The sequence below is a fragment of the Pongo abelii genome, chromosome 2, assembly GCF_028885655.2.
Source record: "Pongo abelii isolate AG06213 chromosome 2, NHGRI_mPonAbe1-v2.0_pri, whole genome shotgun sequence".
Lineage (NCBI taxonomy): Eukaryota > Metazoa > Chordata > Mammalia > Primates > Hominidae > Pongo > Pongo abelii.
In genome coordinates this window covers 37,994,084-39,147,516 of record NC_085928.1, presented here as the reverse complement: position 1 = coordinate 39,147,516, position 1,153,433 = coordinate 37,994,084, and the positions used below count along the sequence as shown (strand labels likewise).

At 38.3% G+C, this 1,153,433-nt stretch overlaps 5 protein-coding genes, 5 long non-coding RNA genes and 2 pseudogenes across 28 annotated transcripts; 5 read left to right on the top strand and 7 right to left on the bottom strand.

Moving 5' to 3' along the window:
* Positions 1–159,052: 159,052 nt before the first annotated feature.
* On the bottom strand, positions 159,053–161,029 carry LOC134761110 (uncharacterized). The gene is made up of 2 exons (XR_010139344.1): positions 160,999–161,029; positions 159,053–159,325 (listed from the first exon to the last, which is right to left on the bottom strand). It is a non-coding gene; the product is annotated as an uncharacterized LOC134761110 (long non-coding RNA).
* Positions 161,030–226,494: 65,465 nt separating this feature from the next.
* Positions 226,495–354,050, bottom strand: LOC129058500 (uncharacterized). Its single transcript, XR_010139341.1, has 4 exons — positions 353,772–354,050; positions 289,525–289,699; positions 227,474–227,616; positions 226,495–226,846 (listed from the first exon to the last, which is right to left on the bottom strand). It is a non-coding gene; the product is annotated as an uncharacterized LOC129058500 (long non-coding RNA).
* Positions 354,051–432,222: 78,172 nt separating this feature from the next.
* On the bottom strand, positions 432,223–456,597 carry LOC129058498 (uncharacterized). Of its 2 annotated transcripts, XR_008523633.2 has the most exons (5): positions 456,448–456,597; positions 455,569–455,690; positions 445,129–445,240; positions 435,331–435,805; positions 432,223–432,925 (listed from the first exon to the last, which is right to left on the bottom strand). It is a non-coding gene; the product is annotated as an uncharacterized LOC129058498 (long non-coding RNA). The 2 variants fall into 2 exon arrangements; XR_008523632.2 differs by lacking the exon at positions 432,223–432,925 and having other exon boundaries at positions 434,303–435,805.
* COL8A1 (collagen type VIII alpha 1 chain) lies at positions 451,874–609,956 on the top strand. Of its 10 annotated transcripts, none has more exons than XM_024245327.3 (6): positions 452,456–452,569; positions 490,789–490,850; positions 506,509–506,678; positions 552,486–552,605; positions 601,412–601,742; positions 605,006–609,956. In XM_024245327.3, exons 5-6 carry the CDS (start codon positions 601,415–601,417, stop codon positions 606,913–606,915), a joined length of 2,238 nt encoding a protein of 745 aa, XP_024101095.1. In that variant the 5' UTR covers positions 452,456–452,569; positions 490,789–490,850; positions 506,509–506,678; positions 552,486–552,605; positions 601,412–601,414; the 3' UTR covers positions 606,916–609,956. The 10 variants fall into 10 exon arrangements, with proteins under 10 accessions (XP_009236919.1, XP_002813407.1, XP_063578528.1 ...); XM_063722460.1 differs by having other exon boundaries at positions 452,459–452,569; positions 605,009–609,956; XM_063722458.1 differs by lacking the exon at positions 506,509–506,678 and having other exon boundaries at positions 452,377–452,569; positions 605,009–609,956.
* LOC134761109 (uncharacterized) lies at positions 492,512–628,749 on the bottom strand. Of its 2 annotated transcripts, none has more exons than XR_010139342.1 (3): positions 628,606–628,749; positions 611,375–611,491; positions 492,512–493,046 (listed from the first exon to the last, which is right to left on the bottom strand). It is a non-coding gene; the product is annotated as an uncharacterized LOC134761109 (long non-coding RNA). The 2 variants fall into 2 exon arrangements; XR_010139343.1 differs by lacking the exon at positions 628,606–628,749 and adding an exon at positions 628,450–628,468.
* Positions 628,750–628,779: 30 nt separating this feature from the next.
* On the top strand, positions 628,780–999,679 carry CMSS1 (cms1 ribosomal small subunit homolog). 3 transcript variants are annotated; one of them, XM_054551625.2, is made up of 11 exons: positions 628,818–628,954; positions 825,716–825,765; positions 961,966–962,054; positions 981,564–981,635; positions 983,441–983,570; positions 987,444–987,503; positions 988,845–988,947; positions 992,924–992,984; positions 993,401–993,488; positions 997,409–997,497; positions 999,381–999,679. In XM_054551625.2, the coding sequence occupies exons 3-11, from the start codon at positions 962,004–962,006 to the stop codon at positions 999,462–999,464; spliced, it is 738 nt and encodes a 245-aa protein (XP_054407600.1). In that variant the 5' UTR covers positions 628,818–628,954; positions 825,716–825,765; positions 961,966–962,003; the 3' UTR covers positions 999,465–999,679. The 3 variants fall into 3 exon arrangements, with proteins under 3 accessions (XP_009236920.1, XP_054407600.1, XP_054407599.1); XM_054551624.1 differs by lacking the exon at positions 825,716–825,765 and adding an exon at positions 862,717–862,773 and having other exon boundaries at positions 628,866–628,954; XM_009238645.2 differs by lacking the exon at positions 825,716–825,765 and having other exon boundaries at positions 628,780–628,954.
* On the bottom strand, positions 637,872–742,870 carry FILIP1L (filamin A interacting protein 1 like). 3 transcript variants are annotated; one of them, XM_054551621.2, is made up of 5 exons: positions 742,609–742,870; positions 741,696–741,869; positions 736,055–736,233; positions 659,257–662,032; positions 637,872–641,529 (listed from the first exon to the last, which is right to left on the bottom strand). In XM_054551621.2, exons 1-5 carry the CDS (start codon positions 742,858–742,860, stop codon positions 641,338–641,340), a joined length of 3,573 nt encoding a protein of 1,190 aa, XP_054407596.1. In that variant the 5' UTR covers positions 742,861–742,870; the 3' UTR covers positions 637,872–641,337. The 3 variants fall into 3 exon arrangements, 2 of the variants coding, with proteins under 2 accessions (XP_054407596.1, XP_002813405.1); XR_008523630.1 differs by lacking the exons at positions 637,872–641,529; positions 659,257–662,032; positions 736,055–736,233; positions 741,696–741,869; positions 742,609–742,870 and adding exons at positions 673,648–674,139; positions 675,168–675,239; positions 687,546–687,667; XM_002813359.5 differs by lacking the exons at positions 637,872–641,529; positions 736,055–736,233; positions 741,696–741,869; positions 742,609–742,870 and adding an exon at positions 687,546–689,703 and having other exon boundaries at positions 658,890–662,032.
* Positions 737,465–737,709, bottom strand: LOC112132752 (transmembrane protein 258-like; annotated as a pseudogene).
* Positions 963,846–968,014, bottom strand: LOC129058499 (uncharacterized). Its single transcript, XR_008523634.2, has 4 exons — positions 966,769–968,014; positions 965,110–966,124; positions 964,331–964,409; positions 963,846–964,107 (listed from the first exon to the last, which is right to left on the bottom strand). It is a non-coding gene; the product is annotated as an uncharacterized LOC129058499 (long non-coding RNA).
* A 7,100-nt stretch (positions 999,680–1,006,779) lies between the features above and the next one.
* On the top strand, positions 1,006,780–1,033,235 carry LOC100437720 (cell cycle control protein 50C-like). Its single transcript, XM_003776181.4, is given in 8 exon segments — positions 1,006,780–1,006,858; positions 1,006,861–1,006,958; positions 1,010,988–1,011,098; positions 1,015,008–1,015,107; positions 1,016,200–1,016,289; positions 1,016,729–1,016,869; positions 1,029,096–1,029,305; positions 1,032,668–1,033,235. Coding segments are annotated over 8 exon segments (1,020 nt in total). The 3' UTR covers positions 1,032,859–1,033,235.
* A 12,792-nt stretch (positions 1,033,236–1,046,027) lies between these two features.
* LOC100434854 (vesicle transport through interaction with t-SNAREs homolog 1B-like) lies at positions 1,046,028–1,046,736 on the top strand (annotated as a pseudogene).
* Positions 1,046,737–1,087,139: 40,403 nt separating this feature from the next.
* TBC1D23 (TBC1 domain family member 23) lies at positions 1,087,140–1,151,170 on the top strand. 4 transcript variants are annotated; one of them, XM_009238579.4, is made up of 19 exons: positions 1,087,140–1,087,350; positions 1,105,326–1,105,437; positions 1,107,424–1,107,529; positions 1,109,286–1,109,490; positions 1,116,268–1,116,391; positions 1,120,786–1,120,910; positions 1,121,001–1,121,047; positions 1,121,877–1,121,980; positions 1,123,632–1,123,754; positions 1,124,926–1,125,018; positions 1,127,803–1,127,973; positions 1,130,584–1,130,626; positions 1,132,152–1,132,258; positions 1,136,154–1,136,293; positions 1,137,589–1,137,633; positions 1,142,044–1,142,132; positions 1,144,964–1,145,099; positions 1,146,677–1,146,871; positions 1,149,504–1,151,170. In XM_009238579.4, exons 1-19 carry the CDS (start codon positions 1,087,298–1,087,300, stop codon positions 1,149,583–1,149,585), a joined length of 2,100 nt encoding a protein of 699 aa, XP_009236854.1. In that variant the 5' UTR covers positions 1,087,140–1,087,297; the 3' UTR covers positions 1,149,586–1,151,170.
* The last annotated feature ends 2,263 nt before the right edge of the window (positions 1,151,171–1,153,433 follow it).

Genomic DNA, 1,153,433 nt, shown 5'->3' with positions numbered 1-1,153,433 from the left:
TTCTTCATCAATACGAATGGGTAACTAAATGCCACCACTATATTAGAATAATGTAGCATGAAAGAGAAAGAAAAGCAACATGATCAATATGAAAGAATGTGGGGAGAAAAGAATGGAGCGAGAGAGCTAGTTTAAGGAATTGACACACATGATTGTGGAGGCTGGAAAATTCAAAATCTATAAGATAGGCCAGCAGGCTGGAGACTCAGGGAAGGGTTGATGTTATAGCTGGAGTCCAAAGACAATTTGGAGGCAAAATTCCCTTTTCCTTGGGATATGTCAGTCTTTTTTTTCCTCTAGGGGTTCAACTGATTGGAGATCCTCCACATTATGGAGGACAATTTGCTTACTCAAAGTCCACTGATTTAAATGTTAATGTCATCTAAAAATATCTTCACAATAACATCAAGGCTAGTATTTGACCAAATATCTGGGTACCTTGCCTAGCTAAGTTGACACATAAAATTAATCATCACAAACATTAAACATTTCTGCTGAAAATATTTAGAGAATAAAGTTTAAAAAATCAACTAGAATGTAAACAAAAGAGAAAAAAAGACTGGATATATAAAAGTAAATGGAGACTACAAATCTCAGATTTCAAGAGATCACAAGATAGATAGCATAGTTAGTAAAAAACAGAAGAAGATTGGTATCTAAAAAAATGCTGAAATTTCAGAATACTAAAATAAAGATTCTAAAAGTTTTTGGAGAACAAAAAACTTACTTCTAAAGGAATATGAATCCTATTGGCATCAGAAGTTGTCATCAACAATCACTGGATGATAGACGACCATATGTAATCCCTTGAAAACTGGAGGGAAAAAGTGATAGTCCTCAAATTCTATACCCATACCAACTATCATTCAAATAAGTCAGGAAGAAGGGATTTTCAGACATGTGGTGACTTAACTTAAAGTTTATCTTCCACATATTGTTATTTAAAAATTTACTGCAGCAAATCAAGACGTTAAAACAGTATCAAAGGAAAAGACCACCCTTTACATATATCTTAAGCAAATAAGTCAAATGTATTACTTGCTTAGCAAGTAAGAACAGAAGATGTAGCCTACAGACTTTGAAAAAAGCGAAGAGCAAACTTTACATACAAGTGAAATTTAGGCACTGGCTCACTTTCAGAAGTATCCTGGAGTGAAGCATCTGATGATTAGCCCACCGTGAGCAGCCTGAGTACTTAACATCAATCTCTCATTATTGCCAATAATAGGTTTAAAACGTGTTCTGAGATTTCTACTTTATTACTTGGGTTTGGCCAAAATAACAGTCAGTATTTTTTTTTCTTGATCTTGGACCAGAGAAAATTTTATTCTCAAAATAAGGAGAATCATAAGGGGCCCAGGAAGGATGGATCCAAGCAAAAGCAAAGAGAAGTTGCAGCTGGCAGTGTCTTAATACATCCACAGTATGACTTAGCCCTATTGAATCAGGAGGTTGGAATTCTATGGGACAGAGATATTTAGTGCAGAAAAGGGATTCATTAAAGTTTATCTTCCATTAAAGTTTATCTCAATTATTATAATTATAATGATTGAGAGTAGAGAGGACGGAAATGCAATACATATGTTTGAGAGTTGGGGGTGGGGAATTCAATGTAGTGTAGTATCAGTTTTTGTTTGTTTGTTTGGGTTTTTTTCGTTTTGTTTTGTCTTATTTATTCCAGGATCAGTTATATTTCCACACCAGATAATTAAGGAAATTTGGCAAAGATACAATTGAATAGTAAGTAAGTAAACGCAACACCACAGTAAAACATTTAGTTTTGGCTAAATGTTCATTGTTTTATACTTATTATAAAAGTTGAATAAAAACTATTGATGCAATCTATTTTTTCAATGTTATTTTTAATGGTAACACTTCAATCTACTTTTGTACCCTGTATTAATCAACATGCAAGGTACAATATTCAAGCAACTGGAGATTTCTATTTTGTTTTGTTTTGTGGCATTGCAGAATAATAATTAGGACTCAATAAATACTTAAAATCTAATTATGAAAAAAAGGTTAACTAAGCTTGTGTTAGGCAAACATACTTTGTTCATGTATCTTTGGACAATTTATATTGTTTCTATAGGTAATAGGTCATTTAATACACACCTAATTTTTTCAAAAGTTATGAGACTTTTCTGCATCTAAAAAGTTAGGGCTTTTCCCATGTCTACTGTTGGGAGTCATGGAGGAGATCGCAGTATGTTATTTACACCTTTAATTTTTACATAGATTAAACCCATAAATTCCTGAGGATATATTCCATTTCATTTTACTTTATTGACTTCTTGGATGGAAATGTATTCTTTTTCATATGTAAAAGAAACATTGTGACTTTAAAATATAGTATCACAGTTGAAAGCACAAACTCTGGAAACCAACTGACTGTATTTGAGTTTAATGACCACCAGTTATGCATCACTGTGTGATCTTGAGTATGTTACTTAACCACTTTCTGCCTCTCTTGTCTCATCTGTAAAGTGACCATAGTAATAGTATTTATCTTATAGAGCTGTTGTGAGGATCACACAATGTTTATTACCTATTGTTCTGTTAAAAAACTTAATGGCTTAAAACAATTGTATTGGGCTGATCTTGGACTACTGTAAAATATAACTGAGACTGGGTAATTTATAAGAAAAGAAGTTTAATTTGCTTATGGTTCTTCAGCATCTACTTCTGTGGAGGTATTCCAATCATGATGGAAGGTAAAGGGAGCAGGTATATCACATAGCAAGAACAGGAGCAAGATAGATAGAGAGTGAGGGAGGGGTATTACACACTTTTTTGTTTTGTTTTTTTGAGACGGAGTCTCGCTCTGTCGCCCAGGCTGGAGTGCAGTGGCACGATCTCGGCTCCCTGTAAGCTCTGCCTCCCGGGTTCACGCCATTCTCCTGCCTCAACCTCCTGAGTAGCTGGGACTACAGGTGCCCGCCACCACGCCCAGCTAATTTTTTGTATTTTTAGTAGAGACAGGGTTTCACTGTGTTAGCCAGGATGGTCTCGATCTCCTGACCTTGTGATCTGCCCACCTCGGCCTCCCAAAGTGCTGGGATTACAGGCGTGAGCCACCACGCCCAGATTACACACTTTTGAATGACAAGATCTTGTGATAACTCATTCACTATCAAGAGGACGGCACCAAGAGAATGGTGCTAAACTATTCATGAGAAATCCACCAACCTGATCCAGTCACCTCCCACCAGGCTCTATCTCCAACACTGGGGATTACAATTCAACATGAGATTTGGTGGGGACATGTACTGAAACTGTATCATTCTGCCCCTGGCCTCCCAAGTCTCATGTCCTTCTCACATTGCAAAATATAATTATGCTTTCCCAATAGTCTCCCAAAGACTTAACTCATTCTAGCATTAACTCAAAAGTCCCAAGTCTAAAGTCTTGTCTAGAGATAAGTTCCTTCCACCTAGAGGCCTGTAAAATCAAAACAAGTTATTTACTTCTAGGATACAATAAGAGTATAGGCATTGGGTAAACATTCCCATTCCAAAACACAGAAATCAGCCAAAAGAAAGGGGCTGCAGGCCCTATGCAAGTTCAAAACCCAGCAGGGAAGTCATTAAATCATCAAGCTCCAAAATAATCTTTGACTCCATGTTCGACATTCAGGGCACGCTGGTACAAAGGGTGGCCTCCTAAGACCTTAGGCAGCTACACCCCTGTGGCTTTGCAGGTTTCAGCCCCCATGGCTGCCCTCATATGTTGTTGAGTGCCTGCAGCTTTTCTAGGTGCAAAGCTTAAGCTGCTGGTAGATTTACCATTCTGGGGTCAGGAGTATGGTGGCCCCCTTCTCACAGTTCCACTAGGCAGTGCCCCAGTGGGGACTTGATGTGGGGTCTCCAACCTCACATTTCCTCACCACACTGCCCTAGTAGAGGTTCTCTGTGAGGGCTTGGCCCTTGCAACTGGCTTCTTTCTGGCACACAAGTTTTTTCATACAACCTTTGAAATCTAGGTAGAGGCTGTCAAGCCTCTTTCACGCTTGCTTTCTGTGTGCCTACAGGCTTAAAACCACATGGAAGCCACCAAGGCTAATGGCTTGCACCTTCTGGATCCTTGCATCCTGAGCTGTACTTGTGCCCCTTTGAGCCAAGGCTGGAGCTGGAACAGCAGAATTTGAGGAGCAGTGTCCTGAGGCTGTGTATGGCAGTGCGGCCCTGGGCCTGGCCTATGAAACTATTCTTTCCTCCTAGTCCTCTGGGCCTATGGTGGGAGGGGCTACTGCAAATGTCTCTGAAGTGTCTTCATTTCAGAAATGGCTTTGCCCTTCAAAAGGCCTCTGAAAGCCCTTTTCTAGTTGTCTTGGCAATCAGCACTTGGATCCTTTTTAGTTATACAAGTATCTCTATCAAGAGGTTGGTCCACAGCATGCTTGTATTTAGCTCCTAAAAAAGCTTTTTTCTTTCTTTGCCACTTGGCTAGGTTGTAAATTTTCCAAACCTTTACACTGTGCTTTCTGTTTAAATACAAATTCCAACTCTAAGTCATTTCTTTGCTCGCACATCTGAGCATAGGATATTCGAATCAGCCAGGTCACATCTTGAATGCTTTACTACTTATAAATTTTTTTCACCTGATATTCTAAATCAGGGGTGTTCAATCTTTTGGCTTCCCTGTGCCACATTGGAAGAAGAATTGTCTTTGGCCACACATAAAATACACTAACGCTGACAATAGCTGATGAGCTAGAGGAAATGGAAAAAAAAATCTCATCATGTTTTAAGAAAATTTATAAATTTGTGTTAGGCTGCATTCAAAACTTTCATGGGCTACATGTGGCCTGTAGGCTATAGGTTCAACAAACTTGCTCTAAATCATCACCGTTTAGTTCAAACTTCCACAGATCACTATGGCATGAACAGAATGCAGCCAAGCTCTTTACTAAGGCCTAACATGTGTGCCCTTTCCTCCAGTTTCCAATAAGCTTTTTATTCCATCTGAGACCTCAGAAATCTGGCCTTCAGGGTCCATATTACCATCAGAATTTTGGTCACAACCATTTAATCAGTCTCTAAGTAATTCCAAACTTCCCCTCGTCTTTCTCATCTTCTGAGCCCTCCAAAATGTTCCAACCTCTGCCCATTATTCAGTTCCAAAGCTGCTTCCACATTTTCAGATATCTTTATAGCAATGCCTCACTATTCAGTACCAATTTTCTGTATTAGGCTATTCTTGTACTGCTATAAAGCAATACCTGAGATTGGGTACTTTATAAGAAAAGGAGTTTAATTGGCTCATGGTTCTGCAGGCTGTATGTAAGAAGCATAGTGGCATCTGCTTCTGGAGAGCCCTCAGGAAGCTTCCAATCATGGCAGAAGGCAAACGGGGACCAGGCACATCATATGGTGAGAAGATGAACAGGAGAGACAGCGGGGGTGACGTGCCATACACTTTTAAATGACCAGGTCTCATGGGAACTCACTCACTATCTCGAGGACACTACCAAGGGGATGGTGCTAAACCATTCATGAGAAATTCACCCCATGATCTAATCACCTCCCACCAGGCCCCACCTCCAATATTGGGAATTACAATTCAGCAAGAGATTTGACAGGGACATACATCCAAACAGTATGAACAATGATGAACATTTATTATCTCTTACTTTTCTGTTGGTCAAGAACATGAAAGATGTTTAGCTTGAAGTTCTGACTCTTTAATGTCTCTGATGGTGTAGCAATCAAGAATTTGGAGCTGTACTGGCTTACTTATTGGCTGGCAAGTTGGTGCTGGGTATTGACATGAGACATCAGTTCCTCTTTTTGTGGATCTCTGCGAAAGATACCTAAGTGTCCTTACAACTTAGTGGCAGCCTTCCCCCAGAGCAGATGATCTGAGAGAGGAAGAAGCTATCCTCTTTATGACCTAGTCTCAGAATCACATAGCATCACTCCTACCCCTTTCTACTCAATAGAATGAATCATTCAGTCTGCCCACATTTGAGGAAAAGTGAATGCAAGGGGAAGACTGTCAATGAATTCATGACATTTAAAACTATTGGAACTATTACATATATAAAGTGTATACATCAATCATTAACACAAAGTAAGTAATACATAGTGTTTGGTATTGTATCTTTAAAAAACTATAAACATATTGTCCCAGTGCTTAGTCATTGGTGTGTAGTCATGTGTTTCACTTTCATATATTTTTTTTATTCACCATTTTGAAAAACTGTCTAATTAATTATATTAATTTATTAATAGACTCTTTGAGGCTTTCCATGAATACAGCCACAATCTCTGCAAATAAAGAATTTTTTTTTTATTTTTGAATCTTCATGCATTTTATCTTTGTCTGATTTTACTGTATGGGTAAGGATCTCCAGTATAATATTGAAAGAAGTGGTGACAATAGATATTCTTGGTTTATCCTAGAATTAGGACATACTCTCAACTTTTCACTTGTGGTATTGACAGAAAGCACTTTGCAGATGTTCTGTGTTAGTCAAGAATGTTTTCTTCTGTACCTAGTTTGCTAAGTTTTTATCAAGAATGGATACTGAATTTTGTTTTCTTTCCTGAGGCTGCTGAGATACATATGATTTTCTTCTCTTAGGATGTGATTGTGATAAATCACAACTTCACTTTTCCTCTTTTTCATTAGATATTCCCAGAGCTAAGGACAGTCCTATCCTGAGGTTTCTGAATGATTTAGACCAGGATTCACGGCTATGTCAACTCTAAAAGCAAACTTTGGTCATGAACATTTTATAATTTTGCCTCTGTTGTAGGTGTCAAGTCTTGATAAATCAGGATTTGCAATTATTGTAAGTATTTTTTCTAGAGTTAATTTTTTATACTATGCATTTGTTAAAAATATTCTCTGACATTTAACAGAAAGAGCTTTTAATAATAAGCCTTATATAGTACACTTTTTATGCAATGAAATAGCTAATTGGGTCTTTCTGTAGACACTACTAAAAAACAGTAGGTATAGAAAAATTACATTTTCATTTTTAACTTATTTGAAATAATGTGAAACACAAAAATGCACATACACACACATACAAGCACATTGCACATACTCAAAAAAGCCGCTGAATTTAGTTATATAAATAGATTGAAACTAAATTGATTTCACAGTTGGTTTATTTCACAATTATTAGTTGTTTTGCCTTTAGTTGAAAGGTGTACCCATGGAGGAAAATAAGTCCCACTTTCCCTCTGAGCTCCTATGAACAAAACAAAACATCACAGAGCTGGAGCCAGGCAGTACATTAGCCTGCATTCAGTAAAGCAGAAACAAAGCTGTATTTTACATTCCCTCTTAGAATAATAATTAAAAAATAAACTAGGCTTTCTCTTTTTCCTTGGAATTGAGCCCTGCTGACCTTAAATATTTTACCTTTTCCCCTATTTAGCAGTCCAGTAGGTAAGAATTACTCGTGGCTAGCCAGCTGGAAAAGAAGACAGCCTCTCCGCTCCACCTCTGAAGCTTACTTTCCTTCTCTTTTTGACCATGCCTGAAGTGGCTCCTTCTCAGCCCAGCAGTCAGTATTGTTTGAACATCAGGACTGCTGTCACAAGCAGTTGCAGGTGTCAAATCCCAATGAATGTCAAACAAATTGATTTCACTCATTTTGCATCTTGGGTTTCTCCTAGAAGAGTGAGGGTTGGTTTAAAAAAAAAAGGTTGAATGGGAAAAGCTGGCAAAGTCTTTGTACATATTGGCAAAGCATAAAGAAAGGCAAAGTTGGCAAGAGACAGAATAATAATTACTACCATACTCAGAGTGCCTAGTATATGCCAGGCATTTATAAACACAATTTCGTTTACTCTTTTACCACTCCAGGGAGCAAGCATTGTTACCTCCAGGTTACAGATGAGAAGCTGATGTTCAGAGTTTCACTCTAGTTAGTGGTTGAGCTGGGATATGAATTCAGTTCCTTTCAATTCCAAAGTCCACACTGACCCTTGCTTTAGTCATCCTAGACAATACATTTTCATTTACACTTCTGATTGCTTAAATACATTACCAATGGTATATATTTAAAAGCACAAGCAAATTTTAACAGTCAAATATAACAACAAATGAACTGGAATAAACAGTCATGTGTGTTTTGAGTAATACTGCATTCAAGAGCATGCCAACATGATGCCCTTCTATTTGGGGCACTATAGCAAGACAGTGTCTTGTCAAGTCCTCCAAATTCATAGGTTGTGAATTTTAATAAACATTCCTTTTAGGCAAAGAAGCAGCACAAAAATATTTTAATGGGTCATGAAAAACAACATTCTGGTGTAAAAGAACTTTTTTGTATAATAAGTTTAATTGGTTGTCACTTGTTTATGATCATGAACAAATTACCAGCCAATAATAGGTGCACTAGTTCCAACAACTTTATTATCTTCAAATGATACCACCTGTCTTAAAACTACTGGAGAAATAACTGACCTTACAATAGATACTTGGACAACTGTTTGTTACATTTCCAAATTTGTGGCTTTGAAAAAAAATTATTCTGCTGTTATTTCTGCAAGCAATTCTTTTTTTCTATGAATAGCTATGAATACAGCCCTTCTGGATTTCAGGGAATTATACCTTTTACAAAAGTAGGATACCTAGATGAAATGCAACAGCCTAACTTTATAGACTTCAAACTTTGTTCTAGGGAAGTTTTGAAAAGGGAGGAGAAACTGGTTGTATCCAGAAGGATTCTTCCATAGTAGTGTGTAGAAAAAAATAAACACAACATCCCTACCTTTGTCAGGAAGTAAAAATTGTGAGTTATACTAACTTTCAATTTAGAATAAGTATATAAATAGCCAATTGAATACAAAGACTATGATCTTATTTCCTATAGTTTCTTGATTCTATTTCATGCATTCATTTATTTATTGATGTACTCTTTACTTAATAAACATTATCAACAAATGTCAATTTCCCAAGATAGAGTGAAAGGATTTTTTTTCTCTTTTGTGATGCTTATACTCAGAGAAGAGATGTGTGTCATATGTAAATTGCTTAGGAAGAATAAAGTATCATCCTGCAAGGAGACTATCTAAGTCTTCTGCCTCTTCTCCTTATGAGAATCTATCCTCTTCATGTTTTGTGGATTCATCAGTTGCCACATAATAAATTCTGAGAAAGCATTCATAATATTAAAGTATAGATAAAGCAAAAAGTGAAAGTATGTTGTGATTTTTTTTTACCCAATTCTGACAGGCTTTTTCCGTGCTTATGAAACATACATGTATTCATAAAGATTTTATAAAAATGGCAGCATGTTATATAATTTCATGCTTTGTTTCTATTACCATATCACGATCCTCTTTCTTTATCAATGCATTTAAATCCCCCTCTTAAAACATTTATTTACATAGCTTACTTATTATTTAGTTGAATATGCTATTTATTTAATTTAATTAATCTAATTTAATTAAAAATTTAAATCAATTTTTTAATTTAAAAAGTTATATCAATTTTCCTAATTTAAAAAATTATTTCAAATTTTTTAAGAAATTAAGAAAATCATTTTAATTTTTTTTAGTGTTTGGTACCAAGGCTGTGATTTTTTTTCTGTGTTGTTTTCTTGTGTATCTTCAGGGTAAAGATACACCTCCTGCTTTTAGTGCTATAAGCAATGCCAAGACACATAGCAGTATCACCAGACAACTCCGTGTTGACCTATAAGTCTGTTTCTTACCAACATCACACTTCATGGTCAAGTTTGAAGTGACCCATGAATGTTGCAGTACTCATACCTAGAAAGAATGGTTGTCAGAAAGCCTTTGGAAACTTCCAGCTTTTTACTACCGGTAGTGATCATCTGATCATTAGGTAGTCTGTAGCTATTCTTAAATAAGGAGGAAGTAACAGTAGACATCTCATGCTCAAAGTCCACAACAATCTAACACAGCTTCTTTTTGTTATGTTCATTTTCCTTCTCAGCTGTGGCAGTGAAGCTATAGCCATGTTCTGCTTAAGGAAGTCTGTAACAACCTTCCAAGTCCAGACATGTGGTAGGGCATAAACCGCATAAATCCACACTGTCAGTGATACGGTTACCAGAGTACATCACAATAGAGTGGTGTGACAATAGGTATTCAGTAACAGAGCTGCCTGTATAGCAACAAAGGTCTCAAACATAACCTGAAGCATCTCTATTGTATTGGCCATGGAGTTTAGGGGGACCTCAGTAATGTGCATAGTAGAAGGTAGATGCCACATTTTCTCTATGTCAACCTAGTTGATAATGGTGTCATCAATGAAGGTACTTCAGGGAAAGGATATACCTCTTGCTTTTAGTGTTATTACCTATGATGCTTCCCATTGGCCCATAGTATCTTTGACATCAACAAAAGAGAAAAACATGTTTCCTGTATCTGTATTTGGGTGATCACAAGCTGACAGACTTCCACATGAAAATCCTGGCAGGAAGAGGTTCACCTTCATTACCTTAGTCAAGAGGGACATGTATGACATGAAGACAAGCTCATATACAGGGACAGAGGGGGTTCATATCCAGAAAAATCATGTTTGCCAGTGTCAGAGACGTTGTTAATGCTGAGTGCAGAGATCTCATTCTCTGTTTGATGTATCTGAAATGGTTACTGCATTGGGTGAAAAGAACCTGGGTAGATAGCATGAGAATCTCAGATTAAATTTTAATCATTATAATTTTGAAATATTTCAAGCAAACACTGAGTTGTTGCATTGAAAAAATATTATTTTGCAAATAATAAGTATTACACACTTTAGAGCTAACAAGCTTGTGTGTATTTGTTGTGTCTACCCCACCCACATCCAATTATATTAAAATGTCTTGGATACATGGCAAATGCTTAAAATATATTTGTTAATTTACTGGTAAATTAAACTTTGTCATAGTGAATAATATTTTATACATTAGTTGGCTATCTCAATGTGTCATTAAATAGTTTTTCTTTCCAAATTCATTATTATTAAAAGCATACTGATTTAAAACTGAGAATAATTTTACAGAAAAGTCCTCAAACAACTCATGCTTTAGTGCTTGATAGGTTTTAAATAATTAATGATAAAAATATTTGATTCTGACAAGCATTCTGGTATTAAGCAATTAACACAAATATTAGCATATGTGGATTTTAGAAGTCTGCCAAATAGCAAATCTGTTGAAACAAATTGATGTTTATTGTTGTTTCATTTCTTTTTCTGCTTTAAATGTCAAATAATCACAGTTAACACAATTAAAGAATAGGCTTTAATTGTAAGCTATAAACAAGATGTAACTGCTAATAAAAGTTATTGTATACATAGGTGTGCCTTTATTTTTTGAGGCTATAATCCAGTCATGAAAACGAGCTCTGGTCCATGTTCTCAGTGTGTAAAGAAATCAGAGAATCAGATCTTAAGAAAATTTAATACGTTGAATATTCCCTTGTTACTCACTTTCTTTTTGTTTAAATTTCTTAGGTATTTGTGTTTAAAGAGCTCCCAGTCCCTTTGTTAAGGGCAAAAGCTTATATTTTCTTAGCCTAGTGAAAGACAAGCACAAGAAAGAAGTGAAAGCGGAAGCGGATGAAAGGGGGATCAGAAAATATGCTTAGATTTGTTGTAAGTAACCAAATCCTCATGATTACATCTAAACCTATCTACAGTACCACCATCTCTTGCCTGCCCTGTAATAGTGTCTTAACTGCTTTCCTCATGTTTTCTTTACACCTTTATAGAGCAGCCAAGATGATTTTTTTATTTTTTATTTTTTTTTCACTTTTTTTTTATTATACTTTAAGTTTTAGGGTACATGTGCACAATGTGCAGATTTGTTACATATGTATACATGTTTAAAAAGATAAATCAGATCATATTTGTCATCCTTTAAGTCCCTCCAGTGGCTTCCTCTTGGCCAGAGAATAAAAGCCCGATGGCATACAATAACATACAATACCTCCTATAGTCCTGTTCCTGCCTAGTAGTTCTACCTCATCCCATGCCACACCCCTACTATGCTCCAGCTACAAGGTCTGTCCTGGCAGAGAACAAGCCCAGTTTTTCTGCCATAGGATTCACAGTTGCTGCTCCTTCTGCCAAGATGACTCCAGTTCTAGGTCTTTCCATGGCTGGCTTCTTCTAGGCTTTACAGTCTCAGTTTAAATGCCATATCCACAGAATTTTTCTTAATATATTAGAAAATGCACTTCCTATTCCACCCCTTTATTTCTTTACCCAATTTTATGTATTTCATAGCAATAATCACTTTCCAAAATTATCTTGCTCACATATTTCTTCTCTCCAACTCCTCTCCCCGCTAAAATATAGGTTCAGCCAGGGATAGGCCTGGGGCAATGCCAGGCATATAGTAGGTGCTTAATAATATTGATTGAAAGCATGGATCATGGATAATCCTGAACGCTAAAAAGCTGGCCCAGTGTTCAAGTTTAGATCTCTGTATGAGATGTATCTGAGTAATATTTTGTCTCCTGTACTCATGATTTTAAAGTATTTAGAGGATGTGAATACTTTGTTACATGTTTAATTATGTTTATAAGCCTATCTTCAAAGAGCAGTGTTGGAATATAATTTATGTTTAATCAATCAGATACTAAATCACATGTGCCTGCAATGACCACATTTCCAGAAATCTGTGAAGGTGTCTTGTGGGAGAGTGAATAGAAATCACTTAAATTTAACTTTACACATATTGAATATGGTTTATTGCTTAAAAGTCTGATATTGCTTTAACATGTTTGTTCATCCCTGACAGTTGAAGGAAATAAAAAATTAATTTATCTAACACTATTATGTTCTAGGCACTACAATAGGTAGTAGTACTTGGTATACAGAGAACAAAACAGCTACCAAGTTTTACCATCTAAAATATCAGAGTCTCTGCCTGATAATCTAGGGAATACTCCTGGATCTTACCCAAGCCCACCAAGGTGATAACTCTACAAGTCTGCACAACTTGCAGTGTTACTGGGCCTGCAGTGCCCACTAGTGAAAGATGGCTGCAGTGAACAAAGAATTAGATAATAACACCTGATTCCTTTTGAATATCCAATAAGCCTTCTCAAGAAAGATGGGTACAAACAAGCCCAGACTGTGAAGATTAAAATAATGATCTATCTCATCAATGCCAAGACATTGAAAAACATCCACAAGCACCAAGATTATCCAGGAAAACATGACCTCACCAAACAAACTAAATAAGGCACAAGGGACCAATCATAGATTGACAGAGATATGTGGCCTTTCAGACACAAAATTCAAAAGAGCTGTTTTGAGATAGCTCAATTGAATTCAAGATAACAAAGAGAGGAAATTCAGAATCCTATCAGACAAATTTAACAAATAAATTGAAATAATCTTTTTTAATTAAGTGGAAATCCTGGAGCTGAAAATTCAATTGAAAAACTGAAAAATACATCAGAGTCTATCAAAAGCAGAATTCATCAAGCAGAAGAAAGACAGTGAGAGTGAAGACAGGCCATATGAAAATACACAGTCAGAGGGGACAAAAGGAAAAAAAGAACAAAGGATGCCTACAAGATCAAGAAAATAGCCTCAAAAAGCAAATCTAAGAATTATTTAGCCTGAAAAAGAAGGGAGAGGGAAATATTGTTGTAGAAATTTTATTCAAAGGTATAATAACAGAGAACTTTTTAAACCTAGAGAAAGGTATAAATATTCAAGTACAAAAAAATCATAGAACACCAAGCCAATTTAGCCTAAATAAGACTATCTTGATACATTTAATAGTCAAACTCCAAAAGGTCAAGGATAAAACAAAAATCCTAAAAGCAGCAAGAGAAAATACATAAATAACATATAAAGCAACTCCACTACATCTGGCAGCAGACTTGTCAGTGAAAAATTTATAAGCCAGGAGAAAGAGGAATGACATAATTAAAGCGCTGAAAGAAATAAACTTTTATCCTAGAATAGTACATCCAGAGAAAATATCTTTGAAATGTAAAGGAAAAATAAAGACATTCCCAGACAAACAAAAGCTGGGGGATTTCATCACCACAAGATCTGTCCTATAAGAAATGCTAAAAACAGTTCTTCAGTCTGAAAGAAGAGGATGTTAATAAGCAATAAGAAATTATCTGAAGGTACATACTCACTAGTAACAGTAAGTATAAAGACAAATACACAATAACACTATAATTTGGGTGTGTAAACCACTCGTATCTTGAGTAGAAAGACTAAAAGACAAACCAATCAAAAATATTAGCTACAAAACCTTTTCAAGAAATAGTCTAAAAGATATAAATAGAAACAACAAAAAGTTAAAAAATGGGAGAGATGCAGTTAGATTGTAGTGTTTTTATTACTTTTCTCTTTGCCTATTTTTTGATAGTTTTCTTTCAATCAGAGTTAATTTAGCAAAAGCTTAAAATAATTGATTATAAGATGTTATTTACAAGTCTCATGGTAACTTCAAATCAAAATATCTACAAGAGATCCACATAAAATAAAAAGCAAGAAATCAGAACATACCACCAGAGAACATTCCTTCTACACACAAAAAAAAAAACAAGCAGGAAGGCAAGAGGCAGGAAGGAAGAAAGGAAGGCAGACAAGAAGAAAGAAAGGAAGGAAGACAAAGAAGAATGAAAAGAAAAAAAGAAAAACCACAAAATAATTTTAAAAGGCAAGGAATAAGATGGCATAGTAAGTCCTTACTTTTCAATAATTTTTCAATAATAACATGGAATGTAAATAGACTAAACTTTTCAATCAAAAGGCATACAGTGGCTGAATGAATTAAAAAAATAAGACCCACCTATATGCTGTTTACAATAAACTTATTTCATATATAAAGACACACAAAGGCAGAAAATAGATGGAAAAATATATTTCATGCAGAAAAAACAAAAAGGAGCAGAAGTAGCTGTACTTAGATAAAACAGATTTCAAAACAAAAGCTATAAAAAAGGACAAATACGGTTACTATATAATGATAAAAGTGTCAGTTGAGCAAGAGGATATAACAAATGTAATTCATGTGAACCCAACACTGGAGCACCCAAATATTTATAACAAATATTACTAGAGCAAAATAAAAATATAGACCCCAATATAATAAAAGCTGGAGACTTCTACACTCAATTTCAACTTTGGACAGGTCATCCAGACAAAAAAAATCAACTGATAAACATCACACTTAATCTGCACTATAGGAACAATGGACCTAATACATCATTACAGAACGTTTTCTCCATTGGCTGCAGAATACACACTTTTCTTCTCAGCACATACATTATTCTCAGTGATACAGCACATGTTGGGACTCAAAATAATTTTTAAAAAAATTCAAAAAGTTGAAATAATATCAAGTATCTTTTCTGACCAAAATGGAATAAAACTAGAAAACAATAACAAGAGGAACTTAGAAAACTATACAAATGCATGCAAATTAAACAATATCTTCCTGAATGACCAGTGGGCAAATAAAGAAATTAAGAAGTGAACTGAAAAGTTTCTTGAAACAAATGAAAATGCAACATACCAAAATCTACGGAATATAGCAAAAGCAGTACTAAGAGGAAAATTTAGAGCAATAAGCTACCTCAAAAAAATTTAGAAAAACTTTAAATAAGCAACCTGATTATGTGTCTTAAAGAACCCCAAGGCAAGAGCAAACCACAAAATTAATAAAAGAAAAGAAATAATAAAGATAACAACAGAAGTAAACTTGAGACAAAAGTACAAAAGATCCATGAATCAGAATTTATATTTTGAAAAAAGTAAATAAAATTGACAAAGCTCTACCCAGACTAATTAGAACAAAAAACAAAAGACCCAAATAAATAAAATTAGATGAAAGGAGGCATTACACGTGATAACACAGAAATACACAGGATCATTAGAGACTACTATGTGCAACTATGTGCAAATAAATTGGAAAATCTAGAAAGAAATTGTTAAATTCCTAGACACAACCCTTCAAGATTAAAACATAAAGAAATCCAAAACCTGAATGGACTAATAACAACCAACAATATTGAAGCCATAATAATAAGTCTTCCATCAAGAAAACCCTGGGACATGATTGTTTCACTGTTGAGTTCTACCAAACATTTAAAGAAACAATATGAATCTTAGTCAAGCTATTGCAAAAAGTAGAGGAGGGCAGAATACTTCCAAGCTCACTCTATGAGGTCAGTGTTACCCTAACACCAAAACCAGGCAAAGACACAAGAAAAAAAGAAAACTATAGGTCAATATCCTTGATGAAAATGGATGCAAAAGTCTTCAACAAAATACTAGCAAACTGAATTCAACAACACATTAAAAAGATCATTAATCACAATCACGTGTGATTTATCCAAGGAATGCAAGCATGACTCAACATGTGCAAATCAAAGAGACACATAATATCAACAAAATGAAGGACAAAAATCACGTACATTTCAACTGATGCTGAAACAGAATTTGGTAAAATTCAAAATCCCTTCATGGTAAAAAAATGCTCAAGAAGCTGGGTAGAGAAGAAACATACTTCAACACAATGAAAGTTACATATGGCAGACCCACAGATAGTTTATTCTGAATGGGGAAAAACAGAAAGCCTTTCTTCTAGGATCTGGAACAGGAAAGAAATGCTCAGCACACTACTGGATGTCCTAGCTATAGCAATTAGACCAGAGAAAGACATAAAGACCATCTAAATTGAAATAGAAGTCAAACTATCCTTGTTTGCAGACAAGTTAATCTTATACATAGCAAAACCTAAAGACTCCATGAAAAAAATATTAGAACTGATACATTTGATAAAGGTGCAGGATAGAAAATCAACATACAAAATTTGGTAGCATTTCTATATACTAACAACAAACAATCTGAGAAAGAAATCAAGAAAGCAAATGTATTTACAATAGCTACAAATAAAATACCTAGGAATAAACTTAACCAAAGTGGTGAAAGATCTCTGCAATGAAAAGTATAACATGTTAATGAAAGTAATTAAAGAAGGCACAAAAACCTGGAAAGATATTCCATGTTCATGGATTGGAAAATATATTGTTAAAGTGTCCATATTGCCTAAAGCAATCTGCAGATTCAGTGCATCCCTATCAAAATACCAATGATTTTCTTCACAAAATAATAGAAAAAAATTCTAAAATGTATATGGAACCACGAAAATTCCAGAAAAGCCAAATCCATCCTGAGCAAAACAAAACTGGAGGAATCACATTACCTTAATTCAAATTATATTACAGAGCTGTAGTAGCCCAAACAACATGGTAGTGGCATAAAAACAGACACATAGACCAATGAAACAGAATAGAAAATCCAGAAGTAAGTCCATACTTCTACAATAAACTCATTTTTGAAAAGGTGTCAAGAACATACATTGGAGAAAGGACATAAATCATTTTGGGAAAACTGGATATCCAGAAGAATAAAATGAGACCCCTATCTCTCACCATGTACAAAAATCAAATCAAAATGGATTAAAGACTTAAATCTAAGACCTCAAACTTTAAAACTGCTAAATTAAACTTCGGGGGAACTCTCCAGGACATTGGTCTGGGCAACAATTTCTTGAGTAATACCCTGAAAGCACAGGCAACCAAGGCAAAAATGAACACCTCAGATCACATCAAGTTAAATAGCTCCTGCACAGCAAAGGAAGCAACCAACAAAGTGAAGAGACAACTCACAGAATGGGAGAAAATATTTGCGAACTACTCATCTGTCAAGGGATTAATAACCAGAATTCATAAGGAGCTCAAAGAACTCCACAGGAAAATTAGATCAATCTAATTTAAAAATGGGCAAAAGATCTGAATATACATTTCTTAAAAGAAGACATATAAATGATCATGAGGTATATAAAAAAAGTTCAACATCAGTAATTATCAGAGAAATGCAAAGTGAAACTTCAATGAGCTATCATGTCACCCCAGTTAAAACGGCTTATGTCCAAAAGACAGGCAATAATGTATGGTGGCAAAGACGTGGAGAAAGAGGAAACCCCATACACTGTAGGTGGGAATGTAAATTAGTACAACCACTATTGAGAACAGTATGTAAGTTCCTCAAAAAACTAAAAATATAACTACCATATGATACAGCAATCCAACTGCTAGTTATATACCCCAAAGAAAGAAAATCATTAAATTGATGAGACATCTGAATGCCCATGTTTATCACAACACTATTTACAGTAGCCAAGATTTGGAACCAACCTAAACAGAGTCCATCTACAGATGAATGGATAAAAGAATGTTGCACATATACATAGAAGAATATAATTCAGCCACAGCAAGAATTAAATCCTGTTATTTGCAACAACATAAATGGAACTGGAGGACATTATGTTAAGTGAAACAAGCGAGGCACAGGAAGACAAATTTTGCACATTCTCACTCATTTGTGAGAGCTAAAAATTAAAAACAATTGAACTTATGGCAATAAAGAGTAGAATAATGCTTATCAGAGTCTGATAAGGGTAGCTGGGGCTAGTGGGTTGGACAGGAGGACAAGGTAGGGAAGTGGGGATTTTTAATAGGTGCAAAAATAAAGTTAGAAAGAGTCAATAAGATATGGTGTTTAATAACACAATGGGGTGATTACAGTCAACAATAATGTATTGTTTATTTCAAAATAACCAAAAGAGTAAAATTAAAATGTTTCTAAGACAAAGGACAGATAAATACTTGAATTGATACCCCAATTACTCTGATGTGATTATTACACATTGTATGCCTATAATAAACCATCACAGTTACCCTATAAATATATATACCTACTATGTACCCATAAACATTAAAAATTAAAAAATAAAATTTTGGAGTCTACTGGGGTCTATTACATCTATAAAAATGATCATAATGCAAGACATGTCATGAAAAGCACTATGTAAAAGTGCAAAATTTATTAATTCTAATTTAGGAGATTTGGAAAGACCACATTGAGAAGGTAAATTCTGATGAAATCCTTAAAGAATGTTATGGCCTTGACAGAGGGAGTTGGGGACCATGAGCCTGGCTGAGGCCAGAAGCTGGCTGAATGTTTCATTTAAAAGAATGTTAGGTAGAAGTGGGGTGGGGGATAAAATAATAATATTGGGTATAGTGTACACTGCTTGGGTGACAGGCACACCAAAATCTCAGAAATCACCGCTAAAGAACTTATCCATGTAACTAAAAACCACCTGTACCTCCCAAAAGCTATTGGAATAAAAATAAAAAAGAAGGTTGAGAAACAGAGATCAGCAGGGGAGATCAAGAATAGTTAAGAGAGGCAAGACAAATAAGTACAGTGTAACAAAGGCTAAGAAAAGAAAATATAGAAAAGGAGAGGATGTAGAGTCCAACATTGCAGTTATAACAACAGAGAATGCAAAGTAAGAAGGATGCTTCTGCCAACGTATTAGAAATGTTTTATTAAATTAATGAAAGGATCAGGGCCTAGGTAAGTGTTCAGGACTAATCAAAAGGCAACAAAGTAGAAAGAAAATGTAGCCTTAAACTTTAAATTTTTGGTAGTACAGGGAAGAAAGAAAATGGAAGAATAGCATGACAGAAAAGTAAAGTAGAGGAATTGTTTTGATTTGTATTATTTTTAGATTAAAGGAGATTTGGATATGCTTATAGGTCTCGGGGAAATAACTGAAAAAAGAGTTTGGAAATAAGGGATGAGTGATGGCACAAGAGCAGAGGAGAGACAGCTAGGAATGATATAAAGGCACTGACACAGAGAGTAGCCTTGCAAAGAAAGAAATATAATTTTTTTTTCTGACACAGGAGGATAAGAAGAATAGAGGGGCATGGTATATGTCAGAATAGACTAGTATTCTTTGTAACTTTTTTTATTGAGGAAAATTTATATAGCATAAAATTCATTTTTACCTATTTTAAAATGTACAACCCAGTGGTTTTTAGAGCATCCACATGTTGTAAAAGCATCATCATTGTCTAATTCTGGTACATTTTCATCACCCCATAAAGAAACCCTATGCCCATTATGCAGTCACTCCTCAAACCTCTTCTTTAGCTCCTGGAAACTATTACTGCTTTCTGTCTTTATGGGTTTGTCTATTCTGGACAAATAAGGTCATAATATGTGGCCTTTGCATATGGCTTCTTTCACTTAACATAGTGTTTTCTAGTTTCATCCATGAAGCATGTGTCAGTACTTCATTTCTTTTTATGGTTGGATAATATTCCATTTATCAATATACCATTTGTCAATTGATGGCCATTTAGAATGTTTCCACTTTGAAGCTACTATGAATAATTCTGCTATGAAATTTCATGTTTTTGTTTGAACACCTGTTTTCAGTTCTCTCAGATTCTACCCAACTGGGTCATATGGAAATTCTGTGTTTAGCTTGTTGAAGAATTGCTAAACTGTTTTTCACAGTGGCTGCATCATTTTACATTCCCCCAGAAATGCACAAGGGTTCCTATTTCTTGACATTCTCACCAACACTTGTCATTTTTCATTTTATTATTATTACTGCTACTACCTTCCTAGTCAGTGCAAAGTTATGGTTTTGATTTATGTTTTCTTGATGATCAAAAATGTTGAACATCTTTTCATGTGCACTTCTAGCCATGTATGCATGTCTTTGGAGAAATATTTAAGTCCTTTACCCACTTTTAATTGGATTGTTTGTTTTTTGTTGTTGAGTTGTAGGAGTGCTTTATAAATACTGGATACTAGACCCTTATCAGATGTATGATTTGCAAATATTTTCCTTCTGTGGGTTGTCTTTTCACTCAATGATAGTGTCCTTTGATGCACAAACTTTTAATTTTGATGAAATATCATTTATTTATTTTTTATTTTGTGATTTGTACTTTTGGTGTCATATCTAAGAATCCATTGTCAAATCCAATGTCATGGTCTAAGATTATTGTTTTGCATGTGCTTACTCATTTCTCTAGCACTATTTATCAAAAAGACTATTCTTTTTCCCATTTAATGGCCTTGGCACTCTTGTCAAATATTAATTGACCAGAGATGTATGAGGTTTTTTATGGACTCTCAACTTTATTCCATTGGTCTATTTGCCTGTCATTACACCCATACCCCACTTTTGATTACTGAGCTCTGTAATACATTTTGAAATCAGAAAGCATGAGTCCTCCAAAGTTTGTTCTTATTCAAGATAGTTTTGGCTATTTGAGATTTCTTGCAATGTCATGTGAATTATAAAATATGAATTTCACAATCAGCTTGTCCATTTCAGCAAAATTTTAAAAATCAGAATTTTGATAGAGATTGCATGAAATCTGTAGATCAATTTGAGAGTATTGCTATCTTAACAGTATTATCTTTCCATTCATGAACACGAATGTCTTTCCATTTATTTAGAATGTATTTATTTATTCCATATGTTTTCTTATTCCCTATGCTTTTCTATCAAGCTTTTCAATTTGCTTATTACTTGCCCTGTTATCCCTTCTCCTGGGCAGGAGGTGCTAGTGCATTTGCCTTTAAATGGTTTTGACAAATGCCTTCTGGGTGGCCACCTCAGCCATGAAATTTTCTGAATAAGGAAAAGTGAAGGCAAGCCTTTTGTTCCTCAGTCAACCACCAGACAGGTCAAAACAAACAACCACAATTCTTTGACAATAAGTTTTGTTCTGCAAACTCTGGTACTAAAAACCCGTACAAGGAATGTAGCCTGTTGTCTTCACTGCTGTCTCTGAGCTGGGGAGTGGCAAATGGGATGACAGTAAGTTAAAATGCCACAAAGTTTTCTTACCGAGACTCATGTTTTTCTCTTGATTTAGCCTGGTTGATTATAGCCTGGTTGCTCTACACTTGATTAGTATGCAGAGTTCAGATTAAGTTGATTCTGACCATCCTTAGCAGGTTATTCACTACTTTTGTGGAGAGATAAGCTTTTGGAGTTCTCTCCTCCACCATTTTCCCTTGATGTCACTTCTTGATTAGGTTTTTGTTAAGGTAACAAACAACCCCCACATTTCAGTGGACCAACACTGCAAAGGTTTACTTGCCCATGAATGATTCATAACCATTGTGGGTAAGCTGGAGGCTCTGCTCCATTTCTACTGCTACTTCAAGACTTAGCTTAACAGAACAGTCGCAACTTGGAACAACGCCGAAAGCTACAGCTGATGGAAAGAGTATGTGGCAGACTATCTACTGACTCTTCAGTCTTCCATCTGGAAGTGACACATTCATATTTCAGTGGCCAAAGAAACTCACAGCCATGCCTCACTTCAAAGGGGCAGGAAATTGCATTCCCACCCTGAGTAGGAGAGGGAACTGAATATTTGTCAACAGTAATAATTTGCAAAGAAAATTTGAGTATTTTTCCATTAAGGATGTAGTTAGGAGTATTTTTCTATTAAGGTTACAGTTAAGAGTATTGATATGAAATATCCTTGAGCCTCACATAAGAATAAATGATGAGATAATTTGCTGTTAGTATAGGAGGTGAGGACTATGTGGGGCCCATTGTATGTGAGCATATAAAACATTTGGATCAGTTGTTATATGTGGGTATTCAATACAATGGTAACTCAAAAATAAAGGGAGTTGAACACTGTTGAAGGCCCAGCTGAAGTTAGCTATGTATTTACAATGCAACTAATCATTGTAGGATATTCTCCAGCTCATAGCTCAAGACAAACACAATATTTAGCACTGCAGGGTGACCAACAATATAACATACCACCAAAACACAAGTAAAGGCTGTGCTAATTGTAGATGCCTTTTCTTTCCTTCTTCCAGGCTCATGTGATATTTTTGGACAGTTTATTTATTTTCGTTTATTCTACTTTGAATAAATCCAGATGTAATGAGGTGAAACCTATGGGAGAAGACTTGCCTGTGGCTTGGCTGGATGATCTTCCCATAAAATGCTATCGACAAGATATAATTCTTGGCCTCTAACAAGAATATTTAAAATCTTTTTTATCTTAAAAAATACATATGTGACAGCTTCTATTGTTTCACCTTCAGAAGTTTATTAGAGGCTTTGGAAATAAAAATAACGAAAGAAATGATTCTTTATGTATTGAAGAGAAAATATAAGAGATTCAAACACTGGTGATTTGTTACTTCCTATTTGTGCTAAGGGTGGGTAAGAAGAGACAATTAGATTATGTGGAATAGACCTAACTACTCCTTTGAAACACTAAATGGGGTGGCAGGATCAAGGTCAAGCCTGGACACAGGAAGAGTTGCCCTGTTGGTTGACAGCTCTGAGAAAATTCTTAGGAATTAATTGTTAAATGTAGGAGGAGCATATTGGCCAGTTGATGGTAAAACCAAAACCAAGAAAACATAAACAGCTGCTTAAGACCTCATCTTCAGTAAGTGGGGGCTTTAATAATGCCATTAGTAAAAACAGAGGAATCAAAAGAAGGAAGGACCAAGAGAAAGGAAATACTGGTCTCTAACTCTAGATACATTGGATAAGTCATCTGAGTCCTCTAGGTCTCCTTAAACTTCTGCAAATTAATAGAGTTGAAATTATTAAATAATTGCTAGTGATCCATACAGCTCTATGGGTTGAATTTTTTTGGGAAATAAAGATGAGTTCAATTTTGAATATCTTGAATTTGAGATAACTGTGGAATATCCACTGACTATGTCCAGCATGCAAGCAAAACTTAAGAGTTTGGAATTTAAATAAATGGAAATGCAGACTACTTAAAATTTATTCAAGATCATTCAGACCCCATTTTAATTTGTAAGAAATATTTTAGAAAGCTATCCTTTTGGCAGAAATTGTGTATATCTGGGTTGTATCCAAAAGTGTATTTCTTTTGGAAAAAAATGATGCACATGTGTTAAACTATGTTTGAGTTAAAAGCAGGTGAGAAAATATCTTTTACTATTGTTAAAGGATTACTTTCAGTGCAATGCTTATGGTGAGAGTTTAAAAGTTGAAACTTCACAGGTATCAAGTTATCACAGAGGAATTTATTACTTATTAATAAAATGATTGTTACCATGGAAAGCAATCCTATTCAGAAAGCAAGGTCATTTTCATAAAACTGCCTCAAATGGAACAATAGAATCTCAATTTCTTTGAACTCTATTGAGGTGAATGGACCAGCAGACAGGGAGGAGTAATGGAAAGGACATGAAATAGGAAATGTAATAAAACTCAGAAAATAGATTCTTCCTTCTCATTTCTGTCTATGTTTATTAAAGATGAAATTAGAGGTAACAACATGAAATTGCTTAGTGTTTAGGTTCCAGACATAAATACAGAGAGGCCAAGAACTGTGAAAAATGAACTTTCTTTTTCATTATGAAGCAAATCCTTCAGATGTTCACTTAATAGTCTAATCAGGCATTTTAGGAAATGGTGTGGGAAATATCTGGAACTTTTTTACTTCTTTGTATTCACATTTAGAAGTGAAACTTATTTGTGTCTGTAGGTGAGTGTGTGAGTACATGAATTTAGCTTGAAAAGTTCAATTTTTTAACTGTTATTTTAGATTCAGGAGTACATGTGCAGGTTTGTTATATAGGTAAACTTTGTGTCATGGAAGTTAAATGTACAGATTATTTTATTGCCACCCAGGCAATAAACATAGTACCCAATAGGTATATTTTTCTTACGTCCTCCCTCCTACCACCCTCTGTCCTCAAGTACACCACTGTGTCTGCTGTTACTTTCTTTGTGTCCATGTGTTCTTGTTGTTTAGCTCCCACTTATAAGTGAGAACATGTGGTGTTTGGTTTTCTGTTCCTGTGTTAGTTTGCTTAGGATAATGGCATCCAGCTCCATCTGTGTTGCTGCAAAGAACCTAGTCTTGCTCTTTTTATGGTGGCGTAGTATTTGATGGTGTATATGTACCACATTTTCTTTATCCATTCTACCTTTGATGGGCATTTAAGTTGATTCCATGTCTTTGCTATTGTGAATGGTGCTGGAATGAACATACATGTCCATGTGAATGATAGTATGATTTATGTTCCTTTGGGTATATACCCAATACTGTGATTGCTGGATCGCATGGTAATTCTAAGTTCTTTGAAGAATCCCCACACTGTTTTTCACAAAAGCTGAGCTAATTTACACTCCTACCAGCAGTATATAAGCATTCTCTTTTCTCTGTAACTTTCCCAGCATCTGTTATTTTTTGACTTTTTCATGATAGCCATTCTCACGGGTGTGAGACGGTGTCTCATTGTGGTTTTGATTTGCATTTTTCTAATGATCACTGATAGGGAGGTTTTTTTCATATCATTATTGGCTGCATGTATGTTTTCTCTTGAGAAGTGTCTGTTCATGTCCTTTGCCCACCTTTTAATGGGGTTGTTTGTTTTTCACTTATAAATTTGTTGAAGTTCTTTATAGATTCTGGATATTAGACCTTTGTTGGATGCATAGTTTGCAAATGTTTTTTTCCCATTCTATAGGTCATTTGTTTTCTGAGTTGATAGTTTCTTTTGCTGTATAGAAGTTCTTTAATTTAATTAGGTCTTATTTGTCAATTTTTGTTTTTGTTGCAATTGCTTTTGGCATCTTTGTTATGAAATATTTGCCAGGTTGCATGTGTGGGATGATATTACCTGCGTTACTTCCAGGGTTTTTATAGTTTTAATTTACATTTCAGTTTTTAATCCATCTTGAGTTGATTTTTGTATGTGGTGTAAAAAGGGGTCAAATTTCAATCTTTTGTATATGGCTAGCCAGTTATCCCAGCACCATGGAAGTCCTGGTGAAAGCAATCAGTCAGGAGAAAGAAATAAAAGGCATACAAAGAGGAAAAGAGAAAGTCAAACTATCCCTGTTTGCAGACAATGTTATTCTATATCTAGAAAATGCCATAGCCTTAGCCCAAGAGCTCTTTGATCCGAAATACAACTTCAGCAAAGTTGAGGGATACAAAATCAATATACAAAAGTCACTAGCATTCCTATACAACAAAAACATCCAAGCCAAGAGCCAAATCAAGAATGCAATCCTACTCACAATTGCCACAAAAAGAATAAAATATCTAGGAATACAGCTAATCAGGGACATAAAAGATTCCTACAGGGAACATTACAAAACACTGCTCAAAGAAATCACGGATGACAGAAACAAACGGAAAAATATTCCATGCTCATGGATAGGAAGAATATTGTTAAAATGGCCATCCTGCCCAAAGGAACTATTCTATGAGATCACAGTAAACAAAACAGCATGGTAGTGTTACAAAAACAGACATATAGACCAATGGAACAGAACAGAGAGCCCAAAAATAATGATGTACACTTACAATGATCTGATCTTTGACAAAGCTGACAAAAACAAGCAATGAGGAAATTACTCCCTATTCAAATTCCATTTTTTTTTCACAGATGATGTGATGGTGAGACCAGTCTCCTCTTCAAACTACTACATACATCAACAGTTCACATTACCCTGGGTGTGCTGATTTTGTATACGTTGACTTAATCTACCTACTAGGCATTCCATTCCATGGGAGACATACTAAGTGTCTAGTATGTCCCACGTTGTGATAGGCAATGTGAGAATTACAGAAAACCAAAAGGTGAGTGCCTTCCCTTCAAAGAGGTTGCCATCTAGTTAGAAATATTGATATCTTGATTTAAAAATGATGCTTTTGTTTGTCATATATGTACTTAACAGGCCATGGTATGATCAAGCAAACAAACACTTATGTTGCCATTAAAAAATTATCTTTTGTTAACCAAAAAATTGCAGTGAATTTTCCATATGTGCTTCTTTCAATTTCTCTTTGTATGAAGTTCCAGTAAACATACAAAACCTATTTGAAGAAAAAAAAAGAAATAAAACTTATGTAGAAATTTATTTAATTCTAAGTGATGGGAGACAAAAAACTCTTTCACCTAACTCAAACCACATAAAGAACTTTCAAAAACATTTGAGCATTCCTGGGCTCTGTTCCCTCCACATATCCTACTAGCCAGACAAGGAAGTACCTTTTTCCCTGTGTGAAATCTCTTCTGTTAGACAATTAGTTCCACGTCTTGGGATCTCATTTCCTAAGGTCCTGCCAGTGACCTTCTCTTTAAAACCATTAATTCTTGTGAGATTCTGGCCAGGTGAAGTTTGGACTGGCTCCTGTACAACGGTGATGCTGGGCAGTCCTGTGAAGCCTAAAGCAATATTACACACCACCTTGGAGTTGGAACATTTTTGGCTCAGGAAGGTAAAATGACTGGATGAAGTCTTGCTGTGTAAGTCATAACTCTATAATCAGAGTTGTGCGTTTTTTTTTAATTTATAAAAAGGGTTTGGCTTTGGAGTGGCAAGCAGCGGTGGTAAGCCCTTCCAGGGAGCTCTCGTGACCCTCGCCAGAGTTATTTATGTTAGATGAAATGGTACTTTGAGCTGTGCCCAATGACTGGTTCCCCACTTATACACCCAAGCCCCATCTAAAATTGAATCAAACCACACACACCTACATCTCTGCCCTCTTTTCCTGAACAGCTGGAGTTTTATAAGGTTACCTTGGAACTCCTCTGCCCTTTCCCTTAGAACAGATCTACACTGCTGACTAAGGCTGGTACTTTCTTCCAGAGAAAAGGTCAAGAAATTGAGGATCATTTTCTTTTTGACTAATGGCTAAGGGTATCTGTCTTTCTTTACTAAAGACATAGTACCTTCCAACATGTCCATCCAACAGAGGAAGAACACACATTCTAAAAGATGCACATTGACCATGCAGCAAGCTGTAGCCTTCTGCTCTTTGTTGGTGGAATGGGAAATTAACAGAAGAGAAACAGGAATCAAGATAGGAAGCAATGACAATAAATTCAAAGGAGTAAGCATTAGCTTTAAGAAGAATCACACATCTCTTTTTATTATATATTTACTTGAAGAATGCATTTCATGACTACTTTGAGTATACATGGCAAAATAACAATTTCACATTTGTACATGTTATGTTCCATTTGCTTGATCAGTCAGTAATGTTCACCGAGTGTAATCCAGGCTCCTGAAAAACAATAGAGGACTGAGTCAGTTCCTGTTCCCCCTAAAATTTAGATTCTCTCTGTAATAGAAGGCTTCCAAATTAATATTAGTCAATTCTGGCATCATCGTGGAAATGATCTTGTCTCCTGAGTAGTCTCTGAATAGTAGTATAGAGTCGGAGTAGTATAGAGTAGTATAGAGGCCACCCTGAGGAGACTTATGCCTGCAGAGAGTACCAGGATGGCTGTGATCTCAGTGGTCTCAACACCATGCTATTCTCCTCACCACCTCTGTTTCAGATCTCAGCCCAGGGAGGGATTCTGGGGACACCCACTTAAATGGCTTGCTGAAAATCTTGTAACACTTTATTTCCAGAGGAGAAGCACTTGCTATTCTGAGATTTAGGGAGAAACAATTGCTACCACTGCTGCTTCTACCATTGCTAAAACCATTTAATCTGTGTCAATTTTAAATGAATGTGATTAATCTCCACAACACGTGGTTGGTATTCTCATCTGTTTTAACATATTAGAAAAGTGAGGCTCTAAGAAAATAACCAACTTGCCAAAAGTATTATCTAGCTAATAAAATGTAGAATCAAAATTTGAACTCTGTTCATTTCATGCTGAAAATGGGTGTTAGCATCTTTCTTACTTTAAACTCATATGTTATTTGATGTATAAATTATTAACCACCAACAGTGTTTGATCAATCACAATCAGAATTTTAAAATTCCTGTTTGTTTAAAACTTGAAATTTCTAAAATAAACATATATCTTATATAATCCATTAAGTTTAATTTATCAAATATTTTTCCACTTCCAAACACTTTTCTTTGCCATATTTCTTGTTTTAATTTTTTTACTTTTATTTTAGGTTTAAGGGTACATGTGCAGATTTCTTGCACAGGTAAACATATGTCATGGAGGTTTGTTGCACGTATTATCTTATCACACAGATATGAAGCCCAGTACCCAATAGTTATCTTTTCCGCTCCTCTCCCTCCTCCCACCCTCCACCCTCAAGTAGACCTCAGTGTCTGCTGTTTCCTTCTTTGTGTTCATAAGTTTTTATCATTTTCCTCCCACTTATAAGTAAGAACATGCAGTATTTGTTTTTTTTGTTTCTGTGTTGATTTGCTAAGGATAAGAGCCTCCAACTCCATCCTTGTTCCCACAAAAGACATGATCTCATTCTTTTTTATGGCTGCATAGTATTCCATGGTGTATATGTACCACATTTTCTTTATCCAATATGTCATTGTTGGGCATTTAGGTTGATTCCGTGCCTTTGCTACTTTGAGTAGTGCTGCAATGAACATTTGCGTGCATGTGTCTTTATGGTAGAATAGTTTATATTTCTCTGGGTATGTACAGTAATGAGATTGCTGAGTTGAATAATTCTGCTTTTAGCTCTTTGAGGAATTGCCATACTGCTTTTGACGATGGTTGAACTAGTTCACACTCCCACCAACAGTGTATAAGGATTCCCTTTTCTCCACAACCCACCAGCATCTATTATTTTCTGACTTTTTAATAATAGCCATTCTGACTTGTGTGAGATAGTATCTCATTGTGGTTTTGATTTGCATTTCTCTAGTGATCACTGATATTGAGCTTTTTTTCATATGCTTGTTGGCCACATGTATGCCTTCTTTTAAGAAGTGTCTATGTCCTTTGCCCACTTTTTAATGGGGTTGTTTTTCTCTTATAAATTTGTTTAAATTTCTTACAGATCCTGGATACTAGACCTTTGTTGGATGCATAGTTTGAAAATATTTTCTCCCATTCTGTAGGTCATCTGTTTACTCTGTTGAGAGTTTCTTTTGCTGTGCAGTCACTCTTAAGTTTAATTAGATCCAACTTATCAATTTTTGCTTTTGTTGTGATTGGCTTTGGTGTCTTGGTTATGAAATCATTGCTGGTTCCTATGTCCAGGATGGTATTGCTTAGGTTGTCTTCCAGAGTTTTTATAGTATTGGGTTTTACACTTAAGTGTTTAATCCATCTTGAGTTGATTTTTGTATGTGGTGTAAGGCAGGGGTCCAGCTTCAGTCTTCTGCATATGGCTAGCCAGTAATCCTAGCACTATTTATTAAATAGGCAGTCTTTTACCCATTGCATCGATGTTCATCAAGGATATCGGCCTGAAGTTTTCTTTTTGTGGGTGTGTGTCTGCCAGGTTTTGGTATCAAGATGACACTGGCCTCATAAAATGAGTTAGGGATGAGTCCCTCCTTCTCAATTTTTTGTAATAGTTCTGTAGGAATGGTACCAGCTCTTCTTTGTACATCTGGTAGAATTTGGCTGTGCATCCATCAGGTCCTGGGTTTTTTCGGTTAGTGGGCTATTTATTACTGATTCAGTTTCAGAGCTGGTTATTGGTCTGTTCAGGGAATTAATTTCTTTCTCATTCAGTCTTGGAATGATGTATGTGTCCAGGAATTTATTCATCTCTTCTAGGTTTTCTAGTTTGTGTGTATAGAGGTGTTTGTAATAGTTTCTGATGGTTGTTTTCATTTCTGTGGGGTTAGTAGTAGCATTCCTTTCATCATTTCTAATTGTATTTATTGGGTTCTTTTCTCTTTTCTTCTTTAATAGTCTAAGTAGAGGCCTATCCATTTTATTAATATTTTCAATATTTCAAAAAAAACCAACCCCTGAATTCATTGATATTTTGAATGGTTTTCCATGTCTCAATTTAAAATTTTTTTTTAGTTTTAAGGATGTGCCAGGAATATGCCACATTGTATTTTAACATTGAAATTAAAGCAATTAAAACAAAGAAAATCATTCCTGATTTCATGGTGTTAGAGTACTGGCTTTTTGTCTTCTGGTGAGGGGAGACAAAAAAAAAACACAAATAGAAAAAAATCTATGCACAAATGATGATAAATTCAATGAAAAAAATGAAGCAAATGAAGCAAACTAAGGGAGATAGATAATGAAAGAAATAGGGGATATTTGAGCTACTTCTGACTAGGGTAGAAAGGACTACCTCTCTGATAAGGTAGCATTTGAAAAGAGATTTGGAGGAAAGGAAACAGGAAGCCATGTGAAAATCTGGTAGAAGAGCATTCCATTGCAGGAAACTCCAAGTACAAATGCCTTAGCATGGAATCACCTTGATGTGTTCCAGAAATAAGCAGCAAGGAAGCAAGTCTGCTTGGAGCAGAGGGAGAAGGATTTGAATGCCGATAGGGAGAGACAAGACGGGAAGAGGATGTGATTGGAGTTGAGAGAGAGATAGCAGAGAGTTAGATCCTGTTGTTGTAAATGGTCCTGGTCTTGAGGAGCGATTGAATTTCATGCTGAGACTGGAAGCTATTAGTGTGGTTTGAATAAAGGAAAACATGATTTGACTTAGATTTTTAAAATATCACTCAGACACTCTGTGACAAACCCAGTATGACAGATGTCGAACTCATACATTTTATCAGGAGCTCATTGTCATAATAACTGACCAGCTCCCACAGTAATGATATTAATTCATTCATGAAGGCAGAAGTCTCATGATCTAATCACCTTTCATTAGGCCCTACCTTTCAACACTGTTGCATTAGTGATTAAATTTCCAACACGTGAACTTTGGGGAACACATCAAACCACAGCATAACTAAAACTTATATTTCTTTTAATTATAGATGCTCCTCAATTTATAATGGAAATATATCCTGATACATTCATCAAAAGTTCAAAATTTATTTAATACATTTAACCTACTGAACATCATAACTTAGCCTAGACTAACTTAAACATTCTCAGAACACTTACATTAGCCTATAGTTGGAAAAAATAATCTTTAAAAAGCCCATTTTATAATAAAGTGTTGAATATCTCCTATAATTTATTGAATACTGTACTGAGTGCTTATAGCTTTAGCATCATCTTAAAGTCAAAAAAGCAAAAGTCACACTATCACAAGTTAGGGGCCATCTGTATACATAAATAATTGGAAGTATGAATAAACAGAAACACAGTTTTTTCCATTTTACTTTCCAAGACTTGTTTTGGTGAAGTGCCTTTTGAAATACTGAAACCAGTTGTGAACTTTCCATAAATGAAGACTAATCTCAATTCCTAAGAATGAACGTCTCTCTCACATAGGGTAAAATACACATAGTTGGAGACTGTGGGCCTTTTCAAAGTGTAGTAATTACAATACACTTCCAATAACCTTGGTAAATGTGATGACAATACACAAAAAAGAGAGGATTTGGCCCTCAGTTGTCACTCGAACATTTTTATTACAGTAGAAAATACAATGGCCAACCACGTCTTCCTTGGTTTCTTCACCTTGCCTTCACAAATACATGAATACTATTTTCCCCTTTCTTAACTTTTTCACAAGATTTTAGGCAGTAGCCATGGATGATGATGGCACTTGCAATTAGATGGTAACTGATTAGCCTTGAAACACTGAAATAACAGAAATGAAATTCTGAAGATGAAATAGTGTGGGTGGGAGCACACAGAATTCCCCTTCAAAATAATGGTGATCAGCCAGGTAGGCTGTGTATAGGGTCTTCATTGTGCTTTTGAGTAATCACAGCTTTCTTACTTCCAGTATGCAAAACTAAACTAAACTAAACTAAACCAAAAAAGGAAGAGAAGAGAGGAAAAATAAAAGGCAACAAAACACAGCAATGAACCAAACAAATTTATAGCTGTAGAAGATGGGGAACATTTAAGGCCATTTACACTATCTAACCCTTTGACTTGATTCGATTTCTGTGGAGGTAAAATAGGCAAGTCAAATTATTCCCAAGCTAGATTTTTTTTTTTTTTACTCATTTCCTTTTTGTAAGTTTTATTTTATTTTTAATTGACACACATAATAACTGTACAGTTTTATTGGGTACAATGTGATGCTCCTTTTTTATTTATTTATTTTGAGATGGAGTCTTACTCTGTTGCCCAGGCTGGAGTGCAGTGGTGCCATCTCGGCTCATTGCAACCTCTGCCTTCCAGGTTCAAGCGATTCTCCTGCCTCAGCCTCCCGAGTAGCTGGAATTACAGACACCCACCACTACACCTGGCTAATTTTTGTATTTTTAGTAGAGACGGTGTTTCACCATAATGGCCAGGCTGGTCTCAAACTCCTGACCTCAGGTGATCTGCTCACCTCGGCCTCCCAAAGTGCTGGGATTACAGTGAAGTTCTTATACTCTTATACATGTATACTTCATTGTAAAATAGTCAAATCTGGGTAACTAGAGTCTATCAATCAGCTCATAAATTGATTATTTCTTTGTAATGAGAATATTCAAAATCCCTTCTTCTGGCTATTTTGAAATATATAATGCATTGTTTTCAACTACAGTTACCCTATTGTGCAATAGGCCACCAAAACTTATTTCTCTCCTAACTGTAACTTTATACCCATTGACCAACAGCTTTCCATCCTCCCCACCCCCCACTCTCCTTAGCCATTATATACTCTGATTCTATGTAATCAGCTGTTTTAGATTCCACCTATGGGCGAGATCACGCAGTATTTGTCTTTCTGTGTCTGGTTTATTTCATTTAATGTAATATCCCTCAAGTTCAATCTTGTTTTTGCAAATGACAGAATTTAATTTTTTTATGGCTCAATAGTATTTCATTGTGTATATATACCACATTTTCTTTATCCATTCATCCACTGATGGACATTTAATTTGGTTCCATATATTGGCTATTGTGAATAGTGCTGCAATAAACATAGAAGTGCAGACATCTCTCCAACACATGATTTAATTTCCTTTGGATATATATCCATCAGGTGCATGGCTGGATCATATGGTAGTTCTATTTTTAGTGTTTTGAGGAACCTTCATACTGTTTCCTGTAATGACTGTATTAATTTACATTTTCACCAATAGTATGTAAAGGATCCCTTTTCTCTATGTTCTTGGGAACACTTGTTATCTTTTGCCTTTTTGATAATAGCCATTCTAATTGAAGTGAGGTGATATCTCACTGTGGTTTTGATTTTCATTTCCCTGATGATTGGTGATGTTGAACAGTTCTCATTTCTTGAAGGAGTAAAATAATAATGAAGCTACTAATTTTAAATTTATCAAGGGTTCTTTTTGCCTATTTTCTATACATGAACTTTGGAGTCAGTCATGAAATACACCACCAAAGCTCATAGACAAGGTTTCACTGGAATTCAATGTCTGAACTTGCTTAACGAGGACCACCATAGAGTTAAACAAAATGCTCATTATTTCTGTAAATTAAAAACAGGCATTTCAGAGCACCCAGTTCTGTAACATTTCTTACAAAGTAAATGGGATATTTTCATCAAAGCCCAAGCAAATACAGAAGTAGTGTTGCTGATGTGTCATTCCAAAGGTCTCTTAATAGTTCTGAAATATAGTAACAGCTTTTGGTTGTTGTTTTACCCCTTTAGATTAGAGCATAGTAAGTATGTTTACTTCCAGGGCCAATGTTGAGTAAAAGTGAAAAATTTATTTTTTATAATCCTCTTTATTTTCTAACTTTAGGTATCCAATTGTCAAAACTCCTCACTTTACTCTTCTTGGCCGTGTTCCCAGCACCATACCTCCTTACTTACGCCTGTCTTTTGCACACATACACAAACCCATCTCCGGATTTTTTTCGTACATCATTTTTCCACTACCTCATTTATTCATTCATTTACTTATTCATTCAACCGTTCACTAGTCACTTAACACATATTTTTTGAGAGCTTACTATGTGCTTGACCACATGCCAGTCACTGGGCATGCAGCTGTAAGCAAGACGTATGTTTCTGTGCTCATGGATACTAGTGGAAAGAGTCAAAGAATGGAAGAGAAAGAATAAAAAGGTGAAAAGAAAAACTATCAGGGAGTGATAAGTGATAGAAGGAGAACTAAGTAAGTTTGTATTTCAGTAAGTGACTAGGGATATGCCTTCCTGTACTAGGTTCTCCTAGGACTCCACTCTTGGATTTCCAAAGTATCAACTAATCTGAAATAATAATTAACGTTTCCTTGTCAATGACTTCCCCTCCTGTCTCCCTTTTAATTAATACAATTTCTGATATTTGACTCTAGAGATAAAATCACCCAAACAAATGGCTAATAGTAGACATTTCAAGTACTAAAGTGACAGGGTGAGATATTTAGGAACAAGCTATCATTTGTCACCCAGGATGCCCCAGAATTTGGCTCTGCTTGGCTCTTCTTTATTTCTTTTATAGACTTCTGAGCTCTTCGTGCCTCTGGCTTTTTCCACTGCATTGCACAGGAAAGAACTTTTAACCACTCCCTGGCGAGTTGTTTCTCTTTTGTCTTCTTGGATCTGTCCCCAGTCAATCCTGTCTCCCTTCACAGCAGTTGCTGTCTGCCATTGCCTCCTGGCCATATCATTATTCCTCTATCATGGATCAGATTATCTTGTTTTTGCCCCTCTGAAGGTCATTTTATCCAATATGCAGAAGTCCTTTTCATTTTTGATTTTTTTTTAACTGGAGAATGACAAGTTGTCTAGCATTTCAAGGAATGAAAGCCTAAATAAAGGCATTTTCTTGTGTCTTAAAAATTCCTTCTGACTCTATGCAACTTTGGTTTGCCACCTTTCCAAAGAAAATGAAAGACCAAGATCATTAGTTTACAAACTTTATGAGTCTCTAAAATTCTTATGGTTTTCTTTTCATATCTTAGACTCCAAATCCTCATTGCAGGATTGGGGCAGAGTTCACTGCTGGAGGAGCAGACACAAAACAAACATATCCCAAATGGGCATATTATTCTTCTTTCAAGAAACCCTTGGGGGATAGTTAGTCTGAGGAGCTAGAAGGAGGGAAGACCACATTTATATCTTTCAAGCATACAAACTTAATGCCAAAGAGATAATCCAAGGATGGTGGAGGAAAGAGGGAAGCTATCAAAGTGGTCTGTACATGAAGTAGGTGGGAGAAAGCACACACTGTAATATGAAGAGCAGGTCTAAATGCTGCCCGCCCCAGATGGCAATACTAGGGTACTCTGAAATGATTCATTAAAACTCAGGATGATGGGTGTGGTGGCTTACACCTGTAATCCCAACACTTTAAGAGGCCAAGGCAGGAGTACCATTTGAGGCCAGGAGTTTAAGACCAGCCTGGGCAACACAGTGAGGCTTCATCCCTACAAAAACACAAACAACAACAACAACAACAACAACAAAAGCCTGTAAGTTCCTCTTCTAGGCCCCAGGAATTCACAGCAGTGGTGGAGTCTTGCTTTGGAGGGTCATTTCAACTGCACCAGGAGAAACCTACATGTCTATCACAGGCCCTGGGAATACTGCCAGTCACCAAACTCTGAAAGTCAGCTCACTGGAACTCTAAAATTTAATGAAAGAGTTTGAAATGCCTAATTTTAGAATAATTTTCTAGGTAATACAAAATTTGAGGTTTGAAGGGGTTCTTTGATATCATTTATGCCACAAATGGGTTGGCATAAATGCCACAAATGGGTTAGCATAAATGAGGATGTTGATATCTATGTAGGGGAGAAAAGGTAATTTCTTTTCCTCACTCATCACAAGGGTCATGGTGGACACTCCTGTAATTAAAGACAAGTTAACAAGATAAAAGCATACCAAATTTATTTGACAACATTTCACATGACCACAGGAGGCTTCAGAAATAAAGACCCAAAGACTGAAAGAAAACTGTGTATTTTTATGTTTAGGTTCAGTAAAGAATGGACAGTCATGTAAAAGGATGACTGAATAAAAGGGATATGATCTAATGGTAATAAACTGGAAGTAACTTAGCAAGGCCTGTTTGCTCAGATTCTTCTTGGTCTCTCCATGTAGCCTTCCTTCCTCCTGAGTATGAGGCAGGATCCCTCTGGAATGATCTACTTTCAGGCAAGATAAGTCAGAAACTTTCTTTATGGTCAACTCACACAAAAACCAGGAGAGAGTCAAAGTGACCTTCCCGATTCTTTGACCCTCTCAATCTCCTTCAGTTCAAGGTACTTTCTGCTAACATTTTCCAAGCCTCAGCACCTAAATGGGTAGACTGAGTTGCTCACTTAAGAACAAACATGCAGTGAAGTAGAAAACTCATGAAAACATACGAACTTTAACCCATACTCTGCTAATAAATTAGAGTTTAATTTTAGAGTGTTACATATTCTCTTATCATCTCACCCCAGTTAAAATGGCTTTTATTAAAAAGATAGAGAATAAAGAATGCTGACAAACTTGTGGAGAAAGGGGAACCCCTGTACACTGTTGGTGAGAAAGTAAACTAGTGCAGAATGGAAAACAGTATAGAGGTTCCTCAAAAAACTAAAAATAGAACTACCACATGCTGCAGCAGTTTCACTACTAGGTATATATCCAAAAGAAAGGAAATCAATATATTGAAGAGATATCTGCACATCTATGTTTATTGCAGCACTATTCACAATAGCTAAGATATGGAATCAACCTAAGTGTGCATCAACAAATGAATGGATTAAAAAAATGTGTTATACGTACACAATGGAATATTATTCAGCCATAAAAAATTAAATTTTATAATTTGCAGCAGCATCAGTGGAGTTAGACGTCATTATGTTAAGTAAAATAAGCCAAACACAGAATGACAAACAAATATTGCATATTCTCAAACATAAGTGGGAGCTAAAAAAATGGATTTTGTGAAGATACAGTAGATCGGTGGTTACCAGAGGCTAGGAAGTTTAACACGGTGGTAGAGGATGAAGATACTTTTGATTGTACACCCTACTATATACTTCATTAGATTACAAATAACCAGATTTGTTCACACAGACCCACTATATTAATTTTTGTTCACAAATTACATCTACATACTACTGACTTAATATGTAACTATAAAAAATTTAAAATATACCCAAGAAATATTAACATAAGACAAATTAAAATGCATATTTTATATTAATTAGTAACAATATAAAATTATTTTTTTACTTAAATTTTATTGAAAGTAAATATTCCTCATTGTAAAAATAAATGTTAGTTTTACAGTTTATGTTATAGTGATTCAAAACCTGGTTTTAGTTCAGCTTATTTTATCTTTAGTACTAATAGCTGCTTTAGTTTTAAAAAGATTACTAACAGCCTGTAGGTTTCAAATGAAAACAAAAACATCATTGGTTGCCATTATATCTTGAGATCCATTTTTTACTGTCATCCACCAATCGTGAATAATTTTTGCCAAAATCCAGTGAGTAAAGTTTCTTTTTTTTTAATTATACTTTAAGTTTTAGGGTACATGTGCACAATGTGCAGGTTAGTTACATACATACACATGTGCCATGCTGGTGTGCTGCACCCATTAACTCGTCATTTAGCATTAGGTATATCTCCTAATGCTATCCCTCCCACCTCCCCCCACCCGACAACAGTCCCCAGAGTGTGATGTTCCCCTTCCTGTGTCCATGTGTTCTCATTGTTCAATTCCCACCTATGAGTGAGAACATGCAGTGTTTGGTTTTTTGTCCTTGCGATAGTTTACTGAGAATGATGATTTCCAGTTTCATCCATGTCCCTACAAAGGACATGAACTCATCATTTTTTATGGCTGCATAGTATTCTATGGTGTATATGTGCCACATTTTCTTAATCCAGTCTATCATTGTTGGACATTTGGCTTGGTTCCAAGTCTTTGCTATTGTGAATAGTGCCACAGTAAACATAGGTGTGCATGTGTCTTTATAGCAGCATGATTGATAATCCTCTGGGTATATACCCAGTAATGGGATGGCTGGGTCAAAATGTATTTCTAGTTCTAGATCCCTGAGGAGTCGCCACACTAACTTCCACAATGGTTGAACTAGTTTACAGTCCCACCAACAGTGTAAAAGTGTTCCTATTTCTCCACATCCTCTCCAGTGCCTGTTGTCTCCTGACTTTTTAATGATTGCCATTCTAACTGGTGTGAGATGCTGTCTCATTGTGGTTTTGATTTGCATTTCTCTGATGGCCAGTGAGGATGAGCATTTTCTCATTTGTCTTTTGGCTGCATAAATGTCTTATTTTGAGAAGTGTCTGTTCATATCCTTCGCCCACTTTTTGATGGGATTGTTTGTTTTTTTCCTGTAAATTTGTTTGCGTTCATTGTAGATTCTGGATATTAGGCCTTTGTCAGATGAGTAGGTTGCAAAAATTTTCTCCCATTTTGTAGGTTGCCTGTTCACTGTGATGGTAGTTTCTTTTGCTGTGCAGAAGCTCTTTAGTTTAATGAGATCCCATTTGTCAATTTTGGCTTCTGTTGCCATTGCTTTTGGTGTTTTAGACATGAAGTGCTTTCCCATGCCTATGTCCTGAATGGTAATGCCTAGGTTTTCTTCTAGGGTTTTTATGGTTTTAGGTCTAACGTTTAAGTCTTTAATCCATCTTGATTTAATTTTTGTATAAGGTGTAAGGAAGGGATCCAGTTTCAGCTTTCTACATATGGCTAGCCAGTTTTTCCAGCACTATTCATTAAATAGGGAATCCTTTCCCTATTGCTTGTTTTTCTCAGGTTTGTCAAAGATCAGATAGTTGTAGATATGCAGCGTTATTTCTGAGGGCTCTGTTCTGTTCCATTGATCTATGTTTCTGTTTTGGTACCAGTACCATGCTGTTTTGGTTACTGTAGCCTTGTAGTATAGTTTGAAGTCAGGTAGTGTGATGCCTCCAGCTTTGCTCTTTTGGCTTAGGATTGACTTGGCGATGCGGGCTCTTTTTTGGTTCTGTATAAACTTTAAAGTAGTTTTTTCCAATTCTGTGAAGAAAGTCATTGGTAGCTTGATGGGGATGGCATTGAATCTATAAATTACCTTGGGCAGTATGGCCATTTTCACAATATTGATTCTTCCTACCCATGAGCATGGAATGTTCTTCCATTTCTTTGTATCCTCTTTTATTTCATTGAGCAGTGAGTGGTTTGTAGTTCTCCTTGAAGAGGTCCTTCATGTCCCTTGTAAGTTGGATTCCTAAGTATTTTATTCTCTTTGAAGCAATTGTGAATGGGAGTTCACTCATGATTTGGCTCTCTGTTTGTCTGTTATTGGTGTATAAGAATGCTTGTGATTTTTGTACATTAATTTTGTATCCTGAGACTTTGCTAAAGTTGCTTATCAGCTTAAGGAGATTTTGGGCTGAGACTATGGGGTTTTCTAGATATACAACCATGTCATCTGCAAACAGGGACAATTTGACTTCCTCTTTTCCTAATCGAATACCCTTTATTTCCTTCTCCCGCCTAATTGCCCTGGCCAGAACTTCCAACACTATGTTGAATAGGAGTGGTGAGAGAGGGCATCCCTGTCTTGTGCCAGTTTTCAAAGGGAATGCTTCCAGTTTTTGCCCATTCAGTATGATATTGGATGTGGGTTTGTCATAGATAGCTCTTATTATTTTGAGATACGTCCCATCAATAGCTAATTTATTGAGAGTTTTTAGCATGAAGGGTTGTTGAATTTTGCCAAAGACCTTTTCTGCGTCTATTGAGATAATCATGTGGTGAGTAAAGTTTCATCTTCTCTAATGTCAATCTATTGTTTCTGAAAAGTGATTATAAAGTGATCTATTTTTCTTTGTTTAAATCATGAGTGAACTTCCATTCACAATTACTTCAAAGAGAATAAAAGACCTAGGAATCCAACTTACAAGGGATGTGAAGGACCTCTTCAAGGAGAACTACAAACCAGTGCTCAAGGAAATAAAAGAGGATACAAACAAATGGAAGAACATTCCATGCTCATGGATAGGAGAATCAATATCGTGAAAATGACCATACTGCCCAAGGTAATTTATAGATTCAATGCCATCCCCATCAAGCTACCAAGGACTTTCTTCACAGAATTGGAAAAAACTACTTTAAAGTTCATATGGAACCAGAAAAGAGCCTGCATTGCCAAGTCAATCCTAAGTGAAAAGAACAAAGCTGGAGGCATCACACTACCTGATTTCAAACTATACTACAAGGCTACAGTAACCAAAACAGCATGGTACTGGTACCAAAACAGAGATATAGACCAAAGGAACAGAACAGAGCCCTCAGAAATAATATCACACATCTACAACCATCTGATCTTGACAAAACTGACAAAAACAAGAAATGGGGAAAGGTTTCACTATTTAATAAATGGTGCTGGGAAAACTGGCTAGCCATATGTAGAAAGCTGAAATTGGATCCCTGCCTTATACCTTATACAAAAATTAATTCAAGATGGATTAAAGACTTAAACGTTAGACCTAAAACCATAAAAACCCTAGAAGAAAACCTAGGCAATACCATTCAGGACATAGGCATGGGCAAGGACTTCATGACTAAAACACCAAAAGCAATGGCAACAGAAGCCAAAATTGACAAATGGAATCTCATTAAACTAAAGAACTTCTGCACAGCAAAAGAAACTACCATCACAGTGAACAGGCAACCTACAGAATGGGAAAAAATGTTTGCAATCTACTCATCTGACAAAGGGCTAATAGCCAGAATCTACAAAGAAATTTACAAGAAAAACACAAACAACCCCATCAAAAAGTAGGTGAAGGATATGAACAGACACTTCTCAAAAGAAGACATTTATGCAGCCAAAAGACACATGAAAAAATGCTCATCCTCACTGGCCATCAGAGAAATGCAAATTAAAACCACAATGAGATACCATCTCACACCAGAATGATGATCATTGAAAAGTCAGGAAACAACAGGTGCTGGAGAGGATGTGGAGAAATAGGAACACTTTTACATTGTTGATGGGACGGTAAACTAATTCAACCATTGTGGAAGACAGTGTGGCGATTCCTCAAGGATCTAGAACTGGAAATACCATTTGACCCAGCCATCCCATTACTGGGTATATACCCAGAGGATTATAAATCATGCTGCTATAAAGACACATGCACACGTATGTTTATTGCAGCACTACTCACAATAGAAAAGACTTGGAACCAACCCAAATGTCCAACAATCATAGACTGGATTAAGAAAATGTGGCACATATACACCATGGAATACTATGCAGCCATAAAAAATGATGAGTTCATGTCCTTTACAGGGACATGGATGAAGCTGGAAACCATCATTCTCAGCAAACTATTGCAAGGACAAAAAACCAAACACCATATTTTCTCACTCATAGGTGGGAATTGAACAATGAGAAAACTTGGACACAGGAAGGGGAACATCACACACCGGGGCCTGTTGTGGGGTGGAATGAGTGGGCAGGGATAGCTTTAGGAGATATACCTAATGTAAATGATGAGTTAATGGGGGTAGCACACCAACATGGCACATGTGTACATATGTAACTAACCTGCAAGTTGTGAACATGTACCCTAAAGCTTAAAGTATAGTTAAAAAAATAAAAATAAAAAAAAAAAGTCTGGCACCAAAAAAAAAAGTGATCTATTTTTATATTTTTAGAAAATAATAATCTTGAAATTAAAATATTCTAGATTAAACATTTTCCAAATGAAAGCTTCAAAATACACTGAATCTTTCATTTGGAAAATGTTCAGACTAGAATATTTTAATTTCAAGATTATTATATATACAGTTGATATTCTCAATGTATATATTACTTTTGTTAGCAAAGTCACATAATGGAATATTCCTCTTCTCTTTCCACCCCCATCCTCTTCATAAAAGCGGTGACTATTGGAAAACTGATTCTTTCTCACTTACTGCTAAAATGTCAGCTTTATCTGGAAGAGCCAAATTAATTGCAAAGGGTCAAGTTAATTGTGTTTATTATAAAATATATCTACTAGGTAGCATACTGTTGACAGTAACTGTTAACTCATATCTAAGGTCAAGTTCAGGATGTGTATTTTGGCAAAAGTGTTTAGCTTATCTTTAAACTCAACACTTTAAACTCAACACTATACTGGTTGAGTGAGGGCACCAGTATAAAAACTCTAAATTAATCTCTTTAAATATTGGCAAAGTTGAATATTTTTTCTCTCTTTAAAAAACAATGGACATCTACTATGTTCTTCCTCACCCATGTGGATCAGGTTGCGTGTCCTTTTGCATTCCTATGCTGGTTATTTATCTATATTGTCTCTTGGATACAAATCCACCCTTTTTACTATGCTCAGTAAAACTGTGATTAGGAAACTACAATTTATATTTGCCAGATTCCTTTCTAGCTGGCTTCCTCTTGAGTTCTGCCAATATGAGGCAATATGGCAAAGGTAGAATGCAAAGGTAGATTGGAAAGCAGAGAGGAGAGAACTTTGTAGTTTTTTCTTGATTTCTTATTAGCATTGCCTTAACAATAACAATTCATATAAGCAGCAGTAGTTCAGCCCAGAAGCCACAGTTTACTCCAGCTTTTGGGTTCTTTCAGTGCTTCCAGAGCCAGCCTCATCTTACCCATCAGAGGTCCCAGCAGGAACCTGGTGATGCTCCTTTCTTAAAGATCTGAGCACTAACTCTGCAAGGGATTCCTCTGAGTTTTTAGACTTTGATAACTTTAGAATCTTCCCTTCTTTTCTCTCAGACTGAGGCTGGTGTCTACTTCCTTAAGTTATTATCTCTGGGTTAAAAAAAAATGTTCTTCTTTTGTCCTTTCACTCCTTCAATGCCTGTGAAACCAATTCTTTATGTTAAATTTCCTCCCTGGAATACCTAACATGATATCTCTTTTCTGACTGGACCTTAACTGATGCAACTTATTTCTACAATAAAAAGTCTTGGAAGTCCCCACTTCATTAATGACAGTAGCAAAACAAAGATGAAGTCCCCACTTCATTAATGACAGTAGCAAAACAAAGATGACTAAATGTATAAAAAACTAAATGGAATAGGAAAGCAAAACTTTATAATTTTGAAGAAAATTTAGGTTCATATTATTATCTACTCATGTGAAAGAATTAAGAAAAAATTTTTAAAAAGGAAATAAGCACAAGTTATAAGTGAAACAACCGATAAATTTGACTACATTCAATATAAAATGCCTCTGTCACAAAAGATACCATAAATAAAAGGTAAGTAATACACTAGGAGAAGACATTATAATACATATAACTGAGAAACCATTAAAATCCAGAATATTAAATAATTCTAAAAGCTAACAAGAAAACACAGTCCCAGGGAAAACTAATGAATGACTTAGAGAAATAATTAATTAAAAAGGAAACCTCAGTGGCTAATAAATATATTTAAAGTTTCTCAACTTTACTTGCAAATATAGAAATGTAAATGAAAGCAACAAGAAAACACCATTTCATCATGAAGGCAAAATGTAAGTCTGAAAATACCAAATATTGGCAACAATGTTGAGAAAGAGATACTCGTGTATACTGCTGCAATAAAAATTGTTTCAAGTTCTTTTTAGCGTAAATTGCTTGAGATTCTTTGAAGACCAATTTTGAAACACCTAATAAGGCAAAGATGTGTATATCTCACATATACAATACAACGATTCTAGTTTTATAATACTTATGAAAGGAGACATGAGCTAGGATATCTGATGTAACATTGTTAGTAACATAAAAAACTTAAAATAATCGAGATGTCCATTAGCATGGAAATGGATAAATATTTACACAGTGGAACTATTTAGTAACTAAAGTGATTAAAGAAAACTGTATTTCCCAACATCAAAACAATAACAACAACAACAAAAACTCCATAGATCCTTTTTGCTGAAAGTAACAAAAAAAGAAATGCATGAACTCATCTAAAAAGAAGGCTGAGGTGCTATGGCTTGAAAATTGGTTAAGATAGCCTCTCCCTGTGTTGCCTGTATTTCTGCTCTGCCATCCATATTATGTGGACTTATCTTCAGGCCAATTTTCTCAATGCAGCAAGACAGCTGCACAATTCTAGGTCTCATATTCAAATATGACAGCATCCAGCAGAAAATGAAGCCATTTATTTGTGTGCTTTCAAGAATAAGAAATCTTTCTCAGAAGCCTACCAGTAGGATTCTGCCTGTTTCATTGACTGTAATTATGCATGCCCTGCATAATTCACTCACAGGAAATAAGTAAGATTACCATGGTTGCTTAGACAAATTAGAATTTACCTTTGTAATGGAATTAGGCTCTCCTCCCTAAAAGGATGTACCTATTGTATCTCAAGAAAACTGGAGCTCTGTTAACAAGGAATGGAGAGCAAATAGTTAATGGGCAGACAGCCACCAACTCTAGTTTAACCTGGAATAAAAATAATACAAGATATAGAAGGACATTTACAGTTTTGTGTCCTTGTAGGCATTTTTAAAGCACTGAAACAATAATGATATTGTGTAAAGATACAAACACACATAATGAGTGGTCAAAACCAAAGGCAGACATTTTATATAACGGCTATTGGGCTGCCCCATTGAACAACTGGGGTCTACAGTGCACAGCTTGCCTCTCTTAGCATTGTGTTTGACTCAGTGGCCTTCTGGTTTTCTTTAGGGAGAGAGGAAAGGGAATAAGATGTGGAGAGATGCATCAGCAATAGCTACACATTTTATTTATTTTAATAAAGAAGCAAATATAGCAATTGCTAACATTTGTTAACTCTGGGAGGCAAATGAAATCCATCATTTTTAGACATAAAATAGTTTTAGAGCTGAAGCTCAGGGTACACTTTGTTGTGTTCAAATTCCTGAGTGTTGATTATCTGGCTTCTTGAAAAAGGGAAAACAGTATTTGAAAGTACAAATTTGGTACGTTTTAACTCAAAGCAAGTATATTTGCTTTGGCAAAACTGTGCGAGATTTATGAATGATGATTAAAATGATCAAAATGTTACCATTTCATTGTTACAATTCCAAAAAAGTCATTCCCCAACATGAATTCCCAGACAAATGTGAATGTAGCTTTTGGCTATTTTTTTAAATTGCAAGTTTGTTTTGGTTTATTCATTCATGTAAATCACTAGGGAACAGGTAAGCTTCTGTTTCCTTCCTAAACTAACCCCTGCTTATGTACACACCCTAAAAGGTCAAATGTAGGCAGGAACCACTGCTTAAGCCCTGGGAAATATATTCTAGGTGATCATAAACGTAACCACATTTTTTCTTTGCTTTTTTTCCTAATCATTCATATTTATTAGAGTATGTTTCGACTTCTCATGAAATTGTCAGGAAAGTCACAATGTTTAGTTCCCTTCCACCCTCACCCTTACAGAATAAGGAGCTTCTATACAAATTAGGAGAAACAGGAGTTCACCTAGCCTCTTGCCCATGAACCTCAGAGATCTTTCTTTTTGCTAGGTAGGGACAAAGAAGAAAAATATGTTTTATTTCGGCCATTAAAACTTCACGTTTGGAAAATGGCTCATGCTTTAATAAGCGACTTCCAGCTGATTATTTTCTGTCGTCAATATTCAAAAAACCCAACCAAAAATATTTCCGCGGATCTGCAAGTAGACTGGTAAGTCCTCATTTTACATTCCAGAGCAACTGAGTCTAGGTGCCCCTTAACCGTTGGAAACACTGTGGTCAGAGAGAGTTGGCACAGGTCTCAGAGCTGTGGCCTCCCTTGGGCTTCTCATTTTCTACTGGCTCACCAACACATTGGCCAGAAGTAGATCCTGCATTGGATGCTGTATTGGGAGTCCAGGTGGTCTGAAGGGAGAGGGGTTTCTTGTTCCTCTCACCATCTCCATTTCCACTTCTCAAAGATTCAGGAGGGGCTATTTCTGGACACTTCATCCAAAGCTATAGGTAGACAAAACCTGATCATAAAAAGTGCTGCTACTGTCACTAATGTCTAAATATCAGATTAAAGGAAAAGTCAGTCCTGAATCATGGCATAGCTTTGCATCAATTGGTCTTACTAAAAAATGAATGGATATCCTTTGTTGCTTGTGCTCCATGTACTTACAACAATATTGTGAATATTATTTGCACTTACAATGATATTGTGAATATTCTTTCTGCTTGCCAGTTAAAACTTAACTGCCTCTTTCTGAAACAGTTTATGAATGTTATGTTATAGGTTTGCATCATTAACCTTTAGACAGGACTGCAGTTTAGTGGTTTTAAAGAGCAATTTAATGGTGGGTGTAGCTTGAATGATGCAGGAGAATGGTATTAGAGGTTGTTCTGGAGACAAGTATAATTGCGCTATTTTTCACTTAATTCAAAAGGCATCTGAGCAGAGGAATTCTACCACTGACTCACCTTAAGTGAACCGCTCAGCCACTGTCTCAGTTTTCGCTGTAGTCAGCACCAGATTTTTATGCCTACCTGTCACACCAGCATTTTAGAGGGTACCAATGGCAGTGTTTCCCCGACTGGGTTGAATCTGATCAATTTCCAGCCAGAATTAGTTCAGATTTTATGACAAAGAAGTATTACATGTGATTTAAATATAATTTTTTACTTATAGGAACACCTAGGATAAGTATTCCTTAGATTTTTGCATACAGCCTTCCTCCTAAATGTTCAAAGCACTTTTATATATAAAATTTCATTTATTTTCACCCAACTCCTGTAAGTCAAGGTCAGGTTTTAATTATTCTTTGCGTTCCATGAAGATGATATGCTATTATTTTATTGCAAATGAAGATTTCAAAGATACTGTCTCAAAGTAAAATTAAAAAAATCAGTTTCTTTTTCTGAATACATGCATTGCCATCAAGCTTTGGCAGGCCTGCACTTGACCTTTTGTACTTTCTATTATCTAAATACTTATTTGGCTTTAGGAAACCAGCCATGTGTGTCTGGAATTATTACTAAATGTAGCCCTCAGATTGCAATACCAGTTTACAACTTTAAAAAAAGGATAAAATTGGCAATATTGCGGTTTTGAAAAATGTCTTCTGAGTGAAGGCATGGACCACTATCTACTTCAACTTCAACTGGGTGCTTTTGCCTAAAGCACTGTCAGGCTACAGCCTTACACTAATAATATGACTAACTATAGCCTGTAGGACCAAATATTCCAGGTTACAATCTTAACAGAGGAAGACAGAAACTGCCGAGAGGAGATGAAAGTCACCCCCACACCCCAATTCTATTGCCCTATTTTTTTGGGATTTAAAGACAGACAGAGGAACCCCTCCATCTCATGGTTGGATCTCAGATGTATCTGCCTTTGTCATAGGTTTCCAACTGGAGAAGTGGTTTCCAAGTGGAGAAGCCTAAATTTCTAGCAGTTCTTAAAGGCAAAAATAAAAATCCAGATATGTTCATTACTTTTATCTAGCTATTCCACAATGTATACATATATGAAAATGCTGTGATGTACACCACAAATATATATGATTTTTATTTGGCAATTAAAAGATGAAATCAATCAATTAGTTAAAAAAGCATCATATGTGCAAAAATATATAAACACCAATAGTTAATTCTAATAAATTTTGAAGTCTCACATTAATCAGTTATATTCACATCCTTGCTTTAGTTGCAAGAATATCAACATAGTGCAGTAACACAGTAATCTTATGCTGAAGAACAGCTTTAACTGGCTACTATTTGTGATTTTGAAAAAAAACAGCAATTTAATTTTTACTTAATATATGTGGTGATCTTGGTGGAACACAGAAACTGTTTCAAATCTGAAGCCTGTGATAGAAACTATGGTGGTGGGAACATTGGCTACTTCTGTCATCAGTTTGAGGTCACCATCTTCAAGTGTGCAGAGCCCTCTACTTTATAGTTCTCACCTTATTTGGCTTGACTCCTCACCCAGACACCTGAAGATCCTAGAACTTCTGACTGCTAAGTATTAAGAGCCCAATAAATGTCCATTAAAAGAAACAGCTAGAAACAGACGGGTTCCACTTCTTAAGAGTCCCACTTACTCATTCAACAGATATATGGAAAGTAACCAATTTGAGCTCTGTGCTGGGTGCTTGGTATACAAAATGTTCCCCTTTGTATGAAAAAGATGCCACTAATTGCCTTCATGGACATTGTAGTCTGGTAGGAGTGACAGACGTTTATTAAATAATCACATAAGGAAGAGAAAAATTATAATTGTGGTAAATGCTGTCAAGCAGAGGTGCAAGAAAACTTCTACATTGGGATTTGACCTAATCAGAGATTAGGAAAGAGCTTTCCCAGAGAAGATAAACCTGAACCGAAGCTAGTGGTTGAGTTGCAGTTGACCAATCAGGGATATAGGGAAGAGCACTCTAGCCAAAAGGAATCAGATATATAAATATTCTGTGTCAGGAGGAAGTCTGGTAAGTAGTAGGGCCTGAAAGTAGATCAGTTTGGTGGTGAGACTGGCTAGAACATGGAAAAGTCTGTGAGAAGTGAGGCTGAAATGTAGAATTAAGAGTCCCTCCATGGAAGACCCCTTAGGAAGTTTGCCCTAGCTTAAAATGGAAAAACATTTAAGAATGATGAAAAATATGTATTACATGATCAAACTTGTATGCTCTTTGTTTTTTAAAGAATCACTTTGGCTGCAAGGTGGAGAACAGAGTGGAAGTAGAGAAGAGAGACCAGTTAGAATTCTACTGCTAGAGTCCAGAGCATGGTGCCTGGACTCTTGCAGAACTGGTAAAGACAGAAGTAGATGAAATAAGGAGATATTTGGGAATCACCTTTGAACTCTCTGGTAGCCGCATATGTCTGTCTTTGTATGCATTCTCATGTCTCCCAGGTCAAGAAATATTCCTTGGTTCCCCCAGACTCCACCAGAGGAACCCCTCAGTCTCATGGTTGGATCTCAGCCTTACTAGATGTATCTGCCTTTGTCATAGGTTTATGCATTATAGTCCCTGTTGTGGGCTGTTTTCTTAGCTCTTCATTATTATTATTATTATTATTATTATTATTATTATTATTATTTTATTTATTTATTTTTTTTGAGACAGAGTCTCGCTCTTGTCACCCAGGCTGGAGTGCAGTGGCACAATGTCGGCTCACTGCAACCTCTACCTCCTGGGTTCAAGCGATTCTCCTGCTTCAGCCTCCTGAGTAGCTAGGATGACAGGTGCCCGCCACCACGCCCAGCTAATTTTTGTATTTTTAGTAGAGATGGAGTTTCACCATGTTGGCCAGGCTGGTCTCAAACTCCTGACCTCAGGTTATCCACCCACCTCGGCCTCCCAAAGTGCTGGGATTGCAGGCGTGAGCCACCTTGCCCAGCCAGCTCTTTATTATTGAGTCAGCCTGGGCATGATGAGTAATAACCAGGGATAATATCCACATCCACAGCAGGTATTTGTCTAGACAGGGTTAGCCTCATAAAATGTAAATGCTCCACCTTGGCCACCTGACCACCAGGATTACTTAAAGATGCTATGTTTTATGCCTTAATTCCAGGAAACACTATTGTTTGGAGAAAAAAATGGGTACAATCATGAGTTTGGTCCCACCAAATATAAAATGCTACATTCTTCTATGATATGACAGAGCTCCCTGATTTGGTACTCAGAGAACAGGGATAGGAAAGCCAACCCTAACATCTAGGCTACGGAGCCTGTCAGGATGTCTAAGCTCTTCCAGCTGCTTCCAGTAGGGCCACTATGTGGGTAATACTAACTTTGGTTGTGCAATAGAGTGACCTTCATCCCTCTTTTGATTTATGTATTATGTGCAATGAGTATTTAGTATTTATGGCATAAATAAATAAACCAAAAATAAGTATCCACTCTGCTTACCCATTCAGAGTTAAAAAGCAAATGAGGTTTAAAAAAAGGAATATATTCCAAAATGTAGCCAAAAATTCAGCAAGAGAAGAAGGGAAGAAATCTGGTTGAAATTAGAACCATGACAGGACCAGAAAGAAACTGAAAAAAGAAAGAGGTTTTGCTGAGGAGGTAGCATGGGAAGAGTGAGTTGATTCTTATTCTGGCAGGAGAGAGAAAAAGCTGGAATTGGTGTTTAATCTGATGGAAACAGTGTGACTATGCATGCCCCAGCTGGGCTTATTCCATCTTCTCAGGCTGCTGTGACTGCCCCAAGTTTCTTGAAGTTTGAGCTTCTGCATTGAAAATCAGTCTAGACGTTTTATTCTCAGACTTTCCAGAGGAAACTCAGATGGTAACCCTACCAGCGTGTCAAATTGAGAACCTACATTGTTCTCACCTCATGAAAGCTATTTAGGCAATGTCCAAGACAGTTTAAAGGAATGAGGGAACTATTTCTACTTCGTAAGAAAGTAAATGCTTCCTTGAAATTCATTATGTGAACTGCTAAAAAGAAAAAAATAAAGAATGTAAACTTTTCAGCTGCTTGTTTAAATGCTTATAAAAACCCATATGCTTTGTCCTTTCTGGGCATATTTACATATTTTCATATTTAAGCCACATAAAGAATGTAAACTTTTAAACTGCTTGTTTAAATGCTAATATAAAAACCTATATGCTTTGTCCTTTCTGGGCATATTTACATATTTTCATATTTAAGCCAAATTCTTGAATTTGAGAGAAAAACATGGAGGGGTAATAAACAGAGCAGAGGACTCGGAATGAAGATAATCAGGTTAAAGTTTTAATTCTAGTGATGTGATCTGGGACAAGCTACTTAACCTCTCTGGGTGCTCATTTCTTCACTGAAAAAAGTAACAGTGTTGTATATAGGATCTAGAACTTTCTATGTAGACTACTCATTGAATCCATTTAGGATCAATAGCACCAAGTAACCTTTCTTAATATAGTAGACCTCATAATGAATATTAAGCATTTTTAAATCGAGAAGCACAATATTAAATGATCAGTTTGGATTTTGTGGTATCACAAGAAGCACTGTAACCCAACAAGTAAATTACTTTCAACCAAATATATACATTTTTGTCTAGAGAGATAATGCAAAACGAATACTTGATATATTTATTTTTCTGGGAAATTTATTAAAAATATTCCTAATTTTCTTACTTTGAAATAATGAAAGATCTCAAGATAAGCAATGTGTAATATATATATATACATATTTTCCGGACTTTTCCTTTATATACATAGAAGTTATGAGGAGCCCTTATGAAAATCTTAGAATTTGTACTTTTTAGCTGGGATGAAGAGCATAAGGCATTTGGGAGATAATTCTTTTCATATCATCATACAATATTTAGAGAGCATTGTGCTGCATACTTGGTTGAGGTTGGTAAGAAACATAGGCCTGGACTCGGCTGCAGTGAAGTTTACTGCACAATTATTTCTGTTCTTTAAAAACTCTAACACATACAACATAAACTACAGAGATATTAGGAAAATTTCTCTCTGTTTCATCTGACTCCAAAAGAGCTTATGAAATGGCACAATAAAAATTAAAGTATAGTCATCACAGTGTAGAAGAAATTATGCTTTCACGTGGTCGCACAGCTTACAGGAGAGGCCATGGAAATATAAGGATTCCCAAAAGCCCCCATCCCCATCCCCAGTTAAAACATATGGCTTTTCTAAAAGTAAGCAGCACAAATCATTTGTTTTTATCTAAGAATCTACTATACAAATTGTGTTGTAGGCCCAACAATGCACAGCTTATTCCAATGCCATCCCTATACAAAGAGAATTGGCTAGGAGGGAGTTCCAAAGTGTATTGCTAATGGTACCATATTCCAAAATCATTAGCATTAGATCTCCATTTAATTATTTTGTTATATAATTAATTAATTAATCTAATACCTCAAATGAGCTTTGCCTGTCCTTCCTTCTTTCCCTACTGCATAGAGTTGCCCCATTTAGCAAAAAACAAAAACAAAACAAAACAAAAAACTTAAAGGATTTGCAATTAAATTTTAATTTCAGAAAACTGACAAATAATATTTTAGTATAAGAGTATCCCATGCGATATTTTGACATACTCATATAAAAATTTTAATATAACTAGGCATCCTTTATTATGTTTAGCAACTCTGCTACCACGCGGATCACCTGTCTACCCTGGCTTGCATGAGAAATATTCCACCTGTGTATTTTTATTACATACAAGAACATCAACTCCAATGTGAAAGCTGGAGAAATTTCATGACTGAATTATTCAGGCATAACAACCAAATCTGAGTAAATTATCTCTTTAGGTAGGGAAATAGTTGACTACGTAATTTCTAAGGATCCCATTCAATCTTATATGTTTAAGTTCCTAAGTCTTATGATGATCAAATAATAGGCTGACCAAAGCTTCATGAAGGCAGGGACATTGTGGGTCTTGTTCAATTTTGAATTCACAGTGCTGGAACCTTACCTAATAGAGGTAATGACCATAGAAGGCACTTAGTAAATACATGTTAAATAAGTAAATAAGAAAAAAAAAAAACATGTGGAATCTATTTAAGACAGAAATGACAAAAATAAAGGAAAAACTAGAGAAGGTTGTTTTCAACTATGGGCCCAGAGGTGTAAGGCCCTTACAGACACTTCACACCTATGTTTTTACATACATGGCTGAAGTTGCATCCTAAGGTAATACATGTGGATTTTTAGAAGGATGAAAACTCTTTGAAAAGTTTGGCCCAGACAAACAGGATATTAATTTTAGGTCTCATATAGGGCTCCCAATGGATAATATTTTGACTCCTAGCCTAAATCCTTTTATGGTTTCTCTGGGCCACCTGGATATTGTCTTATTGCACAGTTTGATGCTTTTTTGAGTATTTTCATAGTTAAAGCGGGGTTACAAAGTAGAATCTGTTTATGACTATGGAAAGTCACTTTGACCTCAAGAAATATAAATGTAACAATCAAGAGAGAGAACAAAACAATTTATATTTAATTGGCCTTTACTCAGCTATAGGGGAAATTTGAAGTTTCTTTCAGACTTTCCTTTTTTAATGATTACTAAGAGGAAAAGGCTCCTAATATTCCAATCATGCTTCTGTTTTCAACCTCTTCTCCAAACTCTTCTCCAAAAGACTCAAAAATAGGAAGAGAGGAAGTCTAGGAATTCCCATATGGTCCTTTCAGGAGTGATTTATGTTTCAAAGAGAAGGATACCTTTTTTTTTTTTTTTCTGTTACCCAAGGAAAGATTGCTTTTAGCTTTAAATTAGGTTGCAGATTTCTACAACCAATTTTTACCTCTGTTTCTCTCATGCGTGTATGTTTTGGAAGGGGGATGGGGGCAGTGAAAGTGAGAATTGCATGTGTCCAACATAAAGCATACATCTTTTAATGTACTTTTTCCACTGCCACTATCTGAAGCATTTAATAAATACTGAGCAATCAAAAATAATGATAATGAAGTGTCTAAATGATTCAAATTCACAGAAACAGAAAGCAGAATTGTGGTTGCCCAGGGTGGAGGAAAGGTTGAAATAGGAATTATTTTATGAGTAGAGAGTTCCGCTTTTCCAAGACAGAAGAAAATTCTGGAGATCCATGCCCAACAGTGTGAATATACACAACACTACTGAACCATGTAGCAGTCAGAATAAGGAGAAAAATTCATTATTATGAACAAATCATAAAATGCTTCATTTACATTTTTCTATGCAATATAGGTTCATATATGGAAATATAAGGCAATTCATTCATTCAGACATTTGCTAAGCCTCTGCTATGTAAAAAGTAGAGTCTTTATTCTCAAATAGTTTTCAATGGAGTAGGAAGGATAAAACACACCAATAACTTTGTTCGAAACTTTCTACATGGAAAATTAGCCGGGCGTGGTGGTGGGCACCTGTAGTCCCACCTACTCGGGAGGCTGAGGCAGGAGAACGGCGTGAACCCAGGAGGCGGAGCTTGCAGTGAGCCGAGATCGCACCACTGCACTCCAGCCTGGGCGACAGAGCAAGACTCTGTCTCAAAAAACAAACAAACAAAAACAAACAAAACAAACAAACAAAAAAACTTTCTACACGGAAAGTAGTATTGTTATGAGAGTTAAATGAGGACGTGTGTGAGTGTGTCTATGTGTCTGTTCATTGCCTACCACATGCCTGGCATACTGAAAACTCTTGTTTAATATAAACAATTATTATCATCATCTATTTACTCTAATATTAGATTGTCATCACAGACCTAGTGTTACTGTTTACGGTAGTTGTCCAGTTGTCCAACTACCAGTTGAGGGTAGTTGTCCAGACTCCTGGCATTTTGAACAAAGAATTGGACAAAATGCAAAATGAAGCAAGGGCAGGTTCTTGGTGGTTTGAACAAAGAACTGGATGAAACACACAAACAAGGCAAGGCAGTGAAAGCAGAGACTTGTTTTAAGTGAAAGTACACTCCACAGGGTGGGAGCAGGCTGGAGCAAGTGGCCAAAGAACATTGGTTACAGCATTTTTCGGGCTTTGAATATCCACCTAGGAAATCTAAACCTAGAGGTTTCCCATTGGCCCACAGCCAGGCTGATTTATTGCAGGAAGGAACCAATCAGAATGAAGAGGAGGCCTGCAACCAATCTGATTGGTTATGGGAAGGGACCAATCAGAGGTACCTTCATTTTTCAATTGCCACCCAGAAAAAGGAAAGATTAAAAAGTGAGTAGCCTCTGATATCCAATCAGCATGAATCAGCCTTAGGTTCTCTGCCTCCAGACCCTATTTTCCTGCTTCATTTCCTCACTAAGAGACATGATCCCCATAAATCTTTGTGGGAGGCAGAGGGACTGATGGTCTTTCTTCTGTAACTGCTTCATACTGACATGGGGCACAGTCCCTACCTATTGGGGATCACGGAACTCATCCTGCCTGTCTAGTGGAGACAAGGCAGATTCTTGATGGCTGGGGGTATTGTCTTCATTTGGAACTGGCTGGAAACCTAGTCAGTTGATCATCTGTAGCTTGATAGTCTTTAGGTGAGAGGAAATGAATTTTATAAAAAGATTTAATGAGAACTTCACGAGGTGTACACCTATGCGGTCAGGAATGTTTGTTATAGGAATGAATTAAAACATTCTGCTTAATTACTAAAAAGGAAGTGATTTGAATCGATCAAAAGAAGGCAATTAAACTGCAAAAAATATAAAAGTATGGCTACTATTATCCAGCCTACAGTAACTATGCAATAAAAACACCGAGGAAAGTTGGCAGGCATTTACTTATCTTCTGGCTGTCTTCTAAAAGGTATTTCGGGTCTTCTACAGATTCACAGGTGTGGCGGCTTATGGGAACTTCCAGGTTCCAGGTCTGAGACTTCAGGTATAGCAGACTTGATCCTTGAAAGATCTATTCAACTATCTAATCCCAGTACTTTCACTGCAGAAGGCATGGCCAGTACCACTGAAAATTGTCCCTTCCATTTGGGTTGCAATTGTTGAGCAGGTGATCCCTCCTTCCATGTTTTAACAAGTACCTTATCTCCTGGCCTGATTTGGGGTTGGTGGTTAGTTTCCTTTTTCATTCCTCCAAGGAGCCTCAAGAAATTTAGCCCAGTTGTTCATTTCCATGGATCTGTTATAGTCCCGATTAGGATCAGTAGTGGGGACTATGTCTCGGCCCAGGAGGTTTCAGACATAAATCTTCCGCTTTCCGGTGGGCAGTCTCAAGGATTCATTCCTTTTAAAGGGGGGTGCAACAGGTTGCTAGAATGAATTGAACATCTCTCCATGAGAGATCAAAGGCTAAGGTCAAGTTTGGAGCCCATCTGTGAATTTTCTGCAATTCTTGGAATAGTTTCCTAGCTTTTCCTTACATTGCTGTATATGAATTATAGAGAAGGGGACCTGCACTAGGACTGGCCCTTCAGCTCCCGCTACTTCCCTAAGGGGTAGCAGAGCTGGAGGGAGGGTTAAATATTGTTTCTCTCTGAGTGTGAGGGGACTTAGTAGGGTCTCCAGTGTTTAGGTTGTAGCCTCAAGTGCACTTGGTAAGGGGCTATATGGAAGAGGTTGCTGTTCATCCTGAGAGACAGGTAGCCCTTGAAAAGGGTCATGTGTAATATCTAGTTCTGCCTCTGGACTTCCTTTTGGGGCAATTATTAGGTTTTGGTATAGGGCCATGGAGGCTGTTCATATGGGATTTCTGACCATTTGCCCTGCCTCTTACAAAATAGGTCAAATTGCAGGATTGTCATAATAAAGGCTACCATTCACCACCCATTGTTCTGGGCTGGGCAGCTCATAATGGTGCCAAACAGCATTGCGGAAAATAATCCTATGTTTTTGTATTAGTCAGGTTTCTGTAGAGGGACTGAACTAATAGAATATATATGAATATATATATATATACATCTATTAGTTCTGAGTCATTTGTAATCCTACCTGGATTGGACCATTTTAGTTTCCCATTGACCTTAATCACAGGGCATGGGCATGGTAATACTAAGAGACACCCTAATGGTCTCCTGTATTCCATGCATACTCTTCCTTACCTCCATTCTGGAGTGGTAGACTGATTTCATCTTGATAGTTCAGGTCAATCACTCCAGCCAACACTGTAACTCCCTTCTTAGCCTGTTGACTTAAAGGTAGGAGGAGCCCAAAGTGACCAGGTGGCAATCTTAACTTCCAGTTTAATGGAGTTATTGTTGTGTCTCCTGATGGCAGCATTCCTCCCTCTGGAACTAAGACCTCGAGGCCAGCAAAACTAATGTCGCTGGATCAGGAGGCAAAAATTTTGCTAGTGGATCACTAGGGGTGATGGTGAGTGGTGTCATTTCCACTTCCACCCCTTGATTTCTGGACTTGTTAATCCTGACTATGGGACAAAATGTATCATATATTGGACGCTGATTCACAGCATACCCAGTGTTCTGGAGAACTTTATCCCAACCCTGCAAATGTTGTCACTTCATTGGCATTGTAATTGTGACTTCAAAAGGCCTTTCCACTGTTCTATCAATCCAGCTGCTTCAGGATGATGGGGAACATGGTATGACCAGTGAATTCCATGAGCATGAACCCACTGCCACACTTCTTTAGCCGTAAAGTGAGTGCCTTGGTCAGAGGCAATGCTGTGTGGAATACCATGATGGTGGATAAGGCATTCCCTGAGTCCACGGATGGTAGTCTTGACAGAAGCATTGTGTGCAGGATAGGCGAACCCATATCTGGAGTAAGTGTCTTTTCCAGTGAGGACAAACCTCTGCCCTTCCCATGATAGAAGAGGTCAAATATAATCAACCTGCAACCAGGTAGCTGGCTGATCATCCTGAGGAGTGGTACCATATCAAGGGCTCAGTGTTAGTCTCTGCTGCTGGCAAATTGAGCATTCAGCGGTGGCCGTAGCCAGGTCAGCTTTGGTGAGTGGACTTACTTGTGCCTTCAGGACCTGCTTGAGCCCAATCACGAATATACCACTTCCATTTGATGATGGAATGCTGCTGTGCACAACTCACTTTATGGCTAGACGGGTCAGAAAGCGCCCAGTTCATGTTGCATGGTGACTTGACAACCTGTAGTCAAATGTTCAGTTTCCACCAAAGCCCAGTAACCATAAGTCAACCTGAGATAAAACTCCATTAACTACCTGACCTCTATAAGCCCTTACTTTAACTGGAGGACCACAATGATGTTTAGGGTTCCCTGGAATCAATGTCAGCTCAGAGCCAGTGTCCAGTAGTCCCCAAAATGTCTGATCATCTCCCTTTCCCCAATACACAGTTACCCTGGCAAAAGGCCAGAGGTCTCCTTGGAGAAGGATGGGAGAAAGAGTAACATCATAAATTGTCAGTAGTGTAGCGGGGTCCTACCTCAAGAGGACCTGGCCTCCCCTTTATTCAAAGGGTTCTGGGTCTGTTAACTGGCTCACATCTGGAAATTGATTGAGGGGCCTTGATGCTCTGTTTGTATAATTCAAATTAGTCTTTTGTCCATTCAACCTAGAAGTTTCTTGCTTATATTTATTAAGTAAAAATGCAGTAGTTCCTATTAATTTCACTTCTAGAAACAATGTGATTAATTAGCCAATGCCAGAGTTCTACATGAATCCAACTATTCTGATTGCCACTTTGCCTCTGCTGTCCATTAAGGTAGCTATGCCTACTTTGTCTTTGATGGTTGAGTGCTGCCACTTGGTCCCTGCCACCTCGGGATCCAATTATTCCCATTGTATTTAAATTTTGTAGTTGAGTGACTGGGGTTCCCACTGTTAGATCTGACATGCAGAGAACAGCAACTACAAGGCCCTTCAAAGTTGCAGGTACTGCCCTCACAAATCTATTTATTATGGCATTGGTCAAGGATATATCTTTTGGAGTCTCCCAGGTATATCTTCTGGACCCTCCCAGCTGAGATGAGTAGGTCTAAAATGACTAATCCACTCCACGATTCCAATCTTCCTAAGCCTTTGGATCCCTTCCTCTACATTAAACCAAGGGAGATCAGGCATTTCTATCTCACTCACAGTGGGCCACCTTTTAATCCATATTTCAGCTAATCAAGCAAATAAACTGTTAGAACCTTTTTTTAACTCCCCAAGCTACAACATTAAATGCAGAGTCCCTACTTAGTGGGCCCAAATCAATAAACTTAGCCTGATCCAACTCTATGCTCCTTCCACCACTATCTCACATCCTAGTAGTTGCCACTACTGGGGATGGGCAAGCTGTTTCTTCCGGCAAAAAACATTCATCAGAGTTTACAAGCTCAGTGTCCCCAGCTTCATCAGGGTCCTTCCACATGTCCTCACTCCAACTTGCAGGATCCTATTCTTTTCCAATCAATGCCCTCACTTTAACAGTAGGCATCTGGCGAGGCTGTGCATGCACTTTTTATTGCAGGTCAGCCACTCACATGATAAGGACTTGTGTCTGTTTTTCCATAGTTTCAGCTATTTCTCTACAGAAGATAAGAATCTCACTCAGGGCAATCTTAGCAGATTTGAGGCTCAATATCTGCTTCTGAAGCTGGGAGGAAGTTAGAATCCCTGAGTTCATTACTTTCTTTCATCACTTTATTCAGTGAACTTAGGAGCAACCAACCAGCTTTATTATGTTTCTTGGTTTTCCACATACGATCAAAGGTATTATGTATAGAGTTGCTAAATTCCTTGCCTCTCATGAGCAGTGAACCAGGATTGTCAAATGCATTTACTTTACATAACTCTCTAAACGATTTATGCCAAGGACTATCAGTGTTCTCTATACTATTAGAAGTAGAGTCCTTAGCATTTTGGGGTCTAATCATATTAAGCACCCAACTCCAGAAACCCCAAAACCAATGAAAGAACTCCATCCTTAATATTCTGCTCCTCTAGGACCACTCCTGGTACCAAAATCTGTATTAGTCAGGGCTCTGTAGAGGGACAGAAATAATAGAATATATATATATATGTAAAAGATATATATTATATATATGAGTTTATTGAGTAGCATTAACTCACAGGATCACCACATCCCTCAATAGACTGTCTGCAAGCTGAAGAACAAGGAAAGCGAGTATGAGTCCCAAAACTGAAGAACTTGGAGTCCAATGTTCAAAGGCAGGAATCATCCAGCACAGAAGAAAGATGTATGCTGCGAGGCTAGGCCAATCTAGTTTTTTCATGTTTTTCTGCCTGCTTTATATTCTAGCCATGCTGGCAGCTAATTAGATGGTGCCCACCCAGATTAAGAGTGGGTCTGCCTTTCCCAGCTGACTGACTCAAATGTTAATCTCCTTTGGCAATACCCTCACAGACACATCCAGGATCAATACTTTGCATCCTTTGATCTAACCAAGTTGACACTCAGTATTAATCATCACAGTTTTCTTTCTAGGTTGTCAGAGTCAAACTGATTCCAATGGTACAGGATGCAGCCTAGCTGGGAGTCAGGTGGAATACATGGAGAGTTGTCCATAGAGGAATCAGGTGGAATAGATGGAGAGTTGTCCATGGAGGAATCATGAGGGATAGATAGAGAGTTGCCCATAGTGGTCTGGAAAAGAGAAGATGACATTGAAAAGTGGAGGACTCATTAGGTGACCCAAATTTTCCTTAAGGCATCCCCCTGGAATAATTCTGGGCCCTGACTGTGATCCCTGGGGGAATCCCCCTTTGGGCCCCATCTTAGTCTGTCAGATGTCTCTGACCTTAGATGGGTGCTGAGACTGCTTTGGAATGGTTTCCTCCACCACTGATGACATCACTATGAGCCTTCTCTCTTGTCCTTGGATGAAGGCCTTGACTTCTAGAATTAATTTTCTATCAAACTTTGGACTTTTTTTCTATCCCACTTAAAACAATTATTTATCTACAATTTACTCTTACCTAAATTTAAAGAGTTAAAGAACTGTCCCCAAAATGTCAAAATAACTTTTTTCTTGAGTTTTAAAGAGATAAAGTTTAAATGCTTTGTAAAACTAAAAATATTATGAGATTTTAAGGTATGCTTAAAGTGAAGGCAAAACACTGTCAACTTTGTTAGGAAAGTAATAAAATAGTTTTAGGGGAGGAGCCAAGATGGCCAAATAGGAACAGCTCCCATCTACAGCTCCCAGCCTGAGCGACGCAGAAGACGGGTGATTTCTGCATTTCCATCTGAGGTACCGGGTTCATCTCACTACGGAGTGCCAGACAGTGGGTGCAGGACAGGGGGTGCAGCACACCATGTGCCAACCAAAGCAGGGCAAGGCATTGCCTCACTCGGGAAGCACAAGGGGTCAGGGAGTTCCCTTTCCTGGTCAAGGAAAGGGGTGACAGATGGCACGTGGAAAATTGGGCCACTCCCACCCCAATACTGTGCTTTTCTGATGGGCTTAGGAAACGGCGCACCAGGAGATTATATCACGCACCTGGCTCGGAGGGTCCTAGCCCACGGAGTCTCGCTGATTGCTAGCACAGCAGTCTGTGATCAAACTGCAAGGCGGCAGCAAGGCTGGGGGAGGGGCGCCCACCATTGCCCAGGCTCCCTTAGGTAAACAAAGCAGCCAGGAAGCTCGAACTGGGTGGAACCCACCACAGCTCAAGGAGGCCTGCCTGCCTCTGTAGGCTCCACCTCTGGGGGCAGGGCACAGACAAACAAAAAGACAGCAGTAACCTCTGCAGACTTAAATGTCCCTGTCTGACAGCTTTGAGGAGAGCAGTGGTTCTCCCAGCACACAGCTGGAGATCTGAGAATGGGCAGACTACCTCCTCAAGTAGGCCCCTGACCCCTGACCCCTGAGCAGCCTAACTGGGAGGCACCCCCCAGTAGGGGCAGACTGACACCTCACATGGCCGGGTACTCCTCTGAGACAAAACTTCCAGAGGAACAATCAGACAGCAGCATTCGCAGATCATGAAAATCTGTGGTTCTGCAGACACCGCTGCTGCTACCCAGGCAAACAGGGTCTGGAGTGGACTTCTAGTAAACTCCTACAGACTTGCAGCTGAGGTCCTGTCTGTTAGAAGGAAAACTAACAAATAGAAAGGACATTCCCACCAAAAACCCATCTGTACATCACCATCATCAAAGACCAAAAGTAGTTAAAACCACAAAGATGGGGAAAAAACAGAGCAGAAAAACTGGAAACTCTAAAAAGCAGAGCACCTCTCCTCCTCCAAAGGAACGCAGTTTCTCACCAGCAATGGAACAAAGCTGGACAGAGAATGACTGATGGGTTGAGAGAAGAAGGCTTCAGACGATCAAACCACACCGAGCTACAGGAAGAAATTCAAACCAAAGGCAAAGAAGTTGAAAACTTTGAAAAAACTTTAGACGAATGTATAACTAGAATAACCAATACAGAGAAGTGCTTAAAGGACCTGATGGAGCTGAAAGCCAAGGCTCGAGAACTACGTGAAGAATGCAGAAGCCTCAGGAGCCAATGCAACCAACTGGAAGAAAGGGTATCAGTGATGGAAGATGAAATGAATGAATGAAGCAAGATGGGAAGTTTGGAGAAAAAAGAATAAAAAGAAATGAACAAAGCCTCCAAGAAATATGGGACTATGTGAAAACACCAAATCTATGTCTGATTGGTGTACCTGAAAGTGACGGGGAGAATGGAAACAAGTTGGAAAACACTCTGCAGGATATTATCCAGGAGAACTTCCCCAATCTAGCAAGGCAGGCCAACATTCAGATTCAGGAAATACAGAGAACATCAAAAAGATACTCCTCGAGAAGAGCAACTCCAAGACACATAATTATCAGATTCACCAAAGTTGAAATGAAGGAAAAAATGTTAAGGGCAGCCAGAGAGAAAGGTTGGGCTACCCTCAAAGGGAAGCCCATCAGACTAACAGCGGATCTCTCGGCAGAAACTCTACAAGCCAGAAGAGAGTGGGGGCCAATATTCAACATTCTTAAAGAAAAGAATTTTCAACCCAGAATTTCATATCCAGCCAAACTAAGCTTCATAAGTGAAGGAGAAATAAAATACTTTACAGACAAGCAAATGCTGAGAGATTTTGTCACCACCAGGCCTGCCCTAAAAGAGCTCCTGAAGGAAGCACTAAACATGGAAAGGCACAACTGGTACCAGCTGCTTTTCATGGCAAAATCAGCTTTTTTTTTTTCATGGCAAAATCAGCCAAAAATCAGATTTTGCTTTTGGCTGCAAAATCATGCCAAAATGTAAAGACCATTGAAACTAGGAAGAAACTGTATCAACTAACGAGCAAAATAACCAGCTAACATCATAATGACAGGATCAAGTTCACACATAACAATATTAACTTTAAATGTAAATGGACTAAATTCTCCAATTAAAAGACACAGACTGGCAAATTGGATAAGAGTCAAGACCCATCAGTATGCTGCATTCAGGAAACCCATCTCACGTGCAGAGCCACACATAGGCTCAAAATAAAAAGATGGAGGAAGATCTACCAAGCAAATGGAAACCAAAAAAAGGCAGGGGTTGCAATCCTAGTCTCTGATAAGACAGACTTTAAACCAACAAAGATCAAAAGAGACAAAGAAGGCCATTACATAATCGTAAAGGGATCAATTCAACAAGAAGAGCTAACTATCCTAAATATATATGCACCCAATACAGGAGCACCCAGATTCATAAAGCAAGTCCTGAGTGACCTACAAAGAGACTTAGACTCCCACACATTAATAATGGGAGACTTTAACACCCCACTGTCAACATTAGACAGATCAATGAGACAGAAAGTCAACAAAGATACCCAGGAATTGACCTCAGCTCTGCACCAAGCAGACCTAATAGACATCTACAGAACTCTCCACCCCAAATCAACACAATATACATTTTTTTCAGCACCACACCACACCTATTCCAAAATTGACCACATACTTAGAAGTAAAGCACTCCTCAGCAAATGTAAAAGAATAGAAATTATAACAAACTGTCTCTCAGATCACAGTGCAATCAAACTAGAACTCAGGATTAAGAATCTCACTCAAAACCGCTCAACTACATGGAAACTGAACAGCCTGCTCCTGAATGACTACTGGGTACATAGCGAAATGAAAGCAGAAATAAAGATGTTCTTTGAAACCAATGAGAACAAAGACACAACATACCAGAATCTCCGGGATGCATTCAAAGCAGTGTGTAGAGGGAAATTTATAGCACTAAATGCCCACAAGAGAAAGCAGGAAAGATCCAGAATTGACACCCTAACATCACAATGAAAAGAACTAGAAAAGCAAGAGCAAACACATTCAAAAGCTAGCAGAAGGCAAGAAATAACTAAAATCAGAGCAGAACTGAAGGAAACAGAGACAAAAAACCCTTCAAAAAATAAATGAATCCAGGAGCTGGTTTTTTGAAAGGATCAACAAAATTGATAGACTGCTAGCAAGACTAATAAAGAAAAAGAGAGAGAAGAATCAAATAGATGCAATAAAAAATGATAAAGGAGATATCACCACCAATCCCACAGAAATACAAACTACCATCACAGAATACTACAAACACCTCTACGCAAATAAACCAGAAAATCTAGAAGAAATGGATAAATTCCTTGACACATACACGCTCCTAAGACTAAACCAGGAAGAAGTTGAATCTCTGAATAGACCAATAATAGGAGCTGAAATTGTGGCAATAATCAATAGCTTACCAACAAAAAAGAGTCCAGGACCAGATGGATTCACAGCCGAATTCTACCAGGGGTAAAAAGAGGAACTGGTACCATTCCTTCTGAAACTATTCCAATCAATAGAAAAAGAGGGAATCCTCCCTAACTCATTTGATGAGGCCAGCATCATCCTGATACCAAAGCTGGGCAGAGACACAACCAAAAAAGAGAATTTTAGACCAATATCCTTGATGAACATTGATGCAAAAATCCTCAATAAAATACTGGCAAACCGAATCCAGCAGCACATCAAAAAGTTTATCCACCATGATCAAGTGGGCTTCATCCCTGGGATTCAAGGCTGGTTCAATATATGCAAATCAATAAATGTAATCCAGCATATAAACAGAACCAAAGACAAAAACCACATGATTATCTCAATAGATGCAGAAAAGGCCTTGGACAAAATTCAACAACGCTTCATGCTAAAAACTCTCAATAAATTAGGTATTGATGGGACGTATCTCAAAATAATAAGAGCTATCTATGACAAACCCACAGCCAATATCATATTGAATGGGCAAAAACTGGAAGCATTCCCTTTGAAAACTGGCACAAGACAGGGATACCCTCTCTCACCACTCCTATTCAACATAGTGTTGAAAGTTCTGGCCAGGGCAATTAGGCAGGAGAAGGAAATAAAGGGTATTCAATTAGGAAAAGAGGAAGTCAAATTGTCCCTGTTTGCAGATGACATGATTGTATATCTAGAAAACCCCATTGTCTTAGCCCAAAATCTCCTTAAGCTGATAAGCAACTTCAGCAAAATCTCAGGATACAAAATCAATGTAAAAAATCACAAGCATTCTTATATACCAATAACAGACAAACAGAGAGCCAAATCATGAGTGAACTCCCATTCACAATTGCTTCAAAGCAAATAAAATACTTAGGAATCCAACTTACAAGGGACGTGAAGAACCTCTTCAAGGAGAACTACAAACCACTGCTCAGTGAAATGAAAGAGGATACAAACAAATGGAAGAACATTCCATGCTCATGGATAGGAAGAATCAATATCGTGAAAATGGCCATACTGCCCAAGGTAATTTATAGATTCAATGCCATCCCCATCAAGCTACCAATGACTTTCTTCACAGAATTGGAAAAAACTACTTTAAAGTTCATATGGAACCAAAAAAGAGCCCACATCGCCAAGTCAATCCTAAGCCAAAAGAACAAAGCTGGAGGCATCACACTACCTGACTTCAAACTATACTACAAGGCTACAGTAACCAAAACAGCATGGTACTGGTACCAAAACAGAGATATAGATCAATGGAACAGAACAGAGCCCTCAGAAATAACACCGCATATCTACAACTATCTGATCTTTGAGAAACCTGAGAAAAAGAAGCAATGGGGAAAGGATTCCCTATTTAATGAACGGTGCTGGGAAAACTGGCTAGCCATATGTAGAAAGCTGAAACTGGATCCCTTCCTTACACCTTATACAAAAATCAATTCAAGATGGATTAAAGACTTAAACGTTAGACCTAAAACCATAAAAACCCTAGAAGAAAGCCTAGGCAATACCATTCAGGACATAGGCATGGGCAAGGACTTCATGTCTAAAACACCAAAAGCAATGGCAACAAAAATCAAAATTGACAAATGGGATCTAATTAAGCTAAAGAGCTTTTGCACAGCAAAAGAAACTACCATCAGAGTGAACAGGCAACCTACAAAATGGGAGAAAATTTTCGCAACCTACTCATCTGACAAATGGCTAATATCCAGAATCTATAAAGAACACACACAAATTTACAAGAAAAAAACAAACAACCCCATCAAAAAGTGGGCGAAGGATATGAACAGACACTTCTCAAAAGAAGACATTTATGCAGCCAAAAGACACATGAAAAAATGCTCGTCATCACTGGCCATCACAGAAATGCAAATCGAAACCACAATGAGATACCATCTCACACCAGTTAGAATGGCGATCATTAAAAAGTCAGGAAACAACAGGTGCTGGAGAGGATGTGGAGAAATAGGAACACTTTTACACTGTTGGTGGGACTGTAAACTAGTTCAATCATTGTGGAAGTCAGTGTGGTGATTCCTCAGGGATCCAGAAGTAGAAATACCATTTGACCCAGCCATCCCATTACTGGGTATATACCCAAAGGACTATAAATCATGCTGCTATAAAGATACATGCACACGTATGTTTATTGCAGCACTATTCACAATAGCAAAGACTTGGAACCAAGCCAAATGTCCAACAATGATAGACTGGATTAAGAAAATGTGGCACATATACACCATGGAATACTATGCAGCCATAAAAAATGATGAGTTCATGTCCTTTGTAGGGACATGGATGAAATTGGAAATCATCATTCTCAGTAAACTATCACAAGGACAAAAAACCAAACATCTCATGTTCTCACTCATAGGTGGGAATTGAACAATGAGAATACATGAACACAGGAAGGGGAACATCACACTCTGGGGACTGTTGTGGGGTGGGGGTAGTGTGGAGGGATAGCATTAGGAGATATACCTAATGCTAAATGCTGAGTTAATGGGTGCAGCACACCAGCATGGCACATGTATACATATGTAACTAATCTGCACATTGTGCACATGTACCCTAAAACTTAAAGTGTAATAATAAATAAATAAATAAAAGAAAAAAATAGTTTTAATTTTTATTGTTAAAATAGTGAGCATATATTCAATATTAAGGGTAATAACTAAAAATAGAAATATAGGGCATTGTGTCCAAACCAGCAGAGGGCGAAACATAACACAGAATAGTTAAATAAAGGGAAAAAAAAAAGAGTCAAATGCTAACTCAGAGGAAACTAGTATAGTATACTAAACTATAGTATACTAGTTTAGTATAGTATACTAAACTATAGTATACTAGTTTAGTATAGTATACTAAACTATAGTATACTAGTTTAGTATAGTATACTAAACTATAGTATACTAGTTTAGTATAGTATACTAAACTATAGTATACTAGTTTAGTATAGTATACTAAACTATAGTATACTAGTTTAGTATAGTATACTAGTATAATAATATACAAAATAGTATTAAAGGCAGAAAGTATTGAGAGAAGCAAAAAAGATGAGTGCATAAGAGAAGGAATAATTTTGATGAGTAACAGAAAATATTACAATAGAAATTAGAGAATATATGTAACTGAATAAATAGAAAAGTGAATAAATATAAAGGTAACTGAATAAAAACCTGTGAGACTCATGTAAAGCAGTAATTAGAGGGTAATTTAGAGACGTGTTTATTAAAAATAATGATTGAAACTAAGCAAGAAAATGGTTTAATTCAGTAATCAAGGAAAATAATTGTCTAAACAAAATAAAAGGAGAAAGCAATGAAATATATAACAATAGAAAATGATAAAATCAACAATACATCATTTATTTTAAAGGAAGAAATAAAATAGCCTTAATTAATCGATAAAAAGGGAAAGCATAAAAATAATAATGGAAATGAAAAAATTAAATGACTGTATTTTTATGTAGTTTTTTTAGAAGAAATTGTGAAAAAATTTATGCCAATAAACTTGCAAATCTGACAACTTGCCAGACAAGTATAATTTAGCAAAACTACCTAAGGAAGAAATAATAATCATTAAATAAATTTAATAATTTATTTAAACTAAACTCATCTAAAAAGTATGAAAGTTTCAAGAAACAAATAATTTAAACCATACACAAATGTTTCAGAGAATACAAAATAAGAAAAAGCTACTCAACTACTCTCATGAAGCAAACACCCAAAGCAGATATGAATAGTAAAAGTAAAATCCTATAAATAGATTTAAAAATAATCTGTAAATTTCAAGACTAGTTTATAAAAACATTTAGCAAATTAAGAATAGAAAAATTTCTGAACTTTCTCTATAGTAAACAACATACTTAAATGTGAAACTAGGAGCATTTCAATTAAATTCAGGAACAACACAAGAAAGCTTGCTGTGACTGTCTCTAATAAACCTTGTACTGAAGACTCAAGGAAAATAATGTTTAAAAAATAAGAGGTATAGAAGTGCAAAAACTTGCAAAACTGTCCTTATTGAGATGGTAAAGTTACAAAATTCTAAATAATTTGCAAACAATTGTGACTACTAGAATATTCATCAAGTTTAGTAGATAAAATATCAATGTAAAAAATCAATAGCATCCCAACATATTCCAGCATTGTCAATTAGTAAAGCAATGTCAACAAAACCAGTAAAGTACCTAGCAATAAATCTAGCAAATATTGTATAGTAAGATTTTGATGGAGATAATTCTAATTTGAATGATATTTTTAAAGTACTGAATAAATGGGAAAGTATGATATGATAATAGATGGAAGATCTAACATCCAAAAATGTCTGCTCTCTTTAACTCATTCTGTTTTTTAAATCAAATTTCAACAATAATTCCAGAAAGAATGTGTGTGTGTGTGTATGACTTTAATGGAACTTGCCAAGATTATCTTGAAATTAAGATAAATGAACAAAAATTCAAGATTAAACAAGATATTTATAAGAAAAATATGATGACAAGGGGATATCAACACATATTCCAATATTGTAATTAAAATAGTGTAGAGCAGGAACTGAAATAAACTAATAGACTAAAGAGCCAGAAAATAGAGCCTGGAAGCAGATCTACACGTGTATGGCTAAATGACAAAGAACTGGCCTTAAAAATCAGTGAGGAAAGAATAAAATTTTTATTAATAGTATTAGAACACCTGGGAATCTGTGTTGGGCTTTTTTCTACATTGCTATAAAGAAATATCTGAGACTGGGTAATTTTTAAGAAAAGAGGTTTAATTGGCTCATGGTTCTGCAGGCTATACAAGAAACATAGTGCCAGCATCTGCTTCTGGGAGGCCTCAGGAAGCTTTTACTCATGGTGGAAGGCAGAGCAGGAGGAGGCACATCAAATGGTGAAGGTAGGAGCAAGAGAGAGTGGGAGGTGCCACACAGTTTTAAACAGCCAGATCTCAAGATAATTTACTCCCTATAGTGAGGACAGCATCAAGGGGATGGAGCTAAACCATTCACCCCCATGATCCAATCACTTCCCACCAGGCCCCACCTCTGATACTGAGGATTACAATTCAACGTGAGATTTGGGTGTGGACAAATATACAAACTATATCAGTAGCCAAATAAAAAACAATCAACTTCAAATATTGGTAAGTCCTAAATATTAAAAGCAAAACTTTAAAGCATCTAAAAGAAAATACAGAATACGTTTATGATATTAAGGTACAGAAGGAGGTATTAGATAAAATATAAAATTTCAAAGCTCATTAAAGATAAGCTATAATACATTTACCTGTATGAAAATGAAAACTTTCTATTTAATAAAATACCACAAAGTTAAAGGAGCTGCAGAATGGTAATTTATATCTGCATGGTTTATTGCCAATAATAATTTTGTATCCAGAATATGTAAATGATTTAAAATGAAGAAGCAAAACATAATCCAATATAAAGGGCATTTTGTGAGCAAGGTATTCAAGAGATGTTTAAATGGTCAATAACACCAAAGTAAAATGCTCAACACTATAAAGAATTAGGAAAATGTAAGCTAAACCCATGTGCAATTAAAACCACGTATCTTTTCAAACTCAGCAGACAGAAAAATTTTAAAATCTGGCACAATTCTAGGTTTATAAGACTAATGAGTCACAGGGATTCTTATACATTGATAGAGAGCACATAAATTGGTATAGACATTTTGAAAAGAAAGTTAGCAATAATTATTAAAGTTTAATATGCTGTATTAGTTTTCTATTGCTGCTGTAACAAATTACTGCAAACTTTGTGGCTTAAAACAAGCCAAATGTGTTAGCTTACAGTTCTGGAGGTCAGAAACCTACCATGGGTTAAAATCAAGGTGTCTGTTCACATAGCTACATTTCTTTCAAGAGCCTCTGGGGAAAAATTCTTTTTCTATCCCCTTTCCTAGCTTCTGGGGGCTATTCCTTGGCTCATGTCTCCTTTCCTCCATCTTCAAAACCAGCAAGAGATCCTATCTCTCTGACTCTCTAATCTGCCTCTTCTTTCAATTTCAAGGACTCATGTGCATAGATTGCATCCTCCTAGATAATCCAAGGTAATCTCACCTTTTGAAGATCCCTAACCTTAATTATATCTGTAAAGATCCTCTTGCCATTTAAGGTAATATTCATAGGTTCCAAGGACATCTTTGGGGGAATGATTATTCTACCTGTACTCCTTGAACTATTAATAACAATTGTACTTCTATAGCCTAACAGAACTGTTGGAAATATGTTCAAAGAGATATGCACAAATACGTTCATTGGAACATTATGTATAGCATGAACATTTTTCAAATTGTGGGTATTGCTAGGATAAACAGTACTGGTGTATTAATATAATAGAATACTGTTTATTCACATGCTGCTAATAAAGACATACTCGAGACTGAATAATTTATAAAGGAAAGAGGTTTAATGGGCTCACAGTTCCACATGGCTGTGAAGGCCTCACAATCATGGCAGAAGGCAAAAGAGGAGTAAAGTCATGTTTTTCATGGCGGCAGGCAAGAAACATTAAGAGTCAAGCAAAAAGGGAAATCCCTTATAAAACCATCAGATCTCATGAGACTTATTCACTACCAAGAGAATAGTATGGGGGAAAATACTCCCACGATTCAATTACCTCCCACTGGGTCCCTCCCACAACATGTGGGAATTATGGGAGCTACAATTCAATATGAGATTTGGGTGGGGACACAGCTAAAACATATCAACTGCATAGGGTTGAGATAAATCTTAAAAACATAATATTGAACAAAATAAAGATGCAGAATTATATAATTGTGTGTGTTAATAGGCAGATAGACAGATACATAGATAGATACAGAATATAACAACTTGCACTGACATAATAGATATGGCATATGGGCTATCTGGGAAGTAAGGCCAGGGAGGAAAAGAAAAAGACACACAAGCAAGGCATAATGTTCACATTTGTTAAAGCTAGATAGGAACATGTGTTTTCCTTAAAATCTTATCTATACATTTTGAATTTTTAAAGTATTTTACAATAAGAATCTGTAGGTTTTAGGGTAAGGATATTGAGCTGAATGAAGGCATCCCATGTCAGGAGCAAAAGCTGAGAAGAGGAAAACATGGAGGAAAGCCCAGATTAGTTGGTGTTGTTGAAAAAGCTTTAGACTGAAAATGAAGAGACCTGGGTTTTCACTTTGGCTGTGTCACTATCTAGCTCCTTGACATTGGGAAGATTACTGCATTTTACCAAATCTCTATTCTTTCATCTCAAGAGTGAGTACTTTGAATCAAAGCATCTGTAGGTTTGTTGTAACCATAAGATATTATATCTGATGGCTTTTATGCACAGTATAGTATTTTCATCATTAAAAATATGGGTAGTTTGATAAAATACATCTGCTTAAGAATGGTGATCACATCAAAGAAACTTGTACACACACACACACACACACACACAAAACCTTCATAATGCCTGATTTTTACTTAAAACCACCCCACCCAGTCTTTTGGGGCTAAAAGATGGCTCCAGAGCTGGGATAGGAGAGTGGCTACTAATGTTAATCTGGGACACAATATTGAGGTGGGATTGAATTTGGAGTCCAGGTTTCTGTGACTCTTACAGGTCCAAGCTCAGTTTTCTAACCATATTATCTCCTTGGGGAGCATGCTCAGTGGCGAGCTGCTACAGTACATCTCCAGAACATGTATTCCTCAAAAGAAGTCTATTTAATACCACAGAATATGGCAATTGGTAACTGCCTGTCCTAATTCAGGAGCACACAGTATTAGACTATGGGGTAAGTATTTCCTGGCAAAGGATAATATGGCCACACAAATCCTAGCACTGCTGAATGATCTCCCTGCCTATGCCAAAGTGGCCCCAAGTCTGCAGAACGAATTCCCTTCACAGATACCGTGCCACCTCACAAATGCTTCTTTTGTCCTATATTCAAAATCAACTCTAAAGACCGCCCAGGTTTTATACCCCGATTCATTTCTTCAGACACTATTTGACATGTCTTTGGGAGCAACGTCTTCTTCAATAAGAACAAACCACTTCTGATGACATGAATTCTTGAGTAGGACTCTGACTAGGACACACATTGCCTCAGGCAGCAGGCTGGGTTCTTTGGCTCTCTTTTGAGCAGTCCTACTTTCATGTCCCAGTTACTCAACTTCAAGTACAGCCAAAAATTATCTCAAGCCAAGTCCTTCTGAACAAAAAACATTCAGAAGTCTTGCTTGCTTCAAGCCAGTAGAAGGCTCCAGCCAGATATTGGACCCGTGAAGTAATTTTAATAACTAAGAGAACATATTAGATTCTTGTTCTCATTCTCTGTAGTGCTGATGCCACATTCTTATAAGCCATGCCTATGTGGAATTTTTATATTTTACTTTAAATGCTGTGTTGGTTTTACTGTTTATAACATATGGCTATATTTCAGAATATAGTTTGCAATCATATATGTACTCCAAAGACCCACTGAAGTGACTCCTTCATGTATATATCACAATTCTCTATTTTAGGAGAGTGTATGCTAGATTTTATGTAGCCCTCTCTAGTTACTTGTCACTGCATTCTACTTAGCTCCTATTCATTTCCCTGTATTCTTTGATATTATGATGCTAGGTTTATAGTTCTTTTTCCTAACTTATTGAGTATTTATGTGGACAAGTTATCCAAAGTGGATTATCTAGTTCCTTTATTTTTTCATTTCTAATCAATGAGTTTCTCCATCTGTCACAGTCTGGAACATTGCACCACACAATTGCTCCAACCCTGAACATCACTAATTCAAGTTCCTCACTGCCTTCACTGGGCTTTCTAGTTGACATTCATGGACATCATTGTGCCCTTTGAGGCTTTCCAGTTCATTGACTCTTCCATTTTCCTCTGGCTTTTTTACTGCCTTTGTCCTCTTTTCAGGTATTATTACACAATCCAGGAATTACTTTGATAAAACTATGACTTTTCTTGTCTCTTTTTGTCAGAATAGTCTAATCCCAGTTAGAGTTTAGAGATAATTAGATTATCTGCTTTGAAAAATAGGCCCCATTATAAATTTGTAATCACAAACCTTATCTATTTCTCTGGTTACCTTGCCCTCTTACTTTCTTCAAAGATTATTTCAAACTTTTTTTTTCCATCCTTGGTATGGTCTGAATAAACCCTTCCCCATATTCATATGTTAAAACCTATCCCCCACAATAATGCTATTAGGAGGTGGAGACTTTGGGAGATGATTAGATAAGGTGGAGCCCACAGGAATAGGATTAGTGCCTGCATAAAAGAGGCTCAAAGAAGCTTGTTTGCCCTTCCAGCCATCTGAGGACATAGCTAAAAGGCACCATTTATGAGAAGTGTGCCCTTACCAGAACGCACATCTGCTGGCACCTTGATCTGAGATGTCCTAAACTCAAGGACTATGAGAAATAAATTTCTGTTGTTTATAAGCTACCCAGTTTATGGCATTTTTGTTATAACAGTCTAAACAAAGTCCTCAAACTGCAACTTCTTTCCCAATCTCATAGTATGACTATTTTTAGCTGATAATTTTACCATTAACTTCACAGAGAAAAATAAAGTATGTGAAAGAATCAACTAAATAGCTGACTGTCCAACTCACAAACCTACCTGGATTTGCACGTACCTTCCTCTCTTCCCTCTGTTAAACTACAAGAGGTGCCTATCCTACCTAAAGCATGTCTTCCATCTGGTGTCCAGGCTTTCATGCCTCCTCCTGGAATCTTTGACTTCCCCCATTTATCCCTGAAATATCTACTTTATATTAGATCTTTCCCATCATTGTTTCCTATTCTTCCAACCATTCCAACTATTCCTCATTTTAGCAAGGGTGAACATCTGTATTTATTTGACAGTTAGGTTTTGTTTTCTATGAAGATTCCATTCATATATTTTACCCATATTCGATGCAATTGTGTTTTCCTTATTGGTTTATTTGTAGATTTTAGATACAAATCCTTTGTCAGATAAACATTGCTTTGTGTTGTCACTTTGTAATGTGTCATTTAAATTCATTTATCAGATCATCTGTCATGTAATAGTTTTCATGTTGCTGTAATCAAATTTAACAAGCTTTTATAATTTGTGAATTTTGAGTTTTTTAAAAAAATACTTTGTTCTCTGATATAATGAAGACAAGTATTTTGTTCTAGAAAATTCAGTGTTAATTTTTACATTAGGGCTTCTTATTTAATTTTTTTTAAATTTTGGATTCAGGGATTACATGGATATAGTAGGTCTTTAATTCATATACATTCTTTTAGAATAATATAAACTAGGAATTAATTTTTATTTTTCTTTTTAGTCAATTGTTTAAGCAACATTTTTTGAGTTGCCCAATTTATACTCAAGGATATGTAAACATAACTTAGTTGTCTACCAAATCTCAATCTCAGTATTTATGTGAGTCCACTTCTGCACTTTCTTTTCTGTCCCATTACTTGGTTTTCTATTCATACATCAACACAACACTGCCTTTATTACTGTATTACTATAGTATTTTTCTTTATCCTGATATCTGGTAGGGTGATTTCCCACACCATTTCTTTCTTCTTAAACCCTTTTGACTCGTTTGCTGATAGCACTTTCATTAGGATTTTTAGTTACTAATTTTTCAAGATACAATAAATTTTATTGGATTTTAAAAAGAATTGTGCTGGATTTATAGATTATTTTGTTTTTATTTATTATTTATTATTATTTTAATTAACAGATCATAATTGTATACATTTTTGGAGTACAATGTGAAGTTTTGATATATGTATATAATGTGGAAAGACTAAATTAAGCTAATTAACATATCACCTCACTTATCTATAAATTTTATGCTGAGACATTTGAAATTTCCTTAGCTATTTTGAAACATACAATACATTATTATTTACTATAGTCACCCTGCTGTGCAATAGATCTCAAAGTCAATTCCTTCTGTCTGTCTGAAACTTTACACACTTTGATCAACAACACCCCATTCCCACCCCCAACCCCCACATCTCGTAATGATTGTTCTACTCTTTACTTCTATGAGATTAACTTTTTTAGTCTCCACATATGTGAGATCATGTGGTTTTTGTCTTTCTGTGCCTGGATTATTTCACTTAGCAGAATGTTTTCCAGATTCATCCACATTATCACAAATGACAGGATTCTCCCTCTTTTTTAAGGCAGAAGAGTATTCCACTGTGAATATATACCACATTTTCTTTATCCATTCATCCATCAACAGGCACTTAGATTAATTCCACATCTTGGCTATTGAGAATAAGGCTTCAATGGGCATGGAAATGCAACTATTTCTTCAACAAATCAATTTTAGTTCCTTTGGATATATACACAGAAGTGGGATTACTGAATCATAGGGTAGTTCTGGTTTTAGTTTTAAGAACCTGGATCATTTTCCATAATGGTTGTACTAATTCACATTTCCATCAACAATGTATTAGAGTTACATTTTCTCTACATACTTGCCAACACTTATCTTTCATCTTTTCTATAAAAGCCATTCTAACAGATGTGAGATGATATTTCATTGTGGTTTTAATTTGAATTTTCCTAAAGATTAAAGATGCTGATAAATCTTTTCATGTACCTGTTGGCTATTTGTACATCTTGTTTTGAGAAATACTTGTTCAGCTTTTTTGCCTATTTTTATTTGGATGATTTGTTCTCTTGTTATTGAGTTATTCGAGTTCCTTGTATATTTTGGATATTAATCCCTTATCAGATGCATGGTTTTCAAATATTTTCTACAAACCTGTAGGTTGCCTCTTCACCTTCTTGTTTCCTTTGCTATGCATAAGGTTTTTAGTTTGTTGCCATCATGTTTGTCTATTTTTGCTTTTGTTGCCTTTGCTTTTGGGGTCATATAAAAACTTGTTACCTGGACCAATGTCAGCCCTTTCCCCCTATGTTTTCATCTGGTAGTTTTACAGTTTCAGGTCTTATATTTAAGCCTTTAATCCATTTTGAGTTGATTTCTGTTTATGGTGTGATAGGAGGGTCTAATCTCATTCTCCTGCATCTGGATATCCAGTTTTTCTAACACCATTTATTCAAGAGACTGTCCATCCCCTTGTGTGCTGTTGGCACCTTTATCAAAAATCATTGACCATAAACACAAGGGGTTTATTTCTGGGTTTTCTATCCTGTTCTGTTGGTCTAAGTGTCTGTTTTTATGCTAGTACCATGTTTTATGATTACAATTGCTTTATAATATGTTTTGAAATCAGAGGGTGATGCACTCAGCTTTGTTCTTTTTGTTCAAGATTATTTTGGGTCTTCTGGGTCTTTTGTGGTTCCATACAAATTCATGAATTGTTTTTCTCTATTTCTGTAAAAAATGGCATTGGAATTTTGACAGAGATTGCATTAAATCTGTAGATCAATTTGGGTAATATGGACTTTTCAAAATATTAATTCTTCTAATTCATCAACCTGGGATATCTTTCCAAACTTGTGTTTCCTTCAGTTTCATTCATCGGTGTTTTATAGTTTGGAGTGCATAGGTCTTTTATGTCCTTTGTAAAATTTACACCCAAATATTTAATATTTTTGGTTGTTATTATGAATGGGATTGTTTTCTTACTTTCCTTTGTAGGATAATTTGTTATTAGTACCTAGAATCAATAATAATTATTGTATGTTGATTTTGTATTCTGCAACTTTACTGAATTTGTTTATAAGTTCTAACAGTTTTTTGGTGGAGTTTAAGATTTCGTATGTATAAGGTCATGTTGTTAATAAACAGAGACAATTTTGTCTCTTCCTTTCCTAATAGGATGCCTTTTATTTCATTCTCTTTTCCAATTGTCTGGTTAAGACTTACAGATGTACTATGTTGAAAGTAAGTGATGAAAATGAGCATTCTTGTCCTGTTTCTAATCTTACAAGAAAAGCTTTCAACTGTTCATTCAACATTGAGAATAATTTTATCTATGGGATTGTTACATATGGCCTTTATTGCATTGAAATACTTTCCTCTGTACCTAATCTGTTAAGAGTTCTTATCATGAAATGGTGTTGAATTTTTTCAAATGCCTTTTCTTCATCTATTGAGATGATTATATGATTTTTAGTGTAATTATTGTATGACCACTGAGAGATGCCAAGTGTGAGAAGTATTGCTGCTTCTAAGATGCAGAGCCCACATGTAAGCCTAGAGAGAACTCTAAGTGGTAAGGATGGCCTCCAGGTGACAGCCATCAGGACAGTGAGATCTTGGCCCTATAATCACAAGGTACTGGATTCTGAGGATTACTCCCAGAGCCTCTAAATAAGTGCCCAGCTGGATGACACCTGGTTTGGGCCTGCAAATGCAAAACCCAGGGCAGGGAAACCAGCTGAATCAACAGAACCTTCAGATAACAAATGTTAGTTTAAACCACGATGTTTGTAAGACCGTGGTAATTTATTGCAGCAGCAATAGAAAACTTAAATATACATATACATGTATATATGTATATGTGTCTGTGTATATATATATTTATATTCACCAACAAATTTCCCCTTTGGTATTTTTAATGGTTTCTTGCAGATCTGGGCATCACTTGCTTTAGTCTAAATAATTTATTTTATTCTATAGTGCAGGCTTCCTGGAGACAAATTTCTCGGCTTTTATCTTTTGTCTATCTGAAAGTTTCTTTAATTTATCTTTGTATATAGAGCATATATTCACTGGAGATAGAATTTTATTATAACAGTTTTTTTTTTTTTTTTGCTTTCTTTCAGTGCTTTTAAGATATATTTCTGGGGGAGACAGAGTAAGATGGCTCCACCAATTGTTCCCCTGACAAGGACACCAATTTAACCATCATCTACACAGAAAAAACACCTTCATAAGGATAAAAATCAAGTGAGCACTCATACTACCTGGGTTTAACTATTTATGTCTGAAAGAGGCATTGAAGAGCTAGTAAACACAGATGTCACCCTCCAGCCCTCCAGCCCTTACCCCAAGCAGCTACGTGATGTGGACAGCATCTCTGGGCACTGCGGGAGGGAGAGCACAGCAATTGTGAGGCATTGAACACAGTGGTGTCCTCAGTGGTATTAGAGCAGAAAGGAAAATTGGACCAAACTCAACTGACATCCCCCACACAGTGGGAACATTTAAACCAGCCCTAGCCAGAGGGGAATTGACAACCCCAGCAGTCCCTGTTTCAGTTTTGGCAAACCTCACCACTGAAGGCTTGAGTGTTCTGCGTTTCCAAGGAAACTTGAAAGACAGTCTAGGCCATAAGGACTGCAAATCTTAGGTGAATCCTAGTGCTAAACTAGGAACAGAGACAGTGGACTTGGGGGGATGCGGGCACACAATCTACTGAGATACCAGCTAAGGTAGCCAAGGGAGTGCTGGCATCAAACCTCCCTAACACAAACTGCACAGCTGGAGGCTCCAAAATAAACCCCTTCCTTTTATTTGAGGGAAGGAGAGGGAAGAGTGGGGAGGACTTTGTCTTGCATCTTGAATACCAGCTCAGCCACAGCAGGATAGGGCACTGGTCAGAGCTGTCAGACACCCATTCCAGGCCCTAGCTCCCAAAAAACATTTCTAGACACATCCTGGGCCACAAGAGAACCTGCTTTTTTAAAGGAAAGGACTCAGTCCTTCCAGCACTCATCACCTGCTTATTGGAAAGCCCTTGGGCCCTGAATTACTAACAGTGATACCCAGGTACTATATTGAGGACCTTGGGTGACCCTCTGAGACTTGCTGACTTTAGGTAAGTCTCAGCACATTACCAACTGTGGTGGCTACAGGGCAAAACTCCTTCTGCTTGAGAAAAGCAGAGGGAAAGGGAATGGAGACTTTGTCTTCACCTTAGGTACCAACACCGCCATGGTGGGTAGAGCACCAAATGGGCTCTTGGAATCCCTGATTATAGGACTTGACTTTTGGATGTCATTTCTTGTCCTGCCATGGGCCGGAGGGGGGTCCACTACTCTGAAGTGTAAATCCCAGGCCAGACAGCATTCACAACAAGCTGATTTAAGAGACTTTGAGCCTTAAGGGAGCATCAGGGGCAGTCTGGCAGTACTCTTTGAGGCCTGCGGTGAAGGTGGCTACAGGGCGAGGCTTCTCTCCTTAGTCTTCAGAAATGAAAAGAAAGAGTGAAAAGGACTGCATCTTGTGGTTCGAGCGCCAGCTCAGCCTCAATATGATAGAAAACCAGGTAAAGTTCTAAAGTCTTTGACTCAAGTTCTTGACTCCCAGATGGCACACCGGGACCCACCTGGGACATGGAGGACCTTGCCATCCTGGAAAAAACAAACAAACAAACAAACAAACAAACACGATCCTGGCTGGCTTTGCCACCTGCTGATTGTAGAGCCCCAGGTCCTTGAGTGAACATAGGCAGTAGCCAGGGAGTGGTTAAAGCAGGCTTTGGGTGAGACCCAGTGCTATACTGGCTTCAGGCCTGATCCAGCAGTCATAGTAGTGGTGGCCACAGGGGTGCCTGTGTCACTCTATCCCCAGCTTTGGATGGCTCAGAACAGAAAGAGAAAGACTGTTTGTTTGGAAGAAAGTAACGGGAGACAGCAAGAGTCTCTGCCTGGAAACCAAGAGAATTCTCCCAGATCTTGCCCAAGACCATCAAGGTGGTACCTCTACAAGTCTGCAAGAACCATAGTGTTACTGGGCTTGGGTACCCACTAAAGCAGATACAGCTTAGCTCACAACAACCAGGTCCATTCAAATGTCCATAAATCCTTCCCAGGAAGAAGGGCTATACATAAGCCCAGACAGTGAAGGCTACAATAAATTCCTAACTTTTCAATGCATAGACACCAAAGAACATCTATTAGCATCAACACCATCCAGGAAAACATGGCTTTGCCAAATGAATTAAATAAGGCACCAGGGGCCAATCCTGGAAAGACAGAGATATGTGACCTTTAAGACAGAGTATTTAAAATAGCTGTCTTGAGGAAACTCAAAGAAATTCAATATAACACAGGGAAGGAATTCATAATTATATCAGACAAATTTAAGAAGATATTAAAATAAAAATAATCAAGCAGAAATTCTGGAGCTGAAAGATACAATTGGCATACTGAAATATGTGTCAGAGTCCTTTAATAGAAGAATTGATCAAGCAGAAGAAAAAATTAATGAGCTTGAAAATAGGCTATTCAAAAATACAGTCAGAGGAAACAAAAGAAAAAAGAATAAAGAAGAATGAAACATGCTTACAGGATCCAGAAAATAACCTCAAAATGGCATATTTAAAAGTTATTGTCCTTAAAGAGGAGGTAGAAAAATATATAGTGGTTGAAAGTTTATTGACAGATATAATAGCAGCCAACTTCACAAACCTAGAGAAAGATATCAATATTCAAGTACAAGAAGGTTATAAAACACCAACCAGATTTAACACAAAGAAAGCTATCTCGAGGCATTTAATAATCAAACTCCCAAAAGTCAAGGATGAAGAAAGTATCCTAAAAGAAGCAAGAGAAAAGAAACAAATAACACACAGTGGAGCTCTAATATGTCTAGTAGCAAACTTTGCGATGGGAACATTATAGGCCAGGAGAGAGCAGCATGATGTATTTAAAGTGCTGAAAGAAAATATTTTTACCCTAGAATAGTATATCTTCAAACACAAAGAAGAAATAAAGACTTTCCCAGACAAACAAAAGCTGAAGGATTTCGTCAACACCAGACTTGTCCTACAATAAATGCTAAAGGGAGTACATCAATCAGAAAGAAAAGGACATTAATGAGGAATAAATAATCACCTTAAGATGAACTCACTGGTAATAGTAAGTACACAGAAAAGTGCAGAATGTTATAAAACTGTACCTGTGATGTGTAAACTACTTTTATCCTAAATAGAAAGACTAAATGATGTAGCAATCAAAATAATTACAACAAATTTTCAAGATATAATAAGGTATCTTTTCTATAACTTTTCAAGTATAATAAGAGATAAATAGAAACAACAAAAACTTAAAAAGCAGAGGGATGAAGTTAAGGCATGGAATTTTATTAGTTTTCTTTTTTCTTGTTTGTTTATGAAAAGAGTGTGAAGTTGTTATCGGGTTAAAATAATGCATTATAAGGTAGTATTTACAAGCCTCATGGCAACCTCAAATCAAAAAAACACACATTGGATATGCACAAAATAAAAATCAAGAAATTAAATCATTTCAACAGGGAAAATCTCCTTCACCAGAGGAAGACAGGAAAAAAGGAAGAGAAGACCACAAAGCAATCAGAAAACAAATAACAAAATGGCAATAGTCGGTACTTACTTATCAATAATTACATTGAATGTATACAGACAAAACTTTCCAATCAAAAGATATAGATTGGCTGAATGGATGTAAAAACAAGACACACTGATTTGCTTTCTACAAGAAACACCCTTAACCTATGAGGACACCGAAAATAAAGGGATGGAAAAAGACACTCCATGACAATGGAAACCAAAAAGGAGTACTAGTCGCTATACTTATATCAGACAAAATAGATTTCCGGACAAAAATTGTAAGAAGAGACAAAGAAGGTCACTATATAATGATGAAGCAGTCAATTCAGCAAAAGCGTATAACAATTGTAAATATATATGCACCCAATGCTACAGTACCCAGATATAAAGCAAATATTATTAGAGCTAAAGAGAAATATGTCTATATAATAGACATATTGTATGTCTATATAATTGACATATATAATTGTATGTCTATAAATATGTCTATATAATAGACATATTTCAATACAGTAATTGTTGGGGACTTCAACACTCCGCTTTCAGCATTGGACATATCTTCCAGATAGAAAATCAATAAAGAAACATCAGAATTAATCTGCACTATACACCAAATGGACCTAGAGAAAATATTTGCAAACTACCCATCTGACAAGGGATTAATAACTAATCCCTTGTCACGTTACCAGCTTCCATATATAAAAAGTTCAAACAACTCTATAGGAACAAAGAGCCTAATAATCTGATCAAAAAAATGGGCAAAATGTTTGAATAGAAACTTCTCAAAGGAAGACATACAAGTGGCAAATAGGCATATAAAAAGGTGCTCTCACGGGACGAGGCGAGGTGGCTCACGCCTGTAATCCCAGCACTTTGGGAGGCTGAGGCAGGTGGATCACGAGGTCAGGAGTTCAAGACCAGGCTGGCCAATATGGTGAAACCTCACCTCTACTAAAAATACAAAAACTAGCCAGGCATGGTGGTGTATGCTTGTAGTCCCAGCTACTCGGGAGGCCGAGGCAGGAGAATTGCTTGAACCCAGGAGGCGGAGGTTGCAGTGAGCTGAGATTGCCCCACTGTACTCCAGCCTAGGCAATAAAGGGAGACTCTGTCTCAAAAGAAAAAAAAAAAAGGTACTCATGGTCATTGATCATCAGAGAAATATAAATCAAAACTACAGTAAGGTATCATCTCATGCCAGTTAAAATGGCTATTTCAAAAACACAGGCAATAAAAAATGCTGGCAAGGATGTGGAGAAAGGGGAACTCTTGAACTTTGCTGGTGGAAATGTAAATTAGTACAACCAATATGGAGGTCAGTTTTGAGGATCCTCAACAAACTAAAAATTGAGCTACCATATGATTCAGCCATCCCTCTGCTGAGTATATTTGCAAAAAAAAAAAGCACATCAGTATATTGAAGATATAGCTGTACTCTTATGTTTGTTGCGGCACTGTTTACAATAGCTAAGATTTAGAAGCAACCTAAGTGTCCATCAACAGATGAATGGATAAAGAAAATGTGGAGCATATACACAATAGAGTACTATTCAGTCATAAAAAAGAATGAGATCCAATCATTTGCAACAACATAGATGGAATTGGAGATCATTATATCACGTGAAGTAAACCAGGCAGAGAAAGACAAACATCGTATGTTCTCACTTATTTGTGGGATCTAAAAACCAAACAAGTGAACTCATGGACACAGAGAATAGAGACGCGGATATAGAGAACTAGAGGCGGGAGGGGTAGTGGGGGGTTGGGGGGAGGTGGAGATTTTTAATGGGTACAAAAAGTCAGAGTGAATAAGTCCTACTATTTGGTAGCATAAAAGGGTGACTACAGAAAATAGTAACTTAACTGTACATTTTAAAATAACAAGCAATGTAATTGGATTGTTTGTATCTAGAAAAACAAATGCTTGAGGGAATAGAAAAAATATAAAAGAAAATTATTGCATTATTTAAAAAATATATAAAACCTCATTGTCAGAATATATGTAGTCAGCAGCTTGGTATTCTAACATGTGGGCCTTATGTTCTGACAGTGCTATTACATCAACTGAATAAAGATCACTTGTATCTATCCAAAAAAAGATATTTTTCTAGTAATAAGCTATCATTCTTATCATTTTTATCTGTGTGTAAGCTGTCAGGGTTTTTCTTCTTTATTGCTTTTATGAATTTTCACTTAATCCTTGGTATTCATCTTTTGACTATGACTTTTTTTAGTGTGGTTTACTTTGTATTTATTCTATAGGTTTTGCCAAGTTTCTTGGATATATGGGTTGATAGCTTTATATCAATTTTGAACAATTATAGAGATAATATGTGCAAATATTTCTTTTGACCCATTCATTTTCTCCTCTCCTTCTGGGACTCCATTTATGTGAATGTTAAACTGCTTGATTTTAATCCTATAGATCTTGAATGCCTGAATGCCCTGTTCCATTTTTCTTCTTTTTTTCTCTTTGTATTTTGGTTTGAATGATTCCTATTGTCCAGCCTCCAAGTTCATTTATCATTTCTACTGCTTTGTCAAATCTGCTGCTAAGCCTTTCAAATACTTTTTCTGTTTTTCTTTCTGGAATTTTAATTTTGTCAGAGTTTGCATCTTTAGTTGACTTATTGTAGCTTCATTTAGATTTAGCTAACTTTTGTCTTCAAATATTTTGAAAAAGATATTAGGACTTTTCAATCAAGTGGGGCTTAGAATATGAACACTGGAAGACTCCAAAGCCCTCTTTATTCTTTACTTTAGTCCATCAGCTTTAGTCTCTTTATACTTTTAGCTATCAGCTTTTCAAAGCATAAGAGATAGTTCTCTGCCTTAGAGTTCAGTGCCACCTCTTTCATCAATACGGATTTTTCTTTTCCTCTAGTCTTGTCTTCCAGATTCTCTGAACCCAGGAAAATTTTTCTCTGTCCTATTTCTTCATCAAGCCCTGAAAGTTTGCTCCAGCACATTTGATGCAGATGCAAAAGACCAGAGAAAAAGGAGGAAAGAGAGAGAGCGACAGAGACAGAAAGAGTTGTGTGTGTGTGTGTGTGTGTGTGTGTGTGTGTGTGTGTGTTCTTGGGCTGTCCTACCTGGCCCCAGTCTTTGGTACACAACTCCTCTGCACTCAGTGAAGATAAGGGTTGTTGGGTGGGTATAGGCTTTCTGTGGCTGGAGGTCCATAGGATTCTAATCCATCCATCACTCTGGACCACAGGTGACTATTAGAAATTTGGTAATAATTAGCCTGACATCTCTTTATAACGGACTCCCTCTTGTTATTGTGTTTCCATAAATGAAAGCAGCTATGAGTTTCTTTATTTAGGTTTATTTGCATTCTTGGCTCTTTAATGGGTTTTTAAAACCTATGATTTTGTAACGTTATGAGCTTGCTTCATTATTAGCTAGGTAGAACTTTGTTTGGTTTTACATAATAGTAAATAAATTACTTTTAAAAGTCCATGACAAATTTATTCTATATCAGAACTTGTGTTATATAAAGGAAACTGTTTATTTCGAAGGAAAAGGGGTTTTATTGGATTTCATTATACAATATAAATAATATACTTTTCTTTCCCTTTGGATTTAAGGGATTTTTTTTTTTTTTTTTGAGATGGAGTCTCGCTCTATCACCCAAGCTGCAGTGCAGTGGCACAATCTTGCCTCACTGCAACTTCCACCTCCCGGGTTCAAGCAATTCTCTTGTCTTAGCCTCCTGAGTAGCTGGGACTACAGGTGCAGGCCACCACACCTGCCTAATTTTTGTATTTTTAGTAGAGACGGGGTTTCACCATATTGGTCAGGCTGGTCACAAACTCCTGACCTCAGCTGATCCACCTGCCTCAGCCTCCCAAAGTGTTGGGATTACAGGCATGAGCCACCGCACCAGCCGGATTTAAGGGAAACTTCGGAGGAAATATTTTTAAGGGATACCTTAAAAATATTTCCTCCGAAGTTTCCCTTAAATATTAAATATTTTAAAAATAAATTTAAATATTAAAAAATAAATATTTTTAAGGGATATCTTAAAAATATTAGATACATCTTTCCTTAAGCAGTTAATCTTTTTTGGCTCTGATTCAAAGTGATCACAAATTCTGAAATTTCAAAAATTTCTACTCACTTTTCTTTGCCTCTTGATTAGATTATTCCATTCTCTTTAGCCATGCAGGCATTTCCCTCCCTTCTTCTATAATATGAACTTTTCTTGAATAATCAATTTATTCCATTGGCACAATTTCCACATGTTGTGGGAGGGACCTGGTGGGAGGTGACTGAATCATGGGGGCAGGTCTTTCCCGTTCTGTTCTTGTGATAGTGAATTCTCATTGTATTGACTCCAGTAGAATGTGTAACATTTGGGTTTCACTAAAGGTGTATTCTGCTTTTGCATTGGAGTCATACACTATGATTTTAAAATCACAACTATTCTCATTATGCATCATTTCTTAACCTCTATCAGATTTATACCCATATGATCAGTAGAGTTTCATCAAGTCTTAAATCAAAATAATTCTCAGATAGTATTGAAATGAATCTTCTTTCATTTTGGGAAATCTGAAGACAAAACAAAAAATTGGACATCTAGGTCACTTGAAAGAGTGTAGGTTTCTTCAAGGGCTTCTGCTAATCTGTTGCTTTTATTTAGCACCTGGTACTGGTAGAAGATCTGGTATACTAGACATTGATACTTTCTGCTTCAAATCTTGTCTGGCCTACAGCTTCATCTACTGAATTCATGGATATTGCACCCTCTAAGCACAAACTGTTTTTGGTTTCCCTATACTTTCGTGCTTACCCATTCCAGGGGAAAGCAGAAACTAGAACTGGGACTAATCCTGATTCCAAAAGAAGTTTTGATCTCAGGCCCAGCCCTGGCCCCAGCTTTAGATAGAATTTCAATGATCCCCCTTTCACTAAATCACACAGTCACTTAAAACTCAATCAGTGATTCATTTGGTTTAGCCACCTACTCTTCCAGAGCAAATGGGCCTTGGAAAGCTGTCAGTCCTTTATAAGTCAGTGCTAATTAGAGGTGTTTCCTTTCCACTGAGCACCTAATTGAGATGAGTCACATGAATAAACAAAACAAAACAAAAAATCCCTGTTTCAGAGATAAATAAGATACGAGTAATTATTTCAGATCAGTCCTGAATTATTACACCAAGTAAGGGATTTTGGTCTTGAGATGCTGGTAGAGAAGAGATGAAATCAATAGGAAATGGTGCGGAATGGATGCTTAAATGTTGCCAGAAATGAATTTCATCAGCTTAGCAGTTTTGATTAGATCAACCCTTGTTGAGTAATTTTTCAACCTACCATTCAAGATAAAGGAAGCAAATCCTTTTCTGTCTCCCAAAATTCAGTTCTCTGTTAATGAGACTGTGAGGAAGATATACATTTAAAAGAGGGCAAGGAGAGGATACCTGCTCTTAAGTGATGGAGAGATTCTTACATTTTTAAGGTATAAAGTGGCCTGGTTCATCATATATTTAGGAAGAATGTTGAACCTGATATTATAACACTTGATGTAATATCAAAATATTTAATTCATTAGACATATATTGAGCACCTACTGTGTGCTAGGCATAATTCTGTTAGATCCAAATAGAGAAAACTTTTAAAATAAGAATGAAATGTTTCATGGTGCTTATATTTAAAGGCTGTATGAAAAATAGCTTCAAAGGAATGGCTAAGTCTTTGTACATAAGACAGCCCAGCATGACGTCAGATGCATTAACTTTGGAAAAATCACACTTTATACTGCTCAAACTTCAAGCAAAATCATGTGTCATATGGCAAGGATTTACAAGTGTAGGTACCTGTCTTTGAATTTATACTCAGTCTAAGTTGATTTAAAAAAAAAAAAAAAAAACAGCTTCTTCTCTTGGTGATATGGTTTGGCTGTGTCCCCACCCAAATCTCATCTTGAATTACCACGTGTTGTGGGAGGAACCTGGTGGGAGGTTATTGAATCATGGAGGGCAGGTCTTTCCCTTTCTGGTCTCATGATAGTGAATGGGTCTCACAAGATCTGATGGTTTTAAAAACATGAGTTTCCCTGCACGAGCTCTCTTTTTTTGCCTGCTGCCATCCATGTAAGATGTGACTTGCTCCTCCTGCCTTCCACCATGATCATGAGGCCTTCCCAGCCATGTGGAACTGTAAGTCCAATAAACCTTTTTCCATATAAATTACCCAGTCTCAGGTATGTCTCTATCAGCAGTGTGAAAACGGACCAATACACTTGGTTTATTTATTTTTTTAGTAATGACAAAAAAGACAGGTAAGTTTTTTCATACTACCCAATTTCACATCTGCTCATGATACATAAAAGACATATTAATATTTTGACATTTAAAATGCATGTTGCAATCATAGATGCATAGAATCAAAAGGAACTAATTCTGATTTCATTTTTATTTCTATTCACATTCTCTCCAAGTCAAGAAGATCTTTACTTAACTTATTTTTAGGAACACTGTGTTACATATGTTTCCCCAAAAACTTTTGCTTTTGGCTCCTACATCTAAAGAGCTTAAAACTTGTCACTCCTGTTCTTACAACAAGAAAAAAATGAACAAACTGGAAATCAGTGACTTTTCTTGGACCCATTAAAGAACTGAGCTGCAAGGCAAACCTCCACCCTGAATCTGGAAAGACAGGTAAATCCAGAGCATCACAGTCAAGCCCTGCTAATCTGAAACAGTAGCCACTAGAGCCATAAACTTGTTAAAACATTTTAACAGTAATTTTGATGAATTGCTGGAAGCTGGTTCTGGACTAGCATGAGAATGAGAAACTCTTGGGGCATTGCAGTCTGGGGCGTGAGGCCCACAGTTTCATGGGTTTTACCTCCAAGAACCTCACTGGGTTCTCACAATGAAGAGCCAAGAAATATATCCTTAGAGCTCAGGCAGAGGAAGAGGAAGAGTGATTATTGAGAAATATATCTAGAGAGTCCTTATAGCAAAGGCCTACTTTTCAGGGAAAAAGACACTACTAGAACTTTATCTCATCTAAGGTAAGGGCATTTTCTTCTCACCCTCAGCCCTTTCTAGGCTCCCTGTCTCACCTAATGGGAGAGAAAGATAATAAATATTCCTGAATGTCACAGTCTTCACAGTGGGGGAAAAAAGCCCACTAAAAAGACTGAAATTTCATCATAACATTAAAGAATGTTTCCACTGCCACACATTGCCAGCACACCAGTAGAGCTCAGTATAATGACAGTGGATTATAGCTAAGAGGTCTGCAACATGCAGGCTGTCTCTGAGGAAGGGTACTTAGAGAAGCCCAAAGTCATCAGGGAACATTTTTAAAAAGGACATCAGAGTAATTTAAAGCATCTGACAAATTAAGATACAGCAAACATTGCATAGAGGCCAACTCCTAGCCAGATTGACATAAAAGCTAACATTAAAGGCCATCTGCCTCAGTTCCCATTATTTCCAGCTTTCAAGAAGAAATTACAAGACATACTAAAAGGTAAGAAAAACCACATTCTCCAGAGACAAAGCAAGCATCCAAACTAGACTCATATGCCACAGATGTTGGGATTGTCAAACATGAAATTAAAATCACTATGATTAATATGTTAGGGAATCTAATGAAAAAAGTAAACAACAGGCAGCAACAGAAGGGTAATGTAAGCAGATAAATTAAAATTCCAAGAAAGAATCAAAAACATTATAACAGCAGTGAAGAATGTCTTTGGTCTCATTAATAGACTGGGCACAGTCTAGGAAAGAATAAATGTGCTTGAATCTAAGTCAATGGGAACTTCTCATGCCAAAATGCAGAGAAAAAATGATACAAGTAGAACAGAATACCTAAGAACTGTGTGATAATTTCAAAAGTGTTACATGTGCATAACTAAAATATTAGGCAAAGACAAAGACAAAAAGAATTATTTGAAGCACTAGTAGTCAAGACCATTGCAAAATTAATGAGACTCCCAGTCACAAACCCAGGAAGCTCAGGAAGCAGTAAAGCACAGTAAGTAGCAAACAAAAATGTCGACCTACCCTTAGTCACAGCATACTCAACTTGCAGAAAATCAGACAAAAAGAAAACCTTGAAATAATTTAGAGGAAAAAAATTTGGCATTTTTACCTATACAGGGAAAAATACAAAGATAAGAAGTAAAGTGAACTTCTTGTCAGAAACTATAAAGCAAGAAGGGAGTAAAATGAAATAATTGAAGTGCTTAAGAAAAAAAAAACACCAACTAGATCCAGGGAAATTATTTTTCACAAAATGATGGAGAAATAAAGACTTTCTCAAACAAACAGAAACTGAGGAAATATACCAAAAGCATACCTGTCTTGTAAGAAATGTTAAAAGAAGTTGTTCAGGAAGAAGGAAAATGATAATAGATTTACAAACTCAGATTTACATTTAGAGAGAAAGAGCCTCAGATAAGAAATTAAAACAGCTAAATAAAATCTATTTTTTTCTTATTCATAATTGAGCTAAAAAATAAATGTTTGTTTAAAGTCACAATAGTAACAATGTATTGGGTGATTATAGCTTATTAATAAGTAAAATAAATGACAGCAATGTCCTAAGGATGGACAGGAGGGAATAATTAGAAACACTTTGTTATAAGGCATCTACATTACAAATGAAGTCATATAGAGTTACTTGAAGGTGGACTTGGATTGGTTAAAAATGTATATTGCAAACTGTAGAGCAACCACTAACAAAATTTTCAAAACAAGTATAATCAATATGCTAAGAGAAGTATTAAATGAAATAATATTAAATGTTGGATTAAAACCAGAGAAGGAATTAAAAAAGTGGGGGGAAATACCTCCAGAGCTGTTTCCTGGAAATAGACAACTGCCTGAAGAAATGATAGGTAACTCTGACATTCCTTGTCCTTTAGTGAAGAATTAATTGGTGGTCAAATATTAGAGGAAATGTTGGAAAGCATAGCATGCCACACTTTGCATCTCTTATTACAAAACTTTTTTTATAATTAAATTAATTGGTTGCTTCTGTACAAATGTTCTTCTCCAGATTGGTGGTATTCAGATTGCAGGACCCTATATTTCACTGTGTCCTCCGTTTGGTACTTTTAAAAAAACTGGTTGAATACAATTGATTTATCCAGGAAATTAACAATTTATTTAATTCTCTCAAAATCAATTCCAATGCCTGTAATCCCAGAACTTTGGGGGGCTGAGGCGGGTGGATCACTTGAAGTCAGGAGTTCAAGGCCAGCCTGGCTAATATGGTGAAACCCCATCTCTTCTAAAAAATACAAAAATCAGCCGGGCATTTTGGCGGGCGCCTGTAGTCCCAACTACTAGGGAGGCTGAGTCATGAGAATCACTTGAGCCCAGGAGGCGGAGGCTACAGTGAGCCAGATCGCCCCACTGCACTCCAACCTGAGTGACAGAATGAGACTCTGTCTCAAAAAAAAAAAAATCAGTTCCAAGTTAGATCCAGTAACTAGTAACTGGAATATTTAGGTGATTGCTGTGGAGGAAGACAGATATCGAGGTTAAAACACACACACACACACACACACACACACACACACAGAGTAATTACAGCAGTTCTTCAAATTTGCTATCCTGCTGGTATTAGGTTCAAAGAGTTTCTCAGTAAGATGGTCATCTAAAAGTGCTGCTGATAGCTCCTTTTCGAGTTCAAAACTCTTCTAAGGATTTCAGTTAACAATTTATTTTCCCCAATAGTTCAGGCTTAATCTAATAAACACTGAAAATATATTTTAAAAGTAGATGTTTTATACCTATTTCTACTTATACCATTTAAATCTTTATTACATCAATGAAAATTATTGTCTCCATATTTTTCTGTATTTATATTTTTGTGAAATATAAATAAGATTGTTGTAAAATATGAATAATAAACACTTCAGAAAGGTTATGTTATTTATACTTTAAATTAAAAGCAACTAAATTCAGTCAAAAAATATTCAGTGAGCATTTACCTTCAGACGCATTGACAAATTCTACAATGGGTTATAAAGATGACTAAGACATGAGCTCAAGAGGAGTTCAGTGACCTACTCATATGGAAGAACCCATTTCATAACAAAATAGCTATTAATAAAACCAGAAGTCCTTTTCATTTATTGTGTTCATGATTTTTTTAGTAAAATTCAATTAGTCAATTAAAACGTCTCCCTGATTTATCAATTTTCTGTCCAACTTAAAGTGCTCAAGATTCAGCAATATTGCCAATTACTAGTCCCTCTTTCCCATGCATGACTGATATCACTAAATTATACTGGTATATTTTCAGATTGGTCTTGGGCGTGCCTTTAGAATCTTTTCAAACAGCTGAAGATGTGTCTTCCATTTTATTAGAGTTGCAACAAAAGATGAAATTTATTTGCCATCTCTGGTTTAGATTAAAGATGTGTTGTATTCATGTTGTCACAAATAAAAACATTGTGTAGGGTCTGAGTAAATGCTGGATCATATTCTAATTCACTTGAAGACATTTGAAGAACTATCTGGAAAAACACAAACAAAGTAAACTGAAAGTAAAACATTTAGGGATGAGTTGTACAAGAGAAGAGGATCAAAGCCAACAAGAATGCCATAAAAAACAAACATTATTGAATCCTAGTATTCTAAGACATAATATTGTCTTTCAATTAAAAGATTAATTGTCTTTCAATTCATAATATTATCTTTCAATTAAAAGATTAATTGTCTTTCAAAAACATTAGCAAAAATCTAGAACATAGTATGTCTTGGTACCAGCACAACCATATTCTCTCCATTGAAAATCATATTCTAAATGTGATATTATTTCTGGTTATCAGAATGTGTCTTATGACAGATTTCAAAAGGGATTTTTTTCTATTATTTATAAAAGTAGACTTTAATGGGTTGACATTACCTGCACTTGTGTGAATTTAGCCACATGTAGACTGTTACAGTTTATAATATTGAGTCATTTGAATTGGCAGTATCCTAAAAAGTTAAATATTTACCCAAATTTGGTTTTTTAACATGCTTAAAATATCTTCAATATTAAAGTATGATTTAGCATATAATTTAGTTATAATATGTAACATATAATAGAGCATCTTATAACTCTCAATGCTTCCACTGAGAACAAACAACATTGGATCAAATTTAAAATTACCATTTAAAAGGGGCAAGTGAGCTTTCAAAATACTGAAGATAAAAGTGAAAAAATTTGAGAGAAAAGAACTATAGAAAGATAAATTAACAAACATCAGCAGCTTTTATTGTTTTGGAGGTATCTGTCAACCTAGATGTGGGCAAGTGACAGATAATCTAGTTTTGTCCTGGCAGAAAGGTGCTCTTAGAGAACAGTAACTTGCAGAACCTTTGACGTCCCACAGACTAGAGTGAAACGTTAAACTTTTGAAGTATATCTTATATTCAGGCAGTTTTTCCCTTAAGATAAATGCTGAATTTGAAGCTTCATGTGGTAGAAGCCAAAAAAGCCAACTCCCCGAAACACATAAAAACCCCAAACCTGTGAAAAGCATGGAAGAAATTTTGGCAAACTCATGGCTTCAAAGAGACAATGATTTGCAATAAGAACCCACTGTGAAAGGGGATCTGGCAAACATAGTCTCAACTGAACAAGCTCTCAGTTGAAACCACTAAAGGGCTATGCCCAATTAACAGAGCAGAATTAATTGCACTATGTTCGATTAATAGACAAATTTAGTTTTGCCTAAACTATGTCTAGTATCTACCAAATGCAATTCCTACTTGACTAAAGTGAGTAGTTCTCACTTTATCTGCACAGTAGAAGAAATAGTGAGGTAGTAGTATTGGTGTAATGAGATAAATGGAATAGAGAATCCAGAAACAGATCAACACATATATATTTGACAAAGATGCCAAGGTATCTCAATGATGAGAGGATAGTCTTTTAAACAAATGGCTCTGAAACAATATCTGTATGATAGATATGCTTCAATCCTTAATCAGAATGTAAACAAACACTCACTTAAAATTGATCATAGGTCTAAATAAAATAGCTAAAATTATCAAGTTTTTAGAAAAAAAGTGTGCAAAATATTTGTGACTTTATGTTAGGCAATTTCATTTCTTAGATAGTACTCAGAAAACATCAATCACAAAGAAAAAAATGACAAATTGAATATCATCCAAAGTAAAAATGTCTGCTTTTTGAAAGACACTAGAAAGAAGATGAAAAGTAATGCCACATATTTGCAAAACATGTATCTGATAAAAATACTTGTATCAAGAATATATTTCTTAAAAGATTCATAGAACTCAGTAATGAGAAAATAAACAATCCAATAAAACGGCTAAACAATTTGAACAAGAACTTCACTAAAAGATTTTAGCATTACTGGGGAAATAGTAAAATTAACATTTTATATTAGATTATAGTAATTCAGGGATAGGTATTATAATCTCCAGGGTGAACACTAAACAAGAGCAAAAAATATTTGTCTTGGAAGTCAATAGAAGGAAAATAAAATAATAAAAATATTCATTATCCAAAATAATGCAAGAATGAGGGAAAAGAAACCTAAATATTTGTGCCAAATAAAGAAGACTTGTAGTTTGCAAATACAAAATCAAATATATTAATAATTAGAATAAATACAAATCAAATTTAAAGTTTAATTAAAGGGCTAAAATTCTTAGATGCATAAAGATACAAATCCATTCTATTCTGCTTACAAGAAACAAATAAGTCATACCATGAATACATGAATTAGGAAAAAAGCAAAGTAGACTTTAAGGCAAGAAACATTGTTAGAGATAGAGACATTTTAATGATGATAAAATTGTCAATCCAATAACATGACAAAACAATTTCAAATATACAAAGCAAAACTGAAGGAATAAAAGGAGAAGAGATAAATTCAAAATAGTAGTGACAAATTATAAGATCCTTTCTTATTAACTAATAGAATAAGTAGAGAAAAAGAGAATATTGTATGTTTCAGGATATACTGGTGATGAATCCACTGTATCACACAGAAATACAATTTAATAAGTTTGGGAAAACCCTAGGTTTACTAAACAAACATTTATTTTACTTATTATTCAACTTATAGATGAACTTAAAATTTTTAATTCTTTAAGTTACTACTTGCATTTTAAAGTAATTTAATTTACAAAAACATTTATTTTAAGAAATGTCTTCTCAAAAATAAGTCTAGTGCTGCAAATTTTTGTTATTCTGTAAATTGCACATTTTTGAGCAAGAACACTCAGATCCTGTGATGTAAGAACACATATATTCTTCAAAATTATATAGTTAATACTGTTATTGAGAATATATTCTAAACTTAATTTTGGAGTGCTACTTCACGTAGAGATAAATGTAGAGAAGACCTTAAAAGACCTGATGGAGCTGAAAACCATGGCATGAGAACTATGTGATGCATGCACAAGCTTCAATAGCTGATTCAATCAAGAGGAAGAAAGAGTATCAGTGATTGAAGATCAAATGAATGAAATGAAGTGAGAAGAGAAGTTTAGAGAAAAAAGACTAAAAAGAAATGAACAAAGCCTCCAAGAAATATGGGACTATGTGAAAAGACCAAATCTATGTTTGATTATTGTACCTGAAAGTGATGGGGAGAATGGAACCAAGCTGGAAAACACTCTTCAGGATATTATCCAGGAGAACTTCCCCAACCTAGCAAGGCAGGCCATCATTCAAATTCAGGAAATACAGAGAATACAACAAAGATACTCCTAAAGAAGAGCAACCCCAAGACACAAAATTGTCAGATTCACCAAGGTTGAAATGAAGGAAAAAATATTAAGGGCAGCCAAAGAGAAATGTTGGGTTACCCACAAAGGGAAGTCCATCGGACTAACAGCGGATCTCTCAGCAGAAACTCTACAAGCCAGAAGAGAGTGGGAGCCAATATTCAACATTCTTAAAGAATTTTCAACCCAGAATTTTATATCCAGCCAAACTACGCTTCATAAGTGAAGGAGAAATAAAATACTTTACAGACAAGCAAATGCTGAGAGATTTTGTCACCACCAGGCCTGCCTTACAAGAGCTCCTAAAGGAAGCACTAAACATGGAAAGGAACAACTGGTGCCAGCCACTGCAAAAACATGCCAAATTGTAAAGACCATTGATGCTAGGAAGCAAGTGCATCAACTAACGGGCAAAATAACCAGCCAACATCATAATGACAGGATCAAATACACACACAACAATGTTAACCTTAAATGTAAATGGGCTAAATGCCCCAATTAAAAGACACAGACTGGAAAATTGGATAAAGAGTCAAGACCCATCAGTGTGCTGTAGTCAGTAGACCCACCTCACATGCAGAGACACACATAGTCTCAAAATAAAGGGATGGAGGAAGATCTACCAAGCAAATGGAAAGAAAAAAAAAAGCAAGGGTTGCAATTCTAGTCTCTGATAAAACAGACTTTAAACCAATAAAGATCAAAAGAGACAAAGAAAGCCATTAGATAATGGTAAAGGGATCAATTCAACAAGAAGAGTTAACTATCCTAAATATATATGCACCCAATACAGGAGCACCCAGATTCATAAGCCAAGTCCTTAGAGATGTACAAAGAGAGTTAGACTCCAATACAACAATAATGGGAGACTTTAATATCCCACTGTCAGTATTAGACAGATCAACGAGACAGAAGGTTAACAAGGATATCCAGGACTTGAACTCAGCTCTACAACAAGCACACCTAATAGGCATCTACAGAACTCTCCACCCCAAATCAACAGAATATACATTCTTCTTAGCACCACGTTGCACTTATTCCAAAATTGACCACATAGTTGGAAGTAAAGCACTCCTCAGCAAATGTAAAAGAACAGAAATCACAACAAACTGTCTCTCAGAAAACAGTGCAATCAAATTAGAACTCAGGATTAAGAAACTCACTCAAATCCACACAACTACGTGGAAACTGAACAACCTGCTCCTGAATGACTACTGGGTAAATAATGAAATGAAGTCAGAAATAAAGATGTTCTTTGAAACCAATAAGAACAAAGACACAACATACCAGAATCTCTGGGACACATTTAAAGCAGTGTATACAGGGAAATTAATAGCACTAAATGCCTACAAGAGAAAGAAGGAAAGATCTAAAATCAACACCCTAACATCACAATTAAAAGAACTAGAGAAGCAAGAGCAAACAAATTCAAAAGCTAGCAGAAGGCAAGAAAAAACTAAGATCAGAGCAGAACTGAAGTAGATAGAGACACAAAAAACCCTTTGAAAAAATCAATGAATCCAGGAGCTGGTTTTTTGAAAAGATCAACAAAATTGATAGCCTGCTAGCAAGATTAATAAAGCAGAAAAGAGAGAATAATCAAATAGATGCAATAAAAAATGATAAAGGGGATATCACCACCAATCCCTCAGAAATACAAACTACCATCAGAGAATACTATAAACACCTCTACACAAATAAACTAGAAAATCTAGAAGAAATGAATAAATTCCTGGACACATACACCCTCCCAAGACTAAACCAGGAATCCCTGAATAGACCAATAACAGGCTCTGAAACTGAGGCAATAATTAATAGCCTACCAACCAAAAAAACTCCAGGACCAGATGGATTCACAGCCGAATTCTACCAGAGGTACCAAGAGGAGCTGGTACCATTCCTTCTGAAACTATTCCAATCAATAGAAAAAGAGGGAATCCTCCCTAATTCATTTTATGAGGCCAGCATCACCCTGATACCAAATCCTGGCAGAGACACAACAAAAAAAAGAGAATTTTAGGCCAATATCCCTGATGAACATCGATGCAAAAATCCTCAATAAAATACTGGCAAACCGAATCCAGCAGCATATCAAAAAGTTTATCCACCACAATCAAGTTGGCTTCATCCCTAGGATGCAAAGCTGGTTCAACATACACAAATCAATAAACATAATCCATCACACAAACAGGACAAAAGACAAAAACCACATGATTATTTCAATAAATGCAGAAAAGGCCTTCAACAAAATTCAACAGGCTTCATGCTAAAAACTCTCAATAAACTAGGTATTGATGGACCATATCTCAAAATAATAAGAGCTTTTTATGACAAATCCACAGCCAATATCATACAGAATGGGCAAAAACTGGAAGCATTCCCTTTGAAAACTGGCACAAGACAGGGATGCTCTCTCTCACCAGTCCTATTCAACCCAGTGTTGGAAGTTCTGGCCAGGGCAATCAGGCAAGAGAAAGAAAAAAGCCTATTCAATTAGAAAAAGAGGAAGTCAAATTGTCCCTGTTTGCAGATCACATGATTGTATACTTAGAAAACCCCTTTGTCTCAGCCCAAAATCTCCTTAAGCTGATAAGCAACTTCAGCAACGTCTCAGGATACAAAATCAATGTGCAAAAATCACAAGCGTTCCTATACACCAATAACGGACAAACAGAGCCAAATCGTGAGTGAACTCCCATTCACAATTGCTACCAAAAGAATTAAATGCCTAGGAATCCAACTTACAAGGAATGTGAAGTACCTCTTAAGGAGAGCTACAAACCACCGCTCAAGGAGATAAAAGAAGACACAAACAAATGCAAGAACATTCCATGCTCATGGATAGGAAGAATCAATATCATGAAAATGGCCATACTGCCCAAGGTAATTTATAGATTCAATGCCATCCCCATCAAGGTACCAATGACTTTCTTCACAGAATTGGAAAAAACTACATTAAAGTTCATATGGAACCAAAAAAGAGCCCACATTGCCAATACAATCCTAAGCCAAAAGAACAAAGCTGGAGGCATCACACTACTTGACTTCAAACTATGCTACAAGGCTACAGTAAGCAAAACAGCATGGTGCTGGTACCAAAACAGAGAAATAGACCAATGGAACAGAACAGAGACCTCAGAAATAACACCACACATCTACAACCATCTGATCTTTGACAAACCTGACAAAAACAAGAAATGGGGAAAGGATTCCCTATATAATAAATGGTGCTGGGAAAACTGGCTAGCCATATATAGAAAGCTGAAACTGGATCCCTTCCTTACACCTTATACAAAAATTAATTTAAGATGGATTAAAGACTTAAATGTTGGACCTAAAACCATAAAAACCCTAGAAGAAAACCTAGGCAATACTATTCAGGACATAGGCATGGGCAAGGACTTCATGACTAAAACACCAAAAGCAATGGCAACAAAAGGCAAAATTGACAAATGGGATCTAATTAAACTAAAGAGCTTCTGCACAGCAAAAGAGACTACCATCGGAGTGAACAGGCAACCTACAGAATGGGAGAAAATTTTTGCAATCTACTCATCTGGCAAAGGGCTAGTATCCAGTCTCTACAAAGAACTTAAACAAATTTTGCTGGGCGTGGTGGCTCACACGCTGGGATTACTTTGGGAGGCTGAGGCAGGAGGATCATCTAAGGTTGGGAGTTTGAGACCAGCCTGACCAGCATGGTGAAACCCCGTCTCTACTAAAAATACAAAAATTAGCTGGGCATGGTGGCGCATGCCTGTAATCCCAACTACTTGGGAGGCTGAGGCAGGAGAATCACTAGAACCCAGGAGGCAGAGGTTGTGGTGAGCCCAGATCGTGCCATTGCACTCCAGCTTGGGCAACAAGAGCAAAACTCCATCTCAAAAAAAAAAACAACAACAACAAAAAAGAACTTAAACAAGTTTACAAGAAAAAACCCCATCAAAAAGTGGGCAAAGGATATGAACAGACACTTCTCAAAAGAAGACATTTATGCAGCCAACTCACACATTAAAAAAAGGCTCATCATCACTGGCCATCAGAGAAATGCAAATCAAAACCACAATGAGATACCATCTCACACCAGCTAGAATGATGATCATTAAAAAGTCAGGAAACAACAGGTGCTGGAGAGGATGTGAAGAAATAGGAGCCCTTTTACACTATTGGTGGGACTGTAAACTAGTTCAACCATTGTGGAAGACAGTGTGGCAATTCTTCAGGAATCTAGGGCTAGAAATACCGTTTGACCCAGCGATCCCATTACTGGTTATATACCCAAAGGATTATAAATCATGCTACTATAAAGACACATGCACACGTATGTTTATTGCGGCACTGTTCACAATAGCAAAGACTGGAAACCAACCCAAATGTCCATCAATGATAGACTGGATTAAGAAAATGTGGCACATGTACACCATGGAATACTATGCAACCATTAAAAGGATGAGTTCATGTCCTTTGTAGAGACATGGACAAAGCTGGATACCATCATCCTGAGCAAGCTATCCCAAGGACAGAAAACCAAACACTGCATGTTCTCACTTATAGGTGGGAATTGAACAATGAGAACACTTGGACACAAGGCAGGGAATATCACACACTGGGGACTGTCATGGGGTGGCGGGATAGGGGAGGAATAGCATTAGGAGAAATACCTAATGTAAATAACGAGTTAATGGGTTCAGCAAACCAACATGGCACATGTATACCTACATAACGAGCCTTCATGTTGTGCACATGTACCTTAGAACTTAAAGTATAATAAAAATAGTTAAATAAAAAGCATATATAAACTCTATGTTTTGTGCCATTTAAATTTTGATCAAGTTTGTACACCATCTGAAGACTGTTAGTAGATACAGACTATGTAAAATAGTTATCATGAAACCTACAAATGGTTATGAAAACCTTTCTAGCTAACAACTTTGTTGTATTTCTTACAAACAGAGGTATATAAATGTTCTTGTTTTATAGGTTGGAAAACTGAGATTAAAAATCCCTTACTTTTTGCCTGCATCACTCTATCTCATCCTATACAATACTTGAGCCATCTCCATATGAAATCTCGGCAATAAATGGTATTGTTGACCATGCCCTATTTCCCTAAACTCCCTCCAAAAACATTTATGAACTTAGTTGCATGCAGGTGAGATTGGTCTTTTTCAATATCAGGACTATTAAGATATCAGGATAGTTAAGAGATGGGTAACTAAATGAGATCAACAAGAGATTAATATGTAGGCTATACCAGAAACACCTGGAAATTGATAAGAAAATGATATCAATACCAATGGGAGAAAGTGAGCAAAGGATATAAACAGGCAATTTTTGGAGGAGAAAATTTTTGTAAGGCTAACAATCATATAAATACTTCAATTCATTAGTAGTAGAAGAATTATACACCACCTCTCTCCAAATTCTCACATAGATCCACAAATAAATATGTACATGGATATTCTTTGCAACATTATTTGGATGATGGAAAGCTGGAAGCAATCTATTTCAGGGGTCCCCAACTTGATCCTGCAAGCTCTGTTGTGAACTGTACTTGTGAGGGATCTAGGTTGTTTGCCCCTTAAGAGAATCTCGTGCCTGATGATCTCTCACTGCTTCCCATTATCCCCAGATGGGACCATCCAGTTGCAGGAAAACAAGCCCAGGGCTCCCACTGGTTCTACATTATGGTTAGTTGTATAATTATTTTTTTACTTTACAATGTAATAGTAATAGAAATAAAGTGCACAATAAATGTAATGCACTTGAATCTTCCTGAAACCATCTACCTGCCCCCAGTCTGTGGAAAAAGTTGTTTTCCACAAAACTGGTCCCTGGTGCCAAAAAGATTGGAGACCGCTGATCTGTATGGCCTTCAGTAGGAGAGCAGAAGCACACCTTTGAGGACTATGCCTCAAGTAAAATAATGGATTATAAGTATATGGCAACAGAACTGGACCTAAAAATCAGACATATAATACTACCTATATAACTTAAGAATATATGATTACAAAGATACATTTCATATTTTGTTCGAACATAGAGAAGTAAGCAGATACACAGTAAACAATATAAATGACTGTAGTAGGAAGAAGAAATAGTGTAAACTGTGTGAATAAAGAAAAACAATGGGATCAAGATGATGCTGGCCTCAGAATGAGTTGAGGAGGAGCCCTCCTCTCAATTTTTCGGAATAGTTTCTCTGGGAATGGTAACAGCTCTTCTTTGTACATCTGGTAGAATTTGGCTGTGAATCTATCAGATCCTGGGCTTTTTTTGATTGGTAGGCTACTTATTACTGATTCAGTTTTGGAACTCATTATTGGTCTGTTCAGGGAACAAATAGCCAGGAAAAAACTGAATCAATTTCTTCCTGGCTTAGTCTTTGGAGGGTGTAAGTGTCCAGGAATTTTTCCATCTCTTCTAAGTTTTCTAGTTTATGTGCATACAGGTGTTCATAGTAGCTTCTCATGGCTGTTTTTATTTCTGTGTGGTCAGTAGTAACATTCTCTTTGTCATTTCTAATTGTGTTTTTTGAATTTTCTCTTTTTTCTTCTTTATTAAGCTAGCTAATGTCCCATCTATTTTACTATTTTTTTTCAAAAAACCAACTCCTGGATTCATTGACCTTTTGAATAATTTGTTGTGTCTCGATTTCCTTCAGGTCAGCTCTGATTTTTGTTATTTCTCACCTTCTGCTAGCTTTGGGGTTGATTTGTTCTTGCTGCTCTAATTCTTTCCGTTGTGAAGTCAGGTTGTTAATTTGAGAGCTTTCTAACTTTTTGATGTGTGTATTTAGTGCTATGAATTTCCCTCTTAACACTGTTTTAGCTGTGTCCCAGAGATTCTAGTATGTTGTATCTTTGTTCTCATTATTTTCAAAGAATTTCTTGATTTCTTCCTTAATTTCATTATTTACCCAGAAGTTATTCAGGAGCATGTTGTTTAATTTCCATGTAATTGCATGGTTTTAAGAGATGTTTATAGTCTTGACTTCCATTTTTATTGTGCTGTAGTCTGAGAGTGGGTTTGGTATGATTTTGATTCTTTTTCTTTTTCCTTTATTATTATTATTATTATTATTATTATTATAATACTTTAGGCTCTATGGTACATGTGCACAATGTGCAGGTAAGTTACATATGTATACATGTGCTATGCTGGTGCGCTGCACCCACCAACTCGTCATCTAGCATTAGGTATATCTCCCAATGCTATCCCTCCCCCCTCCCCCCACCCCACAACAGTCCCCGAAGTGTGATGTTCCTCTTCCTGTGTCCATGTGTTCTCATTGTTCAATTCCCACCTATGAGTGAGAATATGCGGTGTTTGGTTTTTTGTTCTTGCGATAGTTTACTGAGAATGATGATTTCCAATTTCATCCATGTCCCTACAAAGGACATGAACTCATCATTTTTTATGGCTGCATAGTATTCCATGGTGTATATGTGCCACATTTTCTTAATCCAGTCTATCATTGTTGGACATTTGGGTTGGTTCCAAGTCTTTGCTATTGTGAATAATGCTGCAATAAACATACGTGTGCATGTGTCTTTATAGCAGCATGATTTATAGTCCTTTGGGTATATACCCAGTAATGGGATGGCTGGGTCAAATGGAATTTCTAGTTCTAGATCCCTGAGGAATCGCCACACTGACTTCCACAAGGGTTGAACTAGTTTACAGTCCCACCAACAGTGTAAAAGTGTTCCTATTTCTCCACATCCTCTCCAGCACCTGTTGTTTCCTGACTTTTTAATGATTGCCATTCTAACTGGTGTGAGATGGTATCTCATTGTGGTTTTGATTTGCATTTCTCTGATGGCCAGTGATGGTGAGCATTTCTTCATGTGTTTTTTGGCTGCATAAATGTCTTCTTTTGAGAAGTGTCTGTTCATGTCCTTCGCCCACTTTTTGATGGGGTTGTTTGTTTTTTTCTTGTAAATTTGTTGGAGTTCATTGTAGATTCTGGATATTAGCCCTTTGTCAGATGAGTAGGTTGCGAAAATTTTCTCCCATTTTGTAGGTTGCCTGTTCACTCTGATGGTAGTTTCCTTTGCTGTGCAGAAGCTCTTTAGTTTAATTAGATCCCATTTGTCAATTTTGGCTTTTGTTGCCATTGCTTTTGGTGTTTTAGACATGAAGTCCTTGCCCATGCCTATGTCCTGAATGGTAATGCCTAGGTTTTCTTCTAGGGTTTTTATGGTTTTAGGTCTAACATTTAAGTCTTTAATCCATCTTGAATTGATTTTTGTATAAGGTGTAAGGAAGGGATCCTGTTTCAGCTTTCTCCATATGGCTAGCCAGTTTTCCCAGCACCATTTATTAAATAGGGAATCCTTTCCCCATTGCTTGTTTTTGTCAGGTTTGTCAAAGATCAGATAGTTGTAGATATGTGGCATTATTTCTGATGGCTCTGTTCTGTTCCATTGATCTATATCTCTGTTTTGGTCCCAGTACCACGATGTTTTGGTTACTGTAGCCTTGTAGTATAGTTTGAAGTCAAGTAGTGTGATGCCTCCAGCTTTGTTCTTTTGGCTTAGGATTGACTTGGCGATGCAGGCTCTTTTTTGGTTCCATATGAACTTTAAAGTAGTTTTTTCCAATTCTGTGAAGAAAGTCATTGGTAGCTTGATGGGGATGGCATTGAATCTGTAAATTACCTTGGGAAGGATGGCCATTTTCATATTGATTCTTCCTACCCATGAGCATGGAATGTTCTTCCATTTGTTTGTATCCTCTTTTATTTCCTTGAGCAGTGGTTTGTAGTTCTCCTTGAAGAGGTTCTTCAAACCCCTTGTAAGTTGGATTCCTAGGTATTTTATTCTCTTTGAAGCAATTGTGAATGGGAGTTCACTCATGATTTGGCTCTCTGTTTGTCTGTTATTGATGTATAAGAATGCTTGTGATTTTTGTACATTGATTTTGTATCCTGAGACTTTGCTGAAGTTGCTTATCGGCTTAAGGAGATTTTGGGCTGAGACACTGGGGTTTTCTAGATATACTATCATGTCATCTGCAAACAGGGACAATTTGACTTCCTCTTTTCCAAATTGAATACCCTTGATTTCCTTCTCTTGCCTAATTGCCCTGGCCAGAACTTCCAACACTATGTTGAATAGAAGTGGTGAGAGAGGGCATCCCTGTCTTGTGCCAGTTTTCAAAGGGAATGCTTCCAGTTTTTGCCCATTCAGTATGATATTGGCTGTGGGTTTGTCATAAATAGCTCTTATTATTTTGAGATATGTCCCATCAATACCTAATTTCTTGAGAGTTTTTAGCATGAAGCGTTGTTGAATTTTGTCAAAGGCCTTTTCTGCATCTATTGAGATAATCATGTGGTTTTTTACTTTGGTTCTGTTTATATGCTGGATTACATTTATTGATTTGCATATATTGAACCAACCTTGCATCCCAGGGATGAAGCCCACTTGATCATGGTGGATAAGCTTTTTGATGTGCTGCTGGATTCTGTTTGCCAGTATTTTATTGAGGATTTTTGCATCAATGTTCATCAAGGATATTGGTCTAAAATTCTCTTTTTTTGTTGTGTCTCTGCCAGGCTGTGGTATCAGGATGATGCTGGCCTCATAAAATGAGTTAGGGAGGATTCCCTCTTTTTCTATTGATTGGAATAGTTTCAGAAGGAATGGTACCAGCTCCTCCTTGTACCTCTGGTAGAATTCAGCTGTGAACCCATCTGGTCCTGGACTTTCTTTGGTTGGTAAGCTATTGATTATTGCCACAATTTCAGCTCCTGTTATTGGTCTATTCAGAGATTCAACTTCTTCCTGGTTTAGTCTTGGGAGGGTGTATGTTTTGAGGAATTTATCCATTTCTTCTAGATTTTCTAGTTTATTTGCATAGAGGTGTTTGTAATATTCTCTGATGGTAGTTTGTATTTCTGTGGGATCGGTGGTGATATCCCCTTTATCATTTTTTATTGCATCTATTTGATTCTTCTCTCTTTTTTTCTTTATTAATCTTGCTAGTGGTCTATCAATTTTGTTGATCCTTTCAAAAAACCAGCTCCTGGATTCATTTATTTTTTGAAGGGTTGTTTTTTTCTCTATTTCCTTCAGTTCTGCTCTGATTTTAGTTATATCTTGCCTTCTGCTAGCTTTTGAATGTGTTTGCTCTTGCTTTTCTAGTTCTTTTAATTGTGATGTTAGGGTGTCAATTTTGGATCTTTCCTGCTTTCTCTTGTGGGCATTTAGTGCTATAAATTTCCCTCTACACACTGCTTTGAATGCATCCTAGACATTCTGGTATGTTGTGTCTTGGTTCTCGTTGGTTTCAAAGAACATCTTTATTTCTGCCTTCATTTCGTTATGTACCCAGTAGTCATTCAGGAGCAGGTTGTTCAGTTTCCACGTAGTTGAGTGGTTTTGAGTGAGATTCTTAATCCTGAGTTCTAGCTTGATTGCACTGTGATCTGAGAGATAGTTTGTTATAATTTCTGTTCTTTTACATTTATTGAGGAGAGCTTTACTTCCAAGTATATGGTCAATTTTGGAATAGGTGTGGTGTGGTGCTGAAAAAAATGTATATTCTGTTGATTTGGGGTGGAGAGTTCTGTAGATGTCTATTAGGTCCACTTGGTGCAGAGCTGAGTTCAATTCCTGGGTATCCTTGTTGACTTTCTGTCCGTTGATCTGTCTAATGTTGACAGTGGGGTGTTAAAGTCTCCCATTATTAATGTGTGGGAGTCTAAGTCTCTTTGTAGGTCACTCAGGACTTGCTTTATGAATCTGGGTGCTCCTGTATTGGGTGCATATATATTTAGGATAGTTAGCTCTTCTTGTTGAATTAATCCCTTTACCATTATGTAATGGCCTTCTTTGTCTCTTTTGATCTTTGTTGGTTTAAAGTCTGTTTTATCAGAGACTGGGATTGCAACACCTGCCTTTTTTTGTTTTCCATTTCCTTGGTAGATCTTCCTCCATCCTTTTATTCTGAGCCTATGTGTGTCTCTGCACGTGAGATGGGTTTCCTGAATACAGCACACTGATGGGTCTTGAGTCTTTATGCAGTTTGCCAGTCTGTGTCTTTTAATTGGAGCATTTAGTCCATTTACATTTAAAGTTAATATTGTTATGTGTGAATCTGATCCTGTCATTATGATGTTAGCTGGTTATTTTGCTCGTTAGTTGATGCAGTCTCTTCCTAGTCTCGATGGTCTTTACATTTCGGTATGATTTTGCAGTGGCTGGTACCGGTTGTGCCTTTCCATGTTTAGCGCTTCCTTCAGGAGCTCTTTTAGGGCAGGCCTGGTGGTGACAAAATCTCTCAGCATTTGCTTGTCTGTAAAGTATTTTATTTCTCCTTCACTTATGAAGCTTAGTTTGGCAGGATATGAAATTCTGGGTTGAAAATTCTTTTCTTTAAGAATGTTGAATATTGGCCCCAACTCTCTTCTGGCTTGTAGGGTTTCTGCTGAGAGATCCATTGTTAGTCTGATGGGCTTCCCTTTGATGGTAACCCGACCTTTCTCTCTGGCTGCCCTTAACATTTTTTCCTTCATTTCAACTTTGGTGAATCTGACAATTATGTGTCTTGGAGTTGCTCTTCTTGAGGAGTATCTTTGTGGCATTCTCTGTATTTCCTGAATCTGAATGTTGGCCTGCCTTGCTAGATTGGGGAAGTTCTCCTGGATAATATCCTGCAGAGTGTTTTCCAACTTGTTTCCATTCTCCCCATCACTTTCAGGTACACCAATCAGACGTAGATTTGGTCTTTTCTCATAGTCCCACATTTCTTGAAGGCTTTGCTCATTTCTTTTTATTCTTTTTTCTCTAAACTTCCCTTCTCGCTTCATTTCATTCATTTCATCTTCCAGGGCTGATACCCTTTCTTCCATTTGATCGCATCGGCTCCTGAGGCTTCTGCATTCTTCACGTAGTTCTCGAGCCTTGGTTTTCAGCTCCATCAGCTCCTTTAAGCACTTCTCTGTATTGGTTATTCTAGTTATACATTCTTCTAAATTTTTTTCAAAGTTTTCAACTTCTTTGCCTTTGGTTTGTATATCCTCCCGTAGCTCGGAGTAATTTGATCGTCTGAAGCCTTCTTCTCTCAGCTCGTCAAAGTCATTCTCCGTCCAGCTTTGTTCTGTTGCTGGTGAGGAACTGCGTTCCTTTGGAGGAGGATAGGTACTCTGCTTTTTAGAGTTTCCAGTTTTTCTGCTCTGTTTTTTCCCCATCTTTGTGGTTTTATCTACTTTTGGTCTTTGATGATGGTGATGTACAGATGGGTTTTTGGTGTGGATGTCCTTTCTGTTAGTTTTCCTTCTAACAGACAGGACCCTCAGCTGCAGGTCTGTTGGAGTACCTGGCTGGCCGTGTGAGGTGTCAATCTGCCCCTGCTGGGCGGTGCCTCCCAGTTAGGCTGCTCGGGGGTCAGGGGTCAGGGACCCACTTGAGGAGGCAGTCAGCCCGTTCTCAGATCTCCAGCTGCGTGCTGGGAAAACCACTGCTCTCCTCAAAGCTGTCAGACAGGGACATTTAAGTCTGCAGAGGTTACTGCTGTCTTTTTGTTTGTCTGTGCCCTGCCCCCAGAGGTGGAGCCTACAGAGGCAGGCAGGCCTCCTTGAGCTGTGGTGGGCTCCACCCAGTTCAAGCTTCCAGGCTGCTTTGTTTACCTAAGCGAGCCTGGGCAATGGCGGGCACCCCTCCCCCAGCCTCACTGCCGACTTGCTGTTTGATCTCAGACTGCTGTGCTAGCAATCAGTGAGACTCCGTGGGCGTAGGACCCTCTGAGCCAGGTGCGGGCTATTCTCTCCTGGGGCACCATTTCCTAAGCCCATCGGAAAAGCACAGTATTCGGGTGGGAGTGGCCCGATTTTCCAGGTGCCGTCTGTCACCCCTGGAAAGGGAACTCCCTGACCCCTTGCGTTTCCCGAGTGAAGCAATGCCTCACCCCTGCTTCTGCTGGTGCACGGTGCACTCACCCACTGACCTGCGCCCACTGTCTGGCATTCCCTAGTGAGATGAACACGGTACCTCAGATGGAAATGCAGAAATCACCCGTCTTCTGCGTCGTTCGCACTGGGAGCTGTAGACCAGAGCTGTTCCTATTCGGCCATCTTGGCTCCTCCCCCAATTTTGATTCTTTTACATTTGCTGAGGATTGTTTAATGTCCAATTGTATGGTTGATTTTAGAGTATGTGCCATGTGCCAGTGAGAAAAATGTATATTCTGTAGTTTTGGATGGAGAGTTCTGTAAAGTCTCTCAGATCCATTTGGTCCAGTGTTGAGTTTAGGTCCTGAATATCTTTCTTAATTTTCTTCCTCAGTGATCCATCTAATACTGTCAGTGGCATGTTGAAGTCTCTCACTATTATTGTGTGTGAGTCTATGTCTCTTGGTAGGTCTCTGTTAACTTGCTTTATGAATCTGAGTGCTCCTAAATTTGGTGCATATATATTTAGGATAATTAAGACTTCTTGTTAAATCAAACCCTTTAATCTTATGTAATGCCCTTCTTTCTCTTTTTTGACTTTGTTGGTTTAAAATCTGTTTTGTCTGAAATCAGAATTGCAACCTGAGCTTTTTTATGTTTTTCATTTGCCTGGTAGATTTTCTTCCATCCCATTATTTCGACCCTGTGGGTGTCATCAAGTGTGAGATGGGTCTCTTGAAGACAGCATACCATTGAGTCTTGCTTTTTTATCCAGCTTGCCACTCTGTGACTTTTAAGTGGGCTATTTAGCCCATTTACATTCAAGGTTAGTAATTATATGTGTGGATTGTCACTGTACTGTTAGCTGGTCATTATGTTGGCTTGGTTGTGTGGTTGCTTTACAGTGACACTATTCTGTGTGTTTAAGCAGAGACACAACAAAAAAAGAAAACTTCAGGCCAATATCCTTGATGAACATCAACGCAAAAATCTTCAGCAAAATACTTTCAAACCGAGTTCAGCAGCACATCCAAAAGCTAATCTGCCATGATCAAGTAGGCTTCATCCTGGGATGCAAGTTCATTCAATATACACAAACAAATAAATGTGATTCATCACATACACAGAACTAAAGACAAATACCACATGATTATCCCAACAGATGCAGAAAAGGCTTTCCATAAAATTCAGCACCACTTCATGTAAAAAACTCTCAATAAACTAGGTATTGAAGGAACGTACCTCAAAACAATAAGAGCCATCTATGACAAACCCACAGCCAACATCATACCGAATGGGCAAAAGCTGGAAGCATTCCTCTTGAAAACTGACAGACGAAAAGAATGCCCTCTCTCACCACTCCTATTCCTTGTAGTACTAGAAGCCCTAGCTAGGGTAATTAGGCAAGAGAAAGAAATAAAGGGCATCCAAACAGGAAGAGAGGAAGTCAACTATCTCTGTTTGCAGATGACATAATTCTATATCTAGAAAACCCCACAGTCTCAGCCCCAAAGCTCCTCCAGCTAATTAACAACTTCAGCAAAGTTGCAGGATACAAAATCAATGTATGAAAATCACTAGCATTTCTATACACCAATAACAGCCAAACTGAGAGTCAAATCAGAAAAGCAATCTCATTCACAATTGCCACAAAAGAATAAAATACCAAGGAATACAGCTAACCAGGGAGGTGAAAGAGCTCTACCATGGGAATTACAAAACATTGCTCACAGAAATAAGAGAAGACACAAACAAATGGAAAAACATCCCATGCACATGGATAGGAAGAATCAATATCATTACAATGGCTATACTGCCCAAAGCAATGTACAAATTCAATGCTATTCTTATCAAGCTAACAATGACATTCTTCATAGAACAAGAAAAAACTATTTTAAAATGCACATTGTGTCAAAAAAAGCCCAAATAGCCAAGGCAATCCTAAGGAAAAAGACCAAAGCTGAAGCATAATGTTACTTGACTTCAAACTATACTACAAGGCTACATTAACTAAAATAGCATGGTACTGGTAAAGAAACAGGCACATAGACCAGTGGAACAGAATATAAAGCCCAGAAATAAGGCCACACATCTATGACCATCTGATCTTTGAGAAAGCTGACAAAAACCAGCAATGGGGGAAAAGACTCCCTATTCAATAAATGGTGCTGGGGTAACTGGCTAGCCATATGCTGAAAATTGAAGTTGGACTTCTTCCTTACACCATATAGAAAAATCAACTCAAGATTGACTGAAGACTTGAATGTAAAATCCAAAACTATAAAAACTCTGGCAATGACATTCTTCACAGAACTAGAAAAACACTATTTTAAAATTCATACGGTACCAAAAAAGCCCAAATAGCCAAGGCAATCCTAAGGAAAAAGACCAAAGCTGAAGCATAATGTTACTTGACTTCAAACTATACTACAAGGCTACATTAACTAAAATAGCATGGTCCTGGTACAGAAACAGGCACATAGACCAATGGAACAGAAGAGAGAGCCCTAGGCAATACCATCCTGGACATAGGAACAGGCACAGATTTCATGATAAACACACCAAAAGCAATCAGAACAAAAGCAAAAATTGACAAATGGGATCTAATTAAACTTAAGAGCTTCTGCACAGCAAAAGAAACTATCAACAGAGTAAACAGATGACCTACAGAATGAGAGACAATATTTGCCAACTATTAATCCAACAAAGGTCTAATATCCAGCATCTATAAGGATTGTAAACAAATTTACAAAAAAAAAAAAAAAAAAAAAAGCCACCTCATTAAAAAGCAAGCAAAGGGCCAGGCACAGTGCCTCATGCCTGTAATCCCAGCACTTTGGGAGGCCAAGGCAGGCAGATCACCTAAGTTCAGGAGTTTGAGACCAGCCTGGCCAACATTGTGAAACCCTGTCTCTACTAAAAATATAAAAATTAACTGGGTGTGGTGGTGGGCACCTGTAATCCCAGCTACTAGGGAGGCTAAGGCAGGAGAATTACTTGAAATCAGAAGGTGGAGGTTGCAGTGAGCCGATATTGCGCCACTGTACTCCAGCCTGGGCAACAAGAGCGAAACTCCATCTCAAAAAAAAAAAGTGAGCAAAGGACATGAACAGACACTTCTCAAAAGAAGATATACATACAACCAACAAGAATAAGAAAAAAAGCTCAATACCACTGATTATTAGATAAGTGCAAATCAAAACCACAATGAGATGCCATTTCACACCAGTCAGAATGGCTATCATTAAAAAGTAAAAAAAAAAAAATAACAGATGCTGGTGAGGTTGTGGAAAAAAAGGGAACACTTATATGATGTGGGTGGGAGTGTAAATTAGCTCAATCATTGTGGAAAGCAGTGTGGCAATTCCTCAAAAGCTAAAAGCAGAACTATGATTTGACCCAGCAATCCCAGAGGAATATGAATTATTCTACCATAAAGACATACGCATGTGAATGATCATTGCAGCACTATTCACAATAGTAAAGACATGGAATCAACCAAAATGCCCATTGATGACCGATTGGACAAAGAAAATGTGGTACATATACACCATGGAATACTATGCAGCCATAAAAAAGAATGAGATCATGTCTTTTGCAGGAACATGGATGGAGCTGAGGGCTATTAACAAACAAATGCAGGAACAGAAGACTAAATACTATATGTTCTTATTTAGAAGTGAGAGCTAAATGATAGGAACTTATGAATACAACAAGGGAAACAACAGACACTGGGGTCTACTTGGGGATATAGGGAGGGAGGAGGGAGAGGAGCAGAAAAGATAACTATTGGGTACTGGGCTTAATGCCTGGATAATGAAATAATATATACAACGAACCTCCATAACACATGTTTATCTATGTAACACACCTTCACAGATACCCCCAAACCTAAAAAAAATTTAAAAAAAGAAAAAAATGCAAAACAATAAGTCAAAGAGACACTCTTTTCCCACACACATCTGCAAACTGTCTCTTTCGATTATCAGTCTTCTAACCCCCTTTACCTCAGTAACATTATAACTGCTTTCCCTCTATCTTCTTTTACTTTTCTTCTCTCCATTTTTTCTACCTTGGACACAGTGACTTTTAAGAATCCAGATCTCTTCATTATATTTCCTTTATAAAAGTTCTAATACTTTAGCTCTCTAGATAACAATTGAATCCTTAGCACAACCATACACTATCTGGCTGCTACCTACACTTCCAGGCTCATGCTGGGTATTCTGGTCCTTGGCAACACTCTGATACCTTTAAGTCAATGCCTGTGTCTAGAACATTTTTCCCTCATCTCATCTAACTATTAATAACATATTTATTTTTTAGTTCCGCACTCAGAGTCCTCTCTATACACCCAACTAGATCAATTCCCTTTGGTGTGCTCACAAGAGCACCCAACAATGATTCTTCATATCACTGACCACAGGGTGTAAGTGGATCTAGGAAATGTTTTCACAATTTCTATTTCTACCAGATTTTTAGGCTCCTTGGAGTTCGGGATTCTATTTGTTTGCTCACCATCATATTCAATGAACTTGACAGATTTCCAGGCACATAGTTGGCTCTCAGTAATTATCTCTTCAATTAATAAATAAGTGTAAAAATTCTTGTCTTAAGGGAAATATTAGACATCTGCTTTCATCACTTAAAAACAAGAGATTTATAGAAGGAAGTTTAGAATAATAATAATACTAAAAAGTTATGAGTCAGAGAAAGAAATGATGTTCAAAAGGAAAAACATTAAATGAAATCAAAGCATACACAGCACACTTTACTTCTAGATTTAAGTATTAAATGTTTATCATAACTATGAGAAAACAAAGAGCATCATGTATCTATTTTACATTTGTCTCTTCAGAATTTCAGTATAATTCCATAACTGTTGGAAACAAGTTTTAAAATTGCATTCCACGTGACAGCCTTTAAACAATAATGTTTTTTCTGAAAAAATGCCAGGAGATTTTACATCACAGATGTCTATGTACCCAAAGATTGATTGTGCAGAACCTTATTCCAAAATATTCCCTTTAAAATTTGCTTATGCATTTCCTTATGTAAACAAAAGTGAAGGCAGTCAGACGTAAGAGAAGAATGCGAATGTTGCTACATTTTTAAGTATACAGCATCTGTTGTATTAAAATAAATACAACATCTGTTTTTTAATTCTGTGGCATTAAAACTAGCCTAAAGGAAACCTCAGGGAGTAAACTATAAGTGGTATACCCCATACACACATATTTAATAATGACTAGCACACAGGGAAGCTGTACATTTGCAAAGAAAATCAATGTCAATTTTCCTATTCAAACTAATTTGGCCATAGGGAGGAATCCTCAGAAATAAGATATTTGTTATTCAGAAGCCAGACTGAGCCTAGATGAGTTTTCAAAAACAAAATCTAATCAGGATGCTTTTTGTGCCAGGTGCTTTACAAACATTATGTCATTTAATAATCATCCCTTAAGGTATATATAATTATCAACATTTACAGAGGAAGGAACTGAGACTCAGATATATTGAATAATTAACTGGAATAGATGCAGTTAGACAACAGTGGGGTTGGACTTGAACTCAGGTACAACTCCAAATTCTTCCTGTTGTCCCCTCAGGCCTACTTGACAGCATTCTTCCTCTCTTCTTTAAATTTCAATCTTTCTCAGCCTGTGACTATCCCAGTCTCTAACTCCTTCTCAGGATATTATTCCTCCCAACAATTTCCCTCTGCTCAACTTTATGCACTTTCACTGTAGTTACTGTGATAGACATTACAAACTTGGAAATTCACTGCTTTGTAGGTATCCTTCTAACTAAAGGTAGTCTAACTAAAGGGTAAGTAACTTGAGACTAATTTATATTTCTTTGTTCTCTTTCTCCTTTACACTTCTTGGTCATGGAATAACTTGGGCAAGCATTTACCTATTAATGTTAAAGGCTAACATGTGAATAGTTGGAGGAATAACATAATAAATGACAATGTATCATTTCCAAATTTCTGGTGCATATATTAACTTATTTAAGCATCCTTTTTAGCTCAATGTGACTTCAACGTTTTCTAAATGAAATTAAACCAACAAAAGGGGCCCCCATGTGGAGTTTGCCTCATTAATTAAGGACTGTGATTAATTAAGGACAAATCCCAAGCTAATCCCAAACAGGCCTCTCCTACTTGATATCCATGTGCATTATTTCCTTACTAAATGAAACTGGAGAAGAGATTTTTCTCCCAAAGACGAAGCCCAACATAGACTTTCCTCATCTCCACCTTCTTGAGCTTGGGATTCCAGCATATGTTTGTTTAATCTAAATAGCCTTCAGTAAATTATTTAAGTTCATTTCAGTGTGCTCACCCATGAAAGTTTGTAGTAATGCATAATGAGATATCTTCAAGGATTAAATGAGATTAATTAGAGCAGACAAGTTATAGGGAAAATTCCTAGTCAATGTTAAGTTTCTTTCTTTTACCCTCTCTTAGACTTTCTAATTTATTCTAAGTTCTCATCAGTTCTTGCTCTTTTTTCCTAGTTCCCTTTTTTTCTAGCTATTTATTTCTTCACTAATATCCTTCAAACTTGATCTGCTTATTTTGAATGAATTCTGCAGCCTCAAGGCTTTCTATAACTGAACTCTCCTATCAGCCTCCTATTTCTTTCCCTTACTCTAGAAACTTTGTAGCCTGGAACTTTATCTCAAAGAATAAATTTCTAAAATGGGTAGGTTGTGGTTACATAACTCATCTGGAATTCGAGCATGCCAAAAATCTTCATTAAATTCATATGTCCTGCTGTGAGAGGATAGAGCAGTTCTTTTCCTCTCAACATTACCATAAAAGGGCATCATGTCTCCATTTAATTAGAGTCCACTACCCCTGTCTCTAGCCAAGCTAGAGATATTTTCAAATCTCAAATCATGATTTTTGAAACATAGTGTGGCTTGCTATAAGACTCACTTTCAGTAAACTTGATATTTGTGTATATACTATATAAATTATAACAGCAAGAAAATCTAGGAGAATAATTATGGGAAATATTCAGAAATGGTCATAAGAAATAACTATAATCATTGCTACTAGGGTATAATGCTTAGGCTTAATGGTAATGTCAATGGCATTGTGATTGTGTTGGTTTGGAAATATGGCCCCCAAATCCTTTTGACCCTCTTCCCGTCAAGGGCTCTGTGTCCTTTACCCTTAAATTTGGGCTCTGTGACTTCTTGAATCATAAAATATGCCAAAGTGACATCGTTCAGTTTTCTAGGCCAGGCAACCAAAAATTGGTAACTTCCATTTCTTCTTTCTTAGTACATTTGCTCTTGGATCCCACCCACCACACTGTGAGGAAGCCAAATTACCTCATGAAGATGCCCTCAAAGAGCTGAACCAAAGGCTCTGGCCCATAGCCCTAGGGAGCTCCAAGTTGAAAGTCAGTACCAACCTGCTAGTCATAAGAGTGAGTCATCTTGACAGCAGATCCTCCAGCCTCCAACAGATGCCCTGTGGAGCAGAGAGAAGTCATTCCTATCAAACCCTGAAAAATTCTAGATCTCTAATAAAATAAATTATTGATACTATCTGAGCAATTAAGTTTTGGGGTGATTTGTTAGGTATCAATACATAATTGGAACAGGAAAACATGCAAAGGGATATCAGTGTTGCCTAAGGTTGGGGAAGTGAATATTATCATGGGGAGAGCTCTGTGTCCTCTGTGCTCCCTACATCTAAATTGGCTTTGAATGTTTCAGCCTAACATCCATATGTATCCTAACTTCCATATGGATATGAAAGTTAAACAGACACACACTAAACAAGGTTATGTTTTGGTCAGTTGATGAAAATTTGAGAAGAGGCTCACAAGAACCTAAGCCTGTATTTCTCCTAGAAACAATGGTTCAGTGACAGCAAATTCAGCATTCACAGAGTCTTTATAAAACATAACTGTCATGAACAAGAATCAACTGTATCTATTCCAATCTAACATCTCAATGATTCTGCCTAATTTGCAGATATGTATGTACATGCACACTCACACACACCCACACACACACATAAAAGACAACACGATAATATAGGAAATCATTGATATAAACCATGAAACATCAGCCCTGACTCTATTTGGTCTTTTATCGTATAAAATTTATTAAAATATATGAAAAACTACAAGTGCTATTTTATGGACAGACTCACTAATATGGTGTCCAAGTAATCTGTTTCTCAGTCATCTACACCACATATAAATTATGTTATCCACACTTTACTTTTTGAATAAGGCATTATTCTCTGGATGAGAAGTGAGGATAAATCATGATTTCCTACATATAATGTGAACTTAATAAAAACTATGTTAAATTGAAATACATCTGATTAGATAAATACAAGGCAAAGATGGTGTGGGTTGATTAAATGTGGGTACTCTAAATAGACTGGTTAATACTCCAAACCCTTAGCTGAGATTAAAGTTTTTTCTACCACTCATTCACTCTTTTCTTTTTGTCACTGATAAATCTCATAGGTCCACTGTCAGGAGAAGACCTCCTTCTGAATATGTGATGATTATATGATGAAAAATCTGCAGTTCCAAATGTTAACTTGTGTTTCATTTTCTAAATCTAAGCTCAAAATCCTTTAGAGTTGGTTCATGGCAGCTGAAGGATTGGAAACAAAGAAACACTTAAATCTAACTTTTCCTGCATGAGCTACAAGTAATCATCTACCCTCTGCTCTCTCTTCCAGATGTTCCTAATCACCCCTCATCCTCCTCCCTCCTGCCACACTGAACTTTTTAATGTGCAGCATACTGGAGAGAAAGAGTACTTTGGTCAGACAAGGAAACAGAGCTGAACATGGAAAAAAGAACCGTATTCTAATTTTAAAGAAAGTGGCTCCGTAGAATCTTAGATTTTCCAAGCTGTGGGGCCTTTATTTTGCTAGGGGAAAAAAGGGAAAATAATACACAAAACTGAATCTATTATATTTTCCCTTAATGGCAAATCTTGATAAAAGAAAATGGAACTTTAGAATGGAAGGAGCATCTGGGCTCATTTTCTAATGAAATATCTTTACAAATGAGAAACCTAAGGATCAGAGAGAAAATGTGACTTGCCCAAGCTCTCACAGCTTTCCATGATAGAAGTAGAATCTAAGTCTTGATGCTCATATTTTAGTATAACTAAGTCAGGTAATAGTAGAGAACACTCAGAAAGAAACTTTAACAGTATGTCAATTTCTTGGGCTACAATGTTCATGACTGTTTTAGGATTGATTATTTTAAAGATACAGAAATATTTTTTTCTGTTCTTTTTTTTGGCAACAACAGAGCATGCTTTTTTCTCTCCCCATTATTCTGTGGGGAAATTTTGTGAAATTCTGTCCAGTAAAACTGACTGGGGCAATTGGGAGAATGACCACTGCCTTCATCTAGTAACAGAAGCAATAATCTCTGGTGAGAAGACAATTGGTTGCAGGCAACTCTCACTGGTACTATGATAGGGGAACCAGATACATTAGAGAAAAGCAAATTAACATGACCCCCAGGTCTCTGGAGTCATATAAGACACTAAGTCATATAAGTCCCTTATAACTTCATAGTCATAAGGGACTTGAAACCTATGTGAGTTCAGTGTTATGCCATGGAGAGTGGAGCAATTGAGCAAGGAAGAATAAGTGGGAAACTGTTTGGTGTTTAACTAATGTGCTCATAGAAAACCTGATAATTTTTGGCTAGTTCAAAGTTGTGTCTGACCTGAAGCAACTGTTATTGCCTACTGACTAGAGTTTCTTTGTGGAGGTTATATGATTCACTTGAAGTGTTTTCCAATACCAAATTGGTTAGCTAATTTAAATAAGGAACCAGATATGTTATTTCTTCTCCAGACTTCTTTCAACAAAAGCTAATTTTCTTTCCTTCCTCCTATCCAAAATACAACTAATAAAGTTGGGAATTCTTAATGATTTAGAGAAACACAGGAGAACCCCTTAGAAGTATAAAGTATCAATAGGACATAATCTGTGACTCGTGGTTAAAATATGCTTAGTCAGTGTTCAGGGGCTCTGCATGGCACCACTCCAAGGACATCGTTTGTAACATTTTTGCACAAATGGAGCAAGACTATTAGTCTGATCTGATGAAACACAAATCTGAAAAGATGGGATAATGGAGTAGTATCACAAATCAAGAAAGACTGAACTATGTGAAAAACCTTGACCCATATAAGAAAAATATGAAGAAAAACAAGTTAATCAGAAAAAATGAGAGCCATAATAAATTATCTAGTTTGGGGAGAATGCATAACATTCTCGAGTCCACCAGGAGGGACATATGTCATATTTATACCTTAGGATCACAAAAATTGCAGAATTGAATCATGGCATCAAGGAGGACCTCAGATACCTATTCTTGAAATCCCCAGTAGATCCCTTGTTGGGTTCTTTATTTCCACCTTTCTCAATCATGTCTACATCTATTCCTCATCTGGAGTCAAAGTTAACTTGAAAAATATTCCCTGCCTTTCCATCTCCTGCCCACTCTTGAACCTTGATTCCTACCACTGCATTCTTGATTCCCTGTGTTCAGCTCTTTGGCCTTCTTCCTCTTCCTAGAAGATGCGAAGACTATTCACACTTTAGGGCTAGTGCACTTGCTATTGCTCTGTGTGGAACATTCTACCCTAAGATATTTTTATGGTTTAATCCCTCTTGGAATTTAGCTCTCAGCTTAAGTGTTACTTCTTTAGTGAGGCCTTTCCTGAGCATCTAATTTAATAGTAATGGATATAACTCCTTACCCATAACTTTCTGTCATGTTATGGTAATTTACTTTGTTTATAGAACCTGCAATTAGCTGAAATATTTTGATTTTTTTTTGTTTACTATGTCCTCTGTCTCCTCTCTCTGTCATGTTCTCTGCTACATTTTTCTCAACAAGAGCCTTACTTGACACATAGTAAGTACTCTTTATATATTTAATGTGAAAATCAAGTTACCTGACTAACCCTGAGGTTGCTTTGCTAATAATTTCATCTCTTAATGAGTCCATAAATAACCAAAAGGAGTTGCTAATTTGAATTTAATTCTTAGCAACAAGGGAAAACTGACTGAGTCAATGGACATGATAGTAGCTTTGGAGAATGTGAACAATGTTCTTAGTATTTATAATAAAGCTGTGGAAAGCAATCCTGGGGGACAGCCAGATATCTACTCTGGACTTCAGGAAAGCAGGCCTCAAAAAGTGTAAGACAAATTAGGAATGACCACATGGCTAGAGATTCAAAAGAGAAGACTGCTTCAGGAGATGAAAGAATAATAATAACATTTTGATAATACAGTTACTGATTACATTTTTTAAAACAAACAAAAATTGGAACCGTAGGTACTGTCTGGGATGAGGTCATTTTTAAAAAGACATGCACAAAAGTCAGAATAAACAGTGTATAGCCAAAAATAAAAATATAAGAGTTCCATAAACCATAAAAATATAAGAGTTCCATAAACCATAAGCTCTTATAAAAATATAAGAGCTCCATAAACCATTAAGTTGAAAATGGGCTGTGGAAAACAAAATACAAAATACAGAACTTAAATGATTTTTTTAAAAATTAAAGTTTGCTCTTCCCACAGTGAAAAGAACATGTAGAATCAAATTTATTTGGGAGAGGCAGTGTAACATTAGTGTAACACCAAACTCTTATTGTTTTCTTCCAACTTTTATATATAGAGAAAGATATTCAATCCAAAAAAAGAAGAAATATGGAGAAGAGGAAAATGAGGCACAAGATAAAATAAGACAAATTAATGGTGAGATCAACATAGCCCAGAATATTAAAACAACTTGAAGTAACACAATGTTTAAGGAATCACATTGAATAACAAAGAGACAAAAAAGGAGGCTTATCTTAAAGTTCACAATGAATAAAATGAATTTTTGAAACTAGAGACCTATTAGTTTGTGTCTTTCATGATAAAGTTCTAAAGCATGTTATTAGGGCTAGATGGGGGTGTATTCCACGAACTAGGAACATGGCATTATGTTAATATAAATAAATCCAAACAACTGCTAAATGGGCTTTCTTATACAAATAAGCTTGGAAAATGTTGGATTAATTGAAGTTAAAGAAGATTTTCCTTTATTTACTGCAAGATTCGCAGTTTATAACGTGCAATCTGCACTGAGACTTTCCAAGAAAAGGCAGATCATATGTGGTGTTTTTAGAATCTCATGGAACTAGTATCTTAAAGAATATACTTTGGGAAACAGTGTTCTGGTGACATGCTGCAGGGTTTTATACTCTCATATATTGTGCTCCACACTTTTGCTAATGACTTAAACAAGGACAAGATGGCCTGCTTATCACATCTACAGCCAACACAAAGCTAGGAGAGACAGTTAATATGATGGATGGCTAAATCAAGTTTAAAAAAATATTATGACAGGTTGGAATATTGGGCTGAAACTAACAAGATAATAGTGGTCTCCAAAATTATCTCATATGTACAAGACAGGAGACACCTGGCTTAATAATAATCATTTCTATCAACAAAATCTAGAGAGTTACAAACTCAGTATGAGCCAACAGTGTGTTGCCTTTGCAACAAAAACAATGTAGTAAAACTGTTATACTGGGATGTCTTAACAGAAGAAAAGGGCTTAGAGGAATTCCTAACTCCGTTGTCTTCAGTACTGGTCAGGCAACATTTGGAAGGTGGAGTGATGGAAATATGCTCAGTTGAAAGCTACTGCACCTATCATTATCCATTAAGACCTGCATTCTACATTAACTAAACTCTAAATCAACCTTAATAGACACCTACTATAAAGAATAACTCTTGGCCGGGTACAGTGGCTGATGCCCGTAAGCCCATCACTTGTGAGGCTGAGGCATGCAGATCATGAGGTCAGGAGTTCGAGACCAGCCTGGCCAACATAGTGAGACCCCGTGTCTACTAAAAATACAAAAACTAGCCAGGCATGGTGACGGGCACCTGTAATCCCAGCTACTCAGGAGGCTGAGGCTGGAGAATCATTTGAATCAGGGAGGCAAAGTTTGCAGTGAGCTACGACCATTCCATTTCACTCCAGCCTGGGCAACAGAGAGACACCCCATCTCAAAAAAGAAAGAAAGAAAAAAGAACAACCCTTAAATACGGAGCTAAAATAATGCATATAATGTTTTCAAGAGGAATAAAAAATTGCTCATTCACATTAAAAACTGATTTTACTCAGGAGGAAAAGAAAACATAAAGAATAAAATACCAGAAGTCATCATCAGTCGTAAAATAATGTTTCTACTTATTGATCACCCTACATGTACACATATTGCTTCTAATCCTCAGAAAAACTCTGCAAGGTAGATATTATTAATCCCTATCAACAGATGAGGAACTGAGAATGTCGATGTAACGCCAGCCAGTAAGTCGCTGAACCTGAGTACAAACTCAAATTTGTCTGACCCTTGTGCTCATGATATTTCCTCTACAGCACTCAATCGTCTGCTGGGAAAGGAAGGCAGGCTTGGTCAGATTGTCCTTTTCCATGCATCAATCTCTATTTTATAATAGAAGAAAATCACAGAATGTAAATTCCTCAAGGAAAATGACCCTACTTTATACCATTCCTACCCACTCCCACTGCTACCAGTATAGCAATATTATAGTATATAGTAAGCAATTTAGTCCAATTCAAAAAACATTGATTCATTCAGCAAATGTTTATGAAAAGTCTACCACGTGCAGGCACTATTGTTGGCCATGAAGATACAACAATGAAAAAAACATGCAAATTCCCTCCCAACCCTCATGAAGCTGATTTTATAACAGGAGAAATTACAATGCCATGAGAAGCATATGAAAGATATGTTTATTCTTGGCCACTACATAAAAATTATTTAAAATTGCCCATTAAATAATTGTTTTTAGGACTGTGTATTAGTTTCTATTGCTGTGTGACAATTGGCCACAATCTGTAAAACAACACTTATTTATAATCTCACCGTTTCCATGGGTCAGGAATCTAGCACCATGCAGCTGAGTTCTCTGCTCAGAGTCTCACATAGCTGAAATCAAGGTGTTGCCTTGGGATGCTGCCTCACCTGAAGCTTGTGGTTCTTTTCCAGGCTCATTCAGAGTGTTGCCAGAATTCAGTTCAGAGATTGTAACACTGAAGTCCCTGTGTTCTTGACTGATGTCTAGGAGGCCCCTTCTTGATTAATGTGAAGGAGCTCCTAGAGGATATCTGCCATTCTCCAACATGTTGGCTCTCTCTCAACATGGCAGGTGCCCATTCAGGGCTAATAAGAAAAGGTCTCTGCTGCTTCTAATTTCTGACTTCTATCCTTGACCTCTAGATTCAAATTTATGGGTCTCAGGTGATCAGGTCAGACCCACCCAGATCATCTCTGTTTTGATTAACTCAAAGTCAGTTGATCAGTAAATTTAAGTACATCTACAAAATCTTCAGTAATTAAAATCAAAATTTACAGTGATTAAACTCCACCATTAAAATTAGTAATCTTAATTATCTCTTCAGAAATCTATTTTGCTATATAACTTAACATAATCAGAGGAGTGATAGCTCATCATATTTTCATCCATCCACGCTCAAGGGAAGGCGATTATACAAGCACGAGTCATTTGGGGGTCATCTGAGAATTCTGCCAATCACAAGCTGTAAAGGAGCTTGAGAATTCATTTCTTCCAATTTCTTGCTCTATATTTTTCATTCATTAATTCACTCATTTAATATATATTTACTGAACACAATTACATGTGTCCTATGTGAAGAGATGCAGTTAAGTAAATAAGACAGAAGTCATTGCTCTGAAGGCCCTAAAAGTCTAAAATAATTCAATAAATTGGGCCGGGTGCGGTGGCTCACTCCTGTAATCCCAGCACTTTGGGAGGCTGAGGTGGGTGGATCACTTGAGGTCAGGAGTTTGAGACCAGCCTGGCCAATGCGGTGAAGCCCTGTCTCTACTAAATATATATATATTAGCCAGGTGGTGTGATGGCATGCCCCTGTAATCTGAGCTACTCAAGAAACTGAGGAAGGAGAATCGCTTGAACCTGGGAGGCAGAGGTTGCAATGAGCCAAGATCACACCGCTGCATCTAGCCTGGGTGGCAGAGCAAGAGTCTGTCTCTAATAATAATAATAATTCAATTAATAATAATAATTCAATTAATACTAGTAATAATAAAACAGTATGACAACAGCAATAAAAGTATGTGAACATACAGATTTGGCACAGAGGGAGGGATCAATCATCTGAAGGGCCAGAGAGCATTGTGAATATGATGCAGTAACTACATATTAGTAAGTGGACTCAAACCCTTCTGAATAAATAATCTTTATTTTGAGAGTTTCATGGAAGGACTTACCACGATGACATATTCTCTCTTACTAGTATTAGCTTGTTGTCATTAACAACTATGAATACTAAAATTTCCCACTTCTTCTGAGGTGTACCTTACAAGGTGCGGCTCCCCACTCCAAGGGCTAATCAATTTCCAGTTATGTCTGTAAAGTGAAATTGATGAGTCTATGGAGAGGTCTTTATCCATCCATGAATGGAGTCAGAAAGGTCTCATTTTCTGTTAACAATAACACTATCTACTGGCTTTATTACTTTCTTCCATATGTAGGTTGGAAATACAGGTTAAGTCATACCACTAGTAAATCTGTAGCAAGATCTCACAGGGGAATAAAAAACAGTGAACGCATTCATTTCTTGGCTTACATATGGGGGAAGTACATGAATGCCTGGACTCCAAAGGGATGACTTTGTACAGTTCTGTTTGTAGTTACATATGGTCTGTATAAACAGATAAAGGGTCTTTGGCTTCCTTTAGACCAAGAAGGGTAGTGAGATTCTAGCAGCCAGAAACAAAACACTGAAGATTGGCTACAAACAAGTTTGATCAATGGTCTGAGAGCTTCAATTCACCATTCTATTTCCTTAGCAAGCACTTCATCTTGTGCCAGCCACTGCTGTGCATGACGTTTGATTTTAGGGACTGACTATTCATCATCTTTTGGTTTTCTCTCCAGGCACAAGGGTGCCAATAAGGCTGCTTATTGCCTCAGGATAGCAGGTGGCAAGGTTGGCAGTTAAACAGTCAGCAAGACGTCAATCTTACTTTTATTGCTCTGTTCCAGAAAAACATAGAACTGAATGAAAGCACATTTCCCCACCTCTCAAGTTTTCTAAACTGTTACATTATTTGGAAAAAAGAAAAGCTTTGCAACATAGAAGTTTCTTTTAGTTCAGAGATTCTACCTGATATTTATTTCAAAAATAAATGAATGAATTCTTCATAGATTCTGCCAAATATATCAAGGAAGATTTATCTTTTTCTGTAAAAGCAAATATGGACTTTGTCTTTTGTAGTAAGATTTTGAGTGATTTACTGTTTCGTGGGTTGATCCATGCATGCCGTCTGCAAGGTTCCATATCATCCCTGACTAAAACGAAACATCATGAGAACAGTGTTAATTCTATGCCTAGATCCTCTCAGAATCCCTTTATGGTTTCTTTCTGTGCTCCCACCCCTTAACTCCACCATGCAGTCCTCTCAAAGGTTTACTCCCACACTTTGCTTCAGAGGACTGTCGATGAGCAACTGGAGCTGCTCTTCCCAGAGATGCAGCGTGCTGGGAGATATTGTTCCCAGGGTAGCTCACAGTTTATGACATCAGCTCTGTGTTGTAATTTCTGTTCTACCCTACCTTAGACAAAGGCTGAGGTTGAGACATGGCTTGGCTTCTTCCCTTCTATTTTCTCTCATTAGCTTCTATTAGAAGAACTTCCTTAACAAATCTACTCAATCAGATAAGTATTTAAAGAGATCCCTCTAGCTGTAATATGCAGAAGATAGAGTTGGCCAAGATTACATGAAAATAAGACTGGCTTTCAAAATATTGAGCATATCATACTTCTCTGGGTAGAAACTCTTTGGAACGGGGAGGGGGGGGGGTCATGCAGTCCCACCTTCAGTCAGAGCAGAAACTCTTTCTAAAGCATCCATTACAGAGAATCATTCAGCTTAAGCTTGAAGATCTGGAAGCTTATTCTCTTACAGAACAGTGTTTTTTTTTTTTTAATATAGTCACACCTGTTATAAACATCTTCCTGTAGTAGGCTCAAATGAGTCTCCCATGAGTTTTGCCCATTGCTCCCAGTTCTGCTGTCTATAATCTCACAGATGAAAACTGACCCTTTTTCCATGTGTGTAATGGTTAATTTTATGTGTCCAAGTACTCCTTGAACTTAAAATAGAATTTGAAGGAAAAAAAAAACAGAAAAAAGAAAGTGCTACCCCCCAAAATAGATTGTTCCCATACCAACAAATTGATGCCTGCATTCTCTCGAGTGTGCATTGTTGTATACCAGGATCACTATGCACAAATATGACAAGAAAGTACCTATCCCAAAAGTATTTCTGGAAGAGTTTAATATCTGCCTCCAACAAATACTTGGCTGTGTGGTTAAGGGTCAGGATCAATGTCACTGCATTACAGTGAATGTAACGCAGGGAGCCTTCTTCACGAGCTGCACTGGGGAGAAGCTTGGGGATGATCTTCCCCCAAAACTGAAGCAACACAAATCAAAACCCACACACATCTTTAAAGATACCAGCCCCCGGATAGCAGTACTTAGGATCACCGACCCTGAGATTACAAATCCAACTGGGAAAATGATCCTTGAAAGTCACTTACATGCAATAAATACATAAGATCATGAAAAAAGAAATTATGTGTCAACTTTACTGGGCCACAGGATGCCCAGACATTTGGTCATACATTATTCTGAGTGTGTCTTTGAAGGTGTTTCTGGGTGAGATTAATATTTAAAAGAATGAGTAGAGTGAGTAAAGCAGATAACCCTTCCTAATGTGAGTGGGCTTCATTCGATCAATTGAAGACCTGAATAGAACAAGAAAGCTGAGTAAATGAGAATTCCTTAAACCCTGATTGCTTGAAATATTGGTCTTTTTCCACCTTCACCTCAAACTGAAACCCAGCTCTTCTTGGGTCTAGAGCCTGCCAGTTTTTGAACTGGAACTACATCATTAGCTCTCAGGTCTCCAGTTTGCCAAGTGCAATAATGCATGTACTACATATATACATACATGCATACACACATACACACACAAACACAATTGATTCTGTTTCTCTGCTGAACCTTGACTAATACAACAACCCGCAGGTAGGAATATCCCTATGTAGTCTAATTTAAGATCTGCTGATATCTCAAATATATTTCATCCCCCTTGCCCAGCAGAAATCTTTGGCACTCATAAGTACAAATGAATAACATGAGAAAATAGTACATTAATTAAAGAATAACTTTTGTTTTACTCTTATCCTAAATTTTATCACCTTTTGAAATAGAAGACACCTGACTAAAGCTCTAAAGAGGTTGGGTGACCTTGAGGAAGTCATACCATCTACCTAGGGCTGCCGCTTTTTCTTCTATATCAAAAGAGCTTTGAGTGGGTGAGATACAGGGAAGTATATTTTAATTTGGGAAGTAGAAGTCTTGATAAGATAATTCATACAGGAAGTTGGGGTGTGGTAGAGTCTCATAATTGAGGCTTCTATAAATTTTGGAGTGGCATGAGGTGTTTGAGATAAAGAAGGGTGCAAGAGGGTGGAAAAAGACTTCTGGTCATCTTTTTTTTTTTTTCTCATCCCAACATAAAAAGCTGAGCATAAAAAGAAATTTCCACTGATTATTTTGACTGATGCCTAGTTTACACATACTTCTAAAACAAATTACTAAATTTAATATCTTTGTCTGTGTATTTTAGACATAAACTATCTTTGGTCACTTTTTATGTGGTGAATCCAGCTGTTAAGAACAGAATCAACAGAGTGTTTCTTGGCTACAAAACAATTGCTAAATCATATGTTAATATCTGACTTGGTTGGCAACTCTAGGATAAAATTTTCTAAGAGTATAAGTCAAGGAAATAAAACCTCATGGCCTTCAATTACAATCATTCCTGTAGGCCAGGCTTTTAAAGCTATGGAATAGAAAGATTGCACATAACTAAAACTTGCAAAGAAGTTTTGTGTTTTAGCAATAGTTATTTCCTGGGAAAAATTAATATCTCCTTGAGAAGATTATTTTCATCTTTTAAAAATCTTGGCCATTTATCTTTATGTATTTCTCAAAAATTAATGGGTTAATAAAAAAGATTTGGAAAATGATAACAACCACTGAGCTATTTGAAGATCTAGACATCTTAACTGGATTCATTTACTTAACTAACACCACTCTACATTTGATAGTAGTTTTCCTTTGGCTACACACCAATAGCATTTCTAACGTCAGTCAACTTTATTTATAAACAAACTCTCTGAAGAGAATGTGTATCATTTCAAATTTATGGCCTGAAATTATTTTAATAATCTTCTATCATACCAAATTATTATTTAAATCTTATCCTAGATTTCCTCATCTTTTACTTTATTTATTTATTTATTTTTATTTTTTTATTATACTTTAAGTTCTAGGGTACATGTGCAAAACCTGCAGGTTTGTTACATATGTATACATGTGCCGTGTTGGTGTGCTGCACCCATTAACTCGTCATTTACATTAGGTACATCTCCTAACGCTATCCCTCCCCGCTCACCCCACCCCACAACAGGCCCCAGTGTGTGATGTTCCCCTTCCTGTGTCCAAGTGTTCTTATTGTTCAATTCCCATCTATGAGTGAGAACATGCGGTGTTTGGATTTTTTGTCCTCGCGATAGTTTGCTGAGAATGATGGTTTCTGGCTTCATCCATGTCCCTACAAAGGACATGAACTCATAATTTTTTATGGCTGCATAGTATTCCATGGTGCATATGTGCCACATTTTCTTAATCCAGTCTATCATTGTTGGACATTTGGGTTGGTTCCAAGTCTTTGCTATTGTGAGTAGTGCCGCAATTTAGTTCTTGGACTCCAACCCATTCTTCTGAGCTTTAGAAAGGTGTCTTTTATTTTAAAAGATGATGTTATAGGCATGGGCAAAGACTTCATGTCTAAAACATCATCTTTTAAAATAAAAGACACCTTTCGAAAGCTCAGAAGAATGGGTTGAAGTCCAATAACTAAATTAAGGCTGGGTAACCTTGAGGAATTCATAACACCTCCTCAGGATTGCTGCTATTCCTTTTATGTCAAAATAGGCTTTAAAATGTAAGATCTCTGAAATCACTCTCGACCAAATGATTCTACAATTAAAATAGGTTCTGTCAATAGAAGTTATATGTATACCCTTATTTAGCAGTATTTGCTTTTTAAAAACTTAAATTTAAAAAGTATAAGCATTTTCTTTTACCTATTCACAATAGCAAAGACATAGAATCAACCTAAATTCCCATTGGTAGTAGACTGGATTAAAAAATGTGGCACATATATACCATCGAATACTGTGCAGCCATAAAAAGGAACAAGATCATGTCCTTTGCAGCAACATGTACGGAGTTAGAGGCCATTATCCTAAGCAAATTAACATGAAACAGAAAACCAAACACTGCATAGTCTCATATGTAAGTGGGAGCTAAACATTAATATATATGGGCACAAAGAAGAGAACAACAGACAGTGGTGCCTACTTGAGGGTGGAGGGAGGGAGGAGGGTGAGGATTAAAAAATGACCTATCAGGCACTATGCTTATTACCTGGATGATGAATAATCTGTACACCAAAGCCCCATGACACACAGTTTACCTAAACAAACACGCATGTGTATCCCTGAGCCTAAAATAAAAGTTTAAAAAAAGAGAAAACATCATGCTTAATGAAATAAGCCAGACACAGAAAGCCAAATATTGTATGATTCCACTTATATGAGGTTACCCAGAGTATTCAAATTCATAGAGACAGAAAGTAGAGTGATGTTTGCCATGGGCTGGAAGACAAGAGAAAATGGGGAGTTGCTGTTTAATGGAGACAGGGTTTCATTTTGGAAGATGAAAAGAGTCCTAGAGATTGGCTGCACAATGTAAACGTACTTAACATTACTGAGCTCTATGCCTACAAATTATTAAGATGGTGAATTTTATATTACATATTTTACAATTTTACATTAAAATTAAAAATATATTTAATACATGTAAAATAGAAATACACAGAATAAAGCAAAAAGGCAAGCATTATTTTCATAAATACTGAACAAGTTGGTCTAAGTGAGAAATAAATTTTTAAAAAATGGAATGTGTATTCCTTGGCATAATAGCCATAGCATATTAACTTTACAGTTGGTAGCTTATAAAGTTGTGGGAAATGTCAGATGTGGGGTAGGAAAGACATCGTCCCTTCTTCACACAGTGTTCTGCCTCTAAAATTTAGTAGGCTCAGTCTCACACCTTTCTGAGATCTTAAATTAAAGCAGAGTTTATCTCCCCATTTCAGATTCCCTATGAATACTGGGCTCACATCCTAGTTCGAGTGGGAAATTAGAGCTTTTTGTTGAATTGTAAATGAAACTGTGTGGTTTCAACTGATAAGGAGGATGACTGCCAGGCCACTGGCACACCCACACAGTGTCCAGAATTTGCTATGTATTTGCAGCAAAGGTGCCAATAATTATCCAGGGAATGCTCCTGGAAAGCACGTGGTGATTTCTCTTCTCTTACAAACATCAGACCCGATGAAGACCACAGTAGGGCTTTTATTTGGGTGTACACATGTAAAAGAACAGAAAGAATCAGTGTACACTGAGAAAAAAAAAAGGGTATTTGAGCGTGAATTCCTCACACCAAATTAACCTCTTTTATCTTTTCTTTTGGTTTCTAACATCCTGAGCATAAATATATATGTCTTATATATTTATTGAACAACCATATTTGGAGTGGCTACTGAGTCTATTTTAATGCGGAAGATGCAAAGACATATGTTACAAACAATGCTTTTAAAGAGACAATTTGAAGAGAGGAATGTAAAGGTCATTTGACACAAATGCAGCATTTCAAGCCTTATTAAGTGCAGTGATCACACAGAACCACTGAGGTAACGACGGCCACACATACAAAGCCATGGAGGACTAGAAAAGCCATGTCTTTTGGGCAACTGAAGAAAGTAGTTTGGAGCTGAAGGCATGAGAGGAAGCTAGCAAGGAAAATTGGAAAAGTAGGAGGTATTAGGCAGCCATAACTGATTTCAAGCCAATTTATGACACAGACATATATTGTTATTGGATGCCAACAGTAGAAATGGATATCAAACAAAGACACTTTTATTCTCCAAAATTATTGGTGACAAGTTTATCTGTTTTGTGGTAAAGTTATATACTTAAGTTTTCTACTTATACAGAGTTAATCATTCAGACTCAGCAAGAAACCACACCAAAACAAACAAATATAACTTAAACCCAAATTCATCAATTCCATTCATTCTTCTACTCAAGGACATGTTATAGCATGAGCATAATGTAAGTCTGAACTCTGCTATTTGCCCTGTTGGTCTCGGTTCCAGAGCATCTCTCATACAGTGAGTATTTCTCCTTATTTATTTTATTATTATTATTATTATTTGAGACAGAGTCTTGCTCTGTCGGCTAGGCTGGAGTGCAGTGGCACAATCTCGACTCACTGCAACCTCCATCTCCCAGGCTCAAGCAATTCTCCTGCCTCAGCCTCTTAAGTAGCTGGGATTACAGGCGTGTGCCACCATGCCTGGCTAATTTTTGTATTTTTAGTACAGATGGTGTTTCACCATGTTGGCCAGTCTGGTCTCGAACTCCTGACCTCAGGTAATCCGCCTGCCTCAGTATCCCAAAGCGCTGGGATTACAAGCATGAATTTCTCCTTATTAATTAAGATTGTGAGATAAAGCATATCCTTATCAGATTCACTATTTCTCCTTACTAGATTTGGATTTTATTTAAAAAATATATGTATGTATCTATATACACACACACACACATATACATAAAGCAATTATACACAATCTAAATGCAAATCAACTGCCTGATGCTTAACCAAATTCATATATAAATATATGAATATACAAATAAAATAAATGTAAGTAACATTCCTATGCTGGAGAAAAAGTAATGAGCTGTGTTAGACTACTTGAGAGATGCCGATTTGATCCCCAGTATGCACCTTCTGAAGAGACTTAGAATAATTCTGATTTTATACTAATTTTATCATCTGCATCTGGCTTTGTATCCTAAGTTGGATAAAATACATAACTCCATGGTGTACTTATGTTCTTTTTTAAAAAAATTTAGTAACTTAAACTCATTTTGAGAAATATACAAATGAGTCAATGATGCAATAATTTTATCAATATGCAGCCTCATATTTCACATTAATGAAGATTTGTAATCCTGGTGATATCCCTTTCCTAAAAACCATCACCATGTTGTCATCCTTATCATCATCAGGCATGCATTTTTCAAGAGGAAAACAATAGAATAATAGCAAAACTTGAAGAGATAGTGTATGCTTTGTAATATTTTAAGTTATTTGATCTTGGTGAACTGTGTCCTTCCTGCCATCCTGACCGTGGCCTGTTGTATGCTTTCCTCCAAATTCCTCACCTGCTTAGCAAATGTGTCCAATCTTTTAAGGAAAGACTTTATAGTTTATCCAGGCACATGCCATTCTGTTGAGGTTGGGGGTGGGGATCCTCAACATTTATGTTTTAGAGATGACAGGATAATTTTGATAAATATTATCAAATTTTTTACAGTGATACACTTCTGTGGAAAATCCTGTCACAGCTGGGAAAACCAGTTGAGTATCAAGCATACTGACATGATCAAATCATCTTATTTTTTTCGCCCAGATAAATGCTTGATGGATACCGTGGCTCTGCATATCTTGAATCTTTCATGTAGAAGGCAGAGTCCGGGTGTGGAAAGATCGTGGTAGGGAGAAGTCTGAGGAATGGAATGTGGTAAGGAAATTTATTGGAATATGGGAACAGACCAGAGCTAAATTGAAAGTAGTCAGCCAGCACCCAGGCCAAGAATACAAGCTTCTCTGGAACAGGAATGTTGGCCTGTTCTCTTGTGGCTCATCTGGGCTATGGATTCTCACAGTGTGTGAAATACCTCAGATGTGGGAAAAAAATAATGTATGTTGATATTTGAATCTACTATCCACTGAGCACTCTGTTGTGATAGATATTAGGTGGAAGATACTCTGCTACCACAAAGCATCATTATTTCATCTTACAAGTGTCTAAACCAAGCGTGATTTTTAATAAGAGATAAAATGTGAAGTTTTGCTTTTCCAGAATAGTTAGGCAGTATACCACATGACTTACAATGGAGGAATAACTTAGGAGAGATGTGAAAAATCAAGAGTTACTACAATATATCAACAAATGATGCCTATGTTGCAGTGCCAAAAAATCAAACTTTTAAAAGTACATATATATATACTTTATATATATACTTTTATATATATACATTATATATACGTATGTATATATGTGTGTGTATGTATGTGTGTGTGTATGTGTGTGTGTATATATATATATATATATATATATATACATATAAACAAATGAATTACCTTGGAGAAAATCCCAAAGATGAAGCATTTTTCTCCATGACTGGTCCTTTCAGGTATTTAAGAGAATCAATAAGTGGGAATCTTGAACTTATTTCAATTTTTAAGGAGAAATAAAATTTGAACTTGGAAACAATGATGAACTCTTCAGGCAAGGGAACAAGCATGATCAGAGGCAAGAAGTGAGGCTCCTTATGCTGTATTTTGGTGTCAACTGGAAGACTGATGTAGCCTAAATATAAAGGTTACGTTGAAGATAAGAAGGAAGCATGAGATTCAGGACAGGATGTAGAAGGCTGGGAATGCCAGTTTCAAGAAATTATTATAAAAATAAAATTTAAAACTGTTACTCATAGAGATTTCACAGGATACTTTATAATTTTATAACATCATTTTATCTTTTAGGGTTTTTTTGCAGGCAGTAGTGTACGGTCTTGCTCTGTCACCCAGGCTGGAGTGCAGTGACATGAACGTGGCTCACTTCAGCTCGACCTCCTGGGTCCAAGCAATCCTCCTGCCTCAGTCTCCCATGTAGCTGAGACCATAGGCACACGCCACCACACTTGTCTAATTTTTTTGTTAGAGACAAATCTCACTTTGTTGCCCAGTCTGGTCTTGAACTCCTGGGCTCAAGCAATCCTCCCATCTTGGCCTCACAAAGTGCTGAGATTACAAGTGTGAGCCACTGCACCCAGCTTAATATAAATTTTTTATAAAGCAAATATTACAAACCATGAAGAAAATGCAACTAAGTCAAAATGTAAAACTTCCTTATGATAAAAATTAAAAGATGATGGATGGTACAGTAATTTGGAAGATAATTTGGCAGCTTCTTATAAAACTCAACATACTTACCCAAAGATCCAGCAATTATTCTTCTTGATATTTACCTTAAACTCATGTCATGCAGGAAAAAGAAACAAAAAAACCTGGATATGAATATTTAAAGCAGCTTTTATGATAATTGCCAAAACTTGAACCAAAATGTCCTTCAGTCGGTGAATGGATTTAAAAAACGTGGTACATCTATAAAATGGAATATTATTCAGCAATACAAAGAAATAAGCTAATAAGCCACAAAAAGACATGAATGAACCTTAAATGCATATTGCTAAGTGAAAGACGCCTGTCTGAAAAATCTACATGATATGTGATTTCAACAACACGACATTCTGGAAAAAGGCAGAACTATGGAAAGAGTAAAAAGATCAGTAATTGCCAAGGGTTTGAAGAGAGGTAGGGAAGGACAAATAAGAGCACAGAGGACTTCTGGCTAGTGAAACCGTTCTGCATAGTACTGCAATGGCAGATACATCTTATTATACATTTTTCAAAACCCATAGAAAGTACAACATAAAGAGTGATTCTTAATGTAAACTATGGACTTTAGTCAATAATAATGTATCCACATCAGCTCATCAACCATAATAAACATACCACACTAATGCCACATGTTAATAATAAAGAAAACTTGAGTAGAGGATAGGTTGAGAGGGTATATAGGAACACTCTGTTTTTATATAAGCCTAAAACAGCTAAATAATCTATTGATTAAAAAAAAGGACAACAGGATAAAGATGTCTGCAACATATACAGCAAGAAATTAGTGGATGGAATATATAAACAAGCTCCTCAAATCAATAAGAAAAAGACAATGCAATAGAAAATGAGCAAAGGAAATAAACCAGGAAATACACAGAAAAATGCCGAATAGCAAGTAAATATGTACTTGCTGAAGAAAATGCTGAATCTCAAGTAAATATATTCAACATTCAACAAAATATTTATGGAGTCTTTCTGAGCTAGGCACTGTTCTAGGTGCTTGGGATACATGAGGGAACTAAATATGGAGGCGTGTTTGTATGGAGGTAAAATTATTGCAAGTATGACATCATTTGGGCAAAAATTAAATATCAGATTTTAGCAACTCTTGGCAAAGATTTAGAAGAACAGAATATTCTATGCCTTAATGGTAGAAGTAAAAAGTAGTTCAAAATTAAAACAAACAAACAAAAAATCAGAATCTTGATAGTATTTTGTAGTATTAAACAGGCAAGTCCTATTACCCAAAAATTACACTTGCGAGTATATAACCTAAAAAGACTCTTACACAAGTACACAAGTAAATATAACAATAATGTTTATCACAGTATTGTTGTAATATTTTAAGAATTGGAAGCAATCAGAGAGTTGAAAAATATGAGGTATATACAAAGGAAGGAATATTGTCAAGTAGATAAAAGAAATTTAGCAGATTTTAATATATCAACATGGCTAGATCTCAAACCACAAGTTTAAGGAGAAAAACAATCAACTGGCAGAATCTAGAGCATGCAATAAATTCTATTAATAAAATTACAAATAACATAATATGTATATTTAAATAGATTAGACTATTACAGGTGTAATATTTGTTGCTTATAGGGAGAGCAGAGGGGAATGGTTAGGGGGAATAAAAGCAACTTTAACTTTATCTCTAATATTTTATTTACTTTATACAGAATTGATAAAATAAATATGGCAAAATGTTAACATTAGTTTCAATGAATAGGCATAGCTGTCATATATTTTTTGTATTTTTCTGTAATTTAAAAAAGATCTGTAAATATAAATGAAATCATAAGCAGTATAAGTGAATTTTTTACAACTCTACTCCAAGACAAGCAAATAGTTGTATATACCTGTCCGGATTTCTGAGCTAATAAGCCTTAACATAACCACTTCCAACCTTTTATGAAAATTAAGGATGTAGACACCAAAAAGGTAAAAGCTTCCAGAAACACAGTGACAATCTGGGCAGAATCTCCTTTAATTTTTAGACCAAAGGAATTGAAGGAAAAATTACAATCTGTGGAATGCTTAAAGCAGGGGAACTAGAAATAAAGCAAACCTACTCACCAGACAATAATTTAAAAATCCCCTTAGCTCTCCCTGTAGTCTGTTCATTGGTCCAGGGAGGGAACAAAATACCTTACCAGACAGAACAGTTGGCAGCTCTCTTCACTGTGGTGCTAGATTTTTGTGATGGCCAAATGCAGGCTCTCTTTATACCTTCAATCATCAGTATTTCTTGGTCTACAGCTCATCTATTGAGAGGACTCATTGACTGAGAAGCTGGGATGGGCAAGAAGTACTGAGCTGCCTTCCAGGTAGTGAAGTCTCCACATGTAAAGCATTATTACAGATGTTCTCAATGTAGACATAAATCACCCGGGAGCCTGTGCATAATATAGGTTTCTAGGTCTTCCTCCTCCTCACACTAAAGATTGTGATGCAGGGGTTCTGGGATTAGGCCCAAGGCTCTGCATACTTGTGCTAACTGGCTCATGACTACATTTTAAAAACCGCATTGCCATCTAACTCCCAGCAAAAAGATCCCAAATAACAATGTAAACCTAAAACTTTAGGTTTTTTGTTCTTTTATATGTTCTGAATCCTTTTAGCCATATATTATACATTGAGAAAAGTCCCAAATCAGTCCAATAAACTGAAAGACACTAGGTGTAGGACTGCAGTTCACACTTATCACCTGTCTTTGGCTGTAGATCTTAGAAGAGAGTTTGACCACCATCCAACCAGAGAACATGCAGAGCCAAAAGCAGTTTGCTTACCTGGTCTGCTGATGAAAACTGGGTCTGGGTATATTTTTCCTTGTTTAAGGAGAAATAAACAGACAACAGCAGGGGATCCATGAAAGACTATGATACCACAAGCGAAAGGACAAATTTCCCCAGATAATGAAGAGAAGAATAAACTAAATACAACCCTGAAAATAACACATTATAGAAACAGAAAGAAAATTTTATAACATTTTGCAGTCCTCTTTAAAATATAAGAATATATTTTCATTTTAGCAGATGCAGAGAATCATCAGAGAAAAATAGGAGATAATTTGACTGGAAGATTAGATGAAAAGGACAGAAGAAAGAGAAGAGAAGAGGGAAATAAGAGTTAGAAAGGAATAAAATAGAAAGGGCAGAAAGTAAATCAGCAATTGAAGTTAAAACATGAAAACTCTCCTGTAATATATTTTGAACTTCAATTGATTCCAGTTGGTTTATGTGCTACTGGATAAATTCTGCAGCCCAGGAGGAAAGCTCACCCTTGAAATATGCTCTCCTAACTTTCTCTTTGGATTCCACTCCTCTGCCTGGTCCAGGTACTGTGTCTATCACCAAATAGCTTATCCCAGAGTTGAGCTGGAGTCTCTTATTATTTTTTTACAAAAATAATGCATTTTCTGCTATTTTTATTTAGTACTTGAAAAAAAATATCTAAACTATTTGCATGAAGCACTCTGCCAGTAAAAGCTCCTTACCTATCTCTACAGTATAGAGCCAAAAGAGCAATACCATACCAACTACACTGACAATTACTTGAGGAAGTATTTTTTGCATGGTTGAAGCTCATACTAGAATGGCTTGTGTAATTTTGTTCAATTAAGAAACACCAAAAAGCCACCCAAAGAGGATATTAGCTGTCATCGTGTCTTGGATCTGTTATCTTCTACCTAGGAGCTGTGAACGATCTTTAACTGTTAATCTTTTTATTAATAATTTTTTTAATTGACAAGTAAATGTATATATTTATCAAATACGGCATGATGTTTTGAGATATATATATATACACACACACACGTGGAATTGCTAAAATAGCCTATTTATGCATTACTTCACAAATTTATTACTTTTATGGTGAGAATACTTAAAACATACTCTCTGCAATTTTTCGGTTATGCAATATATTGTTATTAACTGTAGTCTCCATAATATACAATAGATCTCTTAAACTTAGTTTTTCTAACTGAAATTTTGTGTTTTTTCACCAATATCTCCCCAATCCTCCCACCCTCAGCCTCTGGTAACTATCATTTTTCTCTCTGTTTCTATGAGTTTGACTTTTTTACATTCCATAAATAAGTGAAAACAAGTGGCATGTATCCTTCTGTGCTTAGCTTATTCCACTTAACATAACGTCCTGCAGATTCAGCTGCATTGGCACAAATGACAGGATTTCCCCACTTTTTAAGGCTGAATAGCATTCTATTGTGTATATATACCGCATATTCTTCATTTCTTTATCTACTGATGGACATGTAGGTTGATTCCATATGTTGGCTATTGTGGGTAACGCTGCAATGAAAATGAGAGTGCAAGTGTCTCTTCAACATATTAATTCAGTTCCTTTGTATAAATGCCCAGAAGTGGGATTACTGGATCATATGATAGTTCTACCTTTAGTTTTTTACTTATCATTTTCCATAATGACTGTACTAATTTATATTCCAACAAACAATGTAAATGAGTTCCCTTATTATCTCTATCTTTGCCAATATTTATCTTTTTTTGATAAAAGTCATTCTAACAGGTATAAGATGATATCTTATTGTGGTTTTAATTTGCATTTCCCTAATGATTAGAGGTGTTGATCATATTTTCATGTACCTGTCAACTATTTGTCTTTTTGGGGAACTATCTAGTTATGTTTTTTGCCCATTTTTAAATATGTTTATTTGTTTTCTTGATACTTTTTGTGTTCCTTACATATTTTGGATATTAATCCCTTATTAGATATATGGTTTGCAAATATTTCCTACCATTATGTAGGTTGTCTCTTCATTTTGTTCGTTGTCTCCTTTGCTTTGCAAAAGATTTTTAGTTGTTGCCATTCTGTTTGACTGTTTTTGCTTTTATTGCTTATGCTTTTAACAGCATATCCAAAAAAATCATTGCCCAATGTCATGGAGCTTTCCCTCTATGTTTTCACCTAGTAGTTTCACAGCTACTCTATGTCTTTTGATTAAAGAATTTAATCCATTTATATTTAGGGTAATTATTGATAGGTAGGAACTTACTACTGCAATTTTGTTCATTGTTTTCTGATTGTTTGGTGTATCCTTTGTTCCTTTCTCTCTTGCTGGCTGACTTTATTTATTTATTTATTTATTTATTTATTTATTTATTTATTTAGGGATGGGTTCTTGCTCTGTTGCCCAGGCTGGAGTGCAGTGACAGAATTACATCTTACTGCAGCCTTGAACTCCCAGGCTCAGGTGATCTCACCTCAGCCTCCTGAATAGCTGGGACTTCAGGTGCATGTCACCATGCCAGGCTAATTTTTTTATTTTTAAATATTTTGTAGAGATGAGGTCTCACCATATTGCTCAGGCTGGTCTTAAACTCCTGGGTTCAAGTGATCCTCCTGCCATGCCCTCACCAAGTGCTGAGATTATAGGCATGAGCCACCATGCTGAGATTGTCTTCCTTGTGATTGAATAATTTACTCTGATGGTATATTTTGATGCCTTTTTATCTTTTGTGTATCTACAGTAGGTCTTTGCTTTGTGATTACAATGAGTCTTACAGTAAACACCGTATGGTGGTTTTTTTAAGGCTATTTTAAGCTGATAACAAGTTAACTTCAATTGCATAATATAACTTTACATGTTTTCTCCACCTCTTTCCCACATGTTATGTTTTTGATATTAAAATTTACATTTTTATATTGTATATTTCTTAATAAATTATTGTAGTCATTATTTTTAATAGTTTTGTCTTTCGATCTTTGTCCTAAAGATATAAGTGATTTACACAACATCCACACAGTATTAGAGTATTCTGAATTTGACTGCATACTTACTTTTACCAGCAAATTTTATATTTTCATATGTTTCTGTGTTAGTAATTAGTATCCTTTGTTTTAGCCTGAAGAACTTTCTTTAGCGTTTCTTGCAAGACAGGTCTGGTGACGATGAACTACCTCAGCTTTAGTTTGTCTGGGAGTTTTTATCACTTCTTTATTCTCAGAAGATGCCATTAGCACTTTGACTATATCATTCCACTCTCTCTGGCCTATAAGGTTTTTTTGTTTTTTTGTTTTTCCTGAGAAATCAGTGGCTAGCTTTTTTAAAACTTCCTTGTACATGATTTGCTTTATTTATCTTGTTGCTTTCAGGATCCTCTCTTTGTCTCTGATTTTTGAGTTTGGTTATAACATATTTTAGCATAGTTTTGTTTGGATTGAAAGTTATTGGAAACATTTGACTTTTAGTACCTTGATATTGATATATTTTCCCAGATCTGGAAATTTTTATGCTATTATTTCTTTAAATAAGCTTCCTACTCCTTTGTCCCTTTCTTCTTGAACCTGTAATTTAAAAATTCACTTTTTTTAAATTAAATACATAAATCATGTAAGCTTTCCCTATTCTTTTTCTTTTTTTCTTTTTTTCTCTTTCAACTGTATATTGTCAAATAACTTGTCTTTGAGTTTACAGATTCTTTGTTCTGTTGCATCAATTTGGCTATTAATCCTATTGTATTTTTATTTCATTAATTGTAATTTTCAGGTCCAGATTTTTGTTTGATTTTTTTGTATAATTTCAATCTCTGTTAAATTTATATTTTTGGTTATTTGTTGCTTTCCTGATTCCATTGAGTTGTTTTTCTGTATTTTCTTGAAGTTCACTAAGCTTCCTTAAAACAATTATTTTGAATTATTTGTCAGTCAATTTTTATAGCCCCATTTCTTTGGAATCAGCTATCTGAAATTATTGTATTCTTTTGAGGTTTTATATCTTGGTTTTTCATGTTTCTTGCTGCCTTACATTGATGTCTGCATATTTTGTAGAGTAGTCACCTCTTCCAAACTTTAAAGGGTAGTTTCACTACAAAAAGACCTTCCCGTATGTATGGGTAAGGGATTGCAAGGCCATTTTCTAGGTGGTGTACAGCAGTTCTGGCATCAGTGAGAATGCAGCTGTGTAGTCTCTATCCAACTCTGTCAGCTGAGATCAGTGTTGATGAAGATTGCAGATGTCCTTAGGGGTCAAAGCTGTGCATGTCTGCAGTGAGTTGTGGGGAGGGTTGTTGGGGTCTTTGATAGTAATAGTTGGTAAGGCTTTACTGATCTCTTGGGAACTTGTAGCTGAGGAGATTCCCCTTCGCACTGGGTCTGGTTTATGAACTTGTTTGCAGTGGTTGTGGCACTGGTGTTTGATGGGTGGTGCCTATGCAGTGATCATGGAGCTGAAGCCTGAAGCATGCATGTGAGTGGAAAGACTATGGCTTTGGGCTTTAGACAAGTAATGGCACTGGTACCTGGGGCATAGGCACCTCTGCTGTCATCTTGGCAACAGAATTCAATACGTTATGAGCAATTGTGTGTTGTTGATTAGGTTTTAGAATGTTTTTATTTCTTTCTTTTCCATGTTTTCTAAATATCTTATGATAAGATTTTTTTATTTTTAAACTTAGAAAAATACTTTAAAATAAGTATGTGTGCATCTAATTATTTATTGTATTCCTTAAATATTATTTAAAAAATAAATCCATAGGACTTCTAGCCATGATGAAATAACAAATATTGAGCTTAGGTTCCTGCTGTAAACAACTAAAAATCTGGGGAAAATATATGAAACAACTGTTTCCAGACATAGTAAAAGCAGGAAATGCAAAACTTTGATTCCTAAGAGAAGATAACAAACTGACATGAGTCCCGTACATATACTGGCTTTCTACCTGGATTTAATTACCAAATCATAAATAAACCGTCGGGGAATACAAAGAGAATTCAGTAGGCTTCCCTGAGTTGAGGTGATGTGGATCAAATTTTGAGAGGTTGAGCCAGCTAGAAATTATGAGTCAAAATTCCTGAAAGTAGACATCTGTGTGTACAAATGTTTACATAGGGGTTCCACTGAGTCTTTGCTGACATGCATAGAAGTAATTCTGTTTCTGGAATAGCCAAAAAATTATTACTAGATTGACTTTCTTGCAGATAACAATCATAAGCTCTGGACAAAATGCAAAGGAAATTATCTGAAAGAACTGGATAGTGCAAAACAACAGGCAGATTCTGGAACCTGGAAGAAAAGCAGGTGTTGTTGTTGTTGTTTCGTTTTTGTTTTTTACATCTTTCAGCTGAGAAAGCTCTACTTGGCACCATGTAAAGGAGTTAAAACCTAATAATACTAATGTTAAAACCGCACTACGTTTTTCAGCCAAAAAACCTGGAGTATATCTTCTGCTAAGTGAAGGGGGCATTTAGGAGGAGACAGCACTAGAGAGAGAGAGTCACAGATTCTGTGCACACAGTCTGCCAAAGTCTGTAAGCTATGAATGCATAGCACAGACTTCAAGCTATTTAACTAAAAGCAAAAGAATTAAACTTAGAGTTGAGTTGCTATGCAAAAGCAGAATTTGAAGTCTGAGTTCAATCAAGGTAATTACCAGCTAAAACAAACAAAATAAGTACTATTTTGGGAATAACATGGCAATCCAGAGTCCCTACTACATGACATCAATAATATCAAAAGTTGAATACAAAATTACTCAATTTCTTATTCTCAAAAGAAAAGGTAATCAACAGACTCCAAGATAGAATAAACAGAAAGGACTTTAGAGCAGCTATTATTACTATGCTAAATAGAAAAAAAATGTTTGTGATAAATTAGCGGATAAATTTCAGTAGACAAATGGAAGCTATTTAAAAAAACACAAGAAAATAAATATGAATCTAGACTCTCTGATCCATTCTGTACAAAGTTCAAGAATTATTTTGGTTTATTTTCTTTTTCAGAAGTCTCTTCCAGATATCAGTTATTATTGAAAATCAATAGTCCTAGAAAATAACCTCAGAGCCATCTATAAATTATTTTTGATTATCTAAATGCTTTAATGTTTGCTATATACAGGGTTACAATCTTGACTGGAATGTCCTCTCTTCTTTTTCTGCTACATGGGCACTCACAAACTTCTAAAAGGGGCCAGATAGCAAATATTTCAGGTTTTGCAGGCTAAAGGTTCTGTGTTGCAAATACTTAACTCTGCTATTTTAGTGTCAAAGCAGCCATATACAAAACATAAGCAAATATGTGTGGCTGTATTCCAATAAAACTTAATTTACAAAAACAATCAATAATTCAGATTTGGTCTATAGCCCATAGTTTATTGACATTTTCTCTCTAATATGTTTTACCTAATTCAAATATAGATCAAAATACATTTTACAGTTAGGCCTTGGAGGACCAAACCATTTCACTTACTCTGTAATATCTGCAGTCACTCTAGAAGCATAAGTGAATAAGAAATTTAAATGAAAGTATGTGGGGGAACTGCTAAGAAATGTTACCTGTATATTTGCCTTCTTCCTGATATGAGACTGTAAATCACTCAGTAGTAGTCCTCCAAGTCTCTCATTTCTATGCACACAAAAGGTGAACAAACATAGGTTATGATCATGTTAATCAAGATATTAATGTAAACTTCTTACAAAGTATCCAAGTGATGTTTGTCATGAAAAAAAAAAAATCTTAGCAAAGAGAAAAGGACATCCGCTTTAAACCTACGCTTGATCTGTTTCCAGAGTGATCAAGTAGTTTGTAGCACAGCCAAGGGAAGAATAAGCATACATGTGGTATTAATCCTTTTTCTTTGGTTTGTAAGACTGAATAAATGGACAAAACAAAAATAAAACCTAACATACAGGATGTGCTTGAGGCTGTGTTTGGTATAAATATATATATTTACACTTATTTGGGCTACTTGGTTAGAAGTGAAAAAAAATTAATCCACAAACAAATACCAGTATTAAGGCTCATCACAACTGCTTTTAATTATGAGTTAACTTTTAAAAGTTAGCTAAATACATACACGCATTCCATTCTTCCCAATAATTTATTAACAAGCTCTCTTGATCTAGGTTCAGTTTACCTTTAGCAGTGAAATCAATTTAGTTCCAGTGAAGAAAGTGATTATATTATAATTCCCTGGATACATTAAGTATACACAAAAGTCACATATTCCTGTCCTACTGGAGAGCTCTGGCTCACATATGGTGTCGGATATGCCTATTAGAGCCTTAGCTCAGTTTTGCTCATTTTGGAGTCCTTAGGAATGAGTCCTACTCCTCCATTCCCATACTAAGGCCTTCATGCAGTGTGGGTCACTACCATCTTCTCTGATGGTATTTTTATTGAGGTAGATCAGATTTGTGTTGAGCCCTCAAAACAGCAGGCTGTGTTTCTCTCTCCCATACAATATTGTCACGTCTACGCATCCTTAGCTCCATCAAATGACTTCCACAAATGCAGTTTATAAGGAATATAAAATATCAACATAGGGAGGCAGAAACCTGTATTTCAACTGCCTCTACTTGTCAATTTAATTGGTGCTTTGAGATATATGCTTAAAACACATGGAGTTCATCACTATACTCTCAGTGCTAGCATAATGTCCATTATATGTATGTTTAATAAACCAGTAAATCAATAATCTTAAAATAAAAAATCAATAGTTCTTTACAACAATTTGTATTCTCTCAGCTGTACTCGGTTTTACCATCTGTTACCACCAAATTAATTTCAAAAGTTAAAACTAAACTTTGGAATTATTAATAAAAGGGATACAAAATTACTTTATTTGTTCCCTACTAATAAGAAATAGAAAGGCCCAAAGGAATATATTTTCCATTTTAATCTTCAATATAAAATTATTTCATTCGTAAAAACATCTTCTTTTTTTCATAAAGCCTAGGAAATCAAGAGGGTTTTCATAAAACCTGGCATATTAAAACAGAATTGCCTCCTGACTTGCCTGTGTTATATGTGTGTATATTTCTCTTTGCCACTCAGCCTAAGTTTGAATACAGACAAGGTATGCTTAAGGGAAAACATAGTAGTTTAAAGAGTCATCCTAATCCCAAATATCATGTGAATGTATTGTTTTCCATATTTAGAATTAACTTCCAGAGTAGTCAGGTGTTCATGAGCCAAGCTATTGCACAAATGAGCATGATGAAGAAAGACCCACATAACTCAGACACTAGTCCCACCCCTATCAACAACAGTCTTGTGGAATACGATTTTGAGAGGCTATTTGTCTTTCAGTATCTGATCCTTTAAGACATGAGAAACATACCCCACCATGGCTTGTCCATACTACTCTACCTCCACTTTCCCAAAGTTGCCTTTTACTTCCTCACCTCCAAGATAGCACAGTTCCTAAGGGGTAGCTGATGCATTCCCACTGTAGTCTGATGAGAATGCTGCTCCAAGAGGTAAATGTGGGGTGCAGTGGAAACAATTCTTTACATCTTTACAGCCCCATAAATATCTTTAAAGCAAGAAGGAAACAAAATTAAAAGTATCAAAATAAAAGTATAAATGTGACGGAACCGATCAACATTGCTTATGAGCACCAACTTCCTGCCTTACACTGTGTCTGCAGGAGTTTAAATATACCAGTGAAGTGTGTGTGTGTATGTGTGTGTATAATCAATAAGTACAATAGGAGTTTAAGACATAGTCACTCTTTTCACTTGCTTGTAATCTTGTGGAGGCAAAATTTACCCACTTAAAACAGCAAAAGTATAATAAATTCAGATGCCTATAGTAATTATAATAGATATTCAAAAAAGAGAATAGATTGTGTTATATGGTTACATAGAGTCAATTTTAATTTTTCTATTAGTGATATTCAAAAGTAATCTTCATTGGTTATCTACACAGTTACTAAGAAATTATCTCAGTTATTTAAACTGCTAAAGCTGAGCCCTTCCCAGTAAAGCTAAATCCGAAACTATCACCCCAGAGAGTGTAACACAGAGGTTAAGCATACAAACGCTGCAGCTGGAGTGTCTGCACTCATGTTTTGACTTTATTAGATATGTGACCTTGGGCAAATTACTTCACCTCTTTGTGCCTCACTTTCCTAATTTGTAAGATGGTATATTTCTAAAGTTTTCCATGGGATTACAGTGAAAATTAAATATCTTCATATTATTTCTAGTATAGTCCCTGCTGGTAAGCATCATGTAAGTTTTCACTATTATTTCAAATACAAGGATTTGTATAAGCATTATGTGAGCATTTGCTATCATTTCTGGGTTTCTACCATCATGTGGCTGACCTTCTCCTACATGATAATGTAATTTGGGACTGATGGAGCACAGTGCCCTGCAACTGGAAGTTCATGGTTGCTGAATGAAAGAGTCCAAACCAAGCAGAGTACAGATACATTGAGTGTGCCCAGAAGGCATTGGAATAAGTTATTTGAAAAAAAAATAGCCTAATCCTCCATTTCTTTGAGAAAGAAAACAGAGTTACCTTAAAGGGTTAAGAAGCCTTCACATTTGGAGGCTGACAACCTATGTCAAAATACTAAAATCATGTTTGAATGTGCTAGTTTTACGAGGCCAAAGCCTCAATTAGCCAAGGGAGGCCTGTGTACATCACTGCTTCTTTCTTCCTGAAGAAGTCATGCGGATAAATTTATTCAATGTCCCGAGATTTTCAGATATAACCATCAGTGTCACACTGCTTGAAAGTGGTAGGAAATGGTTGGGCGCTGTGGCTCACGCCTGTAATCCCAGCACTTTCGGAGGCTGAGGTGGGTGGATCACCTGAGATCAGGAGTTCAAGACCAGCCTGGCCAACATGGCGAAACCCCATCTCTACTAAAAACACAAAAAATTAGCTGAGCGTGGTGGTGGGCACCTGTAATCCCAGCTACTTGGGAGGCTGAAGCAGGAGAATTGTTTGAACCAGGGAGGTGGATGTTGCAGTAAGCTGAGATGGCACCTTTGCACTCCAGCCTGGGCGACACAGCAAGACACTGTCTCGAAAAAAAAAAAAAAAAAGAAAGTGGTAGGAATTTAGACAGACTAGACATGTTGCCTTAAATCACTCAGTTATGTTTCCTTCTCTCGATAGGGAAATTTTGTATTCCCTTTTCTTTACATGAAAAGTCAGAAAGTTCACATCTACCTCCATAGTTGAAAGAGTAGGGCCCGGTTTGACTGGGAATAGCCTTGAAGATAATTGTCTTCATTCCATACCTTATTTTCTGCTTCTGTAATGTTTTACGAAGACTTTTTTCAAAAGTCACTTTTACATCTATTGTTTGCATATAACCTCACAAAAAAGCAGTTGTCTTTATCCTCATTTTTTAATGAGTAAACTGTGGATTAAAGACATAAAATGTTTTATTCAACCACCTTTTCACAGCAAAAATGGGACTAATCCAAGTTTGGCTGGCCCTCAAACCCCTTCTCTTTCTAATCTTCATTACTGAATTTTTTTTTTAATTTTTCAGAGACACAGTGCAGCGGCATAATTACAGCTCACTGCAGCCTTGAACTCCTGCATTCAAGGAATCCTCCCACCTCAGCCTCTCAAGTATGTAAGACTACAGGTATGTGCCACCATGCCTGGCTATTTTTTTTTTTTCTGTAGAAACAGTCTTACTATGTTGTCCATGCTGGTCTTAAACCCCTAGGCTCAAGTGATCCTCCTGCCTCAGCCTCTCACAATGCTGGGATTACAGGTGTCAGCCACTGTGCCTCACCTGAAAATTTGAATTTTCTTAGCTTCTGGTAAAAATGCAAAAATAGGGCTGTAAAATTACTCGGAGAAAATGTATTAATGTAACTTTTATTGCTTTATAGTTTATCCAGTTATATTTGTAACCAAGAGGAATGAAAAATGATTGTTTACTGTCTTTCTCCCAAATCCTCTTGACCCTTTCCCATAAGGGAGAATCTCAATTAACATACAACTTCACGTTTTATATTATGAGTTTCCATGAACTTCCTTTTCATTATTTCTTGGATTCTTCAAATCAGCCCCACACAGCTGATAGACAACTGGGGTTTACCCTTTTCCTCAACCCCAATCTTCCAAACAAGAGAAAAAAAAAAATCCCACAATCAGGGTACAAAGAGCTTTACTGAACTGTTAAAAAATGTTCACACCCTATTCTCTTTTTGAAAAATTAATTCATTCATACATTCACCAAAATATTTACTAAGAAACTGTGATAAGCTGAGCTCTGGAATATATGTAGGGAAAGAGATTTTAAAAGTAATAATACAATGAAATAAATTCTGATCTCAAAGAGCTTATGTTCAGTGAAACAGCCCAGTTGCAAAGCTATATTTTAATGCTATATGTTTAATGCTCTGAGATGTCTAGGGAAGCCTTCCTGGGGAAATGACATAACATATAAAAAAAGACCCAGATCTTGTAGCAACACTAAACATTTGAGGAAGAGGAAACATCTGTTTCCACTGAAATGGCACCAGTACCACTGTAAGTTGGCTGGGAACAAGATGGAAAATGGAGCGTGGAAAGAGTTGGTGCTCCCCTTTCCCCTTCCAAAATATTTTTTACATATAGATGAAGTCAGCATTGAGACAAATTTAAAGCGAAAGGAGTATACAACAAGCAGCCGGGAAGCAAATGGATGGAGTGGGGAGGGCCTTCCATCATCTTCCATTGAGGTGTTGTAGGAAGGAGTACCTAAGGTGAGTCTGTACAGCCACTTCACTACTTCCTTCTGTCTCTCAAATATTTCCAGATTCATCGGAAAGGTCAGGCACAAATCAGTGACCCTGGGGCATAAGAAAAAGTACACAAGTAAAATACAAGAATGATGAGACTCTGGTTGAGGGAAAGACAGGGGGAAATAAATACAAACAGACAGAAAAGATGAGGAGCAGAGATTTTAAGCCATTTAGAAGGCAAAAAATTTAGAAACTTGGTGCAAGTAAGCAAGATGAACTTTTACTATCAATAGGATTTTGTCTCTCTGTTCTTTCTTCTTTTACTTCTTTTCTTTATTTTTGAAGCATTCTGATATCCTCCTTGAAGAAAACTTTTAGCAGAGATACAAAGAAACAAGTGAAATAAATATTTATTAATCTAATAGTCTAATTCAGTTCTAGTACGCTCAATGACAATTGATAAGCCAATAAATCAGTCAATCAATCAATGATTTCAGTAGTTTAAAATTTATAATTATAAGCTGGATGAGGTGGTTCACGCCTGTAATCCCAACACTTTAGGAGGCCAAGGCAGGCAGATCACTTGAGCTCAGGAGGCGGAGACCAGACTGGTAGACATGGTGAAACCTCATTTCTACAAAAAAAAAAAAAAAAAAAATACAAAAATTAGCCAGGTGTGGTGGTATGTGCCTGTATTTTCAGCTACTCAGAGACTGAAGTGGGAGGATCCCTTGAGCCTGGAAGGTCAAGACTGCAGTGAGCCATGATCACGCCACTGCACTCTAGCCTGGGTGATAGGGTGAGACTCTGTATCAATAAAAAAGAATCAATTAATTAATTAAAATTATAATTATATAAAGGACACAGTGGCAAATAGTGGGGACATTTGACATGATTGAAGGGAGGAAAGATAATAAATGGTAAAGTAATAAGTCTAAGAGTGCCAAAGTGTATGTAAAAGGGAAATCCTATGTATGTCTCAGTCTCAAAGGGGGAAAGGGCCTGTGTTCAGAAGCCTAAGTGAGCAGCAAATTGAAGTCACATCCTAAGCTGAGGCTGTACCTACTGATGTGGTTTGGGTCTGTGTCCCCGCCCAAATCGCATGTCAAATTGTAATTCCCAGTGTTGGAGGAGGGGCTTAGTGGGAGGTGATTGGATTATGGGGGTGGATTTCCCCCTTGCTGTTTTTGTGATAGTGAGTGAGTTCTCATAAGATCTGGTTGTTTAAAAGTGTGTAGCACCTCCCCCTTCTCTCTCTTCCTTTTGCTCTGACCATGTGAGATGCATATGCTTCCTTTTTGCCTTCTACCATCAATGTAAGTTTTTTGAGGCTTCTCCAGCCATGCTTCCTGTACAGCCTGGGGAATCATGAACCAACTAAACCTCGTATCTTTACAAATTACCCAGTCTCAGGTATTTCCTTATAGCAGTGCAAGAACAGACTAATATACCCACATCCTGATAAAGGAAAATTAGTATGAGATATGTCCAAGTGGTGTGTGTGTGTATATATATATATATATATATATATATTTCCAAGAGATAGTTAATCTTTAATGAGACTATCTGGGGATCAAGGTGAGAAAGCACTTCAGTTATCTATGCTAGCTGAATTTTTAATGTTGAGTAATTTTACTCAGTTATCTATGCTAGCTGAATTTTTAATGTTGAGTAATTTTAAAGATAAATGCAATCAAATATTTTTAAAGACCACACATCTGCAATGTCTGATCAGAGGGCTCTAGTATACATTGGTTATATTAAGATAAGATCTAGGAGTTTAGAAGAGCTGAGCTGTTTGTGGGGAATAAACACAGCTGATGTCTACCTGCCCATCATGGTATGACCCCCTGGGTTTTTCTTGGGGATGGGGGCTGACCATTCTTATTGGTTAGGCACTTCTTTTGATTGATGTGCCTCTGCCATTATGATTGTTCCATATTTTGAATAACACTCCTGGAATAAACTCCATTCCAGAAATGTGACCTAATAACACAAAAAGCATCCCTTGTCAAGTGGCCTTGCTTGCTCTAAGTTGCATATTATAAAGAGCAATCCTGCTGGTGCAATGGCTTTTTTTCCCCATGGGGTAGAACCCATAAACAAGTAAGTTCTCTTAGGAACCACCTATGCTTAAATCAATAACTATATGAAGCTAGTATGTTATGCTGTAACTATCAAGCAGACTGTCCCTGAGAAAACCAGGACTGTTTATTGGCAGGTAGGAATCCCTTGGGAAATATAATCCTCCTTATCCATTTACATAAGGATTCCCATCCTATACCTGCAGAGAAGATATGAAAGAGCCTTGATCTCCTGATGTATTCTCAAGTTTACTATTGCCAAAGAGATCTGTAATCCAATGAAGAAAAAAATCTCCATGTACTTGTGGACTCTTCCCAGCCCTTCTGCTCTCCTCAGTACTCAGGTGAAAGTGCAGTCATCTTTCAGACCCAGCCACTGTAGTACACAGACTTTTTGGCTTATGCACTGCAAACTCTGGAACTCTCTTTCACAAACTGTTGTGCAATGTGTAAGGAATATCAGCCACATCAATAATTAAATATATGGCAATAATCATTGCAGGAATTTGTGCAATGTCAATCCACGTGGGAGCTGAGAAGTAGTAAATGCTTTGGAGTAAATTCTCCAACCAGAGCAGAGACTGATGGCTCTACACAACTGCTTGCTGAAATCTATATGACCTCCACAAATCTAGCTCCTAGCAGGCAAAAAAAATCAATGGAGCTGCAAAAGGAAGTGCAGGAGAGGAGACTAGAAAGAAACACTCTCTTGTATCCAATGAATATGTTTTTCTTTTCCTTTTACAAGAAAATCACTTTCTTATTTAGGTGTTTTAAAAACACATTTTAGTATATCTCTTGTGTTGAGACATGTCATAGGACCTCATAGAATATGTCTGGCATCTGCTCTGAGTTAGAAGAAAAACTATCATGGATGAATAAGGTTGACATTCAGATGTTCCTTGGATACATTTCACCCCACGGAGTTTATATTTTTCTGTTTTTTTTTTCTTTTGTGTGTGCGTGTGTGTGTGTGTGTGTGTGTGTGTGTGAATTTAGGAATGATTTTCATAGCACCAATCTTCTAAGACATCTGGTCCTAGATGGCCAAAAACCATGTTGTTCAGACAGTGGCAAGTTCTCAAGACAGGACAGTATTTGCTTTGCTTCATTTCTAGAGCAGCCTACATGTGACAACATGGCTTTCATTTCCCTTCATGTTCTTCTCCCTACACATGCCTGTTAAAAACTAGAAAATCAAATACTCATGCCCTGACCAAAGACTTATGTCTGCTATTTTCCCTATGGAAAATAGCTTTGCTCTGGTTGAAAAGAGATATCTTATCATACATTGTATGTGTAGAGTATGAATTCTGATTGCTTGCCACCAGACCATGAAGCACAAGAAGAGTGAATAATAACCATACACTTTTCAGATGGAGATGGAATTGGTAGATAGAATTTGAACCCTGGCTGACTGTAGAATTTATTTGCCACCTAGTCCATACTGATATTTCTGCAAAATACTTCACCTGAGCTCAAGAATAGAACCAGAGGCAGACAGAGAATTCAACAAAGGTTATTTATTCAATTAATGTATTCATTCCACAAATATTTTTAAGCCTCTTCTATATGCCATAGACAAAGCACTGAGGATACAGAAATGAAGAGCACAGCCCTATAGGAGCTTGACTTCCAAAAACAGCAACATAATACAAACTTGTAAACACATAAACATATGATATAATGTCATGTACTGTAAGTGCTGAAAAGCATAATAAAGTAAAAGATGGAGTTACAATCCAGGTGCACTTTAGATGTGCCTTCAGAGGAAGCCTCCTTGATCTGCGTGTGTATGTGGGAGAAGTAATTTGAACAATCAAACAAGGGTTAAGAGCATAGAGTATGATTTTATTTTATTTTATCATAGAAGATAGCATGAATTTAAAAACATTAAAATGCATGACATTATCTAAATTCACAAATATAAACTTTTTTGCACATTATTTACACAATTCTGTGAAGTGGTTAGAAGGTGTTAATTTTATTCTCTTCCCCTACAAAGTAAACTTTTAATAAAAAATTCACATAGATTGTAAGAGGCATAACCAGGATCATGAACAAAGACTTCCTGACTCCAAATACAACATGTGCTCAAAACACAATATTTGTCATCTACAACCAAATAGAGGTATTGAATTTTGCAGAGGAGCTCTTTTATTATGTATGGGTTGTAAACTGAAGTAGACCTGCCCTATCTATGGGCCCCGAGTGGAAGCCCGTATTTGTGTCTTCTACTCATGTCCTCTTTCCCTCAGATTTTAACCAGAATAGACTCCTAAACCAAAAGGAAGAGGCATCCAAAGACTTGGGTAAGCAGCCCAGATTCCATCTGGTAAAAATTTGATTTTTGTTTTTTTGTTCGTTTTGAGACAGAGTCTTGCTCTGCCACCCAGGCTGGAGTGCGGTGGCATGATCTCGGCTCACTGCAACCTCCACCTCCCAGTGATCCAAGCAATTCTCCTGCCTCAGCCTCCTGAGTAGCTGAGATTACAGGCGCACGCCACCATTCCCGGCTAGTTTTTGTGTTTTTAGTAGAGACAGGGTTTCACCATGTTGGCCAGGCTCGTCTCAAATTCTTGACCTCGTGATCCACCCACTTCAGTCTCCCAAAATGCTGGGATTACAGGCGTGAGCCACTGCGCCTGGCCCCGTGCGGTAAGAATTTGAACTAAGAGGTCAAAGATCTGTAGACAATGGAACTCATAGGTCAACTCAAACTGAGAGAGGAACAGAGAAAGTTCATAGGGTGAGAGGGAATAAAAGAGGAAAGTAGAGAAAGAAGTAACTAACACTGGGAAACAGAGACAACTACATTTGTCCTGTAGAAAGTAAGGAATTACCCAAGATACTGTGTCAAATCCTCAAACATAGCATACACCATTGGTAGCTAGACTGAGAAAATCAATGATTTTTATCCTAATAAATATCTCTAGGAATAAAATGACTGTTATTTGATAAGGATAAGATAGGAGCTGAAGAACTGTCATCTCTCGTTTACTGGTGAAAATAAAAAATGTAGATCCTCTAAAAATCTCAGTTGTGCTATCTTTTTCAACTTCTTCACCCACGGTAAAGAGCTATAGCATTTCAGAACTGGAAGAGAACTCAGAGTTCATCAAGTCCAAGTAGGCCAAAATAATTTGATTTTATTTGGCCACATAATACCCCTGTGAGGTTCAGAGAAGCAGAGATTACAGATGGACAAGCTAAGGCACCCGATGCTTCACCCAAGTCATGGGCTTATGTATGGCACAAAACTCCTGGCTTCCAGTCCTGTGTCTCTTCTTCAGCAACAGTTACATAACAGAACATACTTTATTATCTTAAAGCAGCCTCTCTGTCAAGCTTAAAAAGAATAAGGCTTAAGAACTCCACTTCACGGCTGGGCACAGTGGCTCACGCCTGTAATCCCAGCACTTTGGGAGGCCGAGGCGAGCGGATCAGCTGAGGTCTGGAGTTTGAGAACAGCCTGACCAACATGGAGAAACTCCATCTCTATTAAAAATACAAAATTAGCTGGGCTTGGTGGCGCATGCCTGTAATCTCAGCTACTCGGCAGGCTGAGGCAGGAGAATCACTTGAACCCGGGAGGCGGAGGTTGTGGTGAGCCAAGATCCTGCCACTGCACTCCAGCCTGGGCAACAAGAGAGAAACTCCATCTCAAAAAAAAAAAAAAAAAAAAAGAACTCCACTTCAAGATAACCACAGGCCAGAGGGATCACACAAGCAAAAGACCTTAAATGAATACAAATGAAATAAAAAGTAGAGACTTAGATGAGGAGACTTTTTCGGGGCCTAGTGGCTTCTACAACAGCATGTGTTCCAAAAACTTCTAAGCTTACTCTCTGGTCCTATCCTGTTTATTGAGATGAATTGCTCAATTCACCAAAATTCTCCAGGCCCAATTTTCATCTGCTAGGTAGAAGTAAGTTCTGATAAACCAGCATGCTATGAGGAATACAAATGAGCAAAATGAAAGGGACACTCTCTACAGCATGAAGAGCTATAAAGTAATGGGTTGATAAAGTTGAAAAGAGGCCTTGACAGGTAATCTAGCTGCAAAATATAGAATAAGGTGAATTATTATCTGCTACCCTGGAAGCTATTAGAGAGTTGAAAATACATGTATTTCTATTTCCAGAACACTTTGTCATGCAGTTGGGAAGAATGCAGAATGGAGAGGGATTCACTTATCTACTTTCACTGCTCCCCTCCATGATGGGGGTTTTTGCTTAGTCCAAGATGAGAGTTGATTGGGGCAACAGAGGTAGCCATGAAGTAGAATGAAGTTTATTCCTGGAAACATTCCGCCCATTCCCATTCTTACTGCCACCCCCACACTACTGCTCAGCTGCCTCCTCACTATCTTTTGCCATATTTAATAAATGTCTTTATGCTATCCATCTTTATCTAAGGCTTCACACTACTAACTACTACAAGGAATGTTTTCCCCCAAGAAATAAGTTCCTTTCCCCTCTAGACTTACTAACTAATAGTCATCACATCAACTTCATGTACTCTTCCACAAACATTTGTGGACCCTATTATTTGTTAGGCACCAGCTTTAGCTTGTAGCTTCTCACCTCACCAAAATCCTTAATCAGATAAAATGCAGCTAGGTTCCAAAAGATGCTGATGCTAGAAATGTCAGTTGCACAGCAGGCCAACAGAGCCTGGTACTTCCAACCCCTAGAGACGGGGCAATGAGTCATGTGAGGCAAGGCTGCTGCTTGAATGGCTGAGCAGAGTTAGGACCTGACGGTGGCCCTAGCCTTCCTGTTCTCTGAACAGCTGCTGAGCCCGAGCTTTCATCAGCGGATGCGTGAATAGAAGGGAAGTTCAACCCTGGGCAGCTGCCATGCAGTCAGAGGATGTGAGTGACCATCAGATATTGATCTGGCTTATTCCCTTTATGCCCCAAAGACAAATAGATCTTTTCACAAAAGGTAGAATGAGGTCTAATGCACACACGTGACCTCAGGTTGAGGAACAGCAAAGTGTTTTCAGATAACACCATTGATGTTCAGAAAGATGCCCCATTTTTCTCTTTGCAGTTTAAGTGCCATTTTTTCAACCCTCATAGCACTTGTTATGAATAAACCAGGCAGGCTTTGTTACCATCTGAAATTCTATAACAAGTATTTTTCAGCTTTGGCCAGCATTCTAAAGAGAACAGCTTAATTCTCACCACTACAAAGTCCAAGGAAATCAGAATATGAACCCACCATTAATATATTTTCTTTTGACATATACAATTTTACTGAAACGGCTGACTTGGAGTTTGAAATGCAAAGATGTTTCATTTGAAAATTTTACAGGGCCTATGGCTTCAGGAAAGCTCTTTATATCCCTATTACAGTAATGCCATATTGCCTACCTGTTTGAATTCACTATATTCTTAAATCTAGAAGGCTTTTCAAAAAGGTTCAAACTATAATCCCAAACATAAACCTCCTTTATTATTCACTTTATAATTGTATACCAATGACCAATATGAAAAATGTTTCATTTAGCACTATAGCTAGTGGTATATCCATTCCTGCATTTCCGAGACATCTGCCAAGGTCCATGTTTGAGCAAAAATATCATGTATTCTGTGTTGATCTCAATTTCCTAGGAAGATATGTGAGATGGGAATAGGCAAATTGGCACTGCACTTTAGCGTCTGCTGGAATTGTTTTGGATCCTTGATATATAGAAAAGTGGTTTGGATAGTTGGCCAGGCCAGACATAGTGCATCCCTGTTTCAAGGAAGGCAAAGCAATACACTGGGCCATTCCTAAGCATTGGAGAAATGCTGTTTGATTAGGGAAGCTGCTAGTTCTGGAGAATGAGTGATGTAAATACTCCGTGAGGAAAGTTATTGGTCAGTTGATAGGTCAGCCATGGTCTGAAGACTTTTTCTTTTGACATAACAATTTGTTTTCAGACTTTTAAAAATCTCCAATAGACTCAATGCTAGCCAAGTATTTGGTGGTTTTGTGAAGGTTTTTGGTATTCATGTCAACTGCAGTTCTTCAGAAACCCGTTTAAGATGTTGTTTCCTTTCCATATGGCATTCTGAAAGGTAACAAGGGATTACAAATTTAAGATTGTGACAAAAAAAGAATGTTCTTTGTAACTATTTCTGTATTTTCTAAGCTTTGCAAACGAGTTTGACTCATATTTTGCCAAGACTGAATACTAGGTTTATTATTGGATTGTGATTTAAAACAAAAACAAAAATACATATATTCTTGGCAACTGGAACCCTTATATATGTATAATTTGTTGTAGGCGTTTGGTTTGCATTTTTTGCTATGTTTTGAAGTTTGATTGACTCTATAAATGAGTCTTGAAGGAGGATAAATCATCTATGCTTTATTTCAACTCTTTCAAAGCAGATTTAGCACAATTTTAAAGTCTAAGAAACTGAGCATTCTTTGCAAAGCTTACCTCATTATTTCACACTGCACACTGGGAATACCACATTCTCATGGACTTTCAAACACTCTTAAGACTGTAACTTTGTCCACTCTTACAAATTTGACTCTACTAGACACGCCAACTAATGTATCCTTCTGAGAAACCTTGGTGTCTCTCCTGAGACCACGGCTCCCTTCAGGGTGGTTCTCCATTCATAGATTGCTGCACTTTATGTCTTATAATCTTCACCCCTTACCCTTCAACTCTGGTTGCAACATCTCTGTCCAGATAATGCATGGCCAATCCAAATGCAGCATCCACAGACTGGGCAAGAACCACAAGAAGTCCAGCTAGAAAACTCCACTCAATAACATAATGGAATGACTGATACCATCAGATCTCTCACTGAGAGATCTGACTGAGAGATGTACAAACTCAGAGTCAGTAGTGGGAACAAACTTGAGAGATAAATGAAATAAGATAGAAGGTGCAAACAGGGGGTAGAAGCCTGAAGGAAGCACAACCCATAAGTTGCAGATTTAGTTCTCAAGCAGAAGTTGTGAAATGGAAGGAAGGAGAGAGAATAGAAAGATTTATTAGTGGTAGAAGGTTTCAAACAGAAAATAGGTAGAGAACAAGGCAGAGGGGAAACTGAACCATGAACATGGCAGAGTATCAATGGGGGTTGCCACGCACCACCACAGCTGAGATATTAGAGAAACGGATGCATTCTGACCAGCTGCCCAGTCCTCTGTAAGTTTGACTGTGGAGTTCTTGAGGTTATACCCTGTCCTCTTTTATTCCCCTTACAACACATCCTCACTAACTAAAACACAAGAGTAGGGCTTTTTCTACTTTCTGACAAAAGACATTGAAACCTTAGGTAAATTATTTATTTACTAAAATGAAATATCTATTTTGTGGGTTGGTGCTCCAACAGGTTCTGTGAAGACTATAAATATGAAAATCTGCAATCACTGCTTTCAAGGGGCTCATTTGTTTAAAAGTATCAGTCCATAGTGTATTGATGAAGGGAGGAAAGGTTTAAAAGCAGGCACCATGGAACCAAATTGCCTGAGTTCAAATCCTGGCCCCAATATCAGCTAGCTGTATGACCTTGGGCCAGTTCCTGAACCTCTTTGTGCTTAGGTTTCCTCATCTATAAAAGAGGGAAACACTCTGAAACCTACCTCATAGTAGTGTTCTTGTAAGGGTAATATGAGTTAAGTTCTAGAAAAAGCTCAGAATGGAGTTGAGAGTAACTGAGGTTGTCCAGGCCCTTCTCAGATGTCTTGAATTTTTGTGGAAAAGGAAGGAATTGGGTGGATTAGAAGCACCTATTCCTCATGGGAGAACAGTCTTTATGCCAAACCAGGCAGGGTGGTTCGGGAGTTACACCTATATTCCAAGGCAACTATCCACAAAACAGACATCCACCCAGTGCTCCTGAGCCTTGGCACAGAAGATCCCTCCTCTCTTCAGTCACTCACATGCCAGGGAAGAAATTTGGTTCTCCTGCCTCCCTGCCTGGCTCCTGTCAGCCAGACATCTGCTACATATGCTTCTGTTGTTTCTGTTTCACCTTTCCCCACATGATCTTATTCTTGCCCCTTCTCTTCCTTCTTCATACTTTCTTACAGGAAAGATGCTGGGGCAATTTTCTTTACAACATACGGAACCACGCAAAACATATATTTCTGCTTGGCTCTGGTGTGTTCTTGAGTAGATCAAGACCATCTGCATTTGCATATCTAACATCCCCCAGTCTACCCCATCTCCTACATCAAATCCATTCTGTATAATTTAACAGTGCCTTTGTGCTACAAAGCCCTTAATAATTTTTAAACAAAATTGCCTTAATACATAGCAATTGCTAATGCAATATGGAAATGTTTATTTCTTTTGCCAGCTATAGATTCCAAAGGCTGCCTTGCACAACTTGCAGAACTCTTTGTGATACAAACTATATAAGACATGTTTCTCAAAAGCCACTTCTTTGGGGAGTCTAGCCACACATCACATTCAATTCTACTAGACATGAACTTTGAAAAATTATCAGCAAGTTAACTGCCCAAGGAAAGAATTCAAACCAGCCCTGTAATGTTTAATTTCCCCTTGACCCTTCCATGGCTGACATATGATATGCAGTGCTGAGTCTTTCCAATGGTACCTGTTTTCCAATTGTTCACTTGTACTTGTCATCACTGCAAAACACTAAGGCATGAATTCTACTGATAGCGGGAAATCCAGCTGGAAAGTAACACCATCAGAGCATCCTGGAATATGTGATATGGTTACATAACTATAGTCATGTACAAGCACCAAAAATAAACAATAATTTTTGTAATAATATACTTATAAAATTATTTTAATGTTCAGGAATTTTTCAGTAGATTTGGAAATATTTCAAAAATCATTCTTTCAGGGATTTTTAAAGTCCCACGAGTATGCCATTTTCTCGGATGAATCTTTGAAATTGCTTCAGTTCTTCTGACGCATTCAGCAAATGCTGTGATCTAAACCTTTGTTGTAAGCAGTAGACTTGGATAGATTCCGTGAGGAATACAACAATACGTCGGACACAGATTTGAAGCTCCAAGGAGTTTACAATCTAGTAAAAAGAAATAAGACATATATACATGTGTTCAGCAGATTGATAGCCATCTTAAAGATGTTTGTGCCCTACACTCAGGAACCTGTGAATATATCACCTTACGTGGCAAAAAGTACTTTGCAGATGTGATTAAAATTAAGCATCTTGTGATGGGAGAGATTATCCTGGATTATCTGGGTGGGCCCACCATAATCACATGATTCCTTAAAATAAGAGACTATTTATAAGCAGAGAAAGATGTAAATGGTCAGAGAAATACAATATTGCTAGCGTTGAAGATGAAAGGGGCCCATGAGCCAAGGAATGTGGGTGGCCTGAAAAGCTGGAAGAAGCAAGAAAACGAATTTTCCCCTAGAAAATTTTCCAAAAGAGAACTCAGCCCTGCTAACATCTTGATCTGAGCCAAGTGACACCCGTGTCACATTTTTCACCCCCAGAACTATAAGCTAACAAACTTTGTGTTGTTTTAAACCAGCGAGTTTGTGGTAATCTATTAATGTAGCAACACAAAACTAATACAATGTGTAACTTGAATACAAATTAGAATGTACCAATTGCTGTAGAAGAGATATAAAGTGAAGGAGATCTTAGATGAAGGTTAGCATGGCAAAATTAACTATCTTCTCTCTGATCTTTATCTTTCTTGACTCTATGACTCTTGGATTTGTAACAAATAACATCCATATCAAAACAGTATTGTAATGTCCTCCCCATCTTCCTGGGAACTCTGCAGCATGAAACTAAGGAAATCATGCAAATGAGATGAGTGACTTTTACAAGATGGGAAGCTAGCAAAATTGGCTATTCCTGCACTGAACACAATTCACAACCAAGAAAAAGTTTCCAAAGCCATGTCTAATGCAGCCCGAAGTAAGTTTCTGAGATCACAAAGGTAGATTTATGGTAGGATCACAGTGGCATCAAATGCTATTGCTACCTAAGACTTTTTCGTTAAAAAACAAATTATTCTTCTAGCATTTCCAGAATGTGATACCCACTTTAGCAAGATAAAGAAACTAGCTCCAAATAACAACTCCTTTGCTGTAGTCTGCATGGTGAGTCAAAGATGGAGTTCAAATTGGTAAAATGTTTTTGACTAAATTAAAGAGATAATCAAAAACAAAAAGGGGGGGGAAGGAATCTGTATGAGAGTCAATAGAAATAATAGTTTATACTTGCACATGCAGAGCATATTTATGTACACAACTTAGGTTTTAAGTTTTGTGTGAATAGACGTCATGTTTTACTTCTTTTGTGGATCTTATATTTCTTAGCACAGTACCAGACACATAGTAGGTACAAATGAAATATGTGATCAAGTGATGGATTACTGATATTATTATTGATAATAACAATAACCCTTAATATTTCTGAGGAAGGAATATAAAAAGCAAGCAAGACAGATTCTAAAGAGGGAATATGATAAAGAAGGAATTATTATGTTAAACTTGATAAATGAAACTTTTTAGTGGGTGTTGCATCTTTTTTGTGTACCCCTGTTTAACCATGTGTAATCAGATCACAAGCACAAGACTATATTATTTGTGTACACAATTTATATATTACAACAATGCTGTTAAGGTCTTATAATCCTTGCTTTTACTGATGAGGAAGCTGAGGTCCCAGAGGTTTGATGGCTTGTTATTAAGTAGCAGAGCACAGATTCACACCTAGGCATAAGTAGAAATCCAGACCTCTTTTTTTCACTGCCCTAGTGTAAGAAAAAGATAGTAGACTATAGACTCCAGGAGAGCAAGGGCTCTGGATACTCCCAACACTTGGCACAATATCTGCACATAGGAGGGTTTCAAAGGTGATTGTGAAATGGAGTGCAGTCTGGTGAGTGACAGTGCTCTCTGCATACTCCTTTACCAGAAAGCCCTGGAAAAGAAGACAAGATAGCACACCTTAGGACAACCTTCTCAAGTGATTTTAGGCAGAACTTTTAAGCCTTTGGCACATATTTGAATCACCTGTGGAGATTTTAAAAATTCAAACATCCTGGCCACACCCTAGACCTGCTAGCATAATATCTAAATGAGACCTTCTAGAGCTAGGTCTCACTGAATCTTTGCTATTGAAACACAAGTTCTGAGTCAGCACAGAGCGGAAATCAAATGGTTCTGTTGTTTCTTTTTTTCCCTTATTTAAACAAGGTATTAACAAACAAATGACACCTACATCTTTCCAGACTCCTGATATAAGTAAGTACAGTGCTGAACTCTGAGCAGGCCTGGATTCCTTAGTAATGAAGTGCACCCAGACGAGTTTCGCTTGCAGCTGACAACCAAATTCTGTTGGTGGAGGGAGAGCAATGGGCAATTGAAAAACTATTCTTGGCACACGGAGGGTAACAACACACACTTGGGCCTGTAGTGGGGAAGGCAGAGCATCAGGATAAATAGCTAGTGCATATGCAGCTTAATACCTAGGTGACAGGTTGATAGGTGCAGCAAACCACCATGGCACACGTTTACCTATGTAACAAACCTGCACATCCTGCACATGTATCCCAGAACCTAAAACTAAAAGAAGAGGAAAAACTGTTCTTGGTATGTTGGAGAGGTCTATATGCTTGTACATATAGTCAGAAATAATGAGAATATTATATCATAATGCTCTTACCTCATTCTTTACTCTGAGGGACCTGTTTTTCTCTTAATAGAAACCTAAAACAATGAGCACTCATAATTCTGAATAGAGCTAAAGTTTGAAATGGGAACTCTGCAAACATTATATGTTCTCTCTTATTGTAGCATCTTGTTTATTTTCAGCAGAAGGCACAGAGATCTGGGTGAGTTAAGAACAATGGTCACAGTTTATTGAACCCACCTGTTTTCTTAAAAGGGATAAATTATTACCTGATACAGTACAGAGTTCTTTTAAGTTTATCCCAGGGGGATGGGCCAAACACAGAGATTCTTGAAAGATGTCCATAGGTCATTCGGATGCACACCAGAATTGATGACCAATGTTCTGTAATCAAAACCCCAACTACTCATGTAGGTAAACCATGCCAAACCCTTCATAAATTCATCATAAAATGGGTCTGATCCTTGAATCTACACTCCCTCCATTGTCTTAATGAAGTTACTCTTTTCAAGTCTCCTAAATACAAAGAAAGAAACTGGTGAAATCTAGGAAGGGTAGTATTTTAAAACAAACTTTTTAAATTGTAGCTGAAAAGAATTGGAGAAATAACAAATTATTTTAAAAGGTCTAATGGCAGAATTTTCTCAAAAGGAGAAAAACAAATATTTAAGTATCCCTTTTGCAAGACAGTCCCAACGATGAGGTCAGTCAAGCAAAGTGGCATTTTTCCTTGGAATTCATTGAGGTATTCAGGTCATAATTGGCTGTGGGACTTGGGAAAATGTGGGAGAAGAAACTTGGCTTTTGGAAAACAGGGAAAAATTATCTCAATGCCCCAGAAGCTCTCTCAAACTACAGATTTGCAGTGGGAAATTTAGAGTTAGAATTTCCAGTAATGAAGACAATATATCAAAGCCACGGATTTCAGAGAAGGGGGAAGGTCAGGGAAGTGGTTAAAAAAAGGAAAAGAAAACTGAAATAAATAGTCTTGGATAGTCGAATGGTCAAATAATCTGAGTCATAGGAAAGAGTGATATTGTGTCTAAATGTTAAGTTGGGGGTGAGTGTCTTGTGCTTATATCTGATTACACATTGTTAAACAGGGGTACACAAAAAAGATGCAACACCCACTGAAAAGTTTCATTTATCAAGTTTAACATAATAATTCCTTCTTTATCATATTCCCTCTTTAGAATCTGTCTTGCTTGCTTTTTATATTCCTTCCTCAGAAATATTAAGGGTTATTGTTATTATCAATAATAATAATATCAGTAATCCATCACTTGATCACATATTTCATTTGTACCTACTATGTGTCTGGTACTGTGCTAAGAAATATAAGATCCACAAAAGAAGTAAAACATGATGTCTATTCACACAAAACTGAAAACCTAAGTGGAATTTGTGCATATTCAGACATTAAGTAATAATTGTCTATAAGATGCCAATAGGAAGTGTGATGTGATATGATTTCTGGAATGGGAGGTATCAGTACAACTAGGTTATGTTGAGACAAACCTCAGAGGGAAGTTGGGGACTTGATCTGGATCTTGATGAATGGGGTAGAAGTGGAAGGTGTTAACTATTAGGTTGATGCACAAGTCATTGCAGTTTTCACAATTAAAAGTAATGGCAAAAACCGCAATTACTTATGCACCAAGCTAATACTAGCATGTGGAACTAACAGAGACATGAAAAAGCTCAGCAGGTATAAGGAAATCGGTACGTCTGCTTGATCACTGGAATTAAAAAGTCTATATTTAATATTTAAGTCACAAGAATCATACAGAAAGACTGTAGTCTGATGGAATGAACCCAGGTTTGAGACTGAATTCTGATTTTGCCAATATAGTCTCAGCTTTCACCTAAAATAAGAAGAAATTTTGGATTTACTTATTTGAAAATGGCTTCTGACTTATTTCTGCTTGAATATTGCTCCTCAGCCTCCTGTGTTTCTCAAAACTGCTTCCACCTCTGGCCAAATGCCATCATTACTTTTCCTGTTTTGAGCCCCACCCGGGACTCTTAGGTACTGTCCACTTGATAGGCTATCGCTTCCTCTTACATAGAAAGAGTCATGTTGAACAAGTTTCCTTAAGATCTCTCCACCAGGGTGGATTTCAGACAAACCTGTTTCTTCCTTTGATTAACCAATGAGTAGTTGCTGAACAAAATATATACATGGCTTCCAAGGATAAATATTTATTCTCAGAGACTGCACAGTCTAAACCCATGAAAAGGGTGGAAATATTTTTATAATTGTCTCAATTTCTTAAAAACATTTAAACTTTTATTTTACTTTCGGGGTACATGTGCGGGTTTCTTATATAGGTACTCATGTCACGGGAGCTTATTGTACAGATTATTTCATCATCCATATATTAATCCTAGTATCCAGTAGTTATTTTTTCTGATCCTCTCCTTCCTTCCACCCTCCCCCACCAAGTAGGCCCCAATTGTGTGTGTTCCCTTCTATGTGTCCATGTGTTCTCATCATTTAGCTACCAGTTATAAGTGAGAACAATGTAGTATTTGGTTTTCTGTTCCTGTGTTAGTTTGCTAAGGATGATGTTCTCCAGCTCCATCCATGTTCCTGCAAAGGGTATGATCTCATTCTTTTTCAGAGCTGTGAAGCATTCCATGGTGTATATGTACCACTTTTTCTTTATCCAGTTTACCATTGATGACCATTTAGGTTTATTCCATGTTGTTGCCATTGTGATTAGTGCTACAATGAACATATATTGCATATGTCTTTATGGTAGAATGCTTGATATTCCTTTGGGGATATACCCAGTAATCGGATTGCTGGGTGGGGTGGTAGCTCTGTTTTTACCTCTTTGAGGAATTGCCACACAGCTTTCCACAACGGTTGAGCTAATTTACACTCCCACCAACAGGGTATAAGCTTTCCCTTTTCTCCACAACCTTGCCAGCATCTACTTTTTTTACTTTTTAACTAATAGTCATTCTGACTGGTGTGAGATGGTATCTCACTATGGTTTTTATTTGCATTTCTCTAATGATCAGTGAGCTTTTCTTCATATGTTTATAGGCTGCATGTATGTCTTCTTTCGAAAAGTGTCTGTTCATGTCCTTTGCCCACTTTTTAACAAGCTTGTTCCTTTTTTCTTGTAAATTGGTTTAAGTCCCTTATAGATTCTGGGTATTAGACCTTTGTTGGACACATAGTTTGCAAATATTTTCTACCATTCTGTGGGTTGCCTGTTTACTCTGTTGATCGTTTGTTTTACTGTACAGAAGCTCTTTAGTTTAGTTAGATCTAATTTGTCAATTTTTCTTTTGTTATGATTGTTTTTAGGGTCTTCATCATGAAATCTTTTCTAGTTCCTATGCCTAGAATGGTATTGCCTAGGTTGTCTTCCAGGGTTTTCATAGTTTTAGGTTTTACATTTAAGTCTTTAATGCATCTCGAGTTGATTTTTGTATATGGTGTAAGAAAGGGGTCCAGCTTCAATCTTCTGCATATGGCTAGCCAGTTTTCCCAGCACCACTTACTCCATATCATTTACTTCCCTATTTATTGAATAGGGAGTCCTTTCCCCATTGATTCTTTTTGTTGGCTTGGTCAAAGATCAGATGGTTGTAGGTGTGTGCCCTTACTTCTGGGCTCTCCATTCTATTCCATTTGTCGATGTGTCTGCAGAGGTGTGTTGGATTCTTTCCTTCCTTTTATTGCTCCCATCCTGTGTCTTTCTCACTTTGTGGTCACTTTTGAACCACTCAAACATAAGAAAAATGCCAATGTTGTACTGTATCCATTTTATGGCACGCTGTTAGCCAGACAGTAGCTGAAGTTTGAGGATTATTTCCCAAAAGAATTAACTGTTCAAACACTTTTGTCTCTCTGTGAGGGTTGGGAAAATGTAGTTGTATTCTAGGTAATGCCTGGACTAATGTATAGACTTGGTTGAGTTGCTTAGCCTTTCAGAGCCTCAGTCTTTTCATCTGGAAAAACATAATATTAGCATCAAGCTTCAAGATCATTAGGATAGCTACATCTAATTTATGGAATTATGTATATGGAGCATAATGGATGGAATATGAGAGTGTTCCAAAATTGATCATTATTATTTCCACCCAAAAAATAGGCCAGTATCTCAATTTAAGTAGAAAAAGAAAGCAGAAAAAAGAATGGAAGTAGATGGAAAAAGAAGAAAGAACACTGATGTTATTTGAATGCCCACTATATGTCAAACATTGTGTGAAGTTCTTCACAAATATGTTATCTCAGTAATAACTACCTATGCAATGGGTGTTAATATGCTCATTTTGAGAAAATTGGTACCTAGGGAGTGTAATAATCTATTTAATGTAATAGAGAGGAAGTGACTGAGCCAAGATTAGAAGACTGATTTTAGGTAACCTTTATTAGTGAGCTTTTCTTGGGCTACCTTCCTCTCCTATCCCCAATAGATTGTGTATTTTGTTCCACAAAGGTTTTTGACACTTGCAGCTATCTTTAGGAGGTTCAAGCCATTGAGAAATTCTCAGTTACTGTATGTGTGTATTTATGTGTGCATGTGTTGCAGGTGTGTGCAATTCCTCTCCCCATTTCAGATGGGGAGAGGGATTCAGGTTGAGTTCATTTCTATTCATGCAAGATTCATCTCACTTCTCACTTTATTATTCATTTTTTAAAATTATCATTCATCACATTGGTACACAAATAATTGTGGTTGTGGACCGTGAATTTTAAATAATTATAACTAGGCTCAAACACATCTTTATTAATTAAAATAGGAACAATTACAATCAACACATTTTTGCCAACGAGAAATAAGTTTGTTTATTCCTGCAGTATAAAAATCCATGTTTCGGGGCTTGATGAACTCTTGGAAAGCATTTTCTTCATCCTGCTGGTTGTGGAAGTGTTTTTCCTGCAATAAGTTGTCGAGATGCTTGGAGAAGTGGTAGGCAGTTGACAAGAGGTCAGGTGAATATGGTGAATGAGGCAAAATTTTGTAGCCCAATTCATTCAGCTTTTGAAGCACTGGTTGTGCAACGTGCAGTTGGGTGTTGTCATGGAGAACTGGGCTTTCTGTTGACCAGTGCTGGCTGCAGGCATTGCAGCTTTCAGTACATCTCATCGATTTGCTGAGCATACTTCTCAGAAATCTATAGTGGATCAGACCAGCAGCAGACCACCAACTAGTGACCATGATCTTTTTTTGGTGCAAGTTTGGATTTGGAAAGTGCTTTGGAGCCTCTTCTCAGTCAAACCACTGAGCTGGTCATCACTGGTTGTCGTATAAATTCCACTTTTTGTTGCCCATTACAATGGGATCAAGAAATGGTTTGTTGTTGTGTTGAATAAGAGGTGACAACGCTTCAAAATGACGAATTTTAAAAAATTTTGACTCAGTTCACAAGGCGCCAACTTACTAATATTTTTCACCTTTCCAATTTGTTTCAAATGCCAAGCTATGCTCCTCATCTTCAAGGCTCTCCTTTCCTTTGCAAAACTTCTTGAACCACTATTGTATTGTATGGTCGGTAGCAGTTCCTGGGCCAAATGCATTGTTGATGTTGGGAGGTGTCTCCACTCTTTATGACACATTTTGAACTCGAATAAGAAAATTGCCCAAATCTGCTTTTTTTCTAATATCATTTCCATAGTCTAAAATAAACATAAAATAAACAGCAAGTAATAAGTCATTAGCAAAAATACATAAAGTGAGAAAAGCCCATTAAAACACTGTATAACATAACCATATTTACTTAAGAATGTATTCCAATATCAAATGGCAAGTCCCAACAATGCAAAAACTGCAATTACATTTATACCAACCTAATATTTCACTTCCTCACTTCAGTTATTATTATCCTTCCCTGGAGACTCATTCCAAAATGCTTTCAAATTAGCCCTTATTTACTTGTACTCTTGGAATAGCTATATTGATATTGTGTGTGTGTGTGTGTGTACATGCATGGTATGATGAATATGTTTCTAACTTTTTCACTCAATATTAATTTTTGGAAATCTGCTTGTGCTACTCTGTGAACATTAAGTATTTCTTCTATTGTTGCACATATTCCATAGTGTGCACTAAACCACATCCCCCAATGGCAGACACCAAGTTTGGCTGTAACACTCCAATGCCGCAAACAATACCATTTCATTATAGACTGATGTGAGAATTTTTCTAGGTTATATTTCTAGACATAGGATTTCTGGACCATATGGTTAGTATAGGAGTGTTTAAACTAAATTGAGCCTACATCCTTCTCATTAGAATGGTCCACATGCAATCCCACTTGTTCAGGAGGGTTTCTACTTTATCCCTAGAGAGCCTTCTGCACTTGCCATTGTGAAACGGCATGCCATGTTAAGATAACATTCATCTCTATTAACATTAAGATCTTCAAACACCTTTAAAAACAACACTTTATAAAATATAAAGAGAGATGGCCCCCAAAAGAACATTTCACAAATCAAATTCAATTCTTGGAGCAGAATAGTTGTGATCCTTTTACAAGAGATTGGAACAGTACTAAGTTTCATGTCTCCCCTATTGGGAAGATATTACATGCCCTCCATTAGAGATAGAGTCCGTACTTCAGCTTAATGGGAAAAATTCAAGTTTTTCTTTTGTAACCACTGTAGATTGTGAAAAATGACTTTTAAACGTGAGAATGAGATGGGTCCTAGTACCCAGGTACTTGGCAAGCCTACCAAGGACTAAATGAGACATCAGAGCTTCATATAATGGCATGGACCTAAGAAGCCTCCAAGGCTATGGTGACAAGCAAGATGCAGACAGTCCACGACCTCACAGAACTTACAGTACGGTGGGAAGGGCAAAAAACAAACAACAATTATAAAAAAATTGTGAGTCTGAGATTTTAGTAGCCTTACTAAATAAAACTTTGAATAATAAAAAACTTTGAAATAAAACTTTGAATAATCTGCCTATCAGACAGAGCCTGGGTACGTGGAATGTGTAGTTCATTGTTTCTTATCTCCCAATTGAGAAGCTTTTCTAAGGCTAAGTCTCCACTGTCTGCAAGAAACACGAGGTCTCTTGCTTACAAAAGCTATTTTCTAACTCACAGTGTGTCCAGGCCCTCACTCTTTTCATTTAAGCAAGATTGTCTCAATTTAAATTTGTCTGGCATATCCAGACCCATCTTTTTGGCCAGGACTTCACTCAAAAATGTATGGCTCTGAGAGAATAATGTTCTTCACACTAGATTTCTGAGGAGCTGTTCAATGTCTTTCCTAATTTGGCAGTGAGAATAATGAGCTGCAACAAAAGTAACCATGACAGGAATTGTCCTTATTAATTATTTTCTCAACATCTCAAGAGGATCTGGTGGGCTCTTGAACTTGCCCCTTGAGTTAAGTACTTGGAATGTATTTTGACTCCTGGCAACTTACCCAGTACTATGATAAATGGGACTTAGCTACCTTAGTTCTGATTTGTGGGAAACAGTTGAATTTTGTATGGTTATTTTTGTGCACTGTTACAAAAGAGAAATCTTTTTTAAAAAATATGTATGGGCAGGAAGGATTGTGAAGGAAAAATTATATGGCAAATCAGATTGACTCCTGAGATTTCAAATATGACAAGCCATGCTTTTTCTCTCCACATCATCAATTTCATGCTGTTTAGAATAACTGCTAGGTTTTCTTTTAGGTCTATTAGAAAATATTGGTATGTGACTTACTGTTGACTAGACACATGGGATAAATATTAACAAAAGGGATGCTCACTCCTTACATGATATGTGGGTTATTATGTGTGTTAATAAAAAATACTGTGCTTTTTTATTTTACTTTGTAGATTTGAAGATCTGTAACTAGGGATGATTGAAATTAAGGGAACTCTAGTATTTTCTTTTTACAGCCATCTTTATGACTAATAATTATCTTCTAAATTATGAAACTCAGAGGATCCTATAATGAAACCATTTATTGGGCACTTACTTCATTTCAGGCACTGCATCATTTGCTCACTTATTTATGCATTTAACAAATATTTATTGAGTACTTAATATATGTCAGGTGTTTTGACAAAAACTGAGGCTATAATGGCAAGACATAGACAGTCCTTAACCAGTGGGAAAGACAGAACCAGAAAGATAACAAGCAGATAATCACAAGGAAAAGTTTCGGATGTTATAATAAAAAAAGGACACTATTAATTTATTATAATAAAGAAAAAGAGAACAAAAGGAGAACTAGACTAAGGGACTTGGAGACAGAAAATTATATTTAAGCTGAAACCTAAAGGATGACTGAGAGTTATGCCGAAGAAAAGAGAGGGGATGAGTGATTTGCAGGCAGTGGAAATAGCCTTTAGGAAGACTATAAGCCAAAAGAAAGATTATAGCATATTCAAGGAACGGAGATAAGTCCTGGTTTTCCTAAGTTGTGCAATGAAAGGAGGTCATAAGCAGTGGCTAAATTATGAAAACCTTCATAAAGTATGTTTTGGATTTTAGAATTTATCCTAAAACCACAGATAGATAGATACTATACTATATGGACAGATAGTATTATCGTCACTTATCAGATAAAAAATTAGCATAGAGAGGTTAAATATGCTTTTGTTTATTCAGCGAGAAATTGGTCAAACCAGATTTTTCAACAATCTCTGTCTGGCTCCAAAATCTCTGACTTTTACTTATGTTATGGCCTGTCTTCTAACTCACATAAAACCTAGCCGCTGGGTGGCCTTATCTTGACCAACTGTTGCATTCAGAGAGACATCGATCCAACATTTAAACATGATTTTTTAAAGATTAAATATATACTACTGTGCCTCAGGAAATTTCCAGGATGGAAGGAGGTTCTATTCATATTTCAAGTAAAGCTTTATATCCTCCTTTTTGCCTCTTTTGGTCTCAATGATACCTGCACTTATAAGCTGTTTCCCACATCTCTCCTCTTTCCACACCCAAAACACAAATTCCCTAAGTCTCATCCACATAGGCATTCATACCCCTTCATTTTCTCACTCTTAGTATAACCTTCATTTATTTCTGCGAATAACTCTTTGTCTATTCCAGTGTGAACTTAGCCATCTTCTACAGTTTCTCCAATTTTTGTCTCTCACCTTCCTCCAATTAGCAGAGGCAGAATAAACCAGATGGTACTCTGCCTGACAATTTTCTATTAAAGAACAAAACTCCTAAATAATCATGGCTGAGAAGAATTCAGCCATACATTAAATCTTATATACTTATGAATGAGGTGCATGAATGGGGTGTAACTGAGAGCCCAGTGACTTGGAAGGAGGGTTGCTTCTGTGCAAAGACAGATGCCACAATTCCAAGTGTCCTGGGGTGGAAATCACATGGGATATCTGGCCAGTTACTAAGGTGAATTTATTGGAATGAGGAAAAAAATACAGCTTGCTATGTGCCGCTCTAGAAAAAGCAGGCCATTTCCTTAACGCAACAGCCCCAGCAGTAAATTTCAAGCTGCTTCCATTTCACCCTGAAGAAGAAAAACCATTCTTCTGAAATGCCTCAAGAGAAAAGCATCAACTTTGAACTTATCACCACCTGGAGAAAAAAACTCCCTATGCCATTATTCACTTTCCCACAAGCATTTATTGATAAGAAAAGGCAATGGGTCTATTTAAGGGACATAATAGCTTATGAGAAGATGATGGCATCAAATAATCAGGACACTGTAAGCAGAACTAATGGAAGAAACAGGAGACTCTAATAAAAGCCTTATGAAGGAGACAAATTAGAACACATACACACACACAGACACACACACAGACACACACACACACACACACACAAAGAGTATTTGGACCAAAATAAAGAAGAATCCAAACTTAAAAATTAGAGAAATTGAAAATAAGTTGGCTACCAATAAAAATTATGTTGTGTAATTTAAAGTATAAATTGCAAAGTGCAAAGAAAGGAAATTCATAAATGAAATCTTAAGAGATATATTGATGAAAAAATAGATTAAAAATGTTAATCAGGAAGATACTTCAAGATGGCTGCTGACTAGAGGCATCTGATACTCACTGTCCTCCTCCACAAAGAAAAATCACAAGAGTGAGTAGATAATCACACTTCAAATGGATCATCTAAGAGAGAACACTGGAATTCAACAGAAAAGTAACAGGAAAGACCCAGAACAAGGAGAAAGAGGAAAATGAGTCAGCCCGCTTGGCAGGGATTGGCTGGGGAGACTGGAGAGACTTCCTAATGTGGGGAAAGGGAAGTGAGTGACCTCCAGGGGTCCATATTTCCACCACAGATTCCTACAATCCTAGCCACAGTAGAGTTTCCAGACCCTTTCAGGCCCTAAGACTAACGTAGGGAGTGTCTGGAGATCACATAAAGGCATTGCTACAGGGAGAGAACTCACACTGGGTCCCACACATCTGTAAGCTTGAAGCACCTATAGCAAGGCTCATATTGAGAGCCCAGTCCCCACTAGACTGTATCTTGCGTTGGAGCCTACCACAGTTGGTTCTGCTGCTGCTAGGGCTAGAGCATGAGCCATTGGCAATGACCCCGCTGCCCCCAGTAGCAAAGACATCATGAATTTTCACATGCCCCAAGGCCAAAGTCCCTGACCCACAGCCACCACCACTGTGGGCTGCCACTGCTGGGGCCAAAGCAGAAGTGAAGTACAGGCTTCCCAGATGCCTGAATACAGTTACTGCCACTGAGAGCAACCCTGCTCTCCCCAGCAGCAGGGCTGCAGTGCTGCTGCCTCCCCTACTCAAGCATTCACCCAGTGTGCTGTATATCACCTCACTCTTGCCTAACCACGGCCAGTGCCTACACACACCACCAGGGGACTTCAGAACAGGCCTGACCAACCTGTCTTCACCCCTCCAGTGTCCCGGCATGCGGTCCAGGGACCTGGAAACCATCCAGCCCAGTCTACCACCAATGGCACCTGAGCACCCCTTCAGGGGGCCAGAGGTCTGGCTCACCCGACCTGCTGCTTTCACCAGAGCTGACACTCACTCACATATGTCACCTCCTGTAGGCCTCAGGATTGGCCTGTCCAGCTCATCACAGTCACCACCAACACCAGTACAAATCTCTCAAGAGCCAGAGGGTTAACTCACCACTCCCATTGCCACACTCACTACCCAGAAGCCTCAGAATTTGCCCACCAGCCCAAGCCACCAAAGCCATTACTGGCACCCAGCCAAATCACCTGGAAGCCCAGAAGTTGGCCTGCCTGGACCCACTAACACTAGTGCCAACATATGGCTCACTGGCGTCCAAGGATAGGCTTGCTCAGCTTGCCAATGCCACCACTGAGGCCTGAGGACAGGCCCAACTAGCATCCCCATTTCCAGCAAAACTTCACCACTGCCCCCACTAACAACTGCACCCTAAGCCACTAAGAAAAGTACAGATATCATTGATACTATTTACAGCTGAAGACATTATACAGAGACTACACTACTGCAAACACTCAGAATCAAAACCCAAAGTTCCCTAACCAACCAACTCCATAGGCATATCTCCAGAGAAACGTCCCCCGCCCCATTGCACAAAAAAAGAAAATTCAAAATATTGGAAGAAGCGGCTGTTACATCCAATGCATGGATATCAAAATAAGGACACAGGAAACATAAAAAAGCAAGGAAACATTACACCTCCAAAGGAACATAACAATTCTCCAGCAACATATTCCAACCAAAAAGACATTTATGAAATCTCAGAAAAAGAATTCAAAACATAATATTAAAGAAGCTCAACAATTTAATAATAGAAGAGAATACACAGAAACAATACAAAGAAATCAGAGAACATTTCAGGATGTAAATGACAAATTTATGAGATACATATCATGAAAAAGAACAAAACAGAAATTCCAAAATCACAACATTTATTAAATGAAATACAAAATGCATTCAAAACTTCAACAACAGATTAAATCAAGCAGATGAAAGAATTTCAAAACTTGAACTTTAGCGTTTTAAAATGACCCTGTCAGGCAAAAATAAAAAGAAAATAATTTTTTAGAGGAGCCAAGATGGCCGAGTAGGAACATCTCCGGTCTACAGCTCCCAGCGCGAGCGACGCAGAAGACGGGTGATTTCTGCATTTCCATCTGAGGTACCGTGTTCATCTCACTAGGGAGTGCCAGACAGTGGGCGCAGGTCAGTGGGTGAGCGCACCGTGCGCCAGCCAAAGCAGGGGCGAGGCATTGTCTCACTTGGGAAGCGCAAGGGGTCAGGGAGTTCCCCTTCCAGGGGTGACAGACAGCACCTGGAAAATCGGGCCACTCCCACCCTAATACTGTGCTTTTCCGACGGGCTTAGGAAACGGTGCCCCAGGAGAGTATAGCCCGCACCTGGCTCAGAGGGTCCTAGCACACGGAGTCTCGCTGATTGCTAGCACGGCAGTCTGAGATCAAACAGCAAGTCGGCAGCGAGGCTGGGGGAGGGGCGACCGCCATTGCCCAGGCTCACTTAGGTAAACAAAGCAGCCTGGAAGCTTGAACTGGGTGGAGCCCACCACAGCTCAAGGAGGCCTGCCTGCCTCTGTAGGCTCCACCTCTGGGGGCAGGGCACAGACAAACAAAAAGACAGCAGTAACCTCTGCAGATTTAAATGTGCCTGTCTGACAGCTGTGAGGAGAGCAGTGGTTCTCCCAGCACGCAGCTGGAGATCTGAGAACGGGCTGACTGCCTCCTCAAGTGGGTCCCTGACCCCTGACACCCTAGCAGCCTAACTGGGAGGCACCCCCCAGCAGGGGCAGACTGACACCTCACACGGCCGGCCAGGTACTCCAACAGACCTGCAGCTGAGGGTTCTGTCTGTTAGAAGGAAAACTAACAGAAAGGACATCCACACCAAAAACCCATCTGTACATCACCATCATCAAAGACCAAAAGTAGATAAAACCACAAAGATGGGGAAAAAACAGAGCAGAAAAACCGGAAACTCTAAAAACCAGAGTACCTCTCCTCCTCCAAAGGAACGCAGTTCCTCACCAGCAACGGAACAAAGCTGGACGGAGAATGACTTTGACGAGCTGAGAGAAGAAGGCTTCAGACGATCAAATTACTCCGAGCTACAGGAGGATATTCAAACCAAAGGCAAAGAAGTTGAAAACTTTGAAAAAAATTTAGAAGAATGTATAACTAGAATAACCAATACAGAGAAGTGCTTAAAGGAGCTGATGGAGCTGAAAACCAAGGCTCGAGAACTACGTGAAGAATGCAGAAGCCTCAGGAGCTGATGCAATCAAATGGAAGAAAGGGTATCAGCCCTGGAAGATGAAATGAATGAAATGAAGCGAGAAGGGAAGTTTAGAGAAAAAAGAATAAAAAGAAACGAGCAAAGCCTCCAAGAAATGTGGGACTATGTGAAAAGACCAAATCTACGTCTGATTGGTGTACCTGAAAGTGACGGGGAGAATGGAAACAAGTTGGAAAACACTCTGCAGGATATTATCCAGGAGAACTTCCCCAATCTAGCAAGGCAGGCCAACATTCAGATTCAGGAAATACAGAGAACGCCACAAAGATACTCCTCGAGAAGAGCAACTCCAAGACACATAATTGTCAGATTCACCAAAGTTGAAATGAAGGAAAAAATGTTAAGGGCAGCCAGAGAGAAAGGTCGGGTTACCATCAAAGGGAAGCCCATCAGACTAACAGCGGATCTCTCGGCAGAAACCCTACAAGCCAGAAGAGAGTGGGGGCCAATATTCAACATTCTTAAAGAAAAGAATTTTCAACCCAGAATTTCATATCCTGCCAAACTAAGCTTCATAAGTGAAGGAGAAATAAAATACTTTACAGACAAGCAAATGCTGAGAGATTTTGTCACCACCAGGCCTGCCCTAAAAGAGCTCCTGAAGGAAGCGCTAAACATGGAAAGGCACAACCGGTACCAGCCACTGCAAAATCATACCGAAATGTAAAGACCATCGAGACTAGGAAGACACTGCATCAACTAATGAGCAAAATATCCAGCTAACATCATAATAACAGGATCAGATTCACACATAACAATATTAACTTTAAATGTAAATGGACTAAATGCTCCAATTAAAAGACACAGACTGGCAAATTGGATAAAGACTCAAGACCCATCAGTGTGCTGTATTCAGGAAACCCATCTCACGTGCAGAGACACATATAGGCTCACAATAAAAGGATGGAGGAAGATCTACCAAGCAAATGGAAAACAAAAAAAGGCAGGGGTTGCAATCCTAGTCTCTGATAAAACAGACTTTAAACCAACAAAGATCAAAAGAGACAAAGAAGGCCATTACATAATCGTAAAGGGATTAATTCAACAAGAAGAGCTAACTATCCTAAATATATATGCACCCAATACAGGAGCACCCAGATTCATAAAGCAAGTCCTGAGTGACCTACAAAGAGACTTAGACTCCCACACATTAATAATGGGAGACTTTAACACCCCACTGTCAACATTAGACAGATCAACGAGACAGAAAGTCAACAAGGATACCCAGGAATTGAACTCAGTTCTGCACCAAGCGGACCTAATAGACATCTACAGAACTCTCCACCCCAAATCAACAGAATATACATTTTTTTCAGCACCACACCACATCTATTCCAAAATTGACCATACACTTGGAAGTAAAGCTCTCCTCAATAAATGTAAAAGAACAGAAATTGTAACAAACTGTCTCTCAGATCACAGTGCAATCAAGCTAGAACTCAGGATTAAGAATCTCACTCAAAACCACTCAACTACGTGGAAACTGAACAACATGCTCCTGAATGACTACTGGGTACATAACGAAATGAAGGCAGAAATAAAGATGTTCTTTGAAACCAATGAGAACCAAGACACAACATACCAGAATCTCTGGGATGCATACAAAGCAGTGTGTAGAGGGAAATTTATAGCACTAAATGCCCACAAGAGAAAGCAGGAAAGATCCAAAATTGACACCCTAACATCACAATTAAAAGAACTAGAAAAGCAAGAGCAAACACATTCAAAAGCTAGCAGAAGGCAAGAAATAACTAAAATCAGAGCAGAACTGAAGGAAATAGAGACAAAAAAAACCCTTCAAAAACTTAATGAATCCAGGAGCTGGTTTTTTGAAAGGATCAACAAAATTGATAGACCTCTAGCAAGATTAATAAAGAAAAAAAGAGAGAAGAATCAAATAGATGCAATAAAAAATGATAAAGGGGATATCACCACTGATCCCACAGAAATACAAACTACCATCAGAGAATATTACAAACACCTCTATGCAAATAAACTAGAAAATCTAGAAGAAATGGATAAATTCCTCAACACATACACCCTCCCAAGACTAAACCAAGAAGAAGTTGAATCTCTGAATAGACCAATAACAGGAGCTGAAATTGTGGCAATAATCAATAGCTTACCAACCAAAAAGAGTCCAGGACCAGATGGGTTCACAGCCGAATTCTACCAGAGGTACAAGGAGGAGCTAGTACCATTCCTTCTGAAACTATTCCAATCAATAGAAAAAGAGGGAATCCTCCCTAACTCATTTTATGAGGCCAGCATCATCCTGATACCAAAGCCTGGCAGAGACACAACAAAAAAAGAGAATTTTAGACCAATATCCTTGATGAACATTGATGCAAAAATCCTCAATAAAATACTGGCCAACAGAATCCAGCAGCACATCAAAAAGCTTATCCACCATGATCAAGTGGGCTTCATCCCTGGGATGCAAGGCTGGTTCAATATACGCAAATCAATAAATGTAATCCAGCATATAAACAGAACCAAAGACAAAAACCACATGATTATCTCAATAGATGCAGAAAAGGCCTTTGACAAAATTCAACAACCCTTCATGCTAAAAACTGTCAATAAATTAGGAATTGATGGGACATATCTCAAAATAATAAGAGCAATTTATGACAAACCCACAGCCAATATCATACTGAATGGGCAAAAACTGGAAGCATTCCCTTTGAAAATGGCACAAGACAGGGATGCCCTCTCTCACCACTTCTATTCAACATAGTGTTGGAAGTTCTGGCCAGGGCAATTAGGCAGGAGAAGGAAATCAAGGGTATTCAACTAGGAAAAGAGGAAGTCAAATTGTCCCTGTTTGCAGATGACATGATAGTATATCTAGAAAACCCCATTGTCTCAGCCCAAAATCTCCTTAAGCTGATAAGCAACTTCAGCAAAGTCTCAGGATACAAAATCAATGTGCAAAAATCACAAGCATTCTTATACATCAATAACAGACAAACAGAGAGCCAAATCATGAGTGAACTCCCATTCACAATTGCTTCAAAGAGAATAAAATACCTAGGAATCCAACTTACAAGGGATGTGAAAGACCTCTTCAAGGAGAACTACAAACCACTGCTCAAGGTATTTCCTTGAGGATACAAGGAGGATACAAACAAATGGAAGAACATTCCATGCTCATGGGTAGGAAGAATCAATATGAAAATGGCCATCCTTCCCAAGGTAATTTACAGATTCAATGCCATCCCCATCAAGCTACCAATGACTTTCTTCACAGAATTGGAAAAAACTACTTTAAAGTTCATATGGAACCAAAAAAGAGCCTGCATCGCCAAGTCAATCCTAAGCCAAAAGAACAAAGCTGGAGGCATCACACTACCTGACTTCAAACTACACTACAAGGCTACAGTAACCAAAACAGCATGGTACTGGTACCAAAACAGAGATATAGATCAATGGAACAGAACAGAGCCGTCAGAAATAATGCCACATATCTACAAGTATCTGATCTTTGACAAACCTGACAAAAACAAGCAATGGGGAAAGGATTCCCTATTTAATAAATGGTGCTGGGAAAACTGGCTAGCCATATGTAGAAAGCTGAAACTGGATCCCTTCCTTACACCTTATACAAAAATCAATTCAAGATGGATTAAAGACTTAAATGTTAGACCTAAAACCATAAAAACCCTAGAAGAAAACCTAGGCATTACCATTCAGGACATAGGCATGGGCAAGGACTTCATGTCTAAAACACCAAAAGCAATGGCAACAAAAGCCAAAATTGACAAATGGGATCTAATTAAACTAAAGAGCTTCTGCACAGCAAAGGAAACTACCATCAGAGTGAACAGGCAAGCTACAGAATGGGAGAAAATTTTCGCAACCTACTCATCTGACAAAGGGCTAATATCCAGAATCTACAATGAACTCCAACAAATTTACAAGAAAAAAACAAACAACCCCATCAAAAAGTGGGCAAAGGACATGAACAGACACTTCTCAAAAGAAGACATTTATGCAGCCAAAAAACACATGAAAAAATGCTTATCATCACTGGCCATCAGAGAAATGCAAATCAAAACCACAATGAGATACCATCTCACACCAGTTAGAACGGCAATCATTAAAAAGTCAGGAAACAACAGGTGCTGGAGAGGATGTGGAGAAATAGGAACACTTTTACACTGTTGGTGGGACTGTAAACTAGTTCAACCCTTGTGGAAGTCAGTGTGGCGATTCCTCAGGGATCTAGAACTAGAAATTCCATTCGACCCAGCCATCCCATTACTGGGTATATACCCAAAGGACTATAAATCATGCTGCTATAAAGACACATGCACACGTATGTTTATTGCAGCATTATTCACAATAGCAAAGACTTGGAACCAACCCAAATGTCCAACAATGATAGACTGGATTAAGAAAATGTGGCACATATACACCATGGAATACTATGCAGCCATAAAAAATGAAGAGTTCATGTCCTTTGTAGGGACATGGATGAAATTGGAAATCATCATTCTCAGTAAACTATCGCAAGAACAAAAAACCAAACACCGCATATTCTCACTCATAGGTGGGAATTGAACAATGAGAACACATGGAAACAGGAAGGGGAACATCACACTTCGGGGCCTGTTGTGGGGTGGGGGGAGGGGGAAGGGATAGCATTGGGAGATATACCTAATGCTAGATGACGAGTTGGTGGGTGCAGCGCACCAGCATGGCACATGTATACATATGTAACTTACCTGCACATTGCGCACATGTACCATAAAACCTAAAGTATAATAATAATAATAATAATAATAATAATAATAAAAGAAAAAAAAAAGAATTGACTTGAAAGTTCAGTAAAGAAGCCAGATACACAGTGAATATATAAAAAGCAGTAGCTTTCTGAAAAACAAAAATTAATCAGAAAATATAGTGTGAAAATATCCTACCCTTAATAGCTATAATATTTTACAATGTTAAAATTTAAAAATAATACTAGTAAGGAAGTATGCCAGATTTAGATGAAGAAATGTTTGCATTTTTATACCTACTAAGGAAACGTGCAGTATTTGTACAACAAAACTTTACCAAGTGACATGCTATATGTGATGAGAGACACACACTATTCCTGAAAGTGCAGTTTTAAAACAGAAAAGCTATCATATACTTCCAAATTTATTTTAAGTTTAATACAGTTTCAATCAACATCTCTAAGGAGGTATTCTCATCCACAATATAAATTGTGGTTAATTTATATTACTAAACATGTGAAAATAATCCCAATTTTATATGAACTATAATAAATTATGCAGATATAAATCTTATATAACATTATCAATCTCTGATTATCTCTGGATAGTGACCATTAAGAGTAACTTTTTAAATTTCATCAAGGCATGTAGACTTTTGTTTGGTTGGTTAGTTGCTTGGTTGGTTGATTTCTCTGATTTGGTGGGGAATGTGGATAAATAAGGAATTAGTTGGGTTTTCAATTTTGTTTCTGTTGGAATTTAACAAAATGATTCCAAAGTCCAACTAGAAAAACAAACTATGGCTATTAATCGATACATTTTTGATAACAGCAATAAAGGAAAACTTGAATATACGTAATTGGTAAATGATCTAAACTATGCAGTGTTGGTACCAGAATCAATAGTTAGAGAAACTATACAGATAACCTGCAACTGACCCTAATATACATTTTTAAAAATTAGTGAGTAATAAAAGTTTCATACTAAGTCAATAGGAAAGAATTATTTGATAAAACTTCAGATACATAGTTAAAAATTTAGAAAAACAATTACTCAGCATCTATGATGGATCAAAATAAATTCAGCTGAATTATGGTCATTTTTTAAAAGAAAAATGGATGAATAATTATTGAGTCTTAGATGATAATATTAAAAACATTAAAAAACTTAATAAATGTTAGTTATTATTAAAACCATCTTAAACCTTCATCATCTGCAGATCTTGAAATAATTAAGCAATAAAAAATAGTGTGAGTTTAAAAAAAAAAAAAAAGAATAATTTTTTAAAATGAACACAATGTTTGTGACATATGGGACACCACCAAGTGACCAAATTTTTTAATTTTCAGGGTCCCAGAAGGCAAAGAGAAAATTAAAAAGACAGAAAAACCATTTAACAAAATAATAGATAAAAACTTTCCAAGTCTAGCGAGAGATTTAGACATCCAGATACAACAGGAGGCTTACGTATACCCGAACAGATACATTTCAAGAAGATCTTCTTTAAGGCATATTATAGTCAAACTGTCCAAGGTCAAAGACAAAGAATTCTGAAGGCAGAAAGAGACAGGCTCTAAGTCAAAAATAGCAAAAAGAGACTAGGAAGGCCATTATATAATGATAAAGGGATCAAATTATCAAGAAAATATGAGAATTCTAAATATACATGCACTCAACATTGGAGTACCCAGATATATATAAAGCAAATATTATTTGAACTAAAGGGAGAGATAGATTCCAATACAATAATAGTTGGGTACTTTCACACTCACTTTCAGCATTTGGCAGATCATCTAGACAGAAACTTTAACAAAGAAATATTGGATTTAAACGGCACCATAGGCCAAATGGACGTAACAGACATATACAGAACACTTCATCCAACAGTTAAAGAAGACAGATTCTTCTCATTAGCACTCAACTTGTAATCTATCCTGGAAATTTCTCCAGGATAGATTATATGATAGGACATAAAATAAATCTCAACACATTTTTAAAAATTAGATCATATTAAGCATCTTCTCAGTCCACAATGGAATAAAACTAGAAATCAATAAAAAGAGGAATTGCACAAGTACACAGAAATTAAGCAACATGCTCCTGAATGGCAATTGGGTCAAGAAAAAAAAAACCTAAAGAGTAAATCAAAATACTTCTTGAAATAAATGAATATTGAAACACAGCATGCCCAAACTGATGGGATACAGAAACAGCAGTGCTAACAGGGAAGTTTATAACAATAAACACTTATATCAAAAAATTAGAAAGATTTCAAATAAACAACCTAATGATGCACGTCAAAGAACTAGAGAAACAAGAAGGAATCTGAACCACAATTAGTAGAAGGAAAGAAATAATAAAGTTCATGCAGAAATAAACAAAATAGAAACTAAAAGTCTACTAAGAATTAATGAAATGAAAAGCTGTTTTTCAAAAGATAAGCAAAACCAAGAAACCACTAGCTTTACTGACCAAGAAAAAATAAGAGAAGATACTGTATAATCTGTTATCTGTACAGATATTTGCTGGCACACTTAAAATAGTTACTTTGTTTAAAAGTTGTTATTTTTGATAGCATAATATTATGTGACAGTGTATTTCACTCTCTTTTATTTTTATAAATTTCTTATATTTCTCACACATAATTTTATTTAAAAGTCATCTTAAAAATAATGATAGTATACAAAATTGCATTAAGCTGAGGAGTGGACATTAAAAGACCTTATATATAATTGTCAACTTTATCTTCTAGAAGCAAGTTATGAACTGTTTTTGGATAAATCTTATTTTTTAGGAAAAGATTATACCATATTTACACAAAAACATTTTAGAATAAACTTGTATTATTAATATATTATTTTTTTCTATTATTACTCAATCTATCAATTTTCTTGTGCCCCAGAGGGTGTCACTCACTTATTTCCTGTGATTTCAAAATGTAGAGCCAGAAGCTGTAGAAAAAACAGCTTCTTAAAAATATCCCACTGTAGAATCGAACAATGAGAACACTTGGACACAGGGTAGGGAATATCACACACTGGGACCTCTCGTGGGGTAGGGGGAGGCGGGAGGGATAACATTAGGAGAAATACCTAATGTAAATGACGAGTTAATGGGTGCAGCACACCAACATGGCACATGTGTACATATGTAACAAATCTGCACGTTGTGCACATGTACCCCAGAATTTAAAGTATAATAAAAAAAAAATCCCACTGTAATCAGCATAATTGCTAGACAGCCACATTTTAGGAATGACTGAAAGAAATTCAATCCCTGAAAGCATTATCTATAAAAATCCATATATATCTTTTGATTCTTTAGCTGCTGTAGATCAAAGTTCACTTCAATGGTCAAGAGAAAAAAAGGATCATGGAAGCAATAAGAGAAGAGAAACAAGTAAGCAAATAACATATAAAAAAGCTATGACATTTATGCGGCCAACAAATGTATGAAAAAGAGCTCATCATCACTGGTCACTAGAAAAATACAAATCAAAACCACAATGAGATACCATCTCATGCTAGCTAGAATGGTGATCATTAAAAAGTCAGGAAACAACAGATGCTGGAGAGGATGTGGAGAAATAGGAATGCTTTTGCACTGTTGGTGGGAGTGTAAATTAGTTCAACCATTGTGGAAGACAGTGTGGTGATTCCTCAAGGATCTAGAACCAGAAATACCATTTGACCCAGCAATTCCATTACTGGATATATACCAAAAGTATTATGAATCATTCTACTATAAAGACACATGCACACATATGTTTATTGCAGCACTGTTCACAATAGCAAATACTTGGAAACAACCCAAATGCCCATCAATGATAGACTGGATAAACAAAATGTGGCACATATACAGCACAGAATACAATGCAGCCATAAAAAGATGAATTCATGTCCTTTGCAGGGACATGGATGAAGCTGGAAACCATCATTCTCAGCAAACTAACAAAGGAACAGAAAACCAAACACTGCATGTTCTCACTCATCAGTGGGAGCTGAACAATGAGAACACATGGACACAGGGTGGGGAATATCACACACTCGGGCCTTTCGAGGGGTAGGGGCAAGAGGAGGAATAGCATTAGGAGAAATATCTAATGTAGGTGACTGGTTGATGGGTGCAGCAAACTACCATAGCACATGTATACCTATGTAACAAACCTGCACGTTCTGTACATGTATCCCTGAACTTAAAGTATAATAATAAAAAGAAAAACACTGTGATGAAATAAATTGAAGAATGAAAATGACACAAACAAATGAAAAGGTATCACATGCTCATAAATTGAAAATATTAATATTAAAATGACCATGCTGTACAAAGCAATCTACAGATTTAATGCAATCCCTATTACAATGTCAATGTCATTTTTCACAGAAAAACAAATAAGAATTATAAAATTCATTTGGGTGAAAGAAAGGGCCCAAATACCTAAAGCAGTCCTCAGTGAAAAAGAGCAAAGCTGGAGGGGTCACACTTCTTGACTTCAAAATATATTACAAGGCTGTAGTAACCAAAACAGCATGGTATTGGTATAAAAACAGACACATAGACCAATGGAGAACAGAATAGAGAATGCAGAAACACATCCATGCATTTACAACCAACTGTTTTTCAACAAAGTCACCAAGAAAATACAGTGAGGAAAAGATCTCTTCTTCAATAATTGGTACTGAAAAAACTGGATACCCATATGCAGAAGAATAAAATTAGACATCAATCTCCCATCATATGCAAAAAAAACAATTCAAGATGGATTACAGGCTTAAATTTAAGAGCTGAAACTATAAAACTACTGGCAGAAAACATAGAGAAAATTCTTCAGAACATTGGTGTAGGCAAAGATTTTATGGCTAAGACTTCAAAAATGCAGGCAACAAAAAGAAAAATAGACAGATGGGGCTATACTAAAACAGCTTCCACACAGCAAAGGAAACAATCAACAGAGTAAGGAGACAACCTGTTGAATGAGAAAATATCTATTCACCCACAAGGGACTAAATATTCACCCACAAGGGACTAATATCCAGAATGTGTGAGGAATTCAAACAACTCAACAGCAAAAAACAAATAATCTCATTAAAATGTACACAAAGGACGTGAATATCAAAATAAGATGTACAAATGACTAACAGGTACATGAGAAAATGCTTAACATCACTAATCATCAGATAAATCCAAATCAAAACCACAATAAGACATCATCTCACACCAGTTAGAATGGCTATTATTTAAAAGACAAAAAAAAAAAAACAGATTCTGGTGAGGATATAGAGAAAAGGGAACTCTTATACACTGTTGGTGTTTTAGAGACCTAGTTAGCGTTAACAATAAAAAAATGTTCATATCATTGGCATCCCAGAAGGAGAGGGAAGAGAAAAGGAGACAAAAAGAGTATTTGAGGAAATAATGCCTAAAAATTTTCCAAATTATATATGTTAAAGACAAAGACCTACAGATCCAAGAAGCTGAGCAAAGCCTCTCCAACCACCAAAAATTAAATAAATAAATAAATAAACTCAATGAAATCTGCACCAAAACACATAAACTTTTGAAAACTAAAGGCAAAGAAAAAAATCTTGGAAGCAACAAGGCAGAAGTAACATATTACCCATAGAGGAGTCCCAATTCAAATAACAGTAGATTTCTCACTGGAAATCATGAAAGCCATAGGATGTGGCACTATATTTGTCAAGTGATTAAAAAAAAAAATCTGTCAACTGAGAATTCTGTATCTAAAAAAACTATTATTTATGAATAAAGGGGAAATAAAAACATTCTGAAATGATAAAAAACTAAAATAACTTGACACTAGCAAATGTATTCTTAATTATTAGCTAAAGGAAATTCTTCCAGCTGAAGTGAAATGAAAGAATGAAAGATGGAAAGAAAGGGAGGGAGGGAAGGAGGGAGGAAGAAAAGAAAGAGGAAAGAAGAAAAGAAAGAAGGAAGGAAGAGAACCTTGGGGTTTTGCTTTCAATCAGAATAATTCCCTGGAGAGTCATCAAGTTGTTTGTATAAATTATCTGTTCTTTTTTATTGATAAGTGGTATTTCATGGTATACTTTTACTAAATTTTGTTGAAGCATTCACCTGCAGAAAGGAAAGACAGATTAGTGACTACTAGGAGTTAGGGTTGAAGAGAGGGTGAGAGGTGATGCAAGAGGAAGGAGGGTTTTGTTATGAAAAGATAACAGGAGGAATTTGTGTGGTGTTGGAAACTTGTGGTGCAGTATCTTGACTGAGGTGTTGGATGCACAAACCAATGTATGTGATTTAATTGTATAGAACTCAATATATACATGCAGACACAAGTACATACATGCACACAGAGATTAGTAGGATTAAAACTAGTAAAGCTAATAGAAATCGGGTGGGTTATATCAATGTCAATCTTCTGGTTTTAACAATGTTTTACTATAATTTTTCAAAATGTTACCATTGGGAAAAATTAGACAAAGTGTGTATTGGATCTTTCTGTATTGGTTCTTACAGCTACATAAACATCTATAATTATGTCAGTGCAAATCTCAATAAAACAAAAGGTAGACTACTGTGTTAGTCAGCCTCCAAGACAGCTCTCCCTGATCCTGGGATTCCCACTTACCCCCAGTATTCAGCCCTTGTATAGCTCATAAAAGACATTGTAGTTTCTACCTTACTTTTCCATGGATCATTCACTTTGGGGAGGCCATCCATCTGGCATCAAATGTCTCATCTTCACCAATGGAAAATGCAAGAGATAACTACAAGATTTATTGACTAATGAGAAAAAAAGTGCTATCATAGAAGATTCTTATACCTCCCCAAGATATCTTTAATTTTCAGATATCAAAAAGATACAAAAATTATTCAGCTACTCTCTCCATGCACTATGACTGAAGCAATTACCTGAGAAAGCAGGCTGATTCACCAAGAAAATTGTGTACAAACTCTCTAGATAAAAACAGTGCCTGTAATAGATCATTGTGCACAATTAATTTGGTAGTATTCACAGCGAATTCTGAATACATGCTTTTAATGTAATTAAAAATTATAGGTAAGTGAGAATTCATGTCATAAAACAGACATCCTGTGAAGAAAAAATATATATATTAACAAGGAAGCAAAATACAAAACTATTTTAGCAAACCCAAGAGTTGGAAGAGAAGTGAAGGATTCATTGGGAGAGTATAACTATTCTAAAGGTCTAGTTCCTGTGGAGATAATGGATAGATTTGGCCAAGTAAATACAGTGGGTGGAGATCATAACATCATTTAATTTTAGTAAATGATGTAGATGTAACTGTTACGGGTAAGATTTTAAAGATAAAAAAGCAATCACTAGTAAAAAATAGATGCCAGATTGTACTTCCAAGTTAGGAGGGAGAGAAAAAGAATATTTGAAAAGGAATATGATAAAACTGGCTTATGGAGATTAAGGTTCTTGCTTTAGATTACACAGAGATGCAGAGATGTCTACACTAGGTCCATCTGGCTCCAAAGTCCATGTATTTCTACTGTATTATGTGGCCTCTATTTATGATTTTACCAGGTTTATACTGAAGACTTTCCAGATTAACAAGTATCTGTCCCATGTTTTCATCATTTCCAAGATCAGTGAACAAAGCAAATGTTAACAACTTACCCTAGTAGCTTAATTTGGCACTGCAAAATATCTGGAGTAAGTAGCAACAGGAAAAAAAAAAAGAGAATAGTCATTCATAAAAGGAAAAATGAGTTAGATATGAGTAAAGTACATCTGACTCATTCAATGACCACCCAGGAGATCAAGAAGGAAGAGACTCAGAATTGGTGGTGTCTAGGAACTCCAAAGATAATATTTGCAATATATTTTTTTCCCATCATCCTTATTTATGTTACTAATAAAATAACAATACATAGCAGTTCTAAAGAAATCATCTATTTCTTAGAATATCATGTTCAAATGATCTTACAACACTGGCTTGTAAAAAGCCCTAACAAAAATGAATTTGGATGGCCAATAAACTTATTTTAAAAATGCTCGACATAACTAATCATTAGCAAAATGCAAATTAAAATCACAATGAAATACTACTTTACTTCTGCAAGAATGGCCATTATTAAAAAGTCAAAAAACAGTAGATGTTGACATGGGCATGGTGAAAAGGGAACACTTCTACACTGCTGATGTGTATGTAAACCAGTATAATCTCTAAGGAAAACAGTCTGCAGGTTATTTAAAGAAATAAAAGTAGATCTACCGTTTAATCTAGCAATCCCACCACTGGGTATCTACCAAAAGGAAAATAAGTCATTATATCAAAAAGACACCTGCATGCATATGTTTATTGCAGCACAATTTACAATTGCAAAGATATGGAACCAACCAACTAAATGCCCATCAACCAATGAGTGAATAAATTAAATATGGTATATATACATACCACAGAATATTACTCAGCCATAAAAAAATGAAATTATGTATTTTGCAGCAACCTGGATGGAGGTGGAGGCCATTATTCCAAGTGAAGTAACTCAGAAGTGGAAAACCAGATTAAGCTATGGGTATGCAAAGGCATACAGAGTGATATAATAAAATATGGAGACTCACAGCAGAGAGGGTGGGAGAGGGACAAGGTATAAAAACTTACGTATTGGGTACAATGTACACTATTTGAGTGATAGGCACACTAATATCTCAGACTTTACCACTATACAATTCATCCGTGTAACCAAAACCACTTGTACCCCAAAAGATATTGAAATTTTAAAAAACTTTGCACTTGGAAAAAGAAATTATTTTGGAGATCTCAGAACATGTAGTGAGAGTGAGTTAGATTTTTAGAGAAATTTGAAAGAAAATTCTCTTTTTTAATTAAAATTTCATTTTTTGAAAAATTGTATCCTTCTTTCAGAAGAAGGGTGCCTCTTTGAGGATGTTTCTAAATGCTCTGTGGCAAAAGTATTCCTTTTCTTTCAGACAATGCAGTATTGGCCTTCCCCCTAATGGTGCCAAGTGCTGGGAATGAGGTTTCATGGAAAAGACAGGACTTGAACAAGGAGAATTTTATCCAGGCAGAAGCACGTTGCTTAATGTTACAACTGAAGCTAACAGCAACTGTGGCCCTGAATTGTTTCTGTCCTGCAAGGAGTGTGGATATTATCTTGAAGTTTCTGGCAAAAAAAAAGTCTCATGCTGAGATTTGGAACTTTTCATTCTGAAGTAGTCAGAACACTTTTTAAAATGACAAGTTCTGAGCACAAATATCAAAATATTGAATAAGTTAGGGGCACTTGGTAACAGAGAAAGATGAAAGATCTAATTCAAATGACTGGGCCAAATAATGACTAAGGAGAAATAATAACCATCTGTAAATATTTTAGGAAAATAGGGAGCAAGAAGGGGAGAGGAATTTCTGAGTTATCCAAAGGGGTATAACTAAGAGAAACAGGATTAAATTGAGCAAAGAAAATGTAGGCAGAGAATGAGGGGGAAAATGACCACGTAATGAGATCTATCAGTCTGTGAAATAGTCATTCAAAGGAGGTGGTAGAAACCCCATCATTTGAATCATTTTCAGCTAAGCTGGAAAAATTGCTCTATTAAGAGTATTATCCAACCATGGAAAAAGAGAGGCTTGAGGACGAGCAATGTGTCTTTTCCATCTTTAACTTCTATATTTTTGGAAAAGGAAAAAAAATGAAGATAAGGAAGCAACCTAGTAGAATATCTTGGAGAAAAACAAAAATAATCTAGAAACCACAGAATAACAATGGTAAGTGAAACAAACAAATGGTAAGAGAAAACCCACTAAAACACACCACTTTCAATAAATATGTAAAAACTTAAAACATGGCTAAAGAGAGGATGACTTCAAAGGGAGTTAGGAATTTATTTAAGGGTTTCTGTTTTTCTATTCATAATAAAATATCAAAATCTCAACACTCCTTTTAAGTAACTGAAGGACTGTCATGATTATTTCAGTTAGGCTAACACGGTTGTGCTTCTTTAGGACCCCAGAAAATCTGCATGCTTCAGAGCAATCTGGATGTTCTGATCCTCTATAGTAGCCAGACCCCAGAAATACTGGTTAGGCAAAGAGATAGAATGATCACAATTAAATAATATATAATTAGATTATTAATTATTAAATATCATATAAACTATATAAAAATATTGAGCATCAACCACAGGCAAAGCACAATTTCAGATAATGTAAGGATTACAAAGGTTTATAAAACTTGGTCATTTTACCCCTTGAGATGTGAGTCTATTGGAAAAGACAGACTGATGGGAAACGTAACATCTTAGGGCAGCTAAGCACCAAGGCTCATTCTTGGACAGAAATGTTCTTCTTACTCCCACTCAAAGTCTCAGGGACTCATCCTGCTTTTCTCTTCTCTAGGTGGCTGCTTCTTCCCACTCTTTGTCCTTTCCGCAAACTCAGCTTTACCATTTCTTACTACCGTGAAGAAGAGAAATGAGGGCTTTTCCGTTTTTTGCATTTAATCAGTATTGGAATAGCAATGGAAACTCTTAACAATATCACATTTATTTTGTGCGTGTTCTATGCCCAGACACTATAATGGGTCCTTAAAACGCAATGTTTATTTTAATCCATGTCAGCATCCTGTGTTTTGAGTAGTAGAATTACCCATATTTTATAGATTTTCAAATTGAGGCTTAGAGATGTTTGTAACTTGTCCAAATTCAAACAGGAAGGAAGCAATGGAGCAGTGATATGAGCACATGTTGCCATCGACTGAGTTGTGTCCCTCCCGATTCATATGTTGATGCCTTAACCCTCAATGTGATTGTATTTAGAGATAGGGCTAATGAATTTTGTATGATTTCACCACAAAAAAAAGAGAGACCTTGATTTATATTTTGTTTCTTCCTATTATTAGCATGTAGTTGCAAGCATAACCATATTTCATTTAAAAACCTAATTATTGGTTTAATAAGTATATTTTTATAATTTTTAGTTTTATTTCTCAATGTAAAATCCAATAAACACTCTGTTCACTGCTACTGAAGTTAATTTATTTTAAGTAGTCTTTCTGCAGAACAAGTTATAAAGCTTATGACTTAAATAACAAAAGTTCTTTCACCTACAGCTCTCTATGTACTTTTTAGAATAAAATGGAAGCTTCTTTGGTGTGTTTTATTCTACTTTTGTATCCAGGCAGTGACACAGTTAACAATCAATCCCCATCTCTCCTTTTCTGATATCTGCTACTGCAACAGTGATAACAGACAACAAAGTCCATACGGTCCCTGACTTAGGATAGTTTGGCTTACAATTTTTCAACTTTACAATGTGTTTATTGGAATATTAAATACATTTCTGACAGGGTATATTTTACTTATGATGGGTTTATTGGGATATAACCCTATTGTAAACCAAGGAACATCTGTATATTATTTGCATTTAAGTCCTGAATTTAATTAACAATCCTACAACTCTTTATTTTGGTTGACTCTTTTGGAGAAAATCCAGGCTACAAAGACATGCTCTATGTTCTCCAATGGTACAGTTGTTTAGGCTAAATAAGTCCAACCGGTAAAAAGGAATCACTCTAAGAACAAAACAGGATGCTATTTGGGAGTGGATAATCATTATTACAAGAAAGCATCCAACACATGTACGTTTATGGAGCAAATATATATCCATGATTACAAATAGGAGACTACAAGTTAATATCCTAGGAAAATGCTGCTTTGGCAAGGTTCCCAAATCAATTTGATATCAGAAATTCTTGACAATACTACCTAAAACTCCTTAAATCTACTTTTTCTGAGAAAGCATTGTCTTTCAATCAGCAGTCTGAAGCAAGATGTGTAACAGCCTGAAATAGCCTTTCCATTGTTGAAAGCTTCAAACCTTTCCACACTAAGGGATTTATGACTATTTCTGATACATTCAGTCATTTCCCTTATATTTTTCCTGGCACTATGTTGAAAGGATAATTTAAACATTAAGATTTATGTGCCATTTAAAGTAAAGGCAGTCAGTTCATTCTCAAAGAGGTGTGATTTGACTGCCATCTGGCTAAAGTAATGGCTTCTTTCTTGGTTAGTGACAAGCAAAAAGAAAAAAAGTGAAGAAGACTAGAGAATGGTATTCCTGAATAAACTCCAAGCAACAGATGAAGGGAGCCATTTGTATACCAAATGTGATAGAGGAGAGGTTAGGAAACATTGGTTTTGGTGTCAGACAAACCCAAGTCCTGGTTCTGAATCTGTTTACCATATGTATAAACCTTGGCTGCGTTTCTGAGTACTCTGAGTTTCAGCTTCTTCATAGGTGAAATGGGAACAATAACAGGGTTGTTGTATATATTAAATGGGGTAATACACATATAGTGGTAAGTGGAGAATGGATATATAACAAAGTCAATAAAATTATAGATTATATCACTATCGGAATACCTTATAAGGAGTAAATGAAAGTTAATTTTTTATACTCTTTAACCACTAAATTATTCTTTTTGAGAATGTGGTATGAGGAAAATTTGCATCAACATCACAGCGTGGGCTACTTGTTAAAAATGCTCATTTCTAACTCCCACCCAGATATACTTAATTTTTTGAATTTATTTATCTGTTGAATGAATCAACAGGTATTTCTGCACACTTGGTATATGCCAGTCACAGTATTGGAAATAAAATGATGAATATAACAAGTTCCCTGCCCTTACAGAACTTACATTCTAATGGGGACGACACAGTAAATAAATAACATAATTAACAGATTGTGTTAAATGTTACATAGTAAGAATGTTGATGATACAGAACAACCTGAAAAGGCCACTTTAGATAGGGCGGTTTGGCGAAGACGTTCAGGGGAGATGACATATGAGTTGAGACTTGAAGAAATTGAGACTGCTATGATAACAGCCAGAAGAAGAGCATTCCTGGCAGAAGGAAGAAAAATCCCACTGGCCTAGAAGTTTGAAAGACTTGGAATGCTTTTATAAAGGAGATCAATGTAACTGGAATGTCATGAGAGAGGAATGGTATGAACTGATATTGAATATATTGAAGAGAAAAGAAATGAAGTTCCATTTCACCCCTTGTGCCTCTTGGATCCATTTGCTTTCTATTATAAATTCATCCCATCTGCTTTTCCAGAATTATGGTTGGTATCTTTTTCTGGGGAACTATACTAAGGAAGGTTAGTGGGATAAACTACAAACCCCACCATACTGCTGTCTTAAGATTGCAACTAATGCTCATCTTTCTTCTCTGCTACCAATTCTAGAATTCCTTCAACTTCAGCACTTCTGCTGGTCCAGGCGGCTTATTTAGTGAGGTGATCCAGACCCTCACATGGAATATAAGATTCTGGTCACCATGTTGTTCTAGGCCATGACTACTGCACTTTACTACTACTGTCAAAATTAAGAAGGGCTGCAGGAGCATACTGAAAGATTCCCTATTGTATCACCTAGTTGTCAAACATATTACTTCCTATTTTCATTGTATAGTAGCTATCCTGCTTCCTTCTGGTCTTCAGAGCCTATTACCCTTTGTGCTGATCTCTTTGCATGGAGATCCCAAAGTAACTGGTTGGAAACCACACCTCAGAGTTTAATGGGATTTTTACTGTGTTCTGTAAAGGAAGTGTTACCTTTCTCAATTAACTAGAACTCCTAGCCTCAAAAAACATAAAGTTGCTGGGCTGGAAAGCACATATGTGGACCATTGGAGGTGATGATATGTGGGGATATTCTGATTTCCACAATTTGGTTCAAGAACCAATGTATTTAACCTACGGGGAACCCTGCACCATATGATAGTCATTGACTTAGAGCAGGTGTCAGCATATTTTTTTTTTTTTTTGTAAAAGGCCAAACAGTAAATAGTTTGGGCTTTGCAGGCAATATGATCTTTTTTGCAACTCTTAATTCTGCTGCTTTACTGTGAAAGCAGCCATAGGCAATATGTAAATGAAGGAAAGTGGCCATGTTCTATTAAAACATTATTTACAACAAAGGTGGCAGGTCCTTGGACTGTAGTTTGTTGACTCCTGATTTAGAGCGTGTAGTGCATTCTAGGGAATGGCATTCCATTCTTGCAGAGTAACATATCCCACTGATGCTAGAACTGAATATTCAAAAGGCAAATCCATCACTCTACTGGGTGGGCAGCTTCTAAGTAGTGGGATGTCATGTGACAGAACCCACAACTGTAACCGTTTCATTGTTGTAGGTGGCGTTTTGGGTCTTGTTTGTTATTATGAAGGATATCTTATTATCTCTTCAGTTGATTTAATATTCTGTAGCCCTCAGGTGATAGTGCTAACCAAGACTGTGTCAGCAGGAAAGACAAAATGAATTGCTCTCTTCTTCAGAGTAAGAGTGATTCCATGTAATCAGTTTACTATCAATAGGCTGCTTACCCTTCTGCTATATTAGGGGCTCAGTATTAGTATCCTTTGCTGGATGCTGAATGTTTAGAAGTGACAGTAGCTAGATAAGTTTTGGTAAGTGGGAACAAATAGGGGACATCCTCTATTCTTGCCATTCTGGTTACTCCTCTCATAAGCCTATTGTCTCAGCAGTGAGGTGGTAGATGACAGATACTATCTGATATCAGTTGGCTCATAGGTTCAACATTGTGCTTTTCCTCACCACAGAATCTCTGGTAACATAAGGTCTGCTGGGCCTTATGGCCCAGATGGTAGAGCTGCCTGAATTCTAGCCTGGACATCCTGCAGACCTCTTATCTGTGTTGAGCCCTGCTAAGAGCAGATAGCTTTTGTATCACTTGGTTAGTGGGTTTAAGAAGTATTCCCAAATATGTAATATTTTCTCTCCAGGAACCCGAAGGGGTTTACAAGGCATTGTGCTACCTTTCTAATGACAGGAGGTATAAGTTTTAATAGTTTATTCCTTATTTTGGAGGAGATTTACATGCATGCCCCTGGCCACTGTAAAATTGACTGATGCAGCAGTCCTTGAATCTTCACAGGGTGTATCTTCCACCTCTGGACTATACATGGTTTTCCAAGGAGCATATATATCTTATCAGAGCCTCCAACATACTTGCCACTTTTTGCTTATTGGTTCTAATTAACATGGATCATCAATATAGTGGAACAATATGACATACTGCAGAATATCCAGACAGTTGAGGTCTCTTGGAAATATATTACAAGACAGGGTTGGAGATTTAATATAGCTTGGGCCAAGACTGTATGTATTTATTATTGTCTGTTCCATGTGAATGAAAACTGGTTTTAAGCCTCTTTCTTGACAGAGATGGAAAATAACACATCTGCTAAGTCAATGGCCAACTGCCATCTACCCGAGTCCATGGTAATCTGCTCTAGTGATGATATCACACCTGGGATAGAAGCTGCAGTTGGGACTAGTATAATAGTTTGTTGATTCTGCAGCAGTATACTGTTATCCAATAGAATTCCAACGTTTTCACAGGGGCCAGACTGGTAAATTAAATGATAGCATCAATCATCTCTGCCTCCTTTAGGTCTTCATTTCTACCATTCTTGCTGAAATGCAATATTGTTTTTATTTATCATTTTGACTGGACATGGAGTGGGCAGCTTCAATAGCTTCCACCCAACCTTTCATACTATGATAATGCTTATTCCACAGGCCAAGGAATCAATGTGAGAGTTGTGCCCATAATGAATCACACATTTGGAGATAGGAATAAGAACTTACCTGTGAGCCATCCCTGGGCCAGAGCTCCACTTATTACCTGGCTTTCATAATCACCATCGTAAGAAGGACATCCATGACAATGCTTCATGTTTCTGAGTATCAGTGCCAACTCAGAGCCTATGTACAAGAGTCCCTGAAATTTCTGGAAATTCCTCTTTTCCCAGCGTATGCTGTTATGTATAAATAGTTAAGTTTCCTTTGGGGAAAGAACTGGAGGAATTATTCCTATATATATTTACCATAGAGTTGCAGAGCCCCCTTGTCCTGAGCACCCAGTCTCTCTCCCCTTCAGTCAGCAGGTTCTGGGCCCAAGATTTGGCTCAAGTCTGGAAACTGGGCCAACGATTGTGATATATTATTGAGGGAGGTGCTCTCAGCCTCCTAAACATTAATTTTTCATGTATTTGGTAGTATAAATTAAGCAATATCCCTGTTTGCTGCCTGTGTATCTTTATCCCCAGGAATTTTGTATTATATTAATCATTTTACAGCTCTGTGCAGGTCAGACCCCAAATTGCCACTCCAGTTTTGCCTCCCATTACAGTAAATGTGCACAGCTTGCTTCTGATGATTAAGCACCTGCCCTCTTTCATCCTCATTGCCTGTTTTGAGACAGCATTTCCTCCTATCAAGCCTGGTCTGCAAGAGAAAGCCACCATTGAGCCTCCCATTGACACTGGTATCCCTCTCCCAAGTGCAATCCTTGTTCCCTCGGTAAAAAGATTGTCTGCCTAGCCCTCCCACAAACATTGTCAGCTGGTAAGTTTTCTAGCCATATGTAGTGTATCCTTTCTAACATGTTCACTTCTCTCTTCCTATTGATCCCTCTGTCAGCTGTTTGCCACTGTAGTTCTAGTATTCTTACTTCATTTAGAGCAGTCTTTGTTTTTTCCAAGCTTCCAAGGAGCATCCTAGCAGTATATTAATACTTTCTTCTAAAGTCTTACCAAGGGGTTAAATCCTATATCCCAGAAAAGCAGCAAATAAATTCTTGCTTATCCAACTTTATATTCTGCCCCCCTGATCCAGCACCTCAGGAACAAATTTCAAAAAACACTCCTGGCTCCTGCTACTGTCTGTTGACTGGGTTTCACTGATCCTTTGGAATACATTTCTTTTCCTTTTTTGGCAGATCCAGCACTTCTCTGGTTGGGATATATTATGAATTAACCCTACATATTGGTCTGGTGGTCAGGAGAGGAGATGGGGACAGATCCTGTGAGGAGTGCATACTGTCTTTTAAAGCAGGATGGGGAAGCACTGGTCTTTTAAAGGGATGTGCGGGCCATTCCTGCAGGCCCAAAAGGAACAGAGTATCTGGAAATCCAGGATTTTTGATGACTTGACCCATAATGGCCCCATCTCTAGATTCAGGATTCTCTGCCTTCATAATAGGCTTCTGGTCTCTGCAGGTCAGATTTGCCATGGTTGACAAGTCAACTTTCTCTGGAACTCTCCTAGTCTTACATCATTCTTTTCTTCCCTTCAAGTTCCAAGAATTGAGTCTCTTTTCTGCTACCAAAAAAGCTCTCCAGCTTTCAGAGCTAATATTTAATTGTTAATTATCATCAGCATTTTAAGGTATTTCTTCAACGACTCAGTAGCACCCAGCTAAGGCTGTCTGATTGATTCCACAGCCCTTATGATTACTATTTCCTCAGAATCTTTCAAATGCCTAAGACGCTCTCATACTTGTGCATTTCCTTTCACCAGGTATCTTGTTCCAGTTCACAATTAGTGAAAGTTTTCACAATAACCACTATAACATGCTAGGGGCTATGAGTATTTTGCTCACCTTCTATGATGGGGTCCTCATTACCAGTTGGCCAGAGGGAGATACAGCTCCCAGACTTTCACTTTATAATCTATTTCCTGGAGTCACTCCTGACTTCATCTGTCAGAGGATAGGCTCCCTGTGAGAGATACTCTAAGATAAAGATTTGTATGCAGGAGATTTTTGTGGGAGAGAGCTCTCGGGAACACCACCAGTAAATGATGGAAAAACTGCAGTATTAGGGAGAGGGACAAGTGGAACTGCAACACAACCAAACAGAGGTCTCAGCCAGTCCTCCAGGAAGCTCTGGAGCTGGGAAAGGCCTTCAGAGTAGTTCCAAATGGAGGCAATAAAGTTGGGCCATTGTACCTTCATCAACAGTCAGTCACTGGGTGCAGACTGTCCCAGGGAAGGAAATACAACCTTAGAAGAGGTGGCTTCCTGTAGCTGAGGGGAATTCCCAGAGAGAAACTCAGAGCTATTGGCAACCAACACCTGTAACATGGGATAATGAGTGCCCTGGTCCTGAAAGCAAGGATCTGTATTGCACTCCATAACATTCACTAAATCATCACTATTGAATTCACTTTTTAGTGAGTCTAGAACACTAGATATCTTTCAAAATCACTGTGGTGGCAAAGATACTTGGAGCCAGGAGAGTTTTTGGATGTGTGATCAGATGCTTTCCATAAATGGGATCTGCACAAGAAATGGCTCATCTTAAGTGTCCAAAAATTTTACATTACCACAGCTGCCTTCAGTGTAATTCACAATTGTTTCCAAAGATCCAAGACAATTACTCACTTATTTCTTCCCCAAAAAATCTCTTCCAATTTTACAAGTGAGGAAAGAATGTCATAATATTTAGAATAATAGAATGAGTTGGTATGCTTGCAGCAAAGCCAGTCCTACAAGTGAACTTCTTATTAAACAGATCTTCCTGTGAATAAATGGCTGACAGAATCAAAGTCCTCCCATCATCTTCTGAGTTTGGCCTATGAGCCTGCACACGTATAACCTTTCAGGATTAGAATTCCCATTTACCCTTTATAATCAAGGCGTTATACAGTTAAGCAAAATATTTGTTAAACTACTGTGTGCCTTTAGCAAGAACTATAAGATATGGGGCTGTTGCAACATCAATGACTCAAAGGTTAAGAATGCAATTTCTTTCATCAACATTTAATGTGGTGAATTGACTTTTATGACTTTTCACTGTGCATATTTTTTAAGCTGGTAAGAATTATGGTAATCATTGACACATCAACTTCCTAGAACTAAAAAATTAACAAGGTTCAGAAGAAAATTTGTTGCTCTACTTCATCATCTGAACTCAGTTCAACTTAGATCTAAATCCCTGGAATCTTCAAAGAGAACCAGTAAGCCCCTAATATCTACTCTTGTTGATTTCTGATGATCCTTGTAGGATATCTTTCTTTGTGAAGAAAGAAGAAAATAATTGTGCATTGCTGTCAATCATTAAATCATGGGAGCTGGTCATGGGATTGAGAAGAAAACTAAACATTTTAGCTGTCAGCAATGTTTAAGTACTTTTAAAGGATGCTAAATTTGAGGACTTAACCAAAATGCTATTTAAATAGATTTAGTATAAAACCTACATAAGGAAATAAGTCAGTATAAGTATGTGAATTCACATTAAGTTGTTTATAAATAGCAAACAGTTTAGGGAGCCTAGTTTTATCTACAGTGCATTCTTCACTTGGTACTTACAGTGCATTTGGGAAAATGAAAATATTTTCAGTATTACAGCTGGAAAGTCAGTAAGACATCTTATGCCAATGCCTCAGACTTTTCCTAGTACAAGTCTGGAAATATGGATCCCATATTCCTAGGAAACACTTGAGATGGTACAGGAGTTTCAACCTTTCCCTGGCCACAAAGCAACCTGGAGATGGCACTTCCTGTCTTCCTTCTATACAGAAGAGACCCTGAGAATTTTCTAGGCTGTATAACCATGTTCTTTGTCACTATGCAAGTCACGTCACCACTTGTTAAAGTCCTGTGAAGGTGTTACCATTATCCCCATTTCATAGATAAAGATTCTGAAGCACAGAGATGTTAAATGTCTTGCTCCAAGTCATAAAGCCAGCAAGAAGGGAGACATAATTCAAACCCAGGCAGTCTGCTTGAAGAACTTGTGGGTTTAATTACTTGGCAATGCTGACTTCTGCTCACATTATTTATTAACAATATTAATAAAACCAGGAGAATTTGAGGAGAAACAGAAATGAAAATATATATAAATCATACCATTGAAGCTGATTACCCCATTTGATTCTGTTTGGTTACCTAGTCAGTCAGGCATCTGCATTTGATTTGCAAATCTTCACAAGAATTATGACTCTCAATGGATCAACAAATATTCTTGATACTTAAAAGAAACAGGATGAATAATTTTGGTTTTGGTAGTTGTATTAATCAGAGTTTTACGGAGAAACAGTGCCGATAGGATATACAGATATAGAGACAGAAATAGAGATAGAGGTATAAGGGTAGATTTATTATAGGATTGGCTCACATGATTATAGGGGCTAAGAATTTGCATGATATGCTGCCTACAGGCTGGAGAACCAGGAAACCTGGTGTTGTAATTTAGTCCACTTCCAAAGGCTTGAGAATGAGGAGTGCTAATATTTGAGGGCAGGAGAAGATGGATGTCTCACCCAAAACTTCTGCCTTTTGTTCCACTGGGGCTCTTGACAGATTGGGTAATGCCCATCTACATTGGTGAGAGCCATGTGCTTTACTCAGTCTACAGATTCAAGTGCTGATCTCTTTTAGAAATACCCCCACAGCCCCACCCAGAAATAATTTTTTATCAGCTATCTGTGCATTTCATAGCCCAGTTAGGTTATCATAGTGGTGTTGAAAATACTGTTACCCAGACCACTGCTTTTAAAGCTCTGAGTTATCCCAGTGGCATATTTGCTTTGACAGCTATCTAATCTACAAAATGAATTACACATGCAAATCTATCAGATGTGCTTCTTGAGTCTCTTTAATTCATGTTTTGGCTATAATTTTCTAAATAGAAATATGAAATAAATTATATTATCATATCTCATTTTTTTCTGTTTTTAAATGCAATATACACTTACTGTTAAAATTTACTAAATAGTGAAATACATACAATTGAAGATACACTTCATTTATACTCTTACATAACAAAGAAACTAGTAATATTTTCATAGACTTTTCTCCCTCCTCCTCCTCTTTCTCTTCCTTCTCCTTCTTTTAGCTTTTCAATAAAAGTACATCCTGCAGGTGTGGCTTTCCATTCTACTTTATATCACTGTATATTTGTCTTAGTCATTAACTATTCTTCAAAAGCAAATTTCAGTGGGTGACTGAATAATACCATATTACATGGACACAGCTTAAAGGACATTTGGACATTGTATTAGTTAATTTTCATGCTGTCAAGCTAAGAGGGAAGCCTCTTATAAAACCATCAGATCTTGTGAGAACTCACTCATTATCACTCACTCTCAGGAGAATAGCATGAGCAGAATAAAGGTAACCACCCCCATGATTTAATTACCTTCCACCAGGTCCCTCCCATGACATGTGGGGATTATGGGGACTACAATTCAAGATGAGATTTGGGTGGGGACACAGTCAAACCATATCATTCTGCCCCTGGCCCCTCCCAAATCTCATGCCCTTGCATTTCAAAACACAATCATGCACTTCCAACAGTCCTCCAAAGTCTCAAGTCATTCCAGAATTAACTCAAAAGTCCAAGTTCAAAGTCTCATCTGATACAAGGCAAGTCCCTTCCACCTATGAGCCTGTAAAATCAAAGGCAAATTAGTTACTTCCTAGATATAATGGGGGTACAGGCACTGTGTAAATACAGGCATTCCAAATGGGAGAAATCGGCCAAAACAAAGAAGCTGCAGGCCCCATGCAAGTCTGAAATCACCAAGGCAGTAATTAAATATTAAAATTGTGAAATAATCTCTTTTGACTCTATGTCTCACATCCAGGTCATGATGATGCAAGAGGTGGGCTCCGATGGCCTTGGGAAACTCTGCTCCTTTCACTTTGCAGGGCATAACTCCTCTCTAGGCTGCTTCAATGGGCTGCTATTGAGTGCCTGCAGCTTTTCCAGGCAAGCTGTAGGTGGATCTACCATTCTTGGGTCTGGAGGATGGTGGCCCTCTTACCACAGCTTCACTAGGCAGTGCCCCAATGGAGACTCTGTGTGGGGCCTCTGACACCACATTTCTCTTCCTCACTGCCCTAGCAGAGGTTCTCCATGAGGGCTCCACCCCTGCAGCAAACTTCTGCCTGGACATCCAGGCATTTCTATACATCCTCTGAAATCTAAGCAGAGGTTCCTAAACCTCAGTTCTTGACTTCTGTGCACCTGCAGGCTCAACACCACATGGAAGCTGCCAAGGCTTGAAGCTTGAACCTCCTGAAGCCACAGCCCAAGCTGTGCTTTGGCCTCTTTTAGCCAGGGCTGGAGTGGCTGAGAAGCTGGTCACCAAGTCACTAGGCTGCACACAGCAGGGATACCTGGGCCCGGCCCACAAAACCATTATTTCCTCCTAGGTCTCCAGGCCTGTGATGGTAGGTGCTGCTGCAAAGTTCTCTGACATGCCCTGGAGACATTTTCCCCATTGTCTTGGTGATTAACATTCGGCTCCTCATTACTTATGCAAATTTCTGCAGCAGGCTTGAATTTCTCCCCAGGAAATGGGGTTTTTCTTCACTATTGCATCATCAGGCTACAAATTTTCCAAACTTTTATGCTCTGCTTCCCTTTTAAACGTAAGTTCCAATTCCAAGCCATATCTTTATGAATGAATAAAAGTCAATAATTTTAAAAGCACCCATGTCACATCTTGAATGCTGTGCCACTTAGAAATTTCTTCTGCCAGATACCCTAAATCATCTCCGTCAAATTCAAAGTTCCACAGATCTCTAGGGCAGGAACAAAATGTCACCAGTCTCTTTGCTAAAGCATAACAAGAGTCACATTTATTCCATTTCCCAACAAGTTCCTCATCTCCATCTCAGTCCACCACAGCCTAGACTTCATTGTCCATATCACTATCAGCATTTTTGTCAAAGCCATTCAACAAGTCTCTAGGAAGTTTCAGACTTTGCTGCGTCTTTCTGTATTCTGAGCCTTCCAAGTCTCTAAGAAGTTCACAACCTTCCCATATTTTTCTGTCTTCTTCTGAGCTCTACAAATGGTTCCAACTTCTGCCTGTTACCCAGTTCCAAAGTCACTTCCACATTTTTGGGTATTCTTATGGCAGTACCCCACTACATGGTACCAATTTACAGTATTAGTTCATTTTCACACTGCTATGAAGAAATACCCAAGGCTGGGTAATATATAAAGAAAAGAAGTTTAATTGACTCACAGCACAGGATGGGTGGAAAGGCCTCAGGAAACTTAAAATCATGATGGAAGGGGAACCAAAAACATGCTTCTTCACATGGCAGCAGGAGTGAGAAGAATGAGAGCCAAGTAAAGGTGGAAGCCCCTTATAAAACCATCAAATCTCATGAGATCTCATTCACTATCATGAGAACAGCAAGAGCAGCATGAGGGTAACCATCTCCATGATTAAATTACCTCCCACTGGGTCCCTCCCATGATACATGGGTATTATAATCCAGATGAGATTTGAGTGGGGAAACAGCAGAGATTTAGTTGGGAAGACAGCCAAACCATATCAGACATTGTTTACTTGAATAAAATAAAACTATAACAAACTTTTCTGTTCATTTCCCTAGTCAAATTACAATCACCTATTTCTTAGATACTTTAAACAGTCTCTTTGATGAGCTCCTATAATTCATCTTAATTTCTTTCAATCTAGTCCCATGCAGCAGCCAACACAATCTATAAAACTAAATGGTTACTCTTGGAATAAAGACCAGAGACTTTACTATGGACCCCAAATCCCTAGATCATCTCATCACTGCCTCAATCACCAATCTTATTCTAAATGCTTCTTAGAATTCACCTTTTTCACTGTATTTATTTATTTAGAAACAAGGTCTCACTATTTTGACCAGACTGGACTTGAACTAAAGCGATCCTCCCACCTCAGCCTGCCAAATAGCTAAGACTACAGGCATGTCATACCATGTCTGATTTAGCCTATTTAATTCTTCATTGTTCCTTAAGTTTCAGGTCAATTACCACTTTTCAAGGGAAACCTCTTATGTCCAGAACTCTGATTTCTTGTTATATGTTTACATGACATCTGTACATTACATTCATAGAAGTAATTACACTTGGTAATTACCAATTCTATGTAATTATTTTATTAATGCTTATATTCTTCCCTATACAATAAGGTCAATTAAATCAGCAACTAAGATCATTTTTCATGGTATTGCTACTGCTTTGCAATAATTGGCATATAAAAGTCACACGATGAATATTTATAAAATAAACATTTCTAGAAGAATTTTCAAGCATAATTTTCAAGCATAATCACATCATTTTGACAGCTTGTCAAAATTTATTTTTATACCAGCAATACAGTAGAAGCATCTTTTTATCAGTATCATCTTTACCCTTTATAAGGAATTCTGACTTATTTACCTGAAATACTAGACCACTGTTATTTTGTTTCTATTCATTTAAATAAAACATGTTTTAAAAATTCATACTGGGGTCTCATAGTTTTTCTATGAATCCTCTATATGGTCATTGTTCACACTTCTATTGTGGTGCTAATGTGTTTCTTATTAATAAGTGGTCTTAATATACGTAAAGTTTAACCATGTGTCTCATTTGCAAATGTTTTCCTCTAGGTTAATATTTGTTCTTACACTATGTTTACAGCAATTTTGGTGTTTGCAAATATTAAATTACATATAGTAAGTTTTACCAATAATTCCCTAATGATTTCCTAATGTTCTTATGCTTGAAAAGCCATATGTTATCCCAAGACCAGTTGGTTACATATTTTTCTAGTTTTGTACAGTTTTATTTTTTATTATGCTTTCTTCTTGTCACTTTTGGAACTAAGCTGAACAGAATGGATTTAATAATAATTCTTGGCTCATGACACACTATCATCCTTGGTCTATGCACCGCTCATTTGTATTCATTCATTCATTCATTCATTGTTAAATAAGAAAATGAATACTGAATCCCATTACCTATTAAAAATATTCACAAAGGCCAGGTGTAGTGGCTCATGCTGGTAATCCCAGCACTTTGGGAGACTGAGGCGGGCGAATCACGATGTCAAGAGATCTAGACCATCCTGGTGAACATGCTGAAACCCCGTCTCTACTAAAAATACAAAATTTAGCTGGGCGTGGTGGTGCATGCCTGTAGTCCCAGCTACTTGGGAGGCTGAGGCAGGAGAATAGCTTGAACCCAGGAGGCAGAGATTGTAGTGAGCTGAGATCGCACCACCGCACTCCAGCTTGGCGACAGAGCGAGACTCCGTCTCAAAAAAAAGTCACAATGAATTGTACATTTATAATTTTCTTTCTTTGTGAAAATAGTTTTAATCATATGTATACAAATATATGTGTATCTGTATATAAAATCAATATATGTATACATAATATATGTTTAGATGTATCTATAAAGATATGTGTGTAAACATGTGTATATGAATATATGTATTTGAATATGTATTTATGGATACTTTGGATATTGCTTACTTTTTAATGTCATAAAAAACATACTTTTGCAGAGTGTGCTAGTACTTGTTAGTTGTTTTCTTAGCATTTGTTACCAAGATTTATCCATATTATTGTATAGAACTGCATTATTTCATCTATGGTATTGCACTATAAGAATATGCCCCAATTTACTAATCCATTCTCTTGTCAATAAACATTTTGTTTGTTTCAAATTTTGTGTTATTACAAACAGTTTTACTAAAAACATTTCTGGTATATCTTCAGTACACATTCAAAGTTTCTCTTAAGTATGTACAGAAATACATATATATAAAATATATTTATATATATATATATTTTTTTTTTTGAGACAGAGTCTTGCTCTGTTGCCCAGGCTGGAGTGCAGTGGTGCAATCTCAGCTTATTGCGACCTCCGCCTTCTGGGTTCAAGAGATTCTCCTGTCTCAGAATCCCAAGTAGCAGGGATTATAGGTGTGCACCACCACACCAGGCTAATTTTTGTATTTTTAGTGGAGACAGCGTTTCACCATGTTGGCCAGGCTAGTCTCAAACTCCTGACTTCAGGTGATCCACCTTCCTCAGCCTCCCAAAGTGCTGGGATTACAGGTGTGAGCCACTGTACCCGGCCCAGAAATAACTTTTTTCCTGAATTTCTGGGATATACAATTTGTTCATTTAATATACCAAGAAAAGTCACAAATCTGGCCAAAGTCATTGTAACAATTTACATTCACCAGCAATGTAAATGAGTTTCCACTGATCTACATTCTCTCCAAGCCTTGGTACTGTCAGATTTTCTTAGGTTCTGCCAAGTGGGTGTAAAGTGGTATCTCATTTGGGTTTTGGTTTTATTTTCTTAAGTTCTGAACATCTCTTCATGTGTGACCACATGTTGCCTTCTCTGTAATATGTCTCTTTATGTCTTTTACTGATTTTTCTTTTGAGGTTTTTTCTTTTATTATTGTAAGCATTCTTGATATGTTTTTGAGAGTAATCCTTTTGTCACAGATATCTACTACCAGTTTGTACCTGGAAAGCAAGTTTCTTTAAGAAGTTTTTTCTTAAACATAATTTTAAAATTGTAGCCCAATTAACTTATTAGTTTTTTATAGTTAACATATTTGTCTTCTTTAGAAAACCTTTCAGCTGTATTTTAACCTAAAAGAATGAGGATTTTCTTTTCACATTTCTTAATCTACTAAGTTCCTTTTTTTCCCATACAGATAACTGATTTTTCAATCTTCATTTATTGAATACCTCTTTCTTTTCCCAGTGACTTGCCATTTCACTTTTGTCATTCATGAAAGTTCAAATATTTGTGTTTATAGGCTCTGTGTGCCCTTCCATTGGTTAATTTGCCTATTTCTTCATTAATATTCCACTCCCTTAATTGCTATAGCTCGACAATATGTATTATATCTGGCTATCCTCCATGCCTTAATATTCTTATTTAAATATATATCAACCATTTGTTATCCCAAATCAATTTTAGAATAGGCTTGTCATATTATACTGAATGTTGAGATAATTTAGGAGAAAATTGACATTCTGACAATATTGGATCTATCTTTTCATCTATAGGATATCTTGCAATTTACATGTATCTTCCTTTGTACTGTTTGGTAAAGTTTTGTTAGTTTCGGTAAATAAATCTTGCAAATTTTTATTTGGTTGATCCCTAAATTCTTTATAGCTCTTTTTGTTATTGCAAATATTACCCCTTTAAAATTTCATTTTCTAAGTTTTGTACCTAGCATACAGAAATGCACTTGACTTTTGAATGCTGAATTTATATCCAATAACCTGACTAAGGTCTCTTATAATTTTTAATAACTCATCTATAGGTTGCACCAGGTTTTCATGTTGACATTCACATCATTTGCAAATCATAGCAGTTTTTTTCCTCCTTCCCCATCATTAGGCTTTTATTTGCTTATTGTACTAACTAGGACCTCAAATATAATTTCTCACAGAAGTGGTATAACAAGTATTTTTATATGGCTGCTGGTTCTACAGGAAATGCTTCTAATATTTTCAAATTTTGAATTATGTTAATTTAGGTTTTTTATGAATGTATCAGATTTAGGAAATTCTCTTTCAATTTTAGTTTACTAAGAATTTTGTCATGTTTTTTTCCCCTTCATCTGTTGGCACAGTTTTCCAGGTTTCTCCTTTAATCTACTGATATAGTAAAGCATGTTCAACAAATCTTCCTTGAATTCTAGGTATTAAGCTTAATGTCATCATATATGATATATCATGCATTTTATACATTTTAAAATTTAGTTTGCTAATTTTTTGTTCAGGATTTTTGCAGCTATATCCAGGGTGAAATGAGCCAATACTTTTTATTTCTTCTTTTGCTCTTCTCTGGTTTGGGTAAAGAGTTTACATTATTCTTGTAGAATAAAATGATGACCCATGCTAATACTTCTCAACACTTTAAAAGACTTTACATAAGATTAGATGATTACATAATTTAAAGCTTGTTAAAACTTACCTGTAAAATCATTTAAGATTGATGTTTTCTCAGGGAAGACTTGCTTGCCAACTGTTAACTATTAATTACTACTGTAAGAAACAAATAGTCTAGGAAACTTAAACACAAAACATCTCTTAACTCCATTTCATCCAACTTTAAAAATTTATATTAACTTTATATCTGTTGATGTGTTCATGGCAAAAACTCACCAAATTTCAATTAAGGAATTAAAACTGTGTGTCTTTCCAAAAAGTTTAAATGTTACAATAATATAATATTGCTCATAATATGTTCATTCATATTTTCCTAAGATAATTCTCAGAGACTAAGGTTATTATTTTTCTTATCCAAAATTTTCAATACTGTAATCATAGTTGTATTACAGTCAAATATCTTCCTCATTTGCAAAACACTTGTATTATTATTTACTTAATTTATTTCCTTTAAGTAAATTTTATTTTTTAAAATTTTTATTAATGGGAAATTTAAACATCAGAAAGAAATTTGTATTATGAACCCCATGTACTCATCACCTAGTTTAAACCATTCTTAAATTGTGGAAAATATTGTGTCAAATACATATTCAATCACTTTCTCCAACCCCTAGTTATAGTAAAGTTAGTACCAAAAACCTTTTTTTTTTCATTTTTAAATATATCAGAATGTATCTCTAATATAGTTGTTTTTTGCATGCTCTGGTTGACTACTGGTGGTCCCTAAGATCCTTTCAGGGGGGTTATTATTATAATAATACTAAGATGCTGGTTGCCTTTTTATCTCCATTCTTCTGAAGTTTTCCAGAGGCTACATGACCTGTGATATCACAAAGGATTGAATATAAAAGAAAATATGAGACTCCATTTGTCTTCTACTAAAAAAACTCTTAAAGATTTGTAAACATGAAATAATGCCACACTTATCTTTTTTTCTTCTTGCTTTGGAAAATGTACTTATTTTTGTAAAAATATGCTAACATGTAATTGGATTCTTATTATAATTTTTAAATAAATTCATAAACAAATGTTTTGTTTTAATTTGAGTTTTAAAATTTGAATACATGCATATCAATCAGTATAATCCAAAGATATAAATAGACATTTCCCAAAGGAAGCATGCAAATGGCCAAAAAGTATAAGAAAAACTGCTCAACATCACAAATCATCAGAGAAATGCAAGTCAAAACTACAATGAGATATCATCTTACCCCAGTCAAAATGGCTTTAATCCACAAGACGGGAAATAACAAATGCTGGCGAGGATGTTGAGAAAAGGGAACCGTTTTACACTGTTGGTGGGAATATAAATTAATACATCCACTATGGAGAACAGTATGGAGGTTCCTCATAAAACTAAAAATAGAACTACCATGTTATCCATTAATCCCACTGCTGAGTATATATCTTCAAAGAGAAGGAAATCAGTATATCGAAAAGATATCTGTACTCCCATGTTTATTACAGCACTTTTCACGATAGCCAAGTAGAAATCAACCTAAGTAGCCATCAATGAGAGGGTAAAGAAAAAGCAGAGCATATAAACAATCAAATATTATTCATACACGAAATGAATGAAATCCTGTCACCCGCAACAACATGGTGGAACTGGAGGCCATCTTGTTAAGTGAAATAAGCCAGGCACAAAAAGACAGATATCACACGCTGTCACTCATATGTAGGAGCTAAAAAATAAAACAAAATGAACTCAGTGAGCTAGACACTAGAATGATGCTTACGAGAAGCTGAGAAAGATAGTGGAGAGTGGGGCATAAAGAAGGGATGGTTAATAGGCACAGAAAACAGTTGGAATGAATAAGATCTAGTAGTGAGAAGCACAATAGGGTGACTATAATTAACATCAATTTATTAAATATTTTTAAATAACTAAAAGAGTGTAATCGGAATGTTCCTACCACAAAGAAATGATAAATGCCTGAGGTGACAGCCCAATCATAAATATGTACAATTAATATGTATACATAATAATTAAAAATAAAAATTTAATAACCTTAGAATTCTTAATAATTTGTAAAAGTATAAGCAATCCTGAAACCAAATTTTGAGAGGAAAAGTTCTTATATTTGAGCACTTTAAAAATCCATAGCCATAATGACACTCTCACAGGTAAAACAAATGATAATTTCTTTTTTTTAACTTTGATTTTAAGTTCAGGGGTACATGTGCAGGTTTATTACAGAGGTAAACTTGTGTCATGAGGGTTTGTTGTACAGCTTATTTCATCACTCAGGTACGAGGCCTAGTACCCATTAGCCATTTTTCCTGATCCTTTCCCTCCTCCCAACCTCCACCCTCTGATAGGCCCCAAGGTGTGTTGCTCCCCTCTATGTGTCCATGTGGAAATTTAACTCCCACTTATAAGTGAGAACATGTGGTATTTGGTTTTTTGTCCCTGTGTTAGTTTGCTAAAGATAATGACTTCCAGTTCCATCCATGCTCCTGCAAAAGACATGATCTTGTTATTTTTATGACTGCATAGTATTCCATGGTGCTGAATTTTATTGAAAGCCTTTTCTGCATCTATTGAGATAGCCAAGTGATTTTGCCTGCAGTTCTGTTATGTTATTTCACTTTATTGATAGCTCCCTTTGTCCCTTAGCACACAATTAAAACCTGAAATGGACTCAAGTACAGTTTATTATAATGACTTTTTAAAAATTACCCTCAGTATACTAGCAATCCCTCTGCAGCTCTGGAGAAGGCCATTAACATTTAAGAGATTGTTTAGTCAAATAGCAATAGGGTGGAAGTGAAATGCTGTTAGAGCAGTGGATGCTGTTAGGGCTTCCCACAGGATGTGGTTCCCTCTGGCCCACACTGTCAAGCTTGGTCTGACTCCACGTTGCTGGAGGGCCAGCTTACATTCTTAACACAGATGCTATATATTTTGCTTTCGCCCTGTGTATATTGTCAGCATAAACTGAAGGAAGCATGTATATACGTTATCTCAATTCTTAAGTGTTTCATTTCTTGTGAACAAACAAGAAAGTATGAAAGGTGGTTTTTCTACCTCTGGCTTCGGCAGAAAACTTCAAAGAAGCCAAAGCTGATGTGTGAATTGTTATGATTAAGGGGTGCAGCATGTCTTCTCAATCAGGCTTCTTCAAAATCTGGTTGAGAGAGTTTGGTGGATTGATTCAGAAGAGTTAGAGGCTGCATATTTCAGAGTGTGCTAAATGTGCTTGCCACTAATTAATACTGCATCTTTTTTTCCAGTTCAAACGGAATGAATAAAACAACACAAGGAGATAGTAATAAACATTAATTCAATGGTGATAAACTTCAGCTATTTAATTCTAAACATTTTAATTAAAAATGAAAGGAGTTCAGAGTATAAGAAAAATATCCTATGGGGCCAGAGACAAAGGTATAGTGCCAGCCAAGCCATTAAAATTTGCAATATGGATGCCCAAGTGTTTCATTTCATGAATCCCTCATGCTAAGAATAATTTGAGATGGTAATTTATAGGTACAAAGGATTTTTTTTTTTTTTGAGATGGAGTCTCACTGTGTCGCCCAGGCTGGAGTGCAGTGGCATGATCTCAGCTCACTGCAACCTCCGCTTCCCAGGTTCACACCATTCTCCTGCCTCAGCCTCCCAAGTAGCTAGGACTACAGGCACCTACCACCACGCCCGGCTAATATTTTATATTTTTACTAGAGACGGGGTTTCACCATGTTAGCCAGGATGGTCTCGATCTCCTGACCTCGTGATCCGCCAGCCTCGGCCTCCCAAAGTGCTGGGATTACAGGCATGAGCCACCACGCCCGGCCAGGTGCAAAGGATTTTTATACACATTTTCTTGGTAAAACCTCCCAAAATTTCTGTGAGACTTCTGTGTTCAAATTACATGTTCTTTCATTCAATCCCCACCTAAGATTTACTTGTTTTGCTTTGCTCTTTAATGAAGTACTGTCAGCCCTTTGTATCCATGCGTTCCACATCTGTGGATTCAACCAAATCCAGATCAAAAATATTCAGAAAAAAAAAACGATTCTGATGCTTAAGTCTGTTATATAAAATGTCAAAGTATTTGTATATAACCTGCATATATCGTATAACAGACTTAAGCATCAGAGGAATTTGGTACATGAGGGGTGTCCTAGAAGCAATCCCCCGAGGATATCAAGAGATGACTGTATTTTAAATATATAGTCTCAGCTATGTTTCAAAGGAAACTACATGGTTAAGTTGAATTTCAAATTCACTTGGCCAGCAATTGTTAATTATCAAGAGATATGTCAAATTTCTAGCCTAAAGAAGCATATGATTTCCTGAATAGACACGACATGGAAGAGAGTAATGGACAGTTATCAATACCACACACTTAATTTCAGAGTGATCATGAAAACGATGGTCCAAGTGATAACACAAACATTGTCTATAGGTTTGAGAGAACCCAAGGAGTATTTTTTGGAGGAGGTAGAATTTTATCTGAACCTCAAAAGGCAGGTAAGACTCAGCTAAGAGGAGTGGAAAAGCCACCTCAGACAAGGAAGCAGATATGGCACAAGTAGATTCCAGTTGGAGAGATACATTCAGTTGAAGCCAAGAGTTCATGATAGGGGATAGAGGAAAGAAAGCTGGAAAATAGATAAGGATGCAGGTCTAGAAGGCTAAATAATTTATCCAATTGGGAGTCATCAAAGATCTTGGAGCAGATAAATACCATGATGATAAATACTGTGTCTAAATATGGAAGTGAAGGGGAGAAAAGGAATTCAATATAACTTTTTGAATATGGGTAATGAGAAAAATGGTGTCAGTGACAGAAATAGAGATGTTAGATTGAGAAGTTTTTTCCCCATACCAAACTATGCATGTTTTCATTTGAGATTCTCTTCATTTTGGATTTAATTAATTGAAAGATGTTCCCCAAACTCTAACCTTAACTAAGTACCACTTAGCCCAACTACACAATTGACATTCTCACTTGAATTTCTAAAACACTTATCAATTTTAGTTCTACCTAAGAGAGGTCTTAAATCCCACCCCCTGCCAATTATTCTTTCCTGAGTCTTCCTCGTGTTAGTAGATGTCATCAATCCATCAACAAAAACTCTCGGCTCCATCTAAAAAATGTATTTCACATCTGTTTACTTCTTTTCATTTCTATCATTTTTCACCTTGGTCTAAGCCACTGTTATTTCTAGCTTTGATTATTATGAAATCTTGTTCTACTTGAGCTCCTCTATAATTTATAAAAAAGTCAGAGTAGTGCTATGAAAATATGAAATGGGTTATTTAAATCTCCATATCAAAATCTCCAGTAACCTCCTACTGCATTTAGAACAAAATTTACTTTTTTTCATGGTCCATTAGGTTCTACATGATTGACCCTATTCTTATCTATGACTTCTCCCCACTTTACCCCATCTATCTATGCTCTTGCCACATTGCCCTTCTAGAGTACGTTAAGATATTTCCTTTCTTGAGGCCTTTGCCCCTGTTGATCCCTCATGCTGGAATTCTCTTCCTCTAGGCCTTTGCATAGCAGGTTCCTCTAGTCACTAAACCTCAGCTCAGATGTCACCTCCTCACTGACATTCACTTAAAAGTAGCCCTTCCCCACTGGCCTCCCCAACACTTTCTATTACAACACTCCGTCTTATTTCACAGCATGCACCACTAATCTTATTTATTCGGTTATTTGATTATTACTGCCTCCTTATCCCAATGCCATCCCTTGAGAGGGGATCTAGTCTGCATGGTTTAGTCCTCTATGCCTTCAGTAGTGTCTGGCATACAGTCAGCTCTCATTTAATATTTGTTAAATGAGCAAACAAAGTCTCTCTTGTATAAGTCAATAAAATTCTAGCTATGAGGAATTCCTATTCTGTGCTAGTCTTGAGGATGTGAAAATATGAGGGGAAACTAACATTTTTCAGCAAGCACTGCTAGGGATCCAGGAGTTTCCCCCTCACAATGGAAAATTTAAACCATGAAGGAAAATAAATGAAGGTTAAATACTAGAAGATATTTGTGGACAGTTATGGATTCATTCCACAGGCTCTGTAAGCCTGTAAACAATCAGGAGTTTATATCACATCTTAGCTGGTGTTCCGCTACTTTCTATAGAATGAGAAGAAAATGTAGCTTGTCTATCACAGCAGGACTGGTGGCTTGAAAGGCAGCAGGATTTATGTTTTCAGGTGTGACAGGCTCTCTCACCCTCAGCTCCCAGAGGGCTTAGACCAAAGACCACATAACCACCAAAGCCAATGCTCTGACCTCTGGAGGATTGACAGGCTCCGAGATGAGTAATGAGTTAGGCCCGGCAGATTATACAGTGCCCCTGAGATGAAGAAAACAGAACAAGGATGGATGAGTGCCTGTGGGAAAAGAAGTGTATCGGCTCTCACACAACCACCGTGCCCTGCGTGACTGGCTTAAACAGAAATCTGGCAGCAAGAGAGGGAACTAAAGGAAGTTAAAAAAAAAATAGCAGGCAATCTCCTCCCTTTTCATTCTTTAACTTTCTGAGATGAGAGAATAAAATGCTGCTACCAGATGTAGCATGTGCTGGCATTAATTATCTCATTCTTCCATCATCGAGAAAGAATCGATTCATATCATCGTTAGCGTGAGACCACTTCAGAGAAAGCAGGATGTTATTGTAATTAATGGTTCAAGCTCTGGATTCCACACAGACCTGGACTCAAATTATGATTGTTATCATTTAGGGCCATGACACCTTTTACAACAGGAACGTTTTACTACCACTACATGAGGTTATGTAAGGAAAACATAGACCGTTCATGTGAAATGTTTAATTTAGCACTTGGACAACAGAGCTCTCAATAAATACTAATAAAATATAAAATTACTATTTTACTATCTAATCTATGTTTTTTCTCCCCCGCCCCTCCCATAAAAACCAAGTAGTCTAAATAAACATAAATTTTCTGCACAAGAAAAATCTATCTGATGATGTTCTGAATTTGGAAGAAATTGAGGAACTTCAAAAAGTAATTATTCTGTATTTAAAATATGTGTAGTTCTAGCAAGCCATTCCCACCACCGTTACCAAGCATGAGCTACAGAATTTAATCATTAAGGGTAATCACCAAGTAGTTAAATGGTGAATGAATAAGTAAAATTTTAGAATTAAATATAAACTTTTATTCCAATGCAATTTACTGTTGTTATTTTCCATTCACAAGATTGGCAAAAAATAAAAAGCTGAATAATAGCTTTTGATAACAATAATGTGTATGGAAATGTACTTTCTAATACAGTATTGTTGGAGGCATAAACAGATACAAACTATTTGGAGGACAGTTTCTCAATAACTGCCAAACTCTTTAGAAACATTTCCCATTAGATCCAATAATTCCATTTCTAGGAGCTCACCCTAAGAAAATAACAAAAGAGTTTCACAAAGACATATATATGAATATCTCATTTTTGGATTGTTTCTAACAATACCTGCTCCCACACACACAAAAAAACTCAACTGTTAATCATTTGAGACTTGGCTAAATAAATGATGGTAAATATTTTATAGACACTAAAAATGACATGTAGATAAACATTGACATTAAAATGGTTACGAAGGGTTATTCGTTTAAAATTAAGTTATAAAATAATTTATAGTATAGTCTAATTTTTCCTAAAAATAATTATTTTCATGTATAGAACAGAAAAGCACTTGAAAAGATATCCTACAAAATATCAACCTCTGTTATTATTTGGCTATAGGATTATAGTTTACCTTTATTTTCTTTATACTTTGGTGTTTTAAAAACATTTTATGATGTCCAATTATTTTCCATAATAATAAATCTATTTTAAAAACTTAACAGACTATGAAAAAATCTTTTATATAGAAGTAGTATCTAGGTCTTAGCATTTATAACATATAGGACCTTTAAATTATATCGAGTCTCTTGTGAAGGTTCTGTGGATAAGTTAATATTTTCCTGAACTTAGAAACATGGCAGCAGTTCTTTGCTATATGAATCACTGAATAAAAAGAGACTAGAAAGGCATCATGATGACACTAAAAATTACCATGCTAACATGGTCAGTGGAATCATTTTTCCTTGGAGTACTATCAGCATTTGCTTGTAGCCTCTTGCTTTGTCTTATCAGTAAAATCAATGGTATAGTATTAAATTATTTTTTACCCATTATCACTTGACCAAAATATTGGCTCAACCAAAATAAGGCATTAAAGTATATGCTGCTTCAGCACTTGGTGGGAATGATGCTCCTTGTCTGTTTTCAGTATGTTTGTGAAGAAAAGTCATCTACTTTTCTGTGATCATTTCTCGTCTCATAGATGTCAAAAATAAATGCCAGTGTCCTGAAAGCATACAAGTAGAAACCACGATAGTGAGAACATTTTGAAAACCTACAGGTGTAACTACAAGTTGTAATTCAAAACAAAAGAAGCAAGAAACAATAGGAGAATTTGCAAATAAATATTTTTAAGACTCAATATTGAAAACCCTTTTCTTCCTTTTTTAAAACCAACGAGAGCTTTAAAAAGTACTGTATTGTTTCCCACTACAACTTACATCATCACTAACACTTAGAGTGCAAAGAACACCTGCCTCTTGCCTGCCCTGGGTATTAGTGAGTTTATAGCAGGCACTGAAAGAAAACTCAGATTTTGGCAACAAACAACATGTTTTACTTGAGTTCTTTTTCTCCTTCCTTCCAAGTCAATGTGTATTTAGTTAATAATTTTGAGACCATTTTGGACTGAATAGAATAACCTTTAAGCCAAATGTGCAGCTTATTTCATGGTATGTTTAGAATCAGGTCTATACTGCCAAAGTGAGAAAGAACTTTGGATAAATCTGAGTAGTACAGACAGCTCCTCTGGAAACTTCCAAGCAAAAAAGTTTCCTTGTCTGTCTAAAATTACTTGAATTATCAGAAATTGTTCATTGCACATCTTTGTGTTTCAGGAAACCAACTGAATTCGTTTTTTAATACCCCCCATTTAGTTGGAATCTGTTGACTGAAATAATACATTGGAAAATATGGTGACACATAGTGGAAGAATCTTCACCACTCAAAACTATGTGAGTTCTCTCTGTGACAGGAAATACCAAGCAAGTTTTAAATGAATTCCAAGGCAATGCTTAAAGCCAAAGCATAGTGGAAAATATATAAGAGCTGTTCAATAAGTATTTATTAATGTCTGTATCTATATTAATCATATAAAGTATATTAGCATATTATATTAATAATCAGCTAATCTGTACTACACACTTACTGCATGTTAGTCCTCATGCTAAATGCTTTCTTTATTCCATTTAACCCTACATAATCTAGTGAGAGATATATTATTATTATCTTTATTTACAGCTGAGAAAACATAGAGAATTTAGGAAGCGTACACAAGGTCAGATAGATCAGTATAAGATTAGATGAGGATTTGATCCCTTAATAGGCTTTGAAATCCCAGTCTGATTTCAGAGCCTAACTTTTAGTCACTATGCTATAATTCTTATAGCAGTAGCAGGCATTGAGCGAACTACAAAGAAGTTAAAGGCATGGCCCCAACACCATAGAATTTCCTTTTCCAAATAAAGTGACTACCTAGAAAGAATGGACTGAGAAGAGTGCTGGTTCACTTTGGGAAGGACTTGAATTTTCTGTATTCCGAATGTTGGTTTGCTAATAATAGAAAATCCGGAGAAATTCCCCCCAAAATAAACTCCTAAACTAATAAGTGAATTAGGCAAGGTTATAAGCTAAAGGGTAAAAGTACATAATCAAGTATATTTCTATGTTCTATCAATGAACGCTGAAATTAAACAATACCATTTACATTGCACTCCAGTGAAAATTATATACTTAAGTATACAATTAACAAGACATGCACAGGATCAACTAGGTTGGTGCAAAAGTAATTGTCGCTTTTGCCATTGAAAGGAATTTTTTTATGCTGAAAATTACAAAATTCAGATGAAATAAATCAATGACTTACACAGAAAGACATACTTTGTTCATGCATTGGAAGATTCATTTCTCCCGAATTGATGTACAGTTTTAAAGAAAAACCATTATAATAAAAACCCTGGCTGGGCACAGTGGCTCACGCTTGTAATCCCAGCACTTTGGGAGGTCGAGGCAGGCAGATCACTTGAGGTCAGGAGTTCGGGACCAGCCTGACCAACATGGTGAAACTCCGTCTCTGCTAAAAAATACCAAAAAACTAGCCGGGCCTGGTGGCGGACGACTGTAGTCCCAGCTGCTGGGGAGGCTGAGGGAGAATTGCTTGAACCCAGGCAGCAGAGATTGTGGTGAGCCGAGATCGTGCCATTGCACTCCAGCCTGGGTGACAGAGTGAGACTCCATCTCGAAAACAATAAGATAAAATAAAATTAAAATTAAAAAAATAAAAAATAAAAACCCTAACAAGCTTTTTTGTAAAAATAGAGATTATTATGAAATATGAATACGAAATGGCAAAAGAATTAGAATAGCTACAGCAGTGTTGAAAAAGATAAATAAAATGAGAGGAATTAGTCTACCCAATTTTAAGACATATTCTAGACCTATAATAATCATGACTGTGAGGAATGTAGGGGATAGATAGATAAATTGAAACAGAATAGAGAACCCAGAAATAGACTCATACAAATACGACCAATTGACTTTTGCTAAATGTGCTAAAGTATTTCAATGGAGGAAAGATAGTGTTTTCAAAAAACAGTGCTGGAGCAGTTGGATATTTTTAGGAAGAAAATAAACCTCAACCTAAGTCTCGTACCTTATATAAAAATAAACTTAAAATAGATCATGGCCATAAATTAAAATGTAAAATTATAAGAATTATATAAAAACATAGAAGGAAATCTTTGGAATCTAAACCTAGGCAAAGAGTTCTTAGACTTGACACCAAAATCACAATTTATAAAGGAAACCACCGGTACACTGTACCTCACCAATGTTCAAAACTTTTGTTCTGTGAAAAGCCTTGTAAAGAAGATGAAAAGACCTACTAGAGACTGGGAGAAAATATTTGTAAACCACATATCTGACAAAGGATCCATATCTACATGTATAAATAACCCTCAAAACTAAACAGTAATAAATAAACAAACAAACCAAAAAGTCCAGTTAGAACATGGGCAAAGGGTATAAAGACCCATTCACTGTAGATATAAAGATACACAGATGGAAAATAATCACATGGAAAAATATTCGACTTCATTTGTCATTAGGGAAATACAAATTAAAGCCACAATGAGATATCACTACCTGCCTCTTAGAATTATGAAAATAAAAGAGTAGTGACAATGCAAAATGCTGGCAAGTGTATAGAGAAACTAGATCACTCACGTATTGCTGGTGGGAATGTAAAATTGTCCAGCCACTGTGAAAAAGTTTGACAGTTTCTTCTAAAATTAAAAATGCGCTTATCATACAACCCATAAGTTACACCTTTGGGAACCTTTTGGGAATTTATCCCAAAGAAATAAAGACTTATGTACACAAAAAACCTCTACTGAATGTTTATCACAAATATATTCATATTAACCCAAAACTGGAAACAACCTAGATGTTCCTTCAACAGGTAAATGGTTGAACAAACTGTGATAAAATCATAGCACAGAGTACTCAGAAGAAAAAAAAAGGCAGTGGGGGGAACATTACTGATACACATGACAGTCTCAATGAATCTCCAGAAAATTAAACCAAGTGAAAAAAAAAATCAGTTTCTAAGGTTATATACTGTATGACTCCATTCATACAACATTTTTAAAATGACAATACAATAGAAATAAAGAACAAATTACTATAATTATTTGTCAGGGATTAAGGAGTTGAATGAGGTAAGAGGGAAGTGGGTGTGGCTATAAGAAGCAACATGAGGAATCCCTGTTGTGCTGTAAATTTTCTATATGTCTATTGTATCAATGTCAGTATTCTGACTGTGATATTACAGTATAGTTTTGAGAGATGTTAACATTGGGGGAAACTGGCTAAAGGGTAGATGGAATTTCTCTGTGTCATTTGTTACAACCACACAAGAATCTATAATTATCTCAACATTAAAAGTTTAAGAAACAATAGAACTTTTTTGTTTGTTTGTTTGTTTGTTTGGAGACAGAGTCTTGTTCTGTCACCAGGCTGGAGTGCAGAGGCGCAATCTCAGCTCACTGCAACCTCCGCCTCCCGGGTTCACGCCATTCTCCTGCCTCAGCCTCTGGAGCAACTGGAACTACAGTTGAGCGCCACCACGACCGGCTAATTTTTTGTATTTTAGTAGAGACGGGGTGTCACCATGTTGGCCAGGATGGTCTCGATCTCCTGACCTCATGATCTACACACCTTGGCCTCCCAAAGAATAATTATTTTTAAAGGAAGGAGTACAGCATTGGACATAAGTTCTTGTCCAGTAACACCACTCAGAAGCCATATGACCTTGGGTAAGTCATATTAACTTTCACAACCAAAGATTTCTAATGTCTAAACGTGTGGATTAGGTAAGTTGATTTTTGAAATTATGTTCCAGTTATATAATTCTTCCATGGTATTTTATTTCCTAGAAAAGAGTGTTTCCATAAAATATACTTTTCTCCACACAACTGAAATAAAGTACATGGGAATTATTTTAAATCCAGGAAAACAGTCATACACAAGTGTAAAGATCTTGCATTTAAAAAAGACCAATCTGTTTGCTTATTAATGAAAAAAATCTCTAAAAAGGGTCTTCAACCCAGCACAAGACAGAATTTTCCCAAAATATTAGATATGAGAGACTGGTTTAAGATTAAATTATAAAACTCTACCTTTTCAGCCCATTAGAGAACTAAAGAAATATTTCCTTTCTAGCTATTTTTGATGTTTTCAGAAAGCCAAACTTTTCCCATGCCCTATTTCTCAGGGAGGGGGAATAACCCACATATGTGTGGCAGGTCCTTTAATTCACTTTAGCTTCAGCAATGTTGGGTTTGGCTTAGTTGTTAGAACTAACATGTTTACATGACATTTGGGGCACACTTCTGCTCTTCTGTCTGTCACCAGCTGATGGACTCCAAGGCAGTCTGGATAAGAATCCATTGCTCTTACTGGAAGCTAGTCTGTCTATAACATATTACCTTCATGTATGGTTTTTTAAAAGTCATTTTCTCTATTAAAAATCTACAAAATATCTTGAAGGGACATTAAAGAAGTAGAATTGTTATTTAAATACCACATGGCTCTTAAATTCGCAAACAGTTATTATCTGAGTTCAAATTACATAGGCACTGTTATATACAATAAACAATAGCATGATGGAATTCCATGTATACAATGCATACCTGGTTATGTATACATGGAACTATAGACTAGATGAGGAAATTGATACTCTTGTTATTCCAACCAACTATGAAAAACATCCTACATGTTAAATGTAAAACTGGGGCCCATGGGCTGTCTTTAAAAAAAAAAAAGTTAAGATATTGGAGGACTGTGTGAAGATTTTTGAAACTTATCATACTTGAATTCTTTTCAGAAATTCAAAGAGTATGCAGAGTTACAGCTTGCTTACATTCGTTACAGCATTTATTTATTATAAATTTGTATTGGAACCTGCCATGTATCATGTACTGTCTAAGTGCTAAGGAGAGATACAAATAGGCAATTACCTTGACACAGAGTATTAATTCTATGATGGAGGTGAGTACTAAAGTGCTATAGGAGGACAGGAAATGATCTAACCCAAACTTGAGAAGAGTTTTCACATGCATACTACTGCTTTTTAATCTCAGACTCCCATGTGAACAGCAACATCCTGTTTTTCATGTTATGAATATCAAACAAGTTCCAATTTTCTAATAGCTGGGTTACTGATACATCCAGAAATCTTCTGTTAACAACTGACAACTCAAATTCAGACCACCTGGTGCCAAGCACCCCAGCTCACTTGTCAATATCATTTATGTAACCTTGACTTTTCATGACAGAGTGGAGGTAAAAATACACCCACCACCAAATGGTCTCTCTACAGTATGTATTACAGGCTCAGCAGAAGTCTGGCCCCCAGGCTTCTCTGTGGGATGTTCACCTACATAACTTTACTTCTCCTCCTAATAACTCTGGCCTTGTGAGTTTTTCCTTCCTTCTCTAATAAACTAGGCCAATAGTTTCACAGAATTTATTCTGAACCCAGTTACATGACAAGTGAAAACTCAACTGTACTCCTTCGCAAAACAGGCTTCCTGGGTGATGTTGAAATGGAAATCATATGATAGTATGTCAAAGGTTTTTCCCAAGACTTTTCTGACACTAGAGAGTTGGAGTGAAACTGAGAATTCTCATGGACAGAATGACCTTAGGTTCCCCATGTAAGCTCAGCTCTCTCCACTCCAGACTGCTGGACTGTGTTAGTGTCTGGTTTGTCTGATTTGATTATGAAGCCCCTGGGCAAGACTTTGTCTGATTCTATATTCTCTACAGCACCTAGCAATGGTGTTGGCACCATCCAATGCCAAAGGACACTCAATCTCTGTTAACTAATAATAGGATTGACTTCTCAACTCAACATGATGAGGTTTCTGTCATCTTTATGCCAGTGTTTTTTTCTGATGTGTATTTCTATTTGTGTCTGGAGAGCAAGCTTCATGTGTTACTGATTCACCCCTGGGCTGATCTTCTTTTCAGGAAATGTAGGCATGAAGTTGAGATTTTTTCAACCACAAGTTTTGGGAACACAGACTGCTGAAATATGCTAGGTTACATGAAGGGGAAATGTTTTTGAAAGCATTGCTTTTTTTTAGCAGTCATAGGGATCTTTGTGAGCCAAGGATGCAGACTGGTTAGCAGATGTGACCATAAAACCAGCAGGTCTCTTCAATGCAAATATTTCATTTTAGTTTCTCCATTCCTAAGGAAAACAGTCAGCTTTTTGTTCAATTGACAAGTCTTTATAATGGTATTTCTTTAATTGTACTTCTTGTTTGCTCTAGTATTGAATTATTAATTAAATTTTCCTCATGTCATATGAGCTATTGTATTGATCTTTGTAGTCATAATTCAGATGTTACATATGAAATTTTACAGCACAAATATAACAAATGATTTTTCTGTGCAATTCCATCTTAATTCAACTGAAGGTGGAAAATGTCTTCATAAAAAGAGGACTCTTTGTTATATGGGTTTTTCTCTTGCATGTAAAAGACGAAGGCCTCTTTGCAGTTGAGATAAGAGGAAGGCATCTGTCTCCTGCTCGTCCCTGGGCAATGGAATGTCTAGGTGTAAAACCCGATTATATGTTCCATCTAATGAGATAGGAGAAAACCGCCTTAAGGATGGAGGTGAGACATGCTGGTGGCAATCCTGCTCTTTAATGCACCGAGATGTTTATGTATGTGCACATCAAAGCACAGCACCTTTTTCTTAACCTTGTTTATGACACAGAGACATTTGTTCACATGTTTTCCTGCTGACCTTATCCCCACTATTACCCTATTGTCCTGCCACATCCCCCTCTCCGAGATGGTAGAGATAATGATCAATAAATACTGAGGGAGCTCAGAGACCAGTGCCAGCACAGGGTGCGGGTCCTCTGTATGCTGAGCGCCGGTCCCCTGGGCCCACTTTTCTTTCTCTATACTTTGCCTCTGTGTCTCTTTCTTTTCTCAGTCTCTAGTCCCACCCAACGAGAAACACCCACAGGTGTGGAGGGGCAGGCCACCCCCACTTCATCTTCATTTTACATTTCTTTTAGCATGCTTTGTAATTGGCCTTTAGTGTAAGATTTTAGGCTAATCTGGCTAGAGGTTGGGCTGTGTTTAATGTTTTCTGTACTTGTACATACCAGAGGCCGCAAACCCCTCTATATATATTGCTCTTGTCTCCCCTGTGTTTTTTTTTTTTTTTTTTTTGGTTTCCCTAAGAACTCCTCCTCAGAGAGAGTCTGTGTCTTGTGCCTCTTTCAGCTGTAATTCTTTGTTATACTGTGTTCTGTTAGTGTGTTGGTGTGTTGGTAAGGTGTTGGGGTGGAGGGAAGGAACATTCTATAATTTTACAATTAAATCTCAGTCTTTACATGGGCCTGTGTCACTCAGCTGTGACCTTAACAAGTATTTCTTAGCTTTACTTACCACTTATATGAAACAAGGTGGCTAGAAAGAGCTAGAGAGGAGTAGATGCTCTTTTCCCAGTTAGGATAAGGCTCCAGTAATATCTTTTACCTTGGAGGGTGAGCCTTTGTATGGTGATTGCTTTGGGTAAGTCACTTTTTTCCCCTTGTGCCAAAGCTACAAGGGAATCTTTCTTGACTCTACCATAAGAGTCTGGTGGAGTTCCTGAAGGTAAAGCCCAAGAAAGTGGTGGGGGGTGGGAAGGCTAACACTGTATTCCTTAGGAGTTTCTCATCCATATGCTCATCTACACTCAGCATGTACAATTCATCAAGTTTGCCATATAAGTGTTGCTATAAATTTATTGCTGGGACTTCTGCTCCAGGCAAGCAGATCTTGGTAGTAATTCTGAATTTGCCTGGTTTGGAGGTGACAATTCAACATATGATCTCAGGCCTCTACTAGGCCTGAGAAAGGTCATGGTGTTCAGTATGTTTAATTTTTATCTTATAATGACAGGAGTGAAAACTTCCAAGTTCTTGACATGTTGGAGCTCAAACATTATATGACTTTTCACAGGTAAAAATAAAGTTGATAAGGGGGTTGAAGTATCACTACAAACAACTGGACTACTGTTTATTTAAAAATGTCTTGAAAACCAATTTCCAATTATGAAGTTAAGTGGATAGGGCAATTGAAATGAATAGCAGAGCTTAGCAGGGCTTCCACTGCCAAATTTGGGACAATTTGTGCATTATAACAAATAATAAGTGGAATAAATTATAATACATTAAACAAAGAAGGAATCTCTAATAAACTAGGCCAATAGTTTCAAAGAATTTATTCTGAACCCGGTTACATGACAAGTGAAAACTCAACTGTACTCCTTTTCAATTAATAGCTCTTAATGATACCTCAAAATAGTAATTTCAAGTGTTGAAGAGAAAATGAATGAAAAGCTCTTTTTTATAGAAACATAACTAGTAAACATGGAAGAAATGATGAAATTAGAAAATCATTTGCTGACACTGTAGTAATGATTGATTCAAGCAGTATGAATTCATGGATACCAAAACCATCAGGGTTAGAATCATTGGAGAGCAAGATATTATTCCACAGATTATTTAATCACGAAAAGAAAAGAGCATCTTTACAATGAAGAAATTCAGCAGACATGCCTTAACCAAGTAATCAAGCTAAATTCTCCAAACTGGGATACACTGACATCGTGTACTTCTGATAGGCTGTTCTGTGAAGGACACAGCATCACCTGTGTATTAGTCCTGCCATAAATGTTTCACCTGAATTTAATTATGAGAAAATACTCATTTTAGGGGATAGTGTGTAAAACAATGGTTTGGACTCTAAAAATATTAGTATGATGAAATTTTTTAAAAGCTAGGAACTACTTTAGATTAAAGGGGGATAGACAGACTTGAAAACTAAGTGTAACGTATGATTCTTTATTGGATTCTGAAAGGAGGGGTATGAAAGAAAGATTTCATTGGGACATCTCTGGAAATTTGAATATGTACTGGGTTTAGATAATTGCATTATATCAATGTTAATTATTTTAGTGATACTTATATTGTGGTTTGTGGGAGAATGTTCTCCTTTAAGGAGAGAAATGTTGAAGTATTTGGCAGTGAGTGTCATGATGTCTGCAATTAACTTCCAAACAACTGAATGTTAACAACTAGTAAATCTAATTGAAGGGCCCTTATTGCAACTTTTCTACAGGCTTGATATTTTCAAAATTAGGAAAAAGAACAGTAAATAAAATGAACGATGGTAGTAATGATCACTATAAAATCAAACGCTTTATCCTATGGGTGTTAGTCGTCATACAGAGAAAAAGTTAAGCTCACCTTTGATTGACAAACACATTAGAAAATCTTTTAACATGCTATATGTCAGTTAATAATTTTTGCAAATGAGATCCCAGTTATAGTAAAAAAATCGGCCAACTACACAGAAACATAAAGAATACAGTAGATAGTCCAAAAGTTCTTGCAAAAGACATAGAATTTACAAGGGCTTTGGCATACAGTGGTAGGAAATTAGAAGTAAAGTTTTGGATGCAATAAACTCACATATATTGTATTTATTGCTGCATAAATGTGAAATGTCAAAAATATTAATAACAAATATAAATAATTGCAATAAAATGTCCTCCTACCTTAATTAAGCACTTTCCACAAACTTGTTTTCTTCAAAAGGCTGTCTTTTCACTGTACTGGTTACTCTGACAACATGTGAAATAATGAGAACATACACCTAGTCTTGGCTCTGAAGTTTTCCCTAAATAGGGCGTTTTTAACGATGCTTTCTCTCCTGCAAGTGATGGTAAAGTGATTAAAACTACGGCAAAATTCAACATAAAGGTCAGACTGAGTCTTGCCAACTGTTAGAAACTTTCATAGCGTGTGCCTGAGTAATGTTTTTATCCTTCCATATCGCCTCCTCTACTCATGTATTGTGCCAAGCTATAGGGAAAAGTTAGTCAGTGTGTTCATAGACACAGGGGAAAGTAATAAGAGGAAGGGGAATTAACTATCTTATCTATCTGGGATAAAATCCTTCTGTTTTGAGACATGCTTTATAAGTTGCTTCATTCCAATCAGTGTCATTTATAAACTATCATACTTAATAAACAGCAAATGCCACAGTCAGTGCTGTAGTGTAGCCATCCTTACAGGATACAATAATTAGCTCACCTGCAAATGAATTCTTGCCTTTTTTTCCCTGCCAAGCTCCAAGAACAAGGAGTCTGTTTTCAAAGGGCTGTGTCACATTGATAAAAGGGGCAATGGTTTTCAAGGAAGAAGAGGTACCTAGAAAAGAGCAAAGCAGGGGCTGAAGAGCCCTGCCCCTCCAAATGTTGTCCTTTCTTACATGCTCTTTGATGCTGGGAAGTAGGAAGTGAGTGAGGAGGATGGGGAGAGGCAGAAACTAGTGAGAGATTCACATCTTTACCTCCTTGAGACTTACATTCTCCTTGCAAGCCACATTTTCTCCTTTTGGAGCAGAAGTAGGATTTTTGCATCCCAGAATCTGTAGAAGAAAAGGGCCTGAGCCTGGCTGCAGGAAGCACTAAAGTCCCAGGAATTTTCCTTCCATTTCTGCTCCAGCACAGAGGCTGCTGATGTGGGCTGAGTTAAAGCACGTAGAAACCAAATAGCATCATGTTTTTGAGACATTTCTGATGCTAGTTCCTGTGTCTTAAGGCCCTGGGGTAAAGCTTGAACTTCGGAGTTGAGGCTTTGAGGGTTAAATCCCAGTTTTACAATTAGTTTTTTGTTTGATTTTGAAGTAATTTAACCTCTCGGATTCTCAATATCTCCTGTAAGAAAAAAAAAAAGTGGACTATAAATCATGCTGCTATAAAGACACGTGCACACGTATGTTTATTGCGGCATTATTCACAATAGCAAAGACTTGGAACCAACCCAAATGTCCAACAATGATAGACTGGATTAAGAAAATGTGGCACATATACACCATGGAATACTATGCAGCCATAAAAAATGATGAGTTCATGTCCTTTGTAGGGACATGGATGAAATTGGAAATCATCATTCTCAGTAAACTATCGCAAGGACAAAAAGCCAAACACCGCATGTTCTCACTCATAGATGGGAATTGAACAATGAGAACACATGGACACAGGAAGGGGAACATCACACTCTGGGGACCGTTGTAGGGTGGGGGGAGGGGGGAGGGATAGCATTAGGAGATACACCTAATGCTAAATGGCGAGTTAATGGGTGCAGCACACCAGCATGGCACATGTATACATATGTAACTAACCTGCACATTGTGCACATGTACCCTAAAACTTAAAGTATAATAATAATAAAAAAAAAAAGAAAAAAAAGTGGAGATGAGGTATATATACTATTAGCTGTCTCTTAGGTTAGTATGAGGATTAAATGAGAGCGTATCTTAATGGTTCCGCAGCATGTCTTACACTAGTAAGGGCTCAGCGAATGATGACCGGCCACGCACTTCAGCCACTGAGGAATGGCGGGGAGCATCATCTTTTCTTTGACTCTCTTCTTGCGGCCACAGTGTGGGTTATAAACGCTGTGACATTCAGTCCATTCTGGCTTCCTGTAATGTTAACATGAGCACATCATGAACACTGGGCCTATACAAAGTTGTAAAGCAGACAACGCTTGTCTTTAATGTTCTTGTCCTGCTCCTTCCAAAATTAGATTTCATATCCCAGACTCCCTTTTCCCCAACCTTCTTTACAGTCTTGGAGTTTCATGCAGCATGTCCCATACAACCCTCTTTAGGACTTCACTCTCCTGTCTCCTATGGTCTCCAGGTTCTGTTTGAACACACCACCTGCTACTCCTATTGACCAATCAGTCCTCTGAGGGTAAGTTCAGTTCTCTTTTCTTATTCTATTCACGAGATTTTTCAGTAACAAAGGATTATGGCCCTAGTGCTCATTAAGTGAGCTGTCTTGGAATTTTATTGTTTTAGAAATTTTAAAAATACATACAATTTGAAAATATTTTTGATATTTGAAATAAAATACCAAACGGTCTTTAAACATTGGGGATATTCTTTGAATGAAATTGTGGAAGACTTTCTAGTTTTTCTAACTTAAAAAAAAAAGCAAAGAAAAATGCAGAATTCTAGATTTAAAATGAAAAAAATATGAACCATGACTCAATATAACTTGCAGATTCATCATTTCCCGATGGCCACTCCTAACCCTCCCTAATTGTAAATGGTGGCATTATATTTGACTCTATACTTATTCTTTGAAGTCCTCAGATTTTTTTTAAAGTTCTTTGTGTAAGCAGACTATTAGTCCTTGTCAAGAAATACAATTATTTTATAGCTTTCTGAAAATATGTTTCAGTCATGCACACTTGGACACACAGTTTGGAAGATTCAAATTAAATTTCCCAGTATTTAGTTCATTACAGAGTCAATGCTAACCACCTTAGGAAAACTGACTTTTCAATACCTTATTATGGTTGTCACATTCTTAAGCTATTAAGTTTCTCCTTACTAAAATCCACTAGTTTTCTAAAAGTGTATGTTTTAAAATTAGTGCGATCATAGCATTTCTTTTATGTAGAGATTCTTGTCATGATGGGGTAATTTTAAGTGGTACTTGGAAGGCCCATTATTGCCTTTTTCTCACCAGGTTTAAGTGTATCTCCATTTTAATGACTTTTTCTGATATATTTATTATGTCAAACCCCAGCACATGATAGTATCCTCCCTTTACTTTATACCAAGATACCCAGTTCCTTCATCCCCAAAAGATTATTCAACATTAAACCGGATGCATTCTTTTGTAACCTATAACTTAATTTTATCCTCTTGGGTACAAAAATTAAAAATAAAAAGTCCCTGACACCTCTTACTGCTTTCCACGTGCCCCAACAACCAAAAAAATGCATAAAAATTTAGATTTTCTTTTCAATTCCTGCATAAATAACTCAAATTCCAGTTTTTGTTCATTTCTTTCTTTCTTTTTAATTATTTAGTAAGACTCTTTGAAGGTACAATAAAACCTCTATTATTAGGACTGCATATTAACTCACTCCACAAGATCTTTTAAGCCCATGACTTTTATCATTTATCCTGAGTTTCCTCCCAAGACTGTGTATTAATGCAAAGAGGAAAAGAGTGAAGCCTCTTTTTTCTTTTCCTGCCTATACTACATGCTCAGGTTTCAAAGCAAGGAGTCACACCAGAAATAAAATAAATGCGGGAAATTTTCCTCTTGGCATTACTTTTCAGAGGCAAAGACTAAATAAATAGTAGCAGAGGTGGAAAGAGCATGACAAATATTTTCACATTATTGAGAAGTCCAAATAGAAAGATGGTCATATTGTGAGTTTTGCTGTATTGAGATTCTGGTAGAAATCTGCATGGAGAACATACACTGGACTGACACCCTTGGGAGAGGCCTCCCTTAAATTCTTCGCAGCTGGACTCTGGAGACAAGCAGATGCTCTACATGCCAAGGACAAGAAAGGAGAGGGAACTACAGAGCTGATTTCTGAGGAAGCTGGCTCCCAACCCAAGCATCAAAATTACAGCCAAGACCCTGATTCTTTGTCACTTTTCCCTGCAGTTTTGAATCAGTAATCATATTCATCTGAGCGTAGATAACACAAAATTATTGCCAGCCAATTTTACTCAATCTTTTATTATTAATTTGCTTAAACTTTCTAAATAAAGGATATTTCAGTTAAGGTTCTGTTGATATTACGCAAAAAATTCAACAGTACTAAAAGCACTGATTTAATTTCCAAATCTTGGTCCTTTAGGAGGTTGAATGAGTTTCTCTTTTCTTTATCCTTTTAGCATAAAGATCAAGACCTACTTTTTAAGGGAGGCCTTTCTTTCTAATAAATACTTGCATCATCTCTAAATAAAAAAATTTGCTTGCTGTATCTCCTGTTCCCTTTAACAACTGCTCAGATGAATGCATTCATGATTATTATATATCTCCCATGACTTTATTACTCTCTAAACTTCTGAAGACTGGTGAGCATGTTCTCTAGTATAAGCCATAAGAGCCTAGAAACATGTTCAACATTTGGTTAATAATTTATCTTAAGGTCTATTGGCTGTTGAACACAAATCACTTTTTTACTCTCACTGCATTATAAAAGATTGTAATTTTTTTTTATGCAAGATACTATATTGAATTATTAGAAAATTAGTATTTGTACTATAGAGATTAATAAGTCTATTAACTACCACAGTTTAATCTTATTATAAGAATTAGTGGGTGTTGTTTTCTCACCATCTATTTTCATGTCTGTAGGCTACTTTTGGTTTTAGTGTCTAATTAGCCTCTTTTTTATGTCTCCTTATCTGCCTCGGCTACTTTACTAAAGTTCTACAAGGAGATACATGCATTACCTGCCAGCTACACAGAAATATTCTTCAGAATGATAATATTTACTGGGTATTACTATAATATAAATTCTAATTGATGGTTAGAGTTGGAATAAAAACATGAAATACCTTTCACACCTTGCCATGCTCAGGAATTTCAATATGATTAAAAGAACACAGGAATTGAAATTTGCTAACCTACATGCTTTCCAACAAATTGAGTATTCTACTGTGTATCAGCCCCAAGGGCTATCATTCTGACACTTTCTCATCAGAATTAAACTACAAATCCAATAATAATAATAGTAATAATAACTTAGCTAAGTAGGTCAGACTGCTGAGAGCCCTAGCACTAAGTTTATTTATGACTGGGCAAGAATTCTCTACCACGAAAGAATGAAAACGACGTAATAAATCTACCTTGTGCTTATAAAGAAGTGAGTTAATGAAAAAAAGGAGTATATCTCTGATAACGTCACATTGTTCTTTTAACTTAAATCTTGTAACTTTTTTCTCATTTTCTCCCCTCCACTGTACACACATTTTAATGTCATTGGGAAATGTGCCCATTTTTGTTATATCCTGGAACTGTCTAGAGTTCCATTAGTCCATTGTTTATTGTTTTTTTGACTAGGCCAAAACTTAATAGGTTAAACCTTATATATACAAATTGATAGATAATCTCCATCTGTATATTCCATAAGTGTCTCAAACTTAACTCACTCTCTTCCTGCTCCTATCAATTGCCAAGGGGCCAAACTCAGAATTTCAGAAATGTTACCTCTTTTCATACAGTCAACAAGTCCTATGAATTTCATTTTGAAGCTGTAATTTGATTCCATTATCTCCTTTTTACTCATACTCCTTCTCTGCCATACTTCTCTGCCAACGAATTGATTGTTCAGTCTCCAGTCTCCTTAGTTTTCATGTATTTTTCATCCTGCCACCAGAGTTTTCTTCCTACAAGGCAAATCTAATCAAACTATTCTGCTCAAAAACCTCCAATAGCTTCCCTTTATGTACAGAATAAATTTTAAAAATTATTAACATGAAATTAAGACCTGGCTTGTGACTGATTTCAGTTTACCTCCATGTTGTTTTAAATGAGATTTAGTATCATAATGTGATTAAGAATGCAGGTTTTAGATTTTAAAAGCCCTAAGTTTAAACTCTGACTCCCACATTTTCGAGCTAAGGGACCTTGGAAATGGTTCTTAACTTTTGCAATCTGTTTCTTTATATATTGAAAATGGAAAGAAAAATGCCTACCTTACATATTTTTTGTGAGAATTAAATTAGATAACCTACATAAGGGTATATAATAAACATTGAATATATAACAATCATTACTATTTTTTAACTTTTTGACTTTATCTACTCCTATCACCACCCCCCGCCCTATACCTTGGAGCTATCCTGTACCTGAGGTAGCAAACGGATTTCATTACCCAAGCCAAATTGGTGAAGAGGTAATGTTTGTTTCTTGAGCCCTACACTAAGAAGATTCTGAGGCAAATCAGACTCAGCAGGAAACATTGTTGAAATAAATTTGCAGAGTCTGCCATTGGGCACAGAAAAGAGTGTTAGTTGCACTGATACTGTATACTACATTGCAGCTAATTTGGAATACATGTGGTCCCTTGTATCTCCTACATCCATAAATTTATCTTCTGCTTCACCTGTCCAAAATATTTTATTGTTCTCTCATTTTCCCTTCTACCTGTCAAAATCTTACTCATTCCTTAAGACCCATATCAAATGTACCCCTTGTTATAAACCTGCCCTCCCTGGGTACTACTAACTTCAGTTTATGTCTCTGTTATAACTCTTCCTGCAGCCTGAGTTGAATTATAACTCTCTGTATATATTTCAGGTTTCTGCATCTTGAAGGTAAGGACTACTGCTCATTTACCTTTGTTTGCGCTGGTACACCAAGGGCAGTGCTTGCAATAGACCAAAAACAGCAACAACAAAAACTTATGGAGCCCTACTTAGTGTCAGGCTTTGTTGTAAGCAATTCTTATACATATGAACTCACTTAATCCTCACAACACCTCCAGGAGTTACATTACCCTATTTACAAAGGAGGAAATGAGAGGTAGAAGGTGAAGTATCTTGCCCCAGCTCACAAAAGTAGTTACTGGTAGCAGACTGTCCTCTCAATCACTACACTTGTACACCTTCTTAAGGAATGTATTATGTTTATTGAATTGAAGTTTTGTAAAATTTTTTATTTGAATTGAAAATATATTTTGATGTTATGATCTTCATTTAAATGTTTTATTTGTAGATAAAATGCATGGCCAGTTACATTGCAAATGCCCACTCTAAATGTATATGTGAGAAATACCATACTGTAAACACAAAAGGGTGTTGAGTGCAAACGTTGCAGTAGAGGCTGTTTGCTGAAATTCTGTATCATCTATATTGTATGTATGTTTCAGTTCAAGTTATTAATAGATATGCTAGTGCTTTATTTCATGTTGAATATTTTTCTTAAAATAAAAATATTTTTTCAAAAATCTCTAAAATGCTTTACAGGCACAAATTTAATGTCAAAAATTTGTACTGTGAGATTATTGGAACCTGGCCAGAGATGCAACCAAACTGAGAAGCGAAATGGTGCTCATAAGTGCCAAGTTAAGCCACGTAAAACCTGTGACGTCTTCATCTTAATCAAGCATGCATATCCACATGTGGAAACCTTAAGGGGCAAAGGTGTCAAATTTAACTTGGACTTTGCAACTCTCCCTTTCCTAATATGGATATTTTCTTCTACTTATCATGGGCCAAGTCTCATGCCTTTGGAGTCTCCGGTCTCCTCACAGGAGTTTATGCCTTTGCGCTTCCCCCCACCAAAATTGAATAACCAAACAAATAGGTCTAGGTGGGATATTTGCTATGTTCCTCTGGTTCTCTTAAGTGAATTGTGATGGTCTACTAATGACAGAGCCAGAGATATTCCTGAATAACAGATAGGGATGAGATTATGGACTTATCTTAGAAGGAGGACTCAGCCAGAGTCTCAGTCTATCTAGCAATCTAGACTTTTGCTTAGAATCTCGATCTAAGCCTTCAGGAGAATCTCAGGCATATTAGATTAGGGAGCATGCTAATGAACACATCTTAGTTTAACATTAGTCACATATATCTTGAAGACAATTGGAGTTTCCTATACCATATATGTATGCCCTAACTCTGTTTGCCTTTTTTTTGTTTAATAGGTGTTAATATTTCACTTTTTAAAATGCCCTACATTTGAAGGGCAACTGTAGTCCTAAAGATCCAACTAAAATAATCACGAACCTTCAGAAAGTAACCAAATACAGACCGTTTAAATGAATTTGCATTTATGTAAATTGACTCATACATATGTTTCCTGCCCTTGAGATTAAAAAGTCACCCTGTAAGATCTCCATGCGCAATGATTCTTGGGGCAGCCCTGACATGTTGTAGTGAGCCTCATGCACTCTCTCTCCTCCAGTCACAGATTCTTTTCTTTGACCTATTACAGAAGTGTTGGATGTCTCTGCCTTCTATAGTGCACTGACTCAGTAGGAAACAACTGCATAAGCTAAAATAAATTTGGCCTGATTTGGGAAGTGCTAGCATGGTTTTTCCACCTTAAAAAATATTTCATAACAAGACTTCTAAGTAACTGTCTGCTCCCAGTCACTATCTTTCATCTAACTTTCTTTGCATCTCAGCACGTTCCTAGGAAGCACTTGAAAAATCTTGTGATTAAAAAAATAGATACTTAGAAGAGTTCTTACAATTGGAGAGCTCTCTGTTCTTGGTGGCTAGGGCTTCACGTTTCCAGCTATTATCTCATTTGTTCACATGCTCCTTTCTGTCAGAAAAAGAGCAAGTATATACAAGAAGTAGGAATGGAGTGGCAGCTCAGCATTTGTGTTTCCAGTTTCAGACTCCTACGCATTGCTTGAAATTAGTCTAGAACTTCAGGTGGTCACTCCAAATATGAATTCACTGACTGGATATAATCCTAGTCATGCTAAACCTCCTCTCTTGTGAATGTTTACCTGGTGATATTTTTTGAGAGATTAATAAATGTTAATGACCTCACCAGAGAGTTCTTTCCAAATGAAAATTGTACTCCCTTGGAAATTGCCAACTGCTATCTTGGAGAATTTTTTATAAGATTGCTAATTTGAAGAAAGATTTTGATTTAGGTAATAAAAGGAAGAGGGATCCTAATAACCTATCTCTAAGGACAAGAATATACTTAATTTATTAGTATAGTCTATGAAGCAATTAAACTAAAAGAGTTCTACTTTCTTCTTAATAGCTATTTCAGATTTGCAAATTTTCAAATTTCTATTTTGTAGGAAACATTATGTTCAGATTCACTTTTTACATATGTAAAGGAATTCACTGATGACTAGGAAGCAGAATTAAAAATTAGAAATTTTATATGGTTTTTCCCTACTTCTGTTATGTTTTGTTTAATCTCCATCATTTAGCACTGTGCCAAGTATAAAGTACTTATGGGAAATAGAGTAAATACTTAGTATTTATTGGATAAATGGATGTGCTATGACCTAAATGTTTGTGCTCCAAAAAATTCACTTAACCCCCAAAGTGACGATATTAGGAGATGGGCCCTAATTGGGGGTAATTAGTTATGAGGGTGCAGCCCTTATGAATGGGATTGGGGTGTTATAAAAGAGGCCTAAGGGAGCTTGTTTGCCCCTTTCACCAAGTGGGATGCAACATGAAGGCAGCATCCATGAGGAATGGGCTCTCACAAGACACAAAATCTGCTCGTGTCTTAATCCTGAAATTTGCAACCTCTAGAACTGTAAGAAATACGTGTTTCTTATTCCTAAGCCAGCCAGTTTGTGGCATTTTTCTTATATCAGCCCAAGAAGACTACTATGGTCTGAGTGTGTCCCCCAAAATTCATATATTGAGACTTAATGAGCAATGTGAGAGTATTAAGAGGTAGAGTCTTTAAGAGGTGGTTATGTCATGAGAGCAGAGCTCTCATGGATGGGTTTACTGCCCCTATAAGAGGACTTCAGGGAGTTGGTTTGTTCTCTTCCCTCCCTTCTGCCATGTGAAAACATCTAGAAGGCCCCTATCTATGAGGAATGGTCCTTCACCAGACACTAATCCTGCCAGTGCCTTGATTTTCGGACTTCCCAGCCTTTAGAACTATGAGAAAATAAATTTTTATTATTTATAAATTATGCAGTCTTAGGTATTATGTTATAGCAGCACAAATGGACAAAGATAGTTACTAATACAGAATGGACTTATACATTTAGTTTTCAGTACAATCTAGGTGGCCACTTTAGCCATGTTCATTCCTGTTGTATGTGGCTATCATTGATTGATTCATTCCATTGGTAAAATGGATAAAATAACATTTCCAAACATTGTATATTTTGTTTCATATTGCTTGCCTCAATTTGAATACTAAGGTAGTTTGTGGTAAAGGTGCTTATGATTGTCCTTAGTGTGTTTCCCAAATTATTTTTAGTTCTCTTAAGCACTTGGTAGATCTGTACTTCCAGGTGGTGTGGTGTGAGTTGCTTTGGCAATGGAATATAAACATAAGAGGCATGTATTTATTTCTGATGGAGGCTAAAGGGCTAGTGTATGACTTGCAATGCTTTCTCTCTTCCTTTGCCTTAATATTTTGCCATGTTCTAGATACTGGCTGTTTCATCAGCCATGTCTAGGAGTGAAGAGAAGTCAGATTGGAGCCCCAGGTCAATTTTCTATAAATATAAAGGATTTTTTTTTTATTGCAGTGTAAGCGAACTCATCCTGACTGAAAACCAAAGAAAGAGTGTTTCTGGAATCAAGAATTGATTAGTAACACTAAATGTTGAAGAGCAGTTAATGACTATAGGACTAAATAATGTCTATTGAATTTGGCTACAGTGAAACCATTTTTTAAACTTTCTTCATTTTAATGAGAATAGTTTCTATAGAGTGATAAGTGTGAAACCGACTATAAGTGGTTGAAGAGTAAGTGAGAAGTGAGAAAGTAAAAAGAGTGATTGTAGAAAAATCAGGAAGATTGTCTGTGCCAGTGAGAAGAAAATTGACTTGATACTTAGAGAGAAATGTAAAAATCAGAAATGTGACTTTCCTTAAAGATGAAAACTTAAAACATGTTAAAATGTTGACAAGTAGGGGGCAATAGAGAGTGAAGGGAGGAAAAAGAGCAAATAATAAAAAGAGCAGAGGCCCTGAGGAAGCAGAAAAGAATGAAATCCAGTGTCTAGGCAGAAGCATTAGTTAAAAAAAAATAAAAATTAAAAGCCCCTCTTTCACCCTCGTAAGAGGAAAGGAGCAAAGATGTAGTGGCCAGAAGTTGGAAGATGTGGAGACCTTTGCTGGTTGGGAAATCCAAGGTGACACTGTCTGCTGAGGATGAATGAGGAGATGGCACGTCCATAGATTGAGGAGAGTAGAAGTTTTTGAAGAACAGGACACATTTGGGATATGACAAGTGAATATGAAAATTCCGTTACTAAGACTCAGTATGTTTTCATTTTTAATGTAAAATCAAGGAACAGGGAGAAGAATAATGCCACGGACAAAAATAAAGACTCATGCCTGGATATTGCCAATAAAATGAACTGGCTACATTAAAATATCCCACTCTTAAATGTATATACTTGGCCCCAAGATAATTGTATTATTTTATCTTCAAAGTTATAAAGTATTGCATAGAATGTCTATTGAATTTGGCTACAGTGAAACCATTTTTTAAACTTTTTTCATTTTAATGAGAATAGTTTCTATAGAGTGATAAGTGTGAAACCAGACTATAAGTGGTTGAAGAGTGAGTGAGAAGTGAGGAAGTAAAAAGAGTGATTGTAGAAAAGTCAGGAAGTTTGTCTGTGCAAGTGAGAAGAAAATTGACTTGGTAATGCTAAGACAGGGCAGTAGAGATCTTTCCATACCCTTTTTCTGTTGAAAGTTACAACAAAAAAATCAAAGAGTTAAAGAAACAGTAACATAAACCCCATGCTTAATCAAACACAAAGACATCTACAATCCTAAATTATAACATTTAAATAAAGAAAACAGATGGAGGAATTATGAAGATCTTAGCAGGAAAAAAAATAAAACGTCCAATTCAAGTACCTGTATATGGTGGAGAAAGTGGAGATAACTGATAAAAAGTAAACCAATTCACCACATAGGATTTCAAGAAAGGCTCAACAATTAGGAGCATGAAGAACTGCAAAAGGTGTAAGTTAGGCAGGTGGCTGAAAATAGAGATTTGAAAGCCTAGTTATTAGGACCCAGGTGCCCACCCTAACGCAGCATCAGGTGGCTGCCTCCCTTCTACAGCTCCAGGAGGAATTTGCTTTGAGACAGTGAATCAGCAAGACTCCAGATGCTGAAGCACCAAGCCCAAAGGAGGACAGCCACAAAGCAATGGATTGAAAATGAAGATATTATGTGTAAGTCTACACAGTAACTAGTGAAACCCTAAATTCTTCTCAAACCTACCACCTGACCATTAGCAGTGAGGAGCCTCCAGGAAAAAGGTTAGAGGAGACGTAAAATTGATATACAAGTATTGACATTTGTAACATCTGAAAACAAAATACCGGTTTTTTAATCCAATTGCTTTTAAGAAAGTTCACTGACTGGCATGCCGTATCTATGCACAGAGAACTCCAATCAGCTTTTTTGGTTCCTGACTCTTGCAGAAGACCTAAAGATTAACACATATTGAAGGAAATCCACCACTGTAGAAGAGAAAGGTCAAACAAAGCACAACAAACCTAATAAAAGGAAGTTGGAGGAAACAGAGATAATGCAGAGAAAAAAAAATTTAAATACAGTAACATTTAATACTTTCAGATAATGAAGATGTTGTAGCCTTGAAATAAAGACGTGATAAAAACAGAAAAAGTAAAAAAATAAAATAAAATAAAAAAGAAATTTAAGTTAAAACAGCTGAATTTTTATTTTTTTAAATACTTTCTATAATAGCTTTTGGGGTACAAGTGGTTTGGGGTTACATGGATTACATGGATGAATTGCGTAGTGGTGAATTCTGAGGTTTTAGTCCACCCAACAACCAAATGGTGTACATTGTACCCAACATGTAGTTTTTTTATCCTTCACTTTCCTCCCACCCTTCTCCTTCTGAGTCTCCAAAGTCCATTATATCACTCTGTATGCCTTGATGTAAAACAGCTGAAATTTTAAAGAAAATTCCTAGAATATTTAAAAGATAAGATCAAGAAGATGACCCAGAAATCAGCCTTAAAAGGCAAAGAGAAGGAATATTGAAATAAAACAGATATGGATATGGGAACATCAGTATACAACTAGTAGGAATTGAGTGAAAAACTCATGCCTGTTATCCCAGCACTTTGGGAGGTCGAGGCGGGCAGATCACGAGATCAGGAGATAAAGACCATCCTGGCCAAAATGGTGAAACCCTGTCTCTACTAAAAATACAAAAATTAGCCGGGCATGGTGGCACGTGCCTATAGTCCCAGCTACTTGGGAGGCTGAGGCAGGAGAATCGCTTAAACCTGGGAAGCGGAGGTTGCAGTGAGCTGAGATCGTGCCACTGCACTCCAGCCTGGGTGACAGAGCAAAACTCCATTAAAAAAAAAAAAAGAAGTAAATTATCAAAGAAATAATAGAAGAAAAACATCCGTAATTGAAGGATATAAAACCATAGATTAAAGAGTTTAAGTATGCTCACACAATGAATGTGGAAAAAAACAAACCAAAATCCATCCAGAAAAAAATCTAGTGAATGTAACTACAGTACTCCATTATTTCCTAGACAATGAAAGTGTCTATTACTAGAGTATATACTGGTGAAAAAATACTGTTCTCAGTGTAATTATTGTTATTCTCAGCAACTTCCTTTACCTGAAATAATTTTCTTCACTAATTACGATTTCTTAATTTATCCTAATGCTTCAACACTTCTAGTTCTTATTCCATAAATAGAAATTGACTGTTTCCAGAGAGTACTGGCCTCCCTGTCCAATGTGCTGAATCCTGCTCAGAACAACCATTAATATCTAGTCTGCTTATTTGGGTCTGGCATCCATAACTCGTTCTAACATAAATTAGTTGCCAAATTTTAAAACATCCTAATTCCACGGATTCATATTCAAGCTTGAGAAATTCTTACAGCTCCCAACTTCATCAGATTTTGACCTCTGAAATCATTCACTTTCTTAAAAATCTCATTTCCTGAGAAGGTTCTGAATTTTTTTCAAATTGGCTGTATATTCGGATTACTGAAAAATAGGTGCAAAGGAATTGACTCTGTATTTTTTCTTATTATTTTAAAAATTTTGACTTCAATAATATCTACAACAGCAGAGACATTGTCTTTTGTAGAAAACCTCTTCCCACATCATATTTTTAAAGTTATACTACTCAACAATGCATTTGTAACATGAAAACCTTTAGCTCACAACTTCTGTATTTCAAACTTAGCTGCTTTTCATTTACTTTCTATTGGTATCAGGTAAGCATTAAAAACCCTATGTCTTAGTTGGTTTTCTGCTGCTATAACAGAATACCACAGTCTAGGTAATTTATAGTGAACAGAAATTTATTGTCTCATGTTTCTAGAGGCTGGAATGTCCGAGATCAATGGGCCAGCATATGGCAAGGGCTTATGTACAGTATCATTCCATGGCATGTGGGCAAAGAGAGAGAGAGACACGTACACATAAGAGGGCCAAACATGTCCCTTCATAAAGATACTACTCCCTTGATAACAAGCTCACTATTGTAATAGCATCATTAATTCATTCATGAAGGCATATTCTTCATGGTCTAATAATCTCTGACTAGGTCCTGCTTCTCAACACTATTGCATTGGGGATTAGGTTTCCAACACATGCGTTATGCTGTGTTGGATGGGGATGTCCATTTAAACCATAGCACCCTACCACTAAAGAAGATGGAAGAGAAGACATTCTTCATCACAGTCATCTGAGGCTATTCTAGAATATTTATCACAATGATGTAGTAGAATTTATTTCCCTCAAGTCTTCTTTATGTACACTGTCTGACTCCAAGTTTTAATACTTTTATATGTGCTAAAAATTTATCTGTCACATCATAAGGTAGTTATTGGCCATGAAATCCAGCATAGAATTCTGTGTCTGGGCTTTTTAGTTGACATTTAAGATATTAAAAAATATTCTATGATTTATATGTCTTACCTTCTGATTTTGAGTTTCTAGAAGTGAAAGAACTTAGACTCTTTTCTTTAATCTAATTAATTTAGAAAGTTTATAAAAATTCTTAAATATGTAAATATCTATTCCCCTTCTAGAGAAAACTACTAGCATTAAAAGTATCTGTAAGTTTTGAAAACTAGGAAACATAGAGCCTACCACATACTACCACATAGTAGGATGTCAATTTCTTATCATGTAGTGAATGACTGGAGGAGAAAACCACATTAAATAAGTGCATAAATTAAATTATTCAAACGTAATTCCTGCTTGTCAGTAGGTCCATAATGGCATTTAAAGATCAGAGATTCTCCACCTAATATTTACTGTGAGGGGAAAAAAGGAGTAGAAGTGATTTATATAGAAGATTATTAACAAATGCAACCGAAGAGAGCACAGCTTTACCAGTTGGTGGGTATAAATGATATTTCATTTACATAAATACCCAGCTCTTCACAATTCTGAGTAGACTCCAGAACTTTCTAATTAATGACTTCAACACCATCCCTTAATAAGCCACCTGAGGTTTCAGGTTGTTTCCATTTTTTTTTCACCATGGTCTCCCATTCAGCAGCCTTGACACTGCCTCTGCTTTGTCTTCCTCTATCAATCACAATTTCCACAGATATTTTCTATTGGTGGTGGCTATCATTTGGATATGTGACTCTTCAACCTCATGTTGAAATTTGATCTCAGTGTTGGAGTTAGGGCCTAAGAGGAGGTACTTGGGTCATGAGGACAGATTTTATAAACTGCTGGGTGACATCCTCCCTCCTGTTAACGTGTGAGTTCTTACTTTGTTTCCATGACATCCGGTTGTTAAAAGGAGCATGCACCTCTGTTCTCTCTCTCTCTTGCTTCCTCTATTCCTATGCGATCTCTGCACATATCAACTCCCCTTCCCCGTCTTCCATGATGCACATATCAGCTCCCCTTCCCCTTCTGCCATGAGTGGAAACAGTCTGAGACCCTCACCAGATGTCTAATCCTGAGCTTTTCCAGACATCAGAAACATAAGCCAAATAAACCTTCTTTATAAATTGCTCAATCTCAGGTATTCCTTCATAGCAACATAAAATGGACTAAGACAGTGGCTACACTATACTAAGCTCCCAGTCTACCAATGCTGTCCTATCATCTGTGTCAGAGTAATCTGATTGTGGGTGGGGAAATGTTAAGAAGAAGAAACACTATTCCCCAAAAATATGTTGCATTTTTGTTTTCGTGCCTTCAAAAGAAGTTAAATTTATCTATGTCTGATATGGTTTGGTTGTGTCCCCACACAAATCTCGTCTTGAATTGCCACATGTGGTGAGAGGAACCAGATGGGAGGTAATTGAATCATGGAAGCAGGTCTTTCCCGTGACATTCTCGTTATAGTAAATAAGTCTCATGAGACCTGATGGTTATTATAAGGGGGAGTTTTCCTGCACAACCTGTCTTCTCTTATCTGCTGCCATGTGAGATGTGCCTTTCACTTTCCACCATGATTGTGAAGCTTCCCCAGCCACGTGGAATTGTAACTCAAACAAACCTCTTTCTTTTATAAATTGCCCAGTCTTCAGTATGTCTTTATCAGCGGCATGAAAACAGAATAATACAGTAAATCGGTACCTGTAGAGTGGGGCGTTGCTGAAAGGATACCCATAAATATGGAGGCAACTTTGGAACTGCGTAACAGGCAGAGGTTGGAACAGTTTGGAGGGCTCAGAAGAAGACAGGGAAATGTGGGAAAGTTTGAAACTTCCTAGAGACTTATTGAATGGCTTTGACCAAAAGCCTGATATGGATAGAGATATGGACAATAAGGTCTAGGCTGAAGTGGTTTCAGATGGAGATGAGAAACTTGCTGGGAACTGGAGCAAAGGCGACTCTCATCATGTTTTAGCAAAGAGACTGGCAGCATTTTGCCCCTGCTCTAGAGATTTGTGAAACTTTTAACTTGAGAGAGATGATTTAGGGTATCTGGCAGAAAAAATTTCTAAGCAGCAAAGCATTCAGGAGGTGACTTGGGTGCTGCTAAAGGCATTCAGTTTTATACGGAAAGCAGAGTATGAAAATTTGCAGCCTAACAAAGTGATAGAAAAGAAAAACCCATTTTCTGAGAAGAAATTAAAGCTGACTGCAGAAATTTGCATAAGTAACCAGGAGCCAAATGTTAATCCCCAATACAATGGGGAAAATGGCTCCAGGGCATATCAGAAGTCTTCATGGTAGCCCCTCCCATCACAGGCCCAGAGGCCTAGAAGAAAATGGTTTCATGTGTCGGGCCCAGGGCCCCCGTGCTGTGTGCAGTCTAGGGACTTGGTGCCCTGCATCCCAGCCACTCCAGACATGACTAAAAGGAGCCAAGGTACAGCTCAGGCTTGCTTCAGAGGGTGGAAGTCCCAAGCCTTGGCAGCTTCCACGTGGTGTTGAGCCTGTGGTTGCACAGAAGTCAAGAACTGAGGTTTGGGAACCTCCGTCTAGATTTCAGAAGATGTATGGAAATGGCTGGATGCACAGGAAAAAGTTTGCTGCAGGAGTGGGGCCCTCATGGAGAACCTCTGCTAGGGCAGTGCAGAAGTGAAATGTGGGGTCAGAGCCCCCACAAAAAGTCCCTACTGGGGCACCACCTAGTGGAGCTGTGAGAAGAGGGCCATTGTCCTCCAGACCCTGGAATAGTAGATCCACCAATAGCTTGCACCATGCCCCTGTAAAAGCCACAGACACTCAATGCCAACCCATGAAAGCAGCCAGGAGGAGGGCTATGCCCTGCAGAGCCACAGAGGCAGAGCTGCTCGAGATCATGGGAACCCATCTCTTGCATTAATGTGACTTGAACATGCAATATGGAGTCAAAGGAGATCATTTTGAAGCTTTAAGATTTGACTGCCCTGCTGGATTTTGAACTTGCATGGGGCCTGTAGCCCCTTTGTTTTGACCAATCTCTCCCATTTTGAATTGTTGTATTTATCCAATGCCTCTACCCCCACTGTATCTAGGAAGTAGCTACTTGCTTTTGACTTTACAAGCTTATAGGCAAATGGGACTTGCCTTGTCTCAGATGTGACTTTGGACTGTGTACTTTTGAGTTAATGCTGAAATGAGTTAAGACTTCGGGGGATGGTTGGGAAGGCATGATTGGATTTGAAAGGTGAGAACATGACATTTGGGAGGGGCCAGGGCAGAATGATATGGTTTGGCTGTGTCCCTGCCCAAATCTCATCTTGAATTCCCATGTGTGATGGGAGGGGCCAGGTGGGAGGTAGTTGAATCATGGGGACAGGTCTTTCCCATTCTGTTCTCATGATAGTGAATAAATCTCATGGGATCTGATAGTTATTATAAGGGAGAGTTTTCCTGCACAAGCTCTCTTCTCTTGTCTGCCGCCATGTGAGATATGCCTTTCACCTTCCACCATGATTGTGAGGCCTCCTCAGCCATGTGGAACTGTAAGTCCAGTAAACGTCTTTCTTTTGTGAATTACCCAGTCTTAGGTATGTCTTTATCAGCAGCATAAAAACGAACTAATACAAAGCCTTACGCAGTTTAGCATGAAACTCTCTTATTATGGGTTCAAAAATACTTGATCAGAACTGAAGATAGGGTAAAGGAAACTTTTATGTTTCCCCCTTTTATTACTTTTATATTCACCTTTCTTCTTCTCAGACCCTCCTTTACACAAACACTGTCTTTGTCAGCAACATCTACAAAAGTTCGTATGCACATTATATTCAAGCAAATTCTCAGGAGTTCACAACTCAATGATAGTCTTCAATTTGGACTCAGCTAAGACATTTTAATATATAAAAAAGGAGACAAAATGTAGAATCAGTGTGTGGTTTTGTGGGCTGAACTGTGTCCCCACCCCCAAATTCATATTTTGAAGTCCTAACTCTTAGTTAAATGACGTAATTATGGAAGCCTCTAATCCGATATAACTGATGTCCTTAAAAGAAGAGGAAATTAGGACACAGACATGTACATGTACAGAGGAAAGACCACGTAAAGACACTAGGAAAAGACAGCCATCTGCAAGCCAAGCAGAGAGGCCTCAGTAGAAACAAACTGCCAACCCCTTGATCTCAGACTTTTAGCCTCCAGAAGGGTAAGAAAATAAATTCTGTTAGTTGCAATACTTTGTTTAGCAGCCCTAGCAAATGAATACTTGTGGCATGAAATTTAAAGCAGAAGAAGGAAGGAGGGAGGGAGGGAGGGAGGGAGGAAGGGAGGGAGCGAGATAAGGAAAAAAGTAAAGTAGGGCAGTATAAAGTTTTATCTCTTAAGAATTTTTTTCAGTAATCTCAGTTTTAAGGATTTTAATTAGACAAAAACTCACAGAGCTGGAAAAGATATGAAGCATTTCCCTTTTTTTCAACTCATTTTTCAATTAAAGAATTGAAGGCTCAGAGACATGAAGCTCCAAGTTCAATCAGTGAAAAGAAAGCCAGGTACCCAATTGTAGAAATAGAGCATTGTTAAAAACTCAGGAGGAAAGTCCATGTCACTTCCAGGGGCATGGTGATTAGAAAGGCAGAATTTGGCTGACGTGGTGGCTCATGCCTGTAATCCCAACACTTTGGAGGGCCAAGGCAGGAATTGAAGCCAGGAATTTGAAACCAGCATGGACAACAACAAAGTGAGACCCAATTCAAAATAAACAAATAAATAAAATAAAGAAAGAAAAAAAGAAGAAAGAAAGGTTTTTTAAAAAAGAAAATGAAGAATTTTTAAAAACATCTTGGTATCAGGATATCAGAAAAATGGCCTCACAGAGAGGATGGCTGATAGTCCCACTTCTTTGAATGATACAATTTTGTCAACCAACTAAACTCCTCTGACTCTTCCTCCTACTTGTTCTTTCCTTCCACTGATTTTCCCTACATTCCAAATTTAGAAAGAGATACATTTTTAAAATCACTTGTTTATGAAAAAGGGAGAGTTACATGGGATGGCTTTGGGTAGCTGAACCCAAGGAAACCTAGTTACCCATTTTAATGAGTGCCCACCCCAAATGACATAAATTAAACTAAGAGCAAACTGTAGGAGTTGTCTCAGAAGCTTTAGGAAATGCGGAAGTGACAGCAGGTAAAGATTCTCCTCTAAATCTCTGTTCCAAAGGTCATAATGGGAAAGAAAATCAACATTTTTTAACAACAACAAACCTTTTTATATACTGTCTTCCAAAGCTTAATATATACGTCTGGTGAAACAAGGTCATTTGTGTCTGCTCTGCCCATTGTCTCAATTATAGCTGTTTTAGGATTTGCTTCACAAAAGAGGTAAACAGGTTTTGGTTCAGAAAACAAAAAGCTCCTTTGTTTTCCAGGGAATGAGATGCTGAGGTAATCCACTACATTCATGGAACCTTCCCCAAGGGAGAAAATGGCAGGTTTTCCACCAAGAAATAATTGCTTTTAGAATGATAAGAAAGGAAGTTAGTTACTCTTGCATAAGTGCATCTGTCCTGACTGGCTGTAATTTTTGTTTTTAGTTTGCTCTTTTAGGTCAGATGGTATAAATCATCATATTCAGACAGTTTAATGTTGTTCAGCTACAGTTTGATTTTCTGGCATACTAAATCTAAGTGTTAAAATAAATTGGAGCCAAGTTTTACATTGAAACAAAGTCATAAAACTCTACATATTTGAAAATGAGTTGATTGCTTAACAGCTTGAAAAGACTTAATATTGACCTTGTCTATTGTTTCCTATAGAATAGTATCTACATTAATGTCAAATTCCAAAAAGCAAAACTAAATGAGTCTAATATGAACTACATATTAATTCATACACACACACACACACACACACACACATACATACATTATTGTGCCTATGTCAGGAAAAGATAAATATACAGCCAGTTCTCATTATTTGCTTTTGCAATCTTTTCTCTTTTGGTTTGTATTGCGTCTATTTAATCAAAGTCTACTTCTGATCCCATTTCTCCCTGCATTGTTTCTCTGAATCAGGCAGTTTGTTTTCCTTTCAAATCCAGTCTTAACTTTTTCTTCTTCCTTTTTCCTCTCTGCTTTCAGACTTCATCTTATTTTTGTTCCCAGCCAATCTTTCAAAAATGTACTGAGCATCAAGTCTGCACACTAACACATACATGATTATAGCCAGATGTGTATATGTGCATACACAAAGACACAGAGAATCTTCAACTTGTGAGAACTCAGCTTCTAAATTTCAAAACTTCTACCAAGCCCTTTGCATAACATACAAGACTCTTCATGATCTGGCATCTGTCTACTTATCCACTCTCTTCTCCACCCCTTTCCCCCTTCATACTTCACACTACAGAAACACTGAGCTGCTTGTAACACCTCTCCTCTGCTTGCCTTTGAACATGATCCTCATCTTAGCTAGAACAAACCTAAATCCTCTTCTCATGGGTCATAGCCTTATCATCCTTCAAGTCTGAGTTGAATAGCCACCTCCTCTGAGAAGCCTTCCATAAGCACTCCCAAGGGGCTCATAAACTCTTTCACCCAGGCTGTAACCTCTATGAAGGCAGTGACAATGTACAGACAGAACAGGATTATTGTTATATCTTTGTCCCCTCAATTCCTAAAATAATTCCTAACATGTAATAGATAGTTAATGAATACAAGATTAGTGAACCATCAAGGGAATATACCTCTTGTGCAAAAGTAATTGTCCTGTTTGTTGGACACTTAATTCTTAATTGGACATTTAGAATGCCAAGAAAGTATATTTTCTTAGGAGATCCTTTTTGTAACCAGGAATTACTACCCCAGCATAGTAGTAATGGAGCTCCTTCTCGCCAATGCCTCTTTCAGGAAAACTGTTCCTCTTCAGAGTAAAATAAAGATGTATTAGGAGCTGGGATAAATTTATTGACAGAAATCATGGTATACAGGATGGATAGGCATGGTTGAAATATAAATGCTCTACTTAAGCCATGCTGTAGGTTAAACTGAAGCTTTATGAGCACATCTGGAGATACAGACATTCAATAAGCCTGTATCTCTATGGTAAATCGATTATAAGACCCCAGAAACTGACATCAAATTGAATTTTCAGAATTCAACCAAGCTGGGTGCCTTGGAAATTTTAATTAATTGATGTCTATATTAGCAGCTTAAAACAACACAAATGTAACAACACAAGTAACTAGTTTCTTTGCTCCACGTTTCACAAGGTTTAAATCAAGATGTTGGCTAGGTGAGCTATTATCAGGAGAATAGAGAAATAAGTAGTCCCATTCAAAGCTCATTTAGGTTGCTGGTAGAAGTCAGCTCCTTTCAGATTGGGACTGAGGTCCTTGTTCCCTTGCCAACTGTCAGCCAGAGATTACTGTTAGCTTTTAGAAATCTCTCTCTGAGACTTGCATGTGGTCTCTGAATCTCAGACCAGCAAAGCATGTTAAATCCTTCTCACACTTGGGATCTCTTATGATTAGTACTTCTGCCATTTCTTTTCTTCCTCTTGTGCTGCAGTTTTCTTTTCCTTCTAGCCAGACAAACTTCTCCATTTTAAGGACTCATCTGATTAGATTGAGGCTAGCTAGATAATATAGGATAATCTCCCTATTTTGCAGTCTGTAACATTAATAACATCTGCAAAGTCCCATTTGCCATGTAATGTAACATATTCACAGGTTCTGGAAATTAGGATGTGAACATATTTGGGCAATTATTCTCCCTATCCCAGTGCCAATTCAAAATTATAGTTTTAAGATGTTTCTTGTTCATTCATTTACAGGAGCAAAGAAAAGCTAATGTTATATTAATAAAAAAGTATACATTTTGGATTTATCTATTAATTTACGTCTCTGGCCAAAACAGAGGGCAATGTTAAAGAAAGTATTTCTTACATTTTTGTTCTATTTGGGGTTTTTTTTGCAGTTATAATTAGTCCCTTCCTGGACCCAGATCTGAACATAGTGCATTGGTAATTAAGATTTCTTCTCTGTGTGTGTTTGCCTACACTCAACTATATATACAGAGATATGAGAGTTATTTAGAAAACAGCCTTTCACAGTTTACCATCTGTAGCTTGTTAAAGCATTGAAACAATAGTACAATGTAGAATACCTAAACCTTATGTATCTTGTCTAAAGCATCACTGATCCCCCAGACAGGCAGCTGTCACTTCTTTCAGGGATTCTGTTTACACAAGCATTTGCTGGGGAAATTTATTGTGCCTGTTGAATTTATGAAAAGCAATGTTTTGCCCAGATGTTTATCAACATTCCAGTACCTACCAGGGTTCCTTGAGCCTAGCACTGTGCTTAGTCCATAGTCAGTCCATAATTGGTGCTCACGTATTTACGAAATAAAATAGGGACGAAAGGAATAACATGAATGAGGTCACAGAAAGCAGACAAACAGTAAATGTAAATTACATATTCTTGACTGTCACTGCAAAGATGTAAAATAATGCAAGATATCAAGTCTTAAAATATAACATCATAAAATGAAAATTAAGTAATCCGTACGCATTAACATTAATTTCTCTTTCAAAGAGAAGTACATGTCTTAGGGGGAGGTCTTTAAGATAAGTTTTAAATGTCTTTATGAAAATTCTATTTTGCTTTCCAAATCTTTAGTTTATACATTAGAAAAAATCACATTTATTTTATACAGTATTTATTTATTCAACAAATATTTATACCAGGCCCTTGCATTCTAGAGGAAGGAAACAGACAATAAGAATAACAAATATATAGTATATAAATTATGTATTATGTTATAAGGCACTAAGTAAATTATGTAGTATTTTAGAAGGCAATAAGTGCTATGTAAGGAAAAAGAAAAAGCAAACCATGTTAAGTGGTATCAAGAGTGCAAGGGTGAAAATGTAGGCTTAGAATCATTAAGGTGAGCCTCATTGTGAAGATGACATTCAAAGTGGTAAATGTTAGCTATGCAGTTATTGGGGAGAAAGTATTTTAGACTATGGTAGAGTTCCAAAGGTAGGAACATGCTGATAGGCTAGAAGAAAATTATGAGGGCCAGTATAACTATGGCAGTATGACCAGTGACAAACATAGTAGATGATAAGGTTGAAGAAATAATGGAGAGTCTGCTCATATAGTGTTTTGCAGGACTTTTAATAACTTTGGTTTGTCTCAGTGAAATCGGGATCCATGAGAAGATTTTGGGCAAAAGTTACTTTTTTTACTTGCCTTACTCTTTCAAATTATATCACTCATGACTGTAGAGGGACAAAGACGGAAGCAAGAAATGCAGTTAGGAAGGCATTGTAATTATCCAGGTAATTATCCAGAGATGATGATAACTGAGACCATTGAGATAGAAAAGGAAGTGGTAAGAAGTGGTAATATTACACATGTTTTGAGGCTTGTCCCAGTAGAATTTCCTGAGAAATGTCTATAGAGTATGAGAGAAGGAGAGGGTTCAAGGATGGTGCTAAGGTTCTAAAGCTGCTATCAACCAAAATAAGGAAGGCTGTCGACAGAACAGATATGAAGGGAAGAAACAAAAGTTCATTTTTAGACATGTTGGGTGTCAGACGTTGATAAAGTTTGGATGTGTCCCCACCCAAATCTCATCTTGAATTGTAGCTCCCATAATTTCCACGTGTTGTGGGAGGGAACCAGTGAAAGATAATTGAACCATGGGGGTGGTTTCCCCCATACTGTTCTCATGACAGTGAGTAAGTCTCATGAGATCTGATGGTTTTACAAAGGGAAACCCCTTTTGCTTGGTTCTCATTCTCTCTTGTCTGCTGCCATGTAAGACATGTCTTTCACCTTCTGCCATGATTGTGAGGCCTCCCAAGCCACAATGGAACTGTAAGTCCATTAAACCTCTTTTTCTATATAAATTATTGAGTCTCAGGTATGTCTTTATCAGCAGCGTGAAAGCACTATTCAGCAGCGTTAAAACACACTAACACAGTAAATTGGTACTGGTAGAGTGGGACACTGCTGTAAAGATACCTGAAAATGTGCAAGCAACTTTGGAACTGGGTAACAAGCAGAGGTTGGAACAGTTTGGAGGGCTCAGAAGGAGATAGGAAAATATGGAAAAGTTTGAAACTTCCTAGAGTCTTGGAGAGCTCAGAAGATAGGAAGATGTGGGAAAGTTTGGAACTTCCTAGAGACCTGTTGAATGGCTTTGACCAAAATACTGATAGTAATATGGACAATAAAGTCCAGGCTGAGGAGGTGTCAGATCAAGATGAGGAACTTGTTGGACACTGGAGTAAAGGCAACTCTTGCTATGTCTTAGCAAAGAGACTGACAGCATTTTGCCCCTGCCCTAGAGATTTGTGGAACTTTGAACTTGAGGGAGATGATTTAGGGTATCTGGCAGAAGAAATTTCTAAGCAGCAAAGCATTCAAGAGGTGACATGGGTGCTGTTAAAGGCATTCAATTTTAAAAGGGAAATAGAGCATAGAAGTTTGAAAAATTTACAGCTTGACTGTGTGATAGAAGAGAAAAACCCATTTTCTGAGGAGAAATTCAAGCCAGCTGCAGAAATTTCATAAGTAACCAGAAGCCAAATATTAAACCCCAAGACAATGGGGAAAATGGCCCCTGGAGACATGTCAGAGGGCATGTCAGAGACATTTACAGCAGTTTCTCCCATCACAGGCCAGAGCCTAGGAGGAAAAAATGGTTTCCTGGGGCAGGCCCAGGACACCCCTGCTGTGTGCAGCCTATGGACTTGGTGCCCTGCCTCCCAGCTGCTTCAGGGGCCAAGCTAAAGGCTAAAAGGAGTACAAAGGTGAAAAGGTGGGCTTAGAATCCAGAGCCAGGTACCATGCCTAAAAGGGGCCATGGTATAGCTCAGGCCATGGCTTCAGAGGATGCAAGCACCAAGCCTTGGCAGCTTCCACTTAGTGTTGAGCCTGTGGGTACACAGAAGTCAAGAACTGAGGTTTGGGAACCTCCACCTAGATTTCTGAGGCTGTATGGAAACACCTGGATTTACAGGCAGAAGTTTGCTGTAGGGGTGTAGTCCTCATGGAGAACCTCTGCTAGGGCAGTGTGGAAGGGAAATGTGGGGTTGAAGCCCCCTCAAAGAATCCCCACTGGGGGACTGCCTAGTGGAGCTGTGAGAAGAGAGCCATTGTCCTCCAAACCCTGGAATCGTAGATCCACCAACAGCTTGCACCATGTGGCTTTCCACAGACACTCAACACTCAACACTCAACACCTGGCTGTGAAAGCAGCCAGGAAGGAGGCTACACCCTGCGAAGCCACAGAGGAAGAGCTGTCCAAAACCATGGGAACCCAACTCTTGCATCAGCATGACCTGAATGTGAGACATGGAATCAAAGGAGATCATTTTGGAGCTTTAAGATTTGAATACCCTGCTGGATTTTGAACTTGCATGGGTGCTGTAGCCTTTTTGTTTTAACCAATTTCTCCCATTTGGAATAGCTGCATTTATCCAATGCCTGTACCCCCATTGTATCTAGGAAGTAACTAACTTGCTTTTGATTTTACAAGCTCATAGTCCAAAGGGACTTGCCTTGTCTCAGATGAGACTTTGGAGTGTGGACTTTTGAGTTAATGCTGAAATGAGTTAAGACTTTGGTGAGCTATACGGAAGGTATGATTGATATGGAAATGTGAGGTCATGAGATATGGGAGGGTCCGGGGCAAAATGATATGGTTTGGCTGTGTCCCCACCCAAATCTCATCTTGAATTGTAGCTCCCATAATTCCCACATGTTGTGAGAGGAACCCAGTAGGAGATAATTGAATCATAGGGATGGTTTCCCCCATACTGTTCTCATGGTAGAGAATAAGTCTCACAAGCTCTGAAGGTTATAGGCTGGGTGTGATGGCTCATGCCTGTAATCCCAGCACTTTGGGAGGCCGAGGCCAGTGGATCACGAGGTCAGGAGATAGAGACCATCCTGGCTAACATGGTAAAACCCCGTCTCTACTAAAAATACAAAAAAAATTTGCAAGGTGCGGCAGCGGGCACCTGTAGTCCCAGCTACTTGGGAGGCTGAGGCAGGAGAATGGCGTGAACCTGGGAGGCAGAGCTTGCATTGAGCCAAGATCACACCACTGCACTCTAGCCTGGGCAACAGAGTGAGACTCCATCTCAAAAAAAAAAAAAAAAAAGATCTGATGGTTTTATATCAGGTTTCTTCTTTTGCTTGATCATCATTCTGTCTTACCTGCCACCGCGTAAGATGTGTCACCTTCTATCATGATTATGAGTTCTCTCAAGCCATGTGGAACTGCGAGTTCAATAAACCTCTTTTTCTTTATAAACTACCCAGTCTTGGGTGTGTCTTTTTCAGCAGCATGAAAACAGACTAATACAGATGTCCATTAGACATACAACTTGAGATGCCAGGTAGGCAAATGTGTATATAAATCTGATATTTTACAGTGAAATTTGGCCTGGAGATAAAAATGTAGGGGTTTTCAGCACACGGATGGTATTTTTTAACAGGATTGAATAATACTACATAAAAAGTCAATTTAAATGGAGAAAAGAAGAGGACCAAAGAGATACGCTGAAGTGCTCCAGCATTAAGAGATAGGAAGAAGAGGAAAATCTGGGATGGAATCTTTGAAGAAGCAATCAGTGACATAGAAAAAAAATCCAAGACTATGTTGGGAACTGGAAGCTAAGTGAAGCTATATTAAGAAGGAGTGATCTGTAATCCCAGCACTTTGGGAGGCTAAAGAAGGCAAATCATGAGGTCAGGAGATCGAGACCATCCTGGCTAACATGGTGAAACCCTGTCTCTACTAAAAATACAAAAAATTAGCTGGGCATGGTGGTGGGCACCTGTAGTCCCAGCTACTCAGGAGGCTGAGGCAGGAGAATAGCATGAACCCAGGAGGCAGAGGTTGCAGTGAGCCGAGATCACGCCACTGCACTCCAGCCTGGGTGACAGTGCGAGACTCTGTCTCAAAAAAAAAAAAAAAAAAAAAAAAGGAGTGATCACTGTGATAGGTTACATAAGATAAGAACTGGAAGTTGACCTCCACATTTAACAGTCAGAGATCATTGGTGATGTTGTCAAGAGCAATTTTAGAGGATTAGGGCAGTATAAGCTTGACTGGAATGAGTATGAGAACAAAGAGGTGGAAATTTAAAGACATTGGAGACACTGAAAATCAAGGAATCTTTCAAAAAGTTTGCTGCAAAGGGGAGATAAAAAGTGCAAGAATATCTAATGAGGGGAATAGAAGAAAACAACTTAGCAAATAAGTGGCAGAACTTCAGTATTCCCTAAAAGAAAATGGTAGAAAATGCTTGTCACTATATTATATTGACTTTATTTGGATACATTATTTAAAAAACAAAAAGCTTCAAAAGTCACTTACTACAATCAGGCTTTAAATCAGTCCACACATGCAATCAGAATCATACAATTTCACAGCAGTAAGCAATCTTCAAAATTCTATATTCCAAACTCCTTATTTCATAAACAATAACTCTGACAACAGAAAGGCTAGTTTCTTGCTCCAGTGTACAGTTTGTTACAACCCAAAAACCACAATCTAAATATCTTGGTTTCTAGTAGAGTATTTATTATTCATGGTGGTGATAGTCTATTTAAATAAAAATGCAATAATTTTTGTGAGTGCATTCTTTCCAAGGGTTGTATAATGTACATATATTCTCATATTCTAAATCCCTCCCCTTTTAAAACCATAAATTTTACCTGATACAACTATAAAGAATTGTGGTCTCTTAATTTATTGCTTCCCTTTCTCCATCCTCTTCAGCCATTCTAATATTCAACTCTGTGCTACTCTAAATTATTTCTGAAACAAGGTACTATATAAACCCTAAAATTAAATAAAGCCATTTGGCACTATTAAACTCTCCCTCTCTTTCCTCCTTTTTTCCCTTTTTTATGTTCCACCAATGTTTGTCAAGGTTTTATTGGTGTTCTGGTTTTTATATTTTTGTTAAGGGGGAGACAATTATAGGTTCACTAGTGTCATTTCACTAGAGTACAGCAAAAGTTAAGCACAGCGAGAGAAGATACTAAGAACTAGGCATAAGAAGAAATGAGCACCGGGTGCTGTTGGAGCTTGATTAATCCCCTGTTTTCCTAGTTTATTTCTTACAGCTGAAATATAGATGTTCTATCCTTATCTCATTCTCCAAGACTACAAATTCCTTCTCTTTTTTCTCTTTGATTAGCATCATGTACTTCTCTATATCATCTACCAACCTGTGAGTGTGTATTCTAATATAAATTTTTAATGATGACTCTCTTTATCAATCTTTTTTTATTTCGATAGTTTTTTGGGGGAACAGGTGGTATTTGGTTACACGAATGAGTTCTTTAGTGGTGATTTGTAAGATTTTGGTGTACCCATCAACCGAGCAGTGTATGTTGTACCCAACGTGTAGTTTTTTATCTCTCACACTCTCCTGCCCTTTCCCCTGAGTCCCCAAAGTCCATTATACCATTCTAATGCCTTTGCATCTCATTGCTTAGCTCCCAATTATGAATGACAACAGATGATGTTTGGTTTTTCATTCATGAGTTACTTCACTTACAATAATGGTCTCCAATTCCATCCAGGTTGCTGTGCATGCCATTATTTCATTCCTTTTTATGGCTGAGTGGTAGTGCATGGTATATATATATATATATACCACATTTTCTTTATCCACTTGTTGATTGATGGACAGTTGGGCTGGTTTCATATTTCTGCGATTGTGAATTGTGCTGCCATAAACATGCGTGTGCACGTATCTTTTTCGTACCGTGACTTCTTTTCCTCTGGGTAGATACACAGGAGTGGGATTGCTGTATCAAATGATAGATCTACTCTTAGTTCTTTAAGGAATCGCCACACTGATTTCCATAGTGGTTGTACTACTTTACATTCCTACCAACAGTGAAAAAGTATTCCCTTTTTACCACATCCACAACAACATCTATTATTTTTTGATTTTTTTATTATGGCCATTCTTTCAGGAGTAAGGTGTTATTGCATTGTGGTTTTGATTTTGCATTTCCCTGATAACTAGTAATGTTGACCATTTGTATATCTTCTTTAAGAATTGTCTATTCACATCCTTAACCTACTTTTTGTTTTATTTTATTTTAAGTTCCAGGGTACATATGCAGGATGTGCAGGTTTGTTACACAGGCAAATATGTGCCACAGTGATTTGCTGCACCTATCAACCCGTCACCTAAATATTAATCCCAGCATGCATTAGCTATTTTTGCTGATGCTCTCCCTTCCCCTGGAGGTTTTCTCCAATGCTTTCTTGTAGTAATTTCATAATTTGAGGTCTTAGATTTAGGTCTTTAATCCATTTTTATTTGATTTTTTTATATGTTGAGAGATAGGGCTCTAGTTTCACTCCTCTACACGTGAATATCCAGTTTTCCCAGCACAATTTATTGAGGAGACTGTCTTTTCCGCAGGGTAAGTTCTTCACGCCTCTGTCAAAAATATATTTACTGTAGCTGTATGTATTTGTTTCTGGGTTCTCTGTTCTGTTCCATCGGTCTTTGTGTCTGTTTTTAGGCCAGTACTACGCTGTTTCGGTTACTAAAGCTCTGTAGTATAAATTGAAGTCAGGTAATGTGATTCCTCCAGTTCTTTTTTTCTTTTTGCTTGGGATAGTTTTGGCTATTTTGGGTCTTTTGTGGTTCCATATAAATTTTAATACTTCTTTTCTTCTGTTATTAATTTCATTGGTATTTTGAGAGGGACTGCATTGAATCTGTAGACTGTTTTGGGTAGCATAAACATTTTAACAATATTAATTCTTCCAATCCATAAATAGGGAATATGTTCCTTCTTTTTTTTTTTTTTTCTGGTGTCCTCTTCAATTTCATTCACCAGTGTTTTATAATTTTCATTATAGAGATCTTTCACTTCTTTGGGTAAGTTAATTCCTAGGTATTCAATTTTATTTCTGGCTACTGTAAGTGGGATTACTTTTTTAATTCTTTTTCACATTGTTCACTGTTTGCATATAGAAATGCTACTGATTTTGTATGTAGATTTTGTATCCTGCAACTCTACTGAATTTGTTTATCAGTTCTAATAGTTGTCTGTGTAGTCTTTGGGTTTTTTCAAATATAAGATCATACCATCCCTGACCCCCGAGTAGCCTAACTGGGAGGCACCCCCCAGTAGGGGCAAAGTGACACCTCACATGGCCGGGTACTCCTCTGAGACAAAACTTCCAGAGGAACGATCAGGCAGCAACATTTGCTGTTCACCAATATCCACTGTTCTGCAGCCTCCACTGCTGATACCCAGGCAAACACGGTCTAGAGTGGACCTCTGGCAAACTCCAACAGACCTGCAGCTGAGGGTCCTGACTGCTAGAAGGAAAACTCACAAACAGAAAGGGCATCCATACCAAAACCCCATCTGTACATCACCATCATCAAAGACCAAAGATAGATAAAACCATGAAGATGGGGAAAAAACAGAGCAGAAAAACTGAAAATCCTAAAAATAAGAGTGCCTCTCCTCCTCCAAAGGAATGCAGCTCCTCGCCAGCAATGGAACAAAGCTGGAGGGAGAATGACTTCGACAAGTTGCAAGAAGAAGGCTTCAGACGATCAAACTACTCCAAGCTAAAGAAGGAAGTTCGAACCCATGGCAAAGAAGCTAAAAGCCTTGAAAAAAGATTAGACAAATGGCTAGCTAGAATAACCAATGCAGAGAAGTCCTTAAAGGACCTGATAGAGCTGAAAACCATGGCACGAGAACTACGTGATGAATGCACAAGCCTCAGTAGCCGATTTGATCAACTGGAAGGAAGGGTATCAGTGATTGAAGATCAAATGAATGAAATGAAGTGAGAAGAGAAGTTTAGAGAAAAAAGAATAAAAAGAAACAAACAAAGCCTCCAATATGGGACTATGTGAAAAGACCAAATCTACATCTGATTGGTGTACCTGAAAGTGAGGGGGAGAATGGAACCAAGTTGAAAAACACTCTGCAGGACATTATCCAGGAGAACTCCCCCAATCTAGCAAGGCAGGCCAACATTCAAATTCAGGAAATACAGAGAACACCATAAAGATACTCCTCGAGAAGAGCAACTCCACAACACATAATTGTCAAATTCACCAAAGTTGAAATGAAGGAAAAAATGTTAAGGGCAGCCAGAGAGAAAGGTCGGGTTACCCACAAAGGGAAGCTCATCAGACTAACACCTGATCTCTCGACAGAAACTCTACAAGCCAGAAGAAAGTTGGGGCCAATATTCAACATTCTTAAGGAAAAGAATTTTCAACCCAGAATCTCATATCCAGCCAAACTAAGCTTCATAAGTGAAGGAGAAATAAACTCCTTTACAGACAAGCAAATGCTGAGAGATTTTGTCACCACCAGGCCTGCTCTAAAAGAGCTCCTGAAGGAAGCACTGAACATGGAAAGGAACAACCGGCACCAACCACTGCAAAAACATGTCAAATTGTAAAGACCATCAAGGCTAGGAAGAAACTGCATCAACTAACAAGCAAAATAACCAGCTAACATCATAATGACAGGATCAAATTCACACATAACAATATTAACCTTAAAAGTAAATGGGCTAAATGCTCCAATTAAAAGATGCAGAATGTTCTGTTCCACTGATCTATATCTCTTTTTTGGTACCAGTACCATGCTGTTTTGGTTACTGTAGCCTTGTAGTATAGTTTGAAGTCAGGTAGCGTGATGCCTCCAGCTTTGTTCTTTTGGCTTAGGATTGACTTGGCAATGTGGGCTCTTTTTTGGTTCCATATGAACTTTAAAGTAGTTTTTTCCAATTCTGTGAAGAAAGTCATTGGTAACTTGATGGGGATGGCATTGAATCTGTAAATTACCTTGGGAAGGATGGCCATTTTCATGATATTGATTCTTCCTACCCATGAGCATGGAATGTTCTTCCATTTGTTTGTATCCTCTTTTATTTCCTTGAGCAGTGGTTTGTAGTTCTCCTTGAAGAGGTCTTTCACATCCCTTGTAAGTTGGATTCCTAGGTATTTTATTCTCTTTGAAGCAATTGTGAATGGGAGTTCACTCATGATTTGGCTCTCTGTTTGTCTGTTATTGATGTATAAGAATGCTTGTGATTTTCGTACATTGATTTTGTATCCTGAGACTTTGCTGAAGTTGCTTATCAGCTTAAGGAGATTTTGGGCTGAGACAATGGGGTTTTCTAGATATACTATCATGTCATCTGCAAACAGGGACAATTTGACTTCCTCTTTTCCTAATTGAATACCCTTGATTTCCTTCTCTTGCCTAATTGCCCTGGCGAGAACTTCCAACACTATGTTGAATAGAAGTGGTGAGAGAGGGCATCCCTGTCTTGTGCCAGTTTTCAAAGGGAATGCTTCCAGTTTTTGCCCATTCAGTATGATATTGGCTGTGGGTTTGTCATAAATAGCTCTTATTATTTTGAGATACGACCCATCAATACCTAATTTATTGAGAGTTTTTAGCATGAAGGGTTGTTGAGTTTTGTCAAAGGCCTTTTCTGCATCTATTGAGATAATCAGAGCCATCAGAAATAATGCCACATATCTACAACTATCTGATCTTTGACAAACCTGACAAAAACAAGAAATGGGGAAAGGATTCCCTATTTAATAAATGGTGCTGGGAAAACTGGCTAGCCATATGTAGAAAGCTGAAACTGGATCCCTTCCTTACACCTTATACAAAAATCAATTCAAGATGGATTAAAGACTTAAATGTTAGACCTAAAACCATAAAAACCCTAGAAGAAAACCTAGGCAATACCATTCAGGACATAGGCATGGGCAAGGACTTCATGTCTAAAACACCAAAAGCAATGGCAACAAAAGCCAAAATTGACAAATGGGATCTAATTAAACTAAAGAGCTTCTGCACAGCAAAGGAAACTACCATCAGAGTGAACAGGCAGCCTACAAAATGGGAGAAAATTTTCGCAACCTACTCATCTGACAAAGGGCTGATGTCCAGAATCTGCAATGAACTCCAACAAATTTACAAGAAAAAAACAAACAACCCCATCAAAAAGTGGGCAAAGGGCATGAACAGACACTTCTCAAAAGAAGACATTTATGCAGCCAAAAAACACATGAAAAAATGCTCACCATCACTGGCCATCAGAGAAATGCAAATCAAAATCACAATGAGATACCATCTCACACCAGTTAGAATGGCAATCATTAAAAAGTCAGGAAACAACAGGTGCTGGAGAGGATGTGGAGAAATAGGAACACTTTGACACTGTTGGTGGGACTGTAAACTAGTTCAACCCTTGTGGAAGTCAGTGTGGCGATTCCTCAGGGATCTAGAACTAGAAATTCCATTTCACCCAGCCATCCCATTACTGGGTATATACCCAAAGGACTATAAATCATGCTGCTATAAAGACACATGCACACGTATGTTTATTGCGGCATTATTCACAATAGCAAACACTTGGAACCAACCCAAATGTCCAACAATGATAGACTGGATTAAGAAAATATGGCACATATACACCATGGAATACTATGCAGCCATAAAAAATGATGAGTTCACGTCCTTTGTAGGGACATGGATGAAATTGGAAATCATCATTCTCAGTAAACTATCGCAAAAACAAAAAACCAAACACCGCATATTCTCACTCATAGGTGGGAATTGAACAATGAGAACACATGGAAACAGGAAGGGGAACATCACACTTCGGGGACTGTTGTGGGGTGGGGGGAGCGGGGAGGGATAGCATTGGGAGATATACGTAATGCTAGATGACGAGTTGGTGGGTGCAGCGCACCAGCATGGCACATGTATACATATGTAACTTACCTGCACGTTGCGCACATGTACCATAGAGCCTAAAGTATAATAATAATAATAATAATAATAATAAATTATCTAAAAAAAAGAATATGTTAATCATGTAAATTTGTTTGAGTTCTTTGTAGATTCTGGACATTAGCCCTTTGTCAGATGAGTGGATTGCAAAAAAAAAATAAAAAATAAAAAAATAAAAGATGCAGAATGGCAAATTGAATAAAGAGTCAACACCTATCAGTATGCTGTATTCAGGAAACACATCTCACATGCAGAGACACACATAGGCTCAAAATAAAGGGATGGAGGAAGATCTACCAAGCAAATGGAAAACAAAAAAAGGCAGGGGTTGCAATCCTAGTCTCTGATAAAACAGACTTTAAACCAACAAAGATCAAAAGAGACAAAGAAGGCCATTACATAACGGTAAAGGGATTAATTCAACAAGAAGATCTAACTATCCTAAATATATATGCACCCAATACAGGAGCACCCAGATTCATAAAGCAAGTCCTTAGAGAACTACAAAGAGACTTAGACTCCCACACAATAATAACGGGACACTTTAACACTCCACTGTCAACATTAGACAGATCAACCAGACAGAAAGTTAAAAAGGATATCCAGAAACTGAACTCAGCTCTGCACCAAGCAGACCTAATAGACGTCTACAGAACTCTCCACCCCAAATCAACAGAATTTACATTCTTCTCAGCACCACACCACACCTATTCCAAAATTGACCACATAGTTGGAAGTAAAACACTCCTCAGCAAATGTAAAAGAACAGAAATTATAACAAACTGTCTTTCAGACCACAGTGCAATCAAACTAGAGCTCAGGATTAAGAAACTCACTCAAAACCACTTAATTACATGGAAACTGAACAACCTGCTCCTGAATGACTACTGGATACATAACGAAATGAAGGCAGAAATAAAGATGTTCTTTGAAATCAACCAGAACAAAGACACAACATACCAGAATCTCTGGGACACATTTAAAGCAGTGTGTAGAGGGAAATTTATAGCACTAAATGCCCACAACAGAAAGCAGGAAAGATCTAAAATTGCCACCCTAACATCACAATTAAGGGAACTAGAGAAGCAAGAGCAAACACATTCAAAAGCTAGCAGAAGGCAAGAAATAACTAAGATCAGAGCAGAACTGAAGGAAATACAGACACAAAAAACCCTTCAAAAAATAAATGAATCCAGGAGCTGGATTTTTGAAAAGATCAACAAAATTGATAGATTGCTAGCAAGACTAATAAAGAACAAAAGAGAGAAGAATCAAATAGATGCAATAAAAAATGATAAAAGGGATATCACCACCGATCCCACAGAAATACAAACTACCATCAGAGAATACTATAAACACCTCTATGCAAATAAACTAGAAAATCTAGAAGAAATGGATAAATTCCTCAACACATACACCCTCCCAAGACTAAACCAGGAAGAAGTTGAATCTCTGAATAGACCAATAACAGCCTCTGAAATTGAGGCAATAATTAATAGCTTACCAACCAAAAAAGTCCAGGACCAGAAGGATTCGCAGCTGAATTCTACCAGAGGTACAAGGAGGAGCTGGTACCATTCCTTCTGAAATTATTCCCATCAATAGAAAAAGAGGGAATCCTCCCTAACTCATTTTATGAGGCCAGCATCATCCTGATACCAAAGCCTGGCATAGACACAACAAATAAAGAGAATTGTAGGCCAATATCCCTGATGAACATCAATGCAAAAATCCTCAATAAAATACTGGCAAACCAAATCCAGCAGCACATCAAAAAGCTTATCCACCATGATCAAGTGGGCTTCATCCCTGGGATGCAAGGTTGGTTCAACATATGCAAATCAATAAATGTAATCCAGCATATAAACAGAACCAAAGACAAAAACCACATGATTATCTCAATAGATGCAGAAAAGGTCTTTGACAAAATTCAACAGCCCTCTATGCTAAAAACTCTCAATAAATTAGGTATTGATGGGACGTATCTCAAAATAATAAGAGCTATCTATGACAAACCCACAGCCAATATCATACTGAATGGGCAAAAACTGGAAGCATTCCCTTTGAAAACCAGCACAAGACAGGGATGCCCTCTCTCACCACTCCTATTCAACATAGTGTTGGAAGTTCTGGCAAGGGCAATCAGGCAGGAGAAGGAAATAAAGGGTATTCAATTAGGAAAAGAAGAAGTCAAATTGTCCCTGTTTGCAGATGACATGATTGTATATCTAGAAAACCCCATCATCTCAGCCCAAAATCACCTTAAGCTGATAAGCAACTTCAGCAAAGTCTCAGATACAAAATCAATGTGCAAAACTCACAAGCATTCTTATACACCAATAGCAGACAAACAGAGACCCAAATCATGAGTGAACTCCCATTCACAATTGCTTCAAAGAGAATAAGAATGGGCTTCTATACCTCGGAACCCAACTTACAAGGGATGTGAAGGACCTCTTCAAGGAGAACTACAAACCACTGCTCAATGAAATAAAAGAGGATACAAACAAATGGAAGAACATTCCATGCTCATGGATAGGAAGAATCAATATCATGAAAATGGCCATATTGCCCAAGGTAGTTTATAGATTCAATGCCATCCCCATCAAGCTACCAATGACTTTCTTCACAGGATTGGAAAAAACTACTTTAAAGTTCATATGGAACCAAAAAAGAGCCCACATTGCCAAGTCAATCCTAAGCCAAAAGAACAAAGCTAGAGGCATCACACTACCTGACTTCAAACTATACTACAAGGCTACAGTAACCAAAACAGCATGGTACTGGTACCAAAACAGAGATATAGACCAATGGAACAGAAAAGAACCCTCAAAAATAATGCCGCATATCTACAACTATCTGATCTTTGACAAACCTGACAAAAACAAGAAATGGGGAAAGGATTCCCTATTTAATAAATGGTGCTGGGAAAACTTGCTAGCCATATTTAGAAAGCTGAAACTGGATCCCTTCCTTACACCTTATACAAAAATTAATTCAAGATGGATTAAAGACTTAAATGTTAGACCTAAAACCATAAAAACCCTAGAAGAAAACCTAGGCAGTACCATTCAGGACATAGGCATGGGCAAGGACTTCATGACTAAAACACTAAAAGCAATGGCAACAAAAGCCAAAATTGATAAATTGGATCTAATTAAACTAAACTAAAGAGCTTCTGCACAGCAAAAGAAACTACCATCAGAGTGAATAGGCAACCTACAGAATGGGAGAAAATTTTTGCAATCTACTCATCTGACAAAGGGCTAATACCCAGAATCTACAATGAACTCCAACAAATTTACAAGAAAAAAAAAAACAACCCCATCAAAAAGTGGGCAAAGAATATGAACAGACACTTCTCAAAAGAAGACATTTATGCAGCCAAAAGACACATGAAAAAATGCTTATCATCACTGGCCATCAGAGAAATGCAAATCAAAACCACAATGAGATACCATCTCACACCAGTTAGAATGGCAATCATTAAAAAGTCAGGGAACAACAGGTGCTGGAGAGGATGTGGAGAAATACGAACACTTTTACACTGTTGGTGGGACTGTAAACTAGTTCAACCATTGTGGAAGTTAGTGTGGCAATTCCTCAGGGATCTAGAACTAGAAATACCATTTGACCCAGCCATCCCATTACTGGGTATATACCCAAAGGATTATAAATCATGCTGCTATAAAGACACATGCACACGTAAGTTTACTGCAACACTATTCACAATAGCAAAGACTTGGAGCCAACCCAAATGTCCAACAATGATAGACTGGATTAAGAAAATGTGGCACATATATACCATGGAATACTATGCAGCCATAAAAAATGAAGAGTTCATGTCCTTTGTAGGGACATGGATGAAGCTGGAAACCATCATTCTCAGCAAACTGTCACAAGGACAAAAAACCAAACACTGCATATTCTCACTCATAGGTGGGAATTGAACAATGAGAATACATGGACACAGGAAGGGGAATATCACACACCGGGGCCTGTTGTGGGGTGGGGTGAGGGGGGAGGGATAGCATTAGGAGATATACCTAATGTTAAATGACAAGTTAATGAGTGCAGCACACCAACGTGGCACATGTATACATATGTAACTAACCTGCACATTGTGCACATGTACCCTAAATCTTAAAGTATAATTTAAAAAACCAAATATAAGATCATACCTGCAAACAAGAATAATTTCACTTCTTCCTTTCCAATTTAGATGCTCTTTTTATCTTTCTCTTCTTTTATTGCTCTAGCTAGGACTTCTGGTACTATGTTGACTAACATAGTGGTTATCCTTGTTGTTTTCTCAGTGTTAGAGGAAAGGTTTTCAGTTTTTCTCCATTCAGTATGATCCTAGCTGTGGGTGTGTCATATATGGTTTTTAGTATGTTGAGATATGTTCCTTCTATCCCCAGTTTTTTTGGAGTTACTATCATGAAGGGATGTTGAATTTTTAAAAATGCTTTTTCAGCATCAACTGAAATGATTATATAGTTTTTATCCTTCATTCTGTTGCTGTGATGTATCACATTGATTGATTTGAGTATATTGACCCATTTTTGCATCCCACAGATAAGTCCTATTTGATCATAATGAATGATCTTTCTGATGTATTGTTCAATTATGTTTGCTATTATTTTGTTGAAAATTTTTGCATCAATATTCATCAGAGATATTGGCCTGTAGGGTTTTTTTTCTGTTTTTGTCTGGTTTGGGTATCAGGGTAATACTGGACTTGTAAAATAAGTTTGGATATATTCCCTTCTCTATTTTTTGGAATGTATTGTGTAAGATTGGCATTAGTTCTTCTTTAAATGTTTGGTAGAATTCGGCAGTGAAGCCATCAGGTCTCAGGCTTTTCTTTACTGGGAGAATTTTTATTACAACTTCAATCTTGTTACTTGTTATTGGTCTGTTCAGGTTTTGGATTTGTTCCTGGTTCAATATTGGTATGTTGTACGTATCTAGGAATTTGTCCATTTCTTCTAGATTTCCCAATTTATTGGCATACAGTTGCTCACAGTAGCCACTAATGATCCTTTGAGTTTCTGTAGTATCAGTTGTAATGCCTCCCCTTTTTCATTTCTGATTGTATTTATTTTGATCTTCTCTCTTTTATTCTTAGTCTGGCATTGAGGAGTTAGGCATTTAGTGTAGTCTTCACTGTCTGGGCTTATTTGTAGCTGTCCTTCTTGGAAAGGCTTTCTAGACATTTGAAAGGACTTGGGTGTCCTGATCCAAGCTGTTTCGGCTTTAGGGGCACCCCAAGCACAGTAACACTGTGGTTCTTGCAGACTTGTAGAGGTACCACCTTGATGGTCTTGGAAAAAATCCAGGAGAATTCTCTGGATTACCAGGCGGAGAATTTTGTTCTCTTCTTTTACTTTCTCCCAAACATACATGGTCTCCCTCTCTCTGTTCTGAGCCACCTAAAGCTGGGCATGGAGTGACACAATCATCCCTGTGACCACCACCACTAGGACCTTGCTGGGTCAGACCTTTCTGATCAAGGCCCTGAGACTCTACAATTAGCAGGTGGCAAAGTCATCCAGGCCTGTATCCTTCCCTTCAAGGCACTGAGGTCTTACAGGCTTGAGTGGGTCCAGAAGTACCATCCTGAAGTGACGGACTACAGTCAAAAATCTTAGAAGTCTACCTGGGATTCTATTGTATTGCAGCTGAGCTGGCATTCAAACCACAAGACAAAGTCCTCCGACTCTTCCCTCTTCTCTTCTCAAGCAGAAGGAAAGGGGTCTCGTTTGAAGCCAATAGATGTGCAGCCTGGGGTTAGAGGAGGGGTGATGCCAGCATTCGCTTGGCTTCCCCAGCTTGTGCCTCAGTATGTTGCATGCCTCCCCAGTCCACTGTCTCTGGGCCTCGTTCAGCCCTAGGACTCTCCTAGACTGCCTTTCAAGCTTACTTAGAGACCCAGAGCACTTTAGCTGTGGGTGAGGAGGTTTGCAGGCACTCAAGTTCAGACCACTGGGATTGGTGATTCCCCTCTGGCTAGGGCTGGTTTAAATGCTCCCTCTGTGGGCCAGCATCCACTGAGTTTGGTCTGGTTTTCCTTCCCGCTCTAACAGGACAGCACTGAGCTCAGTGCCTCACAATTGCTGTGTTCTCCTCCCCCAGCCCACAGAGATGCTCTCAGGACCACACTGTTACTGCTAGAGATGAGTGAGCCAGCAGCAGTGATTCAGGATTGTTTTTTCTATGTCCTCAGTTCCTCTTTCAGTGATATGAAGTTAAAACCACGTACTATGAGTGTTCACTTGATTTCTTGTTCTTATGAAGCTGTTTTTTTCTGTGTAGATAGTTGTTGACTTGGTGTCAAAAACTCCCTGCAGGGGAGAGGAGGAGGGGTGAGTGGTGGAGCTTTCTAGTTCACCATCTTGTTCCACCTCCACAGATGCCAGCCCCTAAAACATAAATTTTAAAATATACTTAATGTCTTCATTTTCCATGGTTGATAATTCTTTCTCCACAGTACTTCAAAATTTGACCCTTTTTTCTACACATTTCCACCACCCATATGCATAACTTCATCATTCCATGCCTAAACTGGTGAATAATCTCCTTACTGGTTCCTCTGTGTCTCATTTGTTTTCTCTCTTGTCTGGACCCATATCTCACTAAGAACATCCATCTATCACTTCCTGACTTAAAAATATATATATATAATGAAATGTGGGCAAAGAAAATCAGTGGACCATTCACAGAAGAGGAAATCTAAATGGCAATAAATATTTGAAAAAAAATGTTAATTTCTATTATAATCAGAGAAATCCAAACTAAAAGAAGCAATGGGGTTTTTTTTTGGGTTTTTTTTGTTTTTTTTTTCCAATAGCATTGGCAAAATTTTAAAAGTCTAACAATACTCCATTGGGGAAAATATTGAGAATATGATACATTCATTTACCACTCGTGAGAGGCCACATTTACATTATCATTTGGAGAGGAGCATTCGTGATAAAATTACAATTCATGATAAAATTACAAGTGTGTATATTCTACAATCCAGATATTCTACTTCAAGGTATAGGCCCTAGAAAAGCTACAGATATCTGCACAAGAAGACACATACAAGAATATTAATTGTACCTGTGTTGTAATAATAAAAAATTAAAACAGACTTATTGTAAGTTAGAGAAAAATATATTTCATCAATATAGTGAAATTATATTTAAAAAATTAAAGGTATTGATTCTGATAAGAATCAGTAAGGATAAATCCTAGAGACACAGAAGCAAATCAACAGTGTAGTACTATTTAAGTACATTTAAAAACAGAAAATAAAACTGTTTTTATAATGCATATACATATGGAATGGATAGGCACACACAAAGCCATGATAGTGTCTATATTTACAGAAAAAGAAAATACATAAACCTGGGGTCATAGTTTAAGCAAATATTAGCTTCATCTGTAGTCCTTACTGTTAAAAATTGTGACAGAAATATAACATTCAGGGGTTAAGTCATTAGTGTATTTTAATTTTGTACTTTTTCTCCACATGTTTAAACTTTAACCAAATCACTGATAATAAATGAAATTTAATTTAAGATGTAAGCTAATGCTTTATAAAATCCTTTTATTCTAAATACACTGAGATATTTTAAAAATATGTATTGGTTTATTTAAAATATACATCTATATATCTCACATATATATGTAACTGCATACATGCATATATATACAGTGTTTTGTATATGCGTATTTTTAATATTATATGTGTGTATGTATACGTAAACATCTCTGCTGATCAGAAACAGACCCCCGCTAAAGCAGAGAGGGGTTCAAGCCAAAGGCCTGTTGGATTTGGTGATGGAAGTAAGCTCTGGGAATGAAGCATCTGGCCCTGCAAGGTACAGAAACAAAATGTGTTCCACACAAAATTGTAGAGAACCTGAGCCAGGTTCACTACTTGAAGCCAAGAACTAGGGAGGGGCTGCTGTATTTGTAAAAGGAGGCTGAAAATAAAGTTGTTCAAAGGCAGTCTAAGGCTACAAATTAAATGAAGTTTCAGGTCTATGGATTACTGAGGTCATAGATACAACAATAAAATTGTAAATTATATTGCAATTCTAACCACAGAAAATGAACGCCAAAATGCCATTATAAGACTTAGTTCTGAACAAATGGTCCAAAAGTCCGGGTGGAGAAAATTACAAACTATTAGAAAGAGTAAAAAGGAAAAAGTCTCATTCAAAAAGGGCCTACAAAGCAAAACACTTGAAAAATTTTAATGCAGAGAAAGATAGGCAAAAAAAATTAATATAAATTGACTTGGATAAAATAATGTTACAAAGCAGTCTGATTAAAATTAAGGAGCTTGGAAAAGATAAACTAGACACCTTTAAAATAAAATTTAAAAACATTTAGTTTTTAATTTCAGTAGATAGGGTAGAATGTAGACTGAATACAGTCAAAGTGAAAATTAGAAAAATGATAGATTGTTCTGAGGAACTCATTCAGAATGCACTACAGAAAGGAAACTTAAAAATGTGAAAGAGTTGTTAAGATATGTAAAGAAGAGATTGAAACACTTGAGCACATTCCTAATTGATCCTCCAGAAAAATGGTATATAGATTGATATAAGCTTCAATTGTACTTTCAATTGTGAGGGTAAAACAAAGACAACTTCAGAAATACAGAGTAAGTGTGTTTATTCCTACCCTGCTCTTAACTGAATTAGGATATTACATTAGGACATAATTAAGCAATTAGAAAAGTAAATCCGTAAGGAAAGCAAAGGTTAAAATAAACATTGGGGAGCACAGACAATAATAAAATACTCTGATAAACAATAAACTAATACATATAATATTAACTTTTTTGGTTTTAAAATAAATTAAAACCTGCATCCTAAAGAAAAATAACAAGATCTAGAGGCACAGTATATAATAGGTAGTAAAGGATAAATAAGATTGTCATATTCAGGAAGAGGATATGAATGTTTAATAACTATAGATTTACTTTTCAGTGTTCTAGTTAAACATGAAAGTTTAAAATACAAGGCTAACCATTAAAAATATAGAAAGATATTACTTGAAAACAAAAAAAGCGGGGGAAAGAAAAAAAATTTAATGCTACCAATCCATAACAAATTAGGAAGGGTTAACAAAGCAGCAGAAAAAGGTAAACAGAGAGACAAAAATAAAGATTTTTTTAAAACAAAAGTGAAAATAAAATTAGACTTAAAATAGTCTAAAATATTAATAGTAATAAATGTAAATGAAATAATCCCAACTATTAAATAACAGAGATGATCTGATTGAGATCAAAGAAAAAAATAATACCCCTGTAAGCTGCTAAAAGTGACACATGATAAAGTCGCACAGAAAATAAAGGTACAAAAAAAGATATTTCAGATATTTATTGACCAAAATAAAGCTGGTATAACAACTCAGCATCAAATATAATTGAATTAAATGCACAAACATTACGGGAAATTAAGATAAGTGCTATATAATAAAAGGAATAATCTAACAGGAAGATACAACAAGCATTTAATATTGATGTGGTTTTTCTCTGTATCTCCACTCAAATCCCATGTTGACTTGTAATTCCCAATGTTGGGGAAGAAACCTGGTTGGAGGTGATTGGATCATGGGGATGATTTTCCCCATGCTGTTCTGGTGATAGTGAGTTCTCAGGAGATCTGATGGTTTAAAAGTGTGTGGTACTTCCCCCCTCACTTGTGCTCTCTCCTGCTGTCGTGTGAAGAAGTTTCTTGCTTCTCCTTCGTCTTCCACCATGAGTGTAAGTTTCCTGAGGCCTCCTAGTCATGCTTCCTGTTAAGGCTGTGAAACTGAGTCAATTAAACCTCTTTTTTTCATAAATTACCCAGTCTAATGTAGTTCTTTTTAGCAGTATGAGAATGAACTAATACAAATATTAACCTATAAAAGGCCTGACATTTCATTAAATGAACACTGTCAGAATTAAAAATAAATCTTACAAATCTCAAATCATGGCGGCATATTTTTCAACACTTGTCAGAAATTAATATACCAAACACATTAAAAATTAGTAAAATTACAGAATTTTTGAATGTCAAAATATAATTGATCAACTAAAAATCTCTGTACCCAACAGGGAATAATGTAGTCTTTTCAACATTGAATGTTTTCTAAAATTGACTAGGTCCACAAGAATCAACAACTGTCAAAGAAATGATATTATATGAACAATGTTCTCTAAACCCAGTTAAAAGATGTTCTTAATTATTTGTAGGATCTAAAAATCAAAACAGGTTTGGGTGTGGTGGCTCATATCTGTAGACCCAGCACTATGGGTGGCTGAGGTGGACGGATTGTTTGAGCCAAGGAGTTATCGACTAGCCTGGGCAACATGGTGAAACCCCATCTATATTTTTAAAAAATTAAATTTAAATTTAAAAATAAATATAAAAAAATTGAACTCATGGAGATAGAGAATAAATAGGAGGATGGTTACCAGAGGCTGAGAAAGCTAATGGGGGGCTGTGGGGGAAGTGGGAAGAATTAATGGGTACAAAAAAGTAAAAAGAATGCATAAGACCTAGTATTTCATAGCACAACAGAGAGACTATAATAATAATCAATGTTAATTTAATTGTACATCTTAAAATAAAGAGTAAAATTGGTTTGTAACACAAAGAAAAAATGCTTGAGGGAATGGATACCCAATTTTCCATGATGTAATTATTATACACTATATGCCTGTACCAAAATATCTCATGTAGCCCATAAATATATACACCTACTAGCTACCACAAAAATTAAAAATTAAAACATTTTTAAAAGTAAAAATAAAATAAAACAGTTCCCAATGATTTTAAAATAGTTTTTTAAATTTATGTTTATGCACTAAGAACTATAGTTCTAAGTAATTCATTGGATGAACAGGAAATCACATTGGAAGTGACAAAATATTTAGACTTGGAAAATAAAAGCACTACATTTAAAAGTTTTAGGATGTTGCTAAAGTAGTACATGTAGATAAACCTTAAGCTTTGAAATATTTCTACTATAAAACAAGAGTGTTTGAAAATAATGGGTTAGATATTCAAATTAAGAAACTGAAAGAAAAACAGAGAGTACTTAAAGGAAGCAAAAGGAAAGAAATTATGTAACTAAGTGTAGAGAATAATAAAATAGAAAACAAAGGCACAAGAGAGAAGATTTATAAACCAATAATGTATTACCCAATAAAAAATAGACAAATAAAATATTAGAAATATTGGCCAGGCTCACACCTGTAATCCCAGCACTTTGGGAGGCCAAGGCGGATGGACCACTTGAGATTAGGAGTTCGAGACCAGCCAGGCCAACATGGTGAGACCCCATCTCTACTAAAAATATTAAAAAATTAGCCAGGCATGGGGGTGGGTGCCTGTAATCCTAGATACTTAGGAGGCAGGAGAATCGCTTGAACCCAGGAGGTGGAGATTGCAGTGAGCCGAGATCACATCACTGCACTCCAGCCTGGGAAGTAGAGTGAGACTCTGTCTCAAAAAAATATATATATATAGGGACTATTAAAAGGTCATTGAAACAGATAGAACAGACATTAAAGCTACAAGCAGAGAACAATATAAACCTTACAGAAATATATTTTATAAATAAAACTGGTACTATTATAAAAATATGAAATTGACTAAAGAAGATACAGAGAACTTGAAAAGTATATAGCACTAAAGAAAATAATCATTAATCATTAATCAAAAGCCTCCTCAACAACCTATAGAATGGAGGAAGATATCTGCAAGTCATATATCTGATAATGGTTTGATATCCAGAATACATAAAGAACTCTTAAAACTCAACAACAAAAATGAACAACCTAATTTTAAAATGGACTAAAGATTCCTTTAATATTTATCCCAAAATTATACACAAATAGCCAACAAGGACATGAAAAGGTGTTCAGCATCATCCTCCATTAAAGAAATGCAAATCAAAACCAAGATGTGATACCACTCACTAGGATGGCTTTAATCAAAAAAAAAGGAAAATAAAAAGTGTTGGCGAGGATTTGGAAAAATTGAAACCTTTATACATTGCTGATAGTAACACATAACATAAAGATGTCATTGCTGTGGATAACATATTGGCTGTTCCTGAAAAAGTAAAACATACAATTACCATGTGATCCAGGAATTCTCTTCCTAAGTCTATGCACAAGAGAAATGAAAATATATGTACATACGGTATTCATTTGTAGTCCTAACTACTCAAGAGGCTGAGGCAGAAGGATCACTTGAGCCCAGAAGTTTGAGGCTGCAGTGACTTATGTTCATGCCACTGTGCTCCAGCTTAGGTGACAGAGCAAGACCCCATCACTCTTTAAAAAAGAAGAAGAAACAAAGAAAATATATGTCCATACAGAAACTTGTAACAGCATTATCCATAATAGCCTGAAAATAGCAAAGCTCAAATGCCCATCAATGAATAAATGGCTAAACAAATTGGGATATATTACAAAGAATGAAACATTACTTAATCATAAAAAGGAATAAAGTACTACATGCTACACATGTAGTACTTGCTACATGTAGCAAGTTGACACATGCTACAACTTGGATAAACCTCTAAAACATTATGCTAAGTGAAAAAATCCAGACACAAAAGGTCACATATATGATTCCTTTTATATGATCTATCCATTCTAGGGAAATCCATAAAAACAGAAAGCGTATTAGAGGTTACCAGGGGATTTGGGGAGAGGGAAATGGGGAGTAATTATTTAATGGATATGGGGTGTTTTTATGGGACAATAAAAATTTTTTGAAGCTAAAGAGAACTAGTTGTTGTACAACATTGTGAATACACTAAACACTGCTGAATTGTACCCTAAATACTACTAAATTGTACTTTAAAATGGTTAATTGTATGTTATGTGGCTTTCACCTCAAAGAAAAGGAACCTTCCTCATAGAAACACCAGAAAAAGTTAACTTTACAAGAAACACTGAAAAAAATATACAATAAGTAATCTCTGTATAATAAAAACTAATTCATTGTAAAAGGAGGAAAAACTACAAATGTATTTTATGAGGCTAGAAGACTTTAATGTCAACACCCAGTTGGGACAGTACAATAAAAGAAAGTCATAGAGTAATCTCATTTTTAATATATCAGTAGAGAAAATATTACATTCAATACAGCTGTTTATTAAACATCTGCATTATCACTATAAGAATGCCTTCAAAAGGCTCATCAGTCAAGTTAACACAACTATAGAATCACTGATCTTGACAGATCAATAAAATTTACCCAAACTAAACACAATTTTAAAAGAATTTTTAAGAAAGGTAGGGGAGTGACAAAACATATTGGTGTTGTGGTACAAACAAAAAGGTCTAACCAAGTGTAATTGAAATTTCACAAAGAGAGGAGTCTACCCTGTGAGCTTCTCATATCTACTTTTTCTTGCATGTTCTTGAAGCAGTTTTTTCAAGATTTTGGTAGAGCTCTCTTCCTGGGGCAAACCTAGAAGATTACTTAGATGAATGACAGCCTCTACACTACTGCTGGTCTCCAGGTTGCAAATGGCACTTCTTATCTCATTCTTTACTACGAATTCTAGATCCCCCTTACCTTTGGCTAGCACCTATCCTGTTCTTGATACCTTAACCCATGACATGATCCAGACTTCAGCCCTAAGAGATCTGGGTCCATGGCCTTCATGTCCTTCTAAGGCTAGGGTGCTGCATTCATTCATTTACCTTCAACTGTTGGCAAGGGAGTACCAACAGGTAGCCAAGTAGTTCACCTCTGTGCCAAACATATTGTCAACTATGATTTGTTTCTACCCATAGAACACTTCTTTTTTAGACATGAGATCTACCAGGCTGAAGTTGGAATGCAGTGATGCGATTACAGCTCCCTGCAGCCTTGAACTCCTGGCCTCAAGCTGTCCTCCTACCTCAGCCTTCTGAGTAGACAAGATAACAAGTTCATGCCACCATGCCAAGCTAACTAAAAAAATACATTTTTTAGAGACAAGGTCCTGCTATATTACCCAGGCTTTTATCAAAGTCCTGGCCTTGAGTGATTCCCCTGCCTCAGCCTCTCAAAGCACTGAGATTACGGACATGAGCCACCACATCTGGCCTACTTCTGACACCAAGTGGGCAAGGAAGTTTTCCTCCCACAATCAATTCTCCAACTCTCTGTATACTAGCTGGGTGTCCTACAATTTAATTCAATTCTGATGCTAACTTCCTGAAGTTAGCATCAGATCCCACAAGTTAAGGACTCAGTACTGCAAGACCACCTCCGCTTCTGATGCCAGTCACAAGTCCCAGACCCTGGGGCTTTTTTCCAACCAACTACAAATTCAAGAGGCTCTCACACCTCCTTCCTTATGCTAAAGAATTTGCTAGAATGACACACTTTCTATTCCTTACTCTCTATTCTGGTTTATGATAAATAATACAACTCAGGAAGAGCAAATGAAAGAGACATAGGGCAGGGTATGTAGGAAGGGCTGCAGAGCTTACATGCTGTTTGTGTGAGCCACCCTCCTATCACCTCCACATGTTCACCAGCCTGGAAGCTCTCCAAACCCCTAGTTTAGGGGGTTTTATGGAGGTTTCATTAGGTAGACATGATTCATGATTCACCATCTCCTGGAGTTCTTGCCAGGGGGTTATTAATAATTTCTGTAACCCAGAAAATTATCATTTTTTTCTGGCCCCCTTCAACAATCTGATGTGTTTTCCCCCAGTTCCCGAAGATATCTGCTGGCTAGGTCTTGTAGCTTCTTTGGTGTATAGTCCATTTTATATCTCATTAAGACCAGCATTCATCAGGTGGGCTTTGTTGTAACAATGCTAATTATTGATCAAATGCCCAGGGAGGAGGGTAGAGTAGATCCCAAGGAAGACACATGCTGGCTGGAGGGACAGAGTCTTCTGCTTCATCTCAAATCCCTGGCAACAAGAGAATTCTGATTCTTACTAAAAAGTGGTGGGCCAATTCTACAGGCCCAAAGGGTTTAGGGAAATCTGAGACTCAAGATTTTCAGGTGCATAAATCCAAATGTTCCCATCCAATATATTAAGATTCTTTTCTCACCAGAGAACTCAGTGGCAGAGAAGACCTGTCTCAACTGGGAGTTTAAACTTCTTTAGGGCTGAGTCATTCAAGCTCTCAGCCAAGTTCTCAAATTTTTTTACCCTACCCCCAAAGGTTAGAACCTCCTTGTGTGACTACATGTAAGCTCTCTAAATAATCTTAGTTTTTCATAATCTGTATTCAGGGCATCAGCTGGGCTTAGCAATAGACACACAATTTTTTGTTGTTTTGTTTCTATTTCACCTATATTCCTCAAATGCCTGATATATGGAACCAACTAGTGGATTCCCTTATACTGCTATACCATCCCGATGTACCACCAGTAAAACCTTTGACAACTGGATGGTTTTACCAGGGCTCTCTGTGCTTCACCTACTACCAGGGATGGTGTCTTCATTGTTGGCAAAGTAGCAGGTAATCTGGTTCCAAAACTCTATTTTAGCGCTTGTTTTCTTAAACCGCTCTTGGTATCAACTTTACAGGTTGGGTTTCCTGGAAAACAGATCCTAAGACAGGGTTTAGATGTTTACTAAAGTGTATGCTTGAAATCAGTACTTGTAGAAAGCAGAAGTGAGAAGAGGGAGAAATAGAACGAACAACAGTGTTGGCTAAGCCATGAGGAGCTCTGGAACTGGTACACCTTTAAGACTGTCTGTTGGAACAAGATGGCCAAGCCTTTATCAGTCATTGGACTTGCCCATTTCCCACCCTTGGAGGCAGCATAACATTGGGTGAAGTGGCTTGCTGAGGGCATTCTTGATGGGGCTGACAGCTGAAGCCTGTCTGCAGACTGCACTCTCACAGCTGGGGCAATAAGCTCTGCATGTCTGACATCTTCTTTGAGGAGTCAGGTTCATAGGTAAGTATAACCTACATTTCTGTGACTTCTGTTATCTGGGTAATACCCACAGATCTGGGTGGTGAGTCTCAGTATCCACTGCAATGTCCCAAACCAAACTCTTAAAATCAACCAACACCCTCCACCCCTAAATATGACCCTTCTCCAGTCTTCTCCATTTCAGGAATCTACCCACCAGTTTTAAAATTAGAAACCTAGAAGTCCTTCCTAATCTCTCTCTTTTTTTTAACCAGGCACTCACAATATAGACAAGTATTAAGTCCAGCCATTTTTTCTCCAACTTATATTTCATATTCCGCCTATTTATTGCCACAGCCACCCACCACCCCTGTATAAGCTACAATTATCTCATCTGGAAAACTCCATAGTCTCCTTGCTCGTTGCTCTGCTCTCTCTCTTGCCCTTTTCCAATCTATTTTCCATACCAGTCATTATAAAATTTGTGAAATACAAATTAAATCTCCTCAACCCCCCTGGCTTCAAACCCTTAAGGGATTCCCACTACATTTCAAATTAAATACAAACACCTTCACATATCCTACAAGGCTTTGAATGATTGGTACCATCTCCAGTCTCAGCACAGGCCCTCTCTCTATCACTCATCACTCTTTAGCCATGGTGGAATTCTTTCAGTTCCTGGAAGCTGCTAAGCATTTCCCTGCCATAAATAAAACATTCACCATTTTTGTCAAACCACTGGCTTTTGCCTGGCAAGTTCTTTATCATCCTTCAAATATCAATGTTAATGTTACCTTCTCAGAGAGCTTCTTCATAAGCTACAGTGACCTTCTTTTGTGGCTGGCTAGCATCTCTTTAATATTCTTTTATATTAATAGAAATTCCAAGAATGTAATAATACTTGCATTATGAATCCTGCTTCCCCAAAGTAAATATCAGAACTCAACTTCCCAGCTCCATTGCTCCACTGCAGCTGGAGTACAGGTCTGTCATCCGTGATCTGCCAGTCAGCTGCACCAGAGCTAGCCTTCCACTGAGAAGGGGCTAACATGACGAGCTAGTCTTATTAGTACTCACGTATCAGAAAGCAGGTGGAGGAGGTGACAAGCTATTCGGGGCAGTAAGTGTGGAGATTCTGACAGCCCACCCTGAGCATCATTGGTGGGGTGGGGATTTGTGAAAGTTGTAGTTTCAGAGCCAAGTGGTGGTGGCTATGCTGCTTTTGCCGGAGCAGACCCTGGATTATGTGTGGGCATTGTTCCTGGTTCCCCAGTCTTCTCAGAGACCCTGTGAGTCACCTTTTATATGTTAATAAATTAATTTTCAGCTAGAACAAACCACAGTGGAATCCATTGTTTGGAACCACAACCTAACATTTATAATCTCCCATCTAAGGCATATTTAGTCTATTATGCTCTATCATAAAACATTTTTTGTTTCCTTTATTGTATTAGCACAACTTATAGTGGGTGGGGGGAGATCAGGGAAGGGTGTGTGTGTGTGTGTGTGTGTGTGTGTGTGGTGTCTGTCTGTCTACCAGATTATACACTCCTTGAGGAAAGGGACTCTGTATTATTCATTCAGCACTGGATACCAGGCCCCTAGTCCACGCATTCAGTAAAGTTTATGGAACCATTTCCGTGTGGTAGACACTAACACAGGCACTAATAATACAGCCTCAATAAGATACAATTCCTCCTGCCAAAGTGCTCACATCATAGTTGGAGGAATAAATCATTAAAATCTAATATGGTAAATACATTGATAAAAATTGCAAAGGGTTCTTATAAGCTCACAGAGGAGGAGCATCTAATATAATCTGCAGGGAAAGGGAGGTGAGGCTTAAAAAAAGTAGAAAAAACAGTGAGTGGAGGAGTAGGAAACATACTAGGAAGAATTCTTGGAAAATGCAATGCCAATGCTTCAAAGTGTGAGCAGAAGTCTGATAGGTGAAAGGAGGAGTGATGAGGGATCGTGTTGAAAAGGATGATTCCAGGCAAAGGAGAAAGGTCCCACAGCGATGAGCAGCCTGGTGGAGGGAGGGGGAGCTTTCACAAGAGGGAAGCAGGAGAGATGGAGCAGGCATGGGGTAGCTGGGAAGGAAGGCAAAGACCTGGACTCATGCTCCATTGGAGATTCCCAATATTATGCCTGCATATGGAAAAGGCTTAGAAGGGAATGTGGAAAAAAAAAATCAAGCTAAGAGATTAGTTTGAGGTATTTTATTTTTTATTTCCTTCATAGCTATTTAAACATCCCTTGTAACATTATTTCATCAATTAACTGAGGTTTGTAAAAATCCTCCCCTAATTATCTTCACCACACACAGTGGCCATGCTTGTATTGTGTATTTCTCGGCACTGCTATATCAGTTATGTAGTATTAATTATATGTACACTTGTTTTTGTTTTATCTTATTTCTCTCTATAGACTGCATTTCTCAAATAGACCCTGTGTATTCCGTCATTTCAGATCTCCATGATTTTAAACATCTCGGTAAGCCCACAGTAGCATTTTATAAGTGGTTGTGGAAGGAAAATGCAAGGTCATGCTTAGGAAACTTGAGTGTAAAAGAAACCTTTCCGTTTTCTATGATTGCTAATGTATAGTATCCACATAAAAGATTCAACATATTTCACTGCAATCTGTGCTATTTCATGGCCTATCCCTGCAGAGAATTTTTTTAAATAAATTATTTAGTTAGATAACAATACACATCAACTTATATTTAGCTTTTGTAAATGATGAAGCAAGACCCAAAGACTGTGATTATCAAATTAAATGAGATTCATAATTCTACCCAGATTTGGACAGATTTCATCTTCAGAACCCAGACAAACTATTTGTCTAAGCAACCTTTTAACGTCTTAATTCCCAATAAAAAAAATGTCCCAAAGGTCTTAAGTATAGGGCCCCTGCTTTATACTCCAGGGGAAGGAAGGTTTCTCACAAGACCCTCACCAGTAGCATGCAAACAGAGAGTGAAATGAAAACAGTAAAATGAAAAAATACCGTTGTCTGCTTAAGAAAACAAATAACTTCTTACCACCCCCTATTTATTTTTCACTCTAGGGAGACTCTGGATTTAAAATGCTGAAATACAGACTTGTGAACAAGCTTTTATAAATGTATCACCAACAATGCCATTTGTAGGATGAATCTTCAGTAACTTCATCTGTCTAACTCCTCTCTATCTCTATTTCTTAGAGCCACATGGGCCTATTCTGCTTTCAGTGGGTTAATTACCAAGGAAACATTTTTCCTCTGTGGTCTAGACATAGAAATATCCAGATATTGTTTCCCTTGAAAGGCAGCCATCCTGCTGAATGTACTTGATCACCAATTCTTATGTTTTCCTAAGGCCAAATGGGGCTAAACACAATTTCTAAAGACTGCCCCCCGCACCCTTTTTAACCAATTCACAGCTTGTTTGTTTTTTATTGAGGATGCTGCCGGACAAATGGAGGGAAGGAGAAGAAAACCCCTTAATTTTTAAGGTAGGGAAACTAGAGAACGATGAATTTGCTATTGCCAAGAGGAAACAATCCTTGGACCTAACAAGTAAGTGTGGAAAAAAAGGTTACTCAATATTATATAACTTCAGAAGTATGAGTACACAATGGAGATTTTAAGAAAAAATATGATTTTCTTAACTGAAACATGAAGGTGTATGTGAGTGTGTATAATTACAGCTATGTAGAAAGTGAAAGAAAGACAAAAATCTCAACCTTTGAAAAAAACTCTTAATCTTGACCTTGCTATCTATATACCTACAACCTTGGATAAGTCACTTGACTTATTTGAAGCTTTGTTTCTTCATATGTAAACCAAAGGATTTAGATAAGTTTACGTCCAAGGTCTCTCTCCATCTCTAAAATTCTTTGACCTCCCATGTTTCTCTGCCAAGAATATTCTAGCTGGAAATAGCTCTATTTCTCTTATGTTCTCTCCCCACTTCCTCACACCGTCTACATTCTTAGATAGAAACTATCTTCTTGCTTCTGTGGGAGTTACATAATAAGTGGGAAGTGAAGACAGCTGAGCCTGCTCTGAAAACATGATAAATAGCCTCAATGTCCTGAATGTGCCTTCCCTGTGGAGGCCAAGGGACTCCATACAGACTCGGGAAGGATTATCTGGTACTCCAGCCGAGTGCAGACTGGCACAGAGGCCAGGCACATGTAGGCCACATGAGGTTACTCTGAGGCTTCTCCTTTCTGGGAGGACTTGGACTTCCCTTCTTCCATCACACGCTCAGATTCCTGAGTCCCGGAGGCCCATGGCGCGGCCACAACGATCAGTGTTGCCAGGAACAGTGGTAAGTAGCAAGAGCAGAGCCCTGACTGTATCCGGACTCACTCCAACTCTTAATGACCCGGGCAACTCACTTGGCCACCAGCTCTGTTTTCTCCCAACTTTGCTTAAATAGCCAAGTCTGTGATGGCTGGTGCCCAGTAGTGACATTTCCATTTCAGGCCAGGGAATGTAAAAATAATAATAATAATAATAATATAAAAGAGTTAATATGATTAATGTTCTTGAAAATTGTTTTTTTTTTCTTTCAGTACCAAAACACCATTAAAGTGACTAGAGGAACTGATCACTTTTAGTCACACTGTGACTCAAGGGACATACTACCTAAGTGCCCAGCTGACAGGAGGCCAAACTCTGCTCAGCTATTGGTGAGTCACTTGGGAATAACAAAGGCCAAATTGGCAAATGATAGGAACATTGCCCTCACAAGCCAAACCCTCAACAGAGGAGCTCGGCACCCTTCATGGAGTTACTGAGACTGGGCCTCTCATTTCTTTCTGAAACGCCTGTTCCAACAGTATTAGACACACTCTGGAAGCAGCTACACATTTCTGAATGATGAGTTTTGAAGAAAAGACTTGTCAGTAGTATGGTAATGTGGATTAAAAAATATATATTTTATTTGGTGGTAGAATTGCCTGGCTCTTAAAAGACACTGCAAAACTTAGTTTGACTGCAGATGAATTTAACTATCAAGGGTTTCTGTCTTATTCATTGTCAGGAAAAGACAACCAACACTCCACTTGTTTTTTCTTCTCACTGCACATTAGATGTCATATGAAAACATATCAAAATAGCAAGTTCGGCCTCAGGGACAGATTTGTAATGCAAGACTCCTCACATGAGAGTACTTTTGTCAAACACCTGTGGGTATATTGTCCCCCTCTATCTTCCCATCAAAAAACAACCAGCAAAACAAGAAGATGACTTTCAAGATCTAAACATACTTTATCCCGTTGGGCAAATGCCATTAAAGTGGTTGAAAGGACAGACCACTTTTAGTCACTCTGTAACTGTGCATCCTAAGAGATGCCTTCACCAGCTCAAACTGCTCAGATACTGCTGCGCCACATGGGAATAATGAAGGCTGAATCGCAAAATGATAGAAACGTTGCCTCTCACAGGCCAAACCTCTCACCAGAGGCTCATGGAGCCCTCCATGGAATTAACACCATTGGGCCTCTTGTTTCATTCTGAAATGTCTGTTCCAATAGTATTAGACACACTCTGGAAGCAGCTACACATTTCTGAATGATGAGTTCTGAGGAAAATATTTGTCCACAGTATGGAGCTATACAGTGTTTCACTTTGTGATGATACCACAATTCATTAATCCATTCTTCCCTTGACAGGCACTCAAGCAATTTTCAGTTTTGTACTTTTATAAATAGTCCTACTAAGATCAACCAGGACATGTCTTTTGATAAAGCCATGCTGACATTTATGTTGAGTTATATACCTAGGCATCATATTGCTTGGAAGATATTGCCAAACTGTTTGCCAATGTAGTTGTACTAATTTAGACTTCTACCAGCAGTGACTCACAGCCAACAATTTCTATGGCTTCACATCCTTACTAACACTTAGGATTCTCTGCCCTTTCTCTCTTAGCTTTCTAGTGAATGTACAGTTTTGTTGTATAGTGGGGTTTTTTTGTTTATATTTTCCTGATAACTAATGAGATCGAATATTCTCTATTAAACTGTCTACTTCAGTCTTGTTTATTTCTCTACTGGTTATATGCCTTTTTCTTATTGATTTTTAGTTATTTATGTATTCTGGATACATGTACCTTGAGGTTCTTAAAGCAGTTATTAATTTTGATATAAACTGAATTATCATTATTTTTGTTTTAGAAATAGTTCTTTTGGTGTCCCATTTTAAAGTCTTTGCCTGCTCCAAGATCATAAAGATGATCATCAAACTTCTCCTCTAAAAGCTTTATTGTTTTGCCTTTTACATTTAAATCTATAATCCATCTGAATTTGACTATTTTCTATTTAGTAGGACTCAGCATCATTTATTTAAAAGACTATTTTCTCTTTGCTGCGCTGCATTGCAACTTCTTCTACTGTTTGTCCCAAATCCAGTGACTATGTTAGTCTGGCTCTGTACTCTCTCTTCTTCGGACATCTTCTGTCCCGATGGTCAGTTTTTCTGTCCTACAAACACCACGCTGTCTTGACTACTATAATTTTATAATAAATTTTGATATCTATCTTGACTACTATAATTTTATAATAAATTTTGATATCTATCTTGACTACTATAATTTTATAATAAATTTTGATAATCTGGTCAAAAAAGCCCTCTAGCTATGTTCTTCTCCAAGAATACCTTGGATATCCTTGGCCTTTTGCAGTTCCAATTTTCATTAATAAAAAGTATGCTGGTTTTAAAAATTAGAATTACACTAAATATGTAGACTAATTTAGCAGAATTAATATGTTAACAGCATTGAGTCTTCCATCTATCTATGAACATGGAATATCTCACCATGTGTTTAGATCCTCTTCCATTTTTCTCAATAACGTTTTGTAATTTGACTGTAGAGGTGTTTGCACGTTTCATTGCATTAGTTCCTATGTGCTATGATTTCAATCTTGTTTGTCCCCACCAAAACTCATGTTGAGGTTTGATCCCCAATGTGGCAGTACTGGGAGAAGGGTCCTAGTGGGAGAAGTGTTGGGTCATGGCAGCAGATTCCTCACGAATGGCCTGGTACCTTTCTCATGGTAATAAGTTCTTGCTTTACTGAGACTAGATTCATTCCTCAGGAATGGATTTGTTTCTGCAAGAAGGGGTTGCAATAAAGCAAGGTTCCTCCTCACTGTTGGCATCTCTTCCCATGTGTTTACTTCCCCTTTGACCCTTTCTGCCATAGTTTGACTTATCATGTGGCCCTCAGCAGAAGCTGAGCAGATGCCAGTGCTATGCTTCCCATACTTGCCAGCTGGCATAACTATAGCTAAATAAATTCTTTTCTTCATAATTTACCCAGTCTCAAGTATTCTGTTATAGCAACACAAAATGGACTAACATACTAGGTATATGATTTTTGACACTTTGGTAAGTGATAATGTTTTAAATTTATTTTTTTCAAGTGTTTCTGACTTATTAAATTACACAGATTATTAGGTTATTAGAAAGACTTACTAAATTACACAGATTAACCTTGTATTCAGTGATGTTGCTAAATCTACTTATGAATTCTTATTCTTTTCCTATACTCAGTTAATGTAATCAAGTACATTGAGTAATTTCTGATGTTAAACTACTTTTGCATACTTGAAATAAACTCTTCCTAATGGTGATGTATCATCATTTTTTATGTATTGCTCACATGAGTTTGTTAATGTTTTCTTAAGAATTTTGCATCAATGTTCATCAGAAAACTTGGTATATAATGTCCCTTTGTTATTCTGCCTTTGTCAATTTTATAACCCATATTATGGTGCCTCTTTAAAAGGATTAGAAAGTGTTTCCTCTTTTTCTTTTCTCTGGAAGAATTTGTACAATATTGCTGTTATGTCTTTCTTAAATGTTTGAAAGAATCACCAGTGAAACTATATGGGCCTAAGAATTTGAATATGAAAAAGTTTTGATTAAGAATCCAATTTTTAAACACATATGTCTGATTGTTTACATTTCCTATTTCTTCTTATGGCAAAATTAGTAAGTTGTTGAGTTTTTTGAGTCATTAATCCATTTCATCCAAATCAGTAATTTTATTGGAGAAAGTGTTCATAATATTATCTCATTGAATGTATTGTGATCTGTATGTTTTCAATTCTGAAAACTTATGGATTCTTTATTTTTTCTTGATCAATCCTATTAAAACTTTATCAACTTTAAGTCTCAAGCCTCAATGTTGTTAATTTTTCTCCTTTTCATTGTTTATTTCTGTTTTTTTATTTTTCCTTAGGTTTTCTTTAGTTTTGATGTGCTTTTTATTATGTAGCTTCTTGAGTTGTAAGTTTAAATAATTGATTTTCAGTCTTTCTTCTTGTCTAATATATGCAGCATATTCTCTGACCACAATAGAATTAAGCTAGAAATTAGAAAACATTTTGAACTAAAATAAAATAGAAACATGCCAAATCAGAATTGTAGTGCTGCAGCTTCTCTCTAAGCACTGCATTACCTGCAGCAATATAATAATATATTTCCATTGTAATTCAGGTTTTTTCATATATAATATATACTATACGCAAATATATATGACATTACAATTCTTGTTTCATACATACAGCCACTAGTCATTTGTATTTATCCACATATTTACTCTCCTGAAGTTTGAAATTTTCTCCTATATTTTCAGGTTGCATCTGGAATCATTTTTCTTTTTTTTTTTTACTTTTTATTTTTATTTATTTATTTTTATTATACTTTAATTTCTGGGGTACATGTGCAGAACGTGCAGGTTTGTTACATAGGTATACACATGCCATGGTGGTTTGCTACACCCATTAACCCATCATCTACATTAGGTATTTCTCGTAATGCTATCCCTCCCCTAGTACCCCACCCCCCAATAGTCCCCGGTGTGTGATGTTCCCCTCCCTTTGTCCATGTGTTCTCATTGATCAACTAGCACTTATGAGTAAGAGCATGCAATATTTGGTTTTCTGTTCCTGTGCTAGTTTGCTGAGAATGATAGTTTCCAGCTTCACCCATGTCCCTACAAAGGACGTGAACTCATCCTTTTTTATGGCTGCATAGTAGTCCATGGTGTATATGTGCCACATTTTCTTTATCCAGTCTATCATTAGTGGGCATTTGAGTTGGTTCCAAGTCTTTGCTATTGTGAATAGTGCAGCAATAAACATATGTGTATGTGCCTTTATAGTAGAATGATTTATAATCCTTTGGGTATATACACAGTAATGGGATTGCTGGGTCAAATGGTATTTCTGGTTCTAGATCCTTGAGGAATAGCCACACTGTCTTCCACAATGGTTGAACTAATTTACACTCCCACCAACAGTGCAAAAGCATTACTATTTCTCGACATCCTCTCCAGCATCTGTTGTTTCCTGACTTTTTGATGATTGCCATTCTAACTGGTGTGAGATGGTATCTCATTGTGGTTTTGATTTGCATTTTCTAATGACCAGTGACGATGAGCATTTTTTCACATTTTTGTTGGCCACATACATGTCTTCTTTTGTGAAGTGTCTGTTCATATCCTTCACACAGTTTTTGATGGGGTTATTTTTTTCTTGTAAATTTATTTAAGTTCCTTTCAGATTCTGGATATTAGCCCTTTGTCAGATGGATAGATTGCAAAAATTTTCTCCCATTTTGTAGGTTGTCTGGAATCATTTTTCTACTTGAGAGTAGTTCATTTAATTTTACAAAGGTGGGCCTACTAGTGACAACTTCTTTTATTTTTTATTAGACTAAAACTGTCTATCTTCATTTTTTGAAGGATATAAAAATATTGTGTATGAAATTATAGGTTGGCAATTATTTTAACATTTTTAAGATGTCATTTTATTGTTTTCTAGTTTCCATCATTTCAGTTAAGAAGTTAGATTTCAGTCTTAGTGTTTCTCTTTTTAAGTCAACAACTGTAAGCTTTTCTCCTTATATTTGGTTTCCAGAAGATTCTTTGATATACTGTGGTGTAGTTTGCTTTGTTTATCTTCAAATTGGGGTTCTCAAAGCTTTTTGAATCTCTCAGTTGTTATCTTTCATCAGTTTGGAAAATATAAATAGTGATTCCACCCATTTTCTCTTTTCACTTCTGTGATACCTATTACATGTGTGTTAGACCTTTGGATCATCCTATAAATCTCTATTCATTTTTTCTTCTAATTTTTTCCATAATCTTAATTTTGTGTGTTTTTATTGACTTATATTTTAATTCACTTGTCCTGTATACATCTGTTTCTAATCTACTGTTAAATCCATCTATTGAGTTCTTAATTGTGGAGATTGTATTTTTCAATTGTATATCATCTATTTCTTTTTATTTAACAGAATATAATTCTCTGGAGAAAATCTCCATCCTTTCATCTATTCTTTTTATTTTTTTTCTAATTTATTTAACATATTAATTATTGTTATTACAAAGGCCTTGACTGGTAACTCTGATACCTGGATCATTTATTAGTCTGCTACTATTTCTATCTTTTTCTTCTTCATTATTAATAAAAATTTTCCTGTCTTTTGGCATGTATAGTAATATTTTATTGTATGTCAGACATTAAGCATAAAAGAAATAGAGTCCAAATAATGTTATCTTTCACCAGACAGGGTTTCCCCTTTCTTCTGTTATGTCACTCAGTTAAGCAGCTGACCATTTTGCAGAGTCAGGAATTGATATAGGTTAGAGCTGGACTACAGATTGTGTAAGTCCAAGTATACATCTGTTTCAGTCATCTTCTTGAAAATGACCATCTCAAGCTTTTAATTAAGAGCCTAATTGGTTTCTTTCTCTGCAGTTCTGAAAGACTTCAGAATTTCCAGCTCTATCGTTCATAAGTTTCCAGCCCAGTTCTTTAGCCTGTCACTTCAGGCATCTTAATAGTCTAGCACATATCTTATTTAGAGACTAATGGAGTGCCTAAGGTACTCCCCCAGTATGTCTTTTTGAAGCTTTTAGATGACTTTCTCAACCTCCAGTGTGGCTGCAGATGTCCATAATTTTGCCAAGGTCATATGGGGTAAATTAGCATTTGAAGAAGCCCCTAAAATTTCCAGTTTCCCTCACCAGCCTCCTACGATGGCTAAAACAAACAAACCAACAAAAACTTTGCTGATTTCTCTTTCTCCCTGGAAGTGGCTCAGTGCCTAAACCAAGCCCAATCTGCAGGCTGTGCCTTTAATTAGTTATATTTTCCAAAGGACAAAATATCCAGGATTCAGCAAATATCCACAGGAAACATTTCTCCTCACCTTGGAAGTGTTATCACCCATCTTAGAGCCTTCATCTGTTTTCCCCATGGCTGGCAGGGAGGAGGGGAGCACAAGGAACACCATTAGTGAACTGACTAGCTAAGTATTTTTCCACTCTATTATGTAAACCAGAATTCCAGCCCTTAGAATTTTAAGTGCTAAGAATTAACCGTTTTGCATTTTAGCTGTGGCCAAGAGACCAACATTTAATATGAACACAGTAAAGGTGAAGTAAACAAAGGCCTTACAGACATAAGAAAAAGTCAGGTTAAGCTTATGTCATCATTGTACAGCATTATGATCTCCTTCTGCCTATATTCAACTAAACTTTACTTTCAAGAGTTCTTTCTCTACTCACTAAATCAGATCTTGCTTTTTATATACCATTCCATAGAACCAGGTATAATGTCCTAGTGATGTCAGAATCCAAGGACAATCATTTGATGTTTTGCTCAGAAAATATTACCCATCTTATTGGTCTTATCTATTTTTAATTTAAAAATAGAGTGCATGTTACAATCGTAGTCATACAGGTAATCAAGATTTTTGATTGCATACTCAAACAAAATATCCCAGTACTATAGCTTATATTCAATTTAAATTTACTATAAGCATTTTCTAATCTATGAGTCTGATATAAATGTGTAAATGTTACACTTACAGAAAAGAGAGCATGTATTACTGAGTTTTCTTTTAAGGCATCCAGCTACAATGACCAAAATGTTTCCAGCTTGCTAATGTATCTGAATCATGGTCATTAGTTTATGCTTACTTTTTTCCAAAGGTCTTTATTGTCACAACATGCAACAAAGTTGAACTCACTGTGAAAAATTAAGACCATGGAACTATGACTTTTGGTTATCTGACTATCAAAAATTAGCTTGTTAAGCACTTAGGGTTGTTGGCACCACTGAGATGGCATGGGAAAGAGAAAGAAATTGCATGCCAGCTTTATTTGTTTGAAAGCTTTTAGCACTGAGTTACACAATGGAAAAATCTCAAGAACATTCCCTGTGTCTGTGTTTGTAATGATTACACTAAAGTCAAGCACAACTCCAATAAACGAATCACACTCAAATGCTTTGGAGTTAAAATACTGGGTATGTAGATTAGGTTCCCTAAAAGAGATCAATGTTTTTTATGAAATTATTCTGAAGGAGATCAGGACAGGATATTTCCTGCTTTATGAAGGTAATCTTGATAATGTTGTTGAGACAAAGTAAAAGGTTATTTTAGATATCAACACATAGATTAATATAGTAATTCACAAATTTATAAACTTGAGAGTAAACAGTATTTTTCCCACTTGTGCGTAATGTGTGCATTTTTACTAAGTAACAATGTTGGTATTCTTTCTAAAATCTGCCTATTTAAAGTCCACTTAGAACATCCCACAAACTCCTTGGCTATTGCCCATAAAGACCACCACGGTCAGGCTCTTGCCTACCTGTGTAATCTCATCTTGCCACAGATATCCTCTGTATGAGCTACTTTGAATCATTTGAGGTTCAAGATGCATGAGGCTATTTCTCATCTTTGTGCTTTAGCACAAGCTGTTTTCTCTACACAGAAGTTCTTACCCTACCTTTCACACATAGTAAACTCAACTCAAATGCCACCTTTTCTGTGAATCCCTTCCTGACCTCCCTAAACACAGTTACTTTCTTTTTCTTGGTCCTGTAACATCCTATTTATACATATATTACAGCCTCTACCTCATTACCATCTCTAGCTTCTGCATCCTTCTAGGGCAGGGAAAATACACTAAGCACATTGATATCCCTAAGAGCAGCACTCCACATGACATGAAGCAGCTCTATAGTTAATAAATGCACAAAGAACTAAGAGAGGAAGGGAGAGAAAGGAGGAAGGAAAGAAAGGAAGACTTAAAGCTTTTAAAATGACCAAAAATATTTCCAAACCTAAATTTACAATTGCTAAGCTCACAATAATATTTATTGAATGAGCAAAGAGCTCCTGAATACTCAAAATGTGTGATATAATAAAGGGAGGTGGTTGCACATAATGTATAGGCTTCTAATGTTATAACATCAGGCATAAAGATATAACAACTTACATTTTAGTCTCTCTTTTTTATCTTTTGCCTTCCTTCAGGGAGACTTCATTTTCTGTGTTCAGGAAGTTTGTTTTCTGTTCTGTTATTTTATCACTCACTGAGTTTCTTAGGGTCTTTTTCGCTGTTTGATGATGGCAGTTGATATGGGTTCTGGGTGTTATGGTATGAAATAATTCTGGAAAGTATCATAAAATATCATTTTATTAGTATTACATTTTGTACTTTTAAAATTAGAGTTGCTGACTTATATAAAAATGAAGTTGAGGCCAGGTGCGGTGGTTCACTCCTATAATCCCAACACTTTTGGAGGCCAAGGCGGGTGGATCACGAGGTCAGGAGATCAAGACCATCCTGGCTAACACGGTGAAACTCCATCTCTACTAAAAATACAAAAAAGTAGCTGAGTGTGATGGTACGCGCCTGTAGTCTCAGCTACTCGGGAGGCTAAGGCAGGAGAATTGCTTGAACCTGGGAGGCAGAGGTTGCAGTGAGCCAAGACTGAGCCACTGCACTCCAGCCTGGGTGACGGAGCGAGACTCTGTCTCAAAAAAAGAAAGAAATGGATTGGTACCATGCCAAATAGTAATTCTATTTTCTGAGACAGAATCAGGGATTCATTAAAATCTGTGCACAGCTCAGACAAGCCCAGGGTTCAGAATAATGTATTCTTCCTTTCTGTGATTGTTACACAGTGCTTGTGAGTCACAAAATATTTTCATGTAATATCCATTTGATTCTTTATCTTTCATGTGGGGACACTAAGTCTCCTAGAGGACAAACAATGGACACATAATCACTAATGCGGTAAATTGCAAAGTTAGAGACTAAAACTGGTCTTCTGACTTCAACTCCTGTCTTATTTTTTACTACACTAGGGTGCCTTCTTGTACTTACTCATTCCCTGGCCCCTTCTATGCATGACCCCGTAGATGATACTCTATAACCAATGGCTTAGATATGGTGGCATACTCCTAGCTAACTACTCACTTGCTCCTTTAAGCTTTGCTGCTACATTGAAGCTAATTTCCATGTCTATGGAGAGGACAATTTACCAGAAGTACAGGTGTAAGACTAGCTGCCTCTAGCTGTCTTTGTAAGACACAGGGACTTGACAGATAAACTCTTAATTAAATACACATAAGCATTTAGTGGGGTTCACATGAATTAAAGTTCAGTCTGGTAGTCATTAATATTGTCCACCAAAGTACTTAGTTTTCTTTCTTAGAAATTGACAGGGTTACACTTCCCTGCTCCTTGAAGTTAGGTGTAGCCATATAAATACTTTTGGCCAATGATATGTGAGCAGAAGTGATGCGAGTCACTTCTGAGAGGAAGCTTTATGAATCACTATGTCATCTGCTTTCTTCCTTTCTGCTCTGCATCATTTCCTCCCACCCTGACTTTCTTTCTTTTTTTTTTTGACTTGACATTATGGCAGTGTGGACATTTAGTTTCTCCTATCAGGGTTCTTGACAAAAGACAATGTAGAATACATCCTTCTTTCCCACCCTCCCACCCCCACAAGCCAACCCAATATGGACATGAAGTACTAGCAAATGTTTTAAACCTTTACAATTTTAGTTGTTTTTTTCTAACCCAGCATTACTTAGACTATCTTAACTGGTACACTTACCTTAATATATTATTTCAATCCAGTAGTAGTGCCCAATGGAATAGGTCAATGGAAACGTTTTTGAATCTATAAAATGTTAGTGCAGACTGCTCTTAATTAAGAATTCCCTTTAAGAATATTGATGGGGTTTAGGACACACTACCCCAAAATGTGGCACCTTGGCATTTTGAGAAAAGAGCTGAAGCTGGAAAGTCTCTCTTACATGCTCCTATCCTTTTCCCCTAAAGAAGGACATAAAAGAGTTCTTCAACCTTCCTCTAAAATAGAGGAACGTTTCCTGCACCTTATTTGAAAGGTGCCCAGCCAATACTTGGAAGATAGGAATGTTCTTATCTTTGAAGACACAGGATCACAAAGATTATGAACAGGACTTGCTAAGTTCCCCGACCCCAGTTTATTACCATTAGGTCATAGCCCCTCTGTTCAATCAGAGTTCCCCATGACTGTCCACTCTTCATCAAACCTAAGCATAAAAATACACAGGTTTCTAGGTTTCTCTGGGTCTTCATTTCTGAAGGTTCCATGTCACATAAAACTCACATTAAATAAATTTGTATACTTTTCTCTTGTTAATTTGTATTTTTTTCAGCCATTAACCTTGTGATGTGTGAAAAAAAGATGTTGCTTTTTCTTCCTTACACTATTGTTTAAAACATTCAAAGGTCCATTGGCAGCTTATTGTTAATAAGCTTTTTGAACAGGTGTTTTAATCTATGACACTGAAAAATAAACCATTGGAAGAAACAATTTCATGGATAGCCATCTGTGTAAGAGGATCCAAGAAGACTAGGAATGGCTGTGTTTATGAGAAGCTAATTTTTTTCTCCTTCCCCAGCCTCAATTGCCTCCAAAGATCATAGTTTCAGGACCAATTCTTTTTATTCAGACAAATCTGACAATCCTTCCTTTAGAGACTTCAGACAAGTACTAATCTTAGCAGACTCTAAGAATAGACATAGGTTGAGACATACCCTGTTTTTACAACTAGATTCCCATCCAACTTAAGAAGTTGGATGCTTCTCCTTAAGTTTAAAATCATGTAACAGATTACAGAGTCCCTTTTGACTTTTTAGTTTCAACTGGCAGCTCCAGCAAAAAGATGCTCACCATGAATAATTTGAGAATTCATAATGAGCTAAGCAATTTCTAATTCTGTGCATGACAGCCATTCAGATCTAGCCACCCCAGGCCAAATCTTGTCGGCAGGTTTGCCTGCAAGGTTTCCTATCAAGGCCATAAGGACTGTATGAGCACAGCTGAGGACAGGGTTTGCCCAAAATCTGTGTTTTAACTTCATATCTGTGTCATAATTTTTATCTGGAATTGACCCTAAAGGGTCAGAAATGAGTATCCAAAGACGAGATCTGAGTAAACAAAAGCTGGACACAGAGATGTGCTTTTATCTCTCTCAGTTCAAAGAAAACAAGATCTGCCCAAACCCTACCACAGTGGTTATGCTTATCGCCACAATCAATGCTGGGTTATCACATGTAACAGAAAACTTAATTAGACTCAATTTGAGTTTAGAATGTTCCCATCCTTTGACTTCTAGTTAGATTTTCTTCCCCTAGTTCAGAAATGTGAAGTTAGGATTTTGTACTAGAAATAAAGAAATGTGATTTAGTTAATAGGAGAGAAGAAAAAATCTTTAAAATTTATTAAATGGAGTGAGTTCAAATAAAACAAAGCTAACCAAATTTTTTATCTGTTGAATTAATAAAAATCACAAAATTGAACGTGATTTCAATAGGTCCTGTTTACTTCCTAATTGTATTTAACTAATATAATGATCATCAATACTTCTTAACAGCCAATGGTTTAGATACGGTGGCATACTCCAAGGTTTCTTGTCATTATTCCTATTGCACAGTCAAAGCAAAAGAAATAAAGGGCCAGAATGTTCCTGGGAAGGTATTTTTTGTTTATATAAGTTATTTCCATTTTTGATTTGGACATATTTGTTTTAAATACTAACAACTTTTAATCGGTGTGCAAAATGTAACCATTACATTTTACTGTATTTTTTAAAATGTGGCAATAGTTTCTTTAGTAAATGCTATGGACAATTATATTAATCTATGATTACACCTAATTAAATAAAATCAAAATAATGTGCATATGGATTTTGGGATGCAAATTCCAAAAGCTTCAGGAATAAAGTATACTTGGAAAAAAATTTAGAATGAAGACATGATGGCACACAAACCCACAGGAATAATTTAAAGTACATTTCAGACACACTTCCTTTCTAAGTCACTTGAGATATACTGTTTTCATACCATTGGGGCCCTGGGGGAGCTCAAGGGAACACCAAACCACATTCATTATTTCTTGCCAGGAAATAGTTCTGCAGAATTTGTTTGTGGCTACATCCCTTCCTTCCTCAATAGCTGGATTTGTGGGTGGCACACATCAGGGCTGTTTGTTTCCAAAGAGGAACCTGGACCCCCTAAAGTGTCACAATGCCTCCTGCCTCTGTGGGGGGTCCCTGGCTCCTGTGGATGCCACTTTCTCTTTTTCCACTGTTCTGCTCAGAGAATTGAAGCATTGGGATAAAGTTGGGATTGGCCATATGTGGAATGGAAGAAGTACCTGAGAACACAGACCTGGCATCTGTGGAGACCACCAGTTTGACAAGAGTAATTTTGAAGAGAAAAGGAGCAACCATTTCCTCCCTGCAGTTCCAATAGCTGAAATCCTTCACACATCTGTTATTCTGGGTTTTGGATAGAGGAAGAACAAAAGAGAAGTGGGAAACTCTGCAGTGGTTTGTCTGCTTAGACGTAGGCAAAGCACAAGGAAAGTCACCAAGAGAAGAGCAAAAGTCTCATCTCCATGTATCTGTACTGTTCAGCATGGGCTGGTTTATGCTATTGTGCTACCCCACCCAGTACCATAAAGGTTTACTTCTCATTCACACAATAATCCTCTGCAGTTCAGGATACTCTCCAGGGCAACTGTCCCTGCTGTGGCAACTCCACAAAACCCAGGCTTGCAGAGGCTGCCTTGACCTCTACTCCTGCCCGCCACCACCCCCCCCCCCAACACATTGCACGATCTGAAACACAAGGCCCCTTTGGAAGGTGTGGCAGTGGGAGAGAGCAGGAAATCCCACACCAGTGGTGGGAACTAATGGGGACTATAAAAGATATGTCATTCCTGCTTGCATTTCACTGGCCATCTCTAGTCACTTCTAGGCAATGCCTGACCTTAAGGAACAGAGGAATCACAGTCCCTGTTTATCTGGAAGTGGAGGAGAACTAGATATTTACAGCCCTTAGCTTCTGAACTCCTAAAATTAAGTTCTAGTTCTACGTAGCCTCAGCTTTCCAGCTTTCCAAGAGCTAAGGAAGCCAGGTGATTGATTACAGGACTTGGATATAGCACGGAAATAACAAAAGCATTGAAAAGGGTAGAAAGGAGAGTTTTGCATTATTCGTGTCACCCCTCCCATAGATCAGAGAGAGATACCCTTCGAATCAGGGGAGAAGAGTGATGTCAGCATGGAACATTGCCTCAGACTCCAGCAAGGGGCACGCCCCAGTAAGACACAGCACCAGTCAGGACACCACAACCCATCTCCAGGCCAGTGGGCTCCAGTCTCCAGCCCACTCCAGTACAAGTTCAGCCCCCTCAGACGCAGTCTCAGAACCTGACCCACCATTAGGCTAGTCCCGGTGGCACCAGGCCCTACGCCACCTCTTGAAAACTCAGGCTGTAGACCTGCTCAGGACTGCAGGCCCACCCTACAAAAAGGCGGGCTCCAACAGCCCCAGGCTCCAAACCATCCCCCAGCACCAGGCCAGCCCCTATCTACCGAGCCCTAGGCTTCCCCTTTAGCTCCAGACTCCAGGCAATGACTCACCAACCCAGTCTTTAGACCCTTCCCAACATTATGCTAGTACCCATAACCCTAGCTCCACACTAGCCCCTACTGACAAAGAACCCAGTCCAAATGAATATCAGGCCAGCCTCCATAGCCCAGGCCAACACCACTGTGAACCCAGGACTTAGGCTTTTCCCCACAGATTCAGTCTCTAGGCCCACTCCCCACTCCCCCACCCAACAGGCCATCACCCATGGATTCAGGCTGCAGGCCAATCTCACTGCCAGGCCAGCCCCTGAAGATTCAGGCTCTGGGTCAGTTCCTGCTGATACGAGATCCAGGCCCACCCCTGTGGACCCAAGATCTAGGACCCCTCTTGGGACCCAGTTAACAGGTCCACCCCAATGGACCCTAGTGCCACGTTGTCCCATGAAGACCTAGGACCCAAGCTTGCCCCCATAGACTCAGGCTTCAGGATCACCTTTATGGACCTAGACCCTAGGCTCAACCCTGTGAACCCAGTCAACAAGTTCACCCTGGTGGATCATCCTGGTGCCAGACTATCCTCTGTGGACCCAGAATCCAGGCTTAATCTCACATATTCAGGGGCCAGGACCACCCACCTGCTGACCCAGGCATCAGGACTGCCTGGCCAAGGACTATAACAGAAAGCCTTCCTGGGGACCATGCTAGAAAGCCTGCCCAGAATCTCTGGACAGACTGGTGAAGAGCTTTTCCTGCCAAATCCAGTCTTTAAAGACTGCAATAAATTCCTAATTCTTCAAATGCACAGACAGCAATGCAGGGCCACAAGGATTATGAACAATCAGGGAAACATGACACCATCAAAGAAAGAAAATAAAGCACCTGTGGCCAGCCCTAATTAAATCAATATTAACTATCTGACAAAGAATTCAAAATAATCATTTTGAAGAAGTTCAATGAGCTACAAGAGGACAATTAATTGAAATCATGAACAATACATAAATAAACTGGGAAGTTCAACAAATAGATAGAAAACATAAAAAAACAAGAAGCAATTCTGATTTGAGCTAAAGAACGCAATGACTAATTTTAAAACTTCATAGAGAGATTCAACAGCAGACTCAATCAAGCAGAAGAAATGGTCAATGAGCTTAAGACAGTTCATTCAAAATTACTCAGTGTCAGGAACAATAAGAAAAAACAATGTAAATGAGTGAATAAAGTTTATAGGAATTATGGGACACCATCAAGTTAACCAATTTATGCAATATGAGAATCCAAGAAGAAACAGATAAAGAAACAGGAGCAGAAAGTTTATTTAAAGACGTAATCAGAGAAAGCTTTCCAAATCTGGAGAAGAAAATGAATATTCAAATCCATAAGCTCTCAGAGCACCAAATAGATTAAATATAAAGAGATCTTGACCAAGACACATTATAATAAAATTTTCAAAGGTCAAAGATAAAAAAAAAAGAATTGTGAAAGCAGCAAGAGAAAAGCAACTTGAAACATAAAATAGAAACACTTGAAGACAAACAGCAGGTTTTTCAGCAGCAATCTTGCAGTACAGGAGAGAGTGGGATAATAAATTTAAAATTCTGAAGGAGAAATCTGCCAATCAAGAATAATATGCCTGGCAAGACCATTCTTCAGAAATGAAGGAGAGATAAGGACTTTCCCAGACAAACAAAAGCTGTGGGAGTTTATCACTGCTAAAACTGTCTTCAAGAATGTTAAAGGAAGTTCTTTGAGTTGACATGAAAGTATGCTGACTAGAAACATGAAAACATATGAAACTAGAAAACACATTGTAAAGGCAAGAATATGGTAAAATCCAGAATACTTTAATGATGGTGCATAAATCACTTCTGACTCTAGAATAAAAGTTAAAAGACAATAGTATTAAAATGATGATGATACTTTCTTAATGGATACACAATATATAAAATATGTACATGTTGATATTAATAACATAAAATGTGGGGATAAGAAGTAAAAGTGCAGTGTTTTCTATGGGATCAAAGTTAAGTTATTATCAGCTTAAAATTGGATGTTATAAAATGTTAGCCTCATGGTAACCACAAAGAAAAGTCCTGTACTAGGTTCACAAAAGATCAAAGCTCCTTACTTCAGAAAATCATTAAATCACAAAAGAAGACAGCAAGGAAGGAAGAACAATAAAATCAGAAAACAACAAAATGGCATACTAAGTCCTTAGCTATCAATGATCACACTAATTGTAAATGTATTAAATTTTTGAATCAAAAGACATAGCATGGTTGAATGGATACAGAAAGAAGATCTGACTACATGCTGTGTACAAGAGGCCCACTTCAGCCTTCACACATCTACTAAAAGGTAAGAGATGGAAAATGATAATCCATAAAAATAGAAACCAAAAAAAGGCAAAGGTAGCTATTCTTATACCAGAAAAAAATAGACATTAAGTCTAAAAGTGTAAAACAAAACAAAGAAGGTTATCATATAATGATAAAAGGGTCAATTCATCAAGAGGATACAACAAATGTAAATATATATGCACCCAACATTGAAGCACCTAAATATATAAAGCAAATATTGACAGATCTAAAAGAAGGAATAGATAAAAATATGATAATGGTAGGGAGCTTTAATATCCCATATTCAACAATGGATAGATCATCCAGACAGGAAATCAATAAGGAAACAGCAAACTTGAATAACGGATGACCAATGGACATATAAGACATATACGGGAAGAGATGCAGAGCAAGATGGTGGAATAGAAAGCTCCACTGATTGTCCCTTCCCCCTCCCACATGCCCTGCAAGGACACAAAGTTAACAACAATCTACACAGAAAAATAAATAAAACACCTTCATAAGAACCAAAAGTTAAGTGAGCACTCATAGTACCTGGTTTGAACTTCATATTGCTGAAAGAGGCACTGAAAAGATAGAAAAAACTGTTCTGAATCACCAGTATCACCCCTCCCTAACCCCCAACAGTGGTGGTGTGGTTCAGAGAGTATCTCTGGGTTCTGAGGAGGAAGAACAGAGCAATTGTGAGGCATGGACCTCAGTGCCATTCTGTTAGAACAGAAAAGAAAACCAGACCAAATTCAGCTATACTTATACCAGAGAAAATAGATTTCAAGACAAAAACTATAGGAAGAGACAAAAAGTGTTGCTATATAATAATAAAGGGGTCAATTCAGCAAGGAGATATAACAATGTTAAATATACGTGCACCCAACACTGGAGTACCCAGATATGTAAAAGAAATATTAGAGCTAAAGAGAGAGATAGACCTCAACTCTATAATAGCTGGAGACTTCAATACCTCACTTTCAGCATTGGACAAATCTTCTAGATAGAAAATCAACAAAGAAATATCAGGCTTAATCTGCACCATAGACCAAATGGATCTAATAGATATTTACAGAATATTTCATCAAAGACCTGCAGAATACATTATTTTCCCTAGCATATGGATCATTCTCAAGGATAGATTACACATTAGGTCATAAAACAAGTTTGAAAACATTTAAAAAATTGACATAATATCAAGCTTCTTATCTGACCAAAGTGAAATAAAACTAACAATTAATAACAAGAGCAATTTTGGAAGCTATACAAATACACAGAAATTAAACAATATGCTTCTGAATGACCAGTGGGTCAATAATGAAATTAAGAAGGAAATTGAAAAATATTTTTAAACAAGTGATAATGGAAGCACAACATACCAAAACCTATGGGATAGAGCAAAAACAATACTAAGAGGAAATATTATAGCTATAAGTGTCTACATAGAAAAAGAAGAAACACTCCAAATAAACAATCTAACAACATATCATATAAAACTAGAAAAGAAAGAGCAAACCACACCTAAAATTAGTAGAAGAAAAATAATAATAAAGCAGAAACAAATGAAACTGAAATTAAAAATACAAAAGATCAATAAAACAAAATGTTGAATTTTTGAAAAGGTAAACATAATTGACAAACTTTTAGCCAGACTAAGAGAAAAGGGAGAAGATCCAAATAAATAAAATCACAGATGAAGAAGGAAACGTTACAACAGATACTACAGAAATTCAAATGATCATTAGTGACTGTTATGAGCAACTATATGCCAACAAATTAGGAAATCTAGAAAAAAAATGTATGAATTCCTAGATATATGCAATATAACAAGCTTGAACCAGGAAAAAAATCCAAAACCTGAACAAACCAATGACAAGTAATGAGATTGAAGCTGTAATAAAAAGTCTTCTAGTAAAGAAAAGCCTGGGACCTGATGACTTCACTGATGAATTCTACTAAACATTTAAAGAAGAACTCATACCAATTATACTCAAACTATTGTGAAAAACAGAGAGGAGGGATACTTCTGAACTCATTCTATGATGGCAGTTTTACCCTGATACCAAAACGAGACAAAGACACATCAAAAAGGACAACTATGGGTCAATATTTCTGGTTAATATTGATGCAAAAAAATCCTCAACAAAATACTAACAAACCTGAATTGAACAATACTTTAGAAATTGTATTCATCACGACCAAGTGAGATATATCCCTGGGATGTAAGGATGATTCAACATAAGCAAATCAATCAATGTGATGCCTCATATCCACAGAAAGAAGGATTAAAAACCATATGATCATTTCAGTTGATGCTAAAAAGCATTTGATAAGATTTAACATCCCTTCATTTTTAAAACCCTAAAAAAAACTTGGAATTGAATAACATACATCAATATAATAAAGGCCATATATGACAGACCCACAGCTAGTATCATACTGATTGGAGAAAAACTGAAAGCTTTTTCTCTAACATCTGGAACACGGCAAGGATGTCCACTGTCACCACTGTTATTTAGCATAGTACTGGAAGCCCTAGCTAGAGTAATCAGAGTAGAGAAAAATATAAAGACATCCAAATTGGAAAGAAATAATTCATATTATCCTTGTTTGCCAATGATATAATCTTATATTTGGAAAAACCTAAAGATTCCACAAGAAAACCATTTGAACAGATAACTAAATTCAGTAAAGTTGTAGGATACAAATCAACATAAAAATCAGTAGCATTTCTATATGCCAACAGTCAACAATGTGAAAAAGACATAAAAACCTAATTCCATTTACAATCACCACAAATAAAATTAAATACCTAGAAATTAACTTAACCAAAGAAATAAAAGATGTCTATGATGAAAACTATAAAACACTGTTGAAAGAAATTGAAGAGGACCCAAAAAATGGGAAAGCATTCCATATTCATGGATTGGAAGAATCAATATTGTTATAATGTCCATACTATCCTACGGAATCTCTATCAAAATACCAATGACATTCTTCATAGAAATTTTAAAAAAAAACTAAAATTTATATGGAACCACAGAAGACCCAGAATAGCCAAGGCTATCCTAAGCAAAAAGAACAAAACTGGAGGAAACACATTACCTGACTTTATCAATCCATGCCCACACTGCGAATAAATATATATTCAAGACTGGGTAATTTATAAAGGAAAGAAGTTTAATTGACTCACAGTTAACCATGGCTGGGGAGGCCTCAGAAAACTTACAATCATTGCAGAAGGGGAAGCAAACATGGCCTTCTTCACATGGCAGCAGCAAGGAGAAGTATAAGCCAAGAGGGAAAAAGCCCCTTATAAAACCATCAGATCTCATGAGAACTCACTCAGTATCACAAGAACAGCATGAGGGTAAGTGCCCTCATGATTCAATTACCTCCACCAGGTCCCTCCCATGACACATGGGGATTATGGGAACTACAATTTAAGATGAGATTTGGGTGGGGACAAAGGCAAACTATATAACCAACTTCAATTGATACTACAGAGCTATAGTAACCCAACAACATGGTACTAGCACAAAACAGACACATAGACCAATGGAACAGAATAGAGAAACCAGAATCAAATCCATATACCTACAGTGAACTCATTTTTGACAAAGGTATCAAGAACATACACCAGGGAAAAGAAAATGTCTTCAATAAATGATACTGGGAAAACTGAATATCCATATGCAGAAGAATGAAACCAGAGCCCTGTCTCTTGCCATATACAAAAATCAAATCAAAATGGATTAAAGATTTAAGTCTAAGGCATCAAACCATGAAATTCCTACAAGAAAATGATGGAGAAAAATCTCCAGCACATTGGTCTGGGTGAAAATTTCTTGAGCAATACTCCACAAGCACAGGCAACCAAAGCAAACATGGACAAATGGGATCACATCAAAAAGCTGCTGCATAGCAAAGGATACAATCAACAAAGTGAACAGGTAATCCAAGAATTGGAGAAAATATTTGGAAACTACTCATCTGATAAGGGATTAATAACCAGAATATATAAGGAGATCAAACATCTCTGCAGGAAAATATCTAATAATTCGATCAAAAAATGGGAAAAAAAAATTGAGTAGACATTTTTTCAAAAGAAAACCAACAAATGGAAATAACACTTATGAAAAGGTGCTCAACATCACTGACCATCAGAGAAATGAAAATCAAAGCTATGATGGGATATCATCTCACCCAGTTAAAATAGCTTATATCCATTCAAAACATAGGCAATAACAAATGCTGGGGAGGATGTGGAGAAGAGGGGAATCTTGTACACTGTTGGTGGGGATGTAAATTAGTACAACAACTGTGGAGAAGAGTTTGGAGGCTTCTTAAAACCCTAAAAATTGAGCTACCATATGATTCAGCAATCATGCTGCTGGGTGTATACCCAAAATATAGGAAATCAGTATATCAAAGAGATGTCTGCACTCCTATGTTTGTTTACAATAGCTAAGATTTGGAAGCAACCTAAGTGTCCATTAACAGGTAAATAGATAAAGAAAATGTGGTACATATATACAATGAAGTACTATTCAGCCATAAGAAAGAATGAGATGCAGTCATTTGCAACATAGATGAAACTGGAGCTCACTACGTTTAGAGAAATAAACCAAGCACAGAAAGACAAACATTGCGTGTTCTCACTTATTTGTGATATCTAAAAATCAAAAAAAAAATGGACTCATGAACACATAGAGTAGAAGGATGGTTACCAAAGGCTATGAAAGGTTTTGGGGGCTGGAGAGGAGGTAGGGATGGTTAATAGGTACAAAAAAATAGAAAGAATGAATGAGACTGAATAAGAATGAATGAATTTGATAGCACAACAGGGTGGCTATAGTCCATAATAACTGTATATTTTAAAATAACTTAAAGTGAATAATTGGATTGTTTGCAACTCAGTGGATAAATGCTTGAGGGAATGGATACCCATTCTTCATGATGTGCTTATTTCACATTGCTTGCCTGTATCAAAACATCTCATGTACCCTATAAATATACATACCACTATGTACCCACAAAAATTTTAAAAATTTAAAAGACATATACAGAACATTCCTTTTAAGAGCAGTACAATATACATTCTTTTCAATTGCACTCAGAACATTCTCTAGCATAGATTATTTTAGGCCACAAAAGAAGTCTTAACAAATTCAAGAAGATTCAAATCATAGCAAGTATCTCTTCTGACCACAATGCTGTTAAACTAGAAATAAGTAACAGAAAGAAAATTAGAAATACACAAATATGTGGAAATTAAACAACACACTTTGGAACAGCCAATGGGTTAAAGAAGAAATCAAAACGGAAATCAAAAGATATGTTGACACAAAGAAAAATGGAAACACAGTATACCAAGACTTATGAGATACAACAAAAATCACTTTTTTAAGAGGGAAATTTATAGCCATAAGTTCCTACATTAAGAAAGAATAGGCCGAGCGCAGTGGCTCACGCCTGTAATCCCAACACTTTGGGAGGCCGAGGTGGGCGGATCACGAGGTCAGAAGATTGAGACCATCCTGGCTAACACAGTGAAACCCTGTCTCTACTAAAAATACAAAAAATTAGCCAGGCGTGGTGGAAGGCACCTGTAGTCCCAGCTACTCAGGAGGCTGAGGCAGGAGAATGGCATGAACCCGGGAGGCGGAGCTTGGTGTGAGCGGAGATCGCGCCACTGCACTCCAGCCTGGGCTACAGAGCGAGACTCTGTCAAGAAAAAGAATAAAGATCTCAAATAAACAACCTAACTTTATACCTCAAGGAACTAGAAAAAGAAAAACAATCCAAGCCCAAGGTCATCAGAAAGATGGAAATAATAAAAATTAAAGAAAAAACAGAGACTAGGAAAACAATAAAAAATATCAATGAGACTGAAGAGTTAATATTTTGGCAAAATAAACAAAACTGACAAACCTAAGGAAAAAAGAGAGAAGACACATATAATTAAAATTACATATAAATTAGGATACATTACAACTGATGCTACAAAAAAAATTATAAGACTACTCTGAACAATTATACATCAACAAATTGGATAACCCAGAAAAACGGATAAATTCCTAGAAACATACAACCCACTAAGACTGAGTCATAAAAAAATAGAAAATCTGAACTGACCAATAACAAGTAAAGAGACTAAATCAGTAATCAAAAACCTCCCAATGAAAAGTTTAGCGATTGATGCCTTCCCTGGTAATTTCTACCAAATATTTAAAAAAGAATTCATGCCAATCCTTCTCAAACTCTTCTAAAATATTGAAGTGGTGAGAACGCTTCCAAATTCATCTTACAATTCTAGCATTACTCTGATATCAAAGCCAGACAAAGACATTACAAGAAAAGAAAATTACAGGTCAATGTTTCAGATAAAGATATATGCAAAAATCCTTAAAAAACACTGGCAAACTGAATTTAATAGCCCATAAAAAGGATTACATACCATGATTAAATGAGATTTATATTTTGTTTGGGGTGGATTCAAAGATAGCTCAACATATGCAACTCAATAAATGTAATACACTACATTGATAAAATGAATGATAAAAATCATATGCTCATCCCAAGAGATGTAGAGAAAGCATTTGATAAAATTCAACATCTTTTCACAATAAAAACTCTTCAACGAATTAGGTATAGAAGGAATATACCTCCACATAATAAGAGCCATTTATAACAAGCCCACATTTAACATTAGACTAAACGGTGAAAAGCAGAAAGCTTTTATTCTAAAATCAGGAACAAGATGGATGCCCACTCTCATCACTTCTATTCAATATAGTATGGTAGTGCTAGTTACTGCAATTATATTAAAAAAAAAAAACACAAGGCATCCAAATTGGACAAGAAAAAAATAAAATTGTCTCTGTTTGCAGATGATGTAATCTTATATATGGAAAATTCCAAAGACTCCATCCAAAAACTTTCAGAACTGATAAATTCAGTAAAGGTGAAGGATACTAAATCAACATACGAAAGTCAGTAGATTTGTATACATTAACAACAAACCATTTGCAAAATAATTTAAGAAAACAATTCCATTTACAATAGCTTTAAAATATGTGTAAAATACGTAGAAATAGAGGTAAAATACCTGTACACTGAAGATCATAAAACATTGATAAAATTGAAGACAAAAAAATGGAAAGGTATCCCAAATTTATGAATTGGAGGAATTCATATTGTTAAAATGTTCCTACTACCCAAAGTGATCCAGATTCGATGCAATCAAAATTCCAATGACATTTTTCACAGAAATAGAAAACAATCCTTTATATGGAATCACAAGAGATTCTGCATAACCAAGGCAGCCTGGAGCAAAAAGAGCAAACCTGGAGACATCACACTACCTGGTTTTTAAAAATACTACAAAGCTATAATAATCAAAACAGAATGGTACTGGAATAAAAACAGGTACATGAAACAATTTAATTGAATGGCAAAGCCAGAAATAAATCTACACAATTACAGTTAACTGATCTTTGACAAGGTGCCAGGAACATGCAATGAAGAAAGAACAATCTCTTCAATAAATGGTGTTGGGAACCCTAAATATCCACAAGCAAAAAAAAATTGAAATTGGACCCTCATCTCATGCCATGCACAAAAATCAACTCAAAATGGGTTAAAGACTTAAACATAAGACCTGAAACTGTAAAACTATTAGAAGACAACATAGGGGGAAATCACCATGACATTGGTCTGGGCAATGATATTTTTTGGGTATGACTTCAAAAGCTCAGGCAGCAAAAGCAAAAATAGACAAAAGGGATTTTATTCAACTAAAAAGCTTCTTTACAGCAAAGGAGACAATCTACAGAGTGAAAAGGCAGCCCATGAAATGTAAGAAAATATTTGGACACCATTCTTCTGATCAGGGATTAATTTCCAAAATTTATAAGGAATTCAAACAATTAAATAGCAAGAAAATGATAAGGTTAAAAAATAGCAAAGGACTTGAATAAACATTTTTCAAAAGAAGACATAGAAATGGCCAACAGTTATATTTTTAAAATCCTCAACATCACTAATCAAAAGTACAGTGAGATATCACCTCACGCCTATTAGAATGGCTGCTACCAAAAAAGACAAAATATAAGCATCAACAAGGATGCAAAGTTAGAGGAACCCTTGCACACTTGTTGGTGGGAATGTAAATTAAGTCATTAGGGAAAACAATATTAACATTCCTCAAAAAAATAAAAACTGAACTACCATGTGATTCAGCAACCCCACTATTGGGTATGTCTATGTATATTCCCAATAACCAAGACATGGAATCAACCTATGTGTGTTAATCTACAGATGAATGGATAAAAAAAAAATGTGATACACACACACACACACACACACACACACACACACAATGGGCAAGACATGGAATCGAACCATGTGTGTTCATCTACAGATGAATGGACAAAGAAAATGTGATACGCGCACACACACACACACACACACACACAAACGCACATACACACACAATGGAATACTATTGAATCTTTAAAAAGCGGGAAACACACGGATAAACCTAAAAGGTATTACGCTAAGTAGAATAAGCCAGGAACAGAAAAACAAATACTGCATGAGCTCACTTATACATGGAATCTAAAAAAGTTGTGAACTTTTTAATGCAGAGAGTAGAGTGGTGATTTTTCAGGGGGAAGAAGGTAGAAGGATGGAGAGATGTTGGTCACCAGCCCAAATGTCCAGCAATGATAGACTGGATTAAGAAAATGTGGCACATATACACCATGGAATACTATGCAGCCATAAAAAACGATGAGTTCATGTCCTTTGTAGGGACATGGATGAAACTGGAAATCATCATTCTCAGCAAACTATCGCAAGGACAAAAAACCAAACACCACATGTTCTCACTCATAGGTGGGAATTGAACAATGAGAATACATGTACACAGGAAGGGGAACATCACACTCCGGGGACTGTTATGGGGTAGGGGGAGGGGGGAGGGATAGCATTAGGAGATATACCTAATGCTAAATGACGAGTTAATGGGTGCAGTACACCAACATGGCACATGTATACATATGTAACAAACCTGCACATTGTGCACACGTACCCTAAAACTTAAAGTATAATAATAATAAAAAAAATACAAAACACAGTGGCAAGGTAAAAATAAAGTTATTATGCCTAAAAAAAAAAGAATACAAAACTTCAGTTAAGCAGGATAAATAATTTCTAGAGATGTATTATAGAGCATGATGACTGTAGTTGATAATAATGCATTGTAGCCAAGAGAGTAGATAAATGTTCTCACAACAAAAATGATAAGCATGTGAGGTTACAGATGTGTTACTAAGCTAATCATTTCACAATGTATACATACATCAAAACATCATGTTGTATAGTGTAAATATATGCAATTTTTGTCAACTATACCTTAATAAAAATCATTATTCTCAAAAGAAGACATTTATGCAGCCAAAAGACACACGAAAAATGCTCATCATCACTGGCCATCAGAGAAATGTAAATCAAAACCACAATGAGATACCATCTCACACCAGTTAGAATGGCAACCATTAAAAAGTCAGGAAGCAACAGGTGCTGGAGAGGATGCGGAGAAATAGGAACACTTTTACACTGTTGGTGGGACTGTAAACTAGTTCAACCATTGTGGAAGTCAGTGTGGCGATTCCTCAGGGATCTAGAACTAGAAATACCATTTGACCCAGCCATTACTGGGTATATACCCAAAGGACTATAAATCATGCTGCTATAAAGGCACATGCACACGTATGTTTATTGTGGCACTATTCACAATAGCAAAGACTTGGAACCAACCCAAATGTCCAACAATGATAGACTGGATTAAGAAAATGTGGCACATATACACCATGGAATACTATGCAGCCATAAAAAATGGTGAGTTCATGTCCTTTGTAGGGACATGGATGAAATTGGAAATCATCATTCTCAGTAAACTATTGCAAGGACAAAAAACCAAACACCGCATGTTCTCACTCATAGATGAGAATTGAACAATGAGAACACATGGACACAGGAAGGGGAACATCACACTCCGGGGACTGTTGCTGTGTGGGGGGAGGGGGGAGGGATAGCATTAGGAGATATACCTAATGCTAAATGACGAGTTAATGGGTACAGCACACCAGCATGGCACATGTATACATATGTAACTAACCTGCACATTGTGCACCCTAAAACTTAAAGTATAATAATAATAATAACAAATTATAAAAGAAATAAAAAAATTAACTTGTGAGGAATAATACAGATTATAAAGTTCTTTTGAAGATGTCAATTTATGTAAGTTTCAAAACAATCCTGTGAGAAGAACTTACATACTTCAGCTAAGTTACCGGTGAAGAAACCAAGACTCAGAAGTTAACATAAAGAAAGTTTAAGGCAGAGGCAGGAATAAGTGTTAGTTAGGGGCAGTTTTACTTATTTCAGGGCCTTTGAAAACTCAGACAAGACCATACTTTAACACATACCTTGTCTCTTCTAAATGTCAGCTGCCATTTGCCTTTTATGCCAATGGTTATTGTCACTGGTGACGTCTGAATTCACTTTCTCTAAGTGTTTGCTTACAGTTCCTGGTCTCCTCACCTGCCTGGAATTCACCAAAACTAAACCTGGGAACTCACACTGTGCTTGTCCTTACTTTGGATCATAGCTATGGCATTCTCACGGGCCCCCTAAGGCTTCTTTTCCAGCCCTCAATGCCAACTCACAACCTATGGATGCCCAGCTAATCCTGTCTCACCTCCTCACAAATGAGGCTCTAATTCAAACCAGCTCACTCTGTGGTTGTTTGTTTTGCACCCCAAGCCACACCTCAGCAATTACAGGTAGGCATGGCAGGAAGAGATGGAAGGGCTCCCTGAAGTCTGTGTGTTTGTGGGCACAAAGCTAAATGTTCCCTTCAGCCCAACAATTAAAAGCCAGGCTCAAAAGAGAGAGGCAAAGCCTCCTATTTGCCAAGCTACTTAGAAGAAAAATGTAAATGCCAGCAGCCCAGACCACCAGCAGGACTGCTGGAAGGTATGGGGACTTGCAGAATGAGGCTGCAACATCACGATCTCCTGGAGACAGGACCGAGGCAGGCCAGGAACTGTGCAGGAGGGAGGGAGGGAGGGAGAGGAATGTGTCTCCCAATAGCATGTTTGAGAACAAGCAGTTATTTTCCCCAAAGCCATCTGTGAGACTCTCAACTTATGCCTGAAAAAGAAAAGGGCGAGACAGAGAGAGAGAGAGAGAGAGAGAGAAAAGTGAATTACTGGAAAAAACAGGTATCTCTTTGGGAGTTTGTGAGGGCAGCGAAAAGACTGTCTACCAGTCTGTTAGTCTTGGCAGCTGCATATCTGTGAATCTGGCCACGGTCAGGGTTTCCAAGGCCCTACTTCTCGAAAATGCAGAAAGGGTTTAACCTGAAACGTGGACTGTAGATGGCTCTGGCATGATGTAAGTCAGAGGGAACCGCGAGGTCCCTCAGCACAAGGGGTCACTCAGGTGATATCATGACTAATTGCATTAAAGATTGTACAGGAACATGTCTCCAATTAGACAGAAGTCTCTCAGGAGGCAGGTTCCTACAAGTTGTTTTTTTGTTTTTTTGTCTCTATCGATTGCAGCCTGAGAAGTGTTTTAAACAGTACACGATGGATAAGAAATTCCTCATTGCCAAAGGAGAGGCCATTTGCCCAGCACTCTGCATCCACCAGAGGGCAGATGTTCAGGCTAAAGTGGCTGCTTCCTCCAAGCTACTTTGTATTATACAAGAAATATGACTTTTTCTTCCTTATGCCTGTAGACATTTAGGGATGTCTTTGGTTGCAAGTAGCAGAAAACTTGCTTCACAGTCGCTCAAACAAATACAAGTGTATTTTTCTCACACAACAAGATTTTGGATCTAGATAGCAGCCGGCATTGGTTCAGTAGCTCAGTGGCATCAGGGCTAGTATCTCTGGAATTCTCTCACTTTCCCTCAGGCTTGTCTCTCTCATAATCACAAGATGGCTGCTGCATCAGTGGGCACTATGCTCATGTTCAAGATAGGAAAAAAGTAGAAGGGCAGAGTCCCCTGTGTTAATCCCAAATTATCAGGACTACAATTGTATCAGAATCTCCAACAGGCCTCTGCATGTGCCCTACTGGTCAGATCTCCATCACACAGCCATACCTAGCATAAAGGGACCCTAGGGATGTGAGAACCTAACTGGACACCCTGTCAGTCAGAACAAAATCAGAGTTCTATCAACTACAAAGAAGACAGAACTATTACTGGGGAGGAAACCAACAGTGTCTGCCACACCCTGTGCATAGCACTGATCAAATTGCATTGAAATATTCTGTTTCTTTCTCTCTCTTCTCTTTCACCAGAATTAATAGCACTTGGCAGACAGAGACACCCAGTCATTCTTGTATTCCCAGCACATGGCACACACTGCCTGGCACAAAATAGACTTAATAAACATAACTTAGGTTCAAAAACTATTGGCAGATCTAAACTCCAAATAATAGTGAGGCAAAAGAACTGCATTTAGGTTCATTTTTGACTACACATCTCCCTAAAGATAACAGGAGATATTGCTGGAAAAGAAACATAAGTTAATCAAAAGATAGGTGCTCAGAGAATGAGTAGATGATGCTCTTCGGATGCACAAAATTTCTAACACACACGCTGAAATAGGTAATGATAACAATATCTACTGCTTATTAAATGCCCATGAAAAATTCGATGTTCTGTATATACTACCTCTGATCCTAATATCTTTATAAGTTACATATTATTTGCCTCGTATTAGAGAAACTGGGAAAGTGGCCCGAGGTCTAAGAGCTTGAAACAAACAGTAGAACCAGAATGTGAATCCAGGTGAGTCTTTCTCCACTCTCCATCCTGCCTCCTGCGTGAGGGCGTCCAGTACTCTCATTTTACTCAAGGGAAACTCCAGGGCCGAGAGGTCATATGAGGACTCGCTCCAACTAGATAATAAGTTTCCTGTCTCCAAGGACATGTTTCTGTGTTTATTCTCTGCCGCCCTCAACACCTCACTAAGCAGAGAAACAGTGAGCTGTGCTGTTGAAGCTACAATGGTATTGTTAGCTGTGCTGTGCTGTGCTGTGCTGTGTTAGCTGTGCTGTGCTGTTAGCTACAACAGTGTTGCTAAGTATGAGGAAAGGCCTACTGACAGCTGGCTTTCTTATCCAGATCTATGATAAAACTATAGAGAAAAAGATGGAGCCAGAAGTGTACAAGCCCCTCCCTTCTCTGAATCCCATCCCATCCAGCGGAAGAGCCAAGTGTATGTGATTTTGGAGCATTAGATGAAGCATCTTACGAATTTCCTGTAAACGTATGTGATAAAATGTGAACAAAGATGAAGTGGCTGCATTTTGATTCGTGGCTTCATGTTGCCCACAATGGTCCACAAGTGATTGGAGTTCCCTGGTCACCATCTTTCTCTCTAATTGATAAGCTGAGCTCTGTGCCAAGAGCTCAGAGTCAGGTATGCCTTGGTGGGAAAATGTAATATTTCAATTCTGACTTACCTAAAGGCCAATATCACACGGCCTACAGTCTGTGGATGTGTCCAAAGGGTATCAATTGCACTGCTTATGGTAAATACAACACAGATGAGGTCCTTCATCAAGAAATCAGAACCTAATTCAATAAAACCTGTTCATGCAAGCAAAAGCAATCTTGAGTATTTCAGGATGCCCAGGGGCTGAGAGACAACCCCATCCAAGTAGTGTTCATGGCGTTTGCACTCTTCTAAAACATTCACTTCTAAGAATATGTACAAAATAAGGGTGGAGTTGGACGTAGTGAAAAACCTCAGATAAGTCGCAGCAAACTAAAACTGGCTTTTAAGGATCTTGAGCTCAGCAGCAACATACACACTGAGGTCTTATAATCCTTTGGATGGAATAAGGGAATTCTCCTTTATACGAAAAAAAATATTCTGAGCTATTCAGGCACAGAGACTGTACATTTTGGCAGGAAACTCATCTGGAATTTTAAAGCCAGAATTATAAGCTCGAAATGAGAGAAAAGAGAACCAGAATCAGGGTCGTCATAAATAGAATAATTTTATTCTTCATGTTTTCACCAAAATAACAATCATACATTTCAACAGTGGGGTTTTTTTCCCATTGGTACCAAATGGATTATTAAGAACATCTCATTTTGATTTATTGAGAGCAACATAACAATTGTTCAAATTAGAGTACAGAGTTTAAATTAGGTAAACACTGGGAAGGAATCAAACAAAACCCTATTTTGCGCTAAGCTGGGAATCTCTTGTGTGTTGAGTAGTGGTGTCATATGCAGTCCCAGGGCCCTCAGCTCCAAGTCCACACAGCCAGGCACTCCCGGGGCTGTGCCCAAGGCCTTCAGGGCAATGGCGTCTGGAGTCTCCCAGTTTTGTTGCTGGTTTGCATAACTCTCGCAACCAACTCTAAACTAGAGGTATATCCTGAATTGGACCTCCTGGGAAATGAAGTGATTACTTCCAAATTCCCCAGTCAGAATCTCTGTCATCTGGAGCTCTTGGCTGTGGCCAGAAAAGAGCAGGGTGGATGGAAGGTGGAAAGTCCTCCATTGAGCTCTGCCACTGGTTGCAAGTTATAGAATCAACATCACACAGAAGCAAAATGACCCGGTCAGAGTTTCACCAGCCACCCTTGCATGAGTTACTAAGAGAACCCATATTATTCCAAAGAACATGGTGGGTTGTGGAAATAGAGGATAGATGCTGACCAAGCAATGCCTGCAGATGGGGAACTTCTAGCCCACCCTTTGGGAGGCAACCTCATTCTTGATGAAGCCATTACAAATGCAACGACAGAAGATATTACAGTCACTGCAGTCACCACAACAGAGATCTTATGGGGAAAAAATCAACATCTCAATTTCTTTTGGATTTTTTAATAGAAAAGTATTTTCTATTCCAAATATTAAACATGAGCTTCAGGAGGAGTAACTAGACTAAAGTTTTGGATCAGTACTTGTAATAGAGGAACATTCTTGTTTGTAATAAGCTTGTTTCTTCCTTGTGTATTTGTTTTCAAAGTAAGGGCTAAATTCTCCCCTCTCTGAAACGTGAGAGAAGAAAACTACAAAAATACAGTTGACAATTATAATAAAGTGTATACTTTTATATACTTTCGTATATCAAAACCTATTAAAAATTTAAGGATAAAGGCATATTAAATGCTATGAAAAAAGTATACCTATTGCTTTCATATGACACACTCTACACCTAACCTTTGGTGCACTAAACATTCCAATTCGGCATTCTTTATTCTGAGAAGTCTACTTCCTGACCTGACACATTCACCTCCCTGGCAGGGTATCAGCAGAAGAATTGGAGTATTAGAAATAGAAATACAAATTCCCATACAGTTGAATGCTGAGAAAGAGAAACTGTGATATGTACTTTACAGGCCTGCTTTCTCTCCCCTAACTCAAAATTAGAGCAAAGGGAATGAAATTTGAGCAATCATAACACACATTTCTACAGCTCCTGCAGTGTACAAAGAGCCTTTACACATGTGATCTCATTGAAACAGCAAAACATTCCACCTTCTGAACAATTTCAAGGGTCAGAAAGTGTATGTGTAAAACAGAAGGTGGTCTGTTCTTAAATAAGGATCTGCTTTATTGATAGTAGGTCAACACAAACATAGCTGAGTCCCTTAGGTTTGGGTTCCAGAAGCAGACTCTGACCGAACAAAAAAAAATAATAATAAAGAGATAAAATGTGAACAAATGTGGGAGTGATTAACTCCCAACCAGGAAATTGGGACAGGGAAGGAAAAGCAGCCAAGCAAAGGTGGGATTTCAGGCAAAGTCCTAGCTTCAGCCTGATCCCCAAAGGGAGTCTGGAATATAAGCCACACTTCAGAGTTTGTCCTGACCAGTAGCACAGGGGCTGGGCCTTCATATTCCTGAAGATACACTCATGGGCTAAGGGCTTAGGGGAGTGGAGTGGAGTGATCAGGGAACACAAAATCCTGGACACTTCTGGCTGTCTGCACAGCTCCAGAAGAGTTGCAAGTGAGGACTGTTAGGAGAAAATCAAACAAACAAAAGAGGGGAAGCTCACAGATGTAAACAGTAAAAGGGATTTGAGGGAATCTGGGCAGAGTAATAGCACAGTCCACTGTGGGTTTAGCTTTACAGAAAACAGACTTTGAAAAACAGAATATTAAGGCTACCAATTCAAAGCCCAATACCAAAACTACTGAAATGTTTGCAAAAAGAATGTCATGGTGTAAGTGTGAAAAGTAGTTGAAGGAGAAAGATCAAGTGGAGCCTTACTATATGGTTGTTCAAAGGTGGCTTAAAATATAAAATTCTATTGAGCAAATCACACGGCTCAATTAAGGCCAACACTAAATTAATTCTGACTGTTACTGACTAGCCACAAAAGACGTAAGACAAATCTTTTCACATTACTGAGTCCCAAGTTGCTTTTTAAATGGAGGGATAGGAGATAAGGTTATAATAACAATTAACATGTATTTGTATATTTATACTGTGCCAGGTGCTAAGTGGTTAGCCTAAATGATCTCATTACAAGTTAGTGTTATAAATCTCCCCATTTCATAGGTCACACAAGCTAGTAAAGGGCAAAGCCATGGTTTAAACCCAAACATGTCAGTTTCAAAAACTGGGTGTTAAACTGTTCCAATACTGCTTCCCAGAGGGAATCCACGTCATTTTTAGCTCTGGAATTCAACTGTTTGAACTTATGCCCTATGAGTTCACATGTGGCAGATGTAAGAAAAGAGGGACACAGAGTAAACCAAGACATTCATAGACAGGATACTGTCTCCACATTGCACAATTCCTAGGACACTGGTTACCACCTGCATCTGCCATCTGGGGTTTTGCATTGCTGGGATATTCAACAAGGCCCTGATTAAGCAAGTTTAGATGATTTCTGCCATCTCAATTCCTGATGATGTGCCTAACCAATATGTTGTAAACTTAGTCAGGTGGATTAGCTTTAGAAAAAGCTAATTGAGATGTCAAGGCCTAATGACCGCATTTTCCTTTTTTTTTTTTTTAAGCCTTTCTTTTCTATTGCAGTTTACTAAGGAAGTTGCTGGCTGTCCAAGTAATTCTTAATATTTTTTAAATCCACGGTTTTCCCTAACTTAGTGTGCTGCCTCTCTCCAATAACAAAGGCCTTCAGGCCACACTAAACACAAATGTCACCTTAAAAGCTTGTACCATTTATGATGGCAGTGAGGGGAGTAGGGTAAGGGTGGAAAGGTTTTCACCTCACACACACATCATACAGGAAACTTATCTATGTGTTAAGCACTACCCATGACTTTGGCCTAGATCTGAGGCCTGAAAAATAGCATAAAATTTGTGTTCTATTAAAGTACTTTTCAGACAGAATTGACTTTGTCAAAGAACTCAAAACATTTTGACATGAAGATTTATTCCCACATTCCTGGGATAGATCTCCATTATAGAAATTATCAAATTATTATTATCTGTTTATATAAATTTATGAATGCTTCCTCTTGAAGGTAATCTCTTTGAGGACAAAAGCCATGACCTAGGTGTCTCTCTTTCCCCAGGTCTGGAATATGACAGCTACTCGCTGTCAAGGAATTAATGAGTGTATAGTACTATGCAGCACTGAGCATGTTCTCCTATCTCCTCAAAGAAGAGAGAGAACCCTTACATTTACGTATCAGAGAACTGAGAAAATGAAACCACATTCTTCATGTGTGAAGAATCAAGTCACATTGTACCCTAGGGACTCAATAAGGCTACTCCATCTTGCAAAAAAAAAGATATCTTACTAGAAATATTAAAATAAAATGTCAAAACATGTGTATTAAATTGGGTTGGACCAGAAATGTGTATTTTTTATTCAAACATGAAAAGGATATGTATCCATCCAACGTGGTTTTCAGAGCCTATGTCCCCATGTAGGGGAAAAAATTCTCCTTCGTCACTCGCCTCGAGACCCACCCTTAGAGCTTTATTATTTTAGCACAGTGTTTGGGGTGGAATGGAAATCCCTGTGGGATAGGAAACACTTTAACTGTAGTTATCAATCACTTATAATTTAATATGAATAAAAGCTCTCAGAGCAGAATTTTTATCAAAAGCACTGAGGATGTGAAGGTGTAGTTACACTTATATCAAGGATTATAAAGTAAAATGAAAAAAGAGCAGAGTTTTTCTGAAGTCACATTTCACCTCTTCACTGACTTGCCTTAGGCTGGCCTTGACTGCAACCAGGAGGCCATTTGTCTGTGGGCATCAGGACCAACCCTCCCCTCCAAAGCGGAAACTCAAAATACACTGCAGTCTTCAACCATTCTTTCTGTGGGCCCAACGCACAGCTGCTGTTGCTTCCTCCTCAGTCTGGGGAATCACCCGAAGATCATTAGATTCAGAATGACTTGGCAAACCAAAATTTTAAGAGAGTGCAGTCGCGTGGCCCAGTGACTATTCCACAAGTCCTCGGTTGTGAGTCACAGTCAGAGTACTTCACAGACCTTAGCAAGTGATGTAATAATCTGGAGCCCGAGAATTGTGAAATCGAGGATTTGTCACCAATTAACCATGTTACCGTAAGGCTTTGGTTTCCTTAAATGTTAAAATAAAAGTAGGAAATGCTGCATTAAAAGAACCTTAATGTTTTTTTTTTTTTTTTCATTTTGGGAATCCCCAAAGCTTATAATATGTTAATATGAACTGCAGATCTCCAGGGGGGGAAACAGTGTCCCATGTTCCCCAATCCCATTTGATTTTGGAATCCTATTTTCCTTTTTTTTTTTTTTTTGGTTTTTTTTTTTGAGATGAATTCTCACTCTTTCACCCAGGCTGGAGTGCAGTGGCGGGATCTTGGCTCATTGCAACTTCAGCCTCCCAGGTTCCAGCGATTCTCCTGCCTCAGCCTCCCAAGTAGCTGGGACTACAGGCATGTGCCACCATGCCCAGCTAATTTTTGTATTTTTAATAGAGACGGGGTTTCACCATGTTGGCCAGGCTGATCTTGAACTCCTGACCTTGTGATCCACCCACCTCGGCCTCCCAAAGTGCTAGGATTACAGGCATGAGCCACCGCACCCAGCTGGAACTCTATTTTCAAATATCATTTTTTAGAACTCATATTCTACTGGTTACAATTTGGAAAATGCTAGACTAAATGATTCCCAAAGGCCTCCCAAGCAGTAATATTCTAAAATTTTACTCTCTGATTCTTTTCTTCCCCCTCTAATCCTAATAAGGAGCTCCACTTGAGATTCTGCATATCCAAACTCTTTGCAAACTTAAAAATACCAAAAAACTGTTAGCTATTATAACATGGGGGCAGGACCAGGGAGATGAAGCATATCCTCCTGTCAACACCCTGAGAACATGGGTAACAGTCTCCACTAGAAAATCTCTGACCTGCAATTATGTCTTTTTGTAATGTGCTTAATTACATACTTAGAAAATAAATTCTAGAATTCCAGCACAATTTTTGTTTAAGGAAATAAGAAAATCCTTTGTTTTGCATAAACGGTGTTGCAACTAATTAAGGGAGAAATTAGCTGCCAGATTACATGAAAAGACAAGACCTGATTCCATGACATCTTCTCTGTATTCACGAGAAGCGAGCTGATGGTCTGCTGCCTGTGTGGTGTTTAGCTCAGCCTCCACCAACTGGGACTCATTAGCCAAGGGTTACAAAAAATGTAACCAATGCTTTTTCCAGATATTCTACCGCAAACCAAGTAAGACGGTGTCTGTCCCTTGCCTTGAAGGCCTGGGTCTGAGCCACTCGCAATGCTCCCTCCAGCTCAGCCTGCAGCATGGGATTTTCATTAGATGGTGTTCCTTCTATTCAAGCGAGTCCTGCTGGGGTATAAATACCGCTCCTTTCTTTTTGGAGAAGTGAAGAAGGAGGTAAGCATGTTAATAAACGGCTATTCATTAACTTTTTAAATAATTTTAATGTTTAATAAACTTCTTGTTCTAGTCTTGTTTTTCCTAAGAATAAATCAACATATATTCCAAGTGGCTTTGGGAATTGGCTAAATATTGCCCATGCTTTTTCCCTTAGTGAAAGTTCATCCCATTTTGTGATTTGAGAGGCTTATTCACAAGCAGCATTCACCAGAAGAGCCACAGAACTGCTGATGCTTGTAAGGCTCAGGATAATGGGATGTGAAATACAGACATTAGAGGCCCAAGTGAACACAAAAAGCCACACGCAGCCCAAGAGCAGGTCTAAATTTCACTGTTCTGGAACTGCTATGGGCAGTCCCAAGGCCAGGGTAGGCAAAGGAGGCTCCCTCGATGTGGGATGCCCTCCCCAGCTCTCCCCGTTTTCCTCTTGGAGATACTCTGTTAGTTTAGAGAGCACTAACAGATTCTCTGTCTCTGGATGGCTGCTGTTAAAATCTACAAGAGTTTCTTACCTTACATTTACTTATCAGATTAAACTGCCCTTTCAGAAGAACTAAGAAAATGAGACCACATCTAAGGAGTGTTATTATGGGGCATGAGATTGGATCCTGATGGGACCTGGGTGGCAGAGAGTGGCAAGGACTAGACACAAGGGCAGCCCACAGGATATTCACATTTCATGGGGCTTTGCCAACCAGAGCAGGAGTGAAGAAGTTAGAAGAGTACGTCAAAGAGAAATTCCAAAAGGGAACTCTGAAAAGGAAGGTGGCCAGCTTCACAGGGAAATAAGTGCTTCCCCAGCAAGCCCTGCCCAGCCCCCAAATCAAACTCTAATGAGAGTTTTTCCAGTCCAAACAATATCCGCATTCTCAAGCAAGAAAACAAAAAGGGAAAATAGCAAACCTAAGTCACTTTAACAATTTAGCTCTTCCATGTACCCTGGACACAAGAAGGACAAGATTTTAGAGAGAATGACACAAAAGCACACATTTTCTCAACAATCAGAGGTTCCATACACCTGAACTGTTGCCAATTCAATTCAAGTAGAAATTTATGCCCCAGGGATAGTGACTTTGCTAGTGCCCAGAAGAGAGTGGAAGGGCTCTGGTGAGAGGCAGGTGAAAATTAAAAGTGACAGTATCATGTTTTGGAAACATCATTGTAAGGAAAATAATCAACAGGACAAATAAACTGAGGATCCAGACGCTTCTCTTAGTAAATTGGTTAAGAGAAAGGGAAATAAACAACTGAGCTGGGTAGCCTTGTTTTCCTCCCATTGAGACTATCTCCTCAAATATCACCCATCCGTCCTCAGTAGTGAGAACTCCAAACCTTGGTGGTTCTGTACTTTTGCCACAAACTTTATTCTTGAGAAGCCAAGAGCAGCAGAAAACCTAATTTTATGTTTTCCTTTTTGAGAGAGCCTTGAACTTCCTTCTCAGAAATTTACTAAACAATGTAGAGCAGGCTTGGAGGTAGGTGTTTGTTTTTTTTTAAAAAAAAAAAAAAAAGAAAGAAAGAACAGACTTCTGAACATCCAGGATGATATTCAGCCTGAACTGCAGTTAAATTTCAATAAATAAATACATAAAATATATCATCTAAAGTCCTTACTATTAGACCACCAGAAACCTTAAAGGAACCCAAAATGTATAATCTTAAGGAGACCCAAGGGCCACTTAAAGAAGCTTCATTTTACTGAACCACAGCATAGCTGATCACTGATGCACCCTCAGAATTGCATATTCATACTCTTGTCTGCTAGTAGAATAGGTGGCTGGGCTTTGGTTTTGTTTTGCTTTATCCAAGTGGAATGCATTTCTCTAGGAGCACAGCATATCTTGGACCTGGGTCTGGATGGAGCCCAAGGAATGCAAGATCAGAGAGTGCCTGAAGTTACCAGATAATGGCCAACAGGCAATGAAGCTTTTGATTCTGTAAAATAGAGAATTGGACTAGATGAACTCTAAGTGTCTTCCAGCTTGAACATTCTGTGATTCTATGCTTCCACCCCACATTCCATATTCATTGACAAACAAGGAAAATCCGATCTGGACTGGTGGTTTTTAAAACCTCACGATTCTATAAAGCACCAGGAAAATGTGGTCATACCAGACATATTTAATTTGTGTGTATTTCATCATTGCAGAGCCCTTCCAAAATGTTAAACTGGGGCTAGGGTTCAAGGGTATTTGAAAATAATTTTTTTAAATCTGGCCTTTAGGTTTATGCTATATTAATCTATGGGAAAAACAGCAAAGATTCTTAGGGGGCTGTGATCCGAGGGCTATAATCAGATATACACTGAAGAACTCTATGATGAGAAAAAAAAATCCTTGAGGGAAGAGTTTGGAAAGGGAGATCTGAATGGTCAGTGTCTGCAATGAACTAAATGTGTATTCACCTGCCCCCATTCATATGTTGAAATCCTAACCACCAAGGTGATGGTAGGAGGTGGGGCCTTTGGGAGATGATTAGGTTATGAGCACAGATACCTTATGAATGGGATTAGTCCTCTTATAAAAGAGACCTCAGAGAGCCTCCTCACTCCTTCCACTATGTGAAGTTACACAGAGAAGGCACATCTATGGAGAAACAAGAATCTGTCAGCATCTTGATCTTAGACTTCCCAGCCTCCAGAACTGGGAGAAATAAATTCCTATTGTTTATAAGCCACCAATTATAGGAGTATTTTGTTATGGCAGCCTGAACAGACCAAGACAGGCTTGAAGTTATGTCCAGCTATTATTAAAGATATTTTGGCTGAGCTAACAATATGTTAGAAAAACTAAAATGGTTTTGTTTGCAAAAACAAAATGTATTTAGAAAACAAGAACAAAAAACTACATACTCATTTTTTTAAACTGAGGTTTAGCTTAGATCCAGTAAAATTCACCCTTCTTAGTATACAGTTCTACGGGTTGACAAACACATATGATCATGTGTAACTAGCACCACAGTCAAGATAAAGAAAAGTTCCACCATCCAAAAAACTCCCCATGCTGGCCCCTGGCAGCCACCTACTTGTTCTATGTCTTTATAGTTTTCCTTTGAAAGAATGTCATTTACATGGGACAGTATTCAGCCTTTTAGTCCTGGTGTTTTCATTAGCATAATACATCTGAGATTCATCCATGTTGTTGTACATATCAATAGTTTGTCCTTTTCGTAGCTGTGTATTATCCTATTGTATGACTTTATCACATTTGGGAAACATTTGGGCTATTTCCAGTTGTTGACAATTACAAATAAAGCCACTGTGAACATCCCCATACAGGTTTTTGTGGAATATAAGTTTTCATTTGTCCATGGTAAATACTTAGGGAGGGACATTTCTAGGTTTGTATGCTAAGTGTATATTTAACTTTATAAGAAACTGCCAAATTGTTTCCTAAAGTGGCCAAGCCATTGGCATTCCAACCAACAATGTAAGAGGTCAAGTTCTTCTCCAGCCTCACCCCCACACTGGATATGAACAGTTTTCTCTTTAAGCTTTTCTAATAAGTGTGCATTGACATCTCATGTGGCTCTAATTTGCCTTTCCTTGCTAATTAATGATGTTGAGCATCATTTCGTATGCTTATTTCCATCCATTTATTTCTTTGGTAAAGTGTCTACTCAAATCTTTTGCCAACTTTTTATTGGGTTATTTTATTATTGCCTTTCAAATGTTCTTTTGTATTCTGGATATAAGTCTCCTATCAGATATGTGATTTGAAAGTATTTCCTCCAGCCTATCTTTTTATTCCTCTAACAGTGAATGTTGAAGACCTGTAGGCCACTTTGAAGCCCACTTTTGAGAGTTGATAGAAAATGGAGAGACAGTGAAAGCCCTATCTCTCATTTGATCTCCATCTTCTCTGTGGAGAATGTTCTTCAGGATGGATATTGTGCTACAAACACAGCAGGAGGGAATTAGGTTTATTAAATGTATTAAAATTTACATAAGTGCCAAGAGAACATTTACATTCTCTAAACAAGCTCTATAATGCTATCAGGGAGAATTTTAATGCCTGTGCCTGAAAGAAATGCAAATGTGATGTGTGCCCATGAGGAAATGGGAAAACCAATAGAGGATCAGGAGTATTGCAGACCCACCAAATGTCTTTCTTATTCCAAAACAGAGAGAGAGATGGAAATAGCACACACCAAAGGACAGTGAGCTATCCTCACTCAGAAGAGGGAAACTAGTTTCTACTAGTAGTTAGCATGAGTTCATTAATAGGCCACATGAGATTAACCTGTTTTTCCTATTTGGCAGGCCAAAAGGCCACATGTAATAGCTACGGAACATGTGGCAGCTGCGTTTTACAAAGTCTCTCTAAATAGTTTAGTTGATAATATGGGAGAACAAGGGAGATGACCATTTGACTAGTTGCATTTGTAATTTTTGAATAACTGTATACTATGCAATAGTCATTTATCTGTGTATCAGTGGCAACCTAGAGGGAAATTTTCTTAATTATCTCATAACACATAATTTTATTAATAATTCATATAAAAATGTGGAAGATAGGTATCCCAAATTTGTAGACGGTAGAAAGCTGGAAATTATTATGAATGATTTAGGACCAAACAAAGACCAAAAACATCTTCTCAAGCCAGGCTGAATACAATGAGATGAAATTTAAAGGACACAATTTTAAAATACTTCACTGAAGTCCAAAAACAGTTTGAGTTCTGGGTAGTGAAGGACACAGGGCTCAGCATGAAAGGTGAAAACATGACTTATGGTTTAAATCAACAGCAAGATGAGATAAATCAACGGTGAAATATAATGTCCAAAATTCCTAATATGCAATCTTGGGATATGTTGATGAACGTTTATCATTTTAGAGTGAAGAAGGATGATAGTTCTATTTGGCCAAACGCAGAGTTTTGTGTCCAATTTAGGGCACTACACTCTAGGAAGCCTATAAACTGAGCATGTCCTGACAACATCAGTCTACCATATGATGTAAGCAACGATCAAGGAAACAGGAAATGATGGACACGTGAGGAGAGAAAAAGGCTTTGGGACCCATAGTTGTTGACATACAATGGTTAAAGGTTTGCATGGGATCGAAGAATCAGACTTGTTCGAGATAACTCCAAAAAGGTTATAACTCTAAGATAACTCTAGAACTAAGGCTAGGAGCAGAAAGGTCCTGAAAGGAGAATATTTCTGACATAGTTGTTGAAATATGAGCTACATTGTTTTGAAAGTTAATAATTCTCTTAAGAGGAATTCTAGAATAAGCCAGATTATCTCTCAGAGGGGATGTCTGTATATGAAGGAGATTTAAAAACACAATGAATAGATGAATAAAATAACCATGAAAGTCTTATGTAACCTAATCACTATGTGATTCCATGATCATATGGTATTTGTTTGAACTCTCATTTTTCTGAAACTTGGGGTGGGGAAGGAAAATTAACAAATATGTAGAGGGAAATAAGACCCACAGCTACAAAAGAATATTTGGAATCAATTTGGAAGTGCTTCCCAGAAGTTACGTTTGGACAGTTTGGGTTGTTTTTTAACTTTGCATCAAACTGAAGATTAGATTTTATGATTTTATGAGTTGCAGGGATATTAAATTTTTTACATTGTTTCTTTCACTTGACATTCATAAGAAATGATAAGCAACTGAAATGAGGGTAATAAACAAATACAATGTTAAATACAGTGAGAATTTCTCATTAGACATAGTGGGAGCTTTAGAATTTTGTTGAAATTTAGGAAGAGAAAATAAATCAAAATTTGGAAGGGGGAAAAAAAGAGAGTATACTGCTAGTTGGGCTCAATACTGATCAACATATTGATAATTCTCCAGAATAATCAGTGGAAAATCAGTGAGAATTCTCCACTGATTATTTTGGAAAATTAAGATGGAAAAAAATCACCTTAAATAGTGTAATAGTTAGCATATAAAAAAGATAATAAACTAAAATAACAAAGGAAATGTACATTGATACAAAAACGTGTATAGAACTATATGGTAAGGAAACCGAAAACCATCAAAATCTTGTCAATAACAATTGATTGCACGCCTTCTCTAAAAAGGATCAGCACTCAGTATTGCCAGGAAATCATCCCAGAATCAGATTGCTCTGGACTGATGGAGCCCAACTGGTTAAACAGCCAAAAATAAGCAATCAATTCATAAGCTGAGAAGTTCACATGCCCTGCGGGTAGAAAATGAGAGTGCCAGACACAAAAAGAACTGAATTAAAATTTCCCAGACCTTGTGATTCTTGGTGCCACAATCAACATCATGTAGTGCAATGACATGCTGTGTGATATATCATGCATGTATACATACACACATACACACACATAAAAACATACACATACATGTATGTATAGGGCTATATGTAAACACATGGACATAATTTTTTCTGCCAATTCCTTTTTGTTTACCCTCACCACTCAAGTCTACACTGGGAATAAAAATGTAGATCTTGCACACACATAAGTAAGACTTAAGTCATGGAATTCATTCACGAGTTTACAAAGTGTAAATATATCATAACTACACTGGGAGTTAACAGTCTTATGGACTCTGTCATTATAGCTTAACTAAATCTAAAAATCCTTCAGGGGAATATTCAGGGAGGGCTATATTCTCTACCACCTAAATGTCTTCATATCAGACATTTTATCATTATCATTCTTTTTAAGCTAAGCATTGTCTTCCTCCTATAAATTTCTTTCAAAATCAAAGGGATAGCATTAGGAGATATACCTAATGTTAAATGACGAGTTAATGGGTGCAGCACACCAACATGGCACATGTATACATATGTAACTAACCTGCACGTTGTGCACATGTACCCTAAAACTTAAAGTATAATTAAAAAAAAAAAAAGAAAATCAAAGTTCCTAAAGTATGGGTTAAATCATTAAGTTCTAAAAGCTAAATGTCAATTTTATTATCAATTTCTTTCCTAACCAGCAAAGAGAGAGAAGAATGGGTGAACCCCAGTTATACATCACAAATTGTCAAGGGAAAGAGGAGAAGGGTCTAAGAGATAAAAGGGGCGAGAAGATGAAGTAAATAGAAAATATCTCTGACAAACTTCACTTCCCTTCATACCTTTGCTCCAGCAGATTCTGACCTTCATAATGATTATTCCCCAAGTCATCAAGCACAATGCAACATGATAGAGCTGGTTATACCTTAGCAATAATCAAAATAAACCAAGCTATGAAAAATGGCTTAATCTTTTCATTTCAGGTTAATTTTAAAAAGCATTCTAAAGATAATTCCTCCTGTTGATCAATTCACTTTTATTCTCTTGTTTTTTGTTTTTTTGTTTTGTTTGTTGTTGTTGTTGTTGTTGTTTTTGGAGACAGGGTCTCACTCTGTCATTTAGGCTCACTCTAGCCTTGACCTTCCAGGCGCTAGTACTCTTCTTACCTCAGACTCCCAAGTAGCTGGGACTACAGGTGCATGCCAATGCAGCCAGCCAGCTATTTTTTTTTCTTAATCTTTGTAAAGACAAGGTTTCACTATGTTGCCCAGGCTAGTCTTGAACTCCTGACCTCAAGCGATCCTCCCTTCTTGGCCTCTCAAACTGTTAGGATTATAGGAGCAAGCCACCACACCCAGCCTCACTTGTTTTTTAAGAACAACCCCAAAATGGCATATTCATCAATGCATGTGTTGTATTACAGAGGTGATTTCATGTGGCAATCTATAAAAAATACTCACAAATATCACCTTCTCCATGAAGCTTTCTCTGATTCCCCAACCCAGATCCCCAGTCATCACTCTTCATGCTACTTGAGGGCTCTGTTAGACCTTCCATTAGAACTTTTTTCACAGTATTGAACACTTAAACTTACCACTCCAGTTAGATAACAATCTCTTTGATGTTCCCAGCACCTAGCCCAGAACCTGGCACAAGGACGGTGTTTAACAACAATGTGACACATGAATGATCCACTACCAAAATACTTGTTACATTGTAAATGTGTGTTCTTTGACTATCTCCCTGACTATGAGCTCCTTGGCATATACCCTTAATTATAGAACAGGCCTGTTCAGCAGCGATGCTTCCTCCAAAGTATCTCTTTTGGGTCAGATGTAACTATCTTATCTTTGATAAATAGTAGGTAGTGATCCTGCACCACCAGGAAGATGGATTAGGTGACTTCTTTGGGATTTTCCTTCACAGAACCATTTCAGAAACATTAACAAGCAGATATTACACTAACTGGAAATTCAGGCAGCAATTACAATGTCTTCTTTGCCATCACTGCCTTCGTTTAATTCTTACAAAAATATCAATGTGTCTGGGGAGGTCCCAAGGAAATGAACCAAACCTAGTTAGTCAGAACAACTCAATCCTCCTTTCTTTTGAGTCTATATCCTCTTAGTCTACAGACCGATGTAAAAATCATTTCCCTCCTGGAAAAGAGTCTGCTTCTGCCAAGTCAAATAGCAGGCACAAAAGTAAATGCAGCTGGGGCCCTGGTTCTGCCTCCAGGCCCTACCTTTGGCAACAAGCATTTTCTACCTCTGCATCCTGCGCCTTCCACAGGATGCTCAGTAACCTCTCATGGACCTTCCAAGTTCTTTGGCAAATGCTCATCATGGCCAATTGGATTTCTCTTAAAGGATTTAAATTTTTCCACCCTACCACCTAGTCATGAAGAAATTCAGAAATTATTAAGCTTCTGGAATCAATGGCTTCTTTTTTATATAAAAGAGAATATCTTACTATGCAATCTCTGACTAAAATAGTATACACTTTAAGTGTCAATAAATGTCAGTGTTCACTTTAGGATAGTACTAGATACTTTAAGTACTTGTAGTAGGACTGAAATGTAGCAGGACTGAAACTTGTAGTATATATAACAATTCAGATATATCCTACACTTTTTTGCCATTGTCTATAACTTTTTCTCTAGAACATCTTTTTAGGCAGGAGGGAAAACAAAACCCTTCTCTTTCAAATTAGAATTACTTCCTTTGAGTTAATTCAGTCAACTGTAAGTGTCTCACTTATTTAGGAGTTTCTCCCTTCTGCTCCATCTTCGAAAGATGGCATCTACATAGTGGGGAGACTCTACATATCCTCCATGGCTGTTTTCTTCCCTGTCTACCACATAGCAGTAGATCTGGTCTTGCCCTTAGGAATCCTTCCTTGGTATCTGTTGAAATGAAACCAGTGCCTGGCATAGATCAGTTTAACACCTTCTGCCACTTCCTTGTCCTGTTTTTAGTGCTTAGGTGTCTACTTGCCAAGGGATACAGAAATATTTAGAATCCCTAAAGGCCACACTCAGACTACAGGTTACCAGCGCATCATGTGTGGCCTATCTAACCTGGCTGCCATCATAAGACTCTTATACATATGGAAAGAAACAAATTCTGTGAAGGGCTGACTTCAATGTTCCCTGTTTGAGAAGTGAGGAGCAAGCCTCCCTATGCTGGGAGTTTCCCAAAACTATCTGGGTATTTCTGCCTTTCACTCCCACTCCTTAGGGTTTTGGCCAAGAGAGGAAAAGTAGGACAATAACATCTGATTTCTTGTTTCTCTTCCTCTTACCTTTTTCTCTTTATGGGAAAACAAAACAAGTAAAAACAAAAACCTAAGTACCTTGATAAGAACTTTCCTTAAAACAGACTCCAATATTTCTATACAATGGCTTACAACAAAACTCTCTGAAGGAAGTATGCCAGGATTGGTTTTTGATATTTACTGTGGGAGAGAGTTAGACATTTAATAAATTCTTTTCTTTCTCAAAAAAAAAAAAAACAACTAGATATCAAAACCATTCTAATACTATGGACTCAAAAACTCATCTTTGAGACTCATTTCCAAGGCAAAAACCTTCTTGGCTTAATCTTTTTCTTTTTTTTTTTTTTTTTTTTTTTAAGACAGGGTCTCATTCTGCTGCCCAGGCTGGAGTGCAGTGGCAGGATCTCAACTCACTGCAACCTCTGCCCCCAGGTTCAAGCAATCCTCTCACCTCAGCCTCCCCATGTAGCTGGGGCTACTGGTGCATGCCACTATGTCCAGCTAATTTTTGTATTTTTTGGTAGAGACAGGGTTTCACCATGTTGGCCAGGCTGGTCTCCGACTCCTGACGTTAAGTGATCCACCTGCCTCAGCCTCCCAAAGTGCTTGGATTACAGGTATGAGCCACCATGCCTTGGCTTAGTCTTAATGAGAGGAGGCCTAAAGGAAAAGATGATTTAAGAGAGAATGAGGTCGGGCACAGTGGCTCACTCCTGTAATCCCTGCGCTTTGGGAGGCCAAGGTGGAGGGATCACTTGAGGTCAGGAGTTCAAGACCAACCTGGCCAACCTGCTGACCCTGTCTCTACTAAAAATACAAAAAATTAGCCGGGTATGGTGGTAGGTGCCTGTAATCCCAGCTACTCGCAAGGTTGAGGCAGGAAAATCACTTGAATCCAGGAAGCAGAGGTTACAGTGAGCCGAGATAGAGCCACTACACTCCAGCCTGGGCAGCAAGAGCAAAACGCTGTCTCAAAACAAAAGAAAAAAAAAGAGAGAGAGCGAATGAAAAATGTAACTGATAAGTATTTTTTTATTGATACACTTTTAGATTTCTGATAATATAAAAAAGGAGAAATTTTGTATTAAACCACACTTATTTTCTACCATGTAGTCTACTATAAAGAGTTAATAAAGAGACATAAAATGGAAAAAGGCTTGACAAACTATAAATAAACAGAAATAATTTCCCTAAAAACATCTGGATGTGATGTTTTAAGGTAAACTTGCTATTTATCAATAAATAAACTCAACCAAAATGTCTTGGGCCTATCATATGCCAGGCACTGAGATAAAGAAATAAATAAAAATCAAAGTCATAATCATAGCCATCTTCATACTTGTTCCTGATTATATTATTCTATTATTCCTTTTAAAATCTATCTACCGAATACAGACACATACTTATACATAGATAAATATTTACATATATATTCTGTACTAACAGCAAGGGAATGATAGTACCTTTCTCTTTTTCAAATACTGTGACAAGAAGGAAAAAGTATTTATAACCTTATACATAGACAACAAACTGAGATTGAAATTTTGGGTAACCTGCCCAAGGTCACTGAAGTTATAAGTTGAGACTTAAACCCAGCTCACTTGACAATCAGTCTGCTACTTCTTCCACTGCACCATTCTGCATCTCCTTGTAACCAAATATATCCATGAAATAGTTTAATTTTCCCCAAGGAGCCAGGGAACATATGATTCAGAACCCTATATATTGTAAGCTGGTTCTAGGAGAGTTATGGGACTGAAAGGGACAAAGATAGACTCCCTGTCCCAGTGTATTCTGCACACTGCTGCCTGCCAGGTTAATTATGTTTGACCCTTGTTTCTTAGTATTTTTATATGAATAGAACCTCCGTATTTTAGCTAGACACCAGCCCTCTCCATCCTGCTTTCCGGTAGTAGTCATATGGAAACAGAAGCAAGCTGTCATGGACCATGTGAACAAGAATGAGCCCTAGGGATGGTGAAGTAATAAGATGGGACGATACCAAAGCCCTGACTCTGTGGAGCCAGTCTACCAGCCTAGACTGCTAATAAACTGAGAAATAAACTTTTATCTTGTTTAAGCCACTCTTACTGATGGTTTCTGTTAGACCAGCTGAACCTTTAATTAATATGTTTATCTTCCCTAATCACTCTTTAACATATGTTGACATTTAGATACTATTGACAGTTCTCTACTGCCTACAGAATGAAATCCAAACAGCATTCAAGGGCTTTTATAATCCGGTCAACAATTACCTTCATCTCATTACTTCCTCTACTTCTTTTCTCCCCAGTCAGACATGGATTCATTGTTTCTTGAACATTCCTCCACTATCCATCCTCCCCAAAGACTCTCCACAATGAACTCTAATTTCTGAAACCCCCTTTATTCTTTCAGTGAACTCTTTACAGCCCACCTTTGAGCCCACAGTATCCTATGCCCAGAAAATGCTTAATAAAGATTCTTTTGTTGAAAAGGGGAAGGCAGAGGAGGAGGGTAGGAGAAAGAGGAGGAAAAGGAGGAGGGGTATAGGGGGGATATAAGAAGAAAGAGTAGGAGAAGGGGAAAATAATTGGAAATGGGTGACTATTGTGTTTTGTTAATGTTGATAATGTTCAGGAGCAATATATGCAATGGGTTCAAAAATAAAATGTAAAGCTATGAAAGCATGAGAAGAAGTCTGTGGCCATAAGCATGTTTTGTATACTTTTATGAACTTTCTATCTGAGTGTTTTTTATTTATTTCTTTGGAAAACAATTAGGCAAGTGAGAAACATTAAGAAATTGGTTTCCACTCATTTACTGAGCTATTTTATCCTCACGTAGCATAATTTGAATAAACCACAAATTAATTTTCTATCAGTGGTGCCAAAATGTCTTTGAGCATTTTAGGATTCTCAGAGTGGCTATTTGAAACTTTATTTATTTTTCAGCATATTGCTGAAATAAAAATAAAAATCTCAGCATATTGTTATATTTGAAAGAAGCTCCATTCTGTTTTCATTTAGGACTTTCTGTGTTGTTTTCCCCAAAATAAAACAACAGCTGTGTCTAGGCAACATACAAAATTATCAGGGAAAGTTGATTTGAAATATTGAAAAAGATAAGGTAGGAGCATCAGCAAAGAATCCTACGAAAAAGTGTAAGTTCATAAAAAGGAAAATTTCATGAAGTGCTATAGGTTATACAGGTTATATAGTTTATTATAGGTTAACTAAACATATTAACTTCAATCCCTGTGTAAATAAGACTGAGTCACCGGAATTTTTCTTCTGGCTTTAAATTTCTATGTCTTTATCCCCAAATATATATTCCTAAGTATTCCCAATACTCTTGAAGAGTACAACCTTATGAGTGAGAAGTTATCTCTAGTTTTCCCAAATAGCAAAGGCAACAGGAGTCCCTCATGGTAGCTAACAGACGTAAGTACTATATGCCTCTACATACAAAGAATGGGGCTTCCTTTGTCAAGCAGTGGACCCAAAGCAACTGTATATGCAGTCTCCTTTGTATCAGATTTAGCCTGAGGATAAAGATAATGTGAGCCAGTTTAGGGGAGGGGCAGGTTAATCCTCTTGCTCTCTGCAGCCAGGAAAAGGGCAAGCCCTGTAGAGAGAAAGACCTAATGTGTATATTTTATTGTGTTGCTATTACAGTCTGTTACATACCTTGAACTGGAATGTTTGCATCCCACCCAAATGTTGGATCATCAAAAGCAGACTCAAGTCTGCTTTGGATTTGTATTTTCCAGGCCCACTACACTTGTACCATGGTTTACTGAAATATGAATCAAAGATACAAACACCTTACACTCCCTTCTCTACCAGATCGAAATTATGATTATTATTTAATGCCAAGAACTCTTGTCATGTTACTCAAGCTACTTTTCGAATAACAACAATATCTTATATTTGTATCAAATTTTGTAGTCTCAAGTTCATTATTTCATAATGTAGGTGCAGTTTCTGTGTAATTCTCTTGTTAAATTTTTGGAAAATGTGTCATCTCATGTTGCGAATGATTTTATTTAATACACATTTAATTAAATAAACCTTCATTAATTGAGCACCTACCTTTCAATCTCATGTCACCCTGTAAACATATTCACAAATGTTCTTCCATTGCAGCCTCAGACAAATGGAACATATCGTAAATCCCATGTCTGTCACATGAATAAACTATATTACTCTACATGATGTTTCCAGTAAAAGAAAGGAGGTTAAGAACATATCTAAGACAATTAAGATTTGGACAACTATCAAAGGTTTTCCTTTAATGTGGTTCTATAAGTTGGGGTAATTTAAAAGTTTTTTCTGCTTAAATAGCTTCCCATTTCCAATTACTAAATATGCCATAGGAGAGTTCTTAATGTCATGTGGCAAATACATTATCAAAACTGTACAAAGAGCATTACTTTCTTTTACATAAGCGGATACCCTCCCCTGATACTTTGGGTTTACATTAATCTTCTCTTTGTTCCCACAGCGAGAAGCTATCCTTATGTGCCCTCAGCTTTTGTAACTACTTGCTACCCACTCTTCTTGTTCCACAGGCACGCCTTAAGGTCTTTTAGCCAACATTTACTTTTGCCTCCCAGTTGACCCTTTCCCTGGAATACACCCTTGTCTCATCTATTTCTCCCAGACAATCTGCTCTTCTCCATAGTCAGTATGTCCAAACAACTCCAATTTGTATTCCATGACCTTTCCAACAACCCACACACCCTCTTAAATGGATGTTTTACTCATACAATCATGATGCTTTTCTTGTTTCCCTATGAGTCTCTGTATTAGATAGTTTAGAGAACAGTGCCCCAGTTTTTTAATTATAGGATTAAGAACTAAGATTTATTGGATGTTGCAATGTGCCAGGTACCATGATAAAAATCTCATTTAAGCTCCATTACAATTTTTGGAGGTTAGTATCAACCCCACTATATGGATGAGAAAACAGCCTTGGACAGTTTAATTAACTTGTCCAAATGCATTGCTCATGACAGTTCAAACACAGACTTTAACTTGAGTCTATCAGACTCTGTATCATTCATGGTGTAGCCAAGAACATAATGCCTGTGTTTCTTAACTCAGAAATTCAAGAAGGAGTTTACCATAGGGTATTAGTCACAAAGGTGTTAGAAGATCCCAAAGAGTAAATATTGGAAGAGGAAGCAACCAAGAATTTTCAACTGGAGGCTCTATCATCCCCAGAGTTGGACAAACAAAGGAAGAGATGAGGTTACTAAAGCTCAGGAGGTATATGCCTTCAGTAGAAGATGAAACGAAACAGACTCAGACAGTGGAGTTGGGGCCATGGAAGAACAAGCTGCCTGGCAGGAGCTGGAGCTTCACAAGAGACACAGTCACTACTAAAAGCAAAGAGATATGGAGGCAAGCACCCTAGGTTATCTCTTCCTCCCACCCTCCTATCTCCTACCAGTGCCCTCCAATGCCACTTCTAGGGAGAAGCTGATTAGCAAGGAAGTCTTGGAACTAATTCACAAGAATAGCTTCTCTCCAATACAGAGAGGGATACAAGGGAAGGAACTTGAGAATAAACAGGCAAAGGCTCACTCAACTCCAAAGCTCATGTTAACCTCATAAAGCTATGTCGCCTACACTGCATCATTTACAACCAGTAGTGTTAACTGAGCATAGCCTGCAGCTATGGCAAAAAAAAAGCTATCCATTTGCCAATATCATAATGCCTTTTCTGTATCTTAAGCATTACCAAGCACCTCACATAGTGACTAGAACACTGTGGGCACACTGACCATGAGTTTGCTTTTTTCCCCTCTCAAATGTTGACTAAGCCAATCAAATCATCTATAGGAAGAGTAAGTGTAGGCATAAGGAATGGATCTCAAGTAACTAAATACCAAAAAGATAGAAAATTCTTTTCCATGATACAAGAAAGACAGGAGACCAGCATAATTTTTTTCAATTTTGGCCTTTATGTAACATTGTTTTATGAATTTATTGCTAAATCAGTTTGATGGCGCAGACGGCCAGATCACTATGCAAGCCAAAATGCTGTCTAGGTAGCCTGAGAGACTTTTAGACAGCTGACTGTTACTTACTACCCAGCCCCAACTTCTCTCTTTCTGAAGAGAAAAGGTCGACACCACTTTAATGCTGTAGAAAAGTCACTTGCTCAGCTTTTGGTACAACAATTGATATTATTTTTGGAATTCATTACTTCTCAAGTGTCCTTTATTTAATCTATTTCACATTCATAAAGAGTATGAAATCCAAAACCAGCATAGACTCAATTATCCTCATTACTTGATCTTAAATGTAATTCCCTAACATATGGAAGAGGAAACATTTTGGGAAAACTCAATGGGTCTGAAGTATCAGGGTGACAAAGTTCTCAAAGTTGGATACTCATCCAAACATATTTAATCCCCCTCATTATAAAAATTACACTAGAAATTTCATGAGAACCATCTTACTAGCAGAATTCTAGGTATTTCCTGTTCCCAAGGGCAGAGAAATACTGCAAAATCAACATTTTTAAAATGACATTTCAGTACTGTCTCTCTTGGCTGAAAACAGAAAAAGCAAGAGACACATAAAAATGAAAAAGAAAAAAAGGTTAATTAAACATTTTCAATGCTTAAATAGTTGATTTTTATGTTAACCTTTATGCAAATTTGTATTTTATCCAAATGAATTTGCTATCCTTGGTGACAACATCATGAATACATTAAACACATCTGCTTCCTCTAAGTTTAATTCTTGCACGATTACTATAAAGAGAAATGAGTATTACCATTTCAGTGTAAAGACCAAGCATCATTTGATTCAACTGTTTGGCTGTTTCTGCATTGTAGAAAAAAAAAATTCTATCTTCTATCACTCATTTTGAATACAATCTTAGATAATCTCAGTTGAACTGGTGGCGGAGTCTAATGTTTATTGAAGTCTGTGAAATGAATTCACTTTGAATATGATCTCTTGGTCTGAAAGTTGAGTATCAAGCCAGCATAAACTCTTCTAGCAGTAAAGTTATAAATTTCTCTCAATTTGAGAAACTCCCACCCCACCACCACCACCACTCATAACACACGCATGCATACACACGCGCACACACACACACACACCCTCCGTCACATTACCTAGAAGCCTCCTCCTATAAAGTAGAGCAGGCTCCTCCTTTATGTGTTTGTTCTCAAATCTATTCTTCCCTGGCACCATGTTTTGCTCTGTAACAAGGATGTGCTGACTCCTGCAGGCTGCCTTCCCCAAGTTCCCAGTGGGCCTCTGGCATCTGCTAAAGAGAGGTAACTTGTGGAAAAATTGGAGAGCAGGAAAAAAGGAAATGCCCGATATTTCTACCTCTCTGTTTTCTTCAGGCTGTGTCTCCAGCATGCCTTCATGGCAGGAAAGGCCAGCCACAGTTCCAAATTCCACTGGATGACCCTCAATCCCTGGGATCCCATAAAAATATCCCTCCCTTAGTCTCTCTTGGCTTTCTTTGTTGCTAATCTCTGGGTTGCCTCTCTATCTTCTGTTTCATTTCTCAGATCTCTCATCATGCATATAATCAAGTCCTTCTATTAAGCTTCCACTATTTTACATACTTAGGGAGTTTCCTGTGTTCCTCCTTGGAAACTGACTAATACAGTTTCAATCAAAGCTAACGAGGATTATAACTTACTGTTTTCTGTTACTCTTAACATTTGCTTCTTAGAAACGTAAACTGTGAGAGAAAGTAAGAAAAGAAAGGAGATAAGAGGTGAAGAAGAGAAAAGCGGAGAGGAGAGAATGGAAGAGAAAAAGGGAGGGTGGAGAGGAGAGGGGAGGAGTAAAGGAAAGGGGAGATAACACTCTTCCTACGTGCCTAAAAAGGTTCAGTGTGGTTCTCTGTGGAGATTACTACCTGGGTCTTTTTGTTTCTTCCCCATTTACCTCGAAATGGAATGGATTTGGACAATATTGGCTATAATATTCTCCACCCCTCTGCAGAGTCTCTGCTCTTCTTGTAATCAGAACAACCCAACCCTCAACACAATCCCCACCAGAATGCCACTTCTCATAGCAAAGATGGGAATAGTCCATGGCTGACTGATCCATCTGAGGTTCTAAGTCAGAAGCTATCTCTGCTCTGCCCCTTTTCATGGAGAAGCAAGAGCCTGGAGTGGCCAAGGACTCCTCAAAAAATTCAAGAAGTTCAGTTGCTTAAAGCAGCAGCATGATATCCTATGACACACAGACTCGGGCCTGACAAGCCTCATTTCTGGCACTGCCGGCCCTGAGAACTCCAACATGCCTGCCAAGGGAGTTGCCTCCAGAAGCTCCCAAAACTTACAGTCTGCAGAAGGCATGAGCATTTCTCCCCAACCCTGCACTTCACTTTCCACCTGGGCTCCAAAGAATCTCTGCTTGCCAGAATCTCCAACACTCTCTTGAATAGCCAGTTCTTTGACACTCACTTCTCTAACAGTAGGAATTGAAAACAGTCCACTGAAGCAAATGAGAGTGGCCATCCTCATCTTCTTGCTTCCGCCTTCCCTTGTTCAATCCTACATCTGCTTTCCCCCAACACCAAAACAAAACAAAAATGACAGGGGATATCAAGAAATGTAAAAAGTTCCTTAGCAGTAATGAGTAAAGCAACTATAAAGAAGGCCTGTCCTTCTTTAGGAAGTCATATGAGATTCAACCTCAGACCTCCATATATTTCTGCGTTCTGAGAAAAATGATTGTGTACATATGAGTGACATCACTCTATGTACAAAGTGCCATGGGACAGCATGGAAGAGAGAAGCCAAGCCTGCTTCAGAGGCATTAAAGACGGGCCTCTGTTCTCACTTCTGCCACAGCCAACAGGATCAAGAACACAAGGGTCAAAAATCACATCCACTTTGGCTGTAGTACCTTAGTCAGTTCAGGTTGCCATTACAAAGTATCATACACTGGGTGGCTTATAAGTAAGAAAATTTTATTTCTCACAGTTTTGGAGACTAGAAGTATCCAAGATCAAGGTGCCAGCATGGTCATTTCCAGTAAGAACCCTTTTCTGGGATGCAGACTGCCAGCTTCTCCTTGTGTCCTCACATGGCAGAGAGAGGACTAGAAAGCTCTCTGGAGTCCCTTTTATAAGGGCACTAATTTCATTCATGAGGGCTCCACCCTCATGACCTAATCATCTTCCAAAGGCCCCACCTCCTACTCCTAATACCCTCATATTGGAGGTTAGAATTTCAACATATGAATTCAGGGAGGACACAGAGAATATCGGGATTAAAGGAATTCAATTACTCTTTTATTTTTCTTATTTCCCCCTTTGGGCTTTTATTGCTGTTGTTGTTGCTTCTGTTCATTTTTCATAAAAATCCGAGGTCTGTGAAAAAATTCTGTTTGCTGTAAATAAATGCTCTTGTTGCCAAAATCTCTTACTGTGAGAAGTACTACAAAGTAGAAGAAGGAGCTGGGAAAAGAGAAGTTAATTCTGAGTTCATGGGCCTAATAATTATTCTTATATTTGTATTTTGCAAAGCTTTTATGAAATACTCTGATTTCTTTTTTTTCTGGTGAGTTTTTTCTCTACTTTTTCAATAAAGGCATCAATATTTATAAATAACTACTGGCTGTGTTGATTAGATAGAGTAGCCTAGACATCCAGGCCTTAGAAAGCAAATTGGTCTTAGTTTTTGACTGGTCAGTTAATCTTGAGACTTAGCACTCACAGACTAGTACCTGCACTTTAATTCAATGTTATCTTTTTGGGGTTTTGTTTCGTTCTCTCTCTCTCATTGATGCTATAAAATTCCAGTGCAGGCCTAATCTTTAACAAATACATAGCTAGAATGCTTTATTCCTTAGCTGCATGTACATTTAGCTTATGAGAAAGAATGATACTCACAGTAATGTGAAGAACTTCCGGAGGGGTCTCTATGAGACGAGATTTCCATATTAGTCCTTTTCAGGGGGGAAAAACAAGTCTAGGTTGCATACTTGAAATGTTTTCATTCGGCAGCTTCACATGCCAAGCTAAATCCGCTTTCTACTTCCCTGGTCAAATCTCTGAGATTTGTAAGGACTGTGGACTTTTTCAACTGGTCAGCCCCTTTTTGGAGTCAGATGTTCCTATCCTAAGCTCTAAGTTCAGTTGTACAAAATTAACCACCTACACTATGGGCAGCTTTCTGTCAACCAGGTTTATGTGGGCTCAATCTCTGTCATTCTTCTTGGACTGCGGGTTTGAAAAATCATCCCAAGGCTACTTTGAATCTCTGAGTTAGCCCATTCTTCACTTTGGTTTCTGGAAATTAGCAAGTCATCCTGCTACACTAACCTCCTGGCTATAGGCCACAGTATTGCATTAGAAATGCAAAGGAAAGTAATTTCTGCTTCTACTTTTCCCATATAATATAAAGCAAGACAAAGCAATATCAGAGAGGGTGAATAGGGAAGAAGCTATGGGTTTTTGGATTCAGACAAAGCTAATTTTGAATGCTAGTAACACCAGATACTAGCTACAAGATCTTGTCTCAAAACCTTAGTTTCTTATCTGTGAAGTGGAGATATTAAGAACTGTGCTACTGAAATTGTTATGGAAATTAGAGATGACAAACAGTAAGTAAAGCAGTTGCTACAGTTATTAATATTAATAGTGTGTTTTCAGTGAGAAACACAAACAGACTTCTATTAGATAATGGCACAACTGAGAAAAGAAAATATGCACATGGGAATATAAAATGGACAAATATCACTGCCCGGCGGCTTTACCCAGGCACAAGCAGAAATTCTACGGCCATGTGTTGAGAAGCCTATAGCCCTCCCTGGAGGGAGGCACACTGTTGAAATGACATGCCAGGAAGTTAGGGAAAGTAACTATCACATAAGTGTACAGCTTTAATCTAGTTTCACCAAGTGAGTGCCACAGCAGCCTTTCACTAAATAAAAGAGAAAAGTGTCTTTCCCATGTGAGTGACAGAGGCTGTGGTGGCTGGCCAGGATATAGAGTGAGGCTGTGGTGGCTGGCCAGGGTATAGAGTAAGCCTGTAGTAGCAAACACTCAGCAGCACTCATACTCCAGGCTACATCCAAAACCATGGGGTCAGGCCCTAAAGAACAACAGTATTTTGGGAGGCCTGACAGTTGTCATCTTGTTATTTAGCCAACTTTTTCTCTTTTAAATTTATTCTGGCTGATTTTTAAAGCAACCCTCTTACTTGATCCTTAATTATTTTTCTTCTTGATCTTAATGGGTAAATCACTTATAGCTATCTATATAGTTGTGGGCTGGGTCTATTAGACATGGATTGTAAAGAGAAAAAACTGTAAAATACTTGAAAATGCTATGATGCCTTTGCTCTTTTGGCTCTTTTGACAACTGTACATGTCTTCAAATAGTTTTCCCAGGCACATGGCTCTGAACTTGGTTTAAACTCAATAAATGCTTCTGGAACCCCTGCTAAAATTAAGGACCCATTATGCCTTCCTCTAATTGACAGCATTACTTTTTTTAAAGGAGATTATAGTACTTTCCAGTCATCAAAGCTTCCCATTATTACAGATCGGCATTTCTGGTGTAGATTAACAAATGCCAGAATTATCCTTCAGCTCACAGCATAGATTCAGGTTTGAACTCTGTATGTAGAGCAGCTTACAATTTATGGGCAGCAGAAATGACACTATTGAGAAAAGTTAACATGAACCACAAATAAAAGATTAAATTGTTTCCCCAGATGCAGCTTCTGAATTTTTAAGTTTTCAGTAAATCTTTCACCCAATTAAAGCTTATTATAACTACAGAGGTTTCATTATTAATACATAGCCAGAAAATTCATTACCTCTATCAAATCTCTAGTTTTCTCTAGATTAACCTGAATCATCAAGTTTTAAGTGTGTTTGGGCTTTCTGCTGCTTTAAACATGGCATTTACTGGGCCAATCTCTGTCCTATGTTGGGAAAGACAGGAAAATTGAGATAGAGATGAGCAAGTCATCAAATTGTCAAACCTAAAAATACATTGGCCAGAGTGAAAAGCATTCAGTTGGAATACGTGGGTAGAGCTCAGTTCAATATGTCAGATATCTGCTGAGTAGTTCAAAACTAAAAACTATGGATAGAAGTTCAGAGCAAAGAAGTGCCTGTTTAAATATACTTTAAACACATGAGTCTGAGCATTAATTACATTTAGAAAACTTGAGACCAGCCGGGAAAAGAATTAGCTCAATCTTGAGTAAAATTGATTATTTGAGGAAAAAAATGAACAAAACTGTTTCCACCAAGTCAATAGCCCTAGACATTTTCACTGACCTTTAAGAAAGTCTGTACACAGCAGTCTTACAAAACACATAGTGATTTCTCATTTTACATGAAGAATTCAGCAAAATTCCCTCTGACATTTATGACTTGTGATTCAAATCTATCTCTTACTAGATAAGCCTAGAGATGGTGCTGCTATTATATAAATAAACTAAAGCCAGGGTTCTCAAAGTATGACCCGTAGTCAAACAACATCATTACCTGGGAACTTGTAGAAATGCAAATTCTAGGACCCTCCCGGAGAACCGCTTTATCAGAAACTGTTGGGAGTGAACCCAGCAATGTTTGTTACCATTCTGACAGAAACTGACCTACAGACTTACAGTTACAGATTGCAAAGTAAAGATGCTTCTACCTCTATTCTCTTCTCTGAAATTGGCTGAAAATAACAATAAGAAAAAAAAAAAACAAGGAAATTCCATTTTAAATGATATTAGCTACTACAATACCAAACAAAAAACTATGAGGAATACAGTGAGATTTGGATTCAATTGAGCATAATAGATGCATACCTTAACAGACCTCAGGCAGAGCATGGAATTCTACAAAGGAAAGAGACACAGCCCTAAGGTGCCTGACCAGGGATTTTTTATTTGAAACAGCAAATTGTAGAGTGACAGGCAATGTGGGGCCAAATGATGAAGGAGACAGACACACCATCTTTCAAACTACTAGGCTGGCAATATGGCAAGGCGAGATGGTGGGTAACAGTTGCTGTTTTACAGTTGCTGTTCAAAATTGCTAAAGTAAAACTAATAAATACGAATTCCAACACATTGCTCCATTGCAAGATAAGCAAACTGAAAGGGCACATCTGTGAAAGAAGTGAGCAAAAATCTGTCCCCTGGCAGAAACTTTGGAAAAAGAATTGAAACAGCATAACCATAATAAAGCTATCTTCTGCCCCAACTTACTTCCCCAGCCCTTTTTCAGACTATTGTTTAGCAAATAGCTAGCTACCCCCCAAAACAATGGCCCCATTTAAAGATGAGAAAAATATCAGAAAGAAGCTGGAATAAAACCAACATATAGAGATACTACAAGAAAAAATTAAAAAATTATACAAAAGAGGCACACAAATTAAATGTAACAATTATAGAAGAAATATACTATTTCCTCAAATAATTTTCAATGACATTGAAAAAAATTTTTAAATAAAGCCTTTTTGAAGAAGTATTTAGAACAAGACAGAATGGCTCAAAAAAGAAAAGACAAGCCAATAGAAGGATAATAAAAGTAAGCTAGCAGAATTTAGCAAGGAAATAAAAGAAATAAATATGAATCATTCAGAAATAAAATCCACTTTAGAAGCAGACATCTTTTAATGAATATCACCAAAAATACAGACTTAATTATGGAAGTTAGACTTGAGAACACTGAGTAAAATGAACACGAGAAAAATAATTCAAAATCATTGGAAAGAAGAATTAAGATAAATTAAAATTAATATGGAAGACAAATAAATAAGATCCAATATGCATATCCATGAAGAGAAGTAAACGAATTAGAAACAAATTCAAAGATGTATTAGAGAAAAACATTCCAGAACATTTTAATTAAAAAGCAAATTACAATTTCAAGGCAAAAATTATTAAATTAGTCAAAGAATGGGACTTGATAATGATGAAGTATATACTCCATAATGAAGACCTAGCTACCTAGCTATCCTTAATATCTATGCACCAAATAATATAACACCAAAATGCATAATGCAAAAAACTGGAAGAAGTAGACATAAATGGATAGTAATACAAAACATACACACAGTCTTTGACAAATGATATAGATTTAAAATAAGTACCGGCCGGGCACAGTGGCTCATGCCTGTAATCCCAGCACTTTGGGAGGCCGAGGCGGGCGGATCACCTGAGGTCAGGAGTTCAAGACCAGCCTCAACATGGAGAAACCCCGTCTCTACTAAAAATACAAAATTAGCCAGGCGTGGTGGTGCATGCCTGTAATCCCAGCTACTTGGGAGGCTGAGGCAGGAGAATTGCTTGAACCTGGGAGGTAAGCTGAGATCATGCCACTGCACTCTGGCCTGGGCAACAAGAGTGAAACTCAGTCTCAAAAAAAATAATAAAATAAAATAAAATAAGTACCAATACAGAAAAAAATAAGTAACATAATAATATGGATGTTATATACATACACACATATATAAAATCAAATGAAGCAACTTTTAAAGACAAATGGAAAACGTGTTAAAGTTAGCCCATAAAGAAAATTTCCTTAAATTTTATATTATAATTAAAGAATGTCACCTATACTATTTCACACTAGCAAATGTATTAAGATTTTCCATAGGAGCTACACATAGATAATAGTTTTTAATTATGATGCCAGACATAAGAAATTTGCAATAACAATTAAGGCCAACAAACCAAGAACTGAAACATTCTCAAACAATTCAAGTCAAACGGAAATCAAACTGAAATAGCCATATTAGGAGGTTGAAGGCTTGAGGGTTCTTGGTTTTAATTTCCAGCCAAGGCCTTCAGGTTAAACCTTTAGAAATAACTTCAAAAATAAAATAAGGGAATACATAAGATTATAAATAATAAAAATCATACATAAAATTAATTGCTATCCTATACACAAATAATAACTTTTAAAATATAGGAGCTAGAAACATCTCACTTTCAATAGTGACCCTATCAGTCAGGGCCCAGCTAGCAATACAGAGTCCTGACATATAATAATTAAATAAGATAATTTAATGTGGGAACTAATTATAAAGGTATTAGAATAGCTGAAAGAGTAAATGAAGGAAGATGCCATCAAAAAATTATTAACAGTGGAAAGTTGCTAATATCCCTAAGCTGGAAGGACAAAAGGAGAGGACGATATTCCTAGGGTCTAAGCACTGGGCCCACCAAAAATGCTGGAACTCTGACAGGAATGCCTCTTGAAAGCTGGGACTAAAGAGGGAGTTAAAGCACAGAGGAGACTGGACCAGAGCTGCCACCAGGAGCAGAGGGCTGGGGAGAACTAGCCTCCCTTCTTCCCTGCTCCTTCCTTCCAGTATCTTCCCAGTGCCCCCTACTGGCTAACCTTAGATGAAAGTCTCCTGGCAAGGGAGCCTGGAAATGCAGTTCACATGGTGTTCTATCTTGTAACCTATAGGGAAAGGGAGGGAGATGGAATTGAAAGCAAACAGAAAAAGACCATTGGCACAGCAAGCAAAAGATAAAGAAGAAAAGAGAGAGAGAAGTAGCTCTATTTCCCATACTTCACCTAAAGGTCCTTGATAGGAAATGTGTTATGGGCAAGGCATGTGTTTATTTAATTATTTTTAAATATGAGGGGAAAAACCCACATATACTGTGTACAAATTCTATACAATAAAAAACAAGTTTATCTCTCACTTCATACCCCCAATCCCTCTACACAGCATAGCCACTGTTACTTATTTTGTGTTTTCTTCTGGAAATTTCCCATATACATGCATGAATATTTTTAAATGTCCACAAGCATAAAATACCTATTATTCTATCTCTGTTTTTTTTCCACTTAGGTATGTATGTTGGAAACTTTGTCATAATTTATTTTTAAAAGTCTCCATTTGATGCATAAATAGGACTTTTCAAGGTTTTTTTAATTATAGAGAATATATTACAAAAGTAAAGGAGTACTGATAAAATTATTTGGCTAGTGTCTTTACATGTCTGGTATTTGAAACAATCCAGTTAGCATGTGTTGGGCCAGGGGCAATACAGCTAAAAGTAGAACGTAAGTGGGATATGGGATTTAAAAGTAAGTCACGAAAACATGAAGCTATCTCACATTCATTGTTACTTATAATTCATTCCCATATGTTTGTGAATGTTTGGAAGGACATGCAGATGTAACCAATATGTGCATCTTTGCCCCCAAGGCAATTGCACATGCCAATGTTTTTATTCTCCCAAAACTAAATAAAACCTGATCCCCTCTGTTTTAGCCAGGCCTATTCACTTGCCTCTGAAATTTTTCAGGTTTTTGAGATTGCTTAATTGTGTAAACTTGGACAAGGCCCTAATCTCTGTGGCCCTCAGTTTCCTCATTAAAATGAAAGTGTCATCTTAATCTATCCTGCTCTTACAAATTCAACAATTCTACTTGTCCTAGCTCTGACTATCACATTTTCAAGAGAAAACAAAGAGCAGGCTGGCCATGATGGCTCACGCTTATAATCTTAGCACTTTGGGAGGCTGAGGAGGACAGATAGCTTGAGCTCAGGAGTTCAAGACCAGCCTGGGTAACATGGTGAAGCCCTGTGTGTACAAAAAATAAAAAATAAAAAAATTAGTCAAGTATGGTGGCATGCACCTGTAGTCCCAGTTACTTGGGAGGCTGAGATAGAAGGATAGCTTGAGCCCAGGAGGTGGAGGTTGCAGTGAGCCAAGATTGCGCCACTGGACTCCAACCTGTGAGACAGAGCCAGACCCTGTCAAAAGAAAAAAAGAGTGGACAAAATCCCCTCCCCTTAAAGAGAGGAGAGTTTGAAGCCCATTCTCAAATAATTTAAAATGTTCACATTGGGGTCAGACGCTGTGGCTCATGCCTGTAATCCCAGCACTTTGGGAGGCTGAGGTGGGAGGATCCCCTGAGGTCAGGAGTTCAAGATCAGCCTGGCCAACATGGCGAAACCACGTCTCTACTAAAAGCACAAAAATTAGCTAGGCGTAGTGGCAGGTGCCTGTAATCCCAGCTACTCAAGAGGCTGAGGCAGGAGAATTACTTGAACCCGAGAGGTGGAGGTTGCAGTGAGCGGAGATCATACCACTGCACTCCAGCCTGGGCAACAAGAGTGAGATTCCGTCTCAAAAAAAAAAAAAAAAAAAAAAATTGCACATTGATCTTTCTCTATAATCCCTGTATTCTCCCCTTGATTCTTGTAAAGCACTGGAGCTTCCACAAGTTTCCTCCCAGGAAGAAAATTAGAAGAATAAAATATTGGAGAGAGTAAGATAACGAAACTGTTGAACATTCCCATAAATTCAGACTGCTGTTGCTTTTACTGTCTTCAAAGAGCATAAATTATGATGCAACCTTGAAATGAAAGTTCTATACTCAGTCAACCACTGTAACATGACAAGTCATGAAATTAAGGCAATAAAAGTTTCCAAATTTGAGGAAAGATCATAGAATTTTTAAAGTTAAAAGAGTTTAGTGGGAATACATAGGTCCTGACAGACCACTACCAGGAAAATTCTAAATACTTGGTCACTTAAAGTTTTCAGAAAATTTGTAAGGAAGTTGTTTAATTTTCAGTGACATGTAATTCAGTTAAGGGAAAAAAATCAAAAGTTTCATCAAATAGGAAATGAACTAAAAACTCTGCTATTCTTGAACACATCTTAGAATTATTTTATCAGTTCTAAAAGTGGAACTGCCTAAATCTCCAGGATGGATTATGAAAAACAAACGGTTCTCATGTCTTCAAACACCACTGCCAAAGGACAAAGGTCCTGAAAAGTCTTTAGAGGAGCAATATTAAAAATGCACAGACTCAACTTTGGGGTGTTGAAAAAAGTGGTAAGTCAATTTGCTTTTAACAATAAGCTACCCTTCCTTTACAAATTATTTATACGTTAAATATAATGTTTTGGAAAGATGACATTAAAAGAATAGTTGCATTGAGGAATTATAAAAATTAGCTGAGCTATGTTTCAGTAGCCTATTATTGAGCTAGAGAGGCTAAAGAGTACTGTGAGGACATAGAATTGGCAATGCCCAAAAAAGTGATTCATGAAATCAGCCCAGGAGAGTCAGGAAAGATTCTACATAACAAGCCAAATTTTAAATCAATTTTGAAGGATGAAATGTAGATTACCAGTCTTAGAAGAAGGAAAATGAATTCCAGGAAGAGAAAATAGCAAGTACAAAGGTACTGAGGCATGTTTGGAAAGAAAAGAGAAAAGTTTAGTATGATTTCTGGAACATAATTGTGTATGCATAATGGGAGGAGATCAGGCAGGAATGTAGGCTGGGGCCGGAATGTGCTGTGGAGTTTGAGGTATGCTCAGACACCCTGGCCTCTTTAACAACAAGAAACTATGCTAAACTATGGAACCATATGTTTTATCACAACATATTAATGACCACATGTTAACAGAGAGGGAGCTGGAAAATAACCACTGGCTATGGCAATGACTCAGACATTCTCCTATTTCAGTCTTCAAAGCACCAGCATGCAAGATGACACTTGAGAGTATACTTTCTTTACATCATATTAAAGTAAGCAGAAGCCCAGCAATCCAGCATTTAAAAAAACACTAGATCTTGGATGAAAACTAACTAAATAAAAGCGGTGTAGTTAAATTCATTTCTTGGAGTGTTATATGTCTTTATTACGGTTAACGGAATCGCACCCAGGAAATATGTAGAAAACACAGTGCCAGAGAACCACAGAGCTCTCAAGATTCCAGTGTTTCTCAGCTTCTGAAACCAAAAAGCAGATTTGACTTTTTTTAAGAACTTATGTAGAAAGTAACTGTCTTTTTCCCAGTTGTATCTCCTATTTTTCCCACCCTGCTGGCATATTTACTCTTGCACAAGCATACCTTGGTTTTTGCCACATTCCGTGTTCATGCCATTCTCAACACCCTCTTCATCAAATCTGCCTATTCTAATTCTACCCATTCCTTTTCCTTCCAGTTTGAGCATTACTGAGCATGTATAGGAAGCAAAAAATATGTTTTTGGCAGAGGGTGGTAGTGAAACAAGAGGAATAGAGCAAACATAGGTTAAACACCTAGAACATATTCAGCTTGGGTTCAGTTTTAATTGATTAATTTGATGTCATCATGTGTCAAGACCTCTCAGTGCCCTAGAGTCTAGACCCAAATGCCTGCCACTTTTCTATCCACTGATCACAGTCTCATGCAACCCTGGCCCCTTCCTCCCTTTATCCATTCTACTATTCTTTCAGTGGATTTATTAAAATCCTTATGTTTTCTTATTTTCTTTATAACAACCTTTTCTTCAAACACTTCTTATCTTTCACTAAAACGGAAAGGTCATTTCAAAGCCCTAAAAATGTATTTAAAATTAAAAAATTTTAAAAACATCACTGTCACCATCATAAAAGCCCTTCTAATCAGTTTTCTCACCTATTAAAAGGAGAAATTTTCAAGATCATTTCTCTAGTTGTTTATGGCTAATTGGTAATAAATAATAAGAATTTCCCTAATTTAGTTATTAATGTATTACAGTCCTGATTTCTTAGAAGTGACAGCTCAATCATTTCTTACTTCAGCCAAGTCATTTCTCTTCAGGGAGAGAATATAAGGTACCCAAGAAATGAGGACACCCAAATCATGATATTGCACTCTCATGACTAAGACAGTTATTAGCTCAGGTCCTTCAGTCTCCAAGCTGTTCCCTTCTGGGTAAGCCAACAAGCCACAAGGATTCATTCAAATGGTGAGTGGGACACAAAAATATTAAAACTAACATCAAATATCAACTGGTTAAGGTCAAGGACTATTGAATATGAATTTCTGCATTTTGAAGGATGAAACTGCACAGTTTTGCACTTCAAAAATGTGGTGAATTAGGTTTTTAGAATATCAGTGTTTGTCAGACAGAATGTGTTTCAAGGACTTGATTACAAAATCCTGCCAGAAACAGGAATCTGATCCCTAGGGAACTATTAAGTTCTGTTTATTCTAGTTACATGAAAGCATATTTAAGTGAAAAAAGTTAATGTTAGTTAAATCAGATAACAAATGGCTCTTTGGAGACTCTGGTGTGAGTCTCATGTGGGTCTGCCGTGTTTCTGTAACACTTCAGCTGGCTGAGATGTCCTGCCTCATATTGTCATCATGCTCCCTCCACTTTCTGTCTTCTTTGAGACTGAAAGGTAGATATGAGAATTCTTCTAATCCAAAACCCCAAACAGGTGAAATTAGAAGTTTGGCTTAAATTTTATCTCAAATTTGAGGGTTATCAGGCAGCATAAAAGGCAAAGCTGACAAAAAGGCAAGCAGAATGGAAGCAAAAACGATAATCAAATACATAGCCACGCTCTCCACACAGGTCTCAAGAAACAAAAGCAGCTGAAATGGGAACAACTCTCCTTGCTTACCCTTCAGAGACAAAGCAGCAGGAAATTGTAAGATTCCTCCCAGAGCCCCACTTGCGAGAAAGCCCATTTAGTAAATGGTATGAGTTGTGGGATCTGTTGTTATTGGTTTTCTTCCCTGGGAACTTAGCACACTGGGGATTCAACTGTACCACAAAACGGTCTTCTAAAGCCTCAGACATGTCAAATGCAGACTGAGAACTGCTCCTTCTGGGTTTGCAAAGAGCCATAACTCTCCTTCTTGGCCCACTCATTCTTGGCACTCTTGAATTGCTGAGGAAAAGCTTTTGAACCCATCAGTCAAAGAGCTTGGTGCCAAGGGCGGCCATTAGCTCAGCCTCATAACATCTGTTCTGTGTTTTTGTTGTATAGGGAACCTGAAGCCCACAGGATGAAAGTGAGGGGACCAGAACCAAGTCATGGAGAGGCTTCAGGGAGAGAAGCCCCTAAAACATAGCCTGCATCTTCATATTTATCAAAATTGGGTCTTTTATTTTTTGCCATTAACAAAGGTTTCTCTCAAAATGAAAACGAAAAAAAAGACCTCCAAAATAATGTATTATAACAAAAATATACAGAAAATAATTCTCAAATATATATATTTTGGGTGAGATTTTTATTATGTATAATAATATCTTCTGGGGGCCTCCTATATGCCAAGCAGTACTCTAAGCATTTTACATTTATTAATTAATGTAGTACTCACAATAAGCCACAATAAATCAGCGGGGTAGATAACAGTATCATCTTTATCTCACAGGTGAGGAAAATGGGGTATGTCACGTGTCTAAGGTCCCAAAACTACAAAATAGCAGAGCTGGGACTTGAACCCATGTAGCCTCGTTCCAGAACTCAGATTCTTAGCTATCAGATCATATTGCCTCTCATGCTTACCAAAGCATAAAAAAGTCAAACAGAAAAAATGAAAATCCAGTTTGGAGGCAGACATTTCTCTTAAAGTACTGGTAATTGCTCTTACAGGAATCTAGAAATATCCAATATCTCTTTCTGGGGTCCATGGTGAGTGCACAGGACTCCACAAAAGGTACAAAAGGCATCTTTCAGTTCCTTCTGGTTCATAGACTCAGTATCGCTGTGCCACATCAAGCAGCAACAGTGCTTGCTGCACTTCCTACACTTGTGTGAGAAAGAAGTTAATGTGCCTTTGGAGCGATCATTCCCCTGTTGATAATAAGCTATGTGAGTTAGGAATTGTGTCTCTTGGGCTCACTGCTGTACCTCCAGTGTATAATAAAGTGCCTGACTACAGCAGACATTCAGTCGCTGTTTAGTAAATAGTTAATTGTGTCATGTGTATGTATCACATTCATGCCATATATGACTCTATCATGAATGTATGCTTTTATTTTATTTTATTATAGAGACGGTTTTCCATAATTGTGAGCTGATAGAAAACAAACATCATACTTGATGAAATACCTAAATGAGTGCAGACTAGACTGTAAACATTACATTTTTAAAGGAAGAAGGAATCTCTGCTTAAATCTAACTAAAATTAATCTGACAAAACTGTACATTTAATGGAAAATGGTTGAATAAAATATAGATGATATCTCTTTAAAGCGTTTTTAATAAATTGGGGGCTCAAAATAAATTAGACGTTCTCATTATAATTTAGAGCTGCCAACTATTTATTAGAAAGATTGACTTTGGTGGATATAAATTTTATGATACTATCTTTACTGCCCACATATTTTTGAAAAATATGATCTATTAAATAGGATAATAATTCCTATTGAAGATTGTACCAAAATAGTAAAAAAAAAAAAAAAAAAAAAAAAAGAAAATCAGTTGAATTTCATCCAGAACAAAAAGAGATTAAATTTACCTCATCCCTGGATATGGTATTTGGCTCAAATTGCATTTTTGCAGTAGGGTGGAGTTTGAGATCAAAAACACCAGAAAATTATGCATTTATTGAAAGCCAACTTTCTGGCAACTAGGGTAAGCATTGTTTTGTCCTATTTCTGTGGAATTTTGGTCATATCCCAGCTATCAAAGAATACTATTTATTGCTACAGAACTATAGCCTCAAGAAAGACAGATACCGTATTTGCAATAGTCCTTAATTTAAATGTCAATTGTGTTTCTCCATTCACTGAAATAAAAGTACATATGGATAAACCAAGAGAAAACATTATACATTTAAACCCTTCACTTTAAAAATGAAAAACAAATGAAAGAAAGAGGGTGACAATTGATTGCCAGTTATACTGGCAAATCATTAACATTTTAGAGCTAAAAAAAAACCTTGAAAATAATTGTGGTGTTTAATACTGAGTGTCAACTTGATTGGATTGAAGGATGCAAAGTATAGACTCTGGGTGTCTCTGTGAGGGTGCTGCCGAAGGAGATTAGCATTTGAGTCAGCGGACTGGGAAAGTTAGACGGACCCTCAATCTGGGTGGGCACCATGTAGTCACCCACCATCGTGTCCAGAATATAAAGTAGGCAGGAAAAACATGAAAAGACTAGACTGGCCTAGCCTCCCAGCCTACATCTTTCTCCCATGCTGGATGCTTCCTGCCCTTGAACATTGGATTCCAAGTTCTTCAGTTTTGTTACTTGGACTGGCTCTCCTTGCTCCTCACCTTGCAGACAGCCTATTGTGAGATCATGTGTTCGTGTAACTTAATAAACTCCCATCCTATTAGTTCTGTCCCTCTAAAGAACCCTGACTAATACAATAATCTATTCCTATCTTCTGGTTTCACAAACAAATAAACGGGGATAGTAAAAAGTACAATGATTTATCCATGAACTCACAACTACTGAAGAACAAAGCTGAGACTAGGACCCAGGTGTTCCATTTGTAGTCCAGATGTGTTTCATTGTCCCATGCAGTCCAGCTGCAATGCTGCCTTGTGCCACTCTTAGGAGATCTTGCTCAGTAGCATGGCATACTCAGCCTCTGGTGATAGTTCTGTGACTGGCTTTAACTTGAAGATACAATGCAGCTCCCTTGGAACCTGGCACCAAATGCCCTTGAGTCTGTGTATAGTGGTTATCAACACCATTTCCTGGACTTTTTTGGGTATGTGGGAGTTTAGTTTACTTTCAATTGTGTCATTCACTCACGACAGCCTGGATCAAACACATCATGGCCATGTATATTTTGTGCTATTATATAATAGAGATCTCTAAGAAACTTATCAAAGAGTTATTTTTTTCTGAGTAGTAAAATTCACTATATTTGCCATTGTCTGAAAAGAATTCTCTCTCTCCATCCCTTGTCTTCATCCTCTTTCAAAAAAAAAATCACATCTAATTTTTAATGGAGCATGAAAATTCCATGATAGAGCAGCACATATGAGAGTCAGAAAGACAAAGCTCTGGTGTAACAAGTAACCTGTAAAGACTTGAGATGACTTCTTTGGTGCACCCAATCCTGTAATCCCATCAGTCACCAAACCAGAAAGGTCAATCTTGATGGTGTTAGTCCACCAACAAAAACTTTGTTTCTGATGATATTTCTGTCCATTCAGCTGAAGTTTTATCACACAGGCTACCAGCAGATGCTTGGTTGTTCTCAGTGATGGCTTGATACTGTCATGTCCATGTTCACACATATCATCCCATTTACATTCTCATTTAGAAAACAAATTCCTTCTAAAATAAAGAATTATGTCCCATTTACTTTATCTCTGTCATTCTGCAAAACCTGGAGATGAATAGACATTATGCCATTCGCAACAGCCTATATGATTATAACGAGGAAAGCCACCTGAGTTAGAAGTAAATCCAAACACTGTTTCATAATTGTTCATTTTCCTAGAATTGATAGAAGCACCATTTAGAGATGCAAGAAGCAGGGCAGTTGAAGTAATCATCAACCTAACTGCCTCAACCCTTGGCTTTGTTTGAGCCAAGGGGTCCACTTTTGGGAACTGACAGACTTAGATTGTGATGCCAGTCTGGTTTCTTGCATGCTTTCACTCAACAAGCCCCTTCATGACCACATGCATTTGATATCCACCAAGAGGACATAACATCTGCTTCCTCTCAAAAGTTCCATGTAATTTGTAGAGATCAATGGGAAATAGTCTCTGAAGCACAGAGCTATCAAGATTATTACTGTAAATTCCTAATTCTACCTATTTCATTTTAATAGAAATTCCAGTTTCATAAAATAAAAATTATTGGTAAGAGAGACTGGGGTGACATTTATAAGTCCTTTATGTAACATTTTATGGCTTTACACATAATTCAGTAATAAGAGGAAATAGAAGAAATATTCCATATTTTCTCTCAAAATTATTTAGTCGCATATATTCTTAATAGAACTCTTAAGAGAAATTATCAATTTTTATGAAATGACCTTAGTTATACCTATTGTATAAGGATATTTTAAATTACATTATCAGTTTCATATTATAATTATTGATAATAATGACAAATAATTCTCCAAAATATTCTAGTGGAAAACTGGAACTTTATTCCCTTTTTCATATACTCAAAGCTTCATTCACTTCAGTTACTGCTGTCATAACTTACAACTCAATAACGATTGTTGTGGGCGGCAAGCCACCCAGGCGCCGAGGCAAGAGACCAAGGACACGAGTTGTTCCAGTATAATAAAATATAAAACAAGAATAGTTATACCAGATATAGATCTTAGATGTGATTATATATGAATATCATTAATCATTAGTTTGTAACAATTACTCTTTATTCCAATATTATAATAATCCTCGCTCTATAATCATAACCTAGGAAAAACCAGGCCATACAGAGATAGGAGCTGAGGGGACACAGTGAGAAGTGACCAGAAGACAAGAGTGCGAGCCTTCTGTTATGCCCAGACAGGGCCACCAGAAGGGTTCCTTGGTCTAGCGGTGACGCCAGCGTCTGGGAAGACGCCCGTTGCCAGGCAGACTGTGGTCTAGCGGTAGCGAAAAGTGTCAAGGAACAACACCTGCTACTTAGCAGACTGAGAAAGAGAGTATCCCTTTCCCCGGAGGAGTTTAGAGAAGACTGCTCCTCCACCTCTTGTGGAGGGCGTGACATTAGTTGGGCTTGCCCGCAGTTATCCGGAGGCCTAATCATCTCCCTGTGATGCTGTGCTTCAGTGGTCACGCTCCTAGTCCGCCCTCACGTTCCATCCTGTACACCTGGCTCTGCCTTCTAGACAGCAGTAGACAATTAGTGAAAGTACTAAAAGTCTCTGATATGCAGAAATAATGGCGTAAGCTGTCTCTCTCTTTGTCTCCTCTCTCTGCCTCACCTGCCAGACAGGGAAGGGCCCCCTGTCCAGTGGACACGTGACCCACGTGACCTTACCTATCATTGGAGATGACTCACACTCTTTACCCTGCCTCTTTTGCTTTGTATCCAATAAATAACAGCGCAGCCAGACATTCGGGGCCACTACCGGTCTCCGCACATTGGTGGTAGCGGTCCCCCGGGCCCAGCTGTCTTTTCTTTTATCTCTTTGTCTTGTGTCTTTATTTCTACATTCTCTCATCCCCGCACACGGGGAGAGACCCACCGACCCTGTGGGGCTGGTCCCTACAGATTGTGTCGGCTTGATTCTGTACTTTGCCTCAGTCAAGATCCCACATAGCAAAAACTTCCAAACCTCTTGACGTGGGAACATATTTTCACATTTCTAAGCTATTTATAAGAGGTAACTAATACATAACAAAGTGAGCAGATGAGGTGCAATAATATCTCATCCATATCTATGTCTATAGTATATATCCTGTATCTCAGGAATAGCAGTTAACAGCACAACTCAGAATAGAAACCCCAGTGTGAACCCCAGCCTAAGTTTCAGGTTGAAGCAGAATTAACTGACTAGAGTGGATGAGTGGACTTGGTCTTTATTATTAGTATCTGAATTTTTTTTATTAAATACAATCACAACCATTCATGTAAGGTGCCAAATCTTGTGCTAAGCCCTTTACATAGAATTTCCTCATTACTGATTATGTACTTGAAGCTCTAAGAAGTAGATCACACATAAGTAGCAAAGCCAAGAGTTGAACCCAGGCTCTCTGAGTCCAAGGTCAAGATCTTAATCTCATATGTAAATAAGTAGGTAAAAATTTAAAAAACTCAGGAGTTCAAACGCTGCAATGTGTTATGATCTTGCCACTACACTCCAGCCAAGGCAACAGAGTGAAACACTGTCTCTAAAAAAGCAAAAACAAAACCACACCATATTCTATCCCTTAATAAATTCTAATAACCAGAAAACTAAATGGTCAATTTCAAATAGACAATTTGAAAAGAAGTACAAATGACTCTGAACGTCAGAAAAGCTGTTGAATCTCTATTAATCAGGAAAATACGAATTGAAACAGCAATGTATTATCTGTTTTATCATCCATTATATTTGGATGTAAGTGTTAAAAATATTAACAATATCTGTTTTGGGTGAAGATACTGATCTTCCTATTTCCTGTTATGTTCAGGAGATTTTGGAGAGGTGCCTGTCTCCCCTGGGACACTGTTACCACATTTCCCTCCCTCTGCTAACACAGAAAACCCCATGGCTAGCCCCACTACGTGTGTTCTAAGTTGAAGGAAGATATCACATCTGAGTTCCCTTTCTACTGAATCAGAAGCCTCTAGCAACCTCTACTCCTTCATTGTGACAAACTAGCAGTGGGGTTTCAAGGTCTGACTTACCTGGCATTTATTCCAGTTCCAAGACTACCACATGCACCAGGGAAGAGCTCTGCTGTCTTCTCAGCAGGCACCTGTGCTGCAACCCCGCCTCTGAGGTCACTTCTTTTTCACATTCCTTTCTATCGATTTTGCAAGGCCCATTCCTTACTGCTTAATCTCACTTCCTCTGACTTAACCCATTTCCTGTCTAGTACCTGTTTGCTCCTCCCTTCCTCTGGCACTCAATGTCCTTGTCTGCCTTATTTATAGTGTCTGCAAGATCTTCCTTTTCCCCTCCAAGCTTTCCTGGCTACCCTTGTTCCGAAGAGCTGAACACCCTAGTTTCGCAACTTTGGGAATTCAACAACCAGTAAATTTTTTGTAAAATGTAGAATTGTCAGAAAACTGCCAAGTGTCAATTTTGCCAAGTTGGCCCATCAAAAACAAGAAATACCATCTATCATCACCCTCATTTTGTGAACAACAGGCATTCTAAGTTTAAAAATGGGGAAAGGTCATAATCTCAGACAATAAAAGTGTTTCTCAAAGAATACCAATTAAACAACTTTGGGTGGAGGGGAACCCTGATGTGGGGGAGGGACCTATGACTAGAAGAAGCTGATGTATTAGAAAACAGTCTGTCTGTCCAGCACAGGGATCCTCTTGGAAGTCAAAGCAAAACCACTTTTTGTAGCCCATCCCCACCTCCTCTCCCCTCAAGGTCCCTTGCTTGAGTTCCTCATCTGCTTATGCTAAAGGATCACATTAGCTGCTCATCTCTCTCAGAAAATACCATGCATCAACAGCTGCTGGCAAGCCACAGTGGAAATGCCAGCAAAATGAAGCTCACTCATGACTAGAGTATGCTGCCCTCCATCCAGAGACACTACATAGACCCCTCATTGTGTTCTATAGCTTAGGGTACTTTAAGCCCCTCCCAAAGTGTAGAGTTCTTGACAGGCAGAGAGGCTGTGGAGGTGTGCCCTCAGCAGAAGTATTAGGGTGAAACTAGACAGTGGTGTCCCTATAGTGCTCATTTCATCAAGGATATGTAACTGTCCATAGAAAGGTTTTTAGGGCAATCACTGGCACGTACTTCAGTTTAAGATTTTAAATCTAAAGTGTTCTAATTATGGAGAATATTTTTAGGTGAACATAGTTCTTGAAATGCAGCTCTTTTCTTATAATCAAGTAAATTTTATTATTCATCTTGATTACTCATCAAAAATTTGTTCCAAAATCACAAGCTTAAGTGACTAAATGGCTTTTTTTGTTATTATTAAATGCTTAGGTTCTAAGGTATCAACTACTAGGTTCTAAGGTTTCAGTCCTCTCTTGGTATCAGTGGGGGATTCGTTTCAGTACCCCCTACAGATACCAAAATTCGAGGATGCTCAAGTCCCTGATATAAAATGACATAGTATTTGCATATAGCCTATGTACATTCTCTCATAATCTTTAAGTCATCTCTAGAGTAGTTATAATATCTAATACACATAAATGCTATGTAAGTAGCTATTATACTGTACTACTTAGAGGATAATGACAAGAAAAAAAAGTCTGTACATATTCAGTACAGATGCAATTATTTTTCCAAATATTTTCAGTCTGCATTTGGTTGAATCCATGGGTGTGGAACCCGCAGAAGTGCTAGCAGATTTTGACCTGCATGTGCTAGCAGTAGAAATATCCTCGCCCTCTAACTCAGGGCATCAAATCTTATCCTTCTTATCAGGAAGCAGTGAAAGGAAATGGAAGGAACAGAGATAGGCCCACAGCCAAAAGGGCCTGAGTTATGAAAAGAAATTGGTCAACTTGGTCTACACGAGAATATCTGGGAAGGACAAACTGCATAGATGTCCCGCCTCTCCACGTGCCAAAGAAATATTAATGGTGTATTTGCTCCACTAACATTTGGTAGCAGAGGCAGTGTCTTGCCCCAGGCTTATTGCTAAATAATACAGAAGCTAGAAGGAAATGTAAGAAGAAAGTTGGGAATGTGAAACATGTGGTGAAGTCAGGACAGACACACCCACATGCCCACACAACACATGACTATGTGATTTTTTTCTATCACTGTGAACACAACTGCCATTTCTGTCACCATCATTAATTAAGAATGAAAATTCTTAAAACTTGCTGCACCATTCATCTGTAGAGCTAAGTAGGATTATTCCGGGCTTTCAGCCCAAGTTTTCTAAAAGCCTAGCTGATTAAAAGGCATTAACATTTGTGTTTTGCCAACACTGATTATACTGATTGCTGGCAAGTATTTATGTGATAACCAAGACCTAACAAGAGAGATGCAGAAAAGCACAGTGAGCATAATACCCGTATATAAGGGATACCCACCAGTTGCTGAAGTAATCACTTCTTCCTTGGCAAAGGAAGAAAGTTAACTCATCGTGGTCTTGAAGGCACATTCTAGGGATAACATTTTATGACTCTGATGAACAGAAAACTTTTCAGAGGGCATCTGCCGAATAACGTGAATAAAAATGCTTCAAAGGCTAGTTACCCATTTTAAGTACTCCATACTCTATTTTTGCCTGTTTTCCTTCTGTTTCTTACCCAGTATTCATTTTTCATTAATATTGCTAAACAAAGAGGAGAGAAAGAGAAGTTTTATTAAGTCAAATTTGATGGGATAGAAAGTTGAAGTTCTGAGATTATGCCCAGAATTTTCCCACGTTTAGATTCTCTGAAATATGTCTTTCTTCGGTGGCTTTGAACAGGAAGAGTTAGCTGTGATTTGAACCTTAGAAAGCTTAAAGATTGGTTGTAAAAGCACCTCTAAAGGAGAATGCTGGCAGAAAATGCAATGAACTTCTGCTAGAGACCTCAACACAGCTGAGAATCTGGAAATTTGTGCTATTTGTGATAAGAATTTAAGGAACCAAAAGTCTTTTGTTTTTTGAAAATGAAACAAAACAAAAAGCAGCGACTTGCAAGTATACAGGAAGCTTATCTCCTTCAGTTCAGGAGTATTTGTTTGCCAACTAAGGGTTACTTTTCACAAATGTAAAGTTAAGTCAACAACTTTCTTGGCATTTACGACACTATATATAAAAGAGCCTGTGAAATATGAAATGAACTTTTCAGGTTTTGAAATTGATACACTAAGATTAGGAAAATAAACCATTTGATGAGTGTTTTGCTGGCTCATTTAAACTACATTCCCAATCATAACTCTAGATTTCCCAAGAAAGGAAACAGAAAGAGAAAGAGAACACAGTGTGTTCTGAACAGAACTGAGTGCTCCTTGCATGACTTAGGAGTTAGATCCACGTGAAACATTTATGCTTACCATTACTTACCACTCCCATTATTACTATTATTAATGTTGTACATTAGAATTAAGTAATTTCCAGAGTGCTTTCATATATTTTTTTCTCATTTTTACATGACTTCCCAATACTGTGATGTAGATTAAACAGGAAGTATTCAGATATATTAAGTAATTTAGCATCCATCACCATTATCATCACCATCATCATCATTTAATGAGCACTTACTATTTGCTAGGTCCTGCACTAAATGTCTTATGTGAATCATCTCATTTAATCTTCACAACAATTCTATGCAATTGGCATTATTATTGTCTGTGTTTTATAGAAGAGAAAACGTGGTTGATTGGGAACTGGAATCTGGAGCTTATGAGACCAATTTCAGTGTTCTCTCCACATTGTTTTAATAACAGAGTTTAAAAAGAACAAAGAGAATCCTAAAGTTTCCAGTTCATTTCATATCAGTTTCTTTTAGACATAAATAAGACAAGAAAGAGACCATGAAAAGAAGGTTAAATTTTCAGCCTCTTCCCAAAATAAATACTTAGAAAAATGCAATACGCAAAAATATTTGCCATATCTTTTGGAATTTTGTAAATTGCAATAAACTTGCAATTCCACTATATTTGCAGCTAAATGCAAAATTCTACTTTTAATCCTGCTACTGACCAAACAATGTCTTTTTGTTAAAAAAAAAAAAAAAAAAGTCTTTGTTAAAAAGCCTGACAGTGTGGTGTAGCCTACCATGACTGATAAAGCTCTTGAGCTTCCAAACCAGCCTGGTTGCAGCTTGGTTGGTCTTTAACTAGATCAGATTCAGTTTCCACTCAGTAAGTCTTTGATGAGTGTCTACTACATGATTGGTGTCAGGAGATCTGGAAGTAAACAGAACACTTGTTGTTTCTGCTCTTCTGAAGCTTATAATCAGATCAACACAGATATAAGAGATTAATTATAGTGTAGTTTTACAACAGAAGATTTATCCTTGTCTTGGGACTTACAGGAGTCTTCCCTGAAAAAAAAAAAAAAATGGCATTTAGATGAAACCTGAAGGAATGCCATTAGTCTGATGGAGAAATGGCATGAGGACTAGGAGACATTCACAAACTTAAGCAAAATTTACATCCCCAATGAGATGAAGGAGGTTTCCATAACCTACCACAGGGTAGAGGTTTTGAAAGAGAAGAGGTTAATATATAAAAAGTCAATCTTTAAAACATTTTCCTTTCTTGGTCAAGAATTCTCACTCTGAAGAAGCTAGTTTATAACTACCTATTCTGGAAGGAGGGTGAAAGCAACACACTACGGATGGTATCTTAGCTAATTGCAATAACGGTTTCATCAGCATCAGGGAAAAAAAATTACGGCATGTATTTAAAAGCGCATAAGACAAGAAAGTACAGATTGAAAAAACTGATTGGAGAAGGAATAAAAACAGAGAAAAGGGAGGAATACTCTAAGTTAAATAGAATTATAGTAAGAAAAACTAAAAATTTTACTGTGATGAGCTCTCAATTACTTGCATGTGGCTGGAATAATTTACAACATATCATTCCATATTCATTTATACTGCACTTGGGACTACAAGGGAAGATTATATATTTGAACAGATTCACTTTCCTATGTTCTGCTTAAGTTGGTTAAGACTATGTATGGAAAGCAAAAATACAGTAGAATCCTTGATTATTTCCCCTTCCCTTTGAATGTGAGTTCCCAATTCACTTTAAAAATTATGCACTTGTTTTGGATTGCTGAGGACACCAACTGACAGAATAAGAAAGTAGCCCATTGAGTGCTAGGAAAGGAAGAAACTGATAGCTTTCCAGAAGTAATCCATGCACTGAATAACCTCTATTTGTCCACCTGTATACACACATCAATCTTTTCCACCCTGCACTGTGCTCCAAAGGTTGACCAGCATCAAGGAGCCCCTTCAGCTTTCAACTGGGTGTGGTCAATAGGAAACACCAGTAGGAGATAAGAGAATGAGAGACCTATGAGATTAATGTATTCTACCATCCCTGGGTGGTTTCCACTAAGGCTGCTCACACCCTCAAAAATAGTCCTTCATTAATCTCTCCTTCATGGCCTAAGCTTAATGTGCCATCTCTTTCCTCACCCCCAAAAATGGAAAAAGAAGTGCAATGCAAGGTCAAGGCAATGATGATAGACAAAGAAAAGGTATATTTATGAGATAGTATGTTAGATTAAGAAACCCATTTGCAAACATCTTTGAGAGATGTCCATTGTTTTCCTCTCATACCAAGAAGAAAGAGAACACCACATTAGAAGCAAATGAAAAAAGAGACAGCCAAACTATTTTGGACAGTGATTCACAATAACCCCTGAGGGATGGGGCATTTGGAGGAACTATTTGGGAGGAGTTGAAGATAAGCACATTGAATATTTCTGTAGCCTTTAAAAACAATAGTGCCTTCTAAATACTTACCTATGCAAATCTCCAGTGCCCTTTTCCCTCTTTGCCCGGGCTTAAGTAAACCAAGCCAAGATGACTTCAGTGGCCTCATTCTCACCTTCTTTCCAAAAGTGAATATTTTATAAGAATAGCTAGCAATTTAGCAACCTTTTGCATAAGTAAGTATCAAGTTACAGACCTCAGTCAGCTGACAGTATAACGATAAATAATAATTTCTTATCTCTTTACAACCACCGTGGTAAAGTTCTATTGGCTTCGTCTCAGTTGTATACATTAAAAAAATACAATTTAGCTAGATGATAAATATTAACAAGTGAATCTCTCTCTAATATGTTTAAATCAATCATCAAATGTTTATTAACTACCTCTGCATCTTAGAGGGAAAAAAAGATATTATAATTCTTGAGGTAAAGCTGCTTATTTTAATGTCTCCCATCTTCCAGTGTTGCTCCTTAAATAACAATGACAGCTAAATTATTTTTTCTCAGCCCAAGAATACTGCGTTGGGCTTCCTTTTTAATGACAACAATCTCTTTGTTGCCAAATGCTTCACGTCTTAAATAATGGCTTGGATCTTGGCTGCAATTACAAGATAAGCTTTTTTCTCATAACCTTTTCACAATAGATTTTCATCATCTCATTTATAAAGAAAATTAAAATTTGCATTTAACTTTAAGCTCTTGTATCTAAAACTGGACACACCACTGGCATGTTTAGACAGTATTTATAAAGGAATAGAGTTTGCTTTAGAAGTTTTTATTTTTATTTAATTTTATCTCTAAAGGAAAAGAGAAGGAAAAATCTAATTGAAGTTAATAAAGAGTCAATAGAGGTTGAATGGCAAAGTGGCAGAGTAACTTAAAAGTGAAGACAATAAATATATTTCTATTAAGTACAGTGTGCTAAGTCCCAGATATTCCCCAAATAATCTATTTGCCTTACAACATTTCTCAGTAACATCTGAGATCCAGATAATATGGCTCTACATGGATTTGATGTATAACAAAATGCATGTTGCCAGGTAATAAAGGCCACCATACCTATGAATTTGACACAGTGAGTGACATCTTCATTGCTCTGAATAAACCTCACAATAATTGCCATGGTCTAATAAAATCAAGATGTACCTAGGAGTTAGCAAGAAACTTCTTTCAGGCAAAGTTGTCAGTTCAATTTTTCCAGAATCCAAGCTGGGACTTTGTATAACCTGAGAGTAAACATCCCTCAGGCCAGGACTTGAGAAATACCAAACTCTAAACTTGTGGAGAAATGTCTGTTCCTGATCCGGTGTTCCAGCTCCCTGGCTTGCTCTAAATGTCTCCTTCCTTCAATATTAGGCAAGTATTGCCAGTTTTTATGGTAGGTGAGATTTGCCCATATTACAGTCTCAAATCAGAGAAAACATTCAAACCTAAATGAGACAATGGCTAATTCAAAGGCAACATCTGTGGGAAATATGGTTGCAAACTAAGAAGGCAAGTTGTCTATCAGGAGGCAAGTGATTCATAAATGTTTCTGGCAGGCACTCACACAGATGGAGTTGTACACACATGCTATTTTTTTTCCACTAAGATTTCTGCCTAACACAGAGTAAGTGATTGCAGGCCTGAGTGAATTTGCATTGCAATCTGAAACAAATGTAATGAACTTTCTGATCAAAGCACAATTGAATCTCTTCCCATGTGGAATTCACAACTCTGGCTTCTTCCTTTCAGTAAGCAACTTGGGGAGATTCTCCACTGAAATGTTTGTGCAGGTGCAAATATTGTGACTTCCCTCTTGGAGGGGATTTCAACCTTGACAGGATATAGAGGAAAGAAAAGTCCTGTGCTTATTTCCCAGGAGCTCTAGAAAAAAAAATTCCATAAGTCCTGTTTGGGCCTAGGGTTGAGAAATAGGGATGGTTTCCAAGTGAAAACACCACACACACAGAATTTGAGAATGGTAGAACTGGGGTCTTAAAAGTTCACAGTCCATACTTCTCATTGTAGAAAAACTGAGATCCAAGAAAGTCAAATGATTCATAATTAGTCAATGAGGGAACCAGGATTAGAACCCAGTTGTCTTGATTCCTCTTGATTCCAAGTTTAGTAAGCTTTTTCCCCATTATGACATTGATTTTTTTTCATTCATCAATTCATTGTCCACCATATGGCAAGCTATATTCTGAGTTCTGGCCAAAGAACAAGCAACAAGACAGATAAAAGTTCTACCTCAAGTAGTTTACGTTCTTGTGGAAGAGATGAACAAAATTTAGATCAAAAAATAGATAGTATCATGTCAGGTGGGTAAATGCTACAAGGAGAATAAATGAAGGTCAAAGGATAGAGAATGATGAGGGGATGCTATACAAAAGAGATTAATCAGCCTGGGCATGGTGGCTTATGTCTGTAATCCCAGCACTTTGGGAGACTGAAGTGGGAGAATTGCTTGAGGCCAGAAGTTTGAGACCTGCCTGAGCAACATAGCAAGACCCCATCTCTATAAATAAAAAATTAGGCAGGTGGAGTGGCAGGCACCTGTAGTGCCAGCTACTCAGGAAGCTGAGCTGAGAGCATCACTCAGACTGGGAATTTGAGGCTGCAATGTGCTATGATAGCTCCACTGTACTCCAGCCTGGGTGATAGAACAAGATTCTGTGTCTGAAAAAAGAGAGAGAGGTGAGGGTTAATCAAAGGAACTGTCTCCAAGTGATATTTAAGCAGAGTCTGAATGAAGTAAGGGTGCAAGCCACACAAACAATGTGGGAAGAACTTTCTCACCGAGAGAACAATATGTGCAAAGTCCAGGAAGCTGGAATGAGCTTAGTATGTTTTTGTATGGCTGTCATGGAATAAATGAAGGTGAGGAGGAGTGAAGAGGAGGGCAGAGAGGCCACTAGAGGGCTTTCAGCAGGGAAACAATGACCTTATTCAGCTTTTTATAAGATTATTCTGGCTGTTATGTGAAGAATAGGGGAAAGAGTGAGAGGAGATCCAAGAGGCCAATGAGGAGGCATCTCCCTAAAGCAGAATTTAAGTTCTTGAGAGAAGGGGCTTTTATTTGACTTACTCATTGTTGCAAAATTAGCACCGAGAATAGTGCCTGATTCACTACAAGCACCTTCTAAGTCTGCTGAACAAATGGACACCTGAGAGGTGGAGCTGAGGGGAAAGTTGATAGTGGCTTGGACAAGGATAATAGCAGTAAAAACAATAAGAAATTTTTGGGTGGAAGTATGTTTTGAAAGTAGAAGTGACAAGAACAGTTTCAAGATTAAATGTAAATATTTTGGAAGAAGGAACATAAGATTGACTCCTAGGTTTATAGTCTAAGCCCACCAGGTGAATAGCAGTGACTTCTCAGGTCAGTGGGAGAAATTAAGAATTCTAATCATGTTACATTTGAGCTATATACTGGTCTTTAAAATGAAAATATTGAGTAAGAAGTTGAATTAAGATGTCTGGAGCTCAGAGGAGAGATTAAGATTGGAGACATAAGTGGATAGTGTTTAAAATCATTGAACATAATAAGATGACCCAAAGAATAAGTGTGATGTGAAATTGATAAAGTCCAAGAAACTCTTGTCATTCCAACATTTACAGGTCAGTAATGAAAGGACCAACAAAGAATTTTTGATTAACACAAAATAATACAGATGAAGAAGCCTGCAAAAAAGAAACACCAAAAATTGTGGTGTGCTAGAAGCCAAGTGTGAAAGTGCACTTTAAAAAGGAGTGATAAACACTTTTAGTTGCTCCCAAAAGGTCAAGATGAAGACTGAGAATTGACCACAGAATTTGGGAACACCTAGAGCACTGATATTCAGTTTTCATGGCATGATGAGGACAAACCTCACTAAGTGAGTTCAAGAGGAAATGAAAGAAAAAAAAGGGAGACAATAACAGGCAATCTTTGCAGAAATTTTGCCTCATATAAAGGGAGTAAAGAAATGGAGAAACAGCTGGAAAATAACAAGGAGATCAAAGGAGGGTTTCATGGGTTTTTTTTTTTTTTTTTAAGTGCAAGACATTACAGCATGTTTATATGCTGATAGGAAGATCCAGTAGAACTGAAGGAATTCACGTTGGAAAGAAATGGGCAAGAGAAAAATCTAGGTTAGACAACAGAAAACAAGACCCCGTGCACAAGTGGAGGACTTAACAGTAGAAAAGAGTAGACACAGTATATCTGAAAGGGACTAAAGGTACAATATACTGGTACAGATATTATTTGGTGGTAGAAAAGAAAGTCCTTTTCTACTTGCTTCTTTTTCTCCAGTGATAGGGAACTTCAAAAAGCCCATGGACATGGATTGAAAGACAAAAAATATGAAGTATTTCTTACCATAAGCCCCATCAAGTTCAAGACGCTATTGTAAGCAATGAAATCAGCCATCGGTCTATCGCTAAAGAACTGAGGGTCTTGGGAATTTCACCATGTCACTGGAGACTTTTTTACACTATTCACTGAAAAGAAAATGGGCACCTTTTACAGATTTTTTAAGACTGGGAAACAAAAAGAAGTTAGAAGAGGCCAAATTAGGATGGTAATTGTGCCCCATTTAAATTCCAAAATTGTTCTTTGATGAGAGGAATGAGCAGAAACACTCTCATGGAGGAGAAGGACTCTCTGGTGAAGCTTTCCCAGGCATTTTTCTGCAAAGCTTTGACTAACATTCTTAAAACACTCTAATAATGTTATCATTCTCTGGCATTCCATAAAGTCAACAAGCAAAATATCTTAAGCATCCCCAAAAAACTGTTTCCATGAACTTGGTTCTTGACTGGTCCATTTTTGCTTTGACTGGACCAATTCCACTGCTTAGTAGCCATTGCTTTGATTGTATTTTGTATTCAGGATCATATTAGTGAAGCCATTTTCAACCTCCTGTTAACAATTCTTCAAAGAACTTCTTCAGGATCTTAATCTCACTGGTTTAAAATTTCCATCAAAAGCTTTGCTCTTATTTGCAGCTGATCTGGGTGCAATGATTTTGACCCTAGTTGAGTACAAAGTTTACTCAACTTTAATTTTTCCATCAGAATTGTGTAAGCTGGGCCAGTTGAGATGTCTATGGTGTTGAAAATTGTTTCTGCTGTTAATCGTCAATCCTCTTCAATTTGTGCAAATGAGATTAATTTTTTTCCTCACAAATTGATGTGGTTGGTTTGCCACCATGGGCTTCATCTCCAACATTGTCTCATCCTTTCTCAAAATGAGATATCCATTTTTAAACTGCTGATTTCTTTGGGGTTTTTCTCCCATAAACTTTTCATAAAGCATCAATAATTTCATCATTCTTTTACACAAGCTTCATCACAAATTTGTTGTTCTGACTTCAATTTTAGCAGGATTCATGTTACACTGACAGGAGCTCTTTTTAAACTGATTTCTTATCCTTGTTAGTGTCGTCAACTAGATTCCATTCAGTCATGATATAATAAGTTAGTACAAGTTTATTTTGGTACAAAATTTTGAAATCCATGCATAGTTTTTTGTAATATGCATTTCCCATGAACATTTGAAGACAAATTGAATAACAAAAAGGTAATCAACTGAGAACAATGGAAGGAAAGAGTATCTGAGATCTGAAGAAAAGGGAGAAAGTGAGAAAATGTGTAGGACGTTGATTTCTGGCACGGTACTCTAGGTAGCAGCAGCAGAGAGTGAAATAGCATCGGAAAACATCAAATGCAGTCACTAAGTGGCCAAAGAATGGGGAAAATCTATGGAGCCAGGTGTGCACATATAAGGGGGAGAGATGGGCTCCAAATAAGAAAAAAAAAATTAAGAAAAAAGAGGCAGGAGCTGTTTTAGACAATTTCTACCTACTTCAAATCCAGCTGCAAAGCTAGTAGAAGAAAGGAAATAACTAAAATCAGAGTAGAACTAAATGAAATTGAGACCCAAAAGTCCATTAAAAAGGTCAATAAAATCAGGAGTTTGTTCTTTGAAACAATAAGCAAAATTGATAGATCATTAGCTTGATTAACAGAGACGATCCAAATAAGCACAATCAGAAATGAAAAAGATAATATTACAACTGATCCCACAGAAATATAAAAGATCCTCAGAGACTATTATAAACATCTCTATGCACACAAATTAGAAAATCTAGAGGAATTCATAAATTTCTGGAAATACACAAACTCCCAAGATTGAATCACGACGAAAGTGGAAAGAGACCAATAATAAGTTTAAAAATGGAATCAGTAATAAGAAACCTATCAACCAAAAAGAGCCCTGAACCAGATGGATTCACAGCCAAATTCTACCAGACATAGAAATAGCAACTGATACCAATCCTACTGAAAAATCGAGGAGGGGCTTATCCCTAACTCATTCTACAAAGCCAGCATCAGCCTGATACCAAAATCTGGAAGAGACACAATGAACCAAGAAAACTTCAGGCCAATATCCTTGATGAACATGGACGTAAACATCTTTAACAAAATACTAGCAAACAAAATTCAGCAGCACATCAAAAAGTTAATTCATCTTAATGAAGAAGGCTTTATTTCTGGGATGCAAGTTCGGTTCAACATATGCAAATCAATAAATGTGATTCACCACATGAAAGAATTAAAACCAAAAACCATACAATCATTAGAGTAGGTGCAGAAAAAGCCTTCAATAAAATCCGGTATTCCTCATGATAAAAAAACCCTCAACAGACTAGGCATCAAAGGAATATACCTCAAAATATTAAAAGCCATCTATGGCAAACCCACAGCCAACATCATGCTGAATGAGCATAAGCTGGAATCCTCCCCTTGAGAACTGGAACAAGACAAGGATGTCTACTCTCACCACTTCTATTCAACATAGTAATAGAAGTCCTAGCCATGGTCAGGTGTGGTGGCTTATGCCTGTAATTCCAGCACTTTGGGAGGCAAAGGCAGGTAGATCACCTGAGGTCAGGAGTTCGATACCAGCCTGGCCAACATGGCGAAATCCCCGTCTCTACTAAAAACACAAAAATTAGCTGGGCATGGTGGTTCATGCTTGTAATCCCAGCTACTCGGGAGGCTGAGGCAGGAGAATTACTTGAACCTGGGAGGTGGAGGTTACAGTGAGCCAAGATTGTGCCACTGCACTCCAACCTAGGTGACAGAGTAAGACTCCATCTTAAAAAAAAAAAAAAAAAAAAAAAGGAAGTCCTAGCCAGAGCAATCAGGCATCAAAATTGGAAAAGAAGTCAAACTGTCTCTTTTTGCCAATGTTATGATTAAATACATAGAAAACCCTAAAGACACTGCCAAAAGGCTCCTGGAACTAATAAATGACACAAAGTTTCAGGATACAAAATCAATGTACAAAAATCAGTAACATTTTTATACATCAATAGTGTTCTAGCTGAGAACCAAATCAAGAACACAATCTCACTTTCAATAGCCACAAAAAAAATTAAATACTGGCTGGGCACGGTGGCTCACGCGTGTAATCCCAGCACTTTGGGAGGCTGAGGTGGGTAGATCACCTGAGGTCAGGAGTTCGAGACCAGCCTGACCAACGTGGTGAAACCCCATCTCTACTAAAAATACAAAAATTAGCCGGGCGTGGTGATGGGTGCCTGTATTCCTAGCTACTCAGGGAGCCGAGGCAGGAGAATAGCTTGAACCCGGGAGGCGGATGTTGCAGTGAGCCGAGATCGCACCACTGCACTCCAGCCTAGGTGACAGAGCAAGACTTCGTCTCAAGAAAAAAAAAAAGTGTAACTGTTATTTTATTTTGCTATCTCCTACCTTATATCCTTTTAGTGGCTTTTAATTGCATCTAGGGTAAAAACTTAGATCATTACTGTTAGTATAGTCAACAAAACTATTGAGGTTTGCCTGTCTATAGCCAGTGAGGTTGCAGTGAGCCAAGATCATGCCATTGCACTCCAGCCTAAGCAACAAGAGAAGAAGAAAAAAAGAAAATTAAATACCTAAGAATTTATCTAACAAAGGGGGTGAAAGATCTCTACAATGAGAACTACAAAACGCTACCAAAAGAAATCAGAGATGACCAAATAAAATTGAAAAATATTCCATGCTCATGGATTGGAAAAATTAATAAAATTAAAATGGCCATATTGCCCAATGCAATTTGCAGATTCAACACTATCCCTATAAAAATACTAATGTCATTTTTCACAAAATTAGAAAAATCTATCCTAAAATTAATTGAGAATGAAAACAGAGCCAAAGCAATTCTAAGCAAAAAGAACAAAGTCTGAGGCACCACATTGCCTGACTTCAAACTATGCTACAAGGCCACAGTAATCACCACCATAGTAACACTATGGTACTAGAAAAAAAAAAAAAAAGACATATAGACCAGTGGAACAGAATAGAGAACCCACAAATAAACCTGCACACCTACAACCATCTGACCTTTGACAAAATCAACAAAAGTAACCAATGAGGAAAAGACCCCCTGTTCAATAAATGGTGTTGGAATAACAGGCTAGCCATATGCAGAAGAATGAAACTGGACTGCTACCACTCCCCATATACAAAAATTACTCAAGATGTATTAAAGATTTAAATGTAGAACCCAAAACTATAAAAATCCTAGAAGAAAACCCAGGAAATACCCTTTTTGACATCGGTTTTGGCAAATAATTTATGACTCTTTCCAAAAACAATCACAACAAAAACAAAAATAGACAAATTGGACCTAATTAAACTAAACAGCTTCTGCACAGCAAAAGATATTACCAACAGAGTAAACAGATAGCCTACACAATGGGAGAAAATATTCACAAACTATGCACCTGGCAAAGTTCTTACATCCAGAATCTATACGGAATTTAAACAAATCCACAAGCAAAACCCAAAAAATCCAATAATAAATGGGCAAAGGACATGAACAGACACTTCTCAAAAGAAGACATATATGTGGCCAACAAACATGAAAAATTACTCAACATCACTAATCATCAGAGAACTGCCAATAAAAACCACAATGCGATACCATCTCACACCAGTCAAGAGTGGTGACTATTAAACAACAAATGCTGGTGAGGCTGTGGAGAAAAGGACATGCTTACAAACTGTTAGTGGGAATGTAAACTCCCACTATTTAGTTCAGTCCCTGTGGAAAGCAATTTGGAGATTTCTCAAAGAACTTAAAACAGAACTAGCATTCAACCAAGCAATCCCACTACTGAGTATATACCCAAAGGAAAATAATTCATCCTATCAAAAAGACACATATATGTGTATGTTCATTGCAGCACTATTCATTAGCAAGGACACAGAATCAACCTAAGTACCCATTAACAAGAGACTGGATAAACAAAATATGGTACATATATACCATGGAATACCATGCAGCCCCATAAGAAAGAATGAAATCATGTTCTTTGCAGCAATATGGATGGAGTTGGAGGCCATTATCCTAAGCAAGTTAACCCAAGAGCAGAAAACCAAATACCACATATTGTCATTTATAAGTGGGAGCTAAACTTTGAATACACATGAATGTAAAGAGGGGAACCACAGATACTGGGACACTAGATGGGGGATGGAGGGAGGAAGGTATAAACTGAAGAACCACCTGTTGGGTACTATGCTTACTGCCTGGGTGATGGGATCATTGGAACTCCACACCTCAACATCATTTAATTTACTATGTAACAAACCTGCATGTGTATCCTGTAATCTATAATAAAAATTGAAATTATAAAAAAAATTGAAAGAGAACATCAAGATGGAATAGATAAATCTTGCTCATTATGGATATGAAAATATTAAAAAGTAATAAAATATTTTTTCTGAATAAAGGAGGAAAGCATTTGTCACCTAAAAGTATTAGTTCTTTCATTTGAATACCTCAAAATGAAAAAATATAGTCACACTCTGAGTCGGCAATCACACTGACTCTGTAGGGTCCATGAAGTAGGATCCATGAATACTATGACATTTAATTACACAGTAAAGAATTCTGTATAGGAAAGAATAATAATGTAAGTTAATTACCTAAGAACAATAACAGTAACAATTACAGAATTATATTTTCCTTCAGTGTGCTTGAGAGTATAATAATTGGAAAGACTTACTCATTTAATCTGAATAGTTCTATTATTTATTCTGTATAGTGGTTTTTATTTTTAGATGCTTGCTTCCTTTTTATGGAAGGTTTTCATTAATTCCTTTTATTGTTTTATTGCTCTTTTTTATATACATATTTTATTATACTTTAAGTTCTAGGATACATGTGCACAACGTGCAGGTTTGTTACATTTGTATACATGTGCCATGTTGGTGTGCTGCACCCATTAACTCGTCATTTACATTATGTGTATCTCCTAATGCTATCCCTCCCCCCTCCCCCCACCCCACACACTGGGGCCTGTTGTTTTATTAATCTTTCTCTTAACTACAGTTTTAGATAACAGTGAGATTCAAATCTTTGAGTAGTTTGAGGGTTTCCTTTTTCCTTTAACACTTCTAAAGCACATAAATTCCGACATGAAAGATCCAAAAAAAGCAATATAAAAAAAAAAAAACAGCTTAGCAAGCTTGGAATTTCTTTGGGTTAAAGGAACCATAATCTTGTTATTTTCAAACTGGGTTCTTGCATCACTTTGTTGGGAAAGAGGATCTACAAAACATGCACATAACACAAATACACACACACACACAAACTTTATTTCAAACTCTAATTTAGGGAAAGTCTTTGCATGGCGTTTAGATTTCATTGCAAGGAAATGTTCTCAGTTAATTTTCTTTTGTTTTTATTTGAATTTAAAATGAACTTTCTATTTGAAATATCTTGCATTTTGCTAATTAGGTGTTGAACAGGATATTTTCAAAGTGATTCATTCAACATATTCTTCTAAGTTAAAACCCTTCTGACTTTCAAAAAAATTCTTCTTTAGTTTTTCATAAGCTCCTTTTACATATTTTGCTGAGCTACATTCACATTGAGTTTCTGGAGGAATGTCACTATGAACACAAGATACACCTGCATATGCCCATTTGGATATCTTCGTGTGAAGCAGAAGCCCTCTGGCCCCATCAGTCAAGACCACAGCTAGGTGGCTACTTTTTTTAATGAGCTGAACTCAGTAGAAAGGAAAGACAAAAGGGTCATTGCTCTACAGTGTTCATTCCTGCTATGATCAATCCCTTTTTTTTCTCTGAGATGGAGTCTCGCTCTGTCGCACAGGCTGGAGTGCAGTGGTGCGATCTCAGCTCACAGCAAGCTCTGCCTCCTGGGTTCACGCCATTCTCCTGCCTCAGCCTCCTGAGTAGCTGGGGCTACAGGCACCCACCACCAAGCCCGGCTAATTTTTTTTTTTTTTTTTTTTTGTATTTTTAGTAGAGACGGGGTTTCACCATGTTAGCCAGGATGGTCTCAATCTCCTGACCTCGTGATCTGCCCACCTTGGCCTCCCAAAGTGCTGGGATTACAGGCATGAGCCACCATGCCCGGCTGATCAACCCCTTCTATCTATGTTGCTATACCCAAGTAACTGCATAATCTGAGGGCTGAGAACCAGGGCTAAGTAAGATAAAGGCTTAGGAGCCTAGGAGTTACAGAAAAGGGCCTGGATTGGAACAATTAGCCAATCTAAGGTCATATCATGTCAAAAGCTCAGTCTTTGAAGTTAGACCTATATTTAAGATCTAGCCACACAATTTAGTGGGTGTTTAATCTTCAAAAAATGTACTTAGTTTATCTGACCTGAACTATACAATGGGGATAATAATGGCCCTACCTCAAAGGCTTGTAAGGATCAAAAGATATGATGATGTAAGGTGCTATACAGTTTGAATGTTTGTCCCCTCCAAAACTCATGTTGCAATTTAATTGCCACTGTAACAGTATTAAGAGGTGGGACTTTTAAGAGGTGATAAGACCATAAGGGCTTCACTCTCATGGGTGGGGTTGGTAACTCTTGGCCTCTCTTGCCCTTCTACCTTCCACTATTGGATGACAAAGCAAGAAGGCCCTTGTCTAATGCCAGCCCCTCAATCTTGGACTTCCCAGACTCTAGAACTGTGAGAAAATTAATTTTGTTCATTATAAATTACCCAGTCTGTGGTATTTTGTTATAGCAGCACAGAGCCTATAAGACATAAGGCAACTAGCATGTAAAGCATGAGATATGCTTTCATTGGTTCAGTTTATAGAAGAGGAAATGGATCTCGGTGAATGCTCAAAAAAGTCCCATGAGGTAGGCTCCATTGTAACCATCTCTGTTTTATAGATAAAGAAACCAAAGCACAGAGAATTTGAGTAGCTTGCTCAAGAATATAGCCAGTCAGGGCCAGAGATATAATCTAAACCCAGGCAATCTGGCTTTGGAATCTCTCTTCCTAACCAGAGAAAGATAGATTGGATGAACAAAATATCCATTTTTTTCTGTTCTTGGGTTGGTTTGCTACACAACACTGCCTTTCACAGTTCTTTGTTGAAATGAGAGCTAAGACAGTGATTGAAATTAGTCACTAGATGGAAAAGTGGAAGACATAGCAACAATGATGCCAGACAAAATCTGGCATTAGGATCCAAACAGGCAGAACTTGCTCTTATGTCCGATATGCCCATAGAAAGATAGACATCAGACAGTAGGACAAGAACCAGGAAAGATGAAGAATGTAGGAGGGGACCAGCTTCTGTCTGGTGTCTAGTGTTCATAGAGCAAAGCTTCAAAGCAGGGTATAGAGATGCAGCTAACGCTTCAACTACAGGCTATAGAGTGCCAGGTCTCCCCTTCATTGCCCTAAACCCTAAGTTTAATTGGTGAGGGAAATAACATGGTGCACGAAAGACAACCACAGACCATAAAGAAAGAAAAATCAAAGCAAGAACAAGCACCATCTATTTCCAGGGCACCACCCATAAAGTAGGATGGATTTTTGAGACCTCTCTCATAATCAGCAGGGTATTTTATACTTTTTTCCTGTTGATGGACACTTGATGATGGTTATAGACTTAGGATATCAGTCTGGATACACTTTGCTGATTTTGCTTAACAGAAGCATGACTCATGGTTCCAGATTAAACAGAAAACATTATGCTGGTCAAAGGCTTCTTTTTTTTAGACCTCTAAGGGTCTGCACCCTTTTGCACAACCTCTACTTAAATGGCCCTCTCCTTAAACTGGGCAGTAGCTTGACATTGTAAATTCATAATTAAACTTGCTTATACTATAATTCTGACGTCTCAAAAGTTTATTTCCAATAATGGACTACTGGAGATACGACAAAACAATCCTACGATTAGGTTGTATCTGGTTTCCCTCATATTGTAAAGTAGGTATTGAGATTCTTCCACGATTAACTGCAAAGGGCCTAGAGAAACAGCAGCCCTTCAAACAGATCATCTTTATCTAGTTTGTATTTATATCAATGTTGTTTTTCTTCCTCTCCTTTCCTCTTTTCTTTCCACTTCTCCTCCTTTCTTCTGTTCTCTCCTTTCCTCACGCCTTTCCAGATGGGACTCACGAAGACCATCAACCTATTCCCACATATTTTTTCCTGTTCCTGATAGGGCAAACAAGCTGTGGGCAATCAGCACCAACACCAGGGACAGCTCCTTTCCCTAGGGCTTCCCCGTCAGGTTAGGTTCCCAATTGTGATTTTTATTGCAAGGCTGACATTTGTAGCTAGAAAGTTCTTCAATCTCCCACCCTCATTGTAGTTTTTAATACCAGAGTCTGGCTGAAGCATTAAGTGTATCTGCTGCAATATTTCCTTAGCTCTCAAGGTCTAGTGGTAGATAAATGGAGACAGCAAAGACTCACAGGAAGCATATTTGATCACAGTCCAGTCTAAAGTCAGCATTCACAAATCATACTCTACTGGCATTTGTGAAGGGCCAAGTCTCAGATGGGTGCTTGGGTACATTCGGAATCATGGAGGGGATGGGTAAGGAATAATATAACCTCTGCATCAGTATTTCAGGGTCCCTCTTGGCCTGAGTTGAACTTGCTAGGCTTGGCTCCTGAAATACCTCTTTGCTTCTAGGGCCTCAGCAAGCTCTGTTGATGCCTCCACAAGCTCTCACGAGTGGCAGCATTGTTCAGAAAGACCTAACAAGCTTTAAATGGCAATTCTAGTATAATTTTAGCACATTTCATGACATAGCCCATGTGCTCTGGGATATTTTAGACAATCCCTTGGAGTCCCAACTCAGGTTCATATGTTCTCTGTAGGCATCCACAGAGACTGAGTTGGAATGTGGTTCAGAGACAAGGACAGTTACATTTTGGGGAGTCAGCATGCCCTGGAGGAAACTTATAGAGCCAATTAAGTCTCTTCAGGGAAGCCACATAAGGTACTCTTGTCTGGGAAAGCAGGTTCCCCCAGATCTAATACAGAGTACTGATTTATTACAGAGTAGTCCCTATATTCTCCAACCTACCTGATCTAACTCACAGAGAAATTTATGACCTATATTAATGGAATTTCAAGCACATATTTTTCCCATGTGTTATCAGAGTAATAAAACATTTGAGGATTCTTTTCATATTTCTCATGTGGGGGTCTAGCACCTCAGCATATATTTCTAGGAAGAAATAAGCAAGAACAGTTGGTATGAGTTTTCTAAGCTAAAAAAAATCTTTCTACAACAAATAGCTTTCTGAGATTCAATATGTTCATCTGTGACTATGCCAGAAAGTTCTACGTAGGCAGCTTGACACTTGCCCTTAAGTTCAGTGAGCATGTTTCAAGGAATTCAGAAAATGAGAAGCTGGGTACCTCAGCTCAAGAGAGCTAAATGAGTTTGTAGTTATAGGTGCAAAGACACTGGGCTGCTAGTGGTATGAGTGTAGCTATAAGAGTGGGCCATCTTTAAGTTGAGGAGACACATTTATCAAACTCTTGAACTCTAAGGAGCCACTGGATTATCCTGACCTACATAAATGTGATTTTAGAAAGAGTTAACATTGCTAGTGGATCAAGGCATTTTGCAGGAAACTGTGTCAGCTCCTTGAGGGGAGGCCTTTGTCTCAGTTGTTCACTATTGAATCACTAGATCCTATAACATACCTGGCAAGAATATGTATTGACTGATTGGTGAGGCAATCCAGAACACAATTAAACTGCCCAATAAGCTTGACACATATGGCCAAAGGAGGTTTAAAGTTTCAGGAGAGCCAGATATGGCCTGTTTCTCAGGATACTTTCTGAGTATTAAGATCATTCAGGAAGCTTGTTAAACTGAATATTCTCAGGCCTCTGCCCAAAGATTCTGATTCAATATATCTCCTAGAGTGGGGCTTTAGAATTTCTTTTTAGCAGCCTCCAATGAGGTGAATTTAAAGTGGTCTGTAATTTGAGAGTTACTAAACTAATCTCTCCAAAAATGTGACTGGTCCCTAGTCCTAGAACTAGGAGCATAATTGCATTGGTCTTCATAGGAAGTAAATACAGAGCACTGGCTAGCTATCTTTGGGCCATCTCTAGAATAGCCTTGTTCCCTGGGAACACCCAGAAGCCTACGTCTAAACTCAATCAAATACTCAGAGAACCTATATTAAAGGGAGTGCTTCAAATAGAGGTAGAAAATGTGAATTTTTCTAAACATTTCAGTTTTAAGGCAGTCATTTCAATGGTGGAAGTAATACATAGTATCTTATTCCATCCTGTGTCTCACAGGACAATTTGTCTACAATTTCTAGGCGTTCATAATAATATTATGCTAGTTTCATATGTACATGTTCTCTTGATGATGAGAGCTTGGTCTGGGCTTCATTATATCCAACAAAGTTAACTGAAATGTAATAGATATTTTACAAGTATTCCAGAGGTGCTATTTTGACTGTATATGCCAGAAGACACACATTACCCTAATACTAAATTCAACCACTTCTGTTTGATGAGAGAGCAGAAGTAAAACATGTCTAGGAAATTTTAGGAGCGACCCAGAAGCTACAGAGATCCCAGTAGATGAGAAGGACCTCTCTTTTCAAGAACTTTTTTTTCCTATGGAAATTGAATTTCCTGATTTTTCTTCAACTTTTATTTTAGGTTCCTGGGGTACATGTGCATATTTGTTATATGTGTAAATTGCGTGTCACTGAGTTTGGTGTACAAATAAATGATCTTGTCACCCAGGTTGTGAGCATAGTACCTGAAAAGTAGTTTTCAACCCTTACTCCCCTCCTATCTGTACCCCAGGTGGTCTTCAGTATCTATTCTTCCCATATTATGTCCATGTGTACTCGATGTTTAGCCCCCAGTTATAAGTGAGAACCTGTGGTATTTGTGCTTCTGTTCCTGTACTAATTCACTTAGGATAATGGCTTCCAGCTTCATCCATGTTGCTGCAAAGGACATGAGTTCATTCTTTTTATGGCTATACAGTAGTCCATGGCACATATGTATGACACTTTCTTTATCTAGTCAACCATTGATGGGCATCTCAGTTGATTCAATGTCTTTGTTATTGTGAATAGTGCTCCAGTGAACATACAAGTGCATGTGTCTTTTGGTAGAACCATTTATTTTCTTTTTGGTATATAGCCAGTAATGGAATCACTGCGTCTAATTGTAGTTCTGTTTTAAGTTTTTTGAGAAATCTCCAAACTGCTCAGCCCCTGTGGAAAACAGTTTGGAGATTTCTCAAAAAACTTAAAACAAGCTTACATTCCCACCAACAGTGTAAAAGTGTTCTCTTTTCTCCACACTCACCGACATCTGTTTTTTTTTCTTTTTTTTTTTTGGCTTTTTATTAACAGCCATTCTGACAGATGTGAGATGGCATCTCATTGTGGTTTTGATTTTCATTTCTCTGATGATTAGTGATGCTGAGCAGTTTTTCATGTATTTGTTGGCCACGCATATGTCTTATTTTGAGAAGTATCTGTTTAGTCCTTTGCCCACTTTTAATTGAATTTTTTGTTTTTTACTTGTTCAATTGTTTAAGTTCCTTACAGACTATGAATGTTAGACTTTTATTAGATGCACAGCTTGCAAATATTTTCCTCCATTCTGTAGGTTGTCTGTTTATTCTGTTAGCTTCTTTTGCTGCGTAGAAGTTCTTTAGTTCAGTTATGTCCCACTTGTCTATTTTTGTTTTTGTTGCAGTTGCTTTTGGAGACTTAATCACAAATTTTTTGCCAAGGTAGATGTCTACAAGGGTATTTCCTAGGTTTTCTTCTAGGATTTTTATAGTTTTAGTCTTATATTTGAATCTTGGGTTATTTTTGTATGTGATAAGAGGTAGGGGTCCAGTTTCATTCTTCTGCATATGGTTAGCCAGTCATCCCAGTACCATGTATTAAAAGGAGAGTCCTTTCCTCTTTGCTGGTTATTATCAACATTGTTGAAGATCAGATTCTTGTAGGTGTGTGATTTTATTCCTGGTTTGTCTATCCTGTTACACTGCTTTGTATTTTTATATCAATACCATACTGTTTTGGTTACTGTAGCCTTGCAGTATGGTTTAAAATCAGGTAGTGTGATGCCTTGGATTGCTTTGCCTAATTAGGCTCTGTTCTGGTTTTATATGAATTAAAATAGATGTTTCTAATTATGTGAAAAATGACATTGTTAGTTTGTAAATTGCTTTGGGCAGTATAGTTATTTTAATGATATTGATTCTTCCAATCCATGAGCATGAGATGCTTTTCCATTGGTTTTTATCATCTATGATTTCTTTCAGCAGTGTTTTATAGTCCTCCTTGTAGAAGTCTTTCACTTCCCCAGTTAGACATATTCCAAGTATTTTGCGTGTGTGACTATTGTAAATAGAATTGTCTTCCTGATTTGGCTCTCAACTTGAATGTTATTTGTGTATAGAAATGCTACTTATTTTTGTACATTAATTTCTGTATCCTGAGACTTTACTGAAGTCATGTGTTAGTTCCAGCAGCCTTTTGGTGGAATCTTTAGGGTTTTCTAGGTATAGAATTATATCATCAGTAAAGAGAGATAATTTAACTTCTTTTTTTTTCCTATTTGAATGCCTTTTATTTCCTTTTCTTGCCTGATTGCTCTGGCTAGGACCTCCTTTAGAAATCTTTACTGAAGCATTATATCTGCAGCTGGACAAGGTATGGCATAGTCACATATGAGTTCTTTCTGTAGGAAGCCATTAACTTATTATAAGGTAGGAACTGTACAGGACAGTGATTGTAATCTTAGACTTCTTACTCAATAAACTCCTAGGAGATTCCAGAAATAATACCTAGGGAAAGAAGTTTAGTCTGCAGCAATTGTACTAATAATTTTAACATTTTCAATGTACCCAGTGATAACTCCTCGTTATATCAAAATTACTTGAGGTAATGGTGTCTTTGAATGCTTTCATAACTCAGTCGGGTTCCAACATGAAGCCTCCTATAACCTTGCACATGAAGAGAAAGGAAAAGAACTAGTGGAGATGTGATTTTTGGAACCCGACTAAATACAGAGAAGGTCTCGGCCAGAGCAGCTGAACATATGTATATTTTAGTATATGGTGTGTAGAGGTCAAGTGATATCCTGACAAACTTGACTGCTGTTTGATGTTTTTGCGAGCCCAGAAAGAGTAAGTACAAGGATCTAGAGCTCAAGAATAAAGCCAGGAATCCATTTTGTTGTTGTTGTTGTTCTGCAAATTGCTTTATTAACTCAGATGTGTATATTCCTGAAAAGCCACATTTTATTTATTTTTTTATTTTTCTGAACTTAGGGGTACAAGTGCAGTTGTGTTACAAGCATATCTTACATAGTTGTGAAATCTGAGCTTTTAGTGTACTCATGATCCTGATAGTGTACATTGTACCCCACAGGTGACATTTTATCTCTCACCCCTCTTCCAATCTCCCAACGTTTGGTGTTTCCAATATCTATTATTCCACTCCACATGTCCATATATACCCATTGTTTAGCTCCCACTTATAAGTGATAACACACAATTTTCTGTTTCTGCAGAGCTCGAATTCATTCCTTATTTAATCCACAAGACAAAGATCAACTTCTAAAATCTGATAGGGCCAAGAAATTTCCGAAAATCACATGTGGATTTGGAGGGACTATCAATCAATTATCGCTACAAAAATGTTGCATAACAAAATCTACTAAACATTATTGGCAAACAACAATAAGCACTTATTTAGCTCATGCAGTTCCGGTTCTCTAGAGGTAGCTAATCCCGGCTGGACTTGACTGAATAGTTACCCCCCGACCCCCATATGTCTCTCAGCTTTCTCTTAAGACTAGCAGACTAGCCTGGGAATGTTATTCTCATGGATTGCAGAAGCACAAGACAGCAAGTCGATACACACAAAGTCTCTAGGGCCTAGGTTCATAACTGGCACCCTAGACTTGCATCTAATTCTATTGGCCAAAACAAGCCTTGTGACCAATCCCCAAAGTCAAGGGTGAGGAAATAAACTGTAGCCTTTTAATGAGGGAAACTGAACAGTCACATGGCAAAGAAGATGAATACAGGGGAGAGAATGGAATTGTGATCTGCCACAGAGGTGGTCAACAAGCAGACCAAATAACAAGCAGACGATAAATGGGACTTCCGTACAGATACGAAGATGACCAGCAGACCTGTCATCTTAGGCCAAGGCTACTTCTGCAAAGTGTGCTCCCTTTATGTGATACTTGGCCTTTGTTACTATTGAATCCACAATAAGAACAATGAATATTGAATCAAATCGACTCTGCTCAATACATACCTTCTGAAATAGCTCTACAAAAATGAAACGAATACTCATTCTTCCCCTTAAATACTATTCTTTAAATTTACTTAGCATATCACTAATACTTATGAATAAGTAAAAATATTCAAAATAGTTTATAAATCCCTTATTATTTGGACACAGAGTGGTGCTCGCTAGTTATTGTATGATAACTAATGGGGAAGAGATAACCTCTCATAGTCTTTACCAAGCTTTAATGATTTGACCATGTGGGTGTAGATAGCACGAACTTCAAAATTTCTCTTCAGAGATTTCCAAATGTATTAAATTCTCAGTAGGCTTGGCAGTAATTGTAGATTGTGTTATGACTATCAAGTGAGAAAGCTAGGTCCACCCATCTGCTACTTAGGAATTACTATAACATTAAAAGGAATTCGATAAGGCTTTGGCAACTTAACTATGTCCTTGCATTTTGAAGAGGGTATGAATCCATTCAAATTACCCTCCCTGGTGATAGTGAAAATATTTTTTAGAATCAGAGAGATTAACACAACATTTGCCATTTATTTGATTTTTGGATCATACTTTCAAGATTGTTATCTGTCTTCACAAACTTTCTTCTTTGTTTTTCAAGTGTCTTGCCAGAGTATTTTATCTCAGAAAATTTAACCACATGCAACTCAGCAGCTGTTCTTAGTTATTATCTTCAGGTTAAATCAGTACACACACTATAAACTAAAACTTGCCCTGCATGTTTGTTTTTAAAGTTAGCAAGTGCATTCACAGCTTTGAGACTTGTATTCCCTCTCCCAACTCCCAGCATTCTCCAAATCAGGATGTTTCAAGGAGTATCAATAAGTCATCATACTTGAAAAAGTGAACATATTTTTCAAAATATAAACACCATTAAGAAAAAGTAAGATGCATATTACTTTGGTTGCCTGGATTGTCAATGACTGCTACTAGAAAATGTATCTGCCTATTTAACCATAGTCTCACAAAGGCATATAATAAATAAACACATTTAGATATGATTAAATAAAACCTCATTCACTAGATAATCCCCTTTATTTTTCTAAATAAGGTATGCCATCTAGCTTCCAGGGAAAGAAATAATACTCCAAAAGATTCTTCCTCTAAGATGACTGCGAGGCAAATGTAAGCTGTTTCCATTTAGGAAAATCATGTGAGGGCTTTTAAGACATTTTAATACTTTTCAAAGTAAGAAATTAGGGCACCAAAAGTTTCCACTGATAGGACATTGTGAATGCACAACTGGATGTCATAGTTATAATATGAACTCATCACCTCATGTAGCTGCTGCCTAGACCAGTGACTTTCAAACATTTCTGACAATGACACACAGCAAAATACACATTTAACATCACAACTCAGTATGCACATACTCACACCCTCAAACATACACACATACATGAATCAACAGTTTTAGGAAATGGTGCTTATCTTCAGTATATAAGATATACCCTGATATTTTGCTTCTGTTCTATTTCACTATGTTTTCAAATGCTGATGGTGATGCACTGAAAATGATTGCATAAACTACTAACAGACTGCGACGTACTGTTTAAACTTTGGAGAAGTTGAAACTTAAGAGATGTCCAAGTTCAGATTTCCTGGAAATCAGACCCCATGGTAAGGTTTTAGTGTTTGGGGGGCTTTATCTCAGGAAAGCAAGAGTAAAAGGAAGAGTGAATCAGGCAAAAGGAAGATCACATATAAGATGGTGCATTATTCAGCTGGCCACAACTTTATAAGAACAAAGAGCTGGTTGCTCAGTCACAAGGGAGGGACATCTCCAGAGTGGCCACATGGAACCATTACATCCTAGAAGAGTCCTTTGTAGAGGGTGGATGAGGAAGGGCAAGCTATTGACTACTAGCTCCTTCTCATCTGCAGTCTCTCATTGGTCAAACTTCACCCCAGCTCAACTCCCCTCCCCACTATTTCTAGATTGCATCTCTCAGTCCTTCTGGGCAGAGACTCCTCAAATGAGGTGAGACCTGTGCCAAGGCTCACCTTGGAAACACTTGCCCTTGGAAACAATGCCAATGGCCAGGTTTCACCCTCAAGGGAGGCTGAGACAACCTAAGATTAGGGACTGGTCATACAGCTAGTGCTTAATACCTTAGAAATGACACAACCTGTCACTGTTCTCTAGCTAAGAAAAGGGACAAGCAGTTAAGGCTCAGGAGTCATGTAGGGCTGAGCACATTTGGGGATGCCCAAAATTAGGGCCACTATTTGGGAAAAAGCACAGATCTTGGAGTTGAACTCTCCTAGATTCAAATCCTCACATCTCTACTTCCCAACTATGTGAAATCTGTGTAAGCTGCTTTACCGCTTTGATGGATGATACTAATCTCCTTGCAGAGCTGCTATAAAAGCTAGAGATAACATGATTTCCTCCAGAAAGGTCTTTCCCTTCCTAGATTTATTTCCAGTTTATTATAGTTTATATTTTTATGCTAGCATTACTTTTTTCCTTTCTTCTGTTAATTAATGCAATTAAATAGGCAAACTTTTATTTCTGGTATCAAAGGAGAAGTTTTCAGTTTCACCATTAAGTTTTATTTCTGTAATAAGGTTTTGTTAGTTGCTTTTTTTCAAGTTAACAAGTTCTTTTTTTATTTCTAGTGTTCTGAATTTGTATCATGAATGTATTTTGAGTTTTATAAAATGATTTTCAACATCTATTGACATATTACTTTTTGCTTTTATCTGTCAATATGGAGAAAAATATTGACTTTTCTAATGTTCCTTAAAAACTTTGCATTCCTGCAATAAACACGACTTCAGTATAATGCATTATTCTTTTCATATATTGCTGGGTTGGCTTTGAGAATACTTTGCTTAAGATTATTTTTATCTATCCTCCTAAATAAGATTTGCCTTGAATTTTCCTTTCTTGTACTGTCCACATTTGGTTTTTGGTATCAAGGTTACAACAGCCTCATAAAATGAATGGCCAGGCACGGTGGCTCACGCTTTAATCCCAGCACTTTGAGGGGCTGAAGTGGGAAGTTCAGTTGAGCCCAGGAGTTCAAGACCTGCCTCAACAAGGCAAAAACTCATCTCTACAAAAAATACAAAAATTAGCCAGGCACAGCGGCATGCGCCTGTATTCCCAGCTACTCTAGAGGCAGAGGCAGGATCATCAATTGATCCCGGGAGGTTGAGGCTGCAGTGAGCAGTGATCATGACACTGCACACCAGCCTGGGCAACAGAATGAGACTCTGTCTCAAAAAATAAATAAATAAAATAAAATGAGTTCTCTTTCACTCTAAAATGTTCCCTCTTTTACTCTATTTTGAAATTGTTTCTATAAAGTTGAAATTATTTGCTCTTTGAATGTTTGGTTGGACAGCATGGTAAATTATCTAGGCCTGGAGTTATCCTCTGTGGGAAGATATTTAACTACCTGTTCAATTTCTTTAATGATTATGACCTTTCATGTGTCCTATTTTTTAAAATCAATTTTTGTAGCATTTTCCTAGGAATTTGTCCATTTCATATAAATTTTCAAAGTAACTGGCATGAAATTATTCATACTATCATTTTATTTTCTTCTTAATAGTGGCAGTTATATTCTCTTTTTTACTCCTCATATTATTTACTTAGGATAGCTCTTTTTTCCATGATCAAAGATTTGTCAAATTTATTAGTCATTCCAAACAACAAACTTTTGTTTTTGTTCGCCCTTTCTACGCTATGCTTATTTTCCATTACATTAATTTCTGCTCATATCTTCATTATTTCCTTTCTCCCAGATTCTCTGCATTTACTTCAGTTTTCCTGTCCTCTTAAGATGGCTGTACCAGTCATTAATTTTCAATCTTTGTTTTTGTTTTAATATAATCATTAGAAGCTAGAATTCTTTCTGTTGCTGCTTTATCTGCATCTTATAAGTTTTAATGGTAGTATTTTCACCATCATTCCATTCTAAATATTTTCTGGCTTTACTATGATTATTGTCTTTGACTTGTGGTTTATGTAGAAATGTATTTCTTAATTTCCCAATACATGAAGTTTTACTGGTTATCTGTTGGTTATTGATTTCTAGCTTAACTGAACTGTGTTCGAAGAATGACAGGTAACTTTGGAAATTATTGAGACTCGCTATATGGTCAATTTTTGCAAATGTCCCTTGTGTTCTTGTACAGAATTTGTATTCTGCATTGTGTGAGTACAATATTACACAAGTCTCTTAGGATATAGTTGGTAAATTGTATTGTTTAAATCTTCATTTTCCTTACTGATTCCTTATCTGCTCCACCACTTGTCTTCTGATAGATATCTTAAAACCTCCTTTATAATTGAGAATTTATTTATATATCTTTAATTTCTGTCCATTTTTGTTTCATTAATTTTGAGATATGCTATTAGGTTCTATTTATCTTGCCTTTTCCTGATTCCTTTTTTCTCTAATTTCTTGCCTTTTTAAAATTGGTTATTTTTTATCACCTTTTTTCCTCTACTACTTTCAAAGACATGTACCATTTTTACTATTTTAATGGTCTTCCTAGAAATTATAACATTCATACCATAGAAATATCTTCATTTCTCTCTTGAACAACACAATTTTAACTTTATTCCTTCCCTTCCCAATTTAAGTGCTATTATTTTACAGTATTTTAGTTCTGCCTTTTGTTTCAGTATTTTAGTTTTGACCTATTCCTCATGCCCTTCTTTCTTTTTCTTTCTTTCTTTCTTTCTTCTTTCTTTCTTTCTTTCCTTCATTTTTTTGAGACAGAGTCTCGTTCTGTTGCCCAGGCTGGAGTGCAATGGCGTCATCTCGGCTCACTGCAACCTCTGCCTCCAGTGTTCAAGCAATTCTCATACCTCAGCCTCCTGTGTAGCTGGGATTACAGGTGCACACCACCATGCCCGGCTAATTTTTGTACTTTTCGTAGAGACAGGATTTCATCATGTTGCCCAGACTGGTCTTGAACTCTAGACCTCAGGTGATTCACCTGCCTTGGCCTCCCAAAGTGCCATCTTTATTTAAATTTAACATAATCTTTGCTCAGTATTTCTTACTGCATCTCAGATTTCCCATCTAGGATCATTTTCATCCTTCTTGAAATATATTCTTTAGAAATATATCCTTTAGAAATATATCCTTTGATACAAAATCAATGTACAAAAATCAATAGCATTTCTATACACCAACAACATCCAATCTGAGAGCCATATCAAGAATGCAATCCCATTCACAATAGCCACACAGAAAAATAAAATAAAATACTTTGGAATACAGCTAACAAGGGAGGTGAAAGATCTCTACAATGAGAATTACAAAACACTGCTGAAAGAAATCAAAGATGATACAAACAAATGGAAAAACATTCCATGCTCATGGATAGGAAGATTCAAAGTCATTAAAATGGTCATACTGCTCAAAGCAATTGACCATTTCAATGCTGTTCTATCAAACTACCAATGACATTTTTCACAAAAGTAGAAAAAAAAAACACTATTGTAAAATTCATATGGAACTTAAAAAGAGCCAGAATATCCAAAGTCATCCTAAACAAAAAGAACAAAGCTGGAGACATCACACTACTCAACTTCAAACTGTACTACAAGGCTACAATAGCCAAAACAACATGGTTAAGGTACAAAAACAGACATGTAGACCAATGGAACAAATTAGAGAAATCATATATAAAGGCACACACCTACAATAATCTAATCTTTGACAAAATCGACAAAACAAGCAATGGGGAAAAGAACCCCTTATTCAATAAATGGTGCTGGTATAACTGGTTAGGTTAGCCAGATGCAAAAGATTGAAACTGGACCCCTTCCTTTCAGCATATACAAAAATAAACTCAAAATGGATTAAAGACTTAAATATAAAACCTCGAACTACAAAAAACCTATAAGAAAACCTAGGAAATGCCATTCTGGATGTCAGCCTTGGCAAAGATTTTACAACAAAGCTCCAAAATCAATTGCAACAAAAACAAAAATTGACAAAGGAGACCTAATTAAACTAAAGAGCTTCTGCACAGCATAAGAAACTATCAACAGAGTATACAGACAACCTACAGAATGGGAGAAAATATTTGCAAACTATGCATCCAACATAGGCCTCATATCTAGAATCTATTAATAAAAGAAGCTTAAATTAACAAGCAAAAAATAAACAACTGCAGTAAAAAATGGACAAAGGACATGAACAGACACTTTTTTAAAAAAAAGACATATATGTGGTCAACCAATATATGAAAAAATGCTCAACATCACTAATGATTAAAGAAATGCAAATCAAAACCACAATGAGCTATCATCTCACACCAGTCAGAATAACTATTACTAAAAGGACAAAAAAAAAAAAAAAAAAGATGTTGGTGAGGTTGTGGAGAAAAGGGAATGCTTACACACTTTTGGTGGAAATGTAAGTTAGTTCAGCCTCTGTGGAAAGCGGTTTGGAGATTTTTCAAAGAACTTATTAATAAAACGAAACTACCATTTGACCCAGCAATCCCCATTACTGGGTATATACCAAAGGAAAATAAATTATTCTACCATAAAAACACATGCACACATATGTTCACAGAAGCACTATTCATAATTAGGAAAGGCATGGAATCAACCTAGATGCTCATCAATGGTTGACTGATAAAGAAAATGTAGTACATATACAGCATGAAATACTACGCAGCCATAAAAAAAGCACAAGATCATGTCCTTCGCAGCAACATGGATGAAGCTGCAGGCCATTAACCTAAGTGAATTAATACAGGAACAGAAAACCAAATACCACATCTTTTCATTATAAATGAGAGCTAAACACTGAGAACACGTGGACCCAAAGAAGGGAATGATGGTCACTGGGGCCTACTTGAGAACGGAGGGTGAGGATGGAAAAATAACTATCCTAGTATTATGCTCATTACCTGGGTGACAAAATAATCTGTACACCAAATCTCAGCAACGTGCAATTTACCCACATAACACACCTACACATGTACCCACTGAACCTAAAATAAAGTTGGAAAGAAGGGGGAAAATATAATACTATGATGTAAATTTAAAAATAAAAAGTAAAAAGAATTGTATCCCTTAGAAAGTACTTTAATGATGATCTTCGGGTAGTCAGTTAAGTTTCACTTTAGGTTTGCCTGAAAAATGTTGTCATTTTGCCTTTGATTTCTAGATAGTTTCACTCAGTTAAAACTTCCTAATCAGCAATTATTGTCTCTTACCATATGGAATTTACTATTTCTCTTCTTCTGGCTTTCATTGTTGCTGCAAGAGACCGGCTGTCAACCATTTCTCTGTAAGTGATCAGTTTATTCCTTCTGACTGCTTTAAAGATATTTTCTTTGTCTTTGGTGTTTTGTAGCTTACTCATGTATTTTGGTAAGGATTTCTTTTTTAATGTCTGCTCTGGATTTATTGGAATTTATGTATCTGAGGATTTATGTCTTTCAATAATTTTGGGAAATCCTCAGCCATCATCTCTTTGGATATTATCTTTTCCCATTCTCTTTATTTTTTATTGAAACTCAAATTATACTTACATTAGATATCTCACCCTCTCCTGTGTGACTTTTAAGCTCTTTCATATTTTCCAAATATTTATCTCTCTTAGTGGAGGGTGTGGAATTTATAGTTCACCCTCCCTGTTGTTCACTCTCTCTGTTGAAGGGAGAGTGTTTTTGTCCCAGTGTCCCATGGTCTCTGTTTCTTGTCTCATAACTCTGTGAGGAAATTGAATCTGAAGGCTACTATGTTCAATAAATGTCCTCTGGATAAAGTAAAATTTAGCAGTAGTTTAGCTGCCTGGACTTCTGTTTTATCAACCTAGATTTTAGCCAGATAGTTATCTACCTTATTGCCTGCTCACTGATGATTTTAAGCACTATTAGATAGCATTTTTTAATGGTTTTCATTGGGAAAGTTTATTTGAGTATCTATCCCACCATATTATCAGAAATAGAAGGTGATATTATTTATATAAATTATCAGGCATGGGTTAGGCATTTAATAAACAGTAGCTATTGTTATTATTGTTTATTCTCCTAGCCTAACCAGCTTCTGTCTGTTATCTTCTTTCCTTCATGAAAATGTCATGCATGGAAAAAAAGATAGGTTTTTTAATCATTAAGGGAATAATTCTTCATTTGTTTTTCTATTAGCAGAATTCCAAGGACAAGTTCTGAATTCTAATAATTCGAACCAGAAAAGTAAAAAGCATGGTCATACATGTGTTCCAAGGCTCTGTAATAATAATATGGAAAAGACAAACAACTCCCTTTGTTTTAGTTTTGAAGACAATAACTTTGATCACGCAAAACACAGTGAATAGTTGAAAAAAAAAAACAAAAACAAAAAAGCACTCAAACAGATTAAATTATACAGCAAACTTTGTCAGAAAAAAAGAAAATGAATTTCCACATAGATTCCACATGAATCATAAATATCAGTTGATTAATATAAAATAAAATGTTTTCATGGCTACATGGCCGTATGTGATCAAAACTGCAGTGTTTGATGAGTGTTGCTGCTTCTGTCGGCAGGAATGGGAAAGAAGTAAAACACTGTAATTTCAGAATTTATAAACCAGCCAGGGTTGCTGTTAGGATACTGACCATGAAAGCTGTCATAATCCTAAATCATAAAAGTAAGTATGAACACGCCTAAATGCCAATATCTCTTTACTGTTATCTCTTGCCAAGTTTGTACTGACAGAACTAATTAAAGGAAAAGTGATACTCACCACATTCATCTCATTGGTAAAATATCAACCACATGACTAGCTTTTGAACTGTCAAGATTATGGCAACATTTAACACTTCTCAAGGGAAGATATCAAATAGAGTCCCAGATTGTTGCTCAATGCTGTTGCCTCCTTTCAGATGTGAAGATATGATTCTGAGGACAAAAGTAAGGACGTCAAGAACAGCACATCTGTAGAACAGAGTCAATCATGACAGAATAGTTATTTTATTTGTTTGTTTAGTTTTGCCCAGATATTTTCTATGGATCAAAGTTACTGAAACTCTAAACTCTCACAGCTCAGAAATGTGAAGTATTCATTAGCCATCCTACAGAAGGATATCAGAATTTAAGAGTATGTGGATATTTCCTGTTAGGTATCAGAATCATAAGGAAAGTAAATGTGGGGTCACATAAGTTGCATCCCCATTCCTGAGTAAGATACAAGCAATAAAATAGGGGGAAGTAAGCCAGTAAGGAGGCAGTTTGGAGGTAGTGGAAAGTGTAGAGGACGAGTTGTTTGCAAATCTCAAACAAGCCCTGGGAGAGGAACTAATAACTGGGACTGGCAGGGATCAAAGGAGTGAGGGGGACAGAATTCAGACATCTGACTGGTGTATAGAGGAACTTTACCCTGGAGTATCAACATGCAAAGGGAGGGCCAGCGCACCCTGCACAACCTGGAACCGTGACAAGGGACAAATACTGGTAACTAGATTGGACACTGACGTTAGTCACCAAGGAGAAAATGCTAACTAAGCCTAATCACATTAAATTTTTGAGAAGCAGGTATAATTGCTGAATTTGCTGATTCCTGAATCTGCTCCAGGCATTAAGCCTTAAATGTGCTGATGGTTGGGGCACTTAAACTGTAAGCCATAAATAATCACAATTAATCTTAGTAATGAATCAAAATATGAATCATTGTGAAGACCAAGCAGATCTATATTTTAAAGAGAAAGAAGTAAACCTAAGCATTTAAAGAAGTTTTTCTTTCTTCACATATAAGTTGAAGACCAGAGCAGAAAACATTCCCTAAAGCATAACTTCCAAACCACACCAAAGTCTTTGGCTCTTGAGTCCCCAGTACCATGTGCTGTTTAATCAACAGTATTATAAAACCATTCAGTCTAGTGGGACAAATAGAAGTTGAGCTCCTATTATGTGCCAGGAAGGTGTCAGGAGACAGAGAGATAAATAGGGCATTGTCCTTTCCTCTGTACCAAGCATTCTCTTTTCTTCCAAGCATTCTTTATAAAAAGGCCATAAAGCCTTTGAAGAGAACTTTGTGTAATTATTTTTGGTATTTACTTAGTGTTTGTGTCCATGTGGCTCTAGACATTGGACATGAGGCAGGGGCTCCATAAACCTTACTAAATGGAAAAATACCACTTATTTGACTTACGTGTTAGTTTTCTCTTGCTGCTATAACAAATAAACACAAAGTTAGTGACTTAAACAACAGCCACTTATTATCTCACAGTTTTGTGCGTCAGAAGTCCAGGTACAGCCTGCCTTAACTGGGTCTTCTACTTGGGGAATCATGAGGAATAAATCAAGATGTTGGCTGGGATGGGCTCTTCTCTGGATGCTCTGGGGAAGATTCTGCTTCTGAGTAACATTCAGTTCTCTGTGGTTATAGAACTAAGGCCTCCATTTCCTTCACACATGACCCCTTCATCAAGGCAACAATAGTACCTTAATTCCCTGACTTCCCCTTCTGTTACTAGCCAAATAAAGACTTCAGCTTTTCAGTGCTTATGTTATTAGATTAGACCTGCCCAGATAATCCAGGATAATCTCTCTATTTCAAGGTCAGTTGATAAGTAACCCCAATTATACCTGCAAAGTTCCTTGTGCCATTTAACATAACATATTCACAGGAGGAACACAAGGGAGCCAAATTTCTGCCTACCACAGCCCATTTAATTGCAAGTGACATAAAACTGCCCTAAGTGGTTTACACCAAAAGAGAGTCAAAAGAGAATGTATTAGGTAAATGAGAAGTAAAGGAGTGATGCATCTTTACCATGAATACAACCATGCCTGAAGACATTATCAGATCTCAGTCTCTGACTCTTTTTAATCTTTCATCTCTGCTCCCCTCTGTGTGGTCTTATTCTCTCCAAGGGCAGACTAATTTTCTTTAATTCCGATTTTGTTTATTTCCAGATTAGTGACCCATCGAAAAAAAAAAAAAGAAAGGAGAAAAAAAAAAAAAAAGCTTTTCTCTTGCAATGTCGAATCAGAGCCTTGCTGCCTGGACTTTGAATTTAAGTAGTGTTCCAGTAATGGGTAAATGGTTGTGACTCATTCATTCCAATACCATGATAACTCATTCTTGATACTGAGGACTCTGGTCCATGGTCACAACCCCACTAGGGCCATATGGAGTGGGAAAGAAGATTGTGTTGGGAAAGGTAGGAAAAAAATAGCATTATAGTCTACTTCACTAGTAGTTATTTTCGAGAGTCTCAAATTTCTGACTAGTCTGTATAATCTGAGAGCCAGGGCTATGTGCTAGTCACCTTTATATATTCTATAACATATGGCATAAGGTTTTGCACAAAGCAGAAGCTCAATAAATATGAATGGATCAATTGCACAGAGGTAAATTCCCCAAAGTGTTTACTGTCTGTCAAAAGGCAACAAGGAAACAGACAAACTGAAAAAAATAGTGGTTTTACTACATAGTTCATGTTAATTACAACTAGCTTTACACAGTAAATTCCAGTTTACATAGCATGTCTACAGACAAAGACAACTATAATACAAGTTGGGTTTTAACAATAGCCCCATTTTACAGATGAGCCTGAGCAAGGTAGAGACTTGCCCAAAATAGTCAAAGTAGTAAGTATTGAACAAGAACATCTGATTCATATTTTCTGTTTTTTCCACGACTAAATATTGGCCAGGGAGTCACACCCCACCCTCAACCTGGCCTTGTGTTCCTTGTGCTGGGTGTTTTTGGCACCTGAGACGAAGGAGAGTGACTGGACCGCAGTGATGAGAAAGTGTGCTCTGTGAACTGCCAGTCATTTCAAAAGAGAGATTAATGGCGGCATGAAGTAAGACCACAAGGGGTGCCTAACTTAGACCTGCAAAAGACAGCCAGCCAGGGGTATATGAAGAAAGAGGAAAGACCCTACCCTATTCAGAGCTCTCAGAGTTAGGCTTTATTATTACTTTCTTCTAATTCCTGGCATCTATTATTTCAGCTACTGAGCACTGTCAATTTCTCCCCCAAGAAGAAAGCAAAGCCAATCCAATTTCTCTTCAATAATGTAGTTTTGCTCATATCCTTTAAACATAATTAATTAGGGTGGTGTGTGACCACTTCCGGACCAAGAGCCAAAACTTTTCCTGTAGCCATTAAGAAAACATCTCCCACCTAAAGAGAAAGCCCTCCTTGCTCGTTCTCAATGCCAAAAAGCAGATAGTGAGAACAGGTCATCTGTCTCAAATCTATAGGTAACATCTGGGCCCCATGTCTGGTGTCTGAGGTCCAAGAAAACACAGAATCCCATTTGAGTAGCTCTCAAAAAATTCCTTTGCAAATCTGTTTGAAATTGTCTGCTGGCTAGAGCTTTCATGTTCACACTGATGGTGTCTGATTTTCCATTTTTTCCTTTAATAATGTGTTTCTACCTGGGACTATTGATTTCAAACTATTTTACTTCAGGAATGTTAGACTTCATACTGGCCAGAAAAACAGGAGAACCCTCCCTTGGATCAGCTTCCCTGCCTGTCCATCCTCCACTAACAGGAGTCCCTATGATCTTTCCTGTCAATGTACTCAGCTTTAGAAGATTCTTCCAAGCAGAATCCAACACAAATGGAAGACAAAAGTCATCTGCCCTGTTACATTTGTCCTTTACTTGAGAATTTCAAAGCACCTCTCCAAGAACCAAAAAATAAAATATCCCTCCATAAAGAATGTTTTGGTGGCCAGTATTGTTACAGCCAAAAAGATCTCAGTCCCATATTCGCCGATGTTCTGATTCAAGGGTTAGAGAGGTTAAGGGACACACCCCAAATCCTGCAGGGGTTCAGCAGTCAGAGGTGGATCTTCTTGTCCACACTCTACTCCCTAAGTCTTAGCATGGTTGTTTTCAAATACCATTTTCTTTGAAAGAGCTTGTGAGTTTTTCTTAAATTAAACCAGTTACCTTGGTGCTAGATCCCAAACACTTTATCATCCTTTTTGTCTTTCATGTTCCCTAATTAAAAGGTCATTATTTTTTAACATCTAATGCTTATTAATTTCATGGAGAGAAGGTGTGGAGTTGAAGAAAAGAGGTCCTAATAGGAAAGTGAAGGCATACCCAAAAGTACAATAATTCAGAGAAAGGGTGTATTTCTGAGGGATGTGTGAGTTTGGGGGAACCACAAAGGCTAGTTCAGTAACCTAGAAAGAGTGACAGCTGTTTTAACCAGCAGCTGAAAGAGAGAGAGGAGGAAGCAATTATCAGAATCCAGAATGAGTGATATTGGTTGGAGTCCACTATCTTCAGAAGAATAGTGACTTTTGGTAAAGGGACACAGCCAGTGTCACAAAGAAGGGGCCAAGGGATAGTACATCCTTGACCTCACTGTCTTTCCCTGCCACAGGTTCCTGCAAGATCTTTCCATTGGCCAAATCGTGAAGAAAACCTCAGGATATGGGGAGCCCTGTTGATGTAGTCCACACAGGAAAGCCTTTCAGAACCGATAATTTTTGTGAGTTCTTGCAACTCTCAGAAATGATAATAACAAACACCATGTATAGTATTTATCATATGTACTAGTCACTAGCACTTTATTTCTTTGCTACCTCTACCACCACCCTCTGTGGTGGATATTTTCTCTCTGTCTTACAGATGTGGAAACTGAGGTTCAAAGACTTTCAATAATTTGCCCAATGTCATCACATGGCTGGTAAGTGCCACTTCCCGGTTTAAGACTCCATCCTATCTACCATCAAAGCTAGTGTGTTCCTAGTATGCCCCACTGCATACAAAGTGCAAATCATCATTCTTAGTACATAACAAGTTTCAGAAAATAGTAGCTAGGCCGGTAATATTATTAATGATAATAAGAAAAGACCTGTCTCTTACTATCACTGCAAGCTATTTGCTGTGCTAAGCCCTTTATATAAATTATCTCAGTTAATCTTCACAGCCACCAATAGATGTTTCCAAAAGAAAGCTCCCCTTGTTGCTGGAGAAATGCACAAAACTTGACCAAAGACTACATGTTAGCCATGAGAATATGCCTCTTGGATCTCCCTCTGCAGGGCGGGTTATTGACAACAGCTCCAGAGGTGACACTCTCAAATCTCATCAATGCCTTTGCTCCTAGGTCACACTTTCCACCAGCTACTCCCAGGCCAGTGATTGAGTGCAACAGGGACACTAAGTCAGGCCTTTCCCTTGGAAATGCAAGATTCCTTTGATAGCCAACTTTGGCCCAAGGACTCTTCAGCAGGGAAGTCAACCTTTTCTTAGAACTGTGCTTCAGTCAAACATGTTTCCACTCAAACTTTCCTCCTTCTTTCTCGCCTTCATTTGCTGTCGGACCTGTGTTTACAAACTGATGTCTCTCCCAGCTCCCTCCTTGTTTTTTCTCTCAGGCATTTTCCCTAAAAATTTCCCCTAAAATATTCGTGCAAATTTAATCTTGTCTTGGTGCCTGTGCCTGCTTCTTGGCAGACCCCACTGACAGAGATGGTAGCAGTTTCACTGAATTGTAATCTTAAATGTAGTACTATTGACAATTATTGAGTATCTATTATTTACTAAGTTGCTACAAAAAAAGTTAAAAAGAAACCAATTAAGAACTGAAATTCAAGTCGCTTACAATCTAGCAACAAGTTGTGTATGTACAAAGATACACTGTTAGCTGGTTACCTGGTGTTCCAGAAGAAGAGACCACACTGGGAGGTCAGACTGTTATCCTTTCGTGTTTTACGCTATTATTGGTGGGAATTCCATGTATGTCCCCTGGAAATGAATTTCTTTGAAAATTTGGTTCTGAATTCAATATCGAACTGTGGTTTTTTTTTTGAATCCTAAGTAGAAATGGCTTGGCAGAAAGAAAAAAAATGAACCAACTGTCTTTGTCCAACTGTTTAAAATGTGTTTTTTCCAAGCATCCCATTCTTTCCACTGTTTCTTTTTTTTTTTTTCTCAACAAAGACCCCACTCCTTTTCACAAAATATGTTGGCACTCAGGAAGTCTTCCTTTCCTCTGAGGCAGATGAAGTTAGCAACAAAGCCACTGGTCTAAAGCATTCTTTTAATTTATGTAACAGACTACTACGGTACATCCCCCTACCCCATTCCACTTCCCAAAAAGAAGGGTCTCCGAAAATTTTCTTATGCAGATATTTGACCAGCTTTATTTTCTTTCCTCATAATACATTTTGGGGTATATGTGAAATATATAAAGAGACAGAGACACACAGAGAGAAATAATTCTAGTTGCTTTTGTTGTCAGGTCTGAAACATATCTTGCACAAGTTAAAGAATTAAGAAATGAAAGACAATTCTAATTTTCTACCATTTTCTTACTTAAGGCAGTTATGGACTTTTGTTAAGCCATGAAGTCCAAAAAAAAAAAAAAAACAATGATTTTTTTTTTAACAAGCATGGGGTGTATAGCAACTAATTAATCACTCAGGAGATAGGATAATAAGTATAGAGATAGATCACGAATTTCAGTTATGCTAAGTTAGTTTACTGAGTGATTCAAGTGATTTATCAACTTAGGCGCATTGGTGTGTTATTGAAAAAAAAAAAAAAAACTTATCAAACTATTACCTGAAGGAAACAGGGAGCCTCCAAAGCTTTCAGATGTTTTCTCAACTAGCAGGAGGCCCCTGCTTGCTGAAAACAGTCTACGCTTTTTGTTTTCTGGGTTTTTGTTTGTTTGTTTAGAGACAGGGTTTTGCCATGTTGCACAGGCTGATTGATCTCAAACTCCTGGACTCCTGGGCTCAAGTTATCCACCCAGCTCAGCCTCCCAAAGTCCTGGGATTACAGGCATGAGCCACCATGTCCGGCCTTAGTCTATACAATTTAAGCAAGAGGTTAATGGAGAAAGTCTCTCCTTTTCTAAGGGTCTCTAAACTTTGTGGCTAGATGTCTTCAGTTGTTATATTTATATCATCTCACTGATTCTGAGAATCCCAGCATGTATTCTGACAAGAACTCAATAAAACATCAATTCCAAGTCATCTCCTCACCAAGCTTGACTTATCAGCATCCTCCATCAACTGCCTGGAGGAAATTCCCACCAGAAATCATTCAGGACACCAATACAGCTGAGGGTCAGAATCCTCTCTACCTTACATTTCAGACACCCCCAAATAATTGCTCTTATTTGTAAATAACTCTTAACAAAAAGTAGAAGAAAAATAAGAAGGTATCCAAGACTCAATAAAATGAGTGAAATAGCTATTTCTAGTCAATTTTATATAAACTTTATTAGGGCTCAAGAAGAGTCTGTCCTTTTTACAGAGCCATGTGTCCCTTCTCTGTAGCTTTAAAATCTTCACTGTCTTGGTGTAAAATTTAACCCAATTTATTTTAAATGTGCTGTTCTTATCTTCCTTTAATGTAACTCCTTGGATATTGATGCAAAAATTCTCAACAAAATACTAGCAAACCACATTCAACAATACATTAGAAAGAACATTTATCATGACTAAGTAGGATTTAATCCCTGGACTGCAAGGATGGCTCAACATATGCAAATCCATCATTGTGATACACCACATCAACAAAATAAAGGATAAAAAAACCATACGATCATTTCAGTTGATGCTGAAAGAGCATTTGACATAAAATTCAACATCACTTCATGATAAACACCCTCAAAAAATTGGAGATAGAAGGAACATACCTCAACATAGTAAAAGCCGTATATGACAGACCCACAGCTAGTATCATACTGAGTAAGGAAAAACTGAAAGCCTTTCCTCTAAGATTTGGAACTTGATAAGGGTGCACACTTTCACCACTGTTATTCAACGTAGTACTGGAAGTCCTAGCTAGAGCAATCAGACAACAGAGAGATATAAAGGGCATCTGAATTGGAAAGGAAAAAGTCAAATTACCCTTGTTTTCCAATGATATGATCTTATATTTGGAAAAACCTAAAGACCCCACAAGAAAACTTTTAGAACTGATAAACAAACTCAATAGAATTGCAGGATACAAAATCAGCATACAAAAATCAGTAGCATTTCTATATGCCAACAGTGAAAAATGTCAAAAGGGAACACTTGTATGCTGTTGGTTAGAATGTAACTTAGTACAACCACTACAGAGAACAGTTTGGAGGTTCCTTAAAAAAAACTAAAAATTGAGCCACCATATGATTCAGCAATCCCGCTGTTGGGTATATACCCAAAAGATAGGAAATCAGTATATTGAAGAGATATCTGCACCCTCTGTGTTTGTTGCAGCACTGTTTACAATAGCTAAGATTTGGAAGCAACCTGAGTGTCCATCAACAGATTAACAGATAAAGAAAATGTACCACATATGCACAATGGAGTACTATTCAGCCATAAGAAAAGAATGAAATCCAGTCATTTGCAACAAATGGATGGAACCGAAGATAATTAGGTTAAGTGAAAATAAGACAGGCACAGAAAGACAAATACTGCATTTTCTCACTTATTTGTGGGACCTAAAAATCAAAACAATTGAACTCATGCATAAAGAGTAGAAGGGTGGTTACCAGAGTCTAGGAAGGGTAGTGGGGGGCTCAGGAAAAGGTTGGGAAGGTTCATGGGTACCAAAAAAATAGAAAGAGTAAATAAATCCTACTATTTGATTGGACGATAGGGTGACTATAGTCAATAATCACTCAATCGTACATTTTAAAATAACTTAAAAAGTATAATTGGACTGTTTGTAACTCAAAAGATAAATGCTTGAAGGAATGGATACCCCATTCTCCATGATGTGCTTATTTCACATTGCTTGCCTATATCAAAATATCTCATGTACCCTATAAATATATTCACCTACTATGTACCCACAAAAATTAGAAAATTTGTTTAATAGTTTAACGTAGCTCCTTGAGGGTAAGAATCAGCGTATTTCCTCACTGTACCCAAACCACCCCTCCCAGCAACATACACAATAGTTTACACTAAGTAGAAGATCAATAAATAGGTAATAAAAATTAGATGCCCCAGAAAAATAATTACTTTTACCTTATAGACAACTGATTGATGACCAAAGTATTCAAAGAGAATTTCAAAAATTCAAAAAGATCTTTTCTATAAAAGCATACAGACATGTAAAATGAACAATCTTTGTCATTACATTTCTGGGACAAAAAGTCTATGTGACCACAGAATTATTAACTGATTATTTTTGCTCTGAAGCCATTTTGAGTCATTTTTTATTTCTTCCTCTTTTGTGGCTTGCTTTCTTTCATCAAGTCTTCCTGGGAAATTTCCCTTTCAGATTGGGTCAAAAGGCTGTGGATTTCCTGGTTTCTGTGAGACAAATGGCTGGAGGAAAATGCGAATTTACCAGGAAGGGTGAAGATCAGAATTCTTTGAGGAATAGTTGAGCTTCAAGAGACATTCCCCAAGATTATGTGGAATGGCCTTTCAAGGTGGTTACTCAAGATTGTCACTGGAAGAACTCAAGATTATAGCAGTAAGGTTAAAACATTCCAAATCTGAGGCAGAACTGATCAAGATTTAAGGAGACATCTGGGAAGCAATTCTCAGTCCACAAACAGCGTTTGCCTGTTCTGTTTCATGCCCAGAATATTTGGAGAGGATTGATAGGAGAGTCAGGACAGGAAGAGGGAAGGTGTTTAAGGAAATTCTTCTATACTGACTGCTTTTCTCTTCCTTAGATGTTATTTTGATTAAGAAACAAACCACAATTCTTATTAAAGTTAAATACAACAGGGGCTATTTTTGCCTGGGAATTGCCCTCTATAACTTAAAGCTACCATGTGCTTTTCCTGGCACATCTGGTGTTATTAATGACATGGAATATTGAAAGAATTTTCAAACCCTCAGACAAAAACACAAGTAGTTACATCAGTAATTAGCACTAAAGAGAATTTATAGCATCTGGATATTTCAGTAATTAAGATGGCCCAGAGCATTTCAGTCTGTTATTAAGCACAGACCATCAAAGGAGTGATTTCCACAATGTATAGATTTATTCCCTGTCTCACCTTACTTGCAGCCTATAGAGGCTGAGTGCTGGAATTAAGTTCCAAGAACTGTAATTGAACCCCAGCTATCACTTACTACTTTGTAGCTTTGGGCAAGTTTCTTAGTCCCTCCAAACTGGAGCTCTCCCATCTATAAAACTGGAATATTTTCATCTACCTTACTTAGACAAAAGGATTTTTGTGAGGCTCAAAAAGGAAAATAGATGTGAAAGCATTTTACAAATCCAAGGCACTGTGCAGGAGTTACTGAATAGGAATGCTGTTGTAGGGGGTCCTTTGATGACCCTTGCCTAAGTTATACTAACAGTTATGTGGTCCTCAACTGACCATCATCCAGCATTCGGGCAGATCTTCCGTTGCCCAAATCCAGCATCAAGTGGAGCATGAATGAATTGAAACCAAGTCAAATCTGTGTTCACCTTGTTCCTGCCAGCTCTCCTGGTAATTACTACTCCAGAGCTGTTTTCAAAGATAAAAATTGAGAGATAAATCCTAATTGCATTGTCAGTTTCATGTATTCTATTATGTTACTTTTGGAGAGGCTGTATTAAATGATATAACAAAATTATATGTATTTCACAAGAATGTACATAAATATTAATATTCTTTGCTTAAGTTCAGGAAAACTATTATGAAAAGTATTCCTTTGCCCCTCAGACCTCAGTAAAGATGTTTTACCCTTCCTACTAAATCACTTCAGATTATGTTCCATGCCAGTGGTATACGTTATGTATCCTGCAGGTCAATAGCTGGATGGCAATGGCATTCACCCAGATTCTCATCTTTACATAAATGGCTTTAAAACACGTTCTCTATATTACACCCTCATCTTATCCTGGCCCAGCAAAATACACATGATTCCATATAATGCGAATATTATTATGATGAGAAAGAGTTACTAAGGAGTCAAAATGGTGTTATAACAACTTACTATAAAATCTATGTGCTCGGTCTGAAAATATTCCAAATAAGCACTAGAAACTGACAGTTTAATGTGGTACTGAAAAGGTCAGATCAAGAAGCAGGAAGGCTCATGAAACAAAAGCATATGCAAAAGAAATAGCCAAAAGAGTATCATGACTCCTGCAAAGATTTTTATTTGGGGACCCAAATTTCTAGCCCTAAACTTGATATACTTCTGTTCATATCAGAGAAAAAAAATCTCCTTATTAGAAACATTGGAAAAGTAGAATAATGTAGATATTTTGTGTTTGTACTGATTCAAATCAATGGAAATTTATACTTTTTTAGAATTAATATATGTGAACACTTAGATTTTAAATCTGCCCACATACCAAGATGTTACATATCCATCTGGCATTTAATTCAGCTTGTCTGATGAGAATTCTTCGTGTGCATTATACTTGAATATGTTTTCTACACAGTTTGCTATTGGCTTTTTAAGAATAATGTTTTCAAGCATGATTATAGATTTATATATTCTAATAGTGCTTTGGGGGGCAAATCTCTTAAATAATTTTTGCTTAATTAAGTGTAACTTCAAATGTGCATCTTCTAAAAGGGGACTTGAAGGATTTGCCAAGGTCTTATAATTATTTAGATTTATGGCCCAATAAAGCATCATTCCTATATTATACCCTATACAACACCATTTGTATATTCCAGGTGGAGAAACTGAGGCAGAAATGGGAAAACCTTGATTTAGAATATTCAGTGATTGAGTCCAGCAACAGAAATCAAGTTTCAAAATTCCTTTTCCTATAATTGTTTTCTAGAGCTGCCTTAGAAGACCTTGCTGTTGGTATGACCAGAATTATGACAAACAACTTACTGCTATTTAAGATGAGAAATTGACTGCTGGAACTCCCTCTAATTGGTATGAGTGAAATCAAAATCTAGTAGAAACCAAAGAACCTTGGCTCACGCTACATGACAATTCTAACAGTAAAATTCTGAAATGCAAACATTCAGCCATTCAACAGAAAAAAAAATAAAAAGCTTCAACATGTGTCTCATGCCAAAACAAATCAAAATAAACAATAATAGAATCACGAGATGCTTTCGACTTGGCCTGGATAAAGCAAATAGCAAAGTTGTAGCATAAAACAATTGAGGAGAAGCCCTCTTTTTGAGATTAGGCAAAGAACCCCAGGTATCATGTCCCTCCCTCTTCTAGCTTTCCCACCAGGACTGTAGCTACCTGACTCAGTCTGAAACGGAGGCTGCTGCCTAGTGAACAGAGCTCAGTGGGAAGATGCTGCCACCTCCCTTTAAATGAGAATGAGTCAACAAAGTACTTAATCAGACATTTTCTGTATTGAGAAAACACAAAACAAAAACAAAAAGGACCACGGAAATCATAGGCAGAAAATAGGATATCCCAGCATTCCTCTATCCCAGAATGAGAAGTTGGAACAAAAACAAGAAAATATTAAATTTTGAGGATTCTTTGGTTTGTGGCAACTGCTACAGATTCCTATGTTTTGATTCAAAAGTTATTTATTTCTTACAGCAACATTGGTAGCAATGTGCACTCAGGAAATGGCAACTCTTTTTAATTCCAAACTTGAGAAACTGTTTCTGCTTCAACAATTATTATATGAGGTGAGAATTAGAAAAAGATATAAATAACAGTGTCACAGAGATTGGTTGTAAGTCAGTGAAAATAATAGCAGTAGAAATAAAAATCTTAACTTGCTAGCTCAGAGACTCGTCTTCATTTTCAGCAATGTTTGTTACTACATAAGCACAATTTTATGTTTGCCTTGTTATGTGTTTTATGACAAGTTCTTCTTCAGTTGAAGGGTAATTTTGAAAATGTTTTGAATAGCAAGGTCTTTCGAATCACTCAATAATTCTTGGCAAGTTAAATTAAGCAAAAATAAATTATATACAACCCAAAGACAAATCTAACTTGAGAGCCATCCAAAGAAATTGACTGTATATATGTGTATATATATATATATATATATATATATATATCTGCATTCTATCTGTTACAAGTGTGTGATTTTTTTTAAAAGGAAGATGTCCATAGAGATGACAGGATCATAAACCTATTAAGCCAAAGTGGAGAAGCCACAAGTTACAATCCCTTCAGTAGAAAATGAGACTGGGTCGCTCAGCCTTCAACATGACAGTTTCAAAGAGAAAAGAAATCTATTAGGAAGTTGCTGATGGCTTATAAAAATCATATTGCAGAATCTTGCTCTTCTATTTAAAGGCATATTCCTGTCCTTTCTCATTAACTCTGAAAGAAAAAAAAGAAATCAGATTTGACATCCTGTAACTTGCTCTTTAAATATCAGGAGCCATATGTACACAGCAAGTTCTTTATAATTATAATTTTTATACTTTCTTTTCTACTTTCCTATACCTTAAAATATGTTTTTCAAAGTTCTGTGTGATGTGTGTATTTTTAAGAACTATCATGAGCATAGAGGAAATACAAGTAGATGCCTCTTTTTGGTGTTTGAAGAGAACAAAGATTTGTATTCCTGGCTGCATGTAATGAATGTTCACTGTTGAAATCATTGGGATATTTCAAGGGGAAAAAATGTCATCAAATTTCTGAGGGGTTGGGCCAGGCATGATGGCTCATGCCTATAATCTCAGCACTTTGGGAGGCCGAGGTGGGTGGATCACCTGAGGTCAGGAGTTCGAGACCAGCCTGAGCAACATGGTGAAACCCCGTCTCTACTAAAAATACAAAAATTAGCTGGGGATGGTGGTGCATGCCTGTAACCCCAGCTACTCGGGAGGCTGAGGCAGGAGAATCTCTTGAATCCAGGAGGCAGAGGTTGCAGTGAACCAAGATCACGCCACTGAACTCCAGCCTGGGCACAGAGAGAGACTCTATCTCAAAAAAAAAAAAAAAAAAAAAAAAAAAAAAAAAAAAATTCTGAGTGGTTATAGTGAATGTATTATAAATAATACCCATTGGCTATGCTTTCTTCTTGCAGAGGGAGTGCATAGAATTCATAAGCATAAGCTGACATGCTAGAACACACTAGCCATGGATCCTTCACCCAAACAAGAGACTCCATTTGATAACTGTTCCTTTATACCAAATAAATCTGCTCATAAGAGCCCATATTTCAGGAAAGTTAAAAGGTAAACATAAAATAGCATGTATAAAAACATATATATATATATATGTTTGGGATGCAATCTGTCAGCATCTTAAAAACTCCATTAGTACATATAGATACATATATATTTTACCTGACTCATCATGTCTAAAATGCTTAGAGTTTAAGTCAGGACAGTGTTTCTCCCTCAGCTATTTTACTAACATGTAACATTTGTCTTTTGGAAAATCCCATCAGCCTTTTGGGGTCACTGTTCGACTTGTATTATAGTGAATTATTTATGAATCTAGATCCTGCAACAAATTGGGAAGCACCAATTATCTATGTTTATGTTTGTTTACCTGTATGTTCTTAAAAACTCCCATTGCACTCGGGGTGTCGCCTCACCTGGGAAGCACAAGGGGTCAGGGGATTTCCCTTTCTAGCCAAGGGAAGCTGTGACAGACTGTACCTGGAAAAACGGGACACTCCCACCCAAACACTGCACTTTTCCCAAAGTATTAGCAACAGGCAGACAAGGAGATTCTCCCATGCCAGGCTCGACGGGTCCCATGCACATGGAGCCTTGCTCACTGCTGGTGCAGCAGTCTGAAATCAAACTGCAAGGTGGCAGCCTGGCTGGGGGAGGGGCATCCTCCATTGCTGAGGCTTGAGTAGGTAAACAAAGCAGCCAGGAAGCTTGAACTGGGTGGAGCCCATTGCAGCTCAGCAAGGCCTACTGCCTCTAGACTCCACCTCTGTGGTCAGGGCTTAGCTGAACAAAAGGTGGCAGACAACTTCTGCAGACTTCAATATCCCTGTCTGACAGCTCTGAAGAGAGCAGTGGTTCTCCCAACATGGTGTTTGAGCTCTGAGAACAGACAAATTGCTTCCTCAAGTGGGTCCCTGACCCCTGTGTAGCCAAACTGGGAGACACCTCCCAGTAGGGGCCAACAGATACCTCATATAAGTGGGTGCCCCTTTAGGACGAAGCTTCCAGAGGAAGGATCAGGCAGCAATATTTTCTGTTCTGCAATATTTGCTGTTCTGCAGCCTCCACTGGTGATACCCAGGCAAACAGGGTCTGGAGTGGACCTCCAGCAAACTCCAACAGACCTGCAGCTGAAGGACCTGACTGTTAGAAGGAAAACTAGCAAACAGAAAGGAATAGCATCAACATCAACAAAAAGGACATCCACACCAAAACCCCATCTGTAGGTCACCAACATCAAAGACCAAAGTTAGATAAAACCACAAAGATGGGGAGAAACCAGAGCAGAAAAGCCGAAAATTCTGAAAATCAGAGCGCCTCTTCTCCTCCAAAGGATGGCAGCTCCTCGCCAGCAACAGAACAAAGCTGGACGGAAAATCACTTTGACAAGTTGATGGAAGTAGGCTTCAGAAGATCGGTAATAAAAAACTTATCCAAGCTAAAAAAGCATGTTCAAACCCACTGCAAGGAAGCTAAAAACCTTGAAAAAAGGTTAGATGAATGGCTAACTAGACTAAACAGTGTAGAGTAGACCTTAAATGACCTGATGGAGCTGAAAATCGTGGCACGAGAACTTCATGATGCATGCACAAGCTTCAATAGACAATTGAATTAAGTGAAAGAAAGAGTATCAGTGATTGAAGATCAAATTAATGAAATAAAGGGAGAAGACAAGGTTAGACAAAAAAAAGTAAAAAGAAATGAACAAAGCCTCTAAGAAATATGGACTATGTGAAAAGACCAAATCTACGTCTGATTGGTGTACGTGAAAGTGATGGGGAGAATGGAACCAAGTTGGAAAACACTCCGCAGGATATTATCCAGGACAACTTCCCCAACCTAGCAAGGCAGGCCAACATTCAAATTCAGGAAATACAGAGAACACCACAAAGATACCCCTTGAGAAGAGCAACCCCAAGACACATAATTGTCAGATTCACCAAGGTTGAAATTAAGGAAAAAATGCTAAGGGCAGCCAGAGAGAAAGGTTGGGTTACCCACAAAGGGAAGTCCATCAGACTAACAGCAGATCTCTCAGCAGAAACCCTACAAGCCAGAAGAGAATGGGGGCCAATATTCAACAGTCTTAAAGAAAAGAATTTTCAATCCAGAATTTCATATCCAGCCAAACTAAGCTTCATAAGTGAAGGAGAAATAAACTCCTTTACAGACAAGCAAATGCTGAGAGATTTTGTCACCACCAGGCCTGCCTTACAAGAGCTCCTGAAGGAAGCACTAAACATAGAAAGAAACAACCAGTACCAGCCACTGCAAAAACATGCCAAATTGTAAAGACCATCGATGCTATGAAGAAACTGCATCAACTAATGGGCAAAATAACCAGCTAACATCATAATGACAGGATAAAATACACACACAACAATATTAACCTTAAATGTAAATGGGCTAAATGCCCCAATCAAAGGACACAGACTAGCAAATTGGTTAGAGTCAAGACCCATCAGTGTGTAGTATTCAGAAGACCCATCTCACATGCAAAGATTCACATAGGCTCAAAATAAAGGGATGGAAGAAGATCTACCAAGCAAATGGAAAGCAAAAAAAGCAGGGATTGCAATCCTAGTCTCTGACAAAACAGACTTTAAACCAACAAAGATCAAAAGGGACAAAGAAAACCATTACATAATGGTAAAGGGATCAATTCAACAAGAAGAGCTAACGATCCTACAAATATATATGCACCCAATACAGGAGCACTCAGATTCATAAAGCAAGTCCTTATAGACCTACAAGGAGACTTAGACTCCCACACAATAATAATGTGAGACTTTAACACCCTACTGTCAATATTAGACAGATCAACGAGACAGAAGGTTAACAAGGATATACAGGACTTGAATTCAGCTCTGCACCAAGCAGACCTAACAGACACCTACAGAACCCTCCACCCCCAATCAACAGAATATACATTCTTCTCAGCACCACATCGCACTTATTCTAAAATTGGCCACATAATTGGAAGTAAAGCACTCCTTAGCAAATGTAAAAAATCAGAAATCACAACAAACTGTCTCTCAGAACACAGTGCAATCACAGTAGAACTCAGGATTGAGAAACTCACTCAAAACTGCACAACTACATGGAAACTCAACAACTTGCTCCCAACTGACTGCTGGGTACATAATGAAATGAAGGCAGAAATAAAGGTGTTCTTTGAAACCAGTGAGAACAAAGACACAACATACCAGAATCTCTGGGACACATTTAAAGCAGTGTGTAGAGGGAACACTAAATGCCCACAAGGAAAAGCAGGAAAGATTTGCATTCAACACCCTAACATCACACTTAAAAGAACTAGACAAGCAAGAGCAAAGAAATTTGAAAGATAGCAGAAGGCAAGAAATAACTAAGATCAGAGCAGAACTGAAAGAGATAGAGACACAAAAGCCCTTCAAAAAAATCGATGAATCCAGGAGCTGCTTTTTTTAAAGGATTAACAAAATTGGTAGACTGCTAGCAAGACTAATAAAGAAGAAAAGAGAGAAGAATCAAAATAGATGCCGTAAAAAATGATAAAGGAGATATCACCACTGATCCCACAGAAATACAAACTACCATCAGAGAATACTATAAACACCTCTACGCAAATGAACTAGAAAATCTAGAAGAAATGGATACATTCCTGGACACATACACTCTCCCAAGACTAAACCAGCAAGAAGTTGAATCCCTGAATACACCAATAACAGGCTCTGAAATTGAGGCAATAATTAATAGCCTACCAACCAAAAAAAGTCCAGGACCAGATGGATTCACAGCCAAATTCTACCAGAGATACAAACAGGAACTGGTACCATTCCTTCTAAAACTGTTCCAATCAATACAAAAAGAAGGAATCCTCCCTAACTCATTTTATGAGGTCAACATCATTCTGATACAAAAACCTAGCAGAGACACAATGAAAAAAGAGAGTTTTAGACCACTATCCCTGATGAACTCAATATGAAAATCCTCAATAAAATACTGGCAAACTGCATCCAGCAGCACATCAAAAAGCTTATCCACCATGATCAGGTTGGCTTCATCCCTGGGATGCAAGGCTGGTTCAACATATGCAAATCAATAAACATAATCTATCACATAAACAGAACCAATGACAAAAACCACATGATTATCTCAACAGTTGCAGAAAAGATGTTCGAAAAAATTCAACAGCCCTTCATGCTAAAAACTCTAAATAAATTAGGTACTGATGGAACTTATCTCAAAATAATAAGAGCTGTTTATGACAAACCCACAGCCAATATCATACTGAATGGGCAAAAACTGGAAGCATTCCCTTTGAAAACCAGCACAAGACGAGGATGCCCTCTCTCACCACTGCTATTCAACATAGTGTTGGAAGTTGTGGCCAGGGCAATCAGGCAAGAGAAAGAAATAAAGGGTATTCAATTAGGAAAAGGGGAAATCAAATTGTTCCTGTTTGCAGATGACATGATTGTATATCTAGAAAACCCCATCGTCTCAGCCCAAAATCTCCTTAAGCTGATAAGCAACTTCAGCAAAGTCTCAGGATACAAAATCAATGTGCAAAAATCACAAGCATTCTTATACACCAATAGCAGACAAACAGCCAAATCATGAGTGAACTCCCATTCACAATTGCTTCAAAGAGAATAAAATACCTAGGAATCCAACCCACAAGGGATGTGAAGGACCTCTTCAAGGAGAACTACAAACCAGTGCTCAATGAAATAAAACAGGATAGAAACAAGTGGAAGAACATTCCATGCTCGTGGGTGGGAAAGAAGCAATATCATGAAAATGGCCATACTGCCTAAGGTAATTTATAGATTCAATGCCATCCCCATCGAGCTACCAATGACTGTCTTCACAGAAGTGGAAAAACTACTTTAAAGTTCATATGGAACCAAAAAAGAGCCCCATTGCCAAGTCAATCCTAAGCCAAAAGAACAAAGATGGAAGCATCACACTACCTGACTTCAAACTATGCTACAAGGCTACAGTAACCAAAACAGCATGGTACTGGTACCAAAACAGAGATATAGACCAATGGAACAGAACAGAGCCCTCAGAAATAATGCCACACATCTACAACTATCTGCCCTTTGACAAACCTGACAAAAACAAGAAATGGGGAAAGGATTCCCTATTTAATAAATGGTGCTGGGAAAACTGGCTAGCCATATGTAGAAAGCTGAAACTGGATCCCTTCCTTACACTTCATACAAAAATTAATTCAAGATGGATAAAGACTTAAATGTTAGACCTAAAACCATAAAAACCCTAGAAGAAAACCTAGGCAATACCATTCAGGACATAGGCATGGGCAAGGACTTCATGTCGAAAACACCAAAAGCAATGGCAACAAAAGCCAAAATAGACAAATGGGATCTAATTAAACTAAAGAGCTTCTGCATGGCAAAAGAAACTACCATCAGAGTGAACAAGCAACCTACAGAATGGGAGAAAATTTGTGCAATCTACTCATCTGATAAAGGGCTAATATCCAGAATCTACAAAGATCTCAAACAAATTTACAAGAAAAAAACAACCCCATCAAAAAGTGGGCAAAGGATATGAACAGACACTTCTCAAAAGAAGACATCTACACAACCAACAGACACATGAGAAAATGCTCATCATTACTGGTCACCAAAGAAATGCAAATCAAAACCACAATGAGATACAATCTCACACCAGTTAGAATGGCAATCATTAAAAAATTGGGAAACAACAGGTGCTGGAGAGGTTGTGGAGAAATAGGAACACTTTTACACTGTTGGTGGGAATGCATTAGTTCAACCATTGTGGAAGACAGTGTGGCGATCCCTCAAGGATCTAGAACTAGAAATACCATTTGACCCAGCCATCCCATTACTGGGTATATACCCAAAGGATTATAAGTCATGCTACTATAAAGACACATGCACAGGTATGTTTATTGTGGCACTATTCACAATAGAAAAGACTTGGAACCAACCCAAATGTCCATCAATGATAGACTGGATTAAGAAAATGTGGCACATATACACCATGGAATACTATGCAGCCATAAAAAATGATGAGTTCATGTCCTTTGCAGGGACATGGATGAAGCTGGAAACCATCATTCTCAGCAAACTGTCACAAGGACAGAAAACCAGACACCACATGTTCTCACTCATAGGTGGGAATTGAACAATGAGATCACTTGGACACAGGGCAGGGAACATCACACACTGGGGCCTGTCAGGGGGTGGGGTGCTGGGGGAGGGATAGCGTTGGGAGAAATACCTAATGTAAATGATGAGTTGATGGGTACAGCAAACCAACATGGCACATGTATACCTATGTATCAAACCTGCACCTTGTGCACATGTACCCTAGGACTTAAAGTACAATAAAATACTAATAATAATAACAATAATAATAATGTTTAAAAATTTTTTAAAACTCCCATTGCACTCATTTACATTTGTATGCCCAAACATAATTTTAGGTAAATTACATACCAAAAGAGCATAACATCGTGTCTGACATATAGTAGGTACTAAAATATATATATAGCTACACTACATTATGAAAATCTTTCTAAGGTGATTTTATAGCACTAATGCACTCTTTTTAAAGACTGCACTATTCCATGGCCCGAATAAATCCAGTTTATTTAATCATACCCCATGAAAGACATTTACTTTGTTTCTTGTTTTCGGCCATTACAAACAGAATAAACAGTCTTATATACTCAGTTGCAGTAAATAATCTTATATACTCAGTTCTGCTATAAGATAATATATGCATCCTGAAAATCACTATGCAATGCAAAATTGTGCAATAAAAATCACAGAGCTTCTGGAGAAAAATGGGTTGGGGACACAACATTCAAAAAGTCTCCCAAAACAGCAACATATAAAAAAGATAGGAACATAAAAAATGGTTTAAAATGGTAATAAATGCGTTAAATACACATTAAGAAATATATAAATACTATAATAAATATGGCACTTAACCTTGAAGAAAACCTGAAATTTGCATGAAGAACTGGGCAGCAGTAGGGTTGCAATTTGTGAGTTATTGTGAAGTGGTAGATGGATGGTTATCTGAAATCAGATAGAACATTGGAATATAGATGTGGATAGGTGCAGCTCCTAACACAGTGAACTGAGGTAACTGAAGATATTTGAGGTGTCTGTTTTGTGTTTTGCCAGGCAGCTTGGTTCAGCCAGATGCAGTTTCCTGACATCCTCTAGTATTTCTTACAGAAAAAATAATGCAGAAGCAAAAGCAAAATCCACACTATGTTCAATGTGTTCCCTAATATATCAATTTCACTCCAACAAATTCACATTTTAAAAGTCAAGTGTTACAGCAGTATTGACTATATATGTGTTATTATATGCCAATGCTTTCATTCCTATGAGTTAGATTTCCACGATAGAGACTAATGGATTTTTTTAAGATGCTAACAGATTGCATCCCAAACTGCTTTAATAATTTTAAGATATTTTCTATTTTCACAACCTCAGAGAAGACAATTCAGTCCCACACCCTGAACCTAATTTTTTTTTTCTTTTTCTGAGATGGAGTCTCACTCTGTCACCCAGGCTGGAGTGCAGTGGTGCAATCGAGGCTCACATCAACCTCTGCCCCCCAGGTTCAAGCGATTCTCCTGCCTCAGCCTCCCTAGTAGCTGGGACTACAGGCATGCGACACCACACACAGCTAATTTTTGTAGTTTTAGCAGAGAGAGGGTTTCACCATATTGGCAAGGTTGGTCTCGAACTCCTCACTTCAAATGATCCGCCTGCCTCAGCCTCCCAAATGAATCTCATTTTTTACAAAGTTTGAGATAATTGTGAGACTGGGTGAGATTTCTAATAATGGACACTGACTCTGCTTCCTACTAGTCAAAGTAACCGAATGATTCATTTAAAGGACCAGGCATTTCTGGGGACAAGCAGGAAAAGGAACCATCCCCTACTTATCCACCCTTCACCTCTGCCTCTGTGGATCAGCATCAGAAGTAAAAGATTAGACCACAAGGTCTACTTTCTACAATAAAAATTTGCCACATTGTAAAATTTAAAAATTCTCTCTTGGAAAGGGTTGAAATGTACATTTAAAAAGATAAAATGAAAATAATGTATTTATTACTTTACCGGGGGAGAAAACCATTTTTAATATTTTGTCAAACTCTCTGTCTTTGTGTTTTGACATCATATGATATTTTGCTTTATCTTGACTATTTTCACGTCATAATTATCCTTAAGGTGCTTCATATTAACACTATATACCTGCATAATACATTCTACTATGTGCCGTAATTTACCTGGACATTTTTCTATTATTGAAAATTTGGTTGTTTTCAAATGGATTCTGTCATAAAAATCCCTTCCAACTGGCATTTTTGTCTGGGTATATTATATGTGTGTGTGTAATATTATATATATAATTTCTTCAGAATAGTTTCTAAGAAGGAGAATTTCTGGATCAATATAGGAGTATGTTTAAGGCTAATATATTTTACAAAATACCTTTCAAAAATGTTACACCAACTTATAGCTCTACAAATCTGGCCTTAACCAGATTTTATTACCTTTTGCAAACGCCTTCTAATTTGATATTTGAAATAATATAGCCCAGCACATCTCTGGCTGGGTTATATTGTAAATTAACTCTAGTTTTTTTATCTGGTGCCCAGAAGTGCAGGTAAGGAGAGTTCCTGAAAAGAGCATGTGTTGTCTTTCAAAGCCTGTGTGTCATCTTCAAACAGGATTTATTGGGGAGTGGGCTACTTTTGTGGGCCCAGAGGATTCAAAGAAATAGGCAGGTACAAGATTTTTGAGGAAATTAACCTAGATGTCCCCATTTCAACTGTGAAGAGTCCTTCTGCTTCCTACCTAGGCCCTGATCTTGGTATAGTAGACTTGCTGAGGTTGAAATGACAACCTTCTCTGCAGTTCCACTGTTCCCATAATTAAGTGCTGGAATTGGTCTTCGACTTTTTCTTCTGTTTATAGAAGATAAAATTCATTTTGTATGCTGCCAAGAAAGCCCCCTGGCTTTCATACTTTGCCTTAAAGTGGGGATTAATCACCCTTAGCCTTTCCTTGTCTTTCTTCTCCAGTGCATTGCTAGTATCTAGGAAAAGCAATCTGATTCCCTTGGCCTGGTAATTGTTACTTCCCTAGAACCGCTCAAATGCCTGAGATATTGCTCCTGCCAGTGCATTACCTTCCACTCGTGTCCTATTCCAGCTCAGAACTTGTAAAAGTTCTAACAACTGCACTGCTATAGCATGCTAGGGGCTATCAGTTCCCCACCTAATACCAGTAGCAGAGTTCTCATTTCCCTGCAGCCAGCAGGGGATCCAGCTTCAAAGTTGCATTTTAGAGTCTGCTTCCTCAGACATTCTAACTGGTGTTTAAATTGGGTTCCCTAGGAAATAGATTCTAAGATGGAACAATACTTATAAAGGAATGAAATAAGAATTGGACAGAGGGGGAAGTTGAACGTCAGTGTGCAATTCTAACAGGTCTTAGCCAGTCCTTCAAGAGCTCAGGAGCTAGAATGGCTCTTCCAAGTTTTCCAGAATTGAGACAAAAAGCCCAGGTCCTTGTACATCTGCATAGACCAGTTCTTTGATGTGAGCTAACTCCAGTAAGAGGGTATAACCTTGAGCAAAGCAGCTCCCTTTATTCTAGAGCAATCTCCAAAGTGGTACTCAGCCATGAAATGTCTACAGCAAATACTTCTCGCAGGTGTGGAAATGCACGCTTCAGACCTGAAGGGACAATGCAGAAGGCATACCACAGCATCCACCACATGCTTCCACAACAAAAAATAGTTTGGATATTACTTAGCTTAATAGTTCGAAGATGTGTCCGTAAAAGTCAGCATGATGTTCAGGTAAGAGAACAAATGATGTTTTAAACAGGTAAATCAATACACTTACGCAAAAATGTAGTTTGAATGTTAAAGTGGGGGAAGATGTTCATAAACATCAATATATAAACAGGTAGGATAATAATTATTTCATAATATAAAGAAATTAATAGTATATAGCCAATAGTAAATAAAAATAGGGAGGGACCAAACTCTTTGGCCAAGAAATAAGCTTTCTTCATAGCACAAGGTGGGTTCTGTAAGTTGCACATCCTCTCTACTCCCAGATTTTTCTCCACCTTTGAGTTGCTGTGCCGTCTATAAAATTTGTTTATACAAATTTTTATCTGCCTAACTTCCATGCTGCCACTCATTATGCTCAGCCTCATAGGCAAGGAACAGTGATAAAGAAGAGAGGGTATGGTTCCCAAAATAGATTTCATTTTGTGCAATTCCACTAACTACTGTTCAGTCAGCTCTCTGCTTTAACTAGAAAAATATATAGTAAGGAGAAGAGGTTGAAATTACTTGAATCCTCTTACCTCCAATATGAAGATTATTAATCAGCATAGATTATTATAGGAAGCATGAATTTCAAAATTCTGTGGTCTAGGTGATTCTGACAAGTTATCTAGACTAATCTTCCTCATTCAATTTAGTGTGTAAAGTATTCTAGTCAAGACCCTTGAGACCCACTGGTTTGCCATGACAAAGAAAATTCTTAATCCCATTAATGAATGAATCAGCACCATTTCAAATAAAGAGCTAATGAACTTTATTGAAGTCATAGATAAATTACTATGCTATAAAAGTGTAGAAATTATTATATTGTGAATATAACTATTCTACTCAGCAACCCAAGGCCAATTGTCAACTCTAATGAGATCTGGTAATATGGCCCATATGATCTTGGGATTTCAATAAACCCATGTTCAAGTCCCGGCTCTGCTACCTGGTAGCTTTGTTTTCATAAGCAAATGATTAACTTCTCTAAGCTTCAGTTGCCTGTTTCATAAAATACATATATCAATGCCACCTACTTCATAGATTTTTGCAATAGCATGAGCAAATAGCATAGTACTGGCAGCGAGAAAGTACTAAATAACTTTTATCTATATTAATTTAATATTATTTTTAGTGTAACAATAATTGTTATTTGTATTACTGTTTTTCAACGTGTAACTGATCTTTCTCAATGTTCTTAGGTTGTAAGAACAAAGCCTAACAGAAGCAGAGTTGATTTTTTAGTGTTTTAAATTGTGGCCCTCCAGAGGACGAGCAGCCCAACTGTGCTTGTTTAATGTGGTTTGTTCTGCGCCATATGCGTGTGGGCTTTTAATAAATGCTGTTTGATGATGATGATGAGTTCTTGGAGACAGAGCAGTGTTCAGCAGAGTCACTACATTATGTTTGGCCTTGCTTTCTACTACTCGACTCCAGGAATGCTCTTGTGAGCAGTACCGAAACTTCTGAAATTTCCATTTGAGGTAAAGTACTGCTGCCAGCAAGCCGCACGAAGGGAGTCATTAACCCTCACCCTCTTTTCTTGTGGCTCTTGCCAAACTGACCCTCAGAAGGGCTTTCTCAGTGGGCTGTCCTGCAGTTCTCAGCAGCATTCCACAGCAGTACTATCTGCTGTTCTTCCTGAGAAAGCCAGGGTAGAATAATAGCCTCTGAGCTCAGTGGGCCAACTTCCAAAGTCCAAACTATGGGGAAAAATTTATTACAACTTTACCTAGAGGAAAAACAAAACCAAGGATTCAGTCTATAGTCAGTCCCTAATCAATGCAAAAGGAGCTTACAGCTCCAGGGACTCAAATAGGATTTAAACATTTTAGAAATGTTTACATTAAAAACAATGATATATTAAAGCAACAAGCCTGAAAACTGCGATCAAAAGCAAAAATTCTTTCTCCCCAAAACTTACATTAAAGTGACTGGGCAGTATGAAGGGTTTTCTGTGGCAATCAGGCTTTTCAAGAGCCCAAGCCCTTTTTCTTGGACAGTTCACTTTCCAATCCAAGATAGACCTTTCAACTGAGTTTTGTCTTAGTACATTCTCGTCACTACTATAAAACAATGATAATTGTCTTTGAATTAAGTCTCTTGTTTCAGATGTGCCCCCCAATTTTTAGAAGAAAAGTATTTTTTCTTGAGTGAAATGTCAAGTTTCTTATGGACAAAACTTTCACTCTTCTATCCAGAAGTTATCATTGGAAAGGGTCTAGAGACCCCTGGTACAATCTTTCCAAAAAGGATACTTTAAATGAACAATGCAGAAAATGCTGTAAATGAATAATGCTTCTTTTCAGACAACCTGTGTTCTCCAAACACAGACATAGCTGTGATGCTTTACCAGGTCAAGAAAGAGCCCCATTTTTAACAATGATGACCTGGATTTTCAGCAACATTATTAGCTTTGCAGACAGTCTGCCTATGCAAGCTTAGACCTGATTTCCAAGGTTCATTGAGACTATTGCCTGAAATATCAGAGAAGAGTTAATAGAATGAATAGAGATTCAAAAGAGCAGAAGAACATCAAATCACTTTTGTGGGGAGAAGGGACACAGGGAGAAGCCTGAGTTAATGCGCCTTGACTTGGAAAAAGACAACAAGACTATAAGTTTAACCTTGCAAAAGTCACAGAAATGAGAAATTTTGCCTTACTATACCTAAGTTTATGTGTTTACAGTTGCACTCTAAGTCACTCTTTACTCTTTGATCCACTTAATCAGATTTTACATCCATTTGATCAATCATTTCATCAAGTGTTTGTTTGTTTGTTTGTTTGTTTGTTTTTGGAGACAGAGTCTTGTTCTGTCGCCCAGGCTGGAGTGCAGTGGTGCGATCTCAGCTCACTGCAACCTCCGCCTTCTGGGTTCAGGTAATTCTCCTGCCTCAGCCTCCTGAGTAGTTGGGACTACAGGCGCATGCCACTATGCCTGGCTAATTTTCTGTATTTTAGTACAGACAGGGTTTCACCATGTTGCCAGGCTGGTCTCGAACTCCTGAGCTCAGGAAATCAGTCTGCCTGGGCCTCCCAAAGTGCCAGGATTACAGGCATGAGCCACCGTGCCCAGTCTTCATCAAATTTTTAAATCCATCCACAGAGACTTTGCAACAATATTCCAAGGATTTTTTTTTTTCATTGTTGACAAGTCTGTTGTTACTGGCAATGTGTGTAGGAACTAGTCCTGGTGACCTCCCTGTGAACCCACCAAAAAGTCAAAATTTGCAATTTCTTGTTCAGTGTAAAACTGAGCTTTGACCTTGAGGACTTTGTTGTGGTGGCTTCCCCTAGGAAATCAAAGAGACTGGTCATTTCTCAAGTCCCCAGAAGCAGTTCTGTTGTCAGAATCTCTCAGGGGCCTTTGAGTAAGAATCTTTCAACTTAATGGTTCAAGTACAAGTTTTCATTGGTATACAGAAGCCGTAATCTAAATAACAAGTCTTTCAAGAAGTGACAGGAAGACACAAGGGAGAGAAAAAGAGGAAACTGTTTTTGAGAAAAGAAGAGGTAAGATAATACAAAAAGTAGTAGGAGGGAGTCAGTTTGAGCTGCATAGACACATCAGTCTCTCCATCTTTTTGGAATGTCTCATTTATTTGCTGGGTCCTTTCCGTTGTTCTCACTGGCTCTTCTCATGCAGAAAGAAAATACTTTCTCTGCCAATTACAATTGAATCTTTTACACCTCAGCTGAGAACATTCTGTAGGTTGGACTTTATTCTAATTTACTTGGATACCCTTCCTGTTGGCCTTATTTTTCTTGTATCTCAGTTATAAGGCTTCCCTAAGAAGTTAGGTACTGCTATTCTATGCCTCACTCAGATGTTGACACAACTTTTATCACCAGCAGTTCTACTTGTCAAAAGTAATTAGGCATACTATCAAATGTCTGGAGCCAGGCAGATCTTCTTTATGATACACTTCAGCGAGACGCTCAATTTGTAGGTTTATTCATCCACATCCTTCTCTGCTTGTTTGCCCAACCCGTGGGACCACTTCTCTTTCTTAGAACCACATGGTTTTGTGAAGGCCAGGATCAGTCAGTATTTTTTGAATGAGAACCCATTATGTGCCAAAACTGTGTGTGACGAACAAAAAATAAACTTGAACAGAGCTGAAAAATACCCTAAAGCTTTAGTCTAAAATTTTCTTGTCTCCCAGCAATGAAATTGAGATCCAGAGAAATAATTTTTTCAAGTCATTCTATAATATCGTGGTAGGACTGGAATAAGAAAACAGTTCTTACCACAACTCCTGGATTTTCACAGGTTCATAAGTCTTTCAATTAGTTGAAATGACAAATTCCAGAACATCATAACCCAAAAACATTTCCATATACATTTATATGGTCCCCTCTAGTCAGAAAAATCTACCCTGCTTGAAAATGTTTATTAATGCCTCATCTTCCTAAGATTTTCCACAAAACCAAGCTCTAAAGAGAAAGGTAATGAGTTCTTTCCATTTTTTGTTATTCAAATTCTCACTGACCTCACAGGTCATAGAAAATCACTATCAACAATTCTACAAGAGTTACGAAGTAACACACAAGTCAGCAGTGGCCTCAGTGAATACAGAACTGCATATGTCAGGAAGCCTGTGAGAAGAACCACATGTAAGAATTGAAATGTGGTAACTCTTTTGTTTTTTAACTTTTATTCTAGGTTCAGTGATGCATGTATAGGTTTGTAATGTAGGTAAATTTTGTGTCACAAGGGGATGGTGTATAGATTATTCCATCACCCAGGCAGTAAGTATAGCAGCTGACAGGCAGTGTTTCAGTCCTCACTGATCTCCCACCCTCCACCCTCAAGTAGGCCCCAGTGTCTGTTATTCCCCACTTTGTGTCCATGTGTACTCAAAGATGAGCTCACACTTGTAAATGAGAACATGTGGTATTTGGTTTTTCTGTTCATGTGTTAGTTCACTTAGGATAATGGCCTCCAGCTCCATCCTTGTTGCTGCAAAGGACATGATCTCATTCATTGTTATGGCTATGTAATATTCTACAGTATATATGTATCATATTTTCTTTATCCAGTCTACCATTGATGGGCATTTAGGTTGATTCCCTGTCTTTGCTATTGTGAATAGTTCTGCAATAAATATACATGTGTCTTTATGGTAGTACCCTATGATTTATATTTGGGGAACATATACCCAATAATGGGATTGCTATGTGGAATGATAATTCTGCTTTGAGTTCTTTCAGAAGTCGCCAACTGCTTTCCAAAATACCTGAACTAATTTACACACCCACAAGCAGTGTATAAACATTCCTTTCACTCTGCAACCTCGCCAATATCTGTTATTTTTTTTTAAATATATTTTAAGTTTTAGGGTACATGTGCACAACACGCAGGTTTGTTGCATATGTATACATGTGCCATGTTGGTGTGCTGCACCCATTAACTCGTCATTTACATTAGGTATATCTCCTAATGCTATCCCTCCCCCCTCCCCCGATCCCACAACAGGCCCCGGTGTGTGATGTTCCCCTTCCTGTGTCCAAGTGTTCTCATTGTTCAATTCCCACCTATGAGTGAGAACATGCGGTGTTTGGTTTTTTGTCCTTGTGATAGTTTGCTGAGAATAATGGTTTCCAGCTTCATCCATGTCCCTACAAAGGACATGAACTCATCACTTTTTATGACTGCATAGTATTCCATGGTGTATATGTGCCACATTTTCTTAATTCAGTCTATCATTGTTGGACATTTGGGTTGGCTCCAAGTCTTTGCTATTGTGAATAGTGCCACAATAAACATATGTGTGCATGTGTCTTTATAGCAGCATGATTTATAATCCTTTGGGTATATACCCAGTAATGGGATGGCTGGGTCAAATGGTATTTCTAGTTCTAGATCCCTGAGGAATTGCCACACTGACTTCCACAATGGTTGAACTAGTTTACAGTCCCACCAACAGTGTAAAAGTGTTCCTATTTCTCCACATCCTCTCCAGCACCTGTTGTTTCCTGACTTTTTAATGATCGCCACTCTAACTGGTGTGAGATGGTATCTCATTGTGGTTTTGATTTGCATTTCTCTGATGGCCAGTGATGATGAGCATTTTTTCATATGTCTTTGGGCTGCATAAATGTCTTCTTTTGAGAAGTGTCTGTTCATATACTTTGCCCACTTTTTGATGGGGTTGTTTGTTTTTTTCTTGTAAATTTGTTTGAGTTCTTTGTAGATTCTGGATATTAGCCCTTTATCAGATGAGTAGATTGCACAAATTTTCTCCCATTCTGTAGGTTGCTTGTTCACTCTGATGGTAGTTTCTTTTGCCATGCAGAAGCTCTTTAGTTTAATTAGATCCCATTTGTCTATTTTGGCTTTTGTTGCCATTGCTTTTGGTGTTTTCGACATGAAGTCCTTGCCCATGCCTATGTCCTGAATGGTATTGCCTAGGTTTTCTTCTAGGGTTTTTATGGTTTTAGGTCTAACATTTAAGTCTTTATCCATCTTGAATTAATTTTTGTATAAAGTGTAAGGAAGGGATCCAGTTTCAGCTTTCTACATATGGCTAGCCAGTTTTCCCAGCACCATTTATTAAATAGGGAATCCTTTCCCCATTTCTTGTTTTTGTCAGGTTTGTCAAAGGTCAGATAGTTGTAGATGTGTGGCATTATTTCTGAGGGCTCTGTTCTGTTCCATTGGTCTATATCTCTGTTTTGGTACCAGTACCATGCTGTTTTGGTTACTGTAGCCTTGTAGCATAGTTTGAAGTCAGGTAGTGTGATGCTTCCATCTTTGTTCTTTCGGCTTAGGATTGACTTGGCAATGGGGCTCTTTTTTGGTTCCATATGAACTTTAAAGTAGTTTTTCCACTTCTGTGAAGACAGTCATTGGTAGCTCGATGGGGATGGCATTGAATCTATAAATTACCTTAGGCAGTATGGCCATTTTCATGATATTGCTTCTTCCTACCCATGAGCATGGAATGTTCTTCCACTTGTTTCTATCCTGTTTTATTTCGTTGAGCACTGGTTTGTAGTTCTCCTTGAAGAGGTCCTTCACATCCCTTGTGGGTTGGATTCCTAGGTATTTTATTCTCTTTGAAGCAATTGTGAATGGGAGTTCACTCATGATTTGGCTGTTTGTCTGCTATTGGTGTATAAGAATGCTTGTGATTTTTGCACATTGATTTTGTATCCTGAGACTTTGCTGAAGTTGCTTATCAGCTTAAGGAGATTTTGGGCTGAGACGATGGGGTTTTCTAGATATACAATCATGTCATCTGCAAACACGGACAATTTGACTTCCCCTTTTCCTAATTGAATACCCTTTATTTCCTTCTCCTGCCTGATTGCCCTGGCCAGAACTTCCAACACTGTGTTGAATAGGAGTGGTGAGACAGGGCATCCCTGTCTTGTGCCAGTTTTCAAAGGGAATGCTTCCAGTTTTTGCCCATTCAGTATGATATTGGCTGTGGGTTTGTCATAAATAGCTATTATTATTTTGAGATACATTCCATCAATACCTAATTTATTGAGAGTTTTTAGCATGGAGGGCTGTTGAATTTTGTCAAAGACCTTTTCTGCATCTATTGAGATAATCGTGTGGTTTTTGTCATTGGTTCTGTTTATATGCTGGATTACATTTATTGATTTGCGTATGTTGAACCAGCCTTGCATCCCAGGGATGAAGCCCACTTGATCATGGTGGATAAGCTTTTTGATGTGCTGCTGGATTTGGTTTGCCAGTATTTTTTTGAGGATTTTTGCATTGGTGTTCATCAGGGATATTGGTCTAAAATTCTCTTTTTTGGTTGTGTCTCTGCCAGGCTTTGGTATCAGGATACAGCATCTGTTATTTTTTGACTTTTTAATAATAGCCATTCTGACTGATGTGACTGGACATGGTGGTTTGCATCTTAATCTCAGATTCTTGGGAGGCTGAGGCCAGGAGTTTGAGATCTGCCTGGGCAACATAGCGAATTATCAGCACACCACTATATTCCAGCGTAGGCAACAGAGCAAGACCCCATCTCTAAAATAAATAATTAAATAAAGAACGGGGTTTTTTTTAGAACAACTCTTAAATTAGCAGAACCTACTTAGCTCTAGCTTTCAAATAATCCAAACTTTTTAAAAACATGTTCAACTTTCTGTTAGAAAAATTAAAAGTCATTAAAACAAACTTACGTAAGGAATTTGCTCTAAAGGTATTCCTGTATGTCGTGGGATCAGGATTCTATGTATTCAAATCTCACACTAACAATCCTAAACCAAGGATTGTCTATTATTCACTGATTAAGGATTAAAATGGCCCCCATAGCCTCATGGATACCAAAGCAGGAGCATACATTGGTGTATGTTAGAGTGATTTTCAATACTAAAAGCTTTGTCCCTTAATATTACAGCAAAAATTAACTAAACAACACTAACTTCTAATATTCCAATAAACCGAGATTTTCAGATATTGAATACAATAGCAATCCATTACAATCTTTAGTATGTCTAACAACTGAGCATCATTTTCCTAAAATACACCTGCATTGAGGTAACATCACTAATCCTACATTCAACAGTAGCTATACCTAGTCAAGTAACTTCAAGTCTTTAAGTGTCACCTCTCTTAGGCTTAAAATAGAGGTGGTGAGCATTCAGCTAAGTGAGTTTTAAAGTCGTTCCCAACTGTGAAGTTATTTGATTATGTGGATTCTATAACACTATTTGTGTATCACCCAAATATTAATCCTGTCCTCTGGCAATAAAAGAAAAAAAAAAGCACAAAATAAAGTCTTATACAACCTCTCCAGTATGCTAAAACCCTATAATTCTCATTGACTCTAAAAGCAGTTCTGCAGATGTGGGAGGAAGAACGTAAATAGTGTGCAACTCTGCAAAGTGAAACTGAATGACTGTGAGCCAGCCAGCCAGCTGCACCAAGAATGACTTCACTTGAGCTATGAGTAGGTAACTGGTTCTCAAACCAGCTGTGCCACCGTCCTTGATCCAGTCTTATTTGCAACAAGAATGTGTATGGAGACCCAAGGGGAAACATTTATTTGCCCGCAAGAGATTAAAGATAGAGATACCACAACCAATTTGCAAGTCATTGGTGACTATAAGAAATTTCTCAAAACAGAAATATTTGCTGTGTAGTTTGTTTTTTGTTTTGTTTTGTTTTGTTTTAAACCAATACCCAGTTGAGTATCTACAATGTATCAGAATAGTAATAGACACTGTGGAGATAGAAAGATGAATAAGGCATAGCTCTTGCCTTCAACTCTGTAGGGGAAATAAGACATACACAAATAGATACAACACAATGCAGTAGGGATGAGCCTACAAATAATGGAGACAACATTCTTTAAGAATCAAAGTAGGTTTTTGGCTGGTCATCATCAAGTCATTTTGACATATATCACATAATCATTGAAGATATTTATACACATACACACTGGTTGCAACCCAAGAAATATGACCATGGCAATTAAACATTTTAAGAAAACAATAACAAATTAAACAAAGTTGGTGAAAATTTAGCGAGGTTTGTAATTATAACTCTAGTTTTATCCCATTAACAAAGGTATTGGAATTTGGTGTTTTCAAGATTAGTAAATCTGATCAAAGTAGACTTTTCATACATGTCACTCTATTAAATGAGATGTGTTTTTGAAAACACTAAACTAAAAGCAAAATGGATGACCTCACCCCAACATGCTATTCTTGGAATTTCTTTTTTTTTATTATTATTATTATACTTTAAGTTTTAGGGTACATGTGCACAATGTGCAGGTTAGTTACATATGTATACATGTGCCCAGCTGGTGTGCTGCACCCATTAACTCGCCATTTAGCATTAGGTATATCTCCTAATGCTATCCCTCCCCCCTCCCCCCACCCCACAATAGTCCCCAGAGTGTGATGTTCCCCTTCCTGTGTCCATGTGTTCTCATTGTTCAATTCCCATCTATGACAGTCTTGTTTAATACTGTTTCATTGTCTTTTTATCAAAAAAGTTTTTAATGGAGTCCTTCGTATCTTTAGTGGAAATGGTATATTTAGTAGAAAATACAGAATAAACCTAAATTCTTATATACAGACAACTTAAACTTCCTTATGAAACTTACCATATGCAGGCAACTATTCTCTCCAAAAAATGTGCTACAATGTCAGTAGAGGAATAAAAAGATATCAGTTCTAAAAAACAAAATAAATTATGAGAAAGACAACATCAGAATACGAGAAATTTCAGCAAATTTTTGGAAAACTAGTGGAATGGTGGTAACTAAGCTTATGGAGGAATACAATCTCAAGTGCCTAGAAAGGTCTTAGGTCAGGTTCCTTAGAAGCAGAGCCTGAAATGGAGATTCCTGCGTAAATGACGTATTAATGAAATACCCTCAGGAGAAACTTACAGGAAAATGAGGGACGTTGGCTAGAGCATACGAAAAGGCTAGGCAAAAATGTGATTTCAGAGAAGTCTAGCTTCAGCCTAATCCCACAAAGAGTGCTGGAGGATAAATAGTACCAAAAGGTTATCCCTTCCAGACAGAAGAATGCTGGGCTATTATACCCCTGCATCAGTCAGTTATAGGTCTGCCCCAGGCAAAGGGAGAGAAGTGTAATCTCCCATGTGTCTCTGAACCAACAAGCTCCCCTTCGCCAAGGACAATCTTTCAAAGAAGTGTACAGGTGTGAGCCACTAGAGCAGCCAGCATCTCCAACAGCTGGAGGCTGGGTGTGCACCCTTAGTAAAGGGAATCTGGGCAAGGTACGAACAGTATCTTCTCTAGCTATCACTTACACAGCTTAGTCCACTTGCTTCTCACTTTAAATGCACTCCATCTGGTCACTGCTTCTTCATGGTTCTGGTTGGTTGCAATTTCCAGTAAAATTTACAGAAAGAGAGTTACTGGGGATGAGCTACTGCCTCCCTGCTGAAATAGGTTTCAAGACCTTAGCTAATATACAACATCTTCCTCTTCTTCCATCCTTTCTAGATTTCCTTCCCTTCTGATAGCACTTCTGATAATCTAGGTGACTTAGCTATTGGGAAGACACAGGCCTTCATCCTTGAGTAGTCAAAGCCCCTTGTTAGCAAGCCTTTATTGTTTCACTTGCCAGTTTACAATTGAGATTGGGTGTGAATGTATCAAGAGATGTCCCACTGGCCCAGTGGATCATCTGAGTGCCAAACGTTTTCCTCCCTGCCTCTTCATATGGCAGTAATTTTACCATTTCAATGGTGAAAAGGGTCAAAATTAGCCCTCCCAATAGACAATTCCTTTCTTTGCCTGCTGGTAGGCCACAATGCCAGGTGTCAGCTGTAGTTTTGTTTTTATTTGGTTTTTCTTAGCCACTAGGCCACCAGGGACATAGTTTTAAATTAGGTTGAGTGCTTTCTGTGTTCCCAGGTGAAAGAATTTCCCTTGTGGGAACCAGGATCTCTAGACTCACAGAGCCTACAGCTTCATGGTAATGTGAATTGGATCATGCTTACTTATATCCCTTAATTTCTCTTTTTATTATTACCTTTTATTTAGGTTCAGGGGTATGTGTGCAGCTTTGTTATATAGGTAAGCTGCATGTCACAGTGGTTTGAGGTACAGATAATTTCATCATCCCTAGTAATAAACATAGTACCTGATAGGTATTTTTTTGATCCTCTCTGTCCTCCCACTCTCCACCCTCAAGTAGGCCCCAGTGTCTATTGTTCACCCCCGAATATCCCTGTGTTCTCATTATTTAGTTCCCACTTATAAGTGAGAATATGCTGTATTTGGTTTTCTGTTCCTGTGTTAGTCTGCTTAGGATGATGGCCTGCAGCTCTATCCATGTTGCTGCAAAGGATATTATCTCATTCATTTTTATGGATGCATAGTATTCCATACGTGCCACATTTTCTTCATCCAGTCTACCACTGATGGGCATTTAGGTTGATTCTACATCTTTTCTTTTTTTTTGGAGATGGAGTTTCGCTCTGTCACCCAGGCTGGAGTGCAGTGGCGCAATCTCGGCTCACTGTAAGTGATTCTACATCTTTTCTATTGTGAACAGTGCTACAATGAATATATGCCTGCATGTGTCTTTATGGTAGAACAATTTATTTTCCTTTGAGTATATATCCAATAATGGGATTACTGGGTCAAATAGTAATTCTGTTTTAAGTTCTTTGAGGAATTGCCACACTGCTTTCCATAGGGGCTGAACCCCCACCAGCAACGTATAAGTGTTTCCTTTTCTCCCCAACCTTGCCAGCATCTGTTATTCTTTGGCCTTTTACTAATGGCCATTCTGAATAGTGTGAGCTGGCATCTCATTATGGTTTTGATTTGCATTTCTCTAGTGATCAGTGATATTGGACTTTTTTCATATGCTTGTTAGCTGCATGTATGTCTTCTTTTGAAAAGTGCCTGTTCATGTCCTTTGCCCACTTCTTAATGGAGTTGTTTTTAGCTTGTAAATTTGTTTAAGTTCTTTATAGAGGCTGGATATCAGACCTTTGTCAGATGCATAGTTTACAAATATGTTCTCCCATTCTGTAGGTTGTCTGTCTACTCTGTTAATAGTTTATTTTGATGTGCAGAAGCTCTTTAGTTTAATTAGAGCCCATCTGTCAATTTTTGTGTTTGCTGCAATTGTTTTCGATGTCTTCATCCTGAAATCTTTGCCAAGTCCTAAGTCAAGATAGAATTTCCTAGGTTATCTTCCAGAGTTTTCATAGTTTGAGGTTTTACATTTAAGTCTTTAATCCATCTTGAGTTGGCCTTTGTATATGGTATAAGGTAGGGGTCCCATTTCATTCTTCTGCATATGGCTAACCAGTTATCTCAACACCATTTATTGAATGGGGAATCCTTTCCCCATTGCTTGTTTTTGTCAGCTTTGTCGAAGATCAGATGGTTGTAGGTATAAGGCATTATTTCTGACTTGTCTATTCTGTTTAATTGGTCTATGTGTCTGTTTTTGTACCAGTACCATTCTGTTTTGGTTACTGCAGCCCTATAGCATAGTTTGAAGTTGGATAAGTGATGCCTCCAGCTTTGTTCTTTTTGCTTAACATTGCCTTGGCTATGCTGGCTCTTTTTTGGTTCCATATGAATTTTAAATTAGTTGTATCTAATTCCGTGAAGAATGTTATTGGGAATTTGATAGGAATAGCACTAAACCTGTACATTGCTTTGGGCAGTATGGTCATTTTAACAATATTGATTCTTCCTATCTATGATCTTTGAATGTTTACCTATTCGTTTGTGTCATCTGATTTTTTGAAAAGTGTTGTAATTCTTCTTGTAGAGACTTTCACCTCCCTGGTTAACTTTATTCCTAGGTATTTTTTGTGTGGCAATTGTGAATGGAATTGCCTTCTTGATTTGGTTCTCGGCTTGGCTGTTGTTGGTGTATAGGAACGCTAGTGATTTTGTACATTGATTTTGTATCTTGAAACTTTGCTCAAGCTGTTTACCAGATCCAGGAGATTTTGGTCAGAGACTCTGGGGTTTTCCAGATATAGAATCATGTCATCTGCCAACAGGGATAGTTTGACTTCCTCTCTTCCTATTTGGATGTCTTTTATTTCTTTCTCTTGCCTGATTGCTCTGACCAGGACTTCCAATACTATGTTGAATAGGAGTGGTCAGAGAGGGCATCCTTGTCTTGTGCCAGTTTTCAAGGGGAATGCTTCCAGCTTTTGCCCATTGAGTATGAGGTTGGCTGTGGGTTTGTCATAGGCTCTTGTTATTTTGAAGTATATGCCTTCAATTCTGAGCTTATTGAGATATTCCTTAGTTTCTAGATCCATATAGTCTACCTACTGGGGACAATAAAACATACAAAGGTCATTGGTTTCAAGCAAATACAGTATCCTGAAGAGCAGCGCCCAACATTGACAGGTGTCAGTGGATCCTTCAATTATACCACTAAGAGATCATTCCAATGCTCTATCAGGACAGCAGCTTCCGAAGAAGGCTGCAGATGTAAGCTATTAGCAAGCACCATCCCCTGAAGCAGAGGAATGTGTGCAGCAGCCTAGTAAAAAGAATCTGGCAGGACACCAACAGCATCTGCTACAGGAAGATCAACCAGAATTTAAAACTGAGCTGATTCGTATTTCAGAACCCAAAAAGGCTAAGAATTCTACAGAATACAGGTAACACAGGGAACAGAAACAAAAAAATAATCAATAAGTTTAAATTTTCAAAATGATTAGTAAGAAACAGCATTACAAAATAGAAAGATGTACTAGAGAGGGTGCTTGGATAAAGAAACAATCTAAAAATAATGAAGAACTTCTAGAAAATAGAAATGTGATAAAATAAAAAATTCAATGGAGTGATTAAAAGATAAATCAAAGCTATGTCTCAAAAATAGAATTAAAAGATTTTAAAAATTGAAAAATAGGAGAGAGAGAATAATAAGTTTAGAATATTCCAACATTTGACAGGAGTTCTAGAAACAGAAGAAATGGGGGAAAGAAAATCATCAGTTAAATTATTCAAGAAAACTTCCCCATCAAGACATGCCTCCACAGACTAAGAGAATCTACTAAATGCTCATGCAATGAAAAGACCTATTACACACACATCATCACAAATATCCATAAGCAACCAGGATACAGAGTGCAGAAGTTTCCAGAAAGGGAAAAGTTGCATTCAAGAGAATTAGAATTGTATTAGAATTCTTAAGAGCACCATTAGATGATAAAATATGATGGGAAATTCCTTTCAAGTTCTGAAGGAATATTATTTTCAACCTAAAATTCCATATCTAGCTAAACTGTCTGTCAAGGATGAGGGAAAGGTAAATGCTGTTTTCTTTGCATTCTTTATTGGGAAGCTGCTAAAGTATGTGTTCCAGCCAAAGAGGAAAAGACAAGATCCAGGCTATGAGACATTTAACACAGGAAAACAAGTATGAATGTTAAGCCCAGGGTAACAGCTACGCAGAAGGCTCAAAGAGCAGTGTGTTTGGAATGGAGCAGAAGAATAGGGACTTCAACAGGAAAGATCTCAAGGGAAAAAAATAATTAATATGTTAACCAAAACACTTGATCATGTGAGACAAAAATACTACGGGTATATGACCCATCTGATAGAGCAAATGGGAAATAGTAAGAATAGGTACAAAGAAAATTGTGCCAGATAAAATTGAAATAAATAATTAACTCCAGGCAAAATAGATATACAAGAAAAGAATGGAATCATAATACATTGTAGCTGTACGTGGAACTATTTGCACTATTATTATTATGACTACTGTCTACTGATTTAACTAAAATTGAGAGGATATATAAACAAAGGCATTTAGAAGATCCAAATTTTCCTCTATCCTAAAAGCAAGTCAATAGATGAAGTCTAAAATGGATAACCCAGGGACTCGGGGGGAAGACTGGGAAGGGGTGAGGGATAAAAGACTACATGTTGGGTGCAGTACGCACTGCTTAGGTGATGGGTGCACGAAAATCTCAGAAATCACCACTAAAGAACTTATCTATGTAACTAAAAGACCACCTGTACCCCAAAAACTATTGAAATAAAAATAAATATTAAAAATTAAGTAAAGTAAAATGGACAGTCCCCCCAACCCACCCCCAACCCCCCATCCCACACACACACATACAAAGGACTATCATTTAGATAAATGGAGGCAATTCCAGAAAAGGCAGCTAACAGAGTTGATAGTGATGGTATCTGAGCATAGTGAGGGATGTATCAGAGAACTACTGACTTTTTATAAGCCTTGTCTATAAATATTATATTATCTACCAATAGGTATGCATTACCTTGGTAAAAAATTTAAATATTAAATTAAGGAAATAATATATTGTGCAATAACAAAAATGTGTTTCATATTTCTAGCTTCTCTATATAGGTAAGACAGATAATTTTTGGCATGCTAAGAAGGAACATGTGAGGCAAGTGTTTAGCAAGTCGAAAAAACAAAAGTAATCCAAATGAGAAGCTGAAAACCTTGCTTTGACCCCATTATTTCTTCCTATGCTTAGAATAGCACAATCGTCATTTGTCTTATTTTTATAAGCTTGGTTTGAAGTAGTATTAACTAAGTACTGTTTTATGTATTTGTACATACATAAACTATGTAGAACATAAGAGTGCTTAGGACTGTATTTCTAACTTTACAAATCAAAGTGCACAGAAGAATATTTATAAGAAGTATATCTGATAAATGACTTGAATCAATAATATACTTTTTAAGGGCTGGGTGTGGTGGCTCATGCCTGTAACCCCTACATTTTGGAAGGCCCAGGCAGGTGGATCACTTGAGCCCAGAAGTCTGAGACCAGCCTACGCAACATGGAGAAACCCCATCTCTATTAAAAAAAAAAAAAAAAAAAAAAGAAATTAGCTGGGCATGATGGCACACGCCTATAGTCCCAGCTCTTCAGGACACTGAGGTGAGAGAATCACCTAAGCCTGGGATGTCAAGGCTGCAGTGAGCCATGATCATGCCACTACACTCCAGCCTGGGAGATAGGGTGAAACACTGTCTCAAAGAAAAAAAAGTATGATTTATGTTTTTAAACGTAAAAACTCAGTAATAAGTAAACAGGCAATTCAATTTAAATATAATATATATAATATCATATGTGTTTAAAATATATTATTATTTTTAAATACATAACTGTATTACATATTATATATATAATGTATATATGCAAAAGATTTGAATGGTTAGTTTACCAAAGAAGATATATACATGGCAAATAAACACATGAAAAAATGTTCATTACAGAATTAGCCATTACAGAAGTGAAAATTAAAACCACAGTGAGATACCACTACATACCCATTAGAATGGCTAAAATTTAAAAGATTGTCCATACCAAATGTTGATAAGGAAGTTGAGGAACTAGAATTCCCATAAACTGCAGGTGAAAATTTTAAATGGTACAATCACTTTTCAAAAGAGTTCGGCAGTTTCTTAAAAATTGTAAAACATGCCATATTTAAACCTCAGACAATATGATCTTGCCATTCTATTCCTATGTATTCATCCAAGAAAAAATAAAGCATATGTCCACATGGAGACTTATACATGAGTATTCTTGACAGCTTTATTCATCCTAGCCAAAAGCTAGAAAAAGATGCAAATCATCAATAAGTGAATGAATAAACAATTATGGTATGTCCATACAATGTAGTACTACTCTTCAATAACAACTAATGAGCTTTCAAAAATAAGGAATGAACTACTGATACATGCAACAACACAACATAGATGAATGTCAAAATAATTGCACCAATTGAAAGAAGCAATGCAAAAAAGAGTATACACTGTATGCTACCTTTTATATAAAATTCTAGAAAATGAAAACTCATTGATAGTGACAAAAAGATGGTGGTTTTTTAGGGAAAAGATATGTGGTATGGGCAGGAAAGGTAATTAAAAGGAAGAGTGGAGAAACTTTTGGGGGTAATGTCTATGTTCACTATCTTGATTGCGAGAATGTTTTCTAAACTTATCAAATTATATGCTTTAAACACATGTAGGTTATTATACTCTATTATAACTCGCAGCACACTTTTTTTTTCACCAAAACCAAAATTATTTTATTTTTAATTTTTTAACTTTTATTTTAAGTTCAGGGGTACAAGTGCAGGTTTCCTACATAGATAAACTTGAATCATAGGGGTTTGTTGTACAGATTATTTCATTACCCAGGTATTAAGCCTAGTACCCATTAGTTATTTTTCCTGATCCTCTCCCTCCTCCCACCCTCCACCTTCTGAAAGGCCACAGTGTATGTTGTTCCCCTTTATGTGTCCATGGGTTCTCATCCTTTAGCTCCCATTTATAAGTGAGAACATGTGGTATTTAGTTTTCTGTTCCTATGGTAGTTTGCTAAGGGTAATGGCCTCCAGCTCCATCCATATCCCTGCAAAGGACATGATCTTGTTCTTTTTTATGGCTGCATAGTATTCCATGGTGTAGTTGTACCACATTTTCCCTATCCAGTCTATCATTGATGGGCATTTAGGTTGATTGCATGTCTTTGCTACTGTGAATAATGCTGCAATGAACAAACATGTGCATATGTCTTTATAATAGAATGATGTATATTCTTTTGGGTATATACCCAGTAATTGGATTTGCTGGGTCGAATGGTAGTTCTGTCTTTAGGTCTTTGAAGAATTGCCATGCTGTCTTCTACAATGGCTGAACTAATTTATACTCTCACCAACACTCTTTAAAATACACAAACATAAAAGGAAAATTTTAAAATAAGTATAGGAAATAAGTAACCCATATCACTCAGATATAGTCATTAATTCATTCAGTCAACAACTACTGCATGGTTCCTATGTGCTAATCATTGTGCTGGATGCTGGCAGCAGAAACATTTCTACAACATGACTTGCCTTCCCAAGGACTTCACAGATTTGTGAAATAACAGACATGCACCACTAGGTAAAGTAAGCTATGGTATTTGTTTCTGAGATGGTAATTAATGCTCGTTGCATTTTTCTTTACATCAAAATATTAAATAAATATAATGAATGTTGCTAGGAATACCTATTAATATAAAGCACTCTTTTATGAGTAGCTGTTTCTCTGTTATTCTCACTGTATTAACCATATGCTCTTTGGGTAGCGGTAATATCTTCCCTTTTCAACATTAGTGTATTAATACTCCAAAATCATTATAACACATCCACCATACTAATAATGCAGCCAGCTCTCAGTTTTGATGGTGGATTCCAGAAATCTGGCTTTGGTCCTTGCACTCTTCAGCCACTTGCATTTAGGGGCATTTCATTGCTTGTTATCGCCTCTGTCAAGGGTGTTCAGTAGAAAAGAGGAGGCAAATCTCAAGCCTATGTAATATCCTGATGACGGTCATAAAATCTTAAAATTGGAAGTAATCTCCAGTGTTATCTATTCCAATTCCCACTCAGTGCTAGAATCTCTTCTATCCTATCCCCAACAGATATTTACGCAAGCCAGATTCTGCTTGAACACTTTGAATAATAACAGATCCAATTCCCAGTTACTCCACTAGTAAATGTTACAGTCTTTTCCATGTTTGCAGTTCAAATAGAAGCTCTGAGGGGTGGTTGGAAACAATATTTAAATTTGGCTAAGGAATAGTCATATGTATTATGTATTTCAGTTATTACATACACACACATAATATTTATCAGGCAAATAAAGATAAATTCTTCCAAAGTATTATGTTATAAATACCTCACCCCAATATTCCCTATGAGTCAGGCAGGAAGGACGGGAAGGAGGGAGGAAATTGTTAAACTGAAGAATCAATCTATTAGTGCATTTACCACCATCGTCTGCCCAACCAGCATGTGAGGACACAGCGAGAAGTTGGCCATCTGCAAGCCAGGAAGAGGGCTCTCACCAGAACTCAACCATACTGGCACCCCTGTTGGTTGGATTTCCAACCTCCAGACCGTGAGAAAATAAATTTCTGTTGTTTGAACCACCCAGTCTATGATATTTTGTGATGACAGCCTGGGCTGACTAACACAGTCAGTCTTAGGAAGACTTTTTTGAAAGTCTACCAAAAAGTTTATCAGAGCTCAAAATACTTTATTGCCTACTTCAACTTAATGCCTACAATTTAAAAGATGTTGTGGATTCATTTCTGTTCAGACCACTTAATCTTATTTTTTTAAGAGACCAAACAGAATGTAGAAGAGGAAGAAAACCTACAAAGAGGGCGACCGCCTGCCTGAATCCTGGACTTGGACTAAACAACATCATTTGACATAACTGATGCAAGGTTCCTCTTCCATAAAGTAAAGGGTTGCAAAGTATGCTGGTGTGCACCTGTAGTCCCAGTTACTTGAGAGGCTGAGGATGGAGGATCGCTTGGTTCCAGGAGTTTAAGTCCAGCCTGAGCAACATAGAAAGACTCCTGTCTCAAAAAATAAAGGATTGAAATTTTAAATGATCCCCAAATATCCTCTCCATCTATAGAATTCTCCAAATCTTTTAATTTAATATTGGAGGAAAAAGAACAGATATGTACTCAATTTGGTTGACTGTGTAAAGAACTTTGGAACAAGGTAGAAAGGGAACAATAACTGCCTCCTAACCAAGAGCATTACAGAACTCTCCATAAGGAAACTGAATTTTTCCTGTTAAGGATTAAAGTATTCTCAAAGTAGATATTCTTACTGGAGCTCAAGTATGACAGAAAAAATTATAGCTGAGGCCTTTCAAATGTACTCTGTAATTTCCCCTTCTGTCTAAAAGCATTCATTCATTCAACATGTACTAGGGACTGAGATGCAAAGACAAAGAAAAGTTGCCCCTGCCCCTTAGAGTCAAAAACTAGGGAACACTCTATTTGACAGAGTTTTTCTAGTAATCTCAATAAACATGATCTCAATAAACATAGTTAACTATACGGCTTCATATCTTCATAAGCAATATAATATCTCCATTTAATACAACAAAATGTGTACACCGAAGAGGCAGGATGTCATAGATTCAGGAAATTTTCATGTGAAAGGCATTTCAGAGACTTTCTTCCCTGAAGCCTCTTCAAATGGCTTTGGGGACAGCAAGCTGCTCCCTTGTTGGAGTTTGTACAGGATTTGATTCTCTTCTTTGCAACTGCATCTTCTTATGTTGTAATATCTATTTAAATATTTCTAGATATCAACGGGCATCAGGCAGAGGAACCAAGCCTTATTCATTTGTGTTTCCCAAGAACTTGCACCACATTTGATTAATAACTGATGCTCAATACTACATTTTGTGGACTTAGGATCATCTTAACTGAACTAGATAAACTGGATGAGGAGGCTAAGGTTTGTAGCTACTTGTCCAAGGTCTCACAGGCACAGTCTGATGTGACAGGGCCAGGGCTAGGCCCCAGATCTCAGGCTCACAGTTTAGTGTTCTTTCCTTGAACAGCTTGCAATTAAGGAGCTGGTACCTCACTTGGACTTCGAATGTGTGTTCCCTTGAAGTAATTAGAAAACCTAGAAGTATAAACAAAGAAGCAGGCCAGGCATGGTGGCACATATGTGTAATCCCAATACTTTGGGAGGCTGGGGTGGCAGGATTACTTGATGCCAGGAATTCAAGATCAGCCTTTGCAACATAGTGAGAACCTGTCTCTACAAAAGAAAAGAAAAAAAAAATATTAGCCAAGCGTGGTGTCTGTAATCCCAGCTACTCAGGAGGCTAAGGCACGAGGATCACTTCAGCCCAGGAGTTCAAGCCATAATCGCATCACTATACCCCAGCCTAGACAATAGAGTGAGACCCCGTCTTGAAAAAAAAAGACCTAAAGAAAGAAATACCATTCGACCCAGCAATCCCATTACTAGGTATATACCCAAAGGAATATAAATCCGTCTATTATAAAGACAGACGCACGTGTTTGTTCATTGCAGCACTGTTCACAATAGCAAAGACATGGAATCAACCTAAATGCCCATCAATGATAGACTAGATAAAGAAAATATAGTACATATATACCATGAAATATTACACAGCCATAAAAACAACAAGATTATGTCCTTTGCAGGGACATGGATGGAGGTGGAGGCCATTATCCTTAGCAAATTAACACAGGAACAGAAAACCAAATATCGCATGTTCTCACTTATAAAAGATAGCCGAATGATGAGAACACATGGACACATAGAGGGAAACAACATACACTGGGGCCTTTCGTAGGGTGGAGAGTGGGAGGAGGGAGAGGATCAGGAAAAATAACTAATGGGTACTAGGCTTAATACTTAGGTAATGAAATAATCTGTACAACAAACCCCATAACACAAGTTTACCTATGTAACAAACCTGCACTTGTACCCCTGAACTTAAAATAAAAGTTAAAGAAAAGAAGTAAAATTTTAAAAGAAGAGGAAATCATGCAAAAAGAAAGAAAACTGATTTGAATAGACATTTCTCCAAAGACAAGAAAATATATAAAAGGCTCAGACACACAAGAAAAGATGTTCAACACCATTAGTCATCAAGGAAATGCAAATCAAAGTACCAATGAGATATAATTTCATACCCACTAGGAGAGATATAATCAGAAAGACAGACAATAAGGCTATAATCAGAAATATGGACAGTAACCCATGTTGACAAGGATTTGGAGAAATGGAACCCTCATCCACTGCTGGTAGGAATATAAATAGCACAGCCACTTTGGGAAACAATGGCAATTCCTCAGATAGTTAACACACAGATACCATATTTCATTCCTAGGATATACCCAAGAGAAATGAAAACATATGGCCACATAAAAACTGTACATGAACATACAAAGTAGAATTGTTCATAATAGCCAAACAGTGAAAACAGCTGAAGTGTCCATATATTCATGGAATGAAATATTATTCAGCAATAAAAATGTATGAAATACATGTAACAACATGAGTGAGCCTTGTAAACATCATGGTAAGTGAAAGAATTCAGTCACAAAAGGCCACATATTATATGATTCAATTTATGTGAAATATTCAGAACAGGCAAATTCATAGAGATAGAAAGTAGTTTAATGGTTGCCAGGAACCAGGGGAAGGGGAGTGGCTGCTAATGGATATGAAATGTTATAAAATTGGTACAACTTTGCAAATATACTAAAATCACTTAATGTGCTCTTCAAAAGCATGAACTTTGTGGTGAGTTACATCTCAATAAAACGTACCATAAAAGAAAGAAATCTACATAAAACAGTCAAACTTATACAAAATAAATGTCTTTGTAGAACAGATTTTAAACAGTGCTTTGTAGAGCCTGGTATGAAGTGAAATGAAATATTAGTACCTAATATGTCCCATGAGGAAGACTGAAGGAAACCAATGTTTATTTAGAGCCTAGTGTAGGTTTCTGAATAAATGCATTTTCTGTATCTTCTCATTAATCTTTTGAGGAATCTATTACTCATTTTACAGATAAGGAGACCAAATGTCAGAAAGGTTAAGTAATTTTCCCAAATCGCACAGTAATCTAAGACAGATCTGGGAATCTAGTTCAGATGCCTAATTCCAAAGCATGTGTTCTTTCCACTCTTGCACAATACTTCCTTAGAGATTTTTCCATAAAACTTAGTTTATTGCAATAACCAATAAACCGAGTTTATTTTATTGCAATTACAATATTCCTTAGAAGGAAATTCCATCAAACTTGGTTCATTGCAAGTTCCTTCAGAAGTTGTGAAGTAAACTAGACAAACATCTTCAAATGCCTATGCAAGTGTTTGACAAAACTGATAATATCAGCCCAACATGCTTTTGTATTCATCCCACCTGCCTTCCTGACCACCTCCTTCATCACCACCAAAGTTGAGGAGAGCATTTTCCCAAAGCCCTTGCCTACGCCTAGTGGATACTGTAACCTTGCAGCATTCAGATTCATCATTATAGTCTCCAAAGCACTCAAAGCTACTTTGCATTCAGTAGGACTTCAATGCATGATTGTGGTGACTGAATGAACAAACATGTTATCTCCCTTAAAATGCTCATTATACATAGGACATGTAAGATGAAGACACAGTAATATTAACCATTTCATAACCAGGTACACCCCAGGAAGCCTCTTTACAGGAGAGTAAACCTGTGGACAGACTTGGTAGATGTGAAGCTATTCCTCAATGCTTCTTATAGCGGGTTATAGACTGATGGCAATGCTGTCTTCCACATAATGATAGACTTATACTCCATAGTCCTCTTGGGTGGGGCCATATGACTTGCTTTGAATAGTGGGTTGAGAACCAAAGGGACAGATGTTTCTTCTGGACCAAGTATAATTGCTGACTTCATGCACTTCTCTCTTTTCCACTGCATAGTGACCAGCAACTGCTGAGATAGTAGCTGCTTCATCAGGTACGTGAGTCCTCAATTGACCCACATGGATATACTGTTGTTTCTGTTTCTACAGCAAAACCTAGCCTTCCCTGACATCCAGATCTCCAAAGGACAAGTTGTATGTGAAAATGGTGAGCAGTACAATTCAACTGGAACATGCTAGGCCATGAGGAGCTAGAGGAGACAAAATCAGAAAGAGAACAGGAGGTCAGATAATATAAACCCTTGAAATCCAGACTAGTCTAGAAGATATATTGCACGAGGAAGGTACTACAGATGGAAAAAAATAATTAGGTTGGCAAGCCCAAAGAAATGTGTCAGGAAAGAAACAAAAAACAAAAAAAATCTCAGTTAATATCAGATATCGAGGCATGGATGACGTCTTCATTTTGAGATCCAAGAGACAGGGTTGAAAGTAGATAACGAGGTCAAAATAGAGAGGCCACTAGGCAGGAAATGCCAAACCCAATCAGGAAGCTGCTTAAAGCCCATGGCTAGGAGGAAAGTTGTATTAGTTTTCTCTTGCTGCTATATCAAATTATCACAAGCTTGGTGGCTTATAACAACATAAACATTATCTTACAGGGCTGTAAATTAGCAGTCTGACATGCATCTCACTAGCTAAAATGAAGGCATCAACAAGGCTGTATTTCTTTCTGGAGACTCTAGGGAGTAATCCATTTCCTTGCCTCTTCTAGTTTCTTGAGGCCACCTGCATTACTTGGGTGGTGGAACCCTTTCTCCATCTTTAAAGTCAGCAAGGCAGAATCTCTCTGACCCTTCTTCATTTTTGACAACTTCTTTGACTACAGCTAGGAACGGGATGGAGTGGAAATATTCTGAAGGGATAATGGTGATGAGATTGTGTCCATCTGGAGAATCCCAGATAACCTCCCACTTTAAGACTTGTAACTCAATCTCATCTGTAAAGGTAACATATGTATCACGGGATCTAAGGGTTAGGATGTGGCCACCCTTAGGAGGCCATTATTCTGCCTACCATCATAGCCAAGTATTAAGAATGAGGAACACAGTCAAAATATCAAGAAAAAAAAGTATGGTACTGGACGGGGGAATGCTCAGTTCTAATGTATTCTGAACTACCGTGGGTCAGACCTGTGTACAATGGCTCTTGTCTTAAGGCCCGTAAAGGGCAAGTTCAGTGGTCTAGATGAGAAGTGATTCACTGGCCTGAACTCTGCCAGTAATGGGGAATGGAATATTATAGACAGCAGTGCCCATGGTGCCCTGAGACTGACTATTCCTTTGCCTCAATAAGTGCAGGCTGAATGAATGAATTGATGAGTGAGATGTCAATCAAATAAACAGGACTGAACAACAGTTTGGATACAGAAGACAGAAAAGGGGAAAGGATTTTTAGAAACTTCAACAGTGAATGAAGCAGCCAGGAGAGGTACAAGGCTAGATACTAAAAAAAACATGCAAGAGCGAGGGATGGAATTTCTTAACTGAGTTCTGAAAGTGTCACTTTTTTCAGAATTTAATTTATTTTACATAGATGAAGGGAATACACTGGCAAATAGATAAAAGCTAGAGAAATGTAAAATAATTGTATGAATTATACATTTAGAAAAGGATCATCGGCCAGATGTTTTGCAGGAAACCAAAAACTAGACATAGGGAAACTAGACATAAAAAGGATTGAGGGAACTTTTAATTAGGAAAGTAAGATCATTTTTAAATGCATTTTTATCTATGAATATATCTGAATGGATAAGACCATGTTTTAATTATGAAACAGGGGACTTGGGATGGAGCAAGACAGTGGAATAGAAGGCACTACGAATTGCTCCCATCCCCACCCAGGACACCAATTTAACAACTATCTACACCTAAAAAAAAAAACAAAAAAAGCACCTTCATAAGAACCAAAGATAAGGTGAGCACTCACGGTGCCTGGTTTTAACTTCATATTGCTGAAAAAGGCGCTGAAGAGGTAGGAAACTCAGTCTTAAATTGCTGACACCCACCCCTCTGTTCCCGCACCTGGCAGTGGTGGTTTGGCACAGAGAGCATTTCTGTGTGCTGGGAGAGGGAAATCACAGCAACTGTGAGGCATTGAACTCAGTGCCACCTTATTATAATAGAACACAAAACCAGACCAAATTCAGCTGGCAACTGCCCACAGGAGGAGCATTTAAACCAGCCCTAGCTAGAAGGGAATCTTGGATCCCAGTGGTTGGAACTTGAGTTACTGCAAGCTTTGCCACCATGGGCTACAGTGCCCTGGAGTCTTAAACTTGAAAGGCAGTCTAGCCCACAAGGACTGCAAGTCCTAGGCAAAACCTAGTGCTGAACTAGGCCCAGAGTCAGTGGACCTGGCTGGTGGGTTGTGGGGGGGGGCCAGGGAGGACATGACCCACTGAGACACCAGCCAGGCTGGCTAAGGAAGTGCTGGCATCATCCCTCCCCAACCCCAGGCTGTACAGCTCACAACTCCAAAAGAGGCCCCTTCCTTCCTCTTGAGGAAAGGAGAGGGAAGAGTGGGGAGGACTTTGTCTTGCCTCTTGGTTACTAGCTCAGCCACGGCAGGATAGGGCACCAATCAGATTCATGAGGCCCTAGCTCCAGACAACATTTCTAGACACATCCCAAGACAGAAAGGAACCTGCTGCCTTGAAGGGAAGGACCCAATCCTGGCAGGATTCATCACCTGCCAACGGAAGTTTCCTTTGGCCCTGAATAATCAGCAGTGAAACTCAGGTACTATGTCAGGGCTTTGGGTAAGACTCTGAGACTTGCTAGTTTCAGGTAAGACTCTGAGACTTGTTAATTTCAGGTAAGACTCTGAGACTTGCTAGTTTCAGGTAAGACTCTGAGACTTGCTAGTTTCAGGTAAGACTCAGCACATTCTCAGCTACGGTGGCTGTAGGGTGAGGCTCCTTCCACTTAAGAAAAGCAGAGGGAAAAGTAAAGGGGACTTTGTCTTGCATCTTAGGTACCAGCTCTGCCACAGTGGGGTAAAGTGTCAAGAAGGTTCTTGGGGTCCCTGATTCCAGGACTTGGCTTTTGGACAGTATTTCTGGACCTTCTCTGGGCCAGAGAGGAGCCTACTGCCCTGGAGGGTGAGTCCCAGGGCAGGCAGCATTCACCACAAGCTGACTGAAGAGCCCTTGGGCCTCAAGGAAACATCAGCAGTAGTCTGGCGGTACTCCCTGTGGGCCTGTGATGGCAGTGGCCAGAGAGTGAGGCTCCTCTGCGTTTAGAAAGGGGAGGGAAGAGTGGGAAGGACTGTATTTTGTGGTTCGATGTCAACTCAGCTGCAGTACAATAGAACACTAGGTAGACTTCTGGGAGTCCCTGGCTCCCAGACAGCACCTCTAGACTTACCTGGGGCCTGGAGGACCTCGCCACCCTGAAGTGAAGGACAAAGGCATGGCTGGCTTTGCCACTTGCTGATTGTAGAGCCCCAGAGCCTTGAGAAAACATAGGCAGTAGCTAGGAAGTGGTTACAGCAGGCCTTAGGCAAGCCCAGCACTGTGCTGTCTTATGGTTTGACCCAGGGCAGTCATAGTGGTGGTGGCCACAGGGATACTTGTGTCACTCCACCACCCAGCACTAGGTGGCTCAGAACAGACAGACTCTGTTTGTTTGGGAGAAAGTAGGGGGAGAGAACAAAAGATTCTTCCTGGTGATTAAGAGAATCCTTCCGGATCATGTCCAAGACCATCAGGGTAAGTACATTTATGAGTCTGAAAGAACCAGTGTCACTGAACATGGGGAGCCCACTAAAGCAGATACAGCTTAGATCACAACATCCAAGTTCCTCTGAATATCTGGAAAGCCTTCCCAAGAAGGACAGGTACAAACAAATCCAGACTGACAAGACTACAATAAACACCCAAGTCTTCAATGCCCAGACACAGATGAACCATCTACAAGTATCAGGGCCATTCAGGGAAACATGACTTCATCAAATGAACTAAGTAAGGCACAGGGATCACTCCTGGAGAAACAGAGATAATATGACCTTTCAAACAGAGAATTCAAAATAGCTGTTTTGAGGAAACTCAAAGAAATTCAAGATAACACAGAGAAGGAATTCGGAATTCTGTCAGACAAACTTAACAAAGAGACTGAAATAAACGACGAGTTAATGGGTGCAGCACACCAGCATGGCACATGTATACATATGTAACTAACCTGCATATTGTGCACATGTACCCTAAAACTTAAAGTATAATAACAATAAAATAAAAAATAAAAAAAAGAATTATGAAAGAATCTTTTTGAAAGTGCCTGCCTTAGACTTCTGCAGTGGAGGTATGCTGCCTCTGGATTCATTGACTCAGTAAGATGTAGTGAAAACTGAAAACTATAATAAATCTCAACTCCTATGAGCAACACCCGATTAAATTTCTTTCTGGCTTTTGCACAATGGTGGCAATGGCTATAATCCAGAACATAAACAAAAACTCATATGGAAGCAACAAACACATTTTTTAAATCATATGTTATTCCCCAGCCCAAAGAATTCTTTGTCTAGGACTTTTGTCTGTGACTTATATTTATATTACTGAATAACTCCACCCAGTGAACATGAAGAACAGATGAGTACAAAAAGGCAACATTTACATAGTCTAATGACTCCCATATATGGACAATAGATATGCACGCCAAGAAGTCTGGCAATTCTTTTTTTTTTTTTAATTGACTTAATGAGATGGTGACAAGTGAAGTGCGTGTATGGTCAGTCCCATGATAACTCAGACATTTACATTTACATTCCGATCTCTTGAAAATCAAGCCACTCATTCTCTATTGCCAATATGCTTTAAACCAACATGTCAATAATGGGCAAACTGCCACAAGTCAAATTTGCTAAAAACAGAACCATGGCATAAATAGAAACCAGAGCTTTAACCACTACTAATGCAATGTGAAAGTTAATAAGAACGACACAAGTCTTAAACCTCTTGCTTCTTGAAGCTTACTCTAGGGACTTGACAAACAGTGATAAACAAGAACCAGAAAAAATCCATTCAGACTGTCACTTGAAATATGGGTTCTTCTACATCTCCACGTTGATTATCCTGCTAATGTAGATTGTCTCTGGTTAAACTTACAACATGTGCTGGCTCTCTCTGCTGCCCAACACATCCTGTTTACTGTGTATCTGTGTATGAGTGTGGGGCTTACCTAGTTTCTCCAGATGGGAGATGAAACCAGATTTGAAATCCCCATTGCGTCTTCCTACTTCTTTGCCAACTCCTTAAAAGTTTTGCATAATTCAGATTTTTATAAAGACTAGTCAAGAAGAACTGATTCTATACTATTAAAAAGTTAACAAGAATTTGCCAGTATACAATACATAGGACACACAACCATGAGGGTGTATATGTGAAGTTTATTACCAATCTACTTCTCCTTTAATAAGGACAGCTTGAGTCATACTCTACACATTCTTGGTTTTCTTCTTTTCCTGTCTCCAACCACTGTCATTTTTAATCCAGAACCTGGCACCATGAGGTTTTATCTCTTCACCCTTGATGCTCTCGCTGTCTCAACATTACACCCCAATTTCCATCCTGCCTGCCTCCATCAGACTTAGTACCTCTGTCATTGTTTTCATCACTCATATTTTCCACACGTATTTATTGAACACAATTTTGTGTTCCAAGCACCACGGTAGGCACTGAAGATGTAATGGAGAAGGCACTGATATTTGACTCTCAGCTCTTCCTAACAGATCAAGTCTCAGTCTGGTTTCTCCAGCTATGTCTCCTGAGTCTTGAATAGTTCAGTGCTCCAAGATGACCCCATGGCCCACTAGCTGGCATTAATCATTAGGTAAGCATCTCAGCCAAATTGACACTGATCCTCCAGCAGGGGGAAAGAGGATATCTGTACAATGTCAGAGCCTCTGTCTTAGAGCGGCACTTCAGCATCCCACCACACTGTCCTGTCTCTTCCTGGTGTCAGGGCAGATGCTACAACACCCTTGAAGCCTTTCAGCCTGCAATTGCTTAAAGGTCAGTGATCACAGTTGAAGATTTCTATATATCTTATTTACTTTTTTTTACTTTGGTTATTTTTATTTCTGCACCTAACGACTTTGTATAAATCTGTGTCATTCAAGGACATCAGGAAATGAATCTGTTTGGTACCACTCACTCCTTTCCCATATAAAAAGTGGGGGCAGAGGAAAGTTTTCAAACCATTCAAAATGAGTTGCCTATATGCAGAATTTCTAATAAATCTGTACCAAATTCTCTGCTATAAATGAGATGTTTTGGCTGGTTTTCAATAAGGACTCTTTTTCTCCTAATTCCATTATGATCTAACATTGAATTAATCTGTTTTACACAGGCAAATAAATGCATTTGGCATGTTAATGCTTAGTCTGAAGCATATTTCTGTCCATATGGGACAGTATCAGAAATCATGCAGAAATCACTACACACATTAGAAACACTTCCTCTGGACAGAGTGCTGAAACAGAGAAAAATGTTTACAAAATAAAAAACAGAGAAAAACTCTATATAAGAATTACTCAGTCATGGATCTGTGTTCTCTTTACACAGATCACTGAAACTCATTAAATTTTTTGACATACTAAGGCACGACTATTGATATAGTGTGTCTCATTTCTCATCTACCAAGTTTTAAAATACTACTTGCCCTATACTAATTATAGCCAATGAAAATGGAATGAGACGATACATATGGAATTTCTTTGAAAAGCCTCAAGGCCTTCCTGTATTTAAGAGAGAGTGGTGATGTTGGTATTGGTGGTAGCACTAGTGGTGGAAGTGTAGCCTTTTTTTTTTCTTTTTTTTTTTTTTTGAGACAGAGTCTCACTTTGTCACCAAGCTGGAGTGCAATGGCACGATCTCGGCTCACTGCAACCCCTGCCTCCCAGGTTCAAGCGATTCACCTGCCTCAGCCTCCTGAGTAGCTGGGACTACAGGCGCCCGCCACCATACTCAGCTAATTTTTTGTATTTTTAGTAGAGACGGGGTTTCACCACGTTACCCAGGATGGTCTTGATCTTCTGACCTCGTGATCCACCCTCCTTGGCCTCCCAGTGTAGCCATTATTTTTACAGTCTCCCTAATTTAGGTCCCACAGAGCATTAGTTCTGTGAGAAGCCCTTTGGAGGGCAGGCAGAGTGTGGGGTTGGTTTTGCAGTCAAATAACCTCAGAAAACCCTATATATGACATTTAACTTTTGAAATTTGAAAAGGACGTTAGCCATTCAAGGATTAGAATGGCCTTACAATAAAGAACTATGTTTAATTTTAATAATGCAGAATTTCTAAGACATAAATGGATTTGAAATATTTTTTGCTATGTAACATCTGTTAATATTCCAAGGCATTAGAGTTCCACAGAGAATCATTATTATTTAGAAGGAACATAGCATTAAATGTTCAACTGAATAAAATACTTATCATAACAGGCCAACTCCTTCCCTTCATGAAACCCCAAATTCTTGCCTATACTAGCAGCATGCAAGGTGGGATTCTTAATTTATGAGAAAACCACTGATACTGGCATCCTCTTCAAAAATTAAAACCCAAGTTTGGGACCTAAAAACAATATCCCAAATGCCTATCATTTACATGTGCCTATAGTATTTTTGTCACAAAGAGAAAAAATCAAAGGAAAATATATTCATGGATTTTAAAGACGTATATAGCCCTCATCTCAAAATGAAAATAAATCAATACATGTTTATTAGCAGGTTAGCCCTATACTAGTGCTTTGCGTAACACAGCATTTCCTGCTTTCAAGGAGCCCACAGTCTTTTGGACCCCTCTATTTGAGAAATATATGTTCTAGAAGGTAGAAGGAAGGTCAAGATAACAAAAATTAAAATAATAGTTGATAGGCATTTGTTCAGATATAAACATAAGTTACCTTGATAAATGTCACCAGCTGTGAGAAACCCTCCTGGCCCAGCTACAGAGAGAGTGGGGAATGAAGGAGCCCATCTGATCCTGAACAGGTGTGCTTCCTTTGCCATGTGGCCAGATGAGATCCCAATACCCTCCTAAAACTCTATGATAAGTCAGGCTTGGTGGCACATGCCTGCAATCCCGACACTTTGGGAGGCCGAGTTGGGAGGATTGCTTGACCCCAAGAGTTCGAGACCAGCCTGGGCAACATAGTGAAACCCCATCTCTACTAAAAATACAAAAAAATAAAAAATAGCTGGGTGTGGTGGCACTTGCCTGTGGTCCCAGCAACTTGGGAGGCTGAGATGTGAGGATTTCCTGAGCCTAGGAGGTGGAGGTCACAGTGAGATGAGATTTCACCACTGCACTATAGCCTGGGTGACATAGTGAGAACCTGTCTTAAAAAAAAAGAAAAAAACTCTATACCCTATGATAATAAATACAGCACAGAAAGTCTAATAAAGACATATAAATGAAGTGTTCCAGAAAGAATGCAACATGCAGGAAGGATAAATTGAAAATGTAAGAGAATAAGGAAATTAGAAAACAGAAGAAATGAGACTAAGAAAAATAAAATGAAACCAAGACAGAATGACACAAATTCTTTCTGTAAAATCCAAGAAGGCCAAAACTATGAGTTACAACTTACAGAGCTTCATGGGATCTGACCACTTTTTTTGCACAAGAATTTAAGTCTCATTTCTTAACAGGTCATTTCTCTTCCCACTCCCTTACCTAGTGATCTAAAATTCATTTAGTCATGTGCAATAGCTGTGATGTTCTGGCAAAGAGACTTACCTATTTCCTTATGCATAAAATGAAACTCCAAGAGTTTGACTTTCCTTCTAGGAAAACAAACCAGCTGCCAGAAATGAAGAGATCTGGTATTGGCACGCTCAATGTGCTCACAAAACCATATGGTGGTTCTAAGCAGAAATGACAAGGGCCAACCATTATATGTCCACATTTAGGGAATAAATTCATAAATAATATAGAAGCCAAGGCATATAGGGCTCTAAATTTTCCCCCTCAATGTCACAGAGACTCTCTAAGGATATCTTAGAAGATTATTTGTCTTCAAGGGAAATAAATGGGAACTAGGCACCATGAGGGTGTCAAACCATCACACAGGGTCCAAAAATAAGTGCTCCAGTTCTCAAGTGCATTCAGCATTAGGTGCAACTTTTGCTCAGTCAGTCAGGCAAAACTCTTAGTGTGCAGTGGTATTTACAAAAGAGTATATTCTGGCCCTTTATATTTCAAAGCAATGTTGAAACACATCTGTTCAAATAACCCTCCCACCTCGACTGACTCACCTGGCAGGAAGAGTTAGTTTCCTGGCCAACATGCAGCCAGACCCTCCTGATATTCAACCAAAATATATAAAGCATATCATTGTCTTTTCATCCCAAAAAGCACAGAGATGAACCAAGCTTTTCTTTTCTGTGTGTTACTTAAAGATATTCTCTGTCTCACACCTGGCATTCTCAGTAACCACCTCAAAGCTCCCTCCAATGAGCAGGCTCCATTAGATCTCCTATAGAGCCCCATACTTATCTTGCCCATAGAATTTACCTCAGTGAAGGGAAATTATCTATTTGTCTTCCTCTCTCCGCTACCAGACTGTTTAAAATCCTCAAAAATGGGAAGCAAGCCGTATTGATCTTCAGAACTCATTTCTATGACCCTGCAAGAAATGTACCAGGAAACTCTAAATGTTTGTTTTTGTTTTGTTTTGAGCCAAATGGGGTAAAGGGGGCTGGGAATAGGGAAAGATAAGAGAGTATTTAATTATTTTTTAATCTCTACAATCCGCAGATATATATTGACCACCTTACTCTATGCTAGGCTTAGTGTCAGGAAAAAGGGTTGGGCTCTCAAGGAAAGAGCAGTAAAATTGCAAAGAAAAGAGGTTAGCATATGTATAAGACAAGGTAGACTATAAAAGATTGCACAAGAGAAGTACCAATTTTCCTGGGCAGTTCAGAAAACTAAGCAGAAAGCATTTCCTGAAGGTGGCATGGAAGTAATAAAGGATTTGAGCATGTGTCCATAGGTGGACGCAGCAGCAGGAGCTCCATTAGCCACCATGCAGGAGCTGAGAAGTTAACAAACAAACATTTTGAAAAGCAGATTGTTTCCCCTGACTGAAGCATAAAGTATGTAAATCAGACTGGAAATAAAGACTGAGTCTGAACCTTGGAAAGGGGCTTTGATGCCAAACACAAATTTAGGGTTTTTTGTAAATGGTGTGATGCCATCAACAGTGTCTGAACAACGGTATCACATAATTCTTGCCAGGTTTACGGTGATTACTCTGGAGGCAACATGGGAAGTGATCTAGGAATAGGACATGCCAGTCCCAGGCCAGCACACCTGTTAGATCTCTCATCTCAGATCTTCATTTTTGCCTTTCAAATCAGAGTTTTCAAATCATGAAAAATCTCAGGCTGTATAAGATATGATAACTCCGAGCAGAAAATACTGGATTTACTAAAATCGAACATGAGGTAAATAATAAGAACATAAGAGACTAAACCATAAGTAGAAGGAACAGAAGATAGAAGATAAAGCAGAGATAATTATTCATCAGGGAAGTCTAGGATCAAGACAATTGCCGTATGGTAGCTAGTGTCCAAGATAGCACATAGTGGGAGTGAATTCTATTTCTACTGCCCTGGAAGGCTTTTTAGTTTTCTCTCCTTGAGTGGGAAAAAAAATACCTGGGCTACATTGCTCTCCCTCCATTGCCCTGCCCCCATGAGAGAATCTCAACAATTAAATTTCTTAAGGAATAAAAAAAGGTTGAAGTGGCTTTAGTTGACATTGGTAATAGGGAGAGCGAAAGCTGGAAAAAAGGTTCAGAGACCGTAATAAAAGTCTAATAGTTTGGAAAACTAGAAAGAGCTACAATAATTTAGTCTATAGCAAAAATGGTGATCAAATTTTTCCTAATTAAATAAAGGGGTACAGCACTGGGGAGAAGGAACTGTTTACAGTAAGAATAGAGAGTTTCTTAGGAAATCAAGCTAATGTATTCAGACATCAAGTAAATCTGGCACAATAGGGAAAATTTTCAGAAACCAGAGATTTGTGTGGTGTGGTTACATTTCCATCAATCAAAAGGACAATCCTACTTGCTTCAGAAAAAAAGAGTTAAAAGGCTAATAGCTGGGTCTGGGAGATGCTTACCAAGCCCTGAAACTTAGAGAGGCAATGGTTGCAGTCAAGATCTACTTAAGGAACAATGGTAAGCCCCACCTTTTGGGATTCTGTACCTAGGATACAGATAAGGTTTAATATTAAGGGGTACTCTCCTTGTAGCAAACACTGGAGTAATGAATTAGGAGCTCATCCATGCTGTGATGGTTAATACTAGGCATCAACTTGCTGAATTGAGGGATGCCTAGATGGCTGATGAAGCATTGTTTCTGGGTGGGCCTGTGAGGGTGTTGCCAGAGGAGATGGACATTTGAATCAGTGGACTAGGAGAGGAAGACCCACCCTCAGTGCAGGTGGGCACCATCCAATCAGCTGCCAGGGCAGCTAGAACAAAGCAGGTGGAAGAATGGGGATAAGTAGCTTGCTTTCTAAGTCAGATTTCTCTTTCTCTCTTCCTGTGTGGTGCTGGAAACTCAGCTTCTCCTCCTTCTGTCCTTGGACATCAAACTCCAGGTTCTTCAGCCTTTGGACTGTGGGATTTGCACCAGCAGCCCCCTAGGGGCTCTTGGGCCTTCAGCCTCAGACTGAGTGAGGGCTGCACTGTCAGCTTCCCTGGTTTTGAGGCTTTCAGACTTCGACTGAGCCATTACCTGCTTCTCTCTTTCCCCAGCTTGCAGAGGACTTCGCCTTGTAATCATGTGATTCAATTATCCCTGACAAACTCATATATATCCTACTGGTATGTGTGTGTGTGTGTGTGTGTATGTGTGTGTGTGTGTTGTGTGTGTGTGTGTGTGTGTATCTCCTACTGGTTCTGTTCCTCTGGAGAACCCTAATACACATACCTAAATTGAGCGTGTGTATCATTGTATGTTGAGTTGACTTCATGGGGATGTTGAGTGAGTGGAGTGCCCACCAACTGGCACACAGCAGGCATCTGGAAGGTGGAAAGAACTTTAGAGAGGGCCTGGTTAAGCCTCCTTATTTTACAAATGCAGACACATTTACAAATGCAAACACTGAGTCCAAAAAGGATAAAACACCTGCCCCAAGTTTTCACCTGGGTAGTTGGTGGCAGAACTGGGACTAAACTCCAGATTTCCTGACTCTCCATGCACTGCTCTTTACAAAGCCAGCAGGAGCTGTGAGGCAGTCATCTGTGGGGTCACCCGCATCAGTCAGCTCTATCCTATGGGCCAACAGGAAAACAGTGACTCACAAAATCCAACGGTCCTTTGGAATGCGTAAGAGGTGTGCCTTTCTTCTGTGCTACAAAGCGTTTTCCATTTTTGTAAATAAAACTCCATTTTAAATGCCCTAGGAGAGTTGGCAATTTTAAGTACCTTACGGACTGCGATCATATTTGGTCATGCTTAGCACGGGCTAAGACTGACTGACTGATGAATCATTTGATGGATGGAGAGCAAATTTCTGTACACCGTATTTCAAATTGTCAGATTTACTTCAAGTGAGCACACCTGTCTGTGACTTTTGCTTAGGCCAAAGCCACATTCATTTGCATTTTAAAGCTCTAAGGAGTGAAAGGAAGAATCAGCGCTTGAAATCTGGCATGGGCAGCACAAACAAATAGTTAAAAATTAACTATTTGAGAACATAGATGTGAATGTGCAGTTTTTAAAGCCAGATCACATTGTTTTCCAATCCAGAAATCCTTGACAACTCAAGGATCTCATGGATCAGGTATATTATTTAGGGATAATGTAAAGCTACAGCAGGTGAGGAAGAGACTGGGCTCCTCAGACACACAGAGAAGACCTCACTCTTTATGTGAATCCCATATGTCATCCTGGCCACACCGTGAGAGGGTCCTGCCTACCTACCCCCTTCCTACAACCATACAGGGCACTCCTGTATGCAGGAAAAAGGGAAAAGTGGGCTAGAACCACTACTGTTTCTGCCGCCTTGCTCAGGCCTCCAAGTCTGCAGGATGCAGACACTCTGTTTTCTCTATTCCTAAGTATGCTAACAGTCTGAGATGTACAGGCAAGCATTTATCTGCAAAACCACAATAAAGACCCTATATTCAAAGAAAAATGAAATCTTGAAAATATGCCACTTTCACCATGCCATTCCATTGCTCAAAAGTCTTCATTGATTCTGCATTGCCTACAGAATATAGTTTATAGTTCAGACTACTGAGGAGACCTCATGCCTCCTCAACCCTCCTCTCCATTTCTCAGCCTCATTGTTCTACTACATGGACCTTTCTATTTAGTCATGCTGGCCAATTCACCACCTTCTGATTATTGCTGTGATTTCCCTGGTTGCACACATACCCTCCCTTGCCTGGAATGTACTACTGTCCATCACTCGTCTATTCAAATGCTACTTTCCATGGCTCAGCTCAAATGCCACATCCTCCCTGAAGTCTCTTTACTAAAATTCAACTATCAGGATTTCACGCTTTTCTTCCTCTGTGAGAACAGATGTCATATTTTCCTGCTTTGAATACCTCACATTGTCTGATATCCATTCTTAATAAATATTTGTTAACTGATTAATTCTAAATAAACTCCAAAAAAGGGTTACATTTGCAAAGCTCTCAAAAGTAAGGTAATGATCTGTAGCTGTTATAGCCACACAATGGAAACTTCAGAGCATCTAGTATGTTGTCATTGGATTCCTTTCCTTCCACAGAAGACCAAACTAGGTCATTTCAAACCTCAGTCACCTTCAGAGAGATTCTAGGAAGGGCACACTAAGAGTCAGCAAAGAGATGACATTCCTGGATTCCTGACTTGTTGTCCAGATCTGCTACTGAATCAGATTCAGGCAAGTGTGAATGGGAGAAATGAACTAATTATTAGTGCCATCCAAACAAAATGAAAGCAGTGGTTTCGTTATGTTGGCTGGATATTCAGGTTTGAAAGGGAGAAAGAATTAAAAATAAGAAGAGAAATTCAGCCTACAGCCATCAATTGTCTTTTCTTCAAATGCGCTTTTCTTGCCTTTCTGGTTTTTTGTTGTTTTTTTTTTTTTTTTTTTTTTTTTCACACGTATGTGATGGAACTGGAATGTTTGAGAAGAATTAACTTGGGATAGAAAAGATGATTTGTTGTAATCTGGTAAGGGTATTTACTAACATACTTTATCACCCAGATTCTCCTCTAAAAGTTCCATTTTGTTTCCCCAGAACACATTTCTTTGCTAAATTAAAAAGTTCCAAACGTGGTATTGTGCTTGTAAAATCACATCTGATTTCAGCGTTATGTCCAAGAATAGATAATGCAGTCCTATTTCTAGGTCTAGTTACAAGTGTTATTCGTTTGACAGACTTCACTCAGTAGATTTGGCCACATCCTCAAAAGACATACTATTTGGGAAGAGGAAAACTGAGTTATGGAGGGTAAGAAGAGAGTAAAACCAAATAGCAAATGGGCAGAATGTTGACGTGAAAGTTTTAGTTTTCTAAGCATTCCTTAAACTAACAAATGCTGACCATTCTCTATTGTCAGTCCTCAATATTGCTGTTTATTCAATTAGCGAGACTATACATATTTATTGAGCACTTATTTTTTACTAGCTCGTAAGCCACTAGTTATAACTTTGTGCAGCCAAAAAATTATTGAATATAATTTGAATAGGGAACATAGAGATAAAAAATTACAAAAAGGCAAATAATCAATAATGCAAAACATCATGAGTAAATTTGAAAACTCTAATGTCAAATTTGTGTTTACGATAAAAATTTTAAATTTTTTATTTCGTATATGATTGTTCTTGCCTCATATCCCAGGCACATGGGAGTTTATTTCGTTGACTCCCAGACGTAACCAATTGAGAATGAGCTTAGTTACAAAGGAAGCAATTGAGGCTTTGAGCTCTTGAAGCTAACAGATGGAAACACGTATGTAAAAACCTAAGTGCAGTGTAAACTCGGCACATATGGACGTAGGTATTATTATTATCCAAATGGCACTATTGGGTATTTTCTTAATAGATTCTTTTAAAATGCTTTTTTATAGTTGTGGACTTTTTTAGACGAATAGTTCTTAAGAAGAGGAGGAGATTTTGTCCCTCAGCGACATTTGGCTAAATCTAGAGACATTTTTTATTTTCACAGCTGGGTGGGGAGTGCGGAGTGGGTACTGCTACTGGCATCTGGTGGGTAGAGGCTACGGATACTGCTTAACATTCTACAACGCACAGGAGAGGTCCCTACAACAGAGAAATATCCTCCCGAAAGTTTCAGTAGTGCTAAGTTTGAGTAATTCTGCTCTTCACCATCATGTTTCCTTCTCTTGGAGCCTGCTACCAGCCAATGACATCAGGATCTAACCTGAGACCAACCTAGGTGTTCTATACGGCAGCCTGGTGTACTGAAGAGTGCCTAAGGTTTGCAAGCCCGCTGGCTGTGGCTCCCCCTCTCGCTAGCTTGAGCTAGTTATTTAAACCCTTAGAGATGCCTTTCTTTAAATTAAAAAAAATAAATAAATCTGCACAATATGAATCATACCTACCTCATAAGGTTGCAGTGAACACCGAATCAAGTACATATATACATATTCAGTATAAGTTCGTTCCTTTATTATTTCTAGCCTACCCATCCCTCCCCCCTCCCATTCCCACCTTTTCCCCCCTCCCGGTACTGTATCTCCCACCCCAAGTCTCAGGTTCTCTTTTAAAATGCTTTAATTCCTTTGGTGGCAAAAATCAGGCTTGGGCTAGGAAGTGAGTCACCACTCAGCAGCGAAAGGAGCTTGTTTTTCTTTCTCTGAATGCATTTCTTAGTAATTTCAGACTGATCCTTTAGCCACTTGTTGGTTGAATCCTCTCTTAATATTTAAGATACACTGAGAAAGAACTGTGGCACCAAGACGTTTTCCGATTGTTAGGAATGAGAGTGTTTTAAATACCGAAAATAACCAGAGGGCAGAGAGCTCTGAAATCCTATGTTACATAAGCAGATACTGGAATACCCAGGCTGGTTCTGAGGTTCCTCTCTCCACAAGCAAGTCCACGCGGAACCTCCCCGTTGCTGGATTTACTTTAACGCTGCCGAAGTCTCAAAAGGGGCCTCTGGATGCTCAGAGGACAGGGAGCGCAGGAACTTTCTTGTCAAATAAGCCTTGCCTGGAGGGAAAGGGATGGGGCGGTTTTCACCTGCGGGCGGTGGGACGGGGCTGAGGGCTGGGGGCTGCCTGGCTCCAGGCTATGTCAGTGCCTCCAGCTCCAGGTCCGGGTCCACCCTGCACTTTGGCTCTGCCGCCCGGACGCCCAGCTTCCCCTCCCTTGCCTCTCTTAGAAACCCTTCAGTTCTCCCGGACCTCTATGTAGCTTTTCAAATTCCCAAATTCACAGAAAACACCTTCAAAAGTCACAATCACCCACAACTCCCCCTGCCAAAAAATGTCATGCAAAAACGGAAAATACTCCAATTCCCCTTTCCTCCCAGACTCACTCACTCTCTCTCTCTGTCTGTCTGTCTCTCTCTCTCTCTGTCTCCGCTATTCATTTTCTCCCCCCCACCTTTCCCCATCTGTGGTCTAGATCCCTTTCTCTATTTCTCGTTCCCTCTCTTTTTTCCCTTCTCCCTCTCTCTCCCTTTTCCACTCCTTCCTCCGTCGTGACCGCGCCCCCCCTCCCCCCGCCCAGTCGTCTCTCCTCCGCCTTGCGGGCTCCCGTCTCTGCCCGCCCCTCCCCAGAGAAGAGTGTCCAGCTCCTCCAGAGGCTGCCCGCCCGCCGCTCCTTCCCTGCCCACCTACTATGAGGAGCAGCTCCTCCCACCTGCCCATAAAAGCCAAGTGCATGTTACCAGCAGCAGATCACAGCCCTTCCCCGATCCTCTCCGTGGGAGCCCGCGAGCCTCTCTCCCTGATCTTACGTGCTCAAGGTAAGATAGCACTTCTGCAGGCAGCTCACCTACCAGGAGTTGCTATGGGGGAATAAGTCACCCTCTGGCCAACGCGTTTGCTGTTTGGTTAGAGCTGATTCTTAGGGATGCGCGATCCGCTGCTCCTTTAACTAGCAACTGGTTTGAAAACAAACTTCTGTTTGAATGGTAAAATAAAAGCTCCCTCAGGGAAGAAACAGCAGCATAAATATTGCGAAACCTTTCTCTTTTTAAATCACTTTTTCTCCTGTTGCTCACTGTTGCTGAGTTTAAAATGTATCTGTTTGGGGTGTTGTACTGACGGTTTTCACTGTACATATTTCACACATCAGTGGGGACAAGGAAAACGTTGTCCCATTGTCAAAAATGTACTTTAAAAGAACACAGTTAACTTCCTAAAAATAGCACAGTCAAAAGGTCTGCTAACAATTTTGTGATGTTTTCCAAACCCCCAAGACAGCTTCTGTGAGTCCTTTAAAAAAATATCTTTCCAGGTTTTAGCGCTTGGAAAAAAATGATGTGAACGGGTGCCTTTGCACGGGGACAGTAAGTAATCAGGTGGCTGGTAGATAGGAAGGAACAAATCCAAATTTACAAGCCAGGGTAAAATGTGCTCTCTCACCAGGCTATCTTTTCACGACATCCTAAAATGAGAATTGTGATGGAACTAAGAAAGTGTATAAAAGAACTTCATGAATTTCTGTACACACACCTAAACATAAAGCATTTCAATATATTTCACAGTAAGAGAATAATAGAGGCCAGATTATACAATACTTCTGTGCACACCAGATGGTTGTGAAGAAAGATCAGCGAGAAAGGCTTTGGAAGTTTTAATCCTTCTTTCCACCTTTTTTTCCCCTCATTTAGTAAATTACAACCTACCTGACTGGCATCCAATTATTAGAGATATTCAATGTTTAAGCTACCCTCTTTAAAATAAAATGATCTCTTCTTATTCCTAAGGTAGAATAAATGTGCACCTGTGAAAGGAAAAACATACTCCACAGCCACTTCTGTAAAACCGGACACTTGGTCCATGAAGTTTGCCATTAAATTCTGCGGGTTGTGTGGGATGAAACTCTCTCAAGTGGGAGAAAAACCCTCTTCAAATGTTTCCTCTGGGGAATTGCTCAAGACCACTTAGAGAAGGCAAACCAAAAGTGCCAGTCAGGAAACCAAACCACTCTTTTAGCCCTTAAGGTTCTTAAAGTAAGAAGAGAAATGTTTCACTTTTTTATTTTTTTGTTTGTTTATATTATCTCATGTAGAAAGAAAAAACTCATCAAAGCTGTATAAAATTCTCCCCTATTAAAGAAACAAGACTCATTAGAAATTTAACTTAGGTCTTCCAAACCATTTCTCCTTAGCTTTTGCATATCAAAAGTAATAAAAATATTTAAAAGTTCTGTTTGAGATGGAGAGGATTCAATGCTGTTACTCAAATGCAAGGTTACATGTAAAGTTTCAGTCATGTTAAATTTTTCTTCACTGGAAAAAAATATTGCAATAAGTGCAGTTTCCTTTAAGCAAATGATATAAAATTACTATTGGGCAAGATAGTATGTGACCTGAGCATATTAACATACCTTTTATCTCATGCCACAATGCAGACTGCTTGCTTTATATCTGATGTACATAGGTAATCAACCATGACAAGAGTACAGGTATGGGACAAGGCCAGACCAAGTATGTGGCGCATTCAAGTTAATTCTTCTTTTATGGTAGTGCCTGACTCACACCCATTATCACAAGGATGAAAATACGCTGCTTCATTCACCAGATCCCCTTGAGGGAAGTTATCTTTTCTTGGTGTGGAGGGTGAAATGCTCCCAGTTTAAATGAGCTTCCAGTTATTCCTAAGTTTGGAGATAAAAGTATATTCTCCAAGGGTTTGCTTCTGCTTTCTCTGGCAATTAATCCACCGGACCAGCTATGAACCGTTGAACAGTAACTGCCTTCCCTATGTCCCATCAAGTTCAAGCCCCTAAATAACTGAGTGAGATCATCTTAGATTGCTCATGATCTAACTTTCCCAGGGGCAAAGCTATCCTTTCTCCATAGGGTACATACCAAGCAAGATGACACTGCTCTTCTTAAGCTTTTAGAAAAATCAGTGTTGAAGTTTCACGTAGTCGCCCCCAAATCTCCCCTTCTGCATGGGATGTGGATATTTCACGTGAGTCTCCTCTTTTTGCCATTATATAGCTGCCTCTTGATCAAGTCCATGACTATACCCAACCAATGCCATTGCGGCAGGCTTGGGAGGACTTCTTAATGTTTCTCAGAAAAGATAAGATGAGAAGCTACCCCTTTCACTAGAGACACAAGTAGGGAGCTCTACTGATTTCGAGGGCTTGCTGATCCTACAGAAATGTGCATTTTAGATGTTCTACTATTGTCAAAATTATAAAATGATATCCTTTTCATGATCAGAAAACATATGCCACTTTATTCCTATTTATGAAATAAAAATCAAGGAGAAGAGGATTGGGGTGAAAAGGGACTTGAAAGAAAAGCTGGAGGAATCACAGACGTGCCCTAGGAGAAAAGCAAGATTAGGAGCTCTGTTACGAAATGCAACTTCTCCCAACCCTCATTTATGTGAACATGAGGGGATGGGGAAGAACAAAAATCCATGTCTGCTCTTGTCTTTTTATTTGTTTGTTGTTTTTTAATCAATGAGAGTATAAGATCCATCTCTACTATGCCCTTCTCCTTAGCCCTCCTTCTTTAGCAGAAAAGAACAGCTTGGTTCTAATGATGAAAATGATTTCAGGTTTGCCCCATATTTAAAACCCCACAGTAATTCACTAGTCATAATTCTAAAAGCTATACTATGAGTTTTAAAAAAAACCTCCTTAAAACATGTTTTTAACTAATGGATGGGTCACGTCAACAAAACCAGCTCTAAGTCTCCTGAAAAGTGTAATGTTGAGTGCTTATTTGCAAGTTAAAAGTTAGAAACAGCAATTTACTCCTTATCCATGGTTACTCACTTTGGTATGGAAACTTGCAGACAGATTGAGACACACCGTATTTCCTAAAACCTCTGGTCCTCCAAGTAACCCTCTGGGAGCTAGGTGTTTCTGCCTTGACCTCCTTCTCTTCAACCAGATCCCTATAAACATACATGTACATAAGTTAAAGAAGGTACAGATCTTGAAACTTGAGTGTATTCTTGTGAAAGGTGCACTGGTCTAACTATTGAGTGAAAAGAAAACCAAAAGGAGAGGAGAGGAGAATTAAGGGGAGAATGAATGCCCTTTGGAATTTAGAGAATCTTTCTTTGTAGCAGTGTGAAAAGGATCTCTCAATCCCTAAAGCATCTAGGAATACACATTTATTTAAAGAACCTGTTCAAAAGTTGTCACAAAACGCTAAGAGTATAATGAAGAAGATCTTCCAGTGACCCGGCAGACATTAACAGCAGGTTACACCCCACAGTACTAAATTATAGCTCTACTAAAGTTCCCCTTTCTAGAGAGATAAGGAGTAAGAAGTATGAGCATTAACCACATTTCAACACCAACAGAGAAAAGCTGCTAATCAGAGATCCCTCTATCACTTTAGTAACTGTGTTTGTTGTTTGAGGAAGAAGGTTCTTCATAGTTTTTCCTCAAGCAGATTTGCAGGAATGGGGTTAAAGGGAGTCACACAAGATTAGAATGTCTACAAGCCTGGAGCCCTGTGTACTCAAATCCATGAAGCCACTGAAATTGCATCAGATCAAACTAAAGTGAATAAAACAAAATGTGTTCACCAAAACTGATCATACAGTAATCAATAAAAATAAAAATAATAAATTCTAACTTCTCAACGTAGGATAACAGCAAAAGCAACAACTTCAGCTGACTATGTAAAATATGAACACACACCTGACAATTCACCCTTGGTGTCCTCTATTTATTTGGGGTTCACTTCCATTGTCCCTCCTGGACAACAAAAACTGACGCTTCTCTCCTTCAGCAAACCTTTCAGGATGTGCAGATGCAGTCATAGTCCCTCTGTGACATCTCCTTTGTTCTTTCACTGGAAAAAAATCTCTTTTTAATTCTCATAGAACAAGTTTCTAAAGAACCACTCATACTTGTGGCTTCTCTCATTACCAAAAATTTCCTCATACTTCTCTTAAATAGGATATAAATTTTCACCCTATCAAATGTAAAAGTTTCACATTTTTCTAAACTTTAATTCACATACCTAGAAGAAAGTAATTTAAAATTGCTACTTGCCTCCAACAGAATATCTGAGATGAGGTTTCAAAGCCATTTTACTTATCCAGTACCTATTATAACTTCTTGGAAATTAAAAAAACTTTAGAGAATCACAAAAGATAAATGCTGGAAAAGACCTTGGAGCTGATTGTAACTAAAAGTTAATTTTACAGGGGCAAAAGATCAGCAAGATTAATGTCTTTCCCAAGGCTACCCAGATGAGTACAGCACACCCAAGGCTGCAGTTCATACAGCCAGAGTCTCCAACCAGTGCTTAATCTTGAATAACTACAATGTGGCTCCTCGTATAATGTGAATCTAAGGTGTCTTTGACTATGCTGAGCATTCCGTAGGCACTTAACTTACAGGGCTCTCAGAAACCATAGCTTGGTAGAGGTTTGGACTACAGCTATACCTCTACTACCAAATGTCTAGGACACATTGACATAAATTCTTGTGAAAAGTGAAGTCAATGGTCATCACCGTCACAGGGATGGTATGCTTTTAACCAGCCCAGGATATGGTACATAGTAGCTGCTCAGTAAATCTGTGTTGAGTGGGTGAATGAATGGGGAAAAAAGCTAAGTATAAAATATCCATTTTCCTCAACTCCTTTCTTACTTGTAGAAAATATAGTCTATAAAACTACTTTCTACACAGTAACGGATTTACAAAGTAAATTTTACTTTGTAGAAAATAGGGTCTATACGGACATATAGTGACTCAGGTCTCAAAGGTATTGAGTTTAAGATTCTCCCTTGCTTTGGGAAATGTAGGAGAGTTCATTTTAGCCTTAGCAATGGCTAAGCCATTTTCCTGTCTGCAATATTCTCACTAGTTCTTCCCATATTTACTTGAGTTCTAGAAACTGTATTATTTTTTACAGGAGGCTTAAGATTTAGTTCCAATATTCATTTGAGAGAACAAATGAATTAGAATGTGAGATTTACAGCGTAACTCTCCTCTTCCACCCAACAGACAAAGTGTTGCCAGTTTAACCATTTTGTACCTTCCTTGGCCTCTAATGAGAGAAAGAGCAAAATACCCATAATGGATAATCAGGAAAAACATTAAGGGACACATCAGTCAGAATGTGTAGGTATGAGATTTGTTGTAACAGAGAGGAGAGGTGGTCAAGGGACCAAGAGTATAGAGACAAGACAGTGAAGCTAAGAGAGTTTATTCCTCTGAAACAGAGGAGGGAGAATCTCTGAAAGTTTTGAAATGCTACAAGAGATTTTAATAGGATTGTCCAAAACCAGACCCTCTCAAATGCTTGAGAGATGACTTTCTGTTTGAGTCAGGGTTCTTTAAATACAACACTAATTGAAGCCTGGATGACACAGGTGTGAAAGCTTTATAAGTACCATATCTATTAAAACTCTTCTTATCATTTGACTGGACCTCAAGTGGGAAAAGAACCTCATTTCACCTGCTTTTAGACTTGACTCTGACCCAGGATAATAACTCCATGGATGTCAAGTCATTGAAATGTTCTCTGCTAAAATAACAACACAATTATTGGTAACACATAAAGTCACTCCATCATAGAAAGTGACGAAGGAAGGAAAGAATATTCTTGTATTGTTTCTGTAAACAATTTACCCTGAATAAGCAGACAGATGTTAGCCCAGATGCTTCTTCACTTTCCTCTGAAGCATGCCTGACAATTGTTTCCATATCTCCGAAATAGTAAGTGTGTTTCTAAAACTGATTTATTATATGTTAAATTTAACACAGTCTATGGCTAAGCATCATTGTGAAAACATTCTTTTAAGTAAGTCTTTCTTGAAGACTGTCCCTCTTAAGCTTCCAATTGATGTGTTTACATCACAGGGTATTTAGGCATTGGATCATTTGATGTGCTGAGACTGAAGACAATTAATTATTTCATGTGCTACTTTTCCAACTCTAACTACATAGGCCTGGGTGTGGGTGTCAGCTGTCAACTTCTCTAGGAAATAACATGTATCTAGCCTATTGGGGACCTTCTCTAGTCCCCTCCGTTAGCTAGATAAAACAGCTGCTTTTTGGAAGTCTGGGCCAGTGGCCTCCATAATTGAGGCTTTGGGTTCTAAGGCAATTATGGCTAGTTTATGGCAGCAGAGGGGTTAAGTTGCAGCTGCCTTCAGTTCAGTAGGAGGATTTCAAATATTAACAGCTGACCGAAGAGCACTGTGATGGGGCAGGTGGGACGCATTTTCAAGCCATCATCCCATTTAGGATCTTCCTCCAACTAGCATGCTGTCTACACTCTGACAATAAGCCTAAACTTCATTCATAAATTCAGTGATCGTTGTACATTATTGTATTTCTTTAAAGGTCTACTTAGCGATTGCCCAGTCTTAAAGTCCAGGAGTCATGGTGTTCATCAATGCTATCAATCCAAACAAGCGGCTTCTTGTTAAATGGCAGACATAAGATTAAAGCCAAAAAGTACATGAAGGGAGGCACTAGGGGGAGCTAAGAATTTGTGAGTTAGGTAGCCAAGATTGTTGAGGTTGGAAGAGTGAGGAAAGAAAGGGGATCTGTGGCAAAAATATGCTGTTGGATCCACAGTTCTAGTTTAAGGACATGTCTAGTCCCTTTTCCAGCCCCCAGTTAATTACAATCCCCTGCCGCCCAAATGGAGAGGGAGGTTGTTCACCAGTAGAGGGAGCCAGGGGCTGGGTGTCTCAATAGAAACTGATCTGGTCCCAGAAGGGGCCTTTAGATTTAAATTTTTCAGATCGAAGGCAGAGCAAAGTGTCCCTTACAACCAATGGCTAAAACGTATACCATTGTAGTAGATCACATTGTTAGTTTTCTTTTTTAAAAAAATCCTAATTTAAGCCTCTAAGAATAAATCACCCACATTTCTGGCATTAGCAATGACTGAAATGTCCGGGCTTGTGGAAGTTTATTTGAAAGAAAACTAAAACAATCTTAGAAAATGTTCTTTCCAAGGCTACCACCTGCCAAGACTGAATCTAAATGCTCAATTCAGTAATAAACAAAGCCTGGCAGCTGGGGGTCAGTGAGAGACAAGCACAAAGACTGAGGAAGCCTGCGGTGACTAGACCCTCCCTGTCAGTGGAGTAAGGGGAAGGGACCTGGGAGAAAAAAGACAGAAATGGGCCAAACAGGCTTCTCCAGACCAGAGGGTCCAGAACCTGCTCCTCTAAATCTGGGTCTCTCCAGGGAGCAGCCAGGGTCTTGCCTAGACTGAAGTGAATACCTTTCTGTTGAACATTTCCATTGCACAGCTGTGTGGGGATGGCTTGTTAAGACTTGAGACACTTGCATAATTCAGAACCCTTTGGGGGATACTGATCAATTAGGACCATAAAAAAAATCCTTGGCACACCAGAGGAGAGCTGCTTGCTTAGTAAAAATTATGACATTCACAGCAAAACAGCAATCCTCTAAGATCATTTTTTGTGTCCATAGAGATGAAGCTATGGAGTTGGTGTGCATGTGACTTGTGAATCACCAGAAAATCTTCAGTGTTTTAATTTCAAAAACACCTTGACTCTCTCTGGCAAGGGGAATGTCAGTGATCATCTCTGTGCCTTAATTTATTTATCTTAAGCGAACAATTTTTAAATAACTACCTTCTTTACCACTTAGAGACATGTGAGGTCCTGTCAAGTATTTTTCAGAAAGATACTAATTAAGCATGCATTTTATGGTTACTAATTTAGTACGGTAAATGGATTATACTTACAATACCTAGGAAGGGCTCAAAGTATTTATACAAAATCAGTCAAAATGGGATAAAATGTCAAATAGCCACATGACCTTCCAAGATATAGCAAGAGCATTTTTGTTTCTCAGAATACAGAGGTCAATCCCACATATCTCAAAAGGCCAAACAAGATCAAGGGTAAGTGGAAAGTAAAAAAACAAATAATAATTAGAAAATGGCTTAAAGAGTCTTAAAAGGCTTATATTCCTACCAATCTGTATTTTGAGACCAGCCAAAGGGGAATTTCTCACATACAATACAGGGTTTCTGATCTAAAAACTCCATTTTAACTGGAGAAAGATAACTGTTTAATAAAGACTTTTGTGTAAAATCTCTGCATCCCTTGCTTCAACATTTTCCAAAGTGCATTTCAAAACACCACTACCTGGGATGCATCAATGTTTATACAGAAAAAAGTTCTGTGGTCAAATAAGTTTTAGAAACACTCAATGAAACAATATTAAACATTTTTATTCACTGCATGACTTCACAGAAATTTTTATATGCTATATATATTTTCATCCTTCAAAGATGTTACAATCAAGTGTTCCTTAAACATTTGACAACAGATCTACCCTGCCTGAACGCATCTCCTGGGACTGATATTCTGCGGAACAGCTTAAGAATAGTTTAAGAATCACTTCCTGCAGCATTATCTCAAGATCAGTCAGAACATGGTATTTTCAGTCTTGCTAGTTGTTAAGTAATACATACTGAATGTCACTATAAGGTATGTAGAGAGATTTCTAAAACCCAGGTGAAAAAGGAACAAAAGAAGCAGATAACATGCCTTTGTTCTATGGCTCAATTCTTCATTGCAATAATAGCAAGAATGCCAGAATTATTATTCAAGTCTCTCTCTCTCTCTTTCTCTCTCTCTCATATCTTCAACCTCCACTTCTACCCAAAAAATCTTTAGAACACTGGACAAATTGAAGTTGTCTCTTCCTTTCCATCCCACTCTCTGGATACTGTATAGAGAGAAGCGGCCAACAATGAGCAATAAGTTCAATAAACAAGGAGCCTAGATAATTCTTTGAACTAGCTCGTCAGTCTCTGAGCTGTTAATTCCCTGCTTTATCTTTAGTATCATTAACTAACCAAGATTGTTGGCCAAATATTTTCTTTGAGCATTTGCTTTCTCACCATCAATAGGGAGCTAATTTCTGTAGGAGGAACACACTGATATTCTGGTGTAATTTACTGAATGAGGAATTATTTTATTTAGTTTATCTATGACACTCAGACCTCCCACTCCATAAAATTTACTGTTTCTCTTAGGACATTACTCTGGGAATTATCTTTCCACTTGACAAAGTTAGTGCCTGGAGGTCAGTATCCTGTAAGTGGCACAGTTGAGCACCCTCTCCTTTAAGAAAATAAGTAGCTCATAGTCATCTAAAGGAGACGGGAGAAATTCAAACACATCACTAATGGTTATAATAATAAAAGCTATTTGTTATCTAACAGGACCAGATATTGTGCTAGTCCCGTTATCTATATTCCCCATGTCAACCCTGCAAGAAGGGTATTATTATTCCCAATTTAACGATGAGAAAAACTAAGCCTCCACTCATTAAGCAACTTGCCTAGGGCCACACAGCTAGGAAGAGGCAGAGCAGGTACTTCTATCCAGGTCACACTCCAAAGTCCATGGTCTTCCTGCCCGCCTGTGCTGCTTCTCATGATGTCTTGTCCTATCATAAAGGAAAAAAATAAAAATAAACTTCCTATGACAACACCTCTGACTCATAAAGAAAGTGAGAGAATTCTAGTGGCTCTGTTCCTAGACACTGCTTACTGGCTCTGTTTCTTGTTTAATACAGTGATTTTAATTTCTTTTTCTTTTTTGTTTTTTTATCTAAAACCATGCTGTCATTTCAGAGCCAAAAAAGTAAGGACTGTGTAATTAGAAAAGCAAAAAACAAACAAACAAAAAACAAAACAAAAAACATCATTTCTCCCTAGGGTAATTTTTAAGGGCTGAAAGTTAGTCCATAAACTCTCCCCAAGTGAAGACAAGTTGCTTGGCACCAATCCGGTAAAAAGAGTGACAGTCTAGCATGTCATTCTTAAGGCAGTAGAAATTTCCATGATTCTGTGAGAAACATTAGAGCAAAGGCACTTCGGCACATTAAATGAACTTGTATCTAGCTCCCCAGATTATTCTCTTTGGCACGACTTTTACCATAAACCATAGCCAGATGATGACAGTAAAGATGACTTAAATGTTTCCCCCAAGCCATGAGAGTCACCTAGGAAAATGTCTATGTTGTCTACACCTGCTGCTTAGCCTGCAGTGAGAGTATATATAGAAATAAATATACCTCAAGCCCTTCCTTTATCCTGTGCCAAAGACAAAAAAGGAAACAAAGCCTAGCTTTTTCCCCATGCTCACATTCTGCTATGCTTTTTGGCTTTTGTTCTTGATCATCTCTCTCTGCTTGTAGTATTTCTCACTTAATCTACTAGATTAATTTATACTCCTCTTCCAAGATTCAGATTAAGTAAGTATCTTCCCCTCTGTGAGAACATGCCTGAAACCAGCCTGACCCAAGCTGCCTCGTGGATCTCCTTCAGACTCCCTAGAACTCTGTACAAGCCCTGCCACAGTTGTCTCCATTCTATAATGGCACGGGTTTAATTTGTGTATCCATCTCCATAAAGACCATGAGCTCCTTGCAGAAAGATTTGTGTCTTATTTACCTCTGCACCCTCAATGCTTGGCACATAATAAGGGCTTAATAAATGTGAAAAGAAAAGAAAAAAATAGGGGTGGGGGAATAAAATGAGGTGACGGTGAATAAAGAAGATTTTAACTGTGCTACTCTCTGTCCCCATAAATTGTTCTAAAAAGGGACAATTTGGCCTAAGTTCATTCTTGAAGCCTTGATGTAATTGGGGTATATCCAGATACGGTAGAGACTCCTTTCCATTCTGAAATATTCCTTGATGAAAATGAACATCTTAGAAAGAATAAAAGTTCTGAACAAAATTTAGAATATCCTGATTTCTTTAGGACTTCATGAAATGACCAACACTACCCCAGTCTTCCGTGTGGTTTTCTGAGAGAACCAAGAACTGAGCTTCCACATTTCACATCTCCCTTTCCTCCCCATCCCATAGCATAAATATGTGCTCTCTCTTGCTCACTCTTTCTCTCTCTCACACACACACACATAAACAGTGTTACTAGGCTTTGACTCAACTCTGCAGCTAACCATGGGGCATAAAATGAATGCCTAATGGTATTCTAATATTAATATTGGTGCTCCATATACCAGATTACACAAAGAAAAATTATTTTCCATGTGACCATTGTCCCAGGATTGTTAGTGCCCTGCTCAAAAGGATTTAATAGCATTATGAAATGTAGAACAAACACTTTAGCTTGACAGTCGAGTCTCACAACCTATCTCACCTCAAAGCTTCTTTTCATCTTCACCTCCCTCAAGTCTATAAACAGGAATTAAACCTGATGGGCTACTACTCCCCCAAACATTCCTTTTTCCTTTCTCTACAGAAAATGTCCCCCATTCTCCTTTCAACCTGTCAGAATAACCATAATTTCAAAATCCTATTAAAGCCTTCATCAATATTATAACAAGCACTGATCCTTCCCTATTCTCAACTAACAAGCAGTTACTCTAAACGTCAGTAATATGTCACCTATACACTGTGTTGAATAAGTCAGGGCTGCCTAATAGAACTTTCTACAATGATGGAATAATTCTACCTTCTACAGCTGAGCTCTCCAATATGATAGCCACTAGCCACATATGGCTACTAAGCACTTTATTTTATTTTTATTTTTATTTTGAGACAGAGTCTCACTCTGTAGCCCAAGCTGGAGTGCAGTGGCATGATCTTGGCTCACTGTGACCTCCACCTCCTGGGTTCAAGTTATTCTCCTGCCTCAGCCTCCCAAGTAGCTGGGACTACAGGTGCGTGCCACCACACCCAGCTAATTTTGGTATTTTAATAGAGACAGGGTTTCACCATGTTGCCCAAGATAGTCTCGAACTCCTGAGCTCAGGTGCTCTCCCCACCTCGGCCTCCCAAAGTGCTAGGACTGCTAAGCACTTTAAATGTGGCTAGCACAAATGAGGTACTGGATTTTTTACATTTTATTTTAATCTCTTTAAATTTAAAATTAAATAACCACATGTGGCTAATGGATACTGTATTGAACAAGAAACTATTTAACTTTTTATGTGCTATGGTTTAGGTCCCTTTGTAAGCATATAAACTACTGAAAAAATTGAAGAAGATATGCTTTTTTCTATCCCCAGTGAACGCTATGACTGCAGTAGTGTTCGTTAAATATCATGTTCAATGCATTGCCTGACTACAGGGTCTTTTGCCAACTGTTATGTTATTTTAAAGAAGTCCTCTTCCCTATATCTGTAATTTTAATAATATTGTACAAATGGTGTTTGCCTCCTTTTTTTCCTTTATTTTAGTGGCTTAAAATCCCTCAGAATGACACCCTATCACTGCCTGGATTCTTTATCACTATATAAACAAAATGGGATGAGGAATGAAAAAGTTCCATTATTCATTACCATCTCATTTCTTTTCCCTTTGGGGAAAAAGCGTGGTTTAAATACCTGCTGAGACATACAATTGCTTCAGTCTTCAATATGACCATTTCTACAGAGACAGACTATCCCTGGGTATCAGAAACAAATTCAGCTCACAGATTTTTGCTTTTCTTTCCTCCTGAAACCTCACCACCTTTTAAAGAAAAGTAGTTCTTTATCGTAGATTTTCCCAGAGCATTTTTGTCTCTATTTCTGTGTTCTGCAGTGGACAACCTGAAACACTGTGAAGAAGGCTAAGCTCTCCACCAGCAGGTCAGGGGAGGTAGCATGTCTTGGAATTTGACAATGATGTGCCCCTGGCACTTGCTGGCTTACCGATAGCCCTTCAGGAATCATCGTGCCAACAGGCCAACCATGCAATAAAATCCTGTACCTGGCAAAGCCGTGAGCAAAGTGATCAAACATTCTGTCTGCAGATTAGATTCTAACCTATTAACAAGCCTTCAGAAAATAAGCCAGAGTGAATCTCTAACAGCAATACTTTACAGAGATGTTTAATGATTTCAGAGGTCAGCCACCCTACATGCTTTCCTTCTGACTCAGCACAGAGCAGGACAAGAAGCCAGGGCAATCAGCTGTATCTTTTCCATTCACAGCTAAGTTTATTTGGAATGACTGGAAAAACCTTCAATGAAAACTCTTTCTAAAGTAATAAAAGACTTTATCCTGCTGTCATGAGCCAGACAACATCGAGAAATAATTATAGGTGTGTATTTTCCTCTGCCTTGTAAAATGTTTACAAATTGTATCATAAGAAAGCTCTAGAGTCAATGGTAAAGATAGCAATAACATTTAACTTGTAAATTTTTTATATCTAGCCATAAAAGAATCACCATGTGTTTAAATCACATTTGAATACATATAAATAAAATTCGCATCTGTAGACATGAGCCAGTGGCTAAAGGAAGAATCCATGACTCCTTTTCCACAGAGAAAGTACACTGGAGATGTATAGCTTCTCGTATTTATGAAATAGAATTCATTGTCACCACATCAGCAAAAGAGTGTTAGCAAGGATCTTAATTTGGGAACTTTGAAACGTGAAAATCATCTATAAATAATGATGATAATAACCTTTGTGGAGAAACTTACAGTTTACTACATTTATTTTATGTACATTCCTTCATTTGAATTTGGTAGGGGGGGTTTTATCTACAATTTACACATAAGGCAGTAGAGGCTTAGGGAGATTAAGTCAATTTCTTTATATCATTAATATAGTGAGTGTTGGGGCTGGAATATAAACCTAGATCATCCCATCCCTGAAGTCCTCTTCTTTCTACTAATCCAGGCTGAATCTTAACAAAATCACATCCAGAAATAGTTTGGAGCATCCTGGTAGCAAAGAAAAGAAAGTGCAGCAAAAGAAAGCAGACTGACCTGCAAGGTTTGCTTAGGGAAGAGTGATTGAGAATGTGCTTTTCAAGAAGAGAACCCAAACTCTCCTCAATAATTTGGCAGCTAACATGTGTTGACGGGCTAGTCAGCAGGAATAGTTTTGTAGGTTATCTTCTGTATAGTTTATAATTTTAAAGGACACCCATTTTAAACCTGTCTGTAAATTTTTAAATGATAGTTTTAAATCCCCCTTTTTATTTAATGCCCAAATGTGTGTAATTTATGCGGACAAAATAAAATACCTTAAATTATTTATGGGAAGCTACTACCAAGACCTGAATAAAAAGCACTGAAGTTAGCATAAGAAGCCCTGAGATGAAGTCCCACTTTTACCACTGAACAATGCAGCCATCCTGGGCAAGACAGGAAGTCTTGCCAAGCCTTTGCTTCCTCTGCTGTAAAATAAACTTACCTCTCAGGATTGATGTGAAAGTTAAATAAGATAACATGTAAGAAAGTGTCTGCTAGTCAGAAGGTGCTCCATAAAAGTTTATTTAATACTAATGAAAACCAATTATTGAATGTTTAATTAAGTGCCAGCACAGCGGTCATTTAGGTGAGCAGCAGCTCCAAGTGTCGCTGTCTACATGTTGTAAATAAGGGCACTAAGGATCTCTGTGCCTAGTAGCTCATTTAATGAACTCTTTACTATGCCAGAGTCCTGCTGTGCATTGCTCATGGTGGCAGTGCAAACTATTTATGGGCTGATTGACATTTTTGGTCTTTTTCTTTGGTTTTGGTTTGGTTTGGGTGGGGGGTTGTTTTTTGTTTAATTGTTCTTTGTTTGCACTAAATGGCAAGAGTTCAATCTCCCTACCAGTTCCCCAAAAAGGAAATTTTCCTGGTTGCACAATGCCTGTCCAGTTCACGGGCACCTCTCTCCCTTCACCATGTCAATGCACAGTATATATAGAGTCCACGTGTGGGTTTTTTTTTGTGTGTGTGTGTGTGTGTGTGTGTGTGTGTGGTGGGCAGCTGTGGCATCATCAGGAAAAATCTGGCTGTTCTGAATGTCTCATCTAAGATCTTACCTCATGAGTTTCTGGAGTTTTGTGCTGCTGTGCTCTACAACACTCTCCTTGAGGCTGCCAGCATCCTAGATGCATCCTGGCCCCTGTATTTTGATGCACCAATAAATCTCCTTAAGCCCTGTGCATATTCCCTACAATATTTAATGTCAGTGTACCAGAGTTCTTGTATTAGTCAGGGTTCTCTAGAGGGACAGAGCTAATAGGATAGATGTATTTATGAAAGGGAGTTTATTAAGGATTACTGGCTCACATGATCACAAGGTGAAGTCCCACAATAGGCCGTCTGCAAGCTGGGGAGCAAGGAAGCCAGTCCAAGTCCCAAAACCTCAAAAGTAGGGAGGCCGACAGTGCAGCCTTCCGTCTGTGGCCGAGGGCCTGAGAGCCCCTGGCAAACCACTGGTGTAAGTCCAAGACTCCAAAAGCTGAAGAACTTGAAGTCCAATGTTTGAGGGCACAAAGCATCCAACACAGGAGAAAAATGAAGGCCGGCAGACTCAGCAAGTCTGCTCTTTCCACCTTCTTCTGCCTGCTTTATTCTAGCCGTGCTGGCAGTTGATTAGATGGTGCCCACCCAGATTGAGGGTGGGTCTGCCTTTCCCAGTCCAGTGACTCAAATGTTAATCTCCTTTGGCAAAACCCTCACAGACACACCCAGGAACAATACTTGGCATCCTTCAATCCAGTCGAGTTGACACTCAATATTAACTATCACAATTCTACCTTACATGATTTCAATTTTCCTGTCAGAAATGTCTGGACTTTTTTACCCCTGTGTCTTAATTACCAAGAATCAGTCCAGGTTATCTTAAGAAAATGGCTCTAAGAAGCCCAATGTGGCTGGGAACATTGGCTCATGCCTGTAATCCCAGCACTTTGGGAGATGAAAACAGGTAGATCACTTGAGCCTAGGAGTTTGAGACCAACCCGGGCAACATGGCGAAACTCCATCTCTACAAAATATACAAAAACTAGCCAGGTGTGGTGGTGCATGCCTGTAGTCCCAGCCAGTCAAGAGGCTGAGGTGAGAGGATCACTTTAGCCCGGGAGGTGGAGGCTGCAGTGAGCTGTAATTGTGCCACTACACTCCAGCCTGGACAACAGAGTAAGACCCTGTCTCAAAAAAAAAAAAAAAAAGCACAGTGTGAGAATAAAGGAAATTACAAGCTATAGTGGAAGAGATTTTAGTTCATAAAAACAAAGGAATAAGGACCATAAGAGGTTTTTTTTTAAGACTTTTCTTCTCAAGTTTTATTATCTCAGTTTTGTTTGGTTAGGACTTCCATGACAACCTCATTTATTCATTCATTCAATAGTTATTGAGAGTGCCAAGCCCTGTGCTAGATGCCATCAAGGACTGTTTCTACTGCACCCATAGTTTGCAGTTGAAAGGCACAGAAACCAGTAAAAAGCCACTTAGAGAACAAATGCACGGGGAATGTGAAAACCCCTTTCTTCCTTTTACTGTGGAAGAGAGGCCACTTTTTCTGCATTTCTCTGAGCCCTCCCTGGGGCAAGTGTCCTCTCACATCATACCCATCTCTACCCAGAAGAAGGCTCTCACTCAAGGACTGTCAAGGATAACTAATTCAAGACCCATCCCGCCCACTAGGTGCCAAAAGCTAGCAAGTCAGCTACCTAATAGGTGTCTTTTGAGACATTCAACACACATAGATTTAAAATATACAAAACAGGAAACTGTCTTTATATGGTAGTCTTTCAACTAAAATGGTTATAAGATCTTAAATTTGTTGCCATCAAGGTACTATACAATGAATACTGGTGGTCCCAGGGATGACCCTGAAATACTGTGTGGTCCTGAGGCCCTGCAGCAGACAGAGGCACTCAGCATTCAATAAATGCTCATTGGGTAAATAGTATCTGAATCGCTGGAGAAAAACTAAATTATTGCAAGTTGAGTTTTAGAAGTAAAATATATTTAAAGTGATATTTCATTTATCTAAAATTCTAACTTTTGACAATTTCAACTTCATAGTACACAATTGAGGACAAAAAGTAAATCAAAAGTGCTCAGAGAATAAAATACAATGGTCATTAAGGTTTATATTCGTAAGCAGTCACGTGGAGGCTTCACTTTGAGCCTATTTACCTTTACTTCATGAATAATGTTAACACACATGGTTCTCTGAGTTCTCAGAACATAGCCGACCTGAAGCACCAACCTAGAAAAAGGAGAGGAGCTGCAACAAGTAAGTGCACTGACAGAAGGAAAAAAGAAAAGTATGGAGGCCTAACAAGAAAGTAAGAAAAAAAGAAGCTATACAAACACAAGAATTTAGAAAGCAAAATGGCATTCACTGTGGACACAAATAGTTGTACGATTTGAGGACATCTTTAAAAGAATCACTGAATCACAGCTAATTATAAATTTATTGACATATTTGGTAGCATCTTTTAAAAATGAAAAACATTATGTATTTTAAGTATATATCAAAACAAGTATATTTTGATCCTTAAAGGTATAAAATATCAGCTATTGAGAAAATTTTAATTATCCAAACCGTCTCATTTCCTAAAGATTGTGGAAAGTTGAGGTTATTCTAATATGTGTGTGTCTATGCAAACACACATGCATAAATACATATGAATTATATGAAATAGAATTCCTGTTAAGCTAGAAAACCTCATCTCCCTAAGACATAGCAGAACACATTATTAACTTTTTGGTTGTCAGCTTGACATGATCAGAGTGGTTATCTAAAATCCCAAACCTTAAGTTTGTGCTTTCTTTTCATTGAATGCAACCAAGACCAGGGAAGTTACTTCACTGGTCAGTAACTCAATTTATCTATTTGTATAATGAGAAAAAACAAACAAAAAAAAAGCTTGCCTCACAGGGGTCTGTTGGACTTTGTTCCTGTTTCAAAACTTGAAAATGCTTAACATAAATCTCAATAATAGCTCAGTTTGGGGTTATTATTTTTTAAGCAAACACCCCTCAAGGAAAAGATGCAAAGGCAGTCAGTCTTTCCCTGCTTTTCTTTCCTTACAATCTTTCTTTTCCAAAGAACACAATAAAGAAACAAAGAGCCAAACACACTGACTCACGTCTTTTTCTAATAGTGTTGTGGTCAATTTGCTCCTGCATAAATAACTAGTAGTTAAGCTTTGAACTCTGGGTTTTGGAAGGCCAAGAGTGGAAAAATGTCTTTAGCAGAAAGAACAGCACATTCCAAATCTGTCCAGTGTTATGCATTTGTGAGAAAAGTCCACTTGGGCATGCCATCCCCATTGAAGCCCTTTTGTGTTGTCAGAACTTTCTTGACAAAGCAATGGCTGAACATTGCCTTTCAGTGGAATTTCGAGCTGGTTTTTCTGTACTTTTTTTTATCAGAACTTCTTCATTCAAACCTTAAGATGGTTTCTCAGCTTGAACTTGCTTTTAGGACAAATAGGAAAATGGTATAGCTTTGTACCTAAAAAACTGACTTCATCCTTTTATGGGATGAGGCATTTCCTATAGCAAAATTGATGATCACATCCCAAGCTTGATCAGATGTCATGCCTTTTGTTTTCTTAGATGTTGTCACAATCTAACATAGTCATGTGACCCTAGTGTACTAAGGGCTTTCATGGGTGTTAACTCATTTATTAGACCTAGCATGCACCTGACTTCTTAATTATTTTACAGTTGTTTCTTGGCTTTGATTCTAATTTTTAAAGATATTCACAGTCTGAAAAATAATAGTATCGGTACATTTCTAAATGGCTAGTGTCATATTTTAGCTGATAAGACTGAGTAGCTGGTATAGCCTATATATCACCCAGTTGAATAATTTATTTCAGTACTAAAATCTCGTTACCTAAAATGCTCTCAGGAATGTTTCAAAAGTGTCTTTACTCTTTTCTCCCCAGGAGGATGAAACAACCTCAACTTAACGCATCTTAGCTTCAGGCCATCCTGTCTCTTATGCCTTCCCTCCTGATACAGTAGAGGAGCTATTTATCTTCATTCATTTTCCCTCACCTCTTCTCTAAGTGCCCCTCATCCCACACCTCCTACCCTCTGGAGACTTCACTCTTAATTGTTTGCACCATCTGCCACACATAGTGTTCTTTCTCAGTACACACCAGATTGTGACTCACCCCTGTTTAAAACCTTTCAGAGGGCCAGGCACAGTGGCTCACACCTGTAATCCCAGCACTTTGGGAGGCCAAGGCAGGCGGATCACAAGGTCAGGAGTTTGAGACCAGCCTGACCAACATGGTGAAACCACGTCTCTACTAAAAATACAAAAATTAGCCAGGTGTGATGGCATGCTCTTGTAATCCCAATTACTCAGGAGTCTGAGGCAGGAGAATCACTTGAACCCAGGAGGCGGAGGCTGCAGTGAGCCGAGATCGCACCACTGCACCCCAGAGCAAGACTCCATCTCAAAAAAAAAAAAAAAAACATCTTTCAAAGATATTTCATAGCCTTCCACTGGAGTCCTGACACCATCTCAGGCCTTCATCATCTGGGCCTGCCTGTCTTCTCAGCCCCATTCCTTGCTCTACCATCTGCTGTCACCAGCCTCACCCTACACTACAGTTACAGCTGTCTTTGAAATTGTCAGACCTCTTAATTTTTAGGGCTTTTATTTACAATGTTTTCTCTCTGCCCAGAACACCCTGCCTTCTCATCACCTCTTAACTCCCCAAGCATTCCCAGAAGTCTCCTTTGACCTTCTGGCCTAGATAAAGTGTCCCTGCCCTGTGCTCTCACATTGCCAGCATCCATCTATGGCATCTAATACTCTCACTGTTTCTGTTTAACTAACTGTCTCCATGGCTAGCCTGTAAACCAAGTTACAGCCTGATTTCAGTCTGCCTTACCAAGCAGTCTGTTCCCAGCACAGAGCCTGAAACCAAGTGCAGGTACTCAGTGCTGTTAATGAAAGAATGAAGGAAGGATAACAAATGATATTCAGAGAAGCAGATATCAGAGACAAACTGGCAGATACAAAGGTCAACCAAGGGTCTAGGAAAAGTGAGTGGCCAAAAGTCTAATCAAAGAAGTCAGAAAACAAGACGTCTTTAGCAACCCACAGTGCAAGGCAGGAAGATCTAAGACCTTAGCAATAATGGTAAGCAAAATTGATAATGACATCACTCAATCAGTCCCTCTCATTCTCACTGTGGGCAAAGTTTCCCAGAGTGTTTTAAAGTGTAGTCTAAGGACTACCTGCATCATAATTCCACATCCCCACTAGCTCTACTGAATCAGAGTCTCATGGGTTGAGGCCAGAAATCTGCATTTCAAGCCAGCATTCTAGGTGATTCTTATGCATCCTAAGGTCCTCAGGCTGGAACTGGAGACAAAAACAATAGCTGGTTGACTAGAACAAGACCAGAAAGCAGATACCTTTCCCTGATGGTGGTTAGCTAAGCACTGTGAGCCCCCAGTTGCTCCACATGACTCATGGATAAGGCCACGCTCACCCTGACTCATCTATGATGAGCTAACGCCTACCTGGCTCGTGGTTGGACCTTAGAAGTTTCAACAAGGGTCATGTGTATGTGGAGGAGCCAGTGCTTTCACAGCACATTAGTCACAACTCTCACTTAACTTCTCACGGCTGCCTCCCCTTCCCTGTTTGGGGCATGGCCCAGTATAATCCATCTGTGCATTTTCTCTGGGCAGATGAATATTTAATCAGCAGTGAATCAAACAATATTCCCTTGTCCAGGACCTGGATAAAGTGCTAATAGTAATAACTATGACATCATTCTAAGGGAATACTCCTCTGAGGAAAACAATAATGTCGCATTTAGCCCCACTGAGACTGTGGTTTTAAAGCCCTAATTTTGTATTATTGACAAAGAAAAATAAGTAGATATGGCTGGCTCACAAAAGCATCTAGAAAGTTCTATGGCAGAAAAAGAGGTTTACCTGAGATTAGTATTGTTTGTTTTGATCTTGTGTTCCAAGCAGTCTCATTTTTTCTCCTGGGTTTGATATATATCTTTGTCCTTTATGATAGTGTCCATAATCTGCCATGCTCAAAATGAGTCCAGAATAAACACTCGATTTCTGTTTCTCTGCTATTATTTATAGCTTACGGTTATCCTTTACCTTCCTCCCAAGAGTCTGTTCTATTGCTGGCCATTTGAAGTCAGCGCACTGCACCTTAAATTCCCAATGAACCAGTATATATGTGATGTGGGCAGGAAAAACAATACATATTGCTTTTCCCAGAGTAGTTTGAATCAAACCTTTTAGGTGTAATTGAAAACATATTTTTACAAGCAAATAGAGCCAATAAACTAGAAAAACTGTGTGGAAGCACCAAGCCCAGCTTCTCTGGTTTTTAATAAACTGCAGTAGAGAACCTTAGGAACAGGAAGACATTCACATTCCAACCCGGAATCACGCAGGACAAGTGAGTGTGGTGCGTCACAAGTGCTCTGTACAGAAAGTTCCAGCGGGGAAAGAAGAGGAAATTCTTAAGGGCACTGTGGCTTTGCATAAGCTCTCCAAAGTCAGTGTAGGGACCTCATATGCCTTTATACAGGTGGTATGATTGAAGGGGGAAAGGACGCCTTTTTCTACTTCTGGTCCCGAGACCTAAAACCATGATTATCTTCCTATAACTGTTATTTTTTAAATATAACCATAAAAGAAATATCCTCCTGAGACAGGTCCTTTTCTCAATTGCAGTGACATAACTCCCACCAAATCAGTGGGACATCATCTCCCATCATCGTCGTTACATCCTTGCAGTCAGCCTAGGCTTTCCAGCCCCTAAAACCGGAAGTCTATGGTGGTGCAAGGGGGCTGGCAATAGGTAGAAGGATTCTGGGCTGAGACTGAATCCTTGGCATACACTGAATTGTTCTGGCATATGGGCTTCTCCTATAATTTCTCTAGCTATGAATTGGGGTGGACTTATTTACTCATTTATAAAATGGCACCATTCATTAATCATTAAAGTAAATCACCTGAGGTATAAGAACTAATTAGAAAGCTTATAATAGAAATAAAGTAAGAGCTTTTTACCCTAGGGCTAGGGGCAGAACCAATTTCTAAATTATAGGTTTTTACTTTATGTACATGTTAAACTCCAGGGAACATGATTTGGCCCAAATTTGTTTAATAGCTAACCATAATGTAACAGGCTTTTACTGTTTGAAAAACAGAGTGGCATGTATAAAAACATCATTTTCAATGTCTATGTCAATTTTTAAAATACACCTCATGCAGTGCTGGAAAGGGAATGGAAATGGGGTAATGATCATATACTGTTGGTAAGAGGCTAAATTGGTATGGCTCTTAGAGGGTGAATTAGTAATTCCACCCTAAGAAGCTATCCTTCTCACATGTAAGATAAATGTGCAAAGATGAATATGTATGTCTCAGGATATAAAAATAATGGTGTTCGTCAAAGGATACAATCCACAGAGTAACAAGACAGATGATAGAATTGGAGAAAACGCTTACAAAACATATATTTGATAAAGTTAATATCCAGAATATTTTTTAAAAACTCCTACAACTCAACAACAACAACAAAAAGAAACATAATTCAAAATGAACAAAAGACTTAAATAGATATTTCTCCAAAGAAGATATACAAATGGTCAACAAGCACATGAAAAGATGTTCAACATCACTAATCATTAGGGAAAATGTAAATCAAAACTGCCATGAGATGCTACCTCACACCAACTAGGATGACTAGTATCAAAACAAAAAACAAAAACCAGAAAATGACAATGGTTAGTGAGGATATGGAGAAATTGAAACCTTGTGCGCTGTTGATGAGAATATAAAATGGTACAGCTGCTACGAAAGACATTATGGCAGCTCCTTAAAAAAATAAAAATAGAATTAGCATATTATCCAGCAATTTCATTTCTGGTTATATGCTCCAAAGAACTGAAAGCGAGGTCTCCAAGAGATATTTTTACAATCCATGTTCATGGCAGGATTATTCACAATAGCCAAAAGGTAGAAGCTACCCAAATATTCACTGATAGATGAATGGATAAACAAAATGTGGCATATATATTGTATTAAACATTATTCAGCCGAAAAAAGGAAGAAAATTCTAACACGTGCTACAACAGCTTGAGGACGTCATGCAAAGTGAAATAGGCCAGTCACAAAACTATATGATTCCATTTATTTGAGATACCTAGAGTAGTCAAATTTACAGATAGAGAAAGTAGAAGGATGTGCCAGGGGATGAGGGAAGGAGGAAATGGGGAGTTATTTTTAAATGGGTATAGAGTTTTAATTTTGCAAGATGAAGAGTTCTGGAGCTTGGTTGCACAACTATATTAATATATTTATCACCATTGAACTGTACACTTAAAAATGGTTAATATGGGCCAAGCACGGTGGCACATGCCTATAATCCCAGCACTCTGGGAGGCCGAGGTGGGCGGATCACTTGAGGTCAGGAGTGTGAGACCAGCCTGGCCAACATGGTGAAACCCCGTCTCTACCAAAAATATTTTAAAAATTAGCCAGGCATGGTGGTGAGTGCCTATAATCCCAGCTACTGGGGAGGCTGAGGCAGGAGAATTGCTTGAACCCAGGAGATGGAGGTTGCCCTGAGCCGAGATCACGCCACTGCACTCCAGCCTGGCGACAGGGCGAGACTCTGTCTCAAAAATAAATAAATAAATAAATAGAATAGTGTTGTTAATTACAGTAATAGTGAAAAGATAGAGAAAACATGCAAGTCTTTCAAATGAGAAATAGCCATTGTATAGAATCCCATGCAGTCACTGAAAAGATGCTGTATATATGCATGTATTATATATCCTTGGAAGGATATATTTGATCTGTCTTTTGACTTGAAAAGCAATTTTCATAACAATGTACTTATAATGACTATCAGATTGCTAGGGCTAGCGTGACAAAATGCAACAAACTGGGTGACTTGCAACAGTTCTGGAGGCCAGAAGTTCAAGACCAATAGGCTGGAAGGGTTAGTTTCTGCGGAGGGCTGAGAGAAAATATCTGTTCCATGCCTCCACTAGCTTCTGATGGTTTGCTGGCAATCTTTAGTGCTCTGTGGCTTGTAGATAATGCATCACCCCAGTCTCTGCCTTCATCTTCACATGGAGTTCTCCCTGTGTGCATATTTGTTTCTGTCCCCAAATTTCCCCTTTTTATAAGGACCCCAATCATATTGGAGTAGGGGCTGCTTAAGGAAGAAAAACAATGGTATCTCTGATCCGGATGCATTCTTTCGACTTTCTCAAAGGTATCGTGTTTTCACTCCCGGTAGATGACACCACTCTGACAAATCCAGGTGTAAAAGGATTTCAGATATTTGATCACAAGACCTGAGAATAATGAGGAATGCTTATAGAGAATGACTAAGTATTCCTCAACAGAGTCAACACCTATCATAGCCCACTCCTTACTTTAAAAAAATAATGTTTTTAAATTTTGTTTTATTGTTTTTTGAGAGGTGAGGTCTCACTCTGTTGTTGCCCAGGCTAAAGTGCAGTGGTGCGGTCAGAGCTCAGTGCAGCCTCGAACTCCTAGGCTCAAGCAGTCCTCTCACCTCAGCCTCCCAAGCAGCTGAAATTACAGGGGCAGGCCACCAAGCCCAGCTCACTCCTCACTTTTACCAACCCTGTGCCAGAACAGCGTTCACTCCCTTTGCTGTTTGCTCTAAGGCCTCTCAAAATTGTCGTTTCCTGCTCTACGTTTTGCTAATGTTGGGCTGCAAAATTCAAGCAAATATCAGTTGTTTGGGGATTTTTTTTTTTTAGGAATTCTAATCCAAGCGGTAGTGGCAGTGTTTTGTTTTGTCTTTTCGCTGCAGTAAGCTCTATAAATTTACCAAATTCCAGTGCAAGCTGATGTCTAACTCTTTGACCTTTAAATCATATTTTCCAACAATGCTTACTGTCATTTTCCCTCTTTAATTGATTTCTGAAATTATGAGAAATCTACACTAGAGGAAACAAACTGTGAAAGGAAGTAGTGAAGGTGGTGAAATTTTTCCCATGGAAAGAGAGAGATCTGGATCCCTTATTGAAGCCAGGTTTTGTTTTTTGGGGAGAATATTTTTAATCTTAAATTTTTGTAAAATTTCTCCACACATCTAAGAAAAATGATTAATGTAGGTTATTTTTTAATGCATACCAACTTTGATTAAAACTATGAGTTCTATCAAATTATGTCCTGCCCCAATTCTATAAACTCCCCTACCACAGTTTCCTGCACACAATGGACACTCCCTCACAATTCATTGATTTGGGGGTTGGGAAGGAGTTCCAACACAAAAGGCCTAACCCTAGTTACCAAATACTCAGTGTGTATAACAGCAATGTTAGTACTGAGTCTATCCATGGGACCAAAGTGGAATTTCTAAGTACATTCTCCCATCATAGAAAGGATATGGTTAAACAGAATCCACTGTGCAACTATACAATTGTTTGTTGTTCATTGTTGGTCTTTGCTCACTTGAATGTAAGCTCTCAAGAGCAGGGACTTTGTTTTTGTTCCCTGCTTGCTGTTTCCCCAAGGCCTGGAGCAACGCCAGGCACAGCTTAGGCCCTCAACTACTATTTCTTGAATGAATTAATGTAACAAGATATTTTTCTCCAATCACAGCTTTCAGACTGGCTCTACTAAGCCATCTTTTGCTGTCCTTTAATGACATCTTAGGTAGATTCTATAACTTCATGGTCACTTTCAGCAATTGAAGGCTCAATCCCATTTAAAACTTCAACCTCAAATTCAATGCAAATCTTTCTTCTCTCCCACCAACAGCTATATTGGTACCCTGCTCTTTTACTCCTCCTCCCAGCTCAGTTCCCTGTTGCGGATGCTGGGCATGTCCCGACTCTGACATCCCTCTTCCCACTTCCCTGTGTGGAGACCTAGGTCCTCAAGTGTTTGGGGATGGGAGGAGAGAGAAGAAATGGACTAACTTTGTAAAAATTGTATTCAGCCTGCTATCTTCAACCTGCTTTCCATCGACTGAAGCATCTTAATTGCATAGTATCAACCGGCTGTCAAATATTTATGCATGGCCATGCAGCCCCAGTGCTGCTTCTCTCCAGGACATAAGTGGGAGTTCTTTGGAGAATGCTGGAGGGAATGAAGGGGAGGAGTGTGCCTCTCCACTGCATTTTTCCTTGAAGCAGAAACTTAGCTTCCACCGTCCTTCAGATGCCAGGTCCTACCTGCAGCTTCTTGCTCTCTCCTGGGAATTTCAGTCCAGCTACCATCTCTAAAGTCCACTTAACTCCCAAGAAACTCACACATCCTCAACACATCCAAAAGTAGGATGTGAGCTTCTCCATGCACCCTCATCCCCTTCCGTGTTGCCATTTCTCAGACTAGAAGTCCAAGGAGCAGGTGCCAGGCTCTCTCCTTCTTGCATGTATTCTCAACTCTCACAAGAGCGCTTCTTGGAACTGCCTGCCTCTCTACTCCCAGCCTCTCACTTGGCTGTGGGAAATAGAAAGTACTCACCATCTCCTCCCTCTCACAGAAAAGCTTCTCACCATGATCGCTGACTTCTCTACAGGCAGATGGTTTTAGTCTCCACTTTCCCCCATTTTTATGTCCTTTCTCAGATAACATGGAGGAGAGGGAAAGTGTTAGGTGTCTTTGCCATAGGGCTGGTTCTTCTGGGGTCTCTTAGTACATCTACCTTTGGGTATGAGGAGCGATTGGTGAATCTTTTTAGACTTGACCACTTTTCTGTTTTCAACTGGGACCATACACACCAATTTCAGTGCAACAGGAAAAGTCCCATCAGCATCCAGTTACTTATGCCACATAAAATATTGCCTTTTATATTCACACCTGTCTCAGGGGCTAGCATAGTGCCTTGTTTTGGAAGCAGTGGGGAGACAGTTAATAAATACTTGTTGAATTAATTCTTTTTTTTTTTTTTGAGACAGAGTTTTGCGCTTTTTGCCCAGGCTGGAGGGCAATGGCACAATCTCGGCTCACTGCAACCTCCGCCTCCCGGGTTCAAGCAATTCTCCTGCCTCAGCTTCCCAGGTAGCTGGGATTACAGGTGCCCACTGCCACACTTAGCTAAATTTTTTTTTTTTTTTTAGTAGAGATGGGGTTTCGCCATGTTGGCCAGGCTGATTTCGAACTCCTGACCTCAAGTGATCTGCCCACCTCGGACTCCCAAAATGCTGGGATTACAGGTGTGAACCACCGCGCCCAGCCTGAATTAATTCCTGATAGAGCAGTAGGTGCCTGAGATGTTGATCAGAAATTCCAGACTTCCCACTGAAATCTTCTGGAAGAAACCTGTAGGTGTCATGTCTGGAATCCTGACGAAATCTTGGAGACTTCAGACCACTACATGAATATCTAAACCCCACTCTGAACCTTCACAAGGTTCTTGGCTGCATGGCTTCCCAGGTGCTCTAATCATCAAAAAATCTCCCATGTGAGGAAATAACAGGGACAATATTTTAAAAATTAAATCCATACTTAGAAGGAAATTAAAAATGGAACTGTTTGATAATGAGACAGTCTTTCATCTCTGCTTGCTGCAAGTTCCTTGAGTTCCTTGAGCTTCAAAAGGTCTCATTAGCTCCTGGCATAGAATGCCATCAGAATACCGAAGCAGAACATTTGTTGCATAATCCTCCTTCTTGAGATTTGATTCATATCGTGGGCCTTGTCACTGGGTTGTCTTTCTTCCACACTCAGATAAAGTGGGACAGTTGATATGGTTTTGCTTTCACATTCACAGTTTCACCAACTTTTTCGGATCCTCCTCAAACACATTAGACACATGTATCTGTAATATACATCCAGGGAACAAAAATTTAGACTAGTGTGGAAAGTTAAGGTGTGGGAGAGTGGATTAATCTAATTTTGTTTGTTTCCACTTTCTGTTGAAATTTGTCTCATATGCTTATACAACCCACTTCCCTCTCTGTCCTTCCTTTGTTCCCTCAGTATTAAGGGGTAATATCTACTTTTCTCAAAGAAATGCTATAGGAACTAAGTAGAAAAATATTTGTGTAATGAACTTTCAAGTTTATGGAAGAAATTCCCTTTGCTCCACCACAAGTTCTCAAACTAAATACCTGACATTTGGCAAGCCTTAACCTCTAGTCTTTATTTTCCTTTTCTATCAATATAGGATCAGGATAATTTATTGTCCATTTATTATTTATTCTGTAGCATGTTCTGTGGAGAGCATTTATTATATGCTATTATTTTATTTTGTATTCATTATATGTATATGAAAAGAATCATAATCTGCATTTTGTACATGAAGAAACAGATTCAGGAAGGTTAAGTAACTTGCACGGCATGTGGTTTGGCTAGTCAATGACAGAACCTAAATCCAAACCCTCATTTATTTAGTTCCAAACCCTAGTTCTTAACTCCTACAATTTCCTATCAAATGAGCTCTGAGCTTCCTACACTATTCCTTTGGGTTCCTTGTTTTGAGCCATGGAACTATTTTATTTTCTTGTAAGAGGCGTCATTAAGCATTTTTTATTGCTGGTTCCATAGATAATAAAAAATAGTATACCTTAATTTTTGCAGCACTTTTGTGTTGTGAGTGATGGAGATAAAAGAAATATCAGGAAGATTTATCTTCTTTGACCTTAGGACTCAAAAATACTCTACTTAAACAAGTGGGGTTTTGTTGTTGTTGTTTGGTATGTTAGAGATTCCCTCAGATACAGGTTGCACAGCTTTCCTTAGAAGATCATCTGTCACTTACTATTAGGAGGAAGAATTTTTCTCTGTCTGATGTGGCTTTCTTCTATTCTAATGTATTGTCAGTACTTTAGAGTGAATTTGATCATTTTTTCCTGTTCCTTTCTTAAGACGGGAACTAATAAGACAGGATGCGCTTAAGGGAAGATACAGAAGTATTGTGTTGAGAAAGCACGAGGAATGTTAATTCCTTCTTGTAATTAGTGTTTCAGTGGTTGTCTGTTTTCACAGATTAAAAATAGAAGAAATAAAATGTCCATAAATGGGCAGATGGGTAGCTCAAGTCTTACATAAAAGAGAAACAAGTGCACTTCCTCATCTACTCCTCTTTTAAATAACAAATAATCAGTATCATCTCTGCCTAGGTTTTTATCTCCTTGGAGAAATAATGCATAAGAAATTAGCTCCAATTGATACATACACTGATTTCATTAAAAAAATTATCTAATATGCTTAATAAGAACGATTTTCTCCATATGAGTTGGACCAGAATGTGAAAAATGTCCATCAGTATTTGAGTTAATAATGATTTTCCTATCAGCTAAGCATTCAGTAAAAGGGAAGAAATATTTGAAAAGATAACACAGCAAATTTAAAAAAAAATAGAAATAAGAATTTGTAGACCTCCCTTTTTTTAAACTTTGGCAATGCTATTATAAATAGCATTTTTAAAAACTGTCTGGCTAAAACAAAACAAATGTTTCCTGTCAGTGTGGAAAAAGAAATTCCTGACTAAAATTGTGTTATCAGGTTTTTGGTCCATTTAATTAGGAAAGCTGTTAAATGTCATGCTACATGTCATCAAATGCCCTTTTAAAAAATGATTTCAATTTTTCATAAGTTTATTCCAACTTTTGTGTTTTCATTATTTAATCCCCTTTGGGGATTTCTTTTAAGTAAAGTCGTCATTTTTACAAGTCAAAAATACACTATTCTTGCCATAACTACACATCAGACTTAAAAATATACCAGACTTAAAAAGAATATAGAAACATATCGAAGATCAAGTCATCTTCTAAAACATAATGCCATTTCACATGTATCATTAATATTTACTTTTAAGGAGAAAAACTGAGATATGGAAACTACTAGAGCTGAGCTCTAATTAAGTCTAACTCTAATTTTTCACATAAAAAAAACCTGAGGCTCAGAACTTGAATGAAAAGAAGTTTATAAAGTTGGTAGCAGATGATTTCCTTTCTGCAAATCCAGTGAACTTACTTTACTGCCATACTGTTCAGAAAACATTTAATAAGTAGCTTTGTAGTAATACGCCAGGCACAGTATCAGCTTCTGTTGATACAATGATGAATAACACAGGGTGTCAGGTCTAAAGAAGTTAGAATCTAAGGAAGTGTAAAATAAACAAATTGACGAGTAAATTACTGCATAACACATTACTTACAAACTTAACAGCATAAAACAATACACATTTATTATATCACAGCTTTAGTAGGTCAGGAATTGGGCATAGCTTAACTGAATCCTCTGCTTCAGGGTCCCTCACAAGGCTGCAATCCAAGGTGTTACTGAAGCTGAGGTATCATCTGAAAGTTCAACTGGAGAAAGATTCACCTTCAAGCCCATATGGCCTTTTAAGACATTGTCTTAAAAAAAATTATATATATATATATATATATACAGAGAGAGAGAGATAGAGAGAGAGAGAGAGGCAGGGACAAAGGGATAATTGGGGGATATGTTAGAATTTATCTGCCACATAATTTTACAGTAAAACATGATCAATGCTGTGAAAGAGAAAAGCACAGGGGCAGTAGAATCACAGGAGATACACTCTAAACCAAACTAAGGAGGTTGTTATTTGAGTTGAATTTTAAAGAATGAAAACTTATTAGATCAATGAAAAAAGGAAGGTCATTCCAGACAGGAGCAGGGTCTGTAAATGCATTGAGTCATTGGAAAGCACAGCATTGTTAATGTCTGTAGTTAAATTGGAATGGCATAATATCCATTAACTGAGATAATTGAGAAGAATTATGTTTGCTTAGAATCAGCAAATTTTAGAGTTTAAGACTATAAAGGGAGAAACTAAGGCTCAGAGATAATAGGTCTAGCAAATGATATATATTCAATAAATTATGAATAAATGAATGAAAGAATGAACTTTGTAGTACTAGAAATGGAATTCCACTTCCACATCCTACATAATAACCATATAAGTCAACCTCTATCTCTTTAAGAAAGATAGGAAAGACAAAATTACAAGTGCTAAAGAGATAGACGGAGGGAAGCTATGTCACAACCAGAAACTGATGGAACAGAAACAAAGTTTATATTTCAATTCTAATATCTAATTGCCATGGTGTGATCCCTGCTCTTTGAGGGGTGGGCTTGGGAGGAGAAAGTGCTTTATAGATACATAGAGTAATGATGAAATTTTTACAACTAGTTCTCTCACTTCATTCCAGCAGAAAAAATGTTTTCCAGAGCCTTCTTGAGCTCCAAAATTCTGTATAATTTCTGACTGAAAAACATGCAATACATCACCTCCAGGACCCAAAGAAGAGATGATTTATATTTTCATAGATTCATATCTAACTCAGCATTTTTGCCTTGGTGTGAAATATATACATATTCTTGTATTTAGCTAAAGAGTTTATTTTGCAATGAGGTAAAGACAAGGTAACATCAAACTGACACTAGCAGTAATCACTAAAAAGAAAAATATGTTTAAGTAAGAACCGTTATGGGAAGTTTTTTGAGCCAAAAATGAATTTAGTAGTAACAGTCATATCTCTTTTTTCATCTCAAGTATGTTTGCATGAAATACATTGAATAGAACTACACATTCACGATTCTTCCATTCATGTGAAGTCAGACCTAATAATAGTCAAATTTAGTCATCCTTTGCTAGGTTGATGAGTAAACACACTTGGAACCAGTTTTTTGGAGAGAAAGCTGGTGCGTCTTAGAGTCTGTAAAGATACCCTTTTTCTTATTATTAATATTAGTTTTGATTGATAAATCATAATTATAAACATTTATGGGGTACAATGTGATTTTTTGATATATGTATACAGTGTGGAATGATTTAATCAAAATAATTAACATACCCATCACTTCATTTAGTTGTCATATTTTGTGGTGAGATATTTGAACTTGGCTCTCTTAGTTATTTTGAACTATACAACACATTGTTATTGAAAATAGTCACCCTGCTGTACAGCTAATCTCAAAACCTCTTCCTCCTGTCTGATATTTTGTGCCCTTTGATCAACACGCCCTCATTTCCTCCCTCCCCATACCTTCAGCCCCTGCTATTATTCTATTCTCTACTTGTATGAGTTCAACTTTTTTAGAGTCCACATATCATATATATCTGTGTCCTGTTTAAGTACCCCCATTCACTGCCTTTTGAGATGGTGGATTGTTTGCCTTCTTTCCTCCCCCAGTTGTAGCACATTCAGGCTCATCTGGTGTGTGTATGTGTGAATTTGAGTAATGTGTGTGTGTTAGAGACGCGTGTGTTGGGGGGGGTTATTTAAAAGTATAACTCCTTTCTGCAAATTCTCTATAAATCTACAACTGAATCAAAATCCTCAAGGAAAAAATTTTTTAAAAGAATATGGAGCATGAACTAATAGGAAGGAAGATGATCTCAAAGGAATAGGAATAAAATTATTAAAACAAATATGAAAAATACAAGTAATAAGATTATGTGATTTCAAAACATTGTTTGAGAGGATTGTAGAGAAGATAATTCTTCAGATGTGGTAAGGCTCAAAAACACTTTTTTTCTTTTCTTTTATTTTATTATTATTATACTTTAAGTTTTAGGGTACATGTGCACAATGTGCAGGTTAGTTACATATGTATACATGTGCCATGCTGGTGTGCTGCACCCATTAACTCGTCATTTAGCATTAGGTATATCTCCTAAAGCTATCCCTCCCCCCTCCCCCAACCCCACAACAGTCCCCAGAGTGTGATGTTCCCCTTCCTGTGTCCATGTGTTCTCATTGTTCAATTCCCGCCTATGAGTGAGAATATGCGGTGTTTGGTTTTTTGTTCTTGCGATAGTTTACTGAGAATGATGATTTCCAATTTCATCCCTGTCCCTGCAAAGGACATGAACTCATTCTTTTTTATGGCTGCATAGTATTCCATGGTGTATATGTGCCACATTTTCTTAATCCAGTCTATCATTGTTGGACATTTGGGTTGGTTCCAAGTCTTTGCTATTGTGAATAGTGCCGCAATAAACATACGTGTGCATGTGTCTTTATAGCAGCATGATTTATAGTCCTTTGGGTATATACCCAGTAATGGGATGGCTGGGTCAAATGGTATTTCTAAGTTAATGTCTTTGATGAGAGGATGTTCTAAGGTAGAAAACTTAAAGCTCTTGATATGTACATCAGTTTTTTTAACTGACAAAAAAAGTTGCGTGTATTTGTGGTTTCCAACATGATGTTTGATATTAACATACATTGTGGAATAACCAAATCAAGCTACTTAACACATGCATTACCTCATATTCTTTGTGGAGAACACTTAAAATCTACTCTCAGTAATCTTCGAGTATACAATATGTTAACAGTAGTCATTATGATGTACAACAGATCCCTTGTACTTGAAATGGTGTGTTTTTTCACCAACATCTTCCCAGTCCCCCACCGCCTACCCCATAGTAACCACTATTTTACTCTGTTTCTATGAGTTTGACTTTTTTATGCTCCATGTAACAAGTGTTACGAAGGATGTGGAGAAAAGGGAACCATTGTACATTGTTGGAGGGAATGTAAATTGGTACAACCATTATGGGAAACAGTAAGAAGGTTCTTCACATAATTAAAAATAGACCTACCATATGACCCAGTAATCTACCACTGGGTGTATATATCCAAAGAGAATGAGATCAGTATGTCAAGATATCTTCACCCCCATGTTCATTATAGAATAACTCAAACTAGCCAAGATACGGACATCAGATTTTGAGAGAAGCAAGTATTCAATTATGTAGAATATACCCAACCTGCTACAAGAGAAAAAAGCAGGTGTTTGGAAACTTCATTCAATTTTATTGTCTTCTATAGAACACACTATTGAATTATGCTGAGTTAACCACTTTAGAGCCTGAGAGCTTTTAACAGAGAACAGACACAAGCAATCTAGAACTGGTGAAACCTGAAGGGCTCCACAGAGGCAAACACAAAACTCATCCATAGGAAGTTTCCACAGCTCAGAGCAGTAAGAATTAGTTAACATCCTTGTTTTCAGAAAAGCTATGGAAAAGAGAGGTAGAAAACATATTCTCTGTTTCAATTTCTAAATTTCTTATATGTAGGCAACATAGTTTCTTCTTTTTTGGAAAAAAATAACTATTACTTTGATTCATATTTTGGTACTTCCATGTCAATTGGAACTACTCATAGCTATCTTCCATGTTTTTCTAACTTCTCTTGTATTTTCCATCTTTTTATCTCATTGGATTACATTCTGAGTGCTTTCCTTATGTAGTCAGCTTATCTAGTCCATTAATTCATCTCTTGAGGTTTTTAAAACATTTTATAACACATTTTCTTTTTAATAAATATATTTATTTCTAGAATTTATATATGGTTCTTTTTTTAAAAAAAATGCTTTTTTTTCTTTTATTATTATTATTATTATTATTATTATACTTTAGGTTTTATGGTACATGTGCACAATGTGCAGGTAAGTTACATATGTATACATGTGCCATGCTGGTGCGCTGCACCCACCAACTCGTCATCTAGCATTAGGTATATCTCCCAGTGCTATCCCTCCCCCCTCCCCCCACAACAATGAGAACACATGGACACAGGAAGGGGAACAAAAAAATGCTTTTTTTAGTGTGCCGTTGTTTTCTTTTTCTTTTTTTCTTTTATTATTATTATTATTATCATTATTATACTTTAGGTTTTATGGTACATGTGCGCAATGTGCAGGTAAGTTACATATGTATACATGTGCCATGCTGGTGCGCTGCACCCACCAACTTGTCATCTAGCATTAGGTATATCTCCCAATGCTATCCCTCCCCCCTCCCCCCACCCCACAACAGTCCCCGAAGTGTGATGTTCCCCTTCCTGTGTCCATGTGTTCTCATTGTTCAATTCCCACCTATGAGTGAGAATATGCAGTGTTTGGTTTTTTGTTCTTGCGATAGTTTACTGAGAATGATGATTTCCAGTTTCATCCATGTCCCTACAAAGGACGTGAACTCATCATTTTTTATGGCTGCATAGTATTCCATGGTGTATATGTGCCACATTTTCTTAATCCAGTCTATCATTGTTGGACATTTGGGTTGGTTCCAAGTCTTTGCTATTGTGAATAATGCGGCAATAAACATACGTGTGCATGTGTCTTTATAGCAGCATGATTTATAGTCCTTTGGGTATATACCCAGTAATGGGATGGCTGGGTCGAATGGAATTTCTAGTTCTAGATCCCTGAGGAATCGCCAGTGTGCCGTTGTTTTCTCATAAACTTTATTCATTCCATTATCATTGATCATTCTTACACTTATTTTTAAGTCTTTTAAAGATAATTATACTATCAATAACTTAATTTATCTAATAGAATTCTTCCATTTGTTGCATTAACTAACTTTCTTAAGCAGGGAATCTCTGCTAATACTTTATAATTTTGGTCTATGAGCTCATCTTCAGAGAGTTGCCTCACACCTGTATGCTGATTATTCCATGAGCTGTGGAAATTCCTTTTGGAGTAGTTCTCCATTTTCTTTTGTGGAGCTCTATACATTTCACCAGTTCCAGACAATTTTTACCTTAGACTTGTGTTCATGCACTGCTTGCATTATGATTAAGAGCCCATGAGTAGCTCAGATTTAGACTTTCAATTTCCGCAAGAGTCTCTCCACCCATGGCCCAGGGAAGATCATCTGTTTCCATTCCATATCCCCATGTTATATCCCAGGACTGTCTCTGGACCAGATTTTCTAGCTCCCTTCATGAATTGGACAGACTATTTCCAGATATATACCTCAAGTGTACAAAGAACTTTTGACATACGATTTAGACATGTCGACTCTCATTTTTGTGGACTTTTTTTTTAACAATTAAGAAATGCTTTGTAAGTAAAACTGACACAAGGTCATAATTTTATCAAAATCACTACATGTGATTACTGAATGAGCAACACATAGCTCAGTATCACTTACTTTGATGCCAAAATGTGAGGGAGAGGGGCTTGGTTGCCCTCCTTGATCAAGAGTAAAAGTCCTTAAATTTTCTAGCTAAAAAGATTCAAAAGACTTTTCAGACTCGGATATTAGGGGCATTGTGCTTCCTTTCAAAATCCATTATGGGACTATCACCCATGAGTTTGTCTAAATCATTCTATACCTCTTTATATATTAAAACAGTTTCTTGCCTTTGGTGGGAATAATATGATTTTCTTATTCACTGCATTAAACAGTATTAGTCTTTAACATTTATATAAAAGTAAATTTTGAAGAACAATATTTTGGGGAGGAAATTCTTTTTCTTGTTTTTTATTATTTTATTTTCCTGCCTTTCTTTCACTCTGATTCTAAGATAATTATTAGTTTTGGAGGATTTCTTTTAGAATATCATTTTATGTGCCATTTTAATAGAGGTAGCAGAGCATAGGTATTAAGATTCAGTTCCCAGCTCTGGAGTCAGACTGCCTGGGTTTGAATTCCCAATTACTACTGATTGTGTGACGTGGGGAAGCTTTTTAACCTCTGTGTACCTCAGTTTCCATATCCGAACAATAAGGATGATGATGTTAATAATAGTGCCTACCACATAAGTTTATAAAAGGGGCTAAATAAGTTATTACACATAACGCATTTAGAATAGTTCCCAATACATGTTACATATTATTATATTTCAAATTTTCATCAGGTCTTTTTGCACAGCCATCTTCATAACCTAGCCCAATGATTTCATGAATTTTGGGAAATTTTCAAGGCATGTGGAAAGAAACAATCCTATGCTATCAACTTTTATGATCTCTTGCTTTTTCATGAATGGGTGCTTTGAAAATTATGAATCCAAATAACCCTTCCTTTTTTCAATCAATACTTTCATTGAGACTATTTATAGGAAATCTCTCGGGAATGGAGGGTGTTGAGGTAACATAAGAACCTTTCAGCTTTGTGGCCAGAGTGTGCCTTCATACCTCCCTGCTGCTCCTATGGGCCAAGATAAACATGCCTGGCAAGGAATGCCTTGCTCACTCCACCCTGTCAACTAGGAGGTAAAGGTTTTGGACTGTGGTATTGCTACTCCACCCAACTTCTGTTCCATTTTTAATATACCTTTGAGACAAAGTGTATTGTCTCCTTTAAAAAAAAAAAAAAAAAAAAAGCCTTGAAGGTGTGGCTGACAAGAAGGAAAGCAATATCCTGTCACTGCCTCACACATGAAAAGTCTTCCAGCCCCAGATCATGACTTGACTCTCTATTCTGGCTATGCAGCTCAGGCTCTACATTTTGTTCAGTAAAAGCAACAACACTCACATACCACACCACCTGGAAAAAATGCTAGAAATTGTCCCTGGCAAACACCCAGGAATGTAATTGAGCTCACAATGGCCAGCACAGAAAGAATATCAGCATACGTTGCTTTCCTCAACAACTGTGTTGCTGACAAGTCTGCATGAAAATCAAATGTTTGAAGTTGGATCATTTCTTAAGTGTATTGGGAATTTGCTACTTAATGAATGCTATAGAGATTTATTTATTGAATAATGATAAAGTAATAGTGATCCTTTTTATCTATTTTTCACATTTAGAATTTTGAAATCTAGTTTTCTTTAAAGGAAGACACACCCACAGTTAGTTTCTCCACTACACGTGTCATCTAATCTTTGGGTGCTCAGTATTCTTTCAGGGAATACCAGGGAACGAGATTCAATGACCTCTGCAGTTCCTTCCAACTTGAAATTCACTATGTCTAACTAAGGCAGTCTAGAAATAACTAGAGATAAGCCCTCTGGTTTGGTTATTTCTGATTTTCTCATTTCATCCATAATCTGAGAAACTGTGTGCTTCTAGCATCAGTTTCTCACATAGCTCCATGTGAAGCTTCACAGTTGGGCTGGCATGACTTGTCTTGGGGGGTATGACATAGAAAGCTAGAGCCATAGTAAACTGATATTTTGAAGCTCCCTCAGAGATCTCTTTCAATGGCCATCTTTCCTTCTTTATTTTTAGCCATGAGAAAAATTATTATAGAAGATTAGGAGTGCCTCTAACAATTTTATAAGTTAGGACCTTCTTTCTGGATGTTTTCTGAGGCATAAAGCACTTTATACAATATTTTGTTATTTGTTATAAGCGCCAGTGATGCAATAAAGGGAAAACCATATTGACTCTACTTCATCTAACTGGAAAAGTGCCCTATAAGTTAATTTGGTTACTTGCCAAAATCATCCAGCAGATTGCTAATGAAGCCAAAGATACTCAATTTTGTGACAGAATTACTAAGCTACACTGCTTGAAGTTAAAATGTCTGACACTAGGTATTTTTTAGTTTGTAACTGTCCTTACTATCTCCACTGAACATCATCCTCTTCATCCAGGGAGTTCACACATTCACCAACTCACCCTGGAAATCATCTCAAGAACGAAAGACAACTGAAAGGTAATATTTCAACTATTAATTAGATATTGGTGGTGTGCCTCAGTTCACCCAACCCATAAGCCTTTAAACACAAATGTAAGTAGAATTTTGACCCCCTCTAAGGCTGAATACTCATACATTAGTGTGAGCATTTGAAGTCACAGAGATAAAAAAGAGTGTGTGATTCATGTCAGCATTATTTCATCTCTTCAATGGAATAAATAAATGCGATAATCTATGTGAAATGTCTTGGCGAACTTAAAAGAATCAATAATCATATCTGGTGTTATCATTGCATACAGGAATAATATTAATAGCATTGTAAACTATCATCTGACATTAAAAAGATCATTAACTATATTATAAAACACTTTATACCAGTAAATATGACAATTTATGTGAAATTATTACCAAACTACACAGAAAGGAATGGAAAATATGAATAGTCCTATATTACTTTTAAAAAACTAAATCATTTTTATAAAATTTCTTACAAAGAAAACTCCACATCTAGGTAGCTTCACCAGTGAATTTAAAGATGAAATAACACCAATTTCACACAACATTCCCAAAGAACAATAAAAAGTGATAATAGGTATTTTCCTTTTATTCATTAGCACAGCATAATCTTGATCCCAAAACCTGGCAAGAACGTTACAAGAAAGGAAAATAGCAGATACATGGTTGCAAAATGATCAAGTAGGCTTTTTTCCAGGACTACAAGAATGGTTTAGGATTCAAAAATCAATCAATGTAATTTACCACATTAATAAAAAAGAAAATCACAAAATAAATTCAATAGATTCAGAAAAAGGGTTTGATAACATTTAATACACATTCATGACAAAAAGTGCCTAGCAAACCGTGAAGACTTCCTTGACATGACAAAGTGAATACAAAATTTCTGCGCAAACATTATAGTTAATTATAACTTTTGGAAGAAGACAAGAATGCCTACTATCACCACTGTTATTCAAATTATGCTAGAGGTCCTATTATGTGTATTAAGGTAAGAAAGAGAAAAGGCATAAGGAATTGGAATTGGAAAGGAAAAATATAATTTTCATTATTTATTGTTAGAATTAATAACTGCATTTATCTAGCCCATTGGATATAAGATCAATATTCAAAAATCCATTAACTTCTCTATATAAGGAATAAACAAAAAGAAAAATGAAACTTTTTGAAAGATACCATTTACAGTAGCGATTAAAACATCAATTTTAGGCTGGGTGCAGTGGCTTACACCTGTAATGCCACCACTTGGGGAGGCCAAGGCAGGTGGATCACTTAAGCCCAAGAGTTTGAGACCAGCCTGGGCAACATGGCAAAACCCTGTCTGTACAAAAAGAAAAAAAGAGAGAGAGAGAGGGAGAAAGAAATTATATATATGTAACCTATATATATAATTATATATAAACACATCAATTATATATATATATAAACACATCAATTTTAGCAGGTGTAAGCAAAGGAATTTAGAGAATGAACATCAAGAAATGACTGTTTTAAGAGTTACAATTTGGTGTGACAGGCGCTTGAAAATACAACCAAAATCAATACGTAAATATAACTCATTTTTAATAATCCAATGTCCAAATCTTTCTTATTCTTGCTCTCATCTGTTAGCTTCTAGATTTCTCAAATGCAAAATATCACAGCTATTTGAAAATTCACCAGTCATTACCTAACACCAGATAATAGGAATGGCCTTCACGAAACTTTCCACAGAAGCCTTGGTTTTAAATTAATTTTATTTACAGGGAGAGTACAAAATAAGGATAAATTAATACACGATAGTCCAAAGTCTCTTAAAGGCATAATCTTACATGAAATCAGATAGCTTCTTAATGCAGAACATCTTATAGTATGTCACATGAAAATATACAAAGTGTTTAGGGAAGCAATTTTGAACTAATAGAGAATTTCTGAATACTACGTCAGGCAAGGTGGAAAGTACTCAAATAATGTGTGAATTTATGATGAATTTGCTAGACTTCAGGGCCAACTTGAAATCCTCTTTTTACTCCTCCAGACGTTTCCATACAGTTCCTCACTCAGAACAGCTCCAGCTGTCTATGGGAAGGCTTCACAAGACAAAGAGCTAGGACTTGGCCATTTACACGAAACCAAAAATGAATTACCCAGAGTGTGCTGGCAGAGAGACTTGAATGTAAGGACATGGGAAAATCTACACAGGTTGCCAATGGTTTGTGACTGTGAGAAAAGAAAAGAAAAATTAAAGAAAATCTTACTAGCATAATTCACACTGGACAACATGAGCACATTCCAGTCAATCCGCTTTATAGACATGATCTCACTGGTCTCCCCAACATCCCTACAAGGAAATGAGGGGGACCAGTATGGCTCCACCCTTAGGTCAAAAGCCCATCCTTCACTCCCACTTGTGGCTTTGAGTGGGTGGAACACATTTAAACAGGGGAACAAATTACCATCTTCCTTGCTTTCGACCCTTTAGCATGTGGGTGAGCAAGTCTGCCTTTTCCCTGCTTGAGGCCATACAATTCCCAAAACAACTTGTCTGAAATGTTGGGGGCTGAGTCATTGGCCAGTGATGGTTCTCAAACAACTGCTGGTTTGTTTCTCAACCACTGCTTGGCCATGCTGACTTGGACACAATACAGCATGTAATAAAAGTGCCTGGGATATTTTCCTCCTTGGCCCAGAGACGACTTTTAGAAGGAAAGACAATGGTGAATATGGAAGGGGAGGTGAATGCACCAGAAGGATATGTTGCCAGCATTGTGCTCAGCTGAAGAGGTTTGAGACCAAGAAATGTGAGCATATTGGGCATCTAGAAGTTCTCCCAGATAGTAGCGTAGATCTCCATTTTTCTGGGTTGTTTGTTGTTGTTGTTTGTTGTTGTTGTTGTCATTTTCTGCACTATACTGCCTCTCAAGACTCCCTTAGGTGTGCTATAAAAAAAAATCCATGACAGAATGGTTTATTCTCCACAAAAATAGTTACTATCATTGTTGAGGTGTTACTAGTAGTTACTAGCAGTTACAAAAATAGTTACTAATGTTATTGAGGTGAAGTCATTGGGAAAGAGAGTAGTAAAATAGCAAAAATATATTAGATAGTATTTTTCACATTGGGAATATAAGACAATTCATTCAAAAACCAACTCCTTAGGATTCATTTTATTATCTTAAAAATATGTTTAGATTTTTCTTTCTCCCACTAGAAATTAAATTGTCCTACATATTGAGGGATGAAAAGCACAGATGATTATCTATATAAATATTGACACACATACTCTATCCACATAGCTATCTGTTATGGATAAAGAACTCGGCAACTTCTAGCAGTCATCTGAGATGAGCACCATATGTGCATTATTTCACTAAAGCTTTCAGAGCTTGAGAAAAATAGCCTGAAGAATAAGATTGTTTCTTTCTGAGCCAAGGTTGCAATCTTCCAAGTCCAAGATGTGCTTGAAAATACTCATTAGGTAATTGTCAAAGCCTAGGAAGATCAGTTTAAGAATATGAAATAATATTACTACTGACTTCTCTTTTTGTGTTCAATCCAGATGGAAGCTGGACACATGAGAAGTGACGTTTGTATAATAGCAAAGAAAAGAACAGAGAACAAGGAAGAAAAACCCTTCACACCTGTGTTCTCTTTATAGGATCTCATTACTGTTTGCTCTCTATAATCCCCAGAAAATGGAAAAAGTGTATCTATCCAATAAGTTGTGGAAAGTCTCCCTCTGTCCTTCTATAATAGAGTTTCCAGTCATTGTTAGACAATTGCATTTCATTCATCAATAGTGGCCTATTGAAATCATCAACAGAAGAGACAGTTCTTAATATGAAATGAAGAGTCTTGCAATGGAAGTCAAAATACTTCACTCTCACTAACTTGGTGTATGATCTTGAGCAAGTCATTTAACCTCTCTAAGTTTGCTTGCCTCATCTGTCAAACAAGAGAGATGAGATAAATTATCTCCACAGGCATTTTCAGAACTATTCTAGTCTTTTTGCAAATTGGTTTATATTTGTAGAAAAGGTTCAATCTGTTTCTGGCATGGCAGTGACCAAGTCAGAATTTCTATTTGGGAGATGAGAAAAACACATTAACAAGATTAATTACTGTAGCTGAAAGATACATAAATATGGATTGGGGTGTATTTTTAATATCCACAAAAACTTCCATTCCTGAGTTACTTCATTAGCAACTATTACTTAAACCATCTCGGTTGAGGTTTTCCAGTAATTCTAGGTCAGCAATTATGGACCCTACTTATTTTCTTTTTTTTTATTATACTTTAAGTTCTAGGGTACATGTGCACAATGTGCATGTCTGTTACATATGTATACATGTGCCATGTTGGTGTGCTGCACCCATTAACTCGTCATTTACATTAGGTATATCTCCTAATGCTATCCCTCCCACCTCCCCCACCCCAGAGCGGTCCCCAGAGTGTGATGTTCCCCTTCCTGTGTCCAAGTGTTCTCATTGTTCAATTCCCACCTATGAGTGAGAACATGCAGTGTTTGGTTTTCTGTCTTTGCGACAGTTTGCTCAGAATGATGGTTTCCAGCTTTATCTATGTCCCTGCAAAGGACATGAACTCATTCTTTTTTATGGCTGCATAGTATTCCATGGTGTATATGTGCCACATTTTCTTAATCCAGTCTATTATTGACGGACATTTGGGTTGGTTCCAAGTCTTTGCTATTGTGAATAGTGCCACAATAAACATATGTGTGCATGTGTCTTTATAGCAGCATGATTTATAGTCCTTTGGGTATATACCCAGTAATGGGATGGCTGCGTCAAATGGTATTTCTAGTTCTAGGTCCTTAAGGAATCGCCACACTGTCTTCCATAATGGTTGAACTAGTTTACAGTCCCACCAACAGTGTAAAAGTGTTCTTATTTCTCCACATCCTCTCCAGCACCTGTTGTTTCCTGACTTTTTAATGATTGCCATTCTAACTGGTGTGAGATGGTATCTCATTGTGGTTTTGATTTGCATTTCTGTATACCATAAGGCTACAGTAACCAAAACAGCATGGTACTGGTACCAAAACAGAGATATAGACCAATGGAACAGAACAGAGCCCTCAGAAATAATACCACACATCTACAACCATCTGATCTTTGACAAACCTTACAGAAACAAGAAATGGAGAAAGGATTCCCTATTTAATAAATGGTGCTAGAAAAACTGTCTAGCCATATGTAGAAAGCTGAAACTGGATCCCTTCCTTACACCTTATACAAAAATTAATTCAAGATGGATTGAAGACTTAAATGTTAGACCTCAAACCATAAAAACCCTAGAAGAAAACCTGGGCAATACTATTCAGGACATAGGCATGGGCAAGGACTTCACGACTAAAACACCAAAAGCAATGGCAACAAAAGCCAAAATTGACAAATGGGATCTAATTAAACTAAATAGCTTCTGCACAGCAAAATAAACTACCATCAGAGTGAACAGGCAACCTACAGAATGGGAGAAAATTTTTACAATCTATCCATCTGACAAAGGGCTAATATCCAGAATCTGCAAAGAACTTAAACAAATTTACAAGAAAAAAATCAAACAACCCCATCAAGAAGTGGGCGAAGGATATGAACAGACACTTCTCAAAAGAGGACCCTACTTATTTTCTGAGAAAAAGCTCTTCTATTTTCCATCCATAAAATTTTCACACCAGTGGCCTTGTTCCATAGGGTCCAAAGGAGACTGAAAGATTGGAGGGAGGAATTTAAAAAAAGATTTATGAAGAAAGTTTAAAGGAGGTAGAAAGAGTTTGAGTGGGGAGTGTATTTAGTCTAGAAACAAAAACTATGAAGTGTGGCTTAATAAAAGTCATCAAGAATATGAAAGACCAGCTTCTCTCTATTTCCTCAAAGACTAAAACCCAAGAAGACTGCTTTCAATTACAACAGCAGGTGGTGCTTTGGGTTAGACCCAAATTATTTCCTGGTTGGGTACCCGAAACAAGTCACTAAGGGAGATTTTCACGACTTCTCAGGGATATCTTAAGACTAAGGACAGATATGAGGCTAATATTAGCTCATGTGTATGAAGGGCTTCTATATTGAGGCTTGTGCTAAGTATATTACATTGGTTATCATCTTTCATTCACAACAGCCCTGTAAAAAAAGTGTTACCACTATTCTCATTTTGGAGATGAGAACACTAAGAGTCATCACATGGCTAGCAAGCAGCAGAGTGTGATATGCAACCAGGGTGTTGGACTCCAGAGCCAGCTCTCTTCACCATGAGGCTCTGCTGCCTCTCTGAGATGGAATGAGTCTCACATAATTAGTTGCAGTTTTCTTTGGAATAAGAAAGGGAAACTATTGAATTTAACTTTCAAATGTAGGAAGGCTTTTTATACAAATCCAAACTTCTCCATCTCCACCAACTGTGAAATCATTGGAAGTGCCGGCTGGGTTCGGTGGGTCATGCCTGTAATCCCAGCACTTTCGGAGGCCAAGGTGGGAGGATGACTTGAGGGCAGGAGTTCAAGACCAGCTTGGGAAACATGGTGAAACCTTGTCTGTACTAAAAAACAGGAAGAATTAGCTGGGCCTGGCGGTGCAAGCCTGTAATCCCAGCTACTCAGGAGTCTGAGGTGGCAGAATGGCTTGAGCCCTGGGTGGTCAAGCTGCAGTGAGCCAAGATTGTGCCACTGCACTCCAGCCTGGATGACAGAGCAAGACCCTGTCTCAATAATAATAATAGTAATGATAATAATTAGAAGTGTCTTAAGCATGCTTTTGTCACAGTATTGTAATCACCTGCTCACTAACAAGGACATGTAACATGTTACATCATGATTCTATATTATAAATATTTTAAATCCTTATAAGGTTGGGGTACTTCCGGTCTGATTTTTATGTTCAGAATTAAATACAAGGAATGTGAAATTAAAAAAAAAAAGAAGTGCCTTAAGTGGTTTAAAGTTGTAGAAAGACCATAGAACATATAAGCTCTCACCAGCTTTGTGACCTCAGGCAACTCCCTTAAGCTCTCCAATGCTCAATTTCCTCTCTTACCTATTGAACAGTATCTGTTGAGCATGTACACACTCACATCAGAAATTCAACGGTAAATAAAATCTGAAAAATCTGAAAAATAATAACGACCACACAGCATTGTTGTGTTTAGCACTCAGTGAGCACGAGCTCCCTCCCCACTTTACCTTCTGAATAAGGGATTTAGGTTGCAGAGGAAAGAATTCGCTGACATTAAGTGTGAAATATGCCACGAAGTGTAGAAAAATAGAATAGAGAATCATTATCTTCTGTATGAACTTTTTGAAAGTCCAGAGAGAAAAATCACCGGTAGGGTCATTGTTTGCTTTCTCCTTTGTATGTTCAGAATTAAATAACATGAATGTGAAATTTTTTAAAAAGAAGTGCCTTAGGTGGTTTGGAGTTGTAGAATTCTCATAGAATTTTTTCATAGCTTTATTATAGTACTTATCATATTTTAATTATTTTTACATGCCTTCTCCCCCATGAGACTCTATATTCTACAAGTCAAAGTCTGTCCTTTGCTCCTTTCCATATTTACCAAAATTTTACCCAGCCAGGGCTTGGCACACAGTAGCTACCAATAAAATATCTGTTAAAGAATGATTGAATAAAAAATAAATAAATGAAAGCTCTCAACTGGAAAAGAAGGAAAAGAAAATCACAGGAGATAATATATAAACTGGAACTTATTTCACAAACTAAGACTTATTTCATTGAAAATAAGACTTTTCATTGAAAATGGAAATAAGTTTTTGTTTCATTTAGATGTGGGAAGACCTAAAATTAGGCACAATATGTAAGCATCCCTCATGATTGTTTAAAACTTCAGAACTCTCCTTTTGGCGGCTCTTGAGGGACAGCATAAATTTTAGGGTTTTTTTTTTTCAAAGGAGTGGGTTGTCCTTCTGGGAAGCAGGTGGATAGGACCACAAGATTTCTTCCAGCCTGAACTTCAGTGACTCAGTAATTCTAAATGAACCCTCAGGAATCCTCTCAATCTTTCCAGTTACCCTGACTCTGCCACAAACAAGCTCACATTGAAAGAAAAGCCCAAATATTTAACCCAATATTGTCATATTGCAAACATTCTGTTTTTACCTAAGTGCATGCTTTTAGCCCAACAGAAGTGCTGTGACTGGACTTTGTCTCTATAAGACCAAAATAATAAGCTAAAAAAAAAAATCAACATTTCATGAAATTAGGTTTAGGGGCCAAAAACTGAAATGAAGTTTTTGTCTGTCTGTTTGTTTGTTTGTTTTGTTTTGTTTTAGTGAATTGACCATGTACACTGTTCAGAGCAGTCAAACAGGTTCAGGTTCTGATTCTTGGACACTACTTCAGTGCTCTCGGGTCTGAAATCCCATGATGTCCTGCACTTGTTTAGGCCTGTCATGTAGCAGGTGATGGAAGGCCACCATGCCACCGAATCAAATTTAGAGCATGAATTTACAAGAAGGGGGGCTCTCTTCTCAAATTTAATCACTGTGTAATGAGCTCCTCCTGGGTGCCTAGTACTGTACTGGACATTTTATATATATTCTCTATATCCCTAAAAACAATCTTGTAAGGCAGGGGACATTATTTCTATTTTAAATGTGTAAAATTGGACAAATTTCCCAAGGCTATCTGTCTAGCTACCAGTTTAGAGTCAGGATTCAGACTCAAATGTATCTCTCTGCTTGCCTTCCTAAAGCAGGAGGGTTGGGGTACTGGTATCATTTATTGGCATTTGATCCTGAAAGCTGTAAAAAGATAGAACAGTATACATAAGGCATATTGAATGAGCAATTGTTAATCTTTAGTAAGTTTATCACTCAATTCAACCCAGTTGTACATCTTTTTCCTGCTGAAATGGACAGTAGTCAGATCTCAATAACCCATTTCCCATTGCTATTTGTGAATTGTCAGTATTTATTTTAATGATGGAATCATTTCTTAAGGTAGAGTTGTATGTTTACTTTATAATGTCTGAATTTGGCTCCTTGTAGAGTAATTTTCTGAACAGGAATTGTGCTTCCATTACCTAATTGCAAGAAGTTGCCAAAATTTAAAAAGGCACTGGGAAGAAGAGGCGGTACAAGAATTCAAGTGGACCTCAAGGTCTCACTCTTAAAAGAAATGGAAATATTTTTGGACTGGATTAGCATGACTGAATTATCATCCTATTTGCTGGCGTAATTGCAGCTGGGAGGAGAGAATGAAAGGCATTGCTTTTCTACCCACTTCCTCCAGTGATACTTAAAACTGAACTATGCTATTCATAAAGTAAATCTTTCCGAGTAGTTTGCAGATTTTACCATCTTTAAAAATGTTAATATACCATTTTAGTGCCTCATTCTGAGGAATAAATTTATTCTTAATATAATAAAAACTCAGAAAAAATGACATCAACCAACTAAAATGAAAGCTCAGACCCTAAGAAAACAAATGCAGATGATGCAAAATGCAGCATTGGAAGCTAATGGAAAGGAATATTTCTTAACACTGTCTTACCATCATCAAAAGTAATGAGAAGGAATAAGAATTTACATGCTTTTGGTATGCCCCAAATCTTAATATCTTCCAAATGCCATATATTTCAGGCTTCTACTTTTAATTTTATATGTAGAATCATGAAATAATATTATTTTAGTCACATTATACTGGATAGTAAAGTTAGTATATTATTTCTATCCTTGCTGATCTTATGTCTTTTTTAGTTTCTGCATGATCTTAGAAATTTGCCAAATATAAACATGTCAATGTGAAGTTAAGAAGTGAGACTCACCTGTCCCTGCACAGTCTATACTATGCCCTTTCACAATAGGTATTTTTTCTACCTTTTCTCTGTGTCTCATGTTATGGAATTGTAGAGTCTTTTTATTAATTCTCCTATGTTGGTTTTCCATTTAGAATTCTTCTTCTGATACCTTTCCACATAGTGTAAATGATTTTGTTTTCAATCCATACATACAGAACTTTCCTCTGGATACTAAAAGCCTATGGCCAAATCATGTTGATTTTATTTATTTAAGTCTATAATATAGTAATAAATAGAATAAGTTCTTAATAAGAGTGCTAGTTTATTTACCATGGCAGTTCTCCGTGATTAAATAAATATGAATGTAATAGTCAGACTACCTTACCCATGTGAGGCATACAGCAAGAGAGTTGGCAACATTTTTAACCATATGAGAGGTTTATATTTTTATCTTTGTTGTTTTCAATATTACATAAAATACTTTTGGCTCTAATAAATCTTAATATTATCTCCCTCATCAAATAGTAGGACAAAAATCTCCCAGAGGTAGCTAGTTTTGAAAAATCCACACAAAACCAAAATCATTGTAATCAATTGTAACCAAGCATCAACTCACTTCATCAGAACTAATCACATAGCCCTAAATAGGCCCTAAAATTTCCCAGACAATGCATAGTAAATTTAAACATGTCCCATCTTCAAAATAATAATAGAACCATTTTTAACCATTAGTTACATTTTTTACCAAAGACCTGCAGACATCTTTTAATATAATTTACTACAATACACTATGTAATATTAATGATACATTTCATTCAATTTAGTATAAACCTTGTTACAATGTATGAAAATGAAGAAAAGAGAGCAATAAAGTAGCTAATCATTTATTTCACTCCAAGTTGCTTTATTTAATAGATTTCAGAGAGAGTAAATTTAGAGAAAGATTGAATTCACAAAGGAGGAAAGACCCTGGGGAGAGGGTCTTATGAAAACCAGAAGTCAGAGAAATGCCTTCCTTATCCTATCCTAAGAAGAAGAACAGTGAAGATTCAATAGGAGGTCTCTCAAGGCACAGAGGCAAAGAAATACAGTCTTCAGAGCAAGAGAACACTAGGAGCAAGTGTACTGGACTACACAATGGGCACTCCAGCTATAAGTGCTCAGTGTGATCATCACAATGACTTTGGCTGAGATAACTGCTCATCTCTTATTACTTTTTTTCTTTTTTAAGACAGGGCCTCACTCTGTTGCCCAGTGGTGTGATCACAGCTCACTGTGGCCTCAGCCTCCCTAGACTTAGGTGATCCTCCCATCTCAGCCTCCCAAGTAGGTGGGACTACAGGCACATGCCACCATGCCTGGCTAATTTTTGTTTGTTTGTTTTTGGGGGGGTTTGTTTGTTTATTTTTGAGACAGAGTCTCACTCTTGTCGCCCAGGCTGGAGAGCAATGACACGATCTTGGCTCACTGCAACCCCTGCCTCCCTCCCAAAGTGCCGGGATTACAGGCATGAGCCATCGCACCTGGCCAATTTTTTTGTTTTTTATAGAGTAGGGAGTTTCGCTATGTTGCCCAGGCTGGTCTTGAACTCCTGCACTCAAGCGATCCTCCTGCCTTAGTCTCCCAAAGTGCTGGGATTACAGGCATGAGCCACGGCATCCAGCCTGTAACTGTCCCTCTCTGAAAATCCAAAGGCAATGTGGAGCCACCAAGCAGCAGACCAACCAATGGTTTCCAGGTCAAAGAATTAAAATTCAAGTTTTTCAACTACTTACTGCCTTTTTTGACATTAGACAAGTCACTGAAACTCTTTTAGCCCATATTTCCTAATCTGCAAAATATTGATAATAACAGTGTTTGTGCTAAGGATTGTAAGATAATGGAGGCAAAATGCACTTTGTGTGCTGTTAGGCATCATGCAAATGTTACTTATCCTTATCTGTTCGTGTGTGTGTGTCTAACACTTTCACATGTCACAAATGGAGAGTAGATGAGAGAATTGCACTCCATGTGATGAGGTTGAGAGTGGGGAGCTATGCCTGGGCAGGAGGCTGCAGATGTGCACACCAGAGCACCTAGGAATATATACACTAGGTGCTGGCAGTATAAGACTCTGCTGTGCTCTTAATATCATCCAATTGCTTCCACACATAGCTGATACAGACCAGGGAAAACTGACACCATCTTTATTCAGGGTTCAAACTGAAAAGCAGCATTTCAGTGAGTATTTGGTGAGAAATGTATTATACTAATAACATTATACTAACAACCAACTTAACATAGTTGTAAAAATTAATGAAACCATTTAAGCAAGAGCATAATAAATGTTTATCATTTTGGCAATTTTGCAAATAGTTGTTCAGCTACTGTCACAATAGTTCCTTGTACTCTGCATCTTCAAACATACTTGATGGATTATTATCCCCATAAAGTGCCTGTAAAAGAAGCCAGCACAAGAGAGTTGGCTTATTTAGGATTCTATCAACCAGCTGTTACACCCACCAGCACTTCACTCGTATGATCATCAATATTCATGCAAAATCCCAAAATGCCTCCCAAATCTTTAAGGTAATAAAATGTTCCAAATAGCTATAGGTTTAGCTGTATTTTGTGTTTTAATACAATGAAAATATGAAATCTATTTATGTTATATGTGGAAACACGTATCTACTCTCAAATTACGCCAAATGATAGTGTATTTCTTGCTTACTGTTGTAACAAACCACCACAAATTTAGTGTCATTGAACAACACAAATTTAGTATCTTACCATTCTGGAGATCAGAAATCCAAAAAAGTTTTACAGAGCTAAAAGCAAGATGTCAATAAGGCTGCATTCCTTCTGGTGGCTCCTGGGGCAAATGTTTCCTTGTCTTTCCAGCTTCTGAAGCTGCCTGCATTTTTTTATCTTGTGGACTCTTCTTCCAACTTCAGAGCGCATCGCTCCAACCTCTGCTTTTGGCATCACATCTTCCTTTCTGACTTTTCCCCTCCCTCTATAAGAACGCTGGTGATCAGATTGGGCCCACCCAAGCAATCCAGGATAGTTACCCAATCTCAAGCTCAAGATCCTTAAGTTAATACACCTGCAAAGTCCCCTTTGCCATGGAAAACAATATATTCATAGAATCTGGGGATTGAGACTTGAACATTTTGGGAGGTTCATTATTCAGCATACCACAGCTAGTTTACTGTATTATTATTACTTCATCTCTGAAGGAAAATAATGCATTGGCAGCATTAAAAATTATGTTCAAATATGCCCAATGAGCCCGTGTGATTGAGCTCTGTAATCATCATGTTCAATTCTTCCTGCCTAAGTCAGTCCAACTCAGGATTTCTCACCCTCAGCACTATTGAAATTTGGACCAGATATTTCTTTGCTGTAGGAGGCTGACCTGTGCATTGTAAGAGTTTTAGAAACATCCCTGGACTTTTACTAGATGCCCATAGACATTCTCCCCTCCCCAGCTGTGACAATCACAAGTGTCTCCACACATAGCCAAATGTCCCATAGATGGAAAAAATCACCCTCAGTAGAGAACCACTATTCTACACAGAAAACAGCCAAATTATTGTAATGGTCCCTTTAAGACAATAACTCTTAGAAAGCAAAAGATCCAGCGATATTAATTAGTGACTAATTTAAAAGGGCAAGTGTAAGTCATTTATCTCAGCATTTTTGGCTAAATTTACTACTAATTTTATTTGTTCAAGGAAGTCAGAGTTGAGTTTTATTCACTGACACTAACTCATCTACATGGCCTGTTCAAGTGTAGGGTTACACATGAGGCATTTAATTCTTTGGATATCAGACTAAGAGTAGAAACTTAGTATGCAACATCTCCAAAAGCTGTGAGCCCTTAGTGGCAGGAATCAAGTCATACTGTCTTTGTTTCCACAGACCATAATCTCCTCAATCTTAACCCAGCATTATTTCCATTATACTGTGATTGTTCTCAGGCACAGAGGTGATAGCATCTCTAAAAAGATACAGACCAGGCCCTGGAACCCATTTCTTGCTTAATCCTCTAGGCATTAATTCCCAAGCTTTAGTCATTTGTACACTTCTTTTCATAATTTTTGCCATTATTTATTTGGAATTTATCTTTAAATTGACTTACTTTTTTAAACATAAATACTACTTTAGCAATATGTAATTCTTCTAAAACACATTAAATATATGGCTATAAATTATTTAACATTCATCCACATGCCATTTAAAAGTTTCTCAATATTAGATGCACATATGATACTTTGAAAAACACAGACCTGGATGCAACCAACATCAGCAAAAGCCTGAATTTTTAACTTTGAATTCTAAAAATGTCTTCCCATCTATTCAACTTCCTCACAGATGAGAGAACAGCAAAAGACAGTGAACCAAACTGCTCATGGAGAAATGCTGAAAGCCGTCACACCCAGAAAGAAAAACTCGGGCTACTGTTTACACACTTTACCTAAAAATCTTCCTTTTTATTTTTCTTTAAAATATGACAGTTAAAATTCATACCCTTAAAAAACAGCATTTCCAAACAATTTGTACTGACACATTCCACATAAGACATCAGCCCGATAACTACAAACAAAGCAAACTGAAAAATTAGCATTTCCCAAAGTGTATGCCACTGTTTGTTAGTTCTACAGGATCTTACATTACATGAGGAAGAGTGGGTGGAGAATAGGGGTAAGATCTGTGGTCAAATAGGATTAGGAAATGTTATTAAAGTTAAAATGACATATTTATTATAAAACTTCTGATACTTTAATATTCTTCTGTGCTTTGTGAAACTTAAAGGAAAATATATATTAATCGGTCAGTCCTAAATTTATGTGATAAAAAATATTTTTTTCTCTAAGAGCATTTCATGAGACTAATGTTCTAAGGAATGTATTTTGGGAAATCCTGATCTATCTAGATTAGAAAAAATTTTATTTTCCTCAGACGAAGATGGGAACAAATTCTAGGGTAATGGATATTTTAAAATGCATTCTACCTTAGTTTTTAAAGTCCCTAGAGGTACAGGCTGTCTTTTCTTGATTAACTTTGTTAATCACTGCCTTGCACCCCCAGAGACTCAAAAAATATTATCGGATGTGGATGATGAACATGAAAGACAATGTGGCAGTTATTTTACTGGTGGTAGCATGGTTTGTATTGGCTACCTCTTTGCTTTGAGAAGTAATTAACTTTCATTTTATCTTAACTCATAATGTTCCACAGAATGTGGGCCCTAGTAATCTAAAAACAATCTTTGTTGTAGCTGATATCACCTGAGGAGCATAAATGGACAGCTGTTAAAATTCATGGAATCAGCAAACAGGATATTTTCCCTGGAGGACTCTTACATCCTCTCTGTGCACAACGCACAAACCTGCAAGGGGAATTCTAAGTGGAGATAAAAGCCATGAAATTAGTTAATGTAACAAATTTAATTTTCCTAACAACCACAGTTGACCCCTGAACAATGTGGATTTGAATTGCAAGGGTCTGCTTACACATGAATTTTTTTCAACCAAGCACAGCTTGAAAATTCAGTATTCACAGGATACCAAAAAGCTGACTTTTCCTGTATGCAAGTTCTGCAGGGCTGATGGCAGGCTTGAGCATGCACAAATTTCTAGAACCAATCCCCTGGGTATACCAACGGATGACTGTGCTGCATATGGTTTGAGATGAAATTGTGAAAGTGAATGAGATAATGTGGCCAAAATACTGAGCCCAGAATGCCTCCTAAGACAGGCGAACCACAAAATGTCATCCTCAAATGGCTTTTAGCAGCAGAAGCCATATGAGAGATGTAGCGAGTGATATTGTCATCAAACTGATAGTCATGATACCATGAATTCTTATATAGGGTGTACTACCCAACTGTTTTGTGAGCTTGGGTAAATCACTTTGCTTTTCTAGGATCCAGTTTCACCTATGGAATGAGAAAGTTGGGGAAGAATTCATCTAGCATCTTGCCACTCAAAGTGTGGTCCATGGACCAGCAGCATCAGCATCACCTGGGATCTTCTTGGAAGAAATGTAGAAACTCAGGCCTCACCCCAGAATCTGCCTTTTTATAAGATCCCCAGGTGGGCCAGTACACAGGTTTGCTAACTCTGTTCCTGGCCCCTGAGACCACTCTCTACCTACCTCACTGCCACCCAGCCACCCTCATGGGGCTTCACTCTAAGGGAAGAATTAGCAGTGAGCTTTTTTTTTTTTTTTTTAAAAAAAAAAAAAAAAAAAGCATCTAGTAATCCAAGCCCTCTCTTTCAACAGGTAAGGTAACTGAGGCCCAGAGAGGTAAAGTTGATTTCCTGAAACCAAACAGCTAATTAGGAACAGAACCCAGATTTTGTTATTAGTTTTCCAGTGTGCTTTATGATAACGTTTCAAGAGAATGTTACCAAAGGGATAGGATTAAATTGCCAAGTGTTACTGTTACAACAAATGAATACCAATGCTTTCTTCTTACAGAAAAGCCCTTTTTTAAGCCTAAAAATGACTACTTTTTAATGAAATTACGTTATTCCTGGAGATACTTAGAGAAGAATTGAGTTACAGGTGTCTCATTCCTCTTCCAGGTGGTAGTAAAGCCTCAATACTTGGGCCAGATGTTTACTCTCCTCTTTCCTCCGTCTCTCACCACCAACCCCTACTCACACACACCAACCACAACCACCACCAGCACCAAGTGTAATTCAATTATGAATACTGGCAGAAACTACATGCATCCATGGTACAGGATGCTCACAAGCCCAGTTTTAATCAATAACTCCTCAGCAACCTGCATTTACCTTGTCTAAAACAACTGAAACCTTCTGTAGCTCAAAAACCAAGTATATCTCAAACAACCACAGAAAAATGGATAGTAGGCTGAGAAAATAATATTATGGCCATATCTAAACTAATATTGAGTTTAATGGACATTTGTATATTCCCTGTTAACAAGTCTCTTTTGCCTTGGGGCAATCTTTTCTTTTCCATTTTGTTCCCACTCCTTTTTTCATTCTTGTCACTGACGGTGACCAAGAAAAAAGGCAAGTTAGTACTATCAAAATCAGGAAGAGTAACAAAACCATTTGAATGAACAATTGATCACACTGCATTTGGCCTTAGCAAGTCAAATGTGTTCTTCAATTTGCCTCAAGACTATTCTAGGTTTTGCCTGGGAAAAAGTCCTAGGTACTATACAGTGATGAGCTATATAAAGACGTTTTGGTCAACCACAGACGGCATATATCACAGTAGTTCCGTAAGATCACCATAGAGCTGAAGTCTGTAGCCTAGTGAAGTTGTAGCCATTGTAACATCATAACACAACATATTACTCAGGTGTTTATGGCAAGGCTGGTATAAACAAACCTACTGCACTGCCAGTGGTATAAAAGTATTGCACATGGCCAGACGCGTGGCTCATGCCTCTAATCCCAACACTTTGGGAGGCCAAGTCAGGCAGATCATTTGAGGTCAGGAGTTCAAGGCAAACCTGACCAACATGGTGAAACCTTGTCTCTACTCAAAATATAAAAATTAGCCAGGTGTGGTGGCGTGTATTTGTAATCCCAGCTACTTGAGAGGCGTGTGTTTGTAATCCCAGCTACTGGAGAGGCTGAGGCAGGAGAATCGTTTGAACCTGGGAGGCGGAGGTTGCAGTGAGCCAGGATTGTGCCATGCACTCCAGCCTGGGCGACAGAGCGAGACTCCGTCTAAAAAAAACAAAAATAAAAACAAAAGTATAGCACTTGTAATTATGTACAGTTCATAAAATTTGATGATGGTAAATGACTATGCTATTGTTTATGTATTTACTATACCATATTTTTCTCATTATTTTAGAGTGTACTCCTTCTAAATATATTTTAAAAAGTTAACTGTAAAACAGCCTCAGGCAGGTTTTCCAAAAGAAGGCATAGGATATGACAGTTCCATGTGTATTACTGTCCCTGAAGTTCTTCCAGTGGGACAAGATGTGAAGATGTGGGTGTGGAAAACAGTTATATTGATGATCTTGACCTTGTGTAGGCCTAGGCTAATGTGTGTGTTTGTGTTTTTAACAAAAGAAAAGTCTAAAAAGTAAAAAGATAAAAGAATTTAAAAATAGAAAAAAGCTTATAGTATAAGGATACAAAGAAAGAAACATTTTTGTAGTGCTGTACAATGTTTGTTTTAAGCTGTTATTTTAAAAGATTCAAAAAGTTAAAAAATTAAAAGGAAGAAATGTTATAATAAGCTAAGGTTAATTTATTATTGAAGAAAAATAATGTTTACAAATTTAATGAAGCCAAAGTATACAATGTTTATAAAGTCTACAATAATGTGCAGTAATGTCCTGGGTGTTCACATTCACTCACCACTCACTCACTGACTCACCCAGAGCAACTTCAAGTCCTGCAGGCTCCATTCATGTAAAGTGCCCTATACAAGTATACTATTTTTAAACTTTTATACCGTATTTTTACTGTACCTTTTCTATGTTTAGATACACAAATAGTTAGTACTGTGTTACAATTGCCAACAGTATTCAGCACAGAAACTTGCTGTACAAATTTGTAGCCTAGGAGCAATAGGCCATACCTATAGCCTAGGTGTGTAGTAGGCTCTACCATCTAGGCTTGTGTAAGTACACTCTATGATGTTCACACAGTGACAAAACTGCCTAATGACGCATTTCTCAAAACATATCACTATCATGCGACAGATAATTGTACTTACAGCAAAGAAAAAGTGGCTGGGTCAGTGGCTCACACCTGTAATCCCAGCACTTTGGGAGGCTGAGGCAGGCAGATCATTTCAGGTCAGGAGTTCGAGACCAGCCTGGCCAACATGATGAAACCCCCATCTCTACTAAAAATATAAAAATTAGCTGGTCATGGTGCCTGTAGCCCCAGTTACTCAGGAGGCTGAAGCAAGAGAATCACTTGAACCTGGGAGGCGGAGGTTGCAGAGAGCCGAGATCGCACCACTCCACTCCAATCTGGGCAACAAAGTGAGACTCCATCTCAAAAAAAAAAAAAAAAAAGAAAAGAAAAGAAAAAAAGAACTGCATGGTGCCATGTACACGTTTTGAAAATGATATTTTTCTTCTCCCTCATAGCATTTAACATGATCATCACATCAGAGAATTGTCAAACTAAATGTGTCAAATCAAAAGTTAATTTCAGTGTTTGTTTTATGCCTGATAAATCTAAATTATCAATTATCTTCCTCATTCTTCAATTCTTTGCTACCTGCAAATCTTTGTACCTTTGAGGGATTCTTTGTTCTTAACCTCTTCATCTTATGTAAGATTGCAGGGCTTTATTGATAGATCAGCATTCTTCAGTGTGACAAGATTAGGTGATTTACAAAGTTTAGCCAAATAATAAAAATGTCCAGCATGAAAAGATGCTAAGAACTGAGCAAAATGCATACCTTCTTGGTTCTCAAGAAATTTTTTACTACTGGCAGGAGTAAAAGCTGCAGTAAACTCTTATAAAAGACAGATGTTAGGGAATATAATTAACATCCTCTGTGACCAAATATTTTCTTTTGTTTAGTAATAGTTGTTAAGAGTACTCATCTTAAACCACAATCCAACCAAATAATAAATAAATTTTCATACCAAGATCCTATAGGAGTACTACTTAATGGAAATATGAGAGCCACATATATAATTATAAATTATCTAGCAGTCACATTTAAAAAGTAAAATGAAACAGGTTAAATTAATTTCAATAATATATTTTATTTAGTCAGTATTTCTCAAATATTATCATTTCAACATGTAATCAAAATAAAAATTATGCAAGAGGTATTTTATATTAGTCATAGTGGTCCCCACAAAGCATGTTAATCTTAAGAGATTAGAAGAAAATGGTTAAAATTTAAGAGAAAAGCATAAATGATTTTTAAACAATTTAAAAGCCATTTTTGGTAATAAACCAGCATAAGTCTTAAGATAATTGAATTGTCATGGTCTCTTGTTTTTTGTATCAAAAAATTCCAAGAGAAAACTGAAGAATGTTTTCACCACCATGGGTGAGATTTGCAGTTAGTAGTCAGGTTTCTCCATAAAAAATAAAAATAATTAAAAATCAGAAGACCAGCTGGATTGGATGTTCTCTCTTCTCCTTCCCTCCCTCTTTCTCTTACTCTCTCTCTCTCTCTCTCTCTCTCTCCCTTTCCCTCCTTCTCTTTTCCTGCTTTCCTGGTCCTCTCTCCCTCCTACTTTTGTTTCTATCATAGCATTGCCACAATTTTTAATCATTCATTTATTTGTTGTTTTCCTTCTTTTTAACATGTATTGCACAAAATACAGGCTCTGTAGAGCAGGAACCAAAGGTTTTGTTCATCGTTATATCTAGAATACTTGCTCCCAAGCCTGGCACATAAGAATCACTGAAAATTTGTTAAAGAATTAAAAAACAGACTGGGAGCGGTGGTTCACACCTGGAATCCCAGCAAGTTGGGAGGCTGAGGTGGGCAGATCACTTGAGGTCAGGAGTTTGAGACCAGCCTGGCCAAAATGGTGAAACCCTGTCTCTACTACAAATACAAAACTTAGCCAGGCGTGGTGGCAGGTGCCTGTAATCCCAGCTACTCAGGAGGCTGAGGCAGGATAATTGCTTGAAGCCGGGAGGCAGAGGTTGCAATAAGCCAAGATTGCACCACTGCACTTCAGCCTGGGGACAGAGTGAGGCTCCATCTCAAAAACAATTAAAAAAACAAAGTAAGGAGTATCAGCTAGATCAGTATAAAGGTAAATCATTTTTTCATTAAAAACTCTAGAATTCTAGAATTCTAAATATTGTTTATCCTAACATCTGATAGACTAAACAGAAAGAGTGAACATATCAAAAGTTTCAACTTCTGTAGCACTTTCCATTCCTGGATATTTAAGAATAACTTCTTTCAAATATTCCCAAGATTAACAGGATTTAGAGCTTCTCCAGGTCCTATCCTCAAGGGTAGGAAGGATCTGCCAGGGGCCCTTACCAGGAGAAGCCTGGACCAAAGAGGACAAGTCTGACAGTTGAGATATTTTCACCTAGAGCAACCAACAGCAGCTAAGGCAGAAAGAGAGCTTGAAACAGGGCCAAAGAGGGAAATCAAAGATGGAAGAGCAGATTGGAGGGAACATCCTCCTGAGGGGACAGGCAGACAGCACAGCACCAAAGATGTTGGAGGCCTGTTTGCATATAGCCAGCCGCTGGTGGGAGATTCCATCTACCAGCACTCCAGCAAAGAGACACTGAGCAGCCATTCATCAGTCCCCAGGGTTACGCGGTTAATGCACCATCGTAACAGAAATGAAAACCAGCCATGCTCACACCAGATTCTGACTACCAGAGTTTGAGGTGGTAACCGAAGTTTCAGAAATAGAGGTATTAGTTTGTAATTCATGAAACAGATTTAGGTATAACTGATTCAAATCTACTTTGTCATACTTTCACCATCAACCTCTGAAACCCACTTTTTTCTTGAGTTTTCACATTTAACAAAAATAGCATGTCATAATTTAATCCATTTGCTATAATCCCCACCTGAAATATACACAAAATTTAAAATAACACAAAGAACTTGAGTGTATATTTGAGCTATCAAATGTTTCCTGTTAACTACAGGAGATATTAAAGGGGTAGCTGCTACAAAGAAACCTTTGGAATGATTAGATCTGCTAATAAACTTTATAAGTTTATGACTCAGAATTAAATTAGTCAGATTAGGATGTTAAAAGGAAAGCAACCAAATTGTTTAAAATGCTGGAATTGCCTAAAGAGATGGGGGAAGCTGAGATAAAAGCATGTTTTAGGGAGTTAACTGAAAATGCTCTGGCACTAAAAAGGTGATTTGAGACTCTTTCAGCACCTAGGAGTGACTCTAGCTTGAAAAATACACAATTCTAACAATGAGGACTACAAATTCTCACTGACCAAAGATAGTTAAAAGACATGAGATACTCAAGATTCAGTGCACCTGCTTACATCTTGGAAGACCAATTTCTTTGGAAAAATTTGTGGATACACATTCAAGCATTTCTTCTTCACTTCCTAATTTATAACCCAGTTCATACCAAATTGTATCTTTCTTCTTCTTTTAATTATACTTTAAGTTCTGGGTACGTCTACACAATGTGCAGGTTTGTTACATAGGTATACATGTGCCATGTTGGTGTGCTGCACACATCAACTCGTCATTTACATCAGGTATTTCTCCTAATGCTATCCCTCCCCCAGCCCCTAACCCACTGATAGGCCCCGGTGTGTGATGTTCCCTGCCCTGTGTCTATGTGTTCTCATTGTTCAATTCCCACCTATGAGTGAGAACATGTGGTGTTTGGTTTTCTGTCCTTTTGATAGTTTGCTGAGAATGATGGTTTCCAGCTTCATCCATGTCCCTGCAAAGGACAGGAACTCATCATTTTTTATGGCTGCATAGTATTCCATGGTGTACATGTGCCACATTTTCTTAATCCAGTCTATCATTGACGGACATTTTGGTTGGTTCCAAGTCTTTGCTATAGTTAATGGTGCCACAATAAACATATGTGTGCATGTGTCTTTATAGCAGCATGATTTATAATCCCAGTAATGGGATGGCTGGATCAAATGGTATTTCTAGTTCTAGATCCTTGAGGAATCACCACACTGTCTTCCACAATGTGTATTTTTCTTCTTACTGATAGCACTAGTGCTACCTGGCCAGCTCAGAATAAAAATATTTGTGTAAGAGAAATAGCAGAATTGATGCCAGAGAAGGATCTAGAGTAAGTGTTCAAGTCATTCACTGATTCAAAAGGAAATTACGAAGGATGCCAAAGTAACAGAAAGCTGGATCTCTGCCCTCAATTTCCTTATGTTCTAGTTGGAGAGAGAAAACATACACAATTAGAAGCTAAACCACTCCATTAAAAAATTAATACAATAGTAGCCCCCAGGCTCCATCACATCACTGTATTTGATTTTCTGTATAGCACTTATCACCATCTGAAATTGCTCTGTGTATGTACTGTATGTAGATTTCTTATTTATGACATGTCTTTCCTATTAGAATGTATGCTCCACGGGAGAGACTGAGACTGTTGAATGACGAATGTCAGTGTTAATGTTGAATAAAATCGATCATCTGCAGCTGTATATCATTAGGTACTCAAAAGTGATGCCGATAACGTGAGCTCCAAGCATTAGAGGAGGAGTACAGTGAAGTTTTATAGACAAGGAATGAATGCTCCATAGAAGCAGGGAAGATAAGTCAAATTTGAAGAAGTAGAGAAGGACCACCAAAATTAGGGAGGATGTGAAAAGCAGAAACAAGTGCCACTGGTAGAATAGTTATAGGCTAGCTCCTGGGTTTCTCCATGTGATAAATTCAAAACTAAAACTTCCTCTCACCACACGCACCGCATATGTTCATTAAAATACCATTCTCTCCATCACATGTATCCAAACTCTACAGCCACTTCCCTACTTTGCTACTACCCAACAGCCAAGAATTGTCCAAGTTCTAGAGACTCTACTCCAGCCATTTCTCTCTCATCTGTATACTCTCCTCCACTCACACCATCAGCATTTGAACCAGTCCTCATTAACATTTACTTTAGGTTATCCAAAGGCAAACACTGGACTTGTAAATCACAGCCTGCCTCTGCCTTAGTCTTCTCATCTGTACAGTGAGGAGCTTAGAGGGACTAAATCTGTCCACCTTCCTCTTCCTGCTCTCACATCATAGAATTTTATGATGTTTCTGTCCTCTGCAGAACCTAGCACTGCACTTTGGACAGACAGGTGATCAAAGGTTATTTTACATGGATATAATTAACACCAGATAATACTATGAGAAATTATCTAAGAGCTTTAACTCAAAGGCCTTTTAGAGACATTTCTTTCTTAGGCTTTATTTTACTTTCTTAAGTACATTTGCACTCTGAGCACAGGGCTTTCTCCATTCTAACCAAAAATATAGTTGATTTTCCATTCTAAGGGGAAAAAACCGAGCTAAAACTTTTTAATCACAAAATTTTAAGAATCAAGTAAATTCTCCATTCTGAATAAATATTGAGATCCTCTCTCTCTCTCCCCCGCCCCACCTCACATACACACACAGATACACACACACACACTCTTACACAAACATACCATCTTTTTTAACATTTTAAGTACAGATCAAACAGTCTAGTCCTAATTAATACAGGGTCCTGCTCATAATGTTTGCTGAAATTCCTGACTGTTGATGAAATAATTAGATGAATAAAAAACAAGATTAGAGAGCAGTGCCTCCCCAGTGCTAATGTGCGCATGAGTCATCTAGGGATGTCACGAAAAGGCAGACTCCAATGCAGTCGGTCTGGACTGAGACCGGAGACTCTGCATTTCTAACTCTCAAGCGATATAGAAACTGCTGCTCTGAGAACCAAGATGCTAACAAGAAGGTACGAGGGCACAGGAAAGCCCAGAGATCCTCGTGGAAACTCCCTCATTTTTACAGATGCAGAGCATGAAATAGCATGAAATGCACGTAACCTGTGTAACAAACCTGCACATTCTGCACGTGTATCCTGTTGCTTTTTTAATTTTTTTAGAAGAAAAAAAAAGAACTCGCATGAAATGGTGTGCTCCAGGTTCCACAGCTGGTGCTCACAGAAGAGGGACAAGCACAGACAGACAAACACTCCACTGGGAGTCACAGGCTCACTCTCCCACCGCATAGACATGCACCCTCACGCTCTTCTAGCCCCACTTGGTACGTGAAGTCACCTTTCAGATGAGCAGCAAGTTTCTCACCACCTTCTACTGTGAGAGGAGAGAAGTCTTCATATATCATCTTTGTTACTTACTTGTCTCAGTGGGCTTAACCTCCAAACCACCAAAACTGAGAATCAGAAAGAATACTCCTAATTCTGCCAAACCCATTTGGCTGCCTTTTTTCCATTTTTACCACCTTTACCAAAATCTCAAGAGAAAAGATGACTGTTTTCGAAATTTCTTAAATCAGCTGATTATGAAATCCGAAAGGCCCAGACTTAGACATGCTGTCACTACCAAAACATGGCTGAGTCATCCTTTAAGTTGTGTTGTGTGCATGCATGTGTTTGCACACATACACACACCCTGGCCATGTGTATGCTGGACATTTGGACCACGTTCTGGTTATTTTCTGGAAGTTCCGTCTCTACACGTAGGCTGTCTTACACTTGGAAAATTCTAGTAGCTTCCCACGTATAGGCCTTCTCACTCTTCCCCCGGTAGCTTCATGATTTTGCATCAGGCTCCTAAGGTCAGAAGGAGTTGTTTACAACATGAAAAGCAAAACAAGAGGAATATCCAGACAATAGCATGAATTTCTTTTCGTCTGATAAGGACCAGAGGTCACTCACAGCTCACTGAGAGAGCATCTAAAATCATAGCAAGGCCCTGGCTGAGGTAACTGGGAAACACACTCATTTTTAGTTTAGTCTATTAAGAAAAAGATCAGTCTTGAATTCATTTGGTTTCAATTTACTTTTCACAAAACACACATATAGTAAAAGATCTTGGGTTTGTGTTTTCCTTTCTGCTTGCAAATTTCACCCCATTTAAAACATGAAAGGAGAAAAATAATGGTGCTAACTACAGCCAAACAAAATATGGGTGGTCACAGTACAAACTTTCCCTTAGAAAGCTTTACCCCTACACATAATGGGTGAGAATTTTCCTTACTAGAGAAAGAGAGGCATGTCCTTTGGCAGTGGAGTATTTTGTTATCAATGAGACACAACACATGCCCGCAGGGATCTGCATTCTCCTCCACTTCTTGGAACCCCAGAGTCTGTAGTACAAAAATGGAAATTAGAGTAAGCAGAGGTTTCATTGAGTGAGAGGTGTTATCTTCCTAATTTTGTCCTCTTGAAAGTAGTTTAATTATTTTCTTGAACTGTGGAGTCCTTTTTCAGTCTGTTTCTGAATCTCTCAGCTATCAACTTCCAACTTCTGGAGTTATATAACTCTAGAAATCATTAATTTTAGATCTGGAAGATCATCCTCCATGCATGCCTCACTGACGTCTTTTCAGGGAAATATTAATATTTCTTAATTGGAGACAGGGCCAGGACTTCTAATTCACAATCCCATGCTCTTTTCACATAGTTATAATATGGAAAACTATTTCAAGTTTTACATGAAAGAATGAAAAACTTAATTAGAAAGCACTTTGATATTATTGGGACCCATTATTGTCCTCTACCCTCTCATATTTTTGTTATTCAGAAGGAGCCTATGATGAAGAATGAGGTAATATAAGCCACTAACTATGCATGAACTTACGAAGTTGTCTCCTTCATAATGTTATTTAAAAGGCAATAGAAAGACTTCTGTTAACTGTCTCCCAGCCCTACCACACATCAACAGCATCCACTCTTAGATATTCTGAACTTCGGGCTAAGCATTACCCTCTCTAGTGCCCTGTCATGAAATTTAAACATTCCTGAGAAATGATACTTAAAGTCATTAACAAAACAACTCTGAGTTTGTCTATAAGACACTTCTCCCCATAATGGGAGAAATAGAGCCTTGGTCTGAGTATCAGAAAGCCCACAAAAGGAAGAAAAGTGCAGAAAAGACAGATGAAGTATGCCGAACTTAACTTGCATCACACTTTTGCTTAAGCCAGGTCTTAACCATTATTGTCATGTAATAAAATATAAGTAGCAAAATTCACTTAGAGTCTAGTTGCCTCTAGTAACTGTAGCTAAGGACTGACTAGTGTCCAAAGAGAACATAAATAAAGATAAGTTATCATTTCCAATTAAATCAACATGTTTTTGACTACTAATATTCCAGGGGCAATACAGGGGAGATTTCAATTCCTGTGAGTGATGATGATCATGATGACAATGACAGCTAATGTCAGGTGTGTCAGGTACTATTCTAAGTACTTTTATTCATTCATTTATCAATTCATTCATTTATCCAACACATGCTTATTCAGTACCTCCTATGGGTGAGGCATTGTTTCAGTTGCTGGGCCTTCATGAAGCTCACATTCTAGTAAGTAGTCAGAGATAGCAAGCAAATAAATATATGCAGAATGTATCTGATGGTGTAAAGTGCTGTGGAGAAAAATATAGGAAGCTGAAGAAAACGTGTTGTTAGGTGGAGTTGCTTTTTTATAGACATGGTCAAGGAAGGCTTCAGGGTAAGACCTAAAGGAAATGAGGGAGTGAGCTATAAGAATTTCAAGACAAGAGAAAAGCCCATGCAAATATTTTGAACGGGGGGCATGTTTGGTGTGTTTGAAGCAAGGAAGCTGGTGAGGCTAGGGCTTAGTAAGCAAGGGGGAAGAATGGCCGAAGCTGAAGTCAAAGAGGAATCCTCAATATGCAGGATCTCATAATGCATCAGCAAGACCTTAGTTTTCACACTAATGAAGATAAGGAACTAGTGAGGGTGTTGAGCAGAAAAGTGATGTGATCTGAGTCATATTTTAAGAGAATCAGTCTGGCTGCTCTGTTTAGATTAGACTCTAAGGAAACATGCAGGTGCTGTATTAACTGATTTACGTCTCACAAGCTATGAGATTTGCGCTGTTTCCCATTTTACAGATGACAAAACTGATAAAGAAGTCACACAGATGTTAAATTGCAGAGCCAGGAGAACAGCCCTGGCAGCCGGCTCCGGAGGTCATGCTATTAACCTCTACACTCTACCCCTCCTCAAGAAAGACATTAAATGCAGAGGCAAGGAAAATTGATGCAAATATCATTGGAATGAGACCACTAGGGGTTGTCCTAATAGGGAGAAGAAACATCATTTTTCCTCATTCTATTGCCATTATTTCACAGACCATGTTGCACTTTGTAGATAATGAGTCAGAAATACTTGACTGTGTCACATTGTTAAAAAGGAGAAAGTCTATTACAAGGCAGTAATATCGGAGTTATTAGTAGAATTTCATATTGACTTTGTTTCGGTTACCAGAACTGTCAACTGCAATACTGGAAGAGGGCCTTGCACATTTCTTTGCCAGGCCTGCCCAGCACAAAGTTAAGAAGCATGTGGAAAGAACCAAAGTTTGCTTTCAGTGATCTCTCTGTTGATATTACCCATTCAAGATTCTCAACCCTCACTCCTAGACAACCTGTGTTTCTCTAATTACTTAAAACTTATAAAGAAATTCTCCACAGTGAATATATTTTTTACTCACTTCTCATCTACAGTTTTTTTTTTTAATTCAATGCCTGGTTGCCAAAAGTTCTAAGAGAAAGTTGTCATTAAATGTTTTGAACACTATCTTAAAACAAAAAGAAGCATAACTAAATTAGCTTCTTTCATGATGTGCCAGAATTTTAGAACCCTTAAAATTAGATGTGTAATGTTAATAAAAAGCTGTACTTTTTACACAATTATGTAAAATGTTTGCATATATAATTAGGTAAAATGTAACTACAGATACATAAATAATTATGTACTAAAAATAATACTTTAAGAATGATTTTTTCTCATTCACTTTTTTTAAAGATTGTCTAAAAATTGAATGAATAGAATGAATCCCACTAGATAACCAAGAACCAAATTCAGCTCAAAGAGAATCTATTTAGTGTCTTAACACTTTAAAGGGAAAGCAAAAGCAGTACCACACGTAGGATTTTCCTACACTCAAAGATTTTACAACCTTGTCAGAAGGACAAGGCTTATATCTTTTTTTTTTTGTTTTTTTTTATTATAATTTAAGTTTTAGGGTACATGTGCACAACATGCAGGTTTGTTACATATGTATACATGTGCCATGCTGGTGTGAAGGCTTATATCTTTTATATTGAAAAGAAAAAATATGCAAAGATAGTAGTTAATATCAGGGTCGAATTACACAGAGTAGCAGCCCCTGCTCTTTGGAGCAGTCTTGGGGTCAGCTTCCTGCCAGCGCTGGCCCGCTGAGTCCTCACTCCATCCTGCTGTCAGGTTTGGTCCATTCTCCAAGCCCTGCAGACTCTGAACAATCTGGGTTACTTTGCATTATTACACTTCCAAAGTACCAATCTGAGTCTTATAAAGTGCATACTTTGTAAGTCTTACAAAGTGCACCTCTAGGAGTGCTAAGGGCTTTCCTTTCTTTCATCCACTTGGAGAGCCACTGATAAAGCAGGAGTTTAAATTGATTTGAGAGAGGAGAGGCTGAGCCAGGCAATTTTGAACATGGATCCCATGAACAGGGTGGCAGTCCTAGGGGAAGTTCCCAGCAGGCAGCGTAGGGCAGCAGGAAGGGACTAGATGTCCAGAAGTGTGGGAAATAACATATTGCAAGGCAGAAGAGGAGCCCAGCAAGAAATGTACCTTTCAAATTTGACAGGTGTGACTCTGTACCTCAGAAATAGATGATAACTTTCTCTACACCTTCTTTTCTTCTGGCCTATATGTTATCTCCTTCCAGCCCCCACAAAACAAGGTAATGGTAGAGTTATTTAATTCAAAAACCCAGTTTCCCATTCAAATCCCCAAGTAGTTTTGATGTACATCTACATTAGTGAATCATGTAAAAGTTAATTTATTCATTTAACAAATCTATGGAGCCTCTGTTATGAATCAAGTAGGCCTCTGAGGGCCAGCCTAATGTCCAATTTCCACCGTTTCTATAGGCAATCTATGTTCTGAGCTTCTAACTACTGACTTATGCCATTGGGAACTCGTCCCAGTGGCAAATAGAAAGGTTATTTGTATTCTTTCTCTATTAGAACGTACATGCTGCCTTCGCCTTAATGTAAAGAGAGCATTGGCATCCAGAAGAAGGGATAGCAGACCCCTTGATTTTATTTATTTCTCTCCCTGTCTTTGTACTTGAATTATTTGCATGCTGAGAAAGCCTCATGGTACAATTTTTCTAAAGGTTCCAAGAGAGATATCTATCATAATACTGGTTGATAAAACTCTAATACATGACAGATCACTTAATTTATATAACAGTCAGCACAAAAAGACAATGATTCGTGTTCCTAAAATGAGAAGATCTCAAAAGTTCACTTATTTATAAGAAGCAGGGAGACTTTGCTCCTGTTTTGGGGATGAATAAACTCCTGCCCCCAGGTATGATATTTTTGGGGGGAGTCATAATGAATACAATAAAAGATAAATAATTATTTTATTAATTTAATTCATCCAAGTTTAACATTTTCCCAGCATAGAACAAATATGATGATAAATAATAATACCTATTTTTAAATGTCAATTTTTTTCTTAGCATACATTACATTTTTGTATCTTTCTATTCTACACTTTCATAAATATCTTAGGTATTTTTAGAAAAAGATCCAAGTTGTATGGTCCTTAATTATAACTACAGTGAACTGAGTGACAGGTAAATAAATTACTGTTAGGTCAGGAGAAATATGTAGCCTGTATACACACTTTGGAAAAGGAAAGGGCAACATCATCTCACCTTCTGTACAACCTCACCCTACTCCACTATACACCCCGCAAAAAAGACCACACAGGTTTGTGTTTGTGCCTGCCCTCCTCAGTACTGGAAAAATAGTGACAGTGTGAACTTTTGACAGTAGGAAAGGATGTTAATCTCTGGTTCAGATCTTCTATTTTCCTAACATAATCTTATTTTTAAAAGCAGAGGAAATTTTCTCAATGAAAACCAGCTTTGTTCCCAGAGTGGTTTTTTTCTATTATTTATTCCTTACCTGGAACCCAGCTCAGGAGAACTGGATGTTCAGTCATTTTCTGAAACAGAAAGTGCTAACCATATCTGACGCAGTCATTCTCCTAAGAAAAAATAGAGAAACATTGCCAAACCCTAAAAAGAGTTCCAGCACTAGAATTCCAAAACTTTAAACATGTTTTCAGACTGACAGCCTTGTGTTGTTACCAAATGCCCTTTATCTTTGATCATAATAAACAGTTCTCACTCCTTGGCTGGTTAGGACTGGTTAAGTCCAGAGTTTGTCGGCTGCCTTCACTATAAAACATAAATGACATCAATTCAGTGATCTTGATGTGCATATTTTCATATCATTTCTAAATAATTAATGCAGCTCTGTCCTTTACAGCTCTGCAATGGTAGATTTTAGTAACTACTTAAGAAAGGTTTATAAACTTTACTGTTCATGAGTAATATTGGGTTTTCTTGAAATCACTGCAAAAGGAACATTCTCATAGAGCACCCGGGAAGAGAGCTAAATGTAAGTAAAGGAGCTACACCAATCTAGTTTGATGATCAGTGCCTTGGATTGATTTATATACATGTTTTCAAATGTTTAGCTCTCCTTGTCCTGAAAGGATCTCGATCAACTTACAATGACACAAATAACATAGTAAGATAATATAGATGAAAAATAAGTAAAGAAGATGAGTTAAATTGGAACTAAGGACAGAAAAGTGAAATGCAGTATGGTGAAGAGGATACCCTGAATATGTATGAAGACATGCTGTACAGTTGTGAGACGGAGGCCACAGGTAAGGCCCCGGTCTCTCTAGCAGGCCCTGTGATAAGAGAAACATGTTCAATTATCAAAAGACACACTAAATTAACCCACTTCTCACCAGCATTGCTAACACACTAAGAGGGTAGAGCTGCACTGGTCTGAGAAAAGGTGCAGTACAGCACTTTCTGGGCTGAATAACCAGGCTCTCAAGCCCTCAGAGGGCACCAGGTGTTGGTTTGACTTCACATCCAACTAAAGAGCTGTCTGCTTCATGTTAGTGGTAAAACCAAGGAGCTTCAAAGCCTCAGTTAGCTAACTATTGTCCTCCTTGCTTCTGCCTGTAACTAGCCATCACTCCCGAGGGAGTGCAGGTGTTCAACTCTCCCTGACAAGCATGGCAGGTGTGTTTAGGAAAAGGTCACTGGGCTGTCCCTTGTGTCCTCTTGATTTTGGTCCCCATTCGCTAGGTAAGAGTTTAGGGAAGACAGAGGATCTACATGATTGGGCCCACGCCCTGCCAAACTTGGGGCACTTCCAGAGACAAAACTGCAGAAAATGCCATCTAGTAACAAACACATAAAATAAATAAAACAAGTAAGAAAAGTAATAATATTAAAAACCTGCTAGTCTCTGTCCATGTATATATGTTTAATAAAATAATAGTTAACCTTAATTGAGCACAATGTGCAGATACTGCTCTAAGAGCCTTACGTTTCATTCAAGTAATCCCACCAACAACCCCATGAGACAGATACTGTTATTATTTTTTATTTTTTATTTTTTGCAGAGGCAGGGAGAGGTTAGGTGACCGCTTCAAAATCACACAGCCACTAAGTGGGACAGTTAGGATTTGAACCTAAAAGTCTTACTCCAGAGGTCCCCTCTTAGCTGTGAACTCCATCCAGCACCTTCTTTGCCTCATCCTTCACCCTTCAACAACACACATTCCAGAGACTACTGTGTCTGATTTCTTTTTTCTTTGGTTTAGCATGATTTCCCCTCCATTTAAAAAAAATTAAGGGAAAATCACAGAGTGTTTATGGTGCTACCCCTACATCATCCTCAACCACTTCTCAAAGACATCACTGCTTATGTGGTGAGCAGGCATCCAAGGGTGCATTCACTGAGTGAGTTCTGTCCTAGAACTGGAAACTGAAAAAGATGCCAGATGCCTCAAGACAGACTGTGGTCAGAGACATAACTCAGGGGGAGTGCCTGTCCCTAATTCCTCATTTCTCCTTCACTGTTGGGTCTCCATTCCTTTTTGCCCCACATCAAAAGCTAAGACACTCACTTCTCTAACTTGGCCCATTGGCTTGCCTTGCCAGAAAATCACCAGCTTGAATTATTCTGATGATAAAACCTTCCACCCGAGGCTGGAGCCCACTTCCTCCGCCCTTCTTTGATCTCTGAAGAATTTTTCTTTTTCGGAAAAACCATACTGGCAAGCACACCAAACTCCTTCACATACTTGAGATTTTACAGTGGCTTTCTTGGAACCCTGTTGTATTTTACATGTTAGTTGATCTCTGCTGGACAGGGCCCCACAAGGACCTGTTGACACCTCACGGCAGAATTTCACAAAATGTTCTAGGGAGAGATAATTTTCTAATTATAACACCAAATTTTGCTTATAAAGGCATTTTCCAACCACTTCATTTCCAGTAGTGGGAATAGTCTGAGGGTGAAATTAGACCCGGGGTGCATACTTTTCTTTCTTTCTATTTTTTTCTTTCCTTTTTGGTATTAGGAAGTATTTCCTGGAAAACTAGGCCTTGCTTTCCAAATGCTCACCTGAGAATGCAACCCTAAATGTTACCTTCCTTAGACTAAGCCCTGGAAGCAACAACACCAAGGCTCTGCCCCTGGACAAGCAGGCTTAACACCCCCCACCCCCGCCCCGACCAAGGAATGTAGCCTACCCTTCTGGCCTCCTTGGCCCTTTGTGCTCTTTCTGTCTGCCTAGACGTCTCGTCCTCCAACCACCAGTTAGAAATGCAACTCCTTCTCATCCTTTCAACCTTGTTCACTCTCAAGGCAGCCTACCCTGACCCACTATAACAGTGTTCCCCAAATGTGGCCTGTGGACCACCCACATCAGAATTACCCAGGGCCTAGGGACCTGAATTTTAACAAACTCCCATGAGATTCACATACACATGAAAGTTGGAGAACGTCTGCTCTATACTGAGTTCAGTCTCACACTCCACGCTTCCATAGTCCCTGTCTAACCCTGCATCATACTGGTAATGACCTTTTTAATGTCTGTCTTCTACATTAGAACATAAACTCTCTCAGTACAGGGACACAGTTGGGTTTTCAAAGCTTGGCAGCCTCTGGCTTACAGTTGGTGCTCAATAAATATTTATTGACCCAAATTACAGCAAATAAATTTTGCAGAGCTATTTTTTAAAAGGAATCCCATGTTTCAGGAACTAATCTCACTCCACTTTTTAAAGAAGGCAATAAAGCAATCAAAAGATGTTTCTATGAAGAATTTAGCCAAAAACTAGTACCCACAGAATGTCACATGCCTCTCCATATTGAATCTGACCCCATATCTATTTGGTTTGACCTGTGTGATCACATCAATGTTGTGAATAGCAACAGAGGCATTATCAGTGATTAAAATTAATTTCTGCCCAGAAGATGAGTGTTTTGGTGTAATGTTCTTTGAAACGTTTTTAAGAACAAAGCTTAAGATGCAAAGAATTTTCCTATCAAGATACAGCTAAAGAGAGATAGTGACGCATAAGGAAATTCCTTTTAAGAGCCAACTCCCTTCTTCTCATGTATGAGGAGAACCTAGCTATCAGGCTATTTATTTTGTTGGAGGCGACAGGGGAATCTCAGAACGATACTTGCTATTTAAATAGCCAGTATAAATTTTTTAAACCATACACTCATTCAAATGCCATTTAACTCTGCATTTCATCAAGAGTATGCATGCACGTATGTGTGCATGTGCACACATATTTAACACTAAAAAGGTTGTATCGCTGAAACAAAATTCTGAGTTATATGTTAAACTAGAAAAAGATGACCTGGGAATCCCAGAGCAGAGCAGCAACACTGTCATCCATGGAACTGGGATATTTCCCACACTTTTGCCTGAGCTACTCACCAAATATTCTCTTTGCCCCGCCCACAAAGGAAATGGCATCATGGGGAGGAACAGGTTGTGACACAGCAAAAACCACAGGGCATAGAAAATAAGCCCACTCCACTATCTCCATCCCCTCCAAGCACCAATAGGAGGATTTAATACAGAAAAATAATAAAGTTATGTATATTTTAAGGAATGTCAGTTATGTCCAAATAAAAGGGATATTGTTAAACTAAGCTAAGTTGCCAGTGGCCCATAAGCAAAATTCCAAATAGCATTTAATGAACTGAAGCTGTGGAAATTCGAGCATAAAGAAAGAGATTTTTCACAAACCTTCCATGAGTTTAATCCACTTGGTCAGCTACGGTCGGGAGGAGCAGCCAGTCTGTTGGCTGTTAATAATAATGTTTGTGCCAGGCACAGGTGTGCTAACATGTGGACCAGGCATGTGTGTTATTAATATTATTATCATTATTCCAATTTTATAGATGAGACAGGGTTAGAGACATTAAATCACTAGCCCACATTCACACAAATGGCTAAGTGGTAAAGTTAACATCCAAAATCAGATTATATGAGTCCCAGGTCAATGCTCCCTGCACTATTAAGAATCTGGAAACTTCTGCTTAAAATCATAATATCTTGAAGAAGTAGGTAAATGTGAGGTAGAAAAAATATATACTTTATTTTCTTGATGGAATTTCTGGCTCCACTCCAGGGCCTTACCCAAAGGTGATGAAATCCACCATTTTGGAACTCTTAATGGGTACCAAAAGGCAAATACTTTCTCAAACTATAAATGGTGGAGGGGAGGGTCTTGAAAAAACTATCACTATAGGTAATTTATTGTGACAATTCCAAGGCTATTTTCTAAATTATTTTTTCAATTGCAAATCTTCACAGTGGTCAGTCCTGCTTTTTCACCTCATTATCTCACATATGAAATCACTTGCTTTTCTAGTTTAGAAGTAAGGAGACAATTTGAAAGCCTCAGACTTGAAGAAACAACAAACAAGAGAAAGCCCCCCCAAAATGTGATCATTATTCAGTAGTTACATAAAAAGGGAATTGAACCAGAGTCTGAAAACACAGGGAAAGTAAGTCACTAATAGAAACAAATGTAATAGTCACCATATGATTAATTGTTTTGTTTTCAGTCTTCTGAAAACCCTTTCTTTTCTCTTCTCAAAACCCTTTCTCGCCTTTCGTTTTTCAAAACTCCTGGGATTCTTTTGCACATCTGCAAAACCAGTGTCAGTTCCAGGTTCCTATTCTGGTGTTGAACCAATCTGGCCTCCAGCCTTAGAAAACGAAGCCAGTTCTCACCAGACAAACAAATGGAGGTGACCTAACACCTGGGGGATGTGGGAGTGGGGCCCCAACTGATAAATGGCAAAGGATTTCAGGCCTATCTGGTCCTCAGACCATTGACAAACAGAGTCACATCACGGCTTAGCAGTAAATTGACGCAATCATAGGAAAAAGGTGAATTTTACTTTGAGAGTACAGAGAGAGTATATGGAAATCAGAGAATTATAAGGTCAAACTAAGTAAAATCATTAACAGAATGATTTTACAAAAATAGCAACACAGGGATAATATTTTCTACCTCTCTATCTTCCTAATTTATGTCTACCAAACCAATGCTGGTGGGGGGAAAAAAAGCATTTTGATGCTATCAGTAAATAGAAGTAATACTCTTGGTTTGTGACTTTCTTTCCACTAATAAAAATACTTGAGCCTTTCAGGGTTTTGTTGACCTCTATTAAATCCAGGTAAACTTGGAAGTGAGCAAAACAGAAAACCTGTAGTCCTTGGAAAGCAATAAAGTCATACTTTGAAATGAAAGGTTTTAAAAGGTTAGAAGAGAATGCATTTGGGGCCATTTGTGGCAGAAACCAAAATCAGGTGTTATTATCCTCACCAACAACCATGAAAAGAAACTTAGTTATTTGTGACTGTTCAAGTGGTACTTTCTTTGAGGAAAAAGATTCCAAACAATTCCTGGAAACTCTACCTCTCTAAGAAGATGGCATTTTTGTGAATTGAGGATAAAGGCATCAGCAACATATGGAGTACATTTCCTTTATAAAACTGATTTGTTTAAAATTGAGGGGAAAACCGCTTGGCAAGGTGTGCTGGCCAAGCCAAAGGCAAAAAGTCATTTCAGTTTATCGTGATTCTTTTCCACAGTCCACCTCCCAGCCTGTCGGACATCCGGGCTCATGATTTATAGGCCCTGAATTGAAAACCAAAGGCAGCTGAGGATGCCTAACAAATATGACTTTCTCTTGGCGTATGAAACACAACACTTCCTTTTCTGCCCCATATCTGCAGAGATGATGGCATAAAAGGAAAGAGCTAAAGATTTTCCAGAAACAAGGTGAATTTGAAAAAGCCTCAGAAGTGGCTGTTTTTTGAAGGATTACTTAGTCTAAGGAAGAAATCCCAGAACTGGGAATTAGACAGACATAGAAGCTTTCCAAAAGTGGAGTGGTGACTTATCACCCTGGCTTGCCCAGGTCTCTCTTTGTTTTACTGCTGAATGTCTTGCATCCCTGGAAACCCCTCAGTTTCAGGCAAACTGGGAAAACTGAGCCACAAAGGCAACTGAAGTCTATAACAGACTTGAGATGCCTTTCTCTCTCTACATTTCTCTTTTCCTCTACATTTGAGCCAGAAAGTCATCTCAAGTCTTTTATAGACTCAAATGTAGAGAAAGGAAGGTTTTCACAAAGTTGAGTACAGCTTGTGCAATGTGAGCAAGGTGGAAAAGAGTAACAAAAATTCTGATAATAGTAGCTAATATTCATGTAGTCCTTGATTTGTGTCAGGCCTCTGCTGTGTGCTTTACAAACATTATCTCAGTTAATCCTGATTAAGTCCTAAGAGTTACTTCTTCTTATTGTCCCCAGTTTACAGATAAGGAGGCTGAGGAACAGAGAAATTCAAGTAACTTGCCCATGTTCACACAAGTAGTAAATATAAAGCCAGAATTAATGTCATGAAGTACATTGAACTTAACCAAGAACAACCCCTTCAACCTTCCACCACTTAGTCTTCTCATGCCCCACGTGCAGCCTCTTTAAATTTTAAGATGGAATTAGAACAGGACACAGTCTTATTTTTGCTACCCCAAGAACTTGCTAGATGCCAGATGCTCCCTCAAGCAACAGATTAAGAAGAAGAGAAACCAGTAAAGCTCACACTTGTTAAATGGCAATTGGTTTAGCACCTCCTAAAACAGAATCCACGAGCTTCTATGGAACAAAGCTACAAACTCTTACAGCAAGGTTACTTGAAACCTGCATCAGTAAGACGTTCAGTGCCTTCCCTCTAAAGCATTCTTTCAGCCGTTGATCCTGGGCATTGGGCAACCTCTGGTGAGCTAAGCACCTTGCCAGACGGCTGTCGTGAGCCCTGTTTAATCCTTCTCTCAAGGAGCAGTGGTATTGTTTCAATAAAGTTGCCACTGTAATTGCTTGGCTTACCGTTTAAGAGTATTATAAGCTCTGGGAATGGATTTGTGGGAAAAAAATACAATTAAAAGAAATTTTAACAGTGTTCTATTGAGTATGTAGTTGCACAAGAGGAGCCAACTTGCCCCAGGCTGGCCACTGGAGGATTTATCTTACAGAAGAAGCTGTTTTACTTAATCTGGTTTCCTATATAAAAACAGAATGCCAGGAGCCTGTGGCTCTGATGAGAGAGGAGGAGAAAAAGACATTACGGATGTATCTCCAGGTTAACACTTAAAATCAAGGCAAATGAAAAACACAACCAACCCGGGAGTTTAACCATAGATGCACTTGGATGACAAATTCAGACTTCCATGTTTTAAATGAGAGCCCCTGACATAGCTCTCCCTGGACGTGTCTAAAAACACATGTATTTATGATTAGTGGGCCAGAGACCACCACCACACAATTGTGGCTGTAATGCAAGTAGCTCTATCTTTTTAGTATTCAGACCATCTGTTTTCAACTTAGTACTGTACTGGACTTCCTAAAACGTGACCTACGTCAACGTCATGACCAGGGATTACATTCTATTTTCCCCAAGGGTGCCTTCCACTATGAAAGAAAAGCATAAGCATTTGGACAGGCTGGCTGGAAGGAAGCAATTTCTAAAGCCTATCCCATAAAGTTCCCAGATTCTCAAGGAAACAAGTGACTCATGGAGCTCTTGATTTAGGTAGCTAGTGCTTCCAAAATGTTAACAGAAGAATGATGAAATGGAATCTGTCTGAGGAACTGACCTTAGTTCTGGGTCTGTTACAACTTAAATATACTCTGCATCCTACTGGCCACCTGTGAGCAGCTCGCTTTATGTTTGTTGACAATAGTCCCAGGGATCTGTTTCCATCCATTTATCCATCGTTCATTTATCCATCCATTCTTCATTCATTCAACAAATATTTAAGCCATGATCTTAGGCTCTGGGAATAAAGTAAAGAACAAGGCAGGCAAAATTCCTTATCTCAAAGTGCTCACACTCTAGTGGAAAGACAGATATTGAATAAGAAAACAAATAAATAAAATTTTTCAGATGACGAGTGCCATAAAGAATAAACAGAGGTGTGCCATAGAGGGAGGAGGAACCACTTTACATAGGGAAAGTCCCTCTGAGGAAATAACACTTTAGCTATTTTATTTAGGAATAATTTTAAACATTGAAAGAATAATATTCTAAACCAAAGGCATTGTAAATGCAAAGTCCTTAGGGAGCAATAAGCTTGGTGTGTTTTGGGAATAGCAAGGTCTTTGTGGTTGTAGGAAAACAAGCACACTATAGTCAGGTTATGATGGAGTTGGAGATTCACATGGGACGTCTAGCCTAAGGGAACTTTGTGTGTCATTCTAAAACCACCAAAATGTCATTGAAAGATTTGGGGGAAGAAAGGTGACATGATCTGATGTATAATTGTAATGAATCTATATGGCTGCTGGGTGGAGAGTGAGAGGTCAGGAGGGATGCAGGATACAAGAGTAGTCACAGGAAGAACATTTAAGAGACTGTTGCAGTAAACAAATGAGAAATGATGGTGGCTTGGACTATTAGTGGAGAGAGTAAGAGGTGAATATATTAGGGATTTGTTTTAAAGTTAGAGCTGACAGGTCTTACAGACCATTCAGATGTGAGAAACAAGGGAAAGAGGAGAATGAAGAATGATTTGAAGTACTGGGCTTTTGCCCTTGGGTAGGTTGTAGTGCCCTTTCCTGAGAGGGCTCCCCATGAATAACCCTAATCCAGAGAGGTAGAATGAGTTAACTGTTCTCCATTTTATCCCTGTTGTCCTGAGAAGCAGGAGGCTCTTTATGTATCAGAACTTGTATCTGTAATGACAGTTCCCAACTATGTATCAGAACTTGTATCTGTAATGACAGTTCCCAACCTCCCAATGCTTTTTTCTGCGTTTATCGCAGAACAAGCAAAAATTTGTTGGAGCCAGACCTACATAAGCTGTCACCAAAGAAAGAATAATTTTTTTCTAGAATATAAAAACATGAGAGAACAAGCAAAGACATGGCTTTTTATTTTGCAGTCCTCCCCTCGAAATGAATGATTTTATTGCATCACTCACAAGTGGGAATACTAAAATGGGGTTGGGGTAAAGGCTTGAAGTGTTTACTCTCTAGACCATTCTGCAAAGACTAGTGGACTCCTGGAGATGAGTCTGAACACTCTATTGTATTTCCCTATTTCATGGAGTCTGTGACATGAAAGGTCTTATGCCTTCACTCTGGGATATTTCTCAGATTGCCTTTATTAAAATAATTATATTTTACAGTGGTATAACCCTTTTCGTCCAAAGGTAGAAGAATTTGCAATCAGCAAATTGATTGCTATGTGATACACATTTGAGTCCAAATTAAAACTTGGTGTGCCACATCTCAGTTTACCATACTCCATCATACACAAGTGGGTAATTACAGGGCCAGAATTAACCAGGAGAGTACAGAGTAATAGTTCTTTTAGTAGAATTATTTACTAAAACTGGTTGATGCATGAACATAATGCAAAAGACTATCTTGAGCAATCTAATTCTCACATTGGTGGGGTAGCACCTTTTTTATCTGAATTCTTACAGTCTGTGAAAGCTCACCCATCAGACCAGCATCTTAAACACCGAGGCAGTTGCACTGGAAAAAAATACTTGTAAGACAAGCATTCCATCAGAATGATTAGCATCAAAAGGCAAATTCCTTGACTCCCTGAAGATAATACATAGATTCATTTAAAAATATTGACAGTGAAATTTTTATATGCATGTTCTAAAATGTGCTACAAAAAGGAAGCTTATTAAATAATAAGAATTTCAACCAGCATAGTTTGTCAACAATTCCAAACAAAATCAAAACCCAGACAGAAAACGTAGTAGGTGTCCTTCCTGTTACATCGGATGACTCATGATCCCCCTCCTCAAAAGCCCTATTAGTGACACAAGCCACAATTACAGCCAACCCTCAGCACTTCTTTGCATGACACTTGAACTGAGGAAAAAAGTATTTTTCTAACCCCTGGGTGCTGAATATTTGACCCTAAAGCTTGCTGTTTGCTCCTTTTTTGTCTCAATCCTCATGACTACAAATGCTATTATTAGTCATAAGATTGTTCAGTCCCTTTTAAATTCCAGCCATGGCATTTGACTCTCTGGCCTAAACATAATAGGGAACTCAAAATCCTAATTATTTCCAAGGGGTCTAATTCTTCTGCATTTACTTTGAATTTTCCCAGCTTCATATGGAATCAAGGCCTGTGTTAAATGTTAGCAATGCTGTACCTCTGAATTCTTCACTGAGCATGGAGACAATGCTTCCTATCAAAAAGTGCATAGGTTTGTGTATGGGCAGTCCTGGAACTGAATCTCAGTCTTGCCACTGATAAGTTAAGTGAATTCAAGAAAGTTGTAATACCTCTGTTTTGTGCTGTATATAGAAGATAATATTTATATGAGGGGTTATTATATGACATATATTTTATGTAAAATTATCGGCACAAAATAGGCATTTAGTAAATAACAAATATTACTCGTTATATCATCAGCAACACCACCACATTTATGTAAAGTAACTAACAAAGCACCATTTTCCATTTCAGCCTATGCTTGGCAGTGCTTATTTTAGCCTTAAAATCTTTGATCTGATGTTTGGAGTGTTCATGGCCCATCAAAGACATGACACATCCAATACACCACTTAGAACAATCTAAGAGAATCTAGGCTGTTAGTTGAGTTTAGTCTGAAAATCTAGTTACATGATAAAAGATTATATAGGTTCAAAAATGCAAAATAAATCATTAAATCACAAATCTTAACTGCTCAGAGTGCCACTAGAAATAAAATGGTTGAAACTTATTTCTAGATGTGAAAACTGAGCCCTCACCAAATTAAGTAGCTTTTACAAGGTCATGCAACTTAGTAATGAGCTAACAACATCAGACTGAGCCCAAACCCCAATTAGGTATATAACTTAAAACCTCTCTTACTCTAGTGATGGCTCTTATTTTTTTAACTAATGATGATCTTTCAGAGAGCTTGACTTGCCCAAACTAGGGCTGTAGATAAAGTTGGAGCTACATTTTTTGTTGTCGTGGAATTGCTCAATTCAGATACTCTCTGAGGGCTCATCCAGCTCTAAGTATTTTATTATTGTTCTTCTTGTTATTCAAGGTTGCCCTTTACATGGACACATATCATTCATCTGTCTCTAAAATGTTTTTTCTCTTCTAAACAGACCAGGGTCTTTGCAGTCTCACAAACATCCATTCCATTGCCAAATTTTTCCCCAAATGCACAATAATCTCCCTCTGTTTATCCAATTCCCATTCACTCTGCAAGACCCAGCTTCCCATCTCCTCCATAATATCTTCCCTCACTTTTCTGGCCTTAATCAAATTTCCTTTCTTCTGAGCACCTGTAGTCCCCAAGACTAGTCCACACAACTGAGAACACAGTAATCCACTGTGTATGATGTTATCCCTATTATTTCTTGTGCACATCTTATCTTCCCAATTAGATGATGGCCCCTTGAAGACAAGTACCATGGCTTAGGCTTACCAAATTGTTGTGGAGCAGAACATTGTGACGAATGAGCTCAGAGTAGGTATTCAAGTAATACTCAGTTGATTAGGCAGGGGGGCCAGAGAGGAGAACAAACATTCTCTTGTTTCTCCAACCATTCTTGGTTAAGTTCTGGGAATCCTCAATGCTAATACAAAAACTGAAAACTGGCAAGTTTGATTGAGGTTTTGAACTAATTAGAACTAATTAGAGAGGGCAGGGAAGGACAGAAGATAGGCTACTTCTAATCCCATCCTACAATCCTTTCTTTGAAATGTAGAGGAAATCCACTTGAAACTGCCCAAGTGACTGATAGTTGTTTCTAAATGAGATTTCTATTTCTGCAGCATTGATTTCTGGCACTAAGTCCTGTCCTTAGAAGTTAACCTTTTTTCTGGGGTAAGAAAAACTTTATTGAATCCATGTGATGACAGATAAATGATATGGAATGTTATGAGCCAAAATTAGTAAAAAAAAAAATTCAGTTGCATACTTACGTGTACCAGAATGCCACAGCATCATTATACAAGGAAGTGGCATTGGGAACATCTTAGGAAAAGATTTCATATTCCAGCTTCATCTTATTTAGCATGAATTTATTGAGTGCCTCAGGACAGTAACAATCATGAAGATGATAATAATAGAATATTAAATATTAAACAAAAATAATAAAAACATTAAGAGTCCAGGTTCAAATGTGAAACACTCTGGGTTTGCATTCTGATTCTATAACTCTGTGTGGGCAAGTTACTTACCATTCCTGTGTCTCACTTTCCTTGTCTGCTAAGTAGAGATATTAATAGCACTAGCTCAGAGATTTGTTGTAAGGATTAAACTGAGAAATATGTGAAAAAATATTTAAATAAGTATCTAGCACATAGTAGACATTCAGTAATATTAGCTTTTGATCATTACTATTATTATTATCATTAAAGACTTGAAAAGACTCTCCATAGTTCAGGCTTTGTGTTGGGTAATTTATATATGCATATTTTAGCAGATACAAATATTTTTTACAATTTGTGTGTGTTCACTAATATATTTCAACCAAAAGGAGTTCCTAGCCCATAGTAGGCACTCAGGAAATAATTGTTGAATGAATAATAAATTTCATTTACTCCTCACAACAGCCTTAAAATGTGACAGGCACTCAGCATATAACAGTGAGCAAGACAGAGTCCTAATTTTCAGGTCTGGTGTGACAAATCAACAGGCAATTCCTGTCCAGAGTGATTGCTCTGCTAAGGTAGTACAGGGCTTTTGGGAGCAGATATGAGGAACACTTAATCCAAACTCCAGGGAACAGGTAAGACTTTCTGGAGGAAATGACATCCAGGCTGAAATGTGAAGCATGAGTAAGTGTTAGCCAGGCAAATCAGAGGTAACAATGTATGGCAAATCCAGAAGGTAAGAAAGTATGGTGACTTCATTTAAATGAATGTAGTTCTGTATAGCTGAAGTGAGAGGTGAAGAGAGGAGAAAAGAAGATGTAGATGTCAGTAGGACTATGAGTACAGTACTGGGGACCTGGACTTAGATTCTAACAGCAGTGGGGCAATGTAAATTATTTAAGTGAGTGAGTGACATGGGCTTCGGAATGATCACTCTGGTCATTTCTTCCATTTGAATGGACTCTCAGAATTCTAACACTTGCCTTGAGCTAGATCAACTTTGGTATTCATTTGCACATTGGTAAATTTTTTAGTCCACATTACTAGAATTATAATCATTTATGGTTTTGAGACACAGACCCATCTTTGTGGCAGTGGTCTCTAAGACCAAAACTATCCTGAACGTTATGAACCCATACTCTGGGTAGGCAGTTCTTATCAAAAGTAGATCCAATTAGATCTGTTAATTGTGTCATAAGATTTCTCAAAATTTCTCACTTGGCTACCTTCCCAATACCATATTATGACTGAACTAGTAGATCTCCCTCTGCTAAGGTTAGAGCAAAGAAGGTGAGTTAACTTTTTGTGCATGGGCTGACCCAGCCTCAGAACATTTTATATTATCTTCTAATATTGAATGACAGATGGAAAATTTTCAGGGAAGGAGGTAGGTGGTAAGATAGATATGGAACAAAAAAGTTCCAGATTCCTATAGATCTTTCATTTAATATGTTATTGATATCAATATTTAATGTACATTAAATAACAATATATTACCATGGGTAACTTCCTATATGGTTAGAATTCTGCCAATCTGAATTTTTCTTTCTCAGAATTCAAGGTGATAACATTATAAAAATAATCATTATAGATCCTCAATAGGATATTTCAAGGGAATTACATTCACCAAAAGGCAACCTTTCATATAAACATATCATGCAAGCTGACATAAATACCTAAGTGAACCTAAATTAAAACAATCTTTTCTATTGCTCTGAGCTCTGTGTGAATTGGCTCATCATAGGAAAATGAGCTTCTTAGTGGTCAGCACACTGAGAAAATGAAAGAACTGTCATGTATTCAAAAACCAGAACCAAGTACTGGATTAGAGATTAAGAAAAGACAATCTTTGGTTTTGGAATTAAAAGTGGGGAAGAATTAATTTAAAGCAAGATTTTAGAAGGATGGTGAGGAGTTTCTGAGAACTAAAGTGAATGAGAGGAAAGACCTGCATAGTGATCCCCTTACCCTCACTTTTCCCTCATTGCTTTGTTGATTTCAGTGTGGCGAGTAGAAACGGAGAATGGGCCAAAGAAGACGAGTGAACCAAAGGAAAGAAGGGGAGGAAAAGACGAAAGGGCTGATGGAGAGCATTCTCCAAGCCACTCAGAATTTGGGGAGTACCACTACAGACAGTGAAGCAAAAAAGAGCAAACATGCCATCCCCTTTGCTCACTGCCAACTCCAGCACCAAGTTGGGCGACTGCCAGACAGGCACTCCCAGTGGTCAAAAAGTGCAAATGTTACTCAGGGAACAATTAATGTGAGTTGTGTAATGTAATATGGGTCAAAAACATGAAAAGACATTTAAAATGCCAGCGGATGGCTCAGCAGACCCATCAGCCAACCAGAGAGCAGAACACCTGTTTTGTACTCAGTGGCACAGAAGCCACAATTTAGACAAAAAAAAAAAAAAAAAGAAGAAAGGAAAGGAAACAAAAGGAAAGGAAAGGAAATGAAAGGAAAGGAAAGGAAAGGAAAGGAAAGGAAAGGAAAGGAAAGGAAAAACAAAACGAAAAGGAAAAGGAAAGGAAAGGAAAAAGGAATGGAAAGGAAAAAGGAAAGGAAATGAAGGAAACGGAAGGAAAGGAAAGGAAGGAAACGGAAGGAAAGGAAAGGAAGGAAATGGAAGGAAAGGAAAGGAAAGGAAGGAAACGGAAGGAAAGGAAAGGAAAGGAAAGCCTGGGTGGTCAGGGCTGGGAGAAAGAGGAGAGAGGGACCCTGGGCATGCCCACAGGAGGCCAAAGGAAATGGCTGGAAACCTGGGCAGATCTGTTGTTTGAGGCAGAAAATAAAATGCTGATACAGTTGTAATAGAAGAAGAATGGCTTAAATTTTATAACAATTATTCATCCTATTTTGATATCTGGAGTATAATTAAATTCAGACTTCCTTTGTTTAATTAGCCATTAGGTTTGATGAAGTACATTTTCAAGTCAAGCAGAAAATGACTTTAAAGAAAGGTATGTCTGCAAGTGAAAGGGCAGGGGAAAGTCAGGCTGATATGTGAAAAGACAAAAGGACAGAAGAGTCTATCCACCTTTATTATAAAACCCCTGAGAAGACTGCAGCACTGGGTTTTTTTAATGCGGGTGGTGATGTGGCTAACTCTGATGTTCCCTTTTCTGCTTAATTCAAAGTTCAGCAAAAGTTTAAAAGGAAATGAAGTGAAAATTGATACTCAATAGATAATCACGGAGAAAAAGATCAACATATTGCTGCTATGGACTTTTTTCAGTGCCCTACTTTTGAGGATTCTTTTGATCATATAATTTTTTTATTCCCTAGTACTTAAGTTTTTGAAATAAAGGAATTACCTGCTAAAGGGAATTCTCTGTGTCATCATATTCTCAAAAGGCTCGTTTTGTTACCCTGTGCTTTAAAAGATTCCAGGACATGAAAGGCAAGAAACACATCCATGTGAATAAAAGAGATTGAGAATTACAGACTCCTTTCCAGTGGCATAAAAGCTCTTTAATAAAAAATCTTATATATGACATCAATGGCCTTGCAAAGACATTTAGGCAATAATAAACTGCAAAATGATTTAGCATGTGCAAAAACCCACCAAGCTGTAAATTTACACCCTTTGACATTAATCTGTCATATAAGCAGGAGTAGGTACCTGACAAGACTTATATTAAAATATGTAAGTTATGCCTCAGTAAAACAATTAAAAATTAATTTAGAAGTTCTCGCTTGAGAAATCAGTGATAATGTGACACACATTGACCATTGTGGGTAAAATTAATGATAGTTAAAAGAAAATAGCTGCTCTTTTTGGCCAAAGGAATACTTAGAACATAGTCATAGAATTGTTGAGTATTAAAGGTGAATAAAATCTAACTTTTTTGTCCATCTCTTCATTTTATAGTTGCAAAACAAGTCATTCCTCTCATCATGATATCTAGAGGTAATGTTCTTGCCCAAAGTGTTAAGAGCTAGGAAGTGACCATCACTATCTTGAGACTATCGTTCACTTCACCCATTCCAAAGAAGCATAAACTATAAATTCCAACATTCTTATAGACTATTATGATTTAATAAATAATGTCCGATTGGAACTAGAGAAATAGAATATATTTACCTGTCAATATTTGTAGACTAAACCTCATGAAATTAGTTATGAAAACACAATTTTAAGGGATCTGTAGTGGGTTATCTTGAGAAAAAAGCCAGAGACCAAAGTTGTGTGTGTGTGTGTGTGTGTGTGTGTGTGTGTGTGTAATAAATAGACGACTTCTGAAATGAAGTCATATACATTCAGGAAGGAAGCCTAAGATGTGTGTTTAGCAGACGTATTTTGAGAAATGCCTGTTGATGAGTAGTATTCTGCTCTCTAACAAGAAAAAAAGAGGAAATGAATTTAAATTAGAACCAAAGGAATTTAAGTTAGATGGAAAGATCTTATTGGCAGTGAAGATTTTATAAACCATGGAAAAGATTCCTGGAGAGGTTTTCAAATTCTTTATCTGAATGTACTTAAAAGAAGAGAGATTACCTATCAGCTCAGGGTTGTTGAGGTAGAGACCTGCCTGGAAGTTGCTTTCAGCTGAATTCTCTGCAAGTCCAGATTAGTTCCTGACAATGCTCAGGATGTCAAAGGCTGTAAATGCTAGACAGTGGCAAGCAATATTGCCCCTTAAAACAAAAACAAAAACAAAAATCACCAAAGTCATCATTTCCTTGGAAAGTTAATTGGCATATGGTAGTTGGTTATAAGTGAAATGTTCAATTATAATATATTCTTGTTTTATTTTCTTTTTAGCCTAGTTTCCAATGGAAAGAAGGCTTATGAAATTTCTCTGGCAGGCTATGCCCTGCTTACTACAATTTTTATTTTCCTTCTGTCAGTTGGTTACAACCAAATCTCTTAGAAAAACCTAAACCTAAGTAGCAATACATGTACCCTCTGAGTAGATTCCTCTGAAGGAAATACCCTCTCCCTTAACTCCAAAGGAAAACTTTCTCTTCTAACTGAAAGGAGCAGGATGATTATCCCACCACCATCAGCCTTCTTCTTCCTTACCTTCACAGAGTCCACATAAATTCTCTTCATCTTGCAGAATTTCTTCTCATTTCCAACCCACAAACAGCACATGCACTAACAGTTCATACCAAAATTCACTAATTTGCTGTACTTCTCTGCTTATACAGCTGTGTGTCGGTTTACCCCATTGTGTTTGCCACAACTATTGTCTGGTTTTTATTGCAAGCTCCTGAAGGTGAAGGATGGAGTCTGTTTAACTTGCTTTGCGCGACACTGTGTGTACATGCAGGTGAACACCATGTGACTGTCCTTGAAAATAATGGTTCCTCACATAACTGGATGCTCAAAAAATAATCCCATGGATTAGCTAAAGTTGGAGAGAGAGGACTCAGTTTGCAGAATCTGTGTCATTGGTTGGTCCTCCTATATGTCACATACCAAGGTGATAACTGTCTGTCAGGAGTCATCAGGGCAGTGAGCAGTGTGGACAAGGGCCCAATCAGCAGCTAGAAAATCTAAGTCTAGCCTAAAATGCACAAAAATCAAAATTGCATTTATTTGCGTGCTTTCCTTCCACCATGACCCGTCCTTCTCTTGTGTATAAATCCAGTCTTCCTGGAGTTCTCAGCTCAGAGCAGTGTTTGCCAGTGCCCATTGCCATACCAGGCTGTTACATCTCAGACACACCCTGGACGACTATCAAGTTCACAGTATCTTGTTTTTCTTATTTCTTTGTGTTTATAGTCTAGAGGGAACAGAAGTCATTTTTACAAAGATTAATATTTCTTCTTTCCCACCAATTCCCACACAACCCCTTCCAACCTTCCTTTACATCAGTCTTCCTCAACTGACCCAAGAAGACAGAGATAAGTCAATCCACATTTCTTAGTTGGGTTAAAAAATTCCAATGCTTTTTGATATCTAGGGTCTTCAAAGTTAGGTTTTCAGAGAACAAAATGATTGATGAAAACCTGTTTCTCACAGAAAGCACAGGAAATGACATTTCATTTAATTCAACAAATATTTTCTAGGCACCAATTATGAGCCACTCACTGTGTATTGGGGAAAGAAAAGGGAACAAAACATAGACTCTGGCTTCATAAACATATTTGGAGGTATGTGTGTCTATGTGTCTGTAATAGTCCATTTAAGATTTTATTACGTGATCTTAAATATAATAAGATTGCTTTAATTTGGGTTGTGGTAAGGATTAAATGATGTATAATATAGTTAAAGTATACTTGACACAGAGCCTGGCATGTAAGACATCCTCAATAAACAACAGCTGTTACTATTACTGAAAGAGGCTTAATTTAGAGCAATTCTGGGGGGAGTGCTCTCTCTGGAAATCAAATTTTACCTTGGATTAAGGGCAATGTATTTTGATTGTTATGGGAAGAAGAAGAATCATCCAAGAGTTGGATTCTCACCGAACTCTCTCTGGACAGCAGGACATTGCTGAGCTCACCCACTGCCATAAGAAAGTTCTTCTCTTAGCTTCTTTTAAACATCTGTTTGAAAACTTTTCTTACTGTAAAATGTTACATTTCCTGAAAGAAGCAGTACATCATAAAGTGTTTTGGCACAGAGCTCATTCTACCTGCTCATCCTTTTTTTTTTATTATACTTTAATTTTTAGGGTACGTGTGCACAATGTGCAGGTTTGTTACATATGTATACATGTGCCATGTTGGTGTGCTGCACCCATTAACTCGTCATTTAGCATTAGGTATATGTCCTAATGCTATCCCTCCCCCATCCCCCCACCCCACAACAGTCCCCAGAGTGTGATGTTCCCCTTCCTGTGTCCATGTGTTCTCATTGTTCAATTCCCACCTATGAGTGAGAACATGCGGTGTTTGGTTTTTTGTCCTTGCCATAGTTTGCTGAGAATGATGGTTTCCAGTTTCATCCATGTCCCTACAAAGGACATGAACTCTTCATTTTTTATGGCTGCATAGTATTCCATGGTGTATATGTGCCACATTTTCTTAATCCAGTTGATCATTGTTGGACATTTGGGTTGGTTCCAAGTCTTTGCTATTGTGAATAGTGCCGCAATAAACATACGTGTGCATGTGTCTTTATAGTAGCATGATTTATAATCCTTTGGGTATATACCCAGTAATGGGATGGCTGGGTCAAATGGTATTTCTAGTTCTAGATCCTTGAGGAATTGCCACACTGACTTCCATAATGGTTGAACTAGTTTACAGTCCCACCAACAGTGTAAAAGTGTTCCTATTTCTCCACATCCTCTCCAGCACCTGTTGTTTCCTGACTTTTTAATGATCACCATTCTAACTGGTGTGAGATGGTATCTCATTGTGGTTTTGATTTGCATTTCTCTGATGGCCAGTGATGATGAGCATTTTTTCATGTGTTTTTTGGCTGCATAAATGGCTTGTTTTGAGAAGTGTCTGTTCATATCTTTTGCCCACTTTTTGATGGGGTTGTTTGTTTTTTTCTTGTAAATCTGTTTGAGTTCACTATAGATTCTGGATATTAGCCCTTTGTCAGATGAGTAGGTTACGAAAATTTTCTCCCATTTTATAGGTTGCCTGTTCACTCTGATGGTAGTTTCTTTTGCTGTGCAGAAGCTCTTTAGTTTACTTAGATCCCATTTGTCAATTTTGGCTTTTGTTGCCATTGCTTTTGGTGTTTTAGACATGAAGTCCTTGCCCATGCCTATGTCCTGAGTGGTATTGCCTAGGTTTTCTTCTAGGGTTTTTATGGTTTTAGGTCTAACATGTAAGTCTTTAATCCATCTTGAATTAATTTTTGTATAAGGTGTAAGGAAGGGATCCAGTTTCAGCTTTCTACATATGGCTAGCCAGTTTTCCCAGCACCATTTATTAAATAGGGAATCCTTTCCCCATTGCTTGTTTTTGTCAGGTTTGCCAAAGATGAGATGGTTGTAGATATGCGGCATTATTTCTGAGGCCAGCATCATCCTGTTACCAAAGCCTGGCAGAGACACAACCAAAAAAGAGAATTTTAGACCAATATCCTTGATGAACATTGATGCAAAAATCCTCAATAAAATACTGGCAAACTGAATCCAGCAGCACATCAAAAAGCTTATCCACTATGATCAAGTGGGCTTCATCCCTGGGATGCAAGGCTGGTTCAACATACGCAAATCAGTAAATGTAATCCAGCATATAAACAGAACCAAAGACAAAAACCACATGATTATCTCAATAGATGCAGAAAAGGCCTTTGACAAAATTCAACAACCCTTCATGCTAAAAACTCTCAATAAATTAGGTATTGATGGGACATATCTCAAAATAATAAGAGCTATCTATGACAAACCCACAGTCAATATCATACTGAATGGGCCAAAACTGGAAGCATTCCCTTTGAAAACTGGCACAAGACAGGGATGGGATGCCCTCTCTCACCACTCCTATTCAACATAGTGTTGGAAGTGCTGGCCAGGGCAATTAGGCAGGAGAAGGAATTAAAGGGTATTCAATTAGGAAAAGAGGAAGTCAAATTGTCCCTGTTTGCAGATGACATGATTGTATATCTAGAAAACCCCATTGTCTCAGCCCAAAATCTCCTTAAGCTGATAAGCAACTTCAGCAAAGTCTCAGGATCTACCTGCTCATTCTACCAAGATTCTAGAGCATTTCAGAACCTGGATCATATCCCAAACACACACAGCACATATTTTTCTCCTTCCTGCTTCCTCCTACCATGGTCTAGATTATGGTTGTTCTGCAGGGCAAGTGACTACCAAAATACACTTCAAGTTTTTCACATTTATTTTAAAGGTACATAAAATAATTTTACAGAGCATCATTTTAATGATTTAGCTCTTACTGAATCCATATCAACAATTAATCTTAAACAGGAATAATTCAACTTTTAACCTCAGGAAAAACTAAGTCAAATTGTAGTCACCCAGTGATTTCTTTTTTAAACTTGCCCAATACAAATGGCTTCACTGGCCATCTTAGCTGACCTATAGTATTTAATTGATCAATTATTCAATTAATTAATTGTATGGTTAAATATACGAATGGATCATCATGTAAATGTCAAGATAATTGAATATGAGTATGTGATAATATTATTAGCCCAAGCAAAGGAATCCACTTACTTCACTCTTCTTGGTTCAATTTAAGATTTGATCTATACTCCCAAATATCTGGATAAGTAAAAGAAGACTTCCTGCCATGTTCTCCTTTAATATTTACCATTAGGAAAAGCCTGTCTTTACCTGACATCTGTTATTTAGAAGACCTCTGACCATGTCCTGCATCACCATTATATTCTCAATATGTTATCCTGACTGAAGGTTCATCCAGTTGTTTCATTTGAAAAAAAGCTAGTATTTCACCTTCCATATTTCCTCAACAAGAATGAGGAATTCTGGAAAACATTTGATATATTTCCATCTATTGCAAAAGTATCAGAAGGATGCACTAGAATGAAAATCTTATAGGTATCTTCTGTCAAACATTGCCACTTAAATTATAGTATGAGGGCCTAATTTTAGCTTCCAACTATGGAAACTTCTGTTCTCCAGCTCTCTAAGCTAATGTTGCTATTTCTCAAATTTACTTACATATTGAAGTGTTAATTTCTCACACCTACCTTCTTTATTCCAAACTAATATAATCCAAAGATTTCATACATACTTCAATTATTTAGATCTTTTCAATGTTTTCTTTTACCAGATTATTTAGGTTTGGCTTCTTTGAACTTTGAAACCATTAAATATGGTCAAGAGACCATTGCATGGGTTTTATTTTTTTAAAAAAAAAAAAAGGAAAATTAAGGTCTCTCTAACCATAATGTACTCAAAAGAAAGCCAGTGATCTACCAATCTAGACCCTCAATGGTGCCTTAGTACAACCTTAGGGAATTTTTTCCTCTCTTCTAATTTATCATGATTAGCTGTTAGTTCAGAATTGATCCTATTTCTTTAGAAATGGATGTCGCAATCCTAGAGTTTTATGAGACTATACAACCTTTAGTTTTTGTAAAAATCAGCCAAAGGCTTAAAGAGTTCCTTCAGATGGGTAAAGAAAGGGAAATTATCTCTCCCCACCCCTTCCTCTAGCTCTCCAAGCATTATAAGAAGCATGAAACCAAATCAGATGTACTACTCTATGAGAAGGTAAGAATAGCTTAAAGGAACCTCAAGATGCCTCACCAATTGTCTTTTTCTAAATCCTGGCACTTTAATACAACACAAATGTGCAGTTCCTATGGAAACCGTGTGCCCAATTTAATAGCATTGTTGATCAATGAACATTTGTCATGCTCCAGACAACTGCCATGAATCAGTAAAATAAAATACAGTATCCCTTAAAAAACTTGAAACCAAACTCTGGGATGATGTCAATGGGATAAGAATAGGCAGTTCCTTTCTTTTCCTGATTCCTCATTCACCAATCTTCTCCTTCAACATTGCAAGAAAGAATAGAATCTTTATTTCCATTGCCTTTATTCATTTACTGCACAGTCGTAAGGATTAAATGAGACTGTGCAGATAACACAATTAGGAAGGAGACTGGCTCAAAGGACATGTTTAACAAATATGTGTTTCCTCTTCCTTCAGGAACTGTAAGAATGTGGTAAGCCTGCTTTGTGAAGGAAATTCAAAACTGGTGGAGATAGGCTATGTTGAAATGCATGTCAAAACTTCCGCCTGATCATCTGAGAGAATACTATATACTTTTTGAAATGTTATGACATATCTGTAAATGACAATTCAGATTTTGAGTCTTGTTATCATACCTGGCCACTGAGGCCCAGCCACTAAGTTTCCTGCACCCCAGAGTGAATGATAGAGAAACAGCTTGAACTCCCATGCACTCAATGGAGTCATTAAGACGTCTCATTCTGGAGGCTTGTATTAAACTAGCCTCCAAAAATGAAACACTTTTTTCAACACTTTCAGTGCTGAAAGGGAAGTCTTTTTATTAAGGCTTGTTCCTTATTCAGTAAATAAATCACATATTCGGCAGCAATAAAAATATTGGTGAGAAGTGAACGTTATTCATTTCAAAGCAAGAAGCCTATTGAGTGGTGGTACAGTTTTTAATATATTGATTTGACAAAAGAGCTCTCAGCGAACTCATGAAATAATTTTATGCTTTTGTAATTTCGTTTGTGGGCTTTTCTTTTTTCAAAATTGAAGCTATGTACTTAACTCTAATCAGAACCATTAAAGTCTTTTAAAATGCCCATATAGTTTACAATTTCTGTTCTTTTTTAAAAATCATGTCATGACATTTCTTTTGTAGTGCTAATTTCTGTGTTTCAAAAGTACAAAGAATATTTATTTGTAAGGAGTCCAGTAAATATTTATGGAATGCCTACCATGTGCCAGGCCTGGTTCTGGTTGCAAAAGATGTTACAGTACACAAAGCAAGTTTCCTGCTTTGGAGTAGCTGGGGAGAGAAGAACAATAGGTGTTGAGGCAGACTGAAAATAAACAAAATGTATAATTAAGTAAGGAAGCTATCACTGCTACTACAGAATTAAAGAGAATTAAAGATATATAAAAATGAGTGTTTAACTTTAGATTGGATGTTCAAGAAAAACCTTTTTGAGGAAGTGATATTCAAGAGGAGATTGAAATGGTGAAGCGTCCAGACAGCCATGCAGTGTTCTGGAGGAAGAGCATTATAGACAGAGGAATGGCAAAGCCCTATAAGTAAGGATCAGCTCTCTGTTTTTCATAAGTTGAAGGCCAGTGTGGCCAGGGTGGAGGATAAGAAGGGAGGGGTCAAGGTTGGAAAGAAGCCAGAGTGGGAATAATGTGGGGCATAGCAGCCAGGAAATAAGTTTAGATTCATTCTCAGTGCCATGGGGAGCTATTGGGTATGAGGACTGGGGTACAGAAAGAAGCAGGAGAATGCCATGATCTGATCTACATTTTTCAAAGTGCACCTCATCTGCTGTGTGGAGAGTAGAGCAAGAGTAGAGGTGTGTTTAAGGCAATTGCAACCACTGAAGGGATGTAAGCAAGAAAACTGAGTCATTGGTTTTGGTTTTTGTTTTCAAGAGCTGACTATGGTATAGAAACTGGACTATGGTAGAAATGGAGGTATCAAAGGAGCCAGTGTGAAAGAACTTTCAGTAAATTTGGAAAGTGGTGAATTCAGATATGGAGATCAGAAGGTGTCCTTGGGTTATAAGAAGAGACAACACTCATGAACAATTAGTATGCCGATTATTTATAAACACACAAATATAAGTATAAAACTATTAAGGCCACATTACAAAATGGGAGTGATGCCTCTACAAGCTGAGAGACAGCAAGGCTTGTTAACAAACACCAGAGCTGGAAGAGGTGGAAGAATTCTTTTCTAGAACCCTCAGAGGGGGCATGGCCCTAGCACTATCTCGATTTCAGACTTCCAGACTCCAGACTTGGAGAGAATATATTTTTGTTGTTTTAAGGCAAAAACTAATAAATAAATAAATAAAATGATTAATGCATTGTTATTTATAAATACATAAATTCTTTTAATCATCACCATATTCAATGGAATAGGTACTCAGCTCATTTTCCTCATATGAAGAATCCAAGTCAAAGTGGTAAATCAAGTTTCCAAATATCCAGGTGTATTAGTCCCTTCTCATGCTGCTAATAAACACATACCCAAGACTTGGTAATTTATAAAGGAAAGAGATTTAATTGATTCACAGTTCAGCATGGCTGGAGAGGCCTAAGGAAACTTACTACAATCATGGTGAAATGGGAAGCAAACACGTCCTTCTTCACATGTCAGCAGCAAGGAGAAGTGCCAAGCAAAATGGGGAAAAGCCCCTTATGAAACCATCAGGTCTCATGAGAACTTACTATCCTGAGAACAGTTTGAGGGTAACCACCCTCATGATTAAATTACCTTCCCCTGGGTCCCTCCCATGACACATGGGGATTACGGGAACTATAATTCAAGATGAGATTTGGGTGGGGGCACAGCCAAACCATATCATTCTGCCCCTGGCCCCTCCCAAATCTCATGTCCTCACATTTCAAAACACAATCATGCCTTCCCAACAGTCTCCCAAAGTCTTAACTCATTCCAGCAGTAACTCAAAAGTCCAAGTCCAAAGTCTCATCTGAGACAAGGCAAGTCTTCTCACAGCTCCACCAGGCAGTGCCCTAGTGGGGACTATGTGTGGGGAGGCCAACCCCACATTTTCCTTCTGCACTGCCCCAGCAGACATTCTGCATGAGGGCCTCGCTCCTGCAGCAGACTTCTGCCTGGATATCCAGGCATTTCCATACATCCTTCAAAATCTATGCAGAAGTTCTCAAACCACAGTTCTTGACTGCTGTGTACCCACAGGCTCAACACCACATGGAAGCTGCCAAAGCTTGGGGTTTGCACCCTCTGAAGCCACGGCCCAAGCTGTACCTTGGCCCCTTTCAGCCACAGCTGGAGAGGCTGGAACACAGGGCATCAAGTCCCTAGGGTGCAAACAACCAGCCCACAAAACCATTTTTTCTTACCAGGCCTCTGGGCCTGTGATGGGAGAGGCTGCCGTGAAGGTCTCTGACATACTCTGGAGATATTTTCCCCATTGTCTTGGTATTAACATCCGGCTCCTCATTACTTATGCAAATTTCTGCAGCAGGCTTGAATTTCTCCCCAGAAAATTTGGTTCTTCTTTTCTATCACATCATCAAGCTGCAAATTTTCCAAACTTTTATGCTCTGCTTCCTCTTGAACACTTTGCCACTTAGAAATTTCTTCCACCAGATACCCTAAATCATCTCTCTCAAGTTCAAAGTTCCACAAATCTCTAGGGCAGGGGCAAAACGTGCCAGTCTCTTTGCTGAAACATAGCAAGAGTGACCTTTGTTCCAGTTTCCAACAAGTTCCTGATCTCCATCTGAGACCACCTCAGCCTGGACTTCATTATCCATATTACTATCAGCATTTTGGTCAAAGCCATTCAACAAGTCTCTAGGAAGTTCCAAGCTTTCCCACATTTTCCTGTCTTCTTCTGAGCCCTCCAAACTGTTCCCACCTCTGCCTGTTTCCCAGTTCCAAAGTCGCTGCCATATTTTCGGGTATTTCCATAGCAGCACCCCAGTACCAGTACCAGTTTACTGTATTAGTCTGTTCTCATGCTGCTAATAAGACATACCTGAGGCTGGGTAATTTATAAAGGCAAGAGGTTTAATTGACTCACAGTTCAGCATGGCTGGGGAGACCTCATAAAACTTACCATCATGGTGGAATGGGAAGCAAACATGTCTTTCTTCACATGGTGGCAGCAGGGAGAAGTATAAGTGAAGCAGGGAGAAGTATAAGTGAAGCAGGGAGAAGCCCCTTACAAAACCATCAGATCCTGTGAGAACTCACTCACTGTCACAAGAACAGCATGAGGGTAACCACCCCCATGATTCACTTACCTCCCACTGGGTCCCTCCCACAACATGTGGGGATTATGGAAACTACAATTCAGGATGAGATTTGGGTGAGGACACAGCCAAACCATATCACCAGGAAAAGTAAATGGCAAATCTAGGATTCAAAGCTCAGTCTATGTGTCCATACCAAGATTTTTCTGTTCTGCTATGGTGTGCCCAGATCAGAATTAACAAAGGAAAAATATTGAAAATTCCATTCTAAATAATAAAACAATATTCTATAATATAAAATACATAATTTATTTAACTGTGTTGATTTTTAGCTTGTTTCTATACTTTTACTCCTATAAATAGAATTGTAGTAAACATTTTCTATATTATTTACCTTATTTCTGATTACTTCCTTATCTGAATTCCTAGAAGCATCAAAGAATATAAATATTTTTTTAAACTCTGGGTATATAATGTCAATTTATTTTCCAGTAAGTCTGCGCCATTTATACTCTCACTTAACCCAACCAACATTAAATATATTTTCACCTTGGCTGATTTGATAACTGAAATTTTAATTTCATAGATTAATTTGCATTTCCTTTCATTACTAATGAGATTGAAGGCTTTCTAATATGTTTATTAGCTTTTTAATATCTTCTTTTGTAAATTTAATTGCCTATTTTCCTATATGGTGTTAGTATTTTTTTCTTGGTGATTTGTAAGAGCTCTTTATATTGGAAGGATACTAAGACTATTTTTTAATTCTTGCAAACAACTTTTCCCAGAATGTATTCCACATTCAGTTTTCCAACTTTCTGTTGTAAAAATATCATAAATACAAGAGGGTATGCTCCAGCTATCTTTGCTGCATAATAAACCACATCAGAGTTCAGCAGCATAAAACAACAAACATTTTATATTACAATTTTAGGAGTCAGGAATTGAGGTAGGTCTAGAAGCTTTTTCTGCTCTCATGACTTACTCATCTGGCAACTGGTTGATTGAAGGGCCCAACATGGTTTTACTCACATGTTTAGTACCCTGGCAGTGATAAAAGGCAGGCTGAGATTTGCTGGCATTGTCAACAGGAGTGCCTACAAATGGCTTCTCCTGCGTGGTGGTCTCTAGGCAGTCAGACTTCTCACTTGGAGACTCAGGGCTCCAAAAAACAATGTTCCAGCAAAAAAAGGTCAGCCTCATGGCCTTTTGTGATCCTGCTGCAGAAGTTACATAATGCCTGCTCCACTGTGCTCAATTGGTCAGTTCATAAGCTCTCCCAGATTCACTGGGAGAGAACACAGAGGAGAAACAAAGAATCTGGCCATGTTTTAAAACCTCCATGAGGTATAACATTTTTTAAGGAATAAAGCAAACTCCCCTTCACCTTTTAATTTTGTTCATGATATTTTCACCTGCAACTGGTTTTTAAGTATTTATATATGCTTATCTATCTGTTGGTTTCTTTCATTGCTTCATAATTCATTTTTTAAAATTATTTTTAAGCATCTGTCTACAACATCAAGGACGTTACCAATTAATATATTTAGAATAATTACTTTTTGATCTTCAAATACTTTAAGTACTAAGTATTGTAGTTGCATTAATTTAATTTAATTCTTAATTCTTTTCATCCTTAGATTTCCATCAGTGACATATTTGAAAATTCACTTTATAAATGCAGGTCAGACCATACATTTAATTATGCAGCTGCTGCGTGGAGAAGAAAAAACAAATCTAACTAAATAATTCTTGCTTAGTACTGTGCCAAATTTCTGGTTCATTCTTCAAAAATTAACTGAAATACAATGAGTTACACATTGCCTGTGTAGCTAATGGTTCCCTTTAGTTCCTGCAATGGTGCTTGAATATTAAATAATTTGATTCATTTCATAAACAGTAATTGTAGCACTCTTTCTCACAGTATTATGAATAAAGTAAAAAAGTGTCATCACATTAACAGCAACAAAAATGTCTTTTAATTGGAAATTATTTTAAAGGACATTCTTCTGGATCATACGGAGAAAAGAACCTCTTAAAAATATGTGATAAACACTCAATGTTAAATGATCCTTAGTCTCGGAGTTGAAAAATGGCAATTTAGGCATCTTCACTGTTTTTTCTCTGCTTCCACTATTGCATTTCAAAAAGCAGTTTCATCAGCTACCAAGGTGTGGGTCTGGGAAAGTTGTTCAAAGAGAGTTAAACTGAATAAGATACATGACATGTACATAACAGTGATCTTCAGCGTTTGTATTATGCTATGTATCTTCCCCTTGTTTTATTTTCACCATAACCAGAAAGAAAAAAATGAATTTTTAGAAGAGGAAGAAAAACTGAAAAAAATCTTACTGTCTAATGCAGTTCAGCACCATGAGGGAAGGGCGGAATCTAATTTATTTCTTCAACATTGTATCCCCAACACTAAGCATTATACTTTGCACATAGTAGGTGCTCAATAAATATTTATTGAAGAATGATATAAGAGAGGCACAAAAATTACTTATAGGCCTCTTCCTGATATCCAGTCTGAATCTGGAGAGTTTTTTTCATCGAGGCAACTACGTTTGTGGTATATCTCCTTTCATATCTGTCTGTATTTCCTGCCAGTCTTCTGCAAGATGTCATACTACATGAGAGTGGACTGGAAAGTCAAGCTCTTGAGTCCATTTACTATCACTAAACTATTACTAAAGATAATTTGAAATCCCATGGCTTTCCAGAGGCAAAGGTTCTCAAATCACCTATGGCTAAACCAAAGTTTATGTCTAAATATCCACAAGTTGAGCCAAAGTGCAGGATGCTGCTGTATCCACCCTTCAGGCCTGAACACATATTGTGTAGCCTCTGTAGGGAAAGCCACATGTCAGAGCCTGGGCCTTGTGCTTTAGGAACACTAGTGCTTTTTTACAGTCATTTCGCAGATAGAAGACATTCAAGTACTTCTTCATTTTGTGTTGAGTACCAAATACAGAGAAACTCTAGAACTACACTGTCTAATATTAGAGCCACTATCCACAGGTAAATTAATTAACTCAAATTAATTAAAATTAAATATAACTAAAAATTAAGTTCCTCCATCACACTAGCCATATTTCAAGTGCTCAGTAGCACATTTGACTAGTAGCCACCATACTGAATAGGGTAAAGATGGAAAATTTTCATAATTACAGAAAGTTTTATTGGACAGTACTGCTCTAGAATATACCACTTAAATCACATTTCAAACTTACTAAATTTGATACCCAATTCTGCACTTATAACAAATACTGGCTTTCAAACTGATGTATTTATCTAAATGACTGAAGTTGTTCCTGTTAAAATATTTTTTGAACAGCAAATGTAGATATTTCTTTTTTTTTTTTTGAGACGGAGTCTCACTCTGTCGCCCAGGCTGGAGCGCAGTGGCGCAATCTTGGCTCACTGCAAGCTCCGCCTCTCCGGCTCACTGCAAGCTCCGCCTCACCGGTTCACGCCATTCTCCTGCCTCAGCCTCCCAAGTAGCTGGGACTACAGGCGCCCGCCACCACGCCCAGCTAATTTTTTGTATTTTTTTAGTAGAGACGGAGTTTCACCGTGTTAGCCAGGATGGTCTCAATCTCCTGACCTCGTGATCCACCCGCCTCGGCCTCCCAAAGTGCTGGGATTACAGGCGTGAGCCACCGCGCCCGGCAGATATTTCTTAAACAAGTTCCTGTGAGACACACGAAAATAAGATAGAGAGTATCTATTACCCAAAACAGACTTAAATTTCTGAAATACATTTTAATTGGAGACAAGTCCCATATGATTTGTAAAAAATCTAGGGTATAGAGAACTTACAAAGTTTATTCAACTAGTTAAATTGTGCCAAAAACTCAAATGAAAACATAAAAGTGTCACCATATTAAAGCCCCATCACAAGTGATTTGATAAATAACCAAGAATAATTTATAACTCAAATACTGCTATATGTAAATTGACAGGAAATGTATTGTTTAAAAAGTTCACCCTTCTTAAGTAAAATTAACTTTTTTCCCGAGGTATTATTAATATTTCTTCATAAATTTGCATTCTCTATGACAAATGCCCAAAGTCTTTCCAATTATCTCCAATCTGTATTAATGGAAATTGAACTGGTGAGAACTTATCATATAATATAACCATGAAAAGCAATAAAGATATACAATTTGTTGTTTATTTGAACAAAAACTACATACAGTATAGCAGAAAAATAAACTACTAGCATTTTATGTATTTATACATTCCTATTATGCAAGTTCTCCTATGATCCAGAATAATACACTTTGATAATGCACTTCTAATTGCCTTGAGTAAAAGTATCCTCTTTTTTCTACTTTAGAAGCTGTTGTGAAGGCAGAGCAGCATCTGCTGAAGAGACAGAAACCAGCCCCAGAGGTGTCACAAGAAGGCACCAGCAAGGACATTGGTCTTTGATTCAGCAGTCCTGTCAAGTATAAATGTAAGTGTGAGGAGCAACAGAGGGCAGGGCAGTGGTCTGGGTGGTCCACAGGTAAAGCCGCAGATCGCTGTCCAGGAGCACAAGGGCCCTTGGCAGATGCTCAGTGTCTAGCCTGCCTGCATGTCTTGTCTCCCATCCCTATCTCCATCGTTGCAAAAGCCTTGAGATCATTGCTACTAATATTAGGTTTTCAAATCCCCTGTAGTAAAATACATGTGCAGAGTGTGATCCTAGCTGATTTTTAAGTCTAGGCATGTTGAATAGAGTCTTAAAATAATCATTTCCATAGAACTTGACTAGGTATCCAAATGTTCACCAGATGCTAGGAGTTAGATTTTGCAGAGGAAAACTGCAAACTTAAGCTTCTTTTCATGATTCAGCAGAGGGTTTTAAGTAATAAAAGATCTGGAGATTTGTAACATAAATAATTCCAGTGCAAATGGGAAAATTAAAATAATCTTATCATCTCTCAGTCATGTCTATATATGTTTTTCTACCATTATCATATTTCTTTTAATTGGGCCAACTTTTTTTCTGGCTGATATTTTATAGTTTTAAGTTATGAGCTGTAATGAAGAAGTGATTCCTTTCAGATGACTGAAGTGATATGTACTAAATTTTCCTAAAAACAATCTAGGATGAATGAAACAGAGCATGATATGACAGAAATGGTTTTCTTTGTATGTGGTATTGAATATACTCACAGCGAAAAATAATAATAACATCATGCCAGAATCCCTTTTATTCCTTAATTGATCTCTCAGCAAAAGCAATAAAAACATAAAGTACATCATTAACTTTCAAACTTTGATGGAAAAAAAAAACCACAACATACCATCCATTTCTGACAAGTAGACATTATCTCATAGTATCCACAGCCATCCTATGCTTATTACTATCGCCTGGTCTTAAGTGTGACTTTTGGACACACGACTCAATATTTCCTAATATATAATAGTACAATGGTTTTTATAGTCTATTTAATTTTATTTCATAATTAAAAGAATGAATTGCTAAGATTCTCCAGATTTTTCGTGTTCTTTTTGGGGCGGGGTGGATACCTGAACAAAAGGAAAAGCACAGCATTTAGCCCTATCATTAATCCCTCATTGACTGCATCCTGTCTAGAATGCATCCATTTAGAGTTCCTGGAGAAATGCAAATACATTAATGATTTTACTAAGGCATTACATTTTTAATATAGGTACCATTAATTATTTTGGCTGGATTCCATCAAAGCCAGATGTTCTCCAAATGAAATATTTATAATGCAAACCCAGGGAATAAAAAATACATGCTCATCGAAGCAGCAGATTATAGGACTCATGGATACTAGAAAAACTGAGGAAAGAGGCATGATGTGGGTAACAGTCATAATGTCAGAGTAAGCCTCTGAATTCAACCCAGTTTGCAACCAATGACAGGCTCGGCTTCTGGATTTCTTGTAACAAAATCTTACTGCCAAGGTCATTGATGAGCTCCCCCAGTAAAAAAAGTATAATAATAATGTTAAACTAAATCATAAAAATGCAGAAGGTGGTTATTAAAGGGCAGAGGAGAGAAATTGCTTGTAAAGTTCTGGTGGAAATATCAAAAATACATTTTATTGAACTTTTAAGAAATTAAGCTCTTTGTTTTTAAACTAGGGTGCAAAAGCAATAAAACTTAAAGGCCATTCAATAAACTATTTCATTCAATGGTCAACAGCAATGATTCAGCAAGTAAAAATAAAAATTACATTTATTCAACATGGTCATCAATTCAGGCAGGCCTGAAGCTTACAAATGATAAGTTTGTCAGTGAAAATAACCAGCTGAAAGTATTTTTTAAATGAATTTTGATTGAACAATGAATATAGAAGTTTTTGAATGTACACCTTTTTCTCAGTGAAAATGGACTTGGTTTAACTTGACATAGTATAAAACTGTTAATGTTTTATGTAGTTTATTAAGTTCTATGAAGAAATGTATTTGAAACAAATGTAGATAACGACCAAAAAAGCTTAAATATGAACACCATGATAGGCATACAATTAAGAAAATGGAAATAGATCATGATAACTAATCTTTTGCATGCTCTCCAAAAGCACAGAATGTAACTTTTTAAATTTTTTTTAATAATCTAGAGTTTTCTTTCTGATCCTTTTACCTTCCAAAAATATAGATTCCTGAATGATAGAACATAGACATTTTGGCAGACAGATTATATATTTTCCTCAAGTTAAATAACATACACCTCTAAGTGACAATGATCATAAAAACAAGCTTTTTGCTCATTAAGATACCTAATGTGCCTTACACATAGTATGTACTAAATAATATGGGTTGAACTGAATTATTCCCATTTTCTGTTCAGCGATTAATGTGTCTCTTGGATTTACGCTACAGAGGTAGCATCCCACACACGGGAATTAATGAGCTACATCTGTAACCAAAAATATCCATGGAAAACCTGTTGAATTGATCCATATCTGTTTTATTAATCAAGCCCACTACGGAAGGGCTTTCTTGTGGTTTTACTACACTTTGGAAATAGAGTGGGGAAACCACAGTTCATTTTAAAAGTTGTTTGAAACTTTGAAGAACATGGGATTTTATATTATATGACAGCAATAAACTCCAATTTTTGATGGCTGTAATTCTGAGCATATAAGTATACAAATATTCTGTACGTATAATTTTACTGCAGAACATCATGACTGTGGCCAAGAAGACCCTTACTGTTGAATATGGTATTTACTTCTTACTGCCACTGTCTTCCTTCCTCAATTTTTTAAAATAAAAAGACTTTTAAAAATAAAAAGAAATTTTAAAACTAGCTTGGTATGAATAGCCTTTAGCTGAAGCAGATGGCTGGAAGTCAGAAGCCCCAGATTCTATCCTTCATTCTCCTACCAACTTGGAATGTGGCCTTGGGCAAATCATGAGAGTAAATCTACAATAAAAGAGCTAATAATGCTTTACATGTGTATGGTGTTTTATGATCTAACTGAGCACTTTCACATACAATATCTTATTTAATCTTCCCCATAGCTTCCTGAAAAGAGTATGGCAGTTATTAACGATCCCCATTATAAAGAGGAGGAATTTGAGACCCAGTGAAACTAAATCACTTTTTCGAGTCAGGAACAGTCATAGTCTAAGATTCCCGGCTGGTCTTTGTCTTTCCTCTACACCACATTGCCACCCTCTGGCACCTCCAATGGTGGCAAAGCAGGAATGACTATAGCTGCACTGTTCAATATGATAGCCACTAACCACATTCTGGTACTAAGCACAGGAAATGTGGCTAGTCCCAATTGAGATGTGCTGTGAGTGTGAAATATACACCAAATTTCTAAGACTTGGAATGAAAAACAGAATGTAAAATGTCTCATTTATACTTTATATATTGATTGCATGTTGAAATGATAATATTTTTAATATTTTGAGTTAAAAGTAATAAATATAAATATATTAATAAATATTACCAAATATGGTTTAATAAAATTAATTTCACCTGTTTCGTTTTACTTATTAATATGGATAATAAAAAACATAAAGTTGATATGTGACTCACATTGTCCCTATGCGACAGCACTGACCAGAGGAGTCCATTGTTCAGAGCCCACATACTAATTTCACAGTACTGGACTTGTTTATGTACCTGGCTTGATGTAGCTGATACAAGTTCCCTAAGATGCTGTCAAACAGAGGGCAAGGTAGATTACCAGCAACGATTTGGGCATTCTCACACATCTTCCACATGCAGGAAAAAATCTAGCTTCATTAGTTTATGCCCCAAATTGCTCATTCATTGAAAGGGTCCATTTTATACCACTGAATACTTGAGAGACTTAAAAGTAAAAGTGCTATGGCAAGAACTATAAATTAGTATGGCTCTACAGCACTCTTTATTTTCAAATATGTTCCCATTAAACATTATGAATGAATGAGACATTAAACTGTTAGGCTGATATATACTATGTAAAATAATAATTATATATAACTTTGTTGTACAGTATGTTTTATTCTACCTACAAAGTCTTTAAGATATTTTACAAAATAAATAGCTTATTTCTGTTATGGAACAATCTAACTGAAAGTCCTCAGGAAAAATGAGTTCTTATTTAGAAGAAAAAATATGTATAGTAAAAAATAGCACAGATAACTAAAATCTAGCATCTATTTGGCAGTTATTATGTGAGCTCAAGTACCATGCTAAGAGTTACACCAAGGTTCTCTCATTTCATCTTTACAGGGCTTTGAAAATCAGCAAGAGGGAACAGAACCAAAGGTCTTAACCACTACTACTTCTTATTTCAAAGCAATTTAAAATCATAACTCAACCTATCATGACAGTATAAGAATATTTGGAATTGATTTTATTTTATTCATTTAAGCTCCACAAGCATTTACCTAGAAAATGCAATGGACCAGGAACAGTTCTAGACACTGAGGGAATATTGAGCAATAAGACCAGAGCTCTACCCTCAAAGAGAACACTGATGGATAGGTTTATGAACATGCTTTTGAAAAATGCATACTTATGACTAAATAGAAGGGGAGTCACTATTCATGTTCTAAAGGGCTTCTTTATGTTCCAATAGAAATCTTTATAGTGCTATTCCTCAGTTTGTTAAAATTTACCTATTGCTCATAAAGCAAAGGTCTTATGTAAAAAAAAATTTAAAAATAAACTACGTAGTTTGAATTTCAGAGGTTTGCTTTCCTCCATTATACTCACTTGGAAGAAGAGGTGCTGAAATTACCTTAAATATTTTCTAGAACAAGGAGAGATGAAAACAAACAAACAAAAGGAACCTAAATCAAAATGGCTCTAAGAAAATCACAAAATAATGAAAACTAAAGAGTTTTATAACCTTTTATACAATAATAGTGCTAACAAGTTATCTTTGAAGGTAGAGATTTAAAATTATGCATGAGTTAACTATATACTAATTTTTTAAAGAATATTTCAAAATAGAATATATAACTTGTTCCCAATTTCTTTTTCTTTTTTTCTTCTTTCTTTTTTTTTTTTTGAGACAGTCTTGCTCTGTTGCCAAGGCTGGAGTGCAGTGGCATGATCTCGGTTTACTGCAACCTCCACCTCCTGGGTTCAAGCAATTCTTCTGCCTCAGCCTCCTGAGTAGCTGGGACTACAGGTGCACACCACCACACCTGGCTAATTTTTGTATTTTTAGTAGAGACAGGGTTTTGCCATGTTGGCCAGGCTGGTCTTGAACTCCTGATCTCCAGGGATCCGCCCACCTCAGCCTCCCAAAGTGCTGGGATTACAGGCATGAGCCACTACACCTGGCCCCAGTTTCCTAATGTTCATGTTTACCTAGAATTAAATAAAAAGAAAATATTAATAGCCAACTCTGGGTGGCAGAATTTTAGACAGTTTTGTGCCCTTATATATACTCTTTTGTAAATTTTTCAAAAAAACATATATTGCTTTTATAATTGGTAAACAGAAAAAATATTGTAATTGACTCCAAAATCGATAGGTGATAAAGACAAAATTGTCCAGGGGGAGTAAAATGCAAATTTTGCTCTCAATCACAAAATTTTTTTTAAAAAATAATAAATGTAATAGGTTCTTCCTTCCAGGTGTTATTGCCCTTTCTTTGATTCAAGATAAAGCAACCTGTAGGCTATTCAACTTCTCTAGACAAGAAAGGTTAAAAATTGGATTGAATTTTCAAGATTTTCTTGAGAAAGCATTTCACCTGCAGCTATGAACATGAGTGTAAAGATCAAAGTTGTAATACAGGCTGGTAAAGTTGAAAGTTGTTATTGTGGCAATCAGAAAAGCAGAGTGTCATTAAAGTGTACCTCTTTCACCTTAAAACATAAACTGGCCATCAATCATTTCTAATGGCATCTACTTAAAACTGGCCTTATTATTGGCTCCTAAGATGTGTAAAATGTCAGGTGGAAATACATAAACACATCTTTGAGCTGGATAGAGTCTCAGTGATCCTAAAAAGTGAAATATAGAGCTATTTTAGAGATGCCATTTAAAAATTTATGGAGAGAGATTTGGTCTTACAATTTCTTTCATGAATACTAAAATTTTACTACAAAGAAAATTCAGAAATGAGTTATTTGTGCCATTTAATCATTAAATCATAAATCCACAGACCATTAGAGCTGGAAGGGGCCTTCCAGATTATCTCCTCCAATGACAACATTTTGCAGATGAGAAAGTAAGAACAGAAAATTTATTTTCTCAGGGCTAAGCATGGTGGCTCACACCTGTAATCCCAGCAATATAGGAGGAGGCCAAGGCGGGCAGATCACCTGAGGTCAGGAGTTCGAGACCAGCCTGGCCAACATGGCGAAACCCTGCCTCTACTACAAATACAAAAATTAGCCAGGTGTGGTGGTGGGTGCCTGTAATCCCAGCTACTTGGGAGGCTGAGGCAGGGAGAATTGCTTGAACCCAACAGGTGGAGGTTGCAGTGAGCTGAGATCGCACCACTGCACTCCAGCTTGGGCAACAGAGCAAGACTCTGAAAAAAAGAAAAGAAAATTTATCTTCTCAGGAAAAAGTAAAATCACTCAAAAATATCTTAAATAATCCAGAAACATCTTGAATCTTACCGAGGAAAAATTAGGTATTTTGAATCCTACTAGAACTTTAATTATAACTCGAATTTTTAGTTTGGTTGTGGGCAGTCCTACACAATGAAGGAAAGATGCTAACAGTGACTGTGGAAAGCACATTCACAATGAACACTTACAAAGTTAAAACTACAAGTAAAACAGACCAATGATTTCAGACCAGGTTATTCATTCATTACTCAGCTTCCTTTCTTTAGTGAGTCAAGCAATTGAAATGAGCATTCTTAGCCACTTTTAAGACACAATTCTTCTATTATGAAAAATTGGCTACTTCTAAAGTTGCTGATATGCTGAAGAATAATGGGACATTCATTCTTTGAGTTAAAAAATCCAAATTATTGCCAAAATCCTCCTGAGTTAATGCATTTATGAAAATATGCTTATAATAAAATTATATATATGAAGAATATACTCCTCATCCCCTGCAAATAGATACTTACTTTGCATTATGGACATCCTGGAAGAAGTAAACATGAAAGCTCTTTTTCTAAGTTTAATGTTGGTCTAAGAAATGGAAAATAGTAACACTTGGTTTTAAGGAAACTAGCACAGTGTAGGTATGTTCATTGTCATCTGTAAAGTAGAAATAAGAGTAGACTCTTGCAAAATCACTTAAGAATTAAATCAATAATAGATATAAAATGGTTAGTACAGGGTTTGGCTCATAGTTAACATTTAGTAAGTCCCAGCTATTAGTAGTAGTGGTAGTAATATTATTATTATTTATAACATGATCACTCTTCCACTACACCCTTCCCTTCAAGCAAGACTCTTGTGATCCCCCTACACTATTTCACGGCTCCATTGCTTGTATATTCTGATCCCTCTCCCCAAATGCCCTATCCTGACTTCTGTATCTGCTGAACTCCTACTTATCACCCAAGGTCAGCTCCAAAGTTTTTTCCTCTTACCTGTGTTACCTAATCCCTGATTGCACTCACCTGTTTCCCATGGTATCCTGCATATATCCCTCTCCTATCAATTGACATGATGACTTTTACTTGATTCTCCCTCACGCCCCCCACATGCCGCCCCACACACACATGCATGTACACATACGCACACACTCTGGACTACAGTGAATTCATCATACTCAATTTTGTATCATCATAGAAATGTCTATTGAAATGAACAAACTCCTGCATAAATAAATGACTTTTTAATTTCATGAGTAGGTATCAGGCTAGAATGTGCACCTAGTGGCCTCAGTTTAGACGGGGAGAAGGGGAGATGGATATATGAGGAAAGTTGGGACATGCAACTCACCAGCCCTGGAGCCTGGCTCTGCCACATGCCTACTGCTATGATTTGTAGTAAGTCATTTAACTTCTCTGGACCTCAGTTTTCCTTCTCAGCAAAATGGGAGGACTGGGCAAAATGTTATCTGAGGACCCTTCCAGCACCAACCTTTATATATGATGTATGCACTGGTTTATCTCAATGATTCTCAAACTTTAGCAGACATCAGAATCATCTGGAAGGCTTATTAAAATACTGGTCAGCAGATCTGATGGGGCCCAAGGACTTGCATTTTTAACAAATTGCCAGATGATGGTGAGGCTGCTGGCAGGGGGACCACACTTTAATAACCACTAACTGATCTTCTTGACACAGGATCCTGACACTGTCCTGTTGTTATCTGGTGAAAGGCACTCCTGATATGATAAGATGCAGGCAAGTAAACCCACACTTCTGTGAGGCTGCCATCAGAAGGACTAGGTGCCTATGGGTGAGCCCCAAGGGTGACCACAGAATGAAAGCTTTGCTGACTGGAGTTTTGTTAAAGGCTCACTTTGTGGGAAAGAAACTGCCTGACTTCTCAATGCTATAGGGTATAGAAAACACTGACGCCAGGGTTGGACCCATCAGTTAGTACCTGCTGCAGCTGAAGTCACATGGATCACAACTGCCATCTAGTGATGACTTTGAATTACTGCATCAAGAGACTACAGAATGAAATGCTGCTTTTTCATTTAGAAACTGCTTTTTTTTTTTTTTTTTTTTTTTTTTACAGAGTGACCCTGGTTTATTTTGTTTGGTAAGTTTTCAGTTCCAGTTATTAGGCAAAACAAAAATTGCTAATACGTAACAATGTTGAAACAGGCGATTGGTAGAATAAAACAAAAGGGATTCATATAGCTTTTGTACTGTGTTCTTGACAGTATTTGGCCATAAAAGCTAATACATGCTTTAGGAATGGAAATGATTTAGCCTGATTTTTTTCTTTTTTTTTTTTTTTTTTTTTTTTTAAATTTATTTATTTATTTATTTATTTATTTTTTTAATCTTTTTATTATTATTATTATTATTATTATACTTTAGGTTTTATGGTACATGTGCACAATGTGCAGGTAAGTTACATATGTATACATGTGCCATGCTGGTGCGCTGCACCCACCAACTCTTCATCTAGCATTAGGTATATCTCTCAATGCTATCCCTCCCCCCTCCCCCCACCCCACAACAGTCCCCGAAGTGTGATGTTCCCCTTCCTGTGTCCATGTGTTCTCATTGTTCAATTCCCACCTATGAGTGAGAATATGCGGTGTTTGGTTTTTTGTTCTTGCGATAGTTTACTGAGAATGATGATTTCCAATTTCATCCATGTCCCTACAAAGGACATGAACTCATCCTTTTTTATGGCTGCATAGTATTCCATGGTGTATATGTGCCACATTTTCTTAATCCAGTCTATCATTGTTGGACATTTGGGTTGGTTCCAAGTCTTTGCTATTGTGAATAATGCGGCAATAAACATACGTGTGCATGTGTCTTTATAGCAGCATGATTTATAGTCCTTTGGGTATATACCCAGTAATGGGATGGCTGGGTCGAATGGAATTTCTAGTTCTAGATCCCTGAGGAATCGCCACACTGACTTCCACAAGGGTTGAACTAGTTTACAATCCCACCAACAGTGTAAAAGTGTTCCTATTTCTCCACATCCTCTCCAGCACCTGTTGTTTCCTGACTTTTTAATGATTGCCATTCTAACTGGTGTGAGATGGTATCTCATTGTGGTTTTGATTTGCATTTCTCTGATGGCCAGTGATGGTGAGCATTTTTTCATGTGTTTTTTGGCTGCATAAATGTCTTCTTTTGAGAAGTGTCTGTTCATGTCCTTTGCCCACTTTTTGATGGGGTTGTTTGTTTTTTTCTTGTAAATTTGTTTGAGTTCATTGTAGATTCTGGATATTAGCCCTTTGTCAGATGAGTAGGTTGCGAAAATTTTCTCCCATTCTGTAGGTTGCCTGTTCACTCTGATGGTAGTTTCTTTTGCTGTGCAGAAGCTCTTTAGTTTAATTAGATCCCATTTGTCAATTTTGGCTTTTGTTGCCATTGCTTTTGGTGTTTTAGACATGAAGTCCTTGCCCATGCCTATGTCCTGAATGGTAATGCCTAGGTTTTCTTCTAGGGTTTTTATGGTTTCAGGTCTAACATTTAAGTCTTTAATCCATCTTGAATTGATTTTTGTATAAGGTGTAAGGAAGGGATCCAGTTTCAGCTTTCTACATATGGCTAGCCAGTTTTCCCAGCACCATTTATTAAATAGGGAATCCTTTCCCCATTTCTTGTTTTTGTCAGGTTTGTCAAAGATCAGATACTTGTAGATATGTGGCGTTATTTCTGACGGCTCTGTTCTGTTCCATTGATCTATATCTCTGTTTTGGTACCAGTACCATGCTGTTTTGGTTACTGTAGCCTTGTAGTATAGTTTGAAGTCAGGTAGTGTGATGCCTCCAGCTTTGTTCTTTTGGCTTAGGATTGACTTGGCGATGCGGGCTCTTTTTTGGTTCCATATGAACTTTAAAGTAGTTTTTTCCAATTCTGTGAAGAAAGTCATTGGTAGCTTGATGGGGATGGCATTGAATCTGTAAATTACCTTGGGAAGGATGGCCATTTTCATGATATTGATTCTTCCTACCCATGAGCATGGAATGTTCTTCCATTTGTTTGTATCCTCTTTTATTTCCTTGAGCAGTGGTGTGTAGTTCTCCTTGAAGAGGTCTTTCACATCCCTTGTAAGTTGGATTCCTAGGTATTTTATTCTCTTTGAAGCAATTGTGAATGGGAGTTCACTCATGATTTGGCTCTCTGTCTGTCTGTTATTGATGTATAAGAATGCTTGTGATTTTTGCGAATTGATTTTGTATCCTGAGACTTTGCTGAAGTTGCTTATCAGCTTAAGGAGATTTTGGGCTGAGACAATGGGGTTTTCTAGATATACTATCATGTCATCTGCAAACAGGGACAATTTGACTTCCTCTTTTCCTAATTGAATACCCTTGATTTCCTTCTCCTGCCTAATTGCCCTGGCCAGAAACTGCTTTTTTTTTTTTTTACACAAAACTATGTTCAAAATGAGAACCCTTAAGGATAAACTCTAATGTGCTCTGGTCTTATCTACATTTGTATCTCAGTACTATGAAAATAAATACATATATAGTACTTACTATGTGCTAGGCATGGTTCTATGCTTTATATATGTTCAATTATTCACAGCAAACCCATGAGATATTACAAATTTTCCCATTTTGGAGACAAGAAATAAAACTACAAATGTACAAGCAATGAAAAGACTTTCTTGAGGTTGCCCAGTCAGTAAATTGGTAGAGCTTGGATTGAACCTAGACAGCTACTGGGAAGATACTACACTAACCAGTCTCTCTTATATCAATTTAAAACATAGTTGCTGAAACAATTAGTACTTGTAAACAGTTGTCAGTTACAGATATGGGCCTGCAAAATTTTATTAAGTATACACTGAATAAATAAATTTTTTCTGATTCTTCCAAATGAAATCAGTTCATATCCAATAATTAAAGAAATGTTTCTACCTACGGGAAGCCAAATGCAACAAAATGAGCACCAACTTGGATTAAGATTTGGAATCATTTTTCCACCTGATATACAATCTTAGGCAAGTCACTTAGATCCACTTTTTCATCTATGAAACAGGAAAAATAAAACCATAGTTTACATAGTTATGTAATTCCCAAAGATGTGGTTTGGGGGTTCTGTAAAGTCAAGACTAAATTTTAGAGTAGCTGCTCAAGTTATCCACTGAATGCAATCACAAGAGCAAAGAAGGAGATCATGGATAATAACTATACTGTTGTTTTATTTTTCAAATTGTCTGTCATGTGTGAAAGAAGCCAGGACAAGAGATTTGATCTCCTGGTCTATCGTCCATAAGTGCTAGCAGTAAACAATAACACTCATGGTGTTTGTGGGAGAATTAAAGAGCTCAACAAGAAAGATACACGTTTCCTTTATTTTTCTGAATACTGTACTTGGCCTGTGCACCTGAGCTCTGCATCCCTGCCTGTTCTCTGCCTCCCAAGGGTCCTCACCAAATAACTCCTACAGAAAGATCACATATTTGCCAGTGGATTGAGGTCCAACCCCCTCTCACTCCAGCCTTCTCTTACCAGAGATCTTCTTGGATTTAAAAACCAGGTCCCTGATAATCCTTTTAGCTCCTTATCTAAAACATCTCAGTTACCAAATAATTTCTTATCTCAATAGACCAAACCAGAGTTATCAAACCAAAGTACTAGAGTACTAGGTTTCTTTGCACCTGTATATGTATAACATGCTAAGACTTGCTGGCATCAAATTCATGGTAATGAAGGAAAAATAAACATAGAGTCAGAGGAATAATGGGTAACAATTAAAATATAGTAGGGTAAACTATCAGTACCTCACTTTACTAGATTTCTTGATGTCATTTCAAGTATTTGCACATAGTCACCAAAGCAACCCTAAAATTAGGCTAGATAAGTTTATTATCAACACCATTTGAGAAATAAAGATATTGACACACAGAAGTGTAAAGAAAAACAAAGGAAATTGAAGCAAAGAAACTTTAAACAACTTGAAAAAATAAGTGAGGGTTCATATATCCTAGTTATTAGGCCTATGCTTGGCCCCAAAATTATAGTTTAACAATCAAATCCTGACATAAGATGACTCCCTCTGATAGTTGAGTTTTTTAAAAGTTCTTTATACAAATATAGTAGAAGTAAATGATTAATTAGACTTCAAGGACAGTAAACACTCTATTAATTCACTCAACCACCATGTGTTGAGAATCTACTATGTGGCTGGCACTGTTTTAGGTTGGGGAGTTTAGCAGTGAATGAGGGCAAAAATGCCATTCTACCCTTAAAGCTTACATTCTCTCTAGTTGGAGAAGAGATGATAAATGTGAATATAAATAAATATTTAATACCATGTTGATCGTGAAGAAAAATCAAATGAGGGAAAGGGATAGAGAATGATAGGATGAGGGACGCTGTTTAAAATCGAATGGTCAACACAAGCCACTCTGAGGAGGTGACATGTGATCTGAGATCTGAAGAAGGCAAGGCCATGCAACACAACGATCTGGAAGACAATTCAGGCAAATGGGAAGTCCCAAGGTTGAGAACCTGTTTGGCTTGTTGCAAGATGGCAAGAAGACCACTGGCCAGAGCCTGGTAACTAAAGAGAAGGTGGTGTCAAAGAAGAGAGCAGAGCCAGATCACTCAGGTCTTGCAGGCTGTGGAGGGGAGTTCAGAGTTTACATGAACTGGGGTGGGGAGCCACAGGAGGACTTTGAACAGAGTGACAGGATCTGGTCTACTTCTTTAAATCATTACTCTGGTTTCTCTGGGGAGATTGGACTCGGCACATGAATGGAGACAGGGAGGTAAGGCAGTGGTCCAGGCAAAACATGATCGGTGCCCAGTGACTCAGGATACATTTTCATTAAAGAGATCATAAAACTTGCAGATGGATTGGATGTGTGAGAAGAAGAGATATCGAGAATGTCTCCTGCACTTTAAGCCTGAGCAACTAGATAAGTATGAATACCATTTATCAAAATAGGGGAGCTTGGGGTAGAATCGTTTTCTGAATCTTATAATCCTCTAATTGTACCAGTGAACTCGATTTGAGAATTCATTTTTGAAAGTGAAAAAGACTTTTAGTCCAAGAATCTTTAGAAAATGTCACCACCTGTTTTAGGATAAGCCATGTATAGCAATAATTATATTCTGCCACATGGAGTATTCCACTCTTAGAATTCTGAACCAGACCATGGTCCTGATATGATGTAATATTTCTAAGTGTTCCTTTGTAAAAATAGTTTCAAAGACTCATGAATTATAAAATCATGCCTCCTGTTTAGGACATGTTTATAAATATGAATAATAGAAGCTTAGCTCCTAACTCTTTCAAGAAGTACAAGGTAAACGTCCACAGTTCAGTTAAAAAGAATGTTAAATATCGGCCTGAGATTTATACTCTCGAGAAATAAATGTTACAGTAGAAATGGGAAGAAATGTGCTTGGTCTCTGAGCCAGTGGTTCTTTTACGGGAACCAGGGTCTTCAATTTCCAGGCAGCTATGCTGTGCTGAACTTGGACTCAAAGATTTGGGGACAGTACCATCACATCGCCTATGCATGATCAAGAAAACACTCACTTTGGGGATACAAACATCTTAGCCAAAATCACCAGTAAATCCAGCATAGAGCCAAAACTATGTAAACAGTAGTATAAAGATTCATATGCAGAGAAAACTGAAGGATCACTAAATTCCAAGGAAATGTGGTTTCTTTGTCAGTCCCTACTTTTTACAGAGAATGCTCCTTTTAAATATTTTAGCTTCTCTGATGGAACTGAATTAGCTATGATCATTTTTGTAGATGAAGAAGAAATGAAATTCTAATAGCATATAAACTCTAGAAAGGCAGGGACTTTTCTGTCTTCTTGCTGTATCCTCAGCAATTAGAACTGTATCTGGCAAATGGTTGGCATTCAGCAAATCTTTATTGAATAAAGAAATGAATAAAGAAAAGCTTGAATAAATTGTTGAATTTAAAGGGGAAAAATAAAGTAGAAACGAATCTTTTCTTTCTACTTGTTTTTATATCAAAATTCACGTCGTCAGGTGAAACCTAATAAAAATGTTGGGAGAAACTTTTCTTCCTCGGGGTGCAACTCTTGTCTAATACACTCTTTCTCTGGTGTCACAGTTAACCTCTTGTTGACCATTCATGACATTGACTAAGCATTAACAGATTTTTGTCTGTTAACAGATTTTATGGGGTCTACATTTCTCACCCATTCTTCATACTCTTTGTTGGGGCGCACTGCCGACCTGAAAAGTTAAACAAATAACTACATAATTGTCAGGCTGGTAGCCCCAAAAGATAACTTCTTTTGACTGCCTTGTTAATTCTGTCTAATCTTCTAAGATCCATGTCTAAGATTCTAGCCTGACTTAAACTTATATCAGTTCATTTACCTTTATCAGTTCTGACCTCATGCTCAGGGCTGGCCTTTTTTCCATCACCATCATTTTATCTGCCATAGCTATTGAGTACCTATGGATGAAAACTAGTAAAGAGATAAAAATGAGAAATGAAGAAGGAATTGAATGGGATACATCTGTTCCCAAACTAAGGCCCTTTTCAGAAAGCATTTAATGAGAAAACAGAAGCCTCACACTTTTATAGCATAGAATCTAGACTGGATTTTAGAGGCTACTGTCACTCAGCCTGATCAGCATGAATCTATCCTTGTATCAAGTGTTCCTTGAGATCTTTGAATCTAAAACCTTTTAAAATTTGTATAAGTTATTCTAAAGTGAGAAAATAAATAGAATAGAATACATTCTTTTAGGTTGGTACCAAAGTAATCATGGTTTTTGCCACTACTTTCAATGGCAAAAACTTACTTTTGCATCAAGCTAATAGTAGAACGTTACAGAGAGATAAAATAAATCTTTCTCATCTCGCCTTTTCGTGACATCACACTTTAAAAACAGGTATGAGCAGGAGCCCAAAGGAGGAATTTCAGTTAGGCTAATCTGCTTACAAGTAGAATGTCTTCCAGGATTCAAGAACTTTTGGCAAACATTAGTCAGCACATTCTTACTAAAAGGTAAAAACCTTTTTTTTCTTTGTCAGGTTTTAAATGACACTTGAGAGGGAAACTTTCCAAACCATAGCCAAAAGCAGGTTAATCCAACTTCCCCCAACCAGCTTAAGATCAATGAAAAAGTTAGCCCTGAGGATTTCAGGATGTTAATTGTGAAACATAATTCCATTACATTTATGGCTGTATAAACTGAGCAGAGCTCCTCTTGAATATTATGAGGTGTTCTTTGCAGTGCGGGCAATTGGTTATACTGGATGCTGTAACAGATACTGTATTGAAAAGAACCACAGTTTAATCACAACCTATTCATTAGGACTGTGGTTCTCAATCTTTATGGGACATAAAAATCAACTAGAGCATGCTTGTAGAAAATGCAGATGTCTAGTCCACTCCCCAAGCCTTTCTAATCATGTTCCATGTAGAGAAGACTGGGAACCAGGAAGGCAAGTGAGTAAGATACAAGTCGTCTGTAAACCACGCATTGAGAAATACTTCACTGAAGTCTGGCTTGAGCACCTTGAAGTCAGGTCTCTCTCTTTATAAACCTTAATTCCCTGCGCCTACCACTGAGACTCGAACCTGGTAGACACTCAATGAATATTTAGTGAATCAAAATAATTAGCATTTATAGATGCCAGGCACTGTTCTAAGCACTCTACACATACTAGCTCATTTAGTCCTTATAATAAAGGACTATTATTGGCCTTGACACTTGCTGAACACTCTTGCCTGTACACTGTCCAGAGAGTCATATGGCTGGCTTCTTTCAGCTGCCACCTCCTCAGGAAAACCCTTCTTGACAGCCCATCTAAAGTTGCATCGATCCTACTCCCAACCAATCACAACAGCCTGTTCCTTTTTTTTTTTTTTTTTAAGCAGTTACCTCTAGCTAAAATTATTTTGTTTGGTTTATTGTCTTGCTGCCTTCACTAAAATACAAGCTCCATGAGAACAGGAATCTCACCAGTCTTATTTGTCACTGTCTAGAAGTACAGTGCCCGAATCACAGTAGACAGTAAGAAAATATTTGTTAAATTAATGCATTTAGCAAATGCATAACAAATGAAAAGGAAAGGAGTTGTATTTGCTATGTAATTTCTCAGTTCTCTCAGAGCTTCTAAGATTTATAAGGCTAAAAAGCGACAGAAAGACTTCTATCCTAGAAATATCCTCAAAATGATTTCCTAAACTACCCTGTCCCAAGTCATAGCATAAACATGAGAAAAAGGGAAAACTACATGAGGGCTAAAATATCTGGGTAGATTTTTCATTGTATGATTCAATATTTTGCTTGAAATGAACTCTCAGGACATCAGACACATCCATGTTCAAACATAAGTAAAAAACACATTCCAAGATCAAATGTACATGATTTTCGGATTAACCAATGTTTTTTTTAGCCACACAATGACTCTGCTTTATTAGTTTGAAAACCTGTATCTACATGACACCAAAAGAGCTAGTTAAATCAATAAAACCCAAGCCAGCTGTTTCAACCGTAAAAAGAATAGATAGAACAATTCACTTCAAATGATGACTGTGCCAAACTCATTGATTGTATTGCTTTGTGCCAACAAAATCATCATCAGGAGCTGACTGGCTGTAGGCTTGGGAGAGAACATTTTAAATGGGTTTCTCCTACCGTATGATCATGGTTCTTTTGAAAGGGGCCACTTGGCTAACCAAACCCATGTAGTATTTCTACCATGGACAATGACATCACTCTCTTCCTCTTCTTTATATATGTTTTTGAGTCTCAGGCAAATGAGAGTAAGGCCTAGGAATTGCTGCTATATGAAGCAATTTTTACCACTTCTACTAAAATGTCAGACAGTGAATGTTGTCAGTGATGCTGGATAGAAAACACCCAAAATCAACTAGAGACTCAAAAAAAAAGTTTTCCTTGTTTTATTTTGAGAATGTCTTTTCACTGTGCTCATAAGGGAGTTGGCCAGACCTGGGTTGGCTTCATTAGTCATCTCAGAGCATGTGAATACATCATAGAAAAATCTTTCCATCTTTGAGGAATTCCTGGTCTCCAATCACATTCATTTCAGTCAGTCATTGAGGCTTAGCATGAAACTTGGAAGTACCAAAATAAATGGAGAAAAAGAGGCAGAGGGAGGGGTACAAACAGTGAGGTGGCTCTACTAGGCAAAGAAAAGATCCTTTCTTTGCAAAGAACTTCAGCTAGAAAGAAATTTTGCTGCCCCCTCTCCCATAGAGAAATATTAAATATTTAGTCAGAATATTTTAAAAGATAGGATTTTTTTATTCTAAAAATATCCAAGGACAATCTAGTCGAGAATGAACACAAATTCTACGTTCACAACCCAAACCCCTCAAAACCATCTGAGTTAACTCAAAGCCAGGTTTAGCACATTTTGCTTACCATTTTCTGAGCTAAACATGATTTGGATTACAAATTTCTCTGACGTTCATGTGTAGACCTGAGAGAGACTGTCATTTCCTTATCAGAAGCAACAGGAGAAATTCTAACTATGAAGACTCACAGAGATTTATCGCCTCCATTCCCAGCCTGACATTTGGCTCAGCACAGAGGGTAGGCAGCCAAAAAGAAGTCCTCTGCTAAGGTATGAAGGGAATTGGCTGCTTGTAAAGTCCAGACTTGGGAGTAACACAAACAGGGCTTTTACATAGCCAGCAAAGCCTCATCTGTTTGAAGTCAGATCAACTGATTTCTTGAACATTTCAAATAAGCAAAATTCTGCAGAAAATAGGAGCCAGATGAATTTTTAACTCAGGAGTTCCTTGGAAGAGAAGTAGAAAATAGTCAAAGAACATCCTCTAGTTTCACATTTGCTCTCCCAATAGACTTACTCTCTAGAACTATACCCACATGACACGTATATAGAAACAATGATTAAATAAACTTAAGGAGGGGTAGAATTTTTCTTATTGAAATAAAAAAGGAAACACTATATGTCTGATATAAATATATACCAATTTCTCTTAAAATACTACACTGATTTTGAAGGAGCTCCAAAACACTTAGCATCTATTGTGGACCTGGCACTGTCTTGGCAATTTTTGCAAACCTCAAATGCTAGTTATTATTTTCATGGTACACCTAAAGAAACTAAGGTTTATGGTGATTCTGTAACTTGGCAGAGGACACAATGATTGTAACTGAAGAGACTGAGATTGACTCCTCAAAGGAGTCCCCAGCTGATTCTCGGAGTTGAAATTGAAATGGAAAGAATCAGATTTCTAAGACTAAGTTTCTTCTCTACTTGCTATTGCTAGTTTGCACCTCCTTGCACATGATACAGGAATAAATTCGCAGCCTGTGTTGAAGCTGTAACTACTAGGTCAGGATTAGTCAGGCAGTTGTGTGCATGTCAGGAATGCTACCTCGCCAAGCAGGAGCAGCCTATGCACAAGTTTCCCCAGGAACAATAAGGGGACAAAAATGGAGTCCTCCCCTCTCTCCAATACTCTCTGACTTTAGATATCTAGATATCTCTGGCTTTAGATATCTAGAGAAAACACGTGGAACATGAAAAGAAGAAAACAGACACCTCTCATATCTAGTTGTTATCTTGTTAACACCTTGTTCTTTGTACTTGTGACTTTTACAGAAGATGAAATACTTCTTTTCTCTTAATTTCACATATGCTGCTCAGAAGCCCCCAGGTTTTGTGGAATTTTTATTAAGAATTCCAGCTATTCCAGCAATAAATTTTAGACACCACAGCTTTGGCTGACAGAGAGGCGATACATACCATGTACAACTGACCTCGAGGGATTTTTCTCTCTGCTTTCTTCTGCTTTTTCTTCTAGTGAAACTGTCCCGTTATTGGTTTTTATTAATATGATCATATTTTCCCTTCTCAGAAATATCATTTTTGAGATAAGGAAATAATAAAAATGGTAATAGATAGTCATCGCTGGTATTTCGTTGGCTCTCCTCTGCTCTTGTATTTGAACTGGCTGCTCTGTTTCTTGAGCACTTTGATACCAGCAAAGAAAATCACGCACATTTTAGCGTGGGCTTTTTAATGTGTATCTATGTTAATCAGGCCCACTCCTAACATTTGTCATGCTTTGGGCAAAAGTACAAATAAAGGTCCAGATACCATACTTAAATACTTAAAAGTTATCAGTTGAGTTAACAAACTGCCAAAAAAAAATTATGTTCTATCCTTCTGCCTTGTCAATATGTCTTCATATCAAGCTGGGAGGTAAAGTTCAAATTTTCAGACTCTTTGGAGCTCTGAATGCGAAGATGCAGGGAGACCAGCCTGCTGCTGAGTTCTTTTGTTCCCACCCTCAACTCTGCCATGGACCACAACAGATTTCATACCCGTGCATGTGGACACCCCATTCACACAGCAAAACTCTATCCACAGCCTCCAGCAAACAGCTGTTCCCTAGCCCCACATTGGTCCTAGGCTTGCACCCCAGTGATACAGTGTATGTCAAGAGGCAGGACTCTGAACAAAAGCCTGTGCAGACACTGGAAAGGGCTTAAGATCATCTGCACAGAGAATTCCAGGATCCTGCGCATCCAGAGCATGGTCTAGGAGTGTGGGCTCTGAACAGCACAATCCTTTGGCTTCTCACCCCATGGCAGCTGGGGGAGACATGGCTGGAGGACAGTCAGGCCAAAGGCTCCTCTTGGCCCAACCTGGGTAGTACTTGGAGTTAATGTCCCCTTTGTTGTAATGAATAAGTGGGAATCAACCTCTTTAACTGCACACTTTTCATTCATACCTTCTAGGTGGCAGAGAAAGGTATTTCAAACGAGATTTGGAACTAGAAATTCAAGATCCCTAGCTTCATATAAGGCAAGATATGTGTACCTTGGGATCACTGAGGATTATGCAACTTGCTCTTTGAATTACATGTGCAGTCATCTGATTTCCTGCCCCAGTTTCCAATGGTCCAAAGCCAATGAAGAAACACAGCCTGTTATATATTCCAAAGGAGACATCATAACAATGAATTATTATCTAACATAGAAATAACTTTAATTAAGAGGAGAGAATAAAAGCACGTATTTCATTGTCATAAATTTCTTTAGAAGACAAAATAAGCAGAAGTCAGAGAAATGTACTCTGGGAGATGAGAGGAAAGGATGGGTTCCTTGGGTTTACATTTGTTCTAAGTAAGATAGGCTGTGCACCTCCTGCCTGTCTAAACCTCTGAATCCACTCCTGCCTCTACCAGTAATGATAACAATAACAGTTAATACCTACATCGCACTTACTTCATTCCAGACATCATTCTGAACACTTTACATGCATATACTTACTTAATCTGCATTAAAGTCCTATGAGGTCGGTATTATTATTATTATCCTCATTTTCTAGAAAAGGAAAATGAGGCACAAAAACATTTTTGGGAAAAAAAAACAAACTTTCCCTAAAGTCACGTAGGTAATAGTGTTCAGAGCTGCGATTTTAACCCAGGCAGTGTGGCTCTACAATCCATGCACCCAGTACCATGTTCTGCTGCTTGAGGTGGTCTACCATCCAAGGACTAGCCAGCTCAGCCAATTGGTCACCATCTACTCTGTCGTGATTCCCCAAGTAACCATGCATTTGACCCCAGTAGTTGGAGGCCTCACCTAGAAAAACTGTCTCTTTGGCTGACCTGAGATTTCTTGCTTTCTCTGCGGTAAGAACAGCTTCCTCCTCCTCAGGCCCAGTGACCATCACCCACCAGAGGCCTGGAAAACTATATCATCCCCAAATTCTCTTAACACCTAACTGAACTTTTTAAATAGAAGCTTTGTGCATGAGAATTTTCTTATTTTCTTGTCTTAAGGTTCACAAAACATTAGAGATTGTGCCTTATTTTTGTTTCCAATTTACAGTAGAGTTCTTTGCATGTAAGAGGTATCCAGATATTTCTTAATAAATAAAGTCCTGCTGTATTCTTCAATAACTCTGAGTTTTAATCTGGCAGCTCAATGTTTAAAGAGCAGAACAACATTTGTATAAAATTTCAAATTCAATTATGAGTTACATGAATATGAAAAGTATGTATGTGCCCCTGTACATATATGTATGTGTGTGTACGCCACGATCTATTCAATATTCAAAGTTCCCATTCAAACAAGTAATATGTTGTTAGTAGTTAAGTGCTTAGAACCTGGAGGTAGATTCCCTGAACTCAAATTCCAGTCCTGTTACTTACTGACTGTAAGATTTTTGACATGCTATTTAAAACCTCTGTGCCTCGAATTCCACATAGATAAGTAAGAATAATTATGGTAGTAGCTTTCAGTCAGGCAGATTTTTCTTTCTTTTTTTTTTTTTTTTTTTTTTGAGATGGAGTCTCCCTCTGTCGTCCAGGCCGGAGTGCAGTGGCGAGATCTTGGTTCACTGCAACCTCTGCAGTCAGGCAGATTTTTCTAAGAATTAAATAAGTTAACCAATATAGGTGCTTAAATCAATTAATCAATGTAAAGTGCTTTTAACAGTGTCTGGCCAATAGCAAGTTCTCCATAAATGTTAGCTGTCATGTCAAACCATCCCGTAATTCAAATATAAATACGGTACCATTCAACATATAAAATGTTGCATTTTTTAAGGGATTGATGAAGTTGTTAACCATACTTTCTCTTTATGGTTATTAAGAGAACAGTTATTAATAATAATAGTTAACAGAAAAAAATAACAAAGATGATACAACAAGGAATAACAGAATATAATACATGCTGCATTGGCCACCAAGTGTAGGCAATGTAACAAGTCACATTATGAAATGGCTCACAGAGACATGGTCTTGGCTATCATCATTATCAGCTGATTCACTATTCTGCTCTGTCTTAAAGGAAGCTTCACCCTTCTCAGAATAACAGGAAGCAGAGACTTCAATCTTAGCTCCAGTCTGGTACAACTGCGCAAATTCACACCAACCAACAGCAAGAGAATGAACTTCACAATCCCCAGCCAACATCCCATCCATTCAGCAAAGGCTGTCTAGTAGAACAGGGAATACAATGAGAATCCACAATCATGTCGTTTTTCGTTTACACTCTACAATGAAGCCAGAGGGAATTACAGCAGGACTGCTGTATCCAAGATGTTTCAAAGCATATGCACCAGTCTAATCCTTTTTGGAGGCCAAATTCCTTCTTTTGTGATGTTAACATTTGCTGTACAAACCCCTCCCAAATTCGTCCCCAGGCCTCCTTCAAGGTAAAGCTTGGAACACTTCTTATTCTACATCTAGTTCTAGTTTATGTCATTAGGATGTGGTATTTTCTCAATATCATTCACATAAGTCAGGGATCCCCGTAACCAGAGTAATGCTCAATTGGTCCTTTAACTCCTTTTGGTCAAATCTATGTTCTTGGCACCCAACCTAAGAATGTTAACATTTCATGGTTACTAGATGATTTTAATACCATTCTCTTCTCTAACACAACAGATTTATCTTCTGATGCCTTATCAAAATTATTAAATTACATTCCAATTTCAGAAAAGTGTACTAAACACCATTCAATGCAACATAAAGTGGCTGTGACCACAGGTATTTTCTTTCTTAGGCTAATATATAGTATTTATATATCAAATGTTAGCTCAACAAACCCAGGAGATATTACTTCTTTTAAGGACAATTTTGTTCATAGATATGCCGAAGGTACCAGAGCTGGTTGGTAAAAAGAATATTAATATCCTATTGGATCCTGGAACCACAGTAATGGCAAGAATACAAAGGCTATATACTGTATATTAGTCAAGCTACCCTTTGTTGAGTTTCTGCTAATTGTCAGGCATCACCATTTGTTACCAAATATGATCCCCATAGGGATTATTATTCCCATTTTTCATGCTAAGATATGGCTGTGTATTCCCTAAGGTTACACAGCTGATCAGTGGCAAAGCCAGGATCCAAATCCAGGTGGCTAGGACTCTGCAGCCTATAGGCTCTTTCCACCTTGCAGGCCACCTGACAGCACATGATCCCCAATCACTGAGGCATACTTGAGAAAGAAGAACTGAGACTTAACAGCTCACTCAATCCATGCACTTAAGGCTGGGAAGCAAATTATCACTACAATTATCGGGAGAAGGAAAAGTAAACTTTTATATTCTTTCCTCATTAATATAATCCTTTAACAATACTTCATTTTCCCCTAGTTTTTTTCTTTGAGAAAGAATATAATCAACCTCAAGGAAAAATGTGAAGCTATTAAAATTAATATTCACCATAATAATTGGACTTGACTCTCAGAAGCCAGTACCACTGACAGTTAAAGTTGATGTCCTGGCCAGGTGCAGTGGCTCACGCCTGTAATCCTAGCACTTTGGGAGGCCGAGGCCAGTGGATCACCTGAGGTCAGAAGTTCAAGACCAGCCTGACCAACATGGAGAAACCCCATCTCTACTGAAAATACAAAATTAGCCAAGTGTGGTGGCAGGCGCCTGCAATCCCAGCTACTCAGGAGTCTGAGGTAGGAGAATCGCTTGAACCCATGAGGCAGAGGTTGCAGTGAGCCAAGATCGTGCCATTGCACTCCAGCCTCAGCAACAAGAGCGAAACTCTGTCGCAAAAAAAAAAAATGATGTCCTCTAGGGGAGGGGGACTCTCTTATGATATTGCATCACAAATTTTTATAAAGCATTAACTCTTTTTGGTTCCTTCAGATATGTTTTTGCACTGTACCTTAACAATAATAATTGTAGTACTGTGACACCTTCAAAGACATGGTGCCTCCTCCAAGCCTGAAATACTCTGTGGTTCATCTTTTCCCTATGAGTTTGATCCTAGGGCTCAGAAGGTGACACTTTTTACAATACGACTTCATTCATTTTAGAGCTTGCTTTCTCTGATGATTTGGGATCTTACCTATTTTGCCATCATTTATTAATCTTAGAGCTCCTCAGACACAAGGTTTTCATTTAATATTTAACTTTGGCACAGAGACATTTTTAAGTTTCTCCAGCCCAAGGCTTGGAAAAGAGCTAAGGAAATGTAGCCAGAACTCTACAACAATATTTTTAAAACCTCATATGTCCAGATTTAAAACTACATACATTTATCTTTTCTTCAGGAACAGCAATAACTCTAAGCTGACAAGATTTTTATTAATATTCTTGGTAACAGCTGGTGGACCCAACATGTTTTTTTGGAAAAAGAAAGAAACCTCAAATACCTTTCATTTACCCGTGATGACCTGGCTCAGTCCTTGAGAGGATTAGGAGCATTTCTTTCATAAAGTCACATTTCATTAGGATGAATGTTTTGCCGCAACCCAACTATATTGTAGCCCATCATCACCCTTTCAGTTGATTACCAAAAAGTGGATCAACATATAAGGCATCCTGCCACTGAACCTCTGAGTCTTAACATGCAGCAAGGTATAGAGGTGTAAGATATTATAAAAGACAAAGCAAATGCCCCAAAATAAAGGAGTGAGAAGTAAAGATAATACTAATGATAATAAAGTCATATTTTTCAGAATGAGTTAGCATGAGAAACTAATACTAGAAGAATTATATCAATTTCCTGGGCCTGGAACAAGAATATTGCCCCATCCTCCTGTTGAAGGTGATATAAGGAGATTGCCATGAACAGTAAAATACAGTGGAAGCTTGTCTGCATAAAAGTAACATTTGATTGAGAGCAGTACATAACTAATCCCATTTCAAATTCAAAATAAAATAAAAATTGGCGACAGTAAGGCAAATTATTAGCAGAGTTGTAAGGGCAAAATAAACATTCCTTTTCTCAGAAAGGTCCTACATTCCTGGATAAGGGGCTCCCATAAACTCAAACTCTTGAAAGTTAAGGAATACTGAAAGACATTTTCTTTTTTGCACAGTTGTTCCTACAATCAACCTCCAAATCACCTGGTCTGATTTTACATGTACTAGAAGGAACACATGGGACTCACAGTTTGTAATCTGCTGATAGCAAATAGGACTGTCAGATGGTATGGGCTATTGCACACTAAGAGCTGACATTTATGAATCACTAGCTACCAGATACTTTTCAGAGTCCTGTATAGGGAGAAATCTCATTTACCCTTAACAGCACCCAAGTGTAATATGTATTTCTAGATTATCACCATTTTATAGGTGAAGAGCATGGGGTAAGTGATTTGACCAAGGTCACACAGACCATGAGGGGCAGAGACAGCATTGAAGCTTAAGGGTCTGCTTTAGATCTCATACACATAACTTTCCTGCTATGCTGGCTCTCATACAGTTACCATCTTACCAGTCAGAATTCTCAGTAAACAGCTTTCTGAGTCCTGATAGAAAATGTTAGTACAGAGCCAGGTTGGTGCAGTCCTGGACACCACCCTCACCCTTCTTATTGTCCCCAGTCTCTAACTCTACCGGAGGTCTTCCTCCCTGAGAGGCTATACTCTCAGAAACTCTCCATCTACCCAGCCCTTCATTCCAACTGGTACCTTCTCACTGAGACCATGGTCTCCATCAGAGAATAGGTAAAGGTTAATCTTATCAAAGTTATTCACACACATGTGAATTCTAAGTTATTCATATGTGTGAATGACTTCGTAGAATAACTCTATCAGAGAGTACTTGCATTTCAGAAGAGGGTTTTGTTAACTCAAATGAATCATACAGGAAAGGATTTTGTTGTTATTTGGTTGCTTTTGTGGTGCCTGTGGTATAAAGAGCACAGCATATGGAGTCAGAAAGAAGCTGAAATCCTAGCTCTGTCAATATCAGGTATGTAAAATTGTGCAAGTAACTCAATATTCTGAATCTCTGGTTCCTCATCTTATTTTTAAGTTGACAACTCTTCGTAGTAGTGTTGTCACAATTAAATAAGATGATGTATGTCTGGCAGCAAACACACTGCCTGGCATATGAAGGGCATCTAATAAATGTCAGTCCTTATCCTATCCTCCAACCATTTCCCGAAGGACAAGAGCCATGGGGCTAACCCCTGACACAGACTGCCATCGTTTTACCAGGGATATTGGATTCACAAGGTTTCTAGTTGTTGATAAGGGCAGACATTCTGCTATCTGCCTCCTTGGTAGCCTGCCAACTATTCATGTGCTTCTTGGAAAAGGAAACTTTTCCAAAAAGCAGGGACTTCAGAGGGCTGGTGAGACAGTGTCCTGTCATTAAAGCTTCACTAGAAATTAGCATTCCCAATATTAGCATCATGTTGCTATATGCTATAAAGGAGACAAAGTACTATCTTTTCCTTACCCATTGTAAGTTTCACTGGGACCCCGTAACAAAAGACAGATTGGGCCAGGCGCGATGGCTCACGCCTGTAATCCTAGCACTTTGGGAGGCCAAGGCGGGTGGATCACGAGGTCAGAAGATTGAGACCAGCCTGGCCAACATGGTGAAACCCTGTCTCTACTAAAAATACAAATATTAGCTGGGTGTGGTGGTACGCACCTGCAGTCCCAGCTACTCAAGAGGCTGAGGCAGGAGAATTGCTTGAACCCGGGAGGTTGAGGTTGCAGTGAGCCGAAATGGCGCCATTGCACTCCAGCCTGGGCGACACAGTTAGACTCCATCAAAAAAAAAAAAATGAAAAAAGACAGATTGACAAGAGAAAATCATACAATTTCTTGTTTTGACTCAAGCTTCCACAGACAAATTTATTTAATATAAGTTATATGTGACATGGGAACCTTCAGAAATGAAGACCCAAAGACCCAGGACAAACTTTTTTATGAACAGTTGTGCAGAAGTATGATTAGAGAACAAAAGGGTATGGTCTAGTGTTAACTAACGGGGGTAAATGGGAACTTAGCAAGGCCTGTTTGTTCAGATTCTTCGTGGCCTCTGGGTATAGGGCAGGACATGTTTGGAATGAGGGTTGTATGACCTACTTTCAGGAGAGGTAGGTCAGAGAATTCTTTTCAGGCTCATTTCAGGAGAGAAAGGCAGGAGAAGGTCAAAGCATGACCTTCTTGCTTCTGAGGTTTTCTCAATTACCTTCACCTTAAAACATTCAGTATGCCAAGGTATCATATTGTAGGGTAGTGTGTCCTTCACGATATCAACGCCAAAATGGCATAGCCTGCTTTTTAAAGAGATTCATCCACATTGCCTACAAATTTATTTATTCATTCAAAAACATGTATTCATCAACTACCATGTGTCAAATGTTGTGCTAAGCATTTAAGAGTGCAGAAATAAATGACAGCCAGTGAATTGGGTTTCCTGATAGCACAGTTGACAATAAAAGAGAGAACGGAAAAGAGGTGTTCTACCAAGAGGTACACACATATATGCATATACATATATACTCACAAGACACAGAATCATACTCAAAGGACAGTGATTAACATCCATGGTGTCATCCATTCAATCATTTTTTTCCACACTTTTTGGAGCACCTACTATTTGCCAGCCACTGGGGAAACAGCGCGGTGATAAGATAGGCCAGGTCCCTTCTCTTGCAGAGTTTAAAAACATGGCAGAGGAGACAGGCAATGAATAAATTAAATAAGCAGGATAATTTCAGCTATTGAGAATGTTGTGAATGAGGCAATGTGATAGAGAGTGACTGGGTTTGTGCACTGCCTTCGCTAGAGTGGTCAAGGAAGTCTTGTCTGAGGGGACAGCATTTCACCAAGACCTGCATGACATGAAAAGGGGCCATTCATGTGCAGAGCTGGAAGAAGACCTTTTGGGCAGACAAACAGCTTGCCCAAAGGCCCTGGCAGAACCAACCTGGTGAATCCAAAGAACAGAGAGAAGGTCAGTGTGGCCGATGCTTATTCAACAGGTGGAAATGGAATTAGGGACAGGAAAGAATCAGACAAGATAGGGATCTGTAAGTCACCGAAGGGAGTCTGGATGTTATTCAAAGAATAATTGGAAGGTATTGGAGGGTTTTTAAAAGAATGCTATGACCTGATTTACATTTGTTAAATAAGAGAGAATAGTCATATAATCACACTCTAACAAAGTTAAATACATTCATGAAAAGACTGATGACCATTTTTGAATAATTGCAACTTAAAATATACTAATTCTAACTAGAAGTTTAATTTTAACATCACCAGGTTAAATGTAATGATTGAGAAGTCATTTGAGGATATTTCAGTGACCTGGAGGTCTATAATGACCATCATTTATTAGATGTGAGGCAAAAAGGTGTCTTTTAATAAATTCTGGCCAAGAAGACACCAGGCAACGTAAACTCCACTTGAAATTAATGCCCCTCAAGCCTAATGTGCTTTCTGCAAAACAGTCATGGTTGAGCGGGAGGCTTTCTAGCTAATTAAGCTAGTTTTGTGATTTTAATTCTGTGCAGCTGAGAATAAGCCAGTGTCTCTTCTGTGCTTTGCTTTCATGAAAATCTCATAATGCATGCAAATCAAAACCACAATGAGATACCATCTTACACCAGTTAGAATGGCAATCATTAAAAAGTCAGGAAACAACAGGTGCTGGAGAGGATGTGGAGAAATAGGAACACTTTTACACTGTTGGTGGGACTGTAAACTAGTTCAACCCTTGTGGAAGTCAGTGTGGCGATTCCTCAGGGATCTAGAACTAGAAATACCATTTGACCCAGCCATCCCATTACTGGGTATATACCCAAAGGACTATAAATCATGCTGCTATAAAGACACATGCACACGTATGTTTATTGCGGCACTATTCACAATAGCAAAGACTTGGAACCAACCCAAATGTCCGACAATGATAGACTGGATTAAGAAAATGTGGCACATATACACCATGGAATACTATGCAGCCATAAAAAATGATGAGTTCATGTCCTTTGTAGGGACATGGATGAAATTGGAAATCATCATTCTCAGTAAACTATCACAAGAACAAAAAACCAAACACCACATATTCTCACTCATAGGTGGGAATTGAACAATGAGAACACATGGACACAGGAAGGGGAACACCACACTTCGGGGACTGTTGTGGGGTGGGGGCAGGGGGGAGGGATAGCATTGGGAGATATACCAAATGCTAGATGACGAGTTAGTGGGTGCAGCGCACCAGCATGGCATATGTATACATATGTAACTAACCTGCACATTACGCACATGTACCATAAAACCTAAAGTATAATAATAATTTAAAAAATCAAATTAAATTAAATTAAATTAAAAAAAAAAAAGAAAGAAAGAAAATCCCATAATGCTAACTGTGAAGATGCTAATGGACCAAAAGTGTAATACTAGGCATGGCTAGGTTTTCAAGGGATCTTAGCTCACCCCTCTGTAGGATGAGGTGTCCATATGGTGCCATATGGGGACATTAAGAAGCCACCTTCCCTCAAAGGTCCTCTGAGTGAGCCTCAGAATCCTGGCTTCCCCATCACAAATTCCTCCTTGGGTGACCAGAACTCTAGTAAAAGACAACTGTTTTATTCTGAAGGAGTAATCCAATGATACCATTGTCAGTCATGAATACCTTCCAATGTCGGTCTGTTAAAGTATCCAGTTACTACCTAGCAAAGCCCACATGCATTTTTTCTGAAGTCAGAGGAGAATTCCAGGAAGCCCAAACTGTGGCTTTAAGATCACATCCATAAATAAATAATAATACATCCAGACAATAGAATACTATTGAGTGCTAAAATCAAAGGAGTTATCAAGCCATGAAAAGACATGTAAGAATCTTAAGTGCATATTACTAAATAAAGAAGCTAATCTGAAAAAGCTACATACTGAACAATTCTGGAAAAGGCAAAACTATGGAGACAGTAAAAAGATGGGGAGTTTTCAGTGGTTGTGGAGGGTGAGTAGAGAAAAAAGAACAGGCAGAGCACAAAGGATTCTTGGAGTGGTGAAACTACCCAGTACAATACATGTCATTATGCATTTGTCAAAACTCATAGAATGTACAACACCAAGAGTGAACGCTAAGGTAAAATGGACTTTAGGTGATAATGAGGTTTCAGTGTAGGTTCATCATTTGTAATAAATGCAACATTGCAGAGCAGGATGTTCATAATGGGGGAGGTTGTGCCAGTGTGGGGTAGGAGGAATATATGGAAACTTTGTACTCTCCCATATATTCCTGTAAACCTAAAACTGCTCTAAAAAATAAAGTCAGTTTTTAGAAATTAAGTGATACACGCAGAATGAAATAAAATTAGATCTTATTAAAAATGGGGAGCAGGTTTATGTGGAGGATCTCAAGGAGTAATCCCAAGCAGCGTGATGGGGATGCCAAATGATCCAGGGCTCACCCAGCAACGGCCAGAACTCATAGGGAGTGTGTTTCGTGGCCTCCTGGAGAGAATGTTGCCAGCCTGAAGATGTTTGTACAAATGGGAACAAATAACCCATACATAACAATGAGGCACTGATGCCATGTAGTCTTCCAGTGTCTTGAATTCAGAGTAGTCCTAAAGAGTGAGGCCTTTGGAGATAGACCAGCAGATAGACAGATAGGTAATATGCCACCAGATAGGTAATATGCTACCTATTAGCTGTGTGATGACCTCAGGCAAGTGGTTTAACCTCTTTGGGCCCTCATTTCCTTGTCTTCAAAATGATTATAATAATAGCAACTGCCTCCCAGGGTTACTGGGATTATATTAAATGGGATAATTTATGTAAAGCATCTAGCGCAGTGTCAGAACTTGGTAAACCTTCATTCAAAGTTTGTGATGTGACTGAATATAGTCATTATTAGTAGAGCGTAATAGTGTTTGAAAACAGTCTAAGCCCTCACAAAATATGTGTTGTTTGAATTGTTCATAATAACAAGACTTCAAGTAGGCCATGGCAGTTCTAGTTTAATGCCTGGCTTCCACGTCATAGTGAGCAGGCTCTTCTGGGTTTTTAAGGGGAATGGCAGCCAAGAGTGAGCCAAACCCTCCTCTAATCAATTATCACTGCATTTTAGTATGAAGTTTCTCCTCTGATTGTGATCTACACCTGTATGTTTCATGAGTAGGACAAGATAAAATGAAGCCTCAGCTGCTATTATTTCTATTCATGTAGAATCTTCATTGTAGGGATCTTTATTTTAAAAGTAACTTTGTATTAACTTGAGGTCTTTAAAGGAAAAGCTTTAGGTAAATTATAATATGTAATTACATTTTATGTGCTTAATCCAAAAGGTACTTTAACGAATGCTGGAAATGTTTATTTCTATATCCAATCAGAACTCAGGATCATGCATAGTTTACCCTATGTAGCTTACCCTGTGTTTCTGTACCACTATGCCTGCATTGATAACTATGCAGGGGAGAGAAATGATAGGTTAGAAAATGAATAGATAGCTAAGTAGATGATTTTATATATATATATATATTTTTTTTTTTTTTTTTTTTTTGAGACGGAGTTTCACTCTGTCACCCAGGCTGGAATGTAGTGATGCAATCTTGGCCCACTGCAACCTCCACCTACCAAGTTCAAGTGATTCTCCTGCCTCAGCCTCCTGAGTAGCTGGGATTACAGGCCCCCACCACCACGCCCAGCTAATTTTTGTATTTTTAGTAGAGATGGGGGTTTGCCATGTTGGCCAGGCTGGTCTTGAACTCCCGACCTCAGGCAATCCACCTGCCTTGGCCTCCCAAAGTGCTGGGATTACACGCATGAGCCACCACGCCCAACCCGATAGACATATATTTTTTAAAACCGAATTTTCTTCACAAGTTATGGTGCTATTTGATTGTGTTAGAAGCCAGAACAAGTAGAATCCAGCAGTAAGAATCTAGTATGGTTCCTCTAAAAAAAAATCCAGAATATCATTATATGCCAAAAAATATGTATATTTAATAATTCTTAGCCTGCCTCAGAGTTCTTACGAATAACTCATCATTTTTTTCAATGTGCACCTGTATAAGGCCGGGTACTCATAGAGATCATTCAAAAGCTATTTATGTTTGCTATGCAATGTCTTCCATTTGCATTCTTTCCAAGTCTTGTTCAGACTGATATTAAAATAAGTTTGTTTTTTATGGATACACATCAAGGATTGGAGAGCAAGAAGAAGCCTAATCACATGCTGAGAGATGGAGAGAAGCCAGCATGAGATTGTAAAAATGTTGGCAACTATTACCCAAGCCCAACATGTGTGTTGGGCTGTTCATATCCAGCCCAACACATGTGAACAAGAGTTTAATGTTTCCCTGTTACTCATTTCACAGAGATTGAAACTGACACAGGGAAGGAGTCTGAGCAGTGAACTCCTCAGCTAGGCAACCCCTCTAGACTGTGAGTCATTCCAGGACAGGAGCCTCATTCTCCACAAATTAGTGAGTCTCCAGCACTTGTGTCTCAGCACTTGCTAAGTACTAAAAAAGGTGATCAATGAATTAATTAATAGGTGAAAGCATTTCTCTGCATTCCTCTAGTCTTAGACTTCCAATCTTCAAGTTGAGCACTAGAATGGATCTGGAGGTTGTTGAGCAAACCAAAGTAAATGGCCAAGCAATGTTTATTAGGGAAAATGTATAGAGGAAGAAACAGTAGTGGGTGTGAGGATCCCTTGTTATGTTGGCATATTCCTGGCTAGGGTCATACATAACAATCCAGCAGGCCTGAAAGTGAGACACCAAAAGAGGTCTCCTGCCCCTTGGATTATAAAGCATTTAAACTACATGATTAGAGAAGCATCAGCCCTTCCCCTGATGTGATCAGGGATAAAATACCAATATGACATAGCAGAACCTGGGCTCCAGTCTCTCCTGGCCACTCATCAATCATGGCTAAAGAAAGCACCAGGCTGTCTGGTGCTCTCCCATCTGGCATATGAGGTTCAAGTCTTATAACTCTAGCTATTTAACATGGCGGGCTAGTGGCAGGATTTGCCCCATCCACGTGCATGTTTGGGAAGCACCAGACCCTCCTTTGGCATGATGTGGGAAAAGAGGGCTGGGGGCCAAGCCTTGCCAATGACCAGGATTGTTCGTCTTATGCGTAAACTGTAACCAGTTTCCGTGGAGCTTTGGTGGAGGTCAATTCCTTTCCTGGGAGGCCAGGCTGCAGGAGATTTCTCTTGAATACATTAACTCTTGTCTCTAAGTGGTGATGTGATAGACACAAATTAATCATGCCATGATGGCCAGCCTCTCTTCCCAGAAACTGTGAGAGAGGCTTTGTGATGAGGCTAGGCTTCTCTAGGGTTCCTGTTACCTTGTACCTCCATGTTACTCTCTACCTATTCCCAGCCAGGGCAATCCACCTATACCTCCCAGAGTGTCTCAGGCCCAATACTCCTAAATTTCCTGAGTCCCAGTTCCTTGGGCCCTGTTCTCCATTACAGATCAATCATCTGTCATACAAATCTTTGGACTGTGGGTAAGTCACTTAGCTTCTGTAGGCTTCCGGCTTTTCTGCTGCAAGATAGTCATAAAATCTGGGTATTGAGGAAAAGATCCCTCCAAAAGAGGCACTACCATCTAGTGGACTATTTTCATTTATTCCTTATTTTGTTTGCTTACAATTCTGGAACTTTAACAGAAATTTCAGGCACACAGCAGACCTATGGAGGAGGTATTTTGAGTTTTAATGCCACCCTACTTATATGACATTGGCATTTCCTTCTTGCTTACAAGAAGTCGGCCCCTGAACCAGTGAGGAGGAAGATGATTTTGATTCAGTGTCCCACTGTGGCCTCTGAAGAACATTAGTATTTACTGTGTTTCAAGTTCAAAGTAATCTGATGAGATTGTAAGCACCAGATGGGACTCAGAAACCTAGGAAAGGGCAAAGAATCAAGGAAACCCCAGGTAAAAGACAAAAGGGGAAAAAAAACAGAAAGTCTGATAAGGAAAGGAAGCAGGACTGGTTTCTTTGTATTTTTTTTTTCATGTCTGTCTTTGCCTTGGATTGACATTGAGGCAGAAGTGACCTTTAAGTTCTGCCTGAATCCTCTACAGCTCCTAGCATGGTAGTTCAAAAATGTTTGTTGAATGGGATAAACAAGAAATCTAAAGTGGTGTGTGGTCATGAGCTCAGGGGAATGGGTCATCAACACTGCCCCAAACTTCACTGAATGTCCCCTGGTTAGTTTCACTTTGTAAGCAAATAAAATAAGGAATAAATGGAAATGTTACCAGAAAGGGGTCCCAATCCAGATCCCAAGAGAGGTTTCTTGGATCTCACACAAGAAAGAATTTGAGGAAAACCCATAAAGTGAAAGCAAGTTTATTAAGAAAGTAAAGGAATAAAAGAATGGCTACTCCATAGGCAGCACAGCAGCTTGGGCTGCTTAGCTAAGAATACTTATAATTGTTTCTTGATTATATGCTAAACAAGGGGTGGATTCATGAGTTTTCTGGGAAAGGGGTAGGCAATTCCCAGAACTGAGTGTTCCTCCCCCTTTTAGACCATATAGTGTAACTTTCTGAAATTGCCATGGCATTTGTAAACTCATGGTGCTCGTGGGAGTGTCCTTTATCATGCTAATGCATTATAACTAGCATGTAACGAGCAGAGAGGAGGGCCAGAGGGCACTTTCATCACCATCTTGGTTTTGGTGGATTTTGGCCAGCTTCTTCACCACAACCTGTTTTATCAGCAAGGTCTTTGTGACCTGTATCTTGTGCCGGCCTCCTATCTCATCCTGTGACTAAGAATGCCTTAACCTCCTGGGAATGCAGCCCAGTAGGTCTCAGCCTTATTTCACCCAGCCCCTATTCAAGATGTAGTTGCTCTGGTTTGAACGCCTTTGAGAAAAATACTCCACTAGAGAGTAGTGCCTGTCTTGGGGGGAATCTTTTCCTCAATACCCAGATTCTATTATGTTTTACAGCAGAGAAGCCAGAAACCTACAGAAGCTGAGTCACAGAGGCTGGTGGCGAGCTCAGGACAGACACCACATTTCCCAATTCTCAGAGTTAGAACTGTGAGATTCAGATGGATGAATAAAATATAAAAGATGGGGAAAGTAAAATAAATTGCAGACTGCACAAAGTTGAACTGGAATCATGACAACCAATCCTTAATCTGTTTGCTATTAGGGTGGAGAACAAGATTGCATTCTGCTCCTCTGAAATTCAGACACACTTTTTGGTATTTAAAGGAATACAAGGAAAGCTCACACAGACTGAGCTGGGTCTCTTTATAGTGTAAATATCTTTCCAATGGGGAAAAAAAATTACTGAAAGATGGTAAGTTTGTCTTCTGACAATATTTCCCAGACGCTTTTCTAGTGTTAACAAAGCTCTCTTGGAGTGGAAGTTTCTGAGGCGTGGTAACTTTAAAGCAAAAGGAAGGAAAATTTCAATAAGAACCAAGCTGCCCCAATTCTCCCTTTATTTTTAAACAGAACCATCAAAGGGCAGCTAACGGAAATATACTTAAGTGGCATTAATTCATCCTTAAGAGAACTCTCAGAGTTTTATTGCTACATAAGGGAAAGCTATAAACCAGCAGGAGAGGAAAGCAAAGAAAATAAGTCTGGGGAGACATCTTGTGTAAGAAAGTGAGCAGGTGGTCAATAATGTATCCTTGGCTGGTTTCCACAGCAAGGAGACAGAAATTCATGGCAAGGATGTGGCCCACAAAACAGACCATCACAGAGAAAAGAATTGTGGAACTTTGCAAAGTGCTGTTGAAGAGTTCACATGAATATGAAATAATAAAATGCTCATCTCCCCTCCTTTTTCTCAACACCCATCCCATTTCATGTTAATACTCAACTCCAATAACCTACTGCCTGACTCTGTCCAGTCACTGGCATGATTAAAGACAACAACAACAACAAAAATAACTAAGATGGGTAGGGCCAACGACAGTGAGTTTTTAGACCTAAAAGTAACATTGGGGTCACTTAGTCCAACAATCTTGGTTTTACAAACAAGGAAATGGGTCTTAGAGGTTACTTTTGTAGAGAGAGAGAGAACTTCAGAGATTTTTCCTTGCAATGAGAAGTCTTAAATTGCATATTCAGACTGGAGATTTAGAAAAATGCCTCTATGATCTTGTCATTCAGCTCAAGCTAAGCCTAAGACATTTATCATAGGTATAAAGAGAATCTTACAAGCATCCTGAAAATGAGTAAAAGTTATCACTGATCTCAAGAATATTTTACCATCGGTCAACCCTTCATCATTCTTTACAGGGCTTTTAAAATAAAAAAAAAGCACTCTTTATTAATTTCTAAGAAAGAATGGCTATTATATAGGATTTTCCATTCTTGTAAGCTGGGCAGGAGACCTCAGGACACAAAATCAGGAGAGTAAGATTGAAAACAGTAGGCATGGGGAAGAGTAACATCGATCCAGTGTTTGGGTGCTCTCTCAGCCATCACACTACCAAGATGGTATTTCAACATTTAGAAAAGGGGTAGGCAGGATGAAAATGGTGCCATTTGACAAGCATTTGTCAAGACTACTTTCTGCACAGTTATGAACTAAGTGCAAAGAGAATTCCCAAAGATAAAGGTTTGATTCTATTCCCCCAGACACTTGAGTGAGCTGTTACATGGCATGTCCCTCCCCAAACCAGCTTCTAGAATTTATCACCAAGAATTAGTTTTTCAAAATAAAATGCATTACAGATTTGCTTCAATTGGGGGGAAATTAACCTTTTGTATTTCAACAAATGCGTATGGCTAAATATTGTTTGAGATTTATTTGGCATTTTAGATGTGAGGATACTACTTTTCACTATGTATAAAAAGAAGTATATACTGAATTAAGTCTGTGATTTTTCATGCACAAACTCTGTGTTTTTTCATACACAAAATTATGTAGAGGTCTATGGGTAAGGAATGAATCTTTTAGACATAACTGTTTAAATATGGTAAACAATAAATAAATGTTTGTTGTAGCAATATTATTATTCAAGTCCCCCAAAACAGCATGGAAAGATAAAGCTAAAAAAGTGATTGTAAGCTGATGATTTTGCTTACCTAAAGGTTTATATATGTATTACTTGCGGATTTTACTTCCTTCAGCAGTAAAAGATAGCCTAAATTCTGTAGTCACTCCCACAAGGGCAACCTGCTGCTATCACCTGGCAGAAATGTCTTCAGTTCTCTGAATTTCAAAGCCAAAGCCCTTTGCATTCAATACAAAGAAGGCTTCCCAGAGTGGCCAGTTTTCTGGGGGAAAGGGAGCAGGACGAGATCCAGCCTTTGAACTAGTGTTTCCATGTGGCTAACAGGTAGGAGACGCGCTGCACTGAAGTGGGCAAGCAGACATAATATTTGTTACTCACTTATTAGAAACTGTCTTTACCTTGCCTTTCTTCAGACAAAGAGAACTTCAGAGATTTTTCCTTGCAATGAGAAGTCTTATATTGCATACTCAGACTGGGGATTTAGAAAAATGCCTCCATGATCCTGTCATTCAGCTCAAGCTAAGCCTAAGACCTTTAACATAGATACAAATAAAATCTTACAAGCATCCTGAAAATGAGTAAAAGTTATCATCGATCTCAAGAACATTGAGCCAGGGGACAACTGGTCAGCATAGTTTTCGAAACAGGTCTGGAGCAGTGTGAAAACAAAAACCATTACCTTACAAATTCTTCAAGATGAGACTGCAGTGAAGCAAAGTGTCATGGAACATGTGCTCAAGATCCCATCTGTTATTACCACTGCTCCTCCTCCACCACCACCCCATTTTCTTGTTTTAATTTAAATAATAGCTAACACTTATAAAGTGCTTACTATATTAGACACTGTTGTAAGCACTTTACTTGTATTAATTCCCTTAATCTTCTCAACAACCTCATAAGACAGGTAATGTTATCATCAGCAGCAATTTATCAAAAAGAAACCAAAGCACAGACAGGTTAAGTAACTTGCTTAAGATTACACAGCTAATAAGTGATGGAATCAGGATTTAATTCAGGATTTAATTCAGGCAGTTTAGCTCATACTTTCTGCTCTTGCTAACTTCATCACAAACTCTAGTTAGCCAGCTGGACTCATTCATGCCCCTCGCTACTTCCTCTAGGCACTGGGCTTCTACAACCCCAACCCCCCATCTAATTCACTCCCTTCATTTTACAGTTTAGTAAAGGAGACCCTGAAAGGTTTACAAGGATATCATGATAGAGAAGTTTACAGAGAAGACTTCGAGTCTCCCATCTCCAGCTCAGTGCCCCACTCACACTCTAAGTCCTAAGAAATAACATTTGCGATCCATGTTTATCAATGAAATTCCATATGTTCTCGTAAGTTCTGGTGCCTTGTAATGAGTTTTGCTCATAAAAAGAAAAGTCCTTTACACTCTCAGCCTCCTTAACTGATATATCCTGAAGACCTGGCATCTGTTACATAATACTCTGCCCTTTCCTTTCTCCACTTCCATTTTTCTTTGAAAAATGTTCAGTGGATTAACTGTGAAAACCTTATGATTTTTCCTCCCAGACACCACATCCATCTCTCTATCCCTCAAAATAAATTCCACCCCTTAAATAAATGGAACTACCAATACCAAGATAGCTGTGGTTTGGTTGCTCTCCCAGCTTTGCCTTTGTTCAAAGGGCGGGATGTTACCACGCAGGCTAATTATCTAGATGGGGCTGTGGTTGAAAAGTGGTGGATTTTAGAGACTGCCCTCTCTGTGGCTGACGATTTATCACAGTTGAGTATTTTAGGCTTAGCCCCAGGTTTAGAACTAAATGTTTTTCAATTTAAATTCATTGTTGGGAACAGTCCTGTGGAATGATTTCTGCTACTCCTGAACCATGCACCAAGGAAAGAACAAATCCACATTTTCACTGACCAAGAAATTGTCAAGATGTTTTAGTTCTTTTATAATTCAGAAATTGTCAGGACTAAATATTGCAACTTTAGTAGGATTGCCATTCTGACTGAATGGTGTCTTTGTGTGTGGTGGTGGGTGAGGGGGTAGGAGGAACCAATTTTAGAAAACATTGATTAATTATTTTTATTTTCCAAGTGCTATTGATATGATTTAATATTCTCCCCATGTAAGACAGAAACTTAACTTTGGCTTAAATTTTAATATCAAGTCATTCAGGGTTATATGATTCAAAATAACCTTAGCTAAACAAAACTTCAACAATTGGATCCCCAAGAAATGTACTATAAAATTTATATTTTACATAACACATTATAGTTGTTTGCTCTAAATAAACATTTTTACGATGTCCACTTTAATGGATTACATTAGATGAAATTTCCCCCACGTCTCTCCCTTGCAAAAGGCCTTAAAACACTTATTTTACATTGTGTTGGTTACACAAACTGTACTAGTGCATGTACTAGTGCATGAACAGAAAGCTGTTCATGTAAGTAATAGTGTTCCGCAGTCCTTCTACAGCCACACCAAGAAGGAACTCACCTTGCTGTGTATCGCCAGGTCCATGGAATGGCAACGACCTTATTCTTGCAGAGCCCTCCCAATGCCCTACTTTACTGTAGAGCTGCCTCTGGATTTTAGATCTTCCATTTTTCTTACAAAATTGTTGTTGCTCCTAAAACATGACTATGTCACACTCATTAACTACCCGTTTCCCCTTTCCAATGTGCATACTTTGTACTTGTCATTCTTATGACTGGAAGCCTACATCAATATTTGCTGAATGACTGCAGGAATTTTTGAGCACACACATTGTAGGAAGTTTTTATCTTTTATAGCCACTTTTTAAAGGTTTCTCAGTAAGCTTCACATTTGTATTCAACCGTTGAATGTGGTAAGAAAAAAAAAGCCATGTATTATTATTATTATTATTGTCCCTAAATCACGTTTCTTATTTCTTCCTTTGGTTTCTGGACAAGTATAGCTTATTTGACCAGAGGAATATTTACGGGGGGTAGGGGGTGTACAAACTCTCCATCATTATTCCATCGCCAACTGTAAGAAGGGAGAGTGCAATATTGAAAAGTAACTGCAAGTATGAGATTGATCTAACTTTCTGACATACAAAGGCTTGAGTACCTAAGTTCCTAAAATTATTATTATCATTTATTTATTTATTTATGTTTGAGATGGAGTCTCACTCTTTTGCCCAGGATGGAGTGCAGTGGCATCATCTCAGCTCACTGCAACCTCTGCCTCCTGGGTTCAAGCAATTCTCCTGCCTCAGCCTCCCAAGTAGCTGCGATTACAGGCATGTGCCACCATGCCCGGCTAATTTTTGTATTTTTAGTAGAGACGGGGTTTTGCCATGTTGGCCTGGCTGGTCTCGAACACCTGACCTCAGGTGATCCCCCCGCCTCGGCCTCTCAAAGTGCTAGGATTACCAGCGTGAGCCACCGCACCCGGCCCCTGACGTTATTTATTTGTAAGTGTGGATATGTTCTTCACATTCACAATTACAAAAAAACTTTAGAAGTAGAAGGGACCTCAAAGTCATATAGCTAATGTTCTCATTCTGCAAATGAGGGAACTAATGCCCAGTCAGGATAGGTGACTTACCTGGGTCTGAACTAAAACTTAGGTATTTTCTGCTCTGAAAGCAATGATGCTTTCATATTAAGGAAAGAAAAAATATATATTCTACTTTAGAATTTCTTTTTTAGGGGTTTTCCCAAGTGTTTTATAAACTGTTTAGCAGCTGACACTATTCCAGTTAGAAAAACAAAAAAAATTAATTGCAAACTTCAAATATGTGAGCTATTATTTTAAGAAAAATATTCTCCAGATGTTTCCCAACTCCTTTGAGAGTGGAAAAAAGGCAGTGAGCTTACAGTTCGGCAGAAGAGATTCAGATTAGATATTAGGAAATCTAATGTGAAATCCTACAATTGGTTACTAGGGAATGTTGTAAAATCTCCTCTGGAGAACGTTTGGAATGTGGTGGTTGGCCATTCATTTCAGAGGCATTATGTGCATGGCTCATTTCTAGAGCTGGGGGCACAACCTAATTGACTTCTCAAGTTTTGTTGGTCCCATGAGGTCATTATCTGCCTATAGCTAGTACATGGGGGTTATTGGCTGCTCTTAATTACAGAATTCAGAATTTGTTAGTGAAGCATATAATTTAGGCTGTTTTACATTTATAGCCATCCTGGTAGATGTAAATGAGCAGATTGACCAAAACCAGTAAATGTTTATTGGATGGTCTTGCCCACTGCCTCCATGTGATTGATTGACCAGAATTTGACAGGCTTATTTATTTGGGCTATTAGTCCATTTTCACACTGCTATAAAGAACTACCTAAGACTGGGTAATTTATAAAGAAAGGAGGTTTAATTGACTCACAGTTCCACATAGCTGGGGAGGCCTCAAGAAACTTATAATCATGATGGAAGGAGAAGGAGAAGCAAGAACTTTCTTCACAAAGTAGCAGGAGAGAGAGAGCACGTGCGCCCAAGGTGCGGGGTTGGGGGGAACTGCCAAACACTTTTAAACCATCAGATCTCATGAGAACTCACTATCATGAGAATAGCACAGGGTAATCCACTCCCATGATCCAGTCACCTCCCACTAGGTCCCTCCCTTGACATATGGGGATTACAATTTGAGATGAGATTTGGGTGGGGCCACAGAGCCAAACTGTATCAGGCTCCATCTCAGCATATTTACCTTGCCAGTGGCTTTGTGACTTAATAAATACTTTAAGCTTGTATTCCTAGTCAGAAAACCAAAGACTAAGAAAGCCCATCTAAAAGCTTGTCTTATGTAACAGAAGAATTCCTTATTTCATGCAAAAGGAGGGCCTTGATATTTGGAAGACAAGATGGAGAAAACTGACTGTACAGTTAGACGGATCTGTACCTTGTAAAACAAAGCTGGAACTTTGTCAGCTAATATATTGGATGGCAGCTCCTACACGTAATTAAATAACAATTTTCAATTTTTGACTAGGAATGTAACAGGAATAACTGTATACAGTCTTGAATTTCAGTAAAATAATCAATCATATAAATATAGGATGGGGATATTATCAATTAGAAACTGTAATGTCAAAAAAGACCTAAGAAATGGATATGGGATTAATGATATAATGTATTTGAAGTACAGTTATGTGTCATTTAACAACGAGAATATGTTCTGAGAGATGCACCATTAACTGATTTTGTCATTGTACAACCATCATGGAGTGTACTTACACAAACCTAGATGGTACCACTTGCTACACACCTAGGCTCCGTGGCATAGCCTATTAATCCTAGGCTACAAACTTATACAACATGTTACTGTACTGAATACTGTAGGCAACTGTAACACAATGGTAAGTATTTGTGTATCTAAATATATCTAAACATAGAAAAGATAATGCATTGCACCACAGACATTGCGATGGCTAAGACCTCACTAGGCGACAGGAATTTTTCAGCTCCATTATATTCTCATGGGACCACTAGTATAAATATGGTCCTCTGCTGACTGAAGCATCATTATGCACCTCATGACTACATAGTATCTGGGACTTTTTTCCAGTAAATAAAAAACAATGTTGAGATAATGCTGAGTTACTTACCTGAGGGTCATAGATCAATATAGTTAGAGTCGTTAATATCTCTTAATACTAATCAATTTTGCAACAAATGTACATATCCTTGATCAGAAGACCCTAAGATGGGCTTATTTAAAATGATCTTAGCACAACAATAAAAGGTCATGTGCCCATCTTTTATGTTATGACCAAGTTTTGGGATTCATTTTCTCAACATGCCCTGCCTTCCTCCGCCACTAATAGTAAGCTACATGTGCACCTCCATATATGAATCAAGAAAGGTAAGTCTCTCTAAAAGTGGCTTAGATAATTAAAAAAGCAACAAAATTGTACAAAATAATGAGCTGCTTTTTAAATGTTCCCATCATTATTAATATCCAAGTCAAAAATATGAGGGCTTTCTATCAACAACCTCTGTAGGTAGAATTTTCAATGGGGAGTGAAGCTGAATTAGGTATTTTTGAAAGCCCCTATCAACACACTAAGACTTTTGATGATGAGGATCCATCAGTAAATATTGAGAAGTCAAATTATTCTTGTCCCCAGAAAGCTTACAATCATGTTTAGTCTAATGTACAAAAAACAACAAGAAAAAAACATAAGCTTGGTTACAATTACATCTGACTTTGTATTAAACTTTAGGAGAATAACAATGATGGAGAAGGTGGGGAAGGCTTCACAGAGGAGGCAGGAATCGAGTTGGTCTGGAGGAAAGAAGATGTTATGGGCTGAGTTGCATCCCCTAGAATGCATATGTTGAACCTCAAGTACCTCAGAATTTAAGCGTATTTGAAAATAGGGCCTTTAAAGAGGAAATTAAGTTAAAATTAGGTCACTAGGGTGACCAGTGTGGCTGGTAAATAAGAAGAGGCAATTAGGACACAGACACATGGAGGAAAGACTGTGTGAAGACGCAGGGAGGTGACTGCCACCTACAAGCCAAGGCGAGAGGCTCCAGCAGAATCCAACTCTGCCAATATCTTGATCTTGAACTTCAATGTCTCTAGAACTGTGAGAAAATTAATTTCTATTGAGCCACCCAGTCTGAGATACTTTGTTATGACAACGAGAGAAAACTATATGGTAGGACTGAAATCTGCAGAGAAATAAAAGGAAAATAATTATCTTCCAGGAAAAAAGAATATGGTAAATAAAGAATTCAAAATGAGGTCAGGCATGGATGAAGAACATACTTTTGAAATGAGTCTATATTAGTGAAAGGTACCTTCAACTAACATTGTAGTAAATAGGACTCTTTCCTTTTTTCCCCATACATTGTCTTGAGAGAGATAAATCTCTCAACCTTCACATCTCTATCCAAAATTTACTTCCTCAGATGTCGTTCCCTACCGTTCTTTCCAAAACATCAGAGCTCTTCCACTCCATCATTATTGAACCCTTTACCCTGCTGCTATACACTGAATGTTTATGTCCCAAATTCATATGTTAAAATATGACCTCCCCCCCTCCGAAAGTGATGATATTAGGAGGTGGGGCCTATGGGAGATGATTAGATCATGAGTCCAAAGTCCTCATGAATAGAATTAGTGCTCTTATAAAAGAGACTCCAGAGAGCTCCCTTGCCCCTTTTATCATGTAAGGATACAGCAAAATGTTGTCATCTATGAACCAGAAAGTGGGTCTTCACTAGACACCCAATCTGCTGGCACCTTGATCTTGAACTTCCCAGCCTCATGAACACTGAGAAATTGCTGTTCTTTATAAACCACTCAACCTATAGTATTTTTGCTATAGCAGCCCTAATGACTAAGACACCTGCACTGCTTTTTCACAGCACTCAAATCTCAAATTATAAAATTTATTTTTAACAGTTATCACCTATCTCTCCACACTAGACTGTGAGTTCAATAAGATAAGACCTCCACTCTAATTCACCACTGTATCTCCAATACTCAGAACATTTCCTAACAATTTGTAGGTGTTCAATAGGTATATCTAATGAATGAATTGCCCTGAGAAAAGCAATCAAGAGAATTTTCTTTGAGAGGCATGGAAAAACCAGGAAGGCAATTCTGGCGAACACTGGAAGAGGATTCTGCCTGATTTTCCCTTGCTTTAGGGTGGCAAATCTGAGGCTCTTGAGAGACTACAAATCTTGTACAAGTAGGAGGCACAGAGGACCAGCCCAGGAGCTGATTAGAGAGGCTTATACACACCACACACAACAGAGACACACATACATACACAAAGACATGCTGTGTTAGCCTATGTGAAAGGGAAAGTTGGATTCAAGGCAAGGACCAACAGATTAAATATTTAAACATTCTTCTGTATAGTAAGCCAATGAGGATAAACGTACAAATAGAATGCTGACAAGCATTTAAAATATCTATCACATTATTCTTTTAATATATATATCACATTATTCTGTTATATACATTACAGGTCATATGAGGAATCTGAAACTCTCTGCAGCCCTGCCCAAATATAGGAAGCCATTTAGGGCTGTTCAACATATCTAGGATTTGTTATTCTTGACACGTGAATGAATGACTGCCTTGGTTCAGCTGTTCTTTTTCTAAATCATTTTTAACAAGTGCATATTAATGGCGATTACTGTTTTATTCATGTTAGGTTATCATTATTGCAGTTAACCTCACATTTACTTTGCTAGTATCCTTCTTTGAAAATCTTTGACATTTTAGTTGGTTTTGATTTGTCTTTCTGGTCACACTCCATTAATAATAACTTAAATCTGAATAGTCCTTTTTGGCTTATGAAGAATTCATATTATCATTTGTACCCCTGAACAGCTCTGAGGGATAGGCAGAGATTATAATTGCTATTTTACAGGTAAGAAAACTGAGGCTTAGTGAAGATAAAGGACTTGTCCAAGGTCATAGGCATGAAGAATGGCAGAGCCAAAACTTAAATACAAGTCTTTTGACTTCTTTGACAGTGCTTTTGTCATATGACATGACACCCATCACTAAGCCAGCCTGGCTGGCAAAGATTCAATGTTCACACACATTAGATATGCTTATATTCAAGAATACAAACACACACACACACACACACACACACCAGCTGTCAAATAGAAATCAAAGAAAATATTAAGGAGAACTCACAATATTATCAATATTATTGTGCTCCACATTCTCAGAAAGAGAGGCATGAAAACCCACTATCACAATTTCTTCCCAGCAAAAATTCCAAGGCTCCTTCTTTATCGCCAGGTGTTTGTATAAAGTTACCCAAATTTGATGTTCTTTTGAGTGATTTGGAAGAACCACCACACCACTTTGACCACCAAAAATATCCTCAGGGACAGGAGAAAAATTAGTAGGAATAAGTAAAGTGGTAAATTCTAACCAGGGCCCTTACATAAATATTCAAGTTAAAACTGAACAAAGTTTATTTAGATAAAGAGCCAGAGAAATGGCAGAAGGCAGACCTAAAGAGCTGGTTTACAGGACAGAAACACCGAGCCTATGAGAGGAAATAATTCAACTGGTATTCTTCCAGGCATTTCATCTCCTTCCAGTTTTCCAGTATTTCATTAGATTGTCCTGGTTTCAAGATTATGAAGTATAATCCAACACATCCACTGAATTGATGGAAGGCTGAAGGGCCAAACATGCTAGCTTATTATTAAAGGCTTCACCACAAGTCTGGGGTTCAATAATTAAATTCATTCATCCCCAAAAGTAGAATTAAGTACCAGCTTATAAATTACCAGATATTACTACACATTTCTGGTATGGATTAACACTTTCAGATCTCTAGTAACTGTCTTACAGACATTGAATGTTAGAGCTAGAAAAGACTTAAGGGAATATCCAAGTCTTATTTTAATAAATGAAGAACTTAAAGAAATTTGTTTAGATACACATACTAAACAAGAAATAAGTACTGATCTTTGAGTGAAAAAAGCAAAAAATAGAAGTGTGTATACTATACTGCAATTTATGTTTGAAAAGGATGTATATGATATGTGCATATCCACAGACTATCTGAAAAATATGAGGAAAAATTGTTGCTTCAAACATAAGGGATTTTAGACACTGGAGAACAGAAGTAGGAGGAAAATTTACTTTTTGCTAGATATCCTTTGCTACTCAATAACAGTTTACACATCTGTCACCCCTACTAAGAGTACAAACTCCTTGATGGTAAGGCCCACCAGCCATATTATATTCATCTTAGTAATCCAAAATGGGCCTAGCAACTGTTTCTTCATTTTTTCAGGGGAAAAATGATTAGTTAGTATATTTAGAAAAATTGTAAAGCTTGAATTTTGTGATAGGGATTCATTTTAAATATTTTCTTAGGTGCTTTTTATTAGCCAATCCTTTTGTAGCCTGTATATACTCTTGGCATTACCCTTGAATAGGATATTGCAAAATCAACGCACATTTTCTAAGAAGTAGAAAACTATGATCCAGAATTAAGTAAGGCAAAAGCAAAGAAAACAACTCTCAAGAGAATGGAAATTGAATTATTTATAGACAGAAGTTTTTTCAAAGTTTTCCAGAAGATACTTACATTAAAAATTGTGAGAAATTTGCCACTTCTCTCTCTCTCTCTCCAGCATTATGATGACATGTCCCTTAAGATTCAAATTTTCATTAAGTCCGTTAATAAAGTGTGAGCATGGAGTGGGTGTATGCCCAGCATTAGTACTACAGAGGGCAGGGAGTGGGCAGGCAGAATATTGAACAGACCTAAGTGTGTATCACACTTGCCCTCTAGTGTGCATTTGCCAACAATGCACTTCTCTGGGCTGTCTGGTTTTAAGCCTAGGGCGTTTCCAAACAGAGGTCTTTTCAAGCTGGTTTTTATAAACAGATAAGCCCCATTTATATTAGTTCTGTTTACTGCCAATTTGTAAAGAGTTCTATTAATGGGCTTAGAAGCAGCATATTCTTATCAATAGTTAAACATCTCCCTCTTATTCATACAACTCTTTTGCTTCGTAAACAAAAGGACAAAGATAGACTTTCTTTCACAAAAGGACAAAGACAGACTTTAATGGTCCAATTAACCAATTTCTAAACTAATGAATTCACAGTATTTTAATACAAGAAGTAAAGGTGCGTAATTATGATAGTGATTTTTAAAATATTTCATATTGTCACATGAAGAAGCATTTTCTCTTCAACTCAGAAGACTTCTGAAGTCTTTGTTCCTGTTTGCTCTTTACATTTACATTTATTTGTGACTACATCAAAGCAGCCCTCATCTGGCAGATGAAAAATCTCTACTGTAGCATAAAGCCTACAAATTATTAACTGTTTCCATTTAGAATATAATTTTGGCACTTATTAACACAGCCTAACTTGTCACCAGTTTTGCCTCCTTTATCAGAATATATTCTGTTAGGATTAGGTTTCATGCAAATGTAGACTGCCCAAACTAACAGCAGCTTAAAGAAGATAGAACTTCACTTCTCTCTTGGGTAAACAAAGTCCAGATTTAAGGATTGGTATGGCATCTTGTATTCAACCAGGGCTGAGGTTTATTCTAGCTCATTTTATCATTCTCTGTGCACTGCATTCGCCTCATGGTTCAAGATGTGTGGTCTGTTTTCAGTAACATATCAGCAATCCAGCCAGAAAGAAGGAGGAAGGGGAAGACATATCCGCTCCTTTTTAGGATTCTTCCTGGAAGGTACACCCATGACAACCATACACAATTGGCCAGAATGGCTGAAATGGCCCTGACAGGCTGAGATGTCTTCATTCTGGGCTGCTCTATTCCCAGGTGAAGACAGGAAAACAGGGCAAGAAAGGCAGAATCGATATGGGGGACAACCAGTAGTCTCTCCCACGGTCTATGTTCCTATCAATTGCCTTTATTTGACAGATTTCACTCTTCTCTATTTTTTGTTTATTTGTTTGTTTTCTATAGAAAGGTAGCATTTTCCTTTTCATTTGCCTTCTATCATGAAGTTCTGATGTTAAAGACTGTTTCCCTTTTTTTCCCCATTCTATCTCTAAATAAACTCAAGTCACTTGGCCTTGCAGAGTTTCACCAAGTTGGTGCATTGGTTCCTCCCACAGGTGATGGCTGTGCTGCCTGGCCCTCTGCAGCTGCTGGGAGTGCTGCTTACCATTTCCCTGAGTTCCATCAGGCTCATTCAGGCTGGTGCCTACTATGGGATCAAGCCGCTGCCACCTCAAATTCCTCCTCAGATGCCACCACAAATTCCACAATACCAGCCCCTGGGTCAGCAAGTACCTCACATGCCTTTGGCCAAAGATGGCCTTGCCATGGGCAAGGAGATGCCCCACTTGCAGTATGGCAAAGAGTATCCACACCTACCCCAATATATGAAGGAAATTCAACCGGCGCCAAGAATGGGCAAGGAAGCAGTACCCAAGAAAGGCAAAGGTAACATCATACTCCCAGGCTGTTATAAAACAACAGCTTTCCAAATCTCTAAATTATGGGATCAGAGGGAGAAGATAAATTTTAGAAACTTTAGTTTTAGAATTTGTTATTGGCATTTTTAAAATGCCTACTGTGTTCTAACCATATTCTTGAAAAGTTCAAGCCCTAAAGACACAGATAAGATTACCATTTATGTTTTGCTTTATTATTTTAACTAGCATCAGATGAAATAAAATATATTAAATCACAAATAGTCTATCCTCTTATTGTTTATGTATTCAAACATTCAGCAACTATCTATAGTGAGCACCTATCTGTGTCAGGCTCTGGGCCAGATGCTGGGAGCTAAAGCAGCAAAAAAAAAGAAAGGTGACAAGTCAGTCTTCTGAACTAAGAGAACAATGTTGTAAGGACCTGCTGTGTTAAAAGAAAAGTCACAGGAAAGCATTTTGCGAACTAAGTATTAGACAGGTGCAAGTGTTCTTAATACTACTCTAATTACATATGTCAATCAATAGATCAACAGAAGGAAACTAAGAGTATAGACTGCATCTAGGGATGACACCTGAAAAATCTCTCCTGTTGCTTTCTTGGCATATTTATTTAGCACCTACAAAATGCCCCTCAGTGTGACAGACACTTGACGATAAATTCATTTGGTTTGTCTGGAGTTCTCAGAAACCTAGCACTTGCTGCATCAGAGAAGCAATTACCTTTGAGGAAGTGGAGCCAGTCCCATTAGTTCCTACAATGGCAGGAAGCTCCACCTCTGGAGAACTACTGGCTTTGGAACTTAGAGGCCTAGATGCCTGGATGCCAGAAATGAGAGAGACCTAGTCATTTGACCTTTCTGAGCCTATTTTTCTTCATTTATAAAATAAGATTGTTGAGAGAATCAGTGACATACATGGTAAGTAAAGTGCTGAGTAAATGCTAAAGCACCATAGGAAATTGGAGTTGCTACAACTGCTCATTGAACAAATCCTCAGTAATAACAGAGTGTGTTCCAGGCACTGTGCTAGACACCAGGGATTCCTGATTCATCTCTCCTACTCTTCCCCAAATAACTCAATACAGTAACTACACAATTCACTGGTTAGAAATAGCATGCCTGAATAGTACTATAATCATATCTATTCATATAAAGTATTCCTGACTTTCTTCTCTTTAGGAGCTAGTATTATACCTAGAAGATTATCTCAGACATTTCTTTTCCTTCCTTTATTTAATGGCTTGCCTGGCCTTTGGCACTTCTTGTACTTACTCTGATGGGTACTCATATCTTAAAATATTATGAGTTCTCTGTTTGTATTTTATTCTCTGACAGTAGCTCAGTGAAAAGTACAATGGTCAGGATTAAGGTGCTACTAGTGATATAAGTATTATGCCAAGAAGATATTGGGATCATACATTTCATTTCTCCATGTTATCCATTAGTCCCAGCAGCATGGGAGATCCAGAGTTGTGTTCATCTGAAATACACAGCACAGCATGTTTATTATAACAGCATGTGCTGTGTATTTCAATAACAATTTGAGAAACGGTGACACCTTTCACATCTGTTCTCTAATCTTGTACTGTAGCTGTATTATTCTTATTCTTGCTGTATAGATAGGCAAGCAGAGATGCTGATGGCTTAAGGGACCCAGTCACAGTCTCACACCAAGACCAGAAAGATAAGCAGAGCTTCTTGTTCCTAAATCAAGCTCTCGACTTCATCCATACTATTTATCATCCTAAAATATCTTATTCATCTCTCCTACTTAAAAGCCAGATTTGCATATGAGAAATTATTTGTTAAATTAATGAACTAATATTTGAGGCTTAGGAAATCCCACAGCACATTCAAGAAATTAAGCAAATCTACTCATTCTAAAGGAGAGATGTGGAAAGATGTTATCGAACCACACAAAAAATAACTCTATTCTTTCCTTTTATATTCCACATCATACTGTATTTAAGCATAAGAGGAAATATCTTGGCCATAAATTGTTATATTTAAAAACTTTGCCAGGCACAGGAAGAAAAATCCTGCATATTCTCTCTTAAATGTGGAATCTAAAATAATTGAACTCATAGAAACCCAGAGGAGAATGGTGGTTACCAGAGGCCTTGAAGTGGGGTAGGAGGGAGAGAATGGAGAGATGATGATGAAAGGTTTAAAGCCTCAGTTAGGCAGGAGAAATAAGTTGTTTTTTGGATAGCTATTGCATAGCATAGTGAGTACAGTTAATAATAATGTATTACACACTTCAAAATCACTGAAAGAGTAAATTTCAAATTTCTCACGAGATAAAATTAAGTATTTGAAATGATAGATATATTTAGCTTGATTTAATTATTCCACATTGTACTCATGAATCATAGTATCGCTTTGTACCCCATAAATAAAATACAACTATAATTTGGATAACGACTCCAATATTGTTTAAAATACACAAACATACACATACACACATACACACACACACATACACACACACACACACACACACGTACCCAGAACAAATGAGATGAAAATATATATACATGTTAAGTGGTTATCTCTGAGTAGTGGGCTTATAGGCAAATTTGATTCTTCTTTATACATTTTTGAATCTTCCAAATTCACTATAATAAACACACCATAATATCTCCAAGTTTTACACTTGGAAAAATGTTTCTTCTTCATTACTTTTTAGCTTCTTAATTACTTAACCAATGCTGATACAAGCAGCTTCACATATTAGTAATCAAAAAATACCTCAAATACATAAAAAAAATTGTCAGCTTGATTTTACTTTCTTATTCATTTATTTTTTTCTTTTTAGAGACGGAGTTTCGCTCTTTCACCCAGGCTGGAGTGCAGTGGTATGATCTCGGCTCACTGCAACCTCTGCCTCCCGGGTTCAAGTGATTCTCCTGCCTCAGCCTCCCAAGTAGCTGGGACTACAGGCACATGCCACCAAACCCAGCTAATTTTTGTATTTTTAGTAGAGACGGGGTTTCACAGTGTTGGCCAAGCTGGTCTTGAACTCCTGACTTCAGGTGATGCACCTGCCAGGGCCTCCCAAAGTTGTAGGATTACAGGCACGAGCCACCATGCCCGGCCTGATTTTTAAGTTCTAGAAGATGAGCATATTATTCCTAGTCTTTCCTCTTGATAACTATTAGGCAAATGTGTCAGAACTAAATGGTTGTCAGTACTTCGTTGATGTGAGAGACAATCTACTAATCAATCTCTCTCTCTCCCCCCATACCCCTTCTCTCTCTTCTCTTCCCAGTAGAAATACCATTAGCCAGTTTACGAGGGGAACAAGGTCCCCGTGGAGAGCCTGGCCCAAGAGGACCGCCTGGGCCCCCTGGTTTGCCAGGTCATGGGATACCTGGAATTAAAGGAAAACCAGGGCCACAGGGATATCCAGGAGTTGGAAAGCCAGGTATGCCTGGAATGCCAGGGAAGCCAGGAGCCATGGGCATGCCTGGGGCAAAAGGAGAAATTGGACAGAAAGGGGAAATCGGGCCTATGGGGATCCCAGGACCACAAGGACCTCCAGGGCCTCATGGACTTCCTGGCATTGGGAAGCCAGGTGGGCCAGGGTTACCAGGGCAACCAGGACCAAAGGGTGATCGAGGACCCAAAGGACTACCAGGACCTCAAGGCCTTCGGGGTCCTAAAGGAGACAAGGGCTTCGGGATGCCAGGTGCTCCAGGTGTAAAGGGCCCTCCAGGGATGCACGGCCCTCCCGGCCCTGTTGGACTGCCAGGAGTGGGCAAACCAGGAGTGACAGGCTTCCCTGGGCCCCAGGGCCCCCTGGGAAAGCCAGGGGCTCCGGGAGAACCTGGGCCACAAGGCCCTATTGGGGTACCAGGGGTTCAAGGACCTCCTGGGATACCCGGAATTGGAAAGCCAGGCCAGGATGGGATCCCAGGCCAGCCAGGATTTCCAGGTGGCAAAGGGGAGCAAGGACTGCCAGGGCTACCAGGACCCCCAGGCCTTCCAGGGATTGGGAAACCAGGCTTCCCAGGACCCAAAGGTGACCGGGGCATGGGAGGTGTTCCTGGGGCTCTTGGACCAAGAGGGGAGAAAGGACCAATAGGTGCCCCAGGAATAGGGGGTCCTCCAGGAGAGCCTGGCCTGCCTGGAATCCCAGGTCCTATGGGCCCTCCAGGTGCTATTGGTTTTCCTGGACCCAAAGGAGAAGGTGGGATTGTAGGGCCACAGGGGCCACCAGGTCCCAAGGGTGAGCCAGGGCTTCAAGGCTTCCCAGGAAAGCCAGGTTTCCTTGGTGAAGTAGGGCCTCCTGGCATGAGGGGTTTGCCAGGTCCCATAGGGCCCAAGGGGGAAGCTGGGCAAAAAGGTGTTCCAGGACTCCCTGGTGTTCCAGGGCTTCTCGGACCTAAGGGAGAGCCAGGAATCCCAGGGGATCAGGGTTTACAGGGCCCCCCAGGTATCCCAGGGATTGGGGGCCCTAGTGGCCCCATTGGACCACCTGGGATTCCAGGCCCCAAAGGGGAGCCGGGCCTCCCAGGGCCCCCTGGGTTCCCTGGTATAGGGAAACCCGGAGTGGCAGGACTTCATGGCCCCCCAGGGAAGCCTGGTGCCCTTGGTCCTCAAGGCCAGCCTGGCCTTCCAGGACCCCCAGGCCCTCCAGGACCTCCAGGACCCCCAGCTGTGATGCCCCCTACACCACCACCCCAGGGAGAGTATCTGCCAGATATGGGGCTGGGAATTGATGGCGTGAAACCCCCTCATGCCTACGGGGCTAAGAAAGGCAAGAATGGAGGGCCAGCCTACGAGATGCCTGCATTTACTGCCGAGCTAACCGCACCTTTCCCACCGGTGGGGGCCCCAGTGAAGTTTGACAAACTGCTCTATAACGGCAGACAGAACTATAACCCACAGACGGGCATCTTCACCTGTGAGGTCCCTGGCGTCTACTACTTTGCATACCACGTTCACTGCAAGGGGGGCAACGTGTGGGTTGCTCTATTCAAGAACAACGAGCCCATGATGTACACGTACGACGAGTACAAAAAGGGCTTCCTGGACCAGGCATCTGGGAGTGCAGTGCTGCTGCTCAGGCCCGGAGACCGGGTGTTCCTCCAGATGCCCTCAGAACAGGCTGCAGGACTGTATGCCGGGCAGTATGTCCACTCCTCCTTTTCAGGATATTTATTGTATCCCATGTAAAAACAAAAAACAAAAAACAAAGAAAAGAAAGAGATTTTATAGAAGAAAATGACACACCAAAAAATCCAAATGAAAAACATAATTGCTTCAAAACATTTATACAGTTGGAAAGTTATATGTAAGTGAAAATTTGGACCATCGTGTACAAATAAAAACTAAGATGCATGTTTAATACTCCACACAGCAGCCTGTAATTGCGAATGATGGGATAGATTTATGTATCAAGTACTGACACTTGGTTGTACCCACTGGAATACTATTAGCTGTTTTATGTTATATGCTTCCACAATAACCTGCTTATTCAGATCAGTCAAAATATATCAGTATGAAAGATCATAGCTAATGAAAGGCACTCACTCATATTGTTTACTTTAAAATATTTATAAATATGCCTTAAAGAAATATAAATGATAACAATTACATACCGTATTTACTTGCTTAATTTCCTCTGTATTTGTGTAGATACCTTGACATGGAATGTATGGTGGGGAGACCTGTAGTGTTACCGCCCCAGTGGGAGGGGGCCCTGGGGACCCTGGTAATGCTTTAGTCAAAGGGATATCTCTCTCATATCAGAGGCTGTGTCTTTTAGTAACAGGAGTCCTTGTCATAATTGCGTGTCTGTTGTCTCTAAAAGAATGGGTGAACCAATCGGCCATTGTGAATTTATTCAGTGCCTTCTCTGTACCAAGCACTGGGTAAGGCACTTTTGTGGAGCATTAGACAGTAACCCTCAAGGAGCTAGAGAACCGGATGGGAGACATGAGCAGTAATTAACTCACTTGTTCCCCAGAGTTTCTATTTGTGTTTTTTTTTCTGTGACTTATTTTCATATTTTCTTTCCTCCATGCAATTTTCACTATGGCCCAACTAATATAAACACCTGGAAATTACAAGGAAAAAAACTCTTCCTCCAATAACTTTCCAAATTTGTGGAATATTTATTTGTAATAGCAGTTATCAGTTATGCTTATGTAGCATTAAAAATTCTCCTTCTCTGACTACACACACAACCACAGTGTGGTTCTAATCATGGAGATATCAGTAATTTTTAGTAACTGAATTTTGAAGACATTTCTCTGTTTAGCATGTATGCAAATTGATGTATAATCTGAGGTTCCAAAGTCAATTTTTTTTTTTTTTGAGATGGAGTCTTACTCTGTCACCCAGGTTGGAGTGCAGTAGCACGATCTTGGCTTACTGCAACCTCCACCTCCTGGGTTCAAGCAATTGTCCTGTCTCAGCCTCCCGAGTACTGGGACTACAGTCTTGCGCCACCATGCCTGGCTAATTTTTGTATATTTAGTAAAGATGGGTTTTTGCCATGTTGGCCAGGCTGGTCTCAAACTCCTGGCCTCAAGTGATGCACCTGCCTCAGCCTTCCCAAGTGCTGGGATTACAGGCATGAGCCACCGTGCCCGGCCAAAGTCAATTTTCAAAATCCAAGCCATAATTAGTGAGGGGGGAGTTTCAGAATTACATAGAAAAATTAATATTTGAAAAAAATAATTCTGAAATTTCTAATTTAAAAACAGATGTGCTGCTTCTGGGTGTAGCTAGTAAAATTATAAGAAAAGAACTGTTTCTTTAGAAGTGGACTGTAGAAGGGCTATGTAGAATGTCAAAGGGCAACAAGAGCCCATGTTTTTAATGTCATCCTATACTCGGCACAAATCAAAGGCCAATACAAGTCTGAAAAGGAGAAATAAATATTTTTCCAGGTTTTTGCTTGGGCACATACTAACTGCTTTGGGCATTCTAATCTGGTCTCCAAACACCGAAGACCCATTTCGAGCCTGCTATTAGCCTGCTGCTGACTCTATTAGTCACTTGGAGCAATAATGTGGGGTTATGGTGGTGGAATCTTGTATATTTTTGTCAAAAATAAAACCGTGAGTTAAGGAGATAGATATAGATGGAAAAATACACAAATAAATACGGTATGAAAACACATGGAAATGTGTCTTTGTCAAATCTGAATCATTATTACCATCACAAAAATTCTTCTCTTGGCCAATATCTCATTTCCCTATACAGTATACAAGCACCATTTCTTCTCAATTTTTAAGAAGAGAAATTAGTCCATTACCACAGGGGTTCTTGTCACTACTAATTATACAACAATCTTTTCCCAACAAAAAGATGTCCTTCACAACCTTTGTTTTCAAAGCAGACAGCATCTATGTGGCCAAATATACTTTGGGTTGTTCTTGAGGATACTGTTTTTGGGCTGATGACTATGGGGACAACATGGATCCACTGGGCTCCTTCTGCTAAACAGCCACACTGAAATGGTTTAAAAGCAAGTCAGATCAGGTGATTTGTAAAATTGTATTTATCTGTACATGTATGGGCTTTTAATTCCCACCAAGAAAGAGAGAAATTATCTTTTTAGTTAAAACCAAATTTCACTTTTCAAAATATCTTCCAACTTATTTATTGGTTGTTACTCAATTGCCTATATATATATATATATATGTGCGTGTGTGTGTATGCGTGTGCATGTGTGTGTATGTGTATTATCAGACATAGGTTTCTAACTTTTAGATAGAAGAGGAGCAACATCTATGCCAAATACTGTGCATTCTACAATGGTGCTAATCTCAGACCTAAATGATACTCCATTTAATTTAAAAAAGAGTTTTAAGTAATTATCTATGTGCCTGTATTTCTCTTTTGAGTGCTGCACATGTTAACATATTAGTGTAAAAGCAGATGAAACAACCACGTGTTCTAAAGTCTAGGGATTGTGCTATAATCCCTATTTAGTTCAAAATTAACCAGAATTCTTCCATGTGAAATGGACCATATTATTGTTATGTAAATACAGAGTTTTAATGCAGTATGACATCCCACAGGGGAAAAGAATGTCTGTAGTGGGTGACTGTTATCAAATATTTTATAGAATACAATGAACGGTGAACAGACTGGTAACTTGTTTGAGTTTCCATGACAGATTTGAGACTTGTCAATAGCAAATCATTTTTGTATTTAAATTTTTGTACTGATTTGAAAAACATCATTAAATATCTTTAAAAGTGTGTTTCTCATCTTGTTCATATCATTCAGTTGACAATGAACCTCAAAAGTATTTTTAAATTCCTACTGTTATGAATTAGCTGCTGAAATAGAGACCTAAAATAAGCATAGCTTACACAGAACAATTTATTCCTCTGGACATAAGAGCTCCTAGGATAAGCAGTCTAGGACTCACATGGTAGTTCCAATCACAGCCCCAGGCTCCTTCCATCTTATTGCTCTTCTACGTCAAGGGTGTTGCCCTCATCTCCATGGTCCAGGATACCTAACCATCAGTCACATTCTATCCCTGGGGAGGATGAACAAAGCAGGAAGGACAGGACATGCTTTTTGTCTTAAAGGACTCAACCTAGCAGCTGCTTGAATCACTCTCTCCCACATCCCGTGGCTCCAAATTTAGTCACATGACCACTAGAAGCTGTAAGGAAGTGTGGGAAATTGAATAGTCTATGTAACCACATGCCCAGCTAAAAATCAGGGGTTCTAGTAGTATGGGAGAAGAGAGAATTGATATTAGGGAATAATTAGCTGCTGCATCTGCCACTTCCATCACAAAAGAAAAAACGGCCATGGACTTCTCTTTTCCCACAAGAGACCGATCTTCAAATATTCCATTCTATTCCACTCTGCCACAAAAAAGCCAAATATTTTGAGGGGAGATAGTCATGAGTGGAGGTAAAGGGAAGAAGCAGACCTGTCTGAAGAGCCTAAGGGTCTTAGTAAGACCCTGAGAAGAAAGAATTATTTTGTGATGACTTACCAATCCCAGAATGATCATAACTTACCATGTCTAAAATATTATAAAAGGATTATTCAAATCATTCAATAAGCAAGTATGTACCACCAGTCTATGGCTGGTTAACTTACTTGTTTAAACCATCAGGCTGGAAACGCAAGACTACAACTTCCATTCCCATACAGCCCAGTTAGTTTGGTTTTATTTCACAGCCAAATACACTTCCCTCACAGTCATCTTACTGGCATACAGTGTTGTCACAAAAATGAATGGAAGAACAGATAGAGGAAATGGAGGCAGGGAAGAATAAATGGTTAGAATTCGGAATGCTGAACAGCAGGGCAAATCTATCATCACCATTACTAAATAAAGGAAATCAAAATGCATCTTACAATGGGTGTATAGTACCCCTTTATATTAAAACAGAACACAAATAAAGTAGCCCCTACTTGGTGCCTGATACTACTAAGCAATGTGAGGCATACAAAAGGAGAGAAAACATCTCTTCTCCTTAAAAAATTATCTTCTGGGCCAGGCGTGGTGGCTCACACCTGTAATCCCAGCACTTTGGGAGGCTGAGGCAGGCGGATCACGAGGTCAAGAGATCGAGACCATCCTGGCCAACCTGGTGAAACCCCATCTCTACTAAAAATACAAAAATTAGCTGGGCATGGTGGCACGCACCTGTAGTCCCAGTTACTCAGGAGGCTGAGGCAGGAGAATCGCTTGAACCCAGGAGACAGAGGCTGCAGTGAGCCGAGATTGATCCACTGCACTCCAGCTTAGTGACAGACCAAGACTCTGTAAAAAAAAAAAAAAAAAATTATCTTCTGCTTGGAGGATATTAAGATGTTTGTTAAACAGAAAACTGATTTCCAAGAGCAGAGCCTGCACAGAGCAGGGTGGTGTGATGTTGACTGGATTCATACGTGCTAAAGAAATTCAGAAAGAGAAAGATAGTTCCATGCTGCCCTCTTCCTGGGTATACCTTCTCTGACTTGTCTGCTGGGTAAACTCCTCACCCTTCAGGGTCATTTTCTCCCCCACATCACCAACATGCCTCATACATTCCTCTGTCCCTTCATTTTGTCTGCTTTGTAACTGAACCACTTGTCTTTCCTATTATAGTATAAGCTTCTTGTGAGCAGGCTAGTTCTTTCATTTTTTCACCCACAGCCCATCACAGAATAGTGGTCTAATACCAGGATGAGGAAAGAATGAATCTCTCAAGAATGCTGTGGGGTAAGAGGTGGGGGCAGGGAGTCCTAAACTGGATGTGAGGTTAGACCGAATGGCAGGAAACTCTCTTCTAGCTCAGGTATTCAAGATTATGTAAAAGCTAACTGTGGGATAAAAATTTCACATTGTTTTTTGGAGAGCTGATTTTTAAAGAAGTGTAGAATTTGGATGGAGGGATCATGAAAGTATCCCAAGATAAACAGCTTCTTCTCCTCTAATCGAGAGGAGAAAACGAGGTGTGTACGTCTATGTGTCTTGACTGGCAGGAGGAAAGGAAGTTGAGCTCAGGGAAATGGTCTGACTAGATCAGAGCATCTACCCAAGAACTAGTAAAGGAAATTAATTTAATAACTAAAGGAAGGGCAAGTGACACAGTGCTTTACATACGGGGAAGAGACACTTCTATTTTTAATACGCAATAAGACACTATAGGTCCTTAAGTGGGAAAAAGGCATAAAAATAGGTATTTTGGAAAAATTATTTTGATGATGCTATGAAGCTGACACTGAAGAAGGCAGGTTATAATTGGTAGTAAAGCCAATTATAAGACCAGACCATCTTTTATGCAGAAATGAAATGTTGGGTGATGGTGAAGGACCCTAAACAGATCTTGCAAGTGAGGAGGTAGAAGCAGGTAGGTTCAGGCGTCAGGGTTTAACAGCTGCATGACAATGAAGCTGTTTCAGGGCCTCAGAACTGGGATGATGAAGAACGGAAAAACTGAAGAGCTAGCTGAAAGACTGAATTGGACTTGGGGACAATACTAGATGGCCTTATAAGACAGAAGGAAGCTTGGCCCCAAAAGAAGGAAACTTGACCCCAAATGGCAGTCTCCTCCCATTGACAAACTTGGAAAACAGGGATGGTGCCATCAACAGAAATGGGTAGGCCATTAGTAGAACCCATGCCAGGCAGGATACAGGGGAAGACACCAGTTTGTTTATAGACTTGTTGAATCTGACCTGATGGTGGGTTTTTTAGTTTGCTAGGGCTACCATTAACGAAGTGCCACAGACTGGGTAGGCTTAAATAACATACTTTATGACAGTCCTGGGGCTAGAAGTTCAAGATCAAGGTGTCAGCAGGGTTGGTTTCTTCTGAGGCCTCTCTCCTTGGCTCATAGATGGCCATGATTTATCTATGTCTTCACATGATCTTCCCTCTATCTGTGTCCTAATCTCTGCTTTTTATAAAGACACCAGTCATATTGGATTAGGGTTTACCTTTGTGACCTCATCTTAACTTAATTGCTTAAACGCCCTATTTCCATATATGTCACATTCTGAGGTCCTGAGGTCCTGCAGATTAGGACTTCAACATATGCATTTTGGGGGACACGATTCAGTCTGTAAGAGTGGAAGATGCCTGTGCTCCAAAGATGTGTTTTTGGCAGGAAGATGAAGGGTAGAACTGTGAGCATGGGGAGAGGCCTCATGGCCTCTTGTAATAAGAGGGAGAAAAAAGACTGACCTGTAATTAGTAACACCATTTGCAGAACAAAATAAATTGCTTTACAATTTCCTCCTTTATTTACTGCAGGAAGTTAGTTTAACATATCATTTCATCAAAGATACAGCAAAAGTAAACATCATCCAAATACATATGGAATTACAAGGAATTCCAAACATACAGAGCCAACATAGAGTTGAAACCAGTCATGTCTTACTATATTTCGGGAGTTTCTCTCCTTAATGGTTCTTGTGACCAGTAAAATGCAAATGTTCATGCTCATTCCATATCCTGAATAACAAAAATATCTCTGAAGTAGCCTTAGGATTATATTTAATGGAGAATTGCACAGAATTTTGGATATTTCCTTTCATTTTACAGAACCAATACTTGTGTCCAGACAAATTTTATTCTCAAACAAGTTATTCTTTATGAGTGAAAATCATCTAATGAGTTTTATTATGAAAAAAATTTTTTTGCTAATTCCTGAGGATACATGTAATGGAATTTAAATCAAAGTGGGGCACATCATCTCACTTTTACAAGTTATTCAGAAGCTTCTTGTGTGTGTTACTGAAACACTGGACCATCTAATCAAATTTTCCTTAGACATATCCAGAACCTTTCCAGAGACTTTTTTCTTTGCTATCTTACTGTAAGTAAAAATAGATTTGTATTAGAATCAAAGACACTTCTAAATTAAAGTTTATAAATCTTGAGGACATCTATATTTCACATGCCTTATTAAAACCATCACAACCTAAAAATTAATTCTGTAATGAGCACAGCCAAGTCAGTTCTCATCTGACAAGTGAGTGGCTGGCAGCAATTTTCACATCTGCTCTTCATTCGTGGGATGAGAGACACAGGGGAAAAGCTGATGGAACACTGACGACTCTCCACTTGCCTACAACTAATAATAGTCATCTTTCCTCAGCAAAGATGATGCTGTCCTTGCTATTTATTCTGCCAAACAAGAGTCAAAATAAAAAAAAATGTTAGGAGAGGGTTCTAGGGTAAAACCAAAAGAGAACAAATCTCAGCGTCTCTGTTTACCAGCTGTGATACCTTGAGCCAATTACTTAACCTCTTTAAACTTCAGTTTTTGCACATATGAGATAGTAAATGATAACAATGAGTATCTTCTACAGTAGTTGGAAAGGGAGGTAAAGTAGCAGGGTATGGTATGGAGGGTGTATTAGTCCATTCTCTCACTGCTACAAAGAAATACCTGTGACTGGGTAATTTATTATTTATTTATTTATTTATTTATTTTTGAGACAAGGTCTTGCTCTGTTGCCCTGGCTGAAGTACAGTGGTGCAATTGTAACTCACTGCAGCCTCGAACCCCTGGGCTCAAGAAATCCTCCTGCCTCAGCCTCCCAAGTAGCTGGGACTACAGGCACACACCACCACGCCTGGCTAGAGACTGGGTAATTTATAAAGAAAAGTTTAATTGGCTCACAGATCCACAGGCTGTACAGGCAACATGGCAGCATCTGCTTCTGAGGAGGCCTCAGGAAGCTTTTATTCATGGTGGAAGGCAAAGTCAGAGCAGGCATCTTCTCATGGCTGGAGCATGAGGAAGAGAGAAAGGGGGGAGGTGCTACACACTTTAAAACAACCAGATCTCATGAGAACTCACTCACTATCATGAGAACCACTGCATGGGGACAGTGCTAAATCATTTATGAAAAACCGCCTCCATGATCCAATCACCTCCCATGCCCCACCTCCCGCATTAGGGCTACATTTTGACATAAGATTTGGGTGGGGACACAGATCCGAATCCTATCATTCCACCCTTGGCCCCTCCAAAATCTCATGTCCTTCTCACATTGCAAAATCCAATCATGCCTTGCCAACAGTCCCCCAAAGTCTTAACTCATTCCAATGAAAGTCTAAACTCCAACTACATTCCAACTCGAAAGTCTAAAGTCCAAAGTCTCATCTGAGACAAAGCTAGCCCCTTCCATCTATGCGCCTATAAAATAAAAACAAGTTAGTTACTTCCAAGATACAATGGAGGTATAGGCATTGGGTAAATACTCCCATTCCAAAAGGGAGAAATTGGCCAAAGCAAATGGGCTAGAGGCCCCATGCAAGTCTGAAACTCAGTAGGGCAGTCCTGAAATCTTAAAGATCTAAAACAATCTCCTTTGACTCCATATCTCACATCCAGGGCACACGGATTCAAGGGGTGGGCTCCCAAGATCTTGGGCAGTTCCACCCCTATAGCTTTGCAGGGTTCAGCTCCCAGAGCTGCTCTCAAAGGCTGATGTTGAGTGCTTGTGGCTCTTCCAGGCAACAGGTGCAAGCTGTTAGTGTATCTACCATTCCAGAGTCTGGAGGAAGGTGGCCCTCTTCTCACAGCTCCACTAGGCAACGCTCCAGTGGAGACTCTGTGTGGGAGCTACAGTCCCACGTTTCCCCTCTGCAATGCCCTAGTAGGGGTTCTCCATGAGGGCTCTGCCCCTTCAGCAGGCTACTGTCTGGACATCCAGGCTTTTCCATACATCCTCTGAGATCCAGGTGGAGGCTCCCAAGCCTCAACTCTTGCACTCTGCATACCCACAGGCTTAACAGCATGTGGAAACCACCAAGGCTTATGGTTTACACCTTCTGAAGCAGTGACCCAAGCTGTACCTGGGCCCCTTTGAGCCACGGCTGGAGCTAGAATGGCTGGGATGCAGGGAGCAGTGTCCCAAGCCTGCACAGGGTAGTGGGGCTCTGAGTGAGGCCCACAAAACCATTCTGTCCTCCCAGGCCTCCAGGCCTGTGATGGGAGGGGCTGCCACAAAGATCTCTGAAATGCCTTTGAGGCATTTCCCCCATTGTCATGGCTATCACCATGTGCCTTCCTTTTAGTTATACAAATTTCTGCAGCCAGTCTGAATTGCTCCCCTGAAAATGGGCTTTTCTTTTCTACCACATGACTGGGTTGCAAATTTTTCAAACATTTATGTTTTGCTTCCCCTTTAAACATAAGTTCTAATTTTATGTCCTTTCTTTGCTCACACATTATTAGCATAGATTGTTAGAAGCAGGCAGGCCACAACTTCAACACATTGCTGCTTAGAAATTTCTTCTGCCAGATACCCCAAATCATCACTCTCAAGTTCAAAGTTCCATAGATCCCTAGGGCAGGGGTACAATGCCACCAGGTTCTTTGCTAACACATAACAAAAGTAACCTTTGCTCCAGTTCCCAATAACTTCCTCACTTTCATCTGAGATTCATTACCCTGGATCTCACTGTCCATATCATTAACAGCATTTTGGTCATAACAGTTTAACAAGTCTCTGGGAAGTTCCAAATTTTCCCTCATCTTCCTGTCTTCTTCTGAGCCCACCAAATTGTTCAAACCTCTGCCTGTTACCCAGTTCCAAAGCTGATTTCACATTTTCACATATCTTTATAGCAATGCCCTACTCTTCAGTACCAATTTTCTGAATTAGTCTGTTCTTGCACTGCTATCAAGAAATACCTGAGACTGGGTAACCTACAAAGTAAAGAGATTTAATTGACTCACAGTTCTGTACAGGAAGCATTGGGGCATCAGCTTCTGAGGAGGCCTCAGGGAGCTTCCAGAGGAGTAACAATTGCTACCATTTAGTGAGTGCCAACCATGTGCCACAAACTGCTTTAAATGTTTTTATGTATTGACTTAGTTACTCCTTATAATAACTCTATTATTAGCTCCATTTTACAGCTAAAGAAATGGAGGCACTGGGCATGGTGGCTCACACTGGTAATCCCAGCACTTTGAGAGGCCAAGGCACAAGGATCACTTGAGCCCCAGAGTTCGAGACCAGCCTGGGTAACATAGTGAGACCCTGTCTCTACAAAAAATATTTAAAAATCAGCCAGTGTGGTGGTGCACACCTGTAGTACCAGCTACTTGGGCAGCTGAGGAGGAAGGATCCCTTGAGCCTAGGAGTTCAAGCCTTCAGTGAGCTATGATTGTGCCTACACTCCAGCCTAGGCAATAGAGTGAGACCCTTAGGAAAAAAAAAAGAAAGAAAGAGAGAGAGAGAGAGAAAGACAGAAAGAAAGAGTGAGAAAAGACAAGAAAAGAAACAGAGACATAGTAACTTGTCCAAGATCTAATAAATGACAATGCCATGATTTTAATGCAGATATCTGGCTTCACAGTTCACACTCTCAGGTATTATGCCAGATCGCCTCCTCAAGGAAGAGACAAAAGTTCTTAGCTATCTAAGAAGCAAACAACTGCCAGTGAGGGTTCAGGAGATGACAGGGTTGTCTGTTGTTTCTTGATTATTGTGCTTACCAGAGGACAATAGATATAGTCAGCTACAAAAAGACTATGACAGATGTCATGGTGACATTCCCATCCCTTAGAATATATAAAGGCAGCAGGTTTTGAAAAGGAAAGGGACCTACCTCACACTTATTAGGAAGACTACTATCAAAACAAACAAAAACCAGATAATAACAAGTGTTGGCAAGGATGTGGAGAAACTAGAACCCTTGTGCACTGCTGGGGGGGAATGTAAAACTGGACCACTATGAAAAACAGTATGGTGGTTTCTCAAAAAATTAAAAATAGAGTTGCCATATGATCAAGCATTTCCACTTCTGGGTATATACCCAAAGGAATTGAAAGCATGAACTCAAACATACATGTGTATATTCATGTTCACAGCAGCATTATTCACAATATCTAAAAGGTGGAATTAACTCAAGAGGCCACTAATGGATTAATGAATAAACAAAATGTGGCCTATAATGCAATGAACTATTATTCAGCCTTAAAAAGGAAGAAAATTTTGACACATGCTATAACATGGATGAACCTTGAGGGCATTATGCCAGTCACAAAAGAACAAATATTGTATGACTGTACTTATATGTAGTACCTAGAGTAGTCAAATTCATAGAAGTAGCAAGCAGAATGATAGTTGCAAGTGGCTGGAGTGAGGGGAGTTTTTTTGTATAATGGGCACAGAGTTTCAGTTTTGCAAGATAAAAAGAGTTCTGAGGATGAATGGTGGTGATGGTTGCACAACTACGTGAATGTACATAATGCCACTGAACTAAATTGTACTTAATATACTTAAAAATGGTTAAGATAATAAATTTTATATTATGTATATTTTACAATTTCAAAAAATGATGTTAAAAAGGAAAACTAAAGGGTAAACTATTTATCAATAGGAATAAACCATAGGAGGCAATTGGAAATGACTTCTAGCAGCCTCCCTTACCTCCAAGTTCACTGCATTTCTCACCAATAATGCATCAGGGACCTAAGCAGCAACATATTGGTGGTCCAAAAACCACAAATCCCAGCTCTCCCAGGAAAGCTTCTGCAGACCATTATGGAAACTGCCACTTTCTGTGCCTCCTCTACTTCAGTGGATGTTAACCTTCTAGAGACCTTAAGACCTGGCTGCTGGATGCAGATGCTCCACCTTCACTCATTAACTTCAAAGTACAAACCCAAATGACTGGATTTCCTTTTCCTCAGGCCCAAATATGCAATCTGCATGCCAATTCTCTCATTACAAAAGCAAAGTTAACGATCAGGTTTTTCTTCCCCTAAATGAGAGGATCTTTACAGAGTCCATACATACTCAAGATATAAGATTAGAAAAAGGAAGCTTTAATTCAGCCACCTGACCTCAGCAGGCCCTGTCAGGAGAAGGAAGGAAAATCTACTGCCAATCTAGGCAGGGACCAATAAAGGAATATGGTTTTGTCAGCTTGCAGGTCCCTAAGGAACAAGGTCTCCCTCTCGTGGCCATGATAGAAACAGCAGTTCAACAAGCAAGTTTCAGTCAATTCTTTTCTTACAGGAATTCTGTTATGTCAGACATTCAGAAAGGTCATAGTGGGAATGGCTAGCCTCTGCTCCATGATGTCTTGGACCACAGCTTGGGATCAATCAACAGCTGGTGACTGGAATCACCTGGGGGAATCTTTATTTATAGGTCTGGCTGTGGATGCTGTCTGTCAGCAGGGACCTTAGCTGAGCTGTGGGCCAGAATAGCTACACGTGTTCTTTCCACAGGGTTTCTCTGTGTGGGCTACTTTGAGCTTTCTCAGAGTGATGCCTGGGTTCCAAGTGAGCATCCCAAGGGAGCAAGGTGGAAATGCACAGAATTTTAGGGATCTAGCCTCAGAAGTCACTGAACATCATTTCTACCATGTTCTCTTGGTTGACATGATAAAGTTCTGCCCAGGTTCAAGGAAAGGGAACACAGATCGCACCACTCAATGGGAGAACTGTCAAGGTCAGATTACAAGAAGAGTATGTGAGATGGGGGATACTGGTGGCCATCTTTGAAAAATACAATCTACCGCATTGCCCACCTGGTTGGCCAATGCTTCACTTGTCTTGGATACTCTCTGGTGGACACACCCATGTGCCACAAAGATATACACACTTTGTGCTCACTCCTTTAGGTCCCTCCACATGCCTCTTCCTCAGGTCTCTTTATTATTGAACTTCACATAGTCTATCTTAGAGACCTTTCACCCAATCAACCATACCATTCACTGTTGCTCAAGGCCATACATTTACACTGACCTCAGACTATTTTCTCCTTTCAAAGGAGATGAATGCATGTACTGAAGCTCTGCCAACCAGGATTCTGTTCACCTCAGTCCTTTAGGGTTCCTCCCTTAGTGGGATCGCAGTGTAGTAGCAATCCATTTTCAGTTCTACCAACATACCAAGCTTAACCAGTTTTGAGCATTTTCCAACATTATCAGCTGGTCATAGAGAATAACCCAGAGGACATAGGTGTGAGCTGAGAAACACAAAAGGCAAGGAGCTCTGAGCCATCTGTTCATGTATCTTGTGACTTTTGGACTTGCTTAGATGTGCTCACATGTATACCATTTCTGTTGTTCAGTGGATTGTTACTGTGAGCACCCAACCTTACAACAGCCAGTTCCTGAAGGGCAGTTCTGGTCATATAGTCATTTGATATTCCATAGTCAAGTGCCTGTTTCCGCTAGGACTCAATATTTTGCCCACAGCTGCTTTTCAAATGGTTTGGCTGAAGAAGGCAAAGCTGTACTAGAAAATCCTTGGAGCAGGCACCGTGATTCTCTCTTTAGGATCTGCCAGACATTCTATACAGCATCATTATTTATCACCCAGCACCTTTGGATCTGCCATGTCATTACGGCCTGAGTGGCAGGACAGCTTGTGCCATAGCCGAGACTTGCTGCTGAGCCCTCCCTTCTCTTGACCCTATTCAAAAATGGCAGCCTTTTGAGTCACCTGAAATGAGTTAGAACACTATTTCCAAATGTGGCATGGGCTATCTGCACAAAATACTGTTTCTCTTAGTGGAAGATGAGAGATACAAAAAATTTTCCTTTACATTGAAGGGGATTCCCAGGCATGCCTCAGATCACCAAACTCCTAAAAATATAATCAACGTTGCAGGTCCCTGAACATTTGTAATTTCTCTCTCACCCTTTGGCGTGCATGTATTTTACTAGGGCATCCAGAATACTTGACATTACCTGCTCTCTAGATCCAATTAACACTATGTCATCAATACAATGGATCCATGTTTTGTTTTGAGAAAAAAACAGAGACTTTTTGAACTATATGATGACAGAGAACAGGAGAGTTAACCAGCCCTGAGAATGTTCACAGCAAAATATCCACAGCCTTGAGTTAATCTGAACTCAATCTGCCCAAGTGAATGCAAATTGCTTTTGATCTTCCTTCCTCACAGAGATTGAACTAAACATATTTGCCAGATCAAAATCACACATGAAGTGCTAGCAGCTATGTTAATTGATTCAACCAAAAATACATTATCTGTTACAGCTTCTCTGATTAGGGATACCATTTGATTCAGTTTACAGTAGTCTACTATTATTTGCCATGGTCCACCTGGCTTCAAAGGGATCATACTGGTTAACTGAACTCCTTAGTCACCATTAGTCTTTCAAGTTGGCATTAATCTCTGCAATTCCACTGGAATGAGGTATGGCCTATGATTTATTATCTTTGCCAAGGAGTCAGGGAGAGGGATACAGTTTCAGGGACTTCCACTACGCCGTTCCTACCATAATGGTTCATATTTCATTGGTCAGAGGACCAGTGTAATGGTTCTACTAGCTGCTATCACAATCATGCACACAGCAACTGGGGAATGACCACAAGTTTATGGACCCATGACAGCCAGTGTGAAACAGATTAGAAAAAGTATCCTATCACCCAGCCACTGCATGCCCCATTCTAACAGGGGTTTATGGTGCACCTTAGACTCCCTGATATCCATGTAGTTCACCCTGTATCTGACAGCCCTTTAAAGAGCTAGGAATTCCCAATTTCTCCAGTATGGTTCCTCTGAAAAAATGGCCACAGGTTCCTGTGGAAAAAGTATGGGTAAATACTATATATATTTGTGGTGTTGCAGGGGGTCTTCCTCAGGGGGATCCAGATTCTCTTTAATTGATGAGCTCTGGGTTTCCAAACTGGCTCACATGTGGAAACCGGTCCAGAGATCACACTATTCCATTTTGGCAGCTGACATGCCTTCTGTTCACCAGCTCAAGTTCATTGTTATTGCTGCTATATAATTCAATCAACACTTACATTAGCTTTCTATCTAACTTGCCCCTACGAATATCATAGTCTATGGAACACCACAGATATCCTGAATATCAAGAACCTCTGACTGCAATTACATACATTTTGCTTCTGATGATTCCGCGCTGCCAAATGCCTTTGCTATTCTAGGATTTTACGGTACCTATTGATACTAGAGCATCTCCTGCTGTCATTCCTAGCCTGCACAGGACAGTTGCCATTAAGACTCTCAGCCAAGTTGGTACTCAATCACTACTGCAAACTTATTGTGTTAGTGAAAAGATTGTCTTCTGGCCCTCCCAGGGAACACAGTGAGCTGACAGGTTCTTTGGTCTTGAAAAACAAATACATTCTAAAAAAAAGTCCAGGGCTCTGAGCCTTCTGACTCTTTCCTTAATAATCTGCCAAGGCAGTTCTGACGTCTCCATCTCATTTACCATAGATCACCATTGTGTCTAAGCTTCAAGTTACCTCACAAAATTGTTGGTTCTTGCTGACATAGAGAAAACCTATAGCTTTTCTCATGAATAAGTAATTTTCTCCTGTAGTAGGTACTATACTTTCCACTCTGTCTATGCTGAGATTTAACCCTAGTTCTTGGTGAAGAGGAAATTTAGAGAGGTGAAAGCAGATCCTAAGACAATGAGACAACAAAAACATCATGTTTGTGAGGTGCTCAGAGAAGGAAGCTATCAGCATGATGGAAATGGTCAATCACAGCTGCAGGGCAGCTCAGACACAGGTCAAAGGAAAATGGAGCAGGTTATCAACAGTATTGCTTCAAAGTCATAATAAAAGAAGAGGGCGGTATGAAAAAAACCAGGAGGATTTTAATAGAATCCAAATCTTTACATACACATACAAATCTTTCCAGGAAATTCCACCAAGCAATCAGAATTGAGAACCATTGTCCTAAATTATTGGGTTTCAAAATTCATTGAGAAAATAGAAGTCAAAAGATAGGAATGGCTTCATCGTCCTGCCATCTCAGGAATCTTCTTAAAATGAAGTGACCCTGCTCCTATCAGATGGCATCTCCTCCATGTGGCTCTGAATCTCCATCTGTTTCCCCTTGGCAAGAACTTGACTCTCGCAATTATTCCCTTTTCCTTGACTCTCAGAAGTGCACCCTTGTCTCGGGACTACTCTTCTTTCTTGACTTGAAGGGATCATATTTGTGTCGCTTTCCTCCTCCCTCTGGCTATTTTCTCCTGGGCTCTTTGGCCTCTCCTCCTACACCTGACATCTAAATAGTGGAGGCCCAGGAACTCTTTTCTGCTCTCTACACTGTCTCCCTAAGTAATCTCATCCAGTCCCACTTCTCTTCATTTCCATTTCTCCTATCAAATTCCAAGACACTGCTATCTCGCTTTGATGACTACAAGAGCCTCCAACCTAGTCTTTCTGTTTGTACTATTATTACACATCATCCAGCTTAAAAAACATAAGCAGATCTCACAGCCTAAAAATTCCCCAATGGTTTCCTGCTTGAAATCCTTATGATTGCTGAGAAGCTCTTTCAGGTATGGCCCCCATCTACTTCTCTATCCTCATCTCTTGCCACAGTCCTCCACTAACCCTGCCACCTAGGTCACAATTGCTATGTAGTTCCTTTATAGCACTTTTATCTTTTAGCTGAAGTTATCATTTTTATCTGAATTTATTTATTCATTTAGTTGTCTTTTGTCTATTTTGTCCTTATTGTTTATGGCCTGTTTTGTCCTTGTCTAAGGCCTAGTTCATCATTTTACCCCTTAAACTGTTCCCTCCTCGTTTTACTAGTCCTAAGATTTTTTTTTTTTTTTTTTTTTTTTTTAGTTTTTAAGATTTGAACCTTTAGATTTTTTTGACTTCTGTTTTCCTCACCATCCTATTTCCAAAATATTAGCACAAATTGATGGTAATGCTCCTCATTTTGGTTCTTCCTTTTTTTCTATACTATTGTTACCCTCGTGCAGTGACTGTGGGTCATTTTGGGAACACAGACCACATTGAGAGTGCTATGAAGGTCATGGGGCAGATGGGAAATCACTTACTAGTAACTCAGCAAGTTACTTAATTCTCTGTGCCTTAGTTTCACCATCTATAAAATGGAAAGAAAAACAGTATAAACCTGGAGCAGATGCTTTTTATGCCCCTTAGCTCATTTTGAAATTGGCTCAGCCACGGAGGAAAGTTCTGGGCACACTGTCATCATCCCACCTCAAGTGAGCTCTACTCTTGAGCAGGTATACTGCTCTACTCTTCTGCCTCAGGGCTTTCTCCAACAGCATCACAGCCTGGGAATATCTGCCAATTCACATCCCTGGCAACAACCCTCACTCAATGGTGGATGACAGTCAGTGGATAAGTGTCCTAGCCTTCTGTCTTTTGAAGATGCTATGTTGTCTGGGGTGTATACCCTAGGGTTCATCGTTGTGCACCAGAAAAATTTAGGACCTGAGCACACACGAGGAGTTTAGGAGCGTACGTTTAACAGGCAGAAGAGAAAAGAAAGAGGTCTCTTCTTTATATAGAAAAAGGGGTCTCTAAGCAGAAAAGACTGGCTGGTGGCGGAATGTGCTGAATTTTCTAGTCCAGTTTGAGGAGGCGGTGTCTGATTTACATAGGGCTCACAGATTGGTTCGACCAGGTATGATGTTTTCATAGCACACGGGGAAGGCTGGTCATTCCACCCGAATCTTATTATGCAAATGGGCTTTCCAGTTGATCAGTGCCATCTTGCCTGCTCCTTGCAGTACACGTGGCTGGCAGAGAAGGGAAGACGGAGGTGCCATTTGAACATGTCTAGACCTTAGTTCCTGCCAGCATTCATTCATGTAAGCTCCCAGCTTGCAGGCTGCTCTTTGTTAGAAAACTATTTGGGGCTGCTTTTCATTAAAAAGAAAAGCCTTACTGAGGACTCCCATACCCTTACTGTCTGTCTAAGTAATTTCTTCTTAATCCTGTGTCACTTTGTGAGGCTAATTCTGGGGTATATCCTATTTTTTTCAGAGGGTCTCCAACAGGATAAAGAGCCAGTTATTGTCTATATCAAAACCAGTTTAATATCAATCCTCCTTCCTTGTCTCATTCTCTCTGCCTTTATTCCTGCATCCTGGTATCACCTCCCAAATAAACTACTTGCACCCAAGCCTTTGTCACAGGCTCTGCTTTCAGGGGAACCCTAAGTAGGCGGTTGATTTTATCAGTTGGGGTCCTACCATGCAAAAGATGACCCATTTAAGATGGAAAACTAAAAAGAATTTAGTAAGAGGAGTATTTCTGAACATGAGGTCGGGTTAGGGAAATGAAACATGGTGTAGAACCCCAGGACTAGTAATGGTGGGGAGCAGTTACCACTCCTAAGTCTGAAGAGGCAAAGGCAATAAGTAGTTACTAGACTCAGAAGAAAGAATTGAGGAGAGCTGTGGCCTTCAGTTAAGGGACCAGCGTCGGGACTCAAGTGAGACAAGTATTCTCAGGTTGGTGTCAGTGTCAGCCTGAGAGTGACTGCCTCGTTAAATCTGGTGTCCCAGGTCTCTGCTTGCCTCACCCTAGTCCCAGCACAGTATCTCATGGAGTTATGATTAAATGAATTAAGATATAAGAGGCATAGAAGTGTCAGCCTGAGAGTGACTGCCTCATTAAATCTGGTGTCCCAGGTCTCTGCTTGCCTCACTCTAGTCCCAGCACAGTATCTCATGGAGTCATGATTAAATGAATTAATATATAAGAGGCATAGAGAGGTACCTACAACATGCTATTGTTGATATTGTTACTACCATTATTGTCTACATGATGCAAAAGTTTGAATACATTATGATGGTTCCTGAAGTACACTTATAGGCTGGGCTTATTGACTAAGAACCTCTGCAATGATTAAGACCTTTTCATTGTGTGGTGAGCATTCACGAAACAGCCTTCAAACTTTATCGCTCTCTTACTAATTCAGTTTTTGCCAACCTTTCACATCATGGCATCCATAGAAAATGGTAATATTTGTACAACGCTAGAGTGAAAAGATGATGATACCCTCAACCTGAGGCAACTGCCCCAAGGTCACTGCTTCCTCCAAAGACTGCGGGGGTCAGTCTTCGGCCCACCCATGCCAGGTGGGAAGCTCTGCTTGAATCCATTATCCATCCTGCACAGTAATACCAATTTAGCTTTCCTAAAACAATACTTCTATCATGTCCTTTGCCTCTAATAACAATAACAAAAATCCAGAATTCTTGGTCTGATACTCAAGATTAAGGCATGGGGTTGAAAGAGACCACAGAAATCATGAAATTTCTCCCCTTTATTTTACAGACTCACAAAGACAGACCCAGCAAAGTTTAATAACTTATTCAAAGCAACATTCCAATCTTTCTGCCAAGGAACTATTATTTACCCTATCCATTTTTGCCGACAGACATCCATTGTCAAGTGCTACCTCCCAGTTCACCCTATTGGGAAATGAATGCTTCCTCCTTTAAACTCTAATAATACTCATTCAGATACTGAACAGTAAGACGGAGCAGAAAAAGACCTAATAGTTATTTCAGCCTGAGCTTCCCTGTGTTAGATGATATGATCAGATACTGGAGAGTACGGTTTTACAATACACTGATTTATAAACCAGGATGCCTATTCACTAATAACCAATTCACTAATAACAGAACAAATAGAACAGAAATGGATGCTACAACTTAGGTTGGCTATTCAATATAATCTGGGGTCAGTAAACTTTTTTTTCTGTAAAGTTAAAGCAAATATATGTGGGAATAGTAATAAATAGTAAATATATGAGGTCTACAAACAGTCTCTGCTGCATATTTTTCTTTACCTTTTTTGTTGTTGTTGTTGTTGTTTTGTTCTGTTTCTAACAATGCTTTAAAAATGTAAAAAATGGCTGGACACAGTGGCTTAGGCCTCTAATACCAACACTTTGGCAGGCTGGAGTGGGAGGACTGCTTGAAGCCAGGTGTTTAAGACCAGCCTGGGCAGCAAAATGAGACGCCATATCTACAAAAAACAAAAACAACAACAAAATAACCAAGCATGGTGGCATGTGCCTGTAGTCCCAGCTACTCGGGAGGCTGAGGCGAGGTGGAATATAATGTAAGACCATTCATAGTTCATTGTACAAAACAGGTATCAATTCCCATTAATGCATAGACACTCCATAATTTAGTATTGCCAGACTTCTTTTTTTTTTTTTTGAGACGGAGTTTCGCTTTTGTCAACCAGGCTGGAGTGCAATGGCACCATCTCAGCTCACTACAACCTCCACTTCCCGGGTTTAAGCGATTCGCCTACCTCAGCCTCTCAAGTAGCTGGGATTACAGGCGCCTGCCACCATGCCCGGCTAATTTTTGTATTTTTAGTAGAGATGGGTTTAGCCATTTTGGCCAGGCTGGTCTGGAATTCTTGACCTCAGATGATTCACCCACCTTCGGCCTCCCAAAGTGTTGGGATTACAGGCTTGAGCCACCGCGCCCGGCCCACACTTCTTTATTTTGTGATTTATTGCCTGAAAAACTGTCTCGCTGTGGTGTTTTTTTCTATTTCCCAGATTAATAATCAGACTGAACATCTTTTCATATTTATTAGTCATAGCACTTCCTCTTCCACACTGGCATTTCTTATCTTTCTTTTTCAAAAATCTATTAATCACGAAAATCTCGTCATCTACATTTCTTCCCAAAAGCCACATTACTTTTGATCTTTATAGATTATTTTACATTTGCCATATTTATACATAATATCTTCCCTTTTGGGGCATTTAGAGTGTGCTGACAAAGTCTAGGCAGTTATGCATTTATAAAACATCTATGAGTTGGGTGCACACGGGGTAATTTTCCACATATGGCTAATCCTATCCTCATAAGATTAAGTTTCCCTGTCTTGTCATTTCCGAGGATGTAACCTATTATAAGTAGAGCCCTTTATTCTTACAAATTGAATTTCCACTACTGTAGGCTAACATCTGAAGGGGCTCATCTTACTATTCCATGCATAGTACCAGGCACGTTGCGTGCTTTTACTACATTTTGTATAATTTTCACCTCTGTGTTTGACGTCCTGAAAAATACCGTCCACAATTACTTCACAGCTAGCCCCAGCACTTGGCGCCCAGCGGGTTTTCCTAGTCCCTCCCTGCCACTTCACGTTGGGACTGGGACAAGAGGCACTGTGGGTCTCTTACCTATGGTTACGAAGCAATGGACTCCCTTATTACTTCGTTTCCCAAATAGGGAGTAGGACACAACAACCTAGGGAGCATGGGGAAAACAACTTTCGGGTCTTCGAGCCACTTGTGTCTTTCTGTGGGCGAGCCTTTCCAGACCCACAGAAAGGAAAAGACATTTTCCTTACTCATATTGCATAAATAGCAGAACTACATTTACCACAAAGGCCCGACATTCATGGTCATGGATCCTTGTGCATGTTTTCTAAGAGCAAACTGTACAAACACACAAACTCTGAAACACTGACACACAAGTGAAAACACACGCACGTGTTTGGGTCTTCTCCCGCAACGCAAGTTCTTTGAAACTGAGCGGAGAAAAATCGTCTTCGCATCGTGTCTCACACTTTCGACACAATCTTATCGAGAAACGTAACACCTAAACAAAATTTTTTAAAAATATATTATCAAAAACGATGACAATACCTTTCTTCTTATGTTCCTTTTTGTCTATAAGCTTTGGGGGGATTTATTTTGCGTTTCCAAACTGCTTCTGCCTGTCGGCGCCTGTGTGGAAACTGCGACGAGTCTGGAAGCGGCTGCCGGAGAGGCGGGGCAGAGGTGTGACGTCATCGCCGCGGGGCGGAGGCGACAGTGTCTAGCTGGGGCTCCGCGTGTAGCTACGCCGGCCGCCTGGCTTTGAGACAGCGTGATTCTCTGCAGCTGGCCGCCTCCCGCTGCTGTTCCGCCCACGTCGAGTCCTGAGCTGAAATGGCAGACGATCTCGGAGACGAGTGGTGGAAGAACCAGCCGGCTGGAGCAGGCAGCAGCCCAGGTACCCACTCTGTGCCCGCTCTCCTACGGGGCCTCTCCCGGAGCCCTTCCGTGCGCCTCAGCCCTGGTCGCTTCTGGCGGTCGCGGTGTCCACCCGGCAGGGGTGTGCACCGCCTTGGGAGCGCGCGAGCATCTCGGGGAAAATGGTGCAAGAGATTTTTTAACACGTGAAACAGACAACTGTGACATTAACTCAGATCTGTCTGCCAGCCAGGAAGGATCCTTTCCACAAGCTTTCTCTTTTCCTTATTTCTTGAGAATAGATAAGACAGTTTTTGTGAAGAGAGGCAACTTTGTATGATGGTTAAGGGTGACCCATGAACTGCTTTCAATTTAGACTGAGGTCAGAAGCAGGGGTTACTGCTTCAGACTGCTTCCATTCAAATCACGACTACGGTATTCTGATACTGTTTAGCCTCCTTTTCCTCATCTGTAAAATAATGGTAACAATAATGTCCATTTCATAAAGTTGTGAAGATTAAGTGAAGTTAGTACAGTAAAGCACTTTAGCACAGTGCTTGACATATAATGTGTGGTAAATATAAGTTGCTGTATTTCTTGTGGTCATCATCATTATCATGTAATTTGGAATATTAGAACTGGAAGGAGGCTTAAATAGAGATCATCCTTTGAACTCACTTATTTTACAGATGAGAAACATAACCTAAAGATGTCAAGTAACTTGACAAGTTCACAAAGCTAGCTCCTTTCAGAAACAATACTAGAATTCAGTTAACACAATTTGAATAGTTTCTACTATGCTCTGCTATGTTTACCAACTCCTGATGTAGTGGGCATGTCATCCCCAATTAGAGTAGCATTAAGTAACCCCCCATGTCAGGCTAGCCTTGAACTTTTTAAGTTCCATCACACCTACCATGCAATTATTGGCTAGTTGGTTTTTATCACTCCTCAAGGTCTGCCTCTTTTCTCTACAAGAGAAGACAGGGCCAAAGTCAGATTCATACTTCTGTCATCCACAGGGCCCTGCACATGTTAGACACTTGATACCTATTTGCTGCAAACAATCTTGAAATACTAGTTGTGAAATATCCATTAAAAATAACCGACTTCATTTGTTGCATTGTTTCCGGAAGGTCAAGCCTTCAGGTACAAACTAAGCAGATGTCATTTTTAGAAAGGTAGCCAATACAACATTTCCTTGATTAAACTTCCTGACTCTTTTGCAGCCCTGCGGTGTTCCACATTTACTTTAATAACTACCCCTCCCAACTCAGGTGTTAAAAAGCTCTATTTTATGATATGATTGAAGATTAACAGAGGCCATTTAAGAAATAGTTGAAGTCTGTTTGAGTGGTGAAGGGGATCCCAATTCTTGGTTCTAGTCCTCACTAGCTGTGTGACTTTCAAGTTATTCATCCCTTGGAAGAAAGGCAATCAACATGTATTGAGTATCTGTTATGTGACAAATGTCTTCATAAATATGAATTTATTTAACCTTCATAACATCCCTAAAAGGTAAGTATTCTCTTCATTTGTATAGGTGAAGAAACAGAAAAAAGTTAAGTCGTGTTCTTAGGAACACACATTGAAGAAGAGGTCTGGGAAGAGTTAAGTCAAGTGTGATTGATTTTGAAAGTCATGCTTTTCCCGCTACTACTTTGTGACTTCTCTGGGCCTTTGTATCATAATCTGTAAAGAGCCCTTAAAGATCATCTTTTTTAGGGTTTTACCAGCCAACAGGTTTTTTTTTTCTTTTTTTTTTTTTTGACACGGAGTCTCCCTCTGTCGCCCAGGCTGGAGTGCAGTGGCACGATCTCAGCTCACTGCAACCTCTGCCTCCTGGGTTCAAGCGATTCTCCTGCCTCAGCCTCTCAAGTAACTGGGATTACAGGTGCCCGCCACAACACCCAGCTAATTTTTGTATTTTTAGTAGAGACGGGGTTTCACCGTGTTGGCCAGGCTGGTCTTGATCTCTTGACCTCGTGATCTGCCCGCCTCGGCCTCCCTAAGTGCTGGGATTACAGGCGTAAGCCACCGCGCCTGGCCCCCAACCATTTTAAACACTGAATCTAGTAAAACTTTAAATTGCTACAGCCTCCTTCATCTAAGTTGCCAGAATTCTCATGAAGACAATGTGTTGGAGTGCCTAAGGTTGCTCTACTTCTTACATTCCTTCTAGCCATAAGACTAACCTTTTTTTTTTTTTTTTTTTTTTTGAGAAGAAGTCTCACTCTTGTCCCCCAGTCTGGAGTACAGTGGCTGCGATCTCAGTTCACTGCAACCTCCACCTCCTGGGTTCAAGCAATTCTCCTGCCTCAGCCTCCCGAGTAGCTGGGATTACAGGAGCCTACCACCACCCCCAGCTAATTTTTGTATTTTTAGTAGAGACGGGGTTTCACCATGTTGGCCAGGCTGGTCTTGAACTCCTGACCTGAAGTGATCTGCTCGCCTTGGCCTCCCAAAGTCCTGGGATTACAGGTGTGAATCACCGCACCCGGCCAAGACTGAGCTTTGAAAATTGCTGGCATTAAATTTATCAGAGGCCTTTGCTTTGTTCGCTGCTCCTAAGCAAAGTAAGTATATGCCTTTATTTGAAATCTCCTTGATTATTCACTGGCAATTTGCCTAACTGTAATCTGTACAGCGTTTCTAATTCAAAAGAAATCACAGCTGAACCACTTCAGATTTCCTTATTCTTCTTTTATTGATGGGATCTAGCCTTGATCCTAGAGCACAAGGCTTACTTACCTGGCTGCCTTCTTGAAGTCTTTGCTGAAGTTATTTGATAGGGATATCAAATGTATTCAATTGTTATTTCATCCTGAAATACGTGAATTATGTTTTGTTTTGAAAGTTGAAGGAGAAATAATACGTTAAATCAGAGAAAGGAAAGATAGTTGTATTGGTGCTTTTATTCCTGTTGTGGATTATGCTATCTGCCTATAAAAATAAACATCTTTTGCTATAATCTGTTCCCCCTTGAAATCCATGGTAGCAAGGCAGTGGAAGATTTCAGTCACTTACAAATACTTGTTGGTTGTACATGGTTTATAACACCTATCTAATGTGCCTATCTGTTTGTTGTCTGTCTAAGGAACTGTACTATTTTTTGGCTGTTCTCATGTCTTCTTAGATGTGGTATGTAACACAAAGTTTTCATGGCTCTTTAAAACCTGTCATTTTTGTGCTAGAGTTCTACATTGCACTGGAGCTCAACATGGGACCTGGCACTTAATTGGTGTTTGGTGGATGTTAGCAGAATAAATGTATGTGTGTATGCATGTTACCTGCTACAGAGTATGTAGGCAGACATGTAATTTCTCATCCAGTCTAGACACTTTTGTGAGTGGAAGGCTATGCAATTAGAATTTTGCAGGGACTCTCCTGGTCCTTAAGGGATGTCTAGTCACTCCATTGGTGGCAATTGGAGTCATGGCCCAACATAAGACAGCTGGGAGTCACAGTGCTGAGTGTGCAGCCCAGGATGTCTTAGGCATAAGACCCCAGGAATCGTCTAATGGCATCTAATATTTGATTTATTTCCTTATTCCCTGTAAACCTTCAGAAACGTTTGAAGTGACTTATAGTAAGTAATACGTTCAGTAGAATAATGATTTGAAAATATTAATGCTGAAATGAGCAAATACAATGCCTGAGATTTTAATGTAGTTGACCGGTCTGGGTACTTTCTCAGTGTGAAGCTGAAAACTGAGAGAATGTCAATCACAGCATGGATTTCGTGACTTAAGGAAGAGAGCCAAGAAATTCTGCAGTTGGAAATGTCACTTGAGGGCCTGTAATCCCAGCACTTTGGGAGGCCAAGGTGGGCAGATCACCTGAGTCCAGGAGTTTGAGACCAGCCTGGCCAACATGGAGAAAACCTGTCTCTACTAAAAGGACAAAAATTAGCCAGGTGTGGTAACAGGCACTTGTAGTCCCAGCTACTCAGGAGGCTGAGGCAGGAGAATTGCTTGAACCCAGGAGGCGGAGCTTGCGGCAAGCCAAGATCGCACCACTGCACTCCAGCCTGTGCTACAGACTGAGACTCTGTCTCAAAAAAAAGAAAAAAAGGAAAAGATAAAAGAAAATGTTACTTGATCATTTACTCACTGAAGATGAAGAGAATACTGATTGCTTTCCCTTTTTATTTCAATGATATACCTATTAAATTACCAAATCCAGTACCCAGTAGGCAGCTAAGTATGTGAGTGTGGAGCCCCAGGGCCAGATCCAGGCTGAGATACAGATTTAGGAATAACTGGCATACAGATAGGTTATTTTTAAAGAGCATATTCTTAGCAGTCTGTAACATTGAGCCTCCATGTCTTTTAAGGAGGGTCTTTCATATGCTTCCCCAACTCATTCTGAATCTTTGATGACATCTCTTCCCAAGCACCTAACTAGAAAACTGAAGTGTTAAGACACTTCTGTGTACAGTGCCAGGAGACTGCAGGTAATAATACCAGTTTGCGGCCAGGCGCAGTGGCTCACGCCTGTAATCCCTACACTTTGGGAGGCTGAGGCAGGTGGATCACCTGAGGTCAGGAGTTTGAGACCAGCCTGACCAATGTGATGAAACCCTGTCTCTACTAAAAATACAAAAAATTAGCTGGGCATGGTGGCACACACCTGTAATCCCAGCTACTCAGGAGGCTGAGGCAGGAGAATTGCTTGAACCCAGGAGGCGGAGGTTGCGGTGAGCTGAGATCATGCCACTGGCACTCCAGCCTGGGCAATAAGAACAAAACTCCATCTCAAAATAATAATGATGATAATAATAATAATAATACCAGCTTGCATTTGTTGAGCACTTACTACCTGCCAGATGCTGTTTTGATTGCTTTACATGTTCTTGTTAATTTAATCTTCCCAAGTACACCAGCTGTAGTTACTGTTGTTATCTTTATTTTACTGATGAGGAAGTTGAGACACTGAGAAATTAAATGATTTACCTAATACTATTTAATTTAATTCACCCAATACTATCTATTTAATTGGTAAATGGGGGAGCTGTGATTCATATGCAGGCAGTCTGAAACCAGAGCCTGTGTGCTTATCTTTTGCATTCTCATTATCAGTGGTAAGAATCTCACCTCTAAAGGAATAATCCATTATTGGTTTAAAGAGACTTATAATTTAGAAAGTCTTTTGTTTATATATAGTTATGAAATTGTGTCTATTAGTTTTCCAAAGTTTACTCTTTTAAAGAGCACTGGTTACTTGGAGCTACAAATAAGCAGCTTTTCCATTTGGGCTTTGAGAACCATTTCTGCCAGTAACTCAAACCTGATCCTGGAGCTCAAAGCTTAACATATATGGCTGCCTTCTTTAAATCTTTGCTTAGTTATTTAATAGGGATGTCAAATGTAAACAAGACGCAGCTACTGAATTATTCTCCAAACCTGCTTTTTCTCCAGACTTTCCTGTCTCCATAAATTAAACCACCAACTACACAATTTCACAAAGGCCTAGCAGTATTCTGATTTATTTATTTTTTTCACCCCTATATCTCATCCATCAAGTCCTGTTGTCACTACCTCCAAAACATATCCTGATTCTTTCTTTGCATTTTTCTCCGCTCTGCCTCCATTGAAGTATACATTATCATCCTTCTGCCATAAGCTTCTAACAGGGCTCAGAGTTTCCACCTTGTCCCTCACTCACCAGCTAGAGGTCTTTTGAAAAGAAGTCAGGCCACTTTCCTGCTTAAACCTTCCAATAGCTTTTTCCCTGGCACATAGAATGAAATTCAAATTACTTACCACGGCTGGTGGCCACCAGGTCTTCTACTATTTACTCCCCTATAGTTTATGCTGCCCCACCCACACCAGCCTTCATTCTGTTCCTCAGTAGGCCACACTCACTCTGTCTTACTTAGCCATTTGTGTTAGCTGTTTCTTTTCCTTTCTGTCCTGTCCTTCTGATTGGCTGGCTTTCGTTTTTTTTTTTTTGTTTTTTTTTTTTTGAGCTAGAGTCTTGCCCTGTCACCCAGGCTAGAGTGCAATGGTGCAATCTCAGCTCACTGCATCCTCCACCTCCTGAATTCAAATGATTCTCCCGCCTCAGCCTTCTGAGTAGCTGGGATTACAGGCACCTGCCACCACACCCAGCTACTTTTTGTATATTTAGTAGAGACGGGATTTCACCATGTTGGCCAGGCTGGTCTCGAACTCCTGACCTCTCGATCCGCCCACCTCGACCTCCCAAAGCGCTGGGATTCCAGGCGTGAGCCACCAGGCCCGGCCAGCTGGCTCTGTCTTAACATTAAGTACACAGTTCAAACGTCACCTACTCAGAGCAGCACTTCCTGATCAGGCAGTCTAGAGTAACTATCTAGGTGCTCTATTACATTATCACAATATCTATTAAATTATTATGTTATTATAATTCTCAGCAGAGCACTTAGCACCAACTATTATTTTTCCTTGTTAAATTAATTACTTTTTCCAAGCACTAGTCTGTAAGAGCTCCACGTGAGCAGGTATTTTGTTTGTCTTGTTTGCTTTCGTTTCAGGGCCTAGAGTAGTATCTGGGTACAGAGAAGGCACTCATTAAGTATTTGTTAGTTATTCAATTAATTATTAATATTTCGTAGTCACACCTTGAAGACCTCAACCTAGGAGATCTTTATCAAAAGAACCTTGATCTGCTAGCAGATTTGTCAAACTGCTGTCCAGGCTTTTGACAGATTTGGCAAATGCCGCTTTTCTCTTTTCAAAATTACATTAGTAGTCGTTGTAAAACTGTGTCTTACTAACATTTTATTGTAACCATATTTGGATTTAATTTTATAAATTACGTTTGGAAAGAGGACAACAGACTCTTTGTAAATAAGCCTGTAATTTTTACGGGTGACAACTTTTGTCACCTAGAATCAATGTGCTTATTTTTGAGGTTGCTGAAATGAGCTTTGTAAATATTTTTGTTGTAATATCATTTTATGGTATATTCTTCAAATTATATGGCTTTATCCATGCTGAATTCCTTCTGGAAATGGAGTAGCGGAGCACCTTGGATCTTTTCTTTAAACCCAAGTACCCAGGTTTTTTTGTTTTGTGTTTTTTCTTTTTTCACACCAAAGTTAAACCTTTACAGTATTAGTTTTACATATAGACAGTCTTGCATTGTAGATGTTGTAAGGCATTGTCTCTACATATAAAATTCAGACTTGGAATATTTGTAGGAGATGTTAATAACACACAACAGAGGATCGACTTCTGGGCATGTTTTCATAATCATTCGTCAAGCTCTCATGCTTAGCCTTGTTTTAGACACTGTACCAGAATTAGAGGGAAAAAACATAATCAGCTTACATTACAGGATTTACACATTGATGTGGTTCAGTCAAAATGCAAATAGTATTGACAGATATTCAAGGGCAAAACACAGGGGCAGGATGAATTTTAAAAGCAAGGGGAAGGAAAGAAGAAAGAGGAGGGAGAAAAATGACTATGTTATTAGTCATTGCTCTATACTTGAAGGCTGTAACAGATGGACCCTTAGATAACCTTCACGGTCTGGTTTAATTTACTGCATATAATTTCCACAGTTCTTTCAGATGATTAAATGAGTGGTTCTTGATAACAATTATGAACATTTAAAGGTGGAAATTTATGCATATTTCCTTAAAGTGCATGTCAGGTAGTTCCTGCTATAATTTTGCTAAATGTCCATGAATCTCTTGAAAAATACAACTTATAAATGTGGAAGGCCTATACATAACTTCCGTTTCCTCCCTCAGATTCAATAATAATGTATTATTTTGTGGTACAAATCTCTTTTTCTTTTTTTTTTTTTTTTTTTTGAGACAGAGTTTTGCTCTTGTCCCCCAGGCTGGAGTGCAGTGGCGCAATCTTGGCACACTGCAACCTCCACCTCCTGAGTTCAAGCGATTCTCCTGCATCAGCCTCCTAAGTAGCTGGGACTACAGGCGCATGCCACCATGCCTGGCTAATTTTTTGTATCTTTAGTAGAGAGGGGGTTTCACCATGTTAGGCAGGATGGTCTCGATCTCCTGTCCTCATGATCCGCCTGCCTCCACCTCCCAAAGTACTAGGATTACAGGTGGTGAGCCACAGAGCCCGGCCCAGCACAAGTCTTTTATCTGTCGTTAATCTAATGTTCTTTAGTGGAACACTTCAGATGCATTCATAGAATTATACATTTTACTAAATATATCACAGCTTGAAATATAGTTTCCCCATTTTTATCAGCTTTCATAGAATTCTTAATTGATTTTTAAATGGCTAATATTGCTTATAAAAAGTAGTTGATCAAGCTCTTAAATTCTTATTTCTGAGTTCCTTGTTCTAGTTCACACTAGACCAGAGGTCAGCAAACTTTTTTCATATAAATCCAGATAATAAATATTTTAGGTTTTGTAGGTCCAATCATCACTGTCATAACTGCTGTTGCAGTGTAAAAGCAGTCATAGAAAATAAATATGTAAACGAATGGGTATGGCTGTGTTCCAATAAAATTTTATTTATGGACAACAGTATTTGAATTTTATGTAATTTCACATCGCAAAATAGTCTTATTTTGATTGTTTTTCAACATTCACAGTGGATTGAATTTGGCCTGTGAACCACAGTTTGCAAACGCTGCCCCAAACTCAAAGTCACATCATGAATTGTATGTCACGTGTCTTCAGGAGAAGAAATTTGAAACAAATCCAGAGAGAATTGTGTTTTACCTTAGTTACTCCGTTACTTAGTAATTATCAGCCATGTATTAGACCAGTCACATATCTGTTAAAATCAGATATTTGATTCTAAAATATCTCAAGATTAGTTCAGAAACCTTGAAGGTAAATAAATGAAGGACCAGGAAAAGACTTCAGCTTAAAAGTATCAGGTTTTTAACATTTTTATTACAAATTGGATTTGTTTTCACTCACTTGGATTTTTATCTGCTTACTTTAAAACAATTCATCAAGTGAAATCACTCTAGAATTATTAGGTCAGCTTCTTTTATTTTCATTGTTCTTCAGAGGCCACACTGTTGCGGAAACAACATGCCCAGGAGGCAAGATTCTTTATATTTCAGTTGTGTTACATATAGGTCAGATATTACTGTTTTGAACTCCAAATAGTATTCTCACTTTATAGTTGTATTTGCGTTTTTATTATATTATTAATACATATTGCTTGAAATAAGCTTGGTTTTTGGTTGTTAATCCTTTTGTTAAAATATAACTTTGTTTATTATTATTATTTTGAGACAGCGTCTCACTCTGTCACCAAGGCTATAGTGCAGTGGCATGATCTTGGCCCACTGTACCCTCTGCCTCCCAGACTCAAGTGATTCTCATGCCTCAGCCTCCTGAGTAGCTGGGATTACAGCCATGCACCACCAAGCCCAGCTAATTTTTGTGTTTTTAATAGAGATGGAGTTTCACCATGTTGACCAGACTGGCCTCAAACTCCTGGCCTCGTGTGATCTGCCCGCCTTGGCCTCCCAAAGTGCTGGGATTACAGGTGTGAGTCACCGCACCCGGCCAATATAACTTTACTTTGAAGACTTTTGTCTTAATGGGATTAGAACTGCATTACCATTTAAAGATGAGTTTCTGCTGGTTCCCATAGAAGTGTCAACATTTTTCTACCCCAATTTTTTTTTTTTCATTTGAGACAGAGTTTTGCTCTTACTGCCCAGGCTGGAGTGACGTGATCTCGGCTCACTGCAACCTCTGCCTCCTGGGTTCAAGCAGATTCTTCTGCCGCAGCCTCCAGAGTAGCTGGGATTACAGGCATGTGCCACCATGCCCAGCTAATTTTGCATTTTTAGTAGAGACGAGGTTTCTCCACGTTGGTGAAGCTGGTCTCGAACTCCTGACCTCAGGTGATCCACCCGCCTCAGACTCCCAAAGTGCTGGGATTACGGGCGTGAGCCACCGTGCCCGGCTTCTACCCAAATTTTTTAGTACTTTGTGTACTATCTTGTCCCTCTTTTTGTGCTTCCTCTTAAACTTATGCTAGCTTGGATAAAAATGTACTTTAGGAAGTCTCCTGACATGGGAGAAAACAATTTTGAAATCTTCAACATACAACGTATTTTGTGCTTCTCTTCAGAGTAAAATTTTTCCCAAGGTATTTTGTTTTTCTGGGACTATTGTTAGTGCATGTTGTTTTTCCTGTTTTATGCTTCCTTTCAACCTGTTTGGTTTTCACTAAGGGATTCCAATGGGTTTTTTTTCTATTAGCATAATTACCAATGTTGACTGTCACCTGGGCATAACTACTTTTCCTAACCCTGTCATACACCATTGCTGTCTCTTAGCATGTTTTCTCAAGTGAGAAAATGTCTTGACTGAATGACCTTCTCTTCTTCATTTACTCATTCTCTATTCACTCTAGGTTTATCAAATACCTGCTCTATGTGAGGCACAGTACTCAGCACTCTCTACATACATGTATTTTTTTTTTTTATGGTAGAGCTTCATCACTGCACCCTTCCCCCCCCACCCCCCCCACACACAAACAAGATCTTGCTCTGTCAGTCGGGCTGGAGTGCAGTGGTGTGATCATGCTCACTGCAGCCTCGGACTTCTGGGCTCAAACAATCCTCTTGCCTCTTCCTCCTAAGTAGCTAGGACTACAGGTGTGCACCACCACACCTGGCTTTTTTTTTTTTTCTTTTCGGAGAGACAAGGTCTTGCCAAGTTGCCCAGACTGGTCTTGAGCTCCTGGCCTCAAGCAATCCTCTCACCTCAGCTTCCCAAAGTGCTGGGGTTACTGGTGTGAGCCACCATGCCCAGTCTTCACCTTCTTTTGTAGTCCATCCCCTTCTACTATTCTCTTCCTGCTCTCCTTTCACTTAGACTTTTCCATTTCAGGCTTTTAATTCATTTGACCTCCCCCTACTGCCCTCTGCCACTTGCCTGCTGGGACTGCTGCACATCATCCCTCTCAATGCTTCCCATCATCCCTTTCAACGCTGCCCATCATCCCTCTCAATGCTGCCCATCATCCCTTTCAATGCTGCCCAGGCCTCTAGCTCCTTCTCCTCCTTGAAATTGCAGGGGCCTGGAGGTGTTTGTACAGTGGCATTAGTGTAATGAGGCGGACTTAGTTAGATAAGTATGGGGAATGGGAGTTCCTTTGCTCTTGCTCTGCTGGCTCCAACCCAGGGCAGCTGGCTAAAGCAGTCCTTAACTATGAGGATTTCTTCCAGGGTCATGCTTCCAGTTTTTAGTGAAGGATCACAAAAAATGTTTAGTGTCGTTCCATTGATTTTTTTCCCCCCTCGATTGAAGCTTTTTTAAATGTTTTTTGAACTGCCTTTTGTGTCAAACATGCCTTGTCTTAAAACGTCCTGTATTACTCTGTCCACACTGAATTATAGGCACACCTTTCTCTCAATTCAATGAGAGAGTTTTCAGTGTGATGAAAAGAAGTGCTTTAGCTTTCTGCCAGGGGACTGTGTCTAGCCTTATAGATGAATGTTTGAATTCAACATTTTGTATTAATAGTTGGACATATTCATAGGTTATCAGAACTGGAAGGGACCTGAGGAATTATTTCACTTTCCTGTTTTACATGTGGAAACTCAAGGCTTAGATTGATGAATGCAAAGATCGTTGTCACATGAATGAAAATCTAGGATTGGAATTTGAGTCTCCTAACCCCAAGCTTTTGTTGAATCAACTGATTTTCGATAGTGTTTATTCAGAGAAGAGATATGAATAAACAATGTCCTGTGAGATGATAAATTGTGTATTTTTTTCGAGCACCTGGAACATTGATTCATATCTCCCTAAAATATCTCAGTGTTACTGAGACTAAGTGCCAGTGATCAGGTATGCTTACTACACCAGTGATTGTCAGGTATTCTGCACAAAGGACATATTCAGCTGTTACTCACTTTTGTTATGCTTTTCCTCCTTTAAGAATTATCACTTTGGTTTTTCCCTCCTGGTCATAAAGAAATCATAGTTTTAGACCTTAAAGTGGGATTTTAATTGTCCTGTCATCTTGATGGAAATACTCTGATTTTCTTGACTCAGATTAGGAATTTTTGCTATCACCTTTTCTTAGCAAAATGTGATTAATCAGCAAAGTTCTGTAGAATGAAGAATTACTTCTGTTTTCACCAGAAAACTCTTGAACTGTTCTAGTGAATTCAGTCCTATCCCAGGCTGACTCTAGATAGTTCATCTTTGGGTTAGATTATATGTAGGATGAGGAAATGGGTAGATTTGGGTGTGGGTCTAGGCCTGTGAGTGTTTGTATGTGCACATACACATATAGAAGTAAAATAATTGTAGATGTGCTGCTTTTTTGGGGATGATCTTCATCAGGTCCACCAAGCTGCTTCACCATTTCCTGTAGAGATGGTCCTTTGGCCTTTCATAGTGGTAATTTTAGCTTTCCACATATTTCTGCAGATGAATGTATCCAGGCAGTGCATTGGTATGAGTTACCTTCTCCCTCCCACATGGAGGAAAGTGTTGGAGGTAACAGTTCTCACGATGTGTAGCTTTCCACAGCCATTTTGGTAAATAGGCTTATCCATAGGCACTGTGGGGGCTTTAGTGGAAATCTTGGTGATGCCTGTAGATTTTGGTTGAGGGATCCATGTTGGGATTCTCTGCTTGCATACCTCCTTGATCTTGAATTAAACAAGAGAACAAAAGGTAATTAATGGTACAGTTGGTGGAGAAGTAGAAATAGTTTAGGACATGGAGTCAGTTTGGAGGATTTGGCTTTGAAAGCACCAGTTTCTGGGGATGTACCAGATCAAAGATTGTCAGGTTGAAGAAAAAAACGTCAGTAAAGTAATCTGGTATGTGTTGAATGTGTGCTGTGTGCACAGGTCTTGATAGAGATAGTGGTAGATACGTAGATGAATAGATATTTGGCACAGTGTAGTAGGACATAAACAACAGTAGTGTCCCAAATTAATCTCAAAGAGCCATGAGATTGCCAGAGAAAGGTTAATTTCGATGAGATTGTCTTTAAGAGTGCTTCATGAAAAATATGGCATTTGACTTGGGCCTTTAGACTTTTAAAAGTTTTCACAGTATGAGTTTGGTGAGATGGGCAGCTCCAATGATGATTAGCGGAACAGCTTGGTAGTATGTATCAAGAGCCTTATGAATCTTTTCTAGGATGTAGAGAGGCAGGCAAGGATATTTGATTTTAGCATTGTTTATAATGATGAAAAATGGACAGTTAAATGAATAGGATGTGTTAAATGAATTATAGTATAATTATGACAACATGCTTTGTTAATGAGGCCAAAGCTTCAGGAAAATGTTTACTTAGAAATGTTAAAAGTAGAATTTAAAACTGTGTACATGCTTCAGTTATTTACATGTGAAGAGAAAAATACTAAAAGAAAATGTACCCATGCTATTAGTTGTTAACCCTGATTAGTGGACTTACAGGTACTTTTTATTTTTCTTACATTTTCTGTGTTCTCCGCATATTTTATAGTAAGTATGCTATCAGAAAAAGCAACACTAAATTGTTTTAAAAGACAAAAAAGGAAGGAAACAACTTGGAGATCAGGACATTTCTGTGAACAACCATATTATCCAAGCCATGAGCAGTAGAAGCTGCAGTTGAAGTCAATGACAGACTAATCAAGTCTGCTAATATTGTGACTATAGCATTAATAATAGCCTTCCCAAGATGGATTTCTGTGATGTCCTGTAACTTTATCAAGATTTAGATTGGTTCTCCAATTTAGTGTACAAAAATCTATGTTGGGATCGTCTTTAAATTGTAGATTTCTGAATCTTATCCCTATACATTGTAATTCACTGGTTTGTGGATATGTCCAGGAATTCACATTTTTAATAAACTCTCAGAGTGATTTCTTCGACCAAGTGGTTGGCCTACCACACTTGGAAAAGTGCTACCATAATTGAACTTCGTTTAGATGTAAGCTTTATTTTTTCTTCACCTGGAACTCTGGCCTACCTGGGTATGCAGAGTTCAATACTGTGAAAGGCCGGGACAGATTGGTATGACACACAGTATTGGTGGAGCTCGTTCCTTTTGAGCAACACTGATATGTGTTGGTGAAGAAAATGTGGCTTGGAGTGGTGGTCAGTGATAACTTTCAGGCCCAGCTGCCTGAAAGTTACTGGGCTCCTACTTGTTTCTACATCATTGATGTGCAAGCTTTTGTTTTCTAGGTAGCTCCAATTTCATTACATAGATTTTACCTCTAGATGGCAGCAAAGGCTTGTTATTTTATCAGAACAACCCCAATTGTCATTCCCAAATCTTTTTTTTTTTTTTTTTTTGAGACGGAGTCTCGCTGTATCACCCAGGCTGGAGTGCAGTGGCGCGATCTCGGCTCACTGCAAGCTCCGCCTCCCGGGCTCCCGCCATTCTGCCTCAGCCTCCCCAGTAGCTGGGACCACAGGTGCCCACCACCACACCCGGCTAATTTTTTGTATTTTTAGTAGAGATGGGGTTTCACTGTGTTAGCCAGGATGATCTCGATCTCCTGACCCCGTGATCCGCCCGCCTCGGCCTCCCAAAGTGCTGGGATTACAGGTGTGAGACACTGCGCCTGGCCATTCCCAAATCTTTAAAAAAAAAAAAAAAAGGGGGGGTGCCTAGCGCAGTGGCTCACGCCTGTAATCCCAGCACTTTGCGAGGCTGAGGCGGGCGGATCACTTGAGGTCAGGAGTTCGAGACCAGCCTGGCCAACACAGCGAAACCCTGTCTCTACTGAAAATATAAACAGCTTGGCGTCGTGGTGCGCTCCTGTAATCCCAGCTACTTGGGAGGCTGAGGCAGGAGAATCGCTTGAACCCACAAGGCGGAGGTTGCAGTGAGCCGAGATCATGGCATTGCACTCCAGCCTGGGCCACAGAGCAAGACTCTGTCTCCAAAAAAAAAAAAAAAGATGTTTTTTTTTTTTTTCTTGTATGACTTTTATCCTTGGACATGTTTCAGTAAATGAGGTATGGAGCATTAAAATGTGTCATCTCTTGGATCATTTTTATCGAGCGTTATGTCAAATAGCTCCAAGAAAGTTTTATCCAAATTTGGAATGCATATTGCAAGAGAAATACATGCATATGGCTCTTTTAAGACCACACAGTGAATGTTCTACTCAGAGTTGGAGGCTCCTGGGTTTCATCAGAAAGCAGATGTCTTGGAGGAGATTAAGCAAGTTGGAAAACTCATTCATAGAAGAAAACGATTTTTTAATAAATGCTTAACCCAGTTCAACATGAAGACTGGGATTTGGAATGGCTTAAAAGTCTGAAGGATGTTGAGTTCAATGAGGCAGAAGAAGTGGTTCCACCTAGGGAGCAGTAGAAAGAAGAGGAGTATATTTGTGGAATATATTAAATTCTAAAAGTGTTGGTTTGTTTTATCCATAGATTCTCAAAAGAAACCTAGCAATCTAGAAGACTTCCTGGTTATAGTGAGTTATTAGAAGGCATTGAGTCATAATGAGCAAAAGAAGTATGAAAAGGTGAAGTGTTTTCAGTTGTATTCAAAGTCGCAGTTCTATAGCCCAATTTCTACATGACTCTTTTGTTCTTTCACATTATCATGGAGCACAAATATACCAGAACAAAATCAGCATTTATGGAGAAACTATCAGATCTCAGACAGCTGGAGTCAGGATGTTTCCTTTTCTCTAAATGAAATTAATTTTGTAAGTGCTTTGAACTTTTTGAGCTGTATTGACAACATGTTGTGTAAGAAAGCAGTGTTTTCTCAGGAGCGGTCCTGACTCCAGGGACTGCATCACACCTTAGCTCTAGAGGTTGAGAAGCTGAAGACTCCCAGAGACCTCTGGTCATTTTGATATGTGGTAATTGAGGTGGTGTGGGACGGTGGTTGGATTCAGGGCTGCTTACTCCCTTGGGGACTCAGCTGTGGAATGCTTGGCCAAGGCCATGTGTTATCAGAATTGACAGTGTTTTTGTAGTTTTGTTTTTATCTCAGTGTTTAATGGGAAAGTATATAAGCAGTGATGATGGATATGGTGATGAAAAGAAGGAAATGCTAAACTGAAGAAAAATATATTTGAAATATTATTGCCTTCTTTTCTTTTGTCTTTTATATTGTTTGACAAATCACTGCTAATTTATGGGGAGTGGTGGAATGGAAATAAGAGATAATGAATCTGGCAGCTAGCCCAAAATTTCATAATGATTCTTTGGGTTTTTTCTCTTGATTTTCCTCAGAGCTCCCCTATTAAACAATAAAACTTTATCACTACAAGTTTTACACTTTATACAGGAAAGGGTCTTTCAAAGGGAAGCCCTTTGATTTGATTAGCTCATTCTCATTAACCTCCTATGAGAGATCATTTGGTTTTGAATAGTGTTCTACTGCTATGGTTTATATTAAAGAGTTGTCCAGTATCTGATGCAAAGGTTAGAGTAAATAGGTGCCTTTGTTCTGTAATGTATCATGGTTTGTGGTTGTACCTAGTCACCTCCCAATCTCTCTTTCTGTGGAAATTAAACAGTCAGCAGTGGGGGCAATCCAAGAAAAAACATTGAAATAAAGTTTTCAAAATCCCTCCACACCCAGTTGCCCCCACTTAGTGTCAGACCAAGCATCAGATGTAGCAATACTTGTTAACATAAAATATACTAACCTTAAATACTTGTCTTCCTCATTTGTTCTCTTTTTATCCATCTGTGAACTTTTTTCCTTTTACTCAGCTTTTCTTTTTTGTACCCTTTCCTCCCTCCCCTCTCCTATTTCTTTCTCATTTCTTCATTTGCACTCATTTAATTGTTTAGTCATTCTCAGGCTTACATCTTATAACAGCCTTTGGGTAGTAGAGCACTTGTGCTCTAGAGCACAAGCCGTGGAGCCAGTCTTGGGTCTTCATTCTAGTTTTGGCACTAACTAGCTGTGTCTCTTTGAGCAAACACTTTACCCATGTAAACCTCAGTTTCCTCATTTGTAATCTTCATCTGGGGATTAAAATACCTACTTGTAAGTTTTCTTTGGGGAGTAGAGATATTGTGTAGTAAAGTCCCTGGCCCATCTAAAGTTTCGGGTGTTAGGTGTTCCTGTTGTGATCATCATCATCATCATCTTCGTCTTTTTCCTTATATCACTTCTTAAGATGCCTATTTCTTGGTCATAATCCTAACTTCTTTGATTGTTTTACCTTTCTTGTTTTCCTGCTTTATCTCTCAACTTTCCTCTCTCTCCAATTATTTATAGGCAATATGTTGCCAAGGGTAGAAGTTAAGGCAGCTGAATAAGCAGCACTGATTCCTGGGCTATACTTCTAACCACCTTTGACCCAGAAAAGGCCCCCTCACATGTCCTTTATCCTCCTTATGCTACTTTGTCTGGTCCTTGTGAATCTTTTTTAGAGTTCACCTGGAGACATTATCTGTTCTTTCCTGTTTTCATGTCTTTTGTTTGAAAAATGCAGTAGTTCTTTTAGATCACCTGTAAAGTCCTTTGGCCTTGACATTCTGTGATTCTGTGAAAAGAACAAATGCAGGCCAGCTATGGCTACCAGGTGCCTTATTAGCCATATGAGCACTATTTAAGTCCTGGGTAGTATAGGACCATGGTTCTTAAATTTTATATGCCCAGAGAGCCTGTTAGGATGCAGAATCCCTGCAGTGGGAATTAATAGGTCTGGGATTGTGAAACTCTGCAAAGTCATATGTGATTCTGATGAAGGTAGTCAATGACTGCATTTTAAGAAACATTGATATAAGGAGTTCAAAAATAAATGATAGCTGATTCTTGCTTTTGAGATGATAGCATAGGAGGGGTAACAAATAATTATGAGGAAGAATGACGTGCAATAATAGAATTACAGCAGTTTTGGAAACTCAGTGGAAAACTAAAAGGTAAGGAAGGTTTTCCAGAGGAAGTGACACATGAGGGATGAGTAGGATTTTATTATGAGGAACAAAGGAAGAAGAGTATTTCAGCCCTACAAACAGCATGATCAAAGGTAAGAAGGCCCAGTAGTATGTGGGAGGATAGTTAGTATGGTGTCCTGGTGAAGATGTGGGGGTATGTCCAGAGTTTCAAAGGGAGATGAAACGAAAGATGAAGGCCATGGTAGAAGGTTTGGACTTTGGGCGCTAAGTAATTTTAAGTGCTGTTTTCTCGGAGGCTAGAGAATTGCCGTGATCAGAATGGTATTTAAGGCTGGATTATAGAGGTGAGGATTTAAGTGTAGTAGATTAACTATCTTACAGTACCATCTGTCCTAAAGTCTGGGCTTGGAGAGTAGTAGTACAAATAAGTGGGGAGGACAGAGAAAGAAATAATATGACAGAGTGGAGGATGAGCAGAGAAGTGGAGAATAGTTCACAGATGTTGAACCTGAGCAGCGGGGAAGGTGATGGACCATCAATAGAGGCGAGACAAAGAGCAGTTCAAGAAAAATAGTATATTGGGTTATGGGCACATGCTAAGTTTGAAGTGTATAGTTGGGCCTTCCATGTGGAACTGTTTGGTAGAGTTGAAATTTTGGAGATGTTGCTTTGAGGATCGTGGTAGAGAAATTGTTGATACTATTCAAGTGCCTGAGACAGCCAGAGAGAAAAATGTAATTCCCACTCAACTGCCGCTCTTTTCTTCTCCCACCATAGGTACTTCTACATCCCTTTCCCAGAGCCTGAGATGAATTTTGTGGGACCCTACCATGTGCCCACATCCTCTGCACAAGGCCACTCTATCTTAATGATAAGAATGTGACTGGTTCTGAGAACAGCAACCTAAGGAGGCATTTATTCCCAATACTTGAACAGTACATAGTGATTGAACCATTATCCAGGGAGTGATTGGCTTGCTAGGGGAAAGGAAATCCTGCGCCTCTCTTCCAGTAACCTGGCTGGCCCCTCAGCCATTGTGTCTGAACCAAGCAGACAGATTACATAAACTTGTACTCTCAGAAGGGTTTGCCACTTCGTGGCACAGAGCCATGCAGTAAGGACAGGATAGCCTCCCTAAAGCATATTTCCTTCCTCATTGGCAGTCTGAGAAAAACCTGGAATAGGACCATATTTGATAGGTTTGGCCTTAAAAAATAGTAATAATCGTCCATTGTTCTCCCTAGCCTTCTCATTGTCCTTAGAAGCTATAATCAGCAGCCTCAGAAGCATTTATATTTTTCAGTTTCTGTAATTAATACATACTCTTATAATCAGAAAATTTCATATGAAATAAATGGGCTGCTTATATAAATTACTATGAGAGCTGTTCTTCTCAGCATGATCCCTACTCACTGATTCCCTCCCTGTTGCCCTAAAGGAATAACTATCTGCCTCTTGTGTTATGGAACTTTTGAGGACCTCTTGCAGTTTTTAGTTAGCTCCTATTTTTATAAAACAGTGGTTTTCTCAGGCTTCAAAAGTGACTGATCTCAGGCACAGTGAATTCAGGCAAGAACACCATGAAAAGGCATAAGAATAGAAAAAGAATAGCTTTTTCTACTTAAAGAAAAGAGAGAAAAAAAACCCAGCCAAACCACTAATTGTAAAGGATAATAATGCATTTTTGAGGAATTACTTTGAGTTGTTTGAAGAGTGTCTGTGTTGATGCAGATTATTGTATTGTGAGGGGAGACATAGGAGCCAACTTGACAACTTTCCTTTGCAGTGGCAGTTTTTGCTTGGGGTGCTTCCTTGGTTTGCAGTTTTGTACTCCTGAATTTGGAGACTGACAAGGTTGAACCCTAACACTTCTCCTTCTGACCTTGGAAGATACATAGTGATTATTTCTAAAAAATGATTTTGGGAGTGCCAGTCTTATTAAGTTACAGTGTTCCTTGAGAAACAGAAATCCAGATTTAGAGTGTACCATCTGGGAAAATTTTCTGTTTCTGCAAAGGCAGAATCACACCAAATGTGGCCTAAGTTGGTGGTGCTTGTCTTTATAGTGGCTGGACCTTGATCCCTTGATTGCCTTTTCTGAAAGTCTTGGGTCATTATCATGACTGTCAAGGCAGCCACCTACTTATAAGCACAGATGTGCATGGTTGTGATGCTCCTTCCATGAATCATTTTCACTCACTTCTGATGCTTTTCTATCCCGTCATCTCTGAGGCTAATCAGGTACCTCCTGCTCTGCACATACTGATTGCCTGTCCAAGCTCATTCTTCATGCTTGGCATTTGTGCCCTTTGCTTATAGAATCTTGCCTTAGGATAAAGTGGACACTGACTGCACCTTTTGTGTTCTGAGAACAGTCTCCTAATGAGAACATGAGCTTCTCTTTGGACTTGCTTTCTCACATCTCCTATCCCAGGTCAGTCTTCCCCGTGCCTGCCCATTTGTGTGGGGCTTGGCTTCTCACATTCATTATCTCTTGTCACCCTAACAGTGGCTTCAGGGAAGCAGGTGGAGTTGGAAGGAGAGGCAAATCACTATTGGCTATGGTGATCATGGAAGGTTTCAGAAGAGGCGAGCATTGATACAGACCCTTCAGTGTGGGTCTTACTTCACTTGACAAGAGATGAAAATTGTGTCCATGTAGAGAAGTGGGGAGGAGAAAGGGGAAAGCCCTGCATATGTTTAGGGACATTCTGAGTGTTCTGGCTGAAGTGGCAGATTTGTGAGGTGGAGCACAAGGAGGTAACATTAGACAACCTGTGTGTCACCAGATAGTGGAAAGGATCAAATTCAACTTATAATGAATTTAAAACCCCTTGCAACTCAGTGTGTTGCCATGGAAGAGAATGGGGCAAAAGAATCAGACCTGTTTTCACGCCTCAGTTTTATGACATACTAACAGAATGACCTGGAAAAGCCTTCCTTATGTGTCAGAGTTTTAATCTACTTATCCCTAAAGTTGTCATAATACCCACTTTCTAAGGTTGTTGTAAAATAAAATAATATTATATAATGGATTTGTTTTTTGCCCTCTCTTTTATGATATGTTACCTCACTATGCAGAAACTTTCTGTGAAGACACAGAGACTCCCTAGTGCTGTATTCATGGTTCTTCACAATCAACAGGCCTGTGCCCTTTAAGCCTTACCCTGCCCCAACCGTCTCAACTTCATCCACATTGCACTGCTCACTGTTCCTTGAATGTTGATTATCTGCCCTCCTGCCTGCCCCCACACCTTTACCTTGTGGGCACCTCTTTGGAGCACCTTTCTTTTTTCTCTATATCCTAGTCCTCCCCATCCTCTATCCCCTGCTCAATTCTCATCTGTTTCTGAAGCCTGATCCCCAAATCCCACTTGAAAGTAACCTGCTCTTCCTCTAAATTCCTGTAGTACTTACTGTCTATATAGTTCCTTCTCTGTGTTGAGCTCTTAGTTACCTTTTAAGCTACCCCTTAACTCCCACCTTTTATTCCAAACTTTAACATCTGCATAGCTGCCTGGCACAACAATGAGCAATATTGTGTGCTTCATAAATATTTGTTGGTTCATTCTTGTAGGTGATTGGTTGAGGAATGAAGGAAGCCTGTATCCTAATAGAAGACATTCATGCCTGTGGTGGTTATAAGCTAATACTACAGAGGGAATTGCAGCTTCTCGGAGAGGACCTTTTAGAAAAGTCTAAACAGTAGAGAGTTATCTCTTCAATTCTTGGGATTCCTGCTGAAAACCAATTCCCTTCTCCCCTGACTCCATTTAAAGCCAAGGTGGTTGGTTTCTAGACTCTATTTCCCCCAAGGGTCCATGAAAAAATGGAAAGCTCTAGTTGACCTGAAAATTCTAGTTTAGAATTCAAGTATCTTTGAAAGAGAGAGAAGTACAAAATACTATAACAATACAAATATAAATATTCAAGTATGAACATGCTCTGGGCCAGTCTGTCAAGTAAGTGGAAACAATTATTCAACAAAACTCTTCAGTATAGGTTTTTAAAGTTGCTTTGAGGCTTATGTTTAGTCAGATTCAAAGTTCTCATCTCTAGACACCAGACATAAGAGTTTTCATATGAGTTGTCAGATTTTTCCCACAGTGTTACATAAGAGTAGAACTGGCTTATAGAGTCACTTGGTCCATCTCTTTAATGTGGTGATTTTTAACCAGAGGGCGATTTTGCCCTCCAGGGAATATTTAGCCATGTCTGGAGACATTATTATCACAGTTGGGGGATGCTACATGGTGTGTAAGTAGAAGCCATGGATGCTCCTAAACATTATACAGTGCATGAACACCTCTTCCTTCCCCACAACAAAGAGTTACCAGGCCAAAACCATTAATAGTCCTAATGTTGAAAGAATGCTCTAATGGGGAGAAAAAGCTGATAGGATTAGGGGTAAAAGAAATTAATTCGTAGAATCTTTTTTTTTTTTTTTTTTTGAGACAGAGTCTTGCTCTGTCGCCCAGGCTGGAATGCAGTGGCGCAATCTCAGATCACTGCGACCTCTGCCTCCCGGGTTGAAGCGATTCTCCTGCCTCAGCCTCACAAGTAGCTGGGATTACAGGTGCCCGCCACCATGCCCGGCTAATTTTTATATTTTTAGTAGAGACGAGGTTTTACCATCTTGGCCAGGCTGGTCTTGAACTCCTGACCTCATGATCTGCCCGCCTTGGCCTCCCAAAGTGCTGGATTACAGGCATGAGCTACCATGCCCAGCCCATTCATAGAATCTTAGAGAAGGAAACATCTAGTAGTTTTGACATCTATAAGTGAAAAAATGAGGAAGAAGTTTAATTTCTGGAGGAAAAAAACTCATGCAGGTTGTTGGCTTATCTATGCGCCAACTTTATTTCCCAAAAGGAATTTTAAATGATTTAAGGAGGGTGGCAAGACTTCAAATTTAGAAGTCATTGGAAGTTAGAACCAGATGTGATCTTAAAGATCACCAAGTTCAATTCGCTTATTTCACAAAGGTTAAATGACTTCTCCAGGGCCTCACAGCTGACTAGAAATGGCATAAACTAGAACCTGATCTATTTGCCTGCCTCCAGTTCTCCTTCCCCCAATCACTTCACTTAACTGAGGCTTTGTTAATCTACTGTAGTCTTCCTTAATCTCCAGTTTATTGGTAGAGATTGACAGTTTCCCCTTGATTAAATGTTGTCTGATACTCTTGTTTCTAATTTCATTTCTTTGCCCAGGTTAATAAGCTCTTCAAGGGCAGTGAATCTTTCATCTCCATAATATCTGCCCCAGTGGCAAGTAAGAGGTACACAGTTTAATGTGTCATGATCAGTGGATTGATCAATTGTGTACATGTGATGCTTTGAAGAAAACATATTGCATACTAAGACACTGTGCATGTCACTGAGACACAAGTTTGGTTGCATAAGGATTGTTTCCACTCACTTGATTGACAGATTAGTCCAGAGTATATACACATTTGAACAATTATATTTGTGTTAATACATTGTACCTTTGTTTCTCTCAAATATATCACATTATAAACTAGAGTTTTCAGATAAACTGGAGCTTTCCATTTCTACTGTGCCTGTGGCAGAAAAAGAATCTAGATAACCAACCACCTTTGCCTTTTGCCAGAACAGCAGATAACTCCCTCTATTGTTTAGACTTTTCTAAAAGGTCCTGTCTCGGAAGTCTCAATTCCCTCTGTATTAGCTTGTAACCACCACAGGCATGAATGTTCATTAGTAACCTCACCTCCACCTATCCAAAAGCCTCAGGAATAGCTGAGGACGAGGTAGGCTTTGTAGGTCTGTAGGGCTTATATTTGTGTATTGTAGTTGTCCAAATATGGTTAGCCTTTAAAGAGCTGAACAAAACAGAGGCACAATCCCATCATAAAAATGGGCTAAGGACATGAATAGACAATTCTCAAAAGAAGATATACAAATGGCAAACACACATATAAAAAAATGCTCAACATCACTAATTATCAGGGAAATGCAAATCAAAACCACAGTGCAATACCACCTTACTTCTGCAAGAATGGCCATAATCAACAAAATTTAAAAATAATAGATGTTGGTGTGGATGTGGTGAAAGGGGAACACTTTTACACTGTTGGTGAGAATGTAAACTAGTATGAGCATGGAAAACAGTGTGGAGATTCCTTAAAGAACTTAAAGTAGATCTATCATTTGATCCAGCAATCCCACTCCTGAGTATCTACCCAGAGGAAAAGAAGTCATTATATGAAAAAGATACTTGCATATGTGTGTTTATGGCAGCACAATTCGCAATTGCAAAAATATGGAACCAGCTCAAATGTCCATCAGTCAACGAGCAGATAAAGAAAATGTGGTATATGTACATCATGGAATACTACTCGGCCATGAAAAGGAACGAAATAATGGCATTCGTAGCAACCTGGATGGAATTGGAGACCATTGTTCTAAGTGAAGTAACTCAGGAATGGAAAACCAAACATTGTATGTTCTCACTCATAAGCAGGAGCTAAGCTATGAGGACACAGAGGCATAAGAATGATACAGTGGACTCTGGGAACTCAGGGGAAAGAGTGGGAGGGGTGTGAGGGGTAAAAGACTACACATTGGGTACAGTGTACACTGCTCGAGTGGTGGTTGCACCAGAATCTCAGAAATCACCACTAAAGAACTTATTCATGTAACCAAACTCCACTTGTTCCCCAAAAACCTTATTGAAATAAATAAATTAAAACAGAGGAAAAAAAAAAAAAAAGAGATGGTCTCAGGTAACCCCTCAAATATCATACCAGGACCATTTGGCTAAGAGGAGGAAGAAGAACTCACTAAAATAAGAAAACTAGTTTCAGTTTTTCAAAATATTGCCTCAAATAATAAGATAAGTTTTATTTCTCTTGATCAACAATTTTGACAATGAAATTTTAAAACTTGCCACAAATAAAAGTGATTATCCCTGGGATGGCTGACTGTAATGCCAAAGGTTATTCCTGAATACATTTTTATGGCAGCATTCTAAGTATAAAACCTGGTACCTGATGGAATGTTGACAGATTTGTAAGTGCTCCCATGTAAATGGTGTTAATTCATTATCAAATTATGAAGTACTTAGAGGTGTTGGCCAGTTAACTCGCTAGACTCCCTCAAGATTCCTTACCCTACAGCGTTGCCTTTGGGGGATGCCTGCTCTGATATATTGACTGCCCAAAAGCTTTACCCTTCTTGATGTACCTTGAGGAATGGAAAGGGTCCATCTGCTGGAAAGGAAAGGGCTTGATGTTTAAGTAAAATGAATTTAAATGGGGTTTAAGGTTTGAGAACTTTAGTAAACTACTTGTCTTCCTTGCTCTTTCTTGTATTTGCTTCACTGTGCCATAAGTTGAATGGAGTCCTTTGTTTTGGTTCATCTAACTGCCTTATTTAATGTGTGTTCTGGACCCTTCCCAAGAAATGCTACAGATTTAAGTTGAGGGCCTGGGATTGAGAGAGAAACAGCCCTTGTAGGTGTCAGACAGCCTGCTTCAGCTCAGCCAGAGATTTAGGCATCTATGCTTTGCTACAGTTATAAAACTGGGAATCTTCCCACCCAGTAAAATGGAAGTTTTATTGAGCTTTCCTTTTAAATAAAAAGAAAACGTGGAGAATAAACCTTCTGTTTGTCATGCCAGCCACTAGAGGGTAGAATAGCCACATTTCCTAGGACAGGTGTAATTTAAAGAGAGGGACTATGGTCAGAATACATTTGCCAGTGCTTGTCAATACAGGTGCTTTTTGACTTATGATGGGGTTAAAACCACATAAACCCACTGTGAGTTGAAAATATTAAAAGTTGAAAATATGTTTAATACATCTAACCTACTGAATATTGTGGCTTAGCCTAGCCCACCTTAAACATGCTCAGAGAACACTTACATAAATCTACAATTGGGCAAAATTGTCTAGCAACACAGCACACTGCAGAGCAGGGGCCCCTAAACCCTGGGCCACGGACTGGTAGCAGTCCATGGCTTGTTAGGAGCCGAGCGGCACGCAGAAGGTGAGTGGCATGCAAGCGAGCCTTACTGCCTGAGCTCTGCCTCCTGTCAGATCAGCAGTGGCATTAGATTCGCATAGGAGCACGAACCCTATTGTGAACTGCACATGCGAGGGATCTAGGCTGAGCACTCCTTATGAGAATCTAGCTAATGCCTAATGATCTGAGTGGACAGTTTCATCCCAAAACCATCCCCCCAACCCCCAGCCCATGGAAAAATTGTCTTCCATGAAAACAGTCCTTTGTGCCAAATTGGGAACTGCTGCTGTACAGTATCGGTTGTTTACCCTCATGATTGTGTGGCTGACTGGGAGCTGTGGCTCACTGCCACTACCCAGCACTGGGAGAGAGTATCTTACAGCATATTGCTAGCCCAGAAAAAGATCAAAATTTGAAGTACCATTTTAGGGCACAATTAACCAGCAGAAGAGTTTGTTAAAATGCAGCTTTCTGGGCCCTACGCCCCCAGAGGTTCTGATTGGATAGCTCTGAGTGGAACTTAATATCAGGGGATTCTCACACAGGTATCTTGGATTTTACTTTGAGACACGCTGATCTATAAGAGTTTTGGGGCATGCATTTTTGCCTGACTATCTTTTCTCTTGGGATTACAAAGCAAAATGATTATTTGGAGAAAAAAAATCTTAACAATAACAGAAACCAGGATATAAGAAAAAGCTAGAGTGTTGGTTAATTTAAAGGTCTTTCCCTGCCTTTGTCTAACATATTTCAAAGGAGACTCACTTTGTAAATATTCAGAATCAAAGAAGCTACTAAACCATTTTTATTGGGAGTCTTACTTCAACCAGTAAAGACCATAGAATCCTTAGACTACAAATGTCTAAACATTTTTGATAAAATATCCCTTCTATGACCATCACACAGCTCCCCTAAGTTTATCCTTTATGGGTTATGTGGTTTAGCTCTGTGTCCTCACCCAAATCTCCTAACTGAAATCCCCATTTGTTGAGGTAAGGACCTGGTGGGAGGTGGTTGGATTGTGGGGCGGTTTCCCCTGCTGTTCTTGTGATACTGAGGGAGTCCTCATGAGACCTGAGGGTTTAAAAGTGGCAGTTTCCCCTGTGTACTCCCTCGCTCTCTTGCTGCCAGGTGAGATGTGCCTTGGCTTTTCTTTGCCTCCTGCCATGATTGTAAGTTTCCTGAGGCCTCCCCCAGCCATGAGGAACTGTGAGTCAATAAGACCTTTCTTCTTGATAAATTACCCAGTCTCAGGTATTCTTTATAGCAGTATAAAAATGGACTAATAAAACGGGTGTCATGAAGACCCCAAGCCTAATGTCTTAGCATTGTAAAATATAGTTGTGGAGACCCTACAAAGAGTGTATGTAATTTTATCATGATCTTGATTGAACAAGTATCAAGATTCTTTCTTATGTGTACAGATTCAAGTGTAGTAATGCATAATGTCCTTCTAGTAAGGATGACAATTTTATTTTTGTCAGTGCCCCTAGAGAGCAGCGGCATCCTCCTGGGGAAAGTTTTGCCATTGCTTTTAAATAGAAAAAACATGATAAAATCATTCGAATCTGTGATAGGATTCTACCTTTTAAAGAGTTAAAGAGATAGTGGGAATGTGAGTAAAATGAAACTTCGTTCTGAAGCGAGGACTTAGACCAATGAAAGAATGGTATGAGTTTTTCAGAGAGACGAAAAAACAGTCTATGTTTTGTGAGCCCTCACGGACCAAAGAATACAACCCTCCACCCCCACATATTTCATATGAAGATTTCTGAAGATTTTCCAGTGTCACTTTCTCTTTCCTTCCTGGTTTTTGGGGGAGTTCTATGATTATATGTCAATGAAAAAGGAAGTTCTGTAATCTGCCAATCTCTTTCTCTCTCTCCTCTCTCACACGCACACAAAAAAAAAATAAGAAATCTTTTCAAAATTAAAGGCCAGAAATCTACAGTGTGTCATTTTAGGTGTAATTCTATAGAAAAAAAAGATGTTTTGCAGAAATTATGCTGCCTTTATGGACTTTAGTAACACTTGTAATAATCTACAGGTTATTAATCTGTCTCCTAAAATTTATTTTGATGCTGATACAAATTATACTGAAGGAATCCTCCCAGTAGAGGTAATTCTAAAAAAGGGGTATTCTTTGAAGGTTTGGTAAATTTCCAGTTATGTTAGATTAACTACTTAGGAAGCCTCTATATAGTTAAAATCTGGAACAAATGATTAAATGAGAATTTGTGCAATATCATAATAGAACACAAGACTTATGGTGTTAACTTTATTATAGAGAATTTGTGTAGCTCACATAAGAAACTGAATCCTTTCAAAATGGGTGGGCTGATGAATAGCCCAAATTTGGCTCCCAAACTCAATTAGTTACAAGTATGCCAAGAATGGATTTCTTCCCTCCCCCCATCCCCCACCAGCACTTGGGACAGCCAAAAGGAACCTGGGGTGATGGGAATCCCTTGGCTGGTTATCTCTGCCTCTTTATCTGTTTCCCCCAGTGCCACCCAAGCATGTGTTTTGTTTATGCCATTATGTGACAAAGTTGGGAAGACTTTGTTCTTAAATTCTGATTTCCATTGTTCATAATTTTATGATCAGTTGATCGATGCCTTCCAAAATATTACATGTACCCACTCTCAGTAACTAGAAAAAGATCTCATGAAGCAGCAGCATTATCATTGTCTGTTTTTGAAAGAGCTAAAATTAAGTTTGCCATTCCTTCTAGAGCTCTGGCCCAAGGTGACTTAAAAACAGTTTTAATAAACATTTAGACCATCAAGTATTTTGTAATACAGTTGGGTCACTGTTGATTCCTAAGATAAATGTGTTTAAACAGAAGCTTTCTCATTCATCAGCAGCCTCAGCTTTCATCCAAATTTATTTAATGATGATGCAAGCCCATAGCGTTGGTGTTGCAGTTCGTCACCATGGAAGTGTTTCTGTCAACAAATCCTCGCTTTACTATCATGAAATTGATTTTGCAGGGGAAAGGAGGATAATTGTGAAAGCCTCCTTTTACTCTTAAAGATCTTCACAGTTTGCCTGGATGTCTAAATGAATTGTATTTAAAATCAATAACTGGCAATAAAATTAACCACACTAAATTAACAATTATGAGATTAGAAAAAGGGAAATGGCAATAAGCTACTTTGTCTGAAATCGTCTTTTTGGAATGTGACTTGGGGACCATACTTGTAATTTAAAATGTTCCCTGAAAGCTGTTGTTCTCTGCTCAGAAGTATGGATTATCCCCAGGGAGTCCCATGTGGCAGATACCAGAATTTCTAGGAGGATTTGGCTGAGTTATTCTCATCTATATTGTAAATGGCATAATAATCACAGAAGAAATTCGCACTATATTACTTCTTTCAACTAACATACTGTATTTTTTTAATATGCCTTTTCTATAGCTTATGTTCATAACTATCTTTGGCTTTTATTTGCTTGTTTAAAAAAAACTATAAGAGGTTAAAACAAAAAAAAAAAACTGTAAGCTTCTGCATGCAGGCCCCTTATGAGCAGGGTAGGTAGCACCTACATTAAGTAATTCAAACTGTTTTGGGAACCCCATAGGAAAAAGAAGCAAGAATGACATTTTCTTTTTTTTTTTTTTTTTTTTCTTTGAAGTAGAGTGTTCAAGAGTTTATGTCACAGTGGCTGGTTCCAGATTTGGTTGTAGACATATATGTTCTGTGGGAGTTTTGATCTCTGGTAGAAATACAGTCAACTCTTGATTGTCAATGTAACTATATTTCCAAATGTACTTTCTCTGGCTTCCTGTCACATGTCAGAGCTTTCTAATTTTATCATCTGCTTCTATGTGCTCACGAAAACCAAAATTATTCGGTAGTATTTTATTTCATTATTATAAACATTTAAGTTCCTAATGTAGTCTAAACACTGTGCTGGGCTCTAGAGATACTGAAATACATCCCAAGCATGAAGTTATGTTTGCTTCTGAAAGATCTTATAGTTCACTTTTAAATCAAAGAGATGTAATTTTTATTTATTTGAACCACTTTTCTCTCCTCTAATATGTGATTAGAAGTTGACCATAAATGGGACATAGGTCCTGTTTGTTTTTAAGGAAGAATTAATAGAGACTGTAAGCAAAAGACAAAATTCTATTGTACATGCAGAAATATAACACAGAATGACCAAAAGAAAATTCAGCAAGCAATGGTAAAAATAACAAATTATTTACTGTTTTATAATGTTAAAGTATTTCACCAAGACAAGTTGCAATCAAATTAAAGTGAGTTATGGAAAATGAAATACATAAAGATGTATTTATACAAGTGCAGACTAAATATTTTCCATACAAGTATGTAAATGAAAAGATATACAGTAAGTGCACACTCGATATGACTATGCAGGCAACAGTTAGTTTCAGATACTCTTGTATAGTTCATGCACAAACCTTCCCAAAGTACGAGTTCAGTCAGTCTTGGGGGATATGGAGGGATGATTAAAAAAGGATTGAGTTCCTTGCAAAAATATCAGTATGGACTGGATGAGGGTGAGCATGGTCAGTTATATATATTACTTACTGTAATTTGTGATTGTCGAGGAAGAGGTGTGGCTGTTGGTGTGATAGTAATACTGCTGGTGACTTTATTGGTTGTTTTGTTTAGTGCCCCGTTAATTAAGCCTTGAGTTCGGTTATCCTGCAGTGGTGCTGAAGGGCTGGCAGGTCTCACAGGGCTGGCTACAGCTTGCATGTAAGGACTTCCTAAGTGAATGTGGATTTTATTATCCTCAGTAGTTATCACACTTGAGCTATTACTGTTTGAACGCTGAAACTGCCATGATGACTGCCGGTCCGGGGAGACTCTGAATATCGCATGCTTGGCACTGATTTCTATTGGTTCTGGGGAGCGTCCCTGCTCAGGAGAGCTAGCTGAACCAGTCACGGCCAAAACCTGAATAGGGGACATTGTCCTTTCTGGAGTTAGAGAACCACAAGACTCTGGGGTCTGTGCTCTGGCAAAGGTTGCCATGGTAATTGGGGACATGCCTTGTTCTAAATTCATGAGGTCTTCGGTAGAGGTTTTGGACTTTACTGGTGTTATGGAGGCGTTTTGGAGGATGGTTATCCTTTGCTTTGGCGTGCCACAGTTCGGTATCACTGCAGTACTCGTGTAAGAGTGAGGATTCTCTGTGGTCGGACTTGTGATTTCAAGAGTGGCTGTGTTTTGTACATGGTCTGGAGTAACCTTTATATGAAGTGGCTGCCCAGGTGTGTGGCTTAGGACTAGATCTCCAGGTTGCACAAAGCTGGCATTGGGTTTAGTTTGTATTTTTCCATTCTGAGGATGGCCCTCCTTGGATTTCATCCAGGGAATCCATAGCTTTCTGTTTACAGGACGTGGAGTAGACTGGCTGCATTTGAAGGACAGCACAGATCCCTCATCATTAGGGTCCTCGTCTTGATCCTCACTCTCCTCATATAACTGACCATTGATGACGGCACGTTCCAGAGGAATGAGGCTCTTGTAATCAGGTGGTTCATTGTCTACTGCTTCTGTCTGAACTTCTTTAGAAAATACTTGAGGATCGGAAATTCTTCTTCCATTGAGACTAGGCCTGAGGCTCTTACTGAAATGCCGGTACCTCTCTAACTCCTTAGTGAGGTTTTCAATCTCTCTTCCTAAATCTCTGTTCCTGTTTTCTTGTTGATTTAGTTTTTTTTGCAGGACTGAGTGATCTCCCTGGAGGTGACATATTAGGTCTTCAGTTGCCATGTATTCATGAATTTTCTCTTTTAATGCATCCACTTCTCTTGAGAGGTGCCCTGACTTAGCTTCTTCTTCTTGAAGCCTTTTGAAAAGCGATTGTTCATGGCTGGTCTCTGTCTTTTCTGCTAACTTGTACTTAGCAAGTTCCATTTTAACATGTTCCAGCTCTTTAGATAAAAATTGAGCTTTGTCTCGTTCATTAGCATACCTTCGTTCTAGAGTCTCATATTCATCTTCTGTTTTCATGAGGTCATCCTCAATGGCTTTCATGTCCTTTAGCTTCAGTTTCAGTCTTTCCACTTCTTGAGAGAGCTCCTTAATCTTATTGTTTTCTTGGTGTAATGCTGTTGTGGATTTCCCAGAGTCTTGATTTAATTTGTTTTTTAGGAAATCTTTCTCAATTGCTTCCAATGACTGAAGCCTATTTTTCAACATATTAACTCTTGACAGGAGATCATTTCCTTTCTCTTCTTCCGCTTTCAATTTGTTTTTTAAATCATCTCTCTCCTTGGTTACGCTGTACATCTTTTCTTCTACATCGGTTTTGGACTTGAGCGCCCTTTTAGTTTCCTCAATTAACTTCTCAGTAACTGTTGTTACTTTATTTTGCTCCACTTGAAGCTGAGAAGCAGCAGCTTGTAATTTATCTTCAGTTTTCTTTAATTTTTCACTCATTGTTTTCCGTTCATCTACAAACATCACAGTTAATGTTTTCAGTTTAGTTAAATCCTCTTTTAGAGTGAATTCTGTCTTTTCTAGCCGACTTTCAATGGCTTCTAGCTCTTTGATCCTTACTTTTAAACTCTCCAGTTCTTGAGACAACTGCTTTGTGGTCATCCTTTCTTTTTCTAAATTGCATTTCAGAGAGTAGCATTCTTGTTTGCTTTTGTTGAAAGCATCTTCTAACTTTTCCAGAGCCATAATTCTTTTACTGAGTTTTTCAACCTCTAGTTTAAAGTCTTTACTCTGTAGTGTCTCCCTTTCAAGCCTCTTATTGAGATCTCTGCACTGCTCCTCCATTTTTATGAGCTCTTCATCTTTCCCTTCCATATCTAGCACACGTTTCCTGAGCTCTTCCACTTCAGCCATGATACCAGCATTTCCATATTCTCCCTTACTGATTTTTTCTTTTATATCTTGCAGCTCCTCTTCTGCTTTTCGTAAAGACCTGTTTGTCTCTTCTAACTCATCAATCTGCCGGCTGAGTGCTGCCAGCTTTTGTTGAAGCTGGCGATTTTGACTGTCCTCATTGGTGAGCTTCGCCATAATTGTGTCTTGGTCCTGGTGAAACTTTGTGGTCTGTGTTTGGAGTTCCTTCTCTAGTCTGGTTGCCTTCTGCTCTTCCTCCTGAACTCTGGCTTCAGCAAGGGCTAGTTTGGTATGTGTTTCCTTTGCATTTGTGGTCAGCTCTTGGATTTTCTGTCTTTGAAGGGTGAGCTGTGCCGTCAGCCTTTGTTGTTCATCCACCACCATCAAAGCAAAAGACTTCAGCTTGGTCAGCTCCTCTTTCAGGGTGGTGACCCTTTTCTCCTTTTCTTGCTCCTTCTCCTCCTGAGACTTGATTTCTTGATCAATTAGCTTCTTTAATCTGAAAAATGTAAAGTGCATTTTATTTTGTGATTGATGTTTTAGTAACTCATCGAATGTACTTAAATGTATATGTAATTTAGAAATTATGTAATTATATGAGCTGTGTCAGTTCATATGCAATATGCAAAAGAGTTCCTGAATTTGATGACGGAGGAAAATCTTGATAAACAGTTATCTTGCTTTTTTATTTGACTACCATTGATCAGTAACAGCTGCATTTTACCAGGAGCCTTAGTAAAAGAGTAAGGCAAGAATATTTAGTTTAAATTGCCTGGGTAACATATAATTAGTAGGCAGTCTGGCCTGAAGGCTATGAAAATAGGCACAAGCTTGAGATGATGCAGTTAGACCTGGCTTCAAGGCCAACCCTATTCTTACCAACTAATTGATCTGGGCAGTTATTTAACATCTCTGAGCCTCAATTTCCTCATAAGAAAAATGGGGGCAATAATTTTATTTACTTCAGGGGCTTTTTATGAAAATTAAATGCGGTAATTCATCTGATTCTCATTGTCCTGGCACATGGTAAGCATTTGGTATTAGTTGTTGCTGCTGTCTTTATTAATATGGTTATTATATTTATCAAATGGTTTGCTTGAACCAAAGTATGTGGTGCATTAATGTTTGATGTTCAACTCCTTGATTCTTAGTTAAGAAAAAATTTAGTCACATTGCTTAGAAGTTATGCACTTCACTGATAGACCTCTGTGCCAGTTAAAACTTGGTTTGCACTAGCACATTATTCTAGGAACCACTTCACATATATCTTATCCTCATAGTGGATAGCAATTAAATGAGGAGAATTGAGAGACATCTTTATGGGTTTGGTGTTTTCATAACATTTGAGAAGAGCATGCGGTTTGGTAGGAAAGTGCTTATTGATGAGAGTCTGATGCTAGACATGACAGAAGAGAAACTCTGTTATCAGGAACATAATGATTCCCTCTTAAATGACAACTACTATGACATGCTATTTTCTTCTTTTATGTTTTAAATTTGTCAGCATAACAGGAGGGTATTTTACATGTAGTATAAACTATCTCTTCCACCTCAGTAGTGAGGTCAAAGTTTTAAATTTGTGGCACTCTCAATTATACTGCGAATGGGCTGATTATAGAGGATGTAATTACAGCTTTGCAGTACTGTTATACAGAAGCTAAAATAGAATGGAATCCCTGAGGAATTGAACCAAAGGACTTGTCATGGATGAAGTTATGACTACTTACATTCTGATAGGTATAGAGAACTCATAATACTTTAATGTATCTTTTCTATTCGGAATGAGTTAATTATCAAATGCATGTCTATCATCCTTATCACAGAACTTACTTTTTGAAAGTTGTGTAAGGATTTGAGAGAACTTTTTATTTTATTTTATTTTATTTTTTGAAATGGAGTCTCACTCTGTCGCCAGGCTGGAGTGCAGTGGGGCGATCTTGGCTCACTGCAACTTCTGACTCCCTGGTTCACGCAATTCTCCTGTCTCAGCCTCCCAAGTAGCTGGGATCATAGGCACGCACCACCATGCCCAGCTAATTTTTGTATTTTTAGTAGAGACAGGGTTTCACCATGTTGGCCAGGATGGTCTCAATTTCCTGACCTCATGATCCACCTTCCTCGGCCTCCCAAAATGCTGGGATAACAGGTGTGAGCCACTGTGCCAGCTGATAGAGCATTTTAAAAGGAAACTAATTTAGGGTCGTCGTCTTGGAAATTGAGTCCTTCTTTTTGAGATTCTAATCTGCTCTTTTCTGTAATTACATTACATAGGAGGAACATGTTGAAAATAATTGTATAAGAATTCTGCATCTTTTTTGTGGGAATCCACTCTTAGTTTTTTCTGTTTTGAGAACTTAACAGGAGGCTGGCCCAAGGGCTGTGGCTTGTAAAATTCAGAAGATGCTAGGCAGGGTGCTGGGGTGTGGTTGATGATGATCTCATCCAAGGTCTTGGCAAAAGGCTTGCCCATGGTTTCTGGCCATGCCCCATCCCTATTTGAGACACATGAGAGCCTGAAAAGATAAGCATAGCAGCTTCTGGAATGGTCATGGGACATCTCAACCCAGTGGCAGAGTCCATGGGTAAACTGCTTTAGTGGTGAAATAGTTAAAAAAACTTTGGCAAAGTGCTTCTTTCTCCTGCCTTAGCATTAGAATTCATTCGATTTAATGGTTTTGACAATGCCTTGAGCATAATTACAGTGAAATATTTTTCCCCTCTCTACACCACAGTTCTTAACAGTTTTATTAGAGAACAGTTTCACAAAAACTTTTAAATATTTATTTTCAACTTACTAAATTATAGCATATGCTATTTTATTTTTATAAGAAGGGGGTGTGTTTTCTTAGGATATAAGGGAGGGAAGATTGTTTTGCAGTATAATTAAAAGAGTGTTAAAAGGGAATGGTGATTAGTGAGTGCAGTGCAGTAACCTGCAAAAAAGGTTTAGAAAAAAATTCAGTTGCTTCCATTTTGTTCAGTGTATTTGGAGCAGGCATGATGCATATTTTTCAGCTTGGAGCATGTTGCATATTTTTCAGCATGATGCAAACATAAGCATCTTTTTCATGATTTTTGTAAATTAGTTGGCATCCCCATCTGTTCTCCAAGCTCTAGCTGATTATTTGAATGCATTTTCTTTAAGCATTTCCTTACTACTTGTTTTCCAATAACGTGCTATTTCCTTGGGCCGCTCTCATGAGCGCACCGTAGGACAGTCAGCTGTCTAGTCTGGTAAAGCCTGTCGGGAAGGTAAACAAGAATTTATATGCAGAAAAAACTATACCCATAACCATCAACTTGGGAGCTCAGGACAAGGAACCAGTGAGAACTGAGAGCAGGAGGCCTTGATGGAATCTTTTCAGAGCCAGTTGCATGCGTGTAATGCTGTTACACATTGTGTGGTTGTACATGTGTGTGAGAGAGGGAAAGAAAGCTGGTTATGCTACTGAATTTGAAGGAATTAGCACTTCTGATAGTGATGAATGGTCCACCCTAAATCATTATTTCTTGCCTTGTATCCAGGAGCATTTGAAGGTTGAAGTTTGAGGCTAGTTTTTGGTCTTGAAGAAAGTATAGGGTGAGGAGGGTGTGGAGTTGAGCCTCCTAAGCCTGCTTCCTACTTTGAGTAGGAATGGACTTTAGACAACACAGTAACTTAATTTTCTGTCTCCATTATTTTTCTTTGCATATTATAGGATTTAGCATTGATACTTGCATTATATGCTAATGCAGGTTATCATGAACTCTCGGTTTGCTAGCCAAAGCAGATCAATGATTTTGATTGCTTTTAACCAGGGTTTTTATGATCTTCAAAGTAGCATAGACCTTGAGGTGCAGATCTAAAATTCATTCCCTAAGAGCTGTGTAGTCAAATTATGACTCCTTTTTCCATTAATAGTTCCAGTTTATGTGCCTTTGTACAGGGATATTCTATGCCAGGGTTTCTCCATCTTCAGCATTGTTGATATTTGGGGCCAGATAATTTGTTCATTGTGGAGATCATCTTGTGCACTACAAGATGTTTAGCAGCTTCCCTTTGTTGTGAATTAAAAATGTTTCCAGACATTGCCAAATGTCTCCTGGGGGGCAGTCACCTCCAATTGAGAACTACTGATCTGTGCATGTGTATGTTTGTGGCATGTGTGTATGTCAGTCTGTCAGTAGAAGTTAGACTCCATCGTTTTGCCTTACTCAGCTTTAATTAAACAGGTGCAACTGAGAGCTCCCACCTGAATTACATGTACACCTGGTGATTTTATCTTCCCTGCTAGTGGCCTATTCTTTACCAGTGCTTCTTACAGTGTAAAGTGCATTTGAATCACATAGGAATCTTGTTAAACTGCAGACTCCAATTCAGTAGGTCTGGGGTGGGCCTCACAATTTGCATTATAACAAACTCCCAGATGATGTCAAGTCTGCTGGCCCTTAGACTGACTGTGGGTAACAAGGCTTTACCATTTACATGTCAGATGTTTCCTAGAAATGGGATACTGTTTGAATATTAACTCTGCCAATTGTTGTTCGTTATTGATTTATACCCAGTCTGCAGTACCACAGCCTGTATTCCTGACCTACGTGACCACCCATTTTTTTCAAAGAAGATATCAGGTGAGAGAATATGGCTAAATTAACTAAAATCTGTCCACATTTCTGGGGAACAAAATGACTCAAAATGCATACCATAGTTGGTGGGTCAGTAGCTACATTTTCATGCAAAGAGAGCGCTAAATGATTTTAGTTCCAATTTGTGGTTTTTCTCACACAGCACAAAGACTAAAATATATATATAATAGCTGCCATTCTTTACTTAGTGCCAGTGATGTGTTGCCAAGCACTGAGCTGAGTCTGTACATCTGTCGGTTCTAATTCTCATGATAAATTTACAGGGTTTAGGATTATCTCCATTTTATAGCTGTGAAAATTGAGGCTCAGAAAGGTCAAGAAGGAGCAGAGCCTGTGCAATTTCCCCACATTATATTGCAAAGAACACAAACCATTGCATAGGGCTGGTCCACACACAAGGATTTTTATCAAGAACACTCTGAATGGAGAACTATCAACTTAAAAAATCTTACTTAACATTGCATTTGTATTCTTTTTTAAAAGTGTGTATCTCTCAGAGCAGGGGTTTTTAAATGTTTGTTCTTATATCTGCCAAAAGAATGTTGAAAAACTAAGTACTCCTTTTCACATTTTTAACTGGCATCTAGATTTTTTCATTCAATGTTTAAATAGTTGTAAAAGGATATATTTTAACATTTGCCATCTAATGTAAAAGTCCTCATTAACAAATCGGACAGCCAAACCAGTCATTCAGGAAAAGTCTGACTTCATTTTTCAACCTAACGAAATGTGTAAATACATATCCCTCTGGTACCCATCTCATTTCTAAAAGATAAGGCATGAGGACTTGCCCTGCATTGTCCTCAGCTGAAGAAACAAGGCACTGCTCCATCCATTGTTTGGTTCTGAACCTGTTGCTGCTGCTCTTGCTGCTCTGCTCTGCTCTGCTTTGTCCTCATAGGACTCTCAGGATTAAGGCTTTCTATATTTGTACCTTTGTCTGATGCCCCAGAAGGGTTTCCAACCCAGGAAGATGCACTTGATAAGAGTTTGCTAAGAAGTTTGTTTTGAAAGTGTTGTTGGAAAAGGAGAACTCATAGAACACAAAGAGTGTATGTATGAATAGTGGACGTAGACGTTGATCCCTTAAATCTCTACATGCCTGTACCCATAGAAAGTCTTTATGTACCCTCAGGGGTACATGTACCCCAGTTTAAAGACTACTGTCTTGGAGTACTCATATTCATGTTCTAGTACTGACACCACAGCATTATAGGAACATTCAGTGAATCCGCTCCAATAAAAATGGGTTGTGGAAGCTGGTTTTATGGACACAAAAGTGAGGTAATTAAATCCAAACTGGCTTAAAGCAGTATCTTATTACAGCTTTCTGTTAGAGTTTCTATTACGGCTCAGAATTGTTATAACTTACTGTGGTTTATCACTATTATTATGTGCAATACCAGTTCCTTGTTTTTTCAAAAACATCACATCTGTCATCTTCAGTATTCTTTGGTACTAACCATAATTCTGGTTCTTCATTACAAATGATACACTTAGAGGGTTTTTTCAGTTTTTATTTGCAGACACATATGTCAGCACAGATGTGTGCCTATATTTTATCTCCTCTGTGAGACACTGAGTATTAGTAATAATGTATCATATAATACACATATGAAACACATGGTATATCTAAATGCTATAACACCAGTCATACCCATAATAACTTATATTATAATTCTTACCACTTTTGATTTTATCTTATTTTTTGTACATTACAGTCAACCCTACTAAAATACAGACTTCTTGAGAACAGGATGAGTGTCAGTGTCTGATTCATTTGTGTGTCCTACAGTGTCTACCACAAAGCACTTACATGTAGAGGGAACCACATGAATGTTTTTTTGAATAAATGAAAGAATGAACAAATACTCCCTTTTGTGAAAAATACTGTAGCACTGTCCTAAGTAGTTTTATTCACTTTTTAAGAGGATGCTCTAATATTTACCATGTACATGTTTTTAGGCATTTAAGAAAATGAGATATGAGTGGGTTTCCCATCAGTGTTCTCCAAGAACATTATTTTCTCTACTTCATAGCTACAGAGCCTCTAGAAAGAATCAAGACTGTTGGAACAGGTCCTTCTCTCCTTTCTTCAGATCTCTGCATTAGAACTGTATGCGCTTGCTTGTTTGAGGAGAACAGGGTTAGGTGGTAAACGTCCACATCCTAGCCCATTGGCTTTATTAACTCTGACATTTTATTATCTCAAATGTCTCCAAGCTGCCATCTTTTAGGAGGTCACCATTCCATTAAACATTCAATAACGAACTGTGCTCTACTCATCCGCATACGAGTGCAGGAAACCACTTTCCTCCAGCTGTAGTTCTGAGAATCCCTGAAGAGGACTTACATGTTTCCCAAAATTATTAGTTGCTTAACTTTCATCACCGTATGCTGGGGTCCACCATTCTGGGCCTCTCTGATGGTCACGTCTAGCAACTTTGTAATCACATCTCCAAGCTTCTGTGACTCTACTTGGATACAGCCCCCAATAAAGTTCCCAAGCACAATGGACATCACATCATGGCATTTAACCTAACTTTACTGAAGTCTCCTTTGGCTTTATTAACTCTGCTAACAAAGGAGTGACTATTTTATGTTCTCCTCAGAGTCCAGAGATCTACTGGACAAATATGTTTGTTTATTACATAAGCAACATTGTATCAACAGCAGTGACAGTAGAAAGGAAATATCTATAATCTGACCACCCTAAAACATCAATTATGTTTCTGTTTTCACAGATTGTTTTGCAGTTTTTCAGATGCTTGGTCCATAGAAATAAACTTAGGGTGATCATCAAGCAATAAAACGAATTCCACAAGCCATTAATGGTACTGTATTGTTTCTATTAGTTTCAGAAATCAGCCAGTAAATAGAGAATAACTTCAGAGTCAGCTTAGCTTCTCATCTGTCACTTTAAGGAAGCCGATTTTTCACTATGTTCACTATGTAAATCTTGAATTTAATGTTTCTGATGTTATGAATATGGCAAGACTTTTATTCATTTAATTTACAAACAACAAAGACAGTCATTAGTACTAAGGCTATCCTGAGATGAACAGAGGCTAGAGGATCCTGTTCTCAAAGTGTTTATAGGCTATTAGGAAAGAAAAAGGAGATAGTTCCAGCACAATTCAGTAAAGGCTCCAGAGCAGTAGTTCGCAACCTTTTAGGTCTCATGACCCCTTTACACTCAAAAAATTTTGAGGACCCTGAAGAGCTTTTGAGTGGATGGGCTGTATCTATCTCTTTACTGTATTAGAAATTCAAACTAAGATTTTAAAAATACTCATTAGTGCCAGGTGCAGTGGCTCACACCTGTAATTCCAGCACTTTGGGAGGCCGAGGCAGGCAGATCACGAGGTGAGGAGATCGAGACCATCCTGGCTAACATGGTGAAACCCCGTCTCCACTAAAAATACAAAAAATTAGCTGGGCGTGGTGGCACGTGCCTGTAGTCCCAGCTACTCGGGAGGCTGAGGCAGGAGAATCGCTTGAACCCGGGAGGCAGAGGTTGCAATGAGCTGAGATCACACCACTGCACTCCAGCCTGGGCGAAAGAGCGAGACTCTGTCTCAAAAATAAAATTTAAAAAAAATCATGTTAAAAATAATAAATAATAATAAATCCGTCATCTGCTAAATAACATATATTTATGAAAAAATACTTTCACAAAATTATTTAGTGAGAAGAGTTGCGTTGTTTTACATTTCTGCAACTAATGTCTGGCTTAATTGAAGACAGCTGTATCCTCAGATCTGTTTCACACATTCCATTAGCTGTCAGAGAAATCATCACACGTCATGGAGCCTCTGGAAAACTCCATATACACTTCTGAGAGAATGAGAGAGAAAAAGGTTGTGTTATTATGAAGATATCTTTTTCACTCTCAAAGGGGGCCACACTTTAAGAACCATTACTCCAGAGGATAGACAGTTGAAACATCAGTGGCAAATTTGTCTTTCTCTGGAAAAGCGTCTGGTTTGGGCTGTTGCCTTGTGCTTCTCCTGTCAGCCTTTTGCTTCATCCTGATGAAGTCCCCAAATTCACTGGCTTAGTCACTGCTTTGATGTTTCCATCATTAATAAAGCTAGTCACATGCTAACTGTCAAACATAGATGGGAGATTCTCTGCCTTCAAATGTTCTCTCCTAGTCCATAGAAAAGTCCTAAATGACAAAACTGTTTTCATAAGACATTGTGTTTTGTTTGAAACTCCAATTTGAAATAAGAGTATGGAAACCACTAAGTTGCCTGGTTTTTATAAATGGGTCCATCCATAGTGCTATGCAGTTCAGCTGACATTTAATTCATTTCAGACCTTGATGAGACAAATACAGTGACAAATACAGTGATAGCAAGGCACTGTACTTGCTGTTTGTCAGTTTTTTTCCCCAAACCTGCCTGTATTCTTGCACAGATCAATCTGATCATAACTTACAGTATTCTCCCAGTAACAACCAAATAGTGTGATGATACCAAAGCTTGTTTGGTCTTAAGATGTTTGAAACAGTGTAACAGTCACCCTAGTCCTAAGTATGTAACTTCATTTTTATGGGCTTAAATTCCTGTATTTGTTCTCATTATTCCAGAGCTAGTTTAATACATTACTTTTTCTTCGTGATTTAATATGTTGATTACTAAGCAGAAAACTGCATACATCACACTCCTTTATTTATTTTTATATCTGCTCTCACAGCTAGACTTTGATAGCCTGGTTATGATTATATCCCATTTTATCTTTTAGCAATTCTTGTCTAATACATAATTTTAACTGTGTTGCATTCATAGTAGCTGTGTTCATGGTCAAATAACCATGGATTTCTAGCAGTTTGCAGAGTAATTACATGGAATTTATTGGAAAGTTTCTTTATTTGAGATAGATTTTGGTGATCAGGCCTATAATTTATGTTTCCTTGCTTTCCTCCCTGCTTTTTCTATGGGACTTTTCACTGTTTAGTCTAAATTTTAAGAGCACTCATAAAAATAGCTACGACCGGTCTTCTTTATTCTGTGTATGCTGCTTCCTTTTATTTCCCTCACAAGTCAAAGGTTTTCTAAAAATTACAGCTACAGCATACCATAGCCATAATGTAATGTACAATTCATTTGACTTGGTCAGCAAGATCAGTAGAACAGTAACACTTTTTTTGGCATCTGCTAGTTGAATATGAGTGTACATCTGTGTCTGTTTTATGTCCTTGTCACTGAAGATCCTGTCATCATCATTGAGATCCTTTAGAGACACCATAAATGGGTCCAGACCCAGCAATTTGGGTTAATACTATTTTCCTTCATTGTGAAATAAGAATTAGGGCAGGAAGTTAAGAAGGAGGCTTTAGCTTGGTGTCAGAGGAATATATGGTAAAAATGGTATACTGTTAGTCATTACTCTTCATCACCTGAACGATTAATCTTACTAGGCTCCCCAGAGGTCAGGAGAAGTGAAATAAGATGCAAATAGTCAAATGACCCATTAATTATAAGGAGCTTGGTAGCTTTTAGCAGAGAATCAGGATTCTAAAAAGAGGTACTGAAATCCTCAAATTGAGCACAAGGACTGGAATTGGGGCAAATCTCACTCTTTTAAGAGCAGAAAAAGGAGCAAAGTAACTGAGAAAAAGGGTCTCCGAAAGGTGAGGTTCCAGAACCAGTAAAAGGCCAGTCTGAGGGTCCACAGGCACAGAACTTGGGTAGTTAGGCAGCTACAAGGAGAATATTTTCATCTTGAGAACAAAGGAGGTGCCCATGATTCTGGGCTAGAAAAGACACTGTCCATGCCGCTATGAAAGGGCCAGGTGGAGACTTGAAAAGATGCTCAGGCTAGGCCTGGAAGAAGAAACTGGAACTGACAGGGGAGTGACAACAAGTACAGCACATGTAAATTTGTACCAGGATAATTACTGCCTAAATAATGTGTTTTGACTTCTGCAATACTGTATTGTTAGGGAGCTTTCTAGTAAGAACCTTTGGACAATGGATGTTCATTTAATACCGTGAATATTGTGCCTCTCCTATCACTCTTTTAATTTTTCTTATTAAAAATACCTACTCAAATGAATTTTTCTTTATGCCATTTACTCAGATGACATCTATCAAGAAGGAGCTTTTAAAAAAATTACTGTGAATACACTGCTGTGCTAGAGAGTCTACTCATTTTTCTCACTTTTCTTTTTGTTTTCCTCCCCCACCCCCTGCTCCCACCACCACTCGGAATTGGGGTTCTTGATTATTTAGAAAAGATCCCTTAAATCAAAGTTTCCTCTTTTCCATACTTTCCATTTTGATTGTTAGTACACCCCCGCCCTCCCAAAAAAAATTACCTGTCTTCCAACAGATTAAGACTTTAGGTCTTTGTCAGACCAACAGTTTCAGGTAGACGTCCCCTTAATCCTCCAAAGCCTACCTGGGCCTTCCACAGCCATGATGCCTTCCCCTGGCTGCCCTGTCCCTCTAGGGAGAAGTATTCAAAAAGCCACTCAGCATGTGATGCCTTGTATTATCACAGATGTGTGTGTATTCCTGAAAGTGCCTCCTGGTTCATGGCATATAGAGCTGCCTTTACACCTAGCATTGTGATGGTGCTCCTCCTGGGCTTGTCCTCAGGTTCCTAATGCTATCATTGTTTATCATTGTCTCCATTCCTTCCTCCCACTCTCTGCAGTTGATTTTGTACTCTCTGTGATCTGCGTTCTTCTGTATCTTGTCTGTTTGCCCAAGGTAGCCTTCTTTAAGACAGGGATAATGCCTTCCCTACTGCCTGTTCCCTATTACCCCCAGCAAGAGATTGCAGTAAACAGTGCAGGTGGCAGAGGGCAGGTGGAATGACTGACAGCATGTACACTCTCCAGTACTGAAGCACCAATAGGAACGAGACAGTGGAAAACTGAGAGGCAGGGCAGGGCAGTGCAGAGCGAGAAATTCGGACTCTGGAGTTCAGTTTTTGCAGCTGAATCCTGGCTTTCCAACTTCTGTCTAGTGTGACTTGAGCAAGCAATTTAACCTCCCTACAAGTCTCATTTTCTTCTTCTGTAGAATGGGGATAATATTAGAGCCTCCCTCACAATAGGGTTGTTCTGAGGATTAATAAAAAACAATCCATACAAAAAGTCCTTATCATACTGCCTGGCACAATACATGTCAGTTCTCATTAGAAGTAGGATGGTGAGTACTAAAAGAGTAGGTTTTAGATGTTCTCACCACAAAAAAATGATAAGTATGTAAGGTAACAAATATGCTAATTAGCTTGATTTAGCCATTCCACAATATCTAGATATATAAAAACATCATGTTATAGGCTCTAAATATAGTTTTAATTTTCATTTAAAAAAATCAAATAAAATAATTAAAAATAAAAGTGCTACTTGCTTGCCATATTGGAAAAAAAAGTAGGACAGTGAGACAACACAGATGAGCACATCAGTCACAATGAGCTGGCCTAAAGTAGGGTTCAGCTGGGGGAAGAATAGCACAAATCACATTGGAATGAAAGATATGACTACATAATGTTTATTGCAGTCTATTTTAAGGCTTTTCATGGATCTTTTCAGCTGTGCACATGGTTAGTCATAATGATTGTCATTTTAGGTCAGAGTTTCTCAGCCTTAGCATTGTTGACATTTTGGTTAATTCTTTGTTGTAGGGGCTGTCCTGTACACTGTAGGATGTTTAGCAGCATCCTTGATCTCTACCTACTAAATGCCAGGAGTAACACAGTACCTTCAGCTCAGTTGTGACACCTACTGAATGTCTCCAGACAACTACTGAATGTCTCCAGACATTGCAGAGAAATTGAGTCTGGTTGAGAAGTCACTATTTTAGGGCATAATTTTTGGGTAGACTGTTAGATTCTTTGTATTCGTTGTCTCTGGCCTGTATAACTCTTCTTAATTATCTGCTGCTCAAATGTATTTGGGATCAGCCACTGTCTTCCATTTCTCTTTTGCTCACAGATCTACTCCACAGCTCTTCTCCCTTCCTGGAAGAGAATGATGCTGTGAATGTCCAATATCCAATGAAATGCCAGCATATCAAAATGGATGCTAATAGTTGACCTTCCCAAAGCCTCACTGATGCTCTGCTCATCTTACTCCTGCTCTTCATTTTTTGGATGTGAATGTGTACTTTGTCTGCTGGGTTTAGATACTCATAGACTTGGTCTACTTAGGCAGCGGTCCCCAACCTTTTTGGCACCAGGGACCAGTTTTGTCAAAGACAGTTTTTCCATGGATGTGGGAGAGGGTGGTGGTGGATGGTTGTGGGATGAAACTGTCCCATTCAGATCATCAGGCATTAGATTCTCATAAGGAGCATGCAACCTAGATCCCTCACCTGCGCAGTTCACAATAGGGTTCACACTCCTATGAGAACCTAATGTTGCTGCTGATCTAACAGGAGGCAGAGTTCAGGCAGTAATGCTGCCTCATCCTGCTGCTCACCTCCTGCTATGTGACCCAGTAATAGGCCTCAAACTGGTACTGGTCTTCGGCCCTGGGGTTGGGGACTCCTGTACTTGGGGACTCAAAGTCTGGGTTGGTTGACTGGGTTAGTACACTGTATATACTATTCCTGGGCTTGGTTTCCATAGTCAAAAATGTCAGGAAGACTATTAAGGATATTTTATAATTTTTTTTTGAGCTCTTCAGAAGAAAATACAAAGCAGCAGATTGAAAGATACCCTAGTTGTCTGAGAAATAGGTCATTTGGGGTTTTCATATTGTTGGATAATTAATTTTTCAGTCTGTTTTGTGTACTTTTAACTCTTTAAATTTCAATTATGGATTTTTAAATTAAATTAGTATTCCTAAATATTTGACACATATTTCAAAATGTGTGTATTAAAAGGTATACTAGGAACAGTCTTCCTCTTACCACATTGTTCATCTCCCCAACTGTAACCACTGATATTAGTTTCTCTTATGTACTTGTAGAGTTTCTTTATGAGTACATAAGCAAACATAAATAAAGATTCTTATGCTCTCCCCTTTTTACACAAAAGTAGCTTACAAACACTGTTCCTCAGCATCTTGTTTTTTGCAGCCAAACATTTCTTGGAGATCTTTCCATTGGATCAGTGTTCTTAAGCAGGGGCAGGAAAAGGAAATAAAAATAAACATGATTGCTAAATACATCTTTACAACTTCATGCTAAAGAAATTAAACTTTGTAGGATCTATTTTTAATGGAATTAATATGTAGGAGGTATGGGAGACATATACTTTTGCTGTTTTGAAATTATTAAGATAGATTGTAACAGTAAGATTATTTGACTTATAACAACACCTTGAGTGTTGTATATCTATCTTTATAATGTCTGTGTATAGCACATGCATTTATTTTCTTAGTTGAAAAACTGAGGCCCAGGCAGATTAAATACCATGCAAGGCCATCATTATGGTGGCCCTGGAACTGGAACTAGAGTGTGAGACTTGGCTTATAAAGAGAAGGAAACAAGCATATTGAAGGTCTACTCTGTGCCACTAGATCTCACTTAATACTTATAGCAACTTTATGAGCTAAGTAGTAGTATTCTCATTTTGCAGATGGAGGAGAGACCAAACAACTAAAATTTAGAGAGGTTAAATAATTTTCCAAACATTACAGGTAACAGACCAGAATAAAAATTCACTGGCTGCAAAGTCTGTGTTCTTTCTACCTAACAACCAGGCTACATGCTAGAAACCCCAGACAAAAAATGTTGACCTCAGAAGAGTTTCCTCTTATCCCATACCATGTTTTTGGTATTCATTTGTTCATTCCCATGCTTTCTGCTTCACCCACTTGGCTCCCTGACCCCTTCTACTGTTCTCCTCTTTGCTCACTCTGCTCCTCTGCCCGCTCACCAGCTTCTTTGCTGTTCCTCAAACAGAACACAGCATGGTGTGCTTTTGTGCTTGCTGTCTCCCCAGGAACCACTGGATTCCCCCTCACCTCATTAGTACCACCTGGCATACTATATTTTATGTATTTATTGATTACTGTCTCTCCTACTAGAATGTAAACTTCATGCAGGTTATGGTGTGTGTGTATGTGCGCACACACGCATCTAATTCAATGATTAGTCAATCATTGGTCTGTTTTATTCAACACTGTATTTCTGGTAGGGAACAGTACCTGGTACTTAATTGGTATTCAATAAATATTTGAACAAATATCTCTTCTATTTTTGAAATAGGTACCATATTTGAAAGCATGGGTATAACTAAGCAATAGACATATAGTAGGCCCTCCTCTCTATAGTCTAGGAATAACAGCTGGTTGAACAATTTTTATATGCCGTGTACCGTGTTAGTCCTGGAAACAGTCATAGAAGGCAGGTATTACCGTCTTCTTATTTTACAAATAAGAACTGAGGCTCAAAAAAGTTAATTTGCCACAGGTCCTGGTGAGTAATTGGCGGAGCCAGAATGCCAGTGTAGTTTTTACTCCAAATCCTGTTTCTCACCCCATTACATACATCCACACTTCCTATCTCATATATTATATCTCGTGAGCCATCCTCTCCAGTGAATTTCTGTGCTGTAATATTCTGCCTGTCAAAGATCCCAAATCACCACCACTAGCAATTCAGTGTTGTGTCACAGTATTTCCTATAGGTTCATGGCTACTTTGAGCCTTGATCCTGAGACATTAGCAAATATTCTCTTAGTCATTATAATAATATAGCAAATTTCGTCATTTGGCATAAATTCATAATTATTTTTGGATGGTTTAAAAAATTGTGACTTTGCCAGTAATAACATCTCATGTTCCCCAGAGGTGGTGGGTTTGTCATAAATACCATTTCCATAGAACATTTCAAGGAACCTAAAGTTCTTGGAAAATATTTTTAACAGGCAGCCATTTCTCTGACAGACTTCAAGGGCATAATACTATATATATATCCTTAGAAATATGTGTGTATGTATTTTATCTTATTAAGAATATTTTTTTTTTTATTGCTCACAATCCATTTATATTTCAATGATCCTTTTGTATTTTAGCAGATTAAAGAATCCAGGAATGGTTCTTTAGAAAATCATTCCAATGTAGCTGTTAGATTTTGTTTTTAACCTCCATTAGTCCCTTTTTTCTCTTCCCAGGTCACAGGTTATTTTCATTCAGATATTGCACATGGGCATTATGGAGGATTTAGTAAGATTCCTTCTCTTAACCCTTACTCTTCGTTGGGCTGCTTTTCTTTCCTTTATTCTCTCCTTTGTAAAAACCATGTATCCTTTTCCAGAACTTATTCTGAGCAAAAAGTTAAAACTTTTTTTAAGCCTCTGTTTTGTTTTGTTTTGTTTTGTTTAAAGGCTTTCCTTTTTTATGTGGCTTTCTTACCTTAATTGTTGTTCAGTTCACCACATTTAATAAAAAGCCAAAGCAGGGGCCAGTCACGTACCAGAATGGATAAGTTCACTGGTTTTCACCTCCTTGTAGTCTGGCTGCCTACAGAGGCAGTGGCTAAAGTGGTATGCTTGGGAAACCAAACGTTTCCTAACTTGTTAGTGGGAAATTCAAACTTCAGAAATTTAGAAACCACAACAACAGATGCCTATGTTTTACTGTGACTACTGAAGTCACACAGTTTGCCATAGAACCAGGATAGATAGCAGCCTGAAGAGTATAAAATGTGAAACATTTTGATCCTTAAAGGACTTTTTTGGGTCCTCCATTTTAGCTGTCATAAATCAGTAAACAAGGAGCAAGGAAAATAGGGAAATTTAATACATTTAAGAGTACTTAGAGGTTCAGGCAGTTAGAGGATGAGGGTTAATGTGTGGCTTGGCTTCCTGCTGAGTAAACAATTAGGTCATGAGCCACAGTGAGCATCCTACTTCTACCTTTACCCACTCTTCCTAGTTCCTGAGGATGATTGGTTTATATCTCTTCCATGATTTTTGGAAAGTGAGAGTTTGGGCCATATGCCATCTCTACTTACAGACAGGTGGAAAAGTTTTATTCTGTAATCTGCTGGAACATGAATGACCATTTTTCTTGTGGTCTGTGTTTTGCTTGTCCTTTTGTATGCTTTGTACAAATTAAAATTATTTTGGTTATCTGAACCTTGTTTAATTTTCCCTTGACTGTAACTCCAGAGCATTTGGGTTATGTTTTCCTTTTCAGCAACTTCTGAATACTGAGAAGACAGAAAATGCATAAACAGTCTGATCATACTTCCTTTCCTGTAAGTTGGTTTCTTTTAAGATGAACATGTTCTAGAGGATATTAAGCTTGCATAGCAAGGAGTAATTCCATCAAAATATGACAGTGGTCAACAGCATATCTGCTAGAGGTGAGAGCAGTAACTGTACCCCACTTCTCTTGGCCCTGGGTCTGCTGCTTATACTGTCCCTGAGCAGGAGTTTCACCCATTTAGTTTATCTATGTGAGAAATGTTCTGTTTGTGGCAGTTAAAGAAATGGCTGTAGTATACCTCATGTATGTGCTATTTGAATACCATCGATTTTTGCCCTGACCATATCTTATCTTGTGATTTGAATTTTAAGAGAAGGCAAACTATCTCAGGTTTTAGTAGCTGAAAAAAGGGTTTTTGAAAAAAGCTCTGGCTTCACTATTCATCGCTTTTTAAAGTTTACTATTTCACAGCTAAAAACAAAGGAAGCAGAACCCCAGGTATTAAACAATTGAAAAGCCACATATCTGATGGACAGGAAATCTTGGACCAAAATCTGCTAGTGACATAACTATCTGACCTTACCTCATCTGCTTGTCACCTTAGCTGAACATGGGAAGAGCAGTGCAATTTTGTCTCTAAGGTGTACAAAGCCTTTGGCAATCTCAAATCTCAGTTCCACAAAATAAATACTCCCAACAACCTTTAGAGTCCTTTCCTCCCTTCTTTCCTATATAGCACTGTATACAAATTCACATGTCAAGAGATTTTATGGCTCATCAAGTTTAATGGTTCAAAAGAATGGAAAACCATAATTGGAATTCCATGGGATTCAGATTTATTTGAGTCTGTTGTAGTTTACATGTTATAAGTATGCTGTAAAAGCAAATAAGTACTTAAAATGTTATACTAAATTCAAAGTACAATTAAACTGAAAAATTAACACCTAGGCAAAAAGTATTTAGACTGTTAATTTCAAAAGAGACTCTTCATTGTTTGTGGCTAGGATCTGATATAAGCCATTTAGCCCAAGTTGTAAAGATTTGTCTTACAGATTTGTTTTTTGTGGGTGCATGGTAAAACAGGGAGATTCCAAACTAGCTTTTAAAAAGCCTTTTGCAGTCACCAGCTCTCTTTGGTCCTTTACCTGCTCAGGAAGTTGTTTCTTACTTCAGATGAGTAAGACATTTTTAGGAAAGTTCTTGTGGGTTTCTCACAGGAGGGACTGACTGCCTTGTAGCAGGGAAATCAAGGTAAAGGGTAACCTCTCTTTACAGAGTGGATAAGGTTAGGCACGCTAGAGACAGATCTTCAACAAGCTTAATCCTTTACTCCACTTCACAGCTGGGTGTCTGAGAACAGGAATTCTTCATGACTGCATCCTACAAAGGACCTCCTCTTTGGCCTGAGACAGCCCCCTATATGTCAGCCCTGCAGCACCAGATGATGAAGGAGCATCATCCCTATGGATAGACTAGCATAACCAGAAGAGTAACAGTATCTGCTATAGGTTTGGCACTGTGCCAACTGCTTCATCACATTTAAGCTTCAGGTTAAGAAGTGATCACATTTAAGCTTCAGGTTAAGAAGTGATGTTACCTTAAGCTGCCTTCCTTTCTGCATAAGTCCAGGTTGTTCTGAAGGCCAAATAATGGGTTTTTAAACTACAGTTTGGGTGTTCTGATCTTGGCACAAGCCTTATTTGTCTTTTAACCTCAGGTTCTCCTTTCATAGTAGACTTCTGAAGAATAAGTCTGCCATCGTTTTTGGAATGCTTCATTCAGTCATCTCCATTTACATTTCAGTTCTCATCTTTTCCATGAATGTTTCTTAACTTGTCTAACCCTGGCTGATTTTCCTTTTCTAAGTCCCCACAGCCCTTACAGCTTTATTACCTAAATATTCTATATTATTTTGTACTGCTTTCTAATTTGTTTTAGTATATTACTTTTGCCATTAAGCCAACTGTAAGCTCCTTAAAGGAATGATACCTCTGTATCCCTCATATGGGTTGAACTCTGTACATACTTGACCAAATGATTGAGAGGTAAAAAGAACCACTTCCTAGGGGAGCATAACCATCCCTTAGGCTGAGTGGTACCTAAAGTTCTCAGAATTACTTGTTATTAGAATGGAAGAAGGACAAGTAGAGTTTTCTTCCTCTTGTTCTTGTCACTTCTGGAAGGAGAACCATTTAGTGAAGAGAAGAATTCACTTGGAGACAAATTTAATTAAAGTCCAGATGGGGGAAATTGGCCAGAGAATCTTAACTTTGCCTGTGATTCTTTGCATCTGTGTTCAGCCTAACGAATTTTATTGAACTGTAAAAAGAATTTTATGGGGCAGAATTTGGGGGGAGATTAGTGGAGCCCCAAATCACTTGACAAAGTTACTCTCACTTTTATTTGAAAGCCTCAAGAATAATATGTGACTTCAAACATAATGTATTTATTTTAATATTATGAGTATTTGAAAAGTAGATAATCTTCCTTTTAGCAGCAGTAGATTCATTTTCACAAAATTCCACAGAGTAATTCACTTCTTCTGCCATTCCCAATTAACAGACTAACAAGTTAAGACTAAGGGACTTCCACAGTATCTCACTGAATGGGTGTTTGTCTTCAGCAAGAAACTAGCAGCTTTCTCATGTTCTCCCTAGGCTCCTAGACCAAGCAACTCCTTCCTTTTCTTCAAATTTAACAGGCAGACACTTAAGTCTTGCGAGCCCAAATGTGATGTTTTACATTCCACTTATGATCTCTGCTCAGAGATTTGTTTTTGTTTTGATTCACATAAAAACGAATTTTAAAAAGAAAGAGAAAAACATATTTCACCTTTAAACTTTTGTTCCAGGACTGGTGGGCCATGAGACACAATAAATCTGGCAGATTTGCTTCTGCCAGGGCAGCCCATCTTAGAGTACTGACCTCAACCTTGAGGCTGCTTTAGATACAGTGATTTGGAGCTCTCAGAGGCCCAAGTGCTACAGCTATGTTCATCTTTTCTCCATTTACATGTGGACTCTTTCTCTCAAATTACCCTCATTTTCTTTAGCTAATTTGTCTCTGTAGCAATATAATCGGTAGCTTTTATTTTTATATTGTCTCTTCTCTACTTGATCAGAGTTCCCATGAGGGTTATTGCTCATTATTCAATCTTTATTGAGTACTGAGAAATACTTGGGGTGGATGACATTGTTCCCTTTTTTGTAGTTTGTAGAAACCAAGGGAACAGGAGGCTCACCCAGTAAATGGATGGCAGAGCTAAGAAGAGTAGAACTCTGATTTATCGACCCATTATTCTTACTCTTTTAGTCTCACCATTGAGACACTAACATTTATCCCTGTCAATTCAGTGTCACTATTCAGCAAGGTTGGCCATTGACTATATTCTTTTGAAGTTTTTATAAGCATTCTCCCACATTGTTTATCTCTACTTAGTTTTTATGTGTAGCTGATCTCTCCTACCTTCATTGCATTACCAGTCCATTAAAATACAGCAGGGATGGGACCATAATTGAAGTTGTTGTCCAAGAGCTGCTCGTGATCTTGGTCCTTGTCATTAATGTGGTACCAGTCCATGCTAGTAGCTATAGCTGGGTTAGTGACATGGTATGATGTGTGGTGAACTTAGTTGCTGGGCCTGTTGTCATGCCTTGTGCTTAGCTCAGTAAATGTTTGCTACTGCTGAGGAGAATTATAAGCCCTAGGCTAGCTTCACAGGTTGACATTGGAGTAACTTTGAAATTAAACAAAAATCACTCTTCTGTAAAATCTGGGAGATACACTGGGTTACCCACAGCAACTTTGGAATTAAGTACATGCTTGGGAAAAGGCAGTCTGCTGCATGGCAAAGATAAGCCATTTGTGCCCCATAAGTGCATCTTCCAGGCCTTCACCTGAGGCACAGAGATTAGAGAAATTCAGAGGAGTCCACCCTTCATTAACCACTGCACTGTGTTCTTCCATATTTTGCTTGAAGGCCATTCCATGCCCCCGGGTGACTCACCTGGTACTCTTTCACCAGGTATACAAAGTCTCATTTTATTGGGGAGGGAGTTAAACTGAGGTAGATGAAGATGGGCAGAAAAGCATCTGACTTAGTCTGCCTATATAACATACGCTGCCGTACAAAGCAGATTTCGCTGCCTTGACTTAACCTGAGCCTAACTTGGTGTCTAGTTTTTCTGACTTAACCTGAGCCTAACTTGGTTTCTAGTTAAGTCACTGCCTTGACTTAACCTGAGCCTAACTGGTTTCTGTAAGTCACTTCCATATGGTTGCTTTAAGTAGTGGCTGAGATTTGTTTTCAGCTCCTAAACAAAATCTAGAAGAAGGGGCCCTCCACAGCCCACTGTTTGCAGAAACACTTTTTTTTTTTTTTAATCAAATAAGCACCTTCTAGGTTGTAATTTGTTCGTATATTTATCCAACACCTTTTTTGTCCCAGCAACACACCTACTAATTGTACCTCGGTACTTTCCTAGGCACTGGAGGTAAAGCTGGTTGTAAAACTGACCCTGAAGGAGTTTATAGTCCAAGAGACAGATAATAAGCAAATAAATCATTAATGAGTAATTTAATGTCACATCACAGTGCACAGTTTGAAGAAAAATAAAGCAGGGTAAGTACCACCAGGAGCTTGTAGCCTTCATAGGTGACTTCCTCTGCAGTTTTGGGGGAGGTTGTTTTGAAGGCATTGAGTCACTTTGAATTTTGAAAGGGATCCTGCTAGCTGGGGACGTCTGAGGAGTGCAAAATGCTTAGCTGGAAGATACTAATAGAAGGTCATTTGTCAAGTTAGTGGTTCAGACTTAAATGTCTTTGACCACAGAGTACACAGTCTTTCCAGGGCACCTCTCACCTTCCAAGTAGAGAGTGGGATTTGCCAGCCGGAGGACCTTTAAATACACTTATTTTTTGTTTTCTCTTTCCTCCCTTTATCACCTCCCTTCTGTTGTTGTAGCCTGATTAAATTGTATTGATTTTCACAATGCTTCCTTATCCTTTGCTTTTTTATTGCTTATACTTAAGAACTTTGAACCTTTCTACTTTCTTTTTTTAATGGATTTTACATCTAAATTAACACCTACAGTACTGAGGCTTTTTCTGGGGCTTCTGTTCTCCTCTCTTCCTAGCACTAATTAAGGAAAAACTACTGGTGAGCTGTAGCCCAAGAACGCAGGGGGCCCTGGCCCTACCTCTGCATAGCTGTGTCTCTGGGGCAAGTCACACTGTGGACATCAGTTTCTTCTGTAAAGTGAGGCATTTGGATCAGATGACCTCCATTGCCCCTTCCAGATGTAAAATTCTGTGGATATTCTGTGCCAGGACTGTGTGTGTGTGTGTGTGTGAGACTCTGGGGCCTGGGGTGTGTGTGTGTGTGTGTGTGTGTGTGTGTGTGTGTGTGTGTGTGTGTGTGTGTGTGTGTGTGTGTGAGACTCTGGGGCCTGGGGGGGGTGTGTGTGTGTGTGTGTGTGTGTGTGTGTGTGTGTGTGTGTGTGTGTGTGTGTGTGTGTGAGACTCTGGGGCCTGGGGTATCCCATTTTCCATATAGTCAAGTACCTTATCAAGGTACTTCTCAAATTCATAGTTGAATGTTTGCTGTTCTGATGTAACGTATGCTTTCTTTTGCTGATAATAACTCCTTTAGGCTAGAATAAGCAGTTATCATAAACAGACACAAGGAGTTGAGGTATGTCTGCATCCTGTCTGTCGCAATCATACACTTACCTATCTACTCCTCTACTTACCTCCCTACTGCTCCCCCGCCTGCCCCCACAAACACATCATTCCCCAAGCTTGTTAAAAAAAAAAATTCTATACTTAACAATTAATCATATTTTGGAGCCAGTAGAGCATAGAAATGTGAGGATGGTCAGACTGGAAAAAGAACACTCCTAATGTGTTCTCGTTCTTGGGCTCAGAATTAAAACTGCTGCTGTCCTATCTTAATCTGCTAAAGCATCTCAGAGAACAAGCATGAAGAGGGAGTGTTTCTCATATCTGAAAAAGAAACCAGGGACTTTCCTTGGTGAGCCTTCCCATCTTTGTTTGCCCAGCTTTCCCAGGCAGAGATGATGTTAGTGCAGATTAAAGTCAAGGAGAATCTCAACTCTTTTTTTTAAAAAAAAGGAAGGATGTGCAAAGGCTGATAAGTGTTGGTGATAATCTGCTAGGAATTAGTGTACCTAACAAAATGATTCAAAACGTGAATGTCCCACCTCATTTTAAGTAGAAAATGACCAGCCATAGGAGGTTCTAAAAGTCATTGCAGCACACTTTAAGCATAAGCGACTGGGTTGGTGGCTAGAAAATGCTGTGGTGATGACAGCAGCAACCACAGCAATATTGCTTTGAAGGTTTGTGATGCTGGCTGCATATGCAGTGTCTCTTCATCTTTAAATCCTTATTTAAATATAATTTACAACAACTAAACAATCAGTTTAAATTGAAGCTGAATTCATAGTCAAATACAAATTAAATGGACCCTAAAATCATTTAAAATTAATATGTCCAACAGATAAGGTAGGGTGTATTAGATTTTTTCAAAGATGACAGGCTCTGTGAACAACAGATGGGGCCATTTCAGTTCCTGAAGCAGATTGAGACCAATATTGCTTTACATCCACAATATCCAGTCTTTTATAAACAGTTCTCTTCTTGCCCTCCTTCCTTTTTCCTTTAAATAGGAGCAGCTGTATTTTTTTTTTCTATTCACCTTGTAAAATGTTCACTTTGCCCTGAAGCACTAGACATGGACAGAACATGACCTAAGAAGAATTATTGGAATCTTATTCTTCCTCCTACATTTTCAGTTTTTTTCTTAAATCTCAAAATCCATTTATTACCAAAGGCAGTTTTTTGGAGGGGAAATTACAGCAGAGAACCCTTAAACAAAATTTATAGCCTTTTGAGAAGGCAAATTAATGGGAACTGCAAGAGAACTGGAAAATTAAGTCAAGGCTTGATTTGTGTTTTCATACTGGCTGTTACTATAGTCTCCATCACAGCATTAGGAAAATAGCACAGACATACCAGGGCTTAACAGTTAAGGTTAATCACCACAAAAGTGCAAATGAACTTACTAAGCATAAAATTATTATGTGCTTTATTTGGAAGTGTAGAAATTCACATTCATTCTATCAAAAACATTCTTCCATCATACAGATTGTCCCAAGGACTAAGAAATTGCTCACCCAAAGAGCCCACTGTGAGATAGAGTATCCATAAGTCATACTTAGCTTTCAGTTTTAAAAGAGGTCTTAATATGTGATTGTTCTTTGAACCATGCTTTAAAGTTAATAAATGGGAAAAAGTGTGGAATATTAAAGAGTGTTATTTTTAAATTTTAAAAAATTGATGCTTGCCTGCTTTAAAAAAATAAAAGGCAGACACTGGGAAACACAGCTGTTAGAGTTTTGATGGAAGTTATGATTTTCAACAGTTGAGTTGTAGTTTATGGTACAGATGGTACTCTGGGTATAGCTGAAACAATAATTGATGGTCTCTGTTTGTCTCTTCCTCTATTAGATTCAGAAGAGCAGAATATCTTTTTTCCAGGGCAGGAATTTTTCAGTTTCCAATTACTGCTTATATCAGATAAACAACTCTTCCATTGCAAATTCTGTACCTCTCCACAGTGACATGGGTGTTGGCCCTGCTCTTCTCATTATGGTAGGCTTCCCTAGGTTTGAAATAGTAGTTTGTGGAAAATCCTACTTCTCAGTACTAACCTGCAGTTTATATAGCCTATCCTCAGGCCAAATAACATATCATTTTTCTTTTAAAATATGAAAACCAAAGTCTTGCATTGCTCCAAACAAAATTAGCAAAAACAAAAAAACTCCTATGAGGCAAAAATGATAGGCACCAATGTCATATACTTTTAAAAACCCTCCAACAGAAATTATTAGAAATACACAGATATAACCCACATTTTGAGTATTTTTAAATGCTGTGTTTCAATGATAAAATCTGGGATCTGACATTTTCTTCTGACAATTAAATATAAAAACATGAGTTTTTAACACACACATACACCTCAGTGGTTATAGTGCTCTGCTCCTCTGTTAAACTTTTACTGTACGTCCAAACAGTTATCTTATATGGTCATTTTAGTGCCAACTAAAATGCCAGCATTTTAAAATCTCAGAGTAAATATAAATGGCAGCCTATGAATTCTGAGTTTGAATTGTATATACTTATAAAACATAGAGACTGTTTTAAAAGGGACAATTCTGTCACATAGTTGTTAAAGTTTTATTTTACAGTATATGTTTAGACCAGATAAGGACTGAATGATGAATCAGTTTTTCATCTCCTATTCCAGTGTTCTAAAGTTGACATAACCTTTTATTTTTAATTCCTACGTTGACTTTTAGTTGGAAAAAATGAAGTAAAATATGGAGATTTTTCTGCCAAGTGTTCAGTTATCATACTGTAAGAGTTCATTGGTAACAAGAGCCTCTTCAGGATTTAGATGTAACTAATTATGGTTTAAAATGCTTCTGATTAATACAGTTACTCTATAAGTTTTACCTTTTAAATTGGCATTTTTTACATAATATACTACTATCCAAAATATTACCCTAGAAATGATAGCTGTAAGTGAGGTTTGTCATTTTTCCAATGCCTGGACTTGAAGCAGAAAGTTAGAACTCAAAACTATGATAGTTACTTCCTTGTACAAATTGACATATGCTTTTACGACAAAATAGCGTTTGCACGATTTTTTGAAGCTTAAAAAGATTTTACTTTTTAAGTTAGATTCGTCTTAATTCCAAGATGTATTCCTAACAGTGTTTTTCTAGTCGTTTATATTAACATTTACAAAAAGAGGGGAAAACCTGGCACTAACAAATTTTCGCATTCTGCTCATGTAAGACAAGCGAGTTTGAGTCCGGAGGAGAGAGAGGATTGCTGCAGTACAATATAGTCTCCCCCACCCTTTCCCCAAAGATTTCTCAATATGGGCAGGATTCAATGTGTAGCTCACTTGGAAAGCGTATGTAATACAGTCAGCTCCCACCTCTCAACATTTAAAAATTAAATCTCTAATCTGTTTTCTCCGCCAGAGAAAACTTTTACTTTCAAGTTTTGTGTGAGTTGGAAACGGTTTTGAACCTAGAATTCATTGGATGCGCTTTGCGAAACCTGTCTGCAGTTTGTGATGCTGAGACAGCTTTAACAGCCACCCACAGACTTGCTACCTGGCTGTCTGACAGCAGTGCCCCTTGGTGGAGCGGAGTTGCTCTCCCGGGCTTACCTGAGCTGCCTGCGCCGGGGCCGGGCGGGGGCCGGGCCGGGGCCGCTGTAGTGCCGCGCTGCGAGCCGGCTGTGCGCGCTCCGGGAGTCGCCCGAACAATGCGAGCGGGGCGCTGAGCGCGCCCGGCCTATGGGCGTTACGTCACTGTTCTGCCTTATAAGGCGCTCCGCGTGTGCGGCGCTGTCGGCGGGGGCGCCGGTGACCGCGAGACCCTCGGCCGCGGCGGCGGCGCAGCCACACACCCCGCTCCCGCGGATGTTCCGGCCGTGTGAACGGACCGTCGTTCCCGGCTCCCAGCGGAGGGAATGAGCGGCGGGCCAGGGACGCCGGCGCCCTGCTGTCGGGCTAACCAAGTCATTGGGAGGCAGGGTCGATCCGCTTGTAGCTTTTTTCCCTCTGGGTCCCTAAAGCTATTGTTGCTTCAGGGACTTCAATACACATCCTGTTATTCTTATGTAAACTTTTGTAAATTCATGATACTTTTTTTTTTTTTTTTTTTTTGGTTGCTGGGGGTAGGCGGAAGAGGGAAAGGAGAAGTCTGGGGTTTCGTGGAGACATCTCTGGGGGTAATTTAGACTTCAAACCTTCTCTTTCCTCTTTGTAATGAGTAGGGGTCCTCAGAGGATGGTGTTTTCTTTCCTGATGATGTAACTACCAAACAATTCTTCAAGTGATGATGGAAAGGCCAGATGAAATCTTATTTTTTTCAGTGTTTTTCCTGAAAGAACCTCCTCTTTCCCCGTTTCTGCATGCTTGTGTTTTAACGAAAGCAGTTAAAACTATCATTTTTTGGCAGGGAAAAAATTTTTAAAGAAATTAAATGTTTTGTGCTGTACTTTCAAGACAATGTATAAAATTAGAACTTTAGAGCCAGTTTTAATGTTTGTTCTCTTCTACCGGCAAACAAAATAAAGCCAAAAATAACCATGTGAAGAAAAAAGAAATTAGCCACATGTGATTGAATTAAGAATATTATCCTCTAGTATGGGGTAGATTTACTTGTACAAATCCTACTTCTTGTGAATGAGAATTCACCTCTGAATTATAAGAGAAGTCATACCTAAAGTTCTAACCCAACTATATGAATCTGCTAAATAAATTAGGGACGTGGCATTCTTATTTGCAAGCTTCAGATGAGTAATTTTAGTAGCTTGAGTCCTTTTAAAACCTCTTTTAAAATTACATTAAAATAGGATTGCTTCCTATTATGCTGTACATATGTCTGTAGAATTATTGTTTCCATATGTTTTGTCAAACGGGAATGATGAAAATAGTCTGCTCGCTTCATTTTCTTAGTGTGGAGTGGAGAAAGGATGTTTGCAGAGTTGTTAGTGGAAATGGTGTGGAATAAAGATGCAGGGCACAACATTAAATGTATGTCGTCTTCACTAAATTGGGAGTTATTCTAGATCATTATTCTAGATCACTCTTAAATACCTACTGAGAAACCTAAAGTAAACTCACTCTTGCTTTTCATATACAGTATACTATTTTAAGAGAAGTGAATTACACATACTCTTCAGCCGAACTAAAAATTTAATATTTGATTTGCAATCGTGTACTAACATTTTGGATGTTGAGTTTATTAGTTTTGTTAGTTTTAACTCTTCTGCCCTATACTTGTGAATTGCATTGTAATCTTTTGTCTCCTGTGCTTACCTCATACTTATTAAACATCCTTTTTGAGATTTTTATGCTACATTTTTTATTACAAATGAGGTTAAATGACTTTTATGAAAGTTGTATGATGCGTAAACACCTGAATCTCAGCCCCAAACTGATAGCATGCTTTTACCCCAAAGCTAACAGTTTTGTAGCTTGTTTTGCATCTTTTTCCCTCTGATAGGCAAATAAGTTTCCTAACATTTAACATTACCATTTGTTTCTTTCTCACATATCCATACTCAAGTTTTGCATTTATTTTCACTCTTTTGACTTGCTGGTTCCCATGACATATGTTAGTATTATTTCTTCCTTTCCTTTAGCTCTATTCTGAGGAATAGAGAAAAGAGGATTAGGGTTTCTACTCCTTGTATGCCTTTGCCTGGTACACTACTTGCCTGGTTACATTACTAATGTGTTACTCCTGAAACATCAGTCTCTTGAACCAGCTATGACTCAGCTTTCCAAGTGAGGTCATAGTTATGTGACCACTGTCTTCAGGAACCAATATTAATAGCCCTCATTTGTTGAGCTTTTAGATCATACCTACCCCCATACTTAGTGCTTTACAAGCATTTCATCATTTAATCTTCACAACACATTTTGATGTGATATGATCCATACTTTTCAGATAAAGACATTTAGAAGGCTAAAGTGGCTTGACCAAGATCACACCGCTACTAAAGTAATGATATAGGGATTTAAAGCAATGTTTACATGTATAGCCTTCTACATATATAGTCTTACATATATAGCCTTCTTCTACATAAATAGTCTTGTCTTCTCTTAAGAGTTTGCTCAGAATCTCTCAGAGGTGTATTTGGTAAAGGAGTGTTCAGATTTAACTGAGAAGTTTCTCTATTTTCTAGACTGAATCTTGAACTGGGAAAGCCAAGATTCATCCTCTTTTTTGTGGATTTGTGGATTTACTGACAGTTTTCTGGAAGGTGGCAGCAACGTGTCTTGTTCTAGTAAAATTAGAATATCATCACCATTTCACTTCAAACGAAAGTCAAGGGTTTTGAGGGAGCAGGACCTTTAACTGATACAAGAGTACCCTGCGTGGTGTATTGCAAACTCCAACCAGGTGTTGGCATTGTGTGCCATTGGCCACATAAGTAGATGAGTAGACTTTTATTTCCTTCCCTCTTTCAGCCAAAATTCTTTCTGAGATGCAATTTTTATTCTCTTGGTTTCTGAAATTTTCTTCATTTGTGAAATTCTCTTGGTTTCATTTGTGAAAATAGTAGTTATGATCACTGTGCCTCAAAATTGGCTGAGAGAGTTTTACTTCCTAACCTTGTTCTGTCCAATTACTGTGTGACTTTCTTTTCATTTTATAATCAGGAATTTCCTACAAATAAGTATACCTAGACACCAAGGTCCTTTCTACAATTAGTAATCTGAGTTTATGATCTAAGTCAGCACTAGCTTTAAGCTGTTATTTAGAAATGATACAAAGAAATTTTTCTACCAAGTTCATTGCTTTCTAATGCGGGAGAAGGGGTTTGTAGGTAACAAGGCAAGAAACAAGGAGATATCAACTAGATTTACCTATATTATATTATGTCAAAAACAGCTTAATATCACCAGTTTCCCTGGTTCAAGCTAATTGTCAGGAGGCCATGACAATGACCACATTAACAGGTGTTATTAGTGAAGTCAGTTGCTACTGACCATAATTACAACATCATCATTATTTAACTTTTAAAAAATACCATTAATGTACTGCGAATCACATCAAGCCAGTTCCTCTTTTTGAAGTAACTGCTCTTATTTTCTTTCATGTCTTCTCTCCCTGCCTTTGTTTCTTCTTTTGACTGGTCAAGTCTTTCAGTCATCCAAATATAGTAAGTGACAAAGAAGCAGTAATTAATGGGATGTTTCTTGCAGCTACCCAAAATTTTCACTGCTGGTCCTTTGATCAGTTAAGCAGTGGTACGCTCTGCTCCCTAGGAGCTCTGCTTTGAGCTATGAGATGGTAATGCTAAGTATATGACATGTTTGCTTCTTTGCCTCTGTGAGATAGTATATATGGAAACACTGTCATGTACAAAGAAAAACAGCAAGACCTGTATAAGACCTGGTCTTATGGACCTGGTCCTGTATAAGAAGCTGAACAGAGTGGGAACAGACCCAGGATTGCATAGGGAGAGGTATAGCTCCATGGTCCTGCATTGCTTCAGACTACAGTTGGATTGGCCAGAATATGAGCTTTTGGTGTTTGTTCCACCCCACGCTACCTTCTACCACCTTACCCACAGGCTTCTTGCAAAGCAGCTTTGCCACTGAGCACTGGATAACCTTGCCATGGGTCCGATCCTGTGCTTGTCCTTTCTCCTCTGCTGCTACACAACTTAGGACAAAGGCTGAAGGGACCTATAGGCAACTGTGAATGTGGAGCCAAAGGAGATGTCTGTGGTAAAAGCACCTTCTCTCCATGCCCTAGACAATCATTTTTCTAATCAACCTCATTTCTTCACTCGTCTTTCACTCTTTCAGTTCTTTGGGTGCCACCTGTCTGGCTCTGTACATGTAGGTACCCGCATGAAATATATCACATCTCCGCACTTAAACTGTACTTTAAGAGCCTTTAACCAGCAGACCTTAATATACATACGAACTGCAGTAACTGAATATACATATGAACTGCAGGTTTATATATATAGACCCTCTTTACTTTTATCTGTAGCCTGAATCTCTAGTCCCAGGCCTATATATAGTCTGCAAAGTTTCCAGAAGGCTTCCAATTATTCTGCTCATACTTCAGCTGACTATGACTCTAGAACAGTGACATATGTACCTTGAGAACTGATTACAGTAGTAGTGTCCATGTGATGCTAGGGAATGGGAAGTCCTTTGTTATTAAAACATTAAAATGATGATATTTTGTGGTTTTAAAATTAATTTTAAAATTTTTGTTTTAAAATTAATTTTAAAATTTTTGTTTTAAAATTAATAGGCACCCTTCATAATTTGGAAAATGCATAAAAGTAAAAAATTTTACATGTAGTCCTACCACATGAATACTGCCAACTATTAACAATTCAATGTACTGTGTTTCTTTTAGTCTTTTTCTAAGCATTTGTAAAGCATCATTTTCATAGTGTGGATGGACCCTGTATGTGTATGTATATGTGTGTGTGTATATTATGTTTCTTTTTGCCTTTATTATATATTTCTGAATCATGTTAGTGGCTTTTCTGTAGACATTGGGTTATTTAAAAGCACATATTTACATATTCTCCCTAGCATTGGTGGTCACAAAGCCAACCACTGCCTGTTGGCCCCCTAACATTGCCACAGTCTTGTTCCTCATCAAACAAAGCAAGGAAGTCTATTTAATAAGGAATCATCTGTTGGCAAGAGACTTCCTACCCTTGGTTTACAGGGGATGCCATAAGTTGGCTGTGGACTCTAGTGAGCATACTAGTAGGTGAGTAGAATGACTTAGAATGAAGAATTGATAATGTGATGCCACCATAAGATTATTAAATGGGAAGCAGGAAAAGTCTGTTACTTAGGTCCAGTCCATTTGCTTATTTATTCCTACAAACATTTTGTGTTTCCTTGGTAACTAATAATAGTTTTGAGAAAATGTTGAACTCACAAGTATTACTGCAGAAGTGAAAAAAAACCCTCAAATCACAGAAATTAGAGACGGAAAAGACCTATTAGGTCATCTTCCCTGTCCCTTGCCAGTACAGATTGTTCTCAGTGCTTTGTTCAGTCCATTTTTTAAAGGGACCTTGTCATATAATTTGTAGCCCATCTCTCTCTCTTTTTTTTTTTTTTTTTCTGAGAGACAGTCTCACTCTGTTGCCCAGATTGGAGTGCAATAGTGCAATCTCGGCTCACTGCAACCTCCGACTCCTGGGTTCAAACAATTCTCCTGCCTCAGCCTCCCTAGTAGCTGGGATTATACATGTGTGCTACCACGCCTGGCTAATTTTTGTATTTTTAGTAAAGATGGGGTTTCACCACGTTGGCCAGGCTGGTCTCGAACTCCTGACTTCAGGTGATCTGCCCGCCTCGGCCTTCCAAAGTGCTGGGATTATAGGCGTGAGCCACCGTGCCTGACCCATTTCTTTTTTAAGTAATACATTTTTAAAGAAACCACTGACAGATTTTCCCATGTAGATGTGGAGCTTGATTCAGGGTAAGTATTTGCAGAGAAAGACCTGTGGATTCAAAGTACAATTGAACAAGTTTTGTTAGTTGGAAGTCATTGGAATAGTTTAGGATGTCTTTGGAATGGTTGACCAACTAAGAGTAGAACAGTTAGGTAAATTGGATTTACATGTTTTCTTTTATCTTTGGAACTCAAATAGAGCAATTCATGAGCATAAATTTTAATTATAAACTTCAAGGCTCATTGAAATGGTCCTAGAAAGCCTGAGAAAATAAAGCATCCAGGAAGTAAAAAAATAAGAGTAAAACTATTTCTTCTAAGATTATTTTTATGAAAATTACATTTTATAATGTCCCTTTCTGTTCGAAATTCTGCTTTGTCCATTATTTACATAGTCAATTGCTTGATATGAAGGTGGCTTCTAATTGTAAAATCCTTTCCTTTTGTCTGGCAACTTCTTCCAGACTCTGGAAGGACAAAATAAAACTGTCTCATATAAGCAGTCAGTGGTGGTGGTAAGACTAAATCTTCCACTTCCTCATATAATGGCTGGAAATGTCTTCACTGAGAAAAATGAACAAATTAAGAGTAAAAAGTGTGCTTAGAGTTTTATTAAGAAGAATGATCATTTCATAAAATCATATTTTAGGGTATAAGAAGCCTTAGAAAACATCTGATCTTCTTCTTGCCACTCTCTGTTCCCCATTTTTAAATAGATGAGATAACTGGAGCTCAGAGAGGTTAAGGGACTTGCCCCAAGGTCACACAGTAAATTGGTGACCCAGTCACTGTGTTTTCTGGGACTGAATGTTTCTTTTGGGAAACATGAAAAAATGGCACAGTGTGATTAGTATGTGAAATCCCAATTAATCATAGAGTAACTTACCTAGCTTATACTAACTGCAAAACTAATTTGGAACATTAATGAGCTAGTTATCTACTTTATGGATTAGAAATGTTTTCTTTTGTTGCATTTGCTTTAAATTGGAGATTTATAGATTGCTGCTTATCATCTCAGGCCACTAAGATTGGCCACATGTCAAAACCCTAATGGAGATGTCTGAACTTTTAATATAAATTTCTATGTTATCATGTAATACCATTATCTTGCATGCTTGCCAATTGGTGGTTCTGTACATGAGAAATTCTATTATAATTTATGTCACTAAGCATCCAGTCTACATCATAAAATGTAGATTTGGAAGATATGTCAAAAGTCTTGTGTCTACCCTTAGATTGAATTCTCTCTCAAAACTTCAGTGTTTTGTCCAAGAATTGGTACATGCACAGTCTAGTTGTCATTAATCAGTGCCAAACAGCTCCAGAGATTTTTTACTTCCCCAACAAGTCCATTCCGTTCCAAACTGAGAACTGGCTGCTTCTAACTTCCACTCATTGTTCTTCATCTTTCCATGACACCATGTTGAACAAATGCGTTGCTTTGACATAAAAGCCTTTTAAATATTTGAAAAGTTTGTCTTGAGTCTTCAGTTATTCCTATATTATATCATTTTAGTCTTTTCACACCCTGTGTCCAAAAGGTTGGTGCTTAGAATGAACAGATTATTTCATCATGATTATTTCAGCATTATCAGAGTTATCCTCCCCTTTTATAGGCTATGTGAATGTGTGTGTTGGCTGGGGGGTGTTGTATAAACATAGATTTTCTTACCATTTTAGACAACCATATCACACTGCTGAGTCAAAGAGCTTACTGATCATCAGTCTTCTAATGAACAACCACACACTCAAATATTGTCGTCATGTACTGCTTCTATGATAATCTAGGATAATCACTTCTATACTGGTTTTGTTTCTATGACTTCATTGTTATAATAATAACAAAAACAATAATAGGTGACACATTTAATGTTTAATTGATGTCAGACACTACACGCTTTACAAATAGTAACAACTTTAATCCACATAATAACCCTATGGGATAGATAACTGAGGAACAGAGAGGTTAGGTAATTTGAGATCACAGAGCTAGGGAATGATGGCACCAGAGTTTGAACTGCATACTGACTCCAGCAACTTCTGGGGAAAATCACACTCAGTGTTTTGTAGTAAGATTTGGATTTAGGGGGTAAACAGTACTAACAGAGAGTTACAGAACTTTGTACTTCTCTCATCTGCCATTTAGTTCATTGGACTTGAACTATGGGCTAGGAGAGTGAGAGTGGATCTTGGAGATTATCTAGTTAGCAACCCTTATAGTTCATGGAACTAAGACCCAGGCTGTGCAGTAGCCTGTTCAGGGATATGCAGATGGGAAAAGCTCAAGCCAGAATGGAGTGCTTTTTTACTGAAGAATTCTAAAATGTTTCTGCTTCATATAATATCCTCTCTCTGTCCTTTTTCCCCTTCTTTCTCCTTGTCTTCTCTCCCTTTTTATTTATGGTGCTATCAGTGCTAGAACAACAATAATAGAAAGTACATGGAAAAGATCACTTAAGATCCTACCACACCATGTTTTAAACTATTTTCATGTATTGCTGATTTCTGAATCTGTAAGTTCTTTATCTTGTTAGATTATGACATAGATTTAAGAATCTCATCAAATAAATGATGAATCTCATCAATTGCATTGATTTAAGTTTCATAGCTCAAATATGGAACCTCTGTAAAGAAGTTCCAGGGAGTGGAAAGGGAAGGGAAAGGAATTGCTGTCATTTATTAAGAGCCTACTGTCTGTCAGTCACTCTGCCTACCTGCTGTCTCTGTTGTCTCAAACTTCCTTCCCACTTTATGGAATTCTGTAGGAGGACCAGCACAATACCCTGCACAAAGTGAGCATTCTGCAAACCTAAAGAACGAGGAAATGAATGAAAGGAAGTGCTTTGAATTCAGCAGAAGAAAGAGATAACAGTCATGTGCGAACTACTCCCACCTATTGCCTATTGACTGTTAGCTTTCAGTTCATTTTTGTACAATTTAACCATTGAGACAAATGTGTATACAGGATACCATGTAATGCTGTTTACAGGTATAGATTTTGGTTCTTGTACTTTTGAAGCAGCTGAATACTGATAAGGCCTGAGTCCAGAAACTATTTTTTTCCTTCATTTAATCAGGTTTCTTTACTTCCTTGACCACAAATATTGTTTGCTAAGGAAATTTCTTCTTTGGGATGGTATTTAACCATGCAAGTGGGGAAAATTGTGCTACGATACTGCTCTGACAGCCTGTGGACTTGAGGGATAAAAACTGCAGGAGCAGAGTTTCCTTTCAGCAGTCAACTATAGGCTCAGTCACTTCTTGACGAAACATAAGTTAAAATAGTGCTGATTTCTTTTTAAACATAATCAATTCTAACGGAAACTGTTCCAGCTGAGTTTGGAAACACACAGAAGCAGCCTTCAGTTACCATTAAGGCTATTGCCCTAGTAATACCAAAGAGACTCTTTCAGCCTACTTATTTGTATTGGATGCTTGTAGGGCTACTTCATGGGGACCTGGTGTTGACTCTCAGTGACTTCCACTTTGACTCTGAGATTTATCTCCAAATGCTGATGCATTCGAAGATTTATAGAAGCACAAACTTATCTTATTATTGCTAATTTGTCCCATTACTAGACTGTGCCCCTTAGAGTTATAATTATGACTAGCCCAATTATATTTTATTGTCGTGCCCTTTTTTGGCAAACATAAAATTTCTTTGTTAAACTTAAGGATTTAAAATTTAGCACAAGTTCATAAACTTACTTTGATACTTCTTCATTTCCTTTTTAAAAATACATCAGTAGACTCAAAATATAAAAGTGGCTTAGGGCTCACTTGACCTCTGAAAGGTGCTGACTGACTTTTAGTTAAAAACAATATTTGTCTATCTATATCTCTGTCATCTATTTGTGGCTATTATGTGTTGAAACTTTGTGGAACAGATGTCTTTCTCCCTTCTTCTTCCCTCCTCTCTGCCCAAAACAGACACACACAAACACACACATGTACACACAGAGACTTGAAGCCTTTTATGTACATTTACCAACTACTACAACAACAAGAAATGAAGAACAATACAGCTCAACTCTGTAGATCTAGAATGGGGAATCTACTTCCCAAAGGCTGTATGCAGTATCTTTTCATCGAGTCATGGTAGCCTCCAACAACTAGTAGCAAGTAGCACCCTTTGTGCATGAGGATATTTCTGATTAAAAATCCACGTTTGTTGATAATGTTTGTTCACTGTAGAGGAATTGAGTGGATAAAAGAGGTATTACACTTTCCTTTCTATATCAAGGAAGGTGGAATATTCAAACAGAGCACTCTGTATGTGTGCACACATGCACATGTACGTGAGTGAGAGATAATTTATAGATATAGAAGAGTTCTACTGTATTCTTTTAAGAGGTTTTCAGCAACTATTTGTTGAATACCTTCTGTGTGTTTATCACTATGCTGAGTTCCTGGTGAGAGGGGAATGAGTGTAAAGCAGGGATGTCCAATCTTTTGCCTTCCCTGGGCCACACTGGAAGAAGAAATCTCTGTACCATACATAAAATACACTTAACACTAATGATACCTGATGAGAAAAAAAAAATCGGAAAAAAAATCTCATGTTTTAAGAAAGTTTATGAATTTGTGTTGGGCTACATTCAAAGCTGTCCTGGGCCACTTGCAACCCATGGACCACGGCTTGGACAAGTTTGGTGTACAGCACATTCCTGCCCAGATTTTGGGGGGGTAGATAGAACAAACAAATGAACAAAGGCCAAAAAAAAAATTCACATTAAATTAAGATATTGAGTTGGGTGAAGTAAGAATATTTTTAAAATATCAGTTAGGTGGCCAGCGTGGTGGCTTATGCCTGTAATCCCAGCACTTTGGAAAGCTGAGGTGGGCAGATCACTTGAGGTTAGGAGTTCGAGACCAGCTTGGCCAACATGGTGAAACCCGTCTCTACTAGAAACCAGTCTCTACTAGAAATACAAAAGTTAGTCAGGCATGGTGGTGGGCACCTGTAATCCCAGCTACTCAGGAGACTGAGGCAGGAGAATCGCTTGAACCTGGGAGGCAGAGGTTGCAGTGAGCCGAGATCATGCAACTGCACTGCAGCCTGGGCAGCAGAGAGAGACTCCATCTCAAAAAAAAAGTATTGGCCGGGTGTGGTGGCTCGTGCCTGTAATCCCAGCACTTTGAGAGGCTGAGGTGGGCGGATCACCTGAGATTGGGAGTTTGAGACCAGCCTGACCAACATGGAGAAACCCCGTCTTTACTAAAAATACAAAATTAGCCGGGCATGGTGGCATGCCTGTAATCCCAGCTACTCGAGAGGCTAACAGGAGAATCACTTGAACCCAGGAGGAGGAGGTTGCGGTTAGCCGAGATCGAGCCATTGCACTCCAGTCTGGGCAACAACAGCAAAACTCCATCTCAAAAAAAAAAAAAAAAAAAAAGTATCAGGCCTAGAAATATCTGGTAGATCTTCATCAGACGTTAAAGTTCATTTGGACCTTGAAGGGTGAGTAAGGCATTCCAGGAAGGAGAATGGTGAATCAAAGGAACCCTGGATTTACTATAGTCATTGGTTGGCTCTCATGGAGCAGAGCTGGGCCTCTGCAGGCAGTTGTGCATGTGGTGGATATCACAGCCATGGTTGAGAGGTCACATAAGATGGGTCCAGACTACGAATAGGTCTTAAAATTTAAGTAGTGGGGTCTGGGTTTTAACTTCATGTTACAGACAGTTGGGTGCCATCAGCAGCTTTTGAGCAGTTGAATAACATATTGAAAGCAGTTTTAAATGAATCATGGCATTGTTAGAAAATTCTTTTTCAATTTCTTATATAAGTGCAATATATTCATATGAAATGGAACTGGGAATACCCAGATATACATATAATATAGATATGGATATGATGTAGACATTGAGATAGGGCCTCATTCTGTCACCCAGGCTGGAGCGCAGTGGCACAATCATGGGTCACTGCAGCCTCGACCTCTTGGGCCCAATTCATACTCCCTACTCCCACCTCAGCCTCCCAAGTAGCTGGGATGACAGGTGTGCACCACCACACCTGGCTAATTTTTTTTTTTTTCCATAAAGATGGGGTTTTGCCATGTTGCCCAGGCTCATCTTGAACTCCTGGGAAGGTTCAAGCAATCCACCCACCTTGGCCTCCCAAAGTACTGGGATTACAGGCATGAGCCACTGTGCCTGGCCTCCTATTGTATATTAATGCTTCTCTTAGGTACTACCTTCGGACAAGTGGTGATGTGGAGCAGCATCTATTGAAAAATTTTAAATGTCTGCTCTGAGAATAAAAATAAAATGGGTCTATGAAGTTGTAATTAAATAGGAGACTTTATTTTGAGCTTATTAAATATTAGAATAGCTGTCAGAGGGCCAGGCATTATGTTATGCACCTGTTGCTACTTGGGAGGCTGAGGTGGGAGGATCACTTGAACCTGGAAGGTTGAGGCTACAGTAAGCCATGATCATGCCACTGCACTTCAGCCTGGGCAGCAGAGTGAGACTCCATAGCTTAAAAAAAAAAAAAAAAAAAAAAAAAAGTGACTGCTAGAGAATGGTTCTTTGACCCATTTACTTGATAAGTAATTATGATTTACCAAAGGTTCTTCCCAGAGAAAAGTTGGTGGCTGGGTAAAGATTTCTCAGGCTACAACAAACAAAACAAAACAAAAGCACCCCTGAATATTAATGAATTGGTTCGTTGCTTGGTTTTGTAGAGGTGCCTGTTTGATCCATCACTGAAAATAGAGAGAGGCTCTTTATGTTTTAGGTATACCCTCCTAACTGCTTAACCTATCAACAATTTTATATACTGGCTGTGGGAGGTAAAGTAGAGAAAAGAATCTTCTTAGACTGCTTTTTGTGGAGATATGAACACTTTATCTTCATTTTTCTCTCTTCCAGCGAAAGAAATTCTATAATCATCTTTGCTGATTCACTTTGATGTTTCATAAATTTCATTGCAAAAAAATAACTCTGCTAAGAATTTTAGCTTGTCCCTTTTCTCTCCATGATCTTATTTGGCTTTCATCTCTTTACTTAGTTGTTTAGAATTGTGCTTCTTAATTTTTAAAAACATATTTTTAGGTAGAGGAAGAGCATCTTTTTTGTCATCGATTACATTATATTCAGAGAATTTGATCAGTATGTTATCTATCCTTTGACATTAAGGTTTGTTTCATGGCCTCACTACATGGTTACTTTTTGTTCAGGTTCTCTATCTGCTTGAAGATAATTTATGTTTTGTGAAACTTAACAGTTTTCTCTATATAAAGCTTTTTAATTGTGTTGTTAAGATCTTCTGTAACCTTACTGATTTTTGTCTGCTTGGTTTATTAATAACTAACAAGGATGTGCTATACTCTCCCACTGTGATGATGGATTAGTTTGTCCTTGTATTTCTGGCAATTCTTGCTTTACGTATTTTTAGATGCACACAAATTCAAACTGTTCCTAGGAAATAGAATCTCTTCATATTATATAATAATGCTTTATAGATGTTTTTAACTTTAAAGTTCATTTTGTTTGATATTAACATAGCTACATAATCTTTCTTTTAATTAGTAGTTACTAATGTCTTTTCTGACCTTTTACTTTCAGCTTTACCATACCCTTATGTTCTGGTGAGTCTCATATAAATAACGTATAGCTAGGAATTATAATTGTTAAAATTGCTTTAATCCAGTTTTACAATTTTTGTCTTTTAGCAGGATCATTTTGTCTAAGTTTATAGAAATTATTTGCTGTCTTATTTGGTAATTCCATTTGTACCATCTTTTTGTTGCTTTTATCTCATTTCTTGGCTTCTTCTGAATTTTATTTTTATCCATTTCCTCTCTCTCTCTACCTTGTAATACATACTGTATTCCTATTAGAGATTAATGACCCTATAAATTCCATCTCACAAGTTAAATTCTCAAAAGTCTAAAGCTACTCAGTATATTAATCCTCCTCCAAAAAAATCTAAGGACTTCAAAACACTTTTAATTCCTAGCATACCCTCCCAGTTTTTATATTATTGTTATTATATATTTTAGTTCTATCTTTAATTCCATAGGACATTATAATCTATTATTGTTCTATTAGTCAATTATTGGTTTAGATATACCAATATATTTAACACTTTCTTTGCCTGTTATTTCTTCTTTTATTCCAGACTTCTCTCTGGGACCACTTTCCTTCAATCTAAATGCATCCTTTTGAAGTTCCTTTAGTGGAAGCCTGCTCTTTGCACACTCTATTTATTTGAATCTGTCTTTATTTCACCATCGTTCTTGAGGATTTTTAATGGGTATAGAATGCTTGGTTGAGACTTGTTTTCTGTCAGTACATTGAAGATATTATTCTACCAACTTCTGGTTTCCCATTTTACTGTTGAAAAATCATCTATCTAATTGTCATTCCTTTTTTCCCTGGCTGTTTTTATGATCTTCCCTTTGTCTTTGATATTATACTATTTCATTTGTATGTACTTAAGTGCAGATTTCTTTTATTTTGTCCTTACCAGGTTTCATTGAGCTTCCTGAGTCTGTAGATTAGTGTCTTTCTTCAGTTCTAGAAAATTCTTAGTTTATATTAACATTTCAAATATGGCTTCTGAACAGTTTTTTCTCTCCTTAATCTCTTATAACCTAGATTAGACACATGTTAAATTTTCTTTATCTTCACATCCCTTAACTACTCTTCAGTTATTCCATCTGTTTGACTTTCCAGACTATATTCTGTATAATTTCTTTGAATTTTTCTTCCAGTTTACTAATTCTCATTCCTTGATCTGCAGTTGTTACCTATTTCATTTCCCAAAGTTTCTCTTTGTTTTTCTAGTTTGACCATTTTCTATAGTCTTTTACTTTTTAAACTAGAAATATCAATCCGCTGTTTTTTTTTCTGACATATTAAGTATGTCTTACATGCTGTCTGATTATTTAAATATCTGAGGTCTTTGCAGCTCTGATTCTGCCATTTTATGTTGCTGGCTTTCAATAATTGTATGTTATTTTCTGTATGCTTTCAGATTTTTTTATATGAACTCACGTATCTTAGAATTTTATATGTAGGAATTCCTTGAGCCCTGAGTTGAAGGTAGTTTTCTCTAGAGCGGATTTCCATTTGTGCCAAATGCCAAGGGGTATTTTCAGCCTAAAATCTTTTTAAACTGAATTTTTTGACCTAGGATCTTCGGGATTTTTTTCTTTTGTTTTTATTTTTTTTCAGACCACCCAGTTAGTGTGAATCTGCAAATTCTCCTGTGGGCTAGCTTGTTAGTATACCTTCTCAGTGGAGTGTATTTTCCCTCTAACTCCCAATGCCATAGTTCATGGAAAGCAGTTTTCCTTGCAGTCCTTTAGAGGTTGATTTTGTTTCTAAATTACCCTTTCATCTGGGTAATGTGGGTACTTCCATCTGGGCATTCTGACAGTTTAGCTCTTTGAAATCTCAGCTTTATGTGGGACTGGGAGGACCCTGGGCTTTGTACTCTGTCTACATGCCCTATGATGTCATGAAAACTAAAATTTAAGTTTATAGAGTTTAACAAAACATTCTCAAAGCAAAAACCAGCTTTGGTGCTTTGCTTTACCTTTCTAGGTTTTCACTTTTATTCAGTCTTTGGCCTTGAATATTCCTAATATTACTTGCCATCTTATGGATGTATTTTTAAAAATACTGTATATATTTTATTTTGCTTTTTAATATGTGTTGGATTTTTTGTTTGTTTGTTTTGTTTTGTTGGTGAGACAATAGGTTAGGGTAGCTAATCCATTTCACCATCAGCAATGGACATTAGAACAATAATAATCTCATACTGAAAATCAGCCTGAAAACTATGTCTAAAAGGAAATATTTCAAATTAAGAAATGGAGTTTTAGCTTAACCCAGTAAAGATTTACATCACAGCATTTCCATTCATTGCTCAGCTTACTAATAAGCCACCAGTGATTTTTCAGTTGCCTGATTGTATAAACATTGTGTCCAAGATAAGGTCCAATTATTAACAAAACTACACTTTTTAAGTTCTAGTCTTTCTTAGGTCTACGTATTAATAGAAGATTCAGTCGGCTATCTAGAATAGCTATGATTCACTAACACTTAGTTAAATTTATATTAAATATAATATAATAGTTTTTCTGATTTTTCACAGTTGTTACTTCTTAGTTCAGGCAAACACATTAATCAGAGCCTGATGTAAAGAGGGATGGTCTAAGAGCTTCTGCTATGCTTTTACCGAACCTCTGTGAGAAATAGAATATCACTGGAGTCTCATTCCAGGTGCTTCAAAGGGAAACTGTTCTCATGTGAATGATGCCACTTTGAGAACTGCATCTTGAATTAGGAAGTTTTTCATAGTGCACTGGGCAAGTCTCCAATTTTGTATGAAGAACCATGTAATGTGACGGCTTCACATCTTTGAAGAATTCCCAGGATATGGCAACTTTAAACTATTGGCCTTCACTGAGAACTGCCATGAAAATAGTGCCCTGGCTTCTCCAAGTGGTCTAGAATGTGACTAACCAAAAAATTATACTTTGGCTAGGAAGTATCCGGCTGTAATCATCCAAAAACCTGAACTCCCATTGGCTCAAACAATAGTGAAATATATCACCACACAACAAAAAATCCAGCCTTGCGGCAGGTTCTAGACATAGCATGTTGCCTCTGACTTCCTGGTTCTTGTGGCTTTGATCTCTTCCCTTTCATGGCTTCATTGTCACACTGGTAGCAAGACGACCTCAGTAGTTCCAGGCATCTCATCCAAACCTGCAACACCCAGAGGTGGAGAAGGTACCGTCTCTTCTGGTGTCTCTTTAGGAGCCAGGAAGCCTTTCCCATAACTCTCCCCCAATTCCCTACTCCATCTCACCCACCCTCAGAGGCTTGCCCTTATGCCTTATTGTCTGGAACTGCCAAAGGGAAAGAGAATGACATAACTAGCTTATAAATCAATCAGATTTTATCCTTGATCTAAACATAGGTCAAGTTCATGTCGATCATGTGGGCTCAATGGATTATTCTAAGTTATCTTTTACATAAATTCTAAGCATACTATTGGCCTGTATTTTTCTTCACAAAGAAGATGAGGCCCCTGTTGGTGCTGATCCCCCAAAACAGAGCTGAATTAGAAGTGATCAGGACAGTGACTGGAGGAGGAGTGGCAATGCCTTGCTAAGATGAAAGCACGATGCTCTGTGTGTCTGTTCTCTCAAGTGTCACTGGGAAGAAATCTGGGGATTTTTAGAAGACACCTTTCTGCTTTCAGGTATCTCTATTTCCAGTAACAAAATTGGCATCTAGACTTTTTTTTTTTTTTTTTTTTTTTTTTTTTTTGAGGCGGAGTTTCACTCTGTCGCCCAGGCTGGAGTGCAGTGGCGCAATCTCCACTCACTGCAGCCTCCACCTCCCAGGTTCACACCATTCTCCTGTCTCAGTCTCTTGAGTAGCTGGGACTACAGGCGCCTGCCACCACGCCCGGCTAATTTTTTGTATTTTTAGTGGAGACGGGGTTTCACTGTGTTAGCCAGAATGGTCTCGATCTCCTGACCTCGTGATCTGCCTGTCTCGGCCTCCCAAAGTGCTGGGATTACAGGCATGAGCCACCGCGCCCGGCTGGCATCTAGACATTTTTTAATAGGCATTTAGTAACAGTAAAAAATATTATTGTTCATTTTATAGAATTTGAAGTCGTCTCAATCTAAGACTAGATTTTGGTTTTTTAAGGTATGAGGTTTTATGGATCTTTTTGCTATCATGTAGATATCTAAGAATTATGTCATTTGTTTGACAAAAGCAGATAGCTAATTCCTTTAAAGTTAGCTATTTTAAAGTAACTTTCAATTGCTTTAATCTCCAATCATTTATACTCTACAGATAATTTATTTTTCTGTGATGAGCAGAAATAGTTTCATGCTGATTGAGAATGATTTTTGTTTGCCAGCATCCCTTTATCAAATATATAGATACTTAAAAATATCTTTAGGTTTTACTTCCCTCCACCCCAACCCAAGATGTTTTGAAGGTAAAAAATCTGGCTCCCCCTTTGCCAAATCCACAAATATTTCTGTGAGTTGCTCTACGGTTTTCTTCTTTTTGAAGCTGGGTGTCAAGATATTCAGTATTCATTTATTAAGGACCTGCTATGTTAAGTGAGATACATTTTGGAGGAGGAAAGCCAGTTAACATAGAACCAGCATATAATAGGCTTCAGTAAATTTTCTTTCCTCTCTGCTATGATACTCAAAGTTTTTTTGTGATATTGCAGAAAGTAAGACAAATCTCCTGCTTTAAGACAATTACAGCTAGGAGTTGGTTGGGGAGGTATTAATAGAAAAGGAGATAGGATGATTAAAAACTAAGTAGATTACATAAGATACATAAATAAAGTACTCTTTCAGTGCTGAGGGAGAAGGGAAAAGGTGTAAGAGAAGGTGGCACTTAGTTCAGGTGAAGATCTGCCCCATTTGTTCATCTGTTGTGGATGCCTAACAGGAGCTAGTCTGGTGCCAGGTCTGGCCAGAGGTGGATTCACTGGCCCCATTAGTTTTGTGTGCTGGTGTGCTATTTTCTTGTTTCCACTTTTAGTTGTCACCTTTTTGTTTTGGGTTTGTTTTTTGATACTTTTAAAGTCTGTGTTGCTTATTATTTCTTTTGCTCATGGAAGAAATGTAGGATAATGCTGAATTTACTCTGAATTTAGATCTTAGGGCAATTTGCTTTCTTACAGCAAGGAGGAAAGTGAATACTTTAATTTTTTAAATGTAGGAAGTTTACTATCTTGAAGAAAGACTGTTTCAAATGTTCATTTGAAGATATTTCCTCATAAAAACGATATTATTAATCAGGGAGTTGATTCCTAGACTAGCACAAGGAAGCTTACTCAACCCATAATAAAGCTGAAAACCTCCATTTAGGTAACTGTGATAGTATGGTGATTTTGTAGCACAATAATAGCGTAATTCACAAGGTTTATATGTACTCTTATTATTACAGTATGGAGTAGAGAACAATATTCTTGCAAATGTATAGAGTTCAAGCTATATTTAGGTCAGCTAGCTTTTTGTGGACTAGCTGGGACCCTATGTGTTACACGAAACATGATATTTAATTAACAAATGTGTTCCAGGTTCCCACTTTGGATTCCAGGTGAATACCTCCCTGTCACATCCATGGCAGCCTCAGGCCAACTAACCTGAGGAAAATTAAGTAGCTCTGGAAATACTCTTGCCCTCCAGGTGCCATCCTTCGAACACGGTGTAGGCTGGCTTTTTATATAGAGAGAATGTTCACAAGTCAGGTGTTCATAACTCAGAGAATGCTTATATATATATATATTATGTGGCCAGGATGGTTAAACTTAACTATATTTTATTCTTAGCTGTCTCAGGTTCAAGCATGATAGCATGTTCTTTTAGGCAACTTGCAATCACCCGTGTTCACTGCTGGAAAAGCTGAAAACATCCCTCTTTAAAGAATGAATCATAATCCAACTAGCTTTGCAGTTGGTCTCATATATTTAGTGAGCTTTCAGTCAGCAGGACTTTTTTTTTTTTTTTTTTTACTATGTATCCCATAACATATGAATGGTAATATTTGTGGCTTATTCAAGGTACTGTATTTCCTTCCACTCATGGACAAGAGCTTATTTTTTGGCTGATCTCCTTTTGCAGAAGAGGCCAAGTTCCTGGTGGTGTTTGCTGGATATAGTTCAGGGAACTTAGTTCGTAATAGCATAACTATGAACCCATGGTAATTTTTTTTAACCTATAGATTGGTTTTCGTATACCAAAAGGGGATAATCAGTGCAGATCGAAATAAACATTCATTTCTTATCACTGTACATGTAATACCACACTTCCACATGTTGTCTTCCTTAATCTCCTTCATCTTTGATGGAAAACCTCTTCCTTTTAACTACTCTCCATCAAGTTTTCTGTTGACTCAGGACAATACCCTAGCAGCCTGCACCCATAGAACAGGTGCCTCCTTAAAAGACTGGTTAAATGTTGGCTAAACTTTAGCAGTGATTGCTAGAAAAGAAAACAATGTTGATGTTTGGTGAGGGCTGGACAAAGGAACCCATCATCTATGTTTGATCAAGCTCTAAGCTATAAAGATAGTCTTTTTGTAGAGGAGACATGTGGCTCACTGGAGGAGGGAACCATTTGCTTCTGCAGGGAACTGCCACGGTTCCATATTATAAAGCATGAGTCATGGATGTCTTTGTGATTACACATCCTTCTTCACATATGTGGAATAAACTTTTAGAAAAAAAAAGGAAGTTAAGGGAAAACAGAAGTGTGAATAACTGCTAATGGTGCTCTCACTGGCTCCATTCCGTCTGCTATTTCATGATACATAAAGGGAGTAGGTCAGAGATTCCTTTCCTGGCAAATAAGTGGCAACATATGTTTGAAACAGTAAATGGAAACTATAGGAGGAAAATGACAGGCATATGCAAAAGGAAGGCAAGGGAAAATTTGTTGCCCTAATGTTAGCCACATAATTGGTATGCTTTTCTAGAGAGAGGCTGTTTCATTTTAAACAGTCTGCATGCCCCATTAGTACAGCATTTCTGTGCGTGAAGTCTATATATTTTCTAGGCTTTGGGGATTTGGGTTTTTTTCATGAATGGTAGTCACCTTAAGCTACTGAGGCTTCATACAGAGTCCTTTGAGAGAAAGGTTCCCAAAAGAGAGCCTAGTCTGGAAATAGGACCCTTTATTAAAGTAGTAAGAACAAAAAGAGAGGAAGTAGTTAACAACAGCTATTTTGATGGGCTAAGAACAAAGGAACAGGCACCAAATTACTATCTTCTGGAGTGCTCTTCATTTAAATTATAATTCTACAATGATAGTGTTGATTCATTTGTTGCCATAGCAACCGAACCTTTGTTCAGTAGAGTTTTGAGATTCTATAAGGTTCCAGAGGACTAGGGTTTAATGGTTTTTGTTCCACAATATATTCGTAAGCAATGTTGCCTACTAATAAATTGAAAGCACAGTGATTTTCTTTGAAAAAATGATTTTCATAACAAATCAGTGTGTACAACGGGTGCTGAAGTCCATTTCGACTCACCTGTCATACATGGCTAATAAATAGAAAATGTGTTTTCAGTCGCAAAATTTAATTATGGCCAATTGGAGAAAAGTGCTAGAGAGAATGATTTGTTTCTCAGAACAAATTTTTTTTCTTTCTTTGCATAGAAATGATTGTGATTAAGAATATTATCAACTTTTGGCCAAGCATGGTGGCTCACACATGTAATCCCAGCATTTTGGGAGGCGGAGGCGGGCAGATCACTTGAGGTCAGAAGTTCGAGACCAGCCTGGCCAACATAGTGAAACCCAATCTCTACTAAAAATATAAAAATTAACCGGGTGTTGTGGTGCACACCTGTAATCCCAACTACTTGGGAGACTGAGGCAGGAGAATCGCTAGAACCCAGGAGGCCTCTGCGGGAGGAGGTTGCAGGGAGCCAAGACTGCACCATTGCACTGCAGCCTGGGGGACAAGAGCGAGACTTTGTCTCAAAAAAAAAAAAAAAAAAAAAGTTGGCTTACTTGTTGTATACCTTTGACAGTAAATACAGCTCAAAACAAAGCTAAGAAAAACAACTGAAAGTTTCCCATTATGTATCTCAACTAATTTGTGTTCATTTGCCTGACACCAAATTTTGAATTTTCTTTACTAGTTATTTTTTTAGATTTTGAGTAGTCTGTATTCTCTAAGGCTTAATATTATTGCCAAGACAATGGGATGCCTTATGATGGAGTGCTGGGGTATTGTGTATTTGAGGAGAAATCCAGCATACTGAAAGTAGAAAACCAAAATTGTGTTTTTGAGATTTGGGAAGCAATGAGGTTCTGAGCTGGTTAGTTTATTATATTTTTTGTCATACCACTATCTCATATTTTACCTTGACCAGATGGGGATGTCCAGGATGGATGGTGGTGATCATAGAGGGATTCTGTAAGAGAACTCCACTACAGAGAATCCCCTATAGTGTGTCAAAGCTTTCTGCTTAAATATATGTGGTAAAACAAGTGACCATGAATATGTCCAGTGTTCATGGTTAAATGAAGTTTTCCTTGTTTCTCATTACCATGAATAATTGAGAACCAACTCTATTAAGAAAAGATATCCTACCTCCAATTCTGATTCCTCATACTAATGTTTCATTTAATTTTCTCACATTGGTTTTTTTTTTCTCCAGTTAGTCATCAGAATGTATTGATTTTTAAATAGGCTTATCTAAGTTATTAGACTCTCAAGGAAACTTTCAAAAGCAGGCAGGCTTGGTTTAAATGTAGCTTATTTGAGGGTTTAGATATGGTACAATATTTTTGTTGCATACTTTGACATTTTTTGAAGGTTATTTGGAAAAAAAGCATGTCTTTATATTGTAGGTAGCATTATTTTTAGAGCTGTATTGTGGGTGTATGGAATGAAAGATTGCAAACAAATTATACTATATGGAATTACACAATGACCAGGGCCTGTGTTTGTCTTGATTCTTTATGCCCAACTTCATCTTTTCCAATCTCTTCCATTATAAATAGAAACCTGGAAAGATCAGCTAAATAAAAATTATATTTTGTGGTGACAAATTTCCATCTGGAATTATGACATGCACCCACTCACACATTAAAAATATATGTGCAAGTCAGGACAAAAAATCAAACACTGCATGTTCTCACTCATAGGTGGGAATTGAACAATGAGAACACATGGACACAGGAAGGGGAACATCACACTCTGGGGACTGTTGTGGGGTGGGGGAAGGGGGGAAGGATAGCATTAGGAGATATACCTAATGCTAAATGACGAGTTAATGGGTGCAGCACACCAGCATGGCACATGTATACATATGTAACTAACCTGCACATTGTGCACATGTACCCTAAAACTTAAAGTATAATAATGAAAAAATAAAAATAAATTAAAAAAATAAAAAATAAAAAATATATGTGCAAGTCAAGCGCGTTGGCTCACGCCTGTTATCCCAGCACTTTGGGAGGCCGAGGCAGGTGGATCACCTGAGGTCAGGGGTTCAAGACTAGCCTAGCCAACATGGTGAAGCTCTGTCTCTACAAAAATACAAAAATTAGCTGGGCACGATGACAGGTGCCTATAATCCCAGCTACTTGGAATGCTGAGGCAGGAGAATCACTTGAACCCAGGAGGCAGAGGTTGCAGTGAGCCAAGATCATGCCATTGCACTCCAGCCTCAGCAGCAGAGCTAGACTCCATCTAAAAAAAAAAAAAAAAAAAAAAAAAAAGTACATTTTTCACATCATCCTAGCAGTTTTGTTTTTGCTTTGTTTTAGTAAGGCTTAAACTATTACATGTGAATACCAGAAGAAGGTACAATTGAATGAGGTATATTGCATGAACACTGATTCTGAAGCTCTAATCGAAGTTTAGTTTTATTTCAAGCTACTCTCTTATTAGATACTTATTAATACCAATCAAATTTCCGTTGCTAGTTTCATCACCTGAGAAGGCTGGAACACACATACTGAAAAAAAATGTGGTTATTCCTCCTTATTAGGACCTCAAAGACAGCTACAGTGATTGTGCTTTGATTATATTAGATGGAGATTTTATGTGTGCATTTATTTGGAGACTTAAACTGGGAACCCATTTCTTTTTATCTAAAAATATCTTTTAAAAGAATGTAGTTTCTGATGTTTGTTGATCTTTATTTTGCATCATATAAAGAGTCTGCTCAGTTTTATTTCGAACAGGACAGTTGGTTATAATTTTCAAAAGCAGATTTTTGGTTTCCAATACCAAGTTATTACACTTTATGGGTGTTTTGGTCGTATCTTATTATGATGCATTCCTTTAGCCTTAATGAGCATTACTAATGCACTAGAGTTAAAAATGGAAATCTCATATTTTAAGATCATATTGGAAATTATTCTACTTAATCTTTTTACAAAGTTTTCCATGAATTATATTAATGACACAACTAAACAAGTTATTGTATATAAAGGATTTAGTTTTTTTGTGAGATCTAAATGGTAGCTGTTGTGATTGCTGTTGTTGCTTTTTTCTAGCAGTTTCCTAACCCCTATTGCGTTCTTCAGCAAACTATTTCTAGGACAAAGTACTAGGAATCTCACATAAAGTACACTGTTCCTGAAATTGTTATGATGCTTTGGACTCCCACCTCCTTGATTGTGATTCCATTATGGTCCACCTTCAGGGCAACTTTTCTTAATGCACATTAACTCCCAGGGTGATGAACCAGACTCCCTGAGTTTGCATGTTGAATTGCATAACTTCTCTGTGCCACCGTTTTCTCATCTGTAAAATGGGAATGGTGAGAGTACCTTCCTCATAGGGTTGTTATATTTAAATGAGTTACAACCTTTAAGTGCTTAGAGTAGGGCTTACACATAGTAAGTATTCAACTAGTTAGCTGTTAGTACATTCCTAAAGTGCTAAATACGGTGTTCTGGTTCTACTGGATCTTTGAAACCATATAATTCTGAGGTCAGAACCAACTTGTCAGGATTTTAGGATGAAATAAATATAAATGTATGTGAAAGTTTTTGAAAAGTTAGTGTGTAACACATATCTAGAACAGTGTTTCACACATAGTAGGTATTCACTAAATATGTATTGGATGAATTAATTTAAAAATTAAAAATATTATGTATAATGGTGATATCATTAGTAAAATTTATGACTACAGGATGGAAGTCAAAACTACTCAACCTTCTTGAGTTTGAGACAGAATATTCAACTCATCTGCATTGATGAGGTGCAAAAAACAAAGATGGTGATAATGAGAATATTAATAACAACTAACACATACCTGGTGCTTCCTGTATGTTAAACACTATTTTTAACCCTTTATATTGATATAAATTAATGCATTTAATCTTTACAGCAGCCCTATAAGGGTTATCCCCATTGAATAGATGAAGAAACTGAGTCTCTAAGAGGTCATAAATAACCAGACTTCAGATGAGATAAAGCGCCTTCAGGGTGGTGTGGCCATAGACAAGATTTCAAACCAAGGAAGTTTGACCCCAGATGCCATACCTTTAGCCCTATGTTATAACTGAGGTGTAATTTCATAAAAGTTATTTGTTCCAACCATTTCTTCACACACTTAATATTCATCAGAACTTCCATAAAGTACCAAATGGGCTGATCATCGTGTAATCTTCCCTCTTCTTTTCCACGCAAGTCTTAAGTGCTGATACTCAAACTGAGCTGCACATTGGAACTACCTGGTGTGAGCTTTCAGCACAGTTGCTGCTTCAGCCTCAGAGATTCTGACCTAATTGATGTTCCCCAGGTATCAGGTTTTTTAAAAGCTTCTCTGGTGATTCTTACATGTAGCCAAGTGTTAGAAGCACTGATCTAAAGGACAATGAAATTGGCCTAGGCCCTAGAGCATGCCTGAGGGGAAGGGGCATGATGGTAGTGGGATCTGGACCCTGGAGAATCCAGGAGTTGAAACTCAAGCCAGTTTGCTTTGCTTCTTGTTGATAATTATGAAGGCAGCAGGGAATAATGGGTGGAAATACTGGATAACATTTGGTGTGGAATTTACCAAAGGATTAAACTGTATACAACATTCTTTTAACTTGTTATTTAATACAAATCAAGTAAGCTTTAGTATTGCTTTAAGGATTGGGTCTTAGATGGTCATTACAAATCTTCAGGAAAGTGTTGTTTAGAAAAACAAGATGGCTACACGTTGAAATAGGATAGTGCCTTCCTTTAGAGATGCCAACTTAATTGCTCCAATAAGAAGAGTTGTCTCCCTTTACTAAACTGTTTAGGAAAACTGATATTTATTTCTAATGTTTATGGTTTATTGTCTCAGAAGATTAATGCCAAATCCTCAAAAATGTAGTGACAAGCGATGACTCATTTTAGCTCATGTCAAAACAATGCGCTTTTGTAATTTTCCTGTCCCTGGAGAAGCTATTAAACACTAAACAAAATGCCTCAGAATGAAACTGATTGAGTGTTTCAAATTATGTACTTTTGCTTGGCTATTAGCCAGATGTTTGTCGGGAAAGCTCACTGTACATCAAGGCCTGTGATTTGTGCTGACAATAATATTACACAGTTTACGCTGCTTAAATATCAGCGATGTGTATTCTAAAGCTAAATAGTCAAAGTTCAGTCTCTTTGCATAATCAAGTTGTGTAACTCTACTCTCAGCCAAGTGATTTTTCCTTTGTTAACTCTGGACGGGATGTAACTAATGGGTAAGGTATTTTTCTCTGCATTATCTTGTTGATAAACAGCACAGATTCCAGCTAGCTTAGGAAGAGTCTCACACACACACATACACACACATTTTTAAGATTTATACATTTGATTTTTTTTGTGAGTGGTACCACCTGTCTTGTCCCTAGTAGAGCTCAGCATAATGTTTTGTGTGTAGTAGGTACACAAAATATGTGTTGCTGATAATGATGCCAATAAACAAAACAAAACACAGAGTGTTTTGTCATTAATTTCCTATAATCTGTCTGCCAGTAATATATGAGGTCTTACAAGAATCAGTGTTAAGCCAACTATGTTTTATTTTTTAGGGACAAAATATTTAAATGATTGGCTTGCTTTCACTGACCTCCTAAGTAATAGAAATATTTATGATGTTATATTAGACATTTGTAGAAGACAATAAAATTAGTGTAACTGACTCTTAGTATTCGAGACATTCTTAGTACCATGTGACATTTTTTTTGAGTAGGAATTTGGGGGCATAGTCTCTTGACAACCAAAAGTATGAGGTTACTCATAACAGTTTCTATTACACCCAGCACCTGGGAAAGAGTCAGTGCTGAATAGATACCTGTTGAATTGAACTGAATTGAACAGATATTCAACTCATTCTCATTTGCTCATGTTTTACAAGAAGCAGTTTCTCAGATGCATTTCCATGGGAGGACATGAAAAAAGGTAGTGAAAATGAAATACCTTCTGATTCTATGGCATGGTAATAGGAAGTTATCTTGATATATAAGGGTATCTAGCTGTCAGCTCATTCTAAGAAAATGGTGTGAAGGGTAGTAATTCAAACTATATCTGAAAACTATAGTTTTGATCCAGGGAAGAAACCTTGGATTATAGTCCATTGTTACCAGTAGACACTGGACAACCAAAAAGATTAACAAGTCAACAAAATGCTTGTCAGGAAGAGATTCACACTAAATCAATAGCATGATCTTATTTTTTATTAAAAATCGGGCATATCCATGTTATGCTTTCTACTATTCTAGTTGCCTGTCATGGAAAATGTTTAACAGAATTTGGAGGTTACACAGACAGAATGGTAATGGGGTAACTTCCATGTGAAGATAGTCTGAAATTTAGATGATAAATTGATAGATTAAGGAGGAAAAAAAATCTATGAAAGTGAATTATTTAAAGCAACTAAAATCTATAAAATCATAAGCAGTGTGGCAGGACAAATACTCCTGTTTACCTAAACCTAGAACTGTTAGAATCGGAGGTTTCATGATTAAGGATATAAACAAATGGTCAAACTTCTGAGTTTAATTCGTTTCCTGCCCATTTATAGTTCTGTGTCCCTAGGTACCTTATTTATCATCTCAGGCCTCAGTTTCTTCGTCTGCAAAATGCTGCTTATAGTAGTACCGCTCTCATAGGGTTGTTATGAGGATTAAAGTTTAAGAGAGAAGCACTTAAAACAGTAGCTGGCACATCGTAAGTCTGTGTGTATTCATACATATGTGTATATGTATACACATATGCATGTTTTTTTTTGAGACAGAGTCTCACTGTGTCGCCCATGCTGGAGTGCAGTGGCGTGATCTCAGCTCACTGCAACCTCCGCCTCCCGGGTTCAAGCAATTCTCCTGCCTCAGCCTCCTTAGTAGCTGAGATTACAGGCGCCTGCCGCCACACCCAGCTAATTTTTGTATTTTTAGTAGAGACGGGGTTTCACCATGTTGGTCAGGCTGGTCTCGAACCCCTGACCTCGTGATCCACCCTCTTCGGCCTCCCAAAGTGCTGGGATTACAGGCGTGAGCCACCATGCCTGGCCACATATGCATGTTTTAAAGAATTTTCCATATTGGTTAGGTGGACCAAAAAAAAAGTAGGTTTAGAAGAATTTTGATAGATTTATGGATGATTCCAAAAATTGGCTATTAGGAGTAATTCATTTTTTAAGCTTGCATCTTAACGGGACCCTACACAACATCCTTGTAGCCACCATGAGAAACTGGAACCCTGGGCTGGTTGGATCAGTGACATGGCCCCCAAAAAAGTGTGTTTCTTTTTTTACTAAGATGCTTCATATAGAAAACTACACAATGCTCTTTTCTTATTTCTGAGGCGGAAATAATAAGAGCTATCGTCCCCTGCTGCTTCATTTAATGGTACTAATTTGTCCTAAATAAAAAACTCTTCATTTGGTAATAGAAAAATATGGCTTCAAGTAATAGAAGCAAGCCCAAGCTAATTGAGTTAAGTAAGATCTCTGGCCAGGAAGAGTAACTGTTGAGATATGCATCTTGTTTTTCTAAGCAAATGCTCCTATTTCAAAATCTGATTGGACCTTAAAATCTGCTTACCTGGTTTAAGCTGCCCAATTTTCAGACAAGCATTTTACATTTCTGGCAATAGTGAGTGTGATGAATGTTTTTATTATTATTGCTCTTAATGATAAGTGTATGGTTTTCATTACAATAAACAAAGGTCTATAAGGGCCATAGGCCAGATTGTTTCACCATTAGAATGTGCTTATTTTATTTTCATCATTTGCTAGTATTTTTGTTCCTAATCTTGGAAGGTCTTTCAGTAGGGAGAGAAAACATTGCTTTCCAATCAAGTATTCGTAACCGTTTTCAGTAGTAGAATCTGCCTGGTAAAAATTTATTTGGTTTCTATGAAGGCAGTGTTTTCAGCACTAGCATTTTTGAATTATCAAATTAAAATAGAGCTTTTTAAAAATATATTTACTATGCTCCTTTAGAATAGGATATTCCATTAAAATGAGGTCAAAGAGCCTTCCAAATATTAATTCTTGTTATTTTGACATCTTTTTATTTCAAACATAGTAAGCCTTGAGATTTCCGTACTTTTCTCTCTTTTTTTGTTTTTTTGTTTTTTGTTTGTTTGTTTTTACTTTTCTTTATGGCTGCTTATTGCCTTCCAGTCAATTGTAGATTCATGCTAATTTTACCCCCTTATCATTGTAGCAACTACCTCCTTCTTGCCTCCCACACCCACTTCTCTTCTGTGAGACTTCGTTCTATCCATCCTCTTTTGCTCTAGAATCTTCAATCTCAGTTGGCTTTTCCCCCTAATTTCACTGTTTCTACAAGTGACCAGCCTCTCTCTTTCCTTCCAGTCCTTGGCAAACCTCTTGAAGGAGTATTACTACACTCTTTACGTCTACATCCTCACAACCCTCTTTGGGTCCTTGAAGTCTGGTTTCAGTGTCTACCATTCTGAAGAAATTGTTCTCTCAGAGGTCATTGGTGGCATCCTCAGATCCAAAAGCCTTCACTCTGACTTCATCCTCTGCCACTGCTCCATGCCGGTTAACGTAGTTGACTGCCTGGTGACTCCCTGAAATTCTCCTTTTGGCTTCTAAGACACTGGTCTTTCCAAGTTCTCTTTCTGTTTCATAGGCTGCTTCTTGTCTAGGAAGATAGCTTATCCCACTTTGAATGTAGGCATTTGCCAGGACAGGCCAACTCTTTACTTTCCACACTATTTCTCCACTGGGACTCTCATCTACTACTGTTTCAACTTCGCTTCTGTGCTGAAACTCCCAAATTTTTACCTTCAGCCACTGCTGGCCTGAGTTCCATCTAGTCCCATGTGTGCACTTACTCCTAGATATCTCACCAGTTCCTCAAGCACAGGATTCCAGAGCCAAACTCTCTTGTCCTCTACCAGTCTTCTAATTGCTCTTACTAGGACTAATCTTCTTGTCATCAGGGCCCACAGCAATTGCTGGTCTAGTCTTTGTATGTCTTGCATCTTTAGAACATATAACATACTCCATTTTACATCTTATAGCATAATCATTATTTCTTCATTTTTCTCATTTATTGAGGTATAATTTATTTTTACTAAATGTGCACAAATATTAAGCGTACAGATTGATACACTTTTACATATGTGTGTACCTATATAGTCTCTATCCAGATCAAGTTATAGAATATTTCCAACTCTGCCACTAGCCTCCTTTGTGCCACGTTCCAGTTGATATCCGCTTTCTTACTGAGAGGTTGCCACCATTTGATGTCTATTACTGTAGATTAATTCTGTCTGTTTTGGACTGCGTGCATGTGGACTCTCATATTAATGGAAATGCAACTTCATATAAATGGAATTTACATTGCCATCAGAAATGTATGCAAACTCTAGTTGCTTCACTTCTTTAACATTTGGTAATATCTTTTTAATTTAGCCTTTCTGGCCAGGTGCAGTGGCTCACGCTTGTAGTCCCAGCACTTTGGGAGGCCGAGGCAGGCAGATCACTTGAACTTAGAAGTTCAAGGCCAGCCTAGACAACATGGAGAAACCCTGTCTCTACAAAAAATACAAACATTAGCTGGGCATGTTGGTGCATGCCTGTGGTCCCAGCTACCTGGGGGGCTGAGATGGGAGGATCACTTGAGCCCAGGAGGCAGTGGTTGCAGTGAGCAGAGATCGCACCACTGTACTCCATCCAGCCTGGGTGACAGGGCCAAGACCTTGTCTCTAAATAAATAAATAAATATTAGCATTTCTGGTAGGGCTGTAGTACTCCCTCGTTGTAAATTTAATTTGTATTTCCCTGATGATTTATAATGTTGAAACTCCCTTTCACATGCTTATTTGCATATTCTCTTTAAAGCCCCTTCAAGTCTTTTTCTTTTATATTGGGTTGTCAGTCTTATTTTTTATTAAATTATTGGTTTGTAGGAGTTCTTCATGTATTCTGTATGTGAGTCTTTTGTTGGTTATACATAAGCAAATATCTTCTCCCAATCTGTAACTTGCCTTTTCATCCTGTGGTTGTATTTTGATTAACATAACTCATTTACTTCAATAAAGTCTTAATTTTTTAACCTTTTATGATTGGTGATTTTGTGTTCTTTTCAAGAAATTTTTAACTTCTTCAAGGTCATGAAGATAAAACTGAAACACAGAAAGGTTAAGTGATTTGCACTAAGACTGTGGCAGACTGAGTTGTCCTCAAAACGTTAATTGTCCCCCTCTTCCTGGGTATATGGCTGCCCAACCAGACATTTCTAGCTTTTCCAGTACTGAGAAGTGGCTATGTGAGTTTGGATTGGATCAGTGAAATATAAGTAGAAGAGATGGTCATCCCTAACTTGAAAGCAAGACACTTTTCATGTATTTTGCCATTTTCCCTACCCATCCCCTAACTCCCTACCATGCCCTATAACAGAGATATGGTAGAGTTTCAGTATTGATCATGTGGATGAAGACAACTCTGAATGGTCTCATGGAGCAGAACGACTTAAGTTTATTTAAATAATATTTAAGGTTATTTAAATAATGTTTAGATAATTTAAAACTTGTTTGAATAATTAGAGTATATTTAAACCTAAATAAACATATTTTGGGGACTCTTACTGTTATTTCGACTTCAACAAATACACCGAGTTGGTTAGCATATAGTGGAAGCAGCCCTTCAACTCAGATCTTCAGCTTCTTGTACTCTTAATACTTTGTCACATTATCATAGTGCTGATGGAATGGTGTGGAATAGTTATCTTAACTATCTATTACCCTTTTAATTTTCTTTTTTATTTTTTTTGAGACGGAGTCTCACTCCGTCACCCAGGCTGGAGTGCAGTGGCACAATCTCAGCTCACTGCAAGCTCCGCCTCCCGGGTTCATGCCATTCTCCTGCCTCAGCCTCCCCAATAGCTGGGACTACAGGTGCCCACCACCACGCCCAACTAACTTTTTGTATTTTTAGTAGAGACGGGGTTTCACCGTGTTAGCCAGGATGATCTCGATCTCCTGACCTCATGATCCGCCCGCCTCTGCCTCCCAAAGTGCTGGGATTACAGATGTGAGCCACCGCACCTGGCGTACCCCTTTATTTTGACATCTGCAGCTCTTTGTTTGCTGAACCTAACATTGCACCCATAGCTTCCACAGTTTTTTCACATTATGTGTGCTTAAGCCAAACCATATTCCTTGCTTTTTCCTGAATTTGATTGCTCTTTTTGCCCTAATCCCTTTCCCTTATGCTATTAAGTCCACCTATAATGATTTTTGTTTTCCCTTCTCTTTTTCTCCTTGTCTGAACTATGTCTGTCTTTTAATGTGCAACGCTAATGCTATCTTGATCCATTAGGGGATCAAGCCATTCCTGATCCCCTAATCAGTGACCACCTCTTTTTCCACCACCTGAATGCTTTTCTCCTCCTGAGGGCAAGGGCCATATGTGTGATCCAGTGCCTGGCACATGGAAGGAACTCAGTAAACATTAAATGAACTAGATGATAAATAAATTTTTCAGGTACTGAAACTGTGTATTGAATATTTGTAAATATTGATCTGGTCATGCAATGAGTAGGGCCAAGGATTTTTAAACTGTCCAGTTGTTTTTGGGTCTTCTCTGTCGGTGAAGTTCTGACTCGGCAGTTCTGAATCAGCAGAATTTCTGTGCTGTATCACTTTCATCTTCCATAACATAGCCCATGCAGCTGGGTATGTCAGTACAAATTGCTGACATAGTATGTCCATTACCTAATTTGACCTTTTAGCAAATAAGACCTTTCTATTATAAAGTGAGAAGAGGTGTATGTGGAAAAAGAGAGCTATTTTCTATTCAAGGCAGATGATTTGACTTAGACAACTATGTGACAACTGGCTTCACTCATGTTCTCTTGGCATCTTAAAAGAACATTTGAACCATATTTGAAATACCATTATGTTCCTATCTGCAAGTTCCACTGTTGGAGATTCTCATTCAGTATGTTTGGGGTTGGGCCCAGGAATCTATACTTTTAAGTGTCTCCCCAGGCAATAATGATGATCACTTAGGTTTGGGAACCACTGGCAGAGAAGTGTTAAGAGCTCAGATATGAGAGTCCTTGAGGCCTAATTCTCCTCTCCAGTTACTAGCAGTGTGATCTTGGGAAAGTTACTGTCTTTGAGCTTCTTCAGGATGATTATCTGAATATTATGTGGACAATAATATTACCTCCTTTAAAAGGTTGTTAGGAGGATTAAATGAGATAATCTACTGTTCTTAGCACAGTGTTCGACAGTAGATATTTAATTAAATGTAATTGTTATCACCAATTATCAAGTTATTTACAAGAGACCTTTCTTTGTATTTTTTGTATAGAATATACAAAATAGAATCTACCATCTACAAAAAAAAAATTCCTATCGTGTGTGTGTGTGTGTGTGTGTGTGTGTGTTCTTTCTTTTAATGGGAATCTTAATTAGCTTCAGGGATTTAGTTAAAATTCTATGTGAGATTACTCTGACCCCATTTATTCTTTGTGAATAATTTACCAGTTAACAACTCTACACTTAAAAAAATTATTGGAGAACCTTTGTGTGTGCGTGTGTGTGTGCACAGGCCATCAAAGGAATGCTTACATGGAAAATGTGAGAACCAAATGTTCTAGTGCAGCATTTCTTGAACAAGTAGATGGCTAATTTAGGAGCTTCAAGTTGAGGCTATGGGTGAAAGACATGCAGGGAGACATCTATTTCAAGTTCTGGCCTCTTCTCATAAAATTAATTTTCTGTCTGATCTAATACCAAACAGAAAATGGAGCAGAGGTACTGTGAACTAGTGTTTGGTGGTGCTACCTGCAAAATAAATTGAATTTTGATTGTGTGTATACACTGTACCATGTGCTTGTGTATGTTTCATATATATCCATGGAGGAATGATGTGGAAGCCTTGGGTCAGGTGAGGGGGTCTGGGGTGTGGGTGGAGTCATGGTATCAAAAGGATTTAGAGCCACCCCTTGTACAGTAGTTACTTGTTAACAAATTTGTGAATAATGAAAAGTCAAATTTTCCTGCAGACATAATCATTCATGGCAAGGGCAAGATTTCTTTTAGGTGAAGCAGAAACTCTCTAGGGTAAGAGAATGAGTAGATTTACTTGAAAAATCTTCTTTGCATAAAGAAATAATAATACTGCTAATAATAGGGTATCAAGTGTGTCATGTTTTTCATCTGTATAGATTAAAAAGTCCATCACACTGCTAATTTTAGTTAACTCATAATAACTTAAAGTTGCTATGAGTTCTAGTTAATTTAGATAACCTCAGTGTATATTTTGCCACATTTTTATTCCATTTCCATTCAACTGCCTATTGAATTCTCAAATTGCATGGAGAGTAGGTGATGAGAGTCATAGTCTGCAACCCCTTTCCTGTTCTTTCACTTGAGTGAACCCTTCATATTCAGAGTTCATTTATCATTGTCAACAAGAGCTGTTGTCATCTGACCAAAATGAGTAAGAAATTTCAGTTCTCGGGGCAAAATGCATATTCAGAGCTGAAATTTTGTTTAAGAATAAGGCTGATTAGTTAACAGTGAAGGGCTTCAGTGTGGGGTCAGCTCACCCTCATTGCACTTTCAAGTACAATATTAGGTATTCTTAGATGTCCAGAACCTGTGAAATTCTTAAAAGTTGGTTTATATGTAATTTCTATTCTTTGACTTATAAGAACTTAAATCTTGTCTAAAAACCTGTATGGATTTCAAAGGCTTAGAGAGGATTAAAAGGCTATAAAAATTTAAATAACTTCATCCAGTGAGTATGTTTACCTAAATGTGTCATCTAACTTCTCAGTTTTCTGGTTAGAAAACCGGTTTGGGACACACTGACTCACACTGTCGACTGATAGAATGCAAACACATGCAGAATTCTCCTGGCGAGACTAGTGTAACAAAAACAGGGTTCTGTGAGCTTTTAGAGGTGAAATGTTTCATTTCTTTAATAAATCTTCCTATCACTGAGAGCTTTTAAAGTAAACAAACACATGTCTTCACAGTTGTTAGGTGCTGGATGAAGTGGCAGATGCATATTGTTATATCCAGTACCCCTCACCACTTTCCAAGGAAACAATTTTTGTAGGTAACCTGGGGAGTATTATGTTTTAGCCCTTAGACTGACAAAAAGTAATACACTATAATTCTAACTATTATCTCCATATGTAAATAAACATTTTATGGGGTTTATATTTTCCCTTTGACCTATAAATCTCAAATTCTTTGCCCAAATAGTTACCCATACTCTTCTCAGAACCCTCATGCAAGAAAGTAGATAACTAGAATATTTATGCCCATTTTATGGATGGAAACATCAACACATAACTAGTGTTATTTTTTTTAATGTTGCCCAAGAAACTTGGGCCCAAACTCAAACAATGGCCAAAGGCAGTTATATTCTCTAAGTAAGGTTAGCTGAGCAACTCTTTTCAAGGATGAAGAGATGGAGACTGGACTGTCTTCTTGGCAGAGCTCAGATTACAGTTAAAATAAATAGATGCTCCTGTTTCTTTCTCTTTTCCAGTTGGTTATATCTCATTGCCGTTTGTTCATTCACATGTTGCTGTAATTAGCCAATTTTAGGCTAGGCAAAGGGATTAGGTAGCGCATTACACACCCACATCTCCCTTTCTGGGATTTAGGATGAAATGAGATGTATTTTTCCATTTGCTTCAGCCAAATGGAAATGTATTTCTTCAATCCTGTTTGGCTGTAAAGTAAGTTTTTATCAGGAGGTTGTACAATAATGGATAATGTGAAATCCATTTCTCTTGGGTGTTTTGCTCATAATAGTTTTCTGGTTGTTGTTTTTGTTATTATATATTATATAATATCTTATATATGTTATTAAAATAATAATTATTATTGTTAAGTTGTTTCCAAATTTGACTCTAGACACACTTAACACAAGGCCTGTATACACTCTAAGTTCTCTAACAAATTGCCAGTAGTGGGTTGAGATTTTTCTGCATGACGAACGTCTCATGATCTCAGGATAAAGGGGAAATCCAAGGTTGTGGCATACAGGGTCTGTATGCCCTGGCTCTAACATACTCATCCTCAACAGAGGCTTAACTCCATAAATTTATCTTTTTAATGTACCTGTGAGTGCATTTCTCTGCCTGCTAAGTCTACTTAGCCTTGAAGCTAATTGCTGCCTGCTGGGAAACCTTCACGTTCTCTCCATGCAGAGCTAATCCATCTTTCTAATCAGATCCTTGAGTACTCTTGTACATGCCTCTGTTACAGCTCACAATTAATTACCTCATTCTGCTTATGTTTCCACCTGGGCCTCAAAGACAGGATCCATGTCTTCTTCATTATTTTTTTTTCCTAGTTCCTAGTTCCAAGCATAGTGTTAAGTTAAATGAAAGAATGGATAATAAATATCCCCATTTTCTGTCTTTTCATATATAACCAAAATATTTGTTCTCTTTTTTTTTCCAGCAAATAATCATTTGCTTTCAGTTCCAAATCTTTATTCTTTGCTTCCTAATAACATTAAAAGTTTTAATTTTTAAAGTGTTAAGAACACAGCGAAACTTTATCTCATGAGAAATCTACGTTATCATCAATAGTTTTATATTTATCTTGTTGGTCATTTAAATCAATCAAGTTATACATCCATGCTGACCTTTTTGGTTTTATTCAGCCATAAAAAGGAATGAAGTGTACTGATACATGTTACAACATGTCTGAACCCTGAAAACATTATTTTAAGTGAAGGAAAACGGACAAATAGCTACGTCTTGCATGATTCCATTTATGTGAAATGCCCAGAATAGGCAAAACCATAGAGGCAGGAAGGAGATCAGTGGTTTCTAGCGGCTGTAGTGTCACCGCTTAATGGGCACAGGGCTGCTGCTTCTTTTTTCTTTTTTTCTTTTGAGACAGGGTCTTGCTTTGTTTCCCGGGCTGGAGTATAATGGTGTGATCTCGGCTTACTGCAGCCTTGACCTCCCTGGAATCAGGTGACCCTCCTACCTCAGCCGCCCAAGTAGCTGGGACTGCAGGTGCATGCCAGCACACCCAGCTAAATTATGTATTTTTTGTAGAGATGAGGTTTTGCCGTGTTGCCCAGGCTGGTCTCAAACTCCTAGGCTCAAGCAGTCCACCTGCCTCAGCCTCCCAAAGTGCTGGCATTACAGGCATGAGCCACCGCACCTGGCCCACAGAGCTTCTTTTCAATTGGCAAGTAGTATTCCATTACATGGATATACCACAGTTTTGTTTATCCATGCCTCAGTTGATGGACATTTGGGTTGTTTTCACTTCTTGACTATCATGAATAATGCTGCTGTGAATATTTGTGTACAGATTTTTGTGGACATGTGTTTTCATCTTCTTAGCTATATACCTAAGAGTAGAATTGCTGAGTTGTATGGTAACTGCAATGGACTGAATATTTGTGTCCCCCCAAACTCTTAGGTTGAAATCATAACTCCCAATGTGATGGTATTAGGAAGTGGAGCCTTTGGGAGATAATTAGGTTTTGAGGTTAGAGGGGCATTCATGAATGGAATTAGTGACCCTCATAAGAACTTTCTCACCCACTTTCCACCATGTGAGGAAACAAGGAGAAGACAGCAGTCTACAACCCAGAAGAGGGCCCTTTCCGGAATACTGCTAGCACCCTCATCTCTGACTTCCACCTTCCAGAACTGTGAGAAATAAATTTCTGTTGTTTACAAGCCACCCAGTCTCTGGTATTTTGTCATCACAGCCCCAGCTGACTAAGGCAATAATTCTACACTTAACTTTTTGAGGAACTGCCAGACTATTTTCCAATGCACCATTTTACATTACTACACAGCAGCATATGAGGGTTCTGGTTTCACATCCTTGTCAATACTTGTTATTATCTTTTTGATTAAAGTTATCCTAGTGGATATGAAGTGGTGTCTCTCTGTTACCAGTGATTAACCTATTTCTAAAGGAAAATACAAAGTAAGAGGCGTTTGAAGTTACTGAGAGTCAATTAACCAAAGAATGTTTAATAGGAAATAAAAAGAATACAATCTAAAGCTCATAAGGTGGCCTGGCTAAATGAATTGCATCTATAAAATTGAATAATATGCAACCACTTAAAAAAAGAATAGGAAAAGTACTGTATGATCTTCATGAATTGCTGATATATGCTTGTAATAATCTTTTTAAAGATAAATACAAGAAACTATTCATGGTGGATTATCTTTGAGGAGTAGGAAGTGAGAGCAGGGCTATGTGCGTGATCCTGAAGCATATATGCAAGATATAGTGTGAAAAAGCTGTGAGTTGGAAATTACTTATTTTTAAGAAAAGAAAAAACATAGAAAACACACGTTCAGTCTCATGAATCTTGCTAATGCGTTTCTTCTGAAACATCTTCTGAAGCTACAAGTTACCTGTTTGTCAGGCATCTTGGATATTTCAGAGTGTTATTGAGAAATTCATGGAAATAAATGGAGTGTGTATGTATGATAAGTAGGGAGGAAATATAAAGAAGTGAGGATTGGCAAGTAGAAATTGAGTTAAATAGGAAACTGATATAGAATTCTCGAACACTCCAAACTAACTGAATTTAAATTAGAGAGGGAATTTGGCAAAGTGAGCCTTGGATCCCACTATTTTCAACAAATCAGACTTTTCAGGACCATGTAGGGCCAGTACTAAGTGTTGTGAGCTGTTGCCAAATATGTCATGTGGTGAGAAAGGTAAGCCAGGATCCTGGATTTGGACTCTAAGACTTGATATAGGATATATGAAGGAGGAAGCCTCAGACATTTCAGAGAATGAGCAATGGAAGTTTTTTTATTTTTGGAAGACCAGTGATGCTAGGCCATGAGAACCTGAATTTGATAGGGAAAAGGAAATATACTGAAATTATATTGACAAGGTGAAAATACTCTTTCAATAAAATGTTATAATCTTTAAGTGTGTTTTTGATATGTTAGATTTTTTTTTCCAGAAGCAACACATCTCTAAACAAAGCCCAAGTCAGTGGGAAAGTCTGATTCATGTCATTAACATTCACTTTATACTCTTTATAACATCATATCATGTTTAAATTGAGGTCAGATTCAAGACTAGTCTCAGGTAAAGTTATAAAGTAAGAAATTGGCTCTCTTCTTCATTGTTAGTAATGGTATAAATATCTTTTACAGAAGGCAGTTTAGCTATAGGTTTTATAACTTAAATAGGTTCATAACTTTTGACTTAGCAATTTCACATATAAGAATTCTAAAACAATAATCAGAAAGGCATAAAAATTCATTGGAATATGAGGCCATTCAGGATAGAGTTCTTTATACTAGTGACAAAGGAGGAATATAAATGCCCACAACAGAGAATTTGCTAAATAAATTGTGATGCACCTGTGTGATACAGTAGTATTCATCTACTTTAATTGTGATGTACAGTAGTTGGTGATTTGGGAAAATGGTCATGATGTTTTTGTTAGTGAAAAAATATTGGATATAAAAACTGCAAAGTATGAATTGAATGAGTTGTTTTTAATGATTATTTAGTTAATGTCTCTGATGTGTTTAATCTTAAAATCCCCTTTTAGGATCATTTTTTTTCTTCTAGCTCCATGATAAGGGCACCATATGCTCTTATTTCTGCCTTCTTGGGGATAGTCCCAAAGCTCTTAAGCTCATTCTGCTTTCCTCATCAAAATGGGCTTGTCTTATATCCCATTCTCCCATGACCATGTTAACCGAAGGGAATGAATCCAGAAGCTAATTCATAATGAGAGATTAATGGAAAATAATAGATTAAAATGTAGCCAACTTTTCCTATATTTCATTCACTCATTCAAAAAAAAATATTTATTTTACCTCTCCCATGTTCTTGGTCCTGTGGAAGGGGCTGTGTAACAAAATATATCAAAAGTAAGCCCACTTCCCTTAGAGTGGGAATATTTGATTTTTCACAATAACTTTAGACAGGAAGATGCAATTAGTGTGAGGATTTTTGACAGTGGCAAACCAGAGAAGCATTGGAGTCTTTGGATGTACTTAAAAACCCTCACTTTGGTTCAGTCTTGATTTCGCATATTTGGAAGGCTACATTTTTCACAATACCACCAAACTAACATTTCTGTTTCTCTAATAGAGTGATTTACCAAAAAGAAGAAATGGGTCTTAATGGTTTCAAAAAAAAAAAAAGTTCACAGAGCACTGTCTTGCCCAGCTCAGTGTTATACAGTGTTAGATCATTAGGACGTTCAGTAATTCTCCTACACTAAAGGAAATAGGATACAACCATGCCTTGAGTATAAGCCCTCATTTGTGCCTCCTCTGTATCCTTTGTTGTCATTAGCCTGCAACTTTGCATTGCACTTATTGATGTTGTGTCTGTCTCCCCTATACTAAACAATATGCCACTTGAAAGCTCTTATTAATTGTCACATTATTAGAACCCAGTATAGGGTCTACATAAATGCTTTCTTGGCAACTCAAAAAAATACCTATTGGTATCATGCAGAGTACATAAGTAAACTACTTTGAAGAAAGGCAAATCTGAAGAAAGATACGTGTAATGGTTAATTTTATGTGTCAGCTTGACTGGGCCATGGGATGTCTGAATAGCTGGTTAAACATTATTTTGAGGTGTATCTGTGAGAGTGTTTCCAAAGAGGTTAGCATTTTAGTTGGTAGACTGCCTTCCCCAGTGTGAGTAGACATCTTGCAATCTGTTGAGAGCCAGAATGGAACAGAAAGCTGAAGGGAGGTTGAATTAACTGCCTGGGTTAATTGCACCGGGACATCAATCTTCTGTCCTTGCCACTCCTGATTCTTAGGGCTTTAGATTGGGAATAGAATCTACACCATTGATTTTCTAGCTTTCAGGTCTTTGGGCTACACGACTGGCTTTCTTGGGTCTTCAGTTTAAAGACAGCAGCTCATGCAACTGCCCAGCCTTCAGGATCATGTGAGCCAATACTTTATAATAACGGTTTATACACACACACACACACACACACACACACACACACACATTCTGTTTCTCTGGAGGACCCTGACAAATACAGTGCTAATAGTCACTGAGTGCTTTTTATGTGCTAGACACCTTACTTAGCACTTGCTGTGCATTACATAATTAGTAATCACAAGAACCTATGAGATCTCTATCATTTTTTAAACAGATGGTGAATCGGAGACTTAACAAGATTAAATGCTTTGCCCAAGGTCAAATAGCCAGTAGGATCAGATGAGAGGATGGGACCATGCTTCATGGTCCATGCTCCATGTTTGTTGTTCTAACTCGAGTCTATGCTTTTAACTCTGATACCCTATGCTCTTCCATAAGTCCTTTCTGTGCAGTGATACTCACTCATCACTTGTGCCAGCCATCATCTTCATGGCTGGCCAAAGCTGTCTGGCTTCATCTTCTCATCTGAAGAATTAATATACTTGCCAGGAAAGTTTACCTATGAGTTGCAAATTCAGGATACAGTTTAATTCTAATATCCCACCTTGATTTTCACTTATGAGGCAAAAATTTCCATTTTGATGTGGTTTAGTGGCTCTTATTCCTCTTTATATTTTTTAGTCCAAATGGAACAGAAGTTTGAGGTTGCCTTTCCACATTCAGTTTTTGGCGACCTGTTCTATAGGGCTGTTAAACTAGTAATCACCAGCCAGTTAGTAGATGTATTTATAGAGTATTTACTGTATGTCCTGCATTCTCCTAGGGCTGTGCTGGCTGTTGGATAATTACTGTCTTTAATCTCCTTTTTGCCTGATCTTCCACAGTGTTGCAACGGTGGTGTCTGTGCCACAAAATGAACACCTGCATTCTTCCTAAATTATCTACAGATTATTTTGAGTGTCTTGTCTTTTCACCTGTATTTTAGTTGTGTGTTAAATTTATCTTGGACCTCCCATAACACCAGGCACATAGTTTGAGTACCTAGGAATGATTCTAGGGACATTCTCTAGAATATCATCAAATATATTGTCAGAAGAGCTGGCTTCTGCTCTGGCTCTGCAACTATTTAGCTGGAAGATTTGGTGACTTTTTTTTATCTTGGACTTGATAGGCCTCACTTTTCTCAATTCAAAAAATCAAAGCATTGGTCTAGATTGCTAGGTCTTTTCTAGCTTAAATTCTTGGCTTCTGAGATTTCTGTAATTTTTTATAGTTATCTGGTAGATTGATTCATAGTGGTTGTATTAACAGGAATAAAAAGATTGTGAGTGGACTTGAATGCGCAAAGGTGATATTAGGTTAAGTTTCAAATATGTGGAAGCAGTAGGGTATACCGAAATCTAGATGTCCTTTAAGAATGGACTTACAGATTTGGATTTAAAGTTGATGGTAGTCACTGTCATTCTCACTGACCTCTTTTGGTAGTGGAGTTAGAATCCTAGGCTTGAGATAAAAGGTACTTGTTCATGACAATCACATAATCACAGATTTTTAGGTGTGAAAGAGACACAGAAATCATAATCATATGCCCTGCCCTTGTTTATTTGTTTTTTGTTTTGTTTTGTTTTGTTTTGAGACAGATTCTCGCTCTGTTGCCCAGGCTGGAGTGCAGTGGCGCGATCTCGGCTCACTGCAACCTCCACCTCTTGGGTTCAAGTGATCCTTCTGCCTCAGCCTCCTGAGTAGCTGGGGTTACAGGCATGTGACACCACGCCCGGCTAATTTTTGTATTTTTAGTAGAGACAGGGTTTCACCATTTTGGCCAGGCTAGTCTCAAACTCCTGACCTCATTATCTCCCCGCCTTGGCCTCCCAAAGTGCTAGGATTACAGATGTGAGCCACCACGCCCAGCCCCTTGTTTTATATACCAGAAAACTAAAGATTTGAGGAATGGAATTTGCCAAAACTTATACATAGCTGCAGATCAGGTCTGCCGACCAGACTCCCACTATCTCTAAGCTCCTGGTTCATCCCTCACTAGGCTTGTTAATGTTTTCTTTTTAGCATTCATAGTATTCTTTTGTAAGCAATAAATTCACTATCATGTATGTTCAAATACACATTCAAAATTATTTGTAAAATTTAGTTCAGAAAACTAAATTTCTGGGAAGGAAAAGCAATCAGGTAGTATTGTCACTCTATCTGAATTTTGACCTCTGAAATTAAAAGGCATTGTATGGAAACTGCTGAGTTGTGCAGTTTTAAGAGTATGGTTTTGTGACATCTGTTGAAAGTTAAGTCATGACGTACGGTCCTAAATGGTTTTTTAGTACCCACACGAAGTAATTAATCTCTCTGCATCCCTTTTCAGATCCTGTGTTAGGTCCAGCATGTATGAACACAAGGCTGGTCATGTCGTAATTCTGTATAGAATTACAATAACAAAATATGTGTTTGTGGTGGATCTCCATTTTGTTCTGGCAAAGAACTAGATGCCCATGACAAAGGTCAAATGGAGATCTGGCATCCATTTCAATACTTATAAGACATAGTCTTGAGAATATGTAATACAAATAACTCCTTGCCAGAAAAACTGAAAGGAAATGATTGCATTTGAGTACAATGTATTCTACAACAATAGTTTTGAGTGTATGAAATTTAAAACTGCTGGCTTTCAAAATATTTTTTTTAAGTAGACTTTTTTTTTTAAAGCTTTATACCCACTGTGTATTGCTTTGTGGGATACCCTTAAAAGCTGAGATTTAAGACCAAAGAAACTGAAAATCTTAATGGCACGATATTGAATTCTCTAGTAAAATACTTTAGTTTAATGTGTTTATTGATTTCTCCTGAATGTTCATGAGCATTAATGTTATTACATTAGTTTACCATAGTGGTGCCTTTTTTTCTACCCGTCATGAACTCATAATGCCTTAGAAGAATCAGTATCAGGTCTTAAAGCCTGCAGTGGTGTCTTTGTTTTACACAATGAACAAATATTCAGGATTGTATGTAGGTGAGGACGACATCTACCTTGTTCGCCCAGTATCTAGTATGGGACCTGGCTTGCAGTAGACATATATATTTAATCAATTATTGTTTTTGTTCTGTTTTGTTTCAGTTAATGAATGGCAAGTAGCACTAGCTCCAAACTAATGAGTTTAACCTAAAAATTAGATAAATTAACTCATTTGTGTATGTATTTCAAGGGGGTTTCCAAATCCTCTAGAAAGAAAATTTGATGTTTTTGAGAGAAGCCTTTAAAAGTGGTCTGATTTACTCAGTTAACAGTAGGGTCAAGTATGGCTCAAGCAGTGTTTTAGTCACCTTGTCTGATGCAGTCTGGAAAAATAGGCCTGTCATAATAGAAAAGGATTGATGGTGAAAATACTTGTTTATAAAGTTGTTTCAGCCAAAGGGAGAGGTGGAAGTGCTTTGTTCTTCATTAAAACTTAACAGCAAAGAACTTCCCAGGGTGTGGTCAAGGCAACAACACTTGAAGCTGGACACCTGGTAACTTTCCTCCAAAGGGCCCTAAGGCCTCTGCACCACTGTTCTATCTAGTCAAACTTGGACAGAAAAGGAAAAAGAGATTAGTTCTACCTTGACTCCTTTCTTTGTGGCTTTTGAGAAGCTGCCATTTGAACTTCTGATTTATAAAACTGAACGATCAGTGCTAACCTACTTGGCCAAGATTTTATGAAAAGTAATTTAAGGCTTTAACAAAATCCATGGTTGAAGCCACAGTTTTATACAGAGCTGCCATAACAATATTTGTTTCTTGCTTTAGTTGTTGTTTCAAGACCAGAAATGCAGTAACATATATGGATAGCATACATAGTTTGTTTTAGAATTCTAAGAAAGAATGCATGGTTTTAAAAAAAAGCAACTTTTTTTTTTTTCCTTCAGAGCCTTTTCCCCCATTGAAACTGAAAAAGAAAAAAAAATATGCAAGCTTTTTTGAAAGTACAAACAAAATTGGCATTTCACTTATGGGAAAATTTTGCAAAATTACATTGACTAAAAGTGACTTTTGTTTTGGCTTTCCTGTGAAGCCATACAGAAAGGCCAAAAATTGTTGGCATTGCTTTTGTGTAAAAAACCTTTTACATAGACTCCACCTGTAATCCAGCCAAGTACATAATTCAGGTCATTGGTGACACACGTATCCACATGTTGGAGCTGGTCAGTGAACGTTGTCATGAAACGTGGATAGAATATTACCATATGGACAGACCAAACCGCACGGATTACAGCTAAGGAAACTTTGCATTAACATGCTTGGGAACAGGCTTTCCTGAACTGATCCCTGCCCCCACCCACCGTCAGTGGGAAAGCCAATTGCTTACTGATTACGACAGCAACATCACTTGGCAAACATTTTGGCCTGAGCTCAATGTGTGACATCAGTCTCCTTTAGGGTTTTCCACATAAAACAAATTCTCCAAAGAAAACACAGAAATTGAGCCTTAATTTGAAATCCATTATTACATCCTCTGAGGTCTCATTAACTACCTCAATCATGTATTTCTTAATTTTTGTTTTATTTCCAGGTAGATACAAACCAACACTTAGAATGTGAGCACTAAACCTTTACCGTGTTTATTTCAGAGTTTCAACCAGATAGCCCTTTGTATCTATTTTCAACCAACCTCCCTTTTACTGGGGTTATGATATCTTTGTTTCACTGCTGGGAGGGTTGCTAGTTTGGGAGTGGTTTACAACACTTTGTTTGAGGAAGGAAGTAAACATTGTTCTTTGACCCTTCAGGATAAGTTAGTCTCACTTTTGTGGGAGGCAGCTGTGTGCCTGAAAGAAAGCACTCTCAGTGAAGTTGGAAGGACTCAGTCATGGTGTGTTTTGCCATGTCACTTTGAAAGCAAGGCACGCTACGGGTATTTCACACTCTTGTGTGTAAGCACCTCCTCTGAGCGTTTATTTACCTCTAGTCATTAGTTTCTCCCACGTCGTGTTTCGTTAGATGGTATTCATTTAATACTACTTTGATGCACATGGCCTTAAAGCAGATAGAAGTCAGTTATGCCTCATGAGGCCTGCAGTCTCCCAGCAGAAGGCAGGAAAGCAGGAAGGGTGGACGTGAATGGGCCCACAGTACCAAGATACTGCAATTGTGATGTTCAGGCAAAGCAAGGGAAGTCACATATGCATCAAGGGAGTTGAGAATAGGTTTAATATTGTCACATTCAAAGAATTCCATCTGGAAGCTGTTCCTTGGCATATAGAAATAGATGAATATTCTCATATCTTCTGGAATGGCTAAACAGAGTGATAGACACTTTTTCCTACTTCTTGTTAATGGCATGTTCACTTTAATTATTCTTCAAGGTAAAGAATCCTATAAAGGAAACTTTATATCCTATAAAGCTAAAAGTAATCTCTTAAGTTCTTTCTCTTAAATTCATTTTATATATTTAGAAATACTATTCTTCATATATTGATTTAGTGATATACACTTTACATTTTTCCCACAATTTTTCTTTTCCTCCAGCCCATGGCCTTTATCCCCACTGATCTTTTGTTCCCATTTCTCAGTGTTGTTCCTCCTTGCTCTCTTGGTTTAAATAATCTTTGCCATCTGCCTCCCAACATTCCAGTATAACTTCAGGATAGCCCTCCCCAGCTTTCCTCCAGAAGATAGTAGAGATACACAGTGAATATCAGAACTCTCCTCCAATAGCCCTTCACATTCCCACCATAAATCTGTATCATCTTGCCTTCTCATTAATGTGGTAAGCCCCCTGGGCAAGGACAGTCTGTACCTCTTTGTTCTATGCCAGGCAACACTCTGACCGTGATCAGTAAATGTTCATAATAATGAAAGATGAAAGAAAGTGTCTGTGTTCAGCAAGTTAGTGCCAAATAAGTATGGAGGCCAAATGAGGCCACTAGTGCCAAACCACAGGGGTTCAAAATAATGTTTAATATAACATTGTCTCATTGAATAACAAATCTTATATTGTAATGTCTGAGTCAAATCTTTCTTTGGTGCCAGATTTCTTGTGTTCCTTTAATCTGTCCCTGTAGATATTTCAGAGTTCATGAGGAGCAAGTTACTAGGACCTTTCCCCTGCCCCCTCTCTGCCGTGTAGTGAAAAATAAACCTCCTGGAAAAAATAGAGTGAATATAAGTGCCATGGATTCTCTGGCACTCCGAAAAAATGTCTACCATAAAGTATATGGAAAATAAATGAAAGTTTGCTATTAGCCTAGATATTGAGGTAACTAACTTAAGTTACCTAGCTGAAGTATGAATTGGAAGTAGTTGAATAAGCCATTTGAGATTGGTTACTTTCCATCTTTTCAGTATCAATAGAGAGGGTTAATTGTCCTTTCAATTTCATATGGATGCTTATACTGTCTACAGTGGTTCAGAATAGAGGGTCAAAGTAGAACAAAATAATCTACCCTACATATGGTTAGAAAATATTTACCAACCAAACTCTCCTTTTTTGCAGCCACGCTTCTCAAAATACTAGTTCACATTTTAAGCTTCTACATTCTTATTTCTTATTTTGTTTTTTAAAGCATTGCAATTTGGCTTCTGCCCTTACCACTTTATTGAAGTGGCTCATTAAGTTCCTCAGTATTTTCTTCATTGCCAAATCCTGGGACATTTCATTCTTTTCTGCATTATTTGGTGCTATTTGACTGTTCACTCTCTTTTTAAAGTCTTTGCTTGCTTCATTTCATTGCCTTCTTTGTCTTCTGGTTCTTCTAAGCTTCCACCATTTTTTTTTTCAGCTTCCATTTTCAACCCCGTTTTTCTTCCAGAAAACTGCCAAGCCTTGATGTATTCTAGGGTTCTCTTTCAACATTCTCTCTTCTCACCACACCAACACCCACAGTTTCAGCTATCACCTGCTGCAGATCCATATCACCAGCCCATCCTTCTGCAGACCTATATTTGCGACCATGGGTTGACTTTATATATATTATTCTTTACACCAGATACTGTAATATACCAAGGTACCTCACACTCAACATGTCTAAACCAGGACTCATCTCCTACCCACTCACCAAGTAGAAACCATCCTGCCTGATCAAAATCCTACAATACAGAAAACTGTGCCCCATTCCCATATTTCATATGTTCCTGAATAGCCAGGAGTGCTTCTCAGTAACTCCTTGTTTTCCTTGCTCTTCTTTCCAGTCTAACCAGTCACTAATTCATATTGACTAAACATCATAAGTAGTTCCTGCGCACACCCCCCCCCCAACCTCATGGCCGTTGGAACACATCCCCTCATCTTTCTCATCTGGATATTTGCCTTCTATGTGAGTTTTTTGCACCCAGTCTAAAGCTCCTCCAGTTGTTCCTTCATGTTCCCTTAATCGTTCTTTAGGAAAGCATAACTGATCTTCTTATTTTCCCTTTCACAATTTTCCATTTGCTCCTTCAGGCCAAAGTATAAAGTCCAGCTGCTCAAGGCAAGCCTTTCCTTTTCTCATCCTACAATCATGCCCTATGCTATGGCCATGTGAAAAGCTTGAGTTCCCTCAAAATGCAGGTTCTTTTCTCACTTCTATACTAACACACTTATTTCACCCCTTACCATGAATATAGTTTTCATTCTTGTTTGTCTAGGGACTAGACCCCTATTGCCTGGTCTTTGCAGCCTTCACAGGGCACTCCCTTCAAGAGTTAGGGGCCTAACATTTATGGTTCCACAGTCCTTATCACACATCTGGTTATCCATGCATTGTACTGATAATGTCTTCAAACATATCCTTTTCCTCACCCTGGACTATGAGATCTTTGAGAACAGAGACTGTGTCATATTTATCTTTGTATCCCTGACACCTGGTACAGTGGCCAGCTCATAGATTGCAGAATGGGACATCGTTTTGTCCAAAGCAGCCTTACCTTTCACATTCCTGTTCTAGTAAGCATATGAATTCATCACTCTTCTCCATGTATTCTTTATGTTTTCTCTTTTCTTCCTCCAACTCCAATATGGTTTGCCTATGGAATTTTTCTGCCACTAAAAGCTGTCCCAGGATTCGTCTGTGAGATTCTTTATGTTTTTCCACAACTTTGTCCAACTACAAAAGAAAACACATTTATAGCCTGTTACCAAATTGTTTATATACAGTCATCTTTCACTCTTTTAGAAATGTCCCTGTTTTGATTAATTCAGCAATGGGTTTTTTTGTTTTTTTGTTTGTTTGTTTTGAAACAGTTTCACTCTTGTTGCCCAGGCTGGAGTGCAATGGCACAATCTCGACTCACCGCAACTTCCGCCTCCCGAGTTTAAGCAACCCTTCTGCCTCAGCCTCCCAAGTAGCTGGGATTACAGGCATGCGCCACCATGCCCAACTAATTTTTTTTGTACTTTTAGTAGAGACGGGGTTTCTGCACATTGGTCAGTCTGGTCTTGAGCTCCTGACCTCAAGTGATGTGCCTGCTTCGGCCTCCCAAAGTGCTGGGATTACAGGCGTGAGCCACGGTGCCCGGCCAGCCGTGGGTTTTTTATCTCCTTGTTTAGTGTTTATTCTCTTATTAATTGATACTTTTGGGTGCATTTCAATACAAATGTAGTCTTTTTATTGTCATCAAATTTTTCTTGACAGAATAATCTGTGTCCCTGTGGGTATCAACTATTTCCACATAACCTCTTTCTAACACTCTTATGTCTCTCTCCTGAGAAGCTACGTTAAAGAAATGACAGGAAGTAAGAGAATCCTTGCACAGTGCTGGATTCACAGCTGCCCTAGCTGATCTCTTCTGCCCCAGCCCACCCTATAGTTCTCTGTACCAGTATATGCCTCTTGGATCGCTCTACCAGGACATGCTATGATTTTCATTTTATTATACATCAAGGTATTTCCATTAAAATAGATCTATGGATAGATAATCTATTATGTGTTGGTGTATAGTGTGAATGTCACCAAATGTAAGTACTAAGTCCGTTCAGATTTTCACAGCACCATACTTACATCTTTTTTACAAAATGATCAACCTGTGCCTGATACATGTGTTTGTCTCCCCTGCTAGACTGTGAACTCCCTGAAAGCAGGGCCTACATCCTTCTTTTTTTATTTTATTTTTAATACTTGGCATCTAACAGAGTGCCTTGCTTATAAGAGGTGCCCAGTTTACAGATTGGAAACAAAACAAGCAAGCAAGGAAACTGAGTTTTTTTTTTTTTTTTGGTCACACATCTGCCTTTATTGTGAGCAGCATGTGGGACACTTCCAGCAGTAGTTTTAAAAAAATTTTTGATTAACAAAAGTAGGGATTCAGAGAAGCTGTCCAGCTGGTACCCTTAGGAGCTTATACGTGGATGCTAAGCCACAGCAGCAGGACAGGACTCCATAGCCTAGGAAGAGTGAGAACACCAAGGACATGAGGAGCTCTTGGCAGATATCCCAAGTGCACTTGGTGGAAGTGGAGGTGACCTCATAAAGGAAGAACCAGGCGGTAAAGAACATGCCAGTGGCCAAAAGCATCACAGTCAGATGGAGTTAGGCAGCCAAGCTCACTGGGCTGGTTTATCAGCTCCTGGCCTTGAGCTCCATTTTGCCCAGCACGGGGTAAGCTGCCACCAGGAAAACATGTTGGCAAGAGCTAACTCAGGATCTTTTGCTAGTGATAAATTAAGATCTATTAAGAACTTGGTTTTGAAAACACCTGACTTTCTAGATTAAATACAGATGCAGTAACTGATAATGTTGATTGATTTTTACGGTTTGCCTTTGTCATAAAAGATTTAGAATGTGTGACTCATTGTGAATTTAAAGCCAATTTAAGTTGTGTATCCTAAAAAGCATGTACTTGACTAGAAATGTACTTGACTAGAAATCTGGGCACAAAATGACCAAGTCGTTTCAGAAAAAGAATACAACTGAGATGTCCCAGCATATAGAACCCAGTAAATTCTCTCTGACTTCTAAAGACTTAAATTCACAAAATACTTCATTATGCCATACAATTGTTGATGATTTTTAATAAATGTAGCCAGTCCTTTTGTGAAAGCTGAAACTGCTATGTTGTATTGCCTGCTGGCAGAGGCATCTTCTGAGAGGGAGGCTCTAGTGTTGATTGTCGTGGAAGTGTGTCTCAAACCACTGCAGCCCTCTGAAAATTTTATCTTCAGTTGCCCAAACATTAGAGTCCATTGTAAGGAAAATTCAAATCAACTCCTTTTGCAATTTGAGAGTGAAATAGTGATAGGATCAGCTTTACTTTAAGGAAGTTATTAGTTGACTTAGAAAATACATTCAATTTAATTTGTCACAAGATTGACATTAGAATTAATATATGAATAATTATAGTAGGTATTCAATAAAGCATAAATGAATTACTAAAAGAGGCTTTTCTAAATCCAAAAACAGTATTTCCTTGGAGAGCTTGTTGTAATTGTCAAGATATGTATATTAAACTTTATTCAAACCAAAGAGAGAAAATAGAAGGTTTATTTAATCCACTCTTGCTTTCCATTGTGTTTTTTTCCCTTTATATGTTCGTGGTTGTTTGAAGCTAAGGGAAGGAAGGCTGGAAGGAAGGCTAGAAGGAATCCGTGCCCTTCATTTATTCCATGACCCCCTAAGCGGTCTCCCTTCCTCTAGCCTTACCTCTTTGCAGTCTGTCCGCATCACTGACAGCGTGGTTTTTCACCAGTGGGACTCCACTCTCCTGTTCGGGGCCAAAAGGACCCTCACCATCTGAACCTCCTGCCACCTTGGCCTCATCTTCACTCCATATCTTCCCACCGATCCTACCCAACTTTCAGCCACACTGGACTTCAGGCAGTTCTTGTAATTCACCATGGTGCTTCAAGACTGCTTTTTTCAATGCCAAGACCTGGAAATCTTTTTTCCTCTTTCACCAAAACTTTCCCTATACGTGAGCTTTTCAATACATATTAACTAACTAAATGAATAAAATTAAATTTAAAAGCTGAATTATACCATTGCTTAAGGTAAGTATTTTAAGATTTGCCCTAGGTTATGCTAATAATACTGAGACTCTTTTATTATAGTGCCTTGGTAAATCCAAAATGTTGTTATATTTTCTTTCTTTTTTTTTGAGACGGAGTTTTGCTCTTGTTGTTCAGGCTGGAGTGCAATGGCGTGATCTCGGCTCATTGTGATCTCCGCCTCCCGGGTTCAAGCGATTCTCCTGCCTCAGCCTCCCAAGTAGCTGGGATTACAGGCATGTGCCACCACGCCTGGCTAATTTTGTATTTTTGGTAGAAACGGGCTTTCTTCATGTTGGTCAGGCTGGTCTCGAATTCCCGACCTCAGATGATCTGCCTGCCTCGGCCTCCCAAAGTGCTGGGATTACAGGCATGAGCCACCACGCCCGGCCCATATTTTCTATAATATATTTTTTGGAAGAACTAAGAATACCTTAGGCTGTTAATTTTTTTTTAAGGTAAGTTCTGATATAGAACCTTAGGCTGGAAAGGAATAGGAGGTTGAAACTCTTGTGGACTGAGTCCTTGCCTCTTCCCGCCCTCTTGACCACACCTCTGCTCCTAGCCCCAGCCCCAAGCATGTTCCAGCTCACAGGCTTCCACCAGTTTTTCATCTTCAGTCAGTGTTCCTGTCGTGTCATGTAACCGAGAGCAGTTTGTTCTTCTAAGTTATTTTGCCTTAAGAATTAGATAAATCACCTCTAGTTTACCCTAGACATGATTGAGATTTTTTAGATTTTTCAAAAAGAACATTATGAAGAAAATAAAAGGGAGAAGGGGTGTTAACACTTCAAGATGTGGGAATGCAAAAGAAGAATAACTTTAGCATGCAAGATGCTTATTCTGATGTAATTAGGGTACAGTCACAGCTGGTCTCAGCAGGAGCACTGCCCTCTCTCCCTGTATTTTCTTCAGCCCTGTGTAGGAAAATCCTAGGCAGAATTCCCCTTCACTGTTTATTTTCTGGGCATTCCCCTCTCACCTAGTACTTCCTAGACTGAGGAAAAGGATAGACAACTGGGTTGTGTACGCGGAGTCGTGGAGTTATTTTGGCTTCAAGGAATTGCATAAACTGATAGCTGAGGAGAGAGAAATCCATGAGGGGAAAGTAGAGGAAAGAGAGGAAAATTGACAGATCATGGAGGTGGGAATGTAAGAGGTGTATGTATATAGGGGTGTCTGTTGGAGGAGTAATCAAAAAAGGTTGGACTTGTAAAGCAGGGCCAGATTATGGGTAACTTTCAGGGGCACCTTACAGAGTTAGGATTGCAAGCATTTGTAGAAAGGGGGTATTTCCAGTTTTGCATGTGCACAATAGAATTATTTTGTAATTACATTTTTTCCCACTGATTTCAACGTAAGTTTGGAATCATCCTGTTTCATTTCACATTGAAGTGTTGAGGGGTTATGCCATTTGTAGAGTTTTGTTAGAGTTATGTTCAGAGATCATTAATTTGCATTTGAGCTCACAGGGGTTGGGGAATTTGTGCCTGACACTGTTTCATAGTTAATATGTTGGGAGCCAGGATACAGTTTTAACAGTATTCACTTGAATGCAGCTCTGGTTCCTTTTGTTTAAAATTTGGATTAAAGTGCAAATCAACAGACTTTGGGTGGTCTCATCCTCACCCCTTAGAGAAGCAGATCCATATGACCAAACTTATTCACTATTTGGCAAGACAGTAGTCTCTTCTCTCATGAGATACTAAAGACGAGAATAGCAAGGACATTAGAGGTCAGTCCTGAGGTAGGTTGCCAGAGTTTATTTGAGGGAAATTTGTCTGAAACTTGCTTTCACTCTCCAGCCTCAACTCATGTTCCTAGTTGTTTCTTTTCTATAAAAATGAAAAATTATGAAATTTTCCATGAAGGTCTCAGAGGAAAATAAAAGAATAAAATAAGAATTCCAAAGGGTTTCAGAAATGTCAGCAAGTAAAAGAGCAAGCAGTACTGCCTTCTCCCTAGTGGTGGCCCTGTTGGGACTGCCCACCTTTGCCGTTGTAATTGCTAGGTACACTTGGTGAGGGAAAGGTCTTTGCTGTCATTAAACTTTGAAGGAAAAAGAAGGTATGCACTCATCTAAAATATATGTTTTTAAAACCTCTATTTCTTGGACAGTTCTTTAGATTATTTCCATTCATGTTCAAAATTTCTATGACATAATACCTCAGCGTTTTCAAAAAATTAACCTCTGTGGTTGAACTTCATCTGTTTTTTATTACAGCCTGGGCACCCTGCAAGTTCCCAGAGTGTGTGTGTGTGTCTTTGTGTGTAAGCACATGTATGTGTGTGCATGTGTGTGTTTGTGTGTGTGTGCCTGCACATGCACGTGAGAGCGGGGAGCATTCTCTGGCATTTGGTAGATTTTGATTGATGTCAAGCAACAAACCTAGTGTACGCATCCTGTCTATGGTTCATTCTTTTTAACTTTCCTGTTGAACTTGTCGTATTTATCTATTTTGTGTAGGCTTTAAGTGCGTTAGAAAGTAAAACTGTAAGGAATCAAAGAGGAGTTACAGATCATGCTCATCTGCAGGGCTAGTGCTTGGCTGCCTCCCAGGTACACACCCCTGTTGTGGTACATACCTCATTCATTGGTTTCTCATAGATGTCCTCCTGCCAAGGGGCAGATTTCGCTTGAAAAGCATCTCTCTGGAGAGCCTCTAACACCTTTTTTGGAGTGACAAACCCATACTGAGCTTCCAGCAAAGCCAGGTCCATTTTTTCAGACTTTAAAATGCCTATGACCTCATCTCGAGCCTGTAGGAACAAAAAGTATTTCAGAAAGCCTGCTGTCTCTACCAGCAGTCTCAGCAAGTGATTTTTGTGATAGTTGGCAGTGCTTTTTCTTCTCTTTCAAATATAAATGAATCATATTTCATTTTCACACTTTCGTAAAAAGTATCAAAACTATATCCTTTCATCCTTCTTGTAGTCTAATTACACAATTGATGTTTTAAAAAGTGATTACTATACAACATTGGAGGACTACATTTTTTTATTATGTTTGACAAGCAGATATCATGATATCCATCAATGTACTAGCATTTGGATTTTCAGGGGGTAGGAAATAAAATTCTCCTATATGTGTACCAGCTGTTTTTAGATTTTCATGTAGGTTAATAATGTCAGGGCTAGTCTAGGAGCCAGTTCACTTGGGGTACAAAAGCACCTATTGTTGTTTAAACCAATCCCGAAGTCATCTGGTGTTGTTGCTACTGATGCATGCATGTGCACTGAAGCTCCTGAGCAGCACGGGCAGAGGATGTGACCTTTCATGACCTGTATGCCAATCACATGTCATCATGACAGCCCCTTTAGATGGGATTAATTACACTTTGAGTTGGCAGAGGAGAATTCTTTGTATATATACTTATGCTTTGCTTTCATGTACACACATGTATGAACCACAGATATCTATTTCTGTGGCAGTAGGAACACCAAATTCACAAGCAGCCTTCTATTTGAAGCATGGTGGGATAACTCCAACCCAGCTGACCTGCAGTTCTCCCTCCAGAATGCTGAGGAGAAATAACAGGTCATCTCTTGAGAGGTCTTCTTCTTGGTGGCCACTACCACTGTGTGGCTTCTCTGCCTTGGGACACGGAAGTATTACATCCGACTCACTGGGGGAGTCTTTGTCTTGCTGTCTATGCTTCATGTTTTTAGGCCCTTGGAAACTGTGGCCTTTAGTATGTCTTGGAAATTTCTTTTGGGCTGAGCCCTCGGTATCACTGCCTCTGGAACGCATTCTTTAAAGCCTGGAAGGAGGGAAGACAATTTGTAAAGCTTAATGGAAATGGAGTTTTAATAAGAGTACCTATTACTACTTTAACAAGTCTACATTCTTGTTATATTTACCACAGCCCCAAACTCAATCTTTTTGATGTCTACAGCAGAGAAGGATATTAGCAGATTCATAAATCATAGTCTTATTTGCACTTCTGCTTTTAAAGCAAACATTTAAAAAAATGTGTTCTGTCTTGATTAAGGCCACTTATGTCCATGGGTAAACAGGCTGTGTTTGAACTTCATCCCCCAAGCATTCCGCCTCAGGAACCCAGGTCAGACCTCCAACCATGACCTAAGTGCTTACTTAAGTTAAGACGTACTTAACATAATTATAATATTGTAAAATGGTGACTTTGCTAATTCTTCTGACTTTCTTCAGATTTACCTTATAGTATTTCCTTTAAAAATTGTTGGGGGTTTTTATGGGGTTTTTTGTTTTGTTTTTAAAATTTGTTAGCCTTTAAAAGTGCATTAGGGCAGAAATGGCAGAGTTACTGCTACAGAATTACTGCATTATTTTGTTTTGAAGGCCAAGTCTAGTATTAAAGGAATGAAGGCTTGGTCCCTGGCTGTATTCCTGTATTCCTGACATTCTTCTAAAATTCTAGATCTATCCTTGGGTAAGTCAAGGGCTTATATTTAGGACCCTCATCTTCAAAGCGGAGATACTACTACCTAACATAGTTGGCCATTCTGGAAACAATATAAAATAAATTAATATTTAAAGGACACATTAGCTCCACATCTGATTATATAATCATCCAAATGAATTTATAATAGGAAGAAAAATTATTCCACTGTTGAGGTTTCTAACTAGGAGAGAAAATATCAGTTGAACTTATAATTGACTCTATGGCATATAAGCAGATTATTAATTTTACTCTTTGTCCCTACAAATCATGAAACTTTCATCATCGCCAGTACCTTACTTTTAGTTTGTAGTATTTCTTGAAAAATCTGAAAAACTCAAGTGTCCAGAAAAGTATAGAAACTATAACAAACTGCTATATGCTACCACACAAATTTATAAAATTTTAATAATTTACTGTATATTAGAAAACAGTTTTTAAGTACTGTATTATAGATGTATTATAACGTATGTATCTCTTCTGAAACCCATTCTCCTCCCTTCCCACTCCAGAAGTAACCATGTAATCTTGAATTTGGTATTTATCATTCCCCTGTATGTTTCATACTTTTTAAAAACATGTACATATATATTGCTGAACAATGTGTAGTATTACATGTTTTCAAACCTTATGTAAATAGCATATTGAGTGTATCTTTCTAAAACTTGCTTTTTCATCCTAGATTATATTTTTTAGATTCTTCCTTGTTCCATTTTACTGTAGTTTATGTATTTTGATTGCTGTAAGAGTATTTCATTATATAGTCCATCATTTACTTGTTCATTTTACTGTTTTTGAAGATTTTTTTTTTTAGTATTCAAAAAAATGCTACTTCAAACATTCTTGCACATTTTTTTCCCTTGTGTTAGGTGATAAGAATTCTGTCACAAATCAGCTGTGGAACTTGATTAAGACATTGACCCATTGCCAGGCACAGTGGCTCACGCCTGTAATCCTAACACTTTGGGAGGCCGAGGCAGGCGGATTACCCGAGGTCAGGAGTTCAAGACCAGCCTGGCCAACATGGCGAAACCCCATCTCTACTAAAAATACAAAAAATTAGCCGGGTGTGGTGGCACACACCTGTAATCCCAGCTACTTAGGAGGCTGAGGCCCAGGAATTGCTTCAACACAGGAGGCTGAGGTTGCATTGAGCCAAGATCGCGCCCTGCACTCCAGCCTGAGTGACAGAGTAAGACTCTGTCTCAAAACAAAAAGGACATTGACCCTCTTTACGTCCAATGACCTGATCTGGAAGTGAGGGAGCACTTACTATGCGTGCTAAGCATTCTTCTCAGCATTTTCCATGTATTAGCTCATTCAAGTCTCACAACAACACTATGAGGTAGGGAATATTATTATCTCCATTTTACAGTGAACAAATGGAAGCACGGGAAGCTTACTGAAGGTTGCACAGCTAATAAGTGGCATAACTGGGATCTGAGTCTAGGAAACCTGGCTCAGGGACCTACACTTTTAAAAATCATGCCGTAATGTCATTATGCTGTATTGCCTAAGACAAATGCATATATACACTGGTACAAATACCTTGTCCGAAAAATGCCTATAGCCTTACTGAAGAGACTGTTTACAAATACAGTATAGATGAACAATGATGTGTGACAGTAGTTGTCACTGGCTCTTCCCTAGGTAGCCAGGGAAAGGCTGATTTATTTGAGAAAAGCAAAGGCATAGAAGGGATATTTTTGTGTAGGAATGGGAGGTTGGGGATGTGTAAGAGATGAGATTGGGAAAAACCTCATTGTGTGTATATTTATTTATTTATAAAAATATTCATGTACTACCACAGTATATTATATGCTTTATAAAAAACATTCAAAAAAGAAAAAAATGAAAAATTATACATAAATAGGATTTCTAATTATCTTTCCCCACCCCCATTGTATTTTCTTGAACACCTAGGAATATCCTTACTCTGGGCTATAGAAATACTGGAAGGTTGTTACATAAATATATTTAATATAGGTAAATATTACATTCTGCTTTATTTATAGGTATGTTCACACATGAATGATAGGGCCATCTATGTCCTTTGTCTTATATTTTTAAGACAATTTTATTCTTCATTCATGTCTCACATGGTGTATCTGACCTGGTGCTCCATACATAATGGGCATGCATTAGGGTGACTGGCTTGCTCCTTTTACTTTGTGCCCAACTGTCTCAGGTACATGTTAGTGTTTAACAAACAACCCCAAAACTTGGATGGAGGCTAAATAACAATGGCTCAGAATTCTGTGGGTTACTCCACAGCTTCAGCTTTCTTACAGCTATTCTGGGCCTGGATGGTCTAAGACGGGCTCTCACGTATTTGGCTGTTGGTTAGTTGGACTAGGAGAGCCTCAGCTGGGTCATCTCATCTCAGCTGTATGTGGACTCTCATCTTACAAGAAGATAGACCAGGCTTCCCCACATGGTGGTCTCAGGATAACATTCCAAGAACGTGAGAGTTGAAACTCCCAACATCTCATTTGTGAAAGAATGTCACAATGTCAGCCCAGATTCAAGATTGAGAAAATAGATTCCACCTCTACATAGAAGAAGATACAAGGCCACATTGCAAAGGAATGGAAAGAATTAACTGCAGCCATCTTTGAAAAAGTTCACCACACCCACAGATTCAGATTTCTGTGAAAATCTAATAAAAGTCTAGTTTAAAAGAGGAGCAAAATATATTTGGTTCTTTACTTCTTTTCATTTCCTGGAAGTACATAGGGTTTGGTTTTTGTTTTTTTCATTTTACATGATGAATTCCTATGTTTTCCTCTTGCCCACATAGTGCTGTGTGGAACAATAGCCTACTGATAAGAATCAACTTGTATCCTGCTGCTAATCAATGAGAATTTCTCTGCCCTCTTCAACTTAATCTAGGATATCCCTTCCAGAATACCAAGATAATGTAAGCTTTTATTTAGCAGGGTAATTTGCTAAACATTGTTCATAAGTAGTGCCCTTTTAGCTTAAGGCAGCCCTGAGCTGCAACAGAAGACTGAATGGAGCTCTGTATACATTCTAGCTTCCTCACCTCACTCTTAAAGTGGGTTAGGTGAAATCTGATAGGAGAGCATAGATCATTTGCCAGTGATGATATTCATAAGTGGTAAAAAAGGAATGACCTGAAACATTTTTATACTGTGTTTGTTATTCTTCTAAAGAGATTAGAGTTTTACTGAGACCACCAATTCTCTTTGGAGGCTGGGAATAGTAGCGTCAACATTCTCACTGATTAATGAAGTGGTGTTCACATTGGATTTGTGAACAGACCCATCATGTGCAGACTTCTGGTCTACTGAGGAGCATGTGTCTCTACATGTTTACAGTGGTGGAGTTTCCTTGCCCCTCTGCCAATAACCACATCAGTAATGAGAAATAATTAAGTATCTAGAGGAAGAAAACAAAGACATGAATTTCATGATACTCTCATGCTTTGTATTATCAGTGACTTCATTGTTTCTCTTGGCAAATTTTTAATGCATCTGTGCTTGGCCCAGGGGTGCGTACTAGGGTAAAGAAAAATTTTGTAATAGCAACAGTGGTTTGGGATTTTCAGGGTACCAAAAAAAAAAAAAAAGGAAAGTTGCTTTTGTGTATGCCAAATAATGATACTTTACTCTTCATGAAGTGCTGACCTAGTACCTGGTGAGTTTACAAGGGAAAAAACCTGCTTAGTTGTCAGTTTAACACAGCCTAATGTGTTGTTATCTGTGACTGTCATAACCCTAGAATGCTGACTTTCAGGAGTGTAGGCTGGGAATCAGGAAACCCAGCCTCTGATCCCAGCTCTGCCTTTAATTAGCCAGGGTCTGTGTTGTTGCTTATAAAATGAGAATATTGGGATAGGTTGTCCCATGAGATCACTCAGGCTGGAACAAGGACAAGGGATTGTTTCCCTTGACCTGTACCCTGTTCCTCACCCACTAATGGATCCCCTGATAGCAGGGTTAGGACCTGAGACTAGATGATCTTTGAAGTCCCGGAATTTCCCGCTTTAGAATTTTGAGACTCTCTGTTGTCTTGAATCTATGGATACAAATACAGTGCAGTTGGCAGTGAGAAGTAGATCCTGCTTTGTTTTCCTATGTAGTTCCTTTAGTCAGTTTTACTTGGGCTTAAGTTAGTTGAAATCATGGTGGATCTTGGTAAGGATGTGTCCGTGCAAGAGGACTAGAAGAGAGTTTGTAATTATTTACTTAATTTATTTGCAGGAAATGGCCAAATGTAAATAGAAGTCTATTCTACTCATTACCTTCCTCCAGCAGCCCCCCCAGCCAATTACTTATTATAAAATTTAAATTTTAAAAATCATTCTTTATTAATGTTGTATATTAAAAATTACATAGGTGCTATTTAGACATACTTTTTAGTCTTCATTTTCCTACTCATTTTTGCTTTAGAATTGTGGATGTGACTAGAGGATATTTTTGCTTGTATCAAGTAAGTGAAAAGCTTCAATAAAAGAAATCATTTTTGGTCTTGGTCATTTAATATGGTATTGAGGTAGCCAAGCAACATGACTCCAATTTAGAGAAAGAAAATAATAGTAATAATGGTAGCTAACATGTATTCATTACTTATCATATACAAGCCCATTCTAAATGCCTTCCTTTGATTAACTCATTTATTTTGCAGAGGAAGGAACTGAAGCTTGAAGCTTTTTTTTTTTTTTTTTTTGTGACAGCGTCTCACACTGTCGCCCAGGCTGGAGTGCAGTGGCACGATCTCAGCTCACTGCAACCTCCACCTCCTGGGTTCGAGCAGTTCTCCTGCCTCAGCCTCCCGAGTAGCTGGGACTACAGGCACGCACCACCACACCCAGCTAATTTTTGTATTTTTACTAGAGGTGGGATTTCACAGTGTTGGCCAGGATGGTCTTGATCTTGACCTTGTGATCCGCCTGCCTCGGCCTCCCAAGGTGCTGGGATTACAGGCATGAGCCACCTGCGCCCGGCCCACTTGAAGCCTTTTTAAATCACTTGCCAAAGGTCATACTGCTAAAAAGTGGCAGAGTCAGAGTCAGGCCCTAATTTAGGCGGTCTGGCCCCAGAGCCTACTAAATCACTATGCTGTATCTACTTAGCTTTTATAAAAAGATATACATAGTAAAGGAAAAATCCTGGTTTAATGTTAATTTATTCAACAAACATTTATGAAATGAAGCCCTACTACGTCAAGTATTGTGCTATGCAATTTTGTTTTAACTAGCTTATTTTCTTTTCTTTCTTTTCTTTTCTTGAGACGGAGTTTTGCTCTTGTTACCCAGGCTGGAGTGCAATAGCGTGATCTCGGCTCACTGCAACCTCTGCCTCCAGAGTTCAAGCAATTTTCCTGCCTCAGCCTCCCAAGTAACTGGGATTACAGGCGCCTGCCATCATGCGGCTAATTTTTTTGTATATTTAGTAGAGATGGAGTTTCACCATGTCGGCCAGGCTGGTCTTGAACTCCTGACCACAGGTGATCCACCTGCCTCAGCCTCCCAAAGTGCTGGGATTACAGATACGAGCCACCATGCCCAGCCTAGCTTATTTTCATGTGTGGACCAATCTCCAATTTGTTGAATTCTGAGTATCCAGAATTATACAAAAATGTGAGTAACATAAATTCACAAACTCCTAGCCTTTGAGTCTATTCAATAAAGATGTTCTGTTTTCGTATATTGTTTATGTGCAAAAACTATGTATTTGAATTCATAGTTATTTTTAAATTTTCATGTGCTTTTCTCAACCACTGCTGTCATCTTGAAGAGGCAGGAGACATGTCTTAATAGAAAGAGTATGAGATTGTGGAATCAAATAGAACTGGTATTAAATCACAGCTCCAGCATGTTAGCTCTGTGGCCTTGGGCGTCAGTGAGCCTTTAAATGTAAAATGGAGATAATGGTACTTGCTAATGGGTTTATTATTCATATTTGGTTAGCACAGGGCCCCTGTTGTTCATGTGTGTATCCCCATGTCCTACAGAGTTGGACCTCAGCAGGGATTTATTGAGTGATTGAATCATGCAGTCCTCAGCAGAGCTGGTTGGCTCTGACTAGGAGCTGCCTCATGGTAAAGATGATTCATTTGCAAACCACTGGCTAGAAATTTAGAAAAAGGGTACTGAGAATCTACTGAAGTAGCTGTATATCGACCTCTTACCACATGCCAGGCACTGTTTTACGTGCTTCAGTTCATTTATCTTATTTATCTTAAAGAATTTTAGCCTGAAGTAAATGAAAAAAAAAAAAACCTGTAGGAAGGGAGTTGGTAAAGGTGAGTTAAGGTGGAGACTCTCATAACAGATAGCAAAGACAAATAAATTAATATCAATTGCAGGGCAGCACTGGTGCCTGCAAAAGGCTCAGGAAGTTGTGTGTGTGAGTGTGCGGGCGCACACACTTGTGCTGGGTGGGAAAGAAATGTTAGATCCACGTAACTTACTGGAAATCTCCATTCAGTTTCACTGAATTTTGTAAACTTTCGATCATAAATACCCTGATCTGCTATCCCTCACCCCCAGCCCTCTCACAGACACCCTCACATGCATGAAATGAACTGAGTATGCACTACACTATTTTTTTTTTAATTTGACAGCACCATTAACCATCATTAGTTCTGTTTTTAAGCATGTAACATTTTATTAAGGCAGTGTCATTTAAACTTGGTGTAGTGGGAAATTTTAGACATAAATTGTTTGTTTTGATGGCAAGAAGACTGCATAACACGGAGTGAGTCTGTGCTAACTGTACAACACTCATGGCCAAGGAACAAAGCTGGGAGTGATCCAAGGCTTTAAATTTGAATATATTTAACACCTCATATTTTGCTGAGTTTAGAGGGCAGACTGTCTGCTATCTTTACATTTGCACTTGCATTTCCCCCTATCTTTACACAGAACCTTTAAGCTAAGATTTAGTTCCCTGAAAGGAGAATGGAAAGAGATGTATTAAGATTATGGGGTTCTCAGCAGAGCTTGTTGGCCCCTTCAATATTAACTGACTTATGGTAAATGTGATTCATCTATGAAAATAGTGGCTATAAATAGATGTTAATAGTGCTCAGTTGCAGAACAGCCAGGTTGTGCTCACATGGCCAGATTAGGGGAAAAAATCCTGTTGGGTATTTTATGTGGTCTTTCAAAAAAAAAAGTTTCCTTTTATTGCCCTAGTCACCCACATTTGAAGACACTAAACTCAGCCAGCTGCAGTAAAGCTATCTGATGGCTAAAAAAAGACAATTTGAAAACAAGATAACCTAATTTAGCAATTGGCCTCCTTTATCTTTTTTCTCTCATTTTCAGTAAAAATCATTGAAACATTTTCTTAGTGATATTTTTCCTTGTAGGGCATAGACAAGTCTTTAGACAAGGGATTGGAAAGTGGGGATGTATGATTCAGGTTCATATTCCCAAGGATTCTAACTCCTAAGAGAAAGTCAGAGCCACAGAGAGAAAATCAAATAAGAGCTTCAGAAGGTGGTGCAGTAGTCATCTCATCCATCACCCATAGTATCAGGCACTCAGTATTTTCCATCATCACCTGCTCACTTGTTATATGCCTGTGAGTGTCCAAAAGTGTTTCCTTGTTGTGAGCTGAAATCCAGCTCCCAGGAACTTTAGTTGATGTATCCTGGTTCTGCCTCCAGAACTAAAGCAAGCCAAACTACTCTTCTTGCCACAGTGTAATCCTTTAACCGAAAGCACTCTATTCTTCTTTATTCCAAATGAAACACTCAGTTTCTTTATTCATTTCTTACACCACCTAGTTTCAGTCTCCTCCACCCACAACTCACAAACACATTTTGATTGTGCCCCTTCAGCCCAGCGTCTTTCTTAAAGATGTGCATGGAATTGGGTATAATTTCCCAGATATTAAACACAACTAAAGCAGTGAATTGGTGACTCAGGGAAGATCTTAGCAGCTTTTCTGATAGTGGTTCCAGTTGGAATTTTAAGTATGGATCCAAAAATTTGATAGTAGGTGTTTAATGAAAACTTCTTCCAGTTTAGCTTATCAGGTGAATGCTTGTAATGATACCTTTCACATGCATGTTTCTTGATACATCAGGAGACAGGGTATTATTTCCCCAGTTTGCAGATTCCTCATCTGCAAGATTCACGAATCTTCAATAACTTTAGTTTACAAACAGTGGACTAGAGATAAACAGCTAGGTATTCTGACTTTTTTTTCTCTATGCTTATGCTAAATTAATTGACATTTACACTCTTTTTAGTTTGGAAGTGTTCTTTGGTTTCTTGCTTTCTAAGTGCTGCAGTCAGAGAAGCTGCTGGGCTGTAGATACAGAATAAACAGCTGCTGATGAGGTCCAGTAGGGCAGACTTACATCATGGCTTTTCTTAGCTGTGTGTTGTGAAGAAAGGACAAAAAGAAATATAAAAATCTTCGAGTATAAATAGTGATTTATCCAAGTTTTCCATTACAAATCAGTGACTCTTTAAAGATTCTTTTCTCATTTAAGGTTGAAACAGGGCTGAGAATGTTTTCCAGATCTTTATGGAATACGGCAGAAAAAGGAAATTATTTTTATGTAGTCCAAGTTAGGTTTAAATGCATTTTTAAATGCCACACTTCCAACCCTAGATCAGAGCTCTTGAAAATCATATGATTCTTTTAACAGTTTTCAAACTACATCACTTTCCATATTTCTTCCAACTTCATGCTCTGGTTTTTCTTAGAAATACAGTGATAATGAGCCAGTCACTTAACCTTTCTATTTTCTTTGAATTTTTGTCCAGTTGGACCTTGGAGCCAGTTTTGTCCAATCCCCTTACACTGTAACCAAATCCCAGCAAGGTTAACTGATGTGTCTATGGTCATGCCCTGAGCCAACACCAAAAGGCAGGTCTCTTGCCTACATCTCTGTTGCTCTTTCCATTGTATCACTTCTTGTTCACAGGCCAACCCCTGTTTCCTCCAGCTCTAGGAAGATGTGAATCCTAAAAGATAAAAATGCACCTTTCAGAGAACCGGAAGTTTCCTACAAATTTTTATTTTTGTGAACCATCTTCCTCACCTTTTAGGTAACAATAGATCACCCTGAGTGCCTTTTGGCCTCCTCTTGCCTAGGCCAACCCAGCATAATAAGGACCTTGAGGTAAACAGGTGATTCAGAGGAGGTCAAGAGTTTCCATCTTTACATTCCAACATGTGGTCTTCCCTTTCTTTCATCTAAGGAACTGTGACTAGAATAGAGATGGGTTGTTGTAGAGAAGATGTTGCAACCCTTAAAGCGCCATGGGCAACCCCCGACTTCTAAGCCATTTGGCTCCCCTTTCCCAGCATCTCAGGTATACTCCATTTATCTTCCTATAACTGGCAGAAAGTTTAATAACTTCTTGCCTCTGAAGCATATAAGTTTAGTCTGAAACATTTGCACTTTCTCTTTTTAGGGGAAGAGAGGGAAACCAACTTTTCTAAAGCTTCTGTTTTTGCCAAATGATACGATTCATTCTTCCTATTCCTTACGTCTTTTTTTTTTAGACACACGAAGTTGATATTATTCTCTTCAATCTACTGATGAAAAAACTGAACTGTTGTAAAGCTCACAGCTTATTATATTAATAGTAGAAATACAGGTTCACGAGTAAATACAAAATACTAGGAAATACTGTAAATAATATTCAATGCACAAAGTGTTTTGGAAGGAGTTGAGAAAGAATGACTAATTCTGCCAAAGGGCCTTAGTAAAGCCATCTCAGAGATAAGCTTTATCTTGGAGAATGGAAAAGGGTTCCCAGGCCATATATATAGGTAGAAAGTGGATGAAAAACACAGTATGTGGGGAATATCAAATGGTGCCTATGCTGAAGCACAGGAGGTGTTCAGTGGTGAAAGGTGAGGGCAGAAAGGTCAACTGTGGGTATGCATCACAGGGCTGTGTTTATAATAAGGGAGATGAAACAACCATGTACCCAACAAATAATAGGGAATAATTATATGGATCATAGAATATCAGTGCACATATTCTGTGGCCAGTGAAGCAGCCAGTAAAAGTCAAGTTTTCAAGGAATATTTAATAATGTAGGAAAATATTTGTAATTTGTAATAAGTTAACAAATTTGGAAAAAATATATTGATTTATCTATTACATTGTTTTCATATTTGTGAGGTATTTTTCAGAAGAGAAAAGGGGATGAATGAGATAAAACCTTGAAATTTATCAATAATGCAATAGCGTGTTGCCTTGATAGCAGCTGGTTTGATTATCCATGAGGTGGGAAAAGAAGACTAAGGAAATTTGAATGTGGACTATAAATTAGGTGATATTAAGAATTTACTGTTGTCAGGAGATCTAAACCATCCTGGCTAACACGGTGAAACTCCGTCTCTACTAAAAATACAAAAAAGTTAGCCGGGCGTGGTGGTGGGCGCCTGTAGTCCTGAGGCAGGAGAATGGCGTGAACCTGGGAGGTGGAGCTTGTGGTGAGCCTAGATCGCGCCACTGCACTCCAGCCTGGGCGAGAGACCGAGACTTCATCTCAAAAAAAAAAAAAAGAAGTTATTGTTAATCTTATGAGATGTGTTAATGGCATTGTGTTTATGTGAAGAATGTGCTTTTTATTCTTCCAGATGCATAATGAAGTATTTAAATGTGAAATGACATGTTCTCCTGGGATTTACTTTTAAATACTCCAGAAAAAAATAATGGCAGGGAATAGAGGTGAAATAAGTATGGCAAAATATTGAGGATCTCTGAAGATAGGTAAAGAGAACATGGGTTTTATTCTTCTTTCTACATTTTGTATATTTGGAAATGTTCATAATAAAAGATTTGAAAGAAAGCACTAGGCACATAGTATTGGATACATAAACATTTTAAGAAGTGGTTTCCTTGCCGGTCGCGGTGGCTCACGCCTGTAATCCCAGCCCTTTGGGAGACCGAGGCGGGCGGATCACCTGAGGTCAGGAGTTCAAGACCAGCCTGGCCAACATGGTGAAACCCCGTCTCTACTAAAAATATAAAAACTAGCCGGGCATGGTGGTGGATGCCTGTAATCCTAGCTACTCTGGAGGCTGAGGCAGGAGAATTGCTTGGACCCAGGAGACGGAGGTTGCAGTGAGCCAACACAGTGCCACTGCACTCCAGCCTCGACAACAGAGTGAGACTCTGTCTCAAAAAAAAAAAAAAAAACCGAAAAACAAGAAGTGGTTTTCTTAAAAAAAGAGAGTGCCATGGGGGAAAGGGGAGAAAAGAAGAAGAAAGGCACCAAGCTTGGGTATCAGGCATAGACAGAGAAACAGGAGAGTAAACTATGTCCCAGGAGCCAAGAGAGAATTATTTCAAGGGGCAAAGAGCTGCTGTGACCTCATTTTAACACATTACCACTGCTTAGAAAAACTTTGGAACTCCACTTTTGGAGTCATCTGCTTTGAAATATCCCTCAGCTGGGGCAAAGCCTGGTTCTTTAAAGGCGAACTTAATTTCTGATAAGAACAGGTTCCTTAAAAACAAATCTAGTGAATCTAGTGGTCAGCTCATGCCTATTTTGGTCAAAAGAACCAATTGTGACCTTAAAATAATGGGACTGGCTTTTGTGTGTGGCCTTCAAAGGAGGTTTGAAGACATTTCCAAAATGTGTCAGCCCTGACACTTTTTCAGAATAAGCTTCATAAGATAAAACCTTTAATAACATTACACATTTGGATTAATAACTCCGGGCTTTTGTTTTTCATATTCCATCTACTTTGGTTAAATGTTAAATCTTTCCGGGTATGGTGGCTCATGCCTGTAATCCCAAAACTTTGAGAGGCCAAGGCGGGTGGATCATCTGAGGTCAGAAGTTTGAGACTAGCCTGACCAATATGGTGAAACCCCATCTCTGCTAAAATTACAAAAATTAGCCGGGTGTGGTGGCATGCGCCTGTAGTCCCAGCTACTCGGGAGGCTGAGGCAGGAGAATCGCTTGAACCTGGGAGGTGGAGGTTGCAATGAGCCGAGATCACGCCACTGCACTCCAGCCTGGGCAACAGAATGAGACTCTGTCTCAAAAAAAAAATAAAATAAAAAATAAAAAATTACATCTTTGGTGTCTTGGAGCTTCAGTCTATTTTCTATAATCCAAATATAAGCAAAGCAGTAAGAAACAGCATGGTCGACAGCAGGGGAAAGAGCACAGGCTCTGGAGTCAGCCTGGCTGAGTTATAATCTTACTTCCCTCACAACTTCTGCTGTCCACATTGGGTCAAACTACTTCATTTCTTCAGGGCTCAGTGTTTTACAGGGCTATTGGGAGTATTAGAGATGACACATACAAGATGCTGTGCCTGGTACCTAGAACATGATAGGAACTCATAGCTTATCCTGATGGAGATGTCATAATGATACAACTTTATCTCTTGGTTCAGCAGACATGCCTTCCCTCTTAGAACATCAAATGAGATAAGAAAATAACTAGTGGATTTTTAACATCACGAGGAGAGTACATTACTCAGGCCCTGCCTCACCAAAGGGAGGGAGTTCTTCTAGTCAGTGCTAAAAAAATATTTTAAGAGCGTGTGTTATTTTGTGCCTAACTGAGATGGAGATTGGCAAGCTGAAGAAATTGGGATTTGGCCAAGAACCGGTGCTTGTTGTTTAGTAGAGAGGTGATAGGGAACTATGATCCTGCCAGTTTGGAGGGACTTAACATGAAATGACTGCTTGGTCCAAGCTGGCTACAGCTGTTCCAAAAAAGATGACAAAGGCTGCTGATTCAGAGGGGGATACTCACCCAGGCTGTCACTGGCCTGTCTCTTCCACCAAGCAAGACTTTTTTAATCCTCTAACACAACAGCAACACAAAATTTACTTTCTGCAGGCACAATGCTAAGGCACTTTGTGTACACTAAATCGTTAGGCACTGAAAACAACCCTGTAAGGTAGATATTCTGATTCATCTGCACTTTATGGGTTAAAGTAACCGAAACCTAAAGAGGTTAAGTTAATCTGCCCCAAGCCACAGAACTGGCAAGTGGCAGAACAGGAATTCAAACTGGCTTCAGAGCCCACCCAGTCTTTGCCTGCTTTCTAATGCCTGAATTCCTTCTCTTTAGGAAGAATTATCTGCGTAAAGTTGGGAGAGACATCTCAGCAATTATGGTACAGCACTGACTATATCAATAAAATTGAAGTAGCCAGTATCTTTCACCAAAGACCTGCATCACAAAGTGGCGAGAAGAGAAAAAAACATAGATCACCAGGGAGAAGAGGAAAAAAGCCTAGGTTTGGTCAAATCTGCTATGAAGGCAGAGTGAATTAAATTCAAGCTTCTTCACTACTGTTCATTATTCGGCTCATTCTAGGCAGTAGGGAGGGAGTTGTTATAAAGCAGAAGCTTATAACAGCTTTTAGACTCTGCTTAAGTCAAAAATCATCAAGAATCATCAAAAAGCATCAAGGAAAATACATAGAACAAGCAGTCACCCTGCTGTGCTTTCCTTGATGCTTTTTTGGTGGTCATGTGGCTGTGACTAGACCCTATGAGTTCAGGTTAAGTCCTGGGTTCTTCAAACTGATAAAAGGTTTCTTCTCATGTCTTCCTCTAAGAAGGGCCATCTCCACCCTTTCCAAAGTCCCACTCATCACTACGAAGGAGTGCTTTCCCCATACTCCCTCATGAGGTGAGGTTGGCTTACCCAGACTACTTCACAGCCTTGTTGCATAGATCTGGACCTCAGACTCTCTGAGGTCTGTGGTAATGGGGATAGATTGAGCTTGGGGGTTCTACCCACTGTGTGTGGTTCCATATAGCCCTTTGTTAGAAAGCACCCAAGGCAGCCAAGAGTGCGTGTTGACTAAGGAGAGTGGCTGCTGCTAGGAACTATAAGTAAATAAATGGATGTCAGAAGCTTACAATTAAGGAGGGAAACAAAGAATCATTACTCTCCCTTAAGCATGTTGCTTTGGATGTTTTAGCAATGATTATGAAGCGTTTACACACAGACTAAACTAAGCTCTTTGTGTTCCTTGCAAGGTAAAGAGCCTGCCAAGTCAGTTTCAGCATGCAAAACCCAGACAATTATTCTTTTGGCATTTAGGAGCAGCCACTGTTTTTGCTAGGGGTTGGGGGCTGGTAGCCTGTTGACACAGGAAGTCTTCATAAGGAAAGAGAAGTCAACTTTAACCCCATTTTTTTTAAAAAGAGAAACCCTGTCAGGGCTCTCACGTTCCCACCTCTTATGCTAAACCTCTTGTCACAGAGCCAATGGGAGAAGCCCTTGGGCTTAGAAGTGCCACACACGCTTTTGTGTCCACAGCATGCAACTCATTCATAGCTGTTTTCATATCCTCTGCCTAGCAGCTCTTTTGTGAGTGTGTGCATACAGACAGTTGGTAGATGTATTTCTAGTAATAACCAATGAAAAGATAAAGTTCTTGAGATTATGGTCTTGGTTCATCAGATAATATATGCTTTTTGATAGTCATTCTCAACCTGTAAGCCCAGAACTCCTGGGAGCTTTCAGAGTTGACAAAAGGGGCCCTGCAATCCATGTAGCAAAACCATTGTGAGAAAATGAGTATGTCTATTACGTCTTCAGAATAGCCCTGGATACTGTTGTGATTGATAGCTTATAAGCTGCTTTAAAGTTTTCTGAATTTGTTATAGGCTTTTATGACTATGTCTTCACTCAGTCAATGAATAGAAAAAGCTACAACTATCAATGGAGAATTTGGAAATTTTTTCTTATGGAAAAGGAGTTTTCATCCTAGAAAGGGTGTGTAAGCAGTATCCAAAGGTCTTTTCTGTGTGGCTGCTAAACAAAAGACTCCTTTCTTATTATTGAACCTTTTGGTAGTGTTTTCTGACACAAATGATTTCATGTCTGTATCAGAACTGCCCTGTTGATGTAGCTGCAGCTAAAGAATGGGCTGAAGGCATTTGGTCTTACAGACTGTTAATCTGAAAAAAGTAAATGATGCAATTTTTTTTTTAGTGTTATTTAAGACTTTATGCATCTAACCCACTCTCTTCAGTACAAGTTACCATGCACATCGTAATTACTTGCAGGTATTTAAGAGATGATTGTAGTTTAACGTGGTGGTGGCTACATCTGGAGGCCTGAATCCAGAGTATTCTTATTTTTAGCCTTTAATAGGGACTGCTTCTTCCAGTATGTTGGCTACGGTATTTAAAGTAGTGATTTGCTGGCTCTATACTACAAAGTACCAAATTGCCAATAGGCACTTTCTCCATCAAGGATACAGTCATTTGTTGCACAGGTGCTAACAGAGGTGGGCGGATCACCTGAGGTCCGGAGTTCAAGACCAGCCTGGCCAACATGGCAAAACCCCATCTGTACTAAAAAAATACAAAAATTAGCGGGGTGTGGTGGCAGGCACCTGTAATCCCAGATACACGGGAGGCTGAGGCAGGGAGAATCACTTGCAGCTGGGAGGTAGAGATTGCAATGAGCCGAGATTGTGCCACTGCACTGTAGCCTGGGCGACAGAGCAAGACTCTGTCTCAAAAAAAAAAAAAAGTAATAATATATTTAGCACTGAAAAATGGGGAAGCAGGCACAAAGAATTTTTAAAATTTACCTTTAATTCAACCATGCAGAGATTTATACCCTTGACCTTTTGTATAGTTTCCCATAGACTTTCTTATCTTTCTATCTGTTATACTATGCATATTGTTTAGGGAACATTAGCTATTGTCATAAATCTTCCATACCATGATATTTGATAGCTGCATAGTATTTCATTGTATGGAGGTGCCATTATTTATGTAACCATTCTCCTATTATTGGATATTTAGTTAACCATTCTCCAGTCCTTCCTGCCCCACCCCTTCACCTTAGTGGCCTTTTCCCTGTGGATCCAGAAGGGACCCAGAGCTAAGAAGGAACCTTGACTTTGTCTGGACTTTACAAAACTGGCAGGAGTCCATGAGAACTGTCCTTGGCTGAGAAAAATATCTGTTTGTTGTTTTAAAGTCATTATTACAGTGTCTGCAGGATTTAATCACAACTCATAATCATTATTCTACCTCCCATCTATATTCTTTTTCCCTTACCAAATAAAAATATAAAATTGCTTTGAATACTTTTAATAAGGTAAAAAGAAAAATAGAAGGCATGTATACTGCTGGGGTAGACCACTATACTACCTTTCTAGGCCTTGGAAGTTGAGAATTTGAAAATGAAATAAGAATTTAGAATATTTGTCCAAATAATTCATCTTTAACAATAGGACATTTATTTGCACATTTTTTCCCTTCATGGAGGAAGCTGTTATTATATTTACAGATTACCTCATCATATAGACTTGAATAAAAAATATGAGAATCAGACCTGGAGAGTATATTTCAAACAAAATTAAAAGCAGAGCTGTGTAGACAATGGTGGTGGTAAGATAATAAATATTTTTATTCTAAAGCTATAACATTCTGTTTCTGATTTGTAGAGTGAGTATGTCATCATTTTAATGCTGTCTTATGTCCAAAACATAAGTAGTTAACAGTAGTGCATTAGAAACATGGTTACCAAACAGTATACCAAAAACTAAAACATTGCATGGTATAGGACATGGAGAGAAGAACCAAAGTTTGTTTAGAAAAGAGAGTCTCGGGCCAGGCATGGTGTCTCACACCTGATCACTTGAGCCCAGGAGTTTGAGATCAGCCTTAGCAACACAGTGAGATTGTCTCTCCAAAAAAAATTTAAAAATTAAAAAAATTTTTAAAAATTAAGTAAAAATGAGAAAGAAAAAAAATTAGCTCAGTAGGGTGATGCACGCCTGTAGTCCCATCTACTCATGAGGCTGAGGCAGAAGGATCAGGATCACCTAAGTCCAAGAATTGGAGGCTACAGTGAGCCATGATTGTATCATCACTGCACTTCAGCCTGAGAAGGGGGAGGGGAAGCGAGGGGGAGGGGGAGAAGAAGGAGAAGGAGAGGAAGAAGGTGAAGGAGAAGAAAGGAGGGAGAGAGAAAGAGAGGGGAGGGGAAGGGAGAGAGAGGAAGGAGGAGGAGGAGGGAGAAGAGAGAAAGAGGGGAAGGGAAGGGAAAGAGAAGAAGAAGAGGAGGAGGAGGAGAAGGGCGAGAGAAAGGGAGGAGAAGGGAAAGGGAAGTGGAAGGGAAGGAAAGGAAAGGAAAAAAGAGGAAAAGGAAGGAAGGAAAGAAAAAGAGAAAGGAAAGAAAAAGAAAAGAAAGGAGAGCCTCAGAATCATAAGACATCATCAGGTTTGGAAGGATCTGGAGATTGATTTGCCCCACTCCCTCTCAGCAGGACTTAGAGACTGGACACCCTCATTGTAAACTGCACACTGTAACCAGCACACATCCGTACTATGAGGGGTCTTTTTGCATAACTGTGTGGTCTTAAAAATGTGGCCAATTCTTTCAAGATATATCCAGAATCCTTTAGTCACTTTATTTCCTAGCACACAGCTGTTAGTTGAATGCCACCTGACATAAATTTTGGTGAGTAAATTTCAAAAAGAGTCGGGAGGAAGATTTCCTAAATGTGAAAGCAGGATAAAGTTCCCAAAAACCTGTGAGCAAGTGGCCAGAGTGATTTATTGTTTAGACTATAACTAAAGAAAAACTTGCCTTGTAACCTCCTGGTTCTAAAAATGCTGAGGCTAGGCCTACAAAAAAACTTCAGGCTGGTTTCCTCAATTTTAATTTTGACATATTTGTATGATTCAGTTTGTTTGTTTTTAATAAGCTAAATTTAAATAAAACCCTCCATAGTTGGCAACTGGCTTCTTGGTTAAATATTTAAATATACTTAGGATTTTTGTTCTTCAGCTCTGTCTAAAAAGTCAGTTGTATAGCAGTTCTTTACTTGAGGAAGTCAGGAATGCATAACTGTCTGTGCTTCCACATATAGTCCCACCTTCAACAGGCAATTTTACTCTCTGTACGTTTTATCAGTTGAAAGAAGGAAAAACAAACCATTCTATAGCAACCTTGGAATCCTCCTCAGGGCACTAACATGGCTGTATTTCAAAGTACTTAATACTTTCCTAAGAAAGACAAAGAAGTGCATGGTGCTTATGTTATAATTTCCTAATCAGAAAGGTAGAACAACACTTAAAAGGTGATTAGAGTTTGCACAATGAAACATTTGTAGTGGTTCTTTTAGCCATTATGTATCTAAAGTAGAATTTTTACTTTTTGGTCTTCTAAGTTCTGAGAATCAGAATGAGACTTACATGTAGAAATAATTCTTTCCTTTGATTTGTTCACATTTTCCTTAAAACCAATCACAATTATTACCAAGGACATTCTTAATCAGCTGTGTGTGTGTTAGGGCGGTATCAGGCTGAGTTGTTCTGTTGCTGCCTTGTACGTATTCTTGGATATCATTAATTATTTCCCAGAATAACCTTTACTTTCATAATCAAAGGTATGCTTCTACCTTCGACTTTATATATATTTTTTGCTACCTGCTAAGGAGGATTGGGGATAAGGTCATTTTAAGGTGTCACTTAGTCACTTGGATCCATTAGGTTAGAGAACAAAAGTAGGTAAAGTTTACAAAGCACAAGGAGCCACCTACTATAACTGTAGATAAGACTTTTTTCTCATTTACTTCCTTATCTATATTTTCTCTTGCTAGTTGCCCTGGTTTCTCTGTGTCCATGCTATGCATCGGAAATAGACTATATTACTGGAAAAGGAAGATAGTTATACCAGAGCTCTTATTAAATGTTAGAAATTTTTACAGCGTCTCATTTAATCCTAACAATTCTGTGATGGATGCCTGATTATTCTCATTTCTATGGGTAGGGAAATCAGAACTTAGAAAAGTTAAGTAAGTTGCCCAAAGCCACAAAGTTAATAAGTGGCAGGGCCATGATGCACATGTCCTATTCCTGAGATTTTTTCACTTCTTTATATTATCCTCTGTTTTCACTAGTCTCCCCTGGTGACTTTCCTTCCTTTTCAGCTACAAAATTTCATTCATCGGATAGTATAATTGAAGTTTTAAAATGTGCTATTCCCAGCAGGAAGCGGCCCATGGCTATATGAATATCCCCACTCACTATTTCCAATATTCGCCTACCCAGACAGAAAGAGGAATGGAGGCAGCCCACATTATTCTTTTTACACGTTTCATATGTTCAGAAAAAGCTGTGTGTTAAATTCTTTGTTATGTTTTCCTTTTTGCTTTGTGCTCATTGAATATGGTGCTGGAGACTTAGGTAAATATTCAAAACAGAGCTATGTATTTGGCCCAGGATTAAAAGGAGAGTAAAAAGAAAGAGAGAGAGAGAAAGAAAGAGAGAAAAACTGATCACGGAGACAGTAGTAGCTGGAGGGAGGGGAAGGCTGTCACCCAGGGATTATTGGGTTTGACTCTGCCCTTGGAATAACTCAAAACTTGTTAAGAGGGATCCAAGCCCTGCTTGCTTTGGCCCACAGTTTCACCTCATGCCCCTCCCTTTGTCACTCTTTCTGCACCTAACGTGCTGGCCTTGAGTTAAGTCACTTACACTTAACTATTTTCTCTCTCACTCGTAGGCCTTTGCCTGTGCTGTGCTCACTGCTTGGGCCTCTTCCCTCAGCTATTCACCCAGCTAACTCCCACTTAGCCTTCAGCCCTCAGCTGATACTTCCTGGAGAAGTCCTCCCTGACTTCATAACCACATTATACACTCTAGTAGCACTAAGACCTCCTTCTTCTACCAGTAATTACAGTAGCTATTTTACTTACATCTATATTATTATCTAAAGAATTTCAACCTCCCCCACTGAACCCTTTAGTCCTGTGGGCACAGGACATGGTCTGTTTGCTCACTGGTACCTTGCACATAGTATGTACTCTGTCGAATGAATGAATGATTGAATGAATGAGGTTGTCTTGAAAGTCATCAAATGATGAGATTTTGTTTTAGTCCAGTCTCCCTGGTAAAAATCACATGGACTTGACCTAGTAGAGCTCATGTATTTACAACTCTGTGAGATAGTAGACTAAGAAAGATGAGAAATAGTGATGAAGCAAGTGTTTTTGTACCACCATTGCTGCCTGACCACCTCCCCCACCACATATACACAGTCCCCGCTATGTTGGGCTTGGCCACCTTATGTCTCTTCTCTATTGACATCCAGTGACTAATTGACCCAATAGGTACCCTTAGATCATGGGTCAGCAAACTCAGTAAGGAGCCAAACAGTAAATATTTTAGGTTTTACAGTTTCTGCCACAACTACTCAAGCTCTGTCTTTCCAGAAAGCAGCTATGGAATGATATACATGTGAATGGCTGTGGCTATGTTCCAATAAAGCTTTATTTACAAAACAGCCATATTTTGCTGACCCTTGCCTTAGATGAGGTTCTGAAGTAATAGTGAGAGAACCTATAAGTAAGTCAATCTGCAAGAATACTTGCCCCCACACCCTTAGTTGAAATTTATTTTAAAAATTACTGTTTATTCCAGTGGACCATATGTAACTGCACATGTGACCTAGGGCCAACTCTGAAGCTGTTAAAGAGAATATATAGATTTGGCACAGGCATCACCAGGTTATAAGAGTCGCACAGACCACAGTCTCCTATAGATGTGATTTTTTTTTTCATTGACTTAATAAGGGGAATAAGGGTCAATTTCTATTTGAGATCTGATATAGTCTCTGATCACAAAATTTGTCTCCTAAATCAAATTAGGGCAGTTTCAATGGGATTATTTTGGTTTAAGCTAGACATCTAAGGTATTTTCATAATGAGCAAATTGTCACTATACAATTCAAACATTTTCCTCAGCTGTTCTTCTGCCAGTCATTATGTCTGTTCAAGTTGAGGAAACAGAATAATTTTCTGGCTGATCCTACCCCAGCCCCAAAAATTCCACCTCTGAGAACCAGTGTAAAGAATTCAGGATCTGTGTGGAGTTCATTCATGGTTGGCTTATTCATTGTGGAATAGAAGCCACAAGGAATGGATCATTTACAATCTCAGTTTATTAAACTTCTGGTGCTAGAAAACACTGTGCTTTGGTTCTTATAGGCATAGATACACGGCTTTTAAACACATACACACAGAGAGAAAGAGAGCACTGTTCAAGAAGCATGAATTTCCTCTTTCTACCCTATATTTTTAAATAATATCTATAGTTTACTAGTTTTGAGTGAAGAAGGGAAAAAACAGAAACAGTTATTATTAAATTGTTCATGAATATTCCTAAGAAGAAACACAAGAAAACTTGTCTTACAAATTTTATTTGAATTAGTTAAGGATAATTTCAATCTTTATATATTGGATTGTTTTTCTGCATAATGAAAAAAAGAATGCTATAGAGGTATACCCCCAAAATGGGCAATGGAGGTATACCTCCAAAATGTAGATAGTTTTGGAAACAACCCAGAATAGCCTCTCATTGATTTGGTTTTTGTCACTGAACTGAGTGGTCTGTGAAGGTGGATTTTCTCATGACTGTCCCTTTTCTCTATCAAGTGCCAGAACTTTTTAAAAAATTGTCATCTTGATAAAAATATATTTTAAAGTAATTCATACTTAGCTGCATACTTAAAGGTCAGTGCTATGTATATAAACAGCATATGAAGTATTAAATAATATTATCTTTTTGTATTTCATTTTCTACTTCCTCTGTGTTGTCAACAATCATTTATTTTTATTGGTTAAGTTATTGGTTAAGCTATAACCAATCGTTTCTTTGTTCCTCTGACCTGCTTCTACCTTCTACCCTATGTCTAGTTTTTGCTTCTAATCTACCATAGACTGAGAGATCAGATAACCAATGAAATTCTAAGGAAGCGAAGTAGTACAGAGGTTCTGAGGGTGCAGTTTGAGGTACAGATGCCTTTATGTCACTTTGTCTGGACTGGAGTTGTATAATGATTATGTCCTAGGAAGGTGGCAGTTGATTTGTCTCTATTTCATGCCACATGGGACCATTTTACCTTTGAATGGGGTCCTAAATCCTTGCGTTTTTAAAAAACTCAGTAAAATCCAACCAGTCTTTTCTAAGATGACTTTGTGAGGGCTGTTCCTATTGTTTTGCTAATAGGAACATGCTATAAATATGTTTGAAACACTGATTACTTGTCGTTTCTACTGGAATGTGCTTTTCATAGATAATGAAACCACAGTGATGGCCTTTCCTAGAAACTCAGTCTATACTGACAGAGAACTGCCCAAACAGTCCACATAGGCAATTAGCTAGCTCATTCAGTTGTGCCCTTTCATGGGGAATCCTGTCTTCCTTGATGCACAAATAGTCTGCCCATGCTGGAGGCAGAAGGCACCAAGGCATACCTCCCACACTGACCTGCTCTGTGGTTGACCAGTGCCTGTCTTCCCACATTGTAAGTCTCTTAAAGCTCCCCTGCAGTCTTCTTAGAAGTTGCATTCCTTATTTTTGTTGCACCCTTAAGAGAGTTACCTTGTTGTACTCTCAAGGTGTAGTGTTGTGTCTCAAGGTGACCCTCAAGGAGGAGAAGGAGGTGGCATCTCAGTTTGTAGCAGCCTTAGGCTAAGCAAGCTGTATGAGGGCTCATCTCACTTAACCCTTCAGTAACTGTGAGGTACAAATATTGGTCTTCATATTTCACAGGTGACGAACTTGAAGATCAGGAAGCTGAAGACCATGCCCAACATCACATAGCTAAGAAGCAGTAGAGCTGGGCTTTGAGCGCAGGTCATCTAATTCCACAGCCCAGGTTCTCTCTGATACCCCATCCTGCTGCCAAGAGGGAATATAATATTCATGCTAGACACACTTTGGGCCAGTATCTCACATAATAATCCAGCCACACTGTGAGATAGGTATCATAATGGCTCCCAGTTTAACACAAACAAGGGACATTAGGAAACTTGATGACAGTCACTCATCAGTTAATGACAAAACCAGAAAAAGAACTCAACCTCTGTTTGACTCTCAGTTTCTCTAAGCCTCAATTTCCTCATTATAAAATAAGAATAACTGGGCTGGGCACAGTGGCTCACGCCTGTAATCCCAGCACTTTGGGAGGTGGAGGCAGGTGGATTACTTAAGGTCAGGAGTTCAAGACCAGCCTGACCAACATGGTGAAACCCCATCTCTACTAAAAATACAAAAATTAGCCAAGCATGGTGGTGCCCACCTGTAATCCCAGCTACTCGGGAGGCTGAGGCAGGAGAATCGCTTGAACCCAGGAGGCGGAGATTGCAGTGAGCCGAGATCACACCACTGCACTCCAGCCTGAGCCACAGAGCAAGACTCTGTCTCAAAAAAAAAAAAAAAAAAAAAAAAGTCACAACAGACTGTTAGGATTATTGTTAGGGTAAAATGAAATAATTGAAGTGCTAAGCACCATGTCTGGCATAAAATAAGCCCACAATAAATGTTAGCAAAGGCAAAATCACTTTGAATAGAAAAATCCTGCCATTCTCTTCTCATCTGTTTTGACTCTTACAAAGATTCCATTATATAATGGTAAATTAAAGGGTATCTTCTCTCACTTAAAACAGAAAATTAGATCAAGTGCTGGGTAATTTGTCCTTCATCACCTAAGTGATTACACAAGTGGTTGCAAGGCCCCTTTCAATTCTGTGGCTGTATCATTCTAGCAATGGGGTGCTGTTTCTTCTATTAAGAAATTGCAGGTCAGAACTCAAGTCTTCTCTGTAGTAATAAAGTGGCATGCTCACACAGAGGATGGAACAGAGCCATTAGCAAAACTTAGTAAAGACGTTGATTTTCAGAGTTGTAAATGACAAGGAGTATAAACAGAGACCTACGGAATATTTGTTTCTCATGGAAAGATAAGATACCTACAACATTTTTAAAAGATGAAAGCAAAGGCTAGATAATTGATTTTTTTAGCGAAGGCATTTAAGAAAATATTTGCTTTGTGCTTGGTTCTGGGAGATAATAGAAGTAATTATTAAACCGGAATGTAGTGGCCCAAGTTGAATCAGGAAGCCAGTTCCTCAGAACAGTTCCCAGCAATGCTTGAGAACTCTAACAAGATATACAGCCAAAGCCAGACACTTTTTTACTTGTGAAAGACTGTGAAAAAAAATTAATCATATTTTCCTGGAGCTCCGTTAGTCTTGCCTATCAAACTCTTTGATGATAATGAAATTACATCCTGGAGCATTGATGATGAAGATCCTTCAGTGCCAATGTATTTAATTGCTTGATTTTACATAGAGTATGGTCATATACCTTCCACATTAGTGTATCCTGGAAGGAAATAAGATGGAATTTCGAATGGCCTGTTCTCCATTTTCGCAGATAACAGATAGGCTTCAGAAATTCCCCCTCCAGGAAACTACATCCCATCCTACCCTTGAATTAAACACATCTCCTCTGTTCTCCCATATAACCTATGTAGACTTCTTACGTAGCGCTTACCACATTGTTATGACATATTTACTTGCCTAACTCCCAGACTTGACCTTGGAGTCCTTGGCTAGGTTGTAAGGTGCCTGCCACTTCAGAGTTATTCAGTAAGTGTTCATTGACTGACTGACTGACACGTTTTTAAGTTTCCAGCTTCAAATGGGCCCTTACTGTCAATAATAGATTTATTCATTCCTTATCGCCTCTGTCTCATTGCTAAGCCATGATTCCAAAGCTTTAACACTCTTTTCATGCCCTTTCTTCCACTTATTCCTTAACCACTCTCACCCTTCACAAACACCTTCACCTTCCTCACCCTTCTTCTTTGTTGCTTTCCTTCCTCTGCCCCCAACACCTCTTCACATCTTTACACATGTTCTCCTTTTCCTGTCTTTGGAAGTATTGCTCTTGGCTTCCAATTCTGTCCCCTCCATCTAAGCTTTGTTTGTTTTTGTGAGATGGACTTTTGCTCTGTCACCTAGGCTGGAGTGCCCTGACATGATCTTGGCTCACTGCAAACTGCGCCTCCTAGGTTCAAGTGATTCTTGTGTCTCAGCCTCCCTAGGAGCTGGGATTACAGGCACCCGCTACCACACTCGGCTAATGATGAGATTATAGATGGAGTTTCACCACGTTGGCCGGGCTGGTCTCAAATTCCTGACCTCAGATGATCCACCTGCCTCGGCCTTCCAAAGTGCTGGGATTAAAGGCGTGAGCCCCCCACGCCCAGCCAACTCCATGTAAGCTTTGGATCATAAGCATCGCCTCTTAAATCTTGCCCATCAAATACCCCCTTCCCTTCTGTAGCTGTAGTTTCTTTCTCACTATTGGTTCTTTTTCCACAACTTTATAACATGCCCAGTGGTCTCACTTTCTAATAAAATCTCCCTTTCCCTGCTCCCCACTCTGCCAATTTCTCTTCCATCTTCACATTGCCTGAATTCATTGTACTCATCTCCTAACTTCCCACCCCCGACTTACAATCCAGCTTCTGCCCTCACCAATGGCTTCCTAATTTCCAAATCCAGGAACCTGTTCTTAAAGAGGTCTTCCTACCTATTTCTGTCCAGGACTCTAGCTGGATTTAATAATGCTGTCTTTTTCCCAGCTGCCCAGGCTAGAAATGTTGGTGCTATTTTCTACCTCCTCTTAACCCTGCTTAACATACTGTAAGAATAAAAATACTTGTGTTTATGTTTGTACATTTATTTTTTATTTGGTATACAGAAAAAAAAAATACTGTATGAAGTAGAGGAGTGAGAAAACATTCATCAGGGTGATCTGATTTGGCAGTGAAAGGGCCAAGCCAGTGATAAAGCATGGAAAGTAGTAACAGCAGCGAATGAACCACATGTATTGTATGCATCGCAGCTATTCTTAAGAATTCTGATTTCCACATATTCTAAGCACTAACAGAAAGTATTTAGTGGAAGAAAGCCAACCCAACCAAGACTTGAAGCCAGAATGTTGTTTTTTTCACAAATAGTTGTGATATTTTTGAAATGCTAACGCAAAATTATGTATCTACACATATATGTGTGTATATATATAGAGAGAGAGACATGAAAGATCCTCATTAGGTTTCTGTGTGGTGATATCATCAGACATCTTTTAAAGAACAAAACAGTGCTCTTAATCACTTCTTTAATACCATAAACAGTTGGAATTTTCACCCTCTGGGGCCTCCTATGAACCTCTGCAGAGTAGTTCAGCCCTCAGACTGGAAATTAAGCTAATCAGTAGTTACTTGGCACTTCTCCTTTTCTCTTTTTCTTTCTTTCTTTCTTTCTCTCTTTCTTCCTTCCTTTCTTTTTTTTTTTTTTTTTTTTTTTTTTTTTGGTGTGTGTGTTTGTTTGGAACTTGTTTAATGAACACACAGGTTCCATTCAGTGATATAAAGCAGCACATCACAAAGCTTTTTCACACATAGCTTGTTTTTAGTTCTTAGGCCTGGATATTTGTATATTCTTAATATAGGCCTAATAACAGCTGAAATGTCATTTTTTAGATTCAACAAAACCTGTGTTTGGAACCTGTTTAATGAAAACACAGGTTTCATTCAGTGATATGAAACAGCACATCACAAAGCATTTTCCAAGATAGCCTCTTTTTAGTTATTAGGGCTGGATATTCATATGTTTATATAAAGGCTCAATGGGCTCAGAAATGTCACTTCTTTTTTTTTTTCAATTTAAATTAATTTAATTTTAATTTTCAGGATACATGTGCAAGATGTGCAGGTTTGTTACATAGGTAAATCTGTGCCATGATGGTTTGCTGCACCTATCAACCCAACACCTAGGTATTAAGCCCTGCATGCATTATTATTATTATTATTATTATTATTATTTGAAGGTAACATGGAGGTTTAGTTTGAATTTAAGAGAACAGTAACAGAAAGGGAAAATAACCAGCCACCAAGGGTCTGTTTTTAACTGCCACGGCTTGAGCAGAGCCATGAAGAGAGAGAACTAGGGCCTGTTAATGCCAGCCATGAAAAAGCTGCTACAGTGGGCAGTGTGTGACTGAGCGCAGCAGGAAAGTGCTTACATAGCACTCAGGCCCACCTTTCAAGGACCATGCAAAGAAAGGAGACATTTGAGAGCCAACAAGAATGATGACATGTATGTGCCACAGAAGGGTAAGGAATTCCATGGGGAAATGGTCACATGGGTCTACGGTTAGTAGAATTAGACAACATTTCAGAATACACTTCCGTTGAAGCTTGGTTTGAATCTTGGTACTCTTGCAGGAGAAGAAAGAGAGCTGGGGCAGAGCAGGCAGTGTGAGGCACAGAGGCATGAGCCAGCAGGGCTCCTTCAGGGAACAGCAGTGTGGATCATGGGGCTAGAGCTTGAGGTTTTGGAGAGGCTCGGGATGTAGTGGAAGAGGCAGAGAAGGGACCGGAGGAGATGTCAAAATGAACTGGAGATAGCTGTACTGGTTTGGCATCTTAAAGAATTTTGGCTTTACACTTAGGCAGTGGGAAGCTATTAGTTGTTTCTAAGCAAGTTTTGTTATCTCTAAAATGGGAATAATGAGCTCTATACCACTGGATTCTTGTGTGTAAAAACAGCAAATTATCATGCCTTGGTAACTATTTGTTCCTTCATTTTTTAATCCGATAAATTATTGAAATAGGTTATAAATGTAACAGAATTCGAAAGCACATCAGGATATAATGGTAATTTTTAAAAAATTCATTGCATAAATATTCAAGTAGTTTCCATTTTTCCCAAACTTTATTTTATTTTATTTTATTTTATTTTTGTTATGTTATGTTATGTTATGTTATGTTATGTTATGTTATGTTATGTTATGTTTGTTATGTTATTTTTTGAGGCAGAGTCTCACTGTCTTGCCCAGGTTAGAGTATAGTGGCACAACTTCGGCTCACTGCAACCTCCAACTCCCAGGTTACAAGTGATTCTCATGCCTCAGCCTCCTGAGTATTTGGGATTACAGATGTGCATCACTGTGCCCAGCTACTTTCTGTATTTTTAGCAGAGGCGAGGTTTCGCCATGCTGGCCAGGCTGGCCTCAAACTCCTGGCCTCTTGTGATCTGCCTGACTCAGACTCCCAAAGTGCTGGGATTACAGGCATGAGCCACTGGGCCTGGCCATTTTCCTCAAACTTTAACTATTTTATTTCTATATAAATGTTAAAAAGAAGAGGAATTAAGTCATTTAATTTGTGTGTAGCTCTAATTCATTACATGAGTTGCATCAATTTTCTGAGCCTTAGTTTTCCACGTGTATAATTTCTTTTGCAGTCTCATAAATTGAATTTAGTTATCTGTAGACCAAAATGCTATAGCCTTTTAGAGATGGAACAAAATTGGTTGTAATAAAGACGCTTATTTTCTAACAGACTCCAATAAATAGAGCAATAATGAGTCTCCATTGGATTATCACATTAGCTCCCAGAGGACATGGGATAATCGTATAGAAAACGATTAAAGGAAGGGATTGTACTAATGTAATTTTTTTAGAATTACCCAACAGTAAGATTAGGAGCATGGTTCTTGACTGAGCCACCCAGCCCACTCAGTGTAGTAGGACTAAAACTCAGACCACTCCCATTGTACAAAGGAGATGCATTCAATGCATTCAGATGCCTAACATCTGTCACTTGCAGAAAAAAAGGTGGGAGTTAGGCCTAGCTGTTCCTTTCACCTTTCCTCCTTTCCTGCCTCCCTCCTTCATTTATAAATTGTCTAAAGTGTGTATAGCATTATGCCTCTCAATGTTATAATGATTGGCTCCATCCCGACCTGGGTTAAGTTTAACATTGAAAAATTAGTGGTAGCTCACAACCTGCCAAGTACCAGAAAGAAGTAGTCCTTTTTTCTCCAAGATGTTTGACATCTTGGAAACGGCAGTTTCTGTGTGTTTTTCTAGTTAGAGTAGCCACCTTTGCACACCTCGTTTTAGTTATTCCTCTCAACAACACTATGAGGTAGGTTTTAGGATCCCCATTTTACAGATGAGGAAAACGAGGGCTCCAAAAAGTTAAGTGGCAGAACCTGGATGTCAGGTCAAAGACTGTAACTCCCAGCCCAGCCCTCTTTACCACAGCTGCTCCTCAATTAGGCAGCCCAGGTGTTTGTCCCTACCCACAGGGGAAAAATCAAAGATTTTGAACACTAGTAGAAGCAACATTCTGATTAGGAATATAAAAGATTACAGTGTGAAGTGAAATAATCTCCTTCCTCACCACCTCCTGTAGGTCTTTCCCAAATCATTCTTTAGCATCTTCTTCTATCCCTCCCTCCTACAGTCTTTTTGCCTGCTTCCTAATCATTAGATTGACATCTCAAGGCAGGGGAGAAGTAGGGGAGTCCAGAGTCCTGGTACTGGGATTGAGGGGAGGAACACTTTCACTTTCAGGGCTATTGTTCTTGCTTTCCTTTGGATGAAGTAGGATTTTCTGTTATTCATTTTATGTTTACTTACTGTCTGAATTGAATACTGTTAATTTATGTGCCCTTGGCTCTAAAGCTCTGGTTATATATTTTTGTGTTGTTAATATTTTTAATTGTTGTTTCTAAAGTAAATGTACTCTGTGTGTTTGGCAGACCAACAAAGTGAAATGTAAAAAGAGTCTATTTTTAAAAGTAACCATATAAGGTGAAAAGTCCCTTTTTGTGTGGGTGTGTTCGTGCGTGTGTGCAGATCGCAGGTTTTATCAGGAACATATTCGTTAATATTTATTGTCACAGTTTACAGTGTGCCCCTTGAGTCCCTCTGGATTATGCACAGCCCAAATGACGTAACCTTGGAAAATGCAATAAATCTTAGTGGAAACCACTTCTAATGGGAAGTTTCTTGAAAGTTGTAAAGTTAAATTGCCTCTTCCAGGATGAGGGAGGTGGTGCGGAGAATGCCCGAGGGGATCCGGACTTGCCTCTTGCGGGTGTTATCCCCTGTGTTGGAATACTGGGTTTGTGGGTTGGATTATTTTGTTTTGTTTTGTTTGAAATTCTCTGAGTATTTTTTTAACCCCAGTACTCCATGGGGTGGCAAGCTTATATATATACCTTAAAAACCTTTGATCATCCCTTTATGTATCTACAATGACTCTTATGCTATATATGCATACCCAGGAGCCCAGAAGTATAATTGAATTCATCAGAATCTTAACTTTGCAAGGAGACAGGCATTATGTAGTTCATTTTGCCAGCCCATGTGTGAACCCATCCAGTGACGTGCAGCCGAATACCAGTCAAAGTATCCCATGTTTTACATTTTAGGACATTCTTTGCCGTATTACTCTGGGGAGCTGGAAAGGCTCCTGGGAACCTTTGGCCCTGGCGCCTCTTTTTGAAGCTACTTAGAATATTATTTTATAAATGGTTTAGTCTAAAAAAATTTTTTTAAGAATATTCTTCTCCTTCCAAGACATTTGTAGATGTTTAAAGATAATGACACCGATCTTGCCTTTCCCTCTTTCTAGATGTCAAACATCTTTAGGTCTGCCAACCTATTTTCTTATGTCATAGTTCATTTGTACATTTGTAGAGCGCAAACCGTGTGTACATCAGACACAGCTAGAAACTAGGGAAGCACTGAGGACCAAGTAGGCTGTGATTCCCGCCCTTCAGGAACTTCTGATCTGTTAATAGCAGAGTGGCAAGGGCTATTATAGGGGCCCCAAATTTAGCCTTGGTGATTGGGGGTTAGGGATGTCAAGGAAATTTTTCTGCAGGACACACCACACAAGCAAAGTCCTGAAGAGTACTATGAGTTACCCAAGGAAGCGAGATGAATGAGGAGAGGAAGGTATTCCAGGAAGGACTGGCTTGCTGGAAAGGCTAAAGGTGAGGGGATGCGTGGTGAGTTCAGGGAAGTGAGGGTGGTTCATTGTGGTTGAGGCACTAAGTGGGAGGTGAGGAGTGGGGAAAACAGATGCAGAAATGCTAGGGCAGAAACCAGGGCTAACAGTGGGGAGATGAGGTCACATGTGATGGAAGAGTGGAAGATGATGGGCAGTCCTCATCAGGAAGGATATTTATTGTTCTCTTGGGAACATAATTACTATGGGCAACATAAAAGGTTCTGCATGAGGTCATTTAGGTTTTGGAATATTTTGTATATTGTCTTTTGTTGTTAGAGAAAGGATATATTCAGTCATTAGGGTTAGACAAACAGAGCTCTTTCAGTAGCATGACCATTTCTCCAGCAACAATATGTTTGGAGAAAGAGCAGAAAGAGATAATATTGTTTTACCATTCTTATGACTGTGAGAAACTTTGGTGGCTTCTATACAAAGGATTATAATTAATAACAACAACAACAGCAACAAACACATATAGCACTGTAGGCCTGGTCCTGTTACAGTAAGAAATATAATATCCACATTAATTCTATGAGGTAGGTATTATCCTCAGATACAGTTAGTTTAAATAACGTAGCAAAAGTTAGAAAGCTAAGTAGGAGAGCTAGGATTTGGCTGCAGCCCCTAAGAACAAATGGGGAAAGATTTAAGTCATAGATGAATTACTCTGAGGGTGCCTTAAGACATGGCTGTAGCCTGCTGTTTATGGTCACAACTACATACTCACTGGAATGTTCATGGCCGAGATAAATAAAGCAAGTATTCATCCATATTTCACATGTTACTCACAGGCATTGCTACATGGAAGAGATTGCTCTCTTGATGGATTTTAGGAGCTAGCCTGGGTTTTATCAGCAGTTGAGGTTGCTTGCAGCCTTAGTTTCTCTCCCTGCCTCCTGCCACTGTCAAAGAGGGTTTAGCCTGCCTACAGAGGGTAAAATAATTAGGATAACAGTGCACCAGAGAAAGTTTGAAATGCTCTTACTCTTAGGGAAACCTTTCCAGATCAAGCCACTTAATGCTAGCAACCATGAAGGTATAGTTGCCCCAAAACGGTGTGTGGTTTTCCACTAGCAGTGATTTTGCCCTAGTGTTGACTGATCCCGTGTGGTGGATATATGCAGGTAAGTGCTTCTTGGGAACAGAAGGGATGAAGATAAATAAGAGAAAGTTTGAAGTGATGATCCGTGGAGCCTGTGCTATATAGGAAAAGAAGTAAAAATAAAAGTGGGCTGTTATATAAGGATATAGCACAGAAGTAAGGGGCTGAGGGTCTCTGTGGGTCCAAAAAGAAGTAAAGTGGGAGCAACTGCTTGAAAGTATTAGAAGGATAGGAAAGAATGTTGAGTGAGCAGGATATTTACATTTTGTGTCAGAGAAGACTTTTAGCACTCCTCTTTGCCTTGATGGTGTTACCTGAATATGCATCCATTTTTTTTTTTTTTTTTTTTTTTTAAGACGGAGTGTCGCTCTGTAGCCCAGGCTGGAGTGCAGTGGCGTGATCTCGGTTCACTGCAACCTCGCCTCCAGGGTCCTGGTTCAAGCAATTCTCCTGTCGCAGCTTCCTAAGTAGCTGGGGATTACGGGCACACGCCACCATGCTCAGCTAATTTTTGTATTTTTAGTAGAGACGGGGTTTCACCATGTTGGCCAAGCTGGTCTTGAACTCCTGACCTTGTGATCCTCCTGCCTCGGCCTCCCAAAGTCCTGGGATTACAGGTGTGAGCCACCGCGCCCGGCCACATCCATTTGTTAATGACTTAATTAAAATGTGTCATAACGAAAATGTTCAGTAGGCCAGGCGGGAGCTCCCAGGTACAACCAAGGTGAAGCTGATTTCACATTACTTTATAGTCTTCAAGCCCATGTTTGAATATTTGAACATAATGATTGTTATGTGATTAAATAAAAACAGAGGTCTTAGACTCGTTCTGTGGTGCAGATTTACCCTATAGATTTATATGCTCAGTAGGAAGTACATTGAGTTATTATAAGCAGTGATAATTCTGTCTTCCAAATCCATTACGCTTCAGTTAGATTTAATTTTTACTTATCAATATTCATCTTGATTAATGATCTTACCCTCTAGCTAGCTTACAGGTTCCATGAGAATAGGGACAGTGTCTGTGTCTAGTTTCTCCCTAGCCCAGTACAAGGCATGTGGTGCTCAGAGACTTAGGGATTTCTAAGTCTCTTGAGTACCACATGCCTTGTACTGGGCTAGGTGATGTTTAGGATGGGTCCTTAAACAGAATCAAGGCCAAACCACTTACATTATAGTGAGGCAGTCAAGGTCCTGACAGGTAAGTGATCTGCTCAGGGCTCAGAGCTAGGTAGTGAGAAAGCCTGTGCCAGAACCCAAATCTCATTCCTCACTCTGTTCTTTGCACCATATCACTCTGACATTGAATCAGGTTCTTGTAGTGATCTTCTCTGTGTGTGTCTAGGGCCAAAAGGAAATGTGTTCCCTAAGCTAGAGCTTCCCAACCTGTTTCTCAATATGGCTCACAGAGAAACTGGGAATATTTGTCTAGAACAGTATAGTAAACAAAGGAGGCTTTGGAGGGCAGCCGAAGAAAGAGGTCCCCTAGGAGACTAATGCCCAGAAACCTCCAGGCTACCCAAGGGGGATCATACCTTCACACACCTCTGATCTACTATGCTCCCTGTAACTGTTGGAAAACTCTTTCCTAAGTTAATATTAAATCACTTGAACATCAGTCCCATAGTGCACAGACACAGTAGTTTTCCCGGCTTTAAGACTCTGTATAAAAATTGTTCTTCAAACCAAAAAGAAACATGATCCTTTTCATTGTATTTCTTGAAGTACCTGATATACTTAGATACTGCTGTATCTGTAAATAAATTATGATACCTTATAAAATTTTAAAGGAAATTTGCAAGTGTTATTTTGTAGTAATTACCTTGAAAGATTACATTGGTCCAGGAAAATGTTTTCTGAAGCAATGTTAATCCTACTAGCCAAACATATCACTTAGTCCCCACTGTGAGATGAGGGATATGTGCTTAAATTGTGAAACAAATATATGAGTCAGGTATTTTTCCTTTGAGTCTAAGTGGTTTATGACTTTCTTTCCTGTGTTCTTTGTATATGTGGGAGTTTTATAATTTTTTTATCAAGAATGAAAGGTTGGCCTATATTCTTACTGGTGCAGCCTGTCACATTTCTCTCTGTTGCCCAGTCAGGTGCTATGGCATGTGCTGCTTCTGGCATAGTGTACTCTGTGGATGTACCAGCATGTTCTTCAAGGTCATGACTGATTTTCCAGACCTTTGGAATTGAGATAAATATTAAATTTGTAGCTATATCTGATTTCTTCCGGATACTTTTCTTCATTTGTTTGTTTGTAGGGTAAACATACCTGATAGCAATTTAAGCATACCCTTAGAATGACCCTGTATGGCCAGTGCACCTGAATGTGTGTTCCAAGGTAGGGAATCCAGGAATGGCCAACTCGGAGATTCATTCCTTACTGTGATAAATATCTGAGCCTCCTGCTCATCCTGTGGAACATGGGCTTGTTAGGGATTGAGGCCCTGAGTTTTAGGTTAAATGAAGGTTACCAGATGGAGGTCATTAAGGGGAGGGTGTTAAATGAAAATGCTTTATAAACTGCATGCTGTTTGCAAGTGGTTGCGGTTTTCCTGCCCAGCCCGCAGCCACTGGCCATGCAGTCATGTTGTCCAGCCTGCCGCCACTGGACCATTTCTGTACATTTTTGTACAGAATGGTTCTCCTGTCCAGCCTGCCACCAGTTCTCCACTCTCTCCCCATATGTAAGCCCCTAGTAAACCCCATGTCTCATTTGCTGCCTCTGGGTCTTCTCTTCGGCCTCTTGAACCTAGTGCCTTCCCTGCTGAAGTTAATAGGGGTACAGCACAACAGTGTTTTAACACAGGAAGTGATATTTACAGGGATATCTCTCACAATATCTCTTAGGAAAGGTAAATAAAATGTTCACAACTTGTAGGTGAGTAATTCCTTAGATAAGTTGTTTCTTAACTTGGGAGGAGTTTGGGAAGGGACCTAAGCAGGCTGCAGAGGCTGGGCTTGGGAGCTTGTCATGGCTGGAAGTTGAAATGGTCAACTCCAGGCAGATCTCCTGGGGCGAAGCAGCCTCCACCACCAGTAGCCCTTCCTCTCTGTTTCTTTCATAGTCCCACTGCTCCGTCTGAAGCCTGAACCCTTCCAGAAAATTGATGGATAGATTTTTTTTTCCGGCTATATACAGTTTTAGAGGTTAGAACTAGATATAATTCAGTCTAGAAGATTTCTCCTTCCCCAGAAATGATTGTTTTTATGCAGAGCCCCGTGAAAATAGTATAGAGACTTAGACTGAGTTCACTCATCACTAACAATTAACTTTATAAACATTCAACAAGTAGGACAACTATTATTACTGTTACTCAGAACCCTTCGCTCTGTATCTACAGTTTGATTTAAGATGCCACATTTACATGGCATTTTCAACCTTCAAACTCTAGCAGATTTTAAAACTAGGTGGATGAGAATAGAATCATTCTAATAAATGTAGTGTGCCAGATTTGAAAAATCATTTGGTGAGCAGGATCTCCGTGAAGTCATATGGGCCACGTATACAAGACGTAACTGAAGAAAATTAATTCAACAGAGCATGCCGTACTTGAATGACATAGAGATTTACTCGAACTGAAATAACTCAAGCTGGCAGAATTCTGAGCAGCCTGGATTGTAAAGCCTGGATGAAAATAGATGGAGTATGCCTGACTGAACCTCTGTACTGCCCCACATGCTACACAGGTGGGGGATTGGATGGCTGTTAGGTGATCATTGCATTCTCTTTTGGATCCCTATTGAGAAGAAATGATAAGAGAAGGAAAGGATATGGGGCAAGAACAGTCTGAAAAAGAAAGGATAAAGTTCTCAGACTCTCTTCAGACTCTACGAAGAACTTTCTGAAAAGCTTGGATTAGGTCTGGCAATGGATATAAGCAAAGGACTCTTGGAGTGTGTTCTTGGCTCTTAGCACCACCTCTGACTTTGAGCAAATCAGCTGATTTCTCTGCCTGTAAAATAATAGTCCCTCTGATATTAATACTTACCTCATGAGGTTATCTAGAGGATAGTGTTGGTAATAATGCCTTGTGTTTACATCATTCCTTTCACAGAGAGCTCAAAGCACTTTACATACATTGAGAGCGAAGCTTCTTGTGAGGAGTAAATAGAAGTGTTCACTTTTTGGAAATGAACTTAGGCCATAAGAGCCGAATTTACTGCATTGCAGGAAGAAATATGATACATAGTGATCCAGTGGGTCAAATGAATTTTTTGTTCCACTAAGAGCCTCCTCCTGCCTCCTTGTTTTGTGAATTGAGGAATATGGTGAGTCCATACACCTGGATGGGAAATCCCACATATGCAATTGGAATGGTCTCTCACGACACGTGCAGAGATTGAAGAACAGTCTGGACATTTTTTGATAATGTTCTTTGGGCCTTGGTAGTAGCTGAAAGACACCTGGGAAATCTTAGCTCAGAGCTACAGAATGACACTAATGGATCCCAGAAATAGAAATGTAGATATGGAGTGTTTTATCTGTTTATTTCACACCTCAATTCAACCAATACTCCTTGAGTGCCTTTTATATACATGATTTTGAGTGATGTGGAGAATGAAAGACACAACATGCTCAGGAAAGTTAACCCGGTATTAGCAAGGAGAAGGAGTAGGATTTACAGATAGATAAGTGCAGCAGTATGCGGGAGTGTCAGAAAAGCATCACAGTACTTCAGCACATCTACTTGGGCAATCTCAAACATGTATTACTCATGTACCAAGCAGTATGCCATTCACAGAGAGATACAATCTCTGCCTTAGGGATCCTTGGGGAAAAACATGTGCAAAGAGATAGTTTTAGCACATTCTAGTAAAGGCAGTGATCAAGGGCACCTAGCCTTACATGGCAATTTAGGGAAGGTACCTTGGAGGATGAGACTTCTCCTAAAGTCTTAAGAATTGAAAAGAACATGGGAAGGGAATTCCAGGCTGGGAGAGTAGTATGTTCATACGCCCTCAGTGTTTAACCTTCTTTGAACAAAAAATGGCAAACTACAGACAGTTTGGTCTTATTGTAGCCTAAATTGTACTTAGGGATACAAGTGAGAAACAGGGATTAAGATAAAGGACCTGTTTTGCTGTCTTGTTTACTGTTGAATAGTAGTATGAAGTAGGTCCTGAAAAAATATGTTTTTGGGAAAGAAAAAAAAAAAAGACTGAATGATATGTTGGGTTTAAGTCCTTGCAGGCAGGCTATCCAGGTAAATAAACATGGAAGGTGATGGGAGGTAATCTGGGCTGGAAATACAGATTTGGAAGTCACCCCATATCAGTGGTGTTTAAAATCAAGAGCAAATGAAATTGCACAAGGAGAATACATAGAATGAACAAATTACCAAGGGTGAAGCCTTGAGTAATACAGACATTTAAGAAGCAAACAAAAGACGAGGAACCCATGAGGGAGACTGGAAAGGAAAAAACAGAGAAATAAGAAAAAATGAGAGGAGAGAATTGATACATGTTCCTCAGGTGTGGCATTATGGAGTTCACTGGTGTCTCATCAGAGAAGTTTCAGTGCAGTGGCCAGGGCAGAATTGACACTGTGTCTTGTTTTAAAGTAAATGGGTAGGGTAAGAAAGTTGAGAAGGGTTAGCACAGACCTCTCTTTCAAGTCACTTGGCTTAGAAGAGAAGGAAGAGTATGGTTTCTGGGGTGCAACCCAGGTTCAAGAAGCAAAAAGAAAAAAAAAATTCATTTGATAAAAGATTTAAATGGGTTTCTGGGCTTAGAGGAAAGAGTAAATAGGCACTGAGAATTTAAAGATTTAGGAAGTAAAGGGGATAATTAATGGAGCTCGGTCCTGGGAGTGCTGAAAAGGGGGGCCATGTGTAGAGGGCAGGATCTTGACCTGGAGTAAGAATACCTCATCCTCTAATTGAAAGAAAGTGCACAAGGACAGGTCCAGGCATATCTAAGAAGGGGAGGGGAACAATATTGGGATAATGTATGTATAATTGTCTTATTGAAGTAGAAAATGATGTCATCTGCAGAGAAGGATGTAGCCTTGTTTGGGCTCTTGAGCAATATGACAGTTTGGTAACATTGCTTGTAAAATAAGAGCAAGCTAAGCAAGAATGAGTAGGAGGTTGAGCCAAGTTGATGGCCTATTTGAGATTGAGGACTGCAGATTTATATAGTTGCATCAATCTGAAAGCTGGCTTTTTTTTCCAGCTGTGCTCAACAGCTTGGTCACAGAAATATAGAAGTCCACGTTTGAATTGATTCTAAAGATATTAGTGAAAGGATGGTTTCAGTAATGAGCCGTGCTATCCCAACTGGGTAAAGCAGTGAGGCCAGGAAAGAGGTCGAGGAACTATGGTTTTCCAGAGATTGGAGAGCAGAGGTAGTGAGGGCAAAGGCACGGGGAGCCGGGAAGGATCAGAGATTGTGGTCATCTTCACATAATGGATAGGAAGCAGCCCCACTAGATGATTAGTTGCAGGGTTTGACCTTGGAAATCTGTGACCATGGAGATGAAGAAGGTGAGGAATTTATAGTTTATTGGATGGCTTGTCTAGATGGATACTGAAGTCACTCAGTGTCACAAAGGGTATGTTAAAGATTGTTGCCAAGTGCCCTAGTCATGAATAAGTGTTGTGGAGGGACCAGGATATTAGTAGGGGGACATCAATGAGAAAAGATAATTGGATAATATGAAATTCAACCAATGAGGCTGTTACATCAGAGGCATTAGGGAGTAGTGGTTTAGAAGCATTATAAAAAGGAATAATCAGTTAGGCATTGTCTTAAAATTTGGTTGAGCCATATAAACTTGTTGATATCTGAGTATTTTGACATATAAAAATAGTAATTTCATATGGTTCAACCTCATACTTCGTGTGCATTAAATCATTCATTCTCACAACTACCTTCTGAAATGGGTTATCATTTTGCAGCTGAGAAAGTGAAGGCACAGAAATAATAAGTAATTTGCCCAAAGTCATCTGATAAGTTTTGGAGCTCAGTTTCAGACCCAGGCAGTCTGGCTTTAGAGGCTGCAGTCACTCTGAATAGGGAATGCCCACCTTACCCTCACTGCCCTTCAGGCCTTCTGGTGTGTGAGATGGATGAGACCGAACTCCTCTTAAGCATGTAATAACTGAGATAAATGCTGTAAAGGAAATGAATGTGGTTCACTAGTCAGTTTTGAAGTCTCATTCTCACATACTCTGCTTCCCCACCCCATCTGTGTTCGCTTTCACTCCCACACTACTTCTACCTAATTGCAGAACACTTTCTCTACATTTTGCCTAACTGAAACCTAACATATCCCTGCTTTCCTTGTAGTTTACTAGTAGATAAGTAGGAAAATAGTTCTAGACCTTGCATGTACAGGGTCACAAGAGTTTAAAAAGAGCAAGGAAAACAATTCATTCAGTAAATGACAAGACATTCTATATATGGGATATGAACTGGGCTGGGAGAGAGGTAGAGTACTTAAGAGAGAGTGCTACAATAGACCTCAAAGGACTTTTTACCATTTTAAAGACCTTAAACATTATACTATCTGCTACAGCCAGCCAGGGAAAGATTTTGAGAAGCAAAATGTGAGGATATTATAGATAAATGTTGGTGTGAATGCAATTAAAGGGAAAAAGACTAGAGGTGGGAAGATGGGTTAGGAAGCTGTTGCAGTCATTCATGTGAAGGAATAGGGCTTGGCAGTGCCCCTACCTGTGTGATTGAAGAGGAGGGGCTGTATTCACAAGATATTTGACAGCAAGGATTGGCAGGTTTTGGTGTCTCTTAAGAGAATATATGGGGGCTGGGTGTGGTGACTCACGCCTGTAATCGCAGCACTTTGGGAAGCCAAGGCGGGCAGATCACTAGGTCAGGAGATGGAGACCATCCTGGCTAACATGGTGAAACCCCATCTCTACTAAAAATACAAAAAAAATTAGCCGGGTCTGGTGGCGGGCACCTGTAGTCCCAGCTACTCGGGAGGCTGAGGCAGGAGAATGGCATGAACCCAGAGCGCAGAGCTTGCAGTGAGCCAAGATCATGCCACCGCACTCCAGCCTGGGTGACAGAGCCCATCTCAAAAAAAAAAAAAAAAAGAGAGAATATGGAATGCTGGAACCCATAAGTGAGATCACCACACAAGGAAAGAAGTCCATTTGAAAGGAGAGATGAGGAGTCCTCTTTTCTACATGTTGAATATGAGATGTCTGTAGAATCCGGGTAGAAATACTGGTATGGGACTCAGGAATGAGGTCTCACAGGAGATGCAGATGAAAATATGTTAGTATCGCTTAACCTCTCTGAGCCTCACTTCCAAAATTCCCACTTCCTCCATCAGCTTTTGTCTTGTAGCCACTCCCTGATCTAAGTTGGTACCAGAGTATAGGGACAGAGACCTGAGTGAACTGTGGCTTTAGACCTGCTTTCATCAGGACCTCACACTGTGGACTCACAGGAGTCTGTATGGTAGGGTCTGGGATACACATGGACCCTCAAACTTCTGAAAGGAGTCCTCTCCCTGCAACACCATTCCCATAAAAGAGAACAGAGTCGGTTCCTAGCATGAATGAATGAATGAATAATCACGTTGGGGCCTCTGGATATAGATCATTCTAAAAAGCACCTATATACTCTTTTGGTAGGATTTGGTACAAGTAGGATTATGTAAACCTGGTTGCTGACCTAGATATATGTAGTCTTGATGGGAAATATGGATTAGTCACAAAATTAGCACATTGACATGGAGTATAGTCAGCAAATGGATAAGATGGTTAAGTATCTATAATACAGATTGACTAAGCAGTTAAGTGAATCAGTACCAATATTATTGAGAGGAACCTGGTTCTGACAGATGTAGGGTAGTGATATTGCAGACATATAAAAATATAGACTAATATGCAAAGTGTGGGGAAAGATGTCATTCAAACCAGTCTTTTTATGGGCTTAATAAATTTGATAAGGGAATAGGAAGAAAGCTAGTCATCTCTTTCCCTTAGGTTGAAATAAACTTGACCCAATAGAGTACCCTAGTTTTGTTCATTTGCCGAATTGACTTAGATGCCAGGGATTTGCATGTGGAAAACTAATGCCATGGCAGGATTACTAGACTGTAAATTCATTAAGAAGTCTGATGATATCATAAACCATGAGAAGCCTCTGTCTTGCAGCAGCATCGGAAACGTCCCCGTCCCTGTTTGAGTAAGTGCTGGTAATCCATTTTATTTCTCTCCATTAGTTATTATAATAATAACAGATTGGTGACACAACCTCATTTTCTGCCTCTAGTGCTGTCTACTGCTGGGCACAGCTGCTCCCAGTCATTCTTTCCAGAGTAAATAACGGTTCATGTTTCCATGGTCTGTCGCGAGAGCTTTCTGTTCTTACGAAATGAGCCCATGTCACCACCCTGTTGGGAAAGATTGAAGGTATAGGCAAAGCCAAGGAACTGCATGAGAAAGCCAGAGCTTTACCCCTACCCTAAGATATGTTTTTTGCTCTTGGAGACATTTAGATTAACTGGGTGTTAATGATGTGAACTTCCATAAGTGTGAGGCAAGAAAATTCCATCACTTGCATCTGTCTGATGCAGGCCTTTGGCTTTGGAACTTTTTCTTTCATGTTAGATGTAAATAATGAACTCCTTTGTTGTGAGAGGGTTTGTTACAAGGAAATAAACACATCAGCAAAGAGCATCTTTTGATCTTCACGCCTTTGGCAATAAAAGCTGAGAGCAGAAATAGGCCAGAGAATTTGGGACAGAAACCACTAAAAGCTCCCCTTTTATCTGTTCACAAAATTAGGTGCAGAACTGTAGGAATAATGGATGGAATGACAATTATTTAAAAAGATGAAGGGCAAAATGAGGCCACCTGAATAATAAAAGCCAAGGTTTAGATTTTATGATCTGCTTTAAAACTCAGTGAATTCTCTGAAAAACTAGGAGCATTATATAGAAACATCATAAACAAAATGAATAAAATTTTTTTTTCTCTTCATGTGATCTCATTAGTGGATGTTAACAAATTTTAAATATTCATTTGAGAATACATGTTATAAGAACACTGATTTTCTGTGTGTGTACGCAAAATTGCAAAAACTGGTATGTTTTAGTGCCTTAATTATGTGACTCTTGTCTCATGATCATTAATTCAATCCTCTTCTAAATATTAAACCACATATTCATATAAAATAGAAATCTAAAATATGCAGTTGTAAATACGTATGAAAATTCTTTTGTCTTTTTTTTCCTTATTTTGAAAGTTTAAGCTTTATTGCCAGGTTTTATTGGTAGAAAACTAATGTTGCTTTATTTCGTAAAACTTATCAACATCCTCCCTTCAGATCTTATAGAATTTATACTCATATCCTATAGGTAAGTAAATAGATTGAGGAGGAAAACCACTTCTGTAAGAAGAATAATAAACACACTTCAAACTTGATGAAAAATAAATGGATCTGCACTCAAAAACCTATTTAAGCTCACTTTTTTCCCCCAGTTTGGGTAGCTTTATAATGAAGGCAGAGATTGGGATGCAGGTATCATGTTAGATGTTAAATACCTCTATTCCTAGGCCTGGTGTTCGTTGTTGGTGGTGGGTGGAGGGATGGTTGCTCTAAGTTTTAGGTGTTCTTGATAGACAATATATAATAGATCAATAACTTTTCAAAGATCTTGCATTGTTTTCTATTTTATCCCACTGTTTCCTGTAACCCACAGTTCCAAATAGCTGGCTGAATTGCTGTGTGATAAAAGGAAATATGAGACTGTGTACCAATTCCTTCCAAGTTTAAGAACAAGAAGGTTTTCTGAATATTTTCCAGAGGCAGACTGGGGAACTATGTTTCTTTTTAATGGTCTTTTAATTTGAAAGTTAAACCAAATCCTTCTAATTGCTTGTAGGTATTGGACAATATGAGTATTTCCATTGGATAACATGGAGAGGACAATTTATCATTGAAGGACTTGTCATTTTTATCTTAGCTGCATAGGGTGCCAGTATATACAGTTCATGCTTTCAAGCACGGGTTGATTTATTATGGTTTGGACCTGCAGTTTTTAGAAGGGATCACAACAGGATTTTTCTTTGTAAATTTAGTAAAGCCCATTTCTTACCTTGTTGACTATCACTATCAGGTCAAACAACTTAGAAAGCAGGAATAAAAACTCACTATTTGGGCCGGGCGCAGTGGCTCATGCCTGTAATCACAGCACTTTGGGAGGCCGAGGCAGGTGGATCACCTGAGGTCAGGAGTTCAAGACCAGCCTGACCAACATGGAGAAACCCCGTCTCTACTAAAAATACAAAATTAGCTAGGTGTGGTGGTGTGTGCCTGTAATCCCAGCTACTCGGGAGGCTGAGGCAGGAGAATCACTTGAACCCAGGAGGCGGAGGTTGTGGTGAACCAAGGTCATGCCATTGCACTCCAGCCTGAGTAACAAGAGCGAAACTCCATCTCAAAAAAAAAAAAAGAAAGAAAAAAACTCATGTTTGGAGTGGAAAAAACGTTGTTGTTTTATGGCATGTAGTTAAAATTCATTTACTTGTATTCAAATAAAGATAATAATTTAGTCCTCAGGAGATGAACATTTCCATATTCTCTTTCCTACCTCTTGGCATGGGCTCTTGTGTTTGCCATACTAGGTGGATTCAGTCCGAACTCTGTAAACCTGGGCGTGTTATTTGATCTTTTTGAATGTGCAAAGCTAGAAAATAATACCATTTTCACAAGTTCATTAAGACACATTTATGACAAAAGAGCAACAGTCATTAATTACAATTAATAATTCTGAGTATCTACTAATGTTCTAGGGACTGTACCGAGCATCTTAGATTATCTAGATTAAGCCCAGTGAAGTACCTTTCACCTAGCAGGCATTCAACTTCCACCTGCTTCTGTTCCTCCCCGCTCCAATCTACCAGATTCCTCAGGTGAAAGGAATTTCTATTTGTTCACATATTACTTCATCCTTCATTCATGCATCCATTCAACAAATACATACTAAACTCCTTCTAGTTCGAGGAAGTGTTGTAAGTGCTGTGATTATAGCAATGACCAGGAGAGACACAGTTCCAATGGTCAAATGTTCTAGTGCAGGAGACTGACAACAGACAGGCAATGAATTCAAGGAGTTCAAGACCAGCTTGACCAACATGGTGAAACCCTGTCTCTGCTAAAAATACAAAAATTAGCCGAGTATGGTGGTGGGCGCCTGTAATCCCAGCTACTCGGGAGGCTGAGGCAGGAGAATTGCTTGAACCCGGGAGGCAGAGGTTGCAGTGAGCCGAGGTCACGCCATTGCACTCCAGCCTGCACAACAGAGTGAGACTCCGTCTCAAAAAAAAAAAAAAAAATTGATACTTCATGTGGAAATAAGTGGTATGAAAAAGAGAAACTAGGGTAAACAACAGAACTGAGAAACACAGAGGAAGAGAGGATTCTGTTTTAGACTCGTCTAGGAAAGGGACATCTCAGCAGAGTCCTGAGTATATACTCATATCAAGGTCATTCTACTAGTGACATTCTTACTCAAATTGAAAAGTCATATATATGTTGAGTTGTAGAAGGAAAGTTTAGAACAATCAACAGCATCCATTATTGCATATTTTCTTTGGGCTAGCAAACAAACAGTGATAAAATGTCTCTTTTTGTTGTTGTTGTTGTTAGAGTCACTCTCTGTTGTCCAGGCTGGAGTGCAGTGGCACCATCTTGGCTCACTGCAACCTCTGCCTCCCGGGTTCAAGCGATTCTCCTGCCTCAGCCTCCCGAGTAGCTAGGACTACAGGCACGTGCCACTATGCCCAGCTAATTTTTGTATTTTTAGTAGAGACGAGGTTTCGCCATGTTTTCCAGGCTGGTCTCGAACTTTTGACCTCAGGTGGTTCGCCCGCCTCAGCCTCCCAAAGTATTCATAAGCCACCGCACCTGGCCCAGTGTCTCTTTTAATAGATATAAAGCACTTAGAAAGTGGAACATAGTAAGGCCATATAGTGTATGCTGCTATTGGTCTACTTGAGGAGAGTAAAAAGATACTGTGGCCCATACGCTACGCATTCCTGCTTATAACCAAATAATTATATAGAATTCATACATAAAGAATAAAATTGGATAGGGATGTCTATTTTTATTGGATGTTATAAGTAAGTTATTAAACTGTGTCCAAAAGAAATTCATAGATATCATGAACTTAGAAACAGTAACCCCCCAAGAGAATTGCAGCCAAACTACTACTAGTGGGACCCATGGTGGACCTGCATGTTACTTCAGTAACTAGCAGTCTAGTCCAGTGGTTTTTCTTTCACCACGTTAAAGATACCACTTTATTTTCTCGTGGCTTGCATGATTTGCAGCAAGATGTTTGCCATAATTTTTATCTTTGTTTCTCTGCATATGCATCTTTTTTTTAAAACTGTTTACCTTCAAGATTTATTCTTTATTTTTAGTTTTCAGTAGTTTCAATATGATAGGATTTTATTATCCTATTTTATTGTTGTTACTTACCCTACTCAGAGTTCTTCGGATTTCTTGGACCTGTAGTTTGATGTCTTTGATTATTTTTTAGAAGATGTTTGACCATTATCTCTTCAAATATTTCTTCTGTTCTTTCCTCCTGTTCAGTTATTTTCTCTGGCTTCCTACCTTGCCCCCAGTCTTTCTAATGAGCGCCTGATGTAGGTCCAAGGAGAAGAGTCTGTGAGTGAGTTTGAACTCCCTGTGTGACTGCACCTTGCAGGAATTCTATCCTCTTATTCTAGCCTATGATCACCCTTTGGCAAATTCTTAGATATATAGGGGAATCCTTCTTAACTACTAATAGCACCTAGTGTCTCTATGTTAGGATTTGCTGCTGTTTCTTGTCTTTTGGATAGAACAGCACGAACATTGTCATGGAGGGATGAAGCAACCTGGCATGTACTGTACACAGTTCCCTTGTAAGAGGCATAGGCTGGAGGAAAAGGCAGGCAGCACAGCCTGCAAAGAAAGGCTGTATCACAGTGGAGCTGATGCCTCATCCCAGGAGCAGTGGGGAAGCCAGAAAAGAGACTTAGACCAGGAAATAACATTAACAGCTTTCCATCTTAGAAAGGTTGATCTAGTAGCTGAATGAAGGACAAATTAGGAGAATAGAGAGATCTGAAGCAGGGAGACAAAGTAAGAGTATTTCTGTGGTTCAGAAAGGTATGCTGGGGGCCTATGGGCAATAGAAGTGGAGTCAGAGTTGGATAGAGTAGCTATGAGAGATGTCAAGGAAGATAGCCAGTATACCTAAATTACTTGTTTTCCTGGGAATGTAAGCAAGTAGTTACCTCCAAAAAGAATAAAATTATTTTAGTGTCTCCATGAAATAAATTTCAACAACAAAAAAATTAGTTGATTTTTTTAGTATACAGGCCCTAAAGTGTATAGTACAAACAGTATAATATCTTAACCAAGATTATTTAAATTCTAAATTTTATCAGAAAAATAAGAGAATAGAATCGTTTGGATGGAGCATGACACTGCTGAGATCAGGACTACTGGGTCAGTTCCTTCATAAACTAGTTAACTTACTTTGTCTGATGGCCTAAACTTAGGCAGTCATTTACAAGTATGGATCCAATAAGAGAAATCTGTTACCATTACCAGGAAGCCAGTTCAAAGCACATAATATACATATATACACCATTAACCTAAAAGAAAAAATTGCAGGAAAAATAGAAACAGGCCAAAATTTCCGTGAGCAAATTATTATGCCAGATGGTCCTCTTTAAGATTAATATTCTGTTTTGAAGTTCCTCATAATTCCATCTAAAGTCATTCTTTACATAAAACAAGCAATGAACATTTCAAAAGAAAACATTTTTAAAGCTCTACCTCTGGAAAGTATTATAAATAAAATTTTAATAGTAAAGCATTTAGAATTTATAGACTAAGAGTAGTATATAAAAATCAAATGTCATCTTCAGGAATTCCCTCATGGAAGCAAAAAATTTCAAATCCAACCATCTCCAAAAAACCTTTAAGTTTTAAAAAAATGAATCCAGCAATCCCACTACTGGATATGTATCCAAGGGAAAAGAAATCAATATGCCAAAGAGACACCTACACTCCCAGGCTTATTGCAGCACTATTCACAATAGCCAAAATATGGCATCAACATAAGTGTTCATCAATAGATGAATGGATGAAGAAAATGTGGTATATCTACACAATGGAATACTAGTCAGCCATAAAAAAAGAATGAAATCTTGTCATTTGAGGCCACATGGATGAGCCTGGAGGGCATATTGTTAAGTGAAATAAGCCATGCACAGAAGGATGAACACACCACATATTCTCATTCATATGTGGAAGCTAAAAAAGTTGATCTCATAGAAGTAGGGAGTAGAGGCTGGACACCAGGGCTCTCCCCTGTAATCCCAGGACTTTGGGAGTCCAAGGTGGGTGAATCACATGAGGCCAGGAGATCAATACCAGCCTGACTAACATGGCAAAACCCGCCTCTTCTAAAAATAGAAAAATTAACCAGGCAGGACTGTAATCCTAGCTACTTGGGTGGCTGAGGCACGAGAGTCACTTGAACCCAGGAGGTGGAGGCTGCAGTGAGCTGAGATTATACCACTGCACTCCAGCCTGGGCGACAGAGCAAGACTCTTGTTTAAAAAAAAAAAAACAACAGAAGTAGGGAGTAGAACAGTGATTACTGGAGGCTGGGAGGAAAGGGAGGTGGATATGGAGAGGTTGGTTAACAGATACAAAATTACGGCTGGATAAAAGGAATAAGTTCTAGTGTCTGTGGCACTGTAGGGCGACTAGACGGTGTAGTTAACAATTTACTGTATATTTTCAAATAGCTAGAAGACAGGATTTCTAACTTTCCCAACACAAAGAAATGATAAATGTTTGAGGTGATTACCCTGATTTGATCATTACACACTGTATACCTATATCAGAATATCACACTGTACCCCATAAATATATACAATTACCTATCAGTTTTAAATAAATAAATTTTCAAAAAACAATATTTTTTAAAATGAGACTCTACCTAAAATTTTATTATGTTCTCTCTTTATGGCCTTCTTTTGGGCAACACTAAAAAGATAAAAAGCTTGTCTGTATATACAGCTCAGAGTTAAGAGATGTTAACCAAGCGTATCATAGTAGAATGATTCTAAAGATGTTATATCATGTTCACGTTTCTAATGGAGCAATTTCTATGTGGGAACTAAATTTTGAAGATGATGAACCAGCATTGAAGTCAGGTTGTTCATAGGTAGAAATGGTTTATTTTTCTTTCCCAGATTTTTTTTAAAGACTTGGTCTAATGAGAAACAGGATAAAACTCCTTTATGAAAATTCCACTAGAAAATGGTTTTTTAAAGAAAAAAATGAGACCTGTTATTACATGAGTGTTAAATATTACCTCTATATGTCAATACAAAAATCATTAATTAAAATATCATTAGCTTTTTATCCTTACACCAACATATATGGAATAATGATAATATTCATGGCATTGCTCTAGTATTGTAAGGATATAAAGAGGGATGGGACAGGGTCCCTCCTAGTCCTTAAAGAGGGCACAATTTAGTTGGGAGACAAGATGAGTTCACATATAGGTATAATATGAAGTTGAATTTTGTGTATTTTCTTAAAAGAGAGAGAGAGACAAAGTGCTGTGAAGGGTGAAGTAGGGGAACTAGTTTGTGGTTAAGGACATTAAGAACATTATTTTGAAGGAGATGGTATGTAAGTTGAGCTTTAAAAGATGGACGGAAATTATTAAAGCAGCACTGGGGGGAAAGAATTCTAAGCAAAGATTACTTAGAAGCTGGAAAGTAGAGGGTGTGTCTTAGAAATGATGAGAAGCCTAATTCAGGCAGTACAGTAAGGACTATATAGTGAGACATGCAGTAGCACCTGAGAGCTCTATTTGGAGTAGTTTATTGGACACTCGGAGCAAGTTTAGCTAAATGGTTAAGAGTCTAGGAGCTGGTGCCAAATTGGCCTGGGTTTGAGACCTGGATCTACTAATCTTACCTCTGTGACTTTGGACAAGTTACTTAACCTCTCTGTATCTCAGTTTGCTCAGCCATAATCTCTGAAGTCTTGCATCAGATGTTTTGAAATTCAGAATTTTTCAGTTTGGTGAAAGGAATATTGTATAGTACATCAGATATGTTAGATAACTGCCCCACCAAGGTCTGAGGCAGTTCCTCATAACCAGCACATTTTTATTTCCACAGAAACCGTATGGTAATTTACAATAAGTGGAATAAAAATGATACACACTTTTTTATACATTCAGTTCAGGTTTTATCCAAATGAGTTTATTACAAACTTAAGAAAAATTAAAAAATTACTGGCTTTCAGCAGTTTTTAGATTTCAGAATTGTGAATAAGGAATTGAGGGCTTATGGTAGTATCATTTTTATAAGATTGTTGTGAGAATCAAATGGGACAGTGTATTTGCAGAGCTTGCACCCTGCCTAGCAGTTGGTAAGTTCTCACTGTTATCCTTTCTGCATTATTATTAGTTACAGGTATGACTTGTTTAAAACGAGCCAGAGAGAGAGTGAGTGACATGTTCTAGCTATTCAGTGGCAGAACAGGACAAGGAGCCTTCCAGGCCAGTGCTGCTTCCTTTAACATTATGCTAGGTTTGAGTCGGGTAGTTGAAACCCTTCAATACTGGCTACGTACCATGTTTGCTGGACAATTGGGACCCATTTAACCAAATGAGGCATAATGAAGATGTGAGCTTTGGTAGAATGAGAATGAAGAGACAATTGGACTTGCTAGTGAAATACAGGGGTGAGGGAAGAGGCAAAGGTTTTAGAAACAAAGGACCTCTCACATTTGTGTGGGATTACATACTCACACTCTGTCCGAGCATTGTGCCACTGAGCCTCACAAACACCCTGTGCTGGGATGTGGTACCAATAGTTCTTTGACACCTGACTTTTGTTATTTTATACCTTCCAACTTTTAACTGTGCTGCTTCTACTACCCTAATGCTAAACTTGTCCCTGGCCTCCCGGCAAACTCCTACTTAATCCTCAGGACTAAGCTCTGATGTCACATCTTAAGCGAAGCCTTCCTGAAATGACTTAGGAAGAGTCAGGCCCTCCACCCGTCTGGCTTCTGTGGGATCCGTGTGTGTCACAGCATCCAACACTTCGCTATAGTTCCTTATTTGCATGTCCTGTTTCCCTGGCCACTCTTATTAGTATTCCTAGCACTCACAATGATACATGATAAATGATACAATGATACATGATAAATGTTTGAGGTGATTACCCTGATTTGATCATTACACAGTGTATATCTATATACCTATATACTAAATATGGTATTTAATGCAGATTTAATGTATGTATGAATCCCCATTTTGCAAGTGGAAAATTGAGAGTTTCAATAACTTGTCCAACATTGTGCCTTCAGCACCATTTGAAAAAAATTGGTTGGAATTGGTGTTTAAACCAGGTCTGCCTGATTCCAAATTGCGTGCTATTTTCTCATCTTTACCCAAAAGAGGAAGAAGTATGTATAGGTGTTTATTCACACATGCACATGTATAAATATTAGTGAACGTTCGTGAGACAACATTGCAGAGTCAAGCCACGGCCAGGCATGGTGGCTCACACCTGTAATCCCAGCAAGGCGGAAGGATGGCTTGAGGCCAGGAATTCACGACCAGCCTGGGTAACATAGTGAGATCCTGCCTCTACAAAAAATTAAACAACAAATAAAAGCCAAGCATAATCATTTTTCTATTTTATTTTTCTGATAAACATAATATGCTCTTTTAGTTGTTTATAAATATGCATAAATAGAAGTTTATACTTTTGTGACAGTTGTTAGTCTTGTTTTGTATAATGTTATAATTAATTTTAAAAAACTAAAACAATATAAGTGGTATATATTTTGATGTATGTACTTTAGTATATGTTTTTTAATAGTATTATCTATATGCATGCATTTCTTCATCTCTTTGTACCATATCTTTTTTTATGCCTGTCATGCTTATACATTTTGCATCCACCAATTTAATCTGGGGCTGTGTATTTATGAATGAAGAGCAAACTTTCATTCAGCATTAGGTAATTTTTTACTTTTTTTTTTTGAAACAGGGTCTCACTCTTTCAACCAGGCTAGCATGTAGTGGCACATTCATGGCTCAAACGCATCGTCAGCCTCCTGGGCTCAAGTGATCCTCCCACCTCAGCCTCCTGAATGGCTGGGACTACAGGCACATGCCACCATGCCCAGCTAATTTTTTTATTTTTTTATAGAATAAGAGTCTCTCACTCTGTTGCCCAGGCTGGTCTTGCACCCCCGGGCTCAAGCATTCTGCCTGCCTCAGCGTCCCAAAGTGCTGGGATTACAGGCATGAGCCACTATGCCTGACCCATTCAGCTAATTTTTTAAAAATATTTTTGAATCACTGAAGTGCTAAATCATGGAAGTAACCAGACCACCATTCATCTGCATGATTCTGTTAATGCCATATGTAGTATTTCATAGAATGATCCTTCCTCATTTTTCAAAAATGTGCTTATAAAAATTTGTGATGACAATTGAACAGCCCAACCCTATGAAATGGTAATTTATGCAGCAATAAAAAATAAATAAATTCATATAATGTAGGCTTGCAGCTGAAGACAGCTGTGTTAAACATGTTTTTTAGTCTCTTACATCAAAGTAATACATACAGTGCTGTACGAAAATGTGTAGGGCGAACGTCTTTGAGGTGCCCACATATTAGCTGTGCTTTTGTACCCACTGTGTGAATATGAGGGAAGTCATTGTTCTGTGCCCATCAGGAATAACACATGCAATGATAGAAATATTAAAAATGCCTTTCTTTCAGATGATGCAAAGTCTTTTTACAGCTATTATCTCACTTGCCTTAAGCGCCATTTGAAAAAAAATTTCTCAGGGACATTGTTCTCTAACTTCTTTGAATTATTGAAGTAGCCAAGAAATCTCTCTAGCACTGATATAAAGAAATGGAAGTACCAGCTGGGCGCAGTGACTCATGCCTGTAATCCTAACACTTTGGGAGGCCGAGGCAGGTGGATCACCTGAGGTCAGGAGTTCAAGACCAGCCTGGCCAACATGGTGAAACCCTGTCTCTACTAAAAAATATATATATATACAAAAAATTAGCCAAGTGTGGTGGCAGGTACCTGTAATCCTAGCTACTTGGGAGGTTGAGGCAAGATAATTGCTTGAACCCGGGAGGCGGAGGTTGCCATGAGCTGAGATCGCGCCACTGCACTCCAGCCTGGGTGACTGAGCAAGACTCAGTCTCCAAAAAAAAAGAAATGGGAAGTACCACATTATTTACCTAGAATCTCTGTTTCCAACTGTTCAGACCCCAATATTCCGTATAACTCTACCTGTAGTTAGCAAGAAAAGTAAAATCAGAGGATGAAAGCAAAGGAGAATGGACCATCTGATGAAATAATCTTATAATGTAGAATAACTTGCCAGAAGAAGTAACAGCACAGATTTGGTCGCAAAATAGCCTAGAGAAAGGCCAAGAGAGGAAAACGTCCTATACCACAGGATATAAATCAGTTACCTAACAGATTTTTGTTGTTTTGATTTATTGGTTAATCTCCTAACTTCTGTGATATCTTAATTAGCATGAAAAAGGATGTGTATGTATTGTGTGTGTGTGTGTGTGTGTGTGTGTGTGTGTGTTCAGCTACAAAGGTAAAAGAATATCAGGTGCTCAGGTATGAAATAATTGATCCATAGTTCTGGAAGTCCATCACAAATTGGCTTAAGCAGAATTTTTAAAAAGTGAAATTGGAATGTGATTGTTTGAGAGCCAAAACTGCATTCTTTGAGTATAATTTTACTAGTAGCCATTCATTTATTTATTATGTAGAGTGTCCTGTCAAACAAAATGAAAGGCTATATTTTGTCTTCTCCACATGTAATCTAGAGCCAAGAATGAAAACCACATAATATATTTTTAGGATTAAACCATTTATTACTGATAGATAATGACAGAGCAGAAACAGGAGGCACCAGTTAGTCTGCATTAGCTCATGAGCCTGGATAACTTTTTTGTGAACTCTAAAGATTTGTGAAATTCTGTCATTTGCATTAACTTTCTGATAAATTTCTGATGTGATCAGTGGTCCTCTAGCCCCTGGTCACTGACACTCATTCTGCACACTGCCAAGAGGCATCTACCCTTAGAAGATCTTTGCCCAAAATTTCCCCCTTCAAGTGCTTTTTAGAAAGAATGAGCACCTTTGCCAAATCTACCAAGCCTCCTCTCTGGCCAATTACTTTGGCTACTGTTGGGGAGGGAATCCTAGCATGTAGGAAGATGTGTATTAAGAATAGAAAGATCTATGTTTTACTCAGAATTCTCCCTGGTTGAGAAGGTAAGATAAGTATATGATAAAATCAAGGATCATATTCAGCCAATGTTTATTGAGTACATTCTTTGTTGCCAAACATCGGCCCCAAAGCACAGTATATAGATATTAACAAACACAAGATTAGGTTAATAAGGAACTTGGACAACTGGAATTCCCAGGTTAAATAAACTGAGGATATTGCTCTTAGAAGAAAAGATTTAGTGGAAATGAGATAACTCGTGTTAAAAATAAATACTTAAAGGGGTTGCCGTGATGAAGGTATAAGGGGCAGGGTACCAGGTATATATGGTTAGAAGTTGCATATTCTGCTTATCCTTTTTTAATTTAAAACACAGACTACTAGAAATAAAGTTCAAAAGTTAATTGGAGTAAAGAGAAGATTGAACAAAAAATCATCCTAGGGAGTCAAAGGTTGTTTTAAAAGGTTGAGAAAACTGCAATTTGTTCTCTAAAATTAGTCTCAAGAAAGTGATCTAGGGCCCATCATGGTGGCTCACGCCTGTAATTCCAACACTTTGGTAGGCTGAGGTGGGCAGATTGCATGAGCCCAGGAGTTCAAGACCAGCCCGAGCAACATGGCAAAACCTCATCTATACAACAAATAGAAAAATTAGCTGGGCATGGTGGTGCACGCCTGTGGTACTAGGGAGGTTGAGTTGGGAGGATAGCTTGAGCCAAGATCATACCACTATACTTCAGCCTGGGTGACAGCAAGACCCTGTCTCAAAAAAACAAGGTAAGCTTGCCAACCCATACTTTTAAAATTAAAGTCTGATATTTCTCTTCAATCTTGTGAATTTCTTTTATAATCATGAGAAAAGCTTTTTTTTTTTTTTTTTTTTTTTGAGATAGAGTCTCACTCTGTTGCCCAGGCTGGAGTGCAATGGCATGATCTCGGCTCACTGCAACCTTCGTCTCCCAGGTTCAAGTGATTCTCCTGGCTCAGCCTCCTGAGTAGATGGGATTACAGGCAACTGCTACCATGCCCAGCTGGTTTTTGTATTTTTACTAGAGATGGGGTTTCCCCATGTTGGTCAGGCTGGTCTCGAACTCCTGACCTCAGGTGATCCACCCACCTAGGCCTCCCAAAGTACTGGGATTACAGGCGTGAGCCACCGCACCGGGCCTGAGAAAAGTTTTTAAAGTTCTGTTGGATATATCCATAAAACACGTTGAAGGTTAAAGTCAGTATGACCACAGAACACATTTGTACCACAATACTTTGATACTAATAGGACTTAATGAGATACAGTTTGCACGTGGACCCAAGTCAACAGCAAGAAGTTTATTCACAGATAAATTAATGTCTATAAGATATTAAAATTTATTTCCCTTGTGTTTTAATTGTTAGAAGAGGAAACAAGATAGAAAATCTAAATTGTTTTTATTTTAATAAGAACCAAATATCTCAAATATGTTCAAATTATAAGATGTAAAGACAGCTTACATCAATAGAATGGTTGGTAGATGTTGCTCATGCATCAGTCTGTAAATTGAATGGGATGTGTCCCAGGAACAGGTGTTTTTTCATGAAGCTTGTGGCATTAGATATGCCCTCCACTCCGTTGCCATAAAGACATATCATTGTAAAATAAAGAGAATAGTATATGTGCTTCAGAGGGTTTTGCATATTTTTTAAATAAACAAAAAGTATATCACTGGCATACATTATTTTTAACAACACAGTTTTAGACATACTAGTGACGGTTAGTTTTTCTGAAAGTTGATAGCGAAAGAAATAGACGAGAACAGGAGTTACAGGGCTTATATGAGGTTGGTAGGTATACTTTTATTTTTTTAGTGGGGAGAATTAAGATACTTGTTTGTCAAAGAGAATTACCAACTGCACATGGAGAGAAGAAATTGATGAAGATTAAATGAAGTGGTGATGGGTATGGGCCTAAGAACTCAAGTAGAAGGAGGAGAATGGTTCTTCCTCTAGTCTAGTGGCCCTAAGCAGGGGATTCTTTTGCCCCACCCCCAGAGGATGATAGGAAGTATTATGGCATCTAGTGAGTAGAAGCCAGGGATTCTGCTAAATATCTGCAGTGCAGAGGACAACCCTCCACAGCAAAGAGTTATTCAGACCAAATGGGCAACATAGTGACACCCCATCACTACAAAAAAATACAAAAATTAGCCAACTGTGGTGGCATGCATCTGTAGTCCCACCTACTCAGGAGGCTGAGGCAGGAGGATCACATAAGCCCAGGAGGTTGAGGCTGCAGTGAGCCAAGGCCATGCCACTGCACTCCAGCCTGGGGGACAGAGCAAGACCCTGTCTCTTAAGGAAAAAAAAAAAAAAGGCCAGGCACAGTGGCTCATTCCTGTAATCCCAGCATTTTGGGAGGCTGAGGTGGGTGGATCATTTGAGGTCAGGAGTTCAAGACCAGCCTGGGCAAGATGGTGAAATCTTGTCTCTACTAAAAATACAAAGATTAGCGGGGTGTGATGCCATACACCTGTTATCCCAGCTACTCAGGAGGCTAAGACAGGAGAATCTCTTGAACCCGGGAGACAGAGGTTGCAGTGAGCCAAGATTGTGCCACTGCAATCCAGCCTGGGTGACAGCGAGATTCTGTCTCAAAAAAAAAATATATATATATATATATTTAAGAATATTTAAGTGCAAGAGATCATTTAAACTAAGGGAGTTTGAAACCTCTGGCCTTAATCTTATTAAAAAAGAAAGCCACATGTCTGACAAGACTAACAATTCTGTTATTAACATGACCCAAAGTCAGAATTAGTTTAACACGGTCCCAAGACCTCGGTTATTTTCTTCACAGGTGCATGTAATGAAACTTTTTTGAAATTCCATTTTAAATTGCATGCATATGTCCAATGAGCAAGTCAGCAAAAAGAAATGTTTTTATTAACTTAAAAATAACATTCTAGCAGTAAACATTTCATTAACTTGATCTGGCAAACAATAATGCACATAGTTCTAGAACAGAGCTGCCAGTCTCTCATCCTGTTGGATTCTTGAAAGATGTTGAGGATAGTGTTCTTCCAGGCCATCGTTCTGTTTCTTAAGAATAGCTCTTTTTTCTCTAATCAAATGAAAGTAAAAAAGAAGCTGGTACACCAAAATGTACGGATAAGCTTTAATTTCATTGCTTGTCAATACATACTTCTTAAGAATCTTGTTTTTATATTCTTCGGTTTCAATAACTTCTTTTTCTATAAGTGAGCAAAAACTAAAAGAATTCTGGGATCTTTTATCTTTATTTTAATCCAACCCATATATTCTTTTCAGAAAGTCTGAAATTTGGCCGGGCGCAGTGCCTCACGCCTGTAATCCCAGCACTTTGGGAGGCCTAGGCAGGCAAATCACGAGGTTGGGAGATGGAGACCATCCTGGTTAACATGACAAAACCCTACCTCTACTAAAAATACAAAAAAAAAAAAATAGCTGGGCATGGTGGCATGTGCCTGTAGTCCCAGCTACTCAGAGGCTGAGACAGGAGAATCGCTTGAACGTGGGAGGCGGAGGTTGCAGTGAGCCGAGATCATGCCACTGCACTCCAGCCTGGGCGACAGAGCGAGACTCCATCTCAAAAAAAAAAAAAAAAGAAAAAAAGAAAAAAAAAGAAAGTCTGAAATATGTCTTCAATTCTGTAGGTTTCTCTTATAAGAAAAACTTTGCTTTAAAGACCATTTCCAAAGTCCAATTGTATTTTCTTGGTTTTATTCTGACTGGCAGTTAGATGGTACAAACAAAAAAGAAATTAACTCTTTCTATTTGTTTCCTTTAAACATAAAAAAAGCATTGTCTGGATTGCCTCTATAATTTTTACAGAAACATAGTATAATAACACTTAAACTTCCACCATTGGCCCATTGTTCTTGGGCTGTTCTTTCATTGGTAATTTTTATTCCAAATCTGGCAGGTGCCTTCATTCTCCTGGCTTCTGCCTTGGTTTGTATTAAAGCTTCTTTCAGCATTTGGAGTAATTGGGAACTTTCTGTTTTCAAATTTCTGTACGGAATTATCAGAAGTGTAGTGTGACTGTGTCTATACCTTTAGAGCAGGTACATTTTTTATGGACTTCAAGGGAAAAATTAGGAATTATTTTTCTCAACAAATTCTTCCATCTCATAAACTTACTTAGCATTTGTTTTGTGATTCACTCACAGTTCATAGGGTGCTTTCATATACATTATCTTGTTTGGACCTAGCAACAACTGTATGACATGGGTATTATAATTTTCTTGGAGATAAATTAAATGTAAGTTTAGTGAGGCTTATGACTCTAAAGCTCACAAAGCCAACCTCTGTTCTGATTCCTGCTTTATATGCTCTGGTCTGAGTTCTGCTCTGCTTTCTCAGGGGCTCTTGACTGCATGTCTAGGATTCTAGGTACTAAATGTAGAGGTGGGGGTGAGGTAAGAGTGAGGAAACAGGAAAATCCCCCAGACAAGAAGACTATCACTTCCCATTCTAGTATCTAATAACCCAATTACTGTGTCCCCCACGTTTTCTGGAGACCCAACACTACAGCACTCTGGATGTTTTCCTCAGTTGACTCCAACCCTTGACTCCATTTCCTTATTGGAGCTGTGACATTGTTATCTTAGTCCTCCTGTTCCTGCAATTTCACTGCTCTTGCAAGCTACTCTGACTTTATTTTGAAATATTTTCAGAGAGTGGAAGTGTTACATTCAAAGCAATTTTTTCAAAATACTCAATTTAGTGTTTTTCTCTCTCTGTCTCTCTCTCTCTATATATATATTTTTTTTTTTTTTTTTGCAGAAAAATACCTAAGGAACAAAGTAAGGTAATCCTATTTAGTATGCTAATATGTTATCAAGATGTTAATATTAAAAGTTAGACATTGATTTGATAGAAAGGAAAATGGAAATAAATTTTTACTTACTCAGATCAGTTTCATAAAATCTCATTACTGTATGTAGTCAGTGTTAAGATTTCAAGTGGATTTTAAAACTGGAGTAGTTCTTTCCTTAGTTCCAAAACACCTGGTACGTGCTTAAGAGTGCAAGAGAGAATTATACCCACCAAAAGCAGTAATGCCAGTGGTTTCTTTCTGACTGTAATATTAAGAAGTATGAGTCTTTAAATCCCATAAAATGACTTTTTTTGCAATTCTCTGTTTGCTGCTGTGTGTTTGTTTGAGAAAGAGAAATATATTGAACTTATATTTACCCAGCAGCTATTGTATGCCAGATACTGCCTATGCTCTAGAAATAAAATAATGAACAAAACAGAAAGGCTAGTCCTAACAGAATTTTCATTGGGTGGTAGAGAGGGTAGTCAAGACAGGAGAGAGAGGCAAAGATAGAAAGAGATAGACATTCTGTTTCTATATCAGGACTTGAACCAGAAGCCACAGATTGCCAACTGAACCATGGCACCCAGTCATCAGAGAACTTAATATTGATCCATTCATCTATCTATTCACAGCTTACATTGAGAGCCCTGTGTCCTTAGGCACTTGCTGAGTGCTGAGGACATAACAAAGTGAACACTAAATGTTCAGCCCCCAGCCCTGATTACACCTCCTCTCAACTTAAAGTCAAACTAACAAATGTGTATTAAATGAATATCTATTATGTGTTCCAGTGGTGGTTTTCAGTCATGGCCACAATTAGAATTACTAGAGAGCCTCTAAATAATACCAATTCTTGTGCTTCACTTAAAACCAATTAAATCAGAATCTTAGAGATGATATCCTGGCATCAGTATCATTCCAAAGCCTCCTGGTAGAATTCTGATATGCAGCCAGAGTTGAAAACCCATTTCCTATCAAGTGCCCACGGGAGGAAAAAAAGAAATATAAGAAAAAAAATTTACCTATATTTGTAAAAAAAAAAAAAAAAATACCTTTCTGGAATTCCATAAAGAAGGTGGAAGAAGCAAACATTTAATTTCCCTTCATATTTTCTCCAACAGATAAATATTTGTTGACTCCCATCTATGCAGAGAGCAAATGAAAAAAGCATAAAGTCTGCCCCTTCCCTCAAGTAGCTTAAACTTTGGTTGGAAATAAAAGGCAGAGACTTTTGGGAATTAAATAAAAATACAGGTGCTCCAGAAATATCTGCAAATGACAAAGATGCCCATAATCTGGTCCATGAGTTCCCATAAGGACAAATGTCACTGGGGGTCAGTCCTGATATAAGACCAAAAAAATTCTTCCCATGTCCCCCCATAATGGAATATAACAGGAAATATGCCCATTCTCATTCGATTTGCAGTAGAAAATTCCCACTAATTTACAAATAAGTAGCCTATTCTTCTTTAAGGAGAAAATATTCTCATTAGAAATGTATGACCATTTCAAATGGCCGATCTACCTGTTTGTGAAGTGTGAGACCTACCTGCAGGGGCACACACCCTTCCAAAGGTTTTAAAACACTCAGTGAATGTCACTGGTGAGGTTTTAGGAGTAATAATAGTAATTGTTCCAAGGTATATTCCTATTGTTGAAAATATATGAAGTGATTTTATAATTTTTTAATTTAATTGATTTTAAATTTATCTCTTTTTTATGTTTATATATTTAGGAGGTACAAATGCACATTTCTTACATGCATATATTGCATCATGGTCAAGTCTGGGCTTTTAGTGTACCCATCACCAAAATCACAGACATTGTACCCAATAGGTAATTTTTCAACCCTCACCCCCTGCCACCCTCCCACCTTTTGTAGTCTCCAGTGTCTGTTATTCTACTCTGTATGTCCATGTGTATCCATTGTGTAGCTCCCGCTTATAAGTGAGAACATGCTGTATTTGACTGTTGCTGCGTTATTTCACTGAGGATAATGGCCTCCAGTTCCATCTATGTTGCTGCAAAAAGACATGATTTCATTCTTTTTTTAAAGCCAGTAAATAGTATTCCATGGTGTGTGTGTGTGTGTGTGTGTGTATATATATATATATATACATACATATATATATACACACACATATGTATACATATTATATGTATATACATATGTATATATGTATATATGTGTATATGTATATATGTATATATGTATATATGTGTATATATGTATATATGTGTATATGTATATATGTATATATGTGTATATATGTATATATGTGTATATATGTATATATGTTATATATGTATATGTGTATATATGTATATATGTGTGTATATATATATATGTATATATATATACCACTTTTTCTTTATATAGTCCTCCATTAATGGACACTTAGGTTAATTCCGTATCTTTGCTACTGTGAATTGTGCTGTGATAAAAATACAAGTGCAGGTATCTTTCTGATATAATGATTTCTTTCCCTTTGGATATATATCCCAGTAGTGAAATTGCTGAATCAAATGGTAGTTCTATTTTTAGCTATTTGAGAAACCTCCACACTGTTTTTCATAAAGGTTGTACTAAGTTACATTCCCATCAACAGTATATAAGTGTTTCCTTTTCTCTACATCCTTGCCAACATCTGTTGTTTTTGACTTTTTAATAATAGCCATTCTGGCTGATATAAGGGAGTATCTCATTATGGTTTTAATTTGCATTTCTCTGATAATTAGTAATGTTGATAATTTTTTCATGTTTCTTGGCTGCTTGTATGTCTTCTTTTGAAAAATGTCCATTTTTTTTGCCTACTTTTAAATGGGGTTATTTGGTTTTTTTCTTGTTGAGTTGTTTGAGTTCCTTGTAGATTCTGGATATTAGCCCTTTGTCAGATGCATAGTTTGCAAATATTTTTTCCCATTCTATAGATGGTCTTTTTGCTCTGTTGATTATTTCTTTTGGTGTACACAAGCTTTTTAGTTTAATTAAGTCCAGTTTGTGTAATTTTTTTTTGTTGCATTTGCTTTTGAGGACTTGGTCATAAATTCTTTGCCTAGGCCAATGTCTAAAAGAGTTTTTCTTAGGTTTTGTTCTAAGATTTTTATGGTTTCAGATCTTACATTTAGATCTTTAATCCATCTTGGGTTAATTTTTGTATATGGTAAGAAGTATGAACCCAGTTTCATTCTTTTGCATGTGACTATCCAATTTTCCCAGCACCATTTATTGAACAGGTTGTCATTTCCCAATGTATATTTTTGTTGACCTTGTCAAAGATCACTTGGTTGTAGGTATGTGGCCTTATTTCTGGGTTCTGTCTTCTGTTCCATTGATCTGTGTAACTATTTTTATACCAGTGCCATGTTATTTTGATTACTATAGTCTTGTATAATTTGAGTAAGGTAATGTGATACCTCCAGCTTTGTTCTTTTTGCTTAGGATTTCTTTGGCTATTTGAGCTTTTTTTGGGTTCCATATGAATTTTAGGATTGTTTTTTCTACTTTGGCGAAAAATGACATTGGTGATCTGATAGAGATTACACTGAATATTATTAAAATTACATTTTAATAATGTTGATTCTTCAATCCATGAGCATGGAATGTTTTTCCATTTGTTTATGTCATCTACAACTTCTTTCAGTTTTGTAGCTTGGAACTTTACTAGTTCATTTGTCAAATCTTAGAGTTTTTTGGTGGAGTCTTTAGAGTTTTCTAGATATACGATCATATCAGCAGCTAACAGGAAAAATTTGTCTTCCTCTTTTCCAATTTGAATGCCTCTTATTTTCTCTTACCTGACTGCTCTGATGAGGACTTTGTTTTTTTTGTTTGTTTTTTGTTTGTTTGTTTTTTTGTTTTTTTCCAACCTCTTTTTATTATTATTATTATTGTTATTATTATTATTATTATTATTATTACACTTCAGGTTTTAGGGTACATGTGCGCAATGTGCAGGCTAGCCACACAAGTATACATGTGCCATGCTGGTGCGCTGCACCCACCAACTCGCCATCTAGCATTAGGTATATCTCCCAAGGCCATCCCTCCCCCTCCCCCCACCCCACAACAGTCCCCAGAATGTGATGTTCCCCCTCCTGTGTCCATGTATTCTCATTGTTCAATTCCCACCTATGAGTTAGAATATGCGGTGTTTGTTTTTTTGTTCTTGCGATAGTTTACTGAGAATGATGATTTCCAATTTCATCCATGTCCCTACAAAGGACATGAACTCATCATTTTTTATGGCTGCATAGTATTCCATGGTGTATATGTGCCACATTTTCTTAATCCAGTCTATCATTGTTGGACATTTGGGTTGGTTCCAAGTCTTTGCTATTGTGAATAATGCCGCAGTAAACATACGTGTGCATGTGTCTTTATAGCAGCATGATTTATAGTCCTTTGGGTATATACCCAGTAATGGGATGGCTGGGTCAAATGGTATTTCTAGTTCTAGATCCCTGAGGAATCGCCACACTGACTTCCACAATGGTTGAACTAGTTTACAGTCCCACCAACAGTGTAAAAGTGTTCCTATTTCTCCACATCCTGTCCAGCACCTGTTGTTTCCTGACTTTTGAATGATTGCCATTCTAACTGGTGTGAGATGGTATCCCATTGTGGTTTTGATTTGCATTTCTCTGATGGCTAGTGATGGTGAGCATTTTTCATGTGTTTTTTGGCTGCATAAATGTCTTCTTTTGAGAAGTGTCTGTTCATATCCTTTGCCCACTTTTTGATGGGGTTGTTTGTTTTTTTCTTGTAAATTTGTTTGAGTTCATTGTAGATTCTGGATATTAGCCCTTTGTCAGATGAGTAGGTTGCAAAAATTTTCTCCCATTTGGAGGTTGCCTGTTCACTGATGGTAGTTTCTTTTGCTGTGCAGAAGCTCTTTAGTTTAATGAGATCCCATTTGTCAATTTTTGCTTTTGTTGCCATTGCTTTTGGTGTTTTAGACATGAAGTCCTTGTGCATGCCTGTGTCCTGAATGGTAATGCCTAGGTTTTCTTCTAGAGTTTTTAGGGTTTTAGGTCTAATGTTTAAGTCTTTAATCCATCTTGAATTAATTTTTGTATAAGGTGTAAGGAAGGGATCCAGTTTCAGCATTCTACATATGGCTAGCCAGTTTTCCCAGCACCATTTATTAAATAGGGAATCCTTTCCCCATTGCTTGTTTTTCTCAGGTTTGTCAAAGATCAGATAGTTGTAGATATGCGGCGTTATTTCTGAGGGCTCTGTTCTGTTCCATTGATCTATATCTCTGTTTTGGTACCAATACCATGCTGTTTTGGTTACCGTAGCCTTGTAGTATAGTTTGAAGTCGGGTAGTGTGATGCCTCCAGCTTTGTTCTTTTGGCTTAGGATTGACTTGGTGATGCGGGCTCTTTTTTGGTTCCATATGAACTTTAAACTGGAAGCATTCCCTTTGAAAACTGGCACAAGATAGGGATGCCCCCTCTCACCACTCCTATTCAACATAGTGTTGGAAGTTCTGGCCAGGGCAATTAGGTAGGAGAAGGAAATTATGGGTATTCAGTTAGGAAAAGAGGAAGTCAAATTGTCCCTGTTTGCAGATGACATGATTGTATATCTAGAAAACCCCATTGTCTCAGCCCAAAATCTCCTTAAGGTGATAAGCAACTTCAGCAAAGTCTCAGGATACAAAATCAATGTACAAAAATCACAAGCATTCTTATACACCAACAACAGACAAACAGAGAGCCAAATCATGAGTGAACTCCCATTCACAATTGCTTCAAAGAGAATAAAATACCTAGGAATCCAACTTACAAGGGACGTGAAGGACCTCTTCAAGGAGAGCTACAAACCACTGCTCAAGGAAATAAAAGAGGATACAAACAAATGGAAGAACATTCCATGCTCACGGAATCAATATCATGAAAATGGCCATACTGCCCAAAGTAATTTACAGATTCAATGCCATCCCCATCAAGCTGCCAATGACTTTCTTCACAGAATTGGAGGACTTTGATACTGTGTTGAATAGGGGTGGTAAAACTGGGCATCCTTGTCTTGTTCCAGTTCTTAGAGGGAATGCTTTAAACTTTTCCCCATTAAGTATGATATTGGGTGTGGGTTTGTCATATATGGTCTTTATTATGTTAATGTGTGTTCCTTCTATGCCTAGTTTGTTGAGGATTTTTATCATAAAGGGATGCTGAATTTTATCAAATGCTTTTTCTGCATATATTGAGATAATATGGTTTTTGTCCTTAATTCTGTTGATGTGACACATCATGTTTATTGATTTACGTGCATTGAACCATCCTTGCATCCCTGAGATAAATTCTACTTGATCATGATATATTATCTTTCTGGTGTACTGGTTGATTTTATTTACTAGTATTTTGTTGATGACTTTTGTGTCTATGTTAATCAGGGGTATTGGTTTATAGTTTTCATTGTGTGTCCTTGTCTGATTTTGGCATCAGGGTGATACTGACCTCATAGAATAAGTTAGGAAGAATTCTTTCCACCTTGATTTTTTGGACAGTTTCAGGAGTATTGGATTTTGTTCTTTGTGTATTTGGTAGAATTCAGCTGTGAATCCATTTGATCTTGTGCTTTTTGTTGTTGTTGTTTCTGGAAGATTTTTTATTACTGATTCAATCTTGCTACTCATTATTGGTCTGTTCAGGAGTACTATTTCTTCCTGGCTCGGTCTCAGTAGGTTTTGTGTTTCCAGCATTCAGATCAGAAAACAAAGATTACTAGACCTAAAGAAAGAGATAGACGGCAATACAATAATAGTAGGGGACTTTATTGTCCCACTCACAGCACTAGACAGATCATCAAGTCAGAAAATTAACAAAGAAATATTGGACTTAAATTGGACTTTAAACCAAATGGACTTAACAGACATTTACAACAACATTCTTACCAGTAACTACAGAACATATATTCTTTTCATCAGCAAATAGAAAATTCTCTGAGGTCAATCACATGTTAGGCCACAAAACAAGTCTTAGCAAATTTTTAAAAATCAAAATCATATCAAATATCTTCTCAGAACACAATGGAAAGGCTAGAAATCAGTACAAGAGGAACTTTGGAAATATACAAATACATGGAAATTAAACAGCATGTTCTTGAACAATCATTGGGTGTATTAGTCCATTTTCACACTGCTGATAAAGACATACCTGAGACTGGAAAGAAAAAGAAGTTTAATTGGACTTACAGTTCCACGTGGCTGGGGAGGCCTCAGAATCATGGTGGGAGGCAAAAGGCACTTCTTACATGGAGGTGGCAAGAGAAAATGAGGAAGATGCAAAAGCAGAAACTCCTGATAAAACCATCAGATCTCGTGAGACTTATTCACTACCATGAGAACAGTATGGGAGAAGCTGCCTTCATGATTCAAATTATCTCCCACCGGGTCCCTCCCACAACACATGGGAATTATGGGAGTACAATTCAAGTTGAGATTTGGATGGGGACACAGCCAAACCATATCATTCCACCCCTGGCCCCTCCAAATCTCATGTCCTCACATTTCAAAACCAATCACGCCTTCCCAACAGCCCCCAAAGTCTTAACTCATTTCAGCATTAACCCAAAAGCACGCAGTCCAAAGTCTCATCTGAGACAAGGCAAGTCCCTTCCACCTATGAGCCAGTAAAATCAAAAGCAAGCTAGTTACTTCCTAGGTACAGTGAGGGTACAGGTATTGGGTAAATACAGCTGTTCCAAATGGAAGAAATTGGCCAAAACAAAGGGGCTACGGGGCCCATGCAAGTCTGAAATTCAGTGGGGCAGTCAAATTTTAAAGCTCCAAAATGATCTCCTTTAACCCCAGGTCTCACATCCAGGTCACACTGATGTAAGAGGTGGGTTCCCATGGTCTTAGGCAGCTCCGCCCCTGTGGCTTTGCAGAGTACAGCCTCCCTCCCAGCTGCTTTCATGGGCTGGCCTTGAGTGTCTGCTGCTCTTCCAGGAGCATGGTGCAAGCTGTCGGTGGATCTTCCATTCTGGGGTCTGGAGGATGGTGGCCTTCTTCTCACAGCTCCACTAGGCAGTGCCCGAGTAGGGACTCTGGGGGCTCCAAGAGCACATTTGCCTTCCACACTGCAGAGGTTCTCTATGAGTGCCCTTCCCCTGCAGCAAACTTCTGCCTGGGCATCCAGGCATTTCCATACATCTTCTGACATCTAGGCAGAGGTTCCCAAACCCCAATTCTTGACTTCTGTGCACTCACATGTTCAACACCATGTGGAAGCTGCCAACGCTTGGGTCTTGTACCCTCTGAAGCCATGGCTCAAGGTCTGCGTTGGCCCCTTTCAGCCATGGCCAGAGCGACTGGGACACAGGACACCAAGTCCCTGGGCTGCACACAGCACGGGGATCCTGGGCCCAGCCCAGGAAACCATTTTCTCCTAGGCTTCTGGGCTGATGACTGGAGGGGCTTGTGTGAAGACCTCTGACATGCCCTGGAGACATTTTCCCCATTGTCTTGGTGATTAACATTCGGCTCCTCGTTACTTATGTAAATTTCTGCAGCTGGCTTGAATTCCTCCTCAGAAAATGGGTTTTTCTTTTCTATCACATTGTCAGGCTGCAAATTTTCCAAAATATTATGCTCTGCTTCCCTTATAAAACTGAATGCCTATAACAACACCCAGGTCACCTCTTGAATGCTTTGCTGCTTAGAAATTTCTTCCACCAGATACCCTAAATTATCTCTCTCAAGTTCAAAGTTTCACAAATCTCTAGGGCAGGGGCAAAATGCTGCCAATCTCTTTGCTAAAACATAACAAGAGTCACCTTTGCTCCAGTTCCCAACAAGTTCCTCATTTCCATCTGAGGCCACCTCAGCCTGGACCTTATTGTCCATATCGCTGCCAGGCCTTTGGTCAAAGCCATTCAGCAAGTCTCTAGGAAGTTCCAACTTTCCCACATTTTCCTGTCCTCTTCTGAGCGCTCCAAACTGTTCCAACCTCTGCCTTTTACCCAGTTCCAAAGCCACTTCCACATTTTCGGGTATCTTTTCAGCAGTGCCCCACTCTACCGGTACCAATTGACTGTATTAGTCAGTTTTCATGCTGCTGATAAAGACATACCCAAGACTGGGAAGAAAAAGAGGTTTAATTGGACTTACAGTTCCACATGTCTGGGGAGGCCTCAGAATCATAGTGGGAGGCAAAAGGCACTTCTTACATGGGGGGTGGCAAGAGAAAATGAGGAAGAGGCAAAAGCGGAAACCCCTGATAAAACCATCAGATCTTGTGAGACTTATTCACTACCATGAGAACAGTATGGGGAAAACCGGCCCCATGGTTCAAATTATCTCCCACTGGGCCCCTCCCGCAACACATGGGAATTATGGGAGTACAATTCAAGATGAGATTTGGGTGGGGACACAGCCAAACCATATCACTGGGTCAATGAAGAAATTATAATGGAAATTTAAAATTTTTTCGAAACAAATGAAAATGAAAACACAACATGCCTTAACATATGGGATACAGCACAAGCAGTGCTAAGTGGAAAGTTTATAGCATTAAATGCGTACATCAATAAAATATCTGAAATTAACAACCTAACATCACAAACTAAACCCAAGTTAGCAGAAGAAAAGAAATAACAAAGATGAGAGCAGAACTAAATGGAATAGAAACAAGAAAAACCATACAAAGGATGGACAAAATGAAAAGTTGGTTCTTTGAAAGGATAAACAAAATTGATAAACTGCTTGCTAGACTAACCAAGAAGAAGGTCCAAATAAAAATCAGAAATGATAAAAGGAGGCATTTTTTACAACTGATACCAAGAAATGTAAAAGATCACCAGAGACTATTATGAACAACTATATGCTCACAAATTAGAAAACCTAGAGGAAATGGCTGTATGTTATCTTTTTAATCCTCACAAGTGTATTGTTGGGAAAATGAGTCACATGTCACCATTAAGGGACAAATCCAGATTTTGAGGCTAAGTCTTCCAAGTCCATTGTTCTTTCTGATACCCCACTGGTTCTCAATCTTGGCTACACATTAGAATACGTAGGAAGCTTTTTCAATTTTGCCAGAGCCTGACTCACCAGTAATATTCACAATAGATGGTGGGGGCAGTGTGGGAAGGATAGCAGAGAAACCAACAAAAGCGCTTCCAGAAAAAGTAAAAAGAATATTTCAGTGATCCTTACTGTCACTTCCTCTGAAGTGAATAATAGAGCAGATTTATTAGTAGTTTAAAACTTTGTACACAGAGCTATGAAAATAAAGAATATTTATGAAAAGATAAAATAAGAATAGCATGAGGTAATAGAGTTTTGATTTCCCTCAAATACCAAATATCTGGCAATTTAACTCATAAGTCACTCTCTTATTACACAAACCTTAATAAAATGTAAACTAAAGTATAATGCATTTTGAAGATAATCTGCTTTACAAATGTAAGCTCAGGATTTCTACATCAAGAACCAAGATCAAATTGAATAAAATTATTCAGAAGAGACATTTCAGGTTCCTGCTAGAGCATAGAGCTAAAACCAGTTAACTGGTTGGGAAAACTTGTGGAAGCACAAGTTAACTAGTGTTTAGTTTAACTTGTGAGTTAAAACCAGTTAACTGGTGTGGAAATTCAGAATCATAGTGTACTAAAAGAGTTTTTAATCTCAGCAAGATCTGTTACCATCTGAAAAGTTATTAATGGCAAAAACTGCAATTACTTTTGCACCAACCTAATACTTCGTTCTATAAATCAGTAGCTATTTGTAAAGGATAAATCTATCCTAGATATCCCTAATTTAGATCTGAAAATGTCTTTCTTGGAATGTTTTCTAACTACAGGGTAGCCCATTGGAAACATCTTTAAATAGAGTGAGTTTAAATGTTTGGTGTAGCAAACCATTTTGCATGTGTTTAAATGTTTGTATACCAACACATTCTTTGAGTGGGGTAAACTATATATACATACTCAAAGAATGTACATTTTTGAGATTAGATTTTTACCAAGCACAGTTTGGTAAAGGGAAGTAGGGAAATAGGACTTGTGGGTTGTACCACTTTTGCAGGAGAAAAATGCAGGTATTTTGGAGCTAATTAAAGAAAGACAAAACTCAAAATTTAGTCTTTCTAATGACAATTTGGTATCCCATTTCCAGAGAAAGAAGAGTTCCTTCTCCTTCCTAGGGTGAATTTACTTCGTTTGTGATCCATCTTAATTCCATGACTGCTGATTTCCTCTAGGACAGACATCTGTAAGAGGGCCTTCTACACTGTGTATCTTCAGTCTCCCCTTTTCTCTTCATCATCTCCCCCTCAATTTAAAAACATGCTCAGACTTCCCACTTTGACAAGGATAGGTGAGAGGGGAGCTCCCTCAACACCCCTCTGCCTCTACTCAATTTCCCCTCTAGCCATTTCCCTGTATCTTCCCTTTCATTCCTCCAGTGGGATCTGTTCCCTGTCCACCACCCATTAATTCCTCACCCACGCTTGGCCTCCCACCACTCCACATTCTTTTGTGATTATTACTGTGTTTCTCTCTCACTGGAATGGGAGGCATGTATATTCCCTGCATCATAGTCGTTAAGTATAAAGTAGGTGTGCAATAATAGTTGTATGTTGGATGGATGGATGGATGGATGGATGGATGGATGGATGGATGGATGAGTGGGTGGGTGAATGGATGGAAGTCCATCGCCATCACAAAGGTTACCTCCAACATCCTCATAGGCACTCCATGGACACTTTTCTACTTTCATTTATCTCATTCCACCTTTCAACAGCATTTAACACCAGAGGCCAGTTTATGCATCTTGAAATTCTTTCTTTGTAGGCTTCTGTGACCCCTTTTGTTTCTGTTTTTCCTCTATTCTTATGACTGTTGTTTTCTCAAGCTCCCTTTGCTGGCTCATCTTCTTTCCATTTCTTAAATGTCCATAGTTCCCTGGGTTTTATTCCCAGTTCTCTTTACTTTTCATTTTATTGCTGGATAATTTTGTTCATCCTTGGCTTCAGTCAGCAGTGTGTTGGAGCCACATCCTAAAAACCAGTTGTGCATATCTCTTCTCAACTATTTCTTCAACGGTCCTTGTGTCAGTAGCTTGAAACTGACCAAGATGGGAGTATTTACACCATGGAAATCAACAAAAGCTGTAGATTAGAGCCTTAGTTATATATTTATTCATTTTTTCTGAGTGCTAGTTTAATGGCATACCACCAGCCTTATCAATGACATATATGTCTCCAGTTCCGAAACTTGTATTTCACACTTTCTGAGCTCTATTCATTATTTCCAGCTGATTCCTAACAAGCTCCTCCTCTTGAATGCCTAAATTGAACTCATTATCTTCTGCCTAAGCAGCCCTCTCCTGCACTAGTCTGTGGTTTGGCTAATGGCTCCTCCTGTCATTCTTGCAGAAAGCTAAAACTTCTCTCTCCCTCTCCCACTCTATTTAATTGACTGGTATGTATATATCTCCACCTTGTTTCACAAAATATTTGTTGACTTAACAATACACATAATGGAACAGGACAGAATAATTTCTCTCACAGTGACAGTAAAGGAGGGGATCTGAGCACAGGAGACGTAAGCCCAAGAAGAATAAATGAACTCTGAGTCCATCTTTGCCAGCAGCTGCAGTATCTTAGTCTCCATGCACCTAGCTTACTTGCTTTTCTCCACACTCACATTCACTTTCTACAGTGCTTCCAGAGAGATGAATCTTTTTTTTTTTTTTTTTTTTGAGATGGTGTCTTGCTCTGTTGCCCATGCTTGAGCGCAGTGGTTCAATCTCGGCTCACTGCAAGCTCCGCCTCCCGGGTTCACGCCATTCTCCCGCCTTAGCCTCCCCAGTAGCTGGGACTACAAGCACATGCCACCATGCCCCAGCTAATTTTTTGTTTCTGTATTTTTAGTAGAGACCGGGTTTCACCATGTTAGCCAGGATGGTCTCGATCTCCTGACCTCGTGATCCGCCCGCCTTGGCCTCCCAAAGTGGTGGGATTACAGGCGTGAGCCACCGTGCCCGGCCATGGTTCTTAAACTCTAACCTAATCTTTTCCCCCAACTAGGAATTTTCAGTAGTTCTCCACTATCTTTGGCATAAAGTTCAAGCACACACCCAGAGAAAACCTCCACCACAAGATTTTTGGTTTATTCTTTAATACTTAGCTTCGACATTGCTACTCTGTGAAGCCTTCTATGCCTCCCATAAGCACTTGTACTGTGTACCTATATCCATCATATATATCTCAGTTACTGATTCAATTTACAGTTGTTGAATGCCAGTTTTATGCCATGAATTGTATTTAGTGTTGAAGATACTGAGTAAAGCAGCCTTTATTTTTTAATGATCTCTAGGTGAGGAAGCATATTTAAGCAAATTTTAGAAAGTGTGATAAGCTCTCACTGTAGCAAGGAGGAAAAAGAGGGGCACTGTCTCATAGCACATTTCACATTCTTTTGTGATTATTACTGTGTTTCTCTGCCCCACTGGAATGGAAGGCGTGTATATTCCCTGCATCAGAGTCGTAAGTATAGAGTCGGTGTGCAATAGTAGTTGTATTTTGGATGGATGGATGAGTGAGTGAGTGGTTGGAAGGAAATTGCAACAACTGCCTAAAATTGTTTAGTAGATTATCAACAGACTTTATTTAGAGTTAGATAAGGGAGGTGCATGAATATGGGAACATATATATCCTTACACTGTATAAGCTAAATCCTTGCCTTGGGAACTTCTTCTTGTGGTTCAGTGAGTCTTGAATCTGTTAGTCTTGAATCTGTCAGAGAGGATCTCGGGGTGTAGGCTTTTCAGTCAGCGCTTTGCTAAACACATCAAAGAAGCCTGTCACTTGATGGTTCATTGCTTTATGATTTGCCAGAGGTTCAGGCAAAAGGTCCCAATTAAAAGCCCTGGGTTGTTTCTCATGGTCTCTTGCTCAATGGCAAGGGGAGATTCCTCAGGGCTTCATCACATCACCAAACAGTGCATCCAGTTAATCTGCTACATTTAAAGAAAAAAACAAAACAAAACAAAACATGCCATGCTAAAATTTAATAGTTCAGTTTCACACATAGTCCAATTCCCTCCATATTGGACTATGGGCCTCTGTTTGTGTTGACATAAAGATATCTCTAGACTCTAGAACAGTGATTCTCAGCCCTGGCTTAAAAACAAAAAGAAAAGAAATACAAGACTCCACCTCCAGAGTATTATTTGCCTGTAATGGGGCCCAGGCATCGCTATTTTTTGAAAGCACCCAAGTTGATTCTAATATATAATCAGGACTGGAAACACTGGCCTAGAGTCAAGACCAGAACATTTTACAATTAGCCTGGAATTTGTTCCACAAATATTTCTTCCTGTCTTCTTCTGATCCTTCAGGTCTCTATCTAATTATCACCTCCTCAGTAATATTGTCCAGTGACCTTGCTTTTTGTAGGAAGAAAGTCATCCAGAGGGGCCTCCTCTATCACCTTGTCCCTCAAAGTATTTACTACAACCTGAAAATAACTTGTGTATTTGTTTTCTTGTTTGTTATCCGTCCCGCCTACTAAGTGAGGAATATCATATATTTATTGGCAGCTGCTGTGTGAATGTTGTTAGCTGTAGATCTAGTAATATGTGTGACTGCTGCTAGGCCAAATCAAGGAAGGGGAGAAGGAGCTAGAAGAAAGGGTAAAAACAGGTGAAAATTTGATGGGAAGTGAAAATTCAGACAATACTCCTAAAAGTGAAAATTCTGACCAGGCGCAGTAGCTTATGGCTGTAATTCCAGCAATTTGGGAGGCCAAGGCAGGAGGATTGCTTGGGCCCAGGAGTTCAAGGCCAGAGTGAGCTATGATTGTGCTATTGCACTCAAACCTGGGTGATAGCGCAAGACTCTGTCTCTTAAAAAAATTAATAAAAATTCTAACCCGTATTCCCCAGGAGTAGCCACTGTTTACAGTTTGGTGTTTATTGTTTGAAGCATATTGAAATGTGTACACAAATAACATACAGATTGGTTTACAAATAATTGAACACTTTAACAAATGTATTACTCAGTAACTATGTTGTATATAAATGTGTAGTCAAAGCCCGTAGTTGCCCTACGGCAAGACACTTGTAAGAGTAGCTCCTTGATTTAATGCCAACTATGTTTTCCATAAGATAACCTAGTTACTGGGTGATAGATTTTTTAAAACTGTTCAATTCCCTTTGAATTGTTCTATATTTCACACACACACACATTCTTCCCAAAAATATGATTGTGCCTACTTATTAATGCAGTTTAGTTATTTTAGAGGTTAGCTGTCCTCCCAAAATTGGCTTAGATTTAAATAGGGTTAAGTGGTGATAAATTTGGTAGTACTAGCCATACCCTCTCACTTTATCTCAGTTCACCTATTTAATAGCATACTATGACCAGCAGATCAATTCAGACCCTTAATCTGTTTTTGTAAATGAAGTTTTATTGGAACATGGCTGTACTCCTTCATTTACATATTATCTATCACTGTTTCTGTGATGCAGTGTCAGAGGTGAGTAGCTGCGACAGAGGTCACATAGCCCACAAAATCTGAAATATTACTATCTGGCTTTTTAGGGAAGAAGTTGACTGACCACTTCCCTAGTTGATCAAAAAGATTGTACCATCAATAATCAATCAGAACAACCCAACTGAGCCCAGTGTATGAGAATGTATTGGTGGTTCTGGGATTTTACATCTTTAAAACTCTGTCTGATTGCTTTTTGTAGGAAGAAAGTCAACCAGAACATTGTTAAATGACAGGGTGGGGAGGGAGTGGGAAGACATGTTCCATCTAGTTGGGTCTTGTCTTCCTGTCAGGCAGGCCACATCTCCCTTTCTCTTCTTTCCCCTCCCAAAAGAAGCAGTACACATTGCAGATGTGGCCAAGGTTTTCAAAATACCTGTAGGTTGGGTCCTTTGAATTTAAACCAGTCTGCCAAGTCGTTGCTGCAAAGCCTCATAAATCATTTGGCTGAATAATTAAAGGGATGGGTGTCTTGTTGAATGCTGCACCAGGTGTGGTGGGGCAACTTACCCTCCCCCGAGCTGCTTAGCATAGAAGGTCGGGGACCCAACACGGTGTCGGCTATGAGGGAAGCACAACGAGATATTTGGTTTTCATCTCCAGTGGACTTGTCCATATCCCCCCCATTCTGAAGCTTTGTTGGAAATGCCCCTCTCTGGAGATTCCATCACAAATCTGCCGGTGATGCGTGTCTGACTGTTTGCAGCTCTGGAAAAGCGCGGTGCCACTGCAAGTAGAAAACATGCCCAAAGCTCACTGGGACTGACCACCTCCCGTACAGGCCTGTGTCTCTAATGAATTCTTCTTTGTTTGGAGCTGATGGTGTTGTGCTTAAAAGCTGCTGGGCAAATCACGCACAGACTGATCATGATTTTGGTTTAGAGTTAGGTTAGAGCATCTCTTTTAAGTTATGAATTATTATGAATTTTTTGTACCTTCAAAACTTCTTGTTGTTCAAAACATTGTCCATACAGAAGATAGGTCTTTATACATTATATCTCCTGATACACATTTGCTTTTAAGCTTCTGTGGCTTAGACTGGAGTATCTCTATAATCTCAGGTGTGAATATTCACATTTTCTAGAACCACCAGTTTCTGCCTGCTGCTGCTTACTTGCTTTTGCAAGATTTGTACACAGGTACACACTCTTCTAGTAATTCAGAGTAGGATGGAAGTAGCCTAAAATTTGAGTGACCTAGATAGCTGAGAAAAAGTAAAGCTGATTTTGTGCCTAGCTTTTAAAACCAAATGCATGTCTGTCCATCATATGGGTGTGATTGACCTGAATTTTTAATGATGAAATTACACAGCTGAAAAAGACCTTGAAGCTCATCTAATTGTACATGTGGAAATGGGGCCTGTGGACCTGGAGTGACTTGTCCAAAATAATGGAGCCTAGTCCCTTAGGCCTTAGACCAGGTGGCTTGATCTCTAGTTATACATCCTACCCCTATGACTTCCCCTCTAAAGCATGATTTAAACAAAAGGAAATACCAGAAACTTCAGTTTGGGTTCATATTGCCTTCTCTGATGAGTATGTGTGTGTTCTGAAGCTCTCTCTGCTGTCTGCAAATCAGACATTCTTGCTGGGTTGCATCAGAGTCCAGGTGACAAGACTGATGAAGAAAGGGCAGAGGAGGGATGACGTAATGGATTGTGCAGCATTTACCTGCGAATTATCTCTAGCTGTGTACTGCTTGATGTCTGTGTGACTCACATACTGAGGTACTGCCATCCCTATTATTCAGCACTGTAGCCTCACACTTACCTCACCCTGTGTTTCTCTCCTTTTCCTGCCAAATCTGGTTAGAAGCACTTTTGTTGTAAGCCCATGTTTATGAAGCTATAAGTGGACTTCGTACCAATGACCATGTGGAGAAAATAAAAGAATGTTAGAACTGGCAAGTTACACATTGACTCAGTCAAACCAGCTTGATTTCTGTCTCAGTGTAGTTCAGTAAATACTTACATAGCACCTGCCGTATGCCCAGCACTGTCAGGGTTTTCTTCCCTTACGTGGTTGTTTTGTCTTCTTAGCTTCAGTTTAACAAATTCACCTAGAATAAACCTGTAGCAAGTGCCTACCATGTGCAAGTGACTATGATAGATGCGTTCACATGCATTTTTTCTTTTGAATCTCAAAACAACCCTGTGAAGCAGTTACTCTCTGTATCCATTTTGTAGATGGCCCAGGTGACTTAGCTAATGTGTGTCAGAATTGGAATTAGAATCTCAGTCCCTTGACACTAAGTACAGTGTTTTTTCCAGTGCATCACAAGTATCTTTGATTTGTGTACTCAAGAAGTTTTTGCAAGAAAACTCTCCAGTTTTCTTAAGGTCATCTTCATACTTGATCTATGATCTTCATACTTGATCTAGTGTCTGCCTCTGTTGTTTGTTTACCCTTGAGATGCTAAAAGTCAAGAGCATAGACATATGTATATTTATTGAGCAATAACCAATAAGTTCTACATTGAAGTTGTATCATACAAACACTAACTTTGCATGAGTTCAACTATACCTGCTCAGCAAATGAATATAAAGAGAGAAGGCATAAAAATTTACATTGTGCAAACGAGTCTTCTCAGGTTGTATTCAATGAGTCTACACCTGGGAATGAACCTGAAATGGACGATGTATATTGATTTTTCTGTACATGTCTGTTCCCACATGCCTCTCTCAGGGTAAGCATCTTGCCTTACTCAGATGGTTACCAAAACTGGAGGCAAAATCCACCTTGATTAGGCCTACTGAGAGACAGTATTGGCTTCCTGCATGATGCCTTCCTAGGGGATTTGCAAGGTAATTTTGACATAAATTGAGGGTTTTTTCCCCCTTACATATTCTCCAAGAAACCTAAACTCCAAGTAAAATGCAGCTTGGATGATAGTGGGTGCATATAATCAAGGAGGGGATTTTTTTTTAGAGTGAACTGAAACTGTCTTGGGCTCAAGAACATTGTGTATAATGGTAGCTGAACATATCTTCTATTCTCTGTGTATTGTGACAGATTGGAAGGATTAATACTGAGCAGATCAAATATTCCTTGTGTTCATAAGAGAACTGTGTTGCCACTGAAACCAAGGGAGGAGAACCAACAGAAGGAAAAATCCAATAAGGTCACCCATCAGAGTGGTGGAGAAAAAGGATTAAGAAAATCCCATTAAATTTAGCTGCAGGTGATGTTTGAAAGAATAGTTGTAGTCAATTATAAGGTCAAAACCAAAATACAAGGAATTAAGAAACATCATCATCATCAGAACAGAGTAGCCAACAGGATGTCATGAAACCAAAAGAGGATGGCTTCATGAAGAGAGAGCACCATAGGTGGGGGTTGGGGAATGAGAACTGGCACTAGGTAGTGATAGTACCTAAAAGGTAGGATTGGTGGGTTTAAAAGTGGAAGCACATAATGTCATCAAAATGAATTCTGGCTTCCGAGCTAGTCTGAGATTCTTAATGTTTGAGTTTCCCCCTATGGGGCAGGTGGGGAAAATCTGGCCACTGAGAGATTAGAGGCAGGATAATTATTGGTGTCTGTTGGCAAGCAGATTCTCATAGCCTCATACCCATTAGATATTGGATTTCACTTTCATTACTTTTCTAAGTAGTTAGGTTCTAATTTGCTTGCAGTTTGAGAAATCGAGGCTGGCTCTACAAGGCTGTCATCATGCTGGGAAAGGGGGTGCCAGAATGCAGCAGGACGTAACCAGAAAGCCAGTAAAGGTTCAACTCTTATGAATAGGAAAGCCAGCTAATTCATTCATAATACCAAACCTTGTCTTACTCAAGAAAGTGGAGTTACAACCAGGAAACCTCCCTTTCTTTCCTGTATTTGTATAGCACCTTGTATTGTTAAAAATGAAAGGTTGTTGGTGATAATTTTCTTTTTCTCAGATTGCTCACTGTGTTTTTGGCTCAGTATTCAGTGTGACTGCTTGACTACTGTCACTCAAACAGGCTGTCTTGAAAAAGGTGAAGCTGGGAGGTTAGGGGGTTCAGATTAGGATAGGATCTCAGAGTGGGGTCCCTCTACCCCCACTGTATAGGAATCTCCTTGGATGCTTATTAAAAATGTAGATTCCAGGGTTCCACCGAAGACCTACTAAATATGAATCCATATTTATAGCATCCCTGAGAATTCTTATGAAGTCTAGATTTTAAGAACCCTGGTTTAGGAGAAGTGAGTGTAGTGTAATAAACCAAATTTTACAAGAATAACCTTTTAACAAATTGAATTCCAATCATTCTAAAGTTAAATTGTATTTATAAAATATAGCCAGAAATATTTGTTTTAATGAAAATTTATAAGGCTCTTTGAAACTCTTAGAAAAATCTAAATACAAGGCACACAGAAAATGTTAGCAGTCATAATAAACACACTTGGTTATGAGGAAGAGTGTTGTGAATTCAGAAAGTTTGTGTGTTTTGTGGAATTTCTATTATTGCCCAAGAGAGAAAAGGACTGAAAGGAGAGAACTTGGAAGAAGCTTTCTTTGGCTTCCAAGATCCTAATCCTCCAAAATGCAGCTGCTTGCTACCCACCATCTCTTTGCCACAGAACAGCTGTGTCCCCATTCATTCCCACCTCCACTATTGCTTTTTCAATCCACACATGCCAGAACCAGAATGGAGAATGGTAGAGAAGGGAAAGGCAGTTTGATAGGAAGTGGAATAGAAGTTTTATAGAAAAGAGGTTTCTGGAAAGCCCTAAAGCATTAGACCAGAAAGCCCTTAGCCGTAGATCTCTGGGTAAAATTTGTTGCAGTTATAAAACTCTGTGGGATGCAGGTAGGTATACTGGTGGTTTCTGGGGGCTGGGGCAGTAAGACAGGCTGACCCCATTAAGATAACCTCAGAAACTAACCCAGACTGTTTTCCCCAGCCCTCATGTGATCTTTGGCTCTTATTTAAATTTTGTTTTTGTTGTCTTTGAATTGTTTCCTTTGTACAAGTCATTTCCCTAAATAATCTCCAGATTTCTTCATGACTGGAATAGTTAGGTACTTCCTTTGAATACCTTTGCCAACACCCTTTTTTCCTCCTTCCCCACAATTATCATGACTACTACCCATAAATGGATAAATTTGATTCCTATCTTTCACTGCTTTTCATGAGGTTATCATCTACAATTTTCTGCCCCAAAGTCTCCTTTTAAAAAAAGTATTTTTTCTATATAGTCATGAAGGCTATCATTCAAATCCCAGAAGTTGTAGTTTTACCCTTTTTGTTTAGTACTGTTAAAACTCAGCTTTGGAATGATAAGAATTCAGCTCATTTATCTTACATCTTTTCTTTCCAAAAAAAAAAAAAATTCCAGCTTGGGTTGCACTCAGCTCTTAGCATGGTGACTCCCAGAGTTTGCTACTTAAGTTAAGAAATTAAAACTAAGAGCTTACTCTGTTTTGAATCAGATAAGTAAATTAATAATTGCGGCATGTCAGCCAAAGTAAACAAGCATTCTTGATGGGTAGAACCGTGCATTGTCTTAAGCTATTTGATTACTAAACCACTGCAAGCTTTTAAAATTGAACTATCTCTAATGTGCATTGAGAAGGATAAAAAATAACTTGTTTTAAAAAGTATTTTTGTTTGGTCTTGTTCTGTGTACTCTTTGTCCAAAACTTGAGCATATTCATCTGTATAAATCTTTCATTACTTACTGGCTTTCTTAGTGCCTTAGCTGGTATTTTCCACATGAGGTTTACACCATCTTGTGGCCTGCAGTTTTCTGACTCGCTTTTTCTTGCATCCTTGGCATTCATTAGCCTATTTATTGGTAAATGTTTGAAATGGGAAGAAAAGGAGAAATCACCTGTCATTTTCTGTTCTTAAGGCTTTTATTACTTTTTCTATTTTCTCTTCATGACCATGAAAGTAAATGATTTGAGTCTCTCAGACATACTCTTTTTATCTTGTATTTTTTGAGATGAAAATATCTTATTTCCTGACATTTTTATTTGACTAGAAAACTAGTCCATGTAGAGGAGAGCTTTGGTGATGTATCTGCCCACAAAACTGATTTTTGCCATGGCTCACTAATGCATTTTGTATGAAATATCAAATTCTGGAAATCCTTGCTTGTATATCTCCCACCACAAAAAAAATGAGAAGATGAAATGAGAGAAATCAAATCATGAAAGATGCAAAAGTCTAGTCAGGAGAAACAGTAAGAGATCCATTATGTAATGAAGAAGAGAGTCAGGGACAAAACCAACTCTCAGTTAGGTGACTGAGGCACATAGAGGCCCAGAATTGGCCCAAAAAGTGTACAGATTTTGCTCTAATTGCATTTCAAGGTCACCCTTTAAATTGCCTTAAACCAAAAAAGTGTGTCAGTGATGGAAGCTAGAGTATCGTGTAGGCAAAATGGGCCTTGTTGCTTTGACTGCCACTGTTACGAATTGTGATATAGTACTGATAGAAAAAATATATTAGTTGTCTAGTGGCAACAGGGAATTGGCCACTGCCAGCCACTGAGGGAGTACAGACAGGTGTCTGTCTATTGGTGTCTGTTAGTGAACAGATTCTTATAGTCTCTCACCCACTGGGTAATGCATTGCATATAGTTACTAGTTTTTAAAATAGTTAACTCCTAATTTTCTTGCAAATTTGGAAACTGAGGGCTCCCTGGGAATTACAGGTTATGGTTGTTTTCCCCAGCACAACCTTGCCTGGGACCTATACACGAAGTATTTCCCTCCTCCACTAAGATGGTGTAACATTTTCCACCTTCCTAATGTTTGTACTAACATAATTACAATAAATTGCTGCTGCTCTTGGAGACATTCTCTTTTCTCACATCTGGGTTTAAAGCTTTCAGTAAGGCTACTAAGCAGTGGGAAGGAAGGAGCCTTTCCATAACTTTAAGGTCATTCCTGATAAAGGTAACTACTCCACCCCTGCTTCCCAATTAGATTCCCTGCCAGCAATAGCATAGACTTGAACCAGTGCCAAATGTTTTAATACCATAAGGACTTGCTTGATAAAGGCTATGCAAGGCAAAGAAAAAAAACAGCCAAAGTTCCCCAAACTAAAATTTTCCAAGATTTTCATGAGTTGCAGCCAGGGTGCCCTTCATCTAAGTGTTACCATGTGTTTGCTGTAGTCATTGGTATCCTGCAATTCTCATTCTCCAGGACTTCTAGAGATTAGAATTTAGAGGAAGTGTTGGTGATGTCAAGATGGAAATCTACTCTAGCTGCAAAGAATATAGTCTCTGACAAAAAGAAGGACAATAGCAAAGACAGGAAACAATGATGTGGTTAATACTATGATCTTTCCAAATAATTATTAAGTAATTATAAGTCTATTACAGAGCAACATTCAGCATTGTACTTCATTGTACCATTAATGTTTTGCATATGTTTGCTAGCCTTGCTTCTCTTACTGTTATAAACTCTAGACTAGGAGGAGTATTGTCTTGCTCTGGCCCTTGTATTTTGCACGGAGAAATAGCATAATGTCATCAATAAGCAGTTGTTGGCTATCTGACTAGATGCAGCAAAGTGATTTTATTCCTGGGCATGGGTGGGATTAATTAATAATTACAAAGTGCCTACATAGTTCAGAAACTTGGAACACTCATAAATATAGGAAAGAAACTTTTTTCTGTTTGACATGGATTTTCAGATTTCATATGTAATGATAGTTTTAGCCTCAACATCCACCCAAACCTTTACTATAGTTGCTAATAAATAATAAAAATGACTGGTTTGCAGTAGACTCAAAAGAAAAAATAAAGCCTCTTTGGCCTTTAAATATTAGAATATTCCGGAATGAGAATTCAAATTGAGTGCAGGTGACTGAACTTACTGAGGCCTGTTTCAATTTGATCACTCAAAACTTTGCCTCCTGTTTGAAGAAATTCTTGGATTTTAATCTACAGTATTACCAAGAATATAAGATCTATCTTCAGTTCAATTTATTTTCCTGTTGTCCTGAAACAAAATGGCAGGCAATATAAATTTCCCCATAATTTCACTGAGGGAGTTAGAGTTTGCAGTAGTGGTAATAATAATGATAGCATTAAAAGCAGAAACAAGACTGTCTGCTCCTGTTAGGAACCTGAGCAGTCAAAGACATTAATGGACCATGAAGACTAGAGGGCTGGGGTGACTGTGGGTCAGAGCTAATGTACATAGGCAAGCACAGTATAGGGGAAACTTTCGTCACCTCCACTACACTGAGCCTTTTCACTTGATAGACCAAGCTCTTAATTTCCCCAGGTTGTTAATCTGGCACCTTTCATGAACATCAATATTCACTTTGGAAAATAAAAAAGCAAACCGCCAAAACATCTAAGTGTTAAGGGGAGAGAAAATCAACAGAGGAAATTACAGTAGCACATGATACACTGGCACCTTTTTCTTGAGTCATAGGAGGCAAAGATATTTGAAAGTCTGCAGCTTTGATCGTCTCTCTCTTAGTAACCAGAGGTCTTAAGAAAGAGAGTGCAATGCATGGTTTAGCTGTAGCCCTTATATGTATACGTGTCCACATTTTCAAAACTGACCCCTTAAAATATGTATGAGAGCCAAGTGGTTTGAAAGTAAATACCACTTTCTTTCACCATTGCTTTTGCTCCATGTTTACCATTTCCTTTCTAACATTAGTTACTGTTTCTAAAGGAATTGGTGTTTCCTGATCTGGTATAGTTTCTGTTTGTTTTGGATTGTCCATCAGTTGTTAAGATATCTACCATATGTTTTACAGACTAGTATATTGAGAGTTGAGTACCATACCAAGTTCTCACTTTTTTCTTTCTGTCTCTCTTATTTTTAGGTAAGTCATCTGATTGGAGCCACATTTCATTTGATGGAATTTTCCATTTGGTAAAGTATTGCTATTTTTATCAAATTTTGTGATTTCTCGGTATGTTTTTTTCCCACAACATTGTCCTTAGTAGTATACTGTGTTCTGTATGGAAGGAAAAAAAATGAGTGGGGGAGCGGGGAGGTTTGGAAACAAGAGAAAAGGCATGTAACTGAGTATATTTACATGTCAAAAAACACTTATTGAAAGAAACCTGCCTCTTTATAGCTATTGTCCTCAATTTTGCCTTTTAGAGCTCCAAGAAGTAGAGAAGTTATTATATTTAATGGTATTTAGAAAGGACCATGCTTACTTCAGAGAATCCAGCTAAGAGCAGTGACTTCCAGTTGTATTTGGTGACAATCTGGCATTCCTCAACATGTTTCTATACATGTTGGCTAAAGCATTCTATATCATCTGAGAGTTTGTTTGTTTGTTTGTTTTGTTTTTTTTTTTTTGAGATGGAGTGTCCCTCTGTCACCCAGGCTGGAGTGCAGTGGCTCAATCTCTGCTCACTGCAACTTCTACCTCCCGGGTTCAAGCAGTTCTCCTGCCTCAGCCTCCTGAGTAGCTGGGATTACAGGTGCGCACCACCACGCCCGGATTTTTTTTTTTTTTTTTTTTTGTATTTTTAGTAGAGGTGGGGGTTTCAGCATGTTGGTCAGGCTGGTCTCGAACTCCTGACCTCATGATCAGCCTCCCAAAGTGCCGGGATTACAGATGTGAGCCACCGCGCCCAGCTGAGAGTTTTTCTTTTGAGTCATAGTCTACAAATAATTGCCCCTTTTAAAACACAGTTATTTAATAGAAGAAATAGAAAAATACACAATTTAGGAAGTACAAACCCAGGATTCTGTGGTGCAAGGATGGTACCAGGGCTTGTGGTCTGTGATAATAGAAGATTGAAGTTTCTGATATTGAGCACGACAGAGACAAAGGAGACGTTTCATGACAGCAAATTACTTTTCCCTAATGGTTCTGGATCTTTCATTAGTAAGAAGGATGTCTATATTTGATACACTTTCTGTAAAAGTGAGGTAGGTTATGAACTTAGGAATTCTTTGTTCCTCAGGGAAATGTTTCTCTTTCTGTAGAACTTGACACGTGTTGATCTATTGAGTATCAAGCAACCAAAACCTAAAAACCTCCTCCCAACATCGTGCCATGCCCAGTGTGTTTCTTGAGTAGTACTTGCATTGTATGTTTTCTTTTAGAGACTAACTTAATAAAAAAATATAATTTAAAATACCCAGAGGACTAGTTAGATGCCATCTTCCTCCAAAATGGAGTTGGACTCCATTTTCTCTTTCTTCCCTCCAGTTTTAATTTTATAAACTAAATACCTGACAATTTATATCTATAAAGCCTGTTGAGATCATGGAATATAGCATTTATTGTTGCTGATTGAGAGAAGACTCACAATTCTTGAATATTGGATGAAGCAGTGGATAGGATGTCATTGATGTTCTGCCAAAAAAGTTCATGTATTAAACCAAAGTTCCTTCTTGAATAGAAGACTGTCCCATCTCTACCCATAGGCTCCACTTCACAGGTCCAAGAGCCCATCAGGTAGGGACGACCTCTGCTCTGTAAAACACTGTGTTTTGGTTGAATGAATGAATAGAAGGATGAGTGGCTGAATGGTTTAATACATAGATACTCATATCAGACTATTAAAATTCAAGCTTTAGTATTATAATATTAAAAACTTTTAAAAATAGAGAACTTCCGCTTTTAGTCACAGTTATCTTGTTTGGCAATGTAAGATATTGTGTGGCTGCTTTCTGATATTTCGATTCTGATAATTCCCATATCAATTATCATTTACCTGAATTGGATTTCTTTTGAAAACCTTTGTGAGGGTGGTGGTATGTGGTAAGCAAGGGATGAATATCATCATTGAACTCAAAAGTATTCAAAAAGCAACCTAAAAAATGCAAAATGAAATATTTGTTAATTCTAAACTTGAGTGGGATTTATAATGTCTTTATCTGTCTTTTATATTCCAAAAGGATAAAATATCTAAAATTATTTCTTGTTTTATATCTTTATATTAGAAAGAAGATTGGTAGAATTATTACTTTGTCAACCAATTAGAAGGCCTGCCAAATATGAGATGTATAAAAATAATTTCAGTGCTGTTTCCCCATTTTCTTTCCTGAGAATCTCTAGTTTTCTCATCATATCATTAAAAGCCCAAAACCAAACAAAATATTCTTTGTATTTTTCAAAAAATTGATCATCCAGAGGAAACTCCAGCTTTCTAGTGTAGTATTTTCTAACTTTGGAGGAAATCAAGAGCCTTGTAAGGACTGCATATCACTTAGTAAAGGGTAGAAACTTCTGGGAATAAGAATTTTCTCTAACATTGGGAAGGCTGGGAGAGGTTCTAGTGCTTCAGGAGGATTTCACATTCCCCCACCATGGGCCTAATTATTTCATAGACTCAGTTCAGCTAAACTACCATCATAAAAGGCAGACATACATGGTTGCCCCAATTATAAAATCAGTTGACATCAAGTTTTCCAGATTAAATCACTAGTGATGGATTGATTTCTGGATCCAGGAAGCATATTTTTTTTTTTTTTTTTTTTTTGGTGGGGACAGGTTGTCTCTCTGTTGCCAAGGCTGGAGTGCAGTAGCATGATCCCAGCTCACTGCAGCTTCCACCTCCCGGGCTCAAGCAGTCCCCCCATCTCAGCCTCCTAAGTAGCTAGGATTACAGACTGTGCCACCACACCTAACCAGTTTTTTATTTTATGTATGTATGTATTTATTTATTTATTTGGAGAGACAGGGTTTTGTCATGTTGTCCGAGCTGATCTTCACCACACCCAGCCAATTTTTTTGTTTGTTTGTTTGTTTTGGAGAGACAGGGTTTTGTCATGTTGTCCGGGCTGATCTTGAACTCCTGGGCTCAAGCAATCCGCCCACCTTGGCCTCCCGAAGTGCTGGGATTATTGGCATGAGCTACCATGCCCAACTGCATATTCTGACAGCAGCCCGTTTCAAGGCCAATGAGGTTTTTTTGTTGTTGTTGTTGTTGTTTGAGATGGAATCTTGCTCTGTCACCCAGGCTGGAGTGCAGTGGTGCAATCTCAGCTCACTGAATCCTCCACTTCCCAGGTTCAAGCGATTCTCCTGCCTCAGCCTCCTGAGTAGCTGGGATTACAGTCACATACCACCATGCCCAGCTAATTTTTGTATTTTTAGTAGAGACGGGGTTTCCCCATGTTGGCCAGACTGGTCTGGAACTCCTGACCTCAGGTGGTCCACCCACCTCGGCCTCCCAAAGTGCTGGGATTACAGGCATGAGCCACCACACCCAGCTGGCCAGTGAGTTTTATTAGATAAAAAGTATGTAGAGAATGTTTGAAATTATATTTATAACAGAAAATGAATGACCATATTCATTTTGTTTTCTTTATAAAATAAGCTTCTTCTGAACAGCAAAACAATATTTTTTTCCTAGTTGTATTAAGGTTTAGTTGGCAAATAAAAATTATATACATTGACTGTGTACAATGTGATGTTTGATGTATGTATACCTTGTGAAATGATTAAATCCAGCTAATCAACATATTCATCATCTCACATATTTTGTGGTGAGAAAATTTAAAATCTGCTATTTTAGCAATTTTCAAGTGTACAATATGTTGTTATTAACTGTAGTCACCATGCTTCACAATAGATCAACAGAATTTCTGTCTAACTGAAACTGTGTACCCTTTGAACAACATCTCCCCATGTTCCTCTGTGCCGCCCCCTTCCCACTGCCCCTTGCTCCTGGCAACTGCCACTCTACTCTCTGCTGCTATGAGTTTGATTTTTTAAGATTCCACATATAAGTGAGATCATACAATATTTGTCTCTCTGTCCCTGGCTTATTTCATTTAACATAATGTCCTCCAGGTTCATCCACATTGTTGAAAATGACAGAATTTCTTTCTTTGTAAACCCTGAATAGTAGTATTAAATTGCATATGCATATATAAAATATATATATATATATATCACATTTTCTTTATCCATTCATCTGTCAGTGGACACTTAAGTTGATTCCACATCTTGACTGTTATGAATAATGCTGCAATGAATATGAGAATGTAGGTATCTTTTCAAAATACTTATTTCATTTCTTTTGGCTATATACCCAAAAATGGGATTGTTGCATCATATGGTAGTTCTATCTTTTATTTTTTTAGAAAGCTGCAGACTTATTTTCTGTAATAGCTATTCTACTTTACATTCCCACCAACAGTGTATAAGAGTTCCCTTTCTCCACATCCTCACCAACACTTTTCTTTTGTCTGTTTGATAATAACCATTCTAACAGATGTGAGGTGATATCTTATTGTGGTTTTAAATTTCATTTCCCTGATGTCTAGTGACGTTGAACATTTTTTCATATACCTGTTGGCCATTTGGATGTCTTCTTTTGAGAAATGTCTTTTCAGGTTCATTTTTAATTGGGTTGTTTATTTTCTTGCTATTGAGTTCTTTGAGTTCTCTATATGTTTTGGATATTGGATATTAACCCTTTATCAGATGATTGGTTCACAAATGTTTTCTCTCATTTCATAGGTTGCATCTTCATTCTATTGATTTTTTTTTTTTTTTTTTTTTTTTGCTGTGTCAAAACTTTTTGTCTGATGCAACCCCATTTGTCTTTTTCTTTTCTTTTCTTTCTTTCTTTTGTCTTTTTTTTTTTTTTTTTTTTTTTTTTTTTGCTACTATTGCTTGTGTTTTGGGGATCATATCCAAAAATTATTTCCCCGACCAATATCAAGAAGCTTTTTCCCCATGTTTTTTCATCTAGTAGTTTTATAGTTTCAGGTTTTACATTTAAGGCTTTAATCTCTCTTGAGTTGAATTTTGTGTATTGTATGAGATAAGGGTCTAATTTCATTCTTCCTCATGTAGATATCCAGTTTTCCCTGCACCATTTATTAAAGACGCTGTCCTTTCCCTATTGTGCATTTTTGGCACCTTTGTTATAGATCAGTTGACCCTAAAGATGTGGATTAATTTCTGGGCTCTCTGTTATGTTCCCTTGGATTATATGTTTGTTTTCATGACAGTACCATGCTGTTTTTATTACTATAGCTTTATAGTGTATTTTTAAATCATGTAGTATGATGCTTCAAGCTTCGTTCTTTTTGCTCGAGATTGGAGTATTTGAGGTGGTTTCATGCAAATTTCAGGATTGCTTTTTCTATTTCTGTGAAAAATCTCATTGGAATTTTGATAGGTATTGCATTGAATCAATAAATTGCTGTGGGTGCTATGGAAATTTTAACAGTATTAATTTTTCTAATTCATGAACACAGGATATCTTTCCATTTATTTGTGGGACAATATTTTTTACACATTCTTGGTTTCAAGTTCATTGCTTCTAGAATTCTGATGGTCCTTGAAACCAAATGCTAAGATTATTGAGTAAAAGTTAGCTACAGCTATGACTGAAATTACAGAAGAGAAACTTGCTCTTAAATTTTCTGTGCCTCAGTGTCTTCATCTTTTTTGCTTTCATCAAGCTGTAAGTTCCTTGAAGTTAGGGACTTGTCACACAGCCTGGTACACAGAAGGCACTCATTGAATATCTGATAAATGAGAGGAGGGACTACTGAATGTAAAATAATCTCTATCACATATGATCATTATAGGGAATAATGAGGTGATGTATATATGTGGAGAACCCAAAAATTGTTGCTCAAAAATTGTTTTTTTAAAAACCTGATCCATGCTAATCAAATTCACAAAAAGACAGATTGCCTTTTCATTTTTTTATTTTCTAAAATATTTTCATTGCTTTACTTTAAAAGAACATGTGCTGACCATAATTTAATCTTTTTTAGATGACCCAAGATTATTATTCACAACACTTCATTTCAGCAAGCGTGATGATCCTTGCAGGCCGTTTTGTGGATTTAGAGGTCTCTTTATCACTCTCCTAGACAGTGTCTGAATGCTGAGCATTGGAGCTATTGGGTCAGCTTTTGTTTTTTTTTTTTTTTGAGATGCAGTTTTGCTCTTGTTGCCCAGGCTGGAGTGCAGTGGTGCAGTCTCGGCTCACTGCAACCTCCGCCTCCTGGGTTCAGGTGATTCTCCTCCCTCAGCCTCACGAGTAGCTGGGATTACAGGCATGCGCACCACACCCAGCTAATTTTGTATTTTTAGTAGAGACAGGGTGTCTCCATGTTAGTCAGGCTGGTCTCAAACTCCCGACCTTAGGTGATCCACCCACCTCGGCCCCCGAAAGTGCTGGGATTACAGGTGTGAGCTACTGCACCCAGCCGGGCCAGCTGTTTATAGCTTTTCTGATTTCTTGGCTGTGAAGACTGGCAGACTTCTGTGAGGGTGCCTTGCTGAACCTTCTCCCTGATGTGAATGCTCCTAATCTTCTGTGACCTTGAAACTAAAATACTTTGCCATATGAATATGCATATAAAATAAGAGTACACTAGGAAGCTCTTTCACATATAAAGTCCATGCAAACTGGCTGCTCTTGAATCCTTTTTATCCTTTTGCTTATTTCTTGAATCTGAATTGTAACATTTTAGATATGTGCAAAGTTGCTATAAACTTATAAAGCAGACATTTCCTTTATCTCTTTTCTTAATAGTGCTTCTAGGAACAGATGCAGATTTCATGACACCTTAGTCTATGTTATCTAATGGCAAAGTGAGGATTAGTTGTGTCCAAAATATCAATCAGAATATTTCCATCTAATTATAGTTCACAGCTTCCTTATGTATCATTTTATATTTACATAAGATTTGCCTTAATTTTGTTGAACAGTAATGGAGATCTTTAAATGGGTTTTTGTTAGTTTTTCAAATTCACCAGTTTCTCACATGTGTGTATAATTCTTCATAAAGACTTCTATAGCACCTCATTTTGATATTTTTCCTTGTCAAAATGATATTTCCTGAAAATGTTTGTCGTCAAAAATCAGGATTTATAAAATCTGATCAAGTATATGTCTGTATCTGATTATCAATTAAGCTGAAAATGAATTGAGTGCTGGAGAAAAGTCCCATCTAGTTGGTCCATTATACAGAGCAGAAAGCACTAGCATGTTACATCAGCAAAGGTTTTTGGGGCTCCAGTGTAGATTGGAGCAGTGAAGTTAGATGAGATTTGTAGCACCTCCTGATGACCATGCTAATCACTCCTCTACCACAGTTACCTCTCCCATTATTAGTAACCGTTAGTTAGCTCATCACATTTCTTCAGCACCACTTTATCCTCTTTAACCATCTGTCCTATTTATATACTCAGATATACCTGGCACCTACCAAATGAGAGTAAGCACCATAGTAACCAAAGAGTGAAATTCTTGTATATGTACTTTGTGCTGTCAGCAACATGTATCCTGAGATCTTTGTTGAAGAGTCAGTTAATGAAATTTGAGAGTCCTTGGATTATCTGACATGTAAAGTTGTGAGCCAGATGTGGTGGCATGCACCTGTAGTCCCAGCACTTTGGGAGGCCCAGCGGGGAGGATCCCTTGAGCCCAGGAGTTCAAAACCAGACGAGGCAACAAAGTGAGACACTGTCTCTAAAAATAATACAAAAAAAAGAAACACTGATCTTCTCCGGCCTTCAGTGCTCCTAGTTTTCAGGTCTTCAGATCCAGACTGGAATCTCTACCATCAGCTTTCCATTTCTCAGGCCCATAACTACATCGCCAGTTTTCCTGGATCTGTAGCTTGCAAATTGCAGATTGTGGAACTTCTCAGCCTCCATAATTGCCTTGAGCTTCCCAGGCAAAGACTTTGAAACTCTGAGAAGTGTATTCAGGAGGATTTTTAAGTTGTGCACAGTGACCAATATGTATGAAAGGTGAAGGCTAGGTCCGGGGGCTCACGCCTGTAATCTCAGCACTTTGGGAGGCCGAGGCGGGCAGATCACCAGGTCAAGAGATCGAGACCATCTGGCCAACATGGTGAAATCTTGTCTCTATTAAAAATAGAAAAATTAGCCGGGCGTGGTGGCATATCCCTGTAATCCCAGCTACTCAGGAGGCTGAGACAGGAGAATTGCTTGAACCCAGGAGGCAGAGGTTACAGTGAGCTGAGATTGCGCCATTGCACTCCAGCCTAGGCAACAAGAGCGAAACTCCATCTCCAAACAGAAAAAAAGAAAGAAAGGTGAAGCAAGCAGGATTAAAGTGTGAGAAATTAAACTGCAGTGTTGTGGCCACAAAACTTCAGCATATTTTGTAGGTGCACTGGAGTTGGGAGGGCCCTTCAAAGTCAGATGAGGCTCATTTGTGTTGTCAAAAATGGAAATGGATAGCTACATGCCGAAGAATGAAATTTGACCTTTATCTCATACCATCTACAAAAATCAACTCGAAATGAATTGAAGACTAAAACTTAAGGCTGAAATCATAAAATTGCTAGTAGAAAACAAAACAAAAAATGCTTCTTGACATGAGTCTGGGTAAAGATTTTTTGGATATGATATCAAAGCACAGGCAACTAAAGTAAGAATAGATGAATGAAATTACATCAAACAAAAGTTTCTGCGTAGCAAAAAAAAAAAAATCAACAGAGTGAAAAGGCAGCCTATGAAATGGAAGAGTATATTTGCAAACCATGTATCAGGTAAGGGGTTAATGTATAAGACTGTCCTACAGCTCAATAACAAAAAACAAATAAGCTCATTTAAAAATTGTCAAAGGCCCTGAATAGACATCTCTCAGAAGAAGATAAACAGCCAAGAGGTACATAAAAAGGTGTTGAACTTCACTAATCATCAAGGAAATATAAATCAAAACCACAGTGAAACATCACTCACAGCTGTTAGAATGACTGTTACCAAAAAGATCAAAGATAAGTGTTGGCAAAGTGTGAGGAAGAGAGAACCCTTGTACATTGTTCAAGGGAATGTAAATTGATACAGCAGTATGGAGGTTCCTCAAAAAATAAAAATAGGTCTACCTTATTATCCATCAATTCCATTTCTGGGCATATATCCAAAAGAAAATCAGTGTCAAAGCAAAAAGTAGCCTGGTATGGTGGCACATGTCTAGTTTCAGCTACTCAGGAGGCTGAGGCAGGAGGATCTCTTCAGCCCAGGAGACTGAGGCTGCAGTAAGCTATGATCATGCCACTGCACTCCAGCCTGGGTGAAACAGCCAAGGGGTAAAAGACATAAAAATATGAATTGACAGGAGAGGAACCTCTCAAACCTTACCCTTACCAAAAGGAATAGCAGGAGATTGAAAATTAATAATAATTGATGACATTTAAAAAATAATCTTAAAGTTATTTAAAAATTTATTTTTAGTGATTTAATTTCTAAAAAGATTTTTAAAGTAATTTTTTAAAAGAGAGAAAAGTAAATACGTAAAATTGTTGTATTTTAATGTATTTAAAGACAGTAGTAGATACTTTTTTCCTCTAAAATTATTTCTAGATATCTTGACTATTGCTGTTGACTATCTTTCCATTCCTTTTCTATCTAAAACTCTTCTCTTTTTAAACAGTATGAATGTATGCTGATGTATGTTTGTGTAAGACTGCAATTCACATTCTACAGAACTATCATCTTTCAAACTATTATAGCAAAATTAAGGAGTAAGATAATTTTTCATCATATTGTCATCCAACTTCATGACTTTTTTTCATTTTTTTAATGTACTTGGAATGTATGGAAGAGAATTCCAGAAAGCTACAGTGACTCTTTTTTTCACTTAAAGGAAGTGGCTAGAATGAGGTTGAGGGCAGGGGGGAATGTGGCACAAGGAAACTGGCTTGAAAGCTCTGTGTATTATGTGCAATTTTATTTTCTGAGTAATATCACTGATTCAGTAATTACCCTGGGTAGTAGCCATACAAGCTTTCTTGTTCCCTGGAAAGCCTTACTATAATCCAGAACTTTGCTAGCATATCATATACCTTGTAATTTTATTTTCTAAAATTAAGTGGCATTTAATGTCTTCATTTCCCCATGTAACCCTTTAAAAGCCTTGTATCTTCATTTATTTCATTTCTCCCACACCCTCTTTCTGTTTCACATAATTCTTTGCAATTCACTTCACTATTCTGCAAATAAATCATTTGCAGATTTTCCAAAAGCTGTATTCTCGCATTTAGGACTTGGTGCCATGGTTTCTTAGTAGAAGACAACTTTATAACCGGAAGTTGCAAGTTCCCCAAGTTCAAAATCTGTACATGTTTGCACTAGAAAGCCAAAATATGCCCTCTGTAGTCACTGAACTTCCAAAAGAAAATAGATGCTGTCAGCCTAGACAGAATTGATTCATTTAGGCTCTAATCATTTTGAAGGCCTCAGATAGGTAGGGTTTGTGAGACTTAGCATTGCTTTGGCCATTCTCTTTTGAGGACTGCAATTGGGTTATACCTTTTGCCATAAGCTAAAAGGAATAGCAGCAGATTGAAAATGAATAATAATTGATAACATTTTAAAAATAGTCTTAAAGTTCTTAAAAAGTGTTTATTTTTAGTGATTTAATTTAAAAATTGCAAAGCGAGTATACATGTTACTGTTAACTTACTAAGAACTATTTTATTAGAAAGTAATGAATAATTTGCTTTTTTTTTTTTTTTTTTGAGACAGAGTCTTGCTCTGTTGCCAGGCTTGGAGTACAGTGGCACGATCTTGGCTCACTGCAACCTCTGCCTCCCAGGTTCAAGTGATTCTCCTGCCTCAGCCTCCCAAGTAGCTGGGACTACAGGCATGCGCCATCATGCCCAGCTAATTTTTGTATTTTTAGTAGAGACAGGGTTTCACCATGTTGGCCAGATGGTCCTGATCTCTTGACCTCGTGATCTGCCCACCTCGGCCTCCCAAAGTGCTAGGATTACAGGCGTGAGCCACCGCGCCCAGCCTAATTTTGCATTTTCTTAGTGCCAGTGTGCTGTACTTTTCAAGGCCTGTCAATTGCCTAAGACCTCAAATCCTGATGCAAAATTCCCCAGCTTACTGCTCTCACATAGAACACACTTGTGCCAATGTCACTGCTTTTCCAGGCATCAAGCAAAACCATTGGAAGTAGTTGAATTTCTAGTGACACCCTATAGAGCTCTCCTTATATGTAGTAAGTTCATTCTTCTTTGGAGTTGTTAAAAAGTGAGGCTCAGGTTTTTGTGCCCTCAACTTTATCCCCTTTGGTTTATTGCTGCCTTCCAAGTTCAGCATCTCAGCATTTTTATTTCAAGAAATAAGCTTATGATGCACGGCATTAAGCAAGACACTTTGGGAGAGGAGGAACCCTTCCTGGAATTTCAGAACTGTCTCCTTGTAGAAAAATTCCTGTAATGTTTTGTTTTACTTCAAAAATCTGAGTGCCAGAAAGAACAGAGTCAAGAAAGGAGCTATCGTGAGCTCTTGAATTTGAAGCAAAATCTGTACTGTGACCCCATTTTAGAAGATCACTGGCCCTCCATAGAGCACTACTTTGAACAAATCAGTGAATTTTAAATCAAGTGTCTTGGTTGCTTATATTTTTAAAATCTCAAAAGATCTAAATTCAGATGCCAGTGAAAGCTTTGTAAAGGGAACCTCCCCTTCCTCAGCTTACCCTTTCCTTGCATTCTAGGAACTTCTAGGGGCTTTAGATATTCCCTAAATGATTAAAGAATAGATTATAATTCAATAGAACAGTGATTTGCTGGTTAAAGGAATAGCTGATACTTTATGAAACTGTTCTTAGAATAGCTTGGATGCTCTTAGAATAGCTTGGATGCTAGATCCCATTGTGTGTGTGTGTGTGTGTGTGTGTGTGTGTGTGTGTGTGAGAGAGAGAGATATGAGGGGGGCACCAAGACAGACATAGTTATACCCATTTCCTTTTTCCACAAAGCATTTGCAGTAGCTTGTAACCAACACACATTATAAAATTTACATAGGGATTTTTAAAATTTTAAGTAAAAATAGAGGGAAGCCCTTGGAAAAGAAATGGTATTAGAATAATGTTGAGTCTTTTGGGAATCCTACAAGTCTTTTGCTTCAGATGCAATTGCAGTAGCATTGAGAGAGAAGTCAAACGTCAAACACAGTTCTGTCCTGAAGAAAAGGAGCCAGACCTTTCATTGGTCCTCCACTCCACCACCACCCCAAGTTGAGCCAGTGCCATGTCCAATATCAGTCCTTGGGCTTCACCTGGCCTGTGCATTCATTCTAGTTCCACCGTCTCTGCCTTCATGCTTGTTACGACACAACTCTGCTAGAGTATTCATTCCATTTCTTTGGAAAGGCCTGCAGTTCAACAATTGCGCATCCCATTACAGAAACAGCATTGAGCATGATTTTGGAAAGATCACACATATATCGTATATTGGACCTGAGTATTCAAGACAGTTTCAGACACCCTTGGTTTATTATTCTTTTGGCTTCAGAAGTACATTCATGGAATGGACATAGATGAGGGATACCCAGAAACTGGCCAGGCACAGGGGAAAAGAAAGTGAGGGAGATTCCATTCTGCCTGACTCAGCCAGGATAGGTAGAAAACCTAAGGATCTTTTTCTTCAGCAGTCATCATATGTTTCCGTCGTTTGTTCCCATGGTTATTTTCCGCTGCCCAGTTGTTATTTGCACTTCTTTAAAAACATCAGTGCATGGGCCTCAAGAGGCAAAGAGAATTGAGGTCCTACACTAGAGTCAGAATATTCAAAGTTTTGGACTGAGGTTTCACCTCTGAGCTCATGCTTTTTTATTACACTACATTTGGCTGAAGATCTGACACTAGATGCACCATAACCATTGCAAAGGCCATGCAATCTCTTGCTTTTTAGATTTCCACTGACATTTTTGCCTGCTGTTAGAGTAGCCACACCTCTCTATGAGTTTCAGGTGTTTTAACCATTTAGGAAAAAGAGGGGAGGGAGAAAGAAATGAATCAGTAGTAAAGAGATGGTGCCTGAGAATGGAAAGATCACAGCTGAAAGTGGAGTATGTGCTACCTTCTGGCCCAGGCCAGGTGGCTGGGTGTAGATGGACGTTGTGTGTATCCCCAATGCAGTAACCCTTACAGAGATAATTCTCCCAGTTTAGCCACCACAAAGTATTGTTCTTTGTTTTTCTATAGTGCTTGTCAAAATGCTATGACAACTGACTGGTTTTATGCAAACAAAGCCTGGCTCTCAAGAGACAGTGTGTCTGAAAGTCAAACATGGATGGCAGCCATTGGCACACAAAGGAGTCAGAAACCACAGATTGTTTTCTCGTTGGATGAACAGCTTAAAGCAACGTAAAGTTAATTGAAGAATTCCTTGAAAGTGAAGTCAGACTAAAAAGAAATGCTCCGAGTCTATAATTTACTAAATGTGAAAGAACTGTAAGTGGTATGAGACTAAAAGAGTTTTTTAGGGGGAAAGAACATTTTTGTAAACAGATCTGGCTTTTATTTTTGCTGGGCTGTTTTAATTATTTGCTCTAATAATGTAGATCTCCAGAAGAATCTCTAATTAGGTAAGGCTTGATTTATGGAATTGGCCTCATATAAACCATGATGTCATGGTATGCTGCAGAAAATTACAGGCCTGGTCTTGCCATTGAAAACTAGTATTTCTACCTAGAACTACTCCTGCTCTGCATGTCTTACTCTCAGGAAACCAAAGCATACTATGTTCTCCTTCACAGTGCCCATTGCCCAGGTAAACTCAACATATAGTATTACTCATCAAATAATTTTATCAAACATTTTAAAAACTGGGGAAGGAGGAGTAGAAGAAAAATGCTAGCAGTTAAAGAAATCTTTACTTCCTGGGAACTTAGTAGATACCAACCTATGATTCTCAGTAGAAGTGGGTTCACTCCCCCTTCAGCTGACAGACTTGCAAGGATATGCCAGACTATCAAGAGTAGTGTCTGTGTGTCCCTTCCTCCCACAACTCTAACTACATCTTCCACACTCCATCTTCAGCTCCTTCCTGGAAAGGTCTTTCAGTGTCATGGTCGCCTATTTCATCTGGTTGTAAATAAGAGCCATGGGGCCTCTGTAATATTTCACCATGGTTCTTACTCCCTCTCCCATTGCAGTAGAAGCCTTGGTATAGAGCCAAGGCCTTTTCTTTGATTATAGGTCTGCCGATTACAATTTCCTAACATTTTTCTCACATTAATTATACCTTAGTGATTGCATTTTCTATGATTTCTCATTTCAATTTTGTTAAATTTTGGCCCCTATAGAGCAGAATGTAGAAGGAATCCCTCTAGATTTTTACAAATTGTTTTCCTGTCTTCCACAATTGTCTGATTTACACCTGCCCTGAGAGTCAGTTTAAGTCACCTGCCTTTATCAGGTCTTCTTAGACTATTCAATGTACCTTTCATAGAAAGCAACTCTTTTCTTTCATGGTTGTATTTCACCAGTTTACATCATATTTAATTAAATTATGTAATTATAGTAAGAAATCCAACAGGCATAGGCAGGTTTGAGAACAAATACAACTCTAAACAGCTGGAAGGAATGCATGGGATATACTAGTGAGTGACCTTCTAGCCTCCCTTATTCAGCATGTGTGGGCTCAGTCCTGGTTGAAACACAGGGATAGAATTGGTTAAGTGGAGCTCAGTTATGGAGGCTTCTGAATCTGTGCTCTCCACACTGTCTTCATTTTATGGAGGGGGTCCAGGGTGGTTACAAGGCTTGCCCAAGGTCAGAAACATTCATAGCCAAGCAGGCTATCCTGACTTTCAAGCCAGGGTTTTCTCAGGGCACCAGAGCAGGACTGATATCCTGGGCTTTTAATGTGCTTGTCTGACTGCTGCCAAAGGTAAAAAATGCAAGTTTATCGAGCTTGATTTATTACCACAAAATATCTGTCTTGATGCTTACTTTACCCATAGTTTTTGTGTTACTAATTAACACGCAGTTTTCTTTGAATTCTTCCTGATAATAAAAAAGACTCTTTGTTATTATAGGGAGTTAATCGAGGCTATAAGATTTCCCAATTCTGTCAGTGACCATGCTTAGCTAAAAGAGAGAAAGGCTGAGGAAGAATTTTCCTATGCCTATAGTAGGGCTCATCCTTCTTGCCACTACACAGCCCTATACGGTTTGTGGCTATTTTTGTTGGTCTAAAGGGCACAGGCCTCTGAAACAAAACTGCTTTTGGGTTTGAGCCAGATGATTAGGTTTGTATTTATTTGATCACATTCACAAACCGTATTTGCTAACTTTCCTAATACCAACTTGGGAAGATTTTTTTTTAAATCACTTTCCTTCTTCTCTTCCTTCCTTCCAGTGTTGTCTTCCTTCCTCACCCACTTTCAGAAAGGATTTGATGTTGCCTAGGGTTAAAATAGATAAATAAAATCAAAACCATTAGGATGAATATGAAGGAACGGGGAAAGATTTTATACTCAAATCCCTGAGGTAAGATGGCTTTGCTGTTATATTGAACAGTGCGTTTAGCTCTGAGCTTCCTGGTAGACAAAGTGAAACAAGTCTTTGGGTTCATGTTATTTCTATTTGCTGAGGAGAAACATGCCAGGTCCTCCACAGAGACGTTGTTACCAGGCACTTTATTCTAAGCCAGTGATTTTCATGTAAGTGAAGCTAAATAATCATCTAGAATAGGGGATTCATATATACATTAGAGTTTGAGAAGCTCTGCTGTAGTCCACCTCTATTTTTTGTTGGTAAGCCCAGGGAAGATAAATAATTTGCCGGTTACCAGGCTTGGTGGTAATAACACAGGCTTAGAGCCAGTTTGCCTTGGTACCAGCCTGGGCCTCGGAGCCCCCTTGTTTAGAAAGCACAGGTGTAGTCAGATGTGGTATTAGAGCTGGTGTGGTCAAGTACCTTACCTCGCTCCCAGGCAATATGGACACAGACTACGACCTGAGTCTTGGAATTTAGACTTAATGAAATCAGAATATGTGAAAGAGGAGTTTATTTCAAGAAGCTTTTCTTTTTACCACGAGGCTGGACCTCTGTATCAGGATGCTGTCAAATTGCCATGGAGGAGAAATCTAGAAGAGTAGGCCATAGCAGGTATCCTTTTTATGGCCTGTTTTAAAATACTTTGTCAAAAATGCCCTTCGTTTAGTCAGAATTGTGGGCAAATTTATGTTATATTTTTGCTGCCATGAATATATGATAGAACTTTGGGCAGGGGTCCTAAACTCAAGCTGTCTGCAGGAGACAGACAGGCACGGACAGCTATTTATTATTCAGAAGGCCAGACATAAAACAAGGAGCAAGGTTGATAGTGAACCAAAGGGCCAGTGTCTTGTCTCAATGGGGCAACCGCTTCTCAGCTCCTGTTCATTTTTTATCATGTGAAAAATGCAGTTATGTAGTTGACCAGATCTTCCAGTATTTTGAGAGGAGCTGGAAGTCTGGATTATGAAATTAAATCTCCTGATTTTAAATGTTGGCAACTCTTTTCTTCCACTTGTTCAAAGCAGAAAACTTGGAGTTGTCCTTCACTCCTGTCTTCCTTTCAAAACCCACATCTAATTCATCAGGAAATCCTGTTGGCTCTATCCTCAAAATATATTCAGAATCTGATCACTTCTTACGGATCTCTGTTGCGCTACTGTGGTCCAAACCACCACCGTCTCTCTCCAAGATTGTTGCAGTAGCCTCCTAACTGGTCTCACTGCTTCCATTCTTTCTCTCCTGCAGCCAGAAGTGTAAGTCAGATCACATTGCCCCTCTGCCCACAATCCTCCAAAGTCTCCACATCTTACTCAGCATGAAAGCCAAGATCCTCCCAATAACCCATGAGACTCTCCGACCTCATCTCTGCAGCTACATTGGCCTCCTGTCTGTTCCTCACATATACCAGCTCATTTCCTCCTTGTGACCTTTGTCCTTGCTGTTCCCTATTTTTCCAGGTATCTCTATGGCCCATTCATCCCCTGCATCCCTTTGCTTAAATGTCATCTTCTCAGTGAGACCTGCCTTGGACACACTATCTGAACTTACACACATGAATACACACATCCTTCCTCTCCACCCTCTCTGCTTTTTTTTTTCTCCTTATCACATATGGTCTAGTATACTCCATCAATTTTTTATTACCTGTTTTCTGCACTAGAATGTAGATTCCACGTGGATAGGGACTTTATATGATTTTGTGTATTTGTTCACTGCTGTTTACATCTGGAAATGAGCCTCACACATGGTAGGTGTTCAGTAAATGTTTGATGAATGAATGAATCTTAAAAACAATTTTTTTAACTTTGGGCCAAATAAAACTCTTCACTAGGCCAAACCTGGCCTGTACTTCTTTTGGCCTAGAGTCAAAAAGAATGAGTGCTTCTCCAGCAGCTCCTTATAGCTTGGGAACAGACTTTATGAATGCATCACGATGCCTGCCCTGGTCAGGAAACCACAGATGAGTTCTTCCCTTCCATTCCCACATGTACCCTCCTACTTCCACCCTGCTGAACTTCGATACATGCTTATTGTTTTGTGCCTCAACATTGTTTTTCCCAAGGTATTGCTGTTTAGAATATGGAAAATGTGTGAATTATTTCAGCCCCCTGAGTGAACTTTCAAATCTCTGAAGGTAGCACACATTTGAACAGTTTGACTTGCTTTCTGCAACACAGAGTTTAGAACTGGGCAAGCAATAAGTGAGGAAGAGTATCTCAGAGGGAAAAGCATGTGTAAAGACAGGTGTAAAAATACCCATGATGCTTAGGAAGAGAAGAAGTGAAACTAGAGTTGGGAGTGAGAGGGAAAGTGGTCAGAAAAGATGTTGGAGAGTAGACAGGGCCAAATCTTGCAGACCATGGTAAGGAGTTTGAATGCTATTGTTACGTCCAATGGGAAGCTGTTAAAGAATTTCTAAGTACTGAAATGATGGAGTTGGATTTATATTGATTAAATTTTACTCTGGCTATTCTGAGAATTTAGGAGACCAATAATAATAATGACAAAGCAAATGCAACTAACATTTATTAAACACTAATGCCAGGCAGCACGCTAATTGCTTTATACAGATTATTTTAGTTAATTCTTACATCATTCCATTGAGTTAAATGACATCATTATCCCAGTTTTGCAGATGAGGAAACTCAGACACACTGAAGCTAAGTAATTTGCCTGAAGTCACACAGCAAACCTATCGAACCAGGCTGTCATTTTTCAGTCTTTGCTCTTACTTAGCCCTTACCCTTTACTTCTTTGACTCTTCTTCCAATACTGGATTCAAGATGAGCATTTAGGAGGTTATTGCTATATTCCAGGAAACAGCTGGTGGTTGTGTGGCCTTTCTGCTAAGGTGGTTTTTCTGTTGTTCCTTGTAAGTTTAATGTTCATTCTTACAGATGGAGTATGATTTAATTCACGTTGGAGAATAGGCCTTAGCAAAGACTGAGGTAATATATTTTATTACTAATTACAACATTTTTCATTATTTTTTAAAAATAATGTGCATTTACCTAGTAGGCACTTAATAAATATATCTAAATTATAAATATAAGGCTAAAAGAGACAGTGATGGAATAGCATTTTTTCCATTGATGGAAGTATTTGTGATAATTTATCCAGTTAGAAAATAATCTCTAGTTCCTTGTCAATGATAATAGCACATTTCTAAGAGTCAGTTCTTGTTTTCTTAAGAAGAGTTGACTCTGATAAGCTATCGCACCAACTGTACTAGACTCCAAACTCATTACTGTGAACTATTCAATGGTGATTTGTTTCAATACATCTTTTTACTGAGGTGTGTAACACACACAAAGACACACATGCACATAAACATAAACATATACATATATATCCTGTTGATGTTGTACAAGCTCGTCAGTCCGTTGTTAGTAGTTACTTGAGCACCTAAACTCAATTCAATTATTTTTCTTTAAAAAAAAATTTTTTGAGCCTGGAATGGTGGTGCATGCCTTATTGGCCCAAGCTACCCTGAGGGCTGAGGCAGAAGGATTGATTGCTTGAGCTCAGGAGTTCCAGGCCAGCCTGGGCAACATAGCAAGACCTTGTCTTTAAAAAATAAGTAAATAAAAACTTTAAAAATTTTTCAGATTTATTTGTCTAAAAAGAATTATTTTTTATTTTCACATGTATAAATAAAATATTAAAATTAATTTTTAAATATATTACAAAAATAAATTTACTGATTTGTACAGAAAAGCTTTGTTTTAGTCACATAACACTATTGATTTTGGTTATAATTGTTCAATAAAGTCAAGTCCCCTAGGCACAGTCTTCTTAATTGTATCCACTTTCGTTACATAAATAAAAAGCTAAATAGTCATTCATTTTACTGTTGCATTTGCAACCTTTGCCAAGTTAATATCACATTAAATAGTGGTTTTGTTTCTAAAAACATAGTCTATATATACATAGACCATACCAGTGTGCATTAATTGGAGTTTATTAAAGACATAGCTTTTCTTTGAGCTCAAGGTTTATTCCAGCCTAAATAGTCTAATCACTAAAATAAAAAAGCAAATACTGAGCAGTTTACTGACATTCCATAGAAGATAGAATAAGACTTAGTGTGTGAGAACAGTACAACATTTCTGATGGTTTCTTTTTTAAAATAAAAAACAGCAGCTTCAAAATTCTGCTAGACAAACTGCTACTAAGAGGGCTTTTGTAGCTCAGCCTGTCACTACGCTGTATAGTGACCAAAAGGGCAGATTCTGAGTCATGATAACATTCTAGGAGATGTCAACAGTCAAAATAAAATCAAACTATATGTCATCTGGAAAGCTTAGATCAAGACCAAGAGATCTTGGAACATTTAGAAGCAGCCCAGGTGTGACATGAGTGAGGACGCTAAGAAGAAAAACTTCACAGCTGTTTGTAACTTTCTCACAACTGCTTCGCATTTCTCTAGCATGGAATGGAAAGTATAGAAATGGAGAAAATCAGAACTGGAAAGGACCTTAAAACCCTTGTTTTACAGATAAGGAAACAGAGGCCCAACGAGCACCAAACACTTGCCTAAAGTCACACAACTAGAGTTAACCATAGGACTGAAATTGGAATTTGGAACTCCTGTTTTCTAGTTTAATATTATTTTCTCCACTCTTTTTGGGCATTTTGACTGTATAGTATTGGAGTTGTACCAAAATGAAAAGAGCTGGCTTGGATGAGAAAGGAATCGGAATCTCTGCCACCAGAAGTCAGTGATCAGGCCAAAACTAGACAGGGGCTCCCTGGCATGTGTGTTGGTTTCCCGTGAAAGAAACTTGGACTCATTGTCCTCTAAGAGCTTTTCCAACTCTAATTGTAATGAGTATAGATAATTTTCATCATATTTGTAATAGGGTAATGATTCGTCCTCCCTACTTAAGGCGTTATTGCTCATTCTCATTCATGCATATCTCATCTACTGTAGTCTTTTCTCAGAACCTGTTTTCCCATTGAGAGCACCTGTTCCAAAGTTGCTTAGTAATGCAGTGTGACTAAAAAAGCAGGCTAAGACTCCAAGCTCAGTTCACCATTTGGAATCATGAGTGATCATTGTCCCCACAACTAATTTAACCTTCTACATTAAACCAGTTTCCAATAACTGCTGCTTTTCCTCTACCATATAAACACAAATCAGCTATATAGTTAGCAAAAGGGAGATTGGTGCAGTGAAATCAATCCGTTTTCCCTCCCTGCAGCAAGGATGTGGTATGGCAAAAGCTTTGGTCAATTTATAACCTAATAAGGTATAAGTGGTTTTTAAAGTGCACTGTTGTAAAATTTTCTTTACTGTGCAACTATATAGATATTCTTGACCTAAGAATGAAAAATGTATAGATTTGCATTATAATATAAAATCTATGAGATATGAAGTCTGATGAGAAATTTATTTACCACCTGATAATATCTGTGTGAATATAAACATCTCTGTTACTCTCTTCCTAACATAAAATGATCTTTGCCCATTCTGCCTTTATTCCTTTGTCCAGCTCTCAGATTCTATTTTTTTCTGCTATAATTTAGCACATATTTTCCTAGACATCAGCATTTTTAGACTATGTACTTAAATGTCATATTTATAATAGGGAATTTCCAGAAAACAAGTGATTCAGTCTCCTATGCCCAAAGTACCCCATTCTCCAGTGGAAAGCAGGATGAGTTATTCATTGTATTAGTTATGTGGTCACAATGGAGGCCTATCTCCATAGATTTAAAACAGTAGGTTTTAAACTTTCATCTAGCAGTCCAATAGAAATGTTTCCAAAGTTCCTGTTACCCTCGTTTCCACTGATCCTGGATTGATTTGGGAAGTGGGGTGAGGAAGGAGTTGGTGGTAGGGTTCATATTATCATCGTGGTGATCTAGTAAGTGAGTGAAGGATTCCTTTTTTCAAATATAAAGGAAATTGAGAGCCCAACAAGAAGCCACGTTACAGAACTAGAAAAGTAATTGTCCAAACTGAGCATAAAAACCCAACACCCAAACAAGACCTGAGACCCGCATCCCTTGGCTCCTCCTGTGTTCTTTTTTTTTTTTTTTTTTTACTAACCCAGTCTCTCTCCTCAAGGAAAAGTCAAGCTAAGCCAGTTTTCCTTCTAAGGCTGAGGATCTAGGACAAGAAGGCAAAGACAGGGATTGAGGACATTGTATTTTACGTTTATTTGCCTCACTTTCTCCCAAGGGAAACACCCCACTAGGGCAGTGTCAACAGACTTTTTTGTAAAAGCAAAAATAGGAAATATTTTAGGCCTTGCTGGCCATATGGTCTGTGTAGTAACTACTAAACTAGGTCAAAATCAGCCAAAGACAATACATAAATTAATGAGCATGGCTGTGTTTCCATAAAACTATATTTTGGACAGTTAAATTTGAATTTTATGTATTTTTCATGCATCATGAAAAATTATCCTAATTTTTAATTTTTTCAGCTGTTTAAAAATGTAAAAATCATGCTTTCAGATTGTATAAAGACAGGCTACAGACCAGATCTAGCCCATTAGCCATAGTTTGCTAACCCCTGCCGTATGGGAATAAATAATGAAACATGAGGAAGATTGTAGGTGTTAAAACATGGAGAAAAATATGATACTTGAAGAACAATTATTTAAATGTGGTAGAGGAAATTATTGATATGGATGCCTCCTTCAGAGAGAGCAGATGGATGCCTTGGCCCTTGATTCTGTTTTAGGTAATCTTAGTTGGTACTAGGTCAAATTCCAGATTGGTTATTTTGATTTACTTTCTTAAGATTTATGAAATGCAGGTTATGGCTGGCTTTAGAGAAGAAAAGTGGAAATAAGAAGAGGACATGTGACTTAGAGCTTGCCATATGGTATGCAGAGCCAACAGAACATTTTATTCGGAATGGCAGCTGGTGGTTTCTGTTATCTGTGAATCATTGTGAAGTCTGTCTGAGGCAGAGAGGAGACAGCTAGCCGAATTCCCCTTTCGCAAAAACTGATTCATAACATTGTAAAGCTCACAGAAAATGCATTTTGTATCACAAGAACACATAAAAATCTCTATTTTTTGACATACAGGCTATATTGATGAACTTTAAAATAAAAAGAACCTGTAAACGTAAAACCATAAAGAAACATTGTTTAAAATAGTATGAAGAATTTATGGGCAGTTTGAATACAGCTTTTGTTGCTTTGTAGGTAACTCACTTATAACAATTGCATAAATGGTAATGCAGTTGTCTGTAACAAAGGACCATTAATTATGACACTGATGACAATGATAACATAATTAACTATTTTTTGAGCTGCTACTATTTGCTGCCACCTAACATACATTATTACATTTATTCCCTGCAACAAGCCTGCAAGGTAGGTATTATTCTCCTGTTGAAAATGATGCTGAAGTTCAGTCACACAAACACCAAGTACCAGGGCCAAATTGCAATCCATATCCCCATCACGTGAAAGTTAGTGTGGTTTCCACTCTACTATTACCATTGATGAGACATGGTAACCAAGAAAAAAAAAAGAATTTAGGAGAACTATCTTCAACTATATTGCTGGGATAGCATTACTTTATAAATATTAATTTTACTTTGTGGTTACTATATGGTAATGGAATTATTTTGGCCCCTTAAAACCTTAGAAAAAATCAAACTAATTGTGCCTTGTAATATTTGTGGTTTATGTGTCCATTGACTGCTTGCAATTTCCAGGCAGGCTGCATCCTTGAACTATTCACTGTCTGAACTTGCCCTCAGAGAATTCTTCCTCCTGCCTCACCTCTATCGAGTGGCAGCCAATGAAAAACCCACAAGCTCGGCAGCTGCAGTTCTGGAAGGCTTCCATCAAACCCTCATTCCCAAATCCCCTTTGAAAATCACAGCTCCTAGAGCTTTGTGTTATCTTCTTGAAGGTCTTGGCTAATGTTTGTAACATTGTAAAACTTAAGCAAACACTGTCTTCAAGACCAGGATTCTTAAACTTGGACTCTGTGTTAACTTGCCTGCACCAAATCATGTACTGCCCCTCAACTGCACTATCTTAAATTCTTACCCTGGAAAGTAGCCTGAAAAGCAGATATTAGGACGGGAGCTTTTTAAATGGTCAGTAGGAAATTAAAAAGCTTATTAAGTTTCAGAAAGTGCCTCTTTGACAGTTCAGAATTGAATTAAAAAAAAAAAACCTGATATATTGAGAATATGTGGTGACTCAGCCCTGTTCTTGCTCCTCTAAATTTTATTCTTTCCATGAATTGTTTTTAGGATTTAGAGGTCAAGTATCCAGTATACCTGTCTCAGAGGAAACAATATTATTTTCCTAAGTGAACATCTAGTACAAAAGTGGCTGTTTTACGTATAACTGAGCAGTACCAATATCCAGTTCTTAGCCAGCCTTTTTATATATGAATCATGTTATTTAATCCAGATTTCTTTGAAACCACAAGCAGACACACAGTATGGTTATTTGATTGAAGAAACATGGTGCTATTATTCAACCCGCCATGCGTTATTTTGCTTACATTAGTGACCCATTAATACACTTAAGAAGAAAAGTAATTTGCATCATCATCCATTGAAATTGACAAGACTGGATGCTGGTGATTATGGACACTAAATTCCATTGTGGGGAAAGTTCCTGATCTCTGTGTAGCACAAGACTGGTTTTTCTAGACTGTCTCAAAAGTATATCCAGGAACTCAGAATGGGGGAAAAAGCTGCAGCCAGGAGACAAATATGTGCTAATGTACCACTTATTGTCTGGAGAAAATGTACACTCATGGCAGCAGTAAGAAGTTATTTGGTCTGTATTTATTTACAATGTGCAGGCTGCAGAATGTTAGCATTCTGATTATGGCCAGATGTAATGGAAAGAATTCACTAGCATTTTCACACTGGCTTTAGTAAGGAATGCACTTTTTGAATCAACATTGGTTAAAAGGTAGCCATTTCGTTCCAGTAATCCAAAAGGTTCTTTGTGTTGCCTAAATAATAGAGGAAATTATTTGGGGCCTCAAATCCCATCTGAATTGACTGCTTTTGGTCATTTAAACATGCTTCCTTATCAGTAAAACTAAGCAGACTCATTTTTTTTTAATTTGATAGCAAATATCTAGTATTTAGGTAAGACAGTGAGTTTAGATTTATGATGGGGAACCCTCAGAGTTCAAAGTACACTTGCTTGAAATAACGTTGATAAGGAATATTAGTGTCAGTTTTCCTAATGGGAAGGAGGGGCATGCTTTAAACCTAGACTTTCTATGAAATATGCAGCCTCAGGAGAATATCCACTCTGATCAGTAAACAGTATATACATACGAATATATTTGTTTGTGGTGTTTTTTCTCAGTAGAATATCTCAATCACTGCAGTAGTCCACTTTCCTATTTTAATGTTTTGACTATCACTTGTTTAAGTATCAAAAAACAACTTGGGATGTCAAGAAAAAAGCCATTTTGCTATCTCCATGTAGTCAGCAAAATGCTAGGGGGTTCTCTCCAGCTTGAAGACCTGTTTATCTTATGTTATTTTTTAGGGTTGATCTGATATCATAAATGTATATTCAAAATTGTTATCCAAATTGTATGTGTTTCAAGTTTGTGCTTTCTAGGATTATTAGCAATTTGATGATGAAAGCCATCTACATTTTCAAGTCCCTTAAACCAAATGGATTTTAAACAATTAAATTCATAAATGAATGTCCATGCTGTAAGCATATTCCTCCTTAAATTATTAGTATTATTATTATTTGAGACAGAGTCTCACTCTGTCACCCAGGCTGGAGTGCAATGGCACAATCTTGGCTCACTGCAACCCCCGCCTCCTGGGTTCAAGCAATTCTCCTGCCTCAGCCTCCAGAGTAGCTGAGACTACAGGCGCATGCCACCACGCCCAGCTGATTTTGTATTTTTAGTAGAGACAGGGTTTCACCATGTTGGCCAGGCTGGTCTCGAACTCCTGATCCACCCGCCTCAGCCTCCCACAGTGCTGCGATTACAGGCGCGAGCCACTGCACACAGCCGAATTATTTACTTGAATTTTTTAATGCCCTCTGGTTCCCAGTAATCAAACACTTTGACCTTTTTCACCCCACCAAACTATTAAAGAAATTGAACCATAGAAGAAGCAGAAACTTTTATCATTCTGACATAGGGGTATTTCTTGATTACCTTTAAATTTATTTTATTATAATAGAAAAATTCAAACGTAGAGGGAAGTCGAAAAGAAAGAATCCCCATGTGCTCATCACGAGCTATAGCAGTCATCAACTCATGGCCAACTTTGTTACATCTTTATTCCTTTCCCCCTATATTGGATTCTTTGGAAGCAAATCACATGCATGTAATTTCTATGGATTGTCTATTATGTGATTTGAACTTTGTTGGGCTCTGAGGATAAAAAGATGAATGAGACATAGTCCTTATTCTAAGGGATCTCATTAGATTCTTCTGGGATAATAATGTTTAGTAGTCAGTGTAATTATAAGTCCATTGTAACATAGAACCCAAAACTAAAAACCCCTGTACCATCTCTACACATTGCATAAACTTAATATAAAAGGAATTATGGTATAGTAGTTCCTAAATCCACTTTTAGGAAGGTCTTCTAAGGCATGAAAAATTTCCTAGCTCTGTCAACTAAAAAGGTCTAGAATCAATGACACCTTGTAGCAATGAACATATGCAACACATAAAGCTTCTACATCTCATTTCCCACTAAGAGGAACAAAGGCTTCTTGGAGAAGTAGCTGACTGCAGGGCTGTTGGAGGAAAAAAAAGATGAGCCTGGAACATCTTTTCATGCCACGATGTTAGGAAGTCTCAAAAAATGATGAGGACATGTCAAAAGGACACCAGAGTTGGCTTGAAAGGACTCCCACTGGCCTAATCTGAAACAACCTGAACAGCGAAACAATTATAAAATGGAAGGTGACCCATTGAATAAAATAAGAATTCATGAGTTTGTTCATGGTGATAATAGGTAGATACTACATGTGTAAGCAAGAAAAGTTATTCTTTACAGTAGAATGCCTACTAATAAATGTAGAAGAAATATAGATTAGAAAACCACCATTTTGCAGCTATCATAGTTGCAAATAGTTAAGAAGTATCAATGGCTGCTGAAACAATTTTTTAAAAGTCCAGTGAGGAACAGGATATTTAGATATCTCAAAGAATTTTCCACAAATTACTTATTAATAATCATGGGAAATAGTAGTTTTGGAGTAGAGAAGCCTGGTAGTGGCACTTCAACCAAGTGATCAAAGTTACCATCATCAATAGTAGAACAAATTGACATCTTGTGCTTCTTGATGTTATGCAGTGAGAAAGATACATTACTTCTATGGTATTCCTGCCCCAAATATGCATAATTAATTTAATATTAAGGAAATATCAGACAAACCTAAACTAAAATATACTCTTCAAAAATTTTAGTATCCTGAAACATAAATAAAGCTGAGCCATTTCAGATTAAAAGAAACCAAAGAGACATAAAAACTAAATGTGTGGGTTCTTCCGTTTGGATCCTGGATCGGGGGAGGAAATGCAAACAGAACAGTATTGGGACAATTGGTAAAATTTGAATAAAATGTGGGGATGAAACATAATATTGTGCTTATATACATTTCCTGATTTTGATCATTGTATTGTCACTAAGTAAGTGAATTTATTTATTCTTAGGAAAATACATTGTAATATTTAGAGGCAAAGGGACATGATGTCTGCAACTTACTCAGATGGTTTAGAAAAACAAATGTTGTGTATATGTAGAAAGAGAATAAAATGCAAAAGTGGTAAAAATTTTAATAACTGGTGAATATGGGTGAAGGGTAAAAGATTTTTTGTAGTATTCTTGCAACTTCTAAGTTTGAAGTTATTCTAAAATTTAACAAAAGATTAAAACAAAGCAAACAGACATGCACACACACACACACACACACACACACACACAGAGTAATCTTCACTTTAAATAAAGCCAACGCAACATATAGAAATCTGAAAATCATACCCTAAGATAAACTGAGAAATACAAAATTTTTGTCTCCCAACAAAGTTGCTACAGAAATCCTCTTAGCAATCTTTATGTTCAAATCATAAAATTTATAAATAACATAGAAATAGTGTCCCATATCCCCTTCTGTAAATTGAGGCACACTTACATTTGTTTTAGCTCTGTCCTGATAAGTTTCTCTATGCATCTTGCTTGCTTTGGGAAGCTCATTGCATAAAGCTGTGTATAAGTGAATGTTTAAATGTTTTTGAAGAAAATGAGTGATGATAACTTGACCTCCAGTACAGATTAAGACCGTTAAAAAACTAAAGCTCTACTAATTTCTTCCTCACAATTACCTGAGTAGCTTTACAGCCACACTAACTGGCTCTGAATCGCTTAGGTTTTCCTTTTTAATCGCTTTTCTTTTTTTTTGGAAACAGAGTCTCAAATCTCACTCTGTCGCCCAGGCGGAGTGCAGTGGCACAATCTCGGCTCACTGCAACCTCTGCCTCCTGGGTTCAAGCAATTCTCCTTGCCTCAGCCTCCCGAGTAGCTGGGATTACAGGCACCTGTCACCATGTCCAGCTAACTTTTGTATTTTTAGTAGAGACAGGGTTTCTTTCACCATACTGGCCAGGCTGGTCTTGAACTCCTGACTTCAGGTGATCCAACCGCCCTGGCCTCCCAAAGTGCTGTGATTACAGGCATGAGCCACCACGCCCGGCCTCTCTTTTCTTCTCATTAAAATATAACTCTTACAGAAATAATAAGAAAAGTAACGAAGTAATGAGTCTGTTATTTTGAGCCCATCCAAAAAAAATTGCTTCACTGGCAATAGATAGAAAAATAAGATATAGAATTATCCAAAAGCTGATTAGCCAAATTCTTTCTTTTTTCACCATTTTTTTGCTTATAGAGAATTCGAGCAGAGAGTGGAAACAGGCAATACTACTCAGTCAGTTGTAGTTTCTTATTGACTGTTTGGTTTAATTTCAAAATTAACAAACATTGTAATTGTAAAAGATTGGAAATAACCTAAATGTACTTTTGTAGGGACTGGAAGTAAATAGGATTATCCATTTATCCAATACTATGCTTCCATAACAAAAACTGGAAAGCTATTTATGGGTTTTGTTTGTTTGTTTCTTTTTAAAGGACACGATCTCAGTCCATGTCCTACATAGTAGCCTCAAACTCCTGGGCTCAAGCGATCCTCCCACCTCAGCCTCCCAAGTAGCTGAGATTACAGGTGCCAAGCCACAGTGCCCAGCTGCTCCTTATGTACTGATACAGAAAGATCTCCCAGGTGTATTGTTAAGCCCAAAAAGCACCGTACAGAACATATTGTCTATATTGTATGCTACCCTTTGCATGTAATAAAAAGAAGAAAGAATGAACGTACATGTTTGTCTGCATATGTGTAAAACGTCTTTGAAAAATGCACACACAATATTGCTTGCCTAAGGAAATAAGAATTTTGTGTTGGGAGACAATAATTTTGCATTAATTCAGCAATAACAGATGTTGGAAAAACTCCTAAATTTAAAGCTTATAAAAAGAATAGGAAATTATGCTTTCACCAGTGTTGTATTGGTATTGAAATTAGCATCATCTAATAATAGTTCATCAAACATAGAGACATTCCCAGACCTTTCACTGTAGTGGTGAAAACCATTATGCATTTTATCTAATTCAGTTAGTCTGCTTTACTTATTAACTTGACCTCAAAAAACTGAGCAACCTTATCTAAGTGTTCTTGGTCACAGTAGTACAGCCTATGAAGTACATAAGGAGTACAGCCAAGACTCACCTGCTACAGGAATATCAAAGAGCAGATGAAATATAATCTATATTTCACAGTATGTAGTATAAAGATTTCACAGTATAAAGATTCAGTGGAGTTCTACCAAAATACCAACTTGGTTTAATACCTAGTGGAAAGGAAAAGAGTAAAATTTATTTCAAACTAGATAGTGTAAGATTCAGTCTTATAATATGCGGGATACCTGGAGTACCTTGGAAAAGCCAGATACCAAATAAGATCTAGGAAATTTTTAGGAATCCAGAAGAATCTAGAAAAGCATCGTCCCTGGAGTTGATATTTCAATATATCACCAAATGATTTTTCATCCAAGATCTCAGTGCTTCCCTTAAATTCGATATTAAATGGCATGTGGTAATTTCCCCCCAGTGGTTTTCTTCACAGTTAACGACTTTCTTCTTTTTTTTTTTTCTTTTTTTTTTTTGAGATGGAGTCTTGTTCTGTCGCCCAGGCTGGAGTGCAGTGGCGCGATCTCGGCTCACTGCAACCTCCGCCTCCCGGGTTCACACCATTCTCCTGCCTCAGCCTGCCGAGTAGCTGGGACTACAGACGCCCGCCATCACGCCCGGCTAATTTTTTTGTATTTTTAGTAGAGATGGGGTTTCACTGTGTTAGCCAGGATGGTCTCGATCTCCTGACCTTATCATCTGCCCACCTCGGCCTTCCAAAATGCTGGGATTACAGGCATGAGCCACTGTGCCTGGCCTCATAGTTAACAACTTTCTTGATCTGTCTACCTGCATTTTATAATTGGATACATGAATCAATCCAAGCTGTCTGAATATTTCTTTTTCTTCCTGCACACACAAAAGTCAGTGAAAAGTAGGAACCTAAGACAATCTCTGGAACAGGTAACCATCTCTTACCACTTACAACATAAGATTAAACAAAGAGTTCTCTCCTGTGGCTTATTTGCATATTTCATTTGCATAATTCTCATCTAACTCCCTCTTTAAAAAAAAAGTATTAATTATTCAAATAAATACTATCTATCCAGGCCATAAACAGTATATTAAAGTTCTCTCCCTGAGAATCATTTGTATAGTTCCAGATAATAGCATTCCATTTTAATATAGATGAGTACACAGATGTGACCATGGTTTTAGAAACAGTTTAGGTAGCATCAAGAAACATCTGCACATTTTCCCAGCAGCCTGAGTAACTAGTAGTGATTTGTACAGACTTCTCTGCATCCGCTTTTTCCCCCTTCCTTTTTTCAGCACATCTAGATGATTAATAGACTGAACAGGCCCTTATATATGCATTCTGACAGCCTTTAGGACGGTCTTGGTTGACAATACACACATAAGCCAATGTTGTTATCATGAAACACTTCATTTGAATGACTATTATAGGCTGAACAGGATGTCCTATGCCAAGAGGTTGTGACATTTTGAGAGGGTGGTGCTGGGAGCCATGTGGGACTCTTTTCCCATCACAGCCAAGTTGACATTTTCTCAGGTTGTAGGATCATTAGGGCTGCAGGGGGAGAAACTTTGTCAGTGGCTGGGTAGAAGTCCCTTAAGCCTGGATTATGCATTTGAAAAAATGATTTCTTTGCCTTAGGGAAGAGAGTCTCATTTTAAAAAGAAAAAAGTTTTTATAACGAGTTCATGTATTCCACTATGAATTTTGCTGAAAAATCTGTCCTGAAGTATGTCTTTGCTGCCAAATCCCACGCTTTACAGTTAACCAAAGTTGACTCTGTATGACCTGTTACATTTTCCTTAGACAGTTGGATGTGATCACAGAAGGGTGACTGCCAAAGTTTTATTTCAGCTCAGATATAGCTAAATGCAAGAAATCACTTCCTGACACCTTTCTTCTGCCTGCCCCACCCTAAATCACCATTTTTCAAACAAGCTATGGGATCTACAAAATGGCCTACCTGTGTTCCAAGTTAATTTTGAGAATGGCTTTTTATGGCTGGTTTGTAATCTCTTTAGAAAAGCAAAATTATGATGGAAACTCTATGACATCCTAAGCTGTAAGCACTTGAAGATGAATGTAACTTCAGGTCTGTGAAGCTAAATATTTACCTTCCACATGATTTACTGCATCTTTGTTCTTTCCACACTGAGCTTTTTCTTTATGTGCATCCCTTCATCTCCAAGCTACTTTTTAGTAGCCCTGTTATATCAGTGTTTTGTGATGTTACAAAAAAGCAAAGAATGTGAGGTCAAATTTTCCATTACATACTTCAACAGGAATGCCAGGGAACTTAGCCAAACTAAGGCTACAAAAAAAAATAAAATAAAAATTACAGGAAAGATGATTCATTAGTCAACAATTGCCTTACCAAGAAAATAGAATTACTTGTATGTATGTGGTTTGGGGAAGGGGGATAAGTGCAGATAGCCTGGCTATGAGTGAAATGCAGGTATTTTATGTCTATGTAGCATGGTTTTAGACCTACCAGAGATCTTTTAAACGGTAAAATTCAGGAGAAAGGATAACTCGTGTTGTGCCTTGATTTATCTCACCTTTTTCTTCTTTCAACATGAAAGTATATCACATGCTGACCCCAACTACAATTTGATTTAAAAAAATAATGACAGCTGAAAACTAGGATAGAAAGGCACAGGCTGCACCTCAGGAACAGTGAAAACAGGGACCATTGCCATTCCTTCCTCTTTCCTCAGCTATATGATCTGAGTCCCTTTTTATTTCATGTAGGTCCCCTTCTGCTCCCCTTTCTCTTTATTTTGCCATAAGCTCTGGATCGTGATCCATCCCTAAAACATTGTCATATTAATAGAAATTCTGGAATTTGGCCTTTAAATATAGTCATTATTACATATTAAAGGATCTACAAAGGGCAAAAATTGTGGCAGTAGATGAAAACAATAGCCACTGAAATTTTTTAAATCCTACAAGCTCGTAAGATTCCTCTTAAACAAACAGAATGATCCAGTCACAGAGTTTAGTGCTGTAAATGTCAAACTCAATATAAACTTGATTTTTTTTTTGTATTCTAATAAGAAGACCAACCAGTAACAAAAAAACATGGGCTCTGTGACCAGCCAATACCAGATACAGTGAAATCTGTTATCTGATGTTTCGTCAGCTAGCCTGTGAGCACCATCATGTAATAAAATTCTCTAAACGGTGATTCACGGTGCTACAAGATCTTTGTGCACCTTTTGACTAATCAGAGACAAATCACATCAGGCTCTTGTATTATTTTATTACTAAGTATATTTTATTTTAGTTCTTTGGAAATTGGTAATCCATGTATGGTTCAGACATTGTTAACCAGAGTACATAATTAGAACAATTCCAGCCATGCCAGATGATACTGTATTTACTGAAGAATTTTATTGCCTTTTATGGAGAACATGAGGGAGGAAAAGAGAACAGGTTTTTTTTCTTTTCTTTTGCCACATAGCTGATAACCCAGTTGCTATAACCATTTCTTCCACACAGAGGGACAACAACATGAGAAATACACGTTTTAAAGTTCCTAACAATCAAGTACTTCTTACGGGAAGCTGGGACAGTTCAAGAAAAGAAATGGATTGAAGGAGAGGAATAGAGCCAAAGTTCCCAGACCTTGACAACTAGGGCAAATGTAACAAGTCCACATTCATCATGGAAAAATGTAAAGTCCTGCATGTTTGTGGAAGAAAATGACTGCATTCGCAGAACAAGAGGGATAAGGGGCTAACATAGCCTGTGCTGGTCACAGCCTTCTTTGCTCATCTCTCTTTACCTCAATGTGAAGGTCAGTGACAGACCCCCTGAGCAGGGAATGTTTTTTGAATTATAATGATGGAGACAAGTATCCTGTGTCTCAAACTGACAAGAAGTACTCCTCAGTCCTCAAAGCTCAGAGAGGCTTTCTTCAGGCATATCCAGTATTTCATTCTTTACTGTGTTGTGCCTTACCTGCTCTCTGTACATACAAGTAAGGAAAAGAGAAAATATATGCAGAAAATCATGTCCAGTAAGTTTTATTCCCCTTTGAAAGATTATATTTTGTCTTTTCAAAGTCTCTCTGTCCCTGTTCTTCTCAGCTGTATTAAATATTTGTTTCCTTCGTTCTTGAATCTCATTTTCTTGAGGCTTACAGCAGCTCAGCAGTCTCTAAGGTCTCTTTTCCCTCATCCATACTCTCACTTCTCTATTTTTGACTACCTTTGCAGGCCAGTAGGTATTTATTATGTCTCATTTGCTGTGAGAGGCAGGCTCCACCCCATCCTACCATTCTCCCAGACTTTATTCCTTTTAACCGTCTAACTAGCCATCCATTTGAGTCAGTAAGGACATGGAGACTTGAGAAATTTACATCCTTGGAAGGTGATTATGATATGTTGAATTTATTTTTTAAAACTTTTTTTACAAAATGACAAAAAATTATGTATATTTAGGGGGTACAATGTGATATTTTAATCTCTGTATACATTATAGAAAGAGTCAATCAAGCTAGTTAACATATCCATCACCTCACCAACTTATTTTATTGTGACAAGAACATTAAAAATCTATCCTTTTAGCAATTTTGAAATATGCAGTATGTTGTTTTGAATAACTGTAGTCATTATGCAGTGCAATAGAGATCAGCTTTTTAGATTCTACATATAAATGAGATCATACATACTTGTCTTTCTGTGCCTAGCTTATTTCACTTAGCATGATGTCCTCCAGTTCCATCCATGTTGTTGGAAGGACAGAATTTCCTTCTGTTTGAAGGCTAGCTAGTAGTTCATTGGGTGTATATACCATATTTCTATGATGAACCCTGTCCTGCTTTGCAAGATTTTAAAAGGGAATGTGCTTTAGAACAAGACACATTGAGATTTGGGTTCAAATCCCGTGACCTTGAGCCAGTTGCTTGCCTCGTTTATTCATTTAACAAATTTTGATTGAGCATCTTCTATGTGCCAGTCATTGTGATGGGCACAAGGGATGCAGTTGTTTACAAGATTGACATGGTCTTTGCCCTAATGAAGTTTATATTCTAGTTAGGGAAACCAGTGAAAAATAAATATTTAAATAAGTATTTACATCATAGTATAAAGAAGAAGTAACACAGGGGTAATCTGTCAAGGGGGGCAGTGAAAACTATTTTTGAAACAATAGGTAAGCTGAGGCTCAAAGAATGAGTAGGAGTTAGCCAAACAGAGAGTATACAAGAGCATCACAGGCTAAAGGACAGCTTGCTCCAAGACCCCAAGTCAGGAAGGAACTTGAGACAAAAGAGGAACTGAAAAAAGGCAAGCTAGACTAGAGCCCAGTGAAAGAGAGAGAAGTAGAAAGATACAGAGGTAGTGAAGCCAGATTATACAGAGCCTTATAGGCACTGGCAAGAATCTTGGTCTTTTCTAAGAGCAATGAGTAACCATTGAAAGATTTTTTTAATGAGGTAAAAACTTGATTTGTATTTAAATCACTCTGATTATTGTACCTCATCACACAGTAGATGAGAGAAGGAAACCAATGTGAAAAAGGCTGGTGCCATTTTTCAGGTGAGAGATGATGGTGGCAGTCAATGGAGTGGTTAATGGCTCCAAAACAGATTTAGGAGGTAGAGCTGACAGGACTTAGTGGCTCTCTGCTTTGGTGACATTGCAGAATAGGAGTGTCTCTGATGACTTCCATTTTTCTGATATGAGGTGCTGTTTCCTGAAGTTAAGAACATTTAGAGGAGAGCCTAGCCTGGGCGTAGAGAGGACTAGATCCTAAGCTCAGTTTGGAACATGTTTGATCTAAGATGCTTGTGATATATCCAAGGGGAGATGGTATGCAGGTAATTGTAAAAACATATCTGGAGCTCACAAGAGATGTAGGCTAGAAATATAAATTGGATAACAGTTTATAGATTATATTTAAAGCTGCAAATATGACCTCTCGAAGCCTTAGTTGTTGCATCTATAACTTGGAAGTAATGATCTAGCTGTGCAAAGAGGTTGAAAGGGATGCGTACAGCACATAGCACAGTATCTAGCTCATAGTAAGCACTCAGTATATAGTAATTGCCATTATTACTATGTCTAGGAAAATCTCACAGCCTTATTCTCTGAGTTGGCACTAATTGACAAAGAGGAGAGTGGAAAAGAGTGAATAAAGGAATGAACATAAATCTGTGAAAATATGTGTATAAAATCTAGATAAAACCATTAGCTTTCATTGTGCTGCTGTGTTAGAATTTTTTTTTGTAATTTTTAATTCCCAGGCATCCCTCCTCTCGCAAACACCTCCTATAATTCTCCCCCTGAAAAATCAGGGGACTTCATTTATCTTAAATGGGACATTTGGACCCAAATGATTTCTGAGGCTGCCACCAGGTTCTTCATCTTGGTGGATTCTCATCATTGCTGCTACAGTGACTGATTGATTTGTTGAGAAATATCTGTCTAAATATTCTTCTGGTAACATTATTTTTAGGAAGGCAAAGCCTTTACATTTCCAGACGGCAGCTTTGCTGTGAATGTGGGGAAACCACAGAAAGCTGTAACACATTGCACATGTCAGCAAGGCCTTCTGGGCTTCTTGGCATTCCTAATGATAATGATCCCACTTGGTGGAGGCTGACCCTCCCTGCAGCTGGTGTCCTTTCTGTGCAGGGATGAGGTCACTGGGGAAGGGGGAGGAGGCGGAGCTGGGGTGGATGAGAGAAGGGAAGGGGAAGAAGCTGTCACATCTGCATTCTTGGTGGAAAAATGGAAACATGTTTGCCACATGCTTGCTTTGTTTATTTATTTTTTAAGGAAAGAGTATGGAGAGGCAAGAGAATAGTGAGGAATTGTAACATGATGAGGGCTTGGTTTTCCCCCAAGGCTTCACAGCTATCTGTATTCTCAATAACAGGCTCATCAAATTTCCCAGGGCACTGATAACCCTATGAATCTAATCCTGAATACTTGAAACTGATCAGGGCCAGGATATTCCAGCTGTTTAGATCCAGTAACTTCTTTAGAGTTGTGAAAATTCCTAATTCTAGATAGTGCACTCCTCCTTATGCCTCAGACATGTCTTAAAAAGGGAGATTCAGAATTTTCAGAATTATTTTTATATTTGGCAATGTAGTTAAAAGTATCAGGTTGTTCATCTATTTCTCAAAGTTGTCACTGAAAGTAAACAACCTTTTTTTTTTTGAGTTTACTAGTAGTAGCCTAACTGGTAGACCATAGTTTTATCTCTAGAGCTTGTATATACAGAGATTATAAATCTAGAATTCCCCAACTCCCCCCAGGATTTGGGGTTGTTGTTACAATTGGTTGTTGATGTTTTTGTGAGGAGAGAGGTTAGCAAAAGAGGGGTCCCATTGTCATTACAGGGAATGACCTGGCCTGGGCAAAATCACAACCAACCACTTGGCCATCTCAGCTCCAGGTAATAGAAATAAGTCAACGCTGGCAGAAGTGGGAAAAATACTCAAAATGCTCTCAAGATGGTTTTGAACCCTTCAAACCTGATAAGGCCAGGTCTGATTAGCCTTTGTATCTTCAATGCCTCAGCCAGGGCCTGATACATAGTAAGTGCTCAGTGAGTGGTGAGTGACCAAGTAACCCAGTTTTCCTGTTTTCCATGGTTCAGGGCTACTGTTGGTAGCCAGAACAAATGACCATGAGTAATTAGGTAGAGGGAAAAAATATTTCCTCCTAAATCATGGAGAAAGAGGCTGTTATTTAAGTAAATATAATAATTGACTATCAACGGTGCTCCCGACCTGAGTTTTCAAGATATAATGTAAAGGGTATTGTCCTCAGGTTTTGAAGGTCCAAAACTGCTAAATGTTTAGCCATTGAAGTTTTTTAACCTTAATTTCCTTGTTGGTAAAATGAGTATAATACTTTCTCTGCCTACGTTTCTAGGGTTATTTTCAGGATTAAATGCTTTTAAGGAAGTGAAACTAGTAAAAACTATCGGAGGTAAGTGTTGTTATTTTCTTCTTTTGAGAACAATATATCTTTAAACATTTTTAGAAGAAAAAAAGGCTTTGAATTCCTTGAAGAAAAGGTGCTTCCAAAGCATATTTATTGATGCCATTATTGTAAATCCCTCTTTAAGCTTCATGCATTTAAAAATTAATGACAACTCTCCTCTTCCTTTCTGGAAAGCTTTTATGACTTAACTCCAAATTCTATGTGTTTAAATAAACTAAAGTATCATGTCCTCCTTAAAGAATACCATTATTATTCATAACCTCTGAAACCAGCGAGGGTCATAAAGCTACTGACTGCGAATGATTAAGTGGCCACAGATAAAACACTGGCATTACCACATGTAAATTCTTTCCCTGCAGTTTGTGCCTCCGCAAACAGTGATTCAACTGCAGGTGTCTGTCAAGAGACAGTAGAGTTTTGTCCTTCTGGAAGCCTCACTGTATGTGAAGTCAAGAAACAATGCCCCTGCCACTGTCTAGCTACAGCCTCAATCAAATCATTTCACCTCTCTTAGCCTCTGCTTCCTCTTTTAACTGAGAGAGCATTCAGTGGCTGTGCGTCTGGGCCTCACTGCTCTCCCCAGAAGGCATTTGAAAAAAAAGGAAGGCATTTTTGGTTGTCAGAATGACAGGGTGGGCAAAAAATGATAGGATGGAGGTAGCTTCTGGCACTTAGTAGGCAAATTTTCTATGGTGAGTTGAGCAGACTCATGAAAGAACGAATTATCCCTCCTATAGTGTAAATATACCCTCCTAAGAAACACTGGGCCATAGCTTGTGAAAGTGAAAGGGTTCACAATTAATAGTAAGGGACTGTCCCGGGCAAGCTGGCATATAGGGGCCAAAGAGCCACAATCCAAGTCCACTTGTGCTTGCATTGTCTTCCTGCATTCTGGCCCTGTTTGCCCCACAAATGACCAGGTCCCAAGCTCTGCTGAACAGCCCTCAGGGAAGGGGACAGATAGGTCCAGACCAAATCCTTCCATTGTCTTTATTTTACTAGGAAAACTAGCAATAGAGTTAAAGTTAGCTCACTTGTTTATCCCTTAATTTGGTTATGCTTTAGTCCCAGAGGCCCCTCATTTCTCCCCTTTCCAGACCTTCAGAGCCTTCGGCACTGCCAGCCCTCAAGTATGGCAGCTGCTTGAAGCATTTGTTTGGGGTGGGTTGGGGAAAGAGGAGGAAGAGTAGAGCCAGCTCTTCCCTGCAGCTGTGGCTAACCAAGGCAAGCCGTGACACGGAGCTCACTCCATCTCAGTCAGAGCCCACCCTGAAGCCATATCTGTGGGTACAAAGTTATTGTGACACAACCCACCACACAGTGTCAGGGGAGAAACTGAGCATGGTAATTGAGGTGCCAGGTGATTCTTGCACCACTTTTTTGGACTGCCATTTAGAGAGGGAAAATAAATGCCAAATCAGGAATCATTTCCACTCTGTTAACATCTCACTAAAGGAAGCATTAAGTCCAGGTGGGTTTTATGTTTTTCAGCCCCTATACATGGACAAAGATTGGGATTCCAGATTTTCCTAACTAGCCCTAGGTTTTTCTCCTAGGACATTTTCTTTCTGCTTCTAAAATTGTATTTTACTCTTTAAAAAAAAATCTGTTGTGCAGAATTATAAAAGGTTGATATGATAGCCTAGACTGATTGCTTAAATATGGACTTGGACAGTTATGGAAAAGCACTTTTGTTTGTGTCATGAAATTAACGTTATCACACACACAATTGTCTATTTTCAAACCCAATGGATTACATCTTATATGAATGAAAGAGTATAGCAAAAAAAAAGGGCATAAAATTTTTATGCCAAAAACAGAGTCAATGTCTGAATTTAACTGGAAAAAAACTGTAGAAATTTGTGTCTGACAATTGCAAACAGTTCTCTTTTCTTGTTTTTTCTTTTACCTTCTCTCCTTACTATTTGAAGTTATACCTTTGGGAACACATAGCTTCTCTACGTTATAGAAACGTGGCAATAAATCATGGTAACAAATAAACTATTCTCTGGTTTCATTTATCATCTCTTTTTGAGGTTTGAGCATACTCAACAAAGATTAGAGGTTAGACTATTGCTCTTCTAACTTGTTATGAAACCCTAGGGTCTTACCAAACTTACCAAAGTCGATGAAGTAATTTGGGGAGAGCTTTTTAAAAAATCACTCAGCATTATAAGGGAGGTTAATATGGCACTAGAGTGTCATATTTTTAAGAGGGAGTCTTCTTTTTATTGATTGATCTACTTATACCTCACTTCCAAAACATATGCAGTACAGAAAATTAAAATAATTCATTGAGGGAATAAAAGTGATTAGAATATAAAGCCAGAGATAACAGTGAGAAACAGAAATAAGTTGACCCTTGAACAACATGGTTTTGAACTGTGTCGACTTCTGCCATTCCTGAGACAGCAAGAGCAACCCTTCTTCCTCCTCCTTCTCAGCCTACTTGAAGAAAAATGAATAATAAATATATTTTCTTAATGAATAGTAAATGTACTTTCTCTTCCTTATGATTGTTTTCTAACATTTTCTTTTCTCTAGCTCACTTTATTGTAAGACTACTGTTTATAATATATATACAACATACAAAATACTTGTTAATTGACTTCTTATTTTATCAATAAGGCTTCTGGTCAACAGTAAGCTACTAGTAGTTAAGTTTGGGGGGAGTCAAAAGTTATATGCAATTTTCAACTGCACAGAGGGTCAGTGACCCTAACTTCTGAGTTGTTCAAAAGACCATATACTATGTGGTTCTTTACGGTTATTAGAAGTAAATCACTATTTAGCTCTAAGCTTCCTAGTGGCCTAAGTGAAAAGGAACATGCTTTTTTAATCACACAGACTCACCTGTGGAATGAATCTATTAAGGGTATCATGGGGTAGTGTTTGGGGGCAAATTTTTAAAATTTGTTTATTTACCAGCATTTCTGGTAGATCAGTTTCATAGATCAATAAATAAAAAGAAGAATCCTTCTTAAAAATATGACACTCTGGTGCCGTATTAACCTCCCTTATAACTCTGAGTGATTTTTAAATGTGCCCTCTAATGAGTCAGGAACTTAACACGGGGAGGGAGTTTGGGCAATATCAGAGAAAGGCATATCTTTTTTAGATTTATGTGAAATGCTCAGTATGAAAATTTTAAATCTCTTAAAATTGATTATAAAATGTTTTAATGCTAAAATAGAATGCTTATCTGATTATGGTAAGATCCAAATTGAATCATAGTCATTTTCTGCTTTTTTAGAGACGTCTCTGTAAATTCCCACTATTTGTTTATTTGTTTGTTTTGAGATAGAGTCTCGCTCTATTGCCCAGGCTGGAGTGCAGTGGTACAATCTCTGCTCACTACAACCTCCGCCTCCCAGGTTCAAGCAATTCTCCTGCCTCAACCTCCCAAGTAGCTGGGATTACAGGTGTGCACCACCTCGCCTGGCTAATTTTGTATTTTTAGTACAGATGGGGTTTCACCATGTTGGCCAGGCTGGTCTCGAACTCCTGACCTCAAGTGATCCACCCACCTTGACCTCCCAAAGTGCTGGGATTACAGGAGGCATGAACCACCGCACCCAGCCTCCCCCAGGTTTTGTTAAATTAGCGGCTTTAACTTTAGAAGATAACTCTGTGAGACACATTCTTTGGGAGCATGGAGGTGGCTCCTTGTGGAAGAGTCTTCAAGAATTTGATCCAAAAGTCAGCTCTATAATGCCCTCTACCAAACTATTTTCACATGTTTTAGTTAGCAGTTTCTTGTTGCAAACAATCTTATACCCACCTTCAATAGAGAAATCACATAAAAGTGATATTTTATTAGTATAAATTTATTTTTAAACCATCATTTGAATAATATATACTTATTATAAAGACAGTTGTTAAGATCAGTGAAACCCTTTCCATAAGTCAGAAATTTAAATGGATCACAATTCTTCTCTGTCAGTCCAGCTTCTTATTTTTTCCGACATTCTGTTTTGTTGCAGATTTTTAAAACTCATTTGGACACCCACCTCAATATATGCTGTGCAATTAGACTAATCCAGAAGATTGAAAGAGTAGTAAATAATTTTATTTCAAAATTTAATAATATAAACCATTGGCTTATATTTCTTTTTTTTTTTAATACTTTAAGTTTTAGGGTACATGTGCACAATGTGCAGGTTAGTTACATATGTATACATGTGCCATGTTGGTGTGCTGCACCCATTAACTCGTCATTTAACATTAGGTATATCTCTTAATGCTATCCCTCCCCCCTCCCCCCACCCCACAACAGGCCCTAGTGTGTGATGTTCCCCTTCCTGTGTCCATGTATTCTCATTGTTCAATTCCCACCTATGAGTGACAACATGCAGTGTTTGGTTTTTTGTCCTTGCGATAGTTTGCTGAGAATGATGGTTTCCAGCTTCATCCATGTCCCTACAAAGGACATGAACTCATCATTTTTTATGGCTGCATAGTATTCCATGGTGTATATGTGCCACATTTTCTTAATCCAGTCTATCATTGTTGGACATTTGGCTTGGTTCCAAGTCTTTGCTATTGTGAATAGTGCCAGTGGCTTATATTTCTAAAAACAAACATTTTATTATATATATTTTATATAGTATAAGTATATAATTTAATGTAATATATTTTATATGTCATATATTTATTAATATGTGTTATTAAAATATGTTTATTATACATAAATATAAACATGTGATAAATATAAAATATTTCAAGCAAGAAACACGTGCAATTTACCAACTCACCCTTAAATGATCTATATTATTATGTCATATGTGTTATTTGTCACATGTTATTTAGGCTACTGATGGGCATAATTTGTGGTCTGAGAGTTCAGTTCCTTCAGAACTGACTAGGACCCCATGATGCACACTTATAATAGGCAAATGAGTTCAAGCTTTTCTTGACATGTAATTGACTATGGCATATGTGGGCTATACTAATACACTCCATTGGAGTTTTGCATGAGCAGACATGGCACAGTCCAGAAACGAATCAAAAACTAATGCAGAACAATAACCTTCTTATTGAATGGCACATTTATGAGAGATTCACTTCTGTGCACCAAAATTCCAGGGGAACTTTTGTTCCAAGGTCTGAGGGGTGGTAGTGGTGGTGATGGTAGTGGTGTATCCGTGTGCATGTCCTACTAGAACTGAGTGCACCCAGTTGGAGGATGGGTCTTATGGCACCATTTGTGTTATTATTGTGGCTTTATTATTTGTGTTATTTGTGTTATTATTGTGGCTTTATTAACTGAACCTCTAAGTGAAACTGATGAAGTCTGTCCTCCATTTTCTTGGGCATAGATTAGCAATTCAAGGCTAGTATAGGAAAGAGAGCCTGAGACATGAAGATAGCTCAGGAGCAAGTATTAACGCTGAGAATCCATGGGTAAGTTAATGCAATGTTTCTTTCTATAACCAAATTTTAAAATAATTATATTCTAAAATTTTACAAAGGCAAGGTGGAAGTTACCTTCCCCAACCTCATGTAAACCGGTTGTTTGAGTATATATAAAAACCAGTTTATATACAAAAACCAGTTGTTTGAGTATATAAAAAAACCAGTTGTTTGAATTGTATAAGGTAAACTTTCTGGATATGATACAAGATAAAGTTATAAATAAATTAATATTTGATCTTGTTTTTAAATACGTAAATATCCTTAAGTGCCTTGTTATTATTTTCTAGGATTTGTTTTTTCACAGGAATTTTTAAAACCTGTAATATATAATTTCCCCTAAATAAGATGAAATTTAGTTCATCCCTGGGATAAATGCTATGTATTTCACTTGTGGAGTTGTTCGCCTGCTCTCCCTTTGGTTACCAGTCATTATTTCTTATTTCCATTCTCTCCTGAAACAAGGGTACTCCTACTCTGTTGACCGTATGCTTCCTGTGCCTTTATCTCTTAAACCCTATATATTGCTCCAATTTGGGGCATAGTTGTAAGTCATTGTATAATTCACCATAGCAAGCCTTCTGCCCCAGAAGTGTCTTGAAAAGACACAGTTTCCTAGGACTGCCGTAACAGATTACCACAAATTGGGTGATTTATAATAAGAATATATACTCTCACAGTTCTCGAGGCTAGAAGTTTGAAATCAAAGTGTCAGCAGGGCTATGCTTCCTTCAAAGGCTGTAGGGAAGAATACTTTCTTGCTTTTTGTAGCTTCTGGTGCTTGCCAACAGTCCTTGGCATTCCTTGGCTTGTGGCAGCATAACTCCCAAATCTGCCGCTGTCTTTACCTAGTTGTCTTCCCTCATTGTGTCTGTACCCAAATTTCTGTCTTCTCATGAGGACACCAGTCACTGGATTGGGGCCCACCCTAATCCAGTTTGACCTCATCTTAACTTGATTACGTCAGCAAAGACCCTATTTCCAAATATAGTGACATTCACAGGTTTTGCCAGGTGCATAAATTTGGGGGAGTGGGGGAGAATGAGTATTCAACCTGGTACAGCCAGTAAGAGTCTTACTACATTCTCTCATTTCCCTGAGCATTTAGGGGTCTACACTTGAGCATTCTGTTTGTTTTCACTACGTTACCTTTCTTACCCGGAAATCTATCCAAAGCCACAGAAACCCTAACTAATCAATTCTTTAGTGACTGCCACAACACATGCTGAGTCTGTATTATTTTATAAAACTGCCCCTTGGGGCCAGATTTTGTTCTCCGTTATTCATATGCAGCTTCCTACTAGAATCAAAGTAAATTGCATCCAAGTGTTTCCAAGCATTTACTCTGGCCCACACTTAACTTCTTCCCAAATTCTATACTTTGTTCTTTGTATATCCGGACATTCGGCTTACTTAAAAGTATGTAATATTTTCCCCAAGGCTTTGAAGAGCTACATTATTTCCAAATCTTTTACCATTTGAGCTTCCCTAGTATTGTAAAAGCTGGCCAAGGGTCAAACATTTGTGTGCTTTCAAGATAGCATGTAGTGTTTAAATCCCTTCCTTAACCAAAGTTGCCATTGTACTGTGAAGGAGGTTCAGAGCAAAGGTCACAAACTAACCCAGACATCACATTCCCCCTTCCCTCTTGATATGTTCTCTTTGACTTGCTTGATGGTTTTTTGAAAGAACATGAGTTAGTTGCTAGTAATAGCAAATTTCACAAAAAAATTGAGATATCTGGCTTTTCTTGAAAGCTCAGATCTGGAAAACCTAGGCCCACATTCTTGTAGCTGACCAGAGCTGGGGAGTGGCTGTCCCGTCAGGCAGAGCATGTACTCTTGCCTGCACCATGAGCCAGTTTCACCTGCTTCGTTCATTATGTTATGTTATGTTATGTTATGTGTTGTGTTATGTTATGTTATGTTATGTTATGTTATGTTATGTTATGTTTTATGTTATGTTATGTTATGTTATGTTATGTTATATTGTTACCTACCTGCCCCTGTTGGCATTTGAGCTATCCACTCCTGGCCCAGGACTTGTGAATACAACGTGAATAATCTTGCAGATGTGGCTCAAAGAAACCATGCTGGACAACTGGATCAAAGGAGGGCAGATCACCGATTTCCCTTCCCTCTGGCTGCACTGTCTTTTAGCAATTCCCACCAATACCCTCAAGCCTTGGGATGAGATGCACAACTTCTATCACAGTGCCTCTGGATCCCATAACCTTGCCCCCTTTCCCTCACCATCACTGGTGTCACAGTTGAGTTCAGATGCAAAAACTGAAATGTTCAGAAGTATGAGGTCATTTCAAATTTAGTCTCATGTTATTCTGTTAAGCTTGGATTTCATTAATCACAACATAGTCCCTTCCAGAAACTTCTGAATGCCCTTTCCCAACTTGCAGAGCCTCTTTTGGGCCTTCTTGCTGATCGTCTCTGCTTCCATGCTTTACCCTTTACCTCCTGGCCCATAGTATTTTGTTGTCAGGTCACAGGTGTCTTTCTGGAAGTCTCCTGCCTCAGACTCTTACCAAAGTCCTTGTGGTCTGCCCTTCAGAACATTCTCAGCAGCTCCTATCCCAATTCAGGTCTCCCAGTTCTCCTCGTCCTACTCTTACCAATTTCTTCTTGTATGAATAGGATTTCCAGTACAGGAGTATCATCTCAAGCACTGAGGATCCTGAACAACATCTCTCTTGCTTTCCTCAGTATCTTTAGCATTACTGAACACCTCTTAGTTCTGTTATCCCCAACATCACTGGCACACTCAATCCATCCAGGCGATAGAAAATCATGTTGACTATATGATCTACGTGGCCATATGCTCTTCTCGGGTATTCCTAGGACATGTTATCACATTGTGACAATCACTGTCTAATGCTAGAAAAAAACTGATTTGTCTCTCGGTACATGTTTGTAAATACTAAAGACGGTCTTTACCTTTATTTTAGAGTTTATAAGAGTAGCCCGTGTTCATTGAATGTGGAAAATATACAAAGATGCAAAGATAAAAATATAAATTACCCATTGCTATACCACCTAGATTAAAAACCACAGCCAGCATTTTGATATGTGCATTTTCACATTTATATTTTAATCTCTTCCTTTCCCTGTTCTTTAGTAGTCAAACATTCTTGAGAGGAGAGTAATTTTTGTGATTATCCTAGTAATTTAGAAAAGAGAGATAGGCTAGAGAAAAATCTAGCCTTAAATTTCAGAATTTTTTTAATATTGTACACATTCTTTCTTGTTTATATTAAATTACTCTTCCACAATATGAAGGGTAGATATGAAGTTTTTCATAACTACCTTCAAGGAGTCCAAAGATTATCTGTATAGTACCCTCATTTTTCTGATAGGATAGATTGTATTATAGACGACACTTGTGTATGGAGTCCAAGCTTAGTCTTAGGCATTCAGAGAAGGATAGCCTATTCTGGTTGGGGAAATAAGACACAGGTAAAAGAAGATTCATATTTGCTCAAAGTAGCATAAAAGTGCAAGTTATGGTATACCAAGGTCTTAAGCTGGGACTTGAAGGGAAGGGAAGGCAGGGAGTAGAGAAGAAAGCTACATAGGTGCATTTTACATTACAAAAATCGTGGGGTACCAAATATTATTACCAGCTGAGGGTGTGGCAAGACCCTGGCTAGGAACCAAGTCTGACTCTCAGCTCTGGGATTTCCCCACAACATTTCCAGCTGATAAATTGACAAGTCTCAAATGCATCCTTCCATAAATATTGTTACATTTTCCAGACCTAACATCTACTTTTTAAATTTTTATGGGAGGCTTTTTAGAAACTTGTAGCCTAGAAATATTTATTTTAAACAAAAGTGATTTCATATTAAAATAAATAAATTTCAGTGACTGAATGCTTACTACCTGGTGATACAAAGATAACAAAAGTTTATAATCTGCTCTTGTTGAGCTAGAGATATCATTAACATTTTAGCCTCTAGGTCAGAAATGCTTCTAGCCCTTACTGGCTTTATCTGCTTGTGATTAACAAGTTTGTCATAATATAATTAACACAGCTAATGTTGAGTTTCTGGGCAGCTGGAAACAACAAATGTCTTATTGCTTTGGACTGCCACACAACCAGGTAGCAGCTCCAGACCATTAAAAAAAAAATGGGGCCAGGCGCAGTGGCTCACGCCTGTAATCCCAGCACTTTGGGAGGCCGAGGCAGGCGGATCATGAGGTCAGGAGATCGAGACCATCCTGGCTAACACAGTGAAACCCCGTCTCTACTAAAAATACAAAAAATTAGCCAGGCGTGATGGCAGGCACCTGTAGTCCCAGCTACTCGGGAGGCTGAGGCAGGAGAATGGCATGAACCTGGGAGGCGGAGCTTGCAGTGAGCTGAGATCGCACCACCGCACTCCAGCCTGGGCGACAGAGCGGGACTCTGTCTCAAAAAAAAAAAAAAAAAAATGGGCAAGTGATTTTTCCCACAACTTTGGGGTAGCTCTGTAAGAGAACTAATGATTGGCAGGCTCAGGGCAGCAGATTTTAATGGAAAGCCCTGGACCTGCAGTCAGAGAAGCTCTGGTGCTGGCAGAGCCAGGATTTAGCTGTATAATCTTTGCCTGCCACGTGGCTTCTCTGCCCCTCCAGTGGACTAGGTTACTAAAGACCCGTCCCGTTCTAATATTCTGTGACTATGTTCTCTAATCTTTCTGCAGGAAATCAGGAAAGCAGTGAGATGTTACTTTAAGGAAAGATGACATGATCTCTAGGCCAAGCTTCTTGCCCAGCCTTAGGCATGTCAGTTTCAAATACTCATTACATCATCAAGGAAAAAGGCCAATAAAAGCCCAGACCTTTCAAGCTATAGAATCTGCTTATAAATTGGAATGGACAGAGTTGCTGCGGTTTCTCCAAACTCTGAAACATTACATGTTCTTGGGTAACACTAAAATGCATTTTGTGTTCTGCGTCTCATTAAAGTTCTCGTGATATGTCTCTGTAAAAGTCTGCTCCCTTCCTGCAAACAGGGAATGTCCCCTTGGTTATCTGTTACCAGTTAGGTCAGTTGGTTGAAATCCAAGGCTGTGGGATCAGGCCCCGTATGAGACAGTTGGTTTCATGCAGAGAAGCCCCCTGCTTGCCCGGGTGTTTCATAAATGCATGCATTTGGTCACAGAAGGTATGGATGTGAGCATGGCTGGCTCAGCATAACCTACCCCTGCTACTGGAAAAATCACTCAAACCCTAGGTTTTTTTTAACAGGGTCACTGCCCTCATCCTTGTTTAGAATTAACAACCTGTGAGTACAATGCCGGTCCAACTTCTGTGTATTCCTCAAAGATCCTGATGACCTTTTACCCAACTAACTGACTGTCTAAATCTTTCGACATTGTGAGAGTCTGATGAAAATAGCTAGTTATTAGAGGCTGACTCTCTGTGAGGTACTATGCTAAGTGTTTTGTGTCCATTCTCCCACTCATGCCTCAAAGTAATCCCAGGCAATATGTACAATTTTTTATTTTCTTTTTGCAGTTGAGGAAACTGGCTGGGGAAGTTACCTAACTTTCCTAGGGCTCCACATTTACTGACTGGCAGAACCAAGACTGAGACTCCTATCTATCTGACTCTAGAGCCTATGCTATTACTCTCTATACCCTACTGCCTCTCTCAGGAAGAAAATTAAGAGGCATCTGAATAGTGTTCTATGTTCAAGGCACTGAACAGAGTTGGAGATTTTAGAAACTGTGATAAGCTCCTACTTACAGAATGAAACTTTGTACAATCAGATGCTTATAAACGGGTATGATTTTCCATTGTCATTCTTTGGAATGAAAAATGAGATCACCTCTGAAGGCAGGCAGAGAAAACTTGACACATAGTCAAGTGAGGCACATGTGTGTTCTTGGACGCTTCTACAAGTTTCCCATTGATGACCTCCTCTCTGTCCCGGCAGCTTGAGATACTCTCATCCCCAATCTAAAGCTTTGCTCAGCTTTTGCTCCTCCAACTTTCATTTCAAACACAATTCCCCTTGGTGGACAAAGAGAAAAGTTTCTCTCTGCTTTTTTTCTCCTCTAAATTCCCAAGCACCTCACCACGAACTGACTTCATTTTACACCCTCAAACCCAGAAGCATCTACAGACAACAGGGCCCATTTTTCCTGACTGTCCCACTCAGAGGCTTTTCAGTAGAAGGAGGATGCTGTATAACCTCCTTTGTTAGAACACTGAGTTAAGTCATGACTTCTCTTCTGGAGCCACAGTTTCATATGTGATGTTTAAAATAAAGTTTAGTAGTTGAGTGATGTGTTTAGTATTCTGGAACCCTTTTCTTTCTGATCTTCTAACTTAACTTGCATTTGAGAGCAAAGGGGCAGTTTGGACAGCATGGAGAAGGCATTTGGTGCAAGTTCAGGAAAAGGTCCTTGGTAACATCCATCTCTTCCAGTGTTTTTCTTTTTAGATTTTGTAGATAGACTTGAAATGAAGGCTGCCTTTAGGGTAATTTCTCTTTTACCTAGTCAGCACTACAAAGTAAAGCTTAAAGTTTCATGGTTTTCCTTAAAAGAAAGAACAGATTGACTAACTTCACTGTTGCCACAAAAACATATACTTGGAGTTGAAGAGCTTCATTAGATACTCTAGGTTGTTTCTGTCCAGTTTCTGGGAAGCTATCATTTAAAAAATACAATGCCTCTTAATTTTCTCTTTTTCCTTAAAGGGCTTTATAAATCTCTGGCATTTGAGGCTATAAAGGGACAAGCCTTCCATGCGACATCTTTTTTGAGACAATGAAAAATGCTTCACACCTGTGTCCTTGTCCATGGCTTTCTTTTAGCCTCATCTCCGTGGTCATCACTGCTTTCACCTGCTTCTTCATTCTAGCCTTTCTTCCTTTCATTCAGGAAGCATATTTTTTAGCACCTGTTATTAAATAATGGTGTGCTAGGCCCTGAGGAGGTGAGGAGATGAAGGCAAAGTTTCTGTCCTCCAACGGTAGAGGGTGTAGTTCAGAGGTTGAAGATTCAAACAGCGTTAGGAGCCAGGAAGGTTTGTGAGCCAGCAGGCAGGGACCAAGTGCAGGACAGAGTAGTGATTGGGACTGTACTGTAATGAAAAGGACCCATCATGCCTGAAGAAGCCAGTCATTACACAACTCCAGCTGACTGGAACCATCCATATGTGCCGGCCTAGAATTGTCAGAGCTTCCAGTTTGTCAAGAGAAATCAGAAATCCAGATTTCTGTGTGTATGTGTCATCTCCTGATTTTTAAAAAACTCTGGCAACCAATTCGTATTCTTCAAAAACATCGTGTAGGCCAAACAAAACATGCATGTGGACTGGATTCAACCTATGAGCCTCCAGTGTGGGGAGTTCTGGCCTCGTTAGTGAGGTAAATCACATATGTATGAAATGATTAATTTCAAATGTGGCCCATATGACTAGGGGTGGCACAGGCAGTTTTCCTGCTGGAGGAGTTTGGGAAAGGAGGAGGAGGAGGGCTGGGGAAATGGGAGGGGAAGATGGGCTCCAGGTATATGTGCCCTCAGCTGTGCCGGGCATGGAAAAGGGATTTGAGGAAACTGGAGGTGTGTGTCACATGGTGGGTGGGCTACGGTGCCAGACTGAAGAGGTTGAGATTTACTTTCTATGTCATGAGGAGCCCCTACAGATTTTTTTGATCTGCTATTTTAGAAAATAAAATCTACTGGGAGGTAAAGGAGTGAAGTACCATGCAAGGAGAAACCATGAGGAGACTCTTGCCTTAGTACTTTAACTGTTTCCCACTCCACCTCCTCTTCCATCCCTTTATACCACATCCAAAAACCATCTTCCTGATGCCCTTCTAAAAGAAGGCAGCTCCTTGGCCTAGCAAGGTAGCTTTAAAGTATGCCAATGCCCTAAACGAAAACAAGAAAATGAAATCAGAGCACATTAGAATAGCATCTTCACCCAAGAAAAAAAAAAAAAAACATAAAAACGCTTAGCTACCACCTCTCACTGAGTAAAAACCACCACTTCCACTTAAGAAACAAATAGGGGCTCGGCGCAGTGGCTCACACCTGTAATCCCAGCACTTTGGGAGGCTGAAGCAGATACCTTGAGCTCACAAATTTGAGACCAGCCTGGGCAATATAGTGAAACCCCATCTCCATAAAAAATACAAAAATACAAGATTTAGCCAGGCATAGGGTGTGTGCCTGTAGTCCCAGCTACTCTGGAAGCTGAGGTGGGAGGATAACTTGAGCCTGGGAGGCGGAGGTTGCACTAAGCCAAGATCACACACCACTGCACTCCATCCTGGGCAATAGAGCCAGATTTTGTCTTGAAAAAATAAAAATAAAAAACAAATAGGGCATCTCTTTGAGCCATACAGATCTATCAATGGCCTGCATGGCTTTGAAATGGAAGTGCAAGTTGCAGAACCACATCCTCGTTAACCGCGCGAGGTGATGAGTTGCAGCATAGCAATAGCCACACACAGAAACCACACGCTTTGCCCCAAGATTTATTAGCAGGGCTTTCTCTCTTAAGTGGCCAATAGATGTGCACATAGAAGTTGACCTTTACTTCTAATCAAGGCAGAAAGGCACTGTTAAAATTTAAAAAAAAAAAAAAAATTTTTTTTAAAGGAAGGAAGGGTACAATTTTTAGATTTTAAAAACTGTACTGTCTTCCAAATAAACCTAAAATACCAAAAACAAGTGATCCCTCTGTACACAGTGAGTATGTTTGTGTAAGGAGAGGCTCCTTATCTCTGGACAGCCAGATGGGGTGAGTCCAAGTTGGGGCCAAGCACATGACGTTTGAAAATCTTCACAGGTGGTTGAGGACCCTACACAGTTTTGCTTAGAGATTAAAACTTAAATGTTTGGCCGATGTAGGCAATTCTTGGTTACTCCAGGGTGTTAATTTTCCCAGGCCCTTGTTTTACTTTCTCCCTCCTCCTACCCACATTTTCACTATTTTATTTCTTATTAATACCTCCTGCAGAGAATGAAAAGAAGAAGAGAAAGAAGCTGGAACTTTTTTAAAAAATTGCTTTACCTCATAATAAGAGCAGTACTAATAATTACAACACCATTAACAACCACTAGCATTTCTTGGACCTTTATTGCATTCTAGGTGCTAAGTGCTTTACACATATGAATTCATTTAATTCATTTAATCCTCACTACCTCCGAGGTACATGTCGTTATCCTCCCATTCTGAGGTGAGAAAACTGAAGCACAGAGAAGGTAATGCAATACCCAAGGACTCACAGCTAGGAAATATCAGAGGCAAGATTTGAAGCCAAGAAGACTGATTCCAGAGACTTCACTTTTTTTTTCATTTATTCATTTATTGTAGTAAAATATATATAATACAAAATCTGTCATTTTAACTATTGCTAACTGTGCAGTTTAATAGCATTAAGAACATTCACATTGTTATGCAACCAAGACTACTACCCATCTCAACAAACTTTTTCATCTTCCCAAATTGAAAGCCTTTATTCTTAGCTACCACTCTATATTACTTCCCCAGTAATACTTAGAGATCTGGAAATATCCACTTGTGGACTTGTGGTTATCCTGTCTTCTTTTTTTTTTTTTTTTGAGACGGAGTGTCGCTCTGTCCCCCAGGCTGGAGTTCGGTGGCGCGATCTTGGCTCACTGCAAACTCCGCCTCCCGGGTTCACGCCATTCTCCAGCCTCAGCCTCCCAAGTAGCTGGGACTACAGGCGCCCGCCACCACGCCCAGCTATTTTTTTGTATTTTTAGTAGAGACGAGGTTTCACCGTGTTAGCCAGAATGGTCTCGATCTCCTGACCTCGTGATCCACCCTTCTCGGCCTCCCAAAGTCCTAGGATTACAGGCATGAGCCACCGCGCCCGGTCTATCCTGTCTTCTTTTAACAGAAGATTTTGAGCCCTTTAAGCCTTAACTTCATTACTTCTCCATTAGTCCTCTGTGTTATGCATGCCTTGCAGCCAGTCCCTCATACAGAGGTCAGTCACACCAACCTCTCCAGGCTCTGAAGTGCTTCTGTTTTTTCCAAGAGATTTGTGTATTGGCACATGCATGGGCAATTAGAGCTACATCACCTCTGCTGCCTCTCTTTTAACATTGATTCTAAGCTGCATACTAATTTCAAAAATCTCAAAACCCTAAAAGAAATTTAAAAGCCATATATCTTAGGCTTAAAGAAATAAACTCTTCCTCCTCGCTGAGATGTCATTGTGAAAAAGCTTTGTCCTGGTTCCTCAGCATTCGCCCTACACCTGTCTGGCCCAAGCCTCCTTCCCTCCAGCCTGAATTACTGTGATAACTAGTCCCCCAACTCTCAGTTGCTTGTACAAAGTGGACATCATGAGATCTGGTTCTAGTCTTATAACCTTGAGCAGCTTGCTTAATCTCTCTGAGCCAGCAGATGTTTTGTTCAGCATGAAAGGAGGATAGAAATAGATGTTTCCTTCTGACACATAAAGGCAAAATTTCTAGGAGTTCTCAGACATCCTCAAGATGGCACTTGGAGTTCATTGAGGCCAAAGTCAGAAGAACTTTGAACTGTATTATATGCCTCTTTGTCATTATTTTATCACTTGGCACCCTGTTTTGTTTTGTTTTTACTGCTGAGGTATCAGTACCCTCACCCACTACTTGTTGTCCATTTAAAATCTGCTTACCCTAGAACTTCACCTCTGGCTCACTTGTTCCCAAATAAGCCCTGGTACTGCTTCTCATTTTTCCCTTTCTCCTCAGTTTAGAAATAAAATTTTAACAGAAAATTTAAAAATTGGTTCCACACTCAGTATTATAATGATCTCAACCAACCATTAAAGGATCTGAATGACTTATTACTATATATCTGAATTATTGTATTCTTCTTGGTGTAATTATTATTATAGTATTATTATCTGAAGAGCTTTTTACTGTAACTCAGAATGATGTCCTTAATTTTCTCCAGGTGAATTTACTTTAAAAAAAGAAAAAGAAACTTTATAAATCAAATTTAAAGACTCCTAAGCTTCCATCCCACCCTGCGTAATTAGCAACTAATGTGCAGATCTGAATACTTTCTCGTCCAGAGTTTGATAGTCTTTTAAAAGTTATTTTAAGGATTATTTTAATCTGGGGACTTGACTTTTCATTAAATACCACTTTTTAACTGGTTAGTGAATTGTGTGTGTTGGGTTCTTTTCTAGTTTGCAAGGTTGCAAGAAAAAAGTCAACCTGAATAAAATTTCATGTCGAAACTCTGGACTTCAGGGTACAGAGGAAAACTAATTTTTAAAGCATCTAATTTCTTTTCTCTGTGTAAAGAGGATTCCATTAAAGAAATAAACTGATTTGTTCTGTTACTTGAAGTATAGAGAAAAACCTAATCAAATGTTAAAATCTCTCCACATGTTTACCCCAAGACTGTCAGGAATACATACTGTCAGCGAAACCCATTGGTGCCAGTACTGAATGTTCACACTTAAGGTTGAAAAAGTTGCTTCTAGTTCTCCTCTCAAACCTCGGACCTCTAGAAGCAGGTGGAAGAGTTCTTGTTTTGTTTTTTCTTTGTTTTGTTGCTTCTGGTTTCAGAGAACCCAGAATGGAGATTTTGAAAGTGAATTTGAGGTCTGCTGTAAACCTTCAAGGGCTCTTTCCTGTTAGGATTGTGGGGTTGTCTTCCGGGAATGTATTTAGGACGTGTGGTGGATTGGGAAAGAGGAGGATGTATCAAAGTAAACATTTCATGAGCTTCTGCTTTGCAGTTTAACTTACTAATAGACAAAACTTCTGACCATTTCCTGTGTATCCTAAAGGACCAATTTGCCACCAGCTCCCCAGTCCCACGGCCTTTTTCCAGCTAATCCTGAACCCCCCCAACACCCTTTTTTTTTTCAACATTAAAGCCACTCATTCAATGTGCAACAGTGTTCGTGTTTACCAGCAACTTACTGCATTAAGTGTGCTGTGACTTCTTGGTTTAATTTGTGGTGTAGCTGGTTTTCATTCTTTATGTTTTGACAAATGCCACCCACTATTATATGCAGAGAACTTAAAGATCCTTTGGCTCTCCAGAGGATAGAAGGCCCTGGAGCAGAGGAAGGGAGACTGGCAAAAGGGCTTGGAAAATGCTTACAGACCTAATGGAACTTTTTTTCAGCAACTATTTCCACTTGCTGATTTTCTTTAGCTTCAGATTCATTAAGGGCATGTTGGCAAATCATACTCATCTGTAAGAACACTCTAATAAGTTCCGTGTTGCTGTCTAGTACATGAGAGTCAATTTGACAAACAGCTAATTTTTTAAGGAATTCAGCAGTTGGATTTCCACACAGTAAAAAGATTGGTAGAGGGCAGAGATTTGGCCAGAGGCCTGGGGGTGGGGTGGTGGGGCAGGGGGACTAACAAACATGTATTCCTGTCGCTGCCTATGCAATGTGTATCTACTAACATATGTTAAACACACACATACACATGTGTGCATAACAAAACACTATGCTAGGCATTATGTGTGAGATGAGGAACAAGACACAGTTCTTGCTTTAGGGTCAGTCTTATAAGATTGTAAACTATGAGCCCAAATGCCTGAATTATAAGACAGTATGGAATGTATATATAATTAATATATACACTGGACAGTCTACTTAGTGTGATGTAACAATGCGGGTTCCCAGGCCCCACCCCAGACTTACTGAATCTGAATCTCTGGGAGTACAATCCAGCAATCTGTGTTTTAATAAGCTCCTATGTTTTAACAAGAATATCCAGATAATTCTTTTTCCTGCTATAGTTTGAGAACCATTGCTCTAAATTGCAATTCTCAGGCCAATCTAACCTTCATGATAGGCATTATTATCCAACTCACAGGTAAGGAAGTGGAGAGTCAGAGGAATTAAGTAACTTTGCCTAAAATCATCCTGCTAACATTATGGCAGTCTAGATTCAATCCCAGTTCTGTTGAACCACATATTGTCTGTATCCTTCATCTACCCCTGGCTGCCTCATCCTAGAAACTATTGTCAACCACATATAAGGATTTTTTCTAAGATTTCATTCTTGGTCTTCCACTTTTCATCTTACTCTTTCTTCCTAATGGAAAAAGTATTCACTTTAACCATTTTACCACTGCCATAGTGCCCCATAGTTGTCACCATTATAAAGCTGAGGTGCAAATGACACTTGTTTTCCTTGCTATGTCATCACCAGTCAGTTGATATCACCAGCTGTATTCTTGTATCTAATTAGTCCAACAGCCTCTCAGTTCATATTCAGATTCAAGGTGGAGAATAAAACGTTATATTTCAATACTAATTCAATTCCATCAATAAATGTTTATTGGCCAGGTATCATTTACCTAATACTGTGTTCTATGCTGTAAGGTAGTGGTGCTCAAAATGTAGCTCCTGGATCAACAGTATCACCTGGGGACTTTTCAGATATGTAAAGTATTGGGCCCCACACTGGACCTTCTGAATCAGAAACTCTGGGAATGCAGCCCAGCAATATGTACTTTTAAAACCCTTCCAGATTATTCTAGTGCACATTAAAGTTTGAGAGCCACTGCTATAAGGGATAAGAGAACTTAGAGAGATGGTCTTTACTCTTTAAGAGATTACCATCTATTTTCCTTTGCCCACCTGTCAGTGTCTGAATTCAAACTGGAATTTCTGATAGCTAAGAGCCAACAGCGGTATAATGATTTTGTTTTACCATGTCTGCTAGATTCAGAAATGCCTCCTGCAGCTCTCTGTGGGATTCTTTTCTTTTTATTATTTTAATGAGAGTCAATCACTCATTTATAAAACCTCTTACAGAAATTAAAGTATGTTTCAGATGGCAATTACACTTTTTTATTTCTCCGGGAGTCTCATTTGCAAAGAATTCTTATGGAACTGAATTGTTTTGTTTATGTAGGCAGTCATTTGCCGTGTGGTGATCTTGAAAACAGACTAAATAAATGGTTTGGATGGTGATGTCGTGGATAGTGGTGATTAAAGCAAGGATGATGTGGAAGGCTTTGCTTCTTAAACCACCCAGGGACCAGACCAACTCCTGAAATCCTGGGTCACAGTTTACAGATTTTTTACGTGACCATACCATATTTATAGCCAGTCATTCCTTGTTTTCTCACAGGATATTCTGTTTCAAAAGAATATTTGTCTTCTTTAGAAGACACATAAAAATGTGTGTCCCATTCACATATTGAGTGAGATTCCTCAGTCAAGTGTGCTTTGTATTCAGAAGGGCAAGCGTGGACTGTGATTAGGTTAACTGTCACAGGGCCACTGAGATGCATGTTCCCAGGGCACCAGTCACCTAGAATACAGGAGTTTTGCAACTCTGAAGCCCTGGCTATGTTTTTGATCTTGTTTGTTTGTTTGTTTGTTTGTTTGTTTTAAATAGGGAAATTTTAGCATCACAGTTGAACTAAACTAAGGTATCCCTACTCAAACTGAATTATCATGACCTTTTCTCTGTTCTTGCCTTTCTTGGCATTTATACAAGTTATTCTGGCCTACCTATGGTGCAGGTGAAAGTCTAGAGACTCATACCTTGGAAAGCAGGTAACTAAGCACCCTGGTGAAGGTTGTATATATAAGAAAGGTGGAGGCTTTTGGAATGTCTGTTGAATCCCTGGCTCTGATTATTCCCATTCCTCCATTAGTATACATGACTGAGGATAGTGAGTGATTTTCAGGTGAAATCTGACAAAATTCACTTCATCTAAAATGCTGTCAAATCATCTGAATTTTGCAGATTTGATTCAGATACAGGTTTATTTAATGTAAATATAAGCCCTTAGGGGGAAAGAAGAACAACTAGAATTCACAAGATTATCTAGATGATTCAATTTTCAGTAGTATACTGGTTTGATAATAAACTGATTAATGATTAACTAGTTTAAAAACTGTGTATTGCACACTGAGTAGGTGCTAAATATATACCACACTGCTTTGAAATAGTCTCTGTGGTCCCTATCCAAGCCTTGAGTGAAGTGGGCTGACATTTCAAAGAGGCTTTAATGGCCACCCAGGAGGACTCTGGGTATAGTACAATAGGGAAGCACAGTAGAGAAGCACAATATTAGTAAACAGATGCAATCAAAGCTATCCCTACCCTACCACCCAGGCAAGTCATTCATGTCCTTGTGTTAGTCTGTGTCCCAAAGACCCAAGGCACCTCCAAGAACCCTCTTTTAAGTGCCTCCACAGCATAAGCTTTAAAGTCAAGCCAACCTGGATCCACCACTAATGATGGGAATTTAGGAATAACTACTTCATAAAATTGTGAAAGATTACATGGAGCATATGTAAAACTCCAAGGCAATCAGAGAAATGCACATTTAATCAAAGAAATACCATTGTTTGCATGTCAAATTGGCAAATTTTTAAATGGTGATACCTGGTATTGACAAAGATACAGTGAATTAGGAGGTGCACTTGCACACTGCTAGTAGATGTGTAAATGGCCTTTAAAGCAATTTTGCCATGTTATTATAAACCTGGATGGATGCATAGTGAGATAAGCATGAATGATGAGAGAAAGAGCCTCTGTGTGTGGGTGTGTGTGTGTGTGTGTATGTGTGTGTCAGAGAGATATAGTATCTTTTGACTCAGTAAACACAGTTAACTACAAAACATCATCTGAACTAACACACAAGTCTATCTAGATTCTTTAACAATTTAATGTAAATATTCATATATCTTGCTATAGGAATATTAATGTTGGATTAGTGGGTGCTGCCAAAGAACCCACTGCAAGTTTCATATAATACATAGTATATGTATCAGTTTACTTTTCTAAAACATGAAAAATTCTGAAACAATAGCTTTTTTTTTTGTTTTTTGTTTTTTTGAGACTGAGTCTTGCTCTGTTACCCAGGCTGGAGTGCAGTTGCACGATCTCGGCTTACTGCAACCTCTATCTCCCAGGTTCAAGCGATTCTCCTGCCTCAGCCTCCCAAGTAGCTGGGAATACAGGCGCCCACCACCATGCCCAGCTAATTTTTGTATTTTTAGTAGAAATGGGGTTTCACCATGTTGGCCAGACTGGTCTCGAAGATGTTTCTTCTGTTTGTGATTTCAGAGGTTATTTTGTGAATTCACTGGTACCACTCCCAAGAAAGTTCAGCTTGCCCTCACCCTCGCCCAGCAGGTGGCACTGTGAAATAGAGGGACATGACAGTGCAGGGAGCTGCCGTTCTGCTCCACAAACCCAGACAGAACGTTAGCAAGTACCCACATGATTTGGGCACTTCATAATAGATCAGTTGACATACTTGAGAGTCTCATACAAGTCTGGTGCCTCAAACTAGTTTTGTTCCATTTAGTTTCATGTCTTCTGTAAAGCTCCTGCTTCCTTTAAGGTCAACGGCATCAAGTGCTCATATAGTGAGCATTAGCACAATGCTCTTCCAGCATTAGCAGGATCACTGAGGTCCTTTAAAAAGGTGCAGTTCTATTTCTGCACATGGGTGTTAGTTGCATTCTTTCTATCATTTGTAGGGAAAGCCACACTCTCTTCATCCTGTTGTAGGCATTATTACCCCTCCTGCTTGGGAAAAGATCTATTAATTTCTTGAATAAATTACCTAATTTGTGCAACAGCCTTAACTGAGCCAGCCATTAGCTGCCCACATGATGCTCAGCTGCTCTCTTCTAAGCAGGCAAGTGGTTAAGAAAAAGAAATGGCTGGTTGTGTGTTCCAGACCTTTCTTTTTGGAAAGACACTTTTTCTTCTCCTCTGATAGTGGTGTTTTGGATTTCTGATACGGCAGCCAATGGAATCAGTGTCACAGTCTAAAAACTAGTGGTTCCTTCAGGCTTCAGTCTCCTGGGGCACCAGACAGTTTATACTCATAAGAATTTTCACTGCTTTTCACAGACATTAATAGTTTCCTGGCATTGCCTATCAGGAAATGTCGTCATGGTCTGGAGGAACCAATAAAAATACAAGTAACCTGTTTTGACAGATCTCTTTTCTGCCAGAAATTTCAGAATTTGTGGTAAGAGGAGGTGGCAGAATGGAGGGCCAGTCTATTTGTGAGGGCATAAGCAGAAATATTTGCCCTACGAGAGGAAGCTGATATCTACCCTGGATATGAGAAATAGAGGACTCACACTATCCAGTTCATTTTGTTGGAAACTTAAAAAAAAAAAAAAAATCTGATTTGATAGGGTAATTCAAGTCTATGGTACATTAAGATATTTTTCTCTTTTTTTTCCTTCTTATTTCAAACATAATTCTTAACTTGTTTGATCCTCAAATAAAAAACTCATGCATTAAAAATCAACAGTATTTGATTAAGGATGTACACATGGCACTGTCATAAGGTATGCAGAAAGAGGCCGTGGATTTGGACAGTGATACCAAACAGCTAACACGAAGTGCTCTGTGCTCACTCCTGTTACAGCCAGAGCATGATTCTGAATTCCTTTAATGTGAGAAACACTGAATATCATCCTTAGATAGTTAATTGAAGTTAGATTTTGTGGGGAGGTCAGTTGTTTCTCCCTTGCAAGTTTGTGGGGAAAATTGATCACCATAATACTTGAAAGAGTGTGACTAGAGTAAAATTAATAGAGATATCTGAAATGATTGTTTGATCTCTTCTAACCAATGAAATTTTAAAGAAAATTTTATACTAGTGCCAATTTTGAGTACTCTGCTTTTACTTAGGACTTGAGTATTAAATAATGTTGATTTATTCTCCCCATCAGTTTAGTTTTCAACTTAAATACATTTTAAGGTATAAAACTTACAGATAAACCTTGTGCCAATTTAAGTGGATGTATGGGGTTGTAATAAGATACTGCCCATCCCCATCAAAAGTTGTCTATGAATAAAGACTTCATATCATCGTGGGTTTTTTTGTTGTTGTTGTTGTTTTTCTTTTTTTGAGACAGAGTTTCACTCTGTTGGCCCAGGCTGGAGTGCAGTGGCGCAATCTCGGCTCACTGCAACCTCCACCTCCCGGGTTCAAGCAGTTCTTCTGCCTCAGTCTCCCAAGTAGCTGGGATTACAGGCATGTGCCACCATGCCTGGCCAATTTTGTATTTTTAGTAGAGACCGGGTCTCACCATGTTGGCCAGGATAGTCACCAACTCCTGACTTCAGGTGATCTGCCCACCTTGGCCTCCCAAAGTGCTAGGATTATAGGCATGAGCCACCGCGCCTGGCCTGTGGTTTTCTTTGTGTATGATTTTCCTTATGAAATTCTCACTATGTAATGCCCTTTTTTTGTTTTGCTTTTAAGCTGTTCAGTTATACAGAAAAAAATAAGCCAAGTTCTTTTTCAAAAAGAAAGGGGTTTGTTTGGGTTTGTTTGTTTATTTGTTTGTTTTTAAGAGAAGCTACTCTCTTTTTTTTTTGATGGATTAGCATTTCCAAACTTTCTTTTTAAGTTCTTATAATTACCCCCTATTTCAGACATATCACTGTCAATTTATGCTGGGGAAGTGGAGAAAAGAAATTAGATTTTATCCTGATTTTCTTTTACTCACTTCATCTCCTGAGAGCTGAATTTGCTGCATAACTAGCTGGGTAAGATGGAGAAACTTGTACATCAAGAAGACAGTAAGGGACAGGGACTGTGACCTCCTGTTCTATGGGGAAGAACTGCCTCAGTAATGCTCAGTTCCTGCTGAGACTGGCAGCCTCCCCGTCTTAACTGTAACCTGGCCTTCACCTGAGAAAGACAAAGTAGATACTGTTTCCTCTTCCTGAGCCTGCCTGGATTTCAAAGCATTCACTAAAATTTACACGGGAGAAGGGTGGGGGGCAGAGTACAGAATAGCCCAAGGGTGTGGGTCTTCTGTCCTACTGGTTCCAGTCAGAGCCAAGCCCCATTTTTGATGTCCTCGGGCCAATGTTGGAAGTCAACTTCTGGACACATCTGTATCCTGGACACATCTTCCTTGGTCCATTCTTAGGTCTTTCTTTTATTCTGCTCCAAAATTGCTCTTTCCTGGCCAAGACTGCTCCTCTCCAAATGATCCTTGTCTGGCTCTCCCTCCTGACTTTTCACCTCTTATTGTCTTCTTCCCGCCCTGGTCCCTTTTCCTGTCAGCTCTCAAGGCTTACACTTATTGAGCACCCAACTTCATTATTTCCCAGGTGGGAACCAGTGACCCATCAACCAGGTGTCTTCAGGGGGACTTTGCCATATCAGCTAATTACATTTTTACAATTTGGTGTCTTGATCGGCAGACTGAAACTGAAATATAGGGAACTCTCTCATCTGCAGCAGTTCAGAGGACCATTTGTCTCCGTGGCAAAGTAATTAGCACATGTTAGGATAAAACTGTCATCTTTGATGGACATAAAACTGTCATCTTTGATGGACTTAAAACTGTCATTCTTCCAGAAGAGAAAGATGGACTCATCACCCACTTGAGTATTACATGGACCATATTTTAAGACCAAACACTGGGCAATAAGCTGTGAACTAAACATCTACTGATCTTGGCCACTGCAAATCTCATGTGCCAAAATCTTTCAGCTCTATCTCCCCAAGCCCAAACCCAAGGATTATTCAGTCAGAAATAGAATGTGTGTAAAATTGATAGGAGATAATTTTCTCATTGGCCTCCTGCCCTAGTTCATTCTGTGCATTTCCAAATCTGGGCTCAAACTTGAACATGGCTCTGAGAGCTCTCCTTGATTCAGGCTTGGAGCTCAAGTAACAGAGTTGTCTCTGGCTGACTTCCTGGATTCCCCCCTTTCTAGATGGCCCTTAATGGTACCTGATTTTCTCTTATGACTGATTTCATCAGCTGAGGCATTTGCAGTGGTGCAATATCTTGCATTACTTTGTTAAGTTGTGACACCTTCTCTGGCATCCAGTTCCAGCATTTAACTGTCAACTGACCATCGCACCCCACCTCCAATCCCCAGCTGGTACAGTCTTCTTTGCAACAATTAGGAAATCTTTATTGCCTTCCAGAAATATGGGATTGCTTGAACACAGCTGAAATACAGATTATGTACTGGACAGAGGTGATGAGGACTTATCACTTGACCTCACTTGATAATGTATAGTTATTTAATTGGGACAGCTTGCTAAAGAACAGAGGTTCTCAATTTCTAGGGACTCATGAGTCACTTCAATACAAGAAATAATCCTCTCCTTCCCCCATAAACTACCTACCCACTTCCTCTAACTTGTCACTGAAAACCTCGCCAGAAGAGTGAACACTGAGGCTGCTTTTGTCACAGGGTAGGGAGAATAATGACGATAGCATATGTTTAAAGAGCACTTTTTAAAGTTTTTTTTTACATCCACTTCCTTAATATATATCTGGATTAATATCAGAGGCAAAGCATAATTAGTTTATGTGTATGTTCATAATAAAATGGAAACCATCATGTTTCTTTCATCTGCCCACCACTTTTTAAGAATGCTGTTATATTATAGAACAGGGGAGAACTAGTACCAGGAGTCACAAATTATAGCCTGTGGGCCAAATCTGGTCTGTCACCTGTTTTTATAAATAAAGTTTTATTGGAACTCCACCATACTCATTTATTTATATATTATCTGAGTATTTTCATCCTACAACAGAAAAGTTGAGTTCTTGTGATAGAGATTGCATAGCCTACAGAGGCTGAAATATTTACTATCAAGTCCTTCACAAAAAAAGTTTGCTGGCCCAGTACAGAAAAATGAAGCAAGCTGTCCTGTCATGAAAGTATACATTTAAATACAAATGGAGTAAATGTTGTCTGCAGCTTCCTCAAAAAGATTGGGGTAGAGGAGATTGCAGGGAATTGTAGGCTTAGGTCAAGAAAACAGAAATCTTGAGGTTTTCTTGAATCCAAAAAGAAATAAGGAACTTGGGTCCAGGAAGCAAGAGAGGGAATTCTATGAGTAAATATCTTCATTTAGCACATTTTGTTAGAGCTCCTCAAAGAAGGCCAGGAAGTTTTCCATGCCAGTAATAAACCTTGAGGAAGCCTAGGAAATAACCCACTGGTCTGTCTGCTAACATGACAGCCCGTGTTCACTCTACATTCAAATGCAGAGCAGGGTGCCTACCGGGCAAGATCTCCTGTTTGATTCCTCTGTGGGTCTTGTCTCCAGGAGGGCTTTATTAAGAATCTTTCCACTCACTCTTTTTAAGCTTATGTCCCTTTCCTTTTAAAGCACCAGAGTTCAACATTCATTACCTTTCTTCCCTTTGATTGCCCACTGAAGTTTTCACAGAGGAAGTGATGGTTTTCCTGTTTCCTTTCGGTGTGGCCATTTTGCACACCATGGTTCTCCTTCCCTTTTTTCAGTCTTGCATGCAAGTAAAAGCAAGTCGTCTTCTACTGTTAACTGCGGGAAAAGGTTTGTGGGGGCCTTTTTTTTCCCTTCCCTCCTCCACAACTGGAAAATATGAGGCAGATCCTGTTTATGTATGCTGTAACCTCAAAAAGAGCTGATACGCTGTTGTCATTAAAGAAGAATCCCAAGCTGTTTATCCTGCAGTGGAGTACCAGAGCTCTAAATCTGACAGCCCCCCTGGGCCTCCAGGCACAGACTGTGGAGAGCTCTTCGCTGCTTTCCCAGGCCAGCTCCGAAGTGCAAGGCAAAGGTTTCCGTTGCTGAATCCCTACACTCTGGGAACAGACAAGATGTCAATGTTGTGGCTTTATTAAAAATCAGAGGCTTTCTTCCCTTGTATTAACTTGTTCTTTGAAATCTGTTTTCCAGAGGCCTTTTCTACTCTAAAATGTAACTTGAATACCCATCTTTCTGCTACTTTTTTCTCTGTGGATCTCTTATCATGTTCCAGAAATCATTTTGCAAATTTATTCTATAGCCAGTATGTTTGGCAAAATTATCATAAAATAAGCTTTCTTATTTTTGTAAAAACTATGCTTGAGAAATACATCTTTCTGTTGAAGTTTGGTTCCCAATGTTTTTTTTATCTTATTTTCTATGCATGTGCAATATTTGATTTTTTTTTTTTTTTTTTTTGAGACGAAGTCTCTCTCTGTTGTCCAGGCTAGAGTACAATGGCACGCTGTTGGCTCACTGCAACCTCTGCCTACTGGGTTCAAGCGATTCTCTTACCTCAGCCTCCAGAGTAGCTTGGATTCCAGGTATGCACCACCACTCCTGGCTAATTTTTGTCTTTTTAATAGAGACAGGGTTTCACCGTGTTGGCCAGGCTGGTCTCGAACTCCTGACCTCAAGTGATCCACCAGCCTTATCTTCCCAAAGTGCTGGGATTATAGGCATGAGCCAACATGCCCGGCCTGATTTTCTTTTATAATAATGATTTTTTATAAACCTTTGTTTGTGTAAAGCTATTTTAATTGCTTATTTTTTTTAGGATATATTTTATTGGTCTATGTTAGTTCCCTTTGTTTTGGTTTATCCTGGGGTCAAACCCAGATTCTCCCTAGAAGGATTACATTAGACAGAGATCGTCAAAACCAGAAATGATCAACCTGAAACACTTCGTAGTCAGCTTTTGCTAAAAGAAGATATATCAATGCAATATGATTACCTTTCAAATAATGGACTTCTAATGACACAAGAGAACAATCTAGAGCATGCTAGTTGCTGCCACAGAAATGGATACAGAGACAACCCACAGTCTGGTTCTCATCCTTGTGTCCTTTACCCTACAGGAGAGAAGGGCTTATGATAACGAGCAGAGATTTCACTTTTATTTTAGGAAGCTTAGAGGTTAGGAAGACCATAATTTGTTCTTTAAACATCTCTTACATTTTTATAATTTCTCTTCCCTTCAAAGCTTTATTCGAAGCTTCGGGTTTTTGCTTTTTACTTCCTATCCCAATCTTTGTCTTCTCTTTTCTTTTTCCTTTTTTTTTTTTTTAACTGTCTCCTATACCCACTGATGGCAAACTCTGTTTTCTTTTATCTTCTTTTCCTTCTTACGCAAGAATTAAATGAAGCAACGTCTATAATATAAATTCTCGGAAAAATTACACAACATGGTAATAACTAATTATAAAGGCAATTTATAGATTTGAGGAGAATTTCATCCCACAGTGATAGTAACATCGTTGGACCTGAAACCAGGACCTATTGATGACTGACCTGGGGCAATTTATCTCGGAGCTTGACTTTCCTTATCTATAAACTTATCTTAAACTCTGCAAGCTTCTTGAGCTAATCCTTCTTGGGTATTAAGATTTGATTCGGGAGAGCTGAGTTGGAGCCTAGAAATCTTCATTTCTGATAAGCTCTCCAGGCAATAGGCCCTCAGACCTCACTTTGAAGACACAAAACTATATAATTTCTAAGATCACTTCCTGCCTAAAATTCTGTGATTCTGAGTCTTCTTTCAACTACATGGCTTTGGGCAGGGTTGATGCTTCCTGGAAATTCGCTGTTTCATCTGCCATATGTATAATTAAGAAATATATTTGTTAGTTATCTTGCCCGGAAAACCCTTAAAAATGTAAACAATAATTTTGATCAGAGTTAAGTACCTCTTTTTGTCACTGCTCAGTGAAGGCTTGTCTGTTTCATTCCTTTAATCTCTCATCATATGCTTATCTCTGTAAATATATTTTTCCCTCTCTAAAGGCCTCTCAGATGCTTTTCATCTTTCTGAAAGAATGTTTAAAGCCAGAGTCCAGGTGCTTACACTTTTGGACTTAATAACTGAGCTGTTTTTACTCACCGCCCCCCCCAACACCTTTCTTTTTCTTTTATCATTGTCAGCATGTGCTGAGCCCCTCTGATGGACAGCTTCACATCTACTTTATGCTTTGCTATTTCCGTTATATTGCAAAATCCTATCTAATCTGTGGGTTACAATATCTATCCGGTTGCTTTTGACATGCTTTCGAGGTTTCATCCCCACTGAATGTCAGTCTTCTGAGTTATTTTTTCCTGGATACTTGTACTTAATTGTATTTTGCCAGACTGAACTCACTGTGTACTTTACTGTTCATTTTTCTAATCTCCAGGGATCCATGAATATTGTTTGACTTCACCTCTGTTTCTTCTACCATCTCCACCTTTAGTGCCATGTGAGGAACTTATTAATGTAACGTCTTCTCAGATTTCCAGGTCATTAATAAAGTTGTTTAATAGGATCTTTTATGCATCCTGGGAATTACTCAGACTTACTCAGTTTTTACAGCTCTGCTGTCATTTCTTGCCCACTATTATGTCCTGTGTAGTTAAGGATGCAATAGAGACAAAGATTACTTTTCAAATTACAGTTCCTGCAAGAGATGTCTCTTCCCAGAAGACCCTTTACTGTTCCACATAAGAAATCAAAACTCTCATTTAATTAGAGAGGGCTTTCGGAACAAGGCTGGCCAGGGTACGCTTACATAAGCTTGTTTGCAGATTCCGGTTAGGTCTCCCAAGGTCACAGACAGCTGTGTTTTGCATTTAGCGTCCTTTGAAAGAAGAGTGGATGCTTGGATAGCTTGTACTTGACATGCAAAGAACTTAGGAACTGCATACTTTCACATGTTGCTCGTAGGTTCCAAGCAAATGGGAACACACCATCATGCAGAAACTCTCTATCTGCCATTATCCTGTGAGCTCCCAATCAGTGATGCATGGTGTTCTCAAGAAGTAGACTCAGGCAACAGCCAAAGTCATTTCTTTCTCTTACAATCTGAGAAGCAAGTATGTTTGTACTTCACTGAGAGTGTTTCAGGACAGCAACCAGTTTAAAAATAAGAGTAGTTAAACATGAAAAAGGTGGTTAGCTATTAAGCCATGGCTGGATTTTATAGCACAAAAAGTTAATGCAAGGCAGTGTGTATTTAAGATAAGGAGGATTTAAGGAAATGGAGAAGGGAGAAGAGTAACATTCCAGGTAGAGGAATTACAAGATAGCCTTCATCCCCACAAGAATTAACATAGAAAGTAAAACAGTACAGAATGAGATAAATTCAGTAAAAATAATAAGGAATTGGCTTTACCCAGTGGCTCACACCTATAATCACAGTGAGGTGGGACAATGAATTGAGCCTAGTAGTTCAAGACCAGCCTGGGCAACATGGCAAGACCCTGTCTCTACAAGAAATAAAAAAATTAGCCAAGCATGGCTGTGCATGTCTGTGGTCCCACTACTGGGAGGCTGAGACAGGAGGATCACTTGAGCCCAGGAGGTAGAGGCTATAGTAAGCTGTGTTTGCATCACTACACTCCAACCTGGGTGACAGAATAAGACCCTGTCTCAAAAAAAATAATAATAAGGAATTATTAAAATAGAAATTTAGGACACCCAGTTTCACTTACTCAGACTCTAAAATGGAATGTCAGTAGTTTAACAGCCAGCTAAAACATTATTAATTGTACTAACAATATTGAGTTATCCTATTTATAAGTTAAAATTGGGCTTGCTTTTTAAAAAAAAATTGTGCTTTTTTTTAAAAAAAAAGATAACAATACATGCTGGTTTGATAACAATTTCATGTCAGTATTTTAGTATACAAACATCATATTGTTGCTAATATATTTAGTCCCATTCCTCAGTTAGAACAACTAAAGAAAAGTAAATTAACCTTTCAAAGTCTTGAAGTATATAGGAGGGAAAGTAACAGTAGTTATTGAAATAAAACACCCTCTAGAAATGCACCCTTGCATTTTAGCCAATAATTGATAAATCCGGAGAAAATGTAGAACTTTGCCTAATTTTTTTTTCTGTTACAGTTCTTACATGTAGAACGATGACATAACACATATGTAATATAAAACATAATGGTTGTCTTAATTCTCTATTGCTACATAACAAACCACTCCAAATTGTAGTCGTTTAAAACAGCAATAATTTATTTTTTATTGACTAGGTCAAGGGTGTCCAATCTTTGGCTTCCCTGGGCCACATTGCAAGAAGAATTATCTTGGGCCACACATAAAATATACCAACACTAGCGATAGCTGATGAGCTAAAGAAAAAAAAAATTGGCCTGGCATAGTGGCTCGCGCCTGTAATCCCAGCACTTTGGGAGGCCGAGGCAGACAGATCACTTGAAGTCAGGAGTTCAAGACCAATCTAGCCAACATGACGAAACCCTATCTCTACTAAAAATACAAAAATTAGCTGAGCATTGTGGCGGGTGCCTGTAATCCAAGCTACTCAGGAGGCTAAGGCCGGAAAATCCCTTGAACCTGGGAGGTGGAGGCTGCAGTGAGCCGAGATCACACCACTGCACTCCAGCCTGAGCGACACAGTGAGACTCCATATCAAAAAAAAACAGAAAAAAAGATTGCAAAAAATCTCATAATATTTTAAGAAAGTTTACTAATTTATGTTGGGCCACATTCAAAGCTGTCCTGGGCCACATGTGGCCCACATTGGACAAGCTTGGACTAGGTTCAACTAGATGGCTCTCTTTTCCAAATGAGGTGGGCAAGACCTCTGCAACAGCATTCAGCTGAGGCTGAAATGTACAAAATGACCCCTCATAATCCAGGGCCTCTCTCCTTAGTCCTCTCAGCATTAGCAGTCTTTTACAGTCTTTACAGCATGGTGACTGGCTTACGAGAATGCAAAGGTGAGTCGCCAGGCCATTTTGAGGCTTGTTTACACCCCAAAGTGGTAAAGGGTTATTATCAATGCTTTCTGTTGGTCAAAGTATTCAAAAAGCCAGCCTAGATTCAAGGTAGAGGAAATAGCCTTCACTTCTTGACAGGATGGATGGCAAAGAATTTGTAACCATCTTTAATTTCCATATAGTTGCTTAGTAAATATTTGTTGACTGATAGTATGAATATTGCATTTGAACTTCTTTATGTCCTTGGTTTCATTAAAGTGAGGTTTATGTTATTATTTTGTGGTAGAGTTTACTTCATAGTTCATGAAAAATCAAAAGAGTTATTTTATCATGTCAGCAAAAAAGTAGATTTTTTATTTTTGAATAGATACAGTCAATGTCACTTTTGATTATTAAAAATCTTTCTAAGGGTATGGAATCAGAACCCTCTTTCAAATCCTTCTGATTTTCAATTCATTGTGAGGTTCCATTATTTTATGTGAGATTATATGAATGCCCCAAACATTAGATACCTGTATTCACACTTTAGAACAAAAATTAATCCCACAGCAAATCCCAGATTTGGGGGGTTACTGCCGTTTTACAATTTCTATGCCTCATTACTCTCAGGATAACCTAAAAAAAAAAAAATCAAGATTTGATGTCTCTATTATTTAAAAAGGAACTAACATAAAATAAACATAGATGTTGGGATTTTTTCTTTTTATTTAAGTTTAAATAATGCATATATGGGTAATGTAATCTGTAACAAAGGTTTTCATGGCATGTTGAGAAACAGAGTGGCTTGGAGTGGCTAGATCAAGCAACTCAGAATTCACCATATGAGAAATTAAATGCTTCACAAAATTAACAGTGTCAACACTGGGTCTTCTGCAGCCTCTTTTAACTTTTACTCCATCCCTCTGCTGAAATAAGCTAGCTGTTTTTCTTTTCTTTTTTTTAATTAATAAAAAATTAAAAATTTCTATTTTTTTAATAGAGACGGAGATCTCACCATATTGCCCAGGCTGATCTCAAACTCCTGAGCTCAACCATCCACCTGCCTTGGCCTCCCAAAGTGTTGGGATTACAAGCACGAACCACTGCACCCGGCCATCATTTTTCTTAAAGCTCTCATAACCTAGCTAGGAGGGGGAAAAAAAACTTTAATAACTGTAGGGTTCTGACTCTCCCTGAACAAACTATCCCTTTACAGAGTGTTTCTCAAACTTTAGTGAGTATAACAATCACCCAGGGAACATGTTAAAATGTAGATTTTGGGGAGTACCCTGGACAATTTCAATTTTATAGTAAGAGATGGGGCCCAGGATCTGAATTTAGTACCTGGGGCGATGCAGATATAGGTGATCTGTGGACCACATTTTGAGAAATCCAGCTTAGATTTTCTCCTGCCAGTCTCAGAAAGGCTGAAACTGGTTAGGTATGAAGGAGTGATGCCTTGTTCTGTTCTCCCGATAGCAAGAGGCAGTGGGGATGGCAGAAAGACTTAATGTGGGTTCGTCACATGATTAGAATCGATGCCATTTCTTGGTCATATCAGCTAATTCTTTATTTGCATTGGAACTGGAAGGCTTGTGAGAATAGATATGGAATGTTTCACCAGTCAGTTATTAACCGAATAAGGCAAGGACTGCCTTTTCTTGCATAGTCCTATTTTAGGATGGATGTGTACACTTTTCCTGCCATGGTTACCAAAGCAATCCCTTTGAAACCAGCCCATGGTGCTGTCCTAAAGGATGAGTTGAGAATATTAATTGGTTTTAGGTCTGTGTTTGCAGAAGATAAAAAGGAGTCACATATTTATGTCATTATTTATTCAAGAACTATCTATTGAGCATCTTGTGTAATGAAGGTGTTATTTTAGACACTCTCAACAGCCAATGTTATATCCATTAGTCTTGCTGATATTTCTAGCCCCTTATTTGATGAGCCTTAATTTTTGAAAAGAATTGCAGAACTTCGGACCACCTCCATGGTTCATAATCCTCTCTCAAGATGGAACTTCATGGAAGCCACCCAAGAGTCCTTCTAATCTTCACATTTTCAAGAGATAAATCATCTTTTATCTCTTTTTTTGTCAGCAATAAAAATGGAGAACAAATCACCTTTCATGTAAAACAAATTATATACCATGGTTTATTATTATCCAGCAGATACACTGATGGTCAGTTTATGCTTTTGGAAACCCAGCAGGATTCTTTGAAAGCCCACTGTCATACTCTTAAGCAAATTTTAATCTTGTCTGTCAATGCTAGTCTCTTAGAGGAATCCGATTATACTTGACAACCCTTATCTTCCATGTATACTTATGTAGAAAGATCTCTCTGTGGATAGCTCAGGGATTAATGACTCATGAAGATTCTTTGGTTGGGAATTACATCGTGTAGTTTGGCCTCTGCACCCTAATTGTTGCCTCCTTGAAGCCTGCATGCCAGTATAGTGTGATTTTATGAGAGTAACACTCATAAAAAGTTCTCTAAGAAGGGATTTTTTAAAATATATCCATCAATACAGGTAAATAGTAAATGTTACAATGATACATCACGTCTTTTTATTATTTTTATTATCAATGTCTTTTCTTAGTTGTTTTAGAGCCAGGTTTCTCATTCTGTTCTGGGTCTTAGTTGCAGGGGGCTGTCTGGTGCACTGTAGGATGTTTAGCAGCATCCTTGGCCTCTACCATGCCAGTAGCACCCTCCGAGTTGTGACAATTAAAAATGTCTCCAGACACTATCAGATGTCTTCCCAAGACAACATTGCCTTCAATTGCTGTTTTAGAGTACAAGGTATGGCATATTTAGACTTTAGGCTATCTGAGGAAGAACTGTTCCAGTATCTTATGATATTCTCTCCCCATCTTCCAAAAAGTGCTACATGAGCCTCTGAAAATATTGGCATGTTCCTAGACAGTTTTAGTTCAGTTCAATCTTTAAAATGGAATTGTAAAATACAAACAACTCTTTATTTTCCCATTATGTTGTTTATAACAAACCAAGAACATTATTGCTAAAGAGTCATATATCATGAAGTGTGCTACATAGAATTCATAGAATAGAATCTATTTAACATACTGACCTAAGCTGCACATGTAAAAAGTAAATACTACTTATTACTCATGTAACTCATAGGCAAGAATTTACAAATACAGTATAGCAAAAACTTAAAAGGAACTCCTCTATACTGCTGGGGAGGGAGGTCAAAATTTTTTGTCATCACAGATAAGAAAACTCACTGTTATCATAACTTACAGCTTTAAGACTGGTAGTTAGTTAATGGTTTCTATTTTCTTCTATCAGTGAGAAATTATTCGTTTCCAGGAATCTCTTGGAGAAGACAGCCCATAATATCTGAGTGAGGAATGAGCCAGCTTTGAAGACCCTAAACAGCAACATGGCATTCATATTTCTGGTCAGAAGAATGCAGCTCTGGGAAACAGGGTCCCACAGGGTAACTATTTTTTGGTTATAGTCAAGCTCCAACAAATTTTATTTAGGAAGCCTTTATAGATGCCACACAAACACACCCATTTTTTATACCCTTACTTATATTTATTGTTACATGTTTCTGTTTCTGTGAGGTCCATACATGTCACAAAATCTGTTTTTCAGCATGGTAGTCATAGACTTACTTTGTTGACTTAAGACACCACCTCGTTTGAAGAGATATAATTCATCCCTTGGGTTTATTTTGTGAGAATGGCCTATTGTGCATTCCACAATCTGTAGAATTAGCTTGCCTGTGGTTTTGAAAAAAGAACATATTGAGAACTCTTGCCCTTGTGGTTTTATTTAATGTTTGGAAAAGTTAAAGTTTAATCTAGTACTTTGGGATGTATATATTCTACTGGCTATATTTATGAAATTACAATTATTTTGCAGCAATTTCCAGCTGTAAATAAAATCATGTATGGATTTTATTGTTTAGGGTCAGACATGTTGGCAGTCAGTACCTGACAGGGTCAAAGTGAGAGTTTTTTTACTTAATGCTTCAGGATATTCAACATAAGACTCTCCAGAATATTCAACATAAGAATTAACTAAATAGTTTTACTTTATCTTGGGCCTGCTTGTGCCTGTAATTATTTGTTTTTATCTTGACCAACTAGTTAATTGCCAAACGATTATTTTAGATAAGTAGCCCTTAAAGTATGTTGTGTGGAACAGCAGCATCAGCATTACCTGGGAACTTGCAAGAAATGAAACTTCCTAGACCCAACCCCAGGCCTACTGAATCAGAAACCCTAGGGGTGGAGCCCAGTGATCTGTATTTTAGCAAGCTCTCCATCTGATTCGAATGCACAGCGAGATTTCAGAACCATTGTTTCAGACCATAATCATTGTGACATTTTCCCGTCTTGTCTCTGATGCCATGAAAAGCAAATGATTTCTGCTAAGAAACAAATATTAGTTGCTTAGTGCATGCTTCTTTATCTTGTTTGAAATATGAGGGCTACATTTAGTGTCACATTTTTTTTAAGTGTTAGAACAATGAGTCTTAACTAAATTGTTTTCAACTTCATAAAAAAATTTTTAACATCACCATTTCTTTGTTTGTTTGTTTAGAGAAGGGGGTCTCCCTATGTTGCCCAGGCTGGTTTCAAACTTCTGGGCTCAAGCAGTCCTCCCACCTTGGCCTCCCAAAGTGCTAGTATTAAGGCATGAGCCACTGTGCCTGGCCTGATTCTTGCCATTGGAAGTTCTGTAGTAGCTTTTGGTCAAAAGTACTAAGATTGTGAGCCTAACTATCAAAATAAAATTTATGTATGCTGAAGTTGACAGCTGAATTACAAAGAATATTTCTCCGTTGTAGTTAATTTGTGTTATTTCTTCCTTTCATAAAGTAATAATAATGCTTGTATTAAAATTTCTGCTACCCCCATGCCAGCAGAAAGGAGCTCAATTTTTAAAATAAAGCCTCAGGCCACAAGACCCATGTCATTTGCTGCATGTCTAGGCTTCTAGATTATGCATTTGTGCCCCAGTTAAGCAAAAGCTCCATATTGTTATTTCATGTACATGTTTAAATAACTTTAATGGCAGCCTTTGGAGTGGCTCATTTTAAAAGTCCCTTTTAGTCTCCTACCTGCTATTTTTCACTAGCCCATTGAGTAGAGGGGTTTTTCATGCTACCCACGTAAAAATATGCAAATATTTATAAGCTTAGGTCCACCAAACTAGTTAATTTGGACCTAAATATGAATTTTGATCAAGGCTGCTTGCAAATTCACATTTTTTGGGCTCACTTTCAGATTTTGGATATATAGAAAGACTCAAAGAAAATGAATAAAGCCTTTCAGTGCTCCAAAGATTTGTTTAAAAGGAACAGCCACTAAAAACGGGAAAACAATACAGTATTATGGGAAGTAAGAACCTTATGATAGCTGTGTCTCTTAAACAGAGCTTTATAAAGAGGAACTGATGTGGTTTTACTAAATCTATGCAAGGGATTTAACCGTAAAGCCATAAGTTAGAGAAATTGTCACTTATGTATAAACATGAGGATATGGATATTACAGATCAACCTCACTTTTTCTACTTATTTGTGTTCCCAAAACTGAATATTTATAAATCAAGTCATAGTTTTCACTTGGTTCATATTATCATCTCAGAGCTGTAGCTTCTTTTTCACTTGCGTAGGTGGAATTTGGCTGTTAAAATACCTATCCCCAATCAGTCCCAGCCTTGCATCAAGTTAGGGAATTATAAATGAAGTAGCCACTATGTAAAGGTAATGTAATGAATCCAAGAATTATCTTATAATGCAGAAACTCGTTCCCTGTCCATGTCTTTAGCTTCAGATTTTTCTGTCATTGGTTGAATTGTGGCCCACTTTTAAATATGTATGTATGGTACAGATCTCTGCTGAATCTCCTAAACTAAGCCATATCCCCTAAAGTGGTGGTTTCCAGCCCAGTCTGCTCAATAGAATCACAAGAGAAACAGTCCTGATCAGTTGAATTAGAATCCCCGGATATGGAATTGTTTTAAATAAGGTGATTCTACCGTACAACCAACCTGAAGTTTGCCAGAAGAGAACATTAATATTTTAGAACAGCTAATTATGGTAGATAGCGTGATGATAAACTAGTTAAAATGTTTCACACCAAGAGGACTGATGTTTTATATCTTCCCTTCTCCTTAAAGAATTCATTTCTTTATGCTTCCTCATGTAGGGAAAAATGACTGACTTTTACTATAATAGCAGGGTCTTTTTATACAAATGTTGCCCATTTGGGACCATGCTTTCTCCAAGTACTTGTAATTTCTCAAAACCATACATCAATCCAAAGTTCCTTTGCTTTTTTATCTCAGAAGCAAAAATATCCCCATTTCTTCCTCTCTTATCAACCAAGACCCCTCTGTGTTCCTCTTTCATCCTTCATCTCAGCATAGCTCTAAGATGCAGGCAAATAACATCCTCAAGCTTACAGGCTTTCCGTCTCTCATGAGGGAATGAAGTGCCTTTCCTCCAACTGAAATGTTTCTGAAGTACTCTTCAGCCACTGCAGTGTTCTGTCATTTTTGTCTGTCACCTGGGAATCAGAGCTATGCATGTGGATGATGACCCCCTCCTAAGTGGCCAAATAAAAGAAGTTACATATGTCTTTTATTCACTCTGTGTTTCTCTGGAGACCTCGACTAGCAGGAAAAGAGGTGGTTACATTTTCATGAAGAGTAATATACTCCCAAGTTGCATTTTAATGGATAACTTAGCTCTGGGTTAGATTCTTCAGCATAAAGGTCACCACTTTTAATATAGAGGGTCATGAGTTTAGTCATTGGACAAGTTAATCAAATGGCTGCTGTAGTTGAAAAGTACATCTGCATTTGAATAAAATATGATTCGTGTTAGAGAGCTAAACTTGATGTTTGGTTTCCTCCAGGTAATAAAATAGCTTTTAATGAAATAAACATGTACCTTTCTGCAGCAAACCTGCATAAAGAGCATAGAACAGTTGCGTTTCCTTTCTGGCAGTAGTAGAGAGTCTTTGACCTGCCGTGGGCTGCTTTATTTTATTCAGTCTCAAATAGTTAACCTATTGAGCTGATTAGAAAACAACTAGAAGTCATTCAGTACCACAGAAGAAAGGGACAGAAAAGCCACAAAGTTAGTTGTACTTGTTTGGACATCAGTATCATTGATTATATCATTCCAAGTATTACTACTGAGAAATGTCTTGGAATCAGCTGACGCCCACTAGTTCTAATACCATAAAGGGGGAAAAAAAATCCAGGTTCTACTCTTATCTGTGCTTTATCAATTATAACAGTACCTAACTCCTAGTTGATACTCAAATACTTTTTTTACAATTTTTTTTAGCCCTAAGCCTGCTTACCCAGATCAAATACCTTTTTAAGAAAAATTAAACTGATATTTATTAGCCACCAGGCTAAAGTCCAAAATATGTGCCTTCCTATGAATCATTGTAGCAATTTAGTGTAGAGCCTCTTTAAATTTTTGATAAAAATCATTGGAGAGTTGGGAGCAATGGCTAACCCATTTTTTCACTTTTTAAAATTTAAATATGGTAAAATTCACTTTTGTGTCTAGGACAGGTCTGTGATTCAGACAAATGCATACAGTAGTGTGATCACCACCATAATCAAAATGCAAAGCACTTCCATCACCCCCAAAATCCTTCAGGTTGCCTTTTTAATCAGTCCTCCTCTCTATTCTCAATCCCTAGTAACTGCTGATTTTTTTTCTGTTCCTCTAATTTTACCTTTTCCTGAATGTCATATAAATGGAATCACAGCATTTTGAATCTGGTTTCTTTCACTTAGCAGAATGTACTTGAGATAATATCCAAATTGTCATGTGTACCAACAGTTTGTTCCTTTTTGCTGCTGTTTAATGTGCTGTCATACAGCTGTACCATAGTTTGCTAATCCACTTACCAGTTGAAGGACATTTGGGTTATTTTCTGTTTGGGGCAATTATGAATTATGAATAAAGCCACTATTAATGTTCACGTACAGGTTTTAAGTGAATGTAGCTTTCTTGTGAGTGTTTCTCTAGGAGTGGAATTACTGGGCTTTGTTGTAAATGAATGTTTAGCATCTTATAAAGAACTGCCAAACTGTTTTCCAAAGTGATTGTACTATTTTGTATTCCCACCAACAGTGTATGAGAAATTCCAGTTGCTCAGCAACCTCACCAGCAATTGGTATTGTCAGTGGGTTAGTTTGGTTTTGGTTTTGGTTGACTGGGTTTTGTTTTCTTTTGTTTTTTTGGTCATTCTAATAGTGGTATCTCCTTGTGGTTTTAATTTGTATTTCCACAATGACTAATGGTGTTGAGCATCTTTTCATAGACCTATTTTTCATCCAAGTATAGTCTTTAGTGAGGCATCTTTTGAAATCTTTTGCTTTTTTTGTTTAATTGTTTTCTTATTATTGAGTTTTGAGATTTATTTATATATTCTGAACAAGGCTTTTTCAGATATATAACTTGCAAGTTTTTTTCCCCAGTCTTTGGTTTGCCGTTTCATTGTATTAATAATGTCTTTCACAAAGGAAAAGTTTTTGAAGAAGACCAATTGATCAGTGTTCTCTTATGGACTGTGCTTCTGGTATTGTACCTAAGGAATCTTTTCCTAACACAAACTCACAAAGATTTTCTCCTGTTGTTTCAACTATATATATATATATATATATATATTTTTTTTTTTTTTTTTTTTTTTTTTTTTGAGTCTCGCTCTGTCATCCAGGCTGGAGTGCAGTGGCGAGATCTCGACTCATTGCAACCTCCACTTCCAGGGTTCAAGTGATTCTCCTGCCTCAGCCTCTCGAGTAGCTGGGATTACAGGTGCCCGCCACCATGCCTGGCTAATTTTTGTATTTGTAGTAGAGATGGGGTTTTACCATGTTGGCCAGGCTGGTCAGGAACTCCTGACCTGAAGTGATCTGCCCGCCTCGGCCTGCCAAAGTGCTGGGATTACAGGCATGAGCCACTGCACCTGGCTCTAACTATAATTTTTTAAACTACTTTTGTAGGTTTTTAAAGTGAAATTTGGGAGCTTGCTGGGATGGAAAAGGCAATGAAAGAGAGAAGTTATCATTATATGTGTCCCTTGGACATCGCTTACCTAAACCAAAAGCTCAAATTGATACAGAAAAAAATAGTTTCATTTCAGAAGTTAATATAGGTTTTCAGTGTAATGCTCAGACATTATGGAATACAGATACCTAGATCCCCCAAAACTAAAAATAATGCAAAGGAGTAAGTTATTATTGTCAGAGGAAATATATGAAGACATAGCTAATATATGTATAACTAAATTATTCATTTTCTGATTGAAATTAACTTTTAAAACCTAAATCATTTCAAAATCTTTATATTTGTAGAAAATGAATATTCTGCACATTGATAATTCATGATAAATTGCTGAGAAAATGATTACATTTTCAAAACTGTCAAAGCACACCACTCTCCTCAGTCTTACACAGACATCAAGTTCTTGCTCTTTCCTTTCTCTCCTTCTCTGCAGGTTTCTCTCTCTTCTTTTTCTCCTCATCACTCCCTTGAGTCTCCCATTTTTCTTGCTAATCCTGATTATATCTTCTCGTCCTTGTGCCTTGTAATTTCTTTTTCTTCATATTTTCCTCTCTCTTCTCTATCTGCCCCACTTTTTTGTATCTTTTAATTCACTACAATATGAAACCAGTTTCTTTCTCTGGGTAGTATTTATTTAGTGAGCTCTTTTTTTTCCTTTTTGTGATTTAAATGTTTATTTTTTGTTATTTTTATTTTTTGTCCTTCTGACTCAGAAATTTTTTAGAAGCACTGAGTAAGTCACTGTTTGCATGTACTTAAATCAACTATGGTTTACACTCTCCAGAGAGAAAGAATCCTTTGATGAAATAAGGACATTTCCCACCTCTGCTCTGTAAAGCACCAGTATTAGAAGGCATCAGTGAGGATCATTTTATCCATTTCCCTACCAGTAAAGTATCCAAGAGTAAAAGTTATATAATATAGTTAACATGAAGCGTCTAGACATAGCTACTTTGCTAATACATTCCAACGTCTAGCTCTTGTTTTCAGTGGCTTAAAGATATGTAGTAATCTTATTGATCTGCTTTCCAATTTTTCCGGCTGTATTTGCCCTACAGGAAGTAGTTTATTAATTAGAGTTCAGTTGCATTTTCTAATATTACTACATGCATATCCACAAGCAAAACCATCCAGAGAGATTTACTTGGTTTTCCTGTTCTTTCCTACTTAACAATGCTAGCTAATACTCTTTGAAATTAAATATTTTCTTTGTTTTTACTAACTTTATGCAAGTAATGGATTAACTGAATTTAAAGCCCTAAAGAGTAGATGGAGATGAAGATATGAAGATTTTTCTGCATCCCACCTGTAAGTCAAAGCCTCATGTCAAGCAAAAAGGATAGGAAGCAGAAACATTTCTAAAACTGAACAATTTAACAGACTAGAACTATGCATATCCCATTATGGTTCTTTATATGATATTTGATAACTGAATCACTTTACTGATGTCTTACCTTTGAGTGAAAAGGTAGTATACTATAAATACAAATTTCATAGACATTTGTATGAAATAAGAATTCATTGCTCGTTAATAATCTGGAAAAGAAGACACCCGTGGCTAATTGAGGAAGATTTAGTCAGGCTTTTTAAGTGGAATCCAGAACAACTGGATTCTAGTCTCCATTTTTGCCACCTGCTAGTTCAGTGACCTGGAGCGAGTCTTGTCTTCTGTTTCCTAGGCTGTGAAATGTAGGAATTGACTCAGATGATCTCTAAGACCTCCTCTAGCACAGAACAAAATTGGAGGGAGGAAATAGTACACTCATCTTCCCTACTGCCCCCGCTACTGCAAAGCCAGCTAGCTTTTCTCCTGATAGGAGTGCGTGGAGACACAGAAAACTTCACTGACATTTATCTCAAAGCTCATTGCTTCACTGTCTGCAGCTGATCCTTCTGAGCTCCTTCCATGGAGGGCTTGTTCCAAGGGCAGTCCCTCCCTGAACTATGAAGCACTCTATGAATGCCCCTTCTAGTAAGGCCCCAGGCATCTTTGTCCACATGGGTCCATTGTGCAGCTGTTTGCCATTGTTTTCTTCAAGATTCAAATTTAACTGTCTCTATCTTCTGAGTCTTTAAGATAGTCAAGGGAACATTAGCTCACTGAAAGTAATTGAAAACACCTTTTGGAAAAGTGCAGCTGGGAATGCAAGCATGGGATTCAGTCATGCTGGTCGTGATTTTTCAGGGAAGAGATTATTCCTCTACCTTATAACGTTTTCTAAGAAATTTAGAGAAAGCAATTCCACCTCTGATTTTCTGAGTCATAGTCTTTGAGAGCAAAACCAGGTGACAGAGATGCATGACTTGCCCAGGGCCTCCCAGTGGTAGGTTATGAAACTGTTCTGCAATCCCCTGCCTGGGCTCTTTCTCTGCAACACTAGCCTCTGCCTTTCCAAAGCCTTCCTGGGGTTGCAGTCATGTTCTTTGTAGCATTTCCCATTGCCTTTGACCCTGAGTCGCTCCTATCATGAAATAAGGCTGTATTTAATTAGGACACCCAAATGCTTAGGAAAACCTCTCCATCAGAACTGCACAACTTGTCTCATCACCACTGTCCTAGGAGCTCTCTGCAGGTATGCCAGTGCTGACAGGCTGACTGGCCTCAGGAATATGGTATTTCCTATCCTCCCTAGAGCTTGCCTGCTTCATTCCATCCCATGTAGTCTAAAGTATATTTTAAGAAAACTTGAAATGAGTGCAGAGGTTAAACATTTCAAAGTAGCTTGGGATTACAAGTAATTTTAACCCAAGGTCATTTGGAAAATGTCATTCTTGAAACCCTACCTTAGGCCCGGGCACAGTGGCTCACGCCTGTAATCCCAGCACTTTGGGAGGCCAAGGTGGGCGGATCACGAGATCAGGAGATCGAGACCATCCTGGCTAACACGGTGAAACCCTGTCTCTACTAAAAATACAAAAACTTAGCTGGGCATGGTGGCGAGTACCTGTAGTCCCAGCTACTCGGGAGGCTGAGGCAGGAGAATGGCGTGAACCTGGGAGGTGGAGCTTGCAGTGAGCCGAGATTGCGCCACTGCACTCCAGCCTGGGCGACAGAGCAAGACTCCGTCTCAAAAAAAAAAAAAGAAACCCTACCTTTAAGGGGTGTGCATGTATGTATGTGTGTCCATGTTCACCTTCTTCTTCCAAAACAAAATGTTTTAATAAATGAACTTTGTGGAATATGATTAGAAAGACTCATGTTTTGTAAGGGAAGAAGCAGTGTAAGAAATTAGGTAACAAGAGCAGCCAGTTTTAAAGATGCATGCTGATAAATGCTTTGCAGCACAAGCCTTCTACCCTGTTGCCAGCCATAAGCATCATAAGTTATTCTGTCACCAGAAATGTAGCCATGTTCTAACTTACGTGCCTGACTTACGTTACAAAAGTATACTAGCTTCTCAATTTCCCACATGATCTTTGTATCTGCAGCCACTTGAGTATCCCAAATTCCTGTTTCTGCCATCTCTGACAAGAATAAAAATAATGGAAAACTAACCATTTTCTACCAGTATCATTAGTCAGAAGTAAAATCCTTTTTCTAGACATATTTCCAATATTTTCCTTAAGACAGGATTATTTGCTCAGTGTCTCCTCTCGTGATTCACAGGTACATTGTTCCGATTCCACGTTGGGCCTGAGTAAATATTAATTGAAACTGTAAAGGCAGTATATAGCATGGTGGTTAAGAACTCAGGTTCTAGGGTCAGATTTCTCAGTTTAGAATCTTAACGCTGATCTTTACCAGCTATGTGTCCTAGGGCAAGTTTCTTGATCTCTCTGGACCTTATTTGTGGCACATATGTAAAATGGGGTTGCAGATATTAATATCTATTTCATAGGGCTATTATGAGCAGTGGTCCTTAAAAATGTACTCTGTAAAGAACTTAGAAAAAATGCATACTTCCTCACACATTTTTAAGTTGGATCTAAAACTTTTTATCATGGCTTTCAAAGTTTATTTTTGTTAAATAGGAGGTAGAAAAGAGTAAATATTCTATAACAGTATTAAATAAGAATTGATTGTGATTGAAAATAGTTGACATGCTGGCTAAAGATGTCCTGATGAAAGCATGTGTCCCTGAAACCAGTAGTATTTCCCGTCATAGCATATTTTGGATTCCAGGAGTCTGTTTACCCCAAAGACAATGGTATACAAGATAATGAACTGTAATAAGATTTGTTTTGAGTGAGAAATTTGGCTTTTTTTTTTAACATGGAAAAGCCAATATGAATGTAGTTGGATTCTCAGGCAGCTAAAAAATAAAGTACAAATGGAAGTTAAGGTCTAAAGACAAATTTCCTTAAAATACCCTTGCATGTGCGTATCTTGTATTTGCATGCCCAGTACACATACCCCAGTTGGAAGGCCACTAGTTACGAGGGTTAAATGAGTCAATGCATGTTAAGCTCCTAGAATAATGCCTGGTATCTAGTATGCACTGAGCAAACATACATTATTGCTATTATTATTTTAGGTTCTTCCTTTAGAAAAAAAATATTCGTACTTACTCTGAGGTCCTACCTTGTCCTCATGTCTTATCTCCCTGCAATTCAGCATCCTTTAGAATTAAGTGACTAAGGATCAGAAGTATCTATTACCTCTGTATTAGGGTCATGGTTCCATTCTTCTCACAAGACAAACTCATTCCAGGAGTTAACAGCGGGGACCTTCTGGTCAAATTCTATTCAGTTTGGCTATCTATAAATATGACATTCTCCTGGATACACATAACTCTCACTACCTATGGATCCAGCCTGATGCTAAAGGTTCCATAAATTGAGAATTTGTGGGGTTTCATAAATACCTTGAAGGAGTAGAGGTTACTAGATAACTGCAGAAATAGAATACAGAACGGAAAAAATTGAAGTGTAAAATTTTAAAAGAAAAGGTTAGCTCATTTTAAACATACTCTATGCACTGGTCATCAGACACTTAGAAATCTCAAAATCAAAACAGGGACCCTTGGCCTAACATATTACCAGATATGCTGAGTTGAGCAGCTTATGTCATTAGATATTAGTTCTGTGTTTTTACAGCTGATGTCTTCTGTAACTTTTTAGTTACCAAAACAATGTATGTTCATTTTAGAAAAAGTCGGATAATCCAGAAGGAGAAAATGAAAGTCACTGATATACTACCACCTAGGGATAAAGATTTTGATACATATTTTTTCTTACAAAAAATATATACTTACATTATTTTTCTTACAAAAAATATATACTTTTAATTTTTTAAGTAAACTTTTTACTTTGAGGTAATTGTGATTCACATGCATTTGTAAGGAATAATGCAGAGTGATTCCACATACTCTTCAACCAGTTTCCTCCAATGGTAACATCTTACAGAACTGTAGTGGAATGTCACAACCAGTATATTTACATTGATACAGCTTAGAAAACATTTCTGTCACCACAAGGATCCCTCATGTTCACCTTTTATAGCCACAACCATTTTCTTCCCATCCCCTACTCTCTCCTGAAACCCTGGCAATCACTACTTGTCCATTTATATAATTTTGTCACTTCAAAAACAGTATATAAATAGAATCATACAACATGTAACCTTTTAGGATTGACATTTTTTTCACTTATGACGTAGCACAGTTTTCTGAAGAGTTATCTAGGACATCTGAGTTTTTTCCATTTTTTGGCTATTACAAATAAAACCAACATAAATATTTGTGTACAGGTTGTCGTGTGAACATAAGTTTTCATTTCCCTGGGATGAATGCCCAGGAGTGCAGTTGCTGGGTTCATATGGTAGTTTTATAGAGTGACTGTACCAACTTAAATTCCTACCAGCAATGTATGAGTGATCTAATTTCCCTGCATCCTTGCCAACATTTGGTGTCATCACTATTTTTTTAATTTTAGCAATTCTGATAGATGTGTAGTGATATTTCATTTTGATTTTCATTTGCATTTCCCTAGCAGTTAATGATGTGGGACATCTTTTCATCACTTGTCATCTATATATCCATTTGGATGAAATGCTGGCTCATGTCTTTTGCCCATTTTCTAATTGAATTGATTGGATTGTTCTTTATTGTTAAGTTTTAGGAGTTCCTTATATTTTTAAAATGGTTGTCCTTTCTCACATATGTAGTTTGGTATATTTTCTCCCAGTATCAAGATATTATTTTCATTCCCTTAACAGGATCTTTCATGGGCAAAAGTCTTTTGTTTTGATTCAGTTTAACTTATCAATTTTTTTATGGATCTTACTTTTGGTGTTAAGTATAAAAACTCTTTGTCTAGACAGAGATCCCAAAGATTTTCTCTTATTTTCTAAGAGAATTTTACGTTTTACATTTAGCTTCATGATCCATTTTGAATTCATTTTTGTTTAAGGTGGTAGACTTGAGTTCAGATTCATTTTTTTCCTGTGGATGTCCAATTTCTCCAGCACCATTTGTTGAAAAAACTGCTTTTTTTTTTTTTTTTTTTTTTTTTTTTGAGACCGTCTCGCTCTGTCACCCGAGCTGGAGTGCAGTGGCACGATCTCGGCTCATGGCAAGCTCTGCCTCCCAGGTTCACGCCATTCTTCTGCCTCAGCCTCCCAAGTAGCTGGGACTACAGGCACCTGCCACCACACCTGGCAATTTTGTGTGTGTTTTTTTAGTATAGATGGGGTTTTATCATATTAGCCAGGATGGTCTTGATCTCCTGACCTCGTGATCCACCCTCCTTGGCCTCCCAAAGTGCTGGGATTACAGGCGTGAGCCACTGCGCCCAGCCAAAAGCTGTCTCTTGTTGGTTGAGTTGCTTTTGCACTGTTGTGAAAAACCAGGCAGGCATATTTGCATGGTCTGTTCACAGATTCTCTGTTCTTTTTCATTGATCTATGTGACTATCCCTTTACCAGTACATACAGTCTTGATTACTATAGTTAAAAAAGTCTTGAAATAGGTACACTGATTCCTCCCACTTTCTCTTCTTTTTCAACACTGTTTTAGTTATTCTATTTACCTTTCCCTTTCCATATAAATTTTAGAATCATCTTGCCTATATCTACCAAAATCTTGCGGAGGTTTTAGTTAGAATTCCGTTAACACTATATATCAATTAGGGATAAATCAACGTATTTGCTATGTTAAACCCAAGGCCCTTCATACCCTTGGGTTCTGTATCCATGAATTCAACCAACTACGTATCAAGAATATTTTTTTAAAAACTATTTAAAAAACAATTAAAAATAATACATATTTAAAACCAATATACTACAGTGAACTTATTCTTGACAGTCATACCAAGAACATGCATTGGAGAAAGGACAGTCTCTCCAATAAATGGTGCTAGGAAAACTGGACATTTATATGCAGAAGAATGAAACTTGACCCCTATCTCTTGCCTAATACAAAAATTAAACCAAAATGAATTAAAGACTTAAATATATAAGAATTCAGACTATGAAACTGGAACAGGAAAACATTGGAGAAACTTTTCAAGACATTGGACTGAGCAAAAATTTATTGAACAATACCCCACCAGCACAGGCAACCAAAGCAAAAATGGACAAATGGGATCACATCAACTTAAAAAGCTTCTGCCCAGCAAACGAAACAATCAACAAAGTGAAGAGAAACCCACAGAATGGGAGAAAATATTTACAAACTACCCATCTGACAAGAGATTAATAACCACAGTATATAAGGAGCTCAAACAACTACATAAGAAAAAAATGAATAATCCAATTTTAAAAAATAGCCATAAGATTTGAATAGACATTTCTCAAACGAAGACATACAGATGACAAACAGGCATATGAAAAGGTGCTCAAAATCATTGATCATCAGAAAACTGCACATCAAAACTGTAATGAGATATTATCTTACCCCAGTTAAAATGACTTTTATCCAAAAGACAGGCTGGAAAGGATGTGGAGAAAAGAGAACTCTCATACACTGTTGGTGGGAATGAAAATTGGTACAACCACTGAGGACAACAGTTTGGAGGTTCCTCAGAAAACTAAAACTAGAGCTACCATATGATCCAGCAATCCCACTACTAGGTACATACCCAAAAGAAATGAAATCAGTATAGCAAAGAGAGATCTACACTCCCATGTTCATTGCAGCACTGTTCACAATAGCCAAGATTTGGAAGCAACCTAAGTGTCCATCAACAGATGAATGGATAAAGAAAATATGGTACTTAAACACAATGGATACTATTCAGCCATAAAAAATAATGAGATCCTGTCATTTACAACAATGTGGATGGAACTAGAGGTCATTATGTTAAGTGAAATAAGCCACACACAAAAAGACAAACATCACATGTTCTTACTTATTTGTAGGATGTAGAAATCAAAATAATTGAACACATGTTGATGGAGAGTAGAAGGATGGTTACCAGAGTCTGGGAAAAGTAGTAGGGGGTGGGGAGGAGATGAGCGTAGTTAAGGAGTACAAAAAAAAATAGAAAGAATGAATAACACCAAGTATTTGATAGCACAACAGAGTGACTATAGTCAAATTAATTTAATTGTACATTTTTAAATAACTGAAAGAGTATAATTGGATTGTTTGTAACACAAAGGATAAATGCTTGAGGGAATGGATGCCTTATTTCCCGTGATGTGATTATTATACGTTGCTTTCCTGTATCAAAATATCTCATATACCCCATAAATATATACACCTACTATGTACCCACAAAAATTAAAAATAAAAAAATTTTAAATGAAAGGCAATACAGTGTAACAACTATTTACATAGCATTTATATTGCATTACACCCTGGGCCACAGATCATACCACTCTGTGGCCTGTTAGGAACCAGGCCACAAAGCAGGAGGTAAGCAGCACGCAAGCCAGCATTACTGTCATTACTCCACTTCCTGTCAGATCAGCAGGATTAGATTCTCATAGGCGCACGAACCCTATTGTGAACTACAAAACTGCACATGTGAGGGATCTAGGTTACATGCTCCTTATGAGAAAGACTCTAATTCCAGTTGCCCTGAGATGAACAGTTTTATCCCCAAACCACCAACCATCCCATCCGTGGAAAAACTGTCTGCCACAAAACCGGTCCCTGGTGCCTAAAAGGTTGAGAACCACTGTTGTATTAGATATTGTAAGTAATCTAGACATTTTTTAAAGGCTATAGGAGGATCTGCATGGATTATATGCAAATACTGTGCTATTTTATATCACTGACTTGAACATCCTCAGATTGATTTTGGTTTCTGAAGGGAGTCCTGGAACCAATCTTCTGTGGATATGGAGGGACAACCCGGTATTCCAATCCATGAACACAGTATATCTCTCTATTTTTAGATATTTAATGTCTTTCATGAGCATCTTGTAGTTTTCAGTATACAAGTCTATATATATACATGTTTTGTTGGATTTACGTCTAAAAGTGAGATTGCACTCTGTTTTTAAAGCCATGTATTTGTGAACATGTACATCATGAATATTTTCTAAACTATTAGGTTATTTTCAGCACCATTAATAGACTCTAATAATTAGTTCTGGATTTGAATATTCTTCGTTATTCGGCAAATATCACAAAGACTACTTGGTTATTAAATTTTTCCTAGCCCAGGATTAGGCCTCCATTTCAACACAATACTCAGCTGCATACTTGCTGCCTTCTAAGTTGCAATGGTTTTGTTGCACTTTTTCTGAATAGCGTTGTGTTATATTTTTACTCAGTAGAAACTCTTATTTATTTTGTTGGTTTTTTAAAATTTCATCAACAGTGGCATATCTGACAAGGTAATAGTGATTTTTAATGTTTAGCTAGGCATAGTAATGGTATGTGCCACATTGCTATTTGAAAAATCTAGTAAAACAAGAATAGCAACAAGATCATAGGTCAGGGACTACTTTGACTCTTGGCTGTGCTGTAATTTGTTATTGCCAACCCACTGGAGTCTGTACTGCTTGCAGCACAGCCAGCTGAAAGCCTCCCTGTGATTCCCTCACCAGTTAGCAGATTCACATTTTATGACAGGTAAAAAAACAACCTACACGGTACCTGTATTGGTGATGATAAGCTTCAGTAGAAGGAGGTAACGAGAAGTAAAGAAACAAGCACTGTGTTTTCGAGTGAAAAACCCTGTATTTGAATACCATTTCCACCATTTAACCTGCTCTTTGACCTTAGGCCAGTTACTGAACTTCTCTCAGGCTAAACTTTCTCATCTGTAACATGACGACTAGAATGGCTACCTCACAGGATTCTTGAAATTAAATAAGTTAGTGTATTAAAGTATCCAGCATGGTACCAGGCAGACAGCAAGCACTCAAGAATTGTTAGCTATAATTGACTGACTCTATAAGTTTTATTTGTATTATTCATAATTGAACTTCGGCTCTTGCTGCTAATCAATACGAGTACATGCAAGGAAGTTATTTTTTTGCATATATTTCTTCCCTACTGGAGTATAAGTACCTACAGCCCTGAAAACTTTACATGCTTCAGTGTGTAGCATAGCAGTGCCTTCCGAAGAATGTTGAATGTCATTGCCATACACAGAGGTGGAAACTCACCATGAAAACAAACCATTAGCAAGGATCTGTTTTTAAAAATGCCTTTCTTAAACTAGGAAAATATTTTAGGAATCTCAAATGGCTTCCTTAAACTAGGAAAACATTTTTAAAGATTCCAGCTGATAAGAAAGACTTTTGATTCATTGCCTGGAACTAGATACTTCTCAATTTGGGATTATAAATAATGCCAGTTAAGATGGTGTTGGATTCAGCCATGCATGGGATGTGGAGTAGAGTGGTTCAGGAAGCAGGTTTTTGCTTTCCTGATTGCAGAACTCTTCTTTATATATTAAAAGGGAGTTTTCAAATTTCTGCCAATGATCATTTTTCATTTGTAACCCAGAGAAGTTTTGAACTGTCATTCTGCAGGCTTTTTCAGGAAGCTTAAATGCAGGATTGAATTAATCAGAGAATACAATACTGGATTTCTGCATTTTTTAGTTTTGAAATTGACTTAATGTAGATAATAGACTGAATATTTATCATCTTAGTACACACACTAGGAGCAATCAAATATAACATTACATAGTTCCTTTAAAAAGATACCAAGAGTCTCATATCAGTACACCCTTTAAAGCACAGAGATGCATAATCCTATCAGAATTATTCATATGTGCATTAAACGAGTAAGCTATCACTTTCCAAATTTTCTGATAAGATTTTATAAGAAACAAGTATACAAGGGTAAGGAAGGTAGAGGAAGAAGAGAGCTGGTCTTGTAGCTAGGATGGTAGGAAAAGCCCCTGCCAGCCTCTAGGTGATATAAAAGTATTTGTATCGGTCTAATTATGTACCCTTAACTAAGTCATTTAACTTTTCTGAGCCTCATTTCCCTGTTTACACAGGGGAATTATAATAATGTTTCTGTCTTCCTAAGGTGATGAGCAAACAAGATTATCTCTAGAAAACTATATAAATGTACCATGTTATTCATTCCATAAATATTTATTAAATACCCACCATGTGCCAGACACTGTCCTAGGGATAAGGTTAAAACCTCTCATAAGATATGTTCTGTAGCAGTGGGAACCTAACAGGCCACCAAGGAGAGCCAGACATTTGAACCATTTAAGTATGGTAAAGTATCATAAGTATGCAGAGGCAGAACATTCCAGGTGTGGTTATGGAACTGAGTTGCTGAGAGTGGGCAGAGGGTTTTGGAGTTGAAGAATTCTGAAGCCACAGTGTTATAAAGATCATCCATGCTCAAGTTGTGACTAACCACAACTGGGAGGGAATTAGAAGAGAAAAAAGTTTGACACAGTTGTCAAAGTCCTTATTAAAGAAAGTGCAGTGATGAGGAGAGGCAGAACTGAGGAGTGGGCAAGTGTGGCATGAGCCGTGAGAGCAGAGGTATTTTGATAAGAGAATGGAAAGGAATGGCTTGGAAGTGGCATGATGGGCTGGGATAATGCTGCCACTCAGATTTTGGTGTGTGGGCTCTGGGGGCACAAGTAGCCTTCTCTTGAGATATGCAAGGGTTGTACATCCTGGGGAAAGAGTTGGACAAGAGATAGAACAGGACTTAGAGTGAGGAGTCTGTGAAAAGGGTAAAATGTAGGAGTCCCAAAAATAGCAATATTTGTCATTTGTTGAACACCTAGCATGTACCATGTACTATACCTGGCTGTCTTGATACATTATAATATTACCAGACCCTGCAAAGTAATTACTATCATCTGGATTTTACAGATTAGGTCATAAGGCACAGTGAGGCCATATGCATTTAAGGTTACACAGCAAGTCCACATTTGAATCATTAAATCCAGTTCTACCTGGCCGCAAAGCTGTGCTTTTGCATGGTGTTCTACATGTCTTCAGAGAGATTCAGAGCACACCATGGGAAGGATTTGGAGGCAAGTCAGAGAGGAAGGGAAGAATCAGAGGGAAGAATGCAAAATTATACAGGAATGAAAATACAATAAATGAGAGGACTATTGACCCTTGAGGCTTACATTTTTGTTGGTAGCTGAGAATACCAAGATGATGAGAAATAGCATCACTGAGATATCTGGTGGAGTGTGAGACCTCGCAAGGTTAGTATCGCCTTGCTGCATATTCTGGTGAAGTGCTGTGGAGAAGGTGTCCTGGTGTCTTTTGAAGAGAATTCTTTCAGGCAGTTCATGAGGAAGATCAGTTTTTCCTGATTCTTCCATTCCTGGTGGAGTGGTTGACCCAAGATTTAGCTTCCTTGTGTGTTAGTGGTCAGTTTTTTAGCCCAGGTATGTGGAGAACAGAGAAGAAAGTGTGTGATGACAGTGGCATCTCACTTGCATGCATGTAGGATAGCAGCCTTCAGATTTTGGAGTACCCTGACCACTTTTGTACTTGGGGGCCTCTGGAGCTGGGTGGTACATACTGGAATTCTCATTAGACTATGGTGAAAAGTAAACACATGTATTAGCCTCTCATGAGTGGTAGTAACCAGTTACTTTCTGAGACAGCATTATACTAAGACTGAGAAAGAATCCCAGGCACAGGTAATGTCCTACTTTCCTTTACTGAGGGACAATTAATACTACAGCTAAAACGACAGGTCCCCACTGCCTATGAGGAGAGGGAGTGCATTGACTTCGTTGACTGAGGACACAGACCAGGACCAGAGACTTTTGTGGGAAGAAGCTTTGACATTTGGCGGGAGGAGCGGTCCAGCTTAGCAGGCAGGTAGCAGTGGCCTCAGGTAAAGTAGATCGGGTTAGAAGAAGCAAAGAAAAAGGCAGAGGCAGCAACCGAAGAGACTCTCACAACCTTGCTTTCGGTGAAGTATTTCCATTGGAATTCTTGATTGTGGTGGAAATAAATATACCCTTCAAAGTAACGCATGCACTGTCTGATCCAGTCCAACACAGGAGGGGTTGAGATTTTTTTTGTTTGTTTTGTTTTTTTTTAATTATACTTTAAGTTTTAGGGTACATCTGCACAACATGCAGGTTAGTTACATATGTATACATGTGCCATGTTGGTGTGCTGTACCCATTAACTCATCATTTAACATTAGATGTATCTCCTAATGCTATCCCTCCCCCTACCCCTCACCCTACAACAGTCCCCGGAGTGTGATGTTCCCCTTCCTGTGTCCATGTGTTCTCATTGTTCAATTCCCACCTACGAGTGAGAACATACGGTGTTTGGCTTTTTGTCCTTGCGATAGTTTGCTGAGAATGATGGTTTCCAGCTTCATCCATGTCCCTACAAAGGACGTGAACTCATCGTTTTTTATGGCTGCATAGTATTCCATGGTGTATATGTGCCACATTTTCTTAATCCAGTCGATCATTGTTGGACATTTGGCTTGGTTCCAAGTCTTTGCTATTGTGAATAGTGCCACAATAAACATACGTGTGCATGTGTCTTTATAGCAGCATGATTTATAATCCTTTGGGTATATACCCAGTAATGGGATTGCTGGGTCAAATGGTATTTCTAGTTCTAGATCCCTGAGGAATCGCCACACTGACTTCCACAATGGTTGAAGTAGTTTACAGTCCCATCAGCAGTGTAAAAGTGTTCCTATTTCTCCACATCCTCTCCAGCACCTGTTGTTTCCTGACTTTTGAATGATTGCCATTCTAACTGGTGTGAGATGGTATCTCATTGTGGTTTTGATTTGCATTTCTCGGGTGTTAAGAGGGTAACTAAATATCCTTGGAAATGGGATAATAAGGAAAGAGAAGTGAAAGTAGCCTAAGATGTGCACAGAAGAAATTGGATCCTCATCAGTGTGATTTCTGCTTCTCCACAGGTATGAGATCTCTCTTTTCTTCAAATTACTCCAGTACTTTATCTGTACCTCTCTTGTAACACTTTTTATATTCCATATTGTTTTATATTTTTTGTGTTTTTCCTACTTCCATTACTAAACTATGAATTCTTTGAAGGTAAGGACAATGCCAGGCTGCATTTTGTGTCTTCCGCCGTGCTTTGCATTCAGCAGTTACTCTGTGTTTGACTGAATTCATGACCCCAGGGACACCGTGCTTCCTCTGGGTTTGTTCATTTACTTGGCTACGAAAGACAATAATTTGCAAAGCCAACTTTCTCCTTTTTCTGAGATCAGTGACTAAATTATATTAAAAGTATTTTGCAGTGCTATAAGTGTATAGGAGAGAGGTTTTCTGTTTAGGGAATGTTGCTAAGCCCTGTCATCAAAAATAGCCTTTCCATCTACCACTAAGTTCTGCCAGGGCATAGCAGATTGGCAAGAGCAGTTGAAAGGAAAAAGCAATGTAATGACCTCTGCTCATGGCACTACAGGTGCCAGTGGAGGAAAAAAGTGTGAGATTGAGGCTTGGGAGGCTAAGTGCTGTAAAAATGAAGCAGACTGACTGTGGGTACACAGTTATAGTCTTTGTGAAATACCTTCCCTGACTTTTGTATATTCCTGTGCACCCTGTGATTGTAGGCCAGGAGTCTTTAATAGGAAACTGGTGATTTGAAGTCTCCCCACATAAGCAGACCAAGCAGCTTTTTGAAAGAAGCCCACTCAGACCATGGAAAAGGCAGCAGCTCACAGTGGCAGCAAGAGCTATGGGACAGCAAGAGTCAGCCAGAAACACACATGCAGAACCCAAAGTCTTGAGCACAGCAGGAGGTTGGGCAAATCTGCTCCATTCTGAAGGTTATTATGGCCCCAATGGGGGCTGCCACACAAGTACTGGCATGAAAGCAAACCAGTGATGAGATAACTGTTTTAATATTTGCAAAATCTACTCCAGGTGTGAGCTCCTTTGTGTGACTGAAGATCTAGAGTCTTTAGGAGTTTGTTCCTCAAAACTTGAATCAGGTTTTTTCTAGGCAAGTTGGAAGCATGGATTGGGCAGGTAACAACAACCATTCTTCATGTTGAGCAAAAAGGAGGTGTGGGCAGTTAAGGGCCAAAGTTGAGATGGAGGAGAGAATATTGGTTGCCAGCGTTGCACTTACTAGAAGCCATGGAATGGTCCCTTCCAGCAACTATTACAAACTGCCCCCTGGGAAATTCAAACAAGAAAACCTTTGGGTTTCACTTCACTGGCCTTGCAATAAACATGTTTGTTCAAATAACAAATTGTTGCATTAAGATAGATCTGTCTGTGTTATCCTAAAGAAAAGAGTCTATGCCCTGTGTGTTGGCAGCATTATCAATGAACAGCCGATATTTATGTAAATATCAACCTTATTAATAAGAATCATGAGGACGTGTCTGCCAAGGTTCCTGACAGCTTGTTTAATCAGGCGCATTAACTCAGAGGTTTTCAGTTAGTAGAAGCGTCCTCTTACCTTATTTGCTTAAAAGCCCAGAGGCCGTGTCACCAAATTGGGGCTTCTAGCCATCCACTGAGGAGAGGTGACTTTTCATTTCTCTGAAATGAAACCAACTGCTCTCTGTGTGTGTTTGGATTGGAGAGCACAGGTTACAATGAGAGTGGCCCTCTCTTACCCCCACCCCCATTGCCAGTCATGCCGAGTTACAGGGTAGGGACTGCAAAGAATCTTGCTCAGGCAAAGCATCTAGATGGACTGACTGGTAGGAGGCCCCTTTGCTGGAATGGCTCACCCTGACCTCTGCCCGAAGCTGGAATCAAGACCAAGATGACATAGCTGTGGTCACACAAAGCCCGTTAACTACATCAGTTGTCTTTGTTTATTCAATAACTCTGAGCTACACTTTTTTTTTACACAAGAAATGTGAACCACACTTTGTTTGAGATACTCCAGAAAGATGTAGCAATGTGGTTACCGTTTTATAAACTTTTAAATAAAACTATTAGCAGTTCACAACTTTATTTAAAGAACAATGCCTTGGAACATAGGCCTGTGTTCCCAAGACCCAGAGGACAGTGACCAAGGCAGAGAAGAACCCAGTACAGATCGGCTGACCAAGGCCTGCTTTGCATGCCAAGGAATCTAAAAGTTAAGCTTGAGGGCCTTTTCCTGTTTTGCAGGAGTAGTAGCAGTGACTTTGACCCCATTGCTTTGGTGATTTGCACTGATGTTCTCAGCTTGTTAGCTTTCATCAAGAAAAACTTTCATCAAGAGACACTCAGAAAAAACAGGGATGAAAAGAGTCACCCCTCTTATTTTCCCTTACCCCCAAAACTGGCTGAGAATCGCCATTTACAGCTTAGCTAGCTCAATATATAGCTATTGCCATCCTTGTTTCTTCACTTCCATGTTTTTCTACCTCTATAGCTTCTCTCTGTAACAGCCAAAACCTCACCTATGCGTTAACTCTAATGTTTCTGTAAAAGTATCTGCCTTTATTTAACTTTCTGCTCATGACATGATTTATGTATATAAGAATCTTCATTTACAGATTGTTTCTTTTACTATACTTAGGTGTAGCTATTGTTCTCTTAGCCTAGTCTTGGAAAGGGTGTTCACAAGTAAGCATTGTTTAAGTCTCATATACTTTCCTCTAACAGCATACAAACATTTATGCCTGTAAAGATTTTTCTGGCCTGTTGACAAGGCTGATTTAGTAGATAATGTATTCTCCTACCAGAGCTTAAAGTTGAAATAACATATAATTGAAGCTGACCATTAATACTGATTTGGGAGTGGCAATATTTAGTTTGTAAGTACTCAGGAAAGACATGAGCAATAGGAATTTGGACTAGTAATATCTTTTTAGACACATATTTCTCACAACTCAGTTTAGCTCCCTGGAAGGCATTTCTTTTGAATTGACTACAATTCGTATCTAACAATTTCATAGCTTACAAGTAAGACTGCTATTAAAATGTTAACTAATTCTGGGGCAAAAGGGACTTCCAGGAAGGTTCAGTAATCATTGAACAGGGTGGTTAAAGGGCTGTAAGATTAACCGAAAACATAGCACTTCTCATATACCCTTTAAGCAGAATTGACAAGGTATTTCCCAGAGATGAATGACAGTCTGAGTTAACAGGCTGAGGGAAGGTCATTAATTCTTACACAAAGGTAGTCTGGAAAGTAGAAATGAAAAACAACTGCTAGATCGAGCTGATGCAATCCCAGGAGACATTTCAGAAGATCAGTTTCCTTTTCAGAAGCCCATGCTTATTACTGTTGTCACTCTTCCTTCTCCACATAGCATACCTCACACTCAGGCTTTTAACCTCCTGGGATGCAAGTAGTTTTTTGAAAGGAGCTTGTAAGTTCTCCATTTATCAAACAAAAATTTTTTTTAATCAATGAGCTTTCTTTTCTCACTTCAAACTTACAAACATCATCTTGGAAGTCATTCAATTCATGTAGCTTCTCACCATCAGATGGTGTGGACAGAAAGTTGTGCCTGGGAGTCTAGAAGTCAAGACAGTCAGATTATACCTCCTAGGGGCTTCAATTAAATAAAATATCCATATGTGCTGTGTATAGCATATGGAGAAAATATGAAATTACTGTCAATGGTAGACTAGGATTGATGGAACAATCAGATACAGATACCACATAGTAAATCAGAAGAGGCTGACTTATCAAAAGGATGCAGCAACAAGTCAGTACAGCCAGGATACCATTATAAGCAGAGGTGCAAGCTTCCAGCTGTGGAATACTCTCCAGGGATTTACACTTGCAGATGATAATGTCAGACTGAAAGCTCAGTCCTCTTCCAGGCCAGCCTAGGCATGACTGATTCTACATGTAACCTAATCTGGATCTGTTCCAAGGACCCTCCCATCTAGCCAGATTTATTAATCTCAGGATTATGCAAGATATATTATGGCCTCAGGGGCAAGAAGGACTCCAGCAGAAATGAGGGTAATGGTGGCAGATGATCTGGAGCCACCCATCTGAAAACTGCACCAAGAAACTCCAGTTTTACTCTTTACCCAAAGAAAAGTTGAGAACTGGAGAATGATTTCTTGGTTGAAAAAGATCTGCCTTCATGTATGGGTATCATTTTCTCTAACTGTGTTTCCCTGGTAAGGGCTGTAGGATCCAGAAGCATATGCATGCTCACCTGGCCTAAAGCATGTTGCTCACCTTCCTGCTATAAATATAAGCTTCCTTTTGAATGCTTTAGATGAGTTATACCCCATCTGATTCACTCAAATGGTGTCTGACTGGTGGTTGTACTACTCCTAACCTAATGCCCTGATCCCTATAGTATGTTTTCATATGTCTGGAAAATTTAAGATGCCAGAGGTTATATTGCTGCTTTTTAAAAATATGCAGAAAGTTACTAAGATAACAGAAGTATGCTAAGGGAAACTGAGAAAAATGTTTTCTGGTCAGTAGATGAAGGGAGCCCCATTACAGTGGTGACTGGCATTTTGCCACCAATGTGTATCTGATCTAACTCTCTTTTAAAGAATAAATACTTGTGGATTTTGTTACACAGCCAAGGGATATAAATTTGTAGCTACCAGTTCAAAATGCTTAGTGCTGCAGGTACAGGTGAAAATCTTTATATTCTTCCATACAGTTAAAAAAAATCCTTGTTTTACATACAGATTAATTCCACTAGACCTAGCTGGACCTTTTGAGTTCTCTTTTCAACTGAAATTGCCTTTTAAAGATGAACCGTCCAGATGTAGATGGGAATATAATAATAGAATTCTATGCTGAAAAAGCTAGGTTATTTAGGTCATGATTGCAGTTTTTTGACGCCATCTGGGAAAATGACGAAGTCATGTGGGTTTTAAGTAAACTAAAGTTTTTCTCCCTTCAGTAAGCATTATAGCCTCTTCTGACACTTTGTTGGTAGAATTTCTGAACACTCTGTTTACTTTGAGAGTGGTGAATCCACAGGTGTGCCATGATTTGAATTGGAGCTTTCCTTCCGCTCATTTGGCAGGTATTTAATGCTTCAGTACAGTCTTTCTGAAACTAACCTAACCACTTAACGATAGGCTAGTAAAACTTGCAGTCTTGTGAGTATAAATGCTGTCTTTTTAAATTAGGAAAGAACAAATAAAACCCTGTTGGAAATTCCTTGTTTTAAAAGGAGTAATTTAATGCTCTACTGTTAACATTCTCCCAAGGTAGTATTACATAAATAATTACTGCTAGACAGGAAGAGTCATTTCCCATTATGGAATAATTTTGCACGTTTAGGAATTTCATTGTCTCCTTAGAATCCTCTGGACTGTGAGGCCATAAATTAACACTTTTTTGATTATGGAATCTTCATTACATGATTTATATTTTATGGTAGAAGAGAGCAAGAGAATTAAAAAAAAAAAAAAAAAAAAAAAAAAAGTTACTTGCTTAGGGCCAGAGAATCTCAGGGAAGGGAAAAGGATGTTTCTACCTTTCTAACATCGGTCAAGAAAATTTCTGGTTTACATTTAATAATCAATTTTCTGGGATTTTTCTTAATGCCAAAACCATGAAATGAGGCATTTTAAATTCATACCTGTCCATGGATGTGTACTCTGGAGCACTGGTTCTTAACTTAGGGGCCCAAAGAAAATACATGATTCAAATACCAGTTCCTTTTATTTCTAGATGACGTTTCTAGCCTATGGCTTCTTAATTCGGTCCAGGGAATCCAAAGTTTTGTGTCTGTGTGCAATCTAACAAGATCTTGTAGCATTTATCAGCCTTTCAGAAGGAACTGACCACATTGTCAAGACTGATTATTTTTTATAGACCCAATGTATAGCACCATAGTGGGAGTTTTCTATATTAGTGATAATGATAATAACAGCCTCTCATTATTGAGCACTTATGTGCCACTAACTGTGCTTATTACTTACCAAGGCAGGTACAATTCTTATCTGCATTTTATGGCTGAGGAAACATGAGGCTTTAGAGGGTAACTTGTTGAGGAACACACTGAAATGGAATTAGAAGCCAGTGATGCCATCTGGGAAAGTCTATGCCCTTAGGCATTAAATGCGTTGTGGTACATTCTGGTTTTGACTCTGATTTTGTTTGATGTTCATGTATTCAATTCAAACAGTCCTCACTGTATTCTAGTGGTTGGACATTGCTCTGTATCTAGATGCTACTGTGTTACAATTCCGAGATCAACATTGGATTACAGGACCCAAGACGGTGTCTGGCACTCGTTTGTTTGTTAGATAACTAAGTAAGCAAATGAACAAATGTATGCCCCTTCCAAACATGGCTTGGGTCTTCTTTTGTGATACACCTCATGCTCAGCACAGCGTGTGGTTGTGGTGGCTGTTGTTTTTGAAGAACAGTAGGCTTGCTATAATGTCTATCTGAATACTAAAATCAGATCATATTCCCTTGTAACTGTATATCTGTCAGAAGCCAGCAGCTTCTGGCCAGTTTCGCAACATGACATTTGGAAGGCAGGTACTTGGAGTTTATTGCGTAGTTTTTGGTCCCATGGCTTTTTCAATGCAGTTTGACAGTCAGTATTATATAAGAACAGAGTTGAGTTTTCTGGGTTCTACAGGATGATCGTTTTTAACTGTCTCTTAAAAAAAAAAAGCATATTTCTCTGCCACCAACTTTCTCAGGCCTTGATTCTTCTGCTGTAAATCAAGGTGGTTGGACTCTATTAATCATTTTTTAAGGGTTCTTTTTCTTTTGTGTGTTTTCATATCCTAAAAAAAATTTTTTCAATGAAAATCTGCAAGAATTCCATGCAACACCAAAGCAGAATACGCTGGTTGAAGTTTGAAGTGGGATTCTCTCAATATAGAGCCACACAATAAGGTATGCTTTACATATAGTAAAATTACCTCTTATGTAATGTACAGTTCTGCAGATTTTGACAAGCTTATGCAATCATGTAACCACCATTATAGTCAAGACATAAAGCAGTTCCATCAACCGAGGTGTTCCTGCTCACCCTTTTGTAGTCAGTTCCTCCCCTCAGCGTCAGCTGTTGGCAACCACTGATGTGTTTTCTGTCCCTGTAGTTTTTGGGGGTTTTTTTCCACAATGTTGTATAAATGAACTCATTCAGGATGCAGCTTTTTGAGTCTGGGTTCTTTCAATTAGCATAATGCAATTGAGGTTCATCCATATTGTTGTGTGTTTCATTGGTATTGCTGAGTAATCATAGTATTAATATACTATAGTTTGATTATTCATTCACCAATTGAAGGGGTTGTTTCCAGGTTTTGGCAATTATGAATGAAGCCACTGTAAATATTGTTACCTAACGTTCTAAGGTTAATGATATATAAGTTAGCTGCTAAAGTAGATTAAAAAGCATCAAACTCAGGAATCATTGAGGGAAGAGATAGGCACTGCAATCTGCATCTGTGAATGTTTCTTTTATGACCCCCCCAGCACCACCCCACCAACCAAAGAATCCTTAGTAACTTCTCTACCCATACCCACCCTTCAAACTGTTGGCAACCATTTTTTTTCTTGTTCGAAGAAGAAAGATTAAGAGATGTCATCTGAAATAGAACCAGCCCGAAGATAAATCAAGTCACTAATACACCCCTGGTAGCTTTGGGAGTATAATATTTTTACATTGATTGGAAGGAAATGAAATAATAAGTTTTAAAAATTAGAACTACTAACTGCACCTGCTTAGAATCTAAAACTGGAGTGGAAAACATAAGGTTAACCCCACATGCTCCCTGATCAAATGCAAAGGTTCTTAAAATAGCTTCATTTAGAGATGTTAGGAGCAGCTGAAACAAGGAGCTGGTGTCCCTAGTCACAACCTGTCAGTTTAATATCATGGCTCAGAAGCAGCTGCCTCTGTATTTTTTTGTTTCAGGGCCAGGAGCAACAACTCTGAGGAGAAGCACAGAAGCAGCTTTATCCCGTTTGCTATCCTCCCCTGCATTCCAATTTCCTAGTCAAGTGATTGTCCCTGGATCCATCATGAAAATACATGTCATCCATTTCAAGCCACAAGTAGAGAAAAAAGTAGCTAAAAGCCTCCAAGGAATTACAACAAACTTTAAATACATGTACAGGAAATTCCAGGAAGAATGTAAAAAAAGAAATAAAGTTGTGTATTTGCTTGGTCATAGCTAATAATAGACAGTACTAGCTATGTGGCTTAACTCTCAAAATCCATCAGAAAAACCTTCTGCATTCACTGCTCTGCTCAGCTCTGTATAGCTCTCCATTACTTGTGCTTACCGTTTTTCCATATAGAGTATTTTTTCTTGTGAATTTTTCCTCTTACCCATGATAAACTGCTTCTTCACAACAGCCTACTTATGCTTGCACCAGAAGCAGGATCTGGACTGGGTAGACAATTGTCTGATCTGATGTGACAATGTTTTATGTTGCTAGGCTGGTGGCACTAACCAGCAGTGTAAAATTCCATTTGCATTTTGCATGTAGGTGGATATACTAATATACTATACTGTTCCTGTCCTAAACAGTCACAAACTTTTTGAAATCTTATCACTCAGAATAATTTTTTATTTCATTACAATAATAGGAGTCAATTCAGAGCTTTACAGCCCAGTTCGCCATGATCTACTTCATCATTCCACCCAAAGAGAAGAAGAAAAAGGCAGTAGCTTATATCTCTTTTAGCAACTAAACTGATTTTTCAAGGGCCAGAAGGAAGAACTCTAGGGTAAGGACCTAGAGGGGCAATGGAGGCAGAAAGAGGGTGGCAGGGGGAGGCGTGAAACTTTCCTCTATCTGCATGGTTTCCTGTTTGCTAATACCACTTTCAAACAATAGGTCAGGGCTATGAGTACCCATGTTGAAAACGCAGAATTTTTCTAGTCCTTTATTTAAGAGATTACTCCATGAGGCTGTGCATTAGAGAAAACATTAGCTGGGCTAGTCCCTTAAATATCTAAAACTTAGTTTATCTATCTGCTGAACAGGGAATGGTAATACCTGCCTTTCCTACTACATAGGGTCAAGTGAGTAATCGATATGTGAGTTTTATACACAATATAAAACACCTTGTAGGTATAAATGACATTGTTAATGCCTTTATGAAAAGTCTCCTCAACCAAGATGAGAAGCACAATAGGGCTGCTCTTTCAATTTAGGCTCCAGTGATTGACCATCAGATTAAACAGAAAATCTTGAACTACTGTCAGATTTGAACCCTAGACTTCTAAGAGGCTATAATACAAATTTTCTTCTGTCTTAGACTTCCTGTCTGACCCAATTCTGAAGAAGCAGATGGTATTAGTATGTAAGGTTTTTGTCTAACATCTATAGCTTGCACCAAAATGTCAACATCCCTCAAAGAAGGCTCAAGTGTTTCCACTAAAATGTGTTTTCTAATTCAATTATTTGATGCTGAGATGGTATCTAAAATTGTCTCCATATCTATGTTGAACAACATGCATAATACACAGATTCAAATCACAAGTAATCAGACTCTCTGTGCAGATTCCTACACTCAGGGTATCTGGAGACCATGTTTGCCTCATTCACTGTTATAATCCCAGTAACCAGCACGGGGCCTGGCACAGAGTAGGCATTCTAAAATAGTTAATGAATGAATGAACAAATGAGCAAACAAAGTAAGCTATTACTATAAAAGTGTTCCCCTAATATAACTAAACAAACTTATTTTGTATTGCTGGTAGGCACTAGTTCTACCCTAAGGAAAATAAAAGCTACTAGCACTTTTTCTTTCAGTGTTTTTTAATGTAACATATTAGAGAGGTGAAGCGGGTATTACATTGGTAATGAAAATTTTGCTTTAGGTTAGAACATAGAATAATATGGACTGTAATCGGAAGAAAAGAAGATAGAGCCCACATTTAGGTTTTTTGCATTCTTGGACCTGCCTAACTCTCGGCAAGTTGCAATGGCAGTCTCCTACAATAGCACTCTATTAAAGGCACCATCATTTCGATGGCACAATAAAATATCTTCATCTCCAGTGCCAGCGCCACTACCTAAGACCAAGTCTTGACTAAATTTATTACTTAAATTTATTGCTAATTTATTGCTTAAATAAAGCTTAAGCAAAAAAAGACAATTACACATGAACTTTAATAGAAGGTAAACTCTAAAAATAAATTGTCACTCACTTTTTAAATAATGAATGCTTTTCTTTGCTGCAGAACTTTTACAGAGTATCTTTGTATTGGTTAGTATAAGAACCCAAACCCCACATTGCTTTGGGAAATTACTGAGAAAATTCTTATCAGAGTAGACCTTAATTACCCAGGTGGAAAGAGCCCATGAATATTATTGCTGCCTTTAGAAATTTTTATTAACAAACAGCTCTTACAGTATTTATGCTGATTTTTAGTTAAGCATAATGAGAGTTTCATAATAGTGTCAACTGATAAATGTAGAGAAATGTTTACTTGGAATATTTGGCTTTGGGAGATAGCAGATTGATAAATCAGAAAATGTCATCACAGGAAAAACATGTTTAACTGTAGCTAAAGGAACATTGCTGTAATTGCAATGCATTCTCTCTAGTATTAACTACACCATGTTCTCCTTTATGCATATCTAATACACACGTGGAATATGGTAGTGTAGTTAAACAGTATATGTGTTGCACCTCTTCTATTCCTTCCTAAGATGTGAACAGATAATGAATAAAGAAAGATATGTAATCATTAATTGGTATGGAAAGAAAAAAGAATAACTGAATATGTCACAACCATTTTAACTGAACACATATCTCTCTTCAGTGGAGCTCCTACACACAAACTGTGCAGCCACCCTAAACATTGAATAATCCTCCCATTGAGGAGTACAGTGAGCAGAATTTTCTGTGATATCATTTGGCAGCAGCCTAGCATCATTTCCCATTTATATCCAGATGTGATATGCCCATGGATATCCAGTCATCTTCTGTGGGGTGTTACAGAACAAGCTCTTGATAGGTATCTCCCAAGACCTGCCAAAAACCTCATCTCAGAAACCTGCTTCTGTTCTCTGGCTCTCATTCATTAAATCTTAACATCAACACAAGGTAAACAAACAAAAGAAAAAAGATACAATATAGTTGCCATTTGAAGATGTTAGTTTCTTCCATTAATCTTTCCATGAAAAGAGAATTCCTCTGCAATTTAACCTATTCAGTATAATTCTCCATTTTCAACACATTATGATGATTTTGACATTGTATATTGATGATTCACATCAGCTTACAAAATCAAGCTATTAAGAACGAAAGCCATTTATCCAAACATACTTTTTCTTTAATTTTTGACTGTTCATCTTACTCTTAACAGGATAACAATTTAAAGTTTCATTTTGGTTTTCTTTCATGTGTATCACTTTAGTAAAACTTACCTACTGTCAGGATAGTTCCTCTATTTTGCAAGCAACTCTTAGTCATTTTGGCCTAAAAGTCATCATCTGTCATGAGCTCTTAATCATACTACGTTCCCTTGCATAATATTCACAAGATCCTACTTTTGGAGAGTGGTGTTGGCTGCTCCTAGCTGGTGAATAACACAGAAACATCCCAAAGCCTCTTCTCAGCAAGGATGGGGACACTTAGCTTACCGTGCAGGTACCTTTGTTGATCACGCCTGGTAATTCCTTCTTCTCATCCCCGCCAAAATCCAACAGTGGAATCCAGGACCAACAACAGTGTTTTCTTCTTCTCTTTTTGGACACCCTCTCAGTTTTTGTTTTGTAGGCTTGAAAGCCACCGAGAGTTTGCAACCAGGGGCCAGTGATAGCTCTGCAAAGGAGAGGCAGTGGGGAGCCCAACAACAAGTAGGCCCAAACACTAAATGTTGCCCTCTTCCCTCTCCGGGCAGTGTCCTTCATGCTCTGAAGACAGGCAGCCTTACCAAAACCCTTACCCCACAGCTTGCCAGTCTCTGTGGAAGAAAGGTTCTAACTGGACTGGGCTGCAGGATGAGGTGACCCAAAAGCCAGGAACCATCTGCCCAGAGCAGACAAGTAGAGGCAGGCACAGGCTCCGTGAGCATGTCTGTGTGTGTGCGTGTGTGTCTGTGTGTGTGTGTTTGCATGCCTGTGCCCAGCAGCTGCTCTCTAGATTAGAAGACACCACTCTTTGGCCAGCAACTCTGAAACACCCGCTTAGGTAATTTTAAATTCATGTGCACATCTTGGCTGAGAGTAGAAACTTCCCCAGCACAACCTGGGTCCCTTTCTTTGCTGTATTGCTACCCCAGATATATTGTGAACCACAGACAGCAGTGCTAGCACCTTAGGAACAGATGCCCAGTTGGACATTAAATCGCACTTCATTTTGTACCCTGCAGCCATGAACTGATGTAAGCTTTGTTTGTGATTTAAGTAACAAGGGCATGACCCCTTCTTTGACACCCATAACCCAAGGCACTGTAAACATTCGCTATTATTAACGCTGTGTTGGACTCAAACTTGAATGCCTGCCTGTTCCATTTAGTGTCACAGGAGACACGAGGGCAAAGTGCTGAGGAAACTCTAGAGCAACATCAGAATGCATGGTGGTATGTTTATTATTTATTATTATTATTTGACATTTTGTTTTATATTATTCAAGTGTTAAGAAAACCTTCATACTTTGGATTGCTAAAATTTGAAGCATCTAATTTTCTTGAAGTAGCATCACTTGTTCAGATTGAGGGGTTGGATAGAACGGAGGAGTTTGTTCATTTATTCAACAAATACATATTTCAGCATCCATTATGTATCAGATCATCTACCAGACATGCCTACCACCTGCCCAGTGCTCAAGTCATGCATTATCTAATTTAATCCTCACAGCAGCCCTTTAAATTAGTCCTACTGGTGATCTAATGAGAAAACCAAAGAGCAGAATAATTTAATAACTTCCTAGGATCTCACAGATGATAGATATAAGACTGAGGATTCAAAATTGAATGTGAGTTACTCCAAAGCCCATGCTCTTTAATTTTAATTTTTAACATCAAAATAATTTCAAGACTTACAGAAAAAATACAAGAATAATAAAGAATTTCCATATGCTCTTCACTAAGTTTCTCCAATGTTTAACATTTTACCACTGGTTGTATTCTACCTCTCTTTCTCTTTCTCTCTCTCTCTCTATCTGTCTTTCTCTCTCTCTCTCTCTCTCATCCTCCTTTCCACCCCTGTGAGTTTATTTTGGTGTGTGTATATTTTTTTCTGAATTAATTTATATACTTTAGTGTGATTATCTTAAAAATGTAAGTATACTCTTCTACATAACCACAGTATAACAATTAAATTCAGTAAATCAACTTTACTTTCTAATCCATAGATCCCATTCAATTTTTCACCAAATGTCTCAATAATATCCTTCATAGAAAAAAATGGTTTTTTAGTCCACGATTATGTGTTGCATTTAGTTGCCTTGTCTCTGTGTTCCTTCAATCTTGAACAGTTCTGTAATCTTCCTTTTTTATATGTGACCTTCACATTTTTGAAGAGTACATTTTGTAGAATGTTCCTCAGTTTAGATTTGTGTGATGTTGCCTCATTGTGAGATTGAAATTGTGTATTTTTGTGGCAGGAATACTACAGAAACAATGCTGTATTCTTCTTAATCATATCAGGAGTCACATAAATGGAGTTAGTCTTGTAACCAAACCCACTTGTTTAAGGTGGTATCTGTTAGATTTACTCACTGTAAAATTATAGTTTTTCCTTTTGTAGTTAATAAATATTTTGTGGGGAGATACTTGGAGACTAGCTAAACATATTGCTCTTAAATAAACTTTCTTAGAGTGAAGAAGAGCATTCCTTTCTCCTCACTTATTTTTGTGTTTATTTATATCAACATGAGCTCATAATTGCTGTTTTATTGAATGAGTTATAACTCACTAATATCATTATTTATTTTAATGCTCAAATGATCTCAGATGTGGCCCTCATGTTTTTCTGAGTACTTTCTTACCTTCTGGAACAAGAAAATGTTCCGTAAGCATCTTGTACTTTCTGTGCCCAACTCTGGAATTAGCCATATCTTCAAGAAGACCTCCATCCATTATGGAAAATGGTATTTAGAAACCAAGATCTGGGGATTGTGTGAGCTCATTGCTTCCAGGCCCTTTCAGGTAATAGGCTAGGAAACACAAACACACACGCACGCCTATATCTGTTGCTCTGTCTATTTATATTAAAGACTATGAGATCACACTGATAGCTGCATTTCCAATCTAACACCATAGAGGTAATCTAGCTTTTAACCCTTCCCATATTTGTAACTCCCTTCCCCAACAGTGAGGATAAGGTGGTTTCTGTTATCCTCAGAATACTTATGTATTTGCTCATTGCTCCTGTGGGTAAGGGCCCCTTTGGTCCTTAGTCTTTTTGGCCCCATCATCCCTGATTTCTTAAGGAAAAGGAAAGGAAGTAGTCAAAATTTTTTAAATAAAAAAGAAGGAAATGATGAGAATAAGAGTTTCATGTTCTTTCTATACCATAAAGTATCTGTATCTTCATGGCAAGGTAGGTATTAGAAATCATCATGCAATCTCTGTGAAGGTGTGAAGATGTCATGGAAACAAAAGTTTATAAAGACTGAGGGAAGAGTTCAATTATTTATTCACATAAATAAATAATTGCCATGTGTCAGCCACACTGTGAAAGATAGACGTAGCCCTTGCCCTTGTGAACCTATAATCTGGTGGATTATTTTTATTATAGTTGCTATTTATTATGTCACACTTTGGCAACACTACATTAAGTACATTGAGCACTTTATTGATGTTATTTGATTTTAATTCAGACAGAAACCCTATGGGAGAAATAGTCTTTTTTTCCAACTTTACAAAAAACGGAACTGAGGTTTTGAAAGATTAATCTTTCCAACATCACTGAGATAATTAGTAAGAGACTGGGATCTGCATTTAGTTTAGTCTGACTTCTGAGGCCTAACTCTAAACACTAGGGCTATATGAGAAAAAAATAAGGTGGAATTATTCATCATGATGGCATCCAGAAGGAATCATGATTTATAAAATCTTGAATGCAAACTCTCCTATAGAACTGTGCTATCCAGTACATTAACTACTAACCACGTATGGTTATTAAGAGCATAAAGTGTGGCTAATTCAAATGGAGATATGCTGTAATTATGAAATACACAGCAGATCTCAAAGACATTAGAAAACAACTAATGTAAAATATCTCAGTAATAATTTGTGTATTGATTACATGTTGAAATGATGATACTTTGGATAAATTGGGTAAAACAGATACACTTTTTTTTTTTTTTTTTTACTATCACAATAGCCAAAAGGTGGAAACAACCCAAATGTCCATCAATGGATAGATAAACTGCAGTATATATATATACACACACATATATACATACAATGGAGTATTACTGAGGCTTAAAGAAAACTGAAATTCTGATACATCCTACAATATGGATGAACCATGAAGACATGCTAAGTGAAATAAATTAGGCACAAAAGGACAGATACTGTTATGATTCCACTTATATAAGGTACCCAGAATTGTCAAATTCATAGAAATAGAAAGTAGAATAGGGTTATCAACAGCTGGTGGGAAGGAATGATGGGGAGAATTGTTTAATGGGTATAGAATTTCATCTGGGGATGATGGGAAAATTCTGGAAATAGATAGTAGTGATGGTTGCATACCAGTGTAGTTGTACTTTATTTCACTGAGTTGCACACATGAAAAGGGTTAAAATGGTGATACGTTCTGTGTATTTACTATGATTTTTAAAAATTGGTTTTACTATTTCTAGAAAATTTAACATAACATACACAGCTTATATCTCTATTAGATAGCATTGCTATAGTATTGTATTATTAATACAGAAAATTAGTTATTTATTAAACTCTTACCTTTTCACATGGCATATTTAAGAGATTTTGAGATATTAAATGATCCTACATTAGACTTTTCACCTCCTGATCAGTCAGCTGTGAAAGAGTTACAGGACAGCTTTTCACTTACAGTTGTATTAGTGACATAGACTTTTGAAATTAACTTTATGAAACACTAGCCATTTGTTGTTTTAATAGTTCATTTTCCAGTTGCAGAGTATCCATGCGGCCTCTGTTCAAGCACTAACATAATTGTCTCAGCCTATGTAGATCCTACAATATAATTATCTTAAAATTCCATCTCAGTTTAAGCTTCCTTGGGTCCATGGAATTGATATTAGTTCATCAGTCAACTTGCAAAAGTTGACCCCTAGGACAGACACTCTTTCCCCTTCCTGTGGCCTTTCTGTCACAGCATCTACCAAAAATGGGTATCTGTATGGGGAGGAAAGGAGGGAATGTATTGGGCTGACTCGTAGGTATCGTCCTACAGATAACTGAAAGAATTGTGAGTCCATAAGCAGAACACATTCTCTAAAGATGTCTTAGTCCCACCCACTGACAGGTGACCAAGCAACCAAGTAAAGAAGGGAAATATCAAGAAAAACATTCCTAATCTTTTGGTGGTCATGTTGTTGTTTTTTTTGTTTTGCTTTTTGTTGACTCTCTGAGCTTCAGTTTCCTCCTCTGTGAAGGTTTTGCACTGAAAAAGATGTCTTAGTCCTGTTTGAGTACTAACATTATGTGAGTCTGTGAATTAATGACTTTAAAATGATTCAGGAAAGCCTAATACTGTGCTTCTTGCTAGATTTTACAAACAATTTTTACTGCACATGTCTGCAAGGTGTTGACAGATATATATTGCTAATTCTAGAAAATATGATGAGGTATAAATTAATTTGTCTATTTATTTTGTTTCTATGAATTATAAAGGAAAAATGAATTCTTGTAGCAGAGCTAGATCACAGGACATCAGTTTCTCCCAGGCATGCGTACTTTTTCTTGACTCACATCCCAAATCCCATCCTTCCCACTGTCCCCTCTGTATCCCAGGTGGATCATGTAACCCTCATAGTGCTCCCAAGGCACCCAGAGTTTAACCACACTTTACCCTCAATCCCATGTTATTGCAATTGCCAAGCATACTTGTCTCTCCCCCACTAATGGGAAGTTCTTGGGGTGCAGAGTGCACCTTCCACCTTTGCAGTTGCAGCCTCTGGCACATAGTCAATACACAACACATCATAGAATTGATGCATCTTTGAATGGATGAAGCATCTGACCTCTTTAACCAAATGAACAAAGGATGAGAGTAGCAGCCCCAGAGGAAAGCAACTTCAGAACAGCATCTCACTGAGCTAGAAGGTAAAAAAATAAGAAAATCACACGTATTAAACCAATTAGTCATTTTTCAATTCCAGGGTTGTAAACTTTTGTCCTAACAGACATTTGACTAACAGCAAAATTGACAGTTAGAATTTCATGTATTAACCTGTTCTTAATGTTCCTTAAGAGTGGGATTATTTATATGTAAAATTGAAAGTTATGGATAATCTACAAAATAGACAAATGTCTCCAAGTTTACAGGTTTATTTAGGAACTGGTATAATGAGGGGAGCCTCTGTCTTCCTTTGATGCCTACCTATAGGCAGTGTTTAGGTATTAGACGTTTTAGAGCATCATAATTTTCTCAAGTGAAAATGGTAATAAGAGGTTAACTTTTTTAAAAAATGAGGAAAACATGTTCTTGACCTCTGAAAATTGTTGTTGCAAATAATCTGTACTCTCCAGTTTCCAGGGACTATCTCTTCATGTTCTTCAATAATGCCAGAATACCAGGTGACAGCTGTTTTAGCTCTAAGACATTCCTCAAGTGTCCTATTTTGATGTCATTGTGTAATGCTTTTCTCTGGCATAGCTATCATCGTTCAGTACCTTTGTTGATATATGTCACTGCATTGCTTTCTTCCTTGTGTGCCCATATTACTTTTCCAAATAGGCACTGGTTCTCTGAAATGTAGAGTAAAAGAGAGGGAAGGGATAATTCTAGCAACATCTCAAATTGGACCAGTGTCTTCTCCTTGGCTAAAAGTTTCCTTTTGCACAGGAAAATACACGAGTTAGAAGTCTTTCTCCCCTCTCAGCCTTCCTTCTGTCTAAAAATGTTATTTCCTTCTAATCCTATTTTCTGTATTAATTGCGTGTCTTATAAAGAGGTATTATACCAACCGTGCTAGGTGTGGCATCCAGCACTGTGCTAGGTCTTGGTCCTTTAAAGACAAAATGTTGTCCTGTCTCTGTCGCTCAGGAACTCATAGTCTAATAGGAGAGGCAGTATGAAATTCTCATTTTAATAGGCTAGGTGTTCTGATGTAGGGCTGAGTAGACTGTTGTCTGAGTCTTCCTGAGGTGGAGGTCAGGGAGGCTTCACGGAGTGGAGGTGGGGATGCAGCTATTTTAACTGGACACCTTGGGCAAGGAGCAGTAGGTTTCTGGCAGGAAAAGAGTAAGAAGGAGGGCATTCTAGGCAGAGGACACAGAGTCAACCCAGGCATCCTGGCAGGAAAGCGCAGGATGGCTTCAGCCCTGGCAGCTGCCCCGTGCCTCAAGGACAGGGCTATGGCATCCAGCTTTGTACTCATGAAAATTGTGTGGCTCAGCCTTAACTTTGATACCACTGCATGCCCTGTTTTTGACATAAAGCCTTAGATAAACCACTTATGTCACAGCTTCCCCAAAGTGACCCCTGAATTCAAGCAAACTTTTTTTTTTAATACTTTAGGTTCTGGGCTACATGTGCAGAACGTTCTGTTTTGTTACATAGGTATACACGTGTCATGGTGGTTTGCTGTACCCATCAACCCATCACCTACATTAGGTATTTCTCCTAATGTTATCCCTCCCCTAGCCCCCCACCCCCCTACAGGCCTGGTGTGTGATGTTCCCCTCCCTGTGTCTGTGTGTTTTCATTGTTCAGCTCCCACTTATGAGTAAGAACATGAGGTGTTTGGTTTTCTGATCTTCTGATAGTTTGCTGAGAATGATGGTTTCCAGCTTCATTCATGTCCCTGCAAAGGACATGAACTCATCCTTTTTTGTGGCTGCATAGTATTCCATGGTGTATATTTGCCACATTTTCTTAATCCAGTCTATCATTGATGGACATTTCTGTTGGTTCCAAGTCTTTGCTATTGTGAATAGTGACACAATAAACATATGTGTACACGTGATGCTATTGTGAATACTGCCACAATAAACATACATGTGCATGTGTCTTTATCATAGAATGATTTATAATCCTTTGGGTATATGCCCAGTAATGGGATTGCTGCGTCAAATGGTATTTCTAGTTCTAGATCCTTGAGGAATCGCCACACTGTCTTCCACAATGGTTGAACTAATTTACACTCCCATCTCAAGCAAACTTATCCTGGTGCTCTGAGGGGGCCCCTGGTGACACCTCAATGCATGTTTGTTGATGAAGGATGCTGGGACCTCAGAGGCCGGCCTCACGGAGGGGCTAGAAATAGGTGAGGCTGCTCCCAGCAGCAGAACCAGTAGCATATGTTACAAGTGAGGTATTTCAACACTGCAAGGAGAATCTCAGCAGAAGGCTGCGGCACAATTCCAGGTGTGCTCCTTGGGTTGGGGCCTGATCCCAAGCAGCAGATAGGGAATGAGTAGCAAGAGATATGGAAAGATAAGAATTATGCAAGGAAGCAGAACCTCATGCAAATAAACTAGGTGCTGAGCACAGCTGTAGTCCTAACAGAAATTAAATGCATGGAGGAACCCAAGGGAAAAGTTTGGGCCTATACCCAGAGCAAATCAGGAGGTGATTGGAGAAAGACCGCTATTCATGCTGTGTACAAGTGCCCAGAACCCACTGCAGGGCTTCCAGAGAGCATCCCTAGGCAGTAAGACAATTCTAGACCTCCCTTTCTGGTGTGGGTGGGCTCCTGGTAACCTACAAGATTTGGTTTTGCTGGCTGAAGAACCAGATAGGACACAGTGTGAAGACTCAAGATCTTCCATTTTAGCCACTGGGCATGGTTGGAAAAACAAGACTGGCACCCAGGGTACTTCTTAGTTTCCAACAACTCCATGATTTGGCAGCCTAGGCTGGAGCCACATGGCAAAGTGACAAGGGTATTCCTCCTTAGGCCAGCTTCACAATAGCTCCCCAGGAATACATTGTGCTATTCATTCTTAGTGTTCTGGTGCTTCATGTTAAGGTTCTTTGTGGTTTTTCTTCAGTTAAGGAACACCATGCCACATACATAATAGGAACTCTGCTCTTAACCGCAAATAGCTTTAAATTAGAAGGACTAACCCCTCTCCCCCTTATTCAAAATGCATTGTGTGCCAAACCTGGTATTTTAAAGCAATCGTTTTGAAACTTTCTAATTGCAGCCATACATCAGCTCTCCATTCTCTCAGCTTCTTAAGTCCAGTCAGGGTGGTCCTGGTTAAAATGAATACATGAAAAACCTCTAATAGTAATCCAGATTTATGGTAGTACAATAGTATTTATGGTAATAAAAACATAAAATATAAAGATGCCCTTCTTCATGAAAAATTTATTATTTGCAATTATATTCATTTCATTCATCTATTCAACAATTATTTATTACATGTCCACTGTGTCCAGGCATATCTTGAATACTGGGGAGATTATATTTAAAAAGCAGATGGTATTGGTCCCTCCTATCTTGGAATGTAAAGTCTATGGGAAGGATCGAATAAAAACAAGGTAACAAATCAGATGATAAGTACATCTTGTGATAGTGCTGTAATAGAAAGGAAGAGAAAATCATGACAGAGAATTGGGGGAGTGAGCGAACCTCAGATGTCAGAGGAGACCTCTCTCTGAAGAGGCGCCATTTAACCTGAGATGGGAGTGATGTGAAGGAGCTAGAGGAGGAAGCGTTCAGGTCTGAGAACAATAGGTGTGAAGACTCCGGGGCAAGAAAGGAGTTTGCATGTTCTAGGCACTCCAGGAGGTCAGCATGGCTGGGGTATTGTGAGCCAAAGAGGAGGCAGTGGGATTGAAGGAGGAAGTAGGGTCCCAGTTAGGGGAGCCCTGCGGATGGTGCTAGGGAGTATGAGTGTTATTTTAAGTACAAAAGCAGACTGCTGCGATGTTTTAACCTGGAAGGTTACATGATCCTATTTACGTTTTGGAAAGATCTTTTTGGCTCTCGTGTGGAGAATGGAAGGGTCAAAGTGGTTGCTGGGGATCCAAGTACTGCCTAAACAGGGTACTCCCAGGCTGTGCTGTGGGTAGACCCAAGGAAAATGACCTGGGAATTCATGGACTGTAGGCAGCCTATCATTAATTTTCCTTCACACGGCTCTTCCTCTAAAGGCCAAAAGCATTTCTCTCTGCCTGATGATTAACAGAAGAAAAGGTGTCAGAAATGCTGTCTTTCAGGTGGGCCAGTAAGGTAGGTCCCGGCCCTAATGCTTTGTACAATGTCCTAGATCTGCTATCATTTTCACTTTGCAGGTTGGTTAAATTCATGCCAACTTCCCAGTGTTCTTCACCTTTGTTCCTGGTACAAATAAGGTATTCAATAAATATTCATTACATTAATTTCACTTGGATTTCCAGTGGTCTGGGTAGAGAGGGAGAATTAGAGATAGCAGTGGGGTCCTCTTTACCTCCTATGTGGAGAGGATATATTTGTCAGGTGGTTACCATGGCTCTTAAAGTATTTTCAGTCTATGGCAGATACAGTTCAGAGCTGAAAAACATGACTCTCTGCTAGAATAAAAGGTGCTGTATACATACAAAAAGTTTTTTAAGAGCATCTGGTTAGAGTTTAATGTGGCTGAAAACATTCCTATTTTTTTTTTTTCCTGTTTCAGTTACTCAAATGTGGCTAAAAGTGTGCTTTGGAGATTTTCCAAAATAAAAATTCTGAGGTGAGAGATATTTCAACCCCAACAATAACTTGAAAATTGGAAGTTGGAATAGGAACGCTGTCACCAGCACTATGATGATTCAATAACATGTGAGAAGTCTAGTTTCTGACCATTCAACTGCACACTTCAGCTACAGGCATCAGTCTTTCCCTTCTTTTCTTTCACAGTGAGTAGATTTAGGGGCAGAAATGAGAATGATGAGAAAAAGCAAGAGGCTGAGGAGTACAGGCCTTTCCATTGGCCCCCAGGTCACAGCTGGTGACCCTGACCTTCTCAGCAGCCTCATGTGATTAGGAGCCTGCAGCAAACCAGTCACAGGGTAGGTCCTGGTTCCCTCCCTGTCCTCGCAGTCCTCACCACCCAGCACCAATAGCCTTGCTTGAACATCAAGGACATCCTAGAAGAGGAAATATATCCCCAAATGGCAAAAGGCCACCTGGACCCATGTGAGAAAGCAGGGGACAGCACTCCTCAGCGAGGTAGTAAACACAAGGCTCTGGGGACAGGATCTGGCACTATATGCTGTCTAGTAGCAGCAGCTGCTGCTGCTGCTGCTCTTTATTATTGATGTCAATGGTTTATAAATTGATGAGATGTATATGCATTCACATATCAGGTGCTAACTCAGATCCCCCTGTTTTCAGTCTGTACCTCATCCCCACCAGCCATTCCTGCACAATCCCTCAGGCACTGCTTGACGCTTCCCTTTCAGTAAGGGCTGTTTATTCTCTGTATTTTAGAGCTGCCCCTGTTCACAGTACTTGCATTATTCCAATATCTCCATTTGGCAATTGCCATTTCTTCTTAGCGCCGCTCCAAATCTCTTTATTGGGAGAGGTCAGTCTTTGTAAGTGAAAGAAATATATAAATGCACCATTCTAGCCACACCATTTAATCCCTGGCTTCCTCCTCTTTCCCATAGAGAGGGTGGTTTTGTTATCATGTTACTCTAGTGCTTCTCATGACGGAACATAACTCAATTTCTTCAGTCATCTTTTGCACTTCACTGAAGAGCTCTGTGATCTCAGGTGCTTCGTTTTGCTGGAAAGGGAAGAGCGGGACACATCTGATCCCTCACTTAGAAAAGAAGGAAATAATCATTTTAGTTAGGGGCCTGGGAGACACATCTGTTTGCAAAAGGAAGGAGTTGCTGTTTCTCTGGCTGTCGGCTTCCTTCCATCTATCCCAAGCCCACCCTTGGAAGTTATAGCTGAGCATCTCTCAGTGAAATAAATGTTGTAATGGGTCAAGTAATTAGCAGGCAGAATTATGATTGGGCTGTAACCTAACTCTAATCGCCGACCTCAGAGAATTAATTTCATATGACATAACACCTTAGCTGTGTGCTGGCTTAAAAGTTTCCACTTGTCTGCATTTTCTATTTCTGGATTTGTCATGTTGATGAGTCAGGTGGCCCCAGACTCTTCCTGTGGATGAAAGGGACATCCTGAGTTGGACATATTTTCTACATATGTAAATTACAAAAAGGAAAAACTCTGTGTCCTTTTTTTGGCATAAAAGTAAGGGAAACTGGAGGGTTGAGTGAGGAAGGTATAAACTAGCCAGCGTAAATAAACTCTAGCCCTAGGGCATGAATGCAGCAAGATGTACAGCGGAGAAAATGGTGCTCTGGAATAATGCTTCTCTATATTAAAAACAACCATTATAAGGAACTTGTGTTATAAAGGGTCATGTTAATATTTGCCACCAAGTTAAAAAAATTTACAAAATAAGATATAACGTCTGTATGATGATCTATGTATTCCTATACCACAGTGAGTGGCTTTGTCTCTTCCCCTGTAGTACATGTGGAAATTGTCACTCTACCCATATCCCTGAGTCCTAGAACTGTTGCTACAACTAGTGGGCTCACTGGGGTCTCACCTGCTTTGACTTCCGTAATGGAATTTGCTACATGAGTTCAGAGAGATGGTATGCTTTTCATGTTTTTTTAAAATTCACATGGTGAATTATCTTGTATACTGAAAAGACAGTTGAAAACCAAAATCATCTTTGAAGGCCTAGTTTTGTTTAATAATCAAAGGAAGCTACTGTGCATTATGCCAAGTTGTAATTATTAGGAACCTAAAATAGTTGTACTTCTCTTTATTGATTGTTTTGTCATTGTCGTTTTAGCTTATGCATACTATGAATAGTGACCAAGTTTCCTTTCTTACATGGGTTCCTACAAACGTAGAATCAAATTTGTGCCCTATCCGTAGCAAATGTATAGGCCATTATATCTTTATCTTAAGTCTTGTATTAATTTCAGGTCCAATTCTTATTTTTCTTTCATATTCACTCCCACTTTTAATTTATACAGTCTTCTTTTTTTTGTAACCTTGTAAGCTGCCTTAAATTTTTTTCTAGAATAAGATGATCTATAATTAACTAAGAGCTAGATATTGAAAACATGAAAGAAGAAAGTTGTGGCTGGGCGCGGTGGCTCATGCCTGTCATCCCAGCACTTGGGAGGCCAAGGCCAGTGGATCACGAGGTCAAGAGATCGAGACCATCGTGGCTAACACGGTGAAACCCCGTCTCTACTAAAAATACAAAAAATTAGCCAGGCGTGGTGGCGGGTGCCTGTAGTCCCAGCTACTCATGAGGCTGAGGCAGTAGAATGGTGTGAACCCGGGAGGCGGAGCTTGCAGCCAGCCAAGATCGCGCCACTTGCACTCCAGCGTGGGCGACAGAGTGAGACTCCGTCTCAGAAAAAAAAGAAAGTTGGGCAGAGAGAGAACTAAGGAAAGAAAGCAGACAGGCAGGCAGCTATGCACGTCTCAGTCACTTAACCTTCCTAAGTTTCAAATCTGTAAATTGCTGACATCCAGCATATTTGTGGGACTCAAAATCATTTTTAAATAATGAACATGAACACAGTTTATAAATTATAGAGCTCTATGTAGCTTTGTTGTGATTATTTTAAAGCCATTTTCAACTGAGGCAATTCTCTATTGCCAAACCCTTGGCCTAATCCTCATTAATCTCTGTCCAGTAGAAGGCACTTCCCTCGAGAGCAGGGCCCAGGCTCTTCTGAGAGCTTTCCATGGGTCCAGCCAAGAACCAAAATCCTTACAGCACATAGAGACAATGTCGTCTCTCCCAGGATGGCTCTAAAACCTCCAAGCCTGACAGAGTTCTGTACCTTAGCTGTTCCAGGGCTAGGAAATCTAATTATCTAGCTGCAAAACAAAAATCTAATTATCTAGCCAGGAAATCCTGTTTACCTCAGTGTCTCAGTATCATCTAGGAGATTTGGTGAGGACATCTGCACAAAATTCCCCAGTCAGGGACCTTCCACCCCATATATAGTTCCCACTGGGATTTGGGGACCCCAAGAGCATCCCATCTCCCACTTAGAAACTTAGGGGACCATCATCTCACTGCTTACATAATCCCACAATTAGAACCTCTTGACAAAGGAATCTGTGGAATGGAGAGTGTGGAGACAGACCTTGGTGATCACTGTTCAGCCGCTATTACTAGTGATCTTGTTAGAAATAGTTGTGCTTTCAGGTGAAGGGAAGCAGGAAGAAAGGCTGGTAAGTACAGCCCAAATGATCCATTATTGTCAGTCTAGTTATCTTCTTAAAGTAGATTCTGGTCAGGTAAAAGCCTCTCTTAGGTCCCATCAGTGCCATGGTTAAAGCCAGACACCCCAGCATGACAGGAGACAGCACACGAAGGAGGACAAGAGTGAGTTTCTGCACTATCTGTGTGAGAATGCTTGCTCTGCCTATATGACAGCCAAGGAACCTGGACCAGGCCTCATGCCTTGTCAAGCCTGGGCTATGAAACATGGAGATAATAATGAGGATTAAACTGTCCAGGCAAAGTGCTTAGCACAATGCCAGCCGTTCTCACATCTGTGACTTTGCACATGTTGTTCTGGAATGTTCTTTTCCTGGTCTGTGCACTGAACTTCTGCCCTTCAACATCCTCTTGAGACTTGCCTCTTTCTTGCCTTTCCTAAAATACAGCAACAAATCCTCACCCCAGCAGAATGTAGAGTTCTGCCCTTCTCTGTACATTTTAATTATTAATTATCTTTGTCATAAGATTTATTATTAGATATTATATTTACTTCATTAAGACACCAAAAAAATCCAACTGATCTTAAAAATAAACATAACGTATGGTAGAGAGATTGCTAATGTTTTTTGCAACTTTAAACACCATTAGAAATTTTATGCCGTGAAAGGCAAGTCAATAGCTAAATGCATATTTTTAATTGAGTTATAATTTACATTTATTGAGGTACTCACATCTTAAGTGTACTGTTCAATCAGTTTTCACCAAGACCTAGAACACTTTCATCACACCTAAAAGTTCCCTAAGATCCCTTCCCAATCAACCCCACCCCACCCCCCACACCCATATACACAGAAGCAACAGCTGATCTGACTTCTATCGGCATATGTTAATGTTGCCTACTCTAGAAGTTCCTATAAATGAAATCATACAGGATGTACTTCATCATGTCTGCTCCTTTCACTCAGTAATGCTTTTGAGATTAATCCACGTTGTTGCATTTGTCAGCAATCTATTCCTTTTATTACTCAGTAGCATCTACTGTATGAATATGCCATCGTTTATCCATTCTCTCTTGTTGATGGGCATCTATCAGAATTTTTTTATTTTAACTTTTAAGTATCATAGAGTAAAATTGGCCTTTTTTTCTTTTGGCATACAGGTCTATGAATTTTAATACATGTACAGATTTGTGTGGGTGCCACCACAATCAGTATACAGACAGTCATGAGATAACTCCCTGGTGCTTCCCTTTATAGTACCCCCTACCACCCCTAGCCCCTACCTCACACCTGTTCTCCATCACTGTAGTATCACATTGCATTTTAATTGCTTATTCACATGTCTGTCTTTCCTGCTGTATTGTCAGCTTCTCAGAGTAAGAACCACATCTTCTTCATCTTTCCTCCTCAGGGCTTAGCACAGTGCCTAGTACATAGTAGGTGCCCATTAGATTTTTGAGGGATGAATGAATGAATGTCCATGTGGCCACACAATGAGTCCTTTCATAATTCTTAGTAGGGAAGAGGAAGAAGAAGGTTGAAGGAAACCAACATTACCTTTGCTCTTTTAAAGAAAAATTTAGGTCATTTTTTTACAGCAATAATGATTTTATGATTTTAAGAAATTGTAAAGAGTGCTCTCTGGTAATTGCTACTTGAGAGGATATGTTAAGTCACACAAAATAGTAATCTCTCCATAAAAGGAGTTCAGCAAATGTTTATACTAAAAATATTACTGCTGATTAAGTTTGGGCTTGAAAATTAAAAAGGAAAAATTTAAACATGCTTCTTTGTCTATTACCTGTTTCTAACTATGTTCCAGAAGCCTAAAATTCTCCCCCAGTCTTTAATATATTTTTCAGCTATCCCTAGCTGTATAAAGATCCTTTACACTGTATTTAGAGAAACTCAATACTCACACTGTTACTTTTGACTGAGGTTTTGGTTTTCTTAAAACCAGTGCCATCTTTATCTAAAATTTGTTGTACTAAAGTCATTATTACTATAAGTGACACTTGGTTCTTATAGAGTCTTCCCTAGAGCATATTCAGTTCTTTTCAGCTTCAACTTTACTTTTCTTTTCTTCCTTTCAGTGTTTATTACTGTTTCCTTTTTCATTAATCACAATGCTGAAATGACTCTGTATATATTCTTTTTATCCTCTTAATTTCACCCACCAGGATATTGTCTCCTACAAACTAAGCCCTTTGCCAACTCCATGTCACATTTTCTTTAAGCAAATAAATTTTCTCCATTTGCTTAGCATATACCCCTGAGCCCTATAGCCTATTTCCCCTTTTAAAACAGAAATGGGGAAACAGCTGTTCCATTCCTATAAAGTGTGTCCTGTTTTATAGATAACCCTGAACAGCTCTATTTTGATGTCTGCAATATTACTTGGTCCTTGAAATTGTGAATTTCCTGGACCTGAATTTCCCTTTCACATTTGGGAAAGAAAAATTAATTCTACTGGATGTTTCAGCGCACTACGTAGGCCATGAGGTCTTCTCTAAAAGTTTGTTTTGGTAGCTACTGAAGGGCTCATTTCTTCCCTGTAGCACAACAAACTTTTTATCTGTAAAGACTCATATTATGTGGCCATCTCATTGAGTGTTTTAGCAGAAGTTGATTGTATATATCTGCTGGATTCTATGCTGCCTCCAGAACATACGAGGATGAAAGGATACATTGCCCTAAGGGAGCCCACAGCCCAGTAGGGAGGACAGACACAATGTGAAGAGTTTTCTAATACCTGAGCTGAAACAACCACCTAGAGTAGGAACTAGCAGACTATGGCATGTGGGCTCGCCGCCTGTTTTTGTATGGCTTGTTTTGTTGTAATATAGCTATGCATACTCCCTTACATATTCTCAATGGCTTACATATTGTACAATGTGTAATTGTGATAGAGATCATATGGCCCACAAGCTTAAAGTATTTATCTGGTCCTTGAACTTAAAAAATTGCCATCTTCTAGCTTAGAAGGATCATCAAGAAAGTGTATGGTTGGTCACCAAAGAATAGGATAGTGGAGGACATCCTGGAGGATGACAGCATTTTAAGGGGTAGATGAAAGAAGAAAGTGCATGAAGTGATGGGTTGGGAACCAAATCACAGTGTTCCAGAAGACAAAGGAGGATAGAGTGTCAAAAAGTTGAGAGTTAACATCAGTACCAAATGCCCCAGGGTAATCAAGTGAGGTAATGGTTATGATGACCATTTTGTGAGAATTTACTTGTGTGCCAGACTGTGTGTTAAGTAACTTACATTCATTATATCAGGACTCCATGTAACAACCCTATGAAGTAGGTACTGTTAATATCCCTGTTTTATAGATGAGGAAACTAAGGCACAAGTAACTTTTCCAAGCTCACACAGCTTGTAAATGACAGAGGTAAGGTTCCAGTCTAGGCATCCTGATTCTAGGGATCTTATAATTTTAATCCCCGTGCTATAGTAATTTGCAGTGGCATGATGGCGGTGGAAGATAGCTTCAAATGAGTGATAAATGATGTCTACCACAGGCAATACACTATTCTGAGTGTTTCTCCCTATCTCATTTAATCCCCTCAACAACTTCACTTTATATTTTAGGAAACTAAAGCACACAAAGAGGAACTAACTTGCCCAAAGCCAGCTACTGAGTGGCAGAGGTGTGACATAAACCAGGGCATTGTGGAAGGACACAGCTTGGTACCTGACTTAGCCTGACCTCCCTCCCTACATCTCTACTGACCCCCATCCAGCCTCAGGCCTTTCCCAGTTCTCTTGGAGATTTTGGCCTAAATCTGGTTCTCGCTTCCTTGCTACTCCCTACACCCCAATGTGATAGCCATTTAGGAAAATAAAAAAGAAGAAAGCTCAATGTGTTTTTTAAATAACTTAAGGTGTGGTAGCAATAGAAAACTCATAGGCAGATCAATGGAATTATACCATAGCATATGTATAATTTGTGTTTTGATTAAATAAAAGTGTCTTGACAAGAAAGTGAGGAAAGGAAGAATCATTTGGCAAGACATTGGGACAATTGATTAAATATTTGTAAAGGTAACAGAGTTAGGGCCTCACATTATACTCAACAAAATCTATTCCATATGGATTTAAGTTACATGCTTTTTTTAAAGATTAAATTATTTTAAATACTAGATTATGTACTTTGAAATAGAGATAATTTTTCTAAGCATAACTGCAATGGAAAATGATATATTTGATCTCATAATTTAAAACATCTATAAATCAAACGTCATAAAAATTAAAAGATTAGGCAGCATTAAAAATTAATCTTGGCTGGGTATGGTGACTCACGCCTGTAATCGCAGTGCTTTGGGAGGCCAAGGCAGATTGCTTAAGGCCAGGAGCTCAAGACCAGCCTGAGCAACAAAGCAAGACCCCATCTCTAAAAAAGTTTAAAAAATTAGCCAGACATAGTGGCATGTAGCTGTAGTTCTAGCAACTCAAGAGGCTGAGGCAGGAGGATAACTTGAGCCCAGCAGTTCAAGGCTATAGTGAGCTATGATGGCACCGCAGCACTGCAGCCTGGGCAACAGAATGAAAGCCTGTCTATAAAAATGAAGAAATAAATAATTTGTTAAGATTAACCTTAAAATTAATAGAGCCATAAAAGTTGATAAGGAAAACATTAAAACTTTCCTTGACAAATGAACAGTGAAGAACATTCTATGCATATAAGAAAATAAAGGCCGGGTACGGTGGCTCACGCCTGTAATCCCAGCACTTTGGGAGGCCGAGGCCGGCGGATCACGAGGTCAGGAGATCGAGACCATCCTGGCTAACATGGTGAACCCCGTCTCTACTAAAAATACAAAAAATTAGCCAGGCATGGTGGCGGGCGCCTGTAGTCCCAGCTACTCAGGAGGCTGAGGCAGGCGAATGGCATGAACCCAGGAGGCGGAGCTTGCAGTGAGCCGAGATCCCGCCACTGCACTCCAGCCTGGGCGACAGAGCAAGACTCCATCTCAAAAAAAAAAAAAAAGAAAAAGTAAAATATTTAGTCTCATCATATGATTGCAAATTAGTAAAATGCTATATTATTTTTACCTATTTACAATATTAGAAAGGTAATATTCAGTGTTTACTGGGGTGTGATAAAACATACACAGTGTTATACAGTGTTGATGACTTATAAATTGACCCAAAAGCTTATGGAAAAGAGTTTAGAAGTTAAGACCTTTTAAAAACATGTATACCTTTTTACAATGCAATTTCTCTTCTAGAAATCTATTGTAAACAGAAATACATCAATTGTTACATATAATGATATTTATTATACTATATTTGCAAAGCCAAATTTTTGAAATAATCTAAGTAATTATAGAAGAACGAAGAAATATATTGTAGACAAACCATGGTTTACTATAAAGCCACTAAAAATGTTTTTCAAGACTAATGACATGGGAAAATACTCATAAAATAATATTAAAGGATAAAACATTTGTATATGATACATAATTCCAGACATTTAAAGCTATGTGTATATATACATAGTCTTATTCATATACACACAGAGACAGAACAAAAGTAAATACCAAAATTAGAATGCTGGATATCTTTTACAGTAGGACTGTCTTTTTATAGTGGAACCAAATTTTTTTTTTTTTTTTTTACTTTTCTGCATTTTCTAAAATCTCCACAATGAATATGTACTATTTTTATATGAAGGAAAAGGGTAAAAAAAGGTTTTTAAAAATTATGATACTATCAAATTTGTAGTATAGTGTTGATAAACCAAGTCTTATTTTACTCTCTCTTGTTTATTTACTCCATTAGACTTACATCTCAGTGTTATCTCACCCCATCATGTAAGACTTTAGGGTTGTGGTTCTCGAAGATCAATCCAAACACAAATCATTATGTGAATACTTTTCGTATAGTTGGTAGTCAGTTGATAGGCTAATTCCTTAAGCCCAGTTTATCAATGGAAACTTTAAGGATGAAGCAATGAAGGACGCTGTCCTAAGCTATACCCAAAAACTCTGTAAGAAAAGGCTTTTTCCATTGAGAAGCTGGGTGAGAAAATTAAGCATTCTGAAGCAGGGCAGGTGAGCATTATACCTACCTTGAATGATTTACATTGAGGGGATACGTTATGTATTAATAGTATAATAGGTAGTTGAAGTCTCTGTGAATGCCAAAGAGTACTCTTAACAGAAGTACTGTGTTTTTTCCATTGTAAAACTTCTCTTCCTTGGGGTTACACTCTATAACAAGGGTGAGTGGATAGTAGGTCTAGATGTAACCTCATAGGCTTTTTTCTTATGAAATTTCTGTTCGGGGAAATTATGTAACTCACATGCCCACATGTGGGCCACATTTATCTACTTTTTTTTTAATGTTACCCTATTCCTCTGTACTTAGCGTTCCATCTCACTCTGGAAATTTTGACGCATCCAGGGTATATAGCATTCTTAACAGAAGTTGGCCTGAACCAGAAGAGAATCATAAATCACAGCAGTATGATTTTATCAACCCACAATTAAGAAAACTGTGGCATAAAGTGGTTTGCTCAGGATCACAAAAATTAAAGCTAAAATTTAGGCCTTCTTCTGTCGCTGTTCTGGGAGCTGTTAACAGGTGTTCCGCAGTGAGGGGTTTGGGGATCAAATAAGTTCGAGGATGGCCTCATCTCCATTTCCTTACTTGGACAGTAGTAATCCATATTAATATATTAAAGAATCTCTGCAATAAGACAGATAATATTAATAAACCAGATGGATATAGGAAAAACAAGTATAAATCAGGACTAGCCAAGGCAAACCAGGATATATTTTCTCCCTAGCTAAAAGATAGGATGGGGTGGAAGGAGTGGTAGAGAGTTACTGACAGATATTTGAACTCAATTAGGTTTGGGTTTTTTTGGAGGAGGGAGGCTGCCGGCCACATGTAGATGAATGTTAGTTAAATATAACATACATTATTATGTGAAACTGGGCTCTACCCGTAAAGCCCAATGGATTCTAATAACCTGCTTAAAGACCAGTGCCACCAGCAAGCTGCTTGTTTTGCCTTCCAAATTTGAGAGGCAATATTGCATAGTAGTGAAGAGCAGACTTTGAATCAATACTGTGTAGGTCTAAATCCTGGCTCTCTTTCTTATTAACATTGAGCAGGTGCCTCCATTTCTACCTCTGTAAAACAGATTATAACAACAGTACCTGTCTCGTAAGACTGATATGGGAATTAAATGAGTTATTTACAAAGAGCATTTAGAACAGTGCATTGTACAAAATAAGGATTATGTAAGAGCTGTTATCATTAGAATTGGTTTCTATTCCAAGAATGAAGAATTTATATAGCAATGCTTCCAAATGTACAAGTATTCAGGCCCAAAATGCCACCACCAGCATCCATGGCTCTATTCATTTAACTGTAAAAGTTGGGTAGAAAAGATTGAATTGAAATTGCTCATAGCTTCAAAACTGCCCCAAAATATATAAATGTTCAAACATTTAAAACAAACTAGGAAGGATTGGGAGCTTTAACACTGCCTGAAGTTGAGGTCATGTCACCTAAACCCCTGATGTGGACTAATGATTCCTGAGGAGCCTTCGTGTGTGTGTGTGTGTGTGTGTGTGTGTGTGTGTGTGTTTAAGAGACAGGGTCTTGCTCTGTCACCCAGGCCTGGAGTACAGTGGCATCATCATAGCTCACTGTATCTTCGAACTCCTCAGCTCAAGTGATCCTCCTGCCTCAGCCTCCCAAGTTGCTGGGACTACAGATGCATATACCACTGCACCTCACTTCCTGTGTGCATATTTAAAAATAAATGAATACAGCATTACTAACCTGGAGCAGTCAAATTTTTAGAAAATAACCGTTAAGTTCTGCTGACTTGCAGCTAGTGACAGAAATTTTGTAGCATTTAAGCATCCCATAAAAAGTTGAGGCATTTTTCTTTAGTTGTGTTTTTCAAGTGATCTTTTTTTTCTTAGTACTTTGCCTTCTGTCAAATTATCAGGACCCATGAAATGACTCCAGCTCAGTGTTTTACCATCCTAGTCAAAAAGTTCTAGCTTTAAAGTTTTCTGTGGGAACGGAAAACTTTAAAAATTTTGTAAGCAGACTCTACATCTGTTGCCTCAACTAGGAAAATAGGAGCATTATTGGAATGTACATCAGGCTATAGCTGTTGCCACTAAAAATGGCAAAATGAAAGGTGAAAAAGGATCACCCACTCTCCTTTCCAGTTCAGAGTGACAAGAAAACTTCTGATAGAGAGAATCAAATCACAAGGACTTATATCCAGAAGCATTTGTTTTGTTAAATCTTTTGGAGAGAAGAAGAGATCTTAAGGAACTTGAGAGATGGAGAAGATAGATCATGCCCAGTTTTTTGCCGTATGTTAGGCAGCAAAAAAGCAAAAAGGAAGAGATGATAACTAGAAAAAAAACAAACACAACTGGACTGGCGCCAATAGAAAGCCTGATGAAGCACCACACACCCACAGCTTTGAGTGGTCCTGTGTCCCGGCACCTGGACCCCAGGACTGCAGGACTTGAAGCCAGGAGGCTGAGGGCCGAACCTGCCTGAGCTCCTCCAAGCAGCCCCCTCAAAGCAACCGGATGCCTTGCAGTGGGCATGACAAGCCTGTCTTGGGTTTGCTGCTCCTCCTGGACTCTCCTTCAATGAATTCCTCATTTTCATACAGACCCTGCCCCATTTTCCTTTCCTAGTGAAAGTTGTAACTGCTTGCTACATTATCCCCTAAGACAGTCTTGTTTCTTGTTTCTGCCTTCAGAAGATCTTCACAGAGGAGGGAAAACCTGAGCTGAAGTTTAGAGGGTAGGGGTGAGATTTTGATGGAAAAGGAAAGGAGACAAGGATAAAGTGAGAACAGGCATGCTGAATAATTAGAGTAAATGAGAGATACACTTATAGGCCATATGATTATTTGATCATGGGGCCTAATTGACTATAAACCCTTCTTTTCTAGTCATAGCTTATCTGTAGTAATTATTTTGAAAAATGTGCAGAAGCAATAAAAGATTGACCTTCCTTCACTACACAACCTCTGTGAGTATAGGTGGATTCAGAATTGAGAGCCTCTTCCTCCTTGGCTAGGCTGCTCACTGCCTTTGCCTCCCCTTCCCTTCCCTGTGATCTGTGTTGCTGGCATGGCCTTATGGCCTTCACAGAGTTCAGTCTCAGGGTCCTGTTCTTTGGATATGGGAATTGTGTTCTTTCTCAGTGATGCTGGTGGGAGTCTCTTAATGAGCTGGGAACATGGTTCTTGAAGAGTAGTTCCCAGCCCTGGCCAAATAAAACATTCTGGCTCCTAGGGATTGAGTAATTTTAGCAAAACACTTTAGACTATTTAAGTACAGCTGTGTATCCAGCATTACTTTTCAGTGTGTATAATGTAGCTTTCCCAGAGAACAACTGATGACCTCTAGAAATACAGAACTTCCCCCACAAAATGATACTGAACTAAATAAAATGGATTTTTAAAAATAGAGCCACAACATGATGATAAAAGGAACAATTCTACAGGAAGTCATAACAATTCTAAAGTTGCATGCACCTAAGACAGCTATGCAATATGTAAATAAAAATTGGTAGAATTACTATAAAACACTGACAAGCTCAAAATGAGAGGGGAAGATGTTAATATACACCCCAATAATTGATAGATAAAAGAGATTAAAATTCATAAGCATGTAACTTGTTTTTTGTTTTGTTTTTTTTTTGAGACAGAGTCTCGCTTTGTCACCCAGGCTGGAGTGCAGTGGTGTGATCTCGGCTCACTGCAAGCTCTGCCTCCTGGGTTCACGCCATTCTCCTGCCTCAGTCTCCCAAGTAGCTGGGACTACAGGCGCCCACCACCACGCCCGGCTAATTTTGGTTTTGTATTTTTAGTAGAGACGGGGTTTCACCATGTTAGGCAGGATGGTCTCGATCTCCTGACCTCGTGGTCTGCCTGCCTCGGCCCTCCAAAGTGCTGGGATTACAGGCTGAGCCACCATGCCCAATCACCATGTAACGTTTTTTAAAACACAAGTTTATGATCATACATAGACATCTGTACCTAACAATTAGAAACTATATACTCAGAAATAGGCTACAGTAACCAAAACAGCATGGTACTGTTACAAAAACAGACATATAGACCAATGGAACAGAACAGCGACCTCAGAAATAACACCACACATCCTCAACCATCTGATCTTCGACAAACCTGACAAAAACAAGCAATGGGGAAATGATCTCCTATTCAATAAATGGTGCTGGGAAAACTGGCTAGCCATAGGCAGCAAACTGAAACTGGACCCCTTCCTTACAACTTATACAAAAATTAACTCAAGATAGATTAATGTCTTAAAAGTAAAACCCAAAACCATAAACACCCTAGAAGAAAACCTAGGCAGTACCACTCAGGACACAGGCATGGGCAAAGACTTCATGACTAAATCACCAAAAGCAATTGCATCAAAAGCCAAAATTGACAAATTAGATCTAATTAAACTAAAGAGCTTATGCACAGCAAAAGAAACTGTCATCAGAGTGAACAGGCAACCTATAGATTGGGAGAAAAATTTTGCAATCTACCCATCTGACAAAGGTCTAATATCCAGAATTTACAAGGAACTTAAACAAATTTACAAGAAAAAAACAACCCCATCAAAAAGTAGGCAAAGGATATGAACAGACACTTCTCAAAAGAAGACACATTTATGTGACCAACGGACATATGAAAAAAAGCTCAACATCACTGATCATTAGAGAAATGCAAATCAAAACCACAATGAGATACCATCTCACACCAGTCAGAATGGCAATTATTAAAAAGTCAAGAAACAATAGATGCTGGCAAGGCTGTGGAGAAATAAAAACACTTTTACACTGTTGGTGGGAATGTAAATTGAAAGTTCAGCCATTCTGGGAGACAGTATGGCAATTCCTCAAGGATCTAGAACCAGAAATACCATTTGACCCAGCAATCCCATCACTGGATATATACCCAAAGGACTATAAATCATTCTACTCTGAAGACACAGCACACATATGTTTACTGCAGCACTATTCACAATAGCAAAAACATGGAATCAACCCAAATGGCCATCGATGATAGACTGGATGAAGAAAATGTGGTACATATATACCATGGAATACTACGCAGCCACAAAATGAATGAGATCATGTCCATTGCAGGGACATGGATGAAGCTGGAAGCCATCATCCTCAGCAAACTAACCCAGGAACAGAAAACCAAACATCACATGTTCTCACTCGTAAGTGGGAGTTGAACAATGAGAACACATGGACACAGGGAGGGGAACATCACACACCAGGGCCTGTTGTTGGGTGACGGGTGAGGGGAGGGAACTTAAAGGATGGGTCAATAGGTGCAGCAAACCACCATGGCACGTGTATACCTGTGTAACAAACCTGCACGTTCTGCACATGGATCCTGGCACGTAAAGTAAAACAAAATAAAATGAAAAGTTTAAACTCTTAAAAAACCCTTGAAACATTTTTTTAATTGATTAAAAATCCAGCCAGGAGGCCAGGCATGGCGGCTCACACCTATAATCCCAGCACTTTGGGAGGCTGACATGAGTGGATCACCTGAGGTCAGGAGTTTGAAACCAACCTGGTCAACATGGTGAAACCCTGTCTCTACTAAAAAAAAAAGCGTGTGTGTGTGTGTGTGTGTGTGTGTGTGTGTGTGTGTATGTATATATATGTGTATGTATATGTATATACATATACACACACGTGTGTGTATATGTATATACATACACACACGTGTGTGTATGTATATATATGTGTGTATATATGTATATATATGTGTGTGTGTATATATATGTGTGTGTATATATATATATATACACACACACACACAAATTAGCTGGGCATGGTGGTGGGCACTTGTAATCCCAGCTACTCAGGAGGCTGAGGCAGGAGAATCGCTTGAACTCAGGAGGCGGAGGTTGCAGTTAGCTGAGATCGCGCCATTGCACTCCAGCCTGGATGACAAGAGCAAAACTCCATCTCAAAAAAAAAAAAAAAAAATCCAGCCAGGACAAGTTTCTATAAATAAAGTTCATCAGAACACTGCCATTTCCATTTGTTTATACACTGCCTAAGGCAGTGTATAAACTAGAACAGCAGAGTTGAGTAGTTATCAGTAATGTTCATATTACTCTGCAAACCCAACACCTACTTACCCTATGTCCTTTACCTTAAAAGTATGCTGATCCCACTGGGTGCAGTTACACAACTGTATGCATTAATCAAAATCCATAGAACTGTTCAGTAAAAGTTATTTTTAGTATATGTAAATTATTCCTCAATAAACCTCACTTTCAGAAATAATGATTGAAGCTAATTTCCATTAATTTGTAACACTTGCCCAACATCACACAACTAATAATTGCTGAAGCTGAGATTTGAACCCCAGATATTTTAAAACCCACAATCCATAATCTTCCACACTATCCTTGCTTCAAAAGAAGCTGCTTACAGCTTAATGAAATTTCCTTCTATTCCTCTATTATTTTGGTAAGAGGTCTCTTTGATGCTTTTATTTTTAAATCACTCCCCAGAAGTCCCCCACTTCCAGTCTCTGGTCATTACTGATCCTTTTTCCACCTCTATAGTTTTGCCTTTTCTAGAATGTTAAAATAAATAAAATCATGCATTATATAGCTTCTTGGGCCTGGCTTCTTTTGCTTGGCATCATGCTGTTGAAATTCATCCATGTTATGTTTTCTGTTCTTTTTCTTTCTTCCTTTTTTAGAAATGGGGTCTCACTATGTTGCCCAAGCTGGTCTGGAACTTGTGGCTTCAAGGGATTCTCCTGCCTCAGCCTCCCTAAGCACTGGGATTGTAGGCGTGAGCCACAACCCTAGCCTGTTGTTCTTTTCTTGACTATGAGAACTAATAAAGACAGAGGAGCAAGGTTGCTCGCCAGGGCAGATGTAGGTTTTTCTGAGGCCTGAGCTTATGCAATTTCATGGGCCCTCTCTTAGAAAAAGAATGCAAAATTCCTGATACAAAATTAAGTATAAAAGAAAAAAAATTAAAAATTAGATATGAAAGAAGTTATTTTAAATAAGAAAAAAATAACAGTACTGCTCCAACCACAGCAATTGTGAAAATTGGTATTTTACTCATCCTCATCAAATAAAGAAAAAACATACAGTTTCTTTTCAGTCATATACAGTGCACCATCTACTATATGTATCCTACAGGAGAGATGTTCAATTTCAAATAGGCAAAAATGAGAACCTAATTCTCTACTTACAGTTTTACATTTTTTATGATTGGAAGAATCTTCCACTGACTAGTTTGAGGTTTCCTACATTCCAAACCTGGTTCCTTCTCCACTTCCCACATGGTTCTAGGGACTGATGCTCTAGGCACATCTGTGTCATGATCTACACCCTCTAGCCTTGCCCACTTTGTGTCAGAATGTCTGGCGAGTTAGCACAGGGTGTCTAGTGCAGGATGCCAGCACTAGAACAGCTAGCAATCATTTGATCATAGACAAAAGTGATTGCAAACCACATAAAAATCCCATTAAATTCAAACTAAATGTATGTGCAACTAGCTTCCTCTAAATGGATCCCCAAAAATGCTCCCAGCCGTCCAGCACTACTCCCTGGGAGATACATGGCAGGAGAATTCTGAGTGGAAACAGACAATGGTCTTAACATATTGTGGTGAAGACGGCGGTCTTAACATACTCTTTTGCACATTTTAAAGAACAATTGACTGTATGATCCCATTGCCAGGGTCCCTCCCAGTGTCTTCAAGGGTTTATGCAAGCAAGTACCTGAAAACTTAAGGAAAATGATGGGAAACTGGACTTCAGATACTTATCAAAAAGAAGATGAAGGTAGGGATTGAGGGAAAGAGAAGATGTGCAGCCTTCTGTTTTCGTTTGCTGTTGTTGCCAGGGGTTGAAAAAGGACAGTGTACTTGATGACTCCTCTTTTGGAATAACTTAACCAATCCCATCTGGCAGTGTCTTTTTTTTTAAGTAGACTCTTCAAGGAGTTGGGGAAGAGGCAGTGCAGTCTTAGTGACTCCACTTAACTGGCTGAATCAACCACTGGAACTGAGTGGCACAGGCCCAGCTTAGCCTCCTCGAATCCCAGCAGTCCTGGAGGAACCTGAGTACTGGAGCCAACCTGGCTAGATTGGGTCCCCATACTTTTCTTTCAATATTCTCTTAATGGAAATCACAAAACTAGCATCCTTACTTCAGAAAAGCAGTTTTCTCTTTTGGAATCAAAAAACATCACAGGCTAAGGAAACAACTAAATTATCCAATTTACAGTGATATAAGATTATCTCATTTTATATGTTAACAGGTGTCAGAGAAAATAACTTTTTGAAACAAGAAGTAACTCAGATTTGGAGCATTTTATTAGCAAGGCATTTTAAATCTTTCTCATAGTTTTGGTTGCATAAGTGTCACACATCTTTAAAAATATGTTACAGTCAGCCCTCCATATTCATGGGCTCCGCATATGTAGATTTCACCAACCACAAATCAAAAATATTTGAAAAAAAGTTTATCTTTACTATGTACAGACTTTTTTCTCTTGTCATTATTCCATAAACAATACACTGTAACAACTCTATACATAGTATTTATATTGTATCAGGTATTATAAGTAATCTAGAGATAATTTAAAGTATACAGGAGAATGTACATAGGTTGTATGCAAATACTACATCATTTTATATCAGGAACTTGAGCATCTGTGGATTTTGGTAGGTGAAACAGGTCTAGAACCAATCCCCCACAGATACCAAGGGACTACTGTATTTATTTTCAACTAGATTGCTTAAATATAGACTGTGTTCTTCAGCTAGCAGATTCTGAGGAATGGAGGAATACAGAGTTTCTATTTTTTAAGATCATTCACTGATTTTTAAACATTTATGGGGCTGATCCTGACATTTATTTGTAGGTCATTCTTTTTACCTCAAAGTATTTTTATGATATGAGGAAATTTGTATAAGGGATTAAATGCTTTACATAGAGAATATATGTTACTTTATAATAAAAATGTAAATAAAGCAATAGGTATGGGGAGTCCTTTTTACTTTTAGTCAACACTGGGTCAAGTACTTTGGGCACTCATATGTACCCTCAGAGAGTTTACAGTTCAGATGGAGAGAAAACCTAACATTTATGCAACACCAGTACACATTGTAAGACAAGGTAAAATTATGTGCCAATTTACAAGGTACAGGCCGCCAACAGTGTAGAAAGAAGTACAGAGGCAAGAGGAAGAAGGAGAAACATAGTTTCCCTTAAGGATCCCAGATGAAGATGGGTTGGAGAATATTAAGAGAAAGGAGCCCCCATTGATGGAAGCCAATATAAGAATTTTCACAGAACTAGGGGTAGCCTTTAGATTTCTTGGGATTTTTTATGTACACAATCATGTTATCTGCAAATGGAGGCAGTTTGCTATCTTCCTTTCTAATGTATATGCCTTTTATTTCCTTTTCTTATCATATTGCACTGGTTAAAAGTTCTAGCACTGTGTCAAATAAGACTGGTAGAGCGGACATCCTTGCCTTGTTCCCAGTCAGGAGCAAAGCTTTGGCCTTTCATTATTAGCCATAATGTTGCTGAAAGTTTTTTTACATGCTGTTTATCAATTTCAATTCTTTTTAAATTTGTTAATGTTTTATGGCCTAGAATATAGTCTGTCTTGGTATACCCTCTGTGATACTTGGAAAGAGTGTGTATTCTGCCGTTGTTGATTGGACTCTTCTACAAATGTTGATTATATCCTATTGCTTAATGGTGCCACTCAGTTCTATATCTTTGCTGATTTTCTATCTAGTCATTCTCTCAATTTTTAAGAGAGGACTGTTAAAGTTTACAAGTCAATTATGGACTTATCTATTTCTCATTTTATTTCTACTAGTTTTTGCTTCACATGCTTTGTACTTCTACAAAGCATGGAGAGCCTGCTGTTTGGTGCATACACATTTAGGATTGCTATGTCTTCTTGACTGATTACCCTTTATCATTATATAATGTCTCTCTCATTCTCTGGTAATTTTCTTTGCTCTGAAGTCCACTTTCCCTGAAATTAATATAGCCACTCCTGCTTTCCACTGACCAATATTTTCATATTATGTCTTTTTTCATCCCTTTGCTTTCTATTTGCCTGTATCATTATATTTGAAGTAAGTTTCTTATAACAGCATATAGTTCAGTCATATTTTTTAATTCATTCTGTCAATCTCTGTCTTTAAATTGGTATGTTTGGGCTATTTACATTTAATATATTCATTGATATGTTGGGGGTTTAAATCTGTGTATATGTTTTTTTCTTTTGTTTGTTGACTAATTTTTGCATCTCTGTGCGGGAGAGGAGTAGGGGTTGGTCCCCTATCTTCCTATGGGTTACTTGAACATATTGCAGAAGCCCACTTTGATTTATCTCAGTGTTTTTGAGTACATCTCTCTATGTAGCCTTTTTAATGGTTGCTGAAACTATTAGTGTGGATTTGGCCTCATTACTGCTGGGTGATGTAGAAAGTCGTAACTCTCCACGAGGCCTCCTCTGACACCATCCCAGTGGGATAGGAAAGATATACTTCATTACAGCCAGGAGGGGATGGAAGTCCAGGCTCCTCATGTGGTCACCATTGATACTGCAGTGGTGGTGGTGGTGGTGGCAGTGGGGGATGGATGAGGGCTCATTACCACCCTCTGGGGATAAAAATCCCAGCTCCCAGTTTGTCTCCAACATCACCCTGGTAGGAGATGGAGCCTTGAGGGGTCCATCATGGGGTGCCTCATTACACCCTGTCAAGGGTGGAAGTCTAGGCTCCCCATTCTGTCTTTGGTGGTGAGGATGAGGTCATAGTTTTTTCTGTGGTGTTTGGCTACAGTCAAGTGGTTATTGTCTGAAAGGTTTTAGTCTTGCTAGGCTTCCTCTTTCTTGGTCATTTTGGTAGAGAGAGCAGACTTTTGTTGGGGCTTTTTTGGTCGGCTTCCATTGGCATTTCCAGGTAGCTACCTTCTTCAGCTCCTAGTCTGGGATAATGAGGCAAAAAGATAACCCAGGGAGTTTGCTATTGATTTATTCTTGGTCCCTAAAATCTCTAGCTGGTCTGCTATCTTCTCTCCACCTTTCAGAGTCTTTCTATTTTTTTAAATATGTAATGTCTAGGATTTTTCATTGTACTTCGCCAGAGGGATAGGGAACAGTGTAACTACTACAGCTATCTCCCTAGAAGCAGAGATCCTATAAATACTTTAATGACAATTTAATTGTTCATTTTTGAAGGCCCTGTTAATCTGCCTGCTATTTTTCACTACACCGTTGGGTAGGCTTTTTTTCTCATGCTACACACTTAAAAGTATACATATTAGGCTGGGCATGGTGGCCCATGCCTGTAATCCCAGCACTTTGGGAGGCCGAGGCAGGCGGATCACCTGAGGTCAGGAGTTCAAAACCAGCCTGGCTAGCATGGCGAATCCCTGTCTCTACTAAAAATACAAAAATTAGCCAGGCACCAGGCATGGTGGTGGGTGCCTGTGATCCCAGCTACTCGGGAGGCTGAGGCAGGAGAATCGCTTGAACCAGGGAGGCGGAGGTTGCAGTGAGCTGTGATCACAGCATTGCACTCTAGCCTGGGCGACAGAGAGAGACTCCGTCTCAAAAAAAAAAAAAAGTATACATATTAGTCAGGGTTCTCCAGAGAAACAGAACCAACAGGATTATATAAAGAAAGAGATTTATTCTAAGGAATTGGCTCACGTGATTATGGAGGCTAGCCAGCCTAGCCCTAAGATCTTCATGGCAAGTTGGCAAAATGGAGATCCAGGAGAGCTGATAGTTTAGTTCTAGTCCTAGTCCAAAGGCCTTAAAACTAGAGAAGATGATACAGTTTTAATCTAAACATGATAGGCTTGCGACCCAGGAAGAGCTGGTGTTTCAGTTCAAGTTGAAAGGCAGGAATAATTCTCCCTTACTCAAAGATAGGTCAGTGCTTTTATTTCAACCAATTGGATGAGGCCCACTCACATTATGGAAATTAATCTGTTCTATTCAGTCTATCCATTTAAATGTTAATCTCTCTAAAAATACCCTCACAGCAACACCCAGAATGTATGACCAAATATCAGGGCACCCCATGGCCCAGTCAAGTTGACACATAAGATTGACCATCACAGTATGCAAACATTTAAAAGCTCAGGCCTAACAAAATGGTTAAGTTGGACCTAAATATGAACTCTGACAGAACATGTTCACATATTCACATTTGAGGCTCACTTTGAGATATACAGAGAAACTCAAGGGAATGAGTAAAGTCTTTCATAGAGTCTGTGAAGCATAGTGTTAAACATGTAGTAACCACTCAATAATTCTAGCCCTGACCACTTATTATTGTCATCATAAGACAGCCTTTTGTCATTGTAAACTCTTAATAAATACCATTTTTTAAAGGCTGTAAAACGTCCTCTTGTATGAGTGTTCTATAATAAAACATTCCCTCCTAAGGTGACACATCTAAGTAATCTTTAGTTTTTCAGTTTTATAAATGAGATTGCCATCTTAGTGCTTAAATATCTGTTTTACTTTGGACCATTTCCTTAAGTGCAGCTTGTTTGAGGTAGAATTAAAAAGTGAAGAGATAGAACCTTCTAGAAAGATGGTACCAAGATTGCACTAGCAATGAGAGAGAGAGACTTTTCGAATTTTCAAACTTTGTATTTTCTAGAAGCATCAGATGGTGAAGGAGGAGGAGACGCAGAAGTGATGCAGCAGGAGACAATTCCAGTTCCTGTACCTTCAGAGAAAACCAAACAGGTGAGGGGTCACTGTGGGAGAGCCACCACTGTTAAGTTCTGAAATCAGCCTTTTCCTCCTCTCTATTGAACTCCCCATGTCCTAATATCGGTTGTTGGTGGGATTTAAAAGAGCCTTTTACTTTCTTTCCCTTTGGAAGGGCCATGGGCCATGCTTCCTTCATTGTAAACCAGCAAGGTCTGTTTTTTGCCCTAATTCTTTTTCTTTTTTTTTTTTGAGACAGGATCTTGCTTTATCACCTAGGCTGTAATACAGTGGCACAATCATGGCTCAAGCAATCCTCTTACCTCAGCCTCCCAAGTAGCTGGGATACCACAGGCATGCACCACCACACCCAGCTAATTTTTTTATGTTTTGTAGAGATGAGGTTTCTCGGTGTTGCCCAGGCTGGTCTCAAACTCCTGAGCTCAAGCAATCTACCCGCCTTGGCCTCCCAAAGTGCTGGGATTACAGGTGCGAGCCACTGCTCCTGGTTCTTAATGTTTTTTAACTATATAAATGCATTTCACAATAATATCTTAGATTCTTACATCACATTTTTGCCAAAAATCCAGCCTTATGCTTTTGGGTACAGCTCCTAAAAGGAGACAAATAGCATAAAGATAGAGAAGATTATCACACACTCAAGTGCATGATTACAAAACCAGGCCATGCTGCCAGCAGGCTCCTGGGACCTTATTTCTGCCCAGCATTATGGTCTGTCATATGCATTCTTAACAGGGGATTTGTGGTCTTTGCATTAGCAGAATTGGCCATTTGGATAATCTTTTTTCCTAAACCTGTGACCTTTTATTGCCTTTTTAATCTTCCTACTGACTTTAGAAATGCCACTCACATCCATTTGTAGCTTTTTCTCATTGGGTTTCCATCAAACCTGATTGGTATTTAGTTTGGTGCAAAAGTAATTGTGGTTTTTGCCATTACTTTTAATTTTAAAAAATTACTTTTGCACCAACCTAATAAATCTATGTGATTTGGGGTTTTGTTTGTTTGTTTTTGAGATAGGGTCTTGCTCTGTTGCCCAGGCTAGAGGACAGTGGCACAATCATGGCTTACTGCAGGCTCAACCTCCCAAACTCAAGTGATCCTCCCACCTCAGTCTCCTGAGCAGCTGGGACTATTGATGTGCACCACCACACCGGCTAATTTCTTTATTTTTTTGTAGAGATGAGGTCTCACTGTGTTACCCAGGCTGGTTTCGAACTTCTGGGCTCAAGTGATCCTCTTTCCCTTGGCCTCCCAAAGTGCTGGGATTACAGGCATGAGCCACAGTGCCTGGCTTATGTGTGATTTTTTTAAAGGACTGTCTACTACCAATCCAAAGTTACTATATTTTTCATTGCAACAATTTGGGGTCTTATTCTTATTGTAGGTGCTTTAAACTCATTACACCAGAGTGTTATTCTACCCAAAGTTTGTGAGCCAGCTCAGGATAACTGTGAGAAGCAATTTAGTGTAGTGTTGCTTAACTTGCCCCCCCAAGTGGACAAGTTAAATTTGCCTGTGACTCAGTCACCTTCTTGGTAAATGATAACAATTATGTCTTCCTCACAGAGTTGTAATGATGATTAAATGAGACTGTACTTGATAAGCACTTCAAACAGTGGTTATCAGAGAGTAATCACTGAAGTGTTAATTACTATATAGTTAATAATTATATTATAATCTTTTTTATTTTGTCCATTATTTTTTCTTCCTGGGAAGGGACATGCAGAAAGGTATACATGTTTAATATATAATCATCTTGGTTTTTTTTTCTCCAACCATTAAATATTTTGCTCAAAGGCCCTATACTAGTTTTAGTTTTAATCATTCTTCCGGAAACCTACAGGGTAACACATCCGTAGCTCTTCAATTTATTTCCTCAAGGTGGGGTTTAATTTTTCCCTAGCTTATCCCACTAATCAATCCATAGTCACACCCTCTTTGACTTTTACCTCTAATCAGTGTCTACCTACAGGACTTACTTGCACGTAGTCTTCTTCATACTCCACTGGCTTTCGTTTTTTCTTGCTTTCCCCTTGATTTTCTTCTTGTTTGTTCCTTGCTCTTTCTGGACTCATTGGTAAAACAATAAAGACGTTTTATTGAGCAGTTAATACTGTTACTGTATAAGGCACACTGTAACATAATCCTCACAGCATCCCTAGGAGGTAGATGGTACCCACTTTACAAAGAACCAGAGGCTCAGAGACACAGGTTCTGGGGGTCATGGCCCATCTGCTTGGCTGTGAGCCAGGCTCCAAGGATACTGTTGCTTTCACTTCCCTTTTTACCTGTCCTCTCTCTTTCAGCTCAGGAAATGGATTAACCGTGTTCTCATGTGTTTTGTTGGTCACATGCCATTGCTATTTTCTGCCAAGCAAAAAAATAATTACAAAACCTGAAGCTGTTACTGCCCCCTTTTAATCACCTTTCTCTTGCTTTAATTTCTTTCACCACCAAATTGCTTTGAAGAGTCCAAGTCCTCGGTAAGCAAAATGCCCTAACCCTTTTCTCCAATCCTATCCTAATTTCCTTGGCCAGAGAAATATCATTTTTCTCTGAATTGACATAAGAATCTGCATGTGCTCCTCTGCCTCATATGAGTGTTGCCCATCTTGGTCCCTGCTTATCCCCAGAAGGCTCACCTCAAGGACAGATTTTATCTGTGCGTCTCCACAGTGCCTGGCATGGAACCTTGCCCTTAATTGGCACTCATTATTTGTGAAATGAAGGAATGAATGACCATACCGGTATCCCAGTTTTCTCATGACTCTTCCCATCTCAGCACTTTGTCCCAGCTTGTGAGCTGTCCCCTCCCTGACACAGCTGCCTGCAGAGGTCTCTTGGGGCCTTGTGATGCCCTGTCCCTCCTCCAGCCACATCCCTGATTTCCCAACACAATTCCCTCCTTGAAAGGCTCCTCCATCTTGACATTCAGGGCTGGGGTCTGTCCTTTCCATCCGTGCCTGCCCACACAGTCCCTCCAGCTCCCCTGTGGCCTCCTTCGTCCTCTCTCTCCCACTGCTCTTCTCCCTCTGGAACTCATCCCACCACCCCAAGAATGACTTACTTGTCAGGCATACTGTCTGTCCTTTCAGGAGTCCTTCTCTAATTGTTTACACGCATAGAACTTGAGTCTCCAGCTGGTTCGTAAGTCCCTTGGGGCCAGGGTTTCTTTTGTGTCCACTATAGTACCTAACACAGTTTTGGGCTCTTATTTGGCAGACGTGGCCGGATGTATGTTTTCTAAATATAACTGCATTTTTTCTGGATTAATTTTTTTAAAATGTTATGCTATATTTAAATTTTAGATTTGTTTCAACTTTGCTTAAGACTGTACTATTCTTTCAGTTTTTCTTTATGCTTGTACAGGAACTACTTGGCATGATGCTGTCAGCTGTAATATACATTTAGGCTTTAATATCACCAGGCAAGAGCATCTGTCAAGATAGATGATGTTCCCTCCTTTGCCATGGCTGGGCCTCACATTTGTGTCACTGAATACATGCCTCTAGTTTGTTCAGTATTTTAAGCAGCAGATTTATAACTTTAAAGTTTTTAAATCCATGCAACTACCTCATCTCTAGCAACCATTTCACATCTAAATAATCATCCTTGGCCTGCTTAATAATGTGAGTATAAAGATTTGCCAACAGTTCTTTTTCCCCCAGTAATCACTTCCAAAATAAATGATGAATTCCCTACTCCTAGAGATTGCATCACCCTCTTCCCTCTTCAGCATCAGTCATTTCAGAGCCAGCCCTAGTGACTTTGTAATTATGGTTCCCAGAATATAAACCCTTATGAAGGATTTTTTGACTTTTCCTTGATGCTTCCATGATGTCAGTAACATTTCAGTGGTTCCATGACCCATCTTCTCCTGCTCAGAGACCACAGTGGACTTCTTTTTTCTTCTGCTGGCCTTTGTTTATCTCCTTTAATCATAAAGGAATCTTCACCAGGAGTGTTTCTCCCTTTCCCTTCTTACTCTCCTTTCTCTACTATTGTATTTTCTTGCTACTGCTTTATTTGAGCATTGGTCATTTCATATTTCTTCCACTCTTCATCTCCAAGATTATGCTTATCTGTTGTTGAAAGAAAACAGGAATATGTCCTATTCATTCTCTGATTCACCTTTTTCCTTTTCATTATGGTTTCTCAGTTCTGTTCTTTGTATTAATCTATTGTTTCATTGACAAATTGCCCAAAAGTTAGAAGCTTAAAATAAAACAAAAACATTTATTATCTCAGTTTCTGTTATCTCACAGACATGGCTTAACTCAGTGCCTCTGGCTCTGCATCTCTTATCAGGTACTAGCCAAGTTGTGGGCTGGGGTTGGAGGCTCAGCTGGGGAGAGTTTACCTTGCAGCTCACTTGTGTGGTTGTTGGCACGTCTCAATCTCTCACTATTTGAGCCTCTCCACAGGGTTGCCTCACAGCATTGCAGCTGCCTTTCCCCAGGCCGAGTGATCCAAGAGGGAACCAGCAAAAGCACCCAAGACAGAAACCACAATCTTTTTATAGTTTATTCTCAGAGTTGACACCTCGTCACTTCTGCCATATTAAGCAAGTTAGTAAATCCAGTCCACATTCATGGGGAAGAGATTACAAAGGAATATGAGTACCGGGAGATCGAGATCATGAGGAGCTATCCTGGAATCTGGCTGCCACATTCTTCCTCTGGCCCCCCAATAACTTACGTCCCTTCAATGTGCAGAATATACTCACCCCTCCAAGGATTGCAAAGTCTCATCCCATTGCAGTGTGAGCTCAATATCCAAAATCTTGTCATCTAAATCAGGTCCAGGTGCAGCTGGGGCTCCTCAGTTTTAATTCCTTAAGTACAGCTCTTTGAGTACATTTCTTCTTCTTAACCTACGAAACTAAAGAGACAAGTTACCTCTCCCACATGCTCAACACACAGTGGTGGGACAAGTGTAGTATAACCTTTATTGACATGTCTATTCAAAAGAAGGCAAATAGGAGGCACATGGAGTCATTGGTACACAGCATTCTGAAGGCCATCCAAGCAAATATCAGGAGTTTATTTATTAAGTCTCGAGGCCTAAGAGTAATTCTCCATGGTTCTTGGCTCTGCCCTTGGGGCTTTGTTTTGTTCTCCAATTATCCTCTTCTTTTTTTTTTTCTATTAAAAGCAGAATGGGTTTGCAACTGAGCAGCTAATGCAGCCTGCTTCTTGACAGAATTCTCCGTGTCCAAAGGCCTCTGTTCTCATTGTTCTCTGACTCTCTCAGCCCAAACTAGTGGTATTTCTGCATATATACCTCCTTTAAAAACTGTGGGTGTCACCTGTGATGCTTCTGGGGGTTCACTCCATTAGGCAGAAGTCACACCCCTAATCTCTTCTCTACCTTGGGCCCTTGCTGAGAGAATATGAGGCAATATCCCTTAAGCTTCCTAGAGGCATCTTGTTTAAGAAAATCTGTGAGTACACCCTTAATTTCTTTAAAGCGCTCCTATGTAACTCAATAGTATTCTGAGGCACCATCTTTTCTTCTGAGGTCCTAACGAATGGTTTTAAGTCACACCCTTGATTTCATCTTTAATATTCCTTCTCTCAATTTAGCTGCTTCCTTTTTCATTTTACTGTAAGACCCAAGAAGAAATCAGGTGTCACCTTCAACACTATTTGAAAATCTCCTTAGCTAGATTACCCTTGCCAATAGACACATTTTCCATATAATTTCAGAAAACTGTATTGCTAAACTTTCTACCACTGCATAACAAAGAGTCCCTTTCCTTCAGTTTCCAATAAGATTTTTCTTTCTTCAAGCCCTCACCTTCCATGTCTTCAAAGTCCAAAATTTCATAGTGTTGTTCAAGCACATTCTTCATCAATCACTTTACTTTTGACACATTTCAGAGTAGTTTGCAAAATCAGTACACTCACTCCAGATACTTCAGCATGCATATCACTGACTAATGTTTAATATTTGTCTTAAAGTATGTATATTTTCTTTTGAGGTAAAGTTAATATACAATAAATGTACAAATGTCAAATATACCATTCAATGAATTTTGACAAATAAATACAACTATGTAATTCAAAGCCCAATCTGGACTGAAAAAACAGGATCATCACCCCCAGAATCCTTTCATGCCACCTGGGTCTATCACCATGCTAAATTCCTTGCCTCAGAGGCAACAACTGTTCTGATATTTTTTCTAAAAAATTAATTTTGCCTGTTCTAAAATGGCATATAAGTGGAATCATACAGTTACATGCTGTTTTGTTTAAGGCTTCTTTCATTCGACACAGTATTATTTAGATTCCTCCATGTCAGTGTATAGTATTTCATTCCTTTTTATTGCTGAGCACATTAAGTCTGCTAGGGCTGCCATAACAAAATGCCACAGACTGGGTGGCTGAAACAGCAGTTCTGAAAGCTAGAAGTCTGCAATCAAGATGTCTACAGGTGTGGTTTCTCCTGAGGCGTCTCCCCTTCACTTGCAGATGGCCTTCTCACTATCCCTTCACATGGTCTTTTCTCTGTCTGTGCATATCCCTGGTGTCTCTTCTTCTTATAAAGACACCAGTCACATTGAATTGAGGCTCCACCCTTATGACACCTCATTTAACCTTAGTTGCCTCTTTAAAGACCCTATCTCCAAATATAGTCACATTGGGGGTTAGGGTTTTAACATATGACTTTCAAGGCAATACAGTTCAGTTTAGAACACTGAGTAGTATTCAGTTATACAAATGTACCATTTTGTTTATCCATTCCTCTATTGAACACCTGAGGCTATTTCTTTTTTTTTCTTTTTTTTTCTTTTTTTTTTTAAGATGGAGTCTTGCTGTGTCGCCCAGGCTGGAGTGCAATGACACAATCTCAGCTCACTGCAACCTCTGCCTCCTGAATTCGAGTAATTCTCCTACCTCAGCACCTGAGTAGCTGGGATTACAGGCATCTGCCATCATGCCTGGCCAATTTTTGTATTTTTGTAGAGACGGGGTTTCACCTTGTTGGCGAGGCTGATCTTGAACTCCTGACCTCAGGTGATCCGCCCATCTGGGCCTCCCAAAGTGCTGGGATTACAGGCGTGAGCCACCCCAGCCTGGGGCTATTTCTTGTTTGGCACTATTGTGAATAAATCCACCATGAATATTCACATACAAGTTTCTTAGGGAATGGTTTTTAAGGTTTTTTATTTTTTTTTACATTTTTAATTGACACATAATAATTCTACGTATTTATGGGGTACATAGTGATGTTTGTATAGTGCTCACATCAGGGCAGAAACGTATATTTTTATTTCTCTTTAGTAAATACATGACACTTGCTGAGTCATCTTCAGTTTCATAAAAAAACTGCCAGATCTTTTTCCTATATAATGTATCATTTTGCACCCCCACCATCAGTGTGTGAGAGTTTTGGTTGCTGTATATCCTTGTCAACATTTGGAGTTATTGGCCTTTTAATTTTTGACATTTTGGTGAGTGTGTATTGAATAATTTTGACCATGTCCAAAAGAAACTAAAAGCCACTTCTAAGTTGTTTTTATCTTTATAATGAACATGCTTGTTTTGTTGTAAAATGGCAATTTAAATTTTTTTATTTTTACCAACCTAATAATCATACATATATTTTTTAAAAATATCAGCTGGGCATGGTGGCTCATGCCTGTAATCCCAGCACTTTGGGAGGCTAAGGCGGTCAGATCACTTGAGGTCAGGAATTCAAGACAAGCCTGGCCAATGTGGTAAAACCCCAACTCTACAAAAAATACAAAAAGTAGCTAGGCATGGAGGCACACCCCTGTTATCCCAGCTACTCCAGAGGTTGAGGCATGAGAATCACTTGAACCCGGGAGGCAGAGGTTGCAGTGAGCTGAGATCGTGACACTGCACTCCAGCCTAGGCAACAGAATGAGTAAGACTCTGTCTCAAAAAATAAAAATTTAAAAAATTTAAAAATCAAACAGTATTACTTATTTACTAAGAGAAAACTTCAGCTTCTCTAGCTTTTTTCCTTACTTTCTGCCTTACAGTTTACACGGGTATTTCTTGACTTCTCGATTTCTGACGTAATCTACTGACATCCTGACAGCATATGAGGACATGGTTCTCCCATCTATTATACTTCCTGTTTCCTCACCAACTGCTACCTCCTCTGCCAACAAGATACCACATTTTGGTCAAAATAGTTGTCACTATTACATCATTATGACGATGGAAATATTGTTCAACACTGAGAGAAAGAAGCTATAACCATTCCTCCTTTATTATACAACTCTTTATTTTCATGGCATTAACAGTTGCTTCATTTCTTTATTTGCCTGGCTTGCTCTGTTCCTATTGTTAATTGTTTCCGTATGTTCCAACATCTCTTCCACATGCCCATGAATAATATTTTCCATATGCTCAAATAGATTAGTTGTTTTGTTTTGTTTTGTTTTGCTGCAAAACTCCGTATTTCTATTTCACTCCAAACTGGTTATTCTCCAGGCCCACTGAACAATTGAGACCTCTTAACTGTCATCCTAGGATGCCCCTTCAGCACCCTCCTGGGCTGGACTCCTTTTTGGCTAAATCCCATAGCTTCCTTTTGTTTGGTTTCACCCTTTATATTCTGAAATACAGCCTTCAGGAAGGAAGTAAATTTTTGGAGACTTCATATTTGAATATGTCTTTATTCTACTCTTACACTTGATTGATACTTTGGCTGGGTATAAAAGTTTAATTTGCAAATAAACTTTATTCATAATTTTGAAAGCATCATTCCATTAAGTTCTAGAATCCATTGCTTTTTAGAAATCTTGTCACTATTCTTTTTTCTGATCCTTTGTATTTTGTATGTTATTATTTTGGAGGGGAAAATTTTAGAATCTTCTTTGCCCATGATTTTCTGAAATTTCACAGTGATGCTCCTTGGTATGGGTATTTTTCATATTCATTGTACCCTATACCTAATGGACTTTCAATTTGGAGTTTTATGTTCTAGAAAGTTTCCTTCAGGCAACACAAAAGTTTGTCATGTATTATTTCTTTTTTTTAAATTTTATTTTGTCGTGTTATTTCTTTGATGACTCCTTTTTAGAGACAAGGGTCTCACTTTGTCACTCATGGAGTGCAGTGGTACAATCATAGCTCACTGCAACGTTGAACTCCTGGGCTCAAGAGGTCCTCCTGCCTCAGCCTCCCAAGTAGCTAGGAGTACAAGTACACGCCACCACACTAGCTAATGTTTTTCTTTTCTTTTTTTTTTTTTTTTTTTTTTTTTTGAGGCAGAGTCTGGCTCTGTCACCCAGGCTGGAGTGCAGTGACACAATCTTGGTTCACTGCAACCTCTGCCTCCCGGGTTCAAGAGATTTTCCTGCCTCAGCCCCCTAAGTAGCTGGGATTACAGGCATGCGCCATCACGCCCAGCTAATTTTTGTATTTTTAGTACAGACGGGGTTTCACCATGTTGGTCAGGCTGGTCTTGAACTGCTGACCTCGTCATGATCCGCCCTCCTCGGCCTCCCAAAGTGCTAGGACTACAGGCATGAGCCACCACGCCCAGCCTTTTTGTTTGTTTGTTTTTGTTTTTGAGACGGAGTCTCTTTCTGTCACCCAGGCTGGCGTGCAGTGGCACGATCTCGGCTCACTGCAAGCTCTGCCTCCTGGGTTCACGCCATTCTCCTGCCTCAGCCTCCTCAGTAGCTGAGACTACCGGCGCCCGCCACCACGCCTGGCTAATTTTTTGTATTTTTAGTAGAGATGGAGTTTCACCATGTTAGCCAGGATGGTCTCGATCTCCTGACCTCGTGATCCGCCTGCCTCGGCCTCCCAAAGTGCTGGGATTACAGGTGTGACCCACTGCACCCAGCTGTTTTTTTTGTTGTTGTTGTTGTTGTTGAGACAGGGTCTCACTATGTAACCAGGGCTGGTCTCAAACTCCTGGCCTCAAGCAGTCCTCCCACCTTGGCCCCACAAAGCACTAGGATTACAGGCATCAGACACCATGCCAAGCCCCATACTGTTTTATGTGACCTCTTTTTCTATAATATCATTTATTGAAAAATTGAATCTCTTGGGTTGATTCTCTGATTTTCTCACCACTTTTTTCTTTTCATTCATCTCTTTCTGGGAGATTGCCTCTACTTTATCTTCAAGCCTTCCTCGTTTATTTTTATCCCACCTTTCTTATTTGTTTTAATGCTTAACTGTTTTTCCCATTTTTACAGCATCTTGTTCTTGTTTCATGGTTGCAAAATCTTCCCTTATCTCTCTGAGGATACTAATTGTCATTATTTTGAGGTACCGTCCCACTTTTCTCTAGGTTCATTTTTCTTTTTATTATTTGTTTGCTTTTGTGTTGGAGACTTTCCTTAGATGTCTGATGAACCTTAGCTATCCATTCTTTTTTTTTTTTTTTATTATACTTTAAGTTTTAGGGTACATGTGCACAACGTGCAGATTTGTTACATATGTATACATGTGCCATGTTGGTGTGCTGCACCCATTAACTCGTCATTTAGCATTAGGTATATCTCCTAATGCTATCCCTCCCCCCACCCCACAACAGTGCCCGGAGTATGATGTTCCCCTTCCTGTGTCCATGTGTTCTCATTGTTCAATTCCCACCTATGAGTGAGAACATGCGGTGTTTGGTTTTTTGTCCTTGTGATAGTTTGCTGAGAATGATGGTTTCCAGTTTCATCCATGTCCCTTCAAAGGACATGAACTCTTCATTTTTTATGGCTGCATAGTATTCCATGGTGCATATGTGCCACATTTTCTTAATCCAGTCTATCATTGTTGGACATTTGGGTTGGTTCCAAGTCTTTGCTATTGTGAATAGTGTCACAATAAACATACGTGTGCATGTGTCTTTATAGCAGCATGATTTATAATCCTTTGGGTATATGCCCAGTATTGGGATGGCTGGGTCAAATGGTATCTCTGGTTCTAGATCCCTGAGAAATCGCCACACTGACTTCCACAATGGTTGAACTAGTTTACAGTCCCACCAACAGTGTAAAAGTGTTCCTATTTCTCCACATCCTCTCCAGCACCTGTTGTTTCCTGACTTTTTAATGATCGCCATTCTAACTGGTGTGAGATGGTTGTGGTTTTGATTTGCATTTCTCTGATGGCCAGTGATGATGAACATTTTTTCAGGTGTTTTTTGGCTGCATAAATGTCTTCTTTTGATAAGTGTCTGTTCATATCCTTCACCCACTTTTTGATGGGGTTGTTTGTTTTTTTCTTGTAAATTTGTTTGAGTCCATTGTAGATTCTGGATATTAGCCCTTTGTCAGATGAGTAGGTTACGAAAATTTTCTCCCATTCTGTAGGTTGCCTGTTCACTCTGATGGTAGTTTCTTTTGCTGTGCAGAAGCTCTTTACTTTAATTAGATCCCATTTGTCAATTTTGGCTTTTGTTGCCATTGCTTTTGGTGTTTTAGACATGAAGTCCTTGCCCATGCCTATGTCCTGAATGGTACTGCCTAGGTTTTCTTCTAGGGTTTTTATGGTTTTAGCTCTAACTTGTAAGTCTTTAATCCATCTTGAATTAATTTTTGTGTAAGGTGTAAGGAAGGGATCCAGTTTCAGCTTTCTACATATGGCTAGCCAGTTTTCCCAGCACCATTTATTAAATAGGGAATCCTTTCCCCATTGCCTGTTTTTGTCAGGTTTGTCAAAGATCAGATGGTTGTAGATATGTGGCATTATTTCTGAGGGCTCTGTTCTGTTCCATTGATCTATATCTCTGTTTTGGTCCCAGTACTGTGCTGTTTTGGTTACTGTAGCCTTGTAGTATAGTTTGAGGTCAGGTAGCATGATGCCTCCAGAAAGCTGGAGTTCTTTTGGCTTAGGATTGACTTGGCGATGCGGGCTCTTTTTTGGTTCCATATGAACTTTAAAGTAGTTTTTTCCAATTCTGTGAAGAAAGTCATTGGTAGTTTGATGGGGATGGCATTGAATCTATAAATCACCTTGAGTAGTATGGCCATTTTCACGATATTGATTCTTCCTACCCATGAGCATGGAATGTTCTTCCATTTGTTTGTATCTTCTTTTATTTCATTGAGCAGTGGTTTGTAGTTCTCCTTGAAGAGGTCCTTCACATCCCTTGTAAGTTGGATTCCTAGGTATTTTATTCTCTTTGAAGCAATTGTGAATGGGAGTTCACTCATGATTTGGCTCTCTGTTTGTCGGTTCTTGGTGTATAAGAATGCTTGTGATTTTTGTACATTGATTTTGTATCCTAAGACTTTGCTGAAGTTGCTTATCAGCTTAAGGAGATTTTGGGCTGAGACAGTGGGGTTTTCTAGATATACAATCATGTCATCTGCAAACTGGGACAATTTGACTTCCTCTTTTCCTAATTGAATACCTTTATTTCCTTCTCCTGCCTGATTGCCCTGGCCAGAACTTCCAATACTATGTTGAATAGGAGTGGTGAAAGAGGGCATCCCTGTCTTGTGCCAGTTTTCAAAGGGAATGCTTCCAGTTTTTGCCCATTCAGTATGATATTGGCTGTGGGTTTGTCATAGATAGCTCTTATTATTTTGAGATACATCCCATCAATACCTAATTTATTGAGATTTTTTAGCATGAAGGGTTGTTGAATTTTGTCAAAGGCCATTTCTGCATCTATTGAGATAAACATGTGGTTTTTGTCTTTGGTTCTGTTTATATGCTGGATTACATTTATTGATTTGCGTATGTTGAACCAGCCTTGCATCCCAGGGATGAAGCCCACTTGATCATGGTGGATAAGCTTTTTGATGCGCTGCTGGATTCGGTTTGCCAGTATTTTATTGAGAATTTTTGCATCAATGTTCATCAAGGATATTGGTCAAAATTCTCTTTTTTGGTTGTGTCCCTGCCAGGCTTTGGTATCAGGATGATGCTGGCCTCATAAAATGAGTTAGGGAGGATTCCCTCTTTTTCTATTGATTGGAATAGTTTCCGAAGGAATGGTACCAGCTCCTCCTTGTACCTCTGGTAGAATTCGGCTGTGAATCCATCTGGTTCTGGACTCTTTTTGGTTGGTAAGCTATTGATTATTGCCACAATTTCAGCTCCTGTTATTGGTCTATTCAGAGATTCAACTTCTCCTGGTTTAGTCTTTGGAGGGTGTATGTGTCGAGGAATTTATCCATTTCTTGTAGATTTTCTAGTCAATTTGCGTAGAGGTGTTTGTAGTATTTTCTCTGATGGTAGTTTGTATTTCTGTGGGATCGGTGGTGATATCCCCGTTATCATTTTTTATTGCGTCTATTTGATTCTTCTCTCTTTTCTTCTTTATTAGTCTTGCTAGTGGTCTATCGATTTTGTTGATCTTTTAAAAAAACCAGCTCCTGGATTCATTAATTTTTTGAAGGGTTTTTTTGTGTCTCTATTTCCTTCAGTTCTGCTCTGATTTTAGTTATTTCTTGCCTTCTGCTAGCTTTTGAATGTGTTTGCTCTTGCTTTTCTAGTTCTTTTAATTGTGATGTTAGGGTGTCAATTTTGGATCTTTCCTGCTTTCTCTTGTGGGCATTTAGTGCTATAAATTTCCCTCTACACACTGCTTTGAATGTGTCCCAGAGATTCTGGTATGTTGTGTCTTTGTTCTCGTTGGTTTCAAAGAACATCTTTATTTCTGCCTTCATTTCGTTATGTACCCAGTAGTCATTCAGGAGCAGGTTGTTCAGTTTCCATGTAGTTGAGCGGTTTTGAGTGAGTTTCTTAGTCCTGAGTTCTAGTTTGATTGCACTGTGGTCTGAGAGACAGTTTGTTATAATTTCTGTTCTTTTACATTTGCTGAGGAGTGCTTTACTTCCTACTATGTGGTCAATTTTGGAATATGTGTGGTGTGGTGCTGAAAAAAATGTATATTCTGTTGATTTGGGGTGGAGAGTTCTGTAGATGTCTATTAGGTCTGCTTGGTGCAGAGCTGAATTCAGCTACTGGGTATCCTTGTTAACTTTCTGTCTCGTTGATCTGTCTAATGTTGACAGTGGGTGTTAAAGTCTCCCATTATTATTGTGTGGGAGTCTAAGTCTCTTTGTAGGTCACTAAGGACTTACTTTATGAATCTGGGTGCTCCTGTATTGGGTGCATATATATTTAGGATAGTTAGCTCTTCTTGTTGAATCGATCCCTTTACCATTATGTAATGGCCTTCTTTGTCTCTTTTGATCTTTGTTCGGTTAAAGTCTGTTTTATCAGAGACTAGAATTGCAACCCCTGCCTTTCTTTGTTTTCCATTTGCTTGGTAGATCCTCCTCCATCCCTTTATTTTGAGCATATGTGTGTCTCTGCACGTGAGATGGGTTTCCTGAATACAGCACACTGATGGGTCTTGACTCTTTATCCAATTTGCCAGTCTGTGTCTTTTAATTGGAGCATTTAGTCCATTTACATTTAAAGTTAATATTGTTATGTGTGTATTTGGTCCTGTCATTATGATGTTAGCTGGTTATTTTGCTCGTTAGTTGATGCAGTTTCTTCCTAGCTTTGATGGTCTTTACATTTTGGCATGTTTTTGCAGTGGCTGGTACCGGTTGTGCCTTTCCATGTTGAGTGCTTCCTTCAGGAGCTCTTTTAGGGCAGGCCTGGTGGTGACAAAATCTCTCAGCATTTGCTTGTCCGTAAAGTATTTTATTTCTCCTTCACTTATGAAGCTTAGTTTGACTGGATATGAAATTCTGGGTTGAAAATTCTTTTCTTTAAGAATGTTGAATATTGGCCCCCACTCTCTTCTGGCTTGTAGAGTTTCTGCTGACAGATCAGCTGTTAGTCTGATGGGCTTCCCTTTGTGGGTAACCCAACCTTTCTCTCTGGCTGCCCTTAACATTTTTTCCTTCATTTCAACTGTGGTGAATCTGACAATTATGTGTCTTGGAGTTGCTCTTCTCGAGGAGTATCTTTGTGGTGTTCTCTGTATTTCCTGAATCTGAATGTTGGCCTGCCTTGCTAGATTGGGGAAGTTCTCCTGGATAATATCCTGCAGAGTGTTTTCCAGCTTGGTTCCTTTCTCCCCGTCATTGTCAGGTACACCAATCAGACATAGATTTGGTCTTTTCACATACTCCCATATTTCTTGGAGGCTTTGTTCATTTCTTTTTGTTCTCTTTTCTCTAAACTTCCCTTCTCACTTCATTTCATTCATTTCGTCTTCCATTACTGAGACCCTTTCGTCCAGTTGATCGCATCAGCTCCTGAGGCTTCTGCATTCTTCACGTAGTTCTCGAGCCTTGGCTTTCAGCTCCATCAGGTCCTTTAAGGACTTCTCTGCATTGGTTATTCGAGTTATCCATTCGTTTAATTTTTTTTCAAAGTTTTTGACTTCTTTGCCATTGGTTTGAATTTCCTCCTGTAGCTCGGAGTAGTTTGATCATCTGAAGCCTTATTCTCTCAGCTCGTCAAAGTCATTCTCCGTCCAGCTTTGTTCCGTTGCTGGTGAGGAGCTGCGTTCCTTTGGAGGAGGAGAGGCGCTCTGCTTTTTAGAGTTTCCAGTTTTTCTGCTCTGTTTTTTCCCCATCTTTGTGGTTTTATCTACTTTTGGTCTTTGATGATGGTGACGTACAGAAGGGTTTTTGGTGTGGATGTCCTTTCTGTTTGTTAGTTTTCCTTCTAACAGACAGGACCCTCAGCTGCAGGTTGTTGGAGTTTGCTAGAGGTCCACTCCAGACCCTCTTTGCCTGGGTATCAGCAGCGGTGGCTGCAGAACAGCGGTGGCTGTAGAACAGCAGATCTTGGTGAACCACAAATGCTGCTGCCTGATCGTTCCTCTGGAAGTTTTGTCTCAGAGGAGTACCTGGCCGTGTGAGGTGTTGGTCTGCCCCTACTTGGGGGTGCCTCCCAGTTAGGCTGCTCGGGGGTCAAGGACCCACTTGAGGAGGCAGTCTGCCCGTTCTCAGATCTCCAGCTGCGTGCTGGGAGAACCGCTACTCTCTTCAAAGCTGTCAGACAGGGACATTTAAGTCTGCAGAGGTTACTGCTGTCTTTTTGTTTGTCTGTGCCCTGCCCCCAGAGGTGGAGCCTACAGAGGCAGGCAGGCCTCCTTGAGCTGTGGTGGGCTCCACCCAGTTCGAGCTTCCCAACTGCTTTGTTTACCTAATCAAGCCTGGGCAATGGCAGGCGCCCCTCCCCCAGCCTTGCTGCCACCTTGCAGTTTGATCTCAGACTGCTGTGCTAGCAATCAGTGAGACTCCGTGGGTGTAGGACCCTCCGAGCCAGGTGCGGGATATAATCTCCTGGTGTGCCATTTTTTAAGCCCGTTGGAAAAGCGCAGTATTAGGGTGGGAGTGACCCGATTTTCCAGATGCCGTCTGTCACCCCTTTCTTTGACTAGGAAAGGGAACTCCCTGACCCCTTGCGTTTCCCGAGTGAGGCTATGCCTCGCCCTGCTTCAGCTTGCGCACAGTGTGCTGCACCCACTGTTCTGCACCCACTGTCTGGCATTCCCCAGTGAGATGAACCCAGTACCTCAGATGGAAATGCAGAAATCACCCGTCTTCTGCGTGGCTCACGCTGGGAGCTGTAGACCGGAGCTGTTCCTATTCGGCCATCTTGGCTCCACCAGCTATGCATTCTTGTTGAAGAGAGATACACTGAAACAGTGATGAGTTGGGTTTGTCAATTAGTGTATTCATGGTAGGGTGATAGGATAACAAGCTGGATTTTTTACGATGGAACTCCCAAACGTCACTGTCTGCTGGTATTTCTTTTAGGCCATTCCATTTTTCCGAAGAGGAATTCAGTAGTCTCCTGCCTGCAATATGTAAGCACGGAATAGGGGCAGGAAATGGAGGCAAGCCTCAACCTCTGCCCTTACTCCCCTGGCCCAGCCTTGATCCTCTTGATCTCTTCAGAGAACAGATCTCCAGTCGGCTGGCAGGACAGGCAAGGTGAAAGGAAGCAGTAATGGGATAGTTGCTTGGCTACCAGGGGAGGAGATATCACCTAGTGGGGGACAGGGGTAGCTAATCATTCTAAATATAAACTTTCAGCCAATCTCTTCCTTTTTAACCCTTTACTCTCTGTAGTACTTTGTGCCTCCAAAGTACTGGACCTTCTCAGAGTCAAGCGGGTCAAAGACTCACTTATTGTTAGCTTCCACTCCTTCTGAAACCCAGATGCTAGCTTTCTCTCTGTGCCAAGTCACTTCTATCCAGCTCCAGCCACTTTCCATTTTCCAAAAAGTTGTTGAAATTTCTCCATTACTGTTGTTCTCTCTCCTGGTTTCTTGGTTTTTATATAGATCCTGCTCAATAGGTCCTTTTCAATGCCCTTTATTTTCAGTTTACTGGTATTTTGAGGTTCATTTGCCATGTGTAACCAGGAGAATCATTCTTAAAGTAATTTTTGATACTTTAAGGAATTGAAAATATGCTCTAGTTGCTTCCCTTTAAAGCAACATTTTTTTAGGGGAGTGTGATTCTTCAGACTACATATTTAAAATTGCTACATTTTATATAAAGAAATGACATTACTTATCAACTGTCAAAGTCACACAGTGCAGAACTGGTTTCCAGAAATGCTTAGTGGCTTGGCCGGATTCTTTCACATCTTCCTACCTAGTCTCCCTGAGGGTAAACAGCAGCATTCATAAAGCAGTTAACTAAATGTAAGAATTTTCAATACTGTGGATTTGGATTTCTTCATAAAGTCATCTCACCTTTTATGGAAATTGACCCCATAAAATTAGCCTCTTCATTGGCACCCTACCACAGCCAGCTAAAGTGACTAGTCTCCAAAACCAAAGATTATTTTGCATTTCCTTTAGGATGATGTAAGAATTTGAACCTATCATTTACCTGAAGCAATATCATGGCTAAAGCAGTTCATCAAGCATGTTTCTTTTTCCTATGCATGATTCAGAATTACGTTTTTATTTTTTCTCCCAGAATTAGAGTCCATATTCTTACAATTGAGCTCATTTCTAGATTTAATTTATGTCATGTTTTAATTCATTGGCTTTGTAAACCTAGCACAAATGCAACCAGTACACTGAACATATTCCTCGAGAACACCTCCATATGCTAAATAGATTGTAACAGGTTTCTAAATATGCTTCCCAAAAACCTTGATACTGGTCAAGATAATGCAGTATAGTTTAAGGGATCTGCTAATCATATCCCGGCCTTTGCCTTAGGAACATGAGCTGAACGCTGGCCTGGTTTGTAATTGGACTCTTATGGCCATCTGGCAGCTTCTGTGACATATTAGTGGCCTTGGCACAGTCTCTAATTGGCATGTACCAGCATCAAATTGGCGTGTATCTACATCCACAAGACAGTTTAACTTTCTAAATAAAAGAAGCCATATCTCTCTTTTCTTTAGCTGTGATGCAATTGCTCTTTGCAGGTTTTTTGTTTTATCTTAGAGGAAACTAAAATTTCAAGATTTCCCATGTCACTTTAATCCTGAACTTTTTAAATCTATTTCTGTAATAACTAAAAGAGATTCTTGAAACTGCTGGTCTTTGGCCCCATGTCTTGACGAAATTATGTAGTATTATATCTTTCTCTCTGACTTCAGGCCATAGACATTCTCAATCTGCAGGCTGTCTGCAAGCTTTCATAGAAAGATTCATCTGTAATCATTTTAACAGAGCCAGTGGAGAAAAGATTGCTTTAGTTAGTAGCTTATCAGTTTAAACTGCGTATTCTCTGGTTGGAATGGAAAGTTAATCAAGGAAAACTCAGAGTAAGTTTTCACTTACATTTTATATCTTACTTGGCAACTTGTTTGACAATGTTGCATAAAAGGTCCAGCACAGGAAACATTTTATACTCCTGCTTATGATTAATAAATATGGAATCTGGGGCATTCTATTTTGTAAATCAAGGTCTTAGTCCAAATTTCCTGTTTTTCTACATTAGAAAAAAGCCCTCAGGGTAAAAATAGCACTAAGCTGGGGTACTCAGGAGTCAAGGCAACAGGCAAAACAGATTACTCTAGATACTGTGGTGCTGAGACTGTTATCAGACTAGTAGCAAAGACATTCATTTTGTAGTCATTATAGCAAAGGCATTTGATGCAGCTGGTTTATAAAAACGTAAGTTAATATATCCTACTTTGGATTTTCTATGCTTATTGAAAAGAGGAAAGGAATGGATAATACAAAACAATAAACCAGTGACTTGGAAATGTAGGCTCACACACAGCTGCTAGTTAATGGAAAACCCTAGTCACTCTAGTCAAAGACTGTCTTACCACATCTTAATTTTAATCACATCGATTTCTGCTGTGTTATACAAACTCAGCCACTGTCTTCAATCTCCAATACACTGCACTTCCACACCAAGCACACATACACACTTACTCACAATTTGATCTTGCTCAAAGATTCTCCAGTCTTAAGTCATCTGCACTTTCTGACTTTCTCAAATTCTCTCAGCCCAACCGCTGCATAGTAACCTACAGTAGATCTTCCAGCATCTCTCTTTCTGTAGAATATTACCAAGATACTCTGAAGAATACATGCATGGCAGAAAGTACTTTGGGGTTCATGCCACTAATTGACACTTTATCATGAAAAGATTAAAATGTTCTCATTTGTATTTCTTAATAGCCTAAAGAATGTTTTTTGATACAACCAAAGGAAAGAAAAGAGAATACCACCAAGACCAGGAAAAGGAGAAAGGTAATATTAATAATTTCTTAAATTTGTATGGCCCCACATGGTTTCCATCACATTTTTATATATCATACTTTCATGAGGCAACTATTGTAATCCCCACCTAAGAGATGCAGACATTGTAAGATTCCTTGAGGTTTGGTGACTTTCCTAAGGTCACTACTAATAAGTGTTTCTGTTGGCGCTAAGAATAAATTCTTCTGTCTTCTATTTCAGTCCTGTGGAGTGCCAAATATCTTTGTTACCCACCCTATGTTTTCAGTGTGGTCAGATGTCAGACATAGATTTCTAATTCTAGAAGGAGTCCAGAGCTATCCTCCCCCGGCCCTTCTGGCTCTGTCCATGAAAAGAAATATACCAACCTCCTTTTTCTATTCATTCCAGATTTTAAGACCTTATACCTTAAAGTATGAATAAAAAGAAAATAATAAGCAGATGAAGGTAGTATAAGGCACTTCTGACTAATTTGGAACCATAAATTAAGTCAAAAAAGCTCCCCCACCTCGCATTTTGATATTTGCTGGTGAGCATAGGAAAGACTCTTTCTCATATAAAAACTTTTTTATGGCTCTGCCTTGGAGAAAGTATGGTTAGCTATGACCTTGTCCCACAGTTGTGAAAACAGCAGTGTAATTCTCTCCCTGCCAAGAGGGGTCTGCTGCTGAAGTCAGCCGAGGAAATACTATTGGGATTAGAGGAAAGAAGATGGACTCAAACCTATTACTTAACAGCAAGCTTTTAGAAAACTGAGAGTGTGTGTGCATATGTTTTCTTTTCTTACAAATGGCCAAATAGGAAAATGGGAGATGCCAAATTGGCTAAGGTTTGGCAAGTCCTTAAAGAAGTGACTTTAACTTCTCTTTGATAATTTGTACACTAATGGCCTTCTAGAGTGTTAAGTTCTTGGTGGCTCAAGGTCAAAACTCTAGCTAGATAGTTTAGTCTTGACTGAGTGGGCACGCTAAAATGTGCCCACTGGTGACATATTTTTAAAAGTTAATTACTTTGACAGAGCCTTGACCATTCTTGGCAAGTATGTAGAAATGAGGATATTGTAGAAGGAAGGGGAAAAGCTGGGGTCAGGGGTGGGGAATGCTCCTTCTGGGTCTTTGGTGGAACACTAGAAGGAAGTGAGAAGGGAAGCTTATGATGGAAATAAATGAATGATTGTGGGTTTCTACTACACTGCAGCATTCAATACATGCTACACAAATGAGTCCAAATCAAAATTGATGTTGGAAAGTATTTCCTGTAATATTTTTTCTACTTTCCATAGGGCCACTTTAATACCATCAGTTATCCAAGACCTGAGAATCAAGGGTGTTAAGTCCCCTTCTCAGTAGGCCCCTATGCTCAGATTCCTACTGCAGGTTTTACACTAATGACAGAAATCCAAACTAAGACTCAGCACCTCAAAAACCAGATTGGGCAAGAAATTCTCAAAATTCTAATCCTACAGGAATATAAATCATCTAGGGCTAAAAGAGAGCTTTCCATAGCAATGAGATTTCTTTACTTTTAACAGAAAATAATACCCCAGTATGGAGATGCCTGCAAAAATTTAGTTCTCTTGGAAGTCATAGACCAAGAGTTACAGGAAGCCTTCTAGATCATGTTTTCATTTTTCAAAGCAATAGTTATGTCCAAGAAGTATTTGGTGAATTTTCTCAAATGTATTTATTAAAACCCACATTCACACTTGGCTAACACCAAAAGCTATGTGCCGTTTAAATGCCAGAGGAACTAACCTATTCCAACCAAATGCCATTTTAAAATATGTCGTCCCATTTTTCTTCCTTCTCATATCTTAGAAGAAAATTACTGATGTTCTTGCAAAATCAGAACCAAAACCAGGGTTACCTGAAGACCTACAGAAGCTGATAAAGGACTATTACAGCAGCAGACGCTCGGTGATTGAATTAGAAGAACTGAACCTGCCAGGTATAGCCAAGCTTCAATTTTCCTAATGACAAGTAGCAAAATATAAGTATCTGTTATGGTTAGATGTCTCAGGCAGTCAATTAACACATTTTCCAGCCAGCGTGGTGGCTCATGCCTATAATCCCAGTACTTTGGGAGGCTGAGGCTAGAGGATCGCTTGAGCCCAGATGTTTGAAACCAGCCTGGGCAATATAGTGAGACCTCATCGCTATTAAAAATAAGAATAATAATAATAATTGTTTAAAGAGACATACTTTCAGGCCGGGCACAGTGGCTCACGCCTATAATCCCAGCACTCTGGGAGCTGAGGTGGGTGGATCACTTGAGGTCAAGAGTTCGAGACCAGCCTGGCCAACATAGTGAAACCCCGTCTCTATTAAAAATACAAAAATTAGCTGGGTGTGGTAGCACACACCTGTGATCCCACCTACTTGGGAGGCTGAGGCAGAAGAATCACTTGAATCTGGGAGGCTGAGGTTACAATGAGCCAAGATCACACCATTGCACTCCAGCCTGGGGGACAGAGTGAGACACCATCTCAAAGAAAAAAAAGAAACATAATACTTCTTTTCCTCAATCTAATAGTTTTAACTGATAGATTATATCCTTACTGGATGCTAAACAGTATTTGTCAAATCTAATACTAAGATTTGTGATTGCATTTTTTTATTCAAAAGGCTAATTGTTGGGTGTGCATGTTTTTAACAGACTATTCAACGAGTAGGAATTCATCATGAGGATAGAAGTTAAAGTACACATTTAAAAGTATAGATGTGAAACACTGATTTACTCAACTATTATAGACAAGAACTTTAGCCTTAATAAGCAATTTAGTTTTGTTGTTGCTCTTATCATGGATTTCTAGTCATGGTTTTTAGAATAGTATTTTAGGTTGCAGGCCAGACTCTTTCAAGCAAACTATCAAAAGGTAGGAACAAAATTCTGCATGTTTTGCGAGGCTGACACTTTGCCTCAGGGGATTCTTAAGCCTACTAGAATTTTAGATCCTCTGCCTTAGTGTATTTATAATTAAGCTAAAAGATATTACAAAATTTAAACAGCTAATTTTTTAAAAATATTTATTTATTTATTTTAGAGACAGTGTCTTGTTGTGTCGCCCAGGCTGGAGTGCAGTGGCACCATCGTAGTTCACTGCAGCCTCGAACTCCTGGGCTTAAGTGGATCCTCTCATCTCAGCCTCCCGAGTAGCTGGGAATATAGCCACGTGCCACCACACCCAGCTTAAACAACTAATTTTAATTAATTTCAAAATTATAATGCATCCTTTAACTCTTTTAGGCAGGGATGGGAGGAAATAGATGTTGTCATAAAATCAAACCATAGAAGTTTGGGTACAGCTGCTTCAGATGAGTTATTTTTAGACTACTAGGCATATCTAATATTGCTTTTGGAAAAAGTAGAGGGTGGCTTGATTTCCGTTTTCCATTACAACTTTATGCTTTCTAGAAGCTTGAGAAGCTGAAAAACAATCTGTTCCCTGAATTTTTATAATTCTTTTGTGATATCCTTTTTTAAAAACACACATTGGGTTTGGAGACATGAGTGCCCTGTCTGTTTTCCAAGGAGATTACCCTTTAGGGAATTGAAGGAGTGCATTTGCACATGAGCAGGATCTGGACTTTTAGACTTACTAAGCCCAGACAGTTCCAATAGCAGTTAGAATCCACTCTTCTCAGCACACCACGGCCTCTGCTGTGAAAACTATGTCCTGACTGCGCTATCACAGGAACTATTCTAACAAAACCACTTTTGAAGCTTAACTGAAGTTTGATTTTTACTGTGACTCAATGGTCAGTTTTCCATTCTAGTTCTTTGTTAGAGCAACTTGAACTTAGGAAGAATTTGTGAGCAATGAGACCACTGCTGTTCTGTAACCTCATGGAACATCATAAACCTTGCTCCTCTCTGGAGTTAGAGAGAGTCAAAGCTCAGAAGAAACTTTTAAGGAGTCATTTGAGTTCCATAGTGAATTTGTTTGATATTATTGTTTTATTAGAGTTCAGTAATATAGTTAGGCAAGAATGTGTGGTCATGGTTTGCAGAGGAAGGAAAATATGTTTGAAATAATGTTATAACCAAAAAGAACAGGTTTTTATTTTTAGTTAAAAAAATTAGGCCATTTAAGACACAATAAACTCAGACATCAGAAGAAGGTTTGAGAGAACAGGCCCTGGTCACTACACTGATGAGACCAAGGACAGAGAGGAGATCTAAGCTAGATGTGGGGAAGGAGATACAGTGGGTTATTTGGAATAGGCTCAAGGAGGGACATAAATCCACTTATATATACACATATAAGGTAGATATAAATAACATATTGTTTCTATTTAGTTTGTCAAGCCTCTAACTTGGTTTTGATTTGAGATTGTTTGTGTCTGTAGGGCAGGAACATGTCTTTTCAATTAATATTGTGCACTGTACATTGTTAATGTCATACACATGGGCACTTAATTAGGATTTCAAGGCTGGAGTCACCCGGAGCTAATTAACGTCTCTGCTGTCTCCTGAGAGCTGCAGTGTGATTTAGATTAGTGATTCCTAAATGCCTATAGGCTAGTTGCAACTGAATCACCCAGGAACTTCTTAAAAATCAGATTCCCAGGCCCACCCCCAAGAGATTCTAATTCACTATGCAAAAGAGACTCCATCCCAGGAATCTGTATCTTCAGTTGTCCAGGTGAGTCTGGTCATATCCAGGCTTGGGACATTATAAAGACCACCAAAGGCTCCACAACAGTATAGGAGAAAACAGCTTTGAATTACTCACTTAATGAGTTATATGTGCTGGGTCACAACATAAATTTCATTTTGATCAGTCCAGCCCCTGTTTTATTTTAATGTGTTATATTGTTTTTTACTGTATTGTTATGTTGTGTTGTATTTTGAGACATTATTCCCATTCTTCCCTAATCCAAACTCTATTTTCATATGATAGGAATTTTTAAAAATATGTATATATTCTTATAAAATATGTCATCCGTTGTATGTATATACATATTAAAATGTATCTAAAATGGCTTTGTGCTAATGCTTTCATTCTGTTTCTTTCTTCACTTGACAGTTTTTCCAGATATGACTAAGTAGTTTTATGCATATCTAGTTCATTACTTCTAAACGCAACATAATATTCCAGCATTTCCATCTACCACATATACTCATCCATTTTCCCAGATATGGACACCTAGGTTGCTTCAAGCACCCTGGTATCACAAATATAATGTCAGGATGAATATCCTTGTGTGTCTATCCTTAATAGACCATGCAAGAATTTCTTTCTATTATTTACCTTGAATTGAAATGATAGAATTATAGGGTATATACATATTAATATTATTACTTTCCAGAATATCTATACCAGTTTATACTTCCACTTACAGTTCACAAGAGTTTCCATCAACTTGCATTCTCAACAACACTTGGTATACATCTTGCTAATAGTTGCCATTCTAATGAGTGTGTAAAGTATGATCTCATTATATTAACTTGCACTTCTCTGATAACTAGTGAGTTTCAACATGTTTACATAGATTTGTTAGCCACTTCATTTTGCATTTGTGTAGTCCCTATTTTATGGATTTGGAAAATAAAGGTGCTTCATTAATCTGCTGAGTGATATAAGAAGCTCCTATTTCACTGCTCTAAGAAATTGTGGGCAGCTCCGTGACAGGTTAAAAGTTTACTTGTTGCTGCTGCTGTTATTTTAAATATAGGCAACACTTTAAGATATAAAATGGGCCCCCAATTCACTAATATTTTACAACCTTATACATCACTCATAAGTCACGTATAATCTATTTTGATTGTGTGTGTGTTTACAAAATTCTCTGTAAAGTATGTTTATCATATTTCTAGACTCCTGTTTCCTCAAGGCCAATGATTTGACTCACAGTCTTTCCTCATACCTAAAAGAAAGTAAGTAAACTCTGATTTTAATCTATTTAAACTCATTCTTATTTTGCTCTGGCTTTGGGAATTTAGGTTTTGGTCTTGTTTTTGTTTTATAACACATTAGGCCATTATTGCTCTAGGAATCCAGAGAATGGTGTTCTAGTCCCAGGTCCCCCACCAATTTGCTGTTTGACCTGAGATGAGTCACTGAGTACTCCCCTGGACTTAATTTCTTATCTGAAAAACAAGGAAGATGGACTATGTGATATGTGTTCCATCTGTGAGATTCTGAAATTCTGTTTGCATGTTTAGAACTCAGACCATGGCTATTATGAAGTCAATCTAATTTTATCTTTTCAAAATGTATTTTTTGGGAGGCTGGAGAGGGACAGAGTCTCACTCTGTCTCCCAGGCTGGAGTGCAGTGGGTCTGGTCACAGCTCAGTGGAGCCTCAACCTCCTGGGCTCTAGCGATCCTCCTGTCTCAACCTCCCAAGCAGCTGGGACTATAGTTGCGTGCCACCACAAGCAGCTAATTTTTTTTTTTAATTATTTTTGGTAGAGACAGGGTCTTCCTATGTTGCCCAGGCTGGTCTCAAACTCCTGGGCTCAAGAGATCCTCCCCACTCAGCCTCCCAAAGTGCTGAGATTACAGGCATGAGTTACTGTGTCTGGCCCTTCAATATGTATTATATGTAGCCAGCAATAATTAAATTATTCATATCAACTGGTCATTTATTCATGGCCAGCAATGAAATAGTTTACATACAGAGAGTTTCCATTCTTCTTTCAAACTACAAGCAATTCTGATGACACTCAACTTGAGTTCATAAACCTTTCTCAGCTTCAAATTCAGAAAATGTAAATCTAGGTAATAATAGAATCAACCTCACTAGATTATGAGAACTAAAAAGAAAATGTATGTAAAGTGCTTAGCACCGTGTCAGTATTTAGTAAATGTTTGCTGTTTTTAAATGTTTGTTCCATTTATATCTTATGTTGAATGTCCCTTTAAAATTTAACATGATTGAATCATAATTCGTTTCCTATTTAATCCACATTGTCTTCAAGTATCAAACCTAAATTAAAATATCAAAAATCTAATATTCCAAATTTTTTTACTTAATTTTAAAATTAGTCACATTTAGGCACTTGGTATGTTTGTTTTGTGTTACAAATTAATGATACTTCATTTTAATCTAATATTTACAATAACCAGAAAATTGAATTATAATTGTAATTATAATGAACCATGCTTACTATATTTTATTTTGCTTAAATACTCAACAAAGAAGAAATACTCAACTTGGGAGGTGGGCCCTGTTTTGCCATATTTCAAATAATTGTTTTCTGGTCTTTTTTCCAGTTTGTCCTAAATGGGTAAAACTTAGGAAGAACCACAGTGAGAAGAAATCGGTCCTGATGCTGATCATCTGCAGCTCAGCCATCCGATCCCTGGAGCTCATTAGGTTGGAAGGTTCACCTATTCCATATCATAAATGTTTTCTGAATAACTGATATATGCCAAGCTATTATGTTCTATGTGCTGGAGATGTAGCAATAAACAAAACAGAGTCCCTGCCCTCATGGAATTTATATTTCAGTGGAGGAGACAGATAATAAACAAATGAAGATACATTATAACGTCAGGTACATTGATAAGTTATGTAAGGAAAAATAAAGCATGGCAAAGGGATATAAGTAGATCAGGACTACTTTTAAAAGGGTGGTCACAGAAAGCTTCTCTAAGGAGATGACAATTTGATCAGAGACTTGAACAAAGTGAAGAAGGAAGCCCAGCAGTTATCTGGAAGAAAAGCATTCCAGGTAGAGGGGAGAGTAAGCACAAAAGACCCCAAGATAGGATGCCATTATAGGATTTTGAGGAGTTACTTGATCTGAATCATCATTTTAAAGGTTCACTTTGGCTGCTGTGTGGAGAGCACACATTATAGAGAGCAAGGGTAAAAGCAAGATCATACCCCAAACAACCAGTTAGAAGAAAAGATCTGACTTAAAATAGTAACAAGAAAAGACAGAAGCCAGGCACAGCAGCTCGTGCCTATAATCCTATCACTTTGGGAGGCTGAGGTGGGAGGACTCTTGAGCCCTGGAGTTTGAGACCAGCCTGGGCAACATAATAAGACCCCATCTCCATTATAAAAAGAAAAGATAGACTACCACGGACTACACTTACCAAAACTTATGTACAGACAACATCATCTGAGGGATGCAGAAAACTTGAACAAACCAAAATGTATACCATATTCTTGAATAGGAAAACTCAATATTGTAAGGATGTCTGTTTTACTTAGGGTAGCCTTCAGATTTCACATATTCCTAGTAAAACTCCAATAGAATCGTGTTTTTTTTTTTTTTTAACTGGATAAACTTGTTCTGAATTCTTATGGGATAATATACAACTAAAAATAGGCAAAGAAATTCTGAAAAAGAATACTAATGAGAGGATTATATGCCTAGAGATTATAAATTTTATATATATATATATATATATATATATATACACATACACACACACGCACTCTGAAGTCTCAATAAAATAATTAACAGTATGGAACTGGCACATGCATGACAGATCAGATGAGTGGAACAGAATTGAAAGTTCAGGATCAGACCCAAATGCGTATGAAAATGTAGCATATGCCTAAGGTGACAAATCAGAACTCGATAGGGAAAGATGGATTGTTTAATAAATGGTGTTGGAACAACTGAGTAGCCATCTGGAAAAATAAAGTTGGATTCATATCTCACTTATAACAAGATAAATTCCAAATGGAACAAAAATTTAAAGGTAAAGATTATGTTTTAAAGATAATTTGTCAGTGCTTTACTAAGTGCTTTCACATATGTTTTCATTTACTGTAGTTTTTGTAGAATAAACAAAAAGGCTTCCACTGGTCAGTGGTAACATTCAGCTTTCAGAGAAGAGCCGTAAGAGTCAGATGGGATTTGCTAGGACCAGCTCTCTCTGAGAGCCTGGCTCTGGGCCAGGCTTTGACAGGAGACAAAACAAAGGAAAATCCAAGTCATGAAGAAAGAGGAACTTGGTCAAATAGACTAAGGTGCAAATCTAGACATTCAATAGTTATTTACATCTGTTTTTTTCTAAATGAACTAATCTAATCATGAATTTAGAAAAGTAGTTGTTAAACTGTAATAGTCCTTCAAACCCTCCTTTCTCCACTGGAGACACACATTAAATTGTATCACATTATGCACACACATTAAATTGTAGTATATAATCCCCCAGTGAAACACTTGTGTTTCTTTCCATTTTTTCTGCTCTAAACATAATTATCTTGAAGATTCCAACTGCTTCCGGGCAGCTGTACTTGCCGGTCCTGAAATCATGGGAATTCACATTGACTTTTCAGTGCTTTAAAAACTACCTCATTTCAGATTCAGATGCTAAGGGCAAAGAGTGTGGCCTGGAGGTGGACTCTTAAAATAAAGCTATCAAATTGATTTGAGCTTTTGTTACACATAAATTCCTTACTGAGGGCATAAAAGTACTGTGTTGTCACACTTCATTTACCAATTCGCAGTATTTTTTTGTGTCCCCAGTAGTACTATGATCCATTTCAAGGTTAGGTGATTTGCAAAAGGTGATTTCTGAGTAGGCATAACAAGCCCTATTCATAAAGACTAATATTTAATAATTCTAACTTTTATAAGAACATCTGTTCTATTGAGAGCCATGACTTATTTTTAATTGTCTTCCTGGTTAACCTTGCCATGGAGAAAGCTTATGTGTAAGTAAAAACTTGAGGCAACAGAACTTGTATAGCATGATTCACTATTTTGCAAACTCATATGTTTTTACTGGTCAATATTTCTCAAAATATAATAACGATGTATGAAGGAAAGTAGTAAACCCATGTTAGGTCTATCCTCAAATATAGATGATATATAGAAATACATTCAACAAATGAGAAACAGGTTGTGAAAATAGAAGCAAGGAAAAAATAAAGAACAGAAAATTAGGTGAAGCAAGCTAGAAATGGTGCTGAAAATCACATCCATAAATCCCTGTACAGTTGCAAAGGTGGCCCCAACTGGGGGCCTACACTTTCCAACAGCCAGGATCTGTTGAGAAACATTATCAGTTGCCAGATTGATGACATTCTGTGGGTTTAAGAAGAAAAAAAAAAAGTTCCCTGAGAAATACAGTTTTCCCCTCTGTGACATAGTGACAGCAGCATTCTCAGTATCATCTGTTCAACAAAAACCCTGGACAGATAATGTTATGTGGCTGTTTATAGAGCAGCTGTTGGTGCCAGCTGAGGACCTGATGCCAAAGTAGAGGTAGAAAGGCAGGCACAGCAGGTGCACCAGCGCCGTCTCGGCCCTCAGAGCTGGTGGTCTGGATTGTTGTAGATAGATCTAGATTTTTGACTACCTAGAAACTAAATGGACTGCCTGTCCTACTGGTATAAGCCAGAGACTGTAAAGTGACAACTCAAAGGCTAAGTTTACCCTACAAGTATTTGGCACCTAAAAAATTTGTGAGTGACTTGCCCATATTTAAAATCAGATTGCACATATAAAAATCTAGATTTCTGGCTTCTCTAAAAATCAGAGGGTCTTAGGCCCATAATCTCACATCATCATAACTGGCAAAGCTGAGCACTAGTTGACCCCTTTACGGGGGGCATCACTCTCGAGTGCCCCTCAGTCCTCACCCCTGCTTCCCAGATCACCTCATTTACAATAACCCCCTGCCCTCATAGCTTTAATTCAGCCAGTCCTTTGTGTCAGTGGTTTCTTCTTACTTTTTTTCCTTCCTTCTTTGCTTCCTCTTTCCCTTCCTTCCTTCCTTCTTTTCTTGCTTCTTGGCTGAAGCTCCATTTCCACCTATAAAATTTTATAGAGAAACTTAGTCTACAAAGTAGATAAGAAAGGACAGCTGTGATAGAAGGATAGAAGCCCTCCCTCTTCCCCCTTTCAGGCTCATCTCCTGGCTTCCCTCATGGCCACCACAGGCAGACCTTTGTAGACGCCCTTGGCTCCACAGAGAACAGGCTGACATCACCGCTCCAAGATATCTTTTGCAACCAAATTTTGTATGAGAACTGCACTGCATAGTTGGAAGATGAATTTTCTGCCAGGGACCTGAAATACAGGAATTCTGTATTACAAGTGAAAGGCAGATCATGTGTTTCAATAATCAAGGAAGCCTAAGTAAGGTTGACCTTGTGTATGGCAGTGTGAAGCCAACCCAGATATGTGCCTGAATAAAAGGCCACCCCACTCTCGTTGCAAAGATTGGCTAACCTGCAAATCTCAGAATTTGTGTGTACATATGCACATATATACACACATATGCACACATCCTTTGAATAAAGCAAGACATAATACTTAAGTAGTCATCGTGGCCTAGAATGAGTTGGTTTTCTTAAGCATTCACCTACTTCTTTTCATTAGGTCGATGACAGCATTCAGAGGAGACGGCAAAGTTATAAAATTATTTGCAAAGCACATAAAGGTAAGCAAGGGCCTGTGTGATCCCTAAAGGCCTCTCCCAGACCTCAGCTTTTTCCTTTCAACCTCTTCTCCTAATCTTCTTAGCAAGTATTTTATTGAGTTCCTTCCTTACGTAACATTTAACAACTTTTCTGGTTTTTTAAATTCTATGCTTCCGCATACCTACCTCCCCTGTACGGCAGTCGCTACTGCCATGCTCCGTCCCTGTATAGAACCTGAGGCTTGACCCTTTGATTCCTTGAAGATTTACCAGTTTTCTAGGGATATGCTCATCTCTGCCCTGGAAGTCGACCCTACACAAGGGTAGCTCCATTTGTATTTCACTTTCTTAACTTTGAGATAAAATGTTCTAAATTGGTGTAAGATTGCACTTTCTCAATGACTTCTTTTTCTTTCTTCTCTTTCATCTTGGAACAGGTCCAGGAGCAGGTAAAGTTGCTGGAGAAGCGTGTGGTGCACCTGGGTGTAGGAACTCCGGGGAGAATTAAAGAACTTGTTAAACAAGGTATGACAAGAGGGCAGTGATACTCTTGCCCAGGGCTGGGAGTTTGCCTTACCCACATGTGAGTCTCAGAAACTAAATTCAGGATATACAAAAACCAGACCTCTGTGTTAACTCAGGAATTGGAAACTCGGCCTTTAATTTCTGAAACCAACCAGCAAGTATAGCACAATAGGGAATGATAAGGACTGTGGCAAACTGAAGTACATGTGCCCACCTAAACAGAGTCAAATTCCAGCTGCTATAAGCAGGTTAGTGGATCCACATAGCCTCCATTCCACCACTGTGCAGCCACTGCTTGAGTTGAGCAGTTCCCTGTCACTCCACTGAGTCTTGGGGAGACTCCCATTTTGAGGGCTGGTATATAAAACATACTAAAACAAAACGTAGTTTCCATGAAAGTAATGCAGGCATTCCATAATAGTTCTTCCCAAATGTGTTTCTCTTTTAGTGCTTTACAGAAAGTATTCTAGACAACATCCACTGGTGGGTTTTTATAGTTTGCCAACTTTCTCAAAGCCAGTAGCCTAAGAACCTGCTAACCTGCCGATTATCTTATTACCTCTTCTACCTACCAGGCAGATTGAATGATTTCTTTTCAATACTTATTTCCAAATTACTTATGTATTATATAATAGAGCTTTTTTTAAAATAACTGTCTGGAGCTATTCTCAGATTATTTTATATATCTAAAAGTAATCTGTTCATCAGTGTAGTAACTCATTATAGAGATGGTCATTTGCCAGGGAGCAACAAAAGCTAAAACTACTGTTGTTTCTCTCCAGATGAAAATCATCCAGGGTTAGTTGAACCCACTATATGCAGACTTTTGTACAAATACCAACAACTAACAAATTTGGCTGCCCCTGACAAGGAAGGGAAACAACATTTTTGAGTTCCTACTTGTACGCAGTGCTACGCTTGACACCCTTACATATGTTACCTCATTTAGCACTCACAGCATCCTTACAGGCTAGCCTTTTTATTTTTTATGAGAGAGAACTGAAGCTCAGAGGGTTAAGTCGCCCTCCCCAAGGTCTATCAGTCCAGGCTTTCCTGGTTCTAGAGCCTTTTCCCCTCAAGGAGCTCCTGATCCAGCTGAAGAACTAAGTGTACATAGACTGAGATCGATAGCATGAGGCAGTAAATGCCAAGAGCCAAATGAGCACTTCTAAGTCCTACAAGAGTTGAAATGAGAAGGAGATAGTTATGCTGGCCTGAATCTGCAGGGCAGGGTCTTTAACTGATCTTTGAAGTGTGGGGAGGATTGAAATAGGCCGGGAGGGTCAGAGGAAGCATTCATGAATGGGAGAACAGCCCAGTGAGATTCTCAGAAAGCAGGCACATGCACGTGGTATATCACAAGGAATTGATGAGGAGGTAAAACAGTGTTGTAGTTAAGAGCCCCTGTGATGGACTCAGACCTCCAGATTCAAATCCCAGGTCTAGCAACTTACCAGCTCTGTGACCTTGGCAAGTTACTTAACCCTTCTCAGCCCGTTTCTTTGTGCTAACAACAGGGATAGTAATAGTAGCTACTTAAAGGTTTGTTATAAAAACAAAATTCCAATAAAGAGCTCAGCACACTAAGTGTCACACCCTAAACACTTAACAAATATTAGTTATTTATTAAAGAGACCAACTTTCTTGCTTGGAGACCTCGTGGGCTCTAGTAGCACGTGATGTAACTAGAAAGAAATTTGAGGAAAGTCCTTGAACAGTAAGCCGAGGAGTTTGGATTTTTGTCTTGTGGACATCCTATGGCATTTGAAAGTTAAGGAACAGATGAGAGGCACCAAGGCCTTCTATGAGACACAGATTTGGGAGTAATTGGCTGGGTATCAGGAGAAGCTAAGGATGGACTCTCAGGTTGGTTCCTGCCTCCCTAACAGCTTTTAGCTAAAGATTCACCACCAGCCCCTCCTGGAATCCACATTTTTTTGTGTGTCACCAGACTTCCCCAGCCCCCACCCCATGCAACAGGATTACTCTTCTCTGTATTTAAAAGAAAGAGAGGAAGATTAAAAGCAAAGCTATCCAGACTATTGAAGTCAGATCTCTACAGAGTTGTGAGACCTCAATATGAAGGCTTATTTCATATGGAAAAATCATTTAAAGGGCGATTTTTTTTTAATATTAATGAAAATAATTTTTACATCTGATTCTAATTGGATGAATGGTTTCATATTCATTAACCACAGGTATTTGGCTACATACAAAGTGTTTAAAGAGAATAGTCCCAGCACCCTAAAAGTGAAAAATCTAACAGAGTGACACCAATAGCATATATGTAGCTGTTTATAACTTAATAAAATGTTTATATGTTTGATATATAAGGAGAGTTTTCAGACATTGAAAGATATCCTATGACATTGGGATGTATAAATTACAGACAGTTGTGTTGTTTTAATTTAGTAACGAAGGGGATTTTCTGACTGTAGGAGCCTTTGAAAATGCAAAAATGTACAGAGAAGAAAACAAGTCACTTTAGAAGCAATCTCTTGTTAATAATGAATGTATTTCCTTTCAGTCTTTTTTCTATACATTTGTATGTTTATTTTTATACAACAGAGATTGATTATACTGCATCTCATAACTTTATAACCTACCATTTTCACTCGCTATATCTCATGAGGACTTACTTTCCTTGTCATGAAGCACGTTTAATTTTTCATTTGTATAGCTACGCTATTTACAATATTCTATTGTAAATTTATTTTTTTGCAATTCTATTATGGTAGGCTTTGGGTTGTTTCTAAATTTTTGCTATTATAAATAATGTGGCAGTGATCATTTTTGCAAGTAGCTGTGTTTATGTTTCTGATGCTTCACTGGGATATGTCATAGAAGGAAATTTATTTTATCAAATAAAAGCATTTTGGCTGGGCACCGTGGCTTACGCCTATAATCCCGGCACTTTGGGATGCTGAGATGGGCAGATCACTTGAGGTCAGGAATTCAAGATCAAATAAAAGCATTTTGAAGCTGTTATAATATTATGCTCAGTTTCATTCCAGAGAGGCTGTACCTATTTGCTTTCCTGCCAGCAGTTATATTAAGGGAAGACTGACGATCAACTCATTATCTTTTCCAGTTCACTATTTTTATTTTAATTTTGCAGACAGTTTTTAATAACAGGCATTTGAATTATAAAAAGCATGAACAAGTATTAGGGGCAAAGAGGAAAATATTTAAATACTACAGGGAAAAGCTGAGGGGAAGCGCCGCAGGAGAGGAAGGCTGCAGGTACTGTTAACACGAGAGATGTGGAACAGCTTGGAGCAGAAGCTAGAACTGACTGTATGCCCAACTGTGAGACATCTGAGGACTACACAATCCCTGAGGTCCCCTTCAGCCCTCGCCGTCCATAATTGTCTTCTAGACAGACAGGAAAACAGAGAATGGAGTCATTAAGTGATTTACCAACCTCATCAAAGGATAGCTGAATAGAGCCTATTCATCTCAACTTCCTTTTCTGCCTAAAATGAACCACCCAGCCCTGTCCTCATCTTTCTCCCCACTCACCTCCTGAGAGCCATGCAGACTCCATGGACTCAACTCTTTTGAAAGGCCACTACCCCAAACTGCGGGATTTAGCTTAGTAAATCCCTGTCAGGAATGAGACTATAGCCTCTGGGGCTTCATGAAATGGAGGCCTGGCCAGCGTGTGAGCATTTGAGGAGCTTAGCAAGAGCAGCTTCTCTGCTTTCCTCAGGAGGAGTGATGAGATGAAAAAAAGAGCAAGTCTCAGAGTGCTGCATTTGTTTTCCATCAGGGAAGGGCAGCACTTAATGTGCGGAGATTAGTTACTGGGGGAGAGGACAACATATGAGACAAAAAGTAACCCAGAGAATAAAAAATCATTTTAATAAGCTTATGTCATGAGGTCTTTACTGCAGCAACTCTCTCCCTGTCTCTTTCAGGTGGCCTTAATTTGAACCCCTTAAAATTTCTGGTTTTTGACTGGAACTGGAGAGATCAGAAGTTGAGGAGAATGATGGACATTCCTGAGGTACCACGTAACCAGCAGTTGCCTTTAATCATTTTTTCTCTATTTGAACTTGGTTCAAACACAGTAATAAAGTCTTTGACATGAGGAGCCAGCACATTTTAGATTTTGAAATGATTTCTTTTTTAACTCTGAGCTAACTATAATTATAGAGCCCACCTCGTCCCCTTACACATAATTGTATCCTTTCCATGTGTTTCACGGGAATCAGCTCTGTTGCTCCTTAAATGACCAATGGCCTCTCCTCACTAGGGACCATTTTGAGAAACAAGAAGATCTGAAGGACCTGCACTTTTCCTGTGCCTTTCTTTGTAGACACACTCGTCTTTATTTTTCATTCTTATATGTGCACTTTTGGCTCGGGTTAGGGGAGCAGGGGTACAAACTTGCCTCTGCCAGCATCTCCACATGGATTCCCCAGAACCCACTTACTTAATTTAGAAAGATATTTTGGTTTCATGGGGTGGGGACATTTTTTGATGTCTCAGTTGATTGGAATTGAATGACTGAATGCCTTTGTGGGCACAGTATTAGCTCATTATATATTTTTAAAAACAATCCATTATCATCATAATGTGAAAAAATTACTTTGCCACCTACCACGCTATCATGGGGCTAATTTTTCAATCTAGCCTGATGCTTCACAGTAGCTGTTAGGAAAAAAAAAATGGTTACCAGTCACTAACCAAGAACAAATCATGGTAGTAACTATCAAAGAGGCTTGGAAATACTTTTCCAAACATGCTGAATGAATTAATTTATCACATAAAGCTATATCTCCAGATTGACCAAACCTGATTATAATTGATCGGTGAGTTATTTCAGACATCAGTTCAGGTTAAAAAACAATTTGCTCAGTTACACACACACATGCACACACACATACACAGTCGTGCATTTTGTCCCCTGACTTAACTGGTTTCTTAAAACTGGTTTAACAAATTTGATATCAGGCATGAGGCCATAGTTGATTATTTCAGTTATAATATTAAATCTGACTAATCTACTAAGTTTCTAATTCTAATAATGAGAAATGTCCAAAAACATCTTGTCACCTATAGTTATTTTTATTCTGTTGCTGTCATTCTTAGCAGTTATCCTAAGGCAATAAAATCCTATACTGAACTATTGTATATAATCTTGTTTACAGAAAGCACACTGTGGAGTCCTTGAAACACCTTTGTATAGCATTTTATTTTGAATGGCTGCAAACAAAAGGGCACTTTAATGAAACTAATGTTTTATATAGTACCTCCTCCTTCATTTATATAAATATTTTAATTCTGCCAGGCATGGCGGTGCACACCTGTAATCCTAGTGCTCTGGGAGGCCAAGGTGGGAGGATTACTTGAAGCCAGGAGTTCGAGACCAGCCTGGGCAACAAAGCAAGACCCTGTCTCTACAAAACAATAATAATAATAGGCCAGGCACAGTGACTCACACCTAATCCCAGCACTTTGGGAGGCCAAGGCAGGCAGATCACTTGAGGCCAAGAGTTCAAGACCAGACTGGCCAACATAGCAAAACCCTGTCTCTACTAAAAATAGAAAAATTAGCTAGGTATCATGGCACATGCCTCTAATCCTAGGTACTCAGAAGGCTGAAGCATGAGAATCACTTGAACCTGGGAGGCAGAGATAGCAGTTAGCCGAGATCACGCCACTGCACTCCAGCATGGGCAACAGAATGGGACTCTGTCTCAAAATAATAATAATAATAATTTTAAAAATTTCAACTCTGAATCAAATGTGTGTTAGGACTTTTGCCCTCTCTGATTCTGGCCATAACAGCTGGGTAAATATCAGGGAGTCCTGATGGTTGAATTTATTCACCAAGAACATTTTGGCTTGATCTTAATATCTTTCCCCCCCTTTTCTCTCATTTAGATAAGAAAGGAGGTATTCGAACTTCTGGAAATGGAAGTGCTCAGTCTGTGCAAGTCAGAATCCTTGAAACTGGGCCTTTTCTAAGTCTGTGTCCTAATGAAGATTCCAGTTTTCACAGTAGAAGTTGCATCTTATTTAATGACTCTGATACATTGCAAGCACTCAGTAAATATCAGCAAATAGTTTATGTTAACTGTGTCAGCAGATGGATCACTGGAATGTGGGGATTCTGAAACAGAAATGAAACTGTCCTTTTGACAACTGTCTTATATAATAAAGTATCACCGGCTTGTGTATGATCCTTGTTGTGTATGACTGTGTTTTTCTGTCACCAACTGGCTTCTGATGTAACTGTGCAGGAGAAAGGAAAGAGCAGCTAGGTGACCTTAGGCAAGCCTAAGGTCTTGCTTCTCTGAGCCCCATCTTATCAGCTCAAAGTGGGAATGTCTCACAGCATTGTTGAGGATTCCAGGAGATAGTACATGGGGAGCAGATTTGTAAACTCTGAGGCATAGTCCCAGCAAAAAGGGTGGCAGGTATATTAATCCATTCTCACATTGCTATAAAGAACTACCTGAGACTGGGTAGATTATAAAGAAAAGAGGTTTAATTGACTCACGGTTTCACAGGCTGTACAGGAGGCATGGCTGAGAGGCCTCAGGAAACTTATAATGATGGCAGAAGGTGAAGGGGAAGCAAGCACATCTTCACATGGCGACAAGAGAGCAAGAGAGTGAAGGGAGAAATGCTACACACTTTTAAACGACTAGATCTTGTGAGAACTCACTCCCTATCATGAGAACAGCGGAACAGCAAGGGAGAAATCTGCCCTATGATCCAGTCACCTTCCACCAGTTCCCTCCCCCAACATTGGGAATTATAATTCAACATAAGATTTGGGTGGAGACACAAAGCCAAACCATGTCATTCCACCCCGGCCTCTTCCAAATTTCATGTCCTTCTCACATTTCAAAACACAATCATGCCTTCTCAACAGTCCCCCAAAGTCTTAACTCATTCCAGCATTAACTGAAAGGTCCAACTCCAAAGTCTGATCTGAGACAAGGCAAGTTCCTTCCACCTGTGAGCCTGTAAAATAAAAAACAAGTTAGTTACTTCAAAGATACAATGGAGGTACAGGCATTGGGTAAATGCTCCCATTCCAAGTGGGAGAAACTGGCCCAAACAAAGGAGCTAAATGCCCCATGCAAGTCTGAAACCCAGCAGGGCACTCATTCAATCTTAAAGCTCCAAAATAATCTTTGACTCCATGTCTTACATCCAGGCCACGCTGATGTAAGGAATGGGCTCCCAAGGCCTTAGGCAGCTCTGGCCCTGTGGCTCTGCAGGGTACAGTCCCCATGGTTGCTTTCACAGGCTGGTGTTGAGTGCCTACAGCATATCCAGGTACACAATGTAAGCTGTCAGTGGATCTACCATTCTGGGGTGTGGAGGATGATGGCCATCTTCTCACAGCTCCACTAAGCAGTGCCCCAGTGGGGACTCTGTGTAGGGTCTCCAACCCCACATTTCCCCTCTGCACTGCCCTAGTAGAGGCTCTCCATGAGGGCTTCACCCCTATAACAGGCTTCTGCCTGGACATCCAGGCATTTCCATACATCCTCTGAAATTGAGGCAGAGGCTTCCAAACCTCAACTCTTGCCTTCTGCACACCCATAAGCCCAACAGCACATGGAAGCTGCCAAGGCTTGGGGCTTACACCCTCTGAAGCAATGGTTTGGCTGTACCTTGGCCCCTTTTAGTCACAGCTGGAGCTGGGGCAGCTGGGAATTAGGCTGCCATGGCCTAAGGCTGCACAGACCAGCTGGCCCAGGGCCTAGCCCACAAAACCATTTTTTCCTCCTAGGCCTCTGGGCCTGTTTGGTGGGGGTGGGGAGGGCTGCCACGAAGGTCTCTGAAGTGCCCTGGAGGCATTTTCTCCCTTGTTTTGGCTATGAACATTCGGCTCCTCTTGTGCAAACTTCTGCAGCTAGCTTGAATTTCTCCCCAGAAAATGGGTTTTTCTTTTCTACCACATGGTCAGGCTGCAAATTTTCAAGCTTTTATGCTCTGCTTTGCTTTTAAATATAAGTTATCTTTGCTTATGCAAATGAGCATAGGCTTTTAGAAGCAGCCAGGCCACCTCTTGAACACTTTGCTGCTTAGAAATTTCTTCTGCCAGATACCCTAAGTCATCTCTCCCAAGTTCAAAGTTACACAGATCCCTAAAGCAGGGGCACAATGCCACTAGTCTCTGCTAAAGCATAGCAAGAGTGACCTTTGCTCCAGTTCCCGGTAAGTTCCTCATCTCCATCTGAGACCACCTCAGCCTGGACTTCATTGTCCATATCACTATCAGCATTTTGGTCAAAACCGTTCAACAAGTCTCTAGGAGGTTCCAAACATCCCTCATATTCCTGTCTTCTGATCCTTCCAAACTGTTGCAACTTCTGCCCGTTACCCAGTTTCAAAGTTGCTTCCACATTTTTAGGTATCTTTACAGCAATGTCCCACTTCTCTGGTACCAATTTTCTGTATTCTTCCATTTTTACACTGCTATGAAGAACTACCTGAGACTGGGTAGTTTATAATGAAAAGAGGTTTAATTGCCTTCCAGTTCCACAGGCTGTACAGGAGGATGGCTGGGGAGGCCCCAGGAAATTTACAATCATGGCAGAAGATGAAAGGGATGCAACCACATCTTGTGGCAACAAGAGAGCAAGAGAGTGAAGGGGGAAGTGCTATACACTTTTAAACAACCAGATCTCTTGAGAACTCACTATCATGAGAACAGCAAGGGGGAAATCTGCCCCCATGATCTAATCACCTCCCACCAGATCCTTCCCCCAACATTGGGAATTACAATTCGACATAAAATTTGGGTGGGGACACAGAGCCAAACCACATCAGCAGGGTAGTGGTAGAAAGAGTATCAAGTGAATTTGGCCCTTTGTAAACATATAAAAAGACAACAATATAATTACAGCTGTCTTAGTCATTAACTTTTTTTAAAAACTTTCTGTTTTGAAACTTCAGGCTTAATAGAAAAGTTTAAAAAATAGAGAATTCCCATATCCCCTTCCCTGAGCTTTCCCAGTGTTAACTTCTTGTATAACCATAATAGAGTTATCAAAACTAAGAAGTCATCACTGGTACCGTATAATTAACTAAACTACAGAGATCATTTGGATTTCTCCAATTTTTCCACTAATGTCCTTGTTCTATTCCAGGATTCACTGCAGGATCCCACATTGCACTTACTTAGTTGTTGTGTCTTTTTGGTTTCTTCAGACCAGTGACAGTTCCTCAGTATTTCCCTGTCTTTCATGACCTTCACACTTTTGAAGAGTATCCATCGTGTATTTTGTAGAATGTCCTTCAATTTGGATTTGTCTGTAATGTTCTCATGATTTGATTAAAGTTATGCATTTTTTGACCAGAATACCACAGAAGTGAGTATGTCCTTCTGGATTTATTATATCAGGGGTACATAATGTTAATATGTCTTATTACCAGTGATGTCAACCTTGATCACCTGGCTAAGGTGGTATCTGCCAGTTTTTTCTATAAAGTTATTATTTTCCCTTTGTAATTAATATCTATTTTAGGGGCAGTACTTTGAGGCTATACAAATATCTGTTTTTCCTCAAACTTTTGCCTGCTAATTCTAGCAAATATTGGTAGTTCTTGCCTGCGACAGCCATTACTGTAATGGTTTTTCTATTTTTATCATTCCTTCAACATGTGTTACATTTATTACAGAATTCCTCTTTAAGAAAGAATTATCTCCTTTCCCCCATTTACTTGTTTGTTCAATTATTTGTTTACATCAGTATGTACTCATTGATACTTATTTTATTCTATGAGTTTTAAGGTAATAGTATTGTTTTTTATTTTGTTGCTCAAATTCACTTACTTTTCTTACTCATTTAAATAATGTTGATTGGTTACCCACTCTGTGCCAAGCACTGTGTTTACAACTTTCATTTATATGTAAGCTGTCATGTTTAATCACTGAAATAGTCCCAAAAAAAAAGTGTTATAAGTCACATTGTATAGACAATGAAACTAAATCTGAGAAGGGACATACACTAGCTTAAGCAGCAGAACCAGAAGTCAGACCCAGGTCTCCCATATCCACTTCAAGACACCCAACTTATCTGGAGACTCAAGCATATACAGCAAACAAGAGATAGGAAAGCAAACAGATGCCATTACTGATATATAAAATTCTACATTCAAATTTTGTGAAATTGTAAATGAGCCAACCGGCTAGCAAGTCAAAATCCAGGAAATCACACAGGCCTGCACACCAGCAACTTGTTCATGCACCTTGCACCTCTGTGGCCTGAAAGCCACATACAGGAACTCAGAGGAAAGAGGAGTAGGTTCCATTCTCCAGGATTCCCACTAGAGCCCAGTAAGTTAAAAGAAAAAAACCCACCACAGAATGAACATTAAGCTATTGCTAAACTTAACCCTATCATTTTCATCCCTTTAACCCTAAGAGGTGAGATATTCTTGGCCAACGGTAAGAAAGAAAATGGACCACATACCTTCTCAATGGAGGCATTTAACTTCCTGTCAAGTGACATGTCTTAGATTAATGTGGAAAAAAAGCCATCAAGTATGATTGTATCAGAGGAGAGATTTGCAAATTAAGACATTGTGGTCTGTGCTGTCAGAATTCAGACCAATCTGCCAAGCTGCTATTAATTTGCCAAAATATGAGACTATCATGAATATTACATGTGTATATTCATATAATGTATATTTAATATATATTTTTATATTTAACGTATATATTTTCATCCCAGCAGTTAATAGGAAAGACAATGAAATATAAGGCAACCCCAAATATACAAATGTCTGCTAATGCCTGAGAAGGTTATCTATGGTGGTTAAGGAAAAATGAAGACAAGTTAGAAATCACTTAAAAATTTTTCTTTTTTTCCTTTTTTTTTTTTTTTAGATGGGCTATTGCTCTGTCTCCCAGGCTGAAGTGCAGTGGTGCCATCATAGCTCACTGCAGCCTCAAACTCCTGGGCTCAAGTGATCCTCCCACCTCAGTCTCCCAAAGTGCTGGGATTACAGGCATGAGCCACTGCACCTAGACTTTGAAATTTCTAGTGATACCACAATACAACAGCTATTAACAAATTGTTGTATTGGTATCAATCTAGAACAATGATTCTCAAACATGGGTAATAGAGGCCGGGGATGCAACTAAACATTTTACAATCTTACAGGACAGCCTTCACAACAAGGAAATATTTGGCCCAAGATGTCAGTAGTGCTGAGAAAAAGAACCCTGTTCTGGAAATATTGAAAGGCAATGCATATGAGGTATATTTGCACATTGAAAATAGATTTATTTAGAAGAGAGGAATAGATGAATATAAAAGTACCTGGAGAATGTATATCTAGCTGTCTCTCAAGAATATTGTCCCAGAAATATTTGTACTTACTACCTGTGATGGCTAATTTTAATGTGGCAACTTGGCTAGGCCATAGGATACCCAGATAGTTGGTTAAACATTATTCTGGGTGTTCTGTGATGGTATATTTGCATGAGATTAACATTTAAATGGGTAGACCTAAGCGAAGAGGATTGCCCTTCATAATGTGAGAGGGCCTTGTCCTGTCAGTTGAAGGCCTGAATAGAACAAAAGACTGACTCTCCCAACCCCCCAAGAGAATTCTGCCTGACTGCCTTCTAACTGAAACATTGGCTCTTCCTGATTCTGTGGCAGCCTGTTGGCCTTCAGACTTGAATTGGGACATCAGCTCTGCAGATTTTGGGCTTTTCAGCCCCATAATCATGTGAGCCAATTCCTTATAATATATATATATGGTCCTATAATCTCCTATTGGTTCTGTTTCTCTGGTGAACCCTGAGTAATACATTATCTGTGAAGCTCCTTTTAGTCTGGGATTTGAGTTAGTTGGTTTTGCTGTTTTATAAACAGTCTAAGAAATACTATTCACATTGGTTTTTTGCTGTAATTACCCTCTTGCTAGGCATTATCTATGTAATATAATCCCATCCAATCCAATGTTGGAATAAGTATTTGAATCACAAACATACCCCAATGTTGTGTAGGTCAACCCTGTTCTTATAATCTAGTCTCATAGCCTTCTACTGCCTTTTAAACCCAAGCTCTTGACCGTGTTTATTTAGTAAAACAAATGGTAAATGTTAACTAGAAGTGCTCACTGCCATCTTCTCACACAAGGCTGTCTGATACCAACAACCGTACTAGTTGCCACCTCCAAATTAGATTCAAATGTCATGCTGAAAATTTCCCGTTGGTATTTTGCTTTTTATACAGTTTGTAAATGGAAAGCTTTAACTCTGAATTGGAAACTTCCTAGTGTAAGCATTTGCATCAATTTTGTATTCTTTCAAACTAGGTACATTTGCCAAAGTCATTACTTTCTTTGATACAAAAATAGTCCAAGATGGCTTCTCTGACTAATGTAAATTAAAAGGGAAGATTAGAAATTCACATGCTCCCTAATTTTAAAAATTCTAATTCTAAATCCTAAATGCCAGTTTTAAAAGAAGTGATTATTAATTATTAATGGCCTAAGGAAAATAATGTTAGTGGATTTCTAACAAGGGAAAAAACCCAAAACCAGACCTAATACTGTACTTCAATATTGAACATCTCATTGATTATCTTCCTCTTCCTTTCTCTTGCCTCATTTGGGGTACTCCAAAGCATGCACTTAAGAGAGGTTAGGAGATGTTTTTAATCTTCATTTTCTACTAGAGTCTTTTTTATGGAAGAAAAAGAAATTGGAAGCTGCTGAGATGAGACATCTGTGTTCTACAATTCCCTGTTTGCTGCTCTCTTCCTCATTATCACAAATAGCAAAGTTAGCTATGATCTGAGAATATTTTTCCAATTTAGTTTATATTCATGTTAAGTGACAACCACATTTGGAGGAAAGCTGACAGCCGTAACTTTTATTTTTTTGTATTAATCTCCAAGGATTTAGGCAAGTTCCTAAAGATAAATCCATTTCCCCCTCTCAGGAAGGGCTTGCCTTGAATTACTCACCAAATCCCAGAAATAGCCCATCGTGATTACTTCCTAGTGTCACCAGATGTTGGTTTCTGCAGACCTTGCTGGGGACTATCCATCCTAGGCATGACATTTAGCACAAGAACCTTTTTGAGCCTAAGTCAGTTATACTCAGTAATGGCTGGTTGGAGACAGCTGAACTCCTGCTAAATACCAGGTCTGGTTAAGGAATAATCCGGGAAGCAGAAAGACTTTGCAACTTCAAAGGAAGGGTTCACATAATTCATTTCACATTACCATTATGTGGTATCACTATGAGTAAAAATGTTCTAAATGTCCCAAAAGTATCTGAGTCTCCTGGGACCAAAATGGAGGCAAGACCACAGCATTGCCTGTCCAGATTACTAGACAACTCTGCCCTGAAGCAGCAGGAGTTACCTGCCCACCGGCCAGGAGAGTCCTCTTTGTCTTTTTCACAACAGGAATATTCTGCCTTTGTATGGGCATCATCCTTATATTGTCTGCAAGGAGCACTCAGGAAATAGAGGTTTGTCCCATCTTACGATTTGAATGCAGTTTCTGAGAATTTTCGGCTTTGGCACCATACGTGAGAATGGTTAGTTTGAGAACACAGCCCCTCAAGAGGGTCTGGATAAGACGGGAACATCCCTGTTTCTGCTGGCAAGCACAGATGGTGACAGAGCCTGTGTAGAGTGGCTTTGTTCATCTCTGCTCCCTCTTGAGGGCAGTTACTCTCACGCCAGTGAGCTCAGACATATTTGTGTACAAGTGATTGACAAAGTTAGAAGCTTTTTTTTTTCCGAGACGGAGTCTTGCTCTGTCACCCAGGCTGCAGTGCAGTGGCGTGACCTTGGCTCACTGCAACCTCCGCCTCCTGGGTTCAAGCAATTCTACTGCCTCAGCCTCCCTAGTAGCTGGGATTACAGGCGCCTGCCACCACACCCGGCTAATTTTTTTGTATTTTTAATAGAGATGGAGTTTCATCATGTTTGCCAGGCTGGTCTTGAACTCCTGACCTCATGATCTGCCCGCCTCGGCCTCCCAAAGTGCTGGGATTACAGGCGTGAGCCACCATGCCTGGCTGAAGCTTTTTTTTTTTTTTTATGCTGGCAGGGAAGAGAGCAAGTGACTAATAGGGGAAGAAGGAGAGTCAAGGCCACATGACTGCCAGAGACCCATGAGTCATATTGATAAAAAGAGTAAAGTGTCCAAGATACAGATCTTCAATATTGCCCCACTTTCAAGCATTGTGTCTTTCCCTTTGCAAATGAACTCCCTCTGAGATCCAGGAAAGATAAGAGCCCAAGTCTTTCTGACATCTTAAGGATATTTAGCAAAGCTAAGTTCTACTCAGAGTGAGAAAAGCTGATGCTAAGGGCAGACCTCTCAGGCACAAGCCTTTTGCCAACTTAATAAGCTGTTGGAGGATGAGAATCCCCGAAGCTGGTCTAGAGAGGGAAGACAAGAGCTAGTCTAAGGCTTGATTGGCCATGCTCATATTCAGTCTAATTATTAAGTATATGTTTCATCCATATCAACTCCAGGCAGTTTCTGGACATCTCAGACCACATGAGCTCCACTCTGAAAGAAGTAACCATGGAAAGCTGATCTATTCCCTCTCCTGACATGGCTACTGGCAAAATTAAGATTAAGGCCAAGTCTACCAACACTGGTTTAAAATTTATGAGTGTCGCCTGGGTGCGGTGGCTCATGCCTGTAATTCCAGCACTTTGGGAGGCTAAGGCGGGCGGATCACCTGAGGTCAGGAGTTCGAGACCAGCTGTGGCGAAACCCTGTCTCTACTAAAAATACAAAAATTAGCCAGGCATGGTGGCGCATGCCTGTAATTCCAGCTACTCAGGAGGCTGAGGCAGGAGAATCACTTGAACCTGGGAGGCAGCGGTTGCAGTGAACAAAGATTGCGCCACTGCACTCCAGCCTGGGTGACACAGCGAGACTCTATCTCAAAATAAAATAAAATTTATGAGTGTCTGAAGGTGCCTACGGGTTCTGTTGACTATGCAGATGAGTAGGATGAGGAAGAGTGGATTCGTGCCCTCAATGAGCTGAGAACAAAATAGGTAAAATACTATGTGGTAAGAACAGAGAGCTTAGCCATGGCTGGCTGTTCACTGCATCATCACCCCCTTCCTGGCACATTGCCCAGTATGTGATAGGCACACACTTATTGAAAGAATGGACTAGGTCAGATAGTGAGGAACCCAAAGAGTTCTTTTCAGGCTCTACTCTTCCTCCCAAAGCACACTGCTCTGTTGCCTCTCTACTTAACATTTTTTCCTCCCCACTTCCAGCTCCCACCGCTTATCTCCCTAGGAATTAAATGACAGCAAGACCTCCAGTGTTATATGTAAACTCCCACCAGGCTCCACCATGTGGCACAGGCAAAATGGCAGGAGGAGATGAATCTTGCCTTGCTGAAGGGGATAGCAAAGGAATGGGCTTACAACGTTGATGTCCATTTCCACAGAGTTCATGCAATTTACTTTTCTACTTTCTTCCTCACCAATCCCTTTCATTCTGGTTCTTCCTTCCATGTCATTCTTACTTCCTCCCTTGCAACCCTGCCCCCCACGCCCCCATTGTGGAGTGCAGCCTTCACTAAGAGGTACCCATGCATGAGAAGGTGACCTCATTCCATTACCAACTATTGGCCATGGCTGCTCCACAAACAGAATGCTTTTATCTCATGAAATCTATGGGCATTTTCCAACTAACATTGTTTCTTTAGTTGCTTCAGATAGGATTGCTTCTGACACTTCACTTTTATACTCAAAAACCAGTGTTTCATTAACCAGTGTATCATTGGGTGATAATATAGAGTGCACACTCCAGGCCAATGTGATCAGGCACAAACATCATAGAAAAGACTTCTGAGTTAGCCTTTCCTCTTCTCACTCAGCCCTGGGACACAAGGATGTGCTCTCTCTGCAGTTCACTTTAAACAAGAATAATTTCTGCCTCTCCAAAATTCTATGAGGAGCAGACTGTGATCTTTGCTCCATCTCATAGCTATTCATATATAAGTCCACTCAAGTAGCAAACTGAGGATACTGTCATTGCATAGATAATAGATAAGGGATATTTTTTAGGCAAGAAAGCACCATAGATATCAACTACTCAAAAATTATTTGATCATGAAATATTTTCTTGAGTACTACATTGATAGAACTCACAAGAGGAATTCATGAAGTAGCATGTATACTACAATGACCTCACAGATCAATTAATTGCTTCATGAAATGATGCTGATGGGCAAAATGTGGGCCCTAGAGGTTAAGCACTTAACTCAAGGTCAGAGACTGGCTGAACTAGAACCCCAGTTTCCTCAGTCACCATTCAGTATGCTGTCTCTCCACTGGGATACAGCCCTCTTCTTTAATGCTTTTTATAAATTGAAATGTAGTCTACAAACAGAAATGGCATAAATATTTTCAAAATAATAGTTCAAGCCTTGCTGTGTATTTAAATAATGATTTAGCTACATATAAGCATCTAAGTACAATGGAGTGTAGCATTTTCACTAATCTTCAATTTAGTGTTCACACTTCACCTTTGGGCTTCAAAACCCTTAGTAGCTTTACAAGGATGCAAATTCCTTCTGTCTTCCTTGTTAGTCTTCTCTTCAAAAGAATCCTAACTTCTACTAGCACCTTACCAAGGGGAAAGCCACTCCCTTGCTTCCCTGCTCCTCCGCAATCCCATAATCGTCTAATCACTCCTCAACACACCGAGGGCAAGCCAGAAGCAGCCCACTGCAGCATCCAGGACAGCCCCAGGGCCCCTGAGATGAACATTCTTGCAGATAAGGCAGCAGTACAGCCCTGTGCCCACCCGCCTGAGCCTCTCCTCCTTACTCTTCACAGAACTCAGTGCCTCAGCCAGAGCTCACGGGAGCCACCAATTTGGGACATACTACCCTTTTTTTTTCCTTTTTTTAAGGAGTCCATTAAACCATTTTTCACAGAATTTTACTTTTAAAAAACAGAAAGCAACAGCATTTTAGAACCGGAATAATTCAACATACATCAATAATCTTACGTTTTGGAAACACTTCTTTTTCTGTTTGGTCATTTTTAATAACTTCCTCTGGATGCCATGTAGAATAATTCACTAGTATAAATATTTTCCATACAATAGAATGGAAAAACAGTGAAGTGACTTCCCCACAAAGCTGATTAGACTCAGGCTGTAAGCCTAGTTCTCATGAGTCATTGACTAATACCTTCCTAGCAACTGACACCTCTTTATGATCGAGGGTAAAGCTTCATCACAACAGGTTATATAAATAGGCAACAGAAACACCGAACTCTGGGCCAGTGGCAAAATGCTGCCAAGTCCCCAGATGAAAGACTGTGGGAAGGCCCACGCCTCCTGAACATCCCCAGAAATACTGGCCCTGCACAGTGGGCTGCCCTATTCGTGTCCTAGACTCCATGCCCCTGACCCAGACAGGCAGAGACTTGTCTGGGTACATTTAAGATATGTACCCATGTAACTTTTTAATTAATCATTGTTTTTTTTCCTTGCCTGACAGATTAATTACACAAGAATATGTGCGAATTGTGCAAAACTGTGAGAAAATGCCTCTAATTTTGACAAGGGATGCACCTGCTCTATTCCCTTTTACCTTTCAGGAAAAATGATGGTAGGTTAAATTCAACAAACTCAGTTGACTTTACACTGATCTATTCCTATGTAACATTAGCAGTAAGTTCACAATTTCCATGAAATGCTTTCCAAAACTGAAAATATAAAACATAAAGCAGGATGGTGGTGGTGAATTCGAAAGATTGTTGAGTTCATATCCCCTCCCTCCTGAGTATTATTCTTCTTTGTTTCTAAGTTGCAAGATTCTTTACCTATCCAACTTTGTAAAATAAATCTTATCTACCAATCAGGTTTCACTCTAAATATCAGCACAGGGACTGTGTGTGAATTTACATTGAATTTAACCACTCATTTTATAGTGAGAAAATTAATGGGCTAAGAGGTGAAGTAACTTGGCTAAGGTGACATAGTAGGTTGGTGTCAGGGGTCATGCACTTGGGGAAACCTTCCTTGGGTCTCCCCAAGTCATTCCACATGTGCAATTACCTAATTCCCAAGGAGACAGTCTGGCTGTCCGGCACTGTGAGAAATGCCAAAGAAATATTGAGAGAAGTCCCCACTCATGGGCTGATTTAAGTCTCATGTTAGTCAAGTCCTCTGAGAAGCAGATGCCAGGACTGGGTGAGACATCGGAGAGATTTATTGGGTGAAGCCTCTGAGGGGAAATGGGGAAGGAGCAGGAGGAAGTTGGGAGAGCTCTGACCCTTAGAAAGCGGAGGGGAGGAGAGAAGGAAAGAAGGAGGGAAGGAGAGAAGTGAGGAATATTTTTCAGGAGATGATGAGTCTGGTTTAGAACCAGCTGAATTTGAGGTGGCAGCAGGGCCTTGAGGTAGAATGCTCAGTGGGCAGCTCAAGAGAAGGCCTCCCTGTACCTAGATTCAGCCCATGTAGAGTCACTTATGAAGGGGAACGATGGGGGACCGGTTCCGTGTGGAGGATGCTGCAGGGGGGAAAAGTGTAGAGTCCAGAAACAGAACAGGACCTTAAAGTACACTTGAGGAGTTGAAGGAAATCAAATTTTTCATTTGATTAAGTCTTGACTAACAAGTAAGACTGTGGAGGCCATGAAAAGGCTCCTCTCAGATCTATTGCAGGGAGTGTAATTGAGGGATATCCCCAGCTGCTGTGCTCTGAAATCACCATGTGTTTGCACCAAGGTCATGATTCCACAGCCACCTCAGCCAGTGGCTGAGCACAGTAAGGACATCGAGGTAGGTTCTTTCCTGGGAGTGGGGACTCTTCTGATGGGTGTCTTTGGGGACTTCCTGTCAGCCTTGCTGAAACTTTAAGAATGCATTGTAGTCTTGGCCCTTCCTCCCTCACTCTCTTCACCCTCTCTTGCTGCCCTCCTTCCTTCCTTTCTTCTTTCCTCTCTCCTTTCGTCTTGAGGACTCAGAATGCTAAAGTTTTTGGGGAAAAAAAAAAATCCAAAAGGGCTTCAATTCCCATCGGTCAGTGTCCTTCAAAACTAAAACAGCAAATGAAGTGTTACCAGCTGCTAACCATTCCCTTCAGGCAGAGCCTTCTCATAAAAACCCAACTAAACTACTTAGAGCAATCACAGGGCCTTCAGCTCGGCAGCTACCATGCATGACACATGGTGAACCACAGCAATGAATCCACGCAAGACTGTCTTAAAATAAGCAAAGAAATCCTGCAGAAAGTGCCACTGAATTTAAAGAGAAGAAATACCATAAAGTGAATTGTGCCTCCAGGGATCATCAAGGTGATCTTGGAGGCCTTGTTCAGCTAAATCTTGCACAAAGAATCACTGAAAAGAGACTATTGAAACACCCCAGTCCCTAGTGTGCTGAGTGTTCTTTGCCTGTTTATTTTGTCATATATGTGAACATATAACTCTGATTAAGTAGAATTCTCTTTTTAGCTTCCAAGAAAATGTATGGTAAATTCCATTCTGTGGATTTCATATTTTCTGTAGTCTTGGGTCAACAACAGAGGTTCCTGCTTTGGATGAGGAAACGTAATGGGTCCTTCCCACTAAGCCTGGCTTGCTTGCCTTCATGCCAACACTCCCTGTTGACTATGATGCTGCCTGCTTCTTCGTCATGCAGCCTTTCTTGCATTCTTCGTCTTCAGCCTTTCTTGCATTCTAAGGCTGGCCACATTTACCATGACTTTCCTTCCCTCTTTACCATGGATCCCACCTCCCATTTTCCATGCTCATCTTAAAGAAGATGCTCTTTAAGGTCCTTAGGAAACAAGGTCAAAGCCTTTCCAAAATGCTGTTTTTGCACAGAGTAAAAAAATCAATGGACTCAGGGACTTGTAAAGGAATGCTTTTGTACTTTCAGCACTGCATATAGCACCTAACACATGGGAAGCACTTAATAAAAGTTAGGCTTTTATATTTTTGGATGCAGGTCTTCATTATTTTGGAGGCATGGAGTGTATTAATTTTAAACAGCTACATTGGACATTTCTATATGTGCTGTTAGTAAAATCTATGAATATGTTAGTTACATCCATATGGATATTTCCATATGTGCTATTAATAAAATCTCTATCAAGTCTGCCTGGAGAATTTCCAGGGCCTTAATATATTACCATAAAGGTGGAACCGTGGTGGTAGGTTGTGGCTGGGCAGCCTTCCTTACATGGCAGCATACATGAAAGACATATCTCTCATGACAACAAGGCTCCTCATGGCTAGGGTGAAAATCACCTTCTTTCTTTTGGATCAGTGAATTATTCCATCTTTTTCTCTATAACAAATAGTTCACCATTTCTTAAGCAAGTATTATGTGCCAGGTACTGCATTAGATCCTAGAGATTAAAAAAACAAAAATTCTAGGCCGGGCGTGGTGGCTCACGCCTATAATCCCAGCACTTTGGGAGGCCGAGGCAGGTGGATCACGAGGTCAGGAGATCGAGACCATCCTGGCTAACATGGTGAAACCCCGTCTCTACTAAAAATACAAAAAATTAGCCGGGTGTGGTGGCGGGCGCCTGTAGTCCCAGCTACTTGGAAGGCTGAGGCAGGAGAATGGCGTGAACCTGGGAGGCGGAGCTTGCAGTGAGCCGAGATCACGCCACTGCACTCCAGCCTGGGCGACAGAGTGAGACTCCATCTCAAAAAAAAAAAAAAGAAAGAAAAATAAATAAATTACAAAAAAAAATCCCTAGAGTGGGACTGCAAGGAGCTTCCAGTCTCATGCTTTTCACATGCTCAACGTACACATGCACCTAAATATGCTCAATGCCTTGAATTTTAAATTCTTTTTCACGGATTTGCTGTAAAATCAAGTGATTTTTGGTGTCAACACAACCTCTAGGCAAAGCATTTTTCCTCATATTTCTGGGAAATGACAACATTTATAAAACCAAATATTATGTATTGAAAATACGCTTGATTATAAAAATTTTTCATGGCAAGAATGCAGCAGCCCTTAAAAAATATGCAAAAATAATTTAGTTATTCCAACAATTCTGTATAGACCAGGATTTCCCAATGTACATTTTTTTTTTTTTTTTTTTTTTGAGACAGGGTCTCACTCTGTCACCCAGGCTAGAGTGCAATGACACGATCATAGCTCACTCTAACTTTGAACTTCTGGGCTCAAAGGATCCTCTCCTCAGCCTCTGGAGTAACTGGAACTATAGGTGCATGCCACACCAGCCTAATTTTTCTTTTTTTCTTTTTTTGTAGAGACAGGGTTTTGCTACATTGCCCAGGCTGGTCTCAAACTCCTGGCCTCAAGTGATGCTCCTGCCTTGGTCTCCCAAAGCACTGGGATTATAGGCGTGAGCTGCTGTGCCCAGCCCCAGAATTGATTTTTTTTTAATGACATTGGGTTTCTATCCCATAAATAGGCTTTGAGTTCCTATCAATTTTTTCTGTGCTTTTATTTTAAAATTTCCTGTCCATGTTTATTAATATTCCAGTTAATTTTTCTTACTCTCCTCTTCTTGCTTTTCTCCCATACAGGGTAATGTTTATATGTACTACAAATTGTATGGCTTCTATCAGAACCTGTATCTATATATTCGATCCAGAAGTAATAGACAACTGGTGGGCAAAGATGTAAAAGAAAGGCTTGATTTAATCTGGTATAATACTCTTTTTCTTTTTTTAAACCAAGTGGATTTTTCAGTCTAAAAGAGGAGATTGAAAATAAACTAAAATGCTACAAAACAGAAATGCTGATTTCATTCTCGTGTAAATTGAAGGGACTGGGTAGTCAGAATAACTGTTATTAAAAAGTAGCACTTTCCCTCTTTAAAGCAGTGATGTGAATCTTGTCCAACTGAACGATTATCCTTTCACGCACCATTTTGATAGCAACCTTGAGTAGTTAGTCTCAGCCTGGCTGAGCCTAACTACCATTGCCCTTCCTGTCACTGGGGCCTTCAATCCAGCCTACTTTAAGGAAATTAGGCTTTATTCGATTGAGTAAAAGCCTTTTGCTTTCATCAAATACCTTTTCAAGCCTATGATTATACATTTTTACTCTTGGTAGATGATAGTCAGCGTGCTAGCAAGAAAAGCTAGAATGAAATTTTTTCCATAGCGACATTATTATACTGAAGTGATTTTTAGCAACCACTCTTTTAAAAATGTATTTGGTAGTTGTGTGGATGGATTCTCTGTGATAAGTCATCTAGTTGTAGACGCATGATTTTTGTACTTTTCTGAATGTAATACTTCAATATTGCCGAGGCCCTGAGTGAGACTGTGGAACAAAGTCTCCCCACCTCCACAACCCCATTAGATAGTGATACAAGCGAAAAGTAAGTTGTTACTGTTTTAAACCACTAAAATAAAATAAGCTACATGTCAATAAAAAGAGGATTTAAAAATGTACTTCATTATAGGTTTAGCGCATTATATAGCACAGACAGTAAGGTAAAGTTCCTTTTTGCAGACATTTTTGGTATGCTATGTATTATTAATGAGGAAAAAACACAGAGACACACACCCACACACATACATATCTCCAAAACACAAAAATGTCCCAGTCTAAGTAAACCAGAGGCCTGGGAAAACCAGGTAGCAGTCTGTAATCTTAGTCACTGCCAATAAGTCATTGGGGGGTGATTTATATTGCCAGTGTTCTCACTTTTAACATTCTAAGAGAGTTTACCAAAAGCATTTCTCATTGCTGTATCCTCTTGCATCCAGGCTGTTGAGGATTGTGCCCCATTTAAAATGTCCGACAATAAGACCCCCATCATTCCTTGTGATGCTATTGCCAACAGCATGTTCAATGGTAGGTGACTTTTCCTATCTCCATGGTGTACCCTTTCATGAGTATGTAACAACCTAAATGTCCAGAAATTCACCTCTGAAGCTAAGTGGCAGTTTTTTGTTTTGTTCCATTTTAATTCTGTAAACATCATCTGGACTAAGCCAAAGCACTGACTTACAGTATGTCATTTGCAAATAATTTCTCTCTTGCCAAAAATCTGAAGGAATAGTCAGGGAACATGAGTTAAATGGAGCTTAAGGGTATTTTTCAATAATTGGCTCAATTTTGGCAGGAAAAAGAATGGTCTTGTGATTCCAGCATCCATGGCATGTAGGCGTGTCAAGAGTCTGCAAAATCCCTGATTTATTTGTCAGCTGTGTCTGGTTCTGCATTTCAAAGGGTGGCAAAATTGCTAGACTGCATCTCTAACACAATTTTTAATTTCCTTATTTCCTTACAGACACCATAATTCTTTCACCCAACATTAATTCATCTGTACAAATCAAAGTGCCAATGTTAAAGAGTGGACTTACGTGGTGGACAGATAAGTGTGTCAGATTTCAGAATCCAAGTTCCAAGAATCTTGCTGATGAATTTAGAGGTAAGATCCATACAGTAGCTCAATATACGTATCTCTCTTTTTTTTTTTTTTCAGATGGAGTCTCGTTCTGTCACCCAGGCTGGAGTGCAGTGGCGTGATCTTGGCTCACTGCAAGCTCCATCTCCCGGGTTCACGCCATTCTCCTGCTTCAGCCTCCCGAGTAGCTGGGACTACAGGTGCCCGCCACCACACCCGGCTAATTTTTTGCATTTTTAGTAGAGATGGGGTTTCACCGTGTTAGCCAGGATGGTCTCGATCTCCTGATCTCGTGATCTGCCCACTTCGGCCTCCCAAAGTGCTGGGATTACAGGCTTGAGCCACTGTGCCCAGCCACTTATCTCTTTATAAAAACTTTGTTTCTTACATGTGGGGAAATGTTTATGAATCTTCCTTCTTTATCTCCTTGTTGACTCCTTTTTGTTATAACTCTCCCCTACCATAAACATCTCCAATGCATACCTATCAAAAACATGAAATGCTTGATGCCCTGGTGTCTTCCAGTTTTCATTAGGGAATAGACAATGGTTTAAGATACTTATTGCTTCAGCTATAATAAGGATGAACATGTAATTTGTTGTCCAAACTGGTACCCTTTAGAGAGTGAAAGGGGGCACTTGAATAGCCATAAACTTACTTAAAATTTTTATCAATCAATCAATAAATTGACATCATATTGATGGACTTATAAAATAATCCAATTAAAAACTATTTTCTTCAGAGGCCAAGACAGGCAGATCACTTGAGGTCAGGAGTTCGAGACCAGCCTGGCCAAGATTGTGAAACTCTGTCTCTACTAAAAATACAAAAAATTAGCTGGGTGTGGTGGTGCATGCCTGTAGTCTCAGCTACTTGGGAGGATGAGGCTGGAGAATTCCTTGAACCTGAGAGGTGGAGGTTGCAGTAAGCCAAGATTGTGCCACTGCATTCCAGCCTGGGTGACAGAGTGAGACTGTCAAAAAAAAAAAAAAAAATTCAAAAATTAAAATAGCATGTACATTAAACCAACTTACAAAACTACTCCAGTTATTATCTAAACATTAAAAGATAACATAAGCTGAGTCCTGGAGGGGCTTCAAGATGGCTGACTAGATGGATCTGGTACTTGCTTCTTCCACAGACAGGAACCACAGAGAGTGAGTAGGTAATCACTCTTGGAATTTACGAGAGAATACTGGAATTCAACATAGAAGTGATGAGAGGTGTTACCAGTGGCGAATCCATACGGGTCTGCAGCAACTTGATTGTTACCTCCTTAGAGGAAAGAATTTGGCCAAGGGGCATAAGGCAGAGGGAGAGACCGAGGAGGCAAGTTAGAGCAGGAGTGAAAGTTTATTAAAAAGTTTTAGTGCAGGAATGAAAGGAAGTAAAGTACATTTGGAAAAGAGCCAAGCGGGTGACTTGAGAAATCCAAGTGCCCTATTCAGCTTTGACTTGGGGTTTTATACATTGGTGTGGTTCTGGAATTTGCATCTCTCCTCCTTTGATTTTCCCTTGGGGTGGGCTGTCTGCACGCACAACGGCCTGCCAGCACTTGGGCGGGAAGGGGGGGCGGGGTACATGCACCATGTGTTTACTAAAGTTGTGCACATGCTCATTTGAGGCATTTTTTTCCTTACCAGTCAGGCGCTCCTAGATGAAAGTCATATATCAGTTAAACGCCTCCATTTTGCCTCTTAGTGCACATGCTTGAGCCTGCTCACCCAACTCCTGAGATTTTACTGGGAAGCTGATGATCACCAGCTTCAGGTGTTTTCTACTGGGAGACTGCAGTAACCTGGCACCAGCTGCGACCAATTATTATATTACAGAGACAGTTTAACAACCACCTGACTATCACCTGATGGTCACCTGACATTCCTGGGTTGGATGCCTCTCCTGCCCTGCTCTTGCCTGCCTAACTACCTACTCTAACAGATGCACCAAAAGCAGGGAAAGAGGGGAAGAAAGGCGGCCTGTTTGGCTGGGATCAGCTGAAAGTCTGAGGAGGCCCCCTAGTGAGGGAAAAGATTGTAAGTGAGAGATCTCCAGCAGTTCATATTCCCACTGCGGACTCCTACAACCCTAACCATGAGAGAGCCCCTTGACTCTCATGGGCCATGAAACTAACAAACACAGGGAAACCGCGTGAAGGCATTACCCCAGAAAGAGAACTCATGCTGGGTCTCACAAACTCCAAAGTCCTAAGCAGCTGCAGCACAGCACCATTTTGAGAGCCCAGCCCATACCAGACTGCATCCTGGGCGGCAACAGGAGCCACAGGTAGCAATCTGCCCCAGCAGAGGGACAGCCATGTGTTTTCAAATGCCTGGACAACAATGAAAAACAGGCCAGGCGCAGTGGCTCACGACTGTAATCCCAGCACTTTCGGAGTGGGTGTATCACGAGGTCAGGAGTTCAAGACCAGCCTGGCCAACACAGTGAAACCCCATCTCTACTAAAAATACAAAAAGTAGCCAGGCATGGTGGCACATGCATGTAGTCCCAGCTACCCAGGAGGTTGAGGCAGGAGAATCGTTTGAACCTGGGAGGTGGAGGTTGTAGTGAGCTGAGATCACACCACTATACTCCAGCTTGGGCAGAGTGAGACCTCGTCTCAAAAAAAAAAAAGAAAAAAAAAAACAACTCTGCCTTCATCACTAGGAAGGCTACAGCCCAACGTGAGCATTCTGCCTATGGCCTTGGGGTCACTCCACCCTGGCCCACCGCAGTTAGCATCTGCATGCACCACTGGGGAGCCTGAGGGCACTGCCCAGCCTGGCTCCAACCCCTGCAATACCTGAGCACATAGTCCAAGAGCCTGGGAACCACACAGCCCAGCCCACCACCAGTGGGACATGAGCAGTCCTCCCAGTATCTGAGGTTAGGCCCACTCAATCTGTTGCTGCCACCACAGCTGGCACCCACCCACACATGCCACCTGCACATCTGGCAACTGGCTTGCCCAACCCATGGTAGCTACCTCCAACACCAGCGAGGACCACTGGGGTCCCAGAGCATTGTCCCACCACTGCTACTGCCATTGTCCACACCACATCCACTGCCCAGACACTCAAGAACCCATCAATCCACCTGGCCCACCACCGCCATTCCTGGCACCCGAGCAAGCCATCTGGAGGCCCAGGAAGCAGCCTGCCTGGGCTTCCTAATACTAGTCACAGTGTACATCCTGGGGTCCAAGGACCCTCGTGCTCAATTCACTGCTGCCATCACTAGGGCCCAAAAACTGGCCTACCTGGTGCCCTAGTCCCCAGCAAAACTTCGCCACAGCCTCCACTAACAACCACACTCTGAGCCACAGAAGAAATCACTGACACCACGGATGCTGTTTAAAGCCAAAGAAATCAAACACTGTAACTGCCCAAAGGGTTCTTCCTGCCCTTCCGTAAACAAAATTGACTCACTGAGACCATGTCATTGCAGTAAAGCAAGATTTTAGTTGATCTGAGGCCGGCCACACCACACGGGAAATGGAGTTATTACTCAAATCAATCTCCATGAAGGCTCGGAGGTTAGCAGTTAGATAGTTTGGTGGGCAGGAGGCCCACCTCCTGGTAGGGAGGATAGGGAACATGCTGATTGGTTGGGTCAGAGAAAAAATCATAGGGAATCAAAGCTGTCCTCTTGTGCTGAGTCAGTTCCCGAATGAGGGCCACAGGACTGTTTGGCAGGTCCAGGTGCGGCCATCCAGTTGTCAGAAATGCAAAAACCTGAAAAGACATCTCAAAACACCAATCTCAGGTTCTACAATAGTGATGTTATCTGCAAGTAACTGGGGAAGTTGCAAACCTTATGACTTCCAAATAATGGCTGGTAATTATTTAGAATTCAAGCCCCTCTCATCCTCCTAATGTGGCAGCCTTTCATTAGTTTTGTAAGAACAGTTTAATTTTGAGAAAGGACTATTATCACTCAAACCATAAACTTCTCCCAAAGTTAGCTTGGCCTACACCCAGGAATGAGCTGGGGCGGCCAACCTGTGGGGCTAGAAGCAAGATAGAGTCAGCCATGTCAGATTTCTCTTACTGTTATAATTTTGCAAAGGAGGTTTCAAAACTATCCTACTGCATGCACCCAGAATCAAAGCCAAAGTGCCCTACCCAACCAACACCATAGACATATCGTTGAAAAAATATCCTCCCCCATAAAAGCAAAATTTAAAAATCGGAAGATGTGACTGTAATACCAGATGCACGTATATCAACGGAAGGATACAGAAACCATGAAAAAGCAAGGAAATAGGATACCTCCAAGGAAACACAATAATTCTCCAGCAACAGATCCCAATCAAAAAGAAATTTGTTCAGGAGTATGTTAATTTCCATGTATTTGTACAGTTTCAAGAGTTCCTCTTGGAACTGATTTCCAGTTTTATTCCACTGTGGTCCAGGAAGATACTTGGTATGATTTCAGTTTTTAAAGTTTATTGAGATTTGTTGTGTGGAAGAGATAAATACAATTGATAAACCACTCGCTGGACTAACCAAGAAAAGAAGAGAGATGCTTCAAATAAGCAAAATCAGAAATGAAAAAGGAGACATTACAACTGATACCACAAAAAAACAAAAGATCATCTGAGACTATTATGAACAGCTAACAAACTTTTATGCTAACAAACTGGAAAACCTAGAGGAAATGAATTCCTGGAAACATACAACCTTGTTTGAACTAAGTTTCAATAAAGATTCAGACTCGTTCAAGTTTGAACTAAGTTTGAATTAGGAAGAAACAGAAAACCTGAGCAGACAAATAATGAGTAGCAAGATTGAGTCAGTAATAAAAAAATCTTCCAACAAAGAAAAGGCCAGGATTGGATGGATTTACTGCAATATCCTACCAAATGTATAAAGAATAACTAATACCAATCCTCCTCAAACTATTCCAAAAAATCGAAGATGAGGGAACTTTTCTCTAACTCTCTAATTCTGCAAGACTAGCATTATTACCCTGATACCAAAACCAGACAAGGACACACAAAAAAAATGGAAACTATCGGCCAATATCCCTGATGAACATAGATGCAAAAATCCTCAACAAAATACTAGCAAATCAAATCCAGTGGCACATCAAAAAAAAAAAATGCACCATGATCATTACACATTCTATGCATGTAACAAAATTTCACATGCACCTCATAAATATGTACAAATATATCAAAAACAAATAAATAAAATGTAAATCTTTTTATTTTTATTTTTAGTTACCAGCTCTTACACCGAAAAAGGTGAATTTTTAAAAATTTAAAAAATAAAAGTAAATCTAAAAAAGGGATAACAATCAGAATAATTATTCTTCATACAGACTCACATGCTTTAATGAGTTTCTTGGCCATATCTGTCTTAATTACGTACCTGTGTATTTTTCTAATGAATTTATTTATGTCTTTTACCAAGGCCTTGTTAATTTTTTCACAAAATTGTAACCTTTTTTTTTTTTTTTTTGAGACAGGGTCTCACTTTGTTGCTCAGGCTGAAGTGCAGTGGCTCAATGACAGCTCACTGCAGCCTTGACCTCCTAAGCTCAAGCTATCCTCCCACTTAGCAGCCACTCCAAGTAGCAGGGACTACAGGAGAATGCCACCACACCCAGCTAATTTTTTTTTTTTTTTCCAGACAGAGTCTTGCTCTGTCGCCCAGGCTGGAGTGCAGTGGCAGGATCTCAGCTCACTGCAACCTCCACCTCCCGGGTTCAAGCAATTCTCCTGTCTCAGCCTCCTAAGTAGCTGGGAGTACAAGTGCATGCCACCACACCCAGCTAATTTTTGTATTTTTAGTAGAGACAAGGTTTCACCATGTTGGTCAGGCTGGTCTCGAACACCTGACCTCAGGTGATCCACCCACCTCCACCTCCCAAAGTGCTAGGATTACAGGTGTGAGCCACCACGCCCAGCCCCCACCTGGCTAATTTTTAAATTTTTTGTAGAGACAGGGTCTCACTATGTTGCCAAGGCTAGTCTTGAACTCCTGGCCTCAAATAATGCTCCTGAGACAAGGATTTGAATGTAATAAATAAATAAATAAGCAATCCTCCTGCCTCAACCTCTCAAAGTGCTGGGATGACAGTCATGAGCCACCATGCCTGGCCTGTAATCTTTTTTAAAGTCTCATTTTATGGTTAATCAATTGGAAATTGTTTACATCTTTAGCTGATTCTTTTCCTTTGACCCTAACTTCCTTTATTGAGAAAATATTCTATAGTGCTGAGGTATCTATTGTGCTTACGGCCAATTTTACTAAATGGAGGATCTTCTCAATTGTAATTTTTTTTATTGAAATATGTTACTATTTTAACCCAAATATTGACATAAGCACTGTCTTTTTGACTTCACGTAAGTTTTTTTCTCATTTTGGTTCTTTGGAGCACACCATGAAATTTAGATAAAATCCTACACCTTCTCAATATAATATCATTCCGGCACAGAAAATGTTGTCCAATTGGAAATACAGCCAAGTGCAGTGGCTCGTGTCTGTAATCCCAACACTTTGGGAGGCAAAGGCAGGAGGATTGCTTGAAGCCAGAAGTTTGATACTGGCCTGGGAAACATTGTAAGATCCTGTTTCTATAAAAACAATAAATAAATACGAGCACTATCAAAAGAGTCTTCACATATGTCAAGATATTCCAAAGCATAATTACAGAATTTTAAAATTAAATCTTATACATATTTTGAACTCCCATTATGTAGTATATTCGATTATTCCCTTGCTCTTATATGGGTAAATTTCAATGTCTTCTTGTTTGCAAGCGTGGTTTTCAATAATTACAATTCTCTAAATCTTCTAAAACTAGAGTTTTTGGTATTCCATATTTCAGACACTTTGTTTAAAGATTTTCAACTATTTTGAACAAAATGCAACCAAAGTTAGAGGGCTTATTTACAGAAAAATTTCAGGGTTGTGGTAGGACAGATGGTTTGATATAGAAAAAAGTTATTTACAGGTTTAAACCCTTCTAAAATTCTGTGTGGTTGATGATGCCCAACAAAGAGAGACCACACATACTACCACATTGAAGTATTTGTTTAATTTAACATGTGTCATTATAAAAATTTTGCAATGGAAAATTCAGTTTTTTTTGCCAGACGCGGTGGCTTGCGCCTATAATCCCAGCACTTTGGGAGGCCGGGGGTGGGGAGGGGGCAGATCACAAGGTCAGGAGTTCGAGACCAGCCTGGCCAATATGGTGAAACCCCGTCTCTACCAAAAATACAAAAATTAGCTGGGCGTGGTGGCGGGCACCTGTAATCCCAGTTACTCGGGAGGCTGAGGCAGGAGAATCGCTTGAACCCGAGAGGCAGAGGTTGCAGTGAGCCGAGATCACGCCACTGTACTGCAGCCTGGGCGAGAGTGAGACTCCATTTAAAAAAAAAAAAAAAGAAAATTCAGTTTTTCTAACCGTTAATATGCAATAATACTTGAATTTGTACAACTACAGCTCCTCGTTTGATTAACAAAATATTGTAGCTTGTTTGGATACAATTGTGAATTATGTATGTACCATGACCAATTCTAAGTACATTTCTTCTCTGTCAATTTCTCAATTTATTAAAAGCATTATCTTTACTCTGATGTTGTGCTCCACCAAATTTGCAGTTATCACTACAGAACCAAACAATTTAAACCTGATTGTTGAATTTTGTTTAGTGGGTTTTTGGTTTTTGGGTTTTTTTTTTGAGACACAGTCTCTGTCTGTTGCCCAGGCTAGAGTGCAGTGGCACAATCTCGGCTCACTGCAACCTCCACCTCCCTAGCTCAAGCTATCCTCCCACCTCATCTCCTAAGTAGTTGGGACAACAGGTGAGTGCCACCACGCCAGCTAACTTTTTTGGTTTTTTTTTTTTTTGTAGAGATCGGGTTTCACCATATTGCCCAGCCTGGTATCAAACTCTTGGGCTCAAGTGGCCACCCTCCTTGGCCTCCCAAAATGCCGGGATTATAGGCATGAGCCACTGCACCTGGCTGATTGTTGAATTTTGTAACTGAACTTACAGTAATGTTTATAATAATGTCAGAGTTTTCATCATTAAAGATTGAACTTCTAAAAGGTTTGCTTTGATTTCATGAAGAATCAAACCGACAAAAATCAAATCATTATTATAATTAACCTATTTGATTTTTCTATTTGAAGTATCTGAATACCTTCATATAAAATTGACCTCATTTAACTATTTACAAATTATTTTTGCACTAAGCCAACACATTAAAAGCTGCTCTTTGATTACAAAAAAAAGAAAACAACAACAACCTGTAGCTAGGCACAGCTGTGCACACCTGTAATCTCAGCTCTCAAGAGGGAGGCTGAGGAGGAGGGTCGTTTGAGCCCAGGAGTTCCAGTCCAGCCTGGGCAACATGGCGACAACTCGGCTCTAAACAAACAAACAAAACAAAACAAAATGTAATAAACAAGTGAAACTAGAAGGATATTCATTTGATCTAAATGAAAAGTCATGCTCACACAATGATATATAAGTGGACCTTCTGCAGATTGTTGTCTTTGGACATAATCTTTTTTTTTTTTTTTGAGACAGAGTCTGGCTCTTTCGCCCAGGCTGGAGGGCAGTGGCAGGATCTCGGCTCACTGCAAGCTCCGCCTCCCGGGTTCACGCCATTCTCCTGCCTCAGCCTCCTGAGTAGCTGGGACTACAGGTGTCCGCCACCACACCTGGCTAATTTTTTTGTATTTTTTAGTAGAGACGGGGTTTCACCATGTTAGCCAGGATGGTCTCGATTCCTGATCTCGTGATCCACCCGCCTCAGCCTCCCAAAGTGCTGGGATTACAGGCGTGAGCCACCGTGCCCGGCCTGTCTTTGGACATAATCTTTAAAAAATAAGCATAAACTTTTGAAGTAGATTACAATGTTCTTCAGCAGACGTATATCTTTTGATTGTCACATGGTCATTTGAGACCACTATGGTACCCATGATGGGGGGTAAATATCAACCAACATTGCAAGTATAACATTCAATCATCTTAAAAAACTGTACTGAACTTTACATGAAATATGCGTTTTCCATTTTTTAGCTCTTCACAGCTAAAATGAATTATTAGCAAATAGGAAACTGATACCAAAAAATACAATAGTTATATAGTCATACCATATAAGTAACAAGGACAGGTGCGGTGGCTCACGCCTGTAATCCTAGCACTTTGGGAGGCCAAGGTGGGTGGATCACCTGAGGTCAGGGGTTCGAGACCAGCCTGGCCAGCATGGTGAAACCCCATCTCTACTAAAGATACAAAAATTAGCCAGGCTTGGTGGCAGGCACCTATAATCCCAACTACTCAGGAGGCTGAGGCAGGAGAATCGCTTGAACCTGGAGAGCGGAGGTTGGAGTGAGCCAACTTCACTTCAGCGTGGGTGAAAGAGCGAAACTCCATCTCAAAATAAATAAATATAAAATAAATTAAAGTAACAAAACCACTGTTGCAAGAGAGTTCAAACTACTCCCAGCAGGACTGCTCAGCATCTAGTTCCCACACATGCATCATGTACCCATAACCTAACCCATAATTTTCCACATTTCTCACTGACCCCATTGATTTGCAGCCTGGCAGCTTCACACATCTCACAGGCTAACACAGGAAGAAACTATTGCCTAACTGGCTGGAATGCTTAACAGCTTGCATGGGTTACAGGGATATGTTTTGTTATGTTTTGACTGGAAGGGTCTCTGGTTGACTTTCATATATAATCATATGTAAAAGTAAGCATTCCATTCACTGCACATGGACATCTCATACACTACTAGCTAAGATCATGGCTGGATGCTGGAAGGATGAAATTGTACGTATCTTGTGTGGGATACAAGCTAAATCAGATGAGATAATGAACAACAGACACAAACTGGGACTGCACTAGGCAAACTGATATATATGGTCACTGTATCTATAATTGAATCACTGTTTTCAAAAGGGACTTGGCAACATTCTGTAGCATTTTCTTACCACATAACCATAGACCTATACACAAAGGGCCCTTAGCTTTTTCTCATCTCCTGCTGCACTTTGTTCTTACCTCTATTGTAAGAGTTACATTATACTCTAATTATCTGTTTATATACCTGTCATGCCCACAGCCTGTAAATCCTTGAAGAAAGAGATTGGGTCTTTTGCAGTTTTGTATAAGATATGTTTAGGAACATAGATTCAGGGCACCTTGAATCTATGCTCCCAAGAAAAAAAATAATTTTTATTAAAAAAAAGAAATGCTTATAGATAAATAAATGGATCAATACAAATGACCCAAATGAACTCAGAAAATGAAGTTGATGTCTCTTAGACCATACTTTTCATACTCTCCGAAGACATGGGATGGGGTAGAAGTAGGAGTTGGTAGGAGAGGACATGCTTGAACCTGCATTTTTAACAAGCCCCCTGGGTGATTCTGATGTCAGTGGCTCATAGGACACACTGCCTTCAGTCATGAGCTCAGGCCAAAGTAGAGAGAAGCTGAAGACCACATTGCAGGCACCAAAGACAATTTCAATTTTGATCAAAATTCTTCTAGCATCAGCGATTGAGGTCTTGGGAAGAGCCAAAATAAGTGGGCTCTACAATATTTGCAGAAGATGCTCCAGCAGAGGATTATTTCCCAAGGGAATATAAGTGTACAAACATATGTCAGCAGATTAACCCAACCACACTCCACATATACTTTTAGAAGCACAACAGCCCATGCTTAGAAAACAGGTCTGGGTTTCTTTCAGGAGAGCATAGTTTAGTCAGTAGTCAGAGTTGAGAAAGAGTGACTCTCTATTTAGCATTCTAGCATCCTACAAATAGTAGAACTGGCTTTATGGAAGTAAAAATTTCATTAAGCAATTTACTCTTTCTGACTAGCTCTTTACAATTCTGTATGATTTTTGTCATCAGATTTAATTGGAATCTTTCATCCTTTTATCAAGCATTTATTTAATACGACTATGGGCCAGGCACTAGACTCAATGCTAATGAAAACACAGATGAGGATGACACTGTTTTCAAGAGTCTCCTATACAGTGTGAGAGACAAACATGCCTCCTGTTGTAAAGTGGGAAGCGTGAGAATGACGGTAAATCCAACGGGCTCATCTCCTGGAACCACCCTCCACCCTGTGCTTCCAACATTTCTGCAGCTCCAAAACCTACCAGGCTTCCTGGCTTGAGAACAGGCTTACAATGACTTTGCTTTCCACCTCCTCCCACTTACCAATTTCTTCTCTCTCCTTCCAGCTTTAGCTCTTAGATGCAGTGCTGCGGTGAACATCTATGTAACCCAATCTTCATGCCAGGATTATTTCCTTAGAATACATCCCTAGAAATAGAATTTCTGGGCCAAAATATATGCAAAATATGAAAGCATTCAATGCATGTTCCTAGATTGCCGAAGAAGTTAACGCACCTATCTGCTTGGTACAAGAGTTCCCATTTCTACCGCCTCGTCGATGGTCGTCACTTTTTTTGTTAAATATTAACCAATTTTTAGATGAAAATGGTATCTTGGTTTAATTTGCACTCCTTAGATTACTAGTAAAATTAAATTTTAAAAAAGATATTTCCCAATAAAACTTTTAAAAAGATATTTCCTGTGTTTATCACTGAATGCAACCACCATGATCATTTTGTTCTATTTTTTTAATGCTTTATATGCATTGAATGTAGTTGAAGACACAGTATGCATATAATTTGATAGTCTGCTCTTTTTTTTTTTTTCTTTTTTGAGATGGAGTCTTACCCACCCTATCACCCAGGCTGGAATGCAAGGGTGCGATCTCGACTCACTGCTACCTTCACCTCCCAGGTTCAAGCAATTCTCCTGCCTCACCCTCCCAAGTAGCTGGGATTACAGGAGTGCACCACCACGCCTAGCTAATTTTTGTATATTTAGTAGAAACAGGTTTCCCCATGTTGGCCAGGCTGGTCTTGAACTCCTAACCTCAAGTGATCCACCCACCTGGGCCTCCCAAAGTGTTGGGACTACAGGCGTGAGCCACCACACCCAGCCAATATTCTGCTCTTTATTAACTTAATGAAAATATCATGATCATTTCCTTAGAATCTTTAAAGCCATTATTTTTCATGGTTGCACACTCAGGTAGCTAACACACACATACACACTTTTTTAAAAAGTATAATTTCGATTTCTATTTCCTCAAGAATGCAGAAGTTCTTTCATTCTCTACATTCCAAAGAAAACTGAAGAGGATAGATGATTTTTTTCTCTATCATATCCCTTATTTTCTTCCCACAGGAACCACAAAGCCCCCAAACTGGCCCAAGCCTATCTATGACTTGGATAAAAAGGATCCAAGAAACAATGGCTTCCTCAATGATGACTTCATTGTGTGGATGCGGGCAGCTGCCTTTCCCACTCTCAAAAAACTGTATGGTCGACTCAATCGCACACACCATTTTATAGAAGGCTTGCCTGCTGGTAATTATAGTTTCAACATAACCTATAGTATCCTTTTATACCACTTTTCTTTCTGGAGATGAAAGAAAACCTGGCTGCTGGTTGTTGAGCTATTTCATTCTATACTTTTCTATTTTCCAATCAAATCTGTATAAGAAAAAAAAAGTGTAAGGGAGGATAAAATTCTCCTATTCCCTCCCAGAGCCTCCAGCTGGGACTGACAGATTAATAACAGAAAAGCATATGAATTTTATGCCTTTAAATGTACATGTGAGCCCTTACAAGAAAAATGGAGACTAAAAAAAGAAGTGACTAAGTCTAAGTGCTCATATACTAGGTTGAACAAAAAGTGGCAATTGTAGAAATGTAACTAGGAAGATAAAGGTTAGTTTAGCAAGGGTTTTTTGGGTTTTTTTTGTTTTGTTTTTTTGTTTTTTTTTGTATAAATTTCTCTCAGTCTCAACTCTCTGGGAGGCCGAGGCAGGCGGATCACGAGGTCAGGAGTTTGAGACCAGCCTGACCAACATGGTGAAACCACATCTCTACTGAAAATACAAAAAAAATTAGCCAGGCATGGTGGCACATACCTGTAATCCCACCTATTCAGGAGGGTGAGGCAGGAGAATCACTTGAACCCGGGAGGCGGAGGTTGCAGTGAGCCGAGATCGTGCCACTGCACTCCAGCCTAGGCAACAGAGTGAGACTCCGTCTCAAAAAATAAAAAAAGAAAGAAAGAAAGATTAAATAATACTGGGCCTGGAGATCCGTTAAAAAAAACTGTGAGGAGAAGCATGCCAGATAGGATGGGAGAAGATGGAAGACTATGAAAATAGAGAGGAGTTTGATAAGTAAATATAGACTAAAAATTACTAAAACTGAGACTATAGAACCTTTTATTCTAGGGAAAAGTATCATAGACCACAGGAGCTGTGGACTCAAGGCACAGGTCCAGTTTATCCAAATCCACGTGAGGTGTGCAACAGGCTCTGCACTGAAGATGCCGTGTTCCCCCCTCCCTTAGGCACAAAGCCAGCATGTGGGAGTTAGTGCCCTAATGATTAGGAATATATGGTCCAACTTAGGAGACATATGCTTATTTTTACTTTCATTTACATATTTACTTTTGAGACAGGGTCTTGCTCTGTTGCCCAGGCTGGAGTACAGTGGCGCAGTCACATCTCATTGCAGTCTTGACCTCCTGGGTTCAGGTGATCTTCCCACCTCAGTCTCTCAAGTAGCTTGGACTACAGGCACTCACCACCATGCCCAGCTAATTCTCTCTCTCTTTTTCTTTTTTTTTTTCAGAGATGGGGTCTCCCTTATTGCCCAGGCTGACACATGCTTAAATATAAGAGTCTGAATTTTTTCACTTAATGTAAAAATACAAATGTAGTTCTTGATTTGAAAACAAACAGGATTTAACTTTAGCATGGCACCAAACACTACCTTTAAGAAATTATATATTTAAATGCAATTTACACTAACTCTGGTCTTTAGATTTAATTTTAAAGTCTCCTGCTGATTCTCCCTGAGGTAGCATTCTCTGGAGGCAGAATCATTCCAGGCCTTTTACATGACTTTGAAATTGCAGCCCAGTTAGCACCGCTGTGTTCATCCTCCCAAGGCTCCTGGCTAGTCGTTCAATGGGACCCCTAATGGGCCAATTTTAACACAAAATTGTCCACCTCCTTAGTTTCTTTACCTTTCAGGGAGGCTGAATAAGAAATTCTTGAGGAGAAGGGAATGATGGCATGTGCTCCAGTTCCCTGCTCCAACTTTTCTTCTTTTCCATCCTATAACAGGTGTGTGGACGTCTCCATTCTGACAGGGAAGTGGGAGCCTTTCTCAGTCAGAAAGGCCCCCACTGATGAGACACCATCTCTGCCTCTCAGCTTTTTGTCTCCTTTTGTTTACTGACCAGGAGGAGATATGACTTCAGTTAGTTCCTTTAGCAGGGTGTCTAGTTCTATGAAAATGAAAATGAAAATGAAAGCCACAAATTGCCTCTCATGGAGCATTATAGGTACAGATCAAAGAGTAAACCCTTTGAATAAGAATTTCAGCAAACTCCTCTCTCCCTCAAAAAAATAGAAGCAGAGGTTGAAAGTTGCTTAAAACTGGTCTCTCAAGGTGGGCCTTCTGATTCTGTCAATTTTGGGACTGCCTTACCATTAAAGCAGTTATGGGTGCATTCAAGGAGCAGGAAAAAACTTCATGCACTACTATCCCACGATGCGTTACAATGACTTTGGGGTTGGGAGGATGAGGAAGGGAGACATGTTCCCAATAACAGAGACATTCTGTTTCTCCTCTCTGGACATGCTTTCCCTGGGTGACTTCATTCACAGTCATGTCTTAATGCTAATCCCTCTCAAATCAAAATCTTTTGTGTACACAGAAGATTTCAATTCTAAGCTTCAGGCCTATACCTGCACTACCTGGGTACAGCTCTGGTGTGAGTATTATCCAACCAGACTAAGAAAGTGCCTACCATTTCTAAGGGGAAAAAAGATGTTCTGTGTATGAGAAGAAGACCCTCTCATATAGAACTGAGGGAGGGAGAAAACAGGCAGATGGGTTGAGGTGGCACCCAAGGACCTGGTGACAATGAGGAATTCTGATGGAAAAGAAGAGAGAGAACTAGTTTCCTACTAATTTTCCTTGTGCCTTTAAATAGCACGTTGCCAAGTGATCTGAGGCCCTTTAATAGCTTTGCTGGGAAATGCCTCCGTCCTGTGCCGTTGCTATGAGAAGCCTTTCTTTGTTTATTAGTTTGGTTTACAAAAGGCACCAGATGTTTAAAAACCTCAGGCCACATGTATAATCAAAATGACATCATTAAAATGCTAACGATAGCAAACCCACTTCAAACACTTTCTCCCCAGCATGGGGATACTGGCCTTTCCAAAACCCAAATGAAGGTACCACCTTTAGTTTGACTACCAAAAATGTTTTGTGATCTTTTTGTTTGTTTGTTCTTCACTCCCCTTAAAGAATTTTCCCTGAGGTAGGAATTCAAACCTTAGCCTACTAAATGACTATAGCCTGCCCTGGGTCTCCTGATTCATATATAAAAATTCAGGTTTGTATTATTGTAATTTCCTTGGGTTTGCCAAAGGAAATTAAATATATTTGTTCATTATTCAGTTGTCTGTAAGTCATTCAGATCTGTGTCAGAATCTCTTTCGTAGCTTACAACTATGTAGAGGGAAGGCTTGTTTTTACTTTCATTCCAGCAAGATACAGAGTAGTGCTTGGTAAAGATTAAGTTGCTCCATATAAGATTAGATATTTAACCATTTTTTTACCTATAAAAAAGAGCAATTTTATACGTGTCAACCTAATATATTCAGTATATGCAATACTAGAAATGTGAAGTGTTGAGACAGATTCTTAACAGGTCTTCTTAGACTTCCCAGTAACCAGGTTCCACGGAGAAAAATCAGTTGTTCTCTCCACCCTGACATGGTGTGGGGGTAATAGCCTTTTCTTAGGTCTCGCCTACACAGTGACAGAAGCTACGACATGGTTGACCTCCTTTGCCATGATGGCAATTCACATCATGCTGAAAAACAAGAAAATGTCCTTCTTCCATCAATAAAGTCAAGCTTTAAAAAGAAAAGGAGGAAACAAAACTGGACAGTGAAGTAACAGAACCAAAGATCTCTGAAGGGCTGGAAATGACTGGGATCTTTCAACAAGGGGAACTAGGTTGACTGAACTAAAATCAATTTCATATAGATAATGAAGAGAATTTTAGAGTTAAAAAGAAGAAGGAAGAAGAGGGGAGGCATAATTATATGTGGTAAAATGTCCTGGTATGGGGAGAATAAATCACTCTTGAGCTCTGGACCAGTTTTCCAGTATTTATTTGAAGTCCCTGAGCCTGAAGGCAGGTGAACTCTGTAAGAGAGTGCCATCACCAGCAAAGAGCAAGCAACCTGGGGTACCCACGATTAGGTGAGTCCTAACCATCAGATCAGGCTCAAACCGTGAGTCTTCACTGGCTATTTGAAATTTGCTTTTATTTTTTTTTTTTTGAGATGGAGTCTAACCCTGTCACCCAGGCTGGAGTGCAGTGGCGCAATCTTGGCTCACTGCAACTTCTGCCTCCTGGGCTCAAGCGATCCTCCTGGCTCAAGCAATCCTGCCTCAACCTCTGGATTAGCTGGGATTATAGGCATTTGCCACCATACCCTGCTAATTTTTGTTATTTTATTTATTTATTTATTTATTTATTTATTTGTTTGTTTGTTTGAGATGGAGTCTTACTCTGTCACCCAGGCTGGAGTACAGTGGCGCAATCTCAGCTCACTGTAACCTCTGCCTCCCAGGTTCAAGCAGTTCTCCTGCCTCAGCCTTCCGAGTAACTGGGATCACAGGCGCATGCCACCACGCCCGGCTAATTTTTGTCTTTTTAGTAAAGACGGGGTTTTACCATGTTGGCCAGGCTGGTCTCGAACTCCAGACCTCAGGTGATCCACCCGCCTCACCCTCCCAAAGTGCTGGGATTAGAGGCTTGAACCACCACGCCCGGCCTTTATAATTTTAGTAGAGTTGGGGTTTCATCATGTTGGCCAGTCTGGTCTCAAACTCCTGACCTCAAGTGATCCACCCGCCTTCCAAAGTGCTGGAATTACAGGTGTGAGCCACCGCACCCGGCCTGAAATTATTGTAACCACCCCAACAATTGTTGAACTAAATTGAGCATCAGGATGACTTTTAAAAACTGATTTTTTTTTTTAATGTTCTCCCTTTTCTATGGAGTTAGAGTTAGAGTTTTTTCTGCTAAGAACAGACCAAGCAAAGGTTATGGCAATATCCTGAGCACTCAAAATACAGCCATGCACCAAAAAGAAAGGCTAGAAACTTCCCTAAAGTGATCCATTTGGCCAAGAGGGAAGCATTGAAAGTGACTGATTCTCAAAAACTGTACTCAGCATGTTGAAGGCACAACAATGCTAGAACTTATATTGGGATGACATGTTCTAGAACACAAATGATGTTGTAGATTTATGATACTTGAATTAACGTTTTGAGGAAGGTTCTCAGGGTCTCTCTTGAAAGGCTTTAATTCCTGCCAAAGGTCCCTTACAGGAGACTGGATGGAATGCTTAGTGAATCTGTCAGGACATGAAGCCCCACAGATTTGTATATCTAACTGGCCACAATATTATACTTTTTAAGACATTTTTATGTTAAATGTTTAGAGGTGGGGGAAGCTTTACTCTGATTATTCTAGGAGCAGAATTGTCATTGTTAAATAAAAATACAGTGCCAACACATGTTCATCTCTTTAGGAGCCAAGAAAGCATTTCTTTGTTGCTACTTTCTGTGTTTGTCACATAATCGAGTACTTTTCTAAAAAATAAAATAATTTTAAGTACCAACTCTGAAATCTTAGAATCCTTCCCCATCTCACCTTCCATCTGTAACCAATTACCTCTGACCAGGTGTGGTAGGTAGAATAACCCCCCCCTGCTCACCACCAATGATGTCCACGTCCTAATTCCCGGAATGTGCAAATGTATTAAATGTCCAAAGAGACTTTGCAGATATGATTAAGGACACTGACAGAAGGAGATGATCCTGGGTGATTTGGGTGGGCCCACTGCAATCATAAGGGCCTTATAAGAGGGAGGCAGGAGATAAAAGGAGTAGTAAGAGATGCAACAACAGAAGCAGGAGGTTAGAGTGATGCGAGGAAATGGCCATGATCCAAAGAATGTAAGTGGCCTCCGGAAGCTGAAAAAAGCAAGAAACAGATTCTTCCCCAAAGCCTTCAGACGCCCTGCTGACACTTTGATCTGATCTGCAGAAATGTAAGAGAATAAATTTACCTTGTTTCAAGTATACTGTGTATGGTAATTTGTTACAATGGCAATAGAAAACGAACACGTCAGAGGTTGGCAATGCTTCAGTCATCTGAGTAATTGTTTCTGGAGCTTAGGTAATCTATCCAGAACAGAGCACTAGGAAGGGACAAGGCTCACACATAACCTAGGCCCACTGACTTATGACCCTGGGCTCATGGCCTCTTAGTCCACACTCCTCAGTTATGGTGCTGGTTAGGAAAGGCACAAGCACATTTGTTACACCTCAGCCTTGCTTGTCAGCTTAGGGGATGCTGGATTAGTCAGAGTTCTACAGAGAAGCAGAAGCAATAAAGTGTGTACAGGTGTATGGACAGGATAGATAGATAGATAGATAGATAGATAAAGATAGATGGATAGATTTTAAGATATTGTGGATGCTGGCAAGTCCAAAATCTGACAGGAGAGGCCTCTCAGGAAAGAGGTGCAGTTCAAATCCAAGGCAGTCTGCTGGACAAGCAGGAATTGCCGATGTAGATGAAGTCTACAGGCAGTCTGCTGGAGAGTTCCCTCTTGCTCTGAGGTCAGCCTTTTGTTCTATTTAGGCTTTCAGCGGATTGGATGAGGCCCACCCACATTATGGAGGGCCATCTGCTGTACCCGAAGTCCACTGATTTAAGTGCAAATCTTACCTAAAAATACCTTCACAGAAACAACCAGAATAATGTTTGACCAAGTATCGGGACGCCCCATGGGACAGCCAAGTTGACATATAAAATTAACCATCACAGCTGCCAAGAAGGAATCTGCATCCACGAAGTGGTCCAACATTTTCCCAACAAAGTATTTGTCATTTAACTTTATGCTAGAGTCAGCTTAATGAATAGGACCTATACAAAAACATGTCATATCCATGAGAAGCTAAACTCTTCAAGAAAAATGCATGGCCAGAATTTATGACAGAATGGAGATTGTTCCACTCCTTTTTTCTCCCTCTCCACAAGTCAGTGCATCCAAAGCAGTTTATCTTTGCAGGACTCTCACTCTGCTGTACAATCTGGGGGCCATCCTCCTTAACCTTGATAGAGGAAAAGCATTGTCATTCACAATTCACTCCCTACCCACAATGAGAAGCTTAACTTCTCTGGTTTTCTTTCTTGCCTATTCTTTCTCTTCTCTTCCCCTCTCGCATCATCTTGCTCGTCTCCTTCCTTCACATTTTTTTTTTTTTTTGAGACAGAGTCTCACTGTGTCACCCAGGTTGGAGTGCAGTGGTGCGATCATAGCTCACTGCAGCTTTGACCTCCCAGGCTCAAACAATCCTCCCACCTCAGCCTCCTGAGTAGCTGGGACTACAGGCATCCACCACCATACCCAGAAAAATTTTTTTTTTTTTTTTTTTTTTTTTTTTAGTAGAGATGGAGGTCTGCCTCAACTTCCCCAAGTGTTAGAATTACAGGTGTGAGCCACTGCGCCAGGTCCTTCCTCCACTTTTCTAATTCTTCATTCTTGTGCTTTTGTGAACTGGTTGGTGAAATCAAAAAAGTAAGTGCTATTCTACTCTTTCTCCAACTCCTGGCAACAATGCTGGAGATGGAGGAGACATAAAGTGAGTGTGAGATTGAGAGAGAACAACGAGAATCAATGAGAGATTCTGAATGTGTAAGTGTGTGTGTGTCAGCGTGTAACTGGTTAGAAACTCAATGGGGTTTTGAGGTGCTTTTATTTTGGTGTATATTTTAAGTGCAAGGGCAAATGCAGTAAGGTATAAAATGGGGCAGGTTGAAATTACAGGTGAATGAAAGTGCAGACTTGACCTTTACTTGAAATTTACTTATTAAATCCCTACCTTGTGCGACAAGTTCACAATGTTGAGGATACAAAATGAGCCACCTGGGCCCCTGTTTGGAAGGCACTCATCATCTCTCACCAACCTTTGTGTCCTTTTTAATCCACTTGCACTCAGCCCACACAGTTGCGCATGATTCTATACCCTCCTTACACAGGTTTCTCTCAGTTTCCTGTATGTCAGTCTGCTCCCGCTCCCAAAGACAGAAAAGGGAATGCTCTCACAAGGCAGCACCAGGCTTCCAACTCCCTCTGTATTATCCCAGAGCACCTAAGTCCATGCAGAGGTGTTCAAGTTGATAGAAATCTACTGACTTGGACAAAACAATATCTTTCCCAGCCTGCAATAAGCCCTCCTTGATGAAGGCTGGTTTTTCATCCGGTTTCTTTCATGGTACAGGCTTTATTAACCAAATTTTAATAAGAGAAAACCAGCTTCAGGCAGCTGCTGGTGGTTTTCCTTTGCAATGTGTCCAACAGAATTGCACAGTGCCACGGCCTATGGTTGTCAACATTGTTGTCTCTGGATGTTCGTAAGTGATAGGACTGCACAGCAGATTTCTGCTGGCTTTTCCACTGGGTGAGAGAAAGGGAAGCCCATGTCTGAGAAGGGGGTTTCTTAGAGCCCGGGAGCCACTCAGGCACTCAGCCCAGGGTCACCTTCATTAGGACTGTCTCATGAGTCCATTGCTAAATCTGCTTTGGTTTGGCAAATAGAAATGTGGCCCTTTGAAGTATTTAACACTGCTGAGCAGGCTCCTAAAAACCTCATTCTCCTTTACCTGGTGGCAGTGTCGATATTTCATTGGCACTTCTTAGTTAAATGCATTTTAGGGCGTGCTATGGCCCCTTTAATAAAATCTGCATGCCTGCCCCCCCTTAAAATGGCTATCTGGTAAAATGATTAGAAGAGAAGGAGATGAAATTATGAGATTTGGATTGCAGTGACTCAGAAAGTAGCAAGAGCAGCTCATTTAGAAGGGGAAAAAAACTTAACTGCAAAGGGTCAGGCTTGTACAATACCCCCATTCTAATCCTGCGGCGGCTGTGAAGTGATTCAGAGCTACTCTGACAAATGTAGGAACTTTCAAAGTCTGGGGAGTGAAATATTGTCTAATAATGAATCTTCCTTTTTTGATTAGTGTGGAATCTGTATCCTGCTTCCAGAGGCAGGACTCAGTTTTCTTATTCATTTTCACCACAGTTGGAATGGAAAAATTGAAATCATTGCTCTAATGGCAAGAAACATCTTATGGTGCTCAGAGCCAGCAGTCAGTACAGACAGGCACAGATGGGGGCGCCTTTTGCTCCTTTTTTGTATGAAAAGAGCTTCACTCCACTGAAATAGATGATTTTCTAGTGGAGGCTAACATTGTAATGACAACATACTCTGATGGGTTTTCTTCTTTTTCCTTTATAAGGATTTCTCAGTTTTATGTCTGTAATTGACATCTACGGACCAGCCATAACAATGTATTCCTCAGTCTAAGGTGAGGGACCTTTGAGAGGTCCAGGAGATTCCAACTGGTTTGTGGAAACTCGAGCTGCAGAACTCCAAGAAGTAGGAGGAGGGTGGGAGAGACAAGCAGGGCCTTTATCTAGGGAAGGTCAGCAAAACTTTTGAATTTCTGTATTTCTCCTAAAGGTGAAAAATGAGGAAAGAAAATTGAAGGGGAGAAGGGAGACATGAAATAAAAAAAAATTAATGAGGATTGAGCCCCTTATGTGCCAGCCCAATTAGAGGTGCTTTACCCACATTACTGCATTTAATCCTCACAACGGAGTGAGGCAAATCTGTTGCCTCTCCAGGAGTCACTTTCCTCACCTTCCATCCCCCCTGTCCCAGCCCATGTCACATGATAACAGTTAAACGCTAGAGACCCACTTTGCCTTCATGTTAACAAATGACCAAGGGGCCCAGTTCTGACTATGGGACATAACACTAAGTCAGTTGGGGTGATTTGGAAAACAGTTTTCCTTCAAGACAAAAAAAAAAACAACAAGCACACATGAGAAGAGCTCTCTTGTCACCTGAGCTGCTCCTGGCTTCCTACATAGCAATGCAATTGTCTAAGGATCCAGTACTTGGAGCTGCAGCAGCCATCTTGCAAGCAAGAGACCAAAAGTTTTCACGTGAGGACAGTGGAATGGAGGATGAAAAAAGCTTCATTCTTCATGACATTGTTGAGACCACTGATTCAGCCCTAGAACCACCTACTTCTGGATGTCTTTTTGTGTGATAATAAAGCTCATTATTTCTGTTACTTTTAGCCAGATATTCTACTGCTTGCAGTAAAAAGCATTCTAATAGATACAATATGACTATTTCCATTTTACTGAATTTGTTTCATCCAATGAACGAAGAAAATTAATTCATTGACCACTACAGTAGAAGCAAAAGATAGTTGCTTTATAATCTCTCTGAAATAATATCTGTACAGTCCTTTAGTTTTTAGCTTACTACATTTCCTCCTCACTGTCCTTCATGTATAGATAACACATGATGGTCATGAAATGACCTTGTACCACAGATGGTAACCTTATTTCCTATTATTTCTTGTGGCACAGGTGCTAAAAGCTTAATCCCAATCATCAACCACTGGCCTTAGAATTTGGCCAACACCCTTCTCCACTGAGATGTTAGAGACAGATAGAAGTTTAGACACTAGTATTGTGAGGCCAATCTAACCTATGAACCTTTGATTATGACCTCCTACCATGATGATGATGATATCAGGTTCACAGTTTGGGACAATTCTGCAGAACAAGAAGGATGTTGCTCAAAATGGTTCTTAGCAAAATCATCAGTCACATTTAAGCTTTTAGTCACAGACATAACATATTACACACCATATGACATTTTCAACAAGACGAAAGAAGAAGATTAGTGGTTGCCAGAGGTTCAAGGAAGGAGGAGGATGTGACAATAAAGAGAGATGATATGCAGGAGTTTTTTGGGAGTGATAGAACTGTTCTGAATCCTGATTGCGGCAGCAGTTACGTGTATCTATGCAAGTTTATTCCTTGAACTGTATACCAAAAAGAAGTCAATTTTACCGTAAGATTTTTTAAAATAAAAGTAAATTCATTCCATAAAACCTGGCTCCTAGCCATTTGTTAATTAGTCCAAATTGATTTATTTTTTTCCTTCAATTGTTAGCAAGAAAGAAGGGAATACTATAGTTAGTCACTGCTAGGCTTAAGAATACAGTAGACAGGTCAGGGAAGGAAAATATCTAGGTTTGATTGCTGCAATTGACAAATGTTTGGATTCACCAAGAGGCATGGAAGAGAATAGGGTTTCATGAAACAAAACTATAACTTTTAAATTGCTGGGGCCTCTTCCGATAACTTTTTGGGCTGGGAATTAAAGCCATTTCCTAGTTATAAAAGCTCAGGTTTGTGATCATCTCAACTGATGCAGAAAAAGCATTTGACAAAATTGAACCCCTTTCATGATTAAAAACAACAAGAACACAACAAATTAGAAAAAGAGGAAAACTATCTCCACACAATAAAGACCATATATTAAAAACCCACAGCTAACATCATACTCAACAGTGAAAGACTGAAAGTGTTTCCTCTAAGATCAGGCACAAGAAAAGGATATCCACTTTCACCACTTCTAATCAACATAGTACTAGAAGTCCTAGCCAGAGCAATTAGGCAAGAAAAAGAAATAAAAACATCTGAATTGGAAAAGAGGTAAAACTATCTCCGTTCACAGGTGACAAGATCTTATATGTGGAAAAGCCTAAAGAGCTCACTGAAAAAAACTGTTTAAACTAATAAATTCAGCAAAGTTGCAAAATACAAAATCAATACACAGAAATAAGTTGTGTTTCTCTACACTAAGGATAAACAATCCAGAAAGAATATTCAGACAACAGTTCAACTTACAATAACACAAAAAACAATTGGGGTCCCAGGTGTGGTGGCTCACACCTATAATTCCAGCCCTTTGGGAGTTGAAGCCTGGGAGTTCAAGACCAGCTTGGGCAACATAGAGAGATCCTGTGTCTACAAAAATTTTTAAAAATTAGCTGGGGCGCTAAGTGCGGTGGCTTACACTTGTAATCTCAGCACTTGGGGAGGCTGAGGTGGGTGGATCCCTTGAGGTCAGGAGTTTGAGACCAGCCTGGCCAACATGGTGAAATTCCATCTCTACTAAAAATACAAAAATTAGCCAGGCGTTGTGGTGCATGCCTGTAGTCCTAGGTACTCAGGAGGCTGAGGCACAAGAATTGCTTGAGCCTGGGAGGTGGAGGTTGCAGTGAGCTGAGATCGTGCCACTGCACTCCAGCCTGGGCAACAGAGTGAGACTCTGTCTAAAAAAAAAAAAAAAATTAGCTGGGCATGCTGGTGGTGGCACACTCCTGTGGTCCCACCTACTCAGGAGGCTGAGGTGGGAGGATCACTTGAGCCCAGGAGGTTGAACCTGCAGTGAGCCATGATCCTGCCACTGCACTCCAGCCTGGGCAATAGAGTGAGATCCTAACCCCTCCCCCCTGACAAAAAATATATATATATACTCACACACACAGATATATAATATAGATACATATCTAATATATACACATACATATATATAAATACTAATTTGGAATAAAGTTAACCAAAAGGGGGAAAGACTTTTACATTGAAAACTATAAAATGTTGCTGAAAGAAATTAAAGAAGACACCAATAAATGGAAAGAAATTCCATGTTATGGACTGAAAGGCTTAATATTTTTAAGATGTTAATACTACCCAAAGCAATCTACAGATTCAATGCAATGCCTATCAGCATCTCAATGGCTTTTTAAAAAATTTTTGTAGAAATGGAAAAATCTATCCCAAATAACAAAAATAATCTAAAAAAAGAAGAACAAAGTTGGAAATCTCACATTCCTGATTTCAAAACTTACTACAAAGCTATAGTAATTAAAACAGTGTGGTACTGGCATAAAGACAGACATATAGACCAATTGACTAGAATACAGAACCCATAAATAAACTCTGGCATATATGATCAAATAATTTGTGACAAGGGCCAAAACCATTCAGTGGTGAAAGAACATACTTTCAACAAATGACATCATGAAAACTGAATCTCCAGATGCAAAAAAAAAGAAAAAAGAAAAAGAAAAAGAAGAAGTTGGATCCTTACCTTACACCAAATACAAAAATTATCTCACAACGTACCTAAACATCAGATGTGAAAGGATGAAACTCTTAGAAAACTCTGGTAAAAGCTTCACTACATTGGATTTGGCAATGATTTCTTGGATATAACACTAAAGGCAGAAGCAACAAAAGAAAAAATAGACAAACTGGATATCATTATAATTTTAAAATCTTGTGCATCAAAAGATACTATCATCACTCCCAACAAAAGTGGATTCCATCCACCGTACGGGTTTAGTGAAACAAGATGTACACTGAGCCTGACTCCCTGTGGTGAGCCTGAAAGATGGTGTCATTTTCTTGTGGGCAACAGCTATAAAAGCGCTTCCTGCATTATAACCCAAAATGCTAAAATTTCAAAATAATGATCACCTGCAACTCTCAAACAAACAAAACCATTAATGATTTCCAAAACAATGAATAGATAAAATGTGCAGTATTTCTTAGAGGACAAAATAATATTACATTGATTAAGCTACTTAAATTTTCAATAATCCCTACAATCTGATTTTTGCTTTTAAGAATTTACATTCTTCTTGAAAGCAGATTTGAATTCAAAATTTTTATATTATTCAGTCAAACAAATTCTTCCTACAGAAATAAAAGAAACTGTAACTTTAAGTACTTTTCAGCTACTGAGACAAGATAAAATATCCAGAGGATACAAAATATTTTACATGTACTTCCTGCATTTGTAGAGACCCTCATCCTTCAATACTTGTGAAATGGTGATTGGGTCAACAGCAAAGAGTTCTTGAGGTAAATTCTGCAATTCTATATGACATAATTCAAATGTATCCATTTGTCAAAATCAACTCTCTGCATTTTCAGACAAAATTCAGTTAATGTCAAATTGAGGCAAGTGCTAAACCTCGGCAATTTAAAGTTTGAAAAATATTCCCAGCCGGATGTGGTAGCTTACACCTGTAATCTCAGCACTTTGGGAGGCCAAGGCAGGCAGATCACTTGAGGCCAAGAGTTCAAGACCAGCCTGGGCAACATAGCAAAATCCCATCTCTACTAAAAATACAAAAAATTAGCTGGGAGTGATGGTACACACCAGTAATCCCAGCTACTCAGGAGGCTGAGGCAGGGGAATTGCTTAAATCCAGGAGGTGGAGGTCTCAAAAAAAAAAAAAAAAAAAAAGAGAGAGAGAAGAGAAGAGGAATAGAAAAAAGAAAAGAAAGGGAAAAGAAAAGAAAGGAAAATAAAAGAATTATACAAACTATGTGACCTTGAAGAAGTTATTTCTCATTAAACCACAGTTTTAAAAGGTAACAACAGCACAGTACAATAGTCCTCCTTATCTGCATGGCACATGTTCCAAAACCCCCAGTGGATGCCTGAGACCACAGACAGTACCAGACTCAATTGCTGTCATTTGGAACACGTTTCAGTTCATGTCTTCTACCTACAAATTTAATGCCTTTTCCATCTTAGGTAACCACTTATCACATACTGTGGCCATAACTTTTGCAGTCTGAGGTGCAACAGCAAAACTAGCACACATTTCTCTTTCTTTTTTCATGACAAAAATGGATAAAATTCTTACTGTGGATCTTAGCAACCTCAGCATACTATTTTTTTTGTTTCCTTATTTAGTTGAGAACGTTCAGCTTTTCATTTAAAGCAAATACTTTACGGCTTCTCTTTGCCATATCCAAATTGCCAGCCTCACTACTCTTGGACTTTGAGGTGATTATTAAGTAAAATAAGGGTTACTTGAACACAAGCACTGTTGATACTGCGACAGTCAATCTGATAACCTAGAGGGGTCCAAGTCACTGTCACTAATGGGTGGGTAGCATGGTCAGCGTGGAGATGCTGGACAAAGGGATGGTTCACATCCCCAGCGGGATGGAGCAGGATGGCCCAAGATTTCATCACGCTACTTAAAATGGCCTGCATTTAAAGCTTATAAATTATTTCTGGAATTTTTTATTAATATTTTCAGACCACAGTTGACCTCAGGTAACAGGAACCATGGAAATTGAAAACCACGGATGAAGGAGAACTATGATATCTGTCTCACAGAATTGCTAGAAAGGTGAGAAATGCACCCACAGCACTTAGTGTCAGAGTAAATGACATCTAGAAAGGGCTCAATACATACTAGCAATTATTACTTACCTGGATACTTTTCCATGACCTTTTGTAAACCATATTGCTTATAAATTGCACTAGAGATATCCATTTCATATCCCATTGCCTCATACAATTTCAGTTGCTAGTCAAGCCCACATTTAATCCTATAATGACAAATAAACATGAAGTTCAATTTTCTTTAAATAAAATCACATCACAAAAGCAGAATTATTATTAAAACAACTCAGCCTCTGGCAAGATATTTTATAGATTTTCATAGGCTTTTTCCAAGGTAAATTGGTAATTCTTCATCATAAAAGCAGTCACTGTAGCAATACTTCAACTGACGCTTGCATGACTGAAAGAGACCTTGAAAATAAAATAACAAAATAGCGACAATTAAAAAAAATCCAGCTGTCTATTAATGGTAAAGTTCATGTCTATTTCATGACTACTTCTACTTCTACTCAAATAAATCCTCCACCTCTGAAATATGACCAATGGTGAAGGAAAAAAAAGACACTATCAACTGAGTAAAAACGCAACTCACAGAATGGGAGAAAATATGCACAAATCATGTATCTGATAAAAGATTAATATCCAGAATATATTTTTTAAAATTCCTACAACTCAACAACAAAAACCAAAACACCCAGTTGAAAATGAGCAAAAGGACTTGAAAAAAATCTCCAAAGATGTACAAATGGCCAATAAACACATGAAAAGATGGTCAACATCTAATGATTAGAGAAATGCAAATCAAAACCACAATTAGATACAATTTCACACCAATTAGGATGACTGTTATTTAAAAAATAATAATAACAACTTTTGGCAAAGATGTGGAGTAATTGGAGCCCTTGTGCATTGCTGGTAGGAATGTAAAATGGTGCAGCCACTAGGGAGAACAGTATAGCAGTTCCTCCAAAACTTGAAAATGGAACTACCATATTATTCAACAATTTGACCCCTAGGTATATACATGCTCATGTTCACAGCAGCATTATTTACAATAGCTACAAGGTAGACACAACCCAAGTATCCACTGAGAGATGACTGGATCAACAAAATGTGGCATATACATACAAAGGTCTATTATTCAGCCTTAAAAAGGAAGGAAATTCTGACACATGCTACAACATGGATGAACCTTAAAAACATTATGCTGGCCGGGCACGGTGGCTCACACCTGTAATCCCAGCACTTTGGGAGGCCGAGGTGGGTGGATCACGAGGTCAGGAGATCGAGACCATCCTGGCTAACATGGTGAAACCCCATCTCTACTAAAAGAAAAAATACAAAAAATTAGCCTGGCGTGGTGGCGGGCGCCTGTAGTCCCAGCTACTTGGGAGGCTGAGGCAGGAGAAGGGCGTGAACCCGAGAGGTGGAGCTTGTAGTGAGCAGATACCACGCCAGTGCACTCCAGCCTGGGCGACAGAGAGAGACTCTGTCTCGAAAAAAAAAAAGAAAAAAAATTATGCTAAGTGAAATATGCCAGTCACATAAAAACAAATGCTATACAATGCCACTTATATGAGGTACCCTAAAATTCATGGAGAAAGAAAGTGGAACAGAGATGATTACCAGGGGCAGAGGAAGGGGAGAATGAGGAGTTGTTTAATGGATGTAAAGTTTCAGTTTTGCAAGCCGAAAAGAGTTTGAAGGTGGACAATGGTGATGTTTGTACAACCATGTTAGTATACTTAATGCCACTGAACTCTACACTTAAAAACGGTTAAAGCGGTCCTGGGCTGCGGTGGCACGGCGGTCGCCGTGATGGTCACGGGGCTTGGCGGCTGACCCCCGGGCTAGGAGAGGGCCCAGAGCCCCGGATCTCGGTGGCCACTGCTGGAGCGCGGCCTGCGCCATGGCCACCTTCGCCGCCTCCTCAGAGCATTTCGAGAAGCTGTACGAGATCTTCCGCGGCCTCCATGAAGACCTACAAGGGGTGCCCGAGCGGCTGCTGGGGGCGGCGGGGACCGAAGAGAAGAAGTTAATCAGGGATTTTGATGAAAAGCAACAGGAAGCAAATGAAACGTTGGCAGAGATGGAGGCGGAGCTACGTTATGCACCCCTGTCTTTCTGTAACCCCATGATGTCTAAGCTTCGAAACTATCAGAAGGACCTTGCCAAACTCCATTGGGAGGTGAGAAGCACACCTTTGACAGCCACACCTGGAGGCCGAGGAGACATGAAATATGGCATATATGCTGTAGAGAATGAGCATATGAATCGGCTTACAGTCTCAAAGGGCAACGCTTCCGCAAGGTACTGAAAGCCTGAAACAGGCCACCCAAAGTATTGAACGCTCTCATCAGATTGCCACGGAGACTGACCAGATTGGCTTAGAAATCATAGAAGAGCTGGGAGAACAATGAGACCAGTTAGAGAACGCACCAAGAGTAGACTGGTAAACACAAGTGAAAACTTGAGCAACAGTCGAAAGATTCTCCGTTTAATGTCCAGAAAAGTGACAACCAACAAGCTGCTGCTTTCCATCATCATCTTAATGGAGCTTGCCATCCTGGGAGGCCTGGTTTACTACAAATTGTTTCGCAACCATTGAACTTCCTGTAGGGAAGGGTTTGTGGCCCAGAACTTTGACTTTGTGAACGGATGATATTAGGGATGTGGATGGAATAAGCATATTGCTGCTGTGGGCTAACAGTTCAGGGATGCACACCAGACTGTGGGAGGAGGCAGGAAAGATGGAAAGCCACTTAAATGCGAAGGAACAGCAACAAGACCAGTATGATATACCAAAGTAATAAATGCTGTTTATGACTTCTTTAAAAAAAAAAACGGTTAAAGCGGTATATGTATGTACTTACCACTTTAACCATTTTTAAGGGCAGAGCTTAACCATTTACTACTTTAACCCCCCACAGACACTCAAGATCAGTGTGCCATGGCTGGAGTTTGGAATGGCAGATATGAAAAGCCCTTTTTGAGTGGGTAATTACACGTGCACTAACCATGTGAACAAGCCAAATATCAGTAAAGAAGATGGCATGATGATGGCTGCAGCTGAAAGCTGCAGCATCTTCTAAAAAGTCTTGCTAGTTTCATTGGGAAAGAATCGTCTCCCTATCGATGGAGAGTTTTATTAACTTGGGTTTATTGGGTTCACTAAAATAGTCCCATTATTTCAGCACTCAAAAAGTTCTTCAGTCAGAGACATCTTATGTCACTACATCACCGAACAGAACTCTGTCAAGGATGCTCTGTAGATAACTTCTTAGCACAAGGAATTCATTCTCCTAAATACATGGGAGCCTCCACATGGCCCTTTAAAAGACACTGATCTCTTTGAAAGTAGGACTGCAAAATCTAGTGAACTGGGGGCAACTCGCAGTTGCACAGATTCTTCTGAACTCTGGTTCTCAGAAAGACTAAATGAAGGAATCATCGGAAGACTCAAAATAGAATCTGTCACATACCAGTCCTATGAGATAATGCATGATCTTGCAGAGGCATTAAGAAGGAAGACAGATAATCTGAGGCTGTGTTTAACGTGGTTTATTGGCTTCTATGGACTCAAAGACCATGGAAACAATCTTCTTCTTCCATAAAAAGAATATATATATATTTGTTAAACTGAAAATAATGGTTAAATCCTAGGATCAGGACCACTAGAAGGAAGGAGTTCCTGACTCCCTAACTTCCTTCCAGCCAGATGAGATACCATCAGTCTCTCAGCCAATACAGAAACAGTCTGTATTTCAAGATGTTCATTTTTGACCTCTTTTGCATCGTCAGGGATTTTTAGATGGCCTCTAGCTTCATGCAGGCTTCTTTGGCTCATACTAGTGAGAGTTTCCCATATGCACTAAGGTCAGTTTTTGACCTCTGGAATCCTCAATATGCTATCCTCAAGGCAGCTGCCTTCTTCCTAGTGTCTTATAAATTAGCTGTGTATTTTCTGGGATCAACCATATCCTTGGAAAACTGACTGCAGCTCATCCAAGAAACTTGGCCCCTATATTTCTCTCTCCAGAGACAGCTGTGGGAAGATTTCAGGAGCAACAACTCAGACAAAGGGTCCTCAGTGGTCAGCAGAGCCCCAAATTTGGATAAGGTTTCACTTGAATATTCATTGGCTTTAGCAGTTTGGCAAAAGTAGGAAAGAACTCCTAATTCCATGGGATTAAATATCCTCCCTGAAACTAAAATGGAAAAGATTAACTGACTCATGGAAAGGATTCTGTGATAAATCTGATGTCCTGGGGCCACTTTCCTAATGGCACCTCCTCTTCTCATCACTCATCTCCCTTGTATGTCTCTTGAATAATATCGCTCTCAAGGATTTAATAAAGATTTCTCTGTCAGCAGCCCAAGTCAAAGCCTCTAGAGAAGCTGGTATATTGTTTGAAAAATCCTGGTCCCTCAGGCCCGATGAAGTATAGGAATAAAGAGAATGTAAGGGAAAAGATGTCTACTGGGGGCAGCCTGAAGCCAATAGTATTATGTGTTTAGAAAGGATTATGAGACATCAGACCAAGAGAGATATTTAAATAGACTAGGAGTTAGATGCTATTACCAATTATTGTTAATTTGGTATGATAATCATATTGTGGTTATAGTTGTATTTTTATATTTTTTAATTAGCGATAAATACAGGGATAACTAGTTTCAATGCATTCCACTTTACTGACATTAGCAGATATTGTGTTTTTTATAAATTGAAGTTTTGTGGAAACTGCATGGAGCAAGTCTATCAGTGCCATTTTTCCAACAGCATGTGCTCACTTCATGTCTCTGTGTCACCTTTTGGTAATTCTCACAATATTTCAAGCTTTTTCATTATTATTGTATCTGTTATGATGATCTGTAATCAGTGACTTTTGATGTGACTATTGCAGTTGCTTTGGGGCAATGCAAACCATGCCCATGTGACAGTGAACTTAATGAATAAATGTTGTGTGTGTTCCATCTGCTCCACCAGTTGGCCATTCCCCCATCTCTCTCCCTCTTCTCAGGCCTCCCTATTCCCTGAGACATAACAATAATGAAGTTAGGCCAATTAATAACTCTACAATGGCTTCTAAGTGTTCAAGTAAAAGGGAGAGTTATATGATTCTCACTTTAAATCAAAAGCTAGAAATGATTAAGCTTAGTGAGGAAGGCATATTGAAAGCAGAGATACACTGAAAGCTAGGCCTCTTGTGCCAGTTAGCCAAGTTGTGAATGCAAAGGAAAAGTTATTGAAGGAAATTAAAAGTGCTACTCTGGTGAACACATGAATGATAAGAAAATGTAACAGTCTTACTGCTGATAAGGAGAAAGTTTTAGTGGTCTCAATAGAAGATCAAACCAGCCACAACATTCCCTTAAGCCAAAACCTAATCCAGTGCAAAGTCCCAACTCTCTTCAATTCTATGAAGGCTGAGAGAGGTGAGGAAGCTGCAGAAGAAAAGCTGGAAGCTAGCAGAGGTTGGTTCATGAGGTTTAAGGAAAGAAGCCACCAGGCATGGTGGCTCAGGCCTGTAATCCCAGCACTTTGGGAGGCTGAGGCAGGCAGATTGCTTGAGCTCAGGAGTTTGAGACCAGTCTGGGAAACATGGCAAGACTTCTTTATAAAAAATTAGCTGGATGTACTGGCACATGCCTGTAGTTCCAACTACTCAAGAGGCTGAGGTGGGAGGATGGCTTGAGCCTGGAAGGTGGAGGTTGCAGTGAGCCAAGAGTCTGCCACTGCAGTCCAGCCTGGGTGACAGAGCCCGACACTTGTCAAAAAAAGAAGGAAAGAAAGAAAGAGAGAAAGAGAGGAAATGAAGGAAGAAAGGAAGGAAGGAAGGGAGGGAGGGAGGAAGAGAGGAAGAGAGCAAGAGAGGAAAGAGAGGAAAGGAAGGAAAGGAAGGAAGAAAGGAAGGAAAAAAGGAAGAAAGGAAGAAAGAAAGAGGAAGGGGCCATCTCCAGAACATAAAAGTGCAAGGTGAAGCAGGAAGTGCTGATGTAGAAGCTGCAGCAAGTTATCCAGAAGATCTAGCTAAGATAACAGATGAGTGGCTATACTAAACAACAAATTTTCAGCATAGATAAAACAGTCTTCTATTGAAAGAAGACACTGTCTAGGACTTTCATAGGTAGACAGGAAAAATCAATACCTAGTTTCAAAGTGTCAAAGGACTAGCTGGCTCTCTTGTTAAGGGATAATGCAGCTGATGACTTTTTTTTTGAGATGGAGTCTCACTCGTTTGCCCAGGCTGGAGTGCAGTGGCATGATCTTGGCTCACTGCAACCTCTGCCTCCTAGGTTCAAGCGATTCTCCTCTCTCAGCCTCCTGAGTAGCTGGGATTATAGGTGCCTGCCACCACACCCAACTAATTTTTGTATTTTTAGTAGAGATGGGGTTTTGCCATATTGGCCAGGCTGGTCTTGAACTCCTGACCTCAGGTGATCCACCTGCTTAAGTTGAAGCCAATATTCACTTATTATTCTGAAAATCTTGGTGCCTTTAAGAATTATCCTAAATCTATTCTGCTTGTGCTGTATAGATGAAACAAAAGGCCTACATGACAGCACCTCTGTTTACAGCATGGTTTACTGAATCTTTAAAGCCCACTGTTGAGACCTACTCAAAAAAAAAAAATCACTTTCAAAATGTTATTGCTCATTGACCAATGCTGCTGATCACCCAAGAGATCTGATGGACATGTACAGAGATTAATGTTGTTTTCACGCCTGCTAACACAAACTCCATTCTGCAGTCCATGGATCAAGGAGTAATTTTGACTCTCAAATCTTATTATTTAGGAAATATATTTTGTGACCAGGCACAGTAGCTCATGCCTGTAATCCCAGCACTTTGGGATGTTGATATGAGCAGATTGTTTGAGCTCAGGAGTTCAAGACCAGCCTGGGCCACTTGGTGAAACCCTGTCTTTACGAAAAATACAAAAACTAGCTTGGTGTGGTTGCATGCACCTGTAGTCCCAGCTATACAGAGGCTGAGGTGGCAGGATCACCTGAACCCCAGAGGTCGAGGCTGCAGTGAGCAATGATGGTGCCACTGCATTCCAGCCTGAGTGATGGGAGTTAGACCCTGTCTCAAAAAAAAAAAAAAAAAAAAAAAGAAATACATTTTGTAAGGCTATAGCTACTACAGATAGCGATTCCTCTGATGGATATGGGCAAAGTAAATCGAAAGCCTTCTGGAAAGAATTCACCATTCTAGATGCCATTAAGAACATGTATGATTCATGCGAGAAGATTAAAATATCAGTCTTAACAGGAATTTGGAAGAAGTTGATTCCAGCTTTCACAGATGACTTCAGTGGAGGAAGTAACTGAAGGTGTGGTAGAAATAGCAAGAGAACTATAATTAGAAGTGGAATCTGAAGATGGAACTGAATTGCTGCAGTCTCATGATAAAACTTGAATGGATGATGAATTGCTTCCTATGGATGAGCAAAGACAGTGTTTCTTGAGATGGAATCTACTTCTGGTGAAGGTGCTATTAACATTGTTGAAATGACAACAGAGGAGCTAGAATATTACCTACACTTAGTTGATAAAATAATAGCAGGATTTGAGAGGATTGACTCCAATTTTGAAAGAAGTTATACTGTGAGTAAAACGGTATCAAACAGCATCACATGTTTCAGGGAAATCTTTCATGAAAGGAAGAGTTCATTGATGCAGGAAACTTCTTTGTCATCTTCTTTTCAAAAATTGTGACAGCTGCTGGGCACGGTGGCTCACGCCTGTAATCCCAGCACTTTGGGAGGTCGAGGCGGGCAGATCACGAGGTCAGGAGTTCAAGACCGGCCTGGCCAGTATGGTGAAACCCCGTCTCTAGTAAAAATATAAAAACTAGTCGGGCATGGTGGCAAGCGCCTGTAGTCCCAGATACTTGGGAGGCTGAGGCAGAAGAATCGCTTGAACCTGGGAGGCAGAGGTTGCAGTGAGCAGAGATCACGCCACTGCACTCGACACTAGGCAACACAGTGGGACTCTGTCTCAAAAAAAAAAAAAAATATATGACAGCAACCCCAACCTTCAGCAACCACCACCCTGATCAGTCTTCAGCCACCAACATGGAGGCAAGACCCTCCACCAGCAAAAAGAGTATGACTTGCTGAAGGTTGAGATGATTGTTAGCCTTTTTTTGCAATCAAGTATTTTTTAGTTAAGGTATATACATTTTTTAGACATTGTGCTATTGCATACTTAATAGATTACAGTATAGCACAAAAATAACTTTTATATGCAATGGGAAATCAAAAAAGGTGTGTGACTCATTTTATTGTAATATTTGATTTATTGCAGTGGTCTGGAACCAAATTTGTACTATTTCCAAGGTGTACTTGTACTGAAATATATATGGGTGAAGTGATGATGTTTAGAATTTGCTTTACAAAATTTCAGCAGGCTGGGCGCCGTGGCTCACGCCTGTAATCCCCAGCACTTTGGGAGGCTGAGGAGGGTGGATTACTTGAGGTCAGGAGTTTGAGACCAGCCTGACCAACATAGTGAAACCCCGTCTCTGCTAAAAGTACAAAAATTAGTCAGACGTGGTGGCAGGCACCTGTAATCCCAGCTGATTGAGAGGCTGAGGCAGGAGAATCGCTTAAACCCAGGAAGCAGAGGTTGCAGTGAGCCCAGATTGCGCCACTGCACTCCAGCCCGGGCAACAGAGCAAGACTCCGTCTCAAAAAAATAAATAAATAAAAATTCCAGCAAAAACAAAAAAATAAAGAAATGCTGATAAGGTAATTGATGAAATAAAATTGGTAAAATGTTGGGACTTTTTGAAGGTGGACTATTGTTACCTCGGGGTTCATTATACTATTTTCCCCCCATTTTTGTATGTGCTTTAAATTTTCTATTAAAAAAAGTAGGAGGGAAAAGTTGGAGGAGAAGAGGGTGCTGACAATGCTAGATTCACTCAGTATTTCCCTTTGAAAAGAACAGCTTCACAAAAATTAACTCAAAATGGATCGTAGACCTAAATGTAAAATGGAAAACTATAAAACTCATATAACAGAGGAAAAAATCTAAGTAATCTTGGGTTTAGTGGTGATAAGTTTTTAGACACCACATCAGATCATGATCCATGAAAAAAAATTGATAGTTGGACTTCATTAAAATTTAAAACTGCTGTCCAGGCATAGTGGCTCATGCGGCTGAAGCGGGAGGATTATTTTAGCTCAGGAGTTCGAGACCAGCCTGGGAAACATGGTGAAACGCCATCTCAAAAAAAAAAAAAAAAGGGGGGGCTCAACATCATATGTCATTAGGGAATTTTAAATTAAAATAACAATGAGATGTGACTACATAACTCTTAGAATGGTTAAACAAAAACACTATGTGACCAGATGCTGGAGAGCATGCAGAGCAACAGGAACTCTCTCATTCATTGTTGGTCAGAATGCAAAATATTACAACCCCTTTGGAAGACAGTTTGGCAGTTTCCTACAAAGCTAATCTTACCATACTACCCAGCAATTTTGCTCCTTGGTTGCCTAAATGAGTTGAAAACTTATGTCCACACAAAAACCTACACATGAATGTGTATAGCTGCTTTAGTTATAATTGCCAACACTTGGAAACACCAAGATGTCCTTCAATAGGTGAACTGATAAACTGTGGCACATTCATACAAAGGAATATTATTCATTCCATTTTTTCCAATTCAGTAATAAAAAGAAACACCCTATCAAGCCATGAAAAGACACAAAATAAACTTAAATGCATATTGCTAAATGAAAGAAGCCAATCTGAATAGGCTGCATCCTGTATAACTACAACTATGTGACATTCTGGAAAAGACAAAACTATGGAGACAGTAAAAAGATTAGTGATTGCCAGGGCTTTGGGGGAGGGACGAAAGATGAATAGGTACAGCATAGGGGACTCTTTAAGCAGTCTAGGAACCCTCTGGATTTTCCATTCAATTTTTCTATAAATCTAAAACTTCTCTAAAAAATAAAGTATATTAATACAAAAAGAAAAAAAAGCTGCTGGTAATGCCTGTCTGCATGAAGAAAGGGGCTAGGGACAGATTTGCCTCCTTTCAAAGCTGTACATTACCTGTATGGCTATTAAATGGGAATACATTAAAGGGTTTACAGCACAATGAAGTTTCTCAAAATTAGGTCCTAGAACTACGTCTATCAGAAGCAACTGAGTTGCTTGTGAAATGCAGATTCCTAGGCCCTGGGCCAGAACTACCGAATCAAAGTCTCTAAGAACAAGGCCTGGAAATCTGCCTTTAGAATACCCCAGTGATTCCTATGCATGTTAAGGTTTGAGACCCATTAGTATACCTCTACCAATCTGTTCAACTGTTAGTCTTTTATTTTTGCACATATGGAGAAATAAAGAGAAAATGTCCTTTAAATTCTTCTCAAATATATGTAATAAGCCTATGAATAGGAGGGCTGGAGACGGAAAGGGTAGGATGGACACACCACAGGCTGATGAACAACCGGCTTGGAGAAGCTTCTGAGCCTGAGTGGAGAAGGACAAGAACTAGAGGTGAGCTATTCACTCTCCACACCATGTGACAGCTAGGTTCATTTGAAACAGCAATTAAGCAATACAGAGGATCAGACAACATTGACTAAGTTGGAAAATAAATGCATATGAAAGAAAGTCTTTCAGAAAATAAGTGCAAGGTGTTAGAAGTCATCTAGATTGGAGACAGAGAAAAAGTGACAAGAAATATTTCAACTGATTCTTAGGAAGGCTGCTCTGCAGAAGCAAAACAAAATAAACAAAACCAAAAAAGTAAGGAATGCCAAAAAAAAGAGAGGGAAGATAAAAAGGAGACAAGGGGAAAAATCTGAAGGAGACACCCTGAAAAGGCAAAAGTTGAGCCTGATGGAAATGACCAAGGCCAGGTGTGGTGGCTCACCCTTGTAATCCCAGCACTTTGGGAGGCTGAGGTGGGAGGATTGCTTGAGCCCAGGAGTCCAAAGCTGTGGTGAGCTATGGTCGATCACACCACTGCACTGCAGTCTGGGTCACAGAGTGAGACCCTGTCTCAAACAAACAAACAGAAAAGAAGTGAACCCAAGTAGAAGATGGCTCATGAGCTTTTAGTATAGGAATCATCAGTGATTTTCAGAAAGAACCATGAAAACAGGCCAAAAAAATTTTTTTTTCTAAAAACTAAAACAAATACCCAAAGCAAAGAAACAAGAATATAAAAGACAAGCATTTTCCATCACAGATACTACATTCATATCTTTTGCAGATTATGGTTTTCTTTCCACTTAAATAACTATAATTGTAACCTGAGACTGAGGTAACAAAATAAAATGAAACTGCAGAGGGAGGGAGAATGAAATATTTTTCTCCTCATTGTGCTATATCCACTTGTATAACGAAGTCCTTTTATGTTTATACAGTGCTTTATTATTGCTATTTTAGTACTTATAGCCAGATATGTACTGTCTCTTTCACCAGCCTGTGAACTATTTAAAGGCAGACTGGCTCTTATTTACCTCTGAGTTCTCTTTCTCGGGCACATAAAATGTATTTTGTGAATATGTTTTGTTAATTAATTAAAACAGGACCTCAGAGTCACACTCTCTGATGGAAGTGGGGTTCTATAAATGAGGGCAACAGAGCAAAATCCCATCAACTTAAAGCAAGTTGAAGGGGAGACTGAGGCAGTAAGGAAGATTAGGGTCAGCAGCTGCAGAGAATGAGAAGGAAGATGACAACTGGTCATTAGAGTTCCCAGCATTTCATCATTTTCTCTGATAGCAGAACAGATCCAGAACTGTGCTTGGTCTGCTAATAACCATAGCCATTTTTAGTATAGAGTTTTCCCTTCCTCTCTTCTAGCCAACATTTATCTTATTCGCACCCCTCCCCACCAAAACAAATAAACAAACAAACAAACAAACAAACCATCTAGGGTAGAACTACTTAAAAGATTCCGTAAAGTCAGGTGTACAGAAGTTAGGTAGTAGACATAAAAAGAAATCAGATGAATTCTGTTCTAAGTGTTTAGGTAACTACATGCATAGGAAATGAGATTTGCATTTCAAGTGAGTATACGTGCTGCTTGCTAAATTTTCCTGGCCTGTGTTATATAGCTTCTCCAGGTTCTATGAATTAGAATTTTGTTTCTGTTGTCTACAGAACTAAAGGGCATAATTAATATTTCTGCAAAACACTTAAGTAACACTAGAAAATTTTAATTTGACCTGTTTATTAGGCTTACTTTTACTTAGACTAACAAAGGCATAGTTTAATTAAGGCCACCCCAGAGGGTAACAGCAATCTGAAGAAAAGCTGCAAGTAGTGAAGTGAGATTCACAGTGTTACCTTCTAGTCATCTTAAGTTACTTTGAAAGAGACAAATACATTAGTAAAATAAAATTGGAAAATACTGTGCATTTGAAGATTTATGGTTTACCAAATTATTTTATGTATATTAAATCTCAACAGAGAAAATACCAAGTGTTGGCAAAGTACATAGCAACCAGATATCTCATACATTACTTGTGGGAGTATTAACTGGACCAACTATTTTGAATAATTGTTTGGTGATATCTACTAAAGCCAAATATATGTACAACCCATGATTATGCAATCCCACTTATAGGTATACATCCAATAAAAAGGCATATATTTATTTTCCGATTCATAAAGCCAGAAGAGGAGACTATTCAAATGCCTATCAACAGAGAAGCTGAAAAATCAACTATTGTATTGTCATAAAATTGAATACTATACAGCAAGGAAAAGGAACGATCTATAACTGCACAGAACAATATGGATTAATCTCACAAATATAATGTTGAGCAAAAGAAGTCAGGCATAAAAGAGTACATACTGTGTGCATCCATTATACAAAATTCAAACACCAACAAAATCTATATATCAGAGACTGGTTTACAGAATACGCTTTTGGCAGGGGATTAGTGATTTGAAGGGGTATGAGGGAGATTTCTGGGGTACAGTAACATTCTCTTTCTTGTCCTGTGCGTTCATTACATGGGCATGTTCAATTTTTGAAAATTCATCAAGCTGGTCACTTCTGATGTATATGCTTTTCTCTAAAGTATAGGCCAAAGATATCTTGTTTTAGTCTCAGTTGCTACACAAACCCTAGGAGGTTGTCAAGAAAGCTATTATGATATCTCCATTTTATACAAGAAAACAATGAGGTAAAGACAAATGACTTTTTCAGAGTACTTATTTTTCACATTGTTGCCCAGCTCTAAAACAGATCCTTATCCACTTGAGATCAAGAAATGTTGTGCTTTGTATTAATTGTACATTTCTCCCCCTTTGCAGCAAGCAGTGCTTTAGAATAATAAATTACTAATTACACTAACATCTCATACATATCACCTCCTCAGCCTCCCAAGTAGCTTGGACTTTAGTTATGTGCTATAATGCCTGGCTCACTTTTATTTTTAATTTATTTATTTTAATTAATTAATTAATTTATTTATTTATTTATTTATTGTAGAGACAGGGTCTTGCTTTGTTGCCAGGCTGGTCTTGAACTCCCGGCTTCAAGAGATCCTCCTGCCTTGACCTCTCAAAGTGCTGGGATTACAGGTGTGAGCCACCGTGCCCTGAACATTCTATTCTTTAAAATATCTCTTTTGTTACTGAAAAGCCAGTAATAAGTAAAATCATCTCAAGATGTTTTGGGGGCAGATGCAGTAATTCATACCTGTAATCCCAGCGCTTGGGAAGCCAAGGAAGAAGGCTTGCTTGAGATCAGGAGTCCCAGACCAGCCTGGTCAACATAGTGAGACTTTTTGATGAAAGAAAATGATGAACTCAGGGATTCTAACTCCCAGCTTCAGAAGCAGATTCTGAGCCTCAAATCTTCTAAGATTGCCCTGATTCAGAGTCTTATCCACTGTAGAGAAAGAACTGAAAAACTAAAATTTAAAAAAATAAAAAATTAGTCAGGCATGGTGGCACACATCAGTAGTCCCATCTACTAGGGAGGCTAAGGAAGGAGAATCCCTGGGGCCTAGGAGTTCTAGCCTACAGTAAGCTATGATCACACCACTGCAATCCAGCCTGGGTGGCAGAGTAAGACTCTGTCTCAAAAAAAAAAAAAAAAAAAAAAAAAATTCTAAAACATTTAAACAACTGTGTGATGGTTAATACTGAGTGTCAACTTGACTGGATTGAAGGATGCAAAGTATTGATCCTGGGTGTGTCTGTGAGGGTGTTACCAATGGAGATTAACATTTGAGTCAGTGGGCTGGGGAAGGCAGACCTACCCTTAATCTGGGTCAGCACCATCTAATCCGCTGCCAACAAATATAAAGCAGTCAGAAAACCATGAAAAGGCTAGACTGGCTTAGCCTCACAGCCTACATCTTTCTCCCCTGCTGGATGTTTCCTGCCTTTGAACACTGGACTCCAAGTTCTTCAGATTTGGGATTCGTACTGGCTTCCTTCCTCCTCAGCTTGCAGACAGCCTATGGTGGGACCTTGTGATCATGAGAGTTACTACTACTTAATAAACTCCCTTTTGTATCCTATTATATATATCTGCATTGAATGTTGCAGCTTGGGGAGTTAAAAAAGCTTCTAATAGTTTATTTGTGGCCGGGCACGGTGACTCAAGCCTGTAATCCCAGTACTTTGGGAGGCCGAGACAGGCAGATCACCTGAGGTCGGGAGTTCAAGACCAGTCTGACCAACATGGAGAAATCCCATCTCTACTAAAAACCCCATCTCTACTAAAAAACAAAAAAAAAAATGCAAAATTAGCCTGGCGTGGTGGTACATGCCTGTAATCCCGGCTACTCGGGAGGCTGAGGCAGGAGAATCACTTGAACCCGGGAGGCAGAGGATTGTGGTGAGCTGAGATTGCACCATTGCACTCTGGCCTGGGCAACAAGAGCGAAACTCTGTCTCCAATATATATATATAATTTGCTTGGTGAGCTGACATATGGATGAAAAGATGGCCCACTGTGAGTGAGCTGGAAATGCCTGATCTCCCTTCGTTTAATATACAGGAAGGAATCCAAAGGCTTAGGGAGATTGGGTTGGTGGAGTGGATTAGTTATTTTAGAACTACTCATCCCAGCTGGGAGGTTCCAGAAGATATACCCTTCTCCAGTGCTTTGCAAAATAGATTTGTGAGGGCAGCACCTGCATTTTTGAAGAGCCCTGTAATTGCTCTTCTCTGTATGTCAGATCTAACAGTGGGAACCATAGTCACTCAACTACAAAATTTATATACAGTGGGAATAATTGGATGCTGAGATGGCAGGGGCCAATTGGTGGCACTCAACTGTCAAAGGCAAGGTGGGCATAGCTACTGTAATGAACAGCAGAGGCAAAGCAGCAATCAGAATAGTCTGATTCATGTAGAGCTCTGCATTGGCTAATTAATTACAGTGTTCCTAGAAGTGAAGTTGATAGGAAGCCTATTGCACTCCTACTTAATTTACATAAGCAGGAAACTTCTAGGTCGAATGGACAAAAGACTAACTTGAATTACGAAAACAGCGAATCATGGCCCCTCAATCAATTTCCAGACTTGAGCCAGTTTACAAACCCAGAACTTCTCGAATAAATGGGATGCTGGGTCCCCTTGCGGAAGGACCCCACTACACTACTGACTATTTATGCTGTTAATCTTTCTCCCATCCTTCCCCAAGGAGACCTCTGGGCTTTTTCCAGGGTAACTATGTATTGGGGAAAGGGAAATGATCAGACACTTCGGGGACTACTGGACATTGGCTGAGGTGACGTTGATTCCAGGGGACCCAAAACATCACTGTGGCTCTCCAGTTAAAGTAGAGGCTTATGGAGGTCAGGTCACTGATGGAGTTTTAGCTCAGGTTCAACTTATGGTGGGTCCAGTGGGTACCTGGACTCATCCTGTGGTCATTTCCCCAGTGCCAGAATGCATAATTGGGATAGACATACTTAGTAGCTGGCAGGATTCCCACATTGGCTCCCTGACTGGTAGAGTGACAGCTATTATGGTGAGAAAGGCCAAATGGAAGCCATGAGAGCTGCCTCTACCTAGAAAAATAGTAAATTAAAAACAATGTCATATCCCTGGAGGGATTGTGGAGATTAGTGCCACCATCAAGGACTTGAAAGATATAAGGGTGGTGATTCCCACCACATCCCCATTCAACTCTCCTATTTGGCTTGTGCAGAAGACAGATGGATCTTGGAGAATGACAGTGGATTATCATAAGCTTAACCAAGTGGTGATTCCAAATGCAGCTGCTGTACCAGATGTAGTTTCATTGCTTGAACAAATTAACACATCTCCTGGTACCTGGTATGCAGCCATTGACTTGGCAAATGCCTTTTTCTCCATTCCTGTCCATAATACCCACCGGAAGCAATTTGCCTTCAGCTGGCAAGGCCAGCAATATACCTTTACTGTCCTACCTCGGGGTATATCAACTCTCCGGCTTTGTGTCATAATCTAATTCAGAGAGACTTTGATCAATTTTCACTTCCACAAGCTATCACACTGGTCCATTACATTGATGACATTACGCTGATTAGACCCGGTGAGCAAGAAGTAGCAAACATGCTGGACTTACTGGTGAGGCATGTGCGTGCCAAAGGATGGGAAATAAATCTGACTAAAATTTAGGGATCTTCTACCTCAGTAAAATTTCTAGGAGTCCAGTGGTGTGGGGCCTGTTGAGATATTCCTTCTAAGGTGAAGGATGAGTTGTTGCATTTGGCCCCTCCTACAACCATGAAAGAGGCACAATGCCTAGTGGGCCTATTTGGATTTTGGAGGCAACACGTTCCTCATTTGGGTGTGTCACATTTATCGAGTGACCTGAAAGGCTGCCAGTTTTGAGTGGGGTCCAGAACAAGAGAAGGCTCTGCGACAGGTCCAGGCTGCTGTGTAAGCTGCTCTGCCACTTGGGCCATATGACCCAGCAGATCCAATGTTGCTTGAAGTGTCAGTGGCAGATAGGGATGCTGTTTGGAGCCCCTGGCAGGCCCCCACAGGTGAATCACAGCAGAGGCCTCTAGGATTTTGGAGCAAGGCCCTGCTATCTTCTGCAGATAACTACTCTCCTTTAGAAAGACAGCTCTGGACCTGTTACTGGGCTTTGGTGAGAACTGAATGTTTGACTATGGGTCATCAAGTCACCATGCGACCTGAACAGCTATCATGAACTGGGTGCTTTCTGACCCATCTAGCCATAAAGTGGGTCATGCACAGCAGCATTCCATCATCAAATGGAAGTGGTATATATGTGATCAGGCTCGAGCAGGTCCCATAGGCACAAGTAAGTTACATGAGGAAGTGGCTCCAATGCCCATGGTCTCCACTTCTGCCACCCTGCCTGCACCGATGGCCTCATGGGGAGTTCCCTAAGATCAGTTGACAGAGGAAGAGAAGACTAGGGCCTGGTTTGCAGATGGTTCTGCATGATATGCAGGCAGCACTCGAAAGTGGACAGCTGCAGCACTATAGCCCCTTTCTAGGAAATCCCTGAAGGATAGCAGTGAAGGGAAATCTTCCCAGTGGGCAGAACTTCTAGCAGTACACCTGGTTGTACACTTTGCATGGAAGGAGAAATGGCCAGATGTGTGATTATATACTGACCCATGGGCTGTAGCCAATGGTTTGGCTGGATGGTCAGGGACTTGGAAGAAGCATGATTGGAAAATCAGTGACAAAGAAATTTGGGGAAGAGATATGTGGATGGACCTCTCTAAGTGGTCAAAAACTGTGAAGATATTTGTATCCCATGTGAGTGCCCAACAACGGATGACCTCAGCAGAGGAGGATTTTAATAATCAAGTGGATAGGATGACCTGTTTTGTGGACACCACTCAGCCTCTATCCCCAGCCACCCCTGTCTTCGCCCCATTGGCCCATAAACAAAGTGGCCATGGTGGCAGGGATGGAGGTTATGCATAGGCTCAGCAACATGGACTTCCACTCACCAAGGCTGACCTGGCTACAGCCACTGCTGAGTGCCCAGTTTGCCAGCAGCAGAGACCAACACTGAGCCCTCAATATGGCACCAATCCTCAGGGTGATCAGCCAGCTACCTGGTGACAGGTTGATTTTATTGGACCTCTTACATCATGGAAATGGCAGAGGTTTGTCCTCACTGGAATAGACACTTACTCTGGATTTGGGTTTGCCTATCCTACATGCAATGCTTCTGCCAAGACTACCATCCATGGACTCAGGGAATGCCTCACGCACCATCATGGTATTCCACACAGCATTGTCTCTGACCAAGGCAATCACTTTATGGCTAAAGAAGTGCAGTAGTGGGCTGATGCTCATGAAATTCACTGCTCTTACCACGTTCCCCATCATCCAGAAGCAGCTGGATTGATAGAACGGTGGAATGGCTTTTTGAAGTCACAATTACAATGCCAACTAGGTGACAATACTTGCAGGGCTGGGGCAAAGTTCTCCAGAAGGCCATGTATGCTCTGAATCAGCATCCAATATATGGTACTGTTTCTCCCATAGCCAGGCTTCACGGGTCCAGGAATCAACGAGTGGAAGTGGAAGTGGCACCACTCACCATCACCCCTAGTGATCCACTAGCAAAACTTTTGCTTCCTGTTCCTGCGACATTACATTCTGCTGGCCTAGAGGTCTTAGTTCCAGAGGGAGGAACACTGACACCAAGAGACACAACAACGATTCCATTAAACTGGAAGTTAATGGAATAACTTCCATTAACTTTGGGCTCCTCCTACCATTAAGTCAACAGGCTAAGAAGGGAGTTACAGTGTTAGCTGGGGTGATTTACCCGGACTATCAAGATGAAATCAGTCTACTACTCCACAACGGAGGTAAGGAAGAGTATGCATGGAATACAGGAGACCATTAGGGTGTCCCTTAGTATTACCATGCCCTGTGATTAAGGTCAATGGGAAAGTACAACAGCCCAATCCAGGCAGGACTACAAATGACCCAGACTCTTTAGGAATGAAGGTTTGGGTCACTCCATGTGGGGAAAAACAAGAGAGATCAGATTATTATTATGTCTGTGTAGAAAGAAGTAGACATAAGAGACTCCATTTTGTTCTGTACCAAGAAAAATTCTTCTGCCTCGAGATGCTGTTAATCTGTGAACTTACCCCCAACTCCGTGCTCTCTGAAACATGTGCTGTGTCAAACTCAGGGTTAAATGGATTAAGGGTTGTGCAAGTTGTGCTTTGTTAAACAAATGCTTGAAGGCAGCATGCTCTTAAGAGTCATCACCACTCCCTAATCTCAAGTACCCAGGGACACAAAAACTGCGGAAGGCCACAGGGACCTCTGCCTAGGAAAGCCAGGTATTGTCCAAGGTTTCTCCCCATGTGATAGTCTGAAATATGGCCTCGTGGGAAGGGAAAGACCTGACCATCCTCCAGCCCGACACCCGTAAAGGGTCTGTGCTGAGGAGGATTAGTATAAGAGGAAGGCATGCCTCTTGCAGTTGAGACAAGAGGAAGGCATCTGTCTCCTGCCCGTCCCTGGGCAATGGAATGTCTCGGTATAAAACCCAATTGTATGTTCCATCTACTGAGATAGGGAAAAACCGCCTTAGGGCTGGAGGTGAGACATGCGGGCAGCAATACTGCTTAGCAAAACATTGAGATGTTTATGTGTATGCATATCTAAAGCATAGCACTTGATTCTTTACCTTGTCTATGATGCAAAGACCTTTGTTCACATGTTTGTCTGCTGACCCTCTCCCCATTATTGTCTTGTGACCAGGACACATCCCCCTCTCTGAGAAACACTGACAAATAATCAATAAATAATAAGGGAACTCAGAAGCCAGAGGGATCCTCCATATGCTGAACGCTGGTCCCCTGGGTCCCCTTATTTCTTTCTCTATACTTTGTCTGTGTGTCTTTTTCTTTTCCAAGTCTCTCGTTCCACCTAATGAGAAACACCCACAGGTGTGGAGGGGCGACCCTCCCCTTCAACTCCATCAGGAAAAAAAAAACTATGGTCTGTTGAGGTGCTTGCTGAAGGCAAAGGGAATACAGACTGGGTAGTAGAAGAAAGTAGTCATGAATACCAGCTACAACCACGTGACCAGCTGCAGAAATGAGGACTGTAACTGTCATAAGTATTTCCTCCTTCTTTTGTTAAAAACCTGTTTGTGCATGTATACACTTGTACTAAGAAAGTATCTCCATTTAATTTCCTTTTCCTTTATCATTTGATATAAGATTTATAGACTTCATGTCAGCATTTAAGTATTGCTAACTTTATGTAATAGTATTTGGGTTGGGGATTGGTGCATTTCCAGTTGTACAAAGGATAGTTGTATTATGTTAGGTGTAAGTATGCCCCTAATATTGTCTTTATTTGAAGATTATGTACAATCTCAGGAGATGTGTATAGGTTCAAGTTGACAAGGGGTGGACTTGAGATGGTCAATACTGAGTGGCAACTTGATTGGATTGAAGGACACAAAGTATTGATCCTGGGGGTGTCTGTGAGAGTGCTTTCAATGGAAATTAACATTTTTGAGTCAGTGGGCTGGGGAAGGCAGACCTACCCTTAATCTGGGTGAGCACCATCTAATCAGATGCCAGCAAATATAAAGGGGGAGGAAAACCGTGAAAAGGCTAGACTAGTTTAGCTTCACAGCCTACATCTTTCTCCCCTGCTGGATACTTCCTGCCCTTGAACATTGGACTCCAAATTCTTCAGCTTTGGGACTCAGACTGGTTTCCTTGCTCCTCAGCTTGCAGATGGCCTATTGTGGGACCTCGTGATCATGTGAGTTAATACTACTTAATAAACTCTCATATGTATATTAGTTCTATTAGTTATGTCCCTCTAGAGAATCCTAATACAAACTGTAATCTCACTGTAACACAGTAGCTATTTTCATATTATATTCCAGGTGAATTAGTATGTTTATATCATGGTAATCCTAAAATAGGTACTTTTTGGGTGACATTTTATTTATTTTTAAATGAAAATAGCAATATTATCCATGCTGAAATATTTTTAATAGAAGTATATAAAGTAAAAGGCAAAGTGCTATACCTTTCACATCCATTCAAGAGTAATCACTGTTGGCCGGGTGCAGTGGCTCATGCCTGTAATCCCAGTACTTTGCGAGGCCAAGGTGGGTGGATCATTTGAGGTCAGGAGTTCAAAACTAGCCTGCCCAACATGGTGAAACCTCATCTCCACTAAAAATACAAAAAGTAGCTGGTCCTGGTGGTACATGCCTGTAATCCCAGCTACTCGGGAGGCTGAGGAAGGAGAATGGCTTGAACCTGGGAGGTGGAGGTTGCAGTGAACCGATATCGCACCACTGCACTCCAGCTTAGGCAACAGAGTGAGACTCCATCTCAAAAAAGAAAAAAAAAAAGAGTACTCACTATTAACGCATCCACCTTTTTCGTTGTATACTTACACACCTATAATTTTGTCCTGTTTTACTTCCATTTAACATTTTGTTATAAACATTTTCCATGTTTTCATATAATTGCTATTTCAAAGGCTACATACCATTCCTTTCTGTGGATATAGTAATCAGAACTCTTAATTGTAAGTGACAGAACTCAAACTGGCTTAAGAAAAACAGAGGCTTATTGACTCATATAACTGGGGTGGGCATAGGTGGAAGAGATGTTAGATGTGACCGGATCCAAGGCTCAGATGACGTTTTCAGGAATGTGTCAGCTGAGTCTCTGTCACTCTTCATCTCTTGTCTCTGCTTGTGTGTAGGCCTTACTTGGTCTAACTGCAGCTAGGCTTTCTGCATGTGGCTGAGAATGTTAGGGTTATATTTTTCCAGTTCTAGACCCTAGAGGAAAGAAGAGGTCTTCCTAACCAACTCCAAAGGAAAAGTCATAGGAAAGGACTTTGATTGACTCGTCTTTAAACCAATCACTGTGGGCTATGGAGATGGGACAAACTGATTGATCACCCTAGGTCATGTGCCTACCCATACATTTAGGAAGGGCAAAGGAAGTGATAGGGAAGAAACAGCTCAGCAACAGTACCTTTCACAGATTCTAAATCCTGGACTTTGAGATTGTTTCAGTATTTTGGCTGTGACTGATAACACTGGGAACATCTTTAAGGCTATTCCTCTTACTCTTATGGGATTACAGTTTGCCCTCTGTATCTGTGGGTTCCACATCAACAGATTCAACCAACCATGGATCAAAAATATTTGAAAAAATAAAAAACCAGCAATACAGCTGGGTGTGTGGCTCACGCCTGTAATCCCCGCACTTTGGGAGGCCAAGAAGGGTGGATCACTTAAGGCCAGGAGTTTGAGACCAGCCTGGCCAACATTGTGAAACCCCGTCTCCACTAAAATTACAAAAATTAGCCGGATGTGGTGGTGCATGCCTGTAATCCCAGCTCCTTGAGAGGCTGAGACTCAAGAATCGCTTGAACCCAGGAGGTAGAGTTTGCAGTGAGTTGAGATTGTGTCATTGCACTCCAGCCTGGGCAACAGAGTGAGACTCTGTCTCAAAACGACAACAATACAACAAAAAATAATGCAAATAAAACAATATAGCATAGAAACTAAATAGCATTTACATTGTATTAGGTATTATAAGTCATCTAGAGATTATCTGAAGTATATGAGAGGATGTGTGTAGGTTACATGCAAATATGACACCATTTTATATAAGGGACGTGAGCACCTGCAGATTTGGGCATCCACTGGAGGTCCTGGAACCAATCTCCTGTGGATACCGAGGAACAACTGTATTTCCTTATGAAAAATTCTTTGGAGTAGAATTTCTGGATCAAGGAGTATCACACATTCTGGTGGTTCTTGCTGCATGTTGCACTTATTGTTTTTCAAGAGGATTGTGCCAAAGAAATAGCTTTTAAAAAATGAGACCTTATGAAAATTCTGAAGTCCATTTATTAATTCAACAAATATTTGTTCAGCACCTACTATGTGCCAGGCACTATATTTACCCACAACTGCCACACAGGGAGTCAGCAGGGTCTAAATCCAAATCCATATGAGTGATCTGTCTCTAGCAAAAAGACTACATGTCCAGAGATGTTAAGTTCTGTTTAAAAGTCATTATGGATGCTTGTGGGTGGGGCAATGGTCTTCAAAATAAATTCTTTTAGAGGAAGGCTCTCAGACTGTTGCCCAGGCTGAAGTGCAGTGGCATGTTCATAGATCACTGCGATCTCAAACTCCTGGGCCCAAGCTATCCTCCCAGTTTAGCATACCGAGTAGGTAGGGGTATAGGCGTGTGCCACCCTGGCTGGCTAATCTTTTTAAATTTTTTGTAAAGATGGGGTCTCACTATGTTGTCTCAAGCAATCCTCCTGCCTTGGCCTCCCAAATTGCTAGGATTACAGGTGTGAGCCACCCCACCTGGGCAGGCCAATAGTCTTGATGTGGGTCTATCAATTATCAACTTTCCTAAAATGATGTCAGCATTTTTTGGTTGTCCAAATGATTTCTTTTCATTCAGAAACTTTTTTGCAAATTAACTATACAGACACAATCTAAATTGTAATCTGAGTCATCGCCACCCACCAGCGAACTTCTTCATTTTTCTGAGCTTCAGCTTGCTCATCTCTGAATGACAATGCCTGCCAAGCACTCAGCTCTGGGCCACTGAGGGGATCAAAGGTGATGAATGAGGGAACAAGGAGACTAGTTACTTAAAGAGTGATGAGAAGGTTTTGAAGAGCCAATGTGGTGAACATGATAGGAAGTTAAAACACTGAAAAAGATAATTTGTTAAACTGTAAAGCATGATATGAATGTAAGATATTATTACAATCCAGAGAGGTACTGCAAGAGTCAGTTCTTTTTTTTCATATAAATATGGTACAAAATTATAACCATGGAATATAAAGCTAGGTTTTGAAATTCTGTCACTACCTTTACAAAAAGAAATAAGGAAAAAAAAATTTCTGAAAATGCCTCTTCCTTCAACCAGGATCTTTTGGTATATTAAGAACACTTTATTAAATATGGAGATGGAATGATGAGTTAATAAAAACAAATGAATAAATTTACATAGATTTGCTAACTCCCCTCCAGATTTGAGTTCCATAAACAAGAATTTATCACGTAAGGCATGACTAACAGGGCATGTGAATTGTACTTAGGTTTTAACATTGGCTAAATGTTCTTAGAGTTACAGCCATAGTTTCTTCCCCCCACGAGTGAACAACTTTAGAGATCATTTAGTTCAATTCCCTTGTTTTACAGACTGTTTTGGTTTCACTGCTTGAGCAGAAACTTCTAATACATGCTTCCATGTGACTACTACCCATATATTTTAAAAAGACATGTTTGTTTAGTTCTCCTTCACTATATTGTGGCTATTTTTGAAAAGTACATAAATAGAGAAACCATTAGAACTGTTATGGAGTGGTCCAGCTTGCTTATGAATACATTTCATCATGTAATCAATCACAAGATTTAAAAATAGTTGGCATTTACATGAAAAGGTTCATAAAATGCTTCATGAATGAAGGCCTCATTTATTTCTAAAATGCATTCATGGTTATTGAGTTCCATCATAAGTAATAGTGGGAATGGAAATTCTGGAATCTCAAATCTATTGTTTTTCAATTTTCAACATGTGTTTTAAACATACACCTACTGCTGGGAACTGTGAACTGTCTTCTTTCTAATGTTTACCACATCATTACACTATTAACAAAAGGTTTCAGTTGACTAAAAGCCAAATTCTAGCAGAAAGGAAGATCAAATAAGCACTTAATTATAATTTTCTGTTAAATGGCATTTTATTTAACTCATGCTTTATCATTTTATCACCAGTTTTAGCATATGCAAATATTAGCTAATTTTGTTTCTGTGGTAAGAAACAGAAGCCATATAGAATTCACAGGGCTCCTGAGTGATACCCAAACACAGTACTATTTACTTACTTTATTATTTTTTTCCTTTTTTCAAGACAGCATCCTGCTCTGTCACCCAGGCTAGACTGCAGTGGTGTGATCACAGCTTACTGCAGCCTAGACCTTGTGGGCTCAAGCAATAGTCCCACCTCAGCCTTCCATGTAACTGGGACTACAGGCATGCACCACCATGCCTGACTAATTTTTTGTAGAGACAGGGTTTCACCATGTTGCCCAGGCTGCTCGTGAACTCCTGGGCTCAAGCAATCTACCACCTCCCTTGACCTCCCAAAGTGTTGGGATTATAGGTGTAAGCCACTGCACCTGGCCCACAGTACTATTCGTTAAGTTGCCAGTAACCTCAAATCAAGGTAAGAGAATAATTAAACAATGACAACCCAATGTTTGAAGAGAAAACAGAAAATTACTGAACTATCTAATTGTCTTTCCTATGATATTAGATACATTCTTCAGAAGTAAATAAAGCAATTGACAACTATAGTTTCTGTCCCTATTTTTATTGAAGTATGGCATAGAAGATCATTTTCTTCTCACTCAGCTTTGATCACTAAATTGTTATAAGCCCTTGGGTAGTTGACAACACTTAATTCAGACAGAGCCACAATGCGTGGCACAAAGTGTACAAGCTTTAAAATTGAAGAGACCTGGGCCTCAGTTTTGATATTGCCCCTTCACTCTTGGTTCTGTCACTTATTTAATCCCTCATTTAATTTTTATCTCATCATCTGACACATCATCTATGTGTCAGGCATTGTCTGAGAAGTGGAGAGCTATAGAAATTAATCAGACATGATATTTTCCCCTAAGGAAGTTATATTTAGTGGTAGACATAGTCAAGTAACAGATAAATCTATAAAATAGGACTATTAAAACCCACAAAATGAGAGTGCCATGAAGATTAAGGATTAAGTAAGATGAGGCCAGGTGCAGTGGCTCATGCCTGTAATCCCAGCACTTTGGGAGACTGAGGCGGGTGGACTGCTGGAGCTCAGGAGTTCGAGACCACCCTGGGCAACATGGTGCAACCCCGTCTCTACTAAAATACAAAAAATTAGCTGGGGGTGGTGGTGTGCACCTGTAGTCCCAGCTACTCAGGAGGCTGAGGCACAAGAATAGCTTGAGCCTGGGAGGCGGAGGTTGCAGTGAGCCAAGATCATGCCACTGCACTCCAAATTGGGCTATAGAGTGAGACTCCGTGTCAAAAAAAAGGATTAGTGAGATGACATATATAAAGAACTTGACGCTGTATCTAGCCTGCAATATACATGCAACACATTTCTTTTTTAAAAAATTCAATTATAATTTTTTTCAGTTCTAAATAAGTTAATGCCACTGTGCTGGGGATTGAACAATAAGACAATAAGAACCGGATAAAAAAGATTGCAACAGTGAAAGACTTGCTGAAACTGGCTGTTATGGAAGTGTAGTTTACCCTTCAGAAGATTTACATAAATTTCTCCAGTAAAGCTCACTCATGCAAATTTCAGAGGAAAGAAGGCAGGCTATGGGGTAACCCAGACTTAGAAATTATTCTGACAGGCATGATAAATTTTCAAAAGATTAAGAGGAGTAAGCGAGGGAAAGATTAAATTGCTAGACCCTTGAGTCCAAACTACTGAAGCTTGACAGAAAGGCAAGAGAAATCGGAAGAAGGTGACAAGCTATCAAGAGAAAGAGGGACAGATGGATGAGGTCACAAATGGAGGGAGGAGCAAGTTCAGTGCTCAGAGGGAAAATGAACAATAACAAAGGGCAGAAGTTTGTAATAAGAAAAAGGGAACTCATGATCTTGAGATATAACTTATAAATGTCTTAAGTGGCCCTAAGCAGAGTCATATTAGTGGCTGGCTGTGGAAAACATGAGATGTGCCACTCAGGCTCCCCTTTTCAAGAAAAGATTCGCTACCCAGCTTTAAGAAGTATAGTTAACTGACAGATTCCAGCTGTTAGCTCCTTAAAAACCTGCTCTGCATTGGAGCTGAGGTTGTACTCTTAGTTGGGTGGTCCTCAGTCAATAACTGAACAAGGCAGTGGGTACAAGGAGCTAGCCATTCCCATCCAATGTGGACTCCTAAAACTGTCCACCTCTGCAGAGATGCTCCCCACTGGACTAGCAGAGAAAGCATTGTACTCTGACGACTCCCCTTCTCAGTCCTGCCTATTTCTCTTTTCTTTTACAGGTGTAAATTCCCCCAAACACTTCTGATACTCCTAACTCCATCTCATCATCTGCTTCCCAAAGAACCACCTGTAGAATTTTAGTTCTGTCACATACATTATTGTATTAGTCTGTTTTCACATTGCTATAAAGAACTACTTGAAACTGGGCAATTTATGAAGGAGAAAGGTTTAATTGACTCACGGTTCCACAGGCTGTATTGGAGGCATGGCTGGGGAGACCTCAGGAAACTTACAATTATGGTGGAAGGTGAAGGGGAAGCAAGGCACCTTCTTCACAAGGCGGCAGCAGAGAGAGAGAGCAAAGGGGGAGGTGCTACACTTGTAAACCATCAGATCTTGTGAGAACTCACTCACTATCATGAGAACAGCATGGGGGAAATCGGTCCCCGTGGTCCAGTCACCTCTCACCAGGTCCCTCCCCTGACACATGGGGATTAAAATTCCACATGAGTACTTTGGGAGGCCGAGGTGGGTGGATCACGAGGTCAGCAGATGGAGACCATCCTGGCTAACACGGTGAAACCCCGTCTCTACTAAAAATACAAAAAATTAGCCAGGCGTGGTGGCATGCGCCTGTAGTCCCAGCTACTCAGGAGGCTGAGGCAGGAGAATGGTGTGAACCCGGGAGGTAGAGCTTGCAGTGAGCCAAGATCGTGCCACTGCACTCCAGCCTGGGAGACAAAGCGAGACTCCATCTCAAAAAAAAAAAAAAATCCACATGAGATTTGGGTGGGGGCAAAGCCAAATCATGCCATTCCACCCAAGCCCCTCTCAAATCTCATGTCCTACTCACATTTCAAAACACAATCATGCCTTCCCAACATTCCCCCAAAGTCTTAACTCACTCCATCATTAACTAAAAAATCCAAGACCAAAGTGTCATCTAAGACAAGGCAAGTTCCCTTCTGCCTATGAGCCTGTAAAATAAAAAAACAAGTTAGTTACTTCCAAGATACAATTGGGGTACAGGCATTGGGTAAATTCTCCCATTCCAAATGGGAGAAATTGGCCAAAACAAAGGGCATAGAGGCCCCATGCAAGTCCAAAACCCAACAAGGAAATCATTAAATCTTAAAGCTCTAAAATAATCTCCTCTGACTCCAAGTCTCACATCCAGGACATGCTAATGCAAGAAGTGGGCTCCCCAGGCCTTGGTCAGCTCTGCCTCCATGGCTCTGCAGGATACAGTTCCAATTTCAGATCACCTTTTTTGTGAACGCATATGAGTGTACATTTTTATAAAAAGACAGGTTGGGCTGGGCATGGTGGCTTACGCCTGTAATCCCAGTACTTCGGAAGGCCCAGGCAGGAAGATCACGAAGTCAGGAGTTCAAGACCAGCCTGACCAACATGGTGAAACCCTGTCTCTACTAAAGATACCAAAAATTAGCTTGGTGTGGTAGTGCGTGTCTGTAATCCCAGATACTCAGAAGGCTGATGCAGGAGAATCACTTGAACCCAGGAGGCGGAGGTTGCCGAGATCACACCATTGCCCTCCATCCTGGGCAACAGGGCAAGCCTCTGTCTCAAAAAAAAAAAAAAAAAAAAAAAAGCCAGGTCGCCTCTTGAATACTTTGTTGCTTTGAAGTTTCTTCCTTCAGATACCCTTAATCATCTCTCTCAAGTTCAAAGTTCCACAGAACTCTAGGGAAGGGGCAAAATGCTGCCAGTCTCTTTGCTAAAGCATAGCAACAGTGACTTTTGCTCTGGTTCCAAAAAGTTCCTCATCTCCATGGGTGACCACCTCAGCCTGGACTTCATTGTCGATATCACCATCAGCATTTTGATCAAAACCATTCAACAAAGTCTCTAGGAAGTTCAAACTTTCCATCATCTTCCTATCTTCTGAGCCCTCTAAACTGTTCCAGCCTCTGCCCATTACCCAGTTTCAAAGTCACTTCCACATTTTTAGGTATCTTTATAGCAGTGCCCCCATTCTGCTGGTACCAGGTTTCTGCATTAGTCCATTTTCACACTGAGACTGAGTAATTTATAAAGGAGAGAGGTTGGACTCACAGTTCCACATGGCTGGGGAAGCCTCAGGAAACCTACAATCATGGCGGAAGGTGAAAGGGAAGCAAGGCACATCTTACATGGCAGCAGGAGAGAGAAAGAGAGCAAAGGGGGAAGTGCTACACTTTTAAACCATCAGATCTCGTGAGAACTCACTCACTATCATGAGAACAGCATGGGGGAAATCCACCCCCATGATCCTGTCACTTCCCACCAGGTCCCTCCCCTGACACGTGGGGATTAAAACTGCACGTGAGATTTGTGTGAGGACACAGAGCCAAACCATATCAATTATCTCATTTTATCTTTATAATAATCCAGGTGATACAGATAGTAAGAGCACCCATGCTTCACTTTACAAATGGAAAATCAGAAATCTAGAACACTTCAGTAACCTCACTGTGCTTACACACCTAGTTTGTGCCAAAGCTAGATTAGAACCTTCCTCCAAATCTTTTCTGAGCCCGGAGAGTTATTTACCTGGGGAATGTTAAAAGGAATAATGAGTGACAGCAACAAGTGCTAAAGGAAGCCACAGCTGGGTATCTGCCAAGCTTTGTAGAACTGACATGAGATTGAAAAGTAAAAACATTGTAGTAGAGAAAAGCAATCAAGAGAAGGATTATAAATGACAAAAATTGTTTGTATTAGCCGGGCATGGTGGCTCACGCCTGTAATCCCAGTATTTTGGGAGGCCGAGGCAGGCGGATCACCTGAGGTCAGGATTTCAAGACCAGCCTGGTCAACATGGTGAAACCCCGTCTCTACAAAAACACAAAAAATTAGCCAAGCATAATGGTGGGTGCTTGTAACCTCCAGCTACTCAGGAGGTTGAAGCAGGAGAATCGCTTGAACCTAGGAGGCAGAGGTTGCAGTGAGCTGAGATCACTGCAGCCTGGGCGACAGAAAAAGACTCCGTCTCAAAAAAAAAAAAAAAATTATTTGTATCCCGCTCTCATTTTAAGAGAGTATATGGTTTGTGTATGTTTGTGTATCCTTTTGTGTATGTTTAGGACAATTTTAATAAAGTTAATAAGAATCTTTCAGGTGTTCCTTTGCCACTGGGGGATCAGACCAGAGTGAAGTACTTTCCAGATCCAAGGGAAAAACTACAATTCCTTTTTGAAATCACAATGGCTATTTTACCATAAACAAGGTAATTTACAAATAACTGTTTCTTTGTTGAAACCTGCTGATCACTTATTTTCCTTCTTCTTTTTTCTTTTGAAATAATAATTCACAAAACAAATTCCTAGTCTTTTTTTTCTTAAGACAGAGTTTTGCTCTTGTCACCCAGGCTGGAGTGTAATGGCACAATCTTGGCTCACTGCAACCTCCGCCTCCTGGGTTCAAGTGATTCTCCTGCCTCAGCCTCCCGAGTAGCTGGGATTACAGGCGCATGCCACCACACCCAGCTCATTTTTGTATTTTTATTAGAGACGGGGTTTCGCCATGTTGGCCAGGCTGGTCTCGAACTCCTGACCTCAGGTGATCCACCCGCCTCAGCCTCCCAAAGTGCTGGGATTACAGGCATGAGCCACTGCGCCCGGCCAAATTCATAGTCTTTAAATAAAACCCGAAAAATATGGAAAGAATAAAGAAGACAATGAACATCACTTAAAATGTCCCTGCTGTTAGTATTTTGGCTTTGGATCTTTCTATTCTTTTACCTGTGTATACATGTATGTATGTATATTCATTCCCTTATCCTAACCTTAACACCACACCATGCCCCTAGGTCTGAAAGTCGTAATTATAATTCAACCCAGGAAATGTATGCAACTCAAAGGCTCCTGTTTTGACAGGTAATGAAGGCAGTCTTTATTAAAAGTCTACCTCTTACTCCTAAAATGAATTGGCAATATGAAACTTCTTAAATCTCTTCTTGGATCTTACATGATTAGGCCCCAAATTTAGTTATTCCATGTTTATTTTTGTTAATAAATCCTTAGGAGCAACTCCTATGGCCCTTGTTTGAAGGAAAAGCAACTGACAGGTGAATTGAATGACTTTTGACAATGGAAGACAGGGCCATCCTTGAGTATTGGATCATGGAGGCTCCCAATTCCCCTACCTGTGAGTTGAATTCGGAAGCCACATTGAGCAGAACTGAATTTCTGAAATGAATCTGAGTGAGAATAAACCTCCCTAGCAATGTCAGACACCAGGACAAACCAGGTTTGGGGAGCAAGTCTTTAAACAAGAACCATATCTGACTGACTCCATCCAGTGGGGAGACATCCCAGGGCAGAATCCTATTTGCCTGAAGTCCAGTATTGGGAGAGTGAATCTTTCTCCTCTTAAAAGTTACTGATGCAGTGGCATATGGCTGGCAGAGTTTAGTACTTGCTAAAAAACTACCTCGTGTGTTTATGTCACACAAACGAGTGTGTCTGGACAATGTTACAAATGTAGCTAAGCCACAGAAATAGTTTTCTATAAAATATTTTAAAATTTGAGATGGTAAAAGGATAGGAATATAAAACCAGAAGTACGTAATACTTGAAAGCAGCTGGTAAAAGACAACAGGTGTCCGCAGATTCAAAAGCTATTCTTGGTAAAAAGACTCCTAAACAGTCTTCCTAAAATTGCATTATTTTCTAAGCTGCCCCTGACAGGTCCCAGGGTCGTTTAAGGGACAGAAGGAGCTTGGCAGCCAACTTGCTCCAATGGCTCCCCACTGGAGTTACATGAGTGCCATCTAGTGACACTTGCTAAAGCTGAAGGGGGCCCGGATAGACCATCTAGCTCAATTTACCTCATCTGAGGAAACTGAGGCCCCGATAACAGAGATAACTTAAACAGGGCCATACATCTACCTGGCTAGTGGCTGAGCTAAGGGTAGGAATCAGGCATCTTGCTTCATGGTTCCCTCAACTGGAGATAATCTCTGGAGTTTGGGAGTTGGGAGTCCTGCCTACTGCACTGTGTCAGAAAATAAAGCCTAAACCTTTCAGGGCCTCAGGTTACCCAGGCATTAAACTCATAAAATAGTATTTGTTTCAAGTCTTTGAGACACATGAGTGTCAGAGAACAGAACCTAAAAGTTGGTAAAAGTGCCCATAGGCATTTAGTCTGCTTTCCTCCACCGTGAGTGACTGCCCCTGAAACAGGTGTACAAGTAATCACATTATTTCCTACAACCAAGGTCCAAAGTCATCAACCTTAATTCAGGGGCAGTGCATCAGTTATAGCCTTTTTAGCACCTTCTGCAGGTCTGACACCATCTTAGAGATCAGTTGTAATAAAAGTATCATTGGAACCAGTCAAGTTTTGATTTCCAGAAGTCAGATGTTCTGCAGTTCTCCAGTTCGACTTTCTATTTCAAGATTAGTCTAGGCCAGTGGTCTTCAATGCTGCCTGCACATTAGCACTGCCTAAGAAACTTTTAAAACTCACCTGTGCTTGTGTCTGACCCTAGACCAGCAGAATCAGAATTCCTGGGGGTGACGTTCCCACATCGTTTTATGTGTGTATGTTTTTAAGCTCCTTGGATTATTCTGATGCTAAGAGGATTGAAAAACATAGTGCTGGGCTGAGCTTGTGCTGAGAAAGAGAAAGAAGAGATAAATGTAGGAAAGGTGGGAGGTAGATAAGACCATTCCCTGTAAATCCTGGAACAGAACTTGGTCTGTACTCAAGTGCTCAATAAATGATTGCTGAAACTTGTCCAATGTGAGGTGGTATGATGAGAATGAAGGAGTTCACAATCTATTCATGATTTTAGGATTCTTTATTAGCCTCACATAAGAAACATTTACAAAGAACCACAAGTAAACTTAAAAGTAGGAGAAGCAGGTAGACATGTCCATATAGATCAAGAAGAAATGTTAAAACCTGAACACTAGTCAAGTCTACATTACTCTCTGCTTTCCTTCTCCTTTCCCATTTTTAACTTCTTGATTCCTCCATTCAACTCACATGTCATGTATCTACAGACACATATGATAAAGGGACCGGCTATATTCCAAAAGGCTTTGCTGTCATTCTCTGAGGAAGAGACAACTGAGCTGAGCACTGAAGTAAGAGTAGGAGGTGACTAGATGCTATGTGTACATATGTTGGGGCCCAGAGGTGTGCAGGGCTGGGTGATCTTTCAAGACAGAAGAGACAGCAAAGGCCACATGTTGAAAAGTATGGCTTATTCAAAGAACACAGAGGAGACCAGTATAAGGGAAAGAAGAACATGGTGTGGAAAGCGACTGGAATGTCCAGGAGGGCCTTGTCAATTTGCTTTCATATACATACATACCATGTACCACTCCCTCTCACAATTAAGCCCATTGCTTTGACCTGCTATTACTATCTCACCTTTAGTATCAGTGACTGGCTAACCTCCTTAAGAAAATCTCTAAGTGATTTTTCCAAAATTCCAAACACTTTTTTTTCTTTCTTTTTTTTTTTTTTTGACAAGGTTTCACTCTGTTGCCTAGGCTGGAATGCAGATGCACGATCTTGGCTCACTGGCAACCTCTGCCTCCCAGGCTCAAGCGATCCTTCTGCCTCAGCCTCCCAAGTAGCTGGGACAACAGGTGCATGCTACCATGTCTGGCTAATTTTTGTAGCTTTTTGTAGAGACGGGGCTTTTCTATGTCACCCACACTGGTCTCAAACTCCTGGACTCAAGAGATCCGCCCACCTTGGCCTCCCAAAGTGCTGGGATTACAGGTGTGAGCCACTGTGCCTAGCCCAAACATTTTTTTTTTTTTTTAGAGACAGAGTCTTGCTCTGTCACCCAGGCTGGAGTGCGGTGGTGTGATCTCAGCTCACTGCAACCTCCACCTCCCAGGTTCAAGCAATTCTCCTGCCTCAGCTTCCCAAGCAGCTGGGACTACAGGCGTGTGCCACCACGCCCTGCTAATTTTTGTATTTTTTTTTTTAATAGAAACGGAGTTTCACTATATGGTGGCCAGGCTGGTCTCAAACTCCTGACCTCAGGTGTTGTGTCTGCCTCAGCCTCCCAAAGTGCTAGGATTATAGGCGTGAGCCATCATGCCCAGCCTCACCAAACCTTTATTCATATTACAAATGTAATACATGCTCATTGGAAAAAAAAATTCTAACAATTTATAGACATATAAGTGAAAGTGCCCCCTAAATCCTACCCACTAAACATGACCACAGTTAACAATTCCACATATATTATTTAATTTATATTTGCATGTTCAAATATCATCTCAATTTTTTGGAAAAAAATGTGATAATACTAGCCAGTGTTCTGTAACTTGGTTTTATAAATTAATATGTCATAAACATATTTCTGTGTTAGCATCCACAGTTTTATCTCATTCTATTTTAGCATCAGCATGGTATTTCATCATACAGATGAACCATTCAATAATGGACAATTAGGCTGACTCCATGTTTTTGCATTTACAAGCCAAACAAAACATCAATGAGCATCCTTGTATATATTCTTACTCAATTGTACAAATATTTCTATAAGTTCTTGGAAAAGCATGTTACAAAAGGTATGCATATTTTAATTGTAAGTGTTTCAAAAATTCCATTCAAAAGTGTTTTATTAATTGACCGCCCATAAATGGCATATGAGAGTGCCTATTGCCATTCTCTGTCTCCGACTGGTAATCTCTCATCTTACATAAATAACCAAAATCAAAATTTACCATGATTTGTGTCCTTAGACCCAATCCATTTTCTGGGCTACAACTCTGTTTCCAACTTTATTTTCATTATGTTTTTACATTTTTGTTTTCTCCACTAGATATGAGATCTTTGGGACCAGGTTATACCTTTCCATTTCCAATGCCTTGCATCATACCTGATACACAACTGCAATTTGCTGTAGAAATAAATGATTGAATGGATTATATACATATATATATACACACACATATATATAAGTACAAACCCTTATAGAGCATTTACTATGTGCCAGACATTGTTCTAAGCACTTCTACTAACTCATTTAATCCTCTCAACAATCCTATAAATTATCAATGAATGAATATGAAATCCAAATTCAAGTAAATCAAATGGCAATAATTGAGGTATATTTAAGGGGCAGCAGCATCAAAATGCAGAAATGAGTAATTCTGTTTGGGAGAGAGGGTTACAGAGAAAATGATGCTCAAGGCTTGTGGCTAGGAGCAACCAGCTGAAGGACTTAGCAGAAAGTAACAAAGCAGAGGAAATAGTTTTTAAAAAGACATGAAGTCATTGAGCAGCAGGGTATATTTGAAGCCTTGAATACAGAATGGCTGAAGTATATTTTATAAAGAAAGATGGGGGCTGGGCGCGGTGGCTCACACCTGTAATCCTAGCACTTTGGGAGGCTGAGGCGGGTGGATCACGAGATCAGGAGTTCAAGACCAGCCTGGCCAACATGGTGAAACCCCGTTTCTACTGAAAAAAAATACAAAAATGAGCTGGGTGTGGTGGTGCGTGCCTGTAATCTCAGCTACTGGGGAGGCTGAGGCAGGAGAATGGCTTGAACCCAGGAGGTGGAGGTTGCAGTGAGCTGAGATTGCACCACTGCACTCCAGCCTGGGTGACAGAGCAAGACTGTCTTTAAAAAACAAAAACCAAAAAGAAAGATGGGAAGGTACTTAATGAGACAGATTATGAGAATACTGTATCAGTTGTAAGAAATCTGGGTATTCTTTCAGGGAGTGGTAAGTCATTGAAGCAATTTAGGTAGATTTTCATTTTAGAAAATGTGCAGCAAGAGGCACAAATTCAAATACCTTGGAGGACCTAGCAAGTAACAAATGGGGTCTGGTTTGAAGTAATGGGAAATCTTGCGGGAAACATAATGAAAAGAGTATAAAGACACTGACGTTATTAAAAACCACAACAAAATAAAAACTGCTAAGTAAATTCAGCCTGAGTGTTGCCAGTTTGAACCCCTGGGGTAGAGGAAGTGCTGACTGCATGGGGAAGAGTGCAGAAGAAGTAGAGACAAATTAAGGAATCCCTTCACGTAAAACATAACCAGGAAAAAAACAAGAGAAAATCTGCAGAAGGGAACAAGAAGCCAACTTGAAAAATATTTAGGAAGGGAAAAAATCATAGGCCATGCTGACCAATGGGAAGAAAGACAAAGAAGTTAGACTAAGTCCCAAGTTTCTGGCTAGATGACTGGAGATTTAATGAAAAAATTCAACTCTATAGAAATGGCAGGTAGATGTGCACATAGTCTTTGAAATTTAACAAAACAAAAAGAAATGGCGGGTAGAGATTGGCAGGTAGGTAGACAAAATGAGTTTAGTTTTCAAACGCTGAGTTCGGAATGTCTGTCATCCAAGTGCAAGCTCCCAGTAGATGGCTGGATTTATATATGCAGAGTGCAAAAAAAAAAAAAAAAAAGACTTTCTTTTGAATCTCTATCTAAACTGAAGGTAGACAAATAGGCTGAAGACAAATGGGCTTTCTCTCTGCTGACAGATTATCACAGAATGCTTTGAACATATTAATAATTTTTAAAATAATAAATGCTTTGAAAATATTAATACTTTTTAAAATAATGTTTTTTATGGCAACATTATTGTTATAGTAATAATGGGTTGGAAATGGAGATATAGGAGTTACCAGATTATAGGTGAGAATTAACAACAGAGAATTTATTATTGTCCAGAAAAAAAGTGTGAGCAAAATTATAGAGAATAAATTATTTATCCAAACTTTTGGATGCTTTTGTATCTGTAGTCATTTTTACGTTCATGATATCCTAAGAATTTTGTTTACTTTTGTATTTTCCTTATGTAAATTTGAGATGTGAAAATGACAATGACAAGCTGTACAATTTAGCTTGGGTATTAGAGAAATCAGCTTGTAAATAACATATTCAAATAAATTGTAATATATACCTATATTTTTAACACACATTGTCAAAAGCGTATATCATATAATTCCATCCAATTACCTTAGATGATTCCTTGCTAATGATTTTATTTGGCAACACATATATATATACCAAAAAGGAAGGGTGAATACAAGTGTATAAGGCAAATGGAGATAAATTATACATCAAGAATAGCACTGCCATTGTCTGAAGGATACTATTTTCAGATTGTGTCTGTATGTGTGTGTGTGTCCTTACAGCTGTTAGTTCATGAAAAAGCAGGAAGTTCAGTTTTAAAAACTAAGGCTAGTTCCAGCTAACATATTGTTTACTATCCCTATTTCCAACCAGGAATTACTCAACCCCAATAAAAGCCTTTTGTCTGGAACATTTGGGAACAAAACTGGAATGAGCAAAGGGTTAAACAGACTCCCACATTAAAGCACAAACATCTCAAACCTAAGAATGGGTCAATCCCTATCCAAATGTTTATTTTGGGTCCATCTATAAAACCTATTTAGAGTCAACTTCAATTAGAGAAGACGACTACTAGAAGGATAATAGAGAAACAGAGTTTCCAGCTTTTATTTTTTTTTATCAGTTTGCTCAACATTTTAAAATGAATTAAAAGCAGATGTTGAAATTGCTGCCAACTGTTCACTTGTCATCTGTGAATAGGAATTAACTTGGTTTTGTTCATCATTCAATTAAATGTTAAGCTTCAGTAGTTTAAAGAGCCTGGGAATGCAGGTCCTGATGGGATTTTAAAATGACAAACAACTGAAGTAATTTTGATAACTGTGAAACCATTTGTCCTTGTAAGATAAAAAGGGAAATTCTTGGGAAAGTTTAGAATTCTGAAACTCTCACACAATAGCTGCAGAAACAAAAATCAATATATTGTTATTTAACAAGAACTCTTAGGCACTATCTATATGTTCAGCCCTGCATTTGGTGCACTGGAGGCTACAGGGGAACTTAAAAATAGTTGTCATTCTCAGAGTTAAAGAATATAAGATGCTGTAGTGCCCAGATGAGAGTGCCTGTTGATGGTCCTAAACTAGGTCAGAGGTGACAGAATTTAAGAAGGGCTGAGATGATATGAGCAGGAATCTCAGGGGCAAGTTTCACTGAACAATGAAGAATGTGTAGGATTTAATATTACTTCATGTGGCAGCCAGCCTCTGAGATGGCCCCCAGTGATTCTTGTCTTTGGGTATTCAAGCCTTTGTTGTGCTTCCTTCCCACACTGAATAAAGCTGACCAATAAGATATTGCAGAAATTACGACTTCTGAGGGTAGGTAATAAAAAAAATGTTGTAGCTTCAATCTTGGTCTCTGTTGAACTCTCACTCTGCGGGAAGCCAGCCACTATGTCAAGAGGATGTTCAAGCAGCCCATGGAGAGGCTCATTTGGGGAGTATCTGAGGCCTCCTGCTAACAGTCAACACCAACTCATCAGGCATGTGAGTGAGCCACCATGGAACTGGATCCTCCAGCCCCACTGAAGCCTTTAGATGACTGCTTGACTGCAACCCTGGCCAACATCTTGCCTCTGACCTCAAGAGACCCTAAGCCAGAACATCTAGCTAAGCTGCTTCTAGATTCCTGATGCACAGAAATTGTGAGTTAAGTGTTTATTGCTTTAAGACACTGAGTTTTGGGGTAATTTGTTGTGCAGCAGTAGATTAAAACATCTTACTAGGTCTTTGTCTTTACCTAAGAATGCACAAATGTCAAGAAAAGGCTGCACGAATATGGAATAAATGATCAAGAGCTATGATATTTCTCCATCTCTTTTTAACAAATGCTAAAATAATATTACAATGAAAACTGAATTAAATTCTACTCACATTAACAACTATGACTATGCAGATGAGTTCATAATCCTTACCTATCCCTGAACCCAACCAGCCATTTCTATATAGGTGAATAGCTTAATCCATTACAAAAGTACTACAAAAAATTCCCCCTCCCCCTCCCCCCCTCCCCCTCTCCCTCTCCCTCCTTTCTTCGGTCTCCCTCTGTTACGGAAGCTGGACTGTACTGCCGTGATCTCAGCTTGCTGCAACCTCCCTGCCTCAGGCTCCTGTGATTCTCCTGCCTCGGCCTGCGGAGTGCCTGGGATTGCAGGCGCCTGCGGCCACACCTGACTGGTTTTTGTATTTTTGGTGGAGACGGGATTTCGCCGTGTTGACCCAGCTGGTCTCCATCTCCTGGCCTCGAGTGATCTGCCCGCCTCGGCCTCCCGAGGTGCTGGGATTGCAGATGGAGTCTCACTCACTCAATGCTCAATGTTGCCCAGGCTGGAGTGCAGTGGCGTGATCGCGGCTCGCTACAACCTCCACCTCCCAGCCGCCTGCCTTGGCCTCCCAAAGTGCTAGGATTACAGCCTCTGCCCTGCCGCCACCCTGTCTAGGAAGTCGGGAGCATCTCTGCCCGGCCGCCCATCATCTGGGATGTGAGGAGCCCCTCTGCCCGGCCGCCCCCTCTGGGAAGTGAGGAGCGCCTCTGCCCCGCCGCCATCCCGTATAGGAAGTGAGGAGCGTCTCTGCCCGGCCGCCCATCGTCTGGGAGGTGAGGAGCGCCTCTGCCCGGCCGCCACCCTGTCTGGGAGGAAGTGAGGAGCGCCTCTGCCCGGCCGCCACCCCGTCTGGGAGGAAGTGAGGAGCGCCTCTGCCAGGCCGCCACCCCGTCTGGGAGGAAGTGAGGAGCGCCTCTGCCCGGCCGCCACCCCGTCTGGGAGGAAGTGAGGAGCGCCTCTGCCCGGCCACCCCGTCTGGGAGGTGAGGAGCGCCTCTGCCCGGCCGCCCCGTCTGGGAGGTGAGGAGCGCCTCTGTCCGGCCGCCACCCAGTCTGGGAGAAAGTGAGGAGCGCCTCTGCCCGGCCGCCCCCGTCTGGGAGGTGAGGAGCGCCTCTGCCCGGCCGCCCCGTCTGGGAGGTGAGGAGCGCCTCTGTCCGGCCGCCACCCAGTCTGGGAGAAAGTGAGGAGCGCCTCTGCCCGGCCGCCCCCGTCTGGGAGGTGAGGAGCGCCTCTGCCCGGCCGCCCATCGTCTGGGAGGTGAGGAGCGCCTCTGCCCGGCCACCACCCTGTCTGGGAGGTGAGAAGCGCCTCTGCCCGGCCGCCCCGTCTGGGAGGTGAGAAGCGCCTCTGCCCAGCTGCCACCCTGTCTGGGAGAAAGTGAGGAGCGCCTATGCCCGGCCGCCCCGTCTGGGAAGTGATGAGCGCCTCTGCCCGGCCGCCCCATCTGGGAGGAGAAATTCTTCTGCCTTGGGATGCTGTTGATCTATGGCCTTGCCCCCAGCCCGGTGCTCTCTGAAACATGTGCTGTGTCAACTCAGGGTTAAATGGATTAAGGATGGTGCAAGATGTGCTTTGTTAAACAGATGCTTGAAGGCAGCATGCTCTTTAAGAGTCATCACCACTCCCTAATCTCAAGTACCCAGGGACACAAACGCTGCGGAAGGCCACAGGGACCTCTGCCTAGGAAAACCAGAGACCTTTGTTCATGTGTTTATCTGCTGACCTTCTCTCCACTATTATCCTATGACCCTGCCATAACCCCCTCTCCGAGAAACACCCAAGAATGATCAATAAATACTTTAAAAAAAAAAAAATTCCCTAGTTAATTTTACAAATATTTATGGAGATTCTACTATGTGTCATAGGCATGGTACAAATTAAGTACATGTAATACAGTATAAATTACATAATTATATGGCTCAGAACACCAAATAATAGATGAAAAATCTTTTTATGTTCTCTACAATTTCATTTAAAACCAAGACATTTTAATTTTCTTGTTATAAGAAATACACTTTGATTTTATCCAAGGATAATATGAAATAATACACCTTCCCATTTGCATGTGGGAACTACAATTAGATGCACAAATGCAAGCAGGGGACACACTCCAAGATTTCATAATGAAATCTTCTCTAGTTCTTGAAAAGCATTTTTGTTTTGTTTTAAGCAGAGGTCCATTATTAGAATTTAACAATTCTACTTGAGGGAGTGAGGCCCTGTCTCAGAAAAATAAAAATAAAATAATAATAAAGAAAAATGGTTTGGCCAACATGGCAAAACCCTGTCTCTACTAAAAATACAAAAATTAGCCGGGCATGGTGGCACACACCTGTGGTCCTGGCTATTTGGGAAGCTGAGATGGGAGAATCGCTTGAACTTAGGAAGCAGAAGTTGCAGTGAGCTGAGATCATGCCACTGTACTCCAGCCTGGGGGAGAGTGAGATTCTGTCTCAAAAAAAAAAAAAAAAAAAAAAAAAAATCCGCCAGAAGACACTATCGCTAAACAATTTTGGTTGAAATCTTGTCCCCAATGGGTTATACATCACTAAGATATTGACCCTAGATCTAGAACTGGCTCCTGAATTTGTGAGGCCTAGTGCAAAATTAAAACCAGTGGCTCCTTGTTCCCAAATTATTAAGAATTTCAAGATGGCAACACCAGAGCATGAAATCAAGCACAGAGTAGTTCTAAGCATGTGGTCTCATGCTATTGCATAGACTACATGCCCATGAAGCTGGCTCTGGCTCCATTAAAGAACATAGAAGTCAGAACTTTCCACTTTATTTTGACAGAATAAAGAACTGTTTAAAAATGTCAAGTGACATATTTTTAATGGGAAAATATTTTACCAGAGACTATAAAGCAGTTGCTGATTTAATTATACTCAAAATGAATCATAATTGAGGACTAGAATCTTCTTAACCAGTGAGCAACTACTTCTCATGTCAATGACTGAATAGGTTTTAAAACCATTTTCTGAAAAGTTTCTGAAAATCTACTGACAACAATTGAAGGGACCCAGGGGAGGTCCTGAATATTAGAATGGTAATGTGACCTAGATTCACGTCTTTTATTCTTTTTGATAGAGGGCATCTAAAGTCTCATTCTATGTGAAAAGAAATGTTCCCTAACAGAGAACTGAACATTACAGAGATCCGGGCCTTGGAAGTGGGTGCGGTACCATGCAGATCTGTATTATTTCCCTTTAGGGAAGAGAGTGAACATGTTTTTGGTTGTAAATGAGATGGCTGTACTGTTTTGTATCTATTTAAAACAAATAGTTTTTGAAACTATGAAACATTTTAGATACCTAAGTATAGACTCTATAAAGAACACTGGCCACCTATGTGGCCACCTTGGGGCCCTTAATAAATAAAATATTAAAAAATTCATGGAAACTCCTCCCTTTCCCTGAATGTAACTGCCATTCCGAGTTTTCCATGTATCATTCTCCTGCATTTTAAACTCATATGGATCTATTTTAAATATATTGTCTTTTAAACACCAACTATAAATGATACCATACTTTACCTATCCGTCTGCAATCTGTTTTGCTCATTTAACAGCGTATTTTTCAGATGTATCCATATTGTTACATGCAGTTCTACTTCATCACTGTTATTTTCAGGGCTTGCAAAAGCGTTTCTTTAGGTCCATCCTCCTGAGCGTGTGCTCACCCCAAGGCCCCGGTGGTGGCCAAGTGTCCGCCTGTGCGGTGTAAAGGGGAAGTGGAACGCGTAGAGAAGGATTTTGGCAGCTCTCCTTGCCTGGAATTCCAGTCCTAGAATTCTAAATTCGGACTTGATCTTCCAGACTGTTAGGAAGATATATTTAAGTTAGGAGGCTAGAACGTATCTCCTTTAGTATTTAGCTTGATTTACAACTTTTAAATATTCAGTCAAAAAGTATGTGGGCCTTCATTTACACTTTTGACGGGGCCTCACAAATAGGGGTGGTCTGCCCCTTTCCTTACGTCCCACTCTTTCTTCAAATTAAATTGCTACAGCAGGAAATTACTGAACTGTGGCTCTTCTCCTACGTCCGTCTTCCCTATGTCAATCCCCATCTCCCTTGGTTTCTCCAATAGTTAGGACTCTAAAGTCTAATTTTGTTAATTTCGACGCCAAGCTGGAATGAAGACGCTAAGTGGACGCTAAAAAGAGACGCTGTTGTCACACAAGGCCTCCAACTGGGACAGCTCCCACCGAACTCCGCCCATCGCGCCCCGCCCCGCCCGCGGCACCGTGGCATCTTGGGACATGTAGTCTTTGGAGGGGCAGCTGCCTCCACCAAGTCGCCTCCACCAAGTCTCCTCCCCCAAGACGCTGCCTTTCGGCCTCGGGACGCCGTGACGTTGCGTTCCTCCAGTCCCTTGCCACCTCCCTCTTTCTTCTCCTCTGGGGAAGCTCAGTGCTGGACTTCCGAAGACCTTTTACGACATTGAGTCTTCGGAGTTGGTCTCAGCGCCGGATCCACTTTTCGGCAAAGTGACGTGGACGTCAACAGCAATGGCGGAAGGAGAAGATGTACTGCCGCTGCCAACGTCGAGCGGCGACGGCTGGTGAGTGAAAGCCGGGGCTGATTTCCAGTGCCCTTTTATTCTTCCTTCTCACCATCCTGCCAGTCCCCGAGGAGCCGTCTGGCGTCGGCATGGAACAGAGAGGCCGGTCCTAGGCGAAGTCCGGTGCCCTGCCCCGCCCCCTCTGCCAGCTGGGTGCCCCTTGCCTGCCTGGTTCTGCCCAAGGGACTGGGGCGGGACTCCCAAGGAGAGGGGTGTCATCCAGGTGCTGGGCCTCAGAACGGTCCTCCTGTGTCGTCCGTCAGTCTCCAAAGTGTGCTGGAGTGGGTGGCTTCAGGGCTGGGTTTGGCCGGAGTCCTGGCTGTGGGAGTTGGAGTAGGCTGAAGAAGGAAGTTTGTTGGATGCGGATCTGAGGCACTAAAATACAATGTGAAGAAAAGACGTTTTGAAATGACCACTGCGACCTTCGCCTGAGGGTTCAGAGGTTGACCCGGGGAGAATCCCTCCCACGTAGTTGGTATACTTTTTTTTATTCTGGCTGTTGTTATCTCATTTTGCATTCCAACAGTTTTCATCATTCGTTTCCTTCACGCAAGTCGTCTTTTCCCCTACTACCACATTTCTCACAGCTCGATTTCTGAGCTTTGTATGCAATGTGGGACTTTGCTCTTACTGCACCCAAGCTTTTGCGTGCTTACCTGATTTATATTCGGGATTGTGGGGGAAGACCGCCAATAATTTTTTGGTAAACTGCTCACCCAGTGTTAATCTTTGGGAAAGGCTTCTACTTTTGAAATAGTTGATCTCACGATACACTGTTAGGTTGTACAACATCATTTTTTAAAAAGGGACCTTTAGAGGCTTGTCTTAAGTTTTACAGTTGATCTAAGTGTATTGACCACATGTATTAGTTTTGGATTTGCTTGTTTGTTATATTGTATGTGTAAAGCTCATGGGCACTTTAAAAATAATACAGGACATTCATAGACATCGACTTTAATCCCAGAGGGAAAAAATGGAAATCGTTGAAAGGGATAGATAATTAGTAATTAAGAAATTCAGCTCTCCATTAGCAGCTCTCCATTACCGTTGCGCTGGCCTCTCCAAGGTGTCAGAGGAAAACTTCATGGTGATCCAGATATAGTTTTTTTTTTCTTTAACTTGCTTATGTTGTAGTTGGGGAGGTGTTAACAAGGTAAAATTAATCTCATTCTTTGTGAGTGTGATTCAAAGTGTTACGAGAGGTTGGCAGTGGGGGCTGGGGCAGTCACTGGGGGAAAGCTTCATGAAAGCAGCAGTGTTTCAATTAGGCTTTGAAGAATGAGTAGGATTTAAACCCCAGGGCTGTCTAATAGAAGCCACATATTGTAATTTAAAATTCTGTAGTAGCAGCATTAAAAACTGAAAAGAAGGCTGGGCGCGGTGGCTCACGCCTGTAATCCCAGCACTTTGGGAGGCCGAGGCGGGCGGATCACTTGAAGTCAGGAGTTCAAGACCAGCCTGACCAACATGGTGAAACCCCTCTCTACTAAAAATACAAAAATTAGCCGGGCGTGGTGGCGCGTGCCTGTAATCCCAGCTACTTGGGAGGCTGAGGCAGGAGAATCGCTTGAACCCGGGAGGCAGAGGTTGCAGTGAGCCGAGATTGAGCCACTACTCCAGCCCGGTGACAGTGTGAGGCTCGGTCTCAAAAAAAAAAACTAAAAAACCAAAAAGAAACAGGTGAAATCAGTTTTAATAATCTATTTAACATATTTCAACATGTAATCATTGTTTTAAAAATTAGATAATTGTACATCTTTTTTGTGCCAAGTCTTCAAAATCCAATGTGCATTTTACATCTGCCTTATATTTCAATTTGGTCTAGCCACATTTCAGATATTAAATATCCACACATGGCTTAGAGGTAACATATTAGTGCAGAATCAGATTAAGAGATGGGAAAGCCTTCTGAATGGAGTAACTTTCATACACGTCCGTGTGAAGAGACCACCAAACAGGCTTTGTGTGAGCAATAAAGCTTTTAATCACCTGGGTGCAGGCGGGCTGAGTCCGAAAAGAGTCAGCGAAGAGATATAAGGGTGGGGCCATTTTATAGGATTTGGGTAGATAAAGGAAAATTACAGTCAAAGGGGAGTTGTTCTCTGGCAGGCAGAGTGGGGGTGGCAAGGTGCTCAGTGGGGGAGCTTTTTGAGCCAGCATGAGCCAGGAAAAGGACTTTCACAAGGTAATGTCATCACTTAAGGCAAGGACCGGCCATTTTCACTTCTTTTGTGGTGGAATGTCATCAGTTAAGGCAAGGACCGGCCATTTACACTTCTTTTGTGGTAGAATGTCATCAGTTAAGGCGGGGTGGGGCATATTCACTTCTTTTGTGATTCTTCAGTTACTTCAGGCCATCTGGGCGTATACGTGCAAGTCACAGGGGATGCGATGGCTTGGCTTGGGCTCAGAGGCCTGACAGTAACAGCATAAGCAAGGGCGTAGACAAGACAACTAATTTGTTTTGAAATTAAGAATGAGAACTACCTGGTTGGAGAGAAGTTGCAGAAAAATACGTCTTTTTGCTTCTGGTATCCTGCAAGAATGGCAGGAGAAAAAAGAAAAATAGATCTGGAAAAATAGTAAAAAAGTTTTTAACTAATTAAATGCACCTTTTAAGAATCAGTGACAGACATTACAACACTTTTCAGAAAGTGACCTAGCTGGTTATAGCCTGAGGTTTGCTGTTTTGGAATGGTGAATTGTATCATAAACTGGCGGTAACCAGCTCATTGAGTGCCATGAGGGGAAATGTTTCCACAGTTAAGGTGTCTCTGGGGAGTTCTTAGGTTAGAGGGATTGTGAGAATCTCTGGTTCACATGGGCAGAGGACATGGAGTGAATGTTTACTAGAGACAGCATTTGTTCTCTTGTAGGATTGATGTATCTTTGGTGTGTCTTTGTATTTTTGCTGGTTTAATTTTCATGAATAGAGGAACCCTAACATGGTCAGTGATTTCTGTTTTCCCTCCATCCTCTTCTAATCTTTCTCCTTTTTATCCTGGCACTCTCATCAGCCCCCCAGAAGAGGATTTGAATAGAGTCAGGAAGACTGGGATTGGGAGCCCTTAGAGTGCTTGGTGAATGGGTTATAGAATGGGGATGCTTTACTCTTTTTTTGTTTTGTTTTGTTTAAGAAACAAGGTCTCACCATGTCGCCCAGGCTGGCCTCATACTCCTGAGTAGCTGGGGACTACAGGTGTGCCCCATCCATCCGGGTGTTCTACTGTGTCTTTCTCTCCCCTCCCCCTCCTTCCCTCTCTTTCTCTTTCTCTTTCTTTTTGGAGTAAATGTTTTTATTTTAACTCTGTCAGATGGAATTTTTTCTAAAATGTATCACATATCTTATTGCCTAGCTCAAACTCATCTTAATGACTTGAGTCATTCAGTTTACAAATGTAAGTGTAATTTAAGGATAAAACTAGGTCTCTGTCCTCAGGGAATTTATGGTCTAGATACAGGAGGCATGTTCGAGAACATCGATTACTTTTGTGTTATTGTAATATGGTGAGACTTTTAGGGCCTATCTAGACAAATTGTTGCTATGTTAAGTGACACAGCTATCCCTTTTTGAGATTGCTTTTTATAAGTTTTTCCTATTTTCTTTTTTTGTTGTCAGTGGTATCTCTCAATTTGTTCCTAGTCTGTGAAACTAAGCCATTGAACTTGTTGAAATTGTATATACATTCTTAAAAAGGCTCAGGATGGACCTTGAAGATCTTAAAAGTATGTGGACTCTATGACATTGTTTTTGCTGATTTTCAGTTATGTTCTAGTTCAGTGCTTCTCAAAATTTAAACGTACATTGGAATTATCTGGGGAGCTTGTTAAAATGCTCTCCAGGTAACTGTGATTGTGATTCAGTATATTTTGAGGTGGAATTTGAGAGTCTCTGTTTCTGACTAGCTGCTGGGGGTTGCCAATTCTGGTGGTTTATGGACCACACTTTAGTTAGCAGGGTTCTAGGTTATATATATATCAGAATGAGTAGGTCAGAGGAATTTGTATATGTCACATTATATCACCTTACATGTTGTACTAAAATATGTGTAATTACATGACTTATCATTGTTCTTTAGATAATGAACTTGTCAAGGGCAGTGGCTGATAAAAGGCAGGTGGCTCAGTAAATGTTGATTGAATGAATGTACGCATGAATGAAGACTTTTGTATAATTATGTGCAATAGCATACTAAGCTGTCATTTCATATAAATTTCCTGACTCCAGTGTTTTTGTGAGCTGTGGAATTGTCTGTTGGTATAATGCTTATTCTTTATGGAAAGCCAAAGTAATCAGAAAATGCCTCAGCTTTCAAGCTCTCTGGGATTCAGCTATGTAAGCTCAAAGGGTGTGGTGAAATTCTTGTAAAAATGCTTATAGTTAGTTTTAAGTGATTTGAATTTAATTTTAAAAAATTAATATAAGTTATGAGAATCTGGATTTGTAAAATCAAACATGTTAAATTGTTACAGTGAAAAGATTGGTAATTACCTTTCTTGATATTGAAGAAAATAGCACTGGATTTGAACATATGTTCTCATTTTCCGAGACTTTCTTCCCGAAATAATGTCTAAAGATCTAGTCATAATTTAAAAATTATTTTGGTGTTGACTTCAATTATATAACTGTTGAAATTGGGAGTTTGTTTAATTAAAAAATGTTACTTAATATTCAACTTCTAATTAGTGTTTTTTATTGCTAAACCCTTCTTAAGTTATTGCTAAACTTTTCTTAAAATTGTAAAAATAATAATTCCACAAAGAATCGTCTATTGTTGTTAATCTGAGATGTGAGTAGGAATTGTTTGAGAATAATAAGTTATTTTTCAAAGTTTTCTGCACTCCGTAAATAGTACTATCAGTGCTCCCCATTTAATAAGCATTACAATATGAGAAAAGACTTAAATGTCTTTTAAGAACTAAGTGATTGAAATTTCAGGTATGATATAATAAAGAAATATGTTAAATGTAAAAGAAAAAGGAACTCTGTTTAAGAAGAACATTTTCTACTTGTGAAACTGGGAAGGCTGGATACTACTTTTAGAAGAAATGAGAAAATGAACTTCATTTGTTGAATTGGGGTTATGATGTGACAGTTATTTGATTTTGTAAACTATAATTAGAGGGGAGGCAAAGATAAGAAATGAAAAAGACTTATACTGTTTACATTAAAGTCTTTAATTATAATTTAGATTTTATAGTTTTTAAAGGTAATTTTTTTTTTTTTTTTGAGACGGGGTCTCATTCTGTCACCCAGGCTGGAGTGCAGTCTGCGATCTCAGTTCACTGCATCCTCCGCCTCCCGGGTCCAAGGGATTCTCCTGCCTCAGTCTCTCAAGGAGCTAAGATTACAGGCATGTGCCACCATGCCCGGCTAATTTTTGTATTTTTAGTAGAGATGGGGTTTCACCATGTTGGCCAGGCCGGTCTCAAACCCCTGACCTCAGGTGATCCACCCTCCTCACCCTCCCACGGTGTTGGGACTACAGGCATGAGCCACTGCACCCAGCTTAAAGGTAATTCTTAAGTAATAATTCACTTCTAGGATTTTGTTTCCTGTGGATGTTTTCATATCCATAATTTGAGTTAGTAATTGGTTTTTGCATGCTAAATAAATGTATTTCAATTAATTCATTTTTATCTCTGTGTACTCACTGCAGAGAGGCGACAAGTGCTTTCCCTCTATAAGTATAGTGAGCAATTCAGAGCACCCAGTTAAATATACAGCAGTATGTTTCAGTAGGAGTCTTCTGGACAGAATTGAGAAGATATGCTTGACAAAGCATTTCTGCTGCACAGTGCTGAAATGTGGATTCTTTTTGGTATAAAGACAGTGCCTCCTCTCATGTGTCAAAAAGCAAAATAGAGTTTAGCAAAAACATTCTCAGTTCAGCAAACATTCACTAAATAGTGGTTATATTCAAGCTGCTGTGTAAGGTTTTAGAAAAAAATTTGAAACGGTTTTACAATCAGGAATGTGCATTGTGGTGCCTTCCTGGATACTTTGATTTTTTTCATCATTTTATCTCTAGGAATACTGTGTGAAAATAGCTTCTGAAGATATCTAAATGCTGGTGTTTTGGAAATTACAGGCTCTAACAGAAAAGAATAGGATTAAACAGTTTGAAAAGGGGCAGGGCTTGAAATGAGTTAAATATTGAGAATTACAAATGGAAAGCAGGTAAGTACCTTCCATTAAGCTCATAAAATCAAATTCTTTCTTGTAGAAATAAAGAACTTAAGAGCCACTGAAACCTGTTTTCTGAAATTTAATGTCTATTTGTTTCAAGGGTCTGCCTAACTTTTTAGCCTGAGTTAAGAAAATGATGACTAATTAAGTCATTTGTTGCAAGTCTTCATCTTTTTTCTTGATGCTTAAAGGAGTTTTTTCTTATCCTTTAGCAGACATAGCATTTGATAGTTGGGTGGGAATCTTGTAGTGTTTGCTTCTTTTTTATTTTAAAGTAGTTGTTACATTAAACTAGTTGTTATGGTGGTATTTAATAATTTCAGCAAGGAGATATACAGGTTGAATATCTCTGGAATACTTGCATTATACTTAACCAGTTGAGCATCCCTAATCAAAAATCTGAAATGCATAATGCTCCAATGAGCATTCCTGTGAGTATCATATTGGTGCTCAAGAGTTTCAGATTTTGGAGCATTTCAGAGTTGGGATTCTTGGATTTGAGATGCTCCACCTATATAAGAAAATACTATACATTTGCATAGAGCGTTACTCTTTATATATAATGCTTATATATATTAATAACATCTCATTTGGATCTTAAAACAGCTCTATGAGAAAGCAAAGTTATGCGTTGGGCATGATGGCTCATGCCTGTAATCCCATCACTTGGGGAGGCCAAGGTGGGAGGATTGCTTGAGCTCAGGAGTTCGAGACCATCCTGGGCAACATAGTGAGGCCTTGTCTTTACTAAAAATAAAAAAAATTAGCCAGACTTGGTGGCACAAACCTGTAGTCCCAGCTACTTGGGAGGTTGAGGCAGAAGGATTGCTTTAATGGGGTGAATCGAGGCTGCAGTGAGCTGTGCACACCAAGCCTGGTGACAGAGCGAGACTCTGTCTCTAATAATAATAATAATGATGTCCATGGGTTATTTTTCCTTTAAACAGTTTCTAACCTTTGTTTTGAAGCCTCTGTGCATCACTTTGTGATGCAAAAGATTTATTCGTCTCATATATGTGTGCAATTTGAATACCAGAAATCCTTTATTTTGTGAATTCCATTTAGATTAACCATCAGCATGAAATTCAATGAAATCCTCTTATCAAAAAAAATGTTCCTTGATGGTTGGAATCCAGCTTAAAAAAAAACCCAGTATGTATTTCTTTGCCAAACTATGATCCCCATTGGCATAGTACCCTTGAGAATTGTCCAAATGTTGTAAAGTGTTGTCACTTCATTTGCTACAGTTGTTTCTTTATAACAACTATGTTTCTGAAATGATAGTTTCGAGACAAGGAATGTTGGTAATGTTTCTTTTATCATTACACTTTGGATAAAGTGGAAATTTGTAATAGACATAGGTAATATCTCTTTTTGCTGTTTTCATGCCATTCTCTGTCTTAGGCAAAAGATACACTCTATTTTTAGTTTCCAAATAAACTATGTTAGTGGGGTGAAAAACAAGGATGCATTTCTTTGTGCCTTAAAAATACTGAAAAGTCACCTCATATGTATAGAAGGGAACAGTGTTGAGGATTTTTATTTTAAGAAAGCATGAAAGAAGAAAGGATTTAGAGTGCTCGCTGAAGTTGACTGCTCATTAGAGAAATTTCCAATTTTGTAGTCAAAATCTTATAGCAAATGCATTGCAACATTACACATATAGTTATGAGAAACGTTTTTTGTGTATCTTTTTATTTTTTACTTAGGCAACAACTGAGTTTTTTTCTTAGCAGAGAAAAGGGCACCATTGGTACCGTTGCTGTAATTTGATCTACATGGATTGTGGATCAAAAATAAATCTAAGATTTAAAACACCTCTTCCATTTGTAGTTAATTTTAGTAGCTTATAGAATAACATTTCTGTGATCTCTAGCTCTTTTGCCTATTGCATACAGTGATGAAATACTGTAGCTATTAAATTTGCCTTGTGAAGCCAAGAGGACTAGATTTAGCACCTTCTTTACTTGGCTCAAGATTCTGATTAAAACACAAATTCTAGAGATTACATTATTCATAAGGGAATCTCCCAAAGCTGTTTTTGTGGATCTGGTCCTAATGCAAAATTTTACAAATTGTTTGAAGCTGGTGAATGGGTGTTTTTCCCCTTGGCCTATAAATTTGTAACTTGTTAAAATGCTTGTAACAAGCATGTCTGATTCTGACACAAATCTAGATAACTTCACAATTATCAAATTGTATCAAATTGTTCTCTCACAAGACTTTAAGTTGTCAAGGTCTTTTCTGAATGTGCTATCATACTATTGAAATACTTGGAAAGTTTTGATGGTTTGAGGTTGGTATTTAAAAATAAGTTGCACAAGACATACTGTGGTCGTTGAGCTCCATGCATATCTACTGTACAAGTGAATCTGTAGCAAAGTTTTCTCTTTTCATTTCTACCAAATGTCATACAGAATATTCAAGAACTAATTAAGGAGTTTTGTTATGGTAGTACTTTGTAACCAGCGTCCTAACAATAGTAGCACAATAAGTTCAGACAAAGCTTTGGTGCTGATGTCTCATTACCTGGGCATTAAGAAACCCCCAGAAATGTGGTGGCACAAATTAAGCCATGAAACCACAATTCAATACATGCAGCTTGCCACTGCTTACTCATTGTTCCACAATTTGCTAGTGCTTATGACTAATTAGCTATTCACTTTAGAGTTTTAAGTAATTGGTCAGAGGCTTATACCTGATTAGGATATGTACATGGACAAGCTGAGCTGTCATGGTTTAATCTGAGCTCACAGTGGTTTACATTCTAAACAAATATGAATAAATTGCACCTCAGAGCCACTCCCACCTCTGTTCAACAGGATTTAGATGATAGGACTTGGACTAGAACCTTGGAATAGCCATCTGGCATGTAAGCTACGTAAGAGCATTGACTTTTTTTCTGTACTGCATCCCCTGTGCCTCACACAGTGGGTAGCCTGTAGTAGGTGCTCAATACATATGTGTTGAAGGTTTGGATAAAAGAATACTTATGTCAGGGAAGGAAATAATTCAGTATATGGATTAGGAAAGCAGAGGAAAATCTAAATGAGAGTGTTTTAAGAAGACAGTCAAACTTTTCAGTGTATGTAAAGGGGACGAGAGCTGAGAAAGATGACTAATGACTTCTGAGAGCACCTTTAGTAGAGTGATAGAGGTTTTGGGTGAATGAGAGAGTAAGTTTAGGTGAGTGGAGACTACTGTTTTCAAGGAAGTTGAGCTGTAAAGGGAAGGAGAGAGATGACTTTTTGATGGGGAGTAGTTTATATTTATATATAGGACCCTTCAAGTAAGTAAATGTGAAAATTTTAAAGGAAAGGAGATAATCACAGGTTATATTTTTGAATGCTAGAAGTACTTTCAGTGAAGGTTTCTGAGTTCATTTGTTTTCTCTTGGCTCTGTTTAATACTGTTAGCAGACTCACAGGTTTGAATAATATCGTATGCAATAGAAATAACATATTTAAGATGTTTACATGTCAGGCTTTGGGCTTTTATTGACTTCCCAGTAGTGTAGCTTTTGTATTTTTATTTTAAGAAAACAATAATAAATCTTAGACCGTGGCCACTTTAAGACACAATATTAATTTTTTTAATGTGGTAATTGGATTTTCTTTGTAATTTCTCTATACTCTGCATTTAAGTGTAGAGTGATTACATATATTATAGGCCCTACTTGGTCCTTTAAAAACTGCTAGTCTTCATTATTTTTATAATTACAGAAAAGGATTCAATTTTAAGAATTTTGAATATTAGTGAAGCTGACTTAGCTTAGTTGATAGACTGAGAGGCTTCATGAATTTAAAACATTTTTTTTCCAACCCAGAAAACATTCTATTAATATCTTAAGTGTTTTAGATTTGGTTAAGAAAGGGGGTGGAGATGATACAGAGAGTGGTCCCTATGGAGTGGTGAGGATCAAAGAGGGATGAGAAATGGAAGTGGGTTGGCAAGAGGGGGAAGAGATAGATTTAAGATGAGGGAAAAGTTCTTACATATATTGTCAAGAATTCTTTGTGAAAGGAACAATCAAAAGTTTGGTAGCTGGATGGAAAGGGAGAACGTGGAGACGTTTTTGTGGTGGACATTGCTGTTTCTAATGGCAATTTTTGAGCATGTTTTCTCAGAAGAAAGAGCCAGTAGAGAAAGAAGTGGAAGATAGGAGAGAGGGGATAATGGATGGCACATGGCTTCTGAAAGATTGTGGGGAGTGGGTGGAGATAAGAGCCAGGGGAAGTTACCAGTCTTAGGCTAGAGAAGAGATACGTAAGTCTCCTGTGGATACAGGAAAGAAGAAAATGACTGGAATAATAAGTTGCTTATGTTTATTTGTTTGTTTTTGGAGGGGGCTGAGATCAAAGGGAAGAGAAGCCTGCTGGCCTATATATTCTCTCTGGAGTCAGAAGTGAGGTCACCTGAGGTAAAGTGGCTGGGTAAGGAGTCTGAAGTAAGTGGTGAATAGGAGATTTTCAGGCACTATTGTTATATGATAGCATCATAGAGTTGTCTTATTTTCCCAAGAAGCCCACATTGAGTAGAGTATAGGAACAAAGAAGGCAGACTGGTTACATTAACCTAATGTTGGGAATTTGCAGCTTTCTGAATGTGACAGAAAGAGCAAGGAGTGAAGAAGTCAAGGGTGTTGTCAAGAATGTGCTTTAAGTTTTGGGCCATGGAATCAAGACTGAGAACATAAAGTGAAGCCACATGAAGACTTTTCTAACGAATCCATGCCACCCTTCCATCCCTTACCTTTGTCTCCATCCACAGGGAGTGTGGGGAGGATACTTACTCCCTCAAATTAATTATTTTCTCCACTGAAAAATTGAGCCACATGTTTTTATATCTTTTAAGTTACTTCCAAGTTTATTATACTATAAACCTTTAAAATACAGTTTGTTGTCAGCTATAAGTTGAACTTGTTTCGCCTGTTTATACTTCCAGTATTCAGTATTGGAGAACTAAAATGAAACAGATTAAAGTAGTACATGTGCCACATTGTTTCCTACTTAATGATTCTGTAAAGTATCCTTTCTTAAGTAGCAGTTACTTAATACGCTAAGCAAAGAAGTAATATGTTTGAGAACATGCAGTATTTCGTTTTCTGTTCCTGCTTTAGTTTGCTAGGGATAATGGCCTCCAGAGATGACACAAACAAATGGAAAAACATTCCATCACCATGGATAGGAAGAATCAATATTGTTAAAATGGCCATACTGCCCAAAGCAAGGTTCCCATTTGTAGATTCAGTGCTATTCTCGTTACACTACCGTTGACATTCTTCACAAAACTAGAGAAAACTATTTTAAAATTCGTATGGAACCAAAAAAGAGCCTGAATAGCCTAGGCAATCCTAAGCAAAAAGAACAAAACTGGAGGCATCAGGCTACCTGACTTCAAACTACACTACAGGGCTACAGTAACCAAAACAGCAGGATACTGGTACAAGAACAGACACATAGACCAGTGGAACAGAACAGAGAACCTAGAAATAAGACTGCACACCTACAACTACCTGATCTTCAATAAACCTGACATAAGCAGTGGGGAAAGGATTCCCTATCTAATAAATGGTGCTGGGATAACTGGATAGCCATATGCAGAAAATTGAAACTGGATCCCTTCTTTACACTGTATACAAAAATCAACTCAAGATGGAAGCCTAAAAACTATGAAAACCCCATAATAAAACCCAGGGAATACTATTCAAAATTATATTTTCAGTATAATTGAGTTTATTATAAATATAGATGTCTATATGTAAATATATGTCTATATATATGTTTATAAATACACACATATGACAAACTGAAAAGTGATTCACAAAAAGTGATTATCTCATGGTAATGGAATTGTGGTTGGTTTTAAATTTTTTTAATGCATTGGCAAAATTCTTTAAAATGATTATGATTAAAAAGTCATTTTAAGAAAGTAAGCTGTTGTTCAGTAACAATAACAAAAGAAATAGTATTCATGGATTCTGTTTGTTAAAGAATTATGTAGCCAAGCATTGCACTGAATGTTTTGTGTTCAGAAACTTATTTAAGCATTAACTGACCCTACAAGATAAGCGCTGTGGTGCTTTTTCCTTTTGTAAGGTCACATGGCTGTTGAAGGGCCAAAATTGAAACCCAGATCTGACACTAAAGCTCAAATTTATGAATTTTTATAATACATTAAATAGAGTTGATTTTTTTAAATTGTGGTAAAATACACATAATGTAAAATTTACCATCTTGACCATTTTTCAGCGTACTTTAGTATTGAGTACATTTACATTGTTGTGCATATAATCTCTAGAATGCTTTTCATCTTGCAGAACTGAAACTTTGTATCTGTTAAAGAGCTCCACATTCTCCCCTCCCTCTGCCCTGGTAACCGCTATTCTGCTTTCTGTCTCTATAAATTTAACTACTCTAGGTACCTCATATAAGTGGCATTGTATAGTATTTGTCTTTTTGGGACGGATTTATTTCACTTACTGTAATGCTGTCAAGGTTCATCTATGTCGTAGCATGTGTCAGAATTTCCTCCCTTTTTAGGCTGAATAATCAATTATATATCCATTATATATTATATATAAAAATATATATTCTATAATATGTAATTAACTTATTAATTACATATATAAATTAATAAACATATATAATATGATAAATATATAATGTTTGTTTATTAATTACATATATCTATACATACAGTACACACACACCCCCTTTTTGTTTATTCATTCATCCCTCAGTGAATGGACACTCGGGTTGCATTCACCTTTGGGCTACTGTGAATAATGCTGCTGTGAACATGTGTATACAAAAGTCTCTTTCAGACTCTGCCTTCAGTTCTTTCAGACATTTCAGGATATGGAATTGCTGAGTTGTATGAGACATTTATTTTTAATTCTTCGTGGAACCATCATACTGTTTTCCATAGTGGCTGCATCATTTTGCATTTCCACTAACTGTATACAAGGGTTCACATCTTTGTCAACCTATGTTGTTTGAAAGTGGTAGTCATCCTCATGAGTGTGACAGGTTCTTTGGTTTGGTTTTATTGTTTTGTGTTTTTTTTTGTTTTGTTTGCTTTTTGAGACAAGGTCTTGTTCTGTAGCCTGTTTTTTTGAGACAGGGTCTCGTTCTGTAGCCCAGGCTGGAGTGCAGTGGTATGATCTTGGCCTTACTGCAGCCTCTGCATCCTGAGCTCAATTGATCCTCCTTCTTCAGCCTCTTGAGTAGCTGGGACTACAGCCGCATACCGCTACAACTTGCTAATTTTTGTACTTTTTTGTGGAAATGGGTTTTTTCCATGTTGCCCAGGCTGGTCTCAAACTCCTGGGCTCAAGCCATCCAACCAGAAGTGCTGGGATTACAGGTATAAGCTACTGCCCCTGGCCTGGTTTGGGTTTAGTTTTTGAGTGAGGTTTTAATAGACTTGATCTTTAAATTCTTTCAGACCTCTTGAAGAATAAATAATTAATAAACAAATAATATATATGTATTATACACTTAACCAGTTGAACTACTGATACTTATGTTCAAAATTAAGATAATTATAATAACCAAAAAGTTGAAACAACTCAAAAGCCCATTATGTGATGGATGGATAACTAAAATATGGTATATTCATATACAGTGGACTATTATTTGGCAATGAAAAGCATATACTGATACATGCTACATTATGGATAGATGTTGAAATGTTATGCTAAATGAAACCAGGCATAAAGGCCACACATTATATGATTCCAGTTATATGAAATATCCAGAATAGGTAAATATGTAGAGACAGAAAGTAAATCAGCGGTTGGCAGACACTGGGGTCAGGGTAGGAGGTGCTGGTGCAGAGGAATGGCGAGTGACTGCTAATGGGTATGGGGTTTCTTTAAGTGCAGAAAGATACTTGTTAAAAAAAAAAAAAAAAAGGAGATGAACTAAGTCTCGTTTCTTGTTTTCATGCCCTGTTTGGCGAGAGTGTGTGTACATTTAAACAGTTTTCATAAATTTTGAAATGATGGGGAAAATAAATTTTTAGAACATGGTTGGGAGGAAAACCGAATTTAGAAAAATGTTAGTATATAGTCATTTTTTCCTAGTGGGAGATTTCCTATAATATATATTATAGGAATATAATATATAATTCCTATTTCCTATAATTTTAATTTTAGGAACACAATGTATGTAATCCAGTTACTTTTAAAAATCATAATTTTAGTATGATTCAATATGGTTTATTCAGAAAATTACAAAATTAATAATGAATTTGTTAATCATAGAAGCATTTGGAAATGCATATTAAATTTGGTAGTGCTTGAAAATTCATGCTTCCTTCTCCCATACATTGTGCAAATGCTTCCATATGGTATTCACCATTTGGCTAAAGAAGTAAAATCCAATTCATTTGCTAGCTTGAGTATAAATATTAAAGTAATTCCATATAAATCCAGTGACATTTTGCCTCGCTGTAATTCTGAAGCAACTTGGGCTACAATGCTTAGATTAGGTGATTTTACCACACAACATCAGGTGAGGGGAAATTCTGTTATGTTTTATTTAGGTTTTGAAAATAATGCTATTGATAGATCATGACAGGAACCTGTAGTATTATACCAACACGTGTTAATCGTTTCAAAGTTACAGAGTCAGGAGGAGGTGAGTTTCTCCTTCCTTCCTACCTCAGAACCATTGGATTTGGTCTGTCCTGAACTTTCTGAGCAAAGGAGATAATTTTGCTTATTTTTTGTACTTTCTAGAATAAATGGACAAAGCCTGTACTTTTGTGTTTTAAAACCTTGTCTGGATGTCCAGTGTAACTGTACCAATCTTTAATTTGTAAGGTCAGTGAGAAGCTGCTGGTAGTCAAAGAAGACTGAACGAAACACAACTCACCCACTCATACCACACCAGACATGGATTTTGCTTTTGTATGTTAGAATTGTATTACTTGTTTAAAAGTAGAAACTTGGTTTAGGGGAAGAGGAATTCTATTTGAGAGCTAAATGCTATAGAATTCTTATCTCTGATTGATCCTTCTATGAGTTATTTACCTTAACAATTTTCAGCTGTTTACTACTTTTATAAGCACATTTATACTGTCGAAGGTCTATTAACTGTACCTTTGAATGCGTTGTTCAGAAAATAATGTTACTTTTAATTATTTAGGTTTGTAAGAAGTATCTTTTACTACTTAAGGTGTAGCATTTTCTGGTCTTTAAAGGAGCCCTTGCTCATGATTGTACTGCTGGAGAGCACATTTGTGGTTCCCTGGGGACAGCATCAAAGACTCCAACAGCAGCTGTATCAACAGAGATGTGCTTGTACATTATTGTGATTTAAAAAGTACTTTGAGGATTGAGTATTTTGCAACAAAATACAAACTTTGTTCTCTGGAATAGTAAGGGATTTGGCAAAATTACTTCAAAAAGAAAAGGATTTTAGACTAAAAAGTGAACAATTCTAATTCTTCATCTAGTAAAATAATTCATCCCAGTAAGTATTGTTTTTAGTCCCTCATTATTTGACACATTTGACCATTTAAATATATGGTATTTATTCACCAAAGATGCCATTAAATTTTCTTTGTTTCATGGTTACTAACAGCCTGCCTTGTACCTTTTGGCCAGAAGAGAATAGATAAACCCCAGTTTTTATCAGCTATAGACCTGAACTGTCTCTCAACAGTAGACTTGAAATCTTTTTCTCTACCTCTCCCTTCCAACACTTTGGTGACCATATAGCAAAAGAACTAAATGTTTCTTGTGTGGTTACTAGTTATCTTCTGTTCATATGAATTTGTAGTAGCTTTGTCAAGGAACCTTTCAAATTCGATGAGTACTTTTCTGTAAGTGATTACATTTTCATTTAATTCCTTTCTCTTAGGAGAGCAACACTTTATGAATTTATACATTTAAACTAATATTCCTAGATGCCTATCAATGGGGAGGTTTTCATTGTCTTAGTGAAAAAAATGAAGAGTGGAAGTAATTTATTTTCTTCAGAACCGCAAAAATGGGACAGAAATCCTGATTTCCTGATCCTAGTGAGATGACCTGCCTTTTAGGCTGCTTCAAAGAATGTTACAGATTGTCCAGGTTATGAAGCTCTTAAAAATTTGTACAGATTTTTAATGTATGCTGAAATCATAAACAATGACTGAAACCTCAGTTTTTGAAAATTCCTAAGGAATTGATTGATTTTTTTTTTTTTTTTTTTTTTTTGAGACAGAGTCTCGCTCTGTCACCCAGGCTGGAGTATAGTAGCACAATCTCAGCTCACTGCAACCTCCGCTTCCCGGGTTCAAGCAATTGTCTGCCTCAGCCTGCCAAGTAGCTGGGATTACAGGCACCTGCCACCACACCCCGCTAATTTTTTGTGTTTTTAGTAGAGACGGGGTTTCACCATCTTGGCCAGGCTGGTCTTGAACTCCTGACCTTGTGATCCACCCACCTTGGCCTCCCAAAGTGCTGGGATTACAGGCATGAGCCACTGCGCCCAGCTGGAATTAAGAATTTAACTGGTTATTTTCTGGCTAGAAAACAATGTATACTTTTGTAAAAGTATTCTTTTAATTATTTTTACCTTATACAAATGAAATTAAATTCATGCCTTTCTCCTTAAACATCGTAGACTGAACAAAACTGCTTGGTAATTTACTTGATGATGTGATATTATTCTTTTGCTTTAATATACCAATAGATCCTTTTTTCCCCTCTAACATTTATTTAATACTTATCATAGGCTAGGTACTGCTCCAGGCATGATACTGATATAGTCATTTACTAAATAGTCTCAGGCTGCAGTGTTTTGAATTCTTGGCCGAATTGAGCATAATGTTAAGAACACGAATTCAGGAACCAGACTGTTAAAATTTGAATCCTGGCTCTACTGCTGATATGACATGTGACCGTAATATGACATGTGACCCTATACCATAATACTGGTAAACACCTAAAAGAATAGTAACTTTTTTTTTTTTTTTTTTTTTTGAGACGGAGTCTCGCTCTGTCCCCCAGGCTGGAGTGCAGTGGTGCGATCTCGGCTCACTGCAAGCTCCGCCTTCCGGGTTCACGCCATTCTCCTGCCTCAGCCTCCTGAGTAGCTGGGCCTGTAGGCGCCCACCACCACGCCCGGCTAATTTTTTGTATTTTTAGTAGAGACAGGGTTTCACTGTGGTCTCGATCTCCTGACCTTGTGATCTGCCCGCCTCGGCCTCCCAAAGTGCTGGGATTACAAGCGTGAGCCACTGCGCCCGGCAGAATAGTAACTTTACCAATAAAGTTATTTCTTCAGTTGTCCCCTAAATGTCTATAACCCTTCTTTGCCTCCATTTTTGCATCTGTACATGGGGTCAGTGATGTAACCTACCTCATAGGGATTGTTATGAGGATTAAAAAGAACACATAAAATGTTTGAAATAGTGCCCCACACATAGTATGCTATGTAAAGTGCCCAGCACATAGTTGCTATGTAAAGTTATTACCACCACCGGGAATACTGTTATTACTATGACTTCACAGTGCTGTCAGCCAGCTTGCCCCATCTCCTCTTTAAATTTCTTTAATCTAGGAAAAGACAACCAAACTAAGGGTAAAATGAGAGCAAATTGACTGTATGAAGCCTGAGATTTCCCACCAAGAAAACATGCTGTGTATGCCTTGGCATTCATTACATTTTGGTTGCTGAGAACTTTTGTTTCTTAGACAAGCCTTTAATAGGCCATGCTTATAAATGAATCTTGAATAAGAAAAAGTATGAGGTAAAGTTCATTTTAATAAATAGGACTTGTTTTTTAGGGAAAAAGATCTTGAAGAAGCTCTGGAAGCAGGAGGTTGTGATCTTGAAACTTTGAGAAATATAATTCAAGGAAGACCACTGCCTGCTGATCTGAGGGCCAAAGTTTGGAAGGTAACTAGAAACTAAAATGAATAAAATGTAATCACTGAAGAATAATATTTTTAAAAGTTTGTTGCTTCAGCTGTCTTAGTTGCAGAAAACTTTATTATCTTATGAGCATGCCACATCTAGATTTATCAAACAGCAGCTTATTAAAATGTGTGTTTCTGTAGTGTTTGGTATATTTAACAATAATGGCTTGGATTTTGGAATGTAATATATGCTTTTGTAGCCATTAGAAATGGTGTTTATGGGGCCAGGCGCAATGGCTCATGCCTGTAATCCCAACACTTTGGGAGGCTGAGGCAGGCGGATCACCTGAGGTCAGGAGTTCAAGACCCGCCTGGCCAACATGGTGAAACCCCATCTCTACCAAGAGGCTGAGGCAAGAGAATCGCTTGAACCCAGGAGGCGAGGCTATAGTGAGCCGAGATAGCGCCACTGCACTCCAGCCTGAGTGACAAAGTGAGACTCCATCTCAAAAACAAACAAAAAGAAGTGGTGTTTATGAAAATTGTTTCTTGAAACAAGATACAATCAGTGAGTAAAATAGGATGTATATTTGCAGATACAGAATGATCATAGCAATGTTAAAAAAAAAAAAAAAAGGAAGTATGCCTCTGGCTGTTGGGTTATAGGAGATTTTCCCTTTGTTTTCCTCTACTCAACTATTCTCCAGTGCATGTGCATTATTATTTTTTAAAATTTTGAATTAAGGTATTGTTATGATTACAAAAGAAATACATATATTTGTGGAAATATATACAGCATAACAACCACAAAGGATAAAATAAAAATCTGTTACCTACCACCTATAGGTAAAACAGATAAGGTCTTGGTGCTTACCTTTTTGCCCTATGCACATATGTAACAGAAATGGAATTAAAACTGTACACAGCATTCTGAGCATTTTATTATAGAAGTTTAAGCACATGCAAAAGTGTAGAACTTGTATAATGAACTCCCATGTGCCCATAACCCAGCTTTAACTGGTATCAACATTTAGCCAATGTTGTTTGATTAGTATCGTCATCCTTTCCTCCCCACCCGACTCACTGGATTGTTTTAAAGCAAATCCTTGCTAGCATACTAAAAGTCTGAAACATTTAAAAGAATGGTAATCCCTGGCCGGGTGCAGTGGCTCACACCTGTAATCCCAGCACTTTGGGAGGCTGAGGCAGGTGGATCACCTGAGGTTAGGAGTTTGAGACCAGCCTGGCCAACATGGTGAATGCACATCTCTACTAAAAGTACAAAAATTAGCTGGGCGTGATGGTGGGTGCCTGTAGTATCAGCTACTTGGGAGGCTGAGGCAGGAGAATCACTTGAACCCAGGAGGCAGAGAGGTTGCATTGAGCCGAGATCGTGCCACTATGCTCCAGCCTGAGCAACAGAGCGAGACTCAGTCTCAAAAAAAAAAAAAGAAAGACTGGTAATTCCTTAATATCATAAAATAATTTCTTCAGTTGTCTCATACATGTGTTTTTATGGGTGATTTGTTTAAATTTGAATTCTAGTAGGCCTACTTGTTGCATTTGGATATGTCACTTAAGATTCTTTAAATCAATACAGTTTATTTTACATTTTAAAAAAAAACCTTACAAAACAGTGAGAACATGTTCTCAATTTATTAAGTATTCTTCTGTATAATTTTAAAATGTACATGGCACAGATGTACTTTTTCTTTGCCAGTACATTCTGTTGTTTTTACATTTAAAAAAACCAAAAATTGATTGTGTAAATTTACATGTCTAAATATGTAAATATTTTGGGTAATTTGTTGTATTCACTAAATCAACATGAAATATCTAATGTAGGAGGATTTAAAATAATTCTGCTGGTTGTGACATGACTAAATACTCAACATTTAGTGGAGTATGGATACCTTAATTGTAATCTGTTCTTATTTTTAAATTCAGGCCTTTAATTATTACAGCATATTTTCCAAGAATGAGGAATAACATATGAAGCTAGTCACTTTTTAAATCTTTCTTCCAGATTGCTCTGAATGTTGCAGGAAAAGGTGATAGTTTGGCATCATGGGATGGTATTTTAGACTTGCCAGAACAGAACACTATTCACAAAGATTGCCTGCAGTTTATTGGTAAGCTTAATAATCACTTTCAAGCAGAGTTAAATTTTTGAAATAATTTTTAGGTTGAAGAATCACTGTTCAGAATAATCTTCTTATAATTTCAGAATTTGAAAAAGGCTTGTAAATAGCTTTAGAACTTTTCTTTGGAAATTCTTATGAAATATTGTCTATTAATTTTAAGGGAGCCTAGTTTTGAGTGGGTGCAGTGACTCACGCCTGAATCCCAGCACTTTGGGAGGCCGAGGCAGACAGATCACTTGAGGTCAAGAGTTCAAGACCAGCCTGGCCAACATGGCAAAACCCTGTCTCTACTAAAAAATGCAAAAATTAGCCAAGTGTGGTGGTGGGCGCCTGTAGTCCCAGCTACTTGGGAGGCTGAGGCAGGAGAATCGCTTGAACACAGGAAGCAAAGGTTGCAGTGAGCTGAGATCGCACCACTGCACTCCAGCCTGGGCACGGAGTGAGACTCTATCTCAAAGAAACAAAAAAGATAACCTAGTTTTTACTGTTTCTTTTGCGTTATATGTTAGATTTTTCATGTACATTTATGGGTTTGTTGTAGTCTTAAATTTGATTTTTGTATAATTAAAGATCTATATGATTATATGCAGCCCTCAAATTAAAGGGGAGCTTTATTCCAAAAGTTTATCTATGAATCATAGTTTGTGGACTGCTGTAGAAAAACTATTATAAATTGTGATTGAATTGGTTTCCAGTCATCCCACAACATCTATTTCAGTTCACAATGTGGATCAATTTAGTTTATACTTCTTTTAAATTAATCTCTAGTGCATTGTATTTTTGTTTCTCTTTCCATCATATTTTAGTTAAATTATTGGCTTGATAGGCCTATGTGTGGTAAGCACAGCAGAAACATTATTGCTGGTGTGGACAAAAGAATTTGGTAGTGGAGAATGAATTCCTTTCCCTCTTCTTGCCAAAGTTATAGCAACAGCTGCCCATCATGGAGTAGGTGATAATCTGTTTAGAAAACACTTTTGCTTCCCAGGAATGTGGGCTATGCCTATCTTTACCTATCCCTTTAATTCAGATTGGCCATTCTTATGTTTAACATATATATAGGTCAGGTATTACTAAGTGCTAATGTTTAGTAAATACTGAATGTATAGAGGTCTTCTGTTTCTTTCCCTTCTCTCTCAACAGACTAGGTAAGAAAACATGCTTAGGTGAAACTGTTATTCTTCATTTTCTTTAAACAACTGTATTAAAGTTAAAAGACTGTTAGAAGGCCAGGCACAATGGCTCATGCCTGTAATCCCAGCACTTTGGGAGGCCAAGGCAGGCAGATCACCTGAGGTCAGGAGTTCGAGACCAGCCTGGCCAACATGGTGAAACCCTGTCTCTACTAAAAGTACAAAAATTAGTCGGGCGTGGTGGTGCTTGCCTGTAATCCTGGCTACTCGGGAGGCTAAGGCAGAAGAATCGCTTGAAATCGGGAGGTGGAGGTTGCAGTGAGCCGAGATCGTGCCATTGCACTCCAGCCTGGGTGACGAGCTAAACTCCGTCTAAAAAAAAAAAAAAAAGGCTGTTATAAAGAGTTTTGACTGTGTGTTTTCCTTGGGTTTTGGATCTGTGAGCCAATGATTGTTAAAATAAGTATAAGGGAAAATGTACTTTCATGTAGTTTCACTTTGTCTTTCTCTAAATGCACTAACATAGTATTATATATTTGTAAACAAGTGTTATATCCAATAACAGCCTCTAACAGGCCCCGGTAACTTTATTTTTAACATTTATTTTCTAGACCAGCTTTCAGTGCCAGAGGAGAAGGCAGCAGAATTACTTTTGGATATTGAATCTGTAATTACCTTTTATTGTAAATCACGTAACATTAAATATAGCACATCCCTTAGCTGGATACATCTACTGAAACCATTGGTGCATCTTCAACTGCCACGCAGCGATTTATACAACTGCTTTTATGCCATAATGAATAAGTACATTCCCAGGTAAAATATGATTTAGTTATTGTAGTTTTTAAAAGTGAATACAGGTCTGGTTTGCTTTGAGCTAAAGTTGCTAGATTTACTTTGGCAGTAAAGTAAAAGGTTCAAACAATTTTGAAGGTTATTTGATCCAGAATTGTTATTTTATTTTTGTGGTTGTAAACATTTTTTAAAAGATTCTGTAGTTAAAAATGTATACTTCTGAAACAGTGGTTATACTGGGGTTGGAGTTGGGGAGGAAGTGGGGAGATCTAGGTCAAAAGGATACCAAATAGCAAATAGGTGTGATGAACAAGTTGAAAGACCTAATATACAATGTGGGGACTCTAGTTAATAATAGTCTATTATATTGAAGATTTTTGCTAAATAAGTAGATTATAGCTGCTTTTGCCACAGAGGGGAAGGTGGGAATGTGAGATGATAGGTGCATTATTTTGTTCCACAATAGTAACCATTTTACTATGTATGTGTTTTTTATAACATGTTGTATAATGCACAGCAATTTATTTTTAAAAAAGAATTTAAAAATTAAAAATTTCTAGAGTTTATATATATAATTCTTCCAGTTTATTTGGTGGTATCCCTATTTTAATTTATTTGCCTATAAAATAAAAATATTACAGTGTCCAAGTGAAAAGTAAAATTTCTGGGGTGCTACCTTATTGAGCTTGGAAGGAAGTCCTAGAAATATAGGCATTGAACAAGTAAATTGAAGTGTGCTGAATGTTGGAAAGGTGAAATATAGAGTGCTAGGGGGATGTATAATGGGGGCGACCTAACTTACCCTGGAGGTCAGGGATGGCTTTCCCATGGTAAGTGGCCTTTAAGTTGAGACCAGACAGATGTGCAGGTGGTTGTGATGGGGGCTGTAGTGGGGGTCGTGGTGGTGGGCAGCACTCATGAGACCAGAAAGAGTTGTTGTAGTTCCCAGTGCAATAGATCAGATAGTTAGAATTTTAGTACCAAAAGAAACTTTAGACATAGTCTAGACTAGTGGCTTGGCTGTGCAACCTTGAATGCACATTAGAATTATTGGGGGAGCTCTTAAAAATCCTAATGACTATTTGCATACATGAGTAATTAAATCAAAATCTCTTGGTGATGGGACCTAGGCATCAGTTTGTTTAGAGCTTACTAATTAATTTCAGCGTGTAGCCAAGGTGGAGAACCACTAATCTGGACCTTGATAGTTAACTGACTCTTATTTTTTACTACTTTCTATGTGATACCACACTGTATGAGGTATAAGTGTTTTGTATGGTTCTCTACCCTGGTTGCTTGTTAGAATCAACTGAGGCACTTTTTCTTTTTTTAAATAACGACTTTATTGAGATATAATTTATATTCCATAAAATTCACCATTTTAATATGTACAATTCACTGGTTTTAATTATAGTCACAGAGTTGTACAGCCATAACCACAACCAATTTTAGAACATTTTATCACCCCAAAAAGAAATCCCCTTCCTGTTAGTAGTCAACTCTTCATTTTCCCCCCAAAATGGGGGGAATGATTGCTATGATTCTGTATGTAAGGAATCATACCTTATATGTTTTTATGACTGCCTTTAATGTTTAGTATTATGTTTTCTGGGTTCATATTGTATCATATATCATATTTCATTTCTTTTTTTGCCAAATAATTTTTTATTGTATGCATATACCACATTTTATTTACCTATTCATCAGCTGATGGATATTTGGATTGTTTTCACTTTTTTACTATTATGAGTATGAAGCTGTGAACGTTCATATACAAGTTTTTGTGTAGACATGTATTTTCACTTCTGGGATATGTGCCTACAAGGGGAATTCCTGGACCATATGGTAATTATGTTTAACCTTTTCTGGAATTGCCGGATTTTTCCATAGCAGCTGCATCATATGTTCTCACCAACAGTCAGTGGAGATCCCAGTTTCTTCACATCCTCGTCAACATTTGTCTTTTTGATTGTAGCCCATCCTAGTGAGTGTGAAGTGATACCTCATTATGGTTGTTGACTTGCATTTCCCTAATGGCTAATGATGTTGAGCATCTTTTTGTGTGTTTATTGGCAATTTGTATTTCTTCTTTGGAGAAATGACTCTTTACCCAAAGTACTTTTAAAACATACTGGTCCCTAGAGTTTTTTTTTCTTTCCAATAAATCTTTTGCACTCCTATTTTTTCCACAATAAGCCTTTAGAGTTTCAAATACAAGTGGACTGCAAAGAGCATAGGTATAGATATTTTTAAATCTCTCCAGGTGATTCTGATGTGCACCAGGATGGAAAACCTCTGTGCTACCTTGAAGCCATACTGCTTTATGTAAGGAAAACAGACTTAAAGATACCAGAAAACAAGGCTAAGGTCATGGCAGAGCCAAGACTTGAATTCATATTTAGGAGTCATTTTGTTGTACTGGGTCTCTCAACTGCCTATATTTTAGCACTTCTCATGGCCATCTCTTGCTCTAACAGAGCTAGCAATAGCAAGAGACAAGTTGTCCCAGCTTTGCCTCTGGAGAATGGTGGTGATGGTAGTTAGGAACAGAGGGGAAAGACTTTTGCATTATGCTTTATAACATACTGTGTTGTCAGATTTCTCTAGTTATTTCTTCCATATGGAACAGCCCTCCAGCCAGGGCCAGCATTAATAGCCTTGGAAAGAACCCTGAGCCCCACAGAATGCTGCTAGAACTCCATTTTAACATATCTTCTTTTTTTTTTTTTTTTTGAGACAGAGTCTCACTTTGTCGTCCAAGCTGGAGTGCAGTGGCACAGTCTCAGCCCACTGCAATCTCTGCCTCCTAGATTCAAGTGATCCTCATACCTCAGTCTCCTGAGTAGCTGGAATCACAGGCATGTGCCACCATACCCGGCTAATTTTTGTGTTTTTAGTAGAGATGGGGTTTCACCATTGGCCAGGCTGGTCTTGAACTTCTGACCTCAAGGGATCCGCCCAACTCGACCTCCCAAAGCGTTGGGATTACAGGCGTGAGCCACCACTCCCAACTTAACATATCTTCTTCTTTTTTATTATTTATTTATTCATTTAGACAGAGTCTCGCTCTGTTGCCAGGCTGGCGTGCAATGGCGTGATCTTGGCTCACTGCAACCTCTGCCTCCCAGGTTCAAGCGATTCTCCTGCTTCAGACCTCGAGTAGCTGGAATCACAGGCGTGTGCCACCACACCCAGCTAATTTTTGTATTTTTAGTAGAGATGGGGTTTTACCATTGGCCAAACTGGTCTCAAACTTCTGACCTCAAGTGATCCGCCCCCTTCGGTCTCCCAAAGTGCTGAGATTACAGGCGCAAGCCACCGTGCCCAGCCTTTTTTTCTTCTTTTTTTTTTTGAGACAGGGTCTCACTGTGTCACCCAGACTGGAGTGGAGTGGCACGATCTCGGCTCACTGCAACCTCCGTCTCTTAAGCTCAAGCGATTCTCCTGCTTCAGCCTCCCAAGTAGCTGGGTTTACAGGTACATGCCACTATCACCAGGCTAATTTTTGTATTTTTAGTAGAGACTGGGTTTTACCACTGGCATATCTTCTTATTACAGTTTCACATATAAGATGGCAGAATCCCGTCAAGCACAGTGCCTTGTACTTGAGAGCAGCTTTGCAGTATACAGTTGTTCAATAGATGCTGTTGCAATGGCTGACTCCCAGAGATGCCCCGCTTTTTCAAAAGATGAGATCATGAACTAGGCAATTGTTTCTATAGTGTATGCCCCTACTCACTGTGTGTTCTGCCTTAGCATTCTTTTGCCTTGCATTTATACAGTAGGGTAAATATTAAGACTAAGGAGGAGGTAGTCGTGCCAGTATGAATCTAGTTTTGTGTCTGGGCACCTGAATTGCCAACCTGGGGCCTTTTCTATAAAACTTCCTTCCACCTGCAGTATCAAAAAGTGATAGATTGAGAGTCATACAAATCCTGACATTGACCTCACATCTTAGATTTTAGAAATTATTTTTTATTATTCCCTTTAAATTACCTTGTAAAACATTTTTTTTTTCTTTTTTGATAACAAGATCTTACTATGTTGTCTAGGCTGGTCTTGAAAACCTGGTCTCAAGTGATCCTCCGTCCTCAGCCTCCTGAGTAGCTGGGACTACACATACATGCCACTCTGCCCTGCTTAAAACACTCCTTATTAATGCTGTCATGTTAAAACTGTGAGGCCAGGTGCAGTGACTCACACCTGTAATCCCAGCCACTTTGGGAGGCCAGGGCAGGCAGATCACTTGACCCCAGGAGTTTGAGACCAGCTGAGGCAACATAGTGAGACCCTGATCCTACAAAAAAATTTTTTTTAATTATCCAGGCGTGAGGGCATGCATCTGTAGTCCCAGCTACTCAGGAGGCTAAGCGGGGAGGATCACCTGAGCCCAGGGAGGTCGAGGCTGAAGTGAGCCATGATCCTGCCACTACACTCCAGCCTGGGCAGCAGTGAGACCCTGTCTAAAAAAAAAAAAATTTAAAAATTTAAAAAAACTGTGTCATTCATTTCATTGACTTTTGTACATGAGGCCTTTTACTTCATTTTCTTTACAGTTTGCTTTTTTAGAGATGGTACCCCTACAAAAATACCACTTGTTGAAATATTGAATTAGATATGGAAGGGGGCAGTATGGCATAATGATTTAATGTCCAATTTCTGTATACAAGTCTTAGCTCCATCACTTCTTAGCTATTTTACCTTCAGTGAACTACCTGACTTCAGTTGAGCCTCAGTTTTCTCATCTGTAAATTGGGTATAGATTTCCTAGGATTGTTTGATAAAATGAAATAACTTTGTAAAATGCTTATTACATTGTCTGGCATATGGTATTTCCTCAATAAATAGTTGACTTTTATTATGATGGCCTGTGCTTTGACCTGTTTATAAGTTTTTGCTGATTCATTAGATACATTCTTGCCTCCTTCCCTTGTAATAGTAGAATGTATCTCAGTACAAAAGCTGAATGGAGTAAATTTATAGAATTGAAGAATTACTGAAGCCTACTGGTCTAACTGAAGATTGAGTTAGTCAGCATCTTGTTAACTGTAACACCATACTTTAACCAAACTGTCTGGAAGTAACTGTGTTTTCAGTATTGCTTTTTGTTTTTAACTGTACGGGTTAAAAAGTAACTACCTCTGGCCCAGCATAGTGGCTCATGCCTGTAATCCCAGCAATTTGGGAGGCCAAGAAGGGAGGATCGCTTGAGCCCAGGAGTTCTAGACCAGCCTGGGCAAGATGAAGAAACCCTGTCTCTACCAAAAATACAAAAATCGCCTGGGCATGGTGGCATGTACCTGTAGTCCCAGCTGCTTAGGAGGCTGAGATGGGAGGGTGGTTTGAGCCCAGGATGCAAAGAGGTTGCAGTGAGCTGAGATCACGCCATTGTACTCCAACCTGAGTGACAGAGCTAGACCCTGTCTTAAAAAAACAAAAAAAACCCCCAAAAAACATGTAATTATCTCCCTATATCCAGTAAGATCCACTACCAAAAATCTGGTATCTTTTAAGAATTTTTTTCCGTGAAGTAGTCTGTTTGAGTTATCACAAACATGGACACAAGAAAATGAACTAATGTGAACATAGTAGTATCTAACGAATCCTCTGGGCTCGAAAGATTTTCTAAGAGTGCTGCTTATGTGGGAGTTAGAAGATAAGGCATCTGAATTTGAGATCAAATTCAGATCAAATTCTGAGCATGGAAGGAGGAAGTAACTATACTTCCTGAGGAGTGAGTCTAGTTCATGGACCACATCTGGACCTTCTCCAAGGGTTTGTCATCTCTGGGCTCAGATGCTTGGGTGCCTGGGTAGAGGGACAGTACTTTTCAGATCAAGGCTGTGAGTGGCTACTGTGACCCGTGGCAGAGGAGTCTTCTTAGAGCTGAGCAGGCTGAGATGCTTCCTGAGATGATGACTAGAAACTGTAGGAAATCCATGGCCCAAAATGCATCTGTAAGTGCTTTGTAATTATTTCTAACTTTTATTCTAGGTTTAGGGGTACGTGTGCAGGTTTGTTACATAAGTAAATTGTGTGTTACCGGGGTTTGGTGTACAGATTATTTCACCACCCAGGTAATAAGTAGAATACCTTCTTTCTACTTTTGAAGTCTCTGACAGGAAAAGGTAATGTTTGTTTTTAAAAAGGCTTTAGATAAAAATATTAATGTACATGTTTGGTGCCTTTTACTTTAAAACAACATTCAGATTCAATTTTTCCATTTTACTCTCACAATAACCCTTTGAAGTAGGACAGTTATTGAACAAGATGAGTATTTTGGCACCTTCTGGAATTGGCTCTGAGGAGTTGGTACTTGGGCCACTTCAACAGTTTTTAAGGCCATGATTTCTGAAATGTTCACCTGCCCATTTCAGACTTGTACTTTGCTAAAGGACATTCCTAATTGAGTATATAAACTGTGGAGCTAACCTGAAGCCTAGTTTCTAGAAGTTCCTCTTTTTTGGCAGAGAAGGAAGGACTCCCCAGATCTCCTTTTGGGATCCCAGCCTTATCAAAATAACCTAAATTTGTTTTCAGTGATCCCTGTAGTTCTCTCACTGGAGTGCTGCCTGGGTTCACCTGTGAGAATGTCGCTAGAGTGGCTTTAGACCTACTGTTTCTACAACTTCTGTCAAGTCAGGGACATTGAAAAAGGTATTAGCAAGAGACCTCTGCCTGCTACTGTCAGGCAGGCTTCCAGTGAATGCTGTGGAGGGTATAGCAGGAAGATTGGTTACTGATGTGATTATTTCTGATCTATTAATGCAAAAAAATTTTGCTTCTCTTGTCTTCTAGGGATTGTTCCCAGAAAGGGAGACCATTTCATCTCTTCAGGTTGCTCATCCAATACCATGAGCCTGAGCTTTGTTCTTATCTTGATACAAAGAAAATTACTCCAGACTCCTATGCACTCAACTGGGTAATAAAGTGAAAGTAGGAACATTTAATGAAAAATAGATTTATATAAAGCTATAGTTAGGTGGGTTTTTTTTTCAAGGAAGAGAAAGAAAAGTCCTAATTATAGATCATTACTGTTTAAACCAAAGGGGTAAAATTATTGGCATTTCAAAATAACTTTTTTTGCTCTTCACTCTTGTTAGTTCAGATTATTTGATATGAAGTTTACTTTTATTGTTTTACATGTATGTGTAAATGTAACTATTTACAACTAATTACAAATAAATATTACAACTAATATTTACATATATGTAATAAATATGAATATATACATGTAATATATGATACATATATCAGTTCAATTGAGAACTTTGTTTAAATTGTTGATGGTGTGTATAAGAATTGGTATACAGTCACAAGGAAAATGACTTAAGGTTATCAAATGTTAATATAAAAGAATATAAAGTATAACTCAGTGCTCTATCATTCTGTATTTGTATTTTCAATGGGAAGTCTTACTTTAGGTCAGTGGTCCTTAAACCTTTTGGTGTCAGGACCCTTTACACTCTTAAAATTTGTTGATTATCCATATGGATTATATTGAGAAGTTGTTAAAACTATACTAGGCGCAGTGGCTCACGCCTGTAATCCCAGCACTTTGGGAGGCTAAGGAAGGCGGAACACTTGATGTCAGAAGTTTGATACCAGCCTGGCCAACATGGCGAAGCCCGTCTCTACTAAAAATACAAAAATTAGTCGGGTGTGGTGGCATGTACCTGTAATCCCAGCTACTCGGGAGGCTGAGACAGTAGAATCACTTGATCCTGGGAGGCGGAGGTTGCAGTGAGCCAAGATCGCACCACTGCACTCCAGCCTGGGCAACAGAGTGAAACTCTGTCTCAAAAAAAAAAAAATTTTTAAGGAATTTTAAATGTTTATTAATTTATTTTAAGTAATTATAAATTTATTACATGTTGATATAAATAGCCCATTTTAAAATAAACAACTATTTTCCAAAAGAAAATTAGAGTAGTGGCATTGTTTTATATTTTTGCAAATCTCATCAATGTTTGGCTACATCAAAGATGGATTATCATATCTGCTTTTTTTTTTTCTTTTTTTTTTTTCTTGAGATGGAGTTTCACTCTTGTCACCTAGGCTGGAGTGCCGTGGCGCAATCTTGCCTCACTGCAATCTCCGCCTCCCAGGTTCAAGCGATTCTTCTGCCTCAGCCTCCCAAGTAGCTTGGATTAAGGTGCCGGCCACCATGCCCAGCTAATTTTTGTAATTTTAGTAAAGACGGGGTTTCACCACGATGGCCGGGCTGGTCTCGAACTCCTAACCTCAGGTGATCTGCTCACTTCAGCCTCCCAAAGTGCTGGGATTACAGGCCTGAGCCACCCCACCTGGCCGTTATTTCAATCTGTGATAATATCACATATCATGTAGCCGTTGAAAAATTCTATTGTTCATTTTCAAGGGAATATATATGAAAAAGGCAGGTAAATTCTACATATTTGTGTAACAATAGTTTTGACCTTACAGATCCTTTGTAAAGAATCCTGGGGACTTCTAGGAGGTCCCCAGATCACACTTCTGGTTAACTGCTGCTCTTCTGGTTAACTTGAGATCTTTCTAAAACAATGATTGGGTGCTAGGAGACTATATATTCATATTCTTTTATTACGTATTACTTAACTTTTCTTCAGGAAGAATCCCATTTCTTCCCGTTATTAACTGTGTGATCTAAGACAGCCTCTGAGCTTCAATTCGTCATCTGCAAAATGGAAATAATAGTACTGTACCTAATTCAGAGGATGATAGGATGAGTTAACAATGAGGAAATGGGTAACTGGAGAATTCTAACTGGTTTCACTTCTGGGCTCATTAAATCTCAAACCTCAGTAGCCTGTTCTTTAATTCCCTCTTGGCCACAGTCTTGTCAGTTTTTTGTTTTTGTTTTTGTTTTTGAGACAAGGTCTTGCTCTGGTCTCTCAGGCTGCAGTGCAGTGGCACAGTCTTTGCTCACTGCAAGCTCCACCTCCCGGGCTCAAGTGATTCTCCCACCTCAGCCTTCTGAGTAGCTGGGACTACAGGCATGCACTACCACACTTGGCTAATGTTTCAATTTTTTTGTAGAGACAAGGTCTCACCATATTGCCTGAGCTGGTCTCGATCTCCTGGGCTCAAGCAATCCTCCCACCCAGGCCTCCCAAAGTGCTGGGATTACAGGTGTGAGCCAAGCCTAGTCTTGTCAAAACTGTAGCTTCTCTGAGATTCATATGTTGCCACTGAATCTACCTATTTATGTTAAAGTAGTAAACTATTTTTCTTAAGCATTTTAATAATTAATAGAGGTCTCTCTGCCTAGGAAATGCCATTTCTGATGCCAGAGTTCTGAATTCATGCTGGTAGCTGGAGGTTTAAACTGAGTGGTTTCTCTTCAGCTGATATGCCAGATAGTTTGTTGATTGATTGATTGATTGATTGATTGATTGATTTTTGGTGAGACAGAGTCTCACTCTTTAGCCCAGGCTGGAGTGCAGTGGCACGATCTCGGCTCACTGCAAGCTCCGCCTCCCGGGTTCACGCCATTCTCCTGCCTCAGCATCCCGAGTAGCTGGGACTGCAGACGCCCGCCACCACGCCCGGCTAATTTTTTGTATTTTTATTAAAGACAGGATTTCACCATGTTAGCCAGGATGGTCTCGATCTCCTGACCTCGTGATCCACCCACCTTGGCCTCCCAAAGTGCTGGGATTACAGGCGTGAGCCACTGTGTCTGGCCTCAGATAGTTTACTCTTGCTACTAGTATCATGTTGATGAAATAGAGTTTTTTAAGTATCATGAGATGAAACAATTAAAAAGTAATTTCTGAACCACTGTGAGCAGTGCAGTGGTAACTTTAGTTGAGCTAAGTGAGCTTAAAGATGACTGTATATTGCTATTCTGTTTGTATGTACCTCTTCTAATCTGTGTTTGTAATCGTAATTTTTAAAGCAGCCACAAAGAACATTAGTAGCATTATGTATTTTAAAAGCCTTGTGGTCAAGTGTGATGGCAATTACATGGGCTGTGGAATCTCAGGCTTTTTTCTGTTCCCAACACCATTCACTAGCTCTGAGCTTGAGAAAGTAAAGTAATCCAAGTTCTTCACCTGAAAAAAATGGGGAGTAATTGAAATCACCTGTGAAATGGGGAGAAATGTGTTTACTTTCCAGGCCTGTTGTGAGAATTTAAATCAGAGATATTTTTAATGATACATGATAATAGTTTAGTATTAGCTTAGTATTGCACACCTGTTGTGAGAATTTAAGTAAGAGATATTTTTAATGATATGTGATAATAGTTTAGTATTAGCTTAGTATTTCACAAAGAGTGCACTAAATATATGTGTTCCCATTAATTCTCTTTAGCTGTTAAAAATGTTTTAAATTTAAACCCGTAGATGGAATTATTTCTGTATCTAATGAAAGTTGAATGATCTAAAAATATTACTTCATGCAACTTAAAACACAGTTGGGCTGTAGAGTTGCTTATAAATTAACAACTCTTAGCTCCTGAAATCTGTTGAAGGATATGAATTTTTTTTTGTTTTTTTTTTTTGAGACAAGAGTCTCACTCTGTCACCCAGGCTGGAGTGCAGTGGTGAGATCTCTTCTCACTGCAACCTCTGCCTCCCAGGTTCAAGTGATTCTCCTGCCTCAGCCTCCCAAGTAGCTGGGACTACAGACACGCGCCATCATGCCTGGCTAATTTTTGTATTTTTAGTAGAGACGGGGTTTCACTATGTTGGCCAGGTTGGTCTCAAACTCCTGACCTCGGGTGATCCACCCACCTTGGCCTCCTAAAGTGCTGGGTTTACAGGCGTGAGCCACTGCGCCTGGCCTAATCTCTTTCAAGTGATGTACAAGTGAGCTTTGGGAGCAATTCATATTTATATTATGATTAAAGTTTTATTAGCTGCTCTTAAATTACCATGTTTAATCCTCACAATTACCTTGTAATTTAAATACTGTGCTGTTATTATATTGTAATTATTTTAGTTACTCTTATGGAGCTCAGACCATAATTATGCTAGTTATGCTACGGCAAAGATATGTGCTAGTTACTTTAGGTATTCTTTTCACAATAGTAGTAGAAGATGGGTAGCAGTATTCCTCTTTTTTGCAGAAGTAAAAATGGAAGCTTTAAAGAGGTTGACATGTCCTAAGTCACACAGTTAATAAGTGGCTCCATTGTTCCTTGAATTCACATGTTTTGCCTTTGGATTTCATACACTAAGATTAAGGTATGCATTAAATATCAGGTGCAGATAATTTGATGTAATGTTTCTTATTCATTTGCTTTAATACTTTTAAGAGAGCAAGTCACCTCCAGTGGTTTATATCTCTCATTTCATTTCCTGATTACAGCTTGGAAGTCTTTTTGCATGTTACTGTTCCATTGAAGTCACTCAGGCAATATGGGATGGATATCTACAACAAGCAGATCCATTTTTTATTTATTTCTTAATGTTAATTATCCTTGTTAATGCAAAGTAAGTATCTGGTTGGTTAGATTTTTTTTCCTGTTTTCTCAGGGTGCTCTGTTAATATTTAACTCAAATTGATTTGATTCCCTTTTACAGAGAAGTTATTTTAACACAAGAGTCAGACAGCAAAGAAGAAGTTATCCGTAAGTATCATTTAATGTAGTGAAAGCATTTCGGGTCTCTTTATCTGTGTAAATTACCCAGTTTCCTCATTCATAAATTTAGGAGATTAGTCTAGAAGAGCTCTGAGGCTCCATTCAACTCTCAGATTATATAAACACTCTCAAGGTACAGACCTTAAAGACTATTTTCCTTTATTTTGCCATCTTCATTCATTCCTTCATATTTGTTCACTCTTTCATTCCTTTCCATATACTATTTATTTAGTTTCACTGTTCGAATAGATTGCCCTCCTGTTCCTCCCTTCCCGTCCTTAATTTACCTTTCAATACTCAGTTTATATGATATTTCAATTGTGAAACCTTGGTTCTCCTTTTGGATTCTCCCCACCATATCCCCCACATAGAGATAGTTACTTCCTCTCTATATTGCCTGGCACTTTGTGCTATCTGTATAATAATGTTTATCTTACTATATTATAATTTATTTTTATTTTTTTCACACAAGACAAAGTTATTTAAGTCAGTAACTATTTCTTAGACATTTTTTATGTTCAGGGGCCTTGGCACTTCTTCATATATGTTTGTTAAATAAATAAATCATAGAATTCTAATTAAGATTAATGAATTTGATTTGATTGCCTGACACCATCCTTCACTAACAAGAGATTTACGTTAACAGTTTCAGCTCATTTGGAGAAATCCACTTTTCCACAAGTCAGTGTAAAAGCACCACTGTTGAGACTCCATTTGCATAGTATTTATGATGAAGATATTTCAGCTCTGATACATAAACAATGTTAATGTTTGCATTTTTCACAAACTGCTAAATATTATGTCTATAATATTTCAGAGTTCTTGGAAAATACTCCATCCAGTCTGAATATAGAAGATATAGAAGACCTTTTCTCTCTGGCTCAGTATTATTGCAGCAAAACACCGGCTTCTTTTAGGAAGGTATAAGACCAGAAATGACCAACTATTTTGTATTTCATATTTTGTACATTGTTTTATTACTTTGTATTCACTTTAGTTAAAATAGGTTGTCAATTTTTTCTGTTTCTTTATGTGTTGTAGTTTTGTGTGATTTTTTTTTCCATCTCTGTAAATAACCTCCCTAGTGGATGAACAGACAAGTTAAAAAGATAGTAGAAAGCATCTTACGTCTCTTCTGATTATTGTTATTTCTGATCATAAGAAAATTAACTGTGAGATATTTTCTAAATTAGTGCTTTCTTGACTTTAAAAATTATATTACAGGGCCGGGCGCGGTGGCTCATGCCTGTAATCCCAGCACTTTGGGAGGCCAAGGCGGGTGGATCACGAGGTCAGGAGATCGAAACCATCCTGGCTAACACTGTGAAACCCTATCTTTACTAAGAAATACAAAAAATTAGCCGGGCGTGATGGTGAGCGCCAGTAGTCCCAGCTACTCGGGAGGCTGAGGAAGGAGAATGGCGTGAACCCAGGAGGTGGAGTTTGCAGTGAGCCGAGATTGTGCCACTGCACTCTGGCATGGGCAACAGAGCGAAGACTCCGTCTCAAAAAAAAAAAAAAAAAAAAATTACAGTAGTAATCCAGTGGAGGAGGTAGAGTTTTGCCACTTTTCTCTGGAGTTCAGGCTTGTACAGTCTTAGTAATGCTGAGCTGTCTCATAAAGAAAGGTCATTTAGGCCCCATAAAGACTTAGATCCTTAGACCAGACAGATGCCTAATAAAGGACCCCAGATTAGAAGTATGAGTGATGTGAACTCCTGAAAAATGAAACTCTAAGAAGCAAAAGCTAATAGTGGAAGAGGCACAAGTTTATAAAGCAGACAGGTTTGTATGTGACTTCAGGTGCCCATGAGAGCATTATTGTCTTTTTTTTTTTTTTTTTAAAGCATTCTGCCGTAATAATTTCTAGTTGGTACTCATCGTGTCACTGAAGTGTCAAGATAAAGTTAAATTATGTTTAGTATACTGTGTTTTAGAAGGCAGGTGAAGGAAACCTTTTAAGATCATTTTCCCTCAAAAATAACTAATTTAAAAAGACTTATTTCTAGGGACCAATTTCAACTATTTTAATAATTTTCTTATATAGAACTCTTCAGTTCCTAACAACGCTGGATAAGTCAGATGGTAGAATAGCAGTTTAAAATAATGAAAAAGAAGTGTTATTTTTTTTCTCATTCAAGAGCTGCACCTTTTATTCTTCAGACATAGTGAATCTGTACTAGCAGTTGTGAATTAGAGCAGGCTGTGGATCAGTATTTTAACTCATTTATGCAATAGATTTCTGCCACATATTTGTTTTTATTAAAATATAAAAAATTGTAAGTAACCATTTTTAAAATTCAATATTAACTACAGGTGGTAGTATAGAAAATAGCTATTTAGAATGTGTTTTTTTTTCTTAGTCTTTCATTTTGTGTGAACACTGACAGGGACTTTATGTGACATTTTTGTAGTTCTTAGCCTATAAAATTTGCGATTATGTAGTATTACGTTTTAAAAATCACAACTCAAGAGTATTATAATTTTACCTTTTATCATGGTTTAATAAGAATATTTTTAGGAAGAAATTTTGATTTTTTTTCATAATGTTTAAAAATTTCACTTCAAACAGGATAATCACCATCTCTTTGGTAGTACTTTGTTGGGAATTAAGGATGATGATGCAGATCTGAGTCAGGCTCTTTGTCTGGCCATCTCCGTGTCAGAGATCCTTCAAGCGAATCAGCTACAAGGGGTAAGTAAAGGAAACCCTGTTTGTTAGGGGACTGTTCATTTTAAATACAAGGAACCAACTTCCTCCCTGTTCATTGATTCCCACAAAATCAATTTACTGCAACAAGGTGGCTCTTTTGGCTTTTTGAATGATTGTGTTAAATGTTATGTTCAGAGGGTCATTTTAAAACTTGTCAGCTTGTGTGGTGTTTTAATTGTCTACAGTTAATTATTGTTGACATTCTTGACACCAGTTTTTGTAAATCGCCATATCTTTTTTCATATTTCAGTAGAGCGACTGAATGTGGCATTGTATAAAATACTTAAAAGGGTGAATTTAGCATTTAACAGTTTCTGATAGTTTACAGCTAATTGAATTACATGGTTTAGTTCCATACAACTTACAGCAAAAGAGAATTGTGAAAATGAAATTTTCTTCATGAAAATCTAATAAGTCAGTTTGACCAATGATGTTTTTAATATATGGTCTTTATTACTAGTAGTGCAACAGTTAACCATGGTGTGTATTTGGAAGGTGTAGTGTATTTCCAAGGTTGAGAGCAGGAAAGGAATGGACGTGGGAAAATAGCCTTTTATGGTAGATCTTTCTTAGTTGGATTTCTTACTGTATCTGCACTGGTTATTGAGAATTTTCAAAGTACAAGCATCTCACTTTTTTCTTATTCAAACTAATATTAAAAAACAAATGAAAACATGTTATCCAGTTTAAAGAGATCCAGTTTCTTTAGTTGAAACTGGTATTTCAGAACATTCTCCTTTCATCCCCCCACATGAAATAGATGTTTAGTTCTTACGTGAATTGAGCTGTTGATAAATTTGCAGATTTATTTGCAAAAAAGAATAGCATATCTAGAGTTGTGTTTATAACTATATAGCGTTTTATAATTAGTTATAATTAGTTTTATAGCTCAAACAGACACTCTTCTTCTATGTATTTTAAGACTTTCCAGTAAAGAACAACATCTAAAAAAGAAAAATGTTTTAACTGTTTAAAAGAAATAAAAGTATTTAGGACCTTTGGGTTATTTTCTATACTAACTAGGTCCTCCCAATTCCATGTGAGATCCATTTTTTAATAAACTTGTTCCCTTCCCTTGGTTAACTGAATATTATGTTGTGCAATGTGAACCTCATGGGAAATTCCTGTATGTCAAATGTTGTTTCCCTTTTAGGAAGGAGTCCGGTTCTTTGTGGTGGATTGCCGTCCTGCAGAACAATATAATGCTGGGCATTTATCAACTGCTTTCCACTTAGATTCAGACCTGGTTAGTATAAATGCTGATTAATTATTCTTAAAGTAACTTTTTTTCCTTCAGTTCATAAATAAATATATAGGTCTCAGATTGGGGAATTTTTTCTTTCTGCTTAAGGAGGGAGTCTCTGCCCTTATGAGAAAAGTGTTGCTGTCAGGTTTCCTTTTCACCCAAGTACCCTTTTGTGTTTTTGTTGTTGTTTGTTTGTTTGTTTGTTTTGCTTTTGTTGCCCAGGCAGGAGTGCAATGGTGCGATCTTGGCTCACTGCAACCTCTGCCTCCTGGGTTCAAGCTATTCTCCTGCCTCGCCCTCCCTAGTAGCTGGGATTACAGGCACCTGCCACCAGGCCCGGCTAATTTTTTGTATTTTTAGTCGAGACGGGCTTTCACCATGTTGGCCAGGCTGGTCTCGAACTCCTGACTTCAGGTGATCCCCCTGCCTCAGCCTCCCAAATTGTTGGGATTATATGCGTGAGCCACCACGCCCGGCCCAGATACCCTTTTGGCATCATAAAGGGTAGTTGAAAACAATGCTCACTATGGCATACTATTGCTTACCTTACCATTTTTATGTCAGTAAATTCTGAACTTAGTTTGAGCTACCTAGTATAGCACTTAGCATAGTGCACTGCACCTACTAAGTACTCTCTGGATATCAGCTCTTACTGTAATTGAGTAAGAATTCTGTAGGCTTTATAGTATGAGCCATTTTTAATCATGAGTATTTATGCATATAATAAACTAATATTTAATAAGGGTAGTATCTGGCATATAAGTACTTAGTTATTAAAACTACTATCCTAGGTCATTTAATTTGAAGAATGGTAAAGTAAATAATTGTCAGAGATGTATAGAGCCATTGGTAGAATTGAGGCTAACATCATTTAAGCCATTCTGGGATCATTAAAGCCTCAGGGATGGGGAACACAGGAATGGGATAAGAAACCTCTTAGCTATATGTTAAGTCAACCTTTCCCCTTCCCAACTTGTCTGAAAAATTTGATGCTGAGACTGAAAGGGTGTGTGAAAGGACCTAGGTAATATTGAGGGAGAACTAACAGATACTGTGAGAAAGGCCATCTTAGCTCATCCATATTCTGTAGGTGAACTCTGTGCCTTTCTCTTCCTTGATTCCTCTCTCATTCCTATTTTAAAAATTTACTCAAGTGATTCATGAATATTTGAATTAATTTTTTTTTTTTTTTTTTTTTTTTTTTTGAGACAGAGTTTCTACTCTGCCACTCAGGCTGGAGTGCAGTGGTGTGATCTTGGCTCACTGCAACCTCAGCCTCCCAGGTTCTGTTGATTCTCCAGCCTCAGCCTCCCAAGTAGCTGGGAGTGCAGGTGTGCCCCACCATGCCTGGCTAATTTTTTTTACTTGTAGTAGAGGAGGGGGTTCATGTTGGCCAGGCTGGTCTCAAACTCCCAGCTTCAAGTGATCTGCCCACCTCAGCCTCCCAAAGTGCAGGGATTACAGGCGTGAGCCACCATACCCGGCTTGAATTTTTAAAAAATTTTAAAGAATATTATCAACTTACGTAATCTTCCAGACTTTTAATATCTATTGACATATTTTTTGTTTTGCCACTAGATTTTTCACATAACAGTTTCTAAGAGATCTTTTGATTTAAGTACATTCTTTCTAATGATGCATAGTGGTCCATGGTACATGTAGGTATACTATAATTTATTGCCTGATTGATGTATATGTGGGTTATTTTTTGTTTTCTTGTAATCTGCAGTTAACATCTTTTAATACATTTTGTGAACTTATGCAAATATTTCTGTAAAATAGATTCTTAAAAGTAAAATTGTTTTGTTGAGATGTGTAGATATATACATTTTACTAGAGACCACCGTATTGCCCTTTAAAATGGTGGAACCCAGCTATTCGGGAGGCTGAGGTAGGAGAATTGCTTGAACCTGGGAGGCGGAGGTTGCGGTGAGCCGAGATCGCACCACTGCACTCCAGCCTGGGTGACAGATGGAGATTCCGTCTCAAAAAAAAAAAAAAAAAAAAAAAAAAGGTGGAACCTTCTTACGTTTCAGAACTCTAAATGAGAATGCCATTGGCATTATTGGACATTATCAATCTTTTCTTATCTTACCAGAGTGATGAGTGAAAAATAGTTGTAATTACCGATGAAGTTGAACATTATTTTTTGTGAGTGTGCTGTTTATATTTGCTTTTGTTTTTTACAAATTGCTTTTCTATATGGTCTGTCCATTTTTCTATTTTTCTCCATACCTTTTGTGTATCTCCATTAAAACAGTTTTTAAACATCTTTGTAGTTATTGTCATACTTGTTTCCTTGAGGGTAAGAAATGAATATTTCATCCTTGTGTCTCCATTACCTGGAATAGTGCTGATAAACAAATGCCTTCTGTTATTTCTGACAATCCTCTAAGAAACACATGGTTTACCATCTAAGGGGAAACTAAAAAATAGAGCTTGTTTTGATCTATAGTTTTATACTCTTTCTGTCTTGATATCTAAAGGACACTGTTGCTACTTGTTATATGAGAAAAAACAAGAACAAACAATTTTTCTCTAGTAGAGAATTATTTTCTTTGCATCAATCTTTGTGTGAATGTTCAACTTTTGTTCTATTGTATTATAGATACATTTATAAATATTTCTCTTATCCCAGGGATTTTATTTATAAGATCCTTTTTTTTCCTTTATTTTCATTGTGGCTCTTTAAATATTGGGGTTTTTCCTTAAAAAAATTTCAGATTTACAAATACATGTGAAACACAGGCTTGTCAAATTTTTAACTTTAAAAAAATTGTCTAGATGCTCCAGAATCCATCTGAATTTGCACAGTCAGTAAAATCCTTGCTGGAAGCACAGAAGCAGTCCATTGAGTCTGGCTCCATAGCTGGTGGGGAGCACCTCTGTTTTATGGGCAGTGGCAGGGAGGAAGAAGACATGTATATGAACATGGTCCTGGCACACTTTTTACAGGTATGCTGACATAAATTATTTCAGTTTTGTTTGGTAAATGTTATCACCTTTAAAAAATTTACGTAGATAACTTTTTGCTTGTCAGATTTATCTGTACTTTTCTTGGTTTTGTGACTTGTTAAGGTCTTCTCCAGATTTTTCTCATATGTTTATATGATTTTTTTATATTTAACTCAAACCATCTGGAATTTATTTTGTGTAAGAAGTAAGATAGGAATTAAAAAAAAATTTCTCCAGATGGCTTACAAATTGTACAATTTGAAATACCACCTTACTAATATACTGAGTTCCTCTATTCATCAAGATCTATTTCTGGATTATTATGTTACTTTGATCTTTTATTTTTTTTCTATTTGTTATTATTTTTTTGAGATGGAGTCTTGCTCTGTTGCCCAGGCTGGAGTGCAGTGGCACGATCTTGACTCAGTGCAACCTCTGCATCCCGGATTCAAACAATTTTCCTGCCTTAGCGTCTCGAGTAGCTGGGCTACAGGCACGCGCCACCACGCTTGACTAGTTTTTGTATTTGTAGTAGAGATGGGGTTTCACTATGTTGGCTAGGCTGACATAGTGATCTCCTGACCTCAAGTGATCCGCCCTTCTCAGCCTCCTAGAGTGCTGGGATTACAGGCGTGAGCCACTGTGCTTGGCCTATGTTACATTGATCTTTATGTGTATTTATGTCCTAGTACTTTTTACAGTAACTATATAATTCATTTTAATATCTTCATTTGAAACTGAATAAATACATATGCATATTCATTCACAACACCTAGCCATCTTTCCTTTTTGTGTTTAAATATTGTCTTCAACACAACTAATTTGAATTAGTGATTTTATGCAACCTGTTTCTCTGCTTTTTAAAAAATGTCACTCAGTGATGGCTTGTTTTTTATTATAATAGTTGCTTACTAGGTATTCTTTGGCAGTTTATGTGTTAAAGTCCTTACTTTTTTGGTCCTGAACTATGGAATCAGCAAGATGGTAGGCATGGTAATACACAAGCCACTCAATTTGGATTCATTTCTATTTATGTTGTATTTTACTGGGAATCTGGTTTGAAAAAATTAGTTTGAAGACGAAATCCTTGAAAAGCAAAATCAGAGAAGGAACAGGATATTTGGGAGAGGGATTGTAGGATAATTTTAAATTTTATTAAAGGAAAGAGTTTAGAAGCATACGGAATAACAAAAATAAGGAACCAAACTCATTTCACTCATAAATTTAACTGGTCTATTCTAAAAATGCTTCAGGCCAGGCACAGTGGCTCCCACCTATAATCCCAATACTTTGGTAGACTGAGATGGGAGGATCACTTGAGCCCAGGAGTTCACGACCACCCTGGGCAACATAATGAGACCCTGTCTCTACAAAAAATAAAAATATTAACTGCGTGTGGATGTGCTCACCTGTAGTCCAAGCTACTTGGGAGGCTGAGGCAGGAGAATCGCATGAGCTGGGAGATTGAGGCTGCAGTGAGCCATAGTCATGCCACTGTACTCCAGCCTGGGTGACAGAGCGAGACCCTATCCTCAAAAACAAAATAAAATAAAAATGCTTCAGTATAAACTATACTGTATATTGTGAAGGCTGTCATAGGGCAAGAGTTTGGAATATTGTGTACTTTTTTTAATTATTCAAGTTCTTTATGTGGTTTTATAAATTTTTTCCCCAATTTTTATTATGGAAAGTTTCAAGGAAATTGAAAAGTAGGGAGAACTGAATGCCATAAACTCATTATAAAGACATAACCACATCATTATCATACTTTATTTAAAAAAATTTAACTAGTATTCAAGTTTCCCTGATTTTCCTAAGATCTAAAACAAGATGTTGACATTTGGTTGATGTCTTTTAAGTTTCTTTTAGTTTATAGGTTCCTTTTTTAAATTTTTTTCTTGCATGTATTTGTTGGGAAAAGCAGTTAATTGGTGTTATAGAGTTCCCCACATTCTGGATTTTGCTGATTACATTCACATGGTGTCATTTATCATGTTCTGTCCCTGGTATTTTCTGTAAGCCAGTAGTTTAGAGATGTGTTCAGACTTCTTTGTTTAGGGGAAGGAGGTTCTGAGCGGGTGATGCCTGCCTCTTTTAGATGATAAATACTATTTAGATGTCTTTTTTGTGTTTCTCTTTTTTTTTTTTGTTATTTATATTACTTAGATCCATTATGTTTTTAGTAGTTTGCAAAATGGTAACATTCCCTTATTTCTTCATAATTAGCCATAATGTTTCTTTTTATATTATCTTTTAATAAAGGACCCAAAATATTTTAAAAGCTTTTAAAAATCACTCTGATTACATCCTAAAATACTGTTTAACTAATTTTGGTTTGACATTGCACTATTGAAACGATAATACAAGTAAAATCAAGACTTGTTAACAGCCTTGAAGTTGTTCCTTTCTCCCCACCCAAGCACCAGACCTTACAATGCATAAGGTAAATGGATATACCTCTGTCTGCCAGAGTCCAAAATGTCAAGGAAATGAGAAAGCCCAGTAATTTAATATATAACTTGGTATCGTATTTATCAGTGTTTTAGAACTAGCTGAAGTTTTAATTAAGTCGCAATTTTGGAAGAATTTAAATTTTCTTTTCTATTACAGAAAAACAAAGAATATGTGAGTATTGCCAGTGGAGGATTTATGGGTAAGATTTCGATTTATTAGTTTTTTTCCTCTATGTTTCAGAAGAAATTGTATTGATTATCAATAGAGTTGATCTGGAGTGGTCACATTAGTTAATGGGTAGACTCTTCATGCATTCAATATTTTCAGAAAAGGCAAGGCCAGGAGGACTTACAGGTAACAGACAAACGTAATAGGTAATTGAAATGAGTGACTATTTGATGTAAGACTATTTTAATAGATTTGTTTCCAAAAAATATTTTTGTAAAGATGAATGAAAAACTGCCCATATGATTGCCTCTATGGAGAAGAAGGATTAAATGATGGGACAGGGAAGGAAGACTTCAAGGAATACTTTTTATAGTATACCCTTTGGACTCTTTAGGTGTTTTGTTATTTTATTTTTGAACTACTTGAAGGTATTCTCTGTTTAAAAAATGTTAGCTAAGTGGAACAAAATAAACTGATATTTTCAGAACTGCAGAGTAATATTTAATAATCTAGGAGAGTAAAATAGTTGGCAGGATCTCTGCAGGCAAATATTGGGAATTTTACTTTCCAGGCAGAGTAATAAGATTTTAAAAGAGCCTGTCTTACATTAGAAAAAGAGATACTACAAAAATACTGAGCTGTAAATGCTGGGGAAAATTAATGATCAAATCATATCAATATATAAGAATCAAATGCTAACCAATTGTGCAACTGAAGCTCCAAAAATCAAATCAGTATATGTTGAGGGTAATGGAATCTTAGGCTTTAATCATGGGAGTTAGGCTGTAACTTAGGATTTTTGGAACATTAGGATGTATTTCCTCCTGGTCTTTGTTGATATTAACAAGGATTATGATTATCTTCTATATATCATGACCTGATAACTAATGACTTTTGAGGTTCATACCCAGAGTGGTGTACAAAAGGGGTTATTTTAATAAGTAGTGTTAAACATGTATTGGCCCTAGGCTCAGTGTTATTTATTAGGAATCCTGGTAACGATCCAAAACTTGATTATTAAACTTGTAATTCTCAAAAGTGTCTGAAAAGCATTCTTTTATAGTATAGCCCAGATTTTAGAAACTTTTTTAAAACCATGAATTATTTCTTTACCAAGAATAATCTGTCTTTCCGTAACTGTTAATGCCTAACAATGCTTCTTTATTATGGGAGAGATTGGTATCTCCTTATGGTATAACAAAAGTCACAATCGGTTTTCTATTAATCCTTTATGTCATAAAAATGTTGCAGAAATTATCTGTTAATACTTGAAAGATTTCCTTCCAACGAAGAAAACATAAAGCCTATACAGTTATCATCACATTGGCGTCAGTTAAGAAAAGTTATCCGTGTACAGAGGGTTTTGGAGGAAGAGGAAGCTTTGCTCTAGCTTGGAGGCCTTTACTCCTTTACAGATGTGCAGAAAGAAATACCTGTGATTGTTTCCTTTGGTCCTTTTTTCTCAGCTGTGACATGTTTATTATATTTCGTTGGTAATGAATTTTTCCAAAGAGGGTTGATATTTTAGGTTTTGTTTTTTTTTAATTTATCTTAAGCACTGCAGCAGCACCTGGCAGACATTAATGTGGATGGACCAGAAAATGGATATGGCCATTGGATTGCTAGTACCTCAGGCTCAAGGAGCAGTATCAATTCTGTTGATGTAAGTGTATGTAGAGAATATGTTACCAGATTTGGATAAGTTCCCAGAAAAGGTGATTAACTACTAAACCCCCACCATAACAGAAACGGAGTCAAAACATTTCAAACACATGCAATGAAGAGTCATATTATTGTGAGATTAATGAGATGATACAGCAAACCTTTATTGTGAGATTAATGAAATGATACAGCAAGCCTTCACAGCTAAACTAGGTGGGAACTCTTGAAGTTCAGCTGCTGAATTCAAATTTCTCCCTGTCCAGCTGTAGTTTGGTATCATGTAGTGACAGTTTTATGCTCCAGCTTAAATATCAATGGGGACAAATCTGGGTCCTATAAATAGCTGGGACTCTTAAGCAAGCTGATTCCAGGCATCTCCCAGTTAGTTTTTGCCAGAATACTAGGGCTCATAATCATCTCGTGCACACTATATCTGTACCCATCCCCATCACAGACTTAAATGATTTGGACTTGAGTCTGTCCACATTTGAGAATTGGCCAGGCAGAGGAAGACAAGAACAAGTTGCCAATCCTATTTTATTTGATTTTTAGTTATTGAGATGTGTATTACTACCTGGTTTTGCTACAGTGGATAAATCTGTTTTTCTGTTCTTTGGAAATATTTGAGTAATAGGTCTTTTGTGCTTTTCCAGTACTTCAATATTTCATGTCAGTTGAATTAGATGTCATTAAATTATTTTCATAAATAATAGTCCTCACATACCTAGTGATTATTCTTTAAAACAGAAATAAAAGGAAAACTGCAGTACAAGGTCACAGTTAGTAGCTTGGGCTTACAGGTCTGACATACCTGGGTTCAGATTTCATCTACAACTTACTTTCTTCATGATCTCTAGCAAGATCTTTGAGCTGTCGTTTCTCCACCTGTGCAATATAAATGTTAACAACATAACCTTCTTTCTAAGGATAACTTGAGGATTAACGGTGCAAGTAAATGGAAAGTGTAGTACCTGTCACCAGATATTTAATAGTAGTTATTACGAAATTGTAACTCACTACCTGTGTTAGTTGAGGTTTATCTTCAGCCATGCAAATCAAAATCAGATTATTTTCACATCAGCGGATAAGGTTTGTCTGAGAGTCTTATTTTTAATTTGATACTCTTATTTTTAACTTGATGCCTTTGTGTGAAATCACCATTTACTTAGTAAACGTTTGCTATTTTCACTTTAACTAAATAGTATTTCATTTTATGGGTGTATTATAATTTATTCAGTTCTCTATTGTTCAATATTTACGTTGTTTCCAGTTTTTTTCTGTTACAAACACTATTTAATTTTTGTAGTGATAAAAATTTGTAGTGATAAATTTGCATGTGCCATGATTATTTTGTCCTGGAAGTGGAATAACTTGATTAAAATCAAATCAAATGCAAAGTCCTTAGACTTCTGCATTATTATCAAATGGTTCTCCAAAAAAACATTCTAATTTATATTCCCCGTTCACATCACTGGATAGTTTTTCTATTGAAGCTTTTATATTCAGATCTGAAAAACACTGATTGAGGCTATTTTAGAAATTATCTTAAAGAGCATTCTTTTCAAAGTACCAAAGAATTTTTACAGTTTAATTTGGCTTTGAATTTAGATATGGAAATAGAAACATAGTTTTTTTTGTTGTTAATGACATTTCTTCTAAAAATGAAAGTAGGCTGGGCGCGGTGGCTCACGCCTGTAATCGCAGCACTTTGGGAGGCCGAGGCAGGTGGATCACGAGGTCAGATCGAGGCCATCCTGGAAAACACGGTGAAACCCCATCTCTACTAAAAATACAAAAAAATAGCCGGGCATGGTGGCAGGTGCCTGTAGTCCCAGCTACTCGGGAGGCTGAGGCAGGAGAATAGCATGAACCCGGGAGGCTGAGGCAGGAGAATGTCATGAACCCGGGAGGCGGAGCTTGCAGTGAGTCGAGATCCTGCCACTGCACTCCAGTCTCTGGGTGACAGAGCGAGACTCCGTCTCAAAAAAAAAAAGAAAGTAACATGTTCATTTTAGCATCATATGTAAATAAGAAAAGTATAAAGAAAACAAAATCATCTGTAGCTGTACCAGAGATAATTTTGCCATTCATATTTTAAAGTATTTTCATCAAATCCTTTTTAGTGAATGTGTTTCTTTATTTTAAAAGTAGTGATCATAGCATACCTAGAATTTTATTTTCTGCTTTTTCACTAAACATATGAGCATTTTCTAGCATTTTAAAATGCTATTTAAAAATAATATGAGTTTGTAATGGCTGTATAATTTTCCATCAAATAGTGCCCAAATTTCTGGGCACTTTCTTCTCATTAATTCTAAAGAGGAATTAATTGGCAGAAAATAGGATCACTTTTAAATGTTTGACACCCATCATCACTAAGTTGCCTTCTAGGAAGGTATATGTGAGCAATCCCATGAAACAATTTAAGAATTATACTCACAGCCATGCACGGTGGCTCATGCTTGTAATCCCAGCACTATGGGAGCCCGAGGCAGGTGAATCACCTGAGGTTAGGAGTTCAAAAATTAGCCAGATGTGGTGGCAGGTGCCTATAATCCCAGCTATTCAGGAGACTGAGGCAGGGAGAATTGCTTGAACCCAGGAGGCGGAGGTTGCAGTGAGCCGAGATCGCACCACTGCACACCAACCTGGGCAACAGAGCAAGACTCTGTCTCAAAACAACAACAACAAAAAACAAACAAAAAAGAATTATACTCGCATTTCTTATATTTGGTACATCAGGATAACTTTTCTTCAGAAAATAAAGGCCTAAGTGGCAATGTCTTTAAAAAGCAAACATTTACAAGGGATATTTTAAAATGTAGCTACATGGATAGTAGTTTGATTATGCTTTTGCTTATTTTTGAAGACTAGTCTGAGGTAAGAAAGGTTAATAGTTTTAACTATTTCTTATTGAATAAATAAGGTAATTTCAGACTCCACACTCACATATGTGCAAATAGTAGTTTGATCATACGTTTGCTTATTTTTGTAGACTAGTCTGAGATAAGAAAGGTCAGTAGTTTTAACTGTTTCTTATATAATAAAAAAGATAATGTCAGACTCCACACACATATATGTGCAAGTATATCCTAATTTTTTATTCTACCTTCTTTTTTGAGATGGAGTGTCGCTCTGTTGTGCAGACTGGAGTGCAGTGGCACAATCTCGGCACACTGCAGCCTCCACCTCGCGGGTTCAAGCAGTTCTCTGCCACAGCCTCCTGAGTAGCTGGGATTATGAGCACCCATCACCACGCCCGGCTAATTTTTGTATTTTTAGTAGAGATGGGGTTTCACCATGTTGGCCAGTCTGGTCTTGAACTCCTGACCTTGTGATCCACCCACCTCGGCCTCCCAAAGTGCTGGGATTACAGGCGTGAGCCACCGTGCCCAACATCTACCTTCTATTCTTAAAATGATTTCACCTAATGAATTAGTTTGCAGCTGCCGCAACAAAATTATCATACTACAAACTGGTGGCTTAACCAATGTAAATTTATTTTCTTACTGTTCTGGAGGCTAAAAGTCCAAGATCAAAGTATTGGCAGGTTTAGTTTATCCTGAGGCCTCTCTCCTTGGCTTGTAGATGGCTGCCTTGCCCTCTGTGTCCTTACATGGCTTCCTCTCTGTTTTCATATGCTCATGTCTTTCTCTCTTATAAGGACACCAGTCAGACTGGATTAGAGACCACCTAAAGACCTCATTTAACCTTAATTATGCCTGTAGGGGCCCTGTCTCCAAATACAGTCACATTCTGAGATATACTGGGAGTTAGGACTTCAACATATGATTTTGGTGGGATTGCAATTCAGTCTATAACATGTAGATAACCATTAGCAGTAGTATGTCTTTTAGTCATTTAGAGGCAGTTAATCCATTATGTTCTTTTTTTAGGGTGAATCTCCTAATGGCTCAAGTGATAGAGGAATGAAATCACTAGTAAATAAAATGACTGTGGCTTTGAAGACAAAATCTGTTAATGTCAGGGAAAAAGTCATCAGTTTTATAGAGAATACATCAACTCCTGTGGATCGGTGAGTTGTTTATACAGTATGAGTTTATGATGAGTAATTAAAACTAAAGAAACAATGTCTTACAGTAAGTAAATGTTAGTTGAATTGAATGTGTTCCAGAGAAGGATCATAAAGTACATTTTCTATTAGATGATTTCATAGTTTCCATTAGAATTGCAGGAATGTACTTTATATCCATAATTATTCTCTCTTACTACTCAAAGATGCAAATAATGTATCTGTCACATCATGCCATTCACTAAAACAAATTTATGTCCCAGTATGTATCACATTTCTTATAGTAGCTGCTTCCCAAATGTCAAATGGATGGAGAATCATCTGCCGAATTCAGTGATCTCATAGTAGGAACTTCTTCCTCTGCTCCAAGAATTTAAAACCTAGAAAATCTGGTCATGCTAAATATAGCAGAAACCCACCTTCTGATGTTTAAGATCAGACCTTCATAGAATTTCGTTTACAAAACCCCATTCCCTTGTAAATTACATATGAGGGACATGCTTAACAATTGAGAAACAAGTTTAAAAGTATCTGTTATATATATTGTTTCTTATTGTAATTGAGGATACCTTTTTTTGTCCACATATAAGTCTGTTTGATCTTTCTTGTTCCTAGAGTTCAAAGCTAACCTTATAATTGCAACACAGAATTTGTTTTAAGGAAGCCTTATATTGGAAATGTGTTGCAGTATTTGGTTTCACTTTCATGTCTTGCAGTATCCTGGGAAAATTGACATATTTTACTTCAAGAATTGAATGTCAGGGATTTGTTGTCTGTCCCTTTTTTTAAGTGTAGTATATATGCATACAAAAGCACATTTTTTTGCATTTAGTAAATAGCCGAGAACGTAATAGATTATTTTCATTGATCCAAAAAATTGTACCTTATCTAAAATGGTCAACTGATAATTACTAAGGTGTTTTATCAAGCCTGAAAAGACTTGTTTATGCAATAAAGTTATGTCTTCTCAAAAGCTAACCCTTTTACCTTTCGTTGGTGCTTCTGAATTGGAGGACTATTATTGCTACATTTTGTAGCATGAACATTTACAATTTTATTTTAAAATTTATTTGTTTTAAAAGGGACTGGTGATAACTAAGTCAAAAAGACTGCTGCCGCCTTGATTACTTGAAATTGGCTTTTCTTTGTTTTTCTTTGTACTTGGGATGATGGAAACATCTTCTGTATAATGTACACTCTGGGTGAGAAAAACTAAACTGTACCATATTTTTGTTTTAAAGCTGTTGCATTTTTTTTTATAATCATTTTATTCTGTCCTCTGCCTTGATTTGCTATAGAATGTCTTTCAATCTTCCTTGGCCAGACAGATCATGTACAGAGCGGTAAGCCAATGAGTAGAGCATTTTTCTTGAACCATCCTTTTCCTTTAATATGCTTCATGCCATCTATAAGCCTCATGCTGTCTTGGCTCAAATTTCATGCAGCTATTTCAAATGCCAAACTTTTCTCATTCTGCTTTTAGGAGTGTGTCGTGTTGATTGATACACTTTTCTTTTTGTTTTTTGCTTGATCATTTTAATTTGTTTTCCTGCATGCTTGTTTGTATCACCCATTCCACAGATGAAAATTAAGTTTGTTCAAAACCTGCAGTTTTTATTCTGAGACAGGGGAAGGTGAAACAAAGTATGTGGTCGCGAGTTGGCAGGTTATTTGCTTTGGTGCTCATTTGCTTCTGTCTCCCGCCTAGCAGCAGAGAAAATTATAGCACCTAAAAATAGGCACCGTTCATGGTTCAAAATTTTTGTTAATTCATGTACATTATGTGATTTTATATTTTTAGATTTTTCTTAATAAGATGTATGTATTTAGGTTGAGTTAGCATATATAAATCTCTTCCAAGGAACTACAGTTCTAGGGTTCTGCCTTTGGTTTTTGTTGAAAAAAAAAATGACATTTTTTTCTAGGTGGTGGATTACTTTAATGTATAATCTGTCACTTCTCTAACCCAAATAAAATGAGGTGCTTCTCATTAAAGACAATAAGTTTAAGGTTTAAAAATCTACTGGATCTTCAATTAGGGTAACAAAAGAACTTTACTAACTTAACTCTGTGTGACTTTACAGTTCTTATACTCACAGAATTTTTCAGCAATTTAATTAGAATATCAATTACAGCAACACCTACAAACATTTAAAAAGAAATTCTATAAATCCTAAGTGGGCCAGAAAAAAAAAAAAAGAAATTCTAGTCATATTTTCAATGTAAGTTAAGCTTTAGAATAATGGAATTGAATTTTTCTCAGGTCACTTCAGTATTCTCGGTGACTTGAAGTAGCATTTTTAAGAATAATACTTCACTCTCTAAGACTATACTTTCAGCGGGCGCAGTGGCTCACGCCTGTAATCCCAGCACTTTGGGAGTCGGAGGTGGGCGGATCACGAGGTCAGGAGATTGAGACCATCCTGGCTAACACAGTGAAACCCCGTCTCTACTAAAAAAAAAAAAAAAAAAAAAAAAAAAAAAAAATTAGCTGCGCATGGTGGCGGGTGCCTGTAGTCCCAGCTACTCAGGAGGCTGAGACAGGAGAATGGCGTGAACCCAAGAGGAGGAGCTTGCAGTGAGCTGAGATCGTGCCACTGCAGTCCAGCCTGGGCAACAGAGCGAGACTCCGTCTCAAAAAAATATATATATATAATAATAATATAATAATAATAATACTTCACTCTCTAATAACTTATCTTCTAAGAGTTTTGATTTATTGTGACTATTCCTACACGACACCAATTACAGGACTTCTGCTAATAATTTTACCTAGCACTACTTTAAAGGAAATTGCTTCTTTTAAAATTATAATCTATTTGTGAATCATCCTTTCCGTTTTCTTCTGTTATAGGACCATTGAATTAGTCTAATTTTTTTTAACTCCCAAGTTCTCAAATTATTAATTTTTGTAACTTAAATCATCTCTGATCCACAGGTAGATATATTTGTTTTGAAAAGAGAATCTAATGAGAAGTTAGAATGAATTAGGTTTCTTTCTAAGCTCAGTAAATTAAAGCCTACTCAAACCATACTATAGATGTTTCTGCTATTACCATGGCAAAAAAGTATAGATATTATGCTTTAAAAAATAGTACAGCTGTTGAGTTTTATTCATTTTTAGCCAGTCTTTCAAGAAATGTCTCAATAATCCTTCACATTCTTGTTTATAAAAACTTTGTATTATAAATCTTGATTAACAATTAATAATTTGTTTTTTAGGATTGTCTCTTTACTCATACTTTCTGGTTATTTGGTTATCTGGTTACAGCAAATGCTGATTTGCTGTAAACATTTATCTTTGTTACTTTTTATGTTATGGCAGTTTAATTGTGCTTAATATTAGGAGAAAACTTATAATCTAATCTATATAAAATTTTACAATCTAGATGGCATCAAAGCATTTTTCAATAAAGCTCTTACCTCTGTCTTTGCCTTTTGTAAGAAAGCTGAATCTGAGTTTCAAAGGCATCAAATTATATTTTCTGTCTCTCATGAGCATAGTTTGGTAATTTATAGGACAATTTTGTATTAGATATATTTTAACATAAAACCAAATGATTATGTCACTTTTAATAAAACTTTAAGCCTATGTATTGATTAACCTAACGTAATTTCCAAAGAATATTTGTTATACACTAAACTCTCATTATATTTTATTGAGGAATATTATTTTGGAAGAAGTAAATCAACAAAATTAGGCTACAAAAAAAAATTTTTTTTTTTTTTTGTGACCGAGTCTTGCTCTGTTGCCCAAGCTGGAGTGCAGTGGCACAATCTCGGCTCACTGCAACCTCTGCCTCCTGGGTTCAAGCGATTCTCCTGTCTCGCCCTCCCAAGTAGCTGGGACTACAGGTGCGTGCCACCACACCCAGCTGATTTTTTAATTTTAGTAGAGACAGGGTTTCACCACGTTAGCCAGGATGGTCTCGATCTCCTGACCTCGTGATCTGCCCACCTCGGATCTTTTCGGCCTCCCAAAGTGCTGGGATTACAAGCGTGAGCCACCATACCTGGCACAAAAAAAATTTTTATTAATGGTGTATATTTAAAATTATTTAAAGTATAGATTTGATCTCTATCTTCTGGGAAATTTGAATTCTAAACCTAAGTAAAGGCCAAGTGTGGTGGTTCACACCTGTAATCTCAGCACTGGGAGGCTGAGGTGGGAGGATCACGGGTCCAAGAGTTCAAGACCAGTCTGTGCAGCATAGCAAGATCCTGTCTCTGAAAAAATAAAAAAATTAGGCAGGCGTGGTGGCACACCCCCGTGGTCCCGCACTCCTGTGGTCCCATCTACATGGGAGGCTGAGGCAGAAGGATTGCTCCAGCCCAAGAATTTGAGGCTGCAGTGAGCTAAGATTGCGCCACTGTACTCCGGCCTGGGTGACAGAGTGAGACCCTGGCTCTAAAATACTACTACTACTACTAATAATAATACTAAAGGTATATAACTTGATTTTTTCTCACATTGGAATATCTCTTGAAAACAGAAGATTCTGGGTGTTTTCATATGTTACATGCACACACCCAAAAAAGCTAGAGTCTTCCTTTGTAGTAGGTAATTTTAGCTGAACCTTATCCTACAAGTAAAACAATGCTTTTCCCCTCAGAAACATGTAGTATTTTGTTGACACATTTTAATTTTACCTCTTAGTTTATTTGGGATTACCTGAAAATTAATAGGGTATTAATTTTTATATTACAAAGAGAGGTCACACTCCCTATAGACCTAATCAAGTTTGAGTTTACATGTTATTTATGCTTCTGCCTTTTGAAAAAGAGGCAGATTCTTTCTTTTTCTGTTTCTTTTTTTTTTTTTTTTTTTTTGAAATGGAGTTTCACTCTTGTTGTCCAGGCTGGAGTGCAATGGCGCTATCTTGGCTCACCGCAACCTCTGCCTCCCAGGTTCAAGCGGTTCTCCTGCCTCAGCCTCCAGAGTAGCTGGAATTATAGGCATGCGCCACCATGCCCAGCCAATTTTGTATTTTTAGTAGAGACAGAGTTTCTCCGTGTTGGTCAGGCTGGTCTTGAACTCCCGACCTCAGGTGATCCACCCACCTCGGCCTCCCAAAGTGCTGGGATTACAGGAGTGAGCCACCGCGCCGGGCCGACGCAGATTCATTTTTATGGCTTATATTTGCACAACAAAAGTAGAATCTTCATTTCTATTGAAACAAAAGTAACAGTAATAAAAAAATGAGAAGATAACCCTTAAGACACTTGCACTTATATGAGAAGCCTTAACCAATCATATTGGAATTTGAATATTTGGTGTCAGTAACTTATTTTACCTAACAGACATGAAGGTAGCACCAGGCATTGTCCTAATAGTTTTACAATAAAATTAACCAATTTAGTTCTCACCATAACCCTGACAGGTAGATACTGTTAGCACTATTTTACAGAGGAGGAATCAGAAGCACAAAAGGCTAAATAACTTCCGCAAGGCCAAACAGATCTAAGCATTGGTTTTAATATGGATATTGAAATTGTTTAAAATTTAATTTTTACATATTTAAGAGCATTCAGCCTACCAAGGCCTTATGCCACTTTTGCTAACATAATTTCTTTATCTTCTTTTAATTTCCTTAACATAGCTCTCCTAAAACTGTGGGTAGTACACGGGATTTTGTGGGGGGGCGACGGGTAAGGAATATTTACATTTTGTGTGAATATTCAAATGATGCTTGGTAAAAATCTTTGATAACTTCTTAAGTGATTATTTCTCCCCTACAATTCTTCGAATATAGGCATGTGAGCAGCAGTGACAGAGTGGGCAAGCCTTACCGTGGTGTAAAGCCTGTTTTCAGCATTGGGGATGAAGAAGAATACGACACAGGTGTAGTAATACACTTAGCTACAGACGGCTTTGCTCAGTCATTAGGAGTGATTACAGCAGTCATTCTGGGAATAGCCAATCAACTGCTTTTTTTAAAAAATGAGATTCTGTAGAAATAATTGGAGTTTGGTTTTAGACACCTTGAATTGTTGTACCTATTAGAAATCCAAGCACCAACATGGCACATGTATACATATGTAACAAACCTGCATGTTGTGCGCATGTACCCTAAAACTTAAAGTATAATAATAATAAAATTAAAAAAAAAAAAGGAATCCAAGCAGAAATGTTGAGTAGAGGCAGTTGATTATAGGTGTCTTCAGCTAAGGAGAGAGGTCTAAACTGATGATAATTTGGAGGCTATCAGTGTCAAAATAGTATTTAAATCCAAGTGATGGGATTGAAATTCCTTTGATCAACCACCTAGGAGATTGAGAGTTGTGGGACTAAAGCACTGAAAATTACAAAATTGAGACATCTGAAGTCTTTTGAAACTGGAGGCAATATCATAAAGGGCCACAAGAAGGCGATATTGTGTCAGGGAAGTTTGTCTTTTCTGTGGTTATGTTTTAAAACAAATCATTTAGGCCGGGTTCGGTGGCTCACGCTGTAATCCCAGCACTTTGGGAGGCCAAGGCGGGCGGATCACTTGAGGTCAGGAGTTCAAGACCAACCTGGCCAACATGATGAAACTGCGTCTCTACTAAAAGTACAAAAATTAGCTGGGCGTGGTGGTGCATGCCCATAATCCCAGCTAATTGGGAGGCTGAGGCAAGAGAATCGCTTGAACCCAGGAGGTGGAGATTGCAGTGAGCCAAGATCATGCTACTGCATTCCAGCCTAGGCGACACAGCGAGACTGTGTCTTAAAAAAAAAATTAAAAAATATTTAGTCTTTGGTTTATCATTCTACTGCCCAGCTTATCCTAATTAAGCAATCATAACTAATATTGTTTAATATGTGTATTGAGTTAGGTAGGTAAGCAATCATAACTAATATTGGTTAATATGTGTATTGAGTTAGGGAAAAAATATATAAATGTACAGAATGAGAAAAAAAGACTCCCAAATCTCACCTTGCTTTTTCCAGTTAGTAATACATGTTGCATATTTTCCATTTCAGCTCATGTATCTCCTCATTCTCCTTCTATCATATAAACATACCATACTTTATTTAGTCAGTCTTCCAGTTGACCCTGGTGGTTTTCCAGGTTTTTTGTTTGTTTCAAATGACAATGGATCTTTATATAAAGATATATATGTAGATTAGCTTTTGATGAAAGTATATTCAGAGGGTAAATTCTGCTAAGAATTTTAAATTTTAAATCTTACTGCTAAGTAAGATTGCTAAGTTATAGGGAATCACATTTGACATTTTAATAGATACATGAAATCACTTTACAGAAAACTTGCAGAGAGGTAAAGTGATATTTCTGATTGTTTCCTTTTCTTCTTTTTCCCCCTCTCTGTTGGCATCTCTTTCTGTTAACTCTCTCTGAATATCTCAACTTCTTCCATTAACAAAGGGGAGAGGCAAATGGATGAATAAATTGTGGCATATTTACATTTATCATATATCTACACACACATATTTACAATATGGAAAATTGGACCACAATGAAAGTGAGAAAACTGGAACTATGTGTATCAGTATGTATGAATTTCAGATGTTGGGAGTAGGGTAGCAGTTGTGGAAGACTGCATTTGAGTAGTGTACTTTTTATATACATTTTAGGTGTAGAATACTACTGTATATTATTTAGGGATATGCATATATGTTAAAGCAAAGACATGTATGGAACTGATAACACCAAATTCAGATAGTTAGTATTTCTTGGTGGGGAAGGGAGGAGAATATGAGTAGGAAGAGATACATGAGAGGTTCACTTTTGTTTAAGCTGGTGTAGATAACGTGCGATTTCCTTTTTCATTATGTCTCTATATTTTGCAGTATTTGTTAGAAAGCAAAGGACAGAACCTATAATTATTTACCCTAGAGACTGTATTTTCCCTTTCTTAAATTAGAAAATATAATTATTTTATATTTCTCTTAGGGAAAATAACCCTAAATTTTTACTTATTTATCCCAGGATTGATTTTATTATTTTCCTTAAAATCAAAAAAGCAGCAAGATAAAAAGAAATCTGCCGTCTTTACTCTCAAGATAGGTGCCTATTGTTTAACAATTCAGCCATCTCTTTCCAGACTAGTCAGATCATAGTTAAGTTATGCATATCAAAACAATTGAAATTCCCCAAATGGTTTAATCTTTAAAAGTGTATTCTTAATATTTACACCTGACTTTGTTACCATATGAAAGTGATGTTTGATAATAATATTTCTATATTATCAGTGGCATAAGGAAATAGAGTAGCAGGATTAGAATTGATTGCGTTATTCTTTTTTTTTTTTTCTCTTTTTTTCTTTTTTTTGAGACAGAGTCTCACTCTGTTGCCCAAGCTGGAGTGCAGTGGTGCAATCTCGGCTCACTGCAACCTCCACCTCCTGGGTTCAAGCGATTCTCATGCCTCAGCCTCCCGAGTATTTGAGATTACAGGTGCGTGCCACCATGCCCAGCTAATTTTTTGTATTTTTTAGTAGAGATGGGGTTTCACCATGTTGCCCAGGCTGGTCTCCAACTCCTGCCCTCTGGTGATCTGCCTGCCTCAGCCTCCCAAAGTGCTGTGATTGCAGGTGTGAGTCACTGTGCCCGGCCTGTTTGTTTTTCAATCCATATCTTCAAAATACTACTGAAATTTTTTTAGACTGTTAGGGAATGTATCATTTTAAAAGTTGGTAATATCCATATTTAACACTTTATATTTTTTATAGATGAAATTGACAGTTCTTCAATGTCAGATGATGATAGAAAAGAGGTTGTAAACATTCAGACTTGGATAAACAAGCCAGATGTCAAACATCATTTTCCTTGTAAAGAAGTAAAAGAAAGTGGACACATGTTTCCCAGGTACTTTTAAAAATGTCTTCATCAGAAGTAAAATTGAATTTGGGGAAGTTAATAATACAAAACTGAACTACAGAAGAACCTTTATTTATCCTAGTACAATAAGATATAATTTCCTTCTGTCTACTTGTATTACAGGTCTTGAATTTACAGTATTATGTAATTTTTATTTTGAAAATTTTTATACAAAAATGTTGAAGGAATAGTACATTGAACACCCTTATGATTCTTTTTTTTTTTTTTTTTTTTGAGTTTTGCTCTTGTTGCCCAGGCTGGAGTGCAATGGCACGATCTCGGCTCACAGCAGCCTCTGCCTCCCAGGTTCAAGCGATTCTCCTGCCTCAGCCTCCAGAGTAGCTGGGATTACAGGCATGCACCACCACGCCCGGCTAATTTTGTATTTTTAGTAGAGATGGGTTTCTCTATGTTGGTCAGGCTGGTCTTGAACTCTGGACCTCAGGTGATCCACCCGCCTCGGCCTCCCAAAGTGCTGGGATTACAGGTGTGAGCCGCCGTTCCTGGCCATGATTCTTAGATTTATCAACTGTTACCATCTTTTAATACCACCCCACTTCGTATGTATATATATATATACATATGCATGTATATGTACATTTTTGTCAAACCTTTCAAAAGAAGCCTACAAATGTGACACTTCATCCCTAAATGCTTCAACATAAACCTCCCAAGTATATGAGCATTCTCCTGCACAACTTCAATGCCATTACCCCACCTAAAAATTTTTGTAAATTAACATCATTTAACATACAGATCATACCCCAAATTTTCAGTGTCCTCAAGATATCTTTTGTAGTGTGTTTTTTCTTTCTGATCCATGATCCAGTTCATGGTTCACACATTGCATTGTCTGTCATGTGTCTTTAGTCTCACCCTGTGTACAGCAGAACTCATCCCCCAACCCTCTCGCTTCCCTTTTCTCTTCATGATGAATGAATCCTTTGAGTCCAGGTCAATCATCCTACAGAATGTTCCGCATTCTGCACTTGTCTGATAACTGTCATATCGTATTACTGTACATAAAAATGTGAGAGTATTATTATATTAAAAAGAAGCTGAGATACAGGGGTTGGGTGAGTGTTAATAATACTATGCTCATTTTGCCTTCAGGATCCAGTTAACAGAATGTTACAAAATATGTAGGGAAACCCAACAATTGCCTAGTGATCTTGGATATTAGATATAGGATATGGTGCATTGAATGAGAATGGTTTATGAATATAGGTAATAGTGTTAAAAAATCTGAAACATAATATATTCCATTTCAATAAAAAATATATTATTATAGTGATTTCTATGTTGTATGGAACTTTTTATTATATTTATTATATTTTAAATCATTGCAGGATTATCTGTTAATAAAATATTAATTTTGCATACAATTAAAAGGTGTTAATGTGTAGCTTACTTGTTTATAGATTAACCTTTGTTTATATCTTTTAACTCAAATAATTTTATTTAGAGTTGAACATTTCTAATAATTGGGGTGGTTGAAACAACACCTGTTTTGAATTAAATTTACTTAAAAATTTTTTTTCTTTTAATGCTCTTTTTGTCTCAAGTCATCTGTTGGTTACCGCAACACATATGTACTGTTTAAGGGAGATTGTTTCACGGAAAGGATTGGCTTATATACAGTCTCGACAAGCGCTGAATTCTGTAGTTAAAATTACATCCAAAAAAAAACATCCTGAACTCATTACCTTCAAGTATGGAAATAGCAGTGCTTCAGGAATAGAAATCTTGGCAATCGAAAGGTAAGATTTTCCTTAGGATGATACTATCTGAATTCAAATATTATCTGAATTACTGTAGTTCACTATAAAGAGTTTGTTTCTCTATTTTGGGGAATGCATAGTGGAATAGGATAGCTGAACCACTTTTAGTGTTTCTTATTATTTCTTTCTCCCCAGTCCTTAGTCATACGTGGTTTAGCCATTAGCACATGATTTGAGTAAGTGCCATAGCTCATTTCATAAAGTTTCTGAGCCAAGGATCCTTATTGTTAATCTGTACCAGTGCTGCACTAATTGCTGGCTTGCAATGAAATAAGAAACTTGTTTTAGAATATGTCAATATTTTTATTTTCCTTCATCGAAAAATTCTTGTTTTGACAAACTATCAGTGAACTAAGCAGTGTGCTGGGTGATACAGGTAATTTACAGCCTGGTACAAGCCCCCCTTTATCTCACTGTGGGTCACTAACAGTTCACAGACTGGCCCAAGGGCTGTGGACCACATTGATATTGATACTAAACCATTTTTTAATCTATAGATAAAAATATGAAGCCCAGAGGATGGAATGACTTCCCAGATCCTGACACTTAGTTTGTGATAGAACCAAATATAGCCTTCCTGACTCCTGATTTGTGGTTTATTCCACCTTGCATCAGTTCAAGTTGTTCCCCCCCTGGGATTCAGGATTACACTTCTTATTTACAGGAGTGCTTGGATAAATAGTAAGCTTAAGGTAATATCGGAGCACTTTTAAATAATCAACTTCAGTTGGAAGAGGAAATTATTCAGCTTCTTTCATCTTGTACTGACAATTAGGTAACAAACATCATGAATCTATATGGTTTTATGTACTTTGTTAAAAGAAAATAATACCTGATTTGTAAAAAAAAAAAAAAAATCACTTTATTGCTTTATGTAAGAATATTTACATAGTGATATTTTCAATTAATAAAAATATAAAGAATATGTCATTCTAATTCTCTGTTAACACATTGATGAATATCTTCTCAGATTTTTTTTAAATGCATATGTTATTTCTCTATTAAAAACTAGATAAATGTGATATAGGCTTGTTTTTGTGTTCTGATTTTTTAAGAAAATAGTATAGTGTGAATATACTTAACATTTTAATAAATACAAATTCTTTTTTTTTTTTTTTTTTTTTTTTTTTTTTTGAGACGGAGTCTCTCTCTGTCACTCAGGCTAGAGTGTGGTGTTGCGATCATGGCTCACTGCAAGCTCCGCCTCCTGGGTTCACACCCTGCCTCAGCCTCCCGAGTAGCTGGGACTACAGGCGCCCGCCACCATGCCCAGCTAATTTTTGTATTTTTAGTAGAGATAGGGTTTCACCGTGTTAGCCAGGATGGTCTCCATCTCCTGACCTCGTGATCCACCCACCTTGGCCTCCCAAAGTGCTGAGATTACAGGAGTGAGCCACTGCGCCCGGCCTAATAAATATAAATTCTTAGCTTTTTAATGGTAGATATTCTGTTATAAGGATTTCTCAGGAGATTGATTTAACAAGCCTCATGTTGATTGGCATTTACATTGTTTTCATGTGTTTCACTATTAATCTTCTAGTGGGCCTTTAAAAAAAATGTATGTTTACATAGTTGTCCAATTACTCTTCTCAGGATAAATTCCTGCAAGTAGAAATTCAGTGGGTCAGAGGTATACACATTTTAATATCTACTTATAAATTAATCCTAACCAAAGGAGATTTGAATTATGACTCTCTCATGTGTAGTAAAAGTTGGGAATTATGTTTCAAAGGCTTTCCCATAAATTTTGCTAAATAAATTGAAGTTTATTATATATAGATCAACATCTTTTTTTTTTAATTCAGAGTTTTGGAAGATAGTCTTAATAGTGGAAGATAAAGTAACTAGATTCTCCCTCTCCCTTTCTTCATTGATACTTATGGTTCTCTATTCTGCCTTGCATATGTAACACTTATAGATGATTTATACAGTGGAATTGTTAGGTTTTACCGAAAATGCTTTTTTAAAAAAAAAACACTATTTTTATTCTCCAAGAAAAGAAAATTGACATTTAATCTATGGTGTTGACATTTTGTAATAGTTATCATATGTCTTGTCTTTTTAAAATATTTCAGCCCTCATAACGCCATTTTATTATGTACATAACCCTCTGTAAAGTTTGGATAACTATAGCTATTTTTTATATAGGAATCTGTTTTAGTGAACTTAAATTACTTGCTTAAAGTCAAACTATTAAGTGTTGCAGTTGTCATGGTCTTTGGAATTGGATACCAACAATTCGTATGTGATTTTTGTAGCTAATTGAAGGTACATCTGTATTGGGGAGTGGAATATTATATTTTTTATCTTGTGTTTTATCTAGCTATTACCTATATTTAATAATGGTTCAAAGAATTTTAGCTTTACACTATATGAAAAATCACATTGCCTTTGCATTTCGATTTTCTCTCTTTCAAAATCAGCTTTGGAGTATGTTCAAATAAGCTATGGGAGTACATAGGAGGCATCTCTGCTGGCTTTGTGGGTTAGGGAAAGCTTCCCATTGGAGGTGACCTATCAGCTGAGTCTTGAAGGGAAAGCACTGTATTTTTATATACATACACATATACATATATGTATATTATATATATATATTTTTTTCCCCCCTTAGGTATTTGATTCCAAATGCTGGGGATGCTACTAAAGCCATAAAACAGCAGATCATGAAAGTTTTGGATGCTTTGGAAAGTTAATATAAAAGAAAATTATATAAAAAGAAATTAAGACAACCAAGAGAAACATGGACATATACTTCCTGACTGAATACTAACTGGAGACCTTTCATTTGCTCATGGGGCTGCTTAAATAGCAGGTCTAAGAAAGTGTAAATTATTATAATCAATCTGTGGACAGTAAACTTTTTAAAAATTTTTCTTTTGCATTTTGGTTTTATAAAATGATGTATTATAAAGGTCAGTTATTAAATTACTTTGAAGTAACTGACCCTGTGCCCTTATGGACTAAGTAAGGGTACAGAATGCAGTTCTGTTTTGAAGAGCTGTTTTAAGGGAACATGCATCACTTTCGGGTTCAAAAACAACTGTACACATACATATCTGCAGTGTCTTCACTGAAAATTAGAGATAGAATTAGTTGAAGAGACTTCTTTAATTGCTACATTGTTTTACCCACTGAGCAATATCAGAAACTAAAAACATAGATTAATAATTCACTCAGTGTTTCTGTTCTTCTTAAAAAGAGTGAAATCTTTTTAATGGAATGGTTGAAGATTCCTGCCAACTCAAAATACAGTACAGCCAGTAAAATGTTGAAACATCAGTTTCTAAATCACCTTTGCTCCATTAGCTAATTATTTAGCCACTAAATGCTTCAAAGATAAGAAACTTCATCCTAATGATTTCTAAAGAGCAGTTAAAAGCATTAAAATAAGTAGGTAGGCTGTTAAGATTGAAATTAACATTTTGGGGACAGAATTGTGTCTGTAAAAATGTCATTGGTTTTTATTACAAGTGGATTATTTGATTTATATTTTAAAACAAGTGTTTAAGCCACATTGATTTATCCTCATTGAGGATTATGGTCTGTGACCACAGTAATATCCACTTATATAAATGCCAAATAATCAGAGAGCTTATAAAGTACAATTGTTTTTGTCATCATTTTCTGAATTTCTTTCTCTTCTTTTGGTTTTGTCCTCTCATTGAAGTTCCAGTGGTTTGAAATTATTTTTGGACACATTGTCTTAATGTACTGAAAATCACTCTGCTGTATTTTGCAGCGTTCTTCATTTAATTTGTAATGATCCATATTAGACACATTTGGTAAGAGAAGTCCAGGAACACATTTAGGGCCATGGAATGATATTTTGTAAAATCCATTTGGGAAGTTGAAATACCCACCATCTGACATGTCCTAAAATGTAATGGATTATCTCTAAGGGGTTGATGGGAAAAATATTTAGATGTACCCTGTTAACAGCCAGTCATTTTGATTTACTTATAGAAATCAAGTGAATAAAAGGCAACATAATTTGGGAAATTTTATTCTAATATCTAATGAAAACAGTTTGAGTGGTTGAAGACATCTGCATGAAATTGCACCTGGGTGCATTACTTGATATAACTCTCTCCTAAAACTGTGGTAATTGCATTTTTTCCCTGTTCTTGGCACCCCTTTAGAAATGTACTGAAGTCTCATTTTTCACCCATTTCAGCCATGGGACATTTTTCATAATATTAATGTAAAGATGTTTGTGTTACTGTTTATAAATTACAATTGTAAATAAATTAATAGTTTGCTCAAAACTTTGTTCTTAAAGACACTGTCTCTCTCTTTCTTTTCCCTATTTGCAAATCTCTTAAGGTCGCAAAATTAGAGAATTGAAGGCATGTAGTAAGTTACCTACTACCATGAACTACACAGTTACAGGATTATTTATGACTATTAAATGAAAATACATTTCATTGAATGTTCTAGGCACTTGTGTAGATCATCCTCCCTTCACTGGCCCACTGACCACAGAGCTGGGAATCAGTCTGGGGTGGCCACCTCTCACGGGCTCTTGTGATTGCAAAGATTGCAACTTTAGGAGGTTGTTATTTTTTGTATTTTCAAGATAAGGAAACCAAGGCTCAAAGAAATTGAGTGAAAAGAGAAAGTATTCCTCTTATCTCCACACTCCCTGGAAATTATTTTTGTCTGTGAAGGTATACAATTATTTCTCCTATATAGGATTGATGCCATTTGCCCACCATTAATAAAACTTGATCAGTATGATAAATTTGTATTGACATACTCAACCATTTTTGTCACTGGTATGTTTCACACAGGACCTTTAACTCCTTAGCATGATACTCTTACATTAGACTTACCAGCCGTAAATTGGCAGTCCTAGTTAAAATTCATAGTTTGATGTGGGGGAACCCCAACTCTATAGGCTGAATGAGTAATGAATGTAATATCTCAGTTTGATCATTAACATCTTGAACTTAATATATTTATTGAAGTATAATTGACATGACTTAAAGTCCCCCCTTTCAGTAGTTACTGGAATATCCATAGAGTTGTGCAATTCTAATTCTAGAACATCTCATCACCTCAGAAAAACAGCACAAATCCATACCTGTTAGTGGTCACTTTCCTTTCCCTCTTCCCTCCAGCCCTTACCGAGCACCATTCTACTTTCTGTCTCTGTGGATTCTGGACGTTTCATTATAAAAGGAATCATACAATATGTGGTTTTTGCCAGCTTTTTTCACTTAATATACATATTTTGTTTTTCTAATTTTTAAATCACATCTAACTCTTCAAAACATATATATACACATATGATTTTTTGGGGGGGATGGAGTCTCACTGTGGCGCCCAGGCTGGAGTGGAGTGGTAAGATCTTGGCTTACTGCAACCTCCACCGTCCCTGTTCAAGCAATGCTCCTGCCTCAGCTTCATGAGTAGCTGGTACTACAGGTGTGCGCCACCACACCCAGCTGATTTTTGTATTTTTAGCAGAGACAGGGTTTTGCCATGTTGGCCACGCTGGTCTCGAACTTGTGACCTCAAGTGATCTGCCTGTCTCAGCCTCCCAAAGTGCTGGGATTACAGGCATGAGCCACCATGCCCAACCTCGAAACATAATATTTTAAAGCTTCATTTGCATTGTAGCATGTATCAGAATTTCATTTTTGTGGCTGAATAGTATTTTATTGTCTAGATATAACTCATTTATTCATCAGATGGTGGATATTTGGGTTGCTTCCACTTTTTGGCTATTATGAATAATGCCCTGTGAACATTTGTGTACAGGTTTTTGTGTTAACATACGTTTTAAGTTCTTTTGGATATTTACCTAGGAGTGAGTGGAATTACTGAGTTGTATGTTAATTCCATGTTTAACTTTTCGAGGAACTTCCTATTTTCCACTTTACATCCCCACTGGCAATGTGTGAGTGTTCTGATTTCTCCACTTGCTTGCCAACACTTGTTACTGTGTCTTGCTGATTATAGAGATCCCTAGAGTGGCCACTGGGTACACCCACAAGTTCACGAACAGGGCAAGGAAAAACAGGTTGCCCATTTTTCATATCAGTGGAGTTTGATGGAAAGAGAGGTGCATTTTTGGAGTTGTTATGTGTCAGAGACTTTGGAGAAATTGATTAAGGAAGCATTTTCATTTTCCTGATTGATGAGTAAAGAATTCAGCTATGGTCACTTACCCCTGCTAGAATGTTATGCAGTGTATTATGTGGCAAGCAGTGTGTTACGTAGTGCTTAACAAAAATATTTTTTTATCAAGGACTTTTAAGGATCAAGGACTTAAATCTAAGACCTGAAACTATAAAAATTGTAGAAGATAACATCAGAAAAACCCTCCTAGACACTGGCTTAGGCAAGGATTTCATGACCAAGAACCCAAAAGCAAATGCAATAAAAACAAAGATAAATACTTGGGACTGAATTAAACTAAAGAGCTTTTTTCATGGCAAAAGGAACAATCAGCAAACAGACAACCCACAGAGTGGGAGAAAATCTTCACAATCTATACATCTGAAAAAGGACTAATATCCAGAAGCTACAACAAACT

Excerpts from the sequence above, each read along its gene's own strand:
- COL8A1 (XM_002813361.6), top strand. The coding sequence starts at position 601,415 with ATGGCTGTGCTGCCTGGCCCTCTGCAGCTGCTGGGAGTGCTGCTTACC. Across the intron at positions 601,743-605,005 it reads AGTACCCAAGAAAGGCAAAG|TAGAAATACCATTAGCCAGT; the intron begins GTAACATCATAC and ends TTCTCTTCCCAG.
- CMSS1 (XM_054551624.1), top strand. The coding sequence starts at position 628,891 with ATGGCAGACGATCTCGGAGACGAGTGGTGGAAGAACCAGCCGGCTGGA. Across the intron at positions 628,955-862,716 it reads TGGAGCAGGCAGCAGCCCAG|GGTTATTTTCAGGATTAAAT; the intron begins GTACCCACTCTG and ends CTACGTTTCTAG. Across the intron at positions 983,571-987,443 it reads AGAAGAACTGAACCTGCCAG|ACTCCTGTTTCCTCAAGGCC; the intron begins GTATAGCCAAGC and ends TCATATTTCTAG.
- FILIP1L (XM_054551621.2), bottom strand. The coding sequence starts at position 742,860 with ATGCGTTCCAGAGGCAGTGATACCGAGGGCTCAGCCCAAAAGAAATTT. Across the intron at positions 741,870-742,608 it reads TTCTGGAGGGAGAACTGCAG|GCTCGAGATGAGGTCATAGG; the intron begins GTCAGCTGGGTT and ends TTGTTCCTACAG. Across the intron at positions 736,234-741,695 it reads ATGAGAAACCAATGAATGAG|TTGGACAAAGTTGTGGAAAA; the intron begins GTATGTACCACA and ends TTTCTTTTGTAG.
- TBC1D23 (XM_009238579.4), top strand. The coding sequence starts at position 1,087,298 with ATGGCGGAAGGAGAAGATGTACTGCCGCTGCCAACGTCGAGCGGCGAC. Across the intron at positions 1,137,634-1,142,043 it reads GACAGATCATGTACAGAGCG|GCATGTGAGCAGCAGTGACA; the intron begins GTAAGCCAATGA and ends CTTCGAATATAG. Across the intron at positions 1,146,872-1,149,503 it reads GAAATCTTGGCAATCGAAAG|GTATTTGATTCCAAATGCTG; the intron begins GTAAGATTTTCC and ends TTCCCCCCTTAG.